We start from the raw sequence: 1003783 nt of genomic DNA on the forward strand, positions 1-1003783 counted from the left end.
CAAAAGCTAGATATTTCTGATCTGATATAAATCCAGCTCAAATATCTGAGTGCTTCAGTTAGTACTTCATAAATGCAGCCAATCTGATTTAGATGGAGCAAATTATGGACAGACAGTTAATAGTTCTGGATTGTAAGGCAATATCACAAAATCAAATAGGGGTAATGCAGGAGTAGGTTTAATAATGAATAAAGAAATAGGTGTGCGGGTAAGCTACTACAAACAGCATAGCGAACGCATTATTGTTGCCAAGATAGACACGAAGCCCACACCTACTACAGTAGTACAAGTTTATATGCCAACTAGCTCTGCAGATGACGAAGAAATTGAAGAAATGTATGATGAGATAAAAGAAATTATTCAGATAGTGAAGGGAGACGAAAATTTAATAGTCATGGGTGACTGGAACTCGATAGTAGGAAACGGGAGAGAAGGAATGTAGTAGGTGAATATGGACTGGGGGTAAGAATTGAAAGAGGAAGGTGCCTAGTAGAATTTTTCACAGAGCATAACTTAATCATACCTAACACTTGGTTCAAGAATCATAAAAGAAGGTTGTATACATGGAAGAAGCCTGGAGATACTGACAGGTTTCAGATAGATTATATAATGGTAAGACAGAGATTTAGGAACCAGGTTTTAAATTGTAAGACATTTCCAGGGGCAGATGTGGACTCTGACCACAATCTATTGGTTATGAACTGTAGATTAAAACTGAAGAAACTGCAAAAAGGTGGGAATTTAAGGAGATTGGACCCGGATAAACTGACTAAAGCAGAGGTTGTACAGAGTTTCAGGGAGACAATATAGGGAACAATTGATAGGAATGGGGGAAAGAAATACGGTAGAAGAAGAATAGGTAGCTTTGAGGGATGAAGTAGTGAAGGCAGCAGAGGATCAAGTAGGTAAAAAGACGAGGGCTAGTAGAAATCCTTGGGTAACAGAAGAAATATTGAATTTAATTGATGAAAGGAGAAAATATAAAAATGCAGTAAATGAAGCAGGCAAAAAGGAATACAAATGACTCAAAAATGAGATTGACAGGAAGTGCAAAATGGCTAAGCAGGGATGGCTGGCTAGAGGACAAATATAAGGATGTAGAGGCTTATCTCACCAGGGGTAAGATAGATATTTCCTACAAAAAAAATTAGAGAGACCTTTGGAGAAAAGAGAACCACTTGTATGAATATCAAGAGCTCAGATGGAAACCCAATTCCAAGCAAAGAGGGGGAAGCAGAAAGGTGGAAGTAGCATATAGAGGGTCTATACAAGGGTGATGTACTTGAGGACAATATTATGGAAATGGAAGAGGATGTAGATGAAGATGAAATGGGAGATTTGATACTTTGTAAAGAGTTTGACAGAGCGCTGAAAGATCTGAGTCGAAACAAGGCCCTGGGAGTAGACAACATTCCATTAGAACTACTGACAGCCTTGGGAGAGCCAGTCCTGACAAAAGTCCACCATCTGGTGAGCAAAATGTATGAGACAGGCGAAATAACCTAAGACTTCAAGAAGAATATAATAATTCCAATCCCAAAGAAAGCAGGTACTGACAGATGTAAAATTACCGAACTATCAGTTTAATAAGTCACAGCTGCAAAATACTAATGCGAAGTCTTTACAGACGAATGGAAAAACTAGTAGAAGCCGACCTCGGGGAAGATCAGTTTGGAGTCTGTAGAAATATTGGAACACGTGAGGCAATACTGACCCTACGACTTATCTTACAAGCTAGATTAAGAAAAGGCAAACCTACGTTTGTATCCTTTGTAGACTTAGAGAAAGCTTTTGACAATGTTGACTGGAATACTCTATTTCAAATTCTGGAGGTGGCAGGGGTAAAATAAAGGGAGCGAAAAGCTATTTACAATTTGTACAGAAACCAGATGGCAGTTATAAGAGTCGAGGGGTATGAAAGGGAAGCAGTGGTTGGGAAGGGAGTGAGACAGGGTTGTAGCCTCTCCCCTATGTAACTCGATCCATATATTGAGCAAGCAGTGAAAGAAACAAAAGAAAAATTCGGAGTAGGTATTAAAATCCATTCTTTTTTCAAGTTGTGCCACAAACTCCTCTTCTCCCCAGTTCTGTTGAATACCTCCTCATTAGTTATGTGATCTACCCAGCTAATCTTCAGCATTCTTCTGTAGCACCACATTTTGAAAGCTTCTACTCTCTTCTTGTCCAAACTATTTATCGTCCATGTTTCACTTCCATACATGGCTACACTCCGTACAAATACTTTCAGAAACGACTTCCTGAAACTCAAATCTATACTCGATGTTAACAAATTTCTCTTCTTCAGAAATGCTTTCCTTGCCAATGCGAGTCTACATTTTATATCATCTCTACTTCAACCATCATCAGTTATTGTGCTCCCCAAATAGCAAAACTCCTTTACTACTTTAAGTGTCTCATTTCCTAATCTAATTACCTCAGCATCACCCGACTTAATTCGACTACATTCCATTATCCTCGTTTTGCTTTTGTTGATGTTCATCTTATATCCTCCTTTCAATACACTGTCCATTCCATTCAACTGCCCTTCCAAGTCCTTTGCTACCTCTGTCAGAGTTACAATGTCATCGGCGAACCTCAAAGTTTTTATTTCTCCTCTATGGATTTTAATACCTACTCTGAATTTTTCTTTTGTTTCCTTCACTGCTTGCTCAATATACAGATCGAGTTACATAGGGGAGAGGCTACAACCCTGTCTCACTCCCTTCCCAACCACTGCTTCCCTTTCATGCCCCTCGACTCTTATAACTGCCATCTGCTGTCTGTACAAATTGTAAATAGCCTTTCGGTCCCTGTATTTTATCCCTGCCACCTTCAGAATTTGAAAGAGAGTATTCCAGTCAACATTGTCAAAAGCTTTCTCTAAGTCTACAAATGCTACAAACGTAGGTTTGCCTTTCCTTAATCTTTCTTCTAAGATAAGTCGTAGGGTCAGTATTGCCTCATGTGTTCCCATATTTCTACAGAATCCAAACTGATCTTCCCCGAGGTCGGCTTCTACTAGTTTTTCCATTCATCTGTAAAGAATTTGCATTAGTATTTTGCAGCTGTGACGTATTAAACTGATAGTTCCGTAATTTTCACATCTGTCAACACCTGCTTTCTTTGGGATTGGAATTATTATGTTCTTCTTGAAGTCTGAGGGTATTTCGCCTGTCTCATACATTTTGCTGACCAGATGGTAGAGTTTTGTCAGGACTGGCTCTCCCAAGGCTGTTAGTAGTTCTAATGGAATGTTGTCTACTCCCGGGGCCTTGTTTCGACTCAGATCTTTCAGTGCTCTGTCAAACTCTTTACACAGTATCAAATCTCCCATTCCATCTTCATCTACATCCTCTTCCATTTCCATAATATTGTCCTCAAGTACATCACCCTTGTATAGACCCTCTATATGCTACTTCCACCTTTCTGCTTCCCCCTCTTTGCTTGGAATTGGGTTTCCAACTGAGCTCTTGATATTCATACAAGTGGTTCTCTTTTCTCCAAAGGTCTCTTTAATTTTTCTGTAGGCAATATCTATCTTACCCCTGGTGAGATAAGCCTCTACATCCTTACATTTGTCCTCTAACCAGCCATCCCTGCTTAGCCATTTTGCACTTCCTGTCGATCTCATTTTTGAGACGTCTGTATTCCTTTTTGCCTGCTTCATTTACTGCATTTTTATATTTTCTCCTTTCATCAATTAAATTCAATATTTCTTCTGTTATCCAAGGATTTCTACTAGCCGTCGTCTTTTTACCTACTTGATCCTCTGCTGCCTTCACTACTTCATCCCTCAAAGCTACCTTTTCTTCTTCTACCGTATTTTTTTCCCCCATTCCTATCAATTGTTCCCTATATTGTCTCCCTGAAACTCTGTACAACCTCTGCTTTAGTCAGTTTATCCGGGTCCAATCTCCTTAAATTCCCACCTTTTTGCAGTTTCTTCAGTTTTAATCTACAGTTCACAACCAATAGCTTGTGGTCAGAGTCCACATCTGCCCCTGGAAATGTCTTACAATTTAAAACCTGGTTCCTAAATCTCTGTCTTACCATTATATAATCTATCTGAAACCTGTCAGTATCTCCAGGCTTCTTCCATGTATACAACCTTCTTTTATGATTCTTGAACCAAGTGTTAGGTATGATTAAGTTATGCTCTGTGAAAAATTCTACTAGGCACCTTCCTCTTTCAATTCTTACCCCCAGTCCATATTCACCTACTACATTCCTTCTCTCCCGTTTCCTACTATCGAGTTCCAGTCACCCATGACTATTAAATTTTCGTCTCCCTTCACTATCTGAATAATTTCTTTTATCTCATCATACATTTCTTCAATTTCTTCGTCATCTGCAGAGCTAGTTGGCATATAAACTTGTACTACTGTAGTAGGTGTGGGCTTCGTGTCTATCTTGGCCGCAATAATGCGTTCGCTATGCTGTTTGTAGTAGCTTACCTGCACCCCTATTTCTTTATTCATTAATAAACCTACTCCTGCATTACCCCTATTTGATTTTGTATTTATAACCCTGTATTTGCCTGCCCAGTCTTGTTCCTCCTGCCACCGAACTTCGCTAATTTCCGCTATATCTAACATTAACCTATCCATTTCCCTTTTTAAATTTTCTAACCTACCTGTCCGATTAAGGGATCTGACATTCCACGCTCTGATCCGTAAAACGCCAGTTTTCTTTCTCTTGATAACGACATCCACCGGAGTAGTCCCCGCCCGGAGATCCGAATGGGGGACTATTTTACCTCCGGAATATTTTACCCAAGAGGACTCCATCATCATTTAACCATGATGCTATATATTTTAGAAAACAAACCACATGATTTTCTAATGGAAAGATCGTACTACTCAGAGGAAGATTTCATGAAGGATGAGGTGATATTTTGAGCAGAATCCTCAGAATGAATTAAAAATTTGTGCTAGTTATAGTGAGTGCACATTATGAAATAGCATTAAAAATTAGAAAGAACAGTGAATAAATTCTTCAACAAGCAATTTGTATGGTTGACAAAATTTTTAATTAAGTAAATTGTAACCCAGACATGTATCCTGTACATAAGACTATTGTTCTGAAATTCTGTATTTTATGGGATGAATAAATCACATTTCCAAAGTGCTGTCCGTGGACCTCTGCATGGCTCTTTCAGACAGTTTCCACATCTTTCCTACAAAAACACGAGTCTTGCATTTCTGCTGTTGTACTGTGGTCTGTCCTGGCTCAGAACCCTACTTAGGTGCCAAGCACCTGGACACTGTAGCACAGTCCTGTTTGTTAGGCCTCGTTTTTTTTCTTTCAAGAAACTGTGTTGGCTGCCCCATATTCATTACCTGAAGACTAACTGCACTCAGAAGCTTGACACTATCTGCTGCTTTGCCCATAAATGTTGAGGGTGCTACTCTTATATGTATTTACCAGGCCCTGGTTTTGTCCTGACTGCACTATGGTTGCCATGTTTGTGGCTCAGTGACTCCTTCAGCTTTGAAACTGTTAGATCCAGTCCACCATCATGGCATGTGTCTGGCCACTAGTGCATTTCAGTTTGTCTCTTAGTGTGCTTGCTGAAATGGAGATCATTCCCCTTCACATTCGATGGTACCAGCTCTTGGTCTCCTGTGCAATTGCTATTCGACAATTCCTTGACTGTCCTGCATACTCCAATCTCTTTCCCTACAAGGGGTGGTGTCATCCGGATTCATGCCCTTGGTTGGGAGTACCATTTGATGATCAGTAGACCCACAATAAGGCCACTCCAACTGTGGCTAAAACGTTTGGTCCTGCAGTATAACTTTTTACATTATGATGCAGTACTTTACTCAGAAAACTTTTGTCAACTGACTTTGGTGGAAACATATCCAATTATACCTGTAGGAGTATAAAATGTTGCTGATATTGGCTTCTCCTCATTAATTTATGCAAAAGGATGCACAGTAGGGTAACATTGCTCACTTTGTTAGGCTCTATAACCCTTAGGTTGTTGAAAACTCGGAAAACAAGATGCCTTTATACAAACAACATTTTCAGCAATACTGTAGATGAAATAACCTCTACCTGGAAATATTTTGTGCACTTCCTTTCTCATAAATACCAGGGTATTGCTTCATCATGTTGCAACCCCCCAGGGGGTCCACAACTCTTTTGTGGACACGTGCGTAGCGAGCACGGGACCCCGAGCTAATGTTGCCCTCCTTCCTTTCCGGGCTGCATACCTTCCCTTCCCTTTCCGCATCCCTCCCCGTCCCCCATCTTCGCCCCCCCCCCCCCCCCCCCCCCCTCACCTCTGTCTCTTTCCTTCCCTTTCTCCCCCTCTGGGAGTATGGTTTGTGCCTACGTCCGGAGACGGACGCTCGAAACTGTTCCAAATTCCTTGCTTTTACACTTGCAAGTCCTCGTCCTTCCTCTGTCCTTCTCTTTTCCTTCCCTCTTCTCCTTGCCCTTTTCTCCGCTGCGGCGTTTGAGACCCCCTTTTCTTTCCTTTCCCTTTCTCTTTTTTCCTCCCTGTGCGTGTCTGAAGGCCGACCCACGCACTTCCATGCGTAGCCGGTGACGGGGTAACGCGTAATTCCCCGCCCCGGGTAGACAGGTAGGACACGTACGTACCCCCTGGTAACGGCCAGGCCCAGGGAGGGGTGATTACCCGAGCTGATACCTTCCGAAAGTGCCGATTGGTCCCTCTGTCCGTTTGTCGGGAGGTGTGACCTGAGGTGTGAACAATCACCTAAGGCGGGTGTGCCCTCGGTGAGGGCCCCCACAAGGGAGGAGCGCGCCATCGGAGACGCCGGTAATCATGGGGGATTCTTCCGCAATGGTTTCCTCACCTTCCACTATGTCTGCTCACAAACGTAAGTTCACTGAGTCTCAGCCACAGACGGTTCTTCCATCGGTGCCACAGTTCCTTGTTGTTTCTCGGTCTGACGAAGGTCACGACTTTTCCACGGTCAACCCTTTCATTATTCAGAAAGGTGTCGACGCAATTGCGGGTCCTGTAAAGTCTTGTTCCAGATTACGGAATGGTACCCTGTTGTTAGAAACACACAGTGCCCTCCAGGCTCAAAAATTGCTGCGTACTTCTCTGCTCCACACCTTCCCTGTCCGGGTGGAACCGCACCGTACCTTAAATTCCTCGCGTGGAGTCGTTTATACACGCTCCCTCGATGGATTGTCTGACGAAGAAATTCAGCACTACCTGTCTGACCAGGGCGTCACCGCAGTTCATCGGGTTATGAAAAGGGTTGACTCAAACATCATTCCAACCCGCACTGTCTTCTTGACATTTGACAAAGTTCAACTCCCATCAAAAATCAAAGCAGGCTATGAGATAATTTCCGTTCGCCCTTATGTCCCAAACCCTACGCGTTGCTATCGATGTCAGCGGTTCAATCACACCAGCCAGTCCTGTTCCAATCCGGCCAAATGTGTTACGTGTGGCAAGGATGCCCATGAGGGTGCTTGTCCACCTCCATCCCCTCACTGCATCAACTGTATGGGTGACCACGCTGCTTCCTCTCGAGATTGCCCCGTTTTTAAGGATGAAAAGCTCATCCAGGAAATAAGAGTGAAGGAAAAGGTGTCGACCTTTGCTGCTTGAAAGTTACTCGCCAGTCGACAGCCCACCGTGCCTCAGAAAGGAAAATACAGCACTGTCCTTGCTTCTCCTCGGCCAACAAAGGAGGCGGCCACGCAGACTTGCGACCTCACATTTAGTACCACGGTCGTCAGATCGGCCAGCGCAAAGATCGCCCGTTCATCCTCACCACTTTCGCCTGCCCACTCTATGGCTCACCCCTCGTCGGGTTCTGCTAAATCTGGAGCCCAAAAGTCAGACGCCAAGTCTTCGATAAAAGAGCATTCTCGTGAAGAGTTTTTACGTACCGCAACTTCACAACCATCGGTTCCTCCTTCATCTAAACATCATACCTCCAAGAAGGCTACGAAGAAACACAGTTCCTCTCCTTCTCCGCCAAGGCGTGTCCCAACTACAGCACCACCTGGCGGAAATCGCCCTCGGCCATCTTCTGTGTCGCCGAGGCGCACTGCTGGTGGCCGGTCAACTGGCCGATCGTTGGTGGCAGGAGCTGCTCCTGACCAACCTATGGATCAGGATCTTCTGCCTTCGACTGAATGCCATTCCATGCTGTCGGTCGCAAGCTCTGAGCAGTCGTTGAGTTGACAGCACCCTTGGTCACGTTTCTCCATTTTCTGTTCACCCTATGTCCATTATCCACTGGAATATCCGCGGCATTCGCGCCAATCGGGATGAATTGTCGATCCTCTTACGATCCTACTCGCCGGTCATCTTCTGTCTTCAGGAAACAAAGCTGCGTCCCCATGACCGCTTTGTTCTCCCTCATTTTCAGTCCATCCGATATGACCTCCCCTCTGTTGAAGGCACTCCAGCCCATGGAGGACTCATGATTCTGCTCCATGATACTCTCCATTATCACCCAATCCCCTTAAACAGTTCCTTCCAAGCTGTCGCCGTCCGTCTTTCCCTTTCTGGATACACGTTCTCTCTATGTACGGTATACATTCCATCGTCTACACCAATGGCACGAGCTGATCTCCTTCATCTTCTTGATCAGCTTCCACCCCCCTATTTGCTGGTTGGGGACTTCAATGCCCACCACCCACTTTGGGGATCTCCACATCCTTGTCCACGTGGCTCACTATTGCTAGACGTCTTCCACCAAGCGGATCTAGTCTGCCTCAACACTGGGGTCCCCACATTTTTGTCTGCCTCCACGGCAAATTTATCTCATTTGGACCTTGCGGTCGGTACTGTTCCGCTAGCTCGGCGCTTCGAATGGTTCGCCCTTGATGATACACACTCGAGTGACCACTTTCCATGTGTTCTTCGACTGCAGCCTCAACTGCCATATATGCGCTCGCGACGCTGGAAGTTTGCCCAAGCCGATTGGACACTTTTTTCGTCTCTAGCGACATTCGATGACCGTCGCTTTCCCAGCGTCGACGATGAGGTCACACATTTTACCGTCGTTATTCTCACAGCTGCGGAACGTTCAATACCACGCACCTCCGAATTGCCCCGGCGCCCCCCAGTTCCTTGGTGGAACGAGGCATGCCGGGACGCAATACGTGAGCGGCGACGTGCTCTTCGCATTTTCCGTCACCATCCAACTTTGGCCAACTGTATCCGATATAAGCAGCTCCGTGCGCGATGCCGTCGCGTCATCCGCGATAGCAAGAAGGCAAGCTGGCAATTCTTTATTAGCTCATTTAACACCTTCACTCCCTCCTCGGAAGTTTGGAGTCGGCTTCAACGGTTCTCAGGCGCGCCTAGTTTCTCCCCGGTCTCTGGGCTCACTGTCGCGCATGATACCTTAGTGGACCCCGTCGCAATATCTAACTCATTGGGTCAGCACTTTGCTGAGATTTCGAGCTCTTCAAATTACCCGCCAGCGTTTCTCCCGAAGAAACGTGCAGCGGAAGTGCGACATCTTGCTTTCTCCTCTCAAAATCGCGAAAGCTACAATACTGTTTTCTCCATGCGCGAACTCCAACATGCACTCTCTCCTTCTCGCTCCTCCGCCCCAGGACCGGATGGTATCCATGTCCAAATGTTGCTGCATTTATCAACCCATAGCCTGCGCTACCTCCTTCGCCTTTATAATCGAATTTGGACCGACAGTACCTTTCCCAGGCGATGGTGGGAAGCTATTGTCGTTCCCGTTCCGAAACCTGAAAAGGACAAACATCTCCCCTCTAGCTATCGCCCCATTTCTCTCACGAGTAGTGTCTGTAAGGTTTTGGAGCGTATGGTGAATTACCGTTTAGCTTGGTGGCTGGAATCTCGCAGTCTTTTAACACCAGCCCAATGCGGATTCCGACAACATCGTTCTGCCGTTGACCATCTTGTTGCTCTCTCCACTTATATCATGAACAATTTCCTCCGGAAACGCCAAACGTTAGCAATATTTTTTGATCTGGAGAGAGCATACGATACCTGTTGGAGGACAGGCATCCTCCGCACACTGTTCTCTTGGGGCTTTCGAGGCCGGCTACCCCTTTTTCTTCGCGAATTTATGGCAGAGCGCACATTTAGGGTGCGGGTGAACACTACTCTATCCCGTACTTTCTCCCAAGAAAACGGGGTACCCCATGGCTCCGTGCTGAGTGTTGTACTGTTTGCCATCGCCATTAATCCAATTATGGATTGTCTCCTTCCTGATGTCTCGGGCTCCCTCTTTGTGGACGATTTTGCGATCTACTACAGCTCTCAACGGACCAGCCTTCTTGAAAGACGTCTTCAAGGATGTCTCGATCGCCTCCACTCGTGGAGCATCGAAACCGGCTTCCGTTTCTCACCCAGTAAGACCGTTTGTGTTAATTTTTGGCGACGTAAGGAGTTTCTTCCGCCCTCCTTACATCTAGGTCCTGTCAACCTTCCGTTTTCCGACGTCGCTAAATTCTTGGGTCTTATGTTTGACAGAAAACTGTGCTGGTCCTCCCACGTTTCCTATCTTTCGGCTCGCTGTCTGCGTTCCCTTAACACCCTCCGTGTCCTGAATGGCACCTCTTGGGGAGCGGACCGAGTGGTCCTTCTCCGCCTCTATCGCGCCTTAGTGCGCTCGAAATTGGACTATGGAAGCATAGTCTACTCCTCTGCTCGGCTGTCTATTCCTCGGCGTCTCGACTCTATCCACCACCGTGGATTACGTTTAGTGTCTGGAGCTTTTTACACCAGCCCTGTGGAAAGCCTTTATGCTGAGACTGCTGAACCTCCGCTATCCAATCGGCGGGCAGTCTTCTGAGTCGTTATGCTAGCCATCTGTCTTCCATGCCTGCTAATCCAGCCCATGACCTTTTTTGCGACGCCTCCTTGGATGTCGGGTATGCAGGCCGCTCCTCCTCCCTACTACCCCCGGGAGTCCGCTTCCGTCAACTGCTCCATTCTCTTCCCTTCCGCTTTCCTAAAACCTTCTTGACAACTTGGGGTACAGCACCGCCTTGGCTCCGTCCCCGGATCGACTTGCTCAGAGACCTATGTCAATTTCCCAAGGATGGTACCCCTACACTTGTTTACCGTCGGGCATTTGCTGCTCTATGTGCACAAATGACGGAAGCCACATTTATTTACACCGATGGCTCGAAAACATCGTTAGGTGTAGGGAGTGCCTATATTGTTGGCGACACCCCAAATCACTTTCGGCTTCCCGACCAGTGTTCGGTTTATACTGCGGAGCTTTACGCTATTCTCCAGGCTGTCCACTACATCCGCCGCCATCAGCGGATACAGTACATAATCTGCTCAGATTCTCTCAGCTCTCTCCTAAGTCTCCAAGCTCTTTACCCTGTGCACCCTCTGGTCCACCGGATTCAGTACTGTCTGCGCTTACTCCACCTGGGGGGCGTCTCGGTGGCGTTCCTCTGGCTCCCAGGACACGCTGGTATCTGTGGAAATGAGGCGGCCGATATAGCGGCCAAGGCTGCAGTCTCTCTTCCTCGGCCAGCTATTCAGTCTCTTCCGTTTACCAATCTACGGAGCGGTTTATGTCGCCAAGTTGCTCATTTATGGCATGCGCATTGGTCAACACTTCCCCATAATAAATTGCGGGAAGTGAAAGCCCTTCCTTGCGCTTGGACCTCTTCCTCCCGAACGTGTCGTCGGGAGGAGGTAATTTTAGCTAGACTCCGGATAGGGCACTGTCTTTTTAGTCATCGACATCTTTTAAGCGGTGATCCTCCCCCACTCTGTCCCCACTGCTCTCAGCCGTGGACGGTCAGACACCTTTTAATTGAATGCCCCTATTTTAATCCGTTACGCTCCCGTCTACAGCTATCGCCTGATCTATCGTCGATTTTAGCAGATGACACGCGCTCAGCTGACCGCGTTCTACAGTTTATTAGTGACAGTGAAATGACGTCAGTCATTTGAAGCCTTTTTTTTTGGGGACAACCAACCCCTTTCTATAGTGGATTTTTAAGCATTCCTTCTGCCTTTAGTTTCTCAAATTTTATGACTTTGTTCCCATTGCTGCTGATTTTAAATTTCGTTTTTTTCCTGTTTTCTACGTCACGGGCTGGGCGCTAATGACCATAGAAGTTTTGCGCCCTAAAACCACAAACAAAAAAAAAATCATGTTGCAATCCAAGGGGGGGGGGGGGGGGGGGGGGGAAAGCTGCTTCTTCGATGAAGACATGGTAATATTTCACCTAATGAAGGCACCTTCCTGTTGGGTGATAGTTTGTTGACTTTAAAAAACATACATGAATTGTTGAAAACTTCCTCACAAATGTGAAACAATAGTGGGCATTCACTAGAGCTGGAAGTACCACACTAAATATCTTTTGTAGTTCAAAAAATTAGGTTCATGTATTCACTTGGCTCGGTATGATGATGTGTTTGATGTCAATTGCCCACAAACAGTTTGGAAAATTCTGAAGATTTTCTAGATGTTGTGCTATGTTGAGCCACTTATTTCTGTTTATAGGCAACTGAAAAAAAGCAGGGTTGTTATTCTCTGAATGTGTCTTGTAGGTAATTTAAATGTTGTAGTTTTTTATCTGTACATCTAAAACTGCAAACATGCTTTCAAAAAGGCAGGCTATCTATTATGCATTGTTTTCAGGGGCCAGAACAGAAAGTTCATGATACATTAGCTACTGAACATGTAACACCTGATCCAGGGATATAGACACAGTGTGGTACGATGAAGAAAGTCATGACACTACAGCTACTGAAGCTGCTGTAATTGATAAAGATGGACCTCCAACGGGCAGAAAAAGGTAGAAGCTTGTACTTCTTCATAGCAAGTTGATAGCAAAATGTAAACAGCAAAAGGTGAAAGCTGTTCATGTTGTGATCTACTGTGTTTTAAATTGAAATAATTGGATTTTAAGTAAAAACCTATTTTGTTTCTCATTAAATAAAGGCAATAAAAGTTGTACATACACGAATTACGCAATTTATGATCGAAAATGCTAGTTTAGTATCTGATTGTACCTAAATTTTAAAAATCCAAGTAAATAAACTTTGTTATGACTAACGTTCGCAAATGGTCTTTCCAGCTAAGAATTACAAAAATATTTTATCGAAAATTGTAATTTTATAGAACCTAAAATACCTAATTTGATGTTAGAACCTGATTGTACCTAATTTTTAAATATTCTAAAAATATCTAATTTCATGTTAGAACTTGCTGTATCTAATTTTTTAAAAATCCAGTCAAATAAAATTTGTATGACTAAACGTACCCTTTTGGTCTTCACAATTACTTAGAAAACAGTAATTGAATGATAACTTGTTTGTTCACATGCGTGAACGCCAATCGTGAGTCACAGTGACAGCATACGCCAGGCTGTTTCAGCCCGCCCTGTTCTGCGGAGCGTTGACGCTCGCTGTGGACTGTCAAATTGGCCGGCAGGACAAGGAGGAGCCTTGTGACCTGCCTCCAACACCTTCCTGCCTTGTCGGAACAGCCAGTTTGAATCATCTGCACTGCCTACATTCAGTAGGTCACTGTGGAAAGTCAAGAATGCCGAAACTAGGCAGATCCAAATCATCTCTGATTCGTCACTTGTTACAAGGATTTTCTGGTTTCCCTACAGACGGAAGAGTTATTCACTCCAATGTGTACAACAAAAAAATGTAAGTAACATGTTGACCAATTATCTGCTACGCCCACTCACAGAACAGTGATTCCACTATTTTTTCCAAGTTATCGTGGGCCAGACATGTGTGAATGCAAAAATAGTGTTTCTAAACCCTTAATGTACATTAATTTTGCTAAGTATATCTTGTGCGTAAATTCTTCCACAAAGTATTTATCTTTTCTTTTTGTTTTTAGGTATGTTCTGAACAGAGGTCACATTTAAGTCAGCATGTTGCAGCGGTTAAACACCAGGCAAATTTAAAATAATAAATTAAAATTGAAACAAACATTTGTAACTAAACCAAATGCAACAAACAGAACTGAATTTAATCTTCAGCTGTGTTGAGCCATTGTTGCAGCAAACATACCATTCAAATCAGGTGAAAACAGCCAGATCCAAAGTTCTCCAGAAAAATACTGTCACCACATCATTCCATCAGAATCCACACTGAGAAAGAACTATTTAGATTCTTTATATGAAAATACATTGAGCAAGATAAGGGAAGACACAGGCGATTCATACATGTGGCTCTCTGTCAAAGAGGCAACTGACAGACAAGGTCGATATGTGAGTAATTTGACTGTTGGAAAGTCAGATCCTGAAACTAGCTCTGTACCTCACCTGATCTGCAGCAAGGAGCTAAAAAAGACTAACCAGGAAACAAATCCTCACTTTGTTAATAAAGCCCTCAAATTACATTTCTCCAACAGTCTAGATGAAAATAAATTACTTGTAATCTACGCTGATGCAGCCGCATACATGATTGCTGCTGTCAAATTGTTGAAAGTATTTTACCCAGCCTTGCTCCATATCATATGTCTTGCCCATTCCATGAATCATGTAGCTGAGATAATAAGTCTCGAATTTCCACATGTAAATAAGCTATTTCTGCCACCAAAAAGGTTTTTATTAAAGCACCTACAAGAATCCAGTTATTTCGAGAGGAACTTCCCAATGTACCACTTCCACCAGAACCCATACTTAATTGCTGGGGAACATGGCCACAGGCAGTAGAGTATTACAGCAGGCATTTGGAAGACATTAAGAACCTTGTTCTTAAATTGTGGGAGGAGGCAGTGAGCATTACTTCAGCTAAAGATTTTCTAAAGGACCCAATAATTTCGAACAACATTGCATACATAAAATCACATTATGCATTAATGGTGCCTATTATTAAAGCTCTAGTGTGTTCAGGGAAACCAGTCTACACGCAACTGCGATTGATAGAAGAGGTCACAGAAAAAATCGACTTGGTCCCCAGTTCTATTGGTATGAAAGTGAGAAACTAAAGACAGTGCAATAAAAAATAAAAAATAAAAAAAAAAAACAGGACTGACCACCATCTGCACAGTGGTTGATATCTTATCGAGTAAATCAACAGAACATGAGTGTGCAGTCTGCGCCTAATACTGTCAATTAAATACACTCCGATGACATCTGTTGACGTGGAATGCTCATTCTTGGCATATAAGATGCTATTAACAGACAAGACATGCAGTTTCTCAATGGAAAATGTGGAGAAAGTGTTAGTTATTTACTGTGACTGTAATTATGGACATAGATAATAATATAGTGTGGATTTTTGTCAATCTATTTATCTTCCTAGACAATAAAATGTCACATTTTGGTCGCCTATTTCCAGATTATTATAACCTATTTTTGTAAGTTATAGAACCTATTTTAGGTACCTAATTTAAGATTTTTCAGAACCTAAAAGTCTGAGGTCTAGTGATGACACTTCTGAAATAGCGATGCACAAAATAAACTACTGTACGTTTAATTTTAAAATACCCAACATTCTGCAGCCCTATGATTACATAACTGCAACTGTCAACAAACTGGATCTTTTGCAAATACAGTTCCACATGGTTAGGGTGTGAGTCAAGTTGGTCATCACTCAAAGGGTCAGAAAATTCAGTTAGTGTAAATATATAAAAGAATACAATGATGATATTATATTTTGAATAATATGGATTTTCAGGGTTATGCCTTTCAGCATTCAGAGGAAAAGTGCTATAAAAATATAGGCAATGAGTGGTTTTTATCACAAGAAGATGCATACACCACTTTGTTTACCGCAAGACCTGGGGTGTAGACGTAGCATAACAACTAGAACTGAAGACAGGGATTTGTATAGAGTAGTATCTTCGTGACCATTTATTTATGCGATGTTGCATTCGGTGCAGACTTGGACTCTCTGGCAGCTGGACACTGGCCAGGTTTTATATCAGGGAGCTGCTGGTACCTACCACAGGGTAGAGCTCATTCCTAAATTTAAGAGTTAAATATCCCCAGGTCTATGTGACACCCCGCCGTGTCTCCTAAAAGCACCCCGCGAATTTACAGACAAGTCACACACATCCAGTTGCTTCTCTGATTACCTAAAACTTGTAAGTGTTCTTCCCACCCACTAAAAGGTCATACAGAAAAAATGGGGAATAACATACCACTTTCATTATTGTTCCATTTTTCTTAAATAATCGCAACCTACAAAAAGAGAATTATGGATTATTTACATAAATATCAATTGCCTTTGGCGAATGTGGCAATGCAAAGGGTAAAGTGAAATACAAAGAAACCAGTTGGTGGAACGATAGAGTAAAAGATGCAATTAAAAAACGTAATATAGCTAAGAAATACATGCAGTTTGAAAGAAGAAATCAGAACCAGAGGCTGGTACCAAAAGATGAACTCAAGGTGTCAACACTGGAGAAGGAATACCAACAAAAGAAAGTCCAAGCAAAAGAAGAAAAGGAGAAGAGTTGGGAAATATTCGCCCAGAAGCTTGAGCAAGGTAGCAAAGGGAACCAAAAACTGCTCTATGGGTTTTTGAAAAGTAAAAGAACTGATAGAGAAGACATAAAAGTGATTGAAACAGAGAATGGGGATATTATCAGGGAGCTGGAAGGTATCAGAAGACGGATGAAGACTTATTTTGAAATCTTACTGAGTGGGGAAGGTGCACAAGAAAGTGACACCGAAGTCTTTGAATTAGAGGAATAGCAGTATCCAATCTCTTGGTTAGAAACAGAGAATTCCCTGAAACAGATGAAAAGTGGGAAGGCAGCTGGAGTAGATGAGCTGACAGTGGATGTGATTAAAGCCGCAGGAATCCATGGAATACAATGGTTACACTGGGTCCTTGGAGGTGATGTGGAAGGAAAACAAAGTGCCGGATGAATAGAAAAAAGGAATTATAATACCATTGTTCAAGAAAGGTAGTAGAAAGAAATGGACAACTATCGAGGAATCTCACTCTTATCACACTGCCTTAAGATAATGGAAAAGGTCGTAGAAAACATATTGCGGAAAATTCTAGAACACCAATTAGAGGAAAAACAGTGTGAGTTCAGAAGTAATACGTTAACAGTAGATCTCATTTTCTCTCTCTGTCAGTTAATGAAGAAATATTGGGAAAATGGAAAGGACTTGATAGCAGTATTTGTGGATTTGGAAAAAGCATATGGCAGTGTACCACGGGATAAAATATGGCAATGCTTGAGAAATCATAATGTTCCTGATTCAGTAATTAAAAAAGTCTAGATGTTGTACAATGGTTGTCATAGCAGTGTACAAGTAGGAGGTGGAAGATCAAAATGGTTTAAGACAAAGAGAGTTGTTCAGCAAGGCAGTTTGCTCTTCCCTTTACTCTTCATTACACTTATGGACACAATCATGAAAGAAATCAAGGATGAAGAAAATGAAGATCTCAATGCTTTTGTTTTTGCCAATGACATCGCCATATGGGGAGAGACGGAAATGGAGGTTCAGAGGAGACTATATTACTGGAACACAAAATTTAAGAAATTCGAGTTAACTGTGAATAGGAACAAGATAGTGGCAATGAAGAGGAGCAGGACACCCACACCTTGTCACATCATACTGGAGGGGGAGAAGGTTGAATGTGTGAAAAACTTCAATTATCTGGGTAGCATCATATCATGTGATGGTAGTTCCAAACTAGAAGTCTTAAACAAAATAACGAAAGGATGTAGCTTCTTCCACCAAGTATGAAATCTAATCTGGGACAAGGAAGTCCCTCAAAGAGCCAAACAGACCATGTATAAAACTTATCTCGCGCTAAACATGATGTATAGTCTAGAGGCCTATGTCATAAATAAGAGAGAAGAGTGTCAAATACAAGCATGTGAAATGAAGTTCCATAGGTCAGCTCTACGAAAAACTAGGAGAGACCTGAGGGTGACATTGAGTACAGAGGAGAGAATGAGTGCTTTGAGATTGAAGTGGTTCGATCATGTGAAGTGAATGCACCCGACTTGAATTCCACGCCAGTATTTGGAGGTGGCAGTACCAGGAAGAAGACCAGTTGGGTGGCCTAGAAAGAAATGGACAGATCAGGTTAAGGAAGATCTCAAGAGGAGAGGAGTAACATGGGATGTAATGGAGAGGGAAAAGCTATACCAGCACAGAAACCAATGGAGGCATATCGTTCACAAAGTACCTACACGGCTCGCTGGAAGGAGATGATGATGATGATGATGATGATGATGATGATGATGATGATGACCACCACCAATTCAGTACAATTCTGTGTAGAAGACCAGTTGAAAAGTGAACAGAAGTCTTCAAACCACTAATGCATATGTAAACCTGTTCCATGTGCTTGTACAGTCATCTAGGAATGTAGAATCTGCCTGTTGTCCTTCATCCATAGTTTCCAGTATATCGTGTGAGACAAGGCAAGCTGAGTATGGCATGAGGGGCGATGTCTAAAACCAAGATGATTTGTGGACATAAGCTTCTCAGTCTCAAGACAATTTATCATATTTGAACTGAGAATATGTTCAAGGATTCTGCACCAAACCAGTGTTAGTTATGTTGGTCTGTGATTTGCAGGTCAGTTCTTCTGCCCTACTTATACATAGGAGTCACCAGCATCTGTCTCCAGTGGCTTGGGATGGCGCACTGGGCAAGAGATTTGCAATAAAAGCAAACTGAGTAAGGAGCCAGTGCTGCAGAGTACTCCTTGAAAAACGGAAGTGGGATTCCATCCGGACCTGGTGACTTTGTTTTCAACTCCTTCAGTTGTTTCTCTATGTCACGGATGCTTATTACTGAGATTTAAAACTTTGCTTTTCATTTTGGTATCTTCAACTGCCACACAAGACTGGTCAAAAGTGACTGGATGGGAGCCTTAGACCTATTTAGCGATTTTACATAGGACGAGAATTTTCTTAGTTATCTGCCAGATCTTTTGCTATGATATGCAACTCTCCTCTGAATGCGAAGATATTTTGTTGATGCCGACCTACGTAGGGAGAAATGATCACCATGATAAAATATGGGAAATCAATACTGGTATGGAAAGATATAAGTGTTTGTTCTTTCCACATGCTATACGAGATTGTAATAATAGAGTATTGTGAAGGTGGTTCAGTGAATCCTCTGCCAGGCACTTAAATGTGATTTGCAGAGTATATTTGTAGATGTAAAGTGTGGTGGTGATAGTAGTTGTTTGCTTTGAGCAAAAATATTTTAATAGAAGCACAAATCTTTACTAACTTTTGTTTGTCTCCTTTGAACCGGGAGTCCAACAGCCTTTGCCTCCTCAGCATTTTCCGAATCTTGTTGTTATACTATGGTGGGTTTTTCCATTCTTAATCCACTTACTGGGTACATAGTTCTCCAGATAACGACCTACAGTCTGCTTGAACTCTGCCCGTAATTCCTCTACGTCAATCTCTCTGGAAATAAGTGATGTCAATTCACTGTCTAAGTGAGATTCTAGTAACTTCATATCTGCTCTTTCAAACAAAAACACCCTCCTAGCCAAAGACTGATTTATTAACTTTTGCAACCATAGTTGCTATAATAACTTCATGATTGCTAATCCCCCCTTCTATACTGACGCTGTCGATAAGATCCCGCCTATTTGTAGGTACAAGATCTAAGATATTTCCATTGTGTGTGGGCTTGTGAACTAGCTGCTCAAGACAGTTTTCAGAAAATGTGGTGAAAAGTACTTTGCATGACTGTCTTTATGTACCCCCATATTGAATCCAAAAACATCGCAGTCAATACTCGGTTGGTTAAAGTTGCCTCCAACCAGTAAGCATGAACTGAGTATTAACCCGTTACTGACCATAGACATTTTTTGAATGACTCTAGAACTGTCACAGCAGAATCAGGTGGCCGGGTAAAAACATCCAAGAATTAACTTGGCAACCAGATAACTTCACTGTTACTCAACTATGACATAAATAGATCCAGTATTTTTGTCAACTGCAATGAACACTGCCCCTTCTGTGGTCTCTAATCTGTGTTGCCAATACACATTCCATGACTTGCTAAATCTTTCAGAGCTTTCCACTTCAGATTTCAGCCAGCTGTCAGTCTCCAGAGCAATCTGAGTGTGAGAACTTTACTGGAGAGCAGTAAATTAGGGAACTTTGTTACAAATACTTCGATAATTTACTGATAAAATTTTGACAGTTGATGTGTCTTTATTGTGAGCACTGTTTGACTTCCCTTGCTGTGTAATGACTGGCAAGCGTTCATCAGAGTACCTCCAATAAACGCCTAGCCTAAAAAACCCTGATGTGTAGTGCACTCCTGATCTGTTAAGTGGAGCCCTACAAATCCCCAACCTATAATGCAGGTCTAGAAACATGTAGCCAAGACTATCAACTCTTGGAACAATGCTGCTCATTGTGAAGTCTGCTTGCACCCCATTCTTGAGGCCACCAGCCTACGTCACACTCAGGATGCTGTCTGTATGAACTAAGGACAGCCTCAGTACCAATGCGACAGGCCTCGTTGGCGCCGATGTGAGCCATAATGTGCAGACGACTGCACACTACTATCTCGATAGCAGCAGACAGGGCCGCCTCCACATCTCAGATGAGGCTCCCCGGCATACATACGGAGTACACATTGGCTTTCTGTACAGCCTTAAATGCTATTTGGCTAAGGGTTTCCACAGCACACCTAACGTTAAAGCTCCCGATAGCTAGCAAACCTCTGCCTACATGTTGCTGCTCGGTCCCCGCCGAAGGCGTGGCCAACTGTCCACTCCAGACATCCAGTCTCACATTGACCCTCTGCTCTGCTTTGAATGATGCAAATGCATCACCACCCACCACTCACTCTGCTGCGAGGGCCTCAGGTGCACTAGAAGGTGCCTCAATAGCAGAAGCTGTGGGTGAAACAAGCAACATGTGTCTTGTGCACAGCATGCACACTTCCTACCCATCCTTGCAAGACTAACTGAAAAAGTAAACTGTAAAATCAGACTGACTCCTAATTATGCAACTTGCTACTCTTGTGATGTGTTACCAATTGCCACTGGTGTCTCAGTGAGCTGTGTAGCTGGCTGTTCAGAATAAATGACAACTGCGCTACAAACTGCCTAAATTTACACTTACAAAATGTGAGCTTATGCCTGCTAAATGGAAACGTGCCCAAAATTTTAAGATCATGCTGCAAGAAGAACACAGGAAAATATAAACACTTAATTTGCTCCTCTGTAGATGTGTATTGTATCAGTCGAGATCTGGCTAAATAACTTGCTGGAGTAGAGTGCAGATGGTATGGAGGTATTGGACCAGTGGCTGTAATATTACTCTGCACCTTTGCTATGACACTGGATAAATGAGGTATTGGCAATGCAGGAAGCAGAGAGACACAGTTGGCAGATGTGTGGTATCACATGGTAACAATCTTAAACAGTTTGGGCACTCAAAACACAAGCTCCTTGTTTGTAAAACAAACAAACTGTCAGCTTCAATAATGGCATGATAATTGTGCATAGGATGCACCCTGGTGGGTTGTGTATCTAAGTCTCATCCGGACTGATGCAAACTGTTGCTTAACGTGAAGTTTTCAGACATGTCAAACAGACATCAAGAAATAAAGGACCCTATTGAATCAGGAGCGAAATACGCACACTTCAAACTGCAAGGTGCATAAAAAAAAATCTACAGTCTGTTTAAGAGCTGACAAGAACATTACTACCATATCAGCAAATTACAGGTTGTTTATGTTTACATAATTCAACAAAAAATGTGAATCATCGTTCATGGTTTAAAATGATTCAGGACAACTGCTGTTCTCAAGCTGGACATTTGCTTGGGTGAAACCATATCATTCACAGTCATTGTGGAAATCTTCACACTAACTACTGACGTAGACTTCAGTGACATCGTGGTGGTAAATTGTATGAATAAATAACCAAAGTGTAAAGTCAATGGACCAGTTGTGAACACAGATCACTACATTGCAGGTGGGTATGAAGGATGGATAACTTTTAAGAACACAAAGTTTGGACTTGTAACAAGGTTTTAAGCAGAACATCTACAAATATACAGCCAAGGTCCCCAGAATCAGAACAACACAGATGATGTCTTCCTAGAAGCAAGCAGACCAGTGCTCAGGTGAAACTTGTAGGACTCGCTTCAGTGGGAGACTGAGAACGGTCATATGTTTCAACTAACATAGGGATATATATATTCCAATCCCGGGAGCGGAAAGACTTACCTTAGGGGGAAAAAAGGACAGGTATACACTCGCACACACGCACATATCCATCCACACATACAGACACAAGCTCTCCTTTAAAACCCACTTCCTTTCGTCTTCCCCTCTCCTTCCCTCTTTCCTGATGAGGCAACAGTTTGTTGCGAAAGCTTGAATTTTGTGTGTATGTTTGTGTTTGTTTGTGTGTCTATCGACCTGCCAGCGCTTTTGTTCGGTAAGTCACCTCATCTTTGTTTTTATATATAATTTTTCCCACGTGGAATGTTTCCTTCCATTATATTGATATATATATATATACACACATACACACAAAATTCAAGCTTTCGCAACAAACTGTTGCCTCATCAGGAAAGAGGGAAGGAGAGGGAAAGACGAAAGGATGTGGGTTTTAAGGGAGAGGGTAAGGAGTCTCACATATATATATATATATATATATATATATATATATATATATATATATATATATATGGATGGATATGTATGTGTGTGTGTGTGCGCGAGTGTATACCCATCCTTTTTTCCCCCTAAGGTAAGTCTTTCCGCTCCCGGGATTGGAATGACTCATTACCCTCTCCCTTAAAACCCACTTCCTTTCGTCTTTCCCTCTCCTTCCCTCTTTCCTGATGAGGCAACAGTTTGTTGCGAAAGCTTGAATTTTGTGTGTGTATGTGTCTGTTTGTGTTTCTATCGACCTGCCAGCGCTTTCGTATGGTAAGTCACATCATCTTTGTTTTTAAATATATGTTTTCCCACATGGAATGTTTCCCTCTATTTTTATATATATATATATATATATATTGGGATTGGAATAACTCTTTTCCCTCTCCCTTAAAACCCACATTCTTTCGTCTTTCCCTCTCCTTCCCTCTTTCCTGACGAGGCAACCGCGTGGAATGTTTCCCTCTATTTTAAGGGAGGAGGGTAAGGAGTCATTCCAATCCCGGGAGCGGAAAGACTGACCTTAGGGGGAAAAAAGGACGGCTATACACGCGCGCGCGCACACACACATCCATCCACACATATACAGACACAAGCAGAGAGAGATATCTCTATTGTGTGTGTGTGTGTGGGGGGGGGGGGGGGGGGTTGGGTGTATAATGATGGTGGAAACTGATTAATGATTGCTGCTTGAGTAAATGGAAAAAATTGATTGGAAAGAATAGTTGAAAGAAATTGGAAGGTAATTTCTGAATCCGTACACAATCCGGGGGTGACTTTAACTCATACCAATACCACAATATCAACAGATCCTAAATATCAATACATTCAAGGTCAATATTCATAATATGCATCACTTACTGCTTCATGTTAATTCCATTGTGCATAGTCATGATTATAACAATGCCGATGCAGGATCTAGGCAGTGGATGAAATGATCAACAGAGAGGGATGCACATCTCACATGTGCAAATTAATTTTACCTTTCTAATAACTCTGAATGAATTGAAGAGCGTATTCCTTCTTATTTTTCATGCAGATGTATCAAAACGTTGTCCTTGCCACAAAACAACTCGTTGATCTACATTTGGCATTGTGCATATCCCATTCAGTTTACACATAGCTTACATGTACAAAAAGAAAGGAACAAAAAAATAATACGATTAAACACAAGGACCATGGGTGAAATAATTTGCACTGTCCCAACAGGTTGCGATACCATTCAGTGTGACTTTTTGCAGTCATTTATTAGGGTAATTTGTTCTTTCTGTATTCATTCTGATGCAGATTTAAGGAACATAGCTTGCTTGCTGATAAACTGTATTCTGATGTGGGTGAGGAATGGGGTACAGTTTTGTCCAAGAATGCAGCTTCCAGTTGCCTTGCAGCTAAGCAGTTTATGCCAAATACAATTTTAATGCATTGACATTGAAATTTTTCGTTACTATGCATCACTTTTCTGACTATCTCTGCTATACCTTACATACCAATGAACAAGTTGGATCCAAGAATACGTCCGAACGCAGTCCAGTACCTTTACATAGTATCAATCATATGCTATATGCAGCAATCAAACTAAATTTTTGCAATGTGGTGATTTAACTGTGGGATATAATTCTATTTACAGAAGAATATTTGTTTTGACATTTTTCTGGCTTTGAATTGTGTAGATAAATTTATTGAAGTGTTTTGAATTTTCACGTCAGAGGAAGGTGACATGTAAGTGCCGCATTTATTCCGTGGACAGAGGAGAGAGCTCTTTTGCTTTATTATATTTTGTTGGACGAAGATGTGTGCGTGAATTAATAATTCGTCTTGGTGATTTGTTCGCATTATTTCTAGGGAAAAGTGCTACATTGTGTAATTGGTACATTAATCCAGTTCTATTGCTTAATAACGTCGATGAGAGTAGTTTGGAGTCACATGGGGAACACCAAATTAAAACTTTGGTATAGAACGCGCTCAGCATTGTGTGCAATTGACTTGTCGAAGTAATTGAAAACACGCAGATTTGAATAGCCGCACGATAAAAAATAGTGTGGTCCGTAAATAATTAGCAGAGATTTAAAGACTCACCCATGCTAAGTATTAAAATATTGAATTTTGAAATAATCGGAAATACGGAGTAGCTTATTGATTCCGTTGCAAGGTTGCATGAATCATTCAGCACAATTACAGTTGCTTACGAAATCACACTATTTACAATGAGTGGATGCAGCATGACTGCAGTTTTATTTCAGAAGCATAAATAAACCGCAGTACGACATATTCAATATTGTTCGAGTTTTCTTATTGTAAAACCAATCTTTTGAACTTTGAATGCAGGTACACTACATACCTGTCGGAAGTTTGGTGAGGGCGGCCAGATATTCATTTCGAGAAGAAAAAAAATGGAATTAAAAATACAAATCCACACTGGGACACTAACTGAACAGTCACACTCACTGAAACTCTATGTGCCATTCTCCCTCACTCCTTCCCTGATACGAGCAAGCTGGAAGACAAGACGACACCAAGTGGTTCACATGATGTTGCGAAAGGAGGGGGGGAAAAAGCGGTTCATGTTGGCGCCCAGCCTGTCGGCCTGAGTGCGTTGCAGCATGAAGAGCAAATTTGGAACTGCAACTTAACGCAAGTCATCTACAAGTGTGCGAGTTATCTATTTGGAAACGTTGTGTTAATGCATTGAAGTGTTGTCTATAGTGGATAAAGATTGTGTTTATGTTAAATGTTTGCTCCAGAATAAGTAACCATGCACAGCAGAAATCGTAGAGTATGAGGTGAAGTAAACTCGAGGTTGGAAATGATAAGTGAAGATAAGGGGGTTGTATCTCGTAGGGAGATAACTGTTGAAACTGGTGGGGAAACACGATCAATGGAGGTTGATGTTTCAAATGTTGAGGCAACATTGGATGTAGATTCTATCCAAAGTAAAGACAGGGACGTGGGAGAAACTGTAGATGTGGTAAGTTCAAAGGAAGGGAAAGATGACACTTTGAAGATTACAGTTTTTAGTGGTGATGAGTTTACATGACTGATGGGTATCATGACGAAGCTTGACAGTAAATTTGATAGGCAATTTGGATTATTACAGGAAGACAAAGGTTGTTTAAAAGAGAACCCCAAGCAATTACAGGAAGATACAGATTCTTTGAAACATGATGATAAATCACCGAATGAAAAATTTGATAAATCAACTCTCGATTGGAAAAAACAGTTAAGTGAGGAATTCAAAGGGCTTGAAATCATGGTTTCTAAAGACTGAAATCAATTACGTTCTGAAGTAATAGGGAAGGTCGAGGACATTGAGAAGAAATGTAGGGAGATTTCCAAGAGACCAAATGATCTAATAGATAGAATTTCAAATTGCGAATGTAGTTCCATAAAAACCGGTAAGCAAATTGACAACTTGAGCAGACTGGTCACGGACTTTGAGAAAGATGCTTGTCAAGGGATAGATCAGTACTTGAGAAACCAGACAGTGAAATTAGATGATGGTTTAAATGATTGGATCAAACTAAAAAATAAAGAGTATTTTTAAAAGTAGGCATTTTCCTAATGTTTCTACAGGAAGGAATGAGAACTGTCGTACAATCTTTGTAAAGAATTTTAAACATATTTTCCCAAAGAGTTGATCTGAACAGGATCGACTACATTTCAATGCATCTAAAATTACGGGTGAAGCAGCACTGTTGGCTGTGGAAGCAATTGAAAAGTGCCAAACATGTGCGGACTTTGAGTGACTGTTACTAGCAAAGTATTGGTCTAACAGTAAACAAGAACGACTTCACAAGGAAGTATACCAGCCAGAATTTTATAACGGCAAACCAGGTTCCCTGAGACAGCATTTTGAAAAATATATTAATAAGACTAGGTATTGGATCTCATATCTCATTGAGAAGTAACTCGTATTTTGAAAGGCATACTACCAATCCGTATACGAGAGAAACTTATTAACGTCCCAGATTCCAATGTGGAACAATTTCTGGCAGTCGTTGACTCGATAGATATGATTTTAGAGGATGCACAAGCTTCTAAAGATAATGGTCAAATGTCTAATTTACAAAGAAATAACCAGGGCAATAATAATAACAACCAGAACTTCAAATACAGCCATAACAGTAAATATTAGAATGAAGAGCGTAGGAATGACTATTCCAAGGAAGATCATAACAGTGATACCCATTCTGTAAATTATGTAAAGGTGGAGAATATCATACAAAAAAGGAAATTTAAAGATATTCATGGTCAAGATACTAATTTTAGGAGAGACACTACCTGTCCAAAAGAAGATCCAGATCAAATAGATACCTGGGGAGACACTTTGAATCATCGGGTTCGGTGGGTAGATGCTAATGTATCGCAACGACCATCAGGAGTAGCACTGCTTGGTGAGCAAACAGTAACATCACAGCGGCAACCATTAACCAACTCGTGACTATTCATTACAGGTAGTTGAAGTTCACAATCCACCGAATATGACATTGGGGAAGAGGTTAAACTAAAACCTCTCTCTGATAGTCTTCTGAGGACGACTGGGGAAGATGAGGGAGGCAATCATCATTTTAATGTAAACGTCTTGAGGTACAATAACAATACTGATTTGCGGGAATAATTATTTGAAGAAAATAAGTCAAAGTCTAACCGAACTGGACGAATTGTGCAGGCAATGGTACATACATGGATAAATGAGGTTGAAACGGACATTTTAATTGATACAGGGGCTACTGTTAGAGTAATGACAAAGGATTGCTACAAACATATCCGTTGTGGGAGAAAGGTAACCACATTCCCAGTCTCAGGATGCTCTGTATCTGGTGCTTTCAGTGTTAAGATACAAAGAATCTCAAAACAAGCACGAGTGGATATTCTACTATGGGGGTATCGATGGAATGTACCTTCCTGATCGTATCGAAGAAGACTGTGCCTTGTATTTGTGGACTCAATTTTTTGTCTGATGCCAGAGCAGTGATCAATTTAAAGAGAGGGACCTGTACCTTAAACTCTGGGGACAAGATTGTAACAGTTTCTTTAATGAAGGGTCAAATAGACCCAAAACCCTTATTTATAAAGTTAATGATTGATTGTGTTAATAGTAATGACCCTATCACAGATAGTGTTTGTCTCATTGAATGTGTTGAAGATAAAATAGATCAAACTATGATACAAGAAAAAGTCGCAGAATCTGAAATTTTATCTGTTAATCAACAGGAAGAATTGAATTGCCTTTTAGATGCATATTTATCTATTTTTGACAGACATCCAGGAATAATTAAGTCTTTTGACTTCAAGATCAATACTTACTGGCATCAGCCTTTCTGCCAAACATTCTACCCCATTCCTTGGTCAAAACAGGATGCAGTCAAAAAGGAAATTGACAAAATGTTGAAATGGGGAATCATTGAACCATCTCATTCTGAATATTGCAATCCTTTGTTGACAGTTTTTAAAGCAAATGGTGAAGTAAGACTTGTTTTACATGCTTGTGAAATAAGACTTGTTTTAGGTGCTCGGGAAATAAACAAGATCATTGCACTTGTTCAAACAACACCAGAGAATGTAGACGAATTACTGCGGAAGTTTCATGGTGCTCGGTTCCAAACATTCCTGGATATGAGAAGCTCATATTGGCAAACCAAGATCTCAATAGAATCAAGAAAGTATACAGATTTCATCTTTTGAGGTAGAAGTTATCAGTTCACTGTCATGCCATTCGGGTTGAACATAAGTGGAAGTGTATTCCTTTCAGCATTTGATACTGTGCTCGGTTGGGAATTGCTTGACAGAGTGACATTGTACGTGGACGATTTTCTAATAGCCACCGAGACTTGGAAAGAACATGTTGAATTATTGAAGAGAGTTTCTGTGAAGTTTTCTGAATATGGGGCTACAGTGAACTTACAAAAATCTAAGTTTGCGAGGAGGCAACTGAAATCTTTAGGACACATCATTTCACCATATGGTAACTTATATTACCAAATCCAAATAAACTGAAAGCCATCAAGAAATGTCCTTATCCAAGGAATAAGAAAGAATTAATCATTTTTAGACCTATCTTCATCTTTTCATCAATTTTTGCCAGAAAATGTTATCAACCAAGAATGTTTGCTACAGTTACTGCGAAAAAATGCAATGCGGAAATGGAGTATACAATGCTCTCAATCATTTGACAAAATACGTAATGCTTTAACTAAAGTGCAGTTGTTGCACCACCCAAAATTGGATCAAGATATCTGCATAGCTACTGATGCTTTGGAAACTGGCATGGGAGCGACAGGTTTTCAAATGGAAGACATGCAAGATATAAACACCATCAAAATCAGTGGATTTGCAAGCAGAACATTGTAGAGATGCGAACGAGCGTACTCAGTTACTGAACTGGAAGTGTTAGCTGTTAGTATGGGCACTGAAAAAATTCAGATATTTTGTTTACGGGAGAAAGACAACTATATTTTGTGATCACAAGGCATTATCCTACATATTAACTAGCAAACTGTTCCACTCGAGATTGACTCGCTGGGCGTTGATTCTACAATATATCAAAGGAAAGGACAACGTCATGGCTGATGAGCTGTCAAGATTACCTAAAGGAAGGGATAATAAAGAGGTTGAGAATTCAATTATCGACTTCCGAGTGATGAACATGACTATGAAATTTTGTGAGACCAAGATGTCAACTTTATGTCAAAATTTATCACGACTACAGGAACATGATTCACACTGGAAGAAGATAAGAAACAAATTAAATCAAGGAGCTGCCACTATTTCTGAAAATTGGTATAAGATTCGAGATGGTATATTATTCAAGAAAAAAATTCCGAACGACACGTGGAGAGTATGTATTCCAAAGGCTTACATCGAACCTTTACTGTGGTACACATATTTAACTTGGGGACATATCGGACCCTTGAAATGTAAAAATAAATTGGATCAATATTGTTATTACCCCAATCTTGAGCGAATAGCTAATGATGTACTCAAGAGATGTAAAATTGTCACAAAACCAAACCTATCAACTACTCCAGAAAAATACAACTACATCCCATAATACCTCATGAGACTAGAACTTTAATATCCTGTGATGTGTGTGGACCATGTCCTGTTTCTCGTGGAAGATTCTAGTGTATATTGGCATTCTATCATGTATTCTCCAAATATGTGATTATATCCATTACGTAATCTACATGCTCAACCTGTGTTAAGGAAACTTGTTGATTATTACATAGCTAAGGTGGTTGTTGTTGTTGTTGTTGTTGCGGTCTTCAGTCCAGAGACTGGTTTAATGCAGCTCTCCATGCTACTCTATGCTGTGCAAGCTACTTCATCTCCCAGCACCTACTGCAACCTATATCCTTCTCAATCTGTTTAGTGTATTCATCTATTGGTCTCCCTCTACAATATTTTACCCTCCACTCTGCCCTCCAATACTAAATTAGTGATCCTTTGATGCCTCAGAATATGTCCTACCAAATGATCCCTTCTTTTAGTCAAGTTGTGCCACAAATTTCTCTTCTCCCCAATTCTATTCAATACCTGCTCATGTTGCGTGATCTACCCATCTAATCTTCAGAATTCTTCTGTAGCACCACACTTCGAAAGCTTCTATTCTCTTCTTGTCCAAACTGGTTATCGTCCATGTTTCACTTCCATACATGGCTACACTCCATACGAATACTTTCAGAAACGACTTCCCGACACTTAAATCTAAACTCGATGTTAACAAATATCTCTTCTTCAGAAACGCTTTCCTTGCCATTGCCAGTCTACATTTTATATCCTCTCTACTTCGACCATCATCAGTTATTTTGCTCCCCAAATGGTAAAACTCATTTACTACTTTAAGTGTCTCATTTCCTAATCTAATTCCTTCAGCATCACCCGATTTAATTCAACAACATTCCATTATCCTCATTGTGCTTTTGTTGATGTTCACCTTATATCCTCCTTTCAAGACACTGTCCATTCCGTTCAGGAGTTCTTTCCGGTCATTTGCCGTCTCTGACAGAATTGCAATGTCAGAGTTTTTATTTCTTCTCCGTGGATTTTAATTCCTACTCTGAAGGTAGAACAGCCAAGTCATACTAATTGATAATGCAGCTTACTTTACTAGCGGTTTATGGAAGGAAAATTTAAAAAGAGTAAATGTAAAGTCTATATTTGTTTCCCGATTTTATCCCTGCGGGAATCCTATGCTAATAGACAGTTATTATTAATGTGTCACATTTAGCTATGCTATTTCAGTAGGACATTACAGCATTGCCATATTATTTCAAAGAGATTATGCAGTATGCACAAACACTTGTGATTAACCTGATTTATCTTGTTGCTGGATCAAGCCGTGATATTGCATGCCCCAAGTACTGAAAGTCAAAAACCTTTTAATCGCCATAAAACTTTTGCTATTTTGTTCAGAAAACTATGTAGTTTCATATGCTATAGTCATTTTCGCTTTTAAAAAATTATTAGTGTGAATTTTTCTCACACATTTAGAAAAAATAAAATATTTTCTGTTACGGAAGGACATTTCATTTTTATTATTTGTATCACACACATTGATGATTCTGTGACAATATCTATGTGGGCACTTAAGTTAGCCTAACAGGAATACATTGGTATTAAAAGAAGGAATTTGGTATGTTTATCAAAGACATAAAATTTCCCCCAAAATTGTAAATGTCCTTCCATTACAAATTGTTGACATAATTTCAATGTAAAATATAATGAACAGTTAATATAAAATTTTCTTTTCCATAACTTCCTAATATAAGAGTATTATGACATCTTCAGTACCATAAAGCCATATGAAATACAACTATTTAATAAATATTTATTTTGTAAAATATTTGTTATAAATGTCTATTTGAGTGTCCCTCTAAAAATGAAACCAGCCACTCACAGCATGTCTTTACCTAGCCAGCTAATGAAACAATTCTGTCAGATGTTTTCCCTCCAGTTTTCTGTTCTCTCTCTCTCTATTATTGTATAGGTTTCAAGTGGCTGTTCATGTTGGAAGTGTAAATTTACTGGTTATAAACAATTTGAAAGTAAGTATTAGTTTAATGTAAACAAAGTTTGTTTATTTATGCACAAGTCTGAAACCTTTTTTTCAAATAAGCCTGATTACTTCAAAAGCCTGAGTGAAGAATGTAGGCTATAAATCCATGTGTTATATAAGCAAGTGTATCAAATATTTACATGCTGAGGCATCATGTTAATATTGTTAGTATTTATCTGATAACTTCCAAATATTTTTGTAATTATTAACAGTGAAGGAGTATCGTAGCCTACTCTGCAAAGACTAGGTGACATTGTTATGTGCAACACTTTTAAAAACATGTAAAAAGAATGTCTCAATTTTTTGGCTTTGTAATTTTTAATTTATACTCTAAACAAACATGGCATATCTCCTTTGAGCTGAGCATATGTTCACTCTTTGAGCTTGCAAATAAAATGTAATGTACATCAATGGCTTACTATGAAATATTTGGAAATGTAATGTAAATTCAATTGCTTCTTTGGTTCAATTATAGACTTCACAAGTTTCTTGAATATATGTGCAGGTGTGATGGCCAAAACTGGTGCCGCACGTGCTAAGGAATGCAGAAAATGAAAAGTGAATGAGCCAGGAACAGCAGAAGTGTACCGTGAAAAGTATCATGAGAGAAAGAAAGCAGAACAACAGAAATTAATAGCTGAGGGAAAGATACATCATTTACGAAAATATGAAAAAGAAAGAAAAAAAATGCAACGCGCCATTGCTCGTCAAACCCATGCAAATCCAACATTAAAAATGTCACCTAGCAAGTTAGGTAAAGCTAGGACCAAGAGATGTCACCCAAAATCACCTTCCAAGCATCCCAAAATTCTTGGAAAACAGGTCAAATCCTTTTCACATTAAAAACTTAGTAATTTTTTTGAAGTTGCTGGCTTTGCTGCTAGGAATGCAAAACTAAAATAATCAGTATTTGAAAGAAAAAAAAAAGAAGGGATTCTGTGCCAAATCAAAAAATACAGAAGGTGATACAATTTTATGAAAGAGATGACATAAGCTGGCAGTGCCCTGGCAGAAAGGAATTCATTTCTATTAAACGTGGTAAAGAGTACAGGCAAAAGAGATTTTTGCTTTACAGTATTAAAGAAATTTATGAACTTTTCTGCAAAGAGTATGGAGAGTTACCCACTGGAGTGTCAAAATTTACACAATTATGACAAAAGCATGTTGTACCTATAACACTAAGAGATCGAGAAGTTTGTGTCTGCACTTATCATAAAAATGCTGCTATATTATTAAGGTATTTGAACAAGCAAAAAAAAAAAAAAAATTATTAATGCTAATAAATAAATAAGTAAATAAAAATAAAAAATATCTCAGCAACATTACTCATGCTTTCTTAAGCAAGTAGTTATGCCTAAGTATATATTTTTTCAATTATTTTGATGTTTATAAACCATTTTACAGTGTTACTTTATTAAATGTAAAGGGTACTTTCTCAGAAAAGTGTTTTAAATTATGTATGTACAAAGTCTATATTTTACTAACAATAATTTCACTTTCCTATGTTACATAAGTTTAGTTTCAGTAATAAATTAATATGTAACTTGTATGATAGCATTTATTGTTATAAAATTCAATAAATAACAATGTATTTTGTGTTAAAAGTCAAATTTGTATAGCTGGGAAAAAATGTCCCTCTGTAACGTTCTTCTGTAACACTGCAGACATTCGCTTTCTTGGATGCAGCATTTAATCTAAGAGCTAAAAAAATCTATTATGCCCTTATTTATGTACTAAACATATGCAGTTAACCAATTAAAAAATTTGCTAAGTGAAACATAAACATCAGAGCAGGAATTAATCTTTATATTCAAGTATCTAAATAGCTGTGCTTTTTCTTGTCCTTCCGTAATGCTCAGTAAAATAATTAATATTGAAAATATGGAAACATAATATTACTATTTAAATGCATAAAAGAATCCCAGTTGCTTGTAACGGTTGCAGAATATATGTTGTGCACTAGTTTTCCATTTCTAATTAAAGTTTTTTACCCAGATTTCACAGAAAAGTGTCCTTCCGTAACAAAAAAAATAGCACGGTCTGACCCTGCTAATTAGTGATTGACTGAATGAGCTAATGATATACCTTGACTTTAATACAGTATAATTAAGTGATATTAACTTTCATTTCTTAAATGACATTTGCCATAAGCAAATATTGTAAACAGAGACTTAAATGTGAATTATTCTTAATGAATTGAGGTTCTGCATTAATAAGCAAATAGTTACTGTAATGTTATAATTTTAAATTTTACATATTTTTCCTGTTTTGTCTTGCTATATATTTTTAAACTTTAATATTCAAATCTAGTAATACAATACAATACAATAATATCGCTATTATATTTTATCATATTAAAGTGTTATTTTGGTGAGGATATGTAAGGGTACTGTAGTCTTACATAGCTGACCCTTACATAGTATCGATCATATACTCTATGCAGTGGTCATAAACTAAAGTAAAGACGGCAGTGCAGTCAACAGTGTACGAGTGGGTGAGTGGGAGTCGAGTGCTAGAGTCCATGTGTGGAAGTCGGGAGTGCGAGATGCTAGAGACTCGGTAGTGAGGCCGGAGATTAGTGGCAAAATATAGGTGTAATGGCACACAGTATTTGATTTCTGTTGAGTGTTTATAAATGTTGGTTTACAAAAGGGTGTTTTAATTAATTAAATCCAGTATTTGACAAAGGACATGTTATCATTTAGTAGGTTTTCTTATATTTCACAATAACAGAAGGATACGACAACGAGTTTGATGCAAAGAAACTATTACTGACTATGCTAAAATAATTAAATATAACTTCATCTTCAGAGTATGCAAGTAATAAGGTTCGACGTGAAACTGGGGGGAGGTTATAAATCGTAGCGGTTGTTGTGGAGCAATATTATAGTAATTAATAATAATAGTGATATCAGTAATATTGGCATGAATTGTGGCATCTGTTGTTGATCTCGTGGACAGATTCAGTTGTGCCTGTTTTGACACGTATCTGTGTTGCTGGTCTCATACTGGGTATACTTAACTGCTGAAAATTTGTTTTTGCACTTAGCTTGAGATTTAGTAAAGTAAAACTTGTGGAGTAGTTAGGAAGTTGAGTATTCTGTGATGGCAATCGCATGTAATGCTGAATGCTGAATCAATAATTCTGATGCACACCAGAAAGTAAACCAAAGAACTCACATTATCACAGCTCATGACCCATCTGCGTATTTTTTTTATGTCGATGGTAGTCTCTTATGGATCACTTGCACATTTTTTTAAAGTAGTGGGTGTTTAAAGTAGTGGTGTCTCAAAGGTTGTTTTCATAACCAGGATCTCCAAGGACATAACAGCACATGGACTGTGGTGACAGCTACAGTTCGAAATTAAATGATATTATTTGTGATAAGCTTCCAGTATTCACATTCAGTAAATCTTAACGGGGCAATATCCTTGGTAACTATTCAGGAACTGTGTACAAGACAGCAGTATTCATTGTGTAAATTGCTGGACAGAATTCTAACATGGCATCACCACAAAAGTGTGAACCAAATTGTTCCACTATCTTAATCTTCCCAATCAGAGGTCTGTTGGCTCTACCTTTCAGCATGCCAGTGGGCTATGCATATATGAATCAGGATTTATTGACTAGCACACTACCCCCCTGGTTGACTTCCTTACTACCCTTTGCAGACGGTCCCGGACTATTGACAAACTTAATTTTGAAGGCTTATTGATTTCACTTTCATATTTACTTGTACAAACTTTATTGTGACTTCTACATAACAATAAATAAAGAGTAGTCAGGAAAGCACACTGCTGATGGTTCAAGAAGCATAACACCTTAATTGGTTGGATTCCCAAGGGAAAAAGCAGCTGGAATTAAACTACTTGGATATAGTGCCTGTAGCATATGTGGAAGTGCACTGAACAGTAAAAGAAAAAAATTGGTGTAATATGGTATGACAAATATCTCTGCAGCAATCATTGGAACATAGATTATACTCTTATGTTCCTTAAGTAACTGTGTCAGACAACTGGATGTAATTCTAAGGTGCTTCTTGCTGACTGTGCAATGAAGTAATTAGAATTATTCCTATTAATTATCAGAATATATAGCTGAAGTGTCTTAGGGGTCAAGGAATGATTTCATGTTACTGGCTACTTGATGTGTTCATAGATATGATACTACTGGAAGTAAAGGCTTTTTACGCAAAATCACATATCATGGGTGTTCACTTCTCAAAAGTATTATACAGTCAGCTGTTCCTGGGTGGTAATAATTGTGTTAGATTCTATGGACAAAGTAAATCATTGTCCAAGGACATTCTGTTACTATTAAACAACACAGCATACAATACTGTAAATAATACTGGACATATGGGACACAGCTGACACGCAGGTTGTGCTAACTTATGGCAATGCAACACAATATTTAAGGCAAGGGAGAGAGGGTACTCTTCTCACTTCACCTCTGTAGTGGCAATAATCCTTATTTTAACCACAAATGCAGTAGGAAATGCTTAATTATGTCTACTTTGACTCTGATTTTGGTGAAATCATCATTTTCCTCTATAATTTGTACAATTTCCTCTTCTTCCAAAATCCTGTTTCACCCAAATGCTTCTTTGCTAATACTAATGAGCTCATTCTGCTTGTCAGCTCGCATTTTGTACTTGCGTGGCGTGTGGGGACAGGGTGGATTACCTGCATCTTGGACAAAGTGGATTTTGCTGCTTGGTGGTCCAGCTGGCCCAATAAATGATGAAGTGACATTTTTGGTATAGGATTTTAGATTTGTCATTTTGCCAGGGAGAGGTAGTGTCACCTTTTACTGCTTCTGTTCTCTTGGTTTCCTCTGTTACTGGATGGGGCACCACACCTGCGACTTTGTTGGTTTTGTTGCCACAGTCAGTGCATCCTCAGTTGCCATACCAGGTGGCAGTTCAGACAGTAAGGTGCCTGACACAAGGCGGCAACGTCGCCAGGTTAACCACATTGGCAACGTTCTGCCACATGTGTGGTCATTATTCCTGACAGACGTGTAAATGAACTGATACGCCTCTTCCCACAGAGGGGATACCCACACTGTTTCGTGTAGGGATGTGGGGGAGACCACCTTAACTTGAACACCCACTTATGCATCGATTCTACATATAGACACTTCTATAGCCTTTGTCGTAGCTTTCTTCTGTAACATCTCATTTCAGATCACCTCAGTGCCAAGGATGCAGGTTTTGCTGAATACTAGGTGAACGCATCTATGAATGCTTCCTCTTCCTCAGTTGGCTTTTGCCTCGAAGTGGACATCTTATCGTGTTAGTAACTGGTCCCAAGTTGATGTGAGATGCTCTCTGTCAATCCCTTTGCTAATTCTTCAAATCCCCTTACATTTCGAAGTACGTCATCAGACTAATTTAAATTTTGTTACAAATAGTAAAAAATCATATTTCCAATCATAAAAATGACACACGTCACGGATATACTGCAAAAATAAGTGGATATTCTCATCAGGTTTTCCCACAAAGTATTGGTCACACCTTGGGGCATCAGTGTTGATTCCTGTTTTGCTTCTCTCTGCTCTCTGAAACTGTCTACTATCTCTCGTTCTTTCTGCGTATCCAGGTCCCATCTTGTTAAATTCCTTTCTTTTTGCAATTTCTTCAGTGCTTGTTTCCTTCAAGCAATTTAGTTATTCCCCTTCTAGTCTGTCTATTTTTAACAGCCTGAAAGTCGTTCCAGAGCTCTAACGGGTGATTTTGTTTGTCTAGATCAAAAACTGAAAATTGACGACATTCAGTAAAAGCTGCATTACCTAAGGCAACATGCTGCACAATAGCATTACAAGAACTATCCGAGGTTATGCTATTTACTGTGTTAGCACTACTAGTGTTTAGTTGTTCTAGTAGTAGATCTGTTGCCTCCACTCTGTCAGAAAAACTATCAACATCCTTGCATAATTGCACAGAGTCAGATTTTACTTTCTTAATATCCTTCTGACAAGCATTTACCGTATTAGTTTCGTCTTCAAATGGATTAGAACAAAGTCCGGACAAATTGCCTATTCTCACTGACCACCTCCCCTCCATAAGATCATGTACATCTTTGAAATATTTATGAACTTCTCCAATTTCAATTTTGAAAATACTGTGAAATTAGGTAACTGTTGCCCTATTTTGACATGCAGATCATGGTGGTTAGAATCAATTTTATAGTTTAAGCTATTCAATTTTAATTTATTTTCATCCTTTAGTTCTTTGTTACTAGATAGTTTGCTGAATTTCAGAAATACTAAACTCAGGTTCTGTATCTGATAACTCTATTAATTCTACATTTTCTTTTTTGTCTTCAATTTCAATTACATCGTGCTCAGAAATTGATCTGACTTAGCAGTAACATTGAAATTTACTTGAGATTTTAATTTGGACAAATCACCTTCTGATTTTGCATGTATTACTTTGACAGAACCATCCCCATTAATTTCAGTCTCTAATTCTGAGGACTTATTGTCGGGGAATGGTTTCATCTTAACTTTCACCTCATTTTTATCAGTAGATTATATTTTTAATGGCCTGTTAGCAGCAGTGAACAAATACTTCAAATATTCTTGACTTGACTTAATTACTTGACCTCGACAAGCGATGCTGGCAGAGTATACCAGCAAATGTGATGTGACACTAAATAATGTAATGTAGGCAACAGCAACAGCTGTAACAGTGAGGATGGTGGTGGGTGTCACCTACTGCAGTAGCTCCAGAAGTGCCAGGGCACCGGTGAGTGCGCGCAGTAGTTCCAGGGTAATTTGCAGGTCCATGCACCTCTGCGTTGATGCAGTGTCTTCTAACCTCAGCAGCAGTGGTAGGCATGATGTGGTGGCATCTTTCTACCTCCTTCCATCACATATCTACATGGCCCTTTCTCAGACATGTATTGATTAGTAGCTCTGTCATTTCACAATTTACAATCGTTTTAATTTAATAAAAATAGAGTTAAGTTTCCCTTAGGTACTGAAAAAGTTGTAGCTAGATTGTGTTTAAACTTTTCCAGCTAGAATTTTTAGAATGGAACCGATAGTCGAACATGACATCTGAACTGCCTCATTAGGATTCCTTCTAACTATTATTATTTACAATACAGTCTTGAAACTTGCTGCAGCTGTATTATTTCATGAATGTAACTGAGTGTCATAATTAGAACTTTCTATTACTAATACAAATGATACTTAATCTACCATAAATAAGGATGTTTTCTCCAAATTTGGTTTTTAGTAAATACCATGAAAACTAATAGAGGTAGCTTATGGATGTCACATATTTAATATTTTACATGAAACTAAAGCTACATATGAATTTTCAGCTTTCTGAGTCTAATATTTAGCGGCTTCAATTTTTCATAAAAATGCCAATTTTAATCAAAATATGGGTTTGTTCAAGTTGAGATTTGTAACTTTTAATTGTGACCTGTATTTTCATATTCTGTGCAATTTTTGGCTTTCTAGTTTTATTATTCAAAGCCACTTCTTATAATTGTATGTTTTGCCTAACATATACCCTCTGAGACTTTGTATTGTTAACATTAATATACTTAAACAAACACTGACAAAGTTTGGAAAAGTTAAGTTAATTTTTCTCTTAGATTCTGGTGCAATCTCCTGTATGTTAAGCACAGGCACGATGTGGTCACATGGCGCTGGTAGCAGTGAATCGGGCTAAGTCCCGGCACACTCGCTTGCGTCTGTAACTCTTGCAACAATACAGTGCTTGTTTCACATCACCATCTAAAGGATTAATTTAATAAAAGGAGGAAAGAAAGGGTGCCCAAGGTAAGTAAAATGTTCAGTCAATAAGAAACTAAGTGCAACTATTAGAAAGATAAGTTGAATACATTGTTACAGATTAGCTTGGTACTATAGCAGAACCAATTTTGTCAAATAGCAGAACTTAAAATATCTGCAAAGAAACAAACAAAAGTGGTTAGGTACAGGAGGGAGTTTTGGAATCAGAAAAGTGTGATTTGCAATGCAGATGACGAGCCAGATATGGTCACGAGTATATTCAATAACACATGTAAATGAAAAATTCAGTATATTCATGAATATATTCACATTAAAATTTGAGGAGGTATTGTGGTGGGGATTCTAGTAGAAAGATCTGGGTAACAGAAGGTATCCCAAAATCTTCTGAAACTCTCAAATATCTAAGTTCTAATAAATAAGTTTTTTTTTTAAGATCTACAGGAAACTGCTGCAGGAAAATAAGAGACTCCAAAATGGTAAGACCATACAGAACTTAAACAATAAATGAAAGCCATTTGGATTATAGTACAACTGGCAACACAACGAAGCAGGTGAACATAAAAATTAGAATTTAAGATAGTGTAATAGATAAACCTAAGGACCTTGCCACATTTTTAAACAACTACTTAAGTAATATAGCATCCAAACTGCAATAAAAGCATCCAAACATAAAACATCCAACTACAAATAGCTATGTTTCTTACACAATGCCTCTGCTGCTGGCCACTGGGGAGGGAATCAGTACGACATTTAAGAGCAAAATTTCCACAGGTCTAAATGAAGTTCCAGTGTGTCTACTAAAAGAGTGCAGTAGCTGTATAACAGCACACCTAACATACACTATAAATAAAGTGTGCAAAAGTTCTTCCCATACATAAAAATGGGGATACTGAAAAATCAAGTTTTAGGGACCAGTTTCGTTACTGTCATCCTTTTCCAAAGTAATAGAAACTATTATGAGAAACAGAATTATGGATTATTTAAATAAATACCAACTTAGAATAGTGTGGTTTCAGGTCTAGTTAGGAAACAGCTACTGCAACAAAATTTAGAAAGTCAATTTTAGAAACCGTAGGTAATGGAGAAGAAGTAACAGCTGTTTTCCTGAACCTCAGTAAAGCAAAGCACCCTGTTGATCATGAAATACTTCTAGATAAACTTGAAGCACTAGGAACAACAGGGGGTTATAAATAAATGGTTTAGGTCTTGTCTAGAAGACAGAATGCAGAGGGTGGAGATATTCCAAATTTAAAGTGGCTCAAATTATATGGTTGCACCAGCTTTCAGATCGAGAATATTAGAACATTAGATTCCTTCAAGGGAGCATGCTAGGCCCAGTACTGTTTCTCATTTGTATGAATGACTTTCCATTGTGTGCAATGCAGGGAGAAACTGTCTTATTTGCTGATGGCAGCAATATAGTTATTACAGATAGGACATCAGAAGTTATAGAAGTATGGCTGTCCGCAACTGGTCATATAACAACAAAGTAACTCCTTATTTAAAAAGGACTTCCACATAAATAAGAAACCTAATAAAGCAAAACTTAAAGTGCATAATGAAATCATAGTGTGTGTAACTGGCATAAAAATTTTAGGCAAGTATGTTGATCAACACTAATATCAGGTGAACATTTCAGTGTAGTTGGAAAAAGAATTGCCACAGCATGCTATGTTTCATGAATATTAGCCACAGTGTGTAGTAGCTCAAGTTTGAAAACAACACACCTTGCACATGTACATTCTAGAGTTGATTATTGCGTAATATTCTGGGGTGCAAATGCTCAGAAAGTGGAAAATGTGTTCAAAACGAGCAATCAGAATAATGAGCAAGAGTTATAAAAGGTCTCACTGAACTGAGTTATTTGAAAAAAAATAAATGTGGTATTCTGCAGTTCCAAGTGAATATATGTTTGAAACTGCAGTTTTTATACAAAAATGTAGAACAATATGCGGCAAACATCTCCATACATGATTATCAAACCAGATGCAGTGATTGCTTATTCCTAGATAGAATGAATAAAGCATAGACCCAAACCACTATGTTTTACCAAGTAGTCAACACACACAATAACCTGCCAAAAGATATAAAAAACATAGAGGCACTCCATAAATTTAAAACATATCTCCATTAAAGAGTTCATGCAACACAAGATTATTGGAAATGAATAATCAAGTTGACCAATTACAAAGTGGACAAAGAGGCTGGAGGATGCTTGTAAGCGACGCTGTACGTTGTAGTTTGTAATTTGCTGATGGTATCTGAAACCAATGCATATTATTGGAGGAGTGTTATGATTCATTTCTCTTGTTTGAAGCAGTTTCTTTCTGTTTCATCTAACATGTCCTCAGCCCTCTGTCACCGTAAGCTCTGGGCATTCTTTAGTGACCACCATGTGGTGCAGTGGTGGAATTTGTGTGTGTTGGTGAACGGGGCTCTTGGCTTCACCACCTGGACCACGAGGAAGGTACACACCTCTATATTTTAAAAACACCCTCAACCTTAAAGTGTGCTACGTGCTGATGAGGTGAACGGCTGTTGGGGTAAAACAATATCTAGCGAGCAACCTCTGGGGCATCTGCTGCCACCCAGTTGTATAAGGCTTGCTCAGGCATAAAGGGCTCTGCCTGGTTTGACAGGTGTTTCCCTATGCAACAGTCTCATCAAACTACTACTGCTACTGACGGGATGGGACGGGTGTACCGTCAGGTAGTATCTACACCCATTCATCAAAGAAAGCTTGGATGGTCAGTCCTCCCGAAAAGAAGTCTTAGAATCAAAGTAACATTTCATTGTATTCAAGCGAACAAGAGGAACCTTTGTGAAGGTATCCTCTTTCTATATTCACAAGGTATTGGAAAGTATTGCTCGGTCCCTAAAAAGTGTCAAACAACTTTATAATGGAACACTTCTAGTTGAGACTGCTCATTCAATCAAAATATCTAAGCTACTGGGATATAAGGCCTTAGGTGACTACCCAGTCGAATCTGACTTAACTTTAGTAAGGGTGTATTTATCTGCTGTGATATAATGGATGCGGACCCTTCAGAGTTACATGAAGAATGGAAAACTGAGGGTGTCACAGAAGTGCAGAACTATATGAGGAGATTCAATAGCAAATTGGAAAAGTTGGCAACACTTATTCTAATGTCTAGTACCACAGAATTATCTTAACATATCCTTGCAGCCTATATGCATCTTAAGGTTCGCCCATTTGTTCCTAACCCAATGCCATGCTACACATGTCAAAGATGTGGCCATACCACTATGGGATGTAATTGGAGGGGGGATGGGGGGGGGGGACATGTGGCAATTGTGGAGTCTCAGCTCACAGAATCAGGAAATTCTTGTACACTTCCTCCAAAATGTGTAAACTGCTCTGGAGATCACCCAGTGTGGAGGAGAATGAGTGAGATTTACAACAAAAAAAGGAAAATTCCAGAGTTGAAAGTCAAGAGACGCATACCCTATGGTGAAGCTAAAAAAGCTTTCAAAGCTATGCAACCTTTGGTTGTTGTTACTTCTTTTGCATCAGCCCTTAAGACTCCAATCACTACTTCTCCACACGAACTCAGATCACACATTCAAGTACAAGCACATGCACTTGTCGGTGGACATGAGGGGGAAACACGCCACTTGAAACTGAAGTCATTCAGAAGCCGTCAACAATGGGCTTACCACCTAATCCACATACCACTACTCATCATCAGAAGCCAAATAAGCCATCTCCGCAACACGTGCAATCACCTCCTCTCATCAGTAAAGAAAAACGTCCTTGGAAGAGTAGTTCCAAGTCCAAGAAAGCGGTAGTTAAACCTTTGGATAGGCGAGCTCTCCCCCTCTCTAATATGGACTGTGCTCTGGAGGATATTGACTTCCAGTTGGAGAAACTGGAGAACCGGAAAGTGGCTAATGTTCCCCCTGACTTCCCTGGCAAATCACCACCTCAGAGTCAGAGAGAAAAGAACAACCATCACTAAACAATAGCTTCTACAGGGACTTCTGTATCACAGTGGAATTCAAAAGGACATTGCTACATTTGGAAGAATTACAGCTTATGGTCGAAGAGAAACCATTCTGCATCTGCTTACAAGAAATACATCTTAAAGTTACCAACAAATCTGCATTACGGGGTTACCAACCATACAGGAAGGACGATTCTACTGGCGACAGTGCTGAAGGTGGAGTGGCTATTTTCATTGATAACGGATGCCACTCCTCTCCTGACCCTCTTACCACGACTATGCAAGCAGTTACCATGAAAGTTCTCACACCCTTTAATATCACGGTATGTTCTTTGTACCTTCCACCGAACGATGCTTTGGATGCAGACTCACAGACCGAACTCATCTGGACACTCCCACGCCCATTCCTCCTTGTGGGGGACTTAAATGCACACCATGGTCTGTGGGGCTCAGTTACCACTTGCTCCAGTGGTCGGATGATCAAGCGAATTGTCCATTCGGAGAATCTCTGCCTTCTGAACGTGGGTCAGATGACACACTTTTCCACAGCTACAGGATCTCTTTCAGCCATTGACTTTTGTTTTTGTTCCCCATCTATTGCAGACTCAATTCAGTGGGAAGGGGCTCCAGATTTATATTCTAGTGACCACTTCCCAGTGCAGATCTGTCTGCTGACTAGGACGGCAGCAGACAGGAGACCGTGCAGATGGATGATACAAAGAGCAAATTGGTTGCAGTATAGTCAACAGGCTATTTTTGAAGAAAAGGATTTTGCACAGGAGACAGTGGTCCATATAATGTGTGAGATCCAACAGGCTGCTGCAGAGTCCATCCCCTGGTTTAGTAGCCTCCTCAGACGACGGCCTATACCTTGGTGGAATGAGGACTGTCAATTGGCAATCAGGGCCAGACAAACAGCTCTATGGAACATCAAACACTGCCCAACTACAGAAAACCTTCATGCCTTCAGATCTGCGAGAGCACATGCGAGGCAAGTAATAAAAGAATGGAAGAGGACTTTCTGGAGGGAGTTAATGTCTTAATTAACTGTTCCGCTTCCATTGTGCAAGTGTGGGAATCAATAAGACAGATTTCAGGCAAGGGCAGTACACGTCCCCTTACAGCTAGGGATGGGCTATGATCGCGCTCGAGAAACGCGCGACGGGAAGGCAATTTCTCGAGAATGTCTCGGGTACGCTTGAGAAGTTGACAGTGCTGCGCTCTCTGAGAAATTGTGCAAACTTACAGTACACGAAGCACTGAGACGCAGCGGTCGTATTCGTCATGCGTAAGTGCACGGAAAACTTTGAAATTCTATGATTGGCATCAACTGTCCTACCATTATCAATGTGCACTGAAGTATTAGTATATGTCTCATAAGACAAAAATCATAGAATTGTTGTTTAAAAGAAAGCACAGAATTCGCATGAAACAGAAGCTCTATTCTTACAAAATAAATTACCTTGTACATTCTGCATGTATGCATGCATGCTTAAACGTAAAAGAGAAGTGCTATAGCCTTTTATATACAGAAACTGCGTACATGCGTTTACTTACTGAAGAAAGAAAGGAACCAAAGGTTGCCCAGCAGAAGGCATTTTTAATTCCCATTGCTGCACTGCCGTCGATTTTTGTTTAGAAATATGATTTTATTAATCAATTTGCCTTGTAGTCTGATTCTTTGTTTGTTTATAAGTAGTCCTGTTTTCGAAAATATTCTTTCACTGGGAACAGAAGTTGCAGGTACTGCAAGATATTTTTTTGTCATGACAGCTAGACCTGGGTAACTGTTTTCATTTTTTTTTATTTAATTTTTTTTTTCTAGTAGTGTAAAGGATTATCCGTGCGTTGTAGGTACGATTATTCCAAATATCGTTTTACCTCCAGGTCTATGCTATCACAACCGCTTTTCATTAGATTTTTATTGGGAACCTCGTCATCGAAAGAAGCCCATAAGTAACTACTGGTGTTTTGTACGAAATGGTACTCGTGGCTAGTGTCATTAGCAGCCGAATGAGTAGATCGTACGGTCGCTACCACGTTTGTGCACTGTGCAATTAGGCTTGCAACGGCATGCTTTGAATGAATAGGATTCGTAAATAGTAACGTTTTGAATCTTGGGTCGAGAACTGTGGCAACGGCATGTTATTTATTTATTTAGTGTTCCATAGATCCATATGAGAACATATCCCTGGATATAGAACGAGTCATTGTTTTTACAGATTATTATTTTGTGCACAGATACATTGATTTTATCATTAGATTAAAGAAACTGTGAAGTTAGCATATACCCTTACATATTAGTTAAGATACAGAACATCTGAAAGAATATACAGTCATATATAAATTTGGGTATTGTAATAAGTTACACTGTACTTACAGAGTACGATTAATCAATTGTAGAGGTCACACAGTAAGGTTTAAGCACAAACAAGAGATTCTATGCATTTTTGCTAAGAAATTCATCAATACTGTAACAAGATTCAGCTAAAAGGAACTGCTTCAGATTTTCTTTAAACTTTGGCATGTTTCTAACCAGTTCTTTAATGTGTGGTGGGAGGGCATTAAAAATCTTGGTGCCACTGTATAAAACCCCCTTCTGGACCATGCTTTTCGTTTTTAGCTCATAATGGATATCCAGTTTCCTTCGGGTGTTATAACTGTGGTATGAGCTATTGATTTTGAATAAGTTGCTATTTTTTGAAACAAAGCACATCAGGGAAAAATATATTGGGTAGGTGTTGTAAGGATTTGTAGACATGGAGGTATTCTTACCTCCATGTTTGTAGAGCTCTAAACAGATCCCTGTACGAGTGCCCAGGATGTACTTCACACATAATTCTTATTGCTCGCTTCTGTGCATGGAACACTTTTCTTGTTTGTTTGTTTCTATTAATCCTAGCCGGGCTATTAGTGAGTTGTGCAGATGTTGCTGTAGCTGTTGCGCTGTCGTGGTAGCCCACTTCCCATTGCATACGGTTAGGATTAGCTGTCTGATTGTTGGAATAGCTTTCGAAAGAGAGATAGTTTTCAGTTGAGATTTCGCTTGTTACCACTTCAAATGGCTCCAGTACACATAAACATTCGGTCAAAATTCGCCACTCGTCAGCTGTGAGGTTCTCTACACCTGAATACAAAGATGATGAACTGGCTCCAATGCATTCCTTTTGCTCCACTAGACGTTGTAGCATATAAAACGTACTATTTCATCGGGTTTCGGTTTCCTGAATCAATTTATGAACAGGTTTTTTCATTAGAGCCTGGATCTCATAGAGTTTTTCATTAGCATCATTGCAACTTATTTTAAAATAGCTAACAATTTTTCTGGCCTTTTCCCGCATTATGCAGAGCTCACTGTTGCTGTTCAAAGAACTTTTCACAACTAAATTGATGGTGTGTGCTAAACAAGGCACATGTTGCATATCTATGCTGTCACTGCGATGAAGTTGTACGGCTGCCGCCATGTTACTGGCGTTGACAGTTGTGATGCTTACAACTTTGTTTTCAATGTTCCATTTTGAAATCACGTTATCTAACACCTCACTAATATTTAGCGCTGTATTCTTCTCCGGGAAACGGAATCTCTCGAGAGCTAAAGCTTTCAGGCACCAATTAGTGTTAATGAAATGACCAGTTACAGCAATATATGCCTCACTATTGAGTGAGGTCCAAATATCAGTCGTTAAAGAAACACAAGTAGAGTCTTCCACGGCCAAGTTTACAGTCTCTTTCTGTTTATGGTAATCGTCCTCAATCATGAGGCGCAACTTTTTTCGATTTGGTATCGAGTATTGTGGATCCAACAGTGAAACAAAACGTCGAAAACCAGTGCCCTCGACGATTGAAAGCGGTTGAAAATCGTCTGTTATCATAGCCACTAGTGCTTCATCTAGCTGCTGTTGCCGTTTACTTCCCTCTATGAAGAGAAACGTAAGATTTAGATCAGTGCTCCTGAAAGGGGATACGTTATGCTCGACAACTAGTCCAATACAATCGTGCAAAAGCTAGGATAGTATAGGTTTTATGTCCGCCCCGGTAGCTGAGTGGTCAGCGTGACAGACTGTCAGTCCTAAGGGCCCGGGTTCGATTCCCGGCTGGGTCGGAGATTTTCTCCGCTCAGGGACTGGGTGTTGTGTTGTCCTAATCATCATCATTTCATCCCCATCGACGCGCAGGTCGCCGACGTGGCGTCAAATCGAAAGACCTGCACCAGGCGAACGGTCTACCCGACGGGAGGCCCTAGCCACACGACATTTCCATTTATAGGTTTGATTTAGGGATATGTTGTATGTTATCGTACTATGATTAAAAAAATCAATATTTTTTAAGCATGGCGGACAGCTTCGGACACTATCCGAAATTTAGCACGGAATTCACCTTTTGTACCATACGTACCTGGATATTTTGTCTGCCTCGCATTATTGGTAGAATGAGCCTCTGTATCCACGGATGCCGCGGTTTTATTGCTCGATAAATTGTGCAGTTTAAGATGTCTAATCATGCCCGTTGTATTTCTTTGATACATTACGGAGATTTTTACGACAAATGTTGCAGGTAACGTTATCTCCATCCTCCGTAAAGTATTGCCAGCACAATGATGTTCGTTTTCAAGTGTCCATATTGATTTGAACAACAACTTTACTCGAATGAAACCTGAGGCATACTAGTTACGAGCACAGCGAGCAGCGAGCGTGTTTGTCTAGCGGCGGCATTCAATTCATAAAACAACAGCGGCGCGGCGTATGTTGTCAGCCAACTGGCGCGCAGTGGCACACGCCGCCGAGCCGTTTCTCGTGAGCTTCTCGAGAATTGCTTGAGAACTAGAGGCTCGAGGCATTCTCGGTGCGCTCGAGTCACCTCACCACCTCATCCCATCACTACTTACAGCCTTGTTAAGTAATGGGGTCTTGGTGGACACACCAGAAGATATGGCTCAGGTTTTAGCTGAACACTTCTTTACCGTTACTACGTTATTCAGACAAGCTCCTGCTTTTTCAGGTGTTCCATAGGACTGCAGAGATGAGGCAGCTCGATTTATTATCACATAATGAGGAAGTCTAGAACGTTCTGTTCTCCGTGTGGGAATTGGAATCAGCTTTGTCTGCAACCAGATACACTGCTCCAGGACCTGATGAGATCCATATGCCATGCTTTGTCACCTATGCCATGAATCGGAAGGACACCACCTTTCTTGTTTCAGTCAGATATCTGGTTTGATGGACAGTACCCCACGACTTGGAAGGAGGCAATATTAATTCATTCTGGAAACCAGGCAATGGTCGTAGCGCCCCTAATAGTAACTAGAGTGTAGCCCTTACCAGTTGTATGGGTAACTGTTGAATGCATGGTCAACTGCCGCCTCGTCTGGCTGCTCGAATCCCGAGGTCAACTGAGCCACTCCCAGTTCGGCTTCAGGGTGTATACATGGACAAGGAAAAAAAGTTCCCAGATTTCCCGGTTAAAAATACACTTTCTCCCGGGTGGAAACAGTTTTTCCCTGTTAATTTACAGTACATTTTCTCTCGGAACTATATAACTTATCAGTCCTTTGATGGTTATGGTTTTATACGTGGGCGTAGAATTTCCCGGCGCTTTAGAAAACGAAACACCTTTTGGAAAGATGTTTGATGTGCAGTAACATGTACACTACATATTTTCGTATTACGAAAGTATAAATTAGAATTCCACCAAACACCGCATGTTACTTTCTGAAGCATTGAAATCGAGATTGCGATGTGTATTTGTAAGCCAGTCATAGCTCATGTCACGTGATCTCGCCAACCGATGACAGCGGATATTCAGAGCTTCGGACACGTGGTGTAGTCAGCCAATAGCGACATCACTGTTAAGTAGTGCGAACACACGAACAGGAAAAGTTAAAGGTTCAAATAAATATATATAATGTTGCTACAAGAAAAAACAAAGCTTTCACATATAATATTGGTCTCTAAGGCCAATACGCTGCAAGAGAAGCTAAGCTTTCACACATAATGTTGATCTTTTATGCACGTAATACATTTTAAGATACCTCACACAAATGTGCCAGTAAATTTTTTAATAACGATATAAAAGTGTGATCTTCTGGGCTATAAATTCTTCTAAGTGGCTCGTCATAAAAGATCTGATTTTTAAATGAGCCCCAGATTCCCAGTGAAGTAGGCATCGACCTTATATTAAGCTTTTCAATGTGGTTTCGGGATGTAAATTTCCTTGGGTACCAGTACTTTGTTATCTTATGTCTGGTTCTCTGTTATGGCATAATAACATACGTGCTAGAAGATGAAAACGTACACTTGAAATGCACTGTCCAGTTGAAACTAGCCAACAGTTTGAAATTAAACCCTTTGTTTCAACTGACTGCCTCAGCGGAAAATATTAATAAAAGAAAATTTCTTGAGCAAACCGATAAAAATAACTTCAATGTTCTGCATGGCAATTAATGCTTGACTGTCAGAAAGGTGGAAATAAAATAAAATCTCAAACTAATAACATATTTTAGCCTTCTGTAATTATGTGAATGTATTTTAATTCACATGATAGTTCCCGGCCAAAGAAATCAATTTTGTTTTCATTTGACGTGAGTGCAGTAGACAAAGAGGAAACAGCAAAATCACTAAATGTAAACACGGGTCACATGGAGACTACCCGCTTCCCTATTATAATTCGGACTGCTCTGCACATCAGACCCGTATCTACGATATTTCCGTACCGGGCAATAGTAGATAGTGGCGCCCCTCGAGAGTTTTGAGATAGGACGTCAAAAATTTTAAAAAATCGAATTTTCAAAAATACGTTCATTTTGTACCGCACATCTTTCTGAAGACTCTGATACATAAAACATACGTGTCCGAGGAATTGTAAGACATGTTATCTGATCTTAAATGTGCCAAAGTGCAGAGCCTCACCTCTTCACACAGCGTTCTTCTATCGCACGTCACTGTATTTTGGTCTGTGGAATTGAAACGTGTATTTTTGTACTGGATGCCATCAAACTGTATTCAGGACAGTGGAAATTAAAATGTCCTATGGTGCCTCTCCTGCTTCCAGTCGGCCGGTTTGACATCCTGCCCCTCTTTTTTTCTTTTCTTTTTTAAAAAAAATTTCTTCAGAAAATTTGCACTCTTTATGCCCTATTAGCTAACAACTTGCTGCTTTGTGTGACATAAAATTTAGTATAGGATACATAAAACCAGTAAAGAGAAGAGACAAGCAAGACAATACACATTTCTTCAATCCTCAGCTCCTAGAACTTTTTTTCTCTTTAATCTTGCTACAGCTTTACCTGGCATGCTTTCTTTTCTGCGAAAGGATCTGTTACCTCATCAAAGTTCGTCAAACGTTTTTCTGCATGAAAAACCGAAATGTCGCTGTCAAATACTGAAAAGGCTTTAATCACAAATAGGCCCAAGACTGGTGTGGCTTCTCGACCTGATTGCCTGTGTTTTGTCACTGTCTGCGAGGTAAAACAAAATAGGCCTTTATAATACTGCAGCAACTGTAGCACACGCCAAACGAACGAGACTGTTTTGGCAGAAATGGTCATATTTATAACACGGCAGATTATAATTCACACAGTACCAATATCAAATGCCTATTAGGCCTACCACAAGTAAAAGGCTATACGTTAGGAAATAGTTTTACACGTCATTAATACGCTCCAATTTCTCAAGAATGAGATCGAAAAGTAGTAGTGCGAAATTTTTATAGAAATTTGGAATCGTCTTATTCTTCCATAATTTGTGTGATGTCCCCGCTTCTTCCCCTTTCTCGTTCTAACAAACAATGTTGTCATCACTAATTCTGTATCTATTCCTGCCAATGCCAAAGCTTATTCGCCGGTTAACTTCACTAACTCTGGCAGAATCGCCAGTTTAGTTATCCCGCGATTATTCTCCGGTTAGGCATTGTTACCTGTTCGTACAACGCGTTTTCCGCGCTACTTCCAGAATAGACCTCAAAGCGGCTGCTAGCCGGAGACTGTACAACTGGCCCTTGCTAATATAGCGATCTGGCCAAAAATTGTCAGTCAAAATATCATTTTCTTGGATACACCGAGAAGATAATACGTAATCTTTCGTACCTGTTATTCCTGTTAGTCATTTATTCGCACTCTGGAAGTCTGAAGCTATGGATTTCGCTGGTAATCGTAACAACGCTCATCATTCGCAAACCCTATCAGCCAAATAATCAGACAGTGGTTGGCTTTCTTTCGTTCGGCTATTCTCTGCTCAGCTCGTACAGCCCTTTTGTTTGCAGGAAAGTTTATTTCTAGATGTGACGAGGATTCCACTGACAGAGACATCACGTACACTATGCATGCATTCACAAATCAACTTATGATTCATTCAGAAATCAACTTTGAATGTGTTCAACAATGTTCAAAAACCGACAGGGTCACGTTTCAAAGTCATACGAATAATCGATACCCGTGGGGTCAGGGATTTTCTCTGCCTCGTGATGACTGGGTGTTGTGTGATGTCCTTAGGTTAGTTAGGTGTAAGTAGTTCTAAGTTCTAGAGGACTGATGACCATAGATGTTAAGTCCCATAGTGCTCAGAGCCATTTGAATAATCGATAGACCCAACGTGCGCTGGATGGTTGCGTTGGATGCTAGGCGCTTTGTGAAACAATTTGCCCCCCCCCCCCCCCCCCCCCCCAGGCACTCCTAGATCCAGGGCTGCCGCGCAATGTGGCAACTTGGGCGCGCCAGTAAAATTTTTCCCGGTAGCACCTAGCTGCTTTTTTATTTTTTAAATTTTTTTTTTACACTACGACTGCTTACACAGCCAACAGCCACGTTTTTGTAGCCAGAAGCGGAAGAAGATAACTACTCAACTGCGCATGCGCATGATCCCACTCGTAACTGCTAAAACAAATCTAATGTTAACAGTTGTGACGTCATGCTCATCGGAGGCAATTTGTTGTTAGGAAGCATTGCATAGTCTTCCTAAAGCTTTAGACACATTTTGCTGTTGGCACGCTTGTATAAGCACCACTGTGTTTTGTTATTGTATATGGCGCATTTCCTTAGCAATTTAAGTTTTATTTTAGTTTTTTTCTCTCGTTCATGTTTTATGGCTGCCGTATTATTCTGCAGTAGCAGGATACAGTAATATCCTCTGTTAGAGTATTGGTTCTTACCAGTCAAAATTACATTTCCTTAGCAATTTAAGTTTTATTTTAGTTTTTTTCTCTCGTTCATGTTTTATGGCTGCCGTATTATTCTGCAGTAGCAGGATACAGTAATATCCTCTGTTAGAGGATATTACTGCAGTAGCAGGATACAGTAATATCCTCTGTTAGAGTATTGGTTCTTACCAGTCAAAATTACACAAATTTAACTAAGAACAAAAACAATGAAAAATCCCGGAATTCAAAAAAATTCCCAGATTTTTCCCGGTTTTCTCCCGGATGAAAAAATTCCCGGGTTTTTCCCAGATCGTAAACACCCTGTAATTCTACTGGAGACTGTGATACAGGAGTCCTCCTTACGCCGCAACCATTTGATTTGTGAGTTTTTTGGCTTCGAAAATGCAAGTGACACTACTAGGAGGAACAACATTCTTCGCCAACTTCATGAATGGGGACTACGTGGACGCCTGCCACATCGTATCCAATACTTTTTCGAGGAGCGGCGTTTCTGATATCGCATTGGCGATGACTTTTCCGACCGCTATGTTCAAGAGAATGGGGTCCCGCCAAGGTAGTGTCCTCAGTGTCACATTGTTTGCCATCGCTATCTATGGCATTTCCTCCACAGTCAGGGGTCCTGTCAAATGCTTTCTGTTTGTGGATGACTTTGCAATCTTTTACTCATCCTCTGATCCTATAACGATGATGAGGCAGCTACAGTTCACCATTAGGAGGCTGGAAACCTGGGCCAGGACAACTGGATTTTGGTTCTCACCCAAGAAGATTATATGTGTCAATTTAGCTGTGCTCATTGAAGTTTTAACCAACCAGTGCTCACAATGGGGGAAAATATTTTACGTTTTCAAGAAACTGTGCGCTTTTTGGGTTTATTATTGGACTCGAAATTAACTAGGCTCCCACACCTGAAAAACCTCTGCACAAAGGGCTTCCAGTCATTGATACCTTAATGGAAAAGCATGGGGAGCTGACAGGCCCTGCCTCTTGCAGTTTTATAGGGCATTTGTTTGATCACATTTAGATTATGGCAGCGTGGTGTATGGACCACCCTGTCCTTCCTACCTCAAGATGTTACATGCTTTTCCATCATGAGGACATTTGGATATCAACCGGAGCCTTTCAAATCAGCCCAGTTCCGAGTCTTTGTGCAGAGGCTGGTGAACCATCACTCTGTATTCAGCGACATATCCTTTTGGCTCGATAGGCACTGAAAATATCAGCATCACTTCAGTCATTGACATTTAGTTCAATGGTCTAACCCACCTTCGAACGACCCATGCGACCAAGGCATTTGGGATACGTGCTACAGACTGTCTCAAGGATCTGGATCTATCAGGCATCAAACTACACAGCCAGGGATGGAATGCATTGCCAGCTTGGTGTCTTCAGAGGCCCAAAGTGATTTTAAGCTTGACACAGCACAAGAAAACTTGTACTCCAGATTATGTTTTTACAACTTCATTTACATCCATTTTAAGTTTGTAACACAGTTTTATCATTGTTTATACAGATGGATCGCAGCAAGAGAATGTCTTCGGTTGTCCTGCTATCTTACCTGATAGGATTTTTAAAGTTCATCTTCTGGAACCATTGACAGATTGCAATGCGGAATTATATGGCAGTTTGATGGCACTGGAGAGGGTTCACAGACATCACTGTACAAGGTTTCTTGTCTGTTCTGACTCACTTAGTGGACTGCCAGCACTTCACCAAATGTATCCAGTAGACCAGCTGATTCAGCTCATCCATGACTCCTACATAGTGGCAAGGTGGTGACGATCTGCTGGGTACCTGGCCACATGGGGATGGATACAGGGCAATTACATGGCCAACAAAGCCGCCAAGCATGTCGGGATGGTGCTGTGCATCAATGTCCTATCCCGTCGCATGCTATCATCACATTTTATCACAGACACATTGTGCGTCAGTGAGAGACTGAATGGTTGCAGGTGGCAGAAAACAAGCTGTCATCACTAATATTGACCACAAAGGCATGGCAGATTTCATGTCAGCCTCTCCCCTGTACGAAAATTCTGCTTACCAAGCTGCAAATCGGACATTTAACACATGGCTTCCTTTCTGGCGGGAGGATCCATCATTCTGTGAAGTTCGTGGCATGCCACTTACAATTCAGCATATTTTGGCAACGTGTGTCCTCTGTACTGATATGAGGCCAGCCCTCAGTCTTGATGGAGATCTCCCCACCATGCTCGCAGGTACTGATCCCAGTGTTACAAGAGTGATGAAATTTTATGAATTGTCAGTCCTCATCCCTAAATTGGTGGGGAAGGGAGGCAGACTTTAATATATTATAATCTGCTTTGCATGTGGGGACGGCCTTCATTCCCACCCATGAGATTAGCATGCTGATTTTTCCTCAGAACACTGATGACCATGGTGACAAGTGCCCTTCACCTCAAACCATCATCATCTACTATAAATGAAGCACGTATGTATGTATAACGATGACATCCAAACAAAGGCATTTGTTTAGGGTTGAAGGAATCCATGAATAAATAAATAAACATACAAATGATTGAACTAGTGTATGTGGCTTGATTTCCTGCCAGGTATCAGAAATTTCATGTATGGCACCTAAAATTTCCAACCTCTTTGAGAACGCCACCAAATCATCCTCTCAACTAGCATTCTCAGTAGACCAGCCTGATATTGCTGTTTTACTGATCCTTGGTCCAATGGCCATATAATGGTAACGGCGTTAGAACGTAAAAACTTACTCATGATGAAACCAAATCAGATATAAGAATCCTGTCATTAGGATGTAAAGGGGTATTATCAAGCGATACAGCACCCTCCTGTGGCAATCCTTTCTCTTCTAGAAACTGCTGAACTCACGGAATAAAATGTGTGAGGACTAGTTCCTGAAAATTTCACTTTCCATCCTATGTCCCTGTTTGGTTGTAATAATGCACAGGAAGATCCTTAGTGTGACATCATTGAATGCTCAGATTTTTTCCCAGTCACTAGTAGTTTCACTTTGTAGTTTCCAGAAGCATTAGCAGCGCACAAAACTGTAATGCGTACTTTAGATGACTTACATCCAGAAGCAAGAACTTCACTCTTAAAAGCAAGGGTTCTGGTTGGTAGATATTTTACATACAGAGCATTTTTGTCTGATTTATAAATTTGAGGTGGTGTGTCATTCTCTACTTCCTCAAATTTCTGAATCTTTCCCTCGAAGGAATCAGCTGCCGCAACATCTGGACCGAGCAGCTCTCCTTGCACATTAAGAAATTCGCCAAACAACAGTACATATTGAAAAGTTATTTTATTTTGTTTCCATGACCAGTTTTGGAAATTTAGTACGTCATCTTCAAGCCCATATAAATCTCTCAAAAATTATCGTGTGGCCATCTGTTTCTGAATTTTGTGACTTCCTTCGAAGACTTAACTGCAACTCAAATGTTTGATTCTGATTAGCCACCCAGGTGAGGCATTAAATTATCCCCCTAGCCCTAGAGCTTTATGAAAAAAAATTACCTTTATCAGCATATATTACACCTGTAAGATGACACCTCCTGTTCATTTTTGGTTAACCCATCGCAAAAGAGCAGCGTCTAATTCATCAAATGTAGATCTCTTCATGCTTTTGTGTGCAGATAGTCTAGAACTAGAATTTTATTTCCTGACAAAAGCCAGTATTTCCTGCTTATTCTTTTTCATATCCCAAACCATAATCAGCAATTAGTTTTGCAGAAATTGCCCTCTTCTCAAATCTTTCAATTAATTCTAATTTTTGTTTTAATGTCAATAGATGTTTCTTCCATTTCCCCATCATCTCTTGTACAAGTTTCTTTTACCGGGTGTATACGCGAACGAGGAAAACAAATTCCCAGATTTTCCGGTTAAAAATACCCTTTCTCCTGGGTTAAAATACATTTTTTCCGTGTTAAGTAACAGTATACTTTTCCTCGGAACTGTAAAACTTATCAATCCTTTGAAGCATTATGGATTTATACACCGGTGTAGAATTTTCCAGCACTCTACAAAATGAAACTTAGTGGGAAAAAACATGTTTTCGAAAGCTCTGTGATGTGCAGCAAGATGCTGCATATTTTTGAATGACGAAAGTATGAATTCGAATTCCACGAAACACCGCATGTTACTTTCCAAAGTATTGAAATCGAGATTGCTATGTGTAGCCAGTCATATCTCGCCAGCCGATGACGGCTGATATTCAGAGCATAGGACACGTGATGTAGTCAGGCAATAGCAACATCATTGTTCAGACATCAGAGGATACTCCAAGAGCATCGGAATTTCATGAACCCTACTAAAATGCATTATTTGGCTTAAAGTGCACATCCGTATGTCCAGATTTGGATGTAAATTTTCTTGGGGTGCCAGTATTGTATTGTCTCATGTTTGGTTCTGTATTATGGCATAATGCCATACGTGCTAGAAGATGAAAACATGCACTGGAAATGCAGCGAACAGTTTAAACTAGCCAATGGTGTGGAATTGAACACTTCGTTTCAAATAAATGGACTGCCTCAGTGGAAAAGATTAATGAAAGTCAAATTTCTTTAGCAAACCAACAAAATTAACTTCATTGTTCTGCAAGGCAATTAATGCTTGATTGTTAGAAAGGTGGAAATAGAATAAAAACTGTAACCAATAACTTATTTTAGCCTTCCGTAATTATGTGAATGTACTTTAATTCACTTGATAGCTCTCAGCCACAGAAATGTATTTTGTTTTCATTTGATGTGACAGCAATAAATGAGGAGGAAACTGCAAAATCACTAAACGTAAATACGTGTCAAGTGGATACTACCCACCTCCCCACTACACCACAGACTGCTCTGTGTATCAGCCCCCGATCTATGACATTTCCGAAACGGGCCAATACTAGATAGTGCACCCCCACCCCAACCCAACCCAACCCTTCACTCCCCCTCATTCCAGCATTTGGGGTGCTACGCCAAAAATTAAATCAACTTTCCAAAGATGTTCTTTTTGTAGCACACATCTTTCTGAAGTCTGATACATAAGACGTATGTCTTCGAGGGACTGTAACATGTTATTTGATCTTAAGTGTGCCAAAGTGAAGTGCCACACATCTTCACACAGCATTCTTCTATTGCACATAACTGTATTTCGCTCTGTCGAATTAAAATGTGTATATTTTATAATGGGTGCCATCAAACTATACACAGGACAGTAGAAATTAAAATGTCCTATGGTGCCTCTCCTGCTCCCAGTCGGCCGTTTTGACATCTTGGCCCTAAAATAATAATAATAATAATAATAATAATAAAGAAACTCGCAATTAAAACTAGATATGATTACCTGTAGCCAGGAGAACAAGAACTCTTCAGAAAATCTGCACTCTCTATTGCCTATTAGCTAATAACTTGCTGTTTTGTGTGACATAAAATTAAACATAGGATACATAAAATCAGTACAGATAAGAGACAAGCAAGCCAGTACACGTTTCTTCAATCCTTAAGTCCTAGCAAATTTTCCTCCCTAATCTCGCTGTGGCTTTACATGGTGTGCTTTCCTTTCTGCGAAAGAATCTATTACCTCATCAAAGGTTGTCAAACGTTTTGCTACATGAAAAAAAAAAGATTGTCGCAGTCTAATACTGAAAAAGCTGTTAATACAAATAGTACCCAAGACTGGTGTGGTTTCTCCAGCTGATTATGTGTATTTTGTCCTGTGGGCTAGATAAAACGAAATAGGCCTGCCTAATATCGCAGAAGTTGTAATACACACCAAATAAATGAGACTTTTTTGGAACAAATAGTCATTTTTATGAAACGACAGAATATAATTCACGAAGTATGAATATCAAATGCCTATTACGCCTACTACAAGCAAAATGATATATGTTAGGAAATAGTTTTACATTTCATTCATACGCTCCAGCTTCTCAAGCACGAGATCGAAAAGCAGTAGTTTGAAATTTTTATATAAATTTGGAATCGTCATATTCTTCTATAATTTTTGTGATATCCCCATTTATTCTCCTTCCTTGTTCTAACAAACAATCTCGTCATCACTAATTCTGTAGCTATTCTTGAGTCTCAAAAATTATTCTCTGGTTAACTACACTAACCCTGCCAGAATCACTGGTTTAGCTATCCAGCATTTATCCTCCAGTAAGGCGTTATTACATGTTCGTACAACGTGTATTCCGCCCTACTCCCAATGCAGAACTTAAGTGCCTGCTAGCTGGGGACTGTACAACTGCCCCTTACTAGTGTATTGGTCAGGCTAATGACTTTCTGCCAAAATTTTATTTGACGAACTGCCTTTTGGCTTCTGTCTCGGGTTCTTCGGGCGACATTCATCTAATGATTTTTCTGACGTTTCGCCAGCACGAGCCTCCATTGCTGGTGGTGAACTGGAGCCGAGCTCGCTGGCGCAGACTATATGTACCTGGCGCGCCAACGTCCGAGGGCTTCACCGCGGTCATTTCCGGTGCGGTTCTCCTCTTGCTACCTGCGACGGTCGTTCGCTGCAGTACGGGAAGCCAGGATCCGTTTACCTTAAGGCTTTCCTCTTTCTTGTTGAAACTGTTCGCGTGTTTTTGTATTTCTACAGCTTCTTTAAACAAGCGCGTGTGATAGTGCTTCTCTACAGCCAGAACTTCCGTGTCGGCGAATTTTATTACGTGGTCGGTCTCATTCAGTGCGTGCTCTGCCACGGCCGATTTCTCCACCTGCCCCAACCTGCAATGTCGCTTATGCTCTTTGATCCTGGTGTTAATTGATCGTCCAGTCATTCCGACATAAACTTTTCCGCATGTGCATGGTGTACGGTATATTCCCGACATTGCAAGTGGGTCTCTTTTCTCCTTCGCCGATCTAAGACACTCTTTGATCTTCCTTGTCGGTTTGAAAATCGTCTTTACGCCATGTTTGCGCAATATACGGCCGATTCTATCCGTCACTCTGGGAATGTATGGAAGAAAGGCCGTACCCGACATTTCTTTTTCTGGTTCCTTACTTCACCGAGTGTTTGGCTCTGTTACACTTCTAATGTAATTTGTGGAGTACCCATTGCTCCTCAGAACAGTTTCCAGGTGTTGCATTTCTCGTTTGGGGTGTTGCGGCTCTCATATTCGTCCTGCTCTCGTTACGAGCGTACTAATCATGCCTCTTTTCTGGCTCGGGTGGTGGTTTGACAGTTTGCGCAGGTATCGGTCCATGTGTGTCGGTTTTCGATACACGCTGTGTCCCAGGTTTTCGCCGTCCCTTGTGACCAGCACATCTAGAAATGGCAGTTTCTTGTCTTTTTCCACTTCCATGGTAAATGTTATGTTGGCATGGAGGCTGTTCAAGTGCCTTAGGAAGTCACCGAGCTGTTCTTCACCATGGCTCCACACCACGAAAGTATCATCGACGTACCTGTGCCACACCTTAGGTTTGCAAGTCGCCGAGTCCACTGCCTGTGCTTCGAATTGTTCCATGAAGAAGTTGGCCACCACTGGACTGAGAGGACTACCCATGGCGACGCCTTCCAGCTGTTCGTAGAAATCGCCATTCCACGTGAAATAGTTCGTGGTGAGACATGCATGGAAGAGCCTTCTGATGTCTTGTGGGAAAATGGAACCGATGTGCTCCAGAGCGTCACTGAGTGGCACTTTCGTAAATAACGAAACAACATCAGAGCTGACCAGTATGTCGTTTGGTGCAAGTTTCAGTTCCTTCAGCTTCTCAATGAAATGCCCTGAGTCCTTAATGTATGTGTCGGTCTTCCCCATGTGTGGCTGGAGCAGAGAGGCCAAGTGTTTTGCCAGTTTATACGTTGGTGAGCCAGGAGCGCTAACGATCGGTCTCAGTGGAACGTTGTTCTTATGGATCTTGGGTAATCCATACAGCCGAGGTGGTAGGGCTTCTGTGTTGCGCAGGTTTCTCTGTATGTCCGCCGGCAGAGAAGATGCCTTGATTAATCGATTCGTATTCCGAGTGATACGCTGCGTCGGGTCTGCACTTAGTTTTCGGTACGTCGTCGGATCTAATAGTTCTCGGATCTTTTGCTCATAATCTTCGGTCTTCATTACGACGGTCGCATTCCCCTTATCGGCAGGCAGTACCAATATACTCTTGTCGGCGTTAAGATTCTTAATGGCTTGTACCTCTTCTTTCTTCAGGTTGCAAGCTGGTGGTTTTTCTCGGCGCAGTATCCTGGCTGTTTCAGTGCGTATTTACTCTGCATCTCGGCATCGTGACAGAAAGGCGAGATAAGACATCAGTCGCGCTTTCTTCTTCCGTCGTTGGTCAAGGCGTCGGTACAATCTGCAAATCTCCTCCCCGTAGAGGCGTAATACAAAATTGTTAAGGCTTTCGTGGCCACTTGTTGACAAACTGCCTATTGGCTTCTGTCTCGGGTTCTTCGGCCGACATAACATTTACCATGGAAGTGAAAAAAGACAAGAAACTGCCATTTCTAGATGTGCTTGTCACAAGGGACGGCGAAAACCTGGGACACAGCGTGTATCGGAAACCGACACACATGGACCGATACCTTCACAAACTGTCAAACCACCACCCGAGCCAGAAAAGAGGCATGATTAGTACGCTCGTAACGAGAGCAGGACAAATATGTGAGCCGCAACACCTCAAACGAGAAACCTGGAAACTGTTCTGAGGAGCAATGGGTACTCCACAAATTACATTAGAAGTGTAACAGAGCCAAACACTTGGCGAAGTAAGGAACCAGAAAAAGAAATGTCGGGTACGGCCTTTCTTCCATACATTCCCAGAGTGACGGACAGAATCGGCCGTATATTGCGCAAACATGGCGTAAATACGATTTTCAAACCGACAAGGAAGATCAAAGAGTGTCTTAGATCGGCGAAGGAGAAAAGAGACCCACTTGCAATGTCGGGAATATACCGTACACCATGCACATGCGGAAAAGTTTATGTCGGAATGACTGGACGATCAATTAACACCAGGGTCAAAGAGCATAAGCGACATTCCAGGTTGGGGCAGGTGGAGAAATCGGCCATGGCAGAGCATGCACTGAATGAGACCGACCACGTAATAAAATTCGCCGACACGGAAGTTATGGCTGTAGAGAAGCACTATCACACGCGCTTGTTTAGAGAAGCTGTAGAAATACAAAAACACGCGAACAGTTTCAACAAGAAAGAGGAAAGCCTTAAGGTAAACGGATCCTGGCTTCCCGTACTGCAGCAAACGACCGTCGCAGGTAGCAAGAGGAAAACCGCACCGGAAATGACCGCGGAGAAGCCCTCGGACGTTGGCGCGCCAGGTATAGTCTGCGGCCGCGAGCTCGGCTCCAGTTCACCACCGGCAATGGAGGGTGAAGCTTTGACAATGCCATCCACTCGTGCTGGCGAAACGTCAGAAAAATCATTAGATGAACGTCGGCCTAAGAACCCGAGACAGAAGCCAATAGGCAGTTTGTCAACAAGTGGCCACGAAAGCCTTAACAATTTTGTAAAATTTTATTTCCTTGATACACCAAGAACGTAACACGTAATCTTTCTTACCTCTTATTCCTGTTAGTCATTTAATTCCAATCGGGTAATTTGAATCTACGGCTTTCTCTAGTAATTATAACAACGATGATCATTCACATGCCCAGTCAATCACATAAACAGCGATTGGCATTCATCCGTTCAGCTTTATTCCGCTCAGCTCATATAGCCCCGTCACCTTTCATCTGCAGGAAAGTTTATTTCTAGATACAACGGGCATTCCCCTGGCAGAGACATCACATACACTGTGCACGCATTCAAGAATCAATTTATAATTCATTCAGAAATCAACTTAGAATGTGTTCAAAACCTAACAGGGATGCATTTCAAAATCATGTGAATAAACAACAGACCAACGAGCGCGGGATGCTATGCGCTTTGTGAAAAATGTTTTTTCCCTTGCACTTTTCCTTCTCTTCCTTTACCTACCATCGAATTCCAGTTCCCCATGACTATTAGATTTTCATCACCCTTAACTATCCAAATAATTTCTTTTATCACATCATACATTCTCCAATCTCTTCATCATCTGTGGAGCTAGTTAGCATATAAACTTGTACTACTGTGGTCGGCGTGGGCTTTCTGTCTATCTTGGCTGCAATAATACGTTTACTATACTGTTTGTAGTAGCTTATCTGTGTTCCCACGGTTTTATTCATTATAAAAACTACTCCTGCATTACCAATATTCAATTTACAATTTATAACCCTGTATTCATCTAACCAGAAGTCCTGTTCCTCCTACCACCGACTTCACCAATTCCCACTCTATCGAACTTTAACCTATCCATTTTCCTTTTTAAATTTTCTAACCTATCTGCCCAGTCAAGGGATCTGACATTCCAAGCTCCAATCCGTAGAATGCCAGTTTTGTTTCTCCTGATAACGACGTAATCCTGAGTAGTCGCCCCGCCTACAGATACAAATGGGGGACCATTTTACCTCCCACATATTTTACCCAAGAGGACGACATTATTATTTAACCGTACAGAAAGCAGCATGCCCTGTGGAAATATTATGACTGAGGTTTCCGCTTGCTTTCAGCCATTCGCAATACCAGCACAGCATGGCTGTTTCGCTGATGTTACAAAGTCAGATCAGTTAATCATCCAGACTGTTGCCCCCTTGCAACTACTGAAAAGACTGCCACCTCTCTTCAGGAACGACACATTTGTCTGGCCCCTCAACAGATACCCCTCCATTGTGGAACAATTGCAAACTACAATGTACAGCGTTGCTTACAAGCATACTTCATCCTCCTTGTCTACTTTGTAATTGGTCAACTTGATTATTTATTTCTAATAACCTTGTGTTGCATGAACTCTTTAATGGACTGAAACCAATGTCTTAGTAAATAGTCTTTAAGGTGTTTTTTAAATTTATGGAGTCCCTTTACATTTTTTATCTCTTTTGGGAGTTTATTATATATGTTGACTACTTGGTAAAACATAGTGGTTTGGGTCTATGCTTTATTCATTCTATCTAGGAATAAGCAATCACTGCATCTGGTTTGATAATCATGTATGGAGATGTTTGCCGCATATTGTTCTACATTTTTGTATAAAAACTGCAGTTTCAAACATATATTCACTTGGAACTGCAGAATACCACATTTATTTTTTTTCAAATAACTCAGTTCAGTGAGACCTTTTATAACTCTTGCTCATTATTCTGATTGCTCGTTTTGAACACATTTTCCACTTTCTGAGCATTTGCACCCCAGAATATTACGCAATAATCAACTCTAGAATGTACATGTGCAAGGTGTGTTGTTTTCAAACTTGAGCTACTACACACTGTGGCTAATATTCATGAAACATAGCATGCTGTGGCAATTCTTTTTCCAACTACACTGAAATGTTCACCTGATATTAGTGTTGATCAACATACTTGCCTAAAATTTTTATGCCAGTTACACACACTATGATTTCATTATGCACTTTAAGTTTTGCTTTATTAGGTTTCTTATTTATGTGGAAGTCCTTTTTAAATAAGGAGTTACTTTGTTGTTATATGACCAGTTGCGGACAGCCATACTTCTATAACTTCTGATGTCCTATCTGTAATAACTATATTGCTGCCATCAGCAAATAAGACAGTTTCTCCCTGCATTGCACACAATGGAAAGTCATTCATACAAATGAGAAACAGTACTGGGCCTAGCATGCTCCCTTGAAGGAATCTAATGTTCTAATATTCTCGATCTGAAAGCTGGTGCAACCATATAATTTGAGCCACTTTAAATTTGGAATATCTCCACCCTCTGCATTCTGTCTTCTAGACAAGACCTAAACCATTTATTTATAACCCCCTGTTGTTCCTAGTGCTTCAAGTTTATCTAGAAGTATTTCATGATCAACAGGGTGCTTTGCTTTACTGAGGTTCAGGAAAACAGCTGTTACTTCTTCTCCATTACCTACGGTTTCTAAAATTGACTTTCTAAATTTTGTTGCAGTAGCTGTTTCCTAACTAGACCTGAAACCACACTATTCTAAGTTGGTATTTATTTAAATAATCCATAATTCTGTTTCTCATAATAGTTTCTATTACTTTGGAAAAGGATGACAGTAACGAAACTGGTCCCTAAAACTTGATTTTTCAGTATCCCCATTTTTATGTATGGGAAGAACTTTTGCACACTTTATTTATAGTGTATGTTAGGTGTGCTGTTATACAGCTACTGCACTCTTTTAGTAGACACACTGGAACTTCATTTAGACCTGTGGAAATTTTGCTCTTAAATGTCGTACTGATTCCCTCCCCAGTGGCCAGCAGCAGAGGCATTGTGTAAGAAACATAGCTATTTGTAGTTGGATGTTTTATGTTTGGATGCTTTTATTGCAGTTTGGATGCTATATTACTTAAGTAGTTGTTTAAAAATGTGGCAAGGTCCTTAGGTTTATCTATTACACTATCTTAAATTCTAATTTTTATGTTCACCTGCTTCATTGTGTTGCCAGTTGTACTATAATCCAAATGGCTTTCATTTATTGTTTAAGTTCTGTATGGTCTTACCATTTTGGAGTCTCTTATTTTCCTGCAGCAGTTTCCTGTAGATCTTAAAAAAAAACTTATTTATTAGAACTTAGATATTTGAGAGTTTCAGAAGATTTTGGGATACCTTCTGTTACCCAGATCTTTCTACTAGAATCCCCACCACAATACCTCCTCAAATTTTAATGTGAATATATTCATGAATATACTGAATTTTTCATTTACATGTGTTATTGAATATACTCGTGACCATATCTGGCTCGTCATCTGCATTGCAAATCACACTTTTCTGATTCCAAAACTCCCTCCTGTACCTAACCACTTTTGTTTGTTTCTTTGCAGATATTTTAAGTTCTGCTATTTGACAAAATTGGTTCTGCTATAGTACCAAGCTAATCTGTAACAATGTATTCAACTTATCTTTCTAATAGTTGCACTTAGTTTCTTATTGACTGAACATTTTACTTACCTTGGGCACCCTTTCTTTCCTCCTTTTATTAAATTAATCCTTTAGATGGTGATGTGAAACAAGCACTGTATTGTTGCAAGAGTTACAGACGCAAGCGAGTGTGCCGGGACTTAGCCCGATTCACTGCTACCAGCGCCATGTGACCACATCGTGCCTGTGCTTAACATACAGGAGATTGCACCAGAATCTAAGAGAAAAATTAACTTAACTTTTCCAAACTTTGTCAGTGTTTGTTTAAGTATATTAATGTTAACAATACAAAGTCTCAGAGGGTATATGTTAGGCAAAACATACAATCATAAGAAGTGGCTTTGAATAATAAAACTAGAAAGCCAAAAATTGCACAGAATATGAAAATATAGGTCACAATTAAAAGTTACAAATCTCAACTTGAACAAACCCATATTTTGATTAAAATTGGCATTTTTATGAAAAATTGAAGCCGCTAAATATTAGACTCAGAAAGCTGAAAATTCATATGTAGCTTTAGTTTCATGTAAAATATTAAATATGTGACATCCATAAGCTACCTCTATTAGTTTTCATGGTATTTACTAAAAACCAAATTTGGAGAAAACATCCTTATTTATGGTAGATTAAGTATCATTTGTATTAGTAATAGAAAGTTCTAATTATGACACTCAGTTACATTCATGAAATAATACAGCTGCAGCAAGTTTCAAGACTGTATTGTAAATAATAATAGTTAGAAGGAATCCTAATGAGGCAGTTCAGATGTCATGTTCGACTATCGGTTCCATTCTAAAAATTCTAGCTGGAAAAGTTTAAACACAATCTAGCTACAACTTTTTCAGTACCTAAGGGAAACTTAACTCTATTTTTATTAAATTAAAACGATTGTAAATTGTGAAATGACAGAGCTACTAATTAATACATGTCTGAGAAAGGGCCATGTAGATATGTGATGGAAGGAGGTAGAAAGATGCCACCACATCATGCCTACCACTGCTGCTGAGGTTAGAAGACACTGCATCAACGCAGAGGTGCACGGACCTGCAAATTACCCTGGAACTACTGCGCGCACTCACCGGTGCCCTGGCACCTCTGGAGCTACTGCAGTAGGTGACACCCACCACCATCCTCACTGTTACAGCTGTTGCTGTTGCCTACATTACATTATTTAGTGTCACATCACATTTGCTGGTATACTCTGCTAGCATCGCTTGTCGAGGTCAAGTAATTAAGTCAAGTCAAGAATATTTGAAGTATTTGTTCACTGCTGCTAACAGGCCATTAAAAATATAATCTACTGATAAAAATGAGGTGAAAGTTAAGATGAAACCATTCCCCGACAATAAGTCCTCAGAATTAGAGACTGAAATTAATGGGGATGGTTCTGTCAAAGTAATACATTCAAAATCAGAAGGTGATTTGTCCAAATTAAAATCTCAAGTAAATTTCAATGTTACTGCTAAGTCAGATCAATTTCTGATCACGATGTAATTGAAATTGAAGACAAAAAAGAAAATGTAGAATTAATAGAGTTATCAGATACAGAACCTGAGTTTAGTATTTCTGAAATTCAGCAAAGTCAAGGAATATTAGACACTCCTTTAAAACTGGTTGAAATGTCAAGCGGCAAGGTAAAGGCACCAAATTGGATCCAATTACTGTTTTCATAACTTGAATCACACCATAAAGAACTTAACAATAAGATGGAATCCAGTAGTAAACAGTTAAGTAGTAAGATTGTATCTAGTAACAAAGAACTAAAGGATGAAAATAAATTAAAATTGAATAGCTTTAACAATAAAATTGATTCTAACCACCATGATCTGCATGTCAAAATAGGACAACAGTTAACTAAATTTCACAGTATTTTCAAAATTGAAATTGGAGAAGTTCATAAAGATTTCAAAGATGTACATGATTTTATGGAGTGGTCAGTGAGAATAGGCAATGAGTCCGGACTTTGTTCTAATCCATTTGAAGATGAAACTAATACGGTAAATGCTTGTCAGAAGGATATTAAGAAAGTAAAATCTGACTCTGTGCAATTATGCAAGGATGTTGATAATTTTTCTGACAGAGTGGAGGCAGCAGATCTACTAGTAGAACAACTAAACACTAGTATTGCTAACACAGTAAATAGCATAACCTCGGATAGTTCTTGTAATGCTATTGTACAGCATGTTGCCTTAGGTAATGCAGCTTTTCCTGAATGTCATCAATTTTCAGTTTTTGATCTAGACAAACAAAATCACCCGTTAGAGCTCTGGAACGATTTTCAGGCTGTTAAAAATAGACAGACTAGAAGGGGAATAACTAAATTGCTTGAAGGAAACAAGCACTGAAGAAATTGCAAAAAGAAAGGAATTTAACAAGATGGGACCTGGATACGCAGAAAGAACGAGAGATAGTAGACAGTTTCAGAGAGCAGAGAGAAGCAAAACAGGAATCAACACTGATGCCCCAAGGTGTGACCAATACTTTGTGGGAAAACCTGATGAGAATATCCACTTATTTTTGCAGTATATCCGTGACGTGTGTCATTTTTATGATTGGAAATATGATTTTTTACTATTTGTATCAAAATTTAAATTAGTCTGATGACATACTTCGAAATGTAAGGGGATTTGAAGTATTAGCAAAGGGATTGACAGAGAGCATCTCACATCAACTTGGGACCAGTTACTAACACGATAAGATGTCCACTTCGAGGCAAAAGCCAACTGAGGAAGAGGAAGCATTCATAGATGCGTTCACCTAGTATTCAGCAAAACCTGCATCCTTGGCACTGAGGTGATCTGAAATGAGATGTTACAGAAGAAAGCTACGACAAAGGCTATAGAAGTGTCTATATGTAGAATCGATGCATAAGTGGGTGTTCAAGTTAAGGTGGTCTCCCCCACATCCCTACACGAAACAGTGTGGGTATCCTCTCTGTGGGAAGAGGCGTATCAGTTCATTTACACGTCTGTCAGGAATAATGACCACACATGTGGCAGAACGTTGCCAATGTGGTTAACCTGGCGACGTTGCCGCCTTGTGTCAGGCACCTTACTGTCTGAACTGCCACCTGGTATGGCAACTGAGGATGCACTGACTGTGGCAACAAAACCAACAAAGTCGCAGGTGTGGTGCCCCATCCAGTAACAGAGGAAACCAAGAGAACAGAAGCAGTAAAAGGTGACACTACCTCTCCCTGGCAAAATGACAAATCTAAAATCCTATACCAAAAATGTCACTTCATCATTTATTGGGCCAGCTGGACCACCAAGCAGCAAAATCCACTTTGTCCAAGATGCAGGTAATCCACCCTGTCCCCACACGCCACGCAAGTACAAAATGCGAGCTGACAAGCAGAATGAGCTCATTAGTATTAGCAAAGAAGCATTTGGGTGAAACAGGATTTTGGAAGAAGAGGAAATTGTACAAATTATAGAGGAAAATGATGATTTCACCAAAATCAGAGTCAAAGTAGACATAATTAAGCATTTCCTACTGCATTTGTGGTTAAAATAAGGATTATTGCCACTACAGAGATGAAGTGAGAAGAGTACCCTCTCTCCCTTGCCTTAAATATTGTTTTGCATTGCCATAAGTTAGCACAACCTGCGTGTCAGCTGTGTCCCATATGTCCAGTATTATTTACAGTATTGTACGCTGTGTTGTTTAATGGTAACGGAATGTCCTTGGACAATGATTTACTTTGTCCATAGAATCTAACACAATTATTACCACCCAGGAACAGCTGACTGTATAATACTTTTGAGAAGTGAACACCCATGATATGTGATTTTGCGTAAAAAGCCTTTACTTCCAGTAGTATCATATCTATGAACACATCAAGTAGCCAGTAACATGAAATCATTCCTTGACCCCTAAGACACTTCAGCTATATATTCTGATGATTAATAGGAATAATTCTAATTACTTCATTGCACAGTCAGCAAGAAGCACCTTAGAATTACATCCAGTTGTCTGACACAGTTACTTAAGGAACATAAGAGTATAATCTATGTTCCAATGATTGCTGCAGAGATATTTGTCATACCATATTACACCAATTTTTTTCTTTTACTGTTCAGTGCACTTCCACATATGCTACAGGCACTATATCCAAGTAGTTTAATTCCAGCTGCTAATCCATTGGGAATCCAACCAATTAAAGTGTTATGCTTCTTGAACCATCAGCAGTGTGCTTTCCTCACTACTCTTTATTTATTGTTATGTAGAAGTCACAATGAAGTTTGTACAAGTAAATATGAAAGTGAAATCAATAAGCCTTCAAAATTAAGTTTATCAATAGTCCGGGACCGTCTACAAAGGGTAGTAAGGAAGTCAACCAGGGGGGTAGTGTGCTAGTCAATAAATCCTGATTCATATATGTACAGCCCATTGGCATGCTGAAAGGTAGAGCCAACAGACCTCTGATTGGGAAGATTAAGATAGTGGAACAATTTGGTTCACACTTTTGTGGTGATGCCATGTTAGAATTCTGTCCAGCAATTTACACAATGAATACTGTTGTCTTGTACACAGTTCCTGAATAGTTACCAAGGATATTGCTCCGTTAAGATTTACTGAATGTGAATACTGGAAGCTTATCACAAATAATATCATTTAATTTCGAACTGTAGCTGTCACCACAGTCCATGTGCTGTTATGTCCTTGGAGATCCTGGTTATGAAAACAACCTTTGAGACACCACGACTTTAAACACCCACTACTTTAAAAAAATGTGCAAGTGATCCATAAGAGACTACCATCGACATAAAAAAAAATACGCAGATGGGTCATGAGCTGTGATAATGTGAGTTCTTTGGTTTACTTTCTGGTGTGCATCAGAATTATTGATTCAGCATTCAGCATTACATGCGATTGCCATCACAGAATACTCAACTTCCTAACTACTCCACAAGTTTTACTTTACTAAATCTCAAGCTAAGTGCAAAAACAAATTTTCAGCAGTTAAGTATATCCAGTATGAGACCAGCAACACAGATACGTGTCAAAACAGGCACAACTGAATCTGTCCACGAGATCAACAACAGATGCCACAATTCATGCCAATATTACTGATATCACTATTATTATTAATTACTATAATATTGCTCCACAACAACCGCTACAATTTATAACCTCCCCCCAGTTTCATGTTGAACTTTATTATTTGCATACTCTGAAGATGAAGTTATATTTAATTATTTTAGCATAGTCAGTAATAGTTTCTTTGCATCAAACTCATTGTCGTATCCTTCTGTTATTGTGAAATATAAGAAAACCTACTAAATGATAACATGTCCTTTGTCAAATACTGGATTTAATTAATTAAAACACCCTTTTGTAAACCAACATTTATAAACACTCAACAGAAATCAAATACTGTGTGCCATTACACCTATATTTTGCCACTAATCTCCGGCCTCACTACCGAGTCTCTAGCATCTCGCACTCCCGACTTCCACACATGGACTCTAGCACTCGACTCCCACTCACCCACTCGTACACTGTTGACTGCACTGCCGTCTTTACTTTAGTTTATGACCACTGCATAGAGTATATGATCGATACTATGTAAGGGTCAGCTATGTAAGACTACAGTACCCTTACATATCCTCACCAAAATAACACTTTAATATGATAAAATATAATAGTGATATTATTGTATTGTATTGTATTACTAGATTTGAATATTAAAGTTTAGAAACATATAACAAGACAAAACAGGAAAAATATGTAAAATTTAAAATTATAACATTACAGTAACTATTTGCTTATTAATGCAGAACCTCAATTCATTAAGAATAATTGACATTTAAGTCTCTGTTTACAATATTTGCTTATGGCAAATGTCATTTAAGAAATGAAAGTTAATATCACTTAATTACACTGTATTAAAGTCGAGGTATATCATTAGCTCATTCAGTCAATCACTAATTAGCAGGGTCAGGCCGTGCTATTTTTTTGTTACGGAAGGACACTTTTCTGTGAAATCTGGGTAAAAAACTTTAATTAGAAATGGAAAACTAGTGCACAACATATATTCTGCAAACTGTTACAAGCAACTGGGATTCTTTTATGCATTTGAATAGTAATATTATGTTTCCATGTTTTCAATATTAATTATTTGACTTTTAACACAAAATACATTGTTATTTATTGAATTTTATAACAATAAATGCTGTCATACAAGTTACATATTAATTTATACTAAAATTAAACTTATGTAACATAGGAAAGTGAAATTATTGTTAGTAAAATATAGACTTTGTACATACATAATTTAAAACACTTTTCTGAGAAAGTACCCTTTACATTTAATAAAGTAACACTGTAAAATGGTTTATAAACATCAAAATAATTGAAAAAATATATACTTAGGCATAACTACTTGCTTAAGAAAGCATGAGTAATGTTGCTGAGATATTTTTTATTTTTATTTACTTATTTATTTATTAGCATTAATAATTTTTTTTTTTTTTTTTTGCTTGTTCAAATACCTTAATAATATAGCAGCATTTTTATGATAAGTGCAGACACAAACTTCTGGATCTCTTAGTGTTATAGGTACAACATGCTTTTGTCATAATTGTGTAAATTTTGACACTCCAGTGGGTAACTCTCCATACTCTTTGCAGAAAAGTTCATAAATTTCTTTAATACTGTAAAGCAAAAATCTCTTTTGCCTGTACTCTTTACCACGTTTAATAGAAATGAATTCCTTTCTGCCAGGGCACTGCCAGCTTATGTCATCTCTTTCATAAAATTGTATCACCTTCTGTATTTTTTGATTTGGCACAGAATCCCTTCTTTTTTTTTCTTTCAAATACTGATTATTTTAGTTTTGCATTCCTAGCAGCAAAGCCAGCAACTTCAAAAAAATTACTAAGTTTTTAATGTGAAAAGGATTTGACCTGTTTTCCAAGAATTTTGGGATGCTTGGAAGGTGATTTTGGGTGACATCTCTTGGTCCTAGCTTTACCTAACTTGCTAGGTGACATTTTTAATGTTGGATTTGCATGGGTTTGACGAGCAATGGCGCGTTGCATTTTTTTTCTTTCTTTTTCATATTTTCGTAAATGATGTATCTTTCCCTCAGCTATTAATTTCTGTTGTTCTGCTTTCTTTCTCTCATGATACTTTTCACGGTACACTTCTGCTGTTCCTGGCTCATTCACTTTTCATTTTCTGCATTCCTTAGCACGTGCGGCACCAGTTTTGGCCATCACACCTGCACATATATTCAAGAAACTTGTGAAGTCTATAATTGAACCAAAGAAGCAATTGAATTTACATTACATTTCCAAATATTTCATAGTAAGCCATTGATGTACATTACATTTTATTTGCAAGCTCAAAGAGTGAACATATGCGCAGCTCAAAGGAGATATGCCATGTTTGTTTAGAGTATAAATTAAAAATTACAAAGCCAAAAAATTGAGACATTCTTTTTACATGTTTTTAAAAGTGTTGCACATAACAATGTCACCTAGTCTTTGCAGAGTAGGCTACGATACTCCTTCACTGTTAATAATTACAAAAATATTTGGAAGTTGTCAGATAAATACTGAAATTATTAACATGGTGCCTCAGCATGTAAATATTTGATACACTTGCTTATATACCACATGGATTTATAGCCTACATTCTTACACTCAGTCTTTTGAAGTAATCAGGCTTATTTGAAAAAAATGTTTCAGACTTGTGCATAAATAAACAGACTTTGTTTACATTAAACTAATACTTACTTTCAATTTGTTTATAACCTTTATAACCAGCAAATTTACACTTCCAACATGAACAGCCACTTGAAACCTATACAACATTAGAGTGAGAGAACAGAAAATTGGAGGGAAAACGTCTGACAGAATTGTTTCATTGGCTAGCTAGGTAAAGACATGCTGTGAGTGGCTGGTTTCATTTGTAGAGGGACACTCACGTAGACATTTATAACAAATATTTTACAAAATAAATATTTATTAAATAGTTGTATTTCATATGGCTTTATGGTACTGAAGATGTCATAATACTCTTATATTAGGAAGTTATGGAAAAGAAAATTTTATATTAACTGTTCATTATATTTTACATTGAAATTATGTCAACAATTTGTTGTGGAAGGACATTTACAATTTTGGGGGAAATTTTATGTCTTTGGTAAACATACCAAATTCGTTCTTTTAATACCAATGTATTCCTGTTAGGCTAACTTAAATGCCCACATAGATGTCAGAGGATCATCAATGTGTGTGATACAAATAACAAAAAATGAAATGTCCTTCCGTAACAGAAAATATTTTATTTTTTCTAAATGTGTGAGAAAAATTCACACTAATAATTTTTTAAAAGTGAAAATGACTACAGCATATGAAACTACATAGTTTTCTGAACAAAATAGCACAAGTTTTATGGTGATTAAAAGGTTTTTTGAATTTCAGTACTTGTGGCATACAATATCATGGCCTGACCCAGTAACAAGATAAATCAGGTTAATCACAAGTGTTTGTGCATACTGCATAATCTCTTTGAAATAATATGGCAATGCTGTAATGTCCTGCTGAAATAGCATAGCTAAATGTGACACATTAATAATAACTGTCTATTAGCATAGGATTCCCGCAGGGATAAAATCGGGAAATAAATATAGACTTTATATTTACTATTTTTAAATTTTCCTTCCATAAACCGCTAGTAAAGTAAGCTGCAGTATCAATTAGTATGACTTGGCTTTTCTACCTGCAGAGTAGGAATTAAAATCCATGGAGAAGAAATAAAAACTTTGAGGTTCGCCGATGACATTGTAATTCTGTCAGAGACAGCAAACGACCAGGGAGAGCTGCTGAACGGAATGGACAGTGTCTTGAAAGGAGGATATAAGGTGAACATCAACAAAAGCACAATGAGGATAATGGAATGTTGTCGAATTAAATCGGGTGATGCTGAAGAAATTAGATTAGGAAATGAGATGCTTAAAGTAGTAAATGAGTTTTGCCATTTGGGGAGCAAAATAACTGATGATGGTCAATGTAGAGAGGATATAAAATGTAGACTGGCAATGGCAAGGAAAGCGTTTCTGAAGAAGAGGAATTTGTTAACATCGAGTATAGATTTAAGTGTCGGGAAGTCGTTTCTGAAAGTATTGGTATGGAATGTAACAATGTGTGAAAGTGAAACGTGGACGATAAATAGTTTAGACAAGAAGAGAATAGAAGTTTTCGAAGTGTGGTGCTACAGAAGAATTCTGAAGATTAGATGGGTAGATCACATAACATGAGCAGGTCATCATCATCATCATCATCATCATCATCATCATCATCATTTAAGACTGGTTATGCCTTTCAGTGTTCAGTCTGGACCATAGTCCCCCTTATAAAATTCCTCCATGATCCCCTATTCAGTGATAACATTGGTACCTCTTCTGATGTTAAGCCTATTACTTCAAAATCATTCTTAACCGAATCCAGGTACCTTCTCTCCTTGGTCTACCCCGACTCTTCCTACCCTCTACTGCTGAACCCATGAGTCTCTTGAGCAACCTTGCTTCTCCCATGCCTGTAACATGACCCCACCATCTAAGCCTGTTCGCCCTGACTGCTACATCTATAGAGTTCATTCCCAGTTTTACTTTGGTTTCCTCATTGTGGACGCCCTCCTGCCATTGTTCCCATCTACTAGTACCTGCAATCATCCTAGTAGCTACTTTCATATCCGTAACCTCAACCTTATTGATAAGGTAACCTGAATCCACCCAGCTTTCGCTCCTATACAACAATGTTGGTCGAAAGATTAAATTGTGCACAGATAACTTAGTCTTGGTACCAACTTCCTTCTTGCAGAAGAGAGTAGATCGTAGCTGAGCACTCACTGCATTAGCTTTGCTACACTTTGCTTCCAGTTCTTACACTATGTTGCCATCCTGTGGGAATATGTGTCCTAAGTACTTGAAACCGTCCACCTGCTCTAACTTTGTTCCTCCAATTTGGCACTCAGTCCATTTATATCTCTTTTCCTCTGACATTACTTTCGTTTTGGAGATGCTAATCTTCATACTATAGTCCTTACATTTCTGATCTAGCTCTGAAATATTACCCAGCAAACTTTCAATCGAATCTGCCGTCACAACTAAGTCATCCGCTTTTGCGAGACTGCTTATTTTGTGTTCACATATCTTAATCTCACCCAGCCAGTCATATTGTTTTCAACATATGATCCACAAATAATATGAACAACAGTGGAGACAGGTTGTCTTACCCCTGAAACTACTCTGAACCATGAACTCAATTTACCGTCAACTCTAACAGCTGCCTGACTATCTATTTAAAGACCTTTAATTGCTTGCAAAAGTTTGCCTCCTATTCCATAATCTCGTAGAACAGACAATAACTTCCTCCTAGGAGCCCGGTCATATGCCTTTTCTAGATCTATAAAGCATAGATACATTTCCCTGTTACACTCGTAACACTTCTCCATTATTTGCCGTAAGCTAAAGATCTGGTCCTGACAACCTCTAAGAGGCCTAAACACACACTGATTTTCATCCAATTTGTCCTCAACTAATACTCGCACTTTCCTTTCAACAATACCTGAGAAGATTTTACCCACAACGCTGATTAAAGAGATACCTCTGTAGTTGTTACAATCTTTTCTGTTTCCATGTTTAAAGATTGGTGTGATTAGTACTTTCGTCCAGTCTGATGGAACTTGTCCTGGCTCCCACGCCATTTCAGTTATTCTGTGTAGCCATTTAAGACCTGACATTCCACTGCATTTGATGAGTTCCGACTTAATTTCATCCATCCCAACCACTTTATTGCACTGCAATCTATTGACCATTTCCTCCACTTCCTCAAATGTGATCCTAATTCCGTCATCATTCTTATCCCATTGTACATCTAAATCTGAAAAATTACTGATCATATTTTCACCTACATTGAGCAACTCTTCAAAATATTCCCTCCATCTGCTCAAGGCATCCACAGGATTCACCAGCAGTTTTCCTGGCCTGTCCAAAATACTTGTCATTTCCTTCTTACCTCCCTTTCGAAGACTGCTAATTACACTCCAGAATGGTTTTCCAGCAGCTTGACCCAAAGTCTCCAACCTGTTTCCAAAGTCTTCCCAAGATTTCTTCTTGGATGCTGCAATTATCTGTTTGGCTTTGTTTCTTTCTTCAACATAACTTTCTCTGTCTTCCTGAGTTCTAGTATGTAGCCATTTTTGATACACCTTCTTTTTTCTTTTACAGGCTGCCTTGAATGTCATTCCGCCAAGCTGTTTGCTTCATCCTACCTTTACACACTACTGTTCCAAGACATTCTTTAGCCACTTCTAGTACTGTGTCCCTGTACCTTGTCCATTCCTTTTCCAATTACTGTAATTGACTACATTCAACTAACTGGTACCATTCTGAGATCACTGTTATGTACTTGTGCCTATTTCCCTTATCCTGAAGTTTCTCCACTCTTATCCTCCTACATATGGACCTGACCTCCTGCACTTTTGGCCTCACAATCCCAATTTCACTGCAGATTAAATAATGATCAGTGTCATCAAAGAATCCCCTGAATACACGTGTGTCCCTCACAGCTTTCCTGAATTCCTGATCTGTTAATTTTATAGTCAATGACAGATCTGGTTCCCCTGCCTTCCCAAGTATACCGGTGAATGTTCTTATGTTTAAAAAAAGGAGTTTGTGATTACTAAGCCCATACTGGCACAGAAATCCAAGAGTTGTTTCCCGTTCCTGTTGGCCTCCATATCCTCTCCAAATTTACACATAACCTTTTCATACCCTTCTGTTCGATTTCCAATCCTGGCATTAAAATCACCCATGAGCAGAACACTGTCCTTGTTCTTTACTCTAAAAACTATCCATCTTATCTTGATCTGTCCCTTCACAATCCGAATATACTGACACAATCCTAATTTTCTTGCTAGACACTGTCAAAACTATCGACATCAGCTTTTGTTTACATACCTTATTGCAACTATGCTGGGTTCCATTTCTTTACTCATGTAAAGCCCTACACCCCATTGTGCTATTCCAGCTTTCACTCCTGACAGGTAGACCTTGTATTCTCCCACTTCCTCTTCTTTCTCACCCCTTACCCAGATGTCACTAACAGCTAAAACGTCCAACCCCATCTTACTTGCAACCTCCGCCAGCTCTACCTTCTTCCCAGAGTAGCCCCCATTGATATTAATAGCTCTCCATCTTCTTACCATTCGTTTGCTGAGTCGTATCTTAGGAGTCCCTGGTTTGTCAATTAGAGGTGGGACTCTGTCACCTCCAAAGGTCCGAGGCATTTTGCTCTGATTGTTGCCAGCATCATATTTAAAGTACCAGGGAAGCAGGTTGTTAGCCTTACTTGCCCCGGGTCCCATTGAGTTTTACCCTAACGGTTCAGGGACTAACCAGTGGATTTGGTAGTCTTTGCCGTATGAGCACAAAGACGACCACAACTCAGAATATGTCCGAGATGCCCAGCCTTATTCCAAAGTAACTGGTATCCCAACTGTCAGGACCACTTACTTGGCCACTCATACGTTGCCCGTGGTTCATGAACTAGGACATGACAACAGGAACCCACACCATGAACCACTGACCACTGAGCAGGTACTGAATAGAATTGGGGAGAAGAGAAATTTGTGGCACAACTTGACTAGAAGAAGGGATTGTTTGGTAGGATATATTCTGAGGCATCAAGGGATCACTAATTTAGTACTGGAGGGCAGAGTGGAGGGTAAATATCATAGAGGGAGACCAATAGATGAATACACTAAACAGATTCACAAGGATATAGGTTGCAGTAGGTGCTGGGAGATGAAGAAGCTTGCACAGGATAGAGTAGCATGGAGAGCTGCATCAAACCAGTCTCTGGACTGAAGACCGCAACAACAACCACTTTAGCTATGTAATCATCAACAAGTTTAATTAACATAGGTCGAGCATGTAGATTCCGTAATGGATATAATTACATATTTGGAGAATACATCATAGAATGCCAATATATACTAGAATCTTCCACGAGAAACAGGACATGGTCCACACACATCACAGGATATTAAAGTTCTAGTCTCATGAGGTATTATGGGATGTAGTTGTATTTTTCTGGAGTAGTTGATAGGTTTGGTTTTTTGACAATTTTACATCTCTTGAGTACATCATTAGCTATTCGCTCAAGATTGGGGTAATAACAATATTGATCCAATTTATTTTTACATTTCAAGGGTCCGAAATGTCCCCAAGTTAAATATGTGTCCCACAGTAAAGGTTCGATGTAAGCCTTTGGAATACATACTCTCCACGTGTCATTCGGAATTTTTTTCTTGAATAATATACCATCTCGAATCTTATACCAATTTTCAGAAATAGTGGCAGCTCCTTGATTTACTTTGTTTCTTATCTTCTTCCAGTGTGAATCTTGTTCCTGTAGTTGTGATAAATTTTGGCATAAAAGTGACATCTTGGTCTCACAAAATTTCATAGTCATGTTCATCACTTGGAAGTCGATAATTGAATTCTCAACCTCTTCATTATTCCTTCCTTTAGGCAATCTTGACAGCTCATCAGCCATGACGTTGTCCTTTCCTTTGCTATATTGTAGAATCAACGCCCAGCGAGTCAATCTCGAGTGGAACATTTTGCTAGTTAATATGTAGGATAATGCCTTGTGATCACAAAATATAGATGTCTTTCTCCCGTAAACAAAATATCTGAATTTTTTCAGTGCCCATACTAACAGCTAACATTTCCAGTTCAGTAACTGAGTACGCTCGTTCGCGTCTCTTCAATGTTCTGCTTGCAAATCCAATGATTTTGATGGTGTTTATATCTTGCATGTCTTCCATTTGAAAAACTGTCACTCCCATGCCAGTTTCCAAAGCATCAGTAGCTATACGGATATCTTGATCCAATGTTGGGTGGTGCAACAACTGCACTTTAGTTAAAGCAATACGTATTTTGTCAAATGATTGAGAGCATTAAATAGTCCATTTCCGCATTGCATTTTTTCGCAGTAACTGTAGCAAACATTCTTGGTTGATAACATTTTCTGGCAAAAATTGATGAAAAGATAAAGATAAGTCTAAAAATGATTAATTCTTTCTTATTCCTTGGATAAGGACATTTCTTGATGGCTTTCAGTTTATTTGGATTTGGTAATATAAGTTACCATATGGTGAAATGATGTGTCCTAAAGATTTCAGTTGCCTCCTCGCAAACTTAGATTTTTGTAAGTTCACTGTAACCCCATATTCAGAAAACTTCACAGAAACTCTCTTCAATAATTCAACATGTTCTTTCCAAGTCTCGGTGGCTATTAGAAAATCGTCCACGTACAATGTCACTCTGTCAAGCAATTCCCAACCGAGCACAGTATCAAATGCTGAAAGGAATACACTTCCACTTATGTTTAATCCGAATGGCATGACAGTGAACTGATAACTTCTAACTCAAAAGATGAAATCTGTATACTTTCTTGATTCTATTGAGATCTTGGTTTGCCAATATGAGCTTCTCATATCCAGGAATGTTTGGAACCGAGCACCATGAAACTTCCGCAGTAATTCGTCTACATTCTCTGGTGTTGTTTGAACAAGTGCAATGATCTTGTTTATTTCCCGAGCACCTAAAACAAGTCTTATTTCACAAGCATGTAAAACAAGTCTTACTTCACCATTTGCTTTAAAAACTGTCAACAAAGGATTGCAATATTCAGAATGAGATGGTTCAATGATTCCCCATTTCAACATTTTGTCAATTTCCTTTTTGACTGCATCCTGTTTTGACCAAGGAATGGGGTAGAATGTTTGGCAGAAAGGCTGATGCCAGTAAGTATTGATCTTGAAGTCAAAAGACTTAATTATTCCTGGATGTCTGTCAAAAATAGATAAATATGCATCTAAAAGGCAATTCAATTCTTCCTGTTGATTAACAGATAAAATTTCAGATTCTGCGACTTTTTCTTGTATCATAGTTTGATCTATTTTATCTTCAACACATTCAATGAGACAAACACTATCTGTGATAGGGTCATTACTATTAACACAATCAATCATTAACTTTATAAATAAGGGTTTTGGGTCTATTTGACCCCTCATTAAAGAAACTGTTGCAATCTTGTCCCCAGAGTTTAAGGTACAGGTCCCTCTCTTTAAATTGATCACTGCTCTGGCATCAGACAAAAAATTGAGTCCACAAATACAAGGCACAGTCTTCTTCGATACGATCAGGAAGGTACATTCCATCGATACCCCCATAGTAGAATATCCACTCGTGCTTGTTTTGAGATTCTTTGTATCTTAACACTGAAAGCACCAGATACAGAGCATCCTGAGACTGGGAATGTGGTTACCTTTCTCCCACAACGGATATGTTTGTAGCAATCCTTTGTCATTACTCTAACAGTAGCCCCTGTATCAATTAAAATGTCCGTTTCAACCTCATTTATCCATGTATGTACCATTGCCTGCACAATTCGTCCAGTTCGGTTAGACTTTGACTTATTTTCTTCAAATAATTATTCCCGCAAATCAGTATTGTTATTGTACCTCAAGACGTTTACATTAAAATGATGATTGCCTCCCTCATCTTCCCCAGTCGTCCTCAGAAGACTATCAGAGAGAGGTATTAGTTTAACCTCTTCCTCAATGTCATATTCGGTGGATTGTGAACTTTAACTACCTGTAATGAATAGTCAGAGTTGGTTAATGGTTGCCGCTGTGATGTTACTGTTTGCTCACCAAGCGGTGCTACTCCTGATGGTCGTTGCGATACATTAGCATCTACCCACCGAACCCGATGATTCAAAGTGTCTCCCCAGGTATCTATTTCATCTGGATCTTCTTTTGGACAGGTAGTGTCTCGCCTAAAATTAGTATCTTGACCACGAACATCTTTAAATTTCCTTTTCTGTATGATATTCTCCACCTTTACATAATTTACAGAATGGGTATCACTGTTATGATCTTCCTTGGAATAGTCATTCCTACAGTCTTCATTCCAATATTTACTGTTATGGCTGTATTTGAAGTTATGGTTGTTATTATTATTGCCCTGGTTATTTCTTTGTAGATTAGACATTTGACCATTATCTTTAGAAGCTTGTGCATCCTCTAAAATCATATCTATCGAATCAACGACTGCCAGAAATTGTTCCACATTGGAATCTGGGACGTTAATAAGTTTCTCTCATATACGGATTGGTAGTATGCCTTTCAAAATATGAGTTACTTCTCAATGAGATATGGGATCCAATACCTAGTCTTATTAATATATTTTTCAAAATACTGTCTCAGGGAACCTCGTTTGCCGTTATAAAATTCTGACTGGCCTTGTGAAGTCGTTCTTGTTTACTGTTAGACCAATACTTTGCTAGTAACAGTCACTCAAAGTCTGCACATGTTTGGAAATTTTCGATTGCTTACACAGCCAACAGTGCTGCTTCACCCGTAATTTTAGATGCATTGAAATGTAGTCAATCCTGTTCACACCAACTCCTTCGGAAAATATGTTTAAAATTCTTTACAAAGATTTTAGGACGGGTCTCAATCATTCCTGTAGAAAAATTAGGAAAATGCCTACTTTTAAAAATACTTGTCTCGACTTTTAGAGATGACAAATATCCCTTCTGCACAAACGGATTATCTTCGTTCACATACCAATAATCAACTTTATCCGATTCATTCCCCCAACATTTCACATCATTCCTGCATTGATTACCTTTTGATTTGTCTACAGAATATTGATCCTCCATTAACAAGTTTCACGAAGATTTCTGTTGCAATTCAAGTGATCTATCCTCCATTTCCCATTGCTATTTTGAAAAATCTTCACAAACTGTCTTTAATGGTCTGGAACTTATCAGTAAATGATTGAATTAGTTCAGCATTTTTCGTCTGGATTTCTTTAACTAACTCTGAATACTGTGACTTAATGACACTTCCAACTTTTTCCTCTACCTCTTTATTTTTTAGTTTGATCCAATCATTTAAATCCTCATCTAATTTCATTGTCTGCTTTCTCGAGTACTGATCTATCCCTTGACAAGCATCTTTCTCAAAGTCCGTGACCAGTCCGATCAAATTGTCAATTTGCTTACTGGTTTTTATGGAACTGCTTTCGCAATTTGAAATTCAATCTACTAGATCATTCGGTCTCTTAGAAATCTCCCTACATTTCTTCTCAATGTCCTCGACCTTCCCTATTACTTCAGAACGTAATTGATTTCAGTCTTTAGAAACCATGATTTCAAGCCCTTTGAATTCCTCATTTAACTGTTTTTTCCAATTGAGAGTTGATTTATCAAATTTTTCATTCAGTGATTTATCATCATGTTTCAAAGAATCCGTATCTTCCTGTAATTGCTTAGTGTCCTCTTTTAAAGAACCTTCATCTTCCTGTAATAATCCAAATTGCATATCAAATTTACTGTCAAGCTTCGTCATGATATCCATCAGTCACGTAAACTGTAACATTCAAAGTGTCATCTTTCCCTTCCTTCGATTTACCACATCTACAGATTCTCCCATGTCACTGTCTTTCCTTTGGATAGAATCTACATCCAATGTTGCCTCAACATTTGAAACTTCAACCTCCGTTGATCGTGTTTCCCCACCAGTTTCAACAGTCATCTCCCTATGAGATTCAACCCCCTTATCTTCACTTATCATTTCCAACCTCGAGTTTACTTCACCTCATACTCTACGATTTCTGTTGTGCATGGTTACTTATTCTGGAGCAAACATTTAACATAAACACAATCTTTATCCACTATAGACAACACTTCAATGCATTAACACAACGTTTCCAAATGGATAACTCGCACACTTGTAGATGACTTGCGTTAATGGTCGGTACTTATCTTCTTCTTAGGTTCTTAGTGCAGACCTTAGGCTGTTACTCAAGCCTTAAGTTGCAGTTCCAAATTTGCCCTTCATGCTGCAACGCACTCAGGCCGACAGGTTGGGCGCCAACATGAAACGCTTTTTCCCCTCCTCCTTTCGCATCACCATGTGAACCACTTTGTGTCTTCTTGTCTTCCGGCTTGCTCGTATTAGGGAAGGAGTGAGGGAGAATGGCACATAGTGTTTCGGTAAGTGTGACTATTCAGTCACTATTTCCTTTTTCCCAATATTTCTTCATTAACTGACAGAGGGAGAAAATGAGATCTTATGTTACCGTATTACTTCATCTACTCCAGCTGCCTTCCCACTTTTCATCTGTTTCAGGGAATTCTCCGTTTCTAACCAAGAGATTGGATACTGCTATTCCTCTAATTCAAAGACTTCGGTGTCACTTTCTTGTGCACCTTCCCCACTCAGTAAGATTTCAAAATAAGTCTTCATCCGTCTTCTGATACCTTCCAGCTCCCTGATAATATCCCCATTCTCTGTTTCAATCACTTTTATGTCTTCTCTATCAGTTCTTTTACTTTTCAAAAACCCATAGAGCAGTTTTTGGTTCCCTTTGCTACCTTGCTCAAGCTTCTGGGCGAATATTTCCCAACTCTTCTCCTTTTCTTCTTTTGCTTGGACTTTCTTTTGTTGGTATTCCTTCTCCAGTGTTGACACCTTGAGTTCATCTTTTGGTACCAGCCTCTGGTTCTGATTTCTTCTTTCAAACTGCATGTATTTCTTAGCTATATTACGTTTTTTAATTGCATCTTTTACTCTATCGTTCCACCAACTGGTTTCTTTGTATTTCACTTTACCCTTTGCATTGCCACATTCGCCAAAGGCAATTGATATTTATGTAAATAATCCATAATTCTCTTTTTGTAGGTTGCGATTATTTAAGAAAAATGGAACAATAATGAAAGTGGTATGTTATTCCCCATTTTTTCTGTATGACCTTTTAGTGGGTGGGAAGAACACTTACAAGTTTTAGGTAATCAGAGAAGCAACTGGATGTGTGTGACTTGTCTGTAAATTCGCGGGGTGCTTTTAGGAGACACGGCGGGGTGTCACATAGACCTGGGGATATTTAACTCTTAAATTTAGGAATGAGCTCTACCCTGTGGTAGGTACCAGCAGCTCCCTGATATAAAACCTGGCCAGTGTCCAGCTGCCAGAGAGTCCAAGTCTGCACCGAATGCAACATCGCATAAATAAATGGTCACGAAGATACTACTCTATACAAATCCCTGTCTTCAGTTCTAGTTGTTATGCTACGTCTACACCCCAGGTCTTGCGGTAAACAAAGTGGTGTATGCATCTTCTTGTGATAAAAACCACTCATTGCCTATATTTTTATAGCACTTTTCCTCTGAATGCTGAAAGGCATAACCCTGAAAATCCATATTATTCAAAATATAATATCATCATTGTATTCTTTTATATATTTACACTAACTGAATTTTCTGACCCTTTGAGTGATGACCAACTTGACTCACACCCTAACCATGTGGAACTGTATTTGCAAAAGATCCAGTTTGTTGACAGTTGCAGTTATGTAATCATAGGGCTGCAGAATGTTGGGTATTTTAAAATTAAACGTACAGTAGTTTATTTTGTGCATCGCTATTTCAGAAGTGTCATCACTAGACCTCAGACTTTTAGGTTCTGAAAAATCTTAAATTAGGTACCTAAAATAGGTTCTATAACTTACAAAAATAGGTTATAATAATCTGGAAATAGGCGACCAAAATGTGACATTTTATTGTCTAGGAAGATAAATAGATTGACAAAAATCCACACTATATTATTATCTATGTCCATAATTACAGTCACAGTAAATAACTAACACTTTCTCCACATTTTCCATTGAGAAACTGCATGTCTTGTCTGTTAATAGCATCTTATATGCCAAGAATGAGCATTCCACGTCAACAGATGTCATCGGAGTGTATTTAATTGACAGTATTAGGCGCAGACTGCACACTCATGTTCTGTTGATTTACTCGATAAGATATCAACCACTGTGCAGATGGTGGTCAGTCCTGTTTTTTTTTTTTTTTATTTTTTTTTTTTTTATTGCACTGTCTTTAGTTTCTCACTTTCATACCAATAGAACTGGGGACCAAGTCGATTTTTTCTGTGACCTCTTCTATCAATCGCAGTTGCGTGTAGACTGGTTTCCCTGAACACACTAGAGCTTTAATAATAGGCACCATTAATGCATAATGTGATTTTATGTATGCAATGTTGTTCGAAATTATTGGGTCCTTTAGAAAATCTTTAGCTGAAGTAATGCTCACTGCCTCCTCCCACAATTTAAGAACAAGGTTCTTAATGTCTTCCAAATGCCTGCTGTAATACTCTACTGCCTGTGGCCATGTTCCCCAGCAATTAAGTATGGGTTCTGGTGGAAGTGGTACATTGGGAAGTTCCTCTCGAAATAACTGGATTCTTGTAGGTGCTTTAATAAAAACCTTTTTGGTGGCAGAAATAGCTTATTTACATGTGGAAATTCGAGACTTATTATCTCAGCTACATGATTCATGGAATGGGCAAGACATATGATATGGAGCAAGGCTGGGTAAAATACTTTCAACAATTTGACAGCAGCAATCATGTATGCGGCTGCATCAGCGTAGATTACAAGTAATTTATTTTCATCTAGACTGTTGGAGAAATGTAATTTGAGGGCTTTATTAACAAAGTGAGGATTTGTTTCCTGGTTAGTCTTTTTTAGCTCCTTGCTGCAGATCAGGTGAGGTACAGAGCTAGTTTCAGGATCTGACTTTCCAACAGTCAAATTACTCATGACCTTGTCTGTCAGTTGCCTCTTCGACAGAGAGCCACATGTATGGATCACCTATATCTTCCCTTATCCTGCTCAATGTAAAATCATCAAAAAAAGTTTTGCATTACCTAGATTCCGAGAGTTCTAGAACCTATACAGAAAATTGAAATAGAGATCAACATAAACATCATTTCCGCCCTTTTTATTGCTCATGGAAACTGCACGTTCTATGTTGTACCACCAAACAGTGAGACCTTCAGATGTGGTGGTCCAGATTGCTGTACACACTGGTACGTCTAATACCTAGTAGCACGTCCTCTTGCATTGATGCATGCCTGTATTCATTGTGACATACTATCCACATGTCTATCAAGGCACTGTTGGTCCAGAGTGTTGCACTCCTCAACAGTGATTCGGAGTAGATCCCTCAGGGTGGTTAGTTGGTCACGTCGTCCGAAAACAGCCCTTTTCAGTCCATCCCAGGCATGTTCAATAGGGTTCATGTCTGGAGAACATGCTGGTCACTCTAGTCGAGCGATGTCATTATCCTGAAGGAAGTCATTCACAAGGTGTGCATGATGGGGGCTCAAACTGTCATCCATGAAGAAGAATGTCTCGCCAATACATTGCTGATATCGTTGCACTATTGGTCGGAGGATGGCATTCACGTATCGTACAGCCGTTACAGAGCCTTCGATGACCACCAGCGGCATATGTAGGTCCCACATAATGCCACCCCAAAACAGCAGGGAACCTCCACCTGGCTGCACTTGCTGGCAAATGTGTCTAAGGCATTCATCCTGACCGGGTTGCCTCCAAACACGCCTCCGGCGATTGTCTGGTTGAAGGCATATGCGACACTCATCAGTGAAGAGAACGTGATGCCAATCCTGAGCAGGCCATTCAGCATGTTGTTGGCCTCTCTGTACTGCTGCATGGTCTCGTGGTTGCAAAGATGGACCTCGTGATGGACGTCGGGAGTGAAGTTGCGCATCATACAGCCTGTTGTGCACAGTTTGAGTCATAACATGACGTCCTGTGGCTGCACAGAAAGCATTATTCAACATGCCGGCATTGCTGTCAGGGTTCCTCCGAGCCATACTCTGTTGGTAGCGGTCATCCACTGCAGTAGTAGCCCTTGGGCGGCCTGAGTGAGGCATGTCATTGACAGTTCCTGTCGCCCTGTATCTCCTCATGTTCGAACAACATTGCTTTGGTTCACTCCGAGACACCTGGACACTTCTCTTGTTGAGAGCCCTTCCTGCCACAAAGTAACAATGCGGACACAATCGAACTGCAGTATTAACTGTCTAGCCATGCTTGAACTACAGACAACATGAGCTGCGAACCTCCTTCCTGGTGGAATGACTGGAACTGACTGGCCGTCGGACCCCCTCCACCTAATAGGCATTTGTCATGCATGGTCATTTACATCTTTGGTCGGGTTTAGTGACGTCTCTGAACAGTCAAAGAGACTGTGTTTGTTATATAATACCCACAGTCAATGTCTATCTTCAGGAGTTCTGGGAACTGGGGTGATGCAAAACTTTTTTTGATATGTGTTTGTATGTTAAGTATCTAAATAGTTCTTTCTCCATGTGGATCTAATGGATTGTACCTAAAAACAAAAATAAAAGAGAAATACTTTGTGGAACAATTTAAGTATGAGATCTACTTAGCAAAATTAACCGACATTAAGGGTTTAGAAACAATATTTTTGCATTCACATGTGTGTGGTCCAAGTTTACTCGGGAAAAACAGTGGCATCACTACTGAATGTAGATAGTGTATGTGTTTCAAACTGGCTGTTCCGACAAGGCAAGAAGTTGCTGGAGGAAGGTTACAAGGCTCATCCGCGTCCTGCCGGCCAATTTGACAGTTCACAGAGAGCGACAATGCTCTGCGGAACAGGGCAGGCTGGAACAGTCTGGCATATACTGTCACTGTCTGACTCGCGATTGGCATCCACAAATGTGAACAAACAAGTTATCATTCAATTACTGTTTTCTAAATAGTCGGAAAGACCGTTAGGGTAGTTTTAGTCATACAAATTTTATTTGACTGGATTTTTAAAAATTATATACAGTCAAGTTCTAACACAAAATTAGGTATTTTACGTTCTACAAAATTACAATTTTCGATAAAATACTTGTGAAATTCTTAGCTGGGAAGATCACGATAAAATGTTAATCACAAAAAATTTTATTTAATTTGATTTTTAAAATTTAGGTACAATCAGGTACCAAACTAGTGTTTTCAATTATGAATTGGCGTAATTTGCATATGTACAGCTTTTATTGTTGTTATTTAATGAGGAACAAAATAGGTTTTTTACTTAAAATCCAATTTTTTCACCCTTTGCAGTTTTCATTTTGTAAAAACATATTACAAAGAGGTATAAGCTTCTACCTTTTCCTGCCTGTTGGAGGTCCATCTTGATCAATTACAGCAGCTTCAGTAGCTGTAGTGTCATGACTTTCTTCATCGTACCACACTGTGTCTATATCCCTGGATCGGGTGTTAATGTTCAGTAGCTAATGGATCATGAACTTTATGTACTGGCCCCTGAAAACAATGCATAATATATAGCCTGCCTTTTTGAAAGCATGTTTTTTTTAGATGTACATTTAAATTACCTACAATACACATTCATTTTTTCAGTTGCCTATAAACAGAGATGAGTGGCTAAACATAGCACAACATCTAGAAAATCCTCAGAATTTTCCAAACTGTTTGTGGGCAATTGACATCAAACACATCATCATACCGAGCCAAGTGAATACATGAACCTAATTTTTGAACTACAAAAAGATATTTAGTGTGGTACTTCTAGCTCTAGTGAATGCCCACTATTGTTTCACATTTGTGAGGAAGTTTTCAACAATTCATGTCTGTTTTTTAAAGTCAACTGAAACTATCACCTGATAGGAAGGTGCCTTCATTTGGTGAAATATTACCAAGTCTTCGTTGGCGAAGCAGCTTTATTCTTGGATTGCCACATGATGAAACCATATCCTGGTATTTATGAGAAAGGAAGTGCACAAAGAATTTCCAGGTAGAGGTTATCTCATCTACAGTATTACTGAAAATGTTTTTGGTATAAAGGCATCTTGTTTTCCGAGTTTTCAGAAAACCAAATGGTTATAGACCCTAAGAAAGTGAGCAGTGTTACCCTGTTGTGCATCCTTATGCATAAATTAATGAGGAGAAGCCCAATTTCAGCAACATTTTATATTCCTCCAGGTACAATTTAATATGCTTCCACCAGAGTCAGTTGATGCCAAAGTTTTCTGAGTAAAGTACCACATCATAATGTAAAAAGTTATACTGCAGGACCAAACGTTTTAGCCACAGTTGCAGTGGCCTTATTGTGGGTCTACTGATCATCAAATGGTATTCCCAACCAAGGGCATGAATCAGGATGACAACACCCCTTGTAGGGATAGATACTGGAGTATGTGGGACAGTCAGGGAATTGTCGAATAGCAATTGCATAGGAGACCAAGGGCTGGTACCATTGAATGTGAAGAGGAATGATCTCCATTTCAGCAAGCACACTGTCTAAGAGACTAGACCGAAAGGCACTAGTGGCCAGATGCATGCCATGATGGTGGACTGGATCTAACAGTTTCAAAGCTGATGGAGTCACTGAGCCACAAACATGGCAACCATAGTGCAGTCAGGACAAAACCAGGGCCTGGTAAATACATATAAGAGTAGCACCCTCAACATTTATGGGCAAAGCAGCAGATAGTGTCAAGCTTCTGAGTGCAGTTAGTCTTCAGGTAATGAATATGGGGCAGCCAACACAGTTTCTTGAAAAAAAAAAAAAAAAAAAAAAAAAAAACGAGGCCTAACAAACAGGACTGTGCTACAGTGTCCAGGTGCTTGGCACCTAAGTAGAGTTCTGAGCCAGGACAGACCACAGTGCAACAGCAGAAATGCAAGACTCGCGTTTTTGTAGGAAAGATGTGGAAACTGTCTGAAAGAGCCCATGCAGAGGTCCACGGACAGCACCTTGGAAATGTGATTTATTCATCTCATAACATACAGAATTTTAGAACAATAGTACGATTTACAGGATACATGTCTGGGTTACAATTTACTCATTTAAAAATTTTGTCAACCATACAAATTGCTTGTTGAAGAATTTATTCACTGTTCTTTCTAATTTTTAATGCTCTTTCATAATGTGCACTCACTATAACTAGCACAAATGTTTAATTCATTTTGAGGATTCTGCTCAAAATATCACCTCATCCTTCATGAAATCTTCCTCTGAGTAGTAGGATCTTTCCATTAGAAAATCATGTGGTTTGTTTTCTAAAATATATAGCATCATGTTCGTTATGTCACAACCTTTTATTTTTTGTATATGGAACACAAATCAAACTTGCCTAAGGATTGAGCCTTGAGAAACACCTAGTGACAGTTTTCCTCTCCACTCTATTTGTTGTGATTATTACCCTTTGTTTCCTCTCAATGAGATATGATTCAAAGCAATAGACCTTATTCTGTACCTATTGAATTTGAAAAGCAACAGAACATGGTTTACAGAGTCGAATGCTTTTGTAATATCACAGATTATCACTGCAACTTTTGTTCCCTATCTAACAATGAACTAATTTTTTTCAATAGCAGCTATTGTGCTTTTATATTGTTGGAAGCCATATTGGTTATTTGAAATGCTATTATATTGAGTGATAGCAGATCTTTAGGCCGCAATATTTTTCATATGACCGGGGGTATAGAAATGGGGCAATAACTTCCCATATCATATTTTGAACTTTTTAAAAATATGCATGTTTTAATAGATTAGGGAAGTAATATTCCTCAAACAATTTGTTTTTTTAATACTTTGGCAGATATCCCACCCAGCCTGCAGAGTCTTCGCTTTTTAAAGACAGTATGCCAGTTTCAGCAACTTATGTAGAGACTTGCATTTTTAAACATTCAGTGATGTTGCCTTGCAATCCAAAACTATTTACTTTCTGTCCATAATTTGCTACATCTGTATCAAATTGGCTGCATTTATGAAGGACTCACTGAAGTACTCAGATATTTGATCTGGATTTACATGAGATCATTTCTTAAGTTTAATTTCTGATATATCTAGCTTTTAATTTCTGATACCTAATTCACAACAAACTTTTTCATTTTTTGTTCTACATTGAATTCATTATTTGTCATTTGTTTTGATGCTTTTGATGCTTTTTCCATTATACCCACTGTATGTAGGTGTTTTTTGAAATTCCCATGACTGGTCATCACTCCAACCAGAGTTTAATCTCTTTCCTGTTCAAGCCCAGGATTACATAGCTTCTTTTAAAACACAGCTTTGGCATCATTACCTTACTGTGTTATTGTTTATAGACCATGGTCCGGTATTCTATGTGCTGTCTTCTAAGCCAGTCCTGTAGCTCTAGTTGGATCATAGCCTTTGTGATTGTCAGGACAGGTTCCTGGCCAATGAATGGAGTCTTTGCCCCCATCCTGACCAATCTGTCAGCTTGTTCATTGCCACCAATCGTTGAGTGGCCAGAGACCCACACTAGCTTAACCCTATTGCTTCCCCCTGGCTCCACATTCTGCAACAATCTTAGATCTCATTGCACGGGCTGCCAATGATTTCACGGATGTCGGAATAGATGAAGATCCTATAGTCCTTGCAGCACCGACGCATATTCTCCTCCCCACATGCCCAGGTTGCAGTAATTTCAGCTTGGAACACCAAGGCCAGTTTTCCTACAGAGATGATGCCCTCCAGTCTTGGCTGAGCCCCGTACACGCCGGCCCCAGCAGCACCTTGGTCTGATTTCAACCCATCAATGAACCGGGAAATGTACCACGTATGGTGTTTAATTGCTTTTTCCCACTGCTCCCTACGTCCAATTATTATATTTTAAGGCTTGTTGAAGCAGTTGGGAGTTGTTATACAGTTGGCTAACTTTTGTTAGTTTCTCATAACATGTTTCGCTATTTGTTTTATTGAAATTTCTTTTGATATAAGTTTTTCTTGCATTATGTTTATCAGTGTCTGGCAGTGAAACAAACAAGGCTGAGTACTAAGTCTATGCATAATTTATGTACATTATCAGAGGAATAGTTTGTTACAATGTTATCAATGGATGTGGCTGAGTGAACATTTTTGAACTCTAAAAAATTTAGTTTAAAACCAAACTTTTTAATTGAATCAATAACTTTTGTTGATTATTTGTTGCCTCTTGCAGTGTTTTCATCAAAACTAGCAGCTATTACCATTTTTTTCTTTCTTTAGTTTATCTAAGCATGCACTGGAATTAGAGAGGAATAGTTTAATTAATGCCCTTTGTGGAATTCTGTAAACTGCAATCACTAACACCTTAAGGTCTTTAATGTCTGCGGAACAGCTTTGAAATATACAATCTTCATTTAAACAATTAAAATCTGTTTTCACTTCATAGCTTATAGAAGAATCCAAAAATATGCAATTACCTCCACGGGATTTTTTCCCCCTTCAGTAGCTGCTTGTAGTGTTGAAATGTTCAATTATATTTAGAGATATGCCAATGTACATTTAAAAAAATCATTATTACACTTTTACAGTCTGTGAGAAGAACATGTAAGTTATCATCTTTGTGGCTTAGGTTGCAGGACGATTTCAAATTCAAACCATTTATATTCCAGTGCATCAAACAAGAATTTTCACTTGTTTAAATGGTATCAAGCATACATTACTGTGAACAATGTTTGGCAGCTTTCTTTTGAGCCAACAGGGTTTTTTTTCTTTTGTGTGTTCTCCCCCAACCTCTCTCACCCACCCACTCCTCAACCCCTGAAAATATTGGTTTACATTATTTTCAATCATTTTGCAGAAGGTCATGGAGCCTAGTATGTTTCAAGGCAATCTACATCTACATCCACAAACCACTGTGAAGTGCATGGCAGAGGGTACGTCCCCTTATACCAGTTATTAGGATATTTTCCCGTTCAATTCATGTATGGAGCATGAGAAGACTGACTGAATCGTTGCCTCTGTGTGTGCTGTAATTATTACAATCTTATTGTTATAACCAGAAATAACACAATAAATATATCACCATTCTACAGTTTATTGACACAACACTGATTCAAAAAGTTCTGTTACCAAGTGCCAAATTGTAGTTGAACACTCTATGGAAAATTAAATAAATTGATGGTGGATGTAACAATATCCAGGAAGTGCAAGTGAAATGCAGAATTTTGGCAGAATCACAAGTCCTTTGTCATACTAACCCTAGTGAACGTTGAAGTCCAAGTTCCAGTATAGCATTCGGATTCTAAGTCTAGAGTGCAGCCAAATTAAGATCGAACAGAAGGTCCACAGTAGCATGGCACTCACGAGTTGTGGAGCAGAAAATAGAACAATGAGAACTGGCTTGTATACATCAGTGGCAGTGTTAAATAGGGTTCCACAGTTACTGTAGCCGGCAATTGGGGTCGCTGTACATTCTGGGCGGCCAATCACTGAGTGCCACGGGAGGCCAATCGCTGTGGTTTGATGTGTATGTATGAAGACTGGCTACACTGTTAGCAGCATTTCACGGCTGCCTGTAATGGATTGCACTGGTGCTCAGTGCAGAGCTTTAATAGTGGTGGATACCACACCCCTTCCCCCTTGGGGAAGAGGGAAAGCATCTGCTGTGAATGAACACCAGATACATGGGGTCCTTCTCTGAGTCCTCAGTGGTGTTAGTGATTCAGGACCCAGGAGAAATCGGATGAAAACGCCCCAGCCATGGGCAAAGATTATATGGTGTTGACCTTGGCAGTGAAGCAGATGGAGCAGGAGCAGCCAGCGGTATGATTCATTTTCATCCGGAACTACTTGTGTTTGGTGATTGGGCGACATCATGTAGTCCGAGAAGGGCATCTGGTGCTGGGCAATGTCAGGGGTAAGTTGCTCTTGTTGGGGTGTTGTGTTGGTCAGCTGGCTGTGTCAAAAGACATGTATAAGTCTGGTGTCACTCTGTCTGGGTGGCTTGGGGTAGGATGTGAACTAGGTGACTGGTAATGGTGGTGTGAAGATGGGGATGGAAAAAGCTGTTGGGAAACCACGAGGGGACAAAGTTGATTGGCATGTCACAGAATGTCCTGGTCTGGAAGCTGCACCTGGAAACCTTCCGGTACTGGTGCTGGATGATTGTTCCAGGAGTCCAGGCTGGTTGCCGGCCAAATCCTTTCGCCCACACCAAGGTCCTAGGGCGGAGCTTGGAAGCAGGCAGTGATGGTGCTGGCAGTGGCGTCGGCATGAGCAGGCTCAAGAGGCTCTGGGGCTTCTGTATGTGAAAAAGTTCCGCCGGACTTTCCGATGGGTGTGGACATGTAACTGCTCAAAAAAAAGTTGGTGATGTATCAGTGGAGTGATTCTGGAGGTATTTCTTCATGCGAGTTTTGAAAGTGCAGACTATCCTCCTGATTAGATTGTGAATTGTGTTGGAATGTGGTGAATGCCTTGCTGGGAACAGAAACTCCTCGCTACAGAATTGCGGACTGTTGTCAGTTACGAGCACTTTTGGCAGACTTTCAATCTCAAAAGTTTTTTCTAAGGCTGTGATGATGTTCATGGTTGATGTGGCAGTGCAGCAGCCACTGTATGGAAATCAGGAGTAAGCATCAATCACTACCAAGAACATTGTGTTAAATGCTGGCCTGACAAAATCAACGTGTACCATTTCCACGTGTACCACATGGTGGCCAAGAAGCAAATGAACGTTGTGGGGCTGCCTGCTGGCTTTAGCAGGGTGGACATATCTGGGTGACTCGTTCAATCTCCTGGTTCGTGCCCGGCCAGTAAGTGAACCTGCAAGACAGACATTTAGTTCAGGATACCACCAGTGTCCTTTGTGCAATAGTAGCAGGACGTGTTGATCTAAAGAACGAAGAACCACTACTCGTGGGTGTCCATCGGAAACAAGTAGCATCACTCCTTTAATCAACAGTGAGCTAATGGTGAGCATTAAAGAACTGACAGAATGCTGCAGAAGACTTGGGAGGTGGTCATTCAGGCTACCCATGAAATATGTGACTATGGACTTGTTGGAGTGCCTCGTCGTTACCGGTTGCGTCTGCCACACAGGAGCTGGTAATGGGAAAAGAATCTATGGTGGCTTCTGCTTCTTCGTCGATGTGTAAACACATAATTTCTTCTTTGTTGAACTCTGGATCATGTCCCCATAGAAGGCGGGATAGGGCATCAGCATTGGATTTTCAGTCATGTTGTGGAAGTGAATCTCATACTTGTAGCACGCCAAAAATACAGCCCAGCACTGGAGGCAGTGAGCAGTCCCATCTGGAATCTTTGCTGCTGGATTGAATGAGGTGATCAACAGTTTATGGTCTGTAATGAGGTGAAACTTTGTGGGGGGGAAAAAAACACTTGGAATTTCTTTAATGCAAAGATGATGGTCAGTGCGTCTTTTACTATTTGGGAGTACCTGCATTGGGTGTCAGTCAACATTTCTGATGCGTAGGCCACAGGGTGTTGAGAGCCATCTGCCTCCCTGTGTGCCAGGACTGCTCCAACACCTGTATCACATGCGTCTGTTGCAATAAGTATCTGCTTTGTTGGAAGAAAACGTGCGAGGCACGATGCTGTCAACAGTAGGATTTCCACCTGTGGAAGCCATTCTCTCAAGCTGGTGTCCACTGGAAAGGCACCCCTATTTTGCATGACAGGGAGTAAGGTGCAGTTTCTATTGCTGCTGCAGGTAGGAGCTTTCAGTAACATGATATCTTCCCCAGAAAGGAACAAAGTTGCTTATGCATTATTGGTGTGGGAAGTTTGATTATGGCTTCAACAAGTTTATCCAGAGGACGAATGACCAAGCTGGAAGCGATGTGGCCAAAGTACTCAGTCTCAGACTGAGAAAAACAACAATTTTCATTTCTGCATTTCAGGCCAGCTTTCTTTAAGATGCTGAATAAAGATTTCAGATTGCCAAGGTTCTCCCTTTACAATGATGTCATCTAAATAGTTAATGCATCAATTCACTTTGAGTACTAATTGTTTCAAAAACTGCTGAAAAATGGTAGAGGTACTTGCTGTACCAAACATTAGTCATTTCAAATGATAAAGTCCATGCGGCGTATTAAGTGTAAGAAACTGTTGAGATTCTGTATCAAGGGGAAGTTGGAGGTATGTATCCGCTATGTCTACTTATGAACTGTAGATTAAAACTGAAGAAACTGCAAAAAGGTGGGAATTTAAGGAGATGGGACCTGGACAAACTGACTAAACCAGAGGTTGTAGAGAGTTTCAGGGAGAGCATAAGGGAACAATTGACAGGAATGGGGGAAAGAAATACAGTAGAAGAAGAATGGGTAGCTCTGAGGGATGAAGTAGTGAAGGCAGCAGACGATCAAGTAGGTAAAAAGACGAGGGCTAGTAGAAATCCTTGGGTGACAGAAGAAATATTGAATTTAATTGATGAAAGGAGAATATATAAAAATGCAGTAAATGAAGCAGGCAAAAAGGAATACAAACGTCTCAAAAATGAGATCGACAGGAAGTGCAAAATGGCTATTCAGGGATGGCTAGAGGACAAATTTACGGATGTAGAGGCTTATCTCACTAGGGGTAAGATAGATACTGTTACAGGAAAATTAAAGAGACCTTTGGAGAAAAGAGAACCACTTGTATGAATATCAAGAGCTCAGATGGAAACACAGTTCTAAGAAAAGAAGGGAAAGCAGAAAGGTGGAAGGAGTATATAGAGGGTCTATACAAGGGTGATGTACTTGAGGTTTGGTTTGGTTTGTGGGATTAAAGGGACCAGACTGCAATGGTCATCGGTCCCTGTACTTGAGGACAATATTATCGAAATAGAAGAGGATGTAGATGAAGATGAAATGGGAGATTTGATACTGTGTGAAGAGTTTGACAGAGCACTGAAAGACCTGAGTCAAAACAAGGCCCTGGGAGTAGACAACATTCCATTAGAACTACTGATGGCCTTAGTAGAGCCAGTCATGACAAAACTCTACCATCTGGTGAGCAAGATGTATGTGACAGACGAAATATCCTCAGACTTTAAGAAGAATATAATAATTCCAAACCCAAAAAAGCAGGTGTTGACAGATGTGAAAATTACTGAACTATCAGTTTAACAAGTCACAGCTGTAAAATACTAACATGAATTCTTTACAGATGAATGGAAAAACCGGTAGAAGCTGACCTCAGGGAAGATCAGTTTGGATTTCGTAGAAATGTTGGAACACATGAGGCGATACTGACCTTAAGACTTACCTTACAAGAAAGATTAAGGAAAGGCAAACCTACATTTCTAGCATTTGTAGACTTAGAGACAGCTTTTGACAATGTTGACTGGAATACTCTCTTTCAAATTCTAAAGGTGGCAGGGGTAAAATACAGAGAGTGAAAGGCTATTTACAATTTGTACAGAAACCAGATGGCAGTTATAAGAGTTGAGGTGCACAAAAGGGAAGCAGTGGTTGGGAAGGGAGTGAGACAGGGTTGTAGCCTCTCCCTGATATTATTCAGTCTGTATATCGAGCAAGCAGTAAAGGAAATAAAAGAAAATTTTGGAGTGGGTATTAAAATCCATGGAGAGGAAATAAAAACTTTGAGGTGTGCCGATGGCATTGTAATTCTGTCAGAGACAGCAAAGGACTTGGAAGAGCAGTTGAACGGAATGGACAGTGTCTTGAAAGGAGGATATAAGATGAACATCAACAAAAGCAAAATGAGGATAATGGAATGTAGTCAAATTAAGTCGGGTGATGCTGAGGGAATTAGATTAGGAAATGAGACACTTAAAGTAGTAAAGGAGTTTTGCTATTTGGGGAGCAAAATAACTGATGATGGTTGAAATAGAGAGGATATAAAATGTAGACTAGCAATGGCAAGGAAAGCATTTCTGAAGTAGAGAAATTTATTAACATTGAGTATAGATTTAAGTGTCAGGAAGTCCTTTCTGAAAGTATTTGTATGGAGTGTAGCCATGTATGGAAGTGAAACATGGATGATAAATAGTTTGGACAAGATGAGAATAGAAGCTTTCGAAATGTGGTGCTACAGAAGAATGCTGAAGATTAGATGGGTAGATCACATAACTGATGAGGAGGTTTTGAATAGAATTGGGGAGAAGAGGAGTTTGTGGCACAACTTGACAAGAAGAAGGGACCAGTTGGTGGGACATGTTCTGAGGCATCAAGGGATCACAAATTTAGCATTGGAGGGCAGCGTGGAGGGTAAAAATCACAGAGGGAGACCAAGAGATGAATACACTAAGCAGGTTCAGAAGGATGTAGGTTGCAGTAAGTACTGTTAGATGAAGAAGCTTGCACAGGATAGAGTAGCATGGAGAGCTGCATCAAACCAGTGTCAGGACTGAAGACCACAACAACAACAACAACAACAACATGTCTACTTGAGAGAAGATGTTTCTACCTTTTAATTTTGACGGTAATTCTTCTGGCTTCAGAATAGTATACGTCTCAGTCTCTGATTAGGCGTTGACAGTTACTTTAAAATCGCCACACTGGTGGATCTGCCCCGATGGGTGTAGCACTATGCCCCATTGACTAGAAGCAGTTGGTTATAGAACTCCAATTGCAGTTGGTCGATCCAATTCTTTCTTTACTTGGTCTCTGAAAACTAACAGAATGGGATGGGCTCGAAAGCACCAAGACCCTGCATTACATTTCAGTGTGACGTGTGACTCAAAATCCTTTGCGGTGCCGAGTTCCAGGGTGGACAGGTCCTTATAGTAGTAGCAAAGTGTCTCTAGGTCTGAGTGTGGAACACCTTCAGATACAATATTATGAGAAGGGAAGTTGCTACTCACCACATAGCAGAGATGCTGAGTCACAGATAGGCACAACAAAAAGGCTTTCACACTTAAAGATTTCTGCCAATGGCCTTTGTCAACAATATTCACACACACACACACACACACACACACACACACACACACACACACACACACAAATGCAACTCACACTCATGACTGCAGTCTCAGGCAACTGAAATCTTTGGTTGAAAACCCACATTTTTGATAAGAGTGAAGCCCAAACAAGTTCTCAGCGGAAAAACTGTTAATGACTAAGAAAGTAATGTGGCGGGTGATGATATGATATGATATGATATGTTGTCGGCAGTTCAACTTGACCACATACTGGGACGGTGTGTTTATTATATGCCCACAGATGTCTCTGTTTTTTCTTTTTTTCCCCAAGGGAGGAGCTCCAAGTTTCAAATAGGCACCGTAATTCAGAATGCACATGTCTACTTGTAATTGAACTGGTTTCTCTGCTATTTGCACTTCTACAAAGAGCTTATTGGAGGTCTCTTGATGGTCTGTAGTGGCTACCAGATTAACATCCACCTGTTGGGCAGGAGGCTGCCTTGCCTGGCAGGACTTAAGACATACAGAAGCTAAATGGCCATTGGCAGAGCAGTTTTAGCAATAGGTCCATTTGTCAGGGCAGTCTTCATGCTGATGTTTTTTAACACAATCCGGATGTGACGGCAATCATTTCAGTAACTAAGACCAGTCTAATTGGCTTGGTGTGGGGAGGATGTTGTTGGTTAATGGTACAGCATCCTGCTACATCCAAATCACCACTAGTGTGGCCATTGGCCGCTGGCTGGGATGCGTTTACGTTAACAGCTGGTATGTCGATCCATGACTCCAGCTTCTTGCCTGGTGCTTGAGTCAACTCGAAACTTTGTGCCAAGTTCAAAACTTGGTCTAATGATGGGTCTTCGAGTTGAAGTGCCTCGCACTGGAAATCCTTGCCTAGAGTACTCAGGATGACCATGTCCATTATCATTTCTTCTGCATAGGACTCGCACTGGAAATCCTTGCCTAGAGTACTCAGGATGACCATGTCCATTATCATTTCTTCTGCATAGGACTCAGTTTTAGGGGCAACAAAATGGCATTTCCACCCTAAAGCTTGCAGCTCTGCAGCCCATTCTCTTTGCTGTTTCTTGGTTTGGTAAAATGCTACCTGGGAGGAAATAACATGGGTATGCTGCTGGTAATAATTAGTCCGCAATGAACCAATATCTGAAAAGGTGAGCTCTGAAGGCTTAGATAAGGGGGCCAAATTGCACAGTAGCCATTAAATTCTGGTTTTGACAAAGTCCAAAACAAAGATTTCATGAGGCTGGTGTCAGTTACCTTGAATGTGTGGAAATAATCCAGTGATCTTGACTCGTAGATTTCCCAATCCTCTAAAGCCTCAGTAGCAGCTTCTGGTTCACATCCTGCTGACGAATAAGTTGTGTGAGTAGAGCTTCCAATGTAGATGGTTGCTGACTTGTCACCATTTTATTGTGACATAACCAGGAATAACACAACAAATATAACACCATTCTATGGTTTATTGACAAAACACTGATAAAAATAACTCTGTTACCAAGTTCCAAGTAGTAGTTGAACACTGTATAGAAAATTATATAAATTGATGGTGGTTATACAAATATTCAGGAAGTGCATGTGAAATGCAGAATTCCAGTGGAATCACAAGCCCACTGACATACTAAGCCCAGTGAATGTTTAAGTCCAAGTTCCAGTATAGCATTCAGATTTTAAGACCAGAGAACAGCCAAACCAACACTGAACAGCAGGTCCACTGCAGCGTAGCACTCCCAAGTTGTGGAGTAGAACATAGCATGATTAGAATTGGCTTGTAGAGTCAGAGGAGGTGATAAATAAGGCTCCATAGTTAATGGAGCCAGCGTCTGGGGTTGCTGTATATCCTGTGCGGCCAGTCGCTGAGTGCCACTGGAGGCCAAAGCTGTGGTTTGAAGCAAGTGCACACGCACAGAGGTGGCCTGCAATATTAGCAGCACATGGAAAGGTGCAACTAATGATGCATTCTTTGGTGTGGAGCTTTAATAGTGGTGGATACCATACTTATCCTCACAATCTCTATATGAGCGATACATAGGAGGTGGTTGTATATTCCTAGAGTCATCATTTAAAGCTGGTTCTTGAAACTTTGTTAGTAGACTTCCTCAGAGTAGTTTATGTCTATCTTGAGGAGTCTGCTATTTCAGTTTCTTCAGTATCTTTGTGACACTCTCCCATGTATAAAAAAAAACCTGTGACCTTCTGTGTTGCTGTTCTCTGTATACAGGGTGACAGTTATTGAACTGTATGCAAAAAAAAAAAAAATAAATAAATAAATAAATAAATAAAATAAAATAAATGTAAATTAGTTACAAACTGTGGTGTGCACCACTTTATTCTGCATGTAAACATCACTACAGATATTTGGATTTAGGTTATGACATGTTTGATATGCCTGCCATCATTGGTGACAGTTAGGTGCAGATGAATAGCAAAATTCTGCATTGCATCTTATGTTTAATGTAGCCCCACAAGAATGAGTCACATGTGTTCAGATCTGAAGAAAATTGCTGTCTACGTAAGCAAAAGAAACTAATGATCAAAGTCCGAAAACAATTTATTGGACTGTTCAATTAACCAAAACAAAAGATGCGAACGAGCCGTTCGGCCAATCCGTTGGACGCCGGGTGGAAAGGAGTGGTGTAAATCAAGCGGATGCCCAAGGTGGTGCAAAAAGCCTTGAATTCGGCCGAGGTAAACTGAGGGCCGTTGTCAGTCACCAGCATCTCCGGAAGACCCTCAGTTGCAAAAATACGGGAAAGTGCTTGGATGGTCTGGGCGGACATCGTGGAGGTCATGACATAAGGGAACCTGCTACCAGTGTCGACCAGGATAAGCCAGGAAAATCCATGGAAGGGACCCGCAAAATCGAGGTGTAACCGGGACCATGGAGAAGGAGCATCCGGCCATGGGACGAGGCAGTGCGGTTGCGCCGCTTGCTGCTGCTGGCACGACGGACAGGAAGCCACCATGCGTGCGATCTCGGCGTCCATCCCCCACCAGTAGATATGTTGGTGTGCCAGCTGCTTGGTCAAGATGAGACCCCAGTGTCCCACGGGAAGGAGTTCTAAGGCACGTTGGTGGAGAGAGGAAGGCAGGACCACCCGCCAATGATCAGCATCTCCCGAGATGAGGAGGACGCCATCTCAGGCAGTGAGGTCCTGGTGGCGGTCGCAATAAGCGCGGACCTCCAGAGACCGCAGGTGACAGCTGTTCGTCGGCCACCCCTGTTGGACGTGGTGCAGCAAAGTCCGGAGGGTAGGGTCCTCGGCCGTGTGACGGGCCACCAGCTTGGCATCCAAAAGCAAGGCAGTGACGGCATCAGCTTCAGCAGTATCCAGGTGGAAACAAGCCACGGGATCGGCATCAGAAATGGAGTTGGCCGCCACCGGTAGGTGAGTTAGAAGGTCAGCATTGGCATGCAGCACCGTGGCCTGAAACCGGATTCCATAGGAATAACTTGCGAGGAACAGAGACCAGCGCTGGAGCCGGCGCGCAGACCGGGTGGGGATGGCAGACGTAGAGCTGAACAACGACACCAACAGTTTGTGGTCGGTGTACAAGGTGAACCGACGACCATATATGAAGTTGTTGAACTTCTTGAAGCCAAATATGATTGCCAATGCTTCCTTCTCGATCTGGCTATAGTTCCGCTGAGCCGGAGAGAGCATCTTCGAGACGAAAGCCACCAGGTGCTCCACCCCGTCGATGATGCGAGACAGCACTGGGCTGATGCCGTAGTCAGATGCATCAGCAGCCAATGTGAGAAGCAATAACGGGATCATACAGAATCAGGCAAGCCGGCGTCAGGAGAGCTGCCTTCAGACGGCGAAGCACCCTATCACAAGCCAGAGACCAGTCCCATACAACGTCCTTCTGAAGGAGACTGTGAAGAGGTTCCGCCAAGACCGTGGCGTGTGGAATAAAACGGTGCTAGTAGTTAAGCTGGCCCAAGATGGACTTGAGCGGGGAGACGTCCCACAGAGGCAGCAGCTGCTGGATGGCCTCGATATATTGTGGTGTGGGGTGAATGCTGGAGGTGCTGAGAATATGGCTGAGGTAGGTCATCTGAGGCACAAAAGAAAGTTACTTCTCCTTGTTGCAACATAAGCCAGCAGCCTGGAGGACACAGAAGAGGTGGCCAAGTTTGGAACAGAGGTGCCCGTGACTAAGATGTCATCCAGGTAGTTCCCGTACCCAGAACGTCTTTCATCAGGGACTCCAGACAGCGCTGAAAAATGGCGGGAGCGCTAGCGTCCCCAAAAGGAAGACGGTTATAGCGGAAAAGCCCAAAAGGAGTTGAGATGACCGAAACAGCTTTGGACAGCTCATCCAAAGGTAACTGGAGGTACACATCCCTCAGGTCAATTTTGGCAAACACCTTGCCACCAGCCAATTTCGACAAAATGTCCTCAAACTTCGGGATGGGGTAAGAATCAATAACAGACTCAGCATTGGCAGTGGCCTTAAAATCCCCACAAACGGGCAAAGACCTGTGGTGTTTCTCAAGAATGATGATGGGCGTAGCCCAACGGCTATGGGAAATGGGGCTGAGGATGCCTTCATCCTCCAGGCATTGAAGCTCCTGTCATAACTTGTCATGCAGGGTGAAAGGAACCGAGTGAGCCTTATCGAATTTCGGGACAGCCGAGGGAAGGAGTCCGACGTGGGCCTCAAACCCTGAAACCCCCGGAGACGGGATGGAGAAAACATCAGGGAATTCCTGCAACAGTTGTTGGAGGTGGTCACCTTCAAAAGAGACTGGACCGTTGGCTCCGAATCATGGATCTCCAAGCCCAATAAAGGGAAAATATCAATGCCCAATAGGTTCGTGGCCTTGGGCACGGAGAGGACCAATGCCCGAGCCTGAACATTATGCAAGCGGTACTGGACCCGAACAGAGAACCACCCTTGGAGGTTAATGACATCATTACTGTAGCTCCATAGGGCCGCATGAAAAGGACGGAGAGGTGGGGAACCTAAACGATGGTGGGAGTCAGCATTGATGATGGTGGCGGAAGATCCTGTATTCACCTGAAACAGGAGGGGGACGCCATCAACCTGTACCATAAGAGTGATTGTTGCTGCTGAAGGCGGAAGGACGGACTGCAGAAACGAAATCTGCGGTGGAGGGATGGAGTCATCCTCCAGAGAGTTGGGAGTGTTGATGGATGTGTGGTCCATGAGCATTGGGGAGGCCGACCGGCACACCTCCGCCCTGTTTTCCGCAGGCCGAACAGGTCACACGTTGAAACCGCCACTCAGCTCGCCAGTGAGAAAGGAAACATTACCGACAGGTTGGTAACCCTTGCCGCTGTTGTGGCTGGGGCGGCTGACGCCGCCATCGTGGCACCTGGTCCGGTGGTGGAGCGGTCGCGACCTCTATATCCGGGTATGGGGGAGGGCCCTCCGGACGGGGTGACCTGCGAGACCCCTGTGAGGCATACTGGCGCCGTGATGGATGTGCGACAAAGACCTGTGCAGGGGGAAACAACTAGGCTGAGAAGCAAGTATACTGCTAATGATGGTGGACAACATTTAAGAAAGTATCCAACAATGGATCCTTCAACTTAAGGAGGTCGGTCCACAAGGAGTCATCGGAGCATGTACGAGAAGCATGTCCCGAATGAGCACTGAACCATACGACTGTTTACATGAGGGGTTACCAAAAAAAAAAAAAAAAAACTGACAGTCTTGGGAGAGGCCTTGAAGTGTGGTGATCCACTTCCTGTAAGATTGGGAGGGGAGCTTCTGAGAACAAAAAAACTTGCTACGGGCAGCCGACTCGTGGGCCTGAGAATTAAAATACTCCAACAACCTCGAAGTCAACTGTTTGTACAAGAGAGTGTGCGGCTCAGTTTTGGGGTGCAACTGCTGAAACAGATGATATATTTCCGGACCGACATAGGCAAGAAAAAACGCGCGCATCTGCACGTCGCCAACGACGTCATGCGCCAAAAAATGTTGTTCCAACCGTGCTACATAATTGCCCCAAGGCTCCAAAGACTTGTCAAACTTAGGAAAAGCGGGAGGCGTGGCCCACAGCCCCACGAGCGGGGAAGCAGACGTATCACTCGGTGCCTGAGACCCGCGGGAGACAGCGGACAGAGCCTGCAATTGCTGAATAATAAGTTCATTCGTCTGCTGCATACTCAATAAAAGTGCGAGAACACGTGCTGAGGGCTGATTGAGTCACAGAATATCCTCTGCCATGGAGGAGAACAAGCAACAAACGCATGAAAACTACGAACCAACTTGTCGCCACTGCTATGTCTCCGTAAGCAGAAGAAACTAACGATTAAAGTCCAAAAACAATTTATTGGACTATTGAATTAACCAAAACAAATTCTCCAAGTATAACACCAACACAAAACAGTAATCCATCTTTGAATCACAACTACATACAAGAACAATATAGAAAACAACTGAAATAATTTCCTACTAGTCTCCACCAGAGACTTCTCCGATATACCAAGCCTAATCCAGAGGTCAGCAAGAAGATTGAAGCTGGGCTGCCAGGGCGGAAGCTATCCGCATCTGCTGGCGGTCGATGAACTGCTGATGTGCAGCCGAGCGCCTGCCTTTATAGTGCTTCGGCCGATGAGTACCTCGGAACTATTTTGCATCACGTGGTTTGATGTGTGAAAATAGTTCCGGGATCTGCAGCGACCTCTTCCTTATGTTTATGTGGGCCGGTAGTGGCCCCTGGTGGCCGCTGGTGTCTTTGCTGTGGTGTTGTTGTTATGGCCGTTCATCAATATTGCCTGTCGCTTGTGTAGTGCTTCGGTGTGCCTGCAAAACAGGCAACCCGCGGCTGTAGGGTGTCAGTTTGGTTGCTGATACTCTAGGCGCCATGATGTCTGGTGGAGAAGGCCACAGCAAAAATGGTGGTCAATCGAGGCCCATGCCAGTGGCCCCTGAGGACCCCAGAGCCAAAATGTGCTTCACAAAGTTCTTCTCCAGGACATCAAACACTCTTCTGCTTCGATGGCAAAATCAGTGTCACTTTGATTAATGGGGATGAAATCATCTTCGAAAACCCTCACATAATGTTCAGTAGTCACCATGCCATCAAGGAATATCACACAGATTATTTCATGACTGGACATTGCACACCACATAGTCATCCGTTGAGGGTGAAGAGACTTTTCGATTGCAAAATGCAGAGCCTCAGTCCCCCAAATCCACCAATGCTGCTTATTGAGGGACCCATCCAAATGAAAGTGGGCTTCTTCGCTAAACCAAACCATGCACATGCACCCTAGTTCCCAGCATGCCCCACAGCAAACCTTGCAGTTTGAACTTCCTAACATAAACCGTTCAGAAGTTATGATGATTTTATTTCACATAGTTCAATAATTGTCTCTCTGTACGTTCAATACCCTCAGTTAGCCCTATTTGGTAAGGGTTCCACACACTTGAGAAATATTCTAGAAATGGTCACGTGAGAGATCTGTAAGCAATCACCTTCATAGACTGATTGCACTTCCCCAGTATTCTACCAATAAACTGAAGTCAGCCACCTGCTTTAGCCACAACTGAGCCTATGTGGTCACTCCATTTCGTGTCCTTACAAAGTGTTACACCCAGGTATTCGAACGAGTTGGCCGATTCCAGCTGTGACTCATTGATATTATAGGGTACTATGTTTTTTCATTTTTGAAGTATGCAGTTTTACATTTCTGAACATTCAAAGCAAGTTGCCAGTCTTTGCATCACATCGAAATGTTATCAAGAACTGACTTAATACAGGATGATTCAAAAAGAATACCACAACTTTAGGAATTTAAAACTCTGCAACAACAAAAGGCAGAGCTAAGCACTATCTGTCGGCGAATTAAGGGAGCTATAAAGTTTCATTTAGTTGTACATGTGTTCGCCATTTCAGCCAATAAAGTTTTTGGTCCCTTTTTCTTCAAAGGTGCTACTGTAACTGGACTACAGTATCTGGAGATGTTAGAGAATTCGCTGTTCCCTCAGCTCGAACAAGAAGCACAACAATTCATATTTCAGCAGGATGGAGCGCCACCACATTGGCACTTATCTGTCCATAACTACCTGAACGTCAACTACCCGAGGCGATGGATCGGCCGCCAGGCAGCCCGTGACAGAGCATGTCATCACTGGCCTCCAAGAAGCCCTGATCTTACCCCCTGGGATTTTTTCTTATGGGGGTATGTTAAGGATATGGTATTTCGGCCACCTCTCCCAGCCACCATTGATGATTTGAAATGACAAATAACAGCAGCTATCCAAACTGTTACGCCTGATATGCTACAGAGAGTGTGGAACGAGTTGGAGTATCGGGTTGATATTGCTCGTGTGTCTGGAGGGGGCTATATTGAACATCTCTGAACTTGTTTTTGAGTGAAAAAAAAACCTTTTTAAATACTCTTTGTAACTATGTATAATAGAAGGTTATATTATGTTTCTTTCATTAAATACACATTTTTAAAGTTGTGGTATTCTTTTTGAATCACCCTGTATTTATGCACCTTCTTTTGGACAATATACCATTATAGATAACTGCATTATCTGGAAAAATTCTCAGGTTATTATTACCATTGTCTTTGAGGTCTTTAACGTATAAGATGAACAGCAAGGGTCCCAATACACTTCCCTGGTTCACACCCAAGTTACTTCTTCACCTGATGATGACTTTTCAACCAACGTAACATGCTGTGTCCTCCCTACCAAAAAGGCCTCAATCCAATCACAAATTTCACTTGACACCCCATATGATTATACTTTTGATAATAACCTTAGGTGTGGTAGTGCATCAAATGCTTTCCAGAAGTCAGTTCTTCCTTGACCAAACAATCCTTGGATAAAAACTTCCTTGACTTCATAATCATAGCACCTAATCTATCACAAATCTCATTAATTCTGCAGTTGATTTGATCAATACTGCTGTCACTTACTGACCTGTGTAACACCCACAGCGCCTCTTGGTGTTGAAAAAACAAAAATAGCTCCCAAATTAGCTCCCATGTCCTTAGAATATCAATTCACAAAATGACCCAAGGCCCTCCACAAGTAGTAATTACGAAAAATAAATAAAAAACAACTAGAGGGAAATATCTAGTATATAAAGCAAAAGAAAAGGAAAGGAAAATTTAATTATAAATTTTAGAAACATGGGAAGGGGGAAAAACAGTAGAAAATATTAAAATATTAGTTATTCCGATATGTAAGAAAATCAATATTATGGTCATAGAACGGAGGTCTGGGACATCAAAGATAGTGTTTATTAAAGTATAAATAGCCATACATTGTAATTACAATACTACAGTCTCTAGTCTGTTCTATTTCAGAAGTTATTTAGGACATATAGCTTTAGAGAACAACAATTGGGACTTTATTAAATGGGGATCAAGAATAGATTTTGACGAGATTGTTTTTGAGGATTGTCAATTCAAGACTTTAATTTGGACATTTATCAGATTACATAAACAGGAAGGTGAATAGTAATGTCTTTGTCTTTAATGTCAATTCCTGTTAATATTTAAACACTTTACTGAATTGAGAATTTTAACCAGATTCGGACTTTGAATCGTGATAGAGGGAAACTTTAACTTCACACGACTAGTGATCATAGTTAATGACAGTTTGCGGATATTAAATAGAAATAACTTATTTACCGAAAGTGACAGGATATTATCTAACATCTCTGATGCTAGCATGAATCCTACTTAGACATCTAATTAAAGAACTTCTTTGAATGAGATCGTATGAGTGAACCTATTTATTAATAATTCTTGTCAATAAACTGACATTGTTCATTTGAAACGTAATAAAAGTCTTGAACATTAATTTAACTTAGATTAATAATTGTTAATGTTATGTGATCTATGCCAAGAACAACAAACTAGTGATTCGTCACTAAAACAATTGAACGAAAGGTTAAAGTATCATCGTCTGTAAACATTGGTAGTAAAGCTACTAAAGATTTTTTCTCTCAGAGTTGGGAAGACTGTACGTGTAGTGACCCACATTTAACAATGGGTTTTAAAAGTAATCAAACTGATACTTAGCCAGGACAATATTAAATAAAAGTAAAACCCTTCAATGACAGTCAATGTGTAAAAAATAAAATCAAACTTTCACCTATTAGACGAAAAAGCGAAAACAGAAAAAGCGCTGCTACACATATTTGGCGCCCTACAATGTGGAGCTCGAACATAAGATTGGTAGAGCAAGATTTGAAGCCGCTACGGGTATTGAGGTTCGCATATTAGGAAGAAGGATGTCGTAGGCAGTTTGTTTCACAGGTTGCTGTTGAGTGCGAGAAACGCGGGTCTTTCCAACTGCTGAGGGAGACAGCCAGCAACACAGAGGACGACACAGCTCAACCAATAGGTGACAGCACTAGTCTTCGAGTCTACGAGAGTGCAGCCAATCACAACGCAGCTGATCTACAGAACCACGAGAGTACAGCCGACTGCTGTGCCACACGGCTCATCTCTACGAGAGTCTTCTACTGCTATTACTAAGCAAAAGAATCAACCTCAGGTATTTAATTATTATTTTATCCAAGGAAATCTTGATAGGGATTGTTTCTTTGTGTCACCTTTTGTAGTAGTGCTGTAGTGTAGGGAGTGAAGTATATATTTTTTTAAAGCGTGTGACGATTAATGTTGATTTTAAAAAACGACTAGGAGACATAGAAATAGAATGGATGATATGGAAGATTTACACTTAGGGGAACCTGATGTACAGAGAAATGTGGTAGAGGGATTAGATGCTGTCGATTCACAAGTAAACGTTAGTGATTCAAATATTGCTCAGAATATGGAGACAACTACTAATGTTAATGTGAACTTGATGGAAGCGGAGAATATGGGTACTGTGTTTGGTGATAGGAGTACATCTCAATTTAGTAATACCAATACTTTAGTTGGAGGAAAACATTGCTGCTAAATTGGAAGAAAACATTGCAGCAAAAGAAGCAGAACGTTTTGCTAAATTAGAGGAAAATATTTTAAAAGAAAATAAAAAGTTATCCGATAAATTAGACAATGTAGAATCACATTTTAAGAAAAGATTTGAAAAGGTTCAAGATGACGTACAAGAGATTACTGAAGAGTATGATACCTTAAGTATTAAAGTTAGGCATTTAGAATCTAATCAGGATCAGATCTTAAATAATGTTAATAATTTGACTGATGGAATGAATAAGTTAGAACTTAATACTAAAGAAACCATTGATAATTATTTAGAGGAACAATCAAAGGGTACTGAGGAGAGACTATCCCAATGGTTCGAAGAAAAATTCTCCAAAGTTCCTAATCAGGCCTCTGATATTGTAAATGATATTCAGCTGTCATGTCAGGAAATTATTAATGGGTATAAGGAGGAATTTAAGATAATAAAGGAAAAAGTGTTAGAGGAAGTTTCAAAACAACAATTAAAATCAGATTGTAAAATTTCTATTAATGAAATTCATATCGAAGGGATGAACAGATTGGATAGCGGAGTGATGCGAACCGATATCCATTCTTATCATGATTTTAATTCTAGACCAAAGAAACGGGTAAAATTTGGCAGGGAATTGTATGAAAACGACGAGATGTGTGGCTGGGATTCGGAACCATGAATGCAGCAGGGATATTTGTCGAACTTGAGAATTGAAACCAGTATTTTTAAGAGCAAACAATTCCCTACATTCTCAATCAAGAAAAATAGTGTTCATATACACCCTAAGGTATTCATTAATTGTTTTAAGCGAGTATTTCCTCAAGGTTGGACAGAAAAGATAAAATGCAATTTACTGTGTCTAAAATGGTAGGAGAAGCGGCAATGTGGGCTAATGATGTAAGCGAACGATGCAGTTCATGTCAAGAATTTCAAAGACTTTTTCTAGCAAAATTCTGGTCGTATAGCAAAACAAGAAAGATTATGAAACGAGGTTTATAATCTAATTCTGGGCAGGTGAATAGATATTCTTTTGGGAATAATAACCCAAATTTTGGTAATAAGCAATATTACAGTTCTGATAATAATTATGGGAATAACAATGGTAATAATACATTGTACAATGTCCAGAATAGGAAGCGTAGATTTGTAGAAAACCAATCGCATAATTTTAATAGAGTGGACAATATTTCTGCACCAAGTACATCTTGGACGCGAAATCAAAATGTACGATGGGAAGAACCATATAGTGATAGTAGTAACAATAATTTTAGAACCAATATGAATAGTGCTAATAATTCGATACCATTATCCGACAGAAAAAGCTTTAATAATCCAGGTACTTCAGGTAATGGGTAACATACTGTGAGGATTGTTAAAGTACACGACGAATCCAAGATTACGACTGAAACTAGAGAGGTAGACTAGATCCAGTCAGCTTAGGCCTTCCTCGGTTGACTGGAGAGAAGCAGGAAGGCAAATCGTGTAATGTATGTATGCTCCGATATAATAATGAGAATGATATTAGAGAAGAACTATTAGAGGAAAGACATTGTCCGAAGGTAAATAGAGAAACCTTACTAGCCACAGTGGAGGTAAAAATTGACACACTTCCTGTGCAGATATTAATAGATACAGGCTCTTCAGTAAATGTCATGAGTTACAGTTTTTACAAGCAGATTTGTCGATGTAAGACGACACGGACTTTACCTGTGTCGGGTTGCACGATCTCAGGGGCTTTTAGTGCAAAGGCACAACGTGTTAGGATACAGGTACAGGTAGAGATTATGATCCAAGATGATCGACCGATATGCAGCTTCTTGGTTGTGGAGAAACTTTCAGTACCATGTATATGGGGATGGTATTTTCTACTAAATCACAGTACAAACCTAGATATTAAGGAAGGTACGTGTAAGTTGGAAATAACTGATAAATTTGTTGAATTAAAATTTATGAAAAGATTTGATATTCATGGAACATACTGTAATAGCTTTAACATAAGATGTATGAATAATGGCATTGTACTGTAAGGCTGTGATGATAATTGTGAGGATCAGATAAGTGAAGTCAGTGAAAGTATTATTAACGATAAGGTATCGGAATCCGAATATCTCACGGAAATTCTAAGGTAGGATTTATCTTCATTATTAAGGAAGTTCAGATCTGTATTTGATAAAAAAAAACGGGAGTAATAAAAGGGTTTGAATATAACATAAGGGTCTATCCTCATAAGAATTGTAAGGTAAATTACTCTGTACTTTCGTCGAAGAGACAAAGTGTCCAGAAAGAAATCAGAAAGATGCTAGAATGGGATATTATTGAGCCTTCTAGTTCTGAATATTGTAGACCATTGTTGGAGGTAGAGAAAGCAAATGGGGATCTGAGGTTGGTTTTAGATGCTCGGGATATCAACAAAATTCTGATACCAGTTAGAACCCGACCTGAAAATCTCGAAGAGTTGCTGCAGAAGTTCTATGGAATCTCGTTTCTAACTTCTTTGGACCACCACGCTTCGTACTGGCAAACAAAAATTACTTAGAAATCATGCAAATACACGGCATTTGTTTTTGGTGGCCGATGCTACCAATTTAAAGTCATGCCTTTCGGACTAAATATTAGCAGAGGAGTTTTTATAGCCGCTCTAGATACAGTCTTAGGACCTGAATTAGTCAGAGCAGTAACTGTATATGTAGATGACTTATTGATAGCTACCCTAACTTGGGAAGAGCATTTATATTTAGTGAATAAGGTTTTCGAAAGATTTAAAGAATATGGAGTTACTGCAAATTTAACGAAGTCAAAATTCGGGAGAAAAAAGGTAAAGTTCTTGGGGCATATCATTTCACCAAGTGGCATTATCCCCAATCCTAAGAAGCTAGATAGCTTAAAGAAAATTCCTTATCCTAAGTCTAATAAAATAAGCAGTTGAAGTCATTCTTGGGATTGGTTTCATTTTTTCGGAAGTTATTACCAAACCAAATTCTTAACAGTGAGGTATTATTAAAATTATTACGAAAACATGTGTCATGGAATTGGACTACTGATTGTAAGGATGCTTTTTATAATATTTGCGATTCCTTATTACAAGCAGAAATTCTAAAGCATCCTGACCTGGAAAAGGATTTTTGTATTGCAGCTGATGTGTCAAACAACAGACTTGGTAGTGTTCTGTTTCAAATGGAGAATAAGGATGATCCAAATACTATGAGGATAATCAGCTTTGCAAGTAGTGTCAGTGTGTGAACGGTCATATAGTACTACTGAATTGGAAGTTTTGGCTGTTGTCTGGTCGTTAAAGAAGTTTAGGTATTTTATTTATGATAAAAAGATCACTGTTTACTGTGACCATCTAGCTGTGTCATTCTTACTATCCAGTAAAATGTTACATGCCAGGTTGACTCGATGGGTATTATTATTTCAGGAGTATAAGATCAATGTCAAGCATGTAAAAGGTCGAGACAATGTAGTAGCAGATGCGTTATCCCGACTGCCTAAAGGATTACAAGGAGATAATTATGACAATAGTAATAACAATTTTATATTACTGATATCAATATAATGGAAGGAAACATTCCACGTGGGAAAAATTATATATAAAAACAAAGATGAGGTGACTTACCGAACAAAAGCGCTGGCAGGTCGATAGACACACAAACAAACACAAACACACACACAAAATTCAAGCTTTCGCAACAAACTGTTGCCTCATCAGGAAAGAGGGAAGGAGAGGGGAAGACGAAAGGAAGTGGGTTTTAAGGGAGAGGGTAAGGAGTCATTCCAATCCCGGGAGCGGAAAGACTTACCTTAGGGGGAAAAAAGGACAGGTATACACTCGCACACACGCACATATCCATCCACACATACAGACACAAGCAGACATATTTAAAGACCAAATATGTCTGCTTGTGTCTGTATGTGTGGATGGATATGTGCGTGTGTGCGAGTGTATACCTGTCCTTTTTTCCCCCTAAGGTAAGTCTTTCCGCTCCCGGGATTGGAATGACTCCTTACCCTCTCCCTTAAAACCCACTTCCTTTCGTCTTCCCCTCTCCTTCCCTCTTTCCTGATGAGGCAACAGTTTGTTGCGAAAGCTTGAATTTTGTGTGTGTGTTTGTGTTTGTTTGTGTGTCTATCGACCTGCCAGCGCTTTTGTTCGGTAAGTCACCTCATCTTTGTTTTTATATACAATTTTATATTACTTTTTATTAAATCAACGCCATACAAAAAAGAATTCGAAGAAATGTGTTATAAGATCACTGAATTACAGTATGCCGATAAGAAGTGGAGCAACATCATACGATCTTTGAAACAAATGAAGGGTGAAAGCGTAAATAACGATAAATATCAGCTTTCGGCGAGATCTTATACTATCGTAAAAATAGAGATTCCAATTGGTTAATATGTATACCTACTGGGTGTTTAACCACTTTTATTTGGTATACTCATTTGGTTTGGGGACATGTGGGTGTAAAGAAGTGTGTGTATAATTATTAAAATACTGTTTTTATCTGAACTTAAAGAAATATGTTATACAATTTTTATCTAGGTGTGTTCTATGTCAAAAGACCAAACCAGTTAATGTAAGTCATAAGATAGAATTACATCCAATTATTCCATCTAGACCATTAGAACTGGTTTCGTGTGATGTAATCGGGCCGTGGACGATCGTCAAGGGAAATTTTCGATATGTAATAGGTTTCTACGACGTATTTTCAAAATATATTAAGTTGCATCCCTTAAGAACTATGAATGTATGACCTATGTTGAGAATATTAGTGAATGAGTATATTAATTGTGTGGGAAAACCGATAATGCATCGTATTTCATTAGTAAACCTTGGAAGAAAGTAATGTCTGAACAGCAAATCCAACATACTTTTATCTCCAAACACAGACCTCAAAGTAGCCCAATAGAGCATGTGTTTAGGGAGTTAAATAGATTTATGAGGACACATATATCCAAGAACCATGTAAAATGGATTGAGATGTTATCAGTTTTTGAAAGTATACATAACGACCTACCACATCTCTCTACCAAATGCACGCCGAACAAAGTATTTTTAGGGAAACAGGACTCTGGAGAGTAGTTGTCAACTCTTTCAATAATGACTGAATCTCCTATGAAGCGGGAAGATCTATTTAGAGTAGTCCACCAGTCATTACAACATCAAGGAAAAGACAATTTGACAAAACAGTGAAACCTATATCTTATTATAAGATAGGTGATAAGGTTGTAGTCCGTAAATATTCAAAGTCGTCGATATGGAAGAAAATCAATAGGAAGTGGAAAAATTTGTTCAACGGACCATATCAAATAATAGACAAACCTTTTCCATGTAGTTATGTAGTAGCTGATGAAAAGAACCACATGAAAAAGGGTATTTATCATCATGCAGATGTAAAGAGATTTATTTCAAAGTAATAATTTTTTTTTTTAATTTTTAGATTAATATTATTTTTGTTGTTGAATGTAAATTATATTTGAAGAAGTTATTTGATGTATCTGCAAGTTTATCCTACAAAGAAGATTTTAATTTTGAAAAATATTAGTTTTGTAGGTAGGCTTTACGCCTATTATAGATACTAGTTTTGTTCTGAATATAGAAAGTAGATTTGTTTGAAGGATATTAGGCGTTGGAAGGTTTCACACCTGTGTTTAAGAATTATTAGCTGTAAGGATACTACTCACTTTTAATAAAGTTTGTTTAAGAATTTGTTTGAAGAATATTATCTGTAGGGAGGTTTCATGACTTGGATAAAGTTTGTTTGAGGATTTGAAGAACACTAGTTGTAGGAAGGCTTTATGACTTTGGAGAGACTTGTTTTAAAAGGATTTGTGTAAAGGTTATTTTTCTTAAAAAGGCTTTACATTTTTAATAAGAAGTGTTTAAAGAGTTGTTTAAAGATTATTCAGTATAGATAGGTGTTAGGCTTGTATTAAGATTTATTTAATTTATTACTAAGTTGAGAAATGGTTTATGCCTATAGAAGATTTTACTTGGAAGAAAGGATGGGATTACAATGTGTAGGCTGGCTTTATGCCTGAATATTGGTAAAAATTAATAAGATTGAAGTCTTTAATTATTATTTTCAAATGTTTTAGTGAGAACAAGTATTAAAGTTTAATGTAATGAAAATTTGTCATCTTGTTTGCTGTGTTAAATTTTAATACTTAGATTATACTAAGTAAAGGTGACACAACAAAATATCTCAACAGTATTTCTGTTGGGTAGGAAAGAGTGTTTTCACAAGGTCGTTGACTTCTCTTGCGTAATCCTTTAACAAGAATGGTTCAGTAAAAGGAGAACTTTGTGTTTTGAAAAAAGTGTTGTGTGAAGTGTTAATGACCCAAGATATTAGTGACAGGAGAAGTGGTTCTTCATATGGAACTGGTAAAAACTTAAAATGCAATTCCTTCATGAGTACAGTAACTTAAAATGATTTGGACTCAGGAGTTGGAATACATAGAAGGTACTGGAAGCATATAGACAATTGCGTGATTAACTGATGGCCTCCGACACATAGGTTGAACTGAACAATGTTATAATAGTAGGTGGGGTGGTGGAGGGGGGGCAGAGGGTCGGGGGAGGGGGGGGGGGAAGCGGGGGGGGGGGGGGTGCAGTCAAAAGACGATATTATATAACAGAATGTCCTTGAATTAACTGAAAGTCAATGGAATTCGTCAAGCCTACTGTTCCAAATTAAAAACAAGCAGTAGCATTATTATGTTGGTAATCAATGTCTAAGATGCAGTTTTAATGGCTGCATGCAGCAGAATGTTGGACTTCAGGATGTAAGTCTCGGTCGCAAGCTAAAAGAAGAGGAGGCCGAGTGAAGAACCAAATCGTACAATGCTGCCTGGTATGATTTGGTGCAGTGGCAGCTTCTCTTTGGCATGTCTTGTCATCAGAAGAAGATTCAGGAAATTGTTGAAGATCAAGTCTTGTAAAATTTGTTTTGTATAGAGTCATGATGTTTTTAAACAGAGCAGTGCGCTTAGGCTCATTATAATATAAGTGATATATTTAAATTGTGGAAATGTGTAGTGGCAGTTTGGTTATGCCAAAGTTATTAATTTTATTACATAATATGTCTTGAGATATTTAGTGGGCAAACCTGTTAAGCCTGTCTAAATTTTAATGTTTGTCAAACATACTGCAATAAAATTTTGTATGATGTGCATGGAGTATGAATGAAAGAAAAAATCACACCCATTGCTAGGACAATGATAAGTGATGGCAGTTTATGCTTATCATAGTCCTGGGAGGGGGGGGGGGTGGTATGCAACACCTACAGTGCCTCTCTGTGTTGAAAAAACAAAAATAGCTCCCAAATTAGCTCCCATGTCCTTAAAATATCAATTCACAAAATGACCCAAGTCCCTCCACAAGTAGTAATTACGAAAAATAAATAAAAAACAAATAGAGGGCTGTATCTAGTATAGAAAGCAAAAGAATGGAAAAGGAAGATTTAATTATCAATTTTAGAAACATGGGAAGGGGGAAAAACAATAGAAAATATTAAAATATTAGTTATTCCGATATGTAAGAAAATCAATATTATAGTCATAGAACGTAGGTCTGGGACACCAAAGATAGTGTTTATTAAAGTATAAATAGCCATATGTTGTAATTACAATACTCCAGTCTCTAGTCTGTTCTATTTCAGAAGTTATTTAGGACATATAGCTTTAGAGAACAACAATTGGGACTTTATTAAATGGGGATCAAGAATAGATCTTGACGAGATTGTTTTTGAGGATTGTCAATTCAAGACTTTAATTTGGACATTTATCAGATTAGATAAACAGGAGGGTGAATAGTAATGTCTTTGTCTTTAATGTCAATTCCTGTCAATATTTAAACGCTTTACTGAATTGAGAATTTTAACCGGATTCGGACTTTGAATTGTGATAGTGGAAACTTTAACTTCACGCAACTAGTGATCATAGTTAATGACAGTTTGCGGATATTAAATAGAAATAACTTATTTACCGAAAGTGACAGGATATTATCTAACACCTCTGATGCTAGCGGGAATCCTCCTTAGACATCTAATCAAAAAACTAATTTGAATGAAATCGTACGAGTGAACCTATTTATGAATAATTCTTGTCAATAAACTAACGTTGTTAAATTGAAACATAATACAAGTCTTGAATGTTAATTAAACTTAGATTAATAAACATTAGGGTTACGTGATCTATGCCAAGAACAAACTAGCGATTCGTAACTAAAACAATTGAATGAAAGATTAAAGTATTGTCGTCTGTAAACATTGGTAGTAAGGCTACTAAAGATTTTTTCTCTCAGAGTTGGGAAGACTGTACATGTAGTGACCCACGTTTAACATTGGGTTTTAAAAGTAATCAAACTGATACTTAGCCAGGACAATATTAAATAAAAGTAAAACTCTTCAATGACAGTCAATGCGTAAAAAATAAAATCAAACTTTCACCTATTAGATGAAAAAGTGAAAACAGAAAAAGGGCTGCTACACGTGCTTATGATTCTGCTTATAGCAATCCTGGAACCTGGGTAGATTTTTCTGGCATATCACATTATATTTTTCAGTTCAATTTTAGTTTCTCCTTCGCTATATCCTGAGAGGGAATTTGTGCCAACAGTGATGAAAATACTTTTGTAATTTTTATTTGCTTCTTTTTCAAAGTTTTCTCTTGAATTCATAATATTTTCAATATATTTATTGAGCTCACAGGCCCTAATTGCTTGTTGCTGGACAGACTTCAATTTCACAGTTTGCCATGGTGTCATTTTTGAATATGAAATTGCGAACTATAAGATATTCATTTCCAGCTACGTTTTTGATACTATGACATCTCTCTCTTTTGTTCTTGAACTTTTCGCTAGCCCATATATACATAGTATTTATTAACTGAGTTTGTACTTTGTACTAATTCACGCAACATGAAATGCAAGATTTGCAGGGGCTCATATTTATCTTCCTCTGAGAAAGGCATTCTACTTTGTTTGCATCGAACACTGTTCAGGATTTGTCTGAGTCACAGTTTTCTTCATCAATAAGTTCCACATATCCATCTCCAAGTGGCAATATTTCTGCTTTTCATTGTACTGCTTCACAGGATGAGAGTTTTTTTTGAAAGTTTGTCTCATACCCCATCCACAGATTTTCATGGTTTCCAGCTTCTTATTTCACCTTATCACAATATTATGGTGTATTAGCTTTGTGGTTTTATTTTTTGACACTAACAAGTCTTCTTTGAGGAATTCAATCTCTCTTTGCAGCATTTTAATAATACTTTCTTTTGCATTCACTTCACTTTGGAGATCAACCCTTTGCTCACATAAACAGTAATGTAAACAGACCTGGAAGAACCACATGAAATCATTATTTATGAATTTTAGATTCACTTTTGCACACTTTTCACAAAGCCAGAAGGAACACTTTAAACACAGAATTCCTTTTACAACACTTTTTTTTTTCATTCCTTGCACATTGCACTGCTAAACATTTGCTTTTTTGAGAGGGCGCCACTGCTACACTGACCTAACAGTGCCATCTTGCCTAGAGTCTTGGAGCTGGTGTTCAAGTCAGGCTACAAAAATTGTCAACCCAGCAAGGGTCGCTAGTGCATTGACGGCAATGACAAAGAGAGAAATTCAACTGAGAACCTTGTGAGACACTGTTCTCATGTATACGTGAGGAGCTGACTGAAGTGCTGGTTGGATGAGAACTGACTAATAAAAATCAGTTGGGGGCCTCAAATGCTAAAGTCGTGGAGGGCGGGTAAAATATGATGACACCAGGTGATTCCATATACCTTATGCAGGTAAAAACTATTACAAGCTGCTGGTATCTAGAAACGGCTTGCTGGAATGCAGTAAGCAATCTAAACAGGTGGTCATTTGTGGATCGTCCCTCCCAGAAATCATACTGATAGAAGGGACAAAAGGTTCCAATATTCAAGAATCTAACACAATCTGCGAGCAAGAATCCTTTTGAGCTGCCCATAAGACAACGGAGCTTGGCCCACACCTGAGATGAAGAGAGACACGCCCCCCAAGAGGAGACATTCCCTCCTAATGCGTTTGATTAGATAGCAAGCATTAGCACAAAGTGGCTTAAAAGTGATAAGGTTGGTCTGCAAAGGACGGCATTTGAATTGTTCCAGGGCTAATTGGTGTTCCTGAACAGCTAATGTAGTGTCTTTGGTCCGACACAGCACTGACCAATGGCAGGGGAGCAGGGGGACTGTAGAAAAGTGAATAGCACAGATGATTGCATCTGAGACACCTCGTGCAACGTCATCAATAAAATCCGACAGAGAAAGTGAATGTAGCAGTAGATGCATACAAAGGCCTGTTGGCTCCATGAAGTGGCCAATGTGGTAGTCTGACTGTCTGTGGGGGCAAGGAAACAGTAGGATCACGGGGAAATAATCACTGTCACAAAGGTTGTCTTGTACTAAGCAATGGAGTAAAGTGAAAAAATTAGGGGAAGAGATTGTTAGACCGGTAGCTGAAAAGACACCCCAGGTGGCACTGAAGTAAGTAGGTGAATCATCACTGAGGATGCACATATCGTGGTCTCTGAGAAGCTGGTCAGTTAGAAAGCCACTACCAAATGAAGTCGTACTTCCACATAGTGGATGGCGGGCATTGGAGAGCCCAACCGGGAGAAAAGGATGGGAAGGGGAAGTAGTTGGATTAATGTGGTCAATTCAAAGTGGCCTGCCTGGTGGTAGGTAAATGTAGCTAATGATAATCACCCTCCTGGAGCCACCACACTTGTAACAGTGAGGCGTCAGAAAGGTTGTGGAGAGAAATGCAGACTGCAGAAGAAGAGACAATAAGGTGGTGTAGTTCTGACATGTGACAGTCACACCTGTAACAGTAGCACTGAATGATCACGTGACTGTGGTCTGGGTTAGGTGTGAAGGGGACAGGAAGACCGTTCATGCTGCACAGTCACAGCCTGTCACCAATGGCAATAGAACAACATCCACACACATCGTCTCAGAATCCGATATGTGGGGATTCTGCAGCACCCACGGGCACTGGTGGAGTCTCGCCCCAGTTGTTGTTGTCCTTTACTTGTAACCTTTAACTGGTAAGGTTTGTTCGAGGGGCTGTCTGCACTGAGCATGGATACAGATGATGAGCTGGCTGCCCTGGAGCACACAGGTCACGGATCCTTCGAGCATTGCCGGGAGTAGCCGTGGAGAGGGCCCCGAGAGGGAGCCCTGTCACCAGTGGCTGCCGAAGAGGGAGAACACTTCTCCGATCGGGTGCGAGAACTGGTTAACGAGAAAGATACTCTGGGAGAGGAGGCTGGTAGAAGATAGGGTTTGGAATTGGGTGAGGTAGGAGAGGTGAAGGTCATAATATTAGAGTAATTGATCATCATATCCACTAAATGTAGGTGTTCATATTTCTTCCGTGCCTCACTATATGAAAGGTGGTCAATAGCTTTGTAGCCCCGGATATTTTGTTCTTTATTGAAAACTGGGCAAATTGGTGAATGTGGAAGGCGATGCTCTGCACATTTGACTCATAAATGGATGTTCCCAAGGCTAGCTTCATGGAGCAATCATCTACAGTTGCAAGGTATTCAGTCTCATGTGCAGTGAGATTAAATGTACCCAACGTGTGCATAGTCAGAGCTGAACCATTTTGCATTCCTCCTAGAGACTCAACTTTCGCAAATTTGCCTTCAATGTTTTCAACAAAACAATGATTTTGTTGCAGTAAAAGTATCACCATCTAGTACATACCAAGTATTGGATGCAATGCCAGTTACCTGGCTTTTCTCTGTTCCCATGGCATAACCAGGAAAGCAGATGTGTCTGCAATGAAAAAATCTTTGTCACCTGAAGAAATTGCTGGAGCCTTGTAGCCACCTGAAGAAGGAAGTGTAATTCATTTCATGTTTAATCTTCCACCGTGGTACAACCCACTCTGAATGGGGGCTCTCCCCACGGGCACCAAACAAATACCAGGGTACCAAACCATCGCCCAGAGCCTCTTGCCCCAGCCAGGATGGGCGTGCACTCCATGACTTGCAAGGGAAGTTTCCAGTACTGGCACCAACACTGTGATCTCTGCATGGTCAGGGAGCTACCACCATGTAGGCACTTTAGCACCCCAACCCCCACCCCCACCCCCACCCCCACCCCACCCTGTCCACCTCACAGTGAAGGAGGAGGATTGATGTGAAGAGAGAAAGGCGCAAAAGGTGGGGAGTGCACTGCACAGGAAGGCCTTCCCTGCACGATCTGCTCCTTCGTAAGATTTGGAAAAGGAGTAGCAAGGGGAACACAACAAGCAGATGTATATTTAGTAATTAAAAGTTTAGAATGCAGGGTGAATATAAAACAAATGTCCAAAGATACAAACCAGATTCAAGCACAGTCAGCACCAAGATCATCCAGTGGAATGGTAGCAAGGAAAAATGAATACTGGAAGGGTAGACTTGCCTCACGGAAAGGGAAGCAGCATTGGCCACTGTGGTCAAGCGGTTCTAGGTGCTTCAGTCTGGAACTACACGCCTGCTACAGTTGCAGGTTCTGATCCTGCCTCGGGCATGGATGTGTGTGATGTCCTTAGGCTAGTTAGGTGTAAGCAGTTCTAAGTCTAGGGGACTGATGACCTCAGATGTTAAGTTCCATAGTGCTTAGAGCCATTTGAGCTAAAGGGAAGGGAAGCAGCTCTGCAACAGCTGGGGCCCAATGGTGGCCCAGCACATACAAAGGAGATGTGAGCCCCCACTGGAAGCATCATTATGTGAACTTAGCACCAAAAATCGCATAGAACACCAGTTTGCAGGTTCTCACTGGAATAGTCAACTTATTATGAGTTGTCAAACAAGATGATTTATTTGTGATAATACACTCATCAGCCGAATTATCTCCAAGCTAAGTGCATCAAATGTACAGTATATCTCGTGCTAAAACTTTACAGAACTTCCTTTGACATGTGCCTGCAGCTCTGGTGAAAGTTTTTAAAAAATTGGGGATGGGGAAGGGGGGACCTCTGGTTACTTGACACCAAATGTGGCACTACAGAAGAATGGTGAAGATGGGTAGACTGAATAATGAAGATTAGATGGGTAGATTGAATAACTAATGAAGAGACAGTAAATAAAATTCGAGAAAAAGGAAACTGGGCACAGCCATACTAAAAGAAGGGATCTGATGATAAGACACAGCCTGAGACCACAGCCATTCACTTCAGACTGCATGCCCACGGCAGCCTTCCATGAGCTGCTTGTCTGCCCAACAGTCTGCCTAACCCAGGCGACACACACCACCAGAGACCTCTACACCTATACTGAAGCCCTTGTGTCAGCAACATCTTGCTGGGTCATACTTGTCGTAACCCATATGAATATTTAGTATAACCTCAGCAAAAGAAGTAGTTCATGGTAGCGTAATCAGTCACATGTATCCCTCCACAATACAGAGTGATTCTTATTAACAATTAAAAACCTCTGAAATGAGGCAGGTGATGCTGAGACAATTAATTTAATGCAAATGTCAGGAAATACCTCAAAAGTGGTTGACAAACATTGAACATGTGATGTCACCAGACAACATATCTCATCGCACATGTAGTGGTTGAGCCTATCGGTCTGTCAAAATATTTGTCACAACCCAAGGCAACCATTCACTTCTGTGTTGCTCTGGGACCACGTGTGCAGCTTTCACACGTGGAGCTCAGGGTTCAACTGCTGTGTCTGGCAGTCAGTAATTTTTTCGCTGTGTAAGAGAATTAATTGTGTGTTTACAGTGAGGTAAGGTTAGTTATTTATGATTTACTGGCCTTGCTGTCTCAAAATGTTTATTTGAAGTACAGTACAACAAAAACCTACAATACTGTGTGATTGGTAGATGAGAATAAGCTTCTCAAATCCATTATTAGCAGTAAATGGCCTACATTTTCTTTACTAAATAATGCCAGTAAACAAAAAATGATGGGGCACAAGGAAAGAGACACAAAATAACAACAGCTTTTACTTGGTTGGAGTGAGTACAATAATTTTATAACTTCTACATCTACAACAGACACAATTAAAGAAGGTGTTAAAAATTGACACCGTTTGTTCAAATGCAAGTAACGCCATTGCTTGATCATCCCTTCATACTCAAGCCTGCCCAAGTGATGCATGTCCAGTGAGGTAGGTCATCTGGCGACATTACATGTTCAACTTTTCTCATCCGTTTTTAGGGTTATTGTCTTAGTCTTACCTCAAATACATATTATGGACAATAAACTGGATAAATATATCTAAAAACACAGATGATGTGACTTACCGAACGAAAGTGCTGGCAGGTCGATAGACACACAAACAAACACAAACATACACATGAAATTCAAGCTTTCACAACAAACTGTTGCCTCATCAGGAAAGAGGGAAGGAGAGGGAAAGACGAAAGGATGTGGGTTTTAAGGGAGAGGGTAAGGAGTCATTCCAATCCCGGGAGTGGAAAGACTTACCTTAGGGGGAAAAAAGGACAGGTATACACTCACACACACACACATATCCATCCGCACATACACAGACACAAGCAGACATTTGTAAAGGCAAAGAGTAAACTAGATAAACTTAAATTTGAACCAATAATTTCTATATGTTTTCTGTGTGTTGGTGTACTTATAAGGTGGTGTTAATTTTGATAGTTGCTTTCTTTCAGTGAGTTCAGGAGGGCCCATACACAATGCTGGAGCCTGTCAGTGGCATTAATTTTATTGAATGCCTTAATTAGGGCTCAAATATTTATCTTTAATTTCTTTGCCAGGAATTCTTTTACTCATCATAATAGGGAATGATTATTTAATTATCAACAGTTTTTTCTCTCCTCTTCTTCTTCTTCTTCTTTTTCTCCTTCTCCTCCTCCTCGTCCTCCTTCTTCTAAGAGCCGTGATGCCCACAATGGGTCAGCCCATCCCCAGGAGAAGAGGTGGTGTCAGATCTGCTGGCTAGCACGCCCCTGCCCTTTAGAGAGATGTGAATGCATGACGACATGAGAGGCAGACTGGCCATTTTGGTAGAACAGGACCCAGCAATCCAGCCAGTTAGAGTGGAGTGGGGTAGAGTCTACACACACAGTGCAAGCAGGGGAGATTTTTATGAATGGGGAAAATCGCAGGTTCCCACAAGATTTTATCTTAGGCCCACTATTGCTTCTCATGCTTGTTATCATTCTTTCATCTAATATAGAGTGAACAGAATTAATTCATTTTGCAGATGACACTACTTTTGTAGTCGTCCACACATCTGAACAGCAACAGAAAACTTGGTAAATAATTTTCATCAGAATATTGTTGAGTAATTTCTTGTGATTGATCTCACCTTCAACAACAAAAAAAGACACAAAATATTCATTTATGCACATCTAGTAAGTGTAACACCTGGGGAAGAAACAATAACTAGTGTTTTAGGGCTCCACATTGATGAGAATTTAAACTAGGATGATGATGATGATGATGATAATCATCTTTGACATCCCTAAAACATCTTAGTTCAGCCATGTTTGCATTTCAAATCACTGAAAATCTTGGGGAGAGACAAATCAGTAAGTTGGCATATATTCATGCAATATCTACATCTGCATCTAAACTCTGCAATTCACTGAAGTTCATGACAGGAGTTGTGTCCCATTTCAGCAGTTATTAGGGTTTCTTCCCATTCCACTCACTAACTAAGCACAGTAAGAATGGTTGATTGAAGACCTCTATGTGTGCTACAGTTACTATAATCTTCTCCTCAGTATCCCTTTCACAATTTAAAGTCAGTTCATGAGACATTGGAAGTTTACTTTTATCTTCGACAGTCTGCTGGTTCAGTTTCTTCTCCATCTCTGTTCTCATGTTGAACAAACCTGACTTTTCATAATGTCCTCTGAATACATTCGATATTCCTGTTAGTCCTTTGGTATGGGCACACACCTTTGAGCAATATCCTTTGTAGACTTATGCCAATTTCCCAATATTCTACCACTGACAAAGCTATATGATCATTCCATTTCATATCCCTGTAAGTGTTATACCCAAGCATTTTTCTAAGTTGACCAATTTCAATTGCGATTCACTGATATTATAGTCACAGGATACTCTGTTTTTCTGTTCTCTGAAGTGATCAATTTTACATTTCTCAACATTTAAAACCAGTTGCCAATCTTTGCACTACTTTGAAATTTTATCAAGATCTGATTGAATATTTAAGCAGCTTCTTTTGGACGGTATTTCACTATAGATATCTGCCTAATCTGCAAAATGTCTGAGATTAATCATAATATTGTTTGTGAGGTCATTAATATACAGCATGAACTGCACGATTCCCAACACACTTGTCTGGTGCATACCTGGAGTTACTTCTACATCTGATGATGACTCCCCACACCAAAAGATCCTCATTGCAGTAACAAATTTTACTTGATAACTCATGTCATTGTACTTTAGCCAATAAGTATAGATTTAGTATCGAGCCAAACGCGTTTCAGAATTCAAGAAATACTGCATCTACCTGACTGCCTTAATCCACAACTGTGTGGATCTAATGTGAGAAAAGTGCAAGTAAGATATTACGTGATCAATGTTTATGTAGTCCATGCTGGTTGGCGTGGAGGAGGCTGTTCTGTTCCAAGATACTGTATTGTGTTTGAGATCAGAATATGTTCTAAGATTCTGCAAGAAAGGGGTTCAAGGATATTGGATGGTAACTTTATAGATCCCTTCTAGTACCCTTCTTATAAATGGGTGTGACATCTGCTTTTGTCAAACTACTGGGCATTTATTTTTGTTCAAGGGATCTACAATAGGTTAGAGTTAGAAGAGGGACCAACTCAGCTGCAAATACAGTATAGAATCTGATATGTATTGCAATAGGTGCTGAGGCTCTGTTCATTTTTAACAATTACACCTGTTTCTCAACACTTACTTAACTTATCTTTTCAGTGGTATGAGAATTAAATATGGGCAATTCTGTTGTAAAGGAACAGTTAAACAGAGTTAAGCAATTCTACTTTTGCTTTGCTACCCTCAATTTCAGTTCCTATCTCATTTTCAAATTGCTGGAAACTAATTTTGGGCCATTGAGAGCCTTTACACAAAAATAGAATTTCTTTGGGTTTTGTGAAACATCATTTAATAATATTCTGCTATGATAGTCACTGAATGCTCTACACATTCTTCTCTTAATGGCAAAATGTGTTTCATTCACCATCTCTCTCTGTAGCCCTATGCTTTGTTTTATACCTGTCATGCAGCAGTCTGTTCCTGTAGATGTTTCTTTACAGTGCATGTAAACCAAGGAGAATGTGTCCCATAGCTAACTGTGCTATTGGGTACATAGCTATCCAGTGCACTATCAACTATTCTTGAGCCATAGATATGCCATTTTTTCCCATCCTCTTTAATTTAGTCTATCCTAAGCTACAGATTTCAAGTTCCTCATTGAAACTATCGCTTATCTCTCTAGTTGCTACAACTGCCTCAAGGTCACTGATAAACTTCAGAATGTGGACTTCCTCCAAGACGTCAGGTCTGTTTGTTGCCATCAGATCTAATAGATTTCCATCTGTTCTCAGTAGTTTTCAGAGAAGGCATTTAGTATTGCTTCACACGATGTCTTTTCACACCCATTACTAACAGATCTTTTACTTCCCCACTTGACTGCTTGGTAATTAGTCACCATCAATGATTACAGTATGACTGGGAACTTAGGTACAAGCAAAATGAACTTTTCTCTAAAATTTTTGGTTACATTAGGAGGTGCACCATCTGCATTTCCCATTAGCATGTCCTTTCAATGAACATTCAAATTTTCTTCAAAAATCTCACTGCTATCAATTTCAGTTTTCAACCAACTTTCTGCACCTAGTAATATGCGAGCTTCACTGTATTTCCAGAGCGTTTGTTTTTGCGGATTCATGACCTAACTCTTTATTGAAAAAACTTACACAACAGAAATGTCCCCTTCATTGTACTCCCCTCCACCTTGGACTGCTCCATGAGAATTTTGCACTGCCAGAAGCAGTGCTGCAAGTCTTTTCCTGTTATGTTGTCGAGGAGGCCCATCACATTTTCCTTCACTGTGTCCATGTACTCGAACCTGGTTCCTTTGAGTGCAGACTTCAGTTTTTGGAAGAGAAAGAAATTACATTATGCTATGTCAGGCGAATAAAATGAATGTTCCGTTACTGGAATGTTGTTTTTGTCAAAACCCTCTACACAGACAACGCATTATGAGCAGGCGTGTTGTCCTGACGAAGAATCCACAAGCGATTCTTCTACAGATCTGGTCTCCTCCTCTTCGCAAATGTTCATGGTGGGTCTCCAGGACAGTTACATAAGCTTGATTGACAGTCTGATCTTCAGGCACCCAGTTAATGTAGATAACACTTGAAACATTGAAGAAAACAAACATCATTGCTTTGAATTTTGATTTACTCACATGCGCTTTCGTCTTCCTAGGAGATTGAGGGCTCTTCCAAGGCGTGGATTGTCTTTTAGTCTCAGGATCATATTGGAATATCCATGTTTCATCACACATAATCGCCTTGTTAAGGAAAGAAGGGTCATTTTCAATGTTTCTGAGAGTGTCGGCACAGCAGTTCACTCAATGTTGCTTTTGCTTGTTTATGAGGATTCTTGACACCACTAGCACAATCCTAGCACAGTGACCAAAAAGAATTTACTACATAAATCTGCTAATATCAAACATAAAGGGGTTATAGATCTCACACAGGGTATGTAAACTGATTCCATACCAAAACAGTTGACGTTGCACTTCACATGAAGGAAGCAGCTACTTGGGTAGCAGAGTGCTTTTAGAGTGCACATGGTTTCTTCTTGCTAAGTGGTAGTTTGAGGTCCTGTAATGTCCACTCATCAATTGACACACACAAAGCATAATCAGATTGCTTACAAACTAAAGACTCTTCATTTAACAGTAAATTTTCAAAGTATTTGTAACTAATTTCCTAATTTTATTGGTGTCCAGGAAAGTTGTTACACCAGAATTATACCCAGCACTGAGATGGCTGAAAACCAAAAGAGAAAGCTCCAAAATATTTAGTGAGACATGTAACTAATAAACATATACAATGAATTTTGTCTGCTGATGAACAGGAAACTCAAAGTTTTTTTTATACCTTTTCATAGGTGTTTAGTATGACCCCTTGAGATGCACGGCATATGCCAATGCAGTATTCAAATTGTTCCCACACTGCATTCGAGCATGTCTCGAGTTCCAGCTTCCACAGCTGTTGCTATGCGGTGTCTCAGATCATTCATTGTTGTTTTTAACAGAGGCACATAAACAGTCTTTTATAAACTCCCACAAGAAATAATCACATACTGTCAGGTCCTGTGACCTTGGAGCCCAGTAATGTAAGACTGAGTCATTTGGTCCAGTGCAGCCAATCCATCATTCAGTAATCCTTTGATTTAAAAATTCCTGCACTTCCAGATGCCAGTGTGGTGGTGCCCCATCATATTGGTAAATGAAATCGTTCATGTCAGTCTCCAACTGTGGGAAAAGAAAGGTGTCAAGCACATCAGGATATGTGCTTCCTGTAACAGTGTTTTTGGCAAAGAAAAATGGGCCGTACACCATTTTCCATGAAACTGCACAAAACACATTGAATTTTGGAGAGTCCCTCTCATGCTGAACAACTTCATGTGGTTGTTTCGGACCCCATACTCTGAAATTATGATGGTCACCTTTCCATTTAAATGGCATGTTGTCTTGTTACTAAACACTGAGCATGGAAGAAAACTGTCATCTCCATCTTGCCAAGAATGAAATTACAGAACTTCACATGTTGTTGTTCGTCACCTTCACAAATAGCTTGCAGTAACTGAATTTTGTATGCAGAACACATGCCACATGGACATTGGGGGCACGTTGTTAGACACTCGGGGATGGCCTCAGTGATTTGCCTTTACACAAACAACCTGTTTCCTGGAATTGTTCTTGCCATCATCTAATGCTCTGTGGTGTAGGAGGATTGACACCATACCTAGTACGAAAGTCACACTGCTGTTACCTAGCAGGAACCATGTAAAACTCGAATCTGCTCCTTATAACAGTATGTTGTTCATGCACATATCTCAACTAACACAATAGTTATGATTTTTTAAACTGGATGGTTCTTTTTGATACACCCTGTATATCAAAAATACGGATTAGACATCGAAGGAGGGGGGGAGTGTTCATTGCAGTTGATGAAAATATTGTACCTGTGGGGTCAAAATTCAGTCTACTTGTGAAATTATCTGGAGGAGAGTTATAGGCATCAGTGAACTAAAATTAATTATGAGATTTTTTTACCACCCATCTGATTTGAACGTAATAATGCATAATCATTCAGAATAAGTCTACACACTCACGAGCACAGAAATACCCCACCCGTGCCCTGCAATGAATGTGTGTGTGTGTGTGTGTGTGTGTGTGTGTGTGTGTGTATCTGAAAAACCCCACAATATATGGTGATGAAAATATACAATAAGTTAAAAAGACAAATTTTCGAAAGATTGCAACAGACTCAGTAAAGAGAAAATTATATACTACACTGGTACAAAAATGCCATTGCTCTATTGATGAATTTTTTAATGAAGATATGACCATTTGATAAGGATAAAAATTAATAGTATGTATATTCAGATATTTTATAGTTCTAATAAATGTTGTATTCCATGTACATTCTATTATAGTTATAAGCTTGACAAATCTCCTGTACAATAAATAAATGATTTGACATGTATGTTCTGAGACAATAAAATTCTGATTCTGAGTCATAGACAGATGTAGAAGTAACTTCAGGTGTGCCCCAGGGACGTGTGTTGAGACCACTGCTGTTCATGTGGCATATTAATGATCTTGTGGCCAACACCAATAAGAACCTCAGAATTAGGAGAAAAAGGCACATAGTATCCTCTGAACACTCAGTTGGCTTCTGGAAACTCATATAAATACCCGGGTGTAGCACTTAAAGTGGTACATGAAATGGAACAATCACATAAGCTCTAACATGGGTAAAGCAAGTAGCAGACTTAATTTTATTTGTGGTAAATGTGGGAAATGCAATCAGTATATAAAGTATTATGCAATCAGTATATTACAAATCAGTTGTGCAACCCGTATTATTGCTCAAGTGTGTGGGACCCATACCAAATTGGACTAGCAAGGGATGTAGAACATATACAGAGAAGGGCAGCACACAGGTCTGTGAGACCCACAGAAGAGTGTGGCAGAGTGGATGAGAGAACTTAACTGGCAGACTCTTGAAGATAGATAAAAACTATCTCCAGAAAGGATACTAAAAAAGTTTCAAGAACCAGCTTTAAATGATGACTCTTAGGAATATATTGTTACTGCCTACATGTGGCTTCCACAGACATCATGGATTTTACAACCTAATGATGACCGTCCTTCCTCTAAACACATTGTTCAGCTATATATGTGCAGAACAGAAGTGTGGCTGAATGCTGCCAATTATTACTATCAAATAATTTTCTCAGAAAAAAAATTATCTTGTCAGTATTCTTAATTGAAAAGATATTTTTTTCATCAGTGTTCTGTATTAGATATGAAGTATACTCCCAATTATTTGGGGTAACACGAGTGAGAAGATCCATGAATAATCAAAAGATATGAAAATTGGGAGATTTTCAAACATGTATTCTTTGTTTGAAAGTTTATCCAAGGTCTGTGCATATTGCTGTAGGCCTATTTATTTCTTAAAATAGTCTGTGATGTTGGTCTGCTTCTGAGATAAGTTCACATTTTTTTGCATGGCATTTTGAAGTTTTGTTGCAGCAATAATGTCATTGCACTCAAACCCTCTTTGGCCCTTATAATCTAGAAGAGTGTCAACACATTGCAATGCCCTACAATGACTGCCAAGACCCCAGTCTCCTTCACCACTTTCACGTTCACTGTCTTCTTTGTTTTATTGTGAAGCAGCAGTCACAATTATGGCATCACTCATGTACCAGAATCCAGTTTCCCATCCATCAATTTTCAGTCACTCATTCAAGTTTTCTCCATCTGCATCTTCAAAATTCTATGCCAGTTTCGTTAATTGTGTAGTGGTTATTTCTTCATCACTGAAACCTTGGAAACCACTTTCTTCTATATCTGGAAGAATTTTCTGTCATGACAGAAGTGCAAAAATGTGGGATTGGTTTGGAAGTCAACATGATAGATATGCTCTACAGGACCTTACTGGGATTATGGCATATGATGAACATCTCAAATATTGACATGAAAGTATTATAAAATGCATTGAATGATTCCTTGGTTGATGATTTTGAGTACACATCTTCCCTGGTTTCTTTTGCTAACAATTGGATAAAAATATTAACCTTTTCTGGGTATAAGTGCCTTTTATATTCCCACTTGTATTTAACGACCTCAGGTACAGAAGAATTTATGCATGCTATTAGTGTGTTGTGGTCTGAAAGACCTGGTTTATGTTTTGTGTCTCAGTAACATCATTTTCTATATTTTAAAGATATTATCTAATAGGGGCAAAGATGGCCCTGTTATTCTAGTGGGGTGTGTGGAGAGTGGTTTCACGTGAAAGCTGTGAAGGATACCCAAAAGCTGTCTTTTTTCTTCATTTTCAATTAACAAGTTGATGTTAAAATCCCCACATTGTAATAAGTTCACTTCATTGTTATACAAAATGCTTAGCACTGTTTCCAAAAGTTTAAAAAATATGTTTTTGTCACCTAGTGGTGACCTGTATATTGACATGACAATTAGATTTTTACACTTCTCCTCAGATTTTAGCTCTATGACACACGATTCAAAATGTTTCTCAGTATTTAGATGGTATATTTCAGATCTAACTTTATACTGTAGCCCAGCCCTAGTGTATATGCACACTCCACCATTTTTACAAACACTGCAGCAATAATGAGATGCTAATTCAAAATTGCTTATATTTATAAGACTTAATTCACTGACCTTGCACAAATGTCCTGATAGACAAATAAAAGAGATATCTACAAAGTTGTTTATGGTGACTTCTAATTCTAACACTTTATTCTTGAGACACTGAATGTTTTGACTCATTATCTTGAAAGTTTTGCAAGTATTTGTTATTTTGTCAGTACCTGGTGAAGTGCTGCTTTGTTGCTGATTTTTGACACTTATCTGCAATTTTTCAGTTTGATCTGGCACAATCTCTTCCTTTTCTTTGTTTGGTGCCATAAAAAAACATAATTAAGTGATGCAGCTTTGGCTGCATTACTGAACAGTGGTGCAAAGGAAAGACAACTGAAACTGAATACATGGTTTTATCTTGTTATGAATTAGTTTGGTACTATAGGAGAACCATTTTAGTCACATTGCAAAACTTCTAATTTCTTCCAAACTGTAATAAAAGCTTCCAAAAATACAACATACAACTACAAGTAACTATGTACCTTACACAATGTTGCTGCCATCGACCACTGGGGAGGAAATCAGTAGTATTGAATATACATTTAAGAGTAAAATGTCCACAAGTCTAGATGAAGTCTCAATGTGTCTCCTACAAGACTGCTTCAGCAGCATAACAGCACCCCCTAAAAGACATTATAAATAGAATTCTCATCAGGTTGCTTCCCTGGGTACCTACAGTAAGCAAAAGTTCTTCCCATACATAGAAAAGGTAATGGAGAATTACAGACTAGTTTCATTACTGTCTTCTTTTCAGAAGTAATAGAAACTATTATGAAAAACAGACTTACAAATTAGTTAAATAAATAACAGCTTCTGTGCAAAGAATAGTTTCATTTTTGGTCTAGAAAGGGAACAGAAGCTGCTATAGCAAAATTTATAAAAAGTAGTTGTAATAACCTTAGATAAAGGAGAACAAGTAACAGTTGATTATAAAATACTTCTAGGTGAACTTGTGGAACTATGAATTGGGAGAGGGGGACGGAGGGGTTGTAAATAAATGGCTTATGTCTTACCTAGCAGACAGAGTGCAGAGGGTTAGAGATATCCGAAATTTCAAGTGGCTTGATCTTTCAGATCAAGAATATTTGAACACTGGAGTCACTGAAATGAAGAATGTTGTGTTGGGCAGCATGCTCAACAACTGGGTGGTCCAGCTATTTTTTGGCCACAATTTGTCAGGGGCCATTCATGTGAACAGACAGCTTATTGATTGTGTAGCCCACATAAAATGCAGCAAAGTGATTGCAGCTTAGGTTGTGGATCACATGAGTGGTTGGTTTCACCTAAGATAAAGGAGAAAAGTAACAGCTGATTATGAAATACTTCTAGGTAAACTTGCAACACTATGAATGGGGCAGGAATATGGAATGACTGGCAGTTGTCGAAGTGGAGTTATTGCTGGTGGCTGGTAGGTTTAATAATAAGGACAGAGGTTCTGATGCAGCCATCTTTAAGGTGGAAGTCACATTGAGGAAGGTGTCTTATTGGGTTGATGAGGACCATGTGAAATGAATGGGGGAGGTACTGGAGGAATGAGGATATGGTGTCCTCACCCTCGGCCCAGATCACAAAGATGTAATCAATGAATCTAAACCAGGTGAGGGATTTGGGATTCCAGATTGTTTGAGAGACATCCTCTATGTGGCCCATGAATAGGTTGGTGCCATGCGGGTGCCCGTAGCTGCACACCTGATATGTTTGTAGGTGATGCCTTCAAAGGGAAAGTAATTATAGGTGAAGATATAGTTGGTCATGGTGACCAGGGAGCAAGTTGTATGCTTGGAATCCATTGGGCCTTGGGAAAGGTAGTGTTCAATAGCGGTAAGGCCATGGGCATTATGGATGTTTGTGTAAAGGGATGTGGCATCTATAGTGATGACAGGGCACGGTGTGGTAAAGGAGAAGGAGACGGAGACGGAGAATCAGTGGAGGAAATGGTTAGTGTCACTTAAAAATAGCAAGATATGTTGCAGGTAGTAGGCTGAAGGTGTTGTCTATAAGTGCAGAGATTCTGTCAGTGGGAGCACAGTAACCGGCCTCAATGGGGTGTCCTGGTTGGTTGGGTTTGTGGACCTTAGGAAGTAAGATTGGGATGCAGGGGGTGATAGGGGTGAGGAGAGAGACAGACCTTGGGGAAAGGTTCTGGAATGGGCCCAGGGATTTGAGGAAAGACTGGAGATCCTGCTTGATTCCTGGAATTGGGTCACTGTGGCAGGGTTCAAAGCTGGACAAATCTGACAGCTGGCAGAGTCCATCTGCTACACAATCCTTGGGGTTTAAAACAGCAGTGGCAGAGCTGTTGCCAGCAGATGGGATTACAAGGTTGGGATCAGCTTTTAGGTGGTGGATTGCGGTTATTTCTGCAGATGTAAGGTTAGCTTGCATGTTGAGGGATCTGGGAAATGATGGTGAGACAAGGTTTGAAATTAAGAAATGCTGGAAAGTTAACTGTGGGTGATTTGGGGATCACGGTTAGATGGAGTAGTGACCTGAGTCTCGCAGCATTCAGTATTGCTCCTGCCACCATGTATGAGAAATCTTGTGTATGCATAAACTTCTTCCACAGAGCTGCCAAATCATCCTCATTGACTAGCATTCTCAGTAAACTAACCCAATGGTGCTGTTATACTGATCCTTGGTTCACTGGCCAAATAATGGCAGTCGCATTAGGAGGTAAAAACTTTGTTACAATGAGACCATCATCAGACAAAAGAATCCTCTCACAGGGATTTGAAGGAATGCTATCAAGCATTAGCAGTGCAAAAATTTCTGTAATTCTTCCTAGATGGAATCAGCTGTCACAACATCTGAATTAAGCAGTTCTCCTAGCACATCAAGTTTTCAAATGCTATAATCATGTTCGAATCTGGTTAGCGATCCATATAAAGCATTAAATTCTTCCTGTAAACCTAGAGCTTTGTGAAAAAATTTAGCTCTTTTGACACACATCACACGTGAAGGAAGAGAACTTCTACTCGTTTTTGGCTAATCCATTTCAAAAGAGCAGCATGTAATTCATCAAATGTATATCTCTTTATACTTTTTTATGCATTTCGTCCAGGACTAGTACTCAGTTTCCTAACGAAATCCGGTATTTCCTGCTTGTTCTTTTTAATGTCCCAAATAGTTTGCGTTCCTGTATCATAATCAGCAGTTAGTTTTGCAGAAGTTTCCCTCTTCTCAAATCTTTCATTCACACTAATTTCTGTTTTAATGTCAACACATGTTCCTTTCATTTCTCTGCCATCTCTTTTACAAATTTCTTTTAACTTGGTTTGGTGCCCTTACAGGGTATCCACAATTAAAATTGCAGTTTCAAAACTCAGTAGAAAGAGAAACTGCTCAGAATGATGTCAAGTTTGAACAGCATATTTTTGGCACAGTGGGAGACATCAAGGAACAAAAACAGTTTAATGAAAACTACTACTAGGTGGTGCTGTAACCATCAGAATACACTGGTGTGATGTGGTGGTAATGTTGTGTACACAAGTTGTGAAAGGACAGTGCGTTGGCAGAGCTGCGAGTATACACTCGCGCACACACACACACACATATCCATCCGCACACATACAGACACAGGCAGACATATATATGATTGATATGTGTGTGTGTGCGCGAGTGTATACCTGTCCTTTTTTTCTCCCTATGGTAAGTCTTTCCGCTCCCGGGATTGGAATGACTCCTTACCTTCTCTCTTAAAACCCACAACCTTTCGTCTTTCCCTCTCCTTCCCTCTTTCCTGATGAAGCAACCATGGGTTGGGAAAGCTTGAATTTTGTGTGTGTGTTTGTATTTGTTATTGTCTCTATCAACATACCAACGCTTTCGTTTGGTAAGTTACAAGATGTAAAATACATATACACGTTTCACTGTATCAGTTATTAGGATTTTTTCCCATTCCATTCCCATATGGTGATGGGAAGAGTGATGGTTTAATTGTCTCTGAAGTATAGCTAAGCACTCTTGCACAGGCAGCTATGTTATTTCCTGTGCCATGCACATACAAACATGTGCCAATGTTGCTACTTGCTCAGACACAAGAGATGCCTGTAGCCAATTGTTACTTGTTTCTTTAATGAAATATTATTTACTAAAAAAAAACACTGAAAACATTGAGAAATACAGTAAATATGATTTTACAAAAATTTTATAAATATTAGGCTTTAATGAAACAGCTGAATACAAAAAATTACCTATAATTACCAATATAATGGGGTAAAACTCATGAAGGGACATACTCCTCCTAAATTTTATTTTCACAAGTGGTAGATCATGCTTATCTCTTTGTCATATTCAACGTAAAGGTGAACCCTGCTTTTAAACAAAATAAAACCAAAAAGTGTAAGTCACCATATTTTTTCCTGTGTTGTGTTTTTTCCTCATTGATATGAGATTTGTTTTACAATCCTTATGCTACAGAGAATGTAGGTACCAAAACTTTACAGAGTTTTCATGGTAAATAAAAAATGGTGATTTATTTTCAAAATATTAACAAGTGTCATCTTGTGCTAACGTAATGTTAAAACAAACTCCCAAAGCTCTGAAATTCCATAAAATAGAAACAGAACTAAAATGTTGAAATTTCGATTGGTTACTTACCTTAATAGGGGAGCCAAATAAGCCAATCTTTATCCATATCTGAGATGGCCTGGGTGACCTTACATGGAATGAACCAGCCACTGTCAGGTATGGCATGCACATTCAGCATTTGGTGTCTGAATAGTATAAATTTGTGTTCTGAATGCCTGGTTGTTAACCTGGGTCTTTCAACAAGTGCTACCATCTCTGTTCACAGTGACTGGAACTTGGACCAGCAGTTGGGCCATCTAGTCTCCACAAGTCACCTAATGGTGTATGCTTTTTATACCACTGTCCCTCTTCCCTACCCAGTTCTACTTGTGGAAGGTGTGAAGGTAGAGTGATTGTCGGTAAGTCTCCATGCGAGTTCAGGTCTCAAAGTAGTAAACCACACTGTGATACACAATGCCTCTCTTGTAGTGTCTGCCATTTGAGCTTGCTGAGCATCTCTGTGATACTTACTGAACAAATCTATATTGCTTTTCTTTGCTCTCTCAATTTGGTACAGGTCCCCTGATGAGCAATAGTCAAGTATCAGTCATATGAGGGTTTTGTAAGCCTTTGTTTCTTCATACAATTTTTACCTCTGACACTTCCCTCCATTCAGTGACACCAGAGTTAGAGTTGTATATCGGTAACTACAGCCTGTTCTGGCCCACATCAGACAGACTACTTAGTTAGTTAGGTTAATGTTCCCTGGATAATTTGTACAATTAATTGTAATGATGTGGAATGAGTTGTATCACATACACACTACACATTCATACATTAAATACAGTCTGACCATTTAAAACTTATTTTTAATAAACTTACATACAAGTTGTTGTAATTCCTACTCACCCCCTCTTACAGATTACAAAACTAGAAATTCTTCCAAGGAACAGAAATATTTTTCAAGGAGACACTTTTCCAATTTATTTTGAAATTTAACCTTGCTGTATGTCAGACTTTTTATATCACTGGGTAAGTGATGAAAATTTTTTGTGGCAGCATTGGTGACCCCTTTTTGTGCCCTAGACAACTTTAATGTTGGGCAAGGATGTCATTTTTTCTTCTGGTATTATAATTATGTACCTCATTATCCCATTTGGACTTCACTGGATTTCTTACAACAAATTTCTTGAGGGAATAAATGTACTGTGAAACTATAGTCAAAATGCATAACATCGTAAACAAATGTCTATGAAATGGTCGGGGGCAGGCACCTCGTGTTACTCTTACAGCATGTTTTATGATCGAAGAAGACTTCAGTTCTTAAATATGAGTTACTCCGGAACATAACTCCATATGATGGTACTGAGTAGGAGATCCAGAAATATAAGTGTATGGTCTAAAAGCATGTGAGAGTATTTAATAGTCTTGGTAGTTAACTGATGAAACATTTTGCAACAAAATACCATAGTCTGAAGCCCTCTTGAAATACAGTGAGGCTCACATAATACTAGGTACAGAAAGATGGTTGAATCCTGAAATTGACAGCAGTGAAATTTTTGGGGAAAATTTAAGTGTTTATTGAGAGGACAGGCTAATGGGAAATGCTGATGGTGCATAAGCCGAAGTAGACGAGAACCTCAAATCTGCCAAGATAGAAATGGAAACTGCACGTAGGACTGTCGGGCAAGGCTCAGTATCAGGCATGAGGATAAAATGGTAATTGGATCATTCTGTCACCCACCAGACTCACCTCCTGATGTAACTGAAAACTTTCCCCATTATACTGGAATCAAAAGTGAAGACTTTAATAGGCTGGCTAGATTTCAGAGAGAAAAAACTGGGACACTTGCATTTGTATTTTGTATCTAACTTCATTACTACCCTTAGGCTAAATTTACACTGCCTGCGATGCGATGTGATGCGATGCCGAGCCGAGCGGAACGATGAAGCACTGAAATCACGTGACAATGAGCAGGCTTGGTTTAACAGTGGCAGCAGAGCGGTGCCTGTTTAGACTGCAGGCTGGGCCGAGCAAGGTGATGCGGTGCGATGCGATGACTCCGCTGTAGTCACAACCGAGCTTGTGTTTCGCGCGAGTGTTTGGAGCGATTGCTTGTTTGCACTTGCATCTGGAGTAATTGCTTGCTTGCGATGGACGTCGAAAGACTAACTAACAATGTGCGTGAACGCCCCGTGTTGTGGGACCAGAAAAACAAATATTACCACAATAGGGATTTTGTTCGTCAAGCATGGAATGAAATAGCTGAAGATTGTGGAACAGACAGTTAGTACAAAAAAGTAAAATAAATAGCTACAAGACTCCAAGAAATAAGTAACACAAACAACTTCATTTATTTTCTAATTTTAATTGTGTATAGATACTATTACAGTATTTTGATAATGAAATGACGTTCACAATAGTTACAGTATTTGATAATTTTGACATGAAATATATTTGCATTAATGACTGTTGACATAGTTTTTGAAGGCCTCTCTGACACTCCTCGCTGTTCTTGAAGCACTACTGTTTGCTCTGTCATTTTGGAAGCATGCTGCAAAAAGTACTGTGTTCTGTTATGTCCTGGTCAATAGACAATTGAAGGGAAATGTCTGGCCCATCTTTATTGATTATTATATTGTACAAGATGCAGATGCACTGAATAATAATGTCTGCATGTTCTACAGAAGTTTCAGTTTCCTTTAGGAGAAGACGCCACTTGCTGGCCATAATTCCGAAAGTGCGTTCCACCACCGTTCAGGCCCTCGATAGCCTCCTGTTAAATAACCTCTCTTCCTCAGTCAGTGACAGTCCAGGGAAAGGGTGCATTAAGTTTTCCAGTAGTGGAAGGGCTTCATCTCCAACCAACACTAATGAGGCTTTTACTGAAGCACCTGGTAGTTCTTTCGGTGGAGGCCAGTTTTCAGTTTCATTCAAAATATTATTGTACAAGTTACTTGCTCTAAATGTGCCACCATCTGATTGCTTGCCATAGCCTCCAATGTCGACTGCTATTAATCTGCAGTTAGCATCGGCTACAGCTAGTAAAGCAAGTGAAAAATATTTTTTGTAATTGAAATACATTGTCCCAGAATGAGGGGGACATTTAACCCGAACATGCTTACCATCAATGGCCCCCACACAATTTGGAAAATTCCAGTTGGCATACATGTGTTTTGCAGTGGTTTGCAATAGTGGTATAGTCGGAGAAGGTAGGTGTACAGGGCTCAGAATTTCACATATTGTGGCGACTTTTCATGCACACATTGTGCGACTGTAGTTAGACCCATCCAAAAAGACTGTGACAGTGCATGGAAAGACATCCCAACCGACAAATATCTGAAAAATAATGAAATGAGCATAATTGAAGGATGTGTAGGATCTCCGTAGGATTTGCAGTTAATGTGCTAAGGAAAAAAAATGTATTAAGCATACAGTGTACTTAATTATTTATGAATATTTTTACGTGTACTGAAGAATAAATGGAAGAACCTATGTGACACTTTCCGCTCTGAACTCAAAAAAACTCATGCTGAACGTTCAGGAGACGAAGGTGGCATGCCGCCTTTCCAATCCAATTGGCCGTGGTATGAGCTAATGACCTTCCTGACTGACATAATGATGCCACGGAAGACGAAGACTAATGTTCATCACAGTAAAAGAACAGCAACCAAAACAAGAGATCCAATAAATCGACAAACTCTGAGTTGCTAAATATAGAGAAGCAAAAGTTGAAGCTAATTGAGCAACAAATGCCAAAATCAGAAATGCAAGATGACAGCTATCATTTTGTAGTAAGTTTGCTGCCAGCAATGCGAAAACTATCACCAGCAGCTCAGTTGAGAGCCAGGATAAAAATTCAGCAGGTTCTTTTGGAAGAAGTGGAACAATAAATCATTTCCACTGCACATTCATTGATGTCACCCTATGCACCTGAAAATCCAGTTGAAATCGTAATTGCTGGAAATCTGCAAAATGAAATAGTCATTTCTGAAATTCAACCTGATGACATTGTTATTTTAAGCCACCAAGATTCTGAAAACTTTGATACTTAAGTGAGTGAACTGTGATGTATTTTACTTCTCATTGTCAACTACGTCAAAATTTATTAAAAGAAAGTTTGAATTTATCACAATTTGTAAATTTTTCATAATAAAGTGATTGCTGTAAACTTAATATTGGGTACTTACCTGATGGTGATCATAACTTTCTCTTCAGGGGTAATAGCCATTCTGAAATTTGTGTTTTGCTTCTGTAATCTATTTGAAACAGACGACACTATATAATCAAATATCTCTGTACTTATTCTGAAATAATTCCAAAATTTATCCTCATCTTTTCTCAAGTCACTGTACAAATGATGAAATTCTCCTAAAGCCCTCCTCTCCTTGTTGATTTCATGCACCCATTCACGACTGCGTTGAATTCTCAGAGCACTGTTTTCTAATAAAAAAGAATTTACTGGGTCGAGGAAAAATGACGACATGCCGAGACTGCTCAATTGCTGGCCAGATCACACGCGCTGTATCATGTGCAATGTGAACGATCCATCACATTGTATCGCTTTGGCCATTATGCCTTGCATCGTGTCGCGTCATGTCTCATCGCATCACATGCAGTGTAAACGTACACTTATGCTTAGCTTTCCTGAAAGTTATCTTGATATTTTGAAATTGACACAAGGCCTATGACAATGCAGCTGCTTAGAAGCCATAGCAAGTATGTATCTTCATTTTGTGAATTGGATGTTACATATAAGTAAAATTCTTTTCTTTAGAGATAGAAAAGACTGATATATAATTTTTATTGTAAGAGCCTTGATATATTTTCTGCAACGTTTAGTCACTTACCAGTTACTTATGTACAATTTGTTAATCCTAAAACTATGTAGTATTACTAATCAGTAATCAGATACAAATTATACATTTCATACTAAAATTTAAGATTTCAGACTGTTAGGGCAAGCATGCATACATGACAAACAATATTCAGTAAGCACTACTAACACACGCCGTATCACTCTCATTCTTCATAAAATTAACTTTCATATGGCTGCAGTCCTGTTAGGAGAGATGGTTTAAGTTAACTGATTCTCCTATTTACCTTGTATGGTTGAATTTTTATTTTTCTTGAGGGCCATAAAGAGGAAGGTCAGCAAGTTAGAGGTGACGGCATGTAATACCTGCTTTTATTTCAACATAACTGTTTCTTTATGAATATAATAGAGGGAAACATTCCACGTGGGAAAAATATATCTAAAAACAAAGATGATGTGACTTACCAAACGAAAGTGCTGGCACGTCGATAGACACACAAACAAACACATGAATTTTGTGTGTGTATATTTGTGTTTGTTTGTGTGTCTATCGACGTGCCAGCGCTTTCGTTTGGTAAGTCACATCATCTTTGTTTTTAGATATAACTGTTTCTTTAGGCATAAAATGAGTGAAACCAGATACGGTGAAAATATATGTTTCTATAACATTCTATTTCTAGGAAACCTGTTTCTCACAAATATTTAATTGAATGAAAAATATTATTGAACAAATTTTGTTTCTAAATTAAAAACCAGAACAATTACGTACCCCGAATGCTTTTCTTGGGACATCAGATCATTCATGTGAAAATTGGAACTGTCCAAGCAAAACTTGGATGTCTGGTCAACCTGGACTTTAACCATCCAACAATCAATTGAGAAAACAGAAATGCAAAGTAAACTTACTTTTAAGTAAAAACAAAAACTGCTTCCTTGCATTCCACTGTATCTAAGGACATGTGTCATCCATCATTTTCAGTAGTATGATTAATTCTATCATGACTGTTGTTCATTTGGTGTTACTTAACAATTTATTATTAAGAATGCAAATTTCACACAGTTTTGCATAAGTGCGCAGTGTCATGTATGAGTGAATATTATAAGTTTCAGATAGATTTGCATAATTGCAAAGTGTAAAAAATATATTTTTGTCCATAATTAAGAATGTACTATTTTTCAACATTTTTCCTGACATTCTTGAATGATTTCAGACAGGAAAAAAATTGGTGTTCTAAAAGAAAGGATGGAACAAAGTGAATAGATGAAAACTGAGAAATCTTGCACATAAAAAGAAAGGGAGGATACTTGACTTGCTAGAAGAATTCATGAAAAGAAACATGGCAATATTCTGAAGGCACAATTGAAAGACAACAAAATGAGATTTCTTAGCAGCTTTGTAAAGTTATTTTAGGGCATGCACAAGACAGTAAATTTGCAATACCTCTTTGTTGGAGCAAAGTCCAGAGTTTGAAGCACTCCTGAAAAACACTGAAGCTCACACAATACTAGGCACAGGAACCTTGTTAAAGCCTGAAGCTGACAGTAGTGAGATCCTTAAGAAAATTGAAGCCTATACTGAAAGTATAGGGATATGAATAATGGAGGTGGTGTATTTGTCTTGGTAGACAAGGAACTCGAATCCACTGAGATAGAAATTGAAGCTGCAAGTGAGATTGTTTGACCATCCATTTCATGTAGAATCATGGAACATATTCTGAGCTCAGATGTAATGAAGTATCACTAAAAGAGTGACCACCTCCATGCCAACCAGCATGGATTCCTAAAACACTGATCATGCAGTACCCAACACACACTTTTCTCGCATGAGATACTGAAAACTTCGGATCAAGGCAGTCAAGTAGATGCAGTATTTCTTCATGTCAAAAGGACAACGATATGGGGAACTTTTGGTGCACACCGGACAATATTTTCTTGGATGAGGTGATCATGGTAGATGCAGAATAACTTTGGGTGCATACCAGAGAAATGAGTTGGGACTCATGCAGTTCATGTTTTATATTAATGACCTTGCAGACAATATTAATAGTAACCTAAGAATTTTTGCAGATGACAGTTATCTGTAGTGAAATATTGTCTCAAAGAAGCTGCATAAATATTCACTTTGATCTTGATATGGTTTCAAGGTGGTGCAGAGATTGGCAACTGGCTTTTAATGTTCATTAATGTAAAATTGTGCATTTCGTAACATGAAATCATCTAACTGCAATATCAGTGGGTCGCAATCGGAATCTATCACCTCAGACAAATACCTCACTGTAACACTTTGTAGGGATATGACAAGGGAAGATCACATACACTATGTGACCAAAAGTATCCGGACACCCCCAAAAACATACATTTTTCATATTAGGTGCATTGTGCTGCCACCTACTGCCAGGTACTCCATATCAGCAACCTCAGTAGTCATTAGACATTGTGAGAGAGCAGCACTGCGGAATTCATGGATTTCGAACATGGTCAGGTGGTTGGGTGTCATTTGTGTCATACGTCTGTATGAGAGATTTCCACACCCCTAAACATCTCTAGGTCCACTGTTTCCGATGTGATAGTGATGTGGGAACGTGAAAGGGCATGTACAGCACAAAAGTGTACAGGCCAACCTCGTCTGTTGACTGACAGAGACCACCGGCCATTGAAGAGGGTCATAATGTGCAATAGGCAGACATCTCTCCACACCATCACACAGGAATTCCAGAGTGCATCAGGATTCACTGCAAGTACTATGGCAGTTAGGTGGGAGGTGAGAAAACTTGGATTTCATGGTTGAGCAGCTGCTCATAAGCCACACATCGCGCCGGTAAATGCCAAACGATGCCTCACTTGGTGTAAGGAGCGTAAACATTGGATGACTGAACAGTGGAAAAACGTTTTGTGGAGTGACGAATCACGGTACACAATGTGGTGATCCAATGGCAGGATGTGGGTATGGCGAATGACCGGTGAACGTCATCTGCCAGCGTGTGTAGTGCCAACAGTAAAATTCGGAGGCAGTGGTGTTGTTTCAAGAACTGTCTTTAAATGATGACTCTACGAATATACTACAACCCCTACTTCTTGCTCCCATAGTGATAGTGAGGACAAGATTAGATTAATTACAGCACACACAGAGGCAATGAAACAGACATTCTTCCCCTATTCAACAAGTGAATAGAATGGTAAGAAACCCTAAAAACTGGTAAAATGATACATACTCCTTGCACTTCACAATGATTTGCAGAGTGTAGATGTGAATGAAAATATGTCAGCTTACTGATTTGTCTCTCCCCAAGATTTTCACTGATTCAAAGTGCAAATGTGGCTGAGCTAAGATGTTTCAGGAGTTTCAAATTTTTTCCTCCCAGTTTAGCCTTCATTTTTATATTTCCACACTGTTTACTGTTTCTTCCCTACATGTTACACTTACTAAATATGTAGAACTAAATATTTTGTGTGTTTTATTGTTGAGGGTGAGTCCATTCACAGACAACCACTAGTTAAAATGTTTAACAATATTGTTTACCAAATCTTCTGTTGCTGTACGTAAGTGTGGATGATGAAAATACTAATACCACCTGTATAAAAAACTAATTCTGTTTGTTATATACTAGATGTTTACATATATGAGAAACATGAGTGAGCCTAAGAAAGAGTCTTGTCGAAACATATAAGGGATTCTCCCCAATCATAAGAATCTCCTGGCTTGCACAGTACATAATAGACTCCATCCCACCCCACTCTACCCAGCTGGGTTGCCAGGTCCCGCTCGTCTACAACAGCCAGTCAGTCTCTTCTGGTGTCACACAGGCACAGCTCGGTAAAGGGGAGTGGTGTACTAGCTGGCAGAGTAGATTCCATCTGTCACCTGGGGATGGATTGACCCCTGGTGTGTAGAATGGCTCTCAGAAAAAAATAAAAAAAATTGCTATTTATCAAGAAATCACTTTCTGATAAAAGGAGTATAAGCATTCATGACAAATAAATTAAAGATGGACATTTGACCTGTAATTAAGACATTAAATAAAATTAATGCTGATGACAGACTTTGGCATCATTCCCAGAAAGAAAGAAAGCATGAAAATTAGCACCACCTTACAAGGACACCAGTGAGCAGAAAATGTCCAGAAATTTTTGGTTCAGAAGTAACTTTATCCATTTTATTGCCCATAGCGCATATGCTAAATAAGAATAAGGCATATGGGGTGCAAATGTCTGGAAAATACCGGTACCTCAAAACTGGATGAGAAAAGTTGAACATATGATGTCACCAGATGACATACCTCACCATACGTGCAGCCGTTGGTCTCAGGTGTGTACGGATGATTGAGTGATGCAATACTTGTACACTATATGATCAAAAATATCCAGACACCCGGCTGAAAATGACTTACAAGTTCGTGGTGTCCTCCATCGGTAAAGCTGGAATTCAATATGGTGACTGCCCACCCTTAGCCTTGATGACAGCTTCCACTTCACAGGCATAGGTCCAGTCACAGGCATATGTCCAGTCAGGTGCTGGAAGGTTTCTTGGGGAATAGCAGCCCATTCTTCATGGGGTGTTGCACTGAGAAAAGGTATCGATGTCTGTTGGTGAGGTCTGGCATGATGTCAGCATTCCAAAACATCCCATAGGTGCCCTACAGGATTCAGGTCAGGACTCTGTGCAGGCCAGTCCATTACAAGGATGTTATTGTTGTGTAACCACTCTGCCACAGGCCGAGCATTATGGCCAGGTGTTTGATAGTGTTGAAAGATGCAATTGCCATCCCCGAATTGCTCTTCAACAGTGGGAAGCAAGAAGGTGGGTAAATCATCAATGTAGGCCTGTGCTGTGATAGGGCCACACAAAACAACAAGGAGTGCAAGCCACCTCCATGAAAAACACAACCACATCGTAACACCACCACCTCCTAATTTTACTGTTGGCCCTACACACACTGGCAGACGATGGTCACCAGACATTCACCATACCCACACCCTGCCATCGGATCCCAACAGTGTGTACTGTGATTTGTCACTCCACATGTTTTTCCACTGTTCAGTCATCCAACGTTTATGCTCTTTACACCAAGTGAGGTGTCGTTTTGCATTTACCAGCGCGATGTGTGGCTTATGAGCCGCCGCTCAACCATGAAATCCAAGTTTTGTCACTTCCTGCCTAACTGTCATAGTACTTGCAGTGGATCCTGATGCATTTTGGAATTCCTGTGTGATGGTCTGGATATATGTCTGCCTATTACACATTATGACCCTCTTCAACAGTCGGCAGTCTCTATCAGTCAGCAGACGAGGTCGACCAGTATGCTTTTGCGCTATAAGAGTCCCTTCACGTTTCCACTGCACTATCACATTGGAAACAGTGTACCTAGGGATGCTTAGGAGTGTGGAAATCTCAAGTACAGATGCATGACACAAGTGACACCCAATCACCTGACCACATACAAAGTCTGTGAGTTCTGCAGAGTGCCCCATTCTGTACTCTCACAATGTCTAATGACTGTTGAGGTCACTGATACGAAGTACCTGGCAGTAGGTGGCAGTACAATGCACCTAATATGAAAAACATATGTTTTTGTGGGTGTCCGGATACTTTTGATCACATAGTGTATTTGAGGAAATGGTGCCAATGTGGAACACCTTATATAAATGTGATATGTTGTAAATGTAGAAGTTACAAAATTAATGTCCTCGCTATAAGCAAGTAAAAGCTGTTCTTATTTTGTGTTTCTTCTCTTTTGTGCCATCTTTTTTTGTTTACAGACATTATTTAGTAAGGAAAACATAGGTCATTCACTGCTAATGATGCTACTCACAGTGTATGCTGTGACAGTAGGTTTTTCTTGTGCTGTACTTTGCAGTAGCATAGGCAACAAGATGGTAGGTTTTTGTGGTCCTGTACTTTGCAGTAGCAGAGACAACAAGATGGAAGGTTTTTTTGTTTTCCTTCATAATAGCGGAGACAACAAAACTGGTTAATAATAAACAACAAATATTACCTCAATGCAAATGGGCCCTGTCTAATTTGATGAAAACAATACTATGTCAGACTCAAAACCTGAGCTCCATGTGCTGAAGCAGCAGATGTAGACCCAGAGCCACACTGATGTGAATACTTTGGTGTGATGGACCGATAGGCTCAAGTGCTGTGTGCGCAGCAAGGTACTTCATCTGGTGCCCTCTTGTGTTTGACATCTGTCATCCAATTTTGGAGTATTTCCCAATATTTGTGACCCCGGTATCTTATTAAAGTACTGGTCTCAGTGTTATCTACCCCATTTTAGAGGTTTTTAGTTGTTAATATGAATCACCATGTATTGGGCAGGGGTACATGTGACTGAAATACCTCTTTTGGCTAAGGTTAGGCTAAACATTCAAAAGAATTACACGAGTATGATCTGCCAAGCTATAGGTGACACAAGTGCTTCAGTGTAGGCACAGAGATCACAGGTGGTGTGTGTCCAAAGATCACAGGTGGTGTGTGTCGCGTCCATAGCTTGCAGGCTGTAAGCCACCTCGTCCTGACGGACTCGTCTGGCTAAGGCAGACTGGTGGGCCAACAAGCAGCCTGTGGAAGGCTGCCATGGGCTCGCAGTCTGAAGTACATGGCTGTGGTTTAGGGCTGTTTCTTATCAACTGATCCCTTCTTTTGGTCTGGCTGTGCCATAAGTTTCTTTTTTCTCCAATTTTGTTCACTGTCTCTTCATTAGTTATTCAATCAATGTACCACCAGTTTTCTGTAGTGCCACATTTCAGAAGATTCTGTTGGATCATCCAGAGTCAGATTAACCAGAGGTCCCCCATATGCCCATCCCCAATTTCGTAAATTTCATCAGTGTTGCAGGCAGATGTCACAGGAAGTTCTGTAACGTTTTACAAGATGTGCTGTATGTCTGGTACAATCAGCTTGGAGGTCACTCAGCAGATGTTTGAAACCTCACTACAAGTTGACTATGGTAGAGAGAAAGCTGGAAATTGATGTTCCCACTCCACTTTTTGTACTAAGTTCAAGTAATGTGGGTCCCAGTGGTAACTAAAAGTCTTGTTAATACTTCCTGTTATTGCTTAATAAGTTAAACACTTTCCTAGTGGGGCTTTAGACTGTCAGAATCGCTATCTTACTAGTTTTCAAGTACAGTGCTGAAGTACAGCACCCAAAGAGCTGTTAAGTGCAGTCTTTACTGAGGCCTGCTTCATTCAACTTCTTGTGTGTACAAACTCTCCCACTTTCCTCATATTGCTCTTACAGTACTGGTAATGTGATACCAACTTGTATTCATCTAGATACATCTCTTTAATTCCTGTGACTCCCCAATGATATTGTGTTATACAGAGCATGCTGTAGAAATACCTTTAGATTTTTAAGTGACCTGTACTGATATGAGAAGCTCATTTTTCTTATTGAGCAAGCTCCTTATCCATTAATCGAAAATTTGAGGAGACTTATGCCACTTCCGAACAGTTTTCCAAACTAACTGATCACTTGCTGCCCAAAAATTCATATCTGTTAACACATTTTGGGCAGAGCCCATCATCAGAACATCAAAAAGAAATGTCTTCATACAAATTATGGAGTTACATGTTTCAGCCATTACCATCAGTACTCAAGTGCACGAGGTGTGATCGAAAATTAAGGGTGATTTTTTTTTGATTAAACAATCTTTGTTTATTCATTAACATTAACTTTGACCTCTTTAAAGTAATCCCCCTCAGGTATAATACACTTGTGCCAGTGCTTTTTCCAGTCCTGGAAGCACTTCTGCAACTCACTTTTTGTTATGATGCTCAACTCCTTCATTAGTTCAGGTTTTTTTTTTTTCTTTTTTTTTTTTTTTTTTTTTTTTTTTTTTCCTCATCGGTGGTAGCAAAATGACATCCTTTCATGGTTCTCTTCAGTGGCAATAGAAATGAGTCAGAGGTGTCCATGTCCAGCAAATACAGTGGCTGAGGCATATAATGATTAAGAAAAAATGAGGAAGCACTGAGGTGTGAGCAGGAGCATTATCTTGATGCAATTTCCAAATGGGGTTTCCCCCATCACATATGATCAAACTTGTTGAATTTTTTTTGGCCATGTCTCTTCAGACAGTTTCCATTGGGACGACTGAGCCTCGGTTCCAACACCATACCCATTTTTTCATGTTTCATCACCTTGTTTAGATGTTCTGGATAGTTATCAACTTCATTCAGAAATTCGTGTGTGATGTCTACATGATATCATATTTTGCTGAAATTCAATAATTTTGGAACAAACTCTGCTGCTACACATTTGATGCCCAAAACATCTCAAAAAATTGCTTGGCATGAGCCAATCAATGTGCTAACATCATCAGCAATCTCTCTGATGGTGATCCGGTCATTTTCCCAAACCATCTTCATTACTACTTCCACACTGTTATCAGTAATTGATATGCTAGGGCATTCTTCTTCTTCAACATCTTGTTGACCCTCTTTGAAACATTTATACCACTCGTAAAGTCTTTTCTTACTCGTAGCAGATTTACCAAAAGCCACACTCAACATTTTGAATGAGGTGCTGCATTTTATTCCATTTTTAAAACAAAATTTAATGCAAATTGTTTGATCCAGCTTTTTCCAAAGTAAAAATTCATCTGGCACTCAAAACACAACCTTTTCAACTGTCAACAATAAACTAAATATTCAAAATGGCTGTAACTGCAAACATACACCAGGAATGTGTGTACAAACCAAATAATTTTTCTTAAAAAAAGATTGGATGTACAAAGCCTGCAAAAATAAAAAAATCCTGTTACTTTTTGATCACAGCTTGTATAAGAACAAGTCAAATGAATATGAAACAGATGGGAAGAAAGTAAGTCAGCTGTTTATTGTTTCAAGATTTATCACCATAGCTGTTAGTACAAAACAATCAATGCCTTCACGGAAAAATGTTTGCAGCTGCCTGCAGAGCGATGATTGTACCCGGGCACGTACCTCTTCATCCGAAGCAAATAGAGCACCACAAATGTCTTTCTTCAGGGCTCCAAACTACAGAAATAACCAGGGAGACATTGGGACCATATGAAGAATGTGTAAGGGCTTCCCAGTGAAACTTCTGCAGTGTAGTCGAAACAATCTTGGCAATTTGTGAGTGGAGATGTACGAACACAGGTACAGTAATGGCTCCATAGGTACCCACAAAAAATTTTTCCATGGAGACATTGACCGTCTTTCCTTTCAATGGAATAAACGTACTAACAGTTATGGTGATTACTTTCCAAATTATAAACAGCTGACTTACATTTTTTCTGCACGTCTAGTTTTCATTCGACTGTCCTCGGACGAAGACTTCTGCTGCACCACGGATAAGTACAGGTGTGGATTTGCGGAATTTTTGTAAATTTCACAGACTATGTTGATATTTAGCAAACAATTCTGTGAGGCAGGTTTACAACACCACTCTCAGGTGAGAAGGCACAGCCTGGCGGGCACTGTATACGAGTGTGAAGTAATCGGGGCAGCCCAGGGCACTGACACCCTGCAGAGAACCCGGACATTGCAGTTACAACAGTGTCTAGTGACCTGTCAGTATGGGCCAAAATGGGCTGAGGAACACTGATGTAATTATTTAAGAGCACTCCACTTATCTGGCATCTTACTAAGGCCGACTGGAGGCTTTGCTCCTCCCCAGCAACTTTCGACAAACATTTCTCTGTTTGTGACAATTGGGTAGAATACCTTACAGACGTTATCCTTACTGCCACAGAACATTCCAGTCCTCACACTTCCTCTTTACCACACCGTTTCCCAGTCACTCGGTGGACAGAGGCGTACCGCAATGCAATTTGGGCACGGAGAGGTGCTCTCCGTGTTTTTAACTGTCATCCCACGATGGAAAAATGCACTCCTTATAAACAGTTGTGTGCACAGTGTCATCACATTCTTCAGGATAGCAAAATGCTAGCTGGATTTCATTCACTAGTTCTTTTAACAGTTCTGCGCCCTCTTCTGTCGTGTGGGTCAACCTTCGACAGCTCTCCGAGACTGTATCCGTTCGCCAATTACCGGACTGACAGTACCAGATGATGTCATCGTGGACCCTACTGATATGTCCAGCACCTCGGGCCACTATTTTGCAGAGATTTTGAGCTCCTCCCACTATCGCCTGCCTCCGTTCGTCGGAAACGAGCGGAGGAGTCTCGGGCAGTACCCTTCTCGTCTCAGAATCGTGAGTGCTGTAATGCTCCCTTCACTATGAGAGAGCTAGATCGTGCTCTCGTTTCGTTCCCATTCCTCCACCCCATTACCAGATGATGTTCACATTCAGGTGTTGCAGCACCTTTCTCTTGCGGGAAGCATTTTCTGCTTCATACATACCACATTTGGGCAGGAGGCACGTTTCCCAGACACTGGCAAGAAGCCACTGTCACACCCATACCTAAGCCCGGTAAGGGAAAACACCTTCCTTCTCTCACCAGCTGCATTTGCAATGTAATGGAATGTAGGATTCATGTCCAGCTGGTACGGTGGCTCAAGTCTCGAAAGTCACTAACCACTGCACAGTGTGGATTTTGAGTGTGCCAGTCTGCAGTTGACCATCTCGTTATATTGTCCACCAGTGTCACAAATGGTTGTATGTGGAAATCCCAGACTGTCGCCATGTTTCTCGGTTTTGAGAAAGCCTACAATACTTGCTGGAGGACTGGTATTCTCTGTACTCTCTACACATGGGGCTTCTGTACCGCCTGCCCCGTTTCCTTCGGGAATTTTTGAAAGACCGAGTTTTCAAGGTACGTACGGGTTCTGCCTTCTCAGGCACCTTTATCCAGTGTGTATCGGGGTTCTGTCCCAAGTATCGTCTTCTTTGCAGTCACCTGTCTCCCACCGAGCATCTCCGACTCCCTTTTCTTTGATAATTTTGCCATCCATTGCAGTTCTCCACAGACCTGTCTCATTGAGCATCATCTTCAGCCAATTGTCTTTACTCATGGAGCATACACAATGGCTTTGGTTTTACCACTGACAAAACGATTTGTAGGAATTTCTGGTGGCACAACTGGTTTTTTCTACCATCTTTACATCTCGGCCTGTTGCTTTTCCATGCTCCGTAACTACAAAATTCCTGGAGCTCATGTTCAACAGGAAACTTTCTTTGTCCTCCCACGTATCTGATCTGGTATCCCACTGTATGTGGTCCCTCAATGTCTCATGTGTGCCCAGCTGTACTTCCTGGGGAGCAGGTCGAACCACTCTCATCTGTTTGTACTGGTCCCTTGTCCATTTGAAACTATACTACGGGTGTTTCGTTTATGCATCTGCATGTCCATCCCTCTTAAGCCATCTCAAAACTATCCACCATTGTGGCATCTGTTTAGCGCATGGTGCCTTTTACACTAGCCTGGTTGAGGGTCTGTATGCAGAAGCTGCCAAATTACCAGTGTCCTACCACGGTGACATTCTCCTCAGCAAATATGCATGCTGTTTGTCTGCCATGCATCGCCACCCGTCCTGTGCCTCCTTCTATGATGACTCCTTTGATCACCAGTATGGGTTGTGTCCCTCTTCTCTGCTACCTCCTGGAGTTCACTTTTGGCCCTTGCTCTGGCAGCTTAACTCACGCTACCTGCAACTTTCTCGGTGGGTGTAAAACCTCGGCTCCATGCAACGGCCCATGTTCACCTCAGTCTTCGTTCGCTTCCTAGGGACACTACCACAGGCTCACTCTATCGCCTTCAGTTTCACTACCTTCACACAGAACTTCGCGATAGTACCCTCGTGTACACTGACGGCTCTTGGACTGATCGTGGTGTCGGGTGTGCGTTTATCATTGGCACCGACATTTTTTGGTATCAGCTTCCGGAACACTGCTCAATATTTACTGCAGAGCTCTTCGCCCTGTATCAGGTCACGTAGTGTATCTGGCAACACAGGCTTTTTCAATTGTGTCATCTGCTCTGACTCTCTCAGTGCCCTTCAAAGCCTCTGTGTGCTGTACACCGTCCATCCCTTAGTGCAACGGGTTCAGGAAAGCTTTCACTTGCCCACTCTTGATGGAGATACTGTGACGTTTATGTGGGTTCCCGGTCATGTCAATCTGACAGGAAACGAGACCGCCAATGCTCTGCTGAGGCTGCAGTCGTCGTACCTCACCCCGTCGGTTCTTACATTACCTTCGACCGTCTCTGTGTTGCCGTCTGTCAGCAGGTGGTGTCACTTCGGCATCACCAATGGTCCTCCCTTCGTGGGAACGAGCTCTGGGTTATTACGCCTCTCCCAGTGGCTCAGATGACATCCTCTCAACACTCTCACCATGAGGAGATCATTTTAGCTAGGTTGCCTATCTGGCACTGTCTTTTCAGCAATCATCATTTGCTAAGAGGTGCTCCCCTACTACTTTGTATTCATTGCGCTCAACCTTTGACAGCACGTCATCGCCTGACAGAACACCCTTTTTTTTAACCACTTACATTCTCGTTTGTGTTCGGTGTTCGAGTTATCGGCCGTTTTAGCAAACGACAAGCAGGTTGTCGACCATGTTTTACTTGTTATCCATTGTAGCAATATGGGGAAGGCCATTTCATTTCTATTTAGTGACGTCTGTTTCCCTAGGTCGTATTTTATAGACCTTCTCCATGTCGCTGTTATAAGCTGTGTTCTCTTCCACCAATTGGGATTAATGTGTAGTTCTTTAGCTCTTCTTTGTCTTTGCGTTCTACAATTCTGATGTGGATACATATGACCCTAGTTGTTTTTGCACCCTAAAACAAAACAAACAAAACAACTCCACTTGTCCACTCTAGAGGAACTATGTCAGAGACATAGGGAAAAGACATAATAATAAGCGAACCTGGAGGGTCAAATCAGACAGTCGTGTTGCCATTCCGTCCACATCTAGAACCGGAGAGAACGACGATTGTTTAACTTGCAGGCCAACCGTGACGACCTTCTGGTGGCCAACCAACCCACTAAAACTACCTCTGACCTCCACTGCACGGATGCGCCACAGCTGTGGCAGGGTGGGCAGCACCTCGGAGCTGCACCGGCGTGAGGAGCGAGAGGGCTGCTGCCTGCACTCTGGGGTGACATCGTCTGGCAGACTGCGAGATGCTGTCCACAGGGGCAGGGACAGGGACAGGGACAGGGCGTGAACTCACGGCCTCCCCAAGTGCAGTGCTGTCTGCAGCCGATGTCCGAGGTTGGAGCTGCTGAGGCTCACTACAGTGACGGTGAGCGGCTGTTTACCTGTGGCGCCCTTCGTGCGGTTTACGAATTGCACTCGAGAGAGCAGTCGGCAATGTCACAGGCTACTTTCACAGCTGACACACGTGGCAACCGCTTTGCTGTGGTGTGAGTAGGAGCACTACGTCTGCGAGGCCAGGTGACCGGGTGCTGAAGCGGCAGATTCCAGCATCGGCACTGACGCCGTTCCGTGCGTGCGTGCCGTGTGGCACCGTTACTGGCATTGCCACTGTGAGACATTTGCCACTGTTTCTCTGCACACTTCAGTGTGAGCCACCCCTCTCTCCCAAACCGTAACTCCCATTCGTTCTAACATATTACAACCCCCGAGACCTGGAGATTGTCACAATTTGGCATCAGGAAGCAGTCATTCCGCTTTCCGACACAATACGTCATATCGGAAACTGTTTGTCCACATCTGGCACTACGTTTTATTGACAGAGTTGGTTTTGGTGTGTGGTGAATGAGGCAGTAGCATTTGATGTAAGTTGGGTGGTACAAGCTTACCACTATGTGGCGTAGTGAATGTAAGTTTTATTTATGTTATTTTTTCTGTTTGCTCTCATTGTTGGCTGTGTGAGATGGGATACAAGATGTTTACAGTTACTTTTGTGAAGCAACAGGAACCTGTTGACTTACTTTTGTTTAACAGTGATGGTAGACGTGATCGTTTAGTGCCAGTGAGGTGTTCATTTTGCAATTTGTATGGGCACAAATTGTCTTTTACCGGAGTTGTAGCACCTGTTTGTTCTGTACATAGGCATACTGGTAATCTGTCTAGTAGTTGTACTGAGTGTAGAGGAGGAATTAATTTGTGTTTATGAAAACATTTTTTGTGTAGGCTTAAATGTGAATTTGTGTTTTGTCTTTTCATGAATAAAAATCAGTTGAATGAAGATGGAAGAAGAGTACACAATATGGTGGAAACACCTCCTACTACCTCATACACAGTTGCTGCTGTAACTCAGCAGTTGCAAGTATTAACAGAGCAGTTTAAGAGCAAGAAGGAGGGAAATTTTGAACTCGTAAAGGAGTCACGATCGGCCACAATCAGAGTCACGGGAAAGTAAATCTGGATTGAGGGTGCCTTCCATTCTGTACGATCCGGCAGTAGTCGCACTGATTAATCCGTGCTCGGGTTTTGACTTGCCTGCATTTTTGTAGCCAGGAAATCCAATATCTGGTCTGACTGCCTATTCTTACATGGATTAGGAACCTAAATACTGACATTCAGTTAGTTTTATATGTAGTTTTGTACTTTCATATTCCTGATTATATATATATATATATATAGACACACACACACACACACACACACACACACACACACACACACACACACACACACACACACACACATATGTGGGCCATACAAATAAATAAAAGTAAAATAAAATAAAAGTCCCTTCTCGGGCAAGGCAACAGAGTGCATGGCAACTTTTGTTAAGAATGTTAGGGACGCTGTGAAAGCACGTGGGAGGTCAGATGAAGTAACCCTCTAGGTTGCTGATGTGCGTTTGACAGGGGATGCCAAAGCCTATGTTGTGTACCACAAGACATTCAGTAAAGCGCATGTGTTCCAGGAGTGGGCCACTGGTACTAAAAGCAGAACAGTGCTCAATTATTCAACAGAATTTAAGTACATTGTTGATGCAGCACAAGTCTGTGGAAGAATTCTCAGGTAGAATCCGAAAGTTAAATGCAAAGACATACATACAGAACCAGAACTGAGAAGCTAATAGGGCACTGTTACAGGAGGTAGAAAATAGAGTGGGGGATGTTTTTTTGCATGGTATACAAGCTAAAATGTCATGGAGGGTACGGATGAAGAACCCAGAGGACTTCATCAGCTCTTAGGATAGTAACACTTTTAGAGAGCTCTATATGACCACAAAACACAAGGTGGACCACCACGTATTCACTTCTGAAGTCGAGTGTTAGAGATGTGGTCGGGAGGGGCATGTGAGGAAGCACTGTAAGCAACCAGAATGCTATACGTGTGGCATGCTGGGTCATCTGGCAGTTGAGCCTAGAGGTAGGAAGGATGGAAAGCACAGGCAAGGGAAGCTACCATTAAACGCAGATGGGACTGTTTCAACCGTCAAAAGGCAGTCCCGATAACCGTAACGAGGCACAAGTTAGTTCACAAATGCAATGTAGCTTCGTGGGTGGCAGGAAACAGAGATTTTTGGTGGACACAGGGGCAAATATGTCCATTCTCAGCTTGGACCTCATGGAAAAGGGGAGACTGGGTTGGCAATAAAAGGGTGGAATCTTTGGGTGTGACAGTACTGGAATTTTTGGTTGGGAAATCTAAGTTCAGCGAACGCATGGAGTGTTGCTGTGAGTAGGCAAAGGTTATTGAGTGATTCTTGGGCTAGAGAAATAACATGCTAAGATTAATCTTTTGCAACTTGCTGTGGATCTCAGTGGGACTTTATTTAAACTTGGGGAAACAGTTTCAACTGAGGCAATAGCGCAAGGTTCAGCTATTGTAGGGGTGAGACCAACTAAACTGCATACATTTTCAGTAAAGATCAATCAGCAGGATAAAATACCAAAAGGTATGGGAAAGATAGTGTGGGTTTCAGTGAATACCATTTTGCTGAGGGGAATGGGTTGCTCCTAAGCAGTGAAGAGTTGGGTAGCTCGCATTGTTTTATCTACAAGAGTTTATCAAATGTGAGTGACGTTAATGTGGAACAGATGATTCCTGTTAGTGGTGGAGGGGAGTTGACTGTGTCAAAGGGTGCAATGACAGCCACTCTGAAAGCCTTGAAAGATGAGGACTTTGACAAGTTGAACCTAGAGGAAAGCCACAAGCAAACCGTCAATACAGAAGTGTTACAAGGGATGGTAGGTCATTTGAAGGGTAGTGATCGAATGTTTATAAAGAACGTCTTGTTGAGGTTTGTTGTTGTTGTTGTGGTCTTCAGTCCAGAGACTGGTTTGAAGCAGCTTTCCATGTTAGTTATGTGTTCTACCCACCTAATTTCCAGCATTCTTCTGTAGCACCACATTTCGAAAGCTTCTATTTTCTTCTTGTCTAAACTATTTATTGTCCACATTTCACTCCATACAAGTACTTTCAGAAACAACTTCCTGACACTTAAATCTATACTCAATGCTAACAAATTTCTGTTCTTCAGAATCTCTTTCGTTGCCATTGCCAGTTTACATTTTATATCCTCTCTACTTCGACCATCATCAGTTATTTTTCTCCCCAAATAGCAAAACTAATTTACTACTTTAAGTGTCTCATTTCCTAATCTAATTCCCTCAGCAACACCCGACTTAATTCAACTACATTCCATTATCCTCGTTTTGCTTTTGTTGATGTTCATCTTATATCATCCTTTAAAGACACTGTTGATTTCATTAAGTTGCACTTCCTAGCCCTTTGCTGTCTCTGACAGACTTACAATGTCATCAGTGAACCTCAAAGTTTTTATTTCTTCTCCATGGATTTTAATTCCTTCATCGAATTATCCTTATGTTTAGTATACTGCTTGCTCTATATACACACTGATTAACATCATGGATAGGCTACAACCCTGTCTCACTCCCTTCCTAACCACTGCTTCCCTTTCATGCCCCTCCACTCTTATAACTGCCATCTGGTTTCTGTACAAATTGTAAATAGCCTTTTGCTCTGTGTATTTTACTCCTGCCACCTTCAGACTTGAAAGAGAGTATTCCAGTCAACATTGTCAAAAGCTTTCTCTAAGTTTACAAATGCTAGAAACGTAGCTTTGCCTTCCCTTAATCTATCTTCTAAGATAAGTCATAGGGGCAGTATTGCCCCATGTGTTCCAACATTTCTAAGGAATCCAAACTGATCTTCCCTGAGGTCAGCTTCTACCAGTTTTTCCATTCATCCGTAAAGAATTCATGTTAGTATTATGCACCCATAACTCATTAAATTGATAGTTCAGTAATTTTCACATCTGTCAACACCTGCTTTCTTTGGGATTGGAATTATTATGTTCTTCTTGAAATCCGAGGGTATTTCGCCTGTCTCATACATCTTGCTCACCAGATGGTAGAGTTTTGTCAGGGCTGGCACTCCCACGGCTATCAGTGTTTCTAATGGAATGTTGTCTGCTCCTGGGGCCTTGTTTCAACTCAGGTCTTTCAGTGCTCTATCAAACTCTTCATGCTGTATCGTATCTCCCATTTCATCTTCATCTACATCCTCTTCCATTTCCATAATATTGTCCTCAAGTACATTGCCCTTGTATAGACCCTCTATATACTCCTTCCACCTTTCTGCTTTCCCTTCTTTCCTTAGAACAGGGTTTCCATCTGAGCTCTTGATATTCATACAAGTTGTTCTCTTTTCTCCAAAGGTATCTTTAATTTTCCAGTAGGCAGTATCTATCTTACCCCTAATAATATACGCCTCTACATCATTACATTTGTCCTCTAGCCATCCCTGCTTAGCCATTTTGCTCTTCTTGTAGATCTCATTTTTGAGACATTTTATTCCCTTTTACCTGCTTCATTTACTGCATTTTTTTATATTTTCTCCTTTCATCAATTAATTTCAATATATCTTCTGTTACCCAAGGATTTCTACTAGCTCTCATCTTCTTATCTACTTGATCCTCTGCTGCCTTCACTATTTGATCTCTCAAAGCTACCTATACTTCTTCTACTGTATTTCTTTCCCCCATTCTTGTCAATCATTCCCTAATGCTTTCCCTGAAACTCTGTACAACCTCTAGTTTAGTCAGTTTATCCAGGTCCCAGCTACTTAAATTCCCACCTTTTTGCAGTTTCTTCAGTTTTAATCTACAGTTCATAACCAATAGATTGTGGTCAGAGTTCACGTCTGCCCCTGGAAATATTTTACAGTTTAAAATCTGGTTCCTAAATCTCTGTCTTACCATTATATAATCTATTTGAAACCTTCCAGTATCTCCAGGCCTCTTCCATGTATACTACCTTCTTTTATGATTCTTGAACCAAGTGTTAGCTATGATTAAGTTATGCTCTGTGCAAAAGTCTACCAGGCGGCCTCCTCTTTCATTCATTACCCCCATTCCATATTCACCTACTATGTTTCCTTCTCTTCTTTTTCCTACTATCAAATTCCAGTCACCCGTGAGTATTAAATAATTTTCATCTCCCTTCACTGTCTGAATAATTTCTTTTATCGCATCATACATTTCATGAATCTCTTCGTCATCTGCGAGGCTAGTTGGCATATAAACATGTATTACTGTGGTAGGCATGGGCTTTGTATCTATCTTGGCCACAATAATGCATTCACTATGCTGTTTCTAGTAGTTTACTCGCACTCCTATTTTTTTATTCATTATTAAACCTACTCCTGCATTACCCCTATTTGATTTTGTATTTATTGCACTGTATTCACCTGACCAGAAGTTTTGGTCCTCCTGCCACTGATTTCACTAATTCCCACTATATCTAACTTTAACCTATCCATTTCCCTTTTTAAATTTTCTAACCTACCTGCCCGATTAAGGGATCTGATATACCACACTCCAATCCGTAGAACGCCAGTTTTTTCTCTCCTGATAACGACGTCCTCCTGAGTAGTCCCTGCCCAGAGATACAAATGGGGGACTATTTTACCTCCGGAATATTTTACCCATGAGGATGCCATCATCATTCAACCATACAGTAAAGCTGCATGCCCTCGGGAAAAATTACAGCTGTAGTTTCCCCTTGCATTCAGCTGTTCACAGTATCAGCACAGCAAGGCCGTTTTGGTTAGTGTTACAAGGCCAGATCACTCAATCATCCAGACTGTTGCCCCTGCAACTACTGAAAAGGCTGCTCCCCATCTTCAGGAACCACACGTTTGTCTGGCATCTCCAAAGATACCCCTCCACTGTGGTTGCACCTACGGTACGGCTATCTGTATCGCTGAGGCACGCAAACCTCCCCACCAACGGCAAGGTCCATGGTTCAAGAGGGGAGGTATTGTGATTTATTTTCTGTGAAGACAGGGTTACCGGCAGCCCCGCAGATACTGACAGAGGATAGTGCACAAATTAATAGCAAGCCATACCTTATACCAAAGCCTCTGCATCATTGGTAGAAGAATTTATTGAACAAGTACAGGATGGTATAATAGAAACGAGTGGTTGTCGTGCCAAAGAAATCAGTGGACTGAACATGGAAATACAGATTTTCCTGTGACTACAATATCTAAATGCACAAACCATTTTGGATGCTTATCCAGTTCCAGTAATCATGGAAACTTTGAATAATCTGGGTCAGTGTCAGTTCTTTACAACTATTGACTCTGGAGTGGATACCATCGATTGGAGGTGGCACCTGAAAATGGGCTGAAAACAATGTTTACGATCCCAGCAGGTCATTTTATTACCAACACATTCTATTTGGACTAAAGAAGGCACCAGCAACTTTTCAGCGATTGTTAGATAGCGTGCTGAGAGGATTGAAGCCAAAAAATTGTTTAGTCTATCTCAGTGACATAATTGTCTATTCATTGGATTTACTGGAGCATGTGATCCATTTGGAGGATGCCTTTAGTGGACTACAATTGGCACATTTGATAGAGTACCTGTACTAGTACCATTTTGCGCTAACTCGAGTAAACTACCTGGGGCACATGATTAGTGAGTGTGGCGTACAAACTGATCCTAGTCTTACAGATGCAGTTCAAAATTATCTGATACCACAAACAACTAGGCAGGTACAGTTGTTCATAGGACTATGTAATTATTATAGATGGTTCTTGGAGGACTTTCTGAATATAGCTGGAGCTTTGGACAAGCCACTGAAAAAAAGGATGAAATTAAATTGCTCACAGGAATATCAGGAGGCATCTGAAAAATTGAAAGAAATATTAGTTCCAGGTCCAGTATTGGCTTTTTTGGATTTTAAGAAAGAGTTTATCATTTCATGTCATGCTTCAAATGAGGCAGTTGCTTGTTTTGGGACAGATGGCAGATGATCAGGAAATCTGGTAGTTTACACTTCAAGGCAGTTAACAAGGCAGAGCATAACTACTCAACAAAAAAGAAAGAGATGTTGGCAGTGATACATGGTATTACATATTTGCAGAGTATTCTGTACAAAGTTTAAGGTCCTAATAGACCAACTCACTTTGAAATGGTTGCTTGATTTGAAAGAACCACCTACTAGATTAACTCAGAGGGCAGTTAAGCTTAGTGATTTTAAGTACAAGGTAACCCATAAGCCAGGGAGATCACATGCAAATGTGGATTTGTTAAGCTGGGGTAGCAATAGTAACCACACTACGGAAGTGTTGAAGAGTGGCACCAGGTGCAGGCAAGGGATAAGAAGTGCCAGGCATTTAAGTCACTGCCACATTTTGTTATGCATGACAGTTTGTTGTGTAGAATGATGAGGTATGGACCATGTGTGGTGGTTCCAGAAGGTAAATTTTTCAGCAAGCTCATGACCGTATGTTGTCAGGTCATGGTGGGTGATGTGTGACAGACAGACATGTAGCAGAACTGTTTTCGTAGAGGAACAGGAAGCTGTATGTTAAGGACTGTCTGCCATGCATGCAAAGGACCGGCTTTATGCATCACAAAGTGCCGTTGCAATGGTTACCAGAGGTGTCCAGTCCATTTTCTGTATTAGAGCTGGATGTCCTCGGGCCATTTAATAAAACACTTGCAGGAAACAGGTGTGCTTCACAATCATAGGTAATTTTTCTCGATTTGTGACAATGGTACCAATGCCACACCAACTGGCTAGTACTGTAGTGCAGGATATTATAGTTTGGAGTGCCTGAGACCGTACAGACCAAGGTATGAATTTTGTCTTGGATTTAAGGAAATACAAGGAAGTTAAGGATGATGCCATTTCATATGCAGACCCACAAGAGAATGGAAAGTGTGCACAAGGCAATTGCAAAGGTTTTGAGCTATTACATACATTCCAGGCATGACAACTGGGACACCTATTTACCTTACGTACAGTGTGCGTATAATCTGAAGGGATATTCCACATAAAGTAGGACACACAAAATTTAAAAGTTTAAAATTTGGTACTTTTTATATATTTTTTGAAAAGGCTGGACGTTTTACTGTATGGCAGCAATGCTTTCCCTCCATAATTTGTAGCCATTTTTATAGTGCCATATGTTTTTCATGTGATGAGAGTGTGAGTTATTGGAGATTTTGGACCTTCATTTCAACTAATAGGCAGGTAAGAATTAGCATATCATTATTTATATTACTGTTAAATACCCTAATGTATTGCATAAAGAGTATAAAATTACAGTAGGTAAATTATAGGTTGGGGTAAACAATATAATACAACATCATGAATTTTCATGTAACTCGAGTCACTTTCATGTAACTAAGTTTTTATACCAAGAGAGATATTAGAGATAACTTTATATTGTTCAGTAATTTACTTTTAGTGTGAACATGTAACTAATATCACTACTAAAAATTTCCCAATTTCAACCAATATTATATAAACAAAAAATTAAATATGTAATGTGAGTCACGTAATGTGAGTCACAGTTGCATTGTTTTAAGATAAGAAGAAGAGGATTCCCTTAGCAGCAGCAAAAAGACAAAGTACGAGGAAAGAAAAATTAAAGAGTGAAGGAAAATATGAAGAATTTAAGAAGAAACACCTGAGAGAAACCTAAAAAAGGCCAGCAGAGGCAAAGTTTCTACAGTTGAGTCAACATAAGCAAGGACTGCTATTAGAAGGAAGACAAGCTAAAAACAGGGAGAGAGATAGAAAACATAAGATGCAAGATCAGCAACCTAGTAAAGCAAGTTTGTCACCATATAAGTCACTTAGTGCTCTGGATAAAGCCACGGCTCGAGTGCGGCAATTGCTTACATTAGCAAGGTACTGTCAATTATACCTGAAAATGTGAAGGTAGTTTCAGTCTGGTCAGATGGACCTACCTCACAATTTAAAAACAAATATATTACTGCTGCTGTACCTCGATTTCAATTATTTCATAATGTGGAAATCTGTTGGAACGTATTTGCTACATCCCACAATAAAAAAGCCGTAGATGGAATTGGTGCAGTTGCGGAACGGCTAGTTGAGAATGCAGTTGTGGCGCCGATGAGGTCGACACCAGCATCGATATGCGTTCGTCTCTGGACTTTCAGCATCGTCTTTGGACTCTGAGCATAGTCTTTGGGCTGTTACGCCATGTTCAGTTCTTTTTTAGCCTTGCATGCGTTTTGGTGAATAAATGAACTACTGCAAAGTGGGTGTTGTTTTGTGTAACCAACCCGAACACTCCCCTCACTGGTGACCCCGAGTTGTAACGTCTTCCGTTTTCGCTGTTTTACTGTGTTCGCGACCTCCGTGTCAGTTATTTTCGTGTGTATTACATCAACACAGCATTTGAACAATACTTTGGCCCAGTGCCTAATGCCGGATGTTGTGATTGACATGCATTGTGTTGCAGGCGATGTACACCCACCAGGACTGCAACACGATGCCTCTCACTTGACGATTATACCGATTTCGCCGGATGTTTTTGAGCCTGCAACAATAAGTGAGGTTAGGAGTGTGTATTACTCTGGCTATCAAACACCTTAGTTCCCACCACATGTGCCCTTCCTCATTGACTATGCAGTTACCTCTTACGGATCTCCGTGTAGTGTGGGACCATTGTCGATTTCCGCAAATGCTTCGTCGGACAACCTACCACTGCCAGGACAACGATTTGCCATGCCGCAATCCGTGCAGTACCACGTGGATACCCGTCACGTGGCTGGAACGGCTATGTTCACAGGTCTACCTCCTCAGCATCCGGCCACGGCCGTGCCTGCCTCAGTTCAGCATCAGCACATGGCTTCCTCCTTCGATACCTCGGCCTGCAACAGGAACAATAACTTGTTATCTGTGCCTGACCTCCACCTCTGTCCCTTTGCTATGCCTCAGTGTTTTGTGCGATGACATTCACCTTATCCGCACACTGTTTTGAGTGGAGTGACTATGAACAGTGAACATTCACATATTCCATCCCATGTTCGACATCATTTCCCACACTGTGCTTCTGGACAGCCTGCACCTCCACAGCCTCCCTGCAACACTGGTGGCCCCGGCTCATATGTCGAGCTTTCCGCGGACTAACACGTATACTCAGACTTCAAATTTTTTCTCACCTGTCGCCCCTGCGCCAGCTCCAGTCGAGCTTCCGCTACCGTTCTCGGCACATCTCGGTGCCTCACCCGCGTCGGCCTTCGGTGTTGTGACGGATCGTGCTCAACCACGTGTCACCTCCATACTGCCAGCCAAACAGCCGTCGTTGCCACATCCCCTGGAGGTTCACTCTCCTGGAATACAACAGCAACAACGGCTCGATTCAGGCAGTGCCCCAACGAACTCAACTAAACCTTTTCTTCCGAACATTATATAACACTTACTGATGCTGCCGGCGTTTAGTCCCGACAGGGCAATAACCTGCTTCAAAATTGTGGAGGAAGTGTTCGAACATTACAAACTCGATGAGTGGACCAGGTTTCTGTGCTTCATCACCCACCTGCACGACCAGGAGGACTTGATTACTGACCTGATCGATGCCCCGGACTCATCTAATCAGTACACTCTAGCCAAAGAGACAGTTCTACGTTGGCTTGCACACTCAACTGAGGCAGCAATACGGCAAGTGCTCCACTTCGAGCAACTAGGCAATGACAAACTTTCCCAGCTCTGGAGACGGCTACATGCCCTGGTCAGCGCCAATCTATTCTCTGACACAGCTCTCCTCGCCATCTGGTCAGATAAACTATTTCCACACATCCGCTTTGCTCTGGCTCAAAGGTCTCCCGAACCTGTCGAGCAAAGAATGACAATTGCTGACAAGCTACACGATGCATCACGGCTCTATTTCGCCAGCCGCTGCCTACCTGAGGATCATCGATCTGCGGCTGGACGCGGCCAGGTCTGTACAGCGCCGACCGTTCCACTCGCTCTGGGAAGCAGTAAACAAGCAACTGGAACGCCACCAGCTCCGCCCACAGTCACGCCGCCTCCTGCAACTGAACCTGCTGTGGCCACCGAACCTCGGCCACTGCCACTGGCAACGAAGTTTCCGCAGGACTCATACTGTTACTTCCACACACGGTTTGGTGAGGCGGGTCGGAACTGCAGACCACCCTGCTGCTTCCCAAATGCCAGTCGCAGGTAGGTCGGGGTGCCGCCTCCTGTGCTCAACATGACGGACATCCCCCAGCGCTCCATTCCGTCTGGGAATAATTGCGGATGACTCTACATTAAAGAGCTTTTCCTAGTGGACATAGGTGCCGATGTTTCACTGCTGCCTACGTCCTTACCATCGTTGAACATCTGTCCTCATCATACTTCACTGCAAACCGTGAATTCAACTAAACTACGGGTACAACTTCCCACGTCATCTCACTCTCTGCAAACTGCAGACTCGAGTGGACTTTTTTAGTGTGCGAAACTGACAAACCTATACTAGGCATTGACTTCTTGTGACACCACAAACTTTCACTGGACCCAGTGCAAAACACCGTGTTTCACCATCCCTCCAAGACTCACTTCCCCTTTGCTCCGTTGAGCAACCCCCGCCCTGTGACACATCGGTCCAGGCTCATCTCATCCATACATGCTCGTCTCTGACGTTGCTCGCCTAAGCATGGAAAACTTCGAGCTCTCCCTCCAGCTCCATGAAACACAGCTCCAGCTCTCCGATGCAGCAAAGGAATTACAGACACTACAACAAGGACAAAGCAAGGTCAGTAAGTGCGCCGAATCTGCTTGCAACCCCAGCAATCGAGCCTCCATGTGTTTACCTCCTGCTACCCCTCGCAACTCTGCTATCAAGATTCCCATAACGTGTACTGATAGTTCCGCAGGGCCACACCCTCCTAACATGGCAGCAATTGACACTCGGCCAGACACGAGTGCGCATGCGCGACGAGCGTCACTTGTTCCCAAACCAACAGCTCCTACCCGGCGCCTCGTGGGCAGCACCTCAAACTGTGCAACTTCAGTTCCTGCGCGCCGCCGTGCGACCACCACTGACAACACAAACAGTGCACTCGCACCAAGCATTTCCCCCGCGGCCATGCTGCCGCAGGCCACACCCTGGGACAATGGACTCACTAATGTCTCACGAGCTCTACCGAGCTCACCCGACCACGGTGCCACTCCTTCGGGCCGGCGGCCATCTTGTCGCGTCGACTCCTGGGACACTTCGCCGCCTCGGCTCCTGTCGGATCTGCCGAGTGGCTACGAACACCACGACCACGCCTCGCCTGCCCCGCCCGCCACACATTGTAAACAAACCGTCTCCCGTGCCTCCGGCAACATTTCCGTCGTCACTAACGGCATGGTTCACAAGCTTCGCCTCACGCCAGGTCCCTCGATCTCCAGTAAACAATGTCGACTTTGTCCTGAGCACCTCTCTGACCTTAAAAATCAGATTTCTTAACTACTAAGCTCCGGCATCATTGAACCCTCTGCCAGTAGCTGGTCTACACCCATACATATGACACCCAAGAAAGACAGGTCCTGGCGCATGTGCGGAGACTACCGTCAACTAAACACATGAACAGTTATGGACACCTACCCCATACCCAACATTGCCAACTTTACCAGTTCCCTCGCAGGTGCGACCATGTTCTCTGTCATTAATTTCAAACGGGCCTACCACAAGATCCCCATGGCACCTGAAGACAGCGAGAAGGCAGCAATCATCACCCCGGTCGGGTTATTTCAGTTTCGATTCATGCCGCTCGGTCTGAAAAACGCAATCCAGACCTGGCAATGCATCATGAACGAAGTGCTATTCAACCTAAAATTCTGCTTTGCATATCTTGATGACATTCTTGTGTTCAGCTGCTCTGTCGAGGACAACATTCGACACGTGCAAACTGTTATGAACACTCTCGTGGCAGCAGGCATTGAGACCAACCAGGACAAATTGCAGCTACATCAACCCGCTGTCACTTTTCTTGGTTTTCGGGTCTCTGCCGACAGCATTTCACTGCCCCCTGAGAAAGTACAAACAATACTAAACCTACCCAGAGCTTTGTCATTCAAAGAGCTCCGGCACTTTCTGGGGACGGTTGATTATTATCATCGACATCTACCTCGGGCTGCGGAGATCCAGGCTCCACTGACGGACGCCTTGGCAGGCACCAACACTTCTGGATCTCGACCCGTTCCATGGACCCCTGCTATGACTGACTCTTTCACTGCCCTCAAAAATCTTGCCGAGGCCTGCACCATTGCGCATCCTCATTCCAATGTGCAGCTTTTCATCACCACAGACGCGAGCAATACTGCCATCGGTGCTGTCCTTAGCCAGACAATCGACAGCCAAACTTCGCCTCTGCAGTTCTTCTCGTGCAAGCTCACCAATGCACAATGGAAATATTCTGCGTTTGACAGGGAGTTGCTCACGGTCTACGAAGTGATCAAGCATTTTAAGACTGATATTGAGGGACGCCCTTTCTACGTTTTAACGGACCACAAACCCCTGCCTGCGGCCATTACAAACCTGCCAGCTGACCCGCCTCCTCACCGCTTCAGATACATGGACTTCATATCTCAGTTCACCACCGATGTCAGACACATAAAAGGTGCTGACAATATAGTTGCTGATTTACTTTCACGAGTCGATGCTGTCCATTCGCTGTTAGACCTCTCTGAACTGTCTAACCTCCAACCCGCCGACGAGGAAACACAAAACCTGATTTCAGACACTACTTCCTCACTACACTTCGTCCGCACCACCTTCCCTGGCATTTCTGGTGAGATCTGGTGTGACGACAATATGGGCACGTTACGCCCCCTCATCCCAACCACACATTTAGCCCACCCCGGTGTTCGTGCGTCCACCCACCTCGTAGTGGAGCACTGTGTGTGGAGAAATGTCAACAAGGACTGCCAGCATTGGGCACGCTCCTGCACCGTGTGCCAACGCTGCAAAGTACACAAGCACACTTCACCTCCCCACGGCTCCTTTTTGATCCCTCCTGGGCGTTTCCAGCATACTCGTATTGACATTGTCGGCTTTTGTCGAGTTATGGGTATTGCATTTCAGATATCCAGCTGTCATCACCACTGACCAGAGCAGACAATTTGAATCAGCCCTGTTCAACGAGATTTGTAACATTTGTGGCATCTGGCGCATCCATACCACCTCGTAGTGGAGCACTGTGTGTGGAGAAATGTCAACAAGGACTGTCAGCATTGGGCACGCTCCTGCACCGTGTGCCAACGCTGCAAAGTACACAAGCACACTTCACCTCCCCACGGCTCCTTTTTGATCCCTCCTGGGCGTTTCCAGCATACTCGTATTGACATTGTCGGCTTTTGTCGAGTTATGGGTATTGCATTTCAGATATCCAGCTGTCATCACCACTGACCAGAGCAGACAATTTGAATCAGCCCTGTTCAACGAGATTTGTAACATTTGTGGCATCTGGCGCATCCATACCACAGCATATCACTCGCAATGTAACGGACTAGTCGAGCGCTGGCACCGCACTTTCAAGGTGGCTCTTTGATGCCACGACCCTCTATGGACGGAGACCCTTCCCCTTGTGCTATTTGGCATTCGTGCGATCTATAAGGAAGACCTCAAAGGCGCAATAGCCGTGTTCGTATACTGCCAAAACATTGTTCTCCCTGGAGAACTTGTGAGCCCTTCCGCTTCTCTCCCTCAGTCTGACTTATCTTCCTTCGTGGACCGCGTCAGTCACCACTTCATCAACCTCCATATCCCTCCGCCCGCCAGCCATTCCCGCCCTAAGGTTCATGTCCCAGAATCTCTGGACAATTGCGAGTATGTCCTGCTCCGAGATGACACTGTCTGTGCCCCCTCCAACCTCCATATACCGGCCTGTACCGAGTTCTCCGGCGCTCAGCCAACACCTATGACATCCAGATGAAAGATTCAACTGTTACAGTCTCTCTCAACAGACTTAAGCCTGCTCATGTCGAGCCTTCTTCTACCCCCTTCAGGCCACGACCACGCCACTCACTGTTGTGGCTCACGACACTCCGACCGCTCCCTCCAGGTCGGACTTACACACTCAATCGAGTGACTTCCAGCTCCAATCGTCGAACTCTTCTCCGACCTCGCCCTGTTTTCCGGTCTCACACACTCTGCCAAGTGACCACATGCTCCTCACGTCAAGCTTACCTACGATCACGCCCTCACCACCGGGCCCTTCGCCGGTCCCTTCGACCTCTCCACCATCGCCTGCCTCGCCCTGTCGAGGTTCCTCACGCCCCCCCATCTTGAACGTGCCCTCGCTTGAGCTGTTTGTGCCTGTCCCCCCGGACATAATCCATGACATCTCAATAATACTGTGCAATTATACACTGTCGTCATGTGTTTCTCTTCATCCAGTGCTCATAACACAACCTCCACCATTCCCTGCCACCTGGTGAAATGTGTTGCCCTCCCGCCCGACGTCGACCTGGACATGCTTCGTTTGTTCGCCATGCCCACCGGAGACATCGTCATCGTCGCTCTGTTCCACCCACAAACCACCGGCCTACCTGTCGCCGCACGACCAGTGCGACGCTTGGCTCGCTTCAACGACTTCCAGGTTCGGTGGCCGAACCTTCCTTCACGACATCTACCCACACAGCTCCTCGATGATGCTGTTGTGCTGACCGTGGTCCGCCTCCCACAGACCACCCCTGCCTATGCCTTAGTCACCCCCCCCCCCCTTCCGGCCTCTCAAGAGTACTCCGTACTGCGTGGGCAGGAGGGGGGGGGGGGGGGGGTTACTGGCACCGATGAGGTCGACACAAATTTGTCTCTGGACTCTGAGCATAGTCTTTGGGCTGTTCCGCCATGTTCAGTTCTTTGTTAGCCTTGCATGAATAAATGAACTACTGCAAATAAATGAAACACTCACCTCAAAGTATAAAAGCGAAAATTCATAGTAGGTGCAAGTAGCTGCAAGTACCACAACTATGCAGGTTTTTCATGTGTCTATTGATGAAATGCAAGGAATCAATGTGAAACTTAATCTTGCTCAAATATTTTCTTCAGTACCATCTGTACCAAAAATAAAAAGCATTCACTGCTTTCACCACAAGAAAGTAGTACTACAAACATATCTGCTGTCTCCAAATAATTTTGCTGCTGCAGATCATCATACTGAAGAAACTATAGAAAGTGTGAAAACTGGAGACTGGTACAAAGTAGGATATGACAGTAAATTCAATGCTGGAGAAGTACATGCAGTTTTTGGAAATTTTTACTTAATCAGTGCAATGGAGTGTGCTGGTCACTATTGGAAATGTCCTGTAAAATGTGATGAAATTATAAAGAAAATTAATCCGCTTGATGTCAATGCAAGACGATATTTTCAGTTCTCTGACTTTTAATTGAATTTACAGTTCATTTTCCCAGATGTCATGCTCTTATAATTTTTCATAGTGTTTGAAAAGTGAAATGTTAATGTTAAGTTTATGTTATTTGACACACAATGTCATATTTTCATTTCTCTGGTTGCAGGAAAAAAGTTTTTCCAACAAGAAGTAGCAAGTAACATGAGTCACATAACATTGAGTCATGCGCCTTTTTCAATATATTACAATATTTCACATGGTATACATATTTTTAGAAATCTGTAACTGTCATTTGAATGCCAACCTAATTTTAATTTTCTGTGATAAAAACCACATCCACACTCCTAATAATTTGGGGACACTTTTGACCTAAACTGCACATTAGGAATAGTTGTTGTTGTGGTCTTCAGTCCAGAGACTGGTTTGATGCAGCTCTCCATGCTACTCTATCCTGTGCAAGCTTCTTCATTTTCCGGTACCTACTGCAACCTACATCCTTCTGAATCTATTTAGTGTATTCATCTCTTGGTCTCCCTCTGTGATTTTTACCCTCCACGCTGCCCTCCAATACTAAATTGGTGATCCCTTGATGCCTCAGAATATGCCCTACCAACCGATCCCTTCTTCTAGTCAAGTTGTGCCACAAACTTCTCTTCTCCCCAATCCTATTCAGCACCTCCTCATTACTTATGTGATCTACCCCTCTAATCTTCAACATTCTTCTGTAGCACCACATTTCGAAAGCTTCTATTCTCTTCTTGTCTAAATTATTTATCGTCCATGTTTCACTTCCTTACATGGTTACACTCCATACAAATACTTTCAGAAACGACTTCCTGAAACTTAAATCTATACTCGATATTAACACATTTCTCTTCTTCAGAAATGCTTTCCTTGCCATTGCCAGTCTACATTTTATATCCTCTCTACTTCGACCATCATCAGTTATTTTGCTTCCCAAATAGCAATACCCATTTACTACTTTAAGTGTCTCATTTCCTAATCTAATTCCCGCAGCATCTCCCGATTTAACTTGACTACATTTCATTATTCTCGTTTTGCTTTTGTTGATGTTCATCTTATATCCTCCTTTCAAGACCATGTGCATTCCGTTCAGCTGCCCTTCCAGGTCGTTTGCTATCTCTGACAGAATTACAATGTCATTGGCGAACCTCAAAGTTTTTATTTCTTCTCCGTGAATTTTAGTTCTACTCCAAATTTTTCTTTTGTTTCCTTTACTGCTTGCTCAATATACAGATTGAATGACATCGGGGAGAGGCTACAACCCTGTCTCACTCCCTTCCCAACCAAATTTGTAACATGAGTCACAACATAAATTACATTCTTGTTCTTTAATTTTAATGCTCTTCCCTGCTTAAATAGCACTTCAAAATCTTTGCCTGAATAACACAATTTATAATGATGATTTACAAAAGAATATATGGGTTTATAGATTGATAACAAGTCAACATAATAAAACACTGGTTTCAAAATGTAACACGAGTCTCCAGGGAATGTCCCTGAAGGTTCGTACTGCGAATGAGCTCGTTGTCATTTGAGGTGGTGTATGGCAGGAAAATGCCATCTCCCTTTGGCATTTTGATTCCTAAATTAGGACCAGATGGTGAGTTGGTGAGGAAGTTTGCTAGAAAATTAGGGAAATTTGGAGGAATGTGCAGAAGGCAAACACGAATGTGCTAGAACGCCAGGAACAATCGAACAGATGCGTATGCAAATTGCTGCAATACCGCATGGGGCAGTGGTTAATGGTCACTAGTTCCCTATATGTCAAAGGGGAAAATCAAGAAATTTTTAACAGAATATCAGGGACCTTACAAGGTCACGGAAATGACCACACCAGTTGACTGGAAGATACAGTTCCCCACAAAAATGTCTGTTATATGTGTCAGTCTTATAAAACGGTTTAAAGGAATGGTAGAGGGGAAACCATAGCTATCAGAAACTGACCAGGAGGTGAAAGTTACAGAGGGTAAAAAGAAGGAACCTGGAATTGGTGAGCAATTTAAGATGCACAATGTGTTGTATAGGTTAAAGTCGTGTAAGTAAGTTGTATAATTGTAATTTGTTGGGTTTTTACTTTTTTTGGTTTACTATATCAGGGAGTATGTATTTTTATTGCCACAGGGATATTTGTTGTTGTTGTTTTTTGTGGTGGTGTTAATATTTCATGTCATTATTACTGATGTTTATTTGTGGATTGTGCTTGCAAGGGAATGTTATGAGCTGTCCAGGTGGCCAAGTGTGGACTGATATGCAAACATGTGAAGTGAGCTTATTTCTGGGATGACTTGTGGGATAGAGCTCCTGCCAGCCTCAATGTACTTTCAAAGGATGAGATTACATCAGTTACGCTCCGCATCCAAGCCAGAAACTGTACAGTCAAATTGCTACAAAGGACGCAGACTAGTAGGGTCGAAGCAACTCGAGCTTCAGGAAAGCAGGACGAGCATTAATGGCACAACTTGTGAGGAAAATTGGAATGGATTTTCGCCTTCTGGCTACACTTACAGGCTCAACTGTTATGACATTGTTGTGGTATAAGTTGTATTAGCCATAAGGAGCTTTGAGGTATCACCCATTCAAAATTTAGCATATTTAAATAACACATTCAATCCAGAGGTTATGCAGTCCTTGGACGGAGTATTAAGAGTCTCAGCGAGGGGGAATTTAAATGGAACACATGAGGCAGCATGTACACCATTTCTGGGAATAACAGAAGCACAAAGTATTAGTGGTGACCATATCAGCCAGCAGTTATGGCACGTTTCTAGAAGGCTTTTGCGTAATGTATTTCTGGGTAAGATAAAAGAGGGCACACGCTGTAGATGTGCCGACACAGCAACTACCAGTAGAATAGTCGACTGACATTGGTTGTGGAAGCAATTATTTTTAAGGTCTTATAAGAGTATGGTAGTAGTAAAGTGTGAGCAGACGTACTATATGGTCAGTCTGGGAGATTGTTCTCAATATGTACATTATTGTAGTTAAGGTAGGCCTAGTCGAGTGGGAACACTATGTTAAAGATTCGGGACAAATCTTCTCAGAAGGGAGGAGATATACGACGACACAATTAAGTACAGGGGTGGATCTAGGGAATTCTCAGGTGAGGAGGCACAGCCAGGTGGATTTGGTATACAGGTGTGAAGTAATTGGTGCAGCACAGGGCACTGATGTGCTGTAAATAACCCGGACATTGCAGTTATGACAGCGCCTAGTGACCTGGGTTGAGAAAAGCTGTGATGTCTATTAAAGAGCACTCCACTTGTCCCCTCCAGCCGAACTACGTCAGAGGCGTAGTGGAAACACGTATAAGTAAGTGAGCCAAATTGAGCACCATTCTGACCGCATCTAGAACCGGAGGGATTGACGATTGTTTGAGTTGCGGGCCAACCACGACAACCGTCTGGAAACGGATATCAGCGGCTGACCAGTGCACTGAAACTACCTCCGACTTCCACTGCACGGACACACCGCAGCTGTGGTGGGGTGGGCCACACCTCACTGTGGTGGGGTGGGCCACACCTCAGAGCTGCACTGGCACAAGACTGAGAGGGCTGCTGGCCTCCACTCTTTGGGTGACATTGTCTGGTGCACTGCAAAATGCTGCCAACAGGGGCAGGGCTGCGCCACGAACTCATGGTCTCCCGGGTGCAGTGTCGTCTGCAGCCACTGACCGAGATGCCCCAGGTGGATGGCCGGAGCTGCTAAGGCTCACTGCAACAACAGCAGGTGGCTGTGTCCCTTTGGCACTCCACACCGGCTCCACAAGTTGTGCTCGAGGAAGCAGTCGGCCGTGTCACAGGCTATCGGCACAGCCGACACGCACGGTGACCACTTAGCCATGTTGTGAGTAGGAGCTCTACGTCTGCAAGCCTAGGTGACCCGATAACGACACAACACATTCCGGCATTGGCATTGACACTAATCCACACGTGCACACTGCGCGATGCCTTCACCGGGGTCAGTGAAAGGCCAGCTGCGTACCTTTGAGTTGATGACACACTCGCCGGTGTTTCTCTGCACGCTTCAGTGTGTTACCCCTCTCTCCCAAACCGTACCTCTCGAGCATTCTGACGTGTTACGACCCCTGAACTCGGGGAGTTGTAACACTTCTCTTTTTGATGTTCTGATGCCCTATACCTGAAACACGTCAATAAATAAAATTTTGTTTCGAACCGCAACTTATTCGGCAGTGGCTCGAGTCTCCTTAGCTCACATCTTGGTCACAGGACCTATGCAGGCTTGAGATCGCACCTTAAATTTAATGCAAAATTGCCAATGCACTGTCCAAGATGCCAGTTTTTTCTCCATATATGATTGCAGCTGTGTCTGTAGTTATTTGGTAGCTCCCATCTTGTGGGAACATTTACGTTAAAAAATGCATAGTGAAAATATTGGAAATGACAGGGTTTGGACACACAGCATTCTAGTTACAACAAATGCTTCTGGAAATTAGTCGTGCAAATGTCCTATTTTCAGAAACATTCAGGTGTAAACCGTGCCTTATTTGGTGAAACTTCAGTCAAGTCCTTCAAAAGCAAATGCAGAAATCCTCAAAAACTGAACTGATGACATTTGTGTGTGGGGTATCCCCAGTGGTGTGCCTCATTTCATCTTCAGTTGCACTTGTTGAGATTATGGCCTAAATTATTCCTGGCTCCCCAATAACTGCTACACAATCGTCTTTCGAAAGACATTTCCCCTCTGACGATACAAACCTGTAGCATCTTACGCACATAAAAAAAATAGTAAGTTGACGTGTTTGTGTCCAGGTCTGTGATAGGTTATTATTAATATTGATTCCATTACTGTACATTTTGATTTTCAGAGTTTCCTTCGAGTCACAGTGCAACAGCAGGGATAATGGCACTCACCTATCGAGGTGAGGTGCGGGCCACTGCCAGACAGTCAGACAGAGGCTCTGAAAGAACACAAAAAGTGGTCTGCAAAGATGTAACAAATGCTCTGAAAGCAATTTTAATAGTATTTTTTCCATTTAGTTCTATAGCACCTCATGGACTGAACAGAGCCCGTGTAAGCTTTAAGTTAATAAATAATTAGTGAATATTATTTATGGAGACACACAGAAATCTTCGGTACATCAAACGAAATATTTAATATACTGACAGTTGAAAATCATGTGAGCAGACAAGGTTCCATAATGGTGCCTTAAGCGAGTTTCATTTGGAAATATAGTCAAAAACATGAGGCAGTAAGTAAACCTCTAAACATTGAATTACTGTCCCAAAGTGCTACTCAAAACCAGACCCTTGCACTCCACTAACCCGAGATCACATGTGGCATAGTTGGACATTGCACTTGGCTTAAAAATGCTGGCTGCCCGGTATTCTCTACCCACAGAGTTCAGTAGTAGTTCAGTCATTGCAGGAGAATGTCTGCTCTGTAGGTGACCTTTCTTGGTCTTTTCAACCCCGTTTTGTGGGACTGAACTCCTTGGGTTTTCTGCACATTTTTGTTTGCAATCCTTAGAGTTGTGAAGCTGTTGGAGATATCCATATTAAAGCACCTCCTGACTAAAGTGGCTGGTTTGCTCACAGTCCCATAATCTGTGGTATTCCTAACTTTGCTGCTGCCAAAGGCAGTTCACAGTAAATCATTGCTGACAGCAGAATGAAAAATAATGAGAGTACTATAATCCAACGTTAATAAAGCTTATGTAAAAGACAGGAGTTTCATTTTAGGCCTAACAATTTTGCAAATACTACTGAGAAATCCTAACTAATTGCAGATGATGAACTAAAGCAAAATATCAGTTTTACTGGAACTGACCGACAGTCGTATAAATATCAGTATGTGATAGTAAGGTATACATTCTTGTTAATAATGTTACGAATATAAATATCATAAAGCCCATTGCAAACTGAGCAAGATGGTGCGATGGTTAAAACCCGAGTCTGGTCATCCCAATTTCGGTTTTCCACAATTTCCTTAAATTGCTTCAGGCAAATGCCAGAACAGTTCCTCTGAAAGGGCGTAGCCAACTTCCTGCCCCATCCTTCCATAATCTGATGGGACCAATGACTTTTCTGTTTGGTCCCCTCTCCCAAATCAACCAACCAACCATTATGCAAAATTTTTACATTTTTTCACAGAAAATAAAATCACTGAAACATATGTGGGAGTTAAAGAAGAATAACTTGTGTTTTCTCAAGGCCAAACCATATTGACAAAATGATATACTTGGGAAAAAATGGACAGACAGTGACATTCAAAGCAAGATTAACATTAGTGTTCATTGTTTTCTTTTATTTAATTTTCATTGTGAATGGTTGCTAGGTTAAATGTTCAGTTTGTTATAGCTTTCAAGGAGCTATGCGCTAGAATAAATAGGGTCTGTTGCCTTCCATTTTTTACATTAGTGGTATCATCATTTGTTGCTCATTTTATGGTAATATGTAATAAGTTAATCTTTCTGCAAAATGAGGAAGGGGAGGTACTGGATATTTGGGTTTATAGTCTGACACTCATGCAGCCACCTTGTGATATTTTTAATATGTTATCAGATTCGTGAGATGAGTAGGTACAATCTGTAAAATGAAAAACCAGATAGTGCACATGGCTAGTGAAGACTCAAATGTATATTTTCAATAACAGCATTAGACTTTTTTATTTTGGTACTTTTTGTACAAAAGAGCATTACATGTAAAATTGGTGTATTATGGACATCATCAGCAGTTCAAGATTTTCACCATTTCTGTTGCCATATTTGCACTTGCAGAAACATTCATTATTTACAGTGATATCTATAGTTTTGCATAATAAAAACTGGGAAGCACACATAAGTGATGGTGCAAATGTTATTAATTCACAGCTCTTTTTCATTATCTGCAACATTACATTTTTCATATTTTTTTTAATTTCTTTTTTTTTTTTTTTTTTTTTTTTTTTAATTTTTTTTTTAGATGCGATGCTCTTATACCCAAATAGCTGCTGATTCAGGTAATATGATCAGGTACATAAGGAAGGGGGAACCACATAAAAGATATATAAAAAATTGTTCTTCATGTTTATTAAATATCGGTTATCAAACTGGTGCTGTTCAGTAGCTCTACCCTCCTTTTATGATAAAATAATTATCATTATATAAAACGTGAAAAAAGTTTTAAAAAAAGACAAAAATGAAATTTAAATGCTACATTAAAGACAGATGGTTACAACTGTTGCATCTATCCTTAATGTGATTTTATTCCTTCTTACTGTATAATCTTAAGACAAAACTAAAACAAAACAAAAAATACTTCAAACATGCCTGGAAATGGATGAGAACACCTGTACTGACCAACACTGAAACAAGGTTTAGCTTCAATAGTAGGCACTAAGCCTCAAGTGTTTTATAAACAAAAGTCTTCTCTCAGGAGTAAATTAAAGAGAACTATGCAGAGTAAGACATGAAAGAGACAAATTATTGCAATCTCTGAACAGAAAAAGATGGTAACATGCTTTTGCAGAAAACATTCTAGTCATAGTTTGCTTTGGACCAAATGTTCGACATCTTTGTACAGCAACTTGGGTACATACTGTGTCTTTTTCAACTGTACTGTTTCCTTGTCTCATTAAGTTGATAATAAGAATGTCTTTGTTTCAAAACCTTGAGATAGTGTCTACTTGTAAATGTCATCAACAACATCTGGCATTATGAATGTTTGAAGATTTGTACAATTAAATTACAAAGCTGAATTAGGAGGTATGCTCTGTTACTCTTATATGTCCAAGCAGTAAAATACTGTTACTGGAGCAATTGCTTAGATGATTTGTTATCTTGTAGCACAAATGGCAACTTACATTTGATCATTGTACATATATTTAAATGAAAATAAATATGCACATTGTTAATCAGTCTTATTGTACGCTCAGCAAACCAGATATGCTTTTCTGCTATTGCTGTAGTGTTATTTTTACAATCCGTAATATAGCAATAAAATTTTATGTAATCTTGTTTCACTGTACTGGCACTACCATAAGTTATGCATGGGCACAATTTCGAACTACATTATTGCTTCTCAAAACAGTGAGGTTTGACAAAAATGTTACTGCTGGTGAATAAGAATGAAATGGAAAGGGATTAAGCAGCATACAGGATTTGTGCCAATAGGTATACTGCAAGCAGCAGAATAGAAATGGTGGTAAAACTATGGTGAAATAACACAGAAGAACCTGTCAACAAAACAAGGATAAAAACTGACTAGAATGACATTAAAAGCAATAAACTCTGTTTTCTAATAAAATCAGTTGTACATTACATAAAGTAAGTGGGAAATGTTTTCAGTGCCATTTCTGGTGACTTTATTGTAAGCTCTCACTTGTGACAGAATTATTTATGGTTTATTAAAAATAAAACTTGAGCACATACATGTATATTGTAGGATAATTACACCACAGTTTGAACATTTACCAACACTGACATATATTTCAAGATCCTGTGTAATTTACACTGACTGTTTATAATTTGCATTGGCTGTTACTGTTTCGCACACCGAAGAATAAACATTATGTTTCTGACTGCAGAAAATGTCTGCAAATGATATTATTTAAAGATAGCATTCACAATTCTGAGCTTCACATGTCCATACAATTTCCTTTTTTTCTTTCTTTTCGTCAACTGTTTAACAGAAACAGTATGAGCAAAGCAAATATATTTTTTGTAAATCCAAACGAGTTAGATATATCCGTAAGAAAGAAATTGGATTTATTTGGTTTATTTCAGACGGGGAATAGATTTGTACATCAAACTGCTAAGTCAATTCATTCTTGGCAAGGGGCTTATATGTCCTGTTATTTACAGGTTTTTAACTTCACATTTTAATCTGTGAATTAATGATATGGGCATGATCATTTAATTGTTTGCTTTAAAAGTCTCTAGTGACCTTTTGACAATGTTATCAGGCAAATATTTCTCCTCAGATCAACTACTGATGCGAGTGCTGTAATACAATGTCATAAATTCATAAAATGTGAGCTGGTTTGTATCTGAATTTTACAGAAACCGCCATTTTAAAAATCATTTTTAAGCACTGTCAAGTAATTTTGCAATCAACTGTTGCCCCTATAGCACAAAAACGGAAACATACTCAGAACAATGGCACAGAGGAAGCATATAGAAACTGAAGTCTAAGAGTAGCTAGACAAATGAGATTTCTTAACTGACATGGACAGCAAAATTGTCTCTCAACGAAACATTTCAGTAACAAACCAAAACATTTAAACTGTCGTTCCATATGTGCTAAATGTGACTCTGGACGTGTCGGTGTCCAAAGTGACATCTTCCGGAGAGGCGAGGTCCACCCTGATGGAGCCCGAGTCGTTCCTCCGCCTGGTGCTCCAGTCTGAGCTGCGCCAGCTGTAGGCTCCGGCAACCTCCCCAACAGAGCTCCTGGAGCCTCCGGTCGAATCTGTGCCGTCGCCATTCCCGCCGCGGAACCTGGCCACATTTGAAGCATCTTCCTCCGCTGCCGCTGCAGGATCACTGTGCGCTTCCTCGACTGCCCGTAAAATGTTCTGGCAGAGTTCGGAATCGAGGGGTACGGGGTCTTCACTGTCACGGTTGTGAATGGTGATAGCAATATGTACCGGGTGAGGAACCGGTAGAGGTATCGACAGTTTCTCTGCACTGAACGGTCGACATTTGCGCTTCCACGGCTGCCACAGAGTTGAAGAAGGGTCAGATGTGGACAGTGTGTGTCTCCTACGCCTGGCGTGATTTGCTTGTGTGTCTGTGGAAGAATCCCTGTGTAAAAAAAGAACAGCTTGTGACACAGTTTCTCATCCAGCAGTATTTTAGGCACTCCTTAAGGTAAATCTGTTGGAATAAAACAAGATATAATGCATATATTCCGGAAGCAGGACTAATTACCGTTAGTCTGAATACAGTTCTTTCTCTCCTGTTTTAATTTTGTGAGGTATTTATTATACCAAATGCTCACTATTTTATTAATATATCTCAATACAATTATCGATAATGAAAATTCACGGATTGAACAATATGTGAAATAAGGGAAAGGTAATCACTCACCTGTAGCAGTCTGATATGTGGCACAGAGACACACTACATAGAAAACTAGCTTTTAAGCTCTCTTTTTTTTCTAGTAGGAAGTGCACACATTACACACACAATCACACAGAAACCAAATGTGTTCTACTGCAGCTACAGCGATAATGATGATTGATTTATCAGTTATTATTGAAACCATGGATGTGGGGAGGGGATATGGAAAGATTCATGGGCTGAGGCTGGGGTAGTGGAGTAGTATGATGCAGGAGTGGGAAAGACAGATGGCCCAATGGCTGCACAAGATGAAAGGACGTCTGAGGGGATAGAGCATGTAAGAGCTATGGAAACAGGGAGGAAGGAGATGGAACGGAAGTTGGTAGTTAATTAGAGAGAGAGAGGAGGAGGGGTGGGGGTGGTAGGGGGGAAGGGGAGAGAGATAATGCCCAAATGGGGAGTGGAGGAGTGATATGGGAAGACAGTACATGATCTGGATGGGAAACTGCCTTCTCCCACCACTTTTTCTACATTTCTCATGTGGGCATTATATATATCCCTCCCTGCAACTACCTTTCTCCCTCCATCTCAGTCTTCCATCTTTCCATATCTCTTAAATGCTCTACCCCCTCAGAAGTCTTTTTGTCCCATGCAGCCACGGAGTTGTCTGTCTCTCTCACTCCTCCCTTGCACCACACACTGCTACCCCCTTCCTGCCTCGAGTGTCCTGTTTAAATTAACTGATAATCAGAAATCAATGTTGCTGTGTCTGCAATAGTAAGCATTTGGGTGCTTGTACAGTTTGTGATTGAATATGTGTACTGCTGCCCCACAAATAAATACATTTGTGGATTTGGGGAATTACCTTTTACGTAATAAAGTCAGTGACACACTTGCCTGTGTTTCTCTACACACTCTGGCACGAGTCATATCTCTCTCCCAAACCGTAACCTTTCGGTTGTTCTGACATATTACAACCCGTGAGCTCAAGGAATGTAACAGTACTTTGTACTAGGGAAAGCACTGGAGCACAAAAGCCATCGAATGCAGTTTTCTGGTAAGTGTGTGTGTGTGCCACACATCGGTCTGCTATAGGTGCCTCTCCTTCACTTTAGATCCCAATACAATTATTTAGTAACATTATGAGCTATTTTTCTCTACTGTTTCCATCCATATTTCACCTTATTTTCGTAAGAGGCTTGAAACGTACTCCTGTGGCTTGGGTTCTACGGACAATAATCTCTTTCTAATAAAATGTCTTCTTATAGATAAGACAAACTCATCCTTTCATCATAAGTTTACCATACTAAGTATCCTGTACCCACTTTTATAATTGGTTTCACCATATTCAGTATATTATTCTATTGGATTTTAAGTGAAAAATAATCCAAGATGGCATCTGGCACTTATAAATGGTGTTTGTCAAGCTCCCATCCACCACATAACCTGTAATAAGTTGAGTAGTATTGATGCAGATTGTCTTCTTGTGGCAAATGCTTTTGGGACATGTGTAAACAGAAATCCATCAGCATGATAGTGACACCACCAAAATATTTTTAGATGAGTGTGGTTAAAACATTCAAACACACCCATTATTACGAAAAGGATAGCTGCTACCCACCATAGAGCCGAGATGCTGAATCGCAGATAGGCACAACAGAAAGACTGTCAGAAAATGAGCTTTCGGCCAACAAAGCCTTTGTCGAAAACAGACAGAACACACACACACACACACACACACACACACACACACACACACAAGACCTGTATTCATATTCGCACACCCATGACCACAATCTCTGGCAACTGAAGCAAGACTCATTCTCATTTGTTTCATTTGAATACGTCCATTAAGTTATAAAACTCCAAACTAATGTGTACTGTCCCATTTGCACAAACACTTACATCACTGAAGTACGTGGGAAATACAAGTGCAATCATGTTGCACTGGCTAAAATACCCTTAGCAGTTATTGTGGGAAGTAAAAGACAAAAGGAATGAGCCACCCAGCCCTTCTGGAATAACTTTGAAATCTTCTAACTAGTCAATTTTGCACATCAGGTGTAACATATAATGCTAAGTAAATTCACAAATTCACCTCACAGTTATCTAAAAATGAGGGGGGGGGGGGGGGGGGGGGAATTGGGATTTAGACCAGTTGCTTCCCTATCATCACAATACCACACACATTGCAGGAAACAGGAATCCTTCCACCACAATGGTGGGTCCTACCGTCAGAGGAAGAATCCATCTCTGACAGTACATTTCTGTACCCAAAGCTGTATTAGGATCACTTAATCTCTAACAAGCGGCCAGGAGGAGGAACATCATGGCCAAACTGTTGGATTCCCAGAATGCAGCTCGTTGTTCCTCAACCCTTCCAATGAAGTGTGGCCTGAGCCACATAATTACACTTTATGCCACAGCATTTTCTCAATTAGAATTCAGGTATGTACTGGCACCTAGCAAAATGACATCTCCCTCCCATTTCTCTTTCTCTTATTCTGTTGGTAGATAATATTCCACTGCATCATCAAAACTTGTTACCCCATGGATACATGCCACAATTATGTCTAATTTGCTACAATGCCCTCAAGTTGTATACACTTTGGCACAAAATGCAGATAAATCACTGGGTAAGCAAATCTTGACAACACATTCAAGGGGAATACTGAGAGCAGCTGATGCAATCTCATCCCCCATCCTGCTCATACCTAACAGTAAAAATTACAAAATATTTGTAATGCTCTGATAAAGTCTTTCTGGAGCCTTCCAAGATCCTTTGTCAACTGAGGTGGTGGATGACACCACTGTTCATATAATTCACTCCAAGTGTCACTAAGTCTTTCTCAGGGTGAATCCCAAATGTTCTCGTCACTCACAGTCGCAGCCACAGTACGGAATAATAGTAGGTTGTACAAATAATGAACGGAGAGGTGTTACTGCGGAGGGATGTGGCGGCTCACGAGCCTCGATGTGTAGTCAGGGACAGCAGGTACGATATGCCTAGTTTGCGAGTCTAATACTGTTGTCGTGAATACTGTAGACAATTTTCAAATATCGTGGCCAGCATTTTTTGCCTGTATGCCAACCTAGTGTTTTGATGATGAACACCACAGTTAAATTTTGTGTATGACAGCTGCTCATTCTGCCCATACATAATGCATTCAGTCATGACAGGTTGCACAACTGGAGCAGACATGTTCAGTCTCCTTGTACCCCAGCAACTGAGTATATTCAGTGCTCTTAGGCGTTTATCTTTAAAGCTCCAACTGGAGCTACCATGTGTCTCATCACCAATAAACACGAGTTAATTTCAAAAATTATGAGTCTTCCTCATTTTGAGTATGGATAAGTTGAAAAAGGAATAGGAATGCTTAAAATGAGCAAGATTACATTTCTTTGATGAAAATTTAAAACCTGTGGTACGTGTGAATCACTTCATTTCACGCAATTATTCCACGACTGAAGGAGAAGAAGTAGCAGAATATACTGAAGTCATCCACAAACCCCTAACACTGGATGAAAGTAAATTGTGAATATACTACTACTGACTGCTGTAACAAATTGAAAACAGATCCTTGAGCGGGATCATTCTGTTGCTTTAATCTCTCTGATACAGTATGACAAGTCTGATACCTATAAATGTATCAGCTAGGGAAAGGATCAGATGAAGATGGACAGACATTCCTGAAAGCCTTCTTTGTGGAGTTCTCCATGGATACAAGTAATATTGGAAGTCCTCTTAAGATTGAAGAATATATTATGTGATATCTTCGTTGGAGACAATACTACAGTGTTCGTTCAGACAGGATGAATCTGTCAAAGGTAGAGAATTATTTCTTGAACTCAGACTGTCCGTGACTACGTATTTGTCTAGGTTCTAGGATCCTGGCCAAATCTCTATGATTATGTATTCTAAGGTTTTTCAGTGCATTTTATGGACCTTCCCTGGTTTTGAGAGGAGGACCAACATTAACTCTAACTGTAGCCAGATTTGTTGAAAAACAACCTAGAGGATATCTTTCGTCTGCTTTTTAGGTCCTGTAACATCCCTTAGTGGATTCAGAAATTACCTCCTATAGTCTACTGGGTCTCAAACAACTTTTTTAAGTGATTGTACTCTACTATTCTCTAAGTGATGTCTTCATATGCAGTTTGAAGGCCATTTCTGTTTCATTAGGGTAGCTATTGGTGATGCAACATTTACCAGAAATCCTCCTTATGGCTATCCATTCCTTTGTGAAGCTAGCAGAACAGTGTCTTTGTGAAGCTAGCAGAACAATGTATCGAGTCTCTCTCAACAGTTGTGCATGCCACTGCTCTCTTAACTCCAAAGTATTCACGTGCCTCGCAAAATGACTGTTGTACAAAACAATGCACAGTTGCATAACCGTTTCAAATTGTGGAGTGACAATGTCTGTTCTGAAATCGTGTCTCAAGTTGGCCTGGTGCCTTTCAGATGGATGCATCAGCACAGCCCATCACTGTGACACATTCAGTCCTGGTCACTATTCTAAATTCACTTGTTGACTGTACAAGCTCCAGTGGAAAGTCCACATTGGCAAATCCACAGTATAATGAAAGGATACCTCACTACTCACCGTAAAGACGACACATTGAGTTGCAGAGAGGTATGACAAAAGATTGTTACGTATAAGCTTTAGCCGAAGCATTTTTCAGAAAATACACATACCTTCATACAAGTGAGCACACCTCTCACACATGACTGCTATCCCTGGCCATTCCAACCGGAATGCAAATGACACGAATTGAACGGGAGCAACAATCCAGAGTGGGCCAGTAAGGGAGAGGGATAGCAGGGTACGGGTGGGGGAAGAGAAGTAATACTTCTCGGCAGAGCGTGCAGTGACTAGAGGTGGCAGGACAGGGCTACCGGGAACAGCATCAGGTGGCTGTGAGGGATGGAGAGAGGGGAAAAGACGAGGGGGAAAGACCAGTGGGTGTGCTGCCAGAGAACAGCACATAGTCAGGGTGAGAGGAGGTGAATCGTGAGGAGGTGACAGCACAGAGGGGGCAGAAACAATTAGCTGGATGGTGCAGGGGAGTAGGTTACCCTAGTGTGAGTCCGGGACGATTTCAGGATCGGAGAATGTGTTGTAAGGACAATTCCCATCTGCACAGTTCAGAAAAGCTGGTGTTGCAATGGAGGACACAGACATCCCAGTTTGTGAAGCAGCCATTGAAATCGAGCTTGTTGTGGACAGCTGCATACAGCAGTCATACCGACATAAACAGCTGAGCAATGATTGCAGCAGAGCTGGTGCATAACACAGCTGCTTTCATAGAGAGCCCATAGACTAATGGAGCAGGATAAACCTATGACAGTTCTGGTTGGGTGGATAGGGGTGATCTTTCAACTGGGCCTTCCAAAGGGATACCATCCATGTGACAACTGGTTTGGACTGGACTGGCACAGGCACGGATTAGGGTGCTGCAAAGGTCGAGTGGACGGCAGCACAACACTTCAGGAGGAGTGGGAAGGATCTCGTGCAGGATGTCTCTAATTTTGGGGCACGATAATAGATAATCAAAGCTGTGACAAAGGATACAGTTCAGTTGTTCCAATCTGAACTGGTACTGGGTGACGAATGGGGCATTCCTAATAATAATAATAATATTTATTCAACATTGAATAATCAAATACAATTCCTAGAAATAATACAGTTTCAGGACACCATACAGATTATTCTTCTGAATACATCTGTTTATAAATTACAAACTAAAGATTTGTTTGTATTAATAAATTTTACATTTTGATGCATTTTACATTTGGTAGTATACAATCACAATATTACAAATATTGCTGTTATCAACATTATATTAGTTGTAGGTCACTTAAAACTATGAGCTTGACATACTTATGAAGCACTTTTCATATAGATATAGTACTCATCTAGGGAATAAAAAGAGTTTTCAATAAGAATTCTTTTTAGCTGATCTTTTAATTTGTTGGTCGGACCGTGCGGTTAAAGGCGCTGCAGTCTGGAACCGCAAGACCGCTACGGTTGCAGGTTCGAATCCTGCCTCGGGCATGGATGTTTGTGATGTCCTTAGGTTAGTTAGGTTTAACTAGTTCTAAGTTCTAGGGGACTAATGACCTCAGCAGTTGAGTCCCATAGTGCTCAGAGCCATCTGAACCATTTGTTAGTCGGAAGGGCTGTGAGGCTTTTTGGGAGGGCATTGGCTAGCTTCAGCGTAGCATGCAGTGAATTTTTTTCATATAGTTCTGTGGCTATTTACATGGTATCTGAACTTGTGCCTTGTATCGTACTGGTGCAGGTCACAGTTGAAATTTGGATTTATTGTTTTCAAGAGCAATATAACATTCAATATGTATACACCTAATTTTGGGAACAGATTCCGACATGATTCTCTAGGTTTGGCACCACAAATAATTCTGATGACTTTTTTCTGTAGTATTAATAATGTGCTTAGGTTCGCTTGAGTTGTTGCACCCCATATTTCTACAGCACAGTTTAAATTCAATGAGAATATGGCATGATAAGCAGTTTTTAATACACCCATATCCTTACAATATTTGCTAATCACATTTATAGCAAATACATTCTTTGACAGCTTACAGGCTAAGGCATCGATATGCATGTCCCATTTGAGGCTGTCCTGGATTGTAATCCCCAATAACTTTGTCCATTTTTTCTTTTTTACAATGTCATTTCCTATGGATAATTTCATGCCAGATTCTGTTTGTTTCCTTGTGTTAAATTCCATCATTGCAGTCTTTGAAGCACTTACACTTAAATGGCTTTCATTAAAATACTTGACTATTTCATTAGTTACACTGTTGCACAGCACCTCCAGACTGTCATAGTCTTCGTGTTTACACACAATTGATGTATCATCTGCATACAATATTTTTTTTACAATTAGGAGAATAATACCATATATCATTAACATAAATCAAGAAAAGAAGGGGTCCCAAGACAGAACCTTCAGGCACTCCATATTTGATATCAGTAATTTTAGATTTGAAAGCCCCACTGTTTGTTTTGAGCAAGACAAATTGTTTTCTATTGCTCATATATAATTTTATTAGCTCATAGCCAGTTCCTCTAATACCCAGGTTCCACAGCTTGTCAAGTAATATGGTGATGTTGACACAATCAAAAGCTTTTTCTAGATCAAGGAACATTCCAGGTACATACTCCTCGTTCTCCATGGCAGTTATTATTTTGTCTATTAATTGTGCTGTGGCTACTGAAGTTGACTTGTTTTCCATAAAGCCATTCTGATTTTCAAATATTAAATTATGTTGACTCAGGAATGTCATTAGTCTGGTAATTACCTTAGAAAATGCAGGTAAGATTGAGATAGGGCGGTAGTTTTCAATTTTACATTTATCACCTTTCTTGTAAATCGGGGTTACTTGTGCTATCTTTAGACTATCTGAGAAACAACCTGATGCAATTACATCATTTACTGCAGTGGCCATGGCATCAGATATGTTGTCTATGCATCTTTTCAGTGTACTGATAGACAATCCACCATAGCCTGCTGATTTTGTATTTTTTAATGACCTTACTATGTTTCTGATTTCCTTGCTATTGGTTGGGTCCAAGTATATACTTTGTTTGATTGGAATGCCCTTATATCTATACTGAAGATTCTTAAAATGGTTATTGACAGATTTTCCAACAAAAGAAAAGTACTCATTAAAAACATCTGCAGTCTGACATTGACCTTTCATAATATGCTCTTTATAGTTTATAGTAAAATCACTAGTTGATCTGTCCTTACAATCCCTAAAGCTATTTATTACTTTCCAAACAGCTAAACGAGTGTTAATAGAGTTTCTTAACATTGTGGCTACATATTTACTTTTAGTTTCTAGCAGCAGATCTTTATAATAATCATGGTAGTTCTTAAATTCTACCTTTAGTCTATTATTATTGTTATTATTTACCATTGCATATTGGAAAAGTCTAAGTTTCTCTCTTGCTGTTTTTACTTCATGATTTATCCAGTTATTTTTTTGTATTTTTTTGCAGTCATTTACTGTAAAGGTCATTTCTGAGCATGAAACAATGAAGCAATAATAAAAATATGATTCAAATTCACTGAAAGTAATGCTGTTTTTTTCACCCCATTGTAAGATTTTCAGCAAACTGTTGAGCTCTTTAACATTGTCATCATTGGTGATTCTTTTTGTCACATATTGTTTCTCTTTTCTATTGACATGAAGCTTTTCAGCTTCTATCAATACCTGTATTGCGTGGTGATCAGAAATGGCAAGCTTCAGAACTGATGCACTGCATGTAAAGTGGGACATGTTAGTTATAATGTTGTCAATGCATGATTTTGTACTATTGACCTCTCTAGTGGGCTCGTTTATCAGAAATTTTACATTAAATTGAGTTAGTATTAGAATTAGTGTTTTAGATATAGAGCTATTGGACAGTAAGTCAATGTTTATATCACCAGTTAGTATTACATTAACCCAGCCATTTTTATTGCAGTATTTACTGTCAATGTCAATAAGCAGGTCATTAAGAACATCAAAGAAAATATCTAGGCTACCAGATGGAGGTCTGTATAGACCTATAATAATTAAGTTCTCTTTCCCCCACTTATAATTAATTGTTGCTAATTCTGTTACACTCTCAGTACTGAAAGCACTTACATCTATTACACTATAATTACTACCGCTGGGTGCAATGATAGATACCTCACCACCATGTTTCTCTTTTCTACTGAAGGCAGAGCAAAAGTTCATGGAGAGTGACTTACATACACTAATTAGCTCATCTGTGTACCAGTGTTCACTTATAACTAAAACATCAGGGTTATCAATTGCTGCAATGGATCCAACTCATTGTGCTTATTCCTAAGACTTCGGAAGTTTTGCTGAATTAATTTGAATGTGAGTTTGGATTGTCAAACACCTGATGGACATGTCACCCTGCCGGTCTGATTGTTTTTAAGACTACAGGGGTTCTGCTGTATGATGTTAGGGCAGAGTTTCTCCTGCTGGGCCATACAGGGAGATTTAGAGCTACCAGGCTGTCCAGCAGGGTTTACAAGTTTCCCTGGCTTGTCAGTAGTTGCTGTTTGTGTGGCAGGTCCTGTCTGAGTGGGTTGTGCCATTCCATAGCAATGCACCTATTTACACTGCTTTGTGTAATGTTTCGTCTGATTTCACCAATAATTAATTCACTCACAATCTTTTTACCTCTCTTATTCATTTTCATACCATGAGTTGTGTGCAGGTCTCTATCTAGGTTACTGACGTTTACCAAAGACATATTGCGAAATTTATAACATATTGTTTTAAGCCTATAAAGACACATTGCGAAATTTATTACATATTGTTTTAAGCCTATCATTTGTTTTATGCACTTCCAAGTTCACAATAGATTGGCCCATTAGATCATGTCTCTGAGGAATGTTAACGACAATTACTTTAGTGCCAGTCAACTTACAGAGTGTTACTTTCATGTGCCTGATAGTGTCATTTGCTTGATTTTTAGCCACATCATTTGTACCACCAATGATAATGACGACAATTACTTTAGTGCCAGTCAACTTACAGAGTGTTACTTTCATGTGCCTGATAGTGTCATTTGCTTGATTTTTAGCCACATCATTTGTACCACCAATGATAATGACATAATCATTTGCTGAGAAAGATTCACTATCTTGCACACACAGCAGAAAGAGGTGCACCAGGTTGAATGTGAGCCACAGCTGTAAAGTCATCTTGGATACTTGCGATGTTTTGAGCTATTTCGCAAACATGACTGTCTCCATATATAAGAATCCGGCCCTTCTTGTACTTCTGGTTCTCCCCGCTTCTTCTATTGCCATTTTGGAATAGTTTGTTGCATACATTTTCATGGATTACACAGTCATTTCTTTCACGGATTTCACTGTCGTTACATTGAACATTTTGTTTTTGTTCACTCACTATGTTAGCACTAATACACGAGTTTGGCTTGGCGTTTTCGGAAATTATCACTGGAAATTTTTTTACAGTTTGAACGGTTATTTTTAGTTTGCACGGATTTCAATGCTGCGACTTCCACTATCGGTATTTCGTCAAGAATCTGATACCTATTTTTGAGTTATAATAGTTGGAAAGCATTCCTCGGTTTTTGATTTAGGCGTACTATCATTCAACAGGTGCTGCCAACCAATTTCGTTCACCTTTTTATTCAGTAATGTAACCTCAGCTTTTAAACACTGAATTTCACTTATTAAATCTTCAACTAATGCTAAGAATTTACACTTACAGGCACAACTTTTTGCGTTTGTAATTTTACCTGTGTTTATAAGGCAGCACTGAACACAGTTCCAGCTTGTCATAAATTCATTGTTGTTTTTTTTCATTGTTGAGTCAATTTCAGCACATCGAAAATGAAACAAATTGTTGCATTTGCTGCACGTGATTCCAATTTTCATCATTTTTTGCGCTTTCTACACTTTTTATTGACTAAAGAAGAATAGAATAGAATAGAATAGAATATTTCTATTCTATTCTTGCTTAGTCGATAAAAAGTGTAGAAAGCAGCAAATGCAACAATTCGTTTCATTTTCGATGTGCTGAAATTGACTCAACAGTGAAAGAAAATAACGAATTTATGACAAGCTGGAAGTGTGTTCAGTGCTGCCTTACAAACTCAGGTAAAATTACAAACGGAAAAAGTTGTGACTGTAAGTGCAAATTTTCGGGATTAGTTGAAGATTTAATAAGTGAAATTCAGTGTTTTTACATGAGCTAAGAACTGTTTCATTACTACTTGCCGCCATCTCAATATCTGTATCCTCTGTAGCTGTTTCTCGGTTGTGGGTGGAGGGATGGGGGTGTGCATGGATATTGCACAGGAAATCTCTTTGTGGACTGTATCTGTGGGTAGTGCCTGTTTCTGAAGGCCACTGTGAGACCTTCAGTATACTGGGTAAGGGAGCTCACATCACTCACTAACGCTGTCCCTGGGTGGCCGAGCTGTACGGGAGGGATTTTTTCTGTGGAAGGGATGGCAGCTGTCAAAATGCAGGTACTGTCAGGCGTGGCTTTATCGTGACAGAGGTGCGGATAGCGCCATCTGTGAGGAGGAAGTCAATGTCAAGGAAGGTGGCACACTGGGTTAGGGAGGATCCAGTGAAGTGGTTGGGAAAGAAAATGTTGAGGTTGTGAAGGAATGACAACAGGATGTCCTGACTCTGAGTCCAGATCGTGAACGAGCCTGAACCAGCCCAGTGTTAGGGATTTGGGAGGCTAGGAATGTTTCCCCTACATAGCTCATAAACAGGTTGGCATAGGAGGAGGATGCCACGCTTCTGAATGTGCCAACGATTTGTTTGTGTACCTTCCCTTCAGAGGAGAAGCTGTTGTGTGTTAGGCTATAGTTAGTAAGGTGAATGTGGAATGAGGTACTGGATATGGGGTGCAAAGGATGTTAGAAGAGGTAGCGTTCGATAGCATTGAGACCACGAGCGTGAGGAATTTTGGTGTGTATGGAAGTCGTGTCAACAGTGATAAGTAGTAATCCAGGAGATAAAGGGCTGGGGATGGTGGAGAGTTTGTGAAGGAAGCGGTTTGTATCTTTGATGTGGGAGGGCAACAAGTTGGAGGTGTCTGTCACTGAGTGCCAAAATTCTTTCAGTGGTAGCACAATAACCAGATACAATGGGGCGACCAGGATTATTGGGTTTCTGGATTTTGGAGAGCATGTAGGGAAAACATTCTGAGAAGGGCCTAAGGCTTTAAACAGAGATTAGTGTTTATGTTGGACTTCTGAGATGGGATCACTCTGGCAGAATTTATAGATGGAGTAGTCAGGAAATCGGCAGAGACATTCTGTCAGGTAGTCACTATGATTCATATCATGTTTGCAAGGACATGCCCTATCCCCCAGATCTAGCAGCTAACCCCCTCCCCAATTCTCCCACCAAGAAACAGATACCACCTTGGACTGGAACAGTTGAACCACAACTTTTGTCAGGGCTTTGATTATCTATCACCATCCCCCAAAATTAGGAACATCCTATCCAACATTCTTCCCACCTCTTCAAAATTTGTGTTCCATTGCCCACACAAACTGTTCAACATCCTAGTCCATCCCTATGCCACTTGTAATGGAACTGACAAGTATACTTCATTTTGTTACATTATACACTAATTAAAGTTGTGTTAAAAAGCTTAATATGATATTAGGATAGGTGTTGTGATCAATAATCAATATTGAAATTTTCAATGGGATTTTGGCCACTCGAGTCCTGGCCGTGGTTGAGTGCAGTGTCCAGGATTAAGACATTTATATATACACAGATTGACGAAATCTACGTCCTGCAGGAACCTAAAAAGAAAAAATACTATTTTCTTGTGTCTAATAACCATGTGGTGCAAAGAAGTGCAATACATGGAAGTAAAGGAAGACGAAACAAAACAGTAAAGTGAATTGACCACATGAGTGAAGCTCCACTGAAAAGATATGTACATTTGTGTAGTGCTTCTTTATTCCTTTTATTATTTTGTTTGTGAAATTTTACGAAAATGACCGTTGTAAAAGAGGAAAGTGGTGCTGAATTTAAGAAGGATTGTGAAAAATTGTTTCTCTCTGGGGACTTAGGCATGCTGATAAAAACGGAAGAAGAGTCATTCAAAGAAGCAGATAAAAGTTTAATTCATCAGAATTGTAGATGTTGTTGTTGTTGTTGTTGTTGTTGTTGTCTTCAGTCATGTGACTGGTTTGATGCAGCTCTCCATGCTACTCTATCCTGTGCAAGCTTCTTCATCTCCCAGTACATACTGCAGCCTACATCCTTCTGAATCTGTTTAGTGTATTCATATCTTGGTCTCCCTTTACGATTTTTACCCTCCACGCTGCCCTCCAATACTAAATTGGTGATCCCTTGATGCCTCAGAACATGTCCTACCAACTGATCTCTTCTTCTAGTCAAGTTGTGCCACAAACTCCTCTTCTCCCCAATACTATTCAGTACCTCAGTACCTCCTCATTGGTTATGTGATCTACCCATCTAATCTTCAGCATTCTTTTGTAGCACCACATTTCGAAAGCCTCTATTCTCTTCTTGTCTAAACTATTTATCGTCCATGTTTCACTTCCATACATGGCTACACTCCATACAAATACTTTCAGAAATGACTTCCTGACGCTTAAATCTATACTAAATGTTAACAAATTTCTGTTCTTCAGAAACGCTTTCCTTGCCATTGCCAGTCTACATTTTATATCCTCTCTACTTCGACCATCATCAGTTCTTTTGCTCCCCAAATAGCAAAACTCCTTTACTACTTTAAGTGTCTCATTTCCTAATCTAATTCCCTCAGCATCACCCTACTTAATTCAACTACATTCCATTATCCTCATTTTGCTTTTGTTGATGTTCATCGTATATCCTTGTTTCAACACACTGTCCATTCCACTCAACACCTCTTCCAAGTTCTTTGCTGTCTCTGACAGACTTACAATGTCATTGGTGGACCTCAAAGTTTTTATTTCTTCTCCATGGATTTTAATACCTACTCCGAATTTTTCTTTTGTTTCCTTTACTGCTTGCTCAATATACAGATTGAACAACATTGGGGAGAGGCTACAACCCTGTCTCACTCCCTTCCCAACCACTGCTTCCCTTTCATGCCCCTCGACTCTTATAACTGCCATCTGGTTTCTGTACAAATTGTAAATAGCCTTTCGCTCCCTGTATTTTACCCCTGCCACATTCAGAATTTGAAAGAGAGTATTCCAGTCAACATTGTCAAAAGCTTTTTCTAAGCCTACAAATGCTAGGAATTAATCTACCTTCTAAAATAAGTCGTAGGGTCAGTATTGCCTCATGTGTTCCCATATTTCTATGGAATCCAAACTGATCTTCCCCGAGGTCAGCTTCTACCAGTTTTTCCATTCGTATGTAAAGAATTAGCGTTAGTATATTGCAGCCGTGACCTATTAAACCGATAGTTCGGTAATTTTCACATCTGTCAACGGCTACTGTCTTTGGGATTGGAATTATTATATTCTTCTTGAAGTCTGAGGGTACTTCACCTGTCTCATACATCTTGCTCACCAGATGGTAGAGTTTTGTCGGGACTGGCTCTCCCAAGGCTGTCAGTACTTCTAATGGAATGTTGTCTATTCCCGGGGCCTTGTTTCAACTTAGATCTTTCAGTGCTCTGTCAAACTCTTCACGCAGTATCATATCTCCCATTTCATCTTCATCTACATCCTCTTCCACTTCTATAACATTGCCCTCGAGTACATCGCCCTTGTAGAGACCCTCTATATACTCCTTCTACCTTTCTGCTTACCCGACTTTGCTTAGAACTGGGTTTCCATCTGAGCTCTTGATATTCATACAAGTGGTTCTCTTTTCCACAAAGGTCACTTTAATTTTCCTGTAGGAAGTATCTATCTTACCCCTGGTGAGATAAGCCTCTACATCCTTACATTTGTCCTCTAGCCATCCCCGCTTAGCCATTTTACACTTCCTGTCAATCACAATTTTGAGACGTTTGTATTCCTTTTTGCCTGCTTCATTTACTGCATTTTTATGTTTTCTCCTATCATCAATTAAATTCAATATTTCTTCTGTTACCCATGGATTTCTAGTAGCCCTCGTCTTTTTACGTACTTTATCCTCTGCTGCCTTCACTACTTCATCCCTCAAAGCTACCCATTCTTCTTCTACTGTATTTATTTCCCCCATTCCTGTCAATTGCTCCCTTATGCTCTCCCTGAAACTCTGTACAGCCTCTGGTTCTTTCAGTTTATCCAAGTCCCATCTCCTTAAATTCCCACCTTTTTGCAGTTTCTGCAGTTTTAATCTACAGTTCATAACCAATAGATTGTGGTCAGAGTCCACATCTGCCCCTGGAAATGTCTTACAATTTAAAACCTGGTTCCTAAATCTCTGTCTTACCATTATATAATCTATCAGAAATCTGTCAGTATCTCCAGGCTTCTTCCATGTATACAACCTTCTTTTATGATTCTTGAACCAAGTGTTAGCTATGATTAAGTTATGCTCTGTGCAAAATTCTACAAGGCGGCTTCCTCTTTCATTTCTTAGCCCCAATCCATATTCACCTACTAAGTTTCCTTCTCTCCCTTTTCCTACATTCGAATTCTAGTCACCCATGACTATTAAATTTTCGTCTCCCTTCACTATCTGAATAATTTCTTTTATCTCATCATACGTTTCTTCAATTTCTTCGTCACCTGCACAACTAGTTGGCATATAGACTTGTACTACTGTCATAGGCATCGGCTTCGTGTCTATCTTGGCCACAACAATGCGTTCTCTGTGCTATTTGTAGTAGCTTACCTGCATTCCTATTGTTTTATTCATTATTAAACCTAGTCCTGCATTACCCCTATCTGATTTTGTATTTATAACCCTGTATTCACCTGACCAAGAAGTCTTGTTCCTCCTGCCACCGAACTTCACTAATTCCCAATATATCCAACTTTAACCTATCCATTTCCCTTTTTAAATTTTCTAACCTACCTGCCCCAATAATGGATCTGACATTCCACACTCCGATCCGTAGAACGCCAGTTTTCTTTCTCCTGATAACTATTGGAGATGTCGGACATAAAATCAATGATACGAATGATGGAACTGTCATTAGCTTTAAATCAAACAGTTGCAGCATGCTTACAAGCTAATGAGGAACAATTACAATACATGAATCAGACAGTCGCGAACAGATTTTGGGTCATAAATGAGAAAGTATTTCATCTCGATTGAGTGATGAACAAAAAAATTGACAATGTCTAACTTTGGGGTAATAAACTTTGCAACGACATATCCGAGATAGACAAGAATCTTAGTGGGGCAGAAACAAAGATTTTGGGAGTAGAATGTAAAGTGGGAGGAGTAAGATCTAATTTTAATAACAAAATTCAATCTGTAAAAAATGAACTGGTCACAGACAGAGAGAAAAATGCAAAGTGTTTTGTTAATGTTAACAGACAAATAGATACAGTTTGTGTAAATGTAAAAGCTATAGCTGTAGATCCTGAAAGTAGAGTAGATTCAAAACTAACTGTTGTGAATGATAAAGTGGAAACAGTGAGTAACACAGTAAAGCTCCACGAGTTTGAAACTAAGACAAACATCAGTTAACTAGAAAGTACAATATCAGAGTTGAACTGTAAGTTTGAAATACTTAGCAATGATGTAGCTAAAAAAATTTTTCTATGAACACATGTACCTTATTATCCAATATTCCAGTTGAAAACTTTTCTAATGAGTGTAGTTTACATCCTGTCGACTTTCTGCAGAGTTGCAGGGACAAATTTTTGCCTAATGTGAGTGAAAGTTTGAAAATTATTCCTGTAAAAGTTTTTTGGAGGGGGAATCTTTGTCATGGGCCAGTCAAAATTTTTATATGGACATGTTTTATACAGAATTTGAAACAGAGTTCTTAAAACGATCCTGATCTGAAATTGAACAAGCCAGGATAAAGAGCGAGTTCCTGAATGGACCAAATTATACGGAAACACAGGACTATGAAAAAGTTTTGTAAAAATCAATTGAAGAAACTTGTACATTTGATGAGCTCACACAGATTGATGCTTTAAAGAGAAGGTTGCCAACTGATGTGCAATGGGACCTAGTTTATGGACCAGATGACAACATTGAACAATTTCTAAACTATGGACAAACTAGGCAGAATTATAGACAGAGTGGGGAAACCAAAAACTATTTCAATCACACACTGAGAGGTGGGGGATCATAGTTGTGGAAATACTAATTTTAACAGAAGGGAAAGCAGTAGGTTTAACAACCATAATTTTCATCATAGGGAACAAAGTAGTCACAACAATAACAATTTCCATTAAAGGGAAAACTATAATTTCCATTCAAGAGGACATATGCGAACAAATGGAACAGAAATAATAACAGGGAGTTTGAAAACAGGAACAGGAATTCGCATGAACATAGTGACACCAGGAGTCAAAATGCTATGGGAAGTCATGAAGTAAAAATCTAGCATGCGCTCCACTGTCGGTCCACAAGGTAGGGGCAAAAAGCATAGATAATAGATGGACCAATAACAGTGACTACACTGTACCAAAAGATATATCTGAAGTAATAAGTAGTTATCTTATGAATGTGTACTACACTGTAAACGCAGTAGCTGTTAAGAATGACACCTGTTCCTCATCTAACACTAAAAATGCAGGTAAAAAGAATGAACACAATGGTTTTAATAAAGAGCCAGAGGACGTAATTGACTTAGTTGAATTTTATGTATGGGCTGAAACTTGTGGTTTGTCACAGGACCAGCAGGTTAACAATTTATATGATTTAGGAATTGAATCACTGATGAGGGAACCAGGTGAGCAAAGTGTTGACTCTGATTCAATGAGCAAAGAATTAAATACACTTCGGTGTGAAAGCAAAGTTGAAAGTTTTCAGGAGAGAAAGGTTGATGATTGTAGTATTTGGGAAAATGAAGATTTAATGGTACATGATGATGGTGAGAAATATTTTGTTTGTTTGAATGAGGAAATGGAAGCATCACGTATTGTGGGAGAAACTGATATGGATGTTGTAGATATATCCAAGTATGTTGTTAACAATTTAAGTAGTGTTAATGTCAGTGTCACAACCAATAGGTTCTGTAATCCAACGTCTTATGAAGGAACATGTGTAGATGATAAAGATTCTCTGAACAGAAAAACTGACTGTGCAAGTAGGCTACCATTTACAATGAACAAAGCTGAAGTATTTCTTCATAATATGTGGCTAAATAGTGATGCAATTAGAAATTATAGTAATTTTAGAAAAAATTATTCTTAATATGTCTCAAATTTTATATCCCAATTGTTGGCAAAATACTAATCATATAATTGTTGAACAACTGAAGAATAAATACCTGAGTGATGAACAATGTTATACTGATGAAAATGTTTGGATTAATTGAATTATCAATGCAAGTAACAGTGGTAATGATGTGTATGTTAATGTAATGACAGCAGGTAATAAAGGTGACATTAATATAGGTAATTCTCATTCAGGAAGTCATTGTTTTAGTGAAGTTGAAAATGATTTGTTGTATGAATATGTTCAGTCTGAAAAAGGGGATGGCATATGTACTCCATTTATTAGAGTAAAAGTTGCTACCTGGGCAGGCAAGTGCCAGGAATATCTGCCATACTAAGCAAAAAGCTGAAGTGTGAGAAAGACTACATTGAAATCCTAGTCATTGGGGTGAAAATAAGATGTGCTACAGGAAAACATAGTACAACTGTGAAAAGTCAAATGTTGTCATCTTTTACAATTGAGGGAGTCACATTTACGCATGGATGCCTAATTATACCAGGACTCAGTGAGGACTGTATTCTTGGGATATTGTGAATTAGGAGCGTAGATGCAAGATTTGACTGGGGAGGACAAAAACTTATCATAACAACACCAAATGGGGTATATCTCCATCAAGTTTGTCAGATCAAATACAGTTTTGTGTAATGATAAATTTTATACTATAAATCTTGTAAAGGAGAAAAGATATGTTGACAAAGACATCACAGAACTAGACTGAAGTTAAGTAGATTTCAAAACACTTGTAAACACTATGATTTCAGAAGCTAGTGGTCTAAATGATGGGTAAAAACAGGAACTAGAGTCTTTGTTATGGGAATACAGTGACGTCTTTAGCAACATAGTTAGGCATTACCAATGTACTTTGCTAGTGACACGCCATGATCCATTTTTCATAAAAACTGTACAGTGTGCCCATTGCAAAACATACAGCGGTTGAGAAAGAATTACATAAGATGGAAGTGTGTGGCATTATTTAAAGGATTATCAGCACTTATAATAACCCACTCGTAGCTGTGTCAAAGACAGATGGTGGAGTGAGAATAGTTCTTGACTCCAGGATATAAAATTAATGTCAAGTCTAGACTTAACCTCAGGCTTTCACCAAGAACCTCTGGCACCCAACTTTAGGAAATACACCGCTTTTCTATACAATGGTCACTGCTATCAGTACTGTGTAGTCCCTTTCAGCTTGAACTCATCGGTAGCTTTAGACCATGTGCAAGGGCAGGAATTTGTACCCAAATTAGTGATTTACGTAGATAACATTTTAGTGACTGGACAAGATTGGAATGGGCATGTTGGGCTTTAAAGACAGGTGTGTGAGAAACTTAGAAGAGGGGGAATGACACTAAAACTAGAACAGTGCAAATTTGCAGTACCTGAGTTAAAATTTTTGGGACATGTCATAACAGAAAAAGGAATTTTGGCGGATCCAGGCAAAATTAAAGCTATTTCAGAGTTTCCTATACCCCGTAACAGAAAACAACTGAAATCTTTTTATGGGCTATGTGAATTCTACACAAAATTTTTAAGTAAACAAAGCTTAAATGCACCCTGTCTAAGTAACTTATTAAAGAAGGACACTGTTTGGATATGGAGTAAAGATTGTCAAGAGGCTTTTGATAAAATAAAAAAAAGAACTGAATAAGCAGAACCTGTTACGCAGACCAGATTTCAGTTTACCTTTCTGTTTACATACTGACAGTTGTGATTACGGTTAGGTGCTGAATTACTTTAAAAAAAAAAAAAGTCAATAGTCAATGAGGAGACAGTTCATTCTACAATGGCATTTGCAAGCAGAATGTTATTGAAGCATGAAAAGAACTATACAGTCACATAAAAAGAGTTATTAGCCATACAGCGGTCATTTTCAAAATTCAGGACCTATTTACTTGGACATAAGGTAACAGTGTATTCTGATCATAAGGCCTGAAGCTATTTACAGGAATGCAAGCTCTATCATGATAGGCTAACAAGGTGGGCATTGTATTTACAACAATTCAACTTTGAAATTAAGTATATTAAAGGCTCTGACAACATAGTTGCAGATGCTTTATCAAGGCACCAGTAGGAGGAGAAACAGAAATTTTTGATCAGAATGAAGAAAACAAGTTTAAAATGAATATATTACATGGGGTTACAGATGAAAAAGTTGTTACATCATTGTGTGACAAAATCAGGAGGAGCCAGAACTGTGATACAAATTGGAAATTAATTAAGAGCTATTTAGGGAAAAAGAACTATGAAAAATTAGACAAGTTCTATTTAGGAGAACTGAGGAAGACTTGGACAATTGGAAACTATGCTGGCCTGAAGATGAAGCTGAGGAGTTAATTAGGTACACACGTGAGAGCTATGGTCATTGTGGCATTCAGAAATGTATGCAGAAATTACAAGAAAATATATAATTCTACAATATGGCCAAGATAGTTAGAAAAGAATTGTCAACTTGTGATAAGTGTCAACGAGTCAAAGTAAGTAACAGAAAATGTCAATGTGAAATGCAAAAAATTACTCTTGCACAACCTCTAGACTTAGTTGGTGTTCATTTCTATGGGTCTCTTCCAAGGAGTAGGAGTGGTCACTGTTACACTTTTGTCATGGTGGATGTATTTTCGAAACTAATCAAGTTGTATCCTGTCAGGAAAGCCACAGATAGTTACAAAAGTTGAAAAAGACCATTTCTTAAATGTTGTGAAACCAAAAGCAATCTTGTCGGATAACTGTTCACAGTTTTTGTCAAAAGTATGGAAAGTCTTTGTTGATAAACTGGGAATCAAACATGTTCAAATATCAGTATATAATCCACCATCAAAGCTAGCTGAGAGGTATATGTGCGTGATTGCTCATTTATGTCATACATATTGCAGTCATATACATCCTACATGGTACAACCATGTATGAGACTTTGAAGATGTCATGGACAGCTTGCAAATCCTTCCACAGGATTTTCACCATATGAATTTATGTTTCATCTAAAACCAGAAAACATTATCACTGAACTTGTAGAATTTCCACTGTGCACAATGATGACTATGCGTGAACGTGAAGCCATACTCAAAGAAACCATGATAAAACGGGGAAATTAGAAAAAGACGACACGATAGCAAGATCAAAGCAACCAAGTTTAAAGTTGCAGATTATGTTTTAGTAAAATCACATAAGAAATCAAAAATCTTAACTTCTGAAATAAAGAAATTCTTTGACATCTACACGGGTCCATTCGAGATTGTGGGAAATCCACACCTTAATGCTTCCCAGTTGGTGTATCCTAAATCAATGAAAGTTCTCGGGCTAAGGAATATTGTTTTGTTGAAATTGTATGAACAAAAGGGGTAAGACTATTCTGAGAAAGTTAAAAGGTGACTCAACAAAAGTTTTTCACTGGAAATTATGAAATTTTTATTATTTGTTTAAAATGTAATTTCAGTATGAAATGTTTGCAATGAATTTTCTTTGTGTAATATGCTTATCATGTTAGTTCTTGATATTTCTATATGTTTATGCAATTTGAACGATATTTGATAATGTGTGTAATTTTAGCTTGTGTAACCTTCTCACACCACACTCATTGAGACATCATTTAAAATGCAAACCACTAATCAGCGCTAAATCTGTCTCACAACAATTAACAGTTTCTTTAAATTTTTTAATCTTACAGGCAGAGTCCTAATTACTACACACCTAAGTTGTTGAAATGCCCCACTAAACAAGGGGGAGAATCGTTTTAAGTAAACAACATGAATTACTGTATATTTGTTTCTCAACCACTGCAAAGCATAGGTAGTAACATTTTTCTAAGTTTGATTATATACATATCATCCTAATACTTTCAAACAACCATGAACCTACACATGCACTTTTACTGTGAATATGAACTCTTGTAACAGACTGACTATAGCTTTACTTTTGAAAACAATTTAATTTTTTGTTTATCCTTGGTGTAGGTGTTATAGTTTGTGATAAGACATTTTACACCCAAAATGTTAACGCATTTGTATTACAACTTTATTGAATTTATTGTTAGTTTTTTTTGTTAGTTCAGTTAGTTTCCTTTTTGGACGAGTCCATACCTTTGTAGTATTACTCAGACAGATCCTGTAAACTTCTCTCACTAGATAAACATTACCAGAAGGATAAATATGTATCCTAACCATGTACTTACACACATATATTATGTAACCAAAAGGTGACCTCTGTATTTTATTTTTAGATAACATGGCATTATAATCAACGATGCAATACAAACAGCTAAGCTGTAGAAATGGACTTGCTGCAGTACAAACAGAAATCAAACTTTTAAGGGAGGTCAGCTAAGTGCAGATGGATAATGTGGGACATTACTGTGAGTAGCAAGTAAAGTGGTCAACAAAACAAAGTAAATCAAACCAACAGTCAAACGTTACAACCTTTCAACGGTTTAATGTGAAGTGCTACGACATTATGGACTCGTCTAAGTGAAAACTGTAAATATTCTTTTGTATTTCATTTACCTTAAAATTAACAATCGTATGTTTTCCTTTACTTTGTGTAACACAATTTCAGTGTTAAACCTAATGTCATGCCAATTGCTATGGGCAGCAAGTTAGCAAAATTCAAAGAAAACAGTCCTACCAAAAATTTTAATTTATTTAAAATCATGTTCTTGGCAGTTCCATTATTCTGGTGTCAGAATTTTGTTCGCATGTTCATACTTACAAAATTCTTGGGGGGCTATTGAAATGGAACTGACAAATAGACCTTATTTTGTTACATTATACGCTAATAAAAGTTGTGTTAAAAATCGTTTGCTTAATACGATATTATGATAGGTGTTGCGATCAATAATCGATATTGAAATTGTATGTTCTTTGTTGCTATGATTCTGATCTTTGGCGAGCAACGGGATTTTGGCCACTCGAGTTCTGGCTGCAGTCAAGTGTAGTCGTATTCAAATGTGTGGTTTTTTTCTTCTTCTTCTCTTCTTCTTCTTTTTTTTTTTTTTTTTTCAAACAAACTATGGAATCATGCGTCATGATTTGGTTGGTCCAGTGATAAACAAAAACCCACACCTTTTCTTGCACCCAGAGCATCAGAGAAATCATTGCCTAGACAACGAGAAGCCATATGAACAACGCAGACTCAGCAGCATCTACACAGGAGACACCATGGCCAGCTCTACAAAATACTATTTAGCCATTAGCCACACCATAATAGTGTCCTTATGGAAATAACTTTTGCAGCACAGTAGAGAGAGGGTCATGATACACTCCCAAACTCAACCTCTAGCCACAGGAATATGATCCCTGTGGACCAACCAGGTGCAAGACCTGCCAAATCCACCCACCAACCTCTTCTTGAGGGTGTCTACGTGGACAAGAAAAAAAAGTTCCCGGATTTTTCCCGGATTTCCCGGTTAAAAACACAATTTCTCCCGGATGAAATTGCATATAAAGCAGGTGAAAATACATCCGGGTTAAGTAACAGTATACTTTCCCACGGAGCTATAAAATGTATCAGTCCTTTGAATCATAAAGGTCTTATACCGGCGGAGGACGTCCCACCACTTTAGGAAACGAAATCCTGGAAAAACAATGTGTTTGGAAAATTGTTTGATGCGAGACAATTATTTTGATATTGCGAAAGTATTTACACAAATTCCACAAATTATAGCACGGTAGCTTCCGAAACTCCAAAATAGAGATTGCGTTGAGCGATGCACTTTTGTCAGCCAGTCATAGCTCATGTCACGTGACCTCGCTAGCGAATGATGGCAGTTATTCATAGTACGAGGCCTACGAGAATGACAGGCCGCGGCACCTACGAGAAAGACAGGCCACGGCGGATACGTTACGAAGTTACGCCGAACTCGCTCAACTCAGCTAAGTGCGTTTCTACACCGGTTAACTCGTAAGCAGATGTGTATGTACGAACGAGAATTGCATCGTCTACTGGCATCCACTGTTATTAATCCTACAATGATAGGAAGTCCGTAGGCCTACTAACAGGCTCTAATTTGGCAATTAAAATCATGCCAAAATGATTATCAGTTGCGTAGAAAAGTCGAAGTGTTCTGGCATGAAGAGACTTGTGACATTGCTCAGTAACACATTATGCACATTTTTTTGAAGGTCAATTACACTTTTTGGCATTGATTGCATAATATTTTATCTATGAAAGAACAACATTAAATACGAAAACTAACCTGAAGCTTGGTCTTTTTTTAGCGTGTGTTACATGTTAAGTCATATCAAATACAAATGTGCCGGTAAAATTTTAAATAGTGGCATAAATGACTTATCTTCTGATGGAAATTTACTTTGAAAGTAACGCATCTCAAGCCACTATTCGTAATATTTTCTGGTGATCTGTTAGAAATTTAAACAATTGTGATGTCACGCACATTGAATGCACGTTAGTTGTTACGGATGTACTGCATAATCTTCGACCTAAAGCCTTTGACACTTTTTGGTGTCGGCAAACTGGTCTGTGCATTGTGTAAATTACCCATTTTCTACCCAACTAAACTTTTATTTTGGTGTTATTCTCTGATTTATGTTTTATTGCTGCAGTATTATTCAGCAGTAGTGGACTAAAGTTCTTTGTCAGCGTATCTGATCTTACACGTCAAACATACAAAACTAACTGAAATCTAAAACAATGAAAAATCCCGGAATTCTAAAAAATTCCCGGGTTTTTCCCGAATTTGTCCCAGATGAAAAAATTCCTGGGTTTTTCCCGGATCTCCCGGGCCGTATACACCCTGTTCTTATTTCCAGTCTTGCAAAGGCTTATCCTACCCATCAGTGGTTGGGCCACCTGTGAAAGCAGCCATGTCATTTACCAGCTCTGCTGCAATCATTGCTCAGCTTTTTATACCGGTATGATTACCAACTAGCTATCAATCAGGATGAATGGCCACCACTAAAGTATGGCCAAGAGCAAAGTGAACCACCCTGTGGCAGAACAAGCAGCTGTACATAACAGGCTTGATTTCAATGGCTGCTTCACAACCGAGTCCATCTGGATCCTTCCATCCACCACTAGCTTTTCTCAACTGTGTAGACGGGAGTTACTCTTAGAACACATTCTACCCTTCCAAAAACAATCTGGTCTCAACCTACAGTGACCTTCTTTCTATCCCCACACCCTCCACCCAACTGATCCCACGCCCTCTGTCCAGTCATTACCTCACAATTTACCACCTGCACCCTCATTTCTCACTGTATATTCCTCTCGTCAGTACACCCCCTCCCCCCATCATCCCCTCAACAGCCTTCCAACGCTGCAGTAGAGCTGATTCCTCTTCCCTCAACTGTACCCTGTTATCCCTCCCCCCTTTTCACCATGCTCCAGACTGCTGCTCCCATTTGATGCATTTCTGTTGCACTATGGTTAGAACAGCCAGAGAGAGCAGTCATGAGTTTGTGCATATGAGGTATGCCTCCTCATATGAATGTGTGTGCATTTTTATTTTCTGAAGACGGCTTTGGCCAAAAGCTTATACTAAGCCTTTTTAGCATGCCTTTCCACAACTAAAAGTGTTCTTTAGGGTGTGAGTGGCGATCTATACTTTTAATAATATTGTCTATATTTACAAGAGTGATTTTTTAGTTGACTGAGGCTATCAACTACTTGCTGCCCTAAGGCATGTTAATATAGAGTGGCACAGCTAATTAAGTGCATTAAAATGCCCTACAAATAGAAATTCCTGGACTAGTTGTGAAAAAAGACTAGATAGATAGAGAGAAAACTCTATCCAGCACTATATTAGGTGATGGGTAAATATCATATAGTGTAATACTGAATAGGATGTGCAGCTGGTTTAAAAATCGTGCATGTACTCAAAAGCAGATTGGTCTTACCTCCACAAATCTTTTGAACCCACTCAAATCCATTGCATTATAAGCATGATTTGTCACTGACATTTTTAATGTCCCTTTTCCTTCTGTGTGCTGGAGAATCCGAATGAAAAAATTGAGCACAGAAAACTTTTGAGTACCCTCTAGCTGACCTGAATATTCATAATACAGCCATCATCTAATGTAAGGCATCTTGTGGTTGGCTTTTTTGGACTCATCCTTTGATATTTCATCTTAGCTTCCCTGCAATTTTCTCCTTCCTATTTGCTGGAGTTGAGACTAGGGATGTGGTGCAATGTTTCCTGTTGATTCAGTTCTAACAGGTGTCAAAGCTTTATTAATTGTTTTGCTGATAGCTGCAACTCGGTTTTGGTTAGCAACAGACTCATTTGCAGCTCCAGTTCTATAGGTGCGCATGAATGAACTCTCATTTGCTCATCGGCTCTGGTATGTGTGATCTTACTCTGAATCTATTAAATCCAGCTTTAATGTCACACAGCAAGTATGGTGAGAGCATCATCATTTAATTTTTTCTCTATTCTCTTAAGTGCCATTTAACTGACAAATTACATTTTGGACTTCAATGATTTTCACTATTCCTGATAAATCTATGCGGTGTCTGTGTGGATAATGTCACTACGTGTTCATTTGTTTCGTCAGTCATTCATTCATTCACTGTATTCTACAGATCACACCCAGAAGGGAGAACACTCTTGGATGCAGAAGGTGTCAAGATACATGTTAATGTGAGACAAAAACATCACAGAAACTTAATTTGTATACTGTTTCAACTATAAACTATCACCACACTCCTTAATGCCACTCACAGTTACACCATCTAAATTTAATTGAGAGCATAAGAAAACCTGCTACTTTTAAAAAAGCGGTTGCCTCCTCAGTTATATGATACATAGTTACTGTTTATCTGCTATTAGTAGCTAAATATTTACTTTATTACTGTAGTATTTAAAAAAAGTGCCTATAAAAACTGACTCTTATAGATAGTACATATTGTCTGTTACACAGCTTAATGAAAAGTACTTCTACTTGCTAAATAGCTAATAGAAATTGTAAATTCCTGAATGTAGATATCCAAACAATTTGTAGAAAAAGTCATTAATAAGTTATGCCATTGTTCTTTTACTGGTAGGGATTCCTAGTTTCTTACTGTACATAGACAGAAGCTTTTTGAATACCTTACCAATAGTGTTCGTAACACCAGTCTGAATCCTGAACAAGGAAGCAAAGTCCACATGAAAACATATTAAAAGACATCTTCTATACACCATGAGCTGCACTAGAAATGTTTTGTTTGCCAAAACTAGTTTTCAGGTTTATAATACATGATCAGTGGCATATGGTACAGAGAAACAGACAACTATGTTCACTAACATAGTACACAGTTAGTTATATATATTACTGCTGTCAAATTTTAGGCAGCGACTATTCTTGATAATGTTTTATATAACTGTTATATACAGTAAACATGGAACTAACAGGTCATGGACTCTACAATAGCTGTCTTTTACTATTTCTAAGATCACTAAGATATGTCTGCTAGATGCATTCATGTATAAATTACAATTTTTGACAACTGGCATGTGAAGGTAGAATACACAAAAGATATAAGACTGCAAAATAATCCAACACATCATGTCACATTAGACAATTTTTACATGCAGGATGTAGACTCCAAGCCAAACTTATTCAGTTAAAACATTGTTGAAATTTTGTATATACATCTTATTCTGTAACTCAATTTGTTCATTAAGCATATTGTCTTGTTGTTTTTCATTTGTATGAATACTTCAATTTCTTCTAGAATATTTAATAAGGTGCCTTTTTGTGCTTTGTGGGAAATGGTGATGTTTTGTTAATGTCATTAGCAGGATGCCTGTATTCTCTTCAGTGAGCATTGAATGCAGAGGAATTGGCTTCTAACATTAGTTATGTTCTCTAAATCTTTTTTTTTTTTGAAGCTCTTCCCTTTTTGCCCCACATAAATTTATCACAATCACTACATGTTACTTTATACACCCCTAGGCAACTGAAGCCTTCACAGACTGTAATTGTCCTCCCAACCTTGTGCAAAAACAAATCTCCCACACCTTATCTTTCCAGTCTCACGCCACCTCCCAAAGTACCACTGTCCGGTCACAGAGGAGGATTCCCTCAAAACTCAGTACCACCCAGGACTGGAACAACCGAATTACATTCTCCGCCAGGGTTTCGACTATCTCTCACTGTGCCCTGAAATGAGAAATATCCTGCCCACTATCCTTCCCACCCCTCCCACAGTGGTATTCCACCGTCCACACAATATACTCGTCCATCCCTACACAACCCTTGCTCCCGACCCCAAACCTCAATAGCTGGTACCCCTGTAATAGACCTAGTTGTAAAACCTGTATCATACATCCTCCCACCACCACCTACTCCAGTCTGGTCACAAACGTCACCTATCCCATCAAAGACAGGGCTACATACGAAACCAGTCACGTGATCTACGAGCTAAGCTGCGGCCACTGTGCTGCATTCTTCGTGGGCACGACAACCGACAAGCTGCCTGTCGGCACGTATGGCCACTGACAAACTGTGTCCGAGAAACGAGTGGACCACCATGTTGCCGAGCATCCTGCCAAACGTGACATCCTTCATTTCAACAATGATTGCTTCTCAGCCTGTACCATACGGATCCTTCCCACCGAGACCAGCTTTTCTCACTTGCACTGGTCGGAACTCTCCTGCATGCCCGTAACCCTCCTGGCCTCAACCTCTGTTAGTCACTGTCCTCGCCCAATCGGCCCCTTCCCTGTTCCCATTCCAGCAGTACACAGCCCCCATTCCACCATCACAGCCAGTCTTGTTACTTCTCTCCTTTCCCACCACCCCTCCCCCTACCCAGCACTTCACTGTCTGCCACTCCTACCCTACTATCCCTCCCCTTCCCAGCCTCCTCCATACCCCCACTCAGTCACCACTCACATCGTGCACCGGTGCTGCTGCTCGCAGTGTGGCCTCTGTTGCACAGGACTTCTGTCAGGTATGTGCGAGTTGCATTTGCATGAGTGTGTACGTATGGGGGTGTGTGTGTCTGTCATCTATTTTTGACAAACGTCTTACTGGCCGAAAGCTTCATTTGTGACAGTCTTCTTGTTGTGCTTATCTGCAACTCAGTGTCTCCGCTGTATGGTGAGTAGAAACTTTCCTTTTTATAATATTGTTTATACACCCCTAACATGTTATATATTTGCCTCTTATCAATAATGTGCATAAAAGAGATCTTACATTGTTCTCTGTTCTGAAGCTGATTTGCAGTCTAGTTTTTCAAAACGAATGACTCATTTTGTCAGAAATGTGATCCCAGTACAGTAATGTTATAAACTTACCTTTTTCTACTTGCTTGCTCTTTTCTAATGTAATCTGACTTCTACTCCTACTATGTTCTTTTTGGTTTTGTGTGTGTGTGTGTGTGTGTGTGTGTGTGTGTGTGTGTTTTGGGCCTTAGCCAATGTGAGAGGCTACCTTCTCCAGTGTATGTAATTTAGCATTAATACCTTGTTTATAGGGTATTTGATTAACATGTCAATTGCTGAGTGGCAAAATAACTGTTTATAGGATTGTGGATGGTAATAACAGCTGTGAGTTATGCAGTCAGATGTAGTGGGTTTCCGGAATATGTTGAAAAGGTGGGTACCTCCTTCTCTTTTAACTGTGAGGTCCAAAAAGTCAGTACTCCCATTTTCTACATGTTCTATGGTGATGGTAATGTTCTTATGTAACTCACTAAGTCATTGGTAACACGTATTAGCTTCCTCAAGAGTGCCATCAAACAAGATTAGTGCATCGTCTCTATAACGGCAACAGTATATGACTTTTTAGTCAGGTCTTCCCCCCCGCCTCCCCCCGGGGGTTAGAACAGGCCCGTGGTATTCCTGCCTGTCATAAGAGGCAACTAAAAGGTGGCTCGCACATTTCAGCCTTTATGTGATGGTCCCCTGCAGGGTTTGACCTCCATATTTCCAAATTTTCCTGAAGAGCGAGCCAATTAGCGAAGGGCACCTTACATGGTGCATCGTGTCCACAGTATGTCGAGATCTTTAGCCCAATTTCTCATCGTCGAATTGCAGTCATGCTCATTCTCCATCTCTCGGGTGAGGATATATTTCTGGGTGCGGTTTCTGCCACGCACTATGCAGTGTCGTTTTCTGCACCGCCGCCGCCGATGACCGTAGGCTTCTTTGCACCTGATATCCGACACGGTAGCCAGTCCGTTGTGGTGGGGTCGCCATGTACCCAGTTGGTTGTAGCCGCCTGACAACACAGGGATCGCTCTGCTGATGCCTCTGCCATTAACTCCCCACGTATGCCAAGGAGTAGATGCCTCTCTCCCTGGGGCATCGGACTCACAGCAACGGCCATCCTGCGAGGTGGCCTGCTGCTGCTGGGTGGTGCCTGTGGGGAGGGGGCTAGGTCAGAGTGGGTGGCATCAGGGGGGATGACGACACGTACATCTTCTCTTGCTGGTGGCCAGCTGCCAGCAGTCTCTAAGCGTTCTAGGGGTCACTTTAATGCAAACACATATGACCCCAAATCGTTTCCCTCTCTGGCCACACGAAGGGAGGAATGAAAGGCAAAGAATGGCAGCGAAGCGTATTTGCCCCGCTACCTAGTATGTATGAGAGCTGATGGGGAATCCTTTGTGTCCATGAACCCTCAGTTCTTTGTAAAGCATTTAGAGGACAAGTTTGGGGAGGTGGAGGGCTTGTCTAAAATGCACTCAGGTCAGTTTTGATAAAAACAGCATCCTCTGCCCAGTCACGGGCATTTCGTGCTTGTGACATGTTGGGGGATGTTTCAGTTACCATCGTGCCCCATAAAAGTTTAAATATGGTCCTGGGTATTATATTCCACAGGGACCTTTCCTTGCAGTCTCATGATGAGCTGTGTGCCAATTTAGAGTGGCGAGGTGGTCATTTCGTCCGGCACGTTCATCGGGGTCCGTGGGATAATCAGGTTGCCACCGGTGCCTTCATCTTGGGCTTCGATGGTGATACATTGCCTGAGAAGATCGAGGTGATGGTCTACCGCTGTAATGTCAAGCCCTATATCACTCCCTCGATGCAGTGCTTTAAGGGCTGGAAGTTCAGCCATATGTCTTCCCACTGTACTTCCAGCCTCACATGTCAAGGTTGCGGATGTCCATCAAATCCCAAAACACCATGTGCCCCGCCTCCCATCTGCGTCAACTGCAGAGAGCTTCATTCACAGTGCTTGCCGGACTGGAGGATTTTACAGAAAGAGCAGAAAATCATGGAATATAAGACCCTGGACCGACTGACCTAGACCGAGGCCAAGAGGAAATACAAATGACTCCATCCCATGTGAATGACTTCCTCTTATGCCACCACTACAACAACAGTGATAGTTCCATCAGTTCAGCGAATTCCAGTCAGCTCCCCGAGCCATAAGACTACACCTGCCCCCTTGACCGTGGGGGGCACTACCCTCCCTGTTGCTCCTGCACCACCTACTTCAGGAACAAACCCCCCACCCATTGGGAACGTCCGTCCCCACTTCTAAGCCGGAGAAGCATCAAACTTCTTTCGCTCCTCTCGCTCAAAAGGGGTCCCTAGGGTCCCCCCCTTCCCAGGTTTCCACCAGTGGGAAGGATGATGCCCACCAGTAGCATAAGTGCCCACAAGCAGCTGGTCATAGAGCTTCACGATCTTCCTCAGTCCTGGAGACTGAATCAGTGAAACACTCCCAGCCAGTGAAACACTCCCAGCCAATGAAACCCAAGGAGCAGTGAGGACAGTCCAAGAAGAAGACCTCTAAGTCCAAGGAACTTGCGGTGACAACCACTCCACTGCAATCTACAAGCTCTGCATCTGAGGATGGGGTGGAGATTCTGGCATCCACTGAGGACCTAGATCTCACTGGAGCCTCAGACACCAAGGAAGTCGATTGCACGGGTACGCAATCGGTGGCAGCAGGTGCTCCACCCTCTGAGACTATCGGGGTTATTATAAGATGGTGGTGGTGAGTGTTTAACGTCCCGTCGACAACGAGGTCATTAGAGACGGAGCGCAAGCTCGGGTTAGGGAAGGATTGGGAAGGAAATCGGCCGTGCCCTTTCAAAGGAACCATCCCGGCATTTGCCTGAAACGATTTAGGGAAATCACGGAAAACCTAAATCAGGATGGCTGGAGACGGGATTGAACCGTCGTCCTCCCGAATGCGAGTCCAGTGTGCTAACCACTGCGCCACCTCGCTCGGTTATTATAAGAATCAAGCAGCTTACGAGAGGGTATCTGGTGGAGTCAGTGTCTATGTCCTTAACTCTCTTCAAACAACTTTACAGGCTGTCGGTGTTCAGGTGTGGATGCCTCAGGCTGTTACTGTCTGTGGTCTCTATCTTCCACCAGATGGTGATGTCCCACAGCATGTATTGACTGTGCTGACAGCCCAATTGCCACCACCTTTTCTGTTATTGGGTGACTTTATTGCCCATAAACCTTTGTGAGGTGGATTGGTGGCAACAGGCCGAGGCACTGTCGTTGAGCAAGTGTTGGCACAGCTCGACCTTTCTCTTTTAAATAATGGTGCCTCCACACATTTCAGTGTGGTGCATGGCACATACTCAGCCATCGACCTTTTGGTCTGCCGCCCTTGCCTTCTACTGTTTGTCCAATGGAGTGTGCATGATGACTTGGGCAGTAGTGACCACTTTCCGAGCTTTCTGTCACTGCCCCAGCGTCACTCACCTGGGCGCCATCCCAGATGGGCTTTGAATAAGGCTGGCTGGGACTCATTCGCCTCAATTGCCACTCTTGTGCCTCTTTCTCATGGCGCCATTGATGTGGTGGTTCACACGGTCACCAGTGGCATCATTTCTGCCGTGGAATCTGCAATTCCCTGTTCTTCCGGCTCTGCGCCTTGGTGGTCACCGGAGATCGCTGAGGTGATTAGAGATCGTTGGCAGGCCCTCCAGCATCATAAGCGGCACCCATCATTGGAACACCTCATTACCTGTAAACGGCTCCGTGCCCGAGCGCAACGCCTTATTTGCTGATGGAAGCAAGAGTGCTGGGAACGGTATGTCTCCACCACTGGCACCCGTACCTCTCCATCGCAGGTTTGGTGCAAGATTAGGCGACTATGGGTATCAGACACCCATCAGTGTACCTGGGCTTTCCCTAAATGGAGCAGTCTGAACTGAATCAGACACGATTGCAAAACTCTTAGCAGAGGATTATGCTCAGAGTTCTGCTTCTATGAATTACCCACTGGCCTTCTGTTCCCTGAAAGAGAGGTTGGAAAGTCAGAGCCCTTCATTCTATATGCGCCACCCCAAATCGTACAATGCTCCATTGAGTGAGCGGGAATTCCAAAGTGCCCTAGCCGCTTGCCCTGATATGGCTCCCAGATTGGATCGCATCCACTATCAGATGCTCAAACATCTCTCGGTGAACTGCCAGCGACACCTTCTCGACCTTTTCAAATGTATCTGGGTTGAGGGTGAGTTCTCCTCTCAATGGCAGGAAAGCATTATCATCCCAGTGTTGAAGCCTGGCAAGAACCTCCTGGAGGTGGACAGCTAGCGCCCCATTAGCCTCACCAACATTAATGTGCTAGTTACTCGAATGCATGGTGAGCCGGAGGTTGAGTTGGCTACTTGAGTCTCAGGGCTTTCTGGCTCTGTCCCGGGGTGGGTTCCTTAAGGGTCACTCTGCCATCGATAATCTAGTCTGACCGGAGTCTGCCATCTGCACAGCATTTGCCCGCCGTGAGCATCTGGTTGCCATCTTCTTTGACATGCAGAAGGGATACGATACGATGTGGTGAAATCACATCCTCACCACGGTTCATGGGTGGGGTCTTAGGGGCCTGCTCCTGCTTTTTACTCAAAATTTTTTGTCACTTTGCTCCTTCCACGTGCAAGTTGGTTCCTCCCATAGTTCCTCCCGAGTCCAGAAGAATGGGGTCCTGCAAGGCTGTCTTGAGTGTCTGCCTCTTTTTAGTTGCTATCAATGGGCTAGCTGCAGTTGACTGCGAACCTCTTGCCATGGTGGAGACGCATTGGTTTTTGGGCTTGCTTTTTGATGCCCAGTCGACTTGGCTCCCTCATATTTGGCAGCTTAAACAAATGTTGTGGCGCCATCTTAACACTCTTTATTGCTTGAGTCACACCAGCTGGGGTGCCGATTGGTCTACCCTTCCACGACTGTATCAGGTGTTGATTCAGTCTCGTCTCAACTATGGGAGGCTGGCTTACAGTTCGGCATCACCTTCCGCATAGCAGTTGCTCGACCCCATACTTTCACTGCGGGATCCGACTCCCAACTGGAGCTATCTGCACAAGCCCTATAAACAGCCTTCTTGTAGAGGCTGGTGCCCTTCCATTGCGACTACTGGCCGCTTATGCTGCACATGTTTGTAGCTTGCCTGGGGATCCAAATTACCATCTCATGTTCCCCAACTCCGTCATCCAACTTCGAGAATGGTGGCCCCAGTCAGGGTGTACAATCATGGTTTGCGTCCGGGCTCCTCTCTCTGGGCCTGAGTTTTTCCCTCTCTCTTTTCCGGGTCCATATACATAGACCCCTGTGGTGTGTGCCCCACCCATGCCTTCGGCTGGATTTGGCACAGGGCCCAAAGGACTCAGTCCCTCCTGAGCCCTCCACCACCGCTTTCTTTCCATCCTTGCCGCATTTGACGGCTCTGACGTGGTCTATACCGACGGTTCGATGGTCGCTGGTCATGTGGGTTATGCTCTTACTCTTGGGGATCATTCTGAACAATGCTCATTGCCGGCTGGCTGCAGTGTTTTCACTGCCGAGCTGGTCTCTTGCGCCCTAGAATATATCTGCTCATGCTCAGGTGAATCCTTCGTTATCTGTAGTGACTCCCTGCGCGGTTTACAAGCTATCGACCAATGTCTTCCTCACTCTCATCTGGCGATGGCTATCCAGGAGTCCATCCGTACTCTTGCTCATTGCGGATGCTCCGTGGTTTTTATGTGAACCCGAGGACATGTAAGCATCCTCGGTAATGAACGTGTTGACACAGCCAAACAGGCTGTCGGTGCACTGGCTTTGGAGATTGGCCTTTCGGAGTGTGATCTCCGTTCAATTATTCGGCAGAAGGTCCTTGGTACCTGGCATGATGAATGGTGCACCCCACCTTCACCCAACAAACTTCGGATTGTCAAGGAGACTACCGGTGTGTGGCACTCCTCTTTGTGGGCCTCTCGCAAGGACTCTGTTGTACTCTGCCGGCTGCACATTGGCCACACCTGGATGACGCACGTTTATTTATTGCACCGAAAGGACCCACCTCTCTGTCGCTGTGGTTCAGCATTGAGTGGTCCACATTTTGTTGGACTGTCCGCTTTTAACTGCACTTAGGCAGAAGTTTGTGCTGCCCGATATGCTCCCTGCAATTTTAAAGGATGATGCTCCCATGGCAGGCTTAGTTTTGAGTTATATCCACGCAGGGGGCTTTTATCGCTCGATTTGAGGGTTTGTCTCTTTCTTTTGTGTTGAGTCTGGCCTTTGGTATACGGTTTTAGATTGGGCTTTTTAATGTGTCTCTTGGTGTTTGGCTTTTCCTTTTTTTGTTTCCATGGTTGGCAAACCACTGTAACACTGTGTGTTTTTAATTCCTCTTTTCTGGTCTTTGTCTATGTCTTTCTTGTTCCGTATCATCCCTTGTCACCTCCACTGCTTGTTTTTGTTCCTTGTGGGTATTCCACAATCGTGGAAAAAGGGACCAATGGCCTTTGTAGACTAGTCCCTTCAACCTCCACAAACCAACCAACCAGTCAGGACACTGGAATTTTGAAAAAAAATTGTTTTTGATATGATCTAAAAATGTGTTCCTGACAGGCAGTTCCCCATAGGTAGGCCTTCTGTTTGTTCATGGGAAAATAGTTCTGTGGCAGAACTAATTCAGTTAGGTCATGTGATTCATCACTTTTTTAAATTCATTTTATTGAATACTGAATAAGTTCATTTTTGATAATGGATACAGTTTCAGCTATCAGGATGTTGGTGTACATATTAGTGACATCTAATGAGAAGAATCTGCCATTAGTTGATCTGATTTATCGGTTCTACTGAGTTTTTAATTGTGAACATTTTCTCAGACAGATAATTGTGGTTAATGATAAGCTTCAGTTTTTTGCTTAATAAATATATTGTATTGTTGATACAATTACAACTGGTCTGACAGGGCCATGTTCTTTGTGAATCTTGGATTGGGATCACAGTTTGGGTCATTTTCTCTATTAGTAAGCAGAAATCTACACATGGGTAGAGCTTTCTACGCTCATGCTTGATATTTATTATTGAGATCCCTATTGATATGCATAAGCCATTTGTATTGAAGAAGAGTATGGTTTTGGATATATTCCGTTTTTTGTTTTTCATAAGAACAACTGTATTCTATTCATTTGCCTCGCCATAGTATTATGGGCAATTCATTTTTGTTAATATTATGTGAACTCTGCAATAACATTTGCTTTCATTTTTTATGTATATTATTTTTGCTGTATCTGTCAATAGTCTTGGCTGCTTTGCTTGTAATACTATTCTGTTCAACAATTGGAATTTTTGGGCCATCTGATGCTACTTTAATATGGCCTATCATAGATACAATATTACTGGATTTTGGTTCGTGAGCTGATTTATAGCTAAATCCCTGACATAGTAAGCTGTGTTTTTTTGCACTCAGGTCTACACTTGATGGTTTGACAGCTCTGTCATAAAACTTTAAATTATTAATGCTATTCTTTTTTTCTAAGCATTATTGTTAAATAAGAGTGCTTGAAATTTCTTTTGGTGTCTCTTTCTGATCTCTTGCCATCATTTTTCTACAAAATTGTTGACTGCTCTTAAAGTGACACTGATCTGTAGTTTAAATAATTATATGGCTGCATCTCACAAATATATATAATTATGATCTTAGAAAGAACAAATGACACCTATTTTAGACTCCTTGACTTGTCAGTTCCATGTTTACTCTACACGTCACACATTATGAAGAATAATCACGGCCTAAAGTTTGACAGCAGTAATTAATGTACATAACAAACAGTGTGCTATATTATGAAAAGGAAAGTCGTCACTTACCAGAAGAGCTTCTGTAAAGTTTGGAAGGTAGGAGACGAGATACTGGCAGAAGTAAAGCTGTGAGTACCGGGCGTGAGTTGTGCTTCGGTAGCTCAGATGGTAGAGCACTTGCCCACGAAAGGCAAAGGTCCCGAGTTCGAGTCTCGGTTGGGCACACAGTTTTAATCTGCCAGGAAGTTTCATATCAGCGCACACACCGCTGCAGAGTGAAAATCTCATTCTGTTCTACCCATTCTTCTTCTACTGTATTTCTTTCCCCCATTCCTGTCAGTTGTTCCCTTATGCTCTCCATGAAACTCTGTAAAACCTCTGGTTTAGTCAGTTTATCCAGGTCCCAGCTCCTTAAATTCCCGCCTTTCTGGAGTTTCTTCAGTTTTAATCTACAGTTCATGATCAATAGATTGTGGTCAGAGTCCACATCTGCCCCTGGAAATGTTTTCCAATTTAAAACCTGGTTCCTAAATCTCTGTCTTACCATTATATAATTTACCTGGAAGCTTCTAGTATCTCCAGGGTTCTTCCATGTATACAACCTTCTTTCATGATTCTTGAGCCAAGTGTTAACTATGATTAAGTTATGCTCTGTGCAAAATTCTACCAGGCGGCTTCCTCTCATTTCTTAGCCCTAGTCCATATTCACCTACTATGTGTCCTTCTCTCCCTTTTCCTACTATCTAATTCCAGTCACCCATGACTATTAAATTTTCGTCTCCCTTCACTACCTGAATAATTTCTATTATCTCATGATACATTTCATCAATTTTTTCATCATCTGCACAGCCAGTTGGCATATAATCTTGTACTACTGTAGTAGGTGTGGGATTCGTGTCTATCTTGGGCACAGTAATGCGTTCACTATGCTGTTTGTAGTAGCTAACCCGCACTCCTATTTTTTTATTCATTATTAAACCTACTCCTGCATTACCCCTATTTGATTTTGTATTTATAACCTTGTATTAACCTGACCAAAAGTCTTGTTTCTCCTGCCACTGAACTTCACTAATTCCCACTATATCTAACTTTACCCTATCCATTTCCCTTTTTAAATTTTCTAACCCACCTGCCCGATTAAGTGATCTGACATTCCATGCTCCGATCCGTAGAACGCCAGTTTTCTTTCTCCCGATAATGACGTCCTCTTAAGTAGTCACCACCCGAAGATCCGAATGGGGATCTATTTTACCTCCGGAATATTTTACCCAAGAGGACGCCACCATCATTTAATCATACAGTAAAGCTGCATGCCCTTGGGAAAAATTACGGCTGTAGTTTCCCCTTGCTTTCAGCCATTCGCAGTACCAGCACAGCAAGGCCGTTTTGGTTAGTGTTAGAAGGCCAGCTCAGTCAATCATCCAGACTGTTGCTCCTGCAACTACTGAAAAGCCTGCTGCCCCTCTTCAGGAACCACACGTTTGTCTGGCCTCTCAACAGATACCCCTCCATAGAGGTTGCACCTACGGTAAGGCTATCTGTATCATTGAGGCACACAAGCCTTCCCACCAACAGCAAGGTCCATGGTTCATGGGTGGCCCAAAACCTAGGATTAGGTATTTCACTATGTGTGTATCAACTGAACTGGAATTTCAGCTACTGGTGGTAAGATTCAACCTTTCACTAGAGAATAAAAATCAAAGTAACAATAAAAGTAAGTGAAAGACTTGTCAATTTTTGCTTTTCTCAGCTTATTTCAAATGCTCAGAAAGAAGCTTACCCTGTTCGCTTTTCTTGCTTGCGGCCAGTGACCGATGTCCTGCTGCGAGGATTGAAGGCAGACACTTCCAGGTATGGAGAGTGTACCTGGATATTTCCACGTGGTGCGTAAACTGGTCCTAATAGATCAGGTGCTCCTGTACCTAGTTCTACACATCTTATCATGTCTGTGTAGCGTGACAAGTCTACTGACTGGTGGGCCTAATGAAAGAAAAATGCAAATCAGTAACTACTGCAAGAAATGCCTAGACAAAATCATATCATCAGTGTACTGTGTATGTATTTAACAACAGACACTCCAGGTTGAAATATCAACAATATAAGGAAAAGATTGACTGCTACCACCACAAAGATGGCACATTGAGTTGCAGACAGGTGCAACGAGAAGACACTTACACATTAGCTTTCAGCCAAAGTCTTCATCAGAAAAGGAAAAACACACAAACATTCAAAAATGGTTCAAATGGCTCTAAGCACTATGGGACTTAACATCTGAGGTTATCAGTCCGCCTAACTAACCTAAGGACATCACACACATCCATGCCAGAGGCATGATTCAAACCTGTGACTGTAGCAGCAGCACAGTTCCGGACTGAAGCACCTAGAACCGCTCGGCCACAGCGGCCAGCCACACACATTCATTCATGCAAGCAAGCACACCTCACACATACTTGACCACGATATCCAGTGTACCATTCTGAGCTGCCAGAGATGGCAGTCATGTGTGCATAAGATGTGCTTGCTTGTGTGAATAAATGTGTGTGTGTGTCTCGTTTTCTGATGAAAGTTTTGGCCAAAAACTTATGTGTAAGTGTCTTTTTGTTGTGTCTATCTGCAACTCAATGTGTCATCTTTACAGTGAGTAACAATCTGTCTTTTCCTTATATTGATGTATGTACACACACACATAAAAACTCATAGAAACATAGGCAGCACTGAGAGCAGATTATTCAAGTTGTAATGCCATTGAGAATTTTAATAAAATTAAATGCAGAATATAATTTAACTGGATAATCCTCAACAATCAGTCTTTCCTTCTCATCCTGTGAGATAAGTCTCCCCTGACCCACAGTTCTGGGTGACTTTCCCAAAATCTATCACTCTCCTAGACCTCTCCAGACCTTTTCCTTCACCCCTCCTCCTTCCCCTTCCACCCTTCTGCCTGAAGAAGGAGCCACTGCCTATGGAAGCTTGCCTAATTGAAACCTTCTTTTATGTGTGTGTTTTCCCACTGCTTGGTGAGTAGATTTTTTTATCTATAAAATTAAATTATTTTGTTAAAAATTAATTGTTTTTGTTGTTATAAAGGCAGAATATAGTTAGAAGTGTGATGAGAGTCAAAAATGAAATAGGAGGAATAAAAATAGAAAAAAAGTAGAAGCTGCAAATTAAAATGCTGAAAAGGGCATATATCAGTTAGAGGACAAAACCCAACAGAAAAAATGGCAACATTAATGCAAAAGACAAATCATGAGAAGCTCATGTTGGCAGGGGAGACAACATCAAGATTTAACTGCGTGTAATTGAAAAGGTAGTGTGACAAATACTGAACTAACAGGCAGGGGGTGAATGCTGCAGAAGACAAACCAGTGGGAAAGAAGAAGTTTAACAGAAGGGGTCATCGCTAGATAGAGTAGTAAAGTGGAACATCAATGACAGACTGGCTTTTCATTTAGAGTGGTCAGAATATAATATCTCTTCATCATTGTTTCTCTAAATATGATCACAGTGTTGGTATTCCACACTTTATATGAAAATCTAAATTCCTAAATCATTTTCTAATGAAGTCATGCTGGTTATTCCCTTAGTTTTGTTAATACAGGGCACTGTTTCTTCAATAACCACATCACAGTCATTAATTACTTCACTGAAATTATACAAAGATTCAATACAAAAGGTAACACATCTATGAATACCTCATATCATATATTTCCCAAAACTTTAATTTACCATTCATTAAATATAGCTTCAACCAAAGATGGAAAAAAGTTCTTCTTGCAATGCACGAAAACAAAGAATAATTCTCAGAGAACCAAATACCTTCATCTACTGAAATAGAGGTAAAGGCTGAAGGAAATAAGACTATTCAGTGAAGTCAGAGACTAATAGTGTCAAAAGTTAACATTTCCACCTTTTGGTTGTGTCTGATGTTGAAGGTTTTCAATCTGCAACTTTCTTTAGTTTGTTCTTGGAGGCAAATCTTTAAGTTTATAAATTATATTTTAAAAGTTATTGTTGAACAGCTTCTCTTAGTGAATCTTGTGTTCAGCAAGTTACTTAGTACGAGTGTACAATACATAAAAAGCTTGTTCACTTCTTTCTGTGAATTGAAGTTCCACTTGTTTCCAAACTTTTATTAACTTTTTTAAATTAAATATACAATTGTGAAAATTATACATTGCCAAAACTACTTCACACCCACTACCGTGTTCGAACCAACCTCTAAGCGAAACTTAGTGTCCGAATCGTCGAGTGGTGTCAGAAAGTCGAGACTGAAGATATCTGTATACATACAGCCGGCTAAGCCGGCCCAGTCACCCGCTGTAAGACCTCGCCCTTCCCAGAACTCCTCTTCAGTGTTAGGTATCCGCCGCAGGACGTGGCTCGGATAAAACCTTTCTAACATGAGAGCTGCTTGCTGGATAGCGATCTGGAATATACATTGAAAATACAATTATTAAAAAATGTTGCCAGAAAAAAATAAAGTCCAAGAATTAATGGTGTGTTCAGACAAGTCATTTCCATTTCATGCAAAATATTTCGATGACTGAGTCAGTCATCTCCTTCAGGTGCTGTGAGTTCAGATTCAGATTCTTTATTTGCCATTGACCATATGCAGTGAAATATGCTTTATAATGATCTCAAGATACATAAGAAGTTACTATATTAGTTAGTGTTTACATTACAAGTACAAATTATTTATGCAACATTAATCAATTGTACAGTATTGCTGCCAGAGACTTAAAACTCAATATCTATGTTACAAGTATCAAAGAATTTTGTAAGACTATAGTATGGATTGTCTATTGACCATTTGTGCAGTTTACTTTTAAAATTATTGAAAGGTGTATTGAGTATGTAGTGATTTGTTAAATAACTTTAAACTGTTCACTTTGTGAGAGTTGCCTATTTTTGTCAGCCTATGTCTAGGAATGTCAATACTCTCTTTGTTTCTGGTGTCGTGAAAGTGTATGTTCTCTCTGGCATTAAAATTTTGTTCTGTTCTTTTCAGCACATATCAGTGATGCATAAATATAAAGATTTATCACTGTCATTTTTTCATTTTGATGAATAAGGGATGGCAGTGTTCCCTTGGACCAACCTTGCACATTATTCATAGCATCTTTTTCTGCATCAGTAGTACATCACTGACATGACATGAGTGGCCCCATAGTAGCAGCCCATAAGATATATGAGAGTGAAAAAGTCCAAAGTAAGCTGTTCTGACATATTTGTTACTCACCAGGTCAGACAGTTTCCAGATGAGATAGGACACACCCTTGGTAACTTTTTGCAGAACTGGTTGATATAGGGTTATCAGTTAAGTTTGGAATCGATGTGTATAGGCCCTAGCCACACGACATTTCCATTTACCTCTTTAGCCAGTCGCAACTGCAGATGCTGAGTTTTCTCTGGATTACATAGAAGTTTGTTAGCCAAGAACCAGTTTAGTGTTAAGGAGAGAGTATCCTGTGATTTCTGGTGTGCCTTTGATAAATCTCGATCTGTGCTGATTAAGACTGTATCATTCGCATAGTAGATAACTGACTCAGGCCCAACATATGATGGTAAATCATTAATTGCAGCAATTAAGAAGAAAGGACCAAGGACAGAGCCCTGAGGTACACCAGAGTGGCACTATTCATAGAACATTGTCTATTTTGAATTGACACAAGTTGTCTCCTGTTATTTAGATAAGAGTTGATCATTTCTAACTCTGTATTACTTTTACCATAACACTTTAGTTTGGCTAGTAGGATGTCAAAGGGGATGCAATCAAATGCCTTACTCAGATCACAAAGTTCAAGTGAGACTGTTCGTTTATTTTCAAATGCAGTTAATGTCTGATTAACTATTTCAAGGACTGCAGAGGTGGCATTTTTCCCTTGTCGAAAACTGTGCTGTCTATTACAGAGAAGGTCATACTTTTCAAAAAAGTTGCTTAGCTGTCTGTGGAAAATGGCTTCAAATATTTTGGAAAAGATTGGTACAATAGACACTGGCCTATAGTTTTCAGGGAGGTGTTTTCCACCATTTTTGTATATAGGTAGAATTTTGGAAATTTTGAGCTGATCAGGGAAAACTCTTCCAACTTCTAGGCATTTATTCATAATAAAAGCAAGTGGATTGCAAATGAGGTGTACTGTCCTTTTTATTGAGTAGTTAGATAGCCAGTAGTAGTCCATGTCTTTCGAGTTTGAAAATTTTCTAACAATATTCATTATATCTGTGGGTGTGACATGGTCCCAGTGAAATTCGTGACCTTTAGGTAGCTGATCAGTAAGTATATCAATTGCTGGTATGTCTGACTGTTTAATTTTTGATTTTAATTCATTTACTGTAGTTGTAAAATATTTATTGAGCTCTTCTGGCTTGAGTATAACATCTCGTGTTTGGGTGGAAGAGTGTTCTTGTTTTATAATATCCCAAGCAGCCTTGCATTTGTTCGGGGCTCCTTCAACGTAATTTTCATAAGCAGCTTGTTTGGCAAGTTTAAGGTTGTTTTTGTAATGAGTTTTACATTTTAGGTAGTCTTCATAATACGTATCATTTTGTTCTGCCCCACATTTGCCATTGTCTTTATATGTTTTGTACAATGAAAGCACCTTTTCCGGGATACTAGCAGAGTCATCAGTGTACCGTTTACGCTTTTTACCTTTTCTATTTGGTTTAGTACTGTTTCTTTTCATTGGTGAGCAAGAGTACCATAAGTCAACATATATCTTAAAGAAATTATTAAATAGAGTTTTGACAGTTGATTGATCTGCGTCATATTCATAAACAAAGTACCAGTTTACTTTTCTGAGGGAGTCTGTGAATAATGTATCATATTCCTCTTTCTGACCTCTAACGCATGTCATCCTTGGCTTCTTATTTGCAACCTTATAATTCTGATCCGACTGTGTATACTGGTATTTTAGGAGTAGAGGATCATGATCTGCAAAACATTCTTCAGCAATGCTTACACTATGTAAGTCTCTTGAAAAATTAACTGTAATATTGTCCAAACAGGCTTTTCCATGTGTCTGGCTGTTGTTAGCATAATACAGATTTAGTGGTGGTGGTGGTGGTTGGTATTTAACGTCCCGTCGACAACGAGGTCATTAGAGACGGAGCGCAAGCTCGGGTTGGGGAAGGATTGGGAAGGAAATCGGCCGTGCCCTTTCAAAGGAACCATCTCGGCATTCACCTGAAACGATTTAGGGAAATCACGGAAAACCTAAATCAGGATGGCCGGAGACGGGATTGAACCGTCGTCCTCCCGAATGCGAGTCCAGTGTGCTAACCACTGCGCCACCTCGCTCGGTGCACAGATTTAGTGATCTGAGTAGGTTTAAGAATGTTTTTGTGTTGAGTTCCTATGTGTCTAGCAAGTCAGTGTTGAAATCACCACATATTGCTACATTTGTTTTGAGTTTTAAGATGTTCCTCATCATCTGTTCAAATTTCTTGAAAAATAAGATAACATCACTGTTTAGAGATCTATACACACTAACAATTACAATATTTTGGTATATCAGTCTTATACAGGTAAATTCACTGTTTAATCCTGATGAGTATGAACTTACATGTATTTTAGAGAATTTTATACATTGTCTGATAAATATTGCGGCCCCTCCATTTCTTCCCTCATTTCTACACATTATAGCTGCCAGAATTTACTCATTAGGTATAAACAAATCTACTTGATATTCTGCAAGCCAGTGTTCTGAGACACGCATTACATCACTTTTTATTTATTTATTTATTTTATTTTTTTTTTTTTCAACAATGTTCTAACTCTAACAGCTTGTTACTAATGCTGCAAATATTGACTTGCAGCATGGTACGTGGGCCTACTTGACATCTTTTTTTTTCCCTCTCTGAGCCATTAAGATCTTGTGTTTTACTTTTGTGTGTTTTAATTTCCTCTTCAGGAAGCTTGTCGTTATTTTTGGACCAAACCCTGTAAGATTTGGTCCGTTTTAGTAGTTTCTCTTTTTGACACACTGATTCAGGTGCATACCACGTCCAGTGAAACTGTTCCTTTCATAGCCACTAATATCTAATAATTTTATGTTTGTAAATTTAGCACAAAAATAAATTTAGCACAAAAATATCTCAGTTTATTGTAAGTTTGCCTTATTTCTGTACTAACACATGACCAATCAGTCAGGTCACACATGAGTGGTAGAGTGGCTACAATAACATTAGCAAAGTGTAAATATTATATTACTAAGATCAGTTTCTTGATGAATTAGTTGGCATTGTTTTTGTTTACCTCGTCTGCATCTCCGATCAGCACTACACAGTTCTTTTTTGTGAGTTCGGAGCTTTCACTGTTTATACCAGCAGTAACTGTGTCGAAATTTGCCTCATGGTTTTACTTCACTGTAAATACTTAGACTGTTCCCAGCCTACATCAACATTAGATTAGAAATGTTTCGTATGTGGCCATCCCCAAATAATTTCACCTCATGTTTCTGCAGACACTGCTGCACTTTCACATCAGACGTCTCGTATTCACTAGAAAGCGAGTGCCGAACAGTATTTTTTTCACACAGTTTTTCCTAACAATCTTCAAAATCCAGTGCAGTGAATTTATTGGTCACAGCTATTTTGCTGACACTTTTGATTTTCTCCTCCACCATACTCGAGGAGACAATGTTTTTTGCTCAGTGCCATTTATCCTAACTCGAAGTGTGGACGTCACTCGGATGGGATTCTTTTCCACATAGTTTCAATTCTAAGTCATTGTATTTGTCACTGAGAGGAATGTACCTATTGTTTAAAGCATTGATATCACTCTGAAGCACTTTTATTATTTCATTTTTGTCCCTGACAGCATTTACTATTTCTCGTTCTTCGTATTTCCGCAATCCAAGTGCACCATTTCCCAGTAAAGTCATTCGTTACAAATTCTACACACACTTTTGAGCATTTCTTGTGGAACAGCGTCAACATTCTGTGCACTGAACTCCTTTTATCACCTTCTTAGCACACACTTTACACTTATTATCATCTTTAATTGCATTTTTGCCATGGCAACATAAACCAGCACAGCTACAGGCACCTGAATATGATAACTGGAATGATCATCAAAATGTTGTGCACAAAATGGAATTGAAAACTCCACTGCACCACCGGAAGAACACTGTCAATCAGCAGTGCTGAGCAAACCTGAGAGATCGGGGTCCGAGAAATTTCGATACCATAATCATGAATTGTTCAGAGATAATATCCTTCTGTTTCTTTGCATTTAATAAAGGAGTGCACACGAATGATTGTCAGTATTTTTTACATGTTTGCACCAAATGTCTTACATGGTACACGAAACATCTCCCTTCCCCTCAGAGAACATCAACTGTGCTTGTGAAGGGGGAAATTGCTGAACTGAGAGTCGTGCTAGTGGTAGAGTAAGTCAGAACTGAGGAGATCGACCACTTAAAGTGTATCCTGTTTCTCCTCATCCCTTTTAAGTTCCATTTTGCATCCCACTTTCTGCACAAGACTCAAGGAGGTGTTACCCAAAAGCAGATTGGATTTCTGTCTTATATTAACTGAGTGAAAGCTGCTAATTCTTGGGAAAAAGCTCATATTTTTAACAACAAATAACATTAAAGAAAACAAATATTGGGAGACCAATGTCAGAATTCCCAGTCTCCCGACCAGGGGTCGAGAAGATGTTCATGAACTTACACCACTTATTGCTCGAACTGCCCACTTCTGAACCAAAAATACCTCTGTGAATGGGAAAAGCTAATCCAGAATATAATGCAGTATAAGCAAATGCAAATGGGCAAAGTAGATTAATTTTTGTTGGACCCCACTTACTGAAAATACTGTTCTAATGGTAAATATAGCAGCATTCAGTTTTTGAACTGGATCCCAAACACAGGCTTTCCATAACAGTTTATCATCTATCCATATACCTAAAAATCTGATTTTTTCCGAGTCACTAATTGTACGTCCTTTCAGTATAATCGACATGTCAGTATAAGTTGAATTGTGTGATAGAAACTGTAAAAACTGAGTCTTATTGTGATTTAGAATCAATTTATTTTCTAAAAGCCACAGACTTATGTCTCGAACTGCAGTATTTGATACACTGCCTATGTCTTGATTGACATCCTTCACTACCACACTAGAATCATCAGCAGACAGAAATATTTTGGAATCACCTGATGAAGAAATGCACCTGATGCGAACCCATTTTTTCACGACTCAGCACGGGCTGACTGCTCGATCGAACTCTTCACATTTAGCAAGTAGATATTGTGAACAGTTGCTTGCTACAGCTTCAGTCAGTCGACTTACACAGAACATTGGTGGAAGGTGTACAGATGAAGAAATGGAGTTCTTATTGCCGAGTGTTTTTCAGTTCCTTACTCTACCGTCTGTGCTCCTGTAACACTGGTACAGTGTCCTGAGTGAAAGCATACAGGAATTCTAAAAGTTGTGGCCTGAGGGAATTCAGATAGTGTGTTTCAACATTTAAGCATACCCACATATTTATTCATTTACTTACTGTCCACAGTCAAATGCAAGATTTTTTTTTGATTATGGCCACATCTTACAATTCGTGTCATAATTTTCTGGGATCAATACAAAAATACAATACGTATTATTAGCTATAAATAAAAACTAATAAACAATCATACAAAGATGGGCATACCCCTTTAGGAAAATGTGGTGGCCATCTTCTAATCTTTGATTATCAGCATTACTATTATTATTATTGCAAACTTCTACCACAGGTTATGCAAGTGGTATCATTACAGGTTTTGACTTATTATCAAGTCATTCTCAGATGATATGTTTCTAGAAAAATTCTAGAAAACTAAATTACAAATCAAACTAACTTCTATAGGGAATGATTCGTAAATACTCCTTCAAACACATTTAAAAGTAGCTCCCTTTAAGCTTTTTCTATACTTTGGCAGTTTGAAAAACAATTTGATCTTCATGTTATAGAGAATGTCTGCACCTCTCATGTTATGCATTACCAAGTGACAATCGTGACACCCTCTGGTATTTTAATATGCAGATAATTTTTTAAGCTATTATACTGAGTGTACTAGTTCTACCTCTGCTCCTTCCTACATGAAGCTCTGTTTAATTAAAATGTTATGGACACAGAAACATAATGGCTTTTAGTATAGTCCACATAGACACCATAACCTCTCAAACACATATCAACTGCTGCAACTGGATGTTTAACTACATAATATCAAGTGGAATAAGAGTAAAGTATTGCAGCTGACAGAACTGAGGCCATCAAGACAAGTCTTATACTCTAGAGTAGCAGGTCGATGAGGATATTCGTGAGTAGGGTCATTTTTATTTTTATTTTTATTTTTATTTTCATATTTGGTAATGGCCATTAAAGACTACATTAAACAACAGTTACACATTACTGGAAGCCTTCTTTACAGCCAAAAGTCTTCACATTCTTCCTCTGCCAGCCTGTCATCTTTGCTCTGTCTGTCCTCTGTTCATTGTGAAAACCTTTAAAGCTGACATTACACTTTGTCTGTACTGAGATGTTCCTCAATTTAAACCAGCATATTCAGGATCCTTTCTCACATCCCTGAATCCTTTATTATAAGTTTTTGGACTATTGTAAGTATCTTAAACATCTGTATTCTCAGTATCTTCTAATCCATCCCAATCAGCTGCCTATAAAATTTTAGTCTTCTTTTTCTAATTGTCTCAATTACTCTTTCATTTTCTGGGTACAATTACTCCCTTTCTCATAATCTGTGTCGTCCATACCAGATAGTTGGACTGTTTATCTTGCAGATTATCTTCCAAATTTCTTGGCTACTCTTTGTTCCAACATTCTTATCATTTGGAGGTATTTGTTACCACGTGTGGTGTGTGTGTGTGTGTGTGTGTGTGTGTGTGTGTGTGTGTGTGTGTGTGTGCATCCATCCAGCCACCCACCCACACAAACACAAAATTAATTACTCACTATGTTGTACTGTCGTAATTTAGCTCACTCTGAAATGGCCTTTCTCTTATATGAATCACATGCCCCGTGAAAAGCTGTAGCCACCTCACCTTGCTCACTATTATTGACAACTGAAAAGCAGTGAAGGAGATGTCAGCTTCTGCCATGCTCTTGTCTTCTGGTGATGAGGGTCTGCTTTACATTTGCTGTATATATCCGTGGAAGGAGTATTTAAAGGGCCTATACAAGGGAGATGAACTTCGAGGCAATATTATAGAAATGGAAGAGGACATAGATGAAGATGAAATGGGAGGTATGACACTGAAAGAAGTATGTGACAGAGCACAGAAAGACTAAGGCCCTGGGGGCAGATGACATTCCATCAGAACTGCTGAGATCCTTGGGAGAACTAGCTAATCGTGAATTGTGGTTTATTAGTTTCATAACATATATAATCAAAATCACTTGATTCAGGTACAGGAGACACTTCAAAAGTTTGGTAAAATTTACCATAAACATAGAAAGCTGATGTTTACATACAGCATAATGATAATAATAATAATACAATTCTGTCCTATATACACAAAAGGCATAGATAATAATAATAATAACAATAATAAAAACAGTATCTCAAGATCTAACACTAAATTACCCTAGCTCAAATTATCATGTCATCCCCTAAAAATTCTTCTATCAAAAAGTAGCATTTCTCCCCCCGGAATATGATGTAGCCTTATTTTTAGGATCTCTGGCTTAATATTAAATATATTTTTGCCCATTAATTTGTTACATATTGTCATCCCCACATACTGTGGAGCCCGTTCATATAATTTAAATTTGTGAGTGGGTAGCATAAAATTATTTTTATTTCTTGTGTTGTATGTGTAGCTAAAATGATTTTCCTCAAATAATTTTTGCCTGCTGTGTAGGAAGATAATAATTCATAAATGTATATGGAGGATACAGTTAGGATTTGCAGTTGTCAAAATAATTAGCAACAAGATTCTGTTTTCTGTGTGGTACACAAGTATCTGACAATTTTTTTCTGGTGTTTCAGTATACGACATATTCTACTTGAACTTCCCCAGAAAATTATACCATACCTAACGACACATTCAAAATAACCATGGTATGCTATTTTTTGTGTACTCATTGTACTCATTTTGGTATAGTTCCCAAGTATCTGCATTGCAAATGCAAAACTGCTTAGTTTATTTGATAAGGAGTCAATATGTGTGTTCCAGTTCAAGTTCTTGTCCACATTTAGTCCTAGGAATTTGACAGTGTCAGCTTCTTCCACAAGTTGATTACTACATTGTATTTTAAGCTCTGCACATTTTGAGCATTTGGTTTGGAAATGTACCATATGAGTTTTTGCAATGTTCAGTTTCAATCCATTTAACTGGAACCAGTTTCCTAGGGTAACCAGTGTGTTCACAACGAAGCTTGGGATTTTTTCTGCATCACCATCTTCAATTAAAACAGAAATATCGCCTGCAAACGGAACTGATGGGGAATTGATATTTGTGGACAAGTCATTCACACAGGATAGGAACAAGATTGACCCCAAAATGGAGCCTTGAGACACACCTTGTCTCCACTTCGAAAAATAATTCACCACATTTGAAGTGATAGTTACCCTTTGTTTCCTGTTCTGCAGGTACGATGTAAGCCATTTGAGAGTATTGCCCTTAATCCCATTTATCTAATTTGTAGATAAGCAAGGCATGGTTTACAGAGTCGAAAGCTTTATTAAGATCACAGAAAATGCCAGCAACTCCTCTAGTCCAGTGCTTTGCATGTCTTTTCAATAAAGTTATTTACTGCAACTAGGGTGTTTTTTCCTGGTTGGAATCCAAATTGATTATTTATAATAATGTCATTTTTTACAATAAAATTTTGTATCTGGTTTGCAGCTACTTTCAACAACATTGAAGAATAAAAATAAGACAATTGTTTTCCATGTCTTCTCTTGACCCTTTCTTGAACAGAGGTCTGACTTTGGCATACTTCAACGCATCAGGAAAGCATCGCTGTTCAAAAGATTGATCAATTATTTTAGTTAGTGGAGGTGCTATTATGTGATACACTGCTTCAATCACTTTAGTCGGTATCCCATTGCACCCAGCTGAGTTTTTATTTTTTGATGATAATATAATATTTTCCACATGCTTTATTGAGACTTTTTTTAAAAATCTGTGAGATACTCAGCTCCTTGCTGGAGTCGAAAGGGGTTTACTTTGATTCGATATTTGAGCTGAGTTTACAATAAGGCTATCATTTACTTTAATCCTAGATATTTCATTTCTATTAATTCCAACACCTAACTCTGATTTGTCAAGAGACCACACTGCCTTTGTTTTACTTTTATGTTGTGAAATGAACTTATTGTTTGCCATTTGTTTGGCTGCTTTCACAACTTTTTGAAGGTAGCTTTATAATGTCTAACATATTCGGTAAAATACCTGTTTTTATTATATTTCAGTTCATTATGTAGTTGACTCTTCCTAGCACTAGAAATTTTTATACCCAGAGTTATCCATTTAACTTTTCCAGTGATTTTGTTACATATGGTTCCAAGTGGAAAAGTTTCATTAAACACACCAAGAAAACTGCTTAAAAATTTGTCAAAGTTACTACTACTTGAAATACAGCTGCCATAAAGCCATTCAACCTCTCTTAATGTATTTCTAAATACAGTTAATTGTTTTTTTCATTGAAGTTTCTTTTCATAGAGCTGCTGTTACATGGAATTTCTTTGTTAATTTTTGGTGTGCAAGATGTATGAGCCAAGCAAAATACCCTACGACTTCATGACGAATGTAACAATTCCGATTCTAAAGAAAGCAGGTGCTGACAGGTGTGAATATTACCGAACTATCAGTCTAGTAAGTCATCACTGCAAAATACTAACACAAATTCTTCACAGAAAAAGGGAAAAAAATTATAGAAACTGACCTTGGAGAAGATCAGTTTGGATTCTGGAAAAATGTAGGAACATGCGAGTCAATACTGATCCTATGAGTTATCTTAGAAAATAGGTTAAGGAAAGGCAAACCTACATTCACAGCATCTATAGACCTAGGAAAGCTTCTGTTGATGGTGACTGGAATACTCTCTTTTAAATTCTGAAGCTGCCAGGAGTAAAATACAAGGAGTGAAAGGTTATTTACAACTTGTACAGACATGAAAGTGAGCAAGGGTTGAGAATAGAGTAAGATAGAATTGTCGTCTATTCCCTGTGTTCTTCAGTCTGTACACTGAACAAGTTGTGAAGGAAACCAAAAGAAATTTGGAGTAGTAATTAAAGTTGAGGGAGAAGAATTAAAAACTTTGATGTTTGCCGACGACATCGTAATTCTGTCAGAGACAGCAAAAGGCTTGGAACAGGAGTTGAATATAAGGGATGATGTCTTGAAAGGAGAATATACAGGATGTATATGTGGACAAGGAAAAAAAAATTCCCTGATTTCCCAGTTAAAAATACACTTTTCCTGGGATAACATATACTTTTACTGTGTTAAGTGACAGTATATTTTCCCTTGAAACTGGAAAACTTATCAATCCTTTCAATGGTTAAGGTTTTATACACTGGCGTAGAACTTCCTGGCACTTTAGAAAATCCCCCCCCCCCCCCCCCCCAAAAAAAAAGCGTTTTGGAAAGATCTTTGATGTGCAGCAACATGTACGCTGCATATTTTCGTATTACTATATGCTGGATATCTTTATATTACAAAGTATTAAGTCAAATCCCACCAAACGCAGCATGTTAGTTTCTGAAGCATTGAAACAGAGATTTTGATGCGTTTTGAGCCAATCACAGCTCATGTCATGTGATGGCAGCAGTGACTGAGAAGTTTAGTGAATTTGTGCCTCCAATTATTTCGAATTTTCAAATGTTATCTGGCATCAATGGCATGAAGATGATCAACAAAAGTGCTTCGCAAAGTTTCAAGTCTAGTGCCACGCAAAAAATCTGCAGTGAAAAATCATCCAGCTCAAAATGTAAGTGTGTAACATGTGAAGTCCATCCTGACAAAGCAAAACTAGGTGAAACTATTAATTTGTTGCAAGAAATTGTGCACAGATCCTTGGCAGAAAACAAAGTGATAGGTGATAGACACAATTGTCTTGAAAATGATCATAGAAAACTAAAAACTGCCAATCAGGGCATAAGTGAATATGACAGAGATAAAGTGTACACAGTGACCAAAGATTCCATCACCATTTCAAGTATTCCAACACATTCTGGGTGTACCGGTAAGGCTAACCATAGCATGAACATTCCGTCATCTTTAGTAACAAATTCTCCTGCCATGTTCCAAAAAACGGTAGGCCTATCTACAAAAGATCAAATTGTGCACCATCTGAAAGAAAAGCCTGTTATTAAGCAAAATGTGGAACCTCGCCAGCCAAAACCATCACTCGTAAAGAGAAGCGAGGTAAATTCAACATTCAAGATGACAATTAATTTAACTGACACAACAAATGCAGCAAGAAGAATAAATGTATATTTAATGGGTGATAGTCACCTTAGAGGCATTGCACACAAAATAAGAAGTGTAAACAGTAAAGTAAATGCTTCAGGTTTTATTAAACCTGGCGCTCATTTTGACATAGTGCTTTCAACTGTAAACAATATTTCTCGAAACACAATGAAGGAAGACTTCATTCTAATTTGTAGTGATGCAATGATGTTGCACAGAACGATGGTCTGCATGCTGTTAATGCCTTAAAATCTGCTCTAAACCATCTAGATGACTCAAATGTCATTGTTCTCGATATTCCACACAGGTATGACTTGCCTCAATTCTCGTGTCTTAACAGGGCAGTAGCATATACAAACAGTCAATATGCAGAAATTTGCAATGGTTATGCAAATGTACAAATGGTTAATGTGCAAAATTTTAGTAGAGAACTTTACACCACTCAAGGCCTCCACCTCAATCAGCACGGAAAATGTCACTTAGCATCCATTATTTGTGAAATTGTCGTAAATGCTAGGAACAATGTATACTCAAAACACACACATTCAAAGAATGAGTGCTCCACAACACAAGAAGACTGCGGGAATGTAATGAGTACAGACAGACGACATTGGACAAATGGCTGCTTAAAAAAGCAGGTAAAGCTGATTCTTCCCAGCCTCCCAGTACATGGAAACAGACCAACTTGAATAAATGGATAGTGAAAAATACCAAACTCACTCTGTCAACTGATATTTCTTGTTTAGGGATAAATGTGTAAGTGGTTCTGGAAATCAAAATCTGACTATTTACCATCAAAACATATGTAGCCTGAGCAACAAGATTAATGAACTCTTAATTAATATCCAGGAGCCACAAGGTATAGATTGTGCCCATGTTCTGTGCTTTAGTGAGCACCATGTTATATCAGATATTGAAAAACTTGCTATAGATAATTACTGCTTAGCAACATCTTACTGTAGAAAATTCATAGAAAAAGGTGGAGTAGCGATATATGTCAGAAACAGCATCACATGTAGTGTAATTAATGTGCAGAATTTTTCTATAGCTCAACAGTTTGAAGTATGTGCCATAGAGCTGGCTTTAAATAATTCTTATATAGCAGTAGTAGCTTCATACAGGACACCTTCAGGAAAATTTAACATTTTTTTTTAAACAGTTAGATGCGTTCTTATTACACATATTTACACTCAGTAGAGATGACATAGTTGTTGGAGACTTCAATGCAAATTTCCTAACGAACTCCAGAAACAGAATAGACCTTGAGAACTTGATGTCCTCATATAATCTTGCTTCTGTTGTACATTTTCCCACGTGAATAACTTCATGAACAAAATCATTAATTGATAATATATTTATTAACATAACCAAGATTGATGACATAGCTCTTAGGCAAGTCCTGAATGGTCTCTCTGACCATGATGGACAAAGACTCACCATTAGCAATTCAAGTATTTGTGACATTAATAGTGGTCCCAACTGGAAAATTACTGGGAAATCTACCGACAAAACTACTGAGATGTTTAAATTGCATCTCCAAAACGTAGACTGGGGTCCAGTATATAAAGCAGAAAATGCCAATTCCAAATACAACCTTTTCAGTAATGAAGTGGTTCTAATATTTGAAAGTACTTTCCTAAAAAGAATATATAAAACCCATACTAAAAAATCCACCAACAAGCCTTGGGTTACCACTGGAATTAGGATTTCATGCAAAAGAAAGAGACAGTTGTGCATTGCCTCAAAAAAAAAAAAAACAGGTGACCCTAAACTTTTAAATACCTATAAAAAATGCTGTAAAATATTGAACAAAGTCATTCAGAAATCAAAAAGTATGTAACTGTGCTCAAAAATTAACTACACTAATAAAATCAAAACTATATGGAAAGTGACATGAAATGAGACTGGTGCAAATTACCCCAACAAGACTCAAAATATTGCTCTTAACAATGAAGGTAAGCTAGTTCAAAATCAAGATATTGTAGCTAAAATATTTAATGAGCACTTTTTAACTGTTGCCAAGAAAACAGCATGCAATGGCTCTTCAGAAAAGGCAATAAAATCTATGAAAGAACTTTTCCGTAACTCTACATACATGATAGATATGGCCCCCATAACTGTGCAAGAAGTAAGAAAAACCATAGTTTCTCTAAAAAGTAAAAATTCATAGGGTGTAGACAATATTTCCAGCAAACTGCTAAAAACCAGCTGTAATCAACTCTAAAGTTCTAGCTCATATATTCAATGCCTCTCTAAATCAAGGTGTCTTCCACGACAGAATGAAGTAAGTTACTGTGAAGCCCCTCTACAAAAAAGGTGATTCCACAAATGTTTCCAACTATCATCCTATCTCTCTTGTAACAGCATTTTCTAAAGTCTTTGAAAAATTAATATATGTCAGGATTGTCAATCACCTTGAAAAATTTGCACTAATTAGTAAACAACAATTTGGTTTCAGATCAGGTATATCTACAACTGAAGCAATTTACGCACTTACAAATAACATTTTAGAATGCCTTGACAAGAAAAAATTACCTGTTGGTTTATTCTGTGACCTGACTAAGGCTTTCGACTGCGTCGATCACAGAATACTTTTAGGAAAAGCAGCCCAATACAGAATCCGTGGACAAATGGGAACTGACTCAGGTAATATATAGAAGTCAGACAACAAAAAATAGTATTAGGTGTTAACAATCTACAAGAAGGAGAGGTAGAATCTAACTGGGTAACAGTACATCATGGAGTTCCACAAGGGTCAGCCCTTGGTCCCCTCCTATTTATTATATACATTAATGACCTACCCCTGTCCTCCAACAGTGTTAGCAATATCACAATGCTTGCAGATGACACAAGTATAGTGACAGCCAGCAAAATCTTCACTGATGTAGAGTTAAATGCCAACCAAGCACTTGCAAATGCTATGAACTGGTTCACAGCAAATTCTCTAGCAATAAACGTCAGTAAAACAAATTACATGCAGTTCCAATCCAGTTACATAAGCACAGAAGGGATTGAAATTGCACACACGAGCCAAGAGTTAAAGACCATTCAGTGCACAAATTTCCTAGGCGTTCGCATAGATAACCAGCTCAACTTGGAATTCCGCATACAGGAAGCACTAAAAAAGCTTACCTCAGCAACATTTGCCATCTGAATAATCTCCAAAATTGGAGACATCAATGTATCAAAGTCTGCATATTTTGGCTGCTTTCATTCAGTGATGTGCTATGGAATAATCTTTTGGGGCAACTCACCACTTTCAAAAAAAATTTTTGTAAGCCAGAAAAAAGTAGTCCAAATTATGTGTAGTGTTCCTCTAAGATCCCCATGTCGCAACCTTTTTAAACAGTTAGGTATATTAACCAGTACCTCACAATATCTCCTCTCACTCATGGCTTTCACACTTCTCAATTCCTCTGAATATGAAACAAATGAGGCATACCATCATTATAACGCAAGATGGTAAGGTGATAACCACTGTGAATGGAAAAAATCTGTCTCTGGTACAAAAAGGGGTAAAGTACGCAAGTACAAAAATCTTTAACGCACTCCCGAGTAAGTGTCTGACAGAAAGTAAAACCCTATTCAAAGAAAAGCTAAAAGGAATTCCTACTGGAAAAATGTTTCTACTCTTCAGATGAATTCTTCAGCAGAGATAAATAATTTGAGTAGCAATTCAGTTTATTTTCTTTGTCATTATATCTGTATTGTTTTTTCTCACTTTTGTATTTTTGTATTGTATTGTTTATTATCTCTATTATATTATTGTATTGTACCAGTTTTGAATCATTCATCTACTATGGTAATATACCACTATGTATTGTATTGTATGATATCTATACTGTATCTGCTTTGACTTGTTCCACATCCATGCATAATCACGCCATACTGGAGCTATGGAATATGTATCTCAAATAAGTAAATAAAATAAATAAAGATCTCACCAGCCGATGACAGCAGATATTCAGAGCATAGGACACATGAGGTAGTCAGCCAATAGCAATACCACTGTTAAGTAGCGTGAACAAACAAATTAATATTCATAGTATAGCTACAGGAAAAGCTAAGCTTTCAAATACAATTTTGTGTGTGTGTGTGTTACTAAGATACATCACACAAATGTTCCAGTAAAATTTTAAATAAAGACAGAAATGTCTGGTCTTCTGGGCCCGAAGTTCTTGTAAGTGGCTGGTCCTCAAAGTATTAAGTTTTAAATGAGAGTCAAACGCTGTGTGATTCAAGACGTTGCTTGCACATTCACACACATAACATAATTCATCTTGCGTAAAAGGAAATTCACTTTGAAAGCAACTCTTTTCAAACCACCATTCGCAATATTTTCCAGCAACCTGTTAGAAATAGCTGCATTTCAGCAGTTGCCAGAGAGCACCAGCTATGATAACGCAAGAAGCCCATATATTTGTATGTATACAGCTTTAACAAATCTTACAGAAACAGAGGATTACAGAATACTCCAAGACCATCGGAATTAAGTAAACTACACTAAAATGTGTAATTCACCTTAAAATGCTAATTCGTATGTTGAGATTCATAGAGATTCATTAAGAAAGTTAGCAAGTACCTACAATTTCCTTTTACTATTCCAAATTTTAATTTCTTGCTCACTTTTTTCCATATAAAGATTACAAAAAATAGAAATTTTACTATGAAATTCGTATAAAATTACGAGAAAATAAAAAAATGTAAACAGAGGTAAATCACTACAGTAAATTCGCGTAATTACAGTTATTTGCATGTACATAAAATAAATTCCATAGAAAATTGAGAGAAAAATGAATGTGTTTGTTTTCTTACATTCCCTTTCTCAGAAAAAATCAAGTTTGAAGAAAAAAGGTAAACAAAGGTAAGTAAAACAGCAAAATGAATTTATTCACTTTTACTTACAATTTTTCGTTTAATAAGATTTCAGAAAAGTGCAAAACAATCACGACATTACAGACCACCCAACTTTTGTTTGTTTTGGACTCCTCTGACCCTATGTACACAGCAGTATGCGAAGACTAACTTCTGAATTACCGGATGCACAGCACTCCATTTATTCAGGCCACTATTAAGTACATGAGTGAGTGTGTTGGTTGTTTTAGACAAATCGAAGCCCCAACCTGATTTTAAGTTATTCAGTGCAGTTTTCAGGATGCAAATTTTCTTGTTGTATCAGCACTGTATTATCTCATGTTTGGTTCTTTATTATGGCATAATGCCATGTGTGCCAGAGGATGAAAACATGTACTTGAAATACAGCAAACAGTTGAAACTAGCCAAAAAAACTGACAGCCTCTGCGGAAAAAATTAGTAAAGGTCAAATTTCTTTAGCAAACCGACAAAAATAACTTCATTGTTCTGAAAGACTGCCCGAAACATGGAAATGAAATGCAATAAAATCAGAAAACTGTGACTAATAACATATTTTAGCCTTCTGTAGTTATGTGAATGTACTTTAATTCGTTTGATAACTCCCGGCCACAGATATCCATTTTATTTTCATTTGTCATGAAAGCTCTAAACAAGGAAAAACAGCAAATCACAATACGTAAACATGGGTCACGTGGAGAAGATTGGGTGCATAAGAAAAATTTTTCCGTGTAGCATCTGGCAGCTTGTTGCTACTACTGATACAACTAACAGCCCACTTCAAGTAGCAAGATACGCGACTCAACTGCTCATGCGCATGGGCCCTCTGGCAACCGCTCAAACGAACCTAAAGTAAATACAGTAGAGTCTCCAACCTAAACTGGCCATGGCAAGGTTGGATAAGCGGGCAGGTCAGATGACACGGAAAATAATAAAAAAAAAAAAAAAAAACACAAAAATTAAAGTAGGCTAAATGAGTTAAACATTTAGTACAATACAAATCAAATTAGACTGAATAGATATTTACTGTGTGCAGAAGTTAGTAATTGTCTTTTGTTTGCCTGCTTTTTTTTTTGCCACTAAATCATGTAGTCTCTTAACAAGTAAAATCTCGGTAGATGATGTTTCCTCCAGTTGCTCTACAGACTTTAAAGCAATTTCTAAGGCCTTGTGTCCTTCGCTGTGAGAAATCTTGGGCGCACTTTCCTCCACAACATCCGCTTCTTCGTCTTCTTCCTTCTTGTTTACCATGTTGACTATTTCTTCATCTGTCACTTCAAATTCTTCATCTTGGACAATCCATTCATTTATGTCATCTTCTGTGGCATCAGCACATCCCAGAACTTTTCATAACGATGAAAGCGGGGTAGTGTTTTCTGGTTCAGTCTGTTGCTGTAGATTTTCATCATCTGGAGAATTTTCCTGTAGCAAAATTTTCCAGGATTTTGCAGTTGTATTTGCTCCAACACTCTCCCGAGACTGGGCCATGTCATAAGCTACGTCTTTCAAATTAATACGGTGCAACTGCTCTAGCATGTCTTCTCCCTTGTCCATAGCATTAATTAAAGAGGAAAGCTAGTTTCTGCGGTAGTTTCTCTTCACTGTCTCTAAGGTCCCTTGGTCCATAAGGATGTGTCATTTGGAGGCAAAAACATGGCCTTTATATCTTGATCTTGAAGTTCATCTTCATTAGGATGACAAGTGGCATTGTCTAGAAGCAACAGTGCTTTGTGAGGCAAGTTGTTGGCTTTCAAAAACTTTACAGTTTGTGGCACGAACTCATTAAAAAAACATTCTATAAAAATGTCTGAGATCATCCAAGCATTTTTTTGGTTGTAATATTTCACCGGTAAAGCATTTTTAGATACATTTTTAAATGCTCTCAGTTTTTTTTGCTTACCTTTCATAGACAGTTTCATTTTCAAATTTGGCTGTGGTGTTACTGCATGCAAGAATTGTCACTCTTTCTTTACTATGTTTGTAGCCTGGTGCTGCCTTTTCGGCCTTCAATGCTCATGTTTCTTCTGGTAACATTTTGTAATTGAGACCAGTCTCGTGGCAGTTAAAAATTTGATCGCCTGTTAAGTTTTCCTTGTCCAATACCTAGTGAAGTTTATTCCTAAACAATTGAACAGCTTCAAAATTTGCTGAAGGCTTCTCACCACAGACATTAAGTTGCTGAATTCTGTATCTTTTCTTCCATCTATCGAGCCAGCCTAGACTAGCTGTGAAATCAGGTTCACTTTCGTTTAGTTCGTTACAAAACTTTAAGGCTTTTTTCTGCAAAATAGGTCCCGACATGGATACACCTTTATCTCTATGTTCAGTAAACCATAGCAACAAAGTTTCACTTACTTTTTCATAATCACATTTTTTCATGGTTTTCCGATCTTCCAAAACAGCCAAGGTTGCTCGCTGAGAATACCACTTCTCAATTTCATTGCGGTTCCTTTTCCAGTCTCCAACTGTTGTTTTCCCGATGATATAATCTTGTGCCACTTTTAATAAAGTTTCACCATTGTCTATTCTTTTTAAAGCTTTAAGTTTTTCTTCCACTGAAACGACCACCTTTTTCTGTTTTGAAGTCATCACCACAAATTTTTACAATAAACAAAGTGCAACATGTTCACTCCACTACATATCTAAGTTAGCATTGAGTAGTGAGGAGTAGCAGATGGCGACAATGAACTGAGTATCAACAAACAACACATTAGCCACTGAACTGTTGTCAGCTGGCGCACGGCCGGCACAATGAAAGGGTTGGATAACACAGAAGGTTGGATAGCCAAAGACTGGATAATCAAGACTCTACTGTAGTTACGATGTCACACTCATTGGAAGCAGTTTGTTGTTATGAAGTACTGCATAGTCTTCGTTCTTTAAGCCTTTGACACATTCTGTTGCTCGCAGATGCTGGTGTATGAACTGTATTTTGTTGTCGTAAATGGCGCATTTTCTTAGCAACTTACATTTTATTGTGGTTCTTTCCTCTCGTTTATGTTTTATTGCTGCAGTATTATTCTGCAATAACAGGATACAGTAAACTCCTTGATTAGAGTATCAGTTCTTAATAATCAAAATTACAAAAATGTAACTGAAAACTGAAACAATGAAAAATTCCCATAATTTTAACAAATTCCCAGGTTTTTCCCGGATGAAAAAAATTCCCTGGTTTTTCCTGGAATTATCAGTTGTCCTGGGGCGTAGACACCCTGATATAAGACAGACATCAACAAAAGCGAAATAAAGATAATGGAATGTAGTCGAATTAAATCAGTTGATGCTGAGGAAATTAGATTAGGAAATGAGACACTTAAATTAGTAGATGATGTTTGCTACTTGGGCAGCAAAATAACTGATGATGGTTGAAGCAAAGAGGATATAAAATGCAGACTGGCAATGGCAAGAAAAACATTTCTGAAGAAGAGAAATTGGTTGACACTGAATATGGACTTAAGTGTTAGGAAGTATTTTCTGAAAGTATTTGTATGGAGTGAAGCCATGTATGTGAGTGAAACATGGACAAACGGTTTAGACAGTTTAGACAAGAAGAGAAGGAGCTTTTGAAACATGATGCTGCAGAAAAATGCTGAGGATTACATGGGTAAATCACGCAGTTAATGAGGAGAAACTGAGTTGAGCTGGGATGAAAAGAAATTTATGGCACTACCTGACTAGAAGAAGGAATCAGTTGGTAGGACACATTTTGAGACATCAAGCAATCACCAATTTAGTATGGGAGGGAAGTATTGGGGGTAAAAATTGCAGAAGGAAACCAAGAGATGAAAAGAGAAAGGAGATTCAGAAGGATGTAAGCTGTGGTTATTACTTGGAGATGAAGAAGCTTGCACAGAATAGAGTAGGACGGAGAGCTGTATCAAACCAGTCTTTGGACTGAAGACGATGATGACAACAACAACAACAATGGAGGCCTATAGATAGCAATTTTCCCTCATTCCATTTGAGAGTGGAGCAGGAAAGGAAACGCCTAGTAGTGGTACAAGCTACACTCCACCTATGGTGGCTTGCGGAGTATGTATGTAAACGCAGATGTACATGTAGCTATGAAGATGAAATGAGAAAATAATGTGAAGCTTAAAGAAATACACCTATTTACTCTGTAAATGGAAGCAACTAACAATGAAAGCTATTACTTATATCTGACACAATCAACAAGTTACCTGGTAAAGCTAGAACATAAAATTACAAAACACATATGGAGTGACTACAAAGAAGTAATTATGTATTGCATAAGGTGGACTTTTTAAAATAATCCTTTGCTAGCAATTGTGTTTGTGGGCATAAATTTTCAAACCTTTTTAAAAGGATTTTATCAAATAACAATCATAATTTCTTATACTGAGGTTGATTTTATGTCCAGAACAAAAATGTATAATGCTAACTATAATTTCCAGCAGAGGTAATTATGTTCTACAAGAACACCTTTAACTGAGAGTATGCTGAAGAAAAATCTATTGGAATTTTAAAAACAATTTTTACTACTGCTTACAGTGGTGAACATTGTACAGACATAGCAACAAATAACATGACCACTGAAACTCCAAACAACTAGGGATTTTTTTTTTACTCTGTTAGCAGTTCAACAAGAAAAACAAGATTTGTGTGTAATTCTTCAGTGCTTGCAGCTTTTCTTTGGCTTCAGTGTGGAAATGGATAAAAGATTATTCCTGCTCCTAAAATTTAATTTTATTTTACATTTACAATTATTAAGTAATTAAATCAAATAACAGATTCGTGTAACTTGAAACTATCAATAAAGAGTGAGGTTTGAGGGCTTCAATGCTTTCCAGAAAATGGTGCAGAAGATATCTACCTATTTTAGAGTGATTCATTTATAACTGTAGCCTACAGCTTTACCTTGAGATCTACTGTTGTAAGTTTTATTTTACTGCGCATTCCTACACTGAGGCCAGTTTGCAGATCCCTTCGCCGCCTTTCCAGCTTTTCATGTAATGCAGTGATTAAATCCTGGACTTCTTTCTCTAAAGCAAGATAGGGTCCAACTTTAGCAAGCTGTGCAGAGAATGGTCCAAAACAAGCTTCCACAAATTGGCTGCAAAATATAATCAGAAAGTATTTCAGTTACTTAAGTAACACATGCTGAACAGAAAGCATTAATAATACTTTTTATATCTCACAATTATGAAAGAAGTTACAAAATCTCTGTAGGATTGTTACTTCCTGTCTCATCAGATACATATGATGAAAGATACACTGAAGAGCCAAAGAAACTGGTATACCTGCCTAATATCGTGTAGGGTCTCCGCGAGTACACAGAAGTGGCGCAACATGATGTGGCATGGACTTGACTAATGTCTGAAGTAGTGCTGGAGGGAATGGACAGCATGAATCCAGCAGGATTGTCTATAAATCCATAAGAGTATGAACAGTATGTTGCAAGGCATCCCAGATATACTCAATAATATCCATGTCTGGGGAGTTTGGTGGCCAGTGGAGCTGTTTGAACTCAGAAGAGTGTTCCTGGAGCCACTTTGTAGCAACTTTCTGGATGTGTGGGATGTCACATTGTCCTCCTGGAATTGCCCAAGTCCATTGGAATGCGCAATGCAATGGACATGAATGGATACAGCGATCAGACAGGATCCTTACATATGTGTCACCTGTCAGAGTCGTATCTAGACATATAAGGGATCCCATATCACTACAACTGCACACTTCCCACACCATTACAGAGCTTGAACAGTCCCCTGCTGACATGCAGGGTCCATGGATTCTTGAGGTTGTTTCCATACCCATACATGTCCATCTGCTTGATAGAATTTGAAACGAGATACATCCGACCAGGCAACATGTTTCCAGTCATCAACAGTCCAATGTCATTACTGAGGGGCCCAGATGAGGTGTAAAGCCTTGTGTCATGCAGTCATCAAGGATACACAAGTGGGCCTTCAGCTCCAAAAGCCCGTATCAATGACGTTTTGTTGAATGGTTTGCACACTGACACTTGTTGATGACCCAGCACTGAAATCTGCAGCAGTATGCTGTCTCATTCTTGCAGGATCTTTTTTGGGCTGCACTGATTCCCACAGTACACTCATGAAATGGCCATACAGTAAAGTCCCCACTTTATCGCTATCTCAGAGATGCTGTGTCGACCATAACACCATGTTCAGACTCTCTTAAATCTTGATAACGTGCCATTGTAGCAGCAGTAACCGATCTAACAACTGCATCAGACACTTGTTGTCTTATATAGGCACTGCCGACTGCAGCGCTTTATTCTGAATGTATACATATCTCTACATTTGAATACGCATGCCTATACCAGTTTCTTTGGCACTTCAGTGTATGAGAAAGATATAAACAGAATACAATGAACATTTTTGTGAGCTCTGTCCGAGAAAGTATTACAAAAAAATTGAGAAGAGCACATATTGACCATTGAGAAGCTGCTGCCCCCCTCCCCCCCATCTGGATTACCTGGGTTGGTTTGATAAGGTACATAACTAGTTTTAAAAAATCTGAGTAAGGATTTATTTTGATATGTCCAAATAATGCAAGGAGTAACATAACCACTGTTCGAGTAGTTGAGATGTTGATAGTCAACATACACATAAACAAAATTGAAAATGTTTGTAAGCTCTTGGACAATGTCCTCTCTTGAAGTTAGCTGACTAGCAAATTCAAATTCCTATGCCTTATGAAAACAATAATTCTTCATTACTCTCATCTAATCATTATATTGAAGAGCTTGGATTTGGATGCAATTTTCTTCTTAATCTGTTCAAAGTAAACTAGAGTTCCTTTGTAGTCAAACTGAAGAAACACATGTTTCCACTGTTTGAAATGCCATTCTGCTTTTGTGTAAACTGAATAACCCAAGTTTTCCTACAATTTTAAGCAATGTCAAAGTAATTAAATTCCTTTTAAAACTAGTAAAAGAAGAGTAGACACTACAGACCTCTGATTGTTGTGGTCTTCAGTCCGAATACTGATGCAATTGCCCATACTAGTCTATCTTGTGCAAACCTCTTCACCTCTAAACAGCTACTGCCAGTTACACCTGTCTGAATGGGCTTACTGTACTCACACTTATGTCTTTCTCTACAATTTTTACCCCTCCCCCTCACCACTCTGTCACCAAACTGGTCTCAACCTCCTTTTAGTCAAGTTGTACCATAAATTTGTTTTTCTACCAATCTGATTCAGTACCGTCTCATTAGTTAAGTGATCTATCCATCTAATTTTCAGCATTCTTTTGTAGCACCACATTTCAATAGCTTCTATTCTCCTTTTGTCTGAACTGCTTATCATCCACACTTCAGTATGAGACCAAACTCTACACAAAATACCTCTTGAAAAGACTTCCTAACATTTAATTTAATATTAGATGTTAATAAAATGTTCTTTTTAAGAAATTACTTTATTACTATTGTCAGTCTACTCTGCAGACCATCTCTACTTCAGCCATCATCAGATATTTTGCTGCTGAAATAATAAAATTCATCAGATGGTTTTAGTGTCTCATTTGCTAATATATCAGCATTATCTCATTTAATTTAACTACATTTCATTACTCTTGTTTTACTTTTGCTGAAGGTCTTCTTACAACCTCTTCCTGAGACATTATCCATTCTCCAAATTCTTTGCAGATGTTTACAGACCTACAATAATACTGACAAGTTTTTATTTTCTCTCTCTGAACTTTTATTTCCCTTAGAAAATTCCTTCTAGTTCATCCAAAGTTTTCTCATTGTACAGACAAATAATATTGGGTATTGGATACAACCCTGTCTCTCTCCCTACTACATCTACATTTACATCTACATCTACACTCTGTGAACCATCATGAGGTGCACGGTGGAGGGTATATCCTATTGCACCAGTTATTAGGATTTCTTCCCATTCAGTTCACATATGGAGTGCAGGAAGAATGATTGAATACCTCCATGCATGCAGTAATTACTCTACTCTTGTTCTCACAATACCTACATGAGTGATTCATAGAGCATTATAATATTTTACTAATCATCAGTTGAAACTGTTTCTTGAAACTTTGTTAACAGACTTTCTCAGGATATGATTCTTGAGTTTCTCCTGGCGTATTTGATAATCAAAATATCCACGGGTATGCTGCCGGTCTATAGTGTCCAACGGGCACAATATTTCGGCGATCATACATGTCGCCATCATCAGGTGAACTGACGGACTGAGCTCCTGTGAACGTGCCGGCACGGAGATCCGTACGCTATGGCTGCTCAGAGGGAACTGGGTTCGGTCGCGGCGGCGGCCGATTTAAATACCCTCCGCCCGCGGCGCGCTCCCTCCGCCGTTCGCGGCCCGCGCCACGGTCGCGCGGTGGAGCAGATTGCGACGCCGTCTGAGATAATGTCAGTGTGATGGCTCTGTCCGCCGTGGTCGTCATTGAAGGCATCACGCTTAGCTTTCTTGGCAGCCAAACACGTCTCATTTAGTATCTCTCTATCTACAATCCTGTGCTTTGTTTTTTACCTATTATGCAGTAGTCTCTGTGTATTTAGAAGCTTCTTTACAGTGACTATATACCATGGATAGTCCCTCCCATTATGAACTGTTCTATTGGGCACATACTTACCCAGTGCATGTCAACTATTCTTTTAAACTTCAGTCATAGTTCCTCTACATGCTCATTCACTGTGCTGAATGTTTCCAGTTCCTCACTGAGATATGAAACTACTGATTTGCTAGCTAGCTTACTGAACATATACATCTTTCTGCTTGTTTTAGTCATCCTTTGTACTTTGGTAATCACCGTTGCCACAACCACATCACGGTCACTGATACCAGTTTCGATGTGTACATTCTCAAAGAAGTAAGGTCTATTTGTTGCCATTAGATCCAATATCTTTCCACCATGAGTGGGCATTTAGTAAAGTTCCACAAGATCTCACATCATGCCCATCACTAACAAGACTAATTTCCTCAGTTGATTGTTAAATGGCTAAAGTCTTCAGTAATGATTACAGCACGGTTGGGGAACTTACAAGTGAACTGAGGTATTTGAGTTACATCAGGAGATGAATCTTGTGGGTGACAGAAGGATCAAATTATCATTTTATGTCCGCCCCTGTTACTGAGTCTTGCCAAAACAATCTCACATGCAGCTTCAGTTTCTACCTAGGTGGATTTGAGGTTCTTGTCTACTGTGAGAGATAGATCACCTCCATTTCCCATTTGCCTACACTTTTTATATATACACTTAAATTTTCTCCAAAAAACTCACTGCTATCAATTTCAGTTTTCAACCAGCTTTCTGTACCTAGCCCTATGTGAGCTTCACTGCTCTTCATGAACACTTCAATCTCTGGGACTTTGTTGTGAATGCTTTGGCAGTTTACCATTAGGATTTTAATACTCTCATCTGAGGGAGACATTTCTTTCAGTTTTACACTGATACTTCTGGGTTTCCTACAGCTACTGTTACCTGAATTGGACGGAGAGTCGCTCAATATAAAAAGAACTTTCTCAATCACTGTTACCCTTTGGTGTCCTTTGCTTCTTGTAATTGCAGTTTGTTTTCTGTACAAATTGAAAATAACTTCAGGATTTCAGGCGGTGTATTCTAACCGATATTGTCAAAACTTTTCTCTAAATTTACAAATGGCATAAATATAAGTTTGTCTTTCTTCAGAATATCTTCTAAGTCACACACTCAGTACGGCCTTGCGTGTTTCTACATTTCTCCAGAACCCAAAGTGATCTTCACCGAGGTTAGCTGACAAAAAAGTGAAGCAACCAGAAGGGCAGGAGGAAACGAAATGACACTTTGAGGATCGAGACAGTGTGTGACTTTATTTTTGCAATTACAAAATTGGGCCACGATTAAGAAGAACTTGGTAGTACAAACCCCCTATTGTAATGGCGGTACAGCATTTTTGATCTGGATGCATTCACCGATTTGATCAGTAAGGGTGTCAGAAAGCTGTCATATCCTCTCCTCGGTAACCCAGATACCGGCAGAGGAACAGAGTCAACGTCCGAGCCAGTCCCGTATGTCACTCGAGACAGAGCTGGGGATCTCGCCAGCCACAAGAGTACTTCACTGTTACACAGACGGTTTCACAGAGACATTTGCCACGTGAGGAGCACCATCTCGTGGGACTGCAATAATGTCACCAGAGAGGTAAAGGACGTACGATTTCCGTGGCGTATATTATGCTATCGGAGTTCCCTCAATTTACTACTGGCCGTGACCTGAAGTCGTACTCGACGACTCCCGGCAGTGTGAAACTGGGAGTAACACTGCCGTGCCTCTTCAAAACACCAGAAGAAGGGGACCTCTCCCAGGGTCGCCACTGTACTCGCTCACAACGATCGTCCAGGGTAGCATGGCATCGTGATCCGATGCCGAAAGCTGCGCTCGCTGATCACAGCACCACTCCAAATGTGGCCTTTTATGTCGTGGTATCAGTGACAGCCTAGACGTGAGATGGCAGTTCTCCAGTTGCACCACTACTAGTCTCTGATGGACAATGCAGAATGGTGCCAAGTGCTGGGGGGAGCCAGTTACTCATTTTTCAGACAGCACGCTCAGACCTGGAGGCGTTACGACGAGCCCGGTGCACGGTACAGCAATCTTCCACTGCAGTGTCTCGGCATTTTGACACAGACGACCAGAACCTCCACGGTGAGAATGCCTACCTCCAAGTTCCTGTGCGGCCTGACAGTGGGCCACTGTCACACCCGAGTGCTCCACAAATCTCAATATTGCCCAGTTCCAGCATCTGGCCAAATGGAGATGCACAACGAGGCCCCTTTTGAGCACTGTCATTTGCCGATAACTCTGTCTCACACAAGTTTATAGCATCTCTGTGCCCTCCACAGTGGTCACTCAACATCTGATGTTGTTTATGTCCCTTATATACCCTAACAGTCCAACAGTTCTGGAAACAAAACTAACACACTTTGGTGGCCGTTCTGTCATAGAAAATTGCAGTTTTAATCATTCACATATCCACCAAGGTCAATTGTTTTTTGTTTTTTCAGGGAGTGTAGTTTCATCATTACTCGCTTACCCAAGTATCTCAATAAATCGGAGGGAATGACCTCTACTCCATGGGTCTCATTTCCACTTAGTCATTCAGTGTTCTGTCAAAACTTCTCACAGTGTACCTCCCATCTTATCTTCAATTAATTTCTCTTCCCTTTCTATACTGTTCTATCAACATTCATTTACCTTGGACAGCATTTCTATACATTTCTTCCACCTTAAGGCTTTCCCTTCTTTGCTTTGTACTGCCATCTGAAGTTCTGATATTCACACAGTTCTTTTCTTGTCTCCAAACGTCTCTTAATTTTTCTATAGGCAGCATCTCTTTTTCACCTAGTGATGCATGCTTCTACAGCCTTTCAATTTGTCCTCTAGCCATTCCTGCTTAGCTACTTGGCATTTTCAATCAATCTCATTAGTTAGACATCTGTACGAGGGACATTCATAAATAATGCACAGTTTGGTATTACTTTGGAATGTTTGATGCAACGACAGTGAAAATTCCCTTAGATGTAGTCAGAAGCTCGAGGAAGAAGCACCAATTTTTGTTTTTTAACTGTGTACTCTAACATAAAAATTGGTGAGAGGTAGAAATGGATCCTGCATGGGTCTCGGGTACTGTGACTGCTGAATTCTAGAGGTCACACATTGACATTTCAATGTCTGCTTGTGTCTGTGTATATGCGGATGGATATGTGTGTGTGTGTGAGTGTATACCTGTCCTTTTTTCCCCCTAAGGTAAGTCCTTCCGCTCCCGGGATGGAATGACTCCCTACCCTCTCCCTTAAAACCCACATCCTTTCGTCTTTCCCTCTCCTTCCCTCTTTCTTGACGAAGCAACCGTTTATTGCAAAAGCTTGAATTTTGTGTGTATGTTTGTGTGTCTATCGACATATATATATATATATATATATATATATATATATATATATATAAAAAAACAAAGATGAGGTGACTTACCGAACAAAAGCGATGGCAGGTCGATAGACACACAAACAAACACAAACATACACACAGAATTTTGTGTGTATGTTTGTGTTTGTGTTTGTTTGTGTGTGTTTGTTTGTGTGTCTATCGACCTGCCAGCGCTTTTGTTCGGTAAGTCACCTCATCTTTGTTTTTATATATAATTTTTCCCACGTGGAATGTTTCCTTCCATTATATATATATATATATATATATATATATATATATATATATATATATATATATACTACTCTATCCTGTGCAAGCTTCTTCATCTCCCAGTACCTACTGCAACCTACATCCTTCTGAATCTGCTTAGGGTATTCATCTTTTGGTCTCCCTCTACGATTTTTACCCTCCACGCTGCCCTCCAATGCTAAATTTGTGATCCCTTGATGCCTCAAAACATGTCCTACCAACCGATCCCTTCTTCTAGTCAAGTTGTCCCACAAACTTCTCTTCTCCCCAATCCTATTCAATACCTCCTCATCAGTTACGTGATCTACCCACCTTATCTTCAGCATTCTTCTGTAGCACCACATTTCGAAAGCTTCTATTCTCTTCTTGTCCAAACTGGTTATCGTCCATGTTTCACTTCCATACATGGCTACACTCCATACAAATACTTTCAGAAACGACTTCCTGACACTTAAATCAATACTCGATGTTAACAAATTTCTCTTCTTCAGAAACGATTTCCTTGCCATTGCAAGGCTACATTTTATATCCGCTCTACTTCGACCATCATCAGTTATTTTACTCCCTAAATAGCAAAACTCCTTTACTACTTTAAGTGTCTCATTTCCTAATCTAATCCCCTCAGCATCACCCGATTTAATTTGATTACATTCCATTATCCTCGTTTTGCTTTAGTTGATGTTCATCTTATATCCTCCTTTCAAGACATTGTCCATTCCGTTCAACTGCTCTTCCAAGTCCTTTGCTGTCTCTGACAGAATTACAATGTCATCGGCGAACCTCAAAGTTTTTACTTCTTCTCCATGAATTTTAATACCTACTCCAAATTTTTCTTTTGTTTCCTTCACTGCTTGCTCAATATACAGATTGAATAACATCGGGGAGAGGCTACAACCCTGTCTTACTCCCTTCCCAACCACTGCTTCCCTTTCATGTCCCTCGACTCTTCTAACTGCCATCTGGTTTCTGTACAAATTGTAAATAGCCTTTCGCTCCCTGTATTTTACCCCTGCCACCTTCAGAATTTGAAAGAGAGTATTCCAATTAACGTTGTCAAAAGCTTTCTCTAAGTCTACAAATGCTAGAAACGTAGGTTTGCCTTTCCTTAATCTTTCTTCTAAGATAAGTCGTAAGGTTAGTATTGCCTCACGTGTTCCAACATTTCTACAGAATCCAAACTGATCTACCCCGAGGTCCGCTTCTACCAGTTTTTCCATTTGTCTGTAAATAATTCACATTAGTATTTTGCAGCTGTGACTTATTAAACTGATAGTTTGGTAATTTTCACATCTGTCAACACCTGCTTTCCTTGGGATTGGAATTTTTATATTCTTCTTGAAGTCTGTGGGTATTTCGCCTGTCTCATACATCTTGCTCACCAGATGGTAGAGTTTTGACATGAATGGCTCTCCCAAGGCCATCAGTAGTTCTAATGGAATGTTGTCTACTCCCAGGGGCTTGTTTCGACTCAGGTCTTTCAGTGCTCTGTCAAACTCTTCATGCAGTATCTTATCTCCCATTTCATCTTCATCTGCATCGTCTTCCATTTCCATAATATTGTCCTCAAGTACATCACCCTTGTATAAACCCTCTATATACTCCTTCCACCTTTCTGCCTTCCTTTCTTTGCTTAGAATTGGGTTGCCATCTGAGCTCTTGATATTCATACAAGTGGTTCTCTTCTCTCCAAAGACCTCTTTAATTTTCCTGTAGGCGGTATCTATCTTACCCCTAGTGAGACAAGCCTCTACATCCTTACATTTGTCCTCTAGCCATGCCTGCTTAGCCATTTTGCACTTCCTGTCGATCTCATTTTTGAGACGTTTGTATTCCTTTTTGCCTGCTTCATTTACTGCATTTTTATATTTTCTCCTTTCATCAATTAAATTCAATATTTCTTCTGTTACCCAAGGATTTCTATTAGCCCTTGTCTTTTTACCTACTTGATCCTCTGCTGCCTTCACTACTTCATCCCTCAGAGCTACCCATTCTTCTTCTACTGTATTTCTTTCCCCCATTCCTGTCAATTGTTCCCTTATGCTCTCCCTGAAACTCTCTACAACCTCTGGTTCTTTCAGTTTATCCAGGTCCCATCTCCTTAAATTCCCACCTTTTTGCAGTTTCTTCAGTTTCAATCTGCAGTTCATAACCAATAGGTTGTGGTCAGAATCCACATCTGCCCCTGGAAATGTCTTGCAATTTAAAACCTGGTTCCTAAATCTCTGTCTTACCATTATATAATCTATCAGAAATCTGTCAGTATCTCCAGGATTCTTCCAGGTATACAACCTTATTTTATGATTCTTGAACCAAGTGTTAGCTATGATTAAGTTATGCTCTGTGCAAAATTCTACCAGGCGGCTTCCTCTTTCATTTCTTCTCCCCAATCCATATTCACCTACTATGTTTCCTTCTCTCCCTTTTCCTACTGACAAATTCCAGTCACCCATGACTATTAAATTTTCGTCTCCCTTCACTACCTGAATAATTTCTTTTATCTCATCATACATTTCTTCAATTTCTTCATCATGTGCAGAGCTAGTTGGCATATAAACTTGTACTACTGTAGTAGGTGTTGGCTTCGTGTCTATCTTGGGCACAGTAATGCGTTCACTATGCTGTTTGTAGTAGCTAACCCGCACTCCTATTTTTTTATTGATTATTAAACCTACTCCTGCATTACCCTATTTGATTTTGTATTTATAACCCTGTAATCACCTGACCAAAAGTCTTGTTCCTCCTGCCACCGAACTTTACTAATACACACACACACACACACACAAAATTCAAGCTTTCGCAACAAACTGTTGCCTCATCAGGAAAGAGGGAAGGAGAGGGAAAGACGAAAGGAAGTGGGTTTTAAGGGAGAGGGTAAGGAGTCATTCCAATCCCGGGAGCAGAAAGACTTACCTTAGGGGGAAAAAAGGACGGGTATACACTCGCACACACACGCATATCCATCCACACATATACAGACACAAGCAGACATATTTAAAGACAAAGAGTTTGGGCAGAGATGTCAGTTGAGGCGGAAGTGCAGAGGCAAATATGATGTTGAATGACAGGTGAGGTGTGAGTGGCGGCAACTTGAAATTAACGGAGATTGAGGCCTGGTGGGTAACGGGAAGAGAGGATATATTGAAGAGCAAGTTCCCATCTCCGGAGTTCGGATAGGTTGGTGTTGGTGGGAAGTATCCAGATAACCCGGATGGTGTAACACTGTGCCAAGATGTGCTGGCCGTGCACCAAGGCATGTTTAGCCACAGGGTGATCCTCATTACCAACAAACACTGCCTGCCTGTGTCCATTCATGCAAATAGACAGTCTGTTGCTGGTCATTCCCACATAGAATGCATCACAGTGTAGGCAGGTCAGTTGTAAATCACGTGGGTGCTTTCACACGTGGCTCTGCCTTTGATCATGTACACCTTCCGGGTTACAGGACTGGAGTAGGTGGTGGTAGGAGGGTGCATGGGACAGCTTTTACACCGGGTGCGGTTACAAGGATAGGAGCCAGAGGGTAGGGAAGGTGGTTTGGGGATTTCATAGGGATGAACTAACAGGTTACGAAGGTTAGGTGGACGGCGGAAAGACACTCTTGGTGGAGTGGGGAGGATTTCATGAAGGATGGATCTAATTTCAGGGCAGGATTTGAGGAAGTTGTATCCCTGCTGGAGAGCCACATTCAGAGTCTGGTCCAGTCCCGGAAAGTATCCTGTCACAAGTGGGGCACTTTTGTGGTTCTTCTGTGGGGGATTCTGGGTTTGAGGGGATGAGGAAGCGGCTCTGGTTATTTGCTTCTGTACCAGGTCAGAAGGGTGGTTGTGGGATGCGAAAGCTGTTGTCAGGTTGTTGGTATAATGGTTCAGGGATTCCGGACTGGAGCAGATTCGTTTGATGTGGAATGGGTGGCAGCTGTCATAATGGAGGTACTGTTGCTTGTTGGTGGGTTTGATGTGGACGGACGTGTGAAGCTGGCCATTGGACAGGTGGAGATCAACATCAAGGAAAGTGGCATGGGATTTGGAGTAGGACCAGGTGAATCTGATGGAACCAAAGGAGTTGAGGTTGGAGAGGAAAATCTGGAGTTCTTCTCCACTGTGAGTCCAGATCATGAAGATGTCATCAATAAATCTGTACCAAACTTTGGGTTGGCAGGCTTGGGTAACCAAGAAGGCTTCCTCTAAGTGACCCATGAATAGGTTGGCGTACGAGGGGGCCATCCTGGTACCCATGGCTGTTCCCTTTAATTGTTGGTATGTCTGGCCTTCAAAAGTGAAGAAGTTGTGGGTCAGGATGAAGCTGGCTAAGGTAATGAGGAAAGAGGTTTTAGGTAGGGTGGCAGGTGATCAGCGTGAAGGGAAGTGCTCCATCGCAGCGAGGCCCTGGAAGTGCGGGATATTTGTGTATATGGAAGTGGCATCAATGGTTACAAGGATGGTTTCCGGGGCAACAGTACCTCCATTATGACAGCTGCCACCCATTCCACATCAAACGGTCCCTTTCCTACAGCCTAGGTCTTCGTGGCAAACAAATCTGCTCCAGTCCGGAATCCCTGAACCATTACACCAACAACCTGACAACAGCTTTCGCATCCTGCAACTACCCTTCCGACCTGGTACAGAAGCAAATAACCAGAGCCACTTCCTCATCCTCTCAAACCCAGAATCCCCCACAGAAGAACCACAAAAGTGCCCCACTTGTGACAGGATACTTTCCGGGACTGGACCAGACTCTGAATGTGGCTCTCCAGCAGGGATACGACTTCCTCAAATCCTGCCCTGAAATGAGATCCATCCTTCATGAAATCCTCCCCACTCCACCAAGAGTGTCTTTCCGCTGTCCACCTAACCTTCGTAACCTGTTAGTTCATCCCTATGAAATCCCCAAACCACCTTCCCTACCCTCTGGCTCCTATCCTTGTAACTGCCCCCGGTGTAAAAGCTGTCCCATGCAGCCTCCTACCACCACCTACTCCAGTCCTGTAACCCGGAAGGTGTACACGAGCAAAGGCAGAGCCACGTGTGAAAGCACCCACGTGATTTACCAACTGACCTGCCTACACTGTGATGCATTCTATGTGGGAATGACCAGCAACAAACTGTCCATTCGCATGAATGGACACAGGCAGACAGTGTTTGTTGGTAATGAGGATCACCCTGTGGCTAAACATGCCTTGGCGCACGGCCAGCACATCTTGGCACAGTGTTACACCATCCGGGTTATCTGGATACTTCCCACCAACACCAACCTAGCCAAACTCCGTAGATGGGAACTTGCTCTTCAATATATCCTCTCTTCCCATTACCCACCAGGCCTCAATCTCCGCTAATTTCAAGTTGCCGCCACTCACACCTCACCTGTCATTCATCATCATCTTTGCCTCTGCTTTAAATATGTCTGCTTGTGTCTGTATATGTGTGGATGGATATGTGTGTGTGTGCGAGTGTATACCCGTCCTTTTTTCCCCCTAAGGTAAGTCTTTCCACTCCTGGGATTGGAGTGACTCCTTACCCTCTCCCTTAAAACCCACTTCCTTTCATCTTTCCCTTTCCTTCCCTCTTTCCTGATGAGGCAACAGTTTGTTGTGAAAGCTTGAATTTTGTGTGTATGTTTGTGTGTCTATCGACGTGCCAGGGCTTTCATTTGGTAAGTCACATCTTCTTTGTTTTTAGATATATTTTTCCCATGTGGAATGTTTCCCTCTATTAATATTTTACTGTATGGAATTTATCAAAAGGTGTCAGAAACTACATCATAAACTATACAGCAATACTGTGCTTCTTTTCTTTCATTTTTCTCATCATTTTGATCTGGCACATGGAACGTTGTCTGATATGATCACATTCAAGGAATGTGTGTCACGAATTGAGAACTGCGGTGGTAAGAAATATTCTCAATGGTGCTGCCTGTTCTTCTACTGAGTACTCTTTTCCGCTTAGTGCAGTCTCCAGCCATGGTCTTTTGTTACTGTAACTGCTTATAATATCCTAAAAATATTATATTTATACCATCAAAATTCTTGCCTGAACAAGCCTGGCCGTAAACTCTTGCCAGAGCACCCTGAAAGCAACACTAGTTGTACTTAATGTGGGGAAACATGGGGGTGACTGCTGAGAGAGGAGCTGCCCCTTTCTGTAAATGGTCCAGATGTGTCCCTCACAGTCAACAGTTAATAGCAAACAGTAATTTAATTGATGAAATAACATCCCTGCTGTAGTAGCCTCTCACACTACTATTGACGTATGTAAAATCCATGCCCAAATTAAAATCCAGATCAGCTTATTAACTAATAGAGATGATTTGTAACACAAACTACTAAAATTCAGATCACATTTCTAACAGGCAAAATCGCTCTTACCTAAATTCTCTCATAGGCTGTCGAATCAGCTGCTCCATCTCATGTTGAAATGCAGCCAATTCATCCAATTCCAGCTTTGCTTCAAATGCTGCCAAAGCTTGCTCGGGCTTGATCTGTTGCACAAACCAAATAAATGCATCAGCAATACATGCTAATTAAGAAAAGGAGGAGGAGGAGGATGGCCACACACAAATGATATGCAACAGCAACAAATTACATGATTCTTTAAATGCAAACACTTTTGGTTAGGCTTTCCGTGATTGTTATTGACATCAAATGAAACAACAAGATTACTGTTACCAGTTACTGTTTATTTATGTCCATGATGCATTTCAAAGGTTTAAACCTCCATCCTTAGGTGGATTTACATTTGTTAGTATGACATGTGTCTGTATGTTGTGTTATGATTTTTTGGAGGAATTTGTGGCACAGCCTCCAATGGTCACAGGTTCCTTTCACTGCCGTAACACATCACACATATACTGTCATATTTTGCAAACAAAATATGTTGTTTACAAAATATGACAGTATAGATGAGATGTGTCACGGCAGTGAAAGGAACCTGTGACCACTGGAGACAGTGCCACAAATTCCTCCAAAAAATCATAACACAACATACAGACACATGTCGTACTAACAAATGTAAATCCATGCAAGGATGGAGGTTTAAACCTTTGAAATGCGTTGTGGAGATAAATAAACAGAGGTTGGTAACAGTAAACTTATTGTTATGAGATTCTTGTTAAAGGATAACATAACTTATCATGATAACTCCAGACAGCAGTGTAGCTTCACCAGAATCTATATACACCTATCTACCTATACATATTATAAATGAAAGTCCCTCCCTCACATTTTTCTGTCTGTGTGTGAAGGCTAATCTCAGGAACTGCTGCAGGGATTTTGATACGGACTTCATTAATAGGTAGACTAAGTCGTGAGCAAGGTTTCTGTATATAGTTTGTTACCAATACGCCAGACGAGGCATCTGACTGTAGTTTCTAAGTGCTACCTACACGAAGTCGTGGAAGGGTACTAGAATAATACATTTTAAAACACGGTTTTCGAAAAGTTTTAATGCCAGGTTCATCACGGTGTGCTACTCTGCAACTTTACAAGCTGCTACTGCCTCGTCGCTCTTCACTTTCCCGGCAGTGGTGTTCTATATATGGCTCTCAGGTTTGCCACAGTATCACTTTTTTGTGTACACCACAATATTTCCTTGAAGAAACTGCTAGATGTCATCAGGTGGTGGCTGTTCACTACTGCCAGCAGGTAGCAATAGTCATGTCCACACTGCAACAGTGTGTGCGGGCTCCTCGTCACACGCGTGCAATCGAGTTACTCACTGATGGATGACTGTAGCACATTTGGAGACATTTACATATGCACCAGGTGATGGGTGCTGCTGCCAAATGTCACTGTGGCCAGGAGCCAAACCAAAATTGTTGCTAGATAAAACCTCCTCTATATTGGAGTAAAATTTATCTGGCATACCAATAAAAAAAGTCCAGTTGAGGGAACAAAATGAAGTAACAGAATCGGCCACTTTCACAGATGTCTTGCCGTACTCCGGCAGTATTTCCTCGACAGACATGACATTAGACACGTTCTTTGACCTCCCGTGAAACTGTTCTTCGACTTCCCGTGAAACTGAGGAATGTGTTATGTTCTGTCAAAGATGATCTCAGACTCTGGAAACAAGACAAGCACAAGATTCCTCATGAGTGTCCAATGACATTTATTGGCCAGACTTGTTGCACAGTGTGAGACTGATGTGACAAATACCTTTGCCATATACGTCTATGTCAACAGCATAAATCTCTGATAGCAGAGAATTGCCCTAGTACAGAACACCTTGTGATGTATGAAAAGACACAGATTATTTGCTAACTTTAATATTTCTGGGGCTGTAAGGTAAAAGAGACAACACACCCCCTCCCAGCAGATAACCTAATAAACAGGAACTAAGGATTCCAATTTAGTACAGCCTGGATCCCAGCATTTTGCACCATCAGATACAAAGAGAAACAAGAACTTCCAATGACAGTTACATCACAACACAATGCGGAGCTTCCATCTAAAAACAATTCAACTCAGATCCTGCCCACAGCAACATTCAGCAGCAGCACGTGCAGAAGGCTCCAAACATGCTACTGCACTTTCAGAACATTCTTTTCCCCTGATTCTACCATATCCACAGATCTAGCTTCCTTCTTTGGTACAGATTTCTCATATCCATTATCTTACTAAATGTGCAGCTGCACACTGTCTCCAATCTCGTTCTCTAGTGGTGTCAGTTCCTGCCTTTCACGAGAACGATGTGATTATAAATTTAACAATAAGAAAGCAACTATTAATAATAACAACAAAGAAAGAACAGATCGTAATCTCTTGATAAAGAATGAGTATCTGGAATGAATGGGACATAAAAGACTACCTCTAAAAACCCAAAAATTGTAAACAAGGCAATAGAAGAGTGGGCAGACCACACAGCAGATTGTGACTATGACAGGCTCTGTTACAGAAGTCAGGGCACAAAGAGCGACATGGACCTGTGACTCTACATTCAAAGACTGAATATTCCTGTAAGTGATAAGTAGAAACTACAATGAAGTGGGCTGGATGACTAGTTACCTACTTTCAGGAAGTGGAAATTCTACTAATCCTTGCAGGAACGCGTACGCAGAAAATACCAGTCTTAGCTTCTATTGTTCCTTTTTGGGGGAGAAAATGCAGCCAAAGCTTGCTCATGTTTGGTCTGTTGCACAAACCAAATAAATGCATCACACAGACCCTACACTGCGAGGGACCCATCTGTTGTGAGGACAAGGAGAGGTATAGTTGAAAGTGAAGACATCAGAGAGAGCAGGTCAAAGACAGAACAACAGTGCATACTGAGAATCTCTTACTCCAGTCCCTCTTAGTGAGGCACGCACAGCAGGAATGGGGATGAGTAGTGTTTTCATTGGTGCCATGAAAGCACATGGTAGATCAGTTCTTCTTTATGTATGAACAGTGAAATGAATAATGAATACCCAGGTTGAAAAGTTTTTCTGTGACCAGTAGGGATACTCTACAACACTATGTTTAATTCACAGTGACACTTTTCTGTACATTGTTAAAGCAGTAACTGGACTTAAACTTCTTTACACTAAATTGACCTACACAAAACATCCTGATGATGAATAAAATTGTGTTACCGAAATTTCTGAAGCCAGTATGAGGATGTGTACCTCACTGTTTGCAATGACAAGAACCTGTTTGCAAGGCAACTGGTGAGAATTCTAAAATTCCATGACCTCATTCTAAATATAGTCATAGCTCCTCAGTCAGTTATAGCTGAACAGTGTTTGTAGTCAAATATTTTAAATTTATAAGTCAAAACTGTTTATAATCAGAATATGAAGCAAACGCCATCATACTCTGGTACAATTCAGTAAGCAAATACCAAAAGTAATTTCTCAAAATTACCTTTTATTACAGCACAGTCATGTATTACTAAAAATCTGTTAACAAAACACTATGTCAGTTTATAACAGGCCTAATGCTAAAGAAACAGTGGTTGGAGAGGATGTTACCAAAAATCCAAGTTTTGGAGTTTACTTTTGGGATATAGAGCATAATATCACTGTTTACAAGTCATTTAATTACAATGACTGGGCTACTTTTCTCTAAGGTAGAGAAGAACTGTCCCATTTCAGCTTCTACTCAGCACTGTGATAGAAAGATACAATGTCTGAAAACTAGAACATTACAGCTGCTCAATGGTTGATACCAATTGATTTGCTGAAAAAGCTTTATGTTTCTTACTTTGTCTGTGTTACATGGATGTGCAAGCTCAGCATGAGAATCAGTCAAATTTTCTGCTGTCTTTCCAATTTCTTATATTTAGTAAATTGCAGATTTTACTTTTCACACTTTCATAGCCGTTATTCTTCTTTTATTTTCAACTATATTCTTCCTGTCATTCCAGCCTGTTTATACAAACATTGACTTATTTCACAAGAGCAGGCATTGCTTGCAGTGGAATCAGTAACTGTTGAAATTAACTTTATCAATCTAAGTGATCAGAGTGGCAGAACATCACACCAGGGAACTAGGTTCGATTCCTGGGTAGGTCGGAGATTTTCTCCATTTGGGGACTAGGTGTCGTGTCATCTTCATCACCATTTCATCCTCATCGACATGCACATCATCAATGTGGCATCGATTAGAGAGATATGCAGCAGGCGATTGGTCTATCTGATGGGAGGCTCTAGCAAACATACATTTCATTTAACAAGTTTACCAGGACATCCACAATTCACAATCAGTATGTTTTATTTTTATCGGTTTTGCTCTATAATTTTACAACAGCATAATCAGAAAAACTGTAATTTAATACAACAAGATCTGACAATATGGAATCTTACATTGACATTAAAAAATATTTTATTTACAATATGGTAACCTACATTTAAAATACAGTTGTTGGCTGATTACATTGCCTGTTCCAGAGATTACGTTGGCATGGTAGCAACGTCTACGGCAAGGTAGGGTGTATTCAGAGATAATGCAGTATCTTTACTGAGCAAGATAAGGACACATGTATATCAATGCATTTCAACCACTACACTAACATTGAATCATGGTAAACTAGTGCAATTTGTTCTGAAATTCATATTGCTACCAGAAATAGAAATTTACATTTCAGTTGCCACTTTCATGGACCTGTATAGAGACATGTCATTTCTGCAATGGACAATATTTCATTGCCTGCAATATCTTTCAAAATACATCTTGAAAATACATCTTTACAAATATAGCATCAAGATACAAAAATACCGTTTTTAAAAATATATCTCTTTAATAATGCCAGTAGCTCTCTAAGGGTGTTCACAGATAACACAGTTCTGTGTAGCGAGGTGACGATTGTAAGGAACAATTATGAAATGCAGGGATTTCTACATCTACATCTACATGGATACTCTGCAAATCACATTTAAGTGCCTGGCAGAGGGTTCATCAAACCAACTTCACAATTCTCTGTTATTCCAATCTTGTATAGTGAGCAGAAAGAACGAATACCTATATTTTACCGTACGAACTCCGATTTCCCTTATTTTATAATAACGATCATTTCTCCCTATGTAGGTCGACGTCAACAAAATATTTTCACATTCAGTGAAGAAAGTTAGTGATTGGAATTTCACGAGAAAATTCTGCTGCAGCAAAAAATGCCTTTGCTTTAATGAAGTCCACCCCAAATCCTGTATAATTTCAATGATACTCTCTACCCTGTTTTGCGATAATACAAAACATGCTGTTATTTTTGAAATTTTTTGTGGTACTCTGTCAATCCTATCTGGTAAGGATCCCACACCACGCAGCAGTATTCTAAAAGAGGATGGACAAGGGTAGCATAGGAAGTCTCCTTAGTAGGTCTGTTACATTTTCTAAGTGTCCTGCCAATAAAACGGTCTTTGGTTAGCCTTCACCACAACATTTTCTATGTGTTCCTTCCAATTTAAGTTGTTCGTAATTGTAGTTCCTAGGTATTTAATTGAATTTGCCACCTTTAGATTTGTGTGATTTATCGTGTAACCGAAGTTTAAAGGATTCCTTTTAGCACTCATGTGGATAACCTCACACTTTTCATTATTTAGGGGCAATTGCCAGTTTTTGCACAATACAGATGTCTCTTCTAAATCGTTTTGAAATTTGTTTTGATCTTCTGATGAATTTACTAGTTGATAAACGACAGTGTCATCTGCAAACAACCTAAGACAGCTGTTCAGATCATCTCCCAAATCGTTTATATAGATAAGGAACTGCAAAGGACCTACAACACTACGTTGGGGAATGCAGGAAATCACTTCTGTTTTACTCAATGACTTTCCATCAATTAGTACAAACTGTGACCTATCTGACAGGAAATCATGAATCCAGCCACATAACTGAGGCGATATTCCATAATCATGAAATTTCACTACAAGCCGCTTGTGTGGTACAGTGTCAAAAGCCTTTTGGAAATACAGAAATACAGAATCAATTTGAAATCCCTTGTCAATAACACTCAACACTTCATGCGAGTAAAGAGATAGTAGTGTTTCACAAAAACGATGTTTTCTAAATCCATGTTGACTGTGTGTCAATAGACTCTTCGAGGTAATTCATAACGTTTGAACACAATATACATCCCAAAATCCTGCTGCATATTGACATTAATGATATGGGCCTGTAATTTAGTGGATTATTCCTACTACCTTTCTTGAATATTGGTGTGACCTGTGAAACTTACCAGTCTTTGGGTACGGATCTTTCATCGAGAAATTGGTTGTATATGATTGTTATGTATGGAGCTATCGCATCAACCTACACTGAAAGGAACCCAATTGGTATACAGTCTGGACCAGAAGACTTGGTTTTATTAAGTGATTTAAGTTGCTTCACTATTCCGAGGATATTTACTTCTATGGTATGTTGGCAGCTGCTGTTGATTCAGATTCTGAAATATTTCAGAAGGCTGTTTAGTAGAGAAGGCACTGATTGTGTCTTGCCGCTTTCATACTTCACATATGACTAGAATCTCTTTGGATTTTCTGCCAGGTTTCAAGACAAAGTTTCATTGTAGAAACTATTATAAGCATCTCACATTGAAGTCTGTGCTAAATTTCAAACTTCTGTAAAAGATTACCAATCCTGGGGATTTTGCGTCTGTCTAAATTTGGCATGTTCATTTTGTTGGTTCTGCTACAGTGTTCTGACCTGTTTTGTGTGCCGAGGAGGATCAGCTCCGTCGTTCGTTAATTTATTTGGCATAAATCAATTGCTGCTGATACTATTTCTCTGAATTCAAGCCACATCTGGTCTACATTTATATTGTTAATTTAGAAGAAGTGGAGACTGTCTCTCAGGAAGGTGTCAAGTGAATTTTTATCTGCTTTTTTGAACATGTTTATTTTTGGAGGAATTGGGGGTTACAGTATTCAGTCTCACTACGACAACCCTGTGTTCACTAATCCTGTATCCCTTTTGATGCTCGTATTAACTCAGGATTATTTGTTGCTAAGAGGTCAAGTGTGTTTTCACAAATGTTTACTATTTTCGTGGGCTCATTAACTAACTGCTCAAAATAATTTTCAGAGAATGCGTTTAGCACAATTTCGGATGATGTTCTATAAATACCCCCAGAATTAAACATTTATTTTTGCCAACATATAGAGGGTAAATTAAAGTCACGACAACTATAATTGTATGAGTCGACTACGTGTTTGAAATCAAACTCAGGTTTTATTTGAACCATTCAGCAACTATATCATCTGAATTGGGAGGTCGGTAAAAGGATCCAATTATTAATTTATTCTGGTTGCCAACAATGACCTCTGCCCGTACTACCTCACAGGAACTATCTACTTCAATTTCGCGCCAAGATAAACTACTTCTAACAGCAACAAACATGCCACTGCCAAATGTGTTAAGCTATACTTTTGGAACATCGTTAGGTTCTTGGCAAAAATTTCGGCTGAGCTTAACTCTGATTTTAGCCAGCTTTCAGGGCCTATAACAATTTCAGCATCAATGCTTTCTATTAGCGCTTGGAGCTCTGGTACTTTCCCAACACAGCTACGACAATTTACAACTGTTATACCGATGGTTCCTGTATCTATGATCTTCCTGTGTTTAGCCTGCACCCTTTGCAACTAAAGCCCTGTTTGTGTTTTCATGAGACCCTTTAATCTAAAAAACTGCCCAGTCCACGCCAAACAGCCCCTGCTACCCGTGTAGCTGCCTCCTGCGCATAGTGGACTCCTTACCTATTCAGCAGAACCCAAAACCCAACCACCTTTTTGCGCAAGTCAGGGAGTCAGCAGAATACACGGTCACAAAACCATCTGAGCCTCCGATTCAAATCCTCCACTCAGCTCTGTACCAGAGGTCAAAAATTGGTCCTGTCGAGTATGCTGCAAATGGTCAGCTCTTCTTTCATCTCACAAGCAAGACTGACAGCCTTTACCACTTCTTAGATGCTCAAAGCCAGAGAGAATTTCTTCTGATACAAAGTGACACACATCATTGGTACCGATGTGAGCTACCTCCTGCAGTTGACTGCATCCTGTGCTCCTCACGGCATCCAGGAGGACCCGTTCCACATCTGGAATGACTCCACCCGGTATGCATACGGAGTGCACATTGGCTTTCCTTCCCTTCTTGGCAGCCATGTCCCTAAGGGGCCCCACAATGCATCTAATGTTGGAGCTCCCAACTATCAATAATCCCACCCTCTGTGATTGTCCACATCTTGCAGGTCGGGAGGTTTCCTCTGGAACAGGACAGGTGACAGAGTTTGGCTCTGCGAGAGTGTCAGCCTCTAATAGCACCTGGAACCTGTTTGTCAGACTAACTGGGGAGGCATTACATATGGTCCCCTGGCAAGTCTTTTGCCACCTGCTATGCCCCGGGATGACCTCCCACTCAACCACAGTGAGGGGTCAACCTCAGTGAGAGCAGTAACTGAGCTGGCCACTTGTGAGGACCGATTGGAGGATCTGGACATGCAGGACATTCCGTTGGATTCCCACGGCTGACCCACAACAGTGGTGCCCGTCCACTGCAGCCTCAAGCTGTGTAACTGAACCCATCACAGCCTGGAGCTGAGTGAAAAGTGTTACCAATTCGACTCGCATTCACACACAAAAGTCACAGTCCCTATCCGTACTAAAGACCGTGGAAAACTAAACTACCCAGATAAATGGACTATTGGCATGTCCTGCAAAACTCTACTGTAGACATTGACGAAAGCACAGAAACTGTGTCTAATAAATTAGATTCATAAGCAGAGATTCAAAAACCCAACTACAAAGGCATGTAGGTGAAACTAAATAATTTGCCCCTGATTAGGAACTTGTAATATGTCACAAAATCGGTTTACTTTCCAATGCAAATGAAAATGCGAGAACTGTGGCTGTTAGATATTAAATTAACACACAGTATCTCAAGAAACTAAACTATTAAAGCACACAGATGACATTATAAAATTCACTCCTGGTTGGTCGTAAAAGTCATAAAATCAGTTCCTTCTTTGTCACTGGATCTGTCTTGACCAGCTGCTGCTGCTCAGATCAGGAAAGATAAACATAACACTGGACAATTATTAAAAATTAAAATTATTTTCATATTTGATGATGTACCACAGAGATATGTATGAAACATATTCATTAACTTTCCCAATTTCCTGTTTTATACAGAATTTTATTTACTTATTTATTTTTAAGGAAGAAACATGTAAATAATTCACTAGTCATGTGATAGAAAAATTCAGCAGATGCTAAAGAAAATATCTGCAATTTATTTCTTAAGTCACTTCTGATATAGTTGGAGTCACGAATGATGACAGTTGAGTGTAGCCCTGTTCTGTGCACCTTTGCCAGTTATCCTCCGACAGCCAATGAGCATTCAGTAATGTTCTGAGCACTTTGCTATGAATGTTGTATCCAATGTGAGCATTAAACATGATAACATGCAGTCATTTAGTGAATTTATTGCAGGCTGTCATCGCTGACAGTAGTGGTGAGCGAAAATTCTACACAGTCAAGCAGCAGACATAATTTGCAGGTTAACACTATGTTCAAGTGCAAAGCACACATCTGCACTACCACAACTGTTGCTTGGAACCAGTAACAGTACAGTCCCCATCTGTGCCTTGACCTGCACGAACTGCCATTGTTCACGAATTGGACTGTAGTTGTAGAAGTGGTTCTAGAATGAAATATCGGATATTGTTGTGAATGTTTTACTGGCGCAAATGATCAATATTTTTGGGTGTGATTTACACAATATTAACACTTCAGTAACAGCTCAGCAGTGTGTCCATCACCCCTAAAGATATCAGTCAGTTGTGCTTGTGAAATGCTGTCTGCATTTCACAAGAATATCTGATGTTTCATCTGAGAATGATTTCTATAACATCAGTAATGAGCATTACAAAAATACAAAAAAACATCCTCAAGAAATTTCCTGATTTGCAGTATGTATTACTAGTAGATTTATGTCCTGAAATGTTACCTGATAAAAATAATTGGAATTCAAACCAGGACCAGCAACTCTCTTTACAACAAAGCTGTTGCTGGCAGGAATTCTACCACGTTTCTTGATTAGTAAATGGAAGACAGCGGAGTCCCAGAGCAGACGTAACCAATATCGCAAAATGCCCACTGAAAAATAAATTGAGACACAACATAAATACAGTCTCTTGCATTCAACAGACACGTAAAGGAAGACAGCACCTCATGCATTCAGTTAATTAAAAAAAAGCATTGTTTTGTTTGGACACATTAGAAAATGTTTGTTTTTGCAATTTAGTCTTATGTGATACTTCTCACGTAAAAGCACTGACAGGAAGGGTTTAATGTCTTGCAGATAATGTGGTCATTAGAGATGGGACACATGCTCAGTAAAACATGAATAAGAAAGTTAACAGGCTGCATAACATCTGAAAGGACCATTTGGATAATGCCTGAAGTTATTCAGGAAAACTGTTAAAACAAACTGTAAAAGATACAAAAAAGGATTGCCAGATGACAGTCCAGATTTCACTCCTTCCCAATACAAGGATCATCTTAGAATAAATATTAAAATCTGCCCCTGTATAAGTTACTGTTTCTCACTGATGATCTCTGTTTGTAAAAGAGTGTTCCTAGGGGCGGAAAGGGCATAATTAATGCAAATGGAGAAAAGAATATTACACAAGCAGCTATTTGTGACTACTGCAAGGTCACGTACAAAGTGTATTGAAGAAAGAAAAAGAAACCTTGGGGAAAAAAAATGAGAGCTCCTTGGAAACTGCAAAAATTGAAAGATAGTTGCTTTGCATGATCCAATATGGTCCAACTGCACATAATAATAATAGTAATAAACCAATAAATGTAGATAGAACCGTCTTATATGAGACACTCACAGAAACACTGGAATACCAGAAACTGTATGCAAGATGGGTCCCAAAACAGGTGAAAAGCACAAGAAAAAATTGGATCAGTAGTGTCTGCAAGTTTCTTGAGAGATTTGAACTGAAAGGTGAAGATTTTCTGAGTTCTACTATGAGTGGAGATGAAATGTGGTCAACTCATTACATGCCTGAGCCCCATATGCCAAAATATTCAAAACCACAATTTCGGACAAAAATAATCATGGCCTCAGAGTTTTGGGAGCAAAAAGGCATCATTTTGGTCAAGTCTCTGCCTTAGGGGCAGACCATCAATGCACAGTGATATGGTGAGACCCAAAAAATTTGCAAAAGGAGTATTCAAAACAAAAGAAGGAGAATGTTGACGAGAGGAGTGAGCTCATTGCACAACTATGCCCATTTTAACACAGCCGCAGCCGTGGTAGCAGTAGATGTTAAAACTCTTTCAGTTTATCTTAAGAATTGTAATCACCATATTTTGAGGGACCGATGACTGTAGCAGTCTGGTCCCTTTAATCCCACAAACCAACCAACCATATTTTGAAGGTTATATCAATGCTATAATGGATACTATAAAGAATACATGGAAGTCACAGATTGTGTGGTGACTGTTTCCTTTAAGGGGAGGTTTACTATCTTTAGGTTAAAAAAAAAAACGATTTTTTTTAAATTGCATTTTTGGATCCATAAAAGTGTTTAGAATCCACCCCTGAAACAGTTTTTCCGAATACGGAACGGAAATGTTTGTTATTCAGTTGAACAAAAAACTGCACCTGCCTGAAATCGGCCTTTTTCACTCACCAGTCTTTCTCTTTCAGAGGACGAGTTATAGTACCGGTGCTTGGGAGGAAACACACAAAATTCAAATGAAAGTTTGAATGTGTGTGTTTGGAAGTTAGCCCTCAAGAATTTGCATTCTGGTGCGAAGACTGTGGAGATTGTGACTTTCCTGGCAGTGAGCAGCTTCAACGAAGGGTTTTCAGCAATTCTGAAGACCGTGACAACAGTGGACATCACCCTGGGACACTATTCAATGCAGTTCACCAAGAATTCGGATGACCACCGGATTCGAGCAGCCAAAAACCGCTTGTCACTGGCCGTACGAGCGGCTCTGGCGCAGTGCAGGATGGTCCAGATCAAGCAGAATGCCCTCTACGAGGAAGAGGAAGGACTAGTTTATGGACCCAGAATAGCAGATTGAATGTGAGTTGCATAAAATTGCATTTATATGTAGTCAAACCATCAAACGCATTTTCCTCGAAATGACACTTTTTATCATCGTGCGGTACGGTAACTTCGAATCTACTGAACTGATTGGCACGATTCTTTGTTTCCAAAGAAGCTAGCTAAATTGTCTAGGAGTTGTACCACTTTTATTCCAATCCATAAACTATAAATATTTTTACTTGGCCAACAAAGTCAAAAAATCAATGGAAAAACCCTATTTTTTTTTTCAAATGGCCACCATTTTGTTTCCTATGTTCCAAATAAGTTAAGTGAGTTACAACTCCTAAAGAATCTTACATACTTCACTAACGTCAACTCAATTTTGATTTCAGGCAGGCCAGCTGACCTGTGACATACCGTGCGTGGAGGTCTACATCGAAATTTTGTTTCATTCCGACAGCACTTGCGGCTTTGCTCTTTGACATTTCTGGTCGAAAAAATTCCAGTTTGTACAGGAAATATCAATAAACATTTTGACCAAATTTGACATTGATATCTATAACACATTCTGAGAAAAAAATTCTCAAAGAACATGCTTTTTTCGGGTCAAAGATAGTAAACTTCCCCTTAATGACGTGTTTCAATTTATACATCATCAGATTATTCAGAAAAAAATCAGTAAAGAGCCATGAATAATACATAATGCATAGTAATAGTTAACAGATCACTAAGATTACACAGGAAATAAATCAAAGTACAATGTGAAAACATGCCAAGGTTAAGGTGAACACGTCATACATAGGTATGGAGCCACGTATTTTATCTGTACGATAATGCAAAAGTGAATCATTACAGTAGTTGTAACTTTCAAGAAGACAAACAGGCCACCTGGCAGCAGCACTGGTGAGCATTAAGACTTAAGACCTCATTATTATAATTAATATAAGGCTTAGTTACTATAATCCCATCAAAATGATGAAGATATGACCTGAAACCATGTATAATTACAAAACAAATGTACATCAAATCAAAAACTACAAAATAACAACTGTGTTAAATACAAAATCAAATCTCATGTTGTAGGGGGGAGGGGAGGTGGGGGAGGAACCAACAGTGGAGTGCAGGATAAAGGCGGGAGAGGTAATCCATGGACTGGTACAATAAATAAACTTTTTATTACAGAACACTTAACGCTGCAGTAGTCACATGAATTTTTGTTACGCTATTGGACCTGTGGGTAACAGCTACCACCCACCACTGTTTTAAATGTTATTTTAACAACAATGAAACAAAATAGGATATATATACTTGCATAATGATATAGGGTGTACAAATAAAGCAGAGAATACACTTTATACTCAAAATTTCAGAGAACATTCTCAGCGTGAGTAAAGGGGTGGAGGAAGTAGCTCATAACAAAGATTGTTCTCTGATTTTGTATGACTAAAACTAGAGGGGATTCTCACAAGTGGAGAACATTCTATGTTTTTCGAAATAAGCTCTACAGCATACTCTGACCTGAAGAAGTTCTGTTGAGGTTAAGTTTCACTGACCTTTTGGTAGCAATGGGAAAATTCATGTTGCTTGGTAGGCAAAAGAAAGAAGAAGATACTTAGCCCAAAGAAATACCGAAGAGAGAACCTGTAGAAGTTTATAGGGGTTTAACAATAAAACATTATTTTCCTGGCAAGTTTCCTTCTACAAAATCATGAAAGAAGAGAGTGTGACTTTTCAAAAGAAGTGAAAATTAACACACTTTTGTTGCTATTTAGCAGACCCAAGTTTTCACACTGACGTACAAGAAGACTTAGGTCTACACCAAACAAGTCACTGACATTTCCAGATGTTCACCATCATGTCTTCCTCCAGCATAAATCTTCTATTTTGTTATGTTAGAAATATATAGGCGGATTAGAAAAATTAATAACTGGTTTATTACAAATGTAACAATCTGTTTCTCATAATGGGCAACTGCTTAAATACTTCAATACAATGAAAACTCAGACCAAAGTTGCAAATTTCACTTTTTTTATTCACCTGATGATTAATTTCACACCAAGACCCATTTCAAATCAATCTAACACAGTCAGAAATGGTATTTCTCAAAATCATCTCAAAAATGTGAATTAAAAAAGTGAAATTTGCAACTTTAGATTGGCTTTCATTTTACTGATTAACAGAAGTTGCTGACCCACAGTTATTCCAGCATGTCGGAAGTTTGCGTACATACCTGACTGGCGAGCAGACCATTATTCATTGTATTTAACCAGAATTTTTCTGTGTTAGAATGCTCTGACAGAATTCCTTTTTGGAGTAGATGAAACTGCCATGTACTCTTAAGATTTTGTTCCCATAATGTGTTCACCTAATTTGAATAACAAACAAGTTTCCTACATGTCGAAAATCCGGTTACAGTGCAAGAAAATGCATTTTCGCAAACTGTCAGTAAACACCTTAACAATTCATTGCTGCACATAAAAGTAAAATTGAAACATAGTGCAACTCTTCCAGAACACAGTGATGCCAGTTGCTTGTATGTACACTGAATAGTTCAATGTAGTGTAACAGAACCCCTGCATTCTGTGCCGAATGCAGCAACTGACACGCACTAAGATGCTTCTTGAGAAGGAATGGAGGTAGTGAGAAGGAGCTCCCTGCCAGAGAATATGGTTCAAAATTTTTATTCATACGACACAGAGAACTTCCTCAGAGAATTTTCTTGTGCTCTGAGAATCTTCTCCAGAGCATGTCCTCTTTTTTTATTCATTCAACCTATAGGATATAATTAATTACTCAACTCAACACTTGAATGCGATATATTTATTATAACATACATGTATGATTTCCTTTGATAAATCAAACAAAAGTGAACCTATATAGCAGAAAAATTAATAATAAGCGTTGTTTGTGACCCATACGCTGCAATACAACAGTTAATCCTGTTATGTTGTTGTGGTCTTCAGTCCTGAGACTGGTTTGATGCAGCTCTCCATGTTACTCTATCCTGTGCAAGCTTCTTCATCTCCCAGTACCTCTTGCAACCTACATCCTTCTGAATCTTCTTAGTGTATTCGTCTCTTGGCCTCCCTCTACGATTTTTACCCTCCACACTGCCCTCCAATACTAAATTTGTGATCCCTTGATGCCTCAGAACATGTCCTACCAATTGATCCCTTCTTCTAGTCAAGTTGTCCCACAAACTTCTCTTCTTCCCAATCCTATTCAACACTTCCTCATTAGTTACGTGATCTACCCATCTAATCTTCAGCATTCTTCTGTAGCACCACATTTCGAAAGATTCTATTCTCTTCTTGTCCAAAATATTTATCGTCCATGTTTCACTTCCATACATGGCTACACTCCATACAAATACTTCCAGAAACGACTTCCTGACACTTCAATCTATACTCGATGTTAACAAATTTCTCTTCTTCAGAAATGCTTTCCTTGCCATTGCCAGTCTACATTTTATATCCTCTCTACTTTGACAATCATCAGTTATTTTGCTCCCCAAATAGCAAAACTCCTTTACTACTTTAAGTGTCTCATTTCCTAATCTAATTCCCTCAGCATCACCTGACTTAATTCAACTACATTCCGTTATCCTCGTTTTGCTTTTGTTGATGTCCATCTTATATCCTCCTTTCAAGACACTGTCCATTCCGTTCAACTGCTCTTCCAAGTCCTTTGCTGTCTCTGACAGAATTACAATGTCATCGGCGAACCTCAAAGTTTTTATTTCTTCTCCATGGATTTTAATACCTACTCCGAATTTTTCTTTTATTTCCTTCACTGCTTGCTCAATATACAGATTGAATAACATCGGGGAGAGGCTACAACCCTGTCTCACTCCCTTCCCAACCACTGCTCCCCTTTCATGTCCCTCGACTCTTGTAACTGCCATCTGGTTTCTGTACAAATTGTAAATAGCTTTTGGCTCCCTTTATTTTACCCCTGCCACCTCCAGAATTTGAAAGAGAGTATTGCAGATAACATTGTCAAAAGCTTTCTCTAAGTCTACAAATGCTAGAAACGTAGGTTTGCCTTTCCTTCATCTAGCTTATAAGTCGTAGGGTCAGTATTGCCTCACGTGTTCCAATATTTCTACGGAATCCAAACTAATCTTTCCCGAGGTCGGCTTCTACCAGTTTTGCAGGAAAGTTAATCCAACGGCAATAGTGAGATCTCTGCCCAAACTCTTTGCCTTTACAAATGTCTGCTTGTGTCTGTGTACATGCGGATGGATATGTGTGTGTGTGCGCGCGAGTGTATACCTGTCCTTTTTTCCCCCTAAGGTACGTCTTTCCGCTCCCGGGATTGGAATGACTCCTTACCCACTCCCTTAAAACCCACATCCTTTCGTCTTTCCCTCTCCTTCCCTCTTTCCTGATCAAGCAACCGTTGGTTGCGAAAGCTTGAATTTTGTGTGTATGTTTGTGTTTGTTTGTGTGTCTATTGACATGCCAGTGCTTTCGTTTGGTAAGCCACATCATCTTTATATATACGAGGGTTGTTTTTTAGTAAGGGCCGTTTTTAAGTAAGGGCCGTTTTTATTTTTAAAAAAAGATACAAATACTTTTGTAAAAAAACTTTTATTTTCTGATTCTACACACTTTTACCTATTTTTCTACATAGTTGCCTTGTTCATTTAAGCGCCTGTCATACCGTTCAACTAAGTTTTTAATTCCCTCTTCAAAGAAGTCGGCCGCCTGCTCCAACAGCCAAGAGTTCATGGCCGCTTTCACTTCATCGTCATCATTGAAGCGCTGCCCGCCAAGATGGTGTTTCAGGTACCGGAAAAGGTGAAAATCGCTAGGAGCAAGGTCGGCGCTGTATGGTGCATGGTCCAAAACTTCCCAACCAAAAGAATCAATCAAATCCTGAGCCTTTTGAGAGGTGTGAGGCCTAGCGTTATCACGCAGGAGCAAAACTCCTTTTGTCAGCATGCCGCGCCTTTTGCCCAGCATGCCGCGCCTTTTGTTTTGAATTGCTCTGCAGAGCTTCTTTAGAGTTGCACACTAGGCATCTGAGTTGATTGTCATTCCTCGTGGCATAAAGTCCACTAGTAAAACACCGCGCCGGTCCCAGAACACAGTTGCCATAATCTTGCGCTTTGACAGCGTCTGTTTGGCTTTGACCTTGACGGGTGAGGTTGTGTGTTGCCATTCCATCGATTGTCGCTTGCTTTCAGGAGTGATATGGAATACCTATGTTTCATCTCCAGTGACAATTTGACTCAACATGTCATCCCCTTCTTCCTCATAACGAATCAAAAAGTCCAATGAAGTGGCAAATCTCCTCCCTTTGTGGTCCTATGTGAGGAGTCTGGGTACCCACCGAGAACACAGTTTCGAAAGTTTAGGTTTTCAGACACAATTTTGTACAAAACCGATCTTGAAACTTGTGGAAATTCCAAAGAAAGAGTGGAAATTGTGAGTCTTCTGTCCTCACGAATCTTTGTTTCAACTGCAGCCACCAAATCATCAGTGATCACAGAGGGCCGGCCTGAGCGTTCTTCGTCATGGACGTTTTGATGGCCATTTTTAAACTCTCTAACCCATTGACGCACTTTACCTTCACTCATTGCATTCAAGCCATAAACTTCTGTTAACTGACGATGAATTTCTGCAGCTGATAGGCTTCTCGCGGTCAAAAAACATATCACTGACCGTATCTCACACGCGGCGGGCGATTCAATAATCATAAACATTATAAAGTAACACAGCGATGCGTACACGTCAGTTACAGAGCTGCAACTTGCATCAGTGTGAACGAGAAGGATGCTGGCAAGTGGCGCGGTGGCTTGTTGCGGCGTCCGCGCGAACTACGGGACTATACGCGCGAATGGCCCTTACTTAAAAAACAACCCTCGTATATACAAACCTCACTGTCATTTCTTGTTAACAATATTAGCTTATTCCTAAGAATAAGCAGCTTTCACTCGGTTAATATTCGGCAGAAATCAAACCTGCATTTGGATCGGACTTCCTTAACTCTTGTGCAAAAAGGTGTGCAGGATACTGCTGCAACCATTTTCAATAAGCTACCACTCGAATTCAAAAATCTTAGCAGTAATCCACGCACTTTCAAATCGAAACTGGAGTGTTTCCTCGTGGGTCACTCTTTCTATGTTGTCGAGGAGTTCCTTGAAAAATTAAGCTGATTCTTATTGTATTGTTGATTGCGTTTACTTAAACTTATGGACTGACTTTTTTCAGTTTCATAAACATTTCTTTTTATCTGTTATTACTTTATGTTGTAATTTCATGTACTGACACATTCCATGACCTTGGAGATTTGTTCCTCAATTTGGTCCTACTGAACTTGACGTGTAAATAAAAATAAATAAAAAATATTATGAAAAGCACTGTCCTATGCCAATCTATCCCTGGGCCATCCATAAGTATCCTTCCTAAGCACCCAGACACCTAAACCTCTCACCTGGTTCAGATTCATTGATGACATCTTTGCTATCTGGATCAAGGGTGAGGATACTCTATCCACATTCCTCCAGAACCTCGACAAGTTTTCTCCCTTAGGCTTCATCTGATCCTACTCAACCAGAGAAGCCACATTCCTAGATGTTGACCTCCACCTCAAAGATGGCTACATCAGTACCTATGTCCATATCAAACCTGCTAACCACCAGCAATACCTCCACTCTGACAGCTGCCTCCCATTCTATACCAAGAAGTCCCTACCATACATCCTCACACCTGTGGTCTCCGCACCTGCAGTGACGAACGGTCCCTCTCAAAATATATCGACGGTCTCACTGAAGCCTTCACAGACTGTAACTTAGTTGACAACATCGGTAGCTCCGTGAGGCTATTTGCAGATGACACAGTTGTCTACAAGAAAGTAGCAACATCAGAAGACTCGTACATACTCCAGGAGGACCTGCAGAGGATTAATGCATGGTGCGACAGCTGGCAGCTTTCCCTAAACGTAGATAAATGTAATATAATGCGCATACATAGGGGCAGAAATCCATTCCAGTACGATTATGCCATAGGTGGTAAATCATTGGAAGCGGTAACGACCGTAAAATACTTAGGAGTTACTATCCGGAGCGATCTGAAGTGGAATGATCACATAAAACAAATAGTGGGAAAAGTAGGCGCCAGGTTGAGATTCATAGGAAGAATTCTAAGAAAATGTGACTCATCGACGAAAGAAGCAGCTTACAAAACGCTTGTTCGTCCGATTCTTGAGTATTGCTCATCAGTATGGGACCCTTACCAGGTTGGATTAATAGAAGAGATAGACATGATCCAGCGAAAAGCAGCGCGATTCGTCATGGGGACATTTAGTCAGCGCGAGAGCGTTACGGAGATGCTGAACAAGCTCCAGTGGCGGACACTTCAAGAAAGGCGTTACGCAATACGGAGAGGTTTATTATCGAAATTACGAGAGAGCACATTCCGGGAAGAGATGGGCAACATATTACTACCACCCACATATATCTCGCGTAATGATCACAACGAAAAGATCCGAGAAATTAGAGCAAATACGGAGACTTACAAGCAGTCGTTCTTCCCACGCACAATTCGTGAATGGAACAGGAAAGGGGGGATCAGATAGTGGTACAATAAGTACCCTCCGCCACACACCGTAAGGTGGCTCGCGGAGTATAGATGTAGATGTAGATGTATCCTCCCGACACTGTACAAAAACAAATCTCCCATGCCTTATCTTTCCAGCTCCCACCACCTCCCAAAGTCTCATCCTTCCCATCCCTCCCACAACTGGACTGGAGCAACTGAATTACATTCTCCTCCATACCTCTTGTCGCACCCTGAAATGAGAAATGTCCAGCCCACAATCCTTCCCCTCCCTCCCAAAGTGGTTTTGCACTGCTCATATGCCTGTAATAGTCATATATGCAAGACCTCTCCCATACATCCTCCTACTACCACCTAGTCCAGTCCAGTCACAAACATCCCCTATCCCATCAAAGGCAGGGCTACCCGTGAAACCAGTCACGTGATCTATAAGCTGCAACCACTGTGCTGCATTCTACGTGAGCATGACAACCGACAAGCTGTCTGCCTGCACGAATGACCGTCGACAAACTGTGGCCGAGAAACCAGTGGACCACCCCGATGCTGAGCAAGTTGCCTTCATTTCAATGACTGCTTCACAGCCAGCACCATATGGATCTTTCCCACCAACACTGGCTTTTCTGAATTGCATATGTGGGAACTCTCCCTGCAATATAGCCTACATTCCCATAACCCTACTGGCCTCAACCTCCATTAGTCATTGTCCTCAGCCATTCAGCCCCTTTCCTGTTCCCATTCCAGCACTACACAGCCCCACATTTCACTAATGCAGACAGTATTTTTACTTCTCTCCTTTTCTGCTATCCTCATCTCTCTGCTGACCTCCGTCTAACCTCCCAACAGCACCTAGCTGCCCTAACCTCTTCCCCCTCGTCCCTGCATGCTCCACAGCGGCACTTTACATTACTGTTCCCCACCTCTACCCTACTATCCCTCCCCCTCCCTGTTCCAGCCTCTGCCTTACTCCCACCCAGTCTCTACTCCCATTGCGCACTGCTGCTGCTGCTGCTGCTGCTGCTGCTTGCAGTGTGGCTTCAGCTGTTAGAGATTGCAGCAATGTGTGTGAGTTGCATTTGTGTGTGTGTGTGTGTGTGTGTGTGTGTGTGTGTGTGTGTGTGCATGTCGTCTATTTTCAACAAAGGCCTCGTTGGCTGAAAGCTAATTTGTGACAGTCTTTTTGCTGTGCCTATCTGTGACTCAGCATCTCCACTATATGGTAAGTACCAACTTTCCTTTTCATAATATTGTTTCATTTGCTTCATCAACTGACATATCCTCTTTTTCATCATGTGACAGCTCTTGCTCGGAAGCTGAGTGGTGGTCATTGAGCACCTTCACAATCATCAGAGAAGACAAGATCCTCCTCTGCATCAGCAAGTTTATTAAACCAACCAAACAATGTTGTTGGATCTGAAGTTTAGTCAATATTCCTTCTTTTTGTTTGGTATAGACATTTGAATATTAAAAGTAATAGGGACTGCAAAGATTCAAAGAAAATTTAAAAATGAACAGAAATGGAAATGGTAGCACCGACAGCCGTGTTGGTGACAACTGTCAACCGGAGCGCACAACGTGGATAAATTTATTTTTATACACCCCGACAACAATCGTGAATACTGACCCCTAACGTGGATCTCGAAGCTGAATAAATTCACCTTTGTGGACAAACCGTGTGGGTGACAACGTAAAAAATAGGAAATTGCTGGATGAAATGTCACCTGCATGCCTACTCAATGGTTAAGACTACAACAGATATACATAGATCGACACCTTGTACATAATACCAGACACAAGATATAAATATTTTATTACTGTTCTTCTTCTTATTATTACTACTACTACAAAGGTTGCATAAGCAACACTGATAATTAGTGTAAAATAGCAGCATTAAATGGAAGGAATCAGAAATTACAGGCTACAGTAGCAATGAGACAAAGTGAACATTCAATCGTAAATCAGCCAGGAACCAATCAGGTGAGCGAAGCTGGGCCTGGAGAGGAGACAGTGGAGTCTGTTGGGAAGGAAGCTAACAAAGGATGGATTTCAAGTAAAATCTTCACTTGATGTCATTGCTATTGCATGTTGTAATTCCTTCCATTGTAATTTTGCAAGTTTACATTAAAACCAGTTTTGCCTATGAAGCTTACTTTGTACTATTTCTATGTTATTCTTTAACCCAATGATCTTCAACCTGCAGGGTTACTTTCTGTACATAAAAGTATCATCATGTTTCTGGAATTCTGCCTACATATCTGTGTTTTATTTGTATCATCCACTGTCACTTGGCAGTCTCCACAAACAGTTCCCACAATTTTTTGTGCCAACTCATCAGTCAAATGGGTCTTCCACTCCTCTGTTCATCATGAACATTTGTTCTGCGTCCACTAAACTCCCTACCCAATTAACACACATTTGTTCTGTTCATAATACCTTCCCTGTAAAACCGTTTTGGTTTGCAAAAAAAAAAAAAAAAAAAAATATTCCGTAGGAAGCAGATCACAGCACATGGCTTGCTCTTGGTGGGCTTTCTTACCAACATCTTTCACACAAATGGACATTACACCATGAGATTATGTACTACTGAGCCCCTGTGATGCTCTATCTGGTCAGGGGATGCCCCCCCCCCCCTCCCCTCCCTCTACCAATCAGTGTTGCCAACCCTCAAAAAACAAAAATCCACAGCCGATTATCATCACAGTACATGTACTTTCTGAACATGCTTTGTATTTACCACCTTTCTTGATATATTTTTTGGTTTGCTTTATATATTTATTAGTTTTCTTTACATATTAACTGGTTTAATGTATATATTCATGGGTTTTCTTTATTTATTTATTGGTTTTCCTTTGCAAATTTATTGGTTTGCTTTATTAATGGACTCTATTTGATCATGCAATGCTACTATGTTTCAATCTTCAGAGTTTTCAAGCAGCTCTCATTTGCTTCTCCATGGAATGTGTATACACAACAGTGATGAACTATTTGTTTCCCTCTTGATTACCTATGCTAATAAAAATGAAAGGGGCATCTTAGAGTTGCTTAAGTGACCTCTAGCTGATTGGCATTATTACACAATAATTCCGAATGTGCAGCAATAGTGAAAGTGTAGGGATGACACTGAGAGGTTGCACAATATTGAGCACTTCAAAAACTTTTGAAATATATTGCAGTGCCTGGAACTACTGTGTCATCTGTAAGCACAACAATCTTCCTAGTTTCTTGCATGCTACAGTTGCTAGATATCTTTGTTTTCACCATTAATCATTGACATTGTGCTGGAACTCAGTATAAAATTAGATGAAAGATCATTCTTATTAGTGTGTGTTGAAATGTATAAATCTTGACAGCATTGTATTTTAGGGAAAATAAGTACCAAAACAGAAATGTTAATTTGTATGATTTGTTGCTCAGAGAACACAGGAAATGGTACCCTAAGCCAGAAGGAAAGATATTTAACACTTTAACTGCTCTGGAAGTGTTAATGCACGCACCTTTGTACCTGTCCCTGTGTGCTCTGAACATGTTTATGTTTGCCACCAATCCTTCTACCTGGTCTGGGCGTAGACATATTCAGAGTACCAGGTAGAAGGACTGGTGGTGCGTGTAAACATGTTCAGAGCAGTTAAAGGGTTAAAAAATGTAATTAACGCAAAATTATAAATAAAAGTTGGGCTGGCGAAAGCTGGTGCCAACACTCCGGGCGGGAAAGAAGTTGAGAGTCCACTGGGAGTCACAGTCGCAGTTAGCTCAGAGTCAGTCAGTACCTTGCAACCAGAGTAGTGTACATGATGGGACATGTACTTCACCACAAATGAAGCTAACCTGGACTATTGCGGAAGAGCTTTTACAACAACACCTGGACTATCTTAAGTTAAGTAGCTTTCTGTTTTGGTTAATAAAGAACCCTGTTAATATATGCATGCAATTGTGTTATAGAAAGAGGATACTGGCCACCACACAACATCCTCTCCTTGCTCCCATGGTACAAGCCTGCAGTGGCAAAGAGGCAACACAAAAACCAGTGACGAGTATAATTCAGTACAGATTTTGCTTGCTTCTCTTGTGTTTTAGCTTGCAGGGGTGCTCATCTATAGTTGCTAATTTTTGTTCTGTTCTTGCATGCATTCCAGGTGGTGAGCCACAGAAGTAATCAAATTTCTCTTTTCTGATGCTTTCCTTCTTTTTGCTACAACTTATTTGCATAAACCATGGCTGCCCAGCCCCTCCACCCACTGGTCCCACATCTTGGCCACACATGGACAATGTGATGAATCTAACACAAGCTTTTCAGTTTCAGGACCAACAAACTGCTGCCCTACTAACGACAGTACAACAATTACTGGCTGCACAAGCTTCGTAGGCTGCCCAGCAGACAACCCGACTGGCCCAACATTTGCCACCAACCAGCAGACCAACATTCTGGTAATTTAACAACACAGAAGACGAATAGTTAGAATACCTGACACAATTCCAAGCACATTGTGAATTTCATCAAGTACAAGGTACTGTAAAACTACAATACTTTCTTTCGATTACAGGGTCCCCAGTGTTCAGGTTAATACAGAAACTACTTCCAACCACACCTCCCAACAAACTCAGCTATGAGCAAGTAACTGCTGCATTAACCAAGATCTATGACCAGCAAGTCCACGTAGCTGCAGCCAGATATCAGTTCTTTCACTTGCAGAAAAAGCTGGAACAGATGTACCATCAGTGGTACGCAGAAATAAAGGGCACGACTAGGAAGTGTAAATTTAAGTGTAGTTGTGGCAACTTTTACACTGACTTAATGATACGGGATGCAATAACATTCAATGTCCCTGATAGTAGAATATGGGAATAGATCCTAAAGCACTTTGATTCATCACTCCCTAAAGTGTTGCACAACTTAGAGCAATATTATTCAGGTGCCTTAGTGGCCGATAACTTTGACTAGGCCCCAACTTGTCGGGTCGAGTCGCCCCTTGCCTGCAACCACCCCAGGTAGCCACAACAACGAGCATGTAGACAGCTGTGCTGACAGCCATGTAGACAGGTAAACAAACCTGCAAACTTAGTGAAGTCTTGCCCTAGATGCTTTGCTCACCATAACAGATAAGGCTGATCATCACATAATACAACGTGTTACATGTGTCAGAAAAAAGACCATGTCCAAGCAGTTTGTTTGCAACGGCACAAAAATGCCAATTTTGCCCACTCCCAGAAAAAACAGGCTTGTGCAAATGCAGTGAACATTGTGTTTTCTAAACCTTCAACAGATTCTGACAAAAGTGAGATTAAAGTTGTGCCTCCTTCTCACCCTACATTCTAACAAACTATTTGTCTAATTATGAATTGCTGGCCATCACGTGAACTTTCAGTTAGACACAGGTGCCGCAGTAACTTTGCTTAATTGTGCCATGTATGAACAGTTACAGTCACCACACCTTCTAAATCTAGAAAGCACCTCGCTGCTTACAAAGAAATTCCAGTGTTTGGACAGTGTAGTTTGCCTGCCACTTACAAATCTCACACTTGGACAGTGAATTTTACTGTGTTGAAATCAACAGACAGTGAGAACATTTTCATTTTAGATGCCTTTGATTTGTTTGGCCTTAGCACCCATGACAATGTACTGTCAGTCTCTACATTCACACCAAAAAGACAGTGTCACTGGCTTGCTTCAAGAATTTCCTGAACTATTTACAGACGGATGGGAAAAGCTAATAACTTTCTAGCGCATGTTACATTGAAAGACAATGCACGGCCTAAGTTTTTTTGGGCCCACCCCATTCCAGTTGCTTTAAGAGACAAAGTAACCTGTGAATTGAAAGAATTGCAGGATAATGGTGCAATTGCTCCCATTCAAGCTAGTCAGTGGGCAAGTCCTCTTGTATTGCTGCCTAAGCCTTCTGGTCACATTCGCTTTTGTATTGACTTCAAGTCTACAGTCAACCTACAGACAGTAGTTGAGACTTATGCATTATCTCGACCTGAGGAACTCACAGACAGGCTTGGTGCAGGATGTTATTTTCCTAAGATAGACTAGCATGACGCCTACTTGCAAATTCCATTGGATGAAGAATCACAGAAAGTGTCCGTTGTAAATACAGACTTAGGACTATTCAAGTATTTGTGTTTGCCCTTCAGCATTGCTTCTGTACCCACCACTTTTCAACGTTACTTGGAGCAGATGACTGCAAATGTGCTTTTTTGTTCAAACTACCTTGACAATATTGTTGTCTCAGGTTGCACACCAGAGGAACAGATTGCCAATTTGTATACTGTTTTTCAAGTGTTGTCAGAAGCAGGACTCAAGCGTCGTCTCGAAACTTGTGACTTTTTTTGAACTAAACAACTGTACTTTGGTAATGTGATAAACAGTCTGGATGTGCACTCCCTCCAATCTCATTTGCTTGCAATCCGTGACCTGCCCATTCCTCGCAATGTGCCTGAACTGCAGTCATTGCTACACAAGATGAGATGACATAAGTTACTACAATCAGTTCATACAGAATGCCGCTCAGATCACAGCTCCATTCCACTAGTGTCGCAAAATGTACCTTTTGTACACACTAAAGACTATCGAAACGCATTACAGAAACTCAAAAATGCTTTGCTTAGTGACGGATGTCTAGTGCATTTTCACTCTGCCAAGCTGGTAGTTTTGCAAGTTCACGCTTCTTCCTACGGAATCGGCACTGTGCTTTTGCACAGAATTGGTGCACAAGACAAACCTATTGCTTTTGCCTCAAAGTTGTTAACTCAGACTCAGTGCAGCTATTCTCAAAAAGAATAACAGGCTCTAGCTTTTGTGTATGGTGCTACCAAATCCCATCACTATTTGTACGGTTGCAAGTTCTTTTTAGTGACAGATCACAAGTCTTTGCAGTATTTGTTTCATCTGTCAAAGCCGGTTCCTACACGCACTGCTCAAAAATTGCAATAATGAGCTTTATTGCTTCTACAGTATCAGTGTGAAATTGTGCAAAGACCTACAGTAAAGCACAGCAATGCGGATGCACTATGCCACCTTCCAATTGGCCCACACTCTTATTTTATGCATCTGCCGCATCTTGTTGCCAAATCGATATGCAGGGCTCTCAACTGCTGGAATCCTTTCCCCTGTACTACAGAAAAATTGCACAGGCCACGGAAGCACACTTAGATCTCAAGCTTTTGTTGCATTACATTCGTACATCTCAACCTCATTCATGGAACAGTATCCAAAAGTCGGTAGTGCGTCGATACTTTGCTTGTCGGCATACCCTTTCAATTCAATTAGATGTGATACTAGTTCAAAAAGACATTGGATAATCGTATTTGCTTATTCCCAAACCGATGTGTCACAAAACGACGTGTTGCGATTGCTCCACCAATGATATTGGGGAATTGTTCGCACTAAACAGTTAGCGCGACAGCGCCATACTTCGCAGGGCACGGAATGCTTCGTACACACTTTTAAACAACAGGTGGCCAAGCTTCACACCGCCCGCACACAGAAACAGGCACTGCAACTCTTTCTCACCTCCTATCACTCTCTTCTCATGCCCATCCGAGAGACAGACCATCACTGGTGGAACTTCTGCACGGCCACCACCCTCAGATGCTGCTACACTCGCTACACCCACCTCAGCATCTGGCACCACCGACGGTCCGCAAGTTCACTCTGTGCCACATGATCTCATTCTTTTCTGGGTTTATGGCAACTGTGGGCACTGGGTAAGAGGCGTGGTCCAGGAATGCATTGGCTCGTTTACGTATTTGATTGCAGGTCCTGAAGGTGTGCAGCACCGCCACCAGAACGAGATTCGTGTCTGTCATTTGCCCCGTGATTCTGCTGCTTTTCTTCCCCAGGTGCACGGCCTCACAGGACTATGTGGCCTTCGCAGCCACCCACTCATGCTACCAGGACACCCAGGAGGAGCGGACGGACGACGCGCCCTCACCTCCGCCGTCCCTGCTCGTCGACACCACAGACCCGGATCTTCTGACGCCATTGCCGTCGTCACCCCGAGACGTGCCCTCGGGCTCGGTTGTGTGTCCTGGCAGCAGTTTTCCGGAGGATGTTCCTTTTGCCTCACGAGGCAGACAGTGGGGACTGTCGGGAGTACACCGTCCTCCACAGCTACGCCTCCCAGCTCATCTCTATATCCGGCATCCTGCCTCCCTCCCCGTTGTCGTTCACAGCCTCACTACGTGACAACGGTGTGACATTTTGGACGGGAGGAATGTGCCGGCGTAAGCTGGTGCCGGCACTCCAGGTGGGAAAGAGGTTGCAATAAGATCGATAATAGGCACTGGAGTGAGTGCATCATCGCGAGTGGGGCCAAAGACAGACTTCCAAGTAACGCGCCACTGATGCCCTCTCGACCGCCAGTATTTAGATTGCCACTGCGGTCTGGAGGGCCCGGTCAGTCACCCGGTGAGTCACCGAGTCGAGTCATCTGTCGCAGCCCGATAGGGGTCACGGGCACAGTTAGCTCAGCCTCTCCTCTAGCTCAGAGTCAGTCGGTACCTCACAGCCAGAGTAGTTAGTGTACGTAGTAGCATAGCAGGACTTGTACTTCACCAGCAGTGAGGCTAAAGTGAACTATTACGGAAGAGCTTGTACCGCAACATTTGGACTATGTTAAGTTAAATAGCTTCCTGTTTAAGTCAATAAAGAACCCTATTAATATATGTGTCCAGTTGTATGATAGAAAGAGGATACCAGCCACGGCCTCTCCTTACTCCAACGGTACAAGTCTACAGTGTCAACCCGATGACAGAAAAAAGTATATACAGGTGTTTATGTGTGTTTATAAATTACTTACACAAATACAATCTTTTAGTGCACATATTGTTGCATGACACATTGCTGCAACTATGTCTCAAATACATTGAGGTGAAACTGCACTTTTTAAATTCAAATCTTCAAAAGAATTTCCAGTGAAACAGTATCTTAATATAATAGGTAAGCACTGATTTGGTGAAACCGCATCTCTCATTGTAGTGTTCTGCTGTTTGATCATGGGGGTTATGTGAGTCTGCAGAAATTTATCGAGAATAAGGGAGGGGGATGGGGGGAGGAAAGGGGGCTTAAAATTCTAAAATTGCCATTTTTTTATATAAAAGAGTTGACCAGTTTTGAGAAGTGTCAAGTCACAAGAACTAAATTTTATAGATGACATGACAGAGTGTGGCATTTACTTATTCAAGATTTTTTACAGTTATTTACTTTGATATTTAAAGCCACCACACATCAGTTGTGTGGCAGTTGTTGAAGCCATACTATCCTATCACCGAGCGAGGTGGTGCAGTGGATAGCACACTGGACTCGCGTTCGGGAGGACGACGGTTCAATCCCGCGTCCGGCCATCCTGATTTAAGTTTTCCGTGATTTCCCTAAATCACTCCAGGCAAATGCCGGGATGGTTCCTTTGAAAGGGCACGGTCGACTTCCTTCCCCATCCTTACCTAATCCAATGAGACTGATGACCTCGCTGTTTGGTCTCTTCCCCCAAACAACCCAACCCAACCCAACCCAACTATTCTATCACTGCCATCATACATGCAATCACATTTGGCTACATGAGAGGTCTAGGAGAATTACAGGAAATCACTTCTAGAAGTGTATGAGAATTTTGTAATGAATAAAATCTCTGTACACAAGATTCTGGGGGTGGGCGAAAGCATACACACATGCCTGCATATGGGAACAATCATTTCCAGTACTGTATCAAAAGTTGCACTATCAACTCGTAAAAAGTTATAATAATCTTTTTGTTTCGTTTAATTTCAGTTCTCTCAACAAATTTTCATAAGTAATCTTTGACACTCCCAGAACCAATTTTCATCCACCATTTTTTTTTTTTTTTCCTCAGGGCAAAGTAGAGACATATTGCATAGTATTACTGTGCAACATCATTGTGAATATTATTGACCATCTGGGGGGCAATTTAGTAACACTAAAAGAACGAAAAATATCCTCTGCTACTGATCTACAAAATCTGTGATGCAAGTCGAAGAGTATAAAAAGGTGAGTTCTTACATGACGATATGTTTGAAATCCAGTCCATGTAGCTAATAGATAATTAACTAATATTAGTAATTAAGGATGATAATGACACTCTTAATGTATTTTATAATTTGTGTTTCATTACTATAATTTACTGACCTGTAAGAATTGTTAGTGAGATGAGAGGACACACAACACAGGCTACAAACAGAGCCAGTGCAGGCTGGAAGCAGCCCTGGATACCTATGTTCCACAGCACAGCCTCCAGAATAATGAAGTACTGATTTCTGCTTTTGTCGGGGCTGTCCATGTCGTACACTAATACCATAAATATGTGTAAGCACAGTGTAACAATTGGCATCCTGCAAAAGAGTGTGTTGATTAATATGAATTTTCTTCTGAGGCTAACGGAACATATTCCTAGTTAAGAATTACCTACGTACCTTCACACTCTCCCTCCTACCCCAACCTCCAACCCTCACTCCTTCTTACACACACACACACACACACACACACATACACACAAATAAGTCATTTTCAGAATGTAAGTGTACTAGATTTCTAAATTTTTTTAGAAAAAAATGTATTTGAAAAAGAAAAAAATACGGGATATTGTTGATGCACTTGTTAACTATTTTTCCACACAATTGTCATCCTGGTCAGTTCAGGTGCTGAGCTGTGGCACAATCTTCTTTATACCTTCCTTGAAGAACTCTCCTGCCTGCTCTTTCCCCCACTTCAGAACATCTTTCTGCACCTGCTCATCACTTGAAAATTTTATTCCACTCATTTGTGCCTTACAAAGGTGAAAAGATGATAATCTGAAGGCGTCAAGTCATGGGTATACTGGGGTAGTGCTCCAAAACATCCCAACCAAATGAGTCCACGAGTGTGTTGATTCCTAAGGCTGTGTGAGGATCTGTTTTGTGTAACAGTCTCAATCCTCTTATCAGTGTTCCTCTTCTTTTGTTTTGAGATTTTTTAGGGCCTCACAATATCGCTGAGCGTTGACAGTCTCCTGCCGAGACAGAAATTCGACCGTAATGATGCCTTTTTGTTCCCAGAATGGTTTTTTTCCCAAAACTGTGGTTTTTAATTTTTTTGTAGATGGGGCATTGGTTTGACGCCACCCACATTCCATCTCCCGTCACAACAGAGTTCAGAAAATCCTCGCCCTCCAATTCAAGTAACTCAAGAAACTCACAGGCGCTATTGACCAGGTTATCTTGTACTGTTCTGTTCTGTTAGCTGTTTTGGGGCTCATCTTGCACACAGTTTCTGGTATCCCAGCATTCCTGTTTGTGTCTCGTATGACAGAGTTCTGGAGAGTTGTGAGAATCACACACAAACTTCATCCACTGTCAATCAGCAGTCTTCACAGACAGTTTCCTCGATTTTTTTGCACTAATTCATCAGTCAAAACAGGTCTTACATGCCTCTATTCATCGTGGACATTTATTCTGCCTCCACTAAACTTCCTGCACTACTTAAACACACTCATTGTGTTCATAATACCTTCACCGTAACCACTTTCATCCATGAAAAGATTTCAGAAGGTGTTATTCCTTCTGTGAGTAAGAAGTGGATCACAGCACATGGCTTGCACTTAGTGGCATTTCTTACTGTCATCTTCCGAGAAACTGTATATCACAAAATGAATTTATGTGCTACCATGTTCCTACAGTGCTCACTCTGGTCAGGGGATACCCCTCTACTACTCAGTATTGTCAACACTCAAAAAACACAAGGTGTGATTGAAAAATACAGCGAATACTTCCATTAGAAGCAAAGTGATAAGGTTACATGGAATCTGATTTACTCACGCTCAAATTACTGTCTTTGGCTAGCAATGCACTTATTCCAACATTGTATCCATGACTGGAAGCATTTCTGGAAGGCTTGTTATGGAAGGGCATTCTGCTGCTGTGTTGTGGCCATCTCAGTGTCAGGAATAGTTTAAAAATGTTTTGCTTTAAGCACAGTTTTAATTTTTGGGAAGAATCAGAAGTTGTCTGATGTTAAATCTGGTGAGTAGGGTGGATGTGAACAGACAGGAACACTTTTTCTGGCCAAAAACGTATGAATCAACGGTGAAAGATGGTTCAGTGCATTTTTGCAATAAAGAAAGAAGCCACTGGCCCATTTATCATTCTCAAATAGCCCACAAATGTTGCAGTATGCCCCTGAAAAATTCGATATTTACAGTTGTTTCCCCTGGAACTCCAATCACATTATGCCCTCAACATAAAAAACAATGAGCATAACTTTGATATTCTGTTTGGACTGAATACCTTTTTAGGATGAAGAGATTCATTGGTTTTCCATCAGAAACACTGAGTTTTCATCTCAGGGTCAATTTACAAGTTTGGAGATTAAGCCTGGATCTGAATGAAGCCAATCCTTCAACTCCAAGCAAACTGACACACAATTTTCTTTCTTTTCATCATTCAAAAGTCTTGGAACCAATGTTGCACTCACTTGTCTGATTTGCAAATTGTTGCTTAAATGCTTTGCATGGACTTGTACAAGATGCTAAGTTCTTTGGTAAGCTTTTGTACAAGATGTTAAGTTATTTGGTAAGCTCTTTAACAGTTATTTGCCTGTTGAACAAATAATTTTTGCCACTTTTTGTATGTTTTAGAGGCTACTGGAAGTCCTGAGTGTTGCTAGTCTTCCACCAACTCATTTCCACTTGTAAATCGCGCATATCACTAGGAAACAGTATTCAGTTACAGCATTTTTCCCATACGCCAATTTCAACATTTCATAAGTCTCATTGACAGTTTCCTCCAACTTGAAACAGAACTTAATGTGCTGTTTGAAATCCATGATGCGCAACAGATACGATAAACATAACGTCACTCTTGCATCTCTGGACATTGACTGACAAGTCAGAACATGTTACAACTTGACACTTTCTGTCTCAGTGAAACAGGCTATTGGACAAATTACATCAAATGGTTGCAGTTGCTGCTAAAAATATTCATCCATCATATTTTTTACATATGATGTAATCTACATTTCCCACGACCAGTACACTAGTCAGAGATATCAACTGAGTTACAAAGTATTGCATTCAATTACTACTTATATAAATAGTTTGATGAAATGAAACTCTGCACCTATACTGAAATGTTGAAATTAAGCTTCCTTTGTGATATTCTCCTGTTTTCTCCATTGGCACAGGTTATTTGACGACACACTATATATTCATTAATAGTCTTTCTTTTTTTAAATCCTATTACGGGACACAGAAAAATTATTTATTTTCATCTTTCATCCAAATAAATGTCTGCTGTCAGTTATTAGTTCTTTCAACCTATTCTTGATTTCCTCTGTGACTGTGTAAAATTTGACTTATGACATTTTCACCTCTTTTGTCCTCAGTTGGCAGTTTCCTTATTTGTTGTGTTTAATTGTCTTCATCTGTGCCACAACTGAAAATTATTATGTATGTTTATGACATATGCACAATCACATGCATATGAACTAACAAAGAAAATAAACTCTTTTCAGTATCACTAAATTATCAAATGTAAATAACAATATGTATCAGAAAACAATCAGTCTTTTTTAAACTTAAAAGTGTCTAAATGACATGAAACAAGGAGCACTGAAAACATAGGAGATACAGCATTAGAGCCAGAGCTTAACAGAGCTTTGGAAGACTTGTGAGCATATAAGACAGAAGACAATGAAAATGTTCCTTCAGAATTTCTAAAATCATTGGAGCAGTGGCAACCAAAAGATTATTTAGTCGGTCTGCAGCTTCTACAAGTCTGTACACACCATCAGACTTTTGGAACAATATCATCTGTGCAGTCCCCAATATAGCTAGGGTACAAAAAAAATTGCACAATCAGTTTTACCTCTCATTGGTCCAAGTTGCTGACAATATTATCATTCAGAAAAATGGAAAAGAAAACTGATGTGTACAGTTTCTGTTCTTTTACCATCTGGTGCCCTGCTCACAACTATCAACACAACCTCCCTCCACACAATGTACACCAGTTCCCACAGTCTTGCCACAACTGAAAACTAGATGTTGAGATATGTATTAACGGCCTGATGTAGTGCGTGCTGCTTGTAACATTATGTCAAAAGTTCTAGTTACAGCTTAATTGGCAAAAGAGTGGAGGTATGCATTAGTTTACATACCTTACATGATGCTGTTGGATATTTATGTAGATAGCTAGTCTGCTACAAAATCTACAACTTCTAATCTGCAGACAGCAAAACGTAATTTTTATTTTTCTGTTTATTATGCATTTACAAACAGAAATGGGTATATATCACGTTTTTTGTGTGTAACTTATGGCTTTGATGATGTAGTGTTTTCTCATATGTTGTCAGTGAGGTCAATAGGCTGATTTAGTGACCTATGGTCGCTTGATAATGCACTTTCACAGATTTTTTGAAACATGGGCAGAGTTTTCACTGCCATTACGTGTTGTTGTGCTATCAGGAGATCTGCAAATGTTGTGTGTGAGCTATGGCTTTTCAGTGGTCTTGGATGTTCTGTATACCTGGTTCTGAAAATCCTGCACGTTTGACCCACAGATTGACAGCAGTTGCAAATAAGTCGGCATAAGCCGGGCTGGCTGTATTTGTCAGTGTTGGTGGTACTTCTTCCACGACTGCTTTGTATTGTGTTGTGGTTCTGTATGCTATGTTGAGTCCTTGTTTCTTTAGTATGTTACCCACCCTGTGTGTGACTTTGTTGATGTAAATCATTATGTGCCATTTGCTGCTTACTGTCTTCTGATTTGTTGCGTGTTGTGTTGTGTTTTGTTTGTATGTTTGTCTGTGTGTTTTATGGTTGTGTGTTGTTTGTTTTTGTATTTTGTGGTTTATTTTGACTACTCTCTTTGCATCGTATCAATTCTCCTACGCAATTTGTTTTGTTCAGTTCTTGTGTGTAATCATGTTTGTTCATGGGTATTTTGTTCAGTCTGTGTAGTAAATATCTGAAGCTCGTTTTTTTTTTTTTTTTTTTTTTTTTTTTTTTTTTTTTTTTTTTTTTTTTTTTTTTTTGTGTGATTGGATTGGTTATGAATATTGGTGCTGGTGATTGTGGGCTTTTCAACAAGGGTAATTTGATCATAGTCATAAAGAAACATCGACAAAACATTAGAATTCATCCAAAGCAACAACATCACAGAGTTAAAAAGTCATCTAACAAACCAATATCAAAGTAACTTACAGAAAACCCTGAAAAACATAGAAACAAGTTTCACAGAAACACAAATCAAAAGAATGACACAGAAAAATCCCAAGGCCCCCACGCTAAAATCATTGCCTTAAGTTCATAAAGCTGGAATACCTCTATGTCCATTGATAAACTTTACCAAAGTGCCAACAAACTACTTAGCAAAACACACACACACACTCTGCTACAGACAATATACAAATACATTGAAAACAGAAGTCTAAGGAACTCAAGTTACTTAATAGAAAAAATGAGAAATGAAAATATACCAAACACAGCAACATTAATTTCATTCGACATAGTTTCCATGTACACACACATCCCAACAGAAGAAACCATCAACATGATAGAAAGAAACTTCCAACTACAAGGAAACATACCAACAACAAACATACAAGAAATATCAGCCATACTCAGGCTCAACACAGAGCAAAACTACTTCACCTTCAACAACAAATTTTACTCTCAACAAGATGGACTACACATGGGACCCCCAATCAGTGGCTTTCTAGCTGACATTTTCCTCAATCAGATAGAAAAACAAATCTTTGACAAAATGGTAATATCAAAACAGTACAAAATAATATAAACAAAACAGTACAACATAATATATTGGTACAGATATGTAGATGACATAATTTGCTTAATAGATGAAACACAGCCTCGCATAAAACAACTTCATGACAACATAAACTCCTTCCACCCACAAATGCAGCTCACCACTGAAACACAAACAGATGGAAAACTTAATTTCTTAGATCTCACCATACACGAAAGAAACAAACAACATGAATTCACAATCTACAGAAAACCCACAAACCCAGCACCATTATTCATAACCAATCCAATCGCCCCATAACTCACAAAGAAACCAGCTTCAGATATTTACTACACATGAAGAAACATGATTACATACAAGAACTGAACATAATAAAACAAATTGCACAGGAGAATGGATATGATGCAAAGAGGGTAGACAAAATAAACCACAAAATACAAAAACAAACAACACACAACCATAAAACACACAGACAAACAAACACAACACAACACACAACAAATCAGCAGACAGTAAGCGTCAAATGGCACGTAATGACTTACAACAACAAAGTCACACATAGGGTGGGTAATATACTAAAGAAGCAAGGACTCAACATAGCATACAGAACCACAATACAAAGCAGTCTTGGAAGAAGTACCACCAACACTGACAAATACAGCCAGCCCGGCTTATGCCGACTTATTTGCAACTGCTGTCAATCTGTGGGTCAAACGTGCAGGATTTTCAGAACCAGGTATACAGAACATCACTCTGCTCCAGTCCCAAACATCACAAATGTCAAATACCCTTCAAACTTGCATGCCTCACTCAGCCAAACACACTACAAAACAAATGAATACCACACAGCCACAACAACACATAATGGCGGTGCAAACTCTGCCCATGTTTTAAAAAATTGTAGAAAGTGCATTGTCAAGCGACCATAGGTCACTAAATCAGCCTATTTACCCTGCCAACAATGTATGAAAAAACACTACAATATTAAAGCTGCAAGTTGCACACAAAAAATGTGACATATACCCATTTCCATTAGTAAAAGCATAATAAACAGAAAAATAAAAATCACATTTTTCTGTTTGCAGATGAGCAGACTAGCTACCAACATAAGTATCCAATAGCATCATGTATGGTATGTAAACTAATGCATACCTCCACTCTTTTGACAATTAAGCTGTAACTATAACTTTCAACATAATGTTATAAACAACACACAGTGCATCAGGTTGTTAATGCATATCTCAAATGTGAACTATGAACAAATGATGTATAATACAGGGTGTCCCACTCAAACCACCCCGATTTCAAAGATCCAAGGGAAAAAAAACCACAGTAGATACAACAATGAAAAATGCACCACACTGTAGAGCAAGCATCTCAAAGAATTGATTTATTTATCATAAATACACCTCTACATGTGAACTATTTGTAGCATGAAGAATATCGAGCCTATATTCAATTTCTTGCCAAGTTCTTTGTAACATTTCCTCTGTTACTGTTGCAATTGCACTAGTGATGCAATGTCACAATGTAGGAATATTGTCCACTTTGGTCCCATACATGCTGTCCTTCACAAACCCCCACAGGAAGAAATCAAGCGGTATTATGTCGGGTGAACATTGTGGCCAGGCAATGGGTCCTATGTGTCCCATTCAACAAATGGGAAATTTCCTATCCAGGAACTTGCAAACAGCCATTGACCAATGCAGCAGAGCTCCATCATGTTGAAAAATTATGTTGGGTTGCAAGTCTTGTATCTGAGGGTACACAAACTGCTCTAACATGTCCAGATACACTGACCCATTCACTGTTTGTTCCGCAAAGAAGAACGGTCCAACAATCCTGTAGGGCATTAGCCCCCACCAGACGTTTAGTTTAGGGCTATCACGAACATGTTCAGTGACAGCATGAGGATGAACCCAAATCCGAACATTATGCCTATTAATCCTTCCTGATAGATGAACGGTTACCTCATCTGAGAGTAAACATCTTTTCAGGAAGCTGGCATCTATATCAATACACTGCAGCATTTCCTCAGCAAATTGTTGTCGACGTCGCTTGTCATTCGGTGTCAGATGTTGCAGAATCTGCACTTTGTAAGCACACATACAAAGACGCTGGTCAACTACATGATGCAATGTTGATCAAGGTACATCAGGTTGCCTATGTGCTTGACGAACTGACTTACACGGGCTTCTGAGAAACGTTTGTCTGATGTCCACCACTGTCTCTTCTTAAACTCCAAAATGTGCACTGCCAGAATGTTTCAGAACACTTCCTGTTGCCAGAAACTTCCTATACCATTCCTTAATTGTTTTCATATCAGGTGGATCAAATGCATACACAAAATGATAATTTCTTTGCACAGTAATCGGTGATTTTGTTTCTGAAAACCACATCACTGCTTGCGCACTCTGCTGTGGAGACGCCATTTTTGCTACATGCAACCATGCTGCACTCTGGCAATGATACTTGGCACTTCTGATGCGGGAATATAAATTCTTTGAGATGCAATGTGGTGCACTTTTCATTATCGTATCTACCGTGGTTTTTCTCTCTTGGGTCCTAGAAGTCGGAGAGGTTTGCGTGGGACACCCTGTATTTTACAACAAATATTCATTCACAACTGTAAATACTATGTACCGCAAGTTACGCTAAATGTTAATATGTAACAACAATTTTACAGTAAGAAAATTAAAAAATAACCCACTGAAGATAGCACAAAAAGTGCTGAAACATGTCTTGGTAAAACAAAACTGAAAAGGTGTCTTGCAGAAGGCAGAATTCCTCATCCCATACTAAAATATTTAAAAAACAATTAGTATCACCAAAATACCAAGAAAAATCCCCATTTTATCTATATGTCGTTTTTTATTCACTTCCCACAGGACACCAGCATTCTGCAAAAGACTATTTGTGAAACCCAGATCTCAAATCCTGCACCTGTTTCATATTCATTGATAACTTCATGATCTGGACTGAGGGCAAGAATACCATAAACACATTCCTACTCTGGAACCACAATACTTTCTTCCTCATTCACTTCGTCTAGTCTTCAGCCCAACAAGCTGCCTTCCTCAATGCCAATCTCCACCTTCAAATTACTGAATCAGTACCTCTATCCACACAAAAACTAAAAATCATGAAGTGACTCCATTTCATCTACTGCCACCCATTCCACATCAAGAAGCCTCTTCCGTACAGCCTACCCACCTATGGTCATCACATCTACAGTGACAAGCAGTTCCTCTCCAAATTTACTGAATTATCCTCCCCACATGTCTACAAACAGATGTCTCATGCTTTGATTGCCCGATCACCTACTGTACCGTGTATGCACACTCTTGGACCACAACGGTACACCCCGCTCGTGTCTCGGTACCGCCTGGACTGGAGCGACTGAAGCACATTCACCACCAGGGTTTCAACTACCTCTCGCCATGCACTGAAATGAGAAATCTCCTCCCCTCTATCCTCCATACCCCAACAATGCCTCATCCAATAGTTGACCACCTGAACTACAAAATATGTTTGCCTGTACCTATTCCATTCCTGCTAACGCTGTCCCACTACCGCCAACTCCAGGCCTCTCACAGGCCTCTTTCACACCAACAAGGTTAGGACCACGTGTCAAAGCAGCCATGTGATCTACCAACTTAATTGCAACCATTGTGCACCATTCCATGATCACTAACAAGCCGTTTGTCTGCAGAATGGCCACTACCAAACTGTGGCCACGAGACAGCAGGACCACCTTACTGCCAAGCGTGCAGTCCAAGAGAGTGTACGTGATTTCAGTCCTGCTTCGCAGCCTGTGCCGTATGAATTCTTCCCACAAAAATTAGCTTTTCTGAAAATGCATATGGAAACTCTTGTTACAAAAATGTCCTTCACTACCGCAACCCACCTTGCCTCAATCTTGGCTAGTCACTGTCTGTTAACTGCCTAATCTGTTGCTACAGGAAGTTCATTTGTGTTAAATGAATGTTTTGGCTCTTAAGTGAGAGTTACTCTAGATAACACAATAGATATTGAATTTAATTGATGAAAGGAAAAAGTATAAAAATGCAATGTATGAAGCAGTCAAAAGCTGACCTCAGAAAGATCTGTTTGGTTTCCAGAGAACTGTAGGAATGTACAAGGCTACATTGACCCCATAACATATCACAGCAGATAAAGTAAAAGAAGGCAAGCCAATGCTCACAGTATGTGTAGATCTACGGAAATATTTTTATAATACTGACTGGAATACAGCCTTTAAAATTCTGAATGTGGAAGGGATGGGGGCAAATGGTGATCTACAATTTGTACAGGAAGCATGTGGCAGGTATAAGAGTCAAAGGGCAAAAAAGGGAAGCAGTAGTCGACAAGCAAGACCAATTTGTACACTGAGAAAAATGAGACCAATTTGTACACTGAGCAAGCAGTAAGGAAACCTAAGAGACATCAGTAATGGGGATTAAAGTTCAGGGGGTAAATAAAAACTATGAGATTTGCAGACGATATTGTAATTTTGCAAGAGATGGCAAGGGACTTGAAAGAGCAATTGCACAGAATGGATAATGTTTTGAAAAGAGTTTATAAGATGAACATCAACAAAAGTAAAACAAGTGTTATGGAATTCAGTCAGTTAAATCGGATGATGCTCAGGGAATTACATTAGGTAACGAGACACTAAAAGTTGCTGATGAGTTTTGGTATTTGGGAGGCAAAATAACTGGCAATTGCTGGAAGCATTTCATGAAAACAGAAATTTGCTAACAATGAATATAAATTTAAATCAGGAAGTATTTTCCAAAGGCACTTGTCTGGAGTGGAACCTTGTACGTAACTTAAATATGGGAGATCAACAGTTCAGATGAGAGGAAAATAGAAGCTTTTGAAATGTTGTGGTACTGTAGAATGCTGACCCTCGGGTCAGTAAGTAGGTTACATAATGGGAAAGTACTGATTTAAATTGGGGAGCCACAAAAAGAATGAATCGGTTGGTAGGACACATACCGAGACATCGAGTATCATCAGTGTTGTAATGGAGGTAAGTGTGAAGTGAAAAATTGTCAGTAAGAATGTTGGTTGCTGCAGTTTTGCAGGAATGAAAAAACTTGCACAGGATAGCCTAATACAAAGAGCTGCATCAAACCAGTTTTTTAATTGGAGATCACAATAACAACTAATTTTCAGACCACTGGTAATCCTACTTGACAATGAGTTTGACATGTGTAAGATACACACAAACATTGGCATTCTCAGCTGCACCATCCTTCAAGCATTTCTGAAATTGCCTTTACTGCTGTTGGCTTTATGTTGTGCAACTGTCAATTTCTCAAAATATTCACGGTAGACAGATGGTAAGTTTTCAAGCATTTAGACAGATTTATGATTCCATTTTTTTCTCACTATGCCCTTCAATACATACTTGTTTTTCACTGACCACACTAGCATTCTCTGAAACATTTATGTCCTTGAGCACTTTTGGCTCAGAGAAATGAAATGGATAGTAAGAGCTTAATAAACTGAGTGTAGGATTAAAACTGTTGCTCAAACTGGAACCTCTGCGGCCGACTACTAGATTTTCTGACTTCCTCATTTTGACAAACTCCTTAGTTATGCTGGATAATTGAGGTAAAGCCAGCAACAAAATGCCGGTCATACAAATCTAATGATACCTCGAGTTATACCCCAACTGTTGCACTGCAACAGTTTCTTTCCTCAGCCGTTCAAGCGTACGTATCTTTCCTCATATGATATCATAGTCTGCACAGCAATATACAACATTGTCACAGAATGGGGTGTTCACATAGTTTTTTTTTAAGTTAGGCCTTTAACATTTAAAATTAGGAAACAGAATTGTTGCTGGCTAGTACTTAACTTCTGGAGATATTTTTATAGTGTTGTTGATAGACAAATAGAAAACTAGGTGACACTATCATATCTCTTTTAGCTGCTAGTTCCTCCCTTGGGGAGGAATGACATGAAATTTGAACAGAATATTATCAAAGAAGGGGGAAACAAAAAAAGAACTAATGAAAATTTTCTCACTAGACGGCCCTGCAAGTGGTACATATGCACTTTTACACACTATTCTTACTGCTGAACAAACAATTTTTTTTAACTTTAGGTACACTGTTCCAGAAGACAGATCCATAAGGCAACAGAAAGCAACAATATGCAAACTTGTGTCTAGGTCAACACTTCTGAGGGCACAATGTGCCACCCTTACTTTTTTTCCATATGTACTCGCCATTGTAACTTGTTATCATTCTGAACCCCAAGGAATTTTACACTCTGTGGTTCATTCAGTGTAGAGCCATTAATGTCTACTTCTGGTGCTAAGGAAACATTTCTGCTCATTCAAAACAAGTGTGTGTGAGACTAAGACTCACACTGTTAGCTGCGAACCACTCGTAGGCCTGATCAGTTGTGTCCGATAGGGTCAAGTTTGGACCCTCGATCGGTACACTCGTGCCGTCGGCAGATGTTAGTTTCTGAACTGCACTTTCGAGTCACTGAAAGAAAATTTGTGTTCACTGAAAATGAGAGTGGACCCTGTATTGACCCATCTGAGTACAAGGAATGCTATAACATTTTAGTTTTCTAAATACCATTTTGTGATCCACACAATTGAGCTTCTGGCAATGTCACAGAGCATACCAAAAAACAATATAATTTTTCTTGTTTAGCTCTGTTAGCACTTTATTTGTAAGGTTTTTAGTTGCTTTATAAAAGCAAAAATTAAAGGCAATTAAGAAGGTCTTGTCAGTTAAATGAGTCTGTATTCTATCATAGGCCACTTTCCCAAACACTTCTAAAGACACTAGAAGCAATTTGTAATCAGAGATGGGTTGCTTATCTCCAGTTTTGTATTCGAGTGTTACCACAGCATATTTTAGTCCATCAGGAAATGTGCCCTGAATTGTTGATTGATAACTTAGATAGCTTAAGGGTAATCCTGTAAGCATAACATTTTAATATTCTGCTAGAAACAACATCATAGCTAGCAGAATCATTGCTTTTTAGTGATGTAATGAATTCTGTAATCTCCTCAGGGGTTACATACTTTAAACTGATGTCCATTGCTGGCACAAGAATGCCTGTGCAAGTAAACCTAATGCACCTGTACCTTATTGTTTATTACTGAGTGCAGTGTTTGTAGCCAAATCATTTTGCCTTCTCTCTCTCTCTATCTCTCTCTTGAACGTGGTACAGGAGGTTTCATTTTTAAATAACATATTGGAGGACTCAACAGTACTGATAGTAATGGAGTTTCAAATCATGACTACTGCTTTCTCTCCAAATTGTGCAACTCTCTCTCTCTTCCTACCTTAATCCCATGAGTCATCCACCCCTTATACTTGGTTCTGTTCAGTTTTGCCCTTATTTGTTTTAAAGTTTTGTAGGAATATGTTCAAGAAAGAGTTAAAGTGTCCACAAGCATGGTCTGCTTTATAAATTTCTTTACAGAGTTTCTCTCTAAGCACTATGACTGAGTCATTGTTCATGATTCTGCAATACAATATTTTTCTTCTATGAGTAGGCCCTAACTGATCAATAAATTTTATTGTTAACATTTGACCATGATGGTCAGATAAACCAGGCAAGTCACTGCAGTTTATTGTGTCTAGAACCCAAATTGTCAGTAGCTGCTGCATTATGTCCTTCAATCCTCAAAGGGGATCTTCCTCCGGGAAATAATCCAAAGCTGGAAATCGACAACTTAGTTGCCACAGTCAGCACTATCTGACAGAAAATCAACATTACAGTCTCCAGAAACAATAATGTGCCAATGAAGTCTGCATAACCTCATTAAAAAATGTTTCCAGCAGCTTTATGAAGCTTAGGAAGCTTCCTTCCAGTAGTCTGTTTACTGTCAGTACTACAGTCTTGTAGGTTTACTTAACCATTATTGTGCCACAGCATTCAAAATGCTCTTCCAGACAATATTCGCAAACTTGAAGGATCTGGTACTTAACTCCATGTTTTTCATATACAGTCACTCCCCCTTTCTTTTCATTGGTTCTACGGTAATAGAATAACAGGCTGTATCCTCAAGACAAATTTGTTCAGTTTCAGTGAAGTTAATGTGATTTTTTGATACACACAACAAGTCTGCTCAAATTCTGTCTACCTTTTCTGTTTCCTGAGTGGGTATGAGAAGTTTGTAATTTTCATTTAAATGGCTTCTGATGTTTTTTCTGAACTCAGAAAATTATCTTTGTTTAATATTCTTGGCTTTGTTCAAGCTGCTGTATTTTGTTATACTGGCAGCTGTTTCAACTGTAACTGTGTTTATTCTGCAACTCTGTCTTTTGGATGAATTTACCCTAAAAAAGGCCTGGGGAACACAGTGAAAATTACGGGCATAAGATGGATATTGCTTCGATCAGACTGAAAGATTCTAGCAAGTCATGCTCTAAACAGAAGCATTCAGGTGCAAACCAGTGTATATGACAGTCACACTCACATATAAAAGCCCAAGCGATTTTCCGAGCTCTGCATTAGCAGTTTTCACAGAATGCTTCATCGAGGGCTTATAGTATCATAGTCACAAGGAGTCCTATTACACCTACATTGTGAGTGTGACCATCATATACACCGTGGTTTGCATCTGAATGCTTCTGTTAAGGGCAGGATTTGTTAGAAGCTTTCGGTCTGACCACAGAAATATCCATCTTATGCCAGTAACTGCTACACACGTCATACATTTACATAGGTTTCTGGCATCAATATATTTTTTGTGGTTAATATTATATTATCAATTATGCTGATGGCAGTTCCTCGCATAACTCATTTGCTGTTCACTCCTCGATTGTACACTAATGACACAACGTTCTGACAAAGAGGGATTATGGGATCCATTACAGAAATAATTTTGACAAAAATGAAAGCTTTAAGATATTAAAAACTGTTTCTCACCAAATAAAGGCTGTAGCAGCAATTGCTAAACTGCAGAGGCTAATAGACAGACATATAACTGGAAATATTAAAATGGTGGCTAGTGTTCCCAGTAATCCTTTCACAAGATAGTTCCATAAGCGATTCACATGTCTTGTAAATCCTTTCCCGATGAACCCTGCACACGCAAATTAAACAGTTTTAGTAAACATGACAATATAAACAAATATACAGCCACAAATAACAAGCTGATTCATTTTTACTAACAAATACGAGGGAGTTCTGAAAAGTAATATGCCTCTAAATTTTTTATGTGAAAAATCTTTAAGCTTTTTAAATAAAACAAATTTTATTAACATTCTACATCTTTATTCTTCATGTCTGCATATTTATTTCTCAACATAGTCATGCTGGCTATGAATACATTTTTCCCAACAAGAGACCGGTCTGTTGATACTGTCCCTGCAGAATATTTGACTTTCTTGACAGAGCCACATCACCACCTCTGTATCAAAGTGAGGTCATCAAAAGTGTTCTTTAAGTTTTGGAAACAGATCAAAATTGGATGGAGCGAAGTCAGGACTGTATAGAGGATGATGGATGACAGTAAACCAAGGTATCAGATTGTTGCAGGGGTCCCAGCACTCATATTTGGTCTGGCATTGTCATACTAAACAAGAGGATGCTGTAAATGTAGATAAACTCTTCAAATATGAAACTCAATTACAGCACGCTGTTTCTCACCCACTGACACATTTACATCACACAGCACCACGTTACACACTACAGTTCAGAGCCCTCTAGTGGCAGAGGACTGCAGGTCTGCAGACATGAAGAATAAAGGTGTAGGATGTTAATAACATTTATTTTGTTTAATAAGCTTTAATAGTTGTCACATAAAAAATTTGGAGACATTACCTCTCAGCACACCCTCATACATATGAACAAATGTGGCAAAACACAAAAAGAAAGGCACTCGTATCGTTTATCACTATACCTACCTGTCCAATTCACCACCTCCCAATTGCAGTCATCTCTTGGTGTTGCTGAAATCATCAATCTAAAAACTAACTTGATGCTGCTCCCCATCTGAGTCTATTTGTGCAAAGCTTTTCATACCTGCATGTTTACTGTATTTGAACTTGCTTAATGTGCTCAATCAAGCTTTTGCTTTTGCATAGGATTTTTAACTCCCCACATGGACTCCCTTCTATTACAAAATTAACTAAACTTGATGCGTCTCGAGGTTTCCTATCAACCTGTCACTTTCTCTCTAATTAAATTCAGCACCTCTTCATTAGTTAGTTTATCTAGCCAGCATTCATCAGGAACACACCAAATTAAATACTTCTACAGTCGACCACCCATCACTGATGGCTCAAATGGCTCTGAGCACTATGGGACTTAACATCTGTGGTCATCAGTCCCCTAGAACTTAGAACTACTTAAACCTAACTAACCTAAGGACATCACACACATCCATGCCCGAGGCAGGATTCGAACCTGCGACCGTAGCAGTCGCGCAGTTCCGGACTGCGCGCCTAGAACCGCTAGACCACCATGGCCGGCATCACTGATGTTTCAATTCTTTATTATGCCCTTCTCCCCTCCCCCCCCCCCCCCCCCTCTCTCTCTCTCTCTCTCTCTCTCTCTCTCTCTCTCTCTCTCTCTCTCTCTCTCTCTCTCTCTCTCTCTCTCTTAATGCAGTTCTTCTAACATGTTTTACTGTTATCATACTGATAATTTTCACTTGTTCATGGAAACACAAATAGTAAAATAACATGAATGTAAATAACACTTAACAGAATTTCCTGCAAATGCATAATAGTTTTTGACGAGAGATTCATGTTACTTCATCATTACTCTCGGATTGTCTCTATCTTGTACTCAAAGACCAAATAAATAAAGTCTGCAGTATTTTTTATGTAGTGTGAACCATTCAGTTTTTGCCTTCTAAAGTACTTAAAAATGGGAATTGGATAGTGCTCGGTGGTAAATAAATAACTTAAATAATAAAGGCAGCAACTCACTAAGTAGCTGAGACTGCTAACATCATCCAGTATTATTCTGGATTGGAACAACTTAACCATGAACTTCACCAGAACATCAACTACTTATTGTTGTTCCCAGAAAAAAAGAACATCCATCTCAATTAATATTCCACAACCCATCCACTTTAAATAATATCTCAACCCATCCTTAAGCCACACCAACTTGCAACACTTTGATATATGGGTCAACCACTCTGCTCTTCACCCAAATGGATGGCCAAGAACAGAACACACTGCTAAGAAGAACATGTTCAATTACAATGGCTGTGTCACAACTTGTGCCATCTGAACGTTTTGCCCATACAGCAGCTTCTCTGACATACCTTGATGGAAGTATTCTCTGCAACACATCCTTCAATCCTGTAATCCTCCCCTCTTGAATCTCCACTAGTTCCTGCCCTGTACCCAGCACCACCCCTGCCTTATGACTCATCCCAAAATCACAACCTCTTCTCTACAGTCTCCTACTTTCTCTGTTCTGCCTCTCTGTTACAATCCCCTTCTCCACTCTCCATAACTGTGCTGCCTGGGGCCACATGCGTATTCCTTGTAACTGCTGGCTCTCCCTCCCAGCTGTCAGTCAACTTTCACAACACTCCCTCAAACTCTTCTCTGTCTTCCTTTCCTCACTGACTCCATCTGACATGACCCCTCACCCTAACTGAGCTGTTGTGCCAGTACAATGTTCTCAGCGCTGAAGAAGGGCTCTTCTGAAATCTTCCTACTACCGACCCCACCACAACACACTGAGAATATTGTGAACAATGTGTCGCACCTGTGTGAAGGATTTCATTAAAGAATACTGTTGTTTTCCTGTACTAATTCAGAATGTTACTGATGTATGCAGAGGAATTTACAGGCTATTTTCCACATTTTTCACAAGATTCATTTTAACTTATATTTGTTCTTCCGTTCCTCACCAGAGGTAAGTGATTTTGAAGGCAAAATTCATGTGTGTTCAGAATGAATTTTCACTCTGCAGTAGAGTGTGCACTGATATGAAACTTCCTGGGAGATTAAAATTGTGTGCCGGACCGTGGCTCAAACTTGGGACCTGGAGATGTTCACCGGGCTGTGGCTGGGCCACGCCTCCACAGTATCCTTTCTTCCAGGAGTGCTAGTCTTGCAAGTTTTGCAGGAGAGCTTCTGTGAAGTTTGGAAGGTAGGAGATGAGGTACTGATGGAAGTAAAGCTGTGAGGACAAGTTGAGTTGTGAGTCGTGCTCGGGTAGCTCAGTCGGTAGTGCGTTTTCCCACGAAAGGTGTAAATCCCAGGTCCCTGTCCAGCACACAATTTTAATCTGCCAGGAAGTTTTGTGCACTTTTTCCTCAATATTTCCATACTGACATTATTACTTATCGAATAAAACCAATTTTCCAATCTCAGCGAACAGTCTTCTTGCTACAGGATTTCAAAATGTCACACGTGTAGGCTCCAGTAAAGCTAGTGAACTGTACACGTCAAATAAATTCTGCTCACCTGTGTCTGGCTCGGTCTCAAAGTGTGTTCTAGACTTAGATATGTGCCTCCACAGAGCTAATAAACGCGAACACAAAGTGGGAGTAATTGAAGATTTGCGGGGAAAAAGTGTTCCGTTCACTTGGGAAAGTTCCAAATCGGGCATAAATGGCTCTGTACAGAAAAGTGCTCTTAATCCTACAGGACTACACCAAGGAACGACAACCTGAAAAGTAAAAAACAGGGCTTTAGTCACCTGAAGGAAACAAGTCTTTCACAATTATAAAATTATGAAAGTAAATGTTAAAAATTGCCAACACAATACAAACAAGAATGAGTTTTTTTTTGTAGTCTTACTTTTAAATTTATTACCACCTACGTTGAACTTGACATAATATTACACAATTCTGTAAAAACTCTGTGTAGTATTTTACAAGAATATACGATCATTCATTGTCAAAGCCTTATCTCGAGTAAACAACATGGTCTTACACAGTGGACTGGAAATCTGAACTTACACCAAAAAAGAACATGGCATTCCAAGTCCAGGACCAAGTTCTGTGGCAGTAATTAGTCCATCGCCAGAGAGGCCATCTAGTGCTGGTCGTTCGCACCACTTCTTTCTCGACTAGGTATACAGGCTGCAAAGTCAATCGTAATAATTGTGATGAGTGTGGGATAGTTACAAAAGAAATCTGCATTATTGCACAGAATACAAAATGAAGATGGAAACACATATAATAAAAGAATCAGGATACCAGTTAATTTGTGGTGTTTTTGCTCAAAAGATACCACATAGTTGTCCATCAACACAGAGAGATTTGAGGCTTCAAATGAAGTTGAGAGCTATGTCCGTGAATGACAGAGTTCCCCATTCCAGACAGAAGACAAAGAGTGTTGTGCAAAATCCTATCACTATTATGTCTTATCCTTAATTCAACCATTATGTAGGGTCACACGGTATTGGGCCAGGCGGGCTTTCATAAGCAAAACATAAACGAATGGCCTCTCCTACAATCCGTATTGCAGTTGATGTAGAGTGAAATGTTGACAGTCTTTCCAGCTCTCTTCTGCTGAAGACCTATATTAGTGAGATGACTTTTGACTCCCATTAAACCACCTTACAAAATTGTTGTGCAGACGGCCAGATCTGGCGTTCAGAAGCGGTCACAGGCAGACTGAAATTGCTGTGAAACCTGAACTACTGAGCTTTAGCACCAGTCACACAGCTGACCAAACTCAGCAAGCTACTAGTAAGGGTGTTCCTGGTCTGTCTCAAGTTCTGTGCACGACTCTGTACGGGAACCGGGAACCGATACTGGGAAGCTCACTGCGGTCGCTGTCCCATCTTGCGGATTCTGGCAGCTGGCATATCGGGTCCAGTCGTACTGCAGGTAGATGAGCTGAAAGTGGTCTAAGAAAATCATTGTGGCTCTTAGCACTTCAATTGGCACGTCTGCACACACAGCTGTAAACAAATACAGCGAGGTGATTTCGATGTGGGAACTATCGTGATGTGTCGGTGTTGTGTCCTCTTACACTGTCGTGCATAAACTAACTGTAGGTATTTTCATTAATTATTAGTCCTTTGAAAAAAAAGGATGTAGTATATTGACCACATATCTACCAGAAGTTATGGTTGTTTTGAAAAATTTCAATCCAATACTTTGTTAACAGCATACCACACGTATGTCTCTACATTTGCTGAGGCACTCTATGTAGCTGATGAGGATTTTAAAAACTCCGGCATTGACTGTTCTGAAAGTCACTTATTCCAATGAATGCAGCCGTGCTTCATCAGAAAAAATTTCAGGTTCAGCTTTTCTATCACACGGTCAGCAGCTCCAGTATCTGAATCGGTCAATCAATGCACTACCACTACTCTGTAAGGTTTCAGTTTTTGTTTGTGAGCAGGTGCTACTGAAGTGCTAGATAACAAAGCCATTTCCCTCATAAAAAACACCATCTGAACAGGCCTCAAAGCCCCGACGGTACCGACCGACCACTCTGTCATCCTCGGCCCTTAGGCGACACCAGATGCGGATATGCAGGAGCGTGTGGCCGGCACACCACTCTCCTGGCTGTCCTCAGTTTTCGTGACTGGTGCCACTACTTCTCAGTCGAGTAGCTCCTCAGATGGCCTCACGAGAGCCGGGAACACCCCTTTTGCCAACAGCACTCTGCAGACCTAGACGGTGACTCACCCGAGTGCCGGCCGAGCCTGACAGTGCTTAACTTTGGTGGTCTGACAAGAACCGGTGTTACTGTTGTGGTGAGGCCACTGGCTATTTCTATCGCACTTACTTTCGAGACTCTTCCCAACTCACCTAGTCCAACTAAAACAGATACGCCACTTAGCGAGAGCATGGCACGGGAGCCACAACACGTGTGGCGATCGGAATGCACTTCCCCGACGTTTGTTCCCATTTCACACTGGATGTATTATGTGAAATTCTCTGTACGTAGAGAATAGAGGTGTCACATTCTCATATGGGAGCTTACTTTGTTCGAATACTCGCCATGTTCTGGAGGATGAAAACTTCAAAAGCTGTGCCACCAAGTTCAGTTTCTAGATTACATTTCAATTTACTGCACAATACTTCCTTCACGTGCTGTACTGAATAAAGGTAAATACGAACACAACTTAATATTTTTCCCACCAACTGACTTTCACTTAAGAATATTGGAGAACAATTTTTTCGTTTCATCATTTTAATGTTATTTATGAGATTATCAAATGGATGCACAAAGATGAGAGTTAAATGAGTCTTTCAGTTACAATAAAATGATAGTCTAGAAGAAAAGAAAATAAAAACCATCATAGAGAATATATCCGACCTCCCTTCAGATACTACAGAAGGCACAGTTCAAACAACATACATCTAGCCCAGCACTGAAAGATAAAACCGTACCTGGCTGGGGTCCGAGCGTGGCGTCGTAATGGAAGTGGCAGTTGCACACTGTACAGTTGGTATTACCTCTGACTGGCCTTGGAATAACCTCCTTACCACCCAATTACTTGGAAACCATATCTGAGTTAGCCACTGGAAACTTCGTGTAGGTGTCTTCACTTTCCTGAGTTCTTTCTGCAAAACTGGCTCTCTCTGTATGGGACAGCAAAAAGATTAGACTTCTCAATCTGCAAAAGAATTACAAGAGGTATCTCTTGCAAATTACACTATCAAATTTTGTAATTAAATCGAGCACTACTAAATAATCTGAATCTCGTGTAAAAATTTCATTACAGATTAACTGCCACGTTCAAAATAGATAGCAACTTGACGAAGCACGTTCAACTCAATAGGGTGCCGGAAGGCTATCTCGGACTTCTTCCATCTCTGAACACTGGCAAATGTGTTTTCCGCAGGGTGATTCCACAACAACATTACATACATTTGGGAATGATCGAATGATGTATCAATTTGAGGTAAGTGACACCAGTCCAGAAAAGACCGAGCTGAAAGTTATAAGTGAAAACTGTTGTCATACCTCTGGCAGTGGACCTCTCCTACTGTGAGCTGTTTGATTTTCATATTATGGAAGGGAGTAGTACAGACCAAAATGAGGAAAAATGTCCTGTAAACATGGGCTCCATAGTGCATACCTTAAAAGCTACGAGCACTCGGTCATCTTTCCTACTGAAATTCATGTACCTTCTACTGGAGAAGTGCTCACAGCTCTTTAGGTATGCGCTTCAGAGCCCATGTAAAGTGGACGTTTTTTCCTGGTTTTGATTTATACTATTACCTGCCAAAATACGGAAAGCAAAAAGCTCGCAGTAGCAGAGGTACACTGTCAGAGGTATCAGAACGATTTTTGCTCACAACTCATGATCGGTCATTTCGGGACTGGGGGTCCTTACCTCATACTCTTACCTCTCTCCGTCATCCCTAAATGCTCAAAACATCGTCACGGGATGTACAGAGCAAAGTTAATGTGACTGCATGTATGCTTATTCACACTTTCATTATGAAAAATTGAATGCTAACTATTGAGAGTCAGTAAAGTGTTTATTAGACAAAAATGAGCAGTAAGCATTATTTATGATTATAATGACTAAGTAACTTGCAGAAGTCCGACACAGACTGTGGAGTTAATATCCTCACATGCTGTAAAATTTGCTAATAAATACCATTTGTTGCTAAAGCACTTAAATAGAGAAAAGAAAGCTTTCACATATTAGACAGCATTAAACACAAATTTCAAGAACTGCTGACGGGAATACAAATTTTCAGAAATGCACTTTTTAAGTAGCAAATGAAAAGCAGACAAAGAAAGACACAAGGCTAGTAAGGATTACACAAAAAGTCATCCAACATCTCAAATGATAAGAGATCTAGTAGAACAGAAGAGAGTACCGTCGAGAATCAAAAATCGCCCAGTAGAAACAGCTAAACTGAAACTAGACTAATGTGATCTAGATGCGACGAAAAATAATAATACAGGTAAGATAAAGACGTATGACTCAAAGGCCAAGAGTGTGAGTGTCCCATCAGAAATCCACAGGTTTCAGTTGACAAATCCATTCGGTTCTTACATTTTAACTTTCACCTAACTGAATATGTGGAAAAATGTTCAGTTGCACCACATTCCAGATTCTTCATTAAAATGTGCATCTTCCCATAATTGGCTGGGTAAATCAGTGCACTAGTAGAACGTAGGCGAGCGACACTGACTCCCACGGGACAGTGTCTAGTAAAACAACGTACAGTTGAAAGCAACCTCTGGAGTCGACGGTAGCTTTACCGAGACCTAAACAGCTACTGATAGGAAAACGAAAGATGAAGAAAGTATTTAATGAGCTGGACACTAAATGTCACAAGAGCTGGACCTGGCAGTATAAAAGGAGGCGGGGAGCACCGTTTTGTCAGTAGAGGAGCAGTAATAGCACAGTGGGTCCCTCTGTGACACCAAAAAATGTTACCCGAGTAACGAGTCTGTCAGGGACATTTCAACTGTTCTAAAACTGCCCAAGTCGACTGTCAGTGAAGCGACTGTGAAATGGGAACACAGGAAACTGACAGCTAAGTCAAGACTATTGACGTAACCCCTCTACTGATGCACTGCGAAGGGTGCTCGTAGAATATCGCACGAAATTGGTGGAACGAATCACTCGCGAGTTCCAGAGTGCTACCAGCAGTCCACCTAGCAGAACAACTGTGCACAGGGAGGTAAAAAGCAGTTTCCCATTTCTGAAGCCGACCCGTTGCGTCGTGACACTGTCAGACACGAGGCGACTGTAAATGAGTGATTCAGAGAGGTGAACCACACTACACACTGTGGTAATCTCACAGGAGGATTGGATTTGGCGAATACTGTCAGGTGTAGTGCCGGCAGTGAAGTATGGAGGAAGTGGAGTGACAGTAAGGGCAATTTTTTGCGTTTAGGGCATGGCAACCTAATTGCACTCGAGAAAACACTAAATGCAGGACGCAAATAAATTTTGTGGCACTATGTACTAAATACAGTAAAGGAACAATCTGAAGACAGCACATACTGTCATAAAGCAGCACTCGTGAGGTGACAGATTGTGGACGATAACACTCCCGAAGTGAAACAGACTGGACCGCCGGGAATCCAGATGCGAACCTGACGGAACACATTCGGGACGAGTGGGGATGCCGACTTCACTTCAGACTCTGGTGTCCGACACTTAACTTTTCTGGTTACGGCTCACGAGGAAGAATGGCTGCCATTCCTCCACAGACATTCGGACACTTCGTCAAAAGTGTCCCTGGCAGAGTTCGAGCCACCATAAAGGTGAAAGGTGGAGACGACCCATACTTACGTCGACAATTAGCTATCCGCTTACTTTTCATTGGACAGTGTACCTCCAGAAATATGACGAAGACTTGCCGTGCAGAAACCCTGCCATATTTTGTTCTGAAGGTGTACTGACATAACTGTAGTACTTCAGTTCATTGGTGGATACTAGCTGACTCCTCCAAAAATTTATACAATATCTTCACCAACCACAAGAACTAAAAATTTGTATCATTGTGTCTATATCTATTTCCATACTCTGCAAACCACTGTGAAGTGTGTGGCAGAGGGCACTTTCCATTATTTCAGAAAGTAGGGTGTCTTCTTGTTCCATCTGTAACTGGAATGGTGCAGGAAGGACAACTTTTTTTAAGTGCCCCTCAGTGTGCTGCGATTGGTCTGCTATTGTCATTGCGGTCACTAGGGGAGCATTACTGAGGGGCTTGTGGATGTTCCTAGATTTTCTAGATTTTTCAGTTGAAATGTTATAGATAGGTTTTTTCAGGCATCTGTCTTCAGTGACTGCCAATTCAAGTTTTTCAACACTTCTGTGACACTCTTCTGTGAATCACACACACCTGTACCTATTTGTGCTGCTGTTCTTTGTATAATCTCAATATCCCCAATTAGTTCTCACCGGTAGACTCCCATTTGCTAGACTGGTATTCTAGAATTGGTCACAGGCATGTTTCATAAGCAATTTCCTCTTTAGAATGACTGCATTTTCCTGGCATCCCACTGGTGAACTGAAGTCACCCGGTCACTTTACCCGTAACTGAGCCTCTGCGATTATTCTCTGTTACGTATCCCCACAAACTGCTACACACAGGTATTTGTACAAGCTGACTAGTTTCATTTGGTACTTAGTCATATTGTAGTTTTTTCTGCAATTTATGGTGTGCACAAATCCACTTTTCTGTACATTTAAAGCAATTTGTCAATCTTTATACCACTCTGATATTTTATTGAGATCTGTCCAGACATCTGCTTAGCTTTTTCGGTTACAGCTACATTACTGAGCACTGCATCATTTTCAAAAGTTTGAGGTTTACTATTACTTCCACACGCGTCTGTGACTCTTCATCCGAGATAACGTGCTGCGTCGTGCCTACAATATCTACGTCACCGTCTTTAGGTTCACGTTGAACTCGACAGATAAAATGAACTCCACATCATTCCAGATTAGCATGTAATTCCTCATCTATCTAAAATGTCATTTACCCGTGGAGGATTATACCCTCAACTGATGTTCTCGTGATGCATTACTGAGACTAGGAGGTCACCAAATTAGTAACACTGGACAGTGGCCGTGACTGACAGAGGGAGGCTTTTTAATTATTGCAGATGCATTTTACATTTTGTTTATAGGAGTGAACTTACCTTCCTCATCTTTAATTTCCTCCACAAAATGTAATGGCTCGACATTTAAGGACACACCATCACTCACTGTTCAGATCTCCTCGTTTGACAGGTCAGTTCTTATCTCAATTCGTATTAAATGGGGAAACGTATTGCAGTTTTACCCTTCAGCATTGAAGTGGGTCGATCACTCTCACGACACTGCTGGGGCTGTACGGCCAATGAGAGGATTCAGTTTAATTTTCTTCACTAAAAGCAATCTGTCACAGTACCACTCACTCCAAACTGGGCCTCACCCCGCGGGTGTCACCCCTCCTACGCGGTGTCCACCCGGAACGTATGTCATCGTCAGAAGTCCCAAATGAGACAGACATAAACTTCTCGACATTTGTGGGGGGAGAGAAGCAGTGCAGGCACCAGCAGTGTGCGACCTGTGAAGTCGGGAGGTCACTACTGTACGACCTGGCCCCAAATGGACAGGTTACTGTGCCGGATATTGAATGACCTTCGCCACAAAGGCCAGACTCCTGAAAAGGAACTGTAAATTAAGTGGAGGTCAAACCAGATAGCAAGTGCCATGTTTACTAAAAAAGTAAAATATCGACCGTACGAAGGCTGAGACCGGACGTACAATCAAAGCGATAGTAAATTGGGCATATAATGAAGGTTGAGCCCCAGGAAAACAAATAGTTTGAAAAATAAGAACAGGGGCACTGTAGAAGAAGAAATCGCACAATGACTCAAATCAGCCCCCCCTTCATTGCCACAAACATACTTGCAAAAATGTGAGCCCTCTCGGTAATGTAAGTGATGAAATTGGCTAGAATGTGAATGCCAAGACGAAGAGACTGACACAAAACTATGAATGAAAGTCAAAATACTGAATGACAAATTAAGCCAATGTTCATACTGCTCTCTGCAATATAATGTATCACTGAGAACCTCAGCTACTACACAGTGAGGTGACAAAAGTCAGGGGGGACTCCTCCTATAGTATCGTGCTGGACAGCCTTTTGCCGAGTGTCGTGCAGCTACTCGCAGGTGCGAGTTGTTGGACGGCCCCTGCTATGCTGCCTCTACAACCTCCACAACTGCAAAATGTTGCCGGTGCAAAACACTTGTAAATGTTCAATGGGATTTATGTCAGGCAATCTGGGTGGCAAATCACTTGCTTGAACTATCCAGAATGATCTTCAAACCAATTGCAAACAATTTTGGCCCAGTGACATAACAGGTTGTCATCCACAAAAATTCCAGTTGTTTGGGAAAATGAATCACTGCAAATGGTCTTCAAGTAGGTGAACGTAAACATTTCCAGTCAATGGAACTTGGAATATTGAATTCCCTAACAATTTCCGAAGCGGAATGTCCCACACATTTAGCTTCGATATTCGAAATCTGTCAATTCCTGTCATGCAGGCATAATCCTGTCAGAAAGCTTTTCGGAGGAATCACCTACTTAAAAAATGACAGCTCCACCGATGCACTGCCCCTTTTATGCCTCGTGTATGCAATACTATAGCTGTCTGTATACATGCTTATCATTATCCCACGATTTTTGTCACCTCAGTGTACATTTCATCAGCAACCGAAACAAAATCGTTCTGTATTATTGTACTTATACTACTGGGTAACATTACTAAAAATTGTACACAGTTTTGTAGAGAATCTGAGTGGTACTTACATCACGCATGAAGCTCAAGTCTCTGTTGAGGAAGTAAACAGTCTGGTGGAGATTTTGCTGGCTGCAGAGGGCCAGTGCTTCCTCGTGTGCACTCCACTGACATTCTTCAATGAAATGAGCCTATTAAATAGAGAAAAGAATAATTATAATGAGGCAATAATGCAAGCTTGTGGAAAAGAGACTTCATTGAGATATCTATATCTGTATCTATTTTCTTATTGGACAACCACTTAATGTCCTCGGTCCTGGTATCCTCTATGGGGAACATAACACATAGCATTATTTGAAATTTTTTTCCTCGAGCTCGTATTGTGTTGGCAACACTGAAATGTGGTTTTGAAGGAAGTTCATAGATGGCAGCACCTCGTGCAATAGCAGTTCGTCATCTTTGTGTCGAATTACATTGTTGCCAGGCAGCATATAAATGGCTGACAGAAGAAAGCATGTTTTCAGAGGAGAGGCACTTTTTAAGTATTTTATTACTACTTTATTCCATTTTAATTGACATAATTTATATGAGATAATGTAAATGAATAGTCAGAGAATAATTATTTAAAATTTAATTTAATTCTTTTTTTTTTTTTTTTTTTTTTTTTTTTTTTTTTTTTTTTGTCTTATTTTAAATTTATTATCACCTACGTTGAACTCAACATAATATTACACACTTCTCTAAAAACTCTGTCTAGTATTTTACAAGAATATATGATCATTCATTCTCAAAGCCTTATCTCGAGTAAACAATATGGTCTTACATAGTGGACTGGAAATCTGAACTTACACCAAAAAATAACCAAGTCCAGGACCAAGTGCTGTGGCAGTAATTAGTCCATCGCCACTGGGCAGAGCACGGCAAGAAAACAGTTCTCTCATTTTAAGGAGTATCGTTTTGATGTTAGTGATTCTGCACATTCAGGAAGACATTTGAGGTTCAACAAAGATTGTTTGAATGCATTAATCCACAATGATCCACACCCGTATACTCGAGAACTGACAAATGTGATGAGCTGTAATCATTCCTCCGATGCACAACATCTCCATCCTCCGTGCATTGGGGAAGGCTAATAAATTGGGTGTATGCTCTAAATGACAACCACAAGCATCAGTGGGTGGACATGTGTATATCTCTGCTTGCTTGTCATCAACAACACTGACCATTCCTATCCTGTACCATTAACGGTGATAAGAAATGGTGTCTTTACGCTAACATAAGGAAAAAAGGATTGGCTGAGCCCAAAGAAAACAGCAATTCCCCATACAAAGACCTGCACATATCCGTACAACTGAGAGGTCCCACAAACTCAGTCCGAGAACAACAACCGGGCAAACTGAGTGAAGTGATGCTACTCCGTGATAATGCCTGCCCACACTATGCTACACTGACAGAAAAACACTATACAGGAGTTGGGTTGGGAACTCATTCCACACCCACCTTATTCATCTGATCTTGCACCCTCAGATTTTATCTTTTCCATTCTCTATAGCACAACCTCCAAGGAACTGCCTTTCCAGATGGAAATGTGCTCCACACACAGCTTGACGACTTCTTTGCCTCAAAACCGTGTGATTTCTACAGTTGCAGAACTGAAAAGTTACCCTACCATTGACAGACTGTTCTAAATAGTGAACAAAAATATATTACTGATGACTAAAGTCTCTGTTATGTGTATCTGTTGGGTTTATTAAACTCACAGAAAATACGATACAACTTATTCGATTTAGCCATAAAGTATACGTCTAATAAGTATCACAACGCTGTGCATAGCAAAGATGAAATATAAACGAGTTCACAGCAAAAAGAGACATATACAAAAAGAAAGATGAACACAAATCTGTTTTCTAATGTTTGCTTAAGCCGATATAAAGATTTTTCACTCTTCAACTATATCTCTCTTCCTGTCTGTGATTCTGGGTGGACCTATCGCATATATGTCACACAACCACTTATATATATTCGTGTGAAAGCTCTTACAATACATCTTCTGAAAGGGGAGGGAATTTCTTTCATTTCTGAACTGCTTCATCCTGAAAAGATTACACCGGAGCCTGCAACCTTCCAAACAAATGGTGACATTATTTATAACTGCATTATACTGCATTCTTTTTCATGGAGCTAGATGCTGCATCTTCTTCTTCAAAAAAGAAGAGGTAAATATCAATCTGTTCAAAGGAGAGTTAATATATCAATGAATCTAGACTGTTACAGTGGTAATTGTAATGAAAGACTGTGGAGGTGAAAACTTAGATGCACAATTTGCTGCTGGTGAAAGAATCTGTCAGCCAGCTACTTCAAAATAATTCATGTGATTCACACCTTCTTATGGCACAAGCACTTAGACACCAGTATAACTTGTGACTGCTATACAGATGGTGCCAGGTACAGATAACTGAAGTAATTAGAATACATAAAATATGTAAAATTTTTCTGCTGCATTAATTATTTTTTTGTTTTTTCCCTCCAAGATGCCACAAGCTTTGAAACCTTGTGAGACAAATCTGTTCCAAAGGAAGTTAAAAGCCTTCTTAATAAATAAATATTTATATTCACTCAGTAAATTCTAACCTACTTGCCCCCTCTTGTAACACGTAATATATTTATAATACTAATACCATTATTGTATGCAAGTGCTGTCAATAGTAATCTACTCAAAATATGTATGAGTTTGCAAAAGACATCAGCTTGGCCTACACATAAAAAATGTAAATAAATAAACACGAAGTGAATAACATTGCCAAAAGGAAGAGAGGAAGGATCATGCAAGATGGATGTGCATGGATGGAGAACAAAATTTGTATGGAAACTACCAGAAACAAACTGTAAAACCCATAAGAAATTCTAATATACAGGTTGCAGGGCTGCGCATCGTAGTGCCTATAATGGATCAAAAATAATAAGGTATTTTGTACCAGTGATACTGTTGGGATACAAACAAAACAAGTATTAATTTCTGTATCTTCACCTGTTTGTTTCTATAAGTGGTAGCAGGTGGACGTACGAGGAGTTCCGCCATGTTAGTATTGATCAAAAATGTGTATTCTAACCATACATTAAACAAGTGTAATAAAAGTTATTAGGGAGACAAAGTTTATATATGGATATTTATAAAAATAACCCCATACGTTCATCATTTCACCTGCATCAAGACTCTCACATCAAGAGGATCGAAGCAGACGAGAGGAATTTGCACGAGCAGAGGAGGGGCAATCCGGTAACAGCATCGTAATAACTAGCTCTACGCACAATGGCAAAGACAAGAAGTATGTAAATTTAAATGATGAATATTGATCTTAAATGTATTGAATATTGAAGGTCTGTTGATATTAGTGATAGTTAAAGTTCGTTCACGACATGTGTACCCTCCAATTTCTTTCAATTATTCTTTCCAATTTTCTTTTAATTATTCAAGCAGCAATTATCAACCAATTTCCATTGTATATTAATAAGTCACAGCTGCAAAATACTAACACGAACTCTTTACAGAAGAGCGGAAAAACTGGTAGAAGCCGACCTCGGGGAAGATCAGTTTGGAGTCCATAGAAATGTTCGAACACGTGAGGCACTAGTAGCCCTACTTATCTTAGAAAATGGCAAACCTACGTTTCTAGCATTTGTAGACTTAGAGAAAGCTTCTGACAATGTTGACTGGAATACTCTCTTTCAAATTCTGAAGGTGGCAGGGATAAAATACAGTGAGTGAAAGGCTATTTACAATTTGTACAGAAACCAGATGGCAGTTATAAGAGTCGATGGCTATGGAAGGGAAGCAGTGGTTGGGAAGGGAGCGAGACAGGGTTGTCACCTATCCCCGATGTTATTCAATCTGTATATTGAGCAAGCAGTAAAGGTAACAAAAGAAAAATTCAAAGTAGGTATTAAAATCCATGGAGAAGAAATAAAAACTTTGAGGTTCAGCGAGGACATTGTAATTCTGTCAGAGACAGCAAAGGACTTGGAAGAGCAGTTGAATGGAATGGACAGTGTCTTGGTGGAAAGGAGGATATAAGATGAACATCAACAAAAGCAAAACGACGATAATGGAATGTAGTCAAATTAAATCGGCTGATGCTGAGGGTATTAGATTAGGAAATGGGATGCTTAAAGTAGTAAATGAGTTTTGCTATTTGTTGAGCAAAATAACTGAGGATGGTTGGAGTAGAGAGGATATAAAATGTAGACTGGAAATGGCAAGGAAAACGTTTCTGAAGAAGAGAAATTTGTTAACATCGAGAATAGATTTAAGGGTCAGGAAGTCTTTTCTGAAACTATTTGTATGGAGTGTAGCCACCTATGGAAGTAAAACATGGACAATAAATAGTTTAGACAAAAAGAGAATAGAAGCTTTCAAAATGTGGTGCTACAGAAGGATGCTGAAGATCAAATGGGTAGATCACATAACTAATGAGGAGATATTGAATAAAATTGGGGAGAAGATAAATTTTTGGCACAACTTGACTAAAAGGATGGATCGGTTGGTAGGACATATTCTGAGGCATCAAGTGATCACCAATTTAGTATTGGAGGGCAGGGCGGAGGGTAAACATTGTAGAGGGAGACCAAGAGATGAATACACTAAACAGATTCAGAAGGATGTAGGTTGCAGTAGGTACTGGGAGATGATGAAGCTTGCACAGGATAGAGTAACATGGAGAGCCGCATCAAACCAGTCTCTGGACTGAAGACCACAACAACAACAACATTGCCAAAAATCAGATACAAGTTAGATACACTTTGAAATAGAAGCTACTGGAAATCAAAACAGATTTCCACTTTCAAGACACATAAAATTGTTAGGATGTTAAAGAAACTCAGTTGATTTGCAATTATCACATGATCCGTGGTAAAAGACCTTCTACTGTTTCAGGGCAATAAACAGTGAAATGAAAAGTAATGTAAAGAAAACAACCACTATGAAATTCTATGTAGGACATATTCTGAGGCATCAAGTGATCACCAATTTAGTATTGGAGGGCAGCGCGGAGGGTAAAAATCGTAGAGGGAGACCAAGAGATGAATACACTAAGCAGATTCAGAAGGATGTAGGCTGCAGTAGGTACTGGGAGATGAAGCTTGCACAGGATAGAGTAGCCTGGAGAGCTGCATCAAACCAGTCTCAGGTCTGAAGACCACATCAACAACAACATCCTCAAGAAACTTTTCGTTCTACCTCATACCCTATACCATGTACAAAGAGGTAAGCAGTAAAAAAAGAGATTAACACAATGCTTGAATGGGACATAATACAACCATCACTTTCCTGTTATTGTAGTCCTATCTTAGCTGTGAGTAAGCCAGATGGCAAGGTGCGTTCGGTCCTCAACGCACATAACATTAATAAGATTATTGTACCAGGCCGAACATGTCTAGACAATTTAGAGGAACAGCTTATGAAATTCCATAATGCTTAATTGTAGTACTATAATTGACCTCTTGTTTTCATATTGGCAAATAAAACTACACGAAGAAAGTCGGAAATATACCACCTTCATATGTGGGGGCAGGAGATACGAATTTCAAGTATTACCATTTGGATTGAGCGTAAGTGCAAGTGTATTTATCTCTGGACTTGACAGAGTGGTGACATTTGCAATTTCAGTGTCTATTTCATCGCAAGTGCCATCTGGATTCTTCCCTCTGACACCACTTTCTCTGAATTCCACAGGTCAGGACAGACGTTACGATACGTCCTCAGTTCTTGCCACCCAGATGGACTTAATTTACATCAATTTCTTTGGTATCAGCATTTCTTCTCAGTAACTATTCCTTTCTTCACTCATTTTTAGTTTTCTGCATCATTTATTTGCTGACCTTATTTCCCCACCCTCACCCTCACCTCCATCTTTCTGCCACAAATTATGCACTTAGCTTTTGATTCTTACTAACACTTGCATAGTGCTTTGTCAATCAGTTGAAAATCCAGTATGGAATAATGACAATATTGTGAAAAGGATAGATTGCTGCTCACTACATAGAGGAGATGCTGAGTCGCAGACAGGTACAACAAAAGACTGCTGAACATGTGAGCTTTTGGCCAAAAGGCCTCCTTCTAAAGCAGGCAAGACAAGCACAGCTCTCTCTCTCTCTCTCTCTCTCTCTCCCTCTCTCTCTCTCTCCCTCACACACACACACACACACACACACACACACACACAGGAACCCATTCTGCAAGTTCCCCCCCACCCCTCCCTGACCCTGTGTTACTTTCCCAGCTCTCCCATTTCCTAAACCTCACCAGACCTTTTCCCACATCCTCCTACCTTCCCCTTCAATTCTTCTTCCAGAAGAAGGAGTCACCGGCTGCCAATCAGTGACTAGATTTTTTATTCGTCTGATTATACAGGATTATTTTAATTGATGGACCCATTTTCAAAACTTCGTATTTATTCAAGCACAAATCCAAAATGAACAATCTTTATACCAATGAAAAGAGGAAGTTCAAAGTTTTTTTTAAATAAAGTTTGATATCAATTTAATAAATTCAACAATTAATTAGTTTTTAATAATTATTTAATAATTAGAAATGTGATAAATGTTATAAATGTTCAATGTGGCCATCGTTGGCTGCACAGCAAACTTCGACGCGTTAGTCTAACTCGTCCCACACGTGCGAAAGTGTATCTGCTGTTATTGAGTGCACGGCAGCAATGATCCAGTGACAACGGACAGTGAAACAGAATGACAGTCCTACTGCCGCGCGAGCTCTACCAGCCGCTTCTGAAACCGTCACCACCCACCTGCCGCCACCCGCCAAAATCTTTGAAACTTCCTCTTTTCATTGGTATAACATTTGTTCATTTTGGATTTGCACTTAAAAACATTTTTGAAAATGGGTCCATCATTTAGAATAACCCTGTATTATATTCCAAAAATTGATTATTTTGTCTATGTATATCACAAGTCCCAGCCTCATATTGTTTTTTTTTGATAATGTATCTGTTTATGTGGGGTTTCGATCAGTTCTCAAAATTACATACTGTCACGAAACTCTAAGAGCACACTACTGTTTGCTTCCGGTGTTAATAATGGGCCCAATTCAGCGCACGCCAGCATGCAGCAAGTGTCGGGTAGCAGTGAGCACAAGAAGGACTTGCCGTGTGGACGTGTTGCCAGGATGTTATCGGCACTTGGTAGCAGGTTACACAGTTCTGGCACAATTATGTCAAGTTTGATTTGTACTACCCTGTAGGATTGTCAGTATGTTACTGGCAAATGAGATGGAACTGATAAAATAAATGTAGTCTCCAATCCTTAATTAATAATGTCTGTGATCGTCACAGATCTTTCTTGAACGTAGCAGTACAGGATCCTACCACTGACTAAATTTCGATAACTACTCATGGCAACACAGCCTGCACATTCGGAGGAGGATGGACCAGTTTGAGGTCTGAGCGACACAAGCTACCACGCTGCTTTCTATACAGGACTTACCGCAATTAGTAGCAGCACTCTGGGTGCCAAGTAAAATTTTTCTACTCGGTATTTGTCAAAAATTGTAAGTCACACATGCGGAAAAATATCCTTGAACTTACGTTGTCAAACTGACTATGGGAGTAGGATCTGAATTATATCCAGTGAGAGGATAATAGGGAGGATCTTACAAGATAATTTGGTATCATTAACTTGAAGCTGAGTTACTTAATGTGAAGGAAAACAAATACATTTGTGTGCACCTAACAAATACATAGTCTGAGAAATAAATCATGCCATTAAAGTAACACAATGTTTCAGCTGATTACTTGTCCTTTCCAGCTTTAAGTCAAACTATTAGTCTACGGACATTATAGAAACAATTGATACAACATAAATATCATAAATTGCATATAACTCATGATCTCTCAAATGTTCTTAGCCGAATCGATTAACAACGTGCTTTCTAGTTTCCTACCGTGTTATCGTTTCAATTTTACTCACAGTGTTTAGATGACTGATCCAGTAGTCTTCTTCAGGTGCTTCAAATTTAGCTGTTACGTGGACTCACTGCCCAACTCTGATCATGCTGTGAACTACTGTCAGTCTCACATCGCTATTTACAGCAGAGTTCAATTTCCTCCTCACCAAGATACCGTATTCATTTGTTTTTTAGGGTCTGCACTGATATTCCATGAACTGCAAATCTTCTTGGTATTTTACAGCTCTGGCGAATGCAATAGCCTGCAAGTCCTTAATACATCCAATGTCATATCTTGAGCCTCATTTAAACTATCAGGTGCACATTCCGAATTTTTGTGGCAGCATAATTTAGAAATCTACTGAAATCAGTAAACCTAATAAAATGGAAAGCAGGTTTCAGTTTAAATGATATATGTCAGGTATTGGAAACTGAACTCAGCTATAAATAATGGTGCGAGACTGACAATAGCTGACACGTCAAAATATTGTGCACAAATTGGGAACATCAAGTCGGGAGAACATTGCGAGCACTTGAGCTTGTCAGAAATGGAATTCTGAAGGACATTAAATTAATTTTGTACAATGAAGAATGGCAGCCAACATCTAGTTTTGTCTGTATCGTGAGGTGTGTAACATACTACAGCCCAGGGCATGACTACAACTGATAACATAACAATAAACATTTACAGGAAACTCCAAAAAAGAAAATCAGGCAACACTTTTGCTGTAACAATTATATTTCCCTTACCCTGCACAAAAAAAATTAGTTACAGAAGATATATTACATGAGAAAGAATGCAGTACTACAAACCTCTGCATTCCGTAGCTTTTCTCTCATCCAAGGCTGAATACGTGACATCACTGGATACATAGTTTCTATTCGATGCCGAAGAGATTCTTTTGTTTTTGCTAACTTCTGCTGAACATTCTCCACTGCCCTGAAATATGCAACCAAAGAATTATTTGCAGGTTAGCAATTTTTTATAATATGAAAGTTCATAATTTTAATCGAACTAGCCATATAATTTTTTTTATGTTACTAAGCAAATAGAACATAAAATGAAACTGGAAATCACTGGCTGTGTCCGTATCATAAGAACCACCCTAATACTCACCTTGACTGATTCAGGGGAACTATGGAGAAGCTGGATCTAAGTGGTCAGACAAGGAGTTGATCCCTTGTAATGAACAACCTGTCTCAGAATGAACTATACAAGTTCACAGTACATGTTAGCAAAAATGACATAAAAACAGGCATGAGAGATGTTATTAGAAGAGAGTGGATGAATTAGAGGCAAGAAGTATATGAGGTGTCAATAAAGATCACTACTGTCAACAGTGAAGTGTATAAGGAAAAGTATTGTACCTACAGGATGGTGTGTCTTGGAACACACAATGTTTCTCAGTTGTTGCTCCAAGGAAGGCACACTAGAGACTGTCATAAGAATTTTATGGTGAGTACAGTGCTATATAGTTTTAGATATGTTTATACAACGTGGGGAAATTAAGCCATTCTCCGTCACTCGAACACTATCTTGTACCTTTAGCTGATTGACTGACTGATTGATTGATTGATTTTCTTTATTAATCCATGACACAATATACACTTTATATCTACAAAAATAATCAGTTTTTGAAAATATATTGTTAGCAGAATTGTGGAAAATCTACTCACCAAGCAGTGGCAGGAGAACACACATATAAAGATATTTAAGTTTGCAAGCTTTTGGAGCCAGTGGCTCCTTCTTCTGGCAGAAGGATTGAAGGAGAAGGAAAATGGGTGAAAGAACAGGACTGGTGAGGTTTAGGAAAAGGGGTAGAGTAACTATTCCCTTCTTCACTCCCTTTCAGTTTTCTACATCTTTCATTTTATGACCTGCCTATTTTTCACCATCTCCTCCCACCTCTATCACATACAATGCACTTAGCTTTTGCTGTCATTAACTCATGCACGATATTTTGGCAGTGTCTTGCATATTACCCTATCTTCCATCTTTAAGCTCTCAGGATTTCAGATCTCTTCCAGTGCAGTCCCCAACAATCAGTCTTTCCTTCCCAACCCCTGACCTGGGGTTCTGGGTAACTTTCGCAAACTATATTTCTTTTTCTAAACCTCACCAGCCCTTTTCCTTTACCCCTCTCGCTTCCCTTTCAACCCTTCTGTCACTGGCTCCAAAAACTTGCAAACTTTGATACCTTCATATGTGTGTTCTCGTGCCACAATTTGGTGTTAGATTTTTTATCTATCCAATAACATTACACTTAGATTGTATGAATTTCATCACTCAAAACACTGAAAAATTAACAGCTAGGGACAGTCAAGACTTCCAACATTTTAACCAGCTGGAGGCCACTCTTGGCCATTATACCTTTCAGCAGTCTGAACATAGCTTGAATATCTTTTCCTATTAACTCCCCAGAAAATTATGCTGTAGCTAATAACCGAAGATCCAATACACGAAATATTGCACACTGACGTGTGAATGCAGATCTTATATACGGATTCTGCTACTAATTATTTTTACATGCTCTTCCCACTTTAATCGACAGTCAACATGCATTCCAAGAAATGTTGTGCTTTCCACACACTATATGAGTTCATTATTTTTTCCAGGTTATTGTAATCTGGTTTTTTGTTTACATAGAATTTCATAGTGGTTGTTTTCTTTACATTACTTGTCATTTCATTGTTTATTGCCCTGAAACAGTAGAAGGTCTTTTACCATGGACCATGTGATAATTGCAAATCAACTGAGTTTCTTTAACATCCGAACAATTCTATGTGTCTTGAAAGTGGAAATCTGTTTTGATTTCCAGTAGCTTCTACTTCAAAGTGTATCTAACTTGTATCTGATATTTGGTAATGTTGTTGTTGTTGTTGTGGTCTTCAGTCCAGAGACTGGTTTGATGCGGCTCTCCATGTTACTCTATCCTGTGCAAGCTGCTTCATCTCCCAGTACCTACTGCAACCTACATCTTTCTGTATCTGTTTAGTGTATTCATCTCTTGGTCTCCCTCTACAATTTTTACCCTCCGCACTGCCCTCTAATACTAAATTGGTGATCACTTGATGCCTCAGAATATGTCCTACCAACCGATCCATCCATCTAACCAAGTTGTGGCAAAAATGTATCTTCTCCCCAATTCTATTCAATACCTCCTCATTAGTTATGTGATCTACCCATTTGATCTTCAGAATCCTTCTGTAGCACCACATTTTGAAAGCTTCTATTCTCTTTTTGTCTAAACTATTTATTGTCCATCTTTCACTTCCATAGATGGCTACACTCCATACAAATAGTTTCAGAAAAGACTTTCTGACCCGTAAATCTATACTTGATGTTAACAAATTTCTCTTCTTCAGAAACGCTTTCCTTGCCATTGCCAGTCTACATTTTATATCCTCTCTACTCCAACCATCCTCAGTTATTTTGCTCAACAAATAGCAAAACTCATTTACTACTTTAAGCGTCTCATTTCCTAATCTAATACCCTCAGCATCAGCTGATTTAATTTGACTACATTCCATTATCCTCTTTTTGCTTTTGTTGATGTTCATCTTATTTCCTCCTTTCAAAAACACTGTCCATTCCGTTCAGCTGCTCTTCCAAGTCCTTTGCTGTCTGTGACAGAATTACAATGACATCAGTGAACCTCAAAGTTTTAATTTCTTCTCCATGGATTTTAATACCTACTCCAAATTTTTCTTTTGTTTCCTTTACTGCTTGCTCAATATACACATTGAATAACAGCAGGGATAGGCTACAACCCTGACTCACTCCCTTCCCAACCACTGCTTCCCTTTCATGCCCCTCAACTCTTATAACTGCCATCTGGTTTCTGTACAAATTGTAAATAGCCTTTCGCTCCCTGAATTTAACCCTTCCACCTTCAGAATTTGAAAGAGAGTATTCCAGTCAACATTGTCAAAAGCTTTCTCTAAGTCTACAAATGCTAGAAACATAGGTTTGCCTTTCCTTAATCTATTTTCTAAGATTAATCGTAGGGTCAGTACTGCCTCACGTGTTCTCACGTTTCTACGGAATCCAAATTGATCTTCCCCGAGGTCGGCTTCTACCAGTTTTTCCATTCGTCTGTAAATAATTTGTGTTACTATTTTGCAGCTGTGATTTATTAAACTGATAGTTCTGTCAACACCTGCTTTCTTTGGGATTGGAATTATTATATTCTTCTTGAAGTCTGAGAGTATTTCGCCTGTCTCATACATCTTGCTCACCAGATGGTAGAGTTTTGTCGGGGCTGGCTCTCCCAAGGCTATCAGTAGTCCTAATGCAATGTTGTCTACTCCCGGGGCCTTCTTTCAACTTAGATCTTTCAGTGTTCCGTCAAACTCTTCATGCAGTATCATATTTCCCATTTTATCTTCATCTACATCCTCTTCCATTTCCATAATACTGTCCTCAAGTACATCGCCCTTGTATAGACCCTCTATATATTACTTCCACCTTTCTGCTTTCCCTTCTTTGCTTAGAACTGGGTTTCCATCTGAGCTCCACATTTCCTTCTCTTCCTTTTCCTGCTATCGAATCCCAGTCACCCATGACTATTAAATTTTCGTCTCCCTTCACTATCTGAATAATTTCTTTTACCTCATCATACATTTCATCAGTCTCTTCGTCATCTGCGGAGCTAGTTGGCATATAAACTTGTACTACTGTGGTTGGCGTGGACTTCGTTGCTATCTTGGCCACAATAATGCATTTGCTATGCTTTTTGTAGAAGCTTACCCGCATTCCTATTTTTTTATTCATTATTAAACCTACTCCAGCATTACCTCTATTTGATTTTGTATTTATAACCTTGTATTCACCTGGCCAAAAGTATTGTTCCTCCTGCCACCAAACTTCACTAATTCCCACTACATCTAACTTTAACCTATCCATTTCCCTTTTTAAATTTTCTAACCTACCTGCCCGATAAAAGGATCTGACATCCCACGCTCCGATCCGTAGAACGCCAGTTTTCTTTGTCCTGATAACAACGTCATCCTGAGTAGCACCCCCTCCCCCCCCCTCCCCTGCCCCCAGCCCCGGAGATCCGAATGGGGGACTATTTTACCTCCGGAATATTTTACCCAAGAGGACGCCATCATCATTTAACCATACAGTAAAGCTGCATGCCCTCGGGAAAAATTACGGCTGTAGTTTCCCCTAGCTTTCAGCCATTCGCAGTACCAGCACAGCAAGGCCGTTTTGGTTAGTGTTACAAGGCCAGTTAAGTCAATCATCCAGACTGTTGCCCCTGCAACTACTGAAAAGGTTGCTACCCCTCTTCAGGAACCACACATTTGTCTGGCCTCTCAACAGATACCCCTTCGTTGTGGTAGCACCTACGGTACGGCTATCTGTATCATTGAGACACGTAAGCCTCCCCATCAACAGCAAGGTCCATGGTTCATGGGGGGGTTTTGGTAATATTTCTATTTCATATGATTTCACTTACTGATTGTTGGTATGTAGCAATGTAATAATGTAGCAGATAATTGATAAAGACAGTACTGACATGATTTTCTTGATTGCAACACGTTTAAATTTCGATAGAGTACTTGTCTGTAGGTACTTGAATGATTTATATCTTGGGACATGTTTTGACATTTAGAAGAACCTTAATTTTCCAAAGTAATCTTTGTAATTTCAGAAAAAAGGCTGTTGTACATAAGAAGTGAATGCCACCATTTAAAAACAGAATAAAAAAATAAATTAAATTCTATTACAGGGCTGCCTAGAAGAGAAAGTCTGAGAGGAGTACCAAAAGCTACAACACTTTCCCCTGAGTGATGTGTCATGATGTGATGTGGCGTGCAAGCAAGAGTGACCACGAACAAATGTCCGGAAATATTTTAACAAAGAATGTAGAAAAACTGTGGGCTCAGAGACTTTTTGCTTTGTCGTACCATAAGTAATCATAATTTAGTTTAATATAAATACATTAGTAACTAGCAGTAGAACAATATATTAATCGGGAAAGAATTGTGATGACTTGAGGTTTTCCCAAGTAGTTCACTGAGCCAACAATTATAACTACAGTATTAGATGTTAATTGTGTAAATGTAAAATTATATTGAGAAAACTTAAAAAGGTGAGTCAGAATTGTTGGTCAGTTTTTATCTTGTGCGGGCAGAACATTTGATACAGCTGATACACACATAGAAGTAAAAAGGACAATATTATCCAAGTTTACATAACTATTAGTTCCTTCTTGCAAAGGAGAGGGGATGAAATGGAGAACGTTGAAAAGAAAAGGATGAGAAGGTCTCAATAATAGACACAGACAGAGGGGGAGATGTATATGAAACATATAAAATATTTCTGCATTATTAGAGGTAAGAGTTAAAATACAGTACTACTATGCAGAGAAAGGCAAGGAAAGCATTTCTGAAGAACAGAAATTTGTTAACATCGAGTATACATTTTAGCGTCAGGAAGTCTTTTTCTGAAAGTATTTGTATGGAGTGTAGCCATGTATGGAAGTGAAACATGGACGATAAATAGTTTAGACAAGACGAGAATAGAAGCTTTTGAAATGTGAAGCCACAGAAGGATGCTGAAGATTGGGTGGGTAGATCATGTAATTAATGAAGAGGTACTGAACAGAATTGGGGAGAAGAGGAATTTGTGGAACAACCTGACTAGAAGAAGGGATCGGTTGGTAGGACACATTCTGAGGCATCAAGGGATCATCAATTTAGTACTGGAGGGAACTGTGGAGGGTAAAAATTGTAGACGGAGGCCAACAGATGAATACATTAAGCAGATTCGGAAGGATGTATGTTGCAGCAGTTACTCAGAGATGAAGAACTTGCACAGGATAGAGTAGTGTGGGGAGCTGCATCAAACCAGTCTCTTGACTGAAGACCACCACAACAACAACAACATGCAGATAATATTCAGTGTGCAGTATAACCTGCTTTAGAAGCACAAGAGGGTATGTCTCCAGAAAATAATAAATAAATAAATAAGGATTTTGATCTAACTTCCTCTCTCCTAGTTTAGTAATACCAAAAATAGTTGATTATTAAGAGACAATAAGCAAGTAGTTGTTCAAAGAACATTAATGGACCAAAGAAAGAAACCGTGTAATAGGAAGACGAGATAGAGAGGTAAGCAGAAGCGATAAATCTTGAGTGAGAGTTTAGGAAAATCAGGATAAAGAAGAGAAATGAGGAAGTTATATAAGAGATAGTCAATGAGATACAGAACAGAAAATGGTACAATGAAGAATGATGTAATGGGTGTAAGAGAATTGAAAATAAATTAAATTAAACATATCTGGTTCCTGCATCTCCAGTCAACAGAGAAAGAAAGAAGTCAGACAGACACGTTGTTCTTCCAGAAATTATTAACAAAGTAAGGTCTTTTGTGTTTACTTCCCATTGTTCTAAAAATAGCCTTGCAAATATTCTCTTTTTGCAAAAACCCATTACTCAGTAACACTGTTTGATTGATTCTTTTGACAAACCTGTGCATCAGAACAACTGACTGAGCTTGCTGGACCAGCAGCTGGGGAATGCCCTCCCCCAGGGCTTGCAGACCGGAGTGAGTCAGGATGCTCGAGTACACCCTCTGCAAATACTCTCTCATGACAGCTGCATTCACTTCCTGAAAAAAAAACAAATGAGAAAGCACCTTTGTATATCCCCATTCCCCACCCATTTATTTTTCTTGTAATTTTCAATATAAACTTTGTGATAACTGATATTCCAGAATGGATGCAATGCATTCTAGAAAGTATCACGTATTGTTCATGCTCCTAACACACATGACAAGTCAGCTGCGCTGTATGTGTTTTTGGCACATTATACCTCACAATTTACGCCTTCTGAGTATTACATTTCATACCACAAGAGAGGTCAAACTAACCACAGTTGAAGGTGTAGGTCCGCTAGTACACAAATGCATCATTTCTGTGAGGAAAAAAATTATAAGAATACAAGCAACCAGTACCTTCTAAATGTTAAAATTTTGTACATGACTGGAGCAGCAACCATAGAATGAAATCTTCTTGTGAAAATAGCAAACAGTCAATCAGCTGCAAATTGGAAGGTTTATTAAAACCCCTTTACCATGGTTTCAACATTTATAAAAACGACTTCTTCAGAAGGAAATATAAACAATCAGACTACATGTTGTGGCAGAGGTATGTTAAAATATAGCCAAAAGGCATCAGACAAATATGAAATTTCACCTCCATAATAAATTAAACATGGACAACGTGGTTGCTGTCATATGGTATTTCCTCACCAATTTACGATTAGTGTAACTGATTGGCTGTTTGTACTTTTACAAGAAGCTTCTAAATGTGTAAGCCTAAACACTATAGTCTCTTCTAGCTTGTGCTTCTCAAAGTTGTCAGGGTATATATAAGTGACGTGACCCAAGTATGGCAATCGGGGGAAATATATACTTTTTTTAAAAAAAAATTTATCAGAGTTTCCCCATGTGAGACTGGTTACTTCAGTTCAAAAATGAAGGAAAATCAATGGTATAATAGTCCAGGTTTGTTCTTGTAGCTACAAAATTGATTTTTTACACTATTTTTTCATTTTTCATACACAGTTTACTATGGACGATTAATAAAAGTTTTGTCAAGCTTAGCAGTTTCAGTGCAGTTCCCCTTCACTCATCAAGATATGGTAGTGCCATTAAACAAAAAAATATATAAATTTACAACTTTAAGAAACAGTCTGTTCTTGTATTTTTCCTGTGTGCTGTCTTAAGTTGTGAATAAACGCATAAAATACATTTTCATTGCTATGTGATAATAAATTTTAACTATACACTTACACATTGGCTTTCAGCCGAAGCCTTCTTCAAAGAGGAAACACATGCATTCATTCACACAAGGAAGCATACTTCATACACACATGACCACCATCTCCAGCAGCCAGAATACATTCTGGTCATGTGTCTGTGTGAGGCGTGCTTGCTTGTGTGAATGAATGTGTGTGTGTGTGTTTCCTTTCCTGCAGAAGGCTGGCTGAAAACTGACGTGTATGTTTCTTTTCCTGGAACCTGTCAGCAACTGAGCATGTCATCTTTACAGTGAGTAGCAATCTCTCTCTCTCTTTATATTGTTGATATTACAACTTTGAGTTTTCATTGTTTGAAACAGAAGATTTTAGAAATTTGTAGGATGTTAAAAGGCTTCATGCAGCTTTGTCTATTATTTGTATTTCAGTGGGATTTTGCAAAGAAATCCTCAAATACAATATATCCCATCACACTTTTAATCCTCGATATTGGTACTCCATCTTGATTATGAAATCTCTCTCTATAAAACTCCAGCAATCCAAGCTAACCACCATCTGACACCTCTGATTCTTCTTCCCTTCCCACATAATTTACTGATTACATGAGCTACTCGAGTCCAGCTGAAAGAAAAGTCAAGCAGTGCATAAGGTACCGAGCCACCACGATTAAAGTCATCAGCCACAGCACACTGGGAAGTTGTATACATCTACGTAAAATACATTTATCAGATTATTAATGTTATTATGCAGTGTTGAGTAAAAAACTTTAAATGTACATAAAATGGTTTCCACAATGTTGTCAGCTTAGAACACAATTGGATGAATGCAGTGCTATCTACTGGTTGTATAAAACATAAGGATGTCATTGTTTTCATAAAATAGTGATTTGACATGGGAGAAAGCAAACAACAAAAGTTTGAAGAATTGTTGCTACTGCCAGTTGCAAAGCATGTTTGTGAAGCGATTTTTGTAAGTCAAAAGTTATACAGTTATTCAAATTCATCACAAGTTGCGCCTAGTTTGTAAGTCTACAATAACGAGTGAATAAAACTTAATCAATGGTGTCCAGATTTCAAAAGTAGCCATGTAAATGTGCACAGTAAAGATCTGATGTACAGGCCCAGTATCCATACTGATGAAAGTGTGCAACAAGTTGACCACAAAATATAATTTCATTATCAGTGGCCAATTGGTGATACGGCTGATTAATTTCCTCATATTGGACCCATCACTATTTACACGACTCTTATGGTTACGTTTAAATACTGCAAACTGTGTGCAAGGTGAGTTCAAAACATGCTTATCAACCAACACAAATCTGTGATTTCTGAGCCATTATCAACAAGATCCCCCACCCCCATGAACCATGGACCTTGCCATCGGTGGGGAGGCTTCCGTGTCTCAACGATACAGAAATGTGCAACCACAACGGAGGGGTATCTGTTGAGAGGCCAGACAAACGTGTGGTTCCTGAAGAGGGGCAGCAGCCTTTTCAGTAGTTGCAGGGGCAACAGTCTGGATAATTGACTGATCTGGCCTTGTAACACTAACCAACTACAGCCATAATTTTTCCCAAGAGCATGCAGCTTTACTGAATGGTTAAATGCTGATGACATCCTCTTGTCCTCTTGGACAAAATATTCCAGAGGTAAAATAGTACCCCATTTGGATCCCCAGGTGGGGACTACTCAGGAGGGCATTGTTATCAGGAGAAACAAAACTGGCGGTCTATGGATTAGAGCGAGGAATGTTGGATCCCTTAATCGGGCAAGTAGGTTGGAAAATTTAAAAAGGTTAAAATGGATAGGTTAAAGTTAGATATAGTGGGAATCAGTGAAGTTCAGTGGCAGGAGGAACAAGACTTCTGGTCAGTCTAACTACGAAATCAAATAAAGGTAATACAGAAGTTGGTTTAATAATGAATAGAAAATAGGAATGCAGGTAAGCTACTACAAACAGCATAGTGAACGCATTACTGTAGCCAAGAAAGACACAAAGACCATGCCTACCACAGTGGTACAAGTTTATATGCCAACTAGCTCCGCAGATGATGAAGGCATTGAAGAAATGTATGATGAGACAAAAGATATAATTCAGATAGTGAAGAGAGATGAAAATTTAGTAGTCATGGGGGACTCTAACACAATTGCAGGAAAGGGAAGAGAAGGAAAAGTAGCAGGTGAATATCGACTGAAGGTAAGGAATGAAAGGGGAAGCTGCGTGGTAGAATTTTGCACAGAGCATATCTTAATCATAGCTAACACTTGGTTTAAGAGCAATGAAACAAGGTTATACACGTGGAAGAGGCATAGACACACTGGAAGGTTTCAGATAAATTATATAATGGTAAGAGAGAGGTTTAGGAACCAGGTTTTAATTTGTAAGACATTGCCAGGGGCAGATGTGGACTCTGACCACACTCTATTGATTATGAACTGTAGATCAAAACTGAAGGAACTGAAAAAAGGTGGGACATTAAGGAGATGGGACCTGGATAAACAGAAAGAACCGGAGGTTGCAGAGAGTTTCAGAGAGAGCATTAGGGAAAGATTGACAAGAATGGGGGAAAGAAATACAGTTGAAGAAGAATGGGTAGATTTGAGAGATGAAATAGTGAAGGCAGCACAGAATCAAGTAGGTAAAAAGATGAGGGATGGTACACATCATTGGGTAACAAAAGAGATATCGAACATAATTGATGAAAGGAGAAAATATAAAAATACAGTAAATGAAGCAGTCAAAAAGGAATACAAACATCTCAAAAATGAGATCGACAGGAAGTGCAAAATGGCTAAGCAGGCATGGCTAGAGGACAAACGTAAGGATGTAGAGGCATATATCACTAGGGTTAAGAGAGATACTGCCTACAGGAAAAGTAGAGAAACCTTTTGAGGAAAGAGAAGCACTTGAATGAATATCAAGAGCTCAAATGGAAAACCATTACTAAGCAAAGATGAGAAAGCAGAAAGGTGGAAGTATATAGAGTGTCTATATAAAGGTGACGTACTTAAGGGCAATATTATGGAAATGGAAGAAGATGTAGATGAAGATGAAATGGGAGGTGGTATGATACTGCGTGAACAATTTGACAGAGCACTGAAAGACGCACATCGAAACAAGGCCCCGGGAGTAGACAACATTCCATTAGAACTACTGACAGCCTTGGGAGAGCCAGTCCTGACAAAACTCTACCATCTGGTGAGCAAGATGTAAGAGACAGGTGACATACCCTCAGACTTCAAGAAGAATATAACATGACCAATTCCAAAGAAAGCAGGTGTTGTCAGGTGTGAAAATTACCAAACTATCAGTTTAATAAGTCACGGCTCCAAAATAATAACACGAATTCCTTACAGAAGAGCGGAAAAACTGGTAGAAGCCGACCTCAGAGAAGATCAGTTTCGATTCCGTAGAAATGTTAGAACATGTGGGGCAATACGGACCCTACGAATTATCTTAGAAGATAGATTAAGTAAAGGCAAACCTATGTTTCTAGCATTTGAAGACTTAGAGAAAGCTTTCGACAGTGTTGACTGGAATACTCTCTTCCAAATTCTGAAGGTGGCAGGGGTAAAATACAGGGAGCGAAAGGCTATTTACAATTTGTACAGAAACCAGATGGCAGTTATAAGAGTCGAGGGACATGAAAGGGAAGCAGTGGTTGGGAAGGGAGTGAGACAGGGTTGTAGCCTCTCCCCGATGTAATTCAATCTGTATATTGAGCAAGCAGTAAAGGAAACAAAAGAAAAATTCAGAGTAGGTATTAAAATCCATTGAGAAGAAATAAAAACTTTGAGGTTCACTGATGTCATTGTAATTCTGTCAGACACAGCAAAGGACTTGGAGGAGCAGTTGAACAGAATCGACAGTGTCTTGAAAGGAGGATATAAGATGAACATCAACAAAAGCAAAACGAGGACAATGGAATGTAGTCGAATTAAGTCGGGTGATGCTGAGGGAGTTAGATTAGGAAATGAGACACTTAAAGTAGTAAATGAGTTTTGCTATTTTGGGAGCAAAATAACTGATGATGGCCAAAGTACAGAGGATATAAAATGTAGACTGGCAATGGCAAGGAAAGCGTTTCTAAAGAAAAGAAATGTGGTGCTAAAGAAGAATGCTGAAGATAAGATGGTAGATCACGTAACTAATGAGGAGGTACTGAACAGAATTGGTGAGAAGAGAAATTTGTGGCACAACTTGACTAGAAGAAGGGATCAGTTGACAGGACACGTTCTGAGGCATTAAGGGATCACCAATTTAGTATTGGAGGGCAGTGTGGAGGGTAAAAATCATAGAGGGAGACCAAGACATGAATACACTGAGCAGATTCAGAAGGATGTAGAAGCTTGCATACGATAGAATAGCATGGAGAGCTGTATCAAACCAGTCTCTGAACTAAAGACCACAACAACAAAATTCAACAAGATGTAAATTATTTGTTTTCCCTCATTGTTATGGCAAGTAAGGCATGAGTATCCTATACCAATACAGACACAAAACAACTGTCAGCAAAAGCAATCTGTTTACTTCAGTCAAAGCAGAATGGCTACTGTTCCATATCTACACACAAGGGATTTTCAACATGTACAGTCTGTATGCTTATATTCAAATGTTGGCAGCTCAGAAGTCATTGTTTTTGTAAAGTAGTCATTTGACAGTGGCTGAAACTAAACAACAAAAGTCTAAAAAAATCATTGTTACTGCCAGTTGCAAAGCATATATTGTGAAGAGCTTTCTTTTGGTTGATTTTGTGGTTCACAAATCAACAACTGTAGGTGATTCATATTGTGAAATATTCACCAAACAGAGATACTGACAGCGCATAAAACAGTCGTCAGTGTAATCTTCCTTCCTGATAATACACGGCCAAAGACAGCTCCAGTGCAAAAGATAGAACTCACCATTTCCAGTGGAAACTTTTCAACCATCCTACAGTCCAAACCTCACACCCAGTGATTATTAGCCCATCTTTCACTTAAAACAATGGCTTGCTAGATAACAGATTGAAGCTCACAAGAAAGTCAAAACCACCATTGGCAACTGGTTTATTTCAAAGGCAGATCTGTTGAAGAAGTTAGTGGTGTAGATTTGTATGAAACTAAAACCACTAATAAAAACTTTCTTATTTAATAAAAATATATCACCAAACAGACCTTAGCTACTTTTGGAATATTTCTTGTGACTTTCCATTAAGAATACCTTAATATTTGTCAATTAAAGCACACTGCACACATCTATTCTCATTTTAAGATCTTATGAAAGATTTTTTTTCTTTCGTGGAAGAAGTTAAAAATCATAAGTATCTATCCCTTGCTTTCCAAAAGCTTAGTTATTTAACATTTTACTTTCACTCAGTGGCTGTTGTGATGAGCCTTTACTATTTTAAAGCAGGCCCATTACACCTCCTAGGCAGGTGAGAACTTTTACTGGTAATGTGAAACAAACATTTAGTAAAATAATTGCAAAAAAGAAATCTCAACCCCTATGCCCTTATGGCAATCAGGAAATTAGGGCTACTGTACCAATGATTTACTTTTGTTTCAAACAAAAGAAACCAATCACAGAGGAAATTGTAAAAAGGAGTAAATAGACCTAATGGAGAAGAAGAAGGAACAAAAATGGCAACAAGAGAAGCCAGAAAATGTGAAAGACAGATCATAACAGAACAACATACATTGTAGAGAAAGTTCCAACTTCCTGCACTGTATGAGATACTGATTATGGGACAAAGAGTGTGTGCCACTCAGGTGTCATCGCAGCACAGACTACCGAAATGTATATAGTACATTAAGTGACAAGGTATTTTGTAGGCCACTCACACTCGGTAAAATGGCTCTTATCGGTAATGAGCTCGAGCAGTTGGACAGGTAGGTGAATAGAACAAGTCTGAAATGACAGTTGACAGGAGGATAATAAAAAACTAATCTAGGAGATCATGGGATAAGGTGCTTCTCATTTCAGAGCTCCATCTGAAATCAGTTCACGCATTGCACGGCAAGACAGTACTACGAGACACCTGCCGCACTTCTTTCCACTATTTTCAGATTTACTGATATGCAGATAGGGCAAAATAAGCTGTCACAAGACTCTCTTTGTGAGGCAGATGGGTAAAGCAACTGCTCGGATTGAAGACACTGCCTCTGGGAAAATATAATTTCTGTCAGAATGTACGCTGATGTGCAAAACTTGAGGACAAAAGTAACTTTTCAGTGATGTATTACCTCAAGTGATACTCGGATCACACATAGAAAAAACTGCTATAGTACTGTACACAAGGTAACTGAAACTAATTTCCAATTAGATACAAGAAATGACACTTTTATTCGAAGATAATACTTACAGTGAGGTCACCGTGACGTACGACGGTCCCACGGATATTACAAAAGGTGGGACACAGTTCCCAGTATGGTGTGTGATCATCACGGACAGCAACGCAAATTATGCAGTGGGCCGACCACGAGGTCGGTAAGGCGTTCCTTCGCTAGGGCATTCCACTCCTCCACTGGCAGAGTGGTTGAGAACTGCTAGACAGTTGTAGTTGCACGTGTACACCCTGCAGTAGGTCTCCCCAGCGCATCTCACACACGCTCGATGGGATTTAAGTCGGGGAAACACGCAGACCGGTCTACTCGCCAAACGTCCACTCGTTCCGAGAGCTCCTCCACCTGTGCAGTTCAAAGTAGCCGCACATTATCGTCCGTAAAAATGAAGTCGGGCTGTATGCACCCCTGAAAAGACACACGTGGGGAAGGAATGAAGCGTCACAATAAGGCTGACCAGTGGTCGAACTGTATTCGGAGACTCGGAGGTCGGCACGCCTCATCACTTCGTAACGACCGGACTGATAAAATAATCACATTTAACGACGTTCCCGGGCACGTTACGTACCCTCGTACGGTGAGAAGTGGGAACGTGTAACGCACCCGGGAACGTCGTTAAATGTGATCGATTTGACGGTCCGCGTGTTATGGTGTCTGGAGGCATAATGTTGCACGGGCATATTGACCTCCGAAGCTTTGAAAACAGTAGACTCACCTGTCAGTGCTATTGTAACACTGTACTCCCCCTCCACGTGTGTCTCTCCACACACGTATTTGGCCCCGACTTTATTTTAATGGATAATAATGCACAACAGCATCTAAGAGTACAGGTGGAGAAGCTCTCAGAACAAGTAGATATTTGGCAAACGGACGGGTCTACTCGTTCACCACAGTCAGATCCCGTCGAGCACGTGGCACTCATCACAGAGGTGCACCGCGACATGTCCGCATGCAGTAACGACCGTCCGGTGGTTCTCGATCATGCCGGTGAAGAAATGGAACACTCTACCGCAAGAACTCCTTACCGAACTCGTGGTCGGACGCGAGCACAGTACACGGCATGCGCTGCCATTTGTGGTGGTCACGCACCCTATTAAAAACCGTGTCCCGTCTTCCCTAAAGTCTGGAAGACTATCGTAAATTGTGGTTATTTGACACCATGATTACTGAATTTCACTCACTGTGAATGATTTCTGTTCAGTACTTACTTTCTCAATTTCTTCATCTGGCAATTTCTTTGATCTCAGCTCAGAGATTAGTCTTTCTCTGAAATGCAGAAACCACCCTCTCGTCTCTCGTTCCAGAATTGCTACCAGAAAAGGGAGAGCTTTCTTCATTATATCTCGATTGAAAAGTCTCAGATCCAATTCGAAGTCCTGTCAAACAATGTAAATGTGATCGGATCAGTGTGTTATAATTGTAATTTTATTATGTTTCATCCATAAAAGTAACAATGTCCTACAAATTAAAAGCCATAGGGTTCTATGCAAAGAAGTGAAAATATGGCTTGGGAACTTCCCCTATGGAATTACATAAATGATACAGAGCACAATAAAAGGAAGTGCTAACAGCAGTGCTATATGCTGTCCTACCATCTATATTCTACACAGTGAAAATTTTCAGGAGAAATTTTTATATGTAATAATGCATATACTTTGTCACTGACCTTTTTTCCTGTAAAAATAATAATAATAATAATAATAATAATAAAAGAAACTTCACATTAAGGAAGAATAGCATGAAATAATATGTTGTAATCAGAACAAATATTTTTGGTTACAATACATTATTACGCACATTACACTTTTGCCCAGTCCCACCATAGGAAAGCCCTGAAATATTTTTCATGAAAGACCTTCTTATGGCCTTATTGCAGTGGTAACACCAGTTCCCATCAGACTACCAAAATTAATCAATGTCTACTTGTAATGCTAGTAGTTAAAAACACTTGCAATGTGAGTTTCAGTTTGGAAAATGTGTGAATTTATTAAATCAGATTGCAGCTGTATTTTGTGATGTGCGTCACGGTGTGCTTGTCTAATTTCATAAATATTATTTGTAATTATAAGTCAATCAATCGGTTATCTTCAGTAACGCTTGTACTACTTCAAATCCCTAAATATGTACGCTTCAGTGATAGACACAAAACAAGTTGTTGATTAGCTTAATTCTGACAGATGTGTCCCAGAGTAAAAAAGTGTATTTTATGAAAATGCAGTTAAGAAGATAGATTTAATAAAATAATTACATGAAATTACACATATTACTTGAGTTTTATTTAAAGATACTCCGTTCACCTATTGGAAATTGGATGTCATCATACCCCAATAGAAAGAACTTAGGACTTCTTGTGACATCTACATATACATCAATACTCCACAAGCCACCTGGCGGTGTGTGGCAGAGGGCACTTTACGTGCCATGGTCATTACCTCCCTTTTCTGTTCCAGTCGCGTATGGTTCGCGGGAAGAACGACTGTCTGAAAGCCTCCGTACGCACTTTAATCTCTCTAATTTTACATTCGTGATCTCCTCGGGAGGTATAAGTAGGGGGACGCAATATATTCGATACCTCATCCAGCGACGCACCCTCTCGAAACCTGGCAAGCAAGCTACACCGCGATGCAGAGTGCCTCTCTTGCAGAGTCTGACACTTCAGTTTGCTAAACATCTCCGTAACACTATCACGGTTACCAAATAACCCTGTGACAAAACGCGCCGCTCTTCTTTGGATCTTCTCTATCTCCTCCGTCAACCCGATCTGGTACGGAGCCCACACTGATGAGCAATACTCAAGTATAGGTCGAATGAGTGTTTTGTAAGCCACCTCCTTTGTTGATGGACTACATTTTCTAAGGATTCTCCCAATGAATCTCAACCTGGCACCCGCCTTACCAACAATTAATCTTATATGATCATTCCACTTCAAATCGTTCCACACGCATACTCCCAGATATTTTACAGAAGTAACTGCTACCAGTGTTTATTCCGCTATCATATAATCATACAATAAAGGATCTTTCTTTCTATGTATTCGCAATACATTACATTTGTCTATGTTAAGGGTTAGTTGCCACTCCCTGCACCTAGTGCCTATCCACTGCAGATCTTCCTGCATTTCGCTACAATTTTCTAATGCTGTAACTTCTCTGTATACTACAGCATCATCTGCGAAAAGCCGCATGGAACTTCCGACACTATCTACTAGGTCATTTATATATATTGTGAAAAGCAATGGTCCCATAACACTCCCCTGTGGCACACCAGAGGTTACTTTAACGTCTGTAGACGTCTCCCCATTGATAACAACATGCTGTGTTCTGTTTGCTAAAAACTCTTCAATCCAGCCACACAGCTGCTCTGATATTCCGTAGGCTCTTACTTTGTTTATCAGGCGACAGTGCGGAACTGTATCGAACGCCTTCCAGAAGTCAAGGAAAATAGCATCTACCTGGGAGCCTGTATCTAATATTTTCTGGGTCTCATGAACAAATAACGTGAGTTGGGTCTCACACGATCGCTGTTTCCGGAATCCATGTTGATTCCTACAGAGTAGATTCTGGGTTTCCAAAAACGACATGATACGCGAGCAAAAAACATGTTCTAAAATTCTACAACAGATCGACGTCAGAGATATAGGTCTATAGTTTTGCGCATCTGCTTGACGACCCTTCTTGAAGACTGGGACGACCAGTGCTCCTTTCCAATCATTTGGAACCTTCCATTCCTCTAGAGACTTGCAGTACACGGCTGTTAGAAGAGGGGCAAGTTCTTTCGCGTACTCTGTGTAGAATCGAATTGGTATCCCGTCAGGTCCAGTGGACTTTCCTCTGTTGAATGATTCCAGTTGCTTTTCTATTCCTTGGACACTTATTTCAATGTCAGCCATTTTTTCGTTTGTGTGAGGATTTAGATAAGGAACTGCAGTGCGGTCTTCCTCTGTGAAACAGCTTTGGAAAAAGGTGTTTAGTATTTCAGCTTTACGCGTGTCATCCTCTGTTTCAATGCCATCATCATCCCGGAGTGTCTGGATATGCTGTTTCGAGCCACTTACTGATTTAACGTAAGACCAGAACTTCCTAGGATTTTCTGTCAAGTCGGTACATAGAATTTTACTTTCGAATTCACTGAACGCTTCACGCATAGCCCTCCTTACGCTACCTTTGACATCGTTTAGCTTCTGTTTGTCTGAGAGGTTTTGGCTGCGTTTACACTTGGAGTGAAGCTCTCTTTGCTTTCGCAGTAGTTTCCTAACATTGTTGTTGAACCACGGTGAGTTTTTCCCGTCCCTCACAGTTTTACTCGGCACGTACCTGTCTAAAACGCATTTTACGATTGCCTTGAACTTTTTCCATAAAAACTCAACATTGTCAGTGTCGGAACAGAAATTTTCGTTTTGATCTGTTAGGTAGTCTGAAATCTGCCTTCTATTACTCTTGCTAAACAGATAAACCTTCCTCCCTTTTTTTATATTCCTATTAACTTCCATATTCAGGGATGCTGCAACGGCCTTGTGATCACTGATTCCCTGTTCTGCACTTACAGAGTCGAAAAGTTCGGGTCTGTTTGTTATCAGTAGGTCCAAGATGTTATCTCCACGAGTCAGTTCTCTGTTTAATTGCTCAAGGTAATTTTCGGATAGTGCACTCAGTATAATGTCACTCGATGCTCTGTCCCTACCACCTGTCCTAAACATTTGAGTGTCCCAGTCTATATCTGGTAAATTGAAATCTCCACCTAAGACACATGCAGATGTGAATGACAGAATTTTCCAATAACTGAACATACAAAGCTAAGTACAAATAAGCTTCACCTTCTACCCGAAGTACTTGCAAATTAATAGTCTGGTATACTCTACTATAATTTACTCTACTAAAATACTCTACTATAATTTATTGTCTTGACAATGTTTTGAATATATCCATTGCCACTTTCCTCTCTCTATGTTTGCCTAGCCATTTTCCTAAGAGCTGAAGATTTTTAACTTATAACACATTAAAATCTAATAGAATAAGGGGCAGTTGAACAAAAAAAGACAGATGAAAAAGGAGTATGTAAACAGTTTATTATTTCAAAAGTAATCACCAAACAAAGTACATTTAGCCCTCTGTGACACAAGGCAGATGACGCTTCCTGGCAGATTAAAACTGTGTGCTGGACCGAGACTCGGACTCGGGACCTTTGCCTTTCGCAGGCAAGTGCTCTACCATCTGAGCTACCCAATCACGACTCACGCCCCATCCTCACAGCTTTACTTCTGCCAGTAAAGCTGTGAGGACGGGGCGTGAGTCGTGCTTGGGTAGCTCAGATGGTAGAGCACTTGCCCGCGAAAGGCAAAGGTCCTGAGTCCGAGTCTCGGTTGGGCACACAGTTTTAATCTGTGAGGAAGTTTTATATCAGTGCACACTCCCCTGTCAAGTGAAAATTTCATTCTTAAGCCCTCTAGCCGGGGCTGTGGAGAGCTCTACGAGCATCGCAACAGTTTCAGCCCGTTCGGTGGAGAGCAGGTGGCCGGGACACTTCGCTTTGGCTTCTCACCTATATGCAAAGTCGTGTATTCTTCTTGCACCAGTAAACCACTTTTACTCGTTGCAGTACTGACGTATTTCACCTTATCCCACTCCTACCCATGCGCCATCTCCCAGGCGGGATACAAAAGTTGGCGATGAGGTTTCCCCTTTTTTCTCCCATTGTTTCCTTTTTTGCTCAGTACTGCTTTAGCTTTTTTGTGATACGACCATGTGATTGAGTGACTGTATCTGAGTGCTCCCACCGTTCGCTATATAGACCTTCCATTTGTGTAAACCATGGCTTCACCACAGAAACAGGCTTCGCTGTCCAGTCTTGCCCGTTTTCGGGCTCAGCAAATGACGCAGCTGCTTGCTGCCGTAAATGGACTGGTCACACTACAAACTGCAGCTACTTCACCGCCTCTGACGCCACTGTCTGTACCGACGCTGTAGTCGACGGCACCGCCGTTTCGTGCCTTCGATCCTGATGTTGAACGCTGGCCAGGATACATCGCCCAGTTCGAGGCACACTTCGCAGCATACAACGTACCAGGTACAGAGCGGCTTGCTTTTTCCATTGCCAACGCTAGTGTTGTGTTGTATCGTGCACTCGTGAAATTGTTTCCCACCACCCGCCCAGAAACTAAAACTTACGACGAAGTGATTGATGCTTTGAACTCCCACTTCCGTGGCAGTGTAAATGTGGTAGCTGCACACTACAAATTCTTTCGCCTCCGACGTGGCCCTACTCAGTCCAATAAATCTTGGTTAGTGGACCTTCAGGGACTAACACGTGAGTGTAACTTTAAGTCATGTGGACGCTCATATGCGGATATAATGATTAGAGACGCTATCGAGCAGAATGTGGCAGTTCACCACATCCGTGTACAAATTCTCAGATTTAAAAACCCGTCTTTGCAGGAAGTAGTGGACTTGCTAGACAGACAAGATACATTAGACATGGCTATTTCCGCGTTCGACGTGACCCCGGGTGTGTGTACTGTGAGCGCGGCACAACACGTGCCTTCCCGCCTAGCCCCAGCCACGCCGCGCCGCTCGCGCGCACGTAAACACGTTTCCAAACCGGCACCCTCTAAGAAACTGAAATCATGTCCGAACTGCCTTCGCGCCCACCCACGGGACAGTTGCCCACCCCGTCAAGCACAGTGTTATTTTTGTAATAAGAAAGGACACGTGCTAGTTGTGTGCAGTAAGAGAAATTCTAATTCCTGACCTATCTCCCGTTCGCGTGATTCGCGTGGGCGTCACCACAACGGAAACTGCCGTGACCGTGATTCACATCAGCTTATGGATGTTAATGCCATTTATTCCAAGCCTCCTGATGCACGTGCGTCAACAGCTCGTCGTGTGAATCAAGTTTTGCCAGACACTTCCTCATTCAGTACGATGTGAGGAAACTTTTTGTTACTTTGAACATTTGTGAGTTCCGTTCGCTTGCAGCTGGACACTGGTGCGTCAGTTTCTTTACTGAACAAATCAACGTATGACTTGCTTGGTTTGCCCCCGCTTAGTCGTTCGCATTCCACACTGATTGCATTTTCTGGACAGGAAATCTCAGTTCTTGGCGTGTGTAGTTTGCAAGCCACATACAGTGCAACGACACATACGGTGTCTTTCCATGTACTCCGCTCTAGTGATGCTACGAACATTTTTGGCATGGACGCATTTGAACTTTTTGGCCTCACAATTCAGTGCAATGTACTTTGCATCAATGCTAGTGACCATGCAGACAGTGTTGCCGCACTATGCAATGATTTTGCTGAACTTTTTTCTGATGGACTAGGTTGCGCCACCGACTTTGCAGCGCATGTTGTAGTTGAAGACAACGCCATGCCTATTTTCCAGCGCGCACACCTGGTACCGCACGCACTGCGCTACGCCGTAGCTACTGAACTTCAACACTTGCAAGACAATGGTGTCATTGAACCTGTTTCTGCTTCGCCATGGGCTGCGCCTATAGTGTGTGTCAAGAAACCAAACTGTCGTCTCCGTATTTGTGCTGACTTTAAGTCTACAATAAATCCCCAGACAGCTACATTTCACTTACCGCATCCTGAAGACATTTTTGATAAGCTTGGTGCAGGAAAATTCTTTTCCACAATTGACTTGCGGGACGCATATTTTCAGATTCCGCTCGACGAACAGTCGCAGCACGATTTTGTGATCAACACCCACCTAGGATTGTTCAAGTTTCGCCGACTTCTGTTCGGCTGTGCTTCAGTTCCTGCTATTTTTGTCTCATTTGCAGCAGTTGTGTGCCAGTGTCCCTGGTTGTTCCAACTATCTGGACGATGTAGTCGTATCAGGTCGCACCCCTGACGAACATTTGCAGAATTTGCGTGCCTTATTTACTGCACTTTTGCAGGCAGGACTATAGTGTCACAGAGACAAGTGCAAATTTTTTCAAACTGAGATTCAGTATTTAGGCCATATGATTAACGGACATGGTATCCACCCCTCGCCGTCACATGTCCGTGCGATTAGAGACTTTCCAGCGCCCAGGAACTTGAAAGAACTTCAGTCTGTGTTGGGCAAGGTTACACATTATATTCGGTTTATACCAAATACAGCGCAGATTGCAGCGCCTTTGCATCGCCTTCAGCGTAAGAACGTTCCTTTTGTTTGGTCTTCGGAATGTGACGCTGCTTTCCACAAGCTCAAATCTGCTTTGTTGAGTGATCGCTATTTGATTCCTTTCGATCCCTCCAAACCAGTTGTTTTGGCTGTCAAAGCATCTCTCAGCATCGGAGTGATTCTCTCGCACCGCATTAATTCTGTCGATCGCACGATCGCTTTTGCGTCTAAGTTGCTCAATTCTGCCCAGCAAAACTATTCTCAAATCGAGAAAGAAGCTTTAGCTATTGTTTATGGAGTAACTAAGTTTCATGATTTTTTTGTACGGTCTCAAGTTCTATTTGGTCACCGACCATAAGCCTTTGACGTCGTCGTTTCACCCGTCAAAGCCAGTTCCGGACCGTACTGCACAGAAGTTGCAACGTTGCCCAGCTTGGCAATGCTGATGTTTTGTCTCGTCTGCTTATCGGTCCTGACGCAGTGTTTGATTATTCCGAGCTGTCCTGCATGTTTATTGATTCGCAAGATAAGGAATTAGCTGATGGTTTTCCGGTGGAGTTTCGTCTCATTGCTGCCGCGATAGCCGTCAATGCTTCTTTGCAGATTCTTTTGCAGCATTTCGTACTCAATGGCCTCCATCTGCTACACAGATTTGTGATCCACTTGTTTGACATTACTTTGCGCAATGTCACAACTTGTCTGTACACCACGGTGTTATGTTGTTACGAACTTCCCGGGTTCGATTCCCGGCGGGGTCAGGGATTTTCTCTGCCTCGTGATGGCTGGGTGTTGTGTGCTGTCCTTAGGTTAGTTAGGTTTAAGTAGTTCTAAGTTCTAGGGGACTCATGACCATAGATGTTAAGTCCCATAGTGCTCAGAGCCATTTGAACCATTTTTTTGTTGCGAACTGACAATGATCGGTCTCGTGTGGTTGTACCTCGTTTGTCGCAGTTGGAAATCCTCCGTTTACTGCACGCTGGTCATTCGGGTATAGTGCGGACGAAGCAATTAGCGCATCGTCACTGCACTTCAGTCGGCATTGATAAACAAATTGAGAATTTGCTTGCTAACTGTCGATCTTGCGCGGAACATCAATCTGCTCCCTGCCAGCGCTTCTTTGCATGGCCGGCTCCTACTGCACCTTGGCAGCGCGTTCATATTGATTTTGCGGGTCCTTTCTGGGACACCCGCTGGTTGATAGTTATTTATGCGTACAGCAACTTTCCTTTTGTTGCACATACGTCTACTACTACACCTGCCAGTACTATTCGGGCTTTGACGTCTATTTTTTGCATTGAGGGCCTTCCTGAAGTTATTGTCTCTGACAATGGCCCACAATTTGTGTCATCAGAGTTTCAAGTGTTCTGTGGTGCTAATGGCATTTGCCATCTGACCTCAACCCCATTCCGCCCCCCGTCGAACAGAGAGGCTGAACGCTTTTTACGTACATTTAAGTCGCAGATGAACAAGTTGCACACCACGCACTCTCACGAGCACACACTTTGGACTTTCCTCGCTTCCTATCGCTCTCAGCCGTGCGGCACCCGTTCCCCAGTGGAATTGCTACACAACCGCACCCATCCATCGCTCCTGCAGCTATTGCACCCGCTGCCACGCGCTCCCGCTGCTTCGCCTCGTTCTGGCTCAGTGCCGCACGATTTGGTGTTGTATCACATTTTCTCTGGCAGGCAGCACTGGGAGCAGGTGCACATTCTTCGCCGGCTTGGCTGCGCCTTATTTCTCATTTCTGGTCCCTCAGGCATTGTCAAGTGTCACCGGAACCAGATTCGTTTGTGCCACCCTCGGTTTTCTGCCGCTGGTTGTTTTCCAGCAGCATTGGAGGCTTCGCGGCTTCCACCACCTCAGCCCACGAATCCACCAACGGTGCCTCCTCCGCTCGCGCCTCCGCCATGGAAGTGCCTGCCGTCACTGTCACTGCCGGTCCGGTCACCTGCACCGGACGGGCGCCTCTCGCTGCTGCCGTGTTCCTCCGCTGTGCCAGAACCGATGGACGCTGAGGCTGCCGGCACGCTGCCGCCGCAGCCGCCACCGTCGCCCACGGAGGTCGTTGCTCCGCCTCCTCATGCGAGCATACCCAGTAGCGACATGTGGCCTCGGCAGGTTTTCCACGGGGCGTTTTCCTCACCCCCTCACAAGCAATTCACGGTCGCGGGTGGACAGCGCGCCCTGCAGTTCCGCTGTCCACCCACTCAGCTGCGCCACCCCTGGGTCCGTCCACCCACCGTCAGAAGCCGTACTCAATGACGGTACGCCGTTTCAGGGGGGAGGTATGTGGTATCGATAGCAATGATGTCACAGGTTAGTAGCCAGTTAAGTTGGCACTACGACAGACGACGACGACAGCACCCTCTAGCCGGGGCTGTGGAGAGCTCTACGAGCATCGCAACAATTTCAGCCCATTTGATCAACAGCAGGCAGCTGGGACACTTTGCTTCAGCTTCTCACCTATGTGCAAAGTTATGTATTCTTCTTGCACCAGTAAACCACTTTTACTCACTGCAGTACCAACGTATTTTACCTTTTCCTGCTCCTACCCATGTGCTGCCTCCCAGGCGGGATACAAAAATATGGAAGTCACGTGCAGAGAGATTTGAACTATATGGAGGATGTGTAACAGCTTCCCAGTGAATCTTCTGCAGTGTACTTGAAACAACCTCGGTAACACACGTGGGTCCGCCCCGAAGAAAGACATTCGTGGTCACCGATTTGCTTCAGATTAAGAGGTGCGTGCTTAGATACAACCGTGGTTCCATAGGCAACTGCAAACGTTTTTCAAGAAGAGACAGACCATCTCATTTCACAGTGGGATAAATGAATTAAAAGTTATGGTGATACTTTTGAAATCATGAACAGTTTATTTACTTTTTTTCCCATATGTCTTGTTTTCATTTATGGAATATGCTTTCAAATGAGCTTTGTTAGTAGCAATTTCCATCTAATTTTGATTATCTGTGTATTTTGGTTATCCATTTAGTCTAAAATCTGCATTAACCTAGATAGCTGAGAGTTTACTTTGTATTGCAATTCTTTCATTTACTGACAGAAAACCATATGAAACAGGTCATCAAAAGTCTAAATTGTGCAGATGCTGAAGGAAGGGATTGCAAAGTAACTATGTACTAAATGTCAAACTCCAGAGTGCTTTAATTTTGATTTATGCAACAAGACTAGATGTATCCTGTATATTTAATAACTACCCCCACAACATCTCTACCACTTAGATAGACTACAAAATAAAGAAACTATCAAACAGAGGAACAAGCTGTAACAACATGCTTGTATATGTCTTATTAATTACTGAACAGCATCAATGATAGAGCTGCTTATGCTGTATCAGCCAAGCACAATTAATTTCTGCACACAAACTTAGAAATAACACTGCACAAGTATGGACAATGGAATGTGTCAGAGAACCAGCTGCCAAATAGTTGGTTGCTGTATGCACATAAATAAAGAGTTAAGCTCAGTTTATGAACTTTAGAGACACAGGCACAAAAATACATTATCAATTACACTGACCAGTGTGAGCAGGTCCTTAGACGAAGTTATTTAAATGAACAAATAATGAGGGAGGGGAAGAACAGGGTGATAACACAAGGGGACAGGGACAGGAAGGCAAAATAGTTGAGATACGGCACCACAGGAAGTTCATCAGTTGCAGAGAGTGTATTAGTACCCTGGCCTACATAGATAGTACATGGATTAGAGCTTAACATCCCATCGACATTGAGGTCATCAGAGACAGAGCACAAGTTAAGAATATTTCAAGGATGGGGAAGGAAATCAGCTGTACCCTTTCAAAGCACCCATCCTGGCATTCGCCTGAAGTGATTGAGGAAGATGAAAAAACCTAAACAAGGACAGTCAGATGCAGATTTGAACTGGCATCCTCCAGAATGTGCTGACCACTGTGTCACTCCACTCGATGCCACAAGCAAGTAGCTGCAGCAGTGCTGGCATACGACATCATTATTACCTACACAAACAGCCCATCGTCTGATAAGACACGGTATACCTGTGACAGGATTTGAATACAATGTGTCGGGAGGGCATACTCTCAAGTACTGAATGTGTGCAAAAAGTAGCTGGCAGCGAGGTTGAAATCCCATCCTGCTTTCACTCGAGTTTGTAATAAAATGTACAATTGACAGAATAAATTGTCATAAGTCTTATTTTCAGACATGTATCACCTTAAAATTTAACACTTTGAATGCAACAGTTGCATACTTATGTTGTCAAGCACAGAATAATATAATCTCTTCACTGCCATTTTTCTTTTTCATATACTCAGTTGTAATAGACTGCATTTATCTGCATTCCACAATACTCCATTAATAGCTTTCTACACACAGCTGTACTACAAGCTTACCTTTGGTGTAAGAAATAAGTAAGGGATCGGAACAGGTGTTCGAGATGCTTCCCTCAAAACTTCAAATTTCTCTGTAGCTGCACGACGAAGCTGCCGCCGCACAAATCCGCACAATAATTCCAAGGAATCTTCAAATTCAGTCTGTTGGGAAAATAGTTGTTCTTTCACAAAACATCCAAATATAAATGAAAAACAACAGTAGTAAATCTTATACTAGGTGTGATCAAAATTTAACACGAATTTTTTAAATTTTGCTGGTGTTATATATTCAATTTTCAATTTTTTTTTATGATATTGGTACACATGTCCCTGACGTACATTTGCATTCAAAGTTATAGACGTTTTCAAGTGCTCCGCAAATTTTTACTTTTCAAAAGGTGGATCAAAGAATATGCTTTAAATTTTGCTTGAAATACAGAAAAAGGTGTGGCATCACATTCAAAATGTTGACTGTGGCTTTTGGCGATTCTACTATGAGTGAGACATGGGCTTATGTAGAAACATTTCAAAGAGGACTGAGAAAACAGTGAAGATAACAACTGCCCTGGACACGCTAGCACATTGTTTACTGATGACAATGTGGAAGAAGTAAAGAAAATGGTTCTGGAAAATCACCGAATCCACGTCTGTTGATGTCGGCATAAAAAGTGGCTCTGAGCACTATGGGACTTAACATCTATGGTCATCAGTCCCCTAGAACTTAGAACTACTTAAACCTAACTAACCTAAGGACATCACACAACACCCAGTCATCACGAGGCAGAGAAAATCCCTGACCCCGCCGGGAATCGAACCCAGGAACCCGGGCGTGGGAAGCGAGAACGCTACCGCACGACCACGAGCTGCGGACATGATGTCCACATAACCTTTAACTCATGTCAAGCAATTGTTGTTCTTATTCTTATTCTCCTCCTCCTCCTCCTCCTCCTCTTCTTCTCCCTTTTTATTTTAGGTTATTTTTTTATGGGGGAGGGGGGTGGGAGGCGGGGGGTATGAAACATGTAGCAGCAAATTTTGTTCTGAAATTGTTGAATTTAAGCCAAAAATGATGTCGTGTAGACATCACTCAGAAAATGCTGAATGAAGTCGACAATGATCCAGAACTTCTAAAGAAGATTATAACAGGTGCAAAAAGCTGGGTATACACGTATGACATTGGAATCAAGGCACAATCGTCCCAATAGAAACTGCTTGAAGAGCCACGACCAAAACAAATTTGACAAGTTCAACAACATGAAGGTTCTTCTCACTGTTTTCTTTGACTGTAATGGGATGGTGCACCATGAGTTCCTGTCTTATTATCGTATGGTCAGTAAGGAATACTACACGGAAATTATCTGCCTTTTTATGAAGCAATTCAAAGAAAACAATCAGAATTGTGGCAAAACCACTATGTAAATTGTGTCACAACAATGCTCCCACTCAAAACTCTGTGCTGGTTCGTAATTTTTTGGCAAATAACAAAACCGTTATATTGCCTCAGTCACCGTATTTGCCAGGCATGACCCCTGCAACTTTCCTCAATTCCTGAGACTGAAGAGAACCACAAAAGGACATCATTTTGCCACCACTGACAAGACATAAAGAGAATCGTTGAAGGGACTGAACACCATAATGAAAAGTAAGTTCCACAAGACTGGAACAAGTGCTAGCACAAGTGTATTTTGTCAAAGGGAACAAAGTTGATGTTATTGAATAAATAAAGATGGCTTAAGAAAAAGAAAAAATTCCACTACTTTTGATTATCCCTCGTATACTTTAACAGCTTGTCCTTACAGTAAAAGTCACTGACTTCACACTGCACTAGTTGTTAGTGCTGCTAAATTACTATATTATATTCTGACAGTTCTTACAGAGACGGGATGAGAAATTCTGAGGCATCATCAAAAGCCGAGGTGGACAAGTCTGTCTGTCTCTTCTACAATATGGGAAAGGACAACCAGAGTACATATAGAAATTATTCTGCTACAGTACAATGGCAAAAATGGTCTCGGAACAAGTCTCGAAAAGAAGTTGCAGAAAAGTATGATGTAAGTAATAGTGAAATAAAGTAGATTATTTGCACTATAATCTGGGGACAGAACCTGATGTACCCGCACATGTCACGAGTGTGTATACACAAAAATCTGGCGAAATTTACGAGCAAAAGACATTTTCTAAATTACGACAATATTATGAAAAGGCCTCATTGTTACTCAAAGTACAGAGGAGATGTCGATTAGCAGACTGCTAAACATGTGAGCTTTAGACTGAAAAGGCCTCCTCCTTATGTAGAAAATGCACAGTCCACACACATGTGACAGCCGACTCGGGTCATCGACGTCAGACTGCGAGCAGCTGCGCCTGATGGGAGAAGCAATGTGAGTGGTGGGGATAAGGAGGAAGCCAGGGCATGGAGAGGGTGTGACAGGAGGATAGGAGTGGGGGAAGGTGTAGCACTGCTTGTGGGAGTATGGAGGGATCTGGTAGGGATAGGGCAGGGCTGCTAGGTGCAGTCGAGAGTTTATTTTTTTTTTTGGGGGGGGTGGGGGGGTGGGGGATAGTGGAAAAGGAGAGAAGATGAGGAGGGGGGAAAATGAGAGAAGAAGAGAAGGGAGGAGAGAAAGAGAGAGAGAGAGAGAGAGAGAGAGAGAGAGAGAGAGATTAATGGAAGTGTTTGTGGAATAGGAGGCTTCGTAGTACTGCAGTGAGAGCAGGGAAGAGAGGGAAGAGGGTGAACAGCAGGGACTAATGAAGGTAGAGACCGGGGGGGGGGGGGGGCGGGGGGGGGGGCTGTTAGAGTTCTCACCCGCACCAGTCAGAAAATCTGGTGTTAGAAGGACAGATCCAGGGATGCAGATGGCAGAGGCTGTGCAGCAGTCACTGAAGTGAAGCACGTTGTGTTGGGTAGCACGTTTAGCAACTGGGTGGTCCAGCTGTCTCCTGGCCACAGTTTGTCTGTGGACAGACAGCTAGTTGGTTGCAATGCCCATGTAGAATACAGCACAGTGGTTGTGCCTCGGTTTGTATATCACACGATTGCTTTCACAGGTAGCCCTACTTTTGACGGATAGTGAGTAGGACATTCCTCATTTCAGGGTACGACCAGAAGCAGTCGAAATCCTAGTGGAGAATGTGACGTAGTTGCCCCATTTCTAGATGTACCGAGTCACGAGGGGAGAACACTCCTTTGTGTTCACCTCCCACATGCCCACCGTCCAGCCACAAAGGGGTCAGAATCACAAAGAAATGGAGCAGCTGAAACACGTTCTCTGCCAGGGTTTTGACTACCTCTTGTTATGCCCTGAAATAAGGATTGTCTTACCTGCTATCCGTCCCATCCCTCCGTAGTGATATTCTGCCGCCCACCGAATCTGTGCAATAACCTCGTCCGATCCCTACTCCTTCCCTGCTCCCGATCCCTTGCCTCGTGGCTCATGGCTCACATCCCTGTAAGAGATCTAGTTGGAAGACCTGTCCCATACATCCTCTCACCACCATGTACTCCAGTCTGGTCACAAGCATAACCTATCCCATCGAAGGTAGGGCTGTCTGAGGGAGCAGTAATGTTATCTACAAGCTAAGTTATAACTCCTCTGCTCCATTCTACACGGGCACGACGAGCTGTCTGCCTGCACAAATGGCCACTGACAAACTGTGTCCCAGAAACAACTGGACCACCCCGTTGGCGATCACACTGTCCGACACAATGCGCTTCTTTTCGGTGACTGCTTCGAAGCCTCTGCCAGCTATTCTGAACTGCATAGGTGGGAACTCTCCCTGTAATATATCTTATGTTCCCTTAACTCTCTTCCCTGCTGCCAATGCAGTACTGCACAGCTCTCTATTCCACCTACACACCCACTAGTTTCTCTCCCTCTCCCTCTCTCTCTTTTCTCCTTCCTCCTCCACATCTTCTCTCATTTTTCCCTACCCTTCCACCTCCACCCCACCCCCCAAAGAGCTCCTAACTGCACCTAGCACCCCTGCCCTGTCCCCATCAGATGACTGCATGCTCCCTCAAGCAGCCCTACACCTCCTATCACTCCTCACCCTCCTCACCCTGGCCTCCTTACGCCCAACACCCAGACTGCTTCTCCCTTCAGACACAGCTGCTCACAATCCAGCCTCAGTGGCCCGTGTCAGTGGTCACGTCTGTGTGAGTTGCGCTCACATAAATGTGTGTGTGTTTTCTACGTTAGAAGAAGGCCTCTCAGCTCAAACCTCACGTGTTTAGCAGTCTTTTTTGTCACGTCTGCCTGTGTTTCAACACCTCTAAATTAAATATGTAGGTGGTTGAAGCAAGTCTAAGAATAAATGTCTCTGCATCGTCTGATGTCTGAATGAGAAGTTAATGGAGTAAATGGAAATATACGAGATAAGAAAGTAGCCGGTGAAATGTGACAGCGAAGAGGAGGAGGCGAGAAAAGTTTATTGCTAAGGTCACTGCACTGCTGAAATTTGCTAAAAGCGAATGTAAATCTGTGTGTTAAAAAGACTTATTTATATTTTTGGGGGGTACAGCATTATACGGAAGTGATACGTAGATCGTAAATGGGACATACGAGAGAGGAATATAAATTTCTGCAATCCACAGTTACATCTGTATCCGTACTCTAGAAACCACTGAGAAATACACAGTAGAGGGTAAGTCCCATTAGACCGGTTGTCGGTATTTTTCCCCATTCCATTCACAGGTGGAGTGTGGGAAGAACGATTGCCTACATGCCTCTGCGCTTGCCGTAATTAGCCAAATCTCTTGTTCGCGATCCCTACGGATGCAATACGTAGTGGGCTGTAACTTATCTCTAGATTCGACACTTAAAAGTTGGTTCTAGGACTTTATAACTAGGTTTCACAGGATCTTTTGTGTTTATCTCCAGGCGCCTGCCAGTTCAATTCGTTCAATATCTCTGTGGCGCTCTCCCACAGATCGAACAAACCTGTGACCGTTTGTACTGCACTTCTTTGTAGCTGTTCAGTATGCCCTCTTAGCCCTATTTTGTACAAGTCCCACAAAGTCGAGCAACGTTTTAGAAATGATTCCGTGAGTCTTTTGTACGCAGTCTCCTTCATACACTGATAGCATTTCCCTAATGTTCTAGCTATGAAGCACAGCCTGCCACCTGCTGACCTACAACTAAGACTGTGTGATCTTTCCATTTCATATGCCTATAAACTGTTACACGCAGATATTTGTTCGAGTCGAACGAATCCAGCTGTGACTTGCTGATATTACAGTCACAGTATATAGCATCTATTATGAGTGCTCCGGTTTACATTTCTCAACATTTGAAGCAATTTCAGTCTTTGCACCACTTTGAAATCTTATAAATATCTGACTGAGTAATTGTGCACCTCCTTTCAAAATGTACTTAATTATAGATAACTGCAGCACCGTGTAGTGTTACAGAAGAATGCTGTCAATTAGGCAGATAGACTGAGTAAGTAATAAAGGGGTGCCAACTGTAACGAGATGAGAGAACATCGTGAGGCACTGAGGAATAGTTAATTTGGCGATAGAGGGAAGTGGGTAGTAAGAACTGAAAAGGCAGACACGAGTACAGCAAACAAGTCAGTTACAGTAGTTATTCAGGGATGAAGAGGCTCACACACTACAGACTGGCACATAAAACTGCATCAAACCAGAGTCCGGAATGAAGATCGGAATGACAACAATCTCTGCATCCCGTATACCTCAAATATAAATGGTCTGAACAGTTATAACAAAAATCGACTACACTAATGTTAGTTACAATTCGTAGTTATTGAGATACGTGGTCAAAGATATCACATTCTCCAACAGACCACACCGTATAATAAATTTCAAAATATTAGTATGCATTTGAATGATTAGAAGGCTAGTTAAATATACAAATCCAATAATAGTATGCAAGTTCACATATACCACAGCAAAAATTTTTAAATTTGATTTCTACTTTTCACAGATGCATTTACATCACCTACAAAACCATCAACTGATATATAAATTGCTATTAGGTCTACTGCTGTCATTCTCCTAGAAACTGTGTAGAAATTTACCACAATGTACATTAATGACAGAATTATTTTCCTATTGAAGGTTAAAATTATGAAATTTTAAAACACTATACATATACTGCAACAATAAGCAACTGACCCGACAGACAAGTTCCGCAACAAGATAGCGACAGCGCTCCTCTCTAATTTTGGCCTCGATGTTATGCGCCTGTAGAGAAGGGACGCCAATCACAATATCTAAAAGAAGAAGCAGTGTTTGAGGTATAGGCATTTTATTAACTACAGATATATATTTACTTCAAATATACTACAAAAGATATATTCGAAGAGTATACGTTTTTATTAACTGGTAGCTAAGAAAGAGTGTTACATAAAATCCCATATTTACAATTATTTGTTGGACAAATGTGTAGTGTATGTCAGTGGTCTAAAGGACTTTACATATGGAAAACAGTGAAACGCGAGAGCACGAACAGTTGACAAAGACAAATAAATGGATTGCACTTTTCACACTTGCACGGCAATGGTAAGCTGATACTCACTAAAAAGTAAACACTGAATCCAGAAGTCTGGAAGACGCAAAATTAATTATTAGTAAAAATTAACAATAAGATAAGGCAATGAGCAATACTTGACAGACGGTATCAATTACATATCTAAGATACTGAGTTCACATTCGTCACAGGCACATGGGCTTCGAGGTAGTCCAATTGTACAACACGTAGTAGATTCTTTCACACACAGGGATGATTTTTGCAAGTTAAAAATACTAACTCACACTACAGTTCACAGTCTACATCAAACTGCATGGTCTCACATAACTGGCTAGGGTAGATACGAGGAGAGCGAGGGCACGGCACCTCTGACGGGACCGTACCCACTAGAGCACGGTGAAGGTCAAACGGGCCTCGGGCTCGACGGCAGCTAATCTCCCATCTTATATTCTGTTTTATAATTTTTTCTTGAGGCCATTTACAAAACTCTTTTTTTGAAATATTACTCTCAATACTTGAACGATCATTACCCATTTTAGCATGTTAGTGTTAGAAGTGTTGTATAAAATTTCAGCTGTCCTTGGCACATCAAGTTCACTATTAAAGGTCTGGGTTCGATTTTAGATAATATTTTTCTTGATCAGTAATGACAATTCTTATGCTGTAGGATTTATTCTAAGTAAATAGAAACTTGCCACAGACTTAAAATTGCCTGTGTGAAAACAGACAGAAACATATAAATGTAACAGAAATGCAAATACACCCCAATGGAAAATGAAAGTGTCACACTACGAATACACCCACCGAATGCTGCCAAACTGGTAGAGTGTTTTGATGACTGTGGGGCGCTCAGGTTAATATTTCATACTTACAAACGCTTATTTTCAGCAGCAGAAAAAAGCTATTCCTACAGACAAAGAACGGTGTGAATACATCACGGCTGTTGCACGAGTATAACGTTAGAGCAACTTTTTACGTGAAGATCAAAACACAGTTTGCTCCGACAACGTGCACATGTTACTACCACCTTTCAGACTCGAGAAAGGTCAGATCTTTGGCACAAGGGACTCTGGTGGCTGTGGTGCACTGACTGCAGAGCGAGTGGTGGCGGGCAGCTGGCGACCTCAGAGAAATGGGGCGGGTGCGGGCCGCGAGCCACGGGGGTACGCGTTACTGGCACCTGGGTCGAGGTTTCCAGTTTACCCGTGTCACTTACCGCTGGAGGCAGAGACTTGCACGGTACAGAGCTGAAGTCGACAGGGACACGGAGTGGCACCCGGTGGTGTCCGGCGAGGAGTCCCACCTCTCTTCGTGGCAGTCAAAAAAAATGTGTGTGAAATCTTATGGGACTTAACTGCTAAAGTCATGAGTCCCTAAGCTTACACACGACTTAACCTAAATTATCCTAAGGACAAACACACACACCCATGCCCGAGGGAGGACTCGAACCTCCACCGGGACCATCCACACAGTCCACGACTGCAGCGCCTTAGACCGCGTGGCTAATCCCGCGCCGTGGCAGTCAGATCAGTGCCTACACGTCTGTAGATGATTCTGTTTACGGTCACGGGAAGCTACGATTCTCACACCGCGAACACCTTGAGGAGCGTACGGATCTTTGACTGGCCCACCTGGTCCCCGAGATGCACGTCTGGGATGTGAGGGGAGCATACGCAGACTTTCGTACTGGCCTTCGGCCGACTATCTCAGTAAAGTGACACACAGTGTTTTCCGAATGTGGCAAAAAAATTTTTGAGATGACATTTGGAGGTCGTTTGCTTCCGTACCGTGACAAATAAAAGAGTTGTGTAAGACCTGTAGGGGTCACACCTCACACAGGTGCTGACGATGGACAATAGTTCATAATGGAATGAAAGTTTAATTGTCTAATTCCTCTACAAATTTTGATAAATACTGGACTAGTGCTTAACAGTGTAACACTTGCCATTACTGTCAGTGTAACTAAAATGTGGTGCAAAATGCATCTGGTGATAAAGAAAGAAAAATAAAGTAGTTTCATTTTTCATTTCATACATCAGTCTCCTCAATCTCATTACTGTGAGAAGAAATTGTGCCCAGTGATACCGCAAACAATTATTTATTATAAATATAACCTCTCGAATTACAGTCCAAAGTCTTATGATTCCCTTAAAAAAGAAGCTGTCAAAATTATTGTGGCATGTTCGACTGTGATGTTGAAAATAAAAGACTTTTACGATTGACTGCTGACAGCTTGCCCTCACACCTCTCTCTTGCCTTTATATCTAGGACTATGTTCTGTTATATCATTCGCCTTCTCACCAAATTTGCATATCAATATCTTTTCAGTTGTCACACAAGATCTGGATAAAAACAGCATTTAAAAAGGCTCTAAATACAGCATTTGCTCCTGAATACTTATATTAGCTATACTAGTCACGATTCAACAATGGAAGACTAAGCCTGCATATTATGACAAAAAAACCGATGTTAGTACTTCGTGTATACTACGTCTGTGAACTTTTATTGTTTGAATATTACTAACAAAGACTTATGATAATTCATCCAAGTGGAATATAAATGAACATACTAAATTGCAATGAAAGATATTTAAAAGGAAAGAGGAAGAGTGATACTTCTGTAGTTACATAACTGCCACTCCACTTCTGTCACTTAGCATTGGTTAACATAATATATTTTCTCAAGGCAAGTCCTACTAAAATAAACAGAATTTTTATAGGTTTAACGAAGAGACTAACCGAGGAGCTTCAGCAAGCCATCGAGCAAGGCGTGCAAAGCATTGGCGAGTGAGAGGAAGTGAGAGGTGAGGCGGCCTCGGGCCGTGATGACGAGGAAGCGCAGGGAGAGTGCGAGGTCGGCGAGCAGGTCCTCCTGAGTGCGTTCTGTGCCCTTCTGTAGCAGTAGGCTCAGTCGCCACTGGTGTACCTGTCCAGGGAAATTGATGCTGTCCACTTCAAATTCCCTGTAGGATAGCACAAAATACAATTATGTACCTACAGTTTGATTCACTCAATACATTTTAAAATTGTGAGGATTATGTAAAACTTCAGAAAACTGAATTTTCATGTTCAAAGCTAATAAATCAGACACCACATGAATGTAGGCCATTTATTAATTTGTACACTCAGTAGTGTAGATATAAACTAATACTAATACAGTTAATTTGACTGCTACTAACTTTACTGGCAACAAAGACATTAATAATACTAAATACAAATGTAGAGATGACAAACTACAACTATCTCCAAAAAATATGCTTTGGTCTACACTTTGGTGGAACACTTGCTTGATTAAAAAGCAACTCTAGTCTGTGTAATCTTAAACAGTATGTTTTAAATTAAATGCTTGTGTATTTTGTATGTTAAATTGTAAAGTTATACACGATATGTACACTTCAAACTCCAGGATGGTACAACAACAACAACAACAACAACATGAAAAAGATATGTCAATGAAACAATCAGTTTTCAATTTTCAAAAATATAATGTAACCAGATATATAAAAAATCTACTCATCAAGTGGTGGATGTGGAACACAAGCATATAAAGATTAAGAAAATTTTGCCAGCTTCTGACCTAGTGGCGCCTTCTTCTGGCAAAAGGGTTGAATGGGATGGAAAAGGAATGAAGGATAAACACTGGTGAGGTTTAGGTAAAGGAACAGAGTTCGGAAAAGTCATCCAGAACTGAAGGTCAGGGGAGTCTTACCCAACAGGATCAGAAGGGAAGCACGATTGTCGGAGAGCTTAAAGGGGGAAGATAAGATAATATACAGGGCACAGATTACTTCCAAAATATCAAGCACAAGGTAATAAGAGCAGAAAGCTATGTGCACTGTACGTGATAGAGATGGGACGGCGACGGCGAAAAATAGACGAGTCAGAAAATGAAAGACATAAGAAAGCTAAAAGGGAGTGAAGACAGGAATAGTTGCTGAGACCAAAGAAATTAACATATATTATGTCCAGACGACTGGCGAGAACCGAGGACACATTGTTAATGCCAGTTACCGTCTGTACAGTTCTGAGAAACTAATGCCGTGGGAAGAATTTTCCTCAACAGTCAGTCTTTTCTACTCATCCTGGCCAGTAAGTCTCCCCTGATCGAGGGTTCTGCGTCACTTTCCCAAACTCTCCCCATTTTCTAAACCTCGCATCCTTTTTCTCCACTTCTCTTCCTTCCCCTCTGACTCTTCTGCCAGAGGAAGGAGCTGCCACATGATAAGTAAATTTTTTCTCTCTCCACATACATAATATTTTCAAATATGAAAAGGGCATACATAGAGCAGATGTCGAGTCGCAGACAGACACAATGCTACACTTTCATCTTTCAGACAAAAAAGTGCTTCTTCAATAGTAGGAAATAAACGCGTGCGCGCGCGCGCGCGCGCACACACACACGCACACACACACACACACACACACACACACACACACACACACACACACACACACAAATCAAATAAGCACAACTTGCATAGAAACCATCTATGATTGCTCAGGTCTGAATGTGCCAGTCAGGCCGGCCGGGGTGGCCGAGCGGTTCTAGGCGCTACAGTCTGGAACTGCGCGACCGCTACGGTCGCAGGTTCAAATCCTACCTCAGGCATGGATGTGTGTGATGTCCCTAGGTTATTTAGGTTTAAGTAGTTCTAAGTTCTAGGGGACCTATGACCTCAAAAGTTAAGTCCTATAGTGCTCAGAGCCATTTGAACCATTTTTTTGTGCCAGTCGGGTCTGAGCAGCCACAAACTCTATGCTATGTGAGTCAAGTGTGTGTGTCTTTTCTGCTTATGAAGCAGTACTATTTTTTCCAAAAGTAAAAAGCGTAGCACTGTGTCTGTCTACGGCTCAACACCTGCTCTATGTGGCGAGTAGCAATCTATCCTTTTCATATATACATTCCGTATGATGCGTAAGTGCTCTCCAGAGTGTAAAAATTTTGTGATCATTTATTTTTACGTGACAGGTAAAATGTGACACAGTCTACTACATCCCATTCCTAGTGCAACTGCTGTCAGAAAGGCGATGTAAGACTCACCATCCCGACAATAATAGTTTACAGGTTCCTTTCTGCTTAAACTTTCCTGATTTTTTTCATATTTATAATAAAATATATTCTAGAATCTCACTACAGTCCTAACATAACTTGAACCTAATTCCATGTGTATGACATTACTCAAAACAAAGTCTTTTAAGGAGTACCGTGACTTAACAATATTATCTTCTAGTAAGTGCCTCGCATTTTCTCAGAACATAAATTATGTGTTTATCTAAGTTACCCTTACATCACTTGGCAGATAATTTGAAATTAAAGCAATGAAAACATCTAGATCACCAGATGGTATCACTCCAATCTCAGACAAGGAAGGAAGCAACTTACACAGAGATAATTAAAAGTACAAAGCACCAACTCAGTTCACAAACTATAGCAAAACAACATTATCTCTTTAGCTGAATCCATGTTAATGTTAAGAAATGGTCAGAGGATCTACAAATTTTATGGCACAAAGATAAATGTTTCATTATACATAGTCCACATCTTGATGCCCCACTGTGTGTACATGACTGTGCACACACTGGAACACAAACACTTATACAAAAAAAAAATTTTAAATATTTTGATCACATAGTCATCACTTTTTTAAACAATTATAAGCCTTCACTTTTGAATGACCTTATGATTCCAGTGGCCGCACAACTGAGAACACGGGGTATCTCGACTAAGAATTTGGTTTCGACAGTAAAACAGAAAAAAGAAAACTATCTTGAGCTCTCCTATTTCTCTCAAATTTGTAATCTGACAACTTCGTGTTGAACAGCTTAAGGTCCATATCATCCATAGCTGATTACACATTTCCTTTGTAATCAATTATGTAGCATAACTTCAAAATAACAGTCAGTAGTACTTCATTGGCTTATTTAATTTTCCATTTGTGTTGTTTTCCCACCACACATTCTTTTCGAATTTTCTTACCCTCGCCTTTCTTCCGCCTGTTCCAAGTTTAGTAACTCTATTGCCTTATAGTTCACTTCATTTCATATTTTATTGTGCTAATATCCTTTTTTTAGGTTCGTTTTTCCTCACTTTTTGACTTTCATTTTTTAGATCTCAGTTGCAATCACATTTCTCATCTATTTTAGAATTTTTAAATAATTACCTCAAGCATTTTTACTCCTGCCAATTCTTGCGGTACATATTTCATTATCTACACTGTATTTCCTGCATGTCAAATCTTTTGCTCTCAGCTCCTTCAAGTCTATTTCCTACAACTGTTTTTGTATTTGCACCTGTTTATATAGACATTACTGCTCTGCATTTGAACCTCTCCTTTTTTTTGTCAGAATGAATGTCATACCTAGTAATCATCTCTTCTTGTGCAAATACATCATTTCCCTTTCAAAACTCCACAGTCATGTCTTACTATTCTATAACTACCTGTCCTTAATATTATTTCCCTGAGTCTAGCTTTAAGGACCTTGTATCTGGGTTGCTAAGATCAGCCGTCTGTGGTACTGATACAACACATTCTCCATCTAATTATTTTATGTGCTGAACTACACACAGCTTCTATTCTCATATAAAATATTAAGATGGCCTGCCCTCAAATTCACTGGTATGATAATCAGAGACACACCAACAAGTTAAATGTCATACTATAAAGCTAAGAACCTTGTGTTTGGTTTCCACCAGCAGCTGAGAGCCCTTCCCTGTACCCTTTAAGCCACCACTGTTCGATTCCATTCATCTTGTGTAAACCTAGTCTGGCTATCTTCATCGACCTGCTGTGCCCCTCAAACTTAAAACTACACAACCAAAACTGTAGTGTCATAAGCTGGTGCACTGTTCACTGTTTTCATCAACTAGGTTAAGGTGTCAGACAAAATAAACTGTTCCATACAACCATTTCAGTAAAAAATGAAGCAAACATCATAAAATGGAATCCTTTAAAAAATGTGATCTAATAATCATGGAAGAGACCCAAGTGCATTGAAAGGTTTCAGATTTATTATATAATGGTAAGACAGGTTTTATAACTCTATTTTAAACTGCAAAACATTTCCAAGGACAGATGTGGACTCTGACCATACGAGAAGTTGAACAGAACAGATAGTGTCTCAAAAAGAAATTATAAAATGAACATTGACAAATGTCAATTTAAATCGAGCAATGCTTAGGGAATTAGATTAGGAAATGTGAGGCTAAAACTGAAGAAACTGCAGAAAGGTAGATAGGAAGCTAAGGAGATGGCAATAAATGAATTAAGAGGCAGGGTTTGTTAACAGTTTCAGGTAATCTCTAACTGAAATGGTGTAAACAAATATGATATGGAAAAAAAATAGGTTCGAGAGATGACACAGTGAAGATGGCAGAGAATCGATTAGGCAAAATACGAGGTATGACAGAAATTCTTGGATAACACATAAAGAATTGAATTTAATCGGCAAAAAGAAGTGGGCAAAAGGGAATACAGAGTTATAAAATGCGAGAGTGACAGAAAGTACAAAATGGCTCAGGAGGATCGATTAGATGAGAATTCCAAACTTATAGAACCATGTGCATGACTGGGAGAAAGATGATGAGGCCTGTGGAAAAACTAGAGAAGAGTTTGGAGAAAAGAAATGCAGCTATACGAATATCGAGAGCTCAGACTGTGAGCCAGTACTGTGCAGAGAAGGGAAAGTTGAAAGGTGGAAGCAATACGTAGGAGGGCTTTACAAGAGAAGTGAACTTGAAGGCAATATTACAGAAGGGGAAGAGAAAGCATATGAAAATGATTTGCCCTGTCAGTGTTCTGCACACTTTCTGCCCATATGCTTTGTACCCTTGAGACTGCCCCTGTTATGCACCCTCCTACTACAACTTACTCCAAACCCATCGTGGGTAAGGCTTACTTCAGCAGGAGCAGAGCCACCTTTGAAACAGTGATAACTGTGAAACAATTGAAACACAACCTCCCTTTGGCTTTAATGTTGCCACAGCAATAAAATTAATGGAAACAAATGTGTGATGGATATTGTATGTTAGCAAAGTGCACCTGCAGCACAACACTGGGCACTCTGGACCCTGTTTCACTGCCATATGATTCAAATTCTTGATTGCAGTACACTGTTTTATATTCTCTTTTGATTTCCCCCTCCTTTTGTGTCTGCTAACTGATAAGCCAGCTCTGTCCTTTCCATGCTCTCCCAAAACAATTTTTTAAACTTGTTCAGTTCTTTAATTATTTTATTGCTTAACTTTACAAATCTCTCTTCCATTCCAGCTACAGGTTATATCTTTTTTTTCTTTTTTTTCCTTTTCCATCAGTTTTTCCTGTTTCCTTTTCATGATCTCTGTGCATATGACCATGTATTCTTTTTATTCTCACATCTCTGACATATCAAACAGTATTTTTTCCACCTGGCTGGATTACAAATTTTGTCTGTTGCTATCATTTCATCCTTTATTTCAGTGTTGTTCTTTCCTGCTGAGTCCCTGCTAAGTTTCCATGTTGTGTGACTGCCCTGTCTTAACTTTGAAGTTTTTTTTCCTGTATGTCCAGCACCTTGACACAATGTGGTAATCAAAGTTCTGTTCACATTTAGTTTATCATAATTCTGAATAATTTATTTGCCAAAAGAGAGAAAGAGCAAGCTTGTAGCATTAATGTCCAAGACTGGATATCATTATTATATCAATAATAACAACGTAAAAAAATTAAGGTATTCTACTGTGAAGTCCTACATGAAGAAAGTATATTGTAATAACAATAAAAATAATAATCTGACAAGCTAATACACAGAAAGTAGTAGTACTAGTACTGATATATTTTGAGTTGTCTGAGATAGGTTTGAAAATGAGAAGGAGATTAAAGTCTTATCATGCACTTACCACAACCGATTATTGATTTAAGAAAGGAAATTATGAAAAGTGAACTTTATTAACAGTCACATCTGCTGATCAGTTATAACACAACAGTTACTTGTCCATCACCCAAACAGTTACTGCAAAGCAAACAAGCAACATACCCCCGTCGGCGAATACTTTCCAACTGAAGTGTGTTGAGTTTCTTCGGCTTTCCGTATTTATCCTTGTGCAAGCTTTGTTGGTTTGGAAGAACAGGAAAAGGGAGAAAAAATGAAAGATGTATAAGAACACAGAAGAAACAACTAATTAACTAGCATCATGAGATGTTCTAATACAGGGCTGCATATGGATATCAACCTTTTACAAGGAACTTACTGCTTTAATAAAGAAATGCATGAACATTTACTATTTATACTAATTGCTGTGACAATATGGAGGCTATCAAGTTTGATGTGTTGCACACCATGCTGAAACTGTAAACACACACACACACACACACACACACACACACACAAGTGTGCATGCACTTATACACATTTCACTACAGTATCTTTTAATATATAACTACAACAATGGACCTTTTTTTAACTGTAAACTGATCAGGTAAGTGTAGGGAACGGGAATGTAGAATTTTCCATGCATACCATCCTAATATATTCGTTCCTGGTCTATAACCAAAGCAGCTACCCCAACTAGATCAGCTACTTCTCTAATAGAAAGCCACTGCAGAGTGAAAATCTTTTCAGAATGCTAAAACACATGTGAAACATAAATTTACAATAAAGGATACATGGTATGAAAACATTAAATTGTAAGTAATGGAGTGGAATGACTTACTGCTACATAGTCAAGGAAGTCCAAAGACTTTGCACAGAATGACATATGCAAATTCACACTGGTTACATGCTCAGCCCACACACAAGAACTAAATACTAATTCACTATTTGAACATCACATTTTTGTGATTATGATTGACAAACTGTATTAGACTGCATTATGGTACTGACCATTACAGAACCCTAGGCACCAGTGACTCCGCCCCGAAAATGTCTCATACATATATATAAACTCTAATAGCTCTCTGAACATAAACAGAACACAAAATTTGGTAGTATTCATAAGAGAAAATATGCTGTCTATTAAAAATCATCAAAATTTTAAATATTTCTTTTCTAACTTTTGCTCTCTTCTTCCCACCAACTTTTGATATTTAACTCCTGCTACAAATCCATCAGACACTGCCGGAGCATCTTACAAGCAGGAGATATTTCAATTACGATAATTATTACCAGAATCAATTTCAGAACAATATAGGGCACACAAATGACAATGAACAACAATGCTATCTGTGGCATTAACTTAATAGACAAACATAAGAGTGGTGGAGAAATATTGAACAACGTCCTATCCCACAGCTGTTTACAACTACCAAATGCGTTCATGGGGAGTATTTTGAGAAACAACAGAGATCAATAAATTTAGCATTACAAATGATTAACTGGTTTCATATTGGGAGAATACAATCCAAGACCACCATTTAAAATTCTCCAAACTACTTAGTAACAATTTTCCTGACAGATTGAAACTGTGTGCTGGACCGAGACTCGAACTCAGAACCTTTGCCTTTCGCGCGCAATCGCTCTAACGACTGAGCTACCCAAGCATGACTCACGCCCCGCCCTCACAGCTTTAATTTCACCTCGTCTCTTACCTTCCAAACTTCACAGAAGCTCTCCTGCAAACCTTGCAGAACTAGCACTCCTGGAAGAAAGGATATTGCGGAGACATGGCTTAGCCACAGCCTGGGGGATGTTTCTAGAATGAAATTTTCACTCTACAGCAGAGTGTGCGCTGATATGAAACTTCCTGGCAGATTAAAACTGTGTGCCGGACCGAGACTCGAACTCGGGACCTTTGCCTTTCACGGGCACTTAGTAACAAGTCTAGACATGCATTGTCCTGTTATAACAACCATACAAATCATCCACTCGTTTTTGAGCTCTGTAGTAACTACATTTGTGGTAATAATTATGGGAATGAAATATGCCTGCTTTTGTGAAAACAAAATTCTTCTTCATCCTTTAACCAAACATTTTTCAGCACATCGATGCAGTCATCAGTAGGTCTTTATTTCACACCTGAAAATTTTTAAAGGTATTTAAACAATAAGGATGAAATATCAGGCCAAAATATATTTTGCATCACTACTATGATTTGAATTATTACATCAAAATAAATTAGTATCTGCTGTAATTTGAAATAAAATTATTATTCACGAAAAGCATAAAAATTGCAATAGTATCACCAACGAGTTCATGTCTAAGTACTCATGTAAACAAACTGTCTCTCCTTGTCTGCCTGTCTGTTTCTTTAATATCCACCAATTACTACATGTGATCATTTTTGTCAATAGAAACAATAATTTCTTTACATATCCTGCATATGATAACTTGTGTTTATTATAACTTTTACATATTTTTGTCTGTAATATGAGACTGCTCCATTAGTGAAGTTTGAAGTCTGCCACATTTAGGGTATACAGGCAGCCACTACTCTGTATACAATTATTTAACCCCACTTATACTGTCAATAAATAATATATATGTACCATACCTACGACACCACCAGATGGTGATCAGTATGACAACTGAAACCCCACGAAGAACCAATAAATCATTTCAGAGCACTTGGTTTGTATTCTTAATACCATAATTTCTGACAGCTACAGAGCAGCCCCATGTCACAATGGAAATAAGAACAACACAATTAAAACTTTAACTTTCAGATAGAAAAGTTGTAGACCTGTAATAACATGTTTGTGTAAAGGAACCAAGAAGAATTTGTTTGTCCACAAATCGGTGATTAAAAAATGCACTCTCCGGCTGCTAGACAGTGATAACATCTATGACAACGATAAAAGATAGTGAAGCCAGAGACGATTATTAATGAGCAATCCAGCACACACTAATTAATTAGTAGCTGTCTATCTGTCGAGATCTGAAAGAGAGTAGACACGTGCGAAAAAGAAAATGTTTGCACACCGAGTATCATTATCCTTGTGAATGTATTATGCAAAGATTATGTGTGAATATACATTCAGGACAGTTTTAAAAGTTATTTGACTATCTATTTACGAGTCCACAAAAATCCATCGTAACAATTTTGGACGGTTGTGAGGACCCGGAAAGACAGCAGCAGTAATGGAGGGAAACACCAATGTGTCACCACAGCACTGAAGAGGTAAAAAAAATTATTTCAAGAAGGGACGTAAGAACATCATTTTTAAAATTTTTCTAACTACATATTCATAATGAAATCTTAATATTCACTCTTCATTTGCTACAGTGACTGCTCAGATAGCCGAAACCCCATCTGATAACATTTTCCAGAATAATTTTGAAAAAAATTAATTTAACTGTTTAAATAATACAGGGTGATTCAAAAAGAATACCACAACTTTAGGAATTTAAAACTCTGCAACGACAAAAGGCAGAGCTAAGCACTATCTGTCGGCGAATTAAGGGAGCTATAAAGTTTCATTTAGTTGTACATTTGTTCGCTTGAGGTGCTGTTGACTAGGTGTCAGCGTCAGTTGATGCTAAGATGGCGACCGCTCAACAGAAAGCTTTTTGTGTTATTGAGTACGGCAGAAGTGAATCGACGACAGTTGTTCAGCGTGCATTTCGAACGAAGTATGGTGTTAAACCTCCTGATAGGTGGTGTATTAAACGTTGGTATAAACAGTTTACAGAGAACGTCAACTACCCGAGGCGATGGATCGGCCGCCCGTGACAGAGCACTTCATCACTGGCCTCCAAGAAGCCCTGATCTTACCCCCTGCGATTTTTTCTTACGGGGGTATGTTAAGGATATGGTGTTTCGGCCACCTCTCCCAGCCACCATTGATGATTTGAAACGAGAAATAACAGCAGCTATCCAAACTGTTACGCCTGATATGCTACAGAGAGTGAGGAACGAGTTGGAGTATCGGGTTGATATTGCTCGTGTGTCTGGAGGGGACCATATTGAACATCTCTGAACTTATTTTTGAGTGAAAAAAAAACCTTTTTAAATACTCTTTGTAATGATGTATAACAGAAAGTTATATTATGTTTCTCTCATTAAATACACATTTTTAAAGTTGTGGTATTCTTTTTGAATCACCCTGTATTTCCCTCATCATTTCCAAATCCTTTTTCCCAATAATTTCCATACAAGCTATAGGAACTCCACAACAGGCTGCAGATGGTCTCCGAACACCAATTTAGGGTAGCATGCATCGATTCACAGCTGTAGGAGGAACAGTGGAGTTAGTTTGTGTACTGAGGAAACATCCGTACACAAATTTTGTCACACTGTGCTTGGCTGATAATTTGGATATGATGTAGTTGAGCAGTTTCAATACTCTGTGATCTAAAGAGTGACTTCACACATCAACATTTCTGGGATCATAGCACTGACACTACGAGCAAGGGAGATGGTGCAGCGGTCAGTACACTGGACTCTCAAATCCCATACAGACATATTAATTTAGGTTTTCCATTGTTGCTCTAAATCATTTAAATAAAATGCCAGGACAGTTCCTTTGTGAAGGACACGCCCAAATTCCCTCCCCATACTTCCCCCAAACTATGCTCATACTCTGTCTCTGCTGACAGTATCACGTAGATAACTGATAGCATTGACATTTAGCAGTTCTTCAGAGGTCTTATGGGAAGATGACAATGCAGATATGTATCACATATAGATTTGACAAGATACGGTGTGAAAAGTATAAAAAATATATATATAATGACTCACATACACTTTTTGCGAGAGGTAATATGCGAAACATAAATGGTGTTTTAAAAAGATTCATTCTATTTTGGAAGGTTTCAAATTTTACACAAATAAAGATACAAATTTGAACTTATGCATGAAAACTAAAAAGTTACTTTGGCATCGGATGTAGGCTGCCAGTAATTGTGGTAAGCAGGAGGGGTGTCTGTGGCGAAGCTAGCTCTCTCACTCGTTTGTTATTCGATGTGTCTTGAGGTGAAGTAGCAATAACACAAAAAAGTCATTTTGTATTTTCTGTACCTATAAATGCAGCTCAGTTATTTCATATGCAGTCTGACTTGCATTCTGTGTGGGGGATACTGGAAGCAGTGGAACAGAACAAGCAGAATCACTTACGGTCACTTCCAGCATCCCTCACTGCCAAAGTCGAGTTACACTGCACGTGTCGTACAAATGTAGCAAGTGATGAGCAGCAGAGAATGTGGTACTGCACCTTCTGCAGCTCAAAGCATTCTGAGATGGCACCGGCAGGTTTGAGACACTCGCTGTTTCTCTAAGTGAAAATCCATCAGTTGCCTCCGTAGAGAGCGCATTCAAGAGTGTTTCAAACATAGCCTGTGGAAATCTGCTCATCACGGCAGATGGGAGTTTGCCATTCCTCGTGTGTCTGTTTGACTTTGTTTTGTGGTTATGTTTCTGTTGCAGATCATACAGATTTAATGGTTAAAAGTCCTGCATTGTGGTGATAAACAAAACTATGTAGAGTTTTTTGGATTCTTTACAGGTATGAAGATGGAGGATAACATTTTATTTTCACTTTTAGTGTCAAGTGATGAGGCTGCATTCCATTTACCTCAAAAAGTGAACTGGGTATGTTAACGATCAGATTTTCTCTGCTATTGTGAGAATGTGACATTAAGTGTTGTGTTTCAACAGGGTGGTGCACTACCACACCTATACCAGCATAAGAGTATTTCTTATTGTGGAACTTTCTTTGTGGTGGAATGGCCTCTAATGGTACCCAAATCTTGCACTGCAGCATTAGTCTCAATGGTTGCTTGGCCTAACAATTTTTTCTTAATTGGGCAAGACTTTATTTATGTGCCTCTCATTCCAAAACTTGTGTGAATTGTGATACTGCGGTACAGCCAGACATGCTCCCAGTCTTTGGGATGAGTTTGGCTATTGTCTGGATGTTCACTGTATGTCCAGTGGAGGGTACTTGTGGATAATTTGTGGAAGGTATACAGAAACCTTGATCTCAAATGTAGCTGTATAAAGCATCCCAAGGATTTATGTGCAATATACATGATAAACTTTTGTAAAATAACACGGTTCTTTCAAAATAGAAAACTTTTCACTCACAAGTGTACATTACATGTATCCCAAGTTTCTACCTTCGTTCGTGCAGAAGATGTAGTCTCGTAAAATCAGATGAATCTTTTGGAACACCGTGTACAATGACTTGTTCAATGCTACTTGCTGTACATTCATCATTCAAGCTTTATTCAGTCATACCTACTTCTTCACACAGTATTACACGCACAGTATAACTTGGCACTTTTGTAGGTGTTGTTGGGAGCATAAGCACACAATTTTCACGTATCTTATAGAATCCTGAATGATCTGAAGCCCTCGGACCTTTACCGGTTCCTTCCTCTCAAAAAAGTGCAAAGTTTATTGAGCATATAGTACACACATGACCACATTTTCCTTTATGCTCATAACACTCAATTGTTTTCAATAAATTCTTAAATTCTGTGATTTAAATTATTTCAAAGTCAGCGCTAATAATGATGAAATATAAAGAAAAAAAGGAATAAGATGTAGAAAAAGTGTACAATGAAATTAATAAGAAGAAATGAACTATGATCAAGCTAATTTATGTGAGAAATTCAGAGTCACATGTTAAGTTTGGGGAAAGAGGATAGTTCTGTGGAACATAAGAAACAAATACATAATAATACAGATTTTACAGCTATTAACAATGAACATGACTTGAATGTGTAACAAAATTACACAGTTCACAGTAAATATTAGAGCAAAATTAGGATACGACAAAATAGAAAATGGCACGAAAGTTTTTTTGTTGCTCTTGTTAACTGTGAGGGAAAGCTGGTAGATCTATAAGCTGAGTGATTGCAGCAAAACCTCAGCCAAATATCGAAATATTTTTACGATGAAATAATTTGATACCATTTTGATCGACTAATTATTAGAAACCCAAAACAAAGACAATGAACTGATGATAACTGTTAATCCTGTGTTTTGCTTCTAAAATGTTAAGAAAAATTTCTTAATACAGAGATCACACAGTTTCCATTCAAAGAGAAATTCTTGTATCTCATTTAATTTACAGTTGGAATTTGACACTACCAAACAGCTGGTGTTAATGCATTTGTCTCTCAACACTATGCACTGTACTGATAGCACACTACGATATCCCTCAATCTGTTACATCAAAATGAGTGGCAGAGAAAGAAGAATGAAAAATAGCAAAAACGATAGTTCTCAGTGTGGTCTCATCTGTAGTACGGTCGAGGCATTCTAGAAGAATCGTTACGAGTGCCCGGGGCGAGACCGGAGCCGAAGCCTATCCTCAGTGACCAAACGACCCACGTGTGGGTTAACTTCTAAGTGCTTATCGACAAAAGTATTAACTTAAAATTGTGTCACGGCTGTTCTCTGTTTTGGTGCAGAACTTCCCTACACGAGAAGATGTGGAACGACATTTGGTGAAGTTCTGGTCTTACGTTAAATCAGTAAGTGGATCGAAACAGCATATCCAGACACTCTGGGATGATGTTGGCATTGAAACAGAGGATGACACGCGTAAAGCTGAAATACTAAACTCCTTTTTCCAAAGCTGTTTCACAGAGCAAGACCACACTGCAGGTCCTTCTGTAAATCCTCGCACGAACGAAAAAATGGCTGACATCGAAATAAGTTTCCAAGGAATAGAAAAGCAACTGAAATCACTCAACAGAGGAAAGTCCACTGGACCTGACGGGATAACAATTCGATTCTACACAGAGTACACGAAAGAACTTGCTCCCCTTCTGACAGCCGTGTACCGCAAGTCTCTAGAGGAACGGAAGGTTCCACATGGTTGGAAAAGAGTACAGGTAGTCCCCGTTCTCAAGAATGGTCATCGAGCAGATGCGCAATCTCTGACATCTATCTGTTGTAGAATTTTAGAATATGTTTTATGCTCGCGTATCATGTCATTTCTGGAAACCCAGAATCTACTCTGTAGGAATCAACATGGATTCCGGAAACAGCGATCGTGTGAGACCCAACTCGCTTTATTTGTTCATGAGACCCAGAAAATATCAGATACAGGCTCCCAGGTAGTTGCCATTTTCCTTGACTTCCGGAAGGCGTTCGATACAGTTCCGCACTGTCGCCTGATAAACAAAGTAAGAGTCAGCTGAGTGGCTGGATTGAAGAGTTTTTAGCAAACAGAACACAGCATGTTGTTCTCAATGGAGAGACGTCTACAGACGATAAAGTAACCTCTGGCGTGCCACAGGGGAGTGTTATGGGACCATTGCTTTTCACAATATATATAAATGAGCTAGTAGATAGTGTCGAAAATTCCATGCGGCTTTTCGCGGATGATGCTGTAGTATACAGAGAAGTTGCAGTATTAGAAAATTGCAGCGAAATGCAAGAAGATCTGCAGCGGATAGGCACTTGGTGCATGGAGTGGCAACTGACCCTTAACATAGACCAGGGCTTCCCAACGTGTGGTCCGCGGACCCCTTAGGGAGCCGCCGGCTCTTTCTAGGGGGTCCGCGGCCACCTTTCACCAAATCGTGTAAAATAATGAGTAAAATTATTGAATAGAAATGTGAAAATCAAATTCATCACAATTTTTTATTTTCATGTGAAAAACATGTGTACTTTTACTTTGGGTCGTATCCCCAAGCAGCCTTTGTGGTTCTTAAGTGAGAACGCATACACAATTTAGAGCCGGAGAATATGGCTTCTCTGATCGACTGTTTCGCAACAATATTGGGGTCGTTTGTGCGCCGGCTCGGGGCGCTAGATGTGCTGTAACCTTTTACGCATGCTCGGAGCGATCTTTGTCGACCAATCACAGCGCTCGCTGGCACGTATGCGGCCCCAGGCATCATTAAATGTTAAACTTGCTTTGTCAGTGCAATATCTTGTGGAAGTGGAATAACCGAGAAGCGTAAGTACAACGAAAGCTCTTTAGAAATGGGCTTTATGGAGCCAAAGGAGGGTAAAGCTCAGTGTTTAATTTGTGCGCGAGTCCTTACGAACAGTTCAATGGCTCCAGTTAAATTGCCGTCATTTTGAAGGTACTCACCCGGACTTCCATGCTAAACACATTGATTTTTTCAAAAGGAAGAATGCTGAACTAGCTGCTTTTCAGCATTGCATGAAAACTCATGCAAAAGCAATTAATGAAAATTTGGGTGTGACGGTGATTGCCCTTGCAGGAAGGTAGCTCCAACGTGTGAAATGTCAATTACCAAGTACTTTAATCAGGCTATGGTGTGTTGAGCAAGGGGAGTAAATCCACTAGTAAGAGTCTGGATACAATGGGAATTCAAACTGGATCGTTAATTTCAAGTTGTTTTCATTCATCTCAAAACCAAAGACTATTGATACTTCGGGGGGGGGGGGGGGGGGGAGGGGGGTGGCATTGGGAACATGGCATTTGCATTAAGAAGCTTTCAGTTCTCATGGGTTTCGCTCTGAAATTTAAAGTTACTGTGCTCTTGACTGACTAGGGGTCCGCCATGGATTTTCGACTGAGGAAGGGGTGCGCCAGCTGAAAAGGCTGGGAAGCCCTGACATAGACAAATGTAATGTATTGCGAGTACACAGAAAGAAGGATCCTTTATTGTATGATTATATGATAGCGGAACAAACACTGGTAGCAGTTACTTCTGTAAAATATCTGGCAGTATGCGTACAGAACGATTTGAAGTGGAATGATCATATAAAATTAATCGTTGGTAAGGCGTGTGCTAGGTTTAGATTCATTGGGAGAGTCCTTAGAAAATGTAGTCCATCAACAAAGGAGGTGGCTTACAAAACACTCGTTCGACCTATACTTGAATATTGCTCAACAGTTTGGGATCCGTACCAGGTCGGGTTGACAAAGGAGATAGAGAAGATCCAAAGAAGAGCGGCGCGTTTCGTCACAGGGTTATTTGGTAAGCGTGATAGCGTTGCGGAGATGTATAGCAAACTCAAGTGGCAGACTCTGCAAGAGAGGCGCTCTGCATCGCGGTGTAGCTTGCTGTCCAGGTTTCGAGAGGGTGCGTTTCTGGACGAGGTACCGAATACATTGCTTCTCCCTACTTATACCTCCCGAGGAGATCACGAATGTAAAATTAGAGAGATTCGAATGCGCACGGAGGCTTTCCGGCAGTCGTTCTTCCCGCGAACCGTACGCGACTGGAACAGGAAAGGGAGGTAATGACAGTGACTTCGTCAGGGCTTTTTCACAACTGGACTGTGCTCGGCATTTTTACTTCTACTGTGTCGTCCAGCCTGTATCTTTGCGTTCCAGTTGTAGGCTACGAGTGTCATTTTTTTATTTACCATGCCTGCACAACTTCCAGAGAGACCTTCGATTCGAGACGTCGAGTTACAGTGGCGGAGCGGCACTCGGCTCTCTCGGGTACTGACTTGACTACGACGGCTGCAACTCGAGCACCCGCTCCCTCATCTGCAAAGAGTTGGACGGGCAGGAGGCAGCCTGGGAGGCGACAGTCGAGACACGTAGTGCCAAGCTCACCTTATAGTAAATGCGGGTGCAGGGATTTGTTTGGTTATGTTTGAAACTATTCTTACACTCTTGTCCAGAGGTAGATGATTACGGACCACGACGGAGCAGTTGCACGCACATTTTGAAGCACAGGTGCACCTAACAGCTGCCTACCAGTACTGTAAGTTCTTTCAGCTGAGGGAGCAACCGACTCGAACAAACACAACAGCGATCAGCTAAATTGCAGGTCGTTAGTAGACAATGCAGGTTCGAGTGCTCTTGTGGGCTTCCATACAGTGATGCTACGGTATGTTCCACGATTCCATTACTCAAAATGTGCCCGAAGCGCGCATTCCTTCTGCAATATTACAGTTCCCCAACCCAATAAGAGATTCGCAAGACATTCTAGATGTCGCAGTGATCGACTTACAGTCTCCGGCCATCGCAGTGGTTCAGAAAGCGCGCAACACGGACAGTCGGGCAAAGGTCCGTCTCGGCAGCAGCCGCCTGCAGCGTCTGAGCCACGAGTCCCAGTGTTACGCGCGTGGTCCGCTTACTGAGTCCCACACTGGAAGTTCGTACGGTTTTAGGTAATCATTTGCACAGGACGCCACCATCGGCACAGCCCTCACACAGTTCCGAGGCGATGAAATTAGACACAGGTGCTTCGCTTATACTATTGAGTAGGTCTACTTCTGATTTACTAGGTAGCTCACGGCTGCGAAGCCTTCTTTCCATCCTGCCAGTGATATTCCTGTCGATAGTCTGCCAGTGACCTCCTTCAATACGACAAAAACAGTGTCTTTTCAAGTACTGTGTCGCTCCAGTTGCCCAAACATATTTAGAATTGAGCCCTTTGACTTGTTTGGTCTTTGAATTCGAGACAATGTATTGCGCGTGACTTTACAGTACTCGAAACAGAGTAAATCAATTGTGTGACAAGCACAGGCAGTTGTTTTGAGGTTAACGTTGTTCTCGAGGACAAAGCTCGGCCACGATTTTGTCGCACAGCCAACGCGCTATCGAGGTGCACGGGAGCTTCCATGGCGGCACGACGCTGCTGTCGGTGGCATCGACAAGCCGTCCCACGCACTAAGTCTCCGCACCGATTTTTAATTTACGGTCAATCCTCAAACTGTGGTGGCCTCCTTTCGTGGCGACCTTATGGAGCAGGGCCGGTTATTTTCCAAAACATATTTCAACGAAGCATATTTGCAATTGCCGTTGGATGAGCAGTACAAATGTTTGATAATGAAGCTTCTGGTTCCACGCCCACGGAACATTCGTCAAATTTGAAGTGTCTCTTCCAGGTGCTTTCGGTTGGTGGCCTCGCGTGTAACAACGAAAAAAAATCTTCATTTTTCAAACGGAGATTTTGTATTTAGGTCATTGTACTGTCCTCTGGGAACGAGAAACATTTATTTATAGTTGACATGAAACGTTTCTGTAATAAAACGAACTGTTATTCTCTGCACACAAGAATGGTTCAAATGGCTATGAGCACTATGGGACTTAACATCTGAGGTCATGAGTCCCCTAGAACTTGGAACTACTTAAACCTAACTAACCTAAGAACATCACACACATCCGTGCCAGAGGCAGGATTCGAACCTACGACCGTAGCGGTCGCGCGGTTCCAGACTGAAGCGCCTAGAACCGCTCGGCCACAACGGCGGGCCTGCACACAAGAGTACGTAAAAATATAAATTATCTCCCTGTGATGTATATGAAAAACAGTATCAATATTCCATGATAATGACTCTGTATTTTGTAGTAAAGATACTGACAGTAAAGAGAAATAGATTTTCGTAATCTTTTGACTCTGATTTGAATTTCCTAAAAGGAAGACGTTCATAGAGACGTATGTATCTTGTAACGTATTTCTGGTAAATATATATTGTTATAGATAACCAAACCACTTATTTCAGTAGCATTAGCATAGCTAGATATATCAAAAATGAAATGTGTATTTTTCATAGATTAATAACGCGCGGTACAACGCGAGTTGCAATTAGAATTGTTGCCTGTCATTTGCAAGACAGCAGATTCTTTTTTAAATTACTCCGATGTTCCTTTTGCACGGTCCATAGTGTGCCAGCATGCGTTCCAATATCTCAAGGATGCGAGCATGCTTTTCGTTGTCTCTAGGTTGCCCTACTCACCGATCGATGTCTCATTCAATTTGTCGTACTAGTGGGAGACTGGAGCAGCGCAGTTCTTCCGAGCCTGTTCCGCCGAGGACAGTGCAAAAGTTGCAAAGGTGAGCTATTTTATTGTGCAATTATTAGTATAAACTCCTTTACAGGCTCCCAGTTGTTGTCTCGTTTACTTGTGGGTACAGATTCAGTCTTTGGTTCCTCAAAGGATTACTGTTTCTAGGTAGATCACGTCGCCTGGTGCAAGTCTTTTTAGCTGCGACTTGCTCGTCGCTCAGGATGATGTTATGACGAAGATAAAACACCCAGACGCGGAGCGGAGAAAATCTCCTATCCAGTTGGGAATCGAACCCGGGTCCCGCAGACGGCATTCTGCCTCGACGAGCACTCAGCTGAGGCGGCGAACGTGCGGAAAGGTTTGCGGCGTGACTACGGCCGCACAATGGGAATTAGCAGACTCTGAGCGCGGAAAGGTAGTTGGCTAGGTTCGGAGACCCACAGTGACGAGAGTGTGCCGAGGACACCAGGTATCACGCATCCATTCTCACCACGGACAACGCACTGGCTGACGGCCTTCACGTAACGACCGAGAGCGGCGTCGTTTGCGCAGAGCTCCGAGTGCTAATAGACGAGCGTGAAATAACCGCAGAAACCAATGTGGGACGTACGACGAACGTATCCGTTAGGGGAGCGTTAACGGGCTACGGCAGCAAGCGACCGACGCGAACGTCTTTGCTAACGGCACGACACCGCCTGCAGCGTCTCTCCTGACTCGAGACCGTACGGGTTTGACCCCACACGGCTAGAAAACGGTGACCCGGTCAGACGAGGCGCCGATTTCAGTCGATAAGAGCTGACGGCAGAGTTCGAGTACGGCGCAGACCCCACGAAGCCACAGACCGAAGTCGTTAAAGAGGCAATGAGGAAGCCGTCGGTGGACGGTGTTTACACGGAACTGACTGGGCCCTCCGATCCGACTGAACCGATTATTCACTGGAAACGGTTATACGTTCGGTCACTCGGAGACCACTCGCAGCCATTCGAGGAATCGACGTTCGCAAACGTGTCACCGGGCCACAATTTGTACGCTATTAGTTCGAAGAAGGTTCTGGAAAATTGGAGCAAACGATCTGGCCACCCAGATCGCCCGACACGCGTCTGTCGAACATTTATAGGATATATTCGGAAGGTCAGTTGGTGCACAAAGTCCCGCACAGGCAACACTTCAGCAATTATGGCGGCTGTCCGGGCAGCACGGCAGGGGACTTGGAAAGACTCGTCTCGTCTGTGGCTGCCGCGTCAAGTTGTCGCACTACGCCGGGAAAAAGAAGATCCGGCACGGTATTAGGAGGAATTCGGTGACTCTTGTAACTTCAGTGTAAATACTTAATTTAATGAAATGTGGAGGTGTGGAGCAGAGCAGACTCACCCGCGCTCGCGGACGGCCTCGAGCTGCTTGCCGCTGAGGCGGCGCGGCTCGCCCCTCGCGTCCACCGCGACGGCGTCCAGCTCGTCGAAGGCGGGCGCCACGAACAGGTCCCGCAGGTTGAGGTGCGCGCCGCGGTGCGGCCGCCGGGGCAGCGACACCGACCCGTCGGCCGGGGGCGGCGCCGGCGCCGGCGGCGGAGCCGGGGGCTGCTCGCCGCCCCCAGAGGCCGCGGCGGGGGCGGCGCCGCCCAGCTCGCCCGCGCTCGCCACCGGCGGCGGCAGCACGATGGGGAACGTCTTCCAGTGGTACAGGAACTGCTCGGCCACCTGCCACACAGCCCACCCACCTGCTCCTGTTATCTGACTCTCTGAAATTCTTCAGCTAGCACGGATAATGTACAACGAATGGAATGTTGTATACAACTTGTACAGTGTACAGGCACCTGGCTGTGGCTCTAAAAAAACAACGAGAACGAAATTACAGTTCACGAAGAAGCGAAAGTTTAAGGTTGCCACGAACGATGTATTAGGTCGGTACATACGTTCGTATCCTTTTACCGTAAGTTTAATAAACTTCTGAATTGCGAGGAACCCAAACAACCCTTACAAATCAACATAAATACCCCAATAAAAACCAAACCTAACAAACTAGACCCTCCAACTTTCCAAGAAGTAGAAGAAATTCTTAAAGAACAAAAAAATTATAAGGCATGTGGAGAAGATCAGGTTTTTGTTGAAATGTGGAAATATGCAAGTGACACAGTCAAGACCTCCTTACACAGGGCTCTAACAAAAATTTGGGTAACAGAACAATTTCCCGAACATTGGACCACCCACTACACAAAAAGGGAGATAAGAGCAACCCAGACAACTACAGAGGAATCTCTCTCCTAGATTGCACATATAAAATTCTATCCAAGATCCTATATGAAAGAATCAAGGAGCAATTAGAACAAGAGTTAGGGGAATATCAGGGAGGTTTCAAACCATGGAGAAGCTGTGCAGAGCAGATAATTACTTTAAAATTGATTATGGCATACTACAAGAAACGGAACAAACCTCTGGTAATAACATTTGTAGATTTTAAGAAGGCATATGACTGTCTCCACAGACCTTCAGTATTAAAAATTTTAAGAAATCTAGGACTCCATCCAAAACTAATTAAAATAATACAACTCACTCTAACCAACACCAAATCAAAAGTGAAGTTTAGAGGAGAAATTTCGGAACCATTCCTCATAAAAACAGGCTTAAGACAAGGTGACTGCCTATCACCATTACTTTTCAACTGTGCACTGGAATACATAATGAGAGAATGGTACAAGGACAATCCAAAGATGATAAGAATTGGAAGTGCAAAAGATGATATTAGCTTAAACTGCTTGGGATTCGCTGATGATCTTGCTCTCCTAGCCAACACCGTTCAAGAAGCCAGGCAACATGTGAAATCACTACAAGAAATAGCAGAGAAAGTAGGCCTTAGAATATCATTTGAAAAAACGGAGATTATGCTAACTGATCCACCACTTGCAAACAAAATTACAATAGGAGAACAGGAAATCAAAACTGTTCATAAATTTAAATATTTAGGCGAAATAATAACATACAATCTAAATGAGAAGCCATCATGGCAAAATAGAATAAAAAAACTGAACTATGCAAATTACATTACCAAAACTACATACAATAAAAAAACCTATCTATAGATGCAAAATTAAAATACTATAAAACAGTTACACAACCAGAAATAACATATGCACCTGAAACTATCTTCAAAACAACTAATACAGCAGAAATTGACAGAATACTAAAAATAGAAAGAAGAATAATTAAGACATGTATAAATAAACAGTATAAAATAAATGGACATTGGAGAATAGCATCAAATGAAACAGTATATAAGAAAATAGAACCAGTCATGAGCACAATCAGGAAGAAACGCATCTCATTCTTTGGACATCTGATGAGAACTCCAGAAAACAGAATTAGTAAAAAAATAATACAAAAATTGTGGACTAGCAAGAGCGATATTAAATGGATCACAGAAATTAAGGAAGATATAAAAGGACTTCAAATTACAGTAGATGACCTAAAAAACAAGACAGAGAAAACCAGAATACTGCAAGACCCGCAAACCAGACTACAAATGAAAATCAATAAAAGGAGTACAGGAAGAGTTGTCTCAGATGAAGAAAGAAAGAAAATATCTGAAAGAATGAAGAAATATTGGGCAGACAGAAGAGCAAAACACCTTTCATATAAGAATAGCCTCTAATAATTATATTACCTAAATATATTAAGTTATTGTCGAACCAAATTGTATCCATATGTAACATCTTGTTTAGAACTTTGTATTTTTGACTACAGTGGTCCAATGAAGGCCATAAACTAAATAATAATAAAACACAACACAGAATTAGTCGTCGATAATTGACAATATATTCTCCATCACTATTTACAACGGTCCGCCAACGCTGGACTAACTTTTCGATTCCGTGATTATAGAAATCGGGTGATTTTGAGGTGAAGCACTCGTCGAGTGGTGTTCGTAGTGGATTTTCAGCCTGAAGGGAAGTTCCTCGAAGGTTGTTCGAAAGAGAGCGGAAAAGGTGAAAATCTGAGGGCCCAGATCAGCCGAATAAGGTGGGTGCGGAATGACTTCCCGACGCAACTCCCGTCAGTCTAGCAGAATGCGGACAGGCGTCACCGTGGAGCAGTTCGTAACATTTGGCAGTATGTCGACCATTTTGGATTAAGGCACTTAAACTGTCTTCGTCAAATCCCGAAGGTCTTCCTGCACGCGGAGAGTCACTAATGTCAAAACGATCTTCCTTAATATGAGAAAACAATTTTGTCGCCGCGGCATTATCTCCCCACACGGCGAAAATATTTCTGGCTGCTCCCGCTGCTGCCACCCCTCCACTGAACTCGGAAAAATACGCCGGCAAGATTTCTCCACTTGGCACTCCGTTTTCTAGAATCCACAGAGCCACTCACTATGACGAAATGACAATATGTAAACTCGAGTACCAACAGAGAACTATAAATAAAAATGACAATCGATACTGTACGGGAACTATTACTTGGCATGAGGGGCCCCCACTTCCGTATCGGAAACTATCGGCAGCAGTCGGGAGATTTCCTGGCGTGGCGTGGCGATTTGTACATGTTGCCAACTGAGCGGCGTAGACTGCATTTGTCGTCTCCCTTGTTTCCTGCTGTGTCGGTCGGGTCGCTTGGCTGTGCTGTTGCTGTCAGCAGCGCCGGCTTTAGGGTGGGGCGACTCGGCCGGTCGCACACGGCGCCGGGGCCCAAGGGGCGCCACGTACTAAACGCATGTAAAAAAAAATTACAATTTACAATCACTCATTTCGCGAAACTAAAATATTATTCAGTCTCATTCAACATACGTCGCTAATCTCACGAACGCGCGATGAATTCGGGGTAGCAGAAGAGAAATCATGCTGAATGCAATCTTCGTATTGTCTGCAACCATCCATGTTTGACGCGGGCTAGCACGGGCTCTACCAAAGCGCCTCTCTTATTTGTTTCAAGAACTGCAACAAGGAAGAGCCCATGCAGCCGCACCATCTCTCGTTTACAACAGAAACTACCGGTCGCTCCAAATAAAAGAAAAAACAGACTGTGATATATACATTACATTATGATTTAATTAATACGAATGTATTTATATCGAATATTTGTGACTTAATGACTCATGTACATTAATTAATAGATCTTGCAATGCGTGCACTGCATTCATAGAGAAGTCTCCCCTAACTTACTGAAATAATACAGCGCCACACAATGTTTGTTAGACTGCGTATGTTGGCAGCGCTACGATTTGCACCCGCATGTCAGTAATTGTCAGTAAGAGTCGGAGGCAGAGGAAATTCTAAGGCAAATACTTCAGATATTGAATCAAAAGTCCATGTATCAGCAAATATTTCTTCAGACTGTGAACAATTATACACAAAAAATATACAATCACCTATTGAAGGTGATCAAATTGACCAGCGCAGTACATCTTTGCATGAATCCTCTGATATTTCTCCAAGTCAAAATCAACACATGACATCTGTGGTCGATGAAAGTATCAACGTTCTTGCAATAAAACAATACAATGTTTCTGATGTAGGTACGTGGCCAAAAGTACTTAATGCTAGAGATATAGATCGCATTATAATATGTGGACCCTCACAAGTATGTCTAAATAACTTTCCAAAAGATGAAAATGGGCGTCATTTCTCTTCAACTCATTACACAAGAAAACTATCAAACGAAGAAACTATCAGACGACGGTGGCTAGCTTATCCTGTATCAAACGACAGTGTCTTTTGCTTTTGTTGTCGACTGTTTGATTTAAAGTCAACTACTAATTTGACTACCACTGTGGGTTTCAGAAATTGGAAACATTTAAGTGAAGCTCTGAAACTGCATGAAAATAGCCCTAACCACAAAAAAGCATTTACTCAATGGACTGAAGCTGAAATCAGGTTTAAAGCTGGATTAACTATTGACAAGGAAGAACAAAAGCCAATTTCTAAAGAAAGCTTACGATGGAGCAATGTGCTTCAAAGATTGATGCACATTACTTTGTATTTGGCTGAAAATAATATGGCATTCAGAGGGTTATCAGATAAATTATTTACCCCAAATAATGGAAAATTCTTAGGTCTTGTACAGTTATTGGCAAAGTTTGATCCAATCATGGAAGAGCACGTCAGACTGGCATTGAATGGTGATTTGGCTGACCATTATTGCGGCGAAAATATACAAAATGAATTAATAGAACTCATGGCATCACACGTTATGTCTACAATCGTATCCCGCATAAAGGGTTCAAAGTATTATGCAATCATAGCTGACTGTACTCCAGATATAAGCCACAAATAACAACTTTCGATAACTTTAAGATGCGCCGACATAACAGAGGATGGCGTAAGTGTAAAAGAACATTTCATCTCATTTCTGCAAATAGATGATACAACCGGTGAAGGCCTCACAGAAAGCATTTTAAAAACATTGAGTGATCTTGACCTTAACATTAATGACTGCAGAGGACAGGGCTACGATAACGGCGCGAACATGAAGGGGAAAAATAAGGGCGTCCAGAACAGAATTAAGAAGTTAAATCCACGAGCTTTTTTTGTGCCATGTGGATGCCATAGTTATAATTTGGTATTGTGTGATGCGGCAAAATCATCAGTAAAATCCGTGACACTGTTCGGAATGTTACAAAAAATGTTTAATCTATTTGCTGGATCGGTAAATAGATGGAAAATTTTGACCGACCATTTGAAGATATACACCCTGAAAAATGTAAGTGACACACGCTGGGAAGCTCGAATTGATAGCGTCAAAGCGGTTCGTTATCAATTATGCGAAATGCATGACGCTTTGGTTTCCTTGGCCGATGCTACTGAACAAAGCGATGCTGCGGTGTCACACGAAGCGACTACACTAGGAGGACAATTAAAAGACTTCAGCTTCATTGTTTCTCTCGTGACATGGTACGATGTTCTATTTCAAATTAACGTTGTGAGTAAAGCAAGTCAGTCACCCACAATCAACTTTGTCGAGTTTATGGGAATCCTTGACAAATGTTGCTCTTATTTGGAAACATATAGACAAACAGGTTTCGAACAAGCTATTGTAACAGCAACTGAACTGGCTTCGGATCTTGGTGCGCAGCCATTATTTAAACCACAAATGCGATTAAGACGTATCAAACGCAGGCCGGGTGAAGAGGCTGTTGATGGTCAAATAACTGACCCAAAAAAGAAGTTTAAAGTAGAGTTTTTCAATGCACTGTTGGACACCGTGCACATATCCATGAAAGAAAGATTTGAACAGATGCAAGAATTTTCTGCGACGTGGAGTTTCTTGTTTGACATAAAAAAAATCAAAATAAAGAAGAACTAATACAATGCTGTTCTAAATTACAAGAAAAGTTAACTGTCAACATGAAGTCAGATATTGATGGAAATTTGCTGTGCGACGAAATTTTAGGCCTGCAACACTATCTCGAAGACAGCCAGGCAACGCCTATTCAAGCCTTAAACTTCATAAAAAAGCATAATCTTCAAGAGTTATATCCCAACATCTGGATAACGTTACGTATTTTGCTAACAATACCAGTGACTGTCGCAAGCGGCGAACGCAGTTTTTCCAAACTGAAGTTGATAAAAACGTACTTGCGGTCTACAATGTCTCAAACAAGACTAACCAGTTTGGCCTCACTGTCCATTGAAAATGAAGTTGCAGAAAACCTAGACTTTGCTAATCTGATCAGAGACTTTGCCGACAGAAAAGCGAGAAGAGTAAAATTTTAGTCGTTTATAATTGTTTTTCATTAGGCGTAATATGTTTTGTGTTCAGATGACTGACAGAAAATATAGGTTTATGGCTTACAGTTATATTAAATTCAATAAAAATATGGTACCCAATTCAAAATTAGTGTTTTTTTTCGTTATACATATTACCTCCTATATATAAAAATCAATTGTTGTGTGTTAGTCTCACCAAAACAAAGAAATGGCTTGACCAATTTGAATAATTTTTGTTTTGTTTTGTTCGCTTTAGTACAGGGGTGCTTCAGAAAAGAAAAGAAATATTTGGGATATACGAGCCTGTTTCAACCACATTTTACGCATCTTTTCTTTGTTTGGAACACGCAAAAACAATTTTCTGGAGTTGTTGTAGATGCACAGTGCAGTACTACGCAATATTTTTAGACAATTTCCCAAAACGTGAATGCCCAAACAATATATCACTGCTATACTGACTGTTACGGCAGCGACAGCAGCATGCTGGACTGACGTCACAGGCTACACGAGACACACATGGAGCGTCTTAGCGGGCTTTCAGATTATTTGGATTTCATTTCCATTTAAAAAAATAAAATACTCAAATTTACGATGGAAAAAACCATGTTATGATCATAAGATGACACCATTAACCACTTAAGACGATTTCTAGAAAACAGTCAAATGCCGTGTTGCAAAGCACTGCCAGGTTCGCTATTTATACAATAAAGGGCGCCAACTGGACAACTCGCCCGGGGCACCTGGATGGCTAAGGCCGGCCCTGGCTGTCAGTGTGTAGTAGCTGCGTTTTCACTGTTTCGAAAATGAGTGATGATCCGGTTGCTGTCCCACCGCGGGAGTCACCGTCGACTCCAGTTCGGAAAAGAAAATCCTGTTATAAGGAGCGCTTGTCGTAAAATGATGATGAATGTAGTGAAGTGCTGCGACGATGAAAAACAACAAAAAGCACAGTTAATGTATTTATTTAATATGTCAGTGATCTCAAAGGTACGAAGTATTTAACAGACGATTAACTCTGTCCTACGCACAGCTGCTTTTGTGGAAGCTTAAGGAACACGTTTGTGTTAGCCCCAGTGCGCGCTTGCAGTGCATGCTTGTCCCACTTCGCACCCCGCCGTTCCTTCAGCCATACTGCTCGCTGCCCGTTTCCCGCGCCTGCTGGGAGTTCGGGTATAGTAAGTAAACCAATAGCAGCCGAACTACCACCGTGCAAAACAAAAGCGTTACTAACTCCTGCACCAACTTAATAATTCTCTCAGTGACGGCAAAGGACATGGAAGACCAGCTGACTGGTATGGTAATGGAATGTAGCCGAATTAAGTCAGACGAAGCAGAGGGCATTTCATAACAAAATGAGTTTTACTATTTGGGCAGTAAAATAACTTACGATGGCCGAAGTAGACATAAAATTTAAAATGGCAATGTCAAGAACAGCGTTTCAAAAAGAGCAATATATTAATGTCTAATAGAAAGTGTATGTAAGTGCTTTCTGACGCTATCCGTGTGGAGTGTCGCCTCGAAAGTAAGTGGAACGTGGACGATAAACCGCGAGACAAGAAGAGAACAGAACGTGTTAAAAGATGGCGCCACACAGAAAAGGCTATCTCGGTTAACTAAAAGAAGATGTGAAGGGAGACATGGTCTCTTTGAAGATAACAGCGTTCCAAAGTTTGACAACATGTAAAAACAACAACAATCTTCGGACTGATCTGTCCTCCTTTGTTAACTACAAGTCACGATCAATCCGAAGATGACCATTACAACTGAAACCGGTCGCTGAGCAAAACAAATAGTTCCGATAACAGCTTATTGAGGTTTTTACACGAGAGGAGATACTGAATAGAAATGCAGAGGAAAGGCCAGTTTGACTAAAAGAAGTGACTGGTTGACAGGACATGTCTCGAGGCCTCAAGGTTATAGAGCGAAGCATGGAGGCTAAAAGTTGTAGAGGCATACCAACGCATGACTAGAGTATGCGTGTTCAGACGGCTGTTTTTAAGGTTGTTACGTAACGTCAAGGCGCATACACGTTTGCCGTCCAGTCAGAATTCCATTTGTTGTATTTGAGAAGGAGAATAACATTTGTTTCGAGCTTAAATCTAAAAATAATGTTTTATAATTTATGGGGAAAAAAACGAGATCCAATAACTGTAGATGCCAGCCCGAGAGAAAGCTGATACTGCATGTAGAACATCGACAACAAAGAAAATTCGTCTCAATCGACAAACGAGTAAGGTGAAGTTCATTTATACTTCTCACTCCCGCGTACTATTATGACAAATGTAACAAATTCGTTCATACTACGAAATAATGCAATTTAGGGATTTGACCTGAATGGAGATGGAGAACCTAAGTGTCAAATACAGTTGACCCAATATTTATCACATGGAATACCACCCTTGAAAATTTACGACACAATATGGTGACAGCCACGGCGAAATGTTGGACTTGGTCCAAGGCAAATGTATTACAGAAAACTGACAGTAAACAAGAAACGTATATGGACTACGTTAAGCTGTATAATGGAATGACGACAGAGAATATTTCTGCCGGACAGGGACTCGAACCCGGATCTTGCCCTTACCACGACCAGTCGCCTTACTGTTTGGCTACTCGTGCACAACTCACGTCTAGACTCAAACCTACTATGTCGTAAACCACCTGCCTCCAACCTGTTATCGTACACGCATATGTATACTCCCGTGCAGGGGAGACATTTTACTGGAATGTCGCTTGCCCGGTGTGAGCGGATAAATACGGCAAGCGAAATGTCTCGCCCGTACGGAAATACACACTACTGGCCATTAAAATTGCTACACCACGAAGATGGCGTGCTACAGACGCGAAATTTAACCGACAGCAAGAAGATGCTGTGATATGCAAATGATTAGCTTTTCAGAGCATTCACACAAGGTTGGTGCCAGTGGCGACACCTAAAACGTGCTGACATGAGGAAAGTTTCCAACCGATTTCTCATACACAAACAGCAGTTGACCGGCGTTGCCCCGTGAATCGTTGTTGTAATGCCTCGTGTAAGGAGGAGAAATGCGTACCATCACGTTTCCGACTTTGATAAAGGTCGGATTGTAGCCTATCACGATTGCGGTTTATCGTATCGCGACATTGCTGCTCGCGTTGGTCGAGATCCAATGACTGTTAGCAAAATATGAAATCAGTGGGTTCAGGAGGTTAATACGGAACGCCGTGCTGGATCCCAACGGCCTCATATCACTAGCAGTCGAGATAACAGGCATCTTATCCGCATCGCTGTAACGGATCGTGCAGCCGTGTCTCCGATCCCCGAGTCAACAGATGGGGACGTTTGCAAGACAACAACCATCTGCACGAACAGTTCGACGACGTTTGCAGCAGCACGGACTATCAGCTCGGAGACCATGACTGCAGTTACCCTTGACGCTGCATCACACACAGGAGCGCGTGCGATGGTGTACTCAACGGCGAACCTGGGTGCACGAATGGCAAAACGTCATTTTTCGGATGAATCCAGGTTCTGTTTACAGCATCATGATGGTCGCATCCGTGTTTGGCGACATCGCGGCGAACGCGCATTGGAAGCATGTATTCGTCATCGCCATACTGGCTATCACCCGGCGTGATGGTTTGGGGTGCCATTGGTTACACGTCTCGGCCACCTCTTGTTCGCACTGACGGGACTTTTAACAGTGGACGTTGCATTTCAGATGTGTAACAACGCGTGGCTTCATTCGATCCCTACGAAACTCTACATTTCAGCAGGATACTGTACGACCGCCTGTTGTAAGTCCTGTACGGGCCTTTCTGGATACAGAAAATGTTCGACCGCTGCCCTGGCCAGCACATTCTCCAGATCTCTCACCAACTGAAAACGTCTGGTCAATGGAGGCCGAGCAGCTGGCTCGCCACAATACGCCAGTCACTACTCTTGATGAACTGTGGTATCGTGTTGAAGCTGCATGGGCAGCTGTACCTGTACACGCCATCCAAGCTCTGTTTGACTCAATGCCCAGGCGTATCAAGGCCGTTATTACGGCTAGAGGTGGTTGTTCTGGGTACTGATTTCTCAGGATGTATGCACCCAAACTGCGTGAAAATGTAATCACATATCAGTTCGAGTACAATATATTTGTCCAATGAATATCCGTTTATCATATGCTTTTCTTCTTGGTGTAGGAATTTTGATGGCCAGTAGTGTAGATGAAGCATGTACAAGTACAGGCTGTCTGGGTCTGACCATGAACCGTACTCGGTTAGTCAAATGGTAAGGCGATCGCTTGCGGGGAAATCGGGGTCTGAGTCCCATTTTTTATTGTGGTCATTCCATTATACAGCAGATGGTAGTTCATATTCGCAAATGCGAATACATTTCTTGTATTACATGACGGCTGATGTCGCTGTAGTGCCTTTTTCTTCGGACATGCATGAATGTAAGAATGAACTCTGCATCATAATTCGGAATAACACAGGCATTGCAATATCGTAAAACTGAATATTTAGTCTGGATATCCCCAGTCTTGATAACAACACTGTCAAACTATCAGCATTTCACACTGCGGAAAAAAAAACGAAACACTAAGAAGTAAACATACCCGAGGCTTTGAATATGTTGTAGTGTAGAGCAAAATCAGAGACATATTTTTTATACCTGCCCATGCAGCCATTAAGGAGGTGAAACATCCCCTTGAAAAAAATTGAGGTAAATATTTCTTCACGAATATTGTTGAAACGGTGACAGTTACTATTAAAAAAATTTCGAATAAAAGTTTTAGGGTATTTAATGTATTGATGAAGTAGTATTCCAAAGATGCATTTGTCAGAAATAAGCTAGAAATATCTCAATGTCGCGTGTAACACGCCGGGGTTACAACTGGTGGGGGACCCTTAAACCGTTCTCGCTATGACCATGCGAATTCTCCACACCACTCCCGCGGCGGTCGTATTTATTTTTCTGTTGACACTGCTGCTGGCTTGCCTGATATCATGTATATAAATATGCAAGAGGGTTTAGGGGCGCCACTCAGCACTAAAAACAACACTGTCCTATGTCCGGTATGAACAACTACACTCTGAGACGATAAGAAAATCGCAGGTTACACTGTTTACACATTAAGTCGTAAGTGTTGATGCCAATTAACATTCTTGCTAATTTGATGAGAGGTCATAATTATTATTCCCTTATTACTACAGTATTCTTGACGACGTTAATGTCTGTCACTATTGCACTTCACGCCGCCACACGTATTTCGCAGTCTTACTCTGGCCGAACCTTCGGTGATAGATCCACAGGCAATGACGATGATTATCTGTCCACAATGCAAGGCGTACGTAAAGTCCGGGAACACGTCCAATTATTTATTGCACAAGAACCAAACATTGTACACATATCATACATATGTCATTTTGAAGAGAAACCCCGAAAGGTTTTCTTGTGTATATCGCCAAGCGTAGTTTGGTAATAAGTCGATAGTCACCGCTAGTCGCAAACATGGCCAGCTCAGGTGCGGAGTGAGCTTCTGTGTGTTTGAGTTCGACGAAAACAAGTGTGCTACAGCTGTTCAACGGATGTTTAGAACCAAGTACGGTAAGAAGCCACCAACAAGGAAGGCCATTTACCACTGGCACAACAAGTTCGTTACGACGGGTTGCTTGTGCCCGGCAAAGAGTAGCGTACGTCCCAGTGTTCAAAAATTTTCAAATGTGTGTGAATTCCTAGGGGACCAAACTGCTTAGGTCATCGTTCCCTAGACGACTCACAGACTACTTAAACTAACTTATGCTAAGAACAACACACACATCCATACCCGAGGGAGGACTCGGACCTCCGGCGGCAATCAGTGGCGCGGCGCCCTAGCCGCGGGGCTCGTCCCAGTGTGAGTGAAGTGAACGTGGAGCGCGTGCGAGACACATTCATAAGGAGTCGAAAGAAATCGGTGCGTCGTGCATACCGCATATCGAATGATTGTAAAAAAACTTTCAGAGCTTCTCTTTAAAATGCAATATGTATGACATCTGTACAATGTTTAGTTCTTGCGCAATAAATAATTGATAGTGTTCCCGAACTTTATGTACACCCTGTATTATCAACTAGGGAGAGCGTATGCGTAACCGACACGACGCGGGTGATTGTTGATGATGCGGAAGTGGAATGGTCGAACGAAAGTTCTTACCTCGTCACGTGCACACAGATATGTGGTACCAGCCTATAATATAACACTGCTCATAAAAGTTAATTTACAGTTCACAGTTTTCACTCGTGCGAGCGTGCGTGTAACCGCGGAAACGCGATGACCGAACGCATGTTATCACGCTCCCTACAAGGAACTGGCACTTGTTACTCTCCTTTGAGGTAAACTATTTTACTGATTCACATTAGTTTCATTCTGATGTTGTAGGGTACGACACGCAAACGGGCAGATACTCAAATACGTTAACGGTGGCAATGCTCATACATAATTACTTCTTTACGTACTTTTCACTGAAGCCACATCCATATCTCATTACTTCACAATAATAGTACGTTCAGCCACACTTTAACTTCTATAATAATGCCTTTCCCCTGCGGAGTTACCCACAACACAACACAGCATCTCCATGTCTCGTGCTTGACTCTGCAATGCAGCCACTCGCAAAGATACTCCGCAACGAAGCCAGCGATATGACAATACGGTTACACGCTGTACGCGCGACGGATAACTATCCTTTTCAGTGACAGTTGTCATGTTGGTTGTTCGAAAAGTCTTCCCAACATAAATATAGTCTAAATGTAAATTCTACATATATTGTTCTAATTCTGCTCTCTTTCCCTCGGCCGACTAACATCGTCCGAGCAGCTGAGTGTGGGGGAGGGGAGGGGGGAAGTGATGTGAGCCGTGATGGTAACGACAAGTTCGCATCACTGACTGGGCTGTGAAGGCAGTGTTGCCAACAGTTAAAGCGAGCTTCCCATCAGCTTCAGGTGCAAAAACAACTAACAAAAATGCCTCTATTCTCATAATCGCTAAAATTTCCACAAATTTGTAATTATTATGAAAGAAAACAATAAGTATATTTCTAATTAGTTTCCTTTATTGTTAAGTAATAAAATATTCACAATCATTAAAATAACATACAATAAATAAATCAGCAAGTCAAGGCAAAGGACATACAAAAGGTTCTATAACAACAACTAATTATTTAAATGAATTCGGCTTCTTCATATGAATCATTTGTCTGCACCCCCCTTCATCCTCATCATCATTATCATCATCACTATCATCGGTTTCAGATTGATACGATTCTTTGGTGCCGATTTGTTTTACAACGTTTTTTGGAATTTCATATTCGTTCCAGCATTTTCCTTCCAACCTCAAACCACAGCGTATTATTAATACAGCAGTTAAAATATTTAACTTCATTGTATTCCTCTGCTTGTTTTTTTTAATCAATTTCATACTCCTAAATAGCCTCTCAACATCGGCATTGGAATGAGGCAGAGCTAGGAGAGGAATCGTAAAAGTCGCTCGTGAAATGAACAATAACTTTTCTTCTTCTTCTTTTAGTGTTTAATCCCTGAGGTTGGTTTGCAGCAGGGCGCTATTCCTCTCTTCTGTCTACCTTCCTTTTCATTTCCACGAATGTGTACATGCAACATCATTCATTATCTGTTGCATGTATGATAACCTTGGTCACCCTCGCCGATTCCTTCCCTCAATAGCTCCTTCTGCTATTGTTCCAATGATGTTGTGTCCTACAAGTTTGTCTCTTCTTGTTTGTCCTCTTCTAAGCACCTCTTCATTTGTTACGTTGCCTCTCCAGCTGAACTTCATCGTTCTTCTGCAGCACCACATCTCCAGGGCCTCTAGCCGTCCTCTCTCTTCTCTTCCCATTGTCCAAGTTTCACATCCGTATAGGGCCACACTCCAAACGAAAGCTTTCATGATACGTTTCCTTATTTTCAGACTGATGTTCTTGCTAGTAAGTAAGTTCCTCCTCCGATTAAATGCAATTTTGACGTTTTTGTATTCTGCTCGCTATTTCTTTTCGGCTTCTACCACCCTTTATGATTTTGCTTCCCAGGTAAGTAAATTCCTCTATCACTTCTAGCTCCTCTCTTCCAATTCTCATTCTCAGAGGTTCATATTCTGCTCCTGTACAGCATACCATCACTTTAGTCTTTTTCTTGTTTTTTCTCATTCCATACTGATTCCACAGAATCCTTTTCATTGTTCTGAGGACTTCCTCTAGATCTTCTTTTGTCTTCGTGAATATAGCAATATCATCTGCATGACATAGCATGTCTATCTTCTGCATGTAAACGATGCCAGTATCTTCTGTAACATTTTCCGGAGATAAAATAGTCCCCCAATCGGATTTCCGGGTGGGGACTGCAAAAGATACAGACAAGGAAAAGAATCCCAATTTCCGAAGTATAACTAAGTGCTACTAAATAATGTTAATTCTAGAGGTGTCTCCGCATGTAGCCTATCGAGTGTGATGGTTCATTTGATTTCACATTGTAATGCATCAGTGTTGTCTTCACAGTAAAAGTTAAATATTGCTGAAATCAAATAAAGTAGAAAAACAAATTTCGAAATATATAAATAGCTTAGTGGCTGAGAGATCAAATTTTCAGTAAATGAAACTGAATTCTACTAAAGCGCTATAAAATCCGCCAGTCACTGGAAACAATATTTTGCCACTAAAAGAAGGGTAGAAACCACCAGTTTTAGTGGAAAAATCCACTAAGTTGGCAACACTGTGTGCTGAGTGTTGGGCGTGCTATCTACCGTTTCTCTCAGTTTACGACAGACGACAAACAGCAGGGACGGATTCCGGACTGTAAATGGAGGAAAAAAGATCTTATGAACATGTGCCCGGAAATGCATTGTCAGAATGGTCCGGTATTCGGGACGGGAACAAGCCGAGATGGTATTTGTGTACGGCCAAGCAGATGGAAATGGTCGAGAGGAAGAATCCCTGCACGTCCGCCTGTCTGAAAAGGACCCGTGACCACACAGAAGCCCAAAATGGGGGTTGAAATGTGGTTAGCATCTGCGAGTGTACTTGTTTGGTATATGTGTGCTGCCTCTCGATTGTTTTCATTTGCTTGACCGTACACAAACACAACCTCGACCCATTCTGCTGCTTACAGCACGCTGCGTCAACCACACAGCCAGCAACACACAAGGAAGACACGGCACGTGGCCGGAGGAATCCGTCCGTTCAGTTTGTCGGTTATATTAATGCACATACAGGGTGGACCATTTTAGTCCATAATGAGGAATAACTCGGGATAGAGATGAGATACAGCAAACTATTTTTGGCAGAAGTTACAGGTGGCAAAGGGGGTCCCGTACTGCCACTAATGGCCGTGACCTTGAATTTTCGAAGTGGTTACGGATATCTTTTAAATGGGAACCCTAATACTTTATTTAAGGTTCGAAAAGAATGGCAAACTTTACGCATAAAATGATACATTATTCAGGGTCATGGAAAGGTTCACTGAAGGTCAAACAAGCAAATTTGTTTTTAGTTCTAGTAAGGATTATCCCGAAACAGAGAAGGAACTCAGCAAAGTACAATGTTAGATACAAACTGGAAGGGGCATCCCGAGGAATGAAATGCGCGGCGGGTCACTCGATGACCTTAAATCAATGAACCACGTTTTATTTACGTTTGTTCTATCTCGCAAATGTCAAAATAACATTTATACGTTGTTATGTATTTATTTTTACAGATAAAAACGTTAATTAAAACTTGAAGTTCAAATCTATGTTCATTCTTTCCAAACCTGAAGACACAAATAGGGATTTCCATGAAACAAAATTCAACCTTCGAATGACCTTCGATAGTTACCTTTAAGAAGACGCTTATTGGTAAAGATATGTGACCCCTTACGCCCCCTCCAGTTTGTATCTAACTGTATTCTGCTTTATACCTCCTCTATTCGAAATTAATCCCTACTTGAACTAAAATCAATCACATTCAAGGTCACGGCCATTACCAGAAATGTGTGATTCTCTTTGTAACCTACAACTTTTGTCTAAACCACTTCGTTGTATCTCGCTTCCATTCCGAGTTATTCCCCTTTATGGATTAAAACGGTCCACCCTGCACATATTTTTTGGATTTACTGCGCACCAAGTTTGGTAAGTCGCAACTATGATGACTAGCAAGTAAATTACTTTTGCATCATAGTTAGAACATTTGTTTAAAGATGCTGTTGATAATGACATATTTATGGAAAGCCACATTACTCTAAGATTTTAAATTGAAGATCATCATGAAGAAGATTATGAAAAACGGTAATAGAGGATAAAACAGCAAAACGTGACATAGACCTAAAATACAAATAAAAACCCGTTACATTTTGGCTCCCTGGTACAGACAAAATTGAAACCGTAAAACATAGATACAGAAATATCACAAAGAGAGAAATCTGTATAAATGGAAAGCACAAATTGCTGCAGGTGGGACGATAGTTGAAACGTTATCAGGTATTTCCGCATGATATAGACATGAAGAGGTGGGCTTTACAAGCGAGGGATTATATTAACTTATCACAACATTTGTTCAAGGCTTCCTTCAAAATGGATTCATCATTTTAAAGTAAGACAACAGATTATTAAAACGAAAACCAAAAAATTCATCGCTCAAGCACAAGTAGCGAGTAAAGAAGAATTGATGGGAGAAGCCTATGAATTTGTGGAAACTGTGAAATCGAAAACTGTATAGACTGAAGAGGCCAATGTGTATAGTTCTGGCCAGCCAGGTTTCAATCTGGAAATGCATGCAGGACGAACATTATCCTTCAGAGGAACATCAAAAGATGAAATTCGAGCAGAATCCCTGGACGCCTTAACACATCGGAGGTGTGATGAAAAAGTAATTGGGAATTTTTTTTAAAACTATCTTTATTTATACATCAACATCAACTTTGTCCCTTTCAAAGTAATTCCCCTCAAATATAATATACTTGTGCGGCGCTTTTTCCAATCACGGAAGCACTTTTGCAACTCGATTTTCGTTATGGTTTTCAGCTCCTTCAGCGATTCTGTGTTGTCTCATCAATGGTGGCAAAGGACGTCTTTTCATGGTTCTCTTCAGCCTAGATAATAGAAAGAAGTTCAGCCTAGATAATAGAAAGAAGTCTCAGGTGACCATGTCCAGCGAAAACGGTGGCTGTATCAACATAATTGAGACACCCGCTAAATCCGCTGGCCAGAACAGGTAATAGGATTGTGGAAATGGCCAAACGCAACTCTTTCACGGCTGAAGGGCTCCAACAAGAAATCTTAACAAGGTAAAAATCCAATTAAGATAGGAATAAAATAATTCAAAAAACAACATACGCAAGGTGCAACACAAATGGCTGAGGCCTACAACTAAATTTCAAAACTACGGAATATAATACCATAGACCTTTAAAGGCAGAAGGCCAGCATGTTTAACAACAAGAAATCTTAAAAATCAACAAGGTAAAAATCCAATTAAGATAGCAATAAAATAATTTAAAGAAGCAACATATGCAAGGTGCAATACCAATGGCTGAGGGCCACAATTAAACACCAAATTAAAAAAAAAAGATTACCATAATTTTTAAAGATAGAAGGCCGCAGTGTTTAAGCTTTAAAAATAAATTTAAAAATTAATTTGGCAAAATTTTAAGAAACAAAACAAATAACCATAAGCCTAAAATTTAAAATAGCTGACAACATCGGTGGCAGTCAGAAGGCCTCGTTCGTGAGGCAACCCAACCAGGGGACAGCCACGGACCAACCGACACAACGACTTGCTTCCCGGCAATCAGTAGATGAGAACTCGAACCGGCGTAATAATCCACGATGGAGTAAGTATTAGCTGTCAAAATTACACACCACGTTGGACAGCGACAACATGGTGAGGAAAGGATGCTGCCTGAAATTATGCTAATGGCCAAGGCAGGTAACCGGAACACTAACGCCACTAGGCAGAAAATTGGTATACTTGAATTTGACACAGGGTAATAGTTAACTTCGCTCAAAAGAACACTGCCTGAATTTACGTCACTGCCCAGGGCAGATAACCAGAACACTAACGGCCACAAGACAGAAAATTCCACTGGTGCACTGAAATCGTGGTCGACCAAAATAGTTAATTGCACCGGATGGCGGCTAAATCTCAGCAGTAGAATCAATCGGTGTTGCTCACCGGAACACCCCCCCCCCCCCCCCCCCAACAGCAAACCACCGAAGCGAACCACCACAACGTGACTGGGGTAGCTGAAACCACTACTCAACTCTGACGTACTGTGTCTGGGTCGGTGAACCACGAAGCTCGTAGCGATCGGACAGCTCCACACACGCTCCGACACTGCGCAGGGGCTGCCAGCGGCCCCAGCCGACTGCACCGCGCTGAGATAACTCCGTCTCCCCTCAGAATGCCAACATCTAGAGTAGTCGTCAAACTACACTACAACCTGACAAACACTTGCACGAAGACGTGAACGATACCCAACAGTCACTATGCACGCAACGAAGACAAATCGGGAGTCGATGCACGCGCGCGCACACACACACAAACACAGCCGACTCACGAACGATCGGGGAGCCAAAACTCGTCGTCCAGTTGGACGACCGACCGACGATCCACCGCGACCGTGGCCCGGCTCAAGTGATGCGCGGCGGCAGTGGTCGGGCGAGCCATGTGGACGCAGACCTCACAGATCCAACCCGACTGCACTAGTCTGCATTGCAACTCCCCGACTCGCAGGTCCGGACTGAGCTCCAGACGCGTTCCAACTGACTGGCCACCCGAACTCGCGACCCGAACTGGCGATCCGAACTGACTGGCTTGCGGCAGAGAACGACCGGGAAGTAATAGCAGTCAAGCAAAGATACTTACTACGAGAGTGCATATATGTATACGCGCTGCTAATGCCGCTCACGGTCAGGCAAAGCAGCAACTCAGTGGCAGCAGTAATTTAAATTAACGTAGTGGGGTGGAAGTACGTTGAAAACAGGGTGTAAAACACATGATGGCGGGGACACGAGCCACGCACGACTCAATGATGATTTTGTTTCCGCCAAAAATCACGAACAAGCATTGGGGTATGATCGGGAGCATTGTCGTGATGCAGTTTCCACGAATGGTTTTGCCACAATTCCGGTTGTTTTCTTCAGAATGTTTCACGCAAACGGGGATAACGTTCAGATAGTATTCCTGGCTGACCGTACGACCTCCGTGATGTACTACCCTACTGTAATCGGAGAAAACAGTGAGAAGGATCTTCACATGTGATCTAACTTGTGAAATTTTTTTCGGTCTTGGCTCTTCAGGCAGTTTCCATTGGGCCGACTGTACTTTGGTTTCGACGTAATACCCGCATACCCAAGTTTCATCACCTGTTATAATCTTCTTTAGAAGTTCTGGATCTTTCTCGACTCCATTCAGCAATTCCTGAGCGATACCTATACGACGTCGTTTTTGCTCGAGATTCAATTATTTCGGAACAAACTTTGCTGGTACGCGTTTTATGCCCAAAACATCCGAAAAAATTGCTTTGCATGTGCCAAAGGATATGACATCAGCAGCAACCTCTCTGATGGTGACTCGGCGATTTTCCACAAACATTTTCTTTACTTCTTTCACACTGTCGTGGGCAGTCGTCGTCTTCAACGCTTTGAAACTTTGTACCAATCGTAAACTTTTGTCTTACTCACAGTATATTCACTAAAAGGCACGGTCAATATTTCGAATGCGGTACTGCACTTTATTCCGTATTTTGAGCAAAATTTAATTTAAATTCTTTGATCCACCTTTTTTGAAAGTAAAAATTCGCCAAGCACTCGGAAACACATATAACCCTTTCGACGGTCAACAACAAAACAGATGAAAAAGCAAACATACATCAGGAACATGTGAGCCAACAAGACAAACAAACTTGAAAATTGGTTGTATAACGACCGCGAAATTAAAAAATTCCCGTCACTTTCTGATCGTGCCTCGTCGTTTTACGGTACAGCCACATCTGCGAGCGGAAATTTGATGTCCCCGTTGCTCACAGTTTGAAAGAAATAGATGGCAAGAAGAAGATTTATACAGAGCAGATAACACGCTTGTGTTCACTTTTACGTCCGGTAAACTGACACTAGAGCTCGGGAGGAAATGGTTTGAACAGGTAAATGAAAAATTCGTCTTGTGTTTAGATTTATGAACTGGGCAAAACTAAAAACTACACTGCCGGAAAAAAATCAGTACAGCCTTTTAGCGGTTTCCCGTTAACTTAAGATTCAGTGCTGCAACAGCGCATACGGAGTACTTGATTACATGTACAGATCAGTATGACAAGGAGTTCTGGGGTAGCTATGCTGCAAAACGCACATCAGTACGTGGTGGAGAATCCACGGGCGGCAATGCGGCCGCTGACGCTGGCAGCCAATACAGCGAATACTGCCTGTGTACGTTGTGCCATCCACATCCACGTCCGCTAGACCTGTTCACGCAGTTCTGTATCGAATCCGACACGTGCTCGATTGGAAACAAGTCTGGAGGTGTTGCTGCACGTCTTACAGATTAAGTTGAGTTTCACGGGCAGAGTGTGGGCGAGCATTATCCTGCTGGAACAACACCTCACCTCCGTGTTGCAACAATGGCGAAAGAACGGGTGTAACGTGCCGAGTGGTGCTTAGCGTCTCCTCCAGAAATTAGAGTTGCAGCCAGTGTGTCTCGGACGAATGCATTCTCCAAGATAACTGTCACCAGGTCTACGTCGCACGCGCCAATAACCACTTGCGTGCAGACAGGATCTGCTTCCCACGCTGAAGGCCGCGGCGCTCCACTCCGTCTTTACGTGATCCTCTGGCGCTACCAGACGACACCTGCACGTCGACGGTGTACTGGCTAGAGGGGTGCGTCCGTATTTCCACTGCAAGTAACCATTTCGCAATACTTCGTGCTGACACGCCTCCAATCAGAGGCTCTCTTATTTGCTCTGTGGTAGCTCAAGAAATGTTCAAATGTGTGTGAAATCTTATGGGACATAACTGCTAAGGTCATCAGTCCCTAAGCTGACGCACTACTTATCCTAAATTATGATAAGGGCAAACACACACACCCATGCCCGAGGGAGGACTCGAACCTCCGCCGGGATCAGCCGCACAGTCCATTACTGCAGCGCCCCAGACCGCTCGGCTAATCCCGCGCGGCTCTGATGTAGCTGCTGCCCTTACAATACGACGATCCTGGCGGGCGTCTGTGCTGCGTGTATGTCCAGAACCTCGTGAGTGAATGTGAGAACCTTCACGTGACGAGTGATACGAGTGATGCCGACACCGTTCCGCAACAGACGCAACTTGGGTGGCAGTTCTCCGAAAAGACCATCCCACCACTCGGAAGGCCATCATTTGAACCTTTTCAGATACACTCAGGTGGCTGTAGGAAGCACGGGTGCATCTCCGTGGTACGGTTGGCTGCCTGCCTCACACGTCTGCACCACACTGAGACGGCTGGCTGTGAGCGTTCCGTATTAAAGGGTTGGCGGACGACCTCGAAACCTTTATCAGTAGATCTACTACACCCCAGGTGGCATATGCCGTCATCGAATCAAAATCGACGTCCTCTTTCCAGCTTTTTCCGGCAGTACACCTAACACCATCGATAATTATGGAAAAGAGATTAATATTTCAAGGATTCCTGCCGGAACAACCATTATGATTCACCCATTACACGTTTATGCATTCCGGCCGTGGAAAACTGTCTTGAAATATTTTTCAGTCTGAATTATATCACATCATTATGTCGTTAACGCGTATTTACGAAATATTCTAAAAACTCAATCCCTTATTCACAATCAGTTTCGTTCTCCCAGATTCGTTAACCTTTTTAAATATGCGTGGTACAAGAGTTGTTACATTGAACAGAAACCACCAAAATGTCACACACTTGTTCACTTTTGCTTTAAAACCTCTGATCCTGTATGTGTCTTCTGTCACGAAACTGTAATTGTCCGGAGTTCTGTCACGAAACCGTAATTGTCCGATGTGCTTGGTGTGCAAAATTAAAGTCTATTCAGCATGCTTTGAACCGAGCAATTCTGGGCTTACTCATTATTGTACAAATTTACAATAATGATGCAACAAAAACTTACAAACAATTTCAAATATAACATAATTGAATCTGAAAAGCCTACAAATTGAAAACAAAAAATAGACCAAATGTAAAAACAAAACAAACACAACAAAGGAAATTTTATATTTCGTAAAATTAAAAGATAACAAATATATATAGCGCAATATATTTAGAATATACATTTGGAATATATTTCTATGGCACAGACTTGCTAAACAAGCAACACAACTGGCAATGAAGAGAACACATATCGGGCGCGCGTATAGCGATACAGAAATATTTATTTCTGACAAAAATGTCATTGGAGTATCACTTCACCACATACGGCTGAATTTGGTATTTACGATGCTACATGTTATGCTATCAGTCAAATGTCGAAAAGAAAAACAAAATACTGGGGAAGGAGAGCGGGAGACGAATTCGAGACAAATTACTTTTACAAGAAGTCTGTGTACACCGTTCTAACGTATCTTAAAAACAGTAGAACCTTTATTTGAAGTATCTGTTACCGTTTCAACGGTGTTCGTTCAGAAATATACCGACTGAAAAAAGTCGCAACACCAAGGAGTTGTGCGACATAAACGAAAGTTGGTACGCGTGTTTCTACATCTGAAAAACGACATCTGTTCAAACTTCACGACAGTTGCATAAGGCTGGCGCCAGTAGCGCCACTGCGACGATGCAGATCGGATTTGCTTTAAATACGCGTTGTAACGCTCGCCAGCGTTAGTTACCTCTGAGATCGGACGTGGTGTGTTGTCAGTGGAGAGCTCCTGTAAGGTGTAAAGACGCCATTGTCGGCACCTCACATAGTTTGCGCGAGGTCGTGTAATAAGGCTACGAGAAGCTGGATTTGCTTCTGCAGTCTTGCAGAAAAGCTTGGCAGACACGTAGCCACGGTAGGTGACTGCAGGCAGCGGTGGTCGCGAGAAGACCGAGCTGCTGAAGGCCACGTGGAACTGCATCGCGTTCACTGCTCAGCTCTTGTGCATCGTACTGCATCTGCAGCAGCAGTTGGCACCACCGTGACACAACTCACTGTTACAAATCGGTTACTTCGAGGACAGCTCGGAGCCACACGCCCTGCAGCGTGCACTCCACTTGCGACTTGAGTGACGTCAAGCTAGGGCAGGTTGGAGGTCTGCCGCGTCTTCGTGGCCGTGTGTTGGCTAGGACGAAGGTAGCTGAGGGCCTGCAACCAACCTGACACCACGGACCTACACCTTCGGTTATGCTCTGGGCTGCGATGTCTTATGACAACTACTTCCGTAGTTATACCACGCACCCTGACGGCCAAGTCGTACGTCACTCTGGTGATTCCACCTGGTGTGCTGCCACTCGGGAACAGCGTTCCAAAAATATAACGCTCTCAGTGTACCGCTGTTGTAAGCCAGCATGCAGACATGTCGCCTTGGCCGGCTCCATCACGAGATCCAATCGAGCACATACGAGATCATCGGACGACAACTGCAGCAGCCAGTATTAACAGTCCTTGTATTGGCCGACCAAGTGCGACACGCACGAACCCGCCACCTGTACATCACGCTGAATGCACAATTGCATGCCTGCATTCAACATTCTGGCGGTTACATCGGCTATTAATGTACGAGCATTTCACATTTGCAAAGCTATATCTCGCGCTTATATTAAAACTGTGGTCTTGCAACGTCCCGAAATTTTATTACTGCACAATCATTTTTTGGCGTTGCTATTTTGTTCCCACCATTGTATTAAACTTAATTTTTTTCAGGGGGTGTTCCAGCACTACAACAGCAACATGGCCACGTATAAAAAATATGTGCGCCTCTTGCAGTCCACTACAACATATTCAAAGCTGATCAAAATCGATGCGTATCCCTATGGTAGGTTATTTGTAGGTGACCTATCTGCTGTACTAGGTTAGGAGCCGTCTGAGTAAGAAACTCCGACTACAAGCACATTACGCTTCCTTAGAATGCTTAAAAAGTACGAGGTACTGTGAGCTCGGAGCGGTGCGGGCACACCAGCGTCGCATACTATACACAGCACATTTTAGACATTTCGTTTACGAAAATTATTATGTAGATATCTTTACAAATGAAATAGATCACTGCACTGTTGTCTCTGTGCGCAAACTAAGACACTCTGAAGATGGATTAAGTCTGACAGCCATACTGCTCGCATCTGAGTTGGTGAGACGTTGCAGACAGATAATGGGCGGATGAGATCGTGGAAGAATTGCTCAACTGTAATGAAGTGAATAGAGGGACTTATTTTATACTTTGAATTTATTGGCTTTAGGGACGCGCCCCTATAGCTATCTCAGTAGCGTAATGTCAATTGCGACGATACTCACTGAGCGGGGAAAATCTCTGACCCGGCCGGGAATCGAACCCGGCCACCTTCAACTAGCAATCCGCAGAGAAGCCTAGCTCTTGGCAAGGTGGAACGCACACGCGTTTAGTGCAGGGTATTTTAGGCATTGCGTCATAGGTTCTAATCTTTTCCGTGGACGAATTAACTATAAGTAAGCGTATTTGAAAGACGCTTCTTTAGAAGCTCATTAGAACATTTTTGTGGAAATGGTAACACTAGATAAAAAAAACTTAGCCTATGCTCCTGGACTCACTTAAGATACCTGAATGTAGTGGACTCTAGTCCGTTCGTTAAAATGGGCGCGCAGAAAGGCTTCGTATTCACGATCGTCTTGTTGGAAGATAAACGAAATCATTGGCTCTGTATCCCTGAAAAGCTCGACTTATCTACGTACAGTCAAAAGGTCAGTGACTTCTGAGCAACGGTCTTCAAACTGGTATTCGTGTGGCCCGCAGTGCTCAACCGTGCTTTATGATAATATAGATACAGCACCTAACAGCTGAATGCTAAAATGTCGACGAACGTCACGAGCTTGTTAAGAGAGTATTTTTCTTGCTCAGCAACTAACAAAATGCTTAGAGAGACAGTAATATTTTAAGATACGCTTAATTTTAATTGACGTTGGTGAATTCAGCCGTGACCTAAGTGAAGCTTGTCACTTATGTCACGGGCAGAGACTATTACGTAGCGCGGCCACTGCGAGGTTAATGGAAACGAGAGGGTGACTGTTTCATTGTTTTTGTTCGAAAGCTGACAACTGAGGAGCGTGCGCGGCTATATAGTGCCGGTCAGCTGCTACGGTATAAATGCCAAACGGAAGTCACACGGACTCGCGAATGCGCATTATAGAGACGGTCATCTTTGACTGTGGTACACGTTTGTAGCACTTAATATGCAATCAAATTAAGGCTGTTGTAATACAGTGCAATGAGTAATTTTTCTGGATTAATGGCCACTGCAAATTTTTTACAGTGCTGCTGCCTGTCGAGGAGTGGTCACACTACCTCTAATATAAATCGCCACTGTTGTGAGTGAGACTGAGTGAGGAAGCTTGTTCCGTTACCTATTACTAAATACTTTGTTTTTGAGTGCTCTGACGGAGGATAAGTCATTTGTATTACTTTTGTTACCACGCTTGTAAGGAGAGAAATAACTTTTCTCAGTATCAGTGTTTAAAACGTCTTTGGCCAAAAAATTCACTTCCTCGTTTTTTTATTCCAATTTGGTAGTTTCTTCTGTGGATCACTAAAGCCGAGATGGCCACATTACTTGTTGGCAAAAGTGGCCAACGTGTTGATCCCAGTAACAGTCACTAAATTCCAAAAGACACGCACAGTACAACAAATAGAACTGACTTATAAACCCTTTTATACACAAAGCTATCACCATCATTCTATTCCTTTGTAATAATTTTTACTTTATTAAGTTATAACATTTACAACCGACTCTGTTCTGTTACACAGGGTGGCGCACGAGAAACCGGGCTCGCCAGTTACGCACCAACGGTTGCCCGCCACGAGCACACACAACAACGAATTGCTAAACGTGTAATAATTAGACAATAAAGAAATAACAAATAAGCTGATGCATGCGACAACTTCGAAACAAGAGATGAGAATTGGCGCGCAACAATGAGAAGTCTAGTACGAGGGGTCGGTTTTTCGTGTGCCACCCAGTATTTTTCCTAATACAAAATACCGATTCAAAACGATCTGCTGCAGCCGCTTGGTATTCTTTCTGATACTGGGGCGTGAAGGCGCCTGGAAAATTCGCCCACAATTCAGAGAAACAAACATGGAATCCTGTTGTGGTGGCACGGGCGACAGTACTCGCTTAAGTATGGAAATCTGGTCACTGTGTAAGCCTTCAGAAAAATTTACGTAGTTCTAATATATTAGTTACTTTTTCACTTAAAAATTTATGGCGAGTTACCTCACAAAAGGCAAATTCAAAACGTGTAAGTGGAAAGCTATCAATAGGTTGTTGATGGTTTGGTGAAAACTGGAAAATCTTTTTCAGTGACTACTCCCCCATATTTCCTATGCGGTCCGAGGTGTTGACCTACGAAGCAGACATTGGCTTTCAAGCACAGAAGTTTGACGATCACAGCCTTAGAGAGTTCTTAATAACGACTTGACATAACCACCTCGGCGTATCATCTTGTCCCCATGCACTACTGTTCATCAGCTCTTGCATAATTAAAGAAGCACAATGACAAATAGACTTCGAGACTAGTGAGCTCACACTCGACTCACCTCGTAAGATCTAGAAAAACGGAGTATCAAATACAAAAATTCATGTGAATGGACCTAGATGATACGAAAGTGGAAAACATTGTTTCTCTGGCAGAAAATGAAACTGGTTGTTGAATTCCTAAATAACCTTAACATAGTAATTTGTTTCGTAAATAAAAAACGCCTTCTCTTGCTGTACTGTATTTTATTCTCCCACACTGGTTTCGCGTTTTTCATTTTAAAGCATAATCACTAGGAGCTATGGTAACAGTTGCGGTATACTTTTGTTTAGATATGTATTATACTTTCTGGCTATAACAATCAAGAAGCAAAACAATACGCATATGTTTGTAATTTACCGTAAACCACAAGAACTGGCATTATCATCGACCAATGCTCGAACCACTTACACTCACAAAACAAGCAACGCTTCGACATATGCTCCATAGACTCAACACCGACCCACTCAACAAAGAAAACTATCTAAAAGAATTGGACATAATAATGCAAATAGCCCAAACCAATGGACACAATAGTAACACAATCCCAAAGCTAAACGAGGAAATTAAAAGTAAAATAAAAGCAGAAAGCACAAAACCATTGACAACATCACAACAGAACCAAACACAATCACAAACACCCAGTACCATAACAACTACACAGAATAATCAGGAGAGTCTAAGAGAAAACACACGATGACATACAAACGCAAACTCACACACAAAATCACCAACATTTTCAAAAGACAAGGAATAAACATAGCATACACAACAGACAATTCTGTTCAAAAATACACCCCAAAACTGGCAAAAAAGCAGAGATATATACCAGAAAGCAGGTATAGATGAGGACGTGCAAGTATGGGACAAACTCTACATTAGCAGAACACCTAAGAGAACACAGTCACAAACCAACCACTAGAGAAGAAGACATGAAAATAATTAGAATCAACAATAAAAAACATCTCCTGACCGTTCAAGAAAATTACCACATACAGTAAACCAAAGCAGAAAAGAAAACTCTGTAGAATGATCAAATACATACGCCAAACAACTAATGGTTTACAGTAATATATCAAATTATCATAATAGTAATGATAAAAATAATAGCACACCACCTCCACCTGTCCATCAGCCTCTACACAAAACATTTGAACCAAAACTCAAATCAACTGAACACAAAAACTCTCAACCATTCTCTGGACAAAAAAGAAACAAAAAATTCCATGCATCTCTCTCTCTCTCTCTCTCTCTCTCTCTCTCTCTTTCTGTCACACACAGACACACACAGATATACGCGCGCGCGCGCGCGCGCGCACACACACACACACGCACACACACACACACACACACACACACACACACACACACACACACACAAGCATAACAGAAATGAATAGGCGTTAGTTCTCGGCATATACTTCGTTAGGTTGGCAACATGCACATAAATAAGCAAACAGGGTAAGATACACGGTGAACTCAAAGTAGTTACGTCTTGAGGTCACAGTTTTGGATCAAATGTCTATGTTAGTGACAGAAGGCTGATAGTTTCTCACAACAACAAGGGCAAACAAAATGAAAAGGGGGAAGAAAAACGTTCGAAACATAAAACACGCTTATGTTTCGCAAATGGAGCGGTAGTGCGATCTCCGTGTGACCAGATGAGAGGAAACGCCGATGCCAACTAAAAACAAGAAGAACTGTAAGTAATCACTTATTTACACAAAAAGCGAGTATTGAACCGTTTTATATTCTACGAATAGTACATATCGAAACAAAAGTATATATTAACTATACCATTATACATTCCACCGATGATACCTTACAGTGAAAAAAGGCGAAACCCTTCTGGGAGAATAAAAGAGAGAGCAGGAAGAGAAGGCGTTCACTGTGCACAAAACAGGAGGCCGGCCTCGTAGACAGAGCCAGTAACTTATGTGCCACTTGTGTGGCCGTCCTCGAAGCCCGTCTCCTTATCGCCTGCTCGGTTCGGCTGTTGAAGACTCACTGATTCTAATCAATGGTAAGGCCATAACATACCTGGCATATCTTGGAAACTACACATAATCTGACTGCCCTTCGTTCGTGGCTGTACCGAGGTAGTCCTGCGGCTTTGTCACTCCCTCTTCTCTCCAGAAAATCTATCTTTCTACAATTTTTTCTACGCGAATTTAGGGATTTGTAATGTATGTTTAATAATGACTAAGCTTTATTGAAAAATATGCTTACATGAGCTACACGTTGTCGACATTCAAAAGGAAACTACAGCCTCCGGGAGGAGCTGCGGTCCCCCCAAGAGGGTTGAGGCCCCAAATACGCCAATGGAGAGGCGCCGGTGGCAGTCCTGCACGTCCAATAGCTAACAGCTGCTGAATCCTTTGAAATAACGATGTGGACATCCTCGATAAGCGAGCGTCTGCAGACGAGAAAGCAACTGACGGCCAACTGCTGAGGCGTTTGGTCGAAAGCATCGGAACTGAAAAGTAGCCACGGTGCTCCGATCCGGTCAATAATGCCAGCAGTGCCACGATTTCGTAAGACAAAAACATCGAGAATTTTCGCACCAACTGTTTCCAAACTCAAGCTTACTCACTGGAATTTCAGAAAGTACCTCGTTCCCACATGTTTATGGCGAGGAAGATGATCCACGCCATACATTTTTACGGTGAGTTAGAAACAGCAGCACGTAAAAATTCTTGAAAGTAAGCTCAGAGGTTTCGGCCTTCCGTTACCAACCAGTCTCCACATCTTGTTAGCTACTGCTGACGCAGCTATCTATAGACTAATACGAGTTTATAATAAACGTAAACACTTGACTATATGAAACCGAGATGGTAAACAAATGAAATCTGATCGGCGCCTTCAGCATTTGTACCGCCTTCAACAGTGCTACCAAAATACTTGTTCCCGTAATTTTAGGTAAGATAGTACACCGCGCTTAATGTAGACTAAGATGGAAAGGAGTTATTTCTATGGAATACATGAAAGAGTATTTATCAGTTCGTACTGCAGTGTTAGGCGGACTGCTCCACGTATCCTGATTTTCATGTCATATTCTTAATCTTACTCAGTCTTTACTTAAAAATTGTATGTGAAAATTTGTAATTCGATAAATTTCTGTTAGTTTGTTCTGTATGTCCTTTATAGTATCGCATTATTTTGAAATGTTGGAAACAAAGAAGGACATAACGAGTTGTAAGACGGCTGTGCGGACAAATTCCTAAGGCCAATTAAAAATGTAAGAATATAACTTGGTCGACTGGTTGCAGTGAGCTACTAGACTGCACGCGCTTGCCACTTACATCTTGGATGTTCTTGACGAGGCGCACCACCTCCTCAGGAGCTCCTCGTAGGTGCACGTCAAACTTTATAGGCTCTCTCTGCAAAAGTAAAGAAAAGGAAAAATTATAGTGGTGCCGGTCTTCACGGTACAGCTTTGTGCATTTTATCTTCACCGTGTCTCTCGAAAATGAAATTTGTGGTAAGTTCCTACGGGACCAAACTGCTGAGGTCAATGGTCCGTAGGCTTACACACTACTTAGTCTAACTTAAACTAACTTACGCTAAGAACAACACACACACACACACACACACACACACACACACACACACACACACACACTCATGCCCGAGGGAGGACTCGAACCTCCGACGGGGGGAGCCGCGCGAAGCGTGGCAAGGCGACACACACCGCGCCGCTCACCACTTTTATTTATTTGGCAAACATACGACACCAACATACAGAAAAACCATTACTTTTCACTCCAGGGTTACGTAACAGTATTACAATCAGTTTCGACTTCTTGGTAGGTCATCACTGTATCATCCGTTTATAAATGAAGAAAAACGGTGATAATACAAGATGCCCGCATCTCGTGGCCGTGCGGTAGCGTTCTCGCTTCCCACGCTCGGGTTCCCGGGTTCGATTCCCGGCGGGGTCAGGGATTTTCTCTGCCTCGTGATGGCTGGGTGTTGTGTGCTGTCCTTAGGTTAGTTAGGTTTAATTAGTTCTAAGTTCTAGGGGACTGATGACCATAGATGTTAAGTCCCATAGTGCTCAGAGCCATTTTTTTTTGATAATACAAGACTAGGAAACTAATGTCCAAATCAAACTGATTTCTATACACCATCATACGCACTTGAACAATACAACTGAACCGGCTCATCGAAACTCTCACAATGTAAACATATGGCCGAACTTAGTAACTAAGTAATAATATTAAAAAATATTCAATTTATCGTAAGTTTACACAAACGGATTTTTACGGTTTTTTCCCCAGATCGTGTGATAGATGCTTGCATTGGGCCGCATGCGGCCGCGGGTTTCTGGAAACTCCTGGGTTCAGGGAACAAATCGATTCCATAACAACGCCTTTTTTGGCGTATTTTGAAACTTGCTTTTTTCCCAAATTCTTTTGTTTCTGTTCTATTTTCGGGCAGTTCGCACTTGTCTATTAATAGCCGGAATTAACAGTTTTGTATACTGGTTGTTTACTGCGCTTTTAGCCGCATTTTTACGGCACTGTCGGCAGCTTCATACCGTAGATGTACTGTGCTGTAACCCAGGACTGCCGTTGTTTCTAGTGGGATCTTTGGGTCGCTAGTGCAAAAATGTATCACGAAACCAGCAAAGTGTAAAATCCCTGCATTTCACCTGTTTATTGACGGACATAAATCTATTTGTTTCCGTTCTCGAGATCACATATTGAAGGGTCTCTCTGTACGCCTCTTCATGTCACTCCAATTTACGGTGCAGTGAGTGAATTCCCTCCGACATAAGAGTGGTCAGCAGCTGAGTGCGTTCATATCAGCCGCAGTTTACACATTTTTCATGTATTGTGTTTAACTTGTCTGCAAATGGTCCGATTCAGATGCACTTGCGCAAGGTGCATTAAGATTTGCTACTTCTCTGAGTCCAACACTCATGTTCACAACGTCTTAGTGTCACATACCACTCTAGCTGTCCCTTCCCGTATGTGTGTGTGTGTGTGTGTGTGTGTGTGTGTGTGTGTGTGTGGTTTTTTTTTTTTTTTTGTGGGGTTTAAGGGCGCTCAACTACGGAGGTCATTAGCGCCCAGTCAGAAGTGTTAGAGCACATGGAATCTAGTAAAACTCAAGGGGAGGGGGGACACCAGAAAGTCCGTACAAAGATGCAGATAAAATAAGTAAAAAACTTAGATGTCTTTGGACAAGCCAGTCAAAGTTATAAAACGCAGAACACGAGCAGCTGCTCGAGCGTCATCAGCTAAAATAATCGATAAAGTAAATGGCAGGGACAGGACAACACGAGATTGACTAAAGCGGGGACACGACAATAAAACATGGCGCACCGTTAATGCTTGACCACAAGGGCACTGCGGGGCTGGGTCACCGGAGAGCAGGTAGCGGTGGCTAAACCGGCAATGCCCAATCCGCAACCTGGTCAGAAGGACCTCTTCTCGCCGAGACGGTCGGGAGCAGGTCGTCCAAGCAGTTGGGAGCGGTTTTACTGCCCGGAGCTTGTTTCCTTGGAGGGATGCCCAAGCATCCCACCACAACGACACAAGCCTCTTACAAACAACCCCACGAACGTCAGATGACGGGACACAATGGGAGGCTGGCCGAGGCAGGAGGACTGCAGCCTTGGCTGCAGCATCAGCAGCCTCATTCCCAGGCACTCCTACATGTCCGGGAACCCACAGAAAGCTGACAGGAGAACCATTATCAGCGAAAGAATGGAGGGACAGCTCGATCCGTTGTACCAAGGGATGGACCGGATAGGGAGCTCCAAGGCTCTGAAGAGCACTGAGTGAATCAGAGCAGAGTACATACGATGAATGGCGGTGGCGGCGGACATACTGAACGGCCTGATGGAGAGCAAAAAGCTCGGCCGTAAGGCTGGAACATTGGTCGAGGAGCCGGTATTTAAAGGTGGCGGCCCCGACGACAAAGGCACAGCCGACACCATCGTCAGTTTTGGAGCCATCGGTGTAAATAAAGGTGTGACCGGCAAGTCGAGCACGAAGTTCGACAAACCGTGAGCAATACACTGCAACTGGAGTACCCTCCTTCGGGAGTGAACTGAGGTCGAGATAAATATGAACCGGAGCCTGGAGCCAAGGTGGTGTCGGGCTCTCACCCTCTCTGAAGGTGGTAGGGAGGGCAAAATCCAATTGTCGAAGCAGGCGACGGAAGCGGACTCCAGCGGGTAGCAGGGCAGACACATACAACCCGTACTGACGGTCGAGAGAATCGGCGAAGAAGGACTGATAAGAGGGATGGTCGGGCATTGACATCAGCCGGCAGGCATACCGACACAGCAGTACGTCACGTCGGTAGGTCAATGGTAATTCGGCAGCTTCAGCAAAATGACTCTCGACGGGACTAGTGTAGAAGGCTCCGGTCGCAAGACGTAACCAACGATGGTGGATGGAGTTGAGACGGCGTAAGAGGGATGGCCAAGCAGACGAGTAGACGAAGCTCCCATAATCCAGCTTCGATCGGACTATGGACCGATACAAGCGAAGCAGGACAGTGCGATCCGCTCCCCAAGATGAACCACTAAGAACTCGGAGGACATTAAGGGAACGTGTACAACGGGCCGCCAAATAAGATACGTGCGGAGACCAACAAAGTTTCCTGTCGAATGTGAGCCCTAGAAACCTAGTTGTTTCCACGAATGGGAGAACAACGGGACCAAGATGTAAGGATGGCGGAAGGAACGCTTTATATCGCCAAAAGTTGATACAAACCGTCTTCTCTTCAGAGAACCGGAAGCCATTTGCCACGCTCCATGAGTATAGGCTGTCTAGATAACGCTGAAGGCAGCGCTCCAGGAGGTATGTTCTCTGGGCACTGCAGTAGATCGCGAAGTCATCGACAAAAAGAGAGCCTGAGACATTAGGTGGAATGCAATCCATAATTGGATTGATCGCGATGGCAAAAAGGGCTACGCTCAAGACGGAGCCTTGAGGCACTCCATTCTCCTGGAGGAAGACGTCGGACAATACGGAACCCACACGTACCCTAAACTTTCGATCCGTTAAAAAGGAATCAATAAAAAGGGGCAGGCGACCGCGTAGGCCCCACCTGTGCATAGTGCGGAGGATACCTCCTCTCCAACAGGTATCATAAGCCTTCTCCAAATTGAAGAACACAGATACCGTTTGGCGCCTTCGCAAAAAGTTGTTCATGATGAATGTCGACAAGGTCACAAGGTGGTCAACAGCGGAGCGGCGGCGACGAAAGCCACATTGGACATTGGTAAGTAGCCGTCGAGATTCGAGAATCCGGATTAACCGAGCATTAACCATGCGCTCCATCACATTACAGACACAGCTTGTGAAAGAAATGGGGCGGTAACTAGAATGAAGGTGTCTATCCTTCCTGGGTGTGGGTATAGGAACAACGACGGCGTCACGCCAACGCATGGGAACCTGACCTTCGGTCCAGACGCGATTGCAGGTACGAAGAAGGAAGCTTTTGCCCGCCGGAGAAAGGTTTGCCAGCATCTGAACGTGAATGGCATCTGGCCCCAGAGCAGAGGACCGGGACAGTGCAAGCGCACGTTCGAGTTCCCGCATAGTAAAGGGGGCATTATAAGTTTCCAGATTCAGCGAGTGAAGGAAGGTCGCCGAGCCTCTTCTGCCTCTTTCCTGGGAAGGCAGGGTGGTAATGGGCGGAGCTTGAAACCTCCGCGAAAAAGCGGCCGAAGGCGTTGGAGACAGCCACAGGATCAACAAGGACCTCATTACCTGAGGTCAGGCCAGGTACCGAGGAGTGGGCCTTAATGCCCGACAGCCGGCGCAGGCCACCCCAAACGACAGAAGAGAGTAAAACTGTTAAATGAGCTGGTGAAAGAAGCCCAACAAGCTTTTTTGCTGTCTTTGATGACTCTACAGCATTGCGCTCGGAGTCGTTTGTATCCAATACAATTCGCCAACGTAGGATGGCGGCGAAAGGTGCGTAAAGCACGTCGTCGAGCACGGATAGCGTCTCTACAAGCCTCATTCCACCAGGGGACGGAAACGCGACATGAAGAAGAGGTAGTACGAGGAATGGAACGTTCGGCAGCATTGATGATAACAGCCGTGAGGTATTCGACCTGACTGTCACAACTGAGAAAATCGTGGTCCAGAAAGGTCGCCAGGGAGGAATAAAGTCCCCAGTCAGCTTTCGGTATGTTCCAGCTCGAAGGATGTGGGGATGGGGTGTGGTGCAGGAGACGAACGACACAGGGGAAGTGGTCGCTCGAATAGGTGTCAGAAAGGACATACCACTCGAACTGACGGGCAAGAGTGGTAGAACAGATCGAAAGGTCCAAGTGGGAGTAGGTATGAGTAGAGTCCAAGAGGAAAGTCGGGGCGCCAGTATTGAGGCAGACAAGATTGAGATGGTTGAAGACATCCGCCAAGAGGGAGCCTCGTTGACAGGATGCAGGAGAGCCCCAAAGGGGATGATGGGCATTGAAGTCGCCAAACAATAAAAACGGCGGAGGAAGCTGAACAATCAGGTGCATCATGACAGCCCGACTATCTGCGGATGACGATGGAGTGTAGACGGTACAAACTGAAAAAGTAAAAGCAGAAAGAGTAATACGGACAGCTATTGCTTGGAGTGGGGTGGTCAATGGGATGGGATGGTGATAGACATTGTCCCGAACGAGCAACATGACCCCACCATGAGCTGGGATACCGTCCACAGGGGTGAGGTCATACCGCTCCGAGGTATAGTGGGTAAAGGCAATACGGTCAGTTGGGCGCAACTTGGTTTCCTGGAGACCAAGGACGAGCGGACAGTGCAGGCGGAGGAGCAGTTGTAATTCCTCCCGATTAGATCGAATACCTCTTATGTTCCAATGTAACAAGGCCATCGCTAGTCAAAAAAAGGGGGAACGAGACGGGGGAAGAGCTGGTCACCTCGACGGCTGCGGAGGGCCATGTTTCGAGGGAACAACGCTACAACCGGCGGGAGGCGGATCCTGTTCCATCGAGTCGTCGCCAGCTGCAGCCGCTGTCCCTGGTTGTGTAGGAGAGGCAGCATCATTTGCCGACTAGAGGCCAGCTGAGCGCCTGGCAGCAGAGCGTCCTGGCGAAACCGAGGACGGCTGGGAGCAGCGACTCACGGATGGAACGTCAGACGAAACGCGCTGGGGTGGAGAGGGGGATAGAGACTTCTTCTTGGAGGCCTTCTTGGAAGTCCGAGGAGGCACTGGGATGGTGGGCTGGACCCGAAGAAGGTCCTCACGCGCGGGGTCCGTTTTGGAACGCCGGACCTCGGAAGCTGGGGTCCGGAATGTTTCCCCGATGGACGCCTGAGAAGAGGATCGCTTCTCAGGTGGCGAGGGGGAGGAGGAGGAGGAAGGGTGGCCCCTGGGGCAGAGGGAGCGGGGGCTGCAGGGTAGGAGGATTTGGAAGGGAGGGATTTGGGAGGCGGAGGCATAGACCCCGGATGGGGGGGGGGGTGGTGGAGGGGGGACAGGATAGGGGTGAGGATATTGTGGAAGGAGTGGACACGACTGAGGCAAACGAAGTGGTCAACGTCACGGGATGGAGGCGATCATACTACTTCTTGGCCTCAGAATAAGAGAGACGATCCAAAGTTTTGAGTTATTGAATCTTCTTCTCCATCTGATGCGCGGGGCAGTCTAAGGATCTAGGTGAGTGGATGCCAGGACAATTAACGCACCGAGGTGGTGGGGTGCATGTATGTTCCTCACGAAGAGGACGTCCACAATCGCCACAAAGGGGCTCAGCCTCACACCGGGACGACATGTGCCCAAAGCGCAAACACCGAAAACAGCGCATAGGAGGCGGGACGAAAGGTCGCACGTCGCACCGGTAGAACATCGCCTTTACCTTCTCTGGGAGAACGTCCACCTCAAAGGCGAGGATAAAGGCCCCGGTGTCGATGCGACGGTCTTTGGGGCCGCGCTGGACCCATCGGACGAAATGCACACCTCGGCGCTCCAGGTTGGCCCTGAGCTCCTCATCAGACTGCAGCAGGAGCTCCTGATGAAAAATAGCCCCCTGCGTCCTATTCAGTGCCAGATGCGGGACAATGGATACTGGGATGTCCCCTAGTCGGTCACACGCCTGGAGTGCCGCCGACTGTGTGGCGGAGGTGGTCTTTATAAGAACGGACCCCGAACGCATTTTGCTGAGAGCCTTGATTTCCCCGAAGATGTCCTCGATGTGCTGAACAAAGAACATGGGCTCGGAGGTGGCGAACGTCCCCCCATCGGTCCGAGAACAGACCAAATAGCGGGGGAAGTACTTCGCCCCAAGCCGGCGGGCCTGTCCTTCCTCCCAGGGAGTGACCAAGGGGGAAAGGGCAGGAGAACCAGAACCAGAGACAGTACTTTTCTTTTTGAAAGACTCGGGCGCAGAGCGACCTGATACGTGTTGACGTTTCATCTGCGAAACGTCTGCCCCGATACCACCCACTCCGACCAGGGGCTCTCCCCACGGGCGCCACCCAGCCTCAGCAAGGGCCACCTGGCAGGATGACCGTTGCCGTTAGTCTCGATGCCCCAAGGAGACGGGCATCTACTCCTTGGCCGACGTGGGGAGGGTGCAGCTCAGGTATCGGCAGTACGATCCCTGTGTTGTCAGGGGGCTACAACCTAGAGGGTACATGACGACCCCACCACAACGGGCTGGCTACCGTGCTGCATTTCAGGTGCCATGGAAAGTCCATCATGATCGTAGGTGCAGATGGGGACGCACTATTGGCGTAACTTTTACAGCCCATCAGGCGTTTAGGCCCAATTTGATGAATAGTGGGTATGGTTACAATGCTGTTACAATGCTGAGTGCCAAGGTCTTAGTGCATTGAGGACCAGTGGTACACCACGTAAGGTGTCCTTCCCCGAAAGGCTCGCACTTCTGTAGAATTTTGAAAAATGGAGGTCAAACCCCAAGGGGGACCATTACATGGAAGGCCAAAACGGTTGAAACTCCTTTTAGTCGCCTCTTACGACAGGCAGGAATACCTCGGGCCTATTCTTACCCCGGACCCGCAGGGGTGTGTGTGTGTATGTATGTGTGTGCGCAGTTACGAATTCTACTTGCATAGCTGTAGAACTCAGAACTGTCTGCTGCTGTGAGTGTAGGGCAAACTGTAGAAGAAGCTTGGATGGTAGCAGAGACGTTTCTGAACCACGTGTGCGGCCTGGTACGGGATAGCAGGCGTAAACCCCCGCCTCGTGAGGGGGCTGGGTAAGGGTAAGGCGGCTTGCTCGTAACAGCTTCTTCTCGGTAATTTAGTATGTTTCAACCTGTCTAACTGAAGCCCTAACACTCCTGGGCACCTTCATAGTATTATTAGTTTGCGTCATGTAGCGAGTTTTGAATACTTTGAAATTTAGGTGATTTCGTAAGCTATTGTTTGATTCAAATAGTAGCTTGAACATGTTGGGGTGTGTTGACTGGTTAACGATTCAGTTCAAGACCCTGAGTGCGTCTGCATTATATGAAACCACTGTGGATCATGCCACTGATTTCTCAATCCGCTTTAGTCCGTAACTTCCAGTGTTCGGTAGTTGCTTTGTGCATCACCACGTCGTGTTAAGTGTTCGTGTTCGAGAGCCTTCAGGTTTCGCATCTCTATCTTTGTGATATAATCTCAGAACCGAGGTCTAAGGTTTATCAAGTATCGAACTTAATATATATCTGGCACCAGCAATTGTCACATTTTATCATGTACACAAGTCCTTTTAGTTAAATTATCGAGTCAATAAACGTTCATTTTTTACCCGTAATTAGACCAGCTGATTAAAAAACATGGAAAAGATTTCAGTTATTTATTACCCGAAAAATACGAAAGGTAGAAACACATTGCACGCGTCACAGGACAGAGGACGGTTCAGAGTTTTATGTTCGCACAGACACCCGACGCGAGCACCGTCCGTTGCTCGAGAATAATCGAGACGGCAGTCAATTTCATTCCACACACGAATCGACAAGCCCCTGTTAATTGAATCGACAGCTTCGACAACTCGATTTCTCAGCTATGGAAGAATAGCTGTCACAGATGGGACAAAGACTCTCTCTTTATGTACACATACACACACACACACACACACACACACACACACACACACACAAATCGCAAGGTACGAGGTCCGGTGACATCGTAGGCCAAAAGCTATGAACCAGACCTTGTTGTCCAGCGTTGTGGGACAGTGGTGTTAAGAGGTGAACGTAAGGCGGGACTCCGTCAGCTACAAAAATGAAATCACTGCAATCTTGGTGAAGTTGAGGGACAACCAACTTTGCAGCATGTCCAGGTATGATATATCTGACGCAGTTTCCTCAGAAATAAAGAAAGGTCCGTAAATTTGTGAACAAAAACGGCATAAAACATATTCAGTTTCGGTGAGTCTCTTTCATGTTCGACGACGAAACCAGGATTTTGTGATCCCCAAATTCTTACACTTTGGCGGTTTACTTTACCCGATCGATGAAACGTCGATGAGTCGTTCGGAAGAAAATGTCCTCTACCATATCCTAGACAACTGAAATGCAAAATTCTGTTACGATTGCCGGGACGCAGCCGTTGCAGCAACTGCAATTTGTAAGTATTCGTATGGAAACGTCGTTTCAGAACATGTCACACCGCTGTTTCTGGAAGTTGAAGTTGGTGGCCTGTTCATCTTGTGGTCTTGCGATAGCTCTGTGCGAAAGCACCTCGGATACGCTCGAGATTTTAATCAGGCGTGTGTGGCCGGCCGGTGTTCTTCCCTTTCCACACGCATCCAGCTTGCAAGAATTTTGTATGCCAGTCAGACATCTGCTTCTACAGAGGCGGCTTCTTGCTGAATCGACGGCGGGATGCACGTTGCACTTGAGCAGTGCATTGAATTCGCGCAAATTCCAAGACACAAAATGATTTCGCTTGTGGAACAGTGGCCACGCTGCTGCAGTAAACAGTACAGCCGTCTCAAAATCACCCAGTACACGGGCAGGCATTAAAGTGTCTTCACAGAGGAAAAGAAAATTGTGTGAGGCAGCGAGACCCAGAAGTTATTTTGCACTGAGAAAACCAGTCACAAAATCAAAAAATATGTATATTAGAGATGAAATTAACAACTCCGCAATAAAATCAAAACAGTATGGAACGTTGTTAGAAGAGACTGGAAAAGTAATCAGTGGGGTAGGTAGTATTACCGTTAAAGAATGAGACCATCTTAACCAACAGTACACAAGTAGCTAATGTATTTAACAACAACTTCTTAAGTGTAGGTGAAAAAATTGGTGAGAATAGTTCAAAAGAAAAAGCCAAGAAGTACATGGAAGAGGCAGTTATGAGAAATCCTAGTCAGATTAGTTTTCATGTAACAACCTCTTGTGAAATACGGAAAACCATCAAATCTTTGAAAAATAAATGTTCTGTTGGATTAGATGACATGATTAACAAGATATTAAAACAATGTGGAGCAGTTACAGCTGATGTTCTGAGTCACATCTGTAACGCATCACTAACTCAAGGTATTTTCATTTTCCGAGACAGGTTAAAATATGCCACTGTCAGGCCTCTCTACAAAAAAATAGGACACCACAGATGTCAACAATTACTAGCCGGTGTCCTTGCTCGCGGCATTTTCAAAAACTGTCGAGAAAGTAATGTACTCGAGAATGATTAGCCATGTCAGCAGTAACGGGATACTTAGTAAATCACGGTTTCGATTTCAAAAATGATGTTCCACTGATACGGCAATATACAATTTCACTGCTCATGTAATAAGAGTCTTTAAATAGTACAATTTCACCAATAGGAATTTTCTGTGACTTAACCAAAGCATCTGATTCTCTGAACCACGACATTATGTTACAAAAGTTACAATTCTATGGTATAAATGGAACAGCACATGAGTGGTTTAAGTCATACCTACAGGACAGGAAGCACAAAGTTTCTTTATATGGCTGAAGTGATGTAAGGAAGTTTCCCAGTCCATCTAACTGTGGTGAAATTGCATTAGGTGTTCCACAGGGTTCAATCATGTGTCCCCTTCTGTTCCTGATATATCTGAATGACCTCCCTTCTTACCTCAAACATGAAGCTAAACTGACACTGTTTGCTGATGATACAGGCGTCATTATTAATTCAGTAAAATAAACTTCAATAGAAAATGATATAAATAATGTCTCTGGAAAAGATATTAATTGGCTTTCTGTGAATGGGCTTGCTCTGAACTTTGAAAAAAACAGAGTACATCTAATTTTCTACTGCGAGGAGAACAGTTCCTTCAATAAATTTTACACATCAACAGCAGTCAGTAGCCAGGATTGAGCATACTAAGAGAATGAGAATCTTAATTGGAAAATTCATACTTTAGATCTCCTAAAGCGAGTATGTTCATCAACTTTTGCAATCAGAATAATTGCTAATTTTGAGGATACAGAAATTAGCAAGTTAACATACTTTGCGTTCTTTCACTCTCTGATGTCATACAGAATAATATTTTGGGGTAACTCAAAACTTAGGCAAAAGGTATTCACTGCTCAAAAGAAAGTGGTTAGAATAATGTGTGGGGCTCATAGTTGCACATCTTGTAGGCATCTCTTTAAAAGGTTAGGAATCCTTACAACAGCCTCACAGTACATTTATTCAGGAATGAGATTTGTTCTCAACAACACGGATCAGTTTAAAAGCAACACTGACTTTCGTGATTATAACACCACAAGAAAGAAAGACTTGCACTATCCTCTACTTAACATATCTTTGGCACAGAAAGATGAAATAAAACGTCTGACAGACACCAGTAACAGTTTTAAAAATAAACTGAAATCATATCTCCCTGATAACTCCTTCTATACCATAGATGAATGCTTGAATGGGAATAAATAAATCTATAGGTATAATATATGCATTTTGTGCTATTTAAGGGAATTGGGTAGGTAATAAAAATTTTAAGCTTTAAAATAAAATCCTCATTTCATGTGTGCATTTATTATCCACATGGCATGTTCCACATCATAATGGTTACTTTGAGATTGATCAGTGGAACACATAACTAACATAAATGAAATTCATACCCTCAGGGAACTCCCAGCGCCCTCCCCTCCCCCCCTCCCCCCCCCCCCTACTGTGATGCAGGCGAACAAGGGAAAAATGGTGGGAAATTCGAATTTATTGGCAGGGATATCAAATTTTGTGTTCAGAGACCAACTGCCCTAGTTCACAATACCATCACCAGAGGGCACTGTTAGCCCTCCCCCACTTCCGTCTCCCCTCGTCTCTCATGAAGTAATCCAAGATGGCAGTCCAGAAAAAAAGCGCGGAAACCAATAGGAATGCTGACGACTTTGGCCAATAGGGTTGCAGTATCTGGTGACGTCATTGGAGGAGATATAAGGCGGGCTCAGCAGCCCCACAGGCTTATTCTCACTCAGTCAGCCAGCAGCAGCGGCAGTAGAAGACCTGTGAAGCATCAGTAGCAGCAGTCGAGATCCAGCACACCACTGCAGAACAGGAAGAAGCAGAAAAGTAAGTGCCACATATTACGTCTGTGTCTGTAGTTAGAAATTTTATTGGTTGTCTCGTCTCTCGGTCTGCATGTGACACTTTCTCCTTCTTCGATCTGTCGAGGCCAGCACGGGTGACCACCGGACCCGCAGCAACCACCACGTTGAGACCTGCAGCAGCAGCAGCAGCAATCTCCAGCGTGTCCGGACCTGTAGCAACGACGTGAGATCCTGTAGGACAAGGAGCTCCTATTGTCTTTACCACTTATCGATTTGTGTGTAGGATGCCCAGCCTGATCCCGACGTCTCGAAAGCTGCTGGTGGCCCTAACAGCAAGATGGAAGTCAATACTGGTCGCTGACATACGACCCGAGGCACCAGACATCCGTGTGGTAGCGCAGGGACAGAATGAAGATGCCGTGCATAAGAAGGTTCCACACGTAGCCCACTTGCTGGAGCTGTTATTGTCTGTCCCGCTCATCAGTTTGTGTGATGACGATGTGCAGCTGGTTCCCAACGACTGGAGTGCTGCTGGTCGTCCTGAACAACAAGATGAAGGACAGTACTGGTCGCTGACACATGACCTGTCCCAGCAGACCACCCCTCTGGTAGCGAAGAGACAGAGTGCACGCGCTACGGATTAGAAGGTAGCGAACGCGCCTATAGTTTGCAGTCCTATACAATTTAACTTCTAGTGGAACGAAGTGTAAGTGTTGGTACAGAAGCACGTCGTGACTGGGGCTTGGCATGTGAGGACAGGAACTGAAGTACCGTCGAAGGGTGTAAAAGTGCCTTTTTGTAAGTTCGACTGCGATGAAAAATGTCGTGCAGAGCGCTACATCGATCAGCAGACGGCCACAGAGTATTATCCAACTCATACTCCACCGAAAATTCGCCTTACTGCTGTGACACTATCTATTTCAACAGTGTATGATGACTCTGCATTATGCGTGAAATCAGGTGACAACTGTGTTTTCTATGGCACGCCTCAGTTATGAACTTATACAGTGTGCATACTGTGCTACGTCTTGCCTTGTACGGACTGAATCGGTGATTCTCAAGCATATAATCCACACATAACGAAGTTGTAAGCTTTCTACGCCTACATAGTGTACATGTTGATCATTTGGAACAGTAACCTTGTTTCTGCGTCAGTGCAGAGCCGAAAGAGAAACAGGTTAAATGTGCGTATGAAAAACCAGAGTATTGCAAGGTGCCCATCCGTTTGATACACAGAATTTATTGCATACCAAAAAGCTTTGTTTGGAAAATATTGTACTGTCTGGCGATTCTTTTTGAATACTGCATCCGATGTATGATATTTAAATAAGTAATAAGTTTATATAATCTCAAACAGTGTTTGTGCTTTGTTTCATACCTCTCTCATTATAATCCAAGTATTACACTTATTAATACTTTTATTTTCAATGCTGCACCTGTAATCATGCAGCAGCAGACAATTGCCTCAAACACTTCCTCGCCAGTCATTGTAAAACTGAATGATGAAGTTACTTTTCATGGGTAAATATGAATTCTCTGTGTATCCATTGTGCCTCAGTTGGTTAAGTGATGGAGCTATAGTGGCTGCACATATTATCACCATCCTTACAAAAGTGTGTGCGTGTGCGTGTCTTTCTATGTCTACCTGACCTAGTCGGTGTCAGGAGATGTAAAAGAAGACCAGAAGAAGAAGAATGGAATACTCCTTCCTGATAATATAAGAGCAATTATTATAAGTCAATCCACTAGTGGAAAGACTAATGTTCTCATGATACTACTAACACATGTAGATGGAGTCCGATTTGAACATGTTTGTGTAATCTCAAAATCGGTGTTTCAGCCCAAGTATCGTCTATTACAGGAGATACTGCGCGGTGTAAAAGGCGTTACGTACGCGACATTCAGTGAAAGCGGTGATATCACCCCACATGAAAAAATAAAGCCAAACATTGTGTTCATATTTCACGATGTTTATGTGGAAAAATAAGACCAAATTCGAAAATATTTCTGTTTCGGTCGTCATATGTGTACTGATGTTATCTACGCTACACATATTCCTGAGTCCTGAAACAGTTGATTAGGGATAATGCAAACGTCATTATAGCCTTCAAACAACAACACAATCTGAATTTAAAGCACATTACCAAGCACATTTACGAACTGACTTGTCATTCAATGATTTTGTAAAGATATGTGCTGATTGCTGAAATCATTCACAGTATGGGTTTGTCGTTGTTCATAAAACAGGAAAACTGAATGACGTTAGATATAGGCGAAACTTCAGGAGTTTCTGTACATTGAGAGGTGAGCACATCAGATCCGCTGCATCATGGACACGTTCGTACGCATGTGTGACTCTCAACCCGAGAGAATCGGTGCACATAGAGAGAATATTCGCTTGTCCATGGATGCGAAAATTCAGACTATCGCGCATAAATCTTGAGGTATGCGCAGGGAGCTAGAGATGTATTATTGGACTCTTCTGAGAATGATCAGCACACTAAATGAGATAGTTACTGAAATCGGTAAGAAAGTAACCGACTTAACTGAGAAGGTTGAGGCTACTGAAGGGAAAATAAATGTATAGGTGAAATACTACATTTGACTGATGTACATAAGATCGCAAAAAGCCAGAGTAACAACAAATATAAAACCAGTACTCAATGGTGAAAACAACAACAGCACTAGCCGTGATGGTATTGATATTGAGAATAGAACAGCGAAGAGTCGAATCCTACAGTATACATACTACGATGATCCCAAAGAGCTAATAGATCGAATACGTTCATTCACGGCATCCACTGCTGTAGGTAACACAGCTCATTTGAATGAGGTTGTTTCAATAATCTCCGAGCTTAGAGAGAGAGAGAGAGAGAGAGAGAGAGAGAGAGAGAGAGAGAGGTATTATCGAATAAGTATAGAGACAGTAGTTCGAGAACTGCACAAACCAGGACGCTATACACGCTCACGTCGGTATGTTGTGAATGAAGGTTTGGATGACTTATGGCAGGCTGGTCTTGTAAATGCGACGACATATTCACATGAGAATAATGGATTCAAATATATGAGGTTCAAAAATGGTTCAAATGGCTCTGAGCACTATGGGACTTAACTGCTGAGGTCATCAGTCCCCTAGAACTTGGAACTACTTAAACCTAACTAACCTAACGACATCACAGACATCCATGCCCGAAGCAGGATTCGAACCTGCGACCGTAGCGGTCGCGCGGTTCCAGACTGTAGCGCCTAGAACCGCTCGGCCACTCCGGCCGGCTATATGAGGTTCGTCCAAATGAAACCTGGTCATGTGCGTCTACCTTTGCATTACACGTAAGGCCGGTATGGTGGCGCCATCTATTGGTTGAGGCTGACACGTGGGCACCGTTTGATGTCGAATTGCGCCAGTGTGGTTTCACGCCGAAGAGAAGGTGGTCACACGAGTTATCGTCCACTACCGAACATGGAGGCGAGTGAGCAGAACCAGAGAGGAGTAATTCGACTTTTGGCGGCGGCGGGAGTCGGAGGCCGTGCACTGTATCGATGTATAAAGGCTGTGTACTACGAGTACAGTCTGAATCGTTCAAGTGTTTTGGAATGGCGCAAACGATTCGTCATCAAACCGGAAATGGTTGCGGAAGTGAATGCTTTAGTCTTGGACAACCGCAGAATCACCGCGGGAGAGATCTATAGGTTAGTGGGTATTAGCGTGGCCACCGCGCACTTGAACTTACGAAAAATCTGCGAGCAGCACTGACCGCCGAACAGCGCAGTACTCGAATGGCACCGTGTTTGGGTCACGTACAACGTTATCATGAGGAGGAATACGACTTTCTGTGGCATGGTGTGACCACTTTGAACCGGAAAGCAAGCGTCATGGCAAGCAGTGGACACACGCGACTTCACCACCTCCAAAGATACAAAAGGCCGCGGGCACAGCAGCTCTTCTGGTGAGCTCACGACCGCAAGGGCCCACTGCTCGTCGAGCTCCTGGAACGGAGAACCACCATCATTGCCCAGCGTTATCAAGAACCTTAGCCGAGCCATCAAGTGGAAACGCCGAGGCATGTTGTCCAGTGGCGTTACCCTCCTGCACGATAATGCCCGCCCACACACGGCCAATGCGGTGAAGACGACATTGCAGCAGTTTCGGTGGGAAACGCTGGAACATCCGCCGTACAGCCCCGATGTTTCACCGTGCGACTTTCATGTCTTTGGACCTCTAAAACAAGCTATTCGCGGACGTCGACTCGCAACCGACGACGATGTTTGTGACTGCGTCCAGGCCTGGATCCGGCAGCAGCCTACTGGCTTCTTCAAGCGTGGAGTCGACCGGCCAGTGTCTCCAAGGGATAAATGTGCCAACAGCTTTGGCGACTATTTTTGAGTATGTGTACTGTGCATAACTACATTTTTGAGTTAATAAAATCGTTACCGTTACTTTACACTAGTGACCGGGTTTTATTTGAATGCCCCTTTTTAATGGTAACTCATCTTTTTCTCCTTATTATTAACTGTCGTTTGGGCCTCGGAGACCATATGCGTCCTCTAAATGCCTCTTCCAGCGCTCTCTGTTCCTGGCTTTTGTAGTCCACTCTCATTCACTCAGGCCCTTTGCCACCGCGTCCTCGTCCAAAATGTTATCCTTCCATCTGGTTCGTGGCCTTCCTCGCTTCCTTCTGCCCCCTATGGATCCAGAGAATGCTACTTCAGGTAGTCGTCCCTCCTCTATCCTAATTACATGTCCGGCCAACATCAGTCTCCTCCTCTTCATCCTTCGACTAATATCAGCCTGTTGATATACCTCCTTCAGTTCCTGGTTTTTAAGTATTCTCCACTCCTGTGTTTCTGGGTCACTCTTGGGTCCAAAAATTTTCCTTAATATTTTCCTTTCAAAAACTAATAATTTCTGTTCATCTGCTTTTCTAAATGTGAAGCTTTCGGACCCATATAGAGCTACTGGCACAATTACCCTCTGATATAGCCTAAGTTTGAAGCTTCTGGAAACAGCTCTACTGGATAACACATCTCGTAGGCCAAAATAAGCCTTATTCGCTGCTGATATCCTCGCTTTAATTTCAGTTTCCATTTTACTCTGTTCATTGATGATGCTTCCCAAATATTTGAAGGTGTCTACTCTTTTAAAAGTGAGATCATCAACTGTCAGTGGACTTCCATCATTGGGTGCCTTGCTCACCCCCATGTACTCTGTTTTCTTCTCATTAATGTCTAATCCTGCTTTCCTTGCAATGTTTCTGTAGGAACTCGTCAAGAGTTGTAGTTCTTCTTTGTTTCCACTTATTAGAACAATATCGTCCGCATAAGCAAGACGATGTATTTTATTCCTACACGTCTTTACTCCAACTGGGTTTACTATTTGGCGTTCTCTATCTGTCTTTTCCAAAACCATATTGGAAAGTATTGGAGATAAAGCATCTCCTTGTATATGGCGTGTTCTGACTTCAAACTCCTTTGACACTCTTGTGTAGGTCTCTACTTTGCAATAGGTTTCTTCCAAGCACATCCGTACTAGGCATATTAACTTTCCAGGAAATTGAAACTCTTTGGGAACCCTCGTTATTGTGCTCCTGTGTATGTTGTCGTAAGCTTTTTTGAAGTCAACAAACACCATGTGGATGTCAACGTTATGTTCCCATGCTTTCTCAGTTATCTGTCGGAGAGTAAAAAGGTTATCACTAGTCGACCTGTCTCTCCTAAAACTTACGATAGCAGTCCGCAGCTATTTGAAATTGACGACCAATGTAGACGTGTTTAGGGCTGGTTTGTTTATAGTATTGCCGGCCGGTGTGGCCGAGCGGTTCTAGGCGCTTCAGTCTGGAGCCGCGCTGCTGCAACGGTCGCAGGTTCGAATCCGGCCTCGGGGATGGATGTGTGTGATGTCCTTAGGTTAGTTAGGTTTAAGTAGTTCTAAGTCAGAGGACTGATGACTTCAGATGTTAAAGTCCCATAGTGCTCAGAGCCATTTGAACCATTTTTCTTTATAATATTACTTGAGGTGCATGGGTTGGGCACTCAGTGTATTGCGAGTAATTGACTGCACTGATACTCACCGATAATTTCTTCAGCAAGTGGTATCGCTCTCTTGAGCAGACAATGTGATAGGATTCGGTAGGTCACATTAAGAAGAGAAATTCCTCTATAATTATCACAATTCAGTGGGTCATTCTTTTTTAAAATGGGGCAGATTATGGCCATTTTCCAGTCGCCAGGCATTTTCCTATATTTCCATACTTTCCTTATCAATTTCGCTATTCTTTTTACCAATTCTGGCCCTCCATTCTTTATTAGTTCACCCACAATTCTATCTTCACCTGAAGCTTTATTATTTTTTAAATTTTTAAATATTCCCTGTATTTCTTCTTCGCTGGGTGTCTCTTCTTTGATGTCTATTTTGTCTGGCGCGTCACATAAAAGAGGTTCGGTGGGGTCTTCGCAGTTTAGTAAATTAGCAAAGTAGTCTGCCCAACGTTGTTCTACTTCATCATCACTTGTGAGGATTTTTCCTTGGGTCTCTTTAATAAATGTTTCTCCCTTTTTATATTTTTGTGTTCCTTTCTTTACTTTTTGGTACATCTGTCTTGTCGTGTGATGAATACAATCCTCTTCTGCCTCTTTTATTAGTTCCTTGTAATACTTCCGTTTCTCCTGCCATAGTATAGTAGCTGTTTCCTTTCTTATGCTGGTGTACTTGTCTCTGAGATCGTGGTCTCTCAGATTTTCTAACCACATCTTCGTAGCCAACCTTCTTTTTCCATTTTTTGCTGGCACAGTTGGTTGAACCACACTTCATCGGACAGTATCTTAGAGGCTGCACTGTTTACCGTCTCCTTAATTGCTCACATCACTGGCACTTTCCAACTCATCACAACTCATTAGGTTTTCTGCTACTGCTGACTCATTCTTTCTTCTTACCTCTGTTTCTTTTGAACTATTTGTGTTATTAGGTACAGTCTACTTAGATATTCTGCACACTTTCTTATATTTAATGTTCATTTTACTTATCACCAGGAAGTGATCAAAATCACAGTCTGCTCCTCTATGGGTTGGAGTACCTTTGATGCTGTTTGCATAACGCTTCTGAATGCATAGATTGTCTATCTGGTTTCCTGTATGCCCGTCTGGTGCCATCCGTGTTCCTTTATGAATATCCTTACGATAGAACCTTGTACTCACGATGCAGAGATTCTTATCAATTGCGAAAGTGATCAAATGGATTCCATTGTCACTGGTTTCCTGATGCAGGCTTGCATTACCTACCACCGATTTATAGATGTTTTCTTGGCGCAATTTGGCATTAAAATCACCCAATGCTATTTTGACATTGTGATTTGTCTATATTCAGTATAAAATTCCTCCTTAATGCAGTCATCCTTATCCTTATCCTCGCATGGGGCATGTGCATTAATAAAGGATATATCACTACTTCGCTCTGCGATAGTGATGTAGGAGATTCTGTTAATAGATTTAAATTCTTTCACTGCTTTCATTATTGAGTCATGTAGATAGGAATCAGTACCCAATTCATGGCGCTCGCCACAGTCTCCATACAGTATACTTCCTGCGTTCGTCTTGATTGATCCTCTACCCTTCCATCTAATTTCCTGGAGGGCTACTACTTTCAGCTGGTATTTCTCTAATTCTTTGGTCAAATTCTGCATAGTCCTGGTCTGTATAGGCTATTCTTTGGTCAAATTCTGCATAGTCCTGGTCTGTATAGGCTATTCTTTGGTCAAATTCTGCATAGTCCTGGTCTGTATAGGCTATTCTTTGGTCAAATTATGCATAGTCCTGATCTGTATAGGCTATTCTTTGGTCAAATTCTGCACAGTCCTGGTCTGTATAGGCTCCTAACATTCCATGTTCCAAAGGAGAAACCCGTTATCCGTTGCCATTTCCGATTCCAACTGAGACATTCCTGATTCTGAGGCTTATGTAGAGCGCCCTGACCCAGATAATTTTTTATGTGAGTGGGGAGGTAACCCTCAGCACAACCGCCAACCTGGAGGACCAGGACCTTTTGTTCGGATGCCACTCCTAGAGGCATTGCCTTCTCTACGGCTCTCGACCTGCCCCTGGACAGTAAGGTGTTAGTTTTGGTCCGCGGGTCGAGGAACGGTCACTGTATATAGTGGGTACCGAGGAAATGGTTATTGATACATACTCCAAATATGTCTGCGCGTTACCCATAAAAAAATGGGGAGAAATTTCGCAGATGTGTTTGAGAGTTTGCTGGAGACAGGGACGAATCGATGCCCCGACAACCTCCAAACCTATCATGGTGGAGTGTTTTACAATAGGTATTACAAGAATGTGTTGCAGCGGTATGGAATACATCACTACTCAACATTCACCCTCCTGAAGGCGAGTATCGTGGAACATCTGAACAGAACAATAAAAGATCAGATGTGCACGCGTTTGAATCCTCATGACTCGTAAAAATGGATTGATATCTTTCCAGATATAACTGCTCATTATAATCGAACCACACACAGCACAATAAAAATGAGACCAATGGACATTCATTCATAATGATGGACTCATGGGTAGGGCGTACTATCGCATTAAAATGTTGGATCCAAGCAAACAGAAATTTAATGCAGGTGACTTGGTGCATATCTCAAAACACAAGACAGCATTTGGGAAATCATATCCGCCAAACTGGTCGACAGAGATACTTATGGTTTCCAAGGTGCAAAGAATGAATCCTAGAACTTATATTTTAAAGGGTAGTAAAGGTGAAGAAACTGCAGGTTGCTTATACACTGAAGAGTTGCAGAAAAATCAAAACCAGATGTGTTTCTCACGGAGAGAATCGTAAGACGTCGGGGAAACAGAGCACTAGTCAAATGGCTTGGTTTTCCTGCAGCACAAAACAGTTGAATTGGTGTTAACATTTTGCTATTTAAGGGGTGCACGGTCCACAACCACCGCAGCAGCATAACATGCGTGCTAGGAGACACACAGAGAAGGTGATGGTATTCTAGGCAAACTGCCAGTGGAATTACATATTCAGGGTTATAACTACTGTGGACCTGGAAAAAACCTTCAAAAACGCTTGGCACCACGTGATAAATGGATTCATTTGCTCGACAATACATGTCTGGAACACGACATCGCATACGCTGCAAATAACGATATCCCAAGTCGTCACATAGCAGACAGGATTTCAGCTGATAAGGTTAAGGTGATACGCAGAAGAAAGGATATTGGTATAGGTCAACGTACTACAGTATTTGCAGCTGATAAAACCATACGTGGAAAAATTAAGTTGGGTTTAGGAGTGATGAATTTCGAGTGAGCTATGAAGTAAACAAGAATAAGAATGGGAAGCAAAGGTGTCTGAAGAACTGTATCCCGACAGCGATGTATCCAGCTAAAAACACTCTTAGCAGAAGGGAGCAGGAAGAATAAGAGGATCAGTTAAAGCACAACGAGTTCAACTGACTCCAACCCTCTCCGCTCTCCCGGAGGTGCGGCCCCTCGCTGGTAGCTCTGGAACTGTTGTTCGAACACCCACGAACGCGCCAAACTCCCAAGCGCTGTTAGAAGAAGCAAGAAGACGTAACCGCATGATGGAAGCCGCAGCCATCAGGAAAGGAGTATACTTGAAACCGTACAGGAAAGGGCTTGATCTATTCGAAAATAGAAAAAGCCTACCAGATTGGGCACTCGTAAATACTGATCTACTAACTTTGTTGGAAAAAATTCAACATTCCAAGATTCCGTGTTTTGTGGGACGTATTACCGAAGACTTCGTGGAAAACTGGTGAATATGGTATACTGAATTTAGATATTGATGGAGGTCCTGGCACCCACTTCATGTTATGAAAAATGCAGATATCGTCTACTAGTTCGACTCATTTGGTGACCTGCTACCGACAGAAGAATTACAATGATACTTCAGTAGCAGAAGACGTGTGTTCTACAATTTTCAGCGCTATCAGGACAGACCTCCGAGGGCATCTATGCATCATGTTTCTTTTGACGTTTACAAAGAAGAGCTTAAAACATTCCTTTATCACTTGAGGTTCAGATGCAGTGTCGTACACTTTGACTTTAAAAGAACGATCATCTGTTTTACGTGCAGATTACTTCCCGCCAGTTGACTGGAGCATTTGTGAATGGAGTATTGCATTGACTGGGCAGTAGCCGTACAACGGCATTCCAAATATCACTGTAACAACAAACTGCATATGGATATTAATGGTGAAAAAGATATAGTGGAAATAGGACCTGATGCCTACGATATCGACGATTTAAACGAAGTCTTCAAACCGTCTGGAAAAGGTATTGAACTGTGCGCAAACATCAGCACACTCCAATCTAAAATAAGGCCTGTGAATGCAACGACTGACATTAACCTGAAAGGGTCAATAAGCCGCCTACTGGATTTCACAAAAGGACAGGTTCTGAAGAAGGATCCTAGTAAATTTTACAAGTCGAATCAGAGTGCGGACACACCGCCTGCCAGTACAGCCCGAGTCGAGTGTAACACTGCAGCGACACTCTGACACTTACTCTTTACGGACTCTTCCCCTCAGTTGCAACAGGGTAGAACATTGTTGAGACTCCCACCGACGGAGTATTTGGAGTTGAGGAAATCATTGCGCGATTACATCTACGACAGGATGGGCCTACGGTATAAAACCAGTGCGCACAATCCACAGCACGTCACTTCGCTGCGGAACCGCAATGTGATTACACGTGCGAACTACGAGTTTCTTAAATCAATTGGCTTGAAACCTCGCAATAACACCCTCAGTCAATATAAAGGGTCCAGTAGAGTATGATGAGCCAATTTTACGTCAGGAATATTTCTCGCATAAATTCTAGGCTTCTACCACATTAAAGAAGAATACTGAAATTAGGATTGCCACCCAGCACCAAAACGCGCAGACCGTTGCATGCAAGAGTTTCATATATTTAGGGGGTCATTGAACAAAACAGACGGCAGCGATACAGTGGGATCCAAGCTAATAGGTAATACTCAAGCGTTCCTGTGTCAAGAGACACGCTTTTAACTCGATGGGTCTGAGGTTGAACGGCGTAACATCACCCCTTAAAATGTATGTCTCTGCATCACTGAGTGATCTGAATGTTTTACAAAGTGCAGGATGGTTCACAGACGATACAGCAGATAGAGCACTTGCGAGTACAAGCGATTTGCTGCATGTATACCTGTAAAAATGGTTATGGGCTACTATGAGGACATGAGGCAGATTATTATGAATGCTGACAGGAACTCATTCTGGTACGGAGTGCGATGGATAATAACTCACACATGCAAGGAGCTGAAGAAGAGAATATGGAAAGTGCCTCACATCCCTGTATCAGACGAAGACTGAGGCCTTTAAGAGTTCCGAATTCCGATACATATTTATCACTAACGTTCTGCTTTCAGGAGGTTTTCGAGTACCCATTGCCATCGACTGCAAGCAGACAAACATGGGCTATTAAAACCTCTTCTGAGCTAGAGACGCCAAGATTCATCATAATTGCGTTTCAGATAGCAGAGGGAATATAGCAAATGATTCCACTGTATTCAAAAACTATAAGCTAACTAATGTCAGCGTTTAGCTGAATTCAGAATTCCACCCATACGACAATTTACACCTGCAGTGGTATGTAAATGTATACAGTCTAGCATATCATATGCGAGTGAGCTTTGTTGCTTCTTACTATGAAGGATGCCTACTCAGCCCACCAATATTCAAGGAGCTATCATCTATCTTCGTAACACACTGCTCAAAACAGAACGAGATAATTAAATCTGGACCTCTAGATGTTCGAATTGACTTTGAATCTTGGTGGAATTTCAGGAAACACATTGCAGGGTACGATCAAGTTCTACGTGACCCTGTGGTTAATTACGGCCTACTCACCGGTGTTGTGCATCGAGCAGTATAAATGAACAGGCGCTGTGCCATAACCAGAGCATTCCACAGTGGTAGCACAAGGTGTGAGCATCACTGTAACCAGCTCAGGGTTTCTATCATGGTGAGCGTAGACAGTTCACATTTAAAGATGTTGCATTTGCAGTGCACACAGAAGATGCCGGAACAATAGATACATTCTCAGCAAACGTTGCATCACCGAGGCCTTTCAAGGATGTGAAGTGATCTAAAACATGGAAGAGTGCAGAGTGGTTAAAACATTTCTACCACGGAGTTCACTGGGATGATCCTGGCATACCCTACAAAGATCTACATCTACATCTACGTGATTACTCTGCTATTCACAATTAAGTGTCAGGCGGAGAGTACAATGAACCACCTCCAAGCTGTCTCTACCGTTTCACTCTCGAACGGCGGGCGAGAAAAACGAGCACTTAAATTTTTCTGTGCGAGCCCTGATTTCTCTTATTTTATCGTGATGATCATTTCTCCCTAAGTAGTTGGGTGTCAACAGAATGTTTTCGCAATCGGAGGAGAAAACTGGGGATTGAAATTTCATGAGAAGATCCCGTCGCAACGAAAAACGCCTTTGTTTTAATGATTGCAACTCCAATTCACGTATCGTATCTGTGGCACTATCTCCCCTATTTCGCGATAGTAAAAAAAGAGCCACCCTTCTTTGTATTTTCGATGTCTCCGTCAGTCCCACCTGAAGCGGATCCCACACCGCACAGCAATGCCCCGAAATAGAGCGGACAAGCGTGGAATAAGCAGTCTCTTTATAGACCTGTTGCACCTTCTAAGTATTCTGCCAACGAATCGCAGTCTTTGATATGCTCCACCCACAACGTTATCTATGTGATCGTTCCAATTTAGGTTATTTGTAATTGTAATCCCTAAGCATTTAGTTGAATTTACAACATTCAGATTTGTGTGGCTTATCGCGTAATCGAAATTTAGCGGATTCCTTTTAGTACTCATGTGAATAACTTCACACTTTTCTTTCTCCAGGGTCAATTGCCACTTTTTTTAGCCGCGCGGTGTGAGGCATACTGTCACGGTCCGCGCGGCTCCGCCGGTCGGAGGTTCGAGTCCTCCGTCGGACATGGGTGTGTGTGTGTGTGTGTGTGTGTGTGTGTGTGTGTGTGTGTGTGTGTGTGTTGCCGTTAGTTTAAGTTAGATTAAGTAGTGCGTAAGCTTAGGGACCTATGACCTCATCAGTTTGGTCCCAAAAGACCTTACCACAAGTTGCCACTTTTCGCACCACACAGATATCTTACGTAAATCATTTTGCAATTCGTTTTGGTCATCTGATGACTTGAAAAGACGGTAAATGACAGCATAATCTGCAAATAATCTAAGAGGGCTACTCAGATTGTCTCCTATGTCGTTAATATAGACCAGGAACAATAGAGGGCCTATAACACTTCCTTGCGGAACGCAGGATATAACTTCTGTTACTCGATTACTTTCCGTCTATTACTACGAACTGTGATCTTTCTGACATTCAATTACGAATCCACTCGCACAACTGAGACAATATTCCATAGGCACGCAGATTGGTTAGAAGACGCTTGTGGGGAACGGTGTCGAACGCCTTCTGGAAATATGGTTCAAATGGTTCAAATGGCTCTGAGCACTATGGGACTCAACTGCTGAGGTCATTAGTCCCCTAGAACTTAGAACTAGTTAAACCTAACTAACCTAAGGACATCACAAACATCCATGCCCGAGGCAGGATTCGAACCTGCGACCGTAGCGGTCTTGCGATTCCAGACTGCAGCGCCTTTAACCGCACGGCCACTTCGGCCGGCTGGAAATATGGAATCAATTTGTTATCCCCTGTCGATAGCACTCATTACTTCATGAGTATATCAAACGGCTCTGAGCAGTGTGGGACTTAACTTCTAAGGCCATCAGTCCCCCAGAACTTAGAACTACTTAAGCCTAACTAACCTAAGGACAGCACACACATCCATGCCCGAGGCAGGATTCGAACCTGCGTCCGTAGCGGTAGCGCAGTTCCAGACTGCAGCGCCTAGAACCGTTCGGCTACCTAGGCCGGCCTACTTCATCAGCATAAAGAGCTAGTTGTGTTCTGCAAGAACGATGTTTCCTGAATCCAAGCTGACTACGGGTCAATAGATCGTTTTCTTCGAGGAAATTCATTATGTTCGAATATAGTATATGTTCCAAAACCCTGCTGCAAGTCGACGTTGGTGATATGGGCCTGTAATTCAGCGGATTACTCCTATTTCCCTTTTTGGGTTCAAATGGATCTTAGCACTATGGGACTTAACATCTGAGGCCATCAGTCCCCTAGACTTAGAAATACTTAAACCTAACTAACCTAAGGAAATCATACACATCCATGCCCGAGGCAGGATTCGAACCTGCGATCGTAGCAGCAGCGTGGTTCCGGACTAAAGCGCCTAGAACCGCCCTTTTTGGGTATTGGTTTGACTTGAGCAATTTTCCAGTCTTTAGGTACGGAACTTTCTGTGAGCGACCGGTTGTATGTAATTGCTAAATATGGAACTATTGTGTCAGCGTACTCTGAGAGGAATCTGGACCAGAAGCCTTGGTTTTATTAACTGATTTAAGCTGCTTTGCAACACTGAGGCCATCTATTTGCATGTTTCTCATCTTGGCAGTCGCTCTTGATTGCAGTTCAGGAATATTTACTTCGTCTTCTTTGGTAAAAGAATTTTGGAAAATCGTGTTTAATAACTCTGCTCATCAGTGGCTTCACCATTGTTATCTCGCAGTGAAGATATTGATTCCGTGTTGCCACTGGTGTGCTTTATGTGTGACCAGAATCTCTTTCGGTGGGCCGCCTGATTCAAGAGAAGTTTGTGGCACAATTTGACCAGAAGAAGGGATCGGTTGGTAGGACATGTTCTGAGGCATCAAGGGATCACCAATTTAGTATTGGAGGGCAGCGTGGAGGGTAAAAATCGTAGAGGGAGACCAAGAGATGAATACACTAAGCAGATTCAGAAGGATGTAGGTTGCAGTAGGTACTGGGAGATGAAGAAGCTTGCACAGGATAGAGTAGCATGGAGAGCTGCATCAAACCAGTCTCAGGACTGAAGACCACAACAACAACAATGTCTTTGAATTGCCGTCGATACTATCTCTTTGAAATCATTCCGTATTTTTTCTACGATTACATGATCAGATCTGAGGTATTGGAGATTGTCTCTTAAAAAAGCGTTAAGAGCATTTTTATCAGCCTTTTTAAATAGATGTAGTTTGCGTTTCTTTTTGATGGTTGTGGGTGTTAGGGTATTCAGCCTAACAGCAACTGCCTTGTGGTCGCTAAATCCCCTGTATTCGTCATGACACTCCCTCTTTGTCCAGGATTATTTGTTGCTAAGAGGTCAAGTATGCTTTCGCAACCATTTACGCTTCGAGTGGGCTCATGAACTAATTGTTCAAAATAATTTTCTGAGAAAGCATTCAGTACAATTTCGGATGACGTTTTATGCCAGCCGCCGGCTTTAAACGCATAATTTTTCCAGCATATCGAGGGTAGACTGAAGTCGCCACCGACTATAATTCTATGAGTGGGGTACCTATTTGAAACGAGACTCAGGTTTTCTTTGAACTGTTCAGCAATTATATTTTCTGTGTCGGGGGTCGGTAAAACGATCCAATAATACACTCCTGGAAATTGAAATAAGAACACCGTGAATTCATTGTCCCAGGAAGGGGAAACTTTATTGACACATTCCTGGGGTCAGATACATCACATGATCACACTGACAGAACCACAGGCACATAGACACAGGCAACAGAGCATGCACAATGTCGGCACTAGTACAGTGTATATCCACCTTTCGCAGCAATGCAGGCTGCTATTCTCCCATGGAGACGATCGTAGAGATGCTGGATGTAGTCCTGTGGAACGGCTTGCCATGCCATTTCCACCTGGCACCTCAGTTGGACCAGCGTTCGTGCTGGACGTGCAGACCGCGTGAGACGACGCTCAATCCAGTCCCAAACATGCTCAATGGGAGACAGATCCGAAGATCTTGCTGGCCAGGGTAGTTGACTTACACCTTCTAGAGCACGTTGGGTGGCACGGGATACATGCGAACGTGCATTGTCCTGTTGGAACAGCAAGTTCCCTTGCCGGTCTAGGAATGGTAGAACGATGGGTTCGATGACGGTTTGGATGTACCGTGCACTATTCAGTGTCCCCTCGACGATCACCAGTGGTGTACGGCCAGTGTAGGAGATCGCTCCCCACACCATGATGCCGGGTGTTGGCCCCGTGTGCCTCGGTCGTATGCAGTCCTGATTGTGGCGCTCACCTGCACGGCGCCAAACACGCATACGACCATCATTGGCACCAAATCAGAAGCGACTCTCATCGCTGAAGACGACACGTCTCCATTCGTCCCTCCATTCACGCCTGTCGCGACACCACTGGAGGCGGGCTGCACGATGTTGGGGCGTGAGCGGAAGACGGCCTAACGGTGTGCGGGACCGTAGCCCAGCTTCATGGAGACGGTTGCGAATGGTCCTCGCCGATACCCCAGGAGCAACAGTGTCCCTAATTTGCTGGGAAGTGGCGGTGCGGTCCCCTACGGCACTGCGTAGGATCCTACGGTCTTGGCGTGCATCCGTGCGTCGCTGCGGTCCGGTCCCAGGTCGACGGGCACGTGCACCTTCCGCCGACCACTGGCGACAACATCGATGTACTGTGGAGACCTCACGCCCCACGTGTTGAGCAATTCGGCGGTACGTCCACCCGGCCTCCCACATGCCCACTATACGCCCTCGCTCAAAGTCCGTCAACTGCAGATACGGTTCACGTCCACGCTGTCGCGGCATGCTACCAGTGTTAAAGACTGCGATGGAGCTCCGTATGCCACGGCAAACTGGCTGACACTGACGGCGGCGGTGCACAAATGCTGCGCAGCTAGCGCCATTCGACGGCCAACACCGCGGTTCCTGGTGTGTCCGCTGTGCCGTGCGTGTGATCATTGCTTGTACAGCCCTCTCGCAGTGTCCGGAGCAAGTATGGTGGGTCTGACACACCGGTGTCAATGTGTTCTTTTTTCCATTTCCAGGAGTGTAGTTTAGTCCGATTGTCAAGTATAACCTTTACCCATAACATTTCGCAGGAACTATCTAATTCAATTTTACTACGAGGTAAACTACTTCTGACAGCAATAAATACTCCACCACCAACTGTATTTAATTTATGCTTTCTGAACACTGTTAGGTCGTTTGAAAAAATGTCGGATGAACTTATTTCCGGCTTTACCCAGCTTTCCGTACCTATAACTATATGAGCTTTAGTGCTTTCTATTAGGGCTTGGAGCTCTGCTTCTTTCCCAGCACAGCTACAGCAATTTACAATACCAATCGTTTCTACAACTACCTTACTGTGTTTTATCAGCCCCCTTTTACACAGGGGCCCTTTCTGTTGTTTGCTGAGACCCTCTAACCTAAAAAAACCGACCAGTTACTTCCACACAGCCCCCGCTACCTGTCTAGCGGCTTCCAGTGTGTAATGGACTCCTGACCTATTAAGCGGAACCTGGAAAACCACCATCCATTGGCCGGCCGAAATGGCCGAGAGGTTCTAGGCGCTTCAGTCTGGAACCGCGCGACCGCTACGGTCGCAGGTTCGAATCCTGCTTCGGGCATGGATGTGTGTGATGTCCTTAGGTTAGTTAGGTTTAAGTAGTTCTAAGTTCTGGGGGACTGATGACCTCAGATGTCAAGTCCCATAGTGCTCAGAGCCATTTGAACTATCTACTATGAGTTTGCTAGAGCTCATTTCGTGTAACCGAAGTTATTCTATATAGATACAGATAGCTTAATCTATTGGGTGAAGAACTGCAATCCATATGAAGTAATGAGTTGTCACAGTAATGAATTCGACACATCTGGATGTGCAGCCGATAATCCTTACAGTATTGTTCCTCAGAACAAGAGAGTTATCGGCTTAATGAAACGTGATCCAGATGGATTACTGATTGTGGAGTTTGTGGGTCTAAGATCCAAAATGTATGCATGTTGTACAGGAGATGGGGCCAGCCATTGGCAGGCTAAGGGTGTGCGACGTGCGGCATCACGTGTCCTCGTGGCCAGTAGGGTAATGTTCGTGGGGCTCAACTGACACTTCCGCATATGCCACAGCAAACTGGCGTTCGATCACGCCACTAGATGTACACTGTGTTGCAGTCTAAAGTCAGACTGCCACCTCGTGGTTATGAAAGATGGGATCGAGACCCTCCTGCACTCTCACTATTTTTACTTGAAGTACGTGAGGGGTTGGGGGACTCTGATGGTGTGAATGAGAGAGAGAGAGAGAGAGAGAGAGAGAGAGATTGCGTTAGTGAGTGAGTGTGCCGAATAGTGCAGCTCGTTAATCATAGTCTAATTATTGTATGTGTATGGTGGGCCTGCATGTGTGATTGCATATATGCGTCTGTGTATGCAGTTGAGTGCGACTGAGTGCAGATGCCTGTCTAAATATGTGTGCGTGTGTGTAAATACATTCAGTTAACCTTATGGATCGTGAATAAGATTACTACTTCCCTGGTGGTCTTCCTCTCTCATTCAGAAATCATGATTTGATATAATGTAATCACACATCTCCATTTTGTTAAAAATCCAAGCAAAGCAATCCTGATCACAATTTTACAAACGATGCAGCCGTTTGCACCTCGACCGACAGGCACTGCGACTTTTTCTACATTGGTGCGGAAAGTTGGACGTGCTCCGCTTCTCTGGACTTCTATTCAAATGCACATATAACTGCTATTTATTATGTCGCTTTTGGTATGCAACTCTCGAGTGTGTTCTTGATTTTCTGCTACCACAGTCTGTCAAAGTTCACGTTTCTTTCCTTCGTTCACTGATATTGTTTTGTCCTTATCAACAGCGAGACTTTTTTTTGCCGGGTCATTTCATTAATTGTGATTGGATTTTTTTTATATATATACAGGGTTATTACAAATGATTGAAGCGATTTCACAGCTCTACAATAACTTTATTATTTGAGATATTTTCACAATGCTTTGCACACACATACAAAAACTCAAAAAGTTTTTTTAGGCATTCACAAATGTTCGATATGTGCCCCTTTAGTGATTCGGCAGACATCAAGCCGATAATCAAGTTCTTCCCACACTCGGGGCAGCATGTCCCCATCAATGAGTTCGAAAGCATCGTTGATGCGAGCTCGCAGTTCTGGCACGTTTTTTGGTAGAGGAGGTTTAAACACTTCACCATTAAGAAAAAATGTTGCTTCATCACTGAAAACAAGTTTCGCACTGAACGCATCCTCTTCCATGAGCTGTTGCAACCGCGCCGAAAATTCAAAGCGTTTGACTTTGTCATCGGGTGTCAGGGCTTGTAGCAATTGTAAACGGTAAGGCTTCTGCTTTAGCGTTTTCCGTAGGATTTTCCAAACCGTCGACTGTGGTACGTTTAGCTCCCTTCTTGCTTTATTCGTCGACTTCCGCGGGCTATGCGTGAAACTTGCCCGCACGCGTTCAACCGTTTCTTCGCTCACTGCAGGCCGACCCGTTGATTTCCCCTTACAGAGGCATCCAGAAGCTTTAAACTGCGTATACCATCGCCGAATGGAGTTAGCAGTTGGTGGATCTTTGTTGAACTTCGTCCTGAAGTGTCGTTGCACTGTTATGACTGACTAATGTGAGTGCATTTCAAGCACGACATACGCTTTCTCGGCTCCTGTCGCCATTTTGTCTCACTGCACTCTCGAGCGCTCTGGCAGCAGAAACCTGAAGTACGGCTTCAGCCGAACAAAACTTTATGAGTTTTTCTACGTATCTGTAGTGTGTCGTGACCATATGTCAATGAATGGAGCTACAGTGAATTTATGAAATCGCTTCAATCATTTGTAATAGCCCTGTATATATATATATATATATATATATATATACAGCACGTAATAGGTTACGTGTCATTTCCAGTGTTTAGTTTTGGTGAACATATCAAATTTATACAGGGTGTTACAAAAAGGTACGGCCAAACTTTCAGGAAACATTCCTCACACACAAATAAATAAAAGATGTTATGTGGACATGTGTCCGGAAACGCTTAATTTCCATGTTAGAGCTCATTTTATTACTTCTCTTCAAATCACATTAATCATGGGATGGAAACACACAGCAACAGAACGTACCAGCGTGACTTCAAACACTGTTACAGGAAATGTTCAAAATGTCCTCCGTTAGCAAGGATACATGCATCCACCCTCCGTCGCATGGAATCCCTGATGCGCTGATGCAGCCCTGGAGAATGGCGTATTGTATCACAGCCGTCCACAATACGAGCACGAAGAGTCTCTACATTTAGTACCGGGGTTGCGTAGACAAGAGCTTTCAAATGCCCCCATAAATGAAAGTCAAGAGGGTTGAGGTCAGAAGAGCGTGGAGGCCATGGAATTGGTCCACTTCTACTAATCCATCAGTCACCGAATCTGTTGTTGAGAAGCGTACGAACACTTCGACTGAAATGTGCAGGAGCTCCATCGTGCATGAACCACATGGTGTGTCGTAAAGGCACATGTTCTAGCAGCACAGGTAGAGTATCCCGTATGAAATCGTGATAACGTGCTCCATTGAGGGTAGGTGGAAGAACATGGGGCCCAATCAAGACATCACCAACAATGCCTGCCCAAACGTTCACAGAAAATCTGTGTTGATGACGTGATTGCACAATTGCGTTAGGATTCTCGTCAGCCCATGTTGATTGTGAAAATGTACAATTTGATCACGTTGGAATGAAGCCTCATCCGTAAATAGAACATTTGCGCTGAAATGAGGATTGACACATTGTTGGATGAACGATTCGCAGAAGTGTACTCGTTTAGGCCAATCAGCTGCTGATGGTGCCTGCACACGCTGTACATGGTACGGAAACAACTGGTTCTCCCGTAGCACTTCCATACAGTGACGTGGTCAACGTTACCTTGTACAGCAGCAACTTCTCTGACGCTGACATTAGGGTTATCGTCAACTGCTCAAGCCAAAATTATTTCCAATTTCAGCAGGCTCTGTACAGTTAGTCACATGGCTCCGCAATGGGGCCCCCACTTCTCAGCTGAAATGTTTATGGATAATTCTCAGCAAAGATTTTCAGATAAGGAGCTCTAGGCTCTAAAATACAATACTGGACTAGGTATTCGGATAATGTACATTGCTTGTGGGCAGGTACCACCTGACAATTAAATAATTTTTTTCACTGGCTCTAGCCAGGAAACTAAAACACAGGAAACATACTCTGCGCCGGCCGAGGTGACCGAGCGGTTCTAGGCGCTACAGACTGGAACCGCGCGATCGCTACGGTCGCAGGTTCGAATCTTGCCTCGGGCATAGATGAGTGTGACGTCCTTAGGTTAGTTAGGTTTAAGTAGTTGTAAGTTCTAGTGGACTGATGACCTTAGAAGTTAAGTCCCATAGTGCTCAGAGCCATTTTTTGAACATACTCTGCCTTTCAACAGTAGGAATACTGTTGCCCACCTTCCACCTTAAGAACAGAAGGGAATCTATAAATTTCCTACAGTCTGTGTGGCAAATTATACGCATGTCAAATAGGGTAGGGCTACAACTGCTACACAGACTGAGCCTGAAAGGAGCTAGAGACAGAGAGATTCCACCTTCGCTGAAAATGTTCTGAAGCAATGGCAATCATACGATGTGAAATGTGGTGTTCTCCGTAGTGGAACTAAAAGCAGAAAACTAACATTACTTGAAATTACGGCCATTAAGAAACACGAGTCTAAGAACCCTGACTTGATGCGTAATAACTACACTTGCGTTACTCACACGTACTAAAGTAGCAGCAGCAGCAGCCATTTGTTATTTCTCTCGCCGTTAGGTAATAAGCGTGTGATAACTGTTCCGCACCCACATTTCAGTGACTTCTTTCTCATCCCTCCCTCCCCTCGTTTTTCTGGGCTGTTCATCACATTCACCAGTTTGTCCATCCCATGCCATTACTCACTTGTAGAACATTTTTAGCTTATGCATTCACATAGTTTTAATATTTGAATATACTGTTATGTAAGATTTATCTGTTCATAGCCTCCTCAGGTATTACATTATCCTTGTGTTTTCTATTGATATAGTCATAAAATGTCTCTTGTCTTTGTACAGCTATATTTGTGTAGCTATGAATTTTCGCTGAAGTTGTGTGGGCTACCTGTTTAGTATTAAGTTATGTGACAACGGCCTAAAAAGTCGAAAGCCGATTCATTATGAACTAATAAACACATATTATTGTGAAACATTAGCACTTTGTATTCAAGTTATCAACAATAAATGCTTACATTGCAAGCGAGAAGACGCCTTGCGCCAACACAATAGCAGACGGGAATGTGAGGTTAATTACGCACCTAGTAGTGCTCCAGCACCACTAAACTCACACTGGTTGAATCACGCCGTGTACAGTAAAGATCAGTAGCTCTATGAGTAATGCTGTCAAGTAAAAATTTTATATGTTTACGTGTGTGTGTGTGTGTGTGTGTGTGTGTGTGTGAGAGAGAGAGAGAGAGAGAGAGAGAGAGAGAGAGAGAGAGACAGGGCTTTAGCGTGTGGAATGATGAGGTTTGACTCCATATTAGTACAGAGCAGACACACAGTCTGAATTTGTTTTGGCAAAATAGTAGTGACTATGGTGAGCTATCTGAGCGTTGGTTTCAGAATTATAATTGAATTATCATTATACTGTTGTTAAGAAAGTTGGCAGTTGGTTCATAATTCACACATCCACATGGAAAGAAAAATATTTGAGAGTTGAATACATAAGAGTACATCTAATCCTTTTAATGTGTGTAGAACACTGTAGATCTACCCTGTTTATAATTTCTTAACGTTGCACTGTACTAATGTTCGTCAGTTTATTTATAAGACTGCAAAACTGTTGTCTCTCAAAATTTAAAGCAATTTTAGGAAAGGTAGTGAATCACTTGCACAAATTTATTTTATTCATTTACCCAATATTATTACTAGTGGCGTCAGTATGATTCCTGCATTTTTATTGATACTTCTTCCAGTGACACCAAATTGCCACAACTCGAGTCTTTTCTTCTTGTCAGTCCTAAACATTTATGCAATATGGCGATACTTACCTTGCCACAAAATACTGCCTCCTCCTCTTCTTCTTCTTCTTCTTCTTCTCTCTTCAAGGAGCAAGCGATAAACCTGTTTGGGTGACAGAGGACGTTGTTGCGAACGATTCCTCGGCCTTGGAACGATTGTGCTAACATCGAGCAAGTATGATATGACCTCTTTTGGTTGTCTTCCTTCTACCATTCTGTTGATGTCTGACTAGCTTCCATTCTAAAAATATTGAATTGTCTCCACGCATTGTCATCTTTAACCCATCCAGTGTCATGTAACATCTCACTGATCTGAAGAGCCTTATTTCTGAGATTTTCGTCAATGATTTCTCCGAGCCATACAGAAAAACCGCCGCGACCACGACTCGATAAATTTTATCCTCGTTTCTTTTGTCGTTTCTCTAGATAATGTTTGAGCCGTGTGCGGCTCGCGTCGATACCGTTCGTAGTTTGGCATCTTGTAAGAGCGATAGTGGCGGCTCGTTTTCTTAGTGTGTTCACTGGTGCCACTACGTTTGCTTGCCTCGGATGTCCGTGAGTGGCAGCAGCAGCACTTGTCGATAGCGCGTACGGTGGTACCATCTTTGGAGCGGCCTCTAGTAATTGCGGGTCGTCGTGTGTCGAGCGGGTTGAGTTGGGACGGAGCGGCAGTGAGGCCCGGACGGCCGGTGCTCGCCAGACCGCTCGCGACACACGTGCACTGGCCGACGGAAGGGTGCGGTCGCGAGAGTGCCTGCAGCCCGACGTCAACGAGCGGATTCAGCGAGTTTTAGTTGAATGGACCGTGATATTCCTGTAGTGCAACTTGCACCTGTGTGTGTGTGTGTGTGTGTGTGTGTGTGTGTGTGTGTGTGTGCGTGTGCGCGTGTGTGTGTGTGTCTGCCCGTCGAAGTGCCGTCACGGTAATAAGTTGTCAGTCGACGGTTTATACTGGGATCTTTCCCGTGCCTGACTCGAGTGGGGACGACCGACGGTTGGTCGTTCGGTCGGTCGTCGCAGCGGACGGCGTGCATATGGTTTTTCTCTGTGCTGTGTTACAGTGACTGGTCTTAGACACTGTGGAATTGTCTCCGCCTATCCATGTGTATCTTGTGTGGTTTGTGATGTCCAGTTATTTAAACGCTGCGTGCGTTCTGGTGTCGGCAGTTGGGCTGCGGAGAGAGCAGCGAGGAGGTCCGCAGGCCGGGACCGCTGGCGGCGTGCAGCCAGTGTCGGATCGAGGGGCTGTAGCCGAAGACCGAACCCAGGACGTTTCGAGTTGAGTGAATCTTGTCCAATAGAGAAACCTCCACTGTTTGACATCTCGCTGTTGTTTGCATTTCGCTGCTCCCAGGGTCGGTGAGACCAACCGCAACAAGCGGAGTCTGACTGGTCGGCAGAAGCTATTAGCCGCCTTCTACTGCTCGATGTTAGTTTGGATTTAGTGTTGTTATTAGTGAAGTGCAACCAGAGGTATTTTCTGCCTTGTGGCCGCTAACTCCCCAGTCACCTGCCCTGGAGGTTAGCGTACTTTTCCGGCAGTGTACCTTTGCTCGTCGTGTCGACGGCGTGTAGTTTGACAGCCTCTCGAACTGTACTGTACATATGTTTTTGGGAGGTCTACCTCGGTTCTAGTGTTTCCTTCGGCCTCGGGTGTGTTTCTGAAGACGTGTTGCTGTCTGTCTCTTCGCCCTTGCCTAAAAATATTCCACGGTTGTACTGGTGATGGGACGTTAGGCGGATTGGTCAGTCGGTCAGTCGGCGCTCGAGCTGCCCCTAGTGTGAGCCGACGTCCCGTTACGTGAGTACAACTCTCGGCTGCTTGTCTCACCGCTTACACAGCTGCAGTCGCCTTCCTCGGGCCGATCAAGGGAGCACTGTCTGTGGATCACTCCATCTTATTTGAACAAATTGTCATAATTGTTTAAAATTTACTCTAATGTTTTAGCATGTTATTGCCTTCCCCACTTGTAATTCCGGCCTTCAGCCGTTAATTGTTTGTAACACAGCTGGTGGCCTTCAGCCGACAAATTATTTTCAATTTTCTGCTAATAGGGCCTGTAGCCATCACTATAGCCTGTTACAGTTCGTTAAGATTGTTTTAAAAAAGTTTTAGTATTTTAACATGCAACTGCCTTCATTACTTGTAATTCAGGCCTTCACCCGTCGAGTATGCTGCAAATTGCTTGTGGCTTTCAGCCTCCAATAATTTTGAATCCTTTCTTAATCAGCCCTTCAGCCATTAATTGTTTGTACCATTGCTTATGATCTTCAGCCGACAAATAAATTTCAATGGTGTTTTAGTGAGGCCTTTAGCCGTCGCTACAGCTTGTTACAAGTTATTAAGATTATTAGAAAGGGTTTTAGTATTTTTTTAACGTGTAAATTTCCACGTTATTGGTAATTTAGGCCTTTAGCCGTTGTGCATTTTTGAAATTGCTTCTGGCTTTCACCCGAAGAATAATTTTCAACCTTCTTAATCAGGCCTTCAGCCGCCGATTGTGTGTAACATTGCTTGTGGCCTTCAGGCAACAATAACTTGCAATTTTTCTAGTAAGGCTTTGAGCCACCAGTGTAGTAAAATCTTTTAAAAATAAATGTTGAGAGTTTTGTTTTTAAAAAATAAAGTGTATGTGTTTTCTGTGCAACGAACGGTAACTGATTAGGCCCCGTCCACACCTTTGCTGCTTTGCCTAAGTACCACGCCTCGTTGTTGTTCACATTGTTTCAGATCAGGCGTCGTGTTTGCCTTCAGTTACGTGACACGCAGCCAACGAGTCGGCAGAGAGGTGTTGAGGGCAGAGTGCAGTGGCTACTGACCTCTGGCTGGCAGCCGTCGGGCTGCAGGCAGGAGCGCGGCCCGCTCATGCTGGGTCAGCTGGGCCGCAGGCGCGTCACCTCGTACACCATGTCGGCCGCGTCCTGCAACAGCAAACAGGCGGCGCCGCGTCAGCCTCTAGCAAATCTAAATGACACGCGCTACCGACACAAACTGCAACGTTTTGCTTCACCGCGCAATTCTGACACTACAGCAGCTAGGTCACTGGCATTGGCAGAGATGAACAAACAGGGAAGTGGACATAAAGTGTTCCGCGCAAATCCGATATGTGACGAATCCGAACGACGCACCCGCCGGACACCTTTCATTGTGCCACTTACGTGCAGTTACTATTTTTAGGAAAGTGGTTAGCGCCGGGCGTGAACGTGCACAGTTTTTCTTTTCATTCTTGTTCTAAGGAGGATAGCCAGGCTGATAGCTTGATGATGTGCGTTGCAAAGCAATACTTAAATATACAGCTGTACAACCAGCGGTATATTTACAATGTGCAGCCGACATTTTTATAGGCTGGTACGCCGATACTTTTTATACATGAAGGACCGATAACGATATTTTTAAGCATCGCTTTATCGGATTCCCGATATTTTAGAAATATCGACGGTCCTAATTGTCACCATAGTCAGGTGCTCCCATTCCTGAATCGGTGCCACGTTATAAACTGGTGACCCACAACTGCTATGCCCCCCCCCCCCCCGCCCCCCACACACAGCAGAAGCCCTTCCCCAGGGCTGAACTGCTGCACCAGAGCTGCTCGCCTCCTCCCCAAAGGACCCTCCCCCCCCCTCCCTCTGCGCCATCTCCTAGACAGTTGACTGCCCACCCTTGTCAAAATAACACAACTATTCGAAAAACTAAGCCAGGCTGGAATTTATTCACATTCCGACACACATGGAGAATCCTAAGAGTACCGGGACAGTGACTGCTTCCCTGCTGACAGCTTGTGGCGAATTACTTACCTCAAGTAGACGGGAAGGGAGAGAGAGAGAGAGAGAGAGAGAGAGAGAGAGAGAGAGAGAGACCTCGCAGCGGTCAAAAATACGCGCGAGACGTTTAGCCGTCGCACGTTGTAAATTTCCCCGACGCCACCACTTGGGTAACAACATAAATCTTGCCCCTTGCAACGTCTCCACCAATTTTCCACGCATGAAAAGCATCTGCTGCAATGGACCGACGGATATGTCACAACGAGCCACTTGAAACAATTTCTCCGGCAATATTTGGAGGAGGATAAACACTGCATGTATTTTGCTGATGACGCTGTAGACAGAAAGCTGTAGCGAGGCGCACGAGGCCGGCGCCGGATCGACGCTGGGTGCAGCGAGCGGCGGTCGGCGGTCGGCCGCCAACACGCGGCGCCGAGGCCCGCAGAATCACTGCAAGCAGTCACAGCCATCAAGTGTCTGGCGGTGCGCGGAAGGGGCGACCGTACAGAACAAGTCGCAGCTGGGGCAGATGCTAAACGGAGATTCACTGACGAAAAACAGCCCCTCGCAGAGTGTAAGACAGAGTGCTAAGACAAGCCCTCGATCCGACCGGTGCCGGTGGTGCTCGGTTATTGCTCGTCAAGCCGAGAGCCTCAGCAGGGCCGACGGACCGAGTGCAGAAGAGGGAGAGCAGGGCTGTGCCCGCCGCACCCCCTTCACATGTAGCGGTAAGGCGGACCGTCAAAAACTCAACACAGATCAAGCACGAAGAAGGTGTACTGAATAGTGAAAAAGAAGCAAAATACGGGGCTGAGTCAAAAGAAAACCTTCAATATTTTTTAAATACTATTTATTGCGGAGAATTGGTACAAAGCTGTATCAGTTTTCAACATAATCACCCCCACGCTTAATGCAAGTCCTCCAGCGCTTACAAAGTGCATAAATTCCTTTAGAAAAAAATTCTTTGGTAGTCCGCGCAACCACTCGTGCAGCGCGTGGCGTACCTCTTCATCAGAACGGAACTTCTTTCCTCCCATTGCGTCTCTGAGTGGTCCAAACATATGGAAATCACTCGGGGCACGGTCTGGTGAGTATGGCGGATGAGGAAGACACTCAAATTGCAGGTCTGTGATTGTTGCAACTGTTATACGGGCAGTGTGGGGCCCTCCATTGTCGTGTTGCTGCTGACAGCAGTTCGCGCCGCTTTGATTTGATTGCAGGCCGCAGACGATTTTTTAGGAGATCTGTCTATGTATCCTTCATTTTCATTTGCAGCTCCTTGTACTGGCCGTGTTTGCAGTTAAAATTGTTGGATGTGAGGTCCGCCAGTTATGCAAAACACGACGATGATAAGAAATTTTTTAATTGTTTTTATTTTTTTTACTTACGAAAACGTAAGTAAAAACCAATATAGGCACGAAAAACAGAATTACATTCTAGAAGACAGGTTAACTCGCAGCAAAAAATATATAAATAAATAAAAATAAAAAATTTCTAAACATCGTTTGGTTGCAGATGACAAGCTACCTGTAGTAATTAACACACAAGTGATCCAGTAGATTCATGCACACAAAATGTAACGGTATTTACAAAAAGAAACGATCTGTTGTTTGAACTAAAAATGCACATAATTTTATATTCATCTAATCATTTAACAGAAATGTTCACATTGCAGAATAAATAAAAACGAAATGCCACTAATGATGGCACAGTGGTGTCGATACATGTTTTGGTACTTAGAAAACGGTGTTTTGCATAACTGGCGGACCTCACACCCAACGATCTGTGTATGATGCACAGTTGACAGTGGTCCCTCTAGGCATGTAATGCTCCAGAATGACGCCTTTTTCGTCCCAAAAGAGAGCCAGCATAAACTTCCCTGCTGATTGTTCTGTTCGAAACTTCTTTGGTTTTGGTGATGAGGAATGACGCCATTCTTTGCTCGCTCTCTTCGTTTCCGGTTTGTGGAAGTAAACCCAGGTTTCCTCCTCAGTAACGATTCTTGCAAGGAAGCCATCACTTTCTCGTTCAAAGCGCCGAAGAAGTTCTTCACAAGCATCAACACGTCGTTCTCTGATTTCAGGAGTCAGCTGCCGTGGCATCCATCTTGGAGACCGTTTGTGAAACTGGAGCACATTATGCACAATGTGGTGTGCAGACGCAGGACTAATCTGTAAACATGCTGCAATGTGATTCAGTGTCACTCGGCGGTTTTCCTTCACTACGGCTTCAACTGCTGCAATGTTCTGTGGAGTCACAACTCGTTGCGCCTGACCTGGACGAGGAGCATCTTCCACTGAAGTCACCATTTGCGAACTTCCTACTCCATTCGTAGACTTGCTGCTGTGGCAAACGTGCAACACCGTAGTGAACCTTCATTCGTCGATGAATTTCAATAGGTTTCACACATTCACCACACAAAAATCGAATAACAGAACGCTGTTCTTCCCTAGTGCAAGTCGCAAGTGGGGCGGCCATCTTTATACTGATACTGCGACGGTATGTATGCATCTGCACTGTGCTGCCACCTACAGCCCATTCTGCACACTTTTTGTACCACGCTTACCTACTTAGAGGATAACGGCGCGAAGTTTCGATTTGTTATTACAAACTTAAGGTTTTCATTTGACTCACACTCGTACAAACAGTGAACAGTCCAAACGCAAGATGTACAAAATCGAGCGTACTGCAAGAACCACGATGTCGCTGCTGTATGGTCACGGTGTTGGAGTGCAAAGCGAGAGATCTGCGTTCAAATCCCTGTCGTCGCCCATTTTTTTTTTTTTTCACGAAGTATGAACTAACCGCCCGGTCACTGACGTGTCTCTTCTGCTTCTGTAGACTTGGAAATTGTCATACTATACATTGGCTACAGAACATAAGTGATAAGAGTATATCACCGTCGCAAGTAAATGAATAGTGAGAGTAGGTGAGATGCCGCATAGACCTCTCACAGAAATGAAAACGACAAATAAACGAGTATGAACAAGTAATTCAAGAGTCAAAACATTCACAACGGAACGCAAGAGTCACAACATCTGGTAGCTGTGAAGAACAACTAGGAAGTACGTACGTCTGGTGGTCCCTTCTTCACATCTCGCTGTTGCAAACGGACGTTACACCACCGCACGGGCATAAACCTGAATACAGCGGACAGATGGGTGAATGACCCGACGGACAGGTGGTGGGGGGAGAAGGACGAATCTCCCCTTCGGAGTCCGGCAGCCAGCGTGGCCACGTAACGACGACGCCGTGGTTCCTGCAATACGCTCGCCGTTTTACATCTTGAGCTTCGACGGTTCACTATTTCTGTTTTTCTTCTTCTCTCGCAGTTCAGTACACCTTGTTGCTGTTTGGATCCGCGTTCAGTTTTTGACGGGGCTGCTCTGAGGAGTTTCCCTCGTGAGCAACGGCGGGAGCGGCAGGCGGCGCGCGCTCTGCGTCGCCCCGCGATTAACTGTCAGGACTCGGCGGGCGCGTACGTCCCTGAAAAGCACTAGGCTGCCCGCTCCTACGCGTATTTTCCGAGAACATCGCGAATTACAGAGATTCGAGTTCAGTAGACGGCTGCTTGCCGCGAACCTCTTGCGACTGGCGCAAGAAAGTACAAAGCAGCGTCGGCCGCAAACCACGGGCTGCGCCTGCTCGCCGTCGCCGTCGCCGCGTGCGCCCCGGGTTCTGCCAGAAGTGCGGGCGGCGGGGGCGGCGGGGGCGGCGGGGACGGCGGGGGCGGCACTGCTGACGCGAGTCGGCGCGCGGCCGCCTGTACGAGGCCCCTGGCGGTCGAGTCTCCGTGACGAAACATAGCTTTTTACTATCAATTTTTACGTAACTTACACTGCAAAGGAACCGAAATAATGCCCTATATATTGTGTTTATTAACATTTTCGTGAAAGACAAGAAAAGGAAAGACAAACGAAAATTTGGGATTTCAAACAAACTTACAGGAATGTACGGGAAGCTTTACAGGCGGATCTCGTATCTAAAATTGAACACTTTTGTTATTTTACAGTTGACGATTTACTCGTACTGCAGTGACAGTCACCGTAAAAACGTGGAAAGCAGTAATTCTCTCAGCATCTTTCACACTTTATAAACATACCGTCAGTAGTACGGCAAAGTGGAAACGGCGGAACTCTGCACTGTTGCCACATTTAGTCAACGTGGCGGATCCGAGATGGCGGCCGTAGATGCGGCAACGTCGCTGTGATGTCTTGGTGGGAACTTCAAATTTTGGTGGGAGAATAGGTCAATCGGGCTACCTCCACTAGCCTAACACCCTTCTACCTCCCGTCCCCTCCTCTCCCTCGTCCCTCATCTGCATCTGGAAATCGGTGGGAAAAGGACTCAGTCTGCACTGGGCTGCCAGGCAGTACAGTCTTTATTCTGCACGAACTGCTCCCCTCCCCTCCCCTCCCCTCCCCTCCCCTCCCCTTCCCCGTCTGGAAACTGGCAGGGAAAGGACTCATTCTATGCTGGGCTGCCAGATAGGATATATGTAAGTACGCGCTGTTTATTAAACAATTAGAGTTGTCATAGAAAAAAATTTGGAAATTTGCGATAAGTTCCTACAGGACCAAGTTGCTGAGGTCATCGCTCCCTAGCCTTACACACTACTTAATCTAACTTACGCTAAAGACGACACACACAGCCGTGCCAAAGAGAGTACTCGAACTTCTGACGCGGGGAGCTGCGCGAACTGTGGCGACGCACCTCGGTCCGCTCGCTACCGAGTGTGACGAGTCGTCGCAGGCAGTAGCTCCGTCCAGTGTGTCGACTGTGGGGTTCGCAGTGCGACTGACCTAGGTCGCAACACCGCCACCAGAGGGCGCTGTCGACACTCCCCCTCTTCGTCTCCCCCCAATGACGTAATCCGAGATGGCGATGTGGGGAAAAATGGTGGGAATAGGACTCAGTCTGCATCTGGCTGCTGGACTGGGATGACAGATGTAATTGTTCAGTGGATGAGATATCTGTGCTGGAGAAGGACGAGTGTATTAGTTGTAACCATAGATATGAGGACTGTGTCAATAGCGACAATATTTGGTGAAGATCAGTATCCTTCATGAAATAATGAAGATGCAGCAGGATGGGGCTGTTACACTTTGCAAGTCATACTGATAAATATGTGTGCTGTAACTGTAGATCATTCGATAAAAGTCCTGGAGGTCTTCCGAGACGTTCACCCCCGAGTCTGCACAGCCCGCTGGAAGAGAGGCAACGCCCCGAGTGCCTCTGCGGGGCTGCGCGCTGTGCAGCCCCTGTCCACCGGCCTCCCCCCTCCTCCCCCCCCCCCCCATCCCCGCTGCACGGATAGCCTCTGTCGCTGAACACCAAGTGCTTCGAGAGTTATTACATCTGGTGTTGCGGAATATTGTCACATACGTAACTTTAACGTATCACAGGAACTAAATGTACCACTGCACGAAGAGAGAGAGAGCGCTGCAGATGATGTGAGAATATTTAAACAATTACATGTTTTATTCCGAGGAATACCACCACTGCCACGCTTGAACACGGACTCTAAAACGATCGTGGCACACTTGTCAAACCATCCCAGAGACACTTTGCGCGCTTTTGTGAGAAATAGCCCTGCCTTGAGCACAGGCTGCTTCACTAGCTACTAAATCCAACTCAGAATGTCTGTAAATACACTCTCAAAAAAGATGGCTGCAGACTGGGCTCAGTTTGTGGGGCTGCAATATACAACTATAGAATGGATTGCGTGTTTCACATTGTGCAGGACTTATTAGGTGCATTAAACCCTAACATACAGTATTTGCAATGTGCTTCTCTGTACCCTCCACCAATCACAACCTTGCAATTTGAGTTAACAAACAGTTGCTGTATGGCAACATTCTACTGTATATCTGCTGAGGTAATAGTTACACGTGTGTGTTGGCTGCTGCCTTTGATGCTTTCCTGGAAAAAGAGAACCAATTGCCTCTAAATTGACTTCGATCTGCGTTAAAGTATGACAGAAAGTGGACGGACTGATCAGCTAAAACGGGCTTGTAACGAGGTATGACTTAATGGTACACTGATGACACACTCTAGAGTGTGGAAGATGTTGCTGCCACTCATTTAACAATTTATTCTCCATTGTTCTGTCTATCTGAATCAGTTGTGTGGCATAACATGCGTCTGACTCTTATACAACTGTGTGTGACTTGAGCACTATCTACCTGTGATCGTTAACAGCAAACCTCTGACTCATCTCATGTGTGAAGAATCATGTCCATCCGGTTTCGACACATTCCTCTAAATGAACGTAGATTTATGCGACGTACTTCCCTCCCCTGCCTCATCTTGGGCATAAAATCAAGTTTTCAGTTTAGTAACTGCGGTGATTCTGCTTAGCGACAGGTGTTTGTGAGGGACAAAAAAAATGTTCAAATGTGTCTGAAACCTTATGGGACTTAACTGCTAAGGTCATCAGTCCCTAAGCTTACACTCTACTTAACCTAAGTTATGGTAAGGACAAACACACACACCCATGCCAGAGGGAGGACTCGAACCTCTGCCGGAACCAGCCGCACAGTCCACGACTGTGAGGGACAGCAGTCCCCGTGTGTATACAGGGCCCGGCAATAAAACCTCCCTCATTTTAATAGGTTGTTACAGAAAAACAAAATATGATAGAGAAAAACTACTTTCATTTATTAAAAAAACACTTTGCCATTTTGGATTATTTGGTTTCAAAAATTATACCTGCTACAAGACGTCCTCGATTGTTGACACATTCACGAAGTCTATCCCAAAAGTTCTCCTTACGTCCTCATGTCATTTCGCTTGGAATGGCTGCCACTTCTTGGGTAACGGCCTCTTTAAGTGCTCTCACTGTTGTGGGACAATGCTTGTAATCTAGAGCCTTTAAGTGTCCCCAGAGAAAAAAATCACAAGGCGATGAATTAGGCGACCTCGAGCGTCACGCGATGTCTCCTCGCAGAGAGACAAGATGACGATGAACCAACTCGCGCAACATCTATCTTGCTGCAACAACACTTCTTGATCGTCGTGATCTGCAATAAGCCGGTTTACCCTAGTTGAAGGAAGGTCTCTAGCATGTGACAATAATGGTTTGAACTAACCATTACCGTGTGGCCACCTTCTTCGAAAAAAATACGGTCCTCACAAAAAACATTCAGCAACGGCGTACCAAACTGTCAAATGAGGGCTGTGAAGTGGTCGCTGATGAATTTCACGATGGTTTTCTGCAGCCCAGTAGCAGAAATTTTGTTTGTTTACAGTTCATGATAAGTGGAAATGGGGCTCTCCGAAGAAATAAACAAAGCGCCAGTTGGAAGGAACTTACGTATTTCCTCACGGGCAGCACTGTGGGTTTCAAAATCTCTTTTATTTAATTCCCGGGTAACGATCATTCTGAAGGGGTGCACTGAAGTTCTCAACGACGACTCCTCCTTACACTCCTGTCGGACAATCGCGGGCCAGCTGCCTGTTTAGGTGCCGACCGCACTGGTGCTGGCTGCACAGACACTCCGATACACGCGCCACGTTTCCCGGCGTTTTTGCAGTCCGAGGGCGGCCAGCAAGTTTCCTTTCCAGTGCTGAACCTGTCTTTCTAAAGTTCGACACCCACAGTTGAATAGTTTTTCTGTCCGGCACACGATCATGTTGGGAAAGTTCGAATCGTCTCCGAAAAGCCCGCAGATTACTATTCACAGAAGCAACGTTACGAGTGAATTGCTCCACAACAAATGCACAATGCTCACCAAGCGCACACCGCTTTCACACTCCGCGTCAGTATCCTCACTACAACCCGTACGCCGGCCACGTCAAATGCGCGAGGTTTTACTGCCAGGCCCTGTAACTGCTCCACAGATGTCCTGTTTACGGAATTAGTAGCAGATAACTGCCGCTATGAGTTTGTCAGACTCATTTTAAGAGTCATTCTCTGTTACCAACGACCGTTATTTTTATAGGAGTGATGTGAGCATAGTATAATTTCTGAACCGCGATCGGATGTGAACAGTGGGCGCTATACACTTCTAGAAAGCTATATAGTGCACGGTTCACAAAGAATCGACGTTTTCTTTGGTGTGCAAGGTAGTAGTACAGAAACCAGCGAGGAGGATTATGTCATGCGCTGGAAATACATTTCTTACATTGGAATATTAACAGCATTACATTACACACGACTAATAGGTCGGAAACCACACCGCGCCAACATTATACCGTATTGTAAGTGTAGAACAGTGTAGCTTTAGGAGTGTATGTGTTTATGTTCTCTCTTACCAATAGCTTCTTGACACTGACCCCAGACACTTGAGCAGTACTTCAGAATTTATAGCACAGTTGATTTACGTAAACTGCTTCAAACTCCTTCCGTCTGGAACTCCATCGTGCACAAAAACCGCACGTTTCTTCCTATTAGCCGTCTGTTATATCTTTACACTTTCATATCTACTGAAGAAATCTTGTGCACTTGGATGGGTGCCGTAAGATTGGTTTGGAACAGCAGTTACGGACTCGGCTCACTCTGCTCCTTCATGAGGCGTGGATCTAGCGGTCTACTGCTGGTCACCCGCAAATTTGATCGGTGACATTTTTGCAGGGAGAGTTAGTCAAAGACAAAGTGACGAGATCTTTCAATCTCTAACTTTATGCTAAGAATACGAGAATGCGCTGTGACTCGCATCCGTATAGGGAAAGATAGTCAATGATAATCGTAAATTACGCACTATGATTGAAGTGCTAGAAATATGTAGATCGTTGTCTGATATATTTTGGTATGCATATGTTCGAGAATTAACAATGAATGGACGTACTGCACATCATCTATCTACATTCGCAATGATACTCGCAAAATGCAGAAGGGCTGGTTTTAGCAATGATACAGGAATTGGGAAGCGTGCTGCCATATCACTGGTAGGCAGTGAAAACTAGCAAAACTGCTAAAACTGATGGACTATCAGCTGTGTTGCTTAGTATTACAGTACATCGATGACGTCTTTTCCATTCTACCCATCCACTGGTACACTGTTGGTTACCACATAATGACTGACTGACAGCGCTTGTTTGGGATGGAGAAAGAGTCTTGGTGGAGGGGAAACACATTCCGGAGATGGCTTGCACCGAAACAGTGGAAACAGTGACGGCGTATATGACTGCAATACGAGAAGGAATCAGTCGAAATGGAACACCGAGCCACCTGCTATCGTATCACTGTGAAAGATCAGTTCAGATGTAGAGGTCATCAGTCACTTTCAAACAGCTGTTTGGAAACTCCCCACAATGCCGCAAAACTATTCCAGGTTCCATATGTTGTGACTGTCTTTTACTTAAATCATCCTGCGTGTGTGTGTGTGTGTGTGTGTGTGTGTGTGTGTGTGTGTGTTCTGGGAGCAGCAGCATAATTTATAACATGCAATGTCCTGCTTTCAACCGCAGCCAGTGGATTAAATGTGTTAATGTCAGTTTAGAACCTGACACAGACGCAAAATTTATGGTGGTGTTCAAATCTGTCATGCGCTCCTTGGACGTATTACAGCAGAAAAAAAACACTGTGGCAAACAACGAGCACAGGACCCCTCTCTTGCGACTGACAGTCTGTGGGGCATGGTCTCCCTACAGTACAGGCGACGAACCTTTACACTGGTCTGTACAGGCCACTTCCATCATTGAGTGGATCAATACTTGTATATTTAATGGGGGTCAGCACAGATGCTCGAAGCCAGCACACAGACAGTATTTGTTTTTCATAGATATGTATCGGAAGACAGGCACACTGTAAAAATGTTATTGTGTTCTCTATTGGATGACATCAGCGGAGTTTTTTTTATAGTTCACAGCTTTTCATTCTCTGTTGGATGGCATATGATAGAAACAATGCTTGGGTAACAGAGGTGAATGCACCCTGAGAGACACAGATCATCTTTGGACTGCAGTACCTGTACATAGTTTGGAAACCCATTGCAATACAGTTGCAAAATCCTTATCCTTCTAGTTCCCGTACTGTCTTTTTCTTCTACTACCTCGAGTTGTAGAAGAAAGCTTCACTTGGGGTCGGCCTTACACCTCGTACGCTGTTCGAGGAGCTGTGACAAAATGTTCCCATTTCCATTGACTGGTCAAAAAAACGGTCCTGTTGTATTAACTCAGCCCAGCCTATTTCTGTACAGGTTGCAGGAGGTGACAGATATAGCGCTCTCCGACTTCTGTTCGGTTCTGAATTAAACTGGAACGATCACGTGAACAAAGCTGTAGGGAGGGCAGAGTCTGAGGAACAGCTACAAGGTGCATTAGAAGTGCTTTGTGATTATAATTTTAAATCTGGTAAAAAAAAAATAGGGTTTTAGGAACAAAATTTCCATGTATTAAAACAAAAACCTTTAATTGGTTTCTTCAGTTACCATTGGCAACTACTTCCACGCTCACATAGTGTGATTAAATGCGTTAATGCTCTTGATGAATCGCTAGTAAACAAAGTAAATTCTTAAGAAAAGGTTTTGAAAGTAAATTCACGGTTCACTGCAGAACGGGAAAAACCGCCAGGTGCAAATTTGAATCGAAGTATTTAGACGTCAACAGCTGCTAGCAAAGAGGGAAAGAGCAGAGTATGTTAAGACACACCGTAAGTAGCTTGCACACCAACTTTATAAACAAAACATTGTCTTTAACTTAAAAGAACCAATAATGTACAAACGTCTGTATTGAATTTGCAGAATAACCACGGAATAAATAAAAGCGAAACATCTGGTGTTACTCTTTTTCATTAAATTGCAGTCAGCTCAAGACGGATAACGAATAGTAACAGGTTTTAACAGCAGCTGCGGAAGATGGACAGGCAAACAACCGGATTACAAACACTCTCTTCTGGTAGGAGCGGATTACCAGAAGCAGTAAAAAGTAATTGGAAGCATTCTTGTCGAGCCACGCCTTTACGAACATCGTAAAAAATATCATCCAACGAGAAAATGTTAACAGCAAATTTTAATATTTTTCTCGACACAGTTTCTTCAAAAGCTGGCACAAAATGAACGACTCGGCCGCGAGTTGTGAATTGCCAACAGCAGTGACGTCACGCCAAAGGGCGATCGTAAACACTGGAAGAGGTGCCTCGACTGCTGCTTCCTCCACTGATCCCGCTGGAAAATACATTCAAAGTTCCGGTTCTAATTATATCTCACACCGAAATAACGCTTATGTTGCAGTGTTTTAAAATATATTTGACAATATTTTTAAAAACATTTATTTATTCACCTTCAGTTATAATTTGCTACTTTTGATCACGTGACGTCTGGATAAGGGAAACAGCACCTCGCAACTTGCGCAGTTGCACGCATACAAACAACTGTATCGTCACACGATCCCGCCATAAATGGTTACAGACGTTCCCAGATCTCAAAGACAATTCGTAAAAAGATGTCAATCTTCAAATAATGCATTTACAATCTATATCTTTGTAGCTTATTAATGTGTGTTCAAACGTACATAGATAAAAATGTAGTAACTGTTTGGAACGTTTTAATTTTACACTGTGATAGAGGACAAAAAATACTGATAGCTAATTCCGACATGACACAAACACAGGCACGAGTGTTATTCATGCAAACGTTACTTCAAAAAGGAACGTATAATAATTTAACTGAATTAGAAAGAAAAGTTGTGGCTTCCTCTGCTGTTGTACTTGCGAGTCGACCGGGGATCGGCAGCCCTTGGTGCAGACTGCCTGCCACAGACGCGAACGCAACACACAAAAGACCAAACGACCGGTAAAATAGAACATAATCATCCTAACTGCTAATTTCATTATTACCAAAATAAAAATTTAATTAAACTAATATAATCGCAAATGTTCCAGCTAACTTTGAAGATTAGAACAAAATAATATACTTCTCGTTATGGCACGCGTGTAGCACTGGAAACACCGTCCCAGTGACACTGGAATTCAGTGAGCACGAATCCTCTGACGACATTTGTTTTACAAGGGTCGCCTCATCATCAGAATGCTGTAGGAGGAAATGCTGGGGTGAGAAAGGTTATGTTCAAATATAATAATTTATTTGGACTCAGTCACAACGATTTGCATTGAGATTGTATTGATTCGCAATTACTTCCATCAAAAGTGTAAATGGCAATACCGTAACAATTTCTGGATTTTTTGGATCACCAGCGGTATTAATATTCTAACCAAACAGTGTCTGTGCGAAAGGCACCCGAATGCCGTCTGGAGGACTGTACATTGATATGTAAATAACTTTCCAGAGTCTGGGCAACTCACAAAATGCGCGTACACTGGATAGGTCCTGCACGATAAAGAAATAACGGCAAAGTGCAACCGCGAGTTGCAAAACATACTCGGAAATACTGAGCCACGCGATGCAAGAACAAACTCGTAACGCCGAACGCGACACTTACTCGGAAACAGCCGAGAGCAGAGTTGTCCGAGACAGCCGCCGTGCGCCACGGACCCGAGATAACCCCGCCCGACTAGACTGACTCTCAAAGCTCCTGAAATTACCGCAGCAGGACAGGAAATTGCAAAGTACGCCACAGTGACAGCTGAAAATCTCCCTCTCTCTTCCTGCCAATGGAGACACTACAGAATATTCTCATCAACAATACCGGCCGTCACCTTACGATTGGCAGGAAGACACCTCGACGTACGAAAGCACCTCACCTGCCACGCTATTAACGAGAACCTAGCGGTGGCCCTTCTTTCCCGGCTCTGCCTACCAGATGAGCTACGGACACCGATCGAACCTTTCTGGACTCCTGATGGCTAGCACGGCTCTTAAAGGCGCTTCTGTAGCACTTGGCGCCCGAAGCGGATTTTACTCGCGTGACCGCTGCCGTGGATGGAACTGAGTGATGACGGCACATAGAGGTTTGCAAGTGAAAAGAATTACGTACGTCGGTTTTGTCGACTGGGAAACAGCACGTGGAAGAGCTGACTAGTGCATGCTGTCGAAGCTTCTTAAAGATACTGGTATAGACTGGAACAGTAAAAGGTTGATACAGCAGGAACAGAAAGTCGTAGTTCGAGTAGAAAAAGATGAGATCCGAGGGGTGGGTACTGGAAGAGGTGTGAGACCGGGCTGCTGTATGTAACCATCACTTTTCGATATATATGCTGAAATGCTAATGAATAAGGCCTCGGGAAAATCAAAAAAACTTGTACTGGGAGGAGAAGGAATAAAACCGTCAAGTACGCAGAAGATATGACGGTACTCTGCGGATTTCTACGTCAAGAAGGGCGGTTCCTGGTCGTACAGAATTCACCTCAGAGTCGACTACGTAATATCTACCGAATGTCACTCTCTGATCAGGAACGCTACTCTTGGGGTACGGTAAGAATGAACACGCTCAGCTCGCAATTTGACTATCTTTTTTTTCTTTTTTTAATTAATGTCGTAGTCAACAGTAACACTACGAAAAAATTATTTCTCGCCGTTCCGTTTCCCAATGTGGGGAGGGGTGGGACGTACAGGGTTATTCGTAAGTGCCTCCTGTGATTCACAAGAGGACAGCGTAAAAACTACCGAACGTGCAGAAAACAGGCGCACGTCGGTGGATGCAACACCTCTGCAAGTTTTTCAGTAACAGTACCGTTGTTTAATACGGGCACCGTCTGGCACATGCTAAACGTCAGGATGGCGCAGCAGCAGCTTGCGTCATTGCGTTGCCTGTCTGCATTCGATGCGACAGTACCAAGTGGAGAGAGGCGGTGGGGGGGCAGCCAGGCAGGTGCCACTGGCAGGCCAGGCCAGGCCAGGCCCCACCTCCACAGGTACAGAGCAGTAAGCAGTAAGCAGCAAGCAGCAAGAGGCGCGCAGCCCATCCCCGTGGCCCCCGACTGCCGCCGAGTCCCGCTCCACGTGTAGCGCACCGGGCAGCGTGCCGCTCCCCTCCCCTTCCTGTGAACGTCCGAACTGTGCTGGACATCTGCTGTCTACTCGAGCGATCACTGTTTGCTGCTGTGGGGGTCGAAGGGCTTTCCTTGTCGCTGCTGCATACCGCATCGATAACTACCGTTCGATCGAGCAACTTCGCAGAAATCGAGTATTTCTCCAAATGTGCGGACAACTAATTGCAGTAATTTGAAATGACGGGACTGGGCGTTCGCAGACGGAGCGATGGATGCTGATCTCCAGAACCGATAGCCTTAAAAATCAACTATGTGGTTACGCATTAGCGATACAGCTGGGGAGGGGAAGAAGCGGTACGTGGTCTGGCCTATTACAGTTTTTGATGGCCTAGAATGACAGACATAACACTGGGGTGACTATTTGTCGGTTCGGGTTCTTGGTTAATTTTTCCTACTCTGGTGCTTTCTTTGTTGTTGTTCTCCTAGATTTCGTTCTCCCGGTAGCTTGGCTAATAGCTCTAGAGGGAGAAGCTTGTATCACTGGCAGCTTACTGGGGTGTGACATCAAAGTGACTGTCTTCTGTAGCACTTCTTTTTCGGCCGGTGTGCTCTGACCTAGACGAGAGAGGAAACTTTCCTGGAATCACACTGAGCGAGACGGCACGGCGATTCGAATCTTTCCCCTCCCGCGGCCCCTGCCCTCGCTTCGGCTTTATGACGGCTCGAACTTTGCTGTCGACTCTTCCAGTGAGGCGTGTGAACGCTTGTGGAGAAATTGCAGGGCATTCTTCCTCAACAGTCGGGACGAGAGGAGGCAGAGAAGTTACACGCCGGGGTCTGGAGAGAAGCCGACATTCTGACGCATGCCAACGGTCCGTTTCACAGATGCTGCCTTTCGACTGAGTGCTGGTACAAAGAACGACTGCCACCGAACTGTTCCTCGACTGTACGCCGTACACAGTGCTGTAAAATGTGTCGCTATCCCCTCGCATTACGCGTCTCCTTAGGCGAAGTAAGAGGACGACACCCTAACCACGAAAAACACCGCCACCTTGCAACGCCGTATCCTCCGTGCTTAACTCGTGGCACTACACACGACGGCAGGAACAGTTCTCGAAGCATTCGCCAGACCCCGACGCTTGCACGGGGTTGGCAGGGGGTGCGGCCCCACATCACTCGTTCCCAGTCACGGGCTGTCCGCTGACCGCCCTCGTCGTTCACTGCAGGAACGCGTGACGTACGAAGAGCTGCCCCGCCACTGGAGCCCACCGTCTTCAGTTCCGTACGCACAGCTGCTGCGTTCGCCGGACTCCTGGTAGCACTCTGAAGGTCCAGAGTGATTCCTTTCGCTGACTTAGTGCTGTTTCTTTACGACCACCGTCCGCAACGTTCGACAGTCCGTGCCCGTCAGTAGATGGGGACTACGTGCTCTCCATTTAGCTGTGCTCTTCCTACGCGTTTCCACTTCAGAATCACATCGGCATCAATCGACTTTGGCAACTTTGGGAGGGCTGGCATGTCGTTACTCAGGTGGTGTGTCGTGGGTTGTCCACGCTGGAGGCCAGCTCCATCCTGCTGTAGCTGCTCCTCTACTGGCAGCAGAACAGCCCCCCGCTTCCTCTGCCTCTAGTGGCATCTGGTGGTCAGTTTCTGGATACCTTTGATCAGATAGTCAATGTGGCGAACAGAAAACCGGAAGAAGGGCACGAGTTAAAACACGAAGGAATATTTTACACGGCGGTAGCGAGAGACGTAGAAGCCAAAAACTGTCAGCCTATCCGCAGATGCTAAAGTCTTCGACAAGTACTTCAGGACGACGAGATAATATCCTCCTCTAGGATGAAGACAGGGGAACAGAGGAGAAGACTGCTGGTGTCGAGTGCAAGCATACTAGGCCATAAATTTATTAGCACATTTATTACAAAAACCAATTCATTAAGGCACAGAAAATTATGTGAGACAATCTGAGAAGCTACCCCCAGAGTTAATCAAAATAATTTCCAAGACCACAAGTGTTCGTAGATATTACATAACTCTTAGAAAAATGACTGGAACGAAACTGAAAAAATGTATTTTTTGAGAACAACATTAAGTTAAAAAAATTGATAGATGGTTAGGATAGAGGTCTAATCAGATCACATGACTATAAAATTAACATTGACAATAGCTAACAGCTCATTAGCGTCAGCTTTCCACTATCGAGTGACTGTTTGCAGATAATTAGAAGGAAGACCACTGGTTCCAAGAAAGTGGAATAACCTGTCAACATAACATTCAGAGTGGGACGCAGGTGGGAGTTGCAGAGCCGTCTGTTTGTGTGTGGCCGCCGATCACCACGAACGCCACACACACACTCAGTGACGGCGTTTGCCGCACCCGGCCTCTCTAGCTGGACCCTCTGTATGAACAACTGGTAGTGGTAACACTGCTGTGGAGACAGTACGCAGTGGAATCTACTGTTGTCGCCGGTAGCACACGTTACCTCCGGGCAGATGGACTCGCCCGTCCCACGTCACCGGCGTGCGCACAATCGAGGCAAACACAGTCACTTGTGAGCTGAAACTTCTTTATTTAAACGAGTGTGTCTGTATCTAAATTTCAGAGTGACTGAGAAGATGAAACTCCTACGTTACTTAATTCTGAAACAGCTGAGTAAACCTGAACGTACTGAGTCTACTTTCTCTTTACCTTTTCTTATCACGTCAACACTGACCCACAATATTCTAGCGCAGCGCAATCTGACTGCTCAAAAAAATTACAACCTGACTTCAAATAATTAATTCAAAGAACGGCCCTGACCAAAAAGAAATTTTAACAATAACCTATACATTTCATTAAGCACCTACCTCACAAAAATTTTCGTTACGCGAACTACTGCAATACAGCGAGCGTCGACGGCCGCCGTGGCCGAGCGGTTCTAGGCGCTTCAGTCCGGAACTGCGCTGCTGCTACGGTCGCAGGTCCGAATCCTGCCTCGGACATGGATGTGTGTGATGTCCTTAGGTTAGTTAGGTTTAAGTAGTTCTAAGTCTAGGGGACTGATGACGTCAGATGTTAAGTCCGATAGTGCTTAGAGCCATTTTGAACAGCGAGCGTCAATACTGTCAGCTAAATAAAAGATTCAAAGTACTAAAGCCACTAACTACTAATAGGTATGTGGTCAGCAAAGGAAAGATTTTGTTTGAAACCAAATAATCTATTTTTTATCTTAATAATGTGACGTCCAGTTCAAACACGAATGTAACTCGTCACTGACATCCAGTACAAAGATATATAAACATGAATAATTTTCAATCTCCAAGTCGGATACTTCCATATCGTTAGCCTACGCTAACACTTCAGACTCTACCGTCCATCAATGCTAACTTCTCACATTTAAGATCCATCACTGCTGGCTGTTCACCTCCAACTGCCCAACAGTACTTCCATCAGTGCTGGTGACTAACTTCCAACTGCCCAACACTACTGGCGATTAACTTCCAACAACGAGTCCGACCAGCCACAGAGACTCTTACAAAGAGATCCAATGCAAAGCGCTACACAGCGCTGCCAACACATAAGCAGCCCTCTTACAGAGCGAGCGGTCTACCGCAACGGTGTCACTATGTTTTCGAAACAGGAACAACGGAGTTGGATCAAGATTGAATGTGCCAGATGTCGTACAGCACGACAGTGTCATCAAGGTCTTCAAGAGGCGTGCGGGGAATCGGCATTGCCGTGCAGAACAGTGGCACGTTGGGTAAAAGCCTTCAAAGAAGGTCGGCAGGTGGTCCTAGCGCCTCTGAAGAAGATGTGTATGCTGTTGCCGCGTTAGTGGACAGTTCTCGACGCCGTACGATTCGTGAGTTCGCCCACGAAACCGGATCAGCGCATAGTACTGTGCTTCGCATCCTGAAGGAACCCCTGGGCAAGCGAAAAACTGCATCACGATGGGTTCCGCACGACTTGACGGAAATGCAGAAATGGATGCGTTACGACGCTGCTCGGACGCACTTGGAGCGCTATGTGCGCGAAGGAGAGGATTTCTTACTCTGCATTGTAACACTGGATGAGACATGGGCCACATCGTACGAGCCAGAACTGAAACACCGATCCGACGAATAGCGTCATTATGGGTCGCCGCGAAAGTAGGAAATGCGTCAGAGCCCCAGCATGGTGAAAGTTACGGTGATTCTGACGTACGACTGTGATGGTGTTATCCTAAGGCATTACGTTCCTCCACAGCAGACAGCCAATGCACAGTAATACTGTTCGTTTTTGGAGCATCAACTGCGACCAGCTTTGCGAAAGAAGCGGCGACAGTTTCTGAGCAACCCACCCATCAGTTTGCACGAGAATGCGCGGGCGCACACAGCGCAAGCTGTGGCTGCTCTGTTCGGTCGATGGGACTGGGAAGTACTGTACCGTCCACCATACTCCCCGGACTTATATCTGGGTGACTTTGATTTGATTCCGAAGATGAAGGAATCACTTCGTAGCATTCGCTTCAGAATTGAACCACTAATGAACAATTTGGATTTGCAACACAAATAGACACTGTAAATACACTCGAAAAAGGCGAACATTGCACACGAAACCCCCGCTTCGAGAATGAACAGCACATTTTAATCATGCGGCGAAACTTAGACAAACAGCTCGAGCACAACTAGTTTGGTCAAACACATTCACAGAAATGCAAGTCGAGCGAGATCATTTAAAGTACTGACGAATGAAGATGTTTACGTTCTCTACGGAGTTAGAATAGCCACTGTGTAACGCAACGTTCTCGTGCACGCGGTAATTGCACACTCACCGTAATGTCTAGCAGATCGAAGCGGAAGTTGAGAACTGCTCGACGAGGGCTGCTAACGAGTAGGTGCTAGAGTGCTGCAACGCTCAGTGTTTGACCGGTCACGGCTGGCCTGTTGACAGGGGGACCGAGCCGCTCCTGTCCGGCCCCACTCGACTCGGCTCGGTCACGTACTCCCCCCATGTCTGATGTCCGGATTCCGGACACGCGGATAACCGAGCACGGCCGGTCACCGCTGACGTCTCACCTCGCCTCGTCCCGGCTCGCTCCACTGTACTGTACAAATCCAACGCCTCTCTCTCTCTCTCTCTTTCTATTTCTATTTCTATTTCTATTTCTCTCTCTCTCTCTCTCTCTCTCTCTCTCTCTCTCTCACTCTCTCACACACACGCACTCTATATATTTATCTCTGTCTCTCTCCCTCTTTTAATACAAAAGTAACGTTTCCAAGAACGGGTACGTAACACAGCTAAATTCATACAGCACTTTCTTTTATAATATTTACTCCCGTCTTCCTGATTTAGGTTTTCCGTGATTTCCTTAAATCGCTCCAGGCAAATGCCGGGATGGTTCCTTTCAAAGGGCACGGCCGACTTCCTTCCCCGTCCTTCCCTAATCCGACGAGACCGATGACCTCGCTGTCTGGTCTACTTCCCCAAAACAACCAACCAACCTAACGTCCGGGAATTTTGTTGTAAATAAAACATTGATCAGAAGAGACCAATCTGTGTTAATGTAATGTGTTGTAAGCGTCATATAGTGCATCTGATTATGCAAATCAGTCCACATATCAACTCTCGCAGCAAATGTTTTATTAATAACTTCCGCCGGCCGGTGTGGCCGAGCGGTTCTAGGCGCTGTAGTCTGGAACCGTGCGACCGTTACGGTCGCATGTTCGAATCCTGCCCCGGGCATGGATGTGTGTGATGTCCTTTGGTTAGTTAGGTTTAAGTAGTTCTAAGTTCTAGGGGACTGATGACCTCAGAAGTTAAGACCCATAGTGCTCAGAGCCATTTGAACCATTTAATATGGCTGGTTCAAATGGCTCTGAGCACTATGGGACTTAACATCTATGGTCATCAGTCCCCTAGAACTTAGAACTACTTAAACTTAACTAACCTAAGGACATCACACAACACCCAGTCATCACGAGGCAGAGAAACCATTTAATAACTTCCGCAATAACAGAAGGCATTATGTTGTTTCGTATTGCATCAGCTTGTTCTTTGACATGTCTGCTTGTAGTAGAGAGATATGGCATGACATCTGCCACGTTAACTTCTCCATAATGGGCACCTAGATGTATTAATTCTTGGCCTAGTTCTCTGAAACCACCAGAAACAGCATTAAAAGGTCTCATACCTTTAGCACACATTGCAACACACTTTGCTGTAATACTGTTTTTTATTATTGCCGGTATTCGTGAAGGAGCTGTATCTTTGTGAGGTTTGTTGCAACTGTATTTCTTTAAATGAGTGGTTCCCGAATGGATACACAATAATGTGGAGCAGTTTATGCACGATACGTACCCAGTAGACGCACTGTTTTCGTCTACAACAAACAAAAATATGCTCCATATTTGGCTTTTTAGAACTTCCCGTCTCTTCAATGTGTAAACATTGGTTTCAATCTTACGTCTTACTGCACTGCCTTCCCCGCACTGCATCATTACAGAGAGAGAGAGAGAGAGACACCACAAATGAGAAGACCGTACTGGCTGCGGTCTCACACGGATAATGACACGTGTAATGTGTTTGAAGTTACGTGCTACGTATTCGGTCACGGCTTCTATGCTCGGTCACAACAACGAGTGCGGGCAGCCTATCCAGTTAGGGTGTGCTCGCCCCACCTCGCATTTTGTGCTCGCTTGCTCGGTCATGCAGGACTCTAGTAGTTTGATAGGAATCGGGAACCGACGGACAGTATTCAGCAAATGCCCCTGCAGCCGGTTCTCGAAACTGGAGGACAGGAGCCCAGCCCGGCACCACAGCGGACACGACCTTCTCGCGAACTGAAATGCCGAGAGAGAGAGAGAGAGAGAGAGAGAGAGAGAGAGAGAGTTGGTTTCCGTGCATGGTGCACACGTAGCTCTCTCCACGGCCCGTGCCGACACTCGGTCCCACCGATGCTGCGGCGCCACGGCGCTGCCACACGACACGGCTCGACCGACCGTCACTCGGCGGGCGACAAACCGCTCGACCAGCTGTTGCGGCCAGAGACGCTAATAACGAGCGGCAACGGCCGATATCGAAACGTGCCCACACGGCGCAGAGAGGAGAGACGGGCAGCCGAGCACATCGTGACATGTTGCTTCGTAAAGTCAGAGCAGAGTGCAGAGTGGAGGACTGCGAGGCGCGGCGCCGCTGCTAGTGGCGGACCTCTGCGCCGCTTAGGCGGGCGGGCGGGGCAGGGGCAGGGGGAGGAAGGTGTTTGTCTGGAGGCTCCGGCTGCAGCTCCAGCTCCGGGAGAGCGGCCGGTTAGCCTCGTTAAGCGGGCCGGCCTTTGAGAGGCGCTGACGGAGGGCTCGGTGGGGGCCGCAGCCGCAGCGCAGCCGGCGGGCCTATTGACGAGCTACGCGCCCATTCACGGCGGGCGCGGGCGAGGGCGACTTCCCACGGCCGCGGCTCAGGCAGCAGAGCTCTCAGCCCTGCTGTCCCGAACTCAGCTGAGCAGCGGCTAGGCAGCGGCCCTGGTCTCTATCTTTCCGCCATTTTGCAGATCGGTTCGGTACGCGAGCCTCGTTTTCGAAGGAGAGCCCCAAAATTATTCTGTAAGCATTTCGGAAGCCTAGCGAACCGAAACGCTGTTCTCTGTTCTCCTCGCGCCTACCGATCAGAAGCAACCTGCCTCAGATCCGCGCATGCGCACTGCAGCGCCACAGCGGCACGAAACCGAAGTGGCTAGCAGCCGACAGAGGCGAGCTATTCTTCACAGTACCGAAAAGTGTGGATAGCGTATCTAAAACGGCTCTAATTTCGCTCACCACATGCTTCCATGAATGCACGATAACGACAGAATCTAGACTGTGTTCTGGAAACTGTCATAAATGTCCACATTTTGTCATTTTATTCTCATTCACATCGACGTCTTGCTTTGGATTTTACGTTTCGGAATATGATTTAGGAATGTAGTACCACATTGTACAAATACGACTATAGAAACACCCAAAAAATTCGTCATTTGTTCTGTTTTCCGTCGTTCCTTAGTTGCTTCAAAACTGATGGAGGTACGTTCCGTCTAGGCAACGAAGGCAGTCGGCATAAAAGTTTTCTGGGTATGGTACCGCGTCATATTGCATAAAACTGCTGCTGAATAAAAACCGAGGATTCGGCCACGGGTGCAGCGGCCTTCCTCTGGGTCTACGGTGCGTTCTAGCTATACACTGTCCCTTATATTTAGTTATTACTGTTCACTGTGCACGCCATTACGTCATAATTTTGAAAAGGTAGTTCATTTCATTGGTAACTTAAAGAAGAAGGAGAGGGAAATTTAGAATGAGATTTTCACTCTGCAGCAGAGTGTGCGGTGATATAAAACTTCCTGGCAGATTAAAACTGTGTGTCGGACCGAGCACTTGCCCGCGAAAGGCAAAGGTCCCGAGTTTGAGTCTCGGTCCGACACACAGTTTTAATCTGCCAGTAAGTTTCAGAGTGAAATTTATTTGAATAGGTTATTGCGGTGGAGGGAGAGCGTAACCTGTGTTGCCTATTGGCCCTTGTGTTCTGTGCCACGACCGGTGGTGACCGGCGAACGAAACATCGGCTCCTGTTTGTTCAGCAGACGCCGGACGCCGGAAGTCGGCAGCGCGGCGGCCGCTGCTCGCCGGGCGGTGCTCGCGCCTCGCCTTGACGGTGCGCTCTGCAGGGCCGAGGCGGGGCGAGCCCCAGTCCAGCCTCTCTGTTCGTGATCTCAGGGTGCTCAACTATGTCGATGGCCTCTCTCATTTTGCGCTTCGTCATAACCGGCTGCTTGGCCAACACACAGCCTTAGCTGAATTTTATTCCTTTTCCGCAATCTTGCTGATGTTGTGCCACTGCAGATTTCTTGCTTTGGTTTTCCTCCAGCAGCAGTGTTATACAATATGACGGGGCACCACACCCAGAAAACTTTTATGTCGACTGACTCTGGCCGCGGAAGCCTACGCTATTATAGTTGAAGGCCTTCACAAATAAAAGAAGCGAAACGCGTATGGCAATAAATAAACTGGCTTCAATTAGTTCCAGAGACGTAACATACCTCCACGAACAAAAATGACTCAGAGCACTATGCGACTGAACTTCTGAGGTCATCAGTCCCCTAAGCTTAGAACTACTTAAACCTAACTAACCTAAGGACATCACACACATCCATGCCCGAGGCAGGATTCGAATCTGCGACTGTAGCGGTCGCTCGGTTCCAGACTGTAGCGCCTAGAACCGCACGACCACTCAGGCCGGCCCTCCACGAACCTTAAAAATTGTTTAATAGAGTGTCAAAGAATAAGAAGATGCATAGAATGTGGTTGTAGCTCGCTCCTAGAGATCCAAATGATGAAGTAGCCTACTTCCCTACAGGATACATCAATGATTTGGTTGATGAAAACAAAATTTAAAAAACGCCTTTTGGAGAGCATGTGGCTAGTGCAACTATTGAAGTTCGTTGTAGTTTATAACATGAATCTGATGATTCAAAATGTTTCATATATGGAAATCACGAAATCGAAGATACTCGTTACTGAGAAAGCGTGCTCCTATGGGAATAACAAAGAACATTCCACAAAATGCTTAACTTTGACGACTAACGAAGTCTCCGAATGTGTTACAAACATGAATACGAAAAAGTATTTTCGTACCCAGCAGTCTGCGAACCTAAGACCTCGACACGGCAGTACGTAGCCTTACCAACCTTTTTTTTAAAAAAAAAACCATCTCATTTTGTTCGATATTGTTCGTTGCATTTGTTCGGGGCAGACGTCCCATGACACCCATTGAAGTTCATCAACAATCCCTTCCCTCAGTTTTCTGTTTTATTGTAGAGGGCTCCTAACCCTTCGTCGGCTGATACTCGTATCCGAGTTTTCATTTCTCTCCCGAGATTTCCTTTGTCACGGTTCAGGCGTGGAAGTGTCGTTGGTGGCTTTCTTTTTTTTTTTTTTTTTTTGGTCATCAGTCTACTGACTGGTTTGATGCGGCCCGCCACGAATTCCTTTCCTGTGCTAACCTCTTCATCTCAGAGTAGCACTTGCAACCTACGTCCTCAATTATTTGCTTGACGTATTCCAATCTCTGTCTTCCTCTACACTTTTTGCCCTCTACAGCTCCCTCTAGTACCATGGAAGTCATTCCCTCGTGTCTTAGCAGATGTCCTATCATCCTGTCCCTTCTCCTTACCAGTGTTTTCCACATATTCCTTTCCTCTCCGATTCTGCGTAGAACCTCCTCATTCCTTATCTTGTCAGTCCACCTAATTTTCAACATTAGTCTATAGCACCACATCTCAAATGCTTCGATTCTCTTCTGTTCCGGTTTTCCCACAGTCCATGTTTCACTACCATACAATGCTGTACATCCTCAGAAATTTCTTCCTCAAATTAAGGCCGGTATTTGATATTAGTAGACTTCTCTTGGCCAGAAATGCCTTTTTTGCCATAGCGAATCTGCTTTTGATGTCCTCCCTGCTCCGTCCGTCATTGGTTATTTTACTGCCTAGGTAGCAGAATTCCTTAACTTCATTGACTTCGTGACCATCAATCCTGATGTTAAGTTTCTCGCTGTTCTCATTTCTACTACTTCTCATTACCTTCGTCTTTCTCCGATTTACTCTCAAACCATACTGTGTACCCAGTAGACTGTTCATTCCGTTCAGCAGATCATTTAATTCTTCACCTTCACTCAGGATAGCAATGTCGTCAGCGAATCGTATCATTGATATCCTTTCACCTTGTATTTTAATTCCACTCCTGAACCTTTCTTTTATTTCCATCATTGCTTCCTCGATGTACAGATTGAAGAGTAGGGGCGAAAGGCTACAGCCTTGTCTTACACCCTTCTTAATACGAGCACTTCGTTCTTGATCGTCCACTCTTATTATTCCCTCTTGGTTGTTGTACATATTGTATATGACCCGTCTCTCCCTATAGCTTACCCCTACTTTTTTCAGAATCTCGAACAGCTTGCACCATTTTATATTGTCGAACGCTTTTTCCAGGTCGACAAATCCTAGGAAAGTGTCTTTATTTTTCTTTAGCCTTGCTACCATTATTAGCCGTAACGTCAGATTTGCTCCTCTCTCGTCCCTTTACTTTTCCTAAAGCCAAACTGATCGTCACCTAGCGCATTCTCAATTTTCTTTTCCATTCTTCTGTATATTATTCTTGTAAGCAGCTTCGATGCATGAGCTGTTAAGCTGATTGTGCGATAATTCTCGCACTTGTCAGCTCTTGCCGTCTTTAGAATTGTGTGGATGATGCTTTTCCGAAAGTCAGATGGTATGTCGCCAGACTCATATATTCTACACACCAACGTGAATAGTCGTTTTGTTGCCACTTCCTCCAATGATTTTAGAAATTCTGATGGAATGTTATCTATCCCTTCTGCCTTATTTGACCGTAAGTCCTCCATAGCTCTTTTAAATTCCGATTCTAATACTGGATCCCCTATCTCTTCTAAATCGACTCCTGTTTCTTCTTCTATCACATCAGACAAATCTTCACCCTCATAGAGGATTTCAATGTATTCTTTCCACCTATCTGCTCTCTCCTCTGCATTTAACAGTGGAATTCCCGTTGCACTCTTAATGTTACCACCGTTGCTTTTAATGTCACCAAAGGTTGTTTTGACTTTCCTGTATGCTGAGTCTGTCCTTCCGACAATCATATCTTTTTCGATGTCTTCACATTTTTCCTGCAGCCATTTCGTCTTAGCTTCCCTGCACTTCCTATTTATTTCATTCCTCAGCGACTTGTATTTCTGTATTCCTGATTTTTCCGGAACATGTTTGTACTTCCTCCTTTCATCAATCAACTGAAGTATTTCTTCTGTTGCCCATGGTTTCTTCGCAGCTACCTTCTTTGTACCTATGTTTTCCTTCCCAACTTCTGTGATGGCCCTTTTTAGAGATGTCCATTCCTCTTCAACTGTACTGCCTACTGCGCTATTCCTTATTGCTGTATCTATAGCGTTAGAGAACTTCAAACGTATCTCGTCATTACTTAGTACTTCCGTATCCCACTTCTTTGCGTATTGATTCTTCCTGACTAATGTCTTGAACTTCAGCCTACTCTTCATCACTACTATATTGTGATCTGAGTCTATATCTGCTCCTGGGTACGCCTTACAATCCAGTATCTGATTTCGGAATCTCTGTCTGACCATGATGTAATCTAATTGAAATCTTCCCGTATCTCCCGGCCTTTTACAAGTATACCTCCTCCTCTTGTGATTCTTGAATAGGGTATTCGCTATTACTAGCTGAAACTTGTTACAGAACTCAATTAGTCTTTCTCCTCTTTCATTCCTTGTCCCAAGCCCATATTCTCCTGTAACCTTTTCTTCTACTCCTTCCCCTACAACTGCATTCCAGTCACCCATGACTATTAGCTTCTCGTCCCCCTTTACATACTGCATTGCCCTTTCAATATCCTCATACACTTTCTCTATCTGTTCATCTTCAGCTTGCGACGTCGGCATGTATACCTGAACTATCGTTGTCGGTGTTGGTCTGCTGTCGATTCTGATTAGAACAACCTGGTCGTTGAACTGTTCACAGTAACACACCCTCTGCCCTACCTTCCTATTCATAACGAATCCTACACCTGTTATACCATTTTCTGCTGCTGTTGATATTACCCGATACTCATCTGACCAGAAATCCTTGTCTTCCTTCCACTTCACTTCACTGACCCCAACTATATCTAGATTGAACCTTTGCATTTCCCTTTTCAGATTTTCTAGTTTCCCTACCACGTTCAAGCTTCTGACATTTCACGCCCCGACTCGTATAACGTTATCCTTTCGTTGATTATCCAATCTTTTCCTCATGGTAACCTCCCCCTTGGCAGTCCCCTCCCGGAGATCCGAATGGGGGACTATTCCGGAATCTTTTGCCAATGGAGAGATCATCATGACACTTCTTCAATTACAGGCCACATGTCCTGTGGATACACGTTACGTGTCTTTAATGCAGTGGTTTCCATTGCCTTCTGCACCCTCATGTCGTTGACCATTGCTGATTCTTCCGCCTTTAGGGGAAATTTCCCACCCCTAGGACAAGAGAGTGCCCTGAACCTCTATCCGCTCCTCCGCCCTCTTTGACAAGGCCGTTGGCAGAATGAGGCTGACTTCTTATGCCGGAAGTCTTCGGCCGCCAATGCTGATTATTTGTCAAAATTTAGGCAGTGGCGGGGATCGAACCCGGGACCGAAGACGTTTTGATTATGAATCAAAGACGCTACCCCTAGACCACGGCTTAGCGATTCAATCCTAGCGTGGAACACGCAGCCACAGACATTACAGCTGATGGAAGGTGGAGGACGTGGCTGAACCTGGAGGAGTTTACGTCTCCGGCGTTTGTCATTCTCCATTCTTCGACGTTCCAGCTCAAAGTTTTGAAGAGCATTTGAGGTAACTGAGCGCCAGCGACTTCGATCTTCTGCTACTGCGGACCAGTTACTCGGATCGATGTTCAAGTTTTTCAGATTTTTCTTGTACTGATCCTTATAACGTTTGAGAGGGGCACCTCGTGGCCTTTTACCTGCGCTCACTTCGCTGTACAGCATTTAGCGTGAAGTCTGTCATTTTTCATCCGCTGGACATGTCCGACCCATCTGAGTTCATGCCCAATTATAGGAGCTTCCATGCTATACATTTTTGCTTTCTCAAGAACAGCCGTGTTGGATATGAAGTCATCCCATTTCAGGTTCATGATATATCTTAGCTTCTGTTGGTTGAAGCGTTCTGGTTTCTTCAGATCACAGCAATATAACGTCCAGGTTTCGCACCCATATAGCAGGGTGGAAACGACTACAGCTTTTTACACCATCAGTTTGGTGTACAGTGTTAGGTCTTTATTCAGGAAGACACGCTTTGTAAGACGTCCAAATGCTACATCGGCAGCACGTAATCTATTCTCCACATCTTTTCCAGATGAGCAGTTAGATGACAGTACACTTCCTAGGTAGAGAAAATGGTCTACTTGTTCCAAGGGTGCATCATAAACGGATTTGCTGAAATCAGGAACGGAGGAGCCAGGAGTTGGCTGCGCCACCACCTTTGTCTTTGGAATATTGATGGAGAGACCAAATCGTTCGTACGCCCTGCTGAAGGAATCAACTGACGGCTGCAACTCTGCAGGTGAATGAGCTGGAGAGGCGCTGTCATCAGCACACTGCAGCTCTGTCACACGAGTGGTACTGGTGAGCCTTTTTGAATGGAGTCTGGACTGGTTGAATAATCCTCCATCGAACCTGTACTTCAGTTCTATTCCTGCATTGTTTACGGATGTCTCGTAAAGCATAGCTGCCAGATACAATGTAAATAATGTTGGTGCAAGAACGCATCCTTGTTTAAGCCCACTTGTTATTGAGAATTCACCCGTTGTTTCATTCTGGCAGAGGACCTGTCCAGTCATATCACCGTGGAGAGCTTTAGTAAAAAGTCAACAAAATGTTCAGGGCAGCCGAAGCGTTTTAAGACCATCCACATGGCTTCTCTGGAAACCCTTACCTTACATAAAAATGCGTCGAACTTCATCCGTATGGAGCTCCATCGCGCATAAAAATCACCCGTTTCTTGTTCTTCTTCACCGTCTCCTTTGACATCACAACACTTTCAAACCTGTTACTATACATCGATAAGGAGTGCTAAGCTCCTTGACATGGGCGCATCTCGAGAAATCTCATGCACTTGGATGGGCGAGGACTCGGCAAACTCCATTCATTTACGAGACGTGGAATGTAGCGGTCTACTTCTGGTCGATTGCTCATTACATCGGTAACGGTACTGCAGGGTGGGTTGGTCAGTGACCGTGTGAGAGAGGGGGGGGGGGGGTGAGGTCTTTCAGTCTGTAATTTTACCCTAAGACTGCGAGAATGCTCTGTGACTCCCATCAGCATAGGGATAGATCGTAAATTAAGCACTATGCTCCAAGTGTTAGAGTGCTGACTGATATACGTTGATGATGGATGTGTATGAGAATTAACAATGCATGGGCGTACTGCACAGTCATCTATCCACATTCGCTATGATAGTTGCAAAATGTGGAGGGAGGTCGTTTAGCTATGATACTGAAATTGGGAGACATGCTGTTACATCATTGGTCGGTGTTGAAATTACTGTTCAAAAAATGGTTCAAATGGCTTAACATCTGAGGTCATCAGTCCCCTAGACTTAGAACTACTTACACCTAACTAAGGACATCACACACATCCAAGCCCGAGGCAGGATTCGAACCTGCGACCGTAGCAGTAGCGTGGTTCCGGACTGAAGCGCCTAGAACTGCTCGGAAATTACTGTAAAACTGGTAAAATTGTTCACACGATCAACTGCAATGTTTATTATTTCAGTACATTGGGGGTGTCTCTTCCATCCCATCCATCCACTGGTACGCTGGTGGTTACCACATAACTGACATCGCTTGTTTGAGTTGGAGAAAGAGTTTTGGTGGAGGAACAACACCTTCTGGGGACAGATAGCGCCGAAACAGTGATTGCGTACATGACTGCAATATGAGGAATAAGTTGAAATGAAATTCGGAGCCATCAGCTATTCTGTCACTGAGACAGATGAGTTTAAATGTAGAGGTCGACAACCACTTTCGGACAGCAGTTTGGAAACTCTCCACAATGCTGCCAAACTTTTCCAGTTTCCTTATGTTGTAACTGTCTTTTATTTATAATCATCCAGTGTGTGCAGCCTGTTACGGTAGCCGCAGTAACAACATGATTTACACCATGCAGCATCTTGTTTTCTGCGAGAGGCAATGGATCAGAACGTGTCAATGTTAGTTTAGAACCTGACACAGACTTCGAAATCAGGCGAAAAAACAAAATGTATGGCAGTGTAGAAAGAGTGTTATAGCAGGAAAAAGAACAATGTTTCAAACAACGACACAGGTCTCTTGCAACTTACAGTATAGTCTGTGGGATACGATCATCCTCCTACAGTACAGGTGATGAAACTTTAAACTGGTCTGTGCAGTGGATCAATACCCGTATATTTAATAGGATCATCACGTGTGCTCAAAGCCGGCACACAGCAATATTTGTTTTCGATATATGGGAGGAGAGAGATGAAGTAAAAATCTTATGAAGTTCTCTATTGGATTAAGTTAATGGAGCTTTTATAGTTTGTAATTTTTGTCTGGTGGATGGAACAGAACAACGATGATAGAATGTTGGAGTGTTAGACGTGAATGGGCCCTGAGGACTGTGGACCTGTAGTACCTGCTTGTGGTTTGTAGAAGCACCACAATGCAGCAGCAAAATCCACGTCATTCCCCCAGCTACCATACTGTCTTTTATACTACCTCGTGTTGGAGGAGCAGGCTTTGTTTCTGTCGAATGGTCAAAACACAGTTCTGTCGCAGTAAATCAGCTTCACCTGTTTCTACTCTGGTTACAGAAGGTGGTAGATATAGCTTTCTCCAACTTCTACTCAGTTCCGACTTAGATTGGAACAATCACATGCGCAGAGCTGCAGGGATGGCAGCGCAGAGTCTGAGGGGTAGTTGCAACATGCATAGGGGCTACCTAAAACCATGTTGGAATTTTACTGTAGCAGATAGGTTCGAGAAAGGTGGCTCGTTTCGAGATATGAGAGTGCCAAATATATGATTAATTGGTGGCTGTAATCATTAAAGTACTTCTCCATAGGATCCAACGCAGGTATGTGGTTGAATGGAAAGACTTGATTCCAAATCATAGACATCACTTCTAGCGGATAGCGTAACACTAGAGAGCTGAAAAGCTAGTGTAAATTTCTTACAGCCTAAATCAGCACACCATTTACTACTGTTTGATATCCTTCCCAATCAATCATCGCCTATAATTCGGTGGATATATCGCAGAGCCTCTGACATGGTATCGAGACATAATACTTTACAAATACTAGTATATAGCGGCGGCGCGAGGGGGTTGCAAATAGCGGTTTCAAACCACCTTGCTTAGCTATATCACTTTCAAAATTCTGCGATTTTATGACGAGGTTGCATCGTGGGCAACGTGTAACCGGACTGCTGGTCTGATAATATACACTCCGGCGGTCACCATCTCAGTAGTTGTCCGGGAAAGCCATTTGATTCGTAGGTAATGCCATACATGGATTTATAAAGCCGATATAGCATTTAACATGGATACTTGTGTGCATATGTAGAACCAAGACCGCTTGTGACAGTAACATACAGTAGTAGTTGGGATCGGGTTTATTAACAACTGGCAGTTTGTAAAACGATTAAACCTCTCTAAGACACAGTGGTAGCACTCGCAAGAAAAAGTTATGTGACATGTTCAACCATCGTTGATTTTCGGTCAGTATTATTTCGTATCACCAGCGATCAGTTATTGACGAACTATTATACCTAGAAGTAGGGGGTGCGTGATAGGTTAGACTTTAGCATCAGGCTAATAAAGTACGTGTTTGTGTTCCAATATGTGCAAAGGAAATGACAATGTCCATTCGTAAGGAAGGTATGGATTTGACGTGGAGTACTGTGATAGCAAAGGAAAGAGTATGTCAAGTCATAAGAATGATACTGATATTTCTATTTCTAGAGCCACATCTGTCAACAGAGTGTATTTCCGATACTTCGCTCATTTTCGAATGTCGTTCACCTGAGACCGCGATCGTAACATTTAGTTGTAAGTACAGGGGTAAAATATGTATGTGACCGGTTTTTTTGTTAGAACGATTCTGTCTATGTGTGCTTGGCATGCAGCGCCGGCGGCCAGTGCGCGGATGATTCACGATTCCCGTTAACGGTAGGAGCTGTCAGACTGGAGATGCCAGTTGGAGTGTAGGAATTTAGATGACATAACTGTTGTTCTGTAGATGACCGAATAGCGAAATAATTCTTACTATGTGTTGGATAGCTTTCGTGATTGCGTGGAAATACACTCCTGGAAATGGAAAAAAAGAACACATTGACACCGGTGTGTCAGACCCACCATACTTGCTCCGGACACTGCGAGAGGGCTGTACAAGCAATGATCACACGCACGGCACAGCGGACACACCAGGAACCGCGGTGTTGGCCGTCGAATGGCGCTAGCTGCGCAGCATTTGTGCACCGCCGCCGTCAGTGTCAGCCAGTTTGCCGTGGCATACGGAGCTCCATCGCAGTCTTTAACACTGGTAGCATGCCGCGACAGCGTGGACGTGAACCGTATGTGCAGTTGACGGACTTTGAGCGAGGGCGTATAGTGGGCATGCGGGAGGCCGGGTGGACGTACCGCCGAATTGCTCAACACGTGGGGCGTGAGGTCTCCACAGTACATCGATGTTGTCGCCAGTGGTCGGCGGATGGTGCACGTGCCCGTCGACCTGGGACCGGACCGCAGCGACGCACGGATGCACGCCAAGACCGTAGGATCCTACGCAGTGCCGTAGGGGACCGCACCGCCACTTCCCAGCAAATTAGGGACACTGTTGCTCCTGGGGTATCGGCGAGGACCATTCGCAACCGTCTCCATGAAGCTGGGAAACCGTCCCGCACACCGTTAGGCCGTCTTCCGCTCACGCCCCAACATCGTGCAGCCCGCCTCCAGTGGTGTCGCGACAGGCGTGAATGGAGGGACGAATGGAGACGTGTCGTCTTCAGCGATGAGAGTCGCTTCTACCTTGGTGCCAATGATGGTCGTATGCGTGTTTGGCGCCGTGCAGGTGAGCGCCACAATCAGGACTGCATACGACCGAGGCACACAGGGCCAACACCCGGCATCATGGTGTGGGGAGCGATCTCCTACACTGGCCGTACACCACTGTTGATCGTCGAGGGGACACTGAATAGTGCACGGTACATCCAAACCGTCATCGAAGCCATCGTTCTAACATTCCTAGACCGGCAAGGGAACTTGCTGTTCCAACAGGACAATGCACGTCCGCATGTATCCCGTGCCACCCAACGTGCTCTAGAAGGTGTAAGTCAACTACCCTGGCCAGCAAGATCCCCGGATCTGTCCCCCATTGAGCATGTTTGGGACTGGATGAAGCGTCGTCTCACGCGGTCTGCACGTCCAGCACGAACGCTGGTCCAACTGAGGCGCCAAGTGGAAATGGCATGGCAAGCCGTTCCACAGGACTACATCCAGCATCTCTACGATCGTCTCCATGGGAGAATAGCAGCCTGCATTGCTGCGAAAGGTGGATATACACTGTACTAGTGCCGACATTGTGCATGCTCTGTTGCCTGTGTCTATGTGCCTGTGGTTCTGTCAGTGTGATCATGTGATGTATCTGACCCCAGGAATGTGTCAATAAAGTTTCCCCTTCCTGGGACAATGACTTCACGGTGTTCTTATTTCAATTTCCAGGAGTGTATGACAAAATTCACTATGGAGACGTGTTTGCACTGGACCATTACTCACACACACTCCGTCTTCAGGCCACAAGTGGCCCATCGGGACCATGCGACCGCCGTGTCATCTTCAGTTGAGGATGCGGATAGGAGGGGCGTGTGGTCAGCACACCGCTCTCCCGGTCGTTACGATGGTATTCTGCGACCGGAGTCGCTACTATTCGGTCGAGCAGCTCCTCAGTTGGCATCACGAGGCTGAGTGCACCCCGAAAAATGGCAACAGCTCATGGCGACCCGGATGGTCACCAATCCAAGTGCCGGCCACGCCCGACAACGCTTAACTTCGGTGATCTGACAGGAACCGGTGTATCCACTGCGGCAAGGCCGTTGCCCGGACCATTACTCCCTCCCATGTAAATTGTTCGGTTGACTGTTATTGGACATTTTGCGCCTTTATTTAGTTGAGAGAAGAATGATTGTGGTGTGTGCATCTAACATGTGGAAGACATGAGGTAGACTTCTCTAGACATGAGGTACACTTTAGTTGACCTTATAAATTATAGCGGTGATTTGGAATCTGCTACATCTCCGACATGAGTATTCGCGAGTTGAAATACCAGTATTCTCTATTTTTTTTGAGTTTCCGCGTCAATGTCTTCGTAGTCGTGTCAAGTTTCTAGTTAGTCAGTGGCTTACAGCACGTCCCACCTACCTACACTTTCGGGTTTGTAGAGAAATAATTTCCAGTATGTATCTTCAGAATTATGTTGCGCGAACGATTGTTAGGATACTGCTGTGTGCTTGATATCTGAAAGTACCGCGAAAATGGTATAATATTATGGCAAACCATGCAAAAATACATGTGTTCTTGTAATCCCAGAGTCTGGGGATGAGTGTAGAAAAACAAAGCAAGCAAGCAGTTCCGGATCAGAAACAGTAACGCGTTTGTCCCCGAATTTCTACATCTACATGATTACTCTGCTATTCACATTAAAGTGCCTGGCAGAGGGTTCAATGAACCACCTTCATGCTGTCTCCCTACCGTTCCCCTCTCGAACGGCACGCGGGGAAAACGAGCACTTAAATTTCTCTGTGCGAGCCGTGATTTCTCCATTTTATCGTGATGATCATTTCTCCCCATGTAGGTGGGTGCCAACAGAATTTGAAATTTCAAGAGAAGATCCCGTCGCAACGAAAAACGCCTTTGTTTTAATGATTGCCACTCCAATTCCCGTATAACGTCTGTGACACTATCTCCCCTATTTCGCGATAATACAAAACGAGCTGCCCTTCTTTGTACTTTTTCGATGTCATCCGTCAGTCCCACCTGATGCAGATCCCACACCGCACAGCAATACTCCAGAATAGGGCGGACAAGTGTGGTGTAAGCAGTCTCTTTAGTAGACCTGTTACACCTTCTAAGTGTTGTGCCAATGAATCGCAGTCTTTGGTTTCCTCTACCCACAATATTATCTATGTGATCGTTCCAATTCAGGTTATTTGTAATTGTAATCACTAAGTATTTAGTTGAATTTACAGCTTTCAGATTTCTGTGACTTATCGCGTAATCGAAATTTAGCGGGTTTCTTTTAGTACTCATGTGAATAACTTCACCTTTTCCTTATTCAGGGTCAATTGCCACTCTTCGCACCATACAGATATTTTATCTAAATCATTTTTCACGTCGTTTTGATCATCTGATTACTTTACAAGACGGTAAAGGACAGCATCATCTGCAAACATTCTAAGACGGTTATTCAGATTGTCTCCTAAGTCGTCAATATATACCAAGAACAATAGAGGGCCTATAACAATTCCTTGGAGAACGCCGGATATTACTTCTGTTTTACTCGATGACGTTCCGTCTATTACTACGAACTGTGACCTATCTGACAGGAAATCACGAATCCAGTCGCACAACTGAGGCGTTACTTCGTACGCACGCAGTTCGGTTAGAAGACGCTTGTGAGGAACGGTGTCGAAAGCCTTCTGGAAATCTAAAAATATGAAATCAATTTGACATCCCCTGTCGAGAGGACTTATTACTTCACGCGTATAAAGAGCTAGTTGTGTTTCACAAGAACGATATTTTCTGAAACCGCGCTGACTATGTGTCAATAAATCGTTTTCTTCGAGGTACTTCATAATGTTCGAATACAGTGTATGTTCCAAAATCCTACTGCAAATCGACGTTAGTGATATAGGCCTGTAATTCAGCGGATTACTCTACTTCCCTTTTTGGGTATTGGTGTGACTTGAGCAATTTTCGAGTCTTTAGGTACGGATCTTTCTGTGAGCGAGTGGTTGTACATAATTGCTAAATATGGAACTATTTTATCAGCATACTCTGAGAGGAACCTGACTGGTATACAATCTGGACCGGAGGCCTTGCCTTTAATAAGTGATTTAAGCTGCTTGGTTACTCCGAGGATATCTACTTCTATGTTTCTCATCTTGGCAGTTGTTCTTGATTGCAGTTCAGGAATATTTACTTCCTTCGTCTTCTTTGGTGAAGGAGTTTCGGAAAACCGCGTTTAATAACTCTGCTTTAGTGGCACTGTCATCAGTGACTTCACCGTCGTTACCGCGCAGTGAAGGTATTGATTGTGCGTTGCCCCTGGTGTGCTTTATGTATGACCAGAAATTATCAAAAGCATCTCACATTCAAGTACGCGCCATATTTCAAACTTCTGTAAGACTTTGCCAATCTTGGGAATTTTGCGTTCTTTTAAATTTGGCACGCTTTTTTCATTGCTTCTGCAACAACGATCTGACCCGTTTTGTGTACCATGGGGGTTTAGTACCATAAAAAAAATGGTTCAAATGGCTCTGAGCACTATGGGACTCAACTGCTGAGGTCATCAGTCCCCTAGAACTTAGAACTAGTTAAACCTAACTAACCTAAGGACATCACAAACATCCATGCCCGAGGCAGGATTCGAACCTGCGACCGTAGCGGTCTTGCGGTTCCAGACTGCAGCGCCTTTAACCGCACGGCCACTTCGGCCGGCTCAGTACCATCACTTATTAATTTAAGCGGTATACATCTCTCAATTGCTGTCGATACTCTCTCTTTGAAAACATTCCACAACTTTTCTACACTTACATGATCAGACCGGGAGGAGCGAAGACTCTCTCTTAAAAAAGGTGTTAAGAGCATTTTTATCTGCTTTTTTAAATAGTGTTTCTTTTTTATGGTTGGAGGTGTTACAGTATTCAGCCTAACAGCAACTGCCTTGTGGTCACTAATCCCTGTATTTGCCACAATACTCACTATTTGTCCAGGATAATTTGTTGCTAAGAGGTCAAGTATGCTTTCGCAAACCATTTACGCTTCGAGTGGGCTCATGAACTAATTGTTCAAAATAATTTTCTGAGAAAGCGTTCAGTACAGTTTCGGATGATGTTTTATGCCTGCCGCCGGCTATAAACGCATAATTTTTCCAGCATATCGAGGGTACATTAAAGTCACCACCAGCTATAACTGTATGAGCGGGGTACTTATTTGAAATGAGACTCAAGTTTTCTTTGAACTGTTCAGCAACTATATCCTCTGAGTCGGGGGGTCGGTAAAACGATCCAATTAATAGTTTAGTCCGATTGTCAGGTATAACCTCTACCCATACTATTTCACACTAACTATTTACTTCAATTTCGCTACAAGGCAAACTACTTCTGACAGCAATACATCATCGATCATCATCATCATCAGTTATCTGCTATATTAGCAGGTCCTTTGCCTCTCCATTTTCTGCAATCCATTGCTTCCTTCTTAAGGCTGCTGTATGTTGTACCGTCCATCATGTCATCCAGTATCTGGAATCTCTTCCTTCCTCGCTTCCTTTTCCCTTCTATATAACCTTCTAAAACTGTTTTTATCAGTCCGTCATTCTTTCTTAATATATGCCCAATCCCATTTCTTTTTCTTCTCTTTATTATATCTAGTAACTGTCTTTTCTCTCCCACTCTTCTCAGTACCTCTTCATTTTTTACTCTGTCCATCCAACTTATTCTTTCCATCTTCCGCCATGTCCAGATCTCAAAAGCCTCCAGCCTTTCTCTGTCTTTTTTCCTCATAGTCCATGTTTCAGCGCCATATAGAAGAACACTCCATACAAGACATTTTATGAGTCTCTTTCTGAGTTCTCTGTCCAGACCGCTGCAGAAGATTCTCCTTTTCTTATAAAACGCCTCTTTTGCCATCAATACATACTCCACCACAACTGTACTTAATCTATCGTCTCTGAACACTGTTAGATCGTTTGAAAAAATTTCGGCTGAACTTATTTACGGCTTTAGCCAACTCTCTGTACCTCAACTATTTGAGCTTCAGTGCTTTCTATTAGTGCTTGGAGCTCTGGTTCTTCCCCAACAAAATTGTTCAAATGGCTCTGAGCACTATGGGACTTAACATCTGTGGTCATCAGTCCCCTAGAACTTAGAACTACTTAGAACTACTTAAACCTAACTAACCTAAGGACATCACAAACATCCATGCCCGAGGCAGGATTCGAACCTGCGACCGTAGCAGTCGCGCGGTTCCGGACTGAGCGCCTAGAACCGCTCGGCCACCGCGGCCGGCTCTTCCCCAACACAGCTATGACAATTTACAACTACAATACCAATCGTTTCTACAACTACCTTGTTGTGTTTTACCTGCCCACTTTTAGACGGACGTCCCTTCTGTGGTTCCCTGAGACCCTCTAACCTAAAAAAAACCGCCCTGTCCCTTCCACACAGCCCCCGCTACCCGTGTAACCGCCTCCCGTGTGTAGTGGACTCCTGACCTATTAAGCGGAACCCGGAAACCCACCACCCGATGGCGCAAGTCAAGGAATCTGCAGCCTACACGGTCACAGTACCGCCTGAGCCTCTGATTCAGACCCTCCACTCGGCTCTGCACCAAAGGACCACAGTCGGTTCTATCGACGATGCTGCAGATGGTGAGCTACGCCTTAATCTCGGATGCAAGACTGATAGTCTTTACCATTTCCGCTAGCCGCCCGAAACCAGACAGAATCTGCACCAATCAAAAGCGACACACGTCATTGGTACCGACATGAGCCACCACCTGCAGTTGGCTGCACCCTGTACTCTTCATGGCATCCGGAAGCACTCTTTCCACATCCAGAATGACTCCCACCCAGTGTGCACTCCGTGTGCAACGGAGTGCACACTGGCTTCCTTCCCCTCCTTGGCAGCCATGTTCCTAAGGGGCCCCATTACCCGCCTTATGTTGGAGCTTCCCACTACCAGCAAACCCACCTCCTGTGAATGCCCAGACCTTGCGGGCCGAGAAGCTTTCTCTGTAACAGGGTGGACGACTGCATCCAGCTCAGAGACATCGTCAGCTACAGATAACGCCCGAAAGCTGTTCGTCAAATGAACCAGGGAGGCCCTATGATCGGCTACTTGGAAAGTTTTTTGCTGCCTGCTAGACTCTGTAATGATCTCCTACTCGACCACAGGTGAGGGGTCAACCTCAGTGCAGGCAGTACGCGAGGCAGCCACAGCAGTGCACCAATCGGACGACACGTGGGACGTGCTCGACGTCTCTCGCATCCCCGCGTTCGATCCCCCACAGTGACGCCCCTTGGCAACAGCCTCAAGCTGTGTGACGGAAGCCAAAGCAGCCTGGAGCTGTGAGTGAAGGTCGCCAACTCAGCTCGCATCTGTACGCAACAGAAACACTTCCTATCGATTACTGTAATCGCTCCTGTTCGAAGCTTGTAAAAATATGTAGCAAGCAAACAGTGTACCCGCCTTATTAGTAGCAGGAACTCACGGCTCTGCTCTCGCTGACGGTCTAGAGTGACTTCGGTCTGCTGAGGGCGATCTGGTCACACATCGGGAGAGGATGAGCGCTGACCTTGCAGGGAAGTATCTAGTGCTGCAAGGAGTGTATACGGTGCTGTCTGTCTTCGTGGTATATGTGTGAATTATATAAAAGGGCAGATTTTGTATTGCGCAAGATACGAATTGCCGGCCGAAGTGGCCGTGCGGTTAAAGGCGCTGCAGTCTGGAACCGCAAGACCGCTACGGTCGCAGGTTCGAATCCTGCCTCGGGCATGGATGTTTGTGATGTCCTTAGGTTAGTTAGGTTTAACTAGTTCTAAGTTCTAGGGGACTAATGACCTCAGCAGTTGAGTCCCATAGTGCTCAGAGCTATTTGAACCATTTTTTGAAGATACGAATTGTATGTTTATTACATCAACAAGGTTCGTGGTGATACATTGCTGGGTTGGAGATTTGACGATCTGTAGGCCACTTTGAAGGGTTTAATTGTCGATGGAATATGGCGATATGTACAAAATACAATCATACACCTTTATCATTCACAAGACATTCTTTATGCTGGGATGTAAGAGCGTCTACAAACTGATTAGAACACGATGGAGGCAAGGTATGTACGGAAGGTTCTGAGAAAACAAGAGTTCAAAGACAAGTTGAAGCAGACCATCCATCTTTGGCGGGAATGCCACCACTCATCTGCCACTGTGGCATTAGGACATCTCCAGACCTGTAGCTGTAGGACACCAAAATACCAGCCATTTTTTATCTGTTCTGTAAGACAGTGCTTCGAATTCTGTTTGCATAGGTGCTCTGATTTCCCCCCGTCTGTGCTTAGAGAGTGTTCTCTTTCCAAACAACAAGAATTCTTTTATGATTAACTGTGTTTTCGCGAGCATGCACAGGTTTTTAGCGGTAAGAACGTTTAACGATTCTGAGACATATATTGATAGCAGGACAAACATTTCGCGCGATGCGTTAGCCACGCTTCGTATGTGTGCACGGCTAGATGCAGCTCACATGTCCCATTAGGATCGCTAGGAACAATGCACCCTGTGCTATTCTGCGATGCCAGTATCCACAGGTATTGCATCAGCAATGGTAAACACACCTACTGCCCCGAGGCATCTTGCGTATGGGATCGGCGTGAGCCCGCGTTGAAGTTTTGTGACATCAATATAACACTCGAAGAACTCTAACAGTATACCATAAAACAGACCTAACTTTCACCTGCTCGCTGTAGGCAGTAGCAGTGTGAGAGCAATGGCTCGCGTTGGCCTGTGTCTGGTGGTGGCTCACGGTGACATCAAAGAGCGCGCCCTTGGAGTGTCTAGACTCTGCAAATAGGTCTTTCCTCCCGTCTACTCACATCAGCAACGGTGCCTAGGTGATGACGTATTTCGAGAGGAATTTCTCAGGTGTCAAGTATGATAGGGGGTTGCTGCCAACTCATGCTCTAGGGACCTGAATGGGAAGCTGTGCGTGGCTCTGCAGCTGATGGCTGCATCACTTCGCAGGGGCTGCCGGTGCATCCGGATTTCTTAGAGCGTGTGCGGTAGCCTGGTAGCCTCCTGTGAGGTCCAGTGTACAGGGGGCAGTGGGCGGTGCCTGCGCACACTGTTTGTGTGTGTGTTGCATTATTTTGCGAGCATGTCTCTAGGCTGTGCTATGCATTATTTTTGACAGTTTTGGAGTTGATTTTGTGTCAGCACACCAGTGTACTGCATTATTTAGGAGGAGTTTGCATGTCTGTGTGCTGTGTACTGAAATCATTTCGGTAATTTAGGAGTTGTTAGCGTGTCTGCAGAGCATTAATTCACTAATTTACAAATAGTTTACAAGTCGGTAGGCTGTGTGGCGTGACACCGAGCATGTCAGAACATGTGTTTTGTATCAGTGTGATAAATGCACTATCTAAAATCCATCCCTAAATTATTTGTTCCAAAATAAATAAAGTACACTCCAGTGCAGGCTGAGTCATTTTCCCCTGCAGACAGCTATCTTGGGTTATGTCACAGAACGGATGACAGTGCCCTCTGGTGGCAGTACTGTGTACTAGGTCTGGTGGACTCCATACCCCATGGCGACTGCACTTAATGGTAGTATTCGCTCTAACTGTTTAAATAAATAGTGCATGCAAAATAAAGACTTATGTCCAGCACACGTTGAGTCCTCTTCCTACCATTTCCTAAGAACAGGTGGTGGACAGATGGCTTAGGTTAGTGGAGGTAGCCCAAGTGCCCTTTCTTTCCCGCCATTTCCTTAGGTTAGTAGAAATAGCCCAAGTGGCCTTTCTTTACCGCCAAAATTCAAATTTTCCTCCACTCCCTAGGACGAGGTGGGGGTCAGATGGCTTAGGTTAGTGGAGGTAGCCCAGGTGATCTATTTTCCCGCCATTTTCTTAAGTTAGTAAAGGTAGCCGTGGTGTGTTTCGTTGTCCTGATGGAATCTGAACTCCCTGCCAGGGGGTTGTGGCGGGGGGGGGGGGGGGGCGTGGCATTTTCCCACCGTCTTATATAACAGTACTTGCCTCATTAGCTGATGTCACGGTCGCCACCTCGGATGACTTTGTGTATTCTTGCCAAGTCTACAGGCCGCCATCTTGGATGAAGTCATCATCACCATCTGGGATACATCTGGCAACAATGGGGAGTGGGGCCATACGAATATCTAGTCCCACTACTGGTCACTTCCTCACTGTCGCCCAACTCAAAGCGGTCTTTGTTCACAGGGTGGCTGTCGCGGGTGACTCGGCAATTTTGTTTGCCCTCAACATCAGTTCAGGAATCAGGAGACCTGACCACCTTAACGAAATAGCAAAGACCGTAGAGCCTCTTTTCACAAGACGAAATACATTACAGAGGTCAGAAATGGGCCACAACGGATGCTTGCGTGGTAAGACTGAAAGAGTCGAGACGAATAAGTAAGTGGGAGAAGTGATCCAACAGAACAGTGTAGAAGGGGATCAAGAGTAATGAATTTTTAAAAATGTCTGTAATAACTGGGTGCTGAGATAAAATAAAGGAGAGGGGACGTCTGGAGGCAACACCTTTGATTCAACACTGATGCCAACTCAGATCAGTCTCCAAAATATCGTCAGGTTGTATTGTTTATTGAACCGGGGACCTAGAAACAACAGAGTGGTTCACAGCTGTACAACAGGCCACACCAGTCCCCCCCCTTCCAACTCCCCCCCCCCCAACTCCCCCCCCCACCCCCCCGCCGCTCCACACCGAACCCAGGGTTATCGTGTGGCTCGGTCCCCAATGGAGCCCGCGCCCCCCTCCCCCGACCCCCCAGACGAGTGTAATCCCACATGTTTGCGTGGTAGAGTAGTTATGGTGTACGTGTACCTGGAGACAGTATTTGTGCAGGAATTGCTGACACAGTGTAACTGAGACGGAATAAGGGGAACCAGCCCGCATTCGTAGAGATAGATGGAAAACCGCCTTAAAAGCCATCCACAGGCTAGCCGGCACACCGGACCTCGACCCTGATCTGCAGGGCATATTCGTGCCGGGGGCCGGCACGCCTTAACGTTCGGGAAGCAGCGCGTTAGACCGTGCGGCTAGGCGGGATCTTCACCTTCGGCCCTGCGCTATTATTAACGGTAAACGGAGAAGTGGGTCAACTTATTGTCCGTACGGAAATAGGCACTCTTTTCGTTTATTTACATCCTAAGACAAAAAAGACAGACCGTGAACGAAGTATCCGAATGGGACAGAAAATCGGTGCAGAGAAACAAATGATTATAATATCAGCAATATAGCACGATTCGAGAGAAAGTGGTTCACAAGCTGGACAAGTCAGTAACGCGTTGATCCACCACTGGCCCTTATGCCCTTGTCATTCGGCTCGGCATCGAATGGTGGAGTTGTCGGATGTCCTCTCGAGGGATATCGTGCCAAATTCTGTTCAAGTGGCGCGCTAGCCCCTCAAAATCCCGAAGTCGTTGTAGAGCTGTCTGTAATGCTCCATACGTTCTCAATAGGAAGACAATCGAGGTACGGCTTGGCCAGCACGAAGACGAGCAGTAAAAACAGGCATTATGTTGCTTTAATGTGAGCCCAGGAAGGTTTTACACGAAGGGCAACAAAACGAGGCGCAGAACATGATAGAGCGCCGTGCTGTCAGGTTGCCGCGGATCATACCCACACGCGTCCTGGTGTGAAAAGAAGTGGCAGCGCAGACCGTCACTCCTGGCAGGCGGCAGTTACGTCGGCACTCCACGCTGTCTGATGCGTCTCCGGACTTGGCAGGGGTAAGTTCGGAGCGGGACTCATCGTTGAAGACAATTCTACCCAGATGAGGTTCCGGCACGGCGGTACGCCGACGTTATTGTACGCCCAGTTTTGTTGCCCTTCGTGGCAAGCCGTCCCGGGCTTACATTTCGGCAACACAGTGGCCGTCCGCATACGGCGGCTGTCTTCGCGCTCGCCAAACCCTAACTCGGGCACCAGGGTCGCCGGATGCCTTCCAATCGAGAACGTTTGGAGCTTACGGGCAGAGCCCTGCGACTAGCTCGGGATTTTGACGGTGTAACGCGCCAATTGGGCAGAATTTTGCACGACATCCCTGAGGAGAGACTCCAGCAGTTTTATCAATCGGTGGGAAGCCTAACAACAGGGACATACGAGTCAGAGGCGGACCAGTGCGTTGCTACCTGGCCTGCTCAGTCTGTGGAGCTCTTTCTCTCGAATAAACTGTCCCGTTTTTATTTAGCTGTGAACAGTTGTTCGACTGTGCACCAACTGATTTCCGTCCTACTCGTATAATTCCTTCTTTTTTTTTCTTACGTCTTAGAATGTATATACGTGGAGTCATTGACGTGACGTACTCTCGGTCCGGAACTCGATACTGTCTGATAGCTGACAGGCTGAAGTGGTCCGGTGTCAGCACGAGACATTTAGTACGTCAGTTACGAATGGTGTAGAAGCGCACAGCGACTTCAATGGGGAAGTGTATGGGCTGTGGGCGATTCGGAGCACAAGGTACGTTACGATTGAACAGGTGGTGGGGGGGGGCGAGGGCGGGGGGGGGGGGGGGGGGGCGTGCAGCGTGGCAGTCCGTTCTGCCCAAAGACACCGTCACACACGCAGCAAGTCCTCCACACGCTGCCCGCTGCCCGCTGCCCGCCACTGCAGTCAGAAGACGTCGCCCTGGCCGGAAGAGACTCTCGCTGCCGGCCCACTGCTGACGGCTGCTGCAACACTCCCTGGCCTACTGCGAGGGCAACAGCACACCACGTGCTAACAACGAGCCGGCCGCTGTGGCCGAGCGGTTCTAGCCGCTTCAGTCTGCAACAGCGCGACCGCTACGGTCGCAGGTTCGAATCCTGCCTCGGGCACGAGTGTGTATGATGTCCTTAGGTTAGTTAGGTTTAAGTAGATGTTAAGTCCCATAGTGCTCAGAGCCATTTGAACAATCTGAGCTAACAACAAAATTATCAAACTGTCGGTGAGTGCTGTAGGGCGAATATCTCTTATGCGCGGTGTCGGTCGATATTTTCCACATACCGCACCCAAGCGACCATTCTAAGCACACTTTCTGTGTGCCAGTGTCGCAGCTTCGCTGGCTTCTGCCTCGGACCTTCGGTACTGTGCCGTCCCCGACCGACGGTAACCCAGCCAGGGGAACCGACGCTCGGCGGCGTCTCTCGTACTATATTTGAACACTTGGTGTTCACAGATATTTCTCTGACGCGAATGGAAAAACGTTTAAAGCCCAACGAGAGACTCCCCGCATGAAGCGCTGGAGACTTCCAGTGTCAGCTGCAGTCGGCCTGCAGGATACCGACGCGACTGTAATCATTTTGGCACGATTTTCACTTTATTGTACGCCAGTACAGCCGTAACAAATTGTAAGTAGGCCTGCGGACATCCAATCCTTGTAGGACTAATAACAGTAAGACTCCGTAACAGCGGATTCCAGTAGAAGATGCAATTCTCGTTTCTACGTACACAGCCAGTTACGAGTTTTGCTGCTGAGTTGAGCTCGCTCGGGCCCGCCTAGTTCGTGACGGCCGCCTTCTTCGCGGGCCTCGCCAGCACGCGGCTGGCTGCCGGACAACAGCCGGCTGCCCGGATACCACAGCCCAGCATCCTGGCATCCACTTACTAGATAACTAACATGTTTACGGAGGTGACAGTACAACTTTTGGTTTGGTCACTACGTTGGTGCGGGCGTGGAGGGGCCCCATCTCTATTATTATTAGCCGGCTGCCCTCGCCCGCCGGTAAGAGAACACGTACAGTCCGCGCAGCTTCGGCACAATTTAGCGGCACCAGTGAGCCCGGCAAGCGACCAAAAGCATTTAGAATTGGAATTCCTTTTTAGCTTTCGATTTTCCACCTTTTCCGTGTAGAAGATGTGCGCTGTATACCTCACATTCACCCAGTGTTGCCACAGTATTATGAAAATTAAAGTGATAACCGAATACTGAATGCTATTAAAGGTAATTGTTTCAGTTGTGGAACTGCATGTTTCTGTGAAATAATAGCTGATGAATTAATGCTCGCTTTCAGTCAGCTGCTAAAATCACACTCATACTTCGACATACGAGCATTTCGAACACAACAAATGAAAATGATTTACTCTGAGAGAGTGACAACAAAGTATAATTGACAATTTTGTTTATAATTAACTTAAAACTTCAGTCCAGCTACAGTGTAGGCTCTCGTGAATAAATCGAACAAGAGAACAGAAAGAGAAAGGAAATGTAACTTGTAAGCCGGCCGAAGTGGCCGTGCGGTTAAAGGCGCTGCAGTCTGGAACCGCAAGACCGCTACAGTCGCAGGTTCGAATCCTGCCTCGGGCATGGGTGTTTCTGATGTCCTTAGGATAGTTAGGTTTAACTAGTTCTAAGTTCTAGGGGACTAATGACCTCAGCAGTTGAGTCCCATAGTGCTCAGAGCCATTTTTTTTGTAACTTGTAGTGGTAAAAAGATATACCGAGCGAGGTGGTGCAGTGGACTTTTGCATTCGGGAGGACGACTGTTCAACCCTGCGTCCGGCCATCCTGATTTAGGTTTTCCGTGATTTCCCTAGATCACTTCACACAAATGGTTCCTTTGAAAGGGTACGGCCGATTTCCTTCCCCATCCTCCCCTAATCCGAGCTTGTGCTCCGTCTCTAATGACGGGACATTAAACACTAATTTCCTCCTCCTCAACAGATATGAGTATTATTCGAACACAATTCTGTCTGGATAAGCATTCGAATAAGTAGGCCATCCCAACAAATTTATTCGCCAATAAATTATCTGTAAATAATTAACTAGTAACATATAATGCTGTTGTACTGTCTTTGTTTACTCCTTGTACAGAATTAGTGTTTGTTCCCTTGGTTCAGTACAGTTTCTGTTTTATAAATAGATTATTAATAGTTTGTCCAAAAATGTGCCTTTGGGGCTCAGAGGCAAAGTTCTAGACTACAAAACTTAGGCTTGGGTTTCGATCCCTGGTTGGTACTACGATTTTCTTTCAGCTATAACAATGACAATATTGCCAAGTCATGTCCCACTGTCCTTCGGAGCGTGTGTTGAAATGTGGACCCCCCTCTAACTGGCTGCATCTGTTCGCAGGTGAGAGGAAGTCGAGGGCGCACCGCGCTGCAGTTCGGAAACCGCCCTGCACCTCACCCTTGAGCACAGCTTTACTCGATTTACAGCGTAACAAACGAATCATAAAAATGCTCAGCAGTTACAGCTATAATGCACCAGGCAGCCGCTATGTTAAACAGCCAATTTAGTCAGACAGCTGACCGTAAGTCGCGATCGATCAACCGGGGGAGATGGACGTCGAATATGTTATGCCATTTTTCTTACAATAAATGTACTTTACTACAAATATAAAAATTATTTTTCCGTCATTTTACTTGCTTTATCCGCTGTCAATTATGCTTAGGTATTGGAGCATACGGAAAATATAGTAACTCGTTACTAAAAAATTGACAAATATCGGAGAAAAACCGCATACCAAACAAGGGAGTACCGCAGTCAGCGACGAGGCATTTGGCATATCTCAAAATTTAATGCGCCCTTACGGTGGAACGAGTTTAACAAACAATAAAATAATCTTTAAAAACCGACAGTCCCCGACTAGGACGTCTATAGAGTACACATTGGAAAATTAATGGAATACAGAGACTTTTTCATCGCAATGACGCGGCGGCTGGCGGAATTGGCGAACGTTCGCATCAGACCCTAGCGGTAGCCAATGACGGACTGCCACTGAGGTATGGGGTGGGACCCACCGAAACGCCTGGTGCGTTTCGTTACTTACACCGTGAACCTACGTGAAGGAAAGACGAAGTTGGGCAAAGACACACGAAATTTTATTTTCTTTGCGATGCACTCTTCCACATATTTCATTATACATGTTTCCTTATTTCACCATAAACAGATTTCATGGCTACCGTACCTAACTGTTCAACATCCCTTTTAGAAAAGCGACAGCTCTACAACAGAAACTCATTACTACTTTCATAACAGCTTTTAATATTTCAAATTGCAGCACCTACACGCAGTTTACTATAACGATAGTACATTACCTATTATCTGATTTTAATTTGTTTATAATTGAAAATGCCTTGACAGTAGATCCTCAATTCTTACTACATTAAGATCGTGTATTTTAACCACTCTGTGCGTGTTAGCTATTGGGATTACCAATGAACTAGTATCACAACACTCAGTACTGTCGCAGAAGAGGCCGAGCAGCGCATTCGCCGCAGCGTAGTGGTTACGATACTAGATTATTGCATGGAGAGTCGTGAGTTCAAAACTCACCTGAACTAAAAGATTTTAATTTCTGTATTCGGTTCGAGTACAGTCAAGAAGTATCCACAAATGGCAAAAATCATTGTACTCGAATGTTCTGTAGCCTTATATATATTGTATGTGTTCTAGCCGGAGTCAGTTCGCTCCGCGCTCTTGTATGTGCAAGTGCTGAATAAACCTTAGTTAAGTGAAGTTAGTGTCCATCATTCATCTACTTACACCTTCCTCTATGTGACATTATTCTAGTGGAGACGCTGGGTATTGGAACTTGTGATAGCGCACATGACCGACGACACAGTGGCTCCCATCAGGCCACGACAGAGCCGCCGTTTACGTGGCGAGAAACCCGAGTTCGAGCCATATTCAACAGATCGCAATCTATCGGAGGCAGAAGAAGAAGAGGACATTACGATGACAGCAACTGTGTCCCACCACATGACACATCCTTCCGGGTTCTCTGGTGACGATGGGTAAGATCCAAACAAGTGGCTGAAGGTTTATGAGCGTATAGCCGAATTTAACAAATGGGATGACACCGTGTGTTTGGCTAACGTATTTTCTAGTTGGTGGGCACTGCCAAGCAACGGTAAGAGAACAGCGAGGAGAAGTTCACAAGCTGGGAAGTATTCCAGGCGGAACTGTGCAAGTATTTCGGCGACACACAACGACAGAAGTGCAAGGCTGAAGATAAATTTAAGATGCAGGTCACAGCGTCCAAGAGAAACTGCAACATCCTACATTCAAGACGTCTTGGAGCTGTGTAAAATAGTGGATCCTAGAATGAAGGAGGAAGATAAGGTTGCACATCTCGTGAAAGGTGTTGCTGAGGAAATGCATCAAGCTCTACCCGTCAAGGAGGTTTCGACAGCAGACGGCTTCATAAAATGGTGCCAGTATATCGAGACTACGCACCAAAAAAGAATTACACGCAAGAAGTTTGAACGGCTTCCAAACGTCGTATCGATGTCTGTGATGGAGGAAGAAACTGATTTCACAAGTCTTCTTCGTCAGATAGTGAGAGAGGAAGTTCAGAAGGCACTTGGATTGTACGGCGAGCAAAAAACCGAGACGCTTCAATAGGTCATAAGGGAGGAAATGGAACAGACATTAAACCCAATCTCTCGTCCTTCATTTCCCATTAAACCGATAAAAAGGTTGAGACCCAGGCGAAGTTACGTTCCTACAATGCCGCATGAAGAACCTGTTGGGGCTCCAAGGAAGACTCATGTCTGGAGGACCGCAGATAACCAACCAGTATGTTCCTACTGCGGACGACCGGGACATGTGGTGCGCTATTGTCGAGAAAGGCGGCGGATATTTGATGACGCCCGCGCCAGAAGACGGCAGACCGATCTTAGCCGACGCCAATGCCGGGACGACGAAGATGAACAAGAAGATGTGGGTGCAGGACGACGTAGGTCACCATCGCCACAAGCTAGCCGCTGGAGAGGACGCTCCCCAACACGCCGATCACGGTCTCCATCGCCGTTTAGAAGCTCCAGCCGATCACCTAGCCGTCGCTACCTGGAAAACTAAAGGGTACGACCTTCCTTGGAGGTGAGGCCGCCGAAGAGAAAAATCCTCCGCCGTCGATCACTACAAAAGTGATAGGAAACTACGTCAATATCTTCATGGATGGCCGACTAGCCCAAGCTCTTGTGGACTCTGGAGCGTCATATTCAGTCATTTCGGAGAAGTAGCGTCGCCAGTTGCAGCAAAACATCTCTGTTGAAGGTGGCTAATCGGAAATATGTACAACCTGCAGGAAGATGTGTCACTCGTGTGGGTATAAGTGGCCATACACAGTCCTTAGAATTCATCGCCTTACAAGAGTGTAGTCATGACGTCATTTTCGGACGGGACTTTTTTAAAGCTTCTCAAGCAATTATAGATTCTGGTCACTCGAAGATTATGCTAATCGAGATGAGATACTGTGGACAGGAAGATGCACATCCGAGTGTGTGGAGACTATGTGTGCTGGATGAAGTGATCATTCCTGCAGTCAGCGCTAGAAAGGTAACTGTCACGTGTCATCCCATGCATCAACCCATGGATCTAGAAGTGGAATGTAAGAGAAGCATACCACTGAAGAATAACTTGGTCATCCCAGCCTCTGTCGTCTCGTTTAAGAACGGATTCGGTGAATTCTGGATAGTTAACTGTCACCGAGAACCGCAGATCCTCCCAAGACGCATGTGCGTAGCAAACGCTGAGCCGTTAATTGAAGAGCATCTGAGCGTCATAGAAACCTCCCATGCTGAGTCTGTGGGCGAAATTAGCGCTACCACCACGAGACAAGATCTTCTAGCTCGACTATCACCAGATCTCACTAAGAACAACAGAAGAAGCTACTTGCCATTCTTCAAGAGTTCTCTGAATGCTTCAATCCACAGGTGAAGAGAAATTAGACAAATCGACAGTGAAGCATCGGATTAACACTGGAAACCATCCACCAATAAGCCAGAGAGCATACCGTGTGTCAGCAACGGAACATCGAATAATTCGCAACGAGGCAGAGAAAATGATGCAGAATGACATCATTCAACCTTCGCAGAGCCCACGGTCGTCACCAGTGGTTATCGTCAGAAAGAAGGATGGCAGTTGGCACTTTTGTGTTGATTACAGGAAGCTTAAAAGATAACTAAAAAGGACGTTTACCCTCTTCCACGAATTGACGATACACTAGATTGTCTGAAGGGGGCGAAGTTTTTCTCAACCATGGACATGTACTCGGGATACTGGCAAATCGAAGTAGATGAGGCTGATAGTGAGAAAACTGAATTCATAACCCCTGAGGCCCTGTATGAGTTTAAGATAATGCTGTTTGGTTTGTGTAATGCACCAGTAACTTTTGAACGAATGATGGATAATCTTCTAAGGAGCCTGAAGTGGACGATGTGTCTTTGTTATTTAGATGACAATATAGACATTTGATGAACACATAAGAAGACTGAGGGCCGTGCTTAAGTGCCTCCAACGAGGCGGACTGAAACTGAATCGAAGAAAGTGTCTCTGTGGAGCAAAAGAAATCAAAACGCTTGTGCACCTTGTGTCAAATGAAGGTGTGCGGCCAGCCTCAGAAAAGGTGAGACTTATAACGGAATTTCCTATTCTTAAAAATATTAGAGATGTGAGAATCTTCCTCGGATTGTGTTCTTAAAGACTTTTGTATCAAAGCCAGGCCACTCCAAGAGTTGTTAAAGGCTGATGCTAAATTTATCTGCTCAACAAGATTCTTTCGATGTCCTGCGAAAAGCTCTGACGACCGACCCTGTGCTTGGTCTGTATGATGAGAGAGCACCTACAGAGCTGCATACAGATGCCAGTGGGTATGGGATCGGCGCTGTTCTGGTGCATATTTCAGATAGGAAAGAGAAGATTATAGCCTATGCTCCTTGGACACTAGGTCGAGAGAAACTAAAAATGGTTCAAATGGCTCTGGGCACTATGGGACTTAACATCTGAGGTCATCAGTCCCCTAGAACTTAGACCTACTTAAACCTAACTAACCTAAGGACATCACACACATCCATGCCCGAGGCAGGATTCGAACCTGCGACCGTAGCGGTCACGCGGTTCCAGACCTAAGCGCCTAGAACCGCACGACCACCGCGGCCGGCGCTAGTGGCAATAGATGGATTATTGTTTGCACTGATTAATGACGCGCTATACCATTACAAACGCCGTGAAAACAGCCGAAGCATTAGAGGTATCCAAATTCATGGTGGAAGACAATGTATTAAAACACGGTGCCCCAAGTTCGTTAATTACGGATCGAGGGAAAGTTTTTCAATCGAATCTTGTAACAGAGATAAACCGTCGGTGCAATATTACTCATCACATGACCACCGCCTACCATCCGCAAACTAACGGGCTTACTGAACGCCTTAATAACATCTTGGCCGACGTGCGATCAATATTCGTCAATATTGAGCAGAGCAACTGGGATGAGGTCTATCTTTCGTGACGTTTGCCTACAACATCGCCAAACAAGACACCACATGATCTATGCCATTTTTTCTGGAGCATGGGCGTGAGGCGACTACGACGATGGACACTGTGTTTCCTTTACATCCTGATGACGTGGATGACGACTACATCGGCCAGGTGTTAACCAGAGCTGAGGATGCTCGGCAGTTAGCTCGACTCCGCACGCTGCAGGCTCAAGAAAACGATCGCCGAAGGTATGACGCGAGCCACCGCCCTGTTGTCTACCAGCCTGCGGACCTCGTCTTGATCTTCATTCCTGTTCGGAAGGTTGGTCTCTCTGAGAAGCTCCTCAGGCACTACTTTGGACCTTATAAGGTTGTAAGACAGTTGTCTGATGTTACTTATGAAGTTGAAGATTTCGACCCCGACGCAAGACGACGAAAGATCAGAGATACGGTCCACGTCCTTCGAATGAAGCCCAATTAGGATCCTGCAAGCCACGGCAAATTCGAAGCTCCAGCGACAGGCAACAAGCGGATAGGTAATGAAGAACGTAACGGCAAGGGAAGTTCTAAGAAGATAACCGCCATGGCGAACATCAATAATAGGGAGTGGGAGTATGCAGGACCGATGACTCGTTCCCGGACTAAGAGGACGTAACACCGAGACGCTGATCTCTTAAGGAGTGAGCAATGTTAGAGAAGAAGCTGAGGGGCGCAGTCGCCGTAGCGCACTGGTTACGATATTAGATTCTTGCATCGAGGGTTGTGAGTTCAAAACTCACCTGAATTGAAAAATTTTAACTTCTATATTCAGTTCGATTACAGTCTAGAAGTATCCACAAATGGCAAGAATCTTTGTAGTGGAATGTTCTGTAGCTGTATATATACCATATGTGTTCTGGCCGGAGGCAGTTCGCTCCGCGCTCTTGTGTGCGCAAGTGCTGAATAAACCATCGTTAAGTGAAGTTAGTGTTCGTCATTCATCTACTTACACCTTCCTCTACGTGACATTGTCATTACCAAGATAGACAAAACGCTAACACTGACACTTCAGTGACACAAGTTTACATGCGTACCTACATCACAGGTGATGAACAGATTGAAACAATGTACAATAAAAGAGATTATTCAGATAGTTAAGCGAGACAAAACTATAAAATGTGATTATGAGAGACTGGAATACGGTAGCAGCTATGGGAAGAGAAAATGTAAGAAAACATAGGCCTGGGGGAAGCGATGAAAGGAGAAGCCGCTTGATAGAATTTTACACAGAGCATAATGTGATCATCGCCAACACTTTGCTTAAGAATCATGAAAGAATAATACCTATTTGGAACTGAAGTTTAGAAACCAGATTTTAAATTGAAAAAACTTTCCCGGTGCTGACGCAGACCGACGATAATTTATTGGTTACGAACAGCAATTTACAACTTAAGAGACGGTAAACGGTAGTAGATTAAGGAGAAGGAACGTGAATAAGTTAAGACCCAGAGTTTTTCGATAATCTTAAAGGTACTATACGGCAACGACTGTCTGAATCAGAGGAAGGAATCCACTATAACGCGAATGGATATCTTTGAGAGAAGAAGTGGTGAATGCAGCAGAGGATCCAAATGGGAAAACGGTACAGTAAAAATTCATGGTTCAAAATGATAAATTGGATTTAATTACAACAGGGGAAAATATAAAAATTGCAGCAAATAGAGTAGGCCTAGGTGCCGACATTAAATAAGAAAGAAAACTCTGTTCAAAGGAGAAGCAACTGTCAAGAGTTCATTTGGCAAGCCAGAACTAAGTAAATAAGAGAAGGCTAGAAGATGGAAGGAATATGTAGAGAGGAGAGGGGGAGGGGCTATACAAACTAACATGAGCACAATGTTAGATTCCTGTGAAATGTCAAAACACGAGAGGCAATACTGATCCTACCACTTAGGTAGGCAGACAGACTGAAGAATGGCAAACCTGTGCTTACAGCATTTGCATATTTAGAGAAAGGTTTTGACAATCTTAACTGAAAGACACTCTTTGAAGCTCTGCAGGTATCACCGATAAAACACAGGGACGTAAGATTATCTACAACCAAACTGCCGTTCTAAGACTTGACTGACTTGAAAGGGAATCAGTAGCTGAGAAGGCAGAAGTAGAGGGGACATTAAATGCAAACTGTCAATAGCAAGAAAAGCGTTTCTGAAAAAGAAAATTTGTTCACATCGAATATAAATTTTAATTGTTGGGTAGTACTTTGAAAAGGTATTTGTGTGAAGTGCAGCCTTGTATGTAAGTGAAACGTGGACGATGAACAGTTCTGTCAAGAAGACAAACGACGCTTTCAAAACGTGATGATAAAGAAGAATGCTGGGGATGACTTACGAAGATTGTACAACTAAAGAAGAGGTACTGAATTAGACAGAGTAGGAAGAGGAAATTATGGCACAACTCGTCTACAAGAGGGGTTGGTTGACAGGATATATTACGAAGCATCAAGGTTCAAATGGCTCTAAGCGCTATGGGACTTAATATCTGAGGTCATCAGTCCCCTATACTTAGAACTGTTTGAACCTAACTAACCTAAGGACGTCACACACATCCATGTCCGAGGCAGGATTCGAACCTGCGACCGCAGCAGAGTGCGGTTCCGGACTGTAGCGCCTAGAACCGCTTGGCCACAGGGGCCGGCTAAGCATCAAGGACTCGTCAGTTTGGTACAGGAGGCTAAATGGTAGGAGACACCAAGGCTTGCCAGCGGTAAGCAGATTATAATGGATGCAGGATACAGTACTTACGTAGAGGCCTATACACGACAGACTACTGTGGAGCACTGTATCAACACACAGAAGAATTGTATTTCTTGTTACTGCAGCCCAACAGCAAATAATATCACCTTTCATTAGGTAGGTCAGTTGCGTATTTATTGCCAAAATATTTGTTTAGTATCTAGCACATACACCTTTGATGTATTGGTCTCTGCGTATCTATTTCTCTCTGCAAACAGCCTTATGTTAGGAAAAAGTTACAACTTGAATGCAGTTTTCTTATGGCGACTGTCAGCAAATGATAAAGCTGAGTTACTGTTTTGGCCACTGTACCATTTGCAGCATTCTCCATAAGACATGTACATCTACATGGGTGCTACGCAAATCAAAAAAATGGCTCTGAGCACTATGGGACTCAACTGCTGAGGTCATTAGTCCCCTAGAACTTAGAACTAGTTTAACCTAACTAACCTAAGGACATCACAAACATCCATGCCCGAGGCAGGATTCGAACCTGCGACCGTAGCGGTCTTGCGGTTCCAGACGGCAGCGCCTTTAACCGCACGGCCACTTCGGCCGGCCTACGCAAATCACATTTAAGTGCCTCGCAGAGGGTTCATCAAACAACCTTCACAATTCTCTATTATTCCAGTCTCGTATAGCGCGCGGAAAAAACAAACACCTATATCGTCACATGAATATGTAATTATAGCAGGTGACACTAACATTAATTTTCTGTGCAATAGTCCTTCCACTGAGAAATTTAAGAGGATGCTCTCTTCCTCAAATATGACGCTGCTTCAGCTGGCACCTACTCATCACACGACTACCAGTCACACTTTCATAGATATATTCGCAACGAAATCTCCAAACAGAATAATCCGCACCTCTCAAATATCTGCGCCTGGCATGTCTGCCCATGACATCATTTTCATGACGTATTCTTTAGAATGTCCTAGAAAGAAACAAAAACTGTCTACATACCGAGACCTCAAACGCATAAATTTGCCTGAACTCGAACCTGAGGCACAAGAAATAGTTTGAGGGATGACGGCTACTCCCTTCATGGACATAAACGACAAACTACAGGATTACTCAACTGTATGACATACAGTTGAGTAATTTTGTTAGTGAAATCCTGGAGTTTGTCGTTTATGTCCATGAGGGGAGTAGCCGTCATCCCTCAAACTATTTCTTGTGCCTCAGCTTCGAGTTCAGGCAAATTTATGCTCCAATAAAGACCAGAAAAGTAAAAAGGCAACCGGCACCTTGGCTGACTGATGAACTACAACAGCTCATAAATCTTAGAGACGCTGCACATCGAGCATACAAGATACACCCTACGCCTGAAAATCATACTGTATACAAGCAGAAACGAAACAAAGTCCGTCAAGCGGTGAGAAACGCTAAGCTCAGACATGCCCATACATTAGCTGACAGTACGTGTAGACCAGCTATCCTGTGGGAAAATCTCCGTAGTCTCGGTTCAGGCAAAATAAAAGTTGCAGAAAATCCCATGGTCCCAGCTGAAGAACTAAACCGATTCTTCACATTACCTACAACCAAAATTGAACCGGAAAAAAAACAGAGACTCATTGATTAGTTCATGGGAATGAACGACGGTAGCAAAGAAAAATTCTATCTACAGCACGTCACTTGCAGTACTGTCAAGAAAGCCATAATGCGGATTAGATCAGCATCTACTGGACATGATGGTATCACTATCCAGATGGTAAAACTTATTATTGACCAACTACTGCCCTCTATAACAAACATTTTCAACGATTCATTGATCACAAGTGTTTTCCCTGAGGCCTGGAAACTGGGACAAATGAAGCCACTGCCTAAAAAGCACATCGCCACAGCACCCTCTGACTACCGCCCCATCTGCCTTCTTCCTGCACTATCAAAGGCCTTAGAATATATAGGTCATGAGCAGGTCACCAACTACCTAACTGCTAACAACCTACTAGACGAATACCTATCAGGTTTCCGTAAACATCGAAGCACCACATCCGCACTGATAAAGGTGACAGATGACCTGAAACTTGCCATGGACAGACAAGAAGCGACTATCATTTGCTTCTTAGATTTCAGCAAAGCATTTGATACTGTCGACTTCGACATCTTACTAGCCAAACTTAGCGGTCTAAATTTCTCACCAAGTGCAATGCAATGGTTTCGCTCTTACATGACGTCTCGTCAGCAACGCGTCCTGTCTGGAAATATAAAATACACAATGGCGGCAGGTAGTGTCAGGCGTTCCCCAAGGCTCAGTATTAGGTCCTATACTCTTCTCTCTCTATGTCAATGATGTGTCATCGGTTCTGACCTATTGCAAATATCATATGTATGCTGATGACCTTCAGTTGTATCTAAGAGCGAAACCAAGCAATCTCACGGAAGCTATTGAAAAATTCAATACTGACCTCGATGCACTGTCAAAATGGGCACAGGACATACATCTAAAACTAAACCCATCTAAAACCCAAGCGGTACTTGTTGGTCATTCTAAGCTCATTAGCCCAAAACATCGGGAATCCGTACCACCTCTTATCCTAAATGGAACAAATATTAACTTCTCTCCCTCAGCAAAGAGTTTGGGAGTGATAATAGATGAAAATCTAAACTGGACAGAGCACGTAACTGCAGTGTGCAAAAAAGCATCAGCACCCCTTCATGTCCTACAAAAATATAAAAAACTCTTCCCTTTCGATCTGAAATAGAAATTAGTACAAACGCTTATACTCCCAATCATTGACTACAGCGATATTATCCTACAAGGCCTCTTTCAGGAAAATTCGAGACGTCTAGAACTGGTCATGAATGCCTGCGTCCGATATATCTGTGACGTTCGACTTTTTGATCACATTTCACCAGCATATGCAAAATTGTCCTAGCTGCGTGCAGACAAACGCAGAGATTTCCATACACTCTGTCTCATCTACTGCCTTATAAATGTACACTGTCCCTCATATCTCTCCTCGTCCCTAACGCTCATGTCGGAACAACATGACAGAAACACACGTTCCCATTATAATAAAATCCTCTCCGTTCCACTGCATCGCTCAGTCACCTTCTCCAAGTCCTTTACAGTAGCGGGAACCCGACTCTGGAATAACCTCCCTCGTTATGTTAGAGAACTTAAACATGGCCGGCTTCAAAAAAACAGTTAATGACGTATCCACTTAAGCAACAATAATGCCTTCCTCTGTACATGAATGCACTTTACCGCATTACTTACCTCTTTCCCCCTCCTTAAATCTCCCTTCCCCAAAACTCGCTATACTAGTAAACATCTACTTTACACACCAAGATATTAATGTACATCTGCACAAACCTTCATTACTACTGCCAATTTTTCTCATGTTTGTCATTATTATTTGATTTTTTTTACTCTTATTATTATTGTTTTTATCATAATCTGTATGTATAGCACCTGTTGTAAAAATACTGCCAGCATTTACTTTATAAGGTCTTAGTCATGTTTATCATTATTATTTGATTTTTTACTGTTATTATTATTGCTTTTATAATAATCTGTATGTATAGCACCTGTTGTAAAAATATTGCCGCATTTACTTTATTAGGTCTTAGTCACTACTTTTTATTCATATTGTCACTAGAGTTATCTAATTTTCTCATTTAAACTATGGTCATGATGTAACTCTGATGTGTGAAATGCTGCATGTGTTGGACACTGGTCCGATGTAAGAGAGGGCCTGATGGCCCTAATCTGATCAGGTTAAATAAATAAATAAATAAATAAAATAAATATATCTCTCCGTACGAGCTCAGATTTCCCTTATTTTATTATGGTGATCGTTTCTCCCTATGTGGGTCGGCGTCAACAAAATATTTTCGCACTCTGAGGAGAAAGCTGGTAATGTAAGTTTTATGCCGGCCGAAGTGGCCGTGCGGTTAAAGGCGCTGCAGTCTGGAACCGCAAGACCGCTACGGTCGCAGGTTCGAATCCTGCCTCGGGCATGGATGTTTGTGATGTCCTTAGGTTAGTTAGGTTTAACTAGTTCTAAGTTCTAGGGGACTAATGACCTCAGCAGTTGAGTCCCATAGTGCTCAGAGCCATTTGAACCATTTGTAAGTTTTATGAGAAGATTCCGTCACAACGAGAAACACGTTTGTTTTACTGACATCCACTCCAAATCCTGTATCATGTGCGTGACATATTCATCCCTATTTATCAATAATACAAAATGTGCTGCACTTTTTTTTAAATTTCTCAATGTACTCCAATAACCCCATCTGGTAAGGATGCCACTCTGCGCAGCAGTATTCTGAAACAGGACAGACAAGCGTAGTGTAGGCAGTCTCCTTAGTAGGTCTGTTACATTTTCTAAGTGTCCCGCCAATAAAACACAGTCTTCGGCTAGCCTTTCCCCACAACATTTTCTGTATGTGCCTTCCAATTTAAGTTGTTCGTAATTGTAATTCCTAGTTATTTAGTTGAATTTACGGTCTGATTTATGGTGTAACTGCAGTTTAACGGATTCCTTTTAGGACTCATGTGGATGACCCACACTTTTCATTATTTATGTTCAATTGCCAGTTTTCGTACCACACAGATATCTTTTCTAAATAGTTCTGTAATTTGTTTTGACCTACTGATGACTTTACTAGTCGATAAACGACAGCGGCATGTGCAAACAACGTAAGACGGTTGCTCAGACTGTCTCCCAAATCGTTTATATAGATGCGGAACAGCAAAGGGCCTATAACACTACCTTGGGAACGCCAGAAATCACGTCTGTTTTACTCGATGACTTCCCGTCAATTACCACGAACTGTGACCTCTCTGATAGGAAATCGCGAATTCAGTCACATAATTGAGACGATAGTCCATAAGCATACAATTTCACTAAAAGCCGCTTGTGTTGTACAATGTCAAAAGTCTTCTGGAAATCCAGAAATACGGAATTTGTGCGAGTAAAGAGCTAGTTATGTGTCACTAGAATGATATTTTCTAAATCCGTGTTGACTGCGTGTCAAAAATGGTTCAAATGGCTCTGAGCACTATGCGACTTAACTTCTAAGGTCATCAGTAGCCTAGAACTTAGAACTAATTAAACCTAACTAACCTAAGGACATCACACACATCCATGCCCGAGGCAGGATTCGAACCTGCGACCGTAGCGGTCGCTGGGCTCCAGACTGTAGCGCCTAGAACCGCACGGCCACTCCGGCCGGCGACTGCGTGTCAATAGACCGTTTTCTTCGAGGTAATTCATTACGTTCGAACACAATATGTGTTCCAAAATCCTGCTGCATACCGACGTTAATGATATGGGCCTGTAATATAGTATATTCCTTCATCAAACAACAACCAATGACTGGTTACGTATTATCCATGACTTTCGAATGCACTGATAATCTCAAACTGTGTAGAAGTCGTCGGTGGCAAATCTATCGTAACGCAGTTGTACATATGCTTCCGTACGTTTTTTGTGCAGTGGAGGCTTTCCCTTTGACTTCAAATATCATGTGACCATTCTCAGGCATATTAAAGCATGCACTAACGTTGTATGAAACTATTTTTAATTACCGTTTATGTAGGGGAAAGCAAGTCAATCAAAAAAATGAATACGGTATTTCGGCAACCAAATATCGAATCGGAAATTGGATTACAAAGCTTAAAGTGGCAACTTTGAAACAAATTCTTGTGACTGTTGAGTGCTATTGACAAAGAATTTTAAACTGATTCCGTATTTCTGGATTTCCGGAGCTTTTTACATTGTACCATACAAGCGGCTTGTAGTGCAATTGCGTGCTTATGGAACATCGTCTCAGTTATGTGACTGGATTCTTGAATTCCTGTTAGGAGGTCACAGTTCGTAGTAATTGATGGAAAGTCTTCGAGCAAGTATTACAGGCCCTTTGCTATTTCTTATCTATATAAACGATTTGGGAGACAATCTGAGCAGCCGTCTTCGGTTGTTTGCTGATGACGCTGTCGTTTATCGACTAGTTAAGTCATCGAAAGACCAAAACAAATCGCAAAACGATTTATAAAAGATATCTGTATGGGGTGAAAATTGGCAATTGACCCTAAATAACGAAATGTGTGAGGTCATCTACATGAGCGCTAAAAGGAATCCGTTAAAGTTCGGTTACATGATAATTATATCAGTCAAATCTAATAGACAATGTTGTGGGGAAGGCTAACCAAAGATTGTGTTTTTTGACAAGACACTTGGGAAATCAACAGATCTGCTTAAGAGACTGCCTACGATATGCCTGTCCATCCTCTTTAAAATGCTGGTGCGCGATGTGGGATCCTTACCAGATAGGATTGACGGAGTACATCGAAAAAGTTCAAAGCAGGGCGTGGGAGAGAGTGTCACTGAAATGATACGGGATTTGTGCTGGACATTATTAAAACAAAGGCGTTTATCATTGCGGAGCAATTTTCTCACGAAATTCAAATCACCAACTTTCTCCTCTGCGTGCGAAAATATTTTGCTGACGCCGACCTACATAGGGAGAAACCATCACTGTGGTAAAATAAGGGAAATCAGAGTTCGTACGGAAAGATACTGATGTTCGTCCTTTCCGCGCGCTGTACGAGATTGGAATAATAGAGAATTGTGAAGGTGGTTCGATGAACCCTCTGCCAGGCACTTAAATGTGATTTGCAGAGTACCCATGTAGATGTAGATATAGACCTTCATAGTTTATTGCACATCACTGAGACTTTATGGATACTGGTGACGATTCGTATATATATGGTACTTTATACCAAGGTTTTTCACACAAAGATTCGATCAGGAATGTAAAACCGTTCGGTAAAAGAAATCTGCTTATACTGCCTGTAAAGACTGTTTTAGCGATGCTGGAAAGAGTAATTGGCAATCTGGTGTTATTACACATAATTATAAAGCATTCTAAACGTTGCAAATAAATAAAATGTCTTACGGCAAAACGAGATAATTAGCACAGAAATATTCATTTCGCAAATAACAAACGCCATTATCTTGCTGTGATGTGTTTTATTTCCTCTAGACCATTTTCGCTTTTCGCTTTACACTTCAAGGCATTTCCAGTTGAATCTTTGCGATATTTGGAGATTATGAAACAGTTAATGTCTTTTTTTCGTGGATAAGTGATTACTCACAGTTAATCATGTTTTTGGCTGGCATCTGCGTTTTCTCTCATTTGTTCGCATGCTGTAGGTCCATTATAACTTCACTTACGAGACAAAGGCATATTTTTACCTTACAAACTTTTTTCTTCACAATTTGCTCTGAGCACTATGGAGCACAATTGACCTAGTAGATAGTGTCGGAAGTCCCATGCGGCTTTTCGCGGATGATGCTGTAGTAAACAGAGAAGTTGCAGCATTAGAAAATTGTAGCGAAATGCAGGAAGATCTGCAGCGGATAGGCACTTGGTGCAGGGAGTGGCAACTGACCCTTAACATAGACAAATGTAATGTATTGCGAATACATAGAAAGAATAATCCTTTATTGTATGATTATATGATAGCGGAACAAACACTGGCAGCAGTTACTTCTGTAAAATATCTGGGAGTATGCGCGCGGAACGATTTGAAGTGGAATGATCATATAAAATTAATTGTTGGTAAGGCGGGTACCAGGTTGAGATTCATTGGGAGAGTCCTCAGAAAATGTAGTCCATCAACAAAGGAGGTGGCTTACAAAACACTCGTTCGACCTATACTTGAGTATTGCTCATCAGTGTGGGATCCGTACCAGATCGGGTTGACGGAGGAGACAGAGAAGATCCAAAGAAGAGCGGCGCGTTTCGTCACAGGGTTATTTGGTAAGCGTGATAGCGTTACGGAGATGTTTAACGAACTCAAGTGGCAGACTCTGCAAGAGAGGCGCTCTGCATCACGGTATAGCTTGCTCGCCAGGTTTCGAGAGGGTGCGTTTCTGAATGAGGTATCGAATATATTGCTTCCCCCTACTTATACTTCCCGAGGAGATCACGAATGTAAAATTAGAGAGATTAGAGCGCGCACGGAGGCTTTCAGACAGTCGTTCTTCCCGCGAACCATACGCGACTGGAACAGGAAAGGGAGGTAATGACAGTGGCACGTAAAGTGCCCTCCGCCACACACCGTTGGGTGGCTTGCGGAGTATAAATGTAGATGTAGATGTAGACTTAACATCTATGGTTATCAGTACCCTAGAACTTAGAACTACGTAAACCTAGCTAACCTAAGGACGTCACACTACACCCAGTCATCACGAGGCAGAGAAAATCCCTGACCCTGCCGGGAATCGAACCTGGGAACCCGGTTTCTTCACAATTTTCATGTTCTCTGCGCTAATTGATGTGGAGCACAATTATTCTTCTGTCACTGGCTGCGGATATTTTACCGAAAGCTGATTTAAAGTCTTAACTACTGTGTGTTCAATTTATGTCTCTTATTATTAGGTTTGTTTATGAGTATGTTGCGAACCTAAAGAACTACATGCATAAAACTACAGTCTATTCATTCTGTTCCCTTTATATCTTCCTATGTGTGTCTATAGTTAGAGCGAGCTGTGGAAAGTTAAATGTGAACCTAATATCTGTCAGAGTGTAACTGAAAGTTTTCGTGTCCGGCTGATTCGAGTTTTGGTTTAAATATTCTGTGAAGGGGTTCATGTAAGAATGAGAACAAAGGGGTTGGCTGCTAGTATTCTGATAGTAATCATCTGTTGAAATGTTATTCTACTATTTTATCTATTAATGTAAGCAGTGTGTTTACTAGTACACAAACCCCTCCACCAAGCATTTAAACCAAAACTCAAACAAGTTGAACACCAAAACTTTCAGCCACTCTCTGACAACTGCTGCATTCACTTTCAAGTTTCTATAACTCGCACTGATTAGCCAGACACACATACAGATATAAGGAGAACAGAATGAACACACGTTAGTTTTCACCATATAATTCGTTAGGTTGGCAACATGTACATAACGAAATCAAATAGGAAGAGACATAAAATGAAAAAGCTGTAGTTACGACATTAAATCACAGTTTTCAGTGAAATGTCTACAGCTAGTGACAGAGGAATAATAGTACTCCACACCCACTAGTGCAAAGAACACGAAAATTGTTAAGAAAAAAGAGGGAACACCATAAGCTAAGTTTTAGTTCAACCTCCAGCATGTGACCAGGTGAGGTGAATCGCAGATGCCCGACAAAAACTCTGTTAACTGTTTAATCACTTATTCACGTAAAAAAATAATCTACAAATACCACATACGAAAACAAAATATAATCATTCTATATTCCACGTAAGATGCCTGAAAGTAAAAGGCGAAACGCGTCTTGAACAAATAAAGTACATCGCAGCAATAAAAAAGCGTTTGTTACTTACAAAACGAAACAATCAATAGCTGTAGATACTTAACAAATTACATCTTACGATCAGCACTAATAAACTAATTATACAACAGGCTACACGAATGAAGAAATGGTCTCTACTATCCCGAAAGTATGAGTATCCTGAAAGAGTGTGGTGATCTGATATATTTAATTTGTTGAAATGTATTGCTGACAAAGGTAGACCCACTTTCATGACAACGTTTTTCGAACGACACGAACTCTCCCGCTCACAAGGCACAACTGGCTAGCTTCCGCATTCCTGTGATGCGAATTACCCACAGCTGCTGGCAGTACACTGATCATTGTCTCGTGCGACACACAAACTGTTTACTTTTCTCAATAACAAAATTTTATTCGCGAGTGACACACTGTCAGCTTGGAAAGTAGAGGAAACTCGTCATTATTTTAATACTACTCAGTTGAAGAAATGGAATAAAATCCTTTGGTATGTTTCTATTCCAGTCGATCAATGTTAAAAATATGATGAGTTACGGGAATTCAACCATAATTCCAGCAGAATAGGCAATTTACTTTTGTGTGAATTGTTAACCTTTTCTCATTCGAAGAAGCGTCACCATTTACGAGTAACGGCCGCATTTCTCTCGTTTACAGGTAACTGTACTTCTTTTGCCAAAACAGAGGATGATTTGCACAAACTCATTTTGCAGCAGCTATTGCAACAGAATTCTGAAACAGAGTGTCTCATTAAACAAGTAGTTGGTGACCAGAGAGCTCAATAGCTTACGAAAAATCCCAATGTGTCAGTTTGCAGTAACATAAGAGAAGAAATTTCATTTTTATTTTCATACTAGGAAACTCTTGTTTCACTAGCTGTCGATAACTCTGAAAAATTACAGTCACTGGAGTAAAAAAAAATAGAAAGTATAACTTCTCACATACCGCCATACATAAGAAAGTTTCGTGCGTTTACGAATTGTCTAAATACTCTCCTCCTTATGTGCTATCATTCACCAACAGCCGGCCGAAGTGGCCGAGCGGTTCCAGGCGCTACAATCTGGAACCGCGCGACCGCTACGGTCAGAGGTTCGAATCCTGCCTCGGGCATGGATGTGTGTGATGTCCTTAGATTAATTAGCTTTAAGTAGTTCTAAGTTCTAGGGGACTGATGACCTCAGAAGTTACGTCCCATAGTGCTCAGAGCCATTTGAACCATTTGATTCACCAACATCTCGTTTACAACAACATTTGCTTTACGGGATACGAGGGATTTTGTGAATGTTTCATCCTCGAGGGCGTGAGATCGGGAGTGAATGCGCTGACCAGGATCAGTTTTCTCGACATCGGAAACAGATAGAGACCTCCTCCCAAGTCGGAAGAAAAATTCGATGTGTTAGCTAAATTTCATACACACGCACCAAACGGAAAATCATAGTGACCCCTATTTTTCATTGCAAAATTTTCGAATTTTGGGTAGTGTCTTGCTAAAATGTGTATATCACAGAAGGTATGACCATTTGCGAGATAATGGGCGCTTGGCTACGAAGCTGACATATTGGCTGCAGACTCGGCCCCCTTCATCTGTCTCTGGACGTCTCCCCCTCCCACTGCCAACGACGAGGGTGCAGCCAATAGAAACTCCAGTCTTGAAAACCTTTCTTATACTGCTAACACTATCGGACGTGTGTGTCTCCTTACAATAAGTATGCAATTCGTGGTTGTATTGCTACCAAATACATCGAAGCGATGATTAAAGACGAATTCGGGAGTGCATTGCATGTATAGAAAGTGTTTGCTTTGGTGTCACAGTGATATCTCTGCAAATCAAAGTATCTGATGACGAAGCGTATCGCGCACGCGCACGCCGTAAATTCGCAGCCTGTGTGCGAGTGAGTGCAGGCACGTGAAATCGGCGTGGCTCTTCGGCAACTTCTGTCAGCGTATGCGAAGCGTAGGCTACTAGCGCTCTAACCGTGCAAGCCTCAAGCCGGTACTACTCGGGCAAATACGAGGGGCACTACTGCTGGCTGGCAGAATCAATACCTCCGTCGTAACGCAGGTTGAGCGCGGAGGACGACAGAAAGATGGCAAGCACTTTTTTGTTTCAAAACTTTACTCGTGATTTGATAATAATATTTGACCCGCTGAACCACTGGTACTTAACAAAAATACAAACTACATATATTGTAAACAGTGTCGGAAATGTTAGCTCTTGTTACTGCTAGCACAGCGAAATAAGTAATTCTCAGCAACGAATTGCACGAAGAACCAAAGTTAGACTTTAACATGCATAATTATACAGAGTTGGCGCGTAACAGTACGTCGTCAAGGTATCATCACAGAGTATACAAAAACACTCTCGTAGAAGTCTGTTACACAGCGTGTAGTATTCTTTCCCGCCGATACACGAACGTACGAAATACAATATTTAGATATCCTCAACAGCTCTGGCACTTCGAATTATTGTTACCGGTGACAATTTCCTAGTTCGTTCCAGTTCAATGTATACACTGCATCAGTGTCTATCATCATCCTTGAAGTCCAGCATGTCTGGTGAAACCCCGGAAATCTGCGCCATTGTTAGTTTCTTCATCTGGAAAACAATACTCGGTTGATACTTAACGTTCAATAGTCCAAGAATATGCGAACATTTGTTATTTCTGAATATGCAGCAATACACTGTACACAGAACGAAAGACCTGAAAGGATAACACATTTCTGAGGAGAAATTATGCGGCTTTGGACGGCAGATGGTTATGTAGTGGTCGTGCAACACTGAAAGCAGCTATTTCTATTATAAACACGTTTCCAGTCGTTGTTATATTTTCTCTGGTCGAGGGAAACCATTTACAAATCAGGGATGCCCTTAACAGAACCAAGACTCATCGGTACACCGAGGGCTCCAGAATCACTCCCATACTTCAAAACGTATTCGTTGTGTACCCGTCAGAAGTACGAAAGAAGGCTTTCTATTCTGTTCAGATTTCCTTTTGTTCCAGGCATTCCTTATTTGTGAGTAACTGTAGACATTTCGTTTCAATACGTCTCGTCATTCCAGGCAACCATCAATGCACAACAACACCCTCAAACTCGGCGTGATTCTCGTCAGACCACACTACCACTGTTAATGCAAAGACAGATTTGAATGCGCACGACAACCTGGACGTGACAACACTGACCGGGGATTCTTCCACCTGATATCGGTTTTTCCTGTAAGTCGTATTACGTTACCACTCTATTTTAAGGTAGTTACTCCTGTGTATTTTCGGATGTTGCTCTTTCCATTGATTTATCGCCGTCTAACCGAAACTTTTGTATCTACTAGTGTCAACTGCAAATATCTACACAAACCCTTTTCTCTCGAGGCATTCCGACTTTTCGCAATAATTTTCGGCTGTGCAGCTTCTATATGTTTGTATCACCGGCGAACAATCTCAGAAGTCACCTGCGTTGTATATCAGAATCGTCTGTGTACAGGTATTGAGTGAATAGTGGCGGTTCTGGAATAAATTCTCGGAATAAGCATGTAGCTGCTTTTACATCTTTCGCTCCGAAACAGTGAAGTGCTGACTTTTGCCTACGAGGCAGTCAGCAGGCCAGTCTGCCCTCTTAGCAGATCGGCTGGCGACAGAGCGGAACTCCGTCGTGTGCTCTCCGAGCACGGATGGCCTCTGGTGCCAGTCTAGTACCCCTGTCACTCAGTCCAATTCAGACCGCTTCATGTCACCTCATCTCACCCCACACACCTCATCTCACCTCAACCTATCTCACCTCACCTCACCTCAGCTCACCTCACCTCACATTACCCCACCTCACCTTACCACACCTCAACTCATCTCATCTCACCTCATACTGCATCACACCCTCACCTCACCCTACCTCATCTCACGATGCCTCACCTCATCCCACCCTCCTCACCTCACACCACCTCACCTCACATCACATCACCCCACCTCACCTCACCCTACCTCAATTCATCACACCTTACCTTACATCATCTCACATCATACCACCTCACCCCACATCACCTCACTTCACCCAACCTCACCTCACATCACAAATCACATCACACCTCATGTCACATCACCCCACCTCACATCACATCACCAAAGGTCATCTTACCTCCCCTCCCCTCCTGTAACCCACCTCACATCATCCTTCCTCAACTCACTTCAGCTCAGCACAGCTAACCTCACTCACCCCATCTGCCCTCTGCCGACATAACCCCACAACAACCTACTTCAGCTCACTCCACCCCACTTCACCTCACACCACATGACACCACTCCACCTCATCTCAGCTCACCTCCCCACCTGTCACCCCACCTCACATCATCCTACCTCACCTTACTTCAGCTGAGCTCATCTCACCTGACCCCATCTGACCTTGGCTCACATAACCCCACCTTCCTCACCTCACCCACCCCACCCCACATCACCTGACACAACATCAAACCACCTGACCTGACCCTGACCTGACCTGACCTGACAAGGGTAGGTGCCCTGGGGTAGGGGGGTGGGGTCTATCTGCTTTCCTTCTATTTTTAACTTTCTTCCTTGTGATCTTAGAGGACCAACCGTGAATTAGGTATTTCCATATTCATATGCTTTCTGTGTCTATAGTGACATTCATTATAATCTGGTTGTAAAGTTTACTCCAGTGAACTGGCCGAGGAACAGTGGAATCACACACACACACACACACACACACACACACACACACACACACACACATGCAAAGAGTGTACAATCAAGCACACAATCTGATACAGATGTGGGAAACACTACAGCAACAATAGTTTCTTGTAGGAGTTAGTCTTGTCAGTTTTAGAAGGGGAGGAATAAAGATGTCAGGTGTCAGAATGATCCAAAGATAAGAGTGACAAGCTAACACGCAGAAGGAAAAGGGGGTTTGGAGGATAGCAGCGATAGGAAGAACAATAGTGTAGGACAAAATTGTTGAGGCTTTCGTGGCCACTTGTTGACAAACTGCCTGCTGGCTTCTGTCTCGGGTTCTTCGGTCGACGTTCATCTAATGATTTTTCTGACGTTTCGCCAGCACGAGTGGCTGACATTGTCAAAGCTTCACCCTCCATTGCCGGTGGTGAACTGGAGCCGAGCTCGCTGGCGCAGACTATATGTACCTGGCGCGCCAACGTCCGAGGGCTTCTCCGCGGTCATTTCCGGTGCGGTTCTCCTCTTGCTACCTGCGACGGTCGTTCGCTGCAGTACGGGAAGCCAGGATCCGTTTACCTTAAGGCTTTCCTCTTTCTTGTTCAAACTACTCGCGTGTTTTTGTATTTCCACAGCTTCTCTGAACAAGCGCGTGTGATAGTGCTTCTCTACAGCCAGAATTTCCGTGTCGGCGAATTTTATTACGTGGTCGGTCTCATTCAGTGCGTGCTCTGCCACGGCCGATTTCTCCACCTGCCCCAACCTGCAATGTCGTTTATGCTCTTTGATCCTGGTGTTAATGGATCGTCCAGTCATTTCGACAAACTTTTCCGCATGTGCATGGTATACGGTATATTCCCGACATTGCAAGTGGGTCTCTTTTCTCCTTCGCCGATCTAAGACACTCTTTGATCTTCCCTGTCGGTTTGAAAATCGTCTTTACGCCATGTTTGTGCAATATACGGCCGATTTTGTCCGTCACTCTGGGAATGTAGGACAGAAAGGCCGTACCCGACATTTCTTTTTCTGGTTCCTTACTTCGCCGAGTGTTTGGCTCTGTTACACTTCTAATATAATTTGTGGAGTACCCATTGCTCCTCAGGACAGTTTCCAGGTGTTGCATTTCTCGTTTGAGGTGTTGCGGCTCACACATTCGTCCTGCTCTCGTTACGAGCGTACTAATCATGCCTCTTTTCTGGCTCGGGTGGTGGTTTGACAGTTTGTGCAGGTATCGGTCCGTGTGTGTCGGTTTTCGATACACACTGTGTCCCACGTTTTCGCCGTCCCTTGTGACCAACACATCTACTTCCATGGTAAATGTTATGTTGGCATGGAGGCTGTTCAGGTGTCTTAGGAAGTCACCGAGCTGTTCTTCACCATGGCTCCACACCACGAAAGTATCATCGACGTACCTGTACCACACCTTAGGTTTGCAAGTCGCCGAGTCCAGTGCCTGTGCTTCGAATTGTTCCATGAAGAAGTTGGCCACCACTGGACTGAGAGGACTACCCATGGCGACGCCTTCCAGCTGTTCGCAGAAATGGCCATTCCACGTGAAATAGCTCGTGGTGAGACATACATGGAAGAGCTTTCTGATGTCTTGCGGGAAAATGGAACCGATGTGCTCCAGAGCGTCACTGAGTGGCACTTTCGTAAATAACGAAACAACATCAAAGCTGACCAGGATGTCGTTTGGTGCAAGTTTCAGTTTCTTAAGCTTCTCAATGAAATGTCCTGAGTCCTTAATGTATGTGTCGGTCTTCCCCACGTGTGGCTGGAGCAGAGAGGTCACGTGTTTTGCCAGTTTATACGTTGGTGAGCCAGGAGCGCTAACGATCGGTCTCAGTGGATCGTTGTTCTTATGGATCTTAGGTAATCCATACAGCCGAGGTGGTAGGGCTTCTGTGTTGCGCAGGTTTCTCTGTATGTCCGCCGGCAGAGAAGACGCCTTCATTAATCGATTCGTATTCCGTGTGATACGCAGCGTCGGAGCTGCGCTTAGTTTTCGGTACGTCGTCGGATCTAATAGGTCTCGGATCTTTTGCTCATAATCTTCGGTGTTCATTACGACGGTCGCATTCGTTGAGATTCTTAATGGCTTGTACCACTTCTCTCTTCAGGTTGCAAGCTGGTGGTTTTGCTCGGCGCAGTATCCTGGCTGTTTCAGTGCGTATTTCCTCTGCCCTTTCACAGGGAAGGGTCCGAATGGCTGCTTCGGTGTTGGCAATGATGTTCTTCATAGGTATAGTTCTCGGGATGATAGCGAAATTCCCTCCTTTTTGCAGAACAGACACTTCCTCTTCGGTCAGTGGTCGTTCAGTGAGGTTGATCACTGTGTGTGACATGTCGGGAATCGCCTTGTCGGTCTGCTTCCGGCATCTTTCAAACTTTTTCTTCTGTCGCTCGGTGCAGCGCTCGAGTTCGTTCTGCATGCTCCTGTGAGTGATGCTGTCGATCTTGTCCCAGTCGTCTCGCTGCATTCTGCTACTTAGTTGGTAGAAAATGTCCAGTAGTTCCTGATCCGTTCTTGCCAAGTCTCTCCGTGTTGTATGTATTCGCTCACGAAGCAAAGCTCGTTCCATTCTGTCGTAGATACGATGTGCTTGGGCGGTGGTGAATAGGCGCTTACATCTCAAGAACTTCGGTGTAGCACATTCATCTCGGCACCGTGACAGAAAGGCGAGAGAAGACATCAGTCGCGCTTTCTTCTTCCGTCGTTGGTCAAGGCGTCTGTACAATCTGCAAATCTCCTCCTCGTAGAGGCGTAATACAAAATTGTTGAGGCTTTCGTGGCCACTTGTTGACAAACTGCCTGCTGGCTTCTGTCTCGGGTTCTTCGGCCGACGTTCATCTAATGATTTTTCTGACCGAAAGTGATAGCGAAAGTATTGCGTCTATTTATGTAACACCTGTATATTAATTAAAGTTGAATGTGTGGTCACTACATCTTCTGTCTTAGTGGAGGGGTATGTAGCGATACATCTCATTCCTCGAATGAGGGGTATCACTTCCTTAAATACATATGACAGAGAAAAGATGTTCGTGAATGAGAGTAGTCGACAAGTGGTGAACACCCCACTTTTAGGAGGTGTTTTAAATCGCAGGTGCCGATACCAGAGCTAACGGTCCAGTGACTGTACGGAAGTGGGTATCAGCAAGAGGGCCCTGCCTGCTGGGGTGGAGGCAGGATTTCCGCAGAGCCTGCGGTGCAGAAGAAAGAGCTCCGTGAAGTCTAAGAACCGAAATGTCAAAGATAATAAATGTTTTGTATCTGTTAATTGTTGTTGTTGTAGTCTTCAGTCCTGAGACTGGTTTGATGCTGCTCTCCATGCTACTCTATCCTGTGCAAGCTTCTTCATCTCCCAGTACCTACTGCAACCTACATCCTTCTGAATCTGCTTAGTGTCTTCATCTCGTGACCTCCCTCTACGATTTTTACCCTCCACGCTGCCCTCCAATACCAAATTGGTGATCCCTTGATGCCTCAGAACATGTCCTACCAAGCGATCCCTTCTTCTAGTCAAGTTGTGCCACAAACTTCTCTTCTCCCCAATCCTATTCAATACTTCCTCATTACTTATGTGATCTACCCATCTAATCTTCAGCATTCTTCTGTAGCACCACATTTCAAAAGCTTCTATTCTCTTCTTGTCCAAACTACTTATCGTCCATGTTTCACTTCCATACATGGCTACACTCCATAGAAATACTTTCAGAAATGTCTTCCTGACACTTAAATCCATACTCGATGTTAACAAACTTCTCTTCTTCAGAAACGCTTTCCTTGCCATTGCCACTCTAAATTTTATATCCTCTCTACTTCGACCATCATCAGTTATTTTGCTCCCCAAATAGCAAAACTCTTTTACTACTTTAAGTGACTCATTTCCTAATATAATTCCCTCAGCATCACCCGACTTAATTAGACTACATTCCATTATCCTCGTTTTACTTTTGTTGATGTTCATCTTAAATCCTCCTTTCAAAACACTATCCATTCCGTTCAACTGCTCTTCCAAGTCCTTTGCTGTCTCTGACAGAATTACAATGTCATCGGCGAACCTCAAAGTTTTTATTTCTTCTCCATGGATTTTAATACCTACTCCGAATTTTTCTTTTGTTTCCTTCACTGCTTGCTCAATATACAGATTGAATAACATCGGGGAGAGACTACAACCCTGTCTCACTCCCTTCCCAACCACTGCTTCCGTTTCATGTCCCTCGACTCTTATAACTGCCATCTGCTTTCTGTACAAATTGTAAATAGCCCTTCGCTCCCTGTATTTTACCTCTGTCACCTTTAGAATTTGAAAGAGAGTATTCCAGTCAACATTGTCAAAAGCTTTCTCTAAGTCTACAAATGCTAGAAACGTAGGGTTGCCCTTCCTTAATCTAGCTTCTAAGATAAGTTGTACGGTCAGTATTGCCTCACGTGTTCCAACATTTCTACGGAATCCAAACTGATCTTCCCCGAGGTCGGCTTCTACTAGTTTTTCCATTCGTCTGTAAAGAATTCGCGTTAGTATTTTCCAGCTGTGACTTATTAAACTGATAGTTCGGTAATTTTCACATCTGTCAACACCTGCTTTCTTTGGGATTGGAATTATTATATTCTTCTAGAAGTCTGAGGGTATTTCGTCTGTTTCATACATTTTGCTCACCAGATGGTAGAGTTTTGTCGGGACTGGCTCTCCCAAGGCCGTCAGTAGTTCCAATGGAATGTTGTCTACTCCGGGGGCCTTGTTTCGACTCAGGTCTTTCAGTGCTCTGTCAAACTCTTCACCCAGTATCGTATCTCCCATTTCATCTTCATCTACATCCTCTTCCATTTCCATAATATTGTCCTCAAGTACATCGCCCTTGTATAGACCCTCTATATACTCCTTCCACCTCTCTGCTTTCCCTTCTTTGCTTGGAACTGGATTTCCATCCGAGCTCTTGATGTTCATGCAAGTGGCTCTCTTTTCTCCAAAGGTCTCTTTAATTTTCCTGTAGGCAGTATCTATCTTACCCCTGGTAAGATAAGCCTCTACATCCTTACATTTGTCCTCTAGCCATCCCTCTTAGCCATTTTGCACTTCCTGTCGATCTCATTTTTGAGACGTTTGTATTCCTTTTTGCCTGCTTCATTTACTGCATTTTTATATTTTCTTCTTTCATCAATTAAATTCAATATATCTTCTGTTACCCAAGGATTTCTACTAGCCCTCGTCTTTTGCCTACTTGATCCTCTGCTGCCTTCACTACTTCATCCCTCAAAGCTACCCATTCTTCTTCTACTGTATTTCTTTCCCCCATTCCAGTCAATTGTTCCCTTATGCTCTCCCTGAAACTCTCTACAACCTCTGGTTTAGTCAGTTTATCGAGGTCCCATCTCCTTAACTTCCCACCTTTTTGCAGTTTCTTCAGGTTTAATCTGCAGGTCATAACCAATAGATTGTGGTCAGAGTCCACATCTGCCCCTGGAAATGTCTTACAATTTAAAACCTGGTTCCTAAATCTCTTTCTTACCATTATATAATCTATCTGAAACCTGTCAGTATCTCCAGGCTTCTTCCATGTATACAGCCTTCTTTTATGATTCTTGAACCAAGTATTAGCTCAAAAATGGCTCTGAGCACTATGGGACTCAACTGCTGAGGTCATTAGTCCCCTAGAACTTAGAACTAGTTAAACCTAACTAACCTAAGGACAACACAAACTTCCATGCCCGAGGCAGGATTCGAACCTGCGACCGTAGCGGTCTCGCGGTTCCAGACTGCAGCGCCAGAACTGCGCGGCCACTTCGGCCGGCCAAGTATTAGCTATGAGTAAGTTATGCTCTGTGCAAAATTCTACCAGGCGGTTTCCTCTTTCATTTCTTAGCCCCAATCCATATTCACCTACTATGTTTTTTTTTCTTTCCCTTTTCCTACTACCGAACTCCAGTCACCCATGACTATTAAATTTTCGTCACCCTTCACTGTCTGAATAATTTCTTTTGTTTCATCGTACATTTCATCAATTTCTTCGTCATCTGCAGAGCTAGTTGGCATATAAACTTGTACTACTGAAGTAGGCGTGGGCTTCGTATCTATCTTGGCCACAATAATGCGTTCACTATGCTGTTTGTAGTAGCTTACCCGCATTCCTATTTTCCTATTCATTATTAAACCTACTCCTGCATTACCCCTATTTGATTTCGTGTTTATAACCCTTTAGTCACCTGACCAGAAGTCTTGTTCCTCCTGCCACCGAACTTCACTAATTCCCACTATATCTAACTTTAACCTATCCATTTCCCTATTTAAATTTTCTAACCTACCTGCCCGATTAAGGGATCTGACATTCCACGCTCCGATCTGTAGAACGCCAGTTTTCTTTCTCTTGATAACGACATCCTCTTGAGTAGTCCCCGCCCGGAGATCCAAATGGGGGACTATTTTACCTCTGGAATATTTTACCCAAAAGGACGCCATCATCATTTAACCATACAGTAAAGCTGCATGCCCTCGGGAAAAATTACGGCCGTAGTTTCCTCTTGCTTTCAGCCGTTCGCGGTACCAGCACAACAGAGCCGTTTTGGTTAGTGTTACAAGGCCAGATCAGTCAATCATCCAGACTGTTGCCCCTGCAACTACTGAAAAGGCTGCTGCCCCTCTTCAGGAACCACACGTTTGTCTGGCCTCTCAACAGATACCCCTCCGTTGTGGTTTCACCTACGGTACGGCTATCTGTATCGCTGAGGCACGCAAGCCTCCCCACCAACGGCAAGGTCCATGGTTCATGGGGGGATCTGTTAATTATCGAGCTGAATATCAGATCTGTTATGTACGTAATACAGTGAGGCAGTATACGACTCGGTAGCTGTCGCCATTTATCACACGTCGGGTTGTGACTTCGAGGATAATACAAAAAGGTGAATTAAATCTAACTTCTTCTTCATGTAGTGGAGTGAATGGGAACGTGAAGTCAGTATTCAGCAGCTTTACCGGCAGACCGTAAGGGGGCTAAGTCTGAGGCGAGGTGGAGGAAGAAGGCACACGGATTCGGGACACAGACTAGCTGGGACCCGTGAGCTGTGGCTGGCTCCTGTTACGCGTTACACTAAACCTCGATTGCTATCCTGTGTTGTCTCCCGCGGTTACCGCTATTATGCTGTCATCCTGTCTCTCCGCGAGTGGCAGCAGCGGTGTGTATCGATATTCGCATCTTGTACTATCTTTGGCCTGGCGCTAATAGTTACCGCCTGTGCTGTGTGCGAGCAGTTGGTCGGTTGGCGTGGAGCAGCGAGGAAGTCTCCGCGGCGCGTAGTTTGGCCGAGGCCGCTGGCGGGGTCCACGCGGTGTCGGAGTGTGTGGTGCTGTTCCCATTGCTGCGAGGTCCGTGGCTCACCGATCCCGGACACGGAAGTTGAGTTTGACTTAATGTACCAGCAAGTGACGACTGTCCACATTCTGTCGTTTGGATTTCGTTGTCGGCTGCTGGAACATTCACGTGTGTTTTCAAGTTGGCAAATTTTAGCCACCCTCCGGTGGAGTTTAACTGTCCTCGCTTATTTTGAATTGAAGTGCACCAGCGGATTCTTCTGCCTTGTGGCCGGTAACGTTCCGGTTACATGCGCTGGCCGTTGACGTAATTTCAGGCAGTGTATTTTCTTCATCGTGTTGTCGCTGTCCAGCACAGTCTGTAGGTTGACAGCTGAATGTATAAATTGGTTGTGGGCGCAAATACCTTCTACGTTGTTCCATTGAACTCCCTGTTGTGCGCTGGTCCGGTGGAGAGGAAGTTATCTTGTCGGTGGGTCCGCTGACTGTCAGTTGGGTTGTAGTCGGATCGAGAATGGTTGGGCCGACTGCCTGTCTCGCCTAAGCGGGCGTTAGTGTCTGAATTCCAGGCCGACACTCGGAAACATCTGAGCGCCGTTGGGTGTAGTGCCTTTTCTTATTTGCTCTTGTTGTTTGTATTTGTATGGCTTGTAGCCGACTTTTAAGTTAAGGTTGTTTTGTCCTTAAGGTATCAGATTGTTTGGGCCTTCAGCCTAATTAAAGAACTGTTTTAAAATAAGGCCTTCTGGCTTTTAAATTTCTGGTTTTGGTTTGAGTGTTAAGTTATTGGCTTTCAGCTCATTTTAAATTAAAGTGGTCTTGCCTTTAAGGCATGAGATTGTATGGCGCATTCAGCTGGTAAATTAATGCTGTGGTTTTTTTTTTAATCTTCTTGGCTGTTGTAATGTTTGGTCAAATAAACAAAGTCGTATGTTCGAGTGTAACTGACAGCCGCTTATTTTGGCCGCTTTCCACAATTTCAACTACCTGTCCTGTCCTGTCCTGCGGGTTTAGCAGGCCGTCTCACCCCGGTTAGTAAACGTAGCGGCGAGCGAGTATTGGGTAAGCAACATTCGTTGTATACAAAAGGAGTGTTGAGGTGGCAACTTATTTCAGTGTTTGGTGAAGCGTAACACTGGAGTGTGCAGTGGCCCGCCGCACGCAGCTACCCCAGCAGTGCTGGCTCACAGCCAGCAGGCAGCTCCTGTCGGACGCGAGACACGTTTTGCTGGGTGAGGCGGCGCGCGCCGCTCGCCTCCGGTCCGACCTTTCTGCGCCCGACTGTCGCGCCGCCTCACAGCGGCGAGACGCGTGCACCACGAGGCTTCCACCCGCCGCCGCCGCCGCCGCCACTGCGCACCCCAGTACCGACCCTCGGCTCAGCTCTCAACTGTCCACTCAGCAGCTCTGAATGGTTGTAGAGCACTATGTGATTACAGTAATCAGTTAGAACCTAATATTTATTTTTCACACTTTTTAAACGACGTACCAGCAACAACGGTCGCCCACGACCTGCGCTACGCGCCTGTGTTTGAGTGTTCGTATTGTACGTACGTTTTCACGGCGCAGTGCTCCTCGTCCGCGTTGTCCCGAATGGGCGCGTAGGTCTATAAAATGGCTCTGAGCACTATGGGACTTAACATCTGAGGTTATCAGTCCCCTAGAACTTAGAACTACTTAACCCTAACTAACCTAAGGACAGCACACACATCCATGCCCGAGGCAGGATTCGAACTTGCGACCGTAGCGGTTGCGCGGTTTCAGACTGTAGCGCCTAGAACCGCACGGCCACTACGGCCGCCATGTGCGATTTTGCCGCAGGTGGAGAGGCTTGACGGCGCAGACGTCTCAGACGGCGGTGACTCGTTTGTTTGCATTGCAGGGCACCGACGGCGGGGTGAGGCGTGCGCTGTGCGGTGTGTAGCGACATCGCAGTTAATGAGGCGCAAAAATCTCGGACGCGTGGCCCTGGGTGCGCGCTATTTATCCGCGCCGTGTCAGCATCGGGTAGGGGGATTGGGGTGGAGGGACGGCTAAGGGTGGCTGTGTGTGTGGGGCGGGGAGGGGGAGGGGAGGAGCCGCGGGCCAGCAGAGGGCGCATGCCCTGCCCTGCCCTGCCCTGCATTGCACCCCGTACTAACCGGCCGCAGCCGCAGCCTACCCCCTTTGTTTACAACCTCACCGTCTTTTGCAACGCTTGCTGGACAGTCGTTCGTCAGCGCGCGGCAGCGTCTACTATTTTTATTCCATTACTGTTGAGGCTGAGCGCTCAGAATACTGCAGAACGGCAGCCCGCCGAGACAACCGCTAACAACGCGTGCCACCTTTCCCTAGTAGTAGGAGGCGCGCAGAGCGAGCTCTTGTGCAGGAAAGTGGCGGCTGCCTGGCAGGGAAGCCAAATACGACAGCTCTCTCCTCTAGACCGAAAAAACGAGTGTTCGGCGTATCTAACGCCACAGCTGTGGGTTAGACACCAGTATCTGTCGTTTTCGATACGTACAGTCTCACCCTCTTGAGACACGGCAGTGTGATCCCCACAGTACTTCTGACCAGATAGTAAGTAGTAGTCTGTTTACCGCGTCTCGTCAATGCTGCTCCAGGTCTTCCACACAGACGCAGAAACGTCACGCAAACTTTGATCTCCGTCGACAGATCGTTCAGAAATTACGTATCACGTAATACGCCTTACTTCCGTCCGTGCATCGAACTGAGATATGGCGTCGGCTGACGCTGGCGTCCCGACCCGCACAATACGTGCTCGGCAGCGGCAGCGGTAGGGGTTCGAACCCGCGACTCCCAACGCGGCTGCCGCGAGACGCCGATCCCCGCTGTCGAGGACTCCACGACGGTCGCTGGCGCTTTTCGCGCCACCAATCCTTACGAGCTTCGTTATTTTCACCATACTTTTTTTCAGAATACTTCATCCTCTCGTGTTTTCCTAATAATTTTTCACAGTTAATGCAACATTACCGTTAATATTGCAAATGTAACTTGTATGCTTTTAAACGTTTGTTTCGTGCTACTTTCTACTTTGTCTAGCAAGTGAATAAGTCGATGACGTCGTCGCGGTTTCTGTAATAAGGAGCAGCTGGCACCGGATGGGAGCGAATGGAAATACGAAAACGGAAAACACTCGCCTCGCTTTGGTCAACGGGAACGAATACACATCCGAGAATTGTAAAGTGAGAACTGACAAGCTAGATGACTGAAAACCGCGAACCCGAATCAGTCGTGGGGACAACAGCGTAAACAAGTGGGCATTTTTTTTTTTTTTTTTGTTTGTGGTTTTAGGGCGCAAAACTTCTATGGTCATTAGCGCCAAAAAAAAAAAAAAAAACAAGCGGGCAGTTGTCGCTTCACACCGCACACGCGTTCTGTACGGAGCGAATGCCAGAACCTCATTTCCCGATAACAAAGCTACTTAACCGCCACGGTATCCGCCTCTCTCGATGCTAATATTCGTGCGAGTGTGCAGAAATGTCACACGGCAAATTTATTTGCGCCCGATATAGACACTTTCGGGACACAGAGTAAACTTTATAATGCCTGCAGTTTCTGGATTTCGACGAATAATAAAACGTGTTTTTGTTTTGTATATTAATGTTGTTTTGCACGAATGAAAAATGTTATAAAAATTTTTCAACAGCCATCAAATAGTTCTAGGTGTGCTGTCGAGTTCTAGCCAGAACGAAACTTCAATGTTACTAATGTAATGCCGAAGAATACTTTGAGAACTGATTTGTCAGCGATGTTCCCTCGCTGATGACATCTCGTTTGTTATTACTAAAACACTTCCAGGAAATGTTGGGCAAAAAATAAGTGAACCGTGACGTAAATTCGGCTGCTGAAAAGCCGATCTTTTGGAATGCCACCGACCTTACGAGAAATTCGGCGGTGCAGTGGGACTGAGGACAGGGTGAGACGACGGCGTGAGGGAGGGCGAGGTTGGAAGGGGGAAGGGGGGAGGGGGTGGGGCGAGGGGGGGAGAGGGGGAAAGGGGGAAGGGGGAAGGGGGAGGGGGAGGGCCGGCGGTGCAGCCGAGTCTGCTGCTGCCACGCCTGTACCCGAGTCAAGCACCAAAGCACCACCTCGATAAGGGGAAAACACGTGAATGTTTATAAGGATATCAGACGGCGGGAACAGAGTCGGACGACGCCGATAGCTGTGGACGAGCAGGCAGAGGGGTCAGGATCCGCTTGTGTGTTACGTCATCCGCGGTGAGCGACTGTGTACTGGGTTCCACGTATGGCTGCACCGGCTGGGTATCTAGAAGACACGACACTGTCTTCCAAAACCGTGTCACTGAATGCATACTCGACCGCATTACTGCACTGTCGCTGCAGCAGGCTACACGTACAAGACGCTCAAACTTGTGCACCACAAACTGCTGATATGCCTTGGCAGTTGTTCCGGTGGCATCCGCGCGCTGGTGCGTGCGAATTCCGTCTCACGTGGCGTCAAACCACTGCAGCATAACACACACACGCACACGCACACGCACACACGCACGGAAGGGGAGAGAGAGAGAGAGAGAGAGAGAGAGAGAGAGAGAGAGAGTTGCTCAGCTCACAATGAAGATCATGAACATTTCACAAAGCTCGAGCTTCAGCACCAAGGTGACGCGGCTTGAACGTGTATAAAATCTGTTCACGTATTTCGATGACGTACACTGTGCCAAGTGACGTCGAGAGTAAACAGCGAAGCGAAGCAAAGAGCAGAGCGTACTCACACTCGCTGTCTGCTAGATTTCCTCCCGCGCGGCGCCTCTTACCTGCAAAAAAGGAAACTACTTTAGCAAACTGAATCACATATATTACTCGTTACATTTACCACCATTATATCTGGTTTTGGACACTGCTCTTATAGCGCCAACCAATAACGAGTGACGCTCTAGTCCAAGAACGCAGATAAATGGGACAAAGGCATCAATTTAGCCTAGTCGGTGCCGAATAGAATTGATAGACGGCAGAGGTGGGCAGGTAGAAAGGGGAGGGGGGGGAGGAGGAGGAGGAGGAGGAGGAGGAGGAGGAGGAAGAGGAGGAGGAGGAGGAGGAGGAGAAGAAGAACAAGAAAGGGAAGACAGATAGGAGGCCAGTGTTGAAGGCACTGTGCGTCGCGGCGTCCAGGTACCTGAACGGCCAATACTGATGGGTCTCCTCAGTTTCTCAAGCGCAGCCGAGTCGAGTTGTAGGAGTGACGACCTGCAGCTGATTCCCTGCTCTACTTTGGTATTAATAACGTCACGCGAACCGTGGTTTTCCGTGGAATACATCAGTCTTCACAAAACGATACACACCATTTTATTTATTTGTCGTTATTTCATCACCCTCGGTTATCAGTGGTACAAAAATTCCGCTCTTCAACCTAATACTTCTAAAATGCACAGGATCGATACAAAAGTGAAACATTTGATGTGTCTTAAGAGACAACCAGTTCACATCTACGTTTTTAAATGAAATAGCGGTCTTGTAAGCGTTTTTCAATGAAATCGTGGTCTCGTAAGTAGGAAGATTTTGAAACAAAGCACTAGACACGAACTGATAAAGGCAGGCCCGGCGCTGTGAGGGGGGGGGGGGGGGGGGAGTGACTGCTGGACGGGAGACTGGACGTTGTGTGGGGTCGCTCGCTTTGTGTAGGGACAAAGGCGTTCCGTGGGTTACGGCGTGCTGAAGATGGAACTCGGGTGTGGCAGTGGATGGGGTGTGCCCGACCCGTGCTGCAGGCACGAGGCGACGGAGGAAAGGTGGCAGAATGGGGGACGTGTGCAGAAGCGCGGCGCCGGCAGGAGGCGCCGCCGCTGTTGGCAGCACTGACTGCGACGCTGCATCGATCGCCGCGGCGCCGGCCGCCGCCCCGCCGCGCCGCCGCCCCCGCAGACGGCCTGGCGCCGCCCCCGCCCGACACGGCGCCGTCTACTTCTCTCACACGAGCGCGTCACAACTACATTAAAAAGTTGTAACTTTTTCCTACTGTTACAAGCGGACCGCGTGGTCCGGATGCAGTCAGCTTTTAAAGAAAAGTTTTTGTCGAAAAAAATGCAAATTTCTCGTAAAGTTCACGGCTTGACGATTTTCTACGAGCCTCGTAAACCTCATCGGGAGTCATTTCGGCTAACGTTCGCCGATCAGACACCTTCGCAGAACACTGTCTGCGACCGGTCAGCACAGCACCGTAGTAACCGAGCTGGCGTCTGCGGTGGATCCCACGGCGGTGCACCAGACTCGGTTGTCGTTCCAAAACACGTGGGCGCGGTTCTCGGGAAAATCGGTGGAGGTTAGAAGGTAACGTGCCGCGATGCGGAGTCGTTCTCAGCCGTGTCGTATCCTGCAGCAGAATCGATTTAGCACCAACATTCCGGCTGCGAATGAGATCTGTCCCCCGCGGGTAGCGCACAATTGGACCGAAGCTGGTGTCAACTGGACTCGGTGTGTGGAAGTGCCCAAAGAACTGAGACTAGGAAATGTAAAATCCGTTTACGACATCGGAACAGGAACGTTGTTAGGAGCCGGGAACTGACCGGGAGTCAACTGGCCGAGTGTTCGGGGGCGAGCACCTCCCGAGGAAACGGCCGCTCCCTCCTTCCCTCACACCGGCCGTGTCGTCAGCGTCAGTTCACACCGGGGTTCCTCACACATTCTGTTCCGCGAACACTCGTGGAGACCACGCCAGCAGTTCCGCGAAACTTGGGTGCCTTTTTCGTAACATCCGGGGAAATGACTAGGAGAAAGCAATAAAATTAACGCCTCTACGAAATTAAAAAAAGTAGTGTAACAACCGACCCCCCGTAGCGGTCAGTAATTTGGATAGTCGGTACGAGTGTGATATCGACACCAGCAGTGAAGGGGCGCCTGTACGAGGCGTGACGTCGCCAGGCTCTTCTGGACTCGTGGGGCGGGCGGCACCGAGGACCGCTCTTGTTACTGACTGCTGACCTACACAAATTAGAATGTAACGAGCACCCAACAGGCTAGCAACAGTAAGGCCGCGCTAAGTACTGATAGTGATCGTTAAAAGTTCACACCATCGCCAACACTTCGTGTCGACTGTTCTCTGTTTCGGCTTGTCGCTACCCTCAGTGACCTCGAAGTTGCCACTTTGTAAATGCCTGATGAATTGTTGCTCTGTAGTCTGTACGAGTGATAAATTGGTTAATAACACTAACACTGCTTATACTTAAATCCACTGTGCAATGTGAACCACCATTATTTACTAACTGTTTTGAATGTCATTTTTCTTCTACTCATTACGTTAAACTACAAGAGCATTAATTTAAGTTCATTTTCCTTGCTACAAATACGTACCGAATTTGAAGATGACTGTCTCTGTAATGCGCATTCACGAATCCGTGATACTTGCCTTTGAAACTTATACTATAGCAGCATAGCGTTAGTTTTTCTTAACGAAACACTGGTCTCTGTGGGCGAGTAGCACGGTTTACACCGGCAGTAGGTCTGCACAGATAATCCAGGCGAAGTGTGCCCCACAACGTCGTCTCTCTTATCGCGGCATTTCCCCGTCCCCTCTGACACTGTGTGGCAGGTGCCAGGTGGCAGCAGGCGCAGTCCGCCCACCAACGTGGGCAGCGCAAGGTGCTCTGTGACCGTGCAGAGGGTGAAGACGAGTCGCTACGGGGCAGGCCTCCGAAGTAAAACCCCTGCACGTGAGAGGCAACAAACAACTGGCGTGCCAGCCGGTTACGTTTCTATCGGCGCCCAGGAGGCTCTTCACCAGAATTACCTCACACTGGATTAACAATTCACTCGAATTTCGACTGCGTAAAAAGGACCAGTTTTTAAGCATAACGCAGTAGCATTGGCCTTATCGATACTCTTAGGATCGTCTTAAAGCAAAGTAAAGAATTCTAGAGTAGCATGTACGTCGCATTAATCGGTTTTGAAAGGCCTTCGATTTTTCGAAACATCGAGTATTGTGGCAAGCGTTTGCAGAAGTAAGGTCTAATACAGATAATTCGAATCATCACCAATGACCTATATGACAGTACAAAAGTTGTGTGGCAGTAGGCATGAGAAGAGGAATCCGAGGGGGAATCCGGGAACGTATGGACGATTTGGACTTCGAAGACCATATAGTTTTACTAGCTCAAATGCTGAGAGATATGAAGGGTAACTTAAAATCTTACAAAAAATTGCCGGCCCCGACATAAATACAACTATAAAACAATGGAAATGATGGTAAATTCTACGAACACGGAAGAAGCTTTGCTTGTACTCGGGTGGTGTGGCGACTGAACATAGTGGAGCCAGAAAAGGAGCGAAGAGTCGCATACAGAATGCAAATAGTGCCTTCGTGCAGTTGTGTCCAACAGGTGAAACCAGCATAACCAGCATAACAAAAATTGTTATTTTTAATACACATTTCAAGCTGCGATAGGCCTAGCAAGCCAGTAGTGGATAAATCAACTGCTTTTAAAAAGGGAACATGCCTCGGATCACGGAACGGATTTAAAGGAAACCGACCAAGCAATGGAAAAGGATTACGCGATCGTTTACGACTGGGCACCTTAAACGTAAGGACTCTAACTGGGAAGTTAGAAGAAATTGTAGAAATGATGGAAAGGAGGAAATTGGACATCTTGGGACTTGCTGAGACTAGGTGGAGAGGAGTTGGTGAAAAACCACTAAGTAAAGGATGTAAACTGTACTGGATAGGGAATGAGAGGGGAAGAAATGGAGTGGCAATAGTGGTCAGAGAGGGTCTGCAGGAGGAGGTGGAAGGTATCAATGATCGAATGATAAAAGCCAGAGTACGGGTGAAAGGAAAAAGCATTGAAATCATCCAAGCATATGCCCCACAGGTGGGGTGTACAAAAAAGGAGAAGGAGGAATTTGAAGACGACATGCAAAAGCAGCTAAATGGAGGAAATCAGATTATAATAGGGGACCTCAATGCACATGTTGGCACAGACAGGAAAGGATTCGAGGAGATAATGGGACCAGAGGGCTGGGGGAACCGTAATAGAGAAGGCAAATTGTTGCTGGAATTCTGCAAGAGGAATCGGCTGGCGATCGCAAATTCCTGGTACAAGAAGAGAAGTAGTCACAAAATAACTTGGTACAGTGGGGACTGGTCCCAAACTTCAGTAGTAGACTATGTACTAGTGGATAGGCAGATGATGAGCAGCCTCACAGATGTTAAGGTCATTCCATCTGAGGTCTTAGACAGTGACCATCGGCTGTTGGTAGCCACCCTGAGAGAGAAAAAAGATAGGAGGGCAACAGATATACAGGAGAAAAGGTTGAAGACATGGATGCTGAAAGAGGATGAACGGAGGACCCAGTACCAGACACTGATCAGGAAGAAGCTGCCAAAGGAAGATCAGAGAACAGTGGGAGAAGAATGGGGAGATTTTAAGAGGGCTCTAGTTGAGGCAGCTGAGACTGTGTACGGAAGAACTAGCACAAAGAGGAGAAGTAGGGAAACCCCATGGTGGAACAACATATGTAAAGAGGCAGTACTTCGAAAGAACAAAGTCTTCAGAGAATGGTTCCAGACCCGAACAGAGGAAGCTAGGGTAAAATATAAGGAAAGCAAGAAAGCGGCACAGACCATAGTAAGGGCGGAGAAGAAGAAGTGGATGGAAAAATGGACAAGAATGTTAGAAGAGGACAGTGAAGGGAACAAAAAAGTACTCTACACCATGGTAAGAAATAAGAGGAACGACAGAAGCGAGTGCCTGAGGATCATGGATAATAATGGAAGAGTTGTGGAGGAAATGCATGAGCTCAAAAAGATTTGGAAGGAGTACTTTGAAGATCTGTCGAATGCCGCCAAGCGGGTAACTAACAGCGATGGAGAGCCTAAGGCAGCAGACGATTATAATAGTGGGGAAATTGATGATCTAACTTGGAATGAAGTGGAAGAAGCCATAAAGGGGATGAAAGGGGGCAAGGCACCCGGTTGGGACGAAGTAACAGTGGATATGATACGAGCAGCAGGAGAAGTAGGAACCCAGTGGCTATACAGAGTGCTGAGGGTGGTGTGGAAGGAGAACAGAATTCCTGAGGATTGGAAGAAAGGAATTATAGTCCCGATCTTCAAGAAAGGGGATAAAAGGAGATGTGAGAACTACAGAGGAATCACCCTGCTATGCCACTGTGGAAAAATCTATGAAAAGATCCTGGAGAAGAGAATAAGAAGCAGTATTGAAAGTAGACTGCATGAGGAGCAGTACGGTTTCAGACCGGGAAGGTCAACAACGGACCTCATATTTGCGGTAAGGTAACTGCAGGAAAGGCACTATGAGTACGGGAAGGACTTAATCATGGCCTTTTTGGATATTGAGAAGGCGTATGACAGTATCTGTAGGGACAAGCTCTGGGATGTGCTGAACGCAAAAGGGATAGATGAAGAGATAACACGAAAAGTCAGAAAAATGTATGAGGGAAGTGAGAGTTGTGTGAAAGTGGGGAGGGAACGTACTGCATGGTTCAAGCTGCAAAATGGGCTGCGACAGGGAAGGGCTCTTTCGCCTTTATTGTTTATTATTGTTATGGATGAAATCCTACAGCAAGTATCAGATGCAATTGGAGATCATAAAATGAAAGCAGTGCTTTTTGCCGATGGCCTGATGTTATGGGGAAATTGCGAGAAGGAGGTGCAAGAGCAGTTAGATGCATGGGAGGCAACGGCAGCACAATATGGAATGCATTTCTCTGCAAAGAAAAGTGAAATAATCGTCACAACAAGGAAGAAGAATAGGCCAAATGTGGATATAACTTGTGGAGGGGAAAAACTACAAGTGGTAGAGAACTTCAAGTACCTGGGAAGCGTGATTGAAAGTAAGGGGGGAAACGCAATGGAAATAAATGAAAGGTGCAGAAAAGCAGGGCAGTTATACAAATGCATTAGGGGGCTTATTTGGAGCAAGGAGGTGCCACAGAAATCCAAGGGAATTATATACCGAACCTACTTTGTCCCCATATTGGCATACGGAAGTGAGACATGGGTAATGCACAAAAGCGACAAAAGTAGAATACAGGCTAGTGAAATGAAGTTCCAGAGGAGCAGGTTGGGTGTAACAAGACGAGACAGATTGCGAAATGTGTATGTGAGGGAAAGACTAAAGGAGGAACCAGTACAGGACAGGATAGAAAAATCAAGACTGCAGTGGTATGGACACATGAAGAGAATGGATGAGGGAAGAATTCCAAAGAGGATGTTTGATCTGCAACTGGAGGGGAAGAGGCCCAGAGGAAGACCAAGAGATAGATGGGTGAAGGGAGTGAAGGAATGTGTGATGAGAAGAGGAGAGAACTGGACGAAGGTGGAAGAGGGGGAATGGTGGAAAGACAGAACACGATGGAGAGGCTTGTGTTCCCGACAGACACAGCCAGTGGCTGGAAACTGTCCAAGATGATGATGATGATGATGATGATTTCAAGGGTATCCTTCTCAACGTCACTGAAAGTTGGAATAAATATATATATCAGCCGTGTCCGAGCGGTTCTAGGCGCTACAGTCTGGAACCGCGCGACCGCTACGGTGGCAGGTTCGAATCCTGCCTCGGGCATGGGTGTGTGTGATGTCCTTAGGTTAGTTTGGTTTAAGTAGTTCTAAGTTCTAGGGGACTGGTGACCTCAGAAGTTAACTCCCATAGTGCACAGAGCCATTTGAACCATTTTATATATCAGTCTTTTGAGCAGCACTTGCAATCTCCGTCCTTCAACTCATAATCGCGAGAAAAAGAAACTAATGAGGAGCTTTCGAGGTAAACAAACCAGACACATATAGAAGACCAGATACACGCAAATGGCTGGGACACACACTGAGACAGCCAGACAGAGCGAGCGAGAAAACCACGGTGGACTGCAATCGAGTGCACAAGGAAGAGAGGCAGGCGGAGGAGGACGACGCAAGGAGAAGCAATGAGAGATGGCAACAACTGATCGGGAGTAAGAGAAATGGCAAAAGGCAGAGATGGACGAGGAGTTTTCCTGCGTTCTCTATGCCAGTGTTTCCCAAACTGCGTTCCGCTGAACACCGTTGTTCCGCGGGAAGTGAATAAGTGTGCTCCGCGAGAAACTTTTAATAACGTGACGTCCATTTTCGATATTTTGACGATACTGATTATTTTTTACAATTAAAAACTAGTCATTGAATTGAACAAATTTTTCTCATTTTTTAAAAGTTTGCTAGCCAAAAAGTAAACATGTTCCATCAGTGTACCAGGATTTTCAAAATGTTCCGTCAGAATGAGAGGTGGCAGAAGCCCCCCTCTCATATTTCTATCTTACTCTGAGTAATTCGATTTTCCTCTCTAATTGCATGCGGTGAAAAGTTGCTATTCCTTCACACGCGGACTTCCCCGCAGCGTCTCTCATCACCCAGGTGGTCCGGTGACAGGCGGGTTCTGCTGATCTTGAGAGGGTTAAGCTGACGGGTGTGAGGGTGTCGAGTGGGTGCTTTCCAGAAGCCGACATTGTCATAAGAGCGGCGGCGACACGACCAGATGCGCCTGAAGGGGCGGCTGGGCTAGAGATTCCGTTACTTCGCAGAAACTTTGTGAAAACCGTTTCTGGCGGGCTACCAGCGAGGCGTGGGAATGACTTGTGTTCCCATGCAGTATTGGCGGGCAAATTCCCACGTTTTCTGCAAAATCGTAACTGTGATTGGCTTGCTCAGGGCATAGCGCCGTGACGTAGCAAAATCGGCGCAGAAATTGGCGCCAAGAATCTCCATTGGTGGAATGGTAGTGCCTCGGCAATAGAGTGGAATTTTCCGCCGGTTTTCGAGTTGCTGATCGGAACGTTTAACCACGGCCACTGTCGTGGGGGCGGGAATGTTCTGTGTTCGGCTTGTACGTGTGCTCTTGAGAGAGTCGGTTCTTGCCTTTCGGTCGGAGTAGGTTACAAGACTGAGCTCTCGCTGCTCTGGACAGCCTGCCTTCCGTTGGCTGTCTAATATACTTTTATTTAATTGTAACTGTTTGACGAAGTTGTTGAAGTTTCGACTTCAACGTAACTTTCCGAGTACAGTTGGCAATTGAGCGTTCTGCGTACAAGCGGCCTATGTTGTCCGTCTTGAGCAGTTTTGGCTAAAGTTTACTGTATCGGAGTTACTGTGTGACTTCGCCTGTTAAAATCAATCACTGTACCGCCAGTGATTGTGTGGCGAGCCTTCTTCATCTCCCTCATAGACGCATTTGTATTGATAGGAAGTCTTTAGTCTGGAACAACCAGATCAGGACAATTTGTTTCGGGCTATACTCGCGACATTATCATCACCACGACGGGACGTCGAAGCAACCAGCCATCGCTTCCGGTACACCAGATCGTGTCCTTGCAGTTAAGAAGGCAGCTTGGTAATGTATGTCCGCAGCACCGGCAGACTAGGGAATTTGCACTGTGATAATCGGAGCTCAGCAGAGCGCGCCTGTTCGTCTTTTCTAACTTTGTTCTGTCTTGGGTGTTCATTGTCTGAGTTATCACTACCGTAGCAGCAATTAATGTTGAGTTGGCTGGGTGTTTCTCTTAAGATTTGAGTTGCAAGGAATTGGCTTCACATACCACTTCGTCATAAATGTCACAATCTAGTTTATGGACAACTTCACCTTCACAGCATTTATTTGAGTATCCAATTTGATGTATTGTAAATGTTTCATATCTTTTGTTTATGATTTTGAGTTTAGTCATAATAAATGAAATTGTTATTTTGGACAGAACTTTCATTCAGTTAATCGGTAGAGCAACCCTTTCATTTCTCACTACGTTGCTGAAACTTTCCTTTATTTAATTTATGTCTATCAAATTAAATTATTGCAGGTGCCAAACTCTTTTCTACTCCACTTGCAGGGTCGATTACAGTCAGTTCGCGTTTCTTCCTAATCCACGTGCAACAGCAAAAGTAGGAGTTAGAAAAGGGGGGGGGGGCTTAGAGCATCATTTCCATATGAAGATTCGAGAAGAATTTAGTGTTAAATACACTGCTAGCCCTGGCACCTCGCAAGAACAAAAACTTGGGATGCCATGCCCTATGCCCTCCAGTTGGGCCAAAGGAATTCAGTCAATTAAGTCAGCTCACAGGTGCGAATCGCGCACGCAGGTGAGTTGTACGCATTCTAAGACAAAATTTAAACCTTACGAATGAAACACATATAACACTGGTGCAATATTCTACAGTATTTGTTATATGTTACATGAACCGGTTTTCGATTGTTATAACATCAAATGAAATGAAGAGAGAAAGTCATGTTATCACCAGATACAGTTGGGATGGAAGAACCAAGAGTTTAATTGACTATATTCTAGTAGATAGGGAATGGGGAGAGAAAGTAACAAATGTGAAGGTAATTCCAAGTGTGAGTGCAGATGGAGACCATAGATTACTGGTGGGACAATGGAAAATGAATCAGTTGTGAAAAATAGCAAACAGAAGAAAGTGATGAGGATACGGGATTGGAAACTGAAGGACAGTGAAAGTGCTGAGAAGTACAGAGAATTATTCACACAAAAATTTCCGAAAGAAGTTTTCTGCGATATAGAAAAAGAACGGAGTTTATCCAAAGACACTTTAGTCAAAGCAGCACAAAAAGTATGTGGCAGAACATCTGGAAAGGAAAAAATAAGACAGACAAGTTGGTGGGATGATACCACAATCCAAGCAGTTAGAAGCAAAAATGGACCGTGGAGAAAGTGGTGGAAAACTAAAAATGACGAAGACCATAAAAGATATATAGAGGAAAAGAAGAAGTGCAAAGAAATAGTGGAAGCAGCAAAGAAGAAGGCATGGGAAGAGTTTACAAAAAAACTTGAAGAAGATGTGAAGAGCGATAAGAAAATATTCTATAAAATGATGAAAAATAAAAGGAAGGCTTCTGAAGTACCAGTAAAGATGGAAACAGAGGGCGGTACCATTATTGAAGATCCAGGGAATATAAAAGTTCTCTGGAAAGAACATTTTAAGAAGCTGTTAAACGCTGAGGAGCAGGTACACGAGGAAACAACAAATAATGGAGAAACTGAGAGAAGTTGGGACGCAGAATTAGGACAATTTACACGGAAAGAAATAGAAATAGCCGTGAAGAAGATGAATGGGGGAGAGTCCCAGGACCTGATGAAGTATCAGTGGATATGGTAAGAGCAGCAGGTCCAGTGGGAATGCAGTGGCTGTATAGATTACTGTCAAGTGTGTGGAGAAATAGTACAATTCCTGACGATTGGAGGAGACATTGTTCCCATCTTCAAAAAAAATAATAAAAGAATTTATAAAAACTACAGAGGAATAACCATTACGAGTCATACAGCCAAGATTTTTGAAAGAATTTTACTAAATGGAATAAGTGAAAAGATAGAAAAGGAGCGAGTGAAGAACAGCATGGGTTTAGGAATGGAAGAAGCACGAACGACCTGATATTTTCTATCTTTCAAATGATGGGAAAAAGTTGGGAGTATAACAAAAGGGTGATAATGGTTTTTATAGACATAGAAAAGGCATATGACTCAGTTGACAGGGAAAGACTGTGGGAAGAAATGAGGAAGATAGATATAGAAGATGGATACATTAATGTTATAAAGACAATGTACAGAGGACAAAATTGTAGAATTAGAACATCATTGGGGAACTCTGAATACTTCAAAGTAAGACAAGGACTTAAGCAAGGAAGTATTCTATCTCCTGCCCTTTTTAATGTTGTGATGGAGGGAATGAATAGGGCAGTTAAAGATATAGTAAAAGAAAAAGACAAAAAGATGATTTTTGCAGATGATATGGTAATATGGGGTGATAAAGAGGTAGATGTACAGTTACAGCTTGATGCGTGGAAGGAAATAATGAACAGGTATGGATTAAAAGTAAACAAAGATAAGAGTGAAGTGATGGTATTTGGAAGAGAGAAAGGGATCGACGGAAATATTACCTTGAATGGAGAATCCCTCAAAGTGGTAGAAAGTTTCACTTATTTAGGGAGTGAAATATCTAGGGATGGAAGAATAACTAACGAAATTAATAGGAGGTTACAGAAGGGAGGCAATTTCTACCAAACAATAAAACACCTGATTTGGAATAATGAAGTTTCAGAAAGAGCAAATCTCCTTATGTACAAGAATTATTACATCCCTATGGTCACCTATGGTGGAGAAACATGGACAATAACAGAAAGGGACTGGAGCAGACTGCAAGCAGGGGAAATGAAATTTCTCAGAGCAGTTAAGGGAAAAACAAGAATGGACAGAGTAAGGAATGTAGAGATTAGAAAGGATCTTAAACAAGAAAGTATGAGAGAAGAAATTGACAGAAAGAGATTAAGATGGTATGGGCATGTTAAGAGGATGCATGGGCAGAGACTCCCCAAAATTATGGAAGAACTAAAGATGGATGGGAAAAGACCTAGAGGGCGCCCAAGAACACGTTGGAAAACGGGAGTAAGAATATCTGTGGAAAGGGGATGTGTGACCTGGCAGCAAGTGGAGGAAGAAAAGTGGTGGGAGGACCGAGCCAAATGGAGAGGACTCGTCAGCTCCCAGGCCCGGCAGTAGCTGGAGCGGGATTCGGATATAGATAGATAACATCAAATGAAACAACAAATTTACAACATGGCCTGGATGGGATTATGAGTAATGTCTGCAGTTACAAACACGTGTTTTTTAATTTCCTGTTTTTCAACGTAGTTTATCTTCCTTTCTTCATGGATATGCCGGCCGCGGTGGTCTAGCGGTTCTGGGCGCTAAGTCCGGAGCCGCGCGACCGCAACGGTCGCAGGTTCGAATCCTGCCTCGGGCATGGATGTGTGTGATGTCCTTAGGTTAGTTAGGTTTAAGTAGTTCTAAGTTCTAGGGGAGTGATGACCTCAGATGTTAAGTCCCATACTGCTCAGAGCCATTTGAACCTTCATGGATATAATGTAGTACTTCATGTTTCATTTTGTATGTAACTATGGCTTTCTTTAAAATGGCTCAGAGCACTATGGGACTTAACATCTGTGGTCATCAGTCCCCTAGAACTTAGAACTACTTAAACCTAACTAACCTAAGGACATCATACAACACCCAGTCATCACGAGGCAGAGAAAACGGCTTTCTTTAACCAGGTGTTCCACAAAAGTAGTGTTTCCTAATCTAAGTTTCCAACTTCTGATGATTTGTCTCCTTCTTTGTGGTAATGGTTTGACAATAGCATATTTAAGCCTATCTGGAAAAGTACCACTGTGGAGGGGTTCATTACATAAGTAACTCAATATGTCACAAAGTTCTGAAGAGCGACATTTAATTCTGGTAGTGCTGATTTCACCATAACCATTGGAACATTTGTTTTCAAGAGAGCTAATAACATTAGAAATATCTTTCGGTGAGGTAGGATATAGCTGACTTTTGTCAAACTTCTGCAGAAATGCATTTTTAAATATTTTAAACTGTCTTCTGAGGAACTATGCAAAACCTAAGTTGGCTACTACTGAAAGGAAAAAGTTGTTGAAAGTGTCTGCAATTTTGGAGGTATCTCTAATGAACTTATTATTTACATTTAACATAATTTCCTCATTTGCCTCACTAGTTTTTCCTGTAGAAGTTAAGAAATTTAATACTGCATCAAGCTGTTTAGTGAATAGCTGGAAATTACCAGTTGGAGCCCTGTATATTGTGACTATAATTATATTTCTTTTGTGTGTTTCTACTTGTGTGGCACATGCTTCAAAATGCAGATCACTACAGTTTTTAAGAATGTCAATGTTTTTATAATTGTGACCCTTTCTAATGTAAGTGGCAACTCTTCCTTTCTCCATCTCTTTCCTACAATACTTTGAAGCTAAGGTATACCCTTCCATATTAACCATCTAATTTCACTACCTAAATGATGATCAGAAATACAAATAATATCAACAGGATTTGTAGACTGTAGATCATCTAAACAGATCTGACATACATTAATTTTGTTCTTTAAACCTCTGGTATTTTGATGTTGTAAATTTATTGTTACTTTTTTTTGTCTTCACAAGTATTATGCTTAATATTTCCAGATACATCTTGTTTCAATATCGAATGTGTAGATAATCAGCTTTACTAAAAAAGAACTACTTCCAAGAGTTGCAGTGTCCCCCCTTAAAGAATTTGCTATCAACCTAGCCAGTATATCCTTCCCTATTCTATTAAGATGAAGATCATGAGAAGTAAAGCCCCACCTAGCACTATTGTCAACAGGAACCAAACCAATCTCTGACCTAGCACCAGCCCAAAGCAGTCGATCCAACTCCGTACTGACCTTCCGATCCAACTCCGTACTGACCTTCACAGAGCTGTTCAACTGGGGTCAGTCATACTGCTTGAAAACTCAACATTAGTGTGGTTCGTTGCTGATGCTATTTTTACCTGGTCACTCTCAATACGGTATCCCTGGTCCCTATCGATATTGCTCCCCGCTCCACCCACTATTACAACATGATCCTCCTTGGTGAAACCTTTACACAAAGATCCTATGCCGTCTATCACTTGGCTGAGAGATGCACTAGGCTTGACAAAGTTTGTGACCTGGTAGCTGTCACCTAATTTTCCCTGCAGAAGTTGGCCACAACTCTTCCATGACTGCTACTTAACAGCAGAATTTCCTCCCTACTTCCTACTTTTTCTGAAGCGACAACCTTCCTAACTGAATTCTGCTGTGCACCAGCTACACCTACGAGGGTCGCTCCAAAAGAAATGCACACTATTTTTGTGAAAATACAGTTTTCATTCTGCATGTGTGAAAGTTTTACAGTGTGTAGATACATCCTTCCCGCTTGTTTTCAAACTTAGTCCAATCTGTCCCGTGAGTGGCGGAGTCACAGCATGTCTTCAAGATGGCTGCCACACTTGATGTTCGTCAGAAGCAACGTGCTGTCATAAAATTCCTGTGCTGTGAAAGTGAGACAGTGGGAAACATCCACAAGAGGTTGAAAAAGGTGTATGGAGATGCTGCTGTCGATCGCAGTACAGTTAGTCGGTGGGCAAGCATATTACGTGATGAAAGCGGGTATGACTATGTTGAGGATTGTCCTCGTAGCGGCAGGCGTCGTACTGCACACACTCCAGACAATGTGCAGATAGTTAACGAATAGGCGACTGCTGACAGACGTCTCACAGTGAACGAATTGTCACGCTACTTTGGGTTAAGGGAAGGAAGTGTTTGCAGAATACTGAAAGTGTTGGCGTAAAAAAAGGTTTGTGCTAGGTGGGTTCCCAGGGTATTGACAGTGGCTCACAAAGAAACAAGAAAAACGGTATGCAGCGAACTTTTGGAACAGTACGAGAAGGATGGAGATGAATTTATTGGAAGAATTGTGACAGGTTTTTTCACCAGAGACGAAGAGGCAATCAATGAAATGGCATCATGCAAATTTACCCAAGAAAAAAAAGTCAAAACCGCACCTTCTGCTGGAAAAGTTATGGCTACGGTGTTTTTCGATTCCGAAGGACTCTTGCTTGTGGACATCATACCAAGTGGAACCACCATAAATTCTGATGCATATGTGACGACACTGAAGAAACTTCGACCACATCGGCAAAAGCAGGAAGTTTTGCTGTTGCACGACAATGTTCGTGGAACAAGGTTTGAAGATGACGACTCCCTTGTGCACGCTGCCAAACAGTGGCTCCAACAGGTCGGTCCAGAATTTTACCGTGCGAGATACATGCGCTGGTTCCAAGATGGCGTAAGGCAGTAGAGAGGGATGGAAATTATGTGGAGAAATGAAAATATTGTTCCTAAAGGATGTATCTACACACTGTAAAACTTTCAAACATCTAGAATAAAAGATGGATTAAGAAAATAGTGTACATTTCTTTTGGAGTGACCTCTTCCATCTACACGAGGCTCTTCATTATTAACTGTGGCAGCAGGGCAAATCTATTTTTTGTGCCAACAACGAAACTGTCAGCTACTGACCTCTTTCTGTGGCCCCTGTTCCCTGCTACCACTGCCCCCTTCTCTTCACCCATCTCCCCCCTTAACCTAATTAGTTCCTCCCCAGCTTTATCTAATTCAGCCTGAAGGGCTCTATTCCTTCCCGTCCTGTTCTGCTATTTTCATATCCCGTGAACACACACTACAGTACCTAGGAAGAGTCTCATTTTGCTCCCCAATTTCCATGCCACTGCATTCCCCCCTGTGAAACGATCTGTCACGACAGCTGCATAGCACCCCACAACTAACTTTCCTACGGCAGCTAAAATACTTCACATTCATGATTGTTTACAATATAGGCCTACTTTTTAAGCTTTCCCTAAATGAAGATAATTTCCTATTTACTACGCTCTATAGTGCTCTACTATAAAAATTAATATTTCCAACGTTTCTTCCACAGATGTTACATGACATACGAAAGATACGCTTGCCCAAAGACAAAATTTCGTCTCAACAAAACAGTATTAATTATGTTTAACTTATGTTCTTTTATGTTTTCTATAAAGCGAACAAGTGTGAAAATATTGATAGTCTGATGATGAGAATCATAACACAAATTCCATACATTACCATAAGAGTTTATGTTTAGAATACGGATTCTAACCGCGTTGTTACGTTCACAAGTATTTGAACCACATTGTCAGTCACTCGATATAGCAATAATTCAAAACATGAGTGACAGCAGAACTGGAGAAGTTGCCATAGCGTGTTTATACCGTTTTAGTCAGAAGTAAAGCTAGTTTCTAAGTGTGTGAATGAACGCAGGGGCATCGTTTATGCAAAGTGTGAAACCTCCCTCCACACCACTGCTTTCATTACAAAAAGAATTAGCAGTTGTGTAATGTGAATTATATTGCAAGTAATTAGTAGCAGTATAAAAGTTTAATAAGTCTCGTGATTTTCCAGACGCGGTTCCCATTTGGATTACTGGCAGCTCATGTACGCATCCCACATGTAGAAGAGATAACCGTGAAGTTTGAAACCGACCATTGAAGAATTCGCAGTATAAAAGAGACATAAGTGTGCAAAATGAGTACCGGTACTGTTTGTCATTGAAGTGATTATGTGATTTGAAAAGGATGAGAAGTACACTGTGAGTGAATTATGAAAATTCCATTCTGACCTATCATCCCATACCCCAAAATTGTCTGCCGTGTATTTGGTGATAAACACTAGCTAGAGTGTGGTGCTGATCCGACCACCCCTCCCTTCTTTAATGTTGGTCGTGATGACAGACTGACCTGTAGTGTAGCCCAAGGTCTAGGTTAGGTTGGAAGGTCGCGTGTTTTAAGGTTGATGATGTGCAAATGAAAACAGTGGAAAGGAGTCATCTTACAGTGACAAGTAATGCAATATCTGAAAATAGAGACGAAAGTTTAACTGTGTATTGTAGTGTCGGAAAAAATATCAGTCTTGTGAATACAGTTGTTAAACAGTTGGTAAAAGTTACACAGACATAGACAAAGTTACATATACCAGACTGCATTTTTAATAGTTTATGAGCGATATATGTGTGTAATACGCATCAAAATACTTATCGTAGACTTTTCGATCACCTGTTTTTTAAATTATCCTGCAGTTTTAGTTTTTATGAAGAGGGGTGTGTTCAAATACATCACGAAAATTCCACCCTACGCAATAGGTCTGTCTATTAGCGCAACCTTTATTCGGCCTTCACACTCCTCGGCTGCAGCAATTGTCAACCGAGTATAAAATGTTTCTCAGAGCAAAGTAACTGCTTGGTTGATTTCTTCGACCACAAGCACATATGATACATCCAACATAGAACGAAGTAAGGACGTAGAACAACAGATGCATACGGCATCTGATGTTAACTGCGCCTTTTAGTTGCTACTTGCGAGTTGTGGCTGCGACTTGCCGCGGAAATCGCGATTAGACTCGATAGCGTGTCACAAAGAAAAACAATAGTACGAACCTAGGCCGTCAGATGGCACACGGCGTTGAATGTTAACTGCGTTTTTTGGTTGCTACTTGCGACTTGTCACTGAAATCGCAGCTACACAGCAGGTCCGCAGGAAGAAGTACGAAACTCGGCCAGCAGGCGGCGCACGACCTGCGACTCCTAGTTGTGACTGAAACAGCAGCTAGATTCTGTACCGTTGTTGTTGTGATATGGATGACTTATCGATCACTGTGATGCGATATCTTGGTCGCCCCTAGGTCTTATCTGTCCACCCCTGGATGAAGCGCCACACTTTGCTCAGCTCACGACTGAGTTCACCAACGCCAGACGCACACGCTGCCTTAACCCTTTGCCTTACGATTCAAGTTCCGTCAGCGTGAGCAAGGTAGGGATGCGCCTTACACACGCTAAGGCTCCGGTACACTACGCCTCGTGGCGTCCCACGTCGTGCAGACGCCCTCGGGATTTGTAAGTACGCGTGTGAGATACCAGTGAAGTGACACTTCTACAGGTATCATAAATAATGACGATTAGTCGCCCATTGGAAATGAAACATTCACTGTCTCAAACGCGACGATATATTCACAAACGTTTTGCTTCCCTTTATGAGCAAACATACATTGATGAAATACATCTTAATAATAATATTCACAACAATGCTATGATCTAAGATTGTATAATATTTTGCTCAAAACATTCTGGGACCTGTTACGTTAGTACGTTGGCAAACATATTTTCAAACGCAACGTCTTCACAATGACGTGTACAGGAATTTAATAGTCTTCGGTTTATGATATCGTTCAAAACAATCTGGCACATGTAATGCAACCCTGTGCTTTTTGCATTCCCACGTTGTTTCGCTGCGCCTTTTATGCTTTCTGCACTCTGCACAAGCTCTCGCAGGATTTACTTTTGATGGTGTCGGATCAATATGTTTGGGAAAATGTGCCCTATGTTGCGCGTGCAGTCTTTGTGGTATATCGCCGGATGCTAATCGTCCCTTCCGATTATATTCCGGTAAAGGTGTAGTTTTCAACAATTATTCTGCAATGTGAATCCTATATTCTGCGTAGCTCCGTCGTTTGCCGCAATGTATTTTGTAATACAAAATGTATGTGTTAAATGAAGCAACATCAAATAGGTGAAAGACTATCTTGCGGTATCCTTTCATACATTTTCTCATCACAGGGAAGCGTGCGAGCATCTGGTGTTGGCGATCAGGCGACACATCTCTGTTTCCACGACGCATTGCGGAGAGGTGTGTCTGTGGCAATCATTTCTGCTGTTGAATGTTTTGTGAAAAGCATGTAAACTTCTCGTTTATCTTTCCATTTTAGTGCCAATATTCCATTACAACTCCTCAGTGTATATTCTCCCTTCTTTAATTTTGCCTTCAGGAAGTCTGTGGACATATTTTTTTCTGTTTGAGCGCACTGTTCCAATCACATTAGTTTTATTGGTGAGGAGAGTTTTGAAAAGTTTCCGCGAAGAAAACCAGTGATCTAAATATAGATTATGCCCTTTGTGTAATACCGACTGTGATCGTTCTAGAACTACACTTTCAGGGGCACTACCACTAGCATCACGCTTGTCACTACACGTGTGTATCTTAAAATCACAGCAGTGTCCTGAACTTGACTCACACAATTCATAAATTTTAATACCAAACCTCGCTCTTTTTGATGGGTTAAATTGTTTGTAGGATAAGCGCCCCTTAAATTCCATTAATGATTCATCAATGGCAATATTCTCTAGCTTTATGTACACTTCCTTAAATTTTTGACTGAACATATCTATGACTGGCCTTAGCTCGTACAGCTTATCTGTGTTGTCGGCTAAACTGTTATTCGCTAGACGCAGAAATCTACTGATGTGCAGAAATCTCCTGAATGGCATCGTCTTCCTAAATATTGGCGTTTCTATAACGGCCCTCCTAGACCAACACATCTGAATCGACGGTTTCCTTACTTCAGCCACGATTATACATAGCGCAATGTATATTTTTATTTCATTACAGCCGATAGGAGACGAGTTTTGGTCTATTTTTCGTCTCTCCTGTTCATTGTTGAGTACGTCTTGTGCATATCTATTCGTCTCAGTTACGATGATTTCCCAAAATGTACAATTAAATATCACATAGAAAACGTCTAACTCTCTTATGCTTGTACTCACGTGCTGTAAAGCTGCTTCCTCTATTCCGGGAATTTCCGTATACGTCCAGATTGTTGGTTTACTTTCTTCCTTTTGCCACATCCACGACTCTGATTGTTGCTGGTAGGTTTGCTCTTCTTCATCAGTATCGTCTTCGATCAGCAGCCGCTCACACTGTTTTCGTACAGGAGGTAAAACGTCGCTACCACTGCCGCTGTCAAAATATCCTGCAAAAGCATTGTTGGCTACGCCACCACGTGTCTCCCTTTCTTGGTGAACACGTTTGCTACACGTCGGGAACGTAGTGAGAGTATTTTAGTAATGTCGGCAGGTCCGAATGCGGCGAAGAACACTTGCTCTATCAGCTCATCCACGTCTCACAAGGGGAGGCCGCCAATTGTGAAACTCAGATTCGATTCATACCGCGCATAATAAAAGCTCATGGCCAGAGGTGTAATGTGGCAAAGCACCAAGATGCACTTCTCAGCCGTTGTCGAGAAAATCGACAGTTAAAAGAAACCGTTGCGGTGAAATACTCTCGACGATTAATAATTTTCTACAGCGTCGTGGCGCAGCGGTAAGCGCTCGGGTACGTAATCCGAAGGTCGCCGGATCGAATCTCGCGCCATGCAATTTTTTTATTATTAGTTTTTTGTAATTCAAATATATATATATATATATATATATATATATATATATATATATATATATACTATTAATGAATTGCTTATGCATGTTGGTGAAGGCGGATCGCTCTCCAATTGTACCGCCTCCATTTTTCCGTTTTTTTTTAACAGGGTGTACCAAAGCTCTCCCGTCCGCACTGATTTTCGACAATGTTATAAGTTGCGCTAGGGACCGCATCTACCTTCTTTCGAAGTTAGCAGGCAACTACGCTGTTATGCGGCGGCTCGTTTCGGCCCATTCAACATCTGTCCTTAAAGTGTAACGGAGTTTATATTTCATACCTGCCACAGCAAATTTGTGTTCGTGGGGTCTCTATTCTAATTCGAACGTTTGACTTACGCTATACGTATTCGTTTCGGAATATCGTTTCTACGTCTTCCGTTAACTATACGTGGTTAACATTATGAAGACAATTAATAACATTTGTGAAATACAACTTTGTTTGCGGAAAACATAATGATGTCGCCAGTTTTTCCACGACAAACGACTTTCAACAACCTATTATATGCATAATTGTTGCAACTGATTGCCGGGAATTATATATATATATATATATATATATATATATATATATATATATATATATATATATATTTGAATTATAAAAAGCAAATACTAAAAAAAAAAAGGTTGCACAGCGCGAGATTCGATCCGGCGACGTTCGGGTTACGAACCCGAGCGCTTACCGCTGCGCCACGACGCTGTAGAGAATTATTAATCGTAGAGAGTATTTCACCGCAACGGTTTCTTTTAACTGTCGATTTTCTCGACAACGGCTGAGAAGTGCATCTTGGTGCTTTGCCACATTACACCTCTGGCCATGAGCTTTTATTATGCGCAGTATGAATCGAATCTGAATTTCACAATTGGCGGCCTCCCCTTGTCAGAGACGTTCTGTTTACACTTGGCGCGGCTGACCGACGACATCTCTCGCACGACACGCGCTTGTTCGGCGCGGTAAGCGTACCACGCCTCTGATAGCCCAGCTGATGTTGGGCCAGGCCGGCACGCTACGTCTCTCACACGACACTGTAAGCTGAGGGGTTAACGCCGTGAGGCACGGCCGAGAAGCGGGAACCTCAGCTGCGTCATTCTCTGGACACGAGTGTCTGTTGACAGCAGTGTCCGTATGTCTGTTGCTTGTAGAAATCTATAGTTTTACTCCTAGCCTGGTAATATTTTGTACGCTTGGTCCGCGAGAACAGAGCAAAAAAAGGAACCTCGGTGTCTACATAACATCCGCTTTCTCGTTGCAACTAAACTCCTTTACATTATAGAAATAGTGTCACAGGTAAATTAATAAGAGTCGGCATTAAAAATAATTCGACTTGCCGAAAAGATTAAAAAGAAATGCTGGTGTAGATGATCGTAGAGCAATTACATCTGCACGGTACACAACGACTGTTTGCGACCATCCATCGACGAAGAAAAACGACCGAGAAAGTCACTTTCTTGTACGTCGTGACGTCGTGACTCTGAAGTGCGGTGACAGAGCTGATTACGTGACGGAGAAAATATCGTCGTAATTACTTACTGACTGGCAGTATTCATCCTATTTATCGCGTAACGTCTTCTCCTCGTTCCTCTGTGTGAGACGAAAGTGCGTGGACGTCGGTTGTGTCGTGTCGACCAGCTGCCCAGTCGCTCCGGCGACCGCCTGTCACCAGTTTAGTTCAGCGAGCCACACGGACACCCTGTGCCTAAATATTTAATGAACAGTGGGGCTGTTAATTAATGCTAGGCGCCGGCTGATCGTAGGGCAGTACCACATCGCGTCTCTCTCTCTTTTCTCGAGAAGTAGAGTAACTGCAGTGTTGTTTCTGTTTTGGAGAAATGTCATGCTCCGCATTCACGTTAAAGAAAAAAAAAAGCGTACCAAAAACCAGGTCTACAGCAGACAGAAGCAGTGTCCGTTCCCAGGGAGGGCGCGGCCGCCTGGCTGCGTCGACAAAAAGTAGAAGGGCACTCGAGGGAGTAAAGGGCGGTGGGGAGAGGAAGGGCCGAGAGGAGAGGATAAGGGTGAGAGGGAGGGAGGCTGCGCGGCTGCGGCCTCCCGCCGTCTCCACCTCCCCACCTCTCGCAGACCACTCCCTGAGAGATGAACAATTCTGTCCCGAGGGCGCGACCGCTCTCTCGTGCTCTCGAAACGCAAACTGTGTGCCTTGCTACTGAAGCTGCCGTTACCGCTCCTAACGGGACAACTAGTTCGAGAAGCCTACGGAATGTATTCGCAGTTGCGAATACGGACAACCGTCAGCTGTACAGAGGAATGGCGACAGCGGATATTTGGGCCGGACCGGGAGTCCGATTCGGATTTCGGGCTTACAGCGAGCGTTCGTCTTACGGTCAGACCGTCTAAGTGCGCGCCTCACGGCCAGACCCAAACTCCTGTATATTGTCAACAGGCATTCGTACATCCATGGCGTAACTGCCGTACAAGCCACACATTTTAATTGAAACTCACTGCCCAGTGTCGCCGGATAAATAGGATTTTACTCGGTACTTCTGAAAAAGTCAGGCATTGCGACACGGTCTGCTTCCACAGGCGGCGTCTCCCGAATTTTCGCTCTGAACTGCTCGCCGCAAAGGCGCGAGAGAAACTGCCGCCGGCGAGATCACGGCGGGTGGCGACGGCCACACGGCACACCGAACTTCGTCGCCGTCAGCGAAGCGTCAGTCTGCGCGCGGAACCACAATCTGACACCTGAACTTATTTAAAGTTATACGCGTGTTTACATTAACGGACAACGTAGTTCTCCACGGCGACTTTCTCGAATAAATGCGTCTCAGAGTTGCTGCCGCGTCAGATCTGTATTCGCTCTTAAGCTTCCGGCGACTTGCTCTTTCGTCTTCTTCAGCAGATGTCAGCAGGCCGTTAGGCACTGTACTCACTTGGCCGCATAACATTAGGTACCCAACGGCCTACCGAAATCTTCTGAAGATGTCGCCGTAACCTCGCGCACGAACACAGACGTCACGCGACAAGAAGTCCGGGAAGCGTTTATTCACTAATTTAGACGTTTACTTCGCTCAGTCCACAGCCTGCCTGAGGGAGAACAGAGTCCCACCGCCGTCCTTACCTCACACTGCTCCACAGCCGTACAAACAGACGGCCGCAGCGGCCGGCAGGCGTTCACTCAGGAAACGCTTCCGGACGCGACCGAGGAGCCCGATCGCTCGGAGATTGTACTCGCGAGCGTCTCCCGTTTTCTTTAAATTTTGAATGGCGTATATTTTTGATTGATTTTCATTTCTTACTACACAAGAATGCAAAATAAATTATATCTACCTCTGCCGTACAATCCATAACACATGCAAGTAATGACATTTGGTTTTACAAGAATTCGTAATGCCATCAAAAACATACTAACACAATAAACATCGAGGACGGCAAGACAGTGTACTTGTATACTCAGAAAACCAGAAAACAATGCACGACCATAACTAAAAATGAAAAATAAAAAGTCTTCTGCTTTCGTGTGTACATTTTGAAAGTATAAGAGAAAATTAATGTAGTAAATGAACATCAGTACAGCGTATTTATTCGCTGAAAAGAAAGCAACGTGCAGAATTCGTGCTCTCACTAGCACACGCATTCTGTCATGGCGCACTGCCAAACTCCTGGCACAGACAATGCTCTACTCACGGGGAGGCGCACACCCACACACTGCCAGCACAGCTCGCCAGCGTGGGCGGTCGTTGCCGTGGCTATGGGGTGGGGGTGTTGGCGGGCGAGGCGTAGGGGGTGAGTTCCTCCCTCCCTCCCCCCACATCCAGGCGTCCCACTGAGCTGTCGTTCGGTAACCCGTCAGCTGTTTTTTTACTATGAAACTTTGTTTACGAAAATATTGTAAAATTATGCACTCGCGTGTTCTAAACATTTAAACCAACTTACTCGCAAGAATAAACAACCTTTCTTCTTGTATTTGTACTTTTTTTTTGTTTTTCCTGTTTTATCCTATTCTTGATCTGTTTAAGACATTGCTCAGCATGTTTCCAAACGTTCTCTTTTGTCTACCGCAATACATTCTACGATCCGTATCTAGCTGGAAGCCAACCACAACACATTCTACCATCAATGCACACTCATGTCCTCCAAAGGCACACTAACTCGCGTTCTTCCACACAATGCTTAACGAATCAATAAACTCTCCACTAGAAGACGAAGTGATTCAGAAGGAAATCAAAATCTTACACATCGTTGCGAAATTTACAGAAAGCCTACCGCAACAGACTGCTTTATCAACGCAGATTAACATCATCCAAAAGTCCACAAGCTGGCATTCTTCCACACAATGCATAACAGATCAATAAATTTGCCACTAGAAGGCGAACTAATTCAGAAGGAAATAAAAATCTTAGAATAAATAGCCCAGAAAAACGATTATGACTCCAAAGTGGTAACACAATTATACTAAAATTAAACACAACCAGAAAGGCCCAATATAAATAAAGAAATGCACACGGCGAAAGACAACAACAACAAAAAAACATAACCAGAGCTTATCTGGGAAACACTTCAAACAAAATTAACAAATTATTCATCAAAACCGACATCGCCTTTGCATTACAGAACAGACACAACCAGAAACACAAAATCCAAAATGCAGCTCGAAAATTCCCGTACACATCTACCCCTACGTTTACAGAATTTCATGTAGCACATGCCACAAATCTCACGTAGGACAAATCGGTAGACACTTTAAAACTAGATATAAAGAATATCAGAGACAGTGAAAACAACACATCTACATCTTTTCAACATCGACAAACCCACAAACGAAGCACTGGAAATCCTCCATACTACGAAAAAAGGAGCGTTCGTGAACATCACCCAGCAAACAAAGATATATTCACATGCATACAGCAGCGCCACAAATTTAGTGAATCAACAAACCGACTCAAGGCACAAAAACTTTATTCACATTTTAAATCAAGAAACCGGTGTAAAACAAAGACATAACACAAAGGAAACATCGCAAATCATAGACAAGAACAAAATTATTATGATAAAATAAAAATATAACTTCAATATCTCAAAAAAAGTAAAACAAATTCCCGAAAAAAAAACATAATTAAAACCAAAGCTATAAAAATAAAACAACCGAATTTCCACACATCACTTATTTATGGTAACTATGCGCCGCGCAGGATTAGCCGAGCGGCCTAAGGCGCTGCAGTCACGGACTGTGCGGCTGGTTCTGGCGGAGGTTCGAATCGTCCCTCGGGCATGGGTGTGTGTGTTTGTCCTTAGGATAATTTAGGTTAAGTAGTGTGTAAGCTTACGGACTGATGATCTTAGCATTTAAGTCCCATAAGATTTCACACACATTTGAACATTTTTTGCTTCCGAATCATTTGTTTCGGTATCTTTATGTGGTTGTGGTCCGTTTCTGTTTTTTGTTCTTTGTTTTACCGCTTTCGGTTACCCTGTGTGACACATCGGATAGAAATACGATGAAAGCAAATGGTGACGTCTTCTTCTTGCTGACGCTGACGGATAAATAATCGTCTAATAGCGAAGTTAAACACTGTTTCGAGAAAACTACTGTTTGTAAGCCTCCCGTAATGCGTGGTTGGACTTTAAAACGTTGGCTACGTTTCAATGCAGGGGCAACCAATGCATCTGTCACATTAAAGCTAATTAAAGTCAGTCAGGGATATAATATACACAGTTTTCCGAAACTGTTCGTCCACATTTAGACACGAGGCAGATAACATCAAAACAAATTTATTTTGACAAGGAATATATGGTCTCTGCAGTCAACACGCAATGTTAGGGACCATTTTGTTAGTGGTTAAGATGTTGCAGCGGTGTCGCTGACTGGGAATGTGTACGCCTACCGACATTCAGATCTGCTCTGTGTACGGATGGCTGGATCTACTGGTTGGATGTACCTCTGTATTTTAGACGAAAATGCACTTCCAGACCACTTCAGCAATGACGTTAGGAATCACCGGGAATCGATGGATCGGCGGAGGTGGTCCTAGGGCCTGGCAAACAAGCTCACCCGACCTCGCGTGTGTGTGCTGGATTTCTGCCCGTGGCGGCGTACGAAGCGGCCGGTGTACGAAACCTTTGTGCAAAAAGAAGAAGAGGTCGTCGCCGGAGCTGCTGTGCTGTGGCCGGGTCATTCCGAGAACCTCGCAACAGTGGCGCCGCTCACTGGTCGGGCGGTGTACTGAGTGCGCACGCACTCCCTCCCTGTGGGCGCCAGTGCGTGCTGTGTGAGTCGTCGCCAGCAACAGGGACCAGATCAATATCTTCGTGTCCACGTTCTCTTTCTCCTACATTAATGTGAACGATTAGTTTCGGAACACCACGTATTTAGCCAGAAAATTACGACGAAGCAATGTTGATTCTCTTAACGTGTATTTGCGCACGTGGACCGTATTTTGGCCCGTTTGCCATCAACGAACGTAAAAATTAAATTAATTTCAGCCATACATCACTAATTACACCTTTTTACTAATGTTGCAACTACTTTTATCATTTCGTGTTTTATTTACGAGAAAATTCATTTTTTTCATTTGCTGAATATACAGGGTGATTCAAAAAGAATACCACAACTTTAAAAATGTGTATTTAATGAAAGAAACATAATATAACCTTCTGTTATACATCATTACAAAGAGTATTTAAAAAGGTTTTTTTTTCACTCAAAAACAAGTTCAGAGATGTTCAATATGGCCCCCTCCAGACACACGAGCAATATCAACCCGATACTCCAACTCGTTCCACACTCTCTGTAGCATATCAGGCGTAACAGTTTGGATAGCTGCTGTTATTTCTCGTTTCAAATCATCAATGGTGGCTGGGAGAGGTGGTCGAAACACCATATTCTTAACATACCCCCATAAGAAAAAATCGCAGGGGGTAAGATCAGGGCTTCTTGGAGGCCAGTGATGAAGTGCTCTGTCACGGGCTGCCTGGCGGCCGATCCATCGCCTCGGGTAGTTGACGTTCAGGTAGTTACGGACAGAGAAGTGCCAATGTGGTGGCGCTCCATCCTGCTGAAATATGAATTGTTGTGCTTCTTGTTCGAGCTGAGGGAACAGCCAATTCTCTAACATCTCCAGATACTGTAGTCCAGTTACAGTAGCACCTTCGAAGAAAAAGGGACCAAAAACTTTATTGGCTGAAATGGCACAGAAAACGTTCACCTTAGGCGAGTCACGTTCATACTGAGTTGTTTCCCGCGGATTCTCAGTGCCCCATATACAAACATTGTGACGGTTGACTTTCCCGTTAGTGTGGAAAGTTGCTTCATCACTAAACACAATCTTTGAAACGAAAGATTCATCTGTTTCCATTTGAGCAAGGATAAAATCACAGAAATCGATTCTTTTAATCTTATCAGCTGCAGACAGTGCTTGAACCAATTTCAGACGATAAGGTTTCATAACTAACCTTTTTCGTAGGACTCTCCATACAGTTGATTGTGGAATTTGCAGCTCTCTGCTAGCTCTGCGAGTCGATTTTCCTGGGCTGCGAACAAATGCTTGCTGGATGCGTGCTACATTTTCATCACTCGTTCTCGGCCGTCCAGAACTTTTCCCTTTGCACAAACACCCATTCTCTGTAAACTGTTTATACCAACGTTTAATACACCACCTATCAGGAGGTTTAACACCATACTTCGTTCGAAATGCACGCTGAACAACTGTCGTCGATTCACTTCTGCCGTACTCAATAACACAAAAAGCTTTCTGTTGAGCGGTCGCCATCTTAGCATCAACTGACGCTGACGCCTAGTCAACAGCGCCTCAAGAGAACAAATGTACAACTAAATGAAACTTTATAGCTCCCTTAATTCGCCGACAGATAGTGCTTGGCTCTGCCTTTTGTCGTTGCAGAGTTTTAAATTCCTAAAGTTGTGGTATTCTTTTTGAATCACCCTGTACATTCCGGCCTGTAATGAAAGATACGTAATGTTCACAATTTGACAGCACTCACCTATCCACTGACACTACGTTTTTACGAGTTGCTCACGACGTTAATGAGTTATTAGTTTTAAAGACCATTTTACATGTGAAACATGTAACACTAATTAACTTGAGGGCAAAATTTCATAGCGAGTGGTTACTCATGCACTCAACTAAATTTTGGCTACGTTTAATTTTTATTTACAGTTGTCAGTATTTAATGTTTTCTTTAGTCAGTCATTTCGGCGACGGTGGCTCCCCGCCCAGGTTTTTCGCACCGCTGCACTGGCAGCTGCGGGCGGCTGAGCCGCCAGTCGTCGCCCTCGCAGCTGTCCAGCTGTCGAAACGCGGCTGGCCGGCTGCCTGACACAACACTCACCGTCTCGGCCGCCGCGTCCTTGCTAAAAAAATTTGGTAGCCCTTTCCGGCATGCGGCCTTTCACGGTGGACGTCGGGAAAGGCCGTAAGGTCTACGGTTTCTCGCGTCGTTTGTTTGCCTTCGACTAAATCGATTAAATTGAGCAAACTCTGCGAACTTGTAATTCCTGTGGCGTAATTTGTACTTGTCCTTCTGTCGAACAGGCAGACACAGTTGACCGCCAGGGTCGTTAAAGTAGGGCCGATGTTGCCAGCCACGGTAGCGGTGCGGATTCGCGAAACTCGGGGTGGACTGCGGGCAGCGGACTCCGTGTCGCCAGGCGCCGGCCCGCGGTCCAGAGCGGCCGCGGTAGGCCGCGGGCCCCTCCTCCCCAGAGTCGAGTCCCGTCACTTGGCAACGGCGCACGGTACCAGCACAAGTTAACCAACTGAGGGATGCGCCTCAGTAACCGAGTTTTGACCTGTTTTATGCCATTGCTAAACATGTATGAGAGCTGGATGTACCTCCTAGTCTCCATCTCCCTCTCTGTCCACCTCCTTCTCCTCCCACCTTTCTCCTCCACCACCTCACGGCCCCTCTCTGTCTCTCAACGTTCATGTCCTCCTCCCTCTCTGTCCACTTCCCTCGTCTACCACCGTTTACTGGTGTTGCAAAGGAAACCTAGATTGGAAACGCAAGTCGCTTAAAATCTTTATCTGTGATGACAGTAGCTTCAACGCCAGTATTGCGCTCGGTTTTAATCTGAAAACTGGTAGAATTACAAATTTTCTGACGATTCACATTCAGAAGTACTAGCAGTAGTAGTATTCTAATCATAATCCGGTAAGCCATTTCATTAGACTCCTGTGTAAAAATCTCAAGTAAAGCGCTGAAGAATTTGTCGAAATTTATGATCAGACTTTTCCCGTTAAAATAGTACACATACATCTATATACCACATATATTAAATAACTTGCAACCTGCGTCCGTCCTATTATTTATTACAGTATCGTGAAAAAATAAAAAATAAACTGATCAGGTATTTTTCCAGATTTTCGGTGACAACTTTACACGGCGACTTGTTTTTATAAAGTAACATAGATCATCGCCAATATCAGTTTCAAACTTGATAGTTATTCGTATATGACTTAGCATATACGTAAATTTCCTGCTGGGATGGGGAAACGATCAGTAGTCTGTTTAATAATTTGAATGCCCTGACATTCTAGTTAAAACTGACTACGAGAAACAAAACTAAACTACTGCACATTTTCACAGCGCGACATTTTTTTCTCGCAATCTATATTGACAGAAAACCTAAACAGCATTGTTTAAAAAATATATAGCCTATGGTCGTTTGAATGTTTATTAGGGTACTGTGCAAAAAAACGGAACTAAATCGATCAAAAACTTTTGGAGATTTTTGTCAGCAAGGTTTGCTTATTGCACCTTGTGTATACTTAAATATTGTTAATATTTATATTCAAAAATATATTCTCTACGGCCATCAAAAATTTTATTTGAGAACCGTATAATAAATATACATAGAACCTTGCTAGACTTTTCTATTAACGTTTCTTCCTTACATACTACATGCAATATATATTCAAAAAATACACTATGTGATCAAAAGTATTCGGACACCTGCCTGAAAATGACTTACAGGTTCGTGGTGCCTTCCATCGGTAATGCTGGAATTCAGTATTGTCTTGACCCACACTTAGCCTTGATGACAGCATCCAATCTCGCAGGCATACCTTCAATTGGGTGCTGGAATGTTTCTTGGGGAATGGCAGCCCATACTTCACGGAGTGCTGCACTTAGGACAGGTATCGATGTCTGTCGGTGAGGCCTGGCGCGAAGTCGGCGTTCCAAAACATCCCAAAGGTGTTCTATACGATTCAGGTCAGGACTCTGTGCAGGCCACTCCATTACAGGGATGTTATTGTCGTGTAACCACTCCGCTACAGGCCGTGCATTATGAACAGGTGCTCAATAGTGTTGAAACATGCCATCGCCATCCCCGAATTGCTCTTCAACATTGGGAAGCAAGAAGGCGCTTAAAACATCAATGTAGGACTGTACTCTGATATTGCCACGCAAAACAACAAGGGGTGAAAAACGCGACCACACCATACCACCACCCTTCACCGGGCATTCGCCATACCCACACCCTGCCATCGGATCGCCACATTGTGCACCGTGATTCGTCACTCCACACAATGTTTTTCCACTGTTCAAGCGCCCAATGTTTACGCTCCTTGCGCCGGGCGAGGCATCGTTTGGCATTTACCCACGTGATGTGTGGCTTATGAGCAGCCGCTCGAGCATGAAATCAAGTTTTCTCACCCCCCGCCTGTCATAGTACTCGCAGTGGATCCTCATGCAGTGTACAATTCCTCGCGTACAGAGGCATGACACAAGTGACACACTATCACCTGACCACGTTCGAAGTCCGTGAGTTCCGCGAAGCGCCCCATTCTGCTCTCTCACGATGTCTAATGACTACTGAGGTCGCTGATATGGAGTACCTGGCAGTAGGTGGCAGCACAAGGCACCTAATAAGAAAAACGTGTGTTTTTGTAGGGTCCGCATACTTTTTATCACATAGTGTATGTAGCCTTTGTCCGTACGACCATTTCGTGAAATAGAGTAAAAATTTTAAGTAAATCGGTCAGGAGCTTTCCGAGATTTTTTGCTAAAAGCCTGTCCCCTTTTGTATCATATATATGCAGGGTGTTCATTTTAACTGAAGACATTGAAATATTTGGAAAACTACACATCGTATCAAAGAACTTAATTCCAGTTTGTTTGTCTAGGAGAGGGACATCTAACGATATCACTCTCGACTAGGATTTGATATTTTTAAAGATATCGGAAATCCGACATTTAAAAAAATTGGCCTTAGATATACCGAAAGTAGTACCGATACATAGGTGGGAGAAAAATATCGACGTACCAGTCTATTAAAGTATGAGCTGCACATTGTAAATGCACCGCCCGTTTTAGAGCTGTATATACTATATGCATTTATTAATTATTAGATATTCTGTACAAGCTAGCAGCCTGCTTATTCTCCTCAGAGAACTGATTGAAAGGAAAGCCATGCACATCCACGCTTGGCGATAACCATTTTGCTAGCAATTTTTTTTCCCCACAGAAAGTGTCTTTTGAACATCAGTACAAAAAACTCTCGCTCTTACAATGTGAGAATTATGCGTTAACTACAAACAGTACACAAAATACATTCTTCGAACCGTTGTGTACGAAACACTGTTTTAAACATATAGAAAACGAAAGTGATTGAAAAATCATTACACGCCGTCTTTCACATACATACACCTCTTTGACGAGAAGCAGAAAAGAGAAGTGTTTAAGTTCTTGAACGGAAGAACAATGACAAAAAATCAATCAGTCAGTACACAACGTAGTTTGTACAGCAGCAATGGATTATTCACTGCTCCGCCTTCTCTCCTCCCGGCTGCACAGCTCGTGCTACTCGCTCACCGCCCTCTGCCTCCTCCCTCCTCTGGTGACGTGGTTGTGAGGGCACCCACCGTCCGACGGCAGTCGCGCCTGCACCCACGTCCTTCAGCGGCAATCAGGCGATGCCACATGTGGCGCGATACGTAGCCGTGGTCACGTTGACGCTCTTCATGTTTTGCCTCCGCCACCACACTGTCGCCCTCCACTTTTACCGTCAGTTCCTCCGGTTGAAACTGCTGAACGTCCAGATCAACCTTGAACCCACCTCTGTTGTTCTGGATGGTAGATACGCCAGAGTTACGAGCCGCCAAACGACGCCGTGGTCTGTAGTGACGCGACAGAGCAGGAACGACAGACAGGCGAGGGAGAAGCGTCAGCCCCCAGCCGAAAACCTGACGGTCGACATCGTCCAACAAGTGGGGGATCATCGGTGTCAAAACCTTCTTCACCAATTTTTTTTTCTTTTTTTATTCACTATATCCCAGTGAAGAATTTAGTTCCTTGTAGTAAACTGTTCCATTTTCATCATTCAAAAAAGGGCTGGTTAGTTTTCAAATCCCCCCCATGAACCATAGACCTTGCCGTTCGTGGGGAGGCTTGTGTGCCTCAGCGATACAGATAGTCCTACCATAGGTGCAACCACAACGGAGGGGTATCTGTTGAGAGGCGACAAAAACGTATCGTTCCTGAGAAGGGGCAGCAGCTTTTCAGTAGTTGCATGGGCAACAGTCAGGATGATTCACCAACCAAAACGGCCTTGCTGTGCTGGTACTGCGAACGGCTGAAAGCAAGGGGAAACTACGGCCGTAATTTTTCCGAGGGCATGCAGCTTTACTGTATGGCTAAATGATGATGGCGTTCTCTTGGGTAAAATATTCCGGAGGTAAAATAGTCCCCCATTCGGATCTCCGGGCGGGTACTACTCAGGACGTTGTTATCAGGCGTTCTACGGATCGGAGCGCGGAATGTCAGATCCCTTAATCGGGCAGGTAGGTTAGAAAATTTAAATAGGGAAATGGATAAGTTAAAGTTAGATATAACGGGAATTAGTGAAGTTCGGTGGCAGGAGGAACAAGACTTCTGGTCAGGTGAATACAGGGTTATAAATACAAAATCAAATTGGGCTAATGTTGGAGTAGGTTTAATAATGAATAGGAAAATAGGAATGCGGGTAAGCTACTACAAACAGCACAGTGAACGCATTACTGTGGCCAAGACAGATACGAAGCCCACGCCTACCACAGTAGCACAAGTTTATATGCCGACTAGCTCCGCAGATGACGAAGAGATTGATGACATGTATGATGAGATAGAAGAAATTTTTCAGATAGTGAAGGCAGACGAAAATTCAATAGTCATGGGTGACTGGAACTCAATAGTAAGAAAAGGAAGAGAAGGAAACGTAGTAGGTGAATATAGAATAGGAGTAAGGAATGAAAGAGGAAGCCGCCTGGTAGAATTTTGCACAGAGCATAACTTAATCACAGCTAACACTTGGTTTAAGAATCATGAAAGAAGGTTGTATACATGGAAGAGGCCTGTATATACTGGAAGGTCTCAAATAGATTATATAATGGTAAGACAGATTCACGAACCAGGTTTTAAATTGTAAGACATTTTCAGAGGCAGATGCGGACTCTGACCACAATCTATTGGTTATGAATTGTATATTAAAACTGAAGAAACAGCAACAAGGTGGGCATTTAAGGAGATAGGACCTGGATAAACTGAAAGAACCAGAGGTTGCAGCGAGTTTCAGGCAGAGCATTAGGGAACGATTCACAAGAATGGGAGAAAGAAATACAGTAGAAGAAGAATGGGTAGCTTTGAGAGACGAAATAGTGAAGGCAGCAGAGGATCATGTAGATAAAAAGATTAGGGCTAATAGAAATCCTTGGGTAACAGAAGAGATACTGAATTTAATTCATGAAAGGAGAAAATATAGAAATGCAGAAAAAGAAGCAGGCGGAAAGGTATACAAACGTCTCAAAAATGAGATCGACAGGAAGTGCAAAATGGCTAAGCAGGCATGGCTAGAGGGCAAACGTAAGGATGTAGAGGCACATATCACTAGGGGTAAGATAGATACTGCCTCCAGGAAAATTAAAGAGACCTTTGGAGAAAAGAGAAACACTTGCATGAATATCAAGAGCTCAGATGGAAACCCAGTTCTAAGCAAAGAAGGGAAAGCAGTAAGGTGGAAGGAGTATATAGAGGGTCTATACAAGGGCGATGTTCTTGAGGACAATTTTTAGAAATGGAAGAGGATGTAGATGAAGATGAAATGGGAGATTTGATACTGCGTGAAGAGTCTGACAGAGCACTGGAAGACCTAAGTGGAAACAAGGCCCCAAAAGTAGAAAACAATCCCTTAGAACTACTGACAGCCTTGGGAGAGCTAAGTCTTACAAAACTCTACCATCCAGTGAGCAAAATTTATGAGACAGGTGAAATGCTCTCAGACTTCAAGAAGAATATAATAATTCCACTCCCAAAGAAAGCACGTGTTGACATATGTGAAAATTACCGAACTATCAGATTAATAAATCACAGCTGCAAAATACTAACACGAATTCTTTACAGACGAATGGAAAAACTGGTAGAAGCCGACCTCGGGGAAGATCAGTTTGGATTCCGTAGAAACTTGGGAACACGTGAGGCAATACTGGCCCTACGACTAATCTTAGAAAATAGATTAAGGAAAGCAAACCTACGTTTCTAGCATTTGTAGACTTGGAGAAAGCTTTTGACAGTGTTGATTGGAATACTCTCTTTCAAATTCTGAAGGTGGCAGGGGTAAAATAGAGGGAGCGAAAGGCTATTTACAATTTGTACAGAAACCAGATGGCAGTTATAAGAGTCGAGGGACATGAAAGGGAAGCAGTGGTTGGAATGGGAGTGAATCAGGACTGTAGCCTATCCCTGCTGTTATTCAATGTGTATATTGACCAAGCAGTAAAGGAAACAAAAGAAAAATTCGGAGTAGGTATTAAAATCCATGGAGAAGAAATAAAAACTTTGAAGTTCGCCGATGACATTGAATTCTGTCAGAGACAGCAAAGGACTTGGAAGAGCAGTTGAACAGAATCGACAGTGTCTTGAAAGGAGGATATAAGATGAACATCAACAAAAGCAAAACGAGGATAATGGAATGTAGTCGAAATAAGTCGGGTGATGCTGCGGGAATTAGATTAGGAAATGGGACGCTTAAAGTAGTAAATGAGTTTCGCTATTTGGGGAGCAAATAACTGATGATGGTCGAAGTAGAGAGGATATGAAATGGAGACTGGCAATGGCAAGGAAAGCGTTTCTGAAGAAGAGAAGTTTGTTAACATCGAATATAGATTTAAGTGTCAGGAAGTCTTTTCTGAAAGTATGGAGTGTAGCCATCCATGTATGGAAGTGAAACATGGAGATAAATAGTTTAGACAAGAAGAGAATAGAAGCTTTCGAAATGTGGTGCTACAGAAGAATACTGAAGATTGGATGGGCAGATCACATAACTAATGAGGAGGTACTGAACAGAGAAATTTGTGGTGCATCTTGACTAGAAGAAGGGATCGGTTGGCCATATACAACGACGACACATAGTCCTCATGCAAGCGTCTGCCAACAGCAAATGTGTCAAAGGCTTTAGGAAGTCTATGCAATACTTCACAACAACAAATTCCCTCCGTTGAGTGTGAAGTCACAACTGTTTACATTTGGTTCGTGTTAGCAGTTATGAGCGGGCTTATGCGCATGCTCTGTTGATTTGCATTTGAATTGTAGATTCTCCCCCTTCTGGCCACCTGCATCAGCAACCGTAGTAGTTGAGCGCCTCAGAGAGAACCTGCAGAACGTCGTGAAGAAGTTTCGTGATCATACTATTGTAATAGGGGGAGACTTCAATCTACCAGGTATAGAATGGGATAGTCACACAATCAGAACTGGAGCCAGGGACAGAGACTCTTGTGACATTATGCCTTGTCCGAGAATTACTTCGAGCAGATAGTTAGAGAACCAACTCGTGAAGCTAACGTTTTAGACCTCATAGCAACAAATAGACCGGAACTTTTCGACTCCGTGAATGTAGAAGAGGGTATCAGTGATCATAAGTCAGTGGTTGCATCAATGACTACAAGTGTAATAAGAAATGCCAAGAAAGGAAGGAAAATATATTTGCTTAACAAGAGTGATAGGGCACAAATCGCAGAATATCTGAGTGACCACCATCAAACGTTCATTTCTGAGGAAGAGGATGTGGAACAAAAATGGAAAAAATTCAGAAACATCGTCCAGTACGCCTTAGATAAGTTCTTACCAACTAAGGTCCAAAGCGAGGGGAAAGATCCACCGTGGTATAACAATCATGTACGAAAGGTACTACGGAAACAAAGAAAGCTTCATCATAGGTTTAAGAGTAGTCGAATCATAGCTGATAAGGAAAAGCTGAACGAAGCGAAAAAGAGCGTAAAGAGAGCAATGAGAGAAGCATTCAACGAATTCGAACATAGAACATTGGCAAACAATCTAAACAAGAACCCTAAAAAGTTTTGGTCATATGTAAAATCGGTAAGCGGATCTAAATCCCCTATTCAGTCACTCGTTGACCACGATGGCACCGAAACAGAGGACGACCGAAGAAAGGCAGAAATACTGAATTCAGTGTGCCGAAACTGTTTCACTGCAGAAAATCGTAACACGGTCCCTGACTTCAGCCGTCGCACGGACGCCAAAATGGAAAATATTGAAATAAACGATATCGGAATTGAAAACCAACTGCTATCACTTAGTAGCGGAAAAGCATCCGGACCAGACGAGATACCATTAAGATTCTACAGTGATTATGCTAAAAAACTTGCCCCCTTTCTATCAGCAATTTATCGTAGATCGCTGGAAGAACGTAAAGTACCTAGCGACTGGAAGAAAGCGCAGGTCGTTCCCATTTTCAAGAAGGGTCATAAATCAGATGCGAATAATTATAGGCCTATTTCGCTTACGTCAATCTGTTGTAGAATAATGGAACATGTTGTGTGTTCTCGTATTATGACGTTCTTAGATAATACAAATCTCCTTCATCATAACCAACATGGATTCCGCAAACAGAGATCATGTGAAACTCAGCTCGCCCTATTTGCCCAAGAAATTCACAGTGCCGTAGACACTGGCGAGCAGATTGATGCCGTATTCCTGGACTTCAGGAAGGCATTTGATACGGTTCCGCACTTACGTTTAGTGAAAAAAATATGAGCTTACAGAATATCGGACCAGGTTTGTGATTGGATTCAGGATTTCCTAGAAGAAAGAACACAACATGTCATTCTTAACGGTTCAAAATCTGCAGATGTAGAGGTAATTTCGGGAGTACCGCAGGGAAGCGTGATAGGACCTTTATTGTTTACAATATACATAAATGACTTAGTTGACAACATCGGTAGCTCCGTGAGGCTATTTGCAGATGACACGGTTGTCTACAAGAAAGTAGTAACATCAGAAGACTCGTACGTACTCCAGGAGGACCTGCAGAGGATTAATGCATGGTGTGACAGCTGGCAGCTTTCCCTAAACGTAGATAAATGTAATATAATGCCCATACATAGGGGCAGAAATCCATTCCAGTACGATTATGCCATAGGTGGTAAATCATTGGAAGCGGTAACGACCGTAAAATACTTAGGAGTTACTATCCGGAGCGATCTGAAGTGGAATGATCACATAAAACAAATAGTGGGAAAAGCAGGCGCCAGGTTGAGATTCATAGGAAGAATTCTAAGAAAATGTGACTCATCGACGAAAGAAGTAGCTTACAAAACGCTTGTTCGTCCGATTCTTGAGTATTGCTCATCAGTATGGGACCCTTACCAGGTTGGATTAATAGAAGAGATAGACATGATCCAGCGAAAAGCAGCGCGATTCGTCATGGGGACATTTAGTCAGCGCGAGAGCGTTACGGAGATGCTGAACAAGCTCCAGTGGCGGACACTTCAAGAAAGGCGTTACGCAATACGGAGAGGTTTATTATCGAAATTACGAGAGAGCACATTCCGGGAAGATATGGGCAACATATTACTACCGCCCACATATATCTCGCGTAATGATCACAACGAAAAGATCCGAGAAATTAGAGCAAATACGGAGACTTACAAGCAGTCGTTCTTCCCACGCACAATTCGTGAATGGAACAGGGAAGGGGGGATCAGATAGTGGTACAATAAGTACCCTCCGCCACACACCGTAAGGTGGCTCGCGGAGTATAGATGTAGATGTAGATGTAGATGTAGGTGAACCTGTGAGTCGAGGCGTCCACGAGACCGCGTGCCTTACAGCAGGGTGTGCGGCTCATGTCGATGCTGTGCGGTTTCTCACTGGTCGGAACTTTGTCGTTGACGATTAGATACCGTGTAGACAGGACGCCTGATGGCAGTACAGAGCTGTGGGTATTTCGCCAGAATGTACTGCACTTTGTTTGTGGGTATTTTTGAATGACTCTGTTTTCTCTACCAACTGTTGTGAGAAAACTATAGATTTTCTCGTTGGCATAAGGTGAATGGGTGTTGTCAGCTTGCCGCATGTAATTGAATTCACAGTAGTAGAGTCTAATATGGCGAAAGGTTATTGGTATCATAGCATCGTTAATGGGCGGCATTATACTGCAAGGCTTCCAATTTAGCATTAAGTATCCGGCCGGTGTGGCCGAGCGGTTCTAGTCGCTACAGTCTGGAACCGCGCAACCGCTACGGTCGCAGGTTCGAATCCTGCCTCGGGCATGGATGTGTGTGATGCCCTTAGGTTAGTTAGGTTTAAGTAGTTCTAAGTTCTAGGGAACTGATGACCTTAGAAGTTAAGTCCCATAGTGCTCAGAGCCATATGAGTCATTAAGTTCTTAATCAAGCTCGGTGTGTCATTGTTGACAGTTTTACGGATACGGTTGATTAGTGAAGTGATACACTTATTTCAGGCAGTGACGAGCCCAGTACCTCCTCGTGAGGTTGGCAAGGTCAACGTTTCGAAGCTTACTGTGAAGATGTGGTCTCTGAGGTCGTACGAACAGAACGCATTCTGTATGCTGTCTCTAGGTAATCTGAGACTTGGCTCTGAGCACTATGGGACAACTGCAGTGGTCATCAGTCCCATAGAACGTAGAACTACTTAAACCTAAGTAACCTAAGGACATCACACACATCCATGCCCGAGGCAGGATTCGAACCTGCGACCGTAGCGGTCGCGCGGTTCCAGACTGTAGCGCCTAGAACCGCTCGGCCACTTCGGCCGACAATTTGAGACCACTAGGACCTGGCCTACGTAGTACATTCTGCTTGCTGTAGATATTCTGTGTGTACTCTTTGCAGGAGATCTAATTCCCTGTCAGAATAAATGGGAGTTGTGACTGTGTCTGTCCAGTTTTTTGTCGCCATCACGCCTCAGTAGACTGTTGTGCCGTCGTTGCACACCAATCGACGTGGGTCGCATCACCAATGCCTCCTCCCACAGGGAGCAACGTCGTCTCTCTCTCGTTTAGTTCCGCACCGGCGACCGTGTTGAAGTCGTTGACGAGGTTCTCCAGTGCCGCCAGATCTGCCACGGACCTCCCTGCAGGCGTCCTCAGCGTAACCAGCGCAGGCCAGTCTCTCCGACTCCAAGCTGGTAACTGTCTTGTTGGACAGGTGGCCATTAACAGAGACAGGTGACGTGGCACTGGACACGTAGTGCTGCATTACTTTGACGAAACGCTGGCCGAAACCCACCTTCGTCAGTATCTCAATGAAATGTTCGCCGTTTATGCGGTCGTGCGCTTTTTCAAAGTTCTTTACTGTCCGCCAGAGTACAGACGATATCACGTAGGTGGGAGGCAGCCGACATTACACAGTGCGGGTACCGCACCCTGCTGGTGCTTTCCTGGTGTTTTGCGTAACACCGACTGCATTCGCCGTTTCACAGTCCGCGTTTCGATTTCAAAGTCTGAGTTAAGTAAGGTGACAGGCCGCATTTCGTGTGTCCTTTTGCCGTTTCCTTTTTTAGGTAAAGGCACAATGAAACCTTCGAGTTTCTCTGGTACAGATTCAACTTGCCACAATTCATCAGGAAGTCGAGTTGGTGTTGGGGCCAAGATACGCCAGTAGTGTTGATAAAATTACACGCCGAGACCGTCGGGTCCAGGAGATTTTCGTTTCGTGGCGCTGACAACGGCCTGTTTTACATCGTCTTCACTGAATGGGGCCTCAGGCGTATCACTGTCGTCGCGAGACAATACGGAAACTATTTCTTTGAGTAAGTACTTCGGCGCAAAGCGCGCCTCTGATCTCGTGCCTCTCGTAAAGTTCTCTGTAGTAGTTGTACACCTGTGATGAGACGTCACGTTGTCTTCTAACTGCAGTCCACGTGCCATCAGTAACTTCTTCAATCAGCTTCGCTTTGTGCCGCCGCAGTGTTCCTAAAGTGTCGTACAGTGACGATGTTTCTTCTGATACGGTGTCCTTTGGTTGGGATCGTGTTATCGTGGCTTTCACTTGTCTGCGATAAAGATTCGTAATTTTCGCCTTGTACTTCTTTATACAGCGATAAGCGTCGTCAGCTGTGATGTCGGTTTGACCCTGTAGGACTTCTGGTAAGCGTAACTTTTTACTGTTGATGTAAGTTTCGGTTTGGCTCTGTGTAGCCACCATTCAATAGTTGATCTGTGTTGGATTTTGGCGCGCTTTACTTGCTCCTTTGCCCTTTGGATGTCTGCGTCAAGTTGCTTCCCTCGCAACAGGCTGGCTTTCATTCTCAAGTAGCCTCTCCTACGAAACACAGGTTTATGGGAAGCGTGGTCACAAAAGCCGGCTACGTTACGGCCGACAGCGGCAGCGGCAGAGGCGTACAGTAGATGCGGCGCACCCGGCTGCCGGAACTGCACGCTGCGTATTCGAGTTCTGTGCATTGATTTAAGTTCGGTATTTGGTCTTTTGCTGCGATAACACAATTAAAATCTCCCCCACGATGCAATCGCGGCATATTCATTAATTAAAAAGAGGCACATCATTTTCATAAAAGTAAGAACGTTCCTTTCGGCGGTTACTGCCGGATGGTGCTTGTAAGTTGACAATCTGAATGCCATTCACTGATTCGTCCATTAGCCGTTCGAGTAACGGATACCATCTCGTAGTAGGACTGCAGTTCCTGCGTCGTCCTCTTTGCTGATGTTCGTTACGGCTACAAATCCAAGTTCGGTTTTGCGTAGATTTCTTGTAAGAGCGCTACGTCCACATTAGTGGTGTACAGGGAATCTGTCAGCGCTCTGAATTTTACATCAGTCTGAATTCTGTTAATGTTAATCGTTGTTATATTGCACGTGAAAGTTTCCGTCATTGTGGAGGAGATATACCCGAACCAGTAAATGTCAGTCTGTCCACGCATGCACATTCACACACACATTTCAACAAAAATCTGTAGTTGGCCCTCAGTTCTATCCGTTTCACCGTCCATCCACCAATTATCACCCGGTGGTATGTTTCGATTGTCGTCGGAATGCAAGGGTAGGTACTGAGCTGGTAGTTGCGGATTTAGCCGTTGTTTCGGGTCGGCTGTTTTTGAGTTTCGCAACCACTCGGGCAACATTGTGCTGCCTCAGTAGCTCCTGCGCCAGCAATGCCAAGTTTCTTTTTGTCAGGCGAGGATCGGCCTGGGAAATCTTTCTGGAAGTCGGATACAGCTTCTTTGGATTTTTTCGAAGTAGGAACTGCTTTTTCGGCGGCACCCTAATATTCGTCACGCGTCTCACTGTGATTCGTGACGTTGGCTGTAAGCTGTGGTGTCACTTGTCGGTCGTCGTCGTCGGTGCTGTTACATTTATTCGTGCAGGAACGTCGGATGTGACAGCAGTGTTGTCCGACGGTGCCTTCTTCCCCTGCAACAGAGTCTTCCAAAACTGAATCATCTACGAAGCTGCGTGACGGCGAATTAAGTTCAGAAACAACATTCGGTAGCGCGGTTACTGCAACGTTTGCTTCAACGTCGGACATTTGCAGGTCGGCGCTCGCAGGGAGTGCACTAGTTTGCGACACAGGGGCGGCAGCGAGTGCCAAGTCATCGGGAGGGTGCGCGAGGCTGGCGGCTGCAGAGTAGTGGGCGCCGCGCCTTCCGCGTCCCACTCGCCACGGAGCTGTCTGCACCCGTCGTCTGAGGCGGCCGGCCGTGTTACGGGCAGAACGAGGTCGCGGGTGCCCCTCGTAGACTACGAGAGCTTTGAAGCTGCACACACTGATGAAGGACGGCATGCGAGATTGTACATCAATTCCAACAGTTCTCACAGCATTATCCAGTTGGCAGCGCACGTTACCGCCCCACCGGTCGGCTGTTACTGTATACACGGTATCAAATTTGCAGAGAGCCTGTTTAATGTACGCCAGATCAAGTTCAAACGGTAGCAGATGCAATTTTAAGGTTCTGATACCTAATCCGGCATAAGTAATGGAAACGATAGGTGCGTGTAAGTGGGGCAATAAAATGTGTGTGGTGGGTCCGTCACTCCGTTCCGTCACGCGTCGGATTTGTCCGGAATACTTCCCGTCGACTCCCCTGGCAAACGCCAGCGACCTAGCACAAGTAGTGTCAGGATAGCCTGGTGAAGCTAAACGTTGCAGTTGGTAGCTACGAGCGCCGATTACGTCAGCATTTGCCCTCACACGTTTTCGCCCGCCCCAAACATCAATCTTGTCATTTAGATTGCTGTTCATTATTTTCTGCAACTATTTTTGAAGACTGCCGATGTGAAGAAATGGTACACTAGTTGCGTTACAAACTGCCTTTTAACGCACGGGTGCGCCACTTGTTGCGCAATCGGATTTTATTCTTTTGTGCCACATACGCTTGCTTCACACAGCCATGGAGAAAGACTGGACGTAATGAAAGCTCAAAAAGTAGGGCGACTCCTTCACTCAGTGAAAGTACAATGATGTTCTACTACGATTTGAAATTATTTACTCATAATTGCGAAAAAATATAATATGGTATATAAATATCGGCTCCGGATATTGCCGTTTCGATATCGACATATCGGTGAAAATAATATCGCCGACCGTCATCTTAATTATCTGCAAGAAGAATCGATTCATAGATATAACGATATTTTATTAACGGCCCTGCTCTCGTCCCACCGTGCCACCCCGTGCGGGGTCGCAACTATGGAATCTTCAACGCCCCCCCCCCCCCATTTTAATTGCAGATTACGGTTCTACGACAAAATCTACATACGTTTTGTCTGAAGCCTTCTTCGTTTCACCACAGATGGCGCTGGCATCGAAGAAATAGGAGTGGGTACGCAATCGTACTTTACAATGACCCTCGAATATCCAACAGCACGTGGGAGCCCACATCCGTGCTGCGAGGGTAGGACAGTCCAGTATTTCAAAGCTTCCAATTGGAAACCCCACTCACGGCGACGTATTCCTCCGACATATCGAGCAGCGGACTACTCGACCCGCCACCGTGGCCATGTAGCGAACTACCACAGGCAGTTCTCTGCGACCGGACCTCACGTATCGCGCAGACGTGGACCAGATAGCGGATCTCAAAATTACAGTACTTGCGCAGTGTTTACCACACACCTATCACTCGGAAAACAGCCGTGCAAGTGGACGATGAATGCTCAACCAGAGGACAAAAATTTTGAAATTATCCTGATTTACGGATAATGTAAGAGAAATGTTGAGGCTGCTGTTCCCTTGTACGCCAAGTGTCTTCCTGGGAAACCTCGCTCTAGTTCGTTCTTTTACAAGATTGTCAACGCCTTTACGTCTGAGGGGAGCGTAGAAACTGGCAAAATGAAAGAAAGCAAACCTGTTACAGGAGAATTTAATGAAATAGCTGTACTAGCGGCAGAGCACCACAACCCACAGGTAAGCGCTCGGCAATTACACCGCGATCCCGGTACGTCCGCAGGTAGCAATGCCACAATACTGCATCGTCATAAGTGCCGTCCACACGCGCAACAGGGCGCGGATTTCCATAACCGGGCAGTGTTTCGTCAACTAATGCGAAGGCCCTCACGTTCTTTGCCGTGATACTATTTTCCGACGAATCCACATTCACAAATCGTGGTTGTGTTAACCGGCATAACATACTTTACCGCAGTGTAGACTGTCCCCACTGATTGCGGCAAGTTGATGATCAACGTGTTTGGTCGGTTAACGTACAGTGTAGCAAAAAATGGTTCAAATGGCTCTCAGCACTATGGGACTTAACATCTGTGGTCATCAGTCTCCTAGAACTAAGAACTACTTAAACCTAACTAACCTAAGGACAGCACACACATCCATGCCCGAGGCAGGATTCGAAACTGCGACCGTAGCGGTCACGCGGTTCCAGACTGTAGCGCCTAGAACCGCACGGCCACACCGGCCGGCACAGTGTAGCATCGTGAGGAACAAACTTATTAGTCCGTACGTTACCGACGGAACACTGAATGGACGCAAATATCGAACGTTTTTGGGACAGCAACTTCCGGTGCTAGTGCAGGATGTTGCCCTCGACGTTCGACAACGTACGTGGTTTCAGCATGACGGTCGCGCACCGCATTATGCAACTGAAGCACGGGTCGTATCAGACCGTGTTTACTCTGGTCGGTGGATCGTCAGAGGTGGCCTTACTAACTGTGCCACTACATCGCAGGATTTGACGTCGCAGATTTTTTTCTGTACATATATTTAAAAGATAAGGCGCACCGGCAAGGGAAGTGCCAACGGGCCTTGAAGACACGGACGACCGCATCAGACATTCCCGCAGGTATTCTTCTGTGCTGTGTGCGGTCAGGCGAAAACCGGATCACTAAGTGTACCGAAGCTCCCAGTACTGGGTCTGAACACTTACTCCGAGTGGAGAAGTGGAGTAGCGTTCGCCTCGAGGCACGGCCACAGAGGCGCGTCAGTGGTCCCGTGTTCGACATGTCAGGAATACAACGCTGCGCGTGGGGTTTCCAACCAGAAGTCTCGAAATTCTGGCCTATCCTATCCTCGAAGCACGGAAGTGTGGTCGCGCGTGGCACTGGATATTCGAGACCTGTCGTAAATTACCATTCTGTACCCGTCTCTATTCCACCGATTATAGCACCATCTGTGGCGAAAAGAAGAAAATACTTTATGCAAAACGAATGTAGATTTTGCGTAGAATCATAATCTGCAACAAAAAATGAGGGTTCCCGTCGAAGATTTCAAAGTTGCCCCCGCCACCCATCCACGGGGTGGGGTGGGGGGTTGAGTGTGGTATCGTTGGATGTCCCCCTCTGAGACAAACAAATTGGAATCAAAACTTTTTTTGATCCGATGTGTAGTTTTCGAGACATTTTAACGTCTACATTTAAAATGAACACGGTGTATATTTACATACCGTATACATTAAAAATCTGTAGCTTGTCTCCGCCCTAACGTTTGTTAGAGTAATGTGTAAAAAGCTGAAGTAAATCGATCAAGAACTTTCCGAGATTTTTGGTAACAAAGTTAAACTGCGACTTGTCTTTATACATTAGTATAGATGACTCTTCCATAGGAATTTATTTCCTCTGCAGGAATCTCAAAAGAAATATACTCGCTGTTCTGATATCGTGCCCAGCTTGAGTGACGAGGGCTGCACCGTCACTGTGATTTAACGTTATTGTCCCATCACGTTTTTGGCTGACGGAATTACATAATTAGGGACTGCTCAATTTCAAGAAAACAGCATTTCTGACAGAAGACAGATGTGTGCCCCCCCCCCCCCCCCCCCCAATGTCCTCGTCAGTGGTTCTTACTTTCTTTGGCATTCACGTTCTTATTTCAGCAGGTCGCGGTCCAACAAACTGCCGGTCAGACATAAGGTTTACAGTATCCCTATGCTCGTAATTCATTTTAAGGCGTCACCGAGGCAAAACAGACCAGACAGAGTACAGTACAGCAGAGCGCCAGCCACACACACTGGCTGGCAGCGGCGCAGCGCGGCAGGCCAGGAGCAGCCGCAGCTTCCTCCTGACACGCGATACGACTGCCCTGTTCAGACACTTCTCCACTCCAACTGTGCGCAATAGGCTGAACGGTGCGCAACTTCACTCCCGGCGTCCACGGCGAGGTCCATCTCTCCAACTAAGACACCGTGCAGCGTGGTACAGATGGGCCCAACAACATGCCGAATGGACCGCTCAGGATTGACATCACGTTCTCTTCACCGATGTCGCATATGCCTTCAACCAGACAATCGTCTGAGACGAGTTTGGACGCAACCCGGTCAGGCTGAACGCCTTAGACACACTGTCCAGCGAGTGCAGCAAGGTGAAGATTCCCACATGTTTTGGGGAAGGCGCCGTAACGGCTGTACAATTCGTGAATGGCATCCTCCGACCGATAGTTTAACCATATTGGCAGCATATTGGCGAGGCATTCGTCTTCATAAACGATAATTCGTGCCGCCATCGTGCACGTCTTGTGAATGACTTGCGTGTACAGCTATCTGGACGACCACCTCTGAAGATCTCGCCGTATGGTGGTACTACATGCAATGTGTACTCTTCATGAGCAATAAAAAGGGCGGAAATAATGTTTATGTTGACCTCCTTTCCACTTTTCTGTACAGGTTCCGGACCTCTCAGAACCGAATGGATGCAAAACTTTTTTTGATCTGTGTATAATTGAGAAACATTTATTGCAGCATAGCATGGTGACATCCCATATATTGATATCTGTCAGTGTGGTCATACGGGAACCCCCGAGGAAATCGTCTTGAACTGTGATGATACGTAACATTTTTTATCATTACGTAAAAACAATAATAATAACAATGCTACAAGGCAGCTTTGTAATCAGTTAGAAGATGCAAAAAGAATATTTTTCAAAACATAAAAGACAACCTATTGTTTAATACGGAAAGTAGGTGATGGCAAGAATAAATAAATATAATCAACTTAGTCCGAATGGTTCAAATGGCGCTAAGCACTACGGGACTTAACATCTGAGATCATCAGTCCCCTTAGATTAGAACTACTTAAACCTAACTAACCTAAGGACATCACACACATCCGCGCCCGAGGCAGGATTTCAACCTGAGACCGTAGCAGCCGCGTGGTTCCGGAATGAAGCACCTAGAACCGCTCGGCCACAGCGGCTGCCAATCAACTCAGTTTTGGTAACAATATGGTGATAGTAGTAGCGGGTGGTTCTTGTTGTTTGTTTACACAGTTGCGATCATAACTAATGTTACAGCACCATCACCAGCAGACGACAAAGATTATAGTGAAATTGTTTATAACAGATTAAACGTAGTGTAAAGCTATGTCTTCTTCTCACTGCCACGAAAGAAACAGCCGACTGATAGTGGAAAAACACGGCATGTGATAACTAACTACATGTACTTCGGCGTATCGTTAGGCGATGATCGACACTGAAAGTACATAGCCGCGCCGAATTGCTCACATAATTATTTCTGCTTCAAGTTGTCATTTTTGTTCTTTATTTATTGTACGGTTGCGCAGTTGAGTTCTTGGAGCATTATGAATCACCTTTAGCAAAAGTGGGAGGTGCGCAAACCTGTACAGCATAATGTGCCACTGATGAGTGCGTAAGGCCGTAACTGTGCAGTCGCATAATGAGTGAATCATTTAAGCAGATCATTTAAGAACGAAGAAAACTGGCATTCTACAGATAGGAGCGTGGAATGTCAGATCCTTTAATCGGGCAGGTAGGTAGAAAATTTAAAAAGGGAAATGGATAGGTTAAAGTTAGATATAGTGGGACAGCAGGAACAAGACTTCTGCTCAGGTGAATACAGGGTTATAAATACAAAATCAAATAGGGGTAATGCAGGAGTACGTATAATAATGAATAAAAAAATAGGAGTGCGGCTAAGCTACTACAAACAGCATAGTGCACGCATTATTGTGGCCAAGATAGACACGAAGCCCACTCCTACCACAGTAGTACAAGTTTATATGCCAGCTAGCTCTGCAAATGACCAAGAGATTGATGAAATGTATGACGAGATAAAAGAAATTCTTCAGATAGTGAAGGGAGACCGAAATTTAATTGCCATGGGTGACTGGAACTGTCCGATCACTTGCATCCAATCGTGTCCATTGTGCATTTCGACGGACTCGGGCAATTCCAGCAGGACAATGCGACACCCCACACGTCCAGAATTGCTAGAGAGTGGCTTCACGAACACTCTTCTGAGTTTAAGCACTTCCACTGGCCACCAAACTCCCCAGACATGAAGATTATTGAGCATATCTGAGATGCCTTGCAACATGCTTTTCAGAAGAGATCTGCACCCCCTCATGAACAGGCCTGCTGGATTCAAGGTGTCAGTTCCCTCCAGCACTACTTCAGACATTAGTCAAGTCCATGCCACATTGTGCTGAGGCACTTCTGCGCGCTCGCGGGTGCCCTATACGATGTTAGGGAGGTGTACCGGTTTCTATGGCTCTTCTGTGTAACAGGGTTCCATCCAAACTCACCAATCCGCAGTGGTTGCTGCATGTATTGCCCATATAAGTTATTTACATACTGGTACCTTAATAACAACACCATATATGCATACGTAGATTATTTATTTAAATATCATACATAGGGTGCAGTATTTTAAAAAAAAATCGTCAGACCCTTTCTTTATCTTCTTCCTCGCAGCTGTACAGTATTTCCTAAACAAAGCTTTTTTATATGCAATAAATTCCGCGCTTATCTCCCTCAAGCCAATGGATATCTCACACAGGTTTTTCACACACACACATTTAATCTGTTTCTCTTTTGGTTCAGCGTTTATGTGCAAACAGACACTGCTCCAAGTCATCAACATGTACACTATGCACACACAGAAAGTTTGCAACATCATTGTATGCGGAGTCCATGCTCGGCAACCGACGACTCAGTCTCTCCAATGCAAGGTGTTGCGCAGTATCCAGATCGTGTAACTTCATAACTGAGGCATTCCGTAGATAAACACACTTGTCACCCGATTTCACACATAGTGCAGAGTCATCATACACCGTTGTAATAGATAATGTCACATCAGTAAGGCGAATGTCTGGGGGAGAACGAGATGGATAATACTCTGTAGTCATCTGCTGATTAATGTAGCGCTCTGCACGACATATTTCGTCCCAATCAAACTCTGAAATAGGCAGTTTAACACCCTTCGATACATTTTCAATTTCTATTCTCACATGCAAGCCCCAGTCACGATGTACTTCTATTCCCACATTTACACATTTTATTCCACTTGGAGTTAAACTGTATGTGGAACTGAAAAGCATGGGCACACTTGATGCCTTCTTATTCACAGCATCTGCACTCTGTGCCTGCATTACCACAGGGATGTTCTGCTGGGATGGGTCGCAAGTCAGTGACTCCATCTTGCTGTGGTTTAGGATCACCATCAGCATTCGATGTGTGATGTGTTGGGAGCAGAACGCTTGTCCTCGTCAAACAAATCGATGAGTGGGGCGGGCAATAACAGCTCCGTGTCTTGGTCCAGTAAGTGCGCTATGTGCACCATAGGATCCCATGTTTTTGCTACAGGTTCAGACGTGCTGGAGGTTGTTCCTGCCACAGCTCCAGAGGTTGGTGCAGGTCAAGATGGCAACTGAGGTTTCTGCATGGCCAGACACAGCAGCAGTCGACATGTTGGCACTCGCCTCTGCAGGCTTGGACATATGAACAGAGAGGAGGAGGAGGAGGAGGAATCATCACATACAGACCAAGACACGAAAACAACCAATAATGATAATGTGCCAACTACAGACAAAGATGTTATATCGGATACTTACTTTTCCATTTCTTCCTGCTCTGCAGTGCTGTGCCAGATCGTGACTTCTGTTGATGCTTCATTGTTCTGCTGCTGCTGCTGCTGCTGGCTGACTGAGGGAGGTCAGGTCAATGAGCTGCTGAGCCTGCCCTATATCCCCTCCGATGACGTCTCCAGATACTGCCATCCTGTTGGCTGAAGCCTAACACGTGACAGGGTTCAGGGTTCCTATTGAATCTCGCCTTTTTTTCTGGACCGCCATCTTGGACTACATCACAGGAGAGGGGGTGGTGGAGGGCTGACAGTGTACTCAGGTGGCAGTGTTGTAAACTAGACCAGCTGGTCGCCAATCCTGAAGATCAACATCTATGGTTCATTGTGGAATAGAGTGAAGTTGATGTGGGGTGTCAGGCAATTATCAAAAACAGTAGGCAGTTCCAACATAAGCATCCATCTGCGGTCCAGAAAAAAAAGGTGAGATTCAATAGGAACCCTGAACCCTGTCACGTGTTAGGCGTCAGCCAATAGGATGGCAGTATCTGGAGACATCACTGGAGGGGATATAGGGCAGCAGATGCATGTTCACCCCATCCCGCTCCATTCAATTATTTGTTGAAAAGTATTCACCATGCGCTCATCCACTATCTTTTCTTTCCACTAATTATGTGGGGGGCTATGGATACAGTCCTCAGCTGTGTGCTTGCATGTAGTACAGATATTAAATTCACCCCTGCTCATCACCAGCATTTTGTCAATTGTACACACAGAAGCCTGTGCCAGACGAACGTCTTGCCTCTGGCACTTCAGAAGACTGACTGGACGTTTATCAAATGACCTACGGTTACAGCACACACATTTTTCAGTGTGAGCTGCAGAGTATAATTATCTCCTAGTCATTATTTCATGAAACATATTTGCCTTCACCAAATATCAATGTTGTTGACACAGTCCTCAGATGCTAATATACTCCTCCTCCTCCAGCACAGACATCTCGTCCATTGAACACAGTGAACAATTATATCTGTCCTCCTAGTCTAGCAACTAGATGCAGACTGAGCCCTTTCCCCTCCATTTTCACCCCAGATCGCCATCTTGGATTAGGTCATGGGGAGGTAGAGGGACAACAGTGCCCTCTGGTGGCATTAGTGTGAACTAGGTCAGTTGGACTTCACCAAATATCAATGTTATTCATACAGTACTCAGATGCTAATACATTCCTCTTTATGCACCACAGACATCTCTTCCATTAAACATGGTAAGTCGCATTCCAGACCTCACTGTGAACACACTGGATGGAGCTACTGCGTATGACAACTTAAAATGTGTAAATAAATAATGAATACAAAATAAAGACTTCGGTCTGTCCTCTCCAGCAGCCCTGAACAGATTGAGTCCTTTTCCTGTCAATTTCCAGATGATGGAGGCAGGAGAGGAGGGGGAGGGTAGGGGTTAGGATAGTGGAGGTAGCCCAATTGACCTATTTTCCCTCCAAAATTTGAACTGTCACTGTGATGTTGCCACATCTATGGCCACAACATCGGATCCGTCGCATAGAATAAATTTGGCAACAGTGCAGAGCGGGGTAGAATATAGTTTGTGCTGCTACTGACACTGTGCTGCAGCCACAGGCAGCAGGGTTCAACCAGGTCCGCTACTTCCACACCACAGTGCAGGCTGCGCAGTTTGCTTCAGGTGGACCCACTTTTGCATGAGCACCACGAATGTCGATAAGGCTGTGTAAGATACGATTAGTTAAAAGAGAATGGCCTCAAGGAAGACGCTCGAGTTCCAGAGAACTGCAGAAACATGAGAGGCACTAAGGACCACACGAGTTTATCTGACTGAAGAAAAGCAAATAAATGTAAATAGTATTTGAAGATTTAAGAAAGTTTTTCCCAGTAGTGGCTGGAATAAACACTTTGAAATTATGATGGTAGTTGAGATAAAATATCGGGAGGGAAAGACTACGCAGCAGTTGTCAGAAAAAAGACCAGTTTGTATTATGAGTTGAAGGATGTGAAACGAAAACACTGTTCGAGAAGGGAGTGAAACAGGGCTGCAGCCTGTCCCAGATGTCACTGTCTGTACATTGGCCAAGCGGTAAAGGAAACTAAGGAAAAATTTAGAAACGCAATTACAATTTAGGGACAAGAAGTAACAACTTCGATGTTTGGTGCAAGGACGTTATAATTCGGGCACAGACAACGTGGATTTGAAACATCATTTTAATGGAATGGGCAGTGTCTGTTAGACCACGACACGAAACAAAGTAGGTTAACAGAATGTACTCAAATAAAATCAGATGACGCTGATAGAATTAGATTAGGAGATGACACAGTAAAAAGTAGTCGTGCTATTTCGGGAGCAAAATAACTGACGATGGTCAAAGTATAGAGGATACAAAATGCAGAGAAGCACTAACACGGAAAAGCGTTTCTGAAACAAAGGACTTTGCTATCGTCGAGTATAAACTCAAGTGTTGGAAAGTCTTCTCTGAAGATAGTGAAACGCAGGCGTCGAGCATATCAGACAAGAAGACAACGGAAGCTTCGCGAATGTGGTGCTGGAAATTAGTCGTCTAGATAGAGTAACTAACGAGCAGGTGCTAAATCGAATTGGGGGAAAAAGACATTACTGACACATCTCGGCTAAAATAAGGCATCGGTTGACGGGATACAACCCGAGTGCTGACGGGCTCGTCGGTTTGGTGACGGAAGGAAGTGTGGGGAGTACAGGCCGAAGTGGGACACCGACATCCGGAGGTACAGCAAGCAGGGTCACACAAATGTACGTTGCAGTACAGGACACAGTAGCGCTGAGAGCTGCACGAGACCAGTTTTCAGAATGAAGACGACAACAATGGCAACAACAACAACAAAAACTGGAATTAATTCAGAAGCCTTTTTCGGAGACAGCGTTTTCTGTTGCGTCTCGACGGTTCATCACGCGTCACGTAATTCTCGGCCAGTCTTCCCGCCGTGTTCGCCAGATGTCACTGCAGCCAGGGGCGCAGGTGACGCACAACTCATTTCCTGCCCCGCGACAGGTAGGCGAGCGAGTCGCGTGGTTCAGCCTCCCTTTCCCAGTGACTCCTGCAAACACACTTTTTCTGTATTTCCTTGAGGAGTCCAGTGTGCTTCTCCGCCGCTACGATATTACTAGGTAAAAGTGCAATATAGTCTGCATGTCTACTCCGTAGGCCGTATGACGGTGGTCGGCGCAGGGCACTGTTCCTCTGTAAGTGGCCGGCTGCTCGGGGTGTGGGCGGGAGGCCTCCCTGCCAGGCACAGCGCCTCTCCTGAAGCGCCTGCCACTGGACTTTGTTGAGGATCTCTGTTACCAAACGCGCCGCTCTTCAATGAATCTTCTCTTCTCTTCTCTCTCTCTCTCTCTCTCTCTCTCTCTCTCTCTCTCTCTCTCTCCCACACCCACACACACACACACACACACACACACACACTTTCCTATTAAGTCAACCTGTTGACCACTTCCTTCGCGGACGAATCTTACGCTGACGTTGCTGCGGATGATTACTGTTGTTATTATTTGCAGTGATTTACCGCCACCAGCGTGATGGAACAGTAATGGATCTCTTCGGCTATTTATCCACAGCACGATACGTTTAGTCAGGGTCAACAGCCAAACCTAGCACAACTTCGACCCTTTGCTTGTCGTCCGGCATTTCGCTGCACTCTTTGTGGCGTCGCGACGATCCTACTGAATTCACTATCGTCAACAAAAGGCCTCCGTAACATTCCGGAGTTATTGACTACATCATTTATAAGATTACAAACGCCGTACGCTCCAAGAAAGTACCCGATTTCGTTTCGTTAAGAACGACGTTCTAAGTTGTGTCTACAAGGAAGTTGTGAATCGAATCACAGATCTGACCCGATAATTGGCAAGGTCACTTAACGACAGCGAGGAACTGCGTGGATCTTGAGGTCTCCGTTATTGTGCAGTAAGATAACGTTTGTTGTTGTTGTTGTCTTCAGTCCTGAGACTGGTTTGATGCAGCTCTCCATGCTACTCTATCCTGTGCAAGCTCCTTCATCTCCCAGTACTTACTGCAACCTACATCCTTCTGAATCTGCTTAGTGTATTCATCTCTTGGTCTCCCTCTACGATTTTTACCCTCCACGTTGCCCTCAAGTACTAAATTGGTGATCCCTTGATGCCTCAGAACATGACCTACCAAGCGATCCCATCTTCTAGTCAAGTTGTGCCACAAACTTCTCGTTTCCCCAATCCTATTCAGTACCTCCTTATTAGTTAGGTGATCTACCCACCTAACCTTCAACATTCTTCTGTAGCACCACATTTCGAAAGCTTCTATTCTCTTCTTGTCCAAACTAGTTATCGTCCATGTTTCACTTCCATACATGGCTACACTCCATACAAACACTTTCAAAAACGACTTCCTGACACTTAAATCCATACTCGATGTTAACAAATTTCTCTTCTTCAGAAACGATTTCCTTGCCATTGCCAGTCTACATTTTATATCCTCTCTACTTCGACCATCATCAGTTATTTTGCTCCCCAAATAGCAAAACTCATTTACTACTTGAAGTGTCTTATTTCCTAATCTAATTCCCTCAGCATCACCCGACTTAATTCGACTACATTCCATTATCCTCGTTTTGCTTCTGTTCATGTTCATCTTATATCCTCCTTTCAAGAGACTGTCCATTCCATTCAACTGCTCTTCAAAGTCCTTTGCTGTCTCTGACAGAATTACAATGTCACCGCCGAACCTCAAAGTTTTTATTTCTTCTCCATGGATTTTAATGCCTACTCCGAATTTTTCTTTTGTTTCCTTTACTGCTCGCTCAATATACAGATTGAATAACATCGGGGAGAGGCTACAACCCTGTCTCACTCCCTTCCCAACCACTGCTTCCCTTTCATGCCCCTCGACTCTTATAACTGCCATTTGCTTTCTGTACAAATTGTAAATAGCCTTTCGCTCCCAGTATTTTACCCCTGCCACCTTCAGAATTTGAAAGAGAGTTTTCCAGTCAACGTCGTCAAAAGCTCTCTCTAAGTCTACAAATGCTAGAAACGCAGGTTTGCCTTTCCTTAATCTTTCTTCTAAGTCGTAAGGTCAGTATTGCGTCACGCGTTCCAACATTTCTACGTAATCCAAACTGATCTTCCCCGAGGTCGACTTCTACCAGTTTTTCCATTCATCTACAAAGAATTTGCATTAGTATTTTGTAGCTGTGACTTATTAAACTGATAGTTCGGTAATTTTCACATCTGTCAACACCTGCTTTCTTTGGGATTGCAATTATTATATTCTTCTTGAAGTCTGAGGGTATTTCGCCTGTCTCGTACATCTTGCTCACCAGATGGTAGAGTTTTGTCAGGAGTGGCTCTTCCAAAGCCGTCAGTAAAATGGTTCAAATGGCTCTGAGCACTATGCGACTTAACTTCTGAGGTCATCAGTCGCCTAGAACTTAGAACTACTTAAACCTAACTAACCTAAGGACATCACACGCATCCATGCCCGAGGTAGGATTCGACCCTGCGACCGTAGCGGTCGCTCGGTTCCAGACTGTAGCGCCTAGAACCGCACGACCATTCCGGCCGGCCAAAGCCGTCAGTAGTTCCAATGGAATGTTGTCTACTCCTGGGGCTTCGTTTCGACTCAGGTCTTTCAGTGCTCTGTCAAGCTCTTCACGCAGTATCGTATCTCCCATTTCATCTTCATCTACATCCTCTTCCATTTCCATAATATTGTCCTCAAGTACATCGCCCTTGTATAGACCCTCTATATACTCCTTCCACCTTTCTGCTTTCCCCTCTTTGCTTAGAACTGGGTTTCCATCTGAGCTCTTGATATTCATACAAGTGTCTCTCTTTTCTCCAAAGGTCTCTAATTTTCCTGTAGGCTGTATCTATCTTACCCCTAGTGAGATAAGCCTCTACATCCTTACATTTGTCCTCTAGCCATGCCTGCTTAGCCATTTTGCACTTCCTGTCGATCTCATTTTTGAGACGTTTGTATTCCTTTTTGCCTGCTTCATTTACTGCATTTTTATATTTTCTCCTTTCATCAATTAAATTCAGTATATCTTCTGTTACACAAGGATTTCTACTAGCCCTCGTCTTTTTACCTACTTGATCCTCTGCTGCCTTCACTACTTCATGCCTCCGAGCTACCCATTCGTCTTCTACTGTATTTATTTCCCCCATTCCTGTCAATTGTTCCCTTATGCTGTCCTTGAAACTCTGTACAACCTCTAGTTTAGTCAGTTTATCCAGGTCCCATATTCTTAAATTCCCACCTTTTTGCAATTTCTTCAGTTTCAATCTACAGTTCATAACCAACAGATTGTGGTCAGAGTCCACATCTGCCCCTGGAAATGTCCTACAGTTTAAAACCTGATTCCTAAATCTCTGTCTTACCATTATATAATCTGATACCTTTCAGTATCTCCAGGATTCTTACATGTATACAACCTTCTTTTATGATTCTTGAACCAAGTGTTAGCTATGATTAAGTTATGCTCTGTGCAAACTTCTACCAGACGGCTTCCTGTTTCATTTCGTAGCCCCAATCCATGTTCACCTACTATGTTTCCTTCTCTCCCTTTTCCTACTGTCGAATTCCAGTCACCCATAACTATTAAATTTTCGTCTCCCTTCACTACCTGATTAATTTCTTTTATCGCATCATACATTTCTTAAATTTCTTCGTCATCTGCAAAGCTAGTTGGCGTATAAACTTTTACTACTGTAGTAGGCATGGGCTTCGTGTCTATCTTGGCCTCTATAGTACGTTCACTATGCTGTTTGTAGTAGCTTACACGCACTCCTATTTTTTTACTCATTATTAAACCTACTCTTGTATTACCCCTATTTGATTTTGTTTTTATAACCCTGTATTCACCTGACCAAAAGTATTGTTCCTCCTGCCACCGAACTTCACTAATTCCCACTATATCTATCTTTAACCTATCCATTTCCCTATCAGACTGTTGCCCCTGCAACTACTGAAAAGGCTGCTGCCCCTCTTCAGGAACCACACGTTTGTCTGGCCTCTCAACAGATACCCCTCCGTTGTGGTTGCACCTACGGTACGGCTATCTGTATCGTTGAGGCACGCAAGCCTCCCCACTAACGGCAAGGTCCATGGTTCATGGGGGGAAGATAACGTATAAAAACATAAGTTGTACAGACCACATCTAATATCCAGTACGTAATTTTCACTCTGAAGCAGAATGTACGCTAATAGGAAACTTCCTGAGAGATTAAAACTGTGTGCCGGATCGAGACTCGAACTCTGGACCGTTGCCTTCCGCGGGCAGGCGCCCTACCGGCTGAGTAACCCGAGCACGACACACGGCCCGTCCTCGGAGCTTCAGTTCTGCCAGTACCTCGTCTTCTCCCTCCCGAACTTCACACAACCTCTCCTGTGAACCTCGCAGAACTAGCACTCCTTGAATAAAGGATATTGCGGAGACATGGCTTAACCATGTAAATCGTTAAAATTTAAAACGTATTAATCGTGCGACCAGTTTCGGTCGTGGTACAATCACCTCCAGACCTTCTAACACTCCAGCAGCCCGGAATGCGGCGCCGGCGCCAGTAAACACGCAGCACATATCCTGTCTCAGACTGTTCTTACGCTGAGGCGACAAGTCATGGGATAGAGGTATGCACATATCCAGGTATAAGAGGGCAGCACACTGGCACAGCTGTCACCTGTACTCGGGTGATCCGTATGGAAAAGTGGCGGACATGATAACGGCCGCACGACGAGGATTAACACACTTTGAACACGGAATACCAGCTGGAGCTACACGTATGCCGCACTCTGTTTAGGAAATCGCTAGGGTATTCAGTGTTCCGAGATCCACAGTGTCACGTGTGTGACGAGAACCACCAATTACCTCTCACCGTGGACAACGCAGTGGTCGACGGCTTTCACGTAACAATCGACAGCTGCGTCGTTTAGGCAAAACTGTCAGTGCTAGTAGAGAAGCAACACTGCGTGAAATAACCGTACAGATCAATGTGGGACGTACGACGAACGTATTCGTTCGGACAGTGCGTTAATGGAGTGTGGCAGCGGGTGACCGCCGCGTGTCCCTCTGCTGACAGCACGGCATCGCTTGCAGCGCCTCTCCTGCGCTCGTGGCCGTATCCGTTGGACCCCTGACGACTCGAAAACCGGGCCCTGGACAGATGAATCCACATATCAGTTGGTAACATCTGATGGTACGGTTCGAGTGTGGCGCAGACCACGAGAAGCCACAAACCCACATTGTCAACAAGGCACTGTGCAAGCTCGTGGTGGCTCCATAATGGTGTGAGCTGTGTTTACATGGAATTGAAGTAGTAGGGCAACAGGGGCTCACCACAAAGTAGGTCACCCCAAGGGCAGGCATCACACCAAAGTAGGTGACCCCGGATCAGGACGTTGCCCCAAAATTCGCGAGCCCTACAGTTTGACTCTGTCATCTTTCCTTGTCATGTTTTTCACATTTAATCGATGTTTCTTTGTAGTGGAAAGCCACGTGGTTATTACTGATAGACGGTGGCTCTAACGCTAGGAAAGAATCCTTTACAGGACATAGTTCCTACTCCTTGTTTTCCTAATTGAAACGGCGTGAAAATTATACTATAGATTTCGGAGTAATTTTGTGTTAAAATACGCTACCATCGGGGTAGTCTCTCTCCAGGCCAATTTAGTTCTTGTTTCGTTGTTAAATTACGGAATAACTTCTTTCTCTAGTCTGGATGTTGCATGTGCAATCCTGCTTTTTTATTTTCTATTTCTTTTATAACGCGATTGTTCTCGTGCACCCTCCGGAATATCTTAATCAAAAGAATAAATGTACAGTACAACGCATTTCTTACGCTTAAAAATTCACCCGCTATTTATCCAGTTCCTTTCGAGACTTTTCTAGCCCAACTTATATCACATCTGTACGATTATTAGTATATTTTAAGAGCATTTTTCCAAAAGCGATTCTCCTCCAGAATTAATCGACAAGTTATCTATGTCTACCAAGATGCACTATTTTTCCTGAATTGAGGCCTATTCACTAATAGTCTTGAAGCAAATTTACAGTGTAGTTACACGATAGCTTCATTCAATTAGCGAGCACGTTAAATTGACATAGTAATGTGGCAAATTGACCGTTGCAATTTGACCGCATATTCACCATAAAAGTGTCCGATCTATTATCTTTATATATTTCCTTTTAATAATTTTATATCGGTAACTGTATTCGTCTTTTACTATATCACAATTGGTTTCTTTAATAGTTATCAATATTTAAAACTCTGCTACATGTATTTTACCTACTGTGTTTTTATTAGAATATGTTTTTTACGTAAATGATGACTACATCTAAGCCCACAGTAGCGACGTCTATGTAGGATGTAGGCAAACATATTTCTGGTAGCTACTGTACTTCAGTAGCCAGTTGCAAAAATGACTGTGTGGACGATGTGGCCTATTCTACACCTTATTTTAGATCTATGTGACGATGCTGTGCTGAGTATATTTATGTTTCGACGATGCCATTACGGCTTATCACTTTAGGATATGGTGTAGCATAGGTATGTTTTACCGTATTTTATCTGTACATTTCCCTGGTTGTATGATAGTATACTGTGATACGTAATGCTGTATTGTGCTGAAAGACACACTGCTCCATTGATAGTGACGGGGCCAAATATCTCACGAAATATGCATCAAACGAAAAAACTATAAAGAACGAAACTCGTCTAGCTTGAAGGAGGAAACCAGATGGCGCTATGGTTGGTCTGCTAGATGGCGCAGCCATACGTCAAACATATCAATTGCGTTTTTTTTAATAGTAACCCCCATTTTTATTACATATTCGTGTAGCACGTAAAGAAATATGAATGTTTTAGTTGGACCACTTTTTTCGCTTTATGATAGATGGCGCTGTAATAGTCGCAAACGTATAAGTACGTGGTATCACGCAACATTCCACCGGTACGGACGGTATTTGCTTCGTTATACATTACCCGTCTTAAAATGGACCGTTTACCAATTGCGGAAAAGGTCGACATCGTGTTGATGTATGGCTATTGTGATCAAAATGCCCAACGGGCGTTTGCTATCTATGCTGCTCGGTATCCTGGACGACATCATCCAAGTGTCCGGACCGTTCGCCGGATAGTTACGTTATTTAAGGAAACAGGAAGTTTTCAGCCACATGTGAAACGTGAAACACGACCTGCAACAAATGATGATGTCCAAGTAGGTGTTTTAGTTGCTGCCGCGGCTAATCCGCACATCAGTAGCTGAGAAATCGGGAATCGCAAAAACGTTGGTGTTGAGAATGCTACATCAACACCAATTGCACCCGTACCATATTTCTAGGCACCAGGAATTGCATGGCGACAACTTTGAAAGTCGTGTACAGTTCTGCCACTGGGCACAAGAGAAATTGCGGGACGATGACAGATTTTTTGCACGCGTTCTATTCAGCGACGAAGGGTCATTCACCAACAGCGGTAACGTAAACCGGCATAATATGCACTATTGGGCAACGGGAAATCCACGATGGCTACGACAAGTGGAACATCAGCGACATTGGCGGGTTAATGTATGGTTCGGCATAATGGGAGGAAGGGTAACTGGCCCCCATTTTATCGATGGCAATCTAAATGGTGCAATGTATGCTGATTTCCTACGTAATGTTCTACCGATGCTACTACAAGATGTTTCACTGCATGACACAATGGCGATGTACTTCCAACGTGATCGACGTCCGGCACAGCTCGCGTGCGGTTGAAGCGGCATTGAATAGCATATTTCGTGACAGGTGGAATACGGAAGGCGAACTACTTGCTGTTGAGAGGAATGTCGTTACACGTATTGCCAAAAGCATTGAGGTTGACGGACATAATTTTGAGCATTAATGTGGTATTTACAGGTAATCACGCTGTAACAGCATGCGTTCTCAGAAATGATAAGTTCACAAAGGTACATGTATCACATTGGAACAACCGAAATAAAATGTTCAAACGTACCTACGTTCTGTATTTTAGTTTAAAAAACCTACCTGTTACCAATTGTTCGTCTGAAGTTGTGAGACATATGTTTGTGACTATTACAGTGCGTTCTATGACAAAGCGAAAAAAGTGGTCCAACTAAAACATTCATATTTGTTTACGTACTACACGAATATGTAATAAAAAATGAGGGTTCATATTAAAAAAAAACGCAGTTGATATCCGTTTGACCCATTGCAGCGCCATCTAGCAGGCCAACCATAGCGCCGTCTGGTTTCCCCCTTCAAGATAGACGAGTTTCGTTCTTTGTAGTTTTTTCGTTTGATGCATATTTCGTGAGATATTTGGCCCGGTGACGATCAATGGACCACCCTGTATATTTTTGTATTTTAGATCTGAGAATGGTCATTACTGACTGAAACCGGTCATCGTCAAAAGAATTGATATTGTGATCAAAGACTGGAATAAAAAACATTTAACAGTTGCAAATTAAAGTGACGCGGTGATACCGCACACACAGGCCTGCCAGCTGTTTCTGACGGCAGGTTGGAGCTGGAGCTGGCGCGGGCAGCAGTCGGCGAGGCGGCGATGTCGGCGCCCGCACCGCGAGGTATTGAGGTGTTACCGAGCGGCAGACATCGGTCGGTGCGTTACAAGCTGGGCAGGCGACGTGCGAGAGCGACCGTATTAAACGAGGCGGTCTACCGAAGCGAAAACGAAAAGATAACTGTATGCAGTGATTTGCTTTTGACTGGCTCTTTGTGCTGATTGTTATTTCCTACTCTTTTTTTTTGGTCATCAGTCTACTGACTGGTTTGATGCGGCCCGCCACGAATTCCTTTTCTGTGCTAACCTCTTCATCTCAGAGAAGCACTTGCAACCTACGTCCTCAATTATTTGCTTGACGTATTCCAATCTCTGTCTTCCTCTACAGTTTTTGCCCTCTACAGCTCCCTCTAGTACCATGGAAGTCATTCCCTCGTGTCTTAGCAGATGTCCTATCATCCTGTCCCTTCTCCTTACCAGTGTTTTCCACATATTCCTTTCCTCTCCGATTCTGTGTAGAACCTCCTCATTCCTTATCTTATCAGTCCGCCTAATTTTCAACATTCGTCTATAGCACCACATCTCAAATGCTTCGATTCTCTTCTGTTCCGGTTTTCCCACAGTCCATGTTTCACTACCATACAATGCTGTACTCCAGACGTACATCCTCAGAAATTTCTTCCTCAAATTAAGGCCGGTATTTGATATTAGTAGACTTCTCTTGGCCAGAAATGCCTTTTTTTGCCATAGCGAGTCTGCTTTTGATGTCCTCCTTGCTCCGTCCGTCATTGGTTATTTTACTGCCTAGGTAGCAGAATTCCTTAACTTCATTGACTTCGTGACCATCAATCCTGATGTTAAGTTTCTCGCTGTTCTCATTTCTACTACTTCTCATTACCTTCGTCTTTCTCCGATTTACTCTCAAACCATACTGTGTACTCAGTAGACTGTTCATTCCGCTCAGCAGATCATTTAATTCTTCTTCACCTTCACTCACGATAGCAATGTCATCAGCGAATCGTATCATTGATATCCTTTCACCTTGTATTTTAATTCCACTCCTGAACCTTTCTTTTATTTCCATCACTGCTTCCTCGATGTACAGATTGAAGAGTAGGGGCGAAAGGCTACAGCCTTGTCTTACACCCTTCTTAATACGAGCATTTCGTTCTTGATCGTCCACTCTTATTATTCCCTCTTGGTTGTTGTACGTATTGTATATGACCCGTCTCTCCCTATAGCTTACCCCTACTTTTTTCAGGATCTCGAACAGCTTGCACCATTTTATATTGTCGAACGCTTTTTCCGGGTCGACAAATCCTATGAAAGTGTCTTGATTTTTCTTTAGCCTTGCTTCCATTATTAGCCGTAACGTCAGAATTGCCTCTCTCGTCCCTTTACTTTTCCTAAAGCCAAACTGATCGTCACCTAGCGCATTCTCAATTTTCTTTTCCATTCTTCTGTATATTATTCTTGTAAGCAGCTTCGATGCATGAGCTGTTAAGCTGATTGTGCGATAATTCTCGCACTTGTCAGCTCTTGCCGTCTTCGAAATTGTGTGGATGATGCTTTTCCGAAAGTCAGATGGTATGTCGCCAGACTCATATATTCTACACACCAACGGGAATAGTCGTTTTGTGGCCACTTCCTCCAATGATTTTAGAAATTCTGATGGAATGTTATCTATCCCTTCTGCCTTATTTGACCGTAAGTCCTCCAAAGCTCTTTTAAATTCCGATTCTAATACTGAATCGCCCATCTCTTCTAAATCGACTCCTGTTTCTTCTTCTATCACATCAGACAAATCTTCACCCTCATAGAGGATTTCAATGTATTCTTTCCACCTATCTGCTCTCTCCTCCGCATTTAACAGTGGAATTCCCGTTGCACTCTTAATGTTACCACTGTTGCTTTTAATGTCACCAAAGGTTGTTTTGACTTTCCTGTATGCTGAGTCTGTCCTTCTGACAATCATATCTTGTTCGATGTCTTCACTTTTTTCCTGCAACCACTTCGTCTTAGCTTCCCTGCACTTCCTATTTATTTCATTCCTCAGCGACTTGTATTTCTGTATTCCTAATTTTCCCGGAACATGTTTGTACTTCCTCCTTTCATCAATCAACTGAAGTATTTCTTCTGTTACCCATGGTTTCATCGCAGCTACCTTCTTTGTACCTATGTTTTCCTTCCCAACTTCTGTGATGGCCTTTTTAGAGATGTCCATTCCTCTTCAACTGTACTGCCTACTGCGCTATTCCTTATTGCTGTATCTATAGCGTTAGAGAACTTCAAACGTATCTCGTCATTACTTAGTACTTCCGTATCCCACTTCTTTGCATATTGATTCTTCCTGACTAATGTCTTGAACTTCAGCCTACTCTTCATCACTACTATATTGTGATCTGAGTCTATATCTGCTCCTGGGTACGCCTTACAATCCAGTATCTGATTTCGGAATCTCTGTCTGACCATGATGTAATCTAATTCCCGTATCTCCCGGCCTTTTTCAAGTATACCTCCTCCTCTCGTGATTCTTGAACAGGGTATTCGCTATTACTAGCTGAAACTTGTTACAGAACTCAATTAGTCTTTCTCCTCTTTCATTCCTTGTCCCAAGCCCATATTCTCCTGTAACCTTTTCTTCTACTCCTTTCCCTACAACTGCATTCCAGTCACCCATGACTATTAGCTTTTCGTTCCCCTTTACATACTGGATTGCCCTTTCAATATCCTCATACACTTTCTCTATCTGTTCATCTTCAGCTTGCGACGTCGGCATGTATACCTGAACTATCGTTGTCGGTGTTGGTCTGCTGTCGATTCCGATTAGAACAACCCGGTCACTGGACTGTTCACAGTAACACACCCTCTGCCCTACCTTCCTATTCATAACGAATCCTACACCTGTTATACCATTTTCTGCTGCTGTTGATATTACCCGATACTCATCTGACCAGAAATCCTTGTGTTCCTTCCACTTCACTTCACTGACCCCTACTATATCTAGATTGAGCCTTTGCATTTCCGTTTTCAGATTTTCTAGTTTCCCTACCAGGTTCAAGCTTCTGACATTCCACGCCCCGACTCGTAGAACGTTATCCTTTCGTTGATTATTCAATCTTTTTCTGATGGTAACCTCCCCCTTGGCAGTCCCCTCTCGCGGATCCGAATGAGGGACTATTCCGGAATCTTTTGCCAATGGAGAGATCATCATGACACTTCTTCAATTACAGGCCACATGTCCTGTGGATACACGTTACGTGTCTTTAAAGCAGTGGTTTCCATTGCCTTCTGCATCCTCATGTCGTTGATCATTGCCGATTCTTCCGCCTTTAGGGGCAATTTTCCACCCCTAGGACAAGAGAGTGCCCTGAACCTCTATCCGCTCCTCCGCCCTCTTTGACAAGGTCGTTGGCAGAATGAGGCTGACTTCTTATGCCGGAAGTCTTCGGCCGCCAATGCTGGTTATTTATCAAAATTCAGGCAGTGGCGGGGATCGAACCCGGGACGGAAGACTTTTTGATTATGAATCAAAGACGCTACCTTTAGACCACGGGTCATTCCTACTCTATATTAATTATTTATCTGTAATGACGGGAACTTCGTACGAGTGCCAACAGTCGACTATCAGCGTCTTCAGCACAAGACTTTAAAGAGGAAATAGTAAAGTGATTGTGTTTATGGGTATCTGGGGTGACGCTGCAGAGTTGACAGGTAGGTGTGCCCAGCACTCGGACAACGCCGTTCAGCGCCGCTGCCTGCTCGCCGCTTCCCGCAGCCTGCAGCCACCACTTGTCAGCAGAGCCGCTGCTGAACTGAGTGCGACCCATCTAGCTCACCCACCGAGCGAAAATCCTTAACAAAACTGGAGACTGAATCCGCGTCCTCGGCGCGGGATTGCGGCGCCCCGACCACTCGGCTACGGAGGAACACACACACACGACGTCGGACAGCTGTAACTACAGTGGCGGGCCTCGCTCGCACCTTTGCGGCCTCCGTCACGTGGCAGATGCGGGCCCTGCTGCTCTAGGCTTACATTCGGCAGACTGTCAGGGTAATACAGTGGCGGAAATCCTACGTGTTACAGCGTCGGCACCTACCAAAGTGTCGGTCACAACTTGCACACCTACGGGACGCAACGATTAAACTTTCAGCCTTATTCGTTAAATAAAAAAGGCGCTCCTACAGATGAAGAACTGAGTCGAATAGACGACTGTCAGTAACGGGACTTGTCAGCTGGAGGGGGCAACACACGGTGTGTTTGGAGGACGCGCACTCGCCTCGTGTCCGACTGTCAGAAGGGTCGGATCACCGGCGAGAGGGTCACGCCGGCCTCGGCACGTCACGCGGGAAGTCGCCGGGCTGGTGGCTCGTGGCACGGAGGGCGGGCGCGGCCACTGCACCAGGAGCTGGCCGGACCATGGATGCGGATGCGGCTGCGGCGGACAAGAGGACGGCGAGAGCGCCAGGCAGGCAGCCAGCCAGGCAGGGAAGCGGAGGCAGGCAGTGCACCGGGAAGCTGGGTCGTCGTGGGGTGGGGGGACCGGCTGGCGCTGCCTCCGGTACACAGGAGGCCGGCGCCGAGTGCTCGCCACGTGACGTCACAGCCGCGACTCGCCTGCTGACACGCTGACCCCGTGCCCGCGTGCGCGGCCGCCGCCGCCGCCGTTCCGCTGCTGACGCAGCCACAGCCGCAGCCGCAGCGAAGCGCTCTCCACACCTGCTGCAGCAGAGCCGCAGCGAAGCGCTCTACTTCCGCGTGCCTGCAGGTTCCTCTCGCCTCCACCGTCCGCCGCACTGCACTTACGCAATTAGCTCACACCCCTTTGTACGTGACTAAGTCTTAATATTTTGATTCTACTTGTAAATATTACGTCATCCAGTGAACCACTATCTGAAGCAGCACAAGAGTGGAACGCTTCGATCGGCGACCACTTACACGTTTAGGGTAATTCTTTTCCCGACTCACGTTCTGAATTTCCCAACTTCTTTTAGTTTTATTCCCGCAACTAGAAACAGAAAATTATGACCGACTCGTTTAATTAATATTGTGAAGGGGCATTTCCTACGAATATCCTTCCAGAAATTGGCTAGTATTTGCAATACCGTACACGAAATTCGTGGCGTCTCACTTCTATTGTCAAACCAGGTCACACATAATACTCAGATGTGCGAGAAATCTCCCTGAAAACTCGACATTTGTTGTTCTGTCGACAAAACAGTAACACTGGTATGACAGTCCGTGGTAACATGCTGGCGCATCACTTCACGTACCATATATGTTAACATGTACTTCACATTTTTAAGTTCGAAATTTAAAAGTGGTCCGTTCATAATTTCTGTCCCCAGCACTCCCCTGTCTGAGCACGCGATCTCAACGTTCTCAAATGGCGCCTGGGCAATTTCTTCTCAAATCGTGCAGCTCAAGAGTCAATGTGTCACATCATTGTTTCAGAGATTGTTGAAAAAAAAAAAAAAAAAAGACATGCTCAAGGTCCACATGATACCTCTCCAAAACTACAATATTTTGATTTTTTTGACGATTTGTTAAAACGCTACAGACCCCTCTAAATGAAAGTATTTGTGAAAATATAATGACGAAAGGGAATATTGAAAAATTGTAATAATGAAACCAAAAGTGATACAGACCTGACTTTATTTTCAATAAATACTTTGTTTGCAATACTATGAGACATGATTAATACTGTAATTAATTTGTAACTGTTTGCGAATTTCAAAATTATGTTTTGAAAATACGAAAAGCCACAGGATGTTAACTGGCTTGAGAAATGATTAAGTGGAAGGACTGCTAACTCTCAGCTACCACATTAATACATAAAATTCTTAAACAGGCAAAATATTTGTACGTAAGAAATTTTTTCGTTAGTTTAGATATTACCTCCTCCAAAACCCCCATCCTAAATGTTCTAAAAATTTCATGATACATTAGTTGGTCATTGTCATTAGGGAGTTTGTACGAAATGTGAGAATTTATTTTGGGTAGACCTAGCTCTATTCTCAAGGTAAAGAAAATCAGGGTCACTTAAATATTTAAATTGATCGCTGATTTTAGCTAAATTTCATGGAAAAGTGGTATTTCTGATTCGAAATAATTACTTTACAAATCGTAAGTGAGTGGGAAAATAATTCATAATTTTGTTCGAAAGAATTTTATAACAGAAATGAGATGTATAGAGTATTTATAAGCATTTTTCATTTTATGATGTTCACATAATATTATTGTCTTCCGCCATCATTTTACTTCTTCGTGACTTTCCACGAATTAAAATTGTCTGCAATATAACAATCAACGATGCACTGTTGAAAAGAGTTCATTTGTTTTTTATCTGCTTGTAATTGAACTTCTATAGCCGAGGTGAAACTGCACACAGACAATAAACATTTAACAACAGCAGTACTCGGGAAATGTCGACTGCACACTTATCTCTTGGTGACGTTCGTTTGAAAGCATCGCCAGAACCATAAGAAGTCATAAAGATGACGGTTAGATCTTGCAGCTCATAAGAGGCACTTAACGTATGTCCCACCCACCACTGACTGCACACAAGAAATGAAGCAGCTCACTACAAAGTCTTTCTCTACATTCCACACACAGTAACAGGCCGCATTTCGTGGTGAGCCGTTCTCGCCATGTACGTGCCACTCCACGATGCAACCCAGTAGCGACTTAGCTGAATTCCTATCACAGGCTTCATAGCAAACCATTCTTCTCTTTTTTAAACGAGATTCCCTTAATATACTTTCATTTAGATGTAATGTTGATATGGTCTGTACAAATCCAGTAGCATCTCTTATAGCATCAACGGCTTCATGCTGGAGATTAAATCTCGTTGCTATATGTTTACGAAGGCCTCTTACTCCATCATATGCGCCTTTTCCATGACCTGTTGCTGAAAATATCCATTTTTTGTCTTAATTCCTCATAAAGCTGAAAGCTGTTTTTAAAATGAGACGCTGCGCCATCAGTCACATACACGTGTTTAGGGTGTGCCATGTCATCAATTATCATGCTGGCAGCGTAGCACGCATATGAAGTGTCGTGAATCAGAGCATCACTGACAACAGCAAAACAGTGTGATGTTCCACGGAAGTGAGCAAAACATTTAAATATTGATAGCTGTGGTGTGTGCCAGTGGTACCCTCGAATTTCGTTCTGCAAAGCAACAGACCAGTCCTCAGCAAAATCGAAATGAAGAACTAATGCGTCGGCATTTTGGGATGTGGCTGATTTTACTTCTGCTATGCCCTGTGTCTGAATCCTCCGAATTAGACGGTGAGCTGTTTCTTTCATGACCCAATGCCCAGTCTCTGTAACAAACTTATCTGGCTCTATTGACTTCTTCACAAATTCTCCCCCCCCCCCCCCCCCCCCCCACGATGCTAGGTTACGCCACTATGAGAATCCTGAAGGTGTAACGCTTCAACAGTCATCGCTTGAGCACCAGCACACTCTTTGCACACTCCTGCAGCCAGCGTTTATCTTGCGTCTCTTCACACACACACACACACACACACACACACACACAATAGCATCACGTCCACTTCTTTCCTGTGACACTCCTTACGGAGAAACAAACAAGTTTCAAATTAGTATACATATCCACACTTCCTTCACTGGCTGGCATTTTACCCAATTTGGTCGTAAGGAGGAGAATTTTGTGAGACCAATTTTTAAATTCGGATTCTCCTTTTTCTTTAGGAGGCACGCCTCTCTTATTGATCTTGTCATATATCTTTTTACCTTTTTAACATTTTCACCGCTTTCACTACCAGAGATAACATCAGCCTGGTTAGTACTTTGCCTGCTGGAATCTTTCTCATCACTTAGATAACATTCAGGACCAACAGTAAGCGTATCATCTTGCAACAGATGCCCACAGTACGAATCTGGGCATGTCAAAATACCTTTCTTATTTGAACCGTGGATTTATTTTTCAAGGAATATTCTTAAGAATTTACTTATTTTACTAGCGATTCATCAAGAACATTAACACATTTAATCACACTATGTGAGCGTGGAAGTAGTTGCCAGGGAGTAACTGATGAAATCAAAATGAAATTGCTTTTAACAAATGGGAATTTTATTCCTAAAAGCATTTTTTTTAAGAAACAGATTTAAAATTATAAGCAGAAAAGCACCCTCTAAATATCAAGTTACAATTTATTCAGAGGCAGAAAGAAACAAATTTTTGAGTGTATGAGCTTTCGGGCTGAGAACCTTGCCGCTCCCTTTTGACACGGCCGTAGTCACGACCGCTCATAACAACCTCTGAAAGACTACACAGGTGCAAATCTGCAACACACCAGATTACCTTAAAGTTTTAACAATTCACACAAACACACAAACTATGCACCCCGTACGAGGGATGGAAATGGTACAAAAAACTAAAATTAAAAGATTAACTTGCCATCGAAGGTGCAACTTGATTTTAACTTCTAAGAAAAGTCTTACGGTGGAAGGATGGCAACTTTATATACTAAAATGACCATTTAAGTAAAAGCCCATGAAATGCAATCTTACATAAAATTATACAAGGTTGACCAAACATGCTCTACAGTACACAATACCGCCTCCCAAGATGATAGGCAAGATAAAAGCATATTTCAGGAACTAGGCCGTTACACTCCAAGCAATGAATTCGTTAACACACCGAATCCGACAAACATGACAAAGGCAGCTACTAACGTACGGCAGACAGACAGACACTAACTGCTTAACAAATGCGGACGAGAGATAGACGAGCAAGCTGGGGACGAGAGACTGACCAGGAAAAAACTAGAATTTAACAAGTAAATGAAACAACATATCACCAATCACTTAACTTCTAATAAACTGCGATTTCTTGAGAAGACCTGGCGCAGCACCCCCAAATTGCTCTCCCGAACCGTCCGCTGCCAGCCGCTTCAACGGACGCAGGAAGGCGCGCCGATCTCCCGTCTTTCCTCGTCCGCACCAACCGACCGACTGCCCGCTGCTCCGTCCGCGACTGCCGCTCCATCACGACTGCACTGCTGGTGCGTCTCCCACTCACTTCCAGACACACGACGGCGGAAATACTGGCTCGGACCCAACCATGCAGAGGGAACACGCCCACTGTCAAAACGACATCCCTGCGCCAGGAAAGGACCGAGCCAAGCTCCACAAGATGGTATCTGAAGGGGCCCAGAAGCGCTTGGAGATCAGTTACACCACGGCATCGCAGCTCGCACCGGCCAGACTGATGTCGTGGGTTGACTCCTGTTGCTCTCGTGTCGACCGCGAAGCCACTACCCCTCGCTATACGGCGCGGCCCACTAGACTCACGTGGCGACCTCACATGCGCCGACGCTCAAGACGGACAAGTCATCTTGTGTCTCAGTGCGCGACCGACCGACCAATCGATCGATCCAACCGCCTTGACCATTGCCTGAGCAAACTCGAGCAGACTGGCGGCCCAAAGCGCAGAGTCAGATGCAGGAACCAAGCCCCGACCGAGCGACCACTCGATGAGTTCTCTTACTGGCGGAGCAGAAAGGCTCTCATTTTGCCGACTTAAAAGGTCGATCCGAACGAAAGACACACTAGCACTCCGGACGACAGACAGACATACACTAGCTGCCTCACAACTGCGGACGAGAGAGAGACTAGCAAGCTGGGGACGAGAGACTGACCCAGACTGACCGACTGGCGAGCTCAAAGCGCCCCTTAAATGCACGTGAACAGGCAACCTTTCCCCTTTCCCACCAGAGGGAGACACCAAAGCTGCGATTGCCACAGCCAGAAACGGGGGGCGACTGCTTCACGCTACGCGCTGCGGCGCGCTCTTCAATACAGCAATTTTACCATGGCTCATTATTCTTTGTTTTACGAGCTTTTGAAATCAAATAAATGTGAGGAAGTGGGTATGTATTTCTGTGTCTGCTGCTTACAGTAGCTACCTGGTACCAGTGTCGGTAACTGTACCTTCTCAGCACAAGTGGCATGTGTTCAGGTTCTGCACCAAGTGCATCTACATTACACACTTCACAAAGTTTTGAAAATGTTGCTTGTTTAAAACTCGTTTCAAGTTCTTCCACTTTTCTTTTTATATACTATCTTCTTCTTGTGCTTCTTACCTTTCCTTGACGTTTAAGGAGGGGGGTACAGTGGTGGCTACAGCAGAAATGCAACATTCAACGCATCAACAACTTCACATCAAAGAATATGAACATCTGTACTGTCTTCTTCAGTTTAACATTCAGGTTATGATGATCGTTTGGGTGGGTTGTGCCTAAATTTCTTCTTGTAGTGAGTATATAAATTCGTGCACAATGGATGTGATGTTAATACAGTTACTTGAGGACCAAGATATTTCTGCAATACCTCTGACATATTTGCGAGAACTGCGCAGTGTTTTTCACTTTTCTTAAACACCACCTTCTTGTGTCTTTTTTCATAGTCCAGAACATGTCACTCTTTCACTAGAAACAGAAGGGAGCTCCAAACAGTGTTGACAGCATGCATATTTTACACCACACATTCAGTGATGCGAATATTCAGAATGTTGAAAAATTTTTAACACTTTACACAGAAAAATATTGCCCACTGTGTTTGCACTGACTACGAACATATTAATCAAACAATATTTTGTGTAATTCTCCAAAGTTTTCGGATGGGGGTTTTCGAGCAAATAATTCGTGAAAACTCGTAAAATACAATTTTTTACTTTTTTTGCAATAAATATTTACAAACAGCTGGAGCAGAGCAGATACTGTTTGTAATCACATCAGCATATCTGGTAATATAACAGGAAAGATAGTGTTCTGAGACTATTTCGTATTTTCGTCTTAAATTTATAAGTTAAAGAAAGCTCATAAGCGTGCGGGTATCAGCTACATCTCAGCACATTAGGAGGGAGCTTTAACGCAAAACATCTGCCAGGTCTGCAGTACTTTTGGTTTATTAGCTTCTCTTTGTTCGCTATTGTTTTAAGTGTTATTTACAAAATTTTTCAAAGGGCCGTACAAAAATTAAGATAAAACTAAAATACAACACTATTTCTTAACACTTGTGATATAGAGGTCTAATATTTATTTTTTCCAAAGAAATTCATGACCACGAGTTGACATGACCTTATGGTCTGAGATGAAATCATCCGCCTGCAACACTGTATTTTATGAATTACACGTACTTAGAAGTTCGGCTGGTATACTGACTAATTTATCGGCCTCTTCTGTGTCCTTTAGCGATGTTTAGCACGACAACAGAATGGATGACTGAAGCACAAATAAAAATAAAACAAACCCACTTTCAAGTCAGCCAGGTAAGGTCTGTCAAAGAAATAATGTCGATCACAATTGAGAACTGTATACAACGTAAATTAGTAACAGGCGGAACACACGCCCCGTGGTACACAAAACCAGTCAGGGCAGCGCTGCAGAAGCCATGAAAAAGCACGTCAGATTTCACAGAAGGCAAAGATCTGCAAGTCTGGCGCCGTTTGCAGCCGCTCGCAGCTTAGTAGGAACTTCAGTGCGAGAGGTTTTTAACAGTCCTCACAACGAAACCTTGTCTCGAAATCTGGCAGAATATCCGAGGGTGTTTTGGACGTATGTAAACTATACCAGTTCAGTGTCTTCGCCGCGTAATGTTACCAAAGCGGAGCCATTAACAGTTTTCCGAAATTCTTTCGCCACTAAAGATGCAGTAAATGTTTCAGGATTTCTATCCAGAACGTGAGTAATTTGGAAACAGACACCTTCAGTGTTACGAAGCGAGTTACGTCACTTAAGAAAGGAAGGTCTTCTAAAGTAGATTATATACCAACCAGGTTCTCTTCAGAATAGGCTCATGAAATACCTCCATTTTTAGCAATCGTATGTAACCAACGTTCTATGAAAGATCCGTACGTAAGGACTGGAAAGTTACCCAGATCGAACTAAAACTCAAGAAAGGAAATAATAGTAACCCACCGAATTACAGAGCCATGTAATATACTATGTTCCAGTTTTATGAAGTATCTAGAAGAAAACGATCATTTGACACAATCAGCGCAGATTCAGAAAAAATCACTTTTGTGAAACTGGCTCGCCATTCTCATGAAGCAGTGAGGGCTATCGATGGAGATTTCTAGTTGATTCCATACTGCTAGATTTCCATAAGGGCTTTGACACCGTTATTCACAGCCAGGTTCTAAACAAAATCATATCGTGTCAGCTATGCGACTGGAGTTGTGGTTCCTGTCAGAAAAGCCAGAGTTCGTATTAAATGATGGGAAATTATCTAGTGAAACCGAAGTTATATCCTCGGTTTCTCCAAGAAAGCGTCGTTCTTAATCTACATAAACGACTTTGAATCTAATCTGAAAAGAGTTGTCGGATTGTTTGGAGATGTTGATGCCGTTTAGCGTCTAGTGAAGTCATCAGAAGGTAGGTCTAGTGGTAAAGCGCTTGCCTGGAAACCGGACCGGGAGGTGATGCGCACCGCATACAGTTGGGGCTTGTAGGAACGCCCGTTGTGCGTCGCCAGAGCAGACGGCGTGCTGTTTACGTACGTAATCACGAGTGCAGCCATCTCAAGACGAGAATAGTAGATGGAACGCGTAATTGCGATGACACAGCTGTTTGTGGCTGCTTGCTTTTTGCACCAACTATCCTCGTATCTTCAGAGTCACAAAAACCGGTGGAAAGCCGCGAATCTAAAAGCTTATTTACTCTGATGAAATTAACTTTAATGATGTCGTAATTCTGACAAAGGAGGTTTATTTTCAGAATTGCAGATAAACATTGTCGTTAGTCTACAGTGCAAGCATAAGCAAACACAAGAATTGACGGATGAAATAGGCACATTTTACAGTTTTAACTTGCTAAGGAGAATTGTAATACACAGAAGAACAGAAAGAAAATAAGAGTCAGTGGAACGTGTACCTGTTTCCTTTCAGGAGAGATAAGTTTATCAGGGAAGCAATGGTGACCACTTCCTTGTTAATGAAGGGAGGAATAAACAAAGAGCTGGTTACGGTCGTGAGCGTTCTGGATTATTTCACAACAGCGTTCTGTACTCTGAGAAGAATGCGAATAAAGTTAGACAGACATACGAGTAAGAAAAAGTGCTACAAAAATCAGGAGTGAGTGATAAAAGTGAAAAACCTGTACTTACAATGATGCAGTCGAAACACGATGTTGCGGTACGGAATAAGTGAGACAGAAGAAACGGAATCGAAATGACAGCGATTTACTAGAAATGTGGAGTTAAAACCACGCAGAGGAGTGAAGCAGTAGATAGTACAGAAAACCAAAAACTACGAACGAGAAATAATCATATCTAAATATTATTCAAGATGGAGCATACCGGAAGAGAAGTTGGAACACAAAGAGAGAGAAAACTTGGCACCATTTGAAATGTGACGAATTTACAAGTGAAAGCGACGAAGTGAATAGGGACATAAAAAGAAAATTCCATCGAAAAAGCAGAATCGAGGAAGAGGGGCTTAGTGTTTAACGTCCCGTCGACAACGAGATCATTAGAGACGGAGCGCAAGCTCGGGTTAGGGGGAAGGAAATTGGCCGTGCCCTTTCAAAGGAACCATCCCGGCATTTGCCCGAACCGTTTTGGGGAAATCACGGAAAATCTAAATCAGGATGGCCGGAGACGGGATTGAACCGTCGTTCTCCCGAATGCGAGTGCAGTGTGCTAATAGAATCGAGGTGAGAACAGTATTTGAGGAGCCGTCGACCGCAACAGGGGAAGAGGAGAGGAAGGAAGATTAGCACTTAACGTCCCGTCGTTAAAGATGGGCGGTAAGCAACCACGACAGCGAACCCGCACGCTGTGCTCCATCGACGGAACTGTACCGAAATTCGTCTGAGACGATTTGAGGAAATCACGGAAAACCTGAAACTGAATGGTGGAAAGAGGACTCGAACGTCTAGAGTAATTAGGTAGGGAAAGGCCGGCTTATCGATCGGTATACTGCAGCAGTGATCAATTAAACTCCGGCTCGCTTGTCAGCGTGAAGCTGGTGGGCCTACCGTAAGTGTGGCAGTACCGGGTTCGCCGACGGGGTCTCTAGAGCGAGGAGTCGCCGCTGAGCTGCGCTGCCCACCTGGAGGAGACCCCACACAGCTGACACCTGACAGCTGACCTGACCGCGCAGTCAGCGGCCGCGGCCCTCACGCCAGCCACACCAGCTGCTGCCGCTCTCGGTGTCTCTCCTCCTCTGGGCGCGTCTTACCTGGAACACAACGATCCAGCTTGAAGGGCTGACCCCACGTGTGTGCCAGACTTAATTCATTCATTCATTCCTTCACTGATCAGCTTCTGCAGATCCTATAACAAGAAGAACCTGCAGTAATGTGGAACTAGTCGGGGCATACATTAACGAAAGACAAGCAGATGGTAAGAACTAAATTTGCATACTGTACTAACAATAAACTGGCACTACACTGCTTACTGCTGTTTACGCTAGTCAAAATTGAATCTAGTCAAGTACGAGGGCGAGCTGAAAAGTAAAACCTCCGAATTTTTTTATGTGAAAATTCTTAAAGCTTTTTATGTAAAACCAACTTTATTAACATTCTTCTCCTTTATTCTTCCTGGCTACATACTTATTCTTCAACATAGTCAGCCTACAGACGAACACATTTCTCTCGACGAGACCGATGAAAGGCCATTTTGTCGATACTGTCGTTGTAGAATGTTTAACTTTCTGAGAGGGCCACAAACTCACCTCTGCTGGCACCGCTTCGTCACTATCGAAGTAAAGGCCTCGAAGGTAGTCGGATCGGGCCGAGTTGGAACTGTGCGCAGGACGATGGTGACAATGGAGCCGAGGCGTCGCACTGTTGCAGCACTCGTGCATTGTTGTGCTGAAGGAGTCGGTGCCGCCTGTGTTGGATGACGGCAGGCTGTCTCTCGAGCACCGACCGTCACCACACAGCCCTGCAGCGACAGAGGGCTGCAGCTCGCGTCAGTGAAACGGGGAAAGTCGACCGAGTGACATGTGTGACATGCAGTAAACACCTCGACCGACATTGAGATCGAATAAGAAATTCGGGAGCGTTACTTTTTTCGACACGCCCTGTAAATCACAAACAAGTTGCTACTCTGAAGACAGTTTCTACCTTCTCTACTACATTAAGCGGTTGTTGTTCCTCTCCTGTTGGTATCTTAACATTTATTTGATTACAGCGGTATGTTTCTAAGAAAATTATTTTGTTGTACCGTAGCTGCACACACTGCCTCCAATGCTGCCTCACAACCAACAAAAAAAATTTTCAACTGCCTCTGAGCACTATGGGACTTAACATCTTAGGTCATCAGTCGCCTAGAACTTAGAACTACTTAAACCTAACTAACCTAAGGACATCACACACATCCATGCCCGAGGCAGGATTCAACCCTGCGACCGTAGCGGTCGCGCGGTTCCAGACTGTAGCGCCTAGAACCGCTCGGACATCCCGGCCGGCTACTTTATAAACACCACTGCACAATCAACCGAGGAAGAATGGTTGCTAATATTCAGAGTACACATTCTGATACGCAGAAAAACGAGGGAAATAGCAATAAACAACTCGGACTAGGAATTTTACAGAAACTTCGTAAGGCAAACACTAGGACGGTACGTACGTACTGCAGGAAGCGCAAACGAGGTGACCGTGTGGTAAGCGAATTCCGAAGGAGTTTACTTGAAATCCCCATCCGGCAATCGAGGTTCGTGCGAATACCTGCCGACATCCAGGACCGATACAGGGCGCAGACGAGGGAGGGAGGGAGAGACGTGAACAGCGGGCAGCGGCAGTGGAGAGAGACTAACACGTGTCCAAGCGGCGCCTGCCACGACCGGCGCTGCGGTGGACGTGACACGGCAGCCTACTGTAAAGGGAGAGAGAGACACGCGACAGGCGGCGGCTGAGATCCGGTCATATTCGTGGTGACAGCTCAAATCAGCTTGACAGGAGCACGTGGAATTACAGTCTCACACTATACTCCACGGACGGCGCTGTCCCTGGAATTCCACCAGCCGCTAAGGTGACCCAGTAACCGGGAAAATCCTTTCTTTGGGGAGAACAACGGCTGATCCTTACTCGTAACCGCTTTTCGCCTTCAGCGCAAAATTAAAGCTTACTCGAAAATTAACAAATCTTGAACCAGATGTGTCACTGAAGAGCTGGTACGCTCATTTGAAGCGGAAAAGACGGAGGATTACGTGTGTCAAAACGCGCCTTCGATGTCCGCATTAGTTTATAACTTATTAACTTAAATGTTATAAATAGTTCCTCAAATGCAAAAGTGAATATCTCGGCAATGCATTATGCGATTGGAACAAACGAGGTGTCCACAGACACAGCGTGTAAAAGTGTATCAGACTGTAATAGTTGATTCACTGAAATTATTCACATATTTACATATGAGAAGCCGAAGAGTGGATTTCGCGCAATTAAAAATAGTTTTTCTTATTAAATAAATAGATAAACATTAAAAGTAGCGGCAGTACTGTGAACTTTAGATATACAGCAAATTATTTAATGTATAATTTAAATTGTTTGTTAATATTTATACTTATAAACCCAGAGACGGAAGAAAATCATAGAAGTTATTGTTTGTAATTAAAGTGTGGTAGATAAAAGAAAACTGATAACAGCATAATATTTCTCGGAAAATTTCCGTGTGATGTGATGTATCCTACGTGCATAAAAGGTTAAACTCGAGAATTTCAGCAATTTTCGTGTTCAGTAGTTTAACTGACTTCAGTGGTGACTGACCGACGTTTCCTAAGCGAACAGCGATAATTCATACGGGAGTCTGGGTTCGGGCGCCGTTGGAGGCAGTCAGACTATGTGTTAGTCCTTGTTACCAGAAAGGTTTCTCTGACAAGTGGCGAAATAGCCAGTCCCGTAGTGCTCAGAGCCATTTTTGGAACACTGGATACATTGCGACCAGTGTGAGTTGGCGCCCCATAAACGAAACGTAGCCAAACTTGCAAGTCCAACCATATGCAGCCCAGAGTTTGTGCTGTGTAAGAGTAAACCTTTTCGAGCGGTGGCATGTAGGAGCTCCCAGCTGATATAGAAATTGTGAACAGTTTAGAATTTTGATTTTTGGCGAGTCGATGAGATTCAATTTTATTTCGTCATCCACACGGCCCGCACTTTGCCAGACAACCCGTACGGTCGCACCGGACGTGGGTGCAGCTCACACCAGCCTCGCTGCTCGCTGCACGCTCCCCCTCCCCCCGTCCCGTCCCCCCCCCCTCACCCCTCCGTTAGAAGGGGCTGGGAGGAGGGGACACTACGAACGCGCCGCTTTTAAATGGTGGTGCAGGCGCGCTGCAGACGACTTGGTTTTTTCATGTGTCACATTTCTGAACAATACAGGTCATAAACAAAACAAATTTTCAGTATTATTTAACTATTTGTGGCTCGCTGAAGACAAAACAGAATTATTATCTGGCACAAACTGTCATAAGGACAAACACAGACAATTTTTGAGTTTCGCACTCAAATTCCCAGATAATTGTAACACATTTAGTTTCGCAATCGAAAAAACGCCTTTCGATCAAATACGTCAATCGAAATATTGTAGCATTTTTGCAGCCTCACTATGAAGACTTGGAAGCTCTGCGTGAGGAAAGAAATGTAGACATTGTCGGCAGTTTTAATATAAAAAAAATTGTCGGCCAATAAATCCGGAATTGCTTTGCAGGGTAGTCAGTTACATCAGCACACGCACAGGACTGCTTTCAGCTGAAACGGCAAACAGGCTCGATACAGTTCACAAACACACTTAAGATTCACAGCGTCCTCAAAATCTTTATTTATTTCTAATTCTTTCAAGGCAACAATGAATTCTTCAAGCATGGTTTTCCTTTACGCCAGTGAGCTTAGGGAACTGGATTCTCTTTGTCAGAATGTGTCACCCTTTTACATGCATCCCCATCAAACCAGAAGAAAGTTACCTTGCTGTGTCTCATTGTAGGCAGTGTATAGTCAAGTCTGAAGTCTGAAATCCATTTCGGATGTTCTAATTTTCGTTTTTGCACTCCCTTTCCATTCATAAATTCAGTAACAACAAGCTTTAAATAGAAAAATCGTCCCAGGTACGCGCCTTGACATAAGCCATGTGCCTCGCAGTAATACGTGGAGGTCTCATACTCTTTATTCAGTTCCACTGAAAACTATTACAAACGACAGTGGAATAACGCACGGGACTTTGGGAATTGTACTACTCGTATTTCTTCAAGTGCTCCCCATGCCCTAAAGCACCAAGTGCTTCTTGATGCTCAGTACACTGAATCCTGTATGTCGATCGTTGCAATTTTTTGTGGTTTCACTGTGAACTAAATCATTAAACTCTTTCTGCACGGTATTGTAACATCGTTTCTCAGCAAATATGGAGTAACCGTCACTTTGGCGAAATTAGAATTCTCGTTCCTCTCTCCCTTTATTCGCCTTCATTCGAAAGGATTGTGACGGCAGATCGCCACACTGCATGTTTTTGTGCAAACAGCCACCGGGCCTGTGAACGTTTCTCACGTCACGAGTGGTAAACAGCGCTGACACCACTGTTGTACCGAACTCAGAGAGGCGTGCGGAACAAAAACGCCGCACCGCAGAGCTGAACGGCACGGCACGGCACGCCGCTCGGGGCAGGCCCTACTAGCGAGCACAGCTGACGAGGGCAGGCCGCCGAACGAACGAACGAACCGGGCTGCTTCTGCAGGGGCCCCCCGACCCCTGGTTGGCGGAGTCCTAGTAGGCTTGCCCTACTTTGCCTCCAAGTCTTCTCACATTTGGAATGGTTAATTCTTCTCTTTCATTTGTGTCTTCTTGTGGCCCTTCTCAGGTTGGTTAAACTTCTTGGTGTCTGCACAGCAGACACTGGGTGGGCCCATGACAGGCCGTCTTCTCTGCTCCCGGCGCGGACGGCGTAGGGAGCGCCTTATTTCGACGGCTGTCGAACAGCCGCCGGTGCGGCGGTCATCACTGCTTCTGCAACTCTCTGCAGCGTGTCGGCAAGGTGTGTCACCTTGTCGATTGCCGCAGAGAGTGCGGAAATTGCTGCAGCCAGCCCTCCTGCTTGCGCTGTTGTAGTGGCGCCTCGGCTGGTTGCTGCTGGGTGACGCGTGGCGGCTGGCGCGTTACCACGCCTTTCGCCTCCCGCCGATGCGTGCTCTTCTCTGCGTGCCTTCCCTCGGACGTGGTAGGCGCGCTGGTCTTCGGGTGTGAGCTCGCGCGCACGTTTTCCGACGCGATTGCGCCGGCCTCTGTTGCCCCCTCAGTGGGGACGGAGTTGGCATCATTGGCTGCCGGCGTCTGTCTCGCGTGTGCCGGCCGCCTCGCCGGTTTTGCGCCTGGGCGCGGACGGCGGAGGGAGCGGTCGGCAGTCGTCGTGGCCTGCTGCCCGTTTTGGCGAACCATTCGACATCATGAAATTCAGCCACCTGCTACTAGGACTTTCGAAACGACTGCGGTTGTAGTGGAAACCAGAACCTGACCAGTGACGTTTCTAGCAGCCTACCGCAGCCCACGCCGACTCCTGGATCTTGACGACGCCCGACTCCTGCTACGAACACCTGGCAAACTATTCATCGCGGGCGATCTGAATTGTAAACATGCCGCCTGGAACTCTCAGGTCACCAATATGAGTGGACGTCTTCTTCTCCAGGCTGTGGAAGAAGCGCAGGCCTATGTTTGCGGCCCTGACGAGCCTACATGTTATCCCTCTCGCGGCAGACCTGATGTTATTGACGTGGCCATAACCAAGGGCATCCCGCAATTTATGAATGCGGAAACCCTAAATGCTCTTAATTCCGACCACCTGCCAGTACTGTTTGACTTGCACGTCGCTCCGGACCAATATGCCGGCCGTCTCAATTTGAAACACACAAACTGGGAACATTTTCGAGAGTGTGTTACATTCTCCGTTGACGTCATCAATGCAGATGAAGAGGTCTCTGAGGAATCCGTGGGGACGCTCACCACCGCTATTACCGATGCCTTGGAGCTGGCTACACCACCACCCAAGCCTCCGCAACTCTCGCCGCTTGGACTGCCACAGCACATCTTAGACAGCATCAGGACACGGAACAGGCTCTGCAGGGAGTGGCGCCTAACTGGAAATGTCGACCTTAAGAAGCGGATTAATCAGCTACGCCGCGATATTAAGGCTGCCATCATTGCTCACAAGAACCAACAGTGGGCCGCCAAACTTCGATCGTTCACGCCCGACCCCGCTAACTGGCAGGCCATCCGTTTCTTCACCAACCGTCGGACGCGCATCCCGCCGCTCGAGACTCCAGATCGAACTGCCTATCGTCCCACAGACAAGGCAAATCTGCTGGCTGACTCATTTGAAGTCAACTTTCGTCCGCTGAATGAGGGAGTGGACCCCCAGCGTGTCAATAACATCGATCAAGAGGCGGAAGCGCTGCTGCAAGAAGATGCAGATGAAGACGGTGGCGACCCCATTCCACCTGTTACCCCCGCAGAAGTGCAACATGGGATTCGAGCACTCCCATCGAACAAGGCTCCAGGATCTGACGACATAACTGGGCGGGTCCTAAAACAGTTACCTTGGACTGCAATAGTGCGGCTAGCTACCATTTTTAACTGGATACTCACCACTGCGACCTACCCAGCGGCGTGGAAGCACTCTGTTGTGGTACCTGTACCGAAACCCGGCAAAAACCGACGCCTCCCGACGAGTTATCGCCCGATAAGCCTGCTGCCACACGTCAGCAAACTGTTTGAGCGGCTTCTTCTACAACGACTTCAACACATCATCTCTCTCCGCAACATCTTACCCAATGAACAGTTTGGATTTCGGAAAGGACATTCTACCAGTCACCAAATCATCCGAGTCGTCAACGACATCACAACCGCATTCAACAGGAAGGAGTTTTGTGGAGCAGTTCTCCTGGACATTACGAAAGCCTTTGACAGCGTGTGGCATCAGGGGCTCATCTGAAAACTTAACTCGTTCGGCCTTCCACGAGCCTACGTCAAGCTGGTTGCCTCATACCTTCACCATCGCACTTTTGCAGTTCGAGTGGACGACGCACTCTCCACGGCACGGCCGATCTGCGCGGGAGTGCCCCAAGGATCGGTACTTGGACCGGTGCTTTACACCCTGTATACGTCTGATCTCCCCACACCGCCGAGGGTCGAGAAAGCTACATACGCGGATGATACGATGCTGTTCACACGAAGCCGATGGCGCGACGTGATGAGGCCACGTCTTCAGAGTGCCTGCAACTTGTTGGAAGAATGGGCAACGAAATGGCGCATCCGATTCAATCCGGCCAAGACGCAAACGATCGTCTTCACGAAGCGAAGAACCATGCCAACCCGACGACTACGACTGTACAATACGGAACTGGAGTGGCAAGACACAGTGCGCTACCTCGGGGTGATCCTCGATAAGAAACTAACATGGAAACCGCATGTGGACGACATCCGGAACAAAGTATCACAGCGCATGGGAGCGCTGTATCCTATAATCAACGAGGGCTCCGATCTTTCCGTCGAAAATGGCCTATTAATTTATCGCATGTACATTCGCCCCCTCATCGACTACGCGTGCGAAGTTTGGGGTAATGCTGCGAGGACTCATCTACAGAGACTCCAATCCCTTCAGAATAAAATACTTCGGCGGGTATTCCACGTTCACCCGCAATTTCCGCACAAATACCTGCACGAAGCAGCTGAAGAACCAGAAGTGCTCCAGCGTCACCAGGAGATAGCGAGACGTTTCTACGAGAAAGCAACGATGTCCACTAACCCCCTCATCAGAGGCTTGGGGGAAGAACCTGATCCACACGACAGATACAGACGGCCGATCGCACTGCTCGCGAGATAATGCAGCAGTGCCCTTCAAAGTAAATTAGCTCCCTACCACATCATGCACACACCCCGTGTCCGCACACACACAAGCCACACTGCAAATAAAGATGAACAAATTTAACACAACCCTCTCAAGCTGTAGGAAATGCCGAAAGGTAAAACCTACGCCAGACAGTTAGCAGATAACCTCAAGAAGCGGACGGAGAGAGCTATTGCGGCTTTGAAGACTTGGCAGCCGCGGTAGCTCGCCACGTGTGGGCCGCTGCAGTTCGCACACGCGGTAGCGGACACAGTCTGCTGGCACGGGGCCCGGCACACTTCACGCACTTCTCGGGGAAGGAGCAGTGGCGAGCCACGTGCCCCATCCCCTGGCAGCGGAAGCATTGCACCAGGCCCCTCTTCTGCCTCAGGTTTTCGACGGTGACCTTTATATTGGCCACCCTCGTCACCTGGTAGAGCCGCCTGTTTTCCAGTATATCGGTGGCGATCACCAGAAGAGACGGAGACTCCTTGTGACTGACGTGCGACTTCACGCGCGTCACATTGCGCACGCGGAAGTCGAGCTCCGTCAGTTCTTCTTGTAGCAGCTCGGGTTGAGCTGCCACGGGTTGAAGACCATCTTCCGTAGTCGCTCGGGGACGGCGGCGTGTGTGTACCAGTGGAGGCCCTGGTTTGACGCCTCGCTCGTCACCCGGATGTAGTCTTCTGTATTTGCGACTTGTAGCCGCACCAGGTTCCCTGTCGCAGCTCGCAAGGTGAAGTCAGCAGTCGTCCACTGCCTCACGAGCTGCAGCAAACCCTTGCAGTCTTCTGCCACCACGAAGACTATGGGCGGCGGCCTCCGGGTGGCCGTCCGGTGGTGGGGACGGCTTCTTCATCGTCTTCATCGTGCGAGCGGCCTGCTCGGGCAGCGGCCGTGGGCGCCGACTGCTCGGATGCAGGCTGCTCGGTCTTCTCTTCGACCGCAAGCGCCCCAAAACGGTTTGCGGTCGATGTGGGCGGCGGTGAAGGCGTCGTCCTGGGTCTGGCCGCACGTCTCGACGTGACGGTCGTCCAGGTCGCTCCCGCACGGCTGTCATCAGGGCGGGCGCGTCGTCTGCCCCCGTTTGTAGAGACAGCGAGCTGCCTCCTCTTCTCGCGCGCCTTTTTGGCGCCGGTTGCTGCGGTTGTGTAAGACCTCTTGCGCTGCTCGCCCGCTGGGCGTTGCTGCGCGCTGGTCTTCATCCTTCGCGCCCTCTCGTCGGCCGGGAGTGCGTCATGCACTATGATGTCGTCTTCTCCAGATATGTCGTCCATGTCGTAGTCCGTGGACGGTGGCCGGGTCGTTCTAGGCGGCGGGTCAGACGGGGCCGCCGGGGGGGCACGCTGCTCCCTCCGGACGGCGGTCTGCCACGCCAGCATCTGCAGTCGTCTTAGTTGGGGGGCCGGATGGGACTGTCGACCGAGCGGGCTCGGCCGAACGGCGATCCGGCACACCCGTTGCTCTGCTGAGCGATCCTCGAAACTCCGGGCGTGCCCACGACATCACTGCTCACTGCCGGAGCGACGACTGAGGCCAGCCAGTGGAGCCGGAGGCCGCCAATTGCGAAATTCAGATTCGATTCATACTGCGCATAATAAAAGCTCATGGCCAGAGGTGTAATGTGGCAAAGCACCAAGATGCACTTCTCAGCCGTTGTCGAGAAAATCGACGGTTAAAAGAAACCGTTGCGGTGAAATACTCTCAGCGATTAATAAGTTTCAACAGCGTTGTGGCGCAGCGGTAAGCGCTCGGGTTCGTAATCCAAAGGTCGCCGGATCGAATCTCGCGCCATGCTACTTTTTTTTTAGTATTTGTTTTTTGTAATTCAAATGTATACAAAAACACACACACACACACACACACACACACACACACCTAATATATATATATATATATATATATATATATATATATATATATATAGTTAAAAATCCCCGACAATCAGTTGCAACAATTATGCATATTATAAGTTGTTGAAAGTCGTTTGTCGTGGAAAAACTGACGACTTCGAACATCATTATGTTTTCCGCAAACAAAGTTGTATTTCACAAATTATATTAATTGCCTTCATAATGTTAACCACATATAGTTAACGGAAGACGTAGAAACGATACTCCGAAACGAATACGTATAGCGTAAGTCAAACGTTCGAATTAGAATAGAGACCCCACGAACACAAATTTGCTGTGGCAGGTATGAAATATAAACTCCGTTACTCGCTCGTTACACTTGATGGACAGATGTTGAATGGGCCGAAACGAGCCGCCGCATAACAGCATAGTTGCCTGCTAACTTCGAAAGAAGGTAGATGCGGTCCCTAGCGCAACTAATAACATCGTCGAAAATCAGTGCGGACGTGAACACTTTGGTACACCGTGTTAAACAAACGGAAAAATGGAGGCGGTACAATTGCAGAGCGATCCGCCTTCACCAACATGCATAAGCAATTCATTAATAGTATATATATATATATATATATATATATATATATATATATATATATATATATATATATGAATTAAAAAAACTAATAATAAAAAAAAATTGCATGGTGCGAGATTCGATCCGGCGACCTTCTCATTACGAACCCGAGCGCTTATCGCTGCGCCACGACGCTGTTGAAACTTATTAATCGTTGAGAGTATTTCACCGCAACGGTTTCTTTTAACTATCGATTTTCTCGACAACGGCTGAGAAGTGCATCTTGGTGCTTTGCCACATTACACCTCTGGGCATGAGCTTTTATTATGCGCAGTATGAATCGAATCCGAATTTCACAATTGGCGGCCTCCCCTTGCGAGTGGCGGGTCGGGCCGCGGACCACCCGCTGTACGCTTCAAGCCGGTGTCTCCCTTCGTATCCAATGGCGACCGTCATCAGGGAAGAAATTTTTAATTATAAATTGAGAAGAGGTACATCAAAAATAAAATCCTCCAAAAACACTTCCTCACCTAACGGATTATATCAGTTAATTCCTGTCTCTTTTTAGTCTCGAGAATACGAAAAGTCATTGTGCAAACTTCTCAACAGCACGGTTCACGTTGGTGGAGCTTAGTGGATGTCTGGTGGTCTCCCTCACCTGTATGAGGCTGGGACACACTTCCCTCCCCTGTCCACCTATACCGGTTGAAAACCACCGGTTCTTGGGACCGTCATCAGCACACAATTGCGGTGGTGGATCTGAACCGTGTCGTGCAGGCGTGTACCAAATATTCGGCCCGACAGAACGTCTTCTACACAAAATTACTCCCTCCGTACAAGCGTAACTGCTTTACTTTACTGGTTCCGTATCTGTACATATTACCTGCTCGCGGTAGTGACGTTGTTTTGGGTTTGCTAACCAAAGTTGTTATTCTTTAAGTTCCTGAGGCCTGTCACCGATCAGTCTAGCTGCCGATTTTCCGACAACTGCACCGAGAGGTGGTCAGACCTCGGTACGGCCACTCATTCGGCTCAGTGTGATCTGTTTACAGCTCTAATTTGTTATTTTAGAAATACTGAATGGTTTTAGTTTGGGATTTGGTGATTATGTTTTATTGAACAATCACCAGGATGCATCAGAGTCGAAACTGAGTTCATAATGGAGTGTTCTACTTTGTTTGCAATATGGCTTATGTTTTTCTTATTGTGAATTATTATAGAATAAAAAACATTTTCGGTCAATATTCTCACAAAATACCTGTTATTTTTATGTAATTAAGAGTTTAAAAATCATGAAATTTCAAGACGTCAGCTGTGCTTACTGTATTACATTAGTGTTAGTTGAAATTACTAGTGACTTGGCGTACTTTTTCCCGCAAATGGTTTTGTTATTAACTACCGAAATGCATTTACAACTTTTAAATTTCAACGGAAAGGAATTTTGTGAAGACTGAAAGTGGAAACCTTCAAAAATTTCATGCATTTATGACTTGCGCCCACGTCATTCTGCAACGAAGTCATCCTGCGTCCTTCTCCGTTAAACTAAGCAGAAACAGAACAACAGTAGCTGGATGCTGGTTGTCGAGGCCAAGGGGTTTAAGCAAGTTCGCGCCCTACTGGGTATAATTTTTTTTCCTATTCAGATTTGTAACACTTCTGACACTTTGTTATTCGTGAAAGTTTACTATTTTTCTAAAATATTCGTTGTATTTTACACGTAAGAGCGCGCTTTCTCAGTAATGAGTATCTCCTTCGTGACTTGCCCATATCTTCAAAAAACGAAAGGTGAAATTGCCGTGTGTGAAACAACCGACAGTGATATTTATATTTTTTTTCTTGTCATAAATAATTCACCATTTTTTCCGAACATGTAGCGATTTCCGAGTGTGTGGTTAGACAGAAATCCAGAATCACAACTTAAATTACTGCAAATGGAACTAGCACCAATCGGCTTTATAGTCTTGCTTGTCACACTTATTTATCTGCAATTGAATCCTTAACGATAGCAGACAGAGATGAAAGGTCCCCGCCATAATATCTTTAGACTATACCACAATATATGAAAATTTTGATTCGTCACATGCATGTTCTAAACTTGGATGAACTTCAATAACTGCACTCGCCACACACTCTCGAAAAGGCGTTTTTTTTTTTAAATTTTGTTTTTAAGACCCAAATCACTGTATATCACCGAGGGAAGTTGGCTACTTCATCATTTGGCTCTCTAGGAGCGAGTGATAACGACATTCTGTGCATGTTCTTATTCTTTGAGACTCTCTTAAACAATTTTTGTGGTGTTTTTATAGGTGTATTTGTATAATGTGGTACTACACACCATTCCTAACTCATTTTCATAAACATAAAGTCCAAAACTAGATGTGAGTGTGAATGAGAATAAAACGACATGATACGATATTTACGACAATTTCGAACCCGCAGTGAAATGCCCTACCATCATTACACACGTTCGGTAACATGGGGTGAGCAAAATTTGAGCAGTGCTGTGTAGTCTAAACGCACTTTTGGGTAGTGTGAAGAACAGCGCGCCCGCGTCGGCACTATGGGCACTGCAGTGCGGACCCACGGATCTGCGGCCGGCGGCTTTCGACCGGCCGGCCGGCGCCAGGGGAACTGACCGCAGCGTCTGGGTTCGCTAGGACCGTTCGGCATCGCTTCCGAAATGCTTCGAAAACGAGACCGTTCGGTGCATTCGCGTACCGAACCGATCGGCAAAATGGCGGAAAGATACAGAACAGGGCCCCAGACAGCAGGCGCGCCCGGCCCCCCAGCACCGGGCTGCGACCACTGCCCGTACTCTCACTGCTGCCCTCCACACCGACACCGACACCGACACCGACGGCGTGCAGACACTTGCCACGACCTTACCTGCTACGGAGGGTTGCGTCCCTTGTCTGCCCCCCCCCCCTCCTCCTCACTCGCCGCTCGACCCGCAGTAAAGGTACTTACTGAGACTCTCCGCTGGTTTTCTTAACACAGGAGCAGAATCTCTATGGATTTTTCGCCACATTTCTAGAGAGTTTCGTTGTGGAAACTATTAAATGCATCTCGCATGGAAATCCGCACCAAATTTCGAGCCACAGTAAAAGTTCGCCAATCTTGGAGATTTTGCGCTCGTCTATATTATACGTGCCTTTTTCGGTGCTCCTGCAGCACCTTTCTGTCGTGCTTTGTGTACCGTGGGGGATCAGTTCCGTTTGATATTAATTTATTTGGTATGAATCTCTCGAGTGCTGTTGATACTATTTCTTTGAACTTAAGCCACATATGCTCTTCACTTACATAGTTTGGAAGGATTGGAGACTGTCTCTTAGAAAGACGTCAACCGAATTTTTAGTTGCTTTTATAAATATATATACTTCGCGTTTAGTTTTGGTGAATTTCTTTGTTACGGAATTGAGCCTCGCTACGACCGTGTGTTCACTAATTCCTGTACCCGTCATGATGTTCAGGATTATTTGTGGCTAAGAGGTCAAGTGTGTTTTCGTAACCATTTACAATTTGAATGGCCTCGTGAACTAATTGTTCAAAACAATTTTATAAAAAGCATTTAGAACAATTATGGAAGTTGTTTTCTATCTAGAGTAAGGTCTGAAAATGTATTTTTGTCAACATACGGAAGGTAGATTGACGTCACTGCCAACTATAATTGTATGAGTAGGGTACCTATTTGTGATGAGACCCAAGTTTTGTTTGAACTGTTCAGCAACTGTTTGATCTGAGACCGGGGGTCGGTAAAAGGAGCCAGTTATTAATTTATTCCGGTTGTCGAATATGACCTCTGCCCATACCAAGTCACAGGAACCACCTGCTTCAATGTCGCTTGTGAACTGAAACACACACAACATTATTTTTCCTCAAGCTGTGCTTCTTGTTTCTGTTGTAGTGGAGGTCATTACAATTACGGCTTTTCCCTCCAAAACCTAGGATGCTTTCTCTGTGACCCTGTAAATACCAGAACAAAACAATGTAGAACAACAACGTACGTTATTACTTCATTTCCTTATTTCTAACATTTTAAATTGTACGTCGAATTTAGATGACATGTCAATCATAGATGTCCTTATCTCTCTTTATGAACGCACTTTCAGTCATGTTTTGAACATTGTCCCACTACACTTTATTAACAAATGTTTCGCCGCAAGGGATATCGGATTTTAGAGAGTAAATTAATATAGAGTATGTCGTTATTCTATTCAAACATTCGCATACCCATTTCTTCTTTCCTTATTGTCTTTTGGGCATGCAGTTGTAGTAATTAACGTAGGCACAAATGCAGCGATCAAAAATAAATGATTAGCGTACATCGCATTCTTTATATATAGTTCCTTTCTTGTTGCTCCCATGACGATGGACTGTTTCTATCGCAATCAGTAAGCGTGAAAGGAAGCTACCCTACAAACAGAGGAATCTATATTTATACTTGGCAGAATTAATTACATACTGACATAATCGTCGGTATAGCTTTCGTTTCCCAAAAGATATAAATATTTCGATTTCGGAAAAGAAGCTCTGTATTTGGCCAGGATGTCGAAAGAGAAGGTCCCTTACGCACTGGTTGTATCGAGTAAGATGTGGAGACGGCGGTTTGAAAGTGGACAGAGGTAGTACGAGGAAGGGCGTCCCTTAGCTGAGGGATCGCTACTCAAGCTACCTGGCGAAGGGGCAAGTGTGGCAAACGTCCGGCGTCGCAAAGGTCCGGCATTCATACCGACACGAGGGGGGTTCGATAAGTAATGGACGCCTTTTTTTCTCGGCGAATTTCAGTTGAAAAAAAATATGTGGACTTTGTTGTGGGGCATCGTGGAATATTCCCACTTTAGCTGCTACGGCGGCGCTATACGTGGCCTTAAAAATTGGATGCGCAGCGCAGGTGTGCTCCGAGCAGAGAGCTGTCACCGGGTTTCTTAACCAGAGCATCGCAGATACTCGTAGCCGCGTGCAGAACGTCTACGAAGACCTGCCGGTGCACGAAAGCACGGCCAGCCGTCGGGCGAGGTGTCTGTCACCGGAGCAACGCGGTCGGGCAAACCCGCGGCTGCCGCTCCCTGAACGTGCGGGCAGTCTCATTCGAGGTGACGGACGGATCACTACTGAACACCTCGCTGCTCGACCTCGACTCGACGTCTGTTTCGGTAGTGCCGACATAATCGTCCACCAGCTGGGGTATTCGACGATGTCCCTCTGCCGGGTTGCTTCCGACCTAACGGAAGACCGCAATGAGCGGCGGAATCGCTCGCGCGGTACGAGGCTGGCCGTGACAACTTTTTGTTTGACATCGCCACGAGCGACGAAACGTGGCTCCGTCACTTGGAACCGGAAATAAAATGGCAATCCCCTGAGTGGGTCCGCGTCGCCTCTCCTCCGCAGCCTTAGCCGGTAAAGTCACGGCGTCCATGCTGTGGCGCTACGAAACGGCTGTTCTGCTCGATGTCCTCCGTCACGGTGCAACGTTCAGCTCTGGAGTGTTCTGCGCCACCATGAAGAAAGGACTCGACCGTGTTCGCCACCACAGAAACTCAGACGAACTTGTCCTCCGCGACAACACCAGTCGTCACAAAAGTGTGAGCCCACGGGAGGAGCTCACAAAGCTGTTGTTGCTCATCCGTCGTGCAGCCCAGACGCCGCAACTCGCAGCTGCTGTCTGTTTGGCAGCCCGCGGGAAGCGGTGCGCGGACGGCGACGAGGTGACTGACGCGGCGACACGACGGCTCACACACTGGCGCCGTGCGGGCATACCAGTCCGCCCAGTACCGAGGCGCACAGCGGCTATGCCGGAAAATAGTGTTTTGCAGCCAAGAGAGGGCGCGATAACACGGTGTCCTGGAATCCAGAGTTGCTTACAGAATAACGTGGGGCCTCTCCTTCGAAGAGGAGGGCGCTCTGTGTGCTGGTCTTCCGAACAGATCGGTCGGCGGCCCGGTCCTGCGTCTTCAGCGGGTCGGCGCGTCAGTCTGGACCTGGCATCCGGAACTGTCAGTGGGAGAGGGTGCTCGTGCCGGACGCACTTCCATTTTCCAAATGACTGCCAACCCAGGCATGGTGTTCTCTTTGTTGGAGGCTGCACCCGCCGCCTGGTGGGCCGCCGCGCCCCCTCCACTCACAGCCGATCCACCCCGCCGCCGCCACCGCCGGCGCCGGCAGCCGCCGCCGCGCAGAGACACACGGCCACGCGGCTGACTCCACGCGCGCCACGGGAAGGTGACGGGACGACCGGCTGTTTGTAACAACCGTCGGACAGTCGATTGTTTTCACGTTCAGCCGCCTTCTTCTGTCGAATGAAATAAGCGAACGAAACTAATCTCTACGATCAAATCAGCTGTACGAATATTTTCACTCACTCACCGGCCTTAACTGGTTTCACTTGATGTGGGACAAGTGACTGAAACAAGCCTTCGTCGGATCCGGCCGTTATATACACTATGTGATCAAAACTATCCGGACACCACCAAAAACACAAGTTTCTCATATTAGGTGCATTTTGCTGCCACCTACTGTCAGCTACTCCGTATCAGCGGCCTCAGTAGTCATTAGACACCGTGAGAGAGCAGAATGGGGCGCTCTGCAGAACTCACGGACTTCAAATGTGGTCAAGCGATTGGGTGTCACTTGGGTCATACGCCTGTACGGGAGATTTTCACACTCCTAAACATCCCTAGGCCCACTGTTTCCGATGTGATACTGAAGTGGAAACGTGAAGGGACAGGTACAGCACAAAAGCGTACACGCCGACCTCGTCTGTTAACTGACGGAGACCGCCGACAGTTGAAGAGGGTCGTAATGAGCAATAGGGAGACGATCTCTCCACACCATCACACAGGAATTCCAGAGTGCATCAGGATTCACTGCAAGTACTACGACAGTTAGGTGGGAGCTGAGAAAACTTGGATTTCATGGTTGAGCAGCTGCTCATAAGCCACACATCACGCCGGTAAATAGCAAAGGACGCCTCGCTTGTTGTAAGGAGCTTAAACAATGGACCATTGAACAGTGCAAAAACGTTGTGTGGAGTGACGAGTCACCGTACACAATATGGCGATCCGATGGCAGGGTGTGGGTATGCCGAATGCCCAGTGAATGTCATCTGCCAGCGTGTGTAGTGCCAACAGTAAAATTCGAAGGCGGTGGTGTTATGGTGTGGTCGTGTTCTTCATGCACTCCTTGTTTTTTTGCGTGCCAATATCACAGCACAGGCCCACACTGATGTTTTAAGCACCTTCTTTGCTTTCTACTGTTTAAGAGCAATTCGGGGATGGCGATTGGATCTTACAACACCATTGAACACCTGTTCGTAATGCACGGCCCGTAGCGGAGTGGTTACAAGACAATAACATCCCTGTAATGGACTGGCCTGTGTAGAGTCCCGACCTGAATCCTATAGAACACCTTTGGGATGTTTTGGAACGCCGAATTCGCGCTAGGCCTCACCGACCGACATCGATACCTGTCCTAAGTGCAGCACTCCGTGAAGAATGGGCTGCCATTCCCCAAGAAACATTCCAGCACCTGATTGAACGTATGTCTGCAACAGCGGTCATCAAGACTAAGGGCGGGCTAACACCATATTCAATTCCAGCATTACGGATGGAGGACGCCACGATCTTGTAAGTCATTTTCAGCAGAAGAGCAACTGAAATAAACCTGAAATTTACCACATGTCTCTGGTGTAATATCATCAAAATGTATGAAATCAATTAAAAAATTTCACACACACAAAAGTAAAAAGTAGAAAATAACTATTTAAATAAAAATCTTTTTAGCATTACACGTTTTTGCGAAGGAATGAGTACTTCAGTCAATAGGCAAAGCTACAACGGCGTGGAATGCTGACAGCAAAGACAAGTGCCGGCGACAGGTGTGGCTGGGTCGGCGCTGCCCAGGGAGCCGGCCTCGGAGCCCGTCCCCCAGGGCGACGGCGCGCCGCCGGCTTGTCACGGCGCGCGGCTCGGCTCACCGCGCCTCGGACGTCGCGGGTCGCTCCACCTCTCGCCTAACTCCTCTAACGTCTCAGTTTTCTGCTCTGAGCGCTATGAGACGTACAGCTGACGTCATCAGTCCCCTACAACTTAGAACTACTTAAACCTGACTAACCTAAGGACACCACACACATCCATGCCCGAGGCAGGATTCGAACCTGCGACCGTAGAGGTCGCGCGGTTCCAGACTGAAGCGCCTGGAACCGCTCGGCCACATCGGCCGGCTGTTGCTGGTCGTACTGGCATGTTTCATTCATTGGCGTGACGGAAAAAGGAGTGTAACGAGCAAATGAGAACGCACTACGTCACATAACATCACCAAAAGAAGCGGACGTAATACCAACTGTTACTACGTTTAAACTGAAGAAAATTGCATTCGAACGCAAAGCCAGATCGTGCTGCAACCGACACGGCAGAATCATCGGGCAGTCTGCGAAACGTGTAACCCAGGCGGGACGTGGGTACCAGCCCATCATTCACCTAGTGGGATGCGTGAAACAGCCTAAAAACCACATCTGGGCTGTCCGGCACACCAGCCCTCGTCGTTAGTCCGCCACGCGGGCGCCTCTACCGGAATCGTGGAAGCGGTGCATAACGCGCTTGGCTATTTTAGTTCAATTTTACAGAAAATCTCAGTTACGTATTAACTTGATATAAGAAATAAATCATCTGATACGCTGAGCTAAAAACCGGTGCGAGCTGTGTTGCTCAGATCCCAATAACGCGAGAAGTTGAACTGCTGTAAATGTTATGTAGGCGGTGCCTCCGAGGTTGTAAACATTTAAAGAGACCAGCACCAGCTGCTGTTTGAGCGGAACCTTTGCTTCAGTGGGTTACAATGTCGATCGCACAGTCCGTCATTAGGTATTTCTATAACCGCGGAAAAGCGTGATCATCAATTTACTAATTTCGTTATGACAATAAACTATGTACTATGCACGTTTAACACAAGAAATGGCATACGTGGTCTGTCGTGAATACATATTCCATACGTCAGGAAGTGACATGGAGCCATACAATGGCCGTCACGACAAAATTTCGTGTAGTTTAAGCATGACCACAGAATGTACATTGATGGCTGTTACTTTTTGTAGTGGTCTGTTATACATGGTGGTCATGCATATGACTGTACTGACTCAGTGACATTAACTCTACGATTTTCTGTTTTCTTTCTTCTTCACATATGTTGATCCCATTTATAATAATGGGACCTTTTAATGACACACATTAAATTTTGGTGAATTATTATAAAATTTTGTACCATTACTGTGCCGTGGCTTTTGTTTCCTGTATTTCAGCAGTGGATATGATTACCGATTGTAAAAAAAAAAAAAAAAAAAAAAGAAACATTACATTATTGATGTCACAGTTAAAGGCACCGCCTTTACTCATTTTACAAAAATATCATTTTCAGTGGTAAGTGCGTCGATCGGCAAAACCAGAACTGCTACAGAATCACTTTGTTGTCCGTGCGTGCGCGCGTGTGCCTGCCTGAGGTGGCTGACTGCTGAGAGCCCTTCTTCACAGGAACTGGTAGGCGGACCGAGATGAAATCTGTCTCGCCTACAAAGGTCTACGGTCCCTTCTAAGTCACTGCAGTCAAAAGATAAGACCGTTTATGTCTCATATTTTGACACTCACACTCATTAAAATCTACACGCTGAGCGAGAATCACGAAATTTGGCAAGAAGCAGAGTTTCACTGTGCAAGTAAAGGAAAATAAATGAGACAATTGTTAATTTGTAATTGTATGAAAGGAATGCTTTTTGTCTCATTCGTTATGCGACCTCAATTAAAACACTGTCGAAAGTGTCGGAATTCCTTGGATCGACGTCTGGCCAGTACAAATGTCCAGGCAAAAGTCAGTGAGCCTCTGGATTGGCGGGAGGGCTGGCACCTGCTTATACGGCAGCTGCAGAACGGAGTTCCCGCGCAACCCTCCGGAGTGCGAGTCCTGCCGCCATGCCACCTGGCCACTCTATTTTATGTCAGAGCTGACTCACATTTCGTTTATTTTCGTGACGAAATTAATGTAACATGGTTAAAGCTCTTTCACGGTTATACCAGAGACCTGATTGTAATCGACGTGATCCGAACGTGTAGTCAATTTATCAAAAAGTAATATATATAGCAATATAAAATTGTGTAGGCTTTCGTGGCCACTTGTTGACAAACTGCCTATTGCCTTGTGTCTCAGGTTCTTCGGCCAACGTTCATCTAATGATTTTACTGACGTTTCCCCAGCACGAGTGGTTGCCATTGTCAAAGCTTCACCCTCCATTGCCGGTGGTGAACTGGAGCCGAGCACGCGGCTGTTCTGGCTGTAGAGAAGCACTATCACACGCGCTTGTTCAGAGAAGCTGTAGAAATACAAAAACACGCGAACAGTTTCAACAAGAAAGAGGAAAGCCTTAAGGTAAACGGATCCTGGCTTCCCGTACTGCAGCGAACGGCCGTCGCAGGTAGCAAGAGGAGAACCGCACCGGAAATGACCGCGGAGAAGCCCTCGGACGTTGGCGCGCCAGGTACATATAGTCTGCGCCAGCGAGCTCGGCTCCAGTTCACCACCGGCAATGGAGGGTGGAGCTTTGACAATGCCAGCCAGTCGTGCTGGCGAAACGTCAGAAAAATCATTAGATGAACGTTGGCCGAAGAACCTGAGACAAAAGGCAATAGGCAGTTTGTCAACAAGTGGCCACGAAAGCCTTCACAATTTTGTATTGCTATATATATTACTTTTTGATAAATTGACTACACGTTCGGATCACGTCGATTACTATCAGGTCTCTGGTATAACCGTGAAAGAGCCCCCATAAATGAAAGTCAAGAGGGTTGAGGTCAGGAGAGCGTGGAGGCCATGGAATTGGTCCGCCTCTACCAATCCATCGGTCACCGAATCTGTTGTTGAGAAGCGTACGAGCACTTCGACTGAAATGTGCAGGAGCTCCATCGTGCATGAACCACATGAGGCACATGTTCTAGCAGCACAGGTAGAGTACCCCGTATGAAATCATGATAACGTGCTCCATTGAGCGTAGGTGGAAGAAACTAAAATGAGCTCTAACATGGAAATTAAGCGTTTCCGGACACATGTCCACATAACATGTTTTCTTTATTTGTGTATGAGGAATGCTTCTTTAAAGTTTGGCCGTTCCTTTTTGTAACACCCTGTATAACTAACTCTGTTACATAAAAAGCGCCGGGAACACGTTGCACTTCCAAATGCTCGTCAGAGCCAACCGCTGCCAGTGGTTTCAACGGCCGATAAGAAGACATACGGTCCCACGCGCTGATCTCCTGCACCACGGCTTCTAAGCTTCACAACCCACGTACATGCGCGTAAGGCAGACTTACCCCTGACAGCCAGGAGGTCGGGCAAGGCACGTGGGAGCAGTTTACGACCCCCAACAACAGGGCCCCGCTCGCGCCACCACCTCTCTCGGACACCGCCCAGTACGTACTGCCTAGGCCCTAGATCATCACGCGACCGTACACTTGCTCCACCTCCAGCCAGAGGGCGGTAGCGATCCAAACAGAAAGCGCCACCGCAAATACTAGACGCGAACCGAAAGCATTCCGCCTGGCGCGCTTTTCGAAGAGCTGGACACAACTACGGCTCAGTTAGGTTTGAGTACTTCTAGTCTAGGGGACTGATGACCTCAGGTGTTAAGTCCCATAGTGTTTAGAGCCATTTTTGAAGCGCTGTCGGGCTGGGGTAGTATTTGGATGGGTGACCATCCGGTCTGCCGAGCGCTGTTGGCAAGTGGGGTGCTCTCAGCCCTTCTGAGGCAACCCGAGGAGCTACTTGATTGAGAAGTAGCGGCTCCGGTCTCGGAAACTGACCTAAGGCCGGGAGAGCGGTGTGCCGACCACATACATGCCCCTTCATATCCGCATCCAGTGACGCCTATGGGCTGAGGATGACGCGACGACCGGTCGGTACTGTTGGGCCTTTATGGCCTGTTCGGGAGGAGTCTAAAAAAATGGTTGAAATGGCTCTGAGCACTATGGCACTTAACATCTGAGGTCATCAGTCCGCTTAGAACTACTTAAACCCAAGTAACCTAAGGACATAACCTAAGGACATCACACACACATCCGTGCCCGAGGCAGGATTCGAACCTGCGACCGTAGCAGCAGCGCGGTTCCGGACTGAAACGCCTAGAACTGCTCGTCCACAGCGGCTGGCGGGAGGAGTTTAGTTATAAATTTATAGCAATAGCGTATTTTGGTGGTGATGACGTTTTCTGATTGAAATCTCTGTTTCGCGCAACTACAAAAACGCATATGAAGTTAAATAAAGCAAAAGAGCAGCACGAATGGCTTGCCGGCAGTAGCGTAACGTGCGGAGGCGAGGCGAGGCTGGCTCTAGTCCGCTGGGCTGGGCTGCGGCCCGCTGACCCGGACGGGTAGTGTGGCGGCGGGGGGGGGGGGGGGGGGGGGGGGTCTACTCAGAGCTGCGGGCAGGCGGCATGCGGCCTAGTGCCCCGGTAATGAGGCGAGCGTTGAGCAGCCGCAGACGGCCGCACGTACCTGAGACTGGTTTGATGCAGCTCTCCATGCCACTCTATCCTGTGCAAGCTTTTTCATCTCCCAGTACCTACTGCAACCTACATCCGTCTGAATCTGCTTATTGTATTCAGCTCTTGGTCTCCCTCTACGATTTTTACCCTCCACGCTGCCCTCCAATGCTAAATTGGTGATCCCTTGATGCCTCAAAACATGTCCTACCAACCGATCCCTTCTTCTGGTCAAGTTGTGCCACAAACTTCTCTTCTCCCCTATCCTATTCAATACTTCCTCATTAGTTATGTGATCCACCCATCTAATCTTCAGCATTCTTCTGTAGCACCACATTTCGAAAGCTTCTATTCTCTTCTTGTCCAAACTATTTATCGTCCACGTTTCACTTCCATACATGGCTACACTCCATACAAATACTTTCAGAAAGGACTTCCTGACACTTAAATCTATACTCGATGTTAACAAATTTCTCTTCTTCAGAAACGCTTTCCTTGCCATTGCCAGTCTACATTTTATATCCTCTCTACTTCGACCATCATCAGTTATTTTGCTCCCCAAATAGCAGAACTCCTTTACTACTTTAAGTGTCTCATTTCCTAATCTAATTCCCTCAGCATCACCCGACTTAATTAGACTACATTCCATTATCCTTGTTTTGCTTTTGTTGATGATCATCTTATATCCTCCTTTCAAGACACTGTCCATGCCATTCAACTGCTCTTCCAAGTCCTTTGCTGTCTCTGACAGAATTACAATGTCATCGGCGAACCTCAAAGTTTTTATTTCTTCTCCATGAATTTTAATACCTACTCCGAATTTTTCTTTTGTTTCCTTTATTGCTTCCTCAATATACAGATTGAACAACATCGGGGAGAGGCTACAACCCTGTCTTACTCCCTTCCCAACCACTGCTTCCCTTTCATGTCCCTCGACTCTCATAACTGCCATCTGGTTTCTGTACAAATTGTAAATAGCCTTTCGCTCCCTGTATTTTACCCCTGCCACCTTCAGAATTTGAAAGAGAGTATTCCAGTCAACATTGTCAAAAGCTTTCTCTAAGTCTACAAATGCTAGAAATGTAGGTTTGCCTTTCCTTAATCTTTCTTCTAAGATAAGTCGTAAGGTCAGTATTGCCTCACGTGTTCCAGTGTTTCTACGGAATCCAAACTGATCTTCCCCGAGGTTGGCTTCTACTAGTTTTTCCATTCGTCTGTAAAGAATTCGTGTTAGTATTTTGCAGCTGTGACTTATTAAACTGATAGTTCGGTAATTTTCACATCTGTCAACACCTGCTTTCTTTGGGATTGGAATTATTATATTCTTCTTGAAGTCTGAGGGTATTTCGCCTGTCTCATACATCTTGCTCACCAGATGGTAGAGTTTTGTCAGGACTGGCTCTCCCAAGGCCGTCAGTAGTTCCAATGGAATGTTGTCTACTCCGGGGGCCTTGTTTCGACTCAGGTCCTTCAGTGCTCTGTCAAACTCTTCACGCAGTATCATATCTCCCATTTCATCTTCATCTACATCCTCTTCCATTTCCATAATATTGTCCTCAAGTACATCGCCCTTGTATAGACCCTCTATATACTCCTTCCACCTTTCTGCTTTCCCTTCTTTGCTTAGAACTGGGTTTCCATCTGAGCTCTTGATATTCATACAAGTCGTTCTCTTATCTCCAAAGGTCTCTTTAATTTTCCTGTAGGCAGTATCTATCTTACCCCTAGTGAGATAGGCCTCTACATCCTTACATTTGTCCTCTAGCCATCCCTGCTTAGCCATTTTGCACTTCCTGTCGATCTCATTTTTGAGACGTTTGTATTCCTTTTTGCCTGCTTCATTTACTGCATTTTTATATTTTCTCCTTTCATCAATTAAATTCAATATTTCTTCTGTTACCCAAGGATTTCTACTAGCCCTCGTCTTTTTACCTACTTGATCCTCTGCTGCCTTCGCTACTTCATCCCTCAAAGCTGCCCATTCTTCTTCTACTGTATTTCTTTCCCCCATTCCTGTCAATTGTTCCCTTATGCTCTCCCTGAAACTCTGTACAACCACTGGTTCTTTCAGTTTATCCAGGTCCCATCTCCTTAAATTCCCACCTTTTTGCAGTTTCTTCAGTTTTAATCTACAGGTCATAACCAATAGATTGTGGTCAGAGTCCACATCTGCCCCTGGAAATGTCTTACAATTTAAAACCTGGTTCCTAAATCTCTGTCTTACCATTATATAATCTATCTGATACCTTTTAGTATCTCCAGGGTTCTTCCATGTATACAACCTTCTTTCATGATTCTTAAACCAAGTGTTAGCTATGATTATGTTGTGCTCTGTGCAAAATTCTACCAGGCGGCTTCCTCTTTCATTTCTTAGCCCCAATCCATATTCACCTACTATGTTTCCCTCTCTCCCTTTTCCTACACTCGAATTCCAGTCACCCATGACTATTAAATTTTCGTCTCCCTTCACAATCTGAATAATTTCTTTTATTTCATCATACATTTCCTCAATTTCTTCGTCATCTGCAGAGCTAGTTGGCATATAAACTTGTACTACTGTAGTAGGTGTGGGCTTTGTATCTATCTTGGCCACAATAATGCGTTCACTATGCTGTTTGTAGTAGCTTACCCGCATTCCTATTTTCCTATTCATTATTAAACCTACTCCTGCATTACCCCTATTTGATTTTGTGTTTATAACCCTGTAGTCACCTGACCAGAAGTCTTGTTCCTCCTGCCACCGAACTTCACTAATTCCCACTATATCTAACTTCAACCTATCCATTTCCCTTTTTAAATTTTCTAACCTACCTGCCCGATTAAGGGATCTGACATTCCACGCTCCGATCCGTAGAACGCCAGTTTTCTTTCTCCTGATAATGACATCCTCTTGAGTAGTCCCCGCCCGGAGATCCGAATGGGGGACTATTTTACCTCCGGAATATTTTACCCAAGAGGACGCCATCATCATTTAACCATACAGTAAAGCTGCATGCCTTCGGGAAAAATTACGGCTGTAGTTTCCCCTTGCTTTCAGCCGTTCGCAGTACCAGCACAGCAAGGCCGTTTTGGTTATTGTTACAAGGCCAGATCAGTCAATCATCCAGACTGTTGCCCTTGCAACTACTGAAAAGGCTGCTGCCCCTCTTCAGGAACCACACGTTTGTCTGGCCTCTCAACAGATACCCTTCCGTTGTGGTTGCACCTACGGTACGGCTATCTGTATCGCTGAGACACGCAAGCCTCCCCACCAACGGCAAGGTCCATGGTTCATGGAGGGGTCGCAGCCACTAGGCGAGGTAAACGTACAAACGTAGCACAACTAAGCGCAGGTTGGCTTGTTTTGAAAATCAGCATTATGCAAACGCTATTTTTTTTAATTTTTATACTTAGCCAGACATGTTTCGACACCAACGTGTCACTGCCAGAAGTAAAACCACTCACATCAACTCCAACCACTCTGCAAGCACACAAACTCTCAAGTTTCAAACACGTGCTACACAGACTCGGCAGAACTCCACTGGATAAACTCAATCACACGAGGGAACTAAACACATTACACCACATACCCAGAGAGAATAGGTACAACACAGAAACGATAAACAAACTAAACGACAAAATTAAAAGAACAAATTAAAAGAGAACAAACCGTACACAAATCACCAGCCACAACAGGGAACCGAGAACATGAACTCCAGACAAACATAGGAAACAACGAGAGAACAACAGCATGACACATACTAACATACAGGGTGCGAACCATACTGAAGAAACAAGGGCTACAAATAACGTTCCGCAGAAATAACACAGTACAGACAAATCGAAGCACTAAGAACACCTCTGCAGACAAACTCTCCAAGGCTGGAATATATCAGTTGACCTGTAGTTATCCTACATAGGCCAGGCATCCAGAAATTTCAATACGAGGTCCTCTCAACACCTCAGAGCCCTAATAAGTGACAGTACACACTCCACTTTTGCAGATCATGTAATTCAAGGAAACCACCATCCAAAATACGTGGAGACTGATCTTAAGATCTTCAGCGAAAGAAACAGTCTCTATGAAAAACTCACAAAAGAGGAGAACTACCACATACAAAAAACCATAATACAAGGAAAAAGACTCCTGAATGAAAATACAACACTGTGCAACAAAATACTGAGTCGAATACTCAGTGAAGTATACAAAGGCACCTGCCCACAGAAAACATAACAATCAAACAAAATATCAAAAAACTTCTGCTTTCTCGGTTCCCTCTCCTCAGCCCCTATACACACACACACACACACACACACACACACACACACACACACATTACATACATTCTGCCCTCTCCCAGCAACCACACCACACTATGTCTGACAAAACATCAAAATTAGCGCCACAACAAACACAGCACCAACAGTCAACAAGTGAGCAGCAGCAATAACATGACACCTCTCACTGAGAATGCAGTCAGACCACGTTTCGTCACATTTTCTGAAAGACATTTGAGGTGAACGAGTGAGCGAAAATTTCGTGAAAAACTGTGTGGAAACTGTCCACTGAGTAGCAGTTGATCGAGACATCAACCAGAGACACGCAACAGGACGAAAAATTAAGTACAGAAACGCACATAACCTCTACCCACGAAATAGTTTTCCATAAATACACAATAATTTTCTTTATGGCTGGTTTGCAGATGACAAGCTGTCAGAAAAAAACGACGAAAAAGGGCACAAAAACCTATGTATACTAATGCTCATCATTCAGCGATGTAAGGTTAAGGTGAGCGTCTAAACAAAACAAAGCAAAATGCACATACTGTAATTCTTAGGCGTACAATAGACAAATTATTATAAATTTGATATTGTATTTTACAGATATAAAAATTAGCCGACAGAAGATGACACACAGATGTCGAAAAATGTCTGGGTAAACATAAAAATAAATTGTGTTTGCATAAGGCTGGTTTTAAAAAGAACCAATTTTTATTAAATCGCAAACACGGAAAACATTAAGAGGAGCTTCAAATCTTAGGAAAATGAGAAAGCGAAGGTTCTACAACACTAAATCTAATAAGTCTGAAAATGTAAGTCTCTATGCAGCTCTTTCTTATAGGCTACCATTTCGTAGCATGTAATACTATCTGCAGATGTGACATGTCTTCTCGTTTTGCTGCATCAGGTGCGACTGGCTGCACGTTTTACCGAGCCCTCGCACCTCATGCAGCTGACTACGACATTTTAAATCAACTCCCGATCTCCACTGTTACCTTAAGTTCGGGAACACATTATAACGTAACTAATCAATACATTAAATCAAGTATTACCACTGTCAAGACAACACATGTAACAGATGTAACCATACACACAGAAGGTATAAAGGCAAAAACTGTCACATCATATCTACGTCAAATTGCCATGTCTTGTTTCTTCCATTAAATACTTTTCATTTTAATTTAAAATACATCCATACGTCCACAAACTACTATGTATCTCATTTATTATCATTACCTGTGATATCTCTCTTACCAACAAGTTTAAACAAAATTATATATATAAGAGGTACAAAAGCATATACAGGGTGGTCCATCTGAAGTTTCGGATGAGATTATCTCGAAAACTATACATTGGGTAAAAATAGTGGGCAAGACAAGTTTGTAAGCTCAAAGGGGGACATCAAATGATACTACACGTGACCTCCAGCCCCCACCCCCTCGGGTGTGGGGGGGGGGGGGGGGGAGACTAAACTTTCAAATATTAAATGGAAACACCCATTTTTTATTGCAGATTCGGATTCTCCATAAAAAAGTAATCAAGTTTTGTCTGAAACATTTTTTAAACCATTGACAGATGGCGCTGAAATCGAGAAAAATTAAAATTGGGGAAGAACTCCCGATTTATTTAGAATGATCCGAGGAGGACGCATCAGATCGATACAAAATGTGCACCAATTTTTTCATTACGCCAAATTAAGCTATTTTTTCAAAAAATGTATCCTACCCACCACAGTTGGAGGGAGGCGGAATGGTATAAAAATCTCTTTAGGGAACTCTTCACAATTGCATTACTCACCCGACTGTGGCGCTACTGTGGCCAAACTGCGAACTATGGCTCAGTAAAAACTATAAAGGTCGGTGCAATGCGATCAGACGTCACTTCACTTTCAGATTGTGAACGTAAACTTCAACTGACGAAAGTAAATTATTCTGTAGCGAAACATGGCTCACTGTCCTCGTACAGAGATTGTTGATATGATGTTAATTTTAGGTGAATGCCATAATTATTACGCTGCAGCTGCGCAACTGTATGCGGATCGTTTCCCAAACAGACGACATCCAAGCGAAAACATTATTCTAAATTGCACTCAACGAGCTCGAAATGGATACATGCACCATCCACCTCGCCATCGCGAGTACAATGAAAATGACGCTCGTACCCTTACCGTTCTCGCCTGTGTTCTACTGGATCCCGAAATGGGTAGTCGTGCGATTCAGAGACAAGCTGGAATACCGAAGTCAACTGTTTTGATGATTTTGAAGGCATGTAAATGTCATGCGTATCATATCACAGTGACACAGACATTAACGCCGAAAGATATGCAAATGCGTGTGCATTTCTGCCAATGGGCCTTGGAAATGATAAGAGGTGACAATGATTTTTTTAGATACCGTATGTTATGATATGTTCACCGATGAAGCCACATTAAAAAACAATGGCGAATAAAATCGTCATCATTGTCATCATTGGTCCCCTGTCACTCCACACTGCACAGACCCGTTGACAGTCAACACAAATAGTCGTTAATGGTCTGGTGTGGAATTTTAAACGGTTACTAGATAGGACTGTATTTTTTTTCTTTTTTTTTTTTTTTTTTTTACGGAAATGTTACGGGGGATCTTATTTACAACTTCTCCACGATGATTTGTTGGAGCTAATGGAAGATGTTGATTTAGAAACTAGGCAACGAAAGTGGTTCCAACAGGACGGAGCAGCTCCCCATTATACTAAAAATGTGCGGAACGTTTTAAATTTACGGTGGCCTGGTCGGTGGGTAGGACGCGATGGACATATTCAGTTGCCTCCACGTTCATCAGACCTAACAACTCCTGTTTTTTTCTTCTGGGGTTATTTAAAAAATATTGTTTATGAAAGACAGCCCACAACCCGAAACGATATGGATCAACGCATTCGAAGAGCGTGTGTAGCCGTACCACGGGATGTGCTGCTCAAAACTGTGGACAACTTTCGCAGACGACTGACTTTATGCATTGAAGCAAATGGGGATAATTTTGAACAATTTCATCGTGGCTAATTTCATTAATTAAGCACCCCATCATGTGAGAGGGAAGGGGTCTCTCACTAATGAAGCACCCCTTGGGAACATCATTCTACTACGTCCATGTCGTTGTTCCTGGGTAACGCTGAAAGTAGGACACTGTACATTTTGTACAAAAATAGCTTAATTTGGCGTAACGAAAGAATTGGTGCACATTTTTTATCGATTTGATGCGTCTTTCTCGGATAATTCTAAATAAATCAGAGTTCTTCCCCAATTTTACTTTTTCCTCGATTTCAGGGCCATCTGTCAATGATTTTAAAAAACGTTTCGGACAAAACTTGATTACTTTTTTATGGAGACTCCGAATCTGCACTAAAAAATGGGCGTTTCCATTTAAGACTTAAAAGTTGCCCCCCGTCCCACTCAAGGGGGCGGGGGCTGGGGGGTCAGGAGTAGTATTATTTGATGTCCCCCTTTGATATTACGAACTTGTCTTACCCACTATTTTTATCCAATGCATAGTTTTCGAGATAATCTCATCCGAGACTTCAGATGGAGCACTCTGTATATATAATTTGTTATTTTTTTATTCTTTTCTGAAATTTTTAAAAAAGAAATGTGCTAGTAATAAAAGTGAATTTGTATGATATAACGTGTAAAATCACACAATGTACGACAGGCAGCAGGTGTGTGTTTGCGAAACAAATAAAGGATGGAAGCCGGTAGCGCGCCTCCCGCCTCCCCTGGGACAGGCGGCGACAGCACAGCACAGCACGCCCTGCGCCGCGCCTCTCCACTGACCTGACTCTGGCCTCGTCATCCACATCCAGCGTCCCGAGGCGCCGTGTCTCCCCCCCCCCCTCCCTCTCTCTTCCTCTCCTCCTCTTCGCTGCAGTCTTTCCTCGGACGACTCTCGCTTCCAGCTAGCCGTCTGGCAGTGTAATGCACGTCCCACGCAAGATGTTTACCTCATTATTATTTCCACTAGTTCCTTTGCTCTTCTATTGCTACAAGATCTCCTTCACTCGTCATTCTGGCACAACATTTCACTTTCAGCATTTTCTCTCCACAACTACATTTTAGAACTGATCCTTACTAACCGTGAGTGGTTCACTGCCACGTAGTACTACACAAACGTGAAACACCTGACGAATTTTTGTACATCCGAGGGGTACTATTATTTTTTCGTGAACAATTTTTTCCATTTTTTTCAACAGCCCCTTTACACACTGATGCTCTACTTTTCATGTGCTCCATACAGCTTCCATACCCTGTCACAAAATTTCCTAAATGACTAAAACATTTTACTTGTTCCTACGTTCCAGGAACCAAACGAGAAGGCAGCTGCATAAACTGAAAGAACCAGACGTTGTCGAAAGTTTCCAGGTGAGTGTTGGGCAACGTTGGAGAACGAGTAGAAGAAGAGAGAAGAGGCAGTGAAGGTTACTGTTACATGCTGGTTAAGACCGCCCTATTGCCTACGGAGAACACTAGTTCCATCCCTGGGACACAGTCCAGCAACCTGCTCACGAAAATGGGGCCCTAAGATGCGCCAGCTGGTGGCTGTAGGTTTCGTTTCTTTCCCCTTGTACAGGATGAGGCAGGGAATAACAATATTAATGTGCTAATAGTAAACTGCAGGAGCGTCTATAGGAAGGTCCCAGAACTGCTCTCATTAATAAACGGCCACAACGCCCATATAGTATTAGGGACAGAACGTTGGCTGAAACCAGACGTAAACAGTAATGAAATCCTAAACTCAGATTGGAATGTATACCGCAGAGACAGGCTGGACAGTGAAGGGGGACGCGTGTTTATAGCAATAAGAAGTGCAATAGTATCGAAGGAAATTGACGGAGATCCGAAATGTGAAATGATTTGGGTGAAGGTCACGGTTAAGGCAGGCTCAGACATGGTAATTGGATGTCTCTATAGGCCCCCTGGCTCAGCAACTGTTGTGGCTGAGCACCTAAAGGATAATTTGGAAAATATTTCGAGTAGATTTCCCCACCACGTTATAGTTCTGGGTGGAGATTTTAATTTGCCGGATATAGACTGGGAGACTCAAACGTTCATAACGGGTGGCAGGGGCAAAGAATCCAGTGAAATTTTTTTAAGTGCTTTATCTGAAAACTTCCTTGAGCAGGTAAACAGAGAACCGACTCGTGGCGATAACATATTAGACCTTCTGCTGACAAAAAGACCCGAACTATTTGAAACAGTTAACGCAGAACAGGGAATCAGCGATCATAAAGCGGTTACGGCATCGATGATTTCAGCCGTAAATACAAATATTAAAAAAGGTAGGAAGATTTTTCTGTTTAGCAAAAGTGACAAAAAGCAGATTACAGAGTACCTGACGGCTCAACACAAAAGTTTTGTCTCAACTACAGATAGTGTTGAGGATCAGTGGACAAAGTTCAAAACCATCGTACAATATGCGTTAGATGAGCATGTGCCAAGCAAGATCGTAAGAGACGGAAAAGAGCCACCGTGGTACAAGAACCAAGTTAGAAAACTGCTGCGGAAGCAAAGGGAACTTCACAGCAAACATAAACATAGCCAAAGCCTTGCAAACAAAAATTACGCGAAGCGAAATGTAGTGTGAGGAGAGCTATGCGGGAGGCGTTCAATGAATTCGAAAGTAAAGTTCTATGTACTGACTTGGTAGAAAATCCTAAGAAATTTTGGTCTTATGTCAAAGCGGTAGGTGGATCAAAACAAAATGTCCAGACACTCTGTGACCAAAATGGTACTGAAACAGAGGATGACAGACTAAAGGCCTAAATACTACATGTCTTTTTCCAAAGCTGTTTCACAGAAGAAGACTGCACTGTAGTTCCTGCTCTAGATTGTAGCACAGATGACAAAATGGTAGATATCGAAATAGATGACAGAGGGATAGAAAAACAATTAAAATCGCTCAAAAGAGGAAAGGCCGCTGGACCTGATGGGATACCAGTTCGATTTTACACAGAGTACGCGAAGGAACTTGACCCCCTTCTTGCAGCGGTGTACCGTAGGTCTCTGGAAGAGCGTAGCGTTCCAAAGGATTGGAAAAGGGCACAGGTCATCCCCGTTTTCAAGAAGGGACGTCGAGCAGATGTGCAGAACTATAGACCCATATCTCTAACGTCGATCAGTTGTAGAATTTTGGAACACGTATTATGTTCGTGTATAATGACTTTTCTGGAGACTAGAAATCTACTGTGTAGGAATCAGCATGGGTTTCGAAAAAGACGGTCGTGTGAAACCCAGCTCGCGCTATTCGTCCGCGAGACTCAGAGGGCCATAGACAAGGGTTCACAGGTAGATGCCGTGTTTCTTGACTTCCGCAAGGCGTTCGATACAGTTCCCCACAGTCGTTTAATGAACAAAGTAAGAGCATATGGACTATCAGACCAATTGTGTGATTGGATTGAAGAGTTCCTTGGTAACAGAACGCAGCATGTCATTCTCAATGGAGAGAAAATTTCCGGAGTAAGAGTGATTTCAGGTATGCCGCAGGGGAGTGTCATAGGACCGTTGCTATTCACAATATACATAAATGACCTGGTGGATGACATCAGAAGTTCACTGAGGCTTTTTGCAGATGATGCTGTGGTGTATCGAGAGGTTGTAAAAATGGAAAATTGTACTGAAATGCAGGAGGATCTGCAGCGAATTGACGCATGGTGCAGGGAATGGCAATTGAGTCTCAATGTAGACAAGTGTTATGTGCTGCGAATACATAGAAAGAAAGATACCTTATCATTTAGCTACAATATAGCAGGTCAGCAACTGGAAGCAGTTAATTCCATAAATTATCTGGGAGTACGCATTAGGAGTGATTTAAAATGGAATGATCATATAAAGTTGATCGTCGGTAAAGCAGATGCCAGACTGAGATTCATTGGAAGAATCCTAAGGAAATGCAATCCGAAAACAAAGGAAGTAGGTTACAGTACGCTTGTTCGCCCACTGCTTGAATACTGCTCAGCAGTGTGGGATCCGTAACAGATAGGGTTGATAGAAGAGATAGAGAAGATCCAACGGAGAGCAGCGCGCTTCGTTACAGGATCATATAGTAATCGCGAAAGCGTTACAGAGATGATAGAAAAACTCCAGTGGAAGACTCTGCAGGAGAGACGCTCAGTAGCTCGGTACGGGCTTTTGTTAAAGTTTCGAGAACATACCTTCACCGAAGAGTCAAGCAGCATATTGCTCCCTCCTACGTATATCTCGCGAAGAGACCACGAGGATAAAATCAGAGAGATTGGAGCCCACACAGAAGCATACCGACACTCCTTCTTTCCACGAACAATACGAGACTAGAATAGAAGAGAGAACCGATAGAGGTACTCAGGGTACCCTCCGCCACACACCGTCAGGTGGCTTGCGGAGTATGGATGTAGATGTAGATGCAAAATCCAAGTTTTTTAACTCAGCAGTCCCCTGGATCACTTTTGAATATCCAAAAAACTGCTAAACTGTCGCATTTTTTTAGATTTTTTCCCCGTTTCGACCATGAAGAAGCACGTTTTCGACATACATTTTTAAAATAGATTGAATTTGCTACAAATTGAGACCAAAATGGGCTTGAGGCTGCTGGTGAGATACACATTTTCAAAGTTTGACAAATTTTCCAAACTTGGAAAAATTTAAGCTAATGCTCGTGTTTCATCATATGCACTTGGCTTTGTATCTTCAATAACCTGTTTGATACGATTCAGTGAAGTAAACGTCTATTTAATTTAATATTCTGAAGGGGGAAGATACACAGATATAGGAATGACAATACATAGTAAGAGACAGGAACCAAATGACGATTTCTATGAACCTAATGCTATAAATGATAAAAAAAATGGAAGCACGAATGAGAGAATCGGAAATTACTCGAGATGAAGCTCATAAAGAAGCTCTACGACTGCTGTTTGAAGTATCCTCCAGTTCGTATAATGGATGTGATACGTCTTTAAGCAGTGGACCTGTAGGAGAGAAAGGGGTCAGAGATACCGAGAAGAAACAATGTGGGGGTGGGGACATTCCCCCTACCGTCAACATAAGTCGTGTCTCTGTCCTCTGTTGTTCGCACTGTTACTGTTGGCAACACACAACTGAGTATCGACAGACTCACGCTGTTTCACAGGATATGCGTTTTGAAAAAGTCGGATGAAGAATTGAAGAGCTGCTTCACGTGTCAGCTTTCACCGACCCCGATACCTTTCTTAACTCCAGAGGAAATGAGGATGGGTACTAAATCCTCTTTGTATGTAGGATTCCAACCTGGCAAAATTGATGAGTCACGAGGAAAAACTAAATTTGCTGTCGTAGATGGTGGTCATCTACTCCACGAAGTGGTGTGGCCCAAGTACTCCTCATTCGAGTTCATAACTGCCCAAGATCTTGAGGCACGGTACGTAGTGTTTGATGGCTATCCAACATAGCCTGACCAAAGATTACACAGAGCTCCGAACGTAATCGCCGATCTCGGCATATTCTCCTTCTGAGGTGATATTTGAGGAAACATCTACTCCAAATGTTTCCTAAGAAAAATTTTTATCCAATGACGAAAACAAACTAAGATTTATCCAACTGCTTGAGGTGAAATTTGAAGCCAAACACACTGGGGCTTTTGAGGCTGAAGAAGATGCTGACACGCTAATAATGACTACAGGCGTCGTGAAGGCCTCTGATCTTCAGGTCGTGCTTATTGCGGGAGAGAATGCAGACTTGTCAGGGGTGCCACAGTGGAAGAGGCAAGGCACCGGGTGCCTTCTCACACCTGCTCACTTTCACTGATGCCTTCAGTGGCTGCGATCCCGCGCCGTGCTTCTTTCGCCTGGGGTTACTAAAGTTGCTCCAAAAACTGTAGAGACATGTACACCATAAAGAAACAGCTAAAGTTTTCGTTTAATCAAATTGCGACGCCTACCGAAGCAGCAGAATGCAGGAAGAAAATGCTCACTGAATTGCACTGTGGGGAGCGTCCAAAGAAACCACGGGCAGCCCGCGCTGTCAGCTCTGGCCAGTTTCAACTTGGCCAGACTTCCTCCGACGCAAGATGTAGCAAAGCAACAATCCTTTAGCACTTAGCACCAGGTGCAGCAATGACTGGGTTGTCCTCTCTGATTGGGATAGGTTGCTACAGCGCAAGGTCTTTCCCTGAAGATGATGTCGACTTGTTACATCAAACATCATAAACATGATTCCCTGCAGTTGCAAGAACGATTGGATTGATCTGGGGAAAGAGACCAAATAGCGAGGTCCTCGGTCTCATTGGATTAGGGAAGGTTAGGGAAGAAAGTCTGCCGTGCCGGCATTTGCCTGAAGCGATTTAGGGAAATCGCGGAAAACCTAAATCCGGATGGCTGGACGCGGGATTGAACCGTCGTCCTCCCGAACACGAGTCAAGTGGGCTAACCACTGCGCAGTTGCAAGAACCGATGCAATAATTTTTGCAGGGCCAGAAAACCAGGTTTGAAGTGTTCAGATGTCAGGTTTTAAGTGTTCAGATGTCTGCGGAACCTGCAACGGCCAGTATTCTGAAAATCTGTCTGAAATTACGGTGAACGTCGATTTCAAAACCGACGACTAGGGTGGGCTCGACGACGACGACGACGACGACGACGACGACATGGATGGGCAACTCGAACAAGTGCAGGAACAATGTCAGCTATCCTTACACTCTTATTTGTGTTGAAAATTACAATTATTTCTGATAATTAGCACTTACGCACATGTTACTGATACCATAATTTCTATCAATTAATTCTCACTGACGTGTGTTGTATTTATATTAAGACTTTTTGACAAGGTTTTACATAGGGATAATCGACAAATAATTACAGGGTGTTTGTAAATGAATGTCGGGGTCTTAACGGTTTATAATATTTATTACATTAAAACAGTTATAAATGATATGTCAAATGAAAGAGCAACTCAGTTGTGTTTGGCACGCTGTGTTTCCGCCGCAGTCCGCTAGAATGGTTGAACTTCACTGTACCCAAGCGCTAGATAGGCCGCAAGGGGCCCAATGACAGGGTTTGCTTTGCATGCCCTCCGCGTTCACCCGACCTAACGCCATGCGATTTTTTCCTTTGCGGCTTCGTGAAGGATCGTGTGTACATGCCTCCGCTACCAGCAGACCTCCCTGAATTAAGAAACCGGATTGAAGCAGCTGTTGCTACATTCACTGAAGACACACTTATCAACGTTTGGGAAGAACTCCGCTATAGATTTGATGTGCCAGCCGCTGTGGCCGAGAGGTTCTAGGCGCTTCAGTCCGGAACCGCGCGACTGCTACGGTCGCAGGTTCGAATCCTGCCTCGGGCGTGGATGTGTGTGATGTCCTTAGGTTAGTTAGGTTTAAGTAGTTCCAAGTTCTAGGGAACTGATGACCTCAGATGTCAAGTCCCATAGTGCTCAGAGCCTTGATGTGTGCCGTGTGACAAATGGTGCTCACATTGAACATTTATAAGGTTCTCGATAAAACTGTTTGAGTTGCTGTTTGATTTGACATATCATTTACAACTGTAAGTTTAATATAATAAATATTATAAAGCGTTAAAACCCCGATATTCATTTATAAAAACCCTGTATTTCCGTTCCATTTCAGGACGTCCAGGACGATGAAGATGGCACCTAAGGAGGCAGATTGGCGCACTTGCTTGGCCTCGGTCCTTCGAAGAGGAGGAAACACCTTTAATTCTCTCCATTTACACACTTGTTGTAAATGTTTGTTAAATAAATTTTGATGCACCTTTTTTCTCCAATTTCAGACAAGTTATTGTCGTCTTCAACATTTATAGTCCTGTCTTCCTCAGTTGCGTGTAATCTTACGGTATATTGATAATGTTTACTTATGGACCGTCTGACACCAACTGAATAAAACACAATTTTAGTGCCATACGCGTTTCGCCTTTATTTTCTGCAACGCATCATCAGTGGCCTGGAATATGTACATATGTTAGCTATTTTATTAACATTTTTGTCAATGTGCCTATAGGTTATAAACAGTTCTGGTGGTGGGTATTTCCTATTAAGTAGTAATGTTTTGAACTGTACTTACAGGTTGCGTGGACAATTTCTTACATATTACGCTCCTGTTGCATTTTTGGTGTTGTTTTTCTTCTTATGAACGCCAATTTGCGGTTTTTTTTTCCACATTCCACAGCACTATGCACTGAACGCTTGTTTTAATGCAATGTTTTGGTTTCTGTTGCCGACTGTCAAATGTTTTTGCCAAAGATCGAATATTACTGCCAAACTTATGAGTGTAACTATTGAAGTATCTGTGGTCTGTTCGTGTATGCATTTGTGTGTGCGTTTGTGTGTGTGTGTTTCTTGGTGTCGTATTAATTTAATTTAATTGTATTTATTTATTTATTTATTTTTGTTTTTGTCCTGTGTATGTGTGTGTGTGTTTTGGTGTGATATATATTTTTTTGTGCTGTGTGTGTGTGTGTGTGTGTGTGTGTCTGTCTGTATTTTGGTGTTTTATATACATATATTTTTTATGTTATCATTTCCTTTACTAAGTGTAGTAGGGAGCCTGTGCTGATGTGTGTTTGTTCATTTATCACATGTTTGTTTTCTGCTATGGCTTTCTGGATGTGGAAGTTTTCTTGCATTTGTATAAGATGTTTGTCATGGTTGCTTATTCTCATTATTTTCATTTCTTGTTCCATGTTTGTAGGATGATGGTTGTAGCACAGGCTCCCTACTACACTTAGTAAAGAAAATGATAACATAAAACAAAAAATAAAACTCTTCCCCCCCCCCCCCCCCCCACACACACACACGTACACAGCAAAAAAAAAATTATATAACACCAAAATACACACACACACACACACACACACACACACACACATATATATATATACACAAACGCACACACAAATGCATACACGAACAGACCACAGATACTTCAATAGTTACACTCATAAGTTTGGCAATAACATTCGATCTTTGGCAAAAGCATTTGACAGTCGGCAACAGAAACCAAAACATTGCATTAAAACAAGCGTTCAGTGCATAGTGCTGTGGAATGTGGAAAAAAACCGCAAATTGGCGTTCATAAGAAGAACAACAACACCAAAAATGCAACAGGAGCGTAATATGTAAGAAATTGTCCACGCAACCTGTAAGTACAGTTCAAAACATTACTACTTAATAGGAAATACCAACCACCAGAACTGTTTATAGCCTATAGGCACAATGACAAAAATGTAAATAAAATAGCTAACATATGTACATATTCCAGGCCACTGATGATGCGTTGCAGAAAATAAAGGCGAAACGCGTATGGCACTAAAATTGTGTTTTATTCAGTTGCTGTCAGACGGTCCATAAGTAAACATTATCAATATACTGTAAAGTTATTGTCGATATAGGGACAGCTGTCTGTCATTAAGCATGAAAAGTCAGCTTAAAATTTTCAAGTTTGGAAAATTTGCGAAATTTTAGAAAGTTGTAGCTCAGAAGCTACTAGGCTTACGAGCCCATTTTCGTCTCAAATTGTAGCAAATGTAATCTACTTTAAAAATGTACGGTGTGGACTTTGTCGAAGGCGTGTTCGTTCGCTGTCAAAATGGAAAAAAAAACAACAGGTCACTGGACTGAGACCGGCGGCCGGCAGTAAGCGCCAGCTGTGCAGCTGCTGGCCGAGTGGTGAAAGGTGGTGGGGTGTGGGCAGCCGCACCGTGGTGTCCGGCGGGCCCCACGGTTGCCCTGCAGATCCGCGTTGCCGTCAAGGACGCGGGCCACGGCACAGTGTGGCGCAGGGAGCACGGGGACGGGCTGAAGCGTCTCCCCTGGCCGCCACAGCCACCGGGCCTCCGTGTTATTGAGCGTTTGTGCTTTTCTTTGGAGAGAGGGGCGGATGGTCGGCAGCGACCTCCGTCGTCGTTACCCGGGCTTGCCACCACTTTGCGGGAAGAATGGTGTACTCTCCCGAATTTGTACTTACCCATTCCGAGACAACTGCAAGCTATTCTGAATGCCGACGGGTTTCCTACCCGTAATAAGCGTGGCAGTGTGTTGTCTGTGCGGTGTTTTGCCCACTGTGGAAGAGCTGACCTCTTCTGTCAGCCGCCCTCCCACTGCACAGCAGGTTACTGGGGAGCCGGGGCCAGCCAGCTGCCGCGCACACGCACACGCAGGCAGGCAAGTTCTGTGCGCGACTCCACGTTCCAGTCGAGCATCGAGTTTCGAATCATGTAACGAACTACTCAATTTCGCTCGAATAATTTGGTTTCAGGAAGTATTTTTCTTGTCGGGATAAGCTATTGGCTTATTTTCGTGAAAAGAAGCAATATGCAATGCGGGGTACGTTTGCAAGAATATAACCAAAAAGCCAGTGGTTAATTGGACATTTGCAAGCAGGCCGTTCTGCATATAGCACGAAATTAACGAGTGTAGTGAACATCCTTTCGATAGTGTTGACAAGAAGACACTTCCTCAAATTCTGAAGCTAGCAGCGATAAAAAAAGACAGGGAGCGAAAGGTTATCCGAAGGTTGTGCAGAAACCAGCCTGGAATTATGAAAGTCAAAGGATATGAAACGCAGGTACTAGGTGAGTACGGAGAGACGGGCAGGGTTGTAGCCTGCTCCCGTTTTTATAGGGAAATGATGTGCAGGCACGAGAAATAAAAACTTCTATAACACTGTAGTTCTATCACAAACGGTAAGACACTAAAAGTGTTAGACGAGTTTTGGTATTTGAACAGCAAAATAACTGTTGATAGTGCACTTACAGAGGATAAAAAAACGTGAAGTGACAACTGCAAGAAAAGCATTTCTGGGAAAAGAAGAATCTGTTAACATGGACTATAAACTTGTTACGAAATCTTTTGAGAATTTTTTTTTTTTTCTTTTTGAGTGTACCGTACAACCCGGACGATGAAATAGCCCACGCAAGAAGAGACTTTTGAAATGGGCTGGTGAAGAAGAATGCTGCAGATTAGACATGTATATCGTAAAAGTCATGAAGCATACTGATTGAAATTGTGACAAAAAGAAATTAATACCGAAACAAAAAGAAAGGACTGGTTCATAGCAGACATCCTCAGGTATCACGGAACTATCATTTTGGAAATGGAGTCAAGTGTGTATGTGTGTGTTGGGGGGGGGGGGGGGGTAGGAGGTAAAAAAAGTAGGAGGAGAGGGTGCTTGCAGTGCAGTAAGCGGACTGTAGCGTACGCAGCAGCCTGCCACAGTTAGAGCTGCGAGCTGCGGACGGCGGGCTGGCGTGGGGAGAGCGGGGCAGAGGGGATAGTGCGGGGGGGGGGGGGGGGGGCAGCAGGGCAATCTTCCGACAGCAAAACTGCACACATGCACTGCCACACAAACAGGAAGCATGCTGTCTTTTTCCTTTTCGGGGTCCCTTTCTTCTGCAATCGAAGTTATAGTAGTAATATATGTTACGAACTGCATTTCCGCCAGGGCTGGTCCCAAGCCCGTGGCCTCCCTCACCTTGCAGGTGGTGAGGAAGGAGGAGAGGGAGGAGTAACAACCTACTTAAAAAAACCTGGGTCCATCAGGAACCGAATGGTAGTACCCTCGCCAGGGTAACAGGTGAAGACAGAGCACGGTTGGAAAGCGTTAGAGGATTTTACAAGTCCCAGCGGTGGAAAAGCGGAAGAACTGTCCTCGTATCTTACTTCCCGTAGCGTCTGTACTCCAGAGGGGCGGTTACAAACGGCGTCTGTTCTCCATGGTAGGAGCGGCCTAAATATATGCTGCCAGCAGCTCTAAAATGCCTTCGGGAGTGGCGACCCCATCGCAATAATAGCCTATATATGAAATGGTACTTCAAAACCAGCCTCGGGAAAGGTTAGGGCGTTCCCAGGGGTGCTGGGGGAACTGTAAGAAGTGAGCGACTAGGCATCGACACAATGAATGTGGGTATCATCCCTTAATGGGAAAGTGGAAGAGTTGATAGACTTCATGGAAAAGGAGAACATAGGATGGGACTTAGTGAACTTAGATGGAAGGAAAGAGGAAGGGGGAAAATGAGGAAAGGCTACACACTCTACTGGAGTGGTGGACAAGAAGCCAAAAATGGAGTAGGTTTCATAGTAAAACGAAACCTAGAGGAATATGTGGAAGCAGCAGAATAGGCAATTGGTAGGGTGATGAGGATTCGGCCGACGACAACGAATGTAGTGAAGGACTTCATCCAAGTATATGCACCGCAAACAGGAAATAAAGGAAAGAACGTAGAGCATTTTCTAGAGGTATTAGAGAGTATTGTATTGGGTGACCTAAATGCGCAGGTAGGCAAAGAAAGACTAGGGAAGGAGGAGATAACTGGACAATATGGATATGGGAGGAAAAATGAGGAAGGAGAGAAACTGGTTGACTTCTTTGAAAGAAACGGGCTCACTGTGGGCAACACATGGTTCCGTAAAAATAATAGCCAAATGATAACGAGATATGGATAGGGTGATAGACTGAGGAAGGAGGTCATCGATTACTTACTGGAAGAAAAATCTGAGACAGGAGCTCCCGGGAGAGCCTTTTGATGGAAACCATCGAGTGGTGGTGGCAAAGATGAGATTCGATGAATTGAAACACGTAAAGGAAGAAAGGGAAAGGAAAATAAAAGTGTGGTAAAGGATGGCATAGGTACAAGAAAAGTTTAAGGAGTTACTTAAAGCGTAAAATCCCTAACACAGAGTATGGCAGGTGGAAGAGGAATGGGGTAAATTCAAAGAAGAGTTTGTGAGCTCTGCTGAGAAGACCTGTGGCAGAATGTCCGGAAAGGTAAAGGAAAAGGAGACACCATCGTGGAATGAGAGGGTGAAGGAGGCAGTAAAAGAAAAGAAGAAAGCCTGGCATGAACGGAACAGAGACCGAACAGCTGAAAGTAAAAGGAAATACCAGGACAGTAAAAATAAGTGTAAGGAAGTGGTAGCAGAAGAAAAGTGAGAAATTCAACCGAGAGTTGGAAAAAGATGTTACTAGTGGTAAGAGGATCATATATGGAACTACAAAGAGTATGAGGAAGGAAAAAACATGCACAAAGCTAGTGAAAGGGGAAAGCGGAGAGCTATTAATGCAACCAGAGGGGATAAGGAAAAGATGGAAAGAGTAAAAATGGTTCAAATGGCTCTGAGCACTATGGGACTTAACATCTGTGGTCATCAGTCCCCTAGAACTTAGAACTACTTAAACCTAACTAACCTAAGGACATCACACACATCCATGCCCGAGGCAGGATTCGAACCTGCGACCGTAGCAGTCGCGCGGTTCCGGACTGAAGCGCCTAGAACCGCTCGGCCACCACGGCCGGCTGGAAAGAGTACTTAGGTAAATAACTAAATGAGAAGAACGGGAATGGAAAGCGAATAGAAGAACGGCAGGGGGGGCAGGGGTCTGGAAGAAGAGGAGGATATACGATGTCAGAAGTGGAACTAGCTCTGAGATAAATGGTAACAGGAAAGGCTCCTGGGGTAGATGAAATTACTGCGAAGATGATAAAGTCAGGTGGACCAGTTGGGCGACAGTGGCTATGTAGATTAATAAGATGCATTTGGACCCAAACATGTGTACGTGCAGACTGTTGAAAGGGAATAATAATCCCAGTTTTCAAGAATGGTGACAAGAAAGTATGTGACAAGTATGGAGGGATCACACTCATATCCGAAGTAGCAAAAATACTGAAGAGGATACTGGAACTAAGAGTGAGAGAAAAAGTTGAAGGGCAGTTAGAAGAGGAGCAGTATGGCTTTCGTCATGGGAGATCAACAGTGGACCCAATCTTCAGTATGAAACAGTTGATGGAGAGGCATTCGGAGTATGGGAAAGATTTGGTGATGACACTTCTGGACCTAGTGAAAGTCCTAAATGATAAGGTCGAGAGATATGGAATGAAATTTAGTGTGAAGAAAAGCAAGACCATGGTGGTAACCAGGGGGGATAGAGAGGGCAAGAGACAAATTCATATTAAGGGATGGCATATTGAAATAGTGGACAACTTTAAATATTTGGGAAGTGTATTAATGGAGAATTCTCGTTTGGAGACAGAAATTAGCAAATGAATACAACAGAGTAGTACATTTTACCAGTGTTTGAGGGGCTTGGTATGGGGAAGGGAAGTGGCAACGAGGCGCAAGCTGGTGCTATTCAAGACTTACTCCACGCTCATACTAATTTACGGCTCAAAGAGTTGGAGCATGACTAGAAGAGAGGAGAGTAGGATACAATCCAGTGACATGAAGTTTCCGAGAGGTATGCTAGGAAAGACAAGGAGAGACAGAGTGAAAAATGAAGATGTTAGGAAGGAAATTGGAGTGGAGAAGTTGACTGAGAAAAATTAAAAGAATAGAATAAAATGGTTTGGGCATGTGAAAAGGATGGGAGAAGGAAGAATACCAAGAAGAATGATGGAGTTCAAGATTGAGGGCAAGAGGCCAAGAGGAAGACCGAGAACGAGATGGATTGATACAATAAAGGTGAGTTTAAGGAGGAGAAATGTGCTATGGAACCAAATTGTGGAAGAAGAATGGTGGAAAGACCGAGTAAAGTGGCCAAGTACCACTGATTCTCCAGTTCGAACAGATTTTGGATAGAGGGGAAAAGAAGATGATGACTGGATATTGCGACTGTATTGCTTGTGTTATTTAGACCGTACCCATTTCACTTTAATTCAAAACATTTTTCGTGCCGTGTGTTACAATTTTTTTGTGTGTACGGTGTAAATAGCGCTTTTTCTACGGTCACAGAAGACGGAAAGTAACCTGTATTATTTGTAAATAAGAAGCACTTGATACGGAAAGGATGTGCGAGAAGAAATGGTTAATATGCAGGAAAATGACACGAACGACTGAAGCAAAAAAGTCTCCTAAACGTGGGCTCTAAATTGCATAAGTTAAGAGCTGCGGGCCGTATTTCACCTTCGATACTGTGAAACAGATCTCTTCTGCTACAGTGTGCTTAATTTTCATATTTTGAGGGATGGCAGTATGGAGGAAAACAAAAGAAACTGTGCAGTGAGCGCGGACCGTAAACTTGACAGGTTTCAGGACTCGTTCAACAGAAGAGGCGTTTGTCACAGCTGTGCAAACACTGTCTCCACATACCACGATTACTCTGACACCGGGAGGGGGGGGGGTGTCCACTGGGGGGTTGAACCGCACAATGACCCTGTGTTCGGTGTGGGGCGGCGGTGCGGTGGGTGGACTGCCGTGGCCTGTTGTGGGGTTGTGTACCACTGAGGGGTACGGCAGGCGGACGCCTCTCCGTCGTTTCTAGGTCCACGGTTTAACACCCAGACACACAGACACACCCACACAGACACACACACACACACACACACACACACACACACACACACACACACACACACACACACCATGTCTCAAAATACGAAAAGCAGAGAGCTTGCAGTGAAAGTAATTTGTTTGACGGTATGAGAAACGAAGAAGCGCTCATAGATCTTAAGGTACGCGTTTTAGAGCCGATGTTTATGAGATTGTTTTGCTTCTAATGATCTTTTTTGTCGTTCGTCTCTCTCTCTCTCTCTCTCTCTCTGTGTGTGTGTGTGTGTGTGTGTGTGTGTGTGTGTGTGTGTGTGTGTGTGTGTGCTTCTGTTAATGGAAGAGTACTTCCTATTTCCAGTTCAGTATTTGGGATGAGTGTCTTATATTTTGCTACCCGGCATACAGATCTGGTGGGGAAAAAAGGCGCGTGTTGCTTCCGATTGAAGGGAATGGTGGAGTGACAGATTGAGGCAAAACAAAACTGGAAAAGCAGAACGAAAGCGCCCGTCTCAGTTGGAACTATGGACGGAATCTGGGCGTGCTGCGTACCTTTTGCGAGGCGTGTTCCGCAGTACGGCGAGCGCGGCGCGTTTGCCGGTGGTGGCCGCGTTACTCAGGTTCTCGCTTGTGAGACTGGTGTGCGGCGTCTCTCGCCTGCACCGTGTGCTGCGGCAGCGACTCCGGCTGTGACAGAGCGGCGCCGGCGCCCAGTTCTCCTCACACACGACGGCGTGCGGACGCCTCCCACCCAAGGCTCTGCGGCCACTCGCAGCTCGGCTGAGGCTTCCCGCGCTGTCTAACCGGCAGCGACAGAGGCACACGCGTCCGAGACTGACGACCGAAGTTTCGGTACGGAGGAGGTCATTATTGTTTTATTTCGTACAGTGCTCGCACGTGTCAACACACGTCACGTTACTGACTTTAGTGTCTTCCTATCGGCGATACGTTGCCGTACCACATCTGTTTGGTCATTACACTAATAAACGACACGGCTCGGCCTGTTTCAAATCGAAACGCAGGGACTTTATTATTCGATATACGACCGACGATCCTCTTTAGCGTCTCCGATTGTCGCGTCCTAGGGTCGGTGTGACTTGCGTGGCGCAATCGGCATCTCGAGGACACTATTGTTCGGATGTGCTTTCCCTTAATTAACCTTTATACGGAGTCCTGAGGGACTAGGACGCACTAGGTCGTTTAGGGTGGTCGTTCGGAATGCGGAAGGATCTTTGACAGGGATGGCGATCTGTAAAAATACCGAAACGATAGCGTCTCCGACCAGTTTTACTTGTCATTAGACACGTTTGTATGCGACTCGTCTCACCAGCAAATCCGTTAACACAGTCGATACCAAACTTGTGGCGCGGCTACGCGTCTCGGCTATTACACGTAGACTGTCGGCTGGCACGAGCGAGAGCCCACCGCCACGTGTGCCGGCTCCCGGGACGCCTTGCTCGGAGAGGACGGACTGCGACCGCCGCCGCCGCCGCCGCCGCCGTTTACTCGACTAGAGCACAGGAGACCGGGGCTCTTCACCTAGCCTACTTCTTACCAATAGCACACTGCTGTTTGAGACACACACTAAGCGTGTTGAACACTGTTAACGAAAATTGTCAAAGTGCTAATCGTCTATCAGTTGTAGCCGCGCCGACCGAGCGAGTACCGTCTCCTCCCGGACAGCCTGCCGCCGCCGCCCTGGCTGCCGCTCTCGCCTGCTGCCCGCGCCGCGCGCCACCGACTCCGCACTGCCCACGCCTGTCCCCCCAGCTACACTCCCACTAACGGCCTTCCGCGACTGGCTTCTCGTCACGCGCCACTTCCTTCATCACTTCTGTACAATGGTGCGTCCACGCGCGATAGCCGTGACTCGCGTCTAACAGCCGAGGACCGCAGTCGCGCGCCCCCGCCACGGGCGCTGCCTCGGCCCTCGCCTTCCGCGGCGCAGCCTCGCGTCGGCGCACAGACCGGTCGTTCCTCCGGTGACAGCTCGCTTCCAGCCGCGTCCACGGACGTCCTGGCCGCCCCCGTCGCTCCTCACGTCCACGCCGCCGAGCAGTCTGGCAGCAAGCTGCTGTTACACTCACATTCTGACATTTAACTGAAATACGTATTCCCCAGTGCCGAACTGATTTCACTGTTTATGCGTCTGCTAAGAATGTGTGCTGGACGGAGAAGGTAACCGAAGGGACATCGGCACGCCTGTACGAGATGCTACTCGGGCAGACCCGACGGGGCTGGAGCTATACCGATGTAATGAAAATGTCTACTGGACGCGTCTGGAAGCTGCTGACTGTCGGACGAGCCGGCCAGCCGGCCAGCCAGCCGCCACGGCTCTGCTGCGGCCGTCCGACTCCTCTGGGCGGCGCACGCGGTCGCGCGTCACTCGCACAAATTACCAGCACGCAGCAGGCGACGCCGCGAGGGCACAATGATGCGTACACAGTGCGATCTAGTTGTTCTCTTTCACTTAGCTTCCGTAAGGGCCTTCACATACAAGTCGTTTCAGCTGATATCCTCGAATGCACGTGTCGTCGATTAACTTACACTTTCCATTGTGATGCTTAGCAACTTACTATTTTAGTGGCGGGATTGAAATTACGTACGTAATGATTCCGTGACTCGGATAGGTCTCTTTCATCTGCGACTACTCCTGTAGGCAGTCATTACTAATTTTAGGCTTACTAACCCGTCCGATTCACGGCACACTGCGCCACTGCTCTGAAGAACTATTTTATTTCGACACACGAGCTCCGCCCACGGCTACCAATACGCCCAGCTGAGTACTATTGCGCGTGGTAATTTTAGCATCGTTTTCTGCAGTTACACCTGCAACAGTAGGCACCCACTTTTTTAAGTCGTCGAAAACACCAGTCTCCTTTTGAGTACAACATCTGAGCAGTGTGAGGCTTCAGATACGCGGAATCCCAGCTGATTACTTAACTGGAGGAGGACCGCCAGGGGCGGGCTGGCCGCGCTGTGACTCGGCGCTGCGTGCTACGCGCTTCCTCCCGACGTGCGACGCGCGCCACACGACGACGCAGGCTCGACTGCGACTCGCCATCTTGTCGTACCGACCATTGGCCGCTTATACCCTAATTTATTTCATTTATTTATTGTCAAATTATAGACCTGTTACCTGATGTTTCGAAACAAGTCGTACATATTACAATTTTCGTTTTTCATCTTTTTAGCAGTTTTCCTTTCTTTTGTTCTATCTCCAACATTTACACAGAATAATACTTTTCAAAATAACAATAATTTAAGGTTGAAATATAAATAAAAATTTTTAAGAACAATATATACAGATAATACGATAAGAGGAGAGATTTGTCAGTGCTATCACTGATTGTGACTGACCGCGAAAACCTCAGAACGGTTTCTTCGAGCTGTTGACCGCCAGTCCTCCCCCCCCCCCCCCCCCCCACACACACACACAAATTGGTTACTGTATTGCTAATCCTACGTAGTAACTTCAGGTGCTATTCCGTGTAGAGCATTTGGTGATTTCTTGGCTAGATCGGCAGCGCCTTATGCTTATTTACTATCACCTGTCGGCTTCCTCCTCCTGTTCCTCCTCATTGTCACTATTTGCGCTGCCACTGTGGGTGTCGCTGTGCACGCTCTGTAGGTACGCATGTTCTTTTTGAAATGCTGTTTATCAATTCATTTCATTCTGCCCATTGCTCTTCGTCTCTTATTGCTGTGTCTGTCTCCGTGTAGTCTAACTGTAGTGAATGTCTACTGTTCGCGTATCGGCCTCAGAAAAAGATAGTGTGTTCTGCTGAACCTTCTTCGCCGCACGTGCATGTAGGTGTCTGCCTCAGACTCACGCGGTTTAAGTGCGTGGGATAAGGTCCGTGTCCGGTTAGGAAATGTACCACGCCGCAGCTGGGATCGATACGTCTCATTCTCAACCGCTCCCTCATCTCAGGGAGGAAGTCGTGCAGTCTACGTCCCTTATCACTTACATCCCACTCACCTTACCGCGTACCGAAACGCCAAGTTTTAAGGTGACGTACCGTCTGTATCGGCACACCAGTTATTGTGCGTACCTTATGTAGTCTCCCCCACATATACGTGTATATACCGAAAGTATCGGCGTGTAAGTGTGCCCGTGCAGCTGTCGTCCGCCCTGTACAGCCCGTCCCTCGCGACCCACTCGTAAACTGCTGCAACTCCTTCCCGACAGCCGTTCTCCTGGCCGCCCCATACGAAAACAGGGCAGCAGCAAAGTCTGGCGCGCGGACCTCCGAATGCGTATTACCGCAAGTGGCCGACCGTGCACGGGTACTCGCGTGCTTGCCCGCCGACACGTGTTCTCTGTTCGGCTGTGAGGAGCCTGTCGACCGGGGCCCCGAACACAGCACGGCTGTTCGCGAAACACGGCCGCGTCAGCCGTAAGCGAGAGCGGCACGAGGCCGCGGCGGTGACAAAACTGCAGCTGCGAGGGCGCGACCGAAAGGCAAGTCGACAGATGCAGCTGCGCAGCTGGCAGTGGGTACAAACCGTGCGCCGGACACCCTCGCCTCGCGCCGCACTCGTGCCCAGCCGAGATCCCCCGACCCCGACAGCCACGCCGCACACCGAGTGCCTCTTCCTGACACTCTGCACACGTAACCACGTTCTCCGAGGCAATGTCTGCACAGTGTCCTGCAACTGGCCGTCAGCTCTACACTTACTAGCCGTGACAAGTTTCCCAGATTTAGCTCCATCCTCAGATGGCTGCGAGTCAGACTGAGAGTCATTCCCGCAGGTCGACAGTTACCTTCCCCCGACCAGTCATCCGAGTGTGGCTGGCTGCAACGACTGGCCTTACGGTGTAGCGCTGTGCTCTGTTTACGCTGGTGTAGTGTAAGCTCGTAATCAAATCACCAATTTAGAAAGTGAGTCGGTCAAGGAACGTGGTATTAAGCCGGTATTTGTGACTCCCTCATGCCACCGCTAGACATTTCTCAAGCTAACAAACAGTATTTGTTACGCATTCTACGTTGACACTATGTCAGAGGTTCTGCGGTGTATCCACGGGCTTATAGGCGAGGGCCCATTCTGTGGCTGCGTACTGCAGACCCTCAACTGGTAACACAACGCTCCTTAGCCAAGGACACATGGCGTCCCGCTGCCCGCACTCATGCGTCATGCATCTTTTGCCGGGCTGCAACTACCCACGCAGGATGTGCGCTCTGGCTTGTGTTAATCGCTCCATGAACAAAAACACCTCTTCCTGTCGTGTGGGGAATACCGCAGTCTTCCTTCTTTGTGACATGTGAAGGTGGCAGCACATCTGAAGCTACCCTACCTTCCTCCCGAATCCATTTGCAATACACTCTCAGACATACAGAAAACAAACCAAATGCAGTGCATCTGTAGAATATGCGGTTGGACGCATTCGAGTACAATGCTACACTATACTGTCCAAGGAGAAAAATAGTGAATCTGCGCTAGGTGTTGACGACTGTACTACTACATTTACAAGCAATTTTAGAATACATGGCGAGAAGTGATGTTATCAAGGTACGGGCAGAAGTGACATAAAATTGATAAAATTACGAAAAAATTGACAAAACTGGTCCCAGTTGGGGAAAAAATACGCTGAAATCTGAGGAAATTGAAGTAGTACTCGCATGTCTTCTATTTGGTGCAGAATAATTCTTGTACATGGGAACAAATACGTGCAGTAAGCAAAAGAAAACAAGAGAAAGCACCGAAATCCAGGGGAACAATTACTTGTTCGTCGACTACGATAAGATGGCTGGAACAGAATGTTTCACATGGATGACCACCAAATGTAGAGTAATAAATTTATATATATGTAAGATCACAAGCCGAAGTGTTTCCCAAGTTATCGGCAACCATCTTATAGGTTTTTATAAAGTATCCTTGGTTAAAGAACGTTGTATTACCAGTTGAGGGACCGCAATGTGGATTACGTGTTTGAACCTGTGCGACACTGATTAGGTTTTTTAAACATTAACAAACAGTATTTACAAAGTGCTTCTCTGTGCTCTCCACCAATCTGTGGTTATTTTTAACACTGTTTTACATTATGTCTATAGAGGTAATAGTGATACATGCAAGCTCACTGCTGTCTTTGATGCTTTCCTGGAAGAAATAGAACTGTCTGCCTCAAAATTGACTTCCATCTGCGTTAAGCGATGACAAAGTGGATGGAATGATCAGTTGAGATGCGGTTGTAACGAGGTATGATATAATGGTAGACTGACGAAGCATTCTAGGGAGAGGGAGATGTTGCTGGAGGTCATTTATCAACCAGTTAACCATTTATTTGCCGGCCGCGGTGGTCTCGCGGTTCTAGGCGCGCAGTCCGCAACCGTGCGACGGCTACGGTCGCACGTTCGAATCCTGCCTCGGGCATGGATGTGTGTGATGTCCTTAGGTTGGTTAGGTTTAAGTAGGTCCAAGTTCTAAGGGACTGATGACCACAGCAGTTGAGTCCCATAGTGCTCAGAGCCATTTGAACCATTTTAACCATTTATTTTCCCGTTGGTCTGTCAGGGTGTGTCCGTTGTTTCGTATAACACGCGTTCAAATCATACACAACAGCGTGATCTGTGTGTGTGCCTATGTTTGTGACTTAGTGCAGTTTCTGCCTGTAATCGTAGCAAAACATCTCAGTCGTCAGAGGACTTCCAGCTCACGTGTGACGATGAAGGCGACAGATGACCTCAGATGTTAAGTCCCATAGTGCTCAGAACTATTTTTGCGATTATGAAACACGTTCATCAGTAGAAATATTATTTGGGCGTGCTGCTCTAGGTGAACGAAGATTTATGTGATGTACTTCATTCCCCTGCCACATCTTGGGGCATACAATCCAGTCTTAAGTTTTATAAATTCAGTGATTCTAAGTTAGTGGCAGGTGTTTGCGAGGTTCTGCAATCCCCATGTATAAATCTGCTTGACAGATGTCCTGTTTATGGAGTTAGTGGTAGAATGGTGTGTAACTGCACATGTCAAACAATGTTGTACGCGCTTGTTTGTTTCCTCGTAAGAGGCATTCTACGTTGTTAATGATCATTTCACAGGACTGAACAGAGCATAGTACAATTTCTGAACCATCGTCGAATGTGAACAGTGGGATTATTACACCTCTCGGAAGCTATATTGTGCATGTGTGACAAAGACTCCATTTTTTTTCTCTTTGATGTAGAAGGAGGTAGTTCTATCTTCTTAATGTTTCTCACCACAGTGAGTGGGATTGAAAACTTGCAGGGTGGAAGTATGTCAGATGTTGTACATTTATGTCCCGTATTAGAGTGCATATGTTTATGTTCTATAACCTTTTCTTTCTCTTACCAATGCCTTCTTGGTACTGACCCCAGACACTAGAGCAATACTTTAAAATTGATAGCACAGTTGATTTACATAAAATGCTTCAAACTCTGTCCTTCTGGAACTCCATCATGCATAAAACCACGCGTTTTCTTCTTCTTAACCGTCTTTTATATCATTACAACAGGGCGCTAACTTCCCTGACATGCGCATATCTGGAGAGATTTTGTGCACTTTGGTGGGTGCTGTGAGTAATACCGGTGCAGAACGGTCTTTCCTGAGCAGCAGATATGGACTCGGCTCACTCTTCTCCTTCATGAGATGTCGAATGTAGCGGCCTACTCCTGGTCAGCTGCAAATTAAATCACTGACAGTGTTGCAGGGACGGTTGGTCAAGGACAATGCAAGGATATCTTTCAATCTGTAACTTTATCCTAAGACTGTAAGAATGCTCTGTGACTCACACCTGATGGGCAGTCGTAATCGTAAATTACGCGCTATGATCGAAGTGCTAGAAATATGTAGAACGCTGTCTGATATACTTTGGTTTATACATGCTCGAGAATTAACAATGAAAGGACATACTGAACAGCGATCTATCACATTCACAGCATGGTATATGGTACTTGCAAAGCAGTGGAGGTGTGGTTTGGCAATGATACCAAAACTTGGAAGTATGTTGCCTTGACATTGGTCGTCTATCACATTTGCAATCTGGTATATGGTACTTGCAAAGCAGTAGAGGTGTGGTTTGGCAATGATACCCAAACTTGGAAGCCTGTTGCCTTGACACTGGTCATCTATCATATTCGCAATGGTACTTGCAAAGAAGTTGAAGTGTGGTTTGCAATGATACCAAAACTTGGAAGCATGTTGCCTTGACATTGGTTGTCTATCACATTCGCAGTCTGGTATATGGTACTGGCAAAGCAGTGGAGGTGTGGTTTGGCAATGATACCAGAACATGGAAGCATGTTTCCATGACATTGGTTGTCTATCACATTCGCAATGTCGTATATGGTACTTGTAAAGCAGTAGACGTGTATTTTGGCAATGATACCACAACTTGGAAGCATGTTTCCTTGACATTGGTTGGCATTGAAATTACGGAACAACCGGTAAAATAGCTAAACTTGATGGCACTATGAACTGTCATTACAGTACATTGACAGTATGTTTTCCATCTAATCCTATGGTAAGCTGTATTGTGCATATATGACAAAAGACTCAGTGTGTTTCTTCTTTAGCGTAGAAGGAAGCAATTTAATCTTTTAAAGTTTGTCAGCATAAAGAGTGGGATAGAAAACTAGCAGGTTGGCTAGTAGACTGCCGTCGCTTGTCTGAGATGGAGAAAGAGTGTTGGTGCAAGACATTTCGGGGATGGCTAGCACCGAAACATTGATTGTGTACGTGACTGCAGTGTGAGGAATCAATCAAAACGGAACACCGAGCCCCCAGTTATCGCATCACTCTGAGAGATGAGTTTAAATGTAGAGGTCATCAAGCACCTTCGAGCAGGTGTTCGGAAATGCCCCACAATGCCACAAAAGTATTCCAGTTTCCATATGTTGTGATGTCTTCTGCAGTTTTGCCAATAAGAAACACCATCTCTGTCTTTTATTTCAATGATGCTGTGTGCGTTGTTGGAGAAGCAGCATAATTTACACCATTCAATGTCTAGTTTTCTGTGAGAGCCAATGGATCAAAATGTGTTAATGTCAGTTTAGAACCTGACACAGACCTTGAAGCCATGGTGTACAAAGCTGTAGTCATACACTTCTTGGATGTATTAGATCAGAAAAAAAACAAATTTATCAGACCCTCTCTTGCGACTGATGGTCTGTAGGGTATGATCCTCCTACAGTACAGGTGATGGAACTATATGCTGATTTGTGCAAGTGACTTCGATCACTGAGTGGATCAATACCTGTATATTTAATGAAATCACCACATATGGTCAATGCCGACATGCAGACAGTATTTGTTTCCCGATATATCGCAAGACAGGGATGTGGTAAAATCTTATTCTCTATTGGGTGATGTTAGTGGAGCTTTTATAGTTCGTAGTTTTCCTCTGTTGTTTTTTTTTTTTTTTTTTTTTTTTTTTTTTTTTTTTGGTGGGGTTTAAGGGCGCTCAACTACTGAGGTCATTAGCGCCCAGTCACAGTTATTAGAGCACATGCAATCTAGTAAAACTCAAGGGGAGGGGGGGGGACACCAGAAAGACTTGACAAAGATGCAGATAAAATAAGTAAAATTGTCAGATGTCTTCGGACAAGCCAGTCAAAGTTATAAAAGGCAGAACACGAGCAGCTGCTCGAGCGTCATCAGCTAAAATATCCGGTAAAGTAGATGGCAGGTACAGGACAACACGAGATTGACTAAAGCGGGCACACGACAATAAAACATGGCGCACTGTTAATGCCTGACCACAAGGGCACTGCGGGGCTGGGTCACCGGAGAGCAGGTAGCGGTGGCTAAACCGGTAATGCCCAATCCGCAACCTGGTCAGAAGGACCTCCTCTCGCCGAGATGGTCGGGAGGAGGATGTCCAAGCAGTTGGGAGCGGTTTTACTGCCCGGAGCTTCTTTCCTTGGAGGGATGACCAAGCATCCCACCACAACGACACAAGCCTCTTACAAACATCCCCACGAACGTCAGATGACGGGACACAATTGGAGGCTGGCCGAGGCAGGAGGACTGCAGCCTTGGCTGCAGCATCCGCAGCCTCATTCCCATGTCCGGGAACCCACAGAAAGCTGACAGGAGAACCATTATCAGCGAAAGAATGGAGGGACTGCTGTATCCGTTGAACCAAGGGATGGACCAGATAGGGAGCTCCAACGCTCTGAAGAGCACTGAGTGAGTCAGAGCAGAGTACATACGATGAATGGCGGTGGCGGCGGGCATACTGAACGGCCTGATGGAGAGCAAAAAGCTCGGCCGTAAAGCTGGAACATTGGTCGAGGAGCCGGTATTTAAAGGTGGCGGCCCCGACGACAAAGGCACAGCCGACACCATCGTCAGTTTTGGAGCCATCGGTGTAAATAAAGATGTGGCCGGCAAGTCTAGCACGAAGTTCGACAAACCGTGAGCAATACACTGCAGCTGGAGTACCCTCCTTTGGGAGTGAGCTGAGGTCGAGATAAATATGAACCGGAGCCTGGAGCCAAGGTGGTGTCGGGCTCTCACCCTCTCTGAAGGTGGTAGGGAGGGCAAAATCCAATTGTCGAAGCAGGCGACGGAAGCGGACTCCGGGGGGCAGCAGGGCAGACACATACAACCCGTACTGACGGTCGAGAGAATTGGCGAAGAAGGACTGGTAAGAGGGGTGGTTGGGCATAGACAACAGCCGGCAGGCATACCGACACAGCAGTACGTCGCGCCGGTAGGTCAATGGTAATTCGGCAGCTTCAGCATAAAGACTCTCGACAGGACTAGTGTAGAAGGCTCCGGTCGCAAGACGTAACCCCCGATGGTGGATGGAGTTGAGACGGCATAAGAGGGATGGCCGAGCAGACGAGTAGACGAAGCTCCCATAATCCAGCTTCGATCGGACTATGGACCGATACAAGCGAAGCAGGACAGTGCGATCCGCTCCCCAAGATGAACCACTAAGAACTCTGAGGACATTAAGGGAACGTGTACAACGGGCCGCCAAATAAGAGACATGGGGAGACCAACACAGTTTCCTGTCCAACGTGAGCCCTAGAAACTTAGTTGTTTCCACGAATGGGAGAACAACGGGACCGAGATGTAAGGATGACGGAAGGAACGCTTTATATCGCCAAAAGTTGATACAAACCGTCTTCTCTTCAGAGAACCGGAAGCCATTTGCCACGCTCCATGAGTATAGGCTGTCTAGACAACGCTGAAGGCAGCGCTCCAGGAGGCATGTTCTCTGGACACTGCAGTAGATCGCGAAGTCATCGACAAAGAGAGAGCCTGAGACATTAGGTGGAATGCATTCCATAATTGGATTGATCACGATGGCAAAAAGGGCTACGCTCAAGACGGAGCCCTGAGGCACTCGGTTCTCCTGAAGGAAGACGTCGGACAATACGGAACCCACACATACCCTAAACTTTCGATCCGTTAAAAAGGAATCAATAAAAAGGGGCAGGCGACCGCGTAGGCCCCACCTGTGCATAGTGCGGAGGATACCTCCTCTCCAGCAGGTATCATAAGCCTTCTCCAAATCGAAGAACATGGCTACCGTTTGGCGCCTTCGCAAAAAGTTGTTCATGATGAATGTCGACAAGGTCACAAGGTGATCAACAGCAGAGCGGCAGCGACGAAAGCCGCATTGGACATTGGTAAGTAGCCGTCGAGATTCAAGAATCCAAACTAACCGAGCATGAACCATGCGCTCCATCACCTTACAGACACAGCTTGTAAGAGAAATGGGGTGGTAACTAAAAGGAAGGTGTCTATCCTTCCCGGGTTTGGGTATAGGAACAACGACGGCGTCACGCCAACACATGGGGACCTGACCTTCGGTCCAGACGCAATTACAGGTATGGAGAAGAAGTCATTTGCCTGCCGGAGAAAGGTGTGCCAGCATCTGAAAGTGAATGTCATCTGACCCCAGAGCAGAGGACCGGGACAGTGCAAGCGCACGTTCGAGTTCCCGCATAGTAAAGGGGGCATTATAAGTTTCCAGATTCAGCGAGTGGAAGGAAGGTCGCCGAGCCTCTTCTGCCTCTTTCCTGGGAAGGAAGGCAGGGTGGAAATGGGCGGAGCTTGAAACCTCCGCGAAAAAGCGGCCGAAGGCGTTGGAGACAGCCACAGGATCAACGAGGACCTCATTACCGGAGGTCAGGCCAGGTACCGAGGAGTGGGCCTTAATGCCCGACAGCCGGTGCAGGCCACCCCATACGACAGAAGAGGGAGTAAAACTGTTAAAGGAGCTGGTGAAAGAGGCCCAACAAGCTTTTTTGCTGTCTTTGATGACTCTACGGCATTGCGCTCGGAGTCGTTTGTATCCAATACAATTCGCCAACGTAGGATGGCGGCGAAAGGTGCGTAAAGCACGTCGTCGAGCACGGATAGCGTCCCTACAAGCCTCATTCCACCAGGGGACAGAAACGCGACGTGAAGAAGAGGTAGTACGAGGAATGGAACGTTCGGCAGCATTGATGATAACAACCGTGAGGTATTCGACCTGACTGTCACAACTGAGAAAATCGTGGTCCGGAAAGGTCGCCAGGGAGGAGTAAAGTCCCCAGTCAGCTTTCGGTATGTTCCAGCTCGAAGGATGTGGGGATGGGGTGTGGTGCAGGAGACGAACGACACAGAGGAAGTGGTCGCTCGAATAGGTGTCAGAAAGGACATACCTCTCGAACCGACGGGCAAGAGTGGTAGAACAGATCGAGAGGTCCAAGTAGGAGTAGGTATGAGTAGAGTCCGAGAGGAAAGTGGGGGCGCCAGTATTGAGGCAGACAAGATTGAGATGGTTGAAGACATCCGCCAAGAGGGAGCCTCTCTGACAGGATGCAGGAGAGCCCCAAAGGGGATGATGGGCATTGTAGTCGCAAAACAATAAAAACGGCGGAGGAAGCTGAACAATCAGGTGCATCATGTCAGCCCGACTAACTGCGGATGACGATGGAGTGTAGATGGTACAAACTGAAAAAGTAAAGACAGAAAGAGTAATACGGACAGCTATTGCTTGGAGTGGGGTGGTCAATGGGATGGGATGGTGATAGACATCGTTTCGAACGAGCAACATGACCCCACCATGAGGTGGGATACCGTCCACAGGGGTGAGGTCATACCGCTCCGAGGTATAGTGGGTAAAGGCAATACGGTCAGTTGGGCGCAACTTGGTTTCCTGGAGACCAAGGACGAGCGGACAGTGCAGGCGGAGGAGCAGTTGTAATTCCTCCCGATTAGATCGAATACCTCTTATGTTCCAATGTAACAAGGCCATCGCTAGTCAAAAAAGAGGGGGAACGAGACGGGGGAAGAGCTGGTCACCTCGACGGCCGCGGAGGGCCAGGTTTCGAGGGAACAACGCTACAACCGGCGGGAGGCGGATCCTGTTCCATCGAGTCGTCGCCAGCTGCAGCCGTTGTCCCTGGTTGTGTAGGAGGGGCAGCATCATTTGCCGACTAGAGGCCAGCTGAGCACCTGGCAGCAGAGCGTCCCGGCGAAACTGAGGACGGCCGGGAGCAGCGACTCACGGATGGAGCATCAGACGAAACGCGCCGGGGTGGAGTGGGGGATAGAGACTTCTTCTTGGAGGCCTTCTTGGAAGTCCGAGGAAGCACAGGGATGGTGGGCTGGACCCGAAGAAGGTCCTCACGCGCGGGGTCCGTTTTGGAACGCCGGACCTCGGAAGCTGGGGTCCGGAACGTTTCCCCAATGGACGCCTGAGAAGAGGATCGCTTCTCAGGCGGCAGGGGGGGGGGAGGAGGAGGAGGAAGGGTGGCCCCTGGGGCAGAGGGGGCAGGGGCCATGGGAGAGGAGGATTTGGAAGGGAGGGATTTGGGAGGCAGAGGCAGAGACCCCGAATGGGGGGAGGAGGCGGAGGGGGGACAGGATAGGGGTGAGGATACCGCGGAAGGAGTGGACATGACTGAGGCAAACGAAGTGGTCAACGGCACGGGATGGAGGCAGTCATACTTCTTCCTGGCCTCAGAATAAGAGAGACGATCCAAAATTTTGAGTTCTTGTATCTTCTTCTCCTTCTGATATGCGGGGCAGTCTGAGGATCTAGGCGATTGGATGCCAGGACAATTAACACACCGACGTGGTGGGGTGCATGTATGTTCCTCACGAAGAGGACGTCCACAATCGCCACAAAGGGGCTCAGCCTCACACCGTGACGACATGTGCCCAAAGCGCAAACACCGAAAACAGCGCATAGGAGGCGGGACGTAAGGTCGCACGTCGCACAGGTAGAACATCACCTTTACCTTCTCCGGGAGAACATCCCCCTTGAAGGCGAGGATAAAGGCCCCAGTGTCGATGCGACGGTCTTTGGGGCCACGCTGGACTCGCCGGACGAAATGCACGCCTTGGCGCTCCAGGTTGGCCCTGAGCTCCTCATCAGACTGCAGCAGGAGGTCCCGATGAAAAATAACCCCCTGCGTCCTATTTAGTGCCAGATGCAGGACAATGGACACTGGGATGTCCCCTAGGTGGTCGCACGCCTGGAGCGCCGCCGACTGTGTGGCGGAGGTGGTCTTTATAAGAACGGACCCCGAACGCATCTTACTGAGAGCCTCGATTTCCCCGAAGATGTCTTCAATGTGCTGAACAAAGAACATGGGCTTGGAGGTGGCGAACGTCCCCCCCATCAGTTCGAGAAGAGACCAAATAGCGGGGGAAGTACGTCGCCCCAAGCCGGCGGGCCTGTCCCTCCTCCCAGGGAGTGGCCAAGGGGGAAAGGGCAGGAGAACCAGAACCAGAGTCAGTACCTTTCCTTTTGGAAGACTCGGCCGCAGAGCGACCTGATACGTGTTGACGTTTCATCTGCGAAACGTCCGCCCCGATACCACCCACTCCGACCAGAGGCTCTCCCCACGGGCGCCACCCAGCCTCAGCAAGGGCCACCTGGCAGGATGACCATTGCCGGGAGTGCTGATGCCCCAAGGAGACGGGCATCTACTCCTTGGCCGACGTGGGGAGGGTGCAGCTCAGGTATCGGCAGTACGATCCCTGTGTTGTCAGGGGGCTACAACCTAGAGGGTACATGACGACCCCACCACAACGGGCTGGCTACCGTGCTGGATTTCTGGTGCCATGGAAAGTCCATCATGATCGTAGGTGCAGATGGGGACGCACTATGGGCATAACTTGTACAACCCATCAGGAGTTTAGGCCCAATTTGAGGAATAGTGGGTATGGTTACAACGCCGGTACAATGCTGAGTGCCAAGGTCTTAGTGCACTGAGGACCAGTGGTACACCACGTAAGGCGTCCTTCCCCAAAAGGCTCGTACTTCTGTAGAATTTTGAAAAATGGAGGTCAAACCCCAAGGGGGACCATCACATGGAATGCCAAAATGGTTGAAACTCCTTTTAGTCGCCTCTTACGACAGGCAGGAATACCTCGGGCCTATTCTTATCCCGGACCCGCAGGGGGATTTCCTCTGTTGGATGGTATAAAATGAGGATGGAATGTTTGGACAACAGATATGCATCCACACTGAAGTTGTCTTCAGACTGCAGTACCTGTATGTATGTTTGGAGATGATCTGCACTGCAGTAACAAAATCCTCATCCTTTTGAAAGTTTCCATAGCTGCAGGTACTCTCCTACTAGCTCATGTTGCAGGAGAAAGCTTCATTTGGCACTGGCCTTACACATCGTACATGGTTGGCGGAGCTGCGACAACATGTTCTCATCTCCACCGAGTGGTCTGAACACAGTTCTGTCGCATTAATTCAGCTCACCCGTTTTCCCACTGAATACAGAAGGTGGTAGATACAGCATTCTCTGACTTCTGCTCCGTTCCGGCTTAAATGGGAAAGATGACATGGAGAAAGCTGCACAGAGGGTGGGGCAGACACTGAAGAACAGTTACAAGATGCAGATGAATTGTCTCAAACGACATTGGAGTTTTACTGTATGGAGTCCTTAGCAGACAGGTTCGAAAAAGGTGACTTGTTTCGGGATGCAAGAGTGCCACGAATATGATCTGCCAATGGCTATAATTGTTAGAAAGAAATCTCCATAGGATCCGATGCAGGTGAGTGGCAGAATGGAGAGAGTTGATTCCCAAATTGCAGACAGTATATGAACAGCAAAATGGAACACTATGGATCTGAAAAACCAGTGTATTGGTCATAGGATTTTGTACATTCCTTCCTACATCAATCTAGAGCTGCATTTTTTAAGTGACTCCTCACATAGCACACCATCAACTGTATGTGATACTTCTCAATCAACCGTCATACTCCCTCACATATAGCCCTGTGGATATATCACAGAACCTTTGACATGGCATCGAAATAGAATGCATTAAAATACTGTTTGTTAGGGTGAGAAATATCTAGCACTGGTAAATCTAATGGCATTGCAAATATCAGTTTAATACCATGTTTCTTAGCTGAATCACTTTCTAAATTCAGTGATTTTAGTACGAGTTTACACAACACCCACACTTACAGTCTGTTGATACACACCTCGGTGATCACCATTCAATGACACGGCATTTGTGTGAAAGACCAATTCATTCGGAGGCAATACTATATCACGATTTATAAAGCTTGTATAGTTTTTAACATGGCCATCGTTAGCGATACTTTTGAACACCTAATAGAACCGAGACCGCTTCTATTATGTAGGATGACAGTAACATAATTGTTCCAATTGTGTTTTTAATAGCTGGTCGCTTATAAGGCATTTACATCTCTCTTCCTAAGACACACTGGTACCACTCACAAGAAAAATAAATGACGCATCTCTATCCGTAGCAAATTTCTGCTCAATATTGTTTCGTACCACCTGCATTCAGTTATAGACAAAGCATTTTAAGGGATGTGCGATAAATTCACTGTGATCGGCATGCTTAGAAAGTGCATGTTAGAGTGTAAAGTTACTGTGGTTAGTGTTCCAACATGTACAAAGAAAATTTCTATGTTCTGTTGTAAGGAAAGGTATGGATTTGATGTGGAAAATTTGGGATAGCCATAACGGGGGGGGGGGGGGGGGGGGGGGGAGGAAATATTTCATGTGAGAAATTATGTCCAGTCATTGGTACAGATTTTCATATTTTTGGAGCCATAGCTATCAGGAGGGATTATTTCAAATCCTTCACTCATAGTCGAATGTCGTCAGATTGAGGCTGCAATAGTGATATTTAACTATAATTAGTTATAGAATGTGGCTGGTTTCCTAGAACGACTCTGTCCAGTGTGCAGCCAGTGCATCACTGAGGTAACCCGAAGCTGGAACCACTGAGATTTTTGGCTTATGGCAGGAGCTGTCCGAAATGGACAGGCTGTCGACCAAACTGTGTCGCCCTCTCGGCAGCTGAACAGCAAACTAATACTCGGTATGTGTTAGGCAGCCACACTGCTCTCTGGCACTGCCTTTAAAGAAGAAGCTAAAACTGGAATAGTGGTGAGTGTTGTGTTTGGAGTTAAGGAGATATTAACTTCGACTTCCGAATACCGGCGTTTTGGTGTGTAAAATCGGATATTGCAGCTCATATCGGTGTGAAGCGTACCGGGGAGGTTTCACAAGTATGCAGCGACGTTTTTAGTGTCTGTGTTCAAGTGAGGCAGTAGACATAGCAAATTGAAGCAAATTACTGTGGAGTGGTTCTTTGAAAGTGTACTTAGAAATACACTCAATTGGATTTAATAACTCCTGAAGAAGCTCATACTCAAAGACAAGGCAAGAATGTGGTATTTATCACAAAACCGCGCTAAGTCTCTTACAGAGGTTTCACAAGTGTGCCACGATCTTTTTTTTAGAGTCCATATTCAAATGTGGTTGTGGTATTTTTCAGAATAAAATGTGTAATTACATCGTAAATTCTTTAAATATTTTTGTGTCATCTGAAAAGCTCTCTCTCTCTCTCTCTCTCTCTCTCTCTCTCTCCCTCTCTCTCTCTCTCTCTCTCGAGATGTACAGTGGCACATTTGGTTCCAGTGAGATCTTCCAGTTACGTATGTGATAATATTCTGCACGTTGTTTAAGCAGCAGATTTAATAACTCCTGAAACGATTCATGTTCAGTGACAAGGGTCATCTATGTGGGAAGGGTGAGGTGGGAGGCTGTGGGTACCTCCAGTGTGGCAGGAGTGTCTGTGCGGCTGCCCTGTGGCTGCTGCACGCTGGTACTGTGAGCCGGGTGCGGGGCCTCTCCCACCAGGTGTGGAGTCTCCGGGACAGGGAGTGCGCACACCACAATGGGTAAATAATCTTGCCTCTTGCACTTTGCAAGACTGACTGGACTTTCATCGAATGATCTACAGTTACAGCACTCGCATTTATCAGCACAAGTTGCACAGTATAATTTAGCCCCATCCCACTGAGTCTTCATTATTTGATGACGCCTATTCGCCTCCTTCGTACATTCTCCAAATGTCACTGCTTTCCAAAGATCGTGCAGGCGACTACGGACACAGTCCTCAGCTGCACGATCACAGCTAATATGCACATTAAACTCCTCCACCTCCAGCACAGGAATCTCGTCCATTGAACACATAGCACACAATAAACAAATACCGGCAGTGCCATCTGGTGCTGGTGTTGTGATTAGATAGGACAGACTTGCATTCGGGAGCTCAATGTCGACACACTGGATGGAGCTGCTGTCTATGACAACGCAAATTACTTAAATAAAAAATATATCACAATGAATACAAAATTAAGATTTATATCAGTCCTGTCCAGCAGCCCAGCACAGCCAGTTTGCAGATGGAGTGGGGGAGTTTGGAAGGGAGAGGAGATTGGAGGGTAAGGGGGTGGAGTTAGGTTAATGGAAGTAGCCAAATTGACCTATTTCCCCGCGAAAATTCCTGCCAAACCTATCGCCAACATGTTAGATCCGCCATCTCGAATAAAGTTGGCAACAATGCAGAGTGGGGTCATAGTGGCTTTGTCCAACTACTAATTCGAACTTCGGAATCACGTCCTCCAACTCCGGTGCAGAAGCAGGTCTTCTCGTATTCGCGTAAGGCGTCGATCCTCGCGGAGAGCCGCAGCACTGTTGCTGTTGTTTGAGTAAAACAGCCTCACTGGTCAGCTGGCAGTCCTCACCCTAACACTACCAACAACGCAAATCCTGCCGTGCACAGTCTGAACATCAATCTTCCAAGTTGTGTACCCGTGCGGGTATAGCTTTGCGTGTAGACTGGATCGGGTAGCGAAAGTTTGGAAATGCAGCACAGAAATGAGTTACCTTACGTCAGTCCCTGACTGATTAGAATGTGCTTTCCGAATTCTGATGCCTTTAAGCGTTATATGTACGGTTTGACGATTTAAATGCATTCGTTCTGAGTAAGTATACTGGCTGCCAGCTGAGGCCTGCTCCTGCTCAGTCAGTCATCGCCTATAACTTGGTGGATATATTGCGGAACCTCTGATATGGTCTCGAGACAGAATGTCTTGCAAATACTAAAGAATTTTCTAGTTGGGGCGGTGTGAGGGAGTCACAAATACCTCTTACATACCATGTTCCTTAGCAGAATCACTTTCAAAGTTCATTGCTTTTATGACGCGGTTGCATCGTTGGCTCAGAATACGTATTCATACGATCACGGTCACAGTATTTGTCCGGAAAACGCCGCCTCATTCAGAGGTAATGTCGTACCTCGATTTGTAAAGAGGGTATCGCATGTAAGATGGATACTTGTGCGCACCTATAGAAGAAAGACCGCCTGTGACAGTAACACGCAGTAGTTGCTGGGATCGTGTTTTTTCTTTAACATCTGGTCGATTACGTCTATGACAGGCTGGTAGGACTCGTAGGAAGAACGTAAGACACATGCACACGGATAGATGATTTTCGGTCAGTATTATTTCGTATCGTAGGCAAACAGTTATTGATGACGTATTGTAGATAGTATTAGTGCGGTTGAGCATGAAGTTTATAAAGTTAGTTCTTGTGTAAAGGGAATGATTATGTCCAGATGTAAGCTGGGTATGGATTTGACTTGGGGTACTGTGATGGCAAAGGGAAGACAGTATGTCCAGTAGTAAGGGAGGTACAGATATTTCCATTTCCAGAGCAACAGCCTTCAGCGGGGTGTATTTCCGATACTTCGCTCAATTCCGAATGCTATTCAATTGAGAACACGATCGTAACATTTAATTGTAGGTAAAATGTTAGAAGATATATGTGGCCGGTTTTCTAGAATCTTTCGGTGCATGCAAAGTCTGTGGTGATATTGAGTCACGTTCGCCATTAACGGTAGCAGTCTTCCGAATGCAGAGGTCTGTTGGAGTGTTATTCTCCACCATGTAACGTATAAGAGTTAATTTTGCAGGCTTCTACAAGAATGAATAGCGAACTAATACTTAGTACGTGTTGGGCGGCTTTCGTGATCAAGTGGAAATTTGAGAAGATAGTGCGTTTGCGGTGGAACAATATTCGCTCCCATGTAAATTGTTCCGTTCACTCCTTCTGCACATTTGGCGCCTTATTTAGTTGAGAGAAGATCGATTGTGGTTTGTGCATCTGGCATGTGGATGACATGGCTGCCTGCTCTCTAGACATGGGGAAGACCTAAGTTGGCTTGTAAATTACAGGGATGATGAAGAATGTGTTACGTGAGCGAGATCGGTATTCGCGGGTGGAAATATGATTTTAATGTGTTTTTTTCTAGTTACTCAGTGGTCTAGAGGACGCTCCACGTAGCTAAAGTTTCGGGTTTGTAGAGAAATAATTTCCAGTGTATATGTTCGGAATTACGTTGCCCTAGCCATCGGTAGGCTACTGCTGTGTGCTTGTTATCGAGAAGTACGGCGAAAGTGATATGATATTATGGTGAAAATAGGTGTGTTCATGTAATCCCAGAGTCTGGAAATGTCAGTGGAAACGCAAGCAAGCAAGCAGGCAGGTCCAGACTAGAAAGAGTAGCGCATTTGTACCGAGGGGGAAACGAGTGGGTCTTTGTACATCAGTTCTGAGAGTGACTTCGATTCACTGACAGATTTCTGACGTAAAATGGGTGATTTTTTATGGCGTAGAATATTAATTGTATGTTTACTAGATCGATACGGTACACCTTGATGTATTGCTGAGTTGGAGATCGGTTTCATTCACTAATATTCAAACTCCTGGCCCCAGTGGGAGGAGAGTGTAAATGAGTAGGTGTGTTTACGTATTTGATGATATGTATGGCACTTTGCGAGGTTTAGTTGTCGGTGCAATATGGCGGTCAGTGTAAAATAGTTTATTGTGGCTGAATGTCACGATTGTAGAAAGAAACCAAAAGGTGGACTGTGCTTCCCTAGGACTGAGGAGCATCGCGACATAAAGTTGATGTGAATGTGGGCATACGATAATTTTTTCGAGGGCTGTACAGATATAAAAGATAACTGCACTGTTTGTGTAAAATGTGTATATATTGAATTTTAAAGTTACTGTGGCTTATAATGTGTAAAATGTGTATATATTGCATTGTAAAAAGTTAGTGTCGTTTATGTTGTGGCATGATTAGAGAGAATGTCTGTGTGACCTATCGTGAGGGACGTATAGATTCAGCACATCCAAAACAGGGGGAGATTATTTATGTGGAAAATTATGTGCGCTATAGATAGTGAGATTGGTTCCAGAAGCACAGCCGTCAAGAGGAGACATTAACTGTACAACGGTCGGTGTCAGAGTGTAGCAGCAATGGTAATATTTAATTGTAGTTACACGGGTAGATATGTTCCTACCTTCCAATATCCTTGCGAGTCTGGTATGTATTTCATGAAATATAGACAAGTTTACGGGTTTAACTGTCAATGCAGTTTAGCGATCTGTCCAAAATAATTTTAGTTCTGAAAGTCACAGAAAGAAGAGGTGCTTGGATACCGGCGGTATCAGTAATTCGGCGGGAAAATTCGATAACAGCCAATCACAATCCTCGATTCATTCACGTCTTTTGTGCTGGGATATAGGAGCCTCTACATAGCTGTGAGAACATTTGCGTATGTTGAGAGCAGGAAGGGTAGCATGTGAAGGAGTGGGTAACGGGTTAGGTCCGCGAGGAAGACTGCATTCGACGTTATTCTGCGTTATTTTCGTAAAGAGGTTCTGTTAGGGCAACAATTTACGTGCACACCAGCTGAGGCAACACGAATACTGCTACAAAAGTGCACGTTAAGTATTTCTGGTGGACTGTGCAGTTTACTAGAGTTCGACTTGGTTATTATTTTAGATAGCAAAGTGAATTCAGTATAACACTGAGAACACTGCTAGATGCGCTTGCGGTGGTAAGTAGCTACGTGCGGTGAAGCATCAGCCAAACGTCACGCATGGTCCGTTAGAATCGCTAAGGAGAAAGCATCTTGTGCTACTGTGGAATGGATTTCTGTAACGTCTTCGCCTTCCAAGTCCAGGTGAAAGTGGCATTCGCGAAAATTCATTACAAGTCCATGGCAGCGCTGTTTCGTGGTGTCAATACATACTAGGCCCGTGGTGATCACAAGGTATGCCGCCATATTGAACAACAGTAGTCGCATCATCAGATGACGTCAAGGACGACAGTGTCCTCTGGTGCCGCTACTGTGTACTAAGTCAAATGGAGTCTGGAGCTCTTAGTGAACACACTGGGTGCCACCCTCTAGGATTACGGTACTTGCGTCATCAGCTGATATCATGAGAGAGCCCTCTGCTGGTGACGATGTGTACTAAGTCAGTTGGAGTGCGGAAATCTTGGTGAACACACTTGCATGAAAATGATTAAATAAAGACTTGTGTTGAAGTCCTTTTCCCATGAATCCTTAGGAGGAGTTGGCGGTCGAGTGACTGAGGTTAGGAGAAGTGTCCTTTCTTTCGCGCCATTTTCTTAGCTTAGTAGAGATATGCGAATTGACCTTTGTTTACTGCCAAAATTCAAACTTGGTGCCAGTTCATAGGAAGAGGTGGCGGTAGGGTGACTTAGGTTAGTGGAGGTAGGCCAAGTGATCTATCTCCTCGCGTTTTTCTTTGCTTAGTAGAGATAACGGGGTTGTGATGCATTATCCTGTTAGAACTCAAACTTGGCGCCAGTTCGTAGGAAGAGGTGGCGGTCTGGCGACTGAGGTTACTACAAGTGTGCTTTCTTTCCTGGCATTTTCTTAGCTTAACAGTGAAACACCAAGTGATCTTTGCTTACTGCCAAAATTAAAACTTGGTATCAGTTCATAGGAGGAAGTGGCGGTCGAGTGACTTAGATTAGCGGAGGCATAACAAATTAGCTATGTTCTAGCGTTTTTCTTTGCTTAGTAGGGATAACTGGGGTGTGATGCATTATCCTGTTGGAATTCAAACTTGACGCCAGTTCGTAGGAGGAGGTGGCGGTCGGGTGACTTAGGTTACCCCGAGTGAGCTATCTCCCAACCATTTTCTTTGCTTAGTAGAGATAACTGGGGTGTGGTGCATTATCCTCTTGCAATTTGAACTTTGCGCCATTTTTCTGGGGGGGAGGGGGGTTAGGGTAGTGGAGGTAGCCCAATTGACCATCCTCCCGCCAAAATTCTAACTTCCCGCCAAAACAGCCATCTTGGATGACGTCATCGCCGCTATCTTGGATGACGTCATCGTGACGGAACTTTTGTGGCTCCCTGCGGGGCAGAATCCCCCTGCGGTGGGGGTGACGTCATCGCCGCTATATTGGATGACATCGTGACGGAACTTTTGGGGCACCCTGTGGGGCCATTGGGCCATAGCCATCCACTACTAATGTAATCGCCAGGTTTCCCCACTGCGTCTATCGCCAGCTAAGTCTGTAGGTAGCTGCCCAGAGGGAAGTGTCTTCGATCGGTCCGCGCAGGAAAGGGCCTTTGATCGATCGACAGAGGGAACTGTCCTCTCCACGCAGTAGCCCGCTCCCTCCTGGAAACACGGCGTCTACGTTTGCGCTCGGGCGACGGACACCTGCGGCCGTTACAGAAACATTTCCTCCGACTACATGGGTCACCAATCTGCCAGCCAGTCACCTGGAGCTTGTACTCCTTTCAGAAGATTTTCTGGAAGTTTCCATTTCCCCTGCTATATCCCCAGCTCTTGTCCCTGCTGTCCGGCGGGAGGCGTGCCCCGGCGCTCCCGGTGAGAAGATTCCTCGGAGGTCAGGTCGTGACCGTCATCTGGAGCCAGCGCATTCCTTAGCACTACAGGGACGTCCTCTCGCCTCATTAGTCCCCCGACGCTGTTTCTCCAGGTACGTGCACCACTCTGCTCTCTCTCGGGACAGCAGAGATCCGCCGCGGCCTCTGAAGAAAGCGGCGTTGGCCACGTCGCCCTCTCTGGCTAACTCCCACACACGCAGTACCACACGCTTCTAACCAGTATCAGTCAACGAAATGATTAATAACCCTATTGTGCAACATAAACAATGATCTAACATAAATCCAAAAGAATATTAAGTGTACGGTGGCAAAATATTGCTGCCTCACAGTCTTCTTATGCCTTTCAAAAATCAGGGTATCGACCTGTTCTGCATTCAGCTCCCTCTTTCGGCTTGTCACCCTTTGTCCCTCTATCCTTTCGGTTCGTATTGTAAGGCCAGCTTTGGAAACGTCGTTTCTTTCATTCGCTCCAAACTTTTCCTCCCGTTTTTGCCAGCGCTCTTCCATTTTGTCATCTACTGGAAAAATATTCAGTTCTTGTCTAATGTTACCGTTTGTAATCCCATCCAATTTGTACAGCCTTTAACTGCTCGTAAAAATTTCATTTCCGCCGCCTGAACGTAGAATCTTTTCTCTTCAAAACCCAGGTTTCACTGCCACAGAGTCGGCCAGGCATGACCACCAACTTATAGAATTTCATTTTTGTGGTTCTTCGTGTACTTTTCTTTAATGTTCCGGTTATAGTGCCACATCCACTCTCATATCTCTGTACTTTAGCACCTACATGCTTACCTTCGTTGTATCATTGTATTGTTGAACCTGTTCCATATCATCTTCAATTACAATTTTGTTTCGTGCTGGGTATTTCCCACGAAATGCATTTGTCTTATCTTAAAATTATAATCTCTACTAATAAAGTTTAATAGATGAATTTGGTTTCGTAGCTCGTCTTCGGAATTTATCATTAATACCATGTCATCAGCATATAACACTGATGTTGTTGTTGTTGTGGTCTTCGGTCCAGAGACTGGTTTGATGCAGCTCTCCATGCTACTCTATCCTGTGCAAGCTTCTTCATCTCCCAGTACTTACTGCAACCTACATCCTTCTGAATTTGCTTAGTGTATTCATCTCTTCGTCTCCCTCAAAGATTTTTACACCCTCCCCCCCCCCCCCCCCCCCCACGCTGCCCCCCAATACTAAATTAGTGATCCCTTGGTGCCTCAGAACATGGCCTACCAACCGATCCCTTCTTCTGGTCAAGTTATGCCACAATTTCTTCTTCTCCCCAATACTGCTGAGTACCTCCTGATTAGTTACGTGATCTACTCATCTAATTTCCAGCATTCTTCTGTAGCACCACATTTCGAAAGCTTCTATTCTCTTCTTGCCTGAACTATTTATCGTCCATGTTTCAATTCCATGCATGGATGGCTACACTCCATATTTTCAGAAAAGACTTCCTGACATCTAAACTAGATGTCAACAAATTTCTCTCCTTCAGAAACGCTTTCCTTGCCATTGCCAGTCTACATTTTATATCCTCTCTACTTTGACCATCATCAGTTATTTTACCCAAATAGCAAAACTCATTTACTATCCCATTTCCTAATTTAACTACCTCAGCATCACCTGATTTACTTCAACTACATTCCATTATCCTCGTTTTGCTTTTGTTGATGTTCATCTTATATTCTCCTTTCAAGGCACTGTGCGTTCCGTTCAACTACTCTTCCAGGTGCTTTGCTGTCTCTCACGGAATTACAATGTCATCGGCAAACCTGAAACTTGTTTCTTCTCCATGGATTTTAATTCCTACTCCAAATATTTCTTTTGTTTTCTTTACTGCTTGCTCAATATGTAGATTCAATAACACCGGGGATATGCTACAACCCAGTCTCACTCCCTTCCCAACCACTGCTTCATTTGATTTCCCTCGACTCTTATAACCGCCATCTGGTTTCTGTACAAATTGTAAATAGCCTTTCGCTACCTGTATTTGACCCCTGCAAACTTCAGAATCTGAAGAGAGTATTCCAGACAACATTGTCAAAAGCTTTCTCTAAGTTTACAAATGCCAGAATGTAGTTACGCCTTTCCTTAATCTATCTTCTAAGATAAGTCGTTGCGTCAGTATTGCTTCACGTGTTCCAACATTTCTACGGAATCCACACTGGTCGGCTTCTACCAGTTTTTCCATTCGTATGTAAAGAATTCGCGTTAGTATTTCGCAGCCGTGACTTATTGAAGTGATAGTTTGGTAATTTTCACATCTGTCAACACCTGCTTTCTTTGGGATTGGAATTATTATATTCTTCTTGAAATCTGAGGGTATTTCGCCTGTCTCATGCATCTTGCTCACCAGATGGTAGAGTTTTGTTAGGGCTGGCTCTCCCAAGGCTGTCAGTAGTTCTAATGAAATGTTGTCTACACCCGGGTCCTGTTTCGACTTAGGTCTTTCAGTGCTCTGTCAAGTTCTTCACGCAGTATCATATCTCCCATTTTATCTTCACCTACGTCCTCTTCTGTTTCCATAATATTGTCATCAAATACACAGTCCTTGTACAGACACTCTATATTACTCGATCCACCTTTCTGCTTTCCCTTCTTAGCTTAGAACCGGTTTTCCATCTGAGCTCTTGATACTTGGACAAGTGGTTCTCTTTTGTCCAAAGGTCTCTTTAATTTTCCTGTAGGCAGTATCTATCTTACCCCCTAATTATATATGCCTCTACATCCTTACATTTGTCCTCTAGCCATCCCTGGTTAGCCATTTTGCACTTTCTCTCGATCTCATTTTTGAGACGTTTGTATTCCTTTTGTCCTGCTTCATTTACTGCATTTTTATATTTTCTCCTTTCATCAATTAAATTCTGTATTTCTTCTGCTACCCAAGGATTTCTAATAGCCCTCGTCTTTTTACCTGCTACCTTCACTATTTCATCTCTCAAAGCTACTCATTCTTCATCTACTGTATTTCTTTCCCCTGTCTGACAATCGTTCCCTAATGCTCTCCCTGAAGCTCTGGTTCTTTCAGTTTATCCAGGTCCTATCTCCTTAAATTCCCACCTTCTTGCTGTTTCTTCAGTTTTAGTCTACAGTTCATAACCAAGAGATTGTGGTCAGAGTCCACATGTGCCCCTGGAAAAGTCTTACAATTTAAAACCTGGTGCCTAAATCTCTGTCTTGCCATTATATCATATACCTGAAACCTTCCAGTCTCTCCAGGCCTACCGGACTGGCGTGAAGCCACGGCCGCTGCCACGTGGCGTGGCTGCCGCGCTTGCCGCAGTGCGCCACGCTACAGCTCTGTGCTCTACGATTACACGAGAGACCGTCTCCTTTTGTTGTGTGATTGTCTCTGTACCCAGAAGAGTAATAAATGGTTCTGAGTTCGATATTCATTTTGTTGATCTAGTGGATCTAGTGGTTCATGGTGTGGGTTCCTTTAGTCATGTCCTAGTTCATGAACCACGGGCAACGTATGAGTGGCCAAGTAAGTGGTCCCGACAGTCGGGATACCAGTTACTTTGGAATAAGGCTGGGCATCTCGGACATATTCTGAGTCGTGGTCACCTATGTGTTCATACGGCAAAGACTACCAAATCCACCGGTTAGTCCCTCAGCCGTTAGGGGTAAAACCCAATACGACTCGGAGCAAGTAAGGCTAGCAACCTGCTTCCCTGGTACTTTAAATATCATGCTGGCAACTATCAGAGCAAAATGCCTCGGACCTTTGGAGGCGACGGAGTCCCACCTCTAACTGACAAACCAAGGACTCCTAAGATACGACTTGGCAAACAAATGGTAATGAGATGGGGAGCTATTAATATCAATGGGGGCTACTCTGGGAAGAAGGTAGAGCTGGCAGAGGCTGCAAGTAAGATGGGGCTGGACGTTTTAGCTGTTAGTGACATTCGGGTAAGGGGTGAGAAAGAAGAGGAAGTGGGAGAATACAAGGTCTACCTATCAGGAGTCAAAGCAGGAATAGCGCAATGGGGTGTAGGGCTTTACATCAGGAAAGAAATGGAACCCAGCGTAGTTGCAATCAGGTATGTAAACGAACGACTGATGTGGATAGATTTGACAGTGTCTAGCAAGAAAATTAGGATTGTGTCAGTATATTCGGATTGTGAAGGGACAGATCAAGATAAGATGGATAGTTTTTAGAGTAAAGGACAAGGACAGTGTTCTGCTCACGGGTGATTTTAACGCCAGGATTGAAAATCGAACAGAAGGGTATGTAAAGGTTATGGGTAAATTTCGAGAGGATATGGAGGTCAACAGGAACGGGAAACAACTCTTGGATTTCTGTGCCAGTATGGGCTTAGTAATCACAAACTCCTTTTTTAAACATAAGAACATTCACCGGTATACTTGGGAAGGCAGGGGAACCAGATCTGTCATTGACTATATAATAACAGATCAGGAATTCAGGAAGGCTGCGAGGGACACACGTGTATTCAGGGGATTCTTTGATGACACTGATCATTATTTAATCTGCAGTGAAATTGGGATTGTGAGGCCGAAAGTGCAGGAGGTCAGGTCCATATGTAGGAGGATAAGAGTGGAGAATCTTCAGGATAAGGAAACCAGGCACAAGTACATAACAGCGATCTCAGAAAGGTACTAGTTAGTTGAATGTAGTCAATTACAGTCATTGGAAAAGGAATGGACAAGGTACAGGGACACAGTACTAGAAGTGGCTAAAGAATGTCTTGGAGCAGTAGTGTGTAAAAGTAGGATGAAGCAAACAGCTTGGTGGAATGGTACAGTCAAGGCAGCCTGTAAAAGGAAAAAGAAGGCGTATCAAAAATGGCTACATACCAGAACCCAGGTAGACAGAGAAAGTTATGTTGAAGAAAGAAACAAAGCCAAACAGATAATTGCAGCATCCAAGAAGAAATCGTGGGAAGACTTTGGATACAGGTTGGAGACTATGGGTCAAGCTGCTGGAAAACCATTCTGGAGTGTAATTAGCAGTCTTCGAAAGAGAGGTAATAAGGAAATGACAAGTATTTTGGACAGGTCAGGAAAACTGCTGGTGAATCCTGTGGTTGCCTTGGGCAGATGGAGGGAATATTTTGAAGAGTTGCTCAATGTAGGTGAAAATGCGATCAGTAATGTTTCAGATTTCGAGGTAGAATGGGATAGGAATGATGATGGAAATAGGATCACATTTGAGGAAGTGGAAAAAATGGTCAATAGATTGCAGTGCAATAAAGCGGCTGGGGTGGATGAAATTAAGTCGGAACTCATCAAATACAGTGGAATGTCAGGTCTTAAATGGCTACACAGGATAATTGAAATGGCCTGGGAGTCGGGACAGGTTCCATCAGACTGGACAAAAGCAGTAATCACACCAATCTTTAAACATGGAAACAGAAAAGATTGTAACAACTACAGAGGTATCTCTTTAATCAGCGTTGTGGGTAAACTCTTCTCAGGTATTATTGAAACGAAAGTGCGAGTATTAGTTGAGGACCAATTGGATGAAAATCAGTGTGGGTTTAGGCCTCTTAGAGGTTGTCAGGATGAGATCTTTAGCCTACGGCAAATAATGGAGAAGTGTTATGAGTGGAACAGGGAATTGTATCTATGCTTTATAGATCTAGAAAAGGCATATGACCGGGTTCCTAGGAGGAAGTTATTGTCTGTTCTACGAGATTATGGAATAGGAGGCAAACTTTTGCAAGCAATTAAAGGTCTTTACATGGATAGTCAGGCAGCAGTTAGAGTTGACGGTAAATTGAGTTCATAGTTCAGAGTAGTTTCAGGGGTAAGACAAGGCTGCAACCTGTCTCCACTGTTGTTCATATTATTTATGGATCATATGTTGAAAACAATAGACTGGCTGGGTGAGATTAAGATATGTGAACACAAAATAAGCAGTCTTGCATATGCGGATGACTTAGTTGTGATGGCAGATTCGATTGAAAGTTTGCAAAGTAATATTTCAGAGCTAGATCAGAAATGTAAGGACTATGGTATGAAGATTAGCATCTCCAAAACGAAAGTAATGTCAGTGGGAAAGAAATATAAACGGATTGAGTGCCAAATAGGAGGAACAAAGTTAGAACAGGTGGACGGTTTCAAGTACTTAGGATGCATATTCTCACAGGATGGCAACATAGTGAAAGAACTGGAAGCGAGGTGTAGCAAAGCTAATGCAGTGAGTGCTCAGCTACGATCTACTCTCTTCTGGATGCAGGAAGTCAGTACCAAGACAAAGTTATCTGTGCACGGTTCAATCTTTCGACCAACTTTGTTGTATGGGAGCGAAAGCTGGGTGGATTCAGGTTACCTTATCAACAAGGTTGAGGTTACGGATATGAAAGTAGCTAGGATGATTGCAGGTACTAGTAGATGGGAACAATGGCAGGAGGGTGTTCACAATGAGGAAATCAAAGAAAAACTGGGAATGAACTCTATAGATGTAGCAGTCAGGGCGAACAGGCTTAGATGGTGGGGTCATGTTACACGCATGGGAGAAGCAAGGTTACCCAAGAGACTCATGGGTTCAGCAGTAGAGGGTAGGAGGAGTCGGGGCAGACCGAGGAGAAGGTACCTGGATTCGGTTAAGAATGATTTTGAAGTAATAGGTTTAACATCAGAAGAGGCACCAATGTTAGCACTGAATAGGAGATCATGGAGGAACTGTATAAGGGGGGCTATGCTCCAGACTGAACGCTGAAAGGCATAATCAGTCTTAATGATGATGATGATGATGATGATGATGAGTGAAGTATTTATTTCAATGATAGCAGTGCTGAACAGAGCAACCGGAACACTTCACATAAACTGTTAGAAATTATTGTAATTAAATTGTCAGAGGCAGGTGTTGTAATCGAAATGACATAAGGGAATTCGTGGAAACGAAGAAGATACAGAGTTAGACAAGCCTGGCGGAGTGGCCGCGTGATCGGAGGCGCCACGTCACGGAGTGCGGGGCCCCTCCCGCCGGAGGTTCGAGTCCTCCCTCGGGCATGGATGTGTGTCTTACTCTTAGTATACGCTACTTTAAGTTAGTTTACGTCGTGTGTAAGGGACCGATGACCTCAGCAGTTTGGTCCCTTAGCAATTCACACACATCTGAACATTTGAACTGAACAAAAATATGCAATGTGGTTTCCTATGATGCAACTCCCGGACTTGGGCGCTAATACACCGAAAGAGCGTTCTATCTAACCTATAATCATGTATACACCTTTCATCAATTTGTTTTCTATGAGAGTCTTACCTCATTATATGTATTCTGAGATCGAAAGATCCAAACGCAGCAAAATAACGCGGAAGTTTGCAGTCTTCTTGCGGGAAGGGCGTACGATTCTGACGAGGGAGCTCGCCTCTAGACAACGCTTTGCCAAAAGAAGTTTTATCAGTACGGACAACGTGACGCACAAGTTGTGCAGTTGAGCGCTGTATTTAATTGAAAAACACAAAGTGTTTCAGGAAGGCATGATTCCAGTACAATTACATCATGGCACAACATTTTCAAGAATTTGATAATGGGATCAAGCCTTTGAAACACATGTTGCGTTTTTAAATTAATTTGTAAACAAATACGACAGTTGAAAGGAGCCTGTGACAGACAGTGTCACAAGTTCCTCCAAAAAATCGTAACACAACACACACACACACACACAAATGTCATACTAACAAATGTAAATCCACCTGATGATACGCGTCGTGGAGATAGATAAACAGTGAGTGGTAACAGCAAACTTGTTTCATTTAAAGTAGAAAATCACTGTGTGACATAAAATTAGTAATAATATTCTATGCGATAGCAATAAATGGATCATTTATGCGTAAATGAACGGAAAATTTTAAATACGAAGAGAAAAGTTTACAAGTTCTGCAGAGTTCAACGCTCTGACCGATTGCACTTTGTAAATGGAACTTTATTGCATGAAAAAAATTAAAACTTACTGCACCTAGCTGCAACTGTGTCACTGGTACGAATTCTTGCAACGTAAAACACAGTTTGCTAAATTTCGTGCATCAACGAAGCGGAATGTTGCTCTTTTTCTTGAATTTATCTGCGGTCTTCATTGTATTTCGAGTTCCACGATACGTAGTTCACTTCTATGAATATACTCTTGTCCTTTTCAAATAGTATTTTGGAATGAATAATAGTAACGAGGTTAAATATGGAATTATTAACCTATATACACTCATGCTCATAAATTAAGGATAATTGCAGAATGTGGGGCCACACAACGTGGCACTACACAATGCTAGCACTAATAGCATAGGCGCAGAGGGAAAACACGCGACACAGATCAGTAAGTCCACGGTATTGGGGATGAGTTCAGAAAACCATCCCGAAACACATGTGCTACAAAACGCCACTGCTTCCTGCGCACGTACCCCAAAATCAATACGGGATATGATCACCATGCACTCGTACACAGACCGCACAACGGGTTGGCATATACTGCATCAGGTAGTCGAGCAGCTGCTGGGGTATAGCCTCCCAATCTTGCTACAGTGGCTGTCGGAGCTCCTGAAGTGTCGTAGGGGTTTGAAGACGTGCAGCGATACGTCGACCGGGAGCATCCCAGACGTGCTCGTTGGGTTTTAGGTCTGGACAACAGGCAGGCCACTCCATTCGTCTGATATCTTCTGTTTCAAGGTACTCCTCCAAGATGGGAGCTCGCTGGGGCCGTGCGTTATCATCCATCAGGAGGAAGGTGGGACCCACTGCACCCCTGAAAAGCGGACATACTGGTGCAAAATGACGTCCCGATACACCTGACCTGTTACAGTTCCTCTGTCAAAGACATGCAGGGGTGTACGTGCACCAATCATAATCCCACCCCACACCATCAAACCACGACCTCCATACAGGTCCCTTTCAAGGACATTAAGGGGTCGGTATCTGGTTCGTGGTTCACGCCAGATGAAAACCCGGCGAGAATCACTTTTCAGACTATACCTGGATTCGTCTGTGAACATAACCTGGGACCACTGTTCCAATGACTTTGTACTGTGTTCTTGACACCAGGCTTTACGGGCTCTCCTGTGACCAGGGGTCAGTGGAATGCACCTTGCAGGTCTCCGGGCGAATAAACCGTGTCTGTTCAGTCGTCTGTAGACTGTGTGTCTGGAGACAACTGTTCCAGTGGCTGCGCTAAGACCCTGAGCAAGGCTACCTGCAGTATCCCGTGGTCGCCTGCGGGCACTGAAGGTGAGATATCGGTCTCCTTGTGGTGTTGTACACTGTGGACGTCTCGTACTGTAGCACCTGGACACGTTTCCTGTCTGCTGGAATCGTTGCCATAATCTTGAGGTCAAACTTTGTGGCACACGGACGGCCCGTGCTACGACCTACTGTGTTTGACCAACCTCCAGCAGCCCTAGTATTCTACCCCTCATGGCGTCATGAATATGTGTTCTTTGTGCCATAGCCAATACACAATCACCATTAGCACGTCTGTAAACGTCTGCACATTTACTCGCTGCACCGTACTCTGACATGCATCAACACACCTTTGCGTATGTGGACTGCTGCCAGCGCCACCGTGCGACGACCGCAGGTCAAATGCACCGGATGGTCATACCCCGACGTGATTTAAACCCGCAAACCGCCCACCAGAGCGTTGTTTCACCATGTATCAGCATTATCCTTAATTTATGAGCATGAGTGTAGATGTCATATTTTCCAATTTCAGAATCTGTCGCTGATGAAAGTGAAGCGTGTGGCCTGACAAGAGGGAAAATTTTTTCGATATTGAAAGGTCATTTGAATGAGGAAGTGACTGACGTGTATGCACTGATCGAAAATTTCTTGTCTGCTAAACACCCCTCCGCTCTATCAGACAGTATAAAATTTGTCCACCGCAAGTTGTTGCATGACTTACAAAATGGTTCAAATGGCTCTGAGCACTATGGGACTTAACTTCTGAGGTCATCAGTCCCCTAGAATTTAGAACTACTTAAACCTAACTAACCTAAGGACATCACACACATCCATGCCCGAGGCAGGATTCGAACCTGCATGACTTACATAAAAAGTGGCAGCAAGTATGGAGAAATGAAGGCAAATTTCTGCAAAAATATTCTGAATGATTGAGCGTGTTTGTTTCTTTCGAAGAAACTAAACAACCTTCGAAAAAATCCCATAATTTGGTTGGCCTTCTTCAAAATTTTCAGGGTCTGTCAAGAGATAGTATGGAAGAATTAACGTATTGTAGGGAAGCAGCCTACTCACGCTGTAGTAAATTCACATCAGTTTCCATTGTGTGCCAGCCAGTCTGCTGTAACTAGCTCTGACGTCATAAATGTTGCGCAATACCTTAAAAATCAAGCAAATGACCTAAAACTTTTCTATCATGTCAGGAATAATACTAAATTAATGTGTGTTGAATATCAGTTCGATAACTTAAGTCATTTTCGAAATTTGGACGTTTTTCTAAAAAAATCATTGGCGCAACAGAAAAGAGCTAGAGACTTCAAAATTTATATTTAGATTCATCTTTCATAATGATTTAATAAAAACAGTACTTTGGATTTCACAAATTAAGACTTTAGTGGAAATTCATGATTTTGTGGTTTTCGTCTCAAAACTGAAGGAAGCAAGATAGATTAAGTAGGCTAATAAATAAGGCTAGGATGTTTAGATTTAAATAGGTTGGAGGTCCGCTATGACTATGAAGATGTGTAAAGTTTCTTTTGAATACCTATAAAATTATAGCGATAGCGGATCTCAAAAGGGCCAGTTCAGAGCTCATCTACTGCGTGCAGTGTAATTTAATTAATTCTCTCGCCCAAAATATTTAACTTAGCCACGTCAAAATTTTATTATCAATACTTACCTGCGTGCTGAATGCACGTTTAAATTAAGAGCTTCTTCGGCCATCAGCAAAAGAAGCTATAAATTATTATGTAACTTGAAGTGGTGCGTTACTAGCCCAGCGGCTAGTCGAGAGAGCCGAAAAGATCAGGCGTTCCCTTAGCCGTCCGCACCGCGGCTTTATATATAAGAACGCTGCGCGAGGAAGGAAGGCCCCAGTTCTCTCCAGACGCTGAATGACACGCCATCTGTGTCGGGAGCCGCGTCGCATCAGTGTCACTGCTACAAACAGCCTCGGATGCCGTATAGTGTTAATTCTGGGTTGACTTTAATTATCGGTATTCAGTTTGCGTATTGTCCTATTTTCACGTGCCGTCGCAGGACAGACATTCTACCAAATATTTAGCGTGGCGTTTGATGAAATAATTTCATCAAATTATGGCGAGCATTCATTTCAACATTTAATTCGGACATTTATAGTTGCATCAGCGCATTAGACTCTGAACTGCTCTGTTAGTTAGGTTGTAGGGATACTTGTGTTTTTTATCAGTGAATTTCAGAATATACTCAACTATTTTGGAAAACCGTTTTTGATTAGAAATCCCGGACAATCTCCTAATTCCTCAGAGCTATAAGCTGCAGCTATAAAAACATTCTCAGATAAAGTGGGCACTAGGATCTCTAATTACTGGTTCCATGTTTTATTAAATCACTTTCTGGGTGCCAAAAAAGTAAATAGAGAGCCAGTGTTGAGAACGGCGAAAGACAGCATTAACAACATTCTAAAAGCCAGAAACTGATTCAACATGCAAGCATTTATCCAGCAAATTAGATTTGATCTCTTTTTACAAAAATTATCCGCCGCCCCACAGTATGCCACTCAAAGGAGCCTCCCATCATCTGGGAAATCAGATGCTGCAAAAATTGTCCCGTAATGTGGGATTGGGGAGCTCATCGCAGGCCAAAAAGTATATAAAGTCCATAGCTACGATTCGAGAAACGACTTTACCGATGCTGCTCTGTTGCTGATAGTAGACCTAAAATGATCGAAATCGCAATATCAGGGGCTTCTTAATAGAAGCAAAGAGAACAACTGTGTTGTTTTTTTTCGCCGTATAAATTGCCATATCAAGCTAAGCTCAAATGTTATCCGCCCAAGTCAGATATTTCGGTTAACGAATGTAATGCTGAGATAAAATTACGGGCTTTGCTGAGTCACACAGCTGATAGGGTATTATTAACACAAATGCTGAAAATGTTCGCAACTTGAATTTAATTTGTAAGTGGGGCACCGATGGCACTTCTGGCGAAATTGTGTACAAATAGAATTTCACCAATGATGATGGAACCAAGGCAGATGCTAATATTTTTTTTTTACCTCAATCGTTCCACTGCAACGCAAGGAAAGCTGTATGGAAAAATCCGAGGCCGTCATCTCCTCATTTTTGCACACCAATTAGAATCCAATTTTTTCACCAGAGTGCTGAAGCTACTCGTGATAAAATGGAATACATTGAACAGCAAGAGAAAAATCTTGTCCCTTTTGAAAAAGATAGTAGGTGGAAAAGAATTAAGAGTTTCTTTCCGACTTGATTTCACCATGACAGACCGTAAAGTTTGTAATGCTGTCACGCATAATATGTCTACCCAACGGTGCTGTTATGCAATGCAACTTCAAAGGAATTTAACAATATCGATGCAGTTTTAGAAAAGGAAGTTTCTGAAGATCATCTACAGTTCGGATTGTCAACTTTGCACGCGTGGATGCGGTTTTTAGAACGCTGTTTGCATGTAGCATATAAGCTTGGAATTAAAAACTGACAAGCGCGTAGTGATAAAGAAAAGGAACAAGTAACGGATCGAAATACCAATATACAGAAAGGTTCCCGCATAAAGCCTGCTTTCGGTAGTTCAAATGATGGGATTACCACTCGAAGATTTTTCGAAAACTCGAGTATTTATGCAGCTATAACAGGGGTAGATGAGGACTTGATTAAGCGTTTCCATGTGATATTGCAAACAATCTCGAGTGGCCATGAAATCGACTTCGTAAAATTTCAAGATTATGCCTTACAGACAGCTCACTACTTTGTGCACTTATATCCATAGGCCTTCATGCCAACTTCGGTGCATAATGTATTGATTCACGGCGCAGAAGTATTGCCGATAGGGCAGATGTCCGAAGACGCCCAAGAGTCTACTAATAAATTTTGCAAGAAAATGTTCTCCAGCCAAAACAATAGAAGACTTTTTTTACTCTTATTATTAATATCCGATCAATTTATTTCACGTTTGCGCGAATTGTCTCGAAAAGACTCGAAGTCGTCGCTCCCAGAAGCAGTTTCATTGTTAGTTGCGCCAAATACAGTAAGCTCCAGCGATTCAAAAGTTGAATCAACTTATTCTTCGGATGAAGATCCATAAACTTTGAATGTATGTTTTATTGTATTATACAACATACGGTTATATTTTGTATTTCTCTACGAAAGTGATTAATGTTAAATTCGCCATTTTGTTTTTATTTCAAATTTTGATTTAGGATTCATAATCAGCGACCCCGAAAACCCCCGTGTACTGGCTTTCAGCCGACTCTTAGCCAGCTTTCTTGTGATTTGGCCCCACTGTGCGCCGGGGCACAGCAAGTGTGGCAGCCGATCGGCAGAGCGGCCAGTGTCGGCAGGACGCCGGGGCATCGCGCTGCGAAGATGCCGACCACCGGCACAGCACTCGGTCCTACGAGACGACAAGATTTATTCGATTCGTTACCGCAGTCAACCTTGTTTCTGTAAAAATACGTCGACAACAGTAAAGAAGCCCGTGACATGCAATAACTAAAACGTACAACACACAGGACAACTGCGCCAACTCGCACACGAAACACGTACACTGTTAGTGGGGTCTGTTCAGGCCGTTCTGCCAGTAACTAATGCCATACTATTCCCTAACTTTTCTATGATTTTGGCACAGAGATTAAAAAATAAGTATTATGCAAACTATTATGCAAACGATTTCTTAAATGCAGCATGTGCAAATAATATGTTATTAGTGTACAGCAATTACGAAAAATCTCCAACAAAACCATCCTGATATTTTTGCACATTTTTGTCATTTAAGAACTCTCTCGGCGGCTTCAGGGCAGTGCGACTGTCCTTCATTACCGCTGCTCTCAGTTCTACGAAGACTGAAGACTGTTGCCAAATGAATTTCGCTCTTGATTCGTCTTTGTGAAAGAGAACTTAAAAATTTGATGACCTCCTCTGCTATGTAGATATTTAGATTTTACATTAAAAAGTTGTACGCTTTATACTTGGACTAATTAACTTTTACATTAATTACTTTACTTAATTGTTGGCGTATGTTTGTACAGTAGAGATTTATAACGCATTCTGTTTTATACTTTGCGACGAAGTCGGAAAAATGCCATATTTGTGCAGCTGTGTGACATAACTGAATGTGCTGAGATGGGCCGTGCCTGGAACCAACAAGAAAAAATAGAACGCTGCTGCTGACAGTAGGAGAGAGAGAGAGAGAGAGAGAGAGAGTCCCGGAGGCCTCGACTTGCCCTGTTGCCCCCCTCCTTCCTCCATTGTTGCTCGGCAACACTACGGCGCTAGAGTTGCCACTGTGACGTCCCCACGGTTTGGTACCAGCCCTGCAGCGCCATTTCCGATCTCTCCTCTGGTGTCGCTTCGTGTACACGATACGGCAAACCTAAGCAGGTGCTCACGAAGTGTACGGCGGCTGTCAGTTCATTTCTTCTGAAGCTTCCGTTAGACTCTCTACGTGCAGCGACTGCACACAGAATCTGCGAGAACAACTCGCCGGCTGTGGTGTGGCCAGTGCTCTGGCTGCCGTGGCCCGGGCCCCCCGGCGGCGGCTCCACCTGCACCAGCCAGCCAGCCAGCCAGCCAGCCGCCTGACCTTGGCTCTGCCGCGCTGCATCGACTCGGCCGCCAGCTGACGTCACCGTTCGGCGCTGCACCACGTGACACGGCGCTGCGCTGCGCCACGCCCCCGCGCCCCACCACCCCCTAACAAGGCGCCCGATGCAGGCCTGCCCTGACAAGGCGAGACGAGACGAGACGAGCATGCTGCCTGCACATCTACTAGCACTCTCCCAGCGCTGCGGATGTACGCTGTTTTAACTTGTTCTCGTTCCAGTACGAAATATGTACAACAAAACCGTGCTTTATTTTTTTATACATTATGTCATCCGAGAGCTCTCCTCGTGGAGCGATATTATCCTATAACTGCTGCAATCCACATCCATATGATATGAACCTCCGTAGCACCACCCCCGCCCTCTCCCCTCACTTTTCTCTGTTACCAAACTGATTAATCACTGGTGCCTGATGATGTGTCCTACCAACTGACCCATCTTTCAGTTCACCTTTGCCATTAAACCCTTTTCCGCACAGTACCACTACATGACTTATCTGATCTACCCAAGTAATCATCAGCATTCTTTTGTAAAGCTTCTAATTCTCCTGTTCTGTGTGCCATCTACCGTTTACGTTTAGCTTCCGTATAACGGAAAATACTTTCCAAAAGGACCTCCAAACAATTAAATTTGTATTACGTGTTTAAACTATTTACATATCTCCGAAAACGAGTTTCTTACTGTTCGCAGTGATTATTTTATATCCCTCTACCTCGGTAGTCGTCCCTTATTTCACTGCCCAAAACTCAAAAATCCACTCCTAATTGCAGCGTCTGATTTCCTAATCTGTCACCATCCGGTACAGGTCCTCGGACGAATGTACGACGTGCGTCGCGCAAAGGCGACGTTGACGACAATGTGGCCTGAGCCCTACTAAGCTACCGTTGACGGAGTGAGAGAGAGCAAGTCTGCTAGGGTGCTGAGCGCAGGCGATCTTGGAACGGAGAGCAGAAATTATTGGCTCTGTGAGAAGCGAATACGGGTGCAAATAACACTTAAGCCTTCAATTTAAGAACGGTTTGTTCCCCAATAATTCAATATTATTTGGAGGGGTGTCCTACATTCGCTTTACATGAAGACAGCTGACCACTCTACGCGTTAAGCCGTCGGCACATGGGCCGTGCATCCGAACGTTGAACGTTGAGCGTGTCGAGTTTCTGACGTCATAGCGTGGAATAGCACGTTCGGGAGCCTTTCCGAACGTGCAGAGCAATATCTGGCATGTCAGATATTCTGAGCGTGCGTCTGAGCGTTGACCAATGAGATGGCACAACCCCACCTACGTCACACGCACGCCGTCTCCCTTCAGTACAGAGTTGTGAGGCGCCATATTGGCATTCATTTCAAGCTTATATGTATATATGCTGTTTCTGAGCACCAGCAAATTCAGAATCACTGGAAAACCCGTTGTTAACTGTGTGATTTGTTCCAGTAAAATAACGAGAAACATCATATTCATGGCAAAAGAATTATTGTAACTTGCGTATTATGAGAGTAGGCTATTTGAAGGCAGCGACACACGGAAGATCCACTAAAAAGCATTGGTCTTGGTACAATTCGTTATAATTAAATTTCAATTGGTAACATATCTACCATAAGGTTTTCAGAAATGGGTAACATACTTTGATATCTTACATTGTCTGTGTTGTTGGTTTAGCGTAATGAATAACATCACTGTCTTGTATTGATTTGGTAGTTGGGGGCGGAGGTTCGCGTCTTGACATTCCTAAATTTTATTTCGTAACATTCGCGTTATTATTACGTTCTGATACGGTATTATTAGTTTAATATAAGTATATACTATAATATTTGATGTTATGTAAACATAAGTTCGCCTTTTTTTTGAGGGGTGACTGTTCGATTGGCTTAATCTACAGGACAGCTTGCACTACTTGTATAAAGATATTTTGCTCCTTTTTCTTTTACGCTTCGTAATTCACATGTTGCAAAGATTCTGCTACTGGGTAGGAACAGTGATCGAGTAAGACTGACCTTGGGGTTTTACTAAAATGTGGGAATGATGAAAGAATGTTTATCTTATTCGGAGAAGTATTCCAAATTTGTACCGCACTGTTTGTAATGGAACTTTTATAAGCCTGTGTCCCTATGGATTGGACATGGTACTTTCCTTTTCGTGGACGATGGAAGAAATGTGCGTTTTAATAGAGCTAACGTGGGAATTTTACGCGCGCCCGTTGAGTAAACAGTGTGATTTACGAACTAGAAACATCCCTCAACTGCCGCCGGAGTGCGTTGCGATAGCGTATACCACGTTGGGGCCCACGTACCGTATGTTCGAGTCGCATCATTCCTGAGCGTTCAGCAGCACGTTGAACTTGGCACGCTCAACGTTAACGTTCGACAGCACGGTCCGTGTGCCGACGGCTTAAGTCCTTTACAGTAGCACACGCTTCCTGAGTTCACCATCAGAAGCGAACGTTCTTCTTGCAGCTAGTTCCGACAATACACAGAGCCGGCAAAAGCCACGTGGGAGGCCTCCTCCCCCCTCAAACCGCGTAGGAGCTGCTCTTGCCCGGCGTGGTGCAGCAAGTCGACGTGAAGGGCGCAAGTCCCCAGTACAAACACTGGCCAGTCTGCGTGTACACTCGTCCACAACTGCGACAGTATTGCCGGTGCCTCTCCATTCTGTCCCGTAAATGTTCGATGGCACTCGTGTCGGGCGATCGAATTCTCCAGAATGTTCTTAAAAGCAATCGCGAACACTTGTGGCGCGTTGTCATCCATAAAAATTCCGTCGTTGTTTGGGAACACGATGTCCGTGACTGGCTGCAGACGGTCTCCAGATGGCCGAAAATAACCGTTTCCAGTCTATGATCGACTGAGTCGGACCACTGCACGTAAACACAGCCCACAGCACTACGAAGACCGCGCCAGCTTCCACAGTGCCTCGTTGACATCTCATCTCACGTCCGTGGCTTTATGGGGTCTGCGCTACACACGAAGCCTACCATCAGCTAGCTGTTAGCATACGAAATCGCGAGTCACCTGGCTGGGCTACGGTCCTCCGGTCGTCTGGGGCCCAACCGACACGGTCACGAGTACAGGAGAGCCGCGGCACGCGATGTCGAAGGCACTGGCGCCAGTCGCTTGCTGCTACAGCCCATCAGACTTCGCCTCACTTGCCCTGATACGCCTGGGCATTGAGTCAAACAGAGCTTGGATGGCATGTACAGGTACAGCTGCCCATGCAGCTTCAACACGATACCGCAGTTCATCAAGAGTAGTGACTGGCGTATTGTGACGAGCCAGTTGCTCGGCCACCATTGACAGACGTTTTAAATTGGTGAGAGATCTGGAGAATGTGCTGGCCAGGGCAGCAGTCGATCATTTTCTGTATCCAGAAAGACAGGTACAGGACCTGCAACGTGCGGTCGTGCATTATCCTGCTGAAATGTAGGGTTTCGCAGGGATCGAATGAAGTGTAGAGCCACGGGTCGTAACACATCTGAAATGTAACGTCCACTCTTCAAAGTGCCGTCAGTGCGAACAAGAGGAGACCGAGACGTGTAACCAATGGCACCCCATACCATCACGCCGGGTGATACGCCAGTATGGCGATGACGAACACACGCTTCCAATGTGCGTTCACCGCGATGTCGCCAAACACGGATGCGACCATCATGATGCTGTAAACAGAACCTGGATTCATCCGAAAAATGAAGTTTTGCCATTCGTGCACCCAGGTTCGGCGTTGAGTACACCATCGCAGACGCTCCTGTCTGTGATGCAGCGTCAAGAGTAACCGCAGCCATGGTCTCCGAGCTGATAGTCCATGCTGCTGCAAACGTCGTCGAACTGTTTGTGCAGATGATTGTCGTCTTGCAAACGTCTGCATCTCTTGACTCAGGGATCGAGACGTGACTGCACGATCCGTTACAGCGATGCGGACAAGATGCCTGTCATCTCGATTGCTAGTGATACGAGGCCGTTGGGATCCAGCACAGCGTTCCATATTACCCTCCTGAACCCACCGATTCCATATTCTGCTAACAGTCATTCGATCTCGACCAACGCGAGCAGCAATGTCGCGATAAGATAAACCGCAATCGCGATAGGCTACAATCCGACCTTTATCAACGTCGGAAACGTGATGGTACGCATTTGTCCTCCTTACAAGAGGCATCACAACAACGTTTCACCAGGCAACGCCGGTCAACTGCTGTTTGTTTATGAGAAATCGGTTGGAAACTTTCCTCATGTCAGCACGTTGTAGCTGTCGCCACTGGCGCCAACCTTGTGTGAAAGCTCTGAAAAGCTGATCATTTGCATATCACAGCATCTTCTTTCTGTCGGTTAAATTTCGCGTCTGTAGCACGTCATCTTCGTGGTGTAGCAATTTTAATGGCCAGTAGTGTTTTAGTTTCAGTGAACCCACGGAAATCCGGTCAGCAACAATCGTATCTGTTTGAGTGTCATTTATTATGGATGTAAATTTGACATCACACAGTGTTTATCTTCAATGTGGCTATTTAAACCGAAAAGTTAAATTATCTTGGTACCTGAAATGTGACCACCCTACCAATGAAAAATATTATTATTTTTTTTCTTTACTTTCTCAGACGTTAAGTGTGGTTAAAAATGGAAAGTGACGCAAACCTTGATCAAGCGTGACTTCCTTTTAACTGTACGGTATATGTTATATTGCATTTAGGAACTTATGGGTAATTGAACATGTATCAATAATTACGGATTCCTGTAGTTGTATATATAAGTTTGGATGTAGCTGTATTGCATTCATGTACTGGTGGATATTGTGTGGTATGACTCCTGTAGTTGATAGTATAATTGGTATAATGTCAACTTTATCCTGATGCCACATGTCCTTGACTTCCTCAGCCAGTTGGATGTACACTCCTAGAAATGGAAAAAAGAACACATTGACACCGGTGTGTCAGACCCACCATACTTGCTCCGGACACTGCGAGAGGGCTGTACAAGCAATGATCACACGCACGGCACAGCGGACACACCAGGAACCGCGGTGTTGGCCGTCGCATGGCGCTAGCTGCGCAGCATTTGTGCACCGCCGCCGTCAGTGTCAGCCAGTTTGCCGTGGCCTACGGAGCTCCATCGCAGTCTTTAACACTGGTAGCATGCCGCGACAGCGTGGACGTGAACCGTATGTGCAGTTGACGGACTTTGAGCGAGGGCGTATAGTGGCCATGCGGGAGGCCGGGTGGACGTACCGCCGAATTGCTCAACACGTGGGGCGTGAGGTCTCCACAGTACATCGATGTTGTCGCCAGTGGTCGGCGGAAGGTGCACGTGCCCGTCGACCTGGGACCGGACCGCAGCGACGCACGGATGCACGCCAAGACCGTCGGATCCTACGCAGTGCCGTAGGGGACCGCACCGCCACTTCCCAGCAAATTAGGGACACTGTTGCTCCTGGGGTATCGGCGAGGACCATTCGCAACCGTCTCCATGAAGCTGGGCTACGGTCCCGCACACCGTTAGGCCGTCTTCCGCTCACGCCCCAACATCGTGCAGCCCGCCTCCAGTGGTGTCGCGACAGGCGTGAATGGAGGGACGAATGGAGACGTGTCGTCTTCAGCGATGAGAGTCGCTTCTGCCTTGGTGCCAATGATGGTCGTATGCGTGTTTGGCGCCGTGCAGGTGAGCGCCACAATCAGGACTGCATACGACCGAGGCACACAGGGCCAACACCCGGCATCATGGTGTGGGGAGCGATCTCCTACACTGGCCGTACACCACTGGTGATCGTCGAGGGGACACTGAATAGTGCACGGTACATCCAAACCGTCATCGAACCCATCGTTCTACCATTCCTAGACCGGCAAGGGAACTTGCTGTTCCAACAGGACAATGCACGTCCGCATGTATCCCGTGCCACCCAACGTGCTCTAGAAGGTGTAAGTCAACTACCCTGGCCAGCAAGATCTCCGGATCTGTCCTCCATTGAGCATGTTTGGGACTGGATGAAGCGTCGTCTCACGCGGTCTGCACGTCCAGCACGAACGCTGGTCCAACTGAGGCGCCAGGTGGAAATGGCATGGCAAGCCGTTCCACAGGACTACATCCAGCATCTCTACGATCGTCTCCTTGGGAGAATAGCAGCCTGCATTGCTGCGAAAGGTGGATATACACTGTACTAGTGCCGACATTGTGCATGCTCTGTTGCCTGTGTCTATGTGCCTGTGGTTCTGTCAGTGTGATCATGTGATGTATCTGACCCCAGGAATGTGTCAATAAAGTTTCCCCTTCCTGGGACAATGAATTCACGGTGTTCTTATTTCAATTTCGAGGAGTGTATTTTTCAATTTTTTCTCCTGTTTTCTTTTGTATATTTGTAGTATTGGGTATGGATATTTCGATTAGTTGTGTTGATTTCTTCTTTTTATTGGTGAGTATGATGTCAGGTTTCTTATGTGGTGGTGTTTTATCTGTTACAATGGTTCTGTTACAGTATTCATCATTCTCCAGTACATTTTGTGGTGCATACTTGTATGTGGGAACGTGTTGTTTTATAAGTTTATGTTCTAAGGCAAGCTGTTGATGTATTATTTTTGCTACATTGTCATGTCTTCTGGAGTATTCTGTATTTGCTAGTATTGTACATCCCCTTGTGATGTGATCTACTGTTTCTATTTGTTGTTTGCAAAGTCTGCATTTATCTGTTGTGGTATTGGGATCTTTAATAATATGCTTGCTGTAATATCTGGTGTTTATTGTTTGATCCTGTATTGCAGTCATGAATCCTTCGTCTCACTGTATATATTGCCTTTTCTTAGCCATGTGTTGGATGCGTCTTGATCGATGTGTGGCTGTGTTAGATGATACGGGTGCTTGCCATGTAGTGTTTTCTTTTTCCAATTTACTTTCTTCGTATTTGTTGATGTTATGTGATCTAAAGGGTTGTAGAAGTGCTTATGAAATTGCAGTGGTGTAGCCGATGTATTTATATGAGTGATTGCTTCGTGTATTTTGCTAGTTTCTGTTCGTTCTAGAAAGAATTTTCTTAAATTGTCTACCTGTCCATAATGTAGGTTTTTTATGTCGATAAATCCCCTTCCTCCTTCCTTTCTGCTTAATGTGAATCTTACTGTTGTTGAATGTATGTGATGTATTCTATATTTGTGGTATTGCGATCGTGTAAGTGTATTGAGTGCTTCTAGGTCTGTGTTACTCCATTTCACTACTCCAAATGAGTAGGTCAATATTGGTATAGCATAAGTATTTATAGCTTTTGTCTTGTTTCTTGCTGTCAATTCTGTTTCCAGTATTTTTGTTAGTCTTTGTCTATATTTTTCTTTTAGTTCTTCTTTAATATTTGTATTATCTATTCCTATTTTTTGTCTGTATCCTAGATATTTATAGGCATCTGTTTTTTCCATCGCTTCTATGCAGTCGCTGTGGTTATCCAATATGTAATCTTCTTGTTTAATGTGTTTTCCCTTGACTATGCTATTTTTCTTACATTTGTCTGTTCCAAAAGCCATATTTATATCATTGCTGAATACTTCTGTTATCTTTAGTAATTGGTTGAGTTGTTGATTTGTTGCTGCCAGTAGTTTTAGATCATCCATGTATAGCAAATGTGTGATTTTGTGTGGGTATGTTCCAGTAATATTGTATCCATAATTTGTATTATTTAGCATGTTGGATAGTGGGTTCAGAGCAAGGCAGAACCAGAAAGGACTTAATGAATCTCCTTGGTATATTCCACGCTTAATCTGTATTGGCTGTGATGTGATATTATTTGAATTTGTTTGGATATTAAGTGTGGTTTTCCAATTTTTCATTACTATGTTTAGGAACTGTACCAATTTAGGATCTACTTTGTATATTTCCAATATTTGTAGTAACCATGAGTGGGATACACTATCAAAAGCTTTTCGGTAATCAATGTATGCGTAGTGTAGCGACCTTTGTTTAATTTTAGCTTGATATGTCACCTCTGCATCTATTATCAGTTGCTCTTTACATCCTCGTGCTCCTTTGCAGCAGCCTTATTATTATTATTATTATTATTATTATTATTATTTGAAAAGTAAATGAAGTCGTAAGTCAAATGAGATTAGTTACAGCTGGAACAGCATAGAGCAGTTCACCAATAGTAGAAGTTTATCGTAGGTCCCTGAAGCAGCTGCAAGGTGGCCATAATTTCGCACCTTACAAGAACTCATCCACACACTCTCCTTTCCACAGATATTCTCACCCCCGTTTTCCACCGTGTTATTGGGCGCCCTCTAGGTCTTTATCCATCCATCTTTAGTTCTTCCATAATTTTGGGATGTCTCTCCCCACGCATCCTCTAACATGCCCGTACCATCTTAAACTCTTTTTTTCGATTTCTTCTCTCATACTTTCTTGTTTAAGGTCCCTTCTAATATCTACATTCCTTACTCTGTCCATTCTTGTTTTTTCCTTTAACTGCACTGAGAAATATCATTTCCCCTGCTTGCAGTCTTCTCCAATCCCTTTCTGTCATTGTTCACGTTTCTCCTCCACAGGTGACAATACATAAAGTGTTTTATTTTTTCTGAAACTTCCTTATTCCAAATCAGGTGTTTTATTGTTTGATAGAAATTGCCTCCCTTCTGTAACTTCCTATTAATTTCGTTAGTTATTCTTCCATCGCTAGATATTTCACTTCCTAAATAAGTGAAACTGTCTACCACTTTGAGAGGGTTGTCCATTCAGAGTAATATTCCCGTTGATTCCTTTGTCTCTTCCAAATACCATTACATCACTCTTATCTTCATTTATTTTTAATCCATACCTTTTCATTATTTCCTTCCACGCATCAAGTTGTAACTGTATGTCTACCTCTTTATCGCCCCATATTACCATATCATCTGCAAAAACCATCTTTTTGTCTTTTTCTTTTTCTACATCTTTAACTACCCTATTCATTCTCTCCATCACAACATTAAAAAGTGCAGGATATAGAATAGTTCCTTGTTTAAGTCCTTGTCTTATTTCGAAGTATTCTGAATTCCCCAATGGTGTTCTAATTCTACAATCGTGTCCTCTGTACAGTGTCTTTATTACATTAATGTATCCATCTTATTTCGAAGTATTCTGAATTCCCCAATGGTGTTCTAATTCTACAATCGTGTCCTCTGTACAGTGTCTTTATTACATTAATGTATCCATCTTCTAGACCTATCTTCTTCATTTCATCCAGAGTCTTTCTCTGTTAACTGAGTCAGATGCCTTTTCTATGTCTATAAAAATCATTATCACCCTTTTGTTATACTCCATCAGTTGACGGATGGAAACTATCAGGTCGATCTTGCTTCTTCCTTTCCTAAACCCATGCTGTTCTTCACTCAGCTCCTTTTCTATCTTTTCACTTATTCGATTTAGTAAAATTCATTCAGAAATCTTCGCTGTATGACTCGCAATTGTTATTCCTCTGTAGTTTTTACAAATTCTTTTAATTTTTTTTTTTTTAAGATGGGAAAAATGTCTCCTCTTCTCCAATCGTCAGGAATTGTACTATTTCTCCACACACTTGACAGTAATCTATACAGCCACTGCATTCCCACTGGACCTGCTGATACTTCACGAGGTCCTGGGGCTCTCCCCCCTTCATCTTATTCACGGCTATTTCTATTTCTTCCCGTGTTCAAAATGGTTCAAATGGCTCTGAGCACTATGGGGTTTAACATCTATAGTCATCAGTCCCCTATACCTTAGAACTACTTAAACCTAACTAACCTATGGACATGACACACATCCATGCCCGAGGCAGGATTCGAACCTGCGACCGTAGCGGTCACGCGGTTCCAGACTGAAGCACCTAGAACCGCACGGCCACTCCGGCCGGCTCTTCCCGTGTAATTTGTCCTAATTCTGCTTCCCATCTTCTCTCAATTTGTCCATTATTTGTTGTTTCCTTGTGTACCTCCTCCTTAGCGTTTAACATTTTCTTAAAATATTCTCTCCAGATATCTTTTATATTCCTTGGATGTTCAATCACAGTACCATCCCCTGTTTCCATTTTTACTGCCTTCCTTTTATTTTTATCATTTTATAGAACATTTTCTTATTGCTCTTCACATCTTCTTCAAATTTTTTGTAAACACTTCCCATGCTTTTTTATTTGCTGTTTCCACTACTTCTCTGCACTTCTTCGTTTTCTCTTATATCTTTTATGGTCCTCGTCATTTTTGCTTTCCACCACTTTCTCCACGCTCCATTTCTTCTTCTAACTTCTTGGATTGTGGTATCAGCCCACCAACTTGTCTGTCTTACTTTTTCCTTTCTATATGTTCTACCACATACTTTTTGTGCTGCTTCGAGTAAAGTGTCTTTGAATAACATCCATACTTTTGCTACATCACAGAAAACTTCTTTTGGAAATTTCTGTGATTAATTCTCTATACTTCTCAGCACTTTCATTCTCCTTCAGTTTCCAATCCCGTATCCTCATCGCCTTCTTCTGTTTTCTATTTTTTACACACTGATTCATTTTCCATTGTCCCACGAGTAATCTATGGTATCCAACTGCATGGAATTTTTTTCATATATGTTACTTTCTCTCCCCATTTCCTATGTACTAGAATTCAATCAATTACACTCCTGGTTCTTCCATCCCAACTGTATCCGGAGGAAACATGACTTTCTCTCTTCATAAAACAGCTGTTTGCTATTTTCATTCCATTCCCCTGGCACAAATCCAGGAGTCTTTCCCCTTCTTCATTTCTGCCTCCATATCCAAAACATCCCAATCTTGCTCAAATCCCTTTCTGTCTTTGCCTAACTGCGCATTAAAATCTCCAATCGCTATATTAGCGCTGTCTATATGGCGCTCTAACTCATATTCAAAGTCCATCTTGTCTTCTTCGCTACATCCCACTTGAGGTGCATAAATCTGTGTAACTTCTAGTGTTTCTTTTTGGAATCTCAGGTTTAAGATTATGATCCTGTCTGATATATATCTCACACTTTCAGTACAGCTTTGTACATTCTTATTCACCATCACTGCCATGCCATTTCTTCCAAACCTTTTATTCCACTCCAGCAGTATAGTTTTCCTCCTCCTCTCAAATTCTTCGCGCCTTTTCCCTTCCGCCGGCCGCTGTGACCGTACGGTTCTAGGCACTTCAGTCCGGAACCGCGTGACTGCTACGGTCGCAGGTTCGAATCCTGCCTCGGGCATGGATGTGTGTGATGTTCTTAGGTTAGTTAGGTTTAAGTAGTAGGAGACTGATGACCTCAGATGTTGAGTCCCATTATTTCCCTTCCACTTCGTTTCGCTTAATCCCAAAATATCTAACTTTCTCTCTGTTAGTACATGTACAGTTTGACACATATAATATACATCAACTGCACTGTTTGAAACATGAAAGATGCATCACATATAACCTGAAAATTTGTTTTTGTCATAATTGAATTCTGACTTCATTTTTGGATAGGTTCCGTATGCTGAAAAATCGCTACCCGCAGTACACAGAAGTACGTTAGGTTGCATAACTCGCAGGGGCAAAAGACAAAATCTTTTATTCTCAGCCAAATATTAACCGATTTTAAGAATTCAAAATACTAACATACTCTACTTTTAAAGACAATATAAATCCTGGTAGGATTATTATTTTTGTTTTCAAAGTCCACTTATAATATACAAAATTTGATAAAAATTTTTCTATATAGATGGACACTGAATATTGAAAAAATTCTTCTATGTCTTCTAATATAAATATACAATCCATACCACATTTCTTATATCAATGGATCAAGAGTTGTCTCTTTCTTCCCATATTCCTATATCACTTTTCTCATAACTAACAAATCTTATTTTGTATTCTTCTTCTCTATAAATTTGATGTAGTACATCAGTGTTCTGCGTATCGTCCTAACTTTTCAAATACTTTTTGCAAATATTACATCAACTTGTTTCTCTCTTGGTTTATTATTTCTCTCGACAAAAACGACAAATTTAAATTCATTCCACACAGCCATAAGCTTAAAAATTTATGAACTTGTTAATTTTTTAAAAAATTTACAATCTCATTAAATTTTTAATCTACATAAATGATTACTCTACTGAAGAAGCTTAATAACGCAAGCCATTCTGATTTGTTTACAAAAATTAGTGAGCTAGAAGTAAATGAATGTATTACATTAAAAGTTTTTAAAACTACACATGCTGAGAAAATTTGTATGGAACTCGATAGTAAATTTAAAATTATTTTACCTAACAGATATAACACATTAATTACCACTTGGGATTTTCAGCTTTCTGAAGAAGCTAATATTAAATTAAAATATAAGGAATAAAGAAACTTAAAAATAATGATAATGAATTTCATGATCTAGAATTTTTACTCTGAATCTGGTTGTGCGTTCGAAATTATACTTCCGGCTACCTTGCAATTTGCGCTCATGGGGTGGGATGACTGAAAATATGGTAATTTATATATAAAGTCTCATTTTATGTGCGCATAATTGTCTTTTAAAAATGTAGCTTTTGACTTTTTACGGTTATTTGTATGTAAAATGTTGATTTGTGGCAGACTGGGGCGGTGACCCCCTTATCGTCTGCTCAGTTGTAGATATCTGGCGGTATTTGCTCGAGTAGCATGTAAACGGTTTGAGCTATAGGCACGTTGAAAAACAGGGATTTAATGTCAAAGCTGACAATTAGATCCGTTAGTGGTACTTCCTGCTCCCATATGAGCTGAGGAAAATGGGGAAATCCTTAACGAAAGACTCCATGTGGTCAGCCGTGTGATGTAATTTTTGGTCCAGATGTTCCGCCAGACAATACGAGCGACAGTCCATCCCACTGTCGGTCGGTGTTCCTTATGACGCACCTTCGAAACTCCATATATTCTTGGTGAATCTGGAAAGTTCTACGTGAGCTCCTTTGCTACGTCAGCATCGATTCTAGAACCTCGAATTAAGGCCCACAGGGCACACACGCCCTTCTTTCGCGCTGGACGAAAGCCATAGAACGGGGTGGAGATTACGTGGAACATTAGGGTGAGTGGTCACTTTCCAATTCTCTGTAAGTGGGATCATTCAGCAACTTGCTCATTTTGCCTTCATACGATGAGGTGGTCATTATTATTACGGAATTCCTTCGTCCGCCTTTAAAATTACAATATCTCTTTTGTTTCTGAGTGCATTTAGGGCGACTCTTTCTTCAAGCTATATATTCTGCAGTTGCAGGATTGTAACTATTTCTCCTCGCATCGTCTCTGATTCTGCATGAGGTAGTTTCTGGAGCGACACTTGAGAGGCCTGTAGAATGCCCTCTGCTAATACATGCCGGGGCGTCACAGGAAAGTGTAAACGTTTACACAGGACACCTATAGTTGCACTGTTGATGGTACGCATTGAAAGATCCATCAGAGTGCGCGGCGATGCAGTTTTGGCTGAGTAATTCGTCTCACTTCTACGAGATCCACAAAGTTCCTCTGTTGGCGGCTGTTTACTTGCTTCATTCGACGGGTAGGTTTGCTCGAGCGTTGTTTTGCCGATGCTGTCCGAGTCAGTTGCCGATAACTGTGACGACAGCCGTAGGCGTTTGCTGAGCAGCAGTCTGGTAATTAGAAGCGCTCTGATGGGCGGACTATTCACGACTACTAAAAATACTGTTATCGCAATCCGTCTTATGCGACGGAAACAAGGAAAGTGTAAGAAAGAGAGTGTCACCATACAGCGCCAGAGCAGTGCAGTGGTATCTTGAAACATTATCTACACTACTGCACAGTAGCTTTTGGGTAACAGTACAGGTACCTGCACTTCCATTTTCGGGGTACATCGAGGCTTAATTTCACGTTGCAGGATCCTCTAGGGATAGGCACAGTCGTTAGGAACCTCGCAAACTGGGAAATTTTATGTCAGGGCAGCAACCTGAAACGTTTGGAGAAATCGAAGAATTAGTGGTCTGGATCCACTGTGGATGTACGAGCCGTGCATGGCTCGCCGTCCCACCAGTTGGTACTTCACACCCTGTTTTAACGTATTTCCGTCTCGCCACGTTGAGTTAAATTACTGAGTTGCTGTTTTGCCTGACCGTGATGGGCGCTAGTAGCGCGTATCGATATATCCCCTCTGACGGGATCTTTGCTCGGCTGCTATGACTTCCCGGCTGTCATCTGTCGGGGAGTCGGTAGGAACGTGCGAGGAGGAGGAGAGTTCACGGCGGCAGTTCGGGTCGTGAGTTGGGCCCTGGCAGTCAGCTGAAACGCGTCTGGAGCGCAGCCCGGGCCAGCCGGTCGCCGGCTTGCAGCAGCAGTGAGCCCTGCGTGGACATCGCCCGCCCGACCGTTGCCGCCACGAATCACTTAAGCAGGACCTCACTTTTGGTGGGTTGTCTGTCGGTCGGTCGGTCGGACCGAGGACATTTCCGTGCGGCGTGGTCGACTGGGCGGCTGGCGGTCTCTGCGCTGTGCCGGAGTCTGTCTGGAGCTGTCCGATCGGTACGAGCATCGGCGCTCGTCCACCCAGGACGTGGAGGTTGAGTGGATTTGAGTGTTACGTTGTTGGTTCCGGCGTTGCTGTTGTGGAGGTTTTCCTGTGAGCAACAACGAGTGAAGTGTTCGAGATAGCCGCCGTCAGGTGGAACTGTCAAATTAATTTACCCATAGTCAAGTGCACCAGCGGAATTTTATCCCTTGCGGCCGTTTGTGTTCTGGTTACCTGTCCCGGGCGCTAACGTAGTTCTTAGGCAGTGTTTTTTCCTCAGCTGTTGTTGCTGCCCAACATGGTGTGTAGTTTTGGCAGCTCAGTTCACATACGCGTTTGTTTGGGGATAGTGAACTTGTAATATTTTTTTCGGGCCTTGAATTCTCGTCTACTCCGTCCTGGCAAGCAAGCGGTTGGTCGATCGGTCCGTGACTGTCTCGTGGTTGGGTTCGCACGAATCAAGTGTAGCTGGACTCTCCACCTGTCTCGCCTAGGTGAACGAGGGCAGACCGACCCAATGGAGACTCCTGAGTGGCGCTCTCTCGATTATCCTTTTGGCAGTCTTAATGTTGTTGTAATTTAACTGTGCTTTATATTTTTAATTTGACAAGGTTAGTTGTGAGCCTTCAGCCCTGTAGACATGTTCTCAGAGTTTCCTTCAAGTCCAAACATTATCGCCTTCTGCTCTTGAAAGGTTATTGTAATTTCCTCTGGAAGATTTTACAAGTTATTGTGGGCCTTCCGCCATTGGTGTTGCAAAAAGGAAATTTTTAAACTTAATGTATTGTTTTACCGATTGTTGCAATATATATTTCCTTAATTCGCAGAATTTAACTTTGTGGGCTTCAGCCATCTTATTGCGTTTGTTTATCTCTTTCTGTGCACCTTGTGGGCCATCAGTTCCGTTAGCATCTTAAAACATTGTGCCCTTCTGCCACCATCATAGTATATTTGGAATTTTGAAGATTTAATCCGGCGGCCTTCAGCCGCTCCCCATGCTGGTCTCATATATGTATACGATTTATCTTATTCGTAAATTTAACAGTGTGTCACGTCTTTTCAAAATTGAACTTATTCTAAAGCATCTGTTTGGAGGCCTTCAGCCACGAAGCAAATTTAATTTTTTCAAAAGTTCATTTGTGAACTAAATGATAACAAATTACAATTGTGAAATGAATCCGACCGCAACTCCCTTGGCCCTTTCCACAATCCTAATTACCTGTTAGCCCTGCGTGATTTAGCAGGCGTTTGCTGTAATGTTAGCAGCTTACTGTTGTAAAAGTAACTGGAATGAGCAGCCATATTTTATTCCGTGTTTGACGGTTCGCGCGCGACATCTGACAGAGGTTTAGAAAGTGTGGAATGGCTATATCCATACTTCAGAGGCAGACAAAGGCAGACAGAATTTGGGAGGGTGTCTTCTGAATATTTGCATACACTAGACCCGTGGTCTCCGGTGGTTCGTTTCAGAGTAACAATGTAATTACGGCTTGTTCGGCTTGATAAATTACATTCGTTTCTGCGAAAATAGGTTAACAACAGTGTAACGTACGATGAGCAGAGCATACAGCGCACGACACACAGGGTAAGGCGACAGCCCGGCGCCGCTCTCCCACTGCAGCCAGTCACCTCGACTCTCGTAGGCGACGCGAGGCGACGCGAGGCGACGCGCGTGTCGGCCGACCCTGCAGCCAAGCTGCGCCCACCGCTGTGTGTCGCTGTTACTGCACAGCTAACACAGGACCGAGCAGTGCGGAACTCAAGTCGCAGTGCGAAAAGTGAAGCCGGTATACCGGTTGTCAGCAGCAAATTAAGTGAGCGAATGGAACATAGCGAATACCGTCCACGTTTCAACTGTTGTGTAAAAATTTTTAGTGGAATACAGCTACAAAGATAACTGGGGGAAGAAATAAAGCAGTAATATAATTGCTGTCTAATGAGGTACCGGCGACCACGCGTGCCACGTTCCAGAGCGTTCAGAAACGCTGCGAAAGTGTGCGGGTGAGTGTGGCATCGAGGGTGCACAGCGTGCGGTGGCAGGGAGGGAAGCCTGCCGCGGCGCCCGCCCTCTCCACTGCGCGTCACGCCACGTTCCACTGGCCCCCAACTACCGACTGGCGCGAGGACTCGCACGAGTTGCCTCGTAGTCCGCGACGGCTGCGGGCCGACCGAGAAATCGCAAGCAAAGTTGTCTTAGTGCTTAGCCCTTTCGGCCAGCCGGTCTCGGGAAGAGAATTCAGACATTTCCGTCGGACGTTTCCAACTCCCACTTCCACATTCCCATTATGACAGGAAGACCGTTAACAGAACCTATTGCTGGAATATCGTCCGAAATCGGCGAGGTTGCGGGTGGAGACAGAGGCATCCGCCGTGCCCGGAGAGTGGCGTGCGTCTTTCAAATGAGTACGTCTCCTCTGCAGAAGAGAAGCGCCAGACTCAGGATCTGGCTCGAGCAGAGATGACAAGTCTGACGGGAGTTAATCGTCGCATAACAGCGCGCACATGTTTTGAATGGAGGCCATTTTTAATTCTAGCAATTTCCTTTGCGGAGGCTAACAAAACACTTTTACACAATCACTTACCGTGCATTGCACCGTATGCACATTATGACAGTCTTTACACTCACGTATCGCGCCAACAGAACGACAGGTACATTTACCTAACCGTAAACAGTGCCACAATTTAACTGATACGGCACGTACGTTCTACCGCGATCGGCGGGACCTGCGTGCGACATGCGACCGCCCACCTCCGCGGTTTCTCGCGCAACATGACCCATTCTGGTCAGCCCTCACCACTCGAGCGCCAAGACAACGGAATTCTGCGAAACGATTTTTCTGAATGTGACTCATTAGCAAAAGTTTAAGGAATACCGATCAACTACAATGAACACTGACAGCAAGACTGATATGGACACAGTGGCATTTGCAGACGTTCAGGTACTTTTAGTAGAATCCGCTTATAATTTACACACGTCAGCGTACAACATGCACAGTACACAGAAGTGTACCTACCGATGTCCGTCAATAAACCACAAGAAAACCGAAATTTCAGTAGACAACACAACGCTGTTGCAAGTATCAACATTCGAAATACTGAGGGTACAATCTCAGCTACATTCAAGAAAACGATATGCAACACAAAATCACAAATTCCGCAAAAGTCGCAGGACTAATAAATAGCGTTTTCAGATCATCTCTTGTTCAACGCCACATCCAGCCCAAACCTACCGTCGTGTACGGCAACGAAGCTCGGACACTGCACAGATATGACAAAGGGAGTCCAGTGAACACTGAGAGGTGGTTCATGAGGAGGTCAACTGGCTGAATACTGTCCGACGAGGGAAGATGCCACGACGTCCGTGGGGGTCTCAAAGTTAAACCAGTTCTCATGACGGTTGTTGGGGTCTCCAGTCGGAAGACTGGTTTGATGCAGCTCTCCGTGCTACTCTACCCTGTGCGAGCCTCTTCACCTCGTTATACCTACTGCAACCTGAATCTGCTTACTGTGTCACTCTACTGTTTTTAGACCCTCCCTTCCCTCGGGTACGTAACTAATGATCTCTTGATATCTCAGAATGTTTCCTATCAACCGATGATCCCTTACTCTAGTCAGGTTATGCCACAAAATTCTCTCCACTTCTATTCAGTAGTTCCTCATTAGTTACGTGGTCTATCCAGCTAATCTTCAGGATTCTTCTATAGTACCACGCTTCAAAAGTTTGTATTCTTTTCTTGTGCAAACTGTTTATCGTCCACATTTCACTTCTATATAAGATTACACGCCAGAGAAATAGCTTCAGAGAACACTGCCTAAAACTTAAGTCTACATTCGATGTTAACAAATTTACGCCTTTCTAGCCATTGGCAGTCTACAATTTATATCCTCTCTACTTCAGCCTCATCGGTTAATTTGCTGTCCAAATAACAAAACTCATTAATACTTTTAGCGATTCGATTCGTATACATATCATTATCCCTGTTTTGCTTTTGTTGATGTTCATCTTATATCATCCTATCAAGACACGGTCCATTCCGTTCCCCCCATGAACCATGGGCCTTGCCGTTGGTGGGGAGGCTTGCGTGCCTCAGCGATACAGATAGCCGTACCGTAGGTGCAACCACAACGGAGGGGTATCTGTTGAGACGCCAGACAAACATGTGGTTCCTGAAGAGGGGCAGCAGCCTTTTCAGTAGTTCCAGGGGCAACAGTCTGGATGATTGACTGATCTGGCCTTGTAACATTAACCAAACCGGCCTTGCTGTCCTGGTACTGCGAATGGCTGAAAGCAAGGGGAAACTACAGCCGTAATTTTTCCCGGGGACATGCAGCTTTACTCTATGATTAAATGATGATGGCGTCCTCTTGGGTAAAATATTCCGGAGGTAAAATAGTCCCCCATTCGGATCTTCGGGTGGTGACTACTCAAGAGGACGTCATTATCAGGAGAAAGAAAACGGGCGTTCTACGGATCGGAGCGTGGAATGTCAGATCCCTTAATCGGGCAGGTAGGTTAGAAAATTTAAAAAGGGAAATGGATAGGTTAAAGTTAGATATAGTGGGAATTAGTGAAGTTCGGTGGAAGGAGGAACAATACTTTTGGTCAGGCGAATACAGGGTTATAAATACAAAGTCAAATAGGGGTAATGCAGCAGTAGGTTTAATAATGCATAAAAAAATAGGAATGCGGGTAAGCTACTACCAACAGCATAGTAAACGCATTATTGTGGCCAAGATAGACACAAAACCCACGCCTACTACAGTAGTACAAGTTTATATGCCAACTAGCTCTGCAGATGACGAAGAAATTGAAGAAATGTATGACGAAATAAGAGAAATTATTCAGATAGTGAAGGGAGCCGAAAATTTAATAGTCATGGGTGACTGGAATTCAGTAGTAGGAAAAGGGAGAGAAGGTAACGTAGTAGGTGAATATGGATTGGGGCTAAGAAATGAAAGAGGAAGCCGCCTGGTAGAATTTTGCGCAGAGCACAACTTAATCATAGCTAACACTTGGTCCAAGAATCATAAAAGAAGGTTGTATACATGGAAGAAGCCTGGAGATACTAGAAGGTATCAGATAGATTATATAATGGTAAGACAGAGATTTAGGAACCAGGTTTTAAATTGTAAGACATTTCCAGGGGCAGATGTGGTCTCTGACCACAATCTATTGGTTATGAACTGCAGATTGAAACTGAAGAAACTGCAAAAAAGTGGGAATTTAAGGAGATGGGACCTGGATAAACTGACTAAACCAGAGGTTGTACAGAGTTCCAGGGAGAGCGTAAGGGAACAAATGGCAGGAATGGAGGAAAGAAATACAGTAGAAGAAGAGTGGGTAGCTTTGAGGGATGAAGTAGTGAAGGCAGCAGAGGATCAAGTAGGTAAAAAGACGACGGCTAGAAGAAATCCTTGGGCAACAGAAGAAATATTGAATTTAATTGATGAAAGGAGAAAATATAAAAATGCAGTAAATGAAGCAGCCAAAAAGGAATACAAACGTCTCAAAAATAAGATCGATAGGAAGTGCAAAATGGCTAAGCAGGGATGGCTAGAGGATAAATGTAAGGATGTAGAGGCTTATCTCACTAGCGGTAAGATAGATACTGCCTACAGAAAAAGTAGAGAGGCCTTTGGAGAAAAGAGAACCACTTGTATGAATATCAAGGGCTCAGATGGAAACCCAGTTCTAAGCAAAGAAGTGAAAGCAGTAAAGTGGAAGGAGTATATAGAGGGTCTATACAAGGGCGATGTACTTGAGGACAATATTATGGAAAGGGAAGAGGATGTATATGTAGATGAAGATGAAATGAGAGATATGATACTGCGTGAAGAGTTTGACAGAGCACTGAAAGACGTAAGTCGAAACAAGGCCCCGGGAGTAGACAACATTCCATTAGAACTACTGACAGCCTTGGGAGAGCCAGTCCTGACAAAACTCTACCATCTGATGAGCAAGATGTATGAGACAGGCGAAATACCCTCAGAATTCAATAAGAATATAATAAATTCAATCCCAAAGAAAGCAGGTGTTGACAGATGTGAAAATTACCGAACTATCAGTTTAATAAGTCACGGCTGCAAAATACTAACGCGAATTCTTTACAGACGAATGGAAAAACTAGTAGAAGCCGACCTAGGGGAAGATCAGTTTGGATTCCGTAGAAATATTGGAACTCGTGAGGCAATACTGACTCTACGACTTAATTTAGAAGCTAGATTAAGGAAAGGCAAACCTACGTTTCTAGCATTTGTAGACTTCGAGAAAGCTTTTGACAATGTTGACTGGAATACTCTCTTTCAAATTCTGAACGTGGCAGGGGTAAAATACAGGGAGCGAAAGGCTATTTACAATTTGTATAGAAACCAAATGGCAGTTATAAGAGTTGAGGGGCATGAAAGGGGAGCAGTGGTTGGGAAGGGAGTGAGACAGGGTTGTAGCCTCTCCCCGATGTTATTCAATCTGTATATTGAGCTAGCAGTGAAGGAAACAAAAGAAAAATTCGGAGTAGGTATTAAAATCCATGGAGAAGAAATAAAAACTTTGAGGTCCACCAATGACATTGTAATTCTGTCAGAGACGGCAAAGGACTTGGAAGAGCAGTGTCTTGAAAGGAGGATATAAGATGAACATCAACAAAAGCAAAACGAGGATAATGGAATGTAGTCGAATTAAGTCGGGTGATGCTGAGAGAATTAGATTAGGAAATGAAACACTTAAAGTAGTAAAGGAGTTTTGCTATTTGGGGAGTAAAATAACTGATGATGGCCGAAGTAGAGAGGATATAAAATGTAGACTGGCAATGGGAAGGAAAGCGTTTCTGAAGAAGAAAAAACTTGTTAACATCGAGTATAGATTTAAGTGCCAGGAAGTCGTTTCTGAAAGTATTTGTATGGAGTGTAGCCATGTATGGAAGTGAAACATGGACGGTAAATAGTTTGGACAAGAAGAGAATAGAAGCTTTCGAAATGTGGTGCTACAGAAGAATGCTGAAGATTAGATGGGTAGATCACATAATTAATGAGGAGGTGTTGAATAGGATTGGGGAGACGAGACGTTTGTGGCACAACTTGACTAGAAGAAGGGATCGGTTGGTAGGACATGTTCTGAGGCATCAAGGGATCACCAATTTAGTATTGGAGGGCAGCGTGGAGGGTGAAAATCGTAGAGGGAGACCAAGAGATGAATACACTAAGCAGATTCAGAAGGATGTAGGTTGCAGTAGGTACTGGGAGATGAAGCTTGCACAGGATAGAGTAGCATGGAGAGCTGCATCAAACCAGTCTCAGGACTGAAGGCCACAACAACAACGATGTTCATCTAATATCCTCCTTTCAAGACAGGGGCCACTCCGTTCGAATGCTTTTCCAAGTCCTTTCCTGACTGACAGGATTTCTATGTCATCAGCAAACGTCAAAGTTTTTATTTCTGGTTCTTGAGCTCCTAATTTCTTCTTTAAGTGTCTTTTTAGTTTCCTTTACAATGCGAGCGCGTTCGATCTGTTTTTTCCCGGCGGCTTGATGCCATGTGACAGGGGCCCCGGATCAGAAAATTCCCTAATTAGCAGCTCTAATTCGCGGTTTCCCAAAAGGCTACTCTACCAGTAGCGCTACAATTTTTTGGAGTAAGCTGTGCGGCCCCTGGAACCGCGCGACCACTACGGTCGCAGGTTCGGATCCTGCCTCGGCCACGGATGTGTGTGCTGTCCTTGGGTTAGTTAGGTTTAAGTAGTTCTAAGTTCTAGGGGACTGATGTCCTCAGATGTTAAGTCCCATAGTGGTCAGAGCCATTTGAACTATTTGGGCGGCTCCTCGGCAGCTGCTGGGGCAGTGCCGAACAGAAAGCTGGCCTCCGCCCGTGGCACACCCCTCCCCGTACAGCCGCGCACTGTAGCTCCGTCTCAAAGCAATTCTGCTGGCTCTTGCCACTGCCGCAATCATAATGAAGCGCGCGAACCAAACGCCGCTTCCGACCAGAGTTAGCCAGCCACCAGTATTCGGATATGAAACGTCGCGTCACAACGGGGAGTGTGAATACCACAAATTCCGGCATTTCGGCACCGGACTACCTCCACAGCACTGAATTCATTTCAGGGCGAAGAGGCATCGCTCGTTAAAACTGTCGCACCACAACACAGGCAGACACTGCCCTGCTCTGTGCAGTAAGGCGAGGCAATTTTAAACCCTTCGCTGGAACAACATCCGCCTGTGATGGTCAAAAATCTTAATCAGGTTTTCCAAAGATGCCCAGAGCAGGAAAAGGCCACTACGGGCCTATAAAAGCCTTCCCCACTCCCCATCAGTTACGTATTTTGCTTGCATCCAATGGCATTTTTGTGTAGGAGTTTTAACAGGAAGACTGTATGTCTGCAGTGGATCAGCGAAATGCACCGGAGGGCTGCAAGCGGTTCTTCGAATGTCTTAGAAAACCTGTTGCTGTGCAACGCTGACACTAGGCTCACACTCGGAGGACGGCAGATCAAATCTTGGTCCGGTTATCCAACATAGCGTTCCCGTATTTTCTGTTAAGGAAAATGTCGGGGTGGGAAGAGCAAACTCGGTACTATCCGTAGGAAAGTTGCCGGAAGAAGGAACAGTACAATGTGCTAACGGCGTGACGTTAGCTGTGTTACAACGCAGGTACGGGTAGAGTGAGAAACTGCGGGCCTTACTAAGCCCAGAGCGTGTAGCCGGCCACTGCGTTACGAAATATACCGGCGTCTGCGGATGAAATGACCTAGGCCTATGTTTGTGTCGAAGGCTACAGTTTAATGTACTCTCCATATCACAGTGACTCGGCACTTTTTACGTGGACAAATCGCAGACAAAGATACAACAAGCGATGAATCACGGAAAAGCGAGACGCATAGCTGAGTGATGATTTAATCGGAGACCTTCCCGGCCGCCCGTTGCCCAGGCAGCCGCCTGGCCTACACGACGAGACGTGCGTAGCCGGCAGGAGGTTGCGTAAGCGGCTCTCCTTCCGCCCAGGCGGAACGAGTCGCGTCTGGCGGGGTCGAGCAACCACGGCGCCACAGCATTCTGCATTCTGCGAACGCAGCCAGGCTGTGCACGAGAATGGCTGTGCACGAGAATGTTTGACAGAGCAGTGAAACAGTACTAGACACTAAAACCAGGACAATCCGATTCTAGGGCGACATACTTAGGTTTATAAAAGATACGCCACAAGCACGCGAGTTTTATCAAACGCCTTTCGTGCAGGACGTTTTGTACAAAGTTCTTCTACGGCGCAAAGCGGGCGTCGGAGACGTGCGGCTGTTTACCTGAAGGCGGCGCCGGCGCCCCTGCCACCTCTGTGGAGAGCCTCGTGCGTTCACCTGTGACTCAGGCTTTGGGAGGAGGAGCGGAGAAGCACTGGCTTTCACGTCTTGATCGACCGCGAGGTCGTTAGAGATGCAACACGTGCTTCGCTTGAATAAAGATGAGGATGGAAATGGACCACATTTTCAAAGGAACCATTCCGCCGATTTTTGGAAAGCACGAAGAACTTAAATGTCGCTAACCGGACGGAGTTTGCTGCACAGAACCGGTGAGTCAGAGTGACCCAACTGGCACGCAGCAGTTTGGAAGAATGTAGAGGCGCCTAAACCACATCGGAACCAGTCGTGCAAGATGCAGAGCTACGCTTTGTGGACGGATGGTCGTACACAACGCGTATTATTCGTGGATGCCGAATAACAAGGATTGCGAAGAACAGTTCGCTCTCTCAGTCCGTAAAATCCAGAGTGCCGTAGGAAAAGGCGCCCAGATGGACGCCGTTTCACCCAACTTCCGGAACGCATTCGATACAGTTTGGCACTGCCGTTTAGTAAACAAAACACGAACTTGGCTAGTTTCGCACCAGATCTGTGACTGGATTTACAAATTCCGTGGAGATACAAGTCAGCAATGTCGGACGTACCGCAAGACAGTATTACAGCTCCGTTAACGAATGTATCACTGCTGGATTACTCTATTGGTCACAAACCAGCGGAAACACCGCTAACCGTGAAATAACTGTGACCGACCCTTTGGAGCGACCTGAACTCGAAAGGGCACACGAAATTGAGGAGGTGTTAGGCTGAGACTGACTAGATTAACGTTAAGGAAATGTAATTCGTAGACGGGAAAAGCGGCCTAGCGCACGCGCCACTCCCGAATGCAACGGGAAATGAAGGAGAGGAAGTGGCAAACGACAGACGTAAATCTGCACGGAGGAAAGATTTCGTGGAGACTGGAACGACTCCAAAGTGGGGCAGTGAAATTGGTAACACCTCTAAATGTGCACTTTCTACAGTTTTACTGCCTTCTTAATATTTCCGTTCGCTTGTTTTATGGCGTACTTCCCTGCAATAGACGCATCACGTTTTGCTGTAGTGTACCCACGCTACTCTTAAGCTTTTTTTCTCTGATTAGAAATGAACAGTTGAGGCTGTAAAGTATACAGGCACTTCTGACACAGGGTTTGGGAAAGGGGGGGGGGCGGCGGCGGTTGTTACATATGCCTCGTGACGACGGGGTGCAGGAGGTCGAGCGGTCAGGATTAGAGTGTGGGCATCCAGGGCTGCGGTTAAATGACAAAACAGGAAAGTCGGTGCAATAAAGACGATATATTTCAATATACGGAGTACAAACGGCGCTCTTAGGGCCGTAAGTTAGCAGGTTCAGGCCAGTCTAGGAGGTCGAACAATTAAGTGAAATGGGCAACGGATGGGGAAGCTGTTGGTGTTGACTTAGGTCGGTGGGCGGACTTCCGAGAAGACGTCTGTGCTCCTCGAGGTCCGGATTACAAGAGAGAGAAGGAAGTGTGTTCTGCAGCACAGACGCTCCGGCGTCCACACACGTGACCGGTGTACCGCGCACGCTGTTGGCTAAAACCAATGGCGTGAATTCGCTAGCAGTTTCGGCAGAGGGCTCGGGGCGCCTCCTGCCACCAGCTTTAGCTGAACAGAACCGCCTCGGTTTTGAAAGGCAAGCGACTTGTGTCACGTAGACACGACGTGAATTACTCTGGGAGAAAACTTGTGAAGATTCCACTGGGCCTTTGAAATAAATTTCTTAAAGCAATTCCCTAAAATATTCCTCGACCGGCTGCCATCCTGTACCAGGCAGTGACCTGTTAGCCGGCCGGTGCCGGGGGTCAGGGGCACAGTGGAGGCAAAAATAGGACGGGCGGCACAGCCCGCAGCAGCCAGCGAGCCAGGCCAAGGCTGGCTGCGACCCGACCCGGCGCGCGCCGCACGTCGGCGTCGGCTAGCGAACGGGGGGGGGGACGAGTGTGCGCCGCTAGCTTCTAATCTCATTTGAAACACCCGAGAAAATTACTCGATCGTAATAAATGTTGTTGCACTTCGCCAGTTAAGAGAGAAAGCCGGGCCGACTTCTTTCCTTCGGTGCACAGTAAATAGGGAGCGATAGGACTGCGAAAAGCGACTGAAACCTGAAGCCGCGGCACGACGCCCAGGTGCGCCAGGCCAGCACAGCCAGCAGGGGGAGCGGGCAGCAGTGGGCACACGGCGCCGAGGCGCGGCCAGCTCCGCCTCCACCTGGCCACCCGCAACCACGCAGGAGTACAAGGAGAGTGAACTTTATTTGCCTTTAAAAAATGTTTTACATAAGTCAGGCAAAGCTACATCCGTTTCTGTACTTAGTTTCTCAATAACAGTTTTAATTCTCGCGTAAAAATTAAAAACAGTTGCTTTGGAATTGGCGCTGTGCATCTCATTCGATTCTGAGGGAAGTATTCCACAAAGAAAGTATTATTTTTTCCTATCTTAAAGCCACACATTGCAGCTCGATAATGAACTCGATTTTCTTTTCGTTATGGTCCATAGTTATTATACTTCGAACTAAAGTAGAACATCGCCCATATTTTGAAAAGCCGACAGTGATAAAGTAGTCGCTGACCACTTTGTGTTTCGTGGGTTTTAGGATACAGTTTGCTGCATACGAAATGTAGCTAATACATCGAAAATGTTTTTAGCGGCGGAAGGAAGATCACGTCTGTATCGATTCTCGAGGAAGCACGTGAGATATATCAGATATTCTCCGCGACGAGGTCGGCGGCTGGCCGTGACGCGCGGGGCAAACAACAGGCGCCACTGAGACACCAGCCGAGGGCACACTGCCCGCTTCACAGTTTCCTCACAGCGAGTACCGGACATGACCGACTTTCTGAGGGGGCACTAACAACTACACTAACCGAAGAGATGCATTTCGACAAAGGACAGGCGCTGGACAGTGTCGTGGCTAGAGCCACAGCAAAGACCTTAACAAGTAAGTACGACTTCGACGACCTGCCAAAAGAATAATGAGACGAAGAAGCAGACGGAGATGAAGGTCGACGTACGACGAACGGCACCAGGTGTTACTGACGTTTCGAGGATGCAATTACACACACACACACACACACACACACACACACACACACACACACACACACACACAGGTCTTTTTATTTTTTTAGACACTGTCACAAAAATCGTTTACGGAAATTAACGGTTTATCTTCTGTAGCTCTGACTGAGAAATGACTGCCAGTTCTGCTCGTAAGTAATAATAAAAGTGTGTGCTTCTCGTACGCACATGTTGTAGGTGGCAAATGGCAAAAAAGTGTCCAGCACAGGCAGTGTCACAGTAAACCACAGAACCAAAAAAGGATAAATAAAAAAGCCCAAAGCTATACAGGCACAGCCTGCTGTCTGCGCGACGAACGGTCACAGACTTTTGGCCGGCCTACGTCAGATGTTGGAGACCCGAAGTGGCTGGCGCAGCAATCTGCAAGCCGAGGGCGCCGCGAAAGTTCATTTACAAAGTTTCATGTATCTACGGACAAACTACAGTCCCACCATTATCGCTGTCGGTGACGTCGTTTCGCCGGAAAGCCCTTACACGTCCTCCACAGAGTCCCGAGCCAGTCTCTCGCCACGCCAGCCCTCACAAAATACATTCGCGGTCGTCGATTTGCTTCGGACGAAGAGGTTCAAATGGTTCTGAGCACTATGGGACTTAACAGCTGTGGTCATCAGTCCGCTAGAACTTAGAACTAGTTAAACCTAACTAACCTAAGGACATCACACACATCCATGCCCGAGGCAGGATGCGAACCTGCGACCGTAGCAGTCGCGCGGTTCCGGACTGCGCGCCTAGAACCGCAAGACCACCGCGGCCGGCGACGAACAGGTGCCACGCCCGAGTACATTAGTAGTTTCGCAGGCAGCCGCAAACGTTTCTTTCGGCGAAGGCATTGACTGTCTCGTCCCACAGTGACATCAATATGTAAACAGTAATGGCGATTAGATACAAAGTAATAAACTTGTTTTCGTTCGTCCTCGATTTCATTTGACGCCATTTATACAGGGTGTCTCTTGCATCAAGCTGAAACAGTTGATAGTGGATCCGCAACCGATTATATTGAGGAACCTGTCATCGGAATCTATATGTACTGTGACGCGGACACAGCCAGCGCACACCGCGTAACAACCACGTGAGCTCTGGCGGCCAGTCTCACTGCACGTATAGCAGTTACGCCGCACTCTGGGGAAGATCCCGCGCGTCGCCTCCTTATACTGGGGCGAGCAGCGCGCGCCCCCGGCCACTGTGAGCCACACGGCGCCCGTGTCGCGTGACCGCCGCGCGCACCGCTCCCGCGCCGCGGCCACACCGCTGCGCCCGCTGCGGCACACAGCTCGTCACGTGTCCGCGGGGAGGTGTGTCGGTGTGCACAGTGCACGACGCGCAGCTGGACGTGACACGTTACTGTCACCAGAGGTGCCACACGTGCATTTAACGTACCGTCTTGGAAGATTTTTCCGATCGTAAACCAGTACGAATGTAGAGAGAATGTCTTCCCAGCAGGGCGTTTATTCCACAGAGAGCCGGCCAATGTTCCCACCGGAGACACGTCCGAACACCAAACTTTGAGAGCACGGTGTCGGATCGCGTGGCAACGAGGCCCCCACAACCTGCCCACGAGACGCACAGCCTCGAGATGTGTTACACCCCTACGCCAATGAACGCCCGCAAGCTCTGGGATCAACTGATTCTGAGCCTCGCGTTTATTTCTGACAACGGATTATCTACCGCAGTCCTGTAGCACCGAATTTTCTACGGTTTCTATTGTTCGTGGAGGAGGCGTCATGCACCGTGACGATGTTTCCAACAGCTGCAACAGCGGAATCCTCGTGCCACCAACATCGGCGGCCGTCCGCAACGGTTTGCTGTCGACGTGTGGGCGAGCACTGCCCGAGATCACGGTATGGGACATGACCCGCCGCCCCCTCCCCGTCGGCCCACACTGGCCGGTCTTCCTGCGGCACGTGCTGCCTCAGTTCTAGCAGACTCTACCCATACCCCTATTCCTTCTTGTCCGCGAGATGATGATGTTTCAAACGACGGTGCACCAGCCGGCTCCGATGTTACTGTCCGCGAGAACCTGAACAACACGTAGCTCCATCGTCGTCACATTGGAACACGACGGCCTGTCCCGTGCAAAGCGCGGTCGCACGGCGTCACACCTCTAGACTTGTTCCTCTCGTGTTGTGTCGAGACGTCGGTGAATGAAACCCCCGTAGAAACTGACGAACATGTGTTTGCTAGAGTCCGAGCTGCCTGTCTCCCGGTACAACACACACCACGGACCTTGGAGAGACTGTGCCAGAACTTGGTGGGCCGTTGTCACGTATGCATTGAGAGGGACGGTCGTCGCTCGGAACAGTTAGTGTCAGCTACGCTGCCGTCATGCAGTGTACGCTGTGTATGTCCGTAGCACACTAATTATGCGTTTCCGACCTCTGGCTCTCAGTACGATCGGTTATGGACCCACTATCACCTGTTTCAATTTGACCCAAAAGCTTTGAAACACCCTGTATATACATCCAATCGGAATCTGGAAATTTTTAAATACAATAGATATAAACAATTTTAGTGATAACTGTAAGCGTGTTTTGTAATTGTGTCTAAAAGAAATACAAATCAGTGTATCACAGGTCAATCACCCTCCTGCAAAAACGCAATGCAGGTTTCTCCAAAATTAAACAAGTAAGGTTATGATAATTCCTCCTGACCGAAGGAAGAGAACGAGAATTATTAAGGGCTGACAACCGACTACCAGTAAACGAAATCGGAAAGTAATACCTTCCCAGGCTGAAAAGATGGGAAGCTGCAAAACGAGGCCGGCACTCACTACAGGATGGAATGGAAATTAAATGTTTCCAAACAGTTATCAATAGTCCTAAGTGGTCAATATGGCTGCGGAAGAGGACTAGAGAAACTGTCTGGAGTACCAAATGCAGAACTCGACAGACTACCAACTTCGTCGAGAAGACTCGGAAGATAGCACACAATAACGGAAGAGCTGGTTTTCGCAACTTTGTTTTCGCGTAACGAAGAACGAACGGTAACGGAAACTATGCGAGGTCGAGAGAAAACACTTACGCGGCACTCGCTCTCCCTCGAGCACGTGCTGAAATTTTAGAGAGAGCTAAATCAGTTTAAATGAGAGGCTACAGTCTGATCACGAAACGATTCGGCAGGACGGCGGGGGGAGGTGGTCGCAGGTCCGAAAATACCGGCCGGTGTCTGGCTCAGGGTGGCGGCGCTATTTTGAGGAGGTTAGCGCCCGCAGCGGGCTGTAGTGTAGTGGCCAGCTGCAGGCCGCCGTCCTGTGTAATCCGACACACACACACACACACACACACACACACACACACACACACACACCGGCGCTCCGAAGCGCGACACGCCACCTGCTGCGCGCTCCCAGCACCGCAGCGCTTCCTTTCCTCGTACTTATACGGGGTGAGAAAATATGCCGCACTTTGAAATCGGCATGCGTTTCTCCATCAAAATACGACGTGAATGCTTATCTAGCAAAACCACATCAGGTGCATTTTGAAAATACATGCACGAAAACGGGACACTGCCACATCGTGCAGCACACAGGAGCTGCAGAGGAACGTGGCTCACTCTGGACTGCCATACCAGCTGCCGCAGCTCGCCGAGTACACTGCTGCGACATCACACCCACATCCACCGTGGAGCTACGGTTCGAATCCTTGTCAGGTTCCTTTTTTAATTTTTAATCGTCGTACCCTAGTTCTCGTCGTTTATAAGCTACACACATTTTTGTCACATCACGATAGCCCATTACACGACAGACGGGTCCAGGAAACTGGAGTCACGTGCCTACTAACGGAGCTGTGGACGACCGTAGCTTGGCCTAACAAGTTCGTGTAGGCGGCTGCCCGAGGGAGTACACACAGAATGAGTAGGTGGACATGCGTTTGGCGCTCTGTGCGACCGATACACGAGCTGCTGGCGCCAGCGCGTGTGCCGCGCGCTGCCCGCAGAGGCGCGGCTTCAGTCGTTCCACATCTGGTCTGCAGTGGCGTCACTTCACCACCGTGCGACAATAAGTGTCACCTTCCGCGCGGGACACGAACGACCTCGAGTGTCCGTCACGAGCAGCGTCGTGTACATCAAACTGCGGACCCAAGAAAGTTGCGCCGATGTTGCGCGACGTCTCACCAGGGAACTCAAATTTAAACACCTCGAAGGCCACTTCGGAGCTGTATCGGTCGATCACGCACGGTTCGGGCTCCGCATCCTGCGCACTTTTGAACTTGGTTTTCAAGTACCGCAGGCCGTGGTCGCATCTGCCTTTCGACCTTACAGAAATATCGACAGCTACGTCGCGTGCACCAGATAAAACTCGAACTGAGAAAGCACGTGCAATTTTAATTGATGACGGGCAGTGTGTGAAGTACCACAGTCAGCCGCGAACTCGTGGGCGCGTTGTGGACAGAAAGACTTCCGCAGACGCCCAATTCGCACGCCGGCAGGAGACGCCGCACCGCCCGTGACAACTACCGTGCTGCCTGCCACGTGCGTCTCTGGCACGCTCCTTCCCGCCTGCCGTTGCTACAGAGCGCTGGAGGGCGTGGCCAGTCACCAGACTCCCTCTCCGTCACGCCTGCCGGAACCCGGGACACGACGTTACAGTTGCGACGGACATCGATTCGGACATTGTACCCATCTCTGCTTTCCTTCCGGAACGACACGTTCGGAACTAGAATTCGAGCTGCTACCTATCACCGTGAATGCCGCCGCTTCGACCGCCTCGTGCGGTCTGTCCCGGCCAGCTGCCAGTGGTGCGTTCCGTGGCTCGACAACAGGACTGCCGGAACAGTCGTATCGCCCGGCTACAACATTATTGGTGTCAATACTACCCGGGCAATGCTGCACCACGATACACTTCAGGCGGCTCACACAGACGTGGCCCTCTTACAAGAAGTGCGTATTGACAGTTCTCTTAACCCATTTCGATCCATCCATCCCTTTCGTCTCCCACGCGTCGGATTCTCGTATCAGCGTGGCGATCCTAACCCGTTAAATGTTACTTGTCGACGACGTGCAATACCTTTCGGATGCGAGAGTCACACTCTTCGGCATCCGCATTCTTAACGTCTACACTTGTTCAGAACCGTGGAGGCAAAGGGAACGCTCTGCCTCCTTTACGGGCGCCGTCTCACCTCTTTTCGTGGAGCAGCGCGACGCAGGGGTGCTGGGTGGTAGTTTCAGTTCCACCCTCCACCCCAAACACGAGCCGCCGCGCCGTCCGCCTCGCGCACAGCTCGCCGTCACTGTCGGCCGTCTCCACCTGCTGGACACGTGGCAACACATCCGCGGTGGCCGTCCCGGTTTCACGCACTACGCTTCATATCCTAGTCGCCTCAAAAAAATGGTTCAAATGGCTCTGTGCACTATGGGACTCAACTGCTGTGGTCATCAGTCCCCTAGAACTTAGAACTACTTAAACCTAAGTAGCCTAAGGACAGCACACACATCCATGCCCGAGGCAGGATTCGAACCTGCGACCGGAGCGGTCACGCGATTCCAGACTGAAGCGCCTTTAACCGCACGGCCACACCGGCCGGCTCCAGTCGCCTCGATCGCTTTTACAACTCGTGCTCGCTGGCGGGAGGAACCCGACTGGCGGAGATTTGACCTGTCGCTTTTCCCGAACGTGCACCGTCTCCCTCGATCGCCAGACGATGTGACGCGGTAGCGGTGTCTGGAAGCTGAATGTGGCCGTACTGGTGCCTCCCGGCTGTCGGCAGCTTACTCACCTGACCTGGGACTCACGCCGGCGCCGCCGTCGTCCTCACCCGTCCGTGCTGTGGCTGTCCTGCACAAAACCTGCCCACCTCTGGGCCGTGATGGCGCAGCGCAGACACTCGAAAACTTGCAGGAGGCAATCCTCGGACTTTTATTACCGAGTGTCGAAGGACTGCTCTGCGAGGCCGTTTTCGCCTGAACGACGTACAACAGTGAACCGCGCCGACGTACCACATACCAGAGCTCTCGCGTACCGCCACCGCCTGGTGCGAGCCTGCACTTGTCACCGTACGGCTCTGCAAGCTCCGTCGATGTACCACCTTCTAGCCGACAGGCGACGACGGCGCTGCGCCCTGATTCGCACCGTCACTGATAATGGAGGCAGGCAACACCACACCCGATGTGGCTCTGGACGCGCCTTTCAGGACTGGGAAAATTACTTCGAAAACATCATGAACGTGGACGCCACCATTAATAGCGTTGCGACCGCAGCATCAGAAGAAGAAGAATTGTACACGGACAATGGAGTGACAATCTCAGTAGCGGAGAATGAACGGCCGAGCATGGAAAAGGTAAGAGAAGTCATAAAAACGCTTAAGAGAGGAAAGGCGGCATACCTGCAGAGATGCTGATAGAGGGAAGAGAGAGCCTGCAAGGGAAAGTGTACCACCGACTCTGTTTACTTTGGATACTTCAGAATAGAAACCGAATGAGCTGCAGCAACTATGCCAACCACGTACAGCACTTTGTTGCCGAATCGGCTAACGGCGTACGTGGAGGAGGACTTTGCGTCACCCGGAACCCTATCTAACGAATAACGCGATTTATTCAACTGATATTAATGTAATATAAATCGGGAAAACAATGCCCTTAATGAAACTTCCTGACAGATTAAAACTGTGTGCCGGACCAAGACTGGAACTCGGGACTTCGCAAATGTCCAGAGTTCTAGTCTCAGTCCGGCACACAGTTTTAATGAGTTTCATATCAGCGCACACTCCGCTGCAAAGTGAAAGAGCCATGTTGCTCGCCGCGGTTTATTCTCTGTCTTTCGCCTGTTTGTTCTCTCTCGCCTGTGGGTCGATGTACGTATAACTCGCCGTCTGTATAACTGTATGAGCTGTAAAGTTGCAATATATTGTTAATTGAAAGTATCTTATGTTTCCTTTCAAAAATACTTCTCCCTCCACGTGAAATTTATTTAAAGATAATAATACTGCTGTCAAGACCTCCTTACACATGGCTCTAACAAAAATTTGGGTAACAGAACAATTTCCCGAACATTGGACCACAGCTATCATCCACCCACTACACAAAAAGGGAGATAAGAGCAACCTAGACAACTACAGAGGAATCTCTCTCCTAGGTTGCACATATAAAATTCTATCCAAGATCCTATACGAAAGAATCAAGAAGCAATTAGAACAGGAGTTAGGGGAATATCAGGGAGGTTTCAGACCACGGAGAAGCTGTGCAGAGCAGATAATTAGTTTAAAATTGATTATGGCATACTACAAGAAACGGAACAAACCCCTGGCAATAACATTTGTACATTTTCAGAAGGCATATGACTGTCTCCACAGACCTTCAGTATTAAAAATTTTAAGAAATCTAGTACTCCACCCAAAACTTATTAAAATAATACAACTCACTCTAACCAACACCAAATCAAAAGTGATGTTTAGAGGAGAAATTTCGGAACCATTCCTCATAAAGACAGGCTTAAGACAAGGTGACTGCCTATCACCATTACTTTTCAACTGTGCACTGGAATACATAATGAGAGAATGGTACAAGGACAATCCAAAGATGATAAGAATTGGAAGTGCAAAAGATGATATTAGCTTAAACTGCTTGGGATTCGCTGATGATCTTGCTCTCCTAGCCAACACCGTTCAAGAAGCCAGGCAACAAGCGAAATCACTACAAGAAATAGCAGAGAAAGTAGGCCTTAGAATATCATTTGAAAAAACGGAGATTATGCTAACTGATCCACCACTTGCAAACAAAATTACAATAGGAGAACAGGAAATCAAAATTGTTGATAAATTTAAATATTTAGGCGAAATAATAACATACAATCTAAATGAGAAGCCATCATGGCAAAATAGAATTAAAAAACTGAACTATGCAAATTACTTTACCAAAACTACATACAACAAAAAAAGCCTATCTATAGATGCAAAATTAAAACACTATAAAACAGTTACACAACCAGAAATAACGTATGCAGCTGAAACTATCTTCAAAACAACTAATACAGCAGAAATTGACAGAATACTAAAAATAGAAAGAAGAATAATTAGGACATGTATAAATAAACAGTATAAAATAAATGGACATTGGAGAATAGCATCAAATGAAACAGTATATAAGAAAATAGAACCAGTCATGAGCACAATCAGGAAGAAACGCATCTCATTCTTTGGACATCTGATGAGAACTCCAGAAAACAGAATTAGTAAAAAAATAATACAAAAATTGTGGAATAGCAAGAGCGACATTAAATGGATCACAGAAATTAAGGAAGATATAAAAGAACTTCAAATTACAGTAGATGACCTAAAAAACAAGACAGAGAAAACCAGAATACTGCAAGACCCGCAAACCAGACTACAAATGAAAATCAATAAAAGGAGTACAGGAAGAGTTGTCTCAGATGAAGAAAGAAAGAAAATATCTGAAAGAATGAAGAAAAATTGGGCACACAGAAGAGCAAAACACCTTTCATATAAGAATAGCCTCTAATAATTATATTACCTAAATATATTAAGTTATTGTCGAACCAAATTGTATCCATGTGTAACAACTTGTTTACAACATTGTATTTTTGACTACAGTGGTCCAATGAAGGCCATAAAATAAATAATAATAAAAATACTGCTGTCGACTTGCTATCTGGCTTCGGCTGTTTCGGTGACGCTGAGTCCGCCATTACGTGTACTAAAGAATATTTCAGTGTTTGCCAGCTTCATTCGCAAAGGAAAATATTCCTAAGTGCTTTTATGAATTTCTATAGTCAGTTTTCAATATTAAAGTTAGTTCATATTTTTGATTACCAAACTTATTCAGAGGTTTAACACCGCAAGGCTTAGGTGAGGCTTAACCTCTAGCTTGAAGTATTTTCAGTTAATTCAAAGGATTAAAAGTTAACTCAATTCTTAAAGAGATAAAGTCAAAGAATTTTATGCAATTACTTCAATAATACGCAGGTTTTTGTACCATTCTTTCTCTCCGTGTAACATCAGATTAATTTGCTGGGAAAAGAAATTATTTCATGATATACTTTATCGCCGGGTTAGTTGCAGGTTACGATACGTTGTCATTTGTTGAAGGAGAGCGTAACATTTCCAGGCAATAAACTTTTTGCCAGCGTATTGAGACTACGTGACGCTACGTATATTTAAGACGCATTTACTCGCGCTCAAAATATACGTGGCGTTCCAAAAACAATATTCAGAGTTTAAACTGCTATGATACATTATCATCGCTGCAGGTTGCGCGCATTTCAAACCACACGTAGCGATCTCGACTGACTTATACGAAGTAACTAAATTAATTCTACACCACAGCAGTTACGCAGAAAGGAGGTAACGCTACAAACGACAAAGGTTTAGAAATACAAAATCAATGTCAGACCAAGTACATATACTAAGACGTGTCAAACAGATAGGAATTTCGCAGAGATGTTCGCTGCCTTTTGGTAAGCTTCCAAAAAGCCTACGATAGTATGAACAGCCAAGCAGTATGGCTAGAACTGGAAGGAGCCCAAGTTCTCAGAAAACTAGTAAAATGTAACACAAGCATGTATAGAGGAGAGAACGTGCACGGTGAAAGTGAACTGGAAGGTGTCACAAGTCCGAGGCGAGGACTGGGGGGTGACAGCAAGACTGCCTCTTCCCCCTTCTGTTTCATCTGCCCTGGAAGGAGCACTGAAAAAGGTAAAAGACCTGGAGGCAGGAATTCAGCTGGGTAGAAGAATCAATACTCTGGCTTATGCAGATGATGTAGTTTTATTAGCACAGAATGAGAAAGGTCTGATTCAGAAGGCAAGAGCGTCAATCGAAGAGGGAACGAGAGCAGGCCCGAAGATGGTGACGGGTAAGACCAAAAAACCTCGCAGTGAGCAGGGAAACCGATGACACCCGTTAGAAGTGATTGTAAAATCTCAGAAAAGGGAAAAACAGATATCGTAGGAAAGCGATCAGTGATGACATAGATTAGGAAATAATGCAAAGAATTCAAACAAGAAACAGGTCAAAATCTGCCCTCGGAAAGTTGCTCAAGTCTCGGCTTCTACGGAGAATCACGAAGATTAGGATGTGCCGGATTGCACTACAACCTGTGATACTCTAGGCAGCACAGACCTGGATTCTAAAGCAAAAGAGTTGAAAGGAAACTACTGACAGTCGAGAATGCTGTTCTGAGACAGATTTTTGGACCAGGGAAGGATAGAGTCGTAATGCGTGGTGGAAGAAGACGTCGTAGGTAAGACACCGTGGGGAGGGCAACGGCTGACACGGACTCAAGGGATCAGAGGAGATAGGAGTCCGACGGGAACAGCAGGAAGGAAAAACGCGCGAAGCGAAGAAGGTGGGGGGAGCTCACGGCGAGGTCAAAGGCAGACTGTGGGCTGTGTGGCTATCCTAATAAGTAAGCAAGCAAGCGTATTCGTCCAGTATTTGAGGATGAGAGCTCTCAGCGACTTACAACAAATTTTAAAAATAATTTCAAAATTATTCCAAGTTTACATTGTTAACGTCAGATATTTAAGACATTAACTCATTTGTTAAGTAATATGACGCCTGAGACTGTTTTATACATGGGAGTATGAAAAGCTTGTAAGGATGTTGCAGGGTAGATGGTGCTGAGAAAATATTGTTAAGAAAAAAATTCCATTCGTTGCGGCGTTTCTGAGTTAATGAGCATCGAGTCAGCCAATCAGGTCGTTGCGAAGGGCAAGTTCGAGGGGCTCGCCAGAGACGGTGGCGCCACATGCGGTCGCCGTTTGGCTTTCTAAAATCCAACCTGAGCCAGCCGAAAGTGCGGAACCATCGCGCGCCACCACTTGCGCTGCGAGAACAGCCCACACTCATTCTAGCGGGCACGCCGCTTGAATTTTCGCGCACAACGACCTGATTGGCCAACTCCAATGCTAACCGACTTGAAAATAGCGTAACGGACCGAATTTTTTAAGTTGTTTTGAAAATAACACGCCAGTGTATGTTGGCAAGATGTGCATTTCCCCCTTCCTTTTTGCTATGCGTTTTTAATGTACAATTTTAAATTTTAAATATTCAATTAATCATTTGCAAGTGCACATTTGGTATTTTGTGGTAATCTCTTGCCAAATGAAGTAATGTTAAATCTTTACGTGACACATGTACATAGAGGGCGTTCCCAGCCCCTGTCACACCGAGGTCTGCTGTACAGGTGAATGTAAACAGCGGCCTCAGTTATTGTGATCGTTTCATAGCTTCTGTTTCTGCAAATAACTAGACACCAGTGCCTACGACCTTTAATTTGTACGCTAACGGTATGTTCTTACCAACAGCTGGTTTATACTCAGGTGTATTTGTGGTCTTTTGTTTCTTATTCACTGATCGCTATGTGCAATGTTTAACTACCAGCACCGAAGATGATCATTATGTGATCAAAAATCGATTTTGCTGTTAATAAATCATCAAAATTACGGCCAATGCTGACCTTCCTTCTAATTCTCTTAACAGTTATTTCTCGGCGCAAACTACCCTGCAGCACAGCCTTACAAGCTTCCCCGGCTGTTTCCGGCCGCCCTGCCTGTACACTGGGGTGGTCCGCTTGAACTCTTCAGAACACTCACGTCTCTGGAACAGCAACAGGTACTGAAAAACATTTTTACGTGTACGAATGGAACGCAGAGGCTTGTGACCGCAAATACTGTAAGACTTTGGGAAACGTACGTAAATATTATTTTCAACGTTTATTTTAATGGACATCCCGTTTTATTTCTTACACAATCAAAAACATGAAAAACCAAAAAAAGAATGGCGTTGGTTGCACCGCAATACGTCAATTATATCCCGAGAAAATGCAAAGTGAAGCCGACATTTGAAATAAACGAAATGGACGGCTGTTGCACGTCCCTAGCTGCAAGCGTGAATCGCACATTGTTCGTAAGCGCGATGTGACTGACTTACTACGATGCGACAGGCGCTCTACTTGTTGCCATTTATATCGTTATTAAGTTCAAAATTGTTCAAATGTGTGTGAATTCCTAACGGAGCAAACTGCTGCGGTCATCGGTCCCTAGACTGACACACTACTTAAACTAAGTTATGCTAAGAACGACACACACACCCGTGCCCGAGGGGCGACTCGACCTCAGGCGGGAGGGGCCGCGCAGTGCGTGACATGGCCCCTCTAACCGCGCGGTCACTCCGGCCGGCTGTTACTAAGTGGACTGGAATCAGTGCAGGTGTCCAGTCACACACGATCAAGAATTAGGAAAGGGTTTACTCGTTCGTGCCTGATTGATCTTCTACAGTACTAGCATGGACATTATGGTAATGACAAACCGAATATCACAGTCCAGATTTACGATAATTATAGGCACACCGACGATGTAACAGAGAAGTAAATGTCGGTTGTGTGTAGTTGTGTGACTGGACATCTTTATTATTTCCAGTCTACCTAATGTAAACAGTAACAAGTACAGCGTACGTTGCATCGTAGTACTGCAATTACATCGCGATTACGCTTGCATCTCGGGATGTGCAATAGCGGCGCGTTTCTTTTATTTCAAGCGTCAACTTCACTTTGCGCTTTCTCGGGATGTAATTGACGTATTGCGATGCACCAACGGCATTCTTTTTGTGGTTTTTCGTGTTATTGGCTGAGTAAGAAATAATAAGGGATGTCCATTAAAAAAAGTTGAAAATAATATTTGCTTACGTTTCAGGAATTGGCATAGTATTTACTTTCATAAGACTCGTATTACATTCATACTCAATATGTATTGTTGTTCCAGAGATAATTACGCTGAAACCTTAAGTGGTTTCCGGGCGGGCTCGAGTCACAGTAATGATGACCTGTTTTGCCTGCTGTCTACGTGATAACCTCCAGTGAGTGTCTCGCGGCAGTGGCGATGGCGCGACGTGTTTGCAGAAGGTAACCGCGGAGCTGTGCCGTGTTGGAGCGCGGTGGGGTCCGCCCACTCTCTGAGTGAGCTGCCAGCTCAGCTGCTCGCACCGGATGGATACCTGGCCGTGGCCGGGGGCCGGGGGCGGCGCCGGGCCGGTGTCTGCCTCCGTATCTGCCGGAAGGGAAGCGGCTTTCCCCCCCCCCCTCCCCCACCCCACCCGACACCCAGCCGCGGACCACATTCCTCGGAGAGAGCGAGCGCCGCGCCGCGCAGCCCTGCCCTAGAAAACACGGCCTGTCTCACCTCCCCTAAGTCTGACGTGTGGACCAGCGTTTCTAACAACTACCATTTTAGATACTAAAACGCGACAACCGCGAAACTTATTCCCAATGTGCTACGAGACTTTACATTAGTATTGTATCTTCTGTTTGCGTGCGTGTCGTTCTGCGTCTCTTCCCCTGCTGTCGTCATTTTGTGGGTTTACTCCAATCGGAAGACGGAGGTCTCGGAATTTTTAGATTCATGTACCTCAAATTATTTTGCTGGTCAGGCAGTAAAACCTGTCACGTACGTTTCGTCATTCAGGTTCACTCTGCCACTCGTAAATTAAGACGCTCTGCACCTCAGTATACAGGGTGTTACAAAAGGGTACGGCCAAACTTTCAGGAAACATTCCGCACACACAAGGAAAGAAAATATGTTATGTGGACATGTGTCCGGAAACGCTTACTTTCCATGTTAGAGCTCATTTTATTACTTCTCTTCAAATCACATTAATCATGGAATGGAAACACACAGCAACAGAACGTACCGGCGTGACTTCAAACACTTTGTTACAGGAAATGTTCAAAATGTACTGCGTTAGCGAGGATACATGCATCCACCCTCCGTCGCATGGAATCCATGATGCACTGATGCAGCCCTGGAGAATGGCGTATTGTATCACAGCCGTCCACAACACGAGCACGAAGAGTCTACATTTGGTACCGGGTTTGCGTAGACAAGAGCTTTCAAATGCCCCCATAAATGAAAGTCAAGAGGGTTGAGGTCAGGAGAGCGTGGAGGCCATGGAATTGGTCCGCCTCTACCAATCCATCGGTCACCGAATCTGTTGTTGAGAAGCGTACGAACACTTCGACTGAAATGTGCAGTAGCTCCGTCGTGCATGAACCACATGTTGTGTCGTACTTGTAAAAGCACATGTTCTAGCAGCACAGGTATGAAATCATGATAACGTGCTCCATTGAGGGTAGGTGGAAGAACATGGGGCCCAATCAAGACATCACCAACAATGCCTGCCCAAACGTTCACAGAAAATCTGTGTTGATGACGTGATTGCACAATTGCGTGCGGATTCTCGTCAGCCCACACATGTTGATTGTGAAAATTTACAATTTGATCACGTTGGAATGAAGCCTCATCCGTAAAGAGAAAATTTGCACTGAAATGAAGATTGACACATTGTTGGATGAACCATTCGCAGAAGTGTACCCGTGGAGGCGAATCAGCTGCTGATAGTGCCTGCACACGCTGTACATGGTACGGAAACAACTGGTTCTCCCGTAGCACTCTCCATACAGTGACTTGGTTGACGTTACCTTGTACAGCAGCAACTTCTCTGGCGCTGACATTAGGGTTATCGTCAACTGCACGAAGAATTGCCTCGTCCATTGCAGGTGTCCTCGTCGTTCTAGGTCTTCCCCAGTCGCGAGTCATAGGCTGGAATGTTCCGTGATCCCTAAGACGCCGATCAATTGCTTCGAACGTCTTCCTGTCGGGACACCTTCGTTCTGGAAATCTGTCTCGATAGAAACGTACCGCGCCACGGCTATTGCCCCGTGGTAATCCATACATCAAATGGGAATCTACCAACTCCGCATTTGTAAACATTGCACTGACTGCAAAACCACGTCCGTGATGAACACTAACCTGTTGATGCTACGTACTGATGTGCTTGATGCTAGTACTGTAGAGCAATGAGTCGCATGTCAACACAAGCACCGAAGTCAACATTACCTTCCTTCGATTGGGCCAACTGGCGGTGAATCGAGGAAGTACAGTAGATGCTGACGAAACTAAAATGAGCTCTAACATGGATATTAAGCGTTTCCGGACACATGTCGACATAACATCTTTTCTTCATTTGTGTGTGAGGAATGTTTCCTGAAAGTTTGGCTGTACCTTTTCGTAACACTCTGTATATATAATTGGTTGTTAAGTAACAAATATTTCGTTACGAAATTCATACTGCTCTGTCGCCATTAGTTGATAACGTGATCGCAGTGGAATAGGACTACTGAAAATGGTGTTCATGTCCACGTGTTGCTCCGCTCAAATACGCATACGGTTCCAATTATTTCGTTACGTTTTAACCATTTCGTCGAAACTGAGCACTTGCATTTCGGTGTCGTGTGTGCCAGTTCGTGTTCACAGGTAAGTGTGAGCCGGAGCCGTTGCAGTCACTGTCCCGGGTGCCTAGTGTCGTTTTCGTGTGAACTGAGCGTTTATCTACGTCTGGTCGAAATTAACTGAAACACGAGGAATCCCTATACGAACATTCGATAAATTCTCAACTGACAAGATCACTAAGATCATTTACTCACGTAGATGATCGGTTTCGGCAATTGTCTGTTGCCATCTTCGGATCTGCAAAAGATGGGACCAAAAACGATGTGTTTACATGAGGAGGACGTAATCATAGCATTTTCGGTCCCATCTTTTGCAGATCGGTAATGTAAAAGAATAAATGAATTTACCGATCTCGACAGTTGAGAACTTGTTCAGTGTGGATAATGCTGCAGATCGCCGGGACGCCGACGACGTCAGAAGTGTACGATCCAGCTACGTAAGGTGAGCGACCGGCGCGACACTCGACCACTTCACTTCACAGCTGCTCAGCAGGTCTCTGCCGAAAGCTCGCAACCAGCCGACCATTCGGCTCGAAACCCGAGAGTATTTTATCAATGGGCATCGCCGCAAGAGCACGGATTCGTGCCCACTCAAAAGAGGAGCACCCACACCGTCGAACCACAAAGAAACAGAGGGAGACAAACGACGCGAAAACAACATGGGGGCACAAATGTCGAAGATAAGCAAATCACAAAAACAGCATGCACTTACTACGAACACACACACACACACACACACACACACACACACACACACACAGAGGGAAACATCTTGAAAAACGCAGGGCTTCTTCACAGCGGAAAAGTCAGAAAACATATTAGAATCACTCGTCATGCGAATCCGCCAGTGTCCCAAGCAGCAGAACAACAGTCAGGTCATCAGGTGGGAATCTTCGGTAGCACACCCTCACGAGTTGCTCGGTCGCCTGATCGGGAAAGGTTTCCCCCCGCCCGCAGTAGACCATTTCCTCGCGGTTTTGCCTAAGCTGTCGAATGTATGTGTGTGTGTGTGTGTGTGTGTGTGTGTGTGTGTGTGTGTGTGTACGATGGCGAGGGACGGGAGGCGGCTAAAGCCAGCGGCGGCAAGCAGCCTGCTCCTCCAGAGCAGCGCCGAGGCGGCTGCTGGCACGCACACGCACGCACGCACGCACGCACAAACACTCCCCTAAGCTGTAAGACACGCGACATACAGCCAATGGCGAGATTCAGACAGTAACCACTTCTGAAAGTCAGACGTCGAGAACAGTTGCGTAATCTAAATCCGCTGTGTATTGCCGAAGAATGACAACATTAACATAGATGCAGAGCAGAAAATCCGGAGGCACACGTTTCTGTACCGTCGTACACATAAGCTTTGGTACGGGCCTATTTCAATCGGGTGTATCTTGGGTGTTCTATTTTACGAACGTTGCTTGTGTGTAATACAGAACGTGAAACGTAAGACAGTGCACCGGGTGAGTGGACCGTGCAGAGGGTGCACTGAAATGTGAGTGTTGGGGAGCAGCTGGACTTGCTTCCTGCCTTCCTTCCTTTCTCACCACTGCTGCACGACATCAACATCCAGGGAGACGCTGACCGCGTACCCGCCCTCAGACTGGCGCCTGCTCTGCTAGCTTTCTTTCCTTCTCGGTGGACGCGCTTACCTGGAAGGAAAAAAAAAAGTGCTTTCAATAACACAAGTGCAGAACATATTTCGATCTGTGAAATTATTCATAAAGGACATTTCAAACACAGAAATTTAGAAGAACATTGGAGCCTGCACGTTGCAAACTTCAGACAGATTGGCCACAGTCGATATCGTGATGTTATACAGGGTTATTACAAATGATTGAAGCGATTTCACAGCTCTACAATAACTTTATTATTTGAGATATTTTCACAATGCTTTGCACACACATACAAAAACTCAAAAAGTTTTTTTAGGCATTCACAAATGTTCGATATGTGCCCCTTTAGTGATTCGGCAGACATCAAGCCGATAATCAAGTTCCTCCCACACTCGGCACAGCATGTCCCCATCAATGAGTTCGAAAGCATGGTTGATGCGAGCTCGCAGTTCTGGCACGTTTCTTGGTAGAGGAGGTTTAAACACTGAATCTTTCACATAACCCCACAGAAAGAAATCGCATGGGGTTAAGTCGGGAGAGCGTGGAGGCCATGATATGAATTGCTGATCAGGATCTCCATCACGACCGATCCATCGGTTTTCCAATCTCCTGTTTAAGAAATGCCGAACATCATGATGGAAATGCGGTGTAGCACCATCCTGTTGAAAGATGAAGTCGGCGCTGTCGGTTTCCAGTTGTGGCAAGAGCCAATTTTCCAGGATGTCCAGATACACGTGTCCTGTAACGTTTTTTTCGCAGAAGAAAAAGGGGCCGTAAACTTTAAACCGTGAGATTGCACAAAACACGTTAACTTTTGGTGAATTGCGAATTTGCTGCACGAATGCGTGAGGATTCTCTACCGCCCAGATTCGCACATTGTGTCTGTTCACTTCACTATTAAGAAAAAATATTGCTTCATCACTGAAAACGCATCCTCTTCCATGAGCTGTCGCAACCGCGCCGAAAATTCAAAGCGTTTGACTTTGTCATCGGGTGTCAGGGCTTGTAGCAATTGTAAACGGTAAGGCTTCTGCTTTAGCCTTTTCCGTAAGATTTTCCAAACCGTCGGCTGTGGTACGATTAGCTCCCTGCTTGCTTTATTCGTCGACTTCCGCGAGCTGCGCGTGAAACTTGCCCGCACGCGTTCAACCGTTTCTTCGCTCACTGCAGGCCGACCCGTTGATTTCCCCTTACAGAGGCATTCAGAAGCTTTAAACTGCGCATACCATCGCCGAATGGAGTTAGCAGTTGGTGGATCTTCGTTGAACTTCGTCCTGAAGTGTCGTTGCACTGTTATGACTGAGTGCATTTCAAGCACGACATACGCTTTCTCGGCTCCTGTCGCCATTTTGTCTCACTGCGCTCTCGAGCGCTCTGGCAGCAGAAACCTGAAGTGCGGCTTCAGCCGAACAAAACTTTATGAGTTTTTCATCGTATCTGTAGTGTGTCGTGACCATATGTCAATGAATGGAGCTACAGTGAATTTATGAAATCGCTTCAATCATTTGTAATAGCCCTGTACATACATATACAATCTGGGTGATGTAATATATTTCCGTTACACTTTTTTTTCATCGTGTACATTTGTGTGAGGCGTATATTATCCACTGTCGTATATGTTGCTATAGATCAAGAGAAGGACGATATTCTAGTAGCGGTATGCGTCGACAATGATGACCAGGAGTGATCACTTCCATCTGGTATGAACTTTTCATATACAATTTTTTTTTTCGGAGCCATGCATAATCAGTATCTCGCTGTAGGCAAATTCAGTACAAATTTTGTTGTTCTTGTTGTTTCTTATAATCAATATCTTGTTGTAGACGACTTCCATTAAACAGGTCGGTGGCCCCAAAACAACAGTTCCGGTGAGGGTGAAATACCGGACCAGGAGTATGAGAGGCTGAATGCTGAAAGGCAGTGTGACCTCTTCCTTCTGCAACAGGAGATGCAGATATTTGATTGGGTGGAAGAACCACCAGGAAGATAGACTGAACTGCCCAGTTCTGGGACCCAGGGTGAAAAAAGTGATTATAATGTGGTCGTCATCGTTACAGCATATAATCGTTATTCTGGAATGCTGATGTACTCAACTGTTTTTAGTTAACAGCACATATTTAAAAAATCTTGAGCACTGTACTTAATTTTTTGTGCTATTCGTATGTTACGGAAATGCCACCAACGCCGCCACAACAACAGTTTACTGTGGCACGTGTACTTACAGTGGCGCCGGCCACGGTGGCGGAGCGGTTCTAGGCGCTTCAGTCTGCCTCGGGCATGGATGTGTGTGATGTCCTTAGGTTAGTTAGGTTTAAGTAGTTATAAGCTCTAGGGGACTGATGACCCATAGTGCTCAGAGCCATTTGGACTTAAGAGTGGCGCCGCTCGTCACCCCCGCGCCGCCGCACACCCTCAGACAAGCACCCCCCAGGCTGGCGATGTTGAAGGCTCAGACACGCATCGACGCACGTCCCCTGCAGAGCTCGCCGCCGCCACTTCCTCCTACTCTGGCTGCCCGCCTCCGCCAGCAGCAGAGGTACGTGTGCGCCCCCCATGAAGGCGCCTCCTCCCCGGCGCCCTCATCCACCGGGTGGACGCAGTCGTCTCCCAGCTGTAGTGTCAGCCTGTGGGCAGCGCTAGTCCTCTATCCTGCGCTCATCACATTAGCGGCGTCATGACCCCTCTAGAATACTCGGCGGTTGCTTGGGTCTTTGACGGGCGTCTGTTGTTTACTAGAATTGAGAACCCAGTCGGGGGTTATCTCGACTCAGTCAGGTTTCTAGAAGCCTGCCTCCCAGTGCGGGACGCAGAGCTCCTCGAAGCCCTAGGCGATATACGACATAATGGCATTAAGTGTAATGCAGTCCTCTGCTGCGAGTTGACTCAACCTCCTATACAGCAGGCCGCTGCTGAGGAGAGGAGCCTGGGGTGATAATGGCGTCTTATCTCAGAGTACATCAATCGCCGAGCGGTATTGCGCATCCGCCTCGGGTGCTGTACCGGAAGTACGAGTGTCAACTGAAGCACTCGGCCAAATACCACACCTCGATATCCGTATTCGTGTCTGTGAGGGTCCAGCTGTATCAAACTCCCTGAGGATATTAAGAACAAGCAGGTCTGTATTAACGCTCAAAATGAAAAGAATAATGCTTTTTTATGGTGAATCTTGGCTTGCCAAAGAAATTACCATTTTAGATGCCATCTCGAGCGCACGACAACATACAATTTTCCAAAGAAAAAAAAATCTCCGAAGGTTATAATTTTGATGGTATCAAGTTCCCTGTAAAGATTCACAACATACCAAAATTGGGAGGCACAAAATCCCGGAATATCAGTTCAAGTTTATGACCTGAATAAGAAGCAGAAAACCGAGCCAGATGAGAAGAACAAGCATACTGCAGTTGAACCACTCCATCTTTAGAAATATGTGGGTGAGCGTGATGTTCATGTAAACATACGTTCTTCTGTGAAGGTGTAATCGGCATTTTGTGTGGGTCAAAGACATATTCCGCCTCTTTAACACCCAATTGTCGAAATGTGAACATAGAAGACATCTGATTCAGGTGTCTAGATACTTCTTTGGAAGAAAAGTATTTAAAAAAGCACCTGGAGGACTGTGAATCCAAGGAACCATTACGTGTTTTCCTGCCTACATAACAAAAGAAGTTCATTAAATTCAAGAATACTCACCACGGGGAATGATGTCTATTTATTATATACGCAGACATCGAATATCTCCTTGCTCCTATCACCCGCTCTGAAGAAAGTTTTCTTAGCATCACATACCATCTTCACGCAAAACCACGCACCGTATGTGGCGGTGAACCAAGTTGCATGTTCATACGATTCAAGCCTTAACTACTATGTACCTTATCTCAGGGCTAATCCTGCAGTTTGGTTGCTCACTGAGCTTCAGAAACTCTCATGCGATGTTGATAGGGTTTACAGCACCTGCAAGACTGTGACCCAACCGGAGGACCATGAAAAATTATACACTGTCCAAGATGCTGCCCCAGGCAGGTGAAAAAATGAATGTGCGCAATGGAAAATGCTGAATACGAAAATGAAGATCTGGCCCTGTTGAAGCAGATCTTAGGATCTCTTAATTCCTCCTTGTAGCTCTTTAACATATCAATTACATAAAGAGTCATTAAGGGAACTAGTAACTGCAAAATGATACATGTTGATTCTGCTCATACATTTATTGTAGATTAAAACCCCTTTTATATATTACAAATGTTTATATATCAATGTCCAATGTACATAAAGAGACACAAATGAATTTCCTAACTAATATCACTGATCAATTGCCCAAATCTTCCCTCTTTTTATGGCTACGCGATCTAATATCTGACATCACCTACGTACCAAACACTAGAAGACAATACTTTCAAAGATGATCTACAGTGGTGTGCAACCTCAGTGGAAATAAAACATACATTATCACAGCTGTTTAGCTTTATAGCCCTAATAACTCTAAGCAGGTAGCAATATCACCGTATGTACTGCGTCCAGTGCATCAGAGTAGTCATTCTCGTACACATCGGCGACAATGCAAGAACACCAGCAACAAATAAAAACTCTTTAAAACACCAGGGCGGCAGAAGGCGGTCCTCGACTAGTATGATCTAATACTGTCTTCTCCTCTTTGCGTTCTACAGACAGGAAACGCGAGCTCCCCGCCACAAGGACGGAATTCAGACAACTTCTCTGCATGAGTATAGGCAGAGGAAGCGCTCTCAATCACTCAACACTGCATACTCAACAACGACTCCATACCCAGAGGTGAAGTCCAGAATCGCATTCATACAATGGTACGCTTCTCAGAGTAAAAATCCTCGGAAATAACCCAGCCTGTGTGATTTCCGAGGTAAAGCTTCCTCGTTCCTTTCTGCTGCGTCCAAAATTTTCATAGTTTCCTTAGTACCATCCGGTTTTGGTTCCGGCCTCGCTACAATACCGGCCAGCTGCCACGGTCGCGGGTGGCCTGACCGTTCGCCTATGGCCACTTCCTGTGTTACGGAGGACCAAGACACCTGTGCAGGACACCTGTGCATGCTATTCCACCGAAGGCCTGAGTTACGCCTCCTGTTTCATTTCCACTGGCGTTCCAACCTCTACTAGTACAGGCAATCATTCATTACGCCGTTTTCATAATAAAGACACTCCATCACCTTTCATGCAATAAGCGTTGAGAACCATTTAAAAGGTGTATGCGAAAATGTCAGTCTTCTTTAAATATTCATATATATGATCTACAACTTACCAAATGATACCCGATCCCGGTTTTAAATCACGGTAAAGTATATAGATGAGGGCTTAAAAGGTGCGAAATTATAGCCACCTTACAAATGATGTGGTCAACTGTCATATTTGTGGGCTCCCGTTAGATACAAACGCTGAAACTGCTCATAGGGGGCCCTATCATCCTACTCGGTGCATGTCAAAATGCATTCAATTTGTAATATCAGTTACCTCGATACATACCCGTTTTCTTCCACAACTTAAGTGGGTATGACACTCACTATCTTGCTGAGCAATTGGTTAATTTCAGTCAGTAGAAAAATCAGGTCAGCGCCCTGCCTGAGGGAGTTGAGATGTATATTTCATTCTCCAAAAACTACGCTCCACTTGCTTGACATGCTATGTTTTATGCAGGTGTCACTCCAGAAACTTGCTGAAACTTTATCTCGGGAGGATCAACATATCACCCGATCTGCATACCCTGATGAAAAACAGTTTCAGCTCGTGACTAGGAAAGGAGTTTCCCCTTATGATTATCTGGATAGTAAGGCAAAACTGGACGAAACCAGGCTACCCGACATATCTGCATTTACCTGTGCTCTCACACTGGATGCAATAACTAGTGCCACGAATGTCTGGCGGGAATTCAACATTCCCAGTTTTCGTGGATATGCAAGACTATACACGGACATTTGGACCTCGCCTTTTATTACACGGCACCTGGGTTGACCTGGGACGCAATCCTCAAGAAACACAGTGCAGCATCAAACTTTTGACTGATGCTGATATGCTCCTTTTCTTTGAGCTTGGGATTCGTGGGAGACTTTGCCAGTGTGTCCGTAGTCACGCCAAGGCAAATAATCCACGAATGGGTGCGGGTTTCAACGCATCTCTCGATTCAAGTTACGTTCTATATTTAGATGTGAATAACTTACATGTGCACCCTAAGATGCAGCCACTGCCAGTTGGTAGGTTTCAATGAGTGTTCGGAAACGAATTAGAGGGATTACGTGGAAAAATATGCGGTCTTGTGTCTGACACTGATGTAGGGTTATGTGGTGAAGGCAGTCCTCGTATTCCCTGTTAGTATGTGTGAATGACAAGCAACTTGCCATTTTATCCAGAGCAACATGTTCTGTAAGGAAACACTGGACACAAGCAGAGATACGTAACACAATATCGTAGTCTCTAACACTGTCTCAGCTTAGGGATTGACCTAGGTAGAATCACCCGCGCGCTCTCGTTAAATCGGCCCCCCTGATTGCTGGAGTTTATTGAATTAAATACCGAAAATGAGGGCGGGCGCGACTATTTATTCTGAAAAAGATTTTTTCTAAATTAATGAGTAATTCCATTTTCGGTGAAACCATGAAGAACGTAAGATATGAACGCGATATTTTGATTAGAGCCGAACGGTAGGGGCGTTGGGGCACAAGAGAGTGCACTGCCAGACCAAATTTTAAGTGGGACACCAATGTCAACGAGAACTTTGTTGCTATGGAGATGTCTAAGGTTTTGGTAGAGTTTGCGAAACCAATCTATTTGGGTATTTGTATACTGGACTACTCCAAGCTCCACAAGTACTCCTTCCAAAACGAGTTTGCTCAAACTCATTTCGAGGAACCAAAGTTATTTTATATGGATACAGATAGCTCCATCTACTGGGTCAAGTACTGCGATCCATATGAAGTAATTAGCTGTCATGGTAATATAATTGGACACATCGGGATACACAGCCGACGATCCTTATGGCAATCTTCCTCAGAACAAGTTGGTTATTGGCTTAATGAAATATGAGGTGGATGGGTGGTCAGTGGTGGAATTTGTGGGTCTAAGATCCAAAATGTATGGATTCGTTCAATAGATGGAGCCACCCAGATGCGGGCTAAGGGTGTGTGACATACGGCATCACGTGTCCTCACCGTCGCAGACTGCTTGCAGTGCCTCTACGGTGGAGTTCGTGGTGCTTCGCCGCAACCTCCGCATTTGGTACAGCGAACTAGTATTCGATCGCCAGGTCACAAGATGTACAGTGTGCTGCGATCTAAAGTCGGACTGTCACCTCATGACGATAAAAGAGCCATTTGTGATGACGAGGTCGAAGCCCTCCCGTACGCACACTGTTTGCTTGAAGCACGACAAGAGGTGGGGTCTCCGACAGTTTGACTGAGGCAGGGAGTGGGTGGGTGCGTGGGTGGGTGAGAGCTTGTGCCGAAGAGTGTGGCTCTTTTATCATGGTGTAGATATTGTACGTGTGTCATGTGCCTGCATGTGTGAGTACTTGTTAGTGCATTTGTGTGTGGACATCCGCGTAAATATGTATGACTGTGTGTAAATACATTCAGTTTACTGTTTTTCTGAGTAACTAGCATAATACTTACGCATCAATATATATGCAGCATGTATAGGAAAAAAATTATAAAAAAGTAAAAAGTGTCCAATATACAGGGTGTCCCGTTTATCTTGACCACCCTGAATAACTGTTTGTCCAGATGCAAATTACAAAATGTTTCAAGCAAATGTTCTTTAGCCGTCAGGGGGACATCAATCAGCATGATTACCTTCGTTGTAGTTTTGCTTTTAGAAAGATATGAACAGCGGTATGACTTTTTTAAATGGCATCCTATATTTTTTATTCGGTAATTCATTTCCTCTTCTAAAGACCTATTCAAAAATGTATCATAGTGTACCATTCACTGAAACACAACATTACTAATTAATTAACACAATATTGACTTTGAGCCCAAATTCACAAACTCGTCCACTTGCTGGAGTTGTCAGAAAACAAATGAAAATCAAGTAAAAACGTAACACAAAATTGACTTTGATTTTCCTGTAGCATTGCCCAGGAGTAGAACGTTGAAATGTTCTCAAAGTGGTGACCCTGGACCCTGATACACTGGTGCACTCGTTGAATGAAAGAATTATTTACTGCTTCCAGTGTTGCCTGCTGAAGAGAGTTACCAGCAAGCAAGATACGTTCCTGCATGTCCACTGGAGTTGTTGGAATATCACGATAGACAACGTCTTTAATGCATCCCCAAAGAAAAAAGTCCAGAGGATTTAAAACAGGAGACCTAGCAGGCCAACCAAGTAACTGTTCCTCCTCGACCAATCCATCTGGCAGAGGATACCTTCGGTTCAGAAAACGTGCACGCAAGGCATTATGTGCTGGACATCCATCGTGTTGATACCACATAAGCATTCTGGTTCTTAGCGACACTTCATCCAGAAGAGGAGGAAGAATTCGACTGAGGAGGTTGGCATACGCTGTGCCGTTTTAACTACCACTGATGAATTACGGGCCAATAATTGTAGTACCAAGCATCCCACACCAGCATCCATTGGCGCTGAAGTTCCACCTATTTAAGCTATCGTGGGTTGTCGCTGGACCAATAATGCATGTTCCTTGTATTTACCCATCCTTTGTTTGAGAAGGAACAGTCATCGGGTACACAGAACATTGGAGAAGAAGTTTGGGTTGGCGAGGATTTGCTGCTGTACCCACTGACAGAACTAAACACGATTCTGGAAATCATTCCCATGCGGTTATTGATGTAGGTGTACATGGTAAGGATGGGAACGGAGACGTGTAAGAATACGATGTACACTGGTTTCAGGAATGCCAATCTCGTGTTCAAGCTGTCCTGAGCTCACATCTTGATTCATAGCAACGGAAGCGAGCACAGTAACTTCGGCAGCTTCGTCTGTGCGAGTGCTACGACGATTGCGTTGTCGTGGGTTGAAACTTTCCGTTTCCTGAAGCATCGCAACAAGACGAGAAAACATCCGTCGGGAAGGTGGGTTTTTGTCAGGATATCGCTCTCTGTACAATTCCTCTGCCTGCATAGCATTTCCCCTACTTTCAACAACAACAACAATAAAAGAAACGTTATGTCGATGCAGTTTGTAGGAAGGACAGCCTTTACTGTAAGCCTACTCTACACAACAGTTTTTGAAAGGACTAAACTCCTGTACTAAATGTACTATGAAAACAGTATTGCAATTACTGTTCTACTAACTTACAGTCCCCATAGATGAGTAGCATTTCTACCTTCTCTTCGTTGGTGAACATTCTACTTACGCAACTCTTCAACTGACGACGGTTGACAGAATGACGGGTGTGAATTCTACTTATGTTTACATTTGTCCTCTGTCAACGTCAGCACGTGGATACGCTCCATTACCCCGAGTACTTGCACTAGGCGCTGGGAGCGTCGGCGTCAGTGTTGTGTTATGTAATTAGTAACGCTGTGTTTCAGTGAATGGTACACTGTGATATAAGATTAAGAAATGGTCTAAAATCATCAAAAAGTTAAAAAATTTAAATGTAGGAAAAAATAGACAACCAGTTAACGGTATTGCTCTCTTTCGCACTTGTTATGAGTGTGTGATTGTGTGAGTGCATGTGTAAATAGATTAGTTTTTATGTTCCACCTAACGCTAGCTGTCCCAGTTATACTAATTTTAAGTGAGAGTTCCACCCAGTTCATCTTAATGCAGCTGTTTGGGATGAACATGTTAGATCGTCTGCTTCATTGTATTATAAAATTATTTCCGCTGCTTGAGGTGGAAAATGTTATAGTCACCTACTTGAACGTATAAGTTAAGTCTTCTGTTTGGGGATAATTTCACTACTACACACTACACAGTACTAGTGTAAGAGAAACTGCAATACCTGTATTCAGTTCTGCAATGTAAAGTGAAACATTTTTTTCAACCAGTACTATTATTTGCACAACCAAGAACTGTGAACAAAAAAGTGTCAAACAATAACAATAACTGTGAATTTACAAACATTATTACTTCGTGTATTGCAAAAACAAGATTTCTGGGCGTAAAGCTGTATTACTACAGTGAATATTTATGTCTGTCCATATGTCTTTGTTGCTATTTCACAAATCCCTACCTTTACAAATGTATATAAAGGCTGCGCAAGATGCACAAGATATTAGTTTTAGGCGTGAGGGACATGACGTTTAAGATGGAGTAATGACTGCTTGGAATTCCCCCTACCGAGCTGCACGTATACGTTTTTGGTAACAGACGGCGCGTGATTTGAACAAAGCCACAGACGTAGAATCTGGGAAACGCTACATACTACCCAATCAGGAGTTACATAGAAAGAAAGAAAAACACAGAATGTGGAGTAAGAAAGTCGTTTATTTTCATTCATTCGATTTAAAAGTAATTTTAAATTTTCATAACCAGACACAACGCTGCTTTCACACACGTTCTTGTTGTTGAGCTGGTGGACAGCAGGGCAGCCGCACAATTCCACGTGTTACTTGAAGGTTCGGTGCATCTATGTGATCTTCTCCTCGCCTTTGACGTAGACGATGGTGTTACGATGATCGAATATTCCAAGTTACGTCATCATTTCTTTATAAAGTATACCAGGATCATCCCAGTGGAGTCCATGAAAGACACGTGTTAGCCACTTGGCACTCCTCTGTGTTTTAGCACAATTCACATCCTTGGGAAGGCCTCAGTGATGCAGTCCTTGCTGAGGATGTCTCTACTATACCAGCATCTTGCGTATATGCTATGACCACAACATCTTTAAATATGAATTGTCTACACTCACCATCACAGAAACCTTGAATGCCGGCCATGACGTTGTTGTCATTGGGAAATGCTCTGGGTATACCACAATACTTGCTCATAGTCAGAAGCACAGAACCTTGCATACATGTCAAATGCTAGACTGTATAGGACGCAGTAAATTGTCATATGGATAGAATTCTGAATCAAGTAGCCTCTGGCATTATTTAAATTACAGTTGTCAAATACGGTGGAATCATTTGCTAAATTTCGCCTTCTATTGGTCTGAAATGCAAGTATGACGAATCTCGGTGTTTGCAGCTGCACGAAGGTTTTAATAGCCCATCTTTGTCTGCTCGTTATTGGTAGCACCGGATACGCGAATACCTCCCATGAGCGGAAAGTTAATAGCAGATATGTACCGGTATTGAGAACTTTTAAAGGCTTCAAACAATCCTCATGTGCCACAGTGATGTGTGTCATAAGCATTTTTAGAGATATGCATGCAGTAAATCGGTGATACTCTTCTGCTGTTCTTCCCACAGGCTCGTGTATGAACCATCCTGCATTTTTTAAACCATTCAAATCCGAGGCTGATAATGGGACAAATGTTTTAAGAGTTGATGTTACGCCGACATCACGTGTACGATGAATCTCTACCCAATGAAATTCACATCATATTTCCTGGAACAGAAATGCCAAAGCATTATCTGTAAGCTTTGATCCCATTGTATGACTACCGTCCTTTTTCTTAATGATCCATCCAAATACATGAAACTCTTGCATGGAAGAGTTAAAGCGTCTTGGTGCTGGATGACAATCCTAATGTCATCGTTTTGTTAAATGTCGTTGAAGCATAAGGACGTGAAAGGGTCCTAGAACAACGAAATTCCCGCGGAAATTCAACAGCCCCATCATTTCTGAAATTTCCGCGAAAATTCGAAATTAGTGCCAAAATTCGAAATTCCCGCCAATTCCGTGAGAGAGGGGGCTGGAGGGAAACAGATGACGTCATTCGGGATTGGGGGTGGTTTGGGGGGGAGGGGGGCAGAAGTAATTGATCAAATTAACTAATGTGAATATCAATTTCATATCAATTTAATATCAAAATTGGGGTCGTGCCGCCATCTCTCAACTACGTACGTGTGGTCGTTCTGGGTGAGAGGGAACAAGAACGCATAGTTCTCACGCTGAACACGAATGAGAGACATTAGCAGGCATCGCAGCCCCCCCCCCCCCCCCCATCACCTACAAAATTAATCGTACCGTATTCATCCAACTATACCATATTTGCACGACAGCTAAAATTTCATTATTTGCTATCCCGAAGGCAACACAAAAATTTAAATGTTTTCACAGTTCTCATTCAAAAACACGTGATTGTTATTGTTCAAATTACTGAGTTAATTCCTGTTATACTAACCCATTTCTATCGCTGTTACAGAAAAGTAATGACGCTGTTCAAAGATTATCTAAAATCAGAAATTAGTTAAGCATGTCTACATGTTTTATGAATACTCTTCGTGAACTCTCCCTTCTGAATTTTATATACATTACTGTATATGTAATCGTTCCTCTAACAGAGATGACTTGCAGTAGATTACACCCAACAATGAAACAGACAATGTATCTACTGTTTATCATTATATATATATAAAAATTGGTTCCAAACAATGAATGTTCTTAATTAATCCTCCATATCCACATACATTTATGCAATCCACACTAATTATCATTCCGGAGTTTTCACTCTTCAATTCATTCTTATTCCTTCATGGACACTAGTTTCAACTTTTAATGCAGGCTCCTATAATTAATTAATTCATGTAATACTAACTACAAATTTTAGCTAGTACTAGCAGATGCAACTCACTCCTTCCACTCCATGTTCTACATCTACATCGATACTCTGCAAATCACATTCAAGTGCCTGGCAGAGGCTTCATCGAACCACCTTCACAATTGCCGGCAGGTGTGGCCGTGCGGTTCTAGGCGCTTCAGTCTGGAACCGCGTGACCGCTACGGTCGCAGGTTCGAATCCTGCCTCGGGCATGGATGTGTGTTATGTCCTTAGGTTAGTTAGGTTTAAGTAGTTCTAAGTTCTAGGGGACTGATGACCACAGATGTTAAATCCCATAGTGCTCAGAGCCATTTGAACCATTTTTTGAACCTTCACAATTCTCTATTATTCCAATCTCGTATAGCGCGCGGAAAGAACGAACAACTATATCTTTCCGTACGAGCTCTGGTTTCCCTTATTTTATCGTGGTGATCGTTTCTCCCTATGTAGGTCGGTGTCAAAAAAATATTTTCCCATTCTGAGGAGAAAGTTGGTGATTGGAATTTCGTGAGGAGATTCCGTCGTAACGAAAAACGCCTTTCTTTTAATGATGTCCAGCCCAAACCTTGCATCATTTCTGTTACACTCTCTCCCATATCTCGCGATAATACAAAATGTGCTGTCCTTTGAACTTTTTCGATGTACCCTGTCAGTCCTCTCTGGTAAGGATCCCATACCGCGCAGCAGTATTCTAAAGGAGGACGGACAAGCTTAGCGTAGGCAGTCTCCTTAGTGGATCTGTTACATTTTATAAGTGTTCTGCGAATAAAACGCAGTCTTTGGTTAGCCTTCCCCACAACATTTTCTATGTCTTCCTTCCAATTTAAGTTGCTCGTAATTAAAATACGCCGCGCGGGATTAGCCGAGCGGTCTAGGGCGCTGCAGTCGTGGACTGTGTGGCTGGTCCCGGCGAAGGTTCGAGTCCTCCCTCGGGCATGGGTGTGTGTGTTTGTCCTTAGGATAATTTAGGTTAAGTAGTGTGTAAACTTAGGGACTGATGACCTTAGCAGTTAAGTCGAATAAGATTTGTTTAAAAAAATTAAAATACCTAGGTATTTAGTTGAATTTACGACTTTTAGATTAGACTGAGTTTTCGTGTAACCGCAGGTTAACGAATTCCTTTCAGCACTCATGTGGATGACCTTACACTTTTCGTTATTTAGGGTCAACTGTCAATTTTCGCACCATTTAGATATCTTTTCTAAATCGGTTTGCAATTTATTTTTATCTTCTGATGACTTTATTAGTCGATAAACGACAACGTCATCTGCAAACAACCTAAGACGGCTGCTCAGATTGTATACCATATCGTTTATATAGATAAGGAACAGCGAAGGGCCTATAACACTACCTTGGGGAACGCCAGAAATAACTTGTTTTACTCGATGACGTTCCGTCAGTTACTACGATCTGTGATCTCTCTCACAGGAAGTCACAAATCCAGTCACTGAGACGATATTCCATAAGCAAGCAATTTTACTACGAGCCGCTTGTGTGGAACAGTGTGAAAAGCCTTCTGGAAATCCAGAAATACGGAATCCATCTGAAATCCCTTGTCAATAGCACTCAGCACTTTATGTGAATAAAGAGCTAGTTGTGTTTCACAGGAACGATGTTTTCTAAACCCATGTTGACTGTGTGTCAACAGATAGTTTTCTTCGAGGCGATTCATAATGTTTGAATAAAATATATGTTACAAAATCCTGCTGCATATCGACATTAACAATTTAGTAGATTACTCCTAATACCTTTCTTGAACATTGGTGTGACCTGTGGAACTTTCCAGTGTTTGGGTACGGATCTTTCGCCGCGCGAACGGTTGTATATGATTGTTAAGTATGGACCTAGTGTATCAGCATACTCCGAAAGGAACCTAGTTGGTATACAGTCTGGACCAGAAGACTTGCTTTTATTAAGTGATTTAAGTTGCTTCACTACTCCGAGGATATTTACTTCTACAATACTCGTGTTGGCAGCTCTTCTCGATTCAAATTCTGGAATATTTACTTTGTCTTCTTTTGTGAAGGCATTTCGGAAGGCTGTGTTTAGTAACTCTCCTTTGGCAGTACTGTCTTCGATTGTATCTCCATTGCTTGCCGCTAACATACTTCACATACGACCAGAATCTCTCTGGATTTTCTGCCAGGTTCCGAGACAGTTTCGTCGTGGAAACTGTTATAAGCATCTCGCATTGAAGTCCGCGCTATATCTCGAGCTTCTGTAAAAGATCGCCATCTTAGGGATTTTGCGTCTGTTTAAATTTGTCATGTTTGTTTCGTTGTTTCTGCAACAGTGTTCTGACGCGTTTTGTGTACCAAGGAAGATCAGCTCTGTCTTTTGTTAATTTATTTGGTGTCAATCTCTCAATTGCTGCCGATACTATTTTTTTTTAAATTTAAGCCACATCTGGTCTACACTTATATTATTAATTTGGAATGAGTGGAGACTGTCTCTCAGGAGGGCGTCATGTGAATTTTTATCTGCTATTTTGGATAGGTACATTTCCGCTTATTTTTGGATGATTTGCGGATTACAATATTCAATCTCGCTACGACAAACAGCTATTGCAAATGGTTATACCAGCTCCATAGCAGACACCCTAAAAAACTCAATAATGGCAAACCATTCACAACACAAAAGACAAAAAGAAAATAACATCTTCCACACAGTCCCCTTTCTAGGTAACATTTCATATCAGACTGCCGACGTCTTCAAACGAAAAGCCATAAGCATATCCTTTACAATAGACAACAAGATTGGACCGATGTTACCTCAGAACATCGGCACACGAAAGCCACTTCATCACACAGGTGTGTACAAAATTGAATGTTTGGATTCTGACTGCTTCTACACAGGTCAGACATGCAGATCATTTGAAATTAGATTCAGAGAACACATGGCAGCACTAAAAAACAAAAAATACCACACATCACCTGCATGAAACAAAACACCATGTTAACAACACAAGTATCGACATCCTACGCATCTAATCAAAAGGCAGAAAACTAGACATCCTTGACACACTCCAAATATACAAACACCCAACAAAACAACCTGAATCCATCCTCAATGACAAAAATGACAATATTTACAATAGTATCATCTCTGTTTTCAGCAACTGCCTACGTCATTAAAATTGTGCACACGCACACACACACACACACACACACACACACACACACACACACACACACCTTAATATTTACCATAAATAGTCATGTTGCCATGAAAGCCGACAAGAGTGCAAGAGATTGACCTCATTTACAGATATTTCATCACACCAACAGCTTGTACCCTTCGTCAGCTTGAAACTATAGGTACATCAACTACTGGCACAAATTGTACATCCATCAGCATATTTTAAAGCATTAACCAATGCATTATCCCAGCCTTTGGGCAGCTAATAAATGTAACAGATATAATCTGAAGACCCCTTGCCATGTAAAGTCTGCTCTCGAACAATCACTCTTCCCACCCTATCTCTCCCTCTCACTTTCTCTTCCTCTTCCTCTCCTTCTGCCTCCAGCCTTTCATGTCTATCTATTAATCCCAATCACAATTGTTATTTATGTATAATTTTACCGCTGTAGCCGATATGATTATTGTACTTAAAGTCTGTAACGTTTCACCTGATTGATATAAACAAGTACGAAGTTTAAGCCATTTCAACATTTCACCTGATTGTATAAACGAGTATGCAGTTTAAGCTGTTTTAACTTTTCAAAATCGGATTTATATGCCACCTGAAGTATTTATTTCAACGCATGTATTCGACACCTCAAAAGAAACACCTCCAGAACCTTTAAAAAATTATTCTGTAATAATGTTGTTACGAAGTATATTCTTTGTGCTCTGCGATAATGTCTTCTCTTCTGCTATACGAACCTTGCATCCAGCAGTTTCCAGACGCCATATTTGTTTACAAATATGACAGTACACATGTTATGTGTTATGACAGCGAAAGGAACCTGTGGCCACTGGAGGTACTCTATTTTACTCACTTTATGTTTACCTTTAGGTATAAGTTTAATTTTTTGTCAGAAGGAACCCAAAAGCATGTTCGGAAATAGTGTATTGTTTCTCCACTAGAAACTGCCACAAGTTCCTCCAAAAAATAGTAACACAACAAACATACAAATGTCATACTAACTTATGTAAATCCACCTGATGATGAAGGTTTAAACCTTTGAAACGCGTCGTGGAGATAAATAAAATGGTGACTGGTAACAGTAAACTTGTTGTTTCCTTTACTGTTAATACATTTCTTTCCCTCATCACGGTCTTTGTCTTTCACTGCAACCGATGCCCGTCTTAACGATCTGGCAAACACTTTCTGTTCCAGACACCGACCCACGCGCGTGCCCGCTTGTTATGTAGCCGAACAGCGCCTGTGCGACTTGGTACCGCTGCCACAGTGCTCTTTCATCTTTCGCCATTTTGAATGCTCTCCGACCACTTTTCAGCGAACTCTGCGACTGGTCCCCGGCACCCGTGCGCTCTTTTCCAGCACCTCACTGTGTGTGTGGCGGAGGGTAGGCCTGCTGGACGCGTCGCCCTCACCTGCCCCCTGTCCCGTTCCAGCCGCGAAAGCAGATTGTCGGTGTGCTTCCGCGTGAGTTGGAAGTCTATGATTTCACCTTCACTGTGTTTTCGCGACTTATACTTAGGAGGAAGTAATCATACTAGTTGGTTCTTCTCGGAACGTGTGCTCCTGGAACTGTTTAAAGTAAAGCAGACCGCGATGCTGAGAACCGCACTGCTCTGCTTCGGACCTTCCCTGTTTCCTCTGTCAACGGCGTTCAGGTACCGGTGTGGTCGCAGTATGGTAGCCGCCCCACCTCTTTGTAGGTGGACGGCACTTCCAGAGGATTCCTCTGACGAACTTCAGTCCGACAAGTTCCTACCTACCGTTTGCTTTACGTCATCGTTCCACTTTAAATGACTCCAGACCCGTAATTCTCTGTTTCCAATTATTGTTGTGCACTCCGGAATCAAATAATAACGGGGCTTTTGTGCGACGTTTGTGCACGGTGGGGCCAGCTGCTGGTCGTATGTAGAGTGGACTGGTATCGGGGCCTGTCACGGGGTTATACTGCCGCGCACTGACTTCAGATTCGGGTTGTTCATTAAATTACCTTTCACTCGGTATGCTGCTCGAGCTGATAAAATAATTATTTCAAAAATTGTTATAACTAATCTTCATTATACGATCTCAATCTAACCCGACGATTTGACACCACCGTCAGCTTACCTAACCAGCGGACATGGGGTCGCGGGGGCCGACGTGTTTTCAGGGTCCAAATTCAATTAATTCTACAACACCGCAAGATGGCGAATATGGCCATAGGCTGGGCAGCCGTTAGCTCCAAATTGCGGCCAGGGGAGGAAACACGAGGGCGCGACGCTTCCGCGGAATTCCCTCCACAGTGCGGCCAGCGACCTCCGAGCCGGGGGCCCTCGCCACTACACGGGGGTGCTCAGGTCGGCCACACGCGCCTCTCCTCGTCGGCGGAAGCGTACTCAGCTGAGGGCTCCTCGGTCAACAAACGCAACAAAAGCTCCAGTTGAGTGCAGCGGAACGGCACGTCACGCCTGGCCCGGCCCTTACGCGTCCTCTGGCAGGTATATAACGCGTCACACTGATAGCCCAGGAAGATTAACAGCTCGCCCTTCCGCAAAGTGCGAATTATCTCTCGACCAGAACACACACATATGGCGATCGATGGTTTCATTCAGTGTATACGTCGCCTCATCAGAGCACACTATGACATCAGTCAGCTGCCCGTAATCGCAAACCCCATTCACAAAATTCGAGACACCCATCGGCATCGTCTCCGCTCGTCGCTCGAAGCAACCTGGCGTCCACTTTGCTTCGTCTAAAATGCGGTGATTTGCTCACACCTGTTTCACGCGCAGCTTGCCATATAAACTTCTGTGCGCTTCTTTTGGAAGCTTACGCCACTGCGTGCAGCCGTCTTTCGTCCGCCGCTGGTCTCTCCCTTCCACAGAGTCCCTTCTTCGGACCACGCACACTTCTTTGCCTGCCAAATTTCTCGAGTAATTTCGCTGCTGTTACGCCCGATTCTGGCGCAGTACCGAGTTCTGCTCGCCGTCGTCTCTGCATTGCTTTCGTGGTTTCACATTTCCAATAACACCTCAAAATTCACTCTCTTGGCTTCAAGGACAAGTTTCCAGCCATCGTCTTATTTACCTGTAGTTATTGACAACTGAAAACAAAAGACAGAAAAACAAATGAATAGTTTCACGTACTATTCATGAAAGCACCATATAATCACAGTCGGATCGGGTTATCATCAGTACCTCCTCAAAGCTCAAAAAGTGTAAACCGCTATACACACGTATATTATGAAAAGCAATTGTCCTACAGCATCATGTTGTGGAGTTAGTTTTATGTCTGCAGATTTCTCTCCGTTTAGAATGATATGCCCTGTTCTGTTTGCGAGTCCAATTACACAGGTGGTCTGTTACTCTGTACGCTCGTAATTCATTCATTAAGCCGCAGTGCGAAAGTCTATGTGTGGTGTCACCGCCAGACACCACACTTGCTAGGTGGTAGCCTTTAAATCGGCCGCGGTCCATTAGTACATGTCGGACCCGCGTGTCGCCACTGTCAGTGATCGCAGACCGAGCGCCAGCACACGGCAGGTCTCGAGATACGGACTAGCACTCGCCCCAGTTGTACGGACGACTTTGCTAGCGACTACACTGACGAAGCCTCGCTCCTTTGCCCAGCAGATAGAATAGCCTTCAGCTAAGTGCATGGCTACGACCTAGCAAGGCGCCATTAGCCTTACATAGCAATTGATACTTATCGTATAAAGCATGTCTCATCAAGAACGATGTATACCACAAGGATGGATTAAAGTTAAGTATTCCAAAAGCTACGTACTTTTCTTTATAGCATTCATTACGTATCCTGTTTCAGACCTCACGCCATCCTTCGTGTGTTTATAGCGTGCATTGCGGTCCCCTCAAATCACACTGTGTCGGCACTTCTGTCGACACATCACTATGGAAGGCCTCCTCAAAATAGAGGAGCACGGCATCTACCCGGGCGCCTGTAGCGAGCTGGGTACACACGATCCTTGTTGTACGCGTGACCCATGTTCACCCTTTCACACTAGACTTTCAGTCTTAGGAAAGCGAGCATAAAAAAAAATTACAATTTTCTAAACAGACTGACTTGGGCGATATTGGCCTATACAGCGCGTTTAAAGTCAGCTGCGACTTTCGGCAGTTCAGTACAGAGCTACTGGCGGAGGCGTGTGCCGCGCTGGGCGCCTCATCAGGTGAACCCCTGGCAGGCTCGCAGACTGCGTCAACACCGAGTCGTGCGGGCCGGCCGACCTGCGGGCTTTCTCGAACGATTTTAAAGAGACTTTGCAACAAACGCTGATTCTCGCACATCTCGTAGTTTAATTCGTCAGCTGCACGGTGAAGCCCCTATCAATTCGTTAATGGTCATCGTTATTGTGATATTTCGATAGTGGGTAAACTACAGCAAGAAATTTTTAGTCTGCAGTGAAAAATAGGTGTGACTATGAATTTGTGTTTTGTGCGTCTTAGGAAACCCAGTTCTAAGCAAAGAAGGGAAGGCAGAAAGGTGGAAGGAGTATATAGAGGGTCTATACAAGGGCGATGTACTTGAGGACAATAATATAGAAATGGAAGAGGATATAGATGAAGATGAAATGGGAGATACGATACTGCGTGAAGAGTTTGACAGAGCACTGAAAGACCTGAGTCGAAACAAGGCCCCGGGAGTAGACAAACATTCCATTAGAACTACTGACGGCCTTGGGAGAGCCAGTCCTGACAAAACTCTACCATCTGGTGAGCAAGATGTACGAGACAGGCGAAATACCCTCAGAATTCAACAAGAATATAATAAATTCAATCCCAAAGAAAGCAGGTGTTGACAGATGTGAAAATTACCGAACTATCAGTTTAATAAGTCACGGCTGCAAAATACTAATGCGAATTCTTTACAGACGAATGGAAAAACTAGTAGAAGCCGACCTAGGGGAAGATCAGTTTGGATTCCGTAGAAATACTGGAACACGTGAGGCAATACTGACTCTACGACTTAGCTTAGAAGAAAGATTAAGGAAAGGCAAACCTACGTTTCTAGCATTTGTAGACATAGAGAAAGCTTTTGACAATGTTCACTGGAATACTCTCTTTCAAATTCTAAAGGTGGCAGGGGTAAAATACAGGGAGCGAAAGGCTATTTACAATTTCTACGGAAACCAGATGGCAGTTATAAGAGTCGGGGGGCACGAAAGGGAAGAAGTTGTTGGGAAGGGAGTGAGACGGGGTTGTAGCCTCTCCCCGATGTTATTCAATCTGTATAATGAGCAATTAGGAAAGGAAAGAAAAGGAAAGAAAAATTTGGAGTAGGTATTAAAATCCATGGAGAAGAAATAAAAACTTTGTGGTTCGCCGATGACCTTGTAATTCTGTCAGAGACAGCAAAGGACTTGGAAGAGCATTGGAACGGGATGGACAGTGTCTTGAAAGGAGGATATAAGATGAACATCAACAAAGGCAACACGAGGATAATGGAATGTAGTCGAATTGAGTCGGGTGATGCTGAGGGAGCCATGTATGGAAGTGAAACATGGACGATAACCAGTTTGGACAAGAAGAGAATAGAAGCTTTCGAAATGTGGTGCTACAGAAGAATGCTGAAGATTAGATGGGTAGATCACATAACTAATGAGGAGGTGTTGAATAGAATTGGGGAGAAGAGGAGTTTGTGGCACAACTTGACAAGAAGAAGGGACCGGTTGGTAGGACATGTTCTGAGGCATCAAGGGATCACAAATTTAGCATTGGAGGGCAGCGTGGAGGGTAAAAATCCTAGAGGGAGACCAAGAGATGAATACACGAAGCAGATTCAGAAGGATGTAGGTTGCAGTAGGTACTGGGAGATGAAGAAGCTTGCACAGGGTAGAGTAGCATGGAGAGCTGCATCAAACCAGTCTCAGGACTGAAGACCACAACAACAACAGGTTGCATGTTGCTGCGGATCAAATGTAGACAATGTATTAAATTATTCCTTAAACTTCGAAGGATTGTTGTCTGTGTCCCACCTCGAGAAAGTGGAACGTATGCAAAGCGTAAAGCGCTCCGTCACGAACTCGTGCGTCGGTGAAAAAACTAGAGCGAAATATTCATAAATTTCTCGCATCTCATAAACGGTCTGAGATATCGAAACAAGACTTTGGCAAATGATAGCGCGCAAATAGGAGAATGTTTTCCTGTATGATTAATACGCGAGACATCCATATCTACGGCGATATTCAAGCGATTACAGGTTTTTTTCAATGCAATAATGCAATTGTTGAGGGCCATCGATAGCTGGTCAAACGAGAATTACTGTGAGTTTTACAACAATGTAAGTGAAGTGAAGAAGTTACACGTTTCTTTTTATTCTGAAAATGGGCTGCTTCTTTAACTACCTTCTTGGTAGAAGTGACAACTCAAGACCAGTGCTGTCGTGCAACTTTTACAGTGGCTTCTTTTGTCAGCATTTTAGTCTCAGCGTAACTTCTTGTTACATTTCGCCACATTACTTTTCAGTTAGGCCCATATACTCTGTCGGATTTAAATGAGCATGATACGGAGGAGGCCTCATTAAACTATGCCCTTTACGGTTAGCCAGTTCGTCGACCTGGTAGCGTAAAATATTGGCTTGAACAGCATTACAGGTTTCATTAACTTTGCTTTATACATATTAGGCTCAACTTTATCCCCCGGAACTTTTCTATGTACCCAGAGCAAAACATCCGCCTGCCTCCACTGTATTGTTGGAGATTTATGCATCAGAGTGTTGTATGGCGTTCTGTACATTACTATCGTCGAATTCTACGGAATGTTTTGCTGCACAACGTTACCTTCCCAGCCGGTGAACGATTTTATTGCATATCCCTTGTTCAGACGTACTGTGCTGTTGTTATCAATGCAACGCAAACACAGAACACCTGCTCACAATGCCTGACGACTACAGGACATTTTGATGCTACAAAACACTGGTGTTACCTCCCTATGGTCTGCCAAACGTCAAAAGCCGCATCTAATTTTACAGTTGTGCGGATCTGCGCGACTCGCGGTGCCTTTACTCGCGTATTGCGCTGACGATTATTCAAAGATAAAGGCCCTACACAGGTGCTTGCGGAAGATACATAAAACTGCACTATGTGATCAAAGGTATCCGGACATCCCCAAAAACATACGTTTTTCATATAAGGTGCATCATGCTGCCAGCTACTCCGTATCAGCGAGCTCAGCAGTCTTTATACACCGTGAGAGAGAGGAGTCGAGCGCTCCGCGGAACTCAATGACTCCGAACGTGGTCAGGTGATTGGGTGTCACTTGGGTCATAAGTCTGAACGCGAGATTTCCACACTGCTAAACATCCCTAGGTGCACTGTTTCCAATGTGATTGTGAAGTGGAAACGTCAACGGACACGTACAGTACAAAAGCCTACAGGCTGGCCTCGTCTGTTGACTGACACGGACCGCCGACAGTTGAACAGGGTCGTAATATGCAACAGACAGACATCTATCCAGAGCATCACACAGGAATTCCAAACTGCATCAGAATCGACTGCAAGTACTATGATAGGTAGGTGAGAGGTGAGAACGCTTGGATTTCATGGTCGAGCGGCTGCTCATAAGCAACACAACACGCCGGTAAATGACAAACGACACCCCGCTTGGTGTAGGGAGAACATTGGACGATTGAGCAGTGGAAAAATGTTGTGTGGAGTGACGAATCACGTTACACAAAATGGCGATCCGATGGCAGGGTGGGGTATGACGAATGCACAGTGAACGTCATCTGCCAGCGTGTGTAGTGCCAACAGTAAAATTCGGAAGCGGTGGTGTTACGGTGTGGTCGTGTTTTTCTGTAGGGGGCTTGCACCCCTTGTTGTTTTGCGTCGCACTATAACAGCACAGGCATATACTGAAGTTTTTAGCTCCTTCTTGCTTCACACTGTTGAAGAGCAATTGTTGGATAGCGACTGCGTCTTTCAACGCGATCGAACATCTTTTCATAATGCATGGCGTGTGGCGGAGTGGTAATACGACAATAACATCCCTGTAATGGACTGGCCTGCACAGAGTCCTGACCTGAATCCTACGGAACACCTTTAGGATGTTTTGGGACGCCGACTTCGTGCCAGGATTCACCGAGCGACATCAGTCCGTGAAGAATGGGCTGCCATTGCCCGAGAAACCTTCCGTCACCTGGTTGAACGTATACCTGCGAGAGTGGAAGCTGTCGTCGAGGTTAAGGGTGAGTCAACACCATACTGAATTCCAGCATTACCGCTGGAGTGTGCCACGAAATTTTTAGTCATTTTGAGCCAGGTGTCCGAATACTTTTGATCACATAGCGTATGTCCACGCGTCAGCGCGGGGCGCACGGGGAGCCGGTGCAGGCAGGCAGCACTGAAGCGCCCCCTCTCCACAGTGACCACAAACTCCGGTGGAAGGCGCGTGTCGTACAAGTTGGCGTCACGTGCGAAAAGCCCAGCATACTGCGTGCCATCGTGGCTGTCAGCTGGGCAGCCGATGCGGATATTGGACTAACACTATGCGCTGCTTAGTATACGGAATGTGCCTGCATGTTTTGCGTCAGCTCCCGACACACGTCTAAGCGACTGGCTAAAAATCAGTATAAAGCAGTGTGGGGTCAAGTATCTGCTTCGACTGACACCCTCTTAGTTTGAGTAAATGAAAGACCCCTTCACCTGCTTCGCAAGTACCTGCACTAAGTGAGATACTTTTACTGAAAGGCTTGCAGTTCGTAGGACAGGAGCTGTAAAACATTCGTAGCTTACCGAGCTGGTGCTCTCCAAGTCAACTCAACAAAAGTCTTCCTCCTCTCTTTGTGTAATACACGGAAACTAGAGCAGCTATCTTTACAAGGACTACGCAACCAACTGTGGCAATATAAGTTATGTCAGACCTAGACTGGGTATAGATGGCTAAATGATCGTTCTTAGAATGAGTACGTCTCGAACAACAGAAACACAAGGATCGCCTACACCTGCGATTCGCAGAGCGAAGATAAATTCGACAGCAGCTGTGCACGGAACGCTGCCCGAACAAGCGAGGGCTGAGCTTATCTGGCTCCAGCGAGAAGCCGCTGGATGATTAGATCGTTACCCTCTGAATCACTGAGATGCCCCCGAAGTGCACGAAACAATCAACCAGTGGTACACAACATCAAGAACCAGATGGTAAAGCTCACAACTAGAAACTACGGTGCTAACACGTGCTGGGTACAATCTCACTGCCGTTGTCCTGGAAATCAAACAGCGCTGTCTGCTGTAGCAGGCAGTTACCACAGCTAGGCGGGAAAGCTGCAGGAAAGTGGGAGGCAGAACGTCAAGTATCAGCCAAGTACAAAGGCATAGATTCTGGCAACCTTAGCCCCTACGGGTGCTCTACAACTTTCAAGAACTTTATAACAAGTGCCAGGTTCCGGCACAGCTACAGAGGAAACCTTTGCATTGCACTGCCTTCGTGGCATCCCCGCTGTGCGACTGCGGTACACCTTCTTTGGCTGTAGCAGCAGATATGATACCACCAGTCAACGTGGGCTGACTGCTGGCTGCAGTCTTCGTTATGTCTAGAAGCCTGTTACATTCATTTTTAACCGAGCCGCACGTCACCTTTTGAAGTGATTCATTTGTATTTCACTTTTTAAGTCGATGTTGGCAAACAGTAATTAAAACTTTTGTGTGTATGAGTGAGAGTGAAAGAGAGAGAGAAAGAGAGAGACTCAATTTTAGCATTTACCACTATCAGTATTTACTCAAGTCCCTGTTTCCTGACGAGTTTATCTCTCAACATCTGCACTCCGCAGTCTATCTTACGCTGAACACCGGATCTTTTTTTTTAAAAAAAAAACACCTTTCCTTGGTCTGACCGCGTATAGTACGAGGAAGAATAATTGTAGGCAAACCTACACACGATACGTAATTTCTCTGATTTTCTTGTGGTCATTTGACGATACATTTGTGATGAAAGAGCAAACCACGTCCCGTATGTGAAGGTTGTTGATCACAGCATCACATTCTTTTTACGATGAACGAAGTGATATGTTGACAGAGACTTTTTGGATCGTGCGCCTTCGAAATTTCAACACCAACCTCTCCGTGGCGTACAATGCCACTCCAGATTGCTGAACAAGTCCGCGACACTTCTTTTAGACGATCCTGTATCTATCTCGTATTTTAATTCAACCTGAACAGGGAGCCAGGCTCACGAGCATTACCCTAGAAGCGGCCAAACAAGTGTTTTGTAAACTACTACTTTCGTGAAGGAATTACATTTTCTTAAGATTGTCCCAATACGACGTTGACTGGAATACTCTCTTTCAAATTCTAAAGGGGCCAGGGGTAAAATACAGGGACCGACAGGCTATTAACAATTTGTACAAAAACCAGATGGCAGTTATATGAATCGAGATGCACGAAAGGGAAGCAAACAGGGTTGTAGCCTATCCCCGATGTAATTCAATACGTATACTGAGCAAGCAATAAAGGAAACAAAAGAAAAATTTGGAGTAGGAATTAAAATCCATGGAGAAGAAATGAAAAATTTTGACGTTTGCCGACGACATTGTAATTCTGTCAGAGGCAACAAAGGAACTGGAAGAGCAGTTGAACGGAATGGACATTGTCTTGGAAGGAGGATATAAAATGAACGTCAACGAAAGCAAAGAAAGGATAACAGAATGTAGTCGAACTAAATCAGGTTATGCTGAGGGAATTAGATTAGGATATGAGACACAAAGTAGTAGATGAGTTTTGCTATTTGGGAAGCAAAATAACTGATGATGGTCGAAGCAGGAAGGACATAAAATGTAGATTGGCAATGGCAAGAAAACAGTTTCTGAAGAAGTGAAATTTGTTGACGTCGAGTGTAGATTTAAGTGTCAGGAGGTCCTTTCTGAAAGTATTTGTATGGAGTGTAGCCTTGTATGGATGTGAAACATTAACGATAAACAGTTTAGGTAAGAAGAGAATAGAAACGTATGAAATGTGGTGCTACAGAAGAATGTTGAAGATTAGATGGGTAGATCGCATAACTACTGAGGAGGTACTGAAAAGAATTGGGGAGAAGAGGAAGCTGGTGCACAAATTGACTAGAAGACGGGATCGATTGATAGGGCATGTTCTGAGGCTTCAAGGGATTACCAATTTACTATCGGAGGGAAGCGTGGGGGATAAAAATCGTACAGGGAGATGAATACACTGAGCAGATTCAGAGGGATATAGGTTGAAGTAGGTATTCGGAGGTGAAGAGGTTCGCACGGGACAGAGTAGCATAGAGAGCTGCATCAAACCAGTCTTTGGACAAGACCACAACAACAACAACAAGATTCTCCCAATTAATCTCGACTAGGCATTTGTTTTTGGTTCCCCCACACTCTCCTAGGCGTAGGCGCAGACGCCCGCAAGGGGTTGTGGGAGTTGGAGTGGGGGACGGGGGGGGGGGGGGGGAGGCACTTACACCACCTCCTGAAATCTGCTAATAGCCTTTTAATTCATTACAGAATTGTCTCGATTTCCAAGCAGTCTGCGACTGCAGTAAACTGCAGATTTTCCACGAACCGACCTCGACGAGAAAACTGCTTTTGCAGTCGCTACATACTTCGAGTCGAGGGACATGAAAGGGAAGCAGCGGTTGGGAAGGGAGTGAGACAGGGTTGTAGCCTATCCCCGATGTTATTCAATCTGTATATTGAGCAAGCAGTGAAGGAAACAAAAGAAAAATTCCGAGTAGGTATTAAAATCCATGGAGAAGAAATAAAAACTTTGAGGTTCGCCGATGACATTGTAATTCTGTCAGAGACAGCAAAGGACTTGGAAGAACAATTGAACGGAATGGACAGTGTCTTGAAAGGAGGATATAAGATGAACATCAACAAAAGCAAGACGAGGATAATGGAATGTAGTCGAATCAAGTCTGGTGATGCTGAGGGAATTAGATTAGGAAATGAGACACTTAAAGTAGTAAAGGAGTTTTGCTATTTGGGGAGCAAAATAACTGATGATGGTCAAAGTAGAGAGGATATACTGGCAATGGCAAGAAAAGCGTTTCTGAAGAAGAGAAATTTGTTAACATTGAGTATAGATTTAAGTGTCAGGAAGTCGTTTCTGAAAGTATTTGCATGGAGTGTAGCCATGTACGGAAGTGAATCATGGACGATAAATAGTTTAGACAAGAAGAGAATAGAAGCTTTCGAAATGTGGTGCTACAGAAGAATGTTGAAGATTAGATGGGTTGATCACATAACTAAATAGGAAGTATTGAATAGAATTGGGGAGAAGAGGAGTTTGTGGCACAACTTGACAAGAAGAAGGGACTGGTTGGTAGGACATGTTCTGAGGCATCAAGGGATCACAAATTTAGCATTGGAGTGCAGTGTGGAGGGTAAAAATCATAGAGGCAGACGAAGAGATGAATACACTAAGCAGATTCAAAAGGACGTAGGTTGCAGTAAGTACTGGGAGATGAAGATGCTTGCACAGGATAGAGTAGCATGGAGAGCTGCATCAAACCAGTCTCAGGACTGAAGACCACAACAACAACATACCTCGAGTTATCTTATTATGTCGGTTCCTTGGTGCGGCAGCAGTGTCTGCGCTGATCTGCAGACGAGATGGGTACGATGCTCAACAGAAGCCAGCCGGAATAGGGTCTTCGATGTTTTCTCTGCCGCTGGTTCGTTGAGTCCTCGGCGAGCTGCGACAGCCCGGTGCACGGACTCCGCTGTCGGTTCCGAACACGCAATAAGTAGTGCCAGCCACCTGTCGGCGACTCCCATAAGCACGCGTCCTCCCCTCGCTGCACGACGCGAGCACAATAGTTCACCACCTCTCTCTGGGAGAAAAGGAAATCCATAATGGCTTGCTGAGACTTCATTCGGTTTTATACGGCGTAGATCGGAAGAACAGAACCTTGCTGTATTGTAGGTGCGTACATCTCTATTCAGTTCCAAACACATCAGTCGAAAACAGAAAATAACGTTTTCTGCGCTACAGGAAAGGGAGAATAAGTAGAAAAAAATGCGCTCTCCACGAGTGGGACCTCGTCAGAGTCTGCGGGTGCGACACAGCACAGCACAGCACAGCGCCGCGTGCAGTGACAGGCGGAGCTACGGACTGTGCAGTCCAGCTCTCGTGTTGCGGAACGGACTGACGAGCAAGGCGGGTGAATGGCTGCCCGCCGAAATGTCGCTGCAAGAAGTCGATGTAATCCGGCTGCAGTTCCAAAACTTGATGGAATACTCTCTACACCGGGAACTTTCAAGAATCAGAAAAGCTTTAGCTGTTGGCATCGTATTAAAGCTTCCCAAAGTATTCGCCTTTATAATTTTACAGACTGTTGCATGCGTTTAAATAAATTCTAGAACAATTTATCCGAATGTTATAATGGGGCCTCAAAAACAAGATTTACAGGAATCTAAACAGCTTCTCGAAGCGATGAGAATCGGTGCCGATGCATCTTTTGTTTGGCGATGAATCGCGGAAGTGCAGGAAATGAGACATTAATCGGCCGTTTTTCATTGTCGAATAGTCGGCTGTTTGGCGCGCCGCCTGACTTGAGAACGCGCACCGTCACGACGCAGAACGTGGAGACGGGACCGGCTGTTGCTCGCGGGTGACTGGTGGCAAGCAGAGTGCGTCTTGTAAGGCGGAATTAACGGTTCCTGTAACTTTCAAAGCAGTAATCCCCGTGTGTCATGTGTAGCCGAAGAACCGAGCCGTCATTTTGTTGGAAGGGCCTCACGAACGAACCACTTTGGTTCATTTCGGTTTCTGTTGGAACAACCAAATAATTTACTGCCGTTTGGTTTCCAGTTTGTACGAATATACTCGAGTTTGGTGTGTTATTAGGATGTTGTACCTCTCGGTGCCTGTCCAGCTCCTCTTCAGTCATCTGGGACACGGCGTCCGCGTTCGTTTAGGGAATTTACCACCGACAGAGGCCAGTCGTAAACAGACATTTGTGAAGCTGGTCCATCACCAAAACTTGAATGCATTATTGAGTTGGGCGCTAACGAAACTCGAGAAAAATATGTGGCCTATTTTCCCCCCAGTCAAATAGTGGAGCCAACGCTCGCCTCTTCAGGCAGTTACACGTCTTCATCGCTTCCTTTCATACGAGTCACGTCAACTGACCGCCATCGCGTTCTTCTTTCTCTTCTCTCTTTCACCCCTTTATCTCATGTCTATTGTTGGAAGTGCACGTAATCAAAAAAGCAGCCCACCTTCCTGTAATTTCTACTTGTAACTGTACTCGCCATGAACAAATATAACCGTCGTGTGTCTGCGTGTGTCTGTTTGTCTGTTTTATCTGTACTATTGTAATCTTCAATTTCTGAATGTACTGAAACATGCTTACAGTAATATGTGAAATGTAAAATATCTCGACCGGCAGGAGTGGCCCTTGTGGTTCTAGGCACTACAGTCTGGAACCGCGTGACCGCTACGGTCGCAGGATCGAATCCTGCCTCGGGCATGGTTGTGTGTGATGTCCTTAGGTTAGTTAGGTTTAAGTAGTTCTAAGTTCTAGGGGACTGATGACATCAGAAGTTAAGTCCCATAATGCTGAGAGCCATTTGAACCATTTTTTAAAATATCAGGCATGGCGGGTTAGAGATAAGAGAGGGACTGCTGCCCCTAATGTTGTCAGGCTAATTAAATCGACGAATAAATATAGAAATAAAAAAAGTCATCCAACGAGAACAGGTGAAATTTCCAGTTTTTTAGGACACAGTTTCTTTAGATACTCTCTGCACGCAAATTACTCGGTCACTTTCGAAGCACATTGTTTGGAAATAATAATACGATAAGTTTTTAAAACAAAACACATATCAGTGTCGCACATAGTAATCGTTATGAAAAACTTGCACAAGTTCCTTTTTTGTGCAGCTACCGCCCCATACCTTGTAATTATTTTTTTAAAAAAAAGAAGGACGTTTATGGACGTCGTGGACATAAACCAGCAGCTCCCGTCGACCGATCACCGTTAGGTAAATAGTGCGGTGTTCCGCGGCGACGACAGGAAACGGTGGTGGGTGACGCGAGCAGCTGCCGCTGTCGGCGCTGTGGCCCCCGGAGACGGCGGGACGGGCCGCTCTTGCCTCACATCCGCAATCTGCGCGCCTCCGGCCGCCCACCGCACCAGACGACGACGGCGGCGGCCCTCGACCCTCCCCCCCTGCCGCCGCCCACTGGCCGCACGCGCTCCTCTCCGGCCGTATCGAGCGGAGCGACGAGTGGAGCCGCGTTTCGGCGCAGATCCTGCACCTCCGTCAGCTTCATTTTTCCTGGCGTCTGGCATCTTCGGCTTTGAACAAACAGTACCGACAGATTCGTAGGATTACAGGACACATCCGGAAAGGGAAAGTGTCGCACCTCGAACCCCTCTATCGAACGTTACGCAACTGGTACTCCACTGTCCCACACTCATAAGATAAGCTCATTATAATTTCCATCTTTAGTGATTTTCAGGATTTTCAGTACAGAAATCAGGCGGTGCCACACACCACGAATGATGTAACGACGCAATGGCTATTAGGTGTGTTTGCATCACTGCAAGTTTTCAGGTGGACACAAAAGACAGAGATTTGGCAATCTTTCGAACTTTTGAAAAGTTCTAATCTTTGGCAGGAGGGGCACAGGGGCGTCATATCTTCACTGGCATACGGGAGACACGGTACACAGATGTGCCTGCAGAGCAACGGTTGCACAACGAATGCTGTCGAGTTGTAGCCGAGTCGGCAGAGCGGCGAGAACCCGGGCAAGGGTCCGCGCAGAAGGAGCAGCTCTGACGAATTACTTCCCGAATACAGCTGAAATCCGGGCGACGGTTACAGGAAGACTGAAACCACGAACCGTCAGGGCCAGACTGCCGGTAGCTAGGTCCGGGTTCGAGCCGCCGTGCGTCATTTACCACTGACACCGCACCGCGCACAAGGGAGGCGTGAATGGTGTTGGAGCGGTGGACAACTGGGGCAGCCGCTGCAGAAGCGGGGGAGCAGGAGGGAGGGTAGGGCAGGGGTCGACACCCGCGGCCTGGCCATCCCGCCGCCACGCCCACGCAACGGGTTCCAGGATCGAAGGCTCAGGGAGAAGATTTACCCGGTTTGTCTATGTTGTTTTATTTTATTTTTATTGTATTTATGTCTTTAATTTTGTTTTATTAAAAAAGATCGTATAACTGCCGTAGCCGAGCGTCCGAGTCGTCTTCTCGTCTGTCGGTAGGGGGTTCCTCCCTATTCCGTCCGTAGGGGATAAATATGCGAAGTGGGTCCTGCAGTTCGGGTGGTGGCTGAAAGTTGCACGTGTCAACATCAGTGCTGAGTGTGCCTTTGTGAACATCGCAAAATATGTAGTAAATGGCCGTGCCTTTTAGCCAGTTAACGCCGTTCGTCGTGGTCGGAGGAAAGTATACGTCGTCGGGCGCAATATATCATCAGCGGTGATAGACACCGGCAATCGCCGCAAGAGCAATGCCAGCGTGCGCTGCGTGAGTAGGCAGCACCCGCTGGTCGCGGCGCAAGTCAGGAGCCGGCCGCAGTGGCCGAGCGGTTCTAGGCGCTTCAGTCTGGAACCGCGCGACCGCTACCGTCGCAGGTTCGAATCCTGCCTCGGGCATCGATGTGTGTGATCTCCGTAGGTTAGTTAGGTTTAAGTAGGGGACTGATGACCTCAGATGTTAGTCCCATAGTGCTCAGAGCCATTTGAACCGCAAGTCAGGCGGTGTGCATCCGCATCAACGACGCAGGATGTCGGACACAAGGGCTCGTCCGGCAGATGAATGGAGTGTAGCCTATGACGAGTACCGAACTTCCCGTTAACAACCACGCACCACAATGAACGTACCATCGTAGGTAGAAAAGGCGTGTACACTGCTCGCCGAGTGGCAACCTGTGGTGTTGAGCGGCGACTCTCGCATCTGTTTGCGGTGGTCGTATCAAATGGCTCTAAGCGCTATGGGACTTACCGACAGCGGTCTGCGGTGGTGGTATCGCGTTAACGTGACCGCAGACGGTCTGGTGAAAAGTCGCGGAAAGCAGCGATTCTCGAGAGCCAGGTGTCACGGTGTGGGGGAATACGGCAGGAGGACCGATGTGTCGACTGGCGACGAGCGTCGTCGGTAAAGCCGCTGCCGTACCGCGCGACTGAAACACCCCGCCTGCAGTAGGCGCGACGGTCGCCTCGACACACGTACCGATCCTCCACTGGCGCAGCCCAGCCGGTTCCACTGCTTTCCAACGCTCGGAGCGTGCCCGGCGTACCAGCCTCCAGAGTGCAGTTGTGCACCAACTGAGGCAGCCAGTCTTCCGGGCTGGACGAGAAACTCCCCGAGAAAACGTGCGCGGCCTGTCCGCCTCGCCTCCAGGTCACGGCGAATACGAGACTGCACCCCGACCTCTCGGGGTCACACTACATACTGATCGTGACGGATCTAGGTTCCGAACTCGACAAAAGTTGGCTCATTTAATGCCGCTTATCTGACGCACATCTTCGTCGACTTTGATAAATACCGCACGCGTGCTTCGCACTGTAAGCAGTTATTCCTTCCTCTCATTTTTTCCGTCTTATACCTAGTTAGTCAAATGCACTTAATGGAAAACTCATGTCCTCCAGCGACACTCGTTCTTCAAATTACGTCTTGCAAGTGTCTTTGTCTAACGTTATTACCTTAATTCTCAAATTTATGTTACTAAGTTTCGCCACATATGACATCTGAATCACAGAACTTGAGAAGCAGATTCCACATTCGTTTTTTAAAACTTGGGACAGAAAAGTCGGTATCGGAATCACGGTGGTTCCTAAATACGTACCCCGATGTGATGTTCTGTGGACCGACTATGTTGTAATTGGAAACTGATGGCACGATAAGCAGATTCACTTAAGAGCTGTCGATGTGAAACTTACTCCAACACGGCTTCCACAAGCCGTGCTCCCGAGCTTTCTACTCGCCTTATTAACCGCCACTGCGCGCCGGCGAGGCCCGTCCAGACTGAACGCAACTTGCGTGGATTGTCCGCGCAGGTGGCGAGACAGCGTGCAGCGTTTTCCGCTCGCAGTGCGCGTGCTCGACACACTGCACCAATTTCCTCGATGGCCCTGCGCACAGGGCAGCACTTTGCGGCAGCTTCATTACAGTAATTACCAGCGTCCCCGAGGCTCCCCCGTTTTATACCTGTTGCACGAACCTCGTGTCACGCAGTCGAGACAACGCTTCTTCGAACACCTCCCGAGGAATGCACAGATGTCACAGAGCTACACTTTCTCGAGAATTGTGTCCCTATAAAACGCTCGTAACTTTTTACCAGGATCTGATTTTACACCATCCTCCAGTATTTTAACGGCAACGCCAGCAGATGAACAAAGTTGTCCACAACGCGAAGGCCACAATGCTGTCCCTAATAGGCACGCTCCTACCGGATGTGGCACTCCGTTCGCCTCTCTGCGACCTCTGTGACGACATATTCGTACAGAGGTACACGCCGACGTACAACTTAAAGGATTCCCACCCACGGTGGAACTGTGAGTTCTGTAGATTATCAAATGCTTGCCTGAGGTGAAATAAACTGTAAGTCACAGAAAATTGCTAGGATGAAATTGGAATCGGACTACGAAACATTTGGATTTGTCGTCAACTAATTACCCACTAAGCCACACCCGCAGATAGATACGAGCAATTAATAAATGACATCTCCCGCAAAACCGACACTGACGGCTGTTTTAGGATACTTTTTGATTTCTCGTGCAGTTTCGGTCGACTGACAATCTGCTACAAGCAACAGCGCGTTCGGTTACCTATTTTGTAGACGGCATAATGATTTACGTGTTACAGTTTTAGACTGTGTGTACACGTCCACAGAAAACTTGTACCTAACAGTTGATATTTTGTACGTTTGTAAGCACGATAATTGATTCTTTCTGACTTACTTCCTGTTGTGAGTCTTCGAGTTTTCAGTCACTAATGAATATTCGATAAAGTTTCGGGATTGCAGCTCGATGACATCAACATGTTTTACACTCATCTCAAGATGACTGACCGGTTGTCAGCCGCAACATCGTGGCAAGACGTCGATGACACGCGGCCCAAATCCCGAAGCCTCGTGGAGTATCCTTCCTTTTATTTAGCAAGGAATTAGGTACCCTGCATTAATACACGCGCTGTGTACAACTAGAGAACGTCCAGTCGATTGAGGTTACTCGAGGAATCGAAGATTACCCTAAAACAGCAGCCTCTGGTGCTTTTTGCAGCAACATGCCATTTATGCGCTTCACAGCTCGCAGAAAAGTTTTTAAACACAGGAAGTGAGGACTGTTGTCTGTGTATCCGCACGGTTTGGCGCGAAAGTGACATTAAGGAAATCCTGTCTCGTTCAAAATGATTGTCTAAGCAACACGTTTCTTTTTGAGGGTAGCTTTTATATCGGTTTAAAATTAGGTCTCTGCTGTAAAACAGGCAGGACCACTGAGATATCTGTAGCCCCGAAATACGCACGATGTTTCCGAACTATTTTTCAATATGGAAGGAACGGAAATTCGAGGCCAAGATACCGTCGACGTCCAAGTCGTGGGGGACGGAGCACTAATTCCGAACGATAAGGGATGTGCGTTATGTACAGCGGCCACGTCCCAGCACCCGCCTTCGGCGATCTATGGAAAGCACGTCCAGTACCCCGCCACTCCGGCGTCGCAGGATGGGCAGCCATCCGGTTAACTGTGTCTCAGGTGGCTCTGCTTCCGGCTGACGCGTCACCGTGGGGACGATTAGAAGTCTGCAGGTACGCGGACACCCGCTGAAATACTGATGTTGCGAATGAAAGCAGTGTGCAACCGACCCGGATATCGGGTGTGCACCTGCGGGTCTCCACAGAAAAGCACTCCGTCTTCAGTAGTAACTAATTTCCTGTTAAAAGTCGAAGGGCTGTGTCGGTGTTACCGTTTCGGTCCAACTGCTCTACGTGTCACCGATGATAGTAAAAGTGGGTTGTTGCCACCTGCGAGGCGCGTCTTCCAGGTTTTCTGTCGACCAGCTCCAGATGACCGGAAAGATGTGACGGCAAGTTATAACCCGACTTCATTTGGCTTCCAATGTCGCGCAAATGTTCCGCAGAAAATTCCACAAAATCTGTTTCATTAATGGCGAAAGAAATTTGTAACTTCCGAAACGTGTCAAGAATATGAGGCCCCAAGTTTTGTTAAAACGTGGTCGCTATCGCCCGCCTTCTATATTGTTCGTGAACGGAGTTAAGAGGTCCGGCCAGAGCTGAGGCAACCGTCGGAGCTCCGGTGCGCAGCAGGTGGCGGACAGACGAGGGTACAGTAGCCCGTCTGCAGGTCTCACTCCTTGTAGCCGCCGGTCAGCTGTGCTACAGGAAATAAACAGCCGGTGCCGCTGGACGGCTGCGTGGTCAGGTGTTATCTCGCTGACCAAGACCTCAAATACAACAGCTGACCTCGCCAGCTACAGCTGAATTTTGATTGTGGGACGCTGATCCTGCGGTGCTGTTTTAAGACAATTCCGGTGTTCTCCGTCGGTGCCGTTCTTAGCTGCACGCCTGACGTTGCCTGTCGGCCCTCTGCAGCGTCGTCGTGGGGTAAGTTTGCTGCAGTTGACGGTGACGGCTGACGCGGAACTCTTCTCCGTGCAATCAGTTCGGCAGCGGTCTGGAGAAAGCGAGAACGTGCAGCGAACAGCAGCAAGGGGGCCGGGATGCCATCTGACTCGAAGTCTAGAAACCGTTCGCCGCTGTTCTCCTTCCAGCTGAAGATGTTCAATTGGTCTGCGTTCTAAAAGCTTGCAGTAGCGTTCTACCTTCATTTCGCGATGTTCGCTGTCGTTTCAACAGACAATATAAAAAGATAACTAAAATCTGAATACAGAATGTATTCCCACTTGTCCAAACATAGCTCCTTGGCAGCAAAAAAAAGTGCAAATCTCATACGAACTAAAGTCTCTTACTTAAGTAGTCATTAACCCACACAGAGTTCTTCAACAGTTTTTGCTTTCATTTTGCATTAACTTTGGCCCGTTTCTTCCACGCCTCTTTCCAGGAAACTAACCTGAGTTGCTCTCCCCCCCCCCCCCTCCCCCTGGGTTCGCTCCCGTTAGCGATCATCGTTTTAGGGAGATGGCGGCAACGTCCCAATTTTGATAACAAACAGATATGCACATTAATTAAATTGATCATTTAATTATCTCTCCCCACCCCCACCACAGCGAATGACGTCATGTGTTCCTCTCAGCCAGCACGTGGGTCCCCGCACCCTCTTCCCCCCCCCCCCCCTCTCCACCACCTACCCTACTCGTGGGAATTTTGATGGAAATTTCTTTGTCCCAGGGCTGTGCTTACGCCCCAACGCACCCTGTAATCGGAACCATTTGAATTATAGCTCGTTGAGAAACCTAGAAATGACAGTGTTTTTTCTCGAGATGTGAGTAGATTGCGTGAAGCAGGCTGTGATGATTTACTAATTACGAAACTAGAAGGCAAGAATCTATTGCTATTGCGAATGATTGTCTGGTGTAAGATAGAAATTTTACGCGCAAGTCGGTAGAGAGAAGTTACGGAGCACAAATGTCAAATGTAAGCACACACATGGTATTTGGTTTCGATGTAATGGAAGAGAGAGAGAGAGAGAGACGCGGTAAAATCTTACAGGAGGTTCAATTACAAGGCACGCTCTCACGATTTTTTTCATAAACGTAGGTGTGATACAGCTTCGCATCCGTAAAATGGGACTTGCTATAGTGTACAAAACAGTAACGACTTGTTGTTGTCGTACGTAAAATGATTGTGTTTTTCTGACAAAAAGATTGATTTCACGCGTCTGAAATGTTTGTTAACACACGCGCGCATTACAGTTCATTTACAGACACTGATTTGAACGTGAGATATGCTTTCACGTGGTGTAACTTGTCCATCAAGCTGTAGGAAACTGCTTAACATACATCTTTTTTCTCGCTTTTTCTTTACTTCCATGACTCTTTAGATATAGGGAGGACATTCTGCGGTTATCGATAGTTTTCGCAGCAAAGTCGTGCAAGTTTTTTTCCCGATTTCATGCAGGGTGCGCATGCACAGGGGTGTACAGCCCAACTTCTGAATTTTGGTCATCTGCAATTGGGTGGCAGCGCACTTCGTTGGATGTTGAAAAATAATGAGACGCGCATCGTGTCCTGCAGTCGAACTTGAAAACTATAACGTCTTTCTTCATAATACTAAAAGAAAATTAATTACGGTTATTTTTGTGGAAAAAGGACATTTATATCGTCGTGATTGTGTTTTCCTTGTGTGTGGCTGCATTTTAGCTCCATTCATCTTGTTTTGTTCTGCAGGCAGCAGGCGTTACGGCCTTCTGTGTAGCGAAGGCCAATGTTGAACCGGGTACGGCAAGCGATCACGGTGGGATGGCTGTAAGGAACACTATTTACGAAAACATTGAATCATAAATAGGATTGTGTAGCGTAGGAATACTTTTCGCCGAGAAAAGGGATTAGTATGAAGTTTCTTGTAAATACACTACTGGCCAATAAAACTGATACACCACGAAGATGACGTGCTACAGACGCGAAATTCAACCGACAGGAAGAAGATGCTGTGATATGCAAATGATTAGCTTTTCAGAGCATTCACACAAGGTTGGAACCGGTGGCGACACCTACAACGTGCTGACATGAGGAAAGTTTCCAACCGATTTCTCATACACTATAGCAGTTCACCGGCGTTGCCTGGTGAAACGTTGTTGTGATGCCTCTTATAAGGAGGAGAAATGCGTACCATCACGTTTCCGACTTTGATAAAGGTCGGATTGTAGCCCATCGCGATTGCGGTTTATCGTATCGCGACATTGCTGCTCGCGTTGGTCGAGATCCAATGACTGTTAGCAAAATATGGAATCGGTGGGTTCAGGAGGTTAATAAGGAACGCCGTGCTGGATCCCAACGGCCTCGTATCACTATCAGTCGAGATGACAGGCATCTTATCCGCATGGCTGTAACGGATCGTGCAGCCATGTCTCGATCCCCGAGTCAACAGATGGGGACGTTTGCAAGACAACAACCATCTGCACGAACAGTTCGACGACGTTTGCAGCAGCACGGACTATCAGCTCGGAGACCATGGCTGCGGTTACCCTTGACGCTGCATCACAGACAGGAGCGCCTGCGGTGGTGTACTCAACGACGAACCTGGGTGCACGAATCGCAAAACATCATTTTTCGGATGAATCCAGGTTCTGTTTACAGCATCACGATGGTCGCATCCATGTTTGGCGACATCGCGGTGAACGCACTTGGAAGCGTGTATTCGTCATCGCCATACTGGCGTATCACCCGGCGTGATGGTATGGGGTGCCATTGGTTACACGTCTCGGTCACCTCTTGTTCGCACTGACAGCACTTTGAAGAGTTGACGTTACATTTCAGATGTGTTACGACCCGTGGCTCTACACTTCATTCGATCCCTGCGAAACCCTACATTTCAGCAGGATAATGCACGACCGCACGTTGCAGGTCCTGTACCTGTCTTTCTGGATACAGAAAATGATCGACTGCTGCCCTGGCCAGTACATTCTCCAGATCTCTCACCAATTTAAAACGTCTGTCAATGGTGGCCGAGCAACTGGCTCGTCACAATACGCCAGTCACTACTCTTGATGAACTGCGGTATCGTGTTGAAGCTGCATGGGCAGCTGTACCTGTACACGCCATCCAAGCTCTGTTTGACTCAATGCCCAGGCGTATCAAGGCCGTTATTACGGCCAGAGGTGGTTGTTCTGGGTACTGATTTCTCAGGATCTGTGCACCCAAATTGCGTGATAATGTAATCACATGTTAGTTCTAGTATAATATATTTGTGCAATGAATACGCGTTTATCATCTTCATTTCTTCTTGCTGTAGCAATTTTAATGGCCAGAAGTGTAATAGATTGCAGCAATCAGACGTTCTTTTTAAATTTTTCTGTGCAGATCTAGATTTAGGCTAGAAGCTAGCCATTCTCAATGCTCTATTATTTTCACTCAAAGCATGTAAGTCCCTGTTGATCGGGCTTCACCCACAGTTGAATGAACTGTGAAGCCCAATCAACAGGGACTTACATGCACTGAGCGAAAATAATAGTGCATTGAGAAAAATTTAAAAAGGGCGTCTGATTGCTGCAATCTATTATTTACAAGTCAATATAACAGTCGCTGAGTGCAACCGCTTTCCGAATGGAAGGTAACCTGATGAACTTTCTTAATAGCAGAAACGTTCATTTTCTGTTGCACGCTGCAACGCACGAAATTTTGTAATATTTAGAACAGCTTCAATCGTCATTGCAGTGTCTGTATTTTCAGACACGCACGCACGTGTGAAGCAGAGTGCAATGTAAGATGCAGACGCTGTATGTACACTGATGGAGAGTGATGTTAACGGCTGCAGCCGGCCTACCTTGTACACGCGGGAAGCTGCTCGGCTTGGTGGACGGGCCACGCACGCCCGCCAGCGGCAGCGCTGGAGCCGCGCTGCCCCTGGAGTGGTGCGTCATGACGTAGGCAGGCGACAACCAGGCTGACACGCCTGCCCTCAACTGGACACATTACGACATACAGATGTGGCGTTTTCCCTGTACGCTGTAGCACTTGGCACGAATTTTTCGGTGACAAAAACTAAAAACTGCCGTTTTTTCACTCGTGTTATTTTTGATGCCGGGGTGCGATATGATTTCGGTAATGACCATTCTGTCTCAAGACTGGATAATGGAAGGTGAAATCTGCTTCAAAATTTCCATCTTTCGAACATCAGACATCAGATCTGAACAAAATTGTACATTAAACAGCTTCATTTTAAACGCCGATGTCTACGAAGACAGTGCTGCTACGAAAACACGGAATGCGACCGTGCTGTAAATGTAAACATTTTTCTGGGTGAGTCACTCGGTTACTGTATCGATTCGCGTTTCCATGGCCTGCAGCTTCATTTTGAGGTGGAGAAATAGGCTATTACTTTCTTACTTACCGCAGAGCAAAGTGGCTTTTTCATAGCACGTTCTAAAAAGAGGTAACGCAGTTGGCCCTATTTGTCTCGTCATCCCTATTCAAATGCTTCTCTCTCACGCAGGGCCTGATGACGACGTCGCAGATGGGAAACAGTAGCACAATATAGAGATTCCCTTTGGAAGTGTCCGTGTGTTTCTCCAACACGACTTTCGTCTGAACTTAATTCGCAGCAGCGGTGCATCTGGAGTGTGCAGGCGTGTGGGGTTTGGACCGCCGTGGGCGGGTGTCCGGGTGTCATGGCTCCACCTGAGAGAGAGAGAGAGAGAGAGAGAGAGAGAGAGAGAGAGAGAGAGAGAGAGAGAGACCTGCGGTCCGCCGTCTCGCGTTACACAGGCGGCGCGGCGCCTCTGCGCCGTGACGGCGCGTCACCGCGCAGCCGAAACGCGACACCGTCGTCGCACAGCTCGTACACAGTGGAAGGCCACACAGCCCCCCGTCTCCCTCACACAACACACACAGACACACTGACCATCGTGGGCTAGCGAGCGGCCGCGACGACGGGTAGGTCACATATCTATCTCAACTGTACACACGCAGACCTACGTAGTACCTCCATTTCTGCGATCGAGCGTAGGCTTCAGACTGAAGGGAGAAAGGAGTAATAGAATACGCTAAGAAGAGAATACTTTATTATAAAACTAGTACCAAAATAAAGCTATCTGTTCGAAAGTGGACATCTGTTAAATTAGAATCTGCTGCTGGGTAACAGAATATAATGTAGTATCAGAACGAGACTGGGTGCGTAATATTTCCTGATAAAAGGAAAGAACGTAGATGGCTGCGTTGTATATGGTAACCGTTGGCACATGGCAGCTCGTGGTACTACTGTTGGCAGTGGGACGTCACCTCCACGGTGTTGCACTTTAATGAGGCAGCTGTGAACTTGAGGTCGATGCTGTTCGCTCGTCACACACTCTGCTTTGAGATGGGGCGGGGCTCCTGTCTGCCCTCCACTGTGTGAGCCGCTGGACAGCGCTGCTCGCTGCTCGCTGCTCGCTGCTGCCTGGCAGAGGCTGGTCGCGCAGCACGGCCCGGCCTCCCTGCAAGTCGCTCAGCCGACTCGTTCTTCGCGATTTCCCGCTGCCGGACCAGTTTGCGCGCGCCGTCGCGGAACTGCCGTCATCCGCCGTAACTTCTGCAGGTGCGCGTTGCGGCCCACTGGCCGCGGGAGCCACGCAGGGTCGGCCTTGCCGAGGTCCACTTAGCGTCGACCCGCTACGCAACTGCAAGTGTTTTCGTGCTCGAGTCACTCTCGGCCAGCGTAGGTGTGCACGTTAGCCGTTCCTCCCTTTCTCAGGATTTCTGCCGAAGCTGAAAACAGCCAGTTGGGAGCGCCGCGCGCGCTTCGGCGGTCGGGGCTCACCTTCGTGAGCTATCAGATTCTCCCGGGGCCTGTTTCATTGCTCTGTCTGGAGGGTAAGCGGGCCCGACTGCCGTTACGGCAGAGAAGAGCGCCGGTGAGAGTCCGGCTGAGGACGCGAGCCGCCGCGGCGCCGGGCTGCCAGCAGCAGCTGTTCACGCCGAGCCACCTCGTGCAGGCCGCCGCACCTCTGCGTAGCGGCTCCGCTCCACATACATGCGAACGACATTGCTTCGTAACTGGCTCCACTTGTCACCTCTCCCCGTGTCACTGTAGTTGCGGCTCTGGGACCGACACTGGGACTGTCAGATTTGCACACACCCCAGCGTTTACGTAACTCGCTTTAGCGCGGTGCAAAATGACCAGCAGCCAGGTAAAGTTAAACTTTCAAAACGCTGTAGAAATAAAACCACTGGTCTGAACGACGTCAAATTGCAACGTAATATTATTGGAGAAGGGGAAAACGTATGGCAGAAGAAAACAAATGGTGTGAAAATTGATCAATAGATGGCGCTATATGTGTCAAAATACGTAAATGAAACAATCTGTCATGCGCAAGACCCATTGAAGTTGGTATAAACAAACCGGGTACACGACTTCCCCTCCTTTCCTGTCTGCGACGTTCGCGTTGACTGCCTCAATGCAGGATCGCGCTGTGCTTGTGAGGCTGTATTACAAGAATGATGACGGTGCACACTTCGCTCTGCAGAAGTTCGAAACATTGGAGGCTTCGAAAAATGACGTCCGTCCGATGACTGCCGTGCGTCTGGAGAAAATGATTCGGAAATTGGAAAAAGAGGGGTTCTTCCAGTGTGCAACGTGGTAGAGGGAGGAAAAGGATTCATTCGACGTCAGTGGAGGCAGTGGCCACAGCAATGCAGGAGGAGACGAGTGGTGGTGTGCGAACGTGTAATGCAAGGAGAATTGACCGAACACTAGACATACCCGTGAGCACGGTGCGTAAAATCCATCGAAACATCCTTCTTTGCTATGCATTCAAAATACCCGTGTGCACGAGTTGCGTCCTGTTGACCTGCCAACAAGATAGCTTTGCTTTAGAATTTCTTCCTCGCGTTGAACTGGACAATGATCGGCCGTGGAAAATTTTGTGGACAGGTGAAGCCCACCTGCATCTGACAGGATATATCAATACACACAGTTGTCGAATACGGGCAACGGAAAATCCGGACACAAATCAAACAGTACGACTTCATCCTGAAGAGGTCACTGTGGCGCACGTTTACGGCATCATTTATCATTGGCCATATCTCTTCGAAGGGACAGGTGCTTCGGGTCCTGTTACCTGTAGCGTCACTGGTAAGCTCTTGTGGAACCACGTCATTCCAGCTCTCCAACAGCACGGACGTGCGGATGGGATCACTTTTATGCAAGATGGCGCACCTCTGCACATTGCAAATCCAGTAAAGCAGCTGATGAAGCGCCATTTCGGAAATGGTAGAATTATCAGCCGGCGCTTCCCTACAGCCTAGCCGACCGGATCACCCGATCTTAATCCGTGTGACTTCTGGCTGTGGGGCTATGTGAAAGATGCTGTGTTCACTGTTCCGAGTGCAAACCTGGCTGCACTGAAGGCGCGCATTGCGCAACACATTCTGAACGTGACCCCGGAAACACTTCCATCAGCTGTGGAACGTGCAGTTTCTCGATTTCAATTTGTGGCATACTGAACATCTTTTGCGCCAGTCACACGGAAATTAAAAGTCGGAGTTGATTTTGATCGATCCTTTTTATACGGTTTTTGGTTTCAGGAAAATTAGAAACGAATGTGAATGATGCTTTTTATGCGGTTTTTGGCCTCGGGGCAATTAAAAAGCGATTTTTTCCCATCCGATGCGATATGACGTTGCTGTGGTGGATGGGTTCACGTAACTGACAGTATCACACCTGTGCGCCCACGGCACACCGGCTGGTACAGTTTGTTTGACGTCACACGTGCACCTCAGTCATCGTTGTACGATTCATTTGTCACTAGTGGTCTACCACTATTACATTATGACGCCATCTGTTGGTACATTTTGTAACTACTTATTTTTCTTCTGCCATACTTTCTCCCCTTCTCCGACAATATTCCGTTGCAATGTGACGTCATTGTGACCCGTGGTGTTACTCCTACAGCGGCGTGTAGCACTCTGTGTACACCACAAGACAGTGCGCGGCGCCCAGGCACGTGGCACGAGGCTGGAGTCCCTGCAGCGCGCGCTCTTGAGCTGGGACGTTGCGGCCCTGCGGCTCCCTGGCCTGGCCCGTGTGCCGCAGCGCGCGCTCCCCTGCCCTGCCCTGCCCCGCCCCCTCCTCCTCCTCCTCCACGCGGCTGCCGGCCCACGTCACGCTGTCTGCTGCGCTGCTCTGCACACCGGCTGACTCACGTAACACGAAACCCACCTTTTGTTTCGTCAGCGGTTCCAGGTATCGAAACGAGGTTCTCGGCGAATGATGCTGCGTCATTAAGTTTCTTAACTCTTGTATCGATCGAGACATTGAAGCAGGTATGACTTTTTAAACAGGGTGATATACTTCTAATTAACGGCTTCCAAATGCGCTTCACAGGACTAGTACAGTCTTGCTACTGCTGCTGTTGAGGATGAAAGACTCGGCACAAGAATCCGAGAACTACTGCAGCACTGCGGCCAGAGTCAGCCACTGCGGTGGACGCACCGCCGAGCGTACACCATCTCCCGTGTGAGCCTCCGCCCTCACACGCTGAGAGACGGGCCTACGCTACTACGTAAGGTAAAACCTCATTTCCTGCAAGACACAGGCACAGGCTCAACTGCGAGTCTCGTATACGGAACTACGGCATACGCTAGCTTCTGGCGGCGCATCACACGGAACTTGGGAAAGCTATTTCAGAAGTGCGCACGTATCCAGGTTCTTGTGGCAACGTCAGTTGCGTCACGCACTTTTTCCGTTTAAACCCTTCCTGTTGCTGCTCACTAGTCAGAGCCGAAACACAAACATAGATCATTCACATTTAATAATGATAAAAAGCCCTGTTCGAAGGAAAAAGGAAAATACTCTATCACTTCTTTTTTAAATTTGAAAAAAAAAACGTTGTCTGTCTTTGTCTGGAGACGCCTTTACGCTTGTTAACCCTAGAACACTAAAGGGAGGAAAATTTTGGAACTTTGCGGTAAGTTCCTATTGGACCAAACTGCTGAGGTCATTTGTCCCTAGGCTTACACACTACTTAATCTAACTTTAAATCATAATTAATTGAAACCCCCAGATGCCAATAGGTGATATGCCTCGAGGAGGACAGCTCAAACTGTGTGCCCCGACAGGGACTCGAACCCGGGATCTCCTGCTTACATGGCAGACGCTCTACCCATCTTTTTTTTAAATCTCATTTTGTTCGTTACAGTTCGTTCCAATTGTTCGTCGCGGACGTCCCATGACGCCCACTCAAGTTCGTTATTGATCCATTTACTCAGTATTTTTTTTTTTTTTTTACAGAGGGCAGCTAATCCTCTGACCGAACACGCTGAGCTACCGTGCCGGCATCCATCTGAGCCACCGAGGACACAGATGAACAGCGCGACTGCAGGGACTTATCCTTTGGACGCTTCCCATGAAACCCACATTGCCAACTGTCCACAATCTACACACATAATGTACCCAACAGATATTTGCCCATCCACTCATTACTCGCGCACACTAAGGTGACGACTCCCGTAAGAGTTCGGGCAACCTGAGTGCATTCGTACAGACGAAGGTCAATGGCCGGGTAGATTGTGGGTCTCAGGTCAGGGGAAGCGTGCAAGGGATGAGTCCCTGCAGTCGCGCTATTCATGTGTGTCCTCGGTGGCTCAGATGGCTCAAATGGCTCTGAGCACTATGGGACTCAACTGCTGAGGTCATTAGTCCCCTAGAACTTAGAACTAGTTAAACCTAACTAACCTAAGGACATCACAAACATCCATGCCCGAGGCAGGATTCGAACCTGCGACCGTAGCGGTCTTGCGGTTCCAGACTGCAGCGCCTTTAACCGCACGGCCACTTCGGCCGGCGGTGGCTCAGATGGATAGAGCGTCTGCCATGTAAGCAAGAGATCCCGGTCTCGAGTTCCGGTCGGGCTGTCCCCATCGAGGTATGTCAACAACACCTATCGGCAGCTGAGGGTTTCAATTAATTATCATTTATTCTAGACAAGCTGTACGGTCATCAATGGTATCTGTTCTTTCGAGAACAGCTGTTACACGGCTACTAAACCATCGCAAACTGTTCTACTCCAAATTTATTCAAAAGAAGGCAAAATCTGTAGGTTATGCATTAATTACTTACAATTATTAGTTCTCCGTGGTACGTTACTTACTAAATTAAGTACAAAATATCTTGTTTCCTACCCTACAGCAATCGCAAATTTTACGAGGGTTTAGTAATCTTGGGTTAAGATAGAGTACCTGTTGTCGGACAAATGATTCTATAAATACTACTCGAAACTGTGATTCGACGGAATACAATTTAAACAAACTAAACAATTTATTCAGCGTGTCTGACGCCGTGTCACCCACGAAATAAATCCTTTTGGACAGAAACGTAGTTTTACTCTTTACTCAAACGTCTGTTCAAACTGTTTATCAGCGACTGTAAGGCACATCTGCGATTGCCGTTCCACAGACAGGTGAACAGATCGAAGTAGATTGGGTGACACGCCGTCGCATCCTGCGGCGATTCGACGGCCGGTATCGTCTGGCGTGGTTGTGGCTTCGTGATAAATGCAGAGCTCCCCACAGAAAGAAATCAAGACGAGTCAAGTCACGAAACCTGGTCAGCCACTGTGCTGCAGCATTCCGTCCCATCTAACGGTCAGAAGGCTGTTGACTCGGTATTTGCGTTGCAACACGGGAAAACCGCGCTGGGCAGCAGCCGCGTTGCAACCGCACACTCTGTCGAGTGTCCAGGGGTGCCTCTTCTAGAACAACAGATAGAACATACGTAAGAAAGTCTGCATACACATTTTCATGTAACTTTCCTGGATGAAGTAAGGTTCTGCAATCGAATTTTCTAAGGCGCCGTACGCTTCACGGTCGTTATTCTGTTGTACGGTACCTGACGAAGCCGGCACGCACTCACAGCTGTCCCCCAGCACTGCACGTCACGTAAACATACATTACCGTGTTTTGTAAACGTCGCTTCGTCGGTAAAGAGCACACGTCGGTATACGAAGTATCCTCTGCCAAGCGATGCAGAGCACGCTGACAAGACACAGTCAAACTGTGGAAGTCGCGTACTCCCAGTGCCTGGCGTTGTGACAGCTGATGCGGCGAAACTTACGTCGATGCAAGATGCGGACGTCACCCTACGACTCGAACCAGGATCCACAGCGTGAGCGTAGCAAGGCCCCAGTTCTCCTCAGTGGCGTTCGTGTCTGCACGCAGGTAACACTGGAGCAGACCAGCCGACAGCCGACACAGTTCCTGCTGGTTCCCCAGAGCTGGCACGTAAAAAGTCGAAAGGGCTGATCCAACGGCGTAGGCCGGCACGAGCGAGTTCACAGCGCAGTAACCGATTCCGGGTGACTTCCCCTTCAGTTTAGAATATTTCTCGTGTTCTCGTGCCAAGAGTTTCAAACTCGTATTTACAAGCATTATATCACTGTATTCGTCCTTTCAAGTGTTTTCGGATGCCGTTAAAATGTGTATCAGTGGTTCTCAAACTTCGCGATAACGCGGACTCCCTGGTTATTTGGAAAGTGATCTGCAGACCCCCTTGCAATTCGGCCTGACATTTCACATGGTATTACAGAAATGTGGTGATTAGAATTAATGTCTCTGAGCACTATGGGACTTAACATCTATGGTCAACAGTCCCCTAGAACTACTTAAACCTAACTAACCTAAGGACAGCACACAACACCCAGATTAGAATTAATGCTGACAAGAAAAATAATGCAGTAAGTAATGCATTCTAAAAATACATGATTGTTGCCAAGCGAACAGTAACTTACAGTAATACAGTAACAGTACAGTAATGCAGAAATATAGTAATACAGTACAGTACAATACCGTAACTGAGATCAATTTTTTTAAGGAAATCCACTTGATAAGCAGCATTCTAAATGTGGGGCCACTAGTGTGAGGAATGAAATGCCGTATGTTTGTCCATAATTCCACTGAGATCCGGAACGAGATTTGTCACCATCAACCTTAGATCCAATTCCACATTAAGCTAGCGATTTCGCTTTAAGGTTTTAACACTGCAAAGACCAAAAAACTGCTCACATAAGCAAGTGGTCGGGAAAGGCATCAAATGTTGCAATTCATTTTTAGACAACTCTTCATTCACACAGCGTGCTCGCAACCAAAAACTACAGCGTTCATTTTCTTTGAAAACGTTTGTCCATGAAGACGAAAAACATGACCAGCGCCATTGAAGCTGGAGGTGTGCATGACGACGTCGCACCTGAATCCCCCTCGAGTTTAAACTGACAAAGAGAATGCGCGTGGCAGAGCTTATTATTGTTTCTAGCTTCGATAACACCAGCGGTTCAAAATGTAAGGTGGCTATAAAAACTTGAAAAGGTGATGGGCAGTTAAACTGCGCTTTTCTCATCTAATCACGTGATCTCGATGCTAAAGGAAAAAGAACAAGATCGTATGCAGTTTCTCTTCGTTCCTTAATAACACAGCAAATCCCAAGTTTTATTATATTTTTTATTTTTAATTGATCAGTCATGGAAAATTCAAGCAGCAGAAAATCTTTGCTTCAACAATGACAAGACCGCACCGCAGTATTATTTTTTCTGGGATGTTCCTACTTTTGCAGGAAATGAAGCGGTTAAAAAACCAATGTAGTGCGTATCATTTTGATATTTTCAATCTTTTCAACAAATTAATTGATCAAAGCAACGCTCCTATTTCTCTGTTGCGATCTACCTTCCGAGACAATTTTACATCAACCGCGCCGAATTTGAGTAATGAGTTAATCGCAGTGGCGGATCTAGGAACATCTATTTGGAGGGGTTTCTCATCACCATCTCAGAACTCCCAGAATTGGGGCGGGGGTGGGAGGGGGGACCTCAATGATTATAGGCATAGGAATGACTAACATTTACTTCTTTTTATTATTTTAAAAAAATACTGTAATTCGCGGGAGCTTTCTGCCTCTTGAAGATGAAATCCATGAAATTCCGTGGAGTTGTGCTTCTAATGTACAACTGCGTTTAGTAACTGAAAAAATTCTTCTTGCATAACAGCTGTGAGTTCGATTTTATTACAACACATTTCAGTTTCTAGACGTCGCGGACCCCGTGGCTAGGGGGCCCCAGTTTGAGGAACACGGACGTATATAATTCTGTTTAAGAAAAGTCATACTTGCTTCAATATCTCAATTGATACAAGAGGTAAGACTCTATCACGTACCGAAGTACACGTCCCTTTAGTGCACTATGTTTTGCCGGAAACGTCGTTTCGATACGTGGAACCCCTCACGAGATTACAGTGCCGCTAATCAGTCTCTACACAACGCCGGCGCTGGTTGTTCCTCGGCTGTTGCTGCCCCTGTTAAACTCAACGAGACGCCACACTACACCGAGACCGCTGTGTCGAATGGACAAATAAAACTGCACTGCGGAAAACATTTCGTCTGTAACGAGAACAAACCAACGGTTGGCGTCGAAACTGGACGTCACACGAAATACTCGGTGTACCACAGCTGTGGCGGTTTTCCACAAATATCAACCAAACCTGCTTCTGACTTGCTACACGCACCTGCTACGAATTCCTCTACAACGCCAATCTCTTCAGCTCAGAGTGGCACTTACACCGAACGATCTCAAAATCACTAGTCGGACATATTCCGATCTTTGTCTTCCCCTACAGTTTTTACCCTCTGTAGGTCATTTCGGCGCCAGTGCCAGACTTTTCCAAATCTTCGTCTCCCTCCCGGTGGAGCGGATCTCCTCCACACTCCTCATAATTTTCAACATTCTTCTAGAGCACATCACAAAAGCTTCGAGTCCCTCATCTCGCTATTTCTCCACAGACCATCATTAACTTCCATTCAGCGCTGCGCCCCAAACACACATTCTCGGTAGAACTAATTACGGCCTATATTTGATATTAGCAGACTTTTCTCCATCAGAAATGCCCTCTTTGCCTATGCTACTTTGCACGACTTGTCCTCGATTCGGGCGTAATACGTTATTTTGCTTCCGAGGCAGTATAATTTCCGCGGTTTACGGGTAGCGTCTTTGATTAGTAATCAAAACGTCATCTGTCTCGGGTTCTAAGCCCGTCAATGTTTAAACTTTGCATAAAAATCATCACCCTCGCTCTGCCAACGACCTTGTCAAAGAGGTTGGAGGATCGTACAGAGGTTCAGGGTAGTCTCCTGCTCAAGGGGTCGGAAACTGCCCCTAAAAGGAGGAAGAATTAGCAATAATCAATGGCTTGAGGCTGCAGAAGCCAATGGAAGCCACTGCGTTAAAGACACACAGCGTGTATCCACAGCACGTGTGTCCTGTAATTGAAAAAGTGTCATCATCATCTGTCCATTGGCGAAAGATTCCGGACTAGCCCCATTCGTATCTCCGGGAGGAGACCGCCAATGGGGACATCATAGTGAGAAAAAGCTTGAATACCCAACGAAAGGGTACTGTTTCACGAGCTGGGGCGTGCAATGTAAGGAAAGCGCATAGGCTCGATCTAGACATGGTGGGAGTCAGTGAAGTGAAATGAAATGAAGACAAGGATTTCTGGTCCGATGAGAATAGGGTAATATCAACAGCAGCAGAAAATGGTATAACGGGAGTAGGATTCGTTATGGATAGGAAGGTATGGCAGAGAGTGTCTTGCTGTGAACAGTTCAGTAGCAGCGTTGTTTTAACCAGAATCGACAGCAAACCAACACCGACGTCGCAAGCTGAAGAGATGGCGAAAGTATATGTGGATATTGAAAGGGTAATACAGTACGTAAAGGGAGATGAAACTCCAATAGTCATGGGGGACTGGAATGCGGTTGTAGGGGAAGGAGTAGAAGAAAGGGTTACAGGGAAATGTGGCCTGGTAGTGGGAACGAGAGAGGACAAATACTGAGTTCTGTAATAAATTTCAACTAGTAATAGGGAATACTCTGTTCAAAAATTATAAGAGGGGGAGGTATACTTGGAAAAGGCCGGGAGAAACGTGAAAATTTCAGTTAGATTATATCATAGTTAGGCACAGATTCCGAAGTCAGATATTGGATTGTTAGGCACATCTAGGAGCAGATACAGACTCAGATCGCAATTTAGTAATGATGAAGAGCACGCTGAAGTTAAAGACGCTAGTCAGGAAGAATCACTGCACAAAGAAATGGGATACGGAAGCGCTAAAGAATGAAGAGATACGCTTGAAGTTCTCTGGGGCTAGAAGTACTGCAATAATGAATAGCTCAGTAAGCAGTTCTGTTGAAGAGAAATGCACACCACTAAAAAGGACAATCACAGAAGTTGGAAGGAAAAACAAACGTACTAGAAACGTAACTGTGAAAAAACCATGGATAACAAAAGAAATACTTCTGTTGATAGAACAAAGAAGAAATTACAAAAATGTTCCGGGAAATTCAGGAACACAGAAATACCAGTCACTTAGGGAAGTAATAAATTCGAAGTGCAGGGAAGCTAAGGCGAAATGGCTGCATGAAAAATGTGAAGAGATTAAAAAAAAATGATTGTCGGAAAGACTGACTCAGCATGTAGCAAATTCAAAATAACCTTCGATTAAATTAAAAGCAAGGGTGGTAACATTCTTCTTCTTCTTCTTCTTCTTCTTCTTCTTCTTCTTCTTCTTCCTCCTGCGTTACGGCCTCCGCACGGCCACGTGTAGCCCCTTCGTGGACTGCATTTTCCTCTCCTTCTCCCAGAACCTCTTCATCTTTCTCTTCTTCTCTTCCGCTCTTCTTCCGAGATCTTCAGTTTCCGTTTCTCCTGTCGGCTCCACTGGTGACACTCTAAACTTTTCCTGTATTCTTCTCTGTCATTGATCTCCGGCATATTGGTCGGTGTGTATTTGTTCCTCAAAAATGATTCAAATGGCTCTAAGCACTATGCGACTTAACTTCTGAGGTCATCAGTCGCCTAGAACTTAGAACTAATTAAACCTAACTAACCTAAGGACATCACACACATCCATGCCCGAGGCAGGATTCGAACCTGCGACCGTAGCGGTCGCTCGGCTCCAGACTTAGCGCCTAGAACCGCACGGCCACTCCGGCCGGCATTTGTTCCTCCAATTTTCCTTTCCTTCGACCTTGATCCCCAACTCCAACCAGTCCTTCCGAAGTTCAACAACCCACTTGGTTCCCTGTTGTTTCCCACATTCTCTTCGTCATTCTGTCCATACTCATCCTGACTACATGTCCAGCAAACCTTGCCCTTTTGAGTATGATTTCCCCGGATATTGTTCTCATGTTCCGGTACAATTCTTCCCCAGGTCTTCGCATCCATCTCTCCCACCTCTTTTGGGATCTAGTATTTTTCTCAGTATTTTTTTCTCTTCTTTCTCTCGTTGTTCTGCCCCATTTCTTCCTAGTGTCATCGTCTCAGCAGCATATAATACTGCTTTCCTCACCGTTGCCTTGTAGTGGCTTATCTTTGCCTCTGTGGATATATTCTTTTTATTGTAAATCTCTCTCGTCATGCAGAAGGCTGACCTCATCTTCTTTATCCTCTCTTTTATTCCCTCCTTGCTCCTGTTCCTACCTGTTACAAATTCTCCCAGGTATTTAAATTTGTCCACCATTTGCACAGTGCCTTCCGGTGTTTCCCAGTCTGCAGTGGTATTTAATGTCTTTGTCTTGTTATAGGCGATCCTCAGTCCCACCTTTCTGGCTACCTTACTTAAGTTGTCGAGTTGCGTCTTTGCGTCTTCTTCCGTCTCATTTACTATTGCTATGTCGTCTGCAAAGGCTAGGCAGTCCACTTGAGCCCTGTTGTCCTTTTTGTCCCCCACATGGGTCTTTGGTATTCCCATTCCCTCGTTTATTCCTCTCCACTGCCTGGTAACATTAAGAGTGCAATGGGGATTCCACTGTTAAACGCAGAGGTGGGAGGAGTACACTGGAGGCCTTGTTTGACGGCGGGGTAGGAAAAGAAGCAGAAGAGACACGCGATTCAGCACTACAAGTTTTGGAAGACTTAAGATCAAATAGGACAGGAAGGATAGATAAAATTCCATCGGAATTTCTAAAATCACTGGGGGAAGAGGCAAACAAAACGACTATTAATGTTGGTGTGCAGAATGTATGACACTGGCAATATCCAATCAGACTCTCGGAAAAACATCAACAACAATGCTACGAAGGTTGCAAGGGCTGACAAGTGCGAGAATTATCGCATAATCAGCGGAACAGCTCATGCATTGCTGACATGGATAATACACAGAGGAACAGAGAAGAAAACTGAAGATCTGTTACATGACGATCAGTTCGGCTTTGGTAAATGAAAATGCACCAGGGAGGCAATCCTATCGTCGCGAGACTGAAGAAGACTCAAGACCCGGTCATTGGATATGACGACCTGGAAAAAGATTTCGACAATGTGTAACGGAGAAAGATGTTCGAAATACTGAGAAAAATAGGTGTAAGGTGTAGGGAAAGGTTCAAGAGTGGGATTAAATTCAAGGTGAAAGGATATCAATGATAAGATTTGCTGATGACATTGCTATCCTCAATTAAAATGAATAGGAATTACAAGATGTGTTGAATGGAATGTACATTCTAATGAGTACAGAATATGGATTGAGAGAAAACTGAAGAAAGACGAAGTAATGAGAAGTAGCACAAGTGAGAACAGTGAAACTCAACATCAAAACTGGCGACAACGAAGTAAACGAAGTTGGAATTCTCCTACCTATGCAGCAAAATAACCCACGATGGACAATAACCCATGATGGACAGAGCAAGGAGTGTTTCTACTGTTTCGCAAGGTTTCTTGGCAATGACTGTCTTTATAAATATATTTGTCTGTCCAACTTTCTGTGAGCGCCCCTTTTACAGTTGTCCATTCGTCTTCAACTGAAATGCTTATTGTAGTAACCATCATCGGAGCATCTACAGTCTTAGGGAATTTCAAAGGAACAGTCCTTCAGTATCCCGCTTCTTTCTACGTTGGTTCTTCCTGTCGATTTTGTTAAATTTCAGACTAATCTTCATCATTACTAAATTTTGATCTGAGTCTGTATCTACTCCGGGGCACAATTTAAAAATCAATGTCTACACACCTTTTCCAAGTATTCCTCCTCCTCTTACGATGTACTGTGTACTGTGTACTGTGTTCGGTATAACTAGATGAAATTTCTTGCAGAACTCGGTCTATTTCATTCTTACCACGGAGCCCACATTCTCCCGTAATTCGTTGCTCTATTCATTTTTGTGCTACAGCGTTCCAGTGACCCACGATTATTAGATTATCATCTCTCTTTACATACTGAATAACCCATTCAATACTCTCACATATATTAGAACAAATAAGCCCTCGGTCACAAATGTTAAGTCAAAATTGACCAGGTTTCGACGCTACTATGAGCGTCGTCTTCAGAATTAAACTAATTCTGAAGACGACGCTCATAGTAGCGTCGAAACCTGGTCAATTTTGACTTAATATTTGTGACCGAGGGCTTATTTGTTCTAATATAATTCTGACACGGTCACTGAACCTTAGCAGCTATGTTCAAAGTTTTACTCTCACATACTTTGTCTGTCTTATCATCTTCTGCTACAGACTTCGGAATGCACAACCGAACAGCTGTTGTTTGGTGTTGGTTTACGGTCGATTCTGCTGAGAACAACCCCTTCACTGAAATGTTCACAGTAATACACTCTCTGTGTTACTTTTCTATTCATAACGAATCCCACTCCCGTTGTACCACTTTCTGGAGCTGCTGATACTACCCTATAATCGCCTGAGCAGAAATCTTTATGATCTTCCCATTTCAATTCAGTGGCCCCCCCTACATCTACACTGAACCATTGCGTTTTCTTTCGCTAACATGTTCAAACTTTGATATTGCACGCTCCGACTCGTAGAATGTTACGCTTTTCGTTGGCTATTCGATCTTTCTCTGACGACTACTTCCCCTTCGGAAGTTCCCTCTTGGACACCCGAATGGGGTACAAATCCGAAATCTTGTGGCATTGCAGAGATCAGAATGAGACTTCTTCAATTACAGGGCCACTGATTTTGGGTCTTTAAAGCAGGGTTTTCCATTGTGTTCTGTATTCTCGTGCCGTTGATCGCTGCTGATTCCCCCCTCCTTTAGAGGCAGTTTCCCACGTCAAGGGAGAGAGAGTGCTGAGACCGTGCGCCCGCTCCCCCACACTCTTTGCGAAGCAGCTGCCAGGTTGCAGGTTGCAGGTTGCAGGTTGCAGGTTGCAGGTTGCTCCTTCTACCGAATGTCTTCCGCCTGCATTTCTGCTAATTTTAAAGAATGTAAGCCGTGGCTGGGACCGAAGTGGGAAATGACGTTTCGAATTTAGTCAAAGATGCTATCCCTAGATCACAGTGGATATGATTTACTATGTGGAAAAAAATTTCTGTGAGATTAAAACACCGCTACAACTGTTAGGGTTGGAGGTGAAATGGCGGGTAAACTGTAAATACAACTTCGGAAGACGTGGAGAAATGACAGCCTAATGTACGATGAATATGGATTACTAGTTTGGAAAACCAAAACCACAGATGTACGAAAGTCCGAGAACCACTACGAGTGGGTGTGGGAATGGGGTGACATGCAAAACCAATAGCAAACACTCCTTGTCAGTCTGAGTGTCGCGTCCGTATTTTTCGTTGTTGGTCGGCTGGTTGGTGACAGAGCCGGTGGTACTTCGATACTAGGGGAGCCAGTAGGAGTTATTTTAAAATAATCCAAACGAAGTTACATCAGTGTCAAACACATTACTTTCAGGGTCGTGACGTAGCTGAATGACAGTTACGATGAAATTTCATAGCCAGATAAGAAATTGTGTAAGTAAGTTAATATTTAATCGGCTACTAGTACCGCCTGTGCCTTCTGTGTAGCAATTGGCAGTGAGTTGCAGCAAGTGGACATCATGGAATTGGACGAGGACGAGGATATGGACGTGGACGAGGATGAGGCTGTGGATGTTGATGTGGATGTGGACAAGGACGTGGATGTGGAAGTGGATGAGGACGTGGACATAGATGTGGATGTTGATGTGGATGTGGACAAGGACGTGGATGTGGAAGTGGATGAGGACGTGGACATAGATGTGGATGTTGACGTGGATGTGGCTGTGGACAAGGACGTGGATGAGGACGTGGACATGGATGTGGACGAGGAGTGGACGTGCATGAAGATGTGGACGTGGGCGAGGACGTGGGCGTGGATGTGGACGGAAAGCCATGGACGCTTCTAAGCGAGTCCCAAGACTGGAGGCTACAATATACAAAAAGAGACAGAAATACAGGAATATTTAACTCATTTTTACGCGTGTGTAATTTCTTCACTCCAACTATTTCTTACTTGTATTTCTGTTAAACTAATTAACTGTCCAACAATCGCTGCCTTACGCACAGTAGTTTTTTAAGCGGCGTAACAATGACGATGTGAGCAAAGGTGGTTGTAGCTACGATTACGACGGCAACAGCGACAGGTCTTCCAGCTTGCTTACGGTACTGCAATGAGAACAGCATCGTGCAAATCGTCTGATACTGAGCCCAGTACTCAGTTTCAACCGCGCAGTGTAAATTGACTCGGACACTGGTGTCGAAGCGACTGACTTACGTGTGGATCCACTCACTACGTATTCTCGTATTTTGGCATAAACAGATTATCGCTCGATGGAAAAATACTCGAAAAGTGACACACAAGACTCGTCGAACCGACCGGAAACAGAGCTACGTAGTGCGGGCGTCAGAAAAGCGCGACAGCTTCTCTCTCCGCCGCGTAATCTACGGAGCAGAGCTGGCAGCACACGTTTGGGGACGCCTCCCGGACCGGGAAACACGTGTCGCGGCCCCACGCGTAAGAAACGCGTCCTCCCCAGGCCGAGTGGCGCGCGGCAAAAAGCGAGAGCGGGCCTATTAATAGTAGGCGGGAGTGCAGCAGGCAGCGCGCGGTGACGTCACAGGCGGCCCGCGGCGGCGTCGCGCGGCTGGCGCCGCGAGCCTGCCGGCCAAACACACACACAAAGGTCGCGCGCGCCCGACCCACCCTCCCCTGTGACTCTACCTGCAGCAGCGACCTTTGCACCACGCGTACCGCTGTCTGGAAATATCACCGTCCGTACCAAACGGCCAGTTGAGCCCACACTGTCTGTAGTGGTCGGCAATACGCCTCGTAGGGGTTATCGTCTCGCGCACATAATTTGAAACTCGGCCCTACTTTAAGTATTAATACGGAAATCGTGCACGTGAAGTAGTGGTCGCTTCGGTGCGAAATTGTTCTCCCGTGCGCCTCTGCCTCCTGTAAGAGGCAACTACGGCTAGCGATTGCCCACTAAATATTTGTAACAAAATACACTGTGCCATTGCACTTCTGTTTGTTCTCGTTCACTGCCATTCAGTCCGGACAGTGGTTGTCGTCGCGATGAACTTGCACCACGTTCCCAGTCCTGCCAGCTTCACGCAACTGTGCGGGAGCGACGCCCCCACCACTGTGCCGGCGAGCAGCGGCATTCTGGCCAGCTACATACAGCGTCCACCGCCGCTCCACTATCCTCACGAAAAGAACTGAAATTTTCTCTATTTCAATTACTGTAAACGGAATGTGGTGTCGGTTATGTAAGTAACCTACCTGCACACCGGGATGAACACAGCTCTTTGGCATTCCTCGTCCGCAATGTCGTATTCTTAACCCGAGAAAACGATACGGAAATCGAGAAGCAGAGAGAACAAATCTGCGAGATAACACCGACAGCGAAAGACAAAGCCCTTCACTTCCCGGTAACTTGTCACAAAAGACGCTCTCGAAGCTAGGCTCTTTCCATATGTTATAGAATACGTCTGCCGCCTCTTCAAATCTGTACAAGCAAGTGCATTTAGAATTAAGTTTCATGCATTTCGTATTAAGAGTGAGACGAAACGAAAATGGATGTAGATTCGTTTTCAGTTCAAAACGCTCGTGTCTGCTCATTACAGTCAGCCGGAGTGGCCGAGCGGTTCTAGGCGCTACAGTCTAGAACCGCGCGACCGCTGCGGTCGTAGGTTCGAATCCTGCCTCCGGCATGCATGTGTGTGATGTCCTTAGGTTAATTAGGTTTAAGTACCTCTAAGTTCTAGGGGACCGATGACCTCGGATGTTAAGTCCCATACTATACGGAGCCATTTTTTTTTTTTTTTTTTTTTTTTTTTTTTTTTTTTTTTTTGCTCATTTCATTTCACTGGTACCGATTATGAAAGGCATCTGAAAGTGAACTTTTGAATATTCCTTCGAAATGCAAACTGAAGACTGATGCCATTCAAACTTAAAATCAACCATCCTCTGGTGCTTATTTAGGGCGTAAAATAAGATGAATACTGAGGGAAAATTCGAGCACAAAAACGAAACTATCGTAAAGAAGTAAAGGATACTTTACAGGTAAATACACGAGTATTACGAACTAATGAAGAACATACAACGAGGCAGTTCGTCAACCGTGAAAACGAACACTGCTATGTATGCGACAACACGTGCTCACGCCAACAATTAAATACTGTGTTGTCTTCTTCTTCTTCTTCTTCTTCTTCTTCTTGTCGCGATATTCAGTCCAAAGACTGATTTGATGCGGCTCTCCTTGTCACTCTATCCTATGCAAGCGTCTTCTCTCTGAATATGTACTGCAGCCACAACCTTCTGAATCTGTTTACAGCAATCATTTTTTGGTCTCCCTCTATCACTTGATCTACCCATCTAATCCCCAGCATACTTCTGTAGCACCACATTTCAAAAGTTTCTGTTTTCTTCTTGTCTAAACTACACACATAAAAAAATGTTTTGCACCACCTCGGTTCCGGGAGTTACGGAGCCTGTACAGAAAACTGGAAGCGAGATCAACATAAACATAGTATCCGCCCTTTTTATTGCTCATGAAAACCACATATTTCACGTTGTACCACCATACAGCGAGGACTTCATAGCTGGTGGTCCACATAGCTGTACGCACCGGTACCTCTAACACCCAGTAGCACGTCCTCTTGCATTGATCCATGCCTGTATTCGTCATGGCATACTATCCACAAGTTCATCAAGCCATGTTGGTCCAGACTGTCCCCTCCTCAACGCCTATTCGGCATACATTCCTCAGAGTGGTTGGTGGGTCCCGTCGTCCCTTTTCATCTACCCCAGGCATGATCGATAGCATTCATGTCAGGAGGACATGCCGGCCACTCTAGTCGAGCGATGTCGTCATCCTGAAGGAAGTCATTCACAAGATGTGCACGATGGGGGCGGGAATTGTCGTCCATGAAGACGAATGCTTCGCAAATATGCTGTCGATATGGTTGCACTATCGATCGGAGGATGGCATTCACGTATCGTACAGCCGTTACGGCGCCTTCCGTGACCACCGGCGGTGTACGATGCCACCCCAAAACAGCAGGGAACCTCCACCTTGCTGCAGTCGCTGTACAGTGTGTCTAAGGCGTTCAGCCAGACCGGGTTACCTCCCAACATGTCTCCGAAGATTGGTTGAAGGCACATGCAACACTCATCGGTGAAGAGAACGTGATGCCAATCGTTACCGGTCGATTCGGCATGTTATTGGGCCCATCTGTACCTGTACCGCACTGCATGGTGTCGTGGTTGGAAAGATGGACCTCGTCGTGGACGTCGGGAGTGACGTTGCGCATCATGCAGCCTATTGCGCACAGTTTGAGTCGTAGAACGACATCCTGTTGCTGCACGAAAAGCATTATTCAACATGGTGGCGTCGCTTTCAGAATTCCTCCGAGCCATATTCCGTGGGTAGCGATCATCCACTGCATCAGTAGCCCTTGGGCGAGACATGGCATCGACAGTTCCTGTCTCTCTGCATCTCCTCCACGTCCGAACAACATCGCTTTGGTTCACTCCAAGACTCCTCGACACTTCCCTTGTTGAGAGCCCTTCCTGGCACCAAGTAACAACGCGGACGCGATCGAACCGCTGTACTGACCGTCTAGGCATGCTTGAACTACAGGCAACAGGAGCCGTGTACCTCCTTCTTGGTGGAATGACTGGAACTAATCGGCTGTTGGACCCACTCCGTTTAATAGGCGCTGCTCACGTATGGTTGCTCACATCTTTGGGCGGGTTTAGTAGCATCTGTGAAGAGTCAAATGGACTGTGTATGTGAATAAATATCCACAGTCAACGTCTGTCTTCAAGAATTCTGGGAACCGGGATGATGCAAAACATTTTTTAATGTATTGTATTTGATGTGATTCTTCACTCGAGATTTATTTCGTCTAGTGTATTTGATGTCCATGTTTCACTTCCATACATAGCTGCATTACATATAGACACCTTCAGAAAAAACTTGTGACACTTAAATGTATACTTGATGATAACAAATTTCTCTTCTTTACAAACGCTCTTCTTGCCATTGCCAGTCTACATTTTACATCCTCTCTATTTCCGCCGTCACCAGTTACTTTGTTGCTCAAATGAAAAACTCGTCTACTACTTTAAGTGTTTCATTTCCTAATCCAAATTTCTTAGAATCACCTCATTTAATTTCACTAGAATCCATTACCCTCGTTTTGGTTTCGTTGATGTTCATCTTATATCCTCCTTTCGAGACAATGTACATTCCATTCAACTGCTCTTCCAACTCCTTTGTTGTCTCTGAGAGAATTACAGTGTCGTAGGAAAACAACTTTCATTCTTGCTACAGATTTTGCTTTGGTTTGCTTTAGTGCTTGTTCAATGTACAGGTTGAATAACATTGGGGATAGGCTACAAGCCTGTCCCACTCACTTTCCAACCACTGCTTCCCTTTCATGCCCCTTAGTATTGGGACAAGTGGGGCAGCACCCCACTCTGCGTTGTTGACAGACGTATCAAAGATGGCGGCGATGACGTCACACAATTCAGGATGGCGGATTTTGGCGGAAAGTTTGAATTTTGGCAGGAAGATAGGACGAATGGGCTATCTCCACTAACCTAAGCGCCCCTCCCCTCCCCCAGAAAAATCGCGGGAAGTTCAAATCCGAATAGGATAATGCATCACACCACAGTTACCTCTACTAACCTAAGAAAATCGCGGGATGATAGGTCACTTGGGCTACCCCCACTAATCTAAGTCACCCAACCGCCACCTCTTCCTAGGAACTGGCGCCAAGTTTGAATTTTAGCAGTAAAGATAGGTCAATTGGGCTATACCAACCTACGAAAATGGCGGGAAAGAAAGGGCATTTGGACTAACCTAAGTCACCCAACCGCCACCTCTTCCTAGGGACTGGTGAGAAAAGGACTCGGCATGCACTGGGCTGCTGGAGAGAGGAAGGAGTGTACTTTATTTATTTTGGAACAATTTGTTTAGGGACGGAGTACATTTATCACAGTGATACAGAACACACGCTCTGACATGCCACACAGCATACACACTTGCAAACTACTTCTAAATAACTCCTGTATAATGCTCTACACATGCGCTTGCTAGTTGTAAACTGTCAAAATAACGCAGTGCACAGCCTACAGACAGGCAAATCACTCGTAAATAACGCAATATATTTATAGATAACAGCCATGATGTCAGCTGATGATATAAGTACTATTATCCAAGATGGCGGCAACCAGTGTGTTCACCATGAGGTCTGGACCTAGTACATAGTACCACCACCAGAGAGTGCTGTCGTCCATTTCATTACATAATCCAAGATGGTGGAGGGAAACGGCAGGAAAACGACTCTGTCTGTGCTGAACATAAGTTTTTATTTTGTGGGCAGTGTCTCCACTATGAGATCTAGACTCCAACTGACCTAGTACACAATACTGCCACCAGAGGGTGCTGTCACCCCTCCCGTGACATAATCCAAGATGGTGGTCTGGAGGGGGCAAAATGGGATGAAAAGACTCAGCCTGCACTGGACTGCTGGAGAAAGTAAGGAAGGAGTGTACTTTATTTATTTTGGAACAGTTTATTTAGGGATGGAGTATATTTATCACACTGACACGAACCAAATGCTCTGGGTTGTGCCACACAGCCCACAGACCTGTAAACTACTCCTAAATAACACACTACCGATATGCAATCAGCTCCTAACTAAACGAAATAATTTCAGTACAGACATGCATATTCCTCCTAAATAATGCAGTACACTGATCTGTAGACACATTCAGTACTCATAAACTGTCCAAATAGTGCATAGTGCAGCCTACACACCTGCTTGCAAAATAATGCAACAGACATGCAAAGAATGTACGCAGACACCATCAGCCACCCCCTGTCCAGTAGACCGCACAGGAGGCTACCTGCCACCCCATGAAATGACGTGGCCGTTAGCTGTCAAACCACGCACAGATGCCCTCAAGCATGAGGTGGTGATATCCATCTCATATTGGTACTTCAGAAATTGCTCTCGTAAAACGTGTTCACCTAGGCACTGTTGCTGATCCGACTGGGCGGGAGGGCAGATGTTACAGGGCCGTCTGCGCCATGGCAGCCGCAAGCTGCTGCCTGACACTGGTGAAAGTTACCTCTATTTTTGTGTATATAGTCAGTGTTATACTGACGTCACAGAACTCCAAGGAGAGACACGTGTCTAACGCTGCTTAACTGCCCAGCATGAGTGATGCATCACCGTGAAGTGCATGTGCGTAGCTACAAACGCCACCCATGGTTGGTTTTCTCTCAGTGTTATTTCGTATCACCAGCGATCAGTTACTGATGAAGTATTGGTAGTACGGGGTGCATGATATGTTCACATTTGAGCATCAGGCATTAAAAGTATATATTTGTGTTCCAACATGCGGAAATGAAATGACTATGTCCAGTCGTAAGGAACGTATGGATTTGGGGTGGAGTACTGTGATAGCATGGTAAGAGTATGTCAGGTCATAAGAATGGTACTCATATTTCTATTTCCAGAACCACAGCCGCCAACAGAGTGTATTTACGATACTTCGCTCATTGTCGAATGTCGTTCAACTGAGACTGTGATCGTAGCACTTAGTTGTAAGTACAGCAATAAAATAAACTACTGGCCATTAAAATTGCTACACCACGAAGATGACGTGCTCCAGACGCGAAATTTATCCAACAGGAAGAAGATGCTGTGATATGCAAATGATTAGCTTTTCAGAGCATTCACACAAGGTTGGCGCCGGTGGCGACATCTACAACGTGCTGACATGAAGAAAGTTTCCAACCGATTTCTCATACACAAACAGCAGTTGACCGGCGTTGCCTGGTGAAACGTTGTTGTGATGCCTCGTGTAAGAAGGAGAAATGCGTACCATCACGTTTCCGACTTTGATAAAGGTCGGATTGTAGCCTATCACGATTGCGGCTTTTCGTATCACGACACTGGTGCTCGCGTTGGTCGAGATCCAATGACTTAGCAGAATATGGAACCGGTGGGCTCAGGAGTGTAATACGGAACGCCGTGCTGGATCCCAACAGCCTTGTATCACTAGCAGTCGAGATGACAGGCATCTTATCCGCATGGCTGTAAAGGTTCGTGCAGCCACGTCTCGATCCCTGACTCAACAGATGGGGACGATTGGAAGACAACAACCATCTGCACGGACAGTTCGACGACGTTTGCAGCAGCATGGACTATCAGCTCGGAGACCATGGCTGCGGTTACCCTTGACGCTGAATCACAGACAGGAGAGCCTGTGATGGTGTACTCAACGACGAACCTGGGTGCACGAATGGCAAAACGTCACTCTTTTGGATGAATCCAGGGTCTGTTTACAGCATCATGATGGTCGCATCCGCGTTTGGCGTCATCACAGTGAACGCACATTGAAAGCACGTATTCGTCATCGCCATACTGGCGTATCATCCATTGTGATGGTATGGGGTGCCATTGGTTACACATCTCAGTCACCTCTTGTTCACATTAACAGTAATTTGAAGAGTGGACGTTACATTTCAGATGTGTTACGACCAGTGGCTCTACCCTTCATTCGATTCCTGCGAAACACTACATTTCAGCAGGATAACGCATGACCGCATGTTGCAGGTCCTGTACGGGCCAATTGAAAACGTCTGGTCAATGGTGGCAGAGCAACTGGCTCATCACAATACGCCAGTCACTACTCTTGATGAACTGTGGTATCGTGTTGAAGGTGCATGGGCAGCTGCACCTGTACACTCCATCCAAGCTCAATGCCCAGGTCTATGAAGACCGTTATTACGACCAGAGGTGGTTGTTCTGGGTACTGATTTCTCGGGATGTATACACCCAAATTGAGTGAAAAAGTAATCACATGTCAGTTCTAGTATAATATATTTGTCCAATGAATACCGTTTTATCATCTGAATTTCTTCTTGGTGTAGCAATTTTAATGGCCAGTAGCATATAATTTCTGAACCGTGATTCGATGTGGAAAGTGGACGCTTTACATCTCTGGAAAGCTATATTGTGCATGTATCACACAGAGCCACTGTTTTAACGAAGTAGTTTTCTCGTTTTATGGTCCAATACCATAGTTTATCGTAGAAAAACCTGCAGGAAGGATGTATGTCATGCGCTGGAAATATATTTCTTACAGTGGAGTATTAACTGCGCTGCAATCCACACAACTGATAGGTTGGAAACTCAAGCAATCTAACATTATAGCCTGTTTTAAGTGCGGAACGTTGTAGGCTAAGGAGTGCATGTGTTTATGTTCTCTCTTACCAATACCTTTCAGCTAGCGATCCTAGACTCTAGAACAATACTTTAAAATTGATATCTTGGTTGATTTACATAAAAATGCTTCGAATCCCATCTGGCTGGAGCTCCATTGCGCGTAAGCATCACCCGTTTCTTGTTCTTCTTCATTGTCTGGTATTACATCACAACACTTCCACATCTGTTACTATACATCGATAAGGAGTGCTAAACTCCTCGACATGGGCATATCTCGAGCAATCGTGTGCACTTGGATGGGCCATGACACAGCAAGCTCCATTCATTCACGAAATGTGGAATGTAGCGGTCTACTTCTGCTCAGTTGCAAATTAAATCAGTAACAGTGCTGCAGCACGGGTTGGTCAATGACCGTGTGAGGGCAGGGTGTCTTTCAGTCTCTAATTTTACCCCAACAGTCCGAGAATTCTCTGTGACTCCCACCAGCATATAGAGAGCACTGTCTGATATACTTTGATGATGTATGTCTTTGAAAATTAACAATGAATAGACGAACTGCACAGTCATCTATCTACATTCTCAATGATAAAGTAGAGAAGGGGTGGTTTAGCTATGATAATGAAATTGGGGGAAACATGCTGTCGCAAGATTGGTCAGTGTTGAAATTACTGTAAAATTGCTAAAATTGTTTACACTGTCAACTGTAATGCTTATTATTTCAGTACAGCGGCGGTGTCTTTTACATTCCATCCATCCACTCACATGGTGTTGGTTACCACATAATGATTGACTGACATGGCTTGTTGGAGTTGGAGAAAGAGTTTTGGTGGAGGGGCACCACCTTCTGGGGATGGGCAGCACCGAAACAGTGATCGTGTACATGACTGCAACATGAGGAATCAGTCGAAAGGGAAGACAGAGCCATCAGCTATTCCGTCATTGAGACAGATGAGTTTAAATGTAGAGGTAGCCCAGTTGACCTATCTCCCCTCTAAAATTCAAACTTCCCGCCAGGGGGCTTAACAGGGGGGGTGGGGGTGGATGTGGTACTTTCCCTCCATCTTGGCTAACAGTACTCGTGTCATCAGCTGATATCATGCCAGCCATCGTGAATGACGTCAATCGCATCACAGTGCGACGTCTAGTTTTCTACGACAGGCCATGGATGAGAATGTGTTAATGTTAGTTTACAACCTGACACAGACCTCGAAGTCGTGGCGGAAAAACAAAATGTATGGTAGTGTACAAAGTGTGGTACAGCAGAAAAAAAGAAGTGTTTCAAACAACGACACAGAGTCTTCGGGTTACAGTATAGTCTGTGGACTATGGTACAGTACAGTTGATGAAACTTTAAACTGGTCTGCGCAGTTGATCAATGCCTGTATATTTAATAGGATCGTCGCATGTGCTTGATACCATCACACAGATGGTGTTTGTTTCTATATATGGGAGGAGAGAGATGTGATAAAAATCTTATCGAGTTCTATATTGGATAAAGTTAGTGGAGCTTTTATGATTCGTAATTTTTCTCTGTTGGATGGTACAGAATAACGATGATAGCATGTTGGGCTGATAGACGAGAATGGGACCTGAGGGACGTGGATATGCTTTGGACTGTAGTATCTGTATGTAGTTTGTGGACACACCACAATGCGCCCATTTCCACCAAATGGTCACAACACGGTCCTGTCGCACTAACTAAGGTCACTATGTTTCTACACGTGTTGCAGAATGTGGTGGATATGGTTTTCTCTGACTTCTCCTCAGTTCCAACTTAAATTGGAAGTTGCAGGAATGGCAGCAGTTGCAAGATGCGTAGGGACTGACTAAAAACACATTGAAATTTTACTGTAGCAGACAGGTTCGAGACAGGTGACTCGTTTCAAGATATGGGAGTGTCAGAAATATGATTCACTTGTGGCTGTAATCATTAAAGGACTTCTCCATAGGATCCAACGCAGGTATGTAGTTGAATGGAAAGACTTGATTTCAAATTATAGACATCATTTCTAGCGGATAGCGTAAGGCTAGAGATGTGAGAAACTAGTGTACACCTCTGACATGGTATCGAGACAGAATACGTTACAAATACTGGAGAAATATATAGCGGCGTGAGAGAGTTGCAAATAGCGGTTTGATATCACGTTCCTTAGCCAAATCACTTTCAAAATTCAGAGATTTTATCACGAGGGTGCATTGTGGGCTATGTGTAACCGGACTCCTTGTCTGATAATATACACTCCTATAATCACCATCTCGGTATTTGCCTGGAAAAACCAATTCATTTGGAGGTAATGCCATACCTCGATTTATAAAGGCAGTATAGCTTTTAACATGATACTTGTATGCACCTGTAGAACCAAGACTGCTTGTGACAGTAGCATACAGTAGTTGTTGCGATCGGGTTTTTTAATATCTGGCGGTTTGTAAGACGATTACGCTTCTCTTTCTAAGACACAGTAGTACCACTTGCAAGAAAAACTTATGAGACATGTCCACCCATCGCTGATTTTCTCTCAGTATTATTTTGTATCGTCTGCAATCATTTATTGGCGAAGTATTATACTTAGTAGTAGGGGGTGTGTGATAGGTTCGCCTTCACCATCAAGTTTATAAAGTGTGCGCTTGTGTTCTGAAATGTGCTAAGGAAGTAAGTATGTCCAGTCGTAAGGAAGGCATGGATTTGACGTGGAGTACTGTGATAGCGAAGGGAAGAGTATGTCAAGTCATAACAATGGTACCGACATTTCTATTGCCAGAGCCACAGCCATCAGCAGGGTGTATTTACGATATTTCGCTCATTGTCGAATGTCATTCAACTGAGACCGCAATCATAAAATTTAGTTGAAAGTACAGGGATAAAATATACGTGTGACCGGTTTTCCTAGGACGACTCTGCCTATGTGTGCTTGGTGTGAAGAGCCAGTGACCTGTGGCGGGAATGATTCATGTTTCCGGCTAACAGCAGGAGCTGTCCGAATGGAGAGGCCTGTTGGGGTATAGGAATGAAACTGACTTAACTGTGTTGCCGTCTAGATGTCCAAATAGCGAACTAATACTTAGTATGTGTTGGATAGCTTTCGTGATCGCGTGAAAATTTGAGAAGATTCAATATGGACGTGTGTTTGCGCTGCACCTAATTCCTATCATGTAAATTGATCAGTTGATTGCTTCTGCAGATTTCGCGCCTTTATTTAGTTCAAGGGACATCGATTGTGGTGTGTGCATCTAGCAGGTGAAAAACATGTTTGCTGATTCTCTAGACATGAGAAACACCTTAGTTGACCTTGTAAATTATAGGGATTATTTGGAATCTGTTACATCCTCTCTTTGTTTAGAGTTCTCATGTAGAGATCTTTGCAGATGGGATAAGACCCTCTGCCACACACTGTCAGGTGGCTTGCAGAGTATGGCTGTAGATGTAGATATAGAAGTTTCAAGTTACTTGAGTGGTCTAGAGCTAGCTCCACCTCACTGAAGTTTGTGGGGTTTGTAGAGAAATAATTTGCAGTCTATACCTTTGTAATTACGTTGTGCGAGCAATCAGTGGGATACTGCTGTGTGCTTGATATCGAGAAGTACCGCGAAAATGGTATAATATTATGGCAAACCATGCAAAAATACATGTGTTCTAGTAATCCCAGACTCGGGTGTAGAAAATCAAGCAAACAAGCAGGTCCAGACCAGAAACAGTAATGCATCTGTGCCGAAGGGAAATGAGCCCGAATTTGTAGAACAGTTCTGAGAGTGACTTCGGTCCACTGGGAGCACTCTGGTCACCTGGCGGGAGTAGATGACTGCTGACCTCACAGGGAAATATCTAGTGCTGCAAGGGGTATACACGGTGCTCTCTGTCTTTCTTCGTGGTATATTTACGAATGATGTAAAAGGGGCGATTTTGTATGGCACAGGATACGAATTGTATGTTCACTACATAGAGAGAGAACGTGGTGATATATTGCTGGGTTGGAGATTGGTTTCATGCTCTAATATTCAAGCTCCTGTCCTTGGTGGGAGAGCAGTGAAATTCAGTAAGAGTCTTTCCTAATTTGACGATATGTAAGGACACTTTGCACAGTTTAGTTGTTGGTGCAATATGGCGATCTGTGTAAAATAGTTTTTTGCTGCTGAAAGTCTAGTCTGCAGAAAGAAAATAAAAAAAAGGTGGACAGTGCTTCCACACCGGCGGCATCAGTATTTTGGAGGGTAGATTCGATAAGAACCAATTGTAATGCCCGATTCATTCAGAAGACATCCTTTGTGCCGGGACGTAGGAACATCTACAACCTGAATGGAACAATATGGACACTAGGTATGTACAGAAAGTTCTGACAAAGCAAGTGTTCAAAGACAAGTTGAAGCAGACCACCCATCTCTGGTGCGGATGCCGTCACTCATCCGCCACTGTGGCATTATGACATCTCCAGATCTGTAGCTGTAGGATACCAAATATTCGCGCCGTTTTTCTCTTCTGTAAGGCAGTACTCAGTACTTCGAATTCTGTTTGCATAATTGTACTAATTTCCCCCCCTGTCTCTGCTTAGACAGTGCTACCTTTCCAAACAACAAGAATGCTTTTATAATTAACGGTGTATCCACAAGTGTGCACAGGCATGATGAAGGCTTTTAGCGGTGCAAATGTTCAACATTTCTGACTTGTATATTGACAGCAGGATTAAAAATTCACAGCGATGTGTTACCCACTCTAGGTATGCACACATGGCAAGATGCAGCTCCCATGTCCACTTAGGATCGCTAGGAACAATGCATGCTGTGCTACTGTGACATCAGTGTCCACAGGTACTGCGTGAGCAGAAGTAAACACACATGCTGTCCAGAGGCATCTCGCGTATGGGACCAGCATGAGTGTGTCTTGGTGTTCTGTGATGTCAGTGTAACACTCTAAGAACTCCAACTCCATACTTGAAAGTAGACCTGACTTTCTCCTGCTTGCTGTAGGCAGCAGCGGCGTGAGAGTGATAGCTCGCACTGGCTTGCCTCCGGTGGTGGCTCGCGGCAGTGTTGACGCGTGCATGCTGTGGGAGCGTCTGCAATCTACAAATAGATCTTCGCTCCCATCTGGTCATGTCAGCAACGAAGCCTAGGTGATCACTTATTTCGAGAGGAATTTCTCAGGTGTCAAGTATGAAAGAGATGCCGCCCCCTCATGCTTGAGGGACCCTAACAGGCACCTGTGCGTGCCTTGGCACCTGCTGGTGCATCCCGACTTCTGGGAGCATGTGCGGTAGCCTCCTGTGCGCCTCAGTGGAAGGGGGCATCGGGTGGCACCTGCCCACATTGTTTGCGTGTCTGTTGCATTATTTTGTGAGCAGTTCTGTAGGCTGTGATATGCGATATTTGGACAGTTTATGAGTTGATTTCGTGTCTGCACATCAGTGTACTGTATTATTTAGGAGTACTTTCCATGTCTGAGTGCTGTGTACTGAATTATTTCGGTAATTTATGAGTTGTTTGTGTGCCTGCAGAGCGTTATTTCACTAATTTACGAATAGTTTACGGGTCTGTAGGCTGTGTGGCGTGATCCCATGCATGTCAGAGCATGTGTTTTGTATCAGTGTGATAAATATACTATCTAAAATCGAATCTTAAATAAATTGTTCCAAAATAAATGAAGTACACTCCGTCTCCTCTCCAGCAGCCCAGTGCCGGCCGAGTCATTTTCCCCTCCAGACAGCCGTCTTGGGTTACATCACAGAATGGACGACAGCGCCCTCTGGTGGCATTATTGTGTACTAGCTCAGTTGGACTTGTTAATTTGAAATTACATCACATGGGAAATAAATTTTCTTTTATCCACTCTGGATTAGGAACACTGCAACTGTCTTGTTAAAGGTTTCAGGAATTACTGCAATCAATCGCGATTTTTCTTTAATTTTTACTTATTCATAACTGGTTTCGAACTGCCTGGCGATTCATCATCAGACAAATACAATTTAGTTTGGAGTATTGTGGGAGTAATGCATCTGTGGCAAATACAGAGATGAAAAACTGAGCACTGTATGTAGATACAATATTACGACTGTAAGGTAAATTTGATGGTATCACTCACTGTTTTTATTCTTGTGGCAGGCACTGCTCTGAAAAACATAATGTGTGCTTACCAGTATTGTTAGATACCAAATGAAACAGCCACTTTTTCACGGATGGCGAATCCCATATACTTTACACAAAATATAAACAAACCAAAGAGTGTGGCTGTTGTTGTCTCCAAAGAGTTTTGTGGAGTCAGATAATTTTCTTCGCTCATTTTTCGTTTTGTGTGGCATTTGTAATAAAATATATATTTATTACATTACTTTCTTTATAAAAACTACTATTATGTTTTCACACTGCAAAATTTTCTTATGCTATTTACAAAATCTACAAAAAAGTGTTTTGGACAATATTTCTGGTAGTGAAGTCATGTTTGGCACGTTTCTCATTGCTCAATAAACAGGATAGTATACATGTGGGTAGGGGTGGGGGGGGAGGGAAAGGAGGGGTGGGGGGAAGGAGGGATGGGATGGGGGAAGGGAGAGGGAGGGAGGGAGGGGGAGAGAGAGAGAGAGAGAGAGAGAGAGAGAGAGAGAGAGAGAGAGAGAGAGAGAGAGAGATTTTGTGTGTGTGTGTGTGTGTGTGTGTGTGTAACAAAAGAGGTAGAGCGGATGGTCTTTAGATGTGGTATGAGTGAGGTGGGGAATGGGTATGGGAGTGGATGAGTACAGTATTTATTAGTTTTTCAAATTTAAGGACTCTTTAAAATTTTGGAAGAACAGGTTGTTTGCTAAATCAATTTGTTCATTTAAGATGGTGTGGGGTGTCTTATTGTTATCTATGAAAATTTCTAATTGTTCCAAGAGGTCCATTTTTATTCCTTTGTCTACAGTGCGTAGAATGTGGAGGTTGGTTTTTATACCTGTGACTGAATTACTATTTTGGGCTAGATGGGCTGCAAAAGTGGATTTATTTAAATTTTTTTAAACGGAGTGCATCAGTGTGCTCTTTGTATCAGATTTCAAAATTTCTTCCTGTCTTTCCTATGTAGTAGCAAGAACTGCTGTCACAAGTTAATTTGTATATACCCAATTTGTGATATAGTAGGCTGGTTGTTTCAATGTTGTGAATTATTTTGTTTTGTATTTTATTGTTTGTGTGGAAACTGATTTTGACTTTGTGTGGTTTAAATAGTTTTGCAAGTTGGTGTGATACATTACCAAGGAAAGGCAGACAGACATATTTAGTTTCTTCTGGTGCTGAGGAAAGGTTTGTTGATGTTTTTCACTTAGTTTTCATTTTTGCATCTAGTTTGTCAACTATAGTTGTGTCATAAGCATTATTGCGGGCTATTGTTTTTAAAACGTTTAATTCATTGGTTTTTACAGCAGGTTCAGTATGAATTCTGTTTACACGGTTGAGTGCTGATCTGAAAAATGCTAGTTTTTGGTGATTTGGGTGGTATGATGTATTATTTATAACAACATCTGTTTTATGGGTTTCCTGTAAATTTTGAATTTATGTTTGGTGTTGTGACATGTTATGTTTAAGTGAAGAAAATTAATTCCCTGTTATGTTTGGTGCTGATCAGTAAACTGTGCTTTGGGATGTATATTATTTAGTTTAGTGGTTAAGTTTTCTATTTCAGTCGTTGTTACATTGTATAGTATCAATGTGTCATCAACATAGCGTTTGTAATAAATGACTGTCTTTTTCCATTGGATTATCTTTAAAGAATTTGTTTTCGAGATCATTAATATAGATGTCAGCTAGTAGGCCAGCTAAACTACTGCCAATTGCTAAACCGTCTTTCTGAATATATATTTTATTATTAAAGTAAAAGTAATTATGAGACAACACTAATTCAAGCAAATCCATCAGTTCATAGGTTTCTATGTTACTTAGCTTTTTATGATGCAATAAGTTGTCTTTGATTATTTAGAGTGTCTCTGTTATGTATGTTGGTGTACAGGTTTACTATGTCGAGGAATGTAAATTTTGCTGTTGTGGGAATAGTGATATTTTTTATGCTCTCAGTTAGTTCATAGGTGTTCGTTATGGAGTAGTTGTTTGTAAATGTGTAGGATTTACTGAGAATTTCATGAAATTTTTTGGTTATCTTGTATCGAGGACTGTTTATGAGCTCACTATTGGGTGTAGTGGGTGGCCTTGTTTATTAACCTTGGTTTGTGATCTGAGCTTTGGAGCTGTTGGGTTCATTATTATGCAGTGTTTGACTTCAGTAGTTGTTAGGAGGAAGTTGCATTTCTTTAAAAAGCTTTTTATTTTGTTTTCGTATTTTGGGGTAGGATCAGATTCTAGTTCAGTTATGTTGCTATTTTCAAAAAATTCTAATGTTTTGTTAATGTACTCTGTGATTCATACATGATCACAGTTGTATTGCTTTTGTCAGCCTTAACAACAAGAGCATTATTATCAACTAGTTTTTTATTAATTTGTTATAATGTTGTAGCCTCATTATGAGCAATATTGTGGATTTTTTTTGTTTTCATGTTTTTCTTTAGTATTTTATTTGCTTCATGTGCTAGAGCATTTTGGTCATTTTGATTTAGTTTTGCTGATAGGGAGGCTACCATAGTGTCAGTTATTAGGTCTTTGACAGTGTTTTCATCAAGTTTGATGGAAATGTTGTGTTTTAGCCCTTTATTTAGCAAACTTAGTTCTGTGTTGTTGAAATTAACGTTTGTTGTGTTTACCACCCTCTCAGAAAAATTATGTTTCCCATCAGGTAAGTTTGAGTAGGAGTTGGTGGATTTTTTGCCAATGAGGTTTGAGAGCTTTTTCTTTTGTTTAGATGAACTTTTCAACATTTCTTTATCTACAAATTGTTGAACTAACTCTATGAATGTTACCATTTGGGGCAGCATAAGGCGATTGCTTAACTCTAAGTGCAGCCTGCAGACGTATTTGTTGAGTAAGTCTTTTTCTTTATAATGAGACCTAATTTCGTTTTTGATCCATGTGACTTTACATTTGCTTTTAGCTGCCTGAGCTGATTTACTCTGGTCATTGACTACAACTTTGACATAATTAGGAGTAACGTTTTCTAATATGCACTGCTTATTCAATTTAATAGCAAAAATAGTTTTCATTAACTTCAGTTTACACTTTCAGTATGTGTTCAGTGTTCCTTTTACCTGGCTAGGTAGTGAAATAACAGCACAACACTGACTGAAGTCATACTGACTGCCTGGCAGCGACTCTGCTTCCCTTACATATGTAGCTCGGTTGTTTAGAGGACATTCGCTGCCAGAATGTTCGCTTCCAGATTTTTATGGAGTGTGAACAAATACCTACTGTGAAATTCATTACCCTTGAGCGTCAGCTTAGTGGTATTAGAAATACGCGGAGTGTGAGCGTGTGTGTATTATTGCTAAATGTACTAGTGTTGCATTTTTCAGTGCGAATAAAGTGTTTATCCGAGAATAATTCACATCTAATATACCTACGTCGTAACAATATAATAAAATGGATCGTTATGTAATAGGGAAAAGAAAAGTAGAAACATCTGAAGATTCCGGTCACCATTCAGCCGGAAAAACACCACCAGACGTACAGGCAGTTCATCGGCTGATTCCTTTAATCCAGTGGCAATGAGGGGGTGGGGGGGCTATAGCTCCCCCCACCCCTCCCTCCCAATTGAGTATCATATGAAACTGGATAAAATTACTTCAGAAATCAGCGAATACATTACTTCAACAGATTCAATCATTCTTTTTAATAATTATGTAGCAATATAGGTTGCAATATGTTGACTGGAATACTATTTCAAATTCTGAATATCGCCCGGGGTCAAATGCAGCGAGAGAAAGGCTATTTACAATTTGTTATAAGAGTCGAGGAGCGTGGAAGGGAAACAGTGGTTGGGAAGGGATGAGACAAGGTTGTGGCCTATCCCTGATGTTATTCAATCTGTATGTTGAGCAAGCAGTGAAGGAAACAAAAGAAAAATTTGGAGTAGGAACTAAAATCCATGGAGAATAAATAAAAACTGTGGCAAACCTCAATGACATTGTAATTCTGTCAGAGGCAGCAAAGGACCTGGAAGAGAAGTTGAACAGAATGGACAGTGTCTTGAAAGGAGGATGTAAGATGAACATAAAAAACAAAACGAGGACAATAGAATGCAGTCGCATTAAATCAGGTGATGCTGAGGGAATTAGATTAGGAAATGAGACACTTAAAGTAGTTAAGGAGTTTTGCTATTTGGGGAGCAAAATAACTGATGATGGTTGAAGTAGAGAGGATATAAAACGTAGACTGGCAATGACAAGGAAAGCGTTTCTGAAGAAGAGAAATTTGTTAACATTGAGTATAGATTTAAGTGTCAGGAAGTCCTTTCTGAAAGTATTTGTATGGAGTGTAGCCATGTATGGAAGTGAAACATGGATGATAAATAGTTTGGGCAAGATGAGAATAGAAGCTTTCGAAATGTGGTGCTACGGAAGAATGCTGAAGATTAGATGGGTAGATCACGTAACTAATGAAGAGGTACTGAACAGAATTGGGGAGAAGAGAAATTTGTGGCACAACTTGAAGAAGGGATCGGTTGGTAAGACATGTTCTCAGGCATCAAGAGATCACCAATTTAGTATTGGGGGCAGCGTGGAGGATAAAAATCACAGAGGCAGACCAAGGGATGAATACACTAAGCAGATTCAGAAGGATGTAGGTTTCAGTAGTTACTGCATCAAACCATTCTCTGGACTGAAGACCATAACAGCAAGAACATAGGTTGCAATGTATTTGAAACACATTTTAACAAAAGAATAAGAGTGGGAAATAGCTTACTACCTAAAGCTATAAATATGATTTAACTTAAAATTGGCGTCTTATTATTGAATAATATACGCTGGACGTATATTAATGCACCACTTACAATAATCGAGAGAGCTAAATATGCCGGGTATGCCTACCAACACTTAAATTGCTGACCCCAGCCACAGCTTCGTCGGACATCTGAGCCAAATCGTATTACTTTCCCGGGCACACACATTCTGTAGACGCTTTGCAGTGCTGGCAACGCCAGCGGACGCGCCGCCTACCGACAAGTAGATGTAAACTATACACGAGGGTAGCAGGTATTTGTGAAAGCGCATTATAGGGACGTTCAGGTTCAAACGTAGAACGCGTTTGTAGTAAGGAATAAGAACGTAAATTAAGTCCGTTTTAATACAGCTCAGTCGATGGAAGGCAAATGTCATTTAAACTACTGGCGGGCGGGGCGACGTCGCGCTGCACACGATCGCCGATTGTTGGCGGCTTCCCATTGTCTCAAGAAAGAAGTACGGGAAATACATGGTGTTCCAAAACGATCTTTACAACTTTGATCATAGATACTTCAGAAACGTGTTAAAAAGTGATGATTCATCTACACTCCTGGAAATTGAAATAAGAACACCGTGAATTCATCGTCCCAGGAAGGGGAAACTTTATTGACACATTCCTGGGGTCAGATACATCACATGATCACACTGACAGAACCACAGGCACATAGACACAGGCAACAGAGCATGCACAACGTCGGCACTAGTACAGTGTATATCCACCTTTCGCAGCAATGCAGGCTGCTATTCTCCCATGGAGACGATCGTAGAGATGCTGGATGTAGTCCTGTGGAACGGCTTGCCATGCCATTTCCACCTGGCGCCTCAGTTGGACCAGCGTTCGTGCTGGACGTGCAGACCGCGTGAGACGACGCTTCATCCAGTCCCAAACATGCTCAATGGGGGACAGATCCGGAGATCTTGCTGGCCAGGGTAGTTGACTTACAGCTTCTAGAGCACGTTGGGTGGCACGGGATACATGCGGACGTGCATTGTCCTGTTGGAACAACGACTTCCCTTGCCGGTCTAGGAATGGTAGAACGATGGGTTCGATGACGGTTTGGATGTACCGTGCACTATTCAGTGTCCCCTCGACGATCACCAGTGGTGTACGGCCAGTGTAGGAGATCGCTCCCCACACCATGATGCCGGGTGTTGGCCCTGTGTACCTCGGTCGTATGCAGTCCTGATTGTGGCGCTCACCTGCACGGCGCCAAACACGCATACGACCATCATTGGCACCAAGGCAGAAGCGACTCTCATCGCTGAAGACGACACGCCTCCATTCGTCCCTCCATTCACGCCTGTCGCGACACCACTGGAGGCGGGCTGCACGATGTTGGGGCGTGAGCGGAAGACGGCCTAACGGTGTGCGGGACCGTAGCCCAGCTTCATGGAGACGGTTGCGAATGGTCCTCGCCGATACCTCAGGAGCAACAGTGTCCCTAATTTGCTGGGAAGTGGCGGTGCGGTCCCCTACGGCACTGCGTAGGATCCTACGGTCTTGGCGTGCATCCGTGCGTCGCTGCCGTCCGGTCCCAGGTCGACGGGCACGTGCACCTTCCGCCGACCACTGGCGACAACATCGATGTACTGTGGAGACCTCACGCCCCACGTGTTGAGCAATTCGGCGGTACGTCCACCCGGCCTCCCGCATGCCCACTATACGCCCTCGCTCAAAGTCCGTCAACTGCACATACGGTTCACGTCCACGCTGTCGCGGCATGCTACCAGTGTTAAAGACTGCGATGGAGCTCCGTATGCCACGGCAAACTGGCTGACACTGACGGCGGCGGTGCACAAATGGTGCGCAGCTAGCGTCATTCGACGGCCAACACCGTGGTTCCTGGTGTGTCCGCTGTGCCGTGCGTGTGATCATTGCTTGTACAGCCCTCTCGCAGTGTCCGGAGCAAGTATGGTGGGTCTGACACACCGGTGTCAATGTGTTCTTTTTTCCATTTCCAGGAGTGTGTATATACATACACTTACAGCGTAGCATCTGATATTAGACTTAAAAAACCAATTTAAAATTGATAATCGAAAAGGCTGTGGTTCATGGTGTGGGTTCCTGTAGTCATGTCCTAGTTCATGAACCACGGGCAACGTATGAGTGGCCAAGTAAGTGGTCCCGACAGTCGAGATACCAGTTACTTTGGAATAAGGCTGGGCATCTCGGACATATTCTGAGTCGTGGTCACCTTTGTGCTCATACGGCAAAGACTACCAAATCCACCGGTTAGTCCCTCAGCCGTTAGGGGTAAAACCCAATGGGACTCGGGGCAAGTAAGGCTAGCAACCTGCTTCCCTGGTACTTTAAATATGATGCTGGCAACAATCAGAGCAAAATGCCTCGGACCTTTGGAGGTGACGGAGTCCCACCTCTAACTGAGTTATTGTCTGTTGTACAAGATTATGGAATAGGAGGCAAACTTTTGCAAGCAATTAAAGGTCTTTACATGGATAGTCAGGCAGCAGTTAGAGTTGACGGTAAATTGAGTTCATGGTTCAGAGTAGTTTCAGGGGTAAGACAAGGCCGCAACCTGTCTCCACTGTTGTTCATATTATTTATGGATCATATGTTGAAAACAATAGACTGGCTGGGTGAGATTAAGATATGTGAACACAAAATAAGCAGTCTTGCATATGCGGATGACTTAGTTGCGATGGCAGATTCGATTGAAAGTTTGCAAAGTAATATTTCAGAGCTAGATCAGAAATGTAAGGACTATGGTATGAAGATTAGCATCTCCGAAACGAAAATAATGTCAGTGGGAAAGAAATATAAACGGATTGAGTGCCAAATAGGAGGAACAAAGTTAGAACAGGTGGAGAGTTTCAAGTACTTAGGATGCATATTCTCACAGGATGGCAACATAGTGACAGAACGGGAAGCGAGGTGTAGCAAAGCTAATGCAGTGAGCGCTCAGCTACGATCTACTCTCTTCTGCAAGAAGGAAGTCAGTACCAAGACTAAGTTATCTGTGCACCGTTCAATCTTTCGACCAACTTTGTTGTATGTGAGCGAAAGCTGGGTGGATTCAGGTTACCTTATCAACAAGGTTGGGGTTACGGATATGAAAGTAGCTAGGGTGATTGCAGGTACTAGTAGATGGGAACAATGGCAGGAGGGTGTCCACAATGAGGAAATCAAAGAAAAACTGGGACTGAACTCTATAGATGTAGCAGTCAGGGCGAACAGGCTTAGATGGTGGGGTCATGTTACACGCATGGGAGAAGCAAGGTTACCCAAGAGACTCATGGATTCGGCAGTAGAGGGTAGGAGGAGTCGGGGCAGACCGAGGAGAAGGTACCTGGATTCGGTTAAGAATGATTTTGAAGTAATAGGTTTAACATCAGAAGAGGCACCAATGTTAGCACTGAATAGGGGATCATGGAGGAACTGTATAAGGGGGGCTATGCTCCAGACTGAACGCTGAAAGGCATAATCAGTCTTAAATGATGATGATGATGATGATGAAAGGCTGAAAGAGAATGTAAATAAAATAACTCAAACTCAGAAACTGCCGGCCGAAGTGGCCGTGCGGTTAAAGGCGCTGCAGTCTGGAACCGCAAGACCGCTACGGTCGCAGGTTCGAATCCTGCCTCGGGCATGGATGTTTGTGATGTCCTTAGGTTAGTTAGGTTTAACTAGTTCTAAGTTCTAGGGGACTAATGACCTCAGCAGTTGAGTCCCATAGTGCTCAGAGCCATTTGAACTCAGAAACTGAGTGTAACATTCATATAACGGCTGCAACTCAGTGAAGAAACCGACTGGACGAAAAACAATAGACTGACCAATCGATTGTTAAAAATAGTCCGTCGTCCCGTGACTAGTTCCAACTCTTCCACGTGTTGCCAGCGAACACTAGTCTCCTTGACATTACTGAAGTAACTGAGTAGTGTGACCAAATCATGCGTCGTGAAGTGAAGTGTCAATTCTTTTCTGAGATAATAGTGTATTAGTGATTGGAGTGAACGATTAAAGACGTTGCTGCAATGAATCGCAAGCTAACGGACTATTTTGGAAAACCTGAGCGTAGGGCCAAAAACCCTCGCACGGAATCTCCTGTTGCTTGCGCTACAGAATTGGAACTGTCACAGGCTTGTGCATCTACAGTCCAAAATTTTCAACAACACAAAACAATTGCTACGGGTCATATCTTCTTAATTTTAAATAATACTACCTTCACGTTATTGGGATTTTTTATTAGTTGTTATTAGTTTAATTAAGTAAGATTAGCGATATTATGTTTAATAGATAACTAATGGTAAGAATATGACTGGTTGAAAACATTGAAAGTGAGATCATTTTTTTAAAAGACACCATTCATCTATAAGAAGGTAAAATATTATTTGTACAAATCAGAATTGTTTAATTAATTTGTACCGCAAAATAACACTTTGTTTTGTATTTTTTTTACTAAAACTGGCCTTAAGTATTTTTGGTATTAATAATATCAACAAAATTATTCAAAGCTTCCTTTCTCAACAATATTTACTAACTTTCAATAATAGTCTGTAAACATGTGAAATCATTTCAGAAGTTTCTGAAAGCTTTTCAGACTGCTAGGAGAAAGCTTATAGGCCTGCAGTAAGTAATGTGATGCGGACTCTTTCCTGGTCTTGCTGTTATTCATCTAATTCCGACCGAATGACGCCACAGGGCGGAGCCAACCAACAATATTCATAGACATAGATCGCTAACGACGTGTTAAATTTTGAAGTCTTACTGTAGGATCATTTGTAAACAAAACTTCCAGGCAAAGACCACTAAATTAAGAGAAACTTAGATTTTACGTATCTTTGGACTCATAAATACCGTTCACAAACAGAGTTACAATGTGTAAACTGTATCTTGACAGTTCCATTCCCTAGTCCTGAAATGGCAGAAGTCGTGAGGTTTCGGCCGGTAGTCACTTGATTATGTAGCTGAAGCACCGTCTGAAGCACCCACTGTTGTCTGCTTTCTTACTCTTTACTGCTTTACTGTTCTGAGTCTTTTTTCTTGTCATTACTGTACGGAATTTCTGCAGTTAGTACCTTCATTAAGCATGTCAATACACAAGACCATTTCATTACTATTTACCAAGGGCGCCCATTAGAATGTCTCAAGGGGGAGGGGCCAAGACCTGGGGATATGGGGTAATGTTAATGTTTTGGAAGACAAATGGTGACTTTTAGTGGTCATAAAAATTAATTATATGCATAAATAACGCAATATACTTTTGTGTTGAGCCACTTGTACGTAATACTGACATTTAAAGCGGATTTATTTCACAGAAAGAAAGACCAGAAAGGACTGAAACATGTTATGACCCAAATGATATAGGAAGCGTTGTTAAAGTTGCCTCATGTGATGATGAGAAGCTTAAGTTTTTAAAGAATGGTTGAAAGCCTCCCGCAACCTTTTCTTATCCTACTCAATTAGAAGGGAAGCATGAATAGATCAGCCAGTACAACTAACTTTCATATAGTAAAATGTTAGATGGTGGATTTTGTACTGCATGTGTTCCGTCAGTTCTCCTTCAGGTGCCGGAATCGGCTACCAGGTACTTATTAGAAGTTCCCATTACTCTAAATAATTGAAACCTTTAACTGGCTTGGTAAAAAACATAAATAACTTGCAGGTGTCGTTTTTTGAGATTCTCCAACAGTTAGAAATATGATGGAAATTGTAGGATCGGTTTCAGCTTTCTTGTCCGCCTCTGCAAACAGTAAAAATTCCCTAGAGGGAACTATATCACGACTACCGTTCAGAGAGTCAAAGAAAACGAAGTTGAAGGCAATGTGTCCAACAAGATGGCTGGAAAGACACGATAGCCTTATTATTTTCAAGGAGCTATTTGTCCCGGTCACCGCTTGACGAACTTTCTCAAGTAGTCGTGAAACCAACGCAGAAACGGCTAGTAAAGCTTGTATGTCTAGTTCTGCTGTCCGGAGAGGATTGTTCAACAATCCAAGGAGGGATGCGGAAATAGAATTCGGAAGTATTTTTGAAGACGCTATTAAACTGGCAGAAGATATTGGGAGTGTAATAGCAGCACCAAAAACTATTTCAACACAAACCAAAAGAGACAACGGTCCTGCTTCAAACCCCGGGGAATACTTCAGGTGAACAGTATTTTTACCTGTTGTGGATCGTTTCATTGCCGAGCTAGAGACAAAATTTTCCCAAGATCATCGCACTATATTACCACTTGAAGGTCTTATTCCTGCATACTGTTTAAAACACAGTGAGGATGAAGCGATCCAGGCATCCGAGAAATATGAACAGTTTTTGGAGAGTTCTTCGCTTTTAATGAAAGGAGAGCTGAAACAATGGAAGAAAAAGTGGGGTGATGAAAGTGAAAGACCTAAAACAGCATCTGAAGCTTTAAAGAACTGTGACAAGCAGTTTTTCCCAAATGTATATGTTTTACTTCAAATGTTTGGGACTATTCCTGTCACCACCAGCACTCCTGAACGAAGCTTCTCTACTTTGAGACGAGTAAAGACTTATTTGCGTAACACAATGGGGCAGGTGAGACTAAATGGATTGGCTCTTGCAAATACCCATAAAGAAAGAGATATGGACATTGAAAATATCATTGACATATTCTGTAAAAAGAAACAGAGACGAATGAGTATGACAAATTGGGCAGAAGACAGAAATAGCCAGTAAATTTTTACATTCATGTCATCTTCTGTATCCAGAAAATTAATGAAAACTTATTTGTTGTAAGTTGACCTTTTTACGGTTTATGTAATTTATAAAATCTTTCATGTTAAAAATTTTTTTTTTACCCTGAACTCCGAAACAGTTAACAAAAACTGCTTTAAGAAACACCAAATTCTACCTGTTTGTCGGTGGAGGACCCCAACTCTCCTTTTGTTCAGCGATATTCGATTTCCCCAACCGCCCGCCCCCCCCCCCCCCCAATTAGCCCCCTCCCCTTGACCGACTTCTAGAATCGCCCCTGCTTTAATCCCAAGCATATTGGCAATTATTTGGATATAGTAGCGTCAGGAAATATTAGTGATGATATAAAACACAAGCTTCTCACAGCTCTAAGGACACCAAAAAGAGGTTATATATTTCCTACTTCGGAGCACAAGAGGGGACGGGTTGAACGCAGACAAGTGCACGACAATCACTTTGAACAGTGTCCATGGCTGCTGTTCATAGCACCATCATTACGACTTCTTTCTATTAACTGCTCAATTTTTGTGAATAATAAGATGGCTGGAGGAAAGAAATCCATTATCGCTAAGAAACTTGTGACGACCCACTAACAAAGTTTGCCAAACTTACTGGTAAAGATGGTGATCTTGAGACCCACTCGCAACTCAAGTACCACGTTGAAGTGTCAACAGATGCAAAGTTATTTTTGGCGACACGAGACAACCGCGAACTTGAGGTCATAAATCAGTTGTCAAGACAGAGAACGGAAAGCATTAGGGAAAACAGAGACCGTCTTGTACCTATAATAAAAACAATCATATTTCATGGAAAGCAAAATATTCCCCTGCGGGGGCATAGAGATGATGGGAGTCTATTAGAAAACGAAAGTGATCGTGAAAGTATAGTGAGTAACGAAGGAAACTTTAGAGCAATTCTAAGGTTTAGAATTGACGCTGGAGACTCGCAACTAAAACGTCATCTTGAGACCACTAAGGCGAAAGCCACTTACATAAGTAAAACAACGTGTAAAGAACTTATTTCATGCTGCGAAACAGTGATGTTATCGAGAATACTGGAGGAAATAAAAGATTCTTGTTATTACAGCATAATCTTCGATGTGTCTAAGGACATAGCGTACATCGCCCATCTGAGTTTATCTGCAAGATATGGTGATGGTGACAACAAATTACACGAAAGATTTTTGGGTTTCGTTGACATCCATAAAGACGATGATTGTAGTGGAAATACTGGCGATGAACCTGGTGAAGTATTAGGTACTACGATTCTAAGGAGAATGGAAAGTCTTTCTCTATCACTGGACAACTGTGTGGGTGTAGGCTGTGATGGTTGCTCAGTTAATATGTCAGAACTGAAAGGAGCTGTGACTACAATAAAAAAGAAAGCTATCAATGCGCATTAGCACCGTGTCCAAGTCATCAGCTCAACCTCGCTGTCTTTCGCAGTTGCAAAGTCACAAGTGTGAGAAACTCACTTGGTACTATTGAAGAAGTAGTATCGTTCTTTACGACGTCTAGCCAGCAGTTCGGAACATTGAAGAGTCACCTAAAAACTCGCTGCAGTCACATTATCAAACGAGATGGGTTGAGCGACATGATGCTGTAACTCAATTCGCAGCTGATCTCGGATCAGTTTGCAAAGTTCTTAAAGGAATACAGTGTCGGAGGGATAGAACAACGGTTGCCAAAGCCGATATCCTCCTTCGAGCTCTCTCTAATTGCGAGTTTACCATCACTCTATTTGCCGTGGCGCGCACAGCCACGCAAGTACAACGGGCGGCTACCGCTGCAGAATAAGCCGCACCTGCAACGTAGTTCCGGCACTACATCTACATCTACATCTACATCTACATCTATACTCCGCGAGCCACCTTACGGTGTGTGGCGGAGGGTACTTATTGTACCACTATCTGATCCCCCCTTCCCTGTTCCATTCACGAATTGTGCGTGGGAAGAACGACTGCTTGTAAGTCTCCGTATTTGCTCTAATTTCTCGGATCTTTTCGTTGTGATCATTACGCGAGATATATGTGGGCGGTAGTAATATGTTGCCCATCTCTTCCCGGAATGTGCTCTCTCGTAATTTCGATAATAAACCTCTCCGTATTGCGTAACGCCTTTCTTGAAGTGTCCGCCACTGGAGCTTGTTCAGCATCTCCGTAACGCTCTCGCGCTGACTAAATGTCCCCATGACGAATCGCGCTGCTTTTCGCTGGATCATGTCTATCTCTTCTATTAATCCAACCTGGTAAGGGTCCCATACTGATGAGCAATACTCAAGAATCGGACGAACAAGCGTTTTGTAAGCTACTTCTTTCGTCGATGAGTCACATTTTCTTAGAATTCTTCCTATGAATCTCAACCTGGCGCCTGCTTTTCCCACTATTTGTTTTATGTGATCATTCCACTTCAGATCGCTCCGGATAGTAACTCCTAAGTATTTTACGGTCGTTACCGCTTCCAATGATTTACCACCTATGGCATAATCGTACTGGAATGGATTTCTGCCCCTATGTATGCGCATTATATTACATTTATCTACGTTTAGGGAAAGCTGCCAGCTGTCGCACCATGCATTAATCCTCTGCAGGTCCTCCTGGAGTACGTACGAGTCTTCTGATGTTGCTACTTTCTTGTAGACAACCGTGTCATCTGCAAATAGCCTCACGGAGCTACCGATGTTGTCAACTAAGTCATTTATGTATATTGTAAACAATAAAGGTCCTATCACGCTTCCCTGCGGTACTCCCGAAATTACCTCTACATCTGCAGATTTTGAACCGTTAAGAATGACATGTTGTGTTCTTTCTTCTAGGAAATCCTGAATCCAATCACAAACCTGGTCCGATATTCCGTAAGCTCGTATTTTTTTCACTAAACGTAAGTGCGGAACCGTATCAAATGCCTTCCTGAAGTCCAGGAATACGGCATCAATCTGCTCGCCAGTGTCTACGGCACTGTGAATTTCTTGGGCAAATAGGGCGAGCTGAGTTTCACATGATCTCTGTTTGCGGAATCCATGTTGGTTATGATGAAGGAGATTTGTATTATCTAAGAACGTCATAATACGAGAACACAAAACATGTTCCATTATTCTACAACAGATTGACGTAAGCGAAATAGGCCTATAATTATTCGCATCTGATTTATGACCCTTCTTGAAAATGGGAACGACCTGCGCTTTCTTCCAGTCGCTAGGTACTTTACGTTCTTCCAGCGATCTACGATAAATTGCTGATAGAAAGGGGGCAAGTTCTTTAGCATAATCACTGTAGAATCTTAAGGGTATCTCGTCTGGTCCGGATGCTTTTCCGCTACTAAGTGATAGCAGTTGTTTTTCAATTCCGATATCGTTTATTTTAATATTTTCCATTTTGGCGTCCGTGCGACGGCTGAAGTCAGGGACCGTGTTACGATTTTCCGCAGTGAAACAGTTTCGGAACACTGAATTCAGTATTTCTGCCTTTCTTCGGTCGTCCTCTGTTTCGGTGCCATCGTGGTCAACGAGTGACTGAATAGGGGATTTAGATCCGCTTACCGATTTTACATATGACCAAAACTTTTTAGGGTTCTTGTTTAGATTGTTTGCCAATGTTTTATGTTCGAATTCGTTGAATGCTTCTCTCATTGCTCTCTTTACGCTCTTTTTCGCTTCGTTCAGCTTTTCCTTATCAGCTATGATTCGACTACTCTTAAACCTATGATGAAGCTTTCTTTGTTTCCGTAGTACCTTTCGTACATGATTGTTATACCATGGTGGATCTTTCCCCTCGCTTTGGACCTTAGTCGGTACGAACTTATCTAAGGCGTACTGGACGATGTTTCTGAATTTTTTCCATTTTTGTTCCACATCCTCTTCCTCAGAAATGAACGTTTGATGGTGGTCACTCAGATATTCTGCGATTTGTGCCCTATCACTCTTGTTAAGCAAATATATTTTCCTTCCTTTCTTGGCATTTCTTATTACACTTGTAGTCATTGATGCAACCACTGACTTATGATCACTGATACCCTCTTCTACATTCACGGAGTCGAAAAGTTCCGGTCTATTTGTTGCTATGAGGTCTAAAACGTTAGCTTCACGAGTTGGTTCTCTAACTATCTGCTCGAAGTAATTCTCGGATAAGGCAGTCAGGATAATGTCACAAGAGTCTCTGTCCCTGGCTCCAGTTCAGATTGTGTGACTATCCCATTCTATACCTGGTAGATTGAAGTCTCCCCCTATTACAATAGTATGATCACGAAACTTCTTCACGACGTTCTGCAGGTTCTCTCTGAGGCGCTCAACTACTACGGTTGCTGATGCAGGTGGTCTATAGAAGCATCCGACTATCATATCTGACCCACCTTTGATACTTAACCCAGATTATTTCACATTCGCATTCGCTAATAACTTCACTGGATATTATTGAATTCTTTACTGCTATAAATACTCCTCCACCATTGGCGTTTATCCTATCCTTGCGGTATATATTCCATTCTGTGTCTAGGATTTCGTTATGTTCACTTCCGGTTTTAACCAACTTTCCGTTCCTAATACTATATGCGCACTATTTCCTTCAATAAGAGATACTAATTCAGGAACCTTGCCCTGGATACTCCTGCAGTTTACCAATATTACGTTGACTTTTCCTGTTTTTGGTCTCTGAGGACGGACGTTCTTTATCAACGATGATAATGTCCTATCTGGCAAGCCGTCAGGTATTTTATCGTTTCGCCCAAGGGGGGGTCCCTCTAACCTAAAAAAACCCCGTGTGCACGCCACACGTACTCTGCTACCCTAGTAGCTGCTTCCGGTGTGTAGTGCACGCCTGACCTGTCTAGGGGGGCCCTACAGTTCTCCACCCAATAACGGAGGTCGATGAATTTGCAACCATTATAGTCGCAGAGTCGTCTGAGCCTCTGGTTTAGACCCTCCACACGGCTCCAAACCAGAGGACCGCGATCGACTAGAGGCGTTTCCCGCCAAACATGAAAGCAGCCGCGGAATACGCACGCGCGCCACCCCTTTTTCCGGCGCGGATGGTAATACGGTGACATCACCAATTGGGTATCGCCAGCAGCCGCCAATCCTCACGACAGAATCCGCGGAGGAAGACTAGAGCCGCCGGGTCAAATAGGCGGCAGGAAACCGGCGTCTTTCGACCCGCCGCGGACCGCCGCCGGGAGGAAACATCGTCGCAGCCGGTTCGACCAGGTGCCCATCTTCAATACGCCAGTCTTCGACCCGGAAGCGGCGCCCGCCTAACTCCTCAGCATCTGTGGGAGAGCATCGAGAGAACACTACCAAGGAACATAAACTCAGTTCAGTTATAAAAGTCAATTTTATTAAGGTTGTATATTCGTGTTTTGATACCACATTTTTGGGCAGGAGTAAAGCCTTTTTTTTTTCCAAAGAAGGTTATCCGTTGTAAAATTAAGTGGTGTCCTGGCTACTCCTAACAAAGCAAATTTTATTATCACGTGGGTGTTAATCAGTGAATATAACACTATCTACACTGAGTAACATTATGAGCATAACATATCCAGTCAGGAAAATCTTACAAGACCATAGCTTGGTCGTCGCGGTGGCAAAAGCAAAATTAGATTCGACGCTCAAGGTGTACGACGGCATGAGAGCTAATGCTGACAGCCACTTTGCTCGCACTATTGAAGAGGCGACGGCAGCTATGGCAGAGTTAGACGTCGAGATGAGTGTTGCTCGTGTTGCAGGCAGACAAAGAAACAGAGAAAACTGCGATCATAATGATGATGCTACGACGTATTGGAAAAAAACTCTTTTTATTGCAACACTGGAGAATGTTACGGCTGACAAGAGAGAACGTTTTCTGAAGAAAATATTTATCATTTAAAGTTGAACATACTTTTGCCCTCATACCTACTACAACATGACGGTAATGATCTGGCACATAAATTGAATCAGTGCTTAACTGAACTACCGTTCTTTGAAGAAGAATCACTTTTTGTGACTAAAAAGAGACCTATGGTAGAGATTCTTCAATACAAGCAAACGAGCACAAACGCTCTTAATGATCGTGATTCTATTATGCAAGCGTTGTCTGTCTGTCTTTGATCTGTTTGTCTTAGATTCTAATTTGCACACGCTGTAAAAAATATTTGCTTGTCTACCTGCATCTATTGCTACAGTAGAAATAAGATTTTCAACACTTCGGCGAACAAAGACACGGCTGAGGTCGACAATGAAGGAGGATCGACTTAATGGCTTAGTCCTATTCAGCACTCACACTGACATTGATTGTCTCATTGACGACATAATTAACGAATTTGCCAGAAAGAATAGGCGCACAGAACTCATCATTTAAGGAAGAGGACCACAATTGTAACTTTTTTTATATCACAAGATGTCATTGTCTTGTATATGTGTATAATCAGTTTAAATAAAAGTTTCTTAAACTTTACATGTGATCTGATTACTTTTTCTTGCGGTAAGAATAAAGGTAGCTAAAGCTACCTTTAGCGCCCCCTGCTTGAGGTTTCTCTGTATCCGCCACTGCTTGCGCGAACGAAGAAAGAGAACTTCCTAAGGCAGAGCGAGTATTATTTTGGAAAGTATGGCTGCATGTGTTAAAATAGATTTTTTTCTAGGAAACTTTTATCTTTCAACCAAATAAGACATCATTTACACCTCAAGTGAAACTGCCGCCTGCCACGCCGTATTGTTTCTCGACGATCTGAGGAGTCGTTAGATTCGTGATTCTTCGAACGTCGATTGTGCACCACGCAGAATAATAAGCTCGATAGGTAGTAGGAGTACAAGTTTGTATTTTAAAATCACTTCTATTCGTTTTCCGACGTTCGAGCAGGACTACTTTCCTCGCCAGATACAGAACATTTCGATTATTAACATCGTGCAAGCACTGTTAACACAGCGCACGAACAGCGTGGAACAAACGTTCAACTCGCAGTGCGATGACAAAGCAAGGGAGCTAGGGGCCTAGCGTTTGATCGACGACGGGGCTACTGCACGAGTTGGGACAGAACGAGGACGAGTGTCTGCCTGGCTCCGTGAAGGACTGGAGTTGGTATGTGGAACGCTGAGGCGGCTCGTGGGCCGCAGCGTGGGGCAGCGGCGGCGGCGGCGGCGGCGCGGATGCGGCAACAGCCAGCTGCCTTAATTGTCCCGTCTGTGTGTGTGTGTGTGTGTGTGTGTGTGACAGAAAGCGCTGGAGGCCCGCCATCGCGCCACGGGCGACGAAGCCGCTGTCCGTGCCGCACCGCCAGTTCCCCTGGCACCAGCTAGACTCCACTCTGCTCGCTTTCCAGCTCCACACAAACTAACGAGGCAGACAGGCCGCGGCGCGTACGTCACAGCACGACACACTACAGGTCTCACGAGCGCCAGCAGCAGGGGAGCGAGTTACTATTTCAGACGAGTTTAATAATTAAGTGCGCGGTTAAATGCATACAAGTCCTCGATAGCACACGACAAAATTGTACTGGGTACCTCTTCAACTAAATATTGATTTCCCGTGGACCACACCGAGTCGACTGTTCGCAAAGTGTGGCACACAGACCTACTAGTGTGACTAGTATAGTATACAGGGTGGCCATTGATAGTGACCGGGCCAAACGTCTCACGAAATAAGCATCAAACCTAAAAACTACAAAGAACAGAACTCGTCTAGCTTGAAGGGGGCAACCAGATGGCGCTATGGTTGGCCCGCTAGGTGGCGCTGCAATAGGTCAAACGGATATCAACTGCGTTTTTTTTTTAAATAGGAACCCCCATTTTTTATTATATATTCGTGTAGTACGTAAAGAAATATGAATGTTTTAGTTGCGCCGCTTTTTTCGCTTTGTGATAGATGGCGCTGTAATAGTCTCAAACGTATAAGTACGTGGTATCACGTAACATTCCGCCAGTGCGGACGGTATTTCTTTCGTGGTACATTACCCGTGTTAAAATGGACCGTTTACCGATTGCGGAAAAGGTCGATATCGTGTTGATGTATGGCTATTGTAATCAAAATGCCCAACGGACGTGTCCTACGTATGCTGCTCGGTATCCTGGACGACATCATCCAAGTGTCCGGACCGTCCGCCGGATAGTTACGTTATTTAAGGAAACAAAGTCTTCAACCACATGTGAAACGTCAACCACGACTTGCAACAAATGATGTCCAAGTAGGTGTTTTAGCTGCTGTCGCGGCTTATCCGCATATCAGTAGCAGACAAATTGCGCCAGAATCAGGAATCTCAAAAACGTCGGTGTTGAGAATGCTACATCAACATCGATTGCACCCGTACCATATTTGTCTGCACCAGGAATTGCATGGCGACGACTTTGAACGTCGTGCACAGTTCTGCCACTGGGCACAAGAGATCGCGGGACGATGACAGATTTTTTGCACGCGTTATATTTAGCGACGAAGCGTCATTCACCAACAGCGCTAACGTAAACCGGCATAATATGCACTATTGGGCAACGGAAAATCCACAATGGCTGCGACAAGTGGAACATCGGCGACCTTGGCGGGTTAATGTATGGAGCAGCACTATGGGAAGGAAGGATAACTGGCCCCCATTTTATCAATGGCAATCTAAATGGTGCAATGTATGCTGATTTCCTACGTCATCTTCTATCGATGTTACTACAAGATGTTTCACTGCATGACACAATGGCGATGTACTTCCGACATGATGGATGTCCGGCACATAGCTCGCGTGCGGTTGAAGCGTTATTGAATAGCATATTTCGTGACAAGTGGATTGGTCGTCGAAGCACCATACCATGGCCCGCACGTTCACCGGATCTGACGTCCCCGGATTTCTTTCTGTGGGAAAGTTGAAGGATATTTGCTATCGTGATCCACCGACAACGCCTGACAACAGGCGTCAGCGCATTGTCAATGCATGTGCGAACATTACGGAAGGCGAACTACTCGCTGTTGAGAGGAATGCCGTTACACGTATTGCCAAATGCATTGAGGTTGACGGACATCATTTTGAGCATTTATTGCATTAATGTGGTATTTACAGGCAATCACGCTATAACATCATGCGTTCTCAGAAATGATATGTTCACAAAGGTACATGTATCACATTGGAACAACCGAAATAAAATGTTCAAACGTACCTACGTTCTGTATTTTAATTTAAAAAACCTACCTGTTACCAACTCTTCGTCTAAAATTGTGACCCATATGTTTGTGACTATTACGGCACCATCTATCACAAAGCGAAAAAAGTTGTCCAACTGAAACATTCATATTTCTTTACGTACTACACAAATATGTAATAAAAAATGGGGGTCCCTATTATTTAAAAAAAACGCAGTTGATATCCGTTTGACCTATGGCAGCGCCATCTAGCTGGCTAACCACAGCGTCATCTGGTTTCCCCCTTCAAGCTAGACGAGTTTCGTTCTTCGTAGTTTTTTCGTTTGACGCTGATTTCGTGAGATATTTGGCCCGGTCACGATCAATAGACCACCCTGTATATCGTTGGCCCCGACTAACGAAGTCTGACGCAAAAAGAAGAGCAGTAATTCTCATTACCCTTCGAACGGAAAAAAATCAACGGCTGAACACGATACACACTAGCTGTATTTAGCTCCGTTAAGCTGATGGAAGGAAATGTTTGTAAGTCAGGTGCTCGTTAGTCTGGCTAACAGTCTGGAACATGTGTAGTACGAAAGAATGAGATTAAGCCGAAAGAGGCGAAAATATTATTCGTAGCTCTCTTTTCCATGGCAGTAGAAGAATAGAATGTCCCAGCACTAAGAAACAGACTGATCATAATTTTGCAGAGGTCGAGAGGCGTGAGTCCGTCTCGGGTCTGACACGTTTCATTTTTATTAGGCTAATTCAGTTAAGCACCATCGCGTGTCACGTTTCGGCCGATCTATTTAATTTTGATAGTAATTTACTGTCAATGTCACGTACTATGTATGTTATTTTGGTAATATGACTTTGTGGCTGCGCTTGGCAACCACACAAATTTTGTATTGTCTTTGTCACAGCTGGATTAGAGAAGAAAAAAATTATGTTTGCAATTTTTGTGCTGAGAGCCGGTCTTTCGTTTCTGTGTCTGTATTGTAACGTGTACCTAACGCTATCTCGATGTCTCCATTTGTACTGTATGTGCTGTCAACATTTATACGATACAGTGTTCTTTTCAAATATATTATTACTGTCCCATTTTAATGTATTACACCTGCGTGGCTTCTCTCTGGTTATGACTATATGTAACTGCTGGTCGATACAGCACTTAATTGTTTTCATAGTGGTCATAATGCTTGACTTTCAATTTATTCTCCGTGTGACTGTAAACGTCACCTAATGTCTGCAATGTTCTCTTCATCGGTACGTTAGCGGTACACCAACAGCTCGGCACTTCACTACACAGGTAAGAGAATCTTATTTTCACTGACTTGTTTCCTCACTATCGTGAGTTTTGTTTCGTATTTTATTATAAGTAGAAATTACTGTATTAAGGGTGAAAAACATTTTTCACTATCATTTTTTATACTGTACAGGTTGTGTCAAATAAACGTGGACCGGAGAATAGAGTTCCAGGGTACAAAGAAACACAGAAGAGGAAAGGAAATACACTACTAACGTGACTGTAGCGAATGTTGAAGGTGAGCCCCACTGATCTCTTGGCACTTTTCGGCTCTGTCAGCAAATGGCTGAAGGCGGGTCGACGCTCGACTGCTGGAATTGCTGCAATATCATCCGAAATGTTCTGCTGCAGTTCTTGAATATTATGAAGATTTTTGCGATACACCTCATACTGGAGGGCTCCCCACACTGGGTGGCCAGCTACTAGCGCCGCTCCCAGGTTGGCCTCTGCTAATAGCTCGTTCAGGCGTGAAGACTGTGTAAATGTGCTCCACGGTTCGGGTGGCTGTATGAGCAGTTCTCCATGCTGTTGAAAGTAACTGCAGGTCCTTTCCTCCTCATAATTTGGCCACAAAGTCAAGTCCAATGGCATCCACTCGTCCGGGCCGCTTTATTTGCCCCACCCTGTATTTACAGTTCTCGCCGTGGCTGTGTTCTGACGATGATGTATAGAAACGCTTTCACCAACTGCGACATAATGGCCGTATCACTTTAGAATATGGCGTAAAAAAGATCTGAAGATGGTCATTACAGACTGAAACTGGTCATCGTCTAAAGGATTCATTTGTGATCAGAGACTGGAATAAAAAAGCATTGTATAGAAACGCGTAACTGTGAATAAATTAATTTTAGGCCGAGACATTTCCAAATTATATCCTGTGCCAAATCTCGATGGTCCCCTGCCTCAGACATAGGAGAATTTCTCAGTCGAGTGGTGAGAATATCAGGGATGGCAAGGGACGAGGCGTCTTTTTCTGTTTACTAAGCTTCTCCGTTCTGATTGGGAATCTGCGCACGTGTAATATTAGATTCCGTCTGTGAGCTGAGGTCTGGTCTGAAAACACAGGCAGACTCGCGAGGCGCGTACGAGCTGAGCAACGGCGATGCACCACGCACGAGTCCACGCAGAGCGTTAACACGCCAGGGCGCTGTGCACATTGGGCTGTACACGGTCCGGTTAATTCTCGGAAGCACGGTTGGGTTAAGGAACCGCTCGAACAGGCGGTTAGCTCCCTGCCGGACGCAAAGAAAGCCAGGCTGTTCAGCTATGTTTCCTGTGCTGCTTCTCCACCTGGCGAAAGCACGTCGCGTCCACCTGACGCCGAGCCCTGCTGAGTCGAGGGAGTCTTCCACAGTGTGTCCGGAGTGGGAAGTTTGGAGCCGTCTTTTTGTAATTTGAGCGTGGGAAGACCGCGCATTGGCGGATAACAAGGAGAATAAATGAGGTGGGTTCCCGGTCCAGAATGTGCTCGAAATAGTGTAGGCGGAAAGCTGGCTGATCCGAGAGCGCTTTTTATACAATTATTTGGTGGGAGATTAACAGCAACTTAGCAGTGACGTAACTGGCCGTAGAGATGCCTGTCAGTAGTGAGTGATATTTTTGGCGTCGACTCGGCACAGGGCAAGGAAGGAATGCGCTCTTGTTAGTCACTACTTGTAGCTGGGGCTTAGAGCGGTACGGACTGTTCAGTTGCTGCCTAGAGGAGCTGTAAAGTACAGGCCTCGGTGTCGGGCTCGCGGGTCTCGGCGGCAGCCGCAGTCTGCACCTCCACACTGCAGTCAGCGTGACGACACCGTCTGCCAGGAAGGAGTCAAGCCACTCGTCTTCCGGTGCTTCGGTAAATTCGTCACTCGACACCGGGCGAACAGGAGTACTCGCACATTACTCCCACTCCGTTTTGGTGCCACCTTACAATCACTGCTCATCTACCCCAGTTATGTTTCGTACGACTAATATTCGAGGTTGTTGAGTACTTTTGATGGCGGCCGTTGTGGCCGAGCGGTTCTAGGCGCTTCAGTCCGGAACCGCTCTGCTGCTAAGGTCGCAGGTTCGAATCCTGCCTCGGGCGTGGATGTGTGTGATGTCTTTAGGTTAGTTAGGTTTAAGTAGTTCTAAGTTCTAGGGGACTGATGACTTCAGATGTTAAGTCCCATAGTGCTCAGAGCCATTTGAACCACTCTTTTTACTGTTGATCCACATTTCCCTTTTTGAAAACTTTGCCAACTTAATTAAAGGTACTGTAGCCCAATAACTTGTTCTTATTATAGCTTTCATTCATCGCGTGCCAAATTAAATGTTACGTTAATGTCATCGATTGTACTGTGCACACTTTGTATGACTGCAACAGACTTTGGATTCACTTGGGCCAGATTAGTAAATCCCTTTTCCATGCAGTAAAGTCTTACTAAATCCGCCTCCGTGGGTGACTCGTCACCGCAGGTGGCTGCCATCCAGAGGACCTGCGTCTGCAGAAAGGCCGCCACAGATGTGAGCCGACCGCGAGGCAGAGGAAGGCGCGTTGCGGCCGGCAGCCATCCCTCGGGCCTTCGCTGCTCGGCGAGGGGTTCGATCTATATTCTCTCTCTCTCATCCTGTGAAAGCCCACAACCACGGTTCAGTTATCGGGGGGACCCGTTTGACATCGTCAAATCCTTCGTGCTACAGTTGTTAATTTAGTGGCTGAGTTAACTGTGGCCTCTCAAGAGCACGCGTGATGCAGATGCAATAGCTTTCCGGAAGGAATGCGATCGGGCTCAGTTGATACTTTCCGAGATACAGCAAGGACTTGCCTCGAGTTACCCACTGACAACGTGTAAACTGACAGAAGCAGCTGTTGGTTGTGTGAGGTACGGATTAGAGAACGAAGAACCGGCGATACGTTCAGCCTGCGTGCCAGAGCGGAACAATTAAGGAGCCCGCCGCAGTCAGTGCAGTCAGTGGCGTCACTGGCGGGACACCGCACGCAAATAGACGGGGTGTCAACAGTAGCCGGCGATGACAGTTTGCGTTAGAGAACAGTACAACGAGTTTCAGTTGAAACATGATGATAACTTACCTGCAACGGAAAACCTTCCCCATGGAAATCAGGAAGTGTTCTGGAATCAAAATGGCTCTGAGCACTACGGGACTCAACTGCTGTGGTCATAAGTCCCCTAGAACTTAGAACTACTTAAACCTAACTAACCTAAGGACATCACGCACATCCATGCCCGAGGCAGGATTCGAATCTGCGACCGTAGCGGTCGTGCGGTTTCAGACTGAAGCGCCTTTAACCGCGCGGCCATTTCGGCCGGCCGTTCTGGAATCACCGAACTTAACTCGGGTTTTTCGAACATTATATCTTCAGTACCGCGCTTAAACGGTAGCTAATGAAGCCCGTGCTTCTAGACAAGACTATTCGAGTACTGAGTACCCTAGCGACACCTTCTGGAGAAACTACGGAAAACTGACAGACGGGAAGCAGCACGTTTCTCCTGAATAAGGTAACGTCTGGAGACACTCAAGTAACACCTGGTTTGTCTGTCGGGAATGTAAGAGGGCGGTTGCAGTTTTATACGGAAATCACCTAACGGATAGTATTATTTGCGATTTCCCGCTTTTCGCAGATCACGTATACGGGGCAGTCAAATGAAAACGAGACAGAGGGAGAAAAGGTAAGTAAACTGTTTATTATTTCAAAAATAATCGCGATAAGCGTTAATACATTTGTCCCCGCGCGGGGGTTAGCCGAGCGGTCTGGGACGCTGCAGTCGTGAACTGTGCGGCTGGTCCCGGCGGAGGTTCGAGTCCTCCCTCGGGTGTTTGTGTGTGTGTGTGTGTGTGTGTGTGTGTGTGTGTGTGTGTTTGTCCTTGGTACAATTTAGGCTAAGTAGTGTGTAAGCTTAGGGACCGATGACCTTAGCAGTTAAGTCCCATAAGATTTCACACACATTTGAACATTTCGTCAGTGCCTTCACGGAAAAATGTTTACAGTTGTGTACGGAACCACGATTATACGTAGGAGTGAACCCTTTGTACGACGTGAATCGACGGCCACGAATCTCGAAATCGCGTGGGGGAGAGATCGGGACTGTGGGGAGAACGAGTCACGCTCCCCAGAGAAATGTCTGCAGCGTAGTCAAAACAACTTTGGCGACCCGTGGGCGGGCATCATCCTGCAACAGAATGATGCCGTCCTTCGACCCGCTGCTCACCGACTTGTGGAACGCGGCGCGCAGTGGTACGTGGACAGGGAAAAACGGGAGCGCGCTACCGAGTCCCGACGTCCAGCAGAGTTATTGCAGGGTGAGCAGCAGTCTGCGGTCGTTTGCTGACGCCGCAGAGTGGCTAGCGCGAGGCGTGTAGTTGGCGTGCTGGTGGATGGCACGTAGCCCCAGGAAAAACAAACGCTGAACACTCGAACACAGCGTCAGTAGTGTGGTGCTTGACACAGTCACGTCGATCAAATGTCTGGGCGTGATGTCGAAGAGAAGTATGAGCGTGTGGGGACTGAGGGGGGAAGGCGAAAGGTAAAGGAGACGGCATGTAGTACACTAGTGCGACCCGTTGTTGAGTGCTGTTCGACTGTTTGCGATCCGCAAAGGAAGAGATCGAAGCCACGCAGAGGGAGGCTCCTAGATTTTTTACAAGTAAGTTCGAGCAACACGTATTACCGGAGATGTTCTGGGAATTCTACGGCAATGGGAATCCCTGAAGGGAAAGTGTTCCTTTCCAGGCACGCTATTGAGAAAATTCAGAGAAGCAGCATTTCAAGCTGACTGCAGAACGACGCTGCTGCCGCGAACATACATTTTGCGTAAGAACCACGAAAAAAGACGGCCGTTTTTCTCCGGCTCTATTTGCGAGCGGAACAGGAAGGGAAATGACTAGATGTGAAACAAGGTATTCTCCGCCACGCACCGTGCGGTGGCTTGCGTAGTATGTATATAGATGTAGACTGGAATGGAGGAAATCTTCATGTACCATAGAACGGAAAGTGGAATGTGTCACCCACTTGACGGTGAATTTGGAGATTACGGTTGTGGAAGTGACCAACTCTACGCACCGTTTCGATTGAGGGGAGGACTGGCTTCGGGAACGCTGTGGCGCCTCTCACTGCATCTCCTGCCCACTGTCTGCGGTCTTTGAACAACAGTGCGGCATCGAACCCGTAGTCCGCCTGACTATCAGAATCTAACATTGTGTAGCGTATCTTGTCGGCTCTGGAGCAAAGAACCGCGTGCGATGCTGCAGCCGTGTCGAGGCCGACTGGACGAGGAACTCGACTGAGTGACCAGTGGCACGGCTCTGCATACGCGATTCCGCGCCGAGTCTCATCTGCGAAGCAAACCGACGCCGTAGCGCCGACCGTATTCTTTCAGTTGTCATCAGAATTTCGGAAATCATGAGTGAGATGGTGCTGATGGAGGCGGCTCTCTGGGATACACGCCACCGAAGATGCAAAAGCAAAGCACAGGCTACTGCGTTCCTTGCGACTGTTTTGCTCTGCAGGTGCGTCGCCCGTTGCAGACGTGCTCCGTCAGCTGCACGGTGTCACGAATGACGCGCAGAGGTGCCGAGAGGACCCACAGTGCCAATGTTGCTCCCAGATTCTCTCTCTCTCTCTCTCTCTCTCCCTCTCTCTCTCTCTCTCTCTCTCTCTCTCCCTCTCTGTCTGTCTAGCAGCTGCCTTTGACGGGCAGCCACGGCCATCCGTACCTCTCGCAGCGCGCTGCTGGGTCGCCCGAGCCTGTTGCCGTGTTGGCCTCACCACACGTGACGCCACGTCCCGCCCGGCGCAATGCCAACGAGAGGGTCGAGTTTCTGCACCGGTGTCGGCTTCAGGCGTTCCGTTGCAACCCGTACCGGCTCCTTCACTGCGGCATCCACTTTCTTCGCCTGTACAGACGCACTCCGCACGAGAGCAGTACACACGCGCACGGACACACACACACACACACACACACACACACACACACACACACACAGAGTCGGGGCTGGCGCAGACTTCGGCATTGTTGTTGATGGAATCGTGTTTAAACGTCAGGCTCCTGGCCTACGCAGCGCCGGATATGTCGGCTACAGCCAGTGCTGCAGCAATGCAGTCCTCCGCCTCGCCACAGTTGTTTGATTTTGGAGCGGAAACCACACACCTTCGACTCGCTCGTGTTTGGCCACAGGTTGTTGCACTGTAACAGACGTAATGTGAGTTCCCCTGTTCGTATCGGTTTCTCTCATACCTCCATGATCCTGGAATCTACACGTGCCACTCGAGCACGAATTGCCTCCAGTGGTCTGGTAGTGGCCGGCCACCTGCGTGCACGCGGTGCAACATTTCGGCGACGACGCTTCCGGCACGCTGCTGGCGGCGGACGCCGTGTCGCTCACACCCGGCCCGTGTGTGCCGCGTGGCGCTGGCCGGTGCACGGGTACGAATCCGGGAGGTCGGTGCTCCTTCCAAACGTCGGCCGTTCCACGGCGTTACGGCCACGCCAGAGCAGTGGGACAGGCGGCTGGCGCAGCACGTGGCGGTGAGCTAGGGACAGGAGGGCGCGGCAGCGGTGGCGGTGGCGCCGCCGACCTTCCCCGCCCGGCACGGCGCGGCGCGGCGTGGCTCCGCATTTCCCGCGGGAGGCGTCTCTAATCTGGAGGCCCGCCAGTACGGCGAAGGGCGGCACAGGCTGCGCCCTCCTCCCTGGCCCTACAGCAGCACGCGCACCTCTTCCACTCCAGCTGCCGACGGCTGACCCACTCGATATCGACATATTCTCTCTCTTCTAAAACTTTCACTAAGCACTTCCCGTCTTCACTTGTAGTGTCCTCCCTCCTCGATACACCCTCATGCCATCCAGACTCCAGCTACTTTGCACTGTGGCGGAACAGGTGGCCGACCGCGCTGCTCCCACTTACAATCGCTGCGTGGCGCAGGGTCCTCCCTTCCCCTGTGCTCGTCGGCAGCTCTTGGTCTGAGAATGTTACGCTACCTTCGACAGTCTCCTCGATCGCCGCATCTCTGAAGCGTGCGGACTTTTCTTTCCCGCTTTCCTCAGCGTTCGAGTTTCTGCCTGACACGGACTAAATGTCGCTAAGAGTAACCTCACTGTTCGTGAAAACTACTGTACACTGGTTTCAGCATGGCTTATAACAAAGGACACATTTTATTAGCTGTTCGTAAAGTATTAAGTAAAAATAAAAGAAAAGGCATTTAACTAAGAATTAAGAAATCCATTATAATGAAACTTCCTGGCAGATTAAAACTGTGTGCCCGACCGAGGCTCGAACTCGGGACCTTTGCCTTTCGCGGGCAAGTGCTCTACCAACTGAGCTACCGAAGCACGAGTACCGGGCGTGAGTCGTGCTGACTGCTCCTCGAGTGTTTTTTTTATTTTTATTTTTTTTTTGTTTTTTTTTTTTGCACTTTTCATTCCCTTCTCGGATGGAGAAGGGCGGGCTGTTATAGAGCATGCGTTGGGCTCTTTTCAGCCATGGGTTTTAGTTATTCTGTTTTGTCACCGTTTATTATTTTTGTTGCTGGGGTGCGGGGAAAGGGGTGGATATCTCCCAATTGGGAATTTATTTGCAGGAGTTTGTAGGGGACAGTTCCGGTATTTACCTTAGCGGCCAAGGAAAACCTGCAAAACCCGGCCAGAACTGCTTGTGTCTTGCCTTCTCTTTATTTTCCGTGTTGCCAGCGTTGACGCTGGCGTTCACGGCGGGCAAGGGCGGCTTCGCGTCTTCTGTCACGCTCCGCCTCTTGCTCCTCTCTCTGTCTTCTGAACTGCTCGTTCAGGGCTTCCTCCTTTCTTCTTCTGAGCTCCCTGCTTTGCAGGAAGCTCATCTGGTACTCGTCTCGTGGGCTGGCGTCGTCCAGGCGTTCGCTGTCCACAAGTTCCGCCTGGTGGTTGACGAACTCCTTGGTTTGGACGCTTGAGTCTTGACGTGCAACCGCTTCTCCCTTGCCTTCTAACGAGGCCTGTGCGGCTCGACTAATTGTCATCTTCTTAGGCCAGGCCGTTTGTGTGGCCCGAGTGGACCTGGTCCAGTATTTATGCCTATGGCCTTCCCCCTCCACCAACGGCTGCAGGCGCTTCCTCTGTGGTCCGCGCCCATTCCCTGCGACCTGCTGGAGCGTTGCTGCTCCGTTTTCCGTCCTCTGCGGTTCTAGGTGTTCCCTCTGCGGTCCGCGCCCACCAAACTCGCTCCTGGGGGTTTCATCTACGGTCTGGGGTACCAAGCGTTCCCCCTGCGGTCCGCGCCCGCTCACCACGACCTGTTGGAAAGTTGCGGCAACGTTTTTAAACGTCTTATTAGGATCCCAAGGAAAGGCAACTTAAACCTGAGGGATGAGAGGGCGGTGGCAGGGGGGGGGGGGGGGGTAGGGACGAAGGGTGGCATGTCTCTTGTTCTGGAACCGGCCTCGCGTCCAGGAAACATTGCAGCTGCAGCAGTGCCGGCGATCAGGAGGAGAGAGAAGCAGGTGGCGCCGCAGAGAACGTCTCCCATCGTTCTGGCCCCCTTCCCTTCCCCCCCCCCCCCCTCCAAACTCTGCGCTGGAATGTACTGGCTACGTAACTTTAAAAACCTACTGGTCGCCACACCCGCCGGTTTCGAGCGAAACTGGAATGCAAACGAGTTGCAAAGCCTCATGTGCCGAACTAGCAAACACGCAATTTCCTATACACATGGCGTTTGTCTCTCGTTCTGAGAAAGAAGTAACTATTGTCAGATGATTTCCTGAAACTTGTCATACAGACTCACAGTGCAGGGTGATTTATTGGTGATCGACTGTTTGCGTTGCTCGGCTGATAAAGCAGATTACGTGCGGCTTCAAGCAGACTGTGAGTACAGCGACACGTGGCCAGAGTGTGGGGCTGGGTCCGCCAGCCGTGTGCGTTCACATGGCTGCCTGCCTAACTCATACAAATAACCGGTTATTGAGAAGCAGCAGTTGCTGCGATAACCACTCAGCTCATCCTAGCAGTTATTTCAGTAACTGCCAACAGTGCCTCGCACCATCTGTTTACTGAACATCGTAGTACGCTTTCGCGTCAACTCATCTGAGATCCGCCTACGCTGGAGAGGGATAGACTATCTGGAAGGTGTTCTATATGCCATGGAGAAACTGTGAGACTGCGCGCCATCTGTTGGTGCAACTGTGTACTATTTCGTGCGCTTTCACTACTTTCAGCACAAACAATTAAATAAAGTTAATGTCAGAGCTGTGGCTTATAGGAGCGAGAGTAAAGGCATTCCCTCGAGTCGCCGCTCCGTGAGTCACTTTATTTAGGGCGGGCAGTACAAATAGTTACCATAAGGAATTGCAGCGACTATGGAAATAACGGTCAGCGTTCGGTATTTTTCTCTGGCAGTTATCGTTTTCGCTCGCCGTTCTTGTTCTCTGGCAGGTAATGGGTCACCACTAAAGGTGACCTGGAAGTTGCTCCTGACTCCAGAACCCGGTGATATTTCCAGAGAGGGTAGTTACTGCAGTGAACCAAATACTTTCATACTGCTACGGAAATAACCGCTGCCCATCGGGGGTTCCAGAGAGTTGACGAAAAACAGGATTCTATTCTCTCCACTTCTTGTAGTTTCGGAACAGTTGTCACTACCCTTCCGCCCACTGGTTGCGTTAGGCGGTACTGAATTTCGTTTCGTGTTCTTGTTTTTCTCTGTTGCCACTAGGCTAGTACTACTAACAATAGTCTTATACATGGAGAGCCATGAAATATTGTCAAAGGTATGCAACATGTTAATATTTTTTGGGGTTTTTTACACTTACTGAAATATTTGAATACTGTAGATGATCTAAAAATGGAAAATAGAGTATCTTCTCAAGGTATACCTTACCCCTATTGCTTTGTGGCATCATTATGATGAAAAGTGCTGGTGCTGTATCCGATCAATCTCATTAAAGTGTATGTTATCAACCTGAGTACAAAAAAACTTGTGCACTTTTTTGAAGCACAGCTTTGTGGCTTTACTAAGAGAACGAGTTTTCTCAATTTATACACATTCATTTCATACGGGCTTCTTTTATTTAATTAGTTTTGGGCCATTGACTTTGAAAGATTTTCTACATAATATTAAGCACATGAATTTTATACAGGGAAATTGTACAAACGAATAGTTATACTTCAGACACATGCGTGGCAAATTAACCATTTGCTGGAGGCATATTTGCAACGAATACTGGTAAGCTTACAACAATAATCAGATCAGTTGGTTTGTCAGTGGTATTTAAATAAAACTATAGATTGAATTATATTAGGGCCTACTGGTGCTTGTGCATCTTACCTGAACGTTTTTGAATAATGTATGCTTTTTTGTTTTCAAAAAATAGTTCAAATGGCTCTGATCACTATGGGACTTAACATCTGAGGTCATCAGTCCCCTAGAACTTAGAACTACTTAAACCTAACTAACCTTAGGACTTCACACACATCCATGCCCCGGACTGAAGCGCCTAGAACCGCTCGGCCACACCGGCCCGCTTGTTTTCAAAGAGCTCAAGTCAGTTCATTTTCTATTATTTTAAGCAACACTAAAAACCTGTGTCAGATGCACTCATTTCTATGTTGATGTTTGTTATAAGCAAAACTTAGCCCTTCATTTTGAGTGCTCACCTGTCTCGTTCATGAATTAGTCTGTTACACATTCGGACAGTTAACTGTCACGACATTAGATTGTAGAAACAAAAAAAGTCAAAGCAGGCAGACGGCATTGACAGACGAAGTGTTTATTGCTGCCTCGTGTGTATGACAGAAGCGGGAAGAAAGCAAAACATGGATCGATAGGTAAAGTATTCCACAGGACATGAAATTTTGTTATTGAGAAATTTCAGGAAAGCTAATGCAATTTCGTATTCCTAACATCAATACTATTAATTCAGACTCTCACAATCTGGATACCCAAAGAAGAATTATAACAAAAGAGTAAAACCGGTATCGTAATGACGCCTGAGAGGTTTAAATCTGTTACCCTTACGAGGTCAGCACAACCAATCATCCACTGGAATTCCGCGTAGAATAATGCCAAATGTAAGAGACACACAACAAAGTGAACGCTTGGAGAAATATCGCTTAGTCATTCTCCCATCAGAAAATTAAGAGCCCCACGGTAGCTGAAGAAATCAAGCTGTTTTCCAAATCTCTTATAAAACTTGGATTAGCGTACTCACGCTTTCCTCAATCGTACAAGAGTAAACGAATCTATCACGTTACTTGTATTTTTGTGTTTTATTACAAGGCTGTACACTTATTCTATTAACTGAACACCACAAGAAATTAAGCTTGGAATTTTACCTTCAGTATTCAGCTTACGTATTTGTTCGCACTTAAAAAAGCACGTTTTTAATGTTTCACTCAAACAGTGCTGTGGCGAAGTTCCGCGTACTTTTTGTCGCAGCCGCGAGGATAATATTTCTAATAGCGATCAGCAAACAACATACACATAATATGAAACTCCAATAATCGCCCAAACATCAACTGAAATGTACCGCACAAGATAATTAGGTAAGGTCGTGGCACGATTCGTACGACATTCCCGCCACTTTGCACTACTCTCAGTTGTAATCATACTGATAACTAAACTGATGGAGTCTACCTACTTCGTTATTTAACTGTAACCCCGACTCGAGTATTCGGTAGTGAAAAATAACTGACAGTTATCAATAACCGTTAAAAATAACGGTTATAAGAAAATAACTGTAACGGTTATTCCAGAGTAACCGCCGGGCTCACCTCTAGTGAGTGTTGCGTGCATCGCTCCAGTGGCGCCTCCCCGCTTCTGAATGGCTGGTCGGCACGTCTCTCTGTCTCTCCTCTCGCCTTTGTCGAGCACCTCACTTGCTGTTGCGTTACATCCCCATTCACTGCGCTATGAGAGACAGCCGCCAACACTGTCCCCTTCCAGAACGGTTACAGACAAAGCTGCGTGTATAGAAATCTGCAGACCTCGCAAATCTTACAAGGTCTTGACTGCGGCGCCTTGGGTCGTGCGACCAAGGACCCACTGCCACGAAACCTGCCCACTTCCCCCACTTCGTCTAGAGGTAGTTCGGAATTGCACAGACCCGTTGCGACCAGTTCCCTTCGAGGTCGACGCTCTTACCACCAGCGTGACTAAAATTTTCAATCTTCCGGCGACTCTTTCCTACACTTCAGACTCCAGGAAATTTCTGCATACGCTGCTGGATTAGCATCTCTGGGAGAAAGGATGCGGCGGAGCCTCGCAGTTGCTTCCCTCGCTAGTGCAACGGGTGTGCGAGGAATGAGTGTGTGCTCTCCAAAGGTGGAACAGCGGTGCCGCCAGAGTGCGAGTAGTACTGAGGCGAAAGACAGATCTGCCGGTTGCAGACTTGTTAGCGACAGATAAAGACGTTGCCGACGGTCCGATTCTTCTCACACTTTGCTGCATAATGAGTATTTTGTTGTGGATTGTGTACAAATGTTGCTGTAGTCGAACTCGTCTGATATCAACTAGGCAGTACGTGCTTCGCTTACGGAACAAGTGACTGAGAACGGAGACAGATCCAGAAGGAATAGCTTCATCCATTATGCATTGACAAAACGGAGTTTTAGACTTTATGGTACACGCACATCCTTCAGCACAGTGTAAACGGTAACTACGACAAACGTTTTTAATAGATTTCCGTACAGAATTTGAGACAAATCGCAGGTTTTAAAATTTTCCTCACTGGCAGATTCCTACTTCCTGCTGGAATACTTTCGGTGAACTTGGTTTTCTATTATAGAAAAAGTTGCTCACAGAAATAAACTGAAAAGTAGGGAAATGCAATAAGAAAACAAAGGATTTTTTAAAAATGTAAAAATTAAGTACGAAGTCATAGTACTAGTTGCTAAGTTTTTTATGTAGGGTAGTTTATAGCTTCGACTGTATGGGGAACAAAAGGAGTAAGCACTGCAGTTGAACTGGAAAATTAAACATAATTTTGACAACTAAGTTTCGAATATGCACCAAACGGATAGGTGCAGCTTCTCACATGCAACAGTGAGATTTTAGCGTCTAAAGGGAAAACAGTTCAAAAAAGTTAGGATTCGTCAGGAAGCAAAGGAGACAGGGCATGTTAGGAAATTCCTGGACAGACACGAATAAAAAAAAAAAGTATGTGGAAACAGGATGAGCAGGTTAACTGACTGTAACCGTAACGAAAACAGACTGCAGGTGGACGGAGGCAAGGTGGCCACGTGACGTCACAAGGCAAAGTGGAGGCGTGGAGGGCGCGCTGCGGCAGCAGGCGGGCTGCGGCAGCCTGCCGGCCGTCGCGTCGCGCCACACCTGCACTTGCAGTGTCTCTCCCAGGGCAACGTTGCCGATGCCAACAGCTGGCCACCAACTTACTCCTCACAAAGTTTACTAACAGGAATGACACTTTCTACACTTGAACTCCGATGACGAGTGGGTCCGCTGACTTAAAACAGTTCCCGACGGTATTCTCTTTCTACTCGTATTTCACTGCAGGGGCACCGCGGGGTCCAGGCCTCGCCCCACAGTCGTACTGCCCAGTTTTCAGAAGTGGGCTGGGGAGGGAGGGAGGGAGGGGCATTAATCGTTACCAATTTGCAACTGAGAGCGCTGCTGTACATTAGCATCACGCGGCCACCACTGGACTCACCTCTTGCGGGCCAGCTCTGCCGGAAAGCTCGAGGAAACACGGGCGCCCCGCCAGCGGCTCGCCGGACCTGCGGACAGCCACACCACACTGCGTTACATCACATTACATTACATTACAACTTACAGGCATCTGCTCATCTGGTAGTCTCCGGGACAAACACTGCTGTCTGTGCTAGCCTGTATTGAACAAGCCTCTTCACCTCTCAACAACTTCATCCACACGAACTGATTCCTGTCGCCGAGATTTAGTCTCCGCGGGCAACTTTTCCCCACCACGGTTCTATTCTGTTCTCCTCTTCTCGTCTGCACTGTTCGTCTTTTACGAGTTCACTTGGTCACAACGCCACACTACAAATACATTCACAAAAATATTTCCTTACATTTAAATTTATACGATCCAGTCACATTAATGTGATAGTCGGCTATCTTCGACGTCAACGTCCAATAACCGCTCACAGCAGTGGAGGGTACATAAAACGTATCGTGGGGACTAGGAAAAGAATGCTTTCGTTCTCGTAATGCGGAAACAGAGTGATTTATCTGACGCCGACTTTCGGGCCGAGGGTGGAAGCATTCGTTAATTGTTCGGGTGTTGCCGCGGTCAAACTATACGGTGCACGGCAAAACGGCTCGAACCGAAACCGGCACCGATGCAACTACGGTGCATCGAGGGCCACAGGTGAGGCCGGGTGTGGCGGTGTCTACGGGCGAGCGCACGCGCGCCTGCAGAGCAAGTGAGCGCGGGGCTGCGAACACTGGGCCCTCAGCGGACGTCACCGCGTGCGTGTGGGCGCCCGCAGCCGGCGCCTGGACGCTCACTGCGACCGGTGGCTTTTTCGGACGAATCACGCTTTATCCTTCATCACCGTAGGCGTGTACGGCCCTGCAACAATTCTCGGAAGGGGCCAGGCCGGAGGAGGCAGCGTTACGATCTGGGGTGTGTTTTTTTGTCGTATTTCCTGGGTCATCTCGCCATTCTGGACGGGACAATAAATCACCGTAAGCATGCGTTTATCCTTGCGGAACACGTACAGTTTGTTTTTCCTCGGCACGATGACTCGGAGAAACAGGACGATGCAACGCGTCACACAGCTCGCAGCCTACTGTACTACTTCACCGGTCACAAACACCCCGCTCCCCTCGGATTTGAAGCCAGTGGAGAGTGTGTGGTGCAACTCGGCACCTCAGCCGAGCTCTCCGCGCCACGCAACCTCACCCGGCCGCACCATCCGTGCCTTCCAGAACCCCACTGAGACTGTTTCTCCACGCGTCGCAGCGGCTCTCCAGCGCCGGACAAACGGATAGAACCGTACTCCGAATGGCAAACCTCCTGACAGGCTGCAGCACCTTCATTAAACTCCTGGCAAAGTCACGCTCAAGAAGGGGTGAGGCAACAGACTGGAAACAAATTCACAAGGATTTCCTAAGGATGTACAGGGCGTGTTACTGTGACTCTAAAGAGGTAGGACAAAAAACTTACGTCTATACAAAATATACACCAACAACATGAAACTTACCCAACTAAATTAGACGAGAAGTGCCTTAGTGTGGACGGAGCTAATTAAACCAATAGAGGAGGAATCAGCTAACATACCGGGTGAGCAAAAAGTCAGGATAAATTTGAAAACTCAATAAACCACGGAATAATGTAGATAGAGAGGTAAAAAATTGACACACATGCTTGGAATGACATGGGGATTCATTAGAAAAAAAAGTATTGCCAGACGTGTGTTAGATCTCTTGCGCGCGTCGTTTGGTGATGATCGTGTGCTCAGCCGCCTCTTTCGTCATGCCTGGCCTCCCAGGTCCCCAGACCTCAGTCCGTGCGATTATTGGCTTTGGGGTTACCTGAAGTTGCAAGTGTATCGTGATCGACCGACATCTCTAGGGATGCTGAAAGACAACATCCGACGCCAATGCCTCACCATAACTCCGGACATGCTTTACAGTGCTGTTCACAACATTATTCCTCGACTACACCTATTCTTGAGGAATGATGGTGGACATGTTGAGCATTTCCTGTAAAGAACATCATCTTTGCTTTGTCTTACTTTGTTATGCTAATTATTGCTATTCTGATCAGATGAAGCGCCATCTGTCGGATTTTTTTGAACGTTTGTATTTTCTGGTTCTAGTAAAACCCCATGTCATTCCAAGCATGTGTGTCAATTTGTACCTCTCTATCTACATTATTCCGTGATTTATTCAGTTTTCAAATTTATACTGACTTTTTGATCACCCGGTATTTTGCCTACAAAAACCATACATTCGCAATGGGAAAATACGTGGCAATAGAATGTAAGCACAGGTTCCACACGAGCAAAGGCAGCACTCGTCGCGACAAACACACAAATAACACCGCGGAACACGGAAAACACAGTAACAATAGAAATCACACTAGGCAGGCAACACGGGGTAATCTCTTCCATGTATGCTTAACGTTCACCCGAAATAGAACCATTCACAAGTAAAATAAGAGGGATCACAAAGTTCGACAGAGGCAATCGCTTACTAATACACATCGACGTCATTGCACACTTGATGCTACGACATGCCAACAGACCGAACGCCAGAGGGCAGAACGTTGCATACACAATAAACGAATGTAACCTTTTCGTAGTGAATAAAGCGAAACAACCCACCGACCTATGTGGATATTCAGGTGGAACCAGCAACTTTGACATTATTCTGGCAAATCAAATATCAGACGCACTCACCGTACACTAGCACGCCCTAGACAATCACAAATGTGATCAGAACGTGACAGTAGCAAAACATAGCAACCGCTAGTGACACACACACACACACACACACACACACACACAAAACACAGCACTCACGCTCGCTGCTACACAAGGCAAACTGGAAAACTCAAAGAGGAGATCAACTTGCGCTGATTTCAGAGTTTACACAATGACAAATATACTATAAAAATCTCAGTCAGCTGCCATACCAACAGCAAACGAAAAACGGGAACAGGGAATGGCATGGTCCACAACGTCGACAAGACTCCAGAAATACTCAAGAGACTGCATCAAAGGGCAAAAACAGCACAATAACGGGGAATCAGACTCCAAATCTATCGCGACGCTAAAGACAGGCATAAAACCGAACCTAACACGACAAGAGAGGATGACTGGCACAACTTTGTGTGGACTCAGTTAGAAAAGAACACTTAGAAGATGCGACAAACCCACCAAAGAGACAGTCTACATTACACTTGTCCGTCCTCTGCTGGAATATTGGTAGGATTGACAGAGAACATCGAAAAAGTGCAAAGAAGGGCGGCTCGTTTTGTGTTATCGCGCAATAGGGGTGAAAGTGTCACTGATATGATACGCGTGTTGCGGTTGCAGTCGCTAAAACAAAGACGGTTTTGTTTGCGGCGAGATCTATTTACGAAATTTCAATCACCAACATTTTCTTCCGAATGCGAAAATATTTTGTTGACACCCACCTACGTAGGGAGAAATGATCATCATAATAAAATAAGAGAAATCAGAGTTCGACCGGAAACATTTAGGTGTTCCTTTTTCCCACGCGCCATTCGAGAGTGGAATGGTAGAGAAGTAGTATGAAAATGGTTCGATGAACCCTCTGCCAGGCACTTAAGTGTGAATTGCAGAGCAACCATGTAAATGTAGATGTAGACTCTTGCGTCTGCACCAACATGGAGCATGCGAGAGAATCTGATTAGTATTGAGTGGTCCTCCTCGGCCAGATCACTCGGCATAATGTTTCAACTTCTCAAATAGGCTAACTATACATACCCTCGTAGCCGTCACAATCGTATTCTACAGGCTCCAGTCAATACTCAAAAGCGTCTTTCGAATACACGAAACCCGGTACCTCAATATACCAAACGCGCACTCCACTATTCAATGAGCACGACAAAGCCTTTAGGTAAAAACTTTACTTTCCTCATTATTGGTGACTTTACATTTTGGGAAAGGTCACAAAGTCTTTTATTAACGGAAATGCCCCATCACCTACGAAGACATAACGACTTTCACTCTGTTGTCCAGAAAGTGCTTTACCTCCCGGTATAGTTAGCACAGTCCTATCAGTCGGCTGTTTTCCTAGAAGCTAACTTGTAATGATCATCAGCAATAGTCATTAAGGCCGGCCGGAGTGGCCGAGCGGTTCTAAGCGCTACAGTCTGGAACCGCGCGACCGTTACGGTCGCAGGTTCGAATCCTGCTTCGGGCATGGATGTGTATGATGTCCTTAGGTTAGTTAGGTTTAAGTAGTTCTAAGTTCTAGGGGACTGATGACCTCAGAAGTTAAGTTCCATAGTGCTCAGAGCCATTTGAACAAATAGTCATTAAGGCTACACAGCAATGCCGTTAAGAGCCGAAATAAGAGGAACACGACAACAGAGGTTTTCTCACTGGAAAGCGTCTTCAGATTCTCAGTTTAATTTCACTTTCTGTCAAACTGCCAGTTTCTCCTATGTGTAAAAATTAAACGCTGAAAGGAGAACTCAAACCGAGACTGAGAAGTGACGGGATGGATAGACCTATTTGTCTCATTTCAGTTCTTAGTATTCCTAACAAGGGAAGCCCCCCAGCACGCCCCCTCAGATTTAGTAGTAAAATGGGCCAGTGTATAGCCCGTCAAAAAATGAACACAGATCAAGGATGAAAACAGGAAGGTGTACTGAACCGTGAAAAAAAGAAGCAAAATAGAAACAAGGAACCATCCAAGGTCGAGATGTGTAACATTGAGAGGCTAGCAAGACCTACGAGGTCGTGGCTGTATGGTCACGGTGTTGGAATACCAAACAGCCCACCCTTATTCAAATCTGACCCGTGCCCATTTTTTTCCCACAAAATTGTGAACTTTCTGTCCGGTCATTGACGTGTCCGTTCTCCTTCCGTAGTCTTGACAATTGTGATACTACACATTGGTTATAGAATACGAGTCATGTGGTAACAATATATTACCGTCCCAAGTAAATATGGTGAATAGTGAGAGCAGGCGAGATGCTGGATAGACCTCTCACAGCAATGAAAACAACAAATAAACGGGTGTGAACTATATTAGAACAAAGGAATTTAAGAGTTGAAACTTCCAAAATGGAACACAAGAGTCATACCATGTAGTAATTGTGTAGAACAAGTAGCAAGTACAGCCGGCCGGTGTGGCCGTGCGGTTCTAAGCGCTTCAGTTTGGAAACGCGTGACCGCTACGGTCGCAGGTTCGAATCCTGCCTCGGGCATGGATGTGTGTGATGTCCTTAGGTTAGTTAGGTTTAAGTAGTTCTAAGTTCTAGGGAACTGATGACCTCAGTAGTTAAGTCCCATAGTGCTCAGAGACATTTGAACATTTGAAGTAGCAAGTACGTACATCTGGAGGTCCCTTCCTTTCACCTGACTGTTGCAAACAAACGTTACACCACTACACAGACACAAGTTTGAATAAAGCGAACAGAGATCTCTGTGACCAGAGGGACAATTCATAACTTTGTGAAAAAAAAGAGGTACGAGGGAGATTTAAACACGGACCCCTTACTTCAGAACTCAACACAGTGGCCACACAACCGAAGCGCAGGGGCTGTTGAAAGTTGCTCGATGTTGCGCGTGTTGAGCTTGGGCTTTTCGTCGTTTCTGTTTCGCTTCCTTTTTCACAGTTCAGAGCACTTTCTTGCTGTTTTCATGCCTGATCTGCATTCAGCTTTTGACGGGCTATGCACTGGTCCATCTTACCACTGAGTCTGTGAGGGGCTGCGGCAGGGAGTTTCCCTCGCCAGTGTAGCCAGGCACACCCCGGGCCCCTGTCCGTTCGCTCACCTCAGTCCTCTTGGCGATCTTGCACACAGTGCACACGTACAACTCTCGCTACAGCCAAGTATCACGACTTTGTTATTAAGTTCTCGAAATTTGTAAAACTTTACCGTGTTTGTGGAACAAAATAGACGTACGGTATCACAAACTAACAGTAAGGAAGCCTCTTTCACTCTCCTATTAAAGAAATACCAGGAATACGATAAAATGGCTACATAGGTCATGGTAAAGTCCAAAATTAATACCCTATGCTCAATTTATAACGAAGAATTTAAAAAGTTAAAGGCAGCGAAAGAGCTGCAGCAGGAACAGAAAAGCAGACAAACCATCACTATGGTATTATGATCTTTCGTTCGTCAGCGACACACAGCCGACTGCAAACAAGTGTTAATACTACGGACGAAGCTGCAGATACATTTTTATTTCACATTGCTACTTTATTTAAGAATTGTTTATCTCCACCACAAAACATATTCAAAATACGTCTTTTGTATTTAGTCATATTGCCTTTCAACTCCTTCCCTCATTTACAAAATATTCCACAAACTTATTTCAACAATATTTGGCACCATTACCTACATCTCGGCTGCTGGTGACGTTTTGTTGATCTACCAGGCCTTGCACGTTAGTAATCTCATTTGAATTCATACCATCTAAAACGGGCGTAATGTATGAATGCTGACACCATATTAATAGGAAATTGTGAAGACAACTGCCTGTCAAAACGAGGATATTCATATGTTTTACGTCATATAAATTTATAGCAGAATGGAAAATTCTAAATTTATCTGACGGAATGCCGAACGCATTTTCGACAATTCTTCTAGTACTCGATATTCTGTAGTTGAAGACCATCCGATCGTTTATTACATAGTTTTACAAAGTTTCGCATTAATGGAAATTCTTTGGTTTCCCACGAATACATACCGTAGCTTGGTGGTACTATCTTTAGGATTTTCATTAGGAAGCAACTGCAAACTGTTGGTAGTTAATTGTTCGCAAATGTTAGTATTAATAATTACGACCCCATCTGATAGACTTCCATTTGTTTCTACATCACTTATCATAAATTCGTAATAGCCATTAGAACAATACTATGAAACTTCTTGTAATTGCAGTACAGTCATGCACTTCCTGTTGGTGCAGTTGCGCGCCGTGCTTGATATAAAAAATTTTGAAACTGACATCTATCACGAAAACAAAAGCAAAACGAGGATATGGGATGTAGTCGAATTAAGTCGGGTGATGCTGAGGGAATTAGATTAGGAAATGAGACACTTAAAGTAGTAAAGGGGTTTTGCTATTTGGGGAGAAAAATAACTGCTGATGGTCGAAGCAGAGAGGATATAAAATGTAGACTGGCAATGGCAAGGAAAGCATTTCTGAAGTATAGATTTAAGTGTCAGGTAGTCGTTTCTGAAAGTATTTGTATCGAGCGTAGGCATGTATGGAAGTGAAACATGGACGATAAATAGTTTGGACAAGAAGAGAATGGAAGCTTTCGAAATGTGGTGCTGCGGAAGAATGCTGAAGATTACATGGGTAGATCACATAACTAATAAGGAGGTACTGAACAGAATTGGGGAGAAGAGGAGTTTGTGGCACGACTAGAAGAAGGGATCGGTTGCCGGCCAGAGTGGCCGAGCGGTTCTAGGCGCTGCAGTCTGGAACCGCGTGACCGCTACGGTCGCAGGTTCGAATCCTGCCTCGGGCATGGATGTGTGTGATCTCCTTAGGTTAGTTAGGTTTAAGTAGTTCTAGTGGACTGATGACCTCAGGTCGTAAGTCCCATAGTGCTCAGAGCCATTTGAACCATTTGAAGGGATCGGTTGGTAGGACATGTTCTGAGGCATCAAGCGATCACCAATTTAGTATTGGAGGGCAGCGTGGAGGGTAAAAATCGTAGGGGGAGACCAAGAGATGAATACACTAAGCAGATTCAGAAGGATGTAAGCTGCAGTAGGTACTGGGAGATGAAGAAGCTTGCACAGGATTGGGTAGCATGAAGAGCTGCATCAAACCAGTCTCAGGACTGAAGACCACAACAACAACATATATCACGAAAACCTCTTGTTTTCTTTTCTTAATTTCAGGACAACTCTCAGTCCATCAGTGACAAAGATGGAGATCGTGATGAATGTTCTGTGCACGCTCAATCATCAGATCAAGAATTTACAACACTCACACTATCTTCCTCTACATCTACATATATACTCCGCTAGCAACCAAGCGGTGTGTGACGGCGGGCACTATCCGCGCCAGAGTCACATTCCCCCCCCCCCCCCCCCCTCTCTCTCTCTCTCTCTCTCTCTCTCTCTCTCTCTCTTCCACTCGCGGATCGCGCGGGGGAAAAACGATTGTCTGAACGCCTCAGTACAAGCTCTAATTTCCCTTATCTTTGAATGGTGGTCATTGCGCGATTTGAGAGTTGGTGGTAATGATATGTGCTCTACATCCTCGGCGAAGATCGGATTTTGGAATTTAGTGAGCAGCCCCTTCCGTTTAGCGCGTCTATCTGCAAGTGTCTCCCACTTCAAACTTTCTGTGAGATTTGTAACGCTCTCGCGATGGATAAATGTACCAGTCACAAATCTTGCCTCTCGTCTTTGAAGCTTCTCAATCTCTTGAACCAGACCCAACTGGTAAGGGTCCCATACAGACGAACAATACTCTTTAAGACTGGACAAACTAGCTAGTACTATAAGCAATTTCCTTTGTTGAAGGACTGCAACGCTTCAGGATTCTACCAACAAACCGCAATCTAGAGTCCGCCTTACCCGTTACTTGTGTAATCTTATCGTTCCATTTGAGTTCATTTCGAATAGTCACACCCAGATACTTGACAGATGTTACCGCTTCCAAAGACTGGGCATTTATTTTGTACTCTTACATTAATGGAGATTTTCGCTTTGTTATACGCATTACGTTACACTTACTAATATTGAGAGATAACTGCCAGTCATTACACCACGCATTTATTTTCTGCAAATCCTCATTGATTTGTTCACACTTTAATGTGATACTACTTTCCTGTAGACTACCGCATCATCGGAAAACAGTCTAATGCTGCTATCAATACCATCAACCAGATCGTTTATGTAAATCGTAAAAAGCAGCGGACATGTTACGCTGCCCTGGGGCACACCTGACGTTAGCTTGTTTCTGTTGAAGTCTCTCCATTCAGGACGACATACTGCTCTCTGTCTGTTAGAAAAATTTTATCCAACCACATATGTCATCGGTTAGACCGTCAGCGCGCACTTTTTGGAGCAAGCGACAGTGCGGAACTGAGTCGAACGCCTTTAGAAAGTCGAGGAATATGACATCAATCCGGCAGCCGGTATCTAGACCCTGTTGTATATCAAGCACAAAGAGGGCCAGCTGTGTCTCGCATGGCCTCTGTTTTCTAAAACCGTGCTGGTTTCTCCAGATTAGCTTCTCAGAATCTAGAAAGGTCATTAAGTCTGAACACAAAATATGTCCCATGATTCTACAACAAAGCGATATCAGTGAAATTGGCCGGTAATTATATGCATCCGATTTTCTACCCTTTTTATAGATTGCTTTGAGCTGGGCCTTCTTGCAGTCCCGTGGAACTTTCCGCTGTTCCAATGATCCCCGACAGATAACGGATGAGAATGGTGCTATACTCATCATCAGGGAACAATCGGTTGATGTGGAGCAAACGGTCAGCAGGTAGTAAAAAGAACGAAGTTCCTTCACGCAAGAAAGTGCTACAATTGGTGACCGTGAGGTTGAAAAAGGCTGAAGGTATACAAGAACGAAAGCATATTGCCGATGAACTGAGTGATATGCTTCAAGAAATGTTACCTTACGCCATGAAACTTGCGCTATATTTGAGGGGCATACGAAAACTCAATGTATTTTCCTCAATAGTGACGCCACAGGTGGCAGACGAACCACAGAGCCGGTTTTCGAGATCGCAGAGATAACAAAGTTATTTTTTGACGCCAGTGCCGACACCGGGTCATTTTTCAACGTCGCAGTCATCCCAGCCAGGTCTGTTTAACCACTCTGCCACCGACGCGAGGTCGATTTTCCACGAAGTGCTTCCACGCGCCAAAAATCTCAATGTCGCCCTTGGCCTTCACGAGTAGTAATAGCCTCCCTCCCTCATATCGGTGTGCTGCTTCTCTGTAATGGGCGCCACAGGGCACAGTAACAGGAGATACGGATCCCCGTTCGTCCGCAAGTATTTCAACCAGTCACGTGGTTCTAAGCGAAGTTCCTCCATTAAATTAACATGCGACAGCGAATTTCTTTTAAGAAACGAAGGTTACTCCATTTCCTTCCTTTCCTCCGCTCTTTCTTCAAAACCAGAACGGAGGCTGTTGCGAAGAGACGGTGACGGTCTTCATCCACGAGTTATACGATATTATCTACACTTAACTGAAGGGAAACACGTGTACGCACTGTTGAGGGTTACAAAGAACTGAATCGACAGAGAATAGTGATAGAACTGAGTGGCTCGAGTGAGGACAAACCTAGTGCCGAACTGAAATGAAACGAGAACGGAAAGTGAGCTGAGACACGATACGGCCGTCTAACAGCACCTCTCTCGTCAAACCGCCTTCGTGCTGTGTTACGCAACCCGACTGCCGCCCCATCCTTCTCAGCGCGTACTGTCCAGCTGCACGCGCTCAACGGTGCTCAGCAGAATGGGCAATGTACAGCTACGGAAGAGAGGCGAATTCACAAATTTAAAAATTGTACAACTAATGCAGAGGCACTGAGTCGCTCATTGAGAAAAGAAGTGTAGGGGGTATGGCACAACTGTTCGTAGGGCAAATCCTGAAGCGTCGAGGAGCTACAGGAGCCAGGTTCTGGTCGGATGCGGGCTGCGGCAGTCGGGAACAGCCCGCCCACAGGGCAGGGCAGGCCTAAGTTCAACAAACGTCTCCGTGTCAATGTAGCTGTGCGCGACTCTAGGCCTATACCGGTGACGCAGAATTCAAGCAAAGCCGTGGAACACGTCTCACGTTCGTGCGTCATTCGCGTTTCTGGAGAACGAAAAACTCTACAAATTCCTACAGGGATTTCGCGAACCTCAGCTCGCTCTCTTCGTCCGTGAGATTCACAGAAGAGTAGGGACACGCGTCCAGGTTCACGCCGTATTCATTCACTTCGCGATGCTTTCTATCAAATTCCGTATGGTCGTTAGGTGAACAAAATACGTGCTTAGTAATTACACGATGCAGGACTTTCTTCAGATGTAACTCGATACGTCGATCATAACGGAAGAAACTTGACGAATGTATTTTGGGAAGTACGTCCAGGAACAGTAGTATACAGGGCCGCTGCCGTTTACAATTTATATTGATGATCCGGACGAAGGTACTTTGTGTATTAGGGCTGCAACGTCACAAGACGGTAGCGAAAGGCACGAGGGACTACCAGTGAACCAAATGTAACGTAAATATCCCACAAATAGGCGAAGAGATCCACTGCTGTTCAGTAGTGGTATTGGCGGACAATCGTTGGAAATAGTCACTACTGTGGCAACACACACCAAACCATCAAACACGAACTTTTCTAGTGGGCAACGCTCCAAACAGCGACCTTTCTTCGAGTAGAACAACTGGGAGAAGCAGCCCTCAGTAAAGAAGACTTTAAAAAAAAACACATCACACTGATCAGGCGAACATAAAAATAACGACAGACGTCGTCATTAACGAACATTGCGCTCTCATTTAAATATATGGGCGAAAGAGTCAGCCTACAGGAATTGTGAAACGAATCCTGTCGTCCAGGACCGTCTGCCACAAAGGGCAAAGATTCACCACGAGATGGGGAAACTCACAGGCGCTATATTGTCTATTGAGACCTAAGAGCTGTAGTGTGCGAGTGGGACACACGAGAACCTACGTCATAGGGAAACCCAGTAGAAGGCGTTTGTCGCCAGTGTTAAATATGGCGGACCTAAGATCGGCCATAAGAGGAAACATTTATGGAAACTATTTAATTCTGTAGTAATGCAGGGAATGAAGCCACAGTAATTTTAATCTGCCATCCTCCATAAATTTTCGTAGTTATCCCAATAAAAGTTGAGTATTGATCGTATCTATAATAGTTTAGGATTCACTGTTAAAGTGAAATTCACAAGTTTTGTAACAAAGACATGAATGCTAAAAGCCGCGGGGAGTGGCCGTGCGGTTTGAGGCGCCATGTCACGGATTGCGCGGCCCCTCCCGCCGGAGGTTCCAGTCAGTGTGTAAGTCTAGGGATCGATAACCTCCGCAGTTTCGTCCCTTAGGAATTCACATACATTTGAACATTTGAATGCAAAAATCTGAACGCTTTAGTCGATCTTAGCGATCGACATTTCATATAGAAGCGCATCATTAAAATGACAAATGTTGTAAATATGAACCCTGTAACTTTATTTGTTTAAAAGATATAGTAAATTTAAATTATCCGTATTTTCAGTTAAGGATCAGAGAAATGTGTTTGAAATCATATGGGACTTAACTGCTAAGGTCATCAGTCCCTAAGCTTACACACTACTTAACCTAAATTATCCTAAGGATACATCCATGCCCGAGGGAGGACTCGAACCTCCGCCGGGACTAGGCGCACAGTCCATGATTGCAGCGCCCTAGACCGCTCCGCTAATCCCGTGCGGCTAAGCATCAGATCATCATTTCCTCAACACAAAACGCACTGAATGATGACAGCATGGCACCTTATTGAATTAGGTAATAGAATACTTCTTGTAAAGTTTAGTGCATAATATTTACTTTTCTTCTTTATTTATTTATCAGAAAGCACATTGGTACAAGGCTACTGGCCGTGGCATTCAAAGCTAAGAAGGAAATTGTATTGGTTTTATGTAAAAGTATTTAACGTTTATTGTGTAATGGATATTATTGTTACTTTATTTAGAACGTGAAAGTAGTCAGGCTTTCATTATTTAAATATGTTAAAATGTAAAAAAATGTGGAATAAGCTGCAGCCAATCAGATGGACGGCTTCAGGAAAGTCCTAGTCAGTTGAGCGAGGACGTTCGGTGCGCGGGCAGCGCGGCCGGTGACGGGCAGAGGGACAGTACTGAACTGAGGCGCGCAAGCGGACAGTCGGTCTCTAGGCAGCTAGGAAGTGAAACGACTTAGGAAATTTCGCGTTGTGTGGCATCGCGGGACTTTGTCCCTGAGTGGTGAGCAGCCGCGCGCCTGGTGTGAACTCTTTAACTTTTCGTGTAAATGACGAGGTGGAGTATCGGACTTGGGTTTCGCGATGAGATTGGGAATGATCGAACTGTGTCAAATTGATATGCGCTCGAATGTAACCGTAACTCTAAATACGACCACTTCCGCTATTAGTTTGCTTTCTGGATAAACATTATTCTAACCAAATCGCAACTGAGTGGCCTACATCATTTACGCATCGTTAATTTAGTTCCGGATATTATTATTTAACCAAAGGGTCACAAGTGTGTAGTGTGACACGTGCGGTTCAACCCCTAGACGAGTTTGAGCCAAGACATTCCGACGAAGGGGAATCGCACGTGAGGCTGAACATCTTTGGGACGTCAGGTCGCAACATGTCCATGCAGAACAGGATCATGGCACAAGCGAAACACAGCGCACCTGGACACACCAAAACAACGTGAACGTAAATTAATGGTTCCCTCAGCAGAGGACAGGTTAGTGTCTAATGAAATAACTTCAGAAAAATATGTATATGACACTTTAAAATTTAAACCATACATGCAAACTGTGCGTTTCGTCTACGGTGACAAGACGCAAGAAAAGACAACTCATGTAGAAGAAACAATTATCAATGAGAAACAAACGCAAACAGAAAACTTCAAACAACAAAAAGTGACTACATACTGTATGGATATTAAAAACAACATGAAAGCACAAATAGCTCCCACCAAAAAAAAACACAACAATCTTTATCTGACGAGACACCACATCACGCAAAACCGGAAACAACACCAAGACCTACTACACCAGATAGAGTTACAAAGCCATGAAGTAGGAAAGAAAATAGACTACGATGACACCTAAGAGAACTTGCGCCTAAGTCGACTGGAAAAGAAAGGAGTTTTTCTGGCTGCACTAAGACCGGTAATAAGACTGAATCACCCACTGGGTAACCCTGTATGCTACCCCATGACTGAACAAACAAACAGAATGATTCCACTAACCGAAAAACTATAGACAAATAAACGCGAACTCTGTTATCTCTTAAGCAAATGGTTCAAATGGCTCTAAGCATTATGGGACTTAACAGCTGAGGTCATCAGTCCCCTAGACTTAGAACTACTTAAACGTAACTAACCTAAGGACATCACACACATCCATGCCCGAGGCAGGATTCGAACCTGCGACCGTAGTGGTCGCTCGGTTCCAGACTGTAGCGCCTAGAACCGTTCGGCCACTATGGCCGGCCACTTAAGCAAATCATGTGGACGAAGAAATGAAGGCCTTAACCTCGACAATGCCTACAAGTAACTGGTAAGGGCACTGCATGGACGCGTGTACCTCCATCACACCCAGAGCGGCCCAAAGTTCTTTGCTTCTGCTAAATTCCCCCAGCAAAAGCCTTGCAGCTGAACTGTGTAGGTGGCACGACGGTGGACGCCGAGCTTGGCAGGCTGGTCAACGAGGTAATATTGCGTCTACAAGAACCGTACACACAATGTGGAAGAACTGCACGCCTTTCGAGGCAGTATATGCAAATCACAGGCACAAATAAGGCGAAGACTGCAATCGTTGTAGTAAACACTAATATTACAGTAACACAAATAACGCAACTATGTACACAACATGCGGTTACAGTCGAAAAGAACTTCGGGCGGGGAAACATGGATTAACTCGTCGATCTACAACCAATACTCATTTGGTATTGAGCCTTTTGCTGAAGTACCGTAACAAAAGAAATTGCGCGATTTTCAAATGGCAGACAGTTACTTATCTTAACAGACGTAAATATAAGGTCAACACTGTGGCCTGAGGATAAATACAGTCGAAGTTATAAACGAATATATTCTTTTCGTTTTAAACAAACCACACCAACCAGCAACTTACTGCGGAAACAGAGGAATACGCAACAACATAGACATTTAAAATTCTCTGGCAAACAGCGCAACATTAATACAGGTAGTGAACTCACAGGTGCACGATAAGGCAATACTCAGTGATCATAACACAATAATTATATATACTAAAACAAGCACAGACATCACATTGCCCAAGGTTGATGCTACGCAAAGCAAACTGGCAAAAACCAAGGCACGTGACTGGAGAGCTTCCTATGTGTGTCTTTCCAGAAGCAGAGATTATACAGAGCTCACGTTCTTACAGAGAGCAATCCATGAAGTACGCGAAACGCCCCAAACAAAGGGCACCATGGTCAGCACTATTAAAAAAACTAAGAAAAGACACTCGTGATGAACGATAATTTTACCAAAAATCAAAGATAGCATAGGAATTACAATTCAGACTTCAAAGACGAACTACATAAGACCAGGAAAGGCCACTGGGACACACATGTTAGGAAGAACTTGCAGAACAACTCGGGGATGGGGGGGGGGGGGGGGGGGGGAGTGGCGTGGAGGTGCCGTTTAAACTGTTGACTGAACTTATCAAGACACCGACAGTATTATCAACACTGAGGCAACTATATGGTACAACCACAAAAGGCTACAGATACAAAACACAGAATCTCCTCAACAAACTACTTCCTGACGATGACAACATTCGGGACAACCAACTTCACACCGCGCTTCGCAGACTACTTTATGACAAATACGATAACGAAGGTCCACCATCCCCTTTGCTCGCGACGAAGTTGCATTGGCAATACACAAAGCAAAGCAAAGAACCAGAAGGCTCCGGGCCCTGATGACATCCACCCCGAAACCATCAAACAAGCTGCTTCACTTATCGGCAGTTATAATCAAGACAGCAGACGACAAAGACTCGATCGAGCCTGAGGCAGGGCCATACAAAGGACACAGCAATACGAGTACATGACAAATACACAGTAGCAATCCTGACTGGCACAGCTGGTGCTTTCGACAACCTTTGGTGGCCGGCGCTGTTTGCAAGATTTAGACAGAGATGAGTATTCCCCGGGATCCGTGCAACATCCTTAGAGATTATTGCAAAAACAGGATAGTGGAACAGAAGACTGGTCGCCAAAAGGTTAAAAAGAGTGTGACCAGGGGTTGTCAGCAAGGACTTATATGAGAACCGATTTTCCGGGACAGAATGCACTAGAAGACGACGACATAGCAAACGGGGTTATTGCGTACGCTGACGACCTGATTGATGGTCATAGTATATGCAAATTCCGTGTCCCAATTAGAGAGCAAAGCCACGCGGCTGCTCGTGTTCATCGGTTAGTCGTGCACGAACAACAAACTCAGAATAGCAAGTAACAAAACTGTTAACTCACTTCTAAGAGGCATACTGGAAAGAAAGCCAATTATAACGTTAAAAAACACATGTAAAACAGGGAAGCTGTGACAAGACACTTCGGTATTTATACTGACGAACATTTACACGTTAGCGAACATGCCACACTAATAATTAACAAGGTGACGAAACTCATACACAAAACTTGCAAGACGGAATACTGTACGATACGGACTATCCCTACAGACAGTGAGGACGCGCTACACAGACAGTACTCTTTGAGTCAGTAACTTGTTTTTCGCCTACTGACAGGGCACATCGTTTGTGCTTACATAAGCATAAAACCACTGTGAGGCGCTGCCAGACGAGTGTTCTCCTGAGAATCTCGGTGGCTGTCGACATGACCTCGACTGAGGCACTGTGTGTGGTACTGGCAGTTTCTCCTACAGACACTACAACTGTGCCGATTTTCGGCCGCGAGTGTTGAGGTCGATACTGACCTCGCCAGAGATACTGGGGGCGCCGAGTTGGCGGCGAGGGCTGGAGGACTAGACAGTGCCGAGCGAGACGGACGGAACGGCACAGTGTTGGCGTCCGAATTGTGCATTTAATAATTTTGGCACTCTGTGGTTGTGCACTAATGGTGAAACCGTGACGCTTTGGGATTCAACGCTGCTGTGGAACGATAAGCCGCGGGCTCTGCAATTGTATGGACGCAATTACTGCGAGCTGTGACCGATGTCGTTTGTGGGTGTTTTCCCACGGCAGATAAAGACAGCGTGGGCCGAACCTGAACACGATGTGCTGTGGCATGTTCGCCCATAATAAGGACGTCACGATACTGGAGAAGAAAATAGTGGAATACGGTACGTGCATTAACCTTCAGTGACTTCTGCGGCGTTAGTTTGCTTAACTGTGTGGAGATTGAGCAGTAACTGTCATTTTTCAAAGGAACTGGCGAGTGTGTAAAAGAGTGGCAAATGCCGGATGAGCGTTGTCATAAAGTTGTTATATTTCTTATTTGTGAGCATAATTTTGTTATCAGGATTACTCACTGGATAGATTTGAAATTCAGTTCTGCGCTGTAGTTCAGCGGGTTATAAATACTGGAATTTACCGTATCTACTAAGTGTCAGTTTTATATACTGTATGTTTACCTGCGTGTTAAATGAGAGTTAATTTTGAAGTTTGAAAGGTCCCTTTCTACCATTACGATTCTGTAAGTTTTTATTTGGAAGTGATGTTGCTTGCTACTGTTATTGGTTGAGGATTTATTACTCAAAGGACAAGTTACTTAATCAGTCTTTTATGAAGCGTTTTAAGAAGTGCACGATGGGGGTGCGAATTGTCGTCCACGAAGACGAATGCCTCTCCAATATGCTGCTGATACGGCTGCACTATCGGGTGGAGGATGGCATTCACGTATCGTACAGCCATTGCGGTGCCTTCCATGACCACCAGTGGCGTACGTCGGCCCCACATAATGCCACCCCAAAACATCAGGGATCCTCCACCTTGCTGCACTCACTGGACAGTGTGTCTGAGGCGTTCAGCCTGACCGGGTTGCGTCCAAACACGTCTCCGACGATTGTCTGGTTGAAGGCACATGCGACACTCACTCACTGGTGAAGAGAACGTGTTATCAATCCTGAGCGGTCGATTCGGCATGTTGTTGGACCCATCTGTACTACGTTTCATCGTGTCGTGGTTGGAAAGATGGACCTCGCCATGGGCGTCGGAAGTGAAGCTGCGCATCATGCAGCCTATTGCGCACAGTTTGATCCGTAACACGACGTCCTGTGGCTGCACGAAAAGCATTATTCAACACGGTGGCGTTGCTGTCAGGGTTCCTCCGAGCCATAATCCGCAGGTAGCGGTCATCCACTGCAGTAGTAGTCCTTGGGCGGCCTGAGCGAGGCATGTTATCGACAGTTCCTGTCTCTCTGTATCTCCTCCATGTCCGAACAACACCGCTTTGGTAACTCCGAGACGCCCGGACACTTCCCTTGTTGAGAGCCCTTCCTGGCACAAAATAACAATGCAGACACGATCAAACCGCGGTATTGACCGTCTGGGCACGGCTGAACTACAGAGAACACGAGCCGTGCACCTCCTTCCTGGTGGAATGAGTGGACCTGATCGGCTGTCGGATCCCCTTACGTCTAATAGGCGCTGCTCATGCACGGTTGTTCACATCTTAGGGCGGGTTTAGTGACATCTCTCTACAGTCAAATGGACTGTGTCTGTGATACAATATCCACAGTCAACGTCTGTCTTTAGGAGTTCTGGGAACCGGGCTGATACAAAACTTTTCGTGTGTATGTATATTATTAAGTATTATCACAGTCAAGACAACATATGTAACAGATGTAACACTACACATAGAAGGTATAAAGGGAAAAACTGTGCAATCATACCCAAGCCAGATTGGAATCTCTTGTTTCTTCCATTAAATACACTCTTAATTGTAATTTAAAATATATCCACAGTCTATTACAATTTAAGTTAGAAAGAAGTGTATGTATAGATTTGTATCTTTAATATTTTTATTTATTATATCCTTTTGTAAAAGTCTCAAAACATGTAACATTAATAAAACTGAATTTGTTGTTGTTGTTGTTGTGGTCTTCAGTCCTGAGACTGGTTTGATGCAGCTCTCCATGCTACTCTATCCTGTGCAAGCTTTTTCATCTCCCAGTACCTACTGCAACCTACATCCTTCTGAATCTGCTTAGTGTATTCATCTCTTGGTCTCCCTCTACGATTTTTACCCTCCACACTGCCCTCCAATACTAAATTGGTGATCCCTTGATGCCTCAGAACATGTCCTACCAACCGATCCCTTCTTCTGGTCAAGTTGTGCCACAAACTTCTCTTCTCCCCAATCCTATTCAATACTTCCTCATTAGTTATGTGATCTACCCATCTAATCTTCAGCATTCTTCTGTAGCACCACATTTCGAAAGCTTCTATTCTCTTCTTGTCCAAACTATTTATCGTCCATGTTTCACTTCCATACGTGGCTACACTCCATACAAATACTTTCAGAAACAACTTCCTGACAATTAAATCTATCCTCGATGTTAACAAATTTCTCTTCTTCAGAAACGCTTTCCTTGCCATTGCCAGCCTACATTTTATGTCCTCTCTACTTCGACCATCATCAGTTATTTTGCTCCCCAAATAGCAAAACTCCTTTACTACTTTAAGTGCCTCATTTCCTAATCTAATTCCCTCAGCATCACCCGACTTAATTAGACTACATTCCATTATCCTTGTTTTGCTTTTGTTGATGTTCATCTTATATCCTCCTTTCAAGACACTGTCCATTCCATTCAACTGCTCTTCCAAGTCCTTCGCTGTCTCTGACAGAATTACAATGTCATCGGCGAACCTCAAAGTTTTTATTTCTTCTCCATGAATTTTAATACCTACTCCGAATTTTTCTTTTGTTTCCTTTACTGCTTGCTCAATATACAGATTGAACAACATCGGGGAGAGGCTACAACCCTGTCTTACTCCCTTCCCAACCACTGCTTCCCTTTCATGTCCCTCGACTCTTATAACTGCCATCTGCTTTCTGTACAAATTGTAAATAGCCTTTCGCTCCCTGTATTTTACCCCTGCCACCTTTAGAATTTGAAAGAGAGTATTCCAGTCAACGTTGTCAAAAGCTTTCTCTAAGTCTACAAATGCTAGAAACGTAGGTTTGCCTTTCCTTAATCTTTCTTCTAAGATAAGTCGTAAGGTCAGTATTGCCTCACGTGTTCCAGTGTTTCTACGGAATCCAAACTGATCTTCCCCGAGGTTGGCTTCTACTAGTTTTTCCATTCGTCTGTAAAGAATTCGTGTTAGTATTTTGCAGCTGTGACTTATTAAGCTGATAGTTTGGTAATTTTCACATCTGTCAACACCTGCTTTCTTTGGGATTGGGATGATTATATTCTTCTTGAAGTCTGAGGGTATTTCGTCTGTTTCTTACATCTTGCTCACCAGATGGTAGAGTTTTGTCAGGACTGGCTCTCCCACGGCCGTCAGTAGTTCCAATGGAATATTGTATAATACGTAAAAATCAGACAATGTACGACCTGCTATATAACACATAAATAAAATAAAAGGAAATAAATAAAACTATTTTGGTGGGCGATAATGATCCGCTACCATCCGATAAGCAATTACTGGACACTGTAGGCCTTTTAGGTCTGCGACTGACTAAGTATGTTGCTGCTCTAAGCACACGTTTGTCTCAGTACTCAAGTTGTGACGACTGCCCGCCGCAGGCCTACCTCAGTGCTGTCTCTCGTACCGGTTTTGTGATTTTCAGCTACGAGGACTGTTTTAGAATGGCAATTTCGGATAATTCTATGTGGTACTGTACGACAGAGAAGTCACGTAGCGACACATCGCTGCGGCTGAAGGGCCGCGGAGAAGGCCGCCTCTGCCCTCTGCCAGCTGCCGAGCGGAGGCCCAGCACGGGGGGTGCGTGCAGCGACCGGACGCTGCTCGGCTGCAGCCCCCGCGGCTGCGGCTGCGCTCGGCCCACTACGCGGTGTACACGAGGCTGGCTGGCGGCGCCACACTCGGTACACTGTCGCGAGCGTCTCCCGAGAGCTACGGCTTCTTTGTCCCAAAGATCCGCACTTAAGCTGTCGGAGCAGGTAGGTGACTGTACCGCGGTGATTGCACGCACCCGGCCAGCTACCGCCGCCCGCTGTCCCTGCCGTGTACCGCCGTGCGACCTCCTCCGCGGGTGCTTCCCACTCCCCCACAAACCTCCCAGCACAGCCGAGCCTCCCCTTCTCCCTCCCCACTGCACATTTTACCGCTCTTCCCGTTCCACACCGCTTCTATGCGCGACCCCGAGCCTTCACGCGGTATGACCTGCAACGTGTATTCCCTGCTAATCCTGTAATTGCATACTACTGCGTTCTTCATCGTTCTTCTTAAATTTATCAAAATGGTTCAAATGGCTCTGAGCACTATTGGACTTAACATCTGAGGTCATCAGTCTCCTAGAACTTACAACTACTTACACCTAAGGACATCACAAACACACATCCATGCCCAAGGCAGGATTCGAACCTGCGACCGTAGCGGTCGCGCGGTTCCAGACTGAAGCACCTAGAACCGCTCGGCCACACCGGCCGGTTCAAATTTATCCACATTTAAAGATATCTGCCATTTATTATACGAAACAAAAGTTTTATCCGAGAGCTCCAACGGAGTACGTCGTCAGCGACTAAGCTGATAGTACTGTTATTTATTTATATACACTTCAAGTTCCGTAGGACCAAATTGAGGAAGAAATCTCTGTCATGGAACGTGTCAGTACATGAAATTACAACATAAAAGTAATTACAGATAAAAATAAAACGTTTATGAACCCAGATAGCCGGCCGAAGTGGCCGTGCGGTTAAAGGCGCTGCAGTCTGGAACCGCAAGACCGCTACGGTCGCAGGTTCGAATCCTGCCTCGGGCTTGGATGTTTGTGATGTCCTTAGGTTAGTTAGGTTTAACTAGTTCTAAGTTCTAGGGGACTAATGACCTCAGCAGTTGAGTCGCATAGTGCTCAGAGCCATTTGAACCATTTGAACCCAGATACAGTGAAATCTTAAGTTTAAGTAAACACAGTCAACAAAATAACGTAAGGAACAGCTTAATTTTTCAAGAAACTCCTCTACAGTGCAGAACAAGTGACTCATGAGGAAACGCTTCGGTTTTGATTTCAAACAGTGTGCATTACTGCTAAGATTTTTGAATACTTGTGGCAGCTTCCTGAAAATGTATGCAGAAGGTTACTTCACATCTTTCTGCAAAAAAGGAAGTGCGATCCAAATGCAGGTTTGATTGCTGGCGAGTATTAACGAAGTGAAAGCTGCTAATTCTTCGTAATACGCTGATATTGTTAATACCAAACGACAGTAAAGTATATAAGAGAGAGAGAGAGAGAGAGAGAGAGAGAGAGAGAGATGAATGTCAAAATATCCAGACTAGTGAACAGGGTTCGACAACAGATTAACCAACTTACAGCACTTACTGCCCGAACCGCCCGTTTCTGGGCCAAAAACATCCTTTAAGAATGGGAATATAATACCACACGACATAAGCGAATGAAAAAAAAGGAAACTAGACTAATTTTCGTGTCGAACGATGACTTACTTTAGATACCACCGTTCGAATGGTAAAAATAGTAGCATTAAGTCTTTGAACAAGATCCTGAACGTGGGATTTACACGACAGTTTACTATCTAGTTGAACACCTACAAATTTGAACTGTTCAGTTTCACTAATCATATGCCCATTCTGTGAAATTATAACGCAGGGTTTTCTTGAATTGTGTGTTAGAAACTGTAAAAACTGAGTCTTATTGTGATTTAGCATTAGTTTATTTCCTAGAAGCCATGAACTTCGGTCATGAAGTGCACTATCTGAAACCGAGCCAATCTTGAGCACAACATCCTTTACTACCAAGTTAGTGTCATGAGCAAACAGGAATATTTTGGAGTTACTCGTAATACTAGAGGGCATATCATTTATATAAACAAGGAACAGGGGTGGCCACAACACTGATCCCTGGGGCACCCCCGACTTGACAGTACCTCACTGAGATCCCACACCACAGCCATTCTAAATACTATGATTAATGACCTTTTGCTGTCTGTTGCTAAAGTAAGAGGTGAACAAATTGTGAGCTACTCCCCGTAATTCCGTAATGATCCGACTTCTGGAGCAATATTTTGTGATCAACACAATCAAACGCCTTACCTAAATAAAAAAATATGCCTAGCGTTCGAAACATTTTGTTTGACCCATCCAGTACCTCACAGAGAAAAGAGAATACAGCATTTTCAGTTGATCTGATAGTAAATCGTGTGATGATCCATTATCCTTGCATACACAGCCTTTTCAATAACTTTAGCGAACACTGATGACATAGAAATAGGCCTAAAATTGCCTACACGGCCACGTAACAAATCGTTTGCGTGTATTGGCTGCAACAGAGGAGCTGTTACGCTTCACAGGATCATCCCCGACGCCACCTCTGCTTTTTGTCGAACACTCGCTGTCCAGTACAGCGTACGACACTTTGTGTTTGTCATTAAAACACAGACTTAGTCCTGCATCTGCGACGATATTCTGTTCGTTTTTGCCCTGGTGGTTTGAGAACGATGTGTTACGGTATCGATGGCGTTTCGAAGTCCAGGAACACGGAACCCGGCTGTTCATCTGCATCTACGTACAGTTTGCAATGTATCGTCCGTGAAGCGATTACAAATTCGCATCGGCCACTTTATTCGCGTTACGATTATTTGATGGAGCTCAGCATACTTGCCTAGGCTCTTTCGAGTTTACTTTGCGCTGACGGGCAGTGGGGAGACGGGTGTTTACGATGGAAGGCAGCCAGAGGTAACGGCACGTCTGGCCAGATATACTGTGGCTTCCGGTCACACAGCGCCGCCACTGACTAAACGCATCAATCTCCCGCATGCTCGACAGACTGCGCCTACAGTTTACCCGCATGTCAGACACTGAGCGGTCACTCGCTGCAGTTATTCCAACTGTAGGGATACATTCCTTTGCGCCAAAATAGGTGCCAGTTATGAAGACGGCAGTCACTGTCTTACAGATAGCGAGAATAATATGTGGATCTACGATATCGTCTACTGCCGGACGTAATGTCTGAAGGTGGTTGCGGACACCGCAGTGCATTCACTCCTACCTCAGCCGCCAGTCAGCTAAAGGAGCGCCACGTGCAGTCGGAACCACGCTGCAGCTACGTCACTAAGGTGAACACCACTCAGCCGTTAGGCCTCGGGTTATTCGGTATACGAACGCAGAGATTTAACAACACCTGCTCCAATAAGTTAGTGCTGGCTCACACGGACCTTAAAATCAGCCAGTATAAGAAAGGGGGAAGGCAGCTGGAACACAAAATCGATGATCGCACGGTACCTTACCTCTCACTCGGGGAGGAGATAAAACACTGAAAATCGTGACTTCCGTATTTGTATAGTATACCATCGTGCTATTTATCTGGTATTTGGGCACTAGAGGTGGTGTCGAGGACCTTTGTACACACCGCGCCAAAAGCTATTTCACTATCAAATATGTTGTTATAATACGCTCGATAATTACAAAAAATGGACGAGTATGTCACTGATAATCAGGTTTCCTGAAGAGCTGTCCAAACGATGGAGTAAGGGAGAGCGTGTGCTTCAGTTAAACAAGGAGTGGGCTGTAGCGACTGCAGTTCCACTGGATTGTGATTGTGTGTGTGTGTCGAACGACAGATAAAACTTTTAATTACGACTCGGTTTGCGCTAGCATCATGTGTTAGCTCTCATCTAACTGCGTGATTTGGAAGTGGTGGAGGGGAGATTCAGGCCAGCGGGGCTGCTTCCTTCTTTTCCTCTCCCTTCTCCTCCTCCTCCTGCATAAATGAGGAGAGTGACGTCAGCGCCTCTTGCAGCTGCCGTCCCTCGCTGGGACGCGAAGGCTGTGGGAGGGAGTGAGGGACCCGCCCCCGCACGAGCACACTGGACTCGCATTCAGCAGGGCGACCGTTCAAACCCACGTCCGGCCATCTAGGATGAGCTTTCCCGTGATTTCCCTAAATCGCTCCAGGCAAGTGCTAGGACAGTTCCTTAGAAAGTGCACGACCGATTTCCTTCCCCATCCTTGACATAATTAGAGCTCGTGCTCCGCCTCTAATAACCTGGATGTAGATGACACGTTAAACCCAAACTTACTTCCTTCCCTCACGTGCACAGATGAACTAAGGCGGCCGCCGCGGTTCGGTGATGAGGAATGAATATTCGTCCTCGCGGTAGACGGGGGAAGGTTAATTTTTGGGAGTAACTTGCTGTCATTTGGAAAGGTAAGGGCGGGCTACTGTACTCTTTCCTGGGGCCCTCTCCTCACGTTCCCCTCTTGCGACGTGGCAGGTTGGCGACTGGGAGAAGCGAGCCTCAGCACAGCCGGCGCCGTGACGAGTTGTACACAGGGGCCGTCCCTGTGCAGTGGTCTCACACAGTCTCGACAGACAGGTTTTACCTCACACAGTTACATCACAATCTTAACTTTATCCAGCAGGAAGACACCGTCAAAAGCAAACATAAACCCTGCGCTCTCTACTTTGTTGTCTTTGGGCCTACAAAGCAAGAGTTGCATAAAATGGACTCACACCGTTGCAAATTAGCAAGTAATACCGCGTCAGCAGATATGCGGGATGGGCTCTGAAACAGGTCATTTCCAGTGTCTGCTAAGGTTACACCTGAGGAAATTGGGCTTCTTACGTTCAATGACAACGGGACCCCCCACCCCGCTAAACCCACACCAGTCACGTGTTCCATCCACGGCTGTAGGGATCTTGTGTGATATAAACCTCTCTCCTCCCTCCATTTCTACTATGGGTCAATAATTTATTTATTTACCTGGTAATATTAGGGGCAAAACGTCCTCTCTCACACCTAACCACGCGTTCTACATATTTTACATTGCATATACGTATTATAGTAAGCATGTTATAACAGTTTTAGAAAAAATCACAGTAGTACAGATAAGAGAGGATACACACAGTTTATTCTCGTGCAAGGCAAATACAACAATGATTATAAATTAAAGTAGAGTCGGTTTATATCTACAAGTGCTAGCAGCTATGAGCATGAGGAAAGGAAAGTATAAGGAAGGGAAAGATTAATATGATAACACACAGTTAAAGACTATACTGGAAGATAAGGTGGCGTAGTTCATCGGGATAGGAAAAGAAAGAAGAATAACTGGGAGAAGACAGAAGCATTCGCTTTGCTTTTTGACAGAGGGGACGCTGGCCATTTACGTTAATTTTGGGGAAGCGCTGTGAAGATGACAGAAGGGATTACTCGAGCGTTTTCGTATATGAATCTTCACAGCTACGATACTAGACAGGTGAGACTTTCTCTTTATATTATGACAGCACGAATGATGTTTAATGTCTGAGGCGAGGTTCTGGAGTTCTCGCGCACTGAGGGACCGGTGCATCGGACACAGCGCGTGGTATTTCCGTAACTCGAGTGGCCGCATCCACCCGAACTGGGTGTACGAAACGCTGACTACACGCTCATACCGACGAATATTGCACACAAGCATTGCATTCAGCTTTAACAGTCTTGTGTTTTCACTACTTGTACCGCGACTCATTACATCACAATGATGGAGGTTCGGTAGAATAAGTGCCCGAGTTACCGTTCCACATCTGTAAAAATACGCTCGAAAACTTGCTGGGGGCACAGAGGCAAGCGGCAGTCTTCCGGCACACGACGGCGACATTCTCTGCCCAGGTTCAGTTCCAGTCCAGAATTACACCCCAGTTCGTAGCTGGTTTCTGATGCGGTATTGGGATGCCGTCAAGTTGAATGGGAGGGAAGTGATCGCGGAATTCTGAACTTATAACTTTCCTGTGGGACATTAAGATTACTTGCGCCATTTTTGCATTTAGTTTAAGCCCCATCCTTTTCGCCTATGTTACCACAGAAGACAGATCATCATTCATGTGGGCAATCGCAGTATATATATCTTCAGCTCTGGTACTTAGGTAGAGCTGGAGGTCGCCGGCACAGAAACAATATTTACGGGAAGACAGAACCGATGAAACGTCATTCACACACAAGGGAAACAAACGTCGGCCTAAGACGGACCCTTGTGGCACTCCTGAAAGAACGTTTCCAGAACGATGTTTCATTCCCACAGACAACATTTTACTGTCCGTTTTCAAGTATCTTTCAAACCACTTCACAGCGCTATCTGAAAAATTTAGCTGTCGCATTTTTCTCAGCAGTATGTGCAAGTTGACTATCAAAAGCTTTGCTGAAATCTAGTAGAGTCAATACCGTGGTCTCACGATCGTCCGTGGCGTATTTCATCTCATCAGTTACCTCGATTAGTGAAGTGTTCGTGCTTTCGAAAGCCTGTTGAATGCACCCAAGTGTTCAGCAATTTTGTCGTTAACATTTTACAGCAGGGCTTTGGAAACAGCAGGTAATACGCTGATTGCTCGGTAATCACGATTTGAATGCAGGTTTTCGATCTTAGCAATAAATCGGACTATGCTTCTTTTCCATGAAGTGTGGTATATTTCATTCAAGAGAGAAAAATTAAATTTGTCAACTACGTCCTTGAAAATGGTTATGCTAATACCATCGTTACCTACTGATTCAGAATAAATTCTCATTATTGCTTTTCTTGCTGTGTTTATAGCTACGGGCTTCAGGTGGAAGCTTTCTGTGTTCTCTGCAACTTTCGGGCATCCGATTTGCCTCGAAACGTCTTTGAGCAGCACCCGAACTGTTCATCACTTGACGTAATTCTGTTGTCAACCATGGAGCAGGGGGCTGTCTTAACACGGATTGTGCATACAGGGGCACGTTAACCGTACAGAGGAGTGACTTTATTACCAACTTCGTGGATCTTAGCATCAATTGTGGGCTTTGTAATCATTTGATGCCACGAGGTGTCTCAGCAGTTGGCTGTTAAACCGTCACGAACAATACGTTTTATGTTCGCAATGAGTATTACGTATGCTGAGCGGCTGGTGTCGAGGTTTGACCTGTCTCTGTTACTTTGTCAATCTTTTTCGTTGCGATCACATCTGCAAGTGCGTGGCTGTTGGCTGACTGGTATGTAGGTTTTAAGGGAAGACTTTTCATGTTGCTGTAAGGGAGTGTCTCAACAAGTCTGTGCCCATGCCTCCCACTACGATGGTGTGTTCAGTTGACACTGTGAGTAATAAGATCCAGTCTTGCTCCTCGCCCTTTTATTACTGTACCAGTAGTGCGAGCCCCCTCATTCCAGGTCTACGCACAGTAGTGAAAGCATTCCCAGCAGCGAAGTTATCCTACTTAAAAAATGTCGGCAAATATTATTGTAATTTATGGGGTGAAACACACTGCCGTTACAGTGTGTGACTGAATTAGAGTAATTTAAAAATATCATAGTTATTCTGAAAAATTGTGGTAAATATTAAAGTAATTTAAGGGGTAGGGTACTTTAACATTACACTGCGTAACTGAATTACTGTAAATTAATGTCGTCACAACATTTTCTGTAAGCACTCCGAAGTATTACCACAATCCCTTGTATTTTGCTGTACCTTTACCGCTTTTCTCCAAATATCCACACTTCCACTCTAAGATGTATGACATAAATGATTTTAAATTTGTAACAATTACAGCAGTGTGTTATTTTAACAGTTTCAAGAAATGCACCCATATCCCCTGTTGAACAAAAACCACACTGTAACATATACGAAACGTCTGTTACCAAAGCATTATTATTGTAAAGCAGCCTCCATCCTCAGGTCACAAGGGCCCATCGGGACCATCCGACCGCCGTGTCATCCTCAGCTGACGATGCGGATAGGAGGGGTGTGTGGTCAGCACTCCGCTCTCCCAGTCGTTGTGATGGTCTTCTTTGACCAGAGCCGCTACTATTCGGTCGAGTAGCTCCTCAATTGGCATCACGAGGCTGATTGCACCCCGAGAAATGGCAACAGCGCATGGCGGCCCGGCTAGTCACCCATCCAAGTGCCGGCCACGCCCGACAACGCTCAACTTCAGTGATCTGACGGGAACCGGCGTATCCACTGCGGCAAGGCCGTTGCCACGTTATTATTGTATGATGTCACCATAAATTCAAGTATGCACACTCACATCACGTCGCTAAATTCTCACTGTAAACAATTTTTCGCACTGGCAAAGGATAGACATGCAGTCTACCTAAAACAAAGTAAAGCATTACGAGGTGGAGTCCCGCGTTCACTTGTCTACGGAGTCCGTCGAATCTCAGCACAGCGAGGCGCTGAGTCGTGGCCCAGAGTCCAGCGCATCCGCCGCTCTTCCTCGAGGAGCGTAAACAGGCAGAACACGGCGCTGCGGTCGACAACGCCTATATAAGACGGCAAGTGTCTGGCGCAGTTGTTGGATCCGTTACTGCTGCTACAATGGCAGGTTATCAAGATTCAAGTCAGGTCGAACAAGGTGTTATAGTCGGCGCACGAGCGATGGGACATAGCATCTCCGAGGTAGTGATGAAGTGGGGATTTTCCAGTACGATCATTTCACGAGTGTACCGCGAACATCATAAATCCCGTAAAGCATCAAATCTCCGACATCACTACGGCCGGGGCAGATCTCATAGCCGGGCCATCAACAAGTATCAGCGTGCGAACCATTCAACGAAGCATCACCGATATGGTTTTTCGGAGACGGAGGCCCACTCGTGAACCCTTCATGACCACACCACAGAAAGCTTTACACCTCGCCTGGGCCCGTCAAGATCGACACTGGACTGTTCATAACTGGAAACATGATGCCTTGTCGGACGAGTCTCGTTCCAAATTCTATCGAGCGGATGGACGTGTGAGGATATGGAGACAACCTCATGAATCCATGGAATCTGCATCTGAGCAGGGGACTGTTCAAGCTGGTGGAGGCTCTGTAAAGGTGTTGGGCGTGTGCAGTTGTAGTGATATGTGGACCCATGATACTTCTAGATACGACTCTGACATGTGACGCGTACATAATCATCATGTCTGATCACTGCATCCATTCATGCCCATTGCGCGTTCCGACTGGCTTGGGCAATTCCATCAGGACAATGCGACACGCCACACGTCCACAATTGCTACAGAGTGGCTCCAGGAACACTGTTCTGAGTTTAAACACTTTTGCTGGCCATCAAATTCCCCAGACACGAACATTACTGAGCATATCTGGGATGCCTTGGAATACGCTGTTGAGAAGAGATCTCCAGCGCCTCGTACTCTTACGGATTTAAGCACAGCCCTGCAGTATTCATGGCGCCGATTCCCTCCAGCACTACTTCAGACATTTGTCGAGTCGATGACACGTCGTGTTGCGGCACATCTGCGTGCTCACGGTGGTCCTACACGATATTAGGCAGGTGTACCAGGTCTTTGGCTCTTCAGTGTATATGGAGAACCCCCACCCTGTGTCAGTACTGGTCAGGCATTCCATACGCCGGCGTGCCTGCCTCTTCCACATATCTGTTGCACTGAACTGCACGACCTCTCCGGGTTTCAAAGGCGCCCAGGCCGACAGCACCAGCTACACAACTAAGATTAGACCAACATGCTATCGGAAGTAGCCGGCGTACACAGTTTGCACCCAGCCTCAAAAACGATGAAAATTTTTATTACATGACTCTCTAACCCCGACAATGTTAGCAGTAATGTGTCGTTATTAAAATCTTCACATCGCAAGTGTACTATTGCTGTGTTATTTTCCGAAAAACTCATTCCACAATTACGGGACTGGCTGATTCGCGTGACTAACGCATTGAATTTACATCCTGTGCACACAGATGCTGAGAAGAAATCGAGTACTGGTGTGCTGCATTACCGCTGGAAACATTAGCTGCCAGAAAATACGTAGAAGTTAGCAACTGCAGCGTGCTAAAGCGTATATCGAATTCGCATTCATTTGCAGGAATCTTACGGCATCGTCCTTGGTCATCACTCAAAGAAGCGGAGTACAAAACACGTATTAGCCGATGTTTTTTACGTCGGCCTAATTGTAGGATCTATACCAAGATAAATTAAAAAAGGAGTTGCACGATCTCGGTGAGACAACAATGACAACAGTGAGAGGCATTATGCTTCGTGCAGAAGTATTTTGTTCAGTGCATGGGTGTGTGGATCGTACAGCTGTGCTGATGACATGGACGGCTGTCACTTGTGTTGTGTGACGACGTGAAGCTGCCGGGACTAGGTCGTTTACAGTCAAGTATGCCGCAGAACGCGTCTGTTAGCTGACGGATTTGCCACAGCTTCCAGTGTGAGTCTGTCTTTGAGCACAGTTTTTTCTTGTTTAAGACCGCCTTGTCGTTTCGGTGTGTTTATCAGAGTCTTCATGACAAGGACTGCACATGTTATCTCACAATCTGTCAAACTTGTGTCTTCTTCTGTGATGCCTGGCTATATGAAACAACGTACCTTAGCAAATTCACCGACAACATTTTTTTCATTTGTGCTATATATTTTACCGTATTGTAGACAGAGCCGGTGTGTTAACGCGGTCAATCCTTCGAATGATATTCAGTTTCCTTGTGCCTCTCGATATCATGGCACCTGTTAGCGTGTTTAGTATTTCTTTCAAATTGCCGTCGATAGGGTTGTGTATTTCTACTCCTGGTTTCAAATGCAACACTTCCATGATAATCAAATTCGTAAAACTTGCATGTCATTTTACGTTGTGTGGAAGAGAGTAGATTAACACCTATCTTGCTTCTTTGATGTGGAAAGAATGGCTGTCGTTAACATTCCATTACTGTATGGCCGTTTCGTCAGACGTTTTTGTGAGGGAGTGATACACTGCTGGCACCGCGAAGAGACCATGAGGATAAAATCAGAGAGATTAGAGCCCACACAGAAGCATACCGACAATCCTTCTTTCCACGAACAATACGAGACTGGAATAGAAGGGAGAACCCATAGAGGTACTCAAGGTACCCTCCGCTACACAGGGTGGCTTGCGGAGTATGGATGTAGATGTAGAAGTAGGTATCCAAATCACGTGAAATTTGCGGCGTCGAGAGATGCACACGGTTAGCATTTCAGCGCAGGCGCACACCACGGGCGGTCGGCAGTAGCAGCACCCGCAAGCGCTGTGTACTGGAGGGTCGCGTGCACGCACTGGACTCGTTGTTCCGTGCGGTTGTTTCGCGTAAGCAGCTCCAGTACGCTTCTTGGAAGCCATCGAGCGTCTTTAGAGCACGTTTCGGAGTGCGGCCGAGGAAGAATAGTTGCCTCCAGGGATTGCTGGTTATCGTTCAGAGAAATCGGCGATCGTGTGGGACGGAACCGGGCTGCTGCGATGCGGAGCTGTAATCGCCGGACGCAGGAGGGAAAGGCGGGCCTGGTGCCCGCACCTCGCTGCACCACTGCACGCGGCGGCAGGCGCGCCGTGCGCCCCGCCCCGCCCCGCCGCGCCACCGACACGCTCCTCCGTGTCTCGCGCCACGGGCCGCGCCCGCGGCTACCTTCCTCCGTCGTTTGCTGCGCAGTGGCCTGTCCGCACGGCGCCCGTTGCTCCGTTTGCCACTAACCCGACGCCACAGGCGTTTCACCAACAGAGGTGCGGCAACGACGGACATGGACAACCGAATGAAACCACACTGTTTTCACCGACGAATCGCCATTCTGCCTGCACCACCACAGTGGTCGGATTAGAGTCTGGAGACTCCGCGACGAGAGACTATCTAACTGTTGCGTTGCGCATCGCCATACTGGTCCTGCACCCGGCATTACAGTTTGAGGTGGTAGCGGATTCCACTCCCGCAATCCTCTGGTACCTACTGTCCTGTACGCTGTCCAGCCAGTGCTACATCTCTCAAGTGTCGGAGCCCGTCGTCCTCCTATACCGTCGGAGCTGGCCGAGGCCCACATTGCAACGGGGTAATGCGCGGCCACACGTGGCGCGCTGTGCTCGAGGCGTCTTCGTCGCCCGCCGGATTGAGTTCCTGCCTCGGCCTCCCTGTTGTGCAGATTTCTCGCCTATCGACTGGACCGGGATACGCCACCCGCTGCTACACCGGATCAGCTTCAGCAGCGCGGACTGCTGTACACCGGCCTCATACCCAGAGCCTGTTTGATTCGATGCCGAGGCGCGTAGCAGGGTGACAGCCAGCCAGCAGCGGCGGCAGCGCCCACTACTGATTTCATCTTACTCAGTTCATATGGGGCTGTATTTTCAGTCGTGTGATCCTTGTACAACATATCACTTTGCGTCATATCTCCGGCCCTTCTCGGAGTTCTATTTTGAATGTCCAGCAGTGTATACAACCAGCAACATACTCCCTCTCATATTTGCATCAGTAATCCTCTCAGTTACACACAAAACTTCCAGTGCAGCGGCTGCCACCTAAAAAGAAGATTTAGAGGTATCTATGATTATGATGATGATGATTAGTGTTTTAGGGCGCATAACAACGAGGTTATCAGCGCCCGTTCCCAAAAGATCAATTCAGAGCCGATCTTTGCGAGAATTGGTAAAGTTCAAATTGCAAGATTGGACACAGCACATCAAAACAGGTAGATAAAACGAAAAATAAAATAGCAGTACAAAACAGGTAAAAATAATTAACAGTGGCTGAGTGACCACTTACAAATAATGGGTGACCAAACCACCGTACAGCACATTAAGACCTCAATCCCAATATTTTGGGAAGAAGTCCAGACATCACACAAAAACGTAAAACTCGAGCGACGCTCGCCTCATTATTAGTTAAAAGAGAGGGCAGGTCTGGTGGGGAAACTGAAATCTTCCCTCAAACATGCATATAAAACACACTCAGTTAAAATATGCCGTATCGACAACTGTGTCCCACATGTCTGACACGTTGGTGGCTCCTCACGACGTAACAGAAAACCATGTGTCAAAGGACAATGTCCTATTCTAAGCCGTGTAAGGGCTACTTCCTCAGCGCGGCGTTGTCGGAAGGAGGTGAGCCACGGTCGGACAGAATCCTTCACCGCTCGCAACTTATTATCCCTCACGTCCAGCCACTGAGCCTCCCACCAACGCATGACCTTCCGAGTCACTAAAGATGTTAGCGCCTGCAGGGGGACGGAACAGCGAGCAGGAGGTGGGATGGAGCAAGCCTCCTTGGCAGCCGCATCTGCAAGTTCATTTCCAGGAATCCCTATGTGCCCTGGAACCCAGCAGAAAATTACATCCTTACCCTGCTTTTCCAAGAGCAGGAGTGCGTCCTGCACTTCTTGCACCATCCGATCTGCTTTAGAGGTATCGTCGTAATGCTTTTATAGTGGCTTGACAGGTATATTACGTTCTTGAGTAGTACAGCGATACATACTGCGAAACCGAAATTTATCTCTAACATTTTAGGCGACCGTGATCCCGCACACAGAAATTATTGACTAATTGGCGAAATGTTCCAGTGGGACCTGAGAGAGCAATACCCCACGTAATAACCTTTCCTCGCAAGACAAATTCAGCTAATTCACCATTCGTCCGTACATCTCTCCGTGATTTGAATGCATTATCGTAGCAATATGATCAGAATGACTACCACTAGCAAATTTTTTTGTCGATGACGATTGTCCATACCAGTAGCAAAAAAACCCTGGGAAGATGGATCCGTTGCCAGCCATACTTGACAGTGCATCACCGAAAATAGACATACGACACCGCCTCGGTTCAGTCGATAACTTGGCGAGGATCCGACTACAGTAAGTTGGTCGATGAAACGCAGAGTGTTAGAGCCTCTGTACCGGATTTCCAGGTATTTACTACGCCACCAAACAAATGCTCGTTATATATAAATATTCCACAAGCTTTTAAAAAAGTTGGTAACGAACCTAAAGAATGATTGTCAGCAAATCATCTCTAGTTTCCGGGATTTTCCCGGTGCAACTGCACAGATGCTTCGTTTCTCGCAATTGTCCTTACTTGGGCTGCGTAGTACAGTTTAATGTGCAGCTAACAAATCCTTACTCCATCAGCACTGAAATTATCTACGCTGACTGGAACCACTCCATCGTCGTCTATACACTGCAAGTGCACGATACATCTGTAAATAAAATATAATGTGAATCGAGCCTTAGTGATTTTTGCCTACAGTTTAATTCGAACCTCCTCCGTGTTGAAGGATCAGAAACAGCCCGAAAAGCTTCTAAGGGTGCTGCAGGATAGGCTATGCAGCGAAGGATTGTTAAGGAAAAACTCGATACGCTGTGCCTTTTCCGATTCAATTAGCACTGAACTTAGCCAATAGGTCATTGCGCACGCAAATCCAAGCAGTTTGCCAGAGGCGGTGTTGCCAAACGTGTTCTTCGTTTAGTGTCCTCAAACCGAACACACACACACACACACACACACACACACACTCACTCATTGGACAGTAGCGAGGATCGAAACTACAGCCAACGGGCCTGTAATCTGGTGCGCTACGGTCTGCGCTTTGAGAACCGCTGGCGCTATCAGCTTGTGCAATGGATTTGGGGAACAGGAGAAGTCAGTCGAAAAACGAGCGTATACTACCGTCAACTTGCATTAGTTCGTCCACACAAACAATTGTGCACGTGTGGTTCCAGGGCACCTATAACCGGTAATTTGTCTTTTTAAATGATTATGTCACGGTCAGGCAGAGATTCAGAGATCAGATACTGGATTGTAAGACGTTCCCAGCAGCAGATGTAGGCTCAGATCACTATTTACTCGTGATGAAGAGTAGGCTGAAATGTAAGACACGTGTCAGGAATAATCAATGAGCAACGAAGTGGAACACGGACGTGCTAGGGAATGAAGAGATACGCTTCTAAGTTCTCTGAGGCTATAAACACTGCGATAAGAAACAGCTCAGCAAGGCCATTCAGCTGAAGCGGAATGGACATCTCTGAAAAGAGCATTCACAGAAGTTGGGGAGAAAAACATAAGTACAAAGAAGCTAACTGCGAAGAAACCATGGGTAACAAAAGAAATATTTCAGTTAATCAGCGAAAGAAGAAAGTACAAAAACGTTAAGGGAAATTCAGGAACACAGAAATACAAGTCACTCAGGAATGAAATAAATGGCAAATGGAAGAAAGCTAAGGCGAAATGGTTACATGAAAAATGTGTAGAAATCAGAAAAGAAGTTATTGTGGGAAGGACAGGGTCAGCATATAGAAAAATCAAAACAACCTTCGGTGAAACTAAAATCAAGCGTGGTAACATTAAGAGGGCAATGGGAATTGTTCTCTTAAATTCAGAGGAGAGATCAGATCGGTGGAAAGAGTACATTGAAGGCCTCTATGAGGGGTACGATTTGTCTGATGTGATAGAAGAAGAAACAGAAGTCGACAGGGAAGAAATAGGGGATCCAGCATTACATTCAGAATTTAAAAGAGCTTCGGAGTACTTCAGATCGAATAAGGCAGAAGGAATACATAATATTCCGTCAGGATTTCTAAAATCATTACAGGAACTGGCAACAAATCGACCGTCCACGATGGTGTGGAGAATACATAAGACTGGCTAATACCATCTGACTTACGGAGAAACATTGTCCACACAATTCGGAATATTGCAAGACCCGACTAGTGGGAGAATTATCGCACAATCAGCTTAACAGATCATGCATCCAAGTTGCTGACAGTAATAATATACAGAAGAATGAAAAAGAAAATTGAGGATGTGTTACACGACAACTAGTTTTGCTTTAGGAAAGGTAACGGCACCAGAGAGGCAATTCTGACACTGCGGTTGATAATGGAAACAAGACTAAGGAAAAATCAAGACACGTTCATTGGATTTGCCGACCTGGAAAAAGCGTTCGACAATGTCAAATGCTGCAAGATGCTCGAAATCCCGAGAAAAATAGGGCTAGGTTATAAGGAAATACGGGTGATAGACAATATGTACAAGAAACGGTTCAAATGGTTCTGAGCACTATGGGACTTAACTTCTAAGGTCATGAGTCCCCTAGAACTTAGAACTACTTAAACCTTACTAACCTAAGGACATCACACACATCCATGCCCGAGGCAGGATTCGAACCTGCGACCATAGCGGTCGCGCAGTTCCGGACTGTAGCGCCTAGAACCGCTCGGCCATTCAGGCCGGCAATGTACAAGAACCAAGAGGGAGCAATAAGAGTGAACGGCCAAGTACGAAGTGCTCGAACTAAAAAGAGTGTTAGACTGTTCAGTCCATACATCGAAGAAGCAATGACAAATAAAAGAAATGTCCAAGAGTGAAATTAAAATTCAGGGTGAAAGGATATCAGTGAAGAGATTCGCTGATGACACTGCAATCCTCAGCGAAAGTGAAGAAGAATTACAAGATGTGTTCAATGGAATGGACAGTTTAATTAGGTGAGAATACGGATTCAGAGTAAATCGAAGAACGACGAAAGTAATGAGAACTGGCAAAATTGGGAAGACCGAGAAACTTAACATGAGAATTAGTGGTCACAAAGTAGAATTCCGCTACCTAGGCAGCAAAATAACCCATGACGAACGGAGCAAGGACATAAAAAGCAGACTAGCACTAGCCTTGAAGTTTTTTATTATCGAACAGAGGCCTTAATTTGAGGAAGAAATTTCTGAGAATGTACATCCGGATCACATCCTTGTGTGGTAGTGAAACACAGACTGAAGGAAAACCGGAACAGAAGAGAATGTAAGTATTTGTGCTGCGCTGCTATAGAAGAATGTTGAAAATTGGGTGGACTGGTAAGGTAAGGGATGAGGAGACTCTCCGGAAGATAGTCGAGCAAAGGAATGTGTGGAAAACGCTGGCAAGAAGAAGGCACAGGATATCTGGTAAGACATCAGGAAAGGACTTGGAAGCTATAGAGGGTAAAAAGCGTAGAGGAAGACAGAGATCTGATACACCTAGCAAATAACTGAGGACGTAGGTTGCGAGTGTTACTCTGAGCTGAAGAGACTGGCACAGGAGAGGAATTCGTGGTGGGCAGCATTAAATAAAATTATTTCTAATATACATTTTCAGGAGCAGGTGAAATCCGTAATTCTTTCCTATCGAAAGAATGTACCGTAATAGTGTTGAAAGTCGGTATTTTGTACCGCACTTGCAAAATGTGGTAATGCACGGACGCCTGTGGTCCGTGAGTTACCACTTGTTCAGGTTCTCAATACTGATTACAATGTGCCTGTTTCGGAAGTGATCAATTTAAGCTACGTTAGGAAAAACTACGTTTGGGAGCTAGGTTAACGCGAGACAGGTATTTTGGAAATGTTAGAGAATTTTTTAAATTCTAGATAAAGGTACCTAATTTTTCGTACTTGGAACAAAAACTGTGCGATTTTTTTTTCCTCGGCGTTCCCAGAAAAATTTCATGTATTTCAGTTACGTAAATAATTTTTGTGTTTTTCAGTAACGTGGGGGGGGGGGGGGGGGGGGGGGTTCGTATTTAAAGCTGGTTTGTACGTGAAAAGGAAACCGTGCTTCAAAGGTTTAAGCCAACAGCCATAAATGTAACAAATACAGGGAAAATAATGTTAATTATGAAGAAATAAATCTGATGTTTTCTCGTTAATGTAGCAACAAAAAATCAAGAACGAAAAGTAAAAATAATTTTTCAGAACAGTGTCCTCCTCCAACTTGGCTGAAGGCACTGCAACGTTGCGGCACGGAGTCCGCAACTCTTCCGATATCAGAAGTTTCCCTAGTTTCAGGAAAGGTTGAAACTATCCTCGCTACAAGTTCTCCACAGACAAAAGTGTAAGGGGGCGGGACCTGAGAACGAACTGGCCCACCTGGGCCAGCCTCGCGTGACGCACCCGAACGCTGCCGTGCGGCAGCTGCCGAGGGCGGCGCTGCGCCGGTGTGCTGGACCGACCACCAGCCACCAGGGGGGAATCTTCCAAGTACAGCGCGAGCACGTGTACGTGAAGCGCTAAATAAGGCGGCCCGTTTAAACGGGGAGGCAGCTGGACGGGACCCAACAGACAGTCGCGTACGATACCTGTCCAAATGTTAGCGCAAATCCTATGCTAGTACGAACTCACACAGGTGCCATTTTAGTCGTTGCAAATGTGGCTGTTCCGATATCTGAATGTCTCTTCTCTGGGGAAACGCCTTCCTCTGTCCACCACACTGTCCTTTCTAAATTTAGATTTTCGATGCCTCGATTTTAGTACCACAAGGGATATCGATTTCGAGATTAATAGTGCTCTTCCACCAAAACTTTCTGTACGTGGTACGGTAGTAAGATTTCACCGTGTACGGCGTCCAGTACTACAGCGTGTGAAACCTTTAGCGAAAAACAAACGGATGCATTTTACTACGTTTAGTTTTCAGGCGTAAGTTAAGAAAATCAGATTAACTTTGCTTACTCCCAAAGCATTGCCAATGGCCCTCGAGCTGGTAATAGCACGTAAATTAAATGTGAATGTAGTAAAACCGAACGAAAACTACACGCAATGCTCAACGCTAGAGCCAACACTTACAGACGCAAAGCCGAGCGGTTGTAGGCGTTACAGTCTGGAACCGCGCGACCGCTACGGTCGCAGGTTCGCATCCTGCCTCGGGCATGGATGTGTGTGATGTCCTTAGGTTAGTTAGGTTTCAGTAGTTCTAAGTTCTAGGGGACTGATGACCTCAGAAGTTAAGACCCATAGTGCTCAGAGCCATTTGTCAACAGACGCAAAAGCACACACGTACGGATTGCGAATAACATTGTCGCTTCCTCGGTAGTCTTCCTCTTGGACACGCAAGTCGTGGTTTGGTGCTAGTCAGACATCGCTGTTTTGTCAAGCATCCCAGCCGGCTTGTACTATACACAACGCAGTCACATTAATGTGACCGCCGCCTACGTCAGACTTCAACGTGCAATAATAGCTCAAAGATGGCAGATGGTACCACTAGCAGTGGGGTGTATATATACGCGGGGGGAGGGAGGGGGGGGAGCTGGAAACAGTGCAGTCGCTCTCGTGATGCGGAAACGGAGCGATTATCTGATGTTCGAAAGGGCACGACCGTCGGCTTTCACGTCAAGGGCGGAAGCATATCCGAAACGGCAAAGTTTCTAAACTGTTCACCTGCCACTGCGGTTAAAATACGTCGTGCGTGGCAGAATGACGCACCACAGGTGGCAGGTAGGGGTGAACGGTGCTGCATACGGGCGAGTAGCAGGCGGCGGAGCCGTCGAGCAAATGACCGCTCACACAAGGCGAGCGCTACCGACAGCGTCTGCTGAGCGACCGTTGCTGCGCACGGGCATTCGTAGCAAGTGGCTGCTTCTAGCTCCCACACTCACAACTGTTTATCAGCGATGGAGGCCAGTACCGCGGCTGGACCTTCAGTGAGTGGCGACAGGTGACCTTTTTGACGAATCACGTTTTCTGCTCCATCGGACACCGTGACACCTGTGAAAGCAAACACCTTGCATCAATCGTCGGAAGGGTCCAGGAGAAAACGTTGCGTTCTGGGGATGTTTTCGTGGAACTGCTCGGATGATAGCGTCGTTCCAGGAGGCACAGCGGACCGACTCAATCGTGCACCTATATTGGGGGACCGTGTCGACAGGTGCACGCAGTTTGGGAAGCGTGTCCACTACTACGTGCAGTTTGTTTTCCTCGGCACGACGGCGTCAGCGCAGTGCGCCGCTCAGCTCGCAGTGCAAGTCCGTGGCTGGAGGAGCGGCAGCACGGGCCTTCGGCACTCCCCCAGCCGCCACCGCCAGGCTAAACGCAGCCAGCCGATGCTCCGTGAGACGACCTCGATCAGGCTGTTCGTGTCGCGGATGCTCAGTGGAGACACGTAGCGCAGCTGGCCCACTGCAACTCACTGAGTGTCTTCCTGCACGCCTCGCAGTGCTCCACGCTACGAAAGGCAGTTGTTCAAATTATGTCACTGGACTCTGTATCGACGAAGCTTATGCAGTAGTCCAGCAGTTTAATCCATTAGAAAATGTATTTTAACGTTTGCCGTGACGTAGTCGTAGGGTATTTTTTGTATTCCTTTTTAACGGCTTCCAGCAATTTCCTGCTAACTTTGTTCCCAACACGCCTATTGTAGTGTGGCCCACGTTTACGGCAATACGACAGTTTCGTCTCCAGAATGTACCGCCTTTTCACCAGTAAGCACATAACGTGGCATCACCCCCCTCCTACATCAACCAGCTGCTTACATCAACAGTCCTACAGCTTGTACCGCAAATTCCTAGTACTCCGTATAAAGATTTTTTCTTTTACTAAGTATATGTAAGCCAAATTAAGCCGTCTTAAATATAGCTTTCTGCCTACTGATTCTTACAAATTATCACTCCATGTTAAGATGTTGACATGCATTTCTTATTTGATATATTAATAACACAGAATGGAGTTGAACCATGGTTGTCAACTCTAAAGATGTTCAGAATCTTGATCAACGGCTGGTACTAAAGCTCAATCCAGATCATTCTTCTGCAAAATACTCTCCATATATATACAAGTTTCATTCGTCATGCATAACGATCCAGATAAAGTGTGGGCAAAATTACAGAGGATAACATCACATTGAAAAATAGAACCACTGTAGAATAACTGTGCATCATGATGATCTGTGACATGGTAAGCATGCAGGACATAGCGGGTGGTAGGGTACTTCCTGTTACTGTGGGTAATCTCAGAGCTGGTAAAGCAAGGGCTGTTAGTTGCTAATCTAGCTGTGCTACATATTCCTCAGAGGCAGGATGCTCTCACACTACTATGTGCCTAACGAAACGGCCATAAAACTTTTCACGTCCACTGACAGCCATTCTGTCCATACGACTGGAGCAGGGAAGTGTTGGATTTGAAACTAGGGGGAAAAAATTCACAACCTAGTAGAGTAACGGCTGCTCTGATATCGAGTAATACAAGGATACTGAATGTCATTCGAAGGATTGACCGCGTTAACACACCGGCCGTGTCTACAATACGGGAAAATATATAGCACAAATAAAAAAATATGTTGTTGGTGAATTTGGTAAGGTACGCAGTTTCATGTAGCCAGGCATCACAGAAGAAGACATAGGTTTGACAGATTGTGAGATAACATGTGCAGTCCTTGTCATGAAGACTCTGATAAACACACCGAAACAAGGCAGTCTTAAACAAGAAAAAACTGTGCTCAAAGACAGACTCACACTGGAAGCTGTGGCAATTCCGTCAGCTAACAGACGCGTTCTGCGGCATATTCGACTGTAAACGACCTAATCCCGGCAGCTTCACGTCGTCACACAACACAAGTGACAGCCGTCCATGTCATCAGCACAGCTGTACGATCCACACACCCATGCACTGAACAAAATACTTCTCCACGACGCATAATGCCTCTCACTGTTGTCATTGTTGTCTCACCAAGATCGTGCAACTCTTTTGCTAATTTATCTTGGTATAGATCCTACAATTAGGCCGACGTAAAAAACATCGGCTAATACGTGTTTTGTACTCCGCTTCTTTGAGTGATGACCAAGGACGATGCCGGAAGATTCCTGCAAATGAATGCGAATTCGATATACGCTTTAGCACGCTGCAGTTGCTAACTTCTACGTATTTTCTGGCAGCTAATGTTTCCAGCGGTAATGCAGCACACCAGTACTCGATTTCTTCTCAGCATCTGTGTGCACAGGATGTAAATTCAATGCGTTAGCCACGCGAATCAGCCAGTCCCGTAACTGTGGAATGAGTTTTTCGGAAAACAACACAGCAATAGTACACTTGCGATGTGAAGATTTTAATAACGACACATTACTGCTAACATTGTCGGGGTTAGAGAGTCATGTAATAAAAAATTTCATCGTTTTTTAGGCTGGGTGCAAACTGTGTACGCCGGCTACTTCCGATAGCATGTTGGTCTAATCTTAGTTGTGTAGCTGGTGCTGTCGGCCTGGGCGCCTTTGAAACCCGCAGAGGTCGTGCAGTTCAGTCAGTGCAACAGATATGTGGAAGAGGCAGGCACGCCGGCGTATGGAATGCCTGACCAGTACCGACGCAGGGTGGGGGTTCTCCATATACACTGAAGAGCGAAAGACCTGGAACACCTGCCTAATATCGTGTAGGACCACCGAGAGCACGCAGATGTGCCGCAACACGACGTGTCATCGACTCGACAAATGTCTGAAGTAGTGCTGGAGGGAATCGACGCTATGAATGCTGCAGGGCTGTGCTTTAATCCGTAAGAGTACGAGGCGCTGGAGATCTCTTCTCAACAGCGTATTCCAAGGCATCCCAGATGTGCTCAGTAATGTTCGTGTCTGGGGAATTTGATGGCCAGCAAAAGTGTTTAAACTCAGAACAGTGTTCCTGGAGCCACTCTGTAGCAATTGTGGACGTGTGGAGTGTCGCATTGTGCTGATGGAATTGCCCAAGCCAGTCGGAACGCGCAATGGGCATGAATGGATGCAGTGATCAGACATGATGATTATGTACGCGTCACATGTCAGAGTCGTATCTAGAAGTATCATGGGTCCACATATCACTACAACTGCACACGCCAAACACCTTTACAGAGCCTCCACCAGCTTGAACAGTCCCCTGCTCAGATGCAGATTCCATGGATTCATGAGGTTTTCTCCATATCCTCACACGTCCATCCGCTCGATAGAATTTGGAACGAGTCTCGTCCGACAAGTTATCAACAGTCCAGTGTCGATCTTGACGGGCCCAGGCGAGGTGTAAAGCTTTCTGTGGTGTTATCATGAAGGGTTCACGAGTGGGCCTCCGTCTCCGAAAAACCATATCGGTGATGCTTCGTTGAATGGTTCGCACGCTGATACTTGTTGATGGCCCGGCTCTAAAATCTGCTGCAATTTGCGTAAGTGTTGAGCTTCTATCACGTTGAACGGTTACCTTCAGTCGTCGTTGGTCCCTTCCTTGCAGGATCTTTTTCCGGCAGTAGCGATGTCGGAGATTTGATGTTTTGCCGGATTCCTAATATACGCGGTACACTCGTGAAATGATCGTACTGGAAAATCCCCACTTCAGCGCTACCTCGGAGATGCTATGTCCCATCGCTCGTGCGCCGACCGAAACACCTTGTTCGAACTGACTTGAATCTGGATGACCTGCCACTGTAGCAGCAGTAACGGATCCAACAACTGCGCCAGACGCTTGCCGTCTTATATAGGCGTTGCCGACCGCAGCGCCGTATTCTGCCTGTTTACGCTCCTCGAGGAAGAGCGGCGGATGCGCTGGACTCTGGGCCACGACTCAGCGCCTCGCTGTGCTGAGATTCGACGGACTCCGTAGACAATTGGACGCGGGACTCCACCTCGCAGTGTTTTAGTTTGCTTTAGGTACACTGCTTGTCTATCCTTTGCCAGTGGGAAAAGTTGTTCGCAGTGAGAATTAAGCGGCGTGATGTGAGTGTGCATACTTGAATTTATGGTAGCATCATACACGAATAATACACTGACGACATAGACTTGGTATATGCTGCTTGCTGTGTGTTTTTCTTTTTTTTTTTTTTCCAACAGGGGATATGGATGTATTTGTTGATACTGTTAAAATAACACCCTGGTGTAATTGTTAAAAATTTAAAATCATTTATGTCGTACATCTCAGAATGGAAATGTGGATATTTGGAAAAAAGCGATTAAGTTATAGGAAAATACAATGGATGCTGGTGCTTACAGAAAATGTTGGGATGACATCAACTTACAGTAATTCAGCCACGCATTGTAATGTCAAAGTGCCGTATCTCTTAAATTACGTTTGTATTTACCTTTATTTTGCAGGATACACAATGATGTCATTAAATTACAGTAATTCAGCCACACACTAATGTAAAAGTGTTTTTCATTTTCAATTATGGTAATATTTACCGCCATTTTGCGCCGGCCGCGGTGGCCGTGCGGTTAGGGCGCTTCAGTCCGGAACCGCGTGACTGCTTCGGTCGCAGGTTCGAGTCCTGCCTCGGGCATGGTTGTGTGTGATGTCCTTAGGTTAGTTAGGTTTAAGTAGTTCTAAGTTCTAGGGGGCTGATGACCTCAGATGTTAAGTCCCATAGTGCTCAGAGCCATTTGAACCATTTGAACCGCCATTTTGCCCTACCTCGTAAAATACGGTAATATTTGCTCCTATTGCTGACGATCCAGGTCCACGAAATTGTTACAGTAATAAAATGGGGAGAGGGGAGGCAAGTTTGCTTCTTACTGGTGTAGAAAGGAAACAGAGGCAAGGGAGGAGTTTCCCACCATTTATCACGCAAGTGACCTATAGCCGCGGGCGGGACATTTATCAGGTACTGGGTTACATCGTGAATCCGAACATACGAGATTGAGTGGTCGAAATGCGACGATTCCCTGGAAGGGGGTAAAGCTTCCACCTGACCTTGAAGGTAACAGGCACAACTGCCTCAGGCGCAACCTGAATTGACCTTGAGGTAAGGTCGTTCTTTGTTTAGGAACCTGCCCTGCATGTCTACTCTCTTCCATCTGAAGTACAACGTCTCTGTGGAAGATTATACCCTTGACCATATTTACGTTTTGAGAATGATAAGCGCCCAAATCAGTCGCAGCTCGACAACCCCTGTGACTAAGTGGAGGAGTGTATCTTAATTAGTGCTGATCCATTTTGCATTTTACGTATTTGTTATAGTGATCTCTATATACTTGTCTTCGATTTATTCGACAAAAAATTATGGCTTGGTATTTAAGAAGAATTCACCTTAAATCATGATACAGACCAGGAACTGGGGCAAGAGAGATCGCGCTTCATCTCGATTCGTATTTAATGAGGGAAACTTATTTGAGTTAAATCCTTCTACGCTGAAGTGAGTTGATGGCTCAGACTGTCGGTGGCATACGGGCACAAGAGTGGTTGAATTTAGTTGTCATCGCTGGAGTGGTCCGGCACGGCGCCATTTATCCCGAGGGATTGGGGAGGGGGAGGGGGGGTTTCTCCCTAAAGGAAGCCGACGCTCTTAAGCAACGGACACCTGTCACGGACGTCATTAGCCGCGAGTCCCCGTGTCCCCGTTAAGGCAGACGCGAGGAGGGAAGGGCGCGAACCCGGCATTGCGTTCTCCGTGGTCGAAGAGGCAGCGGGGGTCCTTCGCAAATAAATCGTAGGAGGTGGACTATTTAACAGAAAAGCGAAATTGCAAGGTACAGAGTACTCGACATTGGAGAGGGCATCCGTCGCGAAGGTCATGTCGAACGGCAAGAAATATTCGCATAACAGTATTGTGGCACAGAGAGAAAAGATGCCGCATTGGCTGAGGGTCGATGCTCGCCACCCACGTAGCGAGCAGCGATTGGAGGAAGCGGCGTGGGGGCGGCTGTCGTATCACGGTGGTCTGCAGAGGACGGGTGGAGTTGTGGAGGGAGCTCTGGTACGAATGTATTTCATTTACCATACGCTGATTAAAATTAGCTGTCCTCCGGTGTTTAAGGTAAGACGTCAGACAAGTTGTTCTGTCTGCACACAGCCACGACGGCGCTCCCTTCCAGACAGTGATAGGAAATCATTTTAGAGCCTGTACCTGTTCCAAAATCCACACAAAGGATCTGAAATTCACGTATCCCAAAGTACACCAAAAGTCAACTTTTAATTTTAATTAAGAACGGAGTGGTGAGTTTTCTTGAAACTGTCGATTTTTTTTATTTTTTGGTTGGGCGAGAGGGGACGAGGGGGGGGGGGCCCTGGGGGCTGGCAGTCAAAATGTTTTAGGTAGCGGAAGTGGCAGGGCAGCAGAGTGTGAGACTCCGGCGGCGGCGGCGCCATCGACTGCCGGCCGCTGTGAATGGCAGAGGGTGGTTGCGCCGGCGCCGGCGCCGTCCCTGACCCTGGGGCGGGCGCGCGCGCCGCACTGCGGCACTGGCCGAGGGCCAAGCCAGCCAGCCCCCGCCGCCGTATTTACATGTCGGCTCTGCCAGCCCCATCAAATGGCGGTTTCCTGCTGCCTCGCTCAGTTTCTCCACCTCGTCTACGGTCACTTATCCTGCTGCGCAAATATCAAAACTCGTCCACCACTCCTGGTGTTTCATTTCCAGTTACAATTCCCTCCTCATCGCCCGATTTACTCCCACTATACGCTATTACGTTTGTTTTCTCGGTCACCTCTTAATCTGATCTATTTATTATGGGTTTCGAGCCGGGTAACGTCGTCGGATACGCTAAGGTAAGTTCGAACCGACAGCTGCATAGGTAAGATGCAGTGTTTACTGTCTGAGCCAGCGTATCGCAGATTCGATGCTGACACAAGAAAAAGATTGCACACCTCGTGGTATGTAGGGCACCTACAACCCTAGCGATCCACTTCGAGTAATATAACCGCAACAGCAGCCAGACATTGATATGTTAATCACTCAGTCACAACAAGTTTCGAGACCAGTCACATCGTCAGGCAAAAACACGTGAATCTAAGATACAAAACTTACAATTATAACAATCTTTCAAGCTAAGGTTACTTCCAATTGTAAACACTGTATATTGTTTAGGTTCCTTCTTTTTTTACCTGAAGATATTACTTTATGATCGTTACACTAGTTGTGATTTAGTGAGCAACATATCACTTTCTGGCGGCTGTTGCGGTTCTGTCACTTGAAATGACATCAAAATGATTCAGACCAAGACGACTGGTGGTCTACGACTGATTCAATTTTGAAGTAATGTTCTCTAAAATCTACCTCTCTATTCTCTTCGACGATGTATGCACAATTGCACAATTTTGTAGTCGCTTATAAACCTCTTCGCCTACGTATAAAAACAAACGTCGTAAGATTGCAGCAGCGGACGACATCTGGGAGGGATTTACTTCTAATACTGCACGTTTCAGAATAATGTGGGAATGAAAAAAAGTACCGGTAGTCACCATCGATCCTGGAACCTTCCGCACATGATACTGCTCACTTACTCGCTCAGACGCAGAGTCCTTGAACACGAGCGCCAGTACAATGTACACATCAAAAAAAAGTTTTGCATCACCTAGGCTCCGAGAATTCCGAAACCTGTACAGAAAATTGGAACAGAGAGCAACATCATTTCCATCCTTTTTATTGCTGATGAAAACCACACTCTTCATGTTGAATTACCATACAGCGAGACCTTCAGATGTGCTGGTCCAGATTGCTGTACACATTGGTACCACTAATACCCAGTAGCACGTCCTCTCGCAATGATGCATGCCTGAATTCGTCGTGGCATACTATCCACAAGTTCATCGAGGCACTGTTGGTCCAGATTGTCCCACTCCTCAACGGCGAGTCCGCGTAGATCCCTCAGAGTGGTTGGTGTGTCACGTCGTTCACAAACAGCCCTTTTCTATCCATCCCAGGCATGTTCGATAGGATTCATTTCTGGACAACATGCTGGCCACTCTAGTCGAGCGATGTCGTTATTCTGAAGGAAGTCATTCACAACATGTGCGCGATGGGCGCGGGACTTGTCGTCCATGAAGACGAATGCCTCGCCAATATGCTACCGATATGGTTACACTGTCAGTCAGAGGATGCCATTCACGTACAGTGCGGCCATTACGGCGCCTTCCGTGACCATCAGTGGTGTACGACAGCCCCACATAATGCCATCCTAAAACATCAGGGAATCTTCAACATGCTGCACTCGCTGGACAGAGTGTCTAAGGCGTTCAGGCTGACCGGGTTCCCTCCAAACATGTCTCCGACGATTGTCTAGTTGAAGGCATATGGGACAGTCATCGGTGAAGAGAACGTGATGCCAATCACGAGTGGTCCATTTGGCATGCTGTTGGACCCATTTGTAAGTAGTGGAACAACCTTCGTACCACCCCACATTGCATTGTTGCCTAATTAATCCAAGATGGCGGATCCAAGATGGTGGATCCAAGATGGCGGCGACAGAAGTGGCAATGTCGCAATGACATCGTGGAGGGAAGTTCCAAATTTGGTGGGAAAATAGGTCAATTGAGCAACCTCCACTAACATAAGCCCCTCCCCTCAGAAAATGGTTAGAAGTTCAAATTACAGCAGGACAATGCAACACATCACTGCAGACATCACTGTTCCCTTACTGGAAATTGTGACATCCTGATGTCAACATACATCTCAGAAACTTTAAACATTCTGACTGCTAAAGGTCCTCATCACGTCTGTGCACGCTCATGAAAACACCATTAATCATTAACACATTCTTGTTGTTTGGAAAGAGAACACCGTCTAAACACAGACGGAGGGGGGGGGGGAGGGGGGGGGGGAATCAGACCAATTATGCAAACAGAATTCGAAGCACTGTCCTATAGAAGAGAAAAATGGCGAAAATTTTCGGTATCCTACAGTTTCTCGTCTGGAGATGTCCTAATGCCACAGCGGTGGATGAGTGACAGCTTCCCCACCAGAGTTGGATGGTCTGCTTTAACTTGTCTTTGAACACTTGCTTTCTCAGAACTTTCCGTATATATCTTGCCACCATCTTGTTCTAAACAGTTTTTAGACGCTCCTATGCCCCAGCATTGAGCATTCTGATTGGATCTAATTTAATTAACATACCAAATTACTGATGCTGCCGGTGTGGAAGCATTGTCTGCCTTTTTTTCTTTCTTTCTGCAGACAAGACTTTCAGCAGCAAGACAATTTAGTACAGATCACTATATTGCACTGACAATTAAACCCTGCAAAGTGGCCTGCAGATTGTCAAATACAGAAAGACTCTTACTCAATTACACTGCTCTGCCACTGAGAACGGAAGCTTGAATATTGGAGCATGAAACCGATCTCCAACTCAACAATATATCACTGCATACCGTGTCGATGGAGTAAACATACAATTCGTATCCTGCGCCATACATAATCGTCCCTTTTGCATCATGCATATAGCTATCGACTGCCAGACAGTCATACATATACCACGAAGCACATGCACCATTGGTATACTCTTGCTGCACTAGATATTTCCCATGAGGTCAGGCAGTCATCCGCCTCCCCAATGCATGACCAGTGTGCACTCACAGGACCGACGTCACTCTCAGAACTGTTGTACAAAGGCTGTGTGTGTTCCCCTCAGCAGAAAGGCGTCACCATTTCTGGACCAGACCTGCTTGCTTGCTCGCTTTTCTACACCAATCTCCAGACTTTAGGATTACGAGAACACTTGTATTTTCACATGATTTGCCAGAATATTATACCATTTACACGATACGTCTCGATGTCAAGCACATGGCAATATCTTCTGCATAGCAGGATCGCTGTGCAACATAATTTCAAAGAAATTGAGTGGAAATTATTCCTCTAGAAACCCGAAACTTTAGTTAGGTGTACCATGCTGTAAACCACTGAGTAACTAGAAATTTATCCCGTCTGTGAAAACCTGTATGTGAGCACTCGAAGAAAAAAAAAAATAGAGGAAACTGATATTACGATTTGCGAATACCGATGTCGGTGATGTAACAGATTCCAAATAATCCCTACAATTTACAAAGTCAACTAAGGTGTTTCTCATGTCTAGAGAACCTGCGAAGGTGTCTTCCACCTGTCTTTCACTTGCTAGACACCCACACCACGATCGATGATCTCTCAGCTAAATAAAGATGGGAAATGTGAAGAAGCAGTCAACTGGACAACTTACATGGGATGGAATAATGGTCCAGTGCAGAGACATGTCAATATTGAATCTTCTTAAATTTCCTTGCTATCATGAGAGCTGCACAACATATACTAAGAGTTAGTTCGCTATTCGGCCGTCTAGAGGACGACACGGTTAAGTTAGCTACATTCCTGCACCCAAACAGGTCTTTCCATTCGGACGGTTCCTGCCATTAATGGGAAACGTGGAACATTCCCGGCACCGGCCACAGACATAATCGACCTAGGAAAACCGGCCACATATATAGTTTATCCCTGTATTTACAATTAAATATTTCGATCAAGGTCTCAATTGGACAACATTCGAATATGAGCAAAAAATCGGAGATACACCTCGCTGATGCCTGTGACTCCGGAAATAGAAATATCTGTACCGTTCTTATGCCTTGACATAAGCGGCCACAGATGCAAATGCGCCATAGACGTTGGTCCGCGGCAGAGAGAAACGTCTCTGGCGCATTTGCATCTGTGGCCGCATGCGCGGTTGTGCGGGACATGAGTATAAAGGGACGAAGCGAGCGCTGGAGCGGCAGTCTTGCGGCTCAGTCTCAAGATGGCTGAACGTTATACAGCCGAAATATTAGAAGAAGGAGGAGGAGAATTCTTTCGGCTGCACACCTGAAACGTAATGGAACAGTCTTTGCGCCGCCAAAACCTAAAGATTCACATCAAGTACCTCTGCGGGGAGGAGATGGTTTTGTGTGTTCTAGGATAGGATAAGCTTCGACACTTGGGAGCAAGATTACTGAGCTCTTTAAGTCTTTTACTAAGGTGTCGTGACCAGTGCATAATTACGAAGTTTGACAGATTAGTACATTTTATAAAATCGACGTCTATGAATAAGATTTTAACAAAAGCTGGCTCTGCTAATGTTAAGGAGAGGATCCACTTTACTCGCCGAAACTTAGACCTGGTTTCTGAAGAACTTTATTGCATGCACCTGAAGATGTCTGTGGTGATACCCTATGATTCTTGGAATTGGATTGATGGTACAACATGGGCCAAATAACACTGGATTCGTGAGGTGGCCACATCCAGACAGACTGCAAAATTCAGTCGACTGAAGATGACATCGCTGCGAGAAATTGTTATTCGACGCACTGTCATTAATATGACAGGTAGAGATCTGGACGTTGCTACGATGATGGTTTTGAGTAAGGGACTGAATTTTGCAGCCGCGCCACAGGTTCTGCCAATACCTTCGTTTATCAGCGCCATTGAAGAAGCGGTTCGACCACTTCCCTCGGATTCTGCAGAGGAAATAAGACGGGAAACATGCCGTACAATTATGAAGGCCGGCCCACAAAGGAGCAATTTTTCTGTGGCAGAGAGGGCTGCACTACGTAATCTTCGCCAGGATGTTCAGACAGTGGTACTCCCAGCGGATAAAGGTAAAGCTACTGTTTTATTGTGTCGGGACGAATACCATGATAATATGTACAATTTATTGAGTGACAGCATGTACCGGAAGATCAGCAGGGATCCCACTAATCGAGTGGCGAAGAAAACTGTTTCGCTTCTGAATGATTCTCCCTTCCCACCAGACAAGTGGTGCGGTGCCTCCTAGATTTTATGGTCTACCAAAGGTCCACGAGAAAGATGTTCCTCTCCGCCCCATAGTGAGTAACGTAGGCTCTCCGACCTATGACGTAGCCAAACACCTGGCATGGTTGTTGAGGCCTCTTGTGGGAAAATGAGTTCACCACGTACCGGATTTCATTAGTAAACTGAACTCATTGAAAATGAACCTTTCTGATATATTAGTTAGTTTCGATGTGGTGTCTTTATTCACGAAGGTTCCCCTTCTAGAATCTCTACAATTTATTGAAAGAAGTTTTGACAGACAGATTTCAGCTTTATTCAAACATGTTCTGACCTCTACATACTTCTTATTTAACAACGAAGTTTTTGAACAAACGGATGGAGTCGCCATGGGTAGTCCCTTATCCCCTCTGATGGCCAATTTATTTATGGAAGACTTCGAGGAGGAGAAGGCGCTTGAATCTACTTACTTGAAACCCACGGTATTCTGGAGGTATGTTGATGATACCTTTGTAGTTTGGCCCCATGGTGAAGATAATTTGCAAGACTTCTCAAGACAACTCCCTCCACGTTCAAATAAAGTTCACAATGGAAACTGAAAAGGAAGGATGCCTTCCATTCTTGGATGTTCTGGTTCGGCGCAGAGAGGATGGCACTTTGGGACATGAAGTGTATCGGAAGCCGACGCACACGGATTTGTATTTACGTGCAAATAGCTGCCACTATGCTGCCCAGACGATGAGTGTTCTCCGAACTTTGACCCACAGAGCGCATATTATTTCTGACGAAAGCAGTCTGCAAGATGAACTTTCCAAGAGTGTTTGAAAACAATGGGTACTTCCCACAGCAAATACAGAAGGCACTGAAAATGAAACTGAAAGAGGCCACGAAGAAAGCAGAATATGCCATATGTGGGTAGCCTCTCATCAAAAATAGGACGGATTCTCAGCAGACACAAAGTAAAAGTGAGTTTTCCTTCTCCACCCAAGACAGCTGCACTCGTGGGCTCCATCAAAGATGATTTGCTGCTCTGAAAATCTGGAGTTTACAAAATTTCAGGTGAATGTGGCCTTTCTTACATTGGAGAAACAACTCGTACTGTCCAAGAAAGATGTACAGAACACCAGAGGTACACACGACTTTTACAACCTAACAAGCCGGCAGTGGCAGAGCACTGTATTGACACTGGTCACAGTATGTTGTATGACAACGTCGAAATTTTGGCAACTACATCATCTTTCTGGGACTCGATAGTGAAGGAGGCAATTGAAATTCGATTGACGACGAATTTAATTAATAGAGATAGTGGTTTCAATCTCGATAAATCATGGAATCCAGCACTTGCTGTAATAAACTCACAAAGACGTCGTCACAGTACAGCTCACAATGATATATCGACAAGCCAACACAGGTCGACTGCGGAGTCATAGATGTAACTCGCGCATTGGTGCACATCTCTGCCGCCGACCAACGTCTCTGCGCAATTTACATCTGTGGCCGCATACGCAGTTGCGCGGTACATGAGTATAAAGGGACTAAGCGAGCACTGGAGAGGCAGTCTTGCGGCTCACTCTGAAGATGGCTGAACGTTATACAACCGAAATATTAGAAGAAGAGGGAGAATTCTTGCAGCTGCACACCCGAAACTTAATGGAACATGTTTGTGACCGATTTCCTAGGATGATGATTCTGCCTATGCATGCTTGGCATGCAGCGCCGGTGGCCGGTGCCGGGAATGTTCCAAGTTTCGCATTAATGGCAGGAACCGTCCGAATGGAAAGGTCTGTTTGGATGCAGGAATGTAGCTAACTTAACCGTGTCGTCCTCTAGATGGCCGAATAGCAAACTAACTCTTAGTATATGTTGTGCAGCTCTCATGATAGCAAGGAAATTTAAGAAGATTCAATATCGACATGTCTCTGCGCTGGACCATTATTCCATCCCATGTAAGTTGCCCAGTTGACTGCTTCTTCACATTTCCCATCTTTATTTAGCTGAGAGATCATAGATCGTGGTGTGGGCATCTAGCAAGTGAAAGACGGGTGGAAGACACGTTCGCTGGTTCTCTAGACATGAGAAACACCTTAGTTGACTTTATAAATTGTAGGGATTATTTGGAATCCGTTACATCACCGACATCAGTATTCGCAAATGGAAATATCAGTTTTCTCTATTTTTTTTCGAGTGTTCACATACAGGTTTTCGCAGACGGGATAAGTTTCTAGTTACTCAGTGGTTTACGGCATGGTACACCTAACTAAAGTTTCGGGTTTCTAGAGGAATAATTTCCAGTCTATTTTTTCGAAATTATGTTGCACAGCGATCCCGCCATGCAAAAGATATTGCCATGTGCTTGACATCGAGAAGTATCGTGTAAATGATATAAAAGTCTGGCAAACCATGGGAAAATACTCTTGTTCTTGTAATCATCCCAGAGTCTGGAGATTGGTGTACAAACGAGTCTGTCTTTGTAGAAAAGTTCTGAGAGTGACTTCAGTCCAGTAAGGGGCCTCTGGTCTCACATCGGGAGTGGATGACGTGTGACAGCCAGCTGTGGGAAAATATCTAGTGCTGCGAGGAATATATACAGTGCTGTCTTCGAGGTATATGTACGAGTGTCTGGTGGTCGATAGCTATATGAATGATGCAAAAGGGGCGATTTTGTATGGCGCAGGATAAGAATTTTATGTTTACTACATCGACTCAGTATGCGGTGATTTATTGTGGGTTGGAGACTAGTTTCACGGTCTAATATTCAAACTTGTGTCCTCATTGGCAAAGCAGTGTAATTGAGTTAGAGAGTTTCCGTATTTGACGATTTTTATGCTACTTTTCCAGGGTTTTCCTGTCAGTGCAATATGGTGAACTGTACAAAATAGTTTTGCCACTGAAAGTCTTGTCTGCAAAAAGGAACGGCGGACGGTGGTCCCGCACTCCCAGCAATAGCAGTTTGACAGCTAAATTCAGTGACTAACGACCTGTCTCATTAGGATTGCTATAGAGAAAGCAGTCGATGTTATTCTGGAACAGATTTCCAGAGGGGGGACTTGGTTGTTATTTACGTAGACATGTGATATCAGTGTAGCTGTACCCGCACTGCAGCTACGTGTCATCGTGTCATTGCGCCAGCAACGGTGCCTAGGTGAACACGTATTTAGACAGAAATTTCTCAGATGTAAAGTATGAAAGGGATGCCACCACCTCATGCTTGCAGGACCCTAAGGGACACCTGTGCGTGGCTTGGCAGCCGACAGACACATCGTCACTTCACAGGGGCCACCAGTGCATCCTGACTCCTGGAAGCATGTGCGGTAGCATCCTGTACGGTCCAGTAGACAGCACATGGTGGGTGGTGCACGTGTGCACTGGAGTTCTGTGACATCAGTCTAATACTCGAAGAACTCTTAACTGTAGGCGTGACTTTCACCTGCTGGTTGGCATCGGCAGCAGCGCGAGAGAAATGGCAAGTAGCCCATGTGTTCATCTATCAGGCAGTGGCTTGCAGTGGCGCCGACGCGTGCGCACGTTGGAGTCTCAGATACATTGCGTTTTTTATGTGCACTGAGTGTTTGTGCACTGCATTATTTTTGGGTGTTTAAGTGTTGTGAGCATGTTTGCATAGCGTTACATATGCATTATTTCGGTAATTTACGAGTTGTTTGCGTCTCTGCACATCAGTGTACTGCATTATTTACGACTAGTTTTCAGGTCTGTAGACTATTTACTGTGTCCTCAAGCGTGTCAGGGTGAGTGTTTTGTATCAGTGTAATAAATATACTATGTCAAATCCGTCCCTAAATAAATTGTTCCAAAATAAAGTACACTCCTTTCTCCCTCCAGCAGCACAGAACAGGCTACATCCTTTTCCCGCTATTTTTCCCCTCCAGACCCCATCTTGGATTACATCACAGGAGGGGTGACGGCGCCCTCTGGTGGCGGTACTGTGTACTAGGTCAGTTGGAGTCCGGACCTTGTGGTGAACACACTGGATGGCAGTACTGCCTCTAATTGTTCAAAGACTGAAAATAAAGACTTATTTCCATGCTATGCAGCACAGGCCGAGTCCTATTCCCACAAATTCCTAGGAAGAGGTGGCGGTGGGATGACAGATGAGTGGAGATAGGCCAAGTGCCCTTTTTTCACCACCATTTTCTTAGGTTAGTGTAGCCGTGGTGTGTTGCATTCTCCAGATGGAGTTTGAACTTCCCGCCATTTTCTGGAGGAGGAGATGGGGCAGGGGAGGGCAGGGGGTTAGGTTAGTTGAGGTAGCCCAACTGATCTACTTTCCTGCCAAAATTTAAACTTCCCACCATGATGTCATTGTGATGTTGCCATATCTATCTCCGCCATCTTGGATCTGACATCTTGTATAAATTTTGCAAGAATGCAGAGTAGGGTGACATAGTTTGTTCTACTACTTCTGCACTGCACTGCACGGTGCTGTGGTTGCAAAGATGGATCTCGTCACAGACTTCAGGAGTGAAGTTGCGCACCATACAGGCTGTTGCATACAGTGCGAGTTGTAACACGACATCCTGTGGGTGAACGATAAGCACTATTCAACATGGTGGCGATGCTTCCTCCGACCCATTGTACGTAGGTAGCGGCCATCCACTGCAGTGGCAGCCCTCAGTTGGCCTGACCGAGGTATGTGATCGACAGTTCCTGTCTCTCTGTATCTCCTGCACGTCCAGACAACATCGCTTTGGTTCGCTGTGAGACGCCTGGATACTTGAGAGCCCTTCCTGGCAGCAAGTAACAACGTGGATGCTATTGAACCGCGGTTTTGACTGACTAGCCACAGTTGAACTACAGACAACACGAGCCGTGTACCTCCTGGTAGAATGACTGGAACTGATCGGCTGTCAGACTGCCTCCGTCTGCTCATGCACGGTTGTTTAAATCTTTGGGTGAGATTAGTGACATTTCTCAACAGTGAAAGCGACTGTGTGTGTGATACAATATCCACAGTCAACGTCTATCTTCAGGAGTTCTGGGAACTGGGGTGATGTAAGACTGCTTTTGATGTGTATATGTAAGTGGGCCTAAAATTTTTAAAATGTGTGTTTTTTTTTGGAAAAGTTGGTAAGTTGCGTATTCCTGTGTACATATACCGCCAGAAATAAGTTTCCAATTGAGTCAAGATTTGTTGTTGCTAGAGTACTTATGGAATATATGAAATGTTACATGTAGAGATGACTAGCGCAAGCGGTTCTGAGGTAGCAGGTGTCGACACATGCTCAGACATCCACATTAGTGATGCAGCCTCCAGGGGTTACACACAATACAGGCGCTAACTCTGGCTGCCAGTCGATCGTAGAGACGGCGAACGAACACTGTCGCGGGATACGTTATGTCACGCCTGCTGGACTTGTTCACGTAGTTGTGTGAGAGTTGTCGGTTGACAAGTCGCACGAGTCACACTTCTCGTCCCATCACATTCCACACGTGTTCGATTGGAGACAAGTCCGGAGATCGTGCTGGCCAGGGAAGTTGCTGCACGTCTTGCGGAGGACCTCGAGTTTCACAGGCAGTGTGAGGGCGACGCGGAATAACACATCACCTTACTGTCGCAAGAACACCGAAAGAACGGACCTAAAAGCATTTCGCATGTACCGAATGCTGGTAAGCGTCCCCTCCATAAATACCGAAGGTGACGGAGAGCTGTAGCTTATAGCATCCCAGACCATAAGGCCTGGGGTGCGGGCAGTGTGTTTCGGAAGAATGCACTCCATGAGGCAGCGCTCACTCGGTCTACGTCGTCGTGCGCGCGAATGACCATGACTTGCGTGTAGGCAGAATCTGCTTTCTTCGCTGAAGGCCACAGCGCGCCGTTCCATCCTGCAAGCGATCCTCTGGCGGCACCAGTCGAGACGTGCGCGTCGACGCTGTGGCGTGAGTGCAGCACGGGCCGGAGGTGTTCGTGCCCATAGTCGCAATTTCTGTAGACACGTGTGGGTTCACAAGCACTCTTATCTATGCTGTGGTAGCTGCACCATCTGCCACTGTCGCCCTTACTGTATGGCGATCCTGGCGGGTGTCTGTGCTGCGTGTATGTCCAGAACCTTGTGAGTGAATCTGTCAACGAATAACATTGAAACCGTTACCAGTGCACCTATCAACCCCCAAAAGGTATGTGCCGTCATCGGATCAAAATCGATGCCTTCTTTCTCGATGCACGACTGTTTTCTCCTGCAGTGTCTGTTACGGTCGCAGTCGTGCTCGTCACACCCTGTGAATGCGAATCAGATGGGCGAGGGGAAGGTCGTGCGGTCCCCCTGTGAGCCGGACAGGGACAGGAATCAGCCTGGAGATAACAATCACTGACTCTTGGCTCCTCATAAACAGCATATCCCAACGTTTCTCCTGACCAACACACAGGGGACAGATGCGCAACCATCCAGCTCCGGAGTGAAGCGAATATCCGGGTGGCCTGAATTAAGGTGTTCTAGAAAGTTGTTTAAATTCTCACTGCCCCGTGGCCAAACAACAAGATTATCGGCTACGTATCTGGATACGCACGTAACGTTCAATGGCGAAAACAGCAGAACAACTTCCTCGAAAGCGCAGGCAAACAGGTTGGCTGTAATAGGTGACAACGTTTGATCACAGAACTGGTCACTGAATAAAAATGGAATTTGGGACAAGCCTAAGGGACTCAGTTGGTTCAATTAACTGTATATAATCCGACAGAGGAGAGGATGAAGAGAGACACCACATGAAAACGTAGTAAAATATTAGTTATTCAAACGTCATCCCAATGGCCGGGTGAAATCTAGTGCGTTCAGCAGTGGAGCAGGGTGTTTTGCTTCACAGTACGTGCGAACACGGTAGGCGAAGGGCGAAAACGTCCTTGTGTATCGGCGGAAGATCGGATAATCTTGAAGGGAGCGCACAATGCGAGTTGGAAGAACGAAGCGAGACTGGGTTTAAAGTGCCATCGACGTCGAGGCCATCAGCGACAGAGCACAAGCTCGGATTGTGTCTAAGAGGGGGAAGGAGATCAGCTGTGCCCTTCTAAAGGAACCATTCCGGCACTGCCCGGAGCGATTTAGGGAAATCACAGGAAACGTAAACTTGGATGGCCGGGCGCGGATTTGAACCGTCGTCGTTCCGAATGCGACTCCAGCGTGCTAACCACTGCGCCACCCCGTTCGGTACTGGTAGTTGATAATATACGGCACGAAAGGACGTTTCTCGAGGAGTGCCTCAGCCAACAGGGTTGCTTCGTTCGGATGAGCCTGCGTGCGGTCTGGAGGAGATTTTTATCCTCGCTGTTCTGTGGGCGCTGCGGCAGACGCAACGAAAGATGAATCTTTACACGTGACACGTCACGTCACGAGAGCAACTTCTCAGTAAATGAATCGTGGGAAGGTGTGTTTTGTCACTGAAGTTATTCTTGTAAAAAACGGGAGGGAAATAAAACTTGGTGCAAATTTTCAATACGAGAGTGCCGATTATCCGAAGATTCGCGCAGAACTTGTACTGAGTAGTTATCTTGACGAATAGTGTTGCTTGCTACAATTAGTGTATATTTTGTCCTTAAATGATCATTTAGCGAAATGTAAACCGTGAAGTACGGTACAAATCACAGTCGAACACCGTAAAATCTACTTTCTACAAAGTTCACGGTCACTCGCTGTGTGATGCGATCTTTGTCTCGACCGCTAAATTTACGGAGTGTTGTTAACGATTCGATCGCAGTATGTATTTGTGATAAGCAAAGAGTACAAAAATCATTGCTGCTCATTTCATTTGCGCGATTTAAGCTGTGCTCTTAGTTTCCTGCCTAGCCGCACCCTCGGAAATTGCGACATTTTGGGGGCAAACAGCAAATTATTCCTAACAAGCTGGAACGCAAATATCATTGCTGGTCGTGTCACCTGGAGGAGTTTCTTATTTCATTTTTTAAAAATCTGTCGGAAGTCACTCAAGCATCAAAACACGACGTACCGTGGACAGTGCTACAGTTAAGAACCTGCAGCTGGAGAGCTCAGTACAGCAGATGCTGGCAGACAGGTGCTTTATTTATGGGGAACCAGGACCGCTAACAGCGTGTCCGCAGCGTTACATTCAGTTACAATGACCACAGAGACGGGAAACAGATAGGAAAGTTATAATAAATGTATTCAGTTTAAGACAAAGTCCCGCGCACGAAATTGTACCAAAGTTATAATCGCTTTGTAACGTTCTGTTAATAAATCTTATTTGTTATTGTGTTTCCACATTTCTTCTACAGTGCCGCCACGTCAGACAAGTGTTTAATAATCGTAGAGTGCAACGACTACCTTTAAGGAACAGTATGTGGGAAACTTTCTCCCGCTGCAGTGGATGTTTGGGCTGAGTTAATAGTGGCAGTCGGTGACTACGTGCACAAAGTCTGTTGTACTTCCTGTGTTCCTGACACAACAACAGAAACTCTATATGCCACGTACATCGTACGAAGGTTGCCGTCCCCAGCGTCCAGAGGTGAACCGGGTGGAATCGTCGGGGACAACGTAAGTTCGCACACGTCCTGGAAGAGCGCGGCCGGTCTCGCAGGCCACACGGCCGCGCATTCCAGCGTCGAGCGTGCCGAGTTTCTGACGTCACAGCGTGGAATAGCACGTTGCCGAGTCTCTCTGAGCGTGCAGAGCAGTATGTAGCGCGCAGAACAATGAGACGGCGCAGCGCCTCGTACGTCACACGCAGCCATCCCCCTGCAGTACAGAGGCGAGAGACGCCGTATTGGCTTTCAGTTGAAGCCCATACGTACATATGCCGTGTCTGAACACCAACAAATTGAGGATCTCTCGAGGACCTGTCGTTAATCGTACGACTTGTTGTAATAAAATGACGGGAGACGTGGTATTCGTCATTACAAAATTATTGTAACTTGCTTACTACGAGAGTATGCCGTTTGAAGGTAAGGGCATACAGAGGATCGGTCAAAACGCAATATTCTTGATACACTTCGCCACAGTTAATTTTCAGTTAGTAACATAGCTAAGATTACAGCTTTCAGAAGGTGGTAACATTCTAGAAATGGTCAGAAAACATTCGTGGTCTGCACAGGGCAGAGAGTAGCGTCACAGATAGGTACATAACCGTGTGATGTCTAAATGGTTCGCGCCGCGCTACACGCAAACATTTCTTTTACTAATCTTTGCGTTTTTAATAGGCCCTGATGCTTTATTACCATTTTACTATAAGTATATACTATAATATTCGACGTTATGTACATACAAGTGCGCTCTTTCTGAGGATGGTATCTGTTGGATTGGCTTAATTTACAAGTCAGCTTGCGCTACTTGCACGAAGATGTTTTGTCCTTTCTTCTTTTAAGTTTTGTATTTCACTTGTTGTGAAGATTCTTCTGCTGAATAGTAACAGTAATAAGATAAGAATGACGTTAGGGATTATCTAAACACTGACAATGATGAAATAATTTTTATGTTACGTGGAGAATTATTGTAAATACGTATCGCTGGACTTGTAACAGAACTTTTAGATAAGGCGATGTTGTTATTAAGTGGACACGGTACTTTTTGCCTCGGTGTTCACGGATACTGATGTTTACATTTATCTATAGTAGACGGAGGAAATGTACGTGCGTTTTAAGAGAGCGAATACAGGAATTTTACGCCCGTCTATTTCGTAAAACTGTGTGATCTGCGAACCAGACACAGCCGACAACTACCGCTGGAGGGCGTAATGATCATGCACACCACGTCGGGGCCCCACGTGTCGTATGCACGAGTGCTCCGTTTGTGAGCGTTCGAGCGGCTCGCGGAACTCGGCACGCTCAGCGGCCGCCTTCCAAAGCACGGCCCGCTGCTATTAAGGCGAGCTCTCCGAGCGGGTGTGCGACCCCGCAGTTGAGCACGGGGGTGACCAGCGTGGGGGGATGTGTCCAACTAGTCCACGGACTGACGACCACGCAGACGAAATGGACATTTAGAAGGAGATGTCGCGAGACCTAGTGAACGTATTATCTCAGATAGTCGGAAAACGCCGACAGGCGAAAGGCGGGCGAGCTAATCTTTAGTCTCGACCAATGTTTGACGAGCAATGACTTGGTCAGCCCATTTGGCAGACACAGCAACACGCGGAACTACGTTCTGCCCCCCCCCCCCTCCTCCCATCGAGCTGCTGTGCGGGGTGCGCGCCGCCAGCAGCCAGCGACCGCGCGGCCGGTGAGCGCGGCCGACGTCTCGCGCCGGATGGCCGCTTCCTGAGCCGTGACGCGCCTCTGCAATTAGCCGGCCGACCCGCCCCCGCCCCTCCGCACACACACTACACACACACACACACACACACACACACAGTGAGCACGTTTCCTCCCACGAGTCCACACTGCCGGCCGTCAACGCTGCGACACCGGCAGCGACAGGAAAGAACGCGCGACGACCGACGGCGCCTGCCTGGAGGCGGGGTTCGGCTCCAACTCACGTGCCGGCTCTGGTGTGGCGGCGGCGCGGGAGTCGCCCTCAGCGGATTCCAGTGGGCCCCGGCTGCGGAACAGGCGTCCCACCCTATCCCGGATCGATACGGTGCGACTCGGTACGCGCTGCAGTGGCAGAAGGCTTACTACTGTCTCCCCGCTTCCAGCACGCGGGGCGTCTTCGACCGGTTTCATCCGAGCCCCCACAAAAATTGCCCAAGTTGTGTCTAAGACACTAGAATTACAGACAGGGAGGCCCGGAACTCGCCGGTAAGCACTCGGATGTTTTGGCACGGGGGACGCACAGTCCACGGCCGCTCCCTACAGAGCTATCGCATTTCGTTCGCTTCTCTGCTGCCCTCAGGTTAGTGTCTCCACTGCACTGAAGATACTGCGCGACGGCGCAAAGGCTGACGACAGTAATGCCCACCCACACACTCACCCTTCACCTCGACCGCGCTTTCGGCGCTCCGCCGTTCTGTCTGGGGTCTGTCTTTCCGGTAGTGTGGGTTGCACGTTAACAGCGCGGAAACTTTAACCGACGGACGGTTCACCGATAAGCACTCGGTGTATCGTTTCCGATGACAGCCACCCTCAGCAGTCCCGTCGCGTCTGTACACAGGCTTGTACGTGAAACCGCACTAGTTGTACTTTTTGGTCGAGACACGTTACAGTCTCACTGTTGTGACGCTATTTCCACAGAAACGAAGGCAACTGCGGTAATAAACTCGACGAACCGTAATTACGCTATTACTCCGTAACGAGCCACCTGCGCAGAGTTGTGTCAGGCTCCTTGTACCCGGAGTACATCGGCCGGGTTCGCCAATTTGCCCAACGTCAGTCATTAGGACGACTCGTCCTGCAACGCTGCCAGCTACTACGGTTTCCTCTATTTCGATGTACAACGCTACCCTAATTAATGTCATTTCAGTATCTGCGGCTACGACGTCCAGCTAACTCTTTAACAATAACAACAAAACGTCTCCTGTCGCTTCTTCGATATCTAACGTCACTAGCAGGAACTACACCCTCTTTTGCTCCAACAGTCCAACATCCTACGTAAAACAGGACGGAACCGGCAACATGCGCTCTGGCTTTATCTTTTAGACAGATGACGTCACGGGGACCTCAAAGATGCGCCACATGGAGGATCGACCAGCGTAGGCAACCTTCAGTAGACCTGTTGCACCGTCCAACTGTTCTGCCAGTAAACGGCGGTCTTCCGTTCGCCTTCCCCACAACATTATCTATGTGATCGTTCCAGCTTCACTTGTTGCTAACTGCAATCCCAAAGTATTTAGCTGACTTAAGCCTTAGAAAAAAGGTTCAAATGGCTCTAAGCACTACGGGACTTAACATCTGAGGTCATCAGTCCCTACTTAAACGTAACCTAAGGACATCACACACATCCATGCACGAGGCAGGATTCGAACCTGCGACCGTAGCAGCAGTGCGGTTCAGGATGGAAGCGCCTAGAACCTCTCGGCCACAGCGGCCGGCCAGCCTTTAAATTTGTGTGATTTGTCATGTAACCGAAATTTAACGGATTCCCTCGTGTGGATGATCTCACCTCTTCATGATTTAGAGTCAAATTCACACTTTTCGAACCTTACAGATATCTTGTTTAAATCATTTCTCAACTGGTTTTGATCTCCTCATCACTCGCGTTATTATTTACAGACGAATAATATAAGTGATATACAGTTTATATAGATTCTGAATAGCATAAGGGCTGTAACACTTCCTCGGAGAACCTTGGATATAACTTCAGTTTCACTAGATGACTTCCCGTCAGGTAGGTGACCTTTCTGACAGCGAGTCAAGAATCCAGTCACACAACTCAGGCAGAGGCATGCATTTTCATAATAAGCATTTTCGTTTCGATATTCTCACGGTTTGACTAGACGGTACACCACGCAATCATCTGCAAACAATCAAAGAAGGACCAAGCGGCGGAAGGTGGATGTGGTGCTTTGAAGAGGCTACCTGTGGCCGCTCGTGTCCCTGTCGTATCACTGGACTTGTTGTCTCTGCCTCCTTGTCTGGGCGCCATCTCCGTGGGGGGTGCAACTTGTTGACTGGCTTCTCGTCGAAATAGGTAACCGAAGAGTTCAGGACTTAACAGAGGCACTCTTGCCTAAAACAAGCAGCAGTTAATGAAATGGACGTACACTGTAATTTTACTTTATTGAGGCATTCAAATATAGCAAACTCACAATGGCGTGGCGATGGCGATTAATAAAAATATGGCGCTAGGCTGGGGGGCAATGCCAATGTTTATCCAGAAGTCAGCTAGTGAAGAAAGCATAGCAAAAATAGTCACGATAGATAACCGGCCGTCTGAAAAGGGATTGAGGCAAAGTTTTGCACCTCTCCTACACGTTCAAAATACACAGCTGAATTTCTGGTGTTATGGAAAAGTCGGACAGTACGGAATGCCACGTTTTCTCGTGTCGAGTGACGCTCTAAAGCAAGAGACACGTGTAATACGTCAAAACATTCACGTGGCACTCTGTGGCGGGGCCATTTGGCCTCCAGATATCGTGTGAATTACGGCGCATACAACCTGGTTTTGTAGTTTTATGAAATGCTTGCAGGTACGTTTTCAAAAATATGCAATAATTATCGAAAACGTACACTAATTATTAAAATACGCAATTTATTAACACATTCGAGGGAACACTCGACTCTCAATCGTGCAGTGGTGACATAGGCAGTGGCTCAGTGAATGTGTTAAGTACATGAGTTATGTATTGCTCGATTCTTACCAATGGATACAATTAATTCTCTTGCATTGTCAAGTCCAACACGGTAAAGTGGAATTCTTCGGATTCCTTGACTCTGCACGCGCTAACAACTAAAATTACATTTGTGGCGTCTGTAAATATATGAATGTAAGCCATATCACGTCTGTTACATACACAATTCTTTCATAACACTGTTCTGACGTTGGTAAACTTCACTGATTTATAACAAATCAGTTTTTTTGTTTTATTCACAATTATTTTTTTAAGTTTAAATTAAGAACAATCTGGGAACTGTATATTCTGTACATGAAATATGTTTTCCCCAAATTTACACGATTATTTGCATTTTTACCACACTATTCCAAATTTACAAACTACAGTACCCCGTACTAACCTCCAAGTGCAACTTGCTTCAGACTTGTTTTTCGATGATAAGTATTTAAAACTGTACTAAGAAAAATACAAATGCTTATTGCTTAATAGTTTATCTTTACCATAAAGCGTGTCTAAGAACTAAGAAAGATTTCAGTTTGGACATACAATTAAAAAATCAAATGGTATTCCACAATACCCAAAGTTACTCTATTCACAAGAGCCCGAAAAACTGGAATAGGAAATGGGGAATGTGTGCGAGTAGGAAATGAGTGAGCCATACAGCCAGTATAGCGACCCTCCCCTGCGCCACCTGGCTGTACTTGCTGATGCAACGCTTTGTAATACGAATGCTTTGGGACTGCGCCTCCATCTACCCCGTGTTCCCTTCTACGATATTTTTAATGAAACTTATGTCGAATTTTGTGTCCAATTTTATTTTTCTGCTCTCTTATTTTACAATTTCTTCCTCAGATTTTCTTCCAGTCCACCTTCTCCATATCCAGATATCTGTTGCTTGTATTTTTTTTCTTGATATGCTACAAACATGGAAAATTAATGGAGGAATAAGACAACTGGTGAATGGAGTTACATGTTGGAAAAACGTAGTATATGGCCACAGGAGCGTGAGTTACAGATCGAGATGGAATAAACTCATTTAAGTGGCGCACTGATAACGCAAACATGCGGTGTACAGAATAAAATAAGAAAAGTAAAGTTCATAACGTCCAATATTATGGAATGACAACGTTGCAAACCGCAGACTTGTGGGTAGCACTATATCCATACTCCACACGAGTACTGACACTGACAAAGAAAATTAGAGATAGGCAACACACGACGCGATCTATTTATTGCAGAAATGGCTGCAAAACCACAATAATGGACAGGGTAAAAAGTGAAGATGGCAAATGAACGATGAAAACAGATTCAAAACTGCTACAGTGGATAGAAAGCAACGAACTAGAATCGTATGGCCACATAAGTAGTGTGGATGTTTAAGACAAGATCTGAAAAAGTGTGGAAGTGGCGACCCCCGGGGACGCGGAACAGAGGGAGAGCTAGTGGGACGGAGCGCCGGCTATCAGCACGCCACCTAGCGCCACGCCACGCCGCGGCACCGGCTGCCTGCGCTAGCACCACAGGACACTTACTGTACTGCTGGCAACGCTAATCCCTATGCGCCAAGTTCACCCGCGTCTCTGGCCGCTAAAAACACAGAGTGGCAACTCGCTGCTCCTACGCCTCTCTTCCATCACCTTTTCTTTGGGTTCCCCATACGACAAGGAAGCATTGAAATCGTTTTACGTGAACTTCTGCAGCTTCGTCATCAGTTGGCAGTCTGCATCACACAGGCTTGGCACAGGATCACAGCATTTTCAACGTTATGTAGCGTTTCAAAGTTGCCGCAGGTACATTAGTGCAATATAAACAAGAAGCTGCAAAAGTGTTCTACGTACCTAAATCTGTAATTATCTATGTTCTGCCTTCACTGTATGTGTAGTAATACAGGATTAGTTGTAGTAAGTACTCACGCTTTTCAGTGGCGGCTAACGTGTACGAGCATGAGAGCACGTGAACACCCTAACTTTCGACAACTTGTTGATTTATTGGTTACTTTTCTTTGAGTGCTGTTAAACGTGGCCCGCCCGGTTGGCCGTGCGGTCTAGCGCACAGATTTCCGGGCGGAAAGGCGTGCCGGTCCCCGGCACTATTCCGCCTGGCAGATCAGTTTCGAGCTCCGGTGTGCTGGCCAGCCTGTGGATGGTTTTTAAGGCGGTTTTCCATGTACCTCGGCGAATGCGGGCTGGTTCCCCTTATTCCGCCTCAGTTACACTACGTCGGCGATTACTTCGCAAACACTGTCTCCGCATACGCGTACACCATAATTGCCATACAAAAAAAGCTCGTCTGGTGTGAGACGTTTCCGGTGGGGTCCACTGGGGGCCGAACCGCACAGTAACTCTGGGTTCGGTGTGGGGCGGCGGTGGGGTGAGTGGACTGCTGTAGCCTGTTGTGAACCACTGAGAGCTACGGCGAGGACGAAGCCTTTGCGTCGTTTCCAGGTCCCCAGTTCCATACAATACGACACAGATGCTACAGTCTGAAACATACGGCACTTGAATCGAGCGCGCTACTGCTCCTCTAGACTCGATGAAAAGGCGTCATCTTCAGCTGGGCACGTTTTAAGGAGATTCTGCGCATGCGCAACTCGAGTGACGTAATTGCCTTACGGGCCAAATACATACGGATTTGATAAACAACGTGCACTGTTCACGGTGTGCACAGCTAGTGCCCCAAGTTAACGTCAGTGTCCACAGGTGGTAACACATCTGACGGACTCTTATCCCTGTTCGCTCGGCATAAATCCTGCTGGATGACAGCACAATCCCCACATACGCTAATTCACTCACTACATACTATAGTGAAATTGTATGAGTATATGTTACAGATGTAGTGACAGTTAACTTATTTTGTGGGTTTCTGAATGAGTTATAGTGCATTAAGTTATGAATTTTGTTGTACAGTGATCCATTTCAGGCGCTGAGAATCATAAGGGCCTAAAGCACATCACCGTCGCTTGTGGGACTGTAGCATTTATTCATGCTTCTGAAAGGTGATGATCTTATGGTGAGTCAGATTTATCTGTGCTGTAGGCCTATATTATAGATATGAAAATTCACGAAAAGCTGAATCACTGGTTTCTCTGATATTCACTCAAATGTGGGATCCACGGCGGTGTGCTTTAGGCCCTTAGGGATCTCGGTGCCTCATTTGTATTCTAGTCAAGTGACTGTATTAGTAGACTTTACTACCTGAGTTTAATCATATCCACAAACGACACTTTTGTGTTTGGAATTGGTCGTTTACTGTGTGGGAATCGGCTTTCGTCTGCAGTGCAAACAAGAACAATGTTGAATATATTTTAAATGCTAACAGAAAAGTGAAACTGTGAGGACGGGTCGTGAGTCGTGCTTGGGTAGCTCAGTCGGTGCAGCACTTGCCCACGAAGTTTCTCATCAGCGCACACTCCGCTGCTGAGCGAAAATCTCATTCCGGGAACAGAAACTTAAATTACTACGAAAAGTTAACCGCAGAGGATCTAGGTACTCCAAGGGATCCTTTGATTGGGAGTGTGTCGAAATGAAATAAGCGTGACTACAAGCGAACATGTAACACGGAAGCGTACAGTTAGCACAAGTTGCGTGGATGCAGCGTAAGAATACCTAACTTTCAGCCCGGAAGTAAATTCGTGAAATAATACATCTGTTAGGGATCTTATAAATTTGTCCGAAGAAGTGGAAAAGCGCGGAAACTCCCACTTACACAAAAATGCGAAATGAGGAGTTGGGAAAGCTCACGTATAATTTCGTTATTGCCCTAAACTACTTAATTATGTACAAAATACCAAAATTCCACAAAAACAATTCTTTCTTTTGTCAGACAAATTATGATTCTTCTTCTTCTTCCTATTCTTCTTCTTCTTATTATTATTATTATTAATGTTGGCAATGGCTGTAGCGGTATAATCTTGTTCAAAATGGTTCAAATGGCTCTGAGCACTATGGGACTTAACATCTGTGGTCATCAGTCCCCTAGAACTTAGAACTACTTAAACCTAACTAATCTATGGACATCACACACATCCATGCCCGAGGCAGGATTCGAACCTGCGACCGTAGCGGTCACACGGTTCCAGACGGAAGCGCCTAGAACCGCACGGCCACACCGGCCGGCTATAATCTTGTTGATGAGCATAACTGTTATATGAGCATAACTGTTATATGAGCATAACTGTTATATGAGCATAACTGTTATATGAGCATAACTGTTATATGAGCATAACTGTTATATGAGCATAACTGTTATATGAGCATAACTGTTATACATCACACTATTACTTTCACACTCTCACATTAATCTGAATCTAAAAATTTGTGAACACCCAGAATGTATAGTCACGAGCCGCCGCTGCGCTTTCATTACGTTTGAAGAGCAAGATATGGTCTGGGTGCCGGAGCGCTAATTGCTCCAGATCGAATTCGGATGTCAAACTGCACACGTTGTCAAGATTACATAGTCCCTTATTTTCAGAAGGTAGGTGTGGGTTCTTAGGATGTAACTGTGCTGTAACGACAATATGTGAAGTGTTGAAGCATTTTTTTATTTGCCAAAATTATAGTTTCTATTGTACGACCTGCTTTAGGTACGAGACTGCAAGTGATCTGCCGTACTTGCCTGCTCTGCTTACCTACCGGTACTTTCGTTACCGCGTCACGTGGCCGCAAGGCCGCCGTGCGGTGGACTGAGGTCACAACGTTTAGACTTATCAGTGTAATGAAGACGCAACGCGGAGTGGCGCGTTTCGTCGTGGGACCGTTCAGTCGGCGCGACAGCATTACGGAGGTACTTGGGCAAGTCCAGTGCACACGCTGTAAGAGAGGCGGTGTGCACCGCTGAGGGGCTAGCTGTCGAAAGTCAGAAACGGGGAGGGGTCGGGCACAGAGGCGGCTAGCGTACCGCTGCTCTAGAAATGGAGCACTTGATGCTATCGACACAGTTTACTGCAATGAGTCCTCTTTTGTTTAACTGTTTCTTTATACCTGTTCGGTATATAAACCCTAAGATTAATGTGAGTAGCTACCCCGCAGTTTATGCGCTACAGTGCTGTTTGGCTGTTGTGCCCATCGCCCACTGCCCTAGCTGGCCGCCTGGCGCGGGCTCGTTCCTTAAAATAAAAATAAAAAAACCACGTGTCACACTCTTGAATGTCGTGAAGTTCAGAATTAGATTATTATCCTGCTTCCAGCTATTCTATTTGAGTCTTTATTTTTCTTTTATTGTACCGAAAATGTAACCACGGCCTTGTATCCCAAGAAATATGTTCGGTGACTGTAAAAATCACTTCGACGGGTTAAGTTTTCATAGATTTCTCTCAATGTGAAAGCTACATTTAAGAAAAGAGATCGTTCAACATTCGATATTGTAATGTCCCAGGCAGGCGTAAGAAAAAACACGAACTATTTCCGAAGATTTATTTGTAAATGTTACCACCGGAAGACTTGACTTACCGAATGTTAAGTAAAAAATGCAATCTTTTGCTCTCCACCTGTTTGGAGGTGATTCATTTTTGGCAATTGATGGTTTTAGAAATATAAACAAAACGAAAGAAAAAAATAAAACGTATCAGAAGTCGAAGAAGAGCGTTAATAATACAGTTTAACAATCGCTTTTAGAAACCGTAGGTCTCAAGAAGAAATGTAATGCATCTTCAGAGTGTGAGGTAACGGGCGAGTTGTGGCGCTCTGAAGGTACTCAAGTCAGGTGCCGCGCGGTGCAAGAGGGGTGGCCGGAGCGAGAGCGGTGGGTGGCCCCGGCGCGTGGTCCGGGCCGGGAATTCCGTGTCGAGGAACCGGCTTTGTGTCGATGAAGGAGATCTGTATGCCGGGAGTGCCAGAGGGGGCGGACTCTGTGAAACCGTAATGGCACACATTTCACAGTTCGTATAGAAATTAATAATAGCCAGAGGAATCATGATACCTTAAAAAGAAACACGTACATTAACATTATTTGCACGACGATTCTGATGGTGTAATCAGACTTTCAATATCTTCATTAGTTTAAAGTTTAGTACCTGACTGTATATTATACAAGTACTTAACACCCACGAACGTGTTTCCAAAATCTAAACGGTTCACCCGATTTTGTCGATCGACATGTCTTTAGAACGCTATTTGTGTGAACCTAAATTGGTATGAATTACAGGCATGTAACTACAATAGAACATGAGTTTTTGGAGGTGAAAGTGACCAATTACTGCCGGCCGCGGTGGCCGTGCAGTTCTAGGCGCTCCAGTCCGGAGCCGCGCTGCTGCTCCGGTCGCAGGTTCGAATCCTGTCTCGGGCATGGATGTGTGTGATGTCCTTAGATTGGTTAGGTTTAAGTAGTTCTAGGTTCTAGGGGACTGATGACCACAGCAGTTGAGTCCCATAGTGCTCAGAGCCATGTGAACCATTTGACCAATTACTATTGATCGCATCAGGCTATAAATACGCCACAGTTACACAAAAAACGGTTGCAGCACGCTTATAAATATATTTATTCGTCTATGCCTTTGTTTATATCCGATATATGCTATTCATGAAGAAATTGGTCAAATAATTACTGTGTTTTAGAAAGCACAGAGATATTAGGCTACTGGCCTACTTTTGTTTCTATTCCTTTGACATACATTTATTTGATTTGTTTACGTATTTAATAATGTGTGTTAGAGCGTGTTTATGGTCCAGCCATAGGAATATGTATTTAATTTCAAGTTATTTAAATGTAAATCCAGTATTTCGTATGTGTTTCAATATGTTTGTGAGTGTGCGTTGGCTTGGAGACATGGCGGGAGGGCTCTAGCCAATCACAGCGCTCGTTACTACCGTAGTCGACTACCAAAGTCAATGGAGAGACTGTATGGAAGGTGGGGGAGCAGTACCAGGTCGCACAGGACACGGGGGAGTGCTGGACGGGAAGGCGTGACGGACGGTTGCAGGAAATACTTGGAGAGTGTTGAGCAGTTTGCGCGTGGTTGCGGGAGATAGAAATATTTCGTAGTGCCGACTTGTGCACTTGTGAGATTTCCGTGGCTTCTGCAGTGAAGACGTAGTGTGCGCTTAAAAGTGAGTATCTCCCGAGCGATGCTGTTGTTCATAACTATTTATGTGAAGTAGGAATGTTTTGTTTCCCTGTTATTCAACTTATATTTTATTTAACTGCTACACCATCGACCCACTAATTGTTTTGCTGTAATAAACGGCATTCTTAAAGGAACTTCTGCTATCGTACTCATTATTTAAAGTCGTTAAGAATAGTACCAGCACATTTTGTTTAATTGCAATCTTTCATTTATAAATTTCTATGTTACTTTCAAAATTCGCAATTGCCGAGTGACAGGAACCTTCGACCATTCAATTAATGTGTGTATTCATGTTGTATACTGTAGATTCAGCAGTATTTGGCTTGTAATGCGGCAACTACGTAACCCAGCGAAACCAGCAACAACTTTTAATATTTCAACTCTGAGTCTGAGGATACGTAGTTCAGGGCCACCATTAATATTTTCTTTTTAATTTTTTTTTAAGCCCGCAATATAAAGGTTATACAAGTTTACATAAAAGTTAAATTTTCTGTATCAGCACCCCCTCTATTTTTACTTATTACTAGCCGCCGCTCGTCGGGTGATGTATTACTTCTTGCCACAAAAAAATTTATTGCTCATACGAATACAAAGATCGACCTGTATTCAGAAGTAGTCTCAAAGTTGCATCACGTGAATTGGTAACAGCGAGTTCAGCTGCTCAGGTGAGCAGCCACACCGGACGTTCTCACGGAAGCAGGCGCTCCGCCCAGCGCGGCAGGCTCGGCCACGGCGCGCACCGTTTCGACTCGGGACGCGCGCTCTGGCCGGCTGCAAGGGGCCCACTCACCCAGCTGCGACACTCCGAAGGGAAACGGAGAAAAATGACCCCACCCGAAGACCGGACGAGGAAAATTCTGCAGGAATACGCGTTTCGATCACTGTGGACCCCTAAGCTGCGACAGAGAATGCTGTAACAGTAGTGCAGTTCCGCCGTGCAGTTCCGCCGGCCCAGCTCGCTGCTCGCTGCCCGCACTGAGAGCTTCGCCCCGCGAGCTTCCGCGGCTCCACGAACTTGTCGACATTAATACGGATGGCTGCAGCGAGGAAACGACATCGACGTAGCCCCACGCTGCTACACGACTGTATTACCGTATACAGCTCAGCACCAAAGAACGAGCTACAGAACTTCAAAGTCATGTATACCTCAGTTACTGACTGTAGTGTATACTGTAAATACACGTATTAATTGTTACATTTTTGTACACGTCTGAATTTATTGGCCTCGTGAACTACCAAGCTAGTACAGTTGCGATCGCTCGTGAAGACCGGTTAAAATCGATACCCGTATATCAGTTCCGAGTAACTGGAATTTTTCGGTATTTGTTTCACCTCGGTTATAACAGGTGTTTTCTTTATTTTTCACTAACAACCCGTAAAAACCTAAATATCAATTAGCCATATTAGCTGTGCCAAATTTTTCATTTTTAAATAAACGTTTCTTAAATCAAAGAGTAATTTTTACTCGTAAAACTTCCATCGCTTTGAAATATTGCGTTATACATTGCGTTTAAAGAAATGAAAAAGTGATCAGTACTGTTTTAATAAAAGTGCCGTCAGAAACGAGCAACAATCACACGGCTTAAGATCTGGTACAGCACTGCTGGGACAGTAATGTTCGCGTTGTGTTGCGGTGCGTCGTGCCTTCAGGTACGGTAAGTGGCAGTGCGCCCCCCCCCCCCCCCCCCCCTGCCCAGCACGGCTCACTCCCGCTGCCGTCGCCTACGAATTGGCTTATCACTGAATTACAATGCTTCATTTGCTTTAAAACACATTTGTCTGTCATTTCTATGAAATAATAAAAGAAGGAGAAAAGTATGGTAAGTTAATTAAAAACTTAACAATTAATTCGTAGTATATAATAAAAATAGAAAGTAACTGATCTGCTGCCTGTATCTACACAATTTGCCTTTATCTGCTTGTACCCCTTGAAAACTGACAAATTAATACGAAAAACAGAGTTGCTCGACCTCAGTTTTCATCCTTCAGGCCGGCCGTAGTGACCGAACGATTCTAGGAGCTACAGTCTGGAACAGCGCGACCGCTACGGTCGCAGGTTCGAATCCTGCCTCGGGCATGGATGTGTGTGCTGTCCTTAGGTTAGTTACGTTTAAGTAGTTCTAAGTTCTAGGCGACTGATGACCTCAGATGTTAAGTCCCATAGTGCTCAGAGCCATTTGAACCATTTTTTCATCCTTCAGGACCACCTGTTAGTAACGCCCAAATAGTGGTGCGATCCCCAGTTACACCATTTTTGAGCAGACTTTCAGAAAATTAGAATCAATAGGACAATGCTAGTGATTTTTTGTAGTATTCGAGCAGTTATCACTTCTTGGGAAAAATAGCGAATGCTGGTCGGACTAAGTTTTTTTATCTATTTATTTAACATAATAATTGATTCTATCTATCTTGAAACTGAGAGGCAAGATTTTTCAATCTTAGAGTTTTACGTTTATTGCAAAAAATAGCAGGAATAAAAAACCAAAAATCTGTTATTTCCGAAATCGCTTATTTTGTGCAATTTTGATGGTCAGGTTAAACTGGAGTGAAAAGAAAAAAAACGACAACGGAAAACCGGTTTTTCTCTAGAAGAACTGTACGTAAAGAAGGGGTAACCAAAAGTTGTTGAGAAAAATAAGGACGCCACGCGTGACTCGGATGTTCGAGTACATTCGAGGCTAAAATGTGTGTCCATCTGGTGAGACCGAAGAGAAACATGTGAAGGGGAGGGGAGGGGGAGAGAGACCTCCACTGACGGCAGTCACGTCAAGTCACCAGAGACGGGCGGCAGCTGCGGCCCGAGCGAGGGTTCAAACGAGGTGGCAGCTGCTGGGGTCAGACTGCTCGACCCACGGGGCGGTTTCTACTAGGGCGGTAAACATATACGACAGGAAACACTTCCTGGTAGGCAGATCGCTAATGTGTCCATCAAACTTGGGCATCAGACAACTACTACTAGTAGTCACTATCCACGGATCACATTTATCTATAACAATGCTCGTGTGCCCCAAAGAAATACGACCACAGTTAAATATTCAAAGAGTAATTTTGTATTGTTTGAAATCTATAACTTAAAGGATAGGCTCTGAGCACTATGGGACTTAACTTATGAGGTCATCAGTCCCCGAGAACTTAGAACTACTTAAACCTAACTAACCTAAGGACATCACGCACATGTATGCCCGAGGCAGGATTCGAACCTGCGACCGTAGCGCTCGCGCTGTTCCAGACTGTAGCGCCTAGAATCGCTGAGCCACCCCGGCCGGCTAAAGGAAAGAAAGTTCCCAAGTTCAGGTTCACTATGTCTCGAGTTTACTCCGAATACGTTCACACAAATCTCGGAAAGGGCTCGAGAAACATACGTGCGATTTGGAAGTCATTCGAATAAGTCGATTACGAGACACGCGGATTCGACAGGTCTTCTGAATTACTTTACACGAGGTCGTTACTGTCAATAAATCTCTCACAGTCACCGATTTCTGAGGCAAATTTTCAAAGTGTCATCTACAGTGACGCCGAGCCACATAACGTGATGTAGTGGGTGGTACTCCCCTCTTTTCCTCGTAAGTCGCGAGAGGTGATCTCGTGTGAGCTCGAGCGCCTCTGCTTTTACGTTCCCGGCCAGGAACACTATCACATCCAAATCATCCGAACAACCCCAGAAACATACGTTTTTGATATTAGGTGCATCGTGCTGCCACCTACTGCCAGGTACTCCATATCAGCAACCTCAGTACTCATTAGACATCGCGAGAGAGCAGAATGGGGCGCTCCGCGGAACTACGGACTTCGAAGGTGGTCAGCAGATTGGGTGTCACTTGTGTCATACGCCTGTACGCGAGATTTCCAAACTGCTAAACATCCCCAGGTTCACTACTTCCGATGTGATAGTGGAGTGGAAACGTGAAGGGACGCGTATAGCACGAAAGCGTACAGGCCGACCTCGTCTGTTGATTGACACAGAAGGTTGAAGAGCGTCGTAGTGTGTAATAGGCGGACATCTATCCCGACCACCACAGAGGAATTCCAGACTGCATCAGGATCCACTGCAAGTACTATGACAGTTAGGCGGGAGGTGAGAAAACTTAGATTTCCTGGTCGAGCGGCTGCTCATAAGCCACACAACACGCCGGTAAATGTCTCAGCTGGTGAAAGGGACGTAAATATTGGACGATTGAACAGTGGAAACACATTGCGTGGAGTGACGAATCAGGATACACAACGTGGCGGTCCGACGGCAGGGTGTGGGTATGGCGAATGCGCGGTGGACGTCATCTAAAAAATTGTAAATTTGTGGTAAGATGTTATGGAACCAAACTCCTTAGGTCATCAGTCCCTAAGCTTACACACTACTTGATCTAAGTTTAACTTACGCTATGGACAACACACACAGCCATGCCCGACGGAGGACTCGAACCTCCGAAGGGGGGAGCCTTGCGGACCGTGACAAGACTGCTGAGACCGCGCGGCTACCCCGCCAGCGTGTGTAGTGCTAACAGTAAAATTCGGAGGCGGTGATGTTATCGTGTGGTCGTGTTTTCCATGAAGGAGACTTGCATCTCTTGTTGTTTTGCGTGGCACTAACAAAGCAGGTCTACATTGATGTTTTAAGCACCTTCTTGCTTCCCACTGTCGAAGAGCAATTCGGGGATCGCGACTGCATCTTTCAACACGATCGAGCACCTCTTCGTAATGCACGGCCTGTGGCGGAGTGGTTACACGACGGTAAGATTTCCGTAATGGACTGGCCTGCACAAAGTCCTAACATGAATGGTATAGAACACTTTTGGGATGTTCTGGAACGCCGACTTCGTGCCAGGACTCAGCGACCGACATCGATACCTCTCCTCAGTGTAGCACTCCGCGAAGAATGGGCTGCCATTCTCTAAGAAACCTTCCAGCACCTCATTGAACGTATGCCTGCGAGAGTGGAAGCTGTCATCGAGGCTAAGGGTGGGCCAACACCATATTGAATTCCAGCATTACCGATGGAGGGCGCCACGAACTAGTAAGTCATTTTCAGCCAGGTGGTTCAAATGGCTCTGAGCACTATGGGACTTAACATCTATGGTCATCAGTCCCCTAGAACTTAGAACTACTTAAGCCTAACTAACCTAAGGACATCACACAACACCCAGTCATCACGAGGCAGAGAAAAGCCCTGACCCCGCCGGGAATCGAACCCGGGCGTGGGAAACGAGAACGCTACCGCACTTCAGCCAGGTGGCTGGATACTTTTGATGACATAGTGTATGTTGAAGGAAGCAGTTTAGGGATTGACTCTTGTAGGAAGTGCACGGCAGTGCAGAAGTGGTCTGCTGCAGCGCCTGCCACGGGAGCTGGTCAGCACGTGCAGCTACCGCGGCGCGCTCTTGTTTCCCGGGTCTCCTGTGTTTCCTTTGTCGGTCCCACCTAGTACCGACCCCACACTGACGACCAGTGTCCCGACCGACCGACCGACCGACCGAGAGTTTTGTGAGCTGCCTCCTTTGTGGCTGGACTACGCTTCTCGACAGTACTTCCACCGAATCACGGCCTGGCAATTCCCTCACATGCGACCAGTTCAGTGCGGTTGTTGCACTTTGAATCGCTCCTACGTGGATTTGTATATATCTTGACGATGTGACTTCTGCCAGTGATTGTGGAATCACACAATAATGAGTCTGAACTCTTAACTCGCTCCCATCAAATGCAACGTATCAGCAGTAATTCGAGGTACTTGGCTCTCTTCGGTACTGTTCGCGTCAGTGGTTAACTAAGTCCGCACCGTGCACAAAACGCGCCCTCCCCGTAAGGCGACGGCAGTGTTCGGTTCGTCGAACACACGCGACTCGGGCGTCCCCTACTGAACCGCGACCACGAGGCTCTGCAACTCTCAAAGCCCGCTCCGGCGCTTCCGCAGCGCCACTGCCCAAACAGCGCCGGCAGCGCGAGGGTGGAGGGAGTGGGGGGTGTGAGCGGCTAGGCCCCGCCCCGGCAGACGGCTCGCCTAACGAAATCTCGCGGGGCGCGTCCCCCTCACTAACGGGGGACCCCCTGCTACTCGCCTAATTGACGAGTGAAAAATTCAGCGGCCGCCCCGAGCCGCCACGCCCTGCACTACACTACCCTACACAGGCAGTTACTCTCCTCCACAACACGCTGCCCATCACTCATTAGACGCATTCGTCAACTTCTGTCCACCGTGTGACATTTGCCCAGTTTTTTAATTATTATTTTTATTTTTTGGCACGTTTCGCTTCCGCAAATACCCAATCCCTTGTAGCATTCAGTTCTTTCCGGGAAATCCCACTGAGGTTTCCAAACAACAATACGTCGGAGGCCGAGCGGAAATGCCACAATTTTATGACTTAACGTATTTACGTATTCCATATAAAGTGTCCCGGTCAAGAATAAACAACGGAAGGCCGTACATCCAGCAAGTGACGGTTCCCTTATCTTTTGATTTTCTGGGTAGAGCAGGTTGTTCACAAACAAGCGAGATTACGGTTCAACGCGCCGCCGGGGATGAGTCCATTAGAGAAGGATTTTGTCCAAGTGACGATCCGGTAAGAACGACACTTTTGAGCGAGACACCGGGCGAGCTGGTTTTGCATCAGAGGGCGTCCCAACAGGTGATATCGGACCGGAAGTTGTGAGCCGCGGCAAGCGAAGCCGACCTCCCGAAAAACTTGCTGGCAACTGCGCTAAAGCAACTGCTATTAATTTGATTCTCAGGCAGTATGTCCCAGGCAAGTTATGAAACGCTAGTGTATGCAAGACGACACACTGTTCGCGCCAATTAAAGAGTTGTGTGTCGTGTATAGTTTGGTTGGCGCGTGCAACACCTGACAAGCAGCCGCCCTCAGCGGCTCACTGTACCACGTGCCTCACTCTAGCTGCACCGCAACGCAGCCGTGTCCCGCGTCTGCGACTAATACCATCTCCGTGCCGCAGTCTCACTGTGCTTTCGACGTCGCTGAACATTAATCACGACAATATACGAGGTTTGCCCAGAGAGTCATGCACCGCATCTTTTCTCCTTCAACAACTCCTTATTGAACATAATGAGAATTACACACAGGAAAGAATCGCGTTTTATCTGCACACCCTATTTTTCCACGTAATCTCTATCCCGTTCTACGGCCTTACTCCAGCTGGAAACAAGGCCGTGCATGCCCTGTCGGTACCAGTCCTTGTCGTGGCGGAGCCAGTGCTTCAATGTGTGAATCACGTCGTCATTGACAGATGTCGAGTCGCAATGCGTCTGTCCTCACGAATGACATCATCAGCTGGCTACAACATGTCGGGTGTGACGGCTGTGGATGGTGTCCCAGACCGCTGTAAATCGTGCAGCTCTGCCGAACCGCCTTCTCACGACCCCACCCTCCGTGCCCAGCCACCAACTGTACTTCTGTCGGCAGCAGATGCTTTGCACAAGCGTTTTGTGAATATTCCCCACAGTTTCTTTCTCTTCAGTGAGAAATTCGAAGACGGCACGCTGCTTGTGACGTACTTCACCTACAGACGTAATGTTGAAACTGCCTGCAGTTACGCTATCTGTCGGAAGTGATGCAAACTAGGTGCGCTCACTCGGGAGACTCGGAATAATAGACACGTAACGATTCACATTCGTAGCATTGTTTTCGGCTGAGAAAAATATGCGGTGCGTTACTTTCTGGGCAACCCTCGTAAAATAATAACGACCACCTCACATCCATAGTAATATTATAAATGCGAAAGCAGCTCTGTCTATTACGTTTTCACGACTAAACCACTGGACTGATTTGGGTGAAATCTTATATGGAGACAGCTCGAACCTTAAGGAAGAACGTGAGCTACCTAAGAAAGTTGTATCATATTTTTGAGAAAAATAAAAGGTTCAAATGGCTCTGAGCACTATGGGACTTAACATCTGAGGTCATCAGTCCCCTAGAACTTAGAACTACTTAAACCTCACTAACCTAAGAACATCACACACATCCATGTCCGAGGCAGGATTCGAACCTGCGACCGTAGCGGTCGCGCGGTTCCACACTGAAGCGCCTAGAACCGCACGCCCACACCGGCCGGCATATTTTTGAGTATTATACGTGGTATACGTGAGTGGGATGGAGACGACGCTTGCGCGGCGGCCACCGACTGTCGGTGTTTATAGACAGTGCCGTGGCAGGGCGAATCCAGTGTTACTGAGCACGGTTTGTGACAGAGTTGTTACACCGCCTGGCACATCTCGATAGATACAACAATAAAATTCGTCCTTAACAACTACTACGACGTGGCCGAAAACGTGAAGTCCGATTCAGCGCACAGGTCAAAGAGAGTTCGAGCTGCGAAAATTACTCGGACGCGAGAAGGCTCGGAGCGGGCTCACATTCGCCGCTCAGAGCTGCAGAGGCCGGCCGCAGGCGCCGCGCCGGCCGTCGCCTCCTCCACCTCCAGGCGGCGCCGCTCGACTCGACGCGACGCGACGGCTGGCGGTCGAGGCGACGCCGCGCCTCCACCTGGCGACGCACTTCAGCACGATCCACTAACTGACTACGTCAAACATCGTCGCTGGTCGTCTTAGGCAGAATGGACCAGAAATTGTAATGCGTTGAAGTGGAAGGCAGGGACAGTTGCTACGTGTTCCTCTGGTGGCGAAATCTCACTCCCAGTACTAGGTCAGCCGCAAAGACACCTAGAAACTCAGCGTCTGTACGAACGTGATGAATCGAGCCGTTTTATAAATATAATCAGAAAATATAATCCACCGTTTCAGACGACTTAAGTAAGTCAAAATTCCGAGATTTTTATCTGCTTCCACGATGCGAGGTCGTATTTACATCAGAGCTGCTGGCTCTCTGCTTCCACTAGTTTCGACAGATCTGCTTCATAGCACATCAAACCGATGAAGCAGACTGTAGGTCTAACAGTATCCAAGACTTGGAAAAAGACACGGTTTTGAAAATCCAGAAAATGTGCACGAACGTAAGGATTTAACAACACTTTTAAAGCTGCTTTAGCGAAAGTTCCAGGAGAGAATTACAAATTAGAAACGCACCCAGACTGTACGTGAAGTGGGGACCACGTGGGACGGCACACAGCAACATCGATAACTGAAGCAGCAGCCTCGGTGTAGGGCGAACAGTTTGCAGTGGCGACGTCGTTTCGTACGCCTGGTGTGACAGATTAAGCGAGGTGTCTGGCGGACATAAATATTACGACACACTGCGGTATCCGCTAATTTTTAGCGAGAGACAAGAAACTTATCATTTCCTAATACTGCAGTTGAACCCTATAACTGGCTTATCCTTCCCAAAGAAAAAGGGTCGTGTACGGGGTTTTACGCATACCGTATGACGATGCGAGGTACTGGTTTTCACATATTACGATACAGGAAGCTGACCGATCAGTTTCATGTCGATATGTATCATAATGTGATTAGCATTAAATCGAGCCAAGTTGAGACCAGATACTTACACTGATCAGCCAAAATATTACGACCACCGACCTACTGTCGATATAAGCCTGTACGTGCGATAGTAGCGTCACCTGGCAAGGTGCGTATAGAACCAGTAAGCGTAGTGCGCCAGGGTTGACTGGGGAATGGGCGCGATCTATCTGCCCGAGGGCAGATTGTGATGACCTCGAGGCTCGGTACCAGCATTTTGGAAACTGCACCACTTGCCGGGTGTTCGTGGAGTGCTACGGCGAGTGTCTTGGACACGTGGCGAAACCGAGATGAAACCACGCCCAGAAGTCGTGGGGTTGGGCGGCCACCCTCATTTCAAATGTCGGACGTCATCGGCTGGCCATACAGGTAAAGCAGGACAAGCGGCCAACTCTGGCGAAACTAACACCAGATTTTAATCCTGAGCAGAGCACACAGCGCACTAACGATGGGGGCTCCGCAGCCGGCGTCCCGTGCATGTGCCAACTACGACTACGACTGAAATGCTCACGTGATCATCGGCACGTTGGCACAGATGTATCCTGACACTTTCTCCATCGTACCGACGCAAGGCCGCGAGTCCGCTGTGTTCCAGGAGAGCAGTTCCTCGACACCTGTGCTGTGACACAGAGATAAGCTGGTGGCGGCTGCACATTGGTCAGGTAAACGTTCACGGGGGCATCCACGAGTTAGGTGGAGCTCATGAAAGGCATCAGACGCCGAAGGGGTATCGTACACTGCTTGCAAGCCACGCACACCGTTTCAGCAGGCATTTTTAAACACGGCAATCAGCCGTGTCACGAGGTCAGGAGTGTTATGGACTGGTTCAAGGAAGACAGTGGCGCTGACCACCCGACGCGCCAAATTTGACCCCGATCGCATCTCAGATGTGACTGAACTTGGCATCCGAGCTCATCGCCCCTCCCTGGAATTTACGGAAATCGGGTGACCTGCGTACGCAGGTGTGGTGCCAGCCAGCTCCCTGCAGTGATCTGCCAAGGCCTCATGGCTTCCATGCCACGGCACGTCGTCACTGTTATCCGTGCCAAGGCGGGCGTACGAGCTACTGGGTGAGCGGTCATGTTGTTCTGGCTGATCAGTGAGTACTCATCTTAAAGATCGTGTGAGGTACGATGCAAATGTAAATCCTAATAATATGGGCAGGGTAGTAATTCTACCATTTTCATTTGTGAATATTCCGCGATACCTGCATGGGTGCACTCGAGACACATTCAGTTACGTGTGCACGTATGGTTGTTCTGGTTTATTTGTAACCTTCACATCTAACCTATCACGGAAGAAAGTAGTCGATGAATTACTACTAGGACAGGCTGTTATTGATAGACATGATATGGATGTAAGAGCTTTTACATCAGAAGTAAAGAAGATAATGTAAATAATAACTAAGGGAATCGGATATGAAGAAATGCTACTTTTATGTATTCCATTGAATGGAAAAAGCACGGGTTATCATATGGATACATTGGATAAAAGACAAATTGAGAACTAATCAGGAGTAGTAGCGTATGGGTGACACCACCCCAATTTTGATACCACACTGATATGCAAATTAAGCTGATCAATTAATTACACTGCCAACCACCCACCCCCTCCCCAGACCCATGCGTTTTCCCCAGTTGACACATGGGTCCAGCCCCCTCCCCTCCCCTACCTACCTTATTGGCGGAAATTTCGAATTCTGGCGGGAATTTCGAACTTTGGCAGAATTTCAGAAATGGCCTCCACGGCTGTGCTGACCTCCAACCCCACCCCCTCCAGGGAATTGGAGGGAAATTCAAAATGGCAGGGTCCTTTCTGGGAATCTAACCCCAGTCGTTTTGAGTGGAAAGCCCAAGCAAACGATTACATCAGCGCCACGAGGCGGTCCCAGCAACTCTGCAGCCTCACTTGCAGTCAGTCAGTCAGCATGAAGCCCCAACTGAGATCGTCCAGCGCTGTCCAGTCACAGCCGCAGCAGAACAGGAAGAATCCACGCAAGAGTAAGTTCCCCCTGCTTCATGCCTGTGTTTACTGTCGTATGAGGAAGACCAAGTACTCGTGCTGCTGTCATCGCTTGTAACGGTTTTTCTTGTTTGCTCATCAGTGGATGCGACGTCCTGCAGCCTGTCGGAGTCTGCAGCAGCGACGTGTCCCTGCACATCGGGGCCCGCAGCAGCGGCTGCATCCTGGGACCCTATCGCACACCTGGTCAGCTTCTTGGAGCAGGACAGTCAGCTGTTGTTGTCGGCTGAAGACACACAGCCAGCCCCTGACTCGCGGAACTGCACCGGGGGTCCTAATCAGCAAGACGCAGGTCGGTACTGGGCCCAATCGTACGGCCCACTGCACAATATTCCAGTGACACTGCGTGGACAAAAGGGGGATATAGTGGATGAGAAGATACCAATTAAACCGTGTGCGCCGCTACCGTTCACGAACTAGTGGTATAGAAGCATCTGCAGACAGAGACTGATGTGACAAGAGATAGAGAATGCAGCTAAAAGTGTAACAGTGTGGTTTACAGATGTGGAATGGGATGAGCTATGTCGAGAAAACGCCTCCATCAAGCAGCAGTTGACCGATGAGTAGCATTCGATCCGTCTTCCTTCGGTGATTTACTATGCTGTTCTGTCTGTTACAACAGTGTACGATGACTCTGCTCTCGGTGTGAAATCAGCTGATGCATCTATTCATCTACACCACTTCGCTGTTACAAACTTGTTCAGTCTACAGGTGGTGCTATCCATTGTGTTGAACATACTGAACAGATGGCTGCCTTGTGTTAAAGCTGTGTATACATAATATTGCAGAGTATCTGCATACGAAGAGTGTACATGTAGATGACTTCGAACAGTGGGTCAACATGGTGCCAACGCAAACTAATGTACTGTCAAAAACTTTGAGAAAAATATATGCTGAATACCGTGCTTACAAGAAAGCTTTATTTTCTTTATTCTGTACTAAGGTTGATGTAGTGCACCCTGTATATGATTACTGAATAAAAATGTATATAACCATGTATGTGTTTTTATTTCTTACATCTCACTATATTGTAAGTATTAAAGCTTTTGCTGACATGACAGTATGACGGCAAGTTGGGTAAACCATCAAGACTTTGTTGTAAGTGTCTGGAGTTGTGGCGGTGGGCCAGAAGACTGGAAGAAGAATGGCGTACTCCTTCCCGACAACATGGGGGCGATAACTGTAGGTCCATCCAACTGCGGCAAGACAAATGTTCTCGTATCACTGCTCATACATAGAGTCCACTTCGAGAATTTATATGCATTTTCAAAAGCACAGCTTCAGCACAAATACCAACTATTACTGGACATACTTCATGGTGCAGATGGTGTGACATACACGACATTGATATCCCTCCACTGGAAAATGTAAAGCCAAACACAGTGACCATATTTCAGAATGTCACTCTGGAAAGCCAAGATCAAATTCGACGATATTTCTGTCTTGGTCGGCATATGACTATTGATGTATTTTATCCCAGAACAGATGGCAAGGGATAATGTAAACGCAATTATAGCATTGAAACAGGACAATCGGAATTTAAAACACATTTACCAGGCTCATGTACGAACCGAATTGTCGCTCAATGATTTCGTAAAAATATGTGCAGATTGTGCCCGCCCCCCCCCCCCCCCCCCCCAATCAACCATGGACCTTCCCGTTGGTGTGGAGGCTTGCGTGCCTCAGCGATACAGATAGCCCTCCGTTGTAGTTGCACCTACGGTAAGGCTATCTGTTGAGAAGCAGGACAAACGTGTGGATCCTGAAGAGGGGCAGCAGCCTTTTCAGTAGTTGCAGAGGCAACAGTCTGGATGATTGACTGATCTGGCCTTCTAACATTAACCAAAACAGCCTTGCTGTGCTGGTACTGCGAATGGCTGAAAGCAATGGGAAACTACAGCCATAATTTTTCCCGAGGGCATGCAGCTTGAATGCATCGTTAAATGATGATGTCCTCTTGGGTAAAATATTCCGGAGGCAAAATCGCCCCCCATTCGGATGTCCAGACGCAAACTACTCAGGAGGACGTTGCTATCAGCAGAAAGAAAACTGGCGTTCTACGTGTCGGAGCGTGAAATGTGAGATCCCTTAATCGGGCAGATAGATTAGAAAATTTGAAAAAGGATAGGTTAATAAGTGAAGTTCGGTGGCAGGAGGAATAAGACTTCTGGTCAGGTGAATACAGGGCTATAAATACAAAATCATATAGGGACAATGTAGGAGTGTGTGTGTGTTGGGGTTTATGGGCGCTCAACATCGGATAATGTAGGAGTACGTATCATCATCATCATCAAGACTGATTATGCCTTTCAGCGTTCGGTCTGGAGCGTAGTCGCCCTTATAAAATTCCTCAATGATCCCGTATTCAGTGCTAACATTGGTGCCTCTTCTGATGTTAAGCCTATTACTTCAAAATCATTCTTAATCGAATCTAGGTACCTTCTCCTTGGTCTACCCCGACTCCTCCTACTCTCTGCTGCTGAACCCATGAGCAGTACGACTAATAAGGAATAAAAATATTGGAAAGTGGGTAAACTAATACGAGCAGTACAGTGAATGCATTATTGTAGCCAAGATAGACACGAAGCCCACGCCTACTACAGTAGTACTAGTTTAAATGCCAGCTAGCTGCGCGGATGACGAAGAGATTGAAGATATGTATGATGAGATAAAAGAAATTATATGGATAGTGAAGGGAGACGAAAATTTAATAGTCATGGGGGACTGGAATTCGATAGTAGGAAAAGAAAGGAAAAGTTGTATGTGAATATGGAATGGGGGCAAGGAATGAAGAGGAAGTCACCTGGTAGAATTTTGCACAGAGTATAATTTAATCAAAGCTTACACTTGGTTCAAGAATCATGAAAGAAGGCTGTATACGTCGAAGAGGCCTGGGCACACTGGAATTTTTCAGATAGATTATATAATGGTAAGACAGAGATTTAGGATCCAGGTTTTAAATTTTAAGACATTTCCAGGGGCAGATATGGACTCTGACCACAATCTATTGGTTATGAACTGTAGATTAAAACTGAAGAAAGTGCAGAAAGGCGGGAATTTAAGAAGATACGACCTGGATAAACTTACAGAACCAGAGGTTGTACAGAGTTTCAGGGAGAGCGTAAGGGAACAAATGGCAGGAATGGGAGAAAGAAATACAGTAGAAGAAGAATGGGTAGCTTTGAGGGATGAAGCAGTGAAGGCAGCAGACGATCAAGTACGTAAAAATACGAGGGCTAGAAGAAATCCTTGGATAACAGAAGATATATTGTATTTAACTGATGAAAGGAGAAAATATAAAAACGCAGTAAATGAAGCACGCAAAAGGAATACAAACGTGTCAAAAACGAGATCGACAGGAAGTGAAAAATGGCTAATCAGGGATGGCTAGAGGACAAATGTAAGGACGTAGAGGCATCTATCACTAGGTGTATATCACTGCCTACAGGAAAATTAAAGAGACCTTTGGAGAAAAGAGAACCAACTGGACGAATATCAAGAGCTTAGATGGAAAACCAGTTCTAAACAAAGAAGGGAAAGCAGAAACGTGGAAAGAGTATATAGAGGGTCTATATATGGACAATGTATTATGGAAATGGAAGAGGATGTAGATGAAGATGAAATGGGAGATATGATACTGCATGAAGAGTTTGACAGAGCACTGAAAGATCTAAGTCGAAATAAGGCCCCAACCATCTGGTGAGCAAGATTTATGAGACAGGCGAAATACCCTCAGACCTCAAGAAGAATATAATAATTCCAATACAAAAGAAAGCAGATGTTGACAGATGTGAAAATTACCGAACTATCAGTTTAATAACTCACGGCTGCAAAATACTAACACGAATTCTGTACAGAAGAATAGAAAAACTGGTAGAAGCCGACCACCGGGAAGATCAGTTTCGATTCCGTAGAAATGTTGGAACAAGTGAAGCAATACTGACCCTACGACTTATCTTAGAAGATAGATTAGGGAAAGGCAAACGTACGTTTCTAGCATTTGTAGACTTAGAGAAAGCTTTTGACAATGTTGACTGGAATACTCTCTTTCAAATTCTAAAGGTGGCAGGGGTAAAATACAGGGAGCGAAAGGGTATTTACAATTTGTACAGAAACCAGATGGCAGTTATAAGAGTCGAGGGACATGAAAGGGAAGCGGTGGTTGGGAAGGGAGTGAGACATGGTTGTAGTCTCTCCCCGATGTTATTCAATCTGTATATTGAGCAAGAAGTAAAGGAAACAAAAGAAAAATTCGGAGTAGGTATTAAAATCCATGGAGAAGAAATAAAAACTTTGAGGTTCGCCGATGACATTTTAATTCTGTCAGAGACAGTAAAGGACTTGGAAGAGCAGTTGAACGGAATGGATAGTGTCTGGAAAGGAGGATATAAGATGAACAAAACGAGGATAATGGAATGTAGTCGAATTAAGTCGTGTGATGCTGAGGGAATTGGATTAGGAAATGAGATACTTCAAGTAGTATATGAGTTTTGCTATTTGGGAACCAAATTAACTGATGACTGTCGAAGTAGAGAGGATATAAAATGTAGACTGGCAATGGCAAGGAAAGCGTTTCTGAAGAAGAGAAGTTTGTTAACATCGAGTATAGATTTGAGTGTCAGTAAGTCGTTTCTGAAAGTATATCAGCAATTTAGCACTGGAGGGCAGCGTGGAGGGTAAAAATCGTAGAGGGAGACCAAGAGCTGAATACACTAAGCAGATTCAGAAGGATGTAGATTGCAGTAGGTACCTGGAGATGAAGCAGCTTGCACAGGATAGAGTAGCATGGAGAGCTGCACCAAACCGGTCTGTGTACTGAAGATCACAACAAAAACATGTGGAGATTGCTGCAATCACAGTATGGGTTTCTCATTATTGATAAAACAAGACAACTGAATGATGGCAGGAACTCAGTGTGATAGGATGGGTGTGCATAGACAAAACATTCGCTTGAACATGGACGTCAAAATTCAAACTCTTGAACGTAAAGTTGGTGTACGCAAGGAACTACAGACTGCACAATACACTGAATGAGCGGGATAATGCAATCGAAAAGAAATTAAACGATTTAAATGAAGTAGAAATAGCTGTTTTTGAGAACGGGACATAGTATGAATGGATTTTTTACCATCGAAAAGAAAGTACGCAACTGAAGGGAAAATAGCTGTTACCGAGAAGGTGGAGTACATAGGAGGAATATGAGTGGATGTATACCCTGGTGCTGCACAGAAGTGCGATTAGTGTACAACGAGATGTTGACTAAGCGTAAATCCATTGAGGCACAGAAGAAATTATGGCTGCTGAGGTCAGGCCATTTGAAGCGGGGGCGGGAGTCGTCTCAGTACCTCTCAGTCAACTGTCAGTCGAATTATGTGATGACGATGATGTCACTGCCGATTTCATTAAGCAGCACAATGATGCTAGGATAGACAAAATATTTGTGTCATCAGAGTAAAGCCACACATGCTGGGAACACAGCCTGTAAGTTTAGTTGACAACACAACACAGATCGGTGGTAGACAGTTTCAAAGAACACCCGGTCTATTGAACCTTATTTTCCCAAGACCCACAATAACTGTAAATTATTCGCCTACAGACCTGGAAATGAATCGTGAAATACTGCATTTGACTAATCTGCATAAGAATCCAAAAAGCAGAAGCAACGAGAAATTCAAATCCATTATAAAACCCCTACTGGGATGGTTAGGAAAACAACAGCAGCATAGAAGAGTGAGCAATTGACTCCAGTATATTACGACGACACAATGAGCTAATAGATCAGCTACGACTGCTCATGGCATCAGCTACTGCGGATAATACAGCTCAGCTCATTCAAATGCAGTTGTTTCAGTAATTTCTGAGCTTATAGAGAGGTATCATCGAATACGTATGGACTCCGTACTTCAAAAACTGCACAAACAGACACGGAAGACATACCCTTGTAGATACGTTATGATCAAAGGTTTGGACGACCTGTGGGCAAGCGGATCTTGTCAACATGATGGAATATTAACGTGCGAATAACGGATTCAAAGATACTTATTCTAAATTTGCCTGGGCATTACCTGTGAAAGCGAAAACAGGTGAGGATTCGGCCCATGTGTTTGAGCGACTACTGCATGTGGGGACGAATAGAAGCCTAGACAGCCTTCAAACACACCGCAGCGGTGAACTGTACAACAGATATTTCAAGACTGCGATGGAGCGGTGCAGGATACGGCACTGCTCGACGTCCAGCCAGGTGAAGGCGAGTATCGTGGAATGTATGAACAGAACCGTGAAAGCCCAAATGTGCATTCAATTCGTGGCTCACACAAGTGGACCGTTATGCTGCTGCAAATAATCCCACAGTATAATCGAACCCAACATAAGACCAATCGATGTTGATGATAACAGACTTCTAGATACAGTATACAATCGTAGATCCAAGCAAACAGCAATTTACTGTATGTGATTTAGTTGTTGTTGTTGTTGTTGTTGTTGTGGTCTTCAGTCCTGAGACTGGTTTGATGCAGCTCTCCATGCTACTCAATCCTGCGCAAGCTTCTTCATCTCCCAGTACCTACTGCAACCTACATCCATCTGAATCTGCTTAGTGTATTCATCTCTTGGTCTCCCTCTACGATTTTTACCCTCCACGCTGCCCTCCAATGCTAAATTTGTGATCCCTTGATACCTCAAAACATGTCCTACCAACCGATCCCTTCTTCTAGTCAAGTTGTGCCACAAACTTCTCTTCTCCCCAATCCTATTCAATACCTCCTCATTAGTTATGTGATCTACCCACCTTATCTTCAGCATTCTTCTGTAGCACCATATTTCGAAAGCTATTCTCTTCTTGTCCAAACGATTTATCGTCCATGTTTCACTCCCATACATGGCTACACTCCATACAAATACTTTCAGAAACGACTTCCTGACACTTAAATCTATACTCGATGTTAACAAATTTCTCTTCTTCAGAAACGATTTCCTTGCCATTGCCAGTCTACATTTTATATCCTCTCTACTTCGACCATCATCAGTTATTTTACTCCCTAAATAGCAAAACTCCTTTACTACTTTAAGTGTCTCATTTCCTAATCTAATTCCCTCAGCATCACCCGATTTAATTTGACTACATTCCATTATCCTCGTTTTGCTTTTGTTTATGTTCATCTTATATCCTCCTTTCAGGACGCCGTCCATTCCGTTCAACTGATCTTCCAAGTCTTTTGCTGTCTCTGACAGAATTACAATGTCATCGGCGAACCTCAAAGTTTGTATTTCTTCTCCATGGACTTTAATACCTACTCCCAATTTTTCTTTTGTTTCCTTTACTGCTTGCTCAATATACAGATTGAATAACATCGGGGAGAGGCTACAACCCTGTCTCACTCCTTTCCCAATCACTGCTTCCCTTTCATGTCCCTCAACTCTTACAACTGCCATCTGGTTTCTGTACAAATTGTAAATAGTCTTTCGCTCCCTCTATTTTACCCCTGCCAACTTCAGAATTTGAAAGAGAGTATTCCAGTTAACATTGTCAAAAGCTTTCTCTAAGTCTACAAATGCTAGAAATGTCGGTTTGCCTTTTCTTAATCTTTCTTCTAAGATAAGTCGTAAAGTTAGTATTGCCTCACGTGTTCCAACATTTCTACGGAATCCAAACTGATCTTCCCCGAGGTCCGCTTCTACCAGTTTTTCCATTCGTCTGTAAAGAATTCGTGTTAGTATTTTGCAGCTGTGACTTATTAAACTGATAGTTCGGTAATTTTCACATCTGTCAACACCTGCTTTCTTTGGGATTGGAATTATTATATTCTTCTTGAAGTCTGAGGGTATTTCGCCTGTCTCATACATCTTGCTCACCAGATGGTAGAGTTTTGTCATGACTGGCTCTCCCAAGGCCATCAGTAGTTCTAGTGGAATGTTGTCTACTCCCGGGGCCTTGTTTCGACTCAGGTCTTTCAGTGCTCTGTCAAACTCTTCACGCAGTATCTTATCTCCCATTTCGTCTTCATCTACATCCTCTTCTATTTCCATAATATTGTCCTCAAGTACATCGCCCTTGTATAAACCCTCTATATACCCCTTCCACCTTTCTGCCTTCCCTTCTTTGCTTAGAACTGGGTTTCCATCTGAGCTCTTGATATTCATACAAGTGGTTCTCTTCTCTCCAAGGGTCTCTTTAATATTCCTGTAGGCAATATCTATCTTACCCCTAGTGAGACACGCCTCTTCATCCTTACACTTGTCCTCTAGCCATCCCTGCTTAGCCATTTTGCACTTCCTGTCGATCTCATTTTGAGACGCTTGTATTCCTTTTTGCCTGCTTCATTTATTGCATTTTTATATTTTCTCCTTTCATCAATTAAATTCAATATTTCTTCTGTTACCCAAGGATTTCTATTAGCCCTCGTCTTTTTACCTACTTGATCCTCTGCCGCCTTCACTACTTCATCCCTCAGAGCTACCCATTCTTCTTCTACTGTATTTCTTTCCCCCATTCCTGTCAATTGTTCCCTTATGCTCTCCCTGAAACTCTGTACAACCTCTGGTTCTTTCAGTTTATCCAGGTCCCATCTCCTTAAATTCCCACCTTTTTGCAGTTTCTTCAGTTTCAATCTGCAGTTCATAACCAATAGATTGTGGTCAGAATCCACATCTGCCCTTGGAGATGTCTTACAATTTAAAACCTGGTTCCTAAATCTCTGTCTTACCATTATATTATCTATCTGATACCTTTTAGTATCTCCAGGATTCTTCCAGGTATACAACCTTCTTTTATGATTCTTGAACCAAGTGTTAGCTATGATTAAGTTATGCTTTGTGCAAAATTCTACAAGGCGGCTTCCTCTTTCATTCCTTCCCCCCAATCCATATTCACCTACTATGTTTCCTTCTCTCCCTTTTCCTACTGACGAATTCCAGTCACCCATGACATGTGATTTAGTATGTGTTTCAAAACGAAGACAGCATTTGAGAAGTAATACATGCCAAACTAGTCAACCGAGATATTAGCAGTTTCCAAAGTGCAGAGAACGAATCCTACAACATACCTCTTAGAGGACAGCAGTGGTACTGAAATTGCAGGATGTTTCTACGCAGAAGAGTTACAGAAGAGATCGAACCTCCCGCCGGAGGTCCTCCCTCGGGCATATATATATATATGTGTGTGTGTGTGTGTGTGTGTGTGTGTGTGTGTGTGTTTTGTTCTTAGCATAAGTTAGTTTACGTAGTGTGTAAGTCTAGGGACCGATGACCTCAGCAGTTTGGTCCCTTAGGAATTCACAGACATTTGAACATTTCTGAAGAGCTCGGAACGAGATGTGTATCTCGTAGAGAGTCATACAGCGTCGAGGGAATAGAGCGTAAGTTAAGTGGTTTGGATTTCCCTCATCACAATACACCTGGATCGACGCTGGCAGTTTATTGCGTAACATGGTGCGCGGACCAAAACCACCTCAGTAGCATAACCTGTGTGATATCAGAGTACGGGGCGGTATTCCCGACGAACTACCAGTCGAATTACACAGTCCTGGATATAACTACTGTCCACCTGGAACTAAACTTCAAAGCCGATTGGCACGCGATAATAAGGGGATAAATCTGCTCGATGACGTGTGTATGGAAGACGACATCGCATACGCAACAAATAAATATCGTCACACCACCGATAGAATTTTAGCTGATAAAGCTGAGGCAATACGCACGAGAAAGGATATTGGTATAGGTCAACGCATTGCAGCATTTGCAGTTGAAAAAATTATGCGTGGTAAAGTTAAGTCGAGCTTGGGTGTGAAGAAGTTCAGCCAAATTATAAGCGCTGCACGTCGGGCGCTAAGGAAGAAGATGATAACCAAAGGTGCACGGAAAACTGCATCCTGACAGCGGTGTATGCAGTTAAAAGCCCCTGAAGCAAAAAGGAGCGAGAGAAAGAAGACTGATTAAACCACCCAGGTTTCTACCAATACCCGGTCTCTCGGCGTGGGCACAGTAAAAACGCACAAAACTCTCAGGAGCAGCTGTTGGAGGCAGCAAAGAGAGGGAGGGAGGGAGGGAGGGAGGGAGGGAGGGAGAGAGAGAGAGAGAGAGAGAGCGCTAGCAGTTCTACCACACAGGGCGCTTACAAATACAGTTTACTAAGGAGCAATTCAACACTCGGACATTCCAAGGTGTGTTTATGCCAACACATAACCGAAGAATATGTGGAAATCAGAAGAATGCGGAATTGTGAATCTGGATGTAGCAGGATGACTTGAAATTCACTGGGTAGCATATTTTTTTTAAAAAAAAGTATAAGTAATGTCTATTATTTCGACTCATTCGAGGACCTGCAACCACCAGAAGAATTACAACGATGCTTCACAGACAGAATACGTGTTCTACAATTTGTGACGCTACCAAAACTTCCTGACGTTTTCGAATGACAATTAAGGCCGGATATTAAGCATCCATTCATTCAGCAGTTGATGTTTAGATGCAATGTCGTACACTCTGACTTTAAGTTATTCGTCTTATTACGTGCGAATTACTTCCCACTAACTGATGTAAGCATTAGAGATTGGAGTATCGGGCTGACTGGATTGGAGACATATAACACCACCCCAAATATAGCGAAGGCTAACTATAAACTGCATCTGGAAATTAATGGTAAACTCGAAATTGTGGAAATTGATCCTGGTGCATACGATAGAGACAGTTTGAACGAAGATAACAGTCTGGAAATGGAATTGAGCTCCGTGCGAACATCAGTACACTTAAATCTGAAATAAGGACGATGACTTTAAGCAGAAATGTTCAGTAGGCCCACTGCTGGGTTTCACAAAGGGACAGGTTTTGAAGACGGCTTCGAGTAAACATCACAAAGCTCATCAGACAGTGGGTATTCTCCCTGTCAGCACAGTCCGTGTTGAGTGTACCACTGAAAAGAACTCACATGTCAACGACAGATTGATTCATTCAATTTACGGATTCTTCCCATCAGTTGGACCGGAGTATAAGCTTGTTGAGACTCCTACCAATGCTGTATACCTTCCAGTGACAGTTCAGACATTGGACTACCTGGAACTGGGTATTGTGGACCAGAATAACCAACTTGTTGTGAGTAAATCATCGTACGACTACTAACACAGGATGGGAGTAAGGTATAAAGCCAGCGCACAGCACTTTGCAGCAGAACCACAAGATAATAACACTTTTGAACTACGAGTTTCTTAAAGCAGTAGGCTTGAAACTTCGCAATGATGTCGTCGCTCAATATATCCTACCAAGTGGAATATGATGAAGGAATCATACGCCGGGATTACTTCTCGCATAAACCTTATGCTTCAATGACATTTAACAAGAAAGATGAAATCAGGATTGTCATTCACCACCAAGAAGCTTTAACTCTTCCATGCAGCATTTTCATATCTTTCGATAGATCACTCAAGAAAAAGGATGGCAGTCATACATTGGCATCAAAGCTTACACGTAATGCTTTGCCATTTCTGGTCCAGGAAATTCGATATGAACTTAATGGGGCAGGTGGTGATGATGTTTGGTTTGAGGGGCGCTCAACTGCGCGTTCATCAGCGCCCGTACAAAGTCCCAATTTTTATACGGTCCAATTTAGCCATTGTCACAAATGATGATGAAATGATGAGGACAACACAAACACTCAGTCCCAGGGAAAGATGATCCCCGACCCGGCCGGGAATCGAATCCAGGACCCCGTGATACAGAGGCAGCATTAATGGGGTACAGATTGATCGTACACGTAATGTCGGCACAGCGTCAACCCTTGAAACATTAGTCTCTCTCATCATCACCCTCCGATCTGAATGGTTTAGGAAACACATGAGCTTGTGAGAAGAACAGCAGAGAGTGCCACCGATTTACTGCATGTATACCTCTAAAAATGCTTTGGGGACTCGGAGGACATGCAGCGAATTATTATCAATGCTATACAGGAACTTATTCTGGTACAGATTGCAATGGATAGCAACTCATACATTCAAGGAGCGCAAGAGGAGAATCAGATCATCATCAATAAAATTATACAATGTGGCAGATGAGGGGTGCTTTAAGTTTTTAAAGTTCTGAATACCGATACTTATCTGCCATTAACTTTCCGCTCGTGAGAGGTTTTTGAGTATCCATTGCTACCGACAGAGAGCAGACAACATGGGCTATTAAAATCTCCTTGCGGCTGGAAACACTGACATTCATCATACTTGCATTTCAGATCAACACAAGGGGGAGTTTAGCAAATGTTTGCACTGTATTTGACAACTGTAATTTAATGTAATTTACAATGCCAGAGTCTACTTGAATTCATAATCATAGCCGTATGACAATTTACTGCTACAGCGGGACCAGAATGTACAAAGTCTAGCATTTGACATGTACGCAAGGTTCCGTACTTCTTACTATGAAGGTGATGAAGAGGAAGGACGCCTACTCAGACCAGGAAATTCAAGGAACTGGCACCAATCATCGTAACAGACTGTTCTGAGCAGAAGGAGATACTTAAATCAGGACCACTAGATATACGAATCGAATTTAAATCATCCTCAAATTTCCCAGATCACGCTGCACCGTATGCTCTGTCTCTACATGACGTCTGATTAACTAATCCCCACTTACTGATGTTGCACAGTGCGCTGTATAAATGACCAAGTGTCAAGTCATACCTATAGCATTACACAATGGCATCATCGAGTGTGAACATCGTTGCTGACATTCAAGGTTTTTATGAGGATGAGTGGAGATGATTCATACTTAAAGATAGTGCATTCATAGCATACACAGAAGACGCTAGTGTAATAGAGACATTCTCTGTAAGCACTGCATCACCGAGCCCTTTCGAGGATATGGATTGTGCTACAACTCGGAGGAATGCAAAGTGGTTAACACGTTTTTTCCCATGGACTATCCTTGTATACCTTATAAGGACATGATGAGGTCACTTCGATCATCCTGAAACCATCATGTACAGTACATCAAAGGTGATGAAAAGATCACGTGGATGCAGCGAATCTTCATATATTCAAGACGTGGAATTCTACAGGTGCTCTGCTCTCCATCATCTGAAGAAGAAGGTGTGTGAAAATAGCGTTGTGTCTGCTTATGAAAATGTAAAATCACTTTTTTACCTCAAATTCTGTGTGTTGCTTTCTTTCTACCTAGCTCCTGTTTAGATAGTATGTAGATGTGCGCTAATCCTACGTCTGTGGCTTTGTTCAAGCACAGGTGATATAATTTCAGACATAAGCCCATATGTGCAGCACGATAGGTGAAATCCCAACCAATCATTACATACCTTTTGTTTTCCTCCCTTTTAAACGTCACCTCCCTCATGCTTCAAACTAATACTTTAAGCATATTGCGCAGCCTTTATATACATTTATAGGGGGTAAGGATTTGAAAAAGAACAATAAAGATGTATGGTAACCAATAACAATTTCTTATTCATACATAAATCTTTATAGTAGCAATACAGCTTTACACTCACAAATATCGTTGTTTTTACAATACACAAATAATACTACTTTTAAATTCACAGTTCTTGTTACTCTTTGATTTTTTTTTATTTACACCTCTTCATTTTACAAATAATAGTACTGGTTGAAAAAATTTTCATTTTACATTGCAATACAGATTACAAGTATTGCAGAGGTACAGTTTCTCTTACACTAACACTATTACTACTGAAATTCAAGACTTAATTTATATGTTGAACTGGGTGGTTCTAAACATTTTCCTCCTCAAGCAACTGATATACTTTGATAATACAATGAAGCGGCTGACCCTAAAATGCTCGTCCCAAACAGATGCACTAAAATGAACTGTGTGGGATTCATACATACATATTATGCTACTTATTAAGAAAAAATAAATAATGTATTTACACAGGCATCCACACTCAAACACACTCAGAAGCATACACACAGACAGCACAGACAGGTAAGCAATCACACATGCACACACACATACATCAAAAACATATTATATTTACACTGTAATAAAAGAGCCATCCTATTTGGCACAAGCTCTCACTCTGCCACTCACTCACTCTTCCCCATTAACACCATCAGTCCCCCACCATGTCTCGCGCTTCACGTTAATAGTGTGAGTATGGGAAGGTTTAGATCCCGTCATCTCAAATGGCTCTTTTATAATCACAAGGTGACAGTATGACTTTGCACAGCGTACATCTCGTAGCCTGGCAATCAAGTACTAGTTTGCTGTTTCATAACTGGAAGTTGAGGTGGGGCACCGCGAACACCACTGTACAGGCACTGCAAGTAGTCTCCGACTGCGCGAACATGTAATGCTGCGCGTCGCACAACCTTAGCACGCCTCCATCTGTTGTACAGTATGCATATATTTTGGACCTTGGATTCACAAGCTCCACAATCGGCAAACCATCCGCCTCAGCCGGCCGAAGTGGCCGTGCGGTTAAAGGCGCTGCAGTCTGGAACCGCAGGACCGCTACGGTCGCAGGTTCGAATCCTGCCTCGGGCATGGATGTTTGTGATGTCCTTAGGTTAGTTAGGTTTAACTAGTTCTAAGTTCTAGGGGACTAATGACCTCAGCAGTTGAGTCCCATAGTGCTCAGAGCCATTATAGCCCATCCGCCTCATCTTCCATTAAGCAAATAACCTTCTTGTTCTGAGGAAGAATACTGTAAGGATTATCGGCTGCATATCCTGGTGTGTCGAATTCATTACTGTGACACCTAATAACTCCATATGGATCACAGCTCTTCACCCAGTAGATGAAGCTATCTGTGTCCATATAAAGTAATTTTGGTTCCACGAAATGAGTTTTAGCAAACTCATAGTGGAAGCGGTACACGTGGAATTTGGAGATGTGTAGTATATACGAGGGATGGAACTTAAATAGTGGCAACTATTTGTTCACAACTGATACAAAAGAGTTACATGTTTGCACCTGTTCCTGTCCTTCAAAGTAGTCACCAGCGTTGTGTAGAACCCATTGCCAGCGATGTGGAAGGCGTAGTATACTGTTAGCAGAGCTTGTTCTGTTAATGGTGCAAATGGAGCGGTCTAAAGTTATTGTGATTCTCGTGTACGACTGTGATGGTGTTATCTAATGCATTACGTTCCTCCACGGCAGACCGTCAATGCACAGTATTACTATTCGTTTTTGGAGCACCACCTGTGACCAGCTTTGCGAAAGAAGCGGTGACACTTTATGTGCAACCCACCCATCATTTTGCAAGACAATGTGCGGGCGCATACAGCGCAAGCTGTGGCTGCTCTGTTCGGTCGATGGGACTGGGAAGTATGTACCATCCACCATACTCCCCGGACTAAGTCCTTCTGACTGATTTGATTCCGAAGATGAAGGAACAAATTCATGGCATTCGCTTCAGAACTGCTCCAGAGATTCTACAGGCAGTAGACCGCTCCATTCACACCTTCAACAGAACAGGCTCTGCCAATGGTATACTGCGCCTTCCACATCGCTGGCACTGGGTTCCACACAACGCTGGTGACTACTTTGAAGGACAGTAACAGGAGCAAAGATGTAACTCTTTTGTATTGGTTGTGAATAAATAGTTGCCACTATTTAAGTTCCAACCCTCCTATATACCCAAACAGATATGTTTCGTAAACTCTACTGAAACCTCGACATCTCCACAGCAACAAAGTTCTCATTGAAAATAATGACCCTCTTAAAATTTGGTCTGGCAATGCACTCTCTTATGTCCCAATGCCCCTCCCATTCGGTTCTAATGAAAACACCGCGTTCATTTGTAGCATCCTTCATGGCTTCACCGAAAATGGAATTATTCATTAATTGATAGTCCGCCCCCGGTAGCTGAGTGGTCAGCGCGACAGAATGTCAATCCTAAGGGTCCGGGTTTGATTCCCGGCTGCGTCGGAGATTTTCTCCGTTCAGGGACTGGGTGTTGTGTTGTCCTAATCATCATCATTTCAACCCATCGACGCGCATGTCGCTGAAGTAGCGTCAAATCGAAAGACTTGCACCAGGCGAACGGTCTACCTGACGGGAGGCCCTAGTCACTCGACATTCACATTTCATTAATTTATAAAAAAAATTCAAAATCACTAGTTGCGCCCGCCCTCTTTTCGGTATTTAATTCAATATACTCCTGCAATCAGGGGGACTGATTGGACGAGGTAACGAGGGTGATTCTACCAAGCTCGATACCTAAGTTTAGGCAATGTTGGATATTACGATAATGAGTTACCTACTTCTCCTTGTGTCCAACAGTGGTCATCAATTTTGGGATAATGCTCCCTCAAACAACTTGTTGCTCTGGACATAACACCAAGTTGAAACTGAAGTTAGGTATTAGGCCGCGTCATGTTTCTTCTAAAATGTTCGACGTTCCGACCCCTCTGCTGGGATCTTCTTCAGGATCTTTTGGTGTCCACTACTGCTAGAACACTATCAGAGACGAGTGTCGCGTCCGCTTATAAAGGGGGAGCTTTCTGGCGTTCGTGCTGGAGAAGTGTTAGTATTGGTTAAAATTCATATGGCTACCATTGGTGGGCCATACTCATACGTTAATATTCCCGCTCTGATACAGAAGAAGGGGCGTTGGTGGATCATCTCCTGTGGATACCATTGGCGGTCCATCGCCATCGTCATTGGATAGAAAGGCACTATTCCACACTTATGCTGGAGAAGGGTTATTGGTTGAAATGCCGGCTACCGCTATTGGTTGGTCGTCATCAATGGCTAGGTTCGAAACGGAAAGAGCAAGAGAGGGGGAATGTTTACCCACAATATTATTGTCCGCCGAGGTGACTTGCAGCGCGTTGTTTATGCCGCTCACACACCGCGGCCGCGTATTTACTTCCTTAATGGCGGGGAGCCACGATGCCGGAAGCCTATAGCCGTCCTCGCTACTGAAATTAGATGCATTCTTAGAAATTTCAACCGCTTCTCGGACCTTTCTTCTATAAATGTTTGTTTCTTTAGCCAGTACACGTACGTTATTAAAATCGATGTCAGAGCCACAGCTCTCGTGGTGTTCCGCTACTGCCGAGTTTGCACTTTGTTTTAGCCGCATGTGCCGTTCGTGTTCCTTAATGCGTTCTTTCTTACTATAAACCCTATAGAGTTTCTTAACTGGAATTGTCAGGAGTGCCTTCTTGTAAACTGAGGTTAACGGTTGGCGTTCCGTTACTCTTACTGCGAAATCTCGATGCGACCAGACTGTATACCGGCAAACGTTTACACATCACCATCCGGGCCATATTATTGTTAGGGCTATTATAATTAGTGGCGTAAAAGAAGCAGAAAGTGTTCTGATTCCAATTACACCGAAGGATTGGCCTTTGCAATTTAATTTAAGGGATTGTAATTCCCGTTAAAATCTGCTTTCGGAATTACCATTAATAAACCACAAGGGCAAAGACATTAAGTTGCCACTGTGATTTAGAAAAAAAAAAATGTGTTTGGTGATGGACAACTCTTAAGTGGCATGAGCATCCACCCCCCAAAATCTGTACGTCCTTCCAAAAGAGGGCCATATCAAAAACTTTCCTTGTAGAACTGTGTTAAGATCTTGCAATAAATAAGTGATGAGAAAGCAAAATGTAGTTTCTAATACTTTTAAATAAATAAATAAATATATATATTCTAATAATAAATGAAAAGCACCAGTTTGCTTTTGTTCTACAATATTACTTTTATTGCTAACCGGTTTTCGGCTTACAAGGCCATCTTCAGACATGTCATAGTGAAGGCGGGATTGAACAAGGGCTCTGTAGAGCTGCAGCAGCGTAGAGCGATCTGCACCCCAGTTGGTGCAGTGGAGGGCATTGAGGTGCTGCCACACTTCCGCTCCAGCTGATGAAGGTGAGAAAGCCACATGAATCTAGCGTCGAAAACCAGTCCTACGAATCGATATGTCTCCACTACAGTGATTGGTGGATCGTCATTAAGACAAAGTTCTGGTTCCAGATGAACGGTGCGATGCCAACAGAAGCGCATGACACACAACTTCGCAGCTGGAAACTGGAAGCCATGGGCTAGAGCCCATGACTGCGGCTTGTGGATGGCTCCCCGTAGGTGACGCTAGACAACACCAGTACTGGAGGAGCAGAGAAGGTGAGACCGACGGCCCGACAGCTGCTGCTAAACCGTTAATGCCCACTAAAAATAGAGATACACTCAATACAGAGCCCCATGGGACCCCATCCTCCTGGATATTGGGGGAACTATGGGAGGCACAAACTTGGACACGGTAAGTACGGAGCGATAGGAAATTATGGATGAAAATTGGGAATGGGCCCCACAGACCACACTCATATAATGTGGCAAGGGTACAATGTCGCCAGGTCACGTCATAAGCTTTTCGTAAATCACAAATGATGGCAACCAGGTGTTGACGTCTGGAAAAGGCTGTTCGGATGGCCGACTCGAGGGAAACTAGATTATCAATGGTAGAGCGACCCTGGCGGAAATCGCCCTGGCATTGAGCCAACAGGACACATGACTCCAGGACCCAACACAACCGCCGACTTACTATACGTTCCAACAGCTTACAAAGAACGTTGGTGAGGCTGATGGGCCGATAGCTATCCACATCAAGCGGGTTTGTACCGCACTGGAATGATGGAGCTCTCCCGCCATTGCGATGGAAAGACGCCATCGCACCATATCCGGTTGAAGATGACGAGGAGATGTCGCTTGTAGTCGGACGAGAGATGTCTGATAATCTGACTGCGGATCCGATATGGATTGTGTTCGGGCAATGTGCAAGGATGCTAAGGAGCTCCCACTGTGTAAATGGAGCATTATAGTGTTCACTGTGAGGTTCAATGAACGAGAGGGCTTTCCTTTCCATCCGAAGTTTGAAGGCGAAATGCTGGGGGATAATTCTATGACATGGAGGTTCGAGCACAGTGCTCAGCAAAGTGCTCGGCAATTACGTTTGCGTCGGTAGGTAACACACCATTTGTGTTAACACCGGGAACACCTGTTGGGGCCTGGTACAACCAAAGATGTCTGAATTTCGTCCAGACTTGGGAAGGTGACGTATGGCACCCAATGGTCGAGACGTACCTGGTAAACGCGGGCACGGAGCCGTTTAAAAGCTATTATGTGCTCTAGTGAAGGGTGCCACTTATGTCACTGTAGAGCTCGCCGACGCTCTTTAATGGCCTCAGCGATTTCTGGTGACCACCAAAGTACTGACTTTCGCCAGGGGCACCCTAAAGAACAAAGGATCGTGTTTTCCGCCGTAGAAACGATCGTTCTCGTGACCTGCTCAAATACCACGTCGATGTTGCCGTGTGGGGGGGGGGGGGGGGGGGAGAGGTTCAAACAGTGTACACTGACCTGGGCTGATGCGGGAGATGAACTGCCGTGGATGGGAAAAGGAGATGGCGACTCCGATGCTCAAGAAAACTACAAACATATGCAACGTAACTCGCCAACAGTTGAGCACGCCTAACCTGTAATGGAGGGACTCCGGCCTCCACCAGGATGCTGGTCACTGGACTCGTCCTAAAAGCTCCTGTCGCTAGGTGAACGCCATAGTCGTGCAATGGGTCGAGTAAACGCAATGCTAAGGGTGCTCCCAAACCATAAACGAGACTCCCATAGTCAAGGGCTGCAGCAGCGTAGAGCAATCTGCACCCCAGTTGGTGTTGCTAAAGCAGCAGAGGGCATGGAGGTGCTGCCAGCGGACAGCCGCTGTGGCCGATCGGTTCTAGGCGCTTCAGTGCGGAATCGCACTGCTGCTACAGTCGCAGGTTCGAATCCTGTATCGGGCATGGATGTGTGTGGTGTCCCTAGGTTAGTTAGGTTTAAATAGTTTTATTTGAGCCGTGGTAAAAATTGCTGTTTTGAAGACCGCGCCGCAGCGCGTAGTGTGAAGCAGTCGCCCACCGTTTCTGGCGGTGGCGCCGCTGTGGCAATCGCAGCTTTGGTGTCTCCCTCTGGTGGGAAAGGGGATAGGTTGCCTGTTCACGTGCATTTAAGGGGCGCTATGAGCTCGCCAGTCGGTCAGTCTGGGTCAGTCTCTCGTCCCCAGCTTGCTAGTCTGTCTCACCATCTGCATTTGTTAGGCAGTTAGTATGTCTGTCGTTCGGAGTGCTAGTATGTCTGTCGTTCGGATCAGCCTTTAAAGCCGGCAAAATGAGAGTCTTTCCACTCCGCCAGTAAGAGAACTTAGAGAGTGGTCGCTCGGTCGGGGCTTTGTTCCTGAATCTGAGTCTGCGCGTTGGGCCGCCAGTCTGGTCGAGTTTGCTCAGGAAATGGTCATTGGCGGTTGGATCGATCGGTTGGTCGGTCGCGCACTGAGACACAAGATGACTTGTCCGTCTTGAGCGTCGGCGCATGAGAGGTCGCCACGCCGTGAGACGGGAGATCGGCGCGCCTTCCTGCGTCCGTTGAAGTGGCTCGGGAGAGCGATTTGGGGGTGCTGCGCCAGGTCTTCTCGAGAAATCGCAGTTTATTAGAAGTTAAGAGATTGGTGATATCTTGTTTAATTTACTCTTGTTAAATTCTACTTGTTTTCTTGGTGAGGTCACCAGCCGTTTTGCTTTGGGGTCGTCTCACCATTCTTCTCCGTTTGCCCACCCGTGGGAAGGTGGTTGTTTATAAATTGGGTGGTCCGTTTTTCCTTTGTGGAGTAGGGGCGGTTTAGAGCAACCTGCGGTTCGGGTTGTTAGGTAATCTCCCTATCAATCTACCGTACATTAGTAGCTGCCTCTGTCACGTTTCTCGGATTTGGTGTGTTAACGAATATATTGCTTGGAGTGTAACGGCTGTAATGGTTCTCTATTTACGTGACCATTACGGCACTCCAACCCCAGTTCTCGATACCAGTAATATCGTATTACTTTTCTGCGAAGTAACAGACATTTTTTTGACAATATTCACATTTGGTTTAATTAATGTATAGGTACTCCGATGTATCCATATATTACAATGATATGGCTCTTGTGTGTATTCATTTCTGTGAGACTGTCAATCTTTGACTTACTTGTAATCGTTTTGGCGTGAATGCGCACAGACCAGTCTGTGTTTCACTTTGGCAGAAGTTATTTCGCTTTGTAAAAGAACAGTCAAGTCTTGTGTTTGGTTAAAGTGGAAATTAAATATATGAAGATTGATACAAAACTGTTTTCTTGGTGATGTGACAAATAAGAAGAAATATATGTGAATTTACAAGAAGTTTAATAAAAATGTGGATCGTGAACACCAAGTCAAAAATTACTTCTACCATGCCATTGTTCTGATCTGGGATTGTTTGATCATTAAGAATTTCCTGAAAAACGCATTTGTTAGGTCTTCAAATATTGCAAAAATACAGATCTGGACCTTCTAGCAGTCAAAGCGTAATCACCCTATAATCAACAAGATGAGCCATAACAACTTCGACGAAATCTAGGAGGGAACCCATTCAAGGTAAGTGCCAAAATTAATGAATTTTTTACAGTGACTTCATTATTTCCATTCTGACGATACCATCCACAGTCAATAACTTTGTTGTTGCCCGATAAGGCAAACATATGCTGCGTGAGCAACATTATTAATCTGATTTCTAATCTACTTTGCAAGTGGTACTATTGCTAAACGGCCTAATACCTGAAATATGTTTTGATCTTTGGAAACTTTGATATTATTGCCTATGATCTTTAGAGGCGGTACATGTGTACTGTAGAGCATCTTAACTATTGTTTGGCCAACCTTGTAGAATTTTATATAAGATTCCTTTTCATGGGCTTTTATTTAAATGATCATTTAAGTATATAAAGTTGCCACGCTTTCACCGTAAGACTTTTCTTAGAAGTTAAAATCAAGTTGCACCTTCGGTGGCAAGGTTAATATTTTAATTATTAGTGTTTTGTACAACTTCCATCCCTCTTACGGGGGTGCATAGCTTGTGTGCTTGCGTAAATTGTTAAAAATCTTCGTTTAAAGTTATCTGGTGTGTTGCAGATTTGCGCCAGTGTAGTCTTTCAGAGGCTGTTGTGAGCGGTCGTAACTATGGCCGTGTCAAAAGGGAGTGGGAAGGTTCTCTGCCTGAAAGCTCATACAGTAAAAACTTGTTTCTTTCTGCCTCTGAATAAATTGTCATTTTGATATTTAGAGGGTGCTTTCTGATTATAATTTTAAATCTGTTTCTTTTAAAAAATGTTTTTAGGCACTATTAAAGTGAATAAAATTCCCATTTGTTAAAAGGAATTTGGTTATGATTTCATCAGTTACTCCCTGGCAATTACTTCCATGCTTACATAGTGTGATTAAATGTGTTAATGTTCTTGATGAACCGCTAGTAAATAAAATAAATTCTTAAGAATATTCTTTGAAAATAAATCACGGTTCATTATGTCTAGGGTACCGATGACCTCAGATGTTAAGTCCCATAGTGCTTAGAGCCATTTGAAACTTTTTTGCTGCCAGCACTTCCGTTTAAGCTGACAAAGGTGAGGAAGCTGTCGATCTGGCGTTGATAACCCGTCCTAAGAATAAATATGTCTCGACTACGGTGAGTGAATTGTCATTAAGGTAAAGTTCTGGTTCTAGATGAATGGTACGATGCCGACAGAAGTGCATAGCACACGAGTTTGCAGCCAAAAACCGGAAACCGTGGGTTAGAGCCCATGACTGCGCCTTGCTCATGGCTCCCTGTAGGTGCTGTTCAGCAACACCAGTACTGGTGGAGCAGTACGAAATGCAGGAGTCGTCTGCATACTGAGAAGGTGAGACAGACGGCCCTACAGCTGCTGCTACACCATTAATGACCACTGAGAATAGAGAGACACTCAATACAAAGCCCTGCATGACCCCATTTTCCTGGATATGGGGGGGGAACTATGGGAGGCACCAACTTGGACATGCAAAGTAGGAAATTTTGGATAAAAATTGGGAGCAGGCCTTGGAGACCTCACTCAATAATGTGGCAAGGATATGATGTCAGGTTGTATGGCAGACTCGAGGGACACAAAGATATCAGTGGTAGAGTGACCCTGGCAGAAGCCGCCCTGACATGGAGCCAGTAGGCCACATGACTTCAGGACCCAACACAACTGCCAATAGGTTCCAGCAGCTTACAAAGAACGTTGGTGGGGCTGATGGGCCGATAGCTATCCACATCAAGCGGGTTTTACCAGGTTTGAGCACCGGCATGATGGTGCTCTCCCGTCATTGCGATGGATAGACACCATCGCACCACATCCGGTTGAAGATGATGAGGAGATGTCGCTTGTAGTTGGGTGAGGGATGTTTAATCATGTGACTGTGGATCCAATCTGGCCCAGGAGCTGTGTCTGGGCAATGTGCAAGGGGACTGAGGAGCTCTGTAAATGAGCGTTATATGATTCACTGTGGAGTGTAGTAAACGAGAGGGCTTTCCCTTCCAGCTGCCATTTGAGAGTGCGATATGCTAGGGGGTAATTCTCCGACACAGAGGCTTGAGCATAGTGCTCGGCAATCACATTTGTGTCAGTAGATAACATACCACTTATGTTAACACCGGAAACATCTGTTTGGGTCTGGGACCCAAAAACACGTTTGATCTTTGCCCAGACTTGTGAAGACGATGTATGGCACCCAATGGTCAAGACATCTCTCTCCCAACAATCCTGCTTCCGTCGTTTGATAAGCTGGCAAACGTGGGCAGGGAGCCATTTAAAGGCTATGAGATGCTCCAGCAAAGTGTGCCACTTTTGTCGCTGTATCGCTCGCCGACGATCCTTAATTGCTTCAGCAACTTCCGGCGACCACCAAGGGACTGCCTTTCGCTGGGACACCCTAAAGAGAGAGGGATCGTGTGTTCTGCCACAGGAACGATTGCTGTAGTCACCTGCTCAACCATCACATCGATGTTGCCGTGTGCGGGAGATTCAACGGTGGCAGCAGAGGTGAAAGTTTCCCAATCCACCTTGCTAAGGTACATCTGGGAAGGCGTCCATGGACCTGAGGCCGGGTCAGTGACAGTAAGACGGGGAAATAGTCACTACCACACAGGTCGTCATGTGCTCTCCAGTGCATATACGGGAGAAATCCTGGGCTGCAAATTAATAAATTAATTGCTGAGTAACTACCATGAGCCACATTGAAATGTGTAGTGGTCCCAGTATTTCAGAGGCAGAGGTCAAACTGAGACAGTTAAGTTTCGACATCTCTGCCTTGGCCAGTAAGCATGGTGCCACCCCACATGGAGTTATGGGCGTTAAAATCACCCAAAATCAGGAAAAGTTTAGGGAGTTAATCAATCAGTGCAGTTAATACATTCAGGGATACTGCACCATCTGGAGGAAGATATACATTGCAGACAGTTATTTCCTGTGTCATACTTATTCTGACAGCCACAGCTTCAAGGGGGCTTTGAAGGGGCACAGTTTCACTACACACTGAGTTTAGGACATAAACCCAAACTCCACCTGACACTCGATTGTAGTCACTACGGTTCCTGTAGTATCCCTTATAGCCACAGAGGGCAGGGGTCCGCATTGCCGGGAACCAGGTTTCCTGGTGGGCAATGCATAAAGCAGGTGTAAAGCTTAACAGCTGCTGTAGCTTAGTGATGCGGTGGAAAAAAAAACACCGCAATTCCAATTGAGAATGACGTCATCGTGACACTGGAAAGGCATGGTATATCCAATGAGGCAGTTTACGCCTCACAGTCACCTGCTGCCCCCAATTGTCTGAGCTATCTATGTCCATTGTGTCTGAGGGTCCGGCGAGATCTAGGTCCTCAGCGGACGCCAGAATCTCCACATCATCTGCAGACACAGAGCTTGTACGTAGCGGTGATGTGGGTCTTGGGAACCTTCTTTTTGGATTTCTCTTGCTTCTCTTTGGGTTTCCCTGACTGGAAGGACTTCACTGATTCAGTCTCCGGGACTGAGGATGAGCTCTTCAGCCATTGGCAGGTGTCATCTTTCCCACTAGCAGAAACCTGGGAAAGGAGTGTCCCAAGGGACCCCTTCATAGCAAGCGGCACCAAAGAATACCTACGCTTCTCCAGCTCAGAAGTGGGGATTGATATCCTCGATGGTTGGGGGGGATGTTGCTCCCAAAGTAGGTGGTGTGGGAGCAACAGGGACGGAAGTGCCCTCCAACATAAAGGGGACAATTGTAGTCTTCTGGTTCTGAGAGGCGACAGGAGAGAGAGGAACTGATGGGGCGACATCTGTTCTCGTAGTGGCGGCGTAAGAGGAGGTCATATCCACAGGATGTAGGTGCTCAAATTTCCTCTTAGCCTCAGTGTAGGTCAGTCGCTCCAGCATCTTATATTCCACGATTTTCCTCTCTTTCTGTAAAATCCTGAACTCTGGTGAGCAAGGTGAATGATGCTCTCCACAGTTGACAGGCAGGGCACCTGGAGTACTGGGATGTGATGGACGTCCACAATCTCGACATGTGACACTGGGGGTGCAGCGGGAAGACATATGGCTAAACTTCCAGCACTTAAAGCACCGCATTGGGGGAGGGATATAGGGCTTGTCATCACAGCGGTAGACCATCACCTTGATCTTCTCGGGCAATGTGTCAACCTCGAAGGCCAAGATGAAGGCACCAATGATAACCTGACTATCCCTCAGACCCCAATGGATGCTCCGGACGAAATGAATGCTTCGCCACTCTAAATTGGCGTGCAGCTCGTTGTCAGACTGCGAATGAAGGTCCCCATGGAATATAATACCCTGGACCATATTCAAGCTCTTATGGGGCGTGATGGTAGCAGAAACATCACCCAACGTGTCACAAGCGAGTAATGCCCATGACTGGGCACAGGATGCTGTCTTTATCAAGACTGACCCAGAGTGCATTCTGGACCAGCCCTCTGGCAGGACAGCCAGTGCCGGGAGTCCTGATGCCCCAGGGAGATGGGCATTTACTCCATGGCATACGTGGTGAGTTAATGGCGCAGGCATCAGCAGAGCGATCCCTGTGTTGTCAGGGGGCTACAACCAACAGGGTACATGGCGGCCCCATCACAACAGACTGGCTACTGTGCTGGATATGAGGTGCAAAGAAGTCCACGTTCATTGTCAGCACAGAAAGCGACACTGCATAGTGCACCCTGGAAGGTCTCCTCACCCAAGAGATGGAGAATGAACAGGACTGCAATGTGACGATGAGAAAGGGGGCTAAAGCTCTCAATGCACAATGGACACGATGCACCATGTACGGCGCCCTTCCCCAACTGGCTCGCTCTTTGGGAATATTTAGAAAGATGAAGGTCAAACCTGACAAGGGACCATCACATAAAGGCCGAAACATGTGAGATTCCTTCTAGTTGCCACTGACGACAGGATGGAATACCTCAGGCCTATTCTAACCCCTGGACCTGCAGGGGGTCTCCAGCTGGTGGGGAGGGGGCTGATGTCCTCCGCATTTTGGGGGAGAGGGGGGGCTTGCTCCCAAAGTAGGTACTTTGGGAGCAACAGAAGTAGATTTTCCCCCTACCACCTAGATGGCAGACGTATTCTGGAGGCCCAGAGGCTCCAATGTTCGTGGCACAGAGTGTGGTATGACTGGTACTTGTGATGGCGATGGTTATGTGGCTGCAGCATATGTGGACATCAACCGAAGGGTATAATTGTTTAAATTTACGTTTAGCCTCTTGGTAAGTCAACCGGTCCAGGGTCTTGTACTTCACGATTTTCCGCTCCTTTTGGAGTACTGTGCAGTCTGGCGAACAGGGGAGTGCTGCTCTCCACAGTTGATACAAGTGCGAGGAGGCACACAGGGAGTATCTGTATGCAGTGGACGTCCGCAGTCTCGACATGTGGCGTTGGAAGTGCAGTGGAAAGACATGTGCCCCAATTTCTAGCACTAAAGCACTGCACAAGGGGAGGGACGTATGGTTTAAAGTCACAGCGGTAAACCATCACCTTGACCTTTTTAGGCAATGAATCACACTCAAAGGCCAAGATGAAGTAACTTGTAGCAACCCTGTAAACGCGACAGATGAAACGAACACCCCGCCATTCTAGATTGCTGTGGAGCTCTTCATCAGCCTGCAAGAGGAGGTCACGATGAAAATAATCCCCTGGACCATGCTGAGGCTTTTTTGGGGAGTGACAGAAACAGGAATATCACCCAGCCAGACACAAGTGAGTAACGCCTGGGATTGGACTGGGGATGCTGTCTGAATCAAGACTGCACCACTTCTCATCTTTGACAGTGCTGTCACTTCCCCAAACTTATCCTCAAGATCTTCAACAAAAAGCTGAGGCTTCATAGATAGAAAGGAATTCCCATACATTCTGCTACAGACTAAATCCTGAGGCGAATATGGCTCTCTTCTTTCTGTAGCCCTATGTTCCTCCCATGGTGTAGCGAGGGAGGGAAACGATTTAGGGTCATATCTGTCAGCATGGTGATCTATATTGCCCTTCTTAGAGACTGTTGGCGCCATACGGTCACCAGCAAGAGATGACTTAGTCCGCTTCATTGCAGGTCATCCGCCCTGATGCCACCCACGCCGATCAAGGTCTCTCCCCACGAGCACCACCCAGCCACAGCAAAGGCCACCTGGCATGATGGCTGTTGTCAGAAGTTCTGATGCCCCAGGAAGACAGGCATCTACTCCTTGGCATTCGTGGGCAGTATACACCCCAGGTATCACCAGTCTTTTAGACACTCAACATACAACAGAAAACAATGAAAAAGGAAAACTGATACAAGCAAATCCCAGTGCAGCTTCCCTCCAATACCAACCAAAGCTACACAAGAAAGATCTCCTCATCAGAGATACTGTGAATTATAGAAACGCTCCCACTTACCCACTTGCAAGATACATGTTGAAAATCTTATTAGGAAACTACAAATTACAAGAAGACAGGACTATAAGAAATACCACATAATTGCTACAGTACATAAAAGACATACAAGTTCCAGACAGTCACCCTCCTGTCATTTTATGTAGAGAATATGTATTCCAATATAGCAGTAACTGAGACGATAAACATTATAGAACAAAATCTTAAGACACACAGTGCACTTCCACATTAATACATAAAAAAACAGTCAGGCTTCTAGAGCTAATAAAAGAACAGAATTATTTTCAGTTCAATAATAAATTCTATTTACAAAGTGAAGGATTACCAATGGGATCTCCGGTGCCCGGAACCATAGCAAATATATATATATATATATATATATATATATATATATATAACTATAATACAAATAGCCACAAAGAATGGATGCAAAGAGAACTTAGTAACAAAGCTGAACAAGAAAATCAAGAAACAGAAAAGAACAAACACCCAAGTGTCACCAACACATGGACAAAATCACACACAAACAAATACACAAAATGTAAAAATAGAAACAACACAAAGTGTGAAAGAAACAGAAAGTAAAAGATGGTACACAATGACATACAACCACAAATACATACGTAGAATATCCAATATTTTCAAGAAACAAGGTGCAAGAATAGCACACGAAACCAACGACTAAATACTTCCCAAAAACAATAGGAATAACTGATCTGTATCAGAAATCAAGAACATACCATCTAAAATGCAATACAAGTGATGGAAGATTCATAGGTCAAACCAGGACATTTGACACCAGATACAAAGAACATGTAAGAGCATGGAAGTATAGGACAAATCAACTTCTACAGAACACTTACACCAACACCAACATAAAATTACAACCAGAGACACAGACATGGAAATCATAAGGATAAACAACAACAAAAAAACACCTCACCTTACAAGGAAACTACCACATCCAAAAAAACCATAACAGAAAAGTAACAACTCATAAATGATCAGATCAACTTGGCAAAACAAACACTCTTTAAACTGATTGAACACTTAATATAACATTAAAAGTACAAATACAACCACAGGCTCCATTTACCACTACCGTTTCCTCCCAGATCTGTCCATAATCACTGTCCAGGGCATCCCTGTCGTCGTCCCCGCACCCCCTCCCCCGGAGGAAATAAAAAACACCACCACCAAAGTCTCTCTCTCTCTCTCTCTCTCTCTCTCTCTCTCTCTCTCTCACACACACACACACACACACACACACACACACACACAATCGTTTCGTGGGTTGGCAACACACACAACTTATACTATGTAAAGAAACACCAATACCACAGAAGATGGCCGGCCGTTGTGCCCGAGCGGTTCTAGGCGCTTCCGTCAGGAACCGCGCGACCGCTATGGTCGCAGGTTCGAATCCTGCCTCGAGCATGGATGTTTGTGATGTCCTTAGGTTAGTTAGGTTTAAGTAGTTCTAAGTTCTAGGGGACTGATGGCCTCAGATGTTAAGTCCCATAGTGCTCAGAGCCATTTTGAACCACAGAAGATGCTTTGTAAATAAAAGCGAAACGCGTCTGGTGTAATTCTTTCTAATTACACTGCAGCCAGCTCAAGACTGATAACCTATAATAACCGATGTTAACAGCTGCTGCGAAAGATGGCCACACAAGCAAACGTACTATCAGGAAATGTTGCAGAACTGGCTGTTTCCTCAACTGGAAGAAGCAGCACGTCAACTCGTATTTCAGCAGGATGGGGCACCACCCAATAGCCATTATTGGAACCAAAATTACTCGCCAATCAGCTCGTGATGGAGTAATTCATCACTGGCCTCCAAGAAGCCCTGCCCTCAGCTCCTGTGATTTTTTCCTACGGGTGTATGTTAAAGATCTGGTGTTTCGAACACCTCTACCGGCTAACAATGAGGTGATGCTACAGAGAGTGTGGAACGAGTTTGAGTATCGGGATGATGTCGCTAGTTTGTCTGGAGTGGGTCATATTGAGCATTTATGAACTTGTTTTCTACTGAAAATAAACTTGGTAAGTAGTATTCACAAACATTAATTATCCAAGATTCCATCGTGTTCCTTTGACTAAATACAAATTTCCAAAGTTAAGGTATTCTTTTTGTATCGCCCTATACATAATACCTCATATATGCACAAACAAAACAGGTGTCTCAGTATCCCTTCCACAGATCCAGAGGGAACTGATCCTCACGCATGTGGAATATGTAAAAATGTGAAACATACTGCCATTTATCAGGTAATAGCAAACCTATCAAAAAACATGTACATTTATAATACATCATCATCATCAGTGTTCTGCCTAAAGGCAGGTTTTCACATGGTAGTTCTCCAGGCTGTCCGGTCTTCTGCCATCCTCTTCAGGTCTGCATAGTTTCCTCTTCCCTTTATGTCGTCTATCATCTTGTATCTCCTTCTTCCTCTTAGTCTTCTCTCACAAACCAATCCTTCCAAAGCAACTGCTAGCAAGCACTCCCTTCTCCATGAATGTCTTACAACCTTCAGCAGACATCACTCACCAACCCTTTCCAATACTCTTTCATTACTCACTCTTTCCACCCAGCTTATTCTCTCCATTCTCCTCCACATCTCAAATGCTTCTAACCTATTTTCCATCCTCTCGTATCAGTGTCCAAGTTTCTGCCCCATATAGTGCCACACTCCAGACAAAACATTTGCCAAGCCTTTTCCTTAGTCCTTTCTTTAATTTGCCACATAAGAGTCTCCTCTTTCTGTTGAATGCCTCCTTCGCTATGGCAATTCGAGTTTTCACCTCCTGGTGACATCTCAAGTCTTCAGTTATTGTGCTTCCGAGATATATAAATTCACTTACTTGGCTAATGGCAGATTGTCCTATTCTAATATTGGACAGTCTGCGTCTTGTACTGATGACCATACTCTTTGTTTTTGCCGTGTTTATTTTCATTCCATATTCCACACAAGCTTCATTCAGATCTTTGAATATGTTATTCACTGTCTGCTCACTTTCTGCCACTAATACCATGTCATCAGCAAATCTTATACATTCTATTCTCTTTCCACCAATACATATTCCTCTTTTCCCATCTAAGCTTTTCGCAATAATCTCTTCAAGGTATACGTTAAACAACAGTGGGGAAAGGCAACAACCTTGTCTAACACCTCGTCCAATGCTGCTTCCTTCTTACATTTCATTTCCAATCCTTATCCTTACTTTCTGGTGTAAATACAGATTCTGTATCAGTTGTCTGTCTTTCCAATCTACTCCTTTCCTCTTCAAGATATCCATCAGCTTGTTCCACTGAACTCTGTCAAAAGCCTTTTCTAAATCTATAAAAACGGCAAAGATTTCTCTACCCTTTTCCATCCTCTCGTATCAGTGTCCAAGTTTCTGCCCCATATAGTGCCACACTCCAGACAAAACATTTGCCAAGCCTTTTCCTTAGTCCTTTCTTTAATTTGCCACATAAGAGTCTCCTCTTTCTGTTGAATGCCTCCTTCGCTATGGCAATTCGAGTTTTCACCTCCTGGTGACATCTCAAGTCTTCAGTTATTGTGCTTCCGAGATATATAAATTCACTTACTTGGCTAATGGCAGATTGTCCTATTCTAATATTGGACAGTCTGCGTCTTGTACTGATGACCATACTCTTTGTTTTTGCCGTGTTTATTTTCATTCCACTGCCACTAATACCATGTCATCAGCAAATCTTATACATTCTATTCTCTTTCCACCAATACATATTCCTCTTTTCCCATCTAAGCTTTTCGCAATAATCTCTTCAAGGTATACGTTAAACAACAGTGGGGAAAGGCAACAACCTTGTCTAACACCTCGTCCAATGCTGCTTCCTTCTTACATTTCATTTCCAATCCTTATCCTTACTTTCTGGTGTAAATACAGATTCTGTCAAAAGCCTTTTCTAAATCTATAAAAACGGCAAAGATTTCTCTACCCTTTTCCATATATCTTTCCCCTATAGTTCTTAGCAGGCCAATAGCATCTCTTGTTCCTTTTCCTCTTCTAAATCCGAACTGCTCCTCTGCAGTCCCTCTATCCAGCTTGCCATATAACCTTCTATTCAACACTCTCAGCAAGACTTTAGCCGCATGAGAAATTAGACTGATGGTCCGGTGCTCTTCACATTTTTTAGTGTTTCTCTTTTTCTCTATTGGTATCATAACTGTTGCAAGGAAGTCCTCAGGCCATTCCCCTTTGTCATATATCTCGTTACGGAGGTAGACTATTCTTTTCTTGCCTTGTTTCCCAGACTCTTCAACAGTTCTGCTGACAAATCATCTATTCCAGGAAAGAATGGATAACAGAAAACATGTTGAAAAAGATGGAAGAGCGGAGAAAGTGGAAAAGTGTAGAAACTGAAGAAGACAAAAAGAGGTGCAGGAAACTGAATAATGCATTAAGAAAAACTGAAGAAGCAAGGTAAAAATGGATGAAACAGAAATGCGTCAAAATAGAGAAAGTGGAGAAAGAGGGGTATGAAATGATGTATAGACTGGTTAGTGAGATAGTTTTTGAAAGAAAGAGGAATAACATGGAAATAGAGAGAGTGGATGGAACACTAGCAGAAGAACCACAGGAGGTTTTGAACAGATGGTAAGAATGAATTGAATGTCTGTATAAGGGGGATGAAATGCAAAGTGAAATTAAGGTTGAAGATGAGCAATATGAGCCAGAAGAAGGAAAGGGATTTATAATACGCTGAGGTGGAAATGATAATTTTTTGGCTATTGTAACCAAACATCATGGAACACAGGAAATCTTATCATTACCAAGTCTTCTGTGGCCAAATTCATGGATAAAAAATTCTCAGTTAACTTTCTGTGCCAAATCAAATAAAATCCCAAGCATTCGCTAACTGCCTCCATCATCGTATTACCTTTTTCTCATTTTTGCTCTTCAACGAAAAGTTTGGGCCGATGGTGGGAGAGAGAGTGTCCATTTCAGCCATAGGTTTGGTGTTCTGTTTTGGCTCCATTTATTTGCAGATGGCGAGAAACGATTTTTAAATTTATGGTATTTTTCTTTTCTTATTTGTTTCTGATTATGGGTTTGGTCTGGTGACAGTCGTGAAAGCGGCGACGGCCTTCCATGTCCAAAGGACGGAGTTTGACTAGCTACGGGATGTGGCATGCTAAGACGGCACCTCCGCATTTGATTGGTTGGTTTGGTGTATAAAGAGACCTAGCTAAAGGGTCGCCAGTCCCTTTCCGCATTTGAACTCGCCGTCCAGCAACGCCTACGCAGAGACCCAAATATTCCTTATGGAGCCGCCATATTGGGGCTAAAGCAGTCGACATAGTGTAACGTTTGTAAAAGAGAGTGTACTTACTTTCGACAGTATGTATTGCTTTGTGTGTAGTTCTCTATCGAAAAATGCTTTGTTATCTTTACAAATAATCGTGGACATCGTAACAAGCCGATCCGGTAATTTTGTTCGAGAACAAGGAAACCATCCACGTAAATGTTCGTCAACAATATCCACACTATTGAGGTGTGCCTGAGATGCTTGCTAGTAAAGCAACGGGATAAAGCGTCATAAATACACTGGGGTGACAAAAGTCACGGACGGCAATATGAACACATGCAGATTGCGGCAGAATTGTATACACAAGGTATCAAAGAGCAGTACATTAGTGGAGCTGTCATTTGTGCTCAGGTGGTTCATGTGGAAAAGTTTTCAATGTGGGACGACCGTATCCGTTTGGACAGTGGCACGAAGCCACGGGCCCAAGTAGTCAACAAGGCACTGTGCGAGCTGGTGGTGGCTCCATAAAGGTGTGGGCTGTGTTTACAGGGAATGGACTGGGTCCTCTGGTCCAGCTCAACCGATAATTGACTGCAAATGGTTATGTTCACTCAATTTGGAGGCCATTTGAAGCCACTCAGGAATTTCATGTTCTCGAACATTGACGGGATCTTTATGGATGATAATGTGCCATGTCACACACTGTGGACAATTCGAGCAATGATTTTGCCGCCCAGATGGTCTGGCATGAATCCCACTGAACATAAACGGGACATAATCGAGAGGCCAGTTCGCGACAATCTCCTGCACCGACGACACATTCGCAGTTTTGGCCATGTCGAGACATATCCACGCTGCCAGAATGAGATTTTCACTCTGCAGCGGAGTGTGCGCTGATATGAAACTTCCTGGCAGATTAAAACTGTGTGCCCAACCGAGACTCGAACTCGGGACCTTTGCCTTTCGCGGGCAAGTGCTCTACCATCTGAGCTACCCAAGCACGACTCACGCCCCGTCCTCACAGCTTTACTTCTCCCAGTACCTCTTCTCCTACCTTCCAAACTTTACAGAAGCTCTCCTGCGAACCTTGCAGAACTAGCACTCCCGAAAGAAAGGATATTGCGGAGACATGGCTTAGCCACAGCCACAGCGTTCGCAGGAGAGCTTCTGTAAAGTCTGGAAGCTAGGAGACGAGGTACTGGCAGAAGTAAAGCTGTGAGGACGGGGCTGAGAGTCGTGCTTGGGTAGCTCAGTTGGTAGAGCACTTGGCCGCGAAAGGCAAAGGTCCCGAGTTCGAGTCTCGGTCCGGGAGACAGTTTTTATCTGCCAGGAAGTTTCATATCCTCCCTGGTCATCGGGGCTCAGTTCGGAGCGGGACTGACAATAACGACAATTCTGGGCCAGTCAGTGAGATTCCAGGTCGAAGACGTGTCTAGAGACGTCCTGGACAGCGGCGGATATCAACCCGAGTGTCGCCCGCCATATGGCCGGCAACCAGGAGTGATGTTCTGGTGTGTCATTTCTTTTCACAACAGGAGCCCTTTGGCTATCAGCGGCGGCACCCTTACAGCACAGCGGTACGTCCACGATATTCTACGCCCCGTTTGTTGCCATTCGTGGCTAGCCTTCCTGGACTTTTACATTTCCGCATGATAATGCCCGCTGGCACACAGCGAGAGTTCCTACTGATGGTCTTCGTGTTTGCCAAACCCTAACTTGGGAAGCAATGCCGCCAGATCTGCAGCCAACTGAGAACATCTGGAGCTTATGGGCAGGGCCCTCAATTCCAGCTCGGTATTATGACCGTCTGATCCACTTGGACAGAATTTGACACGACATCCCTTAGGACATCCACCGACTCCATCACTCAATGCCAAGCTGCATACCTGCTTGCGTAAGGTGCACAGGGGGTAAAACACTAGCTCAATTTGTAAATTACTTTCTCTTGCAAAAATCATACAGTTTTTCTGAAATTGTAATCATTTGTTTGTCTGTACACGTACATCAGATGTACCAATTCCCGTCCCAGATAATTTGTTCGTGCTACGTCTGTTTTCTCTGAGACTGTATAAGGATGAAACGAATGCAGATTTGTTGTATGTGTTCAGGTGCGGTTTACTCTAAAAGCAACAATCATTGATAAAGATATATATTACTATATAAAGACAAGACTTTTTTAACGTTGTTTCCAAAAATCTCGAAAAAGTTCTCCATCGAATAACTTCATATTTTTACGTGTTCCAATGAACATTAGGACGGACATGGGCTATATACTTTTAATATATTAATATGTATAATAATATTATATAACAGGGAAACGCTCATAGCAAAATTCTGCTTTCTCCAAAGTTTTACACTGGATGCTCAAACATTCAGAGATGGGCTTCTTTTTTTTACTAACAAAAATATGCAGGTTTTTCGGTCAAAACTGACTGCGAGAAAAAATTCCGCGCTGTGCCATGAAAATCTGCGGTTCGATTTTCTTTCTCGCAGTCTGTTTTAAATGCGATAGAAGCGTATTTCAACAATTAAGACATTATGAACCAGCAATACACCCACGTACTGTTCGATTATACAAACTGTTTCTCCCGTATGCAGTGTGGTTAAACTTTCTCTACTTGAGCCAGCACACCCGCTAACTTCTGAAAAGGGCTTATCAGTAAAACTGACATGCGACAAAAAAATCTATCGATTTTCGAAATACCACGGCTGGACGAAAATAATAATACTTCTAGGCTAAAGAAATATAACAATTCATGCCTTAAACATGATACCTCAATGAAATTACATCTACTTAAATCACAGGTGCATTATTTGTAGATGAACATAACAATCAATAAGAAATTCATGTTAAACAGAAGCAGGCGTGATGAATGTTGGTTTGGAGCATACATAACATGACTTCCTTGATACATTAAGCAGATATCTGATAATGAAAAGAGGCTTTACACAATAAAACTTATTCAGCCTACCTCAGGGAACAAATAATAGTACGCAGCTCGTGGTCGTGAGGTAGCGTTCTCGCTTCCCACGCCCGGCTTCGATTCCCGGCGGGGCCAGGGATTTTCTCTGCCTCGTGATGACTGGGTGTTGTGTGCTGTCCTTAGGTTAGTTAGGTTTCAGCAGTTTTAAGTTCTCGGGGACCCTCCACCGAAACCAAGAAAACGATGTACCCGGAGCCAACATATGTTTATCTTTCAATCTAGATCCTAAAACCCCTCTGCCGATTCTTTACAAACGCCTAGGCCTCTAACTACATCGTTCAGTTCAGATTGTCAGAATGGAATGGGGTCGGTTGTGCCAGGATCGTAGCAATCTCTGTCTTCTTCACTATCACCTTGCTGAGCCAATGGCTCGTGATCATCTATAACATCCAAAGAATCTGGAGGAGAGGGTATTGGTACTTCAGGTCCATGAGGAACAGGGCGAATGGCTGATTGAATGTTAGGGTAAGAAATATCCTCTTTGCTTTTCAAATTGAAACCTCGTACGTCGCAATAACAAAAATAGCAGTCATCACTACGATTTTTGGGCTCCCTCCACACCATTGGTATTCCAAAACATAGGGACTGCTTTTTACGTTGAAACGATTGCCTCAGTTCTTCAACACACACTGAACAAACTTTGTGTGGGGCCCCTGGGTTATCTTGATCGCATAACTTTACACCAAAACAGGCGAAATACTTTTTCAATAAAATCGGAAATGTTTCTTTGTTGCTTTTTAACGGTATAGTTACCACAAATTTAGAGAATCAATCTGGCGAGTTTATACATCCTCTGGTATCCATTGCCCATAAAACAACTTCACAACACAAGGAAGCAGTCACTACTTTAAAGCACTAGTAACAACAAAACGTGAAAAGCACAGAGTGAAGAGTTATTGTGAACTTAAGGACAATAGCAGAAGCTCACTGCTTGGTGACTAAAAAATATACAGACAAAACACGGAAACATCAAAGCATTTGATAGTATTGGGGAAAGTGATACAATCAATCGAAATTAGATACAAGCACAAGTAAAGAAAGATTGAAGAAAATGGAATTAGCATACAAACTAGCACAAGACCATTATAATAAAAGATCAGCATGGTTGCCGGCAAAAATTATGCACGACACAATAGTAATTAATTATACGGCTCTGAATGCATTACACTGAAGGAAAGAACTGGAAAGGAAAGGAAAAACACTCAGAAAAATTTTAGGGCCAAAAGAACAAAGATAACAAATGGAGGAGGAATAGAAATGAAGTTTTATACAGAAATATAAGACTTACTCAGAAATAAACAGGCTAACCCAGAAAATTTTCAATTTCAGTTCCAAATTATTATTATTATTATTATTATTATTATTAAAATAATAATAACAATAACAAAAAAGTTCCACGGATGGATCGAAAAGGAAAGAAGGAATTGGTGAAAACTCAACATTGCAGAAGACACCATACAGAGCAGAGAAAATTTCACGCTACTGATCAGTTTCCTATCCAACAACAAAGACCGCAGCCTAGGAGAGCGATGTCAAATGGACAGACAGGCTATCAGCCAACGCATGAACAAGTTATGAGCAGATATGAACAAGATTGTATCTATAGTTCTAACCGGTCAAATTCTGTAATTAAAAAAAAGTAGAATACGATTTATATTTTATGTAACGATGCGAGTAGAATGTGCATTCCGGTAAGTCAAACAGTGAAGATGATAAAATCATGTCAACCAAAGCTGTCTTCCACTGTGTGAGTAGCTTAAAAAAACGCAGAAAATTATTTTAATTGTAATAAGGTGTCTTGTTTGCTGTCCAGAGGCCTCATCAATTTAAAATGCTATCAGCAAATGACATATGAGGAGCTACCGATATACATGTAAATTTTAGATGGTCGATTTCTAAATGGTTTGCTTTCGCTCTCGGTATATCGCTACACACCGAATATGACGGTACGATGTGTCCTATCTTCGCAAGTCTTAAGCTTCCACAGGGTCTTTTTTCTCCGTTTGCATTAAATCGGTTCTATTCCAAAAACTATTTCCAGTATCAATATTTCAAATTCCTTATCGCGTCAATTCGTAGCGTGTCCACGACGCTTGCTTACATTCTTCCATTCATCCGGAAAGCGGTCGCGCAGAAATCACTGCAGAATGAGCTTCTGCTGACTTTAGACCGTGGACTGCTTACATCAGTTTGAAGATTTCCGTTGTTAATCATTTGTGAGACACACAGTCGGCCGCTGGTCGTAAACTGGGTTCCTAATGAATACTCGTTGTCTAAGTACTGTAAGTCAAGAAAAAACTTGAACGGGAAAAGTGTTTGCGAGAACTGGGCATTCTGCATATTTGAAGAAGGGTAACATCCGAATGAGATTTTGAAATCAAAGAGTCACATTTCAATTTTTTATTTAATTTCTTCAGTTTAACACTGTTACAGGCTACTGGATACTGATGCATTCACAAGGTTATATTCTCATGGACGACGGCATAAAGACAGAATTTCACTCACAAAAACGTTTGGCTGCTTTTTTTTTTTTACTGGTATCTGGACCCTTGACTATACACTCATCATGAGTGAACAGATTTGCTTAAAACGCACTGAGAATAACAAGGAAGATTAAAGCATTGAACACGTTATGTAATACCAATGAGCACTTAAATTCAAGTTTTGTAGTAGTATGAGAATCTGGAATTCGATGCTTCCAATTCTTCTTGCCTCTCGTCTTCGGTATGAGACAGCTTTAAATACATTTATCCGAATTTCGTAGGAGACTCTGCAATTAGATGCTTCGGAGTCTTCTTAGAAAAGCGTCAACTTTAAAAAACATTTATCCAAATTTCCTAAAGAATAATGTTATTTGGCAAAAAAAGAAAAAGAAAATGTCTTTCTGATTTGAATTCCATATTCTTTTCCAAGTATCAAAGAAAAGTCTAGTGAGCATACAAATATTCCTTCTGCTTACAAATGTGTGTAGTTATTAACAACCCATGTAAAGTAGCATTTTCTGATTGTGAAACGATTATATATACATGAATATGTCTTCCAACAACATCTATCTGGCGATGATAAATTTCATAGTTTTCTTCTTCAAATCAGGAAAAAATTGTAGCATTATAAATGTCCTCAAATAATCCTATTTCAAAGATAATGCTAATTATATGGTAATCATTTCAATTGATTCAACTTTGGGCTCTCCGTGATACAGTATTAACTAAAGTTAGTTAATACTGGTATGAGTTAACCATTAGGAAAAGATTAAAATATAGTTTCTTTTGGGTATTTGTCACTGAAAATGGAGGAGTAATAGGGGTATTTTTACAGATTCACTTTATTAACATGCCAGCAGCAATAACAATTAATACATTTTGTGTTCTGCCCACTCCTCGATCTAAGAAGGATCAAACAGGCTTATGGCCACGCCTAATAACTCAGTTCGTTTCTTCACTAGTTTTGTCACTTTCGCCTTTAACATAATCACCACTATTAAAGTGTTGTTTCTTATCCTTCGATAGTTTGTAAGATGCCCTTGCAGTTAACGACAGAATCAAAGCTGACAATGAAATGTTAACGCCACAGCCGCGCATTCTTTTATTTAAACTGATTCCAAAGTATTGGCTGCCACGGGCAACAACCAACTCTGCGTGCATGTAAGCTGTGTGCTGTAAACAAATGCGCGAGTCGATGATATTGACGCAAACCAGGTCACGCATGTAAGATGCTCACAGTTACTCGCTACGTATGTTTGCTACCAAATGTAAATGAAAATGCTTATGTAAAAGCAGGAACTTACCTCGGAAACAACAGGGCAATCGGCGAGGAGAAACAACGGAATATCCTTCCCGCACACACACACAACACTAGCTGCAACTGCTCTCACCAAACTCGCTACCCGTCCGAGAATGTACGAGAGGCAAGGGCTTGCAGACGACGGCGCTACCATCTGGCGGCGAAGCGCGTACTATCAACAGTGGCTCAGGTCAATCGAGGCCGGGACACGATGTAACAATTACTGTCGCCCACGTGTGTCTTCGGAAATTTGATCGCAAACTTCTCCAAACATGCAGAATTTTAATATCTGATGGCTGGTAGTAATGCCACATAGATCACTGAGTAATACCGTAGAACTCCAATACAAAAGATTTTCCTGTTTTTCAAACCTCAATAACACTAAGGTATTGCAGCAGTACGACGAAACGTAACATTACGTGGTGTGTAACGGTGACGTGAGGGAGTTGCGTTTGAAACATGTGAATACGAAATAGTTTAGTTCTTGAAATAACTATGACAGCAAAAAACGAAAGTAAGTGAGAGACGCTTGAGAGCTTGTCCCGCGTGAGAGATTTTCTTGTATGTTAGCAACATTGTACACTTAACGTTTTTGTAATACTCCCATAGTAAATTATGATGGACATTTTATGGAAACTTGTAATGCTTGAGTTTTAATTTTTATACTTTTTTATTCAGCTATAAAACTTTCGTTTTTTATTTTTGTTCCTCAGACAGTTTTAATTCTGTATCAGAGCTGGTACGAGGACAGTTACTGCGACATGAAGATGAGCAATTAATGTCTAAATAATTATGCGTGACGTAGCCAAGAATGTGGAACAGCGATCTTTATTTCTTATGTAACTTTTATTTGTGCAGATCGCGAGTTTACAAAATATTACCGGTTTCGATTGCACTAGTTACCATATTGAGATCTAAAGTAGACAAAAAAATATTCTTCATGAAAAGTTCTATCTACTTACAATAATTAGAACATGAAATGAAAGGGAAGATACAAAGAACATACCATAAAACGTTGTTACAGAGTGAGTAACACGTCACATTGAAGTAACGAGTCATAAAACTATTGTGCGTTTCGCGATGCTGCTGTTTAAGATACAAAGAGGCGTGCAGTACAATTGGGTAATGAAATTTATCGTATTAAAACAAGATCAAAAATATACAAAGGAATGTTGGAAGGTTAAATTATGGTAGTACAAATGTTCAGCAACTAAAACTAATAAAATGTGGGGAGAATATATAAGAATATGAAAGGATAATTTTAATGAGTACGCTGTTAACCGATAATGGAAGGTGCTCCTTAGTAAGTTACGATTTAAAAAATTAAATGCAAGGTACAAGAATGCAAATCTGTATCATCAAAGAATTCATTTCACGCCAATAAAGTTACGAAATAATTTAATAAATAAAATGCAACATACATAAGGGCAGAAAGGTTGCATTGGGGCACCAGTGGTTGCTTTGTCTAGTGGTCAGTCGCCCATGCACCGTGGAAGAATACATAGTGCATAGAGAACTTAAACTGCGGGTACCAAAAGCCGAACCAGGTAGGATCAGTACTGCGATAGTAACATGCAAGTGTTACGTACAAGTACTAAGGAAATTCAAATCTTTAGTGAACAGTGCGAGTTTATGGTAATCAGTCCGCCTGCTTAGCTGGGTGGTAATGTGCTTGCCCGGGTTCGATTTCCGGTCGGTTAGAGATTTTCTCCGCTCGTGGACTGGCTGTTGTGTTGTCCTCATCCTCATCACTGGCGCGCAAGTCGCCCAATGTTGCGTCGACTGAAATACGACTTGCACTTAGTGAGCGAACTACCCCAGTTCAAACGGCTCTAAGCACTATGGGACTTAACATCTGAGGTCATCAGTCCCCTAGACTTAGGACTACTTTAACCTAAGGACATGACACACACCGTAGCAGCAACGCGGTTCCGGACTGAAGCGCCAACAACCGCTCGGTCACAACGGCCGGCCAACTTCCCCGGACGGGGCCTCCCGGCTAACGATGCCATACACTCATTTCATTTCATTTATGGTAATCAGAACGAGTTTTTTTAAACATTTTTGAGTCGCTGCTCTAGTGATATTACCTTTTGAATCACGTGTTAAATGTGATACTATGTGATGCAGAAACAAGAGTTTCTGAATGTTCAAGATGTATCTGACTTTTTGTTGGTGGAAGCTTTCATGCTTCTTGATATCGCAGGCGACAGAGCGTCGAAGTTTCACAGCCTTACAGGAGCGTAAAAATGACAATAACTCTGTACTTCATGAGTATGGTGTGCAGGTTTGGGCCTTCATTCATGAAGACTCTGTGTATTAACCGTTCAAATGCTGCGTGGGAAGCCCCAATCCTTTTATTTGCATCTTGTTTGCAGGCACAAGATGCTTCCGAGATGTGAAAAGTGTTCATCCTGCTCCAGTTCTGTGTCTATGATAGAGATATTGAACTCAGGGAGGGTTAATCCTGAGGCAGGTTGTGCGAGTACCTCCTTTTTTCCGGCAAAGTGATCACATGCAGTTTTAAAGTAGTTGACTGTGTAACTCCGCCGGTGTTAGAGCAGGAGAACCAGTGTCATCGCCATATTGTACTTCTGTCACTCGGATAACCTGGGTACGTCTTTGCAAATGAAGTCTTGTTAGACTGAAGAGAATCTTGATTGTTTGCATACGATTCATAGAGCATGATAGCCACGTTCAGTGCAAAGAGTGTTGGAGCATGCACCCAACCTCGTTTCAAACCCTGGGTGACTGGAAACGAACCCGATGCAGAGTTACCGTGAAGAGCCTGCCCAGACATGCCACCCTGCAGAGCTCGAGCCAGATCCACATAGTGTTCAAGACATCCAAAATGTCTTAGTACCTTCCACACGGCAGGTCCAAGCACTGAATCAAAGGCTTTTTCCAGTTCATAGAAAATTAAATGTAGAGGCTTGTGTTGCTCTTTGTATTTTCCCTGGAGCCGTCTAGCACAAAGGATCATAGCTGTTGTGCCTCTAGAGGTTCAGAAAGCGCACTGAGATTCGGGCAAAAGGTTCTCTGGAGTAATTTGGAGCCGAAAATGGTTCAAATGGCTCTGAGCACTATGGGACTTAACATCTGTGGTCATCAGTCCCCTAGAACTTAGAACTACTTAAACCTAACTAACATAAGGACATCAAACACATCCATGCCCGAGGCAGGATTCGAACCGGCGACCGTAGCAGTCGCGCGGTTCCGGACTGAGTGCTTAGAACCGCTAGACCACCGCGGCCGGCTTTGGAGCCGACTTAATAGAATTCTTGCAAGAATTAAACCTGCAACTGACAACACCGATATGACACGATGGTTCCCATATGCACTACAATCGCCTTTCTTGAAGACGGTGTTGACGGTAGCGTTCTCCAAGTCATCAGGTACTTCTCGAGTTTCCAAAATCAAGAGGATCAGTGTAAAAAGTTCTGTCTTGAAGTGTTTACCTCCATTTTGTGTCAGTCCCAGAGGAATGTTAGCAGGACTGGGAGCCTTTCTTGGTCTTAATTGGTTGAGTGCTTTGGTAAAGTCTCTGTATGTATATGGAAGACCCATTCATGGTAGTTGGGATTGCTGAGGGACATAATATAGAAAGTCCCCAGCAACACTGGATGCACGATTTAGAAGCACAGAGAAATGTTTCATCCAACGCTCTAAGATTTTTTTCATTCTCAGTTAAAGTGATGGAACTGTCAGCAGTCTTCAGTGTTCCTGATGAGGATCGCATTGGGCTCTATATCTCCTTTATGCCTAAATAGAAGTTCTTCAGGTCACAGACATCGGGTAATCTTTGCAGTTCTATGGCTTTTTGTTGCTACCAGTTATTCTCGATTTCCCTAATTTGTGCCTCACATTTGTTCTTAAGTTCCATGGAATGTGATTTCTTCAAACAAGAAGACGGATCTTGAAGAAAGGATAGATGGGCCTCTCGTTTGGCTCTGATCAGACGCACAATTTTTGCATTATTTTCATCAAACCAGTCTTGTCTTTCTTCCTTCACAAAACCAGTTTTTCTTTAGGTAACTCAGTAATGATCTTCTGAAGCGTGGCCCGCTCCTGATTTGCACTATCAGTGCTGACTGGATGACTAGCCAGCTTACTTCAGATTGCGTTTCTGTAGCCTGTAGCAATGGATTTAAATTCAAGTTTAGAAGAGTCGAATTTCCGTCTGGGCAGGCTGAGGACAGATCTTTTTGGTTTCCGACAGGTTCAGATCCTCAACTGACAGAAAAGGGCTTACGATTTGTGCAGCAGTTATCGACATTTCTTGCGGTCCTAGTGACAAAGACATCTTTTTTATCACGTTGCCTGGTGTCGATAAAGTCAAGGATGTGTCGGTGCTTCCAACCAGGATGCACCCGAGAGGTCTTGTAGCCATTAGTCGGGTGGAACTGGGTGTTGGTAATACAGACTTCACGTTCAGCACATAAATCGAGGAGCAGCAGAACATTAGCGCTGCAGCTGCCAAGTCCTTGTTTCCTCATCACACTGTTCCACAACTGATGATCTTTACCAACTCTGGCGTTGAATTGCCAGATAAAAAGAGCTCGTCTCGAGGTGGTACTCTGACGATGGTTGTGATTGGACTGGTCTTCAGTGTCTACATCAGCATCCAAGAAGGGAGTGTGTGCAGAGATGAGAGTTATAAATTTATCTCCAGACAGCGGGATTCGGAGATGCGTAATTCTTTCGCTGACAGTAGTTGGAATTAGCTGATAACCATTCGCCAATGTGGCCTTCACAGTGAATCCGATACCCTGAATGAGACTTTCTTCCGCATCTTTCCCCTTCCAGAAGATCGTGTAACCTGAACTGAACTCTGCAATTTTACCTTCGCTGCACAATCTGATTTCACTTAAGGCAGCAATAGCGATGTTCATTTGACCAAGCTCTCGGGCTTGTTATTGTAAGGTTCCTATCATTCGAGTTTTAGTGATTTTTGAGAGATGCGGCCGTGAATGTGACTCCCAGTCTTTAGTCCACATTTTCTGGGGTGGGCAGCGGTGATCCTAAAGAGGCATGTTGGTTATCGTCCTTATAACACACAGGAAGGCGTCCCAGGTTTCAACCGTTCTGTGCGTTCTCCTCTCACCGCTAACATTGATTCTCTCTGGCCGCAAATCACTCGCACATGGTGAGAACCTCTCTGGCGCACGCTGCTCTTTCGCCATCGAACCATGCATGCAACTGCAACGTTATTTACTAGTAGCTGTTTAGCTGTGAATGGGTGTCTGAAAATGAGTTAGGGCGATTTTCAAATAAATATTTCAGGTGACGGCAGCAAAGTGCTTCACAAGTAGGCGAGGGGGATTGTTTGTTTGTGCAACTTTTCAAACGTGAATCTGAAAGCGGATCTCCTATTGTTGACATTTTGAAGACACAAGAACAGGCTGCAGAAGCACGTGGAACTGGCGAGAGAACCGCAGGCATGCGTCTGCCAGAGGTGTAGAAACGTCAGGAAAAGTTGATTTCGTGTCGCCCGGAAAGCACCGAAATCGCAAGAAATCTCTAACACGACAAGGACGTCTTACGGCGCTCCGTGTTTGAACTGTATATAAATGAGGAACATCCAATTTCACAAAAACCTGTTCGAGTTACCGGCGTGCATGAGAAACTTTGCTTCAAAGGTAGCGTTTCGTCAGTGCTAGGAATTTGAATAGGCATTGGATTCAAATATGTTACAGTACTGACGGAAGAAAGATTTTGACTGAAAGAAGAGCACCACGAGCCACAATTTTGAGAAACATGCACGAAATGAGGGAAGAAAGTAGTTAAGCAGTGCATTACCTTGATCAAACGTGGATGAATCGGAATCATTCCAGGAAAAATATCTGGGAAACGTCGATGATACTAGAGTTTTTATAGTTCCCAGATAATTATTCTGCATGCAGCCTCTTCTTCTGGTTTCGTTCCTGAGAACAAACTTGTATTTAGATGTAAGAAAAGCAGCAGTGACTACCATTCGGAAATAAATGCTGTCACTTTTGCTAATTGGCTCACTGAGTAGTTCCTGCCATATATTGCTCCCAAGTCGTTCGTTGTAATGGACAACGGCAGTTACAGAGAAAACACAGTCAAGCGGATACTGTGCTCTGACTTCAAAATTATAATATTCCAAACGTTATTCCTGCACCTCGTTAATTTATACAAGTCACACGACACGTGAATGTGGTCCCACAGTTTTCGTTTACCACCCTATGAAGTGATACATAATATTTAGCCGTCTTAACGCAGTAACGATACATGGCAAGTCACAGTGCTTTTTGGTTTAGTATCGAGCTATCTACATCTACATCTAAATGATTACTCTGCAATTCACATTTAAGTGCTTGGCAGAGGGTTCATCGAACCACAATCATACTATCTCCCTACCATTCCACTCCCGAACAGCGCGCGGGAAAAACGAACACCTAAACCTTTCAGTTCGAGCTCTGGTGACTGAAATTTCGTAAATAGATCTCGCCGCGACGAAAAACGTATTTGCTTTAATGACTTCCATCCCAACTCGCGTATCATATCTGCTACACTCTCTCCCCTATTACGTGATAATTCAAAACGAGCTGCCCTTTTTTGCACCCTTTCGATGTCCTCCGTCAATCCCACCTGGTAAGGATCCCACACCGCGCAGCAATATTCTAACAGAGGACGAACGAGTGTAGTGTAAGCTGTCTCTTTAGTGGACTTGTTGCATCTTCTAAGTGTCCTGCCAATGAAACGCAACCTTTGGCTCGCCTTCCCCACAATATTATCTATGTGGTCTTTCCGACTGAAGTTGTTCGTAATTTTTACACCCAGGTACTTAGTTGAATTGACAGCCATGAGAATTGTACTATTTATCGAGTAATCGAATTCCAACGGATTTCTTTTGGAACTCATGTGGATCACCTCACACTTTTCGTTATTTAGCGTCAACTGCCACCTGCCACACCATACAGCAATCTTTTCTAAATCGCTTTGCAACTGATACTGGTCTTCGGATGACCTTACTAGACGGTAAATTACAGCATCATCTGCGAACAACCTAAGATTGTCACCCAGGCCATTTATATAGATCAGGAACAGCAGAGGTCCCAGGACGCTTCCCTGGGGAACACCTGATATCACTTCAGTTTTACTCGATGATTTGCCGCCTATTACTACGAACTGCGACCTTCCTGACAGGAAATCACGAATCCAGTCGCACAACTGAGACGATACCCCATATTCCCGCAGCTTGATTAGAAGTCGCTTGTGAGGAACGGTGTCAAAAGCCTTCCGGAAATCCAGAAACACGGAATCAACCTGAGATCCCCTGTCGATAGCGGCCATTACTTCGTGCGAATAAAGAGCTAGCTGCGTTGCACAAGAACGATGTTTTCTGAAACCATGCTGATTACGTATCAATAGATCGTTCCCTTCGAGGAGATTCATAATGTTTGAATACAGTATATGCTCCAAAACCCTACTGCAAACCGACGTCAATGATATAGGTCTGTAGTTCGATGGATTACTCCTACTACCCTTCTTAAACACTGGTGCGACCTGCGCAATTTTCCAATCTGTAGGTACAGATCTATCGGTGAGCGAGCGGTTGTATATGATTGCTAAGTAGGGAGCTATTGTATCAGCGTAATCTAAAAGGAACCTAATCGGTATACAATCTGGACCTGAAGACTTGCCCGTTCAAGCGATTTGAGTTCCTTCGCAACCCCTAAGGTATCTACTTCTAAGAAACTCATGCTAGGTAGCGTTCTCGCTTCCCGCGCCCGGGTTCGATTCCCGGCGGGGTCAGGGATTTTCTCGGCCTCGTGATGACTGGGTGTTGTGTGATGTCCTTAGGTTAGTTAGGTTTAAGTAGTTCTAAGTTCTAGGGGACTGATGACCATAGATGTTAAGTCTCATAGAGCTCAGAGCCAAACTCATGCTAGCAGCTGTTTGTGTTTCAAATTCTGGAATATTCCATTCGTCTTCCCTGGTGAAGGAATGCGTGTTAGATGAATTTTAATTTTAGATTGAAATTACAAAAAAAAAGTGTTTATTTTTCTGTTCAGTAACTAATTGGCGGCTTCCGCATCGGTTGTTTTCGCCACTGAGTCGATGGCCGTGGGCACACAGAAGATGCCAGAAGCTACAATTAACTGCTGTGAGCCGTGTTCGTTACAATGAAAACATGGCAGAAAATCTTGTATGTAATGTAAACCTCGCAGCTACTGTTTGATTTATGGATCACATTCTGTATGACACAACTGATTTACGGTATACAAGTGTAGTAATTTCAAGTTATTATGTGTCGAAGCTTTGTACTCTTCTCTGTGGAATAAAACTTTTTGATGTTCTGAAGTGAATCACATCTGTTGGTATCATGATTTATCCTCAAACTATAGTTTTGAAGATATTTGAAAATCATTAAAAAAAGAATCCCAATATATTTGAAAATATTACTTGAAAGTTAACGTTCATTACAGTTTCCAAGTAATTATGCAAGGATATCTCTGGTCACTACATACACTCCTGGAAATGGAAAAAAGAACACATTGACACCGGTGTGTCAGACCCACCATACTTGCTCCTGACACTGCGAGAGGGCTGTACAAGCAATGATCACACGCACGGCACAGCGGACACACCAGGAACCGCGGTGTTGGCCGTCGAATGGCACTAGCTGCGCAGCATTTGTGCACCGCCGCCGTCAGTGTCAGCCAGTTTGCCGTGGCATACGGAGCTCCATCGCAGTCTTTAACGCTGGTAGCATGCCGCGACAGCGTGGACGTGAACCGTATGTGCAGTTGACGGACTTTGAGCGAGGGCGTATAGTGGGCATGCGGGAGGCCGGGTGGACGTACCGCCGAATTGCTCAACACGTGGGGCGTGAGGTCTCCACAGTACATCGATGTTGTCGCCAGTGGTCGGCAGAAGGTGCACGTGCCCGTCGACCTGGGACCGGACCGCAGCGACGCACGGATGCACGCCAAGACCGTAGGATCCTACGCAGTGCCGTAGGGGACCGCACCGCCACTTCCCAGCAAATTAGGGACACTGTTGCTCCTGGGGTATCGGCGAGGACCATTCGCAACCGTCTCCATGAAGCTGGGCTATGGTCCCGCACACCGTTAGGCCGTCTTCCGCTCACGCCCCAACATCGTGCAGCCCGCCTCCAGTGGTGTCGTGACAGCGTGAATGGAGGGACGAATGGAGGCGTGTCGTCTTCAGCGATGAGAGTCGCTTCTGCCTTGGTGCCAATGATGGTCGTATGCGTGTTTGGCGCCGTGCAGGTGAGCGCCACAATCAGGACTGCATACGACCGAGGCACACAGGGCCAACACCCGGCATCATGGTGTGGGGAGCGATCTCCTACACTGGCCGTACACCACAGGTGATCGTCGAGGGGACACTGAATAGTGCACGGTACATCCAAACCGTCATCGAACCCATCGTTCTACCATTCCTAGACCGGCAAGGGAACTTGCTGTTCCAACAGGACAATGCACGTCCGCATGTATCCCGTGCCACCCAACGTGCTCTAGAAGGTGTAAGTCAACTACCCTGGCCAGCAAGATCTGCGGATCTGTCCCCCATTGAGCATGTTTGGGACTGGATGAAGCGTCGTCTCACGCGGTCTGCACGTCCAGCACGAACGCTGGTCCAACTGAGGCGCCAGGTGGAAATGGCATGGCAAGCCGTTCCACAGGACTACATCCAGCATCTCTACGATCGTCTCCATGGGAGAATAGCAGCCTGCATTGCTGCGAAAGGTGGATACACACTGTACTAGTGCCGACATTGTGCATGCTCTGTTGCCTGTGTCTATGCGCCTGTGGTTCTGTCAGTGTGATCATGTGATGTATCTGACCCCAGGAATGTGTCAATAAAGTTTCCCCTTCCTGGGACAATGAATTCACGGTGTTCTTATTTCAATTTCCAGGAGTGTATTACATGTGTATGATGTCAGTTCTGAATACTGTAATATTCTGAAAGAAAAGGGATACAGCATTTTTAACAATGAAAGGTGCTTTAGAATTTGTTATTTCTACAGTGATCACAGCGAATGTATATTCAAAGACCAGTTCACAATTAACTGAAAAAACTTGTCTCATGTATCAGACAAATGGTTCAAATGGCTCTGAGCACTATGGGACTTAACTTCTGAGATCATCAGTCCCCTAGAAGTTAGAACTACTTAAACCTAACTAACCTAAGGACATCACAGTCGTCCATGCTCGAGGCAGGATTCGAACTTGCGACCGTAGCGACTTTATTATGCTACTGTACTGTATTAGAAGGTGAAGAAGTGATACCACTACAAACGTGGCGAACGTGACAGCATGGTTAACTGTGGGCACAAATTACCGGACTTAACAAAAAAAAGAAAAAAGGAGTTATTTCCAGAAGAGAGAAAACTCGATCGGAAGAAGCAAGAGGCAAGTAAAAAGCTGAAGCTCGAGATTACAACGAAGACACAATAAAAGAAGAAGAGGCGTAGGGGGGATAGGTGGAGACACAGCGCCGACTGGACTAGTTCTGCGGGCCATCTAGCCACAGCTTGTAGTCCACACATCGTTCCAGCACCTCGATGAAAAACGCGACAGCCTGCAACAGACCCACTGAGTCAGATCAACCGATGGAACATGTATTAACCAGGGAACCCAGTGGTCGCCAAAGGCACTTTTTGATGTAATTTAAATAGAGGTCTTTTAGTACAAATAAAATGGTTCTGAGCACTATGGGCCTTAACTTCTGAGGTCATCAGTCCCCTAGAACTTAGAACTACTTAAACCTGACTATCCTAAGGACATCACACACATCCACGCCAGAGGCAGGATTCGAACCTGCGACCGTAGCGGTCGCGCGGTTCCTGACTGTAGCGCCTAGTACAAATAGGTTGTGAGAGATAACACAGGTTCGTTAATAGGGATATTATTTGAGTTGATAGCCATAATTAATTGTATGTAGGAAACAAATTCAATCCCACATTCATGAAAATTAGCAGTTCATTGTGGCAACTAGAGGATCGTTTCCGATCATGCTCGTCCGATGGCAGACATAAAGGAAATGTCAGCTGCTAACAATGCGTAATGAACGACAGCCAGTACTAGAGCACAGCTGGTGTGAGTGCAGAATCGGTTACAACCAGTTCCTCACTTCTAGAGTTTGTGATGTCATATTACACCTGAAGCAATGCAGCGAGCTATATTCGAGGTCACCCCCCCCCCCCACACACACACACACACCACCCCCACCCCCACCCCCAGCACCCTTCAGCCTTCTCATGCCTCCCAGTGGAACATTCACATGGAACAGATCACGTGGGCGTCAGGCACTTCTGCATGTGTGTGTTTTTCACATTCGAGGCCACCACACCCTTTCACACTGGATGATCAAGAATCAAGCTCCACCTCTCCCTCTCCCACTTTCATCCACGGGCTGCAACATTCGGGGTATGTAGTGACGGATTCAGGTATGTTTGGGGGGCATGGTGTGGGTATTTGTTATAAATAATAATAAATTAATTTTATTTCAGTGTAGGGTTTGTCAACCCCCATCTGGCGCATCCCCGAGTGGCAGTTAGGGGAATGTTCGGTAGATATGCGAGGCAGGTGGAAAATAAAATACCACCCGTGGACCAAAATGACAATCAGAGTCCGTGATGCGTCTGACTTGGAGCAAGTGGTAGCGTGGCTGGCGTCTGTTCACCAGGAGGTGCGGCTGTAAACGTCCCCCAGGAATTCACAATCACTGGTTCTATACAATTAGCAAAGCTAGACAATTGATGTCAAGCAGACATGACTCGTACAAGTAATGACAAAATTACCCCAGGATGACAGTCCACCCACTCCAAAGTGGCAACCAAGCATTCGGGTTCTGGGGAGCTCGGACTTATAAGAGAGAGCAAGTCGGAGTGCTCTGGTAAACTTCCACGAAAAACACACAGGTATATGGTCACTTTCAATATTCATACACTTACTCAAGCAGGAAAATTACAGAATCTTACAACAGAACTCACGAAGCAGAAATTTCAGATCCTCGCGTCGCAAGAAACACGCTACACAGATTAAGAAAAGATAGACTACAATAATTACAGAATCTTCTAAAATGGAACAAACAGAAAAATTCGCAGAGGAACAGCACTATTTGGAATGGCCTTTATTGTAGACAAAGAAGTGTTGGACTCAGCAACAAATGTGAAACTCATCAGCAATCGACTAATGACCCTAAGAATCAAACACAAACAAAAACTACACCTTTAATAATGTACATGCAGCAACAAATGGCGATAATAAAAACTAGCAAGAAAAAACACTAGTTTTCTGGGAAGAACTTGAAACAGAGATAGCCAAAATTCCAACAGATGATGTGAAAATTCTACTCGGTGACTTCAATGCACAAATTGGCAGAGAACACAGATACCAGAAGACAGTAGGAAACAATCTAGCACATAAATTCACCAACAGAAACGGCACAAGACTCACTGAATTGTGCCAACAAAACAACCTAAAAATTATGTCAACATCACTTCGGAAATATCACAAAAAAACGTGGCGATCACTCATCTATCATTTGGGAGAATTTCAGACTGATCATGTTGCAATATCGTATGACTACAAAAAACAAATTCACGATGTGCAAGTACGCAAAGGTGCAAATGTCGATTCGGATCATTATTTAACCAGAATAAAAATTAAATTCACACGCAGTCAGGCACCGGTAGCCGGCCGAGACACAAGCAGCAACAGTGAAGTAACCGTTTTTGTGACTTTTATGAGTTCCTAACCAGGTGCTAATTTTATAATACCATCTGTGTGCTTTAATAGTTTAGTTTCTTGAGTTTCTGCGTGTTTATTTATTAACTAATAGCCACTGTTCTCGCATTTTCGTTTGCGTTGAAAAGTAAACCGATTTTGTGACATGCTAAAAGTTCCTAGTCAGGGGCGAATTATGTAGTTTCACCTGAGTGCTTCGGTAGCTAGGTTTTTCAATATCTGCGTATTAATCTAATTATTAGACACAGTTCCTGCATTTTCGCCATGGTCTATAGTAGATTTCCGTAGTGCGAGTCGATAGTCGTTTGTTTGTTTTGAAAGCTAGTGACCGCTTGTTGGCGTTAGTCAGTTTATCTGCATTGCTTAGTTTTCCACGGTCTTTAGTATGGACAGGGACTGCGATTGTTGTATGTCGATGCGAGCCGAGTTGGTGGCACTTCGCTCTCAGCTTCAGGCTGTGATGGCTTCGGTTACACAGCTTGAGGCTGCAGTGGATGGGCACCACTGTAGCGGGCCGGCCGTGAAGATCCAACGGACGTCCAGCAGTGCCGAGTCCTGCGAGCGGTCCTCACCGGCGGCCAGCCCAGTTACTGCTCGCACTGAGGCTCACCCCTCACCCGTGGTCGAGTGGGAGGTCGGCCCTGGGCGAAGCAGCTGGCGAAAGACTTCCCAGGCGGCCGCACGTAAGGCCTCCCCGGTTTGTCTGACAAACAGGTTCCAGGTGCTGTCTGTGGCTGACACTGTCGCTGAGACAGATGGTGTCGCCTGTCCTGTTTCTGAGGAAACCACTCAGCCTCCAAGATCCGGGCAGTCGCAGAGGGTGGGATTATTGGTAGTTGGGAGCTCCAACATTAGGCGCGTTATGGTGCCCCTTAGGGGCATGGCTGACAAGAAGGGTAAGAAAACCAATGTGCACTCCGTGTGCATACCGGGTGGAGTCATTCCAGATGTGCAACGGGTCCTCACGGATGCCATGGAGAGCACCGGGTGCAGCCAACTAGAGATAGTTGCTCACGTCGGTACCAATGATGTGTGTCACTTTGGATCAGATGAGATTCTCTCTGGCTTCGAGCGGCTAACAGAAGTGGTGAAGGTTGTCAGTCTTGCTCGCAAGAGGAAAGCAGAGCTGACCATTTGCAGCATACTCGACAGGACCGACTGCAGACCTCTGATACAGAGCCGAGTGAAGGGTCTGAATCAGAGCCTCAGACGGTTATGCGGCCGTGTAGGCTGCGGATTCCTCGACTTGCGCCAAAGGGTGGTTGGGTTTCGGGTTCCGCTGAATAGGTCAGATGTCCACTATACGCAGGAGGCAGCTACACGGATAGCAGGGAGTGTGTGGTGTGGGCTGCGCGGTTTTTTAGGTTAGAGGGTCTCGGGAAAACACAAGTCTGTAGGCCGAACACAGGAAGAACGTAGATACAGGAACCATCGGTATAACAGTTGTAAAATGTCGTAGCGCTGTTGGACAAGTACCAGAGCTCCAAGCGCTAATAGAAAGTACTGATGCTCAAATCGTTATAGGCACTGAAAGCTGTCTAAAGCCGGAGATAAGCTCAACCGAAATTTTTGCAAAGAACCTAACGGTGTTCCGAAAGGATTGGCTAAACACGTTTGGCGGTGGCATGTTTGTTGCTGTTACCCTCGATATATTGGCGAAAATACATGTTTAATTCCCGAGGTATGCATAAAACATCATCAGAAATTGTGCTAAACTCATTCTCTGAAAATTATTTTGAGCATTTAGTTCATGAGCCCACGCGAATAGTAAACGTTTGCGAAAATGCACTGGACCTCTTAGCAACAAATAATCCTGAGTTAATACGAGCATCAAAACCGATCCAGGGATTAGTGAACACAGGGTTGTCGTAGCGAGACTGAATACTGTAACCTCCAAATACTCCAAAAATAAACGAAAAATATACCTGATCAAAAAAGTAGAAAAAAATTCACTTGCCGCCTTCGTGATAGACAATCTCCACTCCTTCCAAATTAATGTGTAGTGTAGACCAGATGTGGCTTAAATTCAGAGAAATAGTATCGGTAGCAATTGAGAGTTTTTTACCAAATAAATTAACAAACGACAGAGCTGATCTTCTTTGGTACATAAAACGCGTCAGAACACTGTTGTAGAAACAACGAAACAAACATGCCAAATTTAAACAGACACAAAATCCCCAAGATTGGCGATCTTTAACAGAAGCTCGAAATTTACCGCAGACTTCAACGCGAGATGCTTCAAACAGTTTCCACAACGAAACTTTGTCTCAAAACCTGGCAGAAGATCCAAAGAGATTCTTGTCGTATGTGAAGTATGTTAGCGGCAAGAAACAATCAATGCATTCTTCGCGTGATAGCAACGGATATACCATCGAAGACAGTGCTGCCAAAACAGAGTTACTAAACACAGGCTTTCGAAATGCCTTCACAAAAGAAGACGAAGTAAATATTCCAGAATTCGAATCAAGAACAGCTGCCAACATGAGTAACGTAGAAGAAAATATCCTCGGAATAGTGAAGCAACTTAAATCACTTAATAAAAGCAAGTATTCTGGTCCAGACTGTATACCAATTAGGTTCCTTTCGGAGTATGCTGGTGCCTTAGCTCCATACGTAACAATCATATACAACCTTTCGCTCGACGAAATATCCGTACCCAAAGACTGGGAAGTTGCACAGGTCACACCAACATTCAAGAAAGGTAGTAGGAGTAATCCACTAAATTACAGGCCCATATCATTAACGTCAATATGCAGTAGGATTTTGGAACATATATTGTGTTCGAACATTACGAATTACCTCGAAGAAAACCGTCTATTGACATGCAGCCAACATGGGTTCAGAAAACATCGTTCTTGTGAAACACAACTAGCTCTTTATTCGCATGAAGTGTTGAGTGCTATTGACAAGGGATTTCAGATAGATTCCGTATTTCTGGCTTTCCGGAAGGCTTTAGACACTGTACCACACAAACGGCTTGTAGTGAAATTGCGTGCTTATGGAATATCGTCTCAGTTATGTGACTGGATTTGTGATTTCCTGTCAGAGAGGTCACAGTTCGTAGTAATCGACGGAAAGTCATCGAGTAAAACAGAGGTGATTTCTGGCGTTCGCAAATGTAGTGTTTGTTATATGTTGAAGTGAAATTTTTATATTAATCTCTCTGCCGTGTACTGTAACTATGTCTTTGGTTGGTGTCATAAAATAAAATACATGTGTCTTGTTATAACAACTACATCTTGCGTATGCTTTATGTTGTGCCCTTTAGTCCTTTCTCGAAGTTTCTGCAATAGGTTATGGACCGGCAGGCTCCCACTGTGCCACTCTGCTTGCTCAGTTGCCGCCAAGTTGTTGATACACTGATTAACAGCCTCTTTAAGTTCATCACCACTTCTAAAGATATTCTTCGGCGGTTTAACATGACAGAGGCAAATCCTGTGTCAACTCCAATTGAGCAGTATCTGTAGCCAAATGAGTTAACCAGTGATAAACCAACTAATGCTCCATATCGAGAAGCAGTCGGCTGCCTGGTATAAGGCCCGATATAGCATCTGCAGTGAGCTATGTATCAAGATTTTTAGAGAATCCTCGAGAAAATCACTGGTCTGTGGTAAAAAGAATCCTAAAGTATATAAAAGGTTCAGTGTCATTGGGTACAAAATATGATGCTAGCCATGCAAACAGAAGACTGGAGATACCTACTGATGCTAATTATGCTAGTGCTCCAGCAACCCGACGCTCAGTGGAGTGGTTGCAAGATTTTGTGGAGGAGCAGTTAGCTGGGCTAGCAGGCGGCAACACTGCATATCACTGTCAACAACAAAAGTCGGAGTATGTGGCTGCCAGTGAAGGGGCAAGAGAAGGAATGTGGCTATCTAAGCTCTCTGAAGAAATTTCACCACTGGACAGTGTTCCTGTTCTTCTTGTTGATAATGCAAGTGCTATTAAACTGGCCGAAAATCCTGAATTTCATAAGAGGTCAAAGCATATTGATGTTCGCATGCACTACATCCGTGAGAAGATTCAAGAAGGCCAGCTAGCCATTGAGCATGTACCAGGCAAGCTGCAGATATTGTCACCAAACCATTGCCACATGTCCGGCTTAAATATTTAAGATTATTAATTGGAATGTGTTAAGTACTGCATTTAGCAAGATAAACATTTAGGGGAAGTGTTGAAGTGAAATGTTTATATTAATCTCTCTGTAGTGTACTATATCTATGTCTGTGGTTGGAGTCACAAAATAAAATACATGTGTCTTGTTATAGAAACTATGTCGTGCGTATGCTTTATGTTGTGCCCTTTAGTTCTTTTTCGAAATTCCTGCAGTATTATAGACTCTTTGCTGTTCCTTATCTATATAAACCATTTGGGAGACAATCTGAGCAGCTGTCTTAGGTTGTTTGCAGATGATGCTGTCGTTTATCGACTAATGAAGTCTTCAGAGGATCAAAATAAATTGCAAAACGATTTAGGAAAGATATCTGAATGGTGCGAATAATTGGCAGTTGACCCCAAATAACGAAAAGTGTGAGGTCATCCACACGAGTGCTAAAACGAATTCGTTAAACTTCGGTTACACGATAAAGCAGTCAAATATAAAGGCCGCAAATTCAACTAAATACCTAGGAATTAAAATTACGAACAACTTAAATTGGAAGGAACACATAGAAAATGTTGTGGGGAAAGCTAACCAAAGACTGTGTTCTATTGGCAGGACGCTTAGAAAATGTAAAAGGTCTACTACGGAGACTACCTACACTACGCTTGTCTGACATCGTTTAGAATACTGCTGCGAGATGTGGGATCCTTACCAGATAGGACTGACGGAGTACATCGAAAAAGTCCAAAGAAGGACAGCACGTTTTGTATTATCGCGAAATATGGGAGAGAGTGTCACAGAAATGATACAGGATTTGGGCTGGACATCATTAAAAGAACGGCGTTTTTCGTTGCGACAGAATATTTTCACTAAACTCCAGTCACAAACTTTCTCCTCCGAATGTGAAAACACTTTGTTGACAGCAACCTACATAGGAAGAAACGATCACTGCGATAAAATAAGGGAAATCAGAGCTCGTACGGAAAGATATAGGTGTTCGTTCTTTTCGCGCGCTGTACGAGATTGAAATAATAGAGAATTGTGAAGGTGGTACGATGAACCCTCTGCCAGGCGCTTAAATGTGATTTGCAGAGTATCTATGTAGATGTAGGTGTAGATGTAGAAATTCAAAAGAAAAACACCGCTGATCCTAAAATCTGATTTACACAAAGTCAAGGACTCCAAAATCACTGAAAATGGGAAGAACAACAGGCAGTAGATTGGAAGAAATTTCGAACTAAAATCATCAAAACAGCAAAAGATCTGACCTCTCTTCACAAAAAACCAAAACACTCTTGGTGGAATTAAGAATGAGAGAACGCACTAGAAGAAACTAGAAAGGCATTTCAAAATTACAGTTGCAACAAATCAGAAGAAACACAGAAGAGATTTTTCGAAATGCGCAAACAGATTTCCAAGATTTTAAGACAAATTAAACGGAAATATGTCAGTGAGCAACTGCAGTCAATCGAAGAAAACTTCAGAAACTGCAATACACACGATTTCTATAAGAGTTTCGCAAACCAGATCAAAGGGCACTCACCACAAAACATTTGATTTCTAAAACAAGATGGTAAATTGGCCCTGACAAATAAAGAAAATTGCCAAGTACTAGCCACATATTTTTCAGAGCTTTTAAGTTGTCCAAAACCCAAAGAGAGATTCCCGAAAATGTAGCCAGAAATCTCACCACAGGACTCGTCACCACCAACACAAGAAGAAATCTATGCGCACATCAAGAAACTTAAGAGCAAAGCACCAGGGCAGGACGGAATTGTAGCAGAACTCTTGAAGAATTCAGACTCAGATTCACTGAAAGAAATTTCTCAAATAATCCAAAACATCTGGCAAACCGAAAAAATTCCGGATGACTGGAAGATTGCTCTGATTCACCCACTACATAAAAAAGGTAATAGATATAAACAAATATAGGGGGATCTCTCTATTGCCAGTCACCTACAAAATTCTATCAGCTTGTCTCTTGAATAGAATGCATCAGCAATTAGAACCCAAAGTAGCAGAATATCAAGCAGGATTCAGACACAACAGATCATGTCCGGAGCAAATTTTCAACCTCAAAACCATCCTCAAGATGCGAGCTCTCAGACAAAAACCTGTAATATACAGACTTGTAGATTTCAAAAAAGCATGCGATTCAATAGACAGGCCCTCACTACTCCAAATATTAGAAGAGAGGGGATTAGATCCCAAAACACGAGAAATCATAAAACAAACACTAATTGGCACCAAGTCTAAAGCAAAATTTATGGGGGCATCTCAGAACCCGTCGACATTGAGACAGGTGTGAGACAAGATGATGGAGTCTCTCCTATTCTCTCAACCGTAGTTCTCGACAAAGTAATGGAAGAATCGGAGAAGGACCTCAACAAATGTGAGGTTTGGAAGCCAAGTCGACCGGGTGTTGTCCAAAACAATCTCTATATACCATACTCGCATTTGCGGACGACCTGTTTATACAAAAAGAGGATGAGCAGACTGCAGTCAAACAGCTGGAAATATTCAAAGAATGTGCATAAAGAGTAGGTCTACAAATTTCGTTTGAGAAAATTGAATTCTTTTATTGAAAGACAGAAATTTCAAGCTTGAAAACAAAATATGGTAAAATTAATAGTGTCCTATTCTTTAAATAAGTTGGAGAATTCATCGAACCGACAGGTACTGAAAAAATCTCACAGCAACATCGCCTTGAAGACATCAAAAAAGAAGAGGGAAAGATCATCCGGAAAATTGTAGGAGGAAGACATACCCAAGACGGTTATGGGCTACAATCAATAAAAACAACGGAAAAGTTTTCAAACATCGAAACTGATATTAGGAAGAGGCGAATGAAATCCTTTAGCCATCTCAACGGACTACCAGAAAATCGACTGACGGAGAGAATAATAGATTATGTCATCTCACTTAAGAATTCCACACCTCGGGTAGATGAAATTCGAAAGGACCTAAATAATGCAAACATAAGACCAGCCGACATTCTAGAAAGAGACACCTTCAGACACAAAATAGCAAATGGGAAGTTATATCAGGGCGACGAAAAGAAGATCAGTACAGAGCAAAGTGGTCGGATGAGTGTAAACAAGCCTTTTCGGAAAGTGTGAAAGCCTGTTGGAAAAACAAGAAGAACGCAATGGAAATTTGCTTGATGTCTTCCATATCTGAGGAGAAATAGCCAATAATAATAATAATAAAAATAATTGGTGTTATTATTATTCAAATTACACGAGTTTCGTCATTTGAAGTCGAGGATCATATTTGTTTGGGTTCAGGTGTTGGTATTTACTGTAAATAATTAATGTTGTTAATATTCCAGTAACGTGAGTTACGTCATTCAAGGTTTGAGCAGTATAGCGATAGCACCATCAGCATCAGCAGAGTCATCCTACTAAACGTTCACATAACTTATGACACGGTATACTTTGAGATTACACGGTGCACACAAATTAACGATTTCGTGGCATATTTTGCAATGGTGTAAATATTACCGTAAAGTACTTCGAAGTTACAGTGTGAATTTAAATACTATATGGTGTTACCCTACAAAAAATGGTAGCCAAATTTACCACAATTAATGGTCCAAAATGGCTTCCCTCAAGTATCGTGTATTACTTAACACCAGAAGAAGCAAAGACCCGAGTATTTTCTTTAAGCACTCCACTTCCTACTGCTATTTACAACTGGTCTGTTTCCTCCAGAAATACTTGCTCTGAGTAAGAGGCTGAGCAACAGATAAACTGCTGCTACGAGGGGACGCGCCCCCTTAACTCTTCGGGATTGTTTCACACTGTCTCTGCCCACCTTTCTGTGTCTGTCACCTCGGTAAAATTAGCCTTCAAACACGGGCAGCAGTGGGGTAAAACGAGCACTGGACTCGATGCGAAGTTTTCACTGACAGGTGTAGGACCGGCTGCAGTTCCCACTGTGCCTTCACCTCAAGCACGCAGTATTTATCTGTGGCCACCGAGAACTGTGGTGTGGTGCTACACAGCTGTGAAGCAGCCGCTTGCACTTTCTCGAGCAAACTCGTAAAGGACCACAGCTCTTCATCTGGTATCTGGGATGGCCGAGGAGAGAGACTGCTGCAATGCGAAACATTCTGCCAGGTCCCGCTACCGTCCACGGGAATCCTTCCCTCCGCCCTTTAGCTCCCCGCCCCCCCCCCCCCCCCCCTCTCTCCAGCACCACCAGACAAAATAAAAAGGAGTAAGGAGACAGACAACACGATATTTAAACAAACAAGCGATTGCTACGTGCCGAATGTACGTAATCCCTGTACTATTGTTAGAGCACTCCGAGCTCACGTGTTGTGATATGTCAGAACGACCGAGAGGTACAGTCTGGGAGGGAGGTGTGACTCACGCCGAAGCGTGCACAGAAACACCGACAAGGGTTTTTCCGTCGAAGGCCCTGCGCTCGCCTCGCGGTGTACGGCCCGGCCCACTCCCCGTGTAGGGCGCCGAAGCGAGCAGCCGCCCGAGCCTCAGCAGCTCCGGGGCAACTCGGTCAGACAGCTCTGCACCCGGGAGGCCGCGGGTTCGCGCCCCAGCAGCTCGCAGTCCGCCGGACGGTGTCATCCAGAGAGCGGAGGCCAGCAGCCCTGTAGTTCGCCGCGCCGGTGCAGCTCCGAGGTGCGGCTGTGCCGATATCCACCGTCAGAAGGTGGTCGCGGTTGGCCCGCTTTTTAAACAGACGCCATTCTCTCCGGTTCTAGACGTAGACAGGGTGGCGACAGGAGTGCCCGGTTTCAGCCTCGAGGCTCGGTCCCTTACTTATACCTTTTCCCTATGCCTCTTAGTTCCAGACCCTGCTGTGACTACACCGTGTGGGCTCTTCACAGCACGCCAGCGCCCTGTGCTGCCCTGATTACTTCACACTTGTCTAGAGCCCCCGTTGGCCCCTGCCTTCTCGCCTGCGGACAGAGTCGTAAACCCGCCTCTCAGAATCGGTTGCTAAATTCGACATCGCTTGCGCCTGCCATCCGATGTGCCAGTCAGTCCTTTAATTACTACTTCCCACCCACAGCTGCGCGAAATTTACGAGAATTCGCCAAATGCACGCCTGTACTTTTTCGTGGCGCAGCATACCTCGTTCCTTGCAAGAAGATTCGTCCCGAATCTTTAACATCGTGTTCCCACTCAACTGCCTTGACTAATAATTCGCATATCGAGCACAATTTCCCGAATACAGCATTTCTGCTCACACTTTACTTCTACCATTTACCCCTTATTATAACCCTATGCACTAATTAAGACATCAAAACTAAATGCATCCCCGACCAATGGCACTCAACGATTGTACTGACAACTGGTATGTTGGCACGACCACAGCCTATGCCCTCTTGCGTCTTACCCAAAAATGCAGTACTCAAAACCCAGCTAGAAATACGCCTCAGCTGGTGGTCGATACGCTCAAATCTAATGCTTCGTGCTCACGTTTTTCCCGGGAATGGTGTGCATGCCGCCACATTTTTTCCACCGAAATTCCCTCTTGCTGGGACTCTATTAATCTGTTCGAGGACAGTAAAATCTCTGGATTGAGTGTGTCACTTAAATACGTTAAATTTTGCAGGGTAATACCCTCAGAGATTCTTCTAGCCAGTACCACGTATTACGCGACACTGTCGTAACAGTTGAGCCTGTAAGCGTAGCTGGAAAACGAAATTCCGTCACGACTACCTGACAACTCGCACCATTGATGATCACTGCGCTTCCTGAAGCTCGAGTTTTTTCAACCCTACCGGTCCGCCTCCTTCGTAGCAATTCGACCGTACAGTTTCCGTCACGAATACGGGACGGGGTGCAACCAATGTGTAGCCAGCCTCTGGAAGTACGTTGCGCTTGGGAGAAGCACCTTCCCACAAGTCGTCCCATTCACTTCCCCCAGAAACAAACTCGTACTTGGCCACCCGGACAGATCACAACCTTCCCTTGAACCCACCCTTCTAACTCTGCCCATGACATTACGACATGGGCCTGCCTGTCCTTTGAGACTAGCAATACTACCCGTGTTCGCACTTGCACCCACTTCCCTCCTTACGAGAACGCACAATCCACAATAAAACAATATCAGTAATAACGAGATGAAAAACCAACAACTCTGCGCAAAAAAAAAAAAAAAAAAAAAAAAAAAAAAAAAAAAAAAAAAAAAAAAAAATTCGTATGGCAATAAAAATACATAGTTCCTGATACACTAAACTAAAAAAAAAGAAAAAAATTCGAATTATACAACTTACATACGCGGCGTGTTAACCTATGCAGCCTTACATTTTTCACCGTCTCCAGGTTCCTCCCTTTTGCCCTCTGTGACTTCCACCACGTGGTTGGTCGCCCATAATAGTGGTACCCCCTCTATCATTCCTTTAAACCGTTTCCTGCGACTGACGTGTACAACAGACGTTTCTGTGGGCAGCGGTATCTTCACGTTGACCGGTGAGATCATTTCCACGAGCTGGTACGGTCGCTGGTACTTTGTTAAACATTTCTTCTAGTGACCATTACCCACTGACCCACTCGGCATTGCGGCAATTTGCCCACGCGTCTGTTCGGTTGTTCCTGGCGTTCTAGCGCCTTCGTGTTTGTCTTTTGCACATTCCTCCAAACGTCTCTAATTCTTCTGGCAAACTTCCTCAGCGACTCAACATCCGTTACTAATCTAGGAATCAAAACGTCAAATGGAGATAGTATTTTCCTGCCGTACATCATCTCAAATGACGACAAACCTGTTGAAGTACGAACCACTGAATTATAAGCACACTGTAGGAAAGGTAAATAGGCGTTCCAACTGTCGTGCCTGGAAGTTACGTAATAGCTCGAAATCTTTGCAATTGCCTTGTGCTCGTGTTCCGTTCTCCCGACAGTCTGTGGATGAAACAGACTCGTTCGTAACTTCCGTACAAGCAACACGCGGCTTACTTGTTTCATTAAATCCGAGACAATATTCGTACCTTGGTCCGTAATTATGGTCTCAGGCACTCCCAACTTTAATATCCTGCGCTAAAGTATTATTCCATCGGTCTGGCATCGGTACCGTTGCGAAGAATCGAGAAAAATGATCTACGATTGTGAGAACGTACCTGTTTCCTACAGGGGTTTTATTAAATGGTCCGAGGACACCCAGCTCTGACACTGAAAATGGACTGGACGCCTCTGGTAACCTCTGATGCGCTAAGTCGGCCCTGTGTGCGCGTGGCACCCTGTCCTTAACGTACTGCTCCACGTCACGCTTCCTGTGCCTCCACCAAAACTGCCGTGCTACAAGTCTGTCCCTCGCACGGCACCCACGTCACCTGACAACATATGGCCGTGAGTCTGCTGCAAAACTTCCTTCTGAAAACCCTTTCCAACCACCACCTCGTCGTTCTACATAACAAATGCCTTGTCTGGCACTCCTTATCGCTTGCCTGTGCCCGCTGCCACTCTTGCACGCTCTTTCCTATCGTACCATTGCTACCCCGTGGCTTAACGATCTCCTTTGTGTGTGGTCTCCCTAGCTTATGGATTGCTTCGTACTCGAATTCAGTCAACTTAAGTGCCCACCGATTTAGTCTACTAGATGGGTCTTTCAAAGCAAGCAACCATTTTAATGAGTATGGTCTGCCATGACCTTAAACTTCCTACCACAGTAGTAACACGGAAAATACGTAATACAATATATGATCGACAACATCTATTTCTCCGTTGTTGGGCAGTTACGCTTTGCCTTGTTTAACTGCTTTGAAGCATAAGCTACCGGATGTTCCTGACCATCCACGACCTGTCCCAAAACACAACCGACTGCCTCATCCAACGCGTCACACGAAAGGATGAACTGTTTCTCCAAGTCCGGAAAAGCCAATGATGGATCTGAAGTTAATATTTATTTCAATTTTTCAAATACCTCGTGACATTCCTGCAATCAACGGAATTTCGTTCCTTCTTCCGTATCTTGTCCGAGAGTCTAGCTGTTTTCGCCAAGTCCTTCACGAACCATCTACAGTAATTACGGAGGCTAATGAACGGCTGTGCCTGCTTAGTTGGTTGTGGTATCGGATAATTTTGAACTGATTCTGTAACACGAGTATCGGTCTGTATGCCACGCTCACTAATCACGTGCCCCAGATACTTTACCTGAGTTTGTGCAAAATGGCACTTGTCCGCACTTACCAGCAAACGTGTCTGTCGTAATCTACTAAAGACTCCTCCAAACGTCTCATATGCGCCAGTAAATTCTTTGGAAAGACAATTATGTCACTGTGATAAACTAAATAAGTGTTTTGGCTTTAATCCTCTCAGTACCCCATCTAACAATCGCTGAAAAGTTGCCGTTACCTTCTTTAGTCCAATGATATGCGTTTGTCCTCCTCGGGCGGTAAACGCTGTTCTTGTCCTATCTTCAGGCGCCACCCGATTTGATGGTATCCACACCTGAGGTCCATAACTGTAAAGAACCGACACTGACTCAGATTATTCAAAGCTTCCGTGATATTTGGAATTGGATAACCATCCGAAATGGTTCGTGCGTTTAGATACCTTGGTCACAGCAAAATCTGTATTTCCGTGTTCCGTCCGCGGATTACTTTGGTACGACAACAATATTTGAGCTCGATTCTACGATCCCATCTCGTAATTGTTGTTCAATGAATTCTTCTACCAATGGTTGCAACTGCTTTGCTACACGCATGGCTCCCTGTATCCCCTGTCGGTATGTGACGTTGCGACAGCGGGGTTGCCAGTAACACTCTGTTCACAGAAAATAAGTCACTAAACTTCAGCAACAAGTTCTCCACAGCCGTTCAAATGACCCCGTAACACTTCCGTATCGACGGTTTGCTTGTGGCTCGACCTATCCAAGTCCTCATCTTCCGAGACCTGCAGAGTGGCTGTTACTGCACCCTCTGGCAGAGTCAACTCCCCTCCGCCAAAGTTATGAACACAAACCGGAATCTTCTGTTCCCAATTACTGTCACTCACATGTACTAAACTCCTGCGGATAAAACAGTGCAAACTACCCAACTCTTCATTACTTAAGAGCGGTTCAGCCGCACATAATGTTTCCCTCGGCAAATCCACAATATCTTTTCCATACCTGCTGGTATTTTATCCTGCTGATCGATCTTTACTGAAAATGTGCGCAATTTATTTGGTCTCACTCCCACGATAGGTGAATCTTGCACCATTGTCTCAGTTGAAACACAGTCCCACAGAGTTCCACTATGCGTCGCAAAAGATCGTTCTTAGCGTGATGTTTATCAAGAAAGTCTAGCCCGAGAATCATTGAATAACCTTCGCCTGCGCATGGCAACACCTCCACCCGTTCACTGAACAAACAGTTTTCCCGACCGAAAATTCCAGTACTGCCGCGCCCAATGATTCCACTCTACTATCGCCAGCCCCACATAACCTCTTTCCCCCGAGGACCAGACTCATGACCGTGTCCACCAAAAATCTCTGTTCCCTGCCACCCACCAAGCCCGCCAGGCTGCATTCCGTGTGTGCACTAACTTGAGCCTTATCACGGTCTATCGCGACAGCCTTCCGACGGTTGAAGATGTGTGTGTAAATGCACCCATTCTTGTAGAAAAGACACGTGCAATGCAGATGTAACGTATAGTTAGGTGTCTGGCATCAAGATAACAAATTAATTCAAACTCATTCTTTTTTTTTTTTTGAGCAGCTGCGCTTGAACTCTGTAGTGAAGCGATTAGGTTCCCATCGTACACAATAACAGTTATCTACAACAAAACGATACGAGCTAAGACACTTTGACACAACTATGTGTATAAATCAATGACATCACAGCATATTCTACAAAATGTCGGTACATATTAACGTAAGATACTTTGACATTACAGTGTTTGTATAATTTAATGATACATTTATATATTATTCACATAAACTGCAAGAATAACTGCCAAATACATTCATATCACACACAGCGATCTGCAGCCCAAGAAACCCATTTAATACTTCGAGGTCGATATCACTTTATAATACTACACATGAACAGTGAGATATGTAAAGAATTAGGGTGTTGTTCATTTTCCCACATACTGTTTGGAAGGGAGTGAATTAGAAAACACCAAGCAGTGTATAATTACAATTACAACAGAGGTCACGCTAATAATCGAAGGATGTTATCGAGGCTGAGACACGAGAGACAATGTATACAGTTGAAAAGCGAATTGCTCTCGCACCGTGTAACGCAGTCCCTCGTTTAAGTACCACTATCACAGCAAGTTGAGATGCGATGTTACCTATTCAAAAGAGTGGTCCCAAATTAGTGTAGTCAAATATTCGTATAGTCGAAGTGCATTAACAGAAAACATGAAAACACAAAGAATAGCCAGTGTTGAAGCATAGCAAGGAGCGACAGAACAGCAAAGTATACGTGCCAGCTAAATACCACATGAGATCAGATGTGTAACACAGGCCACTAACAAAACTGACTCCCACTACATTCTTCTGATTAACAAATGTTCCAGCTTTCCAATTCGATCTACCTTATACAACATCGTACTGCAATCGTTAAGTGTGCTATATGTAGTTTTGAAGTCACAGATAGGTGTTTTGTAGAATGTCGTTTCAGACTATTATTTACAAGTCATTGACACCATACTACGAATTACCACGCTTATATGATATGCAGGTGATTTTATCTCCAAGCAGAAATGTGTGCTGTGTTATGGGTATCATAGGCAGCAGGCCAAGAGAATTAAACACGTACTCACACTACAACAACAGCTTCTCTCCTGGCTCCCACCTAGGTATTGTATGGTTCTTTCTGTTTGTGTGTGTGTGTGTGTGTGTGTGTGTGTGTGTGTGTGTGTGTGTTTGAGAAGAGTACATTAATCATCCCTACTCCATTCGCATGAAACCTCAGTATGTCCTGATAGGATGAAATATAGGATGGCACAAAACGTAGGGAAATGGTTACCCACCTACGTTGCTACATACATTGAGACTTCCTGCCTCATTATGCCATCACACAGCGAAGGCACCACAGTTTTCTTAGCGTTTTGCATCTCCTTAGTATCGCTATGCATGCATGGGAAAGGATACAAATCAATAGGCTTCTTCTCATAACAGGACAGTAAGGCGTATTCTGGCGCCCTTTTTTACATGAAACTGATATGCTAACTAATTAAATTGCTTAATTAGACCACTCCTCCACCTCCCCTTAACCTACTGTTATGCTAATTGATTTATGACCCCCTGATTTATGATGTGCTGCAGATACTTCGTCCTTCTGAGAAACCCTCCCCCTCTTTCTCCCCCTTCTTCTCCCTTGCACTTTTTGTCATCCTCTTGCCAGTTGAGTTCTGAGCCACTTTCTTCCCTTCTGGGAAATCCCCCAGCCCTCCCCTCCCTCCTCCACTTCCCGCTCTCCTCCCCTTCTCGAAATTGATACGAAAAAGTCTCAGTCTATGCCGAGCTGCCGGAGTGGAAGGATGTCACGGCACAACATTAACTGCCAGCAGGTCGCATTCGCGGAGTCGTAGCGCCTGCTCCGTTCACAACTGCTGTCGACCGTTACGGTGTGAGGTCTGAAGATGGTCTAAAACAGAGCAGAACCAGTAACATCATAAAAAAAGAAGTTTCTTGTGATTGCGACTGTCCATGTTCATTTTAAGTAATTAAAAAAACGCTTTTCTTAAAGAGAAATGTTCCAAAAAATTACTGTTTAGCCTAATTACTTGATTTGCAGAACGCGTATGTGTGATTCTCAAAAGTTGAATACCTCATCTGTGTTTTATTTTGAAGAAGTATCATCGTGAGGTGCTGGTGAGTGTTTTAAGTCTTCTACTTGACTCCTGTAAACTGTTAAGCAATTAAATCATAGGGTAGTGAAATGGACCATTTTTCGCCATTTTGATATCGGAAGCGTGACGTCGTAAGAGTGGGCTGTTCTTCCCACTCAAATAACGAGAACCATTGACCAGTATTTAATTAATGTTTAAATAAACAATATATTGCTCGAACATACCACCCGTTTCATGTCACGAGATCCTCCCAGTCTGACAGCTCAGCACGAATTGAATGTTTTTCCCGTCTATTAAGAAGTGGGGAGGGGGCTGGGGGAGGAGCCCTGTCTGCCACAGATTGATCACACAAACTGAATTTTATAAATAAATGATACACTAATGTGTGTCGTTGACATCGATTTGAATTTCGTGTCACGAGACCCCTCCACTCCAGCAGCTCAGCACAGACAGAATCTTTTTCCCGCCATTTCACAGATGGAGGAAGGGAGGGAGTGGAGGGCTGGTGGATTTCCCAGGAGGAGAAGAAACTGGCTCAGAACTGAACTAAGGAGGGGATGACAAAAAAGTGTGGCTTTTCCTATAGTGGTGAGCGAGAAGCAGGAGGGGTAGGGGGAGAGGGAGAGGTTTCTCAGAAACACAGGGGAGGGTCAGAAGCCAGCCCACAGGGGCATAGCAATAGCTTAGGGGGGAGGAGTGGTTTCATTGATCACTAACTCCTCCGTTGCTAGCAGACAAATACGACACGTCACTCTCGAGTTGGTACAATAATACAAAGAACTTGAGAAATCCATCTTGTGTGAAATAACCACTGTGTACAAAGAGCTGTCGAAACTGACTACCATTTTAGAAGTAACAAAAGCCTCGCAAATGCTCTTCTGCAATATGCGCGCAACCCAATTATACGTTAATACTTTGCATACTATCATTCAATTAGGGTTACAACAGAGCCTCAGAGCGAGCGTAATGCCCATTGAAACTTCTCTGCAGACACTGACGAACATCTCCTTCCATTTATCGGCACCTGTGCACATTATTTACCCCATATAGAAGTCCACCCTGCCATACTATTGCACATATGCCGAGGTACAATTATTGCACTCTTGACACGTACCGGATGTGCAGACATCATTACCTGTCTCTCGTGCAAATTGTGCGTTCACTCCTTCTCGGTTGCCTGGACAGCCAGTCAGAACGTGTCATCTGGCAAACCGAAGATATTTTAGTCACGAGCAAAGACCGTCAAATGCACTCGGCTACGCCTCTCGTCTTCTACCTTAGCCCTCAGCACAGGGCTGAGTGACTGTGAGATTGCACTGTTTCTGGACAATATTGAAACACCTGACCCTCACACTGTCGTCATAATATACGAACCCGAGTTTGTCCGTGTCGGCAACAGCTCGCCGTACACTGCTGTAACCCACTGTAGCAGCCGCGTTTTGCCGAGGTCGCGCATTTACGTCCCGGACCTACTGGCACGTGTGCCCCTCCAACTCTGCCTCGTTATGTGGGATGTGTATATCCGAGGATACCACACACAGCCTCCACCGATAGCTAAACGGCAGCCATCTGGGTAATAATTTTGACAGGCGTGCCCCCTCCCCCCTCCTCTCAGGTTAAGATCTAGACGCCAGGGAAAGGCAACCGTCGATTGCTTTACAATTAGAACGCTGAGAAGCCTCACGCGTCTTACGATTCGGAAACATTTAACTTTCTATAATGGGAACCTAGTAACAATGAGTAGTAAACAAATTAGTGGCGTTTTAACTATTTATGTGGTCTGCATACAACGTAATGAGTAATTTGTCAGATCAAAAGTGAGTTTTGCAACTTGTTGCTGCTGAATTACGGCACATGCACTAGTCCGTAACTCGGTGTCGTGCGTTCCATCGTAGCCCAGCAGCCCGATGTGTGCCTGCCGACGCAAGTGCAACTCGCCATTGCTGCCCGCCACCTGCCCTCTCAGTGCCCCGCCGGCTCTGTCCTCTGTCGCCACCCTGCCACCGAACCCCATTCTAAAGGCAACACGTCAGCCAAAACTGAATGTTGCTATATGAATATGACACTGAAAACGGTTGCAATCTTTGCCCCTTTTGCGATTCACTTAAAAGATTGTTCAAATTCATTATCTCCTTTTCTAGATTAAGCCCCTTTACTAAATATTGGCCAACCCTTTGAGGGAGCTTTAACTTTTGCTAACTATTGTACTCGCTATAATTAACGTTAACACCTGTAACGGGCTCCTAGGGAAGGCGGAGGAAGTGTGCGTGATGAGCAGTCAGACTGAGCGATTGACAAAAAGTCTGAGGATAATATTATTTTTTTCAAATTGTACTCTATTACATTTGATCCGGATCTCGTGTAAGAACTGCGGCCGAGCCCGGGCCATTGCAGTGCTGTACGATGCCAGACAAGCGGCCCACGTGGGTACTGAGTGCTCCCTACCGGCAGCGCCTTCATCTCTTGCCTGCCAGCTGTCCTCAGTTCTTTGGGCAATGTGCCCCTCAGTGTGGCTGCAGCAGCACTCTGTTGCCACAGAATATGACACTTGTGTGCTCCTTTGGGAAAAGGTTTGCACACGTAAACTCTCATCTGAATTTGCGAACTGTCTGGATCCGAATTTTTGCCAAAATGGTCCTGACGTTCTCACCACCGACCGACCGCGGCTCTACCATGTACGATTCGAATAACTTTTTTGAGTCTGATGTTAACTGGTACTGGTTATCTAAATTAAACTACCTGCCTTACTGCCTCGTGGAGAGCCTTCGGCTCAATGTTATTATTAGTCAGCCGAGCTCGTCACGATCGGAATACTGTACATAAATAAAATTGAAGGACTGTTGTATGGCGTAAAACTGAACAACTGTTGTGTTTATCTAGATCTAGCTTGAGGAAAGTTAATGTCACCATAGAGGGTGTTCCGTTGATAATGGAAGCGAGACTTAAGAAGTATCAGCAGTCTTTTATAGCATTTGTCCATATAAAAACTGTGTTTGACAATTGAAAGTGGAACAAGATGTTTGAAATCCTTAAAAAATAGGTATGCGCTGTAGCAAAAAATTACCACTATGCAATATGTACATCACAGAGGGAACAGTGGGAATGGAAGAATAACAAAAAGTGGTCAGGCTAAAATGGGAGTATGATGGGGATGGACTCTTCCTCCACTAATGTTCAGTCAGTAACAATGAAGTAAATAAAAGAAAGCCGCAGATACTGAATTAAAAATCAGGGCAAAAGCTTACCAGTGATAACATCCGTTGAGGACTGAGCCGCGGCTGGCTCGTGCTATGCACCGGATTAAACCTTCGGTGCGATTCTGTGTTTAGTCTCCCGCGGTTATCGCGAGTATGTTCTTATCCTCTCCTTCCGCGGGTGGCAGCAGTGGTGTGCATCGATATTCGCACCTTGGACTATCTTTGACCTGGCGCTTATAGTTTCCGGTTGGGCGGTGGCGACCTGTCGGTCGGTTGTGGTGGAGCGACGGGGAATTCTCAGCGGGACGCAATTTGGCCGGGGCCGCTCGCGATCTCTGTGCGGTGTCGGAGTGTGTGGGGCTGTTCACATTGCTACGAGGTCCGTGGCTCACCGTTCCTGGACACGAGTTTTGATTTAATCTACCAGCAAGTCAAGGCTGTTCACATTGTGTCGTTTGGAGTTCTTTGTCGGCTGTCGGGATATTCCCGCGAGCAACAACGTGGTTTTCGAGTTGGAAAATTCTAGTCACCCTCCGGTGGAGTTTCACTGTATTTGGTTATTTCAATTGAAGTGCACCAGCGGAACCTTCTGTCTTGTGGCCGTTAACGTTCCGGTTACCTGCCCTTTCCATTGACGTAAATTTCAGGCAGTGTATTTTCCTCATCGTGTTGTTGCTGTCCAGCACGGTTTGTAGTTTGTCAGCTCCATGTATAATTGTTTGTGGGCACCAATATCTTCTACGTTGTTACATTGAACTCCCTGTTGTGCCGTGGTTGGGTGAAGTGGAAGTTATCTTGTCGGTGGGTCTGTTGACTGTCGGTGGGTTGGGTTGTCGTCGGATCGTGAATGGTTGGCCCGACTGCCTGTCTCACCTAAGCGAGCGTTAGTGTTTGAATTCCAGGCCGACCCTCGAACATCTGAGCACCCTTGGGTGTGCCTTTTTTTTTATTTGTTCTTGTTGTTTGTACTTGCATGGGTTGTAGGTGATTTTTTTAAAATTAAGGTTGTTTTACCCTTAAGGTGTAAGATTCTTTAGGCCTTCAGCCTAATTTAAAGAACTGCTTCACGTAAGACGTTTGACATTTTAAAGGTTTTAATGTTGTTGAATTTTAAGTGTTGGTTGGGCCTTTAGCCGATTTTGAGTTTGAGTTGTTTTGCTCTCAAGGGCTTCAACCTAGTTCAAGAAACTGTTTCACATACGGCCTTTGGTATTTAAGAAAAAATTAATGTTATGGAGTTTTAACTGTTAGGCCTTCAGCCAATTTGTATTTAACTTGTTTGTTCTTGAAGTCTCTGATTCTTTGGCCATTCAGACTAACTAAAGAACTGCTCCAAGATAAGGCTTTGCCTTGTAAATTTCTGTTTTGGTTGAGTTTTGCCTAATTAAGAACTGTTTTACATAAGGTCCTCGTTAAAAAAAAAAAATTCAATGTTGTTTAGCCTTAAGTGCTGGGCTTTCAGCCGATCTTGGAATTGAAATGAACAGTCTACAGAATACTGAATCTGCATTGAGGGTAAGCAGAAAAAAGCGCAAATATTAAGAAGAAGCAGAAATGAGAAGAATGTCAAAGTTTGCATAAAAATTGGGGATCATGTACTAAAAGCAGTTAAATAAATCTGCTGCCTCAGAAGTAAAATAACTACGATGCATGGGGCAAGGAGGACATCACAAGCAGATTAACAAGGGCAAAGACATAATTCCTAACCGAAACAAGTCTACTAGTATCAACCATAGGTCTCGATTACAAAAAGTAATTTCTGAAAAAGTGTGTCTGGAGTACAGTCTGGTGAGAAAGTGAATTATTGACTGTGAGAAAGCTGGAGAAAGAGAGATGATGTGTTGCATAAGGAGGGTGAAAATTAAGCTGCCTAATAAGACCTAAGCAGATTCTTGCAAAAAGGTGAGGAAAGTAATAGAAGGAAAACATTAAATAGAAGAGGGAATAGGTTGGTACGACAATGTACTAAGATACCAGGATTATTCCATGATACTAAAACGATTATTAGAGGGCAAACAAATAGTGGAAGCAAAAGTCAGATGATGTACAAGTAATTGAAGACACTGACTGCGAGTGTTACTCTGAGGCTGAGAAGCTGTAAACTTCATATAATATATTTTTATTAATATTGTTTCTTCTGATGCAGACAAGGGTACGACTACAATACCAGCATTTGAAATAAGTCGTCCTCAGGGTTATGCAACTTTGGCAGAAAAATAAACAAATGATAAATAAATTGGGTTGCTGGTCTTTTATGCCAACACAGTGCTAGAATTGCACAAGAGATAAAATTGTGGGTCACATAAAGCAGTCAGGGACTGATGGCCCCAACTATTATTTAATTGAGTGGAACGCAGCAGTCTCCTCAGGTTATGAAACAGTCCTGTCAGGCGGTTGTCACCATGCTTACAGCGAGGCACTGGACTCGCTTTCCAGAGGAGCAGCAATCAAATCTCTCTCCTTCCGTGCAGGTTTAGGCTCCCTGTGGTTTTCCCAGATCGTTCGAGCTGAAGGCTGGGGTGGGACGTGAACTTGACAGTGCCACACTCTATTTCACCCCTAATTTCTATCGTCTCAGAGTATGTATTTAATGTACTTGTCATTGTCTGGACACTAGACCTGGCCCCGTCAACCTTTCATCTGTTTGAGACCGACATGTTGAACGTCTTCTCATTTATGGCATTTCTGACTTACAGTTCAATTCATTTACAGCTTTCATATTCAGAATTTGTGCCACTGAAAACAGTTTGAGATTATTGCTTCAGGATAAAAAAAGTTTATTATACAAAGAATTTTAAGAAATGACAAAAGGAAATACAGTGAAACCGTCTCGCACATACAAATTGCTGTATACAGGCACAAATGAGATATACTTACCTTTTGGTAACATTGTCCCAGAAGTAACATAAGATAATCCTGATGATGATGATGATGAGGTCCCATAGTCTGAGGAGCGTAGGGGACGATGCCGGAGACCCACACCGCTGTACTAGGCAAGGTCCTAGTGGAGGTGGTTTGCCATTGCCTTCATCCGACCGTAATGGGGATGAATGATGATGATGAAGACGACACAGCAACATCCAGTCATCTCAAGAGGCAGGAAAAATCACTGACCCCCCCCCCCCCCTCTCGAAGCCGGGACCCCGTGCGCAGGAAGCGAGAACGTTACCGGAAGGCCACGAGCTGCGGACTAAGACAATCCTAGTCTCCCATTTCTGACAAAGGTTTTGCAGAGGTTTCTGTTGGTTGCCAGCTAAATGGCAAAACTGGAAACCCCCTCCCAATCATCCCCAACTGCGCGCAGCTTGCTGGCTGAAAAGGACCGCAGCTCTTTAATGAGCTGAACACTGAGCAGCCCACAGAGCAGAGAATGAAAAGTGCAAAAACTAAGAAAAAGAAAGAAAAAAACTGCATGTCCTAGGTACAGGTATGCTGCAAATGTTGAGCTTCACTCTGCGCACAGCTAAAAATATACACTATGTTTCCAGCTTTTCTCTGGAACATAATATCCAGAATGGTACTAAAAATAGTTCCCATCTTCCATTCCCACCAAGATTTTTGGGAGGCGAAAGGCAAATGCTGCAACTGGAAACTGCCATCCGATGTTCCACATTGGTAATACCCCTGACATGGCACCAGGTGCCCTGGTATATAGCTAGAAAGTCATTGCCGAATAGCCTGCTCTGGCCAGAGAGTAAAAAGTGTGTACAAAAACAATGAAACTTGACTTTGGATAGGCACATTCAACATGTCCGACAAATTTTAGATTTTACTGCTTCAAACTCATAAATGGATACACAAACACGTGATAATTTCCTGTTTTTCGCTGGGATATACTGATCCAGAAATTTTGCTCCAATTTCGTCATTACGACTAATGTTTCCCGCATAGTTGTACAGCACATGCCGTAAATGGGAATTGCCTTCCAAATATTCCCAGTCAGGTCTGCTCAGTGCCCTGCGACCATTTGAAAGGATCAGCCTTCTACAATTGGTCAAATCTCCAACACCCCGCACTACCCTTTGGTGATGAGAATGAAATGTATAAAAAAAATTGCTTGACTGAGAGCAACCATCAAATGCGAACATTTTTGAGCAGTATTTACCACCACTGTCATTGGTATCAAACAGAACAACAAATTTAATATCACCGATCACAATTTTATGGTGGTTTAAGCATCTGTTATCAGGTGGAATAATATGGCACCATGTCACATTATGTCGCATTGCATCATATCACATACACGTTAACATCAGATCACATACAGACTCTCCTTCTATCACTGCATTTTTTAAAAAATATTAATAGCAAATAAATTATAGTTTATATATAATTTTGCCACTGATGGCAATATATGATGGTGATTCAAATGACAACCTTAAAAGTTTCATAAAATTTGCTTCAGGCATATAATAATAGACTTCAAAATAACTATGGAAAAAATGCATCACTAATTTTATAACTGCAACCACTGGTGGCATCAGATTTTATTTGGAACAAAATTAAGAAAAATATGAGGGATCATCCCACTTCTCAGACAATCAGCACTGCCAGGTATGAGAACAACTGCTGCTGCCAGCAAACATATGCAAGATGTCTGTGTGGCATGCAATACTCTGCACTGTAACTACCGCCACCAACCCGAACACCTAAACGGCACACCTCTACCTACCCATCTCGCCATCATATGATAGGAATGGCAAAGAAATATGCTTTATTTATTTAGTAACAAATACCCTCCTCCTTATACCTTCTGCAAGCATACTGATGAATGATCACATCCCTCCATTACTCCTTATTGGTATCATGGAAGGTTGACGAGAGACTGCCACAGCCTGCAGCAATCTGGCAGGTTGCTACCACCCATGAGAATCCTCCTCTTCAGCCCTCTCTCTCTCTCTCTCTCTCTCTCTCTCTCTCTCTCTCCCCCCCTGTCCCTCTCCCTCTCTCTCTCTCTCTCTCTCTCTCTCTCTGGACCAATAACAATCAAGCTCCCTCTTTGACTTTTTTTCCTAGAGCAAATGTATGGGTGGCGTCATTCTTGTTCTGCTCACAGTAGAGAGTGAATCATCATGAAATCCCAGTAACAGTATAGATCAGCCAGAGCCTCCCCCCCCCCTCCCCTTCCTCATCACTTCAGGCAGGATAAAAAGAGTAAGATGTCATGTTAGTACAATTAACATAACACAATATGATATTTAAATACAAATTAATTGCTACAAATGAAATCAACATCACTCCCACATTATTAAAATTCGTGGGACCTTGTGATATTTGCAGAAAACAGATGCATTGTCTGATTGATAGAATTACTATAATTTAAAGATGTTATATCATTTTCTGTAAGTATTACAAAGCAAAAGTTGATAGGGCAAAAGTTGAAAAATAAGGTAATGAAGGTACAATATATTGATGGAAGACTGATGATGATACGACTGAAGGGTAGTTCACAATATTTGGTATTAATACAGGTATATATGCCAACCAGCCAGCACAGAGATGAGGAAGTGGAAGAATATTATGAGAAAATACAAGAACTCATCGAGAAAGAAAATAGAAATGCCTGCATTATTATCATGGGGGGCTGGAATCGCAGTGGTGGGTGAAGGGAGAGATGAAGATACAGTAGGAAAATTTGGATTAGGAATAAGAAATGAGAGAGGTAAATGACTAATTAGTTTTTGTAAAGAAAATTCATTAGCAGTGGGTAACACATTATTTGAACACCACAAAAGGAGACGTTACACATGGATATCAAATTTGAATAGGGAAAGATATCAGCTGGACTACATCCTGATACGAAAAAGGTTTAGGAACTGTTTGAAGAATGCTAAAGCTTATCCTGGAGCGGATATAAATTCAGACCACAACCTAGTGATGGGAAAATACAAGTGAAGTTGAAAAAAGTCTGGAGAGGTATAGCAAAGGAAAGACTAAACATAGAAAGATTCAAAGAGGTAGGAAAGGCATCAGATTTGGAGAACAGATTTATGGAAAAATGGCAAAGAAAGTGTTAATGACAAGTGGATGAAAATGAGGGAAGGACTCATGGACTCTGCCAAAGAAGTACTAGGAATTAGAGTATCCCAAAGCACCAGGAAAGAATGGATAACAGAAAACATGTTGAAAAAGATGGAAGAGCGCAGAAAGTGTAAAAGTGTAAAAATTGAAGAAGGCCAAAAGAGGTACAGGAAACTGAATAATGAATTAAGAAGAGAAACTGAAGAAGCAAGAGAAAAATGGATGAAACAGAAATGCGACGAAATAGAGAAAATGGAGAGAGAGGGAAAGTATGAAATGATGTATAGACTGGCTAGTGAATTAGTTTTTGAATGTAAAAGAAAGAGGAATAACATGGAAATAGAAAGAGCGGATGGTACTCTAGCAGAAGAATCACAGGAGGTTTTGAACAGATGGCAAGAATATATCGCATGTCTGTATAAGGGGGATGAAATGCAAAGTGAAATTAAGGTTGAAGAGGAGCAATATGTGCCGGAAGATGGAAAGGGATTTACCATCTTGGAAGCAGAAGTAGAAAAGGCGCTGAAGGAGATGAAGAATAGGAAGGCATGTGGAATAGATGATTTGTCAGCAGAGCTGTTGAAGAGTCTGGAAAACAAGGCAAGAAAAGAAATAGTCTACCTCTGTAACGAGATATATGACAAAGGGTAATGGCCTGAGGACTTCCTTGCAACAGTTATGATACCAATAGAGAAAAAGAGAAACACTAAAAAATGTGAAGAGCACCAGACCATCAGTCTAATTTCTCATGCAGCTAAAGTCTTGCTGAGAGTGTTGAATAGAAGGTTATATGGCAAGCTGGATAGAGGGACTGCAGAGGAGCAGTTCGGATTTAGAAGAGGAAAAGGAACAAGAGATGCTATTGGCCTGCTAAGAACTATAGGGGAAAGATATATGGAAAAGGGTAGAGAAATCTTTGCTGTTTTTATAGATTTAGAAAAGGCTTTTGACAGAGTTCAGTGGAACAAGCTGATGGATATCTTGAAGAGGAAAGGAGTAGATTGGAAAGAGAGACAACTGATACAGAATCTATATTTACACCAGAAAGTAAGGATAAGGATTGGAAATGAAATGTAACAAGGAAGCAGCATTGGACGAGGTGTTAGACAAGGTTGTTGCCTTTCCCCACTGTCGTTTAACGTATACCTTGAAGAGATTATTGCGAAAAGCTTAGATGGGAAAAGAGGAATATGTATTGGTGGAAAGAGAATAGAATGTATAAGATTTGCTGATGACATGGTATTAGTGGCAGAAAGTGAGCGGACAGTGAATAACATGCTCAGAGATTTGAATAAAGCTTGTGTGGAATATGGGATGCAAATAAACACATTAAAAACAAAGAGTATGGTCATCAGTACAAGACGCAGACTGTCCAATATTAAAATAGGACAATCTACCATTAGCCAAGTAAGTGAATTTAAATATCTTGGAAGCACAATAACTGAAGACTTGAGATGTCACCAGAAGGTGAAAACTCGAATTGCCATAGCGAAGGAGGCATTCAACAGAAAGAGGAGACTCTTATGTGGCAAATTAGATAAAGGACTAAGCAAAAGGCTTGGCAAATGTTTTGTCTGGAGTGTGGCACTATATGGGGCAGAAACATGGACACTGAGACGAGAGGATGAAAAAAAGGTTAGAAGCATTTGAGATGTGGATGTGGAGGAGAATGGAGAGAATAAGCTGGGTGGAAAGAGTGAGTAATGAAAGAGTATTGGAAAGGGTTGGTGAGTAATGTCTGCTGAAGGTTGTAAGACATTCATTGAGAAGGGAGTGCTTGCTAGCAGTTGCTTTGGAAGGATTGGTTTGTGGGAGAAGACTAAGAGGAAGGAGGAGATACAAGATGATAGATGACATAAAGGGAAGAGGAAACTATGCAGACCTGAAGAGGATGGCAGAAGACCAGACAGCCTGGAGAACTACCATGTGAAAACCTGCCTTTAGGCAGAACACTGATGATGTTGATGACTACAAAGCACTACAACCCAGCAATATTCCCGACATCATACAAGATGCTTGAATGTCTAACAAAATACACAATCCATTATGTAACAACAAATTCTCACTTGCTAAGTACAAAGTCTGCATTATCCCAGCACTGTAAATACGCCATATCATCAAATGTACAAATGCGTATTACTATTCTCATTATTCTGATTGATATTCTGATGTTTAACAAGAAGCACATAAATACTTGACTATACAAACAATACATTAATGCTACAAACAAAATCATCAACTCTCTATGGTCAAGGGCACCTCTGCCAAGCCTAACGTTGTGCAATAAATGCAAGACAGCACCTACAAGTAGAGATCAGCAGCTTTTGTATGCTGTCTCTCAATAATGCTACAAACAAAATCATCAACTGTCTATGGTCAAGGGCACCTCTGCCAAGCCTAATGCTGTGCAATAAATGCAAGACAGCACCTATAAGTAGAGATCAGCAGCTTTTGTATGCTGCCTCTCAATAAGCTGATTAAAAAAAATGTATCGGAAATGGGTATTCAGGACAGTTTTTACATTATATTAGACATGCTATTGTGAAGTTAGCAAACAAAACTGTGTATAATGGAAATTACAGGTTAGAACACCAACAATTATGAGAGGCTAGATCACTACTTACGACAAAAATGATACACTGAGCTGCAGGCGAGCACAATTGAGACACTGCTATGCACTAAGCTTTCAGCCAAAGACTTCTTCAGAATGGACACACACACAACATTCACACAAGCAGCCACACCTCGTGCACATACGATCACTATCTCTGGCCACTCTGACCAGACAGTGGTTTTCACGCTGAACGAACGCAGGCATCAGGAGTGGGGCACGGGAGCTGAAGGGTTAACAGAGTGCAGGTGGTCGGAGAGAAAAGAGTTGTCTGGTGGATAAGCAGGGATGAGAAGGCGGCACGATGAGGCTGCCAGGGGTAGCACTGGGAGGCTGTGAGGGAGCAGATGGGGAATGGAGAGTGGAAAAGGAGAGGGGCGAAGGGGTGGGGGGAAGACTGTTGGGTGCACTGGTAGAGAGTGGGGCACAATGGGGGTGAAGGAACATGAATCGCGAGGAGGTTATAGGACAGAGGGGGTGGAAACTGTCTGGCGGAGGACACGGAAACAGTGGGTTCCCACAGGCTGAGTCCGGGATTATTTTGGAAACGGAGAATGTTTTGTAAGTGTAACTTCCGTACGAGCAGTTCAGAAAAGCTGGTGGGGTGGAGGGGAGGATCCAGATGGCCCAGGTTGTGAAACAGAAATTAAAATCGAGATGATTATGTTCAGCTGCATGTTGTGCCACAAGGTGGTCCACTTTGCTGTTGGCCACAGCTGGGCAGTGACCATTCATCCAGGTGAACAAATGGTTGGCTGTCATATCAACATAAAAAGCTATTGAATAGTTGCAGCAAAGTTGGTATATATGACACGGCTGCTTTCATAGCTGGTCCAGCCTCTTGTTATAACCTTTAATCACTAATAAAGTGCGTGGAGATACAAAAGTAGAAACACTCGCGGTTTACATGTTACTAACTCCGTATCTGTCACTCGACTGCCGGGCCGTGACATGCGGCCGGCGCCGTTCATAACCAGGTGGCGCTCCCGCGCTCGGCCGAGCTGCGGAGCGCCTCTATCGCCGTGTTCGCGTACTAACGTAGCGGCACTTTTGAATGTCGTGGCACTGTCACAACACTTTTCCCCCCTTGAAAAAAAAACGCTCACTTTCGTGGAGACACGGACAGTGCGGAGACATCCATGGCCTCTTGGGAGGTCCCGAGAAGATCCCGCGGAGAAACACGAGAGTATGGTCGAAAATGTCCAGGACGGAAGCTGGCGCGTGGAACGTGCCTCCTGGACGAGATGATGGGTGAAAACTCCGGAGCAGCATCCATAGGTGTCGTGGACCTGGGGGTGTGCTCCAGCGAGATGGGTCCCGGAGAAGGCGTCGTCGCGACTGGGGCCGGTTCCGGCGTACGCGGAAGCGGTAGCGACGGCGGCGGCAGCAACACGCCCGGAAGATCGGCAGCAGCGACAGGACTGGCTTCTCGGGCTGGTGGAGACGAAAGAGGGGGCGGTGGTACCGGCATGGCCACCACTCGTGGGCGCATCTGGTCGTAATGGCGAACAACCATGCCGTCGTCCGTACGTATTTCACAAAGCCGGCGGCCGCGAAGAGCCTGGACCACCCCTGGAATCCATTTAGGGCGAGATCCATACCCCCGTGCCCACACGTCGGCGCCCACCGGGTATTTTCCCGCATTAGGGGATACAGTACAAGGCCTGACAGGGTGAAGCAGATGCAGTAGGGTGCGCGGTTGGCGGCCATGCAAGAGTTCAGCAGGGCTGCGATCACCCAGAGGCGTGAA

At 43.5% G+C, this 1003783-nt stretch overlaps 1 protein-coding gene across 2 annotated transcripts; it reads right to left on the minus strand.

The window, feature by feature from the left end:
- Nucleotides 1–178704: 178704 nt before the first annotated feature.
- Nucleotides 178705–961706, minus strand: LOC126456757 (uncharacterized). 2 transcript variants are annotated; one of them, XM_050092504.1, is made up of 24 exons: nucleotides 961603–961706; nucleotides 838412–838478; nucleotides 448080–448181; nucleotides 410109–410186; nucleotides 379809–380134; nucleotides 365857–365928; nucleotides 359584–359807; nucleotides 356491–356588; nucleotides 350373–350513; nucleotides 339086–339253; nucleotides 330264–330403; nucleotides 323596–323722; nucleotides 314900–315019; nucleotides 309006–309197; nucleotides 306612–306734; nucleotides 306115–306319; nucleotides 302606–302762; nucleotides 288084–288286; nucleotides 268316–268464; nucleotides 258269–258381; nucleotides 244611–244806; nucleotides 222661–222870; nucleotides 220222–220421; nucleotides 178705–181438 (listed from the first exon to the last, which is right to left on the minus strand). In XM_050092504.1, the coding sequence occupies exons 3-24, from the start codon at nucleotides 448125–448127 to the stop codon at nucleotides 180913–180915; spliced, it is 3816 nt and encodes a 1271-aa protein (XP_049948461.1). In that variant the 5' UTR covers nucleotides 448128–448181; nucleotides 838412–838478; nucleotides 961603–961706; the 3' UTR covers nucleotides 178705–180912. The 2 variants fall into 2 exon arrangements, with proteins under 2 accessions (XP_049948461.1, XP_049948462.1); XM_050092505.1 differs by lacking the exon at nucleotides 365857–365928.
- Nucleotides 961707–1003783: the final 42077 nt, after the last annotated feature.

This window comes from Schistocerca serialis, chromosome 2 (assembly GCF_023864345.2).
Source record: "Schistocerca serialis cubense isolate TAMUIC-IGC-003099 chromosome 2, iqSchSeri2.2, whole genome shotgun sequence".
Lineage (NCBI taxonomy): Eukaryota > Metazoa > Arthropoda > Insecta > Orthoptera > Acrididae > Schistocerca > Schistocerca serialis.

Bases quoted from the DNA above. Each gene is read 5' to 3' on its own strand.
- LOC126456757 (XM_050092504.1), bottom strand. From the start codon at position 448,127: ATGAGCGGGCCGCGCTCCTGCCTGCAGCCCGACGGCTGCCAGCCAGAG. The intron at 350,514-356,490 runs GTCAGTTGCTTA...TTTTCCCAACAG, and splicing joins TTGCGGAACTTGTCTGTCGG to ACTGAATTTGAAGATTCCTT. The intron at 222,871-244,610 runs GTAAAGCTGTAG...TGTATATTCCAG, and splicing joins TTACAACAGTAGATCTCAAG to ATCGCTATCCAGCAAGCAGC.